This window comes from Buteo buteo, chromosome 8, assembly GCF_964188355.1.
Source record: "Buteo buteo chromosome 8, bButBut1.hap1.1, whole genome shotgun sequence".
Classification (NCBI taxonomy): Eukaryota; Metazoa; Chordata; class Aves; order Accipitriformes; family Accipitridae; genus Buteo; species Buteo buteo.
The window spans coordinates 32,009,015-33,162,447 of record NC_134178.1 but is presented as its reverse complement, the minus strand read 5'-3'; the positions used below and the strand labels follow the sequence as shown (position 1 = coordinate 33,162,447).

Below are 1,153,433 nucleotides of genomic sequence, written 5' to 3'. Positions count from 1 at the left end.
TCTTACAGCCATAAGAGCCTCAGGTTAAAGTCAGCTCAGTACAAACTCCAACAGTTCTGGCAGGACACGCTCTGTAAGTAACGTCACTTCACCTGCTCTGGACTGGAAGCCTACTTCCTCGTCCTTTTTAGTTTCGTCAATTACACTTGTCAGCGGCATTCAAGTGTTGATCGGAAAAGTGGAAAAAGACCAGAAGAAGCACTCGGGTAAAATCTCAGAGAGCACTTGTTATCTTTGCTTCAGAACCTGGATCCACCCAGGGGCCTAGCACTGCTCTTCTGCAAAACTCACCTCCTTGCTCTGCTCCCCTCCGAGTTCGAAATTAGATTACTGACAATTAACTTCATTGCATTACAAGCGTAAACTACTGCCAGCACCCAAGAGGTTACAGCTACGCATCCTAAAGCATTAATTGAGCAGCAAACCCCCAGCAGACACGGCCACCCCGGGCCGGCGCCCTGCCTCTCACCAGGGCCCCCCCGCACCCGCCGAACCCACGCAGCCCCCTGCCCCGCACCTCACCTTCGGATGGACACCCGATGTAAACGCTCAAAAACCAGAACTCGGCCGCACGAACGCTTCAGGAACGGCCGCAGGGACGGAGCCCACGAAGGACGCCCGCGGCCTCCCACAAGCCCCCCACGGGGCTGCCAGCTGCGCCCCACCCCCAGCGCGCGGCACCACAGCCCCCACCTCGTCCCCGCCCTCCTTCTGGAAGCCTCTCCCGCGCATGCTCAGTGCGCCTGGTCTCGCCGCGGCGGCGGCGGCCGGCGGCCGCGCGCGGGGGCCGCCCATCCCCTCAGCTCGTCTTCGGCCGCGCTCAGGCGGTCTCCGCCCGGCGACAGGGGCGAGTAAAGCGCCCACCGCCCGGTGTAAACGTTACCGGGCAGCAGGGAGGTGGAGGCGGGGGGAGGCGGCTTCGGCTGCTCGTGAGTGCCCCTCGGGGCCGTGAGGAAGGGCCGGGGAGCCCGGCAGCGGGCATTTTTTTAAGTCTTCGTGTCAGCTTTTGCCCTGTCCGTTGCAGGGAAGTCGCTGGTAGCCCTGCACAGTGGCGCTGGGGTTGTGGCCTGTCGCCCCCTCCAGAAAACACGTCCCTGCGCAGTATTCCTCAACCTCCGCCGCTGCTGCCCCTCTCCCTGCCCTGCCTCCTGCCAGGCTGGCGAGAGCGGGGCCGCACGCGTGGGCGGGTGATAACGGCGTACGGGGTGCCGTGCTCGGGAGCGCTCCCCGGGCCCCTGGGCCAGGCAGCGCAGGCCCTGCCCTGGGAGGGGTGCGTGGGCCCGCGTCGGTGCGCTGCGGGTGGGCAGGGGACTCGGCACAAAGCCCCGTGCGTGGCCCCGCGCAGCACCCGTGGTGGTGCAGTGCACCGGAGAAAGGAGTCGGTCGTGCTGAGAAAATTGAGCTGGGTGGTGGGCTTGTTCTCTGGTATGTCTCCATCACGAAAAAAATCGTCTCTCGCGCCGTTAACGTGCATGCTACAATCTTGAGCTGGGGAAATACAGTGCACCTTACTGTAATATTTTAATGGTTTTGGATCTCAATCCAAGGAAACAAGCTGGAATTGCTGTAATATGGCACAGCCTTCCACAGACTGATGTGTGCTGTTGCTAGTAAAATCCCAGCAGGTAACAATAATAAAACAGTTGTAACCGTAACCCTAGTGTGAACTGACAATGGTTCACTAAGACATAATTCCCAACCAAATTTCTTGTATGTAATCCTGTGCCTGACAACGGCTTACTGTGTTTCAAATACTGAGTGCGTATGAGTCTGAACTCCTTCCTTTGGAGGATGTTAACAGATAGTCACTGAGCCTTGCAGTTCCCACATGGCTGTGCAAACATCACCTTTTTCATCCTTAAACTGCTAATCAGACTGTATAAGGTGACCTAATTTTACACTCAACTGCTACAGCAAGCAGATTAAAAAAGAAAAATAAATAAAAAACTGTTGTTATGCCCAGAACTCAGGGAAGACTTTGAGGGCTGGTACAAATCTATATTTTCTGACACTTGTGTTGTCTTTTAAAGTAAATACTGACTCACTAAACTGGGATGCTTCAAATACCTAATGCTACCTAGCTTTACCATGTGTTGTCATTATTTTGAGATATGGCAAGGCAAAAAAAAAAAAAAAGAATGAAGGCTATATCACTTTAGACTCCAAGTTATGACGGCAGGTTCAAAACCCATCAAAAGCACCACAAGCTTGTTCTTTTCTACCTTTATATTTATAAAAATAAAGCAGAAGCAATCCACAGAATAAGAACTGTTAAATTGTTTTTCACCTGAAAAAATTTCAAGAGAACAATGTGTTTTTCTCTCATCCACAGAAGAAACAGTAAACCCACAGGCTCAATCTTGCAAAATTCAGTCGGAAATCAGAAATGACTGTGTTTTGATTTAGAAATGCTGCTGTGGTGTTGAATGGGAGCAGGGCTTCGGATTACACTAATCCCAGTACACAGGGGAAAACAGCAATCGCGCATCAGACTTCTCATCAGTGATAGGAAGTAGCAGGGCACAGCAGCAAGTGGCTTCTACCTGGAGAGCCTAGACTGAAGAAGAGCAGAAGTGCCCATATTACAACTCTGGAGCCTTTCTGAAATGAACATCTTGTGTCGACTGAACATTTGTGCGCTTTCATTATTTTCAAAGCAGAACAAGGAAATAAAAGTACTGTTTGAGAAAAATTGTTGTTTGTCAGTAGAATTGAGAAGTTTTCAATCAAAGCCATTTTGAGTGAAAGAAATTAAGTTAGGTCTACTTCAATATCCTTTTATCCACACATGCCTCAAGGTATTAATTTTTTTAGAGGAGAGACCATAAAGATTTGTAACTCTCTTAAAGTGGACAGACTGGCCTAAGCCTGTCACTATCAAAGATATAAAAGCAGAAGCTTTGGTTCCTGAGAGCCAAATAAAAACTGACTAATAACTATTCAGTGCACAAATCACTCATCTGGGGTGTGGCATGCTTTACCATCCTTCAGTCGAGGTCAGGTTCCATTATCACATACGCAGTGAACTTCCTGCAGCTGTGAACTGGTGACTGATCCTTTCTCCAAAGTTTTCCTTGCTACATTGGAATCATTAATGAAAGTAAAACAACTGATATTTGCAGCTAAATAACAAGACATCGTAATACACCCTAAAGCTGAAGAGAAGGATAGGACTATAGGAGACAGAGAATAGAAATTGTGCATAAAATTGCAGGTGGTTTCTGCTCATTCATTAAGAGAATTACATCTGGAAGGGATATGGCCATTTGTGACTTGTCTTCAGCATGTTATTGCCTTCAGCGTATGAATTGATCCATCCATTTATGATCTTTTGGACCACAGTTTTACCTGTTTTGTCTGACAGTCAGGGACCTGTGCAATTCAGACTTCACTATTCACCCAGATTGCTTCCAAAATAACATTTTTTAGCCCACAGATCCCAGTTGTGATAGATGAAATTGTTGTGACCCTTTTTTTCTTTCTTGGTTTTCTCTTTGAAGACTTAGTCAACGTTCCTGGGGTTCCAGCGATGCATTGAAATTATGGAATGAAAGTAATATGTAATTAAAAGCCATATTGTCTTCCAGAGATTGGATTAGCATGCAAAATAGACTTTGCAAGATTAAGAAAGGCTGCTTGAAAGGGTATTCTCTCTGCATCAGTCTTGTAAGGAATGACTGCAATCCAGTTTTCTGGGTTACATACTGAGATAGCTTCTTTCCTTTGACCTCAGTAGGCTTCAAAAAGACCACATATAGAAAGACATTGGCCATCCACAGGGATGTGGATTTAGATACAAGTTTTCTCAAAATGAAGGAGGAAGTGGTGGTGTTACTGAAGATAGGATGTAAGACAAATGGTTTGGTTTACAATTTTTTTAGAAAACCAGAAATCATGCTGTACTGGCAATAAGATCAGTTATGTTCAAACAGCATTTAGTGTAGTCCAGTGGCAAATTCAGTATCATAAATAGTAGCCATAGCTTACAGAGCCATTTTTCAGTTTTCCCAGCTCATCCTGGTAGCCATCCACAGATCTAGAGATCTCAGCAGAGTAACAGTAGGTACATCAAACTGGAGTCACTTGCCAGATGCAAAATTTTCAACTTGCATCTCTATAGCTCATAAAAATGACACACACCTCTGCAATCACTGTACCATTTCTTGTTTGTTATGGTTTGCTGTCACTGTCAAGTAAGAAGTGCATTTTTTTTATTTCACTCTACTGACACTTGAATAGATTAGCCTCCAGACAGTTTCTGTGGCCATACCTTCTGACATATTGGAAATGATTTACTATGAGAGATCAAATGCATGTCTAAATTCACTAACCAGTTAATTCTAGATGAAGAAACAAAATCTGACAATAGAAATTGGAAGAGTACTGAGCAAATAATTTTTCATAAATGTAGGGGATAAATTCACATACATTATTTAACACATGGAAAAGAATCAAGAAACTTATTGCAGGAAATACATATCAGTTACAGCTGGTTTTGTTCTATACTGAAAGCTATGACATGGAGCGATAAGGAGGAGCTCAAGTTTGTTATTCTGACAAGATTAGTCTTTTCTGGAAAAACATCTAACTGACTGTGTGCATATGCTCAAAAAGAGATAAGATAAATCATTAGTACTTCCATAGGATATTCAGCCTCAGGATCTTCTAGTGTTCTGCAAACTTTCATTAATTCTTGCATTACTTCGGCAAGATAGAAAATAAAATACTATCTCCAGATTGCTGCCTCATCTGTAATTACAGTATCTCCTCCAAGGCTGCTTACCAAAACTGTTCCTGAGTCAGGAGCTGAACCCAGACTTTGAGAGTTCCTGCTCTAACAATTGGCTGAGCTCTTACAGCAATAGCAAAGAAAACGTAGAAGTCCTGCAGATGACTGGTTGCACTTTATTGAAAAAGAGCACAGAACCTACAAAAAGTGGGACATGAATAAACTGATGGCAAGGCCACTGACTTCTGCGTTTGTAAATTCTACTCCAGACTCCCTTCATCTAACATTTTAAAGCGATTTAATACTCTGAACTTTGGTTTTGAATTCCTCTGTATAATACATAAACTTACCTATTTTGGGGGATGGCGATAAAGGAGACTGCATTGTTTTCATTGTCAGCTACCAAGAACTTTCTCAGCTGAGAAATCAGGCTATAAAGTTGTGGTTGTTATTTTCTTTAAATGCTTTCAGACCTCAAATAAAAATGAGCAAAACCCTATTAGTATAACATTTATTATTTCAGTTTCTTTCACCTACTGCTCCCTTTCAAATCATCATTGCCTCAGACTTGAGAGAGAATTTTCTTTCTAGATTTATTTTGCTGATTAGCATTCGGACATGATATTAGTTATATTTTGAGGCTGAATTCTGACAGTAGGTGTATTTGCTAAAATTATGAGCTTTGTTCTAATGAAGAATTGACTCCAGCTGCAACATGTATGAAATACTTCCAATTCCTTACTCAACTAATCATAAGGTGCTTTGACAGAACTGTGTTTCACAGGACTGAGATGTGGTCTTAGTGCACCAGGACCTATAAAGCAAAGCAGTTGTGGTGGGGGCCCATATATTTCAGACAAAGGTGGCAAAATTTATTCCTTTTCATTCTTCGTAGATATTCCTGCGCTGATGCCAACCATTGTATAAAACAATGAAACTGGCAATTTGACATTTTTAGTACATTTGTATGACTTCATAACATTTTCCTCACCTTTATTTACGCTAGAGGTTTTTTAATAGATCTCATTTTACACAGTTGTTTTCCCTTAACCACTTATTGACACAATAGTATAGGATCTGTTAGTACTTATAAGTACTTAGGAACTTGATCTAGATCTGATGGCACCTGGCAAGCAGCCCTGGAGTGCAACAGTTTTCTGGATGATAATTAACAATATTTTATCACATAAATCTCAGTGAAATTAGCTCTTTTTGGCCTGTGGAATTTTTCAGAGAAGCTTCCATCATTACATCTGATCTGGCTTCTGTAAATGCCAGTGTGGACTAGCAATGGAAGGCAAGCCTCGAACTGGCTGCACATTGGCCCACAAGGAACTAACCTTCTCAGTGGAAATGACAAGCTTTTATTACTTGGTGGGATCCTCCCCTCTCTCTCTCTCTCTCTCTCTGCCTTTTCAACTGAAGTTACTGCCAGGGCCTTTTTTACAAAGCAGTTTTCATGTGAGTGCTGAGCAGCATTGTAAACATTTCAGAATTAATAAATTGACCTGCTATATTTGCTGCTGTCCTGTATACTGAAGGTGTGCACTTGTTGGAACTATACTGTCCCTCCCAATCCATTCCCTGCAAGCTCATTTTCTAGAATAATGCTTACAAATGTAACCAATTAATAACTATCATATTCAATTTCTTTCTTCTTGCTTCTGTTTCACATTTCACAAATCTAGATGATGACAATAGAACACAGAGAAAGCAGGTGTGCTTCTAGTGGAGCAGAGAAAGGATAAATATCCCCTCTGTGTTAAATTCAAGCATCTACCTTACGAGTTAAAATCTTTCGTATTGTTTGAAAAACTGTGAAAAAAATGTTTAGCTTCCATGTCTATCATCCTCTGCTACCATAACATAGAGAAGTTGTGTGCCCTTTCACAGAACTCATGTTCTTCATTAAGACTGTCACTGAAGTAATTTAGTGAAATTAATACAGTCACTCCTCCATCACCTTATTTAAAAAGAAAACTAGTTGCAAGAGTTGCTGCTGCAGCTGGGTGCAAAAACTTTAAGTTCTCCACTCTTTCCAAAGGCGTGAGGAGACCCAGTGTCTGTATGCTACTCTGCTGGGTGCTGGTGCTGGTTTGCAGTTACAATAGCCAACCTAATGACCAAACAAGGTCCTCTCCTAAGAAGGAGTCGGTGTCAAAGTACAGATGTTGTTAGTCTGCAGTTAAAACCACATCTTTTTGCAAAAGTACAGATTTAAACTTAAAAGTCACTAGAATTCAGGCTTTTGTACATACCCAGGTAGGAGAACCTGGCAGCACCCCTTATCTTTTGCACACCCCACGGCTGCTTTCGCTTTGGGTTGACACTGCTTGCAGAGGTTTTGGAAAGTATTTCAAACTTTGTGGCCATGTGTAGGCAACAGATATCGATTGCTTATGCAAAATACATTAAACAGAGATGTACATTTTTAAATATGCCATGTGATTCTTGCTTAATCCTCTATTTTAAACTGTGAATTCACTCAGGGAAGTTGTTGTAATTTTCCTGATTCTAGCAGAGATGACAATATATGTGAGACATTGTCTCCTTTCTGAGAAGTTCTACCCTCAGTTTGTCAGTGCTTGATTATTAATTTTTAAATATCATTTAAGTGGAAGGTTCCCTGGAGTGTCAGCAAGGTTTTTCTCACCTTAGTGACATCTGCTGTCTCTCTTACTTTTACTTGTGTAATCTATGGTGTATTTTCACCTATTTCTTCCCACTAACGTAGTCTTTAGCTACGCTGCTTTAGGCAGAACACTTAAAAATGTGGAGGATGTGCCAGTGGGTTGGCAGAATCAGGTATTTGCACAATGTTGTTTTTACGTTAATCTGAAGTTTGAGAAATATTCTATTTATATTCAGTAGTGCCTTTGTTTGATAAAATGTGTCTGTACATATGTGCATATTTTTGGCTAAATGGAGTACAGAATAAAGGTATGATTTATGAATGGTGCCAGATTTTTTTAATGTAATGCACAATATTCTATAGCTAACAAATATAAACAGTTCCATTATAATGCATTAACCACTGAATAATCTACCGGGGGGAGAGGTGGGTACATATATGTGTATTATATTATAGATACACCCCCTTGTCTCTTCTATTTCAAGCTCAAAATAAAAGTCAGTCCCCAAATTGCTAACATGCAGGCACATAGCAACTGCTGTACCAAGCCAAAGCGATCGAATTATTTACTCAATATAGGTGGGTTCAGATGCTGGAGGGGCAGGTATTAACTTTTCATAAAAGACAAATTGCCTGGTAGCATAATGTTGAGGACTGGGAAAGAGCAGACTTTAATTAGTTTAGAGTCTGAAATAACTCCCCTGTAAACTAAATAGCAAAAGTCCTTCTGTGCCTGTGATAATTTTCATTGTTCATCCTTGGACCTGTATCTATTTCTAATACAGTTTCTCTAAGAAGGATAAATGAATTGAACAGAATATTTGTGATGAGACTACCATTAATATGATACAACTTTATAGTAGTTTTATTATTCTTTAATCTGTTATTCAGTGGTTACTAGGCGATGAAAGTGCCTTGGGATGTTGCACTCTGCAAGCCGGACCCCTGCAAGAATCCAGATGTAAAAGTAAAAATGTAAAATTGCTGTTCAACCTTTTTTTTTCTTTTTTTTTCTTTTTTTTTTTTAAATCACAATCATTTCTGGTGCAGTCCCACAGGCTCATGAATGGGAGAAGGCACAGGAGTGACTGGCTGGAAGCTGTGGGAGAGGGAACAGTAAGTGGAAGGAATGCAAAGGGAAGGTGGTTGTTAAGATGAAGCAATACTGAAAACCCCTGCAAACAAGCTTAATTTCTGATTAAAGTTTTCGTGAAACTAAATTATTCATCTGCCTAATCATGCTGCTATGATGATGTCAGAATGTTTCCTGATTTTTTTAATTAACATCAGTTAGAGAAAGAGACACATTACTGTGGATGAGGTGAGGGAGAGAAAGGAAAAGCGTCTTGGAGGAGACAAGTGTGGCTGGAATTACTGCTCTTTGGGAAGTCTCTGTTCCTTAAGGCTCTTGGGGACAAAAAGAGCAGCCTCAGGGAAATTACGCTGCCTAGTTAAGTATCAGTTATTTGCTGAATGCTGATAGCTTCTGCTTTTTATTGAAGGCAATATCAGCAAAATGACAATTGTTACTGGATGTTTTATTCCCCTTCACATTCATCTTGAATAAGGCAATGCTCACATCTCAATTACTTGTTTACAAATTAATAAATGGGAGGGAATGGTCTAGTGTCCATGCTTGTGAACAACCGGTTAGTGGGAATAGCTGCTTGGATTTCACTGTGCATCCATACTTAGGTCTATAAAACAATAAAATTAACCTCCTTAAATTAACATATTAGCTTATTTCTGGGCATTTCTGGGTAGTGAAAAGTTCAGTCTCAATTGATTCCAGCTTAAAAAGTGTGGAAAATATTAAGTGAAGCTGATTGAAGCACCCAGCAAGAAATCTGAGAAATGAAACTAGACTACAGAGGGCTCAGTGAGTGATAGATACTTCCCTACTCATCAGCAGTGATTTTAAACAAACAGAACTTTGCAGGACAAGGGAAGAGGAAGGCTTTGGAGAAGGTGGGAAAAAAGAGTAAAATACTAATTTGGAAAACCTGATAGGCATTGGGAACTTTCTTTCCCTGGGCCAGAGTGCATGGCTATAGTCCCAATGCAGTCTTCCTCCATTTGAGAGATGCTCAGGAGTTAGTTAGCTGCCACCTTCTTCTAGCAGCTATCACCTAATCACAATTTGCAGTCTGTGCTCAGGAACCCCAGATTTTAGGCAGCCCCAATTTATCCTTCCCAAGGGATGCAGAGTTTATTATTCCTGCTGTACCAGGACCACAACTCAAATGCCTCCTCACGGCTGGTGCAGCTTATGACTCCCGCCTGAAGATCTTTAACCCCAGTCATTTGTCAACTGCTGTCAGCATTCCCACTTTTCATTGGACCAACTCTTTCAGCGGCTCCAGCAACATTTTTGGTCTCTTGGACAAAGTCAGTGCATTATAGATTTCCTTTGCTGAATATTTTCACTGAGACTTTACGCACAGAACACAGGCTTTTTCTCCCCTCTCTAGTCTCACAATGCTATATGCCCTCTCACTGGTGGTCAGGGGATTTCTTTCTGCACGCACAATGAAAATAATCCTCTGGCAGAAGTGTTTTTAAACATGAATGCAAGTGTTAAAGACACCTCAGGTTTAAAAATACATTTGTGTAGTGGGTTTTGTTGGCTTTTTTTAAACAAAACTCCCTAATTCTTGCCAACATATGGGCAAAGGAGTCCTGGCCTCTCCGATCGTGTCTTCTAGCTCTTCAAAAAGGTAATTAGGAGAGGAAAGGCAGGGAAGATGAAAAGATGTTTGAGTGTGCAGTGAAAAGGAAGTACAGCAACTGATGTACAGTTAGGTGTAGGAAAGGAAGGTTGTAGCAAAGAGCCAGGTCATTGTTACAGGGGAGAGAAGTTCCAGTCTAGAAAAGCCAAAAGCTCCCTTCTGCTAGGCGGGGGGGGGGGGGGGGCACGGAATGCACACTAAAACTAACTACTACGGTCCAACTTCAATTCCCAGCTGATTTTTCTCTACCCTCTTTGGTAAAGACATTAGAAAGCAGCATGTCATTCCAACTATGCTGAACCAGAGCCTCTTGAACAGATCTGCCCCAATTCTGGTATTGCTTTTGTACCTCATAAACTGGCAGTCATGTGTCTGGTTCCTTCTAGTTCTGATCCAGAGACAGCACACTCCTTAAATTAGACTTCCATTTATCTTGGTTGTCTTGATTTATGCAGTGTTCTGTGGAACATTCATCATACAGCTAATCTGAGTAACCTTGAGTAATATTTTAATCTTGCTGCCCCTAATTTTACCCTTTCTTTTCTCAGCCTTAGCCCTGAAGACTTCTCTTTCTGCCCTTGAAAAAATATCTGTAAAAGCTTAGCAGATATCTCATACCTTCCTCCTAAATTTTACTTCCAAACTCTTTCCTTCTCCTCAGCAGGTCTGTTTCCCCACCATGATTAAAACTGCTGGAAGGTTTGAGGTTTTTAAAGGGGCACCTCGCTGGTGTGATAGTCACTGCCTACAAAATCTTTGGGCTAATTTCACAGCACAAAGTGGTAAACTATTGGTTCTTGCCAGTTCTCAATATATGCTTTATTGAATTTGGGGTTATGGAGGTATTTTTATTATGAGTTTTATTTTACTTTTCTAGAAACTTCAAAATGTTTAAAACTTTGTTAAATTCTTTGACAAACAATTCTTGTGTGCCTCTAGACCAAATTGCTAACCAAGGCATCAAACAATACCTCCCAGCCATTCTATTTCAGATTATTTTCTTCAGGGACTAGGTCTTATTTATTTAAAATTTAATACATTTTAAACCTCAGTCATGTCCTCTGTTATCATTCTCCCACACTCCCACAATCTGTAAGCCTCTGAGGGCACGGCTTTAGCCAGGCTTCTTCCCAGCCAGATTCCCCGTAGGCTGCATTCTGCAGACTATCCTTCCCTTCAGAGCCAAATATGATAAACTAGGATCTTTCCACATCCAGGCTCTCTGGCAACCGCTCTGCAGTAATCCCTGGCAGCGGAACTAGTAGCCTTTTCTTGTGGTGATCTCAAAGCTTTCTTCTGGTCTGGGGCCACATAAGCCTGAAATCAAGCCTGCATTCCTCAGAAATGGGTCAGTCCACTCAACCTCACTGATTTACATTGATTTACTAGAAGACTACTCTCAAACCTATTAATAGTTTTGCACTCATTCCTGTATTTCCCTTCTCCTCTCTGGACATGCTTATTTTTATTTAGAAAAAAAATGGAAGAATAAAAGGAATCACTCTGTATTAGCAAGTTGAAGTTGTATTAGCAAGTTGAAGTTGTATTAGCAACTGAAGCATGAAAAATTCAGAGGCCATGCTAAAAATTTATTCTGTAGTTCAACATAATGTGTGAGAATCTGGAAGTTCTCCAAACAGCAAGTGATTCCACAAATTGTACTCTGTGCACAGTAGTGCAGGGTGTACTAAGGACAGAATTGCAGCCTTAATGAGTTTCATGCCTTGATTTCTGCATAGTTTAGTGCTTTAATCTGAAAAATAGCCACAGACAGCTAAACTTTGTAGTTCTTACTGTCTCTATGAAGCCATTTGATGAGAGTTTAGAATGGGACTCATTGCCATTGCTTTCTCTTGAGCTCACTTCTGAGCACTTAATGAATCCAACTTGAACACAGCAAAGGTGCAGCTTTGTTGCCTCCATGTTGATGAGCTCCTGCTCTGGGTTTCTGCTGAAAACAAAAGAGGTAAGAAAGTGTTTATTGCGAGATTTCCCACAGGAGTTTTTTATGTAGGCTGGGATGTTTGCCAGCAGTACAATATACAAGAAATACCACTCCCTGGTTAAAGGCCTGCATATGTTACTGATGACTGAATGTTTCTAACATGTAATATATGCTCAGGGATGTATATGAAGCAAAAAGGATGCTCCTGTACCACTTTCCCAGGAACTATATATTTACTTCCCAGGCAACCACCACCACAGCTGGCACATTCATGGGTAACTCTAGCAAAGAAGAAACGTGACAGTGATGACCTCACTTGCCAGCCATGGCACACGTCTTCCTGATCATGACTGAAACATGTGCGTGGGATTGCACAAAGAGGTTTGTCTGGGCAACACTCTTTTCTGGACTGCAATACACAAAGCTGGAAATCTAATAAGCACTGAATTCACATACACATCTATAAAGTATCTCTGAACATTGCAGAAGGTCTCCTAGTGGGAAGCAGGAAACATTCTGGCAGTTATAAAACACACTGCTCCCCCAAAGTCTTCTTGCTCTAGTGGCAAGCCACTGCACTCGCTTGCCGTCCACCTGATAGTCTGGGAATGTAACTATTCCTTGCTTCCGAATGCATTAGGTAGACTCAGATGCCCATTTCAACTGTCAAATTTAATCGAACTGGAAAAAGTAGATTGCAAGAATTTCCAAGTGCCTGTTGCAGGACACTTGAGATTGTTCACTTTTTCCCTCATTTTCCAAAAGCCTTTTTAAAAAAAATGAAAAGGGTACTGGAGATCCTGAATTTTCTTTTTTTTCCTACTGGGAAAGGAAACAAAGATGAACATACATAAAGAAAGAAAAGCTCCTACACAAATACAACTTGGGTTTGTCCTGGGATAAAGCAAGTAAACAAAAACTTCTTCTTGGACCAAATTTTAGTATATTTTTTATAGAAGAATTTCTATTTGAGAAAAGTTATGTATTTAAGAAACATACAGGATTGGTCAAATAGTGTTTTGACCAACAATGTTGTGTCATCTTTTTGGAAAACACCCTCCTTTTATATCAGGTAGTTCAGAAATAGTATTAAATATTAAAAGAACTTAAATGCCTGTTTAGCAAACACAAACCTTGAGTAGAAAACATTACTAACCTTATAAATTGGATCAGTTTGAATATGAAAAAGTAGATTTATATTCTTTGTAGAAGAGACGAAAGACATTTGAACTGTTCATCAATAATTAAAGTAGTACTGAATATGGTAGTACTTTCCCATCTCACTGGGTAGTAGATAGTTGGATAAATCCACCTTATTTTCATTGCCTTTTCATCTAACAAGGGTTCTGCTCTTTGTGTCCAATAATTGGCAGCCTGAGCAGAAAGAAAAACTACGCTACAGTCACATAACTGCAATGAATAGTTTTATGACTTTCATACCTTCTGTACATGCCAGAGGTTTGGAATAGCAGCCAGAAGTGAGTAGTACCATGCCCCGCTCATTCAAATAGGCTGGGCAAAAGTAAAATTCTGCTATGCAGCTAAGCAATAAAATACTGCCACTTCCAGTGATCTCTGAATTATTGGTGAATTATTTGGTTAATTTCATAATGCCAATAGCATGTTGTATTGCTAAAAAGCTGTTGAACATACATAAATGTATGCATTTATTGTAAACCTAAAAAATATGTATTTAGGTTTACATTGAGACTTGTGTTCAGTCTAAATGGCTTTTCCATGAAAAGTGAAATCATACAAGTAAAACCATAAATGTATGATATGAAAAAGCAGTAAATTCTATACTGTTAAAGAGACTTTTTATTGAGATGCTGAAGAGTGCTCATGTACAGTGATTTGGGGAAACTGAGATTCTCTCATAACAGTTTGTGTCCGCTGTTGATGGTGTAGTGAAAGGATGTGTTGTATGGGTGTCATGTAGGAGATGGCCGTACTGGAACAATTACTGATTCAGGTCCATTGATTTTAGCAGGGATCTTCCTGACATAGACCTTGATCTTGAATGGTGCTGAACTACTCTCTTATTACCCCAGGGGATGGGGTCTCAAGAGCTTCACTGAAGACTATTTCTTATTGATTTTATGTCTCCTTGTTGTACCATGTATCACATTAATCTTGTGGGACGAAGCCAGCAGAGCCAGCACCATAGCAGATTCAATGGCGCTGCGCTCATCATGGGTTGGCTGCATTTGTGGTACAATCCATTTGCAGCAGTTGTGTGCAATCTGGTTGCCCAGATTCACAGCTTGGCTGCATGCAGAAACGGGACCAAACCAGGCATCTCTTCCAAAAGGTCCCCTCTTCTCAGGGATCGGAGGATGAGAGCTGCTGGGTGCACAGCACACACCAGCCGTGTACCTGACACATGATTCTCTATGCACCAGCAATACATAGTCTGGAAAATAATTGGGCATGAAAAGGACTGAAGATTTCTAACTCTAAACAGACTGCTGCTCTTCTGTGAAGAAACTGAAGTGAAAAAAAGTGTCTATGACTCCAGTGTGTTTCCATGAGAGGTAATGTTTTTTATCTCGATATCACATTTTATATCCTTAAGGTAGCTTTTTTAAGGTACCAAAAGGCAAAAATAAGCCCTGCAACTAATTACTAAAATTAAAATAGCAACTAGGAACTATCTATGTTTTGGAAAAAGATGTACATATATGTAACATAAAATGTATTTTTGGTTTTATATACTTGTAGGCACCACTTCCATCAAGCCAATTCCATTCTTTTAGCACATGCATATATCTTTCTGTGTGTATAACCCTCCCAGAACAAGACAATTATTTGCTAAGCAAAGTTTTGCTATATTTATGTGGCCAAAGGTTAGTTTCTATCATTTTCATTCTGTAATTATTTAGCTATCCCAAGATTTTCTTTTGAAAGATCAGAATTTTATGTTCCTGAGCACCACTGCAAGTTATCTGCCACACTCACAATGGATTGTATCTGTCTTTGTGGTCATGCATCAGTGCTACTGTAACGCTTTATATTAAAATTGCTTTAGATCTCCAGATGGTTTTTTAATGTTCCATTACTTTGGGACTCTAATGTAGTTTCCTGTAAGCATTTCAAGAAAAAAAAAAGAAAAAAGGAAGAAAAAAGAAGCTAGCTGAAAAATTAATACCATTTCAGTCTTCTCTGTTACTGTAAAGCTTATGTGTGGTAAAAAAGTTTGGAAGGCAACCCTGCAAGAGAGTGGCATTCTAGCACTGCCCAGGGCAGGGAGAGGCATGGGACAAGGGGACACCAGAGGGGCTGATGGCCCCAGTGGTGCAGTGCTGACCCACCCCACAACGCCGTGTTTACCTTCACCCTGTCAGAGTCCCTCATCAGCCACTTGGACAAAATGGAGAATCAGATCAATTTTTCTCATCTGCATTCATGACACACCTGGGGACACAGCTGGGTTAGCTGCCATCGTGAAGGTGGGGGGGGGAGAAAAGAACAGACAAAACATTTTTTGTTTTGTTTTACTTCCAAGCTTGAAAAACAATATCTTCAAGTGTTAAGTTAATTTGATTAAGAAGCATGTGTCTGTTACGGTAAATTGGTTTTTTGTTCTGTCTTGAACGTGACTGGACCCCCAGGGAAGACAGCCCCAGCACCATTTGTAGGCCCTCCTGGGACTACAAGTCCTTGTAAAGTTCAGGAGCTTTAGGGACTTCTTAGCAGGAGTAGCATGCAACACTGAGCAGGCCGCCTGAGCCTTTTAATTGACAGGTGATAAGTCACCTAACATTATTCCTGTGCCCAGCTCTGCCAGGTGCCTGAGCGGCTGCCTAATTCAAACACCTGACTTTTTGCTTATGACTGTGAACGATGCTCTACATGCTGTTGGAGCAAAGTGCTTTAACAGAACCGATCTGGAAGAAGTTAGTCCCTTGTCATGATCAACTCTGACAAGTCCCAAACTGCTTGTGCTGAAGTCAATTGGAACAGTTAATCCCATGCTCCAAAAGAAATACCAAAAGAAGACCTATTTCACATGTTACCAAAGAGTCAGCCAGTGTCTGATTTGCTACTTTCACATTATGGTTAAGCTTTTCACTGTAATGTATTTCATACATGGATTTTTCTGCCAGCGCGAATTTTTGCTAAGAACAAAAAAAAATCTGACATTCTCAATTAGGTATTAAATGAAGGTAATGTGAAACTAATAATTTTGATATAATAAGAGGAAATTAAAATGGCAACTGAGCATTTCTTCCTCATAAAGTTTCAGCCACAGTGGCTTTTCTGCAGAATATTATGTTATGTATCCACTGCAATGTTTAGAAAACCCTTCTTAACCTCACTTATTTTCAAATAACCAGAAAACAGTGGTTGTCAGACCAGAAATAAAACACCATTGTTTCCTAAGCAAAAATAAAATTTCTTTATCCAAATGAAATGAAAACAAGTTCAACAAAAGTGCACAGGATAATATTTGGCAAAAAAGGATGAAAAAAAAGCACAGACTAAAAATACCTGACAGGCTATACTGACCATGAAGCAAAGGAAGTATTTGCAGGGACACCTCTGCATCTCTTCTACTGACACTATTTTGCTATGCGAGAACGACTATTAATTGGAGCAAGCAGTTAACACTGTGAATAATACTTGGAAAAAAATTTCCCCCCTGTAGCGGGTGGACTGGTGGTTAGGACACTCACCTGGGTTCAGGCCATACTCCAGTGAACACTGAAGTCCGGCAGCATTGACAGGAAGACCTGAGAGCTCCTCTCAGAATAATCTCATCCTGGGGGCATTTCACAGGAGGCAGGAGATGCAGATCGGAAACCCCTTGGAGAGCGGAGAAGGAACTGAGCATTCCCTGCACCCCAGGGAACATCCCCACACCTTAGCTACTGAGCAAAAGGCTGAGACCAATGGTACTGTCTTCTAACCTCTGCGTTCAGTTAGCTCTTACCACCCCATATATATGAGTTATCTTTCTGACTGGTTTAGGGACAACTGAACCCACATAGTTTGGCTAACTATCACAGACCAAAAATATAATCACATTTCATGGGTCTAATTGGCATAAATTACTCTTGCTGGGTGTGGGGGGGATTGGATGTGTGCCAGTTCATCTTGAAGGTTGTTTACTGATTTCATGTGTTAGAACCTTTTATCAGATCAATTATTTATGCCATCAGCTGGAGGAAAAAATAATTGTAAGTAAATGCTTACCAACTATTGAGCCAGTTTAAAAAAAACCTCAAGCTTGGATCCAAACAAAAAAACAATCTATCTTCAAATTCTTCTACAGATTTATTAGTATGCTCAGGAAATGATTTTGTACAAACTGCTGTTGTGCTTCTTTAATTAGATAAAAATACACGTCACCAAGAACTTGCACACTCCCTACTCCTTAATTCTGCTAATCAAGAACAAAAGTAACAACAAATCTATCTGGAATCCTTTTTCCATCACTAATAATAAAGACGATGTTTGTTAGCTAGCTTAAACGAAGAAATAAAAAGCAGATCTTGTACACAAATGCAACCAGTGTAAGTGTCTGCCTGTAGGCAGTACATTCATGGGAATGTACTGGTTTGGAAAAAAACCCACCACCTGCTATATGCTAATTAGTGGGTGATAAGGTGAAAACCAAAGGCAGTATCTGTAACAAAAGGGAAAACCTCTAATAAATGTTAACAAAATTATAGCTTCACAGCCTATTATGATTGAAATTATTGACCAAGAACAGAATTTTCAAACCTGCTGATTGATTTTGAGGAGGTTTTTTATGTTTCTCATTCCCATCAAATGATTTCTGAGGTGTTCTTCATTTCTGAAAAGCAAGATGCATTAATCTGAGATGCCTAAATGCAAACTCATCTAGCCAGATACAGAAATGTAAGTCAAAAGAGCACATCATTCTTCAGTGTTTTGACAGACAAAGTATACTGTTTCAGATAAAAATTAATAGCACAAGTAATTTTTGGTGGAGTGTTGGGAAAATAGGGAGAAAATGTCTTTCCAATTAGACATAACAAAACCCGTCACTCAAAGAAAAACACCACTGGAAATACAGATACTGCATATCATTGCATGTAAATGCAAACTTGAATAGGAACTGTCAAAACAAGCCAAGTACTCAACTCTATCTTCTTCCCTACAGTGCACGTTCCACTAAAATACTTTGGACCACATTTTTATCCCCCTTCATTTTTTAGATTTTTGTAAAGTAAATCAGATTTCAGAGAACATGCTGTGTGAGGAATCCTGGCCAGTCCTCTAGTGACAACTGTATCTAGCAGTTTAATGGTACAGTAGTGAAAATCAAACCTGTATATTTAGTAAACCAATTTTAAAATACCCTCTGTCCAAAACCTCTTGTAAACTATGAGTAACAATTCCTGTATTGCAGACTTCAACTTCAAAGCTACAAAAGCTTACAGTCCTGTATAGCTCCACGTACATTTTGTTCCCTTCTACTTTGATATGGATCAGAGACTAATCTACACCCTAAACTAAGAAGAAGTAGTCTCAATTTCATCATTTGGGACTGACACGTGCCTTCCATTTCTGTGTAAGCTACTTTTCCATCAGATTTTGATTTAGCTTTTGAAAAGTTATAATAATCATAAGTTATTTGAACTTTTCAGTACATGACCCTGTGTGTAAGTCCTGTTCTGCTGCACTGTTGGCTCCATTGAAATTAGGGCTCTTCTGAGAGCTCAGATACATAGGCTTTGAGTCTGAAGACCATTAGAAGATTTCAAACACAGCATTGCTATTCCCAGAGGGAGTGGGCAATTTTTGGCAATGCTGCAAAATGCCATAAAAATCAGGCCCTGCAAAAAATAAAAAGAAAAATAGCAATATATTAAGTACAAAATAAATGTCCCCAAGCCAGAAGCCAAGGAACTATGAACATGAGTATAGACTAAAACTGCACAGGAGAATGGTTAATTTGAAAATTAAATTGCTATGTTCAAAAGGCAAAAATATTTCTTTTCCTCATAGAGCACATGGATACAAATTTCAGTTTGGCTCAGTAGATGAGGATAATGTATAAGAGAGGTGAAGTGATATTAATCTTCCAGCTGAGAGGAGTGTTATTGCATGTCCAACTGTGACAGTTTCTTTTGCAGAGAACAGCAAAAATCTTTTGCTAAAGGACATCAGCTATTTTTTCCCCCTTAACTCAGAATGCCTTAGATGATGAGACAACTCAGTTTCTTTGAACAAGTTTTTGACTTCATATGTTCTAAGTAGCAATTCTAATTCAGATCCTTCCCTATGTATGAAACATTTTCTCCTGTCTATAAGTGAATTATAGGCTCACAAAAATCAACTAACCAACTCGAAACCAGTCCCACCTCAGCTCTCCACACCAAAATTATACAATTAAAAAAACATGGAAAAGAGAATGAGGAAGAAGATGCCAAACTCTGTTCAGAAGCTAAAAAGCATTTGGAATTAGTTTGTGTGGGCGTGCAGCCACAATAGAAAGATTGGTCCATACTGACACTTCGCTGCTGTGCTACATTCAGATTTGGTGTGAAGGATGAACACCGAACAGAACTGGTGTGTTGTGCTGGAAAAGAGCCGTCCGAACTGCTGCATCGCTGTGGCTTCTGCAGGAGAGCACAGAAATTCGACTTTGCAGCCAGTCTTCAAAATAAACAGTAGAATTAATTTTCACTTGACAGGAAACACACACTGCAGACTACTAGTTGAAAACCAATGTTTTGAAGATCTTGAAAATTGTCATCTCAAACTGTGGCTTAGCGTAGCAGTCATTGTATGAGAAAAGGATGACTTATACTAAATTTGGTGCTTTTTAAAGATAATTTTAATTACGTTATTGATTCTAAAACCCGCTATTTCTAGTGGATCCATACCTTTTCCTTTCTAAGTCTATGGCAACAATTAAGTATTGCTCTGTACTGACATCAATTAGTTATGCTATTGCACATTAATGCTGTAGAAAAATGAAGCTGTTGACAGTCAAAAGCTGAAGCTGCTGACAACTTTAAAACTGCTGTGTTAATTTCAGATTAATTCAAAACAAATCCTGTTTACCAAATGGAAACTTAGGACTTTTAAATGAAATAATAAGGGCTTGAGGTTTTGTTTGTTTGTTCTCTGGGTTTTTTTGCCCGAAGAACAAACAGAGGTAGTCTCAGTAAGAGATGTTCTAAATAATAACTAAATATTCAGATGAAAAACTGTCCTTAGCACTGGAGTCAAAAACTACATGAAACAAAGTAACCCAAAGGGATCTGGAGTTAAAACTGTGGACATTTCTCCTCTTTTCTGTTTGCTTTTGCCCTATTTTTCCACAATTATTCAGAGTAGGTTTAAACTTCAGTGAACAAAAATATAATCTAAACAAAGAATATAATTTTAACACCATTAAGTTAGCTTGTGCAGTGGTGCTAAATGCAGTGTCTTAACATCTCTTTAAGAATTGTGGCCTTCAAACAAATACACCATCGTGTTTCACCAGTTTTCATTTGTTTTCATAATGCTGTTTTCTTCAAAAAATGCACACACTGTTGGTGTTGGCTGTCCCTAAATGAATGGTCAGGATGAACTCTTGAGGAAAGGCCACTGTATACGATCTCATCCTTACTCTCTAGTTTTCTTTTCTATTGGTGGGAACGGCCTTATTTCACAAGAGCACTAAGTAAGTAATTTGATTTCTTCTGCAGTCTTTGACTGCATGAGGGGACTATCTTGGATTTCCTTCCAAGCTACCCAGTTATGGAATTGGGAATTATGCATGAGGCCATGCTAGCGGGGTTATTTAGGGTCCTCTGTACCCTTCTTGGACCACTGATCTGGCAGCAACATTTCTCTGACTGGGGAATCTCCAGAAGGATTTAAATGACAAAGCGTAGTGTGGCAGTTGCTGCTGCAGTGCCCTTTGTGATAGGTTATAGCTACAGTGGTGGCTCTTAAGAAGTAATCAGTTCCTATTAAGCAGCTTCACCTTGCTATTCCAAAACCTGACCCTTGGTCAAGGCGAGGACAGCTTTAACCAACTTCTTCACTCAACTGAAAAATTTCCATAACCCTGGCACAACGCAGGCAGGCTGCAGGTGGCAGTGAGTGGCAAAGGTACTTGGCCCTGAGGGCACATTAAAAACCACTCAGAAAGAGCAAATTCTCTGAGGTTCATAGTGCCACACTAGACTATCACAGCTTGGAGTACCTGGTGCTCAGGATTTTATTCAATACAAACCTACACTAGATTTTCCCCTTGCTAAGGTCCTTTGGAAACAGCTGTTGCAAAGAGGTTAGTCTTCCTGCAAGATATGAAAGTTTATCAAAGCATTTCAGTGTCCTTTGGGAGGCTGGTTCGGTCACAAGCACACTGAAAAAGCTTGCCTCTGTCTCTGCAGATCCACATTTGAACCTCAAGAAAGAGGGCTGGGCAGGGTGGCTCTCCGGTGATGTCTAGTTCATGGTGCCCAAGAGCAATGTGTGGCTGAAACCAGAAAACTCTCTCCAGTTATGTAAAGAGTAATTTCTACAATTTGTTGATTATGGTGTTCTTCCTAACATCCTCTTAACCTATTGGTATTCCCTAGACTTGGGCTCACTGTCACTTTTTCTGTGTGTCTATCAAGAAATCATGCTCCCAGTTTCTATTCAAAAATTGTATGTACTTTAGGCACCCTCTATTGCTGACCCTGATCTAAGGCTGGCTTTTTATTCTCAAATATGACCAGGCAGCTGTAATTATTGCTTTATGTGCCTGATATATCTCATCTGAGATAAATCTGTCTCTATTTCAGCTGGAGGCTGATTTGACAAAGGGAACCCAGAAAAACAGATTTGTTTACACTGTCGGGCTGGCAGCCTGTGGACTGCTTGACTTTTGTTAAAAAAAAAAGTCACTCTGTGAAGTGGTTTGCAAAACTACTGATATCAAGATTCAGAGAGTTAGTCTTTTTTACCCTTAAAGAACTGTGACGTTTATAGCTTGCTTGCTACAATTTATTTTTTTTTCCCTAGTGTAAGAGTAGCTCTCAGCACATCCTGTAAAAGGAGAACTTGAAACATCCATTAAAAATAATTGAAGTTGGGAAAAAAAACCCTGAACAGATAAAATGACTAGTTTTTTAGTTCCATAGCAAAAGGCCAAGAAAGACACTGCATGACAATAGTTACAGGAAAGGTTTTAAACATAAAATTTCTGGAGAGTTTGAGCTGAGTGTCCCACAATTCAGCCAGATAACCAGATCACATGCACAAACACTTTTAGTATGGAGCAACGATAGTTAGGTTCTGTGCTCCAAGTCAGTTCTCCTTGGGATTTTTTATTACTGATCTATATACTTAACTGATGTATAACATTGACTATTAGTTCAATAGCCATGCTGAGCCTTTGACTTTAGATTATTTTACTTCAAATTAGTTTATTGCTATGCCTGTAAATCCAATTACCAACTATATCTTTTTATAAATAAATTCTTCTCAAGCACTTGTCCTGTGCCCATAGCATTGCAGTCCAGTGGGCCATGTACAATCTTTCTCATTCTATACACACAATCTCACTCTGCCTTTTAATGGCCAGTGTTGTATTTCTGTCAGTTTACTGTGTAGGAGCATGGCTGCAACATGCCAGGTAGAACAAGTAGTAGTTTAAACTGCAGCAGATTCACATGAGGAAAAGCTTTACAAAGATAAGGCCAGCAAAGCCCTGAAAGAGAGTCTCCCAGAAGGCTTTGGAGACTCAGTTGTTGATGTTCAGGGACAAATCAATGAGCCTCTGTGAGGATAGTGGATCCCCTCAGGGACCTCCTGGCGCTTGTTCTGCTCTTCTTGTTCAGTGATTTCCTGTGGCAAAACTACCTTGGGTTTATGCTGATGAAGGAGAGTGCGGAGATGAGAGTTACCTCAGGACTGGGGTTTAAGACGGACATGGGTGTGACATCCTTACCTTGCTGTTGTTTCTCCTGTCTCAAGGGACAAGAACTTCCTCCTACACCCCCCCCCCGACCAGCCTCCAGATAATCCTTTGAGCCCCAAATACCTACTCTTCCCCACTCCTGCCTCTCCAGATGAGGAATGTTTCATCCGCATCTTCCCCCAGGCATGCCAGCCTCTGTCTCTGACAGCCCCTTACTGTTCTTTCTCCACCCTACCCTCATATCCCTCTTCCTAAATGCCCCCCCACACCTCCCCACTGGGCCGTGCCAGTCCCCATTTCAAGCCAGAAGGGCTAAATAACCACTGGTCATGGGAGAGCCTGGACGCAGGCTGCCAGCAGGCAGGCAGTGCACAGGCACCTCCACGTTGCTGTTTTTCAGGCGACGTCCTTTGTCCTCCATCCTTCTGCTTCTCATGGCAGTGTGAACTTCCAATGGACGGCGGAGGAGGAAAAGGTGGCAGCAGGACAGGGGAGAAAACATCCCCCGGTTGGAAGCGGTTGTTTTTCTTCAGTTTTCCTGTGAATAGAGCGTTCTTCCTGCAAGTCCAGGTTGTCTTTTTATTTCCACTGGACATTTCTCTGAAAGCTCTGGCTTGATGGTGATTAATTTTTAATTGTTCATGGGATTTTGTTTCCTAATACTTTGCATTTTTATAGCCAGCTTTGTGAAAGGATCTTAAAGCACTTTCCAAATGATAAATTAAGTCTCTCAAAAACTGCATGAGGTGGAAAACAAAATAATGAGGAAAGGGAGACCAATTCACTTACCTCTAGCTGAAGAGTTAGTCCTCAAAATACCCAGGAGGAGGACCCCAGCTTTCACTGCTTACTCTTGTGCTTTAATGCCACTTAAACTACAGTGGTTGTGAAACTGCATTCGAATATTCTTCTCCAATAATTGTGTTGAATCATGGGGTAGTACTCATTATACTATCATTGAGAAGGATTCATGTATCCACTGGAGCAGGTCTACAGACCGAATATCCTCTTCTAGTCTTTTCTCCATTCTTTGTTTCAAAACAAAAACCTGCATAAGTATCTCACTCTCATGAAATGTGTGTGTGTGCGTATATATATATATATAAGTATACTATATATATAAAATAAAAACTATGTTTTCTGCTACTTCAGTGAGAATACAATGTAAAAAACTGACTTTTCTAAAAAGGTGTTCTGCTGGAAAAATTAATAGGCCTATATCTTACCTTACAGTAAAACTGTGTGTTAGGGAAGATCAGATTCAAATCCCAACTTTGTGGCTTGGGAGCCTCTTTTTAGGATAAGAGCAAACGTGCATGACGATCGGTTCTGCTCTAACAGATTAAAGTGCACAACATTTACTGTTCTAGTCTCTAGGGCACCTGAACTACTGTTCTTCCCCTTTCCTAGCCAAGGCAGAGCTACCATTGCATACAGGCTAATTGCTGTCATAAAGGGGGCACTTGTAGCTAACTGTTAATTGGAGCTGGGATAGAGAACAACACATGGTATATGAAATAAATGGAAGCTCCAATAATCAAGCAATAAACAAAATTTAGACGGTGTCTACTGTAAACAAGAACCTGTAAACATGAACATGACCGAAGTCAGCAGGAGGTGGTGTAGCAAAAGCCAGATATGAAACATCAGTTTAGTTCTTTGCTAGATGTTTTAGGCAGCAAATATAGTCAAGATTCAGGTGTACTCCCAAGTATTCCTTTTTGCTTTCCCTTCCTCAGTTCATCAACTTCACAAATGAAAAGTTTCCTTTTAATATATTTGGGGGGCTTAGGCAAGTTGGAAGGAGAAGTTAGTCTGAGAAACCATTAGAGCTGCATTTTGACTTCATGTGCTATTTAACAAATTAGTAAAGGAAGCAGAGAATTAAATGCACAACTGAGCTTTCAGAAGAAAAGCTGAGCAGCCACACCTTTCTGCAGGAAAGGACTAACAAATGTGTGACAGAGGCACTAAAATTAGAAGAATACATCAGGGTGGATTCAGTCATGTTCATCTACTGCAAGTCAGAAAGGTCCTTGGGCACCAGGTAGGTGCTACTCAGCTGCTAGTGACAGCTCTTCCAACATGAGTCTTGCTAGCTCTGCCCTGATGCCAACTCAAGACAGGGTTGATCAGTCTTTTGAAGGGTGCAAAAACTGCCCCAGCACCAAGGTAGCACAGAGGGAAGTTTACCAGAGAACGGGAGAAACCTTAGTCCTCACAGTCAGACCTTGGCCACCCACTCCCTGGTGATAACTCTCTGCAAGGGAAGGCTCCAAGCAGTGCCACAGCCTCCCTGCTATTCGACACACATCATCCAAGCACTTACTGCCCCATACAGCTTGCTAGACTGTATTGGTGGTTTTAATCTTCTGACAGATTGCACCAAAGTGGACAGCTTTCAAATTGCCTGCCAAGCAGGAATTTGTGGTGGTCGAAGCACTGCGCGCAAGGTTTTTGAGCCACCACACACTGATGGCTAACGTTGGAGGAAGCTGAAGTCCGGTACCACATGTGATCGGCAGGGTATGGCACACCTGCCTGCTAATGGAGTCATCTAAAATGTTATTTAGCTAGTTTGTTTGCACAGAGGAACAACTTCTACCTAGCTGCCATGTGAGTCCATGTGTATAAGGTGAGCTTTTTTAAGCAGAAAACCAAATTCAATTGTCTTCTTCAGAATTTTAGTGCTGACTCTTAAAATGCATATTGCGTATGTACATGTGAAGCAGGAATGTTGTATATTTGGAGGAACAAAATGCCATGCCACTGCTGGCATGCACATTTCCCTTGTGAGTTTTGTTCCTAGTAAAGCTCTTGATCAACAAGCAGCAGCTTGTACACAAATCACTGCAGCTGAAGCACTAAGCACGCCACTGACACCTGGCAGGGCCTGTTGCAAGTTTAGAAGCATAATCTGAGGCTGTCAGAAATATGACCCCATTGCAATTCCTTCTGCCGTTGACAAGGTTTATTCAACACTCTGAAAATGCACTCCTCCGTGGTAATAAAATATACTACTTCATTATCTCACATAAACCGGCATAAAATATATTAATTTTTTATCGTGTTTGTTACTAACATTAAGTTACAATGAAACCTGTGTTTGGCCAAGGGAGTGTTGTGTAAATACAAGGAAAAGCAGCAGGACACAAATCGATCTAACTGATAGAAATCTACTGGGAATAAATGGCAGTACCTTCTGAGAAACACAACGCGTGAGCTGTTGAATGTCTGATCACAAGAACCATGCACATTAAGAGTATATTTTTCATTTTGTAAGAATTGAAAGATTTCTGCTGTGTCATAATTAGGTAAAGGTCTGCCTCTCAGAGATACCCATTAACCATAAAGCAGAATAGTCTCCTTTTGTGTGAATTGCTGCAAGCCCCCAGAGCTGTTGTCTGCTGCACATCACCTGTGATTAGCACTTAACGGGAGATTATTAACAGGGCAGTTTTACTTTGATAGTGCAACAGCCATTGCTAAAGCATGTGCCAGAAACTTAAATGTTTATCTATAATGGGCTATTTTTAATTTTATTTTTGTAATAGAACAACTGGGGTTTTTTTTCAAAAGTAGGTGAATGGTTTGATCCATGCATGAGTTGTGATTCGACTAAAGGGGAAAGTGCTTGCTAGTTAACTGGCAATATAAGTCATATTTAAAATCTGGTGCCAATCTGACCTTCCTGGTGAGGTGTATTCTATAAGAAATAGAAGCCGAAGCAGCACAGAGTGAAATGAAATTGAATGCAATCAGTCAAGCAAAAAAGGCAGATGCTGCTTACGTCCCTGCCTTCTAGAGTAATGTATGCAAGTGCCATAGATGTACTGATGATATTATTTCTACAGGCCCAAAAGGATCAGCATAAGTTAAGAAATAATGCATATATAATATAGCCTAAAACGAACCACTGCCTTCAAATACTGAGATCTATTTTGAAATATTTTGCTAAAATAGTTTTTTCTCCTCAAAAAGAACTGACAAATCTGAGCCTCAGCAAACAGTTTGGGGCACTCAGATGTTGGATGAGGAGGCAGGAGCCCCAAGCTCTGCCACCGCAGCGTGACATTGAGCAAGTCCTTCCTCCCTGTCTGACTTTTGTTCTCTTGGGCGTTTACACTGGCAGTCCTTGGGGACAGGGACTGTCTTTTACTATGTAATACAAAGACAGATTTATCAAAACAATCCCTTTCCCTCCCCGCCCTTTCCCCCTCCAGTAATCCCACCAGTCTTTAGCTATTATTTGTTCTCTGTTTCAAGTTTCTTTTCAGGCTCCTTTTAGGTTATTCCTATGCCTCTTCCTTAGCTCTTCTGAAGGGAATGAAAATTCAAATGTAAATTATTGAAAAAAGCAGCCAGGCAGGGGTCTTTACCGAGATATATTTGTGTGGATTTGCACTGGCAGAAGGATGCACCTGGAAGCGTAGAGCGCTAAAGGGAATTTGGCTCACAGGATAGAAACCCAGAGGAGGTTTGCTTTAGCAGTGAGTAGTTCACCCTGCTGGAAGTATGCAATCTGTATGAGGGTGTACACATATATATTTATCTCTCTTTTTTATGCATTCACATAAAGATAGCTTTCTAGCAGCTGTTTCAAATTTAAAAAAAAGCCTCTGGAGCTGACATTTGGTAAAGAACATTTCTAAAGCAAAGATCTTACTACACTAGTGATCTGTGTCCTACAGAGAACACTTGCCTCAATTACAGTAGTTCTGGGTTACAAGGTAGAGAAAATAAATTATAAAAAATATATTTTTTAAAAAGATCTCCTTCTTATGGCTGAGCTGAGCCAAGCCAAATTGTTTAGAAAAAAATAAAAGAATGCTGAAACCAGAGACTTCAGTCGGAAACTCTTGATCTCAAGAGCAGAAACAGTTTGGGGTTTAGTCCGTGAGTGCAAACTTAGATTTATATTGTTTTGTTGTTTTGTTGTCAGGATAGTATTTTTAGCTCAGAGACAGATCAAAAAAAACCAAAATAACTTTATTGAAATTTCATAAAATCAATTTCTAAGCCTTCTTGAACCTCTAATTTAGTCAAATTCAATTTGCTTTAAGCCACAAAACATACAGGTTTTTGATGCTTTTTGGTGGGCAGGCAGTCAATAGTTTGTATAGTTTGTTTTTGACAAAGGCTTGCGTGCACCTTCTGAGCTTCTGGCATTCCCTGGGTGCCTTTTTCCTCTCTTCTTGGTTCTTTTAAAGAAACGCAGGCAACCGTCCCACTGCTGAAGTTCTAACTGCACTGAGGCTCCTTGTGTACACAAACCAGAACTGGTGGAAGGGGACAAAGAACACCGAATCCTGCAGTGAAGCTGTTAACAGTCTTTAACCTTTCTGAGCTGAAAACTTCCACAGCCTCTGGACTTTGAATTCATTAACCAAATGATGACTTGGTAAAATTATGCTGGTTTGAATATTTATTTTTCAAAGGTTGTGGCAGTGGATATTCTAGAAAACAAGCAGATTTTTTGCTCATAATCTACTTTTAAAAGAGGCTGGGAGGAGGCAATGCCTGTCCGAGCTACTGCATGTGACATGGCTGCAATTACATTAAAAAGAGAGACATTTTCTCTAGTATCAGAAAATGTGAAATACAGAAATGCTGTTACAACACTGCAGATTATTACAATGGGATTACTCTAGAGTTACCCTTGTTTAACTTGAAGCAGAAATGGGAACAGAAGTTGACTTTCAGTTACTGTCAGGAAAAATTAATGATGACGACTGAAATATGCAGAAAATTCCCACATAAATGTGATGAGACAAAATCCTGACAACTTGTGCTGCAGCTAAAACTGTAAACATGTCATGGCAGAGAGATGAAACTTCTTTGATTAGCACAGGTCACTGTTTGTTTCTTCCAAATAGTTTCATTTTTCAGAATCCTGTTGTGCACATTCAACCCACTGTTGCTGCTTCTGTGGGAACAGAGACAGATCCTACACCTCTGCAAGAAATTATTTCTTTTTCAAAGCTCCAGGTGTGGGTTTAGGTGATGTTTTCAAGTTAGTCAGCGGGTTGTTCCAAAAAGGATGAATGCTAAAGCAGGCTCTGACTCCAGTGGCATGTTTTCAGATGCGATGCATGTGGGGAATGAGGGAGTGACCAAATATATTGGAGTGTAGGGAAAAAGGGAATGTGGGAAAAACATTTAATAATTCAGATCATTTCAAAAGATGTTTATCACGATTTTGAAAGGCCTATCATACACAAGAGATGTGGATTTATTGCATAGGCTTGCCCTTCGTTACCTGATAGAGTGCTGGTCCTGTGGCTATGTTGCTCTACACGCTCCCGAAGTATTAGAGCTACACTAATTTCTGCACAAGGGCTTGGATGTCTTAGAAAGCAGAAAATAAGAAATAAATAAGCACCCACTGAATATAACTCATAATTTACCCAAAGATTAAAAAAAAAAAGGTGTGTGAGAGAAAGACAGAGAGAGAAATATTATGATTTGGGGGTTATAAGCTAAGACCTGTTTTCGTTTTTCTCAGAGATACAGACGTGTTCAACTAAACCCCCATTTGTTTTTGTCAAATATTACAAATGTTGTTGCAAGCAGCAATGTTTGAGTCCGCAAGACATGAATATTTCACTAAGGACTGGTAAAAGCTAAGAAAGGTGTAATCATTGTCTTGAAAAAAGACAGTGACAGAACTTCCTTTTGACCCAGCAAGAGGTGATTCCAGCTCACTGTCTTCTGAGCAGTGAAAATCTAGCAGAATCCAAACAATCTTCTCCCAAAGCCCACTGGAGCCACAGGAAAGAACTCCTGTTGATTTCAGCAGGTTGTGGGTCAGGCACTTCTGTTCTCAGATAGGAAGAGAGGTGACTAGGAATAAATGTCTATCCAAAATTTGCCATTAAGGACTGAACCTTAGAATAACGTCACTGAAAATGACAAAGAAAAAGATATTGAAAAGAAGATGTTGCTGGCTTTGCTGAAGAAGATAAAAGTTACAAAAGTGTGGAAAATAAATTATGGTATAAATAGGTGCAGACTTCTTAGAATTTATTCCACAATATCTTCCTTTTTACAATGAATTTCTGTGTAAAAATAAGACTTATATTTTTGTTCCCTTTCGAGGGGTAATGGTTTTAAACTGAAAGAGAGTAGATTTAGATTAGCTATTAGGAAGGAATTCTTTACTCTGAGGGTGGTGAGGCACTGGAACAGGTTGCCCAGAGAAGTTGTGGATATGCTCTCCCCTGGCAGTGTTCAAGGCCAGGTGGATGGGGCTTTTGAACCTGGTCTAGTGGAAGGTGTCCCTGCCCATGGCAGGGGGGGTTGGAACTGGGTGATCTTTAAGGTCCCTTCCAACCCAAACCATTCTATGATTCTATGATTTTTAGAGGAAAGTTTCTTTCTGTTTTCTCACTGCTGCTTAATGATAAAACAATTTGCATGATTTGTAATGAATACTGCAGGTTGAAGAGAATGCAATGACATACAAAAACAAAAAAAAAAAAAAAAGAAAGAAAAAGAAACTTAATAGACTTCGTTAAGTACTGCTGTGAAGTGAAACAAGTATCGTCCTGGTGCTTTATCTCCAGAAGCTGGCTAGTTCTTATTGTGGTTTTAGTTGACAGGGTGACATTACAGGTGATGTCCCTAAACCCTAGGAGAGGCTGAAAGAGAGTAAGTTGACAGACAGTTCACAAATGCATATTTGTATCCATCTATAAATATGTTTGATATTTGCAGTGGTCACTGACTTCAAAGCAAGGCTGCTCTATTAACACGTGAAGTTTAAAATAAGAATCCCTTTTGAGCCATAGTAAAGGGCATATTATCATTCCTTTCAGAAACACATGCAATGGCTGATTGGACAATCATTTTCATTAACATAAGACCTTTAATAAACCTCTCTTAAAAACAAGAAAACAAGCACAGCATGTGGAAGGCTTTTCTCTGGGTCTCTAACTTAAACATTTTCCCTCCTATTGTCCTCTGTTTTCCCAGAGGTGTTGGTGGCATTGTGAGAAGGAAGGATTACATCTGCTTCAGAACAACATGAAATCTTGACTAGAACAGCTGCCTGAAGGCAGATCCCAGCAATGCTCTCTTCTCTCTGAAATACGTGGCAATTCTAGTTAAAAATTGGCAGGAGAGTTGATAAAGATGGCAAATTAAATCTAAAGTAACATCATCTACTGACTTTCTAACAGTACAGTAAGCCGCGATGGTGCCTGCACCCTTGTGCTGGCTTCCTCGTAAGGACCAGCCCCACCTGACAGGGTTTCCCTGGTCAGGTTCACAGTCACTAGTTGTGCAAAAGGGTTCCTTTATGTGAAACAAACTAACAGAACCATATCATATCAATTTTCCTTCCATTTAAAGACAATAAAGAAAACATGCTAACTCAAAAACATTCAACTCTTCTTTTCAGAAGCTCTTACACAAATTAGAAGTCTGGACAATTTAAAAAACAATGACCATGTAATAAGAACAGATAACTCGAGAAGGAGAAAGGAAACAAAAATCTGTCTAGTCTAGTTTTGCTCATTGGAGCACTTAGGCAGAACTTTGTACCCTCAGCTGCTGGTGCTCCAGGTTAGCAGAAACCTCTGGGCTTAGTTTTACCTTGGTGTCTACTATCAGTTTCCTTTTTCACTTCAGGAGCAAAACTGCTTCTCTCTTAATATTTTTTTGTCACAGATCCTATAATATCTGACTTCAGTTATAGCACATACAGCTTTTAGATCAAGCAGAATCTAGTGAAAGGATGTGAAATACATGCCAAAATAATGTGAAAGTAGATTAAAAGGGAACGAGTATAATGGAGGGCTATTTAAAATGCAGGATGAGAGCAATTCACTGCCAATAAACCTTAGTTTTAATTAAGATGGTTGTTGTCGGAATTCCAGTTCTTCTAATTCTGGAGGCTCCTGAGGCACACAAGCAGCTTACAGAAGATGGAAGACCAAAATAAAATCAAACTTTTAGAAGAGGAGCCATGGCTATATCCTCAAAACAGATTTATTTTCCTCAGAACAGATGCCGAATACTGTTCCAGCCTTTCCCAGCAGTTTCCATAAAATACCAGTATTTCCCCAGAGGACTCTGAATTTATTTCCAGTTATAGCATCTAGGTCTTCAGGGATAAAGAGGGAGACTACCAAATTTCCTCAGGCTGTGTTTTCTACCAAAGTACTTTGCCTGGCTCTATTCATCACCTTTCAGGTGCTTAGCTACAATACCCACTCTCAGCATTACAATTTCTACTTCCCGTTGTTAAAACTACCCTGACGACCACTTCTACACATTTCCCAGTCCTTTTTTTTGAATCTTCCTACTTCTAGCTCCATGACTCCTTCCTTGACACCTCTTATGTTTGCCAGATCCAGGGAAGTTTCAGCTCATGTCCCCAGACTGATCAAGAGTGTTTTGTTTCAGCTCTTTCAGGTTCTGAAGAGGGGCCTGGTGGCTCCTTGACCTGTGTGTAAGGTTTACTCAGGACTTTACTCTTAAGAGGTGCAAACTACTATAAGCTCCAAGGCCGGCATGCATTCCTTAGGCTTTTCAATATACTTATGGATTAGGTGGGGGGTTTTTCTTATCCAGAGCTGCTGCACAAATATGTCTCTTGCTTCATTGCTGTAGTGATGATGAGCAATGAATTAAGAGCAATCGGTTTGTCAATCGCTTTCATCCTAAATTAGTGTTTATTGTGCCTCTTTCATTATTTGTCTCCAAACAGATCAGTCTTCAAGGCAGGTAACTCATCAACTCTGTGGCTAGAAGATGAAGAGAAGGAATCTGGACTTTCTCCTAATCCCCAACAAAGTTCACCATTTTCAACAAGGAGGGAAAAGGACAATTTTGTAATCCTGGACTGGAACTTCAAAGACCTGTTTTTCAGCAGACTTTGTAAATTTCTGCAAGCTATTTTAATAATCTGCCTTGATTTCTTTATCCAGAAAATAACCTCAACCAGATGTAATATCTTAGTCTGTATTTTTTCTCCCTGGCTGTTTAGCAATGAAGATTCCTGTGGCAAGGTTTTATTTTTTGCTTTGCAGGGAAGGGATGGGGATGTTGCTGTTCATGTACATATTACATAAAGTTTAATGAGGTCATAATCTCAGTTGGGCTAAACTACAAACAATTCCTAGGAGTGGTATGAGTAAATCTACTAGGCAAGTCCATTTTACTATGAGAATTATGATACAGTTGTGTTGTCCAAATTAGTGAAAAAGAAACAACTTTAAACATCTTCTCCAGAAAGAGAAATTATAACAATTTGAGAACATACAATGTTCTTTTACTGTCACTAATCCCCAGGATGTTTCTAAAAATTAGAAAAACTACCTGTCTGAAATGCAGAAAATTATCAGTCAAATCCAAACTGAAGTTTTCTGTTTGGGGTAAAATAGAATTTCTCACTGAACTAAAAATATTTGCCAAAGTTGAATGACTTAGCAAGGCCAGTTTCTTGAAGCTGGTAAAGAACAATGACAAACACTGAGAGACAGAAATGAGAAGAGCTACTTTAAAAATATGCTATTAGATGCCAGACAGCACAGCCAGGCAATTACATGGAGAATGTCTTCAGTCAGTAAATAATCGCACATACGAAATATGAAACTGCTTACCAAAGAAAGCACAAAACTTTGTGCTAGAGTAGAATCTTCATTAACTTTAATATTGTTGCCTTCCCTAACCTTGAATAATCTCCAAAATATGCAGGGATTGCTGATACAAACTTCTCTCTAGTATGCTGTGTAGAAGAAATCCCCTGGGGACCGAAACGGTCAGTGGCTCCAGGTGCTCCATGTGCTCCCATGCGAAAGGCATCTTCAGCATGAACCCTCTACCACCTGTATGAAACCTGGTGGCCCTTCACTGAACCACAGCTCAAATCCTGGGTAAATTCAGTCTTAAACATGCAACAGAAATGTAACCCTCTCTCAGGTCTTGGCTGGCAGTTTGCTCTACTCTGCTGGGCCTTGCCAGCTAATGCCTTTTTGGCAGTTCTTCCCAGCTTTTCCCCTGCTATTGTTCTGGTCCATTGGGTCAACCCTTTCAATAGTATTTTACTGTGCTAACTCCATTCTTGGGAAACATATGGTGCCAAACAAGGATTAGTCATGCTCCTTCAGCTCTACAGTAAACCTTTTCTTCTTTTTCAGATTCTGCACTGTCCAGAACTTCCTCACAGCAACTTTACAAGTTAAAGACTTAGCAAGGAACTCTTGTCAGCCAGGCACACTGGATATAACTGAACCTAAACCATCCTTTTTACAGCATTTTAATAAAAAAAAGCACCATTCCTTCGAGTTTAGAGCATAGACGTTTTTAACAGACATGCCATAAGATTTGTCAAGTAGATAATTTAACAGATCCAGGCCTGCTTGATGGGCTTCTCTGTTCAGCTTCCCACAAGGAGGTCGTAAAACACTGCCATCGTCCTGACCTTTGTCTTTCTGGTGCTGCATGTGGCCAAAGCCTCAGGCTACCAGGCTACAAAACCAAATAGCATCCAGACTGAGGTGAATGACGGTGAATGACAGAATGAGAAGAATGACAGTAATATTTGTGGCTTACTAATAATCAGTAAAAGGAAGGGCGGAAGATACTTTGGCTGGCTAACGCAACTTAAATTCCCACTTGGACAAAAGGTATTGCAGCTAAACCAAGGTAGATGCAGTGCAGAAAAGATACCATGTTTTTAGGGTATCATTAAAGAGCATGAAAGCGAATTTGTCTTTTGGGAAATGCTGAAGGTCATTGAATTGGTCATTCCTGGGTTTAAGCATGTAGGCTCTGACATTAAAGGCTTTGGTAAAGAGCAATGGATTTAGGCTGTGCTTTTCAATGCCTGTATTCCATGGGGACTGGGTACTGCAGGTCTCATGGCAACTCTATTATCTCATCCTCAAGATAGTTTTTCATTAGTATTTTTATTAATTTAAATTGGATATGTGCTGTGGAGGAAGCTCTTTTAATCCCCCTGCTCTCATAAAGCTGGTTATATTACAATCTAAAGAGAATACTTAGTTTGCAGCCTTGTTAACATGTTAACAAGCAAGATTTTACATTCTACAAGCTCCTTGTTAAAGTGGTAAATTAATTAGCTTGCCCAGACAATAAAGGTCCAAGACCATCAGCTAATATGAACTTTACTTTGCTTGTGTTTCAAACATAGCCATGCGCATTCCCATGACAAAGCTTTCAAGGTCAGGTTAATGGGTGCCAGGACTAGGTTTCTGCTTGGCCTCTCTTCAGAAAAGTAGAATTTGTCCTGCCTCCCTTTGTCTGTCTGCTCAGTAGGAAGAATAGTTTTGGAAGAATTGATAAAATACAGGCTAGTTCAGCAGTGAACTATTTCTGCTACTATTATTAACAGATCATTAGTAGTATTTATTCTTGTCCTATTACATACCCCTTTTCTTTATGATTTTTCAGTCTGTCTTCATCGCTGTGACTGGCATTGCCATTTCCAGTTGTCATTTACAAGTAAATGACCATCACAACCAGAAACCCCAGCCACCACTGGAGTCATTCTTTGCTGCTATAAAAACACTAGTAAGTAATAATTTTTTTCTGTAGGAGAGAAGGTTCCTGTAAGTATTTGGCTCTCAGTAGGCTGTGACTCTATTAATCTTTTATCTGCTTCCACTCTCTTTATGCCATTGGAGAGAAAGTTGCCCACTTGTAATGAGTGAAATATGGGATTGATCTGCATTTCCTATTCCTGTCTGGAATTTCAGAAGTTTATCTTTGCTTCTGTTCTGCCTGTATCTATTACTAGAATTTCTCCTGCATCCTCTGAAGCACAAGATTGTTTGCCCCACTGTTCTGGCCTATACCCTCCCAACCCTTTTCCCACCCTTCCTCCCCCAATTTTTATTTCTTTGTCTCTGCATTTTTTTCAAAATCTGTTGTTAAGAACATAAAACTCAGAGCTCAGCCTGAACCTTGCGCTTGCAAACCAAATCTGTTCATTAGCTTCACGGAAACACATTTTTCATACAATGCAGGGAAACCAAGCAGCCATGCAGCCCAAGTTTGGAATGAGACACGGTTGGATTATTGGCAACTGGCAAACAGAGAAGCAAAGGATTATAGAAATGCAATCTATTCTATGTGAAGCAGAGGCATGAAGTATTATAACCTCTTAGCATTAGCATCTGAAACATCCATAGAGCTGAGAAAACCTATTGGAATCCTCCTCATTTAAAATTCAATGGTGTTTTCCTGTATTGCAGATATTGTATAGATAGATCGGAGTTAAATACATTATAGGATTCTAAACTGTAGACATTAGTGGAAACAGACACTAAAATCCGGAAGGGGGTATCATTTCCTAAATGAGGGTAAGAGCTAATCAATCCATGTCTTTCTAAAATCTAATTAAAAAGTCTAAATACCTTATGGATAAGAGATTCAGATAATGCCCAAGCTGTTTAGCAATTGGAAACATACCTCAGGTGATAGCTTTACTAATGGGTTTTCAGCTGCACACAGTCCAATTGTGGGTACAAAGTTCTAGAACTTACTTTGTTTATTCAAGGACAGAAATACTGGGACAAGGGGTTTTTTTGTTTTTTTTCTAGAGGTCTTAATCCATTTATGGTCACACATGAAAATTTCCTTCTTCATCTAAAAAGTGGGCAAATAAATAAGAAGACTTTCCCACCCTAACCATTTATTGTTTACAAGTATGCTGGGGCAGGAAAACATTTTCTGCTTGCTGACAAATCCAGTTCTCTAAGCAGCTGTGGCTGCCCAGCATTGAGATATAACACATGCAAGGTTTGAAGAAAATAGCATGGACTGCCTCAAATATCTTTGCTAAGATTGTCATGTATGTCTTAAAAAGTGTCTGCCCAGAAGGATCTGCATTGAGCATCATCTCTTTAGGTGACACAGAAATGCCACAGATCTCTGCACTGTCAGAAGCAGGGCAAGAGCCCCGTAAGTTAAAAGGAACAGAAGTCACTGAAGGCTGAGTTTTAAACTTCTTGTAACCCATTATTTTTAAATACTTTCCAAGAGCTAATTAAATAACCAGTGAAGACATAAGAACTAGGACGAAGAGCAAAATGCAATTAAATGTGGAGATAACCACCATGTTGCATCTGAATTAGAAAGAATTTATGTTGATAGTTCTATTTGTCAGACAAGGTTCAAAAATAGATTTTCACTATATGAAAAGGAGAAAATTGTAGACTGAGTGGGCAGTAGGTGGATGTGCTTGGAGGAGTTTGGCTTGTGTATGGAAATAAATACATGTGAACCTTGAATAATGAGAATAAAGGGGGCAAGAGCACGTGATAGAAACATAGCACTTGTTTAATAAATACTTTAGAGGTAGGCTACAAAAGGTTAGGAGCATATATCAACAGAATTACAACTGTAACATCAGGAAAAGAGAGGCTTAAGTTTGGAATTCTTTTTTTTTTTTTCTTCAATCAAGAGAAGAAAAATCCGGCTTTTAAAGGAAGAATTAGTCATGAAACACTGTACAAGTGAGAAATGAGAAACCAAGGTCATGTCAGATTCTTACAGTCAATGCATGTTAACAAAGAAAGCCATTCTAGCACATTTTTAAAATCCATCTTTTTTTCTCTTCAATGTCAAATTCAGTCCTTGTAGTGAGAATTGCAAGAACTAAAATCCGGTTATGTCAACAGAGACTCTTTCAGCTTTGGTGCACTTTGCTCCGTGATCAGGTTCCTTGCTTTCAGTAAGAGCTTTGGTTTCTTTATGATGCTCTGCACATATCTTGACACCAATTTGGCAATATATAACCTCTAAAGTTAAGAAGGCAGTTTCAATTCTGCATGCAGTGTATATTCAACCTGTGTTTTTCAGCAGAGCTGGACTTCCTTATTTTATTAGCATGGGCATCTGTCCACCAGGAATTGGTGTAGGCACTAGTCTGACATAGTAGGTCACTTGATAGAGTGTTGTGGGCAGAAGGGGGAGGAAAGAACAGTTGCTATTAGAGTGGCATGTAAGTGATCTGAAGGTATCTTTTCTCATTTCACCTGAGATGCCCCTTTTTATCAAAGGTAGATAATTTTTTTTAAAGTTTTTCACTTGTTGGCAATCTTGAGGGACAGCAATGTTTTCAATGCATAATCAGTCTAAATCAAACTTAATTTTTTTTCTTCAAAATTTCCTGTGACCTTTGAGTTCCCACATTTGGGATGTTTCAGTGAAACTCTATTGGGGTTGTCAGGGATGGAGCATGCACTTCCCCCGAAGAAGTGCAGGCCGTCCATCGTCCTTGGCCCAGGCTGCTGTGGTACTGCCAGGGGCCTCCAGTGAGGACAGATACCTGGGCAAAAGCTCAGACCTTGGCTCTGAATTTGGGGAACATTTGTCAGACATGAGTGTATTGGGTTTGTGTGGCAAGGTTCTGGTAGCAAGGGGTGCGAGAGACTGAATTGTTATCTTGAGCTGTTTGTCTCAGAGATTGTCAGTTGTGGGCGACTTCTCAAGCCATTCATCTCAAGAATTGTGGACTGCTTATCTGGAGCCCTTCATCTCTGAAATGGCCTGTCTAAGCAGGACATTCCTCTGTCCATAAGGACAATTACTAGGCCACTGAGGCATTCAGGAGAGGAAACAGGCTGAAGCAGGCAAGGAAGTAAGGATGTGGAGGGTACCATTCTCATGGAAACTGTAGTCTTTGAGATAAGATTTGGTCATGTAAAAGTCATGTGATAGACGAAACCTGCAGTGTGTGAACAGTGCATGAACAATACATACATGCATACCTCATCGACATATGCCCTATAAAAAAACCGTGGAGACAAGCTGTGGTGTGCACCCACCACCGAAGAATTGAAGACTGAGGACCAACGGGACACCGCTGGATCCATGGTGGTGACTATCCTTGCAACTGTATCCTGACTGCTTGCTTGATTTCTGCCTTTTCTTCCATTCTATTCTATTGCTACTATTTTCTACTTTTGATACTTTTGATAATAAAAACTCCTTTGGTTATATGGCATTTGACCTCGTTTGTGTCTTAATCTCGCTCTTGGGATCATATCGAAACCTTCCCCGACATTGGATCAGGACATTTAAATTGGCATCACAGACGGGATCCCTTGAGACAAGAGTGACGTACTGTTTCTCAAATACGTGAGTCGTCTCAGGAACATAAGGGGAGCAGGCTTGTGTTGTGTTGTGTTTGAAACTTTACGTGCTGCCTTCCTGAGACAACTGCTTCCCCACTTTGTGTAAGATGAGTGATAGTAAAATTGCCCCTTTGGGGAAAGAAGTTTTGTTTGAGTTTTTAGAAAAACATAAAGTGCGACCCTCTGTGCCTGGAGTGGACTGGGCTCAGGGAAATTGGTATAATCTGCAAAGTGTTGATCGGATTTTCGCTTTACAGCAAGACACTAGAGTGAGGTCAGGGAAAGGAAAAGCAATTGTCTGTGCTGTTCTGGGTGCCAGTGTGGCCGCAGCAGTGGAGGATAGGGATTGCCACCTCACTGCAGAATCTCAAATTATTGAATCCCTCCAAAATCTTGTTCAGACCCTTCTGGGACAAGTGGCGGGATTAAAAGCACAACTTGAATCAGAAAAGAACCAAGTGAAACATTTGCAAATTGCTCTTAAGGAGCAGCTCCTTGCGGATACTGTCCGTGAGGAAATTCCTCCAAGATCAAAAATTGACTATACCTTTAAGGACCTGCAGGCAGCAAAAGAGAGAGTGGAGAAGTTGGAGTTGCCTTCATTGTGACCCTTAGTCAAAACTGAATATATTTATGATGATGAGCAGGACCAGTTCCCCCAAGTTACACTAAAGAGGTCCCTTATACTGCCACTGAGTTGGTAAAACTAAAAAAGGAATTTGGCTGAACCTCTAAGGAGTCAGGAACAGAGTATGTGTGGGGAGTATTGTTGTCGGGGGGGGGGGACACCAGATTCTGTTAAGTGAAAAGGAGGTGGAAGGGTATTGGGAACCGGGAGTGTTTTTAACTACTGGGGATTACTGTCCCCCCTGGTCTTTAACCCAAGGGGCAGCCTATTGGGCGGGGGGTTTGAACCCCTTGGAGAGGGGGGATCCCCTTGCAATTACAGGGACTGTTGATCAATTAGTGGAGAGTGTTGTGGCTGCTTTAGGAGGATTCACACCTGATCGGGACTTGGGGAGAAGTGGCCCAGGAGTTAATTAATTACAGGTGCAAGTATGGTCCCATTAACCCTCCAACCACCAAAACAGACTCCAGGGGCTTGATGCAGGCTGAAGTAAAAATAATTCTGTGCCCTGGGAGTGATAAGAGAACATCCCTTGCTAAATTGCTGGGTGGGGGAGAGATATCCCAAACAAACGTAATAGACTGTGGGCACAGGGATACCAGAAGGGGATCCCGCGTGACTTAATGTACAGGATGCCAACAGACAAATTGGAAAAATTGGTAACAGGGTGGCCTGGTAAATCAGCAAATAGAAAAGTGGATTTTCAGAATTCTACTCCCAGCGCACCCTCCCTGATTGATTTATCAGAACCAAATGCCACCCAAAAACCTGTGGGAAACTAGATCCTTGGCTTTTTGGTGGTGAGCAGGGGGCATCAAAGGTTGGATGTATATCTGACAGCTCACCGAAAACAGCCAGGGCGATTTACTAATTACAGGCATTGTAGGGCCAAGACAAGCCCCGGTCACCTTTCTGGTAGATACCGGAGCTCAAATTTCAGCTATTAAGACCAAAGACGCTGCTAATTGCGGAATTACACCCTCCAAACAGTGGCTTTTTGTGGCAGATGCATTCGGCATTGTTCAGCCACAGGCATTAGCCACAGTCAGCCTGCGTTTGCCAGGGGAAGATAGTGCCAATGGTTGTGGGGGAGTTTCCACTTAACCTTTTAGGACTCGATGTTTTAAAGGGAAAAACTTGGATTGATAACAAAGGGAGACAGTGGTCATTTGGCTCTCTCACAATAGATATTCGGCTGTAACAAGCTGGGCCGCTGCTTCCCCCTTCAAAGCTTACAAATGTTAAGCCCTACCCGATACCCTTGGGGGCCAGAGAGGGAATAGTGCCTGTGTTAGAGGACTTAATGGGACAGGGTATCCTGAGTCCAACCCATTCTCCTTTTAACTCCCCGGTGTGGCCAGTGCGAAAACCTACTGGCAAGTGGAGATTGACTGTAGATTATCGCAGACTTAATGCAAATACCGGTCCATTGACAGCTGCGGTACCGAATATTGCTGAGCTTATAGCTACGATCCAGGAACAAGCCCACCCGAATATGGCAACCGTGGATGTTAAAGATATGATTTTTATGGTCCCCCTGCAAACAGAGGGTCAAGACCACTTTGCATTTACTTGGGAGGGTCAGCAATTTACTTTTACCCGACTCTCAGAAGGGTATAAGCATTCCCCCACTCTAGCTCATCATGCACTAGCGCAGGAGCTAGAAATAATTCAGACAGAGGAGGGGGTCAGCATTTATCAGTATATTGACAACATTCTTGTGGGTGGGGATGGAACACAAAAGGTTCAGAAAACTCAGGGTAATATAATTTCTCATTTGGAAAGCTTGGGGCTGAAAATTCCACCAGAGAAAATACAAACACCCTCAAATGAAGTAAAGTTTTTAGGAATTTGGTAGAAGGGAGGAATGACATGTATCCCCCCCAACATCCTTTCCTCATTAGATCAGATTCAAATGCCAGAGTCAAAAAAGAATTTGCAGCACGTACTAGGATTACTTATGTTTTGGAGGAAACATATCCCTGATTTTTCAATTATTGCAAGACCCCTGTAGGACTTGTTGCGAAAAGGGGCTCAGTGGGAATGGACTAAACCCCATGAAGAGCATTGCAATTGCTAATTTTTGAAGCGACTGCTCATCAAGCTCTCGGTCCTGTTCACCCCACAGACCCCGTCCATACTGAATGGGGATTTGCCAAGAGCAGGCTATCAATATATTTATGGTAAAAGGGCCCCAAAGGACCCACTCGACCTATTGGGTTCTATTCTTGCAGTTTTAAGGATGCGGAAAAAAGATACACTGCGTGGGAGAAAGGTTTGTTTGTAGTCATTTTCACCTTGAGAGAGGCTGAACGGACTATTCAGCAACAGCCTATAGTGCTTAGAGGGCCGTTTAAAGTAACCAAACCAGTTTTAGCAGGAACTCCACCCACTGACGGGGTGGCCCAGAGAGCCTCGGTGAGGAATGGTATCCACCAGTCTTAGTTGAACTCCCCACAGTGGGAGCCATGCCTCTGGTACTGAAAACCCCGATGAATAAATATGCTTGGAAAGCAAAAGATGCTCATGGAAAAGAACATAAAATCAATACCAGATGGATTATTCCATCCTTCTAATAACAATTTACTTCTGGTTCCTTAGAACGAGCCGAGTCTGTTTTTCTTTTCTCTTTCAGGTGAAGACTGTGGAGCTCGCCTGAAGGAGTACATGAAGCTGTTGATCGTCTGTGTAGTTTTATTACTGATTGCTTTGTTAATATTTATAGGATGTTTGGCATACTACCGCAGACGTTGTTTTGGTCAATCATTGTCGCTGCCTTTAACATCTGGGGAAACACCTGTACCCCCCTCTTTGGCTCAGGGTGGCAAAATGAGTTTATGGCTCTAGGCCAGCAAGTGGCCGACACTTTTAATCTGACTAATTGTTGGGTATGTGGTGGACCCTTAGGTTTGGAAAGCTGGCCATGGACTGCCATCCCTATTTCTCCAAAATGGTTAGTGGGTAATTACAGTGAGGTCAAAAATTATTCTTACTGGGGTGAAGACAGTTTGATTTGTGACCACAGCCCTGGACAATACGATACCCAGTCCAAGGTGAATATTGTCTGAACCGAACACAGAAAGATGGTATTCCTGTGGGAAATAGCAAGGGCAACTGGACTGATACTTATGACAACCATTGCCTCACTGACGGTTGTAACCAATTGATTGTTCAAACCATAGGGCAGCCTTGTCACTGCCAGAAGGGGATGACCAGGCATATTGTCACCTCTTGAGTTCCAGTTCCCCAAATTTTGTACCTCGCTGGCCCAGATGGGCTTGGGTGAATCAAACAGGACACAGGAAACAGTTTTCCCATTTTTGGTCTTCCACTAATCAGTGTAATAACCGTCTTAATGTTACCTGCTTTTGGCACAAAACAAAGTCATTGACCACTTCATGTTCACAGAAAAACAAAAGGAATGATCCAAGCTCTAGAAAACATGATCTGTCAGGCAAGATCGAACCAAGTGGGTTTGTTCAGTTAAAAGAAGAGACGGAAGCACGCAGGGTCATCTCTTAAAGTGCATAAAAGGCTTCTGCATAGAGGTAGGAGATAGTCTGTTCTCTATAAAGATGGATGGAAAACAGTCAGTTTACATTTGAGCTGCATTTGAGCTAGGTAGTGGAAAGAGTAGCACAGTAACAGGCAGCAGGAGATGTTATAGACTTTTCAGTGCAGGATCTGTTAAAAAAAAAAAAAAAAGGCTAGGCAAAAATCTGTTAGGAATGGTAGTGGTATTTCTCTGCATGCATTGGGGCTGGGAGCAAGCTAGACAGTTCCTGCCATCTAGTCCCTCATCCCTCCCAGCCTCTGATTCCCAACCAGCTCTCTGTGTAATTTAAATAAATTCATTCAAGGCTTATGCAGAAAAATACTCTTGCCCTTAGTTGAAAGAGCCAGATAAGCTATCATCAGTGCTGCAAAGAGCAGCCTGAAAGAAAGAAAAAGGAAGAAGAGGCAGGTGAGCTCCAGGCAGGCTGGCTGGCTGGGGTGACAGGGAGGCAGAACGTGAGTCTTCCTCTCCTTACTCATCGTAGTTATGATGAGCAACTGGTAGATGCTTAGCTGTCTTCCTTTCTTCCCCCTTCCCTTGTCTAACAAGCACGCTAGACATTAAGCTGCTGGGTAAAACTAAGATTTAGATTTTCTGGAAAATATTTTTTCCCTTTTAGCAGCATACAGTAAGTTAAGAAGATTTGATGTACAAAAAAAAAGTAATTGATGTTTTATCGAGGGATAATCTGTCTTTCCTGTTGCTTCTTCCTACATAGAAGTTCAGCTGAAAAAGCTGGTTTACTTTTCAACTATATTTCTTCTGGAAGACCTTTTGCTGCTTAAGGCTTTTGAAAATGTGGAACAGAATCTACATAGTAGGTCTAATAAAAAAAAAGGCTCTATTAATCATGATCAAAAATTGCGATCAACTCCACTACAAGTATAATCTCGCTCTCAAAATATGATAAAAGATAGGATCAATCATCTAATAAGCTAGTCATTGCAGTATTTTTCTTCTTAGGCACATTCTCTTAACTGGATATGCTGAGTATCACAAAACCCCCCATCTTTATTTGAGAGAAAATAATTAAGAAGAAAGTATTTACTTGATGGAAATGAATGAAAATAAATCTGACTTTGTTTTGGTTTTCTCCTTAACTTTTATCACCTTTTAGCCTTATGCTAGAGAAGTAACAAGTTCCAAATCTGCCTGTTGAAGTTCCCAACTTAGAGATATTGAGATCTGAGAAGGGGATCCTTACCAAAATATCAAGTTTGTTCATTTTACAAATGTCATCAGAGACATAAATCAAAATCAGGGTTTTCTGAAAGGCTTCTGTCTCTGTAATACAGGGAACCAAAATCCCAGATTTACACCCCTCTGTGTGTAGATCTGTTAAAATGTGGCTAAACCCCAACTATTCTGTAGAGTCCTCATTAAAAACATATTAAAAAAAGAAATTAAATGTGTTAAGATACTAATTTTACATGCATGATGGGCAAGAGTCACATAAAGGCACCCAAATTTCTGTCTGATTGAGTAGTCTAGAAGATAAACATGGTCTTAAGAGTAATCATTTATACTACATAAATGTGCTATTTAAACTATGTATTATAACTTCTCCTTTGAAATTAAAACTAACAAGCTAATTAAACTAATCTACATCTTTGCTGAACCCAATCATTAGGGTATTCTATGACGTTGTCAATTTGTGTGTCAGTGGTTTTGCTGAGCCCCAAACCTTTGAGCTTCTTTTAAATAGAAACCTAACAATTTACACTGATCAGAAGTGGCATATGAAGACAAGGTGAAGGAATTGGTTTTGTGCAGCCTGGAGAAGGCTCAGGGTGGATGTTATCACAGTCTTTCGCTACCTAAAAGGTGTGTATAGAGGATGAAGGTGCTCTCTTTACAAGGACGCAGTGACAGGACAACTGGCAGTGGGGGTAAGTTGCTTCAGTGGAAATTTTGCTGGGATACAGGCAAATAATTTTTTACCACAAAAACAATTAAATATTGGAAAAGGCTGCTGCGGTGGGTTGACCCTGGCTGGACACCAGGTGCCCACCAAAGCTGCTCTATCACTCTCTATCCTCAACTGGACAGGGGAGAGAAAGTACAGTGAAAGGCTCATGGTTCGAGATAAGGACAGGGAGAGACCGTCACAGGCAAAACAGACTCAACTTGAGGAAATTAGTTTAATTTATTACCAATCAAATCAGAGTAGGGTAACGAGAAATAAAACCAAATCTTAAAAACACCTTCCCCCCACCCGTCCCCCCTTCTGGGCACAGCTTCACTCCCGAATTCTCTACCTTACCCCCGCCCAGCAACACAGGGGGACGGGGAATGGGGTCAGTTCACCACACGTTGTCTCTGCTGTTCCTTCCTCCTCACACTCTTCCCCTGCTCCATTGTGGCATTGCCCCATGAAAGACAGTCCTCCACAAACTTCTCCAACATGAGTCCCTCCCACAAGCTACAGTTCTTCACGAACTCCCTCCCTTAGGGAGGGGGACAGCCTGCCTCACCATGGTCTTCCTCATGGGCTCCAGGGGAATCTCTGCTCTGGCACCTGGAGCATCTCCTCCCCCTCCTTCTTCACTGACCTGGGGGTCTGCAGGGTTGGTTCTCTCACACTCCCCCCTCACGGCTGCAATTGCTGTTGTGCAACCGGGTTTTTTTCCCCTTCTTAAATCTGTTCTCCCAGAGGTGCTGCCACCATCGCTGATGGGCTCAGCCTTGGCCAGCGGCAGGTCCGTCTTGGAGCCGGCTGGCATTGGCTCTATCAGACACAGGGGAAGCTTCTAGCAGCTTCTCACAGAAGCCACCCCTGTAGCACCCCCACTACCAGAACCTTGCCATGCAAACCCAATACAGCTGCCCAGAGAAGTGCTAGAATTTCCATTCACTGCAAATATTCAGGCTTTGACCAGCAGAACCCTAGATAACCTAATCTAAGGCACCGCTTTCAACGTCTGGGAGGACTCAATGATTTTCAGAGGTCCCTCCCAATCTAGAATTTTCTATGATATCTATCAGCACTCTGAAGGAATAAAACAATGCTAAGAAAATCAAGAAGCAAATACTGTTTTTATCTATAAACAGGCAAATAAGACACTTCTGAGCACCAAACAGCAACTTTCCATTTGCATGTTGGAGACATAGTGTCTAGTAAGAGTAGAGAAAAACTAAGAAAAACTAGTCATCAAATGGAAATAATTATGTAAAGTCAAGAGGGATGGAAAAAGCTGCATTTTTCAACTACTCTGCAGAGGTCTTGAATTAGAGGAATTTTTGTATCTGCTGAGGGAGAGAAAAAAGAAAAGAGAAAAAGGAGACAGAACAGGGAGGAGAGAGAACATGGTGGGGAGTGGGGAGAAAACATAGACTCTGAATTGTCTTTCACCTATCTGACAAATGAAGAGACACAGCTGTCAATTGTGTTGCCAGATCATGAGCAAATTGCTGGGACCGAGAGAATTTGGAAAGTATTTTATTTATGCCAACTTTGCTAGTTATTTGCAGAAGGACAGTTATTGCCAATGTGACATCCTTGAGGGCTTTCACAAGGTTCTTGTGGGGAAAAATATCCTCACATATATCTATCCTATTTATAATTGGCAATAGGTACCTGCTCCTGCCTGGATAAAAGAGCCAAGGTGATATAAATGACTCCACTTTAATTTCTGATTTCAAAGGCAAGCTCTTTTTTTTTTTTTAACAAGGAAGATGACCTCGGTTTTCAAAATGACCGATGAATGTGGATGCCTGTGTTCTGACTATTCCAGAGGCATCTTAAATTGAGCAGTCAAAAACCTGTAAATACCTTTTTAAGAATTCAGGCCTAGAAATTTATGAACTTATGAAAATGAATTTATATCTTCAGTGTAATGTATCATCAGTTACACTGATATTATTGTGTACATGTCTAGTATGTATGCACACAATCTATTTATACTCAGGAAAATTATTTTGTTGTCTGTTTTTACCCACTGACATTTTGGGATCACATGCTGTAATGAAATCAGAAGACATAAATGAATGCATACGTAGTAGTGCTCACATGCTCCACTTCTGAGGAGTGCAGTGGTGTCTCTGCAGACACTTTTTCCCTGTTGAGACAAAACAGAGGACACCACACACATGCATCCCTAGTGTGTCCTGGTTTCGGCTGGGATAGAGTTAATTTTCTTTCTAGTAGCTGGTATAGTGTTATGTTTTGGGTTCAGTATGGGAATAATGTTGATAACACACTGGTGTTTTCAGTTGTTGCTAAGTAGTGCCTGTACCAAGTCAAGGATATTTCAGCTTCTCATGCCCAGCCAGCGAGAAGGCTGGAGGAGCACAAGAAGTTGGCACAGGACAGACCCAGGACAGCTGACCCAAACTGGCCAATGGGGTATTCCATACCTTGTGACGTCCCATCTAGTGTATAAACTGGGGGGAGTTGGCCTGGTGGGATCGCTGCTTGGGAACTAACTGGGCATCAGTCAGCGAGTGGTGAGCAATTGCATTGTGCACCACTGGTTTTGTATATTCTAATCCTTTTATTATTATTATTATCATCATTTTATTATTATCATCATTTTCTTCCTTTCTGTCCTATTAAAATGTTCTTATCTCAACCCATGAGTTTTACTTTTTTTTTCCCCGATTCTCTCCCGCATCCCACTGGGTTGGGGAGGGAAGCGAGTGAGCAGCTGCGTAGTGCTTAGTTGCTGGCTGGGGTTAAACCACGACATAGTGCTACAGTGTGGGGGCAAGAAGTGATGTGTTACAGGAAGAAACTGAGTTTTAATCCCAGTAATCTTGTTCCTGCTAGAGCTGTGCTCAACTCCCAATTCAGATCAGCAGAGAAAGTCACTGAAGACAAATCATTCTAGTTCACAACTATTCCAACACCAGGTAAAACCATTAATTATGTTGCAATATTCTCATCTACAAGTAGACTACTACAACCAAAAACATTATTGAAGGCATTATTTCCAATTTTGACAATAAGATTGTACCTTTACATGTATTCTAAATGTACTACACAACCTGCATCTCTATATAACGTCCTAAACGCTAGCTCTGTAAAGAATTTGTTTTCTACTTGGATGAATTTTTTCTGTATCAAGTATCATTTTTTCCTCTTTTATTTACAGTTTTTCTCTGGCATCCAAAGGCGAAATGAACCAATAAAATGTGTTTATATATTACAGTAGACTGTACGTGTATCTGTTAAAAAACCTATATGGCCATGTCCTGTTTCAGTGAGCAACTGACATACATTGCCTCTGTCAAAAATCAAAAAGTCAACCTTAATATGCCAAACCTGAATTTAAAATTGTATATTTGATACTACTACAAAATTGCATTTTGTCAGGATCAGAACTGAAAACTGTCATACTTCAGGATATTTTCATTAAAATCCCCTGTCACACACAGGATTGTGGCAGTACACTCCCCCCAGCAGAAAACAAAACTTCTCCAGGCAGGGAGAAGAGGAAAAAAATCTAAACCCTAGAAGCCACAGGTTGAAATTTGAACTGGCCAATCGAGACATGCCAGGTACACAGAGGTGACCTTCTTGGCCGATAGCATTAAATGACCACAGGTCAGATTCGACAGGGGTACAAACGGGGTCCCGCCGGAGGACATGTGGGGATCGGTCCTCCTGGGAGCAGCGGGTCTGCAGTCGGGGACTCCCCCTCAGGCCGGGGCACCGCCCGAGGTCACTCCTCGAGGGAGAGAGCCCGCAGCTTTTAGGGGAGTGATACGCATGTTTTGAGCCATCACTTTTAAGGATTCTTAAGTCGGCTGTGTAGTACTAATTCCCCTTACATCATTGAGCCCATGCTTTATAAAATGTTACTGGAGTTCTAACTAACTTTTTACTGAAGAATAAATCTGAGTTTTAACACCCATTGGATTTGGTTGTGTGTGCATCTGTAACAAGGATGCACAGCTATCACAGCCAGCCAGCACCATAGCAGCACAATAGGTATGTTGTATTGCCTCTTGGCCCTATCAGAGGACTGATTTATGGAGAACAAACTATAAAGTCTTTATCCCAAACTAATCTCACCAGACTTTAGACACCCAACTGAAGCACCTACAGTTTAGCTCACAAGTATATTTCTACATCTATGCCCAGGAGTATTTAAGGTGAGCTTGCTTTCTGAGCCAATCTTTAGATAAAAAAGTCCTTTCTGAGAATTTTTTAGCGTGTGACAGACTCCAGGCAGCACTGTTATTCCTACAGGGTTTCCCCGGCTTGGAGTTTGCCTTGTTCTTCTTTTCACCTAATGTTCTTACAGGTTCTGGTGTTTCCCCACACCATCTTTGGTCAAAGTGTAAATGCAAATGAGGGCAGTAGAAGTGGAGACTGGGAAAAAATGTTCATGCAGAGTTAACGAATCTATACCTGATGAGCTAGAAAGAGGCACAAAGATACCTTAACAGATAAAGAGATTAATTCATCACTTGATTTCTGTGGAAATTGCTAGTTTACAACATTACAACAGCTTGAAATAAAACTTATTAGAAATCAAAGATACCTAGAGGGCCTCACTGCTGTAGGATCAAAGTGAGTCAGAATCCTCAATACATCCTTCTCCTTCTGTCCTCTGTGGGACACAAAGATGCATTTATCTTCATTTTCACAAATAGTAATTTTAGTTCTAGAGAGACCAAAGGGATCTCCCTGTTACCATACAGAGAAACTGGTGCCAAAACAAAACGAAGACCTTGAGACTTTATCACCAAATTGCCCCTCCTTACTTGTTGCTAAGCTGCAGAGGAAGGAGACAGGTGTTCAAAGTTAAATTAACTCAAACTTCCCTTGAAAAATCATATGAAAGACTCAATTGATTTGGTATTCCTACAGAAAGTAGAAAAAAAAATACTATATTACTTTAAATTATGGTTGTCCTATAAATCAAAGAATTAAGATCTACACTTGGAGCTCAAAATTACCACTCACAGTCAGCACCTTAGGGTTATTTGGATCCATGCATTGTATAACCGAGTGCTGAATTTGCATACATATAAATATCTAACAATTCTTGAATGCAGTAAGTTAGTCTTGATCAGATTTTTTGGCAAAATGCTTATAGCAAATGGTTTCACATTTTAAAATATGGGAAAAAACAAAATATAATTTAGAATTTCCATTGCTTTGCTTACAATTATTGAGGTACTTCACACCAAAAATTTATCATACAAATATCAGTGAATGTTTAAATCTACAATCTCTCCACCCTGTAAAAATTGTGATTCGTATTTATGCCAACAGTCAGAATTCTTCAGTAAGGCTCTGTCACTTGCAGAAGTCTGCCACTGGAGATGAAAATGTAATTTTTGTCCTCTTAGCTAAAATCAATGCTAAACAGAGATGAGTTTTGTTCGGTATTTTTTTTTTCAGACATACCTTAGTTATCTAAGGTGCCTGATAAAATCTTGATTTGGAGATGTTGAGAAAAACTTGCAAAGTGTTCTCTTTGCAAAATAAATTAATTTCACAGACCTGATAATTGAAAAGGTTTGACAAACTTGTGTAGTATTATTTTCTTCATTAATCAAAGGGAAGAGTTGATGGCAGTTTCACAGGATTCAAATAAAAAAAAGATCTATTGTTGAACTAGCTTCTCAAACAAGGTGGATGCTATGGAATTTTCTTTCTCACCTCTTGCAAAACCAAGCACAGTGAGAAGATGTGAGTTGAAATTAAACATACAAGTAAAGCAATTAATAGACACTTACGACCTCTGTTCAGGACTTTTTTTCTTGAGTAGTACAAAACACTGAAGTTTTAAAACAGGGTATAACAGATGAAAATTATGCCTTTCTTACATAGCCTTTCTGGAACTGCTTTCTGACAGATGGCCTTACTGTCAGTATTAAGGCTGATTTTTATTTTTCTTTTCAGGCATGGTAGTGAATATTAAGGCCTTGTAAAAAGAATGGACATGTAGGTAAAATACACCACTGATTGTATGAATTGCCTGAAAGCCTTGATTAAAAATTTAGAAATTTTAAAGAATGGTCGTTGCTTTAAATTGGAAGGAGAGAGAAAAACATTCTAGGCATTGATTCGTAATACTTCATACAGCCATGTAATTAGATCTATACATGCTTTAAGCTTTACAATATGTTATTTAGCAACTGGCACATCATTATCTAAATCTAAGGGTAAGTACAGCTTCTGGGTTTCAGCACAAGCATTTACGAAGAAAAGAGTGAGACAGCGGCTGCACTTACCTTCCCAAAATCTTGCACTTTGAAATCCGTGGTTTGTTTTGTGGGTTTCTTTTTTTCTTCTCTCTGTGTTATTTAAGCAAATAGTTATGGAGTATCCAAACAAATTGCAAAACAGGCTCCACATCAAATTTAACCTCACTGCAGAAGAAATCTGACTATATCTGTGAACATCAGAAAGCAAGTCAAGCACAGGCAGATTTCCAAAAGACCTCACTCCAGCTCTTCCAGCATTAGCAGCGAACACGAGTCCTCAGGCACTGACTTTATAAGTGAAGGAGACAGGTATGAAGGAAAAGGAGCATTCTCCCTCAGGTAATGTGATTTTTTTTATACTACAACCTCATTCAAATGTGTCAGATGATGTCTTTAGACGTCTTTATACATGGAGTAATAGATTTTCTTTCTTAAAGGCCCTACAGTTGAAATGGGCAAAATAGATTGTAATCTCTAGTTTACACCTGGGTACCAATGTGGAGAGTAGTTAAAGGATTTGACCAAGAAGCCTACAGTAGAATCAAGATTTGAATGTGCAGCGGAGTCCAGTTTCCTCTGGTATAATACCCCTCTGTTCCAATAAGCCCATCAACATGACAACATCACTGTTTTTAAACCTACGTACTTCTTAAACTGCCACTGCTTCTGTTTACTCAAGCATATCCAGGAAACCTGTTCTTATCCCTTACCCAACACTCCCATCCGTATGGGGACCCATACAGTTGACATATGAGGGTTATAAAGATGAACTTATCAAATTGTGTCCGAGAAGCAATATTAGGGAGGACCTTCAAAGTATCCTCTTCTCTTCCAAGGGGAGACAGATGCCCAGACCTGTCAAATTAAAGTGTTTCAGTGTGAACTCTCTAGCACAAGGCAGATACCCAAGAGACACACTTTTTCCTCCTAGCAGTCAGAACTTGAAGTACTTAACATTGCATGTTAGAAAACTAGTACCTCTGACTTCAAAACTGGCACTACCTGTCCATTGATTTCTGCGTGGAGTACGGCTGCACTGTTCCTTATGAAATCAATACTACTTATAGCATCACCCACTGTGTTTTGTGCAAACAACAGCTTACAAATTCCTTAACCTGTAGCCCTACTCAGCAATTTGTCTTCTGAATGACAAGTGCAGAGGTAACTTTGACATGTTTCTTCTATTTTGACAGTTTTTGCTGGTGTTCCAGTGGTGCTTGTAAATATAAGTACAGGGAAGCTCTCCCAAATCAATAGATCCTGTCAAAATAGTGGTTAAAAAACCACCTTAATTCATCCATTGTCCTGGATATACAGAAATAGTCCAGGGAACTAATGAGATCATCAGGTCAGGAACCTTAAATTGAGAAGGCAGAAAAAAAATATGTCAATTGGGAGCAAAGACATAATACCTTCTTTTTCTCCTATTCTTTACTTAAACCATTCTTAGCTGTATCCAGGTTGATTCTCAGTCTGTAAGCTCTTGTCTACTGCAGTAAGGCAGTAAGTGTCTCTTTATGAGTGAATCCACTAAAACTTAGCTATATATAAAGAATTATACCCAACAGAGAGGCTAGAATATGTTGTGGTATATGTGTGGTTATAATTATACACATAGGATTTTCTCATGGTTAATGAAAATGAAAATAAAGATGAATGCTGGCACCCCAAAGACATTTTGTTTCATGCATATGCGAGTTCTTACAAAGTCTCGTTATATCTTTATCCAGGCAGAAGTGCAATGAATTATTCTTTCATGCTGTTGGGCTTAGACTTTTTAGTTACCTTCTTCCTGCCCCTAGCATCCTCTCTCTGTGCATAACAGTCACAGACAAGTCTGCAAGGTCAGATACTATAAAAATGTGGCAAATATTAAATATATAACAAGTATTAAATATTTACTCAACATCTGTCCTCAATGTCAGAAGCAGGTTGCCTGTCTGCATACTCTCTGTAGGTAGTCTGCAGTCAAACCGATGTGAGCAACTGAATCTTTCTGAAGCTTTCCAAAACCTCACTCACCAGTTCCCCAGCTTTGTCAGCACCTTTTCTGAGGGCAAAGAGAAATACGCTCGTTTAAATATCCTACATCTGTGTGCTCAAGTTAACCTGCATGGCTTTGCCCTAGGAGCTCTACCACTCTATTAACAAATCTCAGCTGAAAAGCATGGGCATGAGATGGCAGATACCTTGTGACCTGTACTTGCCTATTTACATGATATAGCAAGTCTCGGCAAACAGCTGAAGAGAGCTTGGGTGCACTGACTGGTTCAGCACACACTATCACATCATGCAGAGATGCCCAAACCTTGCATTAGTGGGTGGCCTGCGACAGGGCTGGGCGAAGCAGTCACTGACCGTGCAGAGGTGACCTTCCTTCCCCCTTTAACAGGTCATGATATGTTTATATGATCACAAGGACTTCATTGCTCAAGACTGCTGCAGAGTGAGTAGGGGGTGACAGCTAATTATTTTCTCCCCAAACAAGCTCTTGCAAACAGAATTTTTATCAAGGAAGGAAGGTCTTTGGTTGCAAACTAGAGGAGCCAGCAGCCGGCCTGCTCCCTGTACACAGGGAAATGGACACAGACATGACAAATTCCCAGAGCTTCTTCTGCCTGCTGCCTTCAGTCTGGATTTATTTGGATTAAGTTTCACCAGTGAGGAATGAAATAACACCACTTAAGAACCAACCTATCCATTCTTACAAGTAACTCCAGCTGTCCTGACAAAACTACAGCATTACTCTATGAAATCAACACTTAACTTCATTCTTATTTATAGCCACAACGGTTAGCAATCTCCTCCTAACATGGTTCTCATTCGAAAGCAATAGACTGACATTCAGAAAATCTGGGGTTTTCAGAAACCACGATGGTTGTTCTGCTGCAGTCTTCCTCAAAGTGCATGCTATCTATAAATTCCAGTTGCAGTTGTAATTCATGGGATCTGTCTGTAGAGAAATTGAATAACTATAGCTAGCTGTTAATATTTTTTAGAAACATATTTCCTGCCTGGTTTTCTTTAGGGCATCCTAGTTTTCAACTCTGTGACATTAGAGAAGAGTCTACAGAGAGACTGTCAGGATACTTGAAGACAGCACAATGATGGAAATTACCAATGCCTTGGGAACATAAGTAACATAAGATTTTTCTCTTTAATAAAACATATCTTTGCAAAAAAAATCTTAAAATAGTTTTAAAGCATTCTTGTACTGGAAATGTTAGGCTTGAAGTTTCATAAAAACTCAGAGGAAAGTTCAGTGTCTTTAGAAGTTAATGGAAACAGTGTTATTCATTAAGTCTAATTGCCCACTTTTAGTTAAAAAAAGATATTTCATTTGTGGGCTAACCCCTCTCTCAGGTATTTCAGGTGGACTTTCAACTTCATATTGATCCTGTTCCTGGATTATCCTTAATAGCTATTAGCATTCTGGTATTTCCCTTTTCTCACATTCATGACACTGGAAATAGAAGTTGCATCTACAAGAAAACTTCCTGAGGTTTCCTGACAGAGGCGAGATTTCAGGGATGGTGACAATTATCTTCATGCTGTTATCAGCATCCACTTGCTTGTGAAGAGTTGGGGGAAAGAAACAGCCACAGCCTGATGGCATACATAAGATTTCTGCACCCAAAAAAGCAAAAAGGGGGGAGCACATGCCTACCATAGGAAATTATATTCAGCCCAGCTGTCCTAGTAGTCCTGCAAAGTTTGAATGCTGCTCATCTCTTACATTTGCCTTTGAAAGTGTCCTAATACCGGTCTGCAGTCCCTACAGGGATACGCTCCTAAAATTAAATGTATGCCCATCAGGGCATCAGTGATGACTTTGTGATTTATTCAGAGAGCACTAAAATGGTTGGACTAAAGGAAAGCTAACAGCTCATGCATTCAAAAAGTCAGCACGCAAATTTAATACCTTGTTGAATATCCAGGCAAACAGGCTTCATGAACCTCATGGAAGGCAGTGGCAATGAAAACATCAATGAATTGAGTGACAAGTGGGTAAGTTAGTTTGTAACGGTTGGAGAGAATCAGACATCAATATCTTTATATCTTAGTTGCAAATTACTGACTGTCAGCTATTTGTTTTATGATTGTGATGTTTCAGTTGCTGTTGACAGCTGCTTGTTGCTCAAAATTGCATAGAATTCTTTACATAAAATATGATACAGCAATTTTTTCAAGTAATTCCTTCTTTCTCTAGTAATAAATTTATTCAAAGTTATACAGAGCTGTCTGTATTTTTGTTGACAATATAAGAAGCCCATTTTAGCATTGATCTGTTTGCCCCTTTTAGCTAGGTTATTCTCTTTTAGGAGGAGTTTAAGATTAGCAGAATAATCCTAACACATAATATTCAACTATGAAATATTTCCCCTTTTGCTTTCCCTGTGGAAAGCAATTTCCTGTGGAAGCAATATCTTCTGAACAAACTGGTTGAATAATTACATGGCAATGTAATGCAACATGGCAACACAATACCTGATCAGCAGGGTCTATTTTTAAATCTATTTTCAACTTTACTCATTAGTCCTATTAGCTGCACAGTGTGGGTCTGGGGAACGCCTCCTCCTCTTCCATTTAACCAGGAGGCAGCAGGTGCAGAGCTCCCATGCCCTGACAGATGAGAAAATTTGGCAGCAGGTATAACAAGCAGTGCCTCAAAATCAAACAGTGGTTATCAAGAAAAACAGGTGCTATTTTTGAGCAACCGCTCCATCACCACTGCTCCTCTGCCCTGCTTGTGAGCCCTGCCTTCCCTGCGGTCACTGTAGGTGACCAAGCTGCAGACTAGCAAACAGTGGAGCTGCTTTTGTCATGTCTCGATATCTGTGTGAGATATCTACTATCATCAATAAGTTCAACAGCCCAGAAATAAAATGAGAATTGAAAGGGTTAGCCCACTTACTACATAATGTGGCAACTGGTGTAAATCTGATGTAACTTGTTCACGCCTGTCTCATTCCTAGGTAATTTATAATAGCCTCAAGTTCCAATATAAAAAGCACATAGCTGCAGGGAGACATGTCAACTTCCCTTACACAGGCTGTCATTCCCTTGGAAACATAATAATTAAGATGTCTGGTGTAACTGCTTCTGCCAGAAATATTTTTAGATTTCAGCCCATTTCAAGAAACTCAGAATTTAAGGGGAAGATTATTAAATGCTGAATGACAAACTAAGGAAAGTATTCTTACTGTCAGGAGAAACACACGAACAGATACTCACCCAAAATTCCTTGCCAATAATGTGTAAACTCTCTTGTCCAGAAAATATATAAATGATAACAAAATAAAATAAAAATGACAATAGTAAAGATGAGTGTTAACTTGATCAAGAACAAGGGCAGCTGACATGGAATTGAAATGGTTCTTACTGATAGGAGAGATCCCCATCTGCTTAGATATTTTCACAGGTCTGGAGGTGCTGGTGTGACCCACTAGTTACCTCTCCAATGACCTATGTATTGGTCAAAGCGTGCTGGTTGCTGGAGCTGATGAGTAGCTCAAGAGTATGTGCTCTCACAGCTGGGGAGTCAGAGGCTCTCACCTCTCTGAGAAGGGGCCACAAGAGATGAAACTAATGCGGTGAAAGAGTTGCACAGGATTCAGTGCATTGCTAGGCTGTCAGAAATAGTTAATTCTCATTTAGCAGTAATCAGTGAAATAAGACTCAGTTAAACAAGTTGTAACCAGGATTAACAAGTGACATTAATTTGCCAGTTAGGAAGGGAATATTCTTCTGCCCAGTTAGATATTCATTGCATAGGTTTCCATATCTGGAGCTATTTAAAGGGAGATAAATCTGCTTGTGTTATGTTCCTAGGGATTTCTCTGTAAATATCACCACTGAAAGTCTCCTAAATTATAAAGGCCTATATTCTAACATACATTAAAAGCCAGAGAAGAAATCTGACTGCTCAGTATGGAGGAAAGAGCCCTTAGCTGCACGTGCAAAAGCACTGCCTGCTTGTGAAGCTGATCAGACAAAGCATTGAGCAAGCAAGGATCTTGCAGGAATCACAAATTTTTTTAATCAATGAGACTGCATTATATGAATTGCTATGGGCTGTTACTCAGGGGGGTTGGTGGGTGCATAGGATTGGGACCTGAAGTAGCCAAAGAAACAAGGGTGTCCATTATTAAGTTGCAGACTGGGGGGGAAAAAAAAAAAAAATTAGAGAACAAAAGCTTAAGAAAGGAGAAAGGGGAGGAAAACTGGTAATCTTTTCTGATTGAACAACCCAAACTCCACATCTTTCCAGGAAAGTGGACACTGAACTCCAACTGAGGCTAAGTATTTAGTGCTAAGAGGAGCAAAACAATTGCTTTGCATGCCTTCCATAGGCAGTCCCATTTATGTACATCATTATAATGTTTGTCCTTCTTGCAAGAGCATGATATTGTTAACTCATGTTCACCTGATAATTGTGCTTTTTTTCTGCAAAATTGACTCCCAGTCATTCTCCAGCCTGTATTATTGCAGGTAATTGTTGCAAAGTTTTCTACCTTGCACTGTCTTTATTGTACTGTGCACTGCTTGGTCCCTTTCTCCGCTTCAGCAAAGTCACTCTGAATCTGAATACTATTCTCCATTGTGTTTGAAGGATCCCTAGTTACATGTCATCTCCAAATTTGATAAGTATATTCCATATTCTGCTACCCAAGTCACTAATGAGAATTGCGAGGCATATTGAGATCTGCTGAACCTCATTCCATGCATCCCTCCATTTTGACAGCAAACCTCAATGATTATCTCATTCTGGAGTTCCAAATACTTTTGCACAGGGCTTACGCTTTTTCCTGTTTGATTACATTTCCCTATTTTGCACATAAGAATTTCATCTGAGACAGTGCCAAAAACCTTAGCAGGTTTCTGACATCTATTTCTTCTCCCCTTTCCAACGAGTTTTGATTCTGTCTTAGAAGGAAATTAAGTAGGTTTCAAGTGACTTTTTTTCTTGATAATGACTATGGGTTCTTATCTTCTCTTCTGGATGCTAACAAATATTTCGTTGAATCATGAATTTCAGTATATTTCTGGGAAAGATAGGTCAATCAGTTTAACCTTTATGCCTTAACTCATTCTTCTTCTCCCTTATGAAAAATATCTATTTTTTCCTTCTTTTGTCTTCTGCTTTTTTTAGTGGAAGAATTGCCTGTACAATCTGTTCCTATTTTTTAAATAATTATTTCAAGTTTTAAGTGGTTATCTCAAAGTTGCCAGTACTTTACTGTACACTAAAGGATTTTTCTAAGAAGAAATAATTATTTTATAATTAACATTATAGGTCTGGATGATGATAGAAGTAGCATGAAATTATCTAAATTATTTTTTTTAACTTAGTTTTAAAGGGATTATTTTTATTTTTGCAAGCATGGTGAAACACTGATTTTTAGAACATTTTCTTTTTTTTTTTAATGAGTTGTTCTCTGTTAAAGCTTCACAAGAGAGGTAACAGGATACAAGTACCAAGAATATAAGTAAGTGCTTTGTTTCCTTTGATTGAAGTTTGGTGGCTTGTAGAAATGAGCTCATGACCCCATCACCGTTTTTAACTATTGTATAGCCATATCATAACTTCATCAAGAGAGCTCATGCATTTTACAGCTCTCAGGAAGGCCAGAAGGAGAACAGTCTTAAGAAGGGTACAGTTGTTCAGTTTAAGGTGCTACTTTGAGGAAGATTGAAACAAAATAGACACAGGTAGATGCTGTTATGGATGCACAACTAACCAAATCCAAGAGGTGTTAAAACTCAGATTTATTCTTCAGCAAAAGTTAGTTAGAAGTCCGGTAACATTTTATAAAACCATAGGCTCAATGATGTAGAGAGAATTAATACTACACGGCCAACTTAAGAATCCTCAAGATATAAAGTGATGGCTCAAAACGCGCAGATCACTCCGCTAAAAGCTGCGGGCTCTCTCCCTCGAGGAGTTACCTCAGGCGGTGCCCCGGCCCGAGAGGGAGTCCCCGACTGCAGACCTGCTGCTCCCAGGAGGACCGATCCCCACATGTCCTCCAGCGGGACCCCCTTTGTACCCCTGTCTAATCTGACCTGTGGTCATTTAATGCTATCGGCCAAGAAGGTCACCTCGGTGTACCTGGCGCATCTTGACTGGCCAGTTCAGATTTCAACCTGCGGCCTCCAGGGTTTCCTTCCCCTTCTCCCTGCCTGGAGAAGTTTTGTTTCCTGCTGGCAGGAGGGGGGGGCGGGATATACTGCCACAGATGCTGCTGCTGTCCATGCTGTGCTGTGTTTCTGTCTGTCTTGTAAACGTGGGTTGGTGACTTTGCAAATACTGAGAAGCTAGGAAAGAAAAGATCCCACCTGAGAGTGGGCCACAATCATACCAAAATGTAGAAGAACTGTGACAGGTCTATGTCAGGCCTTTATGAGTTAGTCCTCATTAATACCAGGCAACTGTGAGGATACACTTAAGGCAATTGGCACCAGTTACAAGCTAGTACAAAGAAATGCTTAGGAAAGGCAATAGTTGGTCAGCTCGATGTTTTCCACTTAGCTGATCATGAAAATATACAACCTAGGACATTTAGAGAAGTGACTGAAGCAATCTCAAAACTAGTAACAGTTATCATAAATAGCTTGTGAAAAACAGAATATTTTGTATCTCAAATGTCTGTGTCCTGAGACATATCTGTAGATAATGCAGAAAAGGAATTTTCTGTTTGAAGGATCCAAATATTTTATCCCACCATCACAAGGAAACCTTGCAGAAGAGGGTGATTTGTATGCTCAGACTACTGAAAAATGTCCTAGCTTTTAAACTGTTGACCCTGAAGTCTGGATCAGTCCCTGCAGGGTTGTGGAGCTCTATGGAATTGCACCTGGAGACAAAGATCCACCCAGACAAATTCTTATTATAAGTAACCTGAAATGCTTCTAAGGACTGAAGACCTTTGGATGAGATCATGATAAAATCTTTCTGCTACAATCTGGGATTCAAAGAGTTCTCCATCTTGCAAGACAGAAGAAGAAAGAATTTCATTAAGTAAATACCAAATTTTATTAGCTTAATATAATGTTATGTACCTTCTCCAGTCATGGGTCTCCATAATTAAAACATCTTTTTCAAAGTGACTGATACATTCAGTTTATTTTTGTCCTCAATCTCTCCATCTGCAAAATGTTTTTTTGATTTAACCTTCTGTACTCCCATCTGCCTTTATATGATTATTCCAACTGAAAAATTCAATTCTCTGAGCTGTCCATAAATAAATATTTTGTTGGGTGTATTTTGCAGATGCCACAAGCTACTGAGCAACAGAGACTAATCTTGTAGCTGTAATAATTCCATCTTCAACTATCTTGGAATTAATTTGTTCAGTATTAACTACTGGAAGGAATTCCCCAAACTTTGCAATTTAAAACTAAATATGCACTAAATTATATTTTTCAACCATGTATTCTGCTACACTGTTTTCTTACAGTTCTTGAGCTTGCTTAGTTTGTTGGTGATCTGACCTTGCCACTTCAAGTTCATGTCCAAAATGTAGTAATTCCCACAGTATCCTGTCTTTTCCCCCCATGAATCCTGCTAGCTACACCAGAGATTCCCAGTCCTGTGAATAATGAATGAATAATTTAAGACTCAATTTCTTAATCTGTTGCATTCATTCATTTTACAATGACTTTGATGAGAAATGAAGGCACTAACCATCTTGCAGGAATGAACATATCAGCTGTGATTTTTTTTAAAAACTGGTTCTCAGAAAAAAACCCTAGATAGAATTCGAAGTAATAATTGAACGTGAAAGCCATGGGCATACAGATATTAATTAAAACCCCTTTCTTCCAAACCCCAGCAGATTAAGCCTGTAGTTACAGTTTAACATAAACCCCAGTGAGTTTCACATAGTAATAAATTTCATTTTCACCACCTGAACAGTAAAAGACTAAGGTATGCAAGGACAGCATCTGCCATGTAAACAATTTTCCACTCATTTCCAATCCTTGAGGAAATGAATACATTACAATCAACATTTTTAAATTTTCCTATATATCTTAGAATTCTCTAGCTTTATTCAAAACAGTCACCTGTATAATACCTTCTAATACAGAGGCACTTCTTTGTTCTGCTGTCTTGATCATTAAGGGAATTTTTAACAGAAATTATAGGATTTTTTAATAAATCATTAACAATATTTCAAGGATAAAATCTCTTAGAAGTTCTTGTTTTAATTCTGTTCTTTGGAGTTTCACAGAAAATCTAAGAGAGGCCAATTTACAGCAGTTAATATGCATAGATGCTGGAGGTAAGACTCATTGGAATCCAGCATTTTTGAGTTCTTTAATTAAAACAGTGTCTGTATATTAACAATGAATTTATTTTATTTTCTACCGTTGTCTATACAGGCCTGAATTTAGCTAAGAAAAAAGTTAGAGTGTGCAAAAGAATTGTGGTGGAAGAAAATAAACAAAACATAAATTTTAAACATAAATGAGTAGGCGATTCTATCCCAGCAGAGACAGAAATAGCAAGTCCAGTTTCTTGTAGCTTATAAATGTAAACTTATTTCTGAAAAAGTAATATGGTGTATGAAATCCCCTTATATACACACAAATAATGCATATCTAATATTCAATATATTACACACTCTCCTCATGTATTTGAAAGGTGAAAAAGAATGAGGATCAGCAGTGACTTATTTAAAAACCTTGCCAATAGCCAATATTTGAAGAAGCTATCAATAAGACAAAAATAAGCAGCCATGGTTCCATGAAAGCAACCTATTGCATTCCCACATAACAGCATTTAATCACACTACCACTAAGTAGGAGAGCCAAAGAGCAAGTGGCACTGCAGAGAGAAGGGGAGAGGTTTCCACTTCCAGCCCTACAGGGGAAAAAAATCCCCAATCATTTTCCATTGTAAGTGCTAAGAGCTGGAGGAAGGACTGATGTATAATTCTGGCTGTGATGGGACTGAATCTCTGCTAGGAGATAATTCAAGGAAAAACAGCCTTTAGGGTACCCAAATAATTCTTCTCCCCAACAGATTTCATGTTTGGTGTTGATTTTGTTAATATCTCTCATTTATTTGTCGCAAGGGCCAGCAGATCTCAAATATTCCTTGCTTTGGTGTACAAACTATATAATCAGCAATGATTGTAGAGACTGAATCAAGTGCTGAGTGTACTTACACAACAGAACTTGTGTGGTTGCATTTTATTAGTTAGAGGAGTCTTTCTTGCCTGGAGTACTAACTTTCAGAAAAAGAAGGACAACAAGCATAAAGTGAACATGGAGCTGAAGACAGTTACTGACAATAAAACTGCACTCTGGCACAGAAAATTAAAGAGAGCACTGAGACCCCTCTCGCACAGGGCAATGAGGACAACAACACAGTATTTATCAATACTGGCAGTGTGATTTCACTGATGGATAATTGGGTGAGTGTCTTTAGCTCTCCTGAACCTGACTTGGATTTAGAAAATATGTGCAGTATATTAGTCTTCTTAAGGAGACTGTGGTATCTGTCTCCAGTCATATTCTGGTTGTACTGTGCTTCCAGGTATCCCAAAATCTTCATCACATTTATTTATCTTTACCTTCCTCAAAATATCCCTTTTGCTACAGGTAAACATTATCCAAAGGTAGTAGGTCATTCCTTGTAATAAAAAGGAAACCTTTCTGATGAGTAAGAAGAGAGCATTTAGCAACTGATACTAGAATGAAGTAGAATCACTTAAGCAAGAAAAATATAGTGACTATGCTTTCCCTGTCCACTGGAGTGAAGAATTGTCCCTACATGGCTGAAAAGCCTCAGAGACTTTTCCATTATCTGCTTCCCTCCAGGTCTCTTCTATGAGCAACAGTTAGGCAAGCAACATGAACTTTATCCAACTCATATGTGAAGCAGATTTTTATCTGCTAGAGCAGTCATTTGCAGTCTCTTACTCAGGGACTTTCGGATAGACATGAAGTACTATGTGGTCTGCTGAAGGTAACTAGGAAAACAAGGCCCGTTGTGTGACTGTTCACTCAACTCCTGCTTAGATTTTGGCTAACCCGGCTCACGCTAAGGCCTGATGTATGCTGGGAGTAGCGCCATTATGTCAAAGCAGAGCACCAGGTAGGCAGGACAGGTGGCCAGAAAGGGCTAAAGGGCTGTTACGCAGCCGTGATCACTTGCAAATTGCTGTCTCCCACAGCCATCTTCTTTTGTCTTGCAGTTTCCTCAGAATCCACCAACTTATGGAGATGGTATAGATGAAACCTCCAAGCTGGAAGGTACAAAACATCAGCTTACCGAAAAAGCTTTTAAAGCCGATCCAACAGCAGCTGGACTGCTGAGCATTTCATGCTGCCCGGTGTGATAGAGGGGATGCCCACACCATGACGGAGGAGGAAGGATGAGCACTCTCACCACCAGCTAAGTAACTGATTCTTTTCTTTTGCTCATAGGAGTAGGATATTAAGAGTCATGGATTATAAGTTATGAAATCTTGACTTGAATGGTGAATAAGTGAATTAAAGTGATAGACTAGTCTGGGCAAAAGGGGATTGAGCTCCTGTTTGTCATGTCGGTTTATTATATTTCTTAATGAGCTCATGAAATAAAGTTTAAACCACAGAGTACACTGTCCTGTAAATTTGAGAGATCCAAATGGACCTTGACACACTGTCAGATTTAAATTCCTTATATAGGGTTCCTTACAGGCACTGCAAAAAAATTTGGAACCTATAAACTGAAAAAAGGTTGAAAGCTGCTGCTCTAAGATGTCCTCTTCCTCCAAGCAGCAGATCTTGAGCTTTGTCAGAGTTCTGTGGTTTTCTTGTCACAGTGATTTACCTCACTGTTTAGAGAGAGCAAACATTCACCATGACACAAGTTTCATCTAATTAACCTAATACACATGTCATTTTCTAAACTAGCCTTCGAAAAAATGAAAAGGCTTCTAACCTAGTCTTGGCATTTGTGTCCAGATAAGATCCATTCACTTGATGACCTTTCCTTAAAATATAAGAAAGCCATTCTTACTAGTACCACAAGCCCAGTGACTTAGCTCCTTCCAGCATATAAAAAATGCTGCTTAGTTTGTATATGTATTTGTACACCTGATAACCCACAGTTCTCCATAACTGTTCTGAAACATCACTTTAGGGAAAAAATTTGTTTTATGGACACATGATCCTTATTTACTCATTGGACTTAACTAGTACCTTGTCACTACAATAGTCACCCTAGATCACTGCTAAAAATGCCTCAGATTTCAAGTGGCATAATTAATGTTTCTAGTTTAGGGAATCGGGTTCTGAGAGCACAAAGACTTTGAGCATTGCAGCTATTTTCCAGAGCTCAGTGTGGCTTTTCCAGCTTTTAGATATTCATAAAAGACATTTCTTGTTAAGAGAAAAAAACATATTTGATTCATTTACAATAAATTCCTCATGAATTTTGCCCACATTGAAACCAACATGGCTTATAACTTCTGCTAGGATGTTAAACGTCAAAACCAGATTCAAATCAACAAAGAGATTTCTTTCAGGTTGATCATCATAATTTCCTTGAAAATTCCCAGATCTGCCTTTCCCATTCCATTTCTACAACCAAAATCCTCAGAATGATTCTTGACATTTTGACAAAGATAATATTTTCCTTCCTAGCACTGTTACAAATCTGCATTCAAAATAACCATTGCACAAAATTATTTTACTTTTAACATTCTTCATGGCCTACTAAAATCCATCACCTCTCACACATCATCAAACCATCATCTCTCTCTCTGTTGCTCTTTTGCCAATTCTTCAACAAGCCTTTCACTAATTTGGAATATGACATCCTGAGAGAATCTGTCTTGCTCTTTTTCATGCAGCTAATCTCTAAGCTCCATTATTTTTAAAAAGAAAATAGAAAATGTTCAACTGAAAAAAAGAGAATATTTATGTGATACAGTATTACTTTGTACTGCTTAGAGAAGTGTCATTGTCAGAAGATCATCCTGTGAAGGCGCAGGCTTTTTTTGGTAAAACATAGTCTTTTCTCTTTGCTAAGACTATTCCTGATATGCTTACCTAAAATAAAGCATTTGAAAGCGATAGCATGCCATGTTTCAAAAAGCTTAAGCCAAACTTTGAAACTGTTTGGGAGAAGAAATTCATGAAAGGATGTTTATTTCCATCATCCAATTTTCCCACATTCTTCTCAGTATTAACCACTCTGACGGTTAAATAAATGAGGCACTGCCAGTAATGGACATGCTGTTATAGCCAATAAAAAGAATGCAAAATCTGTACTTGTACCTAATTCTAACATATACGCTCAAAGCAGAAAAGACACCAAATTTTGCAGCGACAAAGTGGCACCACTGTAGTGTCCATTTCTCCCAAACAATTGATAGGTAGTATAGATTTCAGACCAAAGAGATTTCAGACCAAAGAATTGTCTCACATTAATTACTTTCCAGAAAAAAATTACAATATTGAACTTGCCTTGTCTTGTCCCTTAAATGTTTCCTTATACATACATTTTAAAGCAGGAAGGAAAGGAATTTCTGTAATAAGGATAACAATATGCTCACATATTTTTATTGATTTAGCTTCTTATTTTACAGTTGCTAGAATGAAAAATAACTGTACTTTCAAAGGTTTAGCCAAAATGATACATTCAATTACATGTAAAGCATGTATTTCATTCATTCCCGCCAAAATTTGCAGGGATGCATTGTTAAAAAAGGCCTACTGTTATTTTGTGTTAGCTAATTAGTCTCTCTGAGCACAAAGCACTGTAATATCGATGCTTTTTCTAGTTCAATTTAAGATGTCCCAAGTAATAAGACTTTCCCCATTTCTCCTTGAGAGTTTATTCTAACAAGTCTTGCTGCTGCAACATCATGCTTTGCAGTCAAACTATACTCTAACTTTCTAAATTATGCAAATTTGTATTTGCTCAGTTAATGCTTGGTTACAGAAAGTACAGACACTTATTTGCATTTCAGAGCTAATAAAAAATCATGAAGTTCCAACTTTAATTAATTTAACTTAGTCCCCACAGTAATCCCAAAGGAAATAAGAGGGGAAACAGAGGGTTTTGTCCTTATTAAAAATAGATAATGTTAGATAGATAGATAGATAGATAGATAGATAGATGATGTATCACTCACAAGAGAAAATTGAAAGCCACTACTATAGTGACTATACCATTAAAGGCAATAGTTTCAAATGTGAGATAAACTGCTGTGAGAAAAGCAGATGCATTGTCAATATATCTTCAAAAGCCTTCTTAGCAGTTTTTCCATCAGTGTTTCACACTGTCCTACTTGGATCGATTTCCCCCACCTGCAGAACTCTCTTGCTGATAGATTTCATTACTTAAATTCAACAAAGGGGTAACAATTTGTCTATTTTGAGCAGATGGGTTTACCAGTGTGTGTATTTTCATCATGACAGTAAATAGAAACACTGAAAAGGCAGGTGCTAGGCACGTATTGTTTTTGCATAATGAATTTTTGCTTTATTCTTCTGGATACTTTGGAAAATGAATATAATTATTCTCAAGTCCAATGAAAGAGCTGGAATACACCTACCTACTCAGAACTAATTGGTATTCAAGTTTATAATTACTGGCTTTGTCAAATAGATCTATTCTGATTATTTTGCTTTATTAGTACTGTCACTCCTTTTAAATTTTACACTGTGTTTAAATCAACCTGTCTTTAGTAATTTACATGAGTTACACAATTACACAGGTAGCAATTAGAGTAGCTTGGGCATCAAATGCAACTCTTGATAGAACTGTGGATCTGTACATTCAGTTCATTAGGTGATTATCATTGTTAGCGTAATGACAGACAGGCATATTATTTAAGGGATTTCTTTTCTATGTAATGATTGCTACTTTAAAAAGTGTATTTTAAATAAGAGCTATACTCATTTATGTCTTCTTTAACAATAGAAAGACCTGTATGGAAAAAATAGCTCAGTTCAGTTAAGTCACTTATAAGTCTGACAAATTTTCTGATCTTCATATGGATTATTTAGACAATATATATTCGGTTGCATCACAGCACATATATTTTCCTCCACTACATGATTATGTGGGATTGTATTTTTTCAATGTGAAATCTCGTTGACTGCCTAATAGTATACGTACAAACATGGACTTTCAAGTTCTTCCGTAAATATTTCTGGAACCTCTGGTGCAGCATACATTAGTGTATAGCAGACATGTGTGACCAAGAAAAAAACCATACTCAACTTGTTTCAAGACAACGAAAACCAAGAGCTCTCAGCTCTGCCCTCCCACTGCCTCAGTTTCCCCATTAAAGCTGCCAAAGGAAACATCCCTCGCCTATGACAATGGACACAACGCGCACAGGTTACTCCCATGTTAAAGCATCGTTAAATGCTTTACCATTGTTAAATGCTGCATCGTTAATGCAGCACACAGTCTACTCTGCCTGGTTGTTAATAAGCTGTGTACGTGTGACAAGAAGAGCATAGCTATAAAATTTTTTTTTTTTAAAAGCATGCTGCCAAAACAGAGCTTAATAATGGGTGTGAAAAGTTTCCCACACTCATCTGAGGCAGGTTCCATACATTCCTGAGGCTACATTCAACCTCAGGAACAGCCTTAACCAGAAATTGTAGATAATCAGCAACGTGTCCAGAGATACACTGAGATGTACCTCTTCTTCCCCTCCTGCTTGTTGTTGTCCTGAGGAGTAATATTTTTCCTTGGCCTTCACAAAAAGCAACCTCATACAGGATCAAACGTGTATGCCAATGACCAGGGCTTGGGAGGGGTGCAGGGCTGGCAGCAGCTGCATTGAGGTTCAAGGGGTTTGCACAGATCAGTAGATAGTCCTGAGCCAGTTGACCAGGAATTCACATAGCATTACCACAGGTACCTGGGTACAGGGCGTAGGACTGTTATAAACCCACCAGCCCCTCTGGAAAATTTATCTCTCAGGGATATTCAAGCATTCCCTGTTTTTCCTGGCCTATTTCCACTGTATTGTACTTACACATGCAAGGAAGATGACTGCACATAACTTAACTCTTCGGGCTCTCTAGAAAACTTTTCTGAAGAAATAAGCAAGTCCCTGAGCCTTTAACACCACTTTCCTCTCAGGTTATAGGCCTTACAGCAGAATTCATAGTCTTGACTTGAACACACAGCATGAGATTCAGCTCATCTGATTTTACGTATCGGTAGTTGAATATATTCACATAAGAGCTGGTTACTGTTAATTCCTTTTACAACTGATATACAGTTTCTTCCAGAGTGACATGCACATGACTTATTTCTGTTATTTTACATGTCAAAAGGGTTTGTTTCCATGAATCCCACAAGTGCTCATGGTAGAAGAGCATCTCCTACTTCCTTGGTACTCACCAAGAACAAATACTTAAGTGGAAGTGCTGTAAAAGGAAGAGGAAGACATCAGTGCATTTTATGCCCTTAAAGGAGATCAAGAAATGTCTCCCTGATATAGCAAGTAGATTTTAGATGTGAACTAGATGCCAAACTGCTCAGCCCTATCAACATTAAAGTACTTTAATGTAGGCCCACAAAATTAAGATCCTTACAGGACTAGACCAGTGATTTTCTTTTTCTGTATCATAGTTTTAGCCAGAACACAAGCTACTTCTCAGTTAACAAGTGAAATAAGCAATGACAGAAATGGGTTGCAGCAGCAAAGATCATGCTAACATTTGACTCCACTTGAGGTATTTGTCTGCAGCCTATGGTGGGTTTTGCAGTCCTCAGTGAACTGTAGCTGGCTCAGCAATGCTTTTGTTTGTATCAAAGTTGAGCCATACCCCAGTTACAGTGTGAGTCTATGTAGGCTAATTCTGACTAGCTTCTCCTTGTGGATATGGCCTTCACTCCCTCACGGAAGTATGTAATCTGGCCCCACAGTTTAACACCTGATTTTAAAATCATCTACTTTGCACGGAATAGGATGAAAATAAACTAATGTGTTACTGAGACTAGCTCATGCTCTTTCCTGAACCAAACTTAAGTAGCCACATTCAGGCTTTCTAATTTAAGAGACAGGATTATAAACCAATCCCCCAAATATATGAATACCTGCTTATTCCAGTCTCAGGTACCTGTGAGGTTCCCCACTTGTTTACTTAATTCACCATATCCAGCAGCTTTGTTCTGTTCTAAGCACTTACAAAGAGCAGAGCTCGTCTTGCCTTGTCTGAGGCTGCAGTTTGCACTCAGTCTGGGCCCAGCAGAACAGCAGAGCTGCAACTTTGGAACAGTTTTTCTTCTAACTCAGACAGACTGTAGTTGAGCAGCACTTTTTCCCTGAAATTGGTAATTCTTGTGAAGCTACCTGTCTGAGCTCGGAAACCCAGCGTTTAAGTAACACTCCCTTGTGCAATTCCAATAAAATCACGCATCACACACAAAACTCCATCTCCCCCCCCAAAAAGGCATGTAGCCATATGTTTATCAAACCCACAGGCAAATGAAAAATATCCCTATCCATATTTTCACGATTTGGAAATATTTTATATAATGTTTTACAACACTAGCTCGATTTAAAATAACCAGCTACTCCTACGTTCGAAAATGGCTATTATATGGAAAATCTATAGAATTTTAATGTTGATAGATCAATGATTGCTGACTAGAGAGTGGTATAAAAAACAAAATGATATGACAGATTTATTTCTAGACAAAGCATACCATTTTGTATTAATAATAAACATTTTCACACCGAGGGTAGTATTAATGAGAATCTTATTGATTTATTCAAACCTCCCTAGTTTTTCTGTAATCTGTATTGAACTGGATTTAAAACTCACTGGCTTGTTTATAAATATTTTGCATAGGAATAATAATATGTTGCTCTGTAAAATACATGGGCTTTTCTGCATAAAATGTTGATTTTCATTTTGCTTGAGTGGAGAATGGATGGGTGTACACATCTTTTAAATTGCTATGTTTGTGTTAAAGTTTAGATTTGTAATTGCTTAATTTTTTAGGTGCTGGCCATTTCTCAGAGGGTATAATTCTCCACGCTGCCATCAATAACAATTAAACACACAAAAAACAACAACAAAAATCCAGCAAAACAAAGAAAACTGTGTATTAAACATCATCTAACAGAGAAGCACCTCTTCAGCTCAGCAATAAGAAAGACTGTGCCAGATTCACCACTGGTGCCAGTCCTATAGATTCTCATAGAATCCCATAGAAAAAAGCTATGTAAGCTAACAGAATTAAATAACATACCATTTATATTAGGATAAATTGGATAAGGATGTATGCAGAAGAGCTGAACAAAAAGTTTTTTTTGTTTTGTTCTGTTTGTTTTTTTTAAATTAAAAACATACATCCAGAACACTAGCCAGGGTACTGTGAATTTAATTTGTAGGAGGTCACCAAAAAATCAACAACATGAATTATATTATCAAAATGCACCACTTCAAATTTACAAACATATGGAAAAATGTTCTTCTAAAAATTAAACCACTTAGTTCACACTAAAGCTGTTGCCAGCATACAGCCCGTGGGTTCCACAGTACCAAACCAATCTGTTTTTCTGGCAGTGTACAAGAACAGGTCATCAGCGTGCCTTGCACATGAATCACTGTGTTCTGTAAACAGGCTAGTGGCTTCATTTTATGATTTTCCTCTCCACACTCGCCCCCCCCATCATCAAGAGAAATTGGAATATGGTGGGCACAGGGCCACAAAAGCATTTCATTTCAGGAATTTATTTCTGCAGACAAAGAGTACAAATGTTCATCTCTATTTTCCTTCAATTTGTGCTATGCAGTTGGCACTAAATCAGTCTTCAGTTACATTCTCAGTCACTGAAGTCTGCATACTTATGCAGAAGTAAAACTGAATACTATTTGCAATTTGCTCACTCTGGGATATATTATTTACTTGTTGTTTACCTGTAAACACACATTCTTAAGTGTTGCTTAGTCTCCCAATCATGCTTCCTTTCTTGTAGACCATTTCAACAACAATATACTGTAAAATACACTACCAATACTTCTAAGCACACAAACAAAAGCACTGAAATCCATCTGGGACTCAGATCTTCACTGCCCTTATCCACAGTCACTACCATAATGCTATAAAAATGCACGCTCACAAAAAGCTCAAAAATTTTCAGATTACTCCAGCATTGGTACTAATAGCTACATTGTCTTGGCATTCAGGAGAAGCATTTAAAAAGAAAGAAATAAAAATGAGAAAGAGTTCATGCTTCTCTGATTTTCAGACTCCCTGGCTATAATTAAATGCCTACAATAGGCCATAGTGCAGCACAACAGCAACAGATCTGAGGGGCTAAGCGTGGTGCCCTACAGCAGTGCTGAGGAGCTTATGTCCACACAATGAGCATTTTGAGATGGGGTGCTTACTTTGGATGGAGCCTAACCTGATGTCATGGGCTGAATGGCTACCAGTCCATTAGTAGTTGGCTGCCAGTAGAGGTAAGCCTGTGATGCCTAATGGAGTACATTAGGCACGCCCCAGTTTATTCTGGTCCAAATAAAATCCAGTTTGTGCACTCCACCGTGCGAAGTGCAGAGAGTGGTGACAATTGGAAGATTTCCTTCCAAAGCCTACTTCTGATCTGAACTAAAATGCTAATGTTTGCAAATACATGCATATGTACCCAAGTAACACTTAAACCAACTAAATCTCAACTTGTTAACATCTGAATCCATAGTATCCTATGATAGCTCTTGGGATACAGGTTTGGAAGTTTCTGGAACTTCATGTTAGAGATGTCAGTGAAGAAACAGAATCCTCTAAGACCTCTTTGGAGAGGAAAGGCAGATTTGTCTATAAGCAGTAGGGTCTATTTTCCTGTTCTGCAGCTCACCCGACAACTTAAATGTTACGGAGGTATCAGCAATAGTCAGCATGCATACTTCATACAATTGCATTGGCAGCTGCTTGGCTTGAGTCAGCAGGGAGCACACTGAATCTATAACTTTAGTAGATCAGAAAGATAATACAGTACCTGTATATTAATGTAAATTAGTTACTGTCAAACCCTCTGTTTGCATAATAAGCACCTGATCAAAATTTCTAGTAAAAAGGAGTCAGGAGAGTAAAGTAGCAAATTTCCTCAAGATCTGTTCTGATGGAGATGGAGTAATGGTTCATGGGTAGGAGCCGGAGTTCTCAATCAGCTTGGTGCAGTTATGGAAATAATCGCTATGGACAGGAGTGTTTCAGGGAAATAGAGTTCCAGATTAACAAATTGTCTGTGAATCATTAAGGGATAGGGCATGAAATGATATTAAGCCATGGCAACAAAGGGCTTCCAATTATTTATGAAAAAAGTCAACCGAGACAAACTGCTGTAGCATTCATTAAACTAATGAGGGGAAGCACCTTGAGTTGCAGTTTGAGATAATACCTTGAGGTCAGAATGCAATTTGATGCAGCTCTGGCTTGATCTCTCTGCTGAGAACTATGACACTGTTTAAAAATTAAATTTTATAAAAATCTGAAGTAGTAGATGTGCCTGCCCTTCCTTCAGAGAACAAAATAGAGAAAACACAAAGTGCCTCTAGGCAGTAAGAATGTTGTAATCTGAAGGACTGCATTTCTAAAAAAATATCAGCATCAAATGCAATAATTGGGGTTTGATATTAATATACTTGAGGAAGAGAAGATGGAAAAAGGATGACAAGGGTAAAAAAAAAAATGCCCACAGACTTCTAAACAGCAAGAGCAAAACCAGATAAATGCAAATGGCCTATTTCTGGACACTATGGTAACAGTCACTCCCAGCCAGAAGCTAGAGCGATTCAGCCACATTTGTGTGGTACTGCAGCAGATGAGAAAAACCTGGCAGAACTGACCTGGGTTTGCATCTGTCCAGCAGCACAAGTGCAGCAATAACCCCAGCCTCTTCAGCCTGTCAACAGCCTACTGCTCTCAAGGGCCAGCCTGAATTTTCTTGCAAGCTTGATGTTACCACCTTTGAAGAATTCAAGATGTTCCTGTCTTGCTTTAGATTGCTAGAAAAATACCTCCAAGGTCTACCCAGCACATAGGCCATGTCGTTTTCAGTATGCAGTTGTTGCTGTATGTTCAGCATGCTCCAAGACTGGGGATCTTTCAGATTCCTGTTCTCATCCCTTCTCCCTGCAGCCATTCTTCACCACTGAAGTGTGGGGATCTCTCAGACCTGTCATAGAATCATAGAATCATTTAGGTTGGAAAAGACCTTCAAGATCATCAAGTCCAACCATCAACCATGCCCACTGAACCATGTCCTGAAGTACCCCACCCACTCGCTTTTTTAATATCTCCAGGGATGGTGACTCAACCACTTCCGTGGGCAGCCCATTCCAATGTTTGACAACCCTCTCAGTAAAAAAATTTTTCCTCATATCTAACCTGAATCTCCCTTACCTCAACTTGAGGCCATTTCCTTTTGTCCTATCTCCAGCCACCTGAAAGAAGAGACCAGCACCCACCTCACTACAACCTCCTTTCAGGTAGTTGTAGAGAGCGATCAGGTCTCCCCTCAGCCTCCTCTTTTCTAGACTAAACAGCCCCAGCTCCCTCAGCCGCTCCTCATAAGACTTGTGCTCCAGGCCCCTCACCAACTTGGTTGCCCTTGTACTCGAGGTGCGGCCTCACCAGTGCCCAGTACAAGGGAACAACCACCTCCCTGCTCCTGCTGGCCACACTATTTCTGATACAGGCCAGGATGCTGTTGGCCGCCTTGGCCACCTGGGCACACTGCTGGCTCATATCCAGCCAGCTGTCAACCAGCACCCCCAGGTCTTTCTCTGCCAGGCAGCTTTCCAGCCACTCTTCCCCAAGCCTGTAGCGCTGCATGGGGTTGCTGTGACCCAAGTGCAGGACCTGGCACTTGGCCTTGTTGAACTTCATACGATTGGCCTCAGCCCATCGATCCAGCCTGTCCAGATCCCTCTGTAGAGCCTCCCTACCCTCAAGCAGATCGACCCTGCCTCCCAACTTGGTGTCATCTGCAAACTTGCTGAGGGTGCACTCAATCCCCTCATCCAAATCATCGATAAAGATATTAAACAGAACGGGGCCCAACACCGAACCCTGGGGAACACCACTTGTGACCCACCGCCAACTGGATTTCACTCCATTCACCACAACCCTCTGGGCTCGTCCGTCCAGCCAATTTTTCACCCAGCGAAGAGTACACTTGTCCAAGCCATGAGACACCAGCTTCTCAAGGAGTATGCCATGAGAGACAGTGTCAAAGGCCTTGCTGAAGTCAAGGAAGATAACATCCACAGCCTTTCCCTCATCCACTAGGCGGGTCACCTGGTCGTAGAAGGAGACGATCAAGTTGGTCAAGCAGGTCCTGCCTTTCGTAAACCCATGCTGACTGGGCCTGATCCCCTTCTTATCCTGGACTTGCCATGGGAGTGCTCTCAAGACAAACCGTTCCATAATCTTCCCCGGTACCGAGGTCAGGCTGACAGGCTTGTAGTTCCCCGGATCCTCCCTCCGACCCTTCTTATAAATGGGCGTCACATTGGCAAGCCTCTAGTCCTCTGGGACCTCCCCCATTGACCAGGAATGCTGATAGATGATAGAGAGTGGCTTGGCAAGGACCTCTGCCAGTTCCCTCAGTACTCTTGGATGGATCCCATCAGGTCCCATAGATTTGTGAGTGGCCAGATACCGTAGTAGGTCCCTAACTAGGTAGTTAGTTCCCCGTAGTAGGTCAGCTGATCTTCTCCATGATATCCTTTCCATCCTGCTGTTGAGGACCAAATTAAAATTAAATTATTTTGGTAATAGGATCTTTGCTAGCCTGACTAATTAAGGAGTGACTGTTTAATGGTGGTAGCATACCCAAGGAGGCAATAACTTCTAGAAAGAGGGCAGAGGTGAGCTGTGAGCCAAGCCGAAGAGAGCTATCCCTCCCCATCTTCTACAGTTGACAGGAGCCTGGAAGAGTTCATCTGCTCAACAGCCTTATACAATATCCTGGCTAAAATCCAGACATGGGCAGAAGGACTTCCAAAGCCAAAACACTGGTCACGTTCTTCACATTCTTTGTTTTATTGCCAAGTTTAAAGAACAAATTATCAAGTCAGAACCATAAAATATGTGTTGGGTTTGTGTAAATTCTAGCATTGAGTATTCAAAGGTTGGGGAAAATGGTCTTAATACCATACCCCCTGTATGAGCAATTACAAGACTGGAAGCCCTGCCTTACATATTGTATTTTATCCAAGAGATGAGTAAGTAGGAAACTTCTTCACAGCCTGCAACTGTTTACTCAGGAAGAAGTTTTCTCCAGAAACTAGTTGTGAATGACACAAGATTCAATAACAAGGTCAGAGGTTGGTCTAGACAAAATTAGACAAATAATTATGAACAATTTTACCCAATGCTAAGACTATAAGCATTGGAATTAAAATGGCAGGAGGGAAACAGGCTTAGAAAAGAAGAGGTGAATTTTCCATGGATTACTGTCTTTCTGAAAAACAAACAAAAATAAAATTGAAGAAAATATGCTCAAATTCCAACAAAAATTATGTTCTTATTATTGAAATCCGCAGCTTCTATTTTACAGCTTATGCTATCCGGGAGATCAGACCAGGCAATGTTAGTAGCCCATTTTAGATTTTAAAATCTTTGCACCCCCAGGACAAAAAAATTAACATAACACCTGGGCAACACTAGAGCAGGAGTTTGCTGAAACATGATGCATGTCAGCTCTGAACCCAACAGGCCTGCTGTCCAACAATCAGTTGTAGTACTGGGATCCCAGACAAGAGGGTTTTTCATTCAGCCCCATGTCGCAATCGCTTCTGATTTTCTAAAAGTAACAAACCTGTTATTATTTCAGACAAGAGAGAAGGAAACAAGATAATTAATTTTTACAACTACTGCAAAAGCAAAGCAATGCCCCTGGATTCAGCTGAGTGTCTAGAAAAACATTTATTCTAGCACCACACCATTGTGTATCTCAAACTTCTGCAGAGCCACTAAAGTTGAGCCACTTTAACAGAAGGTTGAAATAGATATGTATGTTTTACCTGTTATGTATAGTATATACAACTATTTGAAATTGTAATGTTAAACCAGTACACCCATGTGACTGTCTGACCAATTATAGTCAATGTCTCAAACATTCGTTAAAGAACTTTGGTGGAGAAAACGGCCTCTGTAAAAATGCTGGAGTTTTGTGAACAGGACAATGTGGCCAGAGAAGAGGGCCTCCCGGAGGGTGGGACTGCGCTTCTCCAAAGCCGCAATTCCTTAGCTTAAGTGACGAGGAGAAGGAGCACAGCATATGCGCCTGGAGGAGGAGGCCCCATGGAGGATGGGACTGTGCTTCTATCTTAAGCGGTCATGCCAGCAGAAAAAGAGAGGCAACTCCGCAATGAACACACACCCCACACCCCGCCCCCCACAAATCTCACCAACTGATTCTGGAGAACCCGGGAATGGGAACTGCACATGTCGAGACCACCGACTAACACACTATAAAGGAAGGGAGAACGAGTTCTCAGTGCGCGCCCTCTGGAACTGGATCTCTATGCTGGCTGGACCAACGCTGGACCCAGGACTGGTGAAACCCTTTTATTCTCTCTTTCTTTCTCTCCCTCTTTTCCTTCTCTCTTTTCCACAGTCCCTACACCTCATCCTCTTAAACATAAACCATTGACCAAGTCTGAGACTAGGAGTGGATCTAGCCACCCCTGGGGTCCTCTTTGAGGAGTCCAGAAAGCAGGGGGGTCTGCTCTGAACCTCGTGACTCAACAGGTGGGCTCTCCTTCTGATATATTTCATGGGGGTTTTTTTCCATTTCTTTTTCTACACCTCCCTTCTCTTCTCAAACAGCGGCTTAACGACATGTTGCAAAGTTCATATTGATAAGTTCACTTGTACTTGAGCAAGGTTAGCTAGGTTGAATAAATGTTGATTGTTGTTTGAACTCCCCTGGTGTCGTTTCACTTTAATTCTGACAAAGGAAATCCACGAACCTGAGTCGCTCCAACTTTGGGATGCGACAACGCATTGTAAATAATATTTAGTATACACTCAAGCACTGTATGAGGAATATTTCTGCAAGGAAAATACCATCACAAATGATTAAAGGTTTCTGAAGTTGTAAGCAACCATAAATTGCTGGAAATACAGGTTAAAGAAGGGGGTGGTGGTGGTGTCTGTGATGGGTCATACCATTTATCAGTCAAGTCTGGTGTCCTGCCTCTGTCCTGTATTATATAACTCCCAAGATGAAAGTCATTCAATACACCTGCTTTGTTGTAGATTTTTTTTTCTTTGTAACTTTGGAAAGAAACATTCCCCTCAGATGGTTAAAATAACAAACCAGCCTTGACAAATGAGATTTGATTACTTCTGCTTCAGCCTGAATAACAATAAAATGTTATCATAAGATTATCCATGTACACTGTCAATTCAGGGGTGATATTTGGACCAATTTCACTACTGATGTATGTTTATTATCTCCACATGTTATGGTAGTTCTAGATCAGAATTGAGTTTGTCCCTTAAACCTTTAATTTTCTCCTTCATGAACTCACAATAATAATCTGGCCATGCTTTAAATTATTCAGTTATAATTTGCAAGTAAGTAGCATTTTCTGTGCATCCGCTAGCATCAGTGAAAGATTAAAATAAAGTGTGTTGTGCTGCAGCTGAAATATGCTTCAGTGTGCTTACACAGAGTTGCTTGAAAGAGCACAAAATAGTATTAAAAATGAATATAACTGCTAGCTATTGATTGACAGGATCAGTATTGCAGAAAAAAACATACCAAATTGGATTGTGCTCCAAAAAGAAATGAAGGGAAGAAATCAACACTTTCCAAACAAGTGGACAAACTGAGAACAAAAAAAAATATGCTCACGTTTTCCAGAAAACATGATTTTTTACAAACACTGAAAAGTAAAGCAAAACAAAACCCACAGCAGAATTATTTAACCATATTCCTTTAAGTGCCCAAGGTACTGCTACAACTTGGATTATGATCTCAAATATTCCTGCCGGTGCGGCTGTCCTTCACATTCTGTGTTTGCAGTCCTCAATCATTCATTGGAGTGGAGAGCTGCTACAAATGCAGGGAGAGGATTGGAAGTCTGGGGGTTGGATACATTTTTTATTTCTTTGCATTTTCAGTAGTCAAAAAAGAAAACCCGTCATCCATCACTTTGATAGAAGTCCACAGGGCATCCATTTATTCTATTCAGAACAGGATCCGATGAGTTCAGATCCTTATTTATGTTCTTTCAATGCTCAGGCGTTACATTTTCTTGGCTGTTATCTGAGCATTACTATTTATTATTAGTCTGCAATGGAGATCCTATTGTAATGAACTGTGATACGCTGACATATTTCATGTTTGCTGGTCATATTAAATTTATTGCAATTACTCTTGAAAGGGATGGTGTAATTTACTGAAATCTCATTGTCGGAAAGGGAACTCCTGCAGGAGGCTCTCGCTCAATTTTCTATGAGGCTGTGCTAAGAGCTTCTGTTCCAAGAGCTTGAATGATTGCCAGTCAGCCTAAGACTCATGCTTTACATAATAGAAAATTTTAATTAAAAAATGAGCAATAAGTTCACGATAGATTTGTTTCATGTCAATAGAGAGACCGCAAAGTTCTAGGTTTTTTTAAGATAAGCCATGTGTTAAAATGAAATACCAAGAAAGAAAATGAGAAAAAGGCTTTAAAATAAACCTTTCTTATGAAATAAGGCTGTCTATTGAGATGCTTTGTTTCCAAAGAGGTGCTTTGCTTTGAGAAGTTAGGCTGGTTATTGGATATCTCAGTGGGAACTTCTCTGATGAGTTCTTGTCCTAGGTCTACATTAGGTCTACTGAGTGCATCCTAAATGGGTGTATTAGGCCTGCTGAGGACAGTAGGGGACCCCAGCTCTAAGATCCAATCTGAAAGCTCAAACAAAGGAAGTGGCAGGAGCAATGCCAGGAGGCAGAAAAGTTCAGTATTTGCAGTCAGCTTGAGAACTGTGGGTACATCTTTTCCTGAAGGCCTGGTGCCAGCTTGAGGGCTGCCCTGTGATCGTGCACTGTGATGATTGTCAGCACGCTCCTCCAACAGTTCTGGCCTGCACCGGGTGTCCCAGGCAGAGCCCAGGAACAGTCTGTGGGTGAAGTACAGACCAGAGGTTGTTCCCAAAAGGCAGCATGGAAGAGGCCAGCCTGTTTCGGTGGCCAGAGTTTAGTCCTATGAACACAAGCCATGGACAGTACTTGCTCCTAGAGCTAACGGGGACCCTTTCCCCTTCAGCTGACTGGTGGAGGCTATAGTCTGCAAGAGCTACTACAGCCCCTTTCCCAGCTCACCCACGTCTCCCAGTTACTCCAGCCTCTCCCAGGGAACCAAGTGAAACTCCCCCACTGGAGAAGCTTGCATGTGGCTGCAGAGCGTGGCCGTGTCTTGCTCTTCAGCCCTTGACAATATACATCCCTGAAATGGGCCCTGACCCTGCCAAGGCAGCACCTGGCTGAGGTCAGCAAGGTTGTATGTTGTATGAGTATGCTGACACATATTCTCTATAGCCTGGTCCTTTTCCCAGGCTAAGCTTTTGGATAAATATTGCAAGATTTAATGTCATTTAAAAAGGTGGTTGGCAAATTTATAAGAATTATTTAAATCAAAACGAACACACAGACACATTGCAGTGATCTAGGCAGTTCTCTTCAGCAATATTCATTACTCTTATGTTATCGATTTTGTTGATGTTGCACCTGGGATGAATTTGGCTACTTCTTCCTAAAAAAAACATTTGAAGTCTTATTGATAGTAATCAAGTGAGCATCTCATTATATTATCCCCTAGTTCCTCAACAATAGGAGGGAATAACCACCAGGGAAAGAGGAAAAGGCTAATCCATAAATTTCTCATTAGCCGAAAGAGAGAGAAACATTTGCTTGAATAATTGAATATGTTTAGCATCACAGCCTGCAGTTAATCATGTTTACTTACCCTTACTTTTCCAGTATTCACAGAATGATACTGCATGGGTTTTAACACAACATTAACAGCTATCAATATGCAAACTGACTGTTCAAAAGTACATCTGAAGATGCACATTTTTAAAGCAATGAGAGAATACCTGTATTCAAAGTCATAATAAAAACAATTAACTTTGCATATAGCACCATTATTCTAATTAAGGATCAATAATAAGGAAAACGTAGAAATACAGCTGAAGTGAATGATTCACAGCAAATAATTTACCCAATTAATTTGCTCTAATTTTCTGCTGGGGAGTTTCTTTATTTTTTTTTAATCACTCAATGATTTAAAAGTTTCTTGTTTACATAGACTATTAGATTTACCAAAATGCAAAATCTGTCCTTTATTTCTACTGTTTTATAAACTATTCAGAATACAAAAGAAAGCCCTAGATAAGACAAATCCAGCACATCGTTGCAAATCATTTGTGACATGAGAACAGCTTGGAAACAGAAGAGCCAAGGGTGATTATAGCATCATAAGATTTTAGAAAAGTTTTCTTAATATCTCACCTTAATCTTCCTTGCTGCCAGTTATGACAATCTGCTCTTGTCCTTTTCACCGTGCGTAGGGAGAACAGGTTGTTTTCTTGTTCTTCACGGAAGAACTAATTTCAAGACTGAATTTCTCTTTTCAGTCCTGAAGCTGACTCAAGCTTGCCTTGCAGCCACTGTTTTCTAGGTTTTCTGGTTTTGTAAACTTTGTCATTGATCTTCTATTGACTAACCTACATCTGTTTGGAAAGGCAATTCCCACACTAGCATCCGTGATCTAGGCTGCGAGGAGCATAAAATGTTCCTGCTTTCTATATCCCGCTCTGGCATTTGTTTGCCTTGCCCCATTAGTACAGTGCTGATTTGCATTCATTTCATGATATAGCATGGAGAACTGTTACCGAGTCTGTTTCTCAACCTGTATTTGTGCATTAGCACTCATCCCTAACGGAAACCTACCTTCTTAAGTCCATATCTCCTATATGTCAAGATCACCTGAAATTCTTAATCCCATCTGCCAAGTTTCTTGCTCTCTCACCCACCTGATGGCATAAGCAAATTTTAGTAATCAAATTTTCACCTAAAATTAACAAAATATATTGAATACTCCTAGATCCAAGAGAAACATACATGCAGCTGCATTCAATACGTACTTTCAGTTTCACATGTGCATGAACGAGAAGTCATTCGCACTCTTGATTCCCCCCCTGCCTTCGGTTCCTATTTTGTCTCATGACTGCTATCCTGTCATGAAGTATCCTTTGCAAGAACTGGAGCTGTGTTAACACAATGGAAAGGTTCATGTAAGTTCTGTGATTAGATTTGTTTTTCTTGTACTATTTCTGGCAATTTCCCAACAGAAAAATAAAAGTGAAATTTAAATTGTGAACATACAGAAAGGTGACTGTTGAAATACCAGTTGCAAACTTAGAATTTCTTAGGCATTTTCATTTGGCAAACAACCTCATACTGCTTTCTAAATACTCCAATTTCCATTATACGAAAGAACCATTTTTCTAGGGCACAACTCACCTTGCAAGTGAGATAACTTGGCAAAAACATCCTTATAAGAGTTCTAAGCAAACAAAGTATATGGCAGTCAATGCCATTTAACCTCTTCACCAAACAGCACCTCAGATACCAAGGTAATTCAAATTGCCTCATATATGACTTCACTAAAGCACTGGTTTTTATTGCCTTAAAATTCCAACTCCATTCATAGCAGCAGGAGGATCATAAGTAGCAAGTACTACAGATGTACTGATAATGAGTATACTTATAATAATCTATACCACAGACAGATGCGAGCATGGTTTGCACAATCTCTGAGCCAAAACACCAAGTACATGCTCACAACAGCACAGGGTTAAGAGCAAGACAGTCAGAATAGTGCTGGCAATATGATCCATTTTCCCAGAACTGAAACAAGCTAGTTGCTGGCCGAGACCAAAACACAGGATAACAATACACCCAACAAGCATAAATACAGCAAGCAAGACATGGTCCTCTGGGTCTTTGAAAGGAGATTTCATACTCCATCACCCTCATGTATAAAAAAGGTTATTGTTTAATTTAAATTTAATAAACTGTTAATGTGTTGACAACTGGTGGCCCTTACAATACATTAGGCAGTTAGGTTAATTCATTAAGGTTTTTTTTAATAGGTTTGTACCAAAATGGTGTCATTGGCATGATCTAAGTAGCTGCTGATGATCTTGCATGAGACCCACTATATCAGTCTTTCACGGAAACATGACTATACAGCATCACAGCTGGTGTCATGCTTCTTTACAGAAAACCCAAGACATTCAGGTCTTTTGAACAATGTGTGTGACACAGAATATCTGCAGATCTAGAGCACAGATATTTTCAGTTAATTTGGTGAGTATCACACATTATTGAGACTAGTAACTAGCACAGTTGGGTACACTAGAAACTGTGCATTTAGTTTGACCTAGTTTTCATACATAACTGGTGAAAACAACATTCATTTTCATCGCCATGCAGACCAGATTTAGTTCTACCTATGCTCTGAATTCTAACCAGAAATCCTCATCACAGATTGTGTGCCTTCAGAACTGTGTTTCAAAACAGGAAAAACTTCTGATGGTATAAATTAAAACTAAGCAAAGCCAAGATTCTGGTACTGGCAACTAATTGCTGTATGATCAAGGGTGAATTGAACCATACCTTCTTTGATATTTTTTTTTTTTCTTCTTAACTTTCACTCTAGCCTTTGCTCTGGAAGCAACAAATATATGCCAAATTTCCACTTTTTTTGATATGTTATTGAAACAGGCTTTTTGTGAGGCAAAGGGGGGGAAAAAGCAACAAGCAAACAAAAACCAACTAGAAATTTATTACCTTAAATATTTTTTTAAATAGCCCTTCAATATTTTTCCTAAAGAGTTGAGTTATTTGCTGAAGACAATCTGTTCACAAGAACAGAGACCCGAAATGTGCCTCCTGCATCAGCAGGCTCCCTGCTCTGCTATTTTAGTGGTTTTACCCTTTCCGTATAATCCCACTTACCAAGTTATCAAACACTATCTTAAGAAGTGTCAGCTTTCTTACCTCCTCCAACATCCCCACATCCACCCAGATCTATTGGAAAGATGTTGCAAAGATTATCCCTTCGTTCTTGTCGCGGCTGAACAGATCAGGCTCTTCGTGTCTCTTTGGGTAAGAGAAGCTCACTGCTTCACTGATCAGCCCACTGTCTCTTCCCTGAATGCAGGCCAGTTTGAAAGCTGGTCTTGAGCAAAGCTGACCAGAGATAGACACAATGGTCTACATGACTTCTTACCAGTGTCTTGAAGGATGGCAGCAGTTGTTCTAATACATCTAACGTCCCTCCTGATTACATGTGCTTCTTTCCTGGCCTCCTTAGCTATTCTAAAAGAGAAAAAGAAGGAAGAGGTTTTTTAGAGGTTGCTTCTATGTGGTAAGATGGCCTAGAAAATGCTGGTATACCTAAAAGTCTTGGTTTACCCTGCTGCATGAGGAAGAATTACTGTTTTAGTTGGCCACATATGAAGAAGGAAACTTTCAGAATAGTTGGGAAATTCATGCACATGTGCTAAATAATTGGCCTACATTTCTGCTGTGCAGTAGGTCACCAGACATTGACCACAAGTATAATTTTCACAAATACATGAAGTACTTTGGATGGGATGCATTTGTCCATCACACTGAAATGACTTCATTATATTTATGTTCCAGACTGTTTTTCTAAGCTGGTCTGGCAGTATTAGAGACGTAAATGAGATAGCAGGCACTAATGCAACAGCATTTATCTAGTATTACAGAATAATTGCTTTTAAGACTATCAGTGTTGGTTAGTTTACGTTTCAGTGATTTTTAAGAAGTTCACTGCTTTGAATCCTAAAGCTGGTAAAGCTCCATATTTATTTTCCATAAATACAGAAACAGGTTGTCCTAGAGACTGTAATTTTCTTACAGTCTGGCTTTCCACTGTAGTCTGAGCTACAGTGTAATATCCCTGAAAAGAAAGCAAGCCTTTAGAGATCACAAACAACCAATTTCACAGTACAAGCAGTCGTAAATAGAGCTAAATTCCCTTTAGTAATAAACTATTCATCTTTGTGCTTCATTGAGTTCAAAGAAAAGCATTTTTCAGAGTTTAAGCAATTAAGTTTACATTTTATTTTCTCCTCTGGAAAGGAAGTTATCACAAAAGCATGGGATTAAGAAGCCACTGTGCTATTGGAGGTATTCTCTGCGTATGAAATTTCAATTTAGCAAAGCATGTAAAACCCTAAAGGCAGTTAAGGCCCAATATGCTAAAACCATTTTGTTTTCACAGTGTATTTATTTTGTATCATCACTGACCCAGTTGATTAGCTGCTGAATTAGGATAGCTGAGCATTAGATTCAGCTCACAAAGTCTACCCAGCACCTCCTACTAAATCAAACTGACAATTAAATAGGTAAATTAGCCAAAGTACATTTTGAAGCAATATATAGGTAGTAGTCTCCTGAAAGGTGAAGAGGCTGCGTTCACAGCAGAAATGCATTGGCTTTAAAGGAGTGCTGGGGATGGGACCTGGCAGTGCTCCATACACCCCAGGGACAGACATTCCCACAAAGATACAGCAAGTACTCCTGGCTTCTCATTGCTGTCTTCCCTCCCTCCCACCCATCTGACCTGCAGACCAAGCTGCCCGCGAGATCACGCTGATGTTATTCCAGCCAGCACATGCTAGAGTACTTAAACAGCTCAAAAAGTCTGTTTTTGCTAAATGAGGCTCATGTTGACCAAAACCAATTAAGAAGCATTCGCACCAGTAGGTCTGACAGAATTACAATGTCCTGCAGAGAAAGGAGTAGGAAACCTCTGTACTGGTACACCTCCTTACATGCTTAGTGCAGACACAGCCCTGCCAGAAAGGCTGAATTCTGCATTATAATATGAGCCTCAAGTTCACCCCCTCTTTCAGATGAAAATGAGTTATAGTGACAAGAGTCTAGTTTCACTGGCAAAATTACCCCTTTACTTTGCTTTTTATTAGCACAGCTACGCGAGTCATGATTCACACTCTGCCTGCACAGTCTAATTCCCAGGGAGCACAAATACCACTCCTCCTGTGTCCTGTGATTGGGACCTAAACACAGGAGACAGAGAGGGCTCTAGGCAATGTGTTCAACTGCTTTTGTGTCAGTGGGGATATAACAACATGCCTCACTGAAAGAAACACAAGATGTAAAACCAAGATCCCAGCCACTTACGGATATTGTTGAAGATCCCATGGCTCTCTTTATAAATTCAAGATAGTTAATCTCGGTGTCTTGGCCAGATTCAACCTCAGGTAATTATAGTTTGTCAACCTAAACTTCCCATGCAGATCAGAGTGGGTCACTGTGCAACTAAGCAGTCCCTTTGTTTCACAGCTTTTCAATAGTGCATGAAATGATCCCTGCACGTGATTTGAATAGCTTTGAAGTTTGCCTTCAATATAAAAGGAAATGCATGGAGGCAAAACCGTCATTACTACCATCATATAGTTACATCCTAGATTTGGTGACTTTTCTTTTTTACTGGTTTCAGAGTGCTAGGACTGTGTTGACAGTCTATCCCACAGACAATGTCTTTGCTTGTGTTGAAAAGCAAATTTTAAATCATGCCTTGCAGAAGCCAGTTAAAATCCCTTCAGAGATCTTTAGTCATTTAATGGTATTTGGTTTCTTTTACACTGTAACAGATGAAATGCAGCTGAACTAGTTGCTTTGCATGGACTTATTTGTCTAATTTTGCCCTCTTTTCAGGTACATGAAACAGCTGTGGCACAACCACGATTGTTTATTTGCTCATGTTATTTGCACATTGCTCTGGCAATAAATTTAACCAGTAGATTTGGGCAGATTTCTCTGTTGCAGTTGGATTTCACCATTCAAGCTGTATAGGTGGTCATCACCTACCCACATTGGTGGCTACCCAAACTGGATGAAACACCAGTTTATAAGCAGGAGCAACGACTGGAGAAATAACTGGAGGAAGTGAGCAATATCCACAGGAAAAGGTGAATGAAGACAAGGTACTGATACTGTGATATAGATGTAGCCCATTGAAAAAGCCCTTAACTTTAGAACAAGCCAGAATTTTGGAAACACATAAGGAAGGAACTGGTGAAACATGTGATGTCAGTGTTATAAAATCAGTCGTGGGAACCTAGCAGCAACTGAAAGGCAGGTTCTGTTAGTCAGGGAGAGGCCTGTGGAGAAGCAAAGCTCCTGATGAGCTTTTTCCATGAGGAAACATGAAAACTAAAAATTCTGATGCTACAATCCAGGCAAGAAATACAGGAGCAGCTGAACTGGATCAAAAGTAAAGACCTAAATGTCAGCCATGGAAAAGACAGACAGAGGCAAGAAAATGTAGAAGCCTGAAACAGGCTGGGACAAAAGCTAGTTAGCAGGCAGAATGACAGGCTGAAGGCACCATTTATTTATTCAGACACATGAACTTACTGCTGTGACTCTGAGACGTAGAGATTTCACTGAGGTCAAGAGCTATGAAAGTCTGAAATGGCTGTGAAATCGTGCAAAGCAGCTGCGGTACTGCACTCGGTACACCACCACATAGGAAAAGGGAAACTGAGGTAGGTGTGCACCTGGGGTTTTTAGAAAGATGACCTTCCTTGTGGGAACACTTTAGGAAGACAGATGTCCTGAAATGTTTTCAATCTGTTCTTGCTGTATCTTACAAGGAAAGAAATTATGTTTGATTTCATACATATATGCTAGATCTAAAATTAGCTCTGTTCTCCAAACGAGGAAGCCAGATTTATTCTTTGTTTAATGGACACCTTTCAGTTCTTTTTTTGTCACATCTGTAGCAAGTAGTTACTCCAGCAGACCCCATGAAAACTCCTCAGCCCATGACCCCCCTTTCTCCCTGGTACAGGGGCTTGCCAGGTGCTCATTTCACCATGCAACCAAAGGTCTCACCTCCCTGTCAATGACCTGTTCTTACTGCTCTGGCAAATGCTTACGCAGTGGCTGAGGATGAGAAGTGGGTAGGGGCCATGCACATGCGCTGCTCTAGAGCTGCTGGTGCCCAGTGCAGGGAGGCACGCTGGTGGACAGATGCCCTGCTTCAGGGTTACCAGCACAGCAGCAAAAATTTGTCTCTGAACAAAGGACACATCCTCTTAGCCACGCATCCTCCCTGGTGCCTAATGATACCTCCTTACCAGTGCTGGTGGCAAGCACTCACTCATTTGTGTTTTGTCAGCTTGTTTAGAAATTACCAGATATCAGACTTCATGTGGGAAATGATCACAAAACAGGCATTTTCTAATCAACCTCTGCTTCTTCCAAATATGCAATTTTAGGACTATCAACACAACTTTATCTTAAATTAATAACTTAAAGCTATTTTCTAAGTGCATTTAACTACACCAGTGTAAAGTCCCATGGGGATATTCTTATAGTGGTTCAATATTTGCCTCATCCAAATAAGCAATATGTAGCAGGAATTAGCTACTCAATGAATAGAGCTGTGGTAGTTCATGGAGTTGTGGTAGTTCATGGAGTTGCATGGGTGCACATACAGGGAACATCACAAAACATGAGAGGAGCAATCCTCATGTTCTTCACTGTTGACTCAACCATTGCAGTTTAAATGACTGCTGAAAGCTGATTAAAGAGATCCTCAACAATCACTTGAAAAGAAAAAAAAACAAACAAACCAACTTTTAAAAAAAATTTCTTCACTATAGAGGGTGATAAGTATTTCTTTCAAATCTTTTGTCATGTTTTAGGAATAAGTAGGAGTGGATGCAGTAACAGATCTTTGGTGGGTGCTAACATATGGAATTACCACAGCTTTTTCTGCCTGTATCACCTTTTAAACCAAATAAATCCATTAGAAGCTTGCATAACATGAAATTTCATATTTAAAAGACAGAACAGTATTACTTAGATTTAAAAAAAGTAATAGTCTGCTTTGCTAAAGAAAGTCTGCATTGCTGCACAATCTATAATAGATACATACACATCCTCACATCTTCCCACTTAATTTGCTTCCTATTTTAACAACAACAAAAAAATTCAAGTACGTTAATAAGACACTAAGGATTAAGTTGAATCACAGGTTTGTTTTGCTATACATCTTTTCAATATATGTATGTATGGGTATATTTAACAAAAACATACAACTTAGGCTCATTTCTTGTTATTCTTATTCTATGTGGTGTTTTGTTAAATCCAGCACAACCTAGACAATAATCTTGTCCAATGTTCCTTTAAATGGCAGTGAGGTGTTCTGACTTATTGCTTTGGCTTGTCTACTAAAATACTTTTCTTAAATCAAAGTAACCTCTCTACCTTCAAATCAATGTTAAATTTAGTACAGTAGTTTTACAACTCTTGAAAACAGAAAAACAAGTTAGCTCAGGAGTATTATCTTTTGATGCAGAACTAAACAAATAGGTATTATTCAGTCTTCCACCCCATCTTTTCCTTTCTACATATGACAGACAACACATGACACAGAGGGGGACAACCAAACAACAAAAAAAATTTAAGAGTGCACGTAAATATTTGCTGAAAAGTAAAAAAACCAAACCAAACAAAAAAGATGTGCAAAAAATTTGTTGGATTTCAGTAAATATACTCTTTATTCAAGCCAAAACAGTTACTCAAGCCTACAAAGCACTGAAGAAAATGTACATGGCTTATGTGGTATTTTTGGATTCAAAAGATTATAAAGTTTAACAAAACAAAGATTTTATGCAAGTACAGTATGTATCCTAAAAGATAAAAATACTGACATCACAGTTAAGATGATTTACTATACTTAAAGACTGTTACATCAGCTGTGAATGCCAGTCACAGTATTTCTTTATAAGGTGCCAGTAATATACAGCCCATCTTTTCATCAGTGCTGTACTAAGCAAATTTAAGATTGGTATAAATCCCAAAGAAACTAGGAATAGTCATTGTCCGTTTATCCTGAAGTGGCAGGATGGGGGGGGAGTATAACACTATTCCCTCTCTCTTTTTCCATCCCTCAGTCTTCAGCACTGCCCATCTCCTCCAAAGGCCAGAGGTAAGATTCTGATGCAGCAATGGCACTGCAACTCTGCTGCCATCATAGCAACACTGAAATTCCCTACTACATTAATTCCAAAAGGCTCGTGTAAGCCACTGGCAGCTATTCCCCTTTCTGTCCTGGGTGTCCCCAGAAGGGATTCTTCCCCCCCCCCCACCCCCAATGTAACAGTTCCTTGCCACTACAATAACACCATCTCCTTAAACAAAGTACCAGCTCATTCCACTAAATAGAGGTCCGTTGCTGAAGGATTTTGACAGAGTCAACATAAAATAGATAATTAAAATTGTATAAAGTTTAAAATTTCTGAACTTATTCTCTGAAGTCTAGCCAGCTTGATTTTTTTTTAAGCTAGCTCCTTGCCAGAGCCTGTAGGGAATACTAGAAAATTATGCAAGTTCAAAGGACTAGTGGACAAGGTCACAGAAGACAAATCCACCATAGAGGCTTATACACTCCTCCTGGCCTGGTATGCCCTTGATCCACAGAGCATTGGAGGCCACCCTGGGAAACAGTACTCTCATTTAACTTGAAACTGCTGAAGCTAGTGGCTTTTAAAACAGAGCATGTATCAGACTACTCAACAAGGATCTAAGTCAGATTGGATAGTTGGAATAAGACATCTTTAGAAAGGTTTAGCATGTATTTGAATATGGGCTGTCAGGAGGTCTTACAGACCATGCACAGAAAAGGCATGCCAAGCTTCAAGACTATGGTGTAAACTGCATAGTCCTTCAAGGAACTGATTCAACTCGAGATCTTTCATCCACCTTAGTCTTCTGCCTGCCATCACATTTTGATCAGGATTTCTAGCATTCTAAGCAATTTAGAGATTTTAATCTCTGCCATTTTACTTAGGGTTGGGTTTTTTTGTTTTGTTTTAAAATAATCAGTCTTCAATAGCTTCATCTCCTCCTTCAGCTCTTTGTGTAGAAATCACTCTCAAAGTTACACCTGTTTTAATTCCAGAAGAGATATAATTCAGTCTTGAGTCAGGCAACAGTTTTTTCCCCTCCATAAAAGTATCACAGTTAGAAGTATTTTTTCTCCTAGACCAGCTGAGCTGGAAACAGGATCCATAGACCACTGGAAAGGGAAGATGCCCAACCTTCCTGGAAGCCATAACACACATTTCTGCTCCTAGAAGCCACTTAGAACTGGGCTTAAAAATCAGACAGTGCTTTAGATTTTATATTTGGACTATTTGAAATCATCTATAGCAGTCTAAGGGCTCAGAAATAGTAAGTATATTTAGCTCACTATGGCTCTTCCCATTTGAAGACTTTAAAGCACTTTACTTAAGTTAAATATCATCATTTCCATTTTTACAGAGGAAAGACACAATTCAGCTTGTCCAGAGCCACAGAATAGGTCATTGCTGTGACACAAACAGCTCAATTTATGGAAATTAAAAATCACACAGTTTGAGGGCAGAATGACACAAAACTCATTCTGAGGGAGCTCTGAAATAGAGTTCCTCTAAACTTTACCTCTCTCTTTCCCTCCCCACACACTATGGTGTGGCAAAGCAGAAAGATTGGGAATAGTTTTTTGGTTGTAATTAATTTTTTAAGTAGTACAATTATGTCAAAAACGCCAGTAAAAACTTTATACTACAGCTTCAAGCCTCACATAATTCTACAGTTAAATGTCATATAGCTGTACACACGCACACCAAAATCTGAATGTTGCATTCACAAGCATTGAAATCCATACATATCCCTAATGGATAGACACTATCTGTACCTAAATTTATTCACCATATTGATACAGCCTCTTGCTTAGATACACTTATGCCACTGTCAAAGTGCTCATACTGAAACAAGACATTCCTAGCACAGATACACACCCTCCCCCCCCCAGCCTCAGATCAGTATGCTTCTAAAATAATTATGCAGCAAACTTTACTGGATTTTTTACTAAGATGAGCCTAAAGTACCTGTGACATTACCTTTTTTGTTTGTTTGATACTCCCAGGTAGATGGCAAGGGTAAGCTTAGGGATTCTGATCATCCTTAATACACTTTCAATTTCACTTTTTATCCCTTCCATCTGCTGGGGAGGAAGGGGTAATATGACAACACAAATTTGCCTTTATTGTGGAAAGCCATTACCAGGAAAAAAAAGTGTTATTTTATGCTATATAGCACAGTAGATAGACAAAAGCCTTAGGGCTTTCTGTAGGCTAAGATCACCAAAAAACTGACTACCTTCCAAACCAAAATAAAATCAATTTTTTTTTCTGCAGGCTAGATTGTGCCTTCAGATACAGTTTGTTCAAATCCTATGGGACTCGCACATGCATATCTGAGTGTAGCCTTAGTGACAAATGCTTCCCCATTCCTACACATTGTGTTATCTGTTATCTATATCTTCCTGTTTCTTTTTCTATCACACCTGAATCCTGGGGGACACTATAAAAAGAAGTGTATCATGTTCTATTTGTTGACAGTTTCATTTGTAAAAGAAGATTCAATAATGCTGTATCTGTGCTGGTCATCGGTAAGTGTAAATGGGGTCTTGCTGTCAGTGGTATACCTCAGTTGCATTTTTTTATCCTCTCATTGTGCCTAAAGACAAAAGTTGGAAATGCAGAAAGATAAAAATAAAAGACGGGGAATATAAGCTAACCCTACCAAGTTCATGAAAATACAGTGATCTGCCAGAATGCTAAATAAAGCAGAAAAAAACCTCAAACCAAGATATTACACAATAAAACTATTTCCTCTTACACACACACAGAGATATAATAAACCCTAGGGTTCAGCTCTCCTCCTCCCACTCCATCATTGACTTAATACATCTCATCAAAAATTATCAATAAATAAATAAATAAACCCCCCAACATTATATCGGTGAGCAGATATTTTTTTTTTCCCCTCGTAGCCACAGCCTAAGAGTTGTCTATGTCTTACAGACTTTCAAAGGAAAGGAAAAACTACTCAGGTAGAGACCATGTGCTACAACACCAGTGCCCTTTATTGTTTTCTCCCTCATCCATTACATTACTGGCTACATACTAACAGATTCCCACTGACCACAAAGACATACTTTTAAGTTACTGAGATCAAGCAAGGTGAATCTACATCCAAACCTTAAATTTTGTTGCAACTTAAGACCATTCAGATGGGACCCAATAGTCTAATGTTTCTTTCACAACATCCAGACTCAAATTGCTTTTAAGGGTTCTTCATAGTCGTTTAAAAAAAAAAGTCAAAAATTTCATAGTTTAAATCATTTGAATTTTAGCCATTCTGGAAAACTCAGTAATGAAACTGTTGTCTTTTGCAGACAAAACTATGCTTTACAGTCCCAGAGTCCAGTTTCTGGGAAATGAACAATGATTTTTTTATTTGCGTTCCATAAGAAGAGAACAGTATTCAATAAGTGAGTTGCTCTGCAATAACCTAAATTTTGGGTTTATTAGGCAATGGTTTCAAAGTGGTATGCATAATGAGTTTCTTTTTTTATTTATACTGACTATCATTGATCCTAACTGCCTTTCTGCAATGGGTTCAAGCTAGCTACATATAGGTATCAAGGACTCTTCCTACCTTATAAAGTCTTTCTCTAGATATTTAATAATGATTTAATAAATGCCTGCTAGACATGACCTTCCTTAACAACCCTAAAGTGTCCTCCAAAGCTGTCTTGCCCTGGAAAAAAAGTTTTTCCTTTAATACCTTGAATAGAGGACTCCTAAAAACCTGACAACACTGCTAATAATTTTTAAGAAGCTCAAACCATCTAACCAAACACTCCTGTAGGAAAGAAAATCCCTGCGTAAAGTCAGTAGGAACAATAACAAACAAATGAGAAGAACAAAAACCCATAACACCACACAAAGGCATTTTACCTGTAATGTTTGCCTCGGATTCAATAGAATTCAACTAATCTAAACTCTTATCTCCTGGTGACCCACTTGCAATCCAAAATCAGAAAGACTGGACATATCTACAATAACAAAGGAGCCTGTTTCTGAGGGGGAATTTACCAGACTTCTTTATCTGAATGCTTAATATACTTGTTTTGGGTTGTCTTTTTTTCTTCCCCCCCTCTTGTTGCCTTTTTTAAAAAAAAGGAAGATACAATCCTTTTAGCAAGTTATTTAGCTGCAGCAAAGCATCCATGACCCGATCCCAACCACCACCACAGTCTAAGCTTTTAATTAAAAGATTACCATAGGTTTTTCTATATTCTTCTTTCTTCAATCACATATCAAATTCTCCAAATCCAAGCTTTCTATTTTCAGACCATTTAAGACCATTACATCTTTGAATCACCATACTGTCATTAGTGGTCTAGCTGCCAATCCCATATTGTTGTACCATCTTGTTTGAATGGCATAGGATTTCTAGTTAGCTTTCTGAAAGCACAACTTTTTGTTTGAAGTAAGTTTCTCAGAAAATTGTGTGTGTTGCAGTGTAAAAATAAATGCAAAAAATGCTGGAAATAAATTGCTGTAGAAATACTGTCAGTGAACATGGACTTTTGAAAAGAATAAAAGAAGTCTGGATATGGTAGTTACTGTCAGCATTATCCTTCCTATAGAAGAAGAATTGAAAAGCAGACACTTACACAGTTCCACCATTTAGTAGCAAAACCTACTAGTCCATGAAATCAGAATCTGTAAGAAAGGAATTTTTTTTTATTGTATCAAAATAGCAGAGAATAGGAGCTTGGCTCTTGCTGCTCCCAGAGGGCCTCAAAGCCTTGAAGCATTAAATCATAAAACTGTTAAATAAGCAGGTCTAATTTTGCAGTAAGTACAAACAAGAACACAAAATCTCTTTGAATTGGTTTGGAGTAGCTTGATGATGCAAGATACTGAGAAACCTACACCTGCGGTAGCTGCAAACACCTTGCTTAAAACAGACCTATGCCTGCTTCTGTTTTCTATGTTCTGCTTAACAGGAAGACCAACCTTATGCAGAAAGTAAATAAAAGAGAATCCCTGATATGTAGAAAAAAATACAGTCTACCTTTTAATTTTACTTATTTTAATTTTTTTGTACTACCTTTACTCTCACAGAACAAGAGCAAGGAAATGATAGAACCAAGCCATAGGAAATTTAACTGTCTCCTCCCACCCAGTCTAAACAAAACAAAACCCCACTGCACTATTTTGTTTTGTTTTTTGAATCAAATGACTAATTAGCAAAATTTTTTGTCAGATCTAGTCTTTGGAGATCACAAATTCAGGCAGAAATCCATAGATCCTTGAGTACTCACAGAAATAATAAGAATCTTCAGGATTACATTGGAGTAACGGCTAAAAACATCAGTGTTAATTCCTGAGGATTAAGTAAACTTTCTCTGTGAACATTGTTCAGTACTGCCCACAGGAAGGCTTTTACGCTCTTTTCTGGAGTGTTTGGTACTGTTCCCAAAGAAAACAGTAGGTAACTGAAACAGTACAGAAGTATTTTTATACAGGTGCAATCGTTAGTAGATCAAACGATTCAAAAGAAGAAAACAGTATTCTAACCATATAGTGAGATATATATGAGGCATATCAGAAAGTCAATAACAGACCTGGATGCATAGTTAATTCTGTATTAAAAGAAAATGAAGTTACTATCCACAAGTAACAGAAAAAAAGAATGATATTTTTCCTTCCACGTTCAACATATAGAAATGACTACTACTACAAAAAAAAAAAAGAAAGAAAAGAAAAGAAAAAGTCTTACTTATTCCTCATTATTCAAAAAAGATAAAAATCTTTACAATCCACAGCCTGGCTCTCCACAACTGGACAGGGAGAGCTATACACTATTCAAGGTCCCATTATAGCAGCCCATTGAAAGAAAAAACTCGAACATGTCAGCAGTCTAGTACAGGATTATCCCTGAGAAAGTGGGGAACAGTGTCTGAGTAGATCCTCTAGATTGGAGAGAAAAAAAAAAAGAAAAAAAAAAAAGACTCAGACATGTTACCACTTTGGAAGAACTAGAATAAGGCAAAACAACTCCAATGACTGTGAAAAAAAAGAGGTGGGGAAAAATCTCAGTGCCCTCCTGAGTTGGCCCTTAAGACCTCATCTGTTGCTAAAGGTGGGCTCAGGGTGAGTCAGGGTAGAGGTTTCCTCCACTTCTACTGCACTCTGCCTCGGGCAATCCTATTACTGGTGCGTGGAGAGCAGCAGGGATACCCACCCCTGCCTGCTGCCTGATGTTTTCCTGCAGCACTGCTGAACTGAGATGGAATAGCCTTTCTTGGAACAACGTGACCCTCAGCAGCTACAGGAGCAGCCTCCCTATCACCATGTCCAGCACTCCCGTGTGCCACCACTGCTGCTCTCCATACAACCCTCCCCACTGGAAGAAAGGCTGTATGAAATATGTTGTAGGAACTGACTGAGGACACATCGCTACAGCACTAAGTAGACTGTAGAAGCTGCCCCCGGAATACGTAACTCTACTGAGAAGCTCGGGGAATAGGAATGACAGCAAGCGAGCTGCCAGGTGTGACCAGTAGCTGCACAGCACACAAAATGCTTTATTCTCCAGTTCTGTAGGGATGGTACGCCACGATGTCTCGTTAAAATGGAGACAGATGGTGGAGCCAAAATTTTCTGATTGCAGGAAGGCTTTATAGGCAAATGTTTACTAAATCACATCCGCAAGCAAGCGGTGCTTTGTTTTAAGAGGGCCACAGGGTTTTGAGAATACCACAAGTAACTGAAGAACAGCAAGAACAGCATCACTAGTTAGCTGCAAAAAAGCATGGCGATAACTACTTTTTAATTAGCCAAGGATAAAGTCATAAGATGTCTTGAGATACTTCACTGATATATATACTGAGGGTTTGTCTGCTGCACAGCATGAGGTAGAAAGTATGCAAGTCTGGATTAGAGTTGCCAAAATGTTGCATGACTAAACAGAGGCCTTGTGCCTTTAAAAGATTTGTTCAGTATTTAGTTCCACATGATTCAGTTTCTGAAGTGGGAAGAAACAATTAAGTTATTTTGAAGTAAAAAATATTGTCAATATTTTCATAGGCTATAAAACAAGAAATCTGCTTATATTTAGATATGGAACAATACCTCATCTCAGGAATATTTGCCCAGTTACTGGGGAAGGACTACAGCAAACGTTTAGAAAACTACATGTTTTCAAATTGAAGGCTAGATGGAATTTGAGCTTTTTTTTATTCTTTCCATCCCTATGGAATTTTAACTAGACTTAAAAAAAAAGGAAGATAAAGTCCATATTAAAAAGAAGCTTCATTGTATTCATTAATAACACATAGAATCCAAAACTTGCATACAAAGACTAATTTTATGGTATTGTAAATAAACCAATGGTCTTTTCAATTTCTATTGTTCCCAAAATTTCACAAGAGTGACCTTGGGATAGTAAAACAAGTGCTGCTTGAAATGCTTTTTTTCTGTACCCAAATTGAGTCAGTGAATGGAATTAAATGAAAAACATATAATAAGATCTAGGCCAGCTGCTGTCAGTTCTATTTGCTGTACTCTGCCTTCTTTAGATACAAATTCTGGCTCTGTGGTAGAGAAGATAGAATCTAAACAAGGTTTCAAGAAATACTTACTTCTAATAATCATTTTATTAATACCATTAGTAAAACACCCAAAGTGTGAAAAATACGCAGTCACATGTCTTATTTGAGAGGTGTCCAAGTTTTCATGCACTACAGTATAAAGAAATACTGGATTAGATACATACTTCCCTGATACAAGTCGCCTGGCAGACATGTTTGCTGGCACTTAAAAAGCCGCAACAAAAATGTTAACCATCCATATTTGTCTTTTGCTTTTATTACATAATACAATTTTTTAATGCAGGGTTCTTGCAAATAGTATTAGAACAGACAAGACTGAGCTACTCTGGACATACTATTTTAGAAAAAGAGAATGAAATAAAAGATTTGTTAGCAGTAAAGATGAATATTCTTTTTAAAAACAGTACATGTTAAAAATTACTGTGCAACAAGAGGCAGAATAAGTATGTTTTACTATTCCACTATTCTTGTTGTAAATGATAAACACCAAAGAGGCACAGAAATCGGTCATTACTCATGAAAAGCTCACTGTATTTTACCAGTGCTGCTTTGGACTTCTTATGGAGTCCTGAGATCTGCATAAGACTTATGTGAATAAATCTCAACTCACCTAAAAATGCTTGGAAGTTTGTGAGGACACTCCTAAGGACTGCGAATATTTATCAAGTTTTGGTGACAGATCAGGGCTTAGAAGACTTGTTTCTGATCTGTTAAGCCTCACTTAGTTTACAGAACATTTTACAGGAATGATAGTTTGATGTATTGAAAGTTTTCTGTAAACATAAACATTTATAAGTAATCACTAAAATTACTATTTGTAAAAACAATTTATAATGTGTAATCAAATGCCTGTTCACAGACAAGAAAAACCTAGGGATCTGTCTTTAAAATAGAAAGAATATTTTACTTCCACAATACTATGCAGAAACATGCATGGATGAAGTACTGAAACACAATAAAATTGGACAATTACTTTTTCACTTATTTCATGTAATAAATTTTTGCATTTTTACTGCATATTCAAGATTTCTAGACTTATTGTTTAAAAGCTTGTCATTTTGCTTAGGATGCTTTGTATTACTTTCACACAGAAGGAAATATTTGTCCTCTGGTGGAAAGACTATGGTGCACTAAGTCCTTTGTGTGTTTTCTGTCCTTCTAGAACTACAGCCTGAAGTATTAGCTCATACATCCATAACTGTAGCAAAAATGATACGTCAACACACACAAACAAAAACACTTTGAAGAATACATTTTAGAAGACTATCAGCAGCAGCTTGCCAGGGTGGTTTGTATTATCTTAAAAGAACAGCTTAATTACAAGGTGATATTTTCTATAGGAACATTCAAGATTTTATTTATTTCTTTACCCTGAAGGTGGGATTGAAGACCAGGATGAGAGATAGCCTTGTTGTGACACAGCCAATAACTCCACTCAGGAAAAACACTCTTTTTGCCCCTTAGTTAAAACTCCTACCCCCTCAGCATAAACACTTGTAAGCATTGGTGTTTGCCACACGACTAACAATTTTTTGTTAGATGTGTTAGCAAATACAACTCTACTTTAAGATGGTTTATAAAAATAAAACACATACTTGTTTCCATATTCTCATCTTGACATGAAGGCAGGCAATGGTTTTCAATCCCTAATATTTGTTCTTGAGGGCTACTTTTACAGAAAGGAGAAAAATAAAAATAAAATGGATCTTGCAGCGTGCAGGGTTACTGCTGGTATTCAGCTGTGCATCTCAAAAGCACTCTGCTAGAGTTTAAATGATTTGACTAAGCTTTTCTCATAAAAAAAAATTTCTCAGATCAATTCAAAACCTGGTAATAGGTGATTACTGCCCCACACCCAATTCATTAAAGAAAGGCTAAGTTAAAGGAGACAGTAAGTAGGTTTTCTGTCTTGAACAGCTCCTTCCCTAGGCAGAGTATGAACAAACCTCTACACCAAAGACTACATTTTGCTTCAGTTCTCCATCATATCCCAAGGCATAGTGTCTCCCCAGTCCCCTGGAGCAACAGCTGTCTTTTAGGCTTGAAGATTCTGAGAAACAAATTAAAATCTGACATTTACAGAAGTTACATCTCAGTGCATTCAACCTTCTCCCCATAGACACTGCCCCTACCACAGCAGCTGCTGCTACTGTAAGGTGATGCCTGGCACTTTTGGAAGAAGGGACAGGAATCTCAGGAACAAAGGAGAGGAAAAAAAAACCAGAGGAATGACTTTTAACGTGCTAGCATTTGTAAACCAGAATTTCAGTTTATCTGAAGGCAAAATACAAACAAGACCTTTAAGACGAACTTTGTATTTTTCAGCATATGGCATTTTATGTGTAGAAAACTGTAAGCCTATTTTGCTGACACAAATGTAATTTAATGAGAAGTTAGATGGTTTTGCTATTAGGCTGAATATTAAGTTCAGTACAAACCAATGACACTAAGCAATCAAAACACTTTATTCCTTCTCTATGTAATGGGACACTGGCATTTGGATCCCTTAGACATCTTCAAAAGTCTCCGTCTTAATGTTCACATATAACAGGCTTCAGAAATGCATCTCAACCTATGAACTTGCTTTGGAATACACGTACAATGCTAACTAAGCACAACAATAAAAATCTAGGAATATATTTCTAGGCATCCTCTATAGAACTTATCAAGTCACAGGAGGAAAAAAAATAAAATCTGAGGAACAGATATTGGCAAAATCTAACCTGAAAGGTTTTTACAGCATAGTGGTAGATTGGACAGATAAAGGAAGATAGGGTGAATATAATTCATCTGGATTTTAACAGGGTCTTTATCACAGTACCACACAGAAGTCTCAGAGAAATTGGCAAAGAAATAGCATACTACAGTAAGAGGTGAATGGTGATGGAAAGCAACAGTAGTTACTACCAATGATGTCACATAGGAAGATGGAAAGGTATCATATGAAACTACATTCTCCGTGCTACCAAGGCCAGTATTATTCAATATGCCAATACAGGACCTGGGGGGGGGAAATTTCATCTCAGCAGCATTTTCAAAGCAGCAGCAGAGATGACTATAAAGTTGCGCATTATTTCCTAATCTTATGTTTGTACTCAGAATTTTGTGAAGTTTTTGACTATTCAAGATGGAAAAAAATGAAGGTATCAGTTCAGAGCAGTGAGAGGCATTTAAAGATTACCACCGTACATCACTTTCTTTAATCATATGACTACTAGCATCCTTTTAAATAAAGGAAATACCATCTTTAATGGAGACAATTTTTTTGATTGTTCATGATAAGCAAATATGAGGTGAATACACAGTACAAATACTAACTCAACAAGCATCTTGTTAGTCTATGGTGATGTATTTAATAACTTTTTACTGACATACACAGACCATTTAGCCTTTTGCAGTCATACTAGTTTTGTAGCTAACAATTTTACCCCCTGAAATGCTTTTCAGGAGAATGGTGTCGTACATGTATACACAGCTTAATTAACTTCATAGTTAACAACCTCACCCCCTGAACTGAAGATTAAAAGAAAAAAATAATACACGAGAAGCTATGTTGCTAGTAGAACTAAAAAGCCATCTTTAATGCATAACAAAAAGTAAACCTATCAAAACATATGCTACAGCAAAATGGTATACATATATCAAATGAGGTCTGAATATACACACAGATTCACCTTAATAATGAAAATAATGTATATCAAGTGTGGAAGAAGAGGCAAAAAAATATCTAGATACTACATGCTGCCCCCAAACCAGTAATGAAATTATACTTTTTTTTTCCCCATGCCCATGTATTCTCATTGTACTGTGATATTCAATACTGCAGAGGTGGAGGTAAGCTTGTAAATACAGTGCCCAATAAGTGTACAGCCATAAGGTTGTTAACATACCACTATTTTAGAAGTGCTTCATTTTGAAAACATTTTTCCAGTTGAGGAAACATCTTTGCAAACATTTGTCATCTAGTGCTTGCCAGGAAAATAAAGTTAATGTGGATGAAAGTAGAGAGTAAGTTTAAATCTTAGGCAGCTACTCCTCATTAGTTTCCTGTATACAGTTTTCCATTCTCCAAGAAGCGTTACTCATTGCAAATTAAGTTAATCCATTTTTATTAACCATGTTTTAAATAAGTCAACAATAACAACAGCAGCAAATGAAAAACAGACCTTGCATGCTTCTCCCTCGCTCTTTTCCTTTGCATATTGCTGCCTCATATTATCTTATATACATATTATTTAAGGGAATTTTTTATTTGGTCACTGTGTAATACAATCTGTTTGAGGAGCACACATACATTCTTTTTTCAGCATGTGGCATAACAGTGCCTCAATAAACATGATCTAGAGAACAATATTGTCTTATGCCTTAGAAGCACTTTATAATACTTGCCTGCTTTGAAAGAAGGTTCATTTTAAGGCCTTATTGGTTTAACCTGTTCAAAAGAAATAAAAATCCAAGAAACAAAAAAGTTAATTACACATGTGAGCAACTTATTACCACTGTTTTTCAGAGTTTGAAAAATGGAAAAACATCTTAACTATTAGGAAATTTATTTTGTGAATTAATAAACCTTATTGACAATGCCTGCAGAATTGTACTCAAGACTTCACCTGAAGGTGGAAAGAAAAAGATAATAGTGGATAATGAGAAGCGTATGCATATCACAGTGCATATAAACATATGAATTTACATATTTCCAGCAGAGCTTTGTTCATGAGACATTCCTAAGCCTTATTGATAGGTTAAAAAAAATAAAAATCAGCAAAGATATTTATTTTCAGAAAGATATTTAAGGTGACTTACTTTGCCCTTCCATCCTGTTTTTAAGTTTCACATCGCATATAGCAAATTTAGAACACATGATTGAGTTCAGTTACAAACGTGTGCTTCACATTTTGGTGAAGGTGGAGTCTGAACTATGAGCTTACATAGGCTTACAACAATTTTATTGCACTAAAATGAAGAGCTATAGCATCTTGAAATGTCAGATTGATGTCAGCAAGCTGTCTGATACGGCACCAACCACAGAAAGAATTTTTTTCCTAAATACCTTACCAAAAAAAACCTGAAGATGATATTAAAATAAATAAATAAATAAAAAATAATCAAAATGGATGCAGAGGAATACATCAAAAAAAGCATTAAAAAGTGTGACATTTCAAAGAGATATGGAAGATTTCATTTAAGGATGCTATTTAAGTGTAAAAAGAAATGAGTCAGTATTTGTTTACCCTGAAATGTTCTGAAAGGTCTGCTGGCCACTGAGATCCATCTCACAGGGCCATGATTTGACAGTCATAAAGAAAGACTACGATCATCTAATCTGATGATTTGGCTTTTCCCCCATAAGCTAATTTAAAATTTAAAAAATAGGTTATGCTTATAGATGATTGTTGTTGTTGTTGATACTTTAAACACTCCAGTGGAGATCTTATTCTTATAGCCCATGCACAGTAAGTGCTTTTCAACTTAATTAACCTCATATGTAGGATACTTCATTTTAATTTCAAGATTTAATAATGTAAACTCAACCATTAGCCACTGATCTTTTTGGCAATTCTGTCCAAAATCCCCAAATCTAACAACATTCTTGCATTTCTTTTCAAGATAGAATATTCTACAATAAATTGAACAGAACAAATTTCTGAAGATTCATAATGGAAAGCTCATACCCTAGCTCCTTAAATATAATGTTAGATTATTTTAGTGGCTTGCCTTTTTATACTGTCCAGTATTCCCCCTCCCCCCCCCTGCCCTTTTTTTTTTTTCCTTTCCCTTCAAGAACTAGATAGGGTAGTCTCAACTCAGATTTTGTCAATAGTGCTCACACTTCTTTCTCACCGTTTTTGGACGTTCATTGGTGATGACACTTAAGTCTTTCCAATTCAGCCATCCCATGTGTACAGCCCCCATTCTATGTTCTGAAATGTATAAGCTTACACAGGGCAGTATTAAAACATCTGCTGAATTATGGCAGACTAACACAAGAGTTAGATCATGCTGTAAAAGTAATCTGACCTGCCAGTTTTCATAGATAAGAGTACAATTGGCTCAGAAATTTTTCTGGAGGGGCCTCAAGCCTCTGGCTGCTGACACCATGTAATTCACAACTATTTTTGACATCTGTCAGTGATGCAGCTTTCAATCCAGATAGTGTGTAGTTTGCTTATTCTATATAACAAAACCTTTTTTTAAAGAAAACATTTATAGAAGTTACACTTTACTGTATCAGCTCTGCTATATCAATAGATACACTTTTATCAGCCACATCTCTGGTTTTGATCAAAACTAGGTGTGTTATAAGTCTACAATTCCTGATGCCAAATCAAGCATAGCAATGTTACCATCTCCTTCAGAGTAAGAGTTTTGTTTTTTCACAGGTTATTACTGCTTTTAACCACATAGTGAAGCACTTTTTTGGTCTTCACATCACAGGAAGGAAGGTAGAAGACATACATCTAAGAGAAAACACATCAGCTTACTAGTGTTCTGACAACCCAACTGTTATCTCAAACTCTAAAAATTCTTGGTTGTTTCTTTTTTTTTTTTTTTAACCCTTTACTTCAGGGGGATCTCTGAGAAAAAATTACTTACAAGGAAGTCTTTCTATTGATGACTTGTCAACACTACAATAGGGAAAAACATAGGCATTACAAAAAAAATTCCATTTAAGGACAGGTTGGGGTGGTTTTTTCCTTCTCCTCCATTCACTGCATATGGAAAATAGCTGATTATTTCAGAGAAATTATACTAGAAAAGAATTCAACACTTATTTTTATTCTGCTCCAGGCTAACCCTGTCAAAATTGTAAGTGATTATACAACATGCCCAGAACTGGAAAGTTCTACTTTCAGTCTACAAATTAGGCCTCTTTTCAGCATACACAGCAGTTTTTTTAAGAACCGGGAATAGTCTTATAACTGCTTTTGTGCTCTCCAGCATATGATTAGTGAAATGATGAAATGGGGAATTTCAATGAATATTGGTATATTTATATGAACTCTTCGTGTTGACTTTCCCCAAAACGTCTCTCAGCACATAGCATAAAGAGACAGAATGAGAGACAGAAATACCCTTAGTTTTTGTTGTATCTTCAGAAGTTCTTTCCCTGCAGGAATATATTTTTAAAGCTTCAAGAAGAAGTATGCACACAGCTCGCTTGCTCTCTTTTCACTTTGCCATTGTTTAACCCCAGCCAGCAACTAAGCACCACACAGCCACTTGCTCACTCCTCCCCAGTGGGAGGGAGGAGAGAATCAGAAAGGTAAAAGTGAAAAAACTCGTGGGTTGAGATAAAGGCAGTTTAACAGGTAAAGCAAAAGCCATGCACACAAGCAAAGCAAACCAAGGAGTTCATTCAGCACTTCCCATGGGCAGGCAGGTGTTCAGCCATCTCCAGGACAGCAGGGGTCCATCATGCCTAACGGTGACTTGGGAAGACAAATGCCATCACTCCGAACAGCCCCCCTTCCTTCTTCTTCCCCCGGCTTTATATGCTGAGCATGACGTCCTATGGTCTGGAATATCCCTTGGGTCAGTTGGGGTCAGCTGTCCCAGCTGTGTCCCCTCCCAACTCCTTGTGCCCCCCCAGCCTCCTCACTGGTGGGGTGGGCTGAGAGGCAGAAAAGGCCTTGGCTCTGTGTAAGCACTGCTCAGCAGTAACTAAAACATCTCGGCATTATCAACACTGTTTTCAGCAGAAATCCAAAACATAGTCCCATACTAAATACCATGAAGAAAATGAACTCTACCCTAGCCAAAACCGGCACACACTTTTAACATGTGATTCCACTTGCACAGTTTTGAAACTTACCCGCTAATACTGAGGTCATTTACTTCCTACTAATAGCAATACAGAAAAAGCAGTTCATAATACATTACAAGTATATTAGGAGAGACATTCAACTATATTGTATGCAACTCCCATAACAAAGTCTCAGAGAAGCCCAGACATAAATACTCAACAAAACTCATTTTCTCTTCTGAATGCTTCTTTCTAGACTATTGATTGACTTAAGTTGAATATGATCCAATTTTAAAACTGATTTTAAAACATTTTTTTCTGATTTTACGTTTGTTTTTAAAAGCATTTTCCTCATATCCAAGGTACTACAGATAGAACAAGTCTCTGGTTCTCCATTGTTATGCAGGAAGGCAGTCTGCAATCTGACCTGAAGTTAATGGAATTCTGCAAAGGCAAAGAAATATGTACCTATGCAGGTTTGGGGTGCAAGAGTACAACTAATTAGGAGAAGATCTGAAAACTCCTATACATCACCTGTAAGCAGTAGAGATATATCTCAGTAAAGACTTATATTTCACTTGTGGTGATCAGATCACGCCACAAAGAAAGCACATGGTATCTCCATTCTACAGATGGGAAGATGGAGATAACAGACAAAATAATTCGATCAAAATTACCTAACTGATAAATAGCAAATACCCAGTCCAGTGCTCCTTCCATTAAGAAATCCATCCTTCAGAGAGAAGGACATGAGTTCAGTAAGGGTTGACTCCCTTCATGCTCCACAGTAGCCACTAAAATATATAATCCTGCAATCTATTGGGTTGTAACATACCTATGAGGCACCTCCTTAGTTCTCCTTTGATGCATTACCACTGAGGTCCACTAGTTCTCCCATAGCCCACAGGGCTTCCCAGAGCAAAGTGGCTTATCAGAACTTGACCCCACAATCACATCTTACCTCCTCTTCAGCCAGAGCTAAATAATAACCATAGCACATAACCAACATCAGCCCTTGTTTTCTCCCCACTCAAAATCCCAGCTAGTTAGGGGAGCTTTCAATAGCCCTGACCGTTACAAGTTAACTCAAAAGGTGGAGACTATTGCAGGAAGCATTCTAGGGGCATTTTCTTCTATTTTTATACTTTTAGAACTTTGCCTTAAGCACCTGCAATGACCTCGGTTCATGCAGTGCAGCAAAGATAAAGTCATGGAAAGAGGACTGGAACCAGTCTTTCCTTTGGGAGAATAAATATATAGAGGGAAGAATTTATATAAAATGTAATACAAGCCAAACAGCTGTTAGGTCCTAGACTCCAAATACACACTGTATCACTTCTTTACTGTCAAGGGTGCCATATCTTGCAACTTCACTAAACATCATATGTTAACATTCACTGTTAAAGTGAACTACACAGAGCCAAGTAATTTAAAAATAAAATAAAAATCCGAATAGTCTTTTCCTTCATGTTTTCCTTTAAAAAATTAAAGGGCTGAAATAATAGAAGACAATTATGTATTAAAAAAATCTATACACACAGTCACAGGTACAGATTCCAATTTTACAATCTCATTACATTTAAGCTCAACATTTAGGACTAGCAGTGCTAGAACAGATACAAAACAAATTTGAAATGGATTTACATGTAAAATGATTCACATTTGCTTTTGATTGAGGTGGCAGGAAGTTATATTCAAGCTGAACTGGCAGAAACAGTGTTAAAGCTATCCTCCAAACAACCAGATGATCCTGCAATTAACTAACAAGGACAGGTGGATTACTGGGTGATCCACATAGCAATGTTAATGAGCCTCATTGCCAGCAGATACATGAGTCTAGGGAGGTGCAAGGGACATCAAATTGCATTGAAGGGAGTGCAGAGTGGGCAGCATCTGTGCAGAAGTAAAGCTTTTGCCATTCTAGAAGTCAGCAATATCTTGCCTGGCATTTAAACTGGCTGAAACAAGTCATATTTTAATCTGTATTGATGTGCCTATAGCAAGCCTTGCTTTATCCTGAATCAATCCCAGCTCAGAGCAACATTAATGTTTACATCAAGCTATAGACAGATGAAACCTGTTTATGGACCCAGTCCTGCTCACAGGAAACAGAAGGGGTTTTCCCCACAGTTTCAGTAGTCAGTAAAATTCCCATGATCCAAGATTTCTCTTACACACACACACACACAGATTTGATTTGTAAGTCTTGATTTACAAATAAGTCACACTAAAGGATGTCTGAAATAACAGCTTCAGAAATTTATGTATACAAAACCTCACCAGCTATTTTCCATTTTTCATCCTTCATACATTCATACCAATGCAAATACACGTTTCCAGAAGAAAACTAAGTTCTTGCCTCTATTTATCTGTAGAATGGATAAAGGGTGTCTTACTACCACTTTGATAAGATTTTTCACCCAAGCTTCTCAAAGTATTCCCTAGAAGGTCAGACTATTAGTGCCTCCTCACCAATGGAGAAATCGAGCTTTCAAGTGCTGGAGATCTGAGGACTCCAAGTGCATAATAATGCAAGTACAATTTAGGACAGGTCAGACAGAAGCTTTATTAGCTATGATCATAGTGAGAGAACATTTGGACAGCATTTTCCCCTCCTATCCCCTGTTCTCCAACAAGTCATTGCAAAGACCCAGCCTATATACTGTTTCAGAAGAGAGAGGGGGAAAGACAAAAAAAAAACCAAAACAAACCACCAACTAAAAAGAACCCACAAAACCAAAAGGTGAGGAAAACCAATCATTTCAATGTTAATAAAGTCAGGTATCCATCCCTAGGATGGATGGACTCCTTAAGGAGCTCGTTAACTGCCACATTTCCAGGGAGTCAAACAGTAAGTAGTATGACAATACGGAGAGCTGGCTCTCAGCTGAGCCTATAGGAGCAGCACACCCAGTATTATCTTAGCACAGGAGTGGGCAGTTGGAAACAATCACAGACTGTTAGCTTTTAGTCAAAAGGAATGTTCTTTTAGTTAGGACAAACTTCTTAGCCAGACCTCTCAGATCTTAAATATTAATAATTTTACCACCACACAAGGCAATTGTAATAAACCAGCACGAGAGTGAAAAATGACACCTCAGTCAAGTCTCCTAAACACCCTCTTGTTTGTCATAATAGCTCTGCCATGAAACAAATCATGGTGAAAAAGGAACAGAGGCAGCAAGTCTTCTACAAATAGGAATGGAAAAACTTGAAGCAAGGTTGAGTAGGTGGGAGGGAAATGCTCACTTATTTGAAGTACTAAAACTTGCTAAAGATTATTTGGAAAGTCCCAGAAACTAGAGAAACTTAACATAAGGTTTTGTCATCTTATGTTTTCTGTCAAAAAGCTTGCTAAGCTGTGTGAGAACATTCAGTTCATTCACATTGTGATTTTCAGGAGGTCCAGAGGTCCAGGTACCTGAGTGGTACCAATGTTTGATACCAGTTGATACTCAACTCCAGTCATTTTTAGTGGAAATTGGGCCCTTAACCAGGGGCATTTATGGCATTTGGGACAGACAGATGGGAAGAAAAAAAAGTCACAAAATCACAGTGGTGGAATGTAAGAGCTAAGCCTGAGAAACCACATTCTGCAAATATTTAGCACACAGACAGTATTTGCTAAGAGCTCCCCTCTGATTAGCACTTCACTCTGAAGTATTTTAAAAGAAAATCCACTGATAACACTTCCTCAAGAAACAGATATTATTAATGTTAAACTTCTCTTACCTGGCATTCATCCCTGGATGTACCCAGAATGCTTAGAAAATCTGAACCAATGCCACATCACTACAGTTTTGTGTTCCAGTTTCACTGCTAAGTCACAGGTGGACAGCCTGTTCAAACTTACATGAAGTGTTTGTGAAGAGAGCTGCCTAGAGCAGGGGCCGCCAAGGGGAAGATAGTGATGAAGAGAGCCAGGATATTGAGCTTGTCTGTGATGAGTGTCACTGCTATGAAAATGGAACTGCACAGATCTCTCTCATGTCTGTCTTAAGAAAACAGGTTTAAGAGAGGGCGATGCAAGCATCAACTGATCAGAGCCTCCGCAGAGCAAGGATCTGTTGGTACATCAGTAGCCAGAGTTCTCCCTTATAAGTGAGGGAGAAGTTTCCCTCCTACTTACCAGCTTCAAGCGCACCTTCCCACTCCAAGCAGTCAATTGGAACAGCATAGCATAGAACTCTTTTATAACAAGCTCATGTTTCAAAATTCTCAGAAAGACCTAATGGAAATAAATGCATCTTTAACGTAACTCTTCCAGTTTCAGCTTAATTTTGCCACCTACATGACACTTCCAGTAAGTAAATAATTTCAAATGGGAAATCTCAGATGGATTAGTGTAAGCTTATTGACTGTCAAGGTAATAATCCTGAGGCACAGAAATCTGAGACCTCTTGACCGGAAAGGAAATAGAAAATACCTCTTACAGAAGCAGGCTTTTATGAAAAGATAATTTAGAGGCTTCAGGGCAATAAAGACAAGTTTGAGAGCAGTTACAATCCGTTTTTAGATTATATTACCTCTTAGTCCTTTTTTCCTGAAATAACCTGCTTCTCCGCCTCCCTCTACTGCAATCTTCCTTCTTTCCTTGTCTTCAGAGCAGCAAGAGAATGAACATTATGAATTATTGATGGGAGCAATACAGAAATCTCATCAGGAGATTTTTTTTTTTTCCCCAGCAGAAACTCAGGAGAAAGGTTGGACAGGAGTAGAAAGCCTACTCAGCACAGGAAGGCATGTGTATAACCATCTGTAGCAGCTCCATACTTCCCACTGCCTTTCAGAAATCACTGAGACAAGTGGCATGAGCAGTAATCTGGAGGAGACAAATTCCACCAAGAAAAAAAAAACAAAACCAAACCACAAAACCACCACCACCACTAAAAAAACACCCCACAAAAACCAAACCAGCAAACCCCAAACAAAAAACAACCCATATCCAGAACATTCCTCATAGGCATTTGAGTGATTGTTACACTGATGGAGACTCTTTGGGGCCCAGTCAGACCCAGCTGAGAGTGTCAATGAAATCACATATATTCTTCAAAGTCACAAATCAGTGTCAGAGATATTCTTATGGGTCTTTCTTTGGAGTTTTACATTAGCAGAGGAATATGGTCCTTGAATTCTTACAAAGGGAAAGAGTTTTTGTTCTACTTTTTTCCTTCAATGACCCAGCCTGCATCAAACATCCAAGGCTTAGTGCCTCAAGGCTTTACCATTTCATTTCAGTCTTACAAAGTGACAGTTACAAACAGCCATGTATATGAGTTGAGCCTGTGTCTGTATCCAAGAGGACCTTTAGAAGGCCAGGATACTCAAGGGCTTAGGACAGTCTGATGTAAAGGAGATGGTAACACTAACATATATGCCTGGCAAATACCTATAAACTTTTACAGACATCATGGTTAGCAATTGGTTACTGGTCTGCATTGGAAGACCCTAGGTCTGTATTTTTCCTGGGATCAGTCTGTGAAATCTTGCCCAAAGAAAGAATGTAGAAACATATATGCTGTTATCTCTATCCCAGAACTCTTGTGCAGAGAAGAGTGCAGAAGAAGATATACTCAGTATTTGAAGGTATAGGATCAAACGTGTTTTCCAGTCTCCAAGGACTATATTTACTGTTTTGGATATACATTACTGAGACCACATTTTAGGGGTTCATCAGAAGTTCTTTGAACATAAATGCATCCCTTCCGTCTGTGTTAACTTTCCCCTTGCTCCACGAAAGGGCAGCTTGTTCTAAGCTAATAGTGCCAAATGTTAACTGTCAAAGCAGGCATCAAGAATCTGAATCTGACTTCACATCTACCTTTAATAGGAAAGTGGGAGATACCACTGGTATACAAGAAAAAAGCAAAAGGTATCAAATATGCAAGTTAAAGTCTGCAGACTGACTGCTCAAAATGTTGAAGCTGATTTGTTATAGTTTCAATACCACTTAGCTTTCCTTCTCATTGTTGCAAGTATGTCTGCCTTCACCAAGTGTCTTTGCTTCCTTTTCCTAAGAATAGTGAAAATGAATCCTCATTTCTTACCTTTCTCTCCCTTTCCCCCACATCTTCCACTGATGTTTTTATGTCAGGTTTAGTCTCCTTTTCTTGAAGAGTTGTTTCATTTTAAATTCTACTTTCATAAACCATGGGTAGAAGCCCATAGCTGTAATCTGGAGGAACTGTTAGTTATTTCATCTGTATTTTACATATTCTGCATCTTGATGATTACTCCTTCTCCCTAACTGTTCTCTCACCTCAAAAAAAAAAAAAAAAAAAAAAAAAATTTTTTTCTTTCTTTTCCCTCACCATCTCCTCTTCTCTTTTACTATATTGATTTCTATTCCAAGACTATGCCTGTGTTTTGTAGTTAAGCTTCAGAGCTGTTTCAGGATAACTCCTACTTTATATTTGTGAAGTGCCATGTAACTTTACAGCCATATCAGTTATTTTTAGTGCTAAAAACAATGATTAGGATGCTCCATTTTACAAGGCTATAAACTGGTTTCCACTTAAAATGGAAATGAGCAAAATCTTCAACATATATCAATAGAACTTGTTTGTAAAGTTTCATGCTCTAGTAACTTTCATCTTTATTAAAGCTGAAAAAGTCAGTCCCATGTGTCACATTTAGAGAAACACTGGCAGAAATGGCCCTGAAGACATAATAACCCACTAGCCCAAATAATTTGCACTTTAAATGTAAATGTCTATCTTTCAAACCCCTGAAGCTTCATCTCCCAAAAGCACCTCTAGAGATTTATCTTCTGTATTCAAACACAGATAAATACTTTCCATAACTTAAAAAAAAGAGAAGAGAAAAACAGATAAGTATAGGAAGGATAGCAAGCCTGACACACTGATCAATCTATGGCTAATTTATTTGTGGACTAACTGAACAGCTAAAAGTGGAAATAACTGTTGGTAAGCTCTAGAAAAGAGCATAAGAAGAGTCTAAAGAAGACTGCACATCTTACACAGTTTCTGCTTTTGTTCTAAATATATATTTTCATTGCTTTAATGCGAAAGTAACTTTTACTAATTACTTCAGACTTTTCAGCTGTATAGACTTACAGTAGGAGCTCAGGTGAAGTTATTTTTACAAATCCTATATATTCTATATTTAAAATAGAGTATTCTATATAGTCTATAAAATTCTACACATTGGAAATGCAAAACAGAGTATTGCACATGCAGCTGAGTCAGCAAGAGGAGTAGAAAGATCATTGGGAGACACACATTTAAGCAAATTCCTGAAAATTGCTATGCTTTGACAATCAAGTACATCTTCTTAAAAGAAAGCTTACAAAGCTTTCATAATTTGGGATCTATAAAAGAACAGTTCATTTTAAATAAACAGGAGGAGATAGAGCTTACTTTGTAAAAAAATAATTTTATTTTAAACTGTAAAATGAGCAAAATAGACTGTCCATAGCTTACAAATGTAGTCTCAATTGAAAATTAATCTTTCCCTCAAATTCAGACTAGTTTTGCAGTGACACATGAAGAGAAACACATTAAGGCACCTCAAGAGAAATGTTGCTCTACCACATTTCCACTTCACATTCAGTTAGAAGCTACTGAACAACCACAAGTCACTTCAAGGAGCCATTATTTCACCTAGGCCTACAGTGCAGATATCCAAATTATTCTAGCTTTCTTCATGAGGCTGCAATCTTAAGTCCTTGACTGAAGAAGAAAATCTAAATTATACTCATATTGAAGCCTGTGGGGCTGTAACTGTAACAAAGAAACTCTTCCCACTGTAAGTACACCTATTCCCACAGGAAAAACACAAGTCAGATGCTAAGCAAGGAAGTTATGGAAGACAGGAAGTCATTGCACTTTTGAATGTTCAACGTTTAGACTGCTTTGGCTTTTTCAGTCTAGAACCATACAAGTTATTTTCTGCAAGACTACCTGAATTCACAAGCTCCCCCAGACTTCAAAGCAGTACCAAGCAAAGAGAAGGGTGATGTCCTCTACCTCACCTGCATTCAGGGAAAACCAGATATTAATCATCTAACTATTCTCACCTACTGCATCTGCCTTACTAACCATAGCATCTGTCTACCTTCTTCTGTCTCCTTCTTTCAGGGAAGCGCATAAAAGATTTTGGAAAACAAATTGCATGAGGAGAGGATGAAAATATAAGTGAGTAGAAAAGCTAAAGTCTTGCACAGCTTTGAATACTTAAAAAATTAACAACTCAGGCAAATAATGTACGATTATCTCTATGTATACACATATACATGTATGTGTGAAACTACATATGTTGTTTTTAAGTGAAAAACCTTTGGTCAATTACATTATGAAAATCTCCTATATACCTGTTATTAAGTTTAACAGAAAATTAATTAAATTTTCAATAAAAGATGAACTGGTGCAAAGACATTTAGAATGTGAAACTTCCTATTCTTGCGTCTGCACAATTTTCCCCACTTAATTTACATAGCAAATGAATTCCACTCACAGATTAAAAGATTTCAGGCTCTCTGTTCTTACTGTATTTGATCATGAAGAATTACCTGGCACACCAACATTTTGGAGAAAAATCATATTTTGTCCTTTTCATAGGCTATTTCCTTTCATAATATTTTAAAATGAGGTATTAACAAAATAACTATATATGCTCACAATGACTCATGGTATGGAATTCAGGGTCTAAGACACAACTCTAAAAAAAGAAAAAAGAGAAAGTAAACGATACACTTCTGTTAGCATGACATCTACAGTTTTATCTAATTTAAAATATGAAGGCGGGTGCTATTCCCACAGAGTTGAGGTTTCGGTATACAAAACGCACAAAGGTACCATAACTAAGTATACAAGTAGCTCCACTGATACCCAGAGCAGTATCCGTCTGTTCCAGATTATGTTTAAGTATGCAAAGGAAGCAAATTCAAAGCAGAGTCCAAATGCAGCTTTAGATCACATGGACTGCCTAAAGAGACGTTAATTCAGTGCAACTATCCTTGCAAGCAGAGTATATCACAAATAAAGGAAACTGTCTGCAAAATACATATGAGCAAGTAAGAGTAAGCAAGGCAGGCATAACTCAACACCTCTTTTGCCTTAATACCTATTGTTTGGAATATTGGGGGAAAGTGCCATTATATCTAGTCATTTCATATTTGTAACAAAAAGGTGTGTTGTGAGGAAAGAATGACAAAATAGTTCCCAAGCTGTCATGCATCTATAGAAGAAAAGAATCATGAGACTGTGTGTCACATTTCTGTGTCTTATTCCTTTAATACAGTATTTGGATTATGGCATCCAAAAAAGAAGGGGAGGGGAAACTGAAACTCACGCACACAAAACAAAAAAGTTCTTTCAAGGGCCAAGTTCTGGGACAATTCTCTTTGTGTTATGCAGCAAGACTGTAATAAAGCCAGAGGAAAGGCAGCCAATAAAGAAAAAATCACCTATTATCACCATGATTTGGGGAAAAGAGTAAAGGTTTGGTCAGGTAGAATGATACATGGCTCCAACAATATTGGGTATTCAGTCAAGCCACTTCCTAGAAATAGAAAAATTAGTTTGAACAAGATGCTGTAAAAGACCAACACCTGGCATTATGCAAACAACTGGGATTCCAGCTTTTGGGATTTGGGTTTGTCCCTGTATACAGTGTGGAGGGGTTTTTTTGTTTTGTTTTGCCTTTAAAGAAGAGTTTCAAAAGGACCTATTTATACCAGACAAGAGATATGTAAAAGAGTTGAAGCCATAGAACAATTGAAGGAACAGGCTTCAAAAAGAAAGTAGTCTTTCTCTAACTAAAGCAAGCATTGTAAAGAAAATATAATGTACCACAGGTTAGGCTGATTTTCTGGTATACAGTAGCAAGATAAAAATGCCATAGCAACTTTCTGGAATTAGAGCAAGTATGACAGCAAGAGTTAGATTTCCAAATTGAGATGAGCTAACAACTAAAGAGCTAGCCTCTGTAATAAAATTGCAAAGAATGCTCTGCTTCAGACATTAGAGTTTGTAAGACTGGTTTATTTCTCTGCTCTGCTAAAGTCTTGGTCACTTTGCTTGTTGTAGGTGAATAAAACAAGCTCATAGAAAAGCAGATGGTATGGATCTGTCTGATAAAATTGTTTGTTCCACATATCAGGTGAATAACTCCTTTCTCATAATCAATATTAAGTGCCTTCCAGGCATGAACATATTGAAGAGAAGTGACCAATGCTTCATGGTACATCACCAATACAGTGAAACTAGAATTTATTGTTCTAGAAACAAGCTCAGGAAGACTTGTAATCAGAAGCAGCAAGTCAATGCAAGCCTGTGGAGAAAAACTTCCCAGAATGGATAATTTCAGGAAGCAAACAAGGATGGCTTATGAAGAGAGATTTTGGGTTGTTTTTAAATATATAGTTTAATAGCTCAAGTAATCTGAAACATCAATCAAAAAGGACAAGTGGCAGTTTCAGACATAAAAGCAGGCCTGTGCCTCGAATTTGAGTTGGCAGCAGCTTCTACAATCAGCTGGAGGAAGTGAGAGACACTTCTTCCACCAGACTAGGAACTGCCTAATGTGACCAACAGTAGGTAGCTGCAGATAGGAAACCACGGTGCATTAGTAAGAAAAGACTTGTTATTCTTGAGAAACTCATAGTAATTCCCAGAAACTCATTATAATGCTCTCCTTAGAAAGCCAGTGAGTCACAATCATTCAGCTAAACCCCAAAAAAGTACCTAGGACTAAAGTTCTTAGTAGAGCCTGAAGCCTGATCCCAGATCTAACTTGGTACACCTGAGAGGTCATCTTTCTTGTAGGATCACTCTAAACTAAGCACAGTCCCAAACAATCTTGCAAATGTCCTCACTTGGGATTATTTCATGTTATTGTCAACCACAGCCTGATCATGAGCCTTGAAGAGGTTTTGTGAGCCGTCATTAGTTCTCTACCACAAGAGCACAGCCCTCCCATCATTGCCTGGAGTGTCAGATACATTAAATATTCAGCACCTTTATCAGGCTTGCAGTTTCAACAAGAAAAAAGTGCCATCGACTTCAGGAAAATAATTTATTAAAACACTTCCTCACAGCAGTGAATCAAACAAAAGCACTACAGCAAGCTTTTAATGAATTATATTGGGATACACATTTCCATAGAAAGAAAAAAAAAGAAAAAAACAAAAGAAAAAACCTCTACAGTCTTAAAAATTAAAAAGAAAAAATTAAGACTGCCAGTATAAAAGATTCCACAGCAGGAAAACCATAAAAGAGTACTTAGGCACAAAAAGTAGGAAACAAGTCATTAACTAAAAAAATAGCTGCTTAAAAACCATTATGTCATAAACACACAAATGCAAAGTTTCTGTTGCATTTGTTTGCATCTGTCTTTTGAAGAACCTGCTATTACAATGGGTGCTCTAGCTGAATGGGCAAATTTACAGTGACATCTATAAATACAGAAGGATACAATGACAAGCTCATGCTAGCATTTGTAACCTCTTCTGAGGAGCTTAACTGCTATTTAACATAATTTGTAGATCTTCATCTGAAAAGAAGATTCATTTGACACTGCCATAAAACCAGGGTGAGAAAAATGTACGTATTCTCTTCTATAGACACTGACAAATCAAAAAGTTTTTAAATCAGATGAGGGTTATAAAGAAGATGAGAAGCCTGGGAAGATGCCTAATAATGCCACTAATAATGCCTAATAATGAAAATGGTCTTTTCATTAGTGAGGTCCCATACAGTCCATGCACATTTACATTGCATAGTATGGCTGGACAATGTGTCATGGACAGTATCGTTCCCTCGTTCCCATCAGGCCTGCACCAGCTTCACAACATAACAGCACAGCAGTACCATAACAGAGCCTTTGGCTAAATGTCTTAGAAAACACAGTTTGTGCTGCAAGGTTATGTAGACCTGAGTAGGGTCTTCAGGTTCCAAGGGACTATGAAAAAAACACCAGCCTGAGAGATCCCTTTTTTTATCCCAATGAATATCTGCTGGCCAAAGCAACTGAAAGTCAGTCAGAAAGCAACTATCAAGGTGGTTTTCATTCACAGATATCTCAAACATCAGGAGGTATGCATTACCAAAAACAGCCTGGAAAATGCAGCACAAGTCATTTGGACATCATCAACCAGTTTCTTGGTACGTCATGGCACAAAAAATAGTCAGCAGTTACATATGTGTGCAAGAAGTTTAGAACCTTATTTGTACTTCACCTGAAATAGAAAGGTACCCTAGGCCACAGTTACATTTCATGGAATACATCCTGTATGCTAATACTGAGAAAAAGTGGAAGCAAGTTTTAAATTTAAAGTTTTCAGGAAGCTTGCTGCAATACAGAATCCAGCTTGAACCAATCTTGTTCTGTCAAGCCAATTGTGGTCAACAAAAAAGAAGAAAAGGTTTAAGTGGATAATCTTTTTCTTTCTCTTTAGATTAACTGTATTGCATTTCCCTGTAAAGATCCAGATTTCATGGTCTGATCTTTCATTTTGAAAGGCAAAAGCCAACAGCCTTACTGAGATCTCAGGGGTGGGTTAGTGGCAGAATTATGCACATTATATTTCTGCTGCAAGAAAGTGGACAAAAAGTTCTGGCATACATATGTATGGTATTAACAGTGCAGGGGGAGGGGGAGTACATCAAGTTTAATGCTTTGTACTTCATGTTCACATATTTCCAGAAGACAACAGAATTTGCAAGTGTCTACCCAATGGATATATATTCTAATACCACACCCAAATTTAAACATGAGACAAAACGAAGAAGTCAAACATGTGTAATGTAAACTAAATGGCCACACAGAGAGTGCTCCAAAACATGTACAAGTTTATCAAGCCTGTCAGGTATCATCCAAGTCAGATCTGTCTGTAGTAAGGCTCTCATTTTCAATGGTAAAAATTTTATGCATAGCAAGGCATATGTACATTACATAACCAGGGACTGTAACCAGAACATCAGCGGGGGGGTGGGGGGTGGGGGTGGGGAGGCACAGTGAGGAAAGCACCCAATTTCCACTAAAAAAATCAATAACATCCTAACAGTTTAGCAAACAAATCAGTTGCACACTGCTCATGCATTCCTTTCCAAAATAGCTACCCGAAAATGAAAGTCATGTTAAGTTCAAATGCGTTTTTCCACACTCCCAGTTCAGGGAAACAATCAATCATGACTGAATCACCACAGTGATATTCCAGAATGCACACAATGACTGATCATACATTTCCACAGTTTTGAAGTTCTGTTGCACAAGAATTGTATTTGAGAGGAGGGAGAATTATGGCATGGCACTATTCAATTTATAATAATTTGTAGCATGAATATACTAGTAGGTGTCTTCAGTCAAGTAATTAAGCTGCATTATCTGCTTATGAGTTCAGCATAATGACTGAGGAAAATGACAGAAACCTCTGAAGGCCATCCTGAAATCATCAGTAGATGAAATCATCAGTAGATTTGGTGCTTCTTCCCATAATCCATCTCCTTCCATTCAGTGAAACTCACTGGTAATTTTAGCTTTTTGCCATATTATTGCACAAAGTCAGAATGAGACAGCAAGTGCTTAAGATAATTTTACAGAAAAAAAAACACTTTTAAATCAGAGCTGAAACTTAAAAAAAAAATCTTTGTCTAACAGACTTTGGATGGCAAGACTGTTTAGTTTAAGAAGTTTCCACATGTGATCCTTCTAGTTAGTTTTAATAGTTTTAAGTCAAGAACATGACATTTAAAATAAGAGTTATACTGATATTCTCTAATTTATGTCAAATTTTTAATGTGTTTTGCATGAAAATGTTACTACGAAATTACTTGGCTCAGTGCCCAAGGTAATTACACTCCTTATACTGCTGTCTTGACTTGCTGCCAAAACCGGCAAAGTAGGCATTTCCCTCAGACAACGCTGTTAATGAAAACTGTCAAAGTCCTTTCAACACTCCTTATTTTGTTAGACTTAAGTTGTCATCTCACTTGGGTGGCTTGCTAGGCTTTTGTTCTCAACAATGTATTTCTTAGCAATATGCTCATGCCTTAACAATAACACACTGAATTGTTTCCCATTCCTTGAAAACAGCACTCTGAAAAAAAGCAGCTTTCCCTTTGGTTTTAAGGAAAAAAAAAACCCCACCACAACACAAAAACAACAACAACAAAAAAAAACCCAAACCAAAACCCCCCACACCCACCACCAAGACAAATAATGAAAAGCAATTCCCAGCAGAGCGTTAGCCTCAGCCTTGGAAGCTGGAGGCAGATGAACTATCATGTCTTCTCCACCAAGCAAAGTTTGAGCCAGGAGGTCTGTGACAAGGGAGTTTTAACACTTCTGATATCAGAGGCCTGGCCTTAACACAGCATAGCCAGTCTTCTGCTGTTGGATCTTGTGCTGGCTGGAGATTAAAAATGTCCCCTTTTCACTTCCTTATCAGAAAACGAGAGGCACAGGTGTCTACAAAGCCAGCTGGAGGGAAAGTAAATAAATAAATCAATCAAGCTCACCAGCACACAGGTATGTTTTCCTGAGGTATTGGTATAAAAAAAATGAACACATTGCTGAAGAAGCCCACCTTCCTGCAGCCATGCAGAATCACAGTGGCATGGCGATCTCTTATTAATCCTGCTTGTGGAAGTTGAACTTAATAGACAGCGTAGCTCTCCCTCTCCAGGCAAGAACGTAATTTTTTCAGACTATATGGGTGTGCTAATAACTTCTACGTTTTCTCTCACCAGTGTGAATTGCTAAATGAGGCCTTCACACCGAACCACTGGAAATAAACCTCTGAGATGACAACAAGAGAGAGGGTCAGCGAACACAAGGCATGATTGCTCAGAGGATCCAAGAGTGTTTGCTTGATTGCCTGTAAATTCTTCAGTTCTGCCTCACTTAAAAGCTTGAGCTCTTGCATTCCTCTCTGTCCTGCTGCACAGCTGTGTGGCTGAAAATGCCACCCCTCAGGTGGGAGCATTTCCTCAGAACTCCACAAAGTGAATGCTGCAAAGCTCTTTGGATAAGAGCAGCTATCTACAGCTTTTCCATGACAAGGAAGTGTTTGGCCTTAGCCTGATTGCAAACATTTCTGAATCAGCTAAGAGAAATATCAGATGGCATCTGTAGCCTCTAGCTCCCTGGAGGAATGAGATATGGTACAATGCAGGTGCACCGTGAGGAAGTCATCACTTCTTCTGACATCTGGATAAAAAGACGACTCTGTTTACTAGAGCAACCAAGTGCACCTTTTGTACAAAGAATGTTTGTCAGACTGTCTCAAGGAGAAAAAGCATTGCTGTGCTCATATTCAATCAAATTGGAGGCATGAAAGCCACAGGAGGATGGTAGCTAGAGGCTGAGCATCTGTCTCACACATAATCTGAGCACCATGGAAAAAAGTAAAAGGGGGGGGGGGGGGAACAAAAACCAAAAACCCACAACCTACTGACTTGAAAACTGTATCAGAAACAGTACTACAATCATTTCCTCCCAATCTATCACATCACTAGCACACATCAAACACACAGTTTTTGTATTTTTGTTATCCCATTAGAAAAATCAATACAGAGCAGAAATTGATAACATTAAAAAGTCCAGTAAATTTTAGAAAGATGTTGCACACAGAACTAGATCACATCAAGTTAATTGATACAGACTACCAAGTGAAATGTAAATTGTTGTCCAACCCTTACAGTGTATGAAGGGCATGTTTTCAGAAGAAAAAAGTTAACTCCTTTCTCTGTTGAAATAAAGTTAGCATTGGAAGAAATCTTATTTTGTCACAAGTAACTGGAAGAAAACAAGATGATGTAACCAAGGCAATCATTTGCATATTACAGTGCTGCAGGTGGTACCACCACCTCAACCTACTCACCATATTTCATCACTTCACTTCCAAATCCAGGGTCTTGAAAGACAAAAAGAAATAACATCACTATTTCTGCTTTTACCGTAGTGAACAAAAATCAAAATATGGATCAATTTCCCATTATATTTCTTAGGGGTGTCTATGTTCACTCAGTTTTCCTGTCCATTTCTGCTTTTCTGCTTCTCTCTTCAGATGCACCCTAACACTTTGCTGGGTACAATTTGCCAGTCTAAAAATGATACTTGCACAGCCTGATCTTGTTAAAAGTCTTAGATCCCACAGATTGGTTAGAAGAAAGTAAAATCTCTTCAAGTACCCCAGAGCTGAAAGGGAAAAGGAATTTTGAAGAGAGCCATTTACTGCTTCTGTGATCCTTTCAAAACCAAAAGGAAAGTGTAAAAAACAGAAGCTGCAATTTCCTATCTCTGCTTTTCATTTTCTCTGTTCCCTTATTTGTCACCCTCTGTCTCAAGAAAAAAAGACAATAGAACTGTAATCTGAAAAATTAAACAAACAGAAGCACTAAGATAGTATCTGTACAAAGGACATTCAAAGAGATTTAATCAAACAAGTGTAATTTCCCTCCTTCTTTTAAAAAAATATTCTACATGAAGAAAGATTCAAGTTTGTCAAAATTAGTACTTGACTAGGTCAATACTTAATCAACCCAAGCAACTGCATGGTTTACTGATAGCAACAGTTGCATAGCTATTTGCTAAGAATAAAGTGCTAGCATACTGTAAAAAGTTTAGGGAACCTAACCTTAGACACTTAACTCTGGAAATTGCCTTTTTAGCACCTTACATAAAATTTTTCGGAAACAAAAACCCCAAAGTAATTTGCTCACACATTTAAACTTACTTCTACTCCTTATCGAGATCTTATCAAAACTGCTTTCTCTGTGTTATACTGGCAAGAGATCTGAACAGTAAGAGAATATAGTTCTACTCTTGTTGCCAAGCTGGTTATCAGCATTCAATCCCTGTCTAGCCTAACCCTACATAACCAGTAGTAGCTAATACCATTTTTTTTAAGCAAGACTTAAATTATATGCAGTACACACATTTATACTCCCAAGTTTTAACATATTTAGTTTTCCAGGAGGCAGAGATCACAGATGCAAACAGATATCTTGGAATCTCTTTCCATCATTGCTACTGTTACCATTAAACAATAAGGTCAAATTACATCTTCCTTTACTGCTTATGCTCTCAACACCTTGTAAAAAATGCTACATTCACTTGGTTCACGTTTAGAAGGCTATTATTTTCAATTCTGCAAGCTAAATACTGAACTTGTGTTTGAAAAAAGCATTGGAAAATCCATAGATCCTGAATACTCACTGTGCCATACAAAAAATCATCTTTCTTTTTATGTCCTTGACTTCACTCCTAACCTCATTTTTGGGTACTTATATTTTCTGAAAATTCTTCATTTAAAGCAATCACTTCTAAACACCTTCACAAACAAACCTCGAGTTCTTTCTGCAGCTCCCTTGGAGGCAAGTTTTGTTTATCACAGAGATCAAATCCACCTGAGAAGTTAAAAACTTGAGATAGCAATCACCTCAGGTGGGGTTTTTTTGGCAGTATGATTCCATGTGTCAGCAATCTCAGTTAATTACCTTGTTTGAGCAGTTATCCTGATTGCACCATGTCTACCTCAGGCTAAAAGGAAGGGTTGATGGAACAGAGGAAGAGAGGATGGAGGGAGGGAGGGTGGGTGGGTCAGTCAGTCAGTCAGTCAGTCAGTCAGTGGGCTGACTGTGATCTGTAATTGCAGGAACCTTTTTCTGTCTAAAATTTCTGTTGCAAGCAAGTTTTCCTCTCTAGTTGTTGCTGCTATCTAGTGATGTCTAGTTATTTGGGGTTTTTTTTGAGTATCCACCTTGGTGAGGTGGCTTATTGCTATGAAACTTGGTGGTGTTTTATGCTGTAAAAGAGACTAACTGTTCCTACTTGAGGTCTTTCTTAGTCATGGTAGGTGTTATAATGTAATATAATATGTTCTGATGCAATTCTTTCTTCTGGATATGTAATCTAACAAGAACTTATTGTAGCTTTACATTTAATTCATGAGGAAATCGTACACTTTTTTTTTCTTGAACAGCTTTCAGTACCCAAGCCTACCCCCAGTGTTTTCAGGAATACAGAAATATTCCTATAATCCATAAAAATTGTAGATGCTTCTTCTAGAAATCAACTAGGTCATGGGTTATAAGTTACTTTTAATTTTATATTTGAAAATTGAGGAAATGTAAGCAGTGTTTAAAATATGGAGCCAAACTTATCCAGCTTTCGGAGTGTCTTGGATCTCAAAAGATTTTGTGATTTAGATACCTGAGTGCTGAAGTGATTTTTGAAAAATGAGTCTAGGTTAATGAAAAAAATAAATTAAAAATCTGTCACATAATTCTTTTTAAAATATTATTCTACTGCATCATCTCATGTACTATTATCTCAAGAAACAGTATGCAACTTCCAGAAGCCTTTTTATGTTTGTTTTTTATAAGCTTTTTCACTATTAACTGCCACTTCAAGCTTATGCATCAATTTATGCTTGAACATTCCCATGTAAGGATAGGATATAGTTTCCACTTTTCAGGACTACTGTGGAAAATAGAGGAAGCTGATCTATTACATCTAATGATTTGTCAAATGGCAGTATGGTTATTTGGGAAAAAGGAAGCTTTTATTCTGCTCTTAATGTAAGAGCTGACTACTGCCAGATAAGGCATGAGATTTGTTTCTTTTGATACTTCAGTAAAAGTTAATTATCAATAATTTAGAGATGTAAGATGAATTGTTTAGGATAATTGACTCCTGGGGTTTTTTTGAGTGATAACTCCAAAAAACTTGCACTGTGGCTTGGAAGTAAAAAGGGGCCATTTAATAATTAGTATGTATTAGTATCGCAGTTCTCTCATTTCTTACAGTGCTACTCAGTAGCATAACCTGTATTTTGTTATAAAATAGTTGATGAATACAAACTTCTTAAATAGCCTTTTATAAATCTATATTCAAAACTGCTGAGCGCTGAATGCAAGGGGGAGAGGAAAGACAGCATTTTGTCTCCACAAGCCTTCCCCAAATTATGTTATAGGCAACTTAAGTTGATTTCTAAAAGCATCATTAAGTTGGGCTATGGACTTAAGCTGTTTCACAGATGATTGTGTACTCACTCTGTACTCCAAACCAGCTGGAAGCTGTGTGGCTTCTGCTAGTTTTGACTGAGGCCAAGTTAATAAGCCCTGTTCAGTAGCAGAATATGTTAGATAGGTTATGGCACCACAGTAATGAGGCCATATGCTCCTGGGCAGCATAGGGCACAGGCAGAGGCAGGCAGCATCTACTAGAGCATAGGCAGGGCAGGCTTGAGTCTACCCACTAAATATCATGGTGACATGAAAGCTGAATGTTAAACAGTGGAGTGTCTATGAAGCAGGGTACAGCTCTATCTGTATGTCCAGTTCTGGAGGAGAAGGGATGGCAGGAGTTTAGTCTTCTGTCTTAACAGATCATGTTGGATGGTGCCAGGAGCTCTCTGTTGGTTACATCTTGCTTGCCTGATGGCAGTGAATGTGGTGCTTAAGGACATGGTTTAGTGATGGACTTTTCAGCACTAGGTTAACGGTTGGACTTGATGATCTTAAAGATCTTTTCCAACCTAAATGATTCTATGAATGCATTCTTGCTTATGGAACAAATTGGGATGGAGTCACGGTAAAAGATGTAAACTTGTCTGCATGCTGGAAACCCTAAATGCTACCTCTGTGCTTTTTCTAGCAGTGAAGGGAAACAGTCTCCTGTACTAAAATGGAAGCTTTGTTGTTCATACTCAGCTGTACTGACAGCATGAGGTATGCCTATTGTCTTGCATGGTGTTATTTGTTTTATTTTCCTCCACACCATAGCCTGAAATGATGAGAGAGAGAGATTTCCTTAGAAGACAGTGTGTGCATGTTTGTGCGAAGGACAACTCATGAGGAAGAAGACAGCACTCCAGCCTCTTCTCCTCAGTCAAATGACATGGCTGAGCAATAGCTAAGCCAATTCTAAGTCAAACTCAGTGCCTAAGATAGTGATAGTACAGGTAATGGAGAAAGGTGGGAGGATAGCCTTGTGCCATCAGACTTCTGGAGGTGCAGAAGTGGCAAAAGTAGTAATCGGGCAGGCCGTGCAGCTGACAGAGGTGGGTAGCTGCCCATCAATGCAGCTACCCAATCTGGTGACTGTTCCCTAAATATCTTCATCTCAGGATGTTGGAAGCCTGGAAGCTTAGAGCCAAGCTGACAAAGGGTAGTGAGAGGCTGTTGAAGAGGTATAGGGATTGCCCTCAGCATCAAAAAGCATTGCTAGGATCCTCATTTTTCTACAGTAATTTCATTATACTTATTGGTACACTGCTCCCAATTAGGTTTTCTTTTTTGGAAAGTACACACATAGTTGCTAGATAGTGCATTTCATAGTCTTCAGAAAGATATGGAACTAGATAATTTTAAAGTACTGGACTTAACTGAGCACAAGCACTACTTGCTTTTCAAGCAGCTATAATAAAATAAAAACAGAGATTTCCCTTTAATTCCTGAAAATTATAAAATGGATCAGCAAACTTCTAGTGATGATCAAGCTCCAGAACATGCAGACTGATGTAGAAAAAAATATATCCTAAGGCTCTATGATGTCAGAAACTTCTCCTGTTTTATTGTCTGTCTAGTGCATTACAATGATAAAATAATAAGAAAGGATATGAAACTGGGAACTAGGTTGTTTTTCTAAATGTAGGCTAGAAATATTTAAATTTTAAAGCACAGCAATTATTTCTGTGTAACACAGATGCATACTCTATTAAATTCAAACACATCAAGAGGAAGTTGCTTACTTTTGAAGGATTTCTGGATTTTAAATTCTATATAATATTGTCCACCAGCTCCAAGCTAGCTCGTTAAGTCTATCAGCTCCTTATCCTTCAGGGTATTCTCTAAATCCTTAGGATTCTAGGAGTGTAAAGGCTGAAGGATTGGTTAGGTTTGGGCCCTGAGGTCTTTTTGACCTTCTATCCAGTGAAACACTGCTGAAACTTCTATGTCTTTCAGGGATTTTGAATGATAATGTTTTATATGTGCTTGTGTTATAATTTGCTAGTTGGAAATAATGCCTCTTAGAAGGTCATATGTTGTTTCGTTCTTTTTTTCCATCAAAGAAATTACTTAAGGAAGCAGTAACCATCTTTTATTATGTCTGCACAGTATATTCTTGGCAGGCAAGCCTCAGATTTGTTAAAGTCTGACCTATGTGGATCAGATTAGATTCCATGAGCAAGGATCTCTGTCAAGAAGCAACCCTTGCTCCTAAGCAAGTTAAACTGGGAGCTACAGCTCTTGTATTAGTGGTGATGGATCTAAACTATGAAAGTTCAGAGATGGTAGGCAGCAGGAAAAAAGAAATCAGGACTTAACTTGGGAATATAAAGTTATTGGGCCTATTTGTGTGGCACAGTGACTATTCAGTGTTTGGCGGGGGAGGAGAACCCCACTAGGTGTGGCTTTTTAATGACACTCAAATGCAAGTTTTACGTTTAGCTTGCAGAATTGAAAATAATAGCCTTCTAGATGCAAACCAAGTGAACACAAGGGTCTCTACAGGGAGTTTAGAGCAGAAGTAGGAAAGGAAGATATGGCTTGACCTCATCATTTGAGCTTAACAATAGCAATGTCCTTGGCCGTCATTGCACAGCAAAGCATACAAATCGTACACCTAAACAGCTTCTGTTTTTTATGTTAACTTCACACTGACTTTGGGAGCAGCTCATATTATGTATTCTTCGGCATAAATCTGTGCAAAGTGAATTATGGTATGTTCTCACAGGCAGCACCAATGTCCCATTCTTGCATAGTAAGTTATATCAGTCAGTACGTATGACCCCCGTGTTTTGAGATTAACGCCTTCCAACTAAAGACTGCAATCTGCATTAAGTAATCAAAGCAATAAGTTAAACTGCAGCATTTTGATGCCTTATCTCATTCAGAGGCAATATATTCAAAAGAATGAATCACCAACACTTAACTGTTCCTTTCTATTACACATTTTCTAAAGTAACAACCTGATTAAAGACTTTTACAAAAGCCACGAAACTCAACTTCTAGTATAATGCCACAGTTCATAAGGTTCACAGTAAAGGACTTTCATTTGCAAATGACATCTTTAGGTTCTAAAAATTATGCCAAAGATTACTTAAATATATGTATTTATTTCGGCTTTAGCTGTCTAACATTATTTTTAACAGAAAATGCATTGAAATTATAGTAAAATTAATAGCCAGAAAAAATTCCAGCCCCTTTTAAAGACCAGCTAAATGAATAATCTATCATCTCCCCTATTTGATTTATTCACAAGCCCTGAAAAATGCAGAGGTGAAAAATGCTAAATAATGCAAATTCCTTAAGATACATACTAGTACTAAGAAACTTATAATGAAAAATGAGATTGTATAAGCCCTTTCTAATTTCAAATGAGGAGCTATTAGTTTAAGAATTTCAGCCAGTAAGAGGGAGGGTGGTTTTTGTTTTGGGGGATACTTTTAGACTAGAACAATCAAGACTAGAAATTTCATACAAACCTTTTTTTAGCTTTATTTAAGTCTATTTACTGAAGTTGAAGTCTAGGGTATCAACACCCTAGACATGAAAATCTCTTAGCCTGTTAGCAGTCATCTCAATATTTTAAATTACTCAATATGGCAGTCACTTAGAACTCTGACATGGTTAAAAACCTTAAAAAATTGTTTTGGTAATTGAATACTGGTTCACCAGACCAGTCTCAAAGTCATTTCAAACACGAAGAGGAAAAAAGAGGTCCTTGATACTGCAAACACTTTTTATCTATCTGTATCACCATCCTTTAAATTGCTGCACAAAGTCAACTATTGAAACAGAACATACAAGTTTTAGGGGTATGACATATTTTCATAACTATAAATTTAATTAAACGTTACTTTTGCTCTATCTTTGTTTCATCCATTCAACATAAAGATTCTTTCTTTCCTCATCTTACACTGTTCCCATAGCAGATTGCATCTTTCTTGCTTTTCACTGGTTGGCTGAACTGTTTAAAGGGAAACATAACAGAGAAACATCATACAGCATTTTCTGTGCAATACTCCACCAAAATAAATATGATGGCCCACCGCCTAGTACTCTCTGTACTAAAATGCAATTAGAGAAGTCACCATACATAAGTCACAACGTCATGTCCAAGATTTTGTAGTCCTGGCATCCAACTTACTGAACAGTAGAATAGATTCATATTGACTAGAGAAGAAAAATACAGGCATGAGGGTTTTGCATAGTACATAGTAATTAGCCCTACACATACTTACATCCTGAAGGCTTAGAATTTCAAAGGAATTTTTCTTTGCAAAAAACAACCTTTCCACCTCTCCACCCCCTCCAAAAAAAAAATAAACACAAAGACTAAGCCCCTGAAAGACTGAGACCGAATATATTTATACCTTATCAAGTAGAGACACAAAGCTCAAACTTAAACTTCCTCATGAAAACAGATTTCCTAAGGGATTTAGGACCCTGTTTCCCAGTCAAATTTGAGTGTCCAAAATTACAGAGAAATTTAAGATGATTGGCAGTGTTTGCAGAGAGAATAAAATATGTTTCAGACTCTGAATGTCAACTCTCTGTAACTTATATCTATCAAGGTATGTCCAAACTCATTTGCTGCAGAAGACAGAAGCAAGGAATCTGTTTTGACTTTCCCAGATCCTAACTACAGATCTGCCTCAAAGTGCTGTCTTACAATGCTGCTTTCAAAATTATTAAAATTGCACATATGACAATTGCAAATCTGACAAGTTAAATGAGTCATAAGACACAAGATGGCAAATTCTCCTTCCTTATTTCCCAATTCAACAGATTATTTTAACAAAGTAAATTCAGACCTCAGCATTTCAAACCCCATCCTGAACATACAATTACCACCGAATGATTAAAGGAAATACAAATAATAAAGTGATCCTTGGCTCTGGAGTGCTTTAGTCCATTAGAACTATAAAGGCTTTTAACTTGTTGAACTTCGACTTTTTGGAGGTCATAAGAAGACAATGTTTTAATCCCAGCAAGAAGGTTTAAGATTCTTATAAAAACCACAGACATTGTAATACTGTTTGTAGATTCCTCTTTTTGATTCTTTTCTTCAGGGAAGGGTATTTTGGCAGAATTTCTCAATCTACATTTTAATGAGAGAGCTAAGACCTTATTTCCACAACACAGAAGGTTAAAATAGGTTAAGCCGTCAGAAACAAGCAGGTGCAGGTAAGGTAATCCTCCTAGGTGAAGGCTATCTACCAGTATCTCTTCAGTTGGAAAAAAACAATTGTAACTGTGAACAAGTATTTTGGAACACAGTTTTATTTTAGTTTTCAAATCAAGCTCATATGAAATTTAAAAAAAAAATAAAAAATCCACAACTTGTTTTATCTACCATCTAAAAAGCAGCAGAAGTTTTCCATAGTATGTTTCTGAGTGCAGTGATGCACGTTAATGGTATGGCTGTAGTGCCAGGCTGCTCAGATAAAAGCAGCATATGAGATGAGCCTCTGATGTATGCTTAGGTACTGTTCCAGTTCAACATATACAGTAAGTTTTCTTTCTCACTAGAAAGAAAATTTTATGTTTTGAGAACTCTAGGCTTATACTGGAAGAGTACAAGCCAGCTATTCTTTCACATTTGTCTTTCAATGCATCACCCAAAAAGAAAAATGCTGAATCAATCAAGTATTTGGTACATGACAATAGTAAATGAGTGGAAGATAAAAGGACTCAAATCCGGGCTGTCAGGCCTATATCAAAATTTTTGACAAACATCTTCGAGGACTTTTCAGAATGTCATGAAAATAGAGCAGTTCCAAGAAGGTGCCATTTGGTACTCCAGAGCGTTCTCCTTCTATTTGCAAAGAAATATCACAGGAACAGCCTGTTCTCATACTGGGATGGGAACTAAACCTCTCCATAACATTTTCAGTGCCAAGCAGCCCGTCCCCCATCTGCCTGCCAGCAGGAGAGAGAGAAAACAAATAAAAAATGGAAAGGAGAAGCGACCAGAATTTGGGCATAGGAAAGAAACATCTGCTAAAGGGACAAAAAAGAGGTGAAGAGAATCAGACAAAGAATCATAAAGCAGGTAATAGAACAAAACCATGGCAGAAAAGTTCCCAAAAAAAAGGGAGCGGGAAGGGGAAAAAAAAGGGGAAGGTGCATAAAAATAAAGGAAATTTTCAGGAGGAAAGGAAGGGAAACATAATGCCAGATGTACTGTAGGTATTTACCTGTATTCATAGTAAGAAATATGATGAACACAATGACTAAGTAACAGTGTGGTTTGATTGTTCTAATATATGTTTTTTAATTTGTTTTGATCTTAGTTTCTCAGTTTTGAAATCCATGCCATAAAAAAGAAAATTAAAGATCATTGTATGAAAGTTATTTTCTACACTTGAACAGGGTTTGTGGGAAGAAAAAGAATCAGCCACTTAAATGCCGACTTTCTGAGTTTTCCGATTATTCCAACACAAACAGATAAGCACTCTTGTGTGCCTGGATGAGAAGTGTGGGTAAAATAAGCAAGCAAGCAAAAGAGCAAAGAGTAAAATGGAATTAAGTACAAGATCTTTAATCTAATTGAGTACAAGATCTTTAATCTTATTGTAGAAACATACAAGTAGCTGCCACAGGTGAGATGACCCAGCAAGGCAGTTTAACGGTAATATTGGTATGATGAACTCTCAGTACTGAACACTTCAGAATTAGGAACTGGGCTTTTTAGAATTAGGAAAATGCCTTTAAAATAATTAGATATTAAAAATGTAAAGAATATTTGATTATCAGTTTGTTTTGGGTTTTTTTTTGAGATAGCTACTTTTAGTTTCTAAATATAATTCTGTGGAGTATTTGCTCTAATTTTTAACTTTTTTTTTTTTAAATGGAACAAATGTAAGGCTTTGCATCTATATACAAAGTCAGTAGATAGCACTTACCCAAAAATCCTACCTGTAGTAAGGTGCGCAGTACAATTCTAGGAGATGGTAAACATGGTGAGAAAGGGCTATAATACACAACATTGGGAAGCAGAAGAGCAGCGAGGAAGTTATTGGAGCCATTGTATTTCTGAAATTTTGTGTTGCCTTCCCTCAGAACACATTAAGTGTGAATGAAATGGGAAGAATAACCTTTCACTAGCAGTTTGGTGTTGCATGTTACAGAAACATGTGCTACACTGTTCCTTGCCTAGAGATTCAGACGAAAAATAGGGAGTCATAGCTTTACCAGTTATTATCTTCAACACTCATGATATTCTCCTCTGTCATCCAAAATACAAGGCAACTCCCATGTGCGCTAGGTGTCTGAAGATTTAAATCATTACTCAGCAGTGAGAAAAATCACCAGAACGCCTGTCCGGACACACATGATTCAAGTGTAAATTCGCGTTTGAATTGACTTCCTTTCATGTCACTGACCTGTCTTCTGCTCTTCAGTGACAGTGTATATGCAGTCGATCAACTTTGCCATCAGGAAGATAGGATTTCTACCTTCAAGTCCTGACAGCTTTGCTGGGAGTTAAAGGATGTCTTTTTGACTTTCTATCTTAGTTTTACTACAAACAAAAAAAGATAGCACAATAATTCATGGTTACTTCATGCATGCTGTCATGAGGATGATTAAACCTAAGGCTTTCCCAAGGCATTGCAAAGGGAAAGCATCATTCAGCAGTTGTAGGCTTTCTATTACTGATGCTGACACACAAATGTAACATGCAACTGCCATGAAATTAGATTATCATGCATCATATTCCTACTAATACTCTTTATTCTGGGTAATTAATTTGCTGACTCTGTAAGTCTCATTCCTGGGAAATGTTTGTCTTAGTTACTACAGCATTATTTTTTTTTTTGTTTATATATTACCAAAATTCTAAACTCTTAATAAAAGTCTAAGGTACAATGAAAATAAGCCATTCCAACAGGCAGTACCATCCTTGGGAGTATACTACTCCAGCAGATGTTTTCCTCCCACAAACACAAAGAAACAAAATAAGACCAAATAGAAGGCTGTTTGGGTGGCAGAGCATTTCTAAAAATATCCACGACTGCACTTAGAATTACTTTTAGTATTAGAACTCTGGACATACTAAGAAGGGACAAAAAACATCTTGCATAATGCACATTATATATGCATTTTAAAACTAGCTTACATGTTTCAGTAGCTGAATCACTAAGAACCCATTATTCACCAGTTATAGTATGTTATTGAAGATTTACTGCTGGTTGTAACCCATTTAAAAAGAAAGCAGTATGTACCATACATGAGCCAAACAGGTATGGCAGTGGCAATATAATTATTTTAAAATGACTCATTATTTATGAACAAAACCCTTCTGTCCATCATATTTCAATGTGATTTTCCATTACCCTTGTCTCTATTATCCTATATGGATCATGTCTCCTCTGGCAACAAGGTACACTAGGCACACCACAGAGTTTCTAAGACATTGATTCTCTAAATATTTTGTTGTTTATTTCTTTCTATTATAATACCAACTGTACTGGCTTATTCAATTGGAAAAAAAAAAAAAAATAAATTGCCCTGGTTTGACCAGGACAGTTCCTACTGCTTCTTAGCAAGTTATCACAGCTGCTCATTTTAATATTAAAAGTGCTCCCAATTTGTGGTCAGTCTTGAACAAGCATAAATGTATCAAGTGTTTAGAAAAGGGGAAGGAAAAAAAATTAGGTACAGATTTCCTTCTACACCTTGATCTTTTGTATTTTGTTGTCTCATGCAAATTATTATACCTCTCAGTGATGTTGTCCTGGTGGTACGTCAGAGCTAATTCACAGAAGAATATATACTTGCCTCAAAATATAGCAGGAGCATTTCACAAAAGATTTCTATATACGTACAGCCTTTGATGTTTATTAGTCTCACTGCATATTTAGAATTCACATCAAGGTATTGGAAAACCCTTGAGACAAATGCATAATTCATATTTTGTATGTATTATACTCATTGTATATATTATATTCATTTTTATTGATTTCCGTTTGTTAAATATTTGCAAAAATCATAACATTCTCAAGATGATTATATATTCTAATTTTTTATTTCATTAATTTCTTCAGAGCTGACCTCTAAAATGGTGACATTATTGTCATTATGTATTCACCTTAACTTGAGCTATACTCGTTATTTTACAGATTAGTAGATTATTTTGGGTTGTGGGACTTTTTGAAACACACATCTGAGTATCTGTCCAATCTTTTTAAGTGATATCTTTGTTCACAGACTTCAAGACTTTCATAACTAGTAAAAACCATGCAGTTTTCAAAAACAATATCTGAAATATTACTTTATTCCAAACTGATTTTTTTGTTTGTTTCTCATTGCTGGAACAAGTATGCTGCACAGATTCATGAAAAAAAACAAGTCTTTTAACCGTGTTTAACTGATTTGGATTTTAAACCAAATTTAATATTTGCAAAATGCTTTTAACATTGTTCATTTAGTTCTGCTGAAGTGGCTGTAAGGTCACTGTGTACAGCAAAGCATAAAGATATTTCAATGTGCACTTATCTTCTCTAGATACACTTACAATTTCCTTGAAACAGAGCCACAAACTGGTATAAATCAGACAGAATAGCAAAACACTACCAATTATTATTATTTTAAGATCAGAAGCAAGAATGAACACTATTTATGTTCCTGTCCTCCATAGAAAACTTTGAGACATACATCCCCTCCCTCATTCCCATTTTGGGGAATTTAAATTTAGAATTTTACTTTCTACTGTTTACAAACAGTTTTCCACTCAGAAATTATTTTCCAGTTCCAATATCATCAATATTCTGTTCATGAGTGTTGGTTGTAGAAAACTGTAAGTATTCAGTATTTATTTTTTGGACGGTATAGTGCAATTACTATGCATTCATCCTAAAACATCTGGGGAGGAAGGCTATGGGTGGTAAATGAAGCTATGTTCCCCTATAATTTATCACCTTGATAATAGGGGCTAAAGCAATGCCTTTAATTCTACTTTGTACTGCTGACAGAGTCTGTGGTGATGATCCGACATTATCATGCAAGGTAAGTGCTTCTTCAATTTTGAATCCAGTTCACATCAATGTCTTAGGGCATTGCTAGAATCTAGGGTTACTCCAACCTGTTATACCTATGGCGTCACAATACAGATTGTCAATTCAGCCAAAAGTTAGTGGGTTGCATAATTAGTATTTAAGATGCTCTTGACAGCTAAGAGTCCCTTTCTAAAGGAGACATGTCCTCTTGCTTAAGGAGCAGAACAACACATAATATATAGATTAGAGCTTTGATTTTGGGAACAGGTCTTTCCTACTCACTGTGTCTAAAGCTGACATTTTTTCTTACTGTACAACAGTACAACAAGGGATGGATATTTACCATTCAATTCTGATCTAAACTATTTAATGTACAGGCACATGCCTTTAGCAGCTCTACTGTATTTTGGTTCTCTTCCATTTACCCCATGCTTAATGACCGAATTTTAGTGTTTTAGAATAACATAATGTGCTGTTGTCTCAGACAACTGCTATTGAGTACTTATGCTTCGGCACCATGACCAATTTAGCTACTGGGCATGACGTTCAACCACGCATCATATCCATAGTCAGTTAAAGCATATGCAAATACTGAGCATTTTATCAGCTCATGCCTAAACTTGCCTTAAGCATGGAAAATGTTCACTAGTTTAATACAGAACAAAAAAATTGTTAGCATGTTAAACAATAATCTAGCCTTTCAGCCTCCATCCCATTCCACACCTTCTCAGACTTAGTGATTCTCGTATTCAACTTTTACTGCCCTCTCACATTTTTAATATTTGTTTTCTAACTAGGTGTTTGCTTTTAATGCTTGCAATATGGACAGCTATGGTTATTATAGATTTGTCTGTATGTATTGTTCACCTGTCATTGTCACTATTTGGTATGGCACTAATCATTAAGCTGTTTCTACAGTTGATGACAAAAATATTTAACAATAAAAGCACTATCAGCTTGACTGAATCAGATACTCTGAGAAGATATCAGCTGTACCTTTAGTAGATTACACTGTATGTAGAGGGTGCTGTTGGAAAACCAAATTGCAGATGAAAGGAAGACAAATAGTGGACTACAAAGTGAAGTCAAATTTCAGATGATGTTCTGAAAGCCTTCTCTGGAAAAAAAATAAAGCTATGTATAATCCTGGGAATAAGACAAAACCTTCAGCCTTTACTCACAGAACATCAGCAAAATCTTTTCTGTGGTTCAAAGCCAGCATTACAGAGCCTAGCTTACTTGCATTTCATTTACTGAGCTTTGGAGTACATACACTATAATAATAAAATTTGACTAATAATGAAGTAACCTTTAATTAATCAAAGGAATAAAAGACTTAATACAAAGATACCATTTTATGAAAGATGATGGAATTAGAATTCGGGTTTCAACCAAAACCTTCCTGCTTTTTTATTAAAAAATATCTGAGAATCTCTTTTCAGGCAAAATTTGGAACCTTAATTTCTGAAATATATCTAAAATATATATAGGATTATAGTTTCAGCATCTCATGCCCCATTCTGTGGAGAGAAGGAGGAGTGGGCTGGGATTTGAACTACCTCTTCCCTTTATTTTTGAGGTATTACAATGCATTTTCTATTCTTATAAGAATTAGAGATAGTTGTGCATCACAACTGTAGTCTGATGGAAGAATGGGGCCTGTAGGAAGAGAAGTGAGATACATGAGCTGAAGAATGAGGATTTGCAGCTGAGTTGTGTAAATAAAAAAAAAAAATCTCCTAAAGAAAATCAAAATTGCCTAAGAAGAGGCCACTTCTGAACAATCCTAAGTAAGAATACTAAATATAGTGTAAATTATGCTTAAGCCAGCATTTTCTAACTGACAGAACATCGGTCCAGGTAGAATCAGTTACTTTTTTCACATTATCTGTTAGATTATAAGATCGTTACTGCTGATTAGTTCCCCATTATTTGTTTATAGAGCAACTAAAAATTAAGAAAAGAAACCCTAAAGCATAATTATTTACTATCATAAAAATAACAAAATTCAGTATTTTTTCACATAAATATATCTATATATACCTATATACGAGGGGGAGGGAGAGGGAGACAGACCATGTATTTTCAGTGTTTTGAAATTCAAGGAAGATATTTTTATAATGAGTTAGCTCACAAGTTGTATAAACAATATTAAACAAAATGAAGATTAAAGAATATAATTATCTGTAGTATGACTTCATAGAAGATGACAGGCCCATTGGATACAGGATTTAAACTTAGTTCAGTCATAACTCCAGAAGTTCTGAAGACAAAATGTAGTGAGATTTCCATATGATTTCAGCAATCCACAGAAAAAGCCCAGTTTTCTGTAGTGTCAGTTCTCCAAAATGGTCACTGCAAGACTTTCTGTAGATGCTTATGACTCAGATGCAGTATGACAGAGAAGACAATAAATATGTACAAATTACAGTGCGTAACTCCTCAGGTCTTTCTGGTAGCTCTACATGAGTCTTAGTATTCACCACAGATTAAAAGAAAATTTGAGCTAGTATCTAAGGAAAAAACCTCTTTGAATTGCACTTTTGTACATTACTTTGACCTTATAATCTGTCTTATAGCTAACTGTTCTTTAAAGCTGTGACCACGTTAGAGTAATTGACAATTTTAGCATTTCATGTTTAGAGGGAGAAAGGCACAATGAACAGTGAAAAGTGCTGCAGCTTAGTCTTACCTTGCATATCAAAAATTGAAATGAGGTTTTCTACTTGATGTCTGCAAAACAGCTTAATTAGACTTGGGTTTGTAACTGCACTTGTCCAAATACAGCCTGATCTAGCCTATAACAATTGGCAGAACTGACATTGACTCAAAGGGTACAGCTCTGAGATCTAGTATGGCAAACTAAAAGTTTTCTGGCAGAAGCCTGTGCTATGGTGAAGAGAAGCATCGGTAAAAATTTTATGAAGTTATCTCTATGTACAGTGTTTGTTGAAAGGCATGAGTATGTTCCTTCCCCCATAACCATCCCTCATTACTAATGGTTTACTTGTCTTCTAGGCTTAGTTACTAGCTGCAAGCCATTCTCATCAATTTCTGTACAAGCAACTGCAAGATTTTAGAAGACTGTAATTTTATAATCTTGCCCATTTTTAAAGAAGAGTACTTTCAATGGATATGGCTAAAATGGCAGTACCTGTATGGACAGAAATTTAGTTTAAAAAAAAAGCTCATTTCAAATCTTAGCCAGCTTATTCATCACACTCAAGCTGCCAAGAATTGCTGTGCAAAATCTGTCAGTTTTTAAATGCTATCTACTGCATATTCAAAGCCTCTTCAAAGAATATTCCTTGGGTTACATCACACATAGCCACCCACGCCCCCCCAGATCCTGCCTACACATTCAAATAATTCAGAGATCAGGGTGTCAGAGCAACATTAACCTATCACATCTGAAGGGTTATTTAGGCTTTTATTTTGATTGATTTTTTTTAAGACAAAATGAGAACACCAAACTTGCCTTTTTCAACCTTAACTTTCCAAACAGCTATATTCTCTTTTGGAGGCTACTTCCAGCAATAATAAGTGCTGGCTGCTAGGGTCCCTGTAGGTAGTGATTTCTGCAGGAAGTCTTATTAATCAAAAATTTCACCAAAATAGTTTAACAATTTCACCCAACAAAGCTCCATGTCATGAACATTCATAAAGCATAATTTTAGCAAGGATCCCATTCTGCCACTTCAACTCCATAGAATAGTTCTTGGCTCAAGATGAGCAGCTCTCTTTAGTTGAGGGGATTGGTTCAGGCAGGGAAGGATTATTCACCCTCAGTGAGAATGGCAGAATTAGGCTGGAGAAGCCAGGGCAGCCTTTGCAGTATCAAGCCAACACATTATTTTAAAACAGCTGGGAAACAAAAAGGGCTATAAAGAAGGAACAAATGTTGTCTTAATTTAAGCAGGGGTGCTGTTTTTAATTCATCTAATTGTGTTAAACTGCTAATAGGCTAATTTGAAGAGCCCAGCACATTCAAGAGTCTGGTATTTAATTAACAAAATCACGCTTCACACAATGCCAGACAAGGGGTCAATCCTTGAATGAGGAGCTCCCTAGAGGGGGAAAAAGCAAGATTAATGCTGCAGAAATTTCTCATTCATTCCTCTGCTGCTAAATATCGTTGATTGGAAAGGGCACTATTGTTCCTTAGTTACTTCATTTGGCATGCTTTCCCTCTTTTCCTACTCCAGCTTGTCTCTTTTTCTGATCCCTGCATCCTCACTCAGCTAGACTTTGACCTGTATCTGGCTTTATGCATTTGCAATTATATTTATAAACTCAAATAAGGCTGGACTCTAACAGTGTTACTCATGTAGACTTCTGCAATGGTGACACTACTTTCACTGATGCCAGTTTAGTATCATCTAGAAGTTCCAATTTTATGTCAGGAAAACGACTGCATCTGGCTTTGAAGGATTTTACATGCTGCTAACGATGCTGGGCAAACTTTAAAGGATTCGTATAAATGCTTCAAAGTTCAGCTACTATCCTAGTCAACCCAAATGTCTTAGCTTTAGGATGAGAGCTTGTAAGAGTTGATTACCTTAGTTCAATTTTATTTCAAGGGATTGCTCAGAATTAATAAAGGTAGCAGAATCCAGCCCCCATTTGGACAGCATGCACACACAAAACTTAAGCACTGAGAAGCTGTGGGGAATATTGATGAACAAGGAGAAGACATTGTTTGAACAAAAGGCATTTTAACAAGCAAAGAGAGACTGCTTGGTGAACATATGCAAAAGTCCTGGCAGGCATGATTTCACAGGTAGAATTCAGAATAATTTTTAGTCAAGCAAGCTTCTTCCTTGCTCCTTAAATCAGGGCAATTTAAATATAAGTTTACTACTGCTTAACTGAGGCAACATTCAAGAGAATATGTATAAATAGCAGTGAGGATCTTTAAAGGTAGTTTTTGACAGTGGCAAGATCCTTTCACTCCTAGCAATTATAAAACTACGCCTGGGGCTATATTAACCACAATAGCCTTTCATCAACAGCCAGTCTTCTCAATTAGCAATAAGAGTTGCTTCTGGCTCAATACTTTCCATAGCTAATACTGTGCTTGTTATCCTCAAGTGTTTTAAGTTAAGATTAGTGACCTTCTGTTATTTATCACATGACAGTTATTTGGTGTTGAAAAAGGCCTTAAAGAGCAAGTTTGTTTAAATGTATGTGAACATATATGCATAAACTTTAGGATGAAAATTTATATTTATATTGCATGCAAAGACTGCAGCCTTTTTTTTCTATTATTTCTAGTTCTTACAGACTTTAGTCTATGGAGAATGTTGAAGAATATAAAGTATAACACCTTTTTATTTTAAAGAAAATGGCATATTTCCACAATGTATGTAGAATATATGATTCCTCCCTGCAATTCAATCCATACACAATACTTGTGCAAAAGATCAAGTATACAATTTTTTTAAAGAAAAATAATTAAGAATCAATAAAAAAATAATGGGAGGCCAATGGTGAATGTGTGGGCCTAGTATTTTAGCCTTTGGTAACAGTCTAAGAAAAAGGCATATTATACTTACATTCCATCAGCAAATAGGTTGATAAAAAATATTTATTCATTGGACACAACCTGATTCCTTTTAAGTTTCAATAGTAACTAGCAATATGGTGTCCTAACTTCACAACCAAAATAATTGCTTTAGTTACTTCACAGTTCTGGAAACAACTCCCTTGAAAAATGTAACTTCTTTTCTCTTTTACCTAGTGTATTTGTATGATTCACCATGAATGCTCAGCAATCTTAGGCATATTTGGAGCTTCAGTTGCATCAATGAAATTATAGGAAAAGCAGTTTTATGGCATATCTGTGTACAGAAAGGTTAAAAGATGGAATTTTGGTCCATGGATGAACACTGAGTAAGAAGTCAATAACTAAAAAATGCAGTCAGCACAGGGAATAGATAGTTTATTGTTTGAAATGCTGACCATGGGGATAAGGAAGTTGAACAATGTTAGGGGAGGTAGTACCTACAATAATGGAGGAATACAAGGCACCACACATAATTTTGCTTACCTTGCAAAAGTCCTGCTATTGGTTAGAGCATAGTGGACGTGACTGATGGATTATGGTAATTTGCCACGTGCACAGAGCCCATGAACCAATTGAAAGGATGGCTATGGCACGTGCAGCGTGCCTGGCCAGCGGGTGCATGTGCCATCGGCTCCCTATGTTGCAATTGAGGCATGTTTCAGCACTCATTGGCGTCAAGTGTCGACACCTGTTCCTTCACAAATGTATAAAATACCGGGGGTTTCCGAAGATCGGTGGGCTGGTGTATGGCAAGGTCACCGTTGCCTCCATGGGGACGCTCACGTAAAGCTGACACCTACCAACTGGTGGACTGGGCTCATGGTGCAAGACAGCACAAGAATGTACGGAAAGTACGGATGGTTCACCTTCTTCTTCACAGTCCTTGGGTTGGTATATTCATAGTTTTTTGGCGGGGGGGGTTGCTTTGTAAAATACCCTTAGCATAACGCATGTGTATAGTTAATAAAATGCTTGCTTTTTCCCTTATGGTCAGTGTGTGTGTGTTTACCTTCTCGGGAATCCTTGAAATCACCCTAAAACAATATCTCAGGAAAAAAAAAACAGTTTATGAAGAATATGATCATGATGCCTTGGACACATCTATCATCTAACTGTAAGAACTATGGAAGTTCTTTACCATCATTTGTGAATCATTATGTTAGAACTGACCAGCAGAATTCAAATGCATTATTATGAGAATAATTTCAAGTGGAAATTTCAGTAAATCACTTTAGAACAATCACATGCTCCCAAAATAAATCCTTTATAATCCTGTACACCTTTACTATATTTAAATAGAAAAAATATCTGAATCAAAGGATAAACTTTTTTCTATAGGTGAGCAATATCTTAAAAACAAAGATTATTTATTGGACATTTCATTTTAAACTAAGCCTTCCACATCTGTTCCACCTTCCAATTGCAAATACAGAAAGAACAAGATCCTGAATTACACCTTTAAGAGTTAGATTAAGCGATTTAAATGCATGTGTATGATTCTTGTTTGTGCAATACGGATTTGCACTGTTCTTCTGATAGCTTAATTACAAATCAAGAAATATGTTCTTCCTAGAGGGTATGATGTTCCTTCAATTGTTAGACAACAATTCATCATAATCCAAAGGCTCCCTTTGATGCACTCACATAAGCAATGGTAACACAGCTTTACTACACTTCTCTTACCTGTGACATCACTATCAGGTGGTAAATCAAACTTCATTCTAAGAAAGACAACTTTTTACCAAACTAGACTGCAGTGTGCAAGTAGACACACACAAAGTATGCTGCAATATTTTTAACTTACAGTACAGTGCTAGGCACTAACTGGATAAGTTTCTAACTGTAATCCTCAAAATGCTACTAAACACCTTTACAAAGAAAAAATATTAGAAAAGCAATAGATTACATTCTCCCTATAGTGCAGATACACAGTCCTTAAAAGTCCACATTCTTCTCTATGAAAAAAAAAAAGTGAGAGAGAAATTACATAAGCAAATAAAATAACATGTTTGATTTTATTCACTGGAGGAATATAGTTTTTGAAACTTGGGATTGAAGCTTATAAACCTCTCTTTAGGCTTTTAAATTTAAAGGCCATCTTAATTTTTTTTTTCTGAGATAGTGATCAGTGGGCTCCAAGTTCAGAATACATGCCTCCCATTTAAGGTTCCCTGTTAGATTTTCTATCAGCCACCTGCAGGTAACCAGAAGCTAAGCTACTTGATAGCATTTCCTATTAGCTTTCTACCTCTGAAGACTTAGAAAATGATAGGCACAGAGATTTAACTAGCATTTAGTCTGAGTCTGGGCTGTGCAACTCCCACCATTTACAGAGGAGTTCACCAGTGCTGAGCACCTTCAAAAGCCGTTAACTCCTTGTTTCTGCAATGAACACTCACTGGAACTTTACAGTCAATAGGTTCTATGTGAAAATTTCTTAAGCTTTCAATATCTTTCTTGCCCCAATTTGTCTTATTTATCTATCATTTTATTTCTCTATGTGTAGCTCCTCATGCGAGGGCTTCCTAATAATCCTGAAGTCCTAAATCTGTTGGTGTTCTTACACTTGTACAGCTAATTAACGGTCTGTGTTAAATAATTCTTCCAAAAATTTCCTTAGAGACTGTGCTTGTGGTGCCTAACAGCCTCAGGAACCAGCAGTGAGTGAAGCCCATGATCACAGAGGGAAAAAAAGTTATTTTTATTTGTGAGATTTCAAGATTTTCATTTAAGATAAGACCTACTGAATAAAAGGGCAGAACTAGTAAAAACCAAGGAGCCAAAAATATGTTCAATATAAACTTACATCTGCTTCACTTGGAGTACTTCAGAAGAAAGCATAGTTAGAAAAGAGAGAGCATAAGGGCAATCTGAGGATTAGTTACATATTAGTTACATAAAAGCATACAGTATTACACCTTCAGACCTCAGACACTACTCTGAAGTCAATGATCAGAATACCAATAGAAAACAATCATTTCACATGGTGTTTCAGAGCAAAGCAGGAATATTACAGGTTTTTTATTGAGTGCCTAAGAAATGGCCCTTCATCAAAGAGAGATAAAGATGTGTTTGTGCTTATTCTTATCCCTAGGAAGAAAAACTTTTAAACCGGGATTTGAGGATGTGTTTAAATGGAGCTTAGAGTAAGGATTTCTTTCTGATCAGAACATTCATCAGCCTTTGTCCTGATAATATATGACATACCAGAGCAAGGTTCTATATCAACTCTGTGACCAGAAAACTGACAACAATGGCATGGTCCAAGGGGACTGGACTGGTTTAAATGCATTCAAAATATTTTGCCTGGTTAAGTTTGCAGTAGGTAGACATTTCTTAGCCTTTCTGTGGAATTGAGTTGTACTGGATTTCCCATAGCTAACTTACAAGCTTTTTTTGCAAACCACCCCTCATCTCCTTTCCACTCCTCAATGTTATTGTGCCTTCTTGAATGAGTTCTCAAGGGCAATTTCTCTGTTTCCTTTTTGCACAGCCACAACAGCTTTTTGTAGCCATCCTGTCGTATATAGAGGCTGTCCAAACAGGGGGGGTGGAAATCTTGACCAAAAATATGTTAACCATTTAACACTTTGACCTTGCTTCAAATACTGTAGTAATAAAACCAAAAATAAGTTCTTATGATGGGACCCTGAATCATCAAGTAATTTGAGATGGATCTGCCTTGGGTTTTTTCTCATATTTTGTTTCTTGTAAAGACTGAAAAATCTTTTAAACTCAAAAGCCAAGTTTTACTAGTCTATAAGCTTTTTTTTTTTTTAACTGAGAAAACAAAAACTATGTCAGAGGAGAAAAATAAAGGATCTATCCTGTGTCCTTACAAGCAAGTGTTTGCTTCCAGACTCTGTTTCAGTCACTCTGTGAATCACAGTTACAGCTTCACAGACCACACCAGTGCTTCAAAAAGAAAGTTTTTGTTTCTTCTGTGATCTGACTGCATGCTCCCCACTTTTTGTCACCATTGCTTTGCAAGCTACCAATTTCTCTGCTCCCAGTTCCTGTTCACTCCCTCCTCTGCCTCATGTTGAATTTAGAAGCTTTTCTCCCCAGCAGCTAATTCATTTGCTCACAAAGAATTCTCTCCCCTCTTGAAGGCATTCCTTCTTCCTTCAACAAAAATATCTTCTTCCTTAATAAATTTCAATGGAAAACCAAGAAAAAAGAGAACAGATACTGTCTTTCACAGGATTATCTACATTACCCCGTTCAATTTCTCCTTTGCAATGGGGAGGAATCAACTCTTTTGGAAACCTGATACAAAAAATTGGGAGTCGGTACTCTAATCTCATGGTCACGAAGGAAACCATTAAGTATGCATGGCTGCTATATAATGTGGAAGGAGAGTTCTCTCGGTGAAAGCATTAGTCTAGGACCTCAGAGACCAGATGTTTACTGTGACCATGGCAAAGTCACTTAACCCTTTTGGCCTCTCTATTGCACCCTGAGGCTAATAACATGTCCTAGCTTTATGGCTGGTCTGAGGATGAGAACTGAGGTGCTCAAATACAGTAATTGGGTACCTGTTAGTAACAATAGCTGTATAAGAATCTGAAAGAGACAGTTTATCATTGACCAAATCTGAAAAGAAAAGCACAAAGCCTGAACTGCTTCAGGATTAAACTAGACAGAACATTTGCCAGAGTAGCTCTGCAGCTAATTCTTTTATCTGCATAGGATCTTGGAAGTGCAGGAGGACCAAGAGTATCGCATCACTCTAGCGCTACAAAAGAAAGACTCTTGTATTTGTATTTGTGCTAAAGTTGTTTTAGACAAAATTAAATTTGAAGGGACTAATATGTAGGATACAAAATAGAAACACACAATACAGTGGATGCATAATTGACTTTCAGGATTATAGGCAGTGGCCTAATGTATTAAGATACTCCTCAGAATTAATTCAGTCATTTATTTGTAAGCAAAATTTGGCTTGCAGTATATGGTAGTCTAGCCAAACCTGTAGTAGTGACTTCTCCATGAGCCAATAATTTCAGTTTTATATACAGTGTTATAATTTTCAGGATCTCCAGTCTTCTGCTTCTCTTGCTACTGGCACCAGTTAACACAATTGAATGTCACTTAAGTCTCTTTATTAGCTTCCAGAAAGGTACTTCTCACCTAACGTGCTATCTGATAATGAGGCAGACAGAGAACTTCCAGCATACCAGGTCAGTGCAGGAGAACTACACTTATTTTCTCAATTCAGTATCCTTAGCTGAGAGGCTTGTCCTGAGCCTACTCATGACTGACTTCATAGTTTCCGTGCCAGACTGTAAGCATAACACAGCAGCCTCCAATATTTAAAACCTAACAGGTAGCTTATTATTTATTCTTTAAGGAAGAGAGAGGAATATTTTGTGAGCACTAAGAATTGTACTGGTGACAAAGTCAGTCCTGTGCAGCTCTACTGGGAAGGAAAGTGGATGGAGAGAGCCATGGATTTTCTCACCACAAATGGTATAGGAGGATCTCTCTGTATACAACATTCAGAGATACAGAGATATGACCACAGATGACATGAAGTTCAAAGTCTGCCACAGGCTGCTGTAGTAAGTGACCACAAGTGCATTCTTGCTTTTTTACCAAGAACCAAACCAAGAACCTTTGGTACTTCCCCAAGGCTCTTTCACAGAATAATTATCATGTTACTTTCCATTCAGCATCCCTGGGTACACTTCAGGTTTATCTTTACAAAGTTATTTATAAATACTGTAAAATATATAAGCATTTTTGGTCTTACTGTTTTGTCAAAAGCTATTTGTATTATCTTTTCACAGTGAGATACCATTATGGTCAGATACACTCCTTAACACTAGGTAGTTCAGTTACAAAAACCTAGTGCCAAAATCTGTTTAACCCCCATGCAAATTCTTCAGAATGTGAATGTGAGTCAGCCCCATTGCAGTGATGTGCTGCTAAACATGTCATGCTGCAGGTACAGCAGCCTGCAGAGCACAGAGCAAAACCCTGTAACTGTAAAATTAACTAATGTATGCAAATTGCCATTCCATTAAATAAGCACAAATATGTTATTTGTCTGCTGAAAAAATATGGCAGACAAAAAAACCCAAACATTTAAAGTATCGAGTGTGTGAGGTTTTGATGTCTATATTTTTACAGGTTTTAAGACTAAACACAAAAATATTAACCAACACTGATACCAACGTAGTATTTCCTGCTGGGGAAAGACATAGTGAAAACCAGTATATAGTTTGAGTGATACAGGTAAGATGCTCATCACCGCTTCTCCCTCTTCCTACTAGTAACACTGGGGGTGGGTTAGCTCTGTTGTCCTCAGATAGACGGTGAATACTGAGGTGAATAGGTGTCAGTGAGAGATTTGCTGGAAGTAACTAACTAAACATTATGGCATGTTTGGTTTCTAGAGAATGATCCAACTACCTGTTCAAGTAGAAGAGAGATTCTTGCATCCTGCTGCACAATAAATATGTTTTCATTTTGGGATCATGATAGTATGTGAATTTTATTTACTTATTTGGCTTTTTTCTTGCCATTCTGTTGCAATAATAAGCTCTGTAGAATATGGGATTTGCTGCTGCCTACTTCAGCAACAGTAAAATTAAAAATAATTTTAAGTTCCTCAATATTTTCATCACACACAAAAAAATGTGAGAACAATCAACTTGTCTGTAGAATGGTGCACCTTATCAATATAAAACTGTCACAGAACAAGCAAAGAAGAGGAAGAAAAATAAAGTTGTGCTGTCATTGCATAAACTAACAACATAAAAATAAATGTACAAAAGAAATAGACTCTTAAAAAGGTGAGATTTCTCTGGGACCCTACAGCTTTCAGTATGTGTCAGATACATTCCAATACTAGTGAGGAAAACCATGGAATTAAGAGAACAGTGGCTCAACAAGAACAGATTCCATCACAAAAGGATAAACTTGTGAACATTAAAAATACACAAAATTGTTTAATGCAGGTGTTCTATATAAAAGGATTGCACACAGATTTATATTGTTGTAACTGGGAAAAGAGTCAAAATTCCTGTCATAAAAAAGGGGGATGACCAAAGAATCTATTTGGATCATTTGACTGCACACTGCAGTCTAACTATTTTAATTTATATTGCAGTTTTTATGCCAAAATATTGAGCAAGCTGCAACCAACAGGAACAATGGACAAGTCAGATAAAGGCAAAGATAAGTGGCCCAAATACAATAATTAAATCCAGCAAGTAATGAAAAGGGATGGAAAACCAGATTTAAAACATGAAGGAGAGTGAATAATGGCAAAAGAAAGGGGGAAAACTATCTAGAGATCTAGTATTAATGAAGAAAAAACCTATTTCAGAAAGAAAAGGGTAAATGGGATATAATAGGTAGATAATGAGAAGTTTCTGCAATATTACTGCAAATGAAAGAAAACAATCCAAATTATGTCTCCTGGGGAAGCATACAATGCAAAGCTTAACCCTAGATTTTAAAAGTCCATGGAAATAAAATACATTGCTCATACCAATAACCTGAAACACCTCTATTTCTTTGCTTCAGAATGATAATACCTCATGAGAATACTAGTGAGAATGGTCTCACTGCATTTTGTACTGTTATTATGCAGCACTTCTCTAATCATCGTAAGTCTTCTAAGGCTTTAGAAGTTATGGTACATTTAGTTAAATTATATGTACGTTTAATCTTTTCTGTTTTCACTAATTCATGAAAACCTACTATTAAAGTGGCTACTTTATCACAAATTGGCATTTTTTTGTCATAAGGATATTTGCCCTATAGTTAGGAATAATTGTCTTCATGTACTCACAGCAGCCCTGGTGTACCACCACGCTGAAGGCTATCAGAAAAGAGAAGGAAAAAAAAAAAAAAGATTCAGTGGATTTTTGCAGGAACCAGTGTTTTCATAATTCTTGATGGTGTGTGAGATTTGAGATTGGAGTAATAAACAAGACACCTCAATTTACCCTGAAATGAATGCATTCACTATCCCTGCACTACCTCACTGCAGTATGTATTAATAGCTCTCATCTCAAAGGCACAGTTTGTTCCAATTCCGTAAATTCTGTGCAACACCAAAAAACTTAAGTTAGTTTCGTGATGCATGTCACAGAATTGGGTTTTCACATCTGAGTTTTGATATGCTTCAGGGTTTTTTTCAGCTGTTTATCAGCTCCAGATACATAAAAGACCCAGATTTTTGCTTTAAATATATATTATATATATTTAGTTTCCTAAAAGTCCTGGTGCACAACATTAAAATTTGCTATTTCACATGGCACTTTAATTCTAATGGCTTTCAATTTTTTCTTTTTTTTTAGATCTTACAACAACCTAGGAAAAAAACAGGAATAAAGATAAATATACGTACAGAGATGCATATATGTGCAAACACACAAGTACACATTTTCATACATTGTGATTTAATTGAAAAGATCATTAAATGCTGAGAATTTTAACTGAATCTCAGCAGAGAAGTACACTTCATATTATTACAAAAGTAACAAAATAACTCTGAACTCTGGGGCTGTTCTTCACTAATATAAACTCTCACACGTCAACTGAGTGGCCTATGGAAAATTATGCCAACAGACCCAGACTCATGTTTTTGTTTTTCTCACACTACTTTCTCTTCCAGTTTCTATTCTTGCTGTCAACATTTAAATATTCTTGTTTACATTGCAGCCTATCAGCATTCTCTCAATATGTTCTATTATTTTCCTAAACCCTAATAGATTGACTCTTGTTACAAACTCACAAAAACAAACCAAAGCCAAACCAACAAAAAAAAAGCTTCAAAGACCCTAAAAATCCCTAAATGTGATATATCAGTTAAGTTTGCATATTCATATAAAATTAGGTATTTTATTCATACAGTGCCAATTTCTGGCTTCCTTGGTACATGTGCCACCGTATTGTCTGTAAAGGTCTTTGGCATAGTGAAGATTTTAGCTACTTCCTCACAAAGAACAATCTTGTATGGTAAACATACCCTTAATAGAAACAGAAGAAAGTAATGTTGAGAGTTTTTTCTGCTTTGGCAGATTAGCTGGAGATAAGGCATTTCAGCATGAAAAAGGAAAATCTTTGTTTCTTAGAAAAACATTTCTGCATATGTCCACCTCTGAGCCTATGAAATGTTCTCTCTCTCTCTTATTCTTTGCATTACCAGCCACAGGAAACAGGGAATTTAAATTGTAGCACTTCGGTCACTCTGAGAAACTCCTTCCATGCTCAAAGATATGAGAGGTTTAGATACTCTTTTTGACAAATATTTTGAGATTGGACCTCTCATATATGCAGCTTACTTTAGTGCCTCATTAGACAAAAAGAGAGACTAAAATGACAACATCTGTAAACAAGTAATCATGATTCAATGAAAAAGATTGGATCTGGATGACAAGAGGAAACATATAGCTTAGGAGGGCATCATTTGGGTGTAGAAACTTTTATACTTTAGTACTTATTAGATGCAGCCACAACAGGTACCTGTAAGACAGTAATTGAAACACAAATATCTGACGGCTGATGAAAGAATATTTGTCTGGCTTCAACAAGCTTCATTATTCAAAAAACGTTTTTTCCTTCTCTTCATTTCATTTTCATGGAAGCCTACTGAAGTTCTAATTAGGGATATTGGACATTAACAATTTATAGTAAGTTTAGCATATCACAATTATTCTCTTCAATATCTATACTTCCCCTCACATTACTAGGAGCAAATCATAACATCTATCAGTTTCCCTTTAACAAAGGCGTGAGAATTAGTATCTATTACTACACATTTCAGCCTTAGATATAATGTCTCCCAATAGCATCCTTTCAGGCTTAGCAGCACTTCCTATATGTTTAATCCTACCAGTACTGTATTTGGTCTGTTCAATGCTACCTTCTACACTCTATTAGATTTATTTCAGATTTTCAGTTGGCATCACTCCCAGTGAATTGAGGGGGTTTTAACAATGTATTTTAATGATTATGTTCTTCAAGGAACACTTTTTTGTGCCCTCATCTCAAAGTAACAAGCAATTAGTGAACTTAGCACACTATACATGTTAGCAGCCTGGATCCTAAAAATGCAGGCAATAAAATATATTGTCTACCTTTAAAGAAACAGGCAAACAATTCTATGGCAGAAAATACTACTCAACATGATGTCTCTGACACCACAGATGGATGAAGATGAAAGTTCAGAATAAACTTAATAGATAATAAATTTGGCTACCTCCTGTTTTGAGGTCCAGTCAGCACCACCTCCCAGAGCTTTACATCTTCAAGACCTTTGCGGGGAATGGTTCCCATGACAGGGGTTGACAGCTATGACAAAAACATTTCTGTTTATAGGGACAAGACATTCTTTCATTAGGAGCTAATTCCAAGGAATGATAATTTAGGAAAGGGGACTGTCCTGAGCAAAAAATGAATGGCATTCCTCAGAAAGCTATATCTACCAATGCCTGGAACAAAAAACGGTCATGAAGAAAGCCTATAGTCATGTGCAAGGCTAAAGACAGTGGTCTAACACTTAAACTCTATTTGTCTGAAGCCCTAACTCTTAAGAATATTTCCAGTACCGTATTTTAAGCCCATGATGTTCAATATTTGGCTTAGGATACAGTGTTCTAGGCAAGACTGACACAATAGGGGAACTGGAAGGGAAGGAAAGGATCTCATTTGTAAACAATTCTGTAATTGCTTTTATTCTGGCCTTTGGAACATACGCTCTTCCACCAAGAAATGGCATCTTTATTCTCCCCCTGCTGAAGCACTCATGAAAATTTACTTCCTCTCTTAATCTTCAGTGTTTTGGGACTAACTAAAGATGTTATGCTAAGCAGTATACAGAAACAGATAACGTAATAGCTAGCATCTCACAGAAGCCTCCTAACCCTAGGTTTTATTTCTAAAGAGGCCACTCAGGACACTCGAGCCAGGAATACAAGTGCTAAGGCTTTTTTCCAATAGAAGCGGCATGACATTATGTAACCAGGTATAAAATTCTCATACTGCTGAAGCAAGACAATTGGGATGCATGGAAGTTGTTAAAAATTTCCGTGCATGAATTCAAATTAATTGCCTCTTACTTTGAGGGCAAGAGGTGAAAGGAGACTATTCATACATATATTTATTTCCTGAGATAAACTGGGTATAATGACACGAATATGTGCATGGGAGATCAACTTGCTGTCTTTAACTCTCTTTATTCAAGACAGAAAGTAGACTGAGAAAGCTGGATGCAGCCAAGAAGGGCTACAAGCTGGAACCGTGTTAGCAAAGCACTAGCAGACCCAAGGAAAAATCTGTGCTTTCTTGTCAAGAGCATTCAGCTGTGTGGGTATGTTCAGGCAGTAGTATTCCACAGAAATAGCATCACCCAGAGAAATTAAGTATCTTAATGCACTACCTAGCCAGTGACGGTCACCCTTTTTTGGTTTTATTCCTTTTGGAGAAATATTTCTTTTTGTTGTTTTCTCCAGAACATTTATTATCATTCATAGTTATTCAAGCATCAGAGAAAGAAGTCAGCATTCTTGAATAGCCAACTGCAAGTCACTGACTTTTGGTCTGTATTCATCAGGAACTATATCACGTATCATTTTTCTAGTCCTGGAGGTGAGGAGAAGAGTTTGGGATTAACAATTCAGAGCTTTTAAGACCTTTCATGAGAAGTGATTTACTGGACTGACCTTTTTGGAAACATTCATGACAGAGTGACAAGAAAGAAAACACCTTAGAAATTTCTCTATGAACAGGGGGCTTCCACAAGGCTTGTGCAATATTGACTTCATTGAAATGTGTTTAATTACAGTCAGCAAGTGTGTTTTCACTCTGCAAAAGGTGAATTTCACTAGCAAAATCATATACAAACCATACAAGCCACATATAAGGGAAAATTCATAAAATATACAAACAGGTGTTGGCTCAGAGTTTTCCAGCTCTGGTTAAAATAAATATTGGCCAGTGCTAGCAAGACAATGAATTAGAACTCTTTTTTAACATGGAAAACAGCTTCACCACCTGTGTTCTGGAAAGAAAAAAACAAAACCAAACAACAGCAAAAGACTTTTTCCTCATGATCTGATTTACAACTTAGTAGTAGCTTGCAAGTCCCACACTAGGCAGTGGCAGCAGGAAAAAGGCCAGCATTATTGCTGGCAGCAAATGCAGTTGTAAGGGGCGTGCAGGTTTAGCACCCACAGGATGACTATCTGTGATTGCTACTGATCAGTCCTGGAAGACTCACAAGCAGAGTGAAAACAGTGCTTTTACTGTTGTGTTCACTCCTGGGAAGCTCTTCAGAGAATCCCCAAATCACCTCTTCTCTCTTCATAGCTTGCTTTCTTGGAATTTTCCTTTACATTTGATGGGTCCCAAGAAAAAACATCCTAAATTGCTCCCCAGTTTTGTGAGTTTCTTCTCTTACATATCCTGGATAGTTTTAGCCCTTCTGCAAGCTTCTTTGCCTAAACTATCTCACTTTTAGAGACACCAAATATCTTTGATTATAAAAAATTGCACTATTTTATACGTATCACATAAAAAGTATACAATTACATCTATGCACACTGTGTACATTGCAGGACTGAAGCCAAAAAGCACAAGCAATCAGTTGACAATAGAGAGGCATAAACATTTCTCTAAATAATAATTTCATCCTCAAGCCACGTTCCTTCTGTTTTAAAGTAATACATACAGGAGGAGCCAATATTGTACTAAAATCTTTGTGCTTGTTATTGCAGTGGGTTCTTGGAACTGTTATTTGAAAGTCAGCTGCTGGAATCTGGTACTGAGAGCTGTCATCTGCTGCCTGCCTACAAGTTGCCAATAGATTTTCATTTCTATTGCCATGGAAACACAGGTTTGCATAACTCAGAGAAAAAGAAAGAAAAGCATTTTAAGCAGACAGACTTTTCAAACTTTGACCCAAGATGGAATTTGCCTTTATTAGCCATAAAGGTCATACTGAGAGAGTAGGCAGCAATAGCGCATGGCATTGCCCCTTGTTCTGATCTCCCAGCTGTCAAAACTGTGAACCTGGACAGATTATGTCCTGGATACCTTCTGGCCGAGGTAGCTGCCTTCCCAAGGAAATCAGGTGTGTGTGTGGGGAGAATGGATACCTGAGCTTTGTCTCATCTGGAAGCAGGTGAGAGCTGGAGAACACACCACATTTGGGAACCTGGAAAGGGCTTGACAAGCACCACAATCACTTCAGGCCCTGCCTAAAGGCTCACATATTGTATCCAGAAAATGTAGAGCTGCATTTCCCATTGCAAGCATAAAGCATTTCTGAACTATTGGAAAAAGAAACTCTTTCAATGCCTGCCATATATCTTTACATAATACTTCCATTACATTGTTGTGATAGAATAATAGAAGAAGTCAAAACTTACCCAGCTTTAAGGTGGAACGCCCCCACCCCAGATTTAGAAGCCATTTGCTCAGTCTGTCAGATACCGAAACATTCATGTAGGTGCTTTTATTGCACTTGACAGTCATGGACTAGAAATGTAGTTTCTACAAACACCTGCTAGCTTTCTCCCATCCAGTTTTTCTCTCTGATATTTTGAAAATTGATTCATCCATTTAGCTTCATACATGTCAAGATGCCATTAACTGGGGAAGTTATCCCAACTTTTCAATTTTTTTCCCAGGTATCATTCATGATTTTGACCAATCATTTGACTTTTAAAATTAACACAAAGAAAAACACAGTTTAATTACTTATTTGAATCCGCTACTGATGGCAGTTTAGTTAGCTGGTATATTTATGGGCTCTTTATTAACAGAATTTAATGGTGTCTTTCTATGGACTACTTGGACCCTCTGTCTATTACAGCTCCATGTGCGGTTTTTCACAGACTTATCTAATGCTGGGGTTTTTTTCAATTTCTTTACCATATATGAGCTTTTCTTTCCTCCCTCTTACTTGAAGAACACTAAGAGAGATCTGTTGGTGTTTCTCCTTGATCAATGAAGTGTCTGTCCCCTATGCTACCCACAGTTTCTAAGTCAGACTGTGTAAGCCAGAGGCTTAAACACATTGAAGCTTCTGCAACACTACTTTTCTCCATTTAGTACATCATCCCCAGAGATCATACAGAAGTAAATAGATTCTGTGTGCAAGTATTGTGCCTGCATTCTCAAATCATCCCAGACTACTGCCCTAAACACAGATTGTCAGATAAAGTGGAAAATGAATAAGCAAGTACAGCACAACAAGCATATTCTGCTTCTGTATCTCATCTCTTTAACTGTTACCAGAAGATTTGCAGAAGCTCAGTTCTAACCCACAGCATCTTGCATGATGCAAAGTAGTCTTAATTTGAGTTAGGAAAAAAAGAAAGATAGTCTGTCTTGATGCTTGTTATGTTTTAATTCATTGTTAAACTAATGTTTAAAAGCTGAAAAGGCAGGGTAAAATTTAGCACTGCAAGGACAAAAAAGTGTAACAGTCTTGTACCTCTGTGACACAGGCATCCCTACACACCTGTCTGACTTCTGTTTTAAAGAATTCAAGGACTAAAGTCATAGATATTATGGTTTGACATGTTGCTTACAGCCGAGTAGGATGGAGCAGCAATCAGGTTTAACAAAGGATTACCACAGCTATTATTTCGCGGTTTCATAGTAGCTTTTCATAAAACTAAAGTGGACGTCACTTTTCCCTCAGTCTTACCTACCATTTTTTATTTTTGAAAGAAGTTTACTCTAACCTATATCACAACTGGATGAAAAGTCATGGTACTTAAAAATAACAGTTCGGTCTTTATTTGGTTTATGGTATTAGAAACTTTAGGATTGTATTTCCATTCTTCTTATTACATATGTAAAGGGTAGAAATGGCTTTCTTGAAATGAATGACACCAAAGGATTACATAACCATGTAATCACTTGCACACAGGAAATTAAAAGCAAAACAAGAGACATAACTCACAAGGAAGTGTAAAAGCTAACAAGTGGCAGTGTCACTCCCCTGCTAGCTCACAGAACTTGGGGAAGCAATTAGTATCTGATGACCTGCAGACATTTACCCTATCTTTATAGCTCATTTCAAAGTAAACCTAAGAAAAGTCCTTGGATGAAACAGCTTTTTTCTGCTTTGGCAGTCCTCCTGAGTACCTCCTGTGACCAGGAGAAGGATCTCAAGAGGATCACAGGCACTCTGAGAAGAGAAGAAAAGTAAGTAAGGGAGGTCAGGAATGACGAAGGTGGAGAGAGCAGAGGCAAAGACAGAAGTGACATTCAGAGAATTAGGAGACAGAAGAAAGTGTTCAGGGTAAGCAGAGATGAAGAAGGCATGGTATCTTTTGTCCAGTGGAAGCAATTGTGTTTCAAAAAGTGTCAGGAATCTACTAAAAAGAGGGAACAGGGAAACAAAGAGGAAGTTTAAAGAAAAGTGGATTCATGAAACTGCCACACAAACATCCCTCATAAACTACAGGCCAAAATCTTTTCTTCAATCAACTACTGCAGTGATTGATATGCATAACCATTGGCACTTGCACTTTCACTAGATTATTTCCTTGCAGTGTGTTGTCAGGGCATTATAAAACATGCCACCATTCCCAAATCTAGCAAGCCATGTTTAGGGCTATTTATTTCAAACACTATAATCTCAGACTTCTTTGCCATTACTACTGTGTCTTGAAATACTGAAGCATAAGCGACATGCAGTTTTCAGTTTCTCAAGTCACTACTTTTCACACTTGAACATTTACAGCATCTCAGAAAGTTTAGGTCTTCTTCTAAGACAAAAGGAAGATTTTTATTCCTACTACTTTTATTTGTTTTTAAATAGTTAGGTCAAGTATCAAGCCACAATTTTCTGTTACAGTTATATGGCAAAAAAGGCTTGCTTGTAGGTGAATGGGTTTTGAGATGGACTGAACAGAGCAGCAGAGAGGAGCATCCTTACAGGCATCATGACTGAGACCCTATCAGACAAGATGCATGCAGAGCAGACATGGAATGAAGCATCATTTGATGCTCCTGACTGACTCATTTGTCAAGACCCAGGATTCTAAACTCAGAAACCTACTAAACAAAAAATATAGGGATATATTGAAGCCTCTGCCAGACATACCTAGGAAAGGCAAAGCCTCATTATTTTTCTGAGCATTTCTGAAGGGCTTTTCTGAAGCTCTAGACTCCAGTTCTGGGGAGTTCAGGCTGGACTTAAGGAGTCTGTAGCTGAAGAGAATACAGAAACAGCTGTGAAAAAAACAATGTGGATCCAGTGCAAAGAGAGGGGAATTTTTCTGGGCCTGTCTCCAAATACAGTAACTGTTGACTAAGCTTTGCAATTCAGTGGGATTTGTCTGTTATTTCAGGGCTACTGGCAAACTTGTGGCTTCCCAAAGGCCTAGTAAACCCAGCAGCATAGATTAAATTCCCCTCTCCGAGTCAAGCTCCCATAATTCTGTCAGTCTCTTTTTCTCTAAGCTTCAAGAGCCAGTTATATGAAGTGCCAATTAGAGAGGAGTCATCTTTGGCACAGGTTTCTAGAGTCACTTTGGCATGTCACATACCAGTAGGGAGATTGCTCCATGCAGTTGCCCTCCCAGAACTTGATAGTTATCTGTATTCTGTGCTTCTGCACAGAATGTGTCTGATTTCATTATCACAGACACTAACTATCCCATAGTATTTTATTCCCCAGTAGCACCACATGAACAAAACTTTGCCTAAACAAAGATGTGCAGAAATGATTCTTTGGTGCAAACATGGTCACACCATACTTCATATTTAGAAGTTGTTGAAGTATGAATGATTTTTGCTCTTCGGAGACTTCTGCACATGGAGTTACTGCTTGACAGAGTCCAGTGCAGCAATGTCTGTTCTCTAGTGAGCATCTCTTCGAGTGTCAATGACAGTTCTCTCATCAGTGCTTTGTCTCAAAAGAAACATGTAACTAAATTCTTGACATATTTTAAGATTTTTTTGCCATCATGAAAAGTGGGACAGAATTCTCCATTTATAAGAAAATGCAATTATTTTCTCAAGAGGAGTTATTTAAAAGAAATAGGCATATTTTGCTATACCAAAGGGTGCAAACGAAATGGACTTGAGGAGAGTAGTCACTGTGAAGTATTAAAGAACAACAAAGTTCCTTCCCTGTTGATGAGGTTTGTAGTAGTGCTAATGAACGTGAAGGACAGGTTGATTCAAAACTTACTGTAGAAAGGTAGCATTAAGGCTTCCTTTTTGTATATTTGTTTATTTACCTTTGGTGGTCTGCAAAACCATGCTAATTCCAGTCATGCATTTTTTATAAGCTGGACTGCCAATCAAGTTAAAATCTGTGTAAAGTTTCTGATGAAGAATTAATAATGTTTAAAGTATTATGTAATAATTTCTGTGGAACATTTATCAGGCTACAGAGTATTATATCTATCTGTTGTGGTTTAACCCCAGTCAGCAACTAAGCACCACACAGCTGCTTGCTCACTCCCCTCTGGTGGGATGGGGGAGAGAATCAGAGGACTAAAAGTGAGAAAACTCATGGGGTGATAAACAGTTTAATAGGCAAAGCAAAAGCCACACACGCAAGCAAAGCAAACCAAGGAGTTCATTCACCACCTCCCATTGGCAGGCAGGTGTTCAGCCATGTCCAGGAAAGCAGGGCTCCATCACATGTAATGGTTACTTGGGAAGACAAACACAATAACTCTGACCCCCTCCCCCCCTTTCCTTCTTCTTCCCCCACTTTTATATGCTGAACATGATGTCATATGGTCTGGAATATCCCTTGGGTTAGTTGGGGTCAGCTGTCCCAGCTGTGTCCCCTCCCAACTTCTTGTGCACCCCCAGCCTACCCGCTGGTGGGGTGGGCTGAGAAGCAGAAAAGGCCTTGACTCTGTGTAAGCACTGCTCAGCAGTAACGAAAACATCTCTGCATTATTAACAGTTTTCAGCACAAATCCAAAACATAGCTCCATACTAGCCACTGTGAAGAAAATTAACTCTATCCCAGCCAAAACCAGCACACTGTTAGAGAGTATATAAATCAGTGGTTTCAACATACTGTAGAAAATTGGTAAGAGAATGTAAGACATTTCCGTTCTCCAAAATAATCTATTGGCAACCAGGCAAATAAATGTCAGAAAGATAAGTGCATTAGCACTTAAAGTGCCCAGAACAAGAGAAGTTAAGGCAAAATCTATGATATTAGACAGAAAATATTATCTTGCCAGTGCTTTTACACATAATTTTAATTGGCTGCATAGTGAGTGCAAATTAGCTTTTGTGATTTGTTGCCACTACTACAATGTTTCATTACAGTAAAGTAGTTTTTGGAAAAACACGTAACAGATCTGCTTCATTTTCTGTATCCTAGTGCAGAAGCTCATGACAAATGGTAACTGCTGTATCAAAAAGGTCTAGCTAATTCTCAGTGTTCCACATTAACATTGCTATGCCACAACAAAGAAATTGATAAGGCAATTGTTTTATAATATTGCATTGGAAAATAACAAATAAAGATCTCATTCTGATTTTTCACTGGCAAAGGTGGGAGAAGTGAGGGGAAAAGGTTGTTTTAATCTTTCACTGCGGGTTGATGCTGGAAGTGACACTTCTCTTTTTTTCTTTAATATGCAGCTTCAGGGGAAAAATGCTGGGAAGAACCAATCAGAAATTCCAGCCGAGAGACATTGTTGTAAAAATAGCTGAAGTATAGATCTCTGTATGTTGGGAGAATGTCTTGATTATATTTTCTCAGCCTTATACTGACATACCTTTCAATCCAACCTCCTCCTTTCCTGTTCGTGAGTCACAGTGGTTTTACTCCTCACTTGGACCTCTTCTGATCTTCTTCCCCAGTCCTGTCACATTTTCTCTTTTTCCCTACAATGTCTCAATGCATTTGTATAATATCATCCCCTAACTAGAGCTGGCTGGGGAAAACATAAAAAGTATGTTGGCTCTTTGTAGAAACTCTGCTTTGCACTGCTAATTTAACCCCAACACTTCAGCTTGGTGCTATAGACTGGAGATGTCCTCTATTCCAAAAAGCTTACTTGTCCAAACTTGCATAAAGCCCTACAATCAGGAGGCTGGGTTCTTGGTTACTCCCTAGCAAGCGCCAGTATGCTGACCACCTTAATTCTTCCTTGCCATCAACAGTAGCAGCTTAGCAAGGGCTTTGAAACACATCAGCTAGAGACTGTAGTAGATAATACACAGCTTAAAAGGTCCAGAGAGCTACAGACTTTGTCCCAAAAGGAGCCGGGTCTGTCTATGCAGATTATGTTGCCACAGAACACAAACAATGGTTATAAATATGCCCCCAAAGGTTGGTTCACAGGATAAGAGAAAGACTCTTTCAGTATATCTAGCACACATACATGGCATCAGAGGTTTTGACGTGATATATCATTGTATTCAACTAAATAATCTATAGAAAAAAGCAATAATGTTCTTACCAAACATAAAGGTAGAGTATTCTTTTCTTATAGCATGATCAGCTTCCAAATTGAATGGTATCAAAGCAAACCATCTATCTGAAAACAAAACATCTCTTTTCCTAGCAGATAAAAAAAAGCTCTTAAGTTTGCCTGCTTTGCCAAAAGCATTTTAAAACATCGCTTTGTACAGACTTCATTTACTTGGACCTTGCTATCACCTCATCTCCCTCTGTTCATCATCAGCCATCATTAAGCTCTCTTGAACTCTAAAGGTTAATTAGAACATAATTGTTCTCCTTTACAGTGACTGATACATACACTCCAGAGATCCACAGGCATCTTCCAGTAAAAATGTACGCTTTTGCTATTGAAGTTATGAAATAAGGAACATGAGAAAAACACTTTTTTTTCAGATGGAGAATCAGGGAAGTAGTGGAACCAGAAACAAATGCCTGATGCATATCATGACCTTAAAAGACTTGCTTACCATAAGGAAACATCCCTCCCAAGCCACATCCAATTTTTTTCCTTTCCTTCTTTCCCCCGAAACAAGAAAACTTTATGAAAGATGTTCAGACATCTCTAAGATTACCAGTTTTTCCTTTTAAGTAATAAATACATACATACATACATACATACATTTAACTCAACCATTACCATTTAGGATCTGTTTTGAAAGAACATATTTGAATATTGATAAGCAGTTGCTACAGCAGGATTAAATAAAATCTAACCAGTAACTATATAACTTACATTAAGCAGTGGGGTGTCTTGAGAAAGGGGTTTAAAGGAATTGTGGGGAGGGAGATAAAATACCTTTGTAATTCATATTTTTCATATCATATGCAAAATACAGCAGTAACTGTCAAACTGCAGTTGCAGCAGCTGAGCAGTCAATGAAATTTGTAACTAGGATTAGTTATGGGTTTCAACTTTGTTACTCGCACAAGTACACTCAGCTTTAATCTTAAAGCAGAGTTACCACTCTGCTCATCTGCATATCAGTCAGATATGGAAAAGTGCAAGTACATTGTAACAGAAACAGAAAAACATCCTCTTACACATATGTCTTCAGGATCCCAGACTTTCTTTTTTGTTCTCTGGCTTTAGGTTTACTTTCCTACTGCAACAGACAACAGATTCAGAAGATTTGGTAGGTCAGCATTACAAATACTTAGACCACTGTTTGGTGACAGACTAAAACTCTATGTATAGTTAAAAATGTTGAATTATGTAATTCTAATATTTAGTCATTTTTATTATATTTGTGTTTTATTTCATTATAATTTCATTGGCATGTAGGAGCAATTTGACTTTCAGTCTTAACTGAGGCTGTTTTCTGACAAAACTGAGTTTTCTTAGACAGCCAGTGTATAATACTTATTCTCTTTGGAGAATGTATATCTATGAAGAAACCATTTTGAATGAGGAAAGTTTAATTTCATAGCTTTACATTTTGATTTAATAACAAAGTCAACTTGATAAGGGCCAACAGTTACTATAGGAATAAAACCAATTGTTTCTAACCTCAAGCTTGAGAGTACAACCTTGCTTAAGGTTGAGTCAGCTAGTCAAACAGAAAGCACATCTTGGCATCTTTAAAAGGAAGGCATCAGAGAGAAAGCACAGACTCACTATAGCAATAATGGACTTCAGCATTCCAGGGAAGTTCAGTTTCTCAGTGTGCAAAATCTGGTCAGAGTACTAGCCCCAAATACTAAATTTTCAAGTATTAAACCTTATCTGATGCAATTGTACCCATGAAATCCTAACTGCAATCAGATTTTAGATTTGCATGTGTTCTAGTCTTAGACAGTGCCAAAAAAAAAAAAAAAAAAAAAAAAAAAAAAAGTGGCCAGAAAGATCTAGAGTAGAGTACAAGTCACCAACACAGCAACATTAGTTATATCTGTGTTCATGGATAAAATTCCATATTGGGGGGGTGGGGTGGGGTGTCTTTCTTAGGAAAGACTAAAATATATATCTATAAAAGACACTTGTATTCTTCACTTGGCAACCGTATTCTAAGAGAAGGAGTGAATGGACACGAGGGAGATGGAGAAAGGGGAAGGAATCATTGGAAAGGAAAGGAAGCTGGAGATGACAGAGATTATATTTTATTTCTGTCAAATTTCCTCCCAGATATGAAATCCTGTGCAGGAAACAAAGAGGAAGCAGAGAATGAGGAAGAAATTACAGACAAGAAGGAAGCAGCTGAAACTGGCTTGAATAAGTTTTTTGGTAGGAAGATGGCCAAGAAAGAAAGAAAAAGAGGCACCTGTCTGTGCATGTGTTTTGGGTTTGTGTGGCAGTGGTTTTGGTAACCGTGGAGGGGCTGCAATGGTGGCTTCTGTGAGAAGCTGCTAGAAGCTTCCCCAGCTCCAAGTTGGACCTGCCTGTGGCCCAGGCCGACCCAATCAGTGACAGTGGTAGCGCCCCTGGGAGAACAGATTTAAGAAGGGGAACATACAGTGAGAGAAGAGATTGTATTGTCAGAGAAACCCTTACGAAGATACCGAGGTCAGTGAGGAAGGAGGGGGAGGAGGGGATGCCCCTGCAGCCCGTGGTGGGACGGCAGGCTGTCCCCCCCCAGCCCAGGGAGGGGAGCGGGGGAGCAGAAAACAGCTGAACCAAAGCAAACGCAAAAAGAGAGCTAGAGGAGATGGTGAGTATGTAATGTTCATGCACCACAATCCTAGAAAGGCCATGTGATAGGAGACTTGAAGAGGCTGATGGACAAAACCTGGTAAGACCAGCTGATTAATAAGACAGGGAGCAGAAGCCATGCTTAGTAAAGCCCAATATCTCTTTTTGGTCATGTAAATTCAAATAATTGTATTAAAACAGAGCTTGAAATTCAATGATAGTGTGGACATGTAGTCAAAAGTGCATCTGTGGGGAATACAGTTGTTGCCGAAAACCGGAATAAAACTCCTTAACAGCAATGAGAAGTTAAGAAGCAGGCACTTCTTTATTGCAGCGCTGGGCACACAGGGGATCACTCCACCTAGTGTGTGCACCTGTCTGATTCAATCATGCAGGTTAAATACACACCTGTTATACATATTCACTAGATTTCTGGGAAATGCCATACATAATCATCAATTGTCCGATAAATCATTAGCATATGTAAATGTCCTTTTACGCAAGCGTGGTGAAGTCTCTGGTGGTCTTCAGAAGCCCTCTGGTGGTCTTCCATAGTCTTCCTCACCTTGTCCGACAGTTGACCTCTCTTATGTGATTCTGCGCAGTACGATTTTGCCATCATGCATTAGATTTACATAAAATACATTCAATGTTAATTCTTACACTTAATGTTTCTAGTGATTGGCCCTCAATCACATCACCTCATCAATATTCGTATCTTATAACATTCATTGGTTAATCTTACTTAATTCCACTAACTGGAATCTTGATCAAAGTGGGGTTTCTAAGCAACAGAACTAAGGTCCATAACGATCTCTCTTAGTTTCTTAGGACAAAACATTACAAACTAACAAATCGGTCGAAGTTTCTATGGTTAACTAATTTTAGACAATACTTATTTTCTTATGACTGTATACAGCATATTTTGTATGTTCCTAAGTTTCGATGACTACATTGCGAGCTTCAAACCCCTATATTCTACAGTCTTTACCTTTTGATCAAACCCAGCTTATATATAAAATTTTAACTTATGAGAATATTTGTAACACAGTGACAGAGGATGAGTATGTGAGGTAGTGAGGACAAAAAAAGTATCACTGGTAAGTTAGTGGGCGATGGTATAAAGAGCTCCTGTGTATTAAGTGCTTTAATCTGAGTAGTCAGTAGAGAGGCAGTTGTTGGTGCCAGATGTGAAGAAAGTGTGAATAATAATCACCATTTTAGAGATACAATGTGTATTCTGCACACAGCAAGGGAAAGGGCAAGTCTAATGATGAGAGAAGCATGAAAGGTAAAGAAAGTGGTGAGAGACAGGTGAGACGAAAATGGAAGGTACAAACATGAGATATAAATCCGTGTAGTAGGTTGGAAAGGGAAAGAAATAAAGGTCACAGTATAAAGAAGCTGAACAACTGGAGAGAAAATAGGCGTCACAATGCAGAGTGAGCGTGTTGTGAAAGGCATGGGTGAGTACAATACAGACAATGGTTGTAAAATGTGTTGCCCCAAAGAAAAGCAATAAAAAAGCCATCTCTTAGAAAAGTGGATGGGGAAAGGAGAGAAGATGTTCAGGAAAAAGGTTTTGTTATTGTCAGCAAACGTTTTTGACATTTGGTAAATCTGAATTAGCTTACATTCATTGGTACCAATTTTGGGGAGTGAATTTTCCATTGGAGGTTCAAAATCTATGAAAATCTGATTTTAGATAAATGGAATTTCCAAATATTTATATCCAGAATTACAGATTGTAACATATATAAAATTGGACATTAGCCCTGAATATTGTCAGTGTAACTAAACATTTCAGAAAATAATATCTCAAGCTCCAAAAGCCTGTACAATCCAAGAGAAAAGATAATCCAATAAAAATATCTAGAAAACTATTACCTCTGGTGGTCTTTCTCTCTCTTTTCTAATTAAAAGAAAATTTTTGTGTCCAAAGATAGGTTTTATTTCTCATTTCCTTTCTAAATTATTAAATGATGTTGCCTGCCCTTGTAATTCCTGAGCTCAATTAAGGGATGGAGTTCAAATAGTCAAGCTATGCATGCAAGCTGTGAGTGTTTAGATTCAAGTTTCTGGTAGAAACCAGGTCAATTCTGTGTGCCCACAGTACTTTTTGAAAGGTGTTCAAAAGTCTCACTAATGTTACAAAAGATGTGGAAAAATACAGATGAAAGCATTGCACTTAGGAAAAAAAAATCACTCAGTTATAGGAACAAAAAAAAATCAGAAGATATTGTTCTCACTGTCTTTTGAACAGCCTTGATCAGTGGTACAATCATTTTCTCATTCACGTCTCAAATAGGAACACCTTTTGAGCAGCCATTTCATGCCATATATATTTAAAAATCTGATGAAAGTAATGTTACCTTTATTGAGAAATCTTATCTTCCTCTCTAAAAATGTTTTCAAAATAAGCATAAAGTTTGCTTCTATAAAAGTTAGAAGTGTTCTGTGTTGCATTGCCAAATCTAGCATATTGTTTGATTAAATTAATAAACAAGTAATCTTGTTGGCATAACGCTATCTCAATAATCTTGATAAATACTTCAATTGGGTAGCCATTAAAAATTCTGACTGCTTACAATTATTTTCTATTATGGTAACATGTCAAGCGTCAAAAAAATTATTCCTTGTTTATTTCCCATGTCAGTCTGCCATATCTAGGCAGATATGCAATTTTCATTTTCTGTTTACCATTCCTAAAAATGAAAATATAAAGTAAGAGTGGTAGAGAAATTTAACAGTAATTGGTAGCAAAACCAGCATCATCATTTAAAATTACACCATGCCATTAGACTTTGTTATGATAAACAACTGGGTTCATTTAGCTTGTAAATCACTTAGACCTCTCACATTAGATGAAGAAATGACAAAGATAGAGTTCATGCAATCAGCTAGTAATACATAAAAATTAACTAGTCACCAGCTGCTCCACCATAATTAATCGAAAGGTGGAATACAGATTTCTTCTTGAGCAAAATGAGATTATACCCTTGGGAATATGTTTAATCTCACTAGGACAAGGTGGTGCAATTAAAGCAATAAAGTTTAAAATGGTTGGAAAACCCAAAAGATACTTAGAGACAAGCATGGACATGTACAATTTAAAAAAGACTGCATTTCTTCCATCACCGTTAGCATGTTTTATAAGCTATTCCTACATTAATTAAGAAATTCTCCAGGTTTCTTGCTAGAGCTGAATAGGGACTTCTCTTCACAAAGGAGAGAAATGAAAACCAAGTCCAAATCCCTGTTCAGTTACTAGCTACACTCAAACTCCCTTCAAGTCATCACACTTTACCTAGCAGAAAGAGCACATGACTGAACTTTTGATGGCTGGTGACGTATCATGCTATAAGAGCTCAGAAAGCAATAGGTTCAGAAAGCTTGTTAAAACTGGGCATATGTAAGTACTTTAGAAAAGACAATTATTCAAAATTTAGAGTTAAATAAACTAATAACTCCTACCAACCTTTTGCTCTACTATTTAATTTGGAGCAGTTGAATATGTGCAAAAGCTGTAGTTTGTAGTATTTTGTAATGTTTCATTAAGGTATCTATGCAAATGAACAGATTTCTCAAAAACATTAACAAGCATGTACAGATGCTTCACCATAGCTTTCTCATTATAACAAATGATTTTGCAACACTTTCTTTAGTACTACACAGATGTCCCGTTCACCGTGAGAGGGAATAGGCACTCTCTTGATTAAATCCACCTGAAACGAAGCCTGCCTAAGACGACCACAACTGATACTCTCTAAAGACCCATGGGACAAAAAAAAAGGCATTCTGTAATAATGTTGGCACAGTGAATTCAGTTCGATGACCATTTCACTGCTTTTAGCATGAGCATACGCAAGTCTACTATGGGATCTCAGAAAAGTAACTGGCTATACAACATCAGTAAAATACTCATTGGGTGCTGAGAACTACTAATGATTTTACAAAAGCAAGCCTCCAGTCTTGAGAAAGGATATGCCACAGAATTATTATGCTCCAGTGAGAGTTAACAATTAAGGTGAACTTTGTATAACAATCTTCCAGGTGAAACCAGAGCTCTCTGTCGCAAGTGCCGGGGCCCTGAGGGTACCGACTGGCCTTGCTGGTCCTGCCCAACTTTACTCATCAGGCCTGGTCCTGAGCCCAACATGGCCTCAGAGGTGCCCAATGCCCAGGGCTGGGGCTGTCCTCGGCTTCCCCCCAGCCTGCCCTGCTCACTGGCTGGGGGTGGTGGGGCTGGCTGGGCCCTGGCTACTAGACTCTGCCCTGGTTCTCACCATGGGGACCCCCACCGCTGCTCCTGCCACCCTGGCCCACAGGGAGCTGTCAGCCCTCGGTGTGCACCAACAGGCAGATAATATCAAGGTCTTTTTCTCCAACCTTCCCTTTTTCTCTTACCCACATACCCTGAACATTTAAGATACAGTATGTGCTTACTCTAGCTTGGGTTTTTGTTGCTCTATCAGGTCCTCTAATCAGTATAATCAAGAAGACAGTTATTACTTTCTAAGCACGTATTGCAGTTCCAATTGTTAGGATAACAAATGAAAAAAGGGAACAGTAGTTGTTTTCAGTATTCATTCATTTCACTGTAGTATTTTTAGCTTGCTGCTTACTATTATTCACTTATTCCAGAGCCAAGATTTGTCAAAGCTTTCAAGAACTATGGGTGAAAAATTACTTTCAAGACCTTCAGCTGAGAACAATGACAACTTTGGCTTTGCCTTTCTTTTGCAAAACACCTCTCAGGACAAGCACAATGCATTTGTAACAATTCAAGTAAAACTGTTCTGTGCCATGCAGTAACTTGTTTTATTATTGTATGAAACATCATTGTCTGTAGCCTTCAGAAAGACCTCAAAAATGCAGTTCACTACAATAATCTTATTCACTATGTATCCGTTCTTCTTTTCCTTTTACATTTGAAAATACTGGTCCTAGACTTCACTACAGAATGGTATTCACAAGATTGAGTACTTCTGCCCATTGAAAGGATACCTTTGGAAAAGTGAAAACTTTGGTTCTAATTGAAGAGAACTTAATTTCTTCAATATGCCCTGTTATCTGCCTTTATAAACTCTGTTCCAACAGCCCTGATTAGTTCCCTTTTTTATCTAGTTTTTCTTTAACAAGTGATTATAATACAAGCTAGTCAGTACTAGAGGATACATCACGTAGGAAGATGTCGTGGTTTAACCCCAGCCAGCAACTAAGTACCACGCAGCCGCTCACTCACCCCCCCACACCCAGTGGGATGGGGAGAAAATCGGGAAAAGTAGTAAAACTCGTGGGTTCAGATAAGAACAGTTTAATAGAACAGAAAGGATGAAACTGGTAATGATAATGGTGACACTAATAAAATGACAACAGCAATAATAAAAGGATTGGAATGTACAAATGATGCGCAGTGCAATTGCTCACCACCCACTGATCGACACCAAGCTGGTCCCTGAGCGGTGATGCCTCCATCCCCACTCCACCCAGTTTATATACTAGATGTGATGTAACATGGAATAACCCGTTGGCCACTTTGGGTTGGCTGCCCTAGCTGTGTCCTGTGCCAACTTCTTGTGCCCCTCCAGCCCTCTCACTGGCTGTGCTTGAGAAACTGAAAAATCCTTGACTTCAGACTAAAGGCTACTTAGCAACAACTGAAAACATCAGTGTGTTATCAACATTCTTCTCATACTGAACTCAAAACATAGCACTGTACCAGCTACTAGGAAGACAATTAACTCTATCCCAGCTGAAACCAGGACAGAAGAAAACGATTTAGGCTTGGGAAAAAGTCTAGCTGTACAACACCTGGGGAGTTACAAAAGAATGACAAAACCATTATGCTTAGAGACAAGAGAATGATGTATGGAATTTGACTAAATCAATAACTAATTGTAAAGTATGCATCCAATTCTAGAGTTGATCCAATAATTGAAAACTGCTGCTGGTCACCTGAGTCCTATTTAGCAGGGTCAGCTCATAATTCAGGTGACTTTTGTACTTCTCATTGATCTTGGTTAGCAGCAGATTTGTGGTTCAGATAAGACTATTCATTTCTCAGCACTGATTCGGACTCAATGAGAGCAATTGCACTTGATTAAATACTTTTGTATTTTTACTTTAAAAACCTGTGAATAACTTTTTTTTTTACCATATACTAATAACAAGTCTTTGTGGAGATAAAACCTGCTATTTTTATTTTCCCTTTTAGCTCACAAAATTCTTTTAACTTCTATTACAGTAGCATTTGTTTATGCATTCATATTAGAATACATGCAAATATTTCCATGTAATCCCTGTATTTTTCAGGGAATGTCATAGTTATCAGACCCATTGACAGTTGAAGCAGTAGAAGATGCAAGTAAAAACAGAACAAATCTTTAGAAATTAGAGAAGTTTTTCGATTACAGAAGAAAAAAAATTACTAACTTGCTCTTTTTTCATCATGAAAACAATCCAATATTCCTATAAACTAGAGCAGGAAACTTTTCCACACCAGTTATGAATCTTCCAAAGATAATACAGTCATGGTGATTAAGACAAATGTCAAAAAACAGTAGATGTAGTAGTAGTTCTTGTTTCTAGATTTCATAAATAAAAACATACTGCTGTTTCAAAAAACCTGAAATCAACCCCACAATCCAGGATCATCTTTGTATGTCCATCCCTACCCTAACCTATATCACCTAATTTAAACCCATTCGTTTCTTACTTTCTTGGAGATTTGCCTCATTTATTCTCTAAACTTGTTGCTAGCATAGAGAAAAAATAACCAGAGTTATTCTTCAGTCTTGTTAAATGGACTTTCCTTGCACATAACAAGCCTCATTTCTCAGCCTCTCATGCTGAATCCAGAAGCACAGATGTGCATGGGGAGCAATTCAACAGAGAAGATGCTCCAGGTGGGTCAGAACAACTTCAGAAATTCTCTAGTTTATTCTTGTTTCCCATGCAGCACAGGAAGCATGAGATGGCTGGAATAACCCTGTCACATGACCAACACATTTGGTCAACAGGCCTAAGTCAAACTATGTATCAGCTTAAGATAAACCTTGACTAGATGCACAAAGTCATGTCTGGGAATTCAGACACCAATGTTCAATTTTTGCACAGGGGTTCATAACTCAGACTCAATTAATTTTGCCATTTGAGCTAACATGGCAAAATAAACTCAACTCTCAGATGAATTTTTTTACTGGTGTGGGTCTGTCAGGTGTCAGGTCTGATCCTTTCCCTATTTCCTCATTAAAGTTGCTATGTTTCACAGCTCATTTGACACAACATTTAATACCTGTGATGTATATTCTCAGCGATCTACCAGGTACTCATTCGTTAAGCAGGGACACAGGAAAATGCAGAAGTAGACTCTTTCAGATGCTCAAAGACATTGTGACACTTCCAGCACAGGCAGGTTTTTCCTGCCTTTTTCTTATTCTTTCCTGGATGCCTCCAGAAAGGAGCCAAGCTCAAAGGATCTAACAGTGGAAACACCTGCAACAGCCACTGGGAGGTGGAGAACCAGGATGCTGAGACACAGAGAGCAAAGATCAGAGAGGGAAACAGAAAACTGTATTCCAGCTCATTGGCTGCCAGCGCTTCTTGGGAGTCCTAGCACTTCAACACTGTAAGAAAAAAGGAGAGTCACAACAAAGTTGTAGTCTGAGACAGAACTAAGGCAATCATCAGGATGAGAAATAATAGCAACTTTTTACATCTTTCAGCCCTGTGGTATGTGCAATTCAGGCAAATGAAAGTATCTGAAACAAGATTTTTTTTGCACTGCTCTAAAAACCCAAATAATGTTCTGCTAGTACTTACTATAAGTATTTCTTGTTTTACTCTCACCTTTATCATTTCAGGCTGAAGATTTCTGTGATGCTCTGGTATAATTTTCTATTCACCAGACAGAATGTGCAACAGAGAGAAATAGAGAGGAATATCTACTGGTTCTACATTTTCAGATCTACAGAAGCTTGTGGCACCAGTGTAAGCTTTGTGGGTGATAGGCAACTAAGTGATACAAAAGTTGAAAGACTGATTTAGAAGCAAAAACAAGCTGTCTGTCACCCTGACCAGTTGTTTAGCAAATGCTTTTTTATCATTTGACTATTTAATTTTTTTCTGGGAATTCATAGCCAACTTTACAAGCTGTAAATTCAGTCATCTTTTAAAATAAAAAACCTCAAGCATCAGACTCTCCATGTGTATTAAAAATATCAGAAGGAACTGAGAAGGGAAGAGGATTGAAACTTGTTTTACAAGACCATGTTCACAAAGTTTTCTTTGCAAATTCAGCAATTCTTGTCTTTTTTATTCATTCTGTGATGCTTAAAGTAATGTTTACTGGTCCCAATTTCCCTTTGTATGTTAAGAACAACTCCATTTAAGCTTTTTTTCAATATTCCTTCATTTCTGGGACAAGAAACAAGGGATTTCAGAGACTGCACGTTTATCAGTTTATCTGATATTAAGCAACAGTAAGATGTAAAATACAGACCATTTCTCCATCTTCTCTCTTTTGGTTTTTTCCTCTTTTTTTTTGGCAAGTTTGCTGCCAGTCCTCTCCGTCCTAAATACCTTGGGCCCTCCTGCTATTGTCTTATCTAATTCTAACACAGTTGAGAGGAGATATTTTCCAATTTTTTAATAGTAAGAATTTAGACAATTTATGCAGAGGCCTTCCTCTAAGTCCATTTTTATACCAGCTGGCCTCTTTTGTGAATGAATCTGGAATAAATAATATCATCTGATGCACAACAATAATCAGAAAGTAACTTGCTTATTCACCTTATTCATTGTAGAGAACTCCAAGAACTGTGCCTCTTGGAGCTCTGTCTTGTCTGAACCAACAACCCTAGCAAAAAAGGAATATCTATTCCTAGTCCTAAAGAAAAGCAGCTTCCTAACTATTATAAATAGCAGATTATGAAACCTAGTCCTATGTCATGACTAGAAGCTGTTGAACAGGAAAAATCCCAGATATTTAATTCTCATGTGAGCAGAACATAAAAAACATTCCTACTTCTGGTGCATATAAGTAAGCAGTTCTAACACAATTTCTATTTGTGCCAACTGGGAGGTGTCCTTTGTCTCCTGCCTAACAGAGTACAGGACTTCTATTGGCAAAATTGCACACTGACAGGTAAATTGCTGAGAACAGTTCAGAATTATGCTGATATAAAAAAAGATACAAACAAAAGATCAGCAAGCCTTAGCATATTGCAGGCCTGCTGCCAAACCTCTGAGCTCTGCAAATATGAGGGGTTTGAGGCATTAGTGTAGAAAGCACAAATGTTCCCTACCCTCAAATAATTTGCAGAAAATGTTGCATCTATGAAATCAAAATTTGTGTATAAATATGTCATTTTCTGTGAACACAAGATCTTTAATAAACTACAGTGTGAGCTAAATAAACTGAGTTATTGTCCTAGAATTGCTTGCTTCAGGACTTTTAGGTCAAATTCTGTCACACTAATTGATGTTAATAATAAGTGACATTACAGCTGTGTCTGTACAAACAACTTTACTTACTGTAAACCCCCAAAAGATACTTCAGAATGGCTTGTGCCCATGAATGAAGTACCTTCGTTCACTTAAAACTTAATTCCAGTGCTTAGAAATGAAGACCCTCTGGGCTATCATACTATGCGGATGTGAAAATATCCGGATCTCAAATACTGAGTTAGTCTTTAGACCATGTTTTTCCACATGAAAAATCAATCATATAACTTATGCACTGACCTTCTGTTTCTTCAAAACAGTTATTTTAAGTGCTTGCAATCATCACCTTCCCCAGTCTGTACCTGCAGCATAGTGGTGGCACTTTCTCAGAGTATCATTTCACATCAAGTGAATAGCTGTTTTGAATAGTGCTTCAGAATAATACTTTTTTTCTTAGGAGTGTTATTTTAAAATAGTTTGTACATACGTGGTCTTTTCTACTTTTAAAAGCTTTTGAAAATACCAGCAGGAAGACTTCCTAGCAATTTACTCTGGAGATAGAAGGAACAGAGGAAGATGATTGTTAATCTAGAAAATCCCCTGCCATCTGTGCTTGTTTGATGAAACACAAGTTGCAAGGCTTGGATGCAAATCTGTAGTACCCGATTTCATGCTAAGGCAAGAGCTCGAGCTCAGCTGCTTAAAGGTATATCTGTGCAAGTGTAATGCCATATCTTTAAAATGAATGGGATACTTCAGCATGAGATACTCTGTAGTTGAGGAAGGGAAGTATAATGCAAACTTTTGTTTCAGTATTGTGTCTTTTAAGAAAACTCGTGCAATTGCCCAATTTCTACACCAGACAAGGTTCATTTCTTTATTGTCCACATAGACTGAGTAACATGACCAAACAAACCCCTTCAGCTACATAACACATTTGCACACATCACAAACATGGCCTAAACTTCATGATGAGTTCCAAGATTAGTCTTTGAATTCCAGCTAATACCCTGGTAATACTTGCCATTTGTCAAAATAGTGTACAGAATTAACCTTTAGATATTTTAAGGCAAATATTCTCAGTTTAAGAATTTTTTAACTGTCAGGCCTTCAAACTCAGCCTGCACTCTGATTCTAAGTCTAGTGTATCATCTCTATCACCAAATTAAACCCTCAATTACATCTAGGAGACTTCATGTTCGAAAATACTGTATAGGCAAAACATGTTGCTACATCCATACAATAGTCTTAACAGTCACATGTGGAAAGAGAATCAACCATACTTTTTTTGGTTTAGCTTATCTTTTTAAGGATAAAACCCCTAAAAACAGGTCATGGAAGAAAACCATATATGCTTCTAACAACGTATGTTTCTAACAACAAATCTCATATGATCAGCGTGACAAATGAGAGACAAAATGCCATCTATAGAAACACTTTTAAGAGTACAACAAGGTGTTGTTCACATTGCTTTGTGCTGCTATGATTCAGGCTCTTGATTCTTGAAAGTACTATGCAGCATTTTGACACATTTAATTGTAAATCCTAAAGATGTTATAAGGAAGATTTAATTAATGTTTTCAAGTAGTAAACCTGTGTATAGACAGCTTCTATTCTGATTTACCTGCAAGTTTATGCCAGAGCCCATAGAATATATCAAATGACAATTTCTATGTTAACTGTTTTCCATATCTCAATGGAATTACTTGTAAAAAGTTAACTTTCAGGCTGCATTCCACTTTCCTTAATATATCATGGCCATCCAGGTTGTTTCCTCTTACCTTTCATTTCTAAAAGTCCAAATGCTAAAACTCAAAACAGGGAAGAATTATGTACAACTCCCACAACATTTTATTTAGGCAATTTAGATGGTCAAATAAGGAAAAGTATTGTAATTACTCATCCTGTAAATCACTGAATAATGAATGTAAATGACACCAGTTCGCTGCTTGGACCCATTCTTCTACCAACTTTGATATGTTTCCTTTACAGCACTGTTTATGTTGCTGGTGGACTTGACAAAATATGATATAATTAAAAACAAAGTGTTAGTTAAATTGTATTGCAAACATCCACAATTTTCACCACATATTCTTCATTAGCACAGCAACAGTCTTGGAAATACAGCTTAATCTAAAAGCTCTTCTAAATTTCTTGTGACTTTTGAACCTTTTCCTGCCTTGCTGTCTAATATCTCAGCCTCAAAATTGTTCCCATAACATAGTCCTACAGCTACCATTGACTACTGAGAAACACTGTTCATACTGCAGTGAGAAAACAAAATAATCAAATATTAAAGGAAAAAAAGGAGATTTTATACAAATTAAAAGCTATTTGATTCAGGTGCTAGCTAAGAATAAAAGATAATGATGTGTTTAGATACTACTGTGTTAATATTCATAGTTAAATGAAAATTTTATATACCTTGAGAAGTGATGAAGATGAGATGGCACGTCACTTTAAATTCACGTTAAATGCTTCATTTAACAGTTTTAATCAACTGCTATGCAAGACTCACCTACAGAATAAAACATGGAGATTTTAAACAGTTTATTAAAATTAAGATAGTAAAGCATTAATGCAAAGTTCAATAAAAGTCTTTAAAATACAAAAATAGTGTAGGTATGAAGCCTAACTTCATACTTATAGTCAGATAATTAAAAATTACATATATAATACAATATAAATGCAGCAAAATTACATACAGTCAGATAATCTACTGATAGCAACATTTTATCTCATTGGTGAAGCAATTAACAATTATTATTACTAATACAGCATAACACAGTGTTACTTTGATTGATACCTTAAGGTCTGTTTTAGGGTGGTTTTGAGGATTCCCAAGAGTGTAAACACACACACACTGACTATAAGGGAAAAAAGCAAGCTTTTTATTAACTATACACATGCGTTATGCTAAGGGTATTTTACAAAGCAAAAAAAAAACTATTAACTTACTGACCAAAGGACTGTGAAGAAGAAGGTGAACCATCTGTACATTCCGTACATTCTTGTGCCATCTTGCACCGTGAGCCCAGTCCAGCAGTCGGTAGGTGCCAGCTTTACGTGAGCGTCCCCACAGAGGCAACTGTGACCTTGCCATACACCAGCCCACCGCTCTTCGGAAAACTCTGGAATTTTATACATTTGTGAAGGAATGGGTGTCGACACTCATGGCCAATGAGTGCCGAAACACACCTCGATGGCAACATAAGGAGCCGATGGCACATGCACCTGCTGGCCAGGCACACTGCACGTGCAATAGCCATCCCTTCTATTGGTTCATGGGCTCTGCGCACATGGCAAATTACCATAATCCATCAGTCACGTCCACTATGCTCTAACCAATAGCAGGACTTTTGCAAGGTAAGCAAAATTATGTGTGGTGCCTTGTATTCCTCTATTATTGTACATACTACCTCCCCTAACCTTGCTCTACTTTCTTTTCCCCATGGTCAGCATTTCAAACAATAGACAATAAACTATCTGTTCCCTGTGCTGACTACGTTTTTAGTTATCTATTTCTTACTCAGTGTTCATCCACAGACCAAAATTCCATCTTTTAGCCCTTCCATACACAAGGTCATGAGAAAGAATCAGCTTGGCTCGTCTTTTGAAAAATCACTGTAGAATTTGCAACAACAATCAGAAGAAGTCATGCTGCCAAGCTAATGGGACATGTTCGATGTAAATCTGTGGCCCTTTTTTAAAGATGGAGCCCAAGGGCAAGGATGGTGGTGTTTAGAGTCATACCTGTGATGACTCTAAATTTGGTACCTGTGAAGTAGCAGCTTTTGAAAAGAATTAAATACATTGTACATTGCTGCAGAGTTGTTTGCTTGTTCTAAACAAAATAAATTCCTCTAATTATTTATGTATGTCAGTGTTTTGCTGATTCACAGCTTCTTTAATTTCAACTGTGTTTGGCATTTTGCCTTGGATTTGCTTCAGATCTCTATCATTTGTCTTTGCAATGCAGTAATCCTTTCCTTGGCATAAGATGTGACACTTATTGTGAGATACTAAGTAGCCAAGCAGTTGTTTCCTTAAAGACAGTGGGAAAATATGTTTTGAATAAAGAAGCTTTTAAAGCAAATAAAGTAAGTGTCAGGGGCTTAAGATGTATATCCCAGTTCACAGAGGGGTATTACTGATATTATACCATTTGTTTTCTATGAATATGAAGTAGACCAAGAAGTTGTTTATTTTCCCACAGTACAATAATGAATTCTTGTAGGGATTTAATCTAGTAGACGACAGCAAATCCAGAGGCTGACAAGAACACTAAACAAAAAGACGAGGGAGGAAAGAGTCTCGAAATAAAATGAAGCTTTTAAAATAAAGGCCAGTGGGATAGCTTAACTAGGGCTATCATAGATGATTATCAGTTACTGATAATCTGAATTCAAGGCTGACTGCCATTTCTGAGAATGTTCTCTTCCTGAACCAGAAGTCTTGCTGCATGGAAAACCCACAGGTCTTGCTCATAGGTAACTGGGTGAAATTCTACAGCTCTGGTGGTAAACACTGTTTTAATCAAAGAAAAACTTACCAAAATTTGTGTATACTTTAATAACAATATTGCAAGGGAATTCTATACAGGTGTCTAGAGCATGTAGAGTGATACATTAACACATACTCTTCAATGTTGCATAAAGGACACTAAGCTAACAAAATTTTTAAGCTATTTTCTTTTCCCTGAACTACTGGAAGTTTGAGTTTGTTTGTTACAGCTGAGGAATAATTCCAGGTCTGCTTGGTGCACTCATGAACTAATGTGCTATTTTAATTCACCCAGAATAGCCTTTTTGCCTACATGTAGCAGCAGGCATTTAAAAAGCAAGGTTTTCCATGAATTGTGTTTATGCATGTTACAGACAAACCTTAGAACTGCTGTAAACAATGAAAGAAACAAACAAAACAGTAATAGAACAGGGTAGAATTATTAGGGGTAATAAATTAAAATGTAATCTCAGACATGTCTCTTGCTTGAACTGATTTTATTCTTTGTTGTCAAACGCATTTTTTTGATAGGGTTCTGGTCTAGATCTGCCAGTGAATAAATCATAGTTGTCAGCCCAAGATCCAGTAAATAAGGCTACCACTCCCAGGAGCCACAGAATAATGGAAGAATTGCAGAGAAATTTCTAGGAGGGGGTGATAAGGAGAAGACGATCTTGAAGTATTATTTTGTGTAGACTTTGTGGACTGAGTTCAGTAAATTGCTTTATCACTGAATATCCCAATCTCTAGTGAGGCAGACATACAGTATATGCAGTCATAATCACAATAGGGATAATAAACTTTCAATATGGATCCTCTTAAATAACCACATTTTGGGAAACTGATGACATTGTAGAAAAAACCAGTTTCTTTCAAATGCTTTGCATGAGACTGGGATTTGGAGGCAGGAATAAACATATGAATACAGAAGTGACAGGCTAAACCTCAGATTTTGAAAGCTATGGAGCCTGTGTAAGTCTGGACAAACCCTTACAAGTAGAAGAACTGCTAGGCAGTCAGTTTTTTAAAAAAAAGACGGCATACTGTGTTGTCTCCACTCAAACAAGGCTCCTTATTTCCAAGACCTACCAAAGGAGACTCCAGTGTGATGCAGGGAGGAGGCTGTTTGCTGAAGGAAAGACCTTGGACTTGTCTGTGGCCTTCACCTGGGAGTCATGAGAGAAATAGGGTAATTATTTCTTCACTATTCATCTATAACTTACTGTGATAAAAACAACTAGTAATAATTTAATAAATAATTTTTAAATTATTATGCTGCTACTAAAACCAAAATACCATTACATATGTAACTATTTATTTACCCCTCTTCCTCGTTCTTGCTCCTTCCCTGTGGTAGCCAGAGGTACCCCGAGGACTGCACCCTGGGCCCTACTGAGGAGCAGCAGGGTGGGCAGCAGGCGCCCAGGGATGGCCTTCCCCAGGGCTCCCTATCCTGCCCAGGGCCCAGGACCCCACAGCAGCCCACCGGGGCTGTCAGCCCCTGCTGCAGCAACACTACAGCAGGGCCGGTCTCCAGGTCTCCACAGCCCTGCCTGGTCATGGGCCCTGCTGAGCCAGGCCCACCCGCGGGCCCAGGGAGGTGCCACCCTCTGGGAGCCCCTGGTCCCCGTGGGTCCCCCACGCAGGCAGTGACCCCCATCTTGGCTTGCCGGCCAAGGCCTGCCTCACTGCTGGCACCAGAGAGGCGGCAGCCGCTTGCTGCCGGCTCCCTGCAGGGGCACTGAGGCGGGAGTCCCTCCTCCGCACAGGCCATCGCCAGCTATGGCAGTCACCAGCTCCTCCCGTCAAGGTAAGCTTGAAACACGTGGAGGCAGAGCAGGAGGAGATTCAAGCCAGGGCTGTGGGACTGAGGCCATTTAGTCTCCGGGCTTTATTCTAAAACAACCCTCCCCCACCAGTGCTTGAAATTTTAGTCAGAAGTTAGGAGTTGCCTCTGGTGCATGGGGCTCCTCAAAACACACACTCCTAACTGCTGAATGCTTGTGTCTTGAAAACTGGTGTTTTCCTCGCCTCGGAGCTAATGCTAAACAGACCTAATGCCTTGGTGATTTCAGAATAATTGTTGCTCGTATCCATTTTAAGTGCAGGAGAGGTGGTTCACTTTTTGCTTTCAAGTTGTCTCCACAACTGGTGCATGCAGAGGCAAGGCAGGCATTTTCTGCAGCCTTGCCAGAGAGCTGGAGACCTATCAGGCTCCTGTCTCCTCTCTGCCTTCGCTCCAACTCCCTGTGTGAGCCATGAGTCAGCACACAGGCCCTGAACAAACCCCCGAGGCAAGGGGCAACCTACTGTCCTGTGTAGCTCCTGGATGAAGAAATGTAACTCTGATCGCCCCCCTGAGTAATTTGCTCGCATAGACTAAGTGTCAAGATTGAAAAAACTAGCACTTTAAATCACGTCATGACCATAGTAAGGAGGATGAAACTACAGATTAGTGTTTTCTTCAACGCTGATTAGTCACTGTGAGTATATTCAAGCAATTGTGCTTCAGTGTAAATGACTTTTTTTCTCATGGGAGCCATATAGCTATGGAACAACTTTATAATATGAGATAAACTTCTGGAACACCAGTCGTAGAAAGGATTTTGACATTTAAGCACTTCCCTGGCTGCTGGGTATCATGTTAAATAGGATACATTTCCTCTGGTGAAATAGGTCTGTAAGACAGAAATATGTTGCCCATTGCATAAATAGGGAGGATAAAGTTTTTCATGGTTTACTGCCTCGTAAAAAGGGAGAGATGTGGCTGCCCAGACTCCAGTGGCGCAGGTTGAGAGAAAACATCCAAGTGCTTTATCCTTTCTTCTGTAACCAGTTCACACCTACTGGTACATGACATCTAACAAATCTAATCTTTTAAAATCTTTTGCTTAAAGTGGTTATAGTGGTTCCTTTTCCACACAGTGGAAAAGTCCGTATGGATGAGCAGCATCCAGAACTATGACAAAATTGATACTAGTTAATGTTTACCAATATTTCCCTTTCATTTGGGTATAGATCACTCTGTTGTTAGTGAACACCTATGACACTATCTAATAAGCATTACAAGAGTTTTGGGGAACTGTTTGCTTCCTGTCCAGCATCGTGTTGTGAAGGCATACACCTGGCAGAGTGTGCAAATTCCTGCTTTGTGTATTGGGAAACATTTCACTCTTCATTACATTGAGCTATCACTAGGGCCTGATCACTGAAATGAGCAATTTTTCAGGGTAGCAAAAGAATACTGTACACCACAAACTATTTTTTCCTGTGCTTTTTCAAGGGAACAAGTAGTCAATGTGAGTAAATCTTCCTTATTGACCTCTTGCAACAAGAGTTGCCTCAGAGTTCATTTCAATGCTTGGATTCTCCTTTAAGAAACACAGTTACAGAAAATAGGTTCTCTACACAATAGTCTTCAAGAAGGTGGACACAAAGGATAATAGGATAATAAAGGCCATAATTAAGTCTGTAAGGGTGGTGTTACTAAAGAGAAGTACAGGACATGCTTCACACAAGTTTCTGGGGCATTCACACTCTATTGTTAGAGACCATCATACTAAGATGCCTGTTCAGTTCTTTTGAACTTCAGTATAGTGGAAATCTAGATAAAAGTCTTCAAGCTGCTGTTTGCTTATAATCTGATTGTTTAACACTCAGCCCTCCACATTGGTTAATCATAGGCATATACTGAATGCAAATATATCAGTGTTACAAATAACAAGTCCAGTGAATTCAATATAAAGTACTGGTTGGGATCAACAGTGTTGAAACCATCATAAGAATTAACAGTGATGAATAAATAAAGCCTTATTGTAGCTAGTTCCTAATCACATTTAAGCTTTCTTAGCTGTATTTAACAAAAGATACAGTACACTTTTGAGATATGCAAGTTTCTTACATCTTAAGGACCAAGAATCTTCTGTGGCTCTGTAATAAAGTTCAACATTTCTATTTCTATGTTGTTGGCAAATAGTGTATTAAGTCATTGTAGAGTATCTAAAAAACTTTCTGCAAATGTAACAATGCATTTGATTTATTATCCAATACTCTGCATCTAGCAATTTTCAGAAACAGTGCATTAGCACCTGGACAAATTACTGCCATTATACCTTCATCTTCACGCTATAGTATCACCCCAGTCATGAGATCTGGTTTTGGTTCAGTAAGAAAGTTTTTGGAAAGCATACCTTTTCTGCTCCCTTGAGAAAGATATTCATTTCAATTTGTCATGGAATCAAACAAAAACCATCTACATACTTAAAAAACTTAATTCTAACTACAGAAAGACAAAAACAAATACTAAAGCTTTGCTACACTAAAAACATCTGTGAAATAGAAGGATTTGGCCCTTTTTTTTTGGCATTACTGTGATAGTTATAGAGGCCTTAAATTATGAAGATCTGGTTTAACTGGCATAAATTATACAGAAAAAATTCTCTTCCTGGAACATCTTCTTGGAATCCATTTACCCATCACCATCATTATTTGCTCCTGACAGTAGATATTAACCATATTAATCTCACAGGACCTTCTTCCAGGCTTTCTATTTCCCCCCAGACATACAGAGTTGTCAGCATCACCTTTGAAAATAAGAGCCTTTTTATTTCCTCCATGCCACTGAGTAGTTTCTCAAGCTGTGCTCTCCAGTTGACTTCTCTCCTATGGTCCTACTCAGCCTTTTTTCTTCTGTTTCTCAAGCCTCTTCCAGGAGTCCTAACTTGTTGACTAGTTTAACCCTTGCCTTGCTATAAGGAGCTTTAAATCTAGCAATGGGATATACTAATATTGTTTGAAATGGTAGACTGTGGCTTGGCAAACATTGCATATCAGTGCCAACAGCAGTTAACTGGTGAAAACAAGCCCTTAATATCAATCCTAATCATGAACTCTTTCAGCACAACTGCAGTAGAATTGAAGGGGAATCAAAAGCTTGGAAATGGTGTGTGGGTTTAATACCTGCAGACATGTGTCAAGCCTTCTTTGGTTTCACAACTCTCAGACAGTGTGTCAGTTTGAGACCATTTTGCATGACTTTTCCAGTGTTAGGTAGGTGTTATCTGATATTGCCTTTTCCTTTCACCTTTTTGCAGTTTCACCAGAATAGGCTATCTTGGCTGTCATGAAAAGCTAGAATACTCTGTCTGGCAAAAAAAAATAAACTGGCAGCATGCAGCTGCAAAAAATGTCAGGTTTTTAAAGTAACTAAGCTGCAATGATTTTACGTTCCAGCTCCCACTCAATTTAAGCAGAACAATATTTATTCAAATGAATTTATTAAAACAGAGTATTGGTGTAACCAAATGCTGAAATGAACTAGTTTTGTGACGTTAATAAAAAAAATTGTGAATCCTCCCAGCTGAAACACAAGTGAATCAATTGAGGTCAATACTTATTCTAGTAAAAACATTAAACTTTATATTACAGTCATTAACAATAGCCACTGTGGAAACGATCTCATCTTTCTATTGCTGTCTTTTGGATAGACCTCTTGTAGAGAGCATCTCATGTTCTTGCAGAGTGTTGGGGTTTTGGATTTGCCATTCAGGGAAGTGTATGCCCAAACCCTTATGGCAGGCCTAAAAGCTTGGTGTCTTAGATCAGGGATGAATTTGGAATTGTTGTGGACTTTGTCAAATCTTTGCTTTTTTTCCAGCTTCACCTCTTGAGCCACTGTTTTTGGCATGTTATACTGTGCAACTGTGCAAGTTGCCGCCATGTTTAATGTTATGACAAAGGCCTTTGAGAATGCTCAGTATTTCCAGAAGCATATGCGGTATCGGTGGTGGTGTAGTTCACTATGTTTTGTCTGGGTCTAAATTCTATTCTGGGTGGATGATGATGTTCCATTTCAGTCCTTCAGAAGCTTTCAGGGAGAACAATTGTTAGCTTATTGAGATGTTGACTTAATATCCAGTCTGTGGCTCCTGAAGTCCTTGAAGCAATTCCAGCAAACAGCTTTCCTGACTTCCAAATTTGCCCAAATTTCACTTCAGTTGAGTGATCATGCTTTATGATGGAAACAACAATGAACATTTACCAAACCCACCTGAATACAGCCACATTCAACAATTTATTTCTTTTAAAAGAATCTGGAAGATTAGGCTATGGAACAGAGAGATGTATATGTATTGGCTCTGTGTGGCAAGGTTTTGGTAGTGGGGGGGTTACAGGGGTGGCTTCTGTAAGAAGCTGCTGGAAGCTTCCCCTGTGTTCGAGAGAGAGCCCACACCAGCCGGCTCTAAGATGGACCCGCTGCCGGCCAAGGCCAAGCCCATCAGTGATAGTGGTAACGCCTCTGTGATAACATTTTTAAGAAGGAAAAAAAAGTCAGGACAGACAGAAAACAGCAGCCAGAGAGAGGAGTGAGAACATGTAAGAGAGACAACCCTGCGGACACCAAGGTCAGTGCAGAAGGAGGGGGAAGAGACGCTCCAGGCGCCGGAGCGGAGATTCCCCTGCAGCCCGTGGTGAAGACCATGGTGAGGCAGGCTGGCCCCCTGCAGCCCTTGGAGGTCCATGGTGAAGCAGGTATCCACCTGCAGCCTGTGGAGGACCCCACGCCGGAGCAGGTGGGTTCCCGAAGGAGGCTGTGACCCCGTGGGAAGCCCACGCTGGAGCAGGTTCCTGGCAGGACCTGCGGATCCGTGGAGAGAGGAGCCCACGGAGCAGGTTTTCTGGCAGGACTTGTGACCCTGCAGGGGACCCACGCTGGAGCAGTGTGCTCCTGAAGGACTGCACACCATGGAAAGGACCCATGTTGGAGCAGTTCGTGAAGAACTGCAGCCTGTGGGAATGGCCCAGATTACAGAAGTTTGTGGAGGACTGTCTCCCATGGGTGGGACCCCATGCTGGAGCAAGGGAAGAGTGTGATGAGCCCTCCCCCTGAGGAGGATGAAGCGGCAGAAAATAACGTGTGATGAAATGACTGTAAACCCCATCCCCATCCCCCTGTGCCACTGGGGGGGCTTGGTAGAGAATCCAGGAGTGAAGTTGTGCCCTGGAAGAAGGGAGGGGTGGAGGGAAGGTGTTCTGAGATTTGGTTTTATTTCTCATTACCCTACTCCAGTTGATTTGTAATAAATTGAGTTAATTTTCCCCAAGCTGAGTCTGTTTTGCCCATGACGGTAATTGGTGAGTGATCTCTCCTGTCCTTATCTCAACCCACAAGCTCTTTGTTATATTTTCTCTCCCCTGTCCAGCTGAGGAGGGGGGAGTGATAGAACGGCTTTGGTGGGCATGTGGCATCCAGCCAGGGTTAACCCATCACAGTATATTAAATGGATTTTAAATGAGGAATAAAAAAGAATTACTTAGCACTAGGTAAAACTCTTAAACAATAATTATATCTCTGTTATTCAAGATTCTGCTGGATTGCAAAAGAAATAAGCATTGTTATTTTTGTAACCAAAAACCTTTGGTCACAGAAGCAAACCAGAAAACAATCTTCATTATGCAACATGCTTTATACTAAGACAGACAATTTTAGAGATTTTCTTCCACTGTTTTTGCTAATAATTGCCCTTCCTGTATGGCACAGATGAAGAGTCATAGCTCTTTAGAAGCCATTTTGTATAATATATGTTACTTGTTTTGTTTTTCTTTATTCCACTTAATTAACTCTAATTCTAATTTTCTCCTTTTTTTTTTTTTTGTCATTCTAATGCCTGTTAATGCCTTTCTGGAAAAAATTTATTTAAACACCAAAAGTTCAAATATAAGTTAAGTTCCATGATGATATATCTACATCTGTAGGAAGCAGACAGAACAAAGCTGTTTCTTTAAAATTAATTTGGCAATGTAGAAGCTGAAAACATCCATCCATATGGAACTGAGATTCTCTAAAGGTTTTGTGTTTTCAAATAGAATAAACTCTAATGGCTTTTTTAGTCAGTCCTTTCAGAGGTATGTATTATCCTGTGGAGTGGCACAACTTGAAGTTGTAGAAGAAAAGATAAAGAAGGTAATAAACTACTGTCATAAACTCAAAAGGCGATAAATGTTTTTAAAAGTTCTGTATAAATAAAACTTATTCTATCAATTTGGTGGTAAAAGTTGCAACCATGGATGTTTTGCTTCTTGTACTGTCTGAATGAAAATTAAACCATTTCTTAAGCCATGTTTCCATGACTAGACACACTTCTCCTGAGACTTTTAATCTGAGCACATGTATGTCCATCTCACTGAGGCTGAACATAAATTATTCATTGATGTTCATTTACATGAAATTTAAGAAGATTAACAAGTTCTAAAGTTGACTAAAACATAAAACAGAGCTATTGTAAAGCAAAATATGTCTACTTCAGAACAAGAGCATGGCTTGAGTGTGAACCTGTAATGAATTTTGTTCCACCACCCACTGAAATGGAGAGACTTTCTTGCTTCCTGACACAGGGACAGATAGAGATTTGTTATCATTTGTTTGGGGCATGAGACTTCATTAGGTCTCTTTTGTAGGAATACTCTGATGTTTCTTTAAGAAAAAAGCCTTTCTACTTTTCTTATGGCAGAGGTAGGAAGAAAAAGGAACTACATATGGCAGTATAGGTCTGCCATAACCACAATCTCACCTTGAAAGGCACATTATAGAAATGAAATTAACTACTTTCTAGGAAAGCTTTCTCTTTGTTATGCAAACAGATAAAGGTGCTGCAAAACTTAATGCTCCATTCTGTTTTTTATCCACTTCTTTTTTATTTTCTTTACTATATTTGGCTGAATTTTCCCTTGAATTACAGAAACTTTATTTGCTTTAACTTTCTTACATTCATTTCCATCTTTGAATTTTTAAGCTGAAAGCCTAAAATGTAGAACAGAATGAAAGTTTCAGTGTCCTTGGAACATGAGTGTGTATCTTTGTGACCAGGGACATTGCTTCAGCTTGGTCAGTGTTGTAAGATAAAAAAAGAAATAAGATGTAGTTAGTCTTGCTGGCTACAGAGACAGAGTGATTTTATTACAGTGTCTCTATAGGCAGGCACTCTGAAGAGGAACAGATCGAGCAACATGCACTAAGCCACAGTCTTGGTTCCTCTAGGTTTCGTATCCTCCTATCCTACCCTGAAAGTGAACAGATTTATTAAAGTGAAGTTACATGGTTCTATAGAAACCTTCCACATTTCAAAGGACTGTGGACAGGATGGGTGATGTCATTTATGGGGTGGATAGTTGTCGTGGTTTCAGCCCAGCCGGTAACAAAGAACCACGCGGCCGCTCGCTCACTCCTCCCGCCCCCCTCCGGTGGGATGGGGGGAAGACGGAGGAGAGAAAAGAAAAAAAACCTGGAACCTCGAGGGTTGAGATAAAGGCAGTTTACTGGGACAACACAAAGGAATTACAACAACAACAACGGTACTAATGAACGAGTATACAAAAAGAGTGATGCACAGTGCAACTGCTCACCACCCGGGACCCGTCGCTCCACCACTTCCCCCACCGAAAGAAGGATCCACCCCCCCGGCCCGCTCCCTATATATATACTGAGCATGATGTCACATGGTATGGAATAGCTCCTTGGCTAGTTCAGGTCAGCTGCCCCGGCTATGCCCCCCACCTCCCAGGTTCCTGTAAAAATTAACTCTATCCCAGCTGAACCCAGGACAATAGTCTACATATAATATCAAAACAGAAGGCTGAGGAGCTAGGGTTAGTTCCTCTAAGGCATTGACCATTCTCAGTTGCATAAAGAAACTTGATAATCAATAACTTTTGGTGTGCAATTTATAATGTCCAACATTAGCAGAGACTGGAGACTGTTGAAAATGTCACCAATTATCTATATAAAGGCTAAATCCTCCAGGGATGAAATCAGAAAACAAATAAGTTTACAACAGTGCATCGTCTTTATGAATTCTGATCATATTTTCCTATAACAGCAGTGATACATGAGTGGACTTAAAAATTATGTAGCTCAAGGAATAAAAACAGAATATAGAAGAATAATTAAAATATATCCCTTCAGCGGAAGTTTGTAAGATGGATAATAGTAGAATGGTCCAGATAAAGCATAGATGCATATGCTTTTGCTATGCTTGCCCTTTCAGTCTGATCTAAAGGAACACAATATGGGATTGAAATTTTGTGTGTGCGTGTGTGTGTCATATTCTGAACTCACAAATTAGTTACTCCCTAAACTACCCTGTATCTAGTGAGAATTAGATGGGGCAGGTGTCAGTCTTGAGCAAAGCCTGAAATGTGCAGAGCTTATTACAAGACAAGGCCTCAATTCTTACAGTGCAAAGATGTAATGAATTTTAATCCATATTTTATACAGAGGGGACAATGTGTCATAGTTGAGAGAACTGTTGAAGGTCACATAAAAAAATTTATATTGAAACCAGGTGCAAAAGTCAAATCTGCTTCCAGCCCATTTTTTAGTCATTTACTCTTTCCTGGTCTTAATCTTAAGAACAGCTTGTCTAGCTAACAAGGCTGAAGAAATTGCTTTATACATTTTAATAGCATCATTTAGAAAAAATGCTGCTTTAATAAAATGCCTTTCTAGTAGACCTGCCCTGTAGTGTAAGAGAAATGTGTAGATCTGGTAACATGAGAAATGTGTTCAACCTTAAGGGATAAATTCAATATGTTGTTCTATTTGATAGAATAGCAATCAAATCCATACCCTGAGATACTGCAAGAGGTGCATACCCTCCCGAATGTAACAGTCTTCTCTAGGTTTAGGCTTAGATGGCATGCTAAAAATAGCCAGTTCTTTCAGACTTTGATAATTTTTCCAGTAGGCCTCTCACCACAAGTAACAATTTTATTTATTACAACATGGTCATGTTTGACGTATCAAATTATCTTATTTTCTAAGGCAAGGGGGGAAAAAGAGAGAATCTCTTCCTTTTAATTTGATATTCCAGTACTAAGATGATTTCATAGCCAACCCCTGCGAATTAGCAGCAACAGGGCCTGGCCAAAATGTTTCCCTTCTAAGGTGTGGTGCTTTGTAGTGTAACATAAGCTAGTGGTGGGGAGGGGTGGAAACACAGGAGAAGTACATTGGACAGCACAGATGCCATTATCATCATAAATGTCAAGAAAAAAACTTTCAACATAGTTGGGGCGAGAGAAGGTGAGAGAGTGTGTGAGACAAAACAAGCAGCACTCATTTTATAATGATAGGGGAAGTTAAATGGGTCTTGCGATGTGAGAAAAAGGATTTATCCCTTCTCATAAAAACTGTAACTGAAAATCTCTTATCGTGAAAAGAGTTCAGGGTAACTTGAGCTCTTTTGCCTGGGAAGTTAAGGAAGTACTAGAATGTGTATGTGGATATCTACAATAAGAAATAGTGTCAACTAATGGTATGCACATTTCTATACCTATGTACTTTTTCATACTCATGTTTTACACGGTTTCACTGAAATTACATAGCTTCCCATGGTTTGCCTTCGAAGACTCCAAATGGAGACGTAAACCCAAAAAACTTAATTGTTACTAGGGTTTGGGGTACTACTGGTTGTCTCTTTCTCCCTCCAGACCTAAATTATAGAACAAAAAGTGGTAGATATAGACCACTGGAGGAAGTACAACACTCCAATCTTCCCTGTTAAGCAAAAACTCTTCCTTGGTGTGTCAGAAAAGGGAGTTCATCTGATTGAATGCTAAAATTAAATTCTGGTCTTTTGCACGTAAATAAAAGCATTGCACAGAATATGCTTCTCATAGGGAAGTTAGTCAGGATAAGTTTATTTTGTGCCTGCAATTTTGGTGATGCACCAATATCTGGAGAATAAATCTCAGTAAGTAGACTCAACTTGCATGAAAGTATCTTTACTCAGATCTCTGCAATGCCATTTGCTATTTGCTCTTGGTATTGTTCTCAACAAGAGATGAAAAAACCTGTTATGAAGAATTGGGAAATTAGTGTTTTTACAGCTAAGTGGTACTTCAAATTTTTTTTTAAATTTGCTCTTTTCCAACTCACCAATTTGTTTCACTGGATGTCTAGTTCATGACAGGGTTATGATCTTAAGGCAAAGTTGAGAGATAGAGGAGTAGAGAAGATGCAGTGCAGTGAATGCTAAAAGCTTAAAATTTTGGTGGTAGTAGCATGGTGAAAGTGGAGTACCTTGTGTGGCAGGCATATCACTCATCTGAAGTGATGCATGCCTGTGAGTTGAAAAGCGGACCAGGTACTTCTAAATGGTGTCATTACCTTCTTGTAGATTTTCTGGTTTTCCTCACCATGTTTTGGGAGACATCTTACCTGTTTTACATCTGTTATTTTTTCCTACTTTCATAAAATGCTATTACAAAATGATTGTCAGATAAACTGTGTTCAATTACGAATGTAGTATACTAAGCATATTTGAATTTCTGTATGGAATTGTTATCTTTCACTTCCTCTTTCTTTTTGTGACATGAATTGTTTTTTAGATATAACCATGATATAGCTGCATTCCATCTTTAAGGGATGGAAAATCCTCTACTGTAATTATTTTCTGAATGATTTTACAAATGAGAATTAGATTTTCTTCCAGTTTTGCTGTGTACTCAAGTCCTGGTTTTGTATGTTTTCATTTACATTAAAGGGCAGTACTAAATATGGCCTGTCATATGAAAGCAAATGTACATTTGGACTAGTGTAGTGGGATTGAAAATTACCAGAAGAAACAGCAACACAGACAGTAACACGGAACTTCTAGGGAGAGTGAGAGCTGGTTTTGGTACCCATCTTTTCATTGTCTATATTGAATACAGCCATGTATAACATACAGATGCATACAAATGCCTCCAGACCGACCTCTTGTGCATTCCTTCTGCCTATCACCAAAACTCCCAGATTAAAAATCTATGGCTCATTAAACAGGAAGGGAGGAGTATATTGCCTTAGAAATATTACAGTCTGTCAGGATTGCCTTGTCCCAGAGCGGAGACTTATCTGTAAAACCTGCACACAATTACTTTTTAATGATTTTATCCTGGCTCATTAGGAGAGCAGCTACCACTGAGACTTAAGAGTAATCATGCAGCTGTACCAGTGATACAGCTACTGTGCATCTTGGAGAGGCACATCAGCATTTACTGAACTGGCTTTAAAACCTAGAAATTGTAAATGAGATAGAAAAGAGATAATACAAAGCTTGCAAAGTATGTCCATGATATTGTATGTTATAACAACAGCATGGATTTCCCTGCTGGAATTTTGTTGCCATTGTCTTTGTATTATTTATTGAATAAATTTGTTGGACACTGTTTAGAAGAACATACTTTTTAAATTTTGGACTTGAAGTGTATTGTAAGTCTGTGCTTGCTTTAAAAAGAATCATAAGGAGTTGTACCTTTGCTGAATGTATCTGGAGTTCCCTTTTGCTTCTATTTTAACCTGTTTGGAATATAAATTAAATTATATTTTTCCAATCACCCATGAGAATTTGGTTTCACACAGTTGGCCTGACTAAAAAGCAGAATTTTGGAATTTCTGGTGAGATATGGCAATTGCATACACATAACTTATAGCTAGTGATTTAAATTAATTCTCCTTCTGGTGCATAAGGACGGGAAGATTTTTCCCATTACCTGCTCTCTAGCTAGCAGGTAGCTTAAACTTGCTTGATTCTTGCAGGGTCTTGCAGGACCCATAATCTTGCTCACTACTGGAATAGCTGTTGCATTGTGAGGTACCCTGTATCATCTCTAACTGCAACTGAAGAAAAGTTGTTAGAAATCTATCCTTCTTAGAGAAAGTTAATTCATTATGTGAACTGTGTTTAACAGCAATTTCACAAATAGGAAGAAATTAAATAGAGAATATTACCCTATATCTTCAAAAATCAAAGACCAAATCCTTGGAAAGAAATTAAAAGTTCAAGGTGATGGCTTCTTTTTCATGATGCTGCATTTTGAGCCTTTATTTTTTAGATTTTGTTTGGCACTGGGAGAAGCAAAAACATCTTTAAAAAGACTTAATAAACTCTTTTTGGATTGTCGTGGTTTAACCCCAGCCAGCAACTAAGCACCACACAGCCGCTCACTCACTCCCCCCTCACCCAGTGGGATGGGGGAGAAAATCGGGAAAAGAAGTAAAACTCGTGAGTTCAGATAAGAATGGTTTAATAGAACAGAAAAGAAGAAACTGATAATGATAATGATGGCACTAATAAAATGACAACAGCAATAATAAAAGGATTGGAATGTACAAATGATGCGCAGGGCAATTGCTCACCACCTGCCAATCGACACCCAGCTGGTCCGTGAGTGGCGATTGCCCCTGCCCCCACCCCCCCCCAGTTCCTATACTAGATGTGACGTCCCATGGTATGGAATACCCCTTTGGCCACTTTGGGTCAGCTGCCCTGTTTGTGTTCCCTCCCAACTTCTTGTGCCCCTCCAGCCTTCTCGCTGGCTGGGCATGAGAAACTGAAAAATCCTTGACTTTAGACTAAACATTACTTAGCAACAACTGAAAACATCAGTGTGTTATCAACTTTCTTCTCATACTGATCTCAAGACATAGCACTGTACCAGCTACTAGGAAGACAATTAACTCTATCCCAGCTGAAACCAGGACAGTATTAAAAAATCACCACCACTAAGTTCTGATAAACACAAGAGAAAAAATGGAGGAATTAGAGGATATGAATTAGTTTAAACAAACTAGCTTGTTACTTTCTTTTTATTTAAAAAGACAACACTGTCATAATTTTTTCCTTGACTCAAACTGTAAATCAAAATGCTATGAGCAAACCAATGCAATTATACTTGTAACTTTTACTAGACACACAATTAATCTGGTTGTTCATGTAGAATATTTTAACTATACACTGAAGGACGGTGAAGTTTGAGACTGCTCTATACACTAGAGAGTAAATAGTTGTAATGAATGTTACTCTTTATACATTATTTAATATACAAAACTATCTGCAATTTCACCAAAGATGCTGCAGATTTAAAAGGACCAATAGCTAAACCACACATTTTATATGAGCAAAAATGATAATCTGTTTCTTGCTGTAATGAGATGACCAGACTAATGGATGGGGGAAAAAAAGTAGTTTTCCCTACAAACAGTTCATGTTTTTTACTAACATAGGAAGGAATAGACCTAATGATGCTCTGAAAGCAGTAGAGTGGTGAAGAGAATTTCTATTTAAAAATTTCAGAGTACAGCTGTGCAGATTTTTCTTCCTCTATTTCATGCTGCCTTCTAACAAGTGCAACAATAAAATTCTTATATTTGTAGAAAACTCATGTCATGCATATAAGTTTTTACTTCCCAAGGATTTTATGTGGTTTTTGTAGTGCATAGAACTTGAGTGACTAGAGTGAAAACTTCTCACCTCATTCATCCAACTTCAAACTACACCCCAAATAACTTTGCATCATTTGGTACTGTCATGATCATTCTTGAGATACATGGTCAACTGATGGGGCAAAGTCAGCAAAGAGCGGTGGCCAAGTGATACTGAACACTCACGTCTCCCTCTGAGATAATGCTTATACTTTTTTTTTTGCAAACTATGCCAGAAGAAGGAGAGCTTTCTGACACAGACAGCTGGCACAATTGATGCCTAGCACTACTGATTGTTGTTGCTCAATCACCTAGTTCAAGTCCTTGATTTATTTCCTAAGATGAATATAGCTGTTTATAGCTGAATGGTAATGACTGCTCTGCTTGTCAACCAGCGCAGGGCAGGTGCTGCCACTGGATTGGGTTTAGATGAAGTCTGTCTCCTACCTTCACTGCAAGGGACCAGTGACTTCAGTTGCCCCAGGGAGCCAGCCTCAGCATTAATGTTCAGCATTTAATTTGGTTGTTCTCTATCGCTCTCAATAATTAATGCAACATGAATATTTTGTATATTTGGTAGAAGCAAGTTTAGATCCTTTCTGAAAACCATTTTACAAAGACAGTTTGTTTTCCTTCTGCAAGTAAAACTTTATCAGCAACAACCTCTTTCCTATGACTTGAATACTTACGGACAAGTTTGATCAACTAAAGAAAGCCAGGCGACACTCTTCTTAGATTCCCTAAATATGACTGACTTACATTTGAGGAGGTGGCCAGTGGTGAACAAATGCATTCACCTTTCTTTTTTGTCTTTTCAACCAACTAACAGTCAATCCTTATGTTTGCTTTATTGGTAGTTTATATGTTTATATATGTTTATATATGGCATTTTAAAGACCATATTATACTATACTTTATTATATTGAATGTTACAGAATGCTTCTTTCTTAGATTGGTATTAGTAATGCATTCAATGGAGAGTTTACTATTTCTCTCCCAAGTCTTTGTACAACTCGTAATGCTAGAGTATAATACAAATTAAAAGAACACTAGACCTTTTCTGTAATTTGGTCCCCTATTCTTTATGTTTTATATATAGCAATAAGATTTACTCAGGAAGTATTATATTTTTATTTGAAAATCATATTTAAAATAATATTTATTTGAAAATTATATTTAAAATTTCTCTTCAGTTGGAGAACTGCACTTCTGATAGTACCAAATATTCAGAATAGTTGTAGGCAATATATTCTAAACTAAGTGGTAGCTGTTAAAGTTATAGCCATCTTTCCACTTAGAGTGGTTTTATAACTGGCACTGTACAACTCTGCTGACGTGACAGGGCTACTGATAGTCAGAATATCTGACTGCAGATATATTACTGCACTTACGGCTTGAACACCTCTCCAGGGTAGAATATCCGTTGCATGGAAGGGTTTCAAGTCTTTTTCCTATCTTATCTGTTAAAAAAGATATGTCAGGGAAGATAATATATTAAGATAAAAAGATAGTATCTGACAGCTAAGACATTATTGTGGCCTTTATCTTCCAGTCCTTACAGACACAGCTTTTCCTACAGCACAACTCAATCTGCTTCTGAATTCTTTCTTACTTAAATTAATGCTGTGTTTTTGTTTCATATATCTGTTTGATGGCCTTTCTTGAGCACCACATTATGGCTTTGAGTATCTGTGCAAATTAAAATGTTCCCTTCAAATAATTTGTCCACATTGACCAGATCAAAAAGTAGGGACCAGACAATAAGTGGCCCACTGAGCTCCCAGGACAGGGATTGAGCTGAAGCAGTAATGGATGTGCAAGAGCCACTGTGGCCATGGAACTAAGTCTGTGAGAGAAGCTTGCCCAGCACCAACTCCGGTTCTTACAAAAGGATGCACAAATGCAGCTTCCACAGGCTAAGCATTCCAGAAACTAGCCTAACAACACATGGCTGTCACCAGAAAGAATACAAGTCATCTCTGTTTTGGGAGGGATTGAGATGTATGTCAAATGCAAAAGGGACTGACATTATGAGCAATTGCAGATTGATTATCAGAAACCACAAGGATGCACAGACAACACTAAGTATCTCTTTCAAACTGAACTTGAGAAAGTATCTTAAGTGTTACAAAACTCAGATTTATCCTTACAAATTTATCAGCCAAAAGCTGTGTTGCTTTATTCACTGTGCCATTCATAACACTGCCATGAAGATCGTTTTTTAGATAAGGAAATCTAGTGTACAGAAGAACGAATCTCAGGAAAAGACATGAAGGAAATATTTCCTTCTCAAAAACACCACTAAAAAAATTAATCCGCTAGCAGAAAAAAGAGAGGGGAATTGTATAAAATAAAGGACTAACATAAAGAAATAATTGGAGGCGCATAGTATTATCAAAGAAGGTGGAGCAGCTCTGAGAGAGGTGATAATAAGAGATTTACTCAGCTCAGCAGTCCTTTAGCTGGCAATGTTAATGTTTATGCTAGCAATGGGACCTAATAAAAGATAATCAAGAAAAGAGCAATGACAACTGGGTTCCAGATAGGCTAGATAGGCAAGACCTCAGAATATTATTGATTAAAAAAAATAGTCATTCAGAATTGGGCCTTGTAATATCCAGCCTATCTAGAAGTAACAAATGGGAAGATCAATTAAAATATCTGGAGGCTATAAGTAGAGACAATATTTTTCCCCAAAATAACACAAAAAAATCAGAATGTGTTAAAAATCACAGTGTTAGAATACCAAAGAAAAATGGGGCTAAATTTCTGGTGGAAAAAGTGAGAGGTTATGTATCTCTGGAAGAAGGGGAAATGTGTGCTCCAGAGAAAAAAAAAAAAAAAAAAAGGAAAATCCACAAGCAAAAGAAAAACAAAGAGAAGGTTAGATACTCCCTTTGGTAAAAATGGTAGTTAACCTTTTTTGATCTGAGAACAAACATTTCCTTTCAAATTTCAGAGGTTTGAAGTAAGTACTTGACATCCTTATTCCAATTTACCTTGGTGTATTTAAGAGTTTAATAACATAATTGAGACAAAGGTGCAGGTTGCACACTTAAAGTGAGGAAGTGAGTCAACTTAGGTTGATGTCAAATGTGAGTTTATCTTCTCTCTTGTTTACTGTGACCACTGACTACTTAAGAAAATCCTCGTATTATGTAGGCATCTTGTGACTTTATTTGTTCCCTGAATGTTGTTCAACAGTGGTGAAAGGATTCAATTTCAGATGTACCTGGTAGAATGGCGTCTTGAAGGCCATATATGCTTTAAAGGAGATAACAACTCTGTGTTTGGAGTCAAATACTTTCTCACATGGAAAAAGACACAGAAAAACCTTGCCCTCTAGTGGCTGGAAAACTAGGAAGCAGGCATAAATCCTATTTTCACTAATTGGTATCCAGTTCAGATTTGCTTGCAGCTTGAATAGTTTAGCTGGTTTGAGTAACTGAAGTTTTCCTTAGTTTCAGATCTGCAAGAAGAAAGACAACCATTAAGTCACTTAATATTTGAATTCATTTTTCATTGGAAGAAAAAAAGTGTTCATACAGTACTTGAAAGTAAATGGAAATGAGTTTTTAGAACAAGCTGAAGCTAGTTGCACTAGCAGCCATTTGAATAACAGGAATAGCTATATCTGTATATCTTGCTGAAATGTGCAGCAGCTTTACATTTCAATTTTTTTTATTCTGGGAAGGCAGAATGCAGACATAATTTCATAGACAGAATAATCCATTTTGCAATTAGTAAGGAAAATCTGACCCTGTCTGATGAAAATCTATCATCTTCCATTTAAAACTAAATTGCTTAATAAATAAAATAATGCAGCATTAATGTAAAGCCATTTAAAGAACACCAGTCCTGCATTTATAGAAATAATTAATCTTCTTTGTATCCAATCTGTATATATCAGGGCAGGAATTGTGAACATCGATGCTCATTTCTGCTCATTACCCTACTGCAATCCACTGACTTTCAAGATGGTTACTCTGCATTGGTCCAGTTTAAACGGAGAATTAGGGCCTGTCAGACATACCTCAAACAGAAGAATTAGGTATTAAAATAAACATAAGATTGTGAGAAGCATAGCTATTTACAGTCTAAAAAGCATAGAATGAATAATCTTGCCAGTAAGTTGTCTACTTATTCAAATAAATAGTCCATTACTATATTGACCTCATAGTTCTTAAATTGTGTTATATAGGGTATTTACCTCTTGTGAGAACAAGCTATTCACTTTTTTTCACTACGGAATGAGCTGTTACACCAGAACATTACCTCTGGCTGATACTGAACAGCCCATACGAGTCAGCAGGAATCCAAGTTTGTTTTATCCTTTTTGTTACGGCAGACAGTCTGTTAGTTTATTTTTCCAAAGGATGCATAATTGTTATTTCCTTGACCAAATCTTATTTGCCTTACTCAGAAAATTTTGTTATTGGAACTAACCTTAATAAAGTAGCATTTTCCATGTTTAATTGGAAAGCATCCAAGCTTTATATTTGTCGTGGTTTCACAAACACTGAAACAGGAAAAAAAGACTGCAGTTATTTTTTCAACATATCCTTTCCTTTACATGAAAAAGAAATCAAACAGTCTCATTCTGGAATATAATTTTTTTATTAGCTCATGCAAATTTTACACTAATTTTCATAAGAGAGCTAACCACTGCAGTCAGTTACTGCTATGTAAATAAACCAGTCAATTAAAAGACAATTGGTTTAATCAAAACCTCTGACACATTATAACAAATTAAATGGCAAATATGCAAAGTTTCATGTTCTTGGAATGCCAATGATTTCATTGTCTCAATAAAAAAACACCTTAGACCTGTTAATTTCCTGGCTTTTTGCTCACTCTTGTGTTTCCTTTCTTACACTATAGTAAAGTTTCTTTAGTGTTGTTTACCAGTCACTGGGGAAGCTCATGTAACCAATAATATCAACCCTCAATAAATTGGATTATTTTCACTGGATTGCATGAAATTCGACAGAACATTGCAATTTACAATTTCATAGTAAATAAATTATTCAAGGCAGAATGTTCAACTGACTTAAATAATTTACAGTCTGAAAATGGTGTAATAGGCAAACTCTAATGGAAAAAATAAAATATCGCAGTATATCTTGAATACTTAATCATGGTGTACTTAAGAAATCAAAGTCCGTTACCAAAATATGCTCATACATGTTATCCCTTCAGCAAATGACTTTGTTTTTTAAGAGATAGTAAAGTCTAATAAACCAAATGACTGCTGCGTATCTTGAGAGAGTATTGCTTTTTAGAAATTTAGGAAGTATATTACCTATTACAGAATGAAATTGCAACTTTCTAAGTTATAATTAATTCCTATTTAAATCATAAAAAGTCTATGCGATAAATATAACACTGAGAATATATGGCTGTGTATTTTCATTACCTTTGAACCTCACAGTAGTTTTTGTGAAACTCTGAAGATATTACATAAAGTAATATAAGATAGTACTAGTAATAAGATAATGCATAAATGTAATTGTCCAACAATAGAATATACACTATGTAAATTTAAAAGAAATGTGTTTAAAACAAATGTGTTAGAAAAATTTTTTTTTCACCTGTATACATGGTAGATGATAGATATTACCCTAAAATTAATTGAATGGGATTTTAAGAAGGAATAATTTTGTCCAATATCATATATAGTACATGTGTCTGTGGAAAAGTACATTGCGTTCCATTGTGAGAAGACATAATTAAAGTTGTATATTCTCATTGCAGGAGTTAAGCAACCTGTGAGCAAGGAAATGAAGCTTAACATGGTCCATTTTTAGCATACAAAAATGTGGATTTTTTTCCCTAAAGACTCTTTAAGGGCTCCTTAGCTACAAGCAGGAGTTCAAAGAATTTCATATTGCTAATAATTCTGTTCCCTTCAGTTATATAGCCTTTTACTATTGCCATACACGAGATACTGTGGCTTACACTTGCAAACTTAGGAAATTCTAGAAAATCTCAGCATTTGACATAGTTCTTGCAGATGCTGTCTGCAGCTCAAAAGATGTTCTCCAGTATGCTGTGTATCAGCTGCCATAAACACTTATTTTTCTTCTTACAATTTTGTGTACAACCTCCACGGCTTCTGAAAGTTTTAAAGGGATAAAACCTAATGTGGGTAATGGGGACAGGTAAAAGAGGAGACAAAATATTCTCCCAAATACCCCACCCTCTTAGACCCCATCTGTACGAATCAGTCCATAACATAAATATCCAGTAACTGAAATTCCTTGCTGTTCATATTTAGATCATCTACAAAAATAGAAAACTTCTGTTTAAAACAAACAAAAAAACCCCCAACCAACAAAAACAAAACCAAGAAAAATCTGTACCTTACTAAAAGTGTGCTCATTACAAAATAAAGCAGCAATGTGAATTATTCAAGGGACAAGCAACCCTAATTATGGATGTAGAATGCAGTTCTCCTATCTGCAATGCAAAACACAAACCAATCTGCCCTGCCTTCCACCCAGCCCCACAAACCTGTGACATCAAGAATCTTAAACTCTGAGCAGAAAAAATTGCATTTTAGAAGTTCAGAATTTCTGAACATTTCCTATTGCTAGTTCAGGCATCTCCTCGTTTGTTACTTGTTGTGAATTCCATTCTAAAGAGTCTCGTTACTCCCATATGCAGTGTAGAAAACGTATGTGCCTAAATCAAGACTAAACTCCACTACAGGATCCAGTCCCTAAAAGTTTTATGCTCAAATATCAAACTCATAATTCAGTGCTCAAGCTTCTAAATGTATTTATGCTCTGTATCCAGAATAAAAACTGACTACAGGTCCTGGTATTAACATCAAATCATCTCTCTGATCTCACAGAACAAAGAAAATGAGGATCTGCACAAAATACTCTCTGGAGGTCAAAGTTGAAACCCTGTTATGCCCAGGAATTGAGATTACTGTATGTATCCTCAAAAAGCAACAGCTGAGCAGCATGCCAGGCAAGTGGTCTCCTGTGGCTTTGAAAGCAGGGGTTTATGTTGCTGCGTATCCCATGGAGGATTAATGATTGTGCTGTGTCTCTGTTAGTCTCTGACTTGATGGAGAATGTCTTGATAAGTGTTGCTAGTTTTCTCAAGTCAGAGGGCATTTGTGAGTGTATGAGTTTCCAAAAAGGAAAAGTATAACGGAAGGTGTTTTCTGTAAAAAAATTGTAGTATTGAGTAAGTAGGATAGCTTGAACAATGTGTTCATTGCTAAGAGCCCCAAAATGACATTTGTAATGTAGATTAACAAATTTCCCATTGTCTATAAAATTGATGCTTGTGACTTGGGTTGAAAGATTAGAAGACACTGGAAAACACTGAACAGAATATTGGAATAAGTCTTGGCATTACATGAAAGCCTGAAAAGAAACTGAAGATAGTACAAATACAATTCCATATAACCTTTTGATATGCACTGTACTGTAAAAGGAGAGATCCTTTCAAACAAATCTCTCTTCCAGATTTCATGTTTTTTATAAGAAGGATACATCTCCAAGAATGCTCCAAGAAATATCCAATTTAATTGAAAAAAATTATTCCCCCAAAGGATGCTTAGTTGCTTTCATACAGTAACGAAGCTTTCATGTTAACAAGTTAGGGTCAGAAAAGTACTCAAAGATCTCAACCAAAACTAGAGCTAATAAATGTATTTGGAAAGAGAAGGACATTTTTCATGTGAAAAATTGGCAAAGTAAATAAAAGTTTACTAACCATGGAAGAGCTATACCACAAAAGACTTAGGAAAAGAGAATTTTGTTTCTGACAGTAACTTATGTAAGAGTCCCCTTACATTATTAGATCAAGAAATTTTTAGATTTCCTCAGCTGGAATCTTTCAATATCGCCTTCAGAGGCCTGGCCCATCTATACACTGTCCTTGGCAGGATTAGAGTTAAAATCTAAGGTCATATCCTTATGGAGGCAGTAGTCATCTGGTTTCAGAAATGTCAACAGTAAAATGCTGAATAACACGATGAAGACAGTGCAAAACTAATTTATTTGCATTAGACCTGCTACCTTTATTGGAACTTTTTTTCTTTAGAAGACTAAATGTCTGGTACTAGTAATGGAATTTCAACTCCAACAGATTTCTCCAAGAAGGGAAAAGGAAATGAGGAGAGGGCCAGGGAGAGAGACAATGTGAGAGCATTTAAATTCTCAGGTGGAAGAAGTGGCTTGTCTTAGTATGTGCTCTTAAATTCCCAATGTCAAAAAGGTTTTCTGATATTCCAATTCGTGTTAAATGTTAATGCTTGTAAAAGTTAGTGCTGGCATTACTATATTAATTTCATCATCTAAAAGATAGAAGCTAGGTTCAAAGGCTAGCCTACCTAGCTGAGTCATTATTTCTGTTTTGTTTCTGTATGTTGTGATCTGTCTGAATTTAACCTCTACAGAGATTTTAAAAATAATGAACGGGGGATAAGTTGAACTACTTCTCTCACATTTTCTCACTTTTCCCACTTTACACTCCTTTAGTAACAGTCACTTTTTACATAGTGTCAGATGATGTAAAAAAATGACTGTTCCATTTAATCCACTTAAAAGTGAAAATTGTATTAATTATAGCTTTTGTTGTGGTTTAACCCCAGCCAGCAACTAAGCACCACGCAGCCACTCACTCACTCCCCCCCCATCCAGTGGGATGGGGGAGAAAATCGGGAAAAGAAGTAAAACTTCTGGGTTGAGATAAGAACGGTTTAATAGAACAGAAAAGAAGAAACTACTAATGATAATGATAACACTAATAAAATGACAACAGCAATAATAAAAGGATTGAAATGTACAAATGATGCGCAGGGCAATTGCTCACCACCCGCCGACCGACACCCAGCCAGTCCCTGAGAGGCGATTCCCTGCCCCCCCCTTCCCAGTTCCTAAACTAGATGGGACGTCCCATGGTATGGAATACACTGTTGGCCAGTTTGGGTCAGGTGCCCTGGCTGGGCATGAGAAGCTGAAAAATCCTTGACTATATTCTAAACACTACTGAGCAACAACTGAAAACATCAGTGTTATCAACATTCTTCACATACTGAACTCAAAACATAGCACTGCACCAGCTACTAGGAAGACAGTTAACTCTATCCCAGCTGAAACCAGGACAGCTTTCCATCAAAACCTCTAATTATGCAAGTTCTCTATTCCTAATTTCAGATATTTGTAACATAACAAAATCAAGTTTGGATTAATATCTCTGAAATAGATGTTTCAGCAACTCCCTAAACGCTAAAGATGTCCAGTACTATCTTTTGCTTTTCCTGGATGCCTAGTGGGGTAAATTTTACTTTGGATGTCCAAAAAACTTTTTTAGTTCTTTTTTAGTCCTTCCAGGAATTACTTATTGTGTCAAATGCAGCTGTACTGAATGGCAAAAGAGCTCTTTAACTGGCTTGAAAAAGATGTAGCTGAGGATGTCCTGTGTAGCTATATGCTCCTTATAGGGCAAGTTTTCCATCTAGGTAGAATGGGAAAGAGGGAAAAGGTGTACATCATGACACACGCTGTGGCAGATGAGATCAGCTTGAAGAGACTATACAAGTGGTCTTGTCAGCAGAGAAAAGAGATGTGTTTGCTGTTTGAGTTGCTGTTTCCTGGAAGATGAACATGGGATTATTAAGTGTATGTTTAAAAAGTACAGTATTGCATACTTCTGATGCTTGTAGAACTTAGCTACAAGCTTTCTCAGTATGGGTTTTGCATTTATAGTGCATAGGTGCTAATCATTATGGCCACTTAGCATTATGTGAAATATGAATGTTTTTTCCCTACACAGGCTACAAGTGCACAGGGACTGCTCCTGTCTGGAATACTTAGCTCTGCAAAGAACATTTCCAGTATTGCCTTTCACAAAGGTGTCACTGATGCCTCAAAATAACCAGATAAGCATTTTGGGTATTCCAAGGGATTTTTGGAAAAGATGTGAGTTATGGCATAGTTGGGCTAGTATTAGGAACAATGCACTAGAAACAAGCATAAGTCCAAGGTTCAGAGTAGGCTGCTGTAAGGACCCTGAGAGCATCCACACTCCTGAGGGGGGGGAAGGGGGGGGGGGGATGCTACGCTCAGCGACAGTGCAGCTGAGGGTGGTCCTCATCCTGCTGCTGGCCATGGCAGGAAGGTTCCCAGCAGTGCTGTGCTGCAAGGAGGCTGCAGCTGGGGCCAACCTCTACCTGCAGGAGCTGCTTTTGGCCAAGGCTCTCATGCTTGGTCCCTGCCTGAGCTGCAGCCCCACCGCATTGCCGTCCTGACCTACTCAGCCATAAGCCTGCTGAGCCCAGCGCTGACCCCAACCCAACATGCAGTCCCTAGGAAGATGCCCAATGCCAAGGGCTGGGGCTGCCCCGAGCTGTGCCCCAACCCGCCCTACTCGCTGGCAGGTGAGGTCTTCCCCTGCTGCCCCGGGGTAGCCCTTGCTGCTCCAAATTCCCCAACCCAAAGGAGCCACAAGAGGAAGGATGGCAGTCACGTTCAAGTGAGAGGCAGACATGTCCATTGCAATGAGGCAGATCTGAGGTCAGGCTGGGAACATCAGCCAGCAATTCAGGGTCAGGATCAGGCCCAGTGTCAGTGAACAGGTCAGACACAGTCCAGTGGCAGGGGCAGGTCCATGGTGGTGGGGCAGGTTTGGGTGAAGCCAGGAAGGAAACCTGCCAGTCAGTCAGAGTCTCCTGGCTTTGCACAGCCTACAATGCACCAGGAGCTGTAACTTGGGTAGGAGCCAAGAGATAAAGGCTCAGTTTAAAAACAGCTCTCATGAACAAGGGCCCTGGCTGAGGCGTCCTGGCAGTGCTGCCTGGGGGACTTTCCCCATGGCTGCTAGCAGGAAGGCAGCTGTCAGCTGCCCTCTCCCAAAGTTGGCCCTGACCCCCAGCAGCCAAACCCCCAGAAGAAGAGATGCTTTTGGGGCCTTACAGGTGCCAGTGCTCCTCAGCCCTCAGCCCATTTCCATAGCTACTTATCTATCGAAGCCTTGCTGAAATAGAAGGATGGTTGTTTGCAGTTTTGTGTCCTGCTTTAGAGAGTGACTTCCTTGATAGAGGTAGATTGGATATTTCAGGCAACCTATCACAGAAATAGAAATAACTGCCATAGATATTGTGATGGCTGAACTGGTACTGTGTGTCTGGCTGCAAAAGAGCCCAGTGGAGCATCCTTCCCTCCTTCATACACTCAGGAGCTTTTCCAATCCTCTCACAGATTTTATGGTTTGCAGTGGACCATGGGGAAACCGATAGAATTATTCTTAGCAGCATCAAGCTTGTAGGTAGTGTCAGCTGGCCTTATATCATATAAAGGCTCATCTAACCAATTCCTGTAGGACATTGAGAATATAATGGAATTTCCTTGGGGCACTACAATCTTCAGAACACATAGTATGGCAGCATGCAATAATCACAAATACTGGTAAAAGAGAGACAACTTCATTCTGTGGGGAGAGGCTGGGACATGCTGAAGTTCTTAAAATGGAGGTGATGTTTGATGTTCAAATTACAACTTGCCTTTGCTGAGGACCAGAAACTCAATGAATGAACACCTTGATAATTATAATGAATTGTTGTGTCCTTCTATGGGACCCTGGATAGGTAGGTGTGCCTTACTGATGCCATTACTGAAATCACACCTCGCTCTCTGAGGCAATGTATACCACCCATGCATGAGCTTAGAAAAGTGTGGCACAAGCCCATGATGCCTTTCTGCAGCCATATGGTAATTCCATACCAAGGGCTTATATTACTTGACCAGAACCATCAAACCCTGCTATTTCTGGCCTGACTTCTGGCAACTCAAATACTGATGAGCTGTTAAAAATGATGGTATGTGGATAAGTAGGTGATGGAAGGCTACAGGTGTAAAGGAGGAGAAGAAGGTGTTCTAGTGCTTCAACACTGGCTCTGCTTTCTGCTTCCTCCCTTGTCATTTCCTAACTCTCCAGTATCTTTCTCATAGCCTACACTGATAAAATAATATCCATATGGATGTCAAAGAAATACAGACATTGAAGGATGTTGAGATATGATGTCCATGACTCAGGGAATGGTGCTACTTTTGGCTGGGTAAACCAGGCTGAACAGGTGATGTAGCTTGTGGCACACAATACTTGCTGCATGCGTGAGACGAGGGTATGCCTTGTTGCACACAAACAAAAACACCAGGTTGAGCAGCCTTTGCTGGTGCAACCCTTAAAAGTGACCTGACAAAGTGGTACAGAAACTGTCTGAGATTGGTAATCAAAGCATCCTGCTGAATTTTGTAAAATAGTACCTTCCTGGGGCATTTTTTTATCCTACTTGTTAGATAATCAGGCATGAAAAGCATAAACTGGAGCATATATGAATAGTGAACTCAAAGTTCTAAACCACTGTGGAATTATTCAAATAAATGCTCACTTCAAGATGTGCAAAAAATATTAAAAAAATGTTTCTCTTCAATAGGAACCATTTTTAACAAATTATTTTTTTTACATGGTTTTAATACAGGCTGGATTTAGTTAAGTTCTGAGTCTGTATTGCTAATATTCTTATGCGACGTCTTCTTATTTAGTTCTTCCTTACCTGGTCACTCTCAAATGATTGGTTTCATACTCTTTTTGATTCTTGTAATTATAGCAAAAACCTGAAACTATAACAGAAATGGAAATATTACAAGACACAGTTGGTTTATGTAACCTTTCAGGAGATACATTTATCCACCGTGCCTTGTAATTTTGAAAAAATAATCTGAATTTGTCAGAGTGTAGACCTGTCATTTAATCCTCTTTTAGTAAATCCAGGTATTAGTAGATAGAATAAGATAATACAGAGAAAAATATATGACAACCATCAGAGACAGTGTAGTAGTTTAGTATATGTGAGTAGCTATTACAGGCAGCAAAAGTCAACTTATCTTTCCAGGCTAAGTGTATGTTACATACTCAGGAAGTACACGAGATGTGAGGTAAAAGTGAGTGTTGACTTTTCATGGACCGAAGGTTAGAAGAAACCACTTGAGTGCCCAGTAGCCAATAAATATATATTATTGTATTCAGTTTTGGGTACAATGATACAGTCATATCCAACTAGATTATATGCATTAAGATTTTTGTGTTTTCGATTGTGCACCATGACTGCATTCCTCCATCTTTTAATGAATTTTAAGTTAGAGATTCCCATTTGCCAATGCTCAAGTTTTTCCTGTACTTTCATTGGTAAGAAAAATTAGACACAGTTGCTTCCCTAAAAGTAACTGCCCTGCTAGGGAAATGGTAGCAATTTTTACTCCTGATTTTAAATGTCTGTCTCCTTTAAAGTTTGTTTTTATAATCTTTGGATTCATGTAATCACCATAGTACAGAACTTGCCATGTTGTATGCTTCTTGCATATTAGCATATGTGACTGGAAACTCCTTGTGGGAAAGCTTTACTTGTGCTGTTGATTTAATCAAAACGTTCTAAATTAAGTTTGACAGGATTTTTCTTTTCATTGTTTTTCTTTCCATAGAGTATGATGAGGTCAGTTATCTACTTAGTTTAATGCTCTACTGTCAAATTTGCAGTACTCCTTATAAGAATTAACAGAAAAACCACACACACACAAAATATTGGATCTGTCATTAGATAGTACATGAGCAAAAAATAATTTAAATTAAACGGTTGTAAAAAATATGAACAGGAGATAATTATATAAAACCAAACTTTTCATCAAACTAGCAATATTTTTTTCTGAGTTCTTTTGTTCCATTTTAAGAACCACATTAAAGTTTTCTGCATTCTTCTTAAACTAATAAAGTTTTGTAGACTGATTCCAATAGTTTCTCTACTGTAATATTTTACTCTCCCACTAATACAAAAAATTTCTCAAGTTTTTACCATTTGATTCAGTCTGAAAATAAGAACATGTCCTTTAAAGGCATTAGATAACATGCATTTTTGTGCAATATAACATTACTTTCAAATTTGAGTTGGAAAGTTTTCAAGGTGTTTCTTTTTCTGCCAAAAATGTTTTTCTAGATATAAAAAACACAGCTTGCATCAACTAGAAAGGTAATAGAAAGAGATGATACTTTCTGCTTTGAATTAGATCCAGCCATTTCAGTAGCACAAAATTATTGTTGTCTTACATACCTCAACTCATTTGTGTCTGGACCTTCAGAATACCAATTTTAAAGTTCTTGGAAGTGTACTTTTATAAAATCGAAAATTATAGTCAAACTTCAGTTGGCTATATCCCATTTAATGATCAAAGTAAACAGTCACATGAAATGTGTTTCTCATAAATTTCAATTGTTACCCACTTCATTTTCTATCTGCTAATATAAATTTGGACATTGTCTGGAATAAACATGAAGCCAACTATCAATGTATTTTAACCACACTTTGAATTTTACAGCAGGCAATAACACAAATATTTTTTGTGATAGTTTGGCTACATACTTTACTGTCAATTTATTTCTTACTTACAGCAATAATATGTTTCTTTTCTTGGACTAATATTGCATATTTTACTACCTGAAACAGATCCGTAGAAAAACTTGAAAGGACAAAAATACCTTTTTTACTGCAGTTCAAGTGTTCATTTTATAAATGCAGGGTGGAAAATTCCTTATTCCATTTTAGCAGCTTACTCATGTGGTGGAGGTAGATGACTGTAAAACCTCTTCTCAAAATTCATTTGAAATTTCTTCAATCCTTTCACCTCATGGAATATTCATTGTCTATATATATGAGGACTATGCACACTGTTTTACATTTCCTCACTTGCAGAGAAACTAATGAACTGTTCAAATTGCACAAATTGAATTTTAATCCCAGGGAGTGAGAATAACTTTAAAGGTACTTAAACCAAGTCAAAACAAAGTCTACTTTTAGCTATGTGATATAGATAATCTTAAAGGTATGCTCCTGATGTTGTCTTTCAGGATATCAATATTACAAAAAAATTAGGATGCTGACAAGAAAAGACAGAGATGGAAAGGCAAAGTTCTTTTTAGGTGTGATTAAAAAATATAGCTATAACTACTTATTCATATTTCCATTTTTGTTAATAAATTATCCACAACTCTTTCTGAAGCTCATGTAAGTTACTCTTGGCTGTACAAGTCCCTCTAGTGGCATTTTGTATGTAATAGATAACCATAAAAGCTTAGTTCTGCTTCTCATGCTTTATCCATATACTACTTAAAATCTGTCAATTGAACAAGTAGAACAACATTCAGCTTTAAACTCGTTTGATAGTCACTATAACAGTTCAGCTTGTGTTTATGTTATTCATACTATGCATCCTTAAGATTAAATTCTTTTCCTGAAAAATTAGCATTGATGATATCACTGGCCTTTCAGTCTTAGAAAACAGTATTTGGAGTAAGGCGTGTTAGGTTGGTTGTTAGTTCTGAAATATTAAGAAGTTAAGGACTCCATGTTCTCACCCTTTTCTGGCTTCTAACTATAAAACAATTTAAAGTAGTTTAGTATTCTGCATTTTGAAAATAGTCTTCTTTGTTCAAACTAGTTAGAAGTGATAGAATTTTTAAAGCAGTGTCAGTAGCGTTATTTTATTTCCCCTTCCTCATCTCCATGAGAACACCACTTACCCTAACGCTTCTTAGGGCAAAAAGCATTAACTTCTGCCTACTATTGTACCAAAATATTTCAGATGTTTACTTGAGTTGTTGTGATGGACCGCTTATCCCACGATCAGCAGTTCAAGTAGATTTGCTCTCTTCCAAAACCTCTTTTTTCTCAGAAGCAGCTACTTTCCTAAATTGAAATGTCTAGTTGTATATTTATTTAATTGCCATTTATTGCATTTTATGTCTGGTGATTATATATCTCTTTCAGATTCTGGAATTAAATAAAGATCACAGATCAAAAGATGGTAAGATATATACTGTACAATGCTATAAAATATTGTAAGATTTAAGCTACCAATTCAGTTGCTAGGTTCCCAGATATACCAGCTACCCTTTATTGTCATAGTTTTCCCCTATGACATCAGCAGTCAAAGACTACAACAAATATACTTAGTTATGTGTATTTACAGAAATATCTTATTCTTCACAAAAATGATGGTGGTATCCAGGTAGACTATTTTGAAAACTTTTTGGAGGTCATTATAATTTATGTTCATCCTTCTGTTATCTAACAATTATTAACAAAGCCGACAAAGTATTTAATGTGATCCAAATGAACAGATTTCGGGAACCAAAGCGGAACCTTTTCTGTTTTATATGAGGTAATTATTTTATTTTAAATCATATTTTAAAGATCAAAAGCATAGTCTTACTGAAAGACTGTCAGTTTCCACTAATTTCAGTGGACAGGATGGTCCCAATACGAGTCTGGCTGTGTGTTGTGGATTGGAGATAAAATGTATGGAATAAAATGTTGACAACACTTGTTCCTCAAAGCCTTTAAAGAAAATTGTTTGTTTACCCTCAGTACCTCTAAGCCTGGATAGGATCTTTTTAAACAGCCAATGCACACAGGTGTTTTTTATATAACTTACACAGCACCGTAGTAAATTATACTGTGAATTAAACCCTGATGAATAGAAGCAATCATACATCTAGAATGTAGGTGTTAAAATCCTCTTTCACATTATTAGAAAACACTGCAAAGCTTAGTAAGAGGTGGCCAGCTGACCTTGTGGCAGTGAAGGATCTTAGCTAGCAAAGTCAGGCAGAAGTTCTTAAGAAATAATGAATCATAGCAAAGATAAAGCAACAGATACCTGTGCAGAGACAATCACTGTAAGCAGAGAAGTTTCAAAGTTCAAAGTAAGCCCTCCAAGGGGTTACTGGCACAAAGTTAAGTCATACACACACCTTAGATTTTCATTTTTTTACTATTACTTGACTTTTTGTTAAAAGGAATTTAAATCCTTTCCCATAGATTTTTGACAAGATATGCATTTTCTTGATTGATTTCTTCTTAGACTCATGACTTTTAAAAAATGCCTGTTTCAGTAATTCTGGGGCTTTTCCCCTCTGTAGTGATATATTATGGGATGAATCTCACTTTATTTGTGCCAGATTTATCAGTATTGTAATAATTATTTTTTCCAATTTCTGTTCAAGTTTAGCCCAACCTGTCATACCTGCCTGAAGAGACCTAAACAATAATATATTACAGTGGAAAGTGGCATCTGCTTTTTATTCAAGGTTTAAGCAAACGTCCTGTTACAAAGACTCCTTTTATATCTGTCCTTCTAATTTGGTGGAAATTGGATGAAGCAAACCTGCAATCTGACATACCACATTGTACCATAAACTAGATGCTAAGTGTGGGTCAAATCAGAAAATATGTAGCAATTTCTTTCTCATTTACCAAAGTTTTAGTTAAAATCATAATGGCTTTGGCCTTGCAAAACTTAGAAAGGTCTTTTGTTTCTTACTTCCCATCAGTAACGTGTCCCATGTTTTCTTAATGTTGTGTCTGATCAAGCAACCAAGAAATATATTGAAAACCTTTATGCTCATAGAAGAAAAGTGGGTTGCAGTTAGAACGGAAGGTTATAGGAAGACAGACGAAGAGGGGGGCATTCACAGTCAGGACAAAGGGATGAGACTGTTTTTAAACTTCACAACCTTTGGTCACTACCTGTTTTACCTGTTACTGACAGCTCCCACCTACAGGATCAGTTCAGCTACCTGCAATTAACATTGATTTCCGTGACTTTGGCATCATAGCAAAAGGCTGTAGCAAAGGTTTGTTTGTCTTCCTGAAGGCTACATTCTAACTCATACAATAAGTTATGTTTGTAATACCTTGCTGCTTCACTCGATTTTACAGTCCTGAACATTACTAATACTGTGCAATGAATGAAGCAGGTATCAGGCACTAAAACACATTTTGTACTAATAATATAAAAAAATCTGCAATAGTTATTCACTAGAAAAAAGTCTCAAATCTCTATTTTTAACAATTGAGTCTTTGTTGTTTCAACTGAAATTATTTTTAAAAAATACAAATGGAATTTCCGAGGTTTTATAAATAAGGCTTGTTGGCCCATAACAGCATTCTTTAACAATTCTCTTAATTCTTTATCATGAGCAGCATTTGGACCCTTGCCCTGCAACCCTAACTTCATTTCCTAAGAAGTTTAGGCCATTGTAGTCTGAGGGAGAAAGAATAGCAGAGAAGATAAATTTCAGAGATTTTGTAGGCATTTTCAGGGTGTCAGGGCTGTCCACTCAAAGCATTAAGCCTAAGAACTTGCCCTGTAGTGCAGTCTAGCCCAGTCCCACTTTTTGATGTGCTTTATTTCTAGACAGATACAGGGGACCTTCAATCAGGCTAAGTTTGAAGGGGAGATGTCTCTAGGAATACAGCCGTATCCACAGATATTGAAAAGGGTCTGCTGATCACAATGTCACTACCCAGCACCTAACAATGTAAATACATAATTCATAGAAATGATAAGAATGTAAAAAGCCGGGAAATTCACATATGAAAATTATGTAAGTAGCTAGACTTTGAGGATGTTCCTATAGTAGTTCATATCAGCCTGCAATTTGTTATCAATTTTATCATCTTTAAAATTTAAAAATATTTAAAAATTAAACAATCCCTAAATGTTAATTTTCCAAATGCATAGTTAGAATATGCAGGCTACTTAATGTCCTCACAAAACAGATAATTTCTTATGATTACCAAAATCAAGAGCAACCATTTGAACTGCAGTGTTAGGTCACATATTTGAAAAACTTAGCATATGTGCTAAAATATGTATGTGCATACATACTTTTATACACACATACACATACATAAATATTTAATGGTAGGTCTGAAGGCATAGTCCCTTGTGTCATTACAGTTATGTGCAAAATTCTCTTGGACATCCAAATGCATTCCTCAAATGTCTAATAAATGAGTTGTCATTGCTGGTGGAAAGCAACATGATGTCCAAGCAAAACTGCAATTTTAGGGCTTCTGACACTAATAAATGTTAATTGTGTTTAAAAGTGTTAGACATTTTGTGAATATTGAAAGTAAACTTGATGACATATTGCTATTTTGCAAAGTTCCATTAATAGGTTGTGACTGTGTTCCAAGATGTCTTTTTCATGTTTTAAGGGCAAAGTAAAGGTTGCCTCAGAAGTCCAAATTTGCTGAATTTTTTGTGAATGGCTACTTCCTATATGTCAGTTTGCGTGTGTGCCAAGGACAGATGTCTTCAGACTTAGAATAGTTTGTTTGATGCTAACGCTTTTTCAAAATTAGTTACAGGTAAAATCTTTTGTGTAGAATTTAAGACTAAGTGATCGCACTAGATTAGTTTGGTGGTGGTATGAAGGACTATTGCATATAACTGAAAATAATTTGACTCATCATTTCCAGGAGTAGTTCAGATTATATCAGTTATGTTGACGTAATTGCCACCCATGTCTCACGTATGGTATAGTTACTACATCCTATTGCTAGTTTTCCATGGGAACAACTGCTTCTCATAGAGGAGATTAGCTCAACTTAATGTGCAGAAATGTATACATCACATCACACCAGTTAGTAAGACAATGCAAGCATGAATAGGAGCTACTGTTCAAAGAGAACATTAATCTGTGGTAATGATAAACACGTCTGCTCTAGTGCCTGAAGCAATTTCTGCATTAAGCTGTAGTTGGATAAGGACAAAAAGATATGTCTTTATAATAAGTCTGGTTGTTTGCCGTTATTGTTATTTGTACTGAGCCAACCTCTGTGTTTTCTCATTTTCATCTACAAGGCAGCAATACCAAAAGGGAAAAACAATCAGGAAGATTCAAATCTTTAAGCAGATACAGTATTAGTTCAAGTAAAATGGTATATAGCCACAGGGTTTGATTTCAGAAGCAATATATATTAAAGCGTGTGAAATTTTATCCATTTTTCTAAAGTATTATAAAACTCAAGTAGAGTATTTAGATACAGACAGCTCCAATTTGTCCACAGCTAACAGCATTCAAAAGTGAAACTTTCAGTTTTATCACAACCTACAAAATGAATTAATCTTTTTGACCTCACTTTTTGTTTCACCATTTTTATGAGTATGGTGTAAAATTTAAGTTCTTGTCACTTCCTAAAAGGGTACAAATTTAAATTTAAGTGTCTTTTAAAGCTGTTAAATGTTTTTTTTTTTAAGTTTTAGCAGTAAGATTTCAATGGCAATTTGAAACATAAGTCATTAAAACTGGGCATATAATCTTTTAATGTAACCCGGAATGTTTATAGCACTACCATTATACATTCAGTTATGGGTTTATTTACTATTACTTCTAATTACTAAAGAAATATCCCACTGCAATCATTAGTTGGTTCTAAATATTCTTAGAAAAGAACCTAAGAAGATTTATGTGCTGTTAAGAATGCAATGTAAGTCTTCTAACTTCCAGGAGATAAACAGTTTAGACACAGCCTTGAAGTATGCCCTCACTTCATCACTCTCAGTTATGTCAAGGGGACTATTTGGGCAGTGTGAATAGAATCTGGTTCACTCTCCAATAACTAGAGCTTTTTTCTCTTTTTTCCAAAGCATTTTGTTCATGAATAAAATTACTTTCTCATTTTAAGACCCAACTCAATTTGCAATTAATTCAGCTGGAATTATTTAATTGACTGAGATGGATAAAGCCTTTATATAAAAGCTTACCTGTCTTGGACTCCCAAGTTTGATTAGTATGTAATTCTGCTCTCTCTTGTATTTTAATTCAGATGTCATATCTACATCTCTGACAATACCTCTGCCAACACTATAAGCAAAATTTTGGCTCCTCCATTGTCAGTATGGCCACAATATTATATTTTTGTGATCTAGATGTTCCATTCCTCTCCTTCAGGATCTGTGATTTAATTCATTCTGCTGCCTTTATCTAGAATCCTTTTGCCCCGCTGCAGCAAGATTCCACTTACTAAATTTAAATATTGAAAACACTTACTGTCAACCAATTTGTTATTCTTGAAAGATTTCCAGGACAATTCTATTACTATTAGACCTTCCTGCAAAACATAAACTTCTTAGACTGTATCTTTTGCTTTGCCTATTAATCCAAATAATTAGAGTTATTTGAAGAAAGTGCAAGTGAAAAACATGGTAACTGATTTGCCTGTATCACCCCTTTAAGATTTGGATATTTTGTTTTACAAATTAATATGGAAATGCAAACAGAAATACTGGAGATGAAGAAAGGGTTGTCGTATAGGCTCTTCTGTAACTGTAATGTGTAAACTTTGAAAAATGTGTAACATTTTACGATCTTGTACATCGCATAATCTTATAATCGTGATTTAGTAGTTTTAGCGTAAAAATAATTTGAGGCAATTCAAAGCTTGTGCATGTAACAAGATGGGAATGAAACTACTATACTGCACATTTTGTCAGTAATTTCCCTAAAACATTGTTCAGTATAATTGGTTCATTGTCACTTAATTAAATTGCACCTTCTTACACGGTGCAGAGCATTAGAATCTGTGTGCTCAGAATAGGTGCAAACTATATACAAGCCAACTGTAAAGAAAAATGTAATCTGGTAACATAACTTACGTAATTAGCAGGCAAGACTCGGCAAATGACTTTCCTGGATCCTATATGTGTAAGAATCGTTGCCTATAAGAAAATATTCTGCTGTGTAGTAAATGCACGACTAAAGTGATGTTAGTTCTGTAATTCAAATAATATTTTTAATGTCAGAATTCAAATACTTATTCAGCCTATTTTTAGTACTCCTACCTTTCTAGCAGATTTCTTTGAATATACAGTTTTCTTTTTGGCTATCATCCCTTTTTCTTTCATTATCTTTTTCTGTATCAATAATAAATAGGGAAGGTAATAAGCCTGAGACCTTATTAAGCTTCTAATTTTTTCCCCTGATGTGTGTGGGGGCATGGTAGGAAGAAGGAAAAGTATCAGTAGCAATCTAGTGTCAGCCCGTCATTAAATATGCTAAAAATTAAAGATGTTAGTAAATTAAAAGGCCCACTCAAACAAACAAACAAACTAGTGTGTAAGTCTACAGAAACGAGCATATAATGTATAACAAAACAGAATTCACTTTCAGTTTTATGGGAAAGTGTAATTTATAACCCTGAATAAGACAGATCCTATTAAAAGGTTCATTTCTGGTTAGACTGCCAAATCGGCAGTGTATTCTATTCACTAAAAAAGCTATTGGCTCAGACTTTAAGGGATCAATATTACATTGTATTTTTTCTTAGTATGCATGTTATAGTTAAGGTCAATATGTGCTAGTGTTACTCTTCTAAAAAATCCTAATGAAGGTGTCTTGGTCCAAATATTACAGTAATTTTAACATCAGTGAATCCTATTGATGGATTCCATGCATGGAGTATGTGTTTTGAGTTTATTGTAAATCTGTTCTTTGTCATTGTCTGAATTAAAATGCTTACTTTGATCACACTAAACCACATACAGTTGTGAATGATGGTTCAAAGGACTAATACACAACACAACACTATATTATGTGAAATTTTAATAAAAAAGGGATGGCTTTTCTTTTTTTACAGGAATTCACAGTTTTACTATAATTAACACAATTGCAGTACATTAAAGATAAACTATGTAAAGGTAACTACTGAAAGAAGAAAGGACAGCCTATTACGTGTGATTCTATGCCTATGCTATATTTCCTTTCTTGTTAGTTTGTTTGCTTGTTTTTAACATAAAGATAATACCTTTATTTAAGAAAATAACAGTAAAAATAGAAAAGGTATTCTTCTCTTCCCAGGACAGACCAAATTCTGGTTTGTTTTAAGAATGGGAATATGTGAATTTCCTTGCTTCTACAAAAACATGTTCTCTAGAAATCTGAGGATGAAGGTACTGTGGCTCCTCTTCTTTGTCTTACCTGCTGCAATTATCCCTTACAAAATCTATTGCTGCACTGTTTACATTACTAAGTGGCTTTAAATTTCAGACAAAAATGGATATACAAATAGGGCTCTACCTTTTTGTATTTAATTTTTTTTTTGCTGTCCTCTGTTACGTTTAGCATGTTTGCATACATCTGAAAGATTAAAGCATGGTGGTTAAGATTTAATTTAGAATTTATAATACACAAGGTTATAAAAGTTTAATCTATGGTGTAGAGGAATGAGCGGTGTTTCTTCAAAGTTGTTCCCCAGAAATTCTGTAGCCAGTTAAAAGTTGGTGAAGGGATACTTTAGAGAAAATGCCATCCCATTTAGCTGTTTTGTTACCTAAGTTTCCTGTGGCTTGTGGAGTTCAAGGCTACCAGGAGGCAAAGCTGTGCTTTGCACGTGAGAGGAAGTGTAAGAAGATTTTTTCTATGCTCCTATCACATCTTTCACTGCTTCCTTTTTGTATTCAGCTATAGTCTGACATGACATGTAAAAGAAGTGGTAACTCAGACCTTCTAAGCTCCTTGAAGAAGTCTAATTTGGCTTCATTAATGGCAAGTAAGGATGCATAATGTGCAGCACACCCACCTGATGTGTATGCAGGTGTACACAGAGATGCACAAGTGCATGTAAGCGTATGGAGAGTTCATGCACACATATAAACACATATATACATGCGTTACTGGGACTATCTGAGGAAAGCCTATTACAAAAAGCCCAAATTTGTATCACGCAACATCAGGCGTGAGGGAAGGAATCTCAGTTTACTTTTGCTGTGTGAATTGTCCTTTTGCATTAACACATGAAAAGTCTTTTTCAGAGGCCGCTGACAAGCAGTGGTGTTGAGTGTGCATGGGGTCCAAATGACTCATCTTAATTCGGGGGATCTTTAAATATGACGTCCTGCACAAGTTTTTTTTTCTGGCAGTCTGGTTGGGAAGCATCTTACAACTGAACCGAGAGTTGGAAAAGAAGAAGAATCTGAATTCTCACTCACTACCCCAAAAAGTTAATCTTGTAATGTCAGTACTACTTTTCTTTTGACCATGTTTATTATAAAACAGAACAGTATTCTGACACACAGAATCATAGAATAGTTTGGGTTGGAAGGGACCTTTAAAGGTCATCTAGCCCAACCCCCAAATTCTAAAAATTGGACTTTTGCCTTTTACCTCCCCCCATGAAACTAAGGCAAAATACTAATGACTATTCCACTATTTATAAATACCTCCTGAAGCTTTTCCCGTTAACCTTCTTTTTGAATAAAGATCTGTTTCCTTATATGACATTGTTAATACAGCTAAATATGGGAAACACTGCATTATTGTAGGCCTGCTGTAATCTGAAAAAAATCCCTCTAAAAAAGCACAAATATGTATTTCTGTGTTGGCTTTGCTCGTTGAACAACTTCTTTGAAAATAACCCTTAAATTAATAATTTAAAAAATATTCTCTATTCTTGCATTATGAAGGAATTGTTTGCATACACAGCTTCTTTGAACATCTATTTAGGCACCTCAGCAGGAACTTTGACATTCTCTGGTGCAGGATCTTGTAGCTGCATTACCCCTTGACTTCAATGGGATTCACAGACACTCAGAAGCCTTGGGAATCAGACAGCTTTTTTTCTGCTACGTGGGGTTCAGACACTTGATTTCAGGAGCTCGTATTCAGAAACACGGATATGAGTATCCTCCTATGGGCTTTTTTCCCGACTTTGTACAAATCCTGAAACCGAAATCCCCAGTGGGTTAGAAAAAAGGAAGAGGCCCCGCGGCTGGGGCGCGCTGGAAGCGCGGCACTTCCACAGCGAGCCCATCCCCAGCCCGAGCGCTGCCTCCCGCCCCGCGGAGACCTGGCGGGGGTGACCGGAGCCGGCAGATCTGACCGGGACACACACCCTCACGTTCCTGCCCCAGTCGGCTTCCCCACCCCCAGCCCGGCACACGCTCCTATTACCTGACCGAGAAATTAAAAAAAAAAAACCAAAACCAAACAAAAAACCCCAAACAACCTACAAAGCCCCCCGGGAAACAAACAAAAAAAACAGAGCGAATGTTCGGGGATGCCCAAACGCGGCCGGCTCACGCGTGCTGGTCCCCCGTACCCCCTCGGCGTAACTTCAAGGAGCGGCGCCCAGCCGGCAGCCGCTGCCGCAGCTGCGTTTCGCACCAGTTAGTGACGCCGCGGGCGGGTCCCCCTCTCCTGCGAGACGCCCACGCCGCTACGTGCTGGTGGAGGCCGAGACCCGGGCCCGCACCGCGAGGGCAGGGCACAGCCCCCGCGCCTTTAAACGGCAGCAACGGCGGAGCCCCACCGCCGCCGCCGCGGCCCTTCCTGAGCGGAGCGCACCGGCCGGGCTGGTTTGGGTTTTTCCTTTTTTTTTTTTTTTTTTTTTTTTTTTTTTTTTCCCCCCCCTCCTTCCCCTTGCCTTGTCAACTAACCCCCTCTAGCGCTGAAGCGGCCGCATTTGACCTGCGGGCTGCCGGCAGCGGCGAGGCGAGGGGGCGCTTCTCCTCGCCTGCCTCACGCACGCCCCGCACCGCACCGCCCCGCAGCCCCGCGCTCCCCTCAGGAGGGCGGCTGCGGAGGGGCCGCGCTCCAACGGCTCTGCCTCCCTCCCTCCCCCCTCCCGCGCCCGCCGGGCCGCCCCGTTGGCTGGCGGGGCGCGTGTGCCGGAGCGCCCCCGGCGCGGGGCCGCGCTGGCCTCCCGGCGGACCCGGCACCCGCCGGGCTGGGCGCAGCGGGGCGGCCCCGCGGCCGCGCTGGAGGGGGCGATCGCTCCGCGGGCGGCAGGGGAGCGGCGGCGCCAAAAAACTGCAGCCGGCTGCGCGGCACGCAAATCAGGAGGGAGCAGCGAACATCACACCAGAGCCGCCTGATTCCTGATTGCTCCGCGGCAGAGGGGGAGAGACGGAGACTGAGAGAGAGGGGCGAGCGGCAGAGCCGGGGACGCCGGCGGAGGGGTCGGGAACGCCGCCCCGCAAGTTTCCTTGATGCCTGCGGGAGCGTGAGGAGGCGCCCGGCCCTCGTCCCCCCTCCCGCCTCGGGAGCTCGGCGGCGGGGGGCGAGACGCTCCACCGTGGGAAACCGAAGCCCCTCGGCGCTGCCTCCGGCCGGGGATGCGGGGGGTCGTGCGGCGCGGACGGGGGAGGAGGCTGCTCCCGCGGAGGAGGCTGCTGAAGGAGCTTCTGCGGGACTGAAGCTGCCACCGGCCGGAGCCGGCGGAGGGAGCGGGGCGCCACCCCCACCTCTCCCGGCCGCCGCCGCCTCGAAGTTGCCGGAGCTCTCCCGGCTCCCAGTGCCGCCGCCCCTCGCGGCAGGGCGGCAGCGGGGGGCTCCCGGCGCCCCCGCCCGCCCTCGCCCTCCGGGCCGCCGCCCTGCCCCGGGACCCCGCCGGTGGATGCGCCCGCCCCGGCCCGCGCAGCCCCCGGCGGCAGTGCAGGCAGCGCAACCCGCCGGGCCGCACCGGACCGCGGCGGGCGGGGGCGCCGCGGCGGCGTTCCCCGCTGGCCTGAAGGAGGACGGGGAGCCTCGGCGGGTCGAGGACGCGGGGCGCTCGGACGGGGGGCGCTCGGCGGGCACCAGCCATGGGGTGTTGTGAGGTGAGGGGATTGCTCTGGAGCGTCGGCCTCTTCCTCCCCCTGCTGACAGCGCGCCCCGCCGCCGCCGCCGCCGGTCACGTCGCCAGCAACCACGGTAAGGGCGGCCGGGGGGGTGCGGAGCGGGCGGGCTCTCGCCAACTTTCCGGCGGCCGCGGAGCGCCAGGGGCTGGCGGGCCGCCGGCGGGGCGAGGGGTGGGGGGCGCAGGTGCGCCCGGCAGCGCCGGCGCCGCCCCGGGGACGCGGGGTGGCGGCCGTGGCGGGGCGTTGGGGCGCGGTGCTGCCGCCGGCCCTTCGCCGTAGCTCGGCCTCTACCGGCCGCTGAGGGGGCAGAGGCAGCGCGGGGCCGGGGCGCGGCGGGGCGGACGGTCGCCGCCCGGCGGCCGCCCCCTCCTGCCGCCTGCGCCCGCGACCCCGCAAAAGTTGGGTGTTCGGCGAGAGAGGAGCGTGGGGCGGGTAGGGGGCTCTGCTGCCGCCCCCCCTCCGCCGGCCGCGTCCCGGCAGGGGCGAGGTGTGCCGTCCCCCCGCCGAGCGGCGCCGGGGGCAGGGAGGTAACGCGGCCGTTGCCGGGGGTAGCGGGGCGCCTGCGGGCTCTGCCCAGTCACCCCCCGCCGCCGGCGCTTGTGACCGAGCAGCTGAGCAGCGGGTAACCGAAAGTTCCCTCCCGGCGAGGTGGAGCGGTAGCGCCTTTTTTACTTGAAATGTGGTTTTAAGGTTTACTTTACTCCTGCCGACCGCAAAGCGTCTTCAGAAGGGGTTTGAGAGAGCTCGCGGCGCGTTAAGGGAAATTGCTGCTCGTCAGCGAACTGTTTAGAGGTGCCCGACTGTCCTTAACAACTAATTTTGATGTGCTACGGTCTGATTGTCCAAAAAAAAATCCCATTTAAAGTCTTTGTCGGAGGTGCATGCTCATCAGGTCTTACTGAAGACAGAAGTTTAATTCTTTAGGTTGTAATATATGCATTTAAGAAAAATGCCTCGAGATTGAGAAGGGAATCATCCTATTTAGAAAAATAGAAATAAAAATGCCTAGCACATCCGGAGGATATCAAATTTGATTAGGAAGACCTGGAAAAAAAGCCCATAGCTGCTTGTGAAACATCATGTTATATTTTATCAAACACCTGGATAGAGCAGAGCATTTCCTTAAGTGTTCGTTTAATGTACATCTCTCTACTTAAGTTGTGGAGGACGTAGGATGCCTCTATTCCCAGATTAGAGGAGGCTTCCCTACTTTTATTATTTACTAAAAAATATTATTTTTGTACAATTCCACTTTTGTGTTGTGGGGTTTTAGCGTGACATGAGTGAAAATATGGGACCTGAATGGCAGCTCCAAATGATGCTTCTGACAAATTATTTTACCTGCTGTTATTGAAAAGAGCACTGAAAATGGCTAGGGTGGAAAGTAATGATCAGAGAAAACAAACTGTTTCTAGTTGTAGAGTACTGTCAAATATATAGTTCATATATTTTCACGTGTCTGTTTTACAACCCATTTTCAGTGTTCATTGTATCGATACGGGTTAACAGTAATAAGAGGGAATAAAGTATCTAGAAAATAGGAAAATATGGTAGTACGGCCACAAATACCCTGAGCAATCAGGGTCAGTTATGGCAGGGACGTTCCAAGTTTAGTGTTATACCTTTACCTCTTCTACACTAAATGTGATGAACAATTTCAGTTTGTAATTGTATAACATACAGTCATATCAATGCTGTATTAGATTTTGCCCTTACTCATGATTTGAAGACATCAGTTTCAGAATAGCAGAGAACAGTTTTCCTTTTATGTCACTCTCATTAGTGCAGGCTAATGTCTGCTACCTTACCACAAGGCCTAACAGGACACATGAATGCGGCTTAAAAAAAAAAATATCTATTTGCGTGTGTTATACAATAACCAAGACACCCTATATGCATCAAAGGTAAAGAATTTTTAGATTAGGTTTCTAAACTAGTATTTTGTATTCCTGGGGTTAATTAGTAATATTTAAGTAGTATTTTTAAAAAGCAGGTGAAAAATGGGGAAAACAGTTACCAAAACAGTTTAGCCCAAAGAAAAGTCTGTCAAGGATGAAGCATTTTTTTTGATGATGACATAACTTTTCCCAACAAGTTCAGGTATTGAGATATTGGCTGCATAGAGTACTGATGAATTACCCAACTTCTGAATAACTTCTCTTTCTGCACTTTGTTTCAAAACTTCCAATAAAGCAAGAAACTTCTTATCTTTGGTACTGTCATTGTACCATAGAAGTCAAATAATAAGTGTAACTCAACAAAACACAGGTGAACTGAAAATTTACTGAATCAATACAGGTGCTTCAAAATGCACACACACACACACACACACACACACACACACACACACACACCCGATTAATAAAATGCTAGCAAAAGAGTCTACTTTCAATGATGGCTTTCTCTAAATCCAGGAATTGGATGAAAGAAAATGAGTACAATAAAGAAGTTGCCCATTGTGTAGACGCTTAAACGTGTAATCCCACCTGTGAAGAATTTTTTTGAAAGCATGTGCAGTTAACTGAGGGAAAAAAAAATCCCTTAAATTTTCATAAGGTGATATTTTCAGAATATATTTATTGGAAACATGTTTGCAATAATTGCTCTTGGGTTTTCACTAATAACTTAGCTTGGCTTTACTATCTGATAGATTTGGTCTTCTATTTTGTATTTACAAACATACCAGCATTAATACTAAATTGCAAAGGAATGTTTTGTTTGGGTTTCTTGAAGTTTGGGTGAAAAAGATGGAAGGGGAATAAGTTTATTAATCTGACTTGGTAAACAGACAGCCCTTCCACTTCGTTCTTAATGGTTTATTTCCTGTTATCAAAGAATGATTTTCAGAGAATTAATATACTACAGTTTTATAAATTATTATTGTTATTACTATGTTGGGATTAATCTTTTTGTTTTCCTCAGAAAGAAAGAGGGTTTGTTTGTTGTTTTTTTTTTTAACATATAGTTCCAAGACACTCAGGTTGTCATTCTTCACCCAGTAAATCAATGCATGGTGTCTTACAGTATATGTAGCAAAGAAGACACAAACAATACTATTGACAAGGAAGTGAACTTACTCATTCATCTTAATGGCGTGGTAAGTTAAAAAACTAATTATGACCATGCCAAGGGCTGGTTTTTACTGCTAAGAAAAACCCTGGAGGTAGGCAAGGCCATGGAGCTGCATAGGAACAACATATCACTGCAGTCTGAAACAACTGCTTGAAACATAAGCCTCAATTAATGGTGTAGGGTGAGTGCTTGTGTGTTCATCTAAATTTTCATTAGTTGTCCGTGACATCCAGTTATGAACAAGTTGCATTATTATGCAAGATTTCAGCCTATGTTGTAGGTTTGGTGTTTGGTTGCCAGAACACAAATGAATTGGACAATTACTCTCAAACCTAAAAATACAGATAATAGCATCTGAGCTGTGAACTTCTTTGGGTCAAACGTGTATGAGCTTTTAAGATAAAGGTCACATCAGGAAACAGTTTGAAGGTATCCTGTGCTAAGCATACATACATGTATGTTTCCACGTATATGTAAACCAGAAAGAATTTTTGTACCCTGGCTTCTTGCAAACTGTATCTGCCGTCATGTGTCACCAGACAATTAATTTCTGAAGTAAACTATAGAAGGTGCGGAGTTTATAATGTGTCATGTCTATCAGTGAACTGTAAAAGGAAGTTGTTGCTTTTTCAGTTACCAGGTACTGATACATCTTGTCAGGTTATGCAAGGTTGGTCTTTTTATGCTTCCTTCTAAAAGGCATCTGCATTCATTTTCTTCCTCTTACAAAAAAATTGGCATAAGAAATAATGTCAAATGTCAGTTCCGAAATTTGTATAGCCTTTATTTTCACAATGATTACACTTGATGTAAATTAGTTAGCTCAAAGTAGGTAATAAAGCTTTTTGATTCTGGTATTAAAATCTCAGACAGATTACTAATGACCTTGAGTTATTCATCAGTTCAAAGAAGTTGGCTTATTTTTATTCACATATTTATTTTTACATAAGTGCAATCCATCACAGATAAGCGCTCTTTCTGAATACAGCACTCAGAATTTTCCTGTAGCAATAAGGAGACCAAGGACTAAGTGTCTGTAGAGACTGAACTTCCCTCTGAATGAGAATGGTGTGTTACTGCTAGAGGATATCTCTTACTTTGAGGACTTAAGGTAGAAGAAGGCTCTGCTGCTGCCTGTATGGTACTTGTCCTGGTGGATTCTGCTTTGCAGCTGTCTAGCTAGTATTTTTCGTGAGCATTTACGTCATTATGGAAAAATGAGGAAATTAAATAAACAAAACTGTTGCAGTAAGTGTGTCATTCCCTTTTAAGTGTGTAGATAGTCATAAGCAAAATCATATTTTACTTTCAAGCTATTAAGAATTTTTAAAAAATATTTTTACCTGTGCGTCCCACATCCATATAGACTTGAGTGCCAATGAAGACTTTGGAACCTCTGCAGTTTTAGATATGCATGAAATGACTTGTTGTCCGAAAGGCTTGATTTGTATACCATAAGGTATGAGATGAACAGTTTTGCAATTAATGCTTCATGATATGTTCCTGGTGTTGTATTTGGCAGTACTGACTGCTGTTTGGATATTTTGTTAATTCGTTTTGGACAAATGAGAATGATTGGTATGGAAATATTAAAAATGTATAGTTTAAGGAGATATGGTTTAAACCCAAGTCAGTACAGTAGTTCTCATGTAATTTGAGGGTGTGAAAACACCACGGAGGAACTAAAGCGTTTCCAAAAGTATACAACTTGGCCTTGTTGAGAAAGGAGGCAAGTAAAAATCTAAGCTAAATGTTGTAACGAAGTACGGGAAAAACAAACTGAAGAGAATAGTTGACAGTGAGCAGTGGTTTTTCCATCTCTCACGATTTATTCAGAGAGGAGTGTTTTCGGTTCCAGCCAGCATCTTGCCTGCGTCAGGAAACAAGCCAGCATAGTTCCTAGAAACCAGACTGACACCAGTGCAGAGGGGATGACTGTCCTGCATCTGCCTGCTCTTCTGAGGTCCTTTTCAAAGCATCTGCCGCTGGCTGCTCTCAAGCTGGCCTTCAGTATTGGATCAGATATACCTTGGGTTTGATCCAGAATGACCATTCTTATCCTCCTATGAATTTAACAGTTAATTTTTGGCCAGACAACACTTCTGTTGGCAAGTCAAATAGTTTACAAATGAGAGAAGGAAAAAGCATGCAGGAAATTGAGAGTTTTTTTCTTACAGAAATCTCCTCTGTGTTTCCAGATACGTATTTTTAGATCTAATTACTTGGATCTGAACTCTGCTTGACGGTTTGTTTAGGGTATCTGGTGTTAGACTTCCCACTTGAGAATTTTAGGAAAAAGTGTAAAAGTTCTGTAAATTGTATGTCAGTAAGATATAGAGTAAGTTAGTGTCCAATTTGTTGGCTAAATATTTTTTAAATGAAAAGCCAAACATGTTTAAAATCTCCTTAAACTGATTAGCAATATTTAGAAACTGATATGCAGGTGCAATATGAGAAGCATTTTATTGGCCTTATATCCCAATATGGCATAGCTATGTTAAGATACATTCTTATTCCAGCTGTGTGTGTAAGACGGAATGTTTCCATTAGGATTGCTGGATTTCTCTAACTGGACATTGACACAAAGAAGAGGCTGGCCTTTTGTTTGTTATGCCTGTTAATATGCTGAATTCGGTGAGAGAGAGAGAGAGAATGGTAAATAGTATGGAAATAGATAAGTAGGGAAAGAAATTATTTGTCAAAAAAATCTATTCTGACCTCCAGGAACCATGTTATCATGCAAGAGAAGTCAACAAAAACCCATATCTATTGTGAACGATACATCTTCAGAAGCTGGTTTTGAATTTGTAAATGGTACGACAATCTTTATGGTAAGGTGTTGGAACTGAGAATTACCACTGAAAAGATTTCTGTTGCATGATAAAAACATGAAATTGTTTGCAGGATTTTTTTCTGGTCTATACAAATCAACTTACTCAACTTTATGAGAAAATGATTCCCCAGACCTTTCTCTTAGATTACTTTCTAATTGTTGAGTGCCACTTCCTTATCTTTTTTGGGTTTGTGAACCTCTATCTTGGCAACTTGTGTAAAATTCAGGAAATTTCTAGTAATGTTTGCTTTTCTTACTTGGAATAGGTTTGTATGACCTGTTAAAAACCTAGAGATCTAAATATTTTCTTAATAATTATTTTTAGGGCTTTTAAAATGTATTTGTAAACACTCCTTTCCATTTCTGTACTTACTCCTTAAAGTAATCATCACTATGTCTTCTGTTGTAATGATGCTAGAGTATTTCCAGACCATACAAAAGCTTGTAAAATTTAATAGTGAAATTATCTTCAGCTGGTTCATTTCTCTTGTAATCCCCTTAGTCTTGCAGTCTACACTTACTCCAGCAATCCTTATACTAGTTCCAAAGATGCTTTCATTATCAATCTTGCAACACCTTTTTTTTTTTATAGGTAGGCTATTGATCATTCCCACATTTAAGAACAAGTCTGTTCAAAATAGGTAGACATTAAAGACAAGTCACTTCAATTAATCCAGCATCCATTTGTAACATAGGTACTAATTTTAATGTGTCACAGAACACAGCTTAAAGATAAATCTTGGCTTTAAATCAACTGCATGTTTTATATGGATATCTGAAGCTTGCTAATCCATTGTATTAAAAAACAACAACCCAAAACCATCCCAACAAAACTCAAAACCCCTTAAAGTTTTTCCTAGTCAGTATGAAAATTTTGCTGATTTACCTCACCCACAACATAATACTTCTGTATGCTAGCATTTCTATCACTTACTGTCTTGAGTCTCTGTGTTTGGACTGAATTCTATCATCCTGTAAAAAAAACATGAAGTTGCTGAACACTTTCATGGTGATAATTTAATAATTAGAGATTTATTGATTTTAATCAATGGAGTTTTTTTTATGATGCTTTAGATACTTTTATAGATAATAAAAAAAACACTACCCTAACAATGTATGGGTGGCTCCCGCCCCTTTATGATACTGTACAAGTAGTTTAATGCTCTTCAAACAATTGTTTTACAGTATATCACAGTATGCCTCAACCTTTAAGCCAGCAGATACTATTGCTTTGTTTTGTGAATCTATTCACATTCTAAACACATAATTATTGAGGCTTTATTATGTGTATTTAAAGAAAGTAGGGGTATTTTGATCTTTAAGCTAAGACTAGATTAAAAAATGCTGTAATATTCTTCACTGACATTTCTTTTGACAATCCAGTAGAGTCAGGTTTTTAAAATTCAAAAACATGTTTTATAAGGAAATTGTATCTAGATTGAAAATAAAATTTCCTTTCTGTAGAATAATCTGAGGATTTAAAATGTATTTTGTCTCTCTATATAAAAAGGTGAAATTCACATTTAACAACAGTTCTGAAATCTTCATTCAAAATCCTAGAAACATTTCATTACTAAAAATCATAACAAACTATGAATGTCAAACACAGACTTGAAACAAAGTGAATCAAAATAAAGAACTTTAGATTTGACTCTTTTTCCTGCTTTCTGGAAATCTATAAGGAATAGGATATTATAAAATCTATTTTTAAATGATCCCAATGTTTTCAAGCTTTTATCCCTAGCTCCCCCCACATACACTTCTCTCCCAAATGCTACACCATGTTTCAAAGTTCTGTTTTACTGTGATTTATCTCTATGCAAAGAAGGAGACAAACTGAAATTCAGCAAAGATTAAATCCTGATTTTGTTTGTATTACCCACCAGGGAAGGCCATGCTTCATTCATTTGGTCACCAGCTTCACGACCCTTAACATTTCCTTAACTGTGGTGTTAATGTTACTTGAAATACTCTTCTGGAAAACGTGGGGGTTGAGGGGGGCTGATGCAACAGAGAAGCCCACAGTCTCCAGGGTACTGCTGTAGGGGGAGATAGATGACCATCTGGCCTCTATCCATGGATCTGTCATCCTTGCTCCAGCTCATACAGAACAGTCCCAGCATACGAAACATGGAAAAGGTCTGTTGTCTTCTCTCCTTTCACCTGCTTTCCCTTTTTCCCTCTTCTACTGTCTCCTGTGTTGTACGTGTTTGTACTTTAAGAGTCTACTTAAAGTCTCTAGGAAGAAACAAGAATTTAAGGGTGTAATACTCTTTATTTTAATAGAAATTCTTGGTTTGTGTTTAGGTAGATGTGTAAGAAGCTGATAGAGATTTTTCTTCTTAAGATAGGTGGTTTTATTTGGTCTAAGTTGACTGAATTTCAGACAGTCTTTGAAGGTGTCTAGTGTTTACTGAGAGGTTCTCCAAAAAGAGCAATACCGGATTAATGAGGGCTAAATTCACAGCAGCTCCTCATAGGTCGGTGCAGCTCTGTTGGTTAGCATAAGCAATACTTATGTGAGAAGCACTAACATAAGCATAGCAATCCAGAGTGAACACTTTAATATACAGATATGTTAACTGCATTTGTAATACAACATTCCTTCATGCCAACAGGTTTTTGAAATTATACAGGTTTTAGCTTAGAATAAAATCAGTGCTGTGTCACGTCTATGCAAAAAGAAAGGTGGGCAGTAGGCACCATCTGTAACAAACCACTGTGAAGGTACACACACAGAATGAGGAGGTAGTAAAAGGTGTATTTACTGGGAGCTCTACCGTCTCAATCCATTTAATGGCTTCTGCACCTAGAACAAAAGGGGAAAAGTCACATATAGCAAACAGTATCATTGATGCATGTAATGAGTGATTTGTCTTGGCTGGGGACCCTTGGTTAGAGTACACTTGCTGCTGTAATTTGTATTCTCTGGCTGCTGGTTGCTTCTTAGCTTAAAATAAAGGAATAAAAGAATGAATTAGAAAGCTTTCCATAAAATAATGCACTAGCATTTTAATCTTGGTAAAAGTGATTATGTCTCTGAAACTTCCCAGGCTGGTTTTGCCAGTGGGTTCCAGATGCTGGTTTAAAATAGGATTCTATAGGAAAAAATCTGCTCAAATTTAGAATTGTTCAAATATATTTTGGACATATTAAAAAAATATGAAAGGAGACCTAGCCATTTTTTCTGTAGTGCTTCCATTCTTTGTGGCTGGAAATGGATTGCATGAAAAACATTTGGATGAGGGATTCATATTTCAAAATGTGGTTTGAATCCAGCACTTTCTGCTAAACAAAGTGGGACCATATAAAATTCCACAGTCCTTCATACTCTGTTGTGTCTGTCTGCTGAAGAGCTTTGAAGGGGAGAGTAAGGGAAATGTAAAACCTTTGTCTGTTAGATTGCTTTTGTTTGTATTGCTGAAGTTGCTAAATGCTTACATGCCAGAGTGATACAGTAGGAACACCAACTCAGAGGGTTATGTTAGAGTTAATCATTCAGTTTAGTGGACTTTATTTCTTAGAGGAATATTTAATTTGGGTAAATAGGAATACTGTTAGTATTTAGGTATGAAGAAACATGATGAGAGGTGTGGTGCACGCGAGCTTCTTGGCCAAACTCTCACTCAGACTGCCATTAGATGCGATGGAGACCCAAACTCTGTTGCTGCTGAGACAGTAGTATGAACGTTTACCCTGTGATTTTGGTATATGATAAAAAATTTCGTTAAATTACAGATTTCCAGACCAAGAATTTCAGAAAGAATTAGCTTAATTTGGTTCTTTAAGAAATACAGAGAAACTTCTCATGCTAAAGGTAAGAATTTGCCTTTGTAAAATGGTATATATTAGAAGCGATATGTTGTATTCAAAGGAAGAGGAATGACTGCGTATACTGCATAAAGAGAAAAGGTCTACTAAAGAGCAGTATTCTGTAAAAACTGCTTCTGAAGAAATCTGGGATTGTAACAGTCAACCAGGAAGTCAGGTGGTATTCTGTATCATGTTAATGGTTCCTCTTGATGCAGATTAATATAATGATGTTATCATATACTCGGTTTTTCCATAGGCTATCTAAAGGGCATCTCATCTAGTGTAGAGAAATGAATGCTAGTGGTTGGAAGGAGTCCAACATTTCTTGTGGCCGTTGTTTAAAACATGGCTCTGTGCAAATAGTAGCCTGCATGCAGAGTTATTTTTTCAGTGTCGAATCTCTTCAAAACTGTTATTTTTCACAATATTCTTTTGAGCAAGCCTTCTGTGTCTTCATAGCCACTGAACTAAGGAGAAGAGTTAAAGGCCAAAGCTTTTAGCTTAGGTGACCAGTTTGTGACACCCACTGCATATTCCAAGGAATTAGTTTTTCGTGTGCTCAGAGCTCTGTAGGTGGCAGAGGTAGATATAACACTTTGGTTTTCAGTGGAGTCTTCAGCAAACTCATTGTTATTTTTTTCTTCCTGTACATAACAAAGTTGTTCTCTGCTAGGAACATTTTGTTCCTATTTTTAAAATCCATGATATATCAAACCTCAGTTTGTCAAAACATTGAATGCAGATGAAGTGGATTTATACCACACAAATCAAAGATGTGAAACTTCCTTGTGATTTTGTGTACCTGGTGTGTTAGCCTTCCCGAAGTCAAAGCCTCAACCTCACAGCAGAAGCCTTGGCCAGCTGGCCTGTGGAGCTGTTTGACTCCCACAGCCTTGGGAACATGCTATCTTTGATGTAGGCTGTGAACCATAGGGAATACTTCAGTTCTGGCTTTTCCTAACTTTAAAGCGTAGGACTTGCTAATCCTATTAGTGTAAAAACATAGTTGAAATTTCCTTTCCTACTGCAATTTTTATATTTTAAGAAGTTCAATTTTTCTCTCCCTCTTCGCATACCATTCACATAGGATGATGGTTTCTTTAGATTGACAGTGTAATCCTCTACTAAATGATCTGAATTGCTTAAGGTAAGAGAGATGCTATCTTCCATGACATAAGCATTAGACAGTAATGAAGGTATGCACCTTGCCAGTAGATTATGTTAAGCAGCAAAGGAATTTTGAAACTTGCAAGTAAAATAGGCTCATTTTCACGGTTGTCCTCCCTAGGTTGCATAAGAGCTCTAATGGTCATGATCTCCCATTCTGTGGCTCTTTTTATCACTTCAGTTGTCCTTTCCTTTCTTTCCTCTTTTTTACCTTTCTTAACCTTATTCTTCTGCTACATGGCTTCTGTCCATTGCTGCCCACAATTTCTTTATTTCTGTTTTTCATGGTTCTGTTCCTCATTTTGCTGCGTTTGGTTTGGGATGTTTGTCTTCCTTGTCCTTCCGCTCTCTCTGAACCCTAAATAAGATGAGACAATAGACCTGAAAACTTTCTGTACTTGTTGACTTGGAAGCCAGAAGATACAAGGAAAGGACCATCTTGTGCAGCGTTGCAGTCTTAGTGTAGAGTATGCTTAGTTGCTCTGTGGTAACAGTATCGGCACAGTTAAGGATGAAATCCACTAAGCATAGATAAGTTTTGGCACTGCCAAAATTTCAAATTGCTATAGTGAACATGTTGAGCTTAGGTACGTGTGAGCTAATAGTAAAGGACATCAGTGAATGTCTATCAAGATGCTTCAAATTACAGAAATGCTAGTGTTCTTTAAGTGAAGATGCAAACTGTATTTTCACTCTCTTGCTCTTGGAAATGTTTGAACAGTTTTGTTTGATTTTTTTTTTTTTGTAGAAGCCCATTTCAAACATAGGGTTTGACATAGAATATTTTAGTTTGGAAGATGTTGAAAAGGCAAAAGACTATGTTGTAAGATGAGAGACTTAAGTAACATGAGCTGTAACCATAGTTAGAATGGAGGTCACACTTGCAGCTAGTTTCCTGTTTTGTTCCTTTCTCATGGCACACCTGTTGTTGCCACAGTACCTCAAAAGTTCTGGTAATGCTTAGCCTATTCACTTTACTAATAATGATTTTCCTTACTAATTTTGTAACAAAACAAGTAGTTTTGATTTTAAGTAATGTCCTGAAGCCTTAGCATTAGTGGGTTCCCGTTGTATTAGAGCAAATTAGGAAATTATTTTTAATAGCTATAGTCTGATAGATGTATTTTATACTTGAGAGATGTACCTCAAGAAGTAAAAGCTGATTGAAATTGGTGCCACAGGTGGATATTTTGAAAACAAAAAAAGAAAATCAATAATAGATTAGGCTTGATTAGATGTTGACATTTAGAACTGCACATAGATAATGTTAAAATTTACTGACAACAGGCAGTCTTCTTCCTGATTTGCATTTGTACCTCCATTCTTGGTTCAGGTGGATCATGGTACATACATTGTAAAGGTTAATGAACAAATTACCATATAGCTCATCTGATTGTTCAGGCTTTAGCCTGGAGGGCTGAATGTTTTACAATCTAGTTTATCTTATGTGGAACTTAATTAGTTTAATTATTTTTTTGTTATATGAAATTCTGAATTGCTTGAATGTTTAGATGAGTCCAAAATAATTTATTAACTGATTTTCTGTCCTGCCTTCCTCCGTACACTTGTTTTACTCTGCTGCAATTTAAGCATAATTGTACCTGACTTGCTTTCTTTTTAAGGGATAAGAGAGTGAAGATCCTGGTCTTTACTTACTTCCTTTCCATTTAATAAATATATCAAAGAGTGATCCTAATAGAGAGCATTGTTTCATCTTGCTATGTAGTTTTTATCAGCAGTATCTAGCTGTTTATTCTTATTTCTTTTTGCCTCCTAGTCAGTTTTTAATGCCAAACAGTACTTTTACCTCCCTCAACAGGATTACCAAATTGATCTTTTCACCCAGTTGGCCTTTGCAAAAATTTAAGCCCTTTCCAGTTCATAACTAAAAGTGACTGAAAAGTCCCAAGAGGTTTGTTAACCCTGCCTCTCTGCCTTTCAATTCCAATAAATACCTTTTTCTTTTACAAATAATAGCTTGGAAGATAACTGCGTGTTGTTATTACTGCCCAAGAACTGAAGATTCTTTGGTATTTGTACTTTTTCGTATTTTTTATTTAAACCTCAGTTTTGCAGTGTGGAGGGATCACTTCCTTGTCAGCAGAGTGCACCCTCGGTAAGTTTGCTGATGACATGAAACTCGAGAGGAGTGGCTGATAGACCAGAGGGTCGTGCTGCCAACCAGACGAACCTGGACAGGCTGGAGAAATGAGCGGACAGGAACCTCATGAAGTTCAGCAAAGGGAACTGTCAAGTCCTCCACCTGGGGAGGAACAACCCCTGCACCAGTATGTGCTAGGGACCACACAGATGGAAAGCAGCTTGGCAGAAAAGGCCCTGGGTGAGGACACCAAGGCAAACGGTATCCTGGGCTGCATTAGCCAATGGATTGCCCGCAGGTCGAGGGAGGTGATCCTTTCCCTCTGCTCCACACTGGTGAGGCTGCACCTGGAGTACTGTGTCCAGTTTTGGGCTCCTCATGTTGTGGAGGGTGGCAAAGCTGAGCTACTTGAGCATGTGGACCACACCTGAACGAGACGTAAACAGCGCATGGCAATAATGGGATAAGACTGTGAGACTGTAATAGCACAGAAGTGTTGTCCTGGTTTCAGCTGGGATAGAGTTAATTGTCTTCCTAGTAGCTGGTACAGTGCTATGTTTTGAGTTCAGTATGAGAAGAATGTTGATAACACACTGATGTTTTCAGTTGTTGCTACGCAATGTTTAGTCTCAAGTCAAGGATTTTTCGGCTTCTGATGCCCAGCCAGCGAGAAAGCTGGAGGGGCACAAGAAGTTGGGAGGGGACACAGCCAGGGCAGCCAACCCAAACTGGCCAATGGTGTATTCCATACCATGGGACATCACATTTAGTATAGGAACTGGGGGGGTGGGAGTGGGGGGATCGCCACTTGGGGACTAACTGGGTGTCAGTCGGTGGGTGGTGAGCAATTGCACTGTGCATAATTCGTATATTCCAATCCTTTTATTATTACTGCTGTCATATTATTAGTGTCATCATTATCATTATTAGTTTCTTCTTTTCTGTTCTATTAAACTGTTCTTATCTCAACCCACGAGTTTTACTTCTTTTCCCGATTTTCTCCCCCATCCCACTGGGTGGGGGGAAGTGAGTGAGCAGCTGCATGGTGCTTAGTTGCTGGCTGGCGTTAAACCATGACAAATGTATATCAATTAGAGAAGCTGTTAATATGGTTTGGAGGCCTTTAAGGACTTTGTTTAGCTGCTTAAAAGCAGTCATTCATGATGAAGCAGAACTTGTAGCTTGCTTAATGCTTTTGCTTCATGTTGACCTATTCTCTGATTGGAGGAATAAGAAGATTCAGAAAGCCCCAGACCCAGTCTGAGTCAGAAAAAGCCTGGCCTAAAAAACAGGAAAGAAAAAGAACCCACCTAGAGATTAGGAAGAGGACCCAATGACAGAGAAGAACCCAGACCCAAATATTACTCTCGGACCAGAGTATGGTGTGAGGGGTCAAAACTTAGATTGTAAGGGTATAATTGCCCTGGGATTTCAGTGTTTGGGGCCCCTCTCTGGAGGCACCCAGCTTGAGCTGTCTAAATTTGTGCACCATAGATAGAGTAAATTACACTTTTTATTTTGAAGGGCTTGATTAGAGATTCTGCTTCAGGGAGCCTAGGGTGGAGCCCGAGGGACGAGGCAGCACCCGAGTGTGTGTGTGTGAGGGGTCGGAAGGGGCACCCGTCGGCTCGCTGGACTCGCCCGCCGCAGTTAAAGCCTGCGGTGGTATACGTGCAACTCCTTGATCCGTGGGTTAGTGCTTGGGCAGCGGCTTCTCCCCTAACAGTCAGTACAGGAGAGACAGGGACATACTGGAGAGAGTCCAGTGGAGGGCCATGAAGGTGATGGAGGGGCTGGAGCATCTCTCCTATAAGGAAAGGCTGAGAGAGTTGGGACTCTTTAGCCTAGAGAAGAGAAGGCTTAGGGGATCTTAGCAGTGTATATAGATACCTGAAGGGAGGGTGCAAATAAGACAGAGCCAGGCTCTTTTCAGTGGTGCCCAGCGACAGGAGCAGAGGCAACAGGCATGAACTGAAACACAGGAGGTGCTGTCTGAGCATCAGGAAACATTTCTTTGTGTTTTGAGAAACTCTACGCTCTGGTGGTTCTTAACCACACTATGGTGGTTTTGAGAACACAACACTGTGTGGGTGACTGAGCATTGGCACAGGTTGCCCAGGGAAGTTTTGGAGTCTACCACACTGGAGATATTCAGAAGCTGTCTAGACACGGTCCTGGGCAACCTGCTGTAGGTGGCCCTGGTTGAGCAGAGAGGATTGGACAAGATGACCTCCAGAGGTCCCTTCCAACCTCAAATATTCTGTGAATCAACAAAACAGATCACTAAGCAATCTGAATTTGAGCTGTGAATGTTTCTGTTTCACTCAGACTTATCTCTTCCCAGCCCCAACGTTATCTGTAGTAGCTTTCCATTGCATTTACTTAAAGGACCTGGACAGGGAAAGAACATCCATGGAGGAAGAAAGTAAGTTGATTAAAAATTGAGAGTGAGTTAAACCTTTTTCTTTGAATTGTACCTCTGCAATGATATTTAAAAAACCCAAATAATAGTATGTTTGGTTTCTTTCATCCATTTTGTTCTCTTCAACCTTGTGTCTGTACTGGCATAGGTGGATGTGTGCCATTTTGAATTGATAAATAATTTCAGCATCAAAATCTGCATGGGTAAAAATGAAGCTGTGAATAATTGGTGTTCTCCCAGGTATTTCTGCACTATGACACATTCTGTAGGATCATTTCAAGAGGAATCAGTTAGGACATAATTGTACTACACACTATTAAGGTGTGCAGATTCAAGAGAAACAGGCTTGTGTGTCAATGAAAGGCACTGTGACTTTCTTAAAGGGAGGTGTAGGAAAGGACAGCAGGACCATTTGGGTATCAGAGCAGAAAACCAAGACCAAAGCTAGCGAGATTATAATCACATAATGAATATACATCCTATATATTCATTTTATTGCCCCAGAGAAACACAATGGCTTCTAGATGAACTGTGACTGAAGAAGTTATCACAAGGCACACAATAGAGAACGGGAATTTTATAATGTCCAGTATGCTATAATGATGCCAAGCCAAGGTTGGTGATAGAAATCAAATGCACATACCAGTAGGTTTTAATAAACTTCCAAATATTGTGAGGTAGAGTCAGAAGTAGAGCCTGCAGTAGAGTTCTTTTTATTTCTTTTGTCTTGCAAAATGTGGTAGATGGTTTCAAACTTTTCCATCTAGCCAGAGATAAAAACCCAAGGTTCTTGGGTAATAGCCCACTACAGCTGCTGGGTTTTGAGAAAATCACTAAATCATGACTTGGGACTTGGTTGCATTAATATAGATCCTGGTCATTTTCTTTGTTTTCTCTCCTTAGCTGTCAGTATTATTTCCATGTTACTTGAATAAAAGTGAAATGTGTCCTTTTGAGAAAAAAGTCATTGTGAGAACCCTGTTGAGATGTCTGGCCTAAGTATCTTCTTCACTTGTATAGATACCTCAGAACAGGAGTTGACAATGTGCTCTGTTAGCAGATAAATTAGTGTTCCGTACAGTCTCCTTACCAGCTCCCAGTGAGTTTAATAACTACATATGTCGGTGTTGGTGGAATCAGATTATTTCATTTATGTAAGGGACTCTCCCTATGAAGCTGGAAAGTCCCATTAATTCACCTGAAATTCCAGAAGTAGGAATGAATGGAGTAGCAAAAGTAGCAAAATTTTCCCCCAAGTAGCAAATTTTTTTCACAGCGGAAAAGTAACATGCTATATGTCCATTTGCATCAAGGATGGCTGAAGTGAGTCACGTGGAACTGTACTCAGTTACATAAATAAAATTAAGGATACGCTGTAATTCAAAGGTGCAATGTTTGGTTTATATAAAAGGCCTAAAGGGAATGGGTAGAAATGGAGTTGCTGCATCACAGAACTCAGATCTAAGTAGCAGATATTTACTGGACCGTGCTGATGTTATGGAGTGTGAATGATCCCAATATCAAAGTGTATCAAAGCAATGTCAAAGGCTGGGAATGGAAGAGAAAGACAGTGGAGCAGAATTGTCTGTTTGAGGTTATTGCTGTTAAGCAGAAGCTTGTTAGTTGTTTTTGTTTTTTTTTTTTTTTTCCTTTCTACTGTAGGACTTTTATTTTGCCTTTGAAACCTTGAAAATTGGTCAAAATTAATACTGGGGTTGGGTGGAGTGTTCTGATGTGTTATATAAGGAGAAACCTCTTTGCAGGTGACAGGTTTGTGTGTCTTACATTCTCAGAGTAAAACTAATTGCCACCATCTAAGCAGATGAGAATTTTCTACCTCTCCAGGTCAGATGAGACTGCCAAAGTAATTTGTGGTTGGAGATTTTTTTTCCTTCGCTGTAGCATGTAATACACTTATTAGGTTCATAAGGACTGCTATCCTAAAAAAGAAAAAAAAAAAGTCCTGCTATGGGCAGTTTTTTCATAATACCCTTCAGTTAAGCATCTGCTTAAGGGTCGTCTTTTTTTATAGTGTGTTTAGGAAAGGAAAAAGTTAGTGAGTAGATATTCAAGCTGTGCATAGAATGATTGAAGAATGGTTCATTCTTTTGCACTAATGTATTTAAACTTGTAACTGTGATTATGGATGCTTGAGTCTTTGACCTAAGGGATTCTTTCTTTTCTGATATCCAATGTTCTTATGTCCAAATGAGATGTGATTACACCAAATTCAGTGAATACATTGTCCAAATGACCTGATTATTTGAGCTGCCAGGTAGTAGCTCACATTGACTTCACAGTTATTCAGCATGCACAAAAAAATTACTTTGAATGTTTGGGTTTCGGGCCCTTTACTGTGTGGAACATATGTTAAAAGGTTTTTGATCTGGTTTAAGAGAAAACTATGAAAAAATTTAAGAAATAGTCTTGATATGAAATGCTTTATGAATAAAGTAAAATTCTTGTTGGTGACCTTCATGGAGGTAGTATTCTTTGAACAGATTTAAACATATTTATGCAGCTGTAAGGAACAGAGGTATGATTTTGGCTGCAGTAAAGTGATACAATTTATGACTAAAGCTCCTAAAATAGCAGTGGGCTATCCTTTTTTTCAAATAATGAGATGGAACAGTACATTTTTTTATAAGGGAGAGGAGAAGAAAATAGGAAGAAGGAAGAGAAGATAAAAAATCAAGTTCTTCTGACTGTCTTACATGAATATTCTAATTTACAAAATTTGTGTTTAGTTTGGCAGGGAAAAAATCGTTTGTTCAATAATATGTCATCTCTAGGTGTAAGGATACAGATTTGTAGACTCCAAGCAGGTTCTAGTGCTTTTTAAAAAGTACATAATTTAAAAAATATAAAAAATAAATTCATTCCAGTGTAGGGTAGGGAAGAAATGTCATCAACTTGAGTCCATTGATTCCATTTTTATTGCTCAAAACTGCTACAGTTCATAAAATGCAGTTTTACAGGCTATTAGTCCATAATGTGGGTTATGTCCTTTGGAGACTTATGTTAAAGATAAATGCAGTAGTTCAGAAAGATCTATATTGTAGTTCTGTGAAGAAGGTTCAAGAATTATTTAAGTGCTTTTTACTGTGTTCCAAAAGGAAATGGGTTGGAGGTGAGAAGTTACCATCGGCTTCAGACAGGAAAGGAAATTTGCAACGGAAGAGTCAGTTTATCATTCAGCAAGTGGCTTAATTTCCTTGGAGGGAAGGAAAATATTTTACTGTAACATTACTGGCATTGAAAGGTCTTCTTAATTGTTCTTGACAGAAAAAAATATTTGCGTTAGTGGTGCATGCTAAGACTGTTTACACTGCATTGAGTGGCTCTGTTGACTGTAACTGGAACACAGGATTGGGAAAGAGCTCTGTTACCACAAGCAAATGCCTCCTGTGATGGTGTATAAAAGAATGATTAGTTTTCATCTTAAATCTAGTTAAGTGATGTTCCCTCATTGCTCCTATTGGAAGGTTGTTCTGAACTTCAGTGCTATGAAAATGCTTTTATAAACTGCATTTATTAGTGGTTGGTGCTTACTCATTTACACTTGTGCTGTCATTGTCCCAAAGCTTCAGAACATTTTTCCATTCTTGATTTTTATCCAGCTACACTATTGTAGGACGAGTCGTATCTCTTCTTTTGGGTTTTGGCATGCTGTTTTCATCTCTCATTCAAGAGGTTTCTGATCACTATGACAGTTACAGTTGACTTTGCTTGTTCTTCATCCCATTTTAATTCATGCATTCTTGAACAAAGGTGGCCAGAACCACATGCAGCTTTGCTGGTGAGATTGTGGTGGTACTTTGTGCAATAGTAGTATTTTTATTAGAAATACCTGACACTTTCTATGATTTGTCTCCTTCATTCCCATGTTGTTTGATTGGTCCTTGGTTGGCTTGTCATCAGCTAATATATGCATGTCTTATCTTCTCTGTCCTGCCGCTAGGCTTCCACTTCATAAAAGAAATTCTCCTTCGCTCCCTTTGGATTGTCTAATGATTTATATTTCATGTCCTTCTTCCTTTATTATCCCAGATATGAAGAATCATTCCTTCTCTCTCCATAGCACCCCACATAGTGTTCCAGCCTTCAGTTGTGTTGACAATGCCTCCCAACTTTCCCATGGAAAAAATTGCATTAGAACAAGCCTACTTTGGCCAAGGACATTACTTAAATATTAAATAAGATCAGTCTCATGACTAATCTTTGAGGAATTGCACTACAAATTGCACAGTTAAATACTGTCTGTCTCAAAAGCATGCCTTTTATGCACTTCCTCACCTCTTTTGCTCTCTAAAGCAGCTAAAACGTCTTTTTACAACTTGTTTCAGTTTCCTAACCCAGATTTCCTTCTGACATTTATACAACAAAATGTACATGATAAAGTAGAATGTTCACTACCAATATGGTATTGCCACACAAATAGTAATTTGATATCATAACTATAAAACCACAAATAATATTTCATAATTTTTGTAGATTCAAAACACTTTTCAGTTTGTATAATTCTGAAATAAGGCTGAAAGAAGTACTGCATTCTCGAAGTCAAATTGAATGAAATTATCCTCAAATTCAGCTGTAATTTTACCTTAATGCATTATAATTCAGATGTCAGCTTTTTCTTCCATAATTTGACTCTGCTTGGCTATTAGGATCGCTCAGTACTTACTCTGTTTTATTGCACTTAGATGAAATAAATTAAGCTGTATAGCAATATAAAAGATAATATTCATTGGTATAAATTTGGCATTTACACGAATGAAACTTCTTAAGTTCCCCCTTCATCTGTTTTAAATTACGTATGAGATTTAAATCACTTGTTCTGACTGAGAGCAGGCACTGGAAGTGAAGGGACTGTGGACAATCAAAAAAAGCACACTGAGATTCTGATCAAGGCATTCCTTATTGTTGGTGGGAAACAACATTAAACAATAAATGATTGCATTCATGTAGAGGGTAGAGAAACCTGCCATGAGATAGTATTATATTCATAGTCTTGGAACTATTTTGAACAGGTGGGAAAGTGAGAGTAACAAGCACAGTATTTCAAATTGCTCAGGTATGGTGGTAGAGAGACCTTAGATCAATGTGGGTTTATGAAATCTGTGTAATAAATTTCTATTCAGTTTTAGCTATTATCTCCCTTTATAGTCGCTTTTTTAACTAGGGATGTAATTGTGTACTTAATTTTTGCCCTAAAATATTTCCATTTAACACTGGTTCTCTCCATCTCATTCCTTATTTAATTCTCATTATAACCTCACTAGTCCTTTTAATAGGTAGAAAAAAATACATGCAATTAATAAAAAAATGTTTGGCCTGAAACTCTTCTTAGATTCATCAGTCTTAATTTAATGTATGCTAACTCTATCGAGGATATTGTTTACTCCAGAATAAATCTATCATTACTGAAAATGAAACCTTGTTTCTTGCAGACAGGCTTCTATCATGCAGTCTGAAATGAGAAGGGAAGACAGCTTCAGTTGTTTTAGTTTTAGTATGTCCTGTAAATTGCCACATTTTGAAAGACTGATTTAGAATTTTAGACAAATCAGTTACTGATAATATATTTTGGATTCTAGATACAATTCTGGTGGCAAATTTTCTTAATGAAAGCACATATGCGCAAAACCTGTTAGCTGCCTCCCCTTTCCAACTTGTACATCATTCCTGATATGCAAAGAATAATAAACATGTTTCCTTTTAACAGAGTCAGTGTTCCTCATCTTCCTGTGCAGCCTGTCTATCCATTACCACTTTTCAGTGCCTTTCCTGACTGTGTAGTAGTCTCCAATCCACCTTTTCCTACAACCCCAGTTCTGTCTTTGCTGTTCAACACATTTTCTTCCTCTTTCTTTCCACCAAGTCTTCCCATACAAATTTTTGTCTTCAGGCTAGCCATTTCTCCCTCAGATTCCTCAATCAATCTTGGGCCCCTCTGAAGCTCTACCACTACCTCCATAAGACTGTATTTCATTGTAGCCTTATCAACTCACATTATGCTCTTGCAAAATTCATTGTCTGACTGCTCTAGTCCACCCACTCGATCCGTTCTCTGCTCTGTAGGCATCGCCAGTCTGTTGGTCCTTAACCACCTTCATCAAACTGCTGTTTGCCCAGCATTCTGCTTTCATTGGGTTTTTCCTTAACTGTCAAATCCATTCACTTGATCTTTGGGTAAAAATATCTGTCCTTAAGACCTTTGGTCTTACAGTTTGTTGATCTGGATGGCCCCTGACCTTGCCACAAACAACTGATTTGCTGCCTCTCCACAGTGCATCTTCCTTCTTGCTACTTTGCATCTCTTGCAGGTAACACTGCACTCTATTTCTCCAGCTTTACTTCCAAATCCTTTGTAGTCCCAACTAGATGCAGATAGAGATGTCACCCTTCAAAATCAGGGAGGGACCATTTTTAGGCAAGACAAAGCCATTGCAATTATCTGCTCTGTAAGACTCGTGTGACACCTGCAGTGCAGGAAATCTAGGGATGGGTGGACTAGCTGATTCTTCTCCTGTCTCTCTCGTTTGTGACTTTTAGGGCAGCTAGCGCTATAGAGGCACTGCAGCAAAACAGCCCACTGATTCAGAGGGCTCCCAAGAGGAGCTGGAGGAGGAGGAGGAAGCTGCTTTAGGGCTCTACCCTTCCCCATACCAGTAAGCAGGCATGTAACCATGCTATAATGTGTTTCTTTTAAAGGAAACTAGAATAGCAAAACATGCAGTTTTGGAAGGCTTCATTAGCAGAATTTAAAAACTTGTGTTGATGTTTCCTGTAGGTCACTCTGTAACCCAGTTTTCTCTGTGCTTTAATTACATCTGGTAAAATCTTCAATGAAAGGTGAAACCAAAAGATTTCTATGGAACTGTGTATGTTGAGGCTTTAAAGGAGGGTGTCTGCATGAACTACAGAATTTCCTGAAGGAGGAGCATAAAGTGTATTCTTCATAGGCTTTTCAAAGTACTTGCATATAACAGACTTTCTTGGGAAAAAGTACAGGACCAATAGTAATTTTTCAGGCTTGGTCATTGCTGTGTTGGTAAAAACTATTTCACACTAGATCATAGATTTATATACTAGATACATAGATATGTAGATTGATGTGAACCTCATGAAATTCAACAAGGCCAAGTGCAAGGTCCTGCACCTGGATGGGGACAATCGCCAATAACAATACAGACTGGGGATGAGTGGATTGATAGCAGCCCTGTGGAGAAGGACTTGAGGATATTGGTGAATGAAAAATTGGACGTGAGCTGGCAATGTGTGCTTGCTGCCCAGGATGCCAACCGTATCCTGGGCTGCATAAAAAGCAGCATGGCCAGCGGGTCAAGGGAAGTGATTCTCCCCCTCTACTCCACTCTCGTGAGACCCCACCTGCAGTACTGCGTACAACTCTGGGGCCCCCAGCATAAGAAAGACATGGACCTGTTAGGATGGGTCCAGACGAGAGCCATGAAAATGGTCAGAGGGCTGGAATGCCTCTCTTGTGAAGACAGGCTGAGAGAGTTGGGGTTGTTCAGCTTGGAGAAGAGAAGGCTCCGGGGAGACCTTATTGCAGCCTTTCAATATATAAAGTGGGCTTATAAGAAAGATGGAGAAAGCTTTTTTTTTTTTTTTTTTTACCGCGGCCTGCAGCAACAGGACACTGGGTGATGGTTTAAATTGAAAGAGAGTAGATTTAGACTGAGTATAAGGAAGAAATTCTTTATGATGAGGGTGGTGAGACACTGGAACAGGTTGCCTACAGAAGTTGTGGATGTCCCATCACTGAAAATGTTCAAGGCTAGATTGGACGGGGCTCTGAGCAACCTGACCTAGTGAAAGATGTCCCTGCCCGTGGCAGGGGATTTGAACTAGGTAATCTGTAGAGGCCCCTTCTAACCCAAGCCATTCTATAGTTCTATAATTCTCTGATATACTGGATAGCCTTCCCAAACAAATTGAGCATTTTCACTATATTGTGGTCTTCACTTAGGAGCAAAGAGTAATTTTTAATTTTTTCCCTATTTTCCCTTTAATAGAGTAATTAATCTCCACAGTTGTGGTGCTCTTTGTTCCCTTCTCACATTTTCGGGGCTCAAATATTTCAAACAGAATGGCAAAAGAGGAAAAAAGAGTTTTGAAGAAAAATGGTATAAAGCAAATTTTAATTCAAACATTATCTTTGTGATAATCATTCAAATATAAAGGCTCCTGTATTCTGCAGTAACCCTGTGGATGTAGTATTACATAGTCTATATTTGGCATTGCCTTCAAAGTCCCTTGGCAGCACTCCAGCGATCCTCAGTGACATTCCTCTTGCATCACTGGGTTGTGTAACAGGCACTTAAGTCTCAAGTAGCCCTTCAAAGCTGTGCTTTGAACTAAGTAAGTCACTGAGTGCTACTGCATTTCCAGCAGTAGTGATGCAATGCTGTACCTGCCAAATCATCATGCCCAAGATGTGTTCATTTCAGGTCGGTGAAAGTCTCACAAATGCTTTCCACCTTCATATGTGTTACACATGATCAGCCCCTTGTTACCAAAAATTCTATTTTCAGTCATATCAGTAGTGACTGTTTTTACTTTACACTGTTTTTGCAGGAAGGATTTTTTATTTAATTATTTTATTAAAAAGTATTAGTGCTATGCTGCTAGATTCCAACATTTTTTTTCTTCTGCTGGCATTTAAAGAGCTGTGGACTAGGAAGAGATATATTGAAAAATGTTCTCTGCGTCATACCCAAATCCTCTTGCACTCTAGAAAACTGGAAAAAAAAAATCCTAAAATAATATGGAAAAGCAGTCTTTTTACTTTCTCTTCTTGATGTGAAATCAGAAAAAAAGCTTGTTTTCTCCAATTAGATCATCGTATAGTCACAAAAGAAAAAAAGAGGCTTACTATATACTGTTGAATGAGACCTGTTTTTTAACAGACCGAGCATAACAGTTTACTACATGAATGATGGCATTCTCAGATCTATTTTATGCTCTTCAGTTATCTTTGAAATTTTAATCTCCTTGTATGTGCATTAAAAGTATATCATTCAAAGCTCAAAGTCTGTATATAGTAGAGGTGAGTACTCCGTGCTGTCCAATCTTTTAAAGCAATTTGATCTTTGGTTAGATAGTCAAAACTTATTTCCTGTCAAGTAAATGACAGGATGCTGTATATTTATTTGTTGATAACGTTAAAAGTATTGAAAACCTGATTATTTTGTAAAAACAATTGAGCCTTCATGCTGATGTTCTACTGTAGGTAGAGACCAAGATTTTCAAAGCTACCAATTATTAGCATGTACTTTAGCTTGACAGCCTGACCTAGCACCTGTAAAATGTTCATGCTGTGAAAGCTTGGTGCTTGACACCATAAATTATAAACAAAGAGCTAGTGGAAAAAGTGGCAGACTGACTCAGTAAAAGAGAATTACAAAGCTGAAAAACATTAAACTGACTGGCTGTGTGGATATGTAATCAAAGGAGATAAGAAACATTTTATCATCATGAATATAAACCTAGGATATCTCTGGGAGTATTTGTCATGAGTGGAACAACTCTTCTTTCTAATAAGTTGCATTTACTTTGGTATATTTTTGAGGCTCTGCATTAAAAAAAGAAAACAGTTAATATAGCCAAATGTTAACCTTATGTTTTCTGAGTTGCCTTTATGTTCCTTCCTGGAAGGTTTTTTTTCATACGAGTTCTTCTAAACTCTTTTTTTGTACATCATGGTCACTTTTAGACTATAGCACTAAGGTCAACTATATTAAATATTTCACTTCTAAAGTAGGTAACTTATCATGCAAATGAGATGCCACTTCAGGAAGCAAAGGAGAAAAACTGATCATTTTGGTTGAGAGCATTGACACCTTTGAAATTCATGACTGCTGCTGCTTTGATATGCCGATAGCTTGTGGCTCTACTGATGACTTGCCTTAACTGGTGACAGCTGAAATCATTACAAACCACATCACCTTTAACAAACAGAAAAAATAGAAATGTAGGTTTGATAGCCCTCCCCTATCCTTTCTGTGTCACTTGCTTTCTTAGGTCATTAGGGAGATAAGGGAGCACGTCCTTTTATTTGAGTATGAAATACTAACTTCATCCTGCTTATATGGCATTGGCATAGATCTGTAATGGATAATAATAATAATGTCCTGTCACTTCTGGAGGCTCAATTATATGACTTGTGGATGAATTCTGGGTGGTAGTTCAGACTGCAACAATGCAACAGATGGGGATTGAACCGCTATGATTTTCCACCCTCTGTACCACTTCATACAGACATTGTTAGCATTATTGTTAGCTTGGGAAAGCAAGTTAGTCAAGATCTGCCATTTATGGCCTATATGAACTCTTTGCTTTCTGTATTGTAGCTTTTCTAGCTACAAAATAGGAATGACCTTGTGTCATTTTATGATTTAAAAATATGGACTGAATGTAGGTAAACTCTTATTTAGCTTCCTAGAGTTAAGAAGTTATGCTAAACTACAGAAGTAGTAGAAGACAGAGAGAGTAGTAAAGAGTCTTTGGCTTCAGCAGACAGGTCTGTGCCACCGCAGAAGTGCCTGCCTTCGTGTTTCATGCCTGGGACTTCCCTGACTGTTGTTCCCACGTCTGATTTGCCTGTATGTCAGAGTTTCAGACTCCTGATTCTTGCTTTCAGCCCGTCTGAAGCAGCATGCTCTGCAGCTCTGACTGCACCTGTGAGAGCAACCTCGAGGGCCCTGCCAAAAAGCCTGAACTGGTCCCTTGCCTCAGTTCTTGAGCTATAGAGGTTCTCGAACAGCTCTTCATGGGGCTGTGCTGCCAGTCGAGCACAAACTCTCTTTAGTTGCTTCAGCCTTTGTACTTTTCCTAACATCTGTCTATTCTGTTCCTTGGAGTCACCAAACAGCTAATTTTTCATTATGGTTATTAAGTAACTACTTGAGTAAGCAGTGGCCATCTGTCTTCCCAGTCCCCATTTGTCATTTTATCAGCTGTTCTCTTCAAAACTTCTTTCTTTAAAGGGACGGTTGTGGGAAATGTCTGTATTGATTCTAGTTCTCACTCCACTCAAAGGGAGACAGATGACCAGGTTGAAGGGTACCTCTGTATCAATCTCCCCAGTTATGCATGGGGCAGAGGCAACAAACCTTTGCAATACCATTTCATACTTTACTAATAGAGGGGAGAGGTCTTTGGATCAGTGCAGTGCAAAAAAGAACAGGTGCCGGGGGGGGGTGATTATCCCCATGAACTCCTGCGGGAAGTTTCTACCCCTCTTGAAGAGGAAATCTCAAGAAATGCAGAGTATAGGAGCAATAGCTGTGGAATTACTAACTTTGTAATTAGTCTGACTGGCAGTTATGTATAGGTGTTATACTTTTCCAAAAGCTTTAGTATGTTTTTTTCACTTATGGATGTCGTCACATAAACTTTTTGTTCATTTTGTCACCATTCAAAAAAAAATAATAGTATAGTAAAAGCCATAAAAGCAAATGCTTGTAAGAATGCAGAATAGAAAAGGTTAACAGCAAAGTGAAGAGTATTAAATCTAGCATCATGACTCCACAAACCAAGTCCCAGTCTAATAGGATTGACTTCAACATACAAGTCATTTGTACTTTACCAGTGCAAGGAAAGATAAACCCATTTGTCTGAATTTCACTTCTTTCTAATTTTCCTAATGAAGATATACTCAGGTTAATAAACAGAGCTGACAAAACTGTCAGGTATTCATGTTCATTTAGAAAAATCTGCCCAGTAATCTACTGTTGACATGAACATGATGGTGAATTGAATATCAATTAGCTTTTTCAAGTCAGAATGAAAATTATTACATAGGGCAGCTGGGCTCCTATCATAATTTTGTGACTCCTGTTTTTATCAGGGTTAGCTCTTGACCTCCTTGTATCTCACCTGTGAAAACAAAAGCTTAGGAAAATAATACAGCTATGTGACATAAACCAGCTCTGGTGTTATTTTCTGGACCTGTGAACAACATTAATTTATCTCACTTCATTTTAACAGCAATGCCTGCTGAAAAGAAATATCTTAGAAATGAAGGCTGAGTCAATGGTTAAGAACACACTGTTTCCCTGGTACCTTAACCCCCTTTTTTCCCATTTCATTCTGGCGTCCATTTAAGTAGAGCAGTCTGCTTCTACCTACTGGGACTTATTCTTCAGTTCTGTGTTCACTGCCTGTCCTGCAGGGCTGACATTGCAGTGCTCAGCCCCTTCTGATGCATTACGAATGTAGGAATTCATCCCTTCTGGCTGATCTGTGGATTTGAGAACCTCCTCCTGTTTTGCTCCCCTGTTCAGCAGTGCAGTGTTCAACTAAATCACTTTGAAATCACTTTGACACTGCTCTTGGGGAAAAATCTGTGCTATGGGCTAGGAGAGGTAGGATATTACCTATTCATTCTCCATTCCACAGTTACCTGAGGAAAAATTGGAGGCTCATCTGTTTCTGAGGTAAACCCATTTCTTCCAGATGTGACTATGCTTTCTTTTTACCTCAGTAATATTGTTTTTTCTCATGCTTGTGAATAAGACCTATGATGGAGAAGCAAGCACTTATGTTAGACCTCAAAATACATAATGTTTACTGTTGTCTTAGGGCAAAACAACCTGCTAAACAGTAGAATACATTGTTAAAATCTAACTGTGCACAATTTGGGATTGTGACTATTATCCCAAGAAGATTTCAGTGCAGAAATTGTCACGTATTTCTGCACTGACAGATACATTCTCTACATGCTTGGTTCATTTAGTGCCACTGAATGTATTGGGTTGATTCCCAAGGCTCCACTTGGTATTCATGAAATGAAACATGGAACCTGCCTTACTGGGAAAGGCCATATCTTTTACTGACTGGTGCTACGTGCCTGTGACTGATAGATTGTTTAATTTCTCCTCTTTCTTTGGAATATCTGTCTGCATTATGAACAGGGATTAAAGTTGTATGGTAAGGCAACACTTTGATATTGAAAAAAGAAAGTCAACATGTTATCCTAGTAGAATAACCATTTAAAGACTTCTGTCTTCTGTAAGTTGCTTTAGAGAGATGTTCATCATCAGAGTGGTCATATATCCACGTGCAGAAAAACCATTAAAGCATGGACAGTTGCATTGGTGTGGAGGTAAGAGAATCTCTACTTACACTCCACAACAAGCAGCTCCTGTTGTAGGTCGTCATGCAGAGAGTCTTTTCTCAGTTCTGTTGTAAAACAGCAGTAAAGGTAATTTCTCTTTCCTTCATTCACCTGCTTATTCTGTTTTTGTACATGAAAGAAACAAGCTTCACAAGATGCTTTGTACAGAAAGCTGCTACAAAGATTTCATACCTTGGCTTAAATAGTTGTAAAAGCTAAGAGTTGGCCAAAAAGTCTGTATTTTAATTGTACTGACACTATTCAGGAGTGAACTCTGCCTGTTACATGATGTCTAAACAAAAAAGTCTTCATTTAAATGAAAGCATCTAGGCATAATTGACCAATTTTCAGAATTAATCAGTTTCTAGTTTGTTTGTTTGTTTGTTTTGGGGGGAGTGTTGTTAAGTATTTTAGCACTATTCTAAGTAATATTCATGTTATTAAAAACAGGCTACAAAAATAATGCAAAAAAAACAGAACGTAAAATTTTACTATTATTTGTTTTGGATGCAAGGATTCTAGTTTCCTGGAAATAAGTCTGTCTCAGTTTTTTTTTATCTTACTACGTCTTAAGGTCCAACTTTATAAAATAGATATTTAAATTTGTCCAGTATTTCAAGTATTTCCTGATCTTAAAATTAAAAAATTGTAAGTATCAATCATGTCATTTAAAGTAGAGGTATGACAAGATACAGGTATGTTCAGTGGGCTGTGTACAGGTTATAAATTGTAAATGATAATAATTGCTTATCCGAGCATTTTGATAAGTGTTTAAAGTATTGCAATTGCTTATTTTACAATAAAGTGGCGTTAGGAAGGAAGTAAAAATGCTCTTGTTAAAAAAGAAATGTTTGTTGTTGGATACTTCAGTCCCTGAAGTGAAGTTAAAGCTTGACAGCCTGTAGCCACAGACTTGTCACTTTTTTTAAATCCACTGTCCTGCTTTAAGAAGGGTAGATGTTAATACTAAAAATAAGCCGCAGTAAATGCAATAAGCAACTAGCTGACTGTATAGTCTAAATATGGTCTTTTTATTATTGAAATAACACGTAAGGACTGGTGTCTATTGTTCCTTGAATATGAAAACCAAAGGCTTTTCTCCAAAAGGGCAGACTTTTATGATGATCTGTCAAAATTTACAGTGATAAATTCAACAGTCATTTCTAGATAAAGAAAATGTAGACATGAAGTAGACCATTTACAAAGTCTTAGTAGATGCTGGTAAGAGACAAATGCCTTAATCCCTTGGTGCTGTAGAAGTCATAAAATGAATTAGGCCTATTTGTAGAATTTGGGGTGTCAGGTATTGCTGAGTTCAATTCAGATTTAACTTTTTTTATAGAGACTTTGGAGGTGCTGAAACGCGCATTAGATTATTTGTTTAGAATGTGAGGTTTTTTTCATCTTACCATGGCAACATGCCTTGTTATTTGGAAATAATTGTAAAATTGCATTTTTGTTCATGCAAATATAAGTTGAATGGACGTTCATATCACTCCCCCTTCCACAGATATAATCATATATAATGTTCATGACTTGTTCTTCTAAAGTAATGTGATGATACAATCAGGGATCAATTACATAGCATGAATAACGAATATAAATATCCAAATGTTTTGTGAAGCAAGTGGCTTATTTTTTCCTTCTGTCTTCATAGAGTCTGATTGCTGAAAAGTATATGGAGTTGAAAAAATAAATATTTGGCAAATGAATTGCAAACAGAAAGGAACACATAAGCTTGAAAAAGTGATATGTAATGACATATTGAAGACCAAAGCTTTGGTTTTCAATATGTCTTATCCACTTAATTGCTCAAATGAAATACTATATTATTCTGAGGTTCCATTAGTCGCTACTTCCATTTCACTAGCTACAGGGGTTTCACAGTATATGGAGTAATGGTACTGAAGATACAGCTGGAATCAGTTGCCTTTGCCTCCATCAGTTCTCTCAATAGGTACACGATTTACTCTTTCATTTTAAATAATTACATAAATTAAATCTCTCTATGTGGTTTCTTATGATTTTATGTAGCAAGAACAAAGTACAACATTTGGTTTACTGATCTTGCTTATTTACATGGTACAGTCGCATAAAAATCACATTTCATAATCCAAATTCAATAAAGTCTTCCACCAAAAAAGCACAAGAACAGAATAAATCAAAGCTGCTTCTCACTTTTTCTATTTAACACTTAATCCAGCAAGGTTACTCTGATGTAACTGAGGGGTCTGCAATGGTTGGCAATCCTAATAATAATAATACTACACCATGAGAATAAAGGGATTCACATTGTTTTTTCAAGTGAGAATGGGAGAAAGGCAATGTGAAAAAGGATAGTGTAAAACTGAAGCTTTTGGTATGACAATGTTGTCTTACATTCCAGTGAGAGATCAGCAGTAGGATTACAGCAGCCTTCCACTCTCAGGTGAGCATGCAAGTTTGCACATAAGGTACGGAAAGGATAATTATATTGGCTTTGAAATAGCAGGAGCACTGTGAAAGTGTAGGAAAGCATAAAATGATATAGCAAAGAGCATAAATTTTAATTTCATTTAAAGAATGATCTTGTTAAGAAATAGGTAATAAGGTTCTCTAGGAAAAAAAGGTTGAATAAAAAAGATGGGTAGTGGCATTATATGCAAAAGAATCACTGTTTGTTTCAATCTTGTTAGCTCAGAGCCACAGGATTTGACATTATATCTATCCAGGTAGTAGTAGGGAACAGTAAGGCTGAAACAGATAACTGAATCAGATTAGAAAACAGGGTAAGTTATTCCTTAAGTGTCTGTGTGTAGTGTATGGAACGAAACATGGTGCTGTGCGGGAATTAGTTTTTGAAGATGCTCACTGGAGACCTCATGTAACTGGGAGTAAAACACCACCAAGTTAAAGACAGGCAGTTACCCATATAAAAAATACTGCACCCAGTCTAATAATGCTGCAAACTTCTTAGAACTGACAAGGTGAATTTATTAGGAATGAGATGTTGGGTTTTGTACATGAAAAATTATTCTGGCCAGTTCTCATTCATTAGAGGAGAACTCTAAGTGTGTTTGTGTGAGTGTGCAAATGCGAAAATGAAAAAGGTGAAAGTGGAAATTCCTTTTTAAAATTCTTGATTGGGAAATCGATCAATAAAAAAAGGCCAGTTCTGGATAACAGCTCCATCTACATTAGAGGTAACATGAAAGCAGAAACTAGAAATATAAACACTTGTAAAAATTAGTGGAAAAGAGAGGATGCATGTGGAAATCAATACATGTTAGAAAATGTGAAGTGTAGAAAAGTGAAAATAAAAGCTAAGTGTGTTAAGTAAAAGCCGAAGTCTCACAACACGCAGGATAATGGGAATTTCTCCATTGTTTTGTGAATAAAAACATTTGTGCGAATGTTATTGAACTATTTTTAGAAAGATGCAGAAAATAAGGTGTTCAAAACTGAGAAAATTAGAAATTAGTAATTTATTCACATAATATGAAGAATATGAAGTGCTCCCCATCTGGCGTAAATAGTTCTCTTCCAAGAGTCCTGAAAGAATTGGCTAAGGAGATCTCTGGGCTACTGATGGTAAATTTAATGAGTTTGGGGACTCAGGGAATTCAAGAATATTGGAAGAGCATAGGTGTTAGAGTACGGGTTTGAAAAGAAAAGGGAAGCACCATTAACCAGGTAACTAGATTTTTATAAAAATCACAGCATTGGAGAGGATTCGAGAAGTCATTTAGCTCCCCCCCTCCACCCTATGTAGAAACCAGGTCTGACAGTGTTTAAGGTGTCTTAAAAGCCTCCTATAGTGGAGATTCCCTGGCTTCCCAATTAGTCATAACTATCCTTCTTTACAGTTGTAGGGGTAGTAAGGATTTTCCTGAAGTCTAACATAAAACTCTTTTTACTGTAATTTAAATCCCTTCTTCCTTTTTGGCCATTAACATAGAGAACAGATTATACTCTTCTGCCTCAAACAGCCTTTTACACACTAGAAGATAGTGGGTAGTCCTAATTTAACCTCCAAGGTAAATAACTCCAGTGCACTCAGACCTTCCAGAGCACAGCCTTTCTAGAGATCTCATCATTCCCGTTGCTCTCCTGTCATGTCTTTGCAACTCATCCAGGTATTTTTTTGAAGTAAGGCACTGAAAACCAGACAGAGCATTGCTGCTAAAGGCTTACAAATGCTGGAAGAGAGGGGAAGGATTACTCTATTTTGCTGGCTATAATCCTGTTTATCTCAGTCAAACAGTATTGTTGATACTTTGTTTACTATATGGTTTGCTATGACTCAGAGATATTTTCCTAGCAGAATTGCTATCTAGACGAGTGCTCCTCATCCTTCATTACTTCAGCTCATTAATCTTGCCTAAACCAGATAGCTATTACATGCAAAATAATGGAAATGCTGGAAAATGATTCAATTGATAGGTATATAATGAATGCCAGTTCATTTGTTGTATGGAAAATAGGCCTGGTCAAAAACCCCAAGCATTTAAGTAATTTTTCCCAGTTGATTACATGTTAATTGCCAAAGGTAACTTGCATTTTGTCCATCTCCCTCTTCTTTCTGTCTTCCTCAAGCAGACAAGCCACAGAGCTTTAGTTTTTGTAAAGTATGACAAAATACCACAAAGTGTTTTGACAGTAAAAAGCTTACCAAATTTTTTAGTAAATGGATTTTCAAAAACTGGGTCTAAGAAACCTTAAGGTAGTTTTCAGTGACTGTTAAATGACAGAATTTGAGGTGTTCCTTATACACCATTCAAAATTCTAACTCATCAACCTTTTTCATTAGTAACGTGGAAATAAATATAAAATTAATAGCTGACAAAAGAGTAGTAAGTGAAGAAAGAAAGAGGATGTGCAGACAGGGAACAGCCTTTATCACTTAGTAAAGGTCAACCCTTAAAAGTAAAACTTGTTTTAATATAAACAAACAGATCTTCGTATGTTCAAGAACAAAAATGCAACCCAAACTGAAAAATAATGATGAAAAGGAGTGATTCTGTAACAGATAGTGATCTTGATAGACTAATAACTGCCTATGAGTGCAATGCTGCAGTAAAAGATAGGCTAATGTGACCTTGGATATATAAAAAAGATATAAAAATAGGCAGGGTTCTTTGTCTTTATATATATTGTTAGAAGGAATGATTTCAGAATACTGCAAGTGGTCCTGTTTTTAAAAATTAAAAAGACCATAAACCCTGAAAAAAAGTGCAGACACTTCAGAACAGAGCAACAACTCTCTTGAGGCCTGGAAGTGAGAGACTTTAGAAGCTCAGTGTGTTTGTCTTATAAATATAAACTGATTGCAGTCAATAAGTAAGTTCTCAGAGGGAAAAAAAACCCCCAAACTGTGCCAGTTTTGCCTGTTTCTGGGTGTCCTCTGTAATGACTGCCTGCCCTTCTGGAAGATACTGAACCTTTCCATCTTCTATTTGGGCGTCTTTTACTCAGTGCAGATGAGAGATTCCGCACACCACAGGACGTCGGTAGCTCCCGAGTGCATGGCGTACGTTCGCCAGCCGAGCCGTGGAGCAGACAAATGGGGCCAACGTGCGGCCAGGCCAGGCAGCAAGTGCCCCCCGCTTCCAGCGCGGGGACCTGGCGAGTCTCTGCCGGCTCCGCAGTTGTCACCTGGGGGGATGTGTCGGAGGGAGCTGGTCTGCAGTCCTGCCAAGTTGTCTTCTTCTGAGTTTCGGCATTTTTTTCTTGGGTTTTTTCTGCACTGGTATTTTTCTGCAGCTCCCTGAGTTACTAGTGTTGTCTTAAGAAATTAATGTCTGTCTGTTGTTCTATTTTCCTTGCAAATCTTTGGCTTGCCCTCTATAGAGGTAACAGTGAAATGTATTAGTCCACAGTGAGCGGGGGATCAGGCTGGGTGATCTGATGGCCTATTCTGATGCGGGACTATGATTCCACGAAGTCTGCCAAAATTCTTTATTCATTTAAAACTGTTAGGTCAGACTATCTGGAGGTGTGTAAAGAAAGAAGAGGAGAAAAGAAATTGGTGAAATGAATGTTTGGAGGTCTTTTTCCTTGGTTGTACAGACAAGATTGTAGAGTTCATCTTCAGAACAGTATTTTGGAATTGGAATTAAAATTCCACAGTGTCACTCCTTGGAGCTTTGCTTATCATAATTTTAAATAAAACAGTTCCCTCAGGACTGGGCAAAACCTCTGAAAAGATTAATTTCAATTGTAAAGTCTAATAATAGCAGTGTAAGATATGTCCGAAAAAAAAGGAAACTGGAGCTCAATATGGCATAATGAGTTATAATAATGTAATATCTATTAAAGTATGTACTGGAAAACAAAGCTGAACACTTTTACATTCTAAGCATGAACTGTGCAGTTAACTAAAACAATAGGTTTACAGCTGTATGTTTAAGTCTGTATATTATTGTGGGGCAAGTGACAGTATTACTAGCTCAGTTATTTAAGGAAGGACATGCAAGTGCTAAATCTAAGTTCTTTTTGTCCAAAGAGAATTTTTTAAGGGATCTTTGAGTTCATTTTGAATCGTGACATGACTTTGTAATGGCAGACCTACACTCTTCCATTCTTGTTCACTTTGCAAGTTTTACTTTACATCACCTCAAAAAACTGGCTGCCACAAGTGGAGTTTGGATGTCAGAAATGTCAATAACATCGCTTAGTTGCAACCAATTTATTTATAGTTTTTTTCATAAATGTTAACTGCAGTTAGTTCCAGACACAACTTCTGCTTATGCTGGCAGCTAAGAGCTTGTCCATAATGGCCACTTTGCATGAAGTCTCATTTAAGAGGAATGGGTCTTTTTATGGCATATAAAGGGGCTTTTAATGGCATATAAAGGAGTATAAATAAGTAAACGTAGGGACAATAGTCAGTAAATAGAGCTTCCTGGTTCCATTAATGTTTTAGGGAATTTTCTGGTTTTAAGCATCATACGTGTAGAGTCCACTGTCTTTTTAGTCTCTTCGCATGTGAATATCCAGTTCTTTTGAAACTTTCACTATTCTGCAGTCAGAGGAGAAACGTTCATTCCTGTATGTAATTCGGATGTATACATGTGGGCATTCTTCTTAGTCTGGATTTCTTTGGCAGAGTGAATTTTCTGCCAAGTTGCTGCGAGTTGGAAATTTGTCTGCCATCAGGTCTGTGCTGCTGGGGATAGACTGCTTCTTAATTACCTCATTTAAAGATAGCTTGGGTATCTCTGTCCCCCACTGAAGTCTATCATGTAGATATCTCCAAGTCACTGAAGTGTGCAAGGATTTTATTACTTTATCCATGTCCTCATTTGTCTAGCTGGCCCTGTTGATTTCACCACTTTACTGGGGTTTGTATTTCTTTGTTTACTTGATCTGCCAGTATTTGCACATTTTTGATTAATAATTATTTTATGTTTTGTAATACAAGTACTGTTGGAAAGACAGTCTTTTAATTTTTATGATTTCCATTGCTGACTCTGAAGGTGATAGCATTCTAATTCTGGTTAGTAGTTGTTTGGTTTTTTGAATGCTCCAGTTTCTGGTTCTAACAGATTTGGTGGCTATAGATGAGCATATGTGAGCACATAAGAAACTTGCTATGTTAAAATGTATCAAAAATTGGATTTTAACAAAACTCAGTTATTTGATGGGGATCATTTGGTAAATGTATACAAGAAATATTATTAGATCATGGTTCAACTAAATTTAAACTTAGCATACTTTGTGATGAATTTACTCTGGTTTTTATTTTTTTTAATGTATAGCTTTAAGCTTTCAAGTAGTACTTGATTAATTTAGGTAAGGAATTAATTAATTCAGCTCCACTGAAGAAATGAATTAGTTTTGTGTCCTGTATTTTGGAGCTTGTTCTGTGGAAGTATTAGCTTTGAATACCTGGATGATGTTTATTAAATCATGGTCCTGCTACCACAAAAATTATAAAACTGAAATGCCACTTCAAGCCCCAACACTGTTTATAGAAAGAGTTCATTCCTGCCTGCAGATCCATACGTTTAGCAGTAACATATAATGATTTTCATTTGATTATTTTTTTATTCCTGTATTAAAGAATTAAAATATCATCAGAATAGCACTTGATAAGTAGCAAGATATAACCTCAGCTGAAAACCAAGTATATTTACAAATAGTCCATGTTTTCTGGGTGGAGAGAGGAGGGGAGGGGAGGGGAGATGGAGACAAGAAAACAAACTCCTAAGATGAACTGAAATATTCTCAGAAACCAGTTGAGCTTTGGTCTTTATGAAGAGGAAATATCTAAACCCAGTGGCTTAATTTTTTTGGAGGTGACAGATCCCCAGTACATTATAACTTGAAGGTTTACAGAGCAAACTGCTGCATCACAGGCCAAGTGAGATGACACTTTTCTGACTCTTCAACAAGAGTATGGTAGCCTGAAGCAAATAGAAAACACTACGACAGCTATAAATCACAGCTTTTTAAGTAAGCAGAGGGCAGCAATAGTTTCAGTGGGGATAGTGATTCCATTTTTTGGAAGTAAAGCAGGACTTGTAAAAAATGTTTAATTTATCTTCAGATGATTCACAAAGCTTCATAAAATGGTGAAGTGGTGAGGAAGTAGAGAGCAGAATAGTCCCCTTTGTTGAATATCCTTTTTAAAATGTCATTAGTTTCTTCAAATAAATCATTAAACTTTTTTTTGATTAATGTTGAGCTTGTTACCTGACTGTAAATTTGCTGATAAGACTATTTCAGTTTCAGGTTAAAAATCAACATGCATTCAAATATAGGGGAACTCTAATTGTCACTAATACAAAAGACAAAGGAAGATGCTAGGTCAGGTCTCCTCTAACAAGCTGGCGAGTTCATACAGTTTCCATGCCAATGTGCCTTTTCCATAAGGCAAAAAACCATGACCTGGTTTCTGCTGCTGCTGCTGTACTGTTTTATAGATACACATTATAGATAGCTGTACATTGGTTATTTGGACAAATAAGAGGTGGAAGATGTGCAACAGCATAAAACCCCCTAATGTATGGGTAGTGGTGTCATGTTCCAAACTAATAGCTTCATTTTTCTCCATCATTTAACCATCCAAATAAGAACTGGAATTTTTGGGCTGTAAGGGGGAACTGAGCGTTCAAAACATACCAGCTTGATAATTAAAATAAACTGCCCTATACAACATTTAATTTTATGTTTAAATCCTAATTTACATTTCTTAAATTAGAGGGTCAGATGAAACAATTCCATTAGAGGGCAGTAGTACATGTAGGTACAATGTCTCATGTACTAAATACTTAGTTTACAGCCAGCTTCCTTATCACTATGAGCTGTGTTCTGTATAATTTTTGCATTCTTAGTGAAAGGAAGAGAAACATTTTCTAATATACAAATACACTAATGCACATCCTGTCATATATTAAAAAACCAAGACGAATATGACAGAAGTGATGCAAAATACATGTAGCAGCTTTCAGCACTGTAATATTCCAGCTAAAATATCAGCTCTAAAGTTGTTAGTCTTTCTGTGTTCTTTCTGAATTATACGATTTGTATATTGTATAACTTTATTTCTGGGAAGTTATGTTTTAGAAAAAAAAATCCCACTTCTGAAACTCTGTTTTTCTTTATTTTATTAGCTTTAATGCTTAAGTCCACATGCAGACTTTCTAGATTTCCAGGCAAGGGATTGCAGAAATGTGCATGCTTATTCAGGCACCTTTTAATGGTTAAGCATCAGTAGTGTATTGTGATTTGGCAATGATTTCTGCAAAAAATTTAGGTTTTGTATGAGTTATATCTTCTGAGACATTTGATAATGAAATGTAAGCCATGAAAGCCTAAATATTTAGTCTGTTTTTATTCATACTTAAAAGTAAAGCAGTACTTTTAATTGCTTTAATAGCTTTAAGCAGATGTACCTGGCTAATATGGCTAGTTCATGTCATACCAGTTTAATACTTTACTATGTTGTATATGTCTAATCCAAGCAATACCGCAAACATACCATTTCTTTTTCCATTTTCAGTTGTGTTACTTGATACTACAGCTGCCCTTGGAGAACTAGGATGGAAAACATTTCCTTTAAATGGGGTAAGTCACTCACCATTTTGGTTTTATTGTCTTGATTTTGGCATTCTTACACTCTGGAAGTGAATGGCTGTTACACCTGGGTGGATATTCTTGCAATATAGACTTGTCAGAAAGATTTCAGTTGTTCTCAGGACTGCAGCAGCCTGTGTTGTAAGTAAGAATAACAGACACAAGAATGACATGAGTACACATTATTATGCCCTTCTCTTGCTTTTCTGAGTGTTAAGAATCTATCTTACTTTAAATCTGATTCTAACTGTTGCACACCATAAATTTCCATATTAAAAATTCCTACACTGGAGGAATGTGTTATGACTATGTTTTTTGTGAAATAAAAGGAAACATCATTTTTATTTTATAACTTGAAACAAAACTTTAATGATTTAAGTGAGGATTTAATACAGACTAGCATCTGGTAAAATGGTCTCAGGTTAGCTAAATCAGAAAAACATTATAAATATGTTAATGTCATTAAACCAATGTAAACATTTAGAGAAAATATTTAAATGGTTTTGGGGTTTTTCCTGCACTGACCATTCTAGATTAAAGTTTGCTATTCCAGTTTAATGTCTTACATGGGTTCACTGTACTGTTAGTAGAGATTGCCAGGAGGCACTTGACATGGCATACAGGGCCCCAGAGTGTTAGAGGTGTCTGGAGTACTTGGAGATGGTGTGGCCAGGTGAGCATGGGGAAGAGGAGCATTTTTACTCTTCGAAGTTCAGCCATCAGTGCTTTGCCAGTGGCTACACTTCCAAAACCCCTCTTTGCTTTCCACCCAGCTAATGCACATAACAGAGTATCAGAGGCATTTGTAGTTTCACTTTTTCATTAAGATACAGTATACGGGAGCATTTAACACCTATTCTATCAGCTTCTAGTTCTGATGTCACTGTACATATTGTATATCACTTATTTTTATATTAGCTGGCATTATCTCTTAATCCTTGTGTATGAGGCATATAATTACTTGCTTCTCTGAAATGAGCTCAAAAAACACTTCTTCTGAGTGAAAAAATCTTGTTTCATTTTTAGTTATTTTATTTCTTGTGATGTGTTCCAGAAGGAAGTAGAAATTGTCTATCCTCAGCAGCTTAATAATCCATTTTTATAAAATGCCTTCTGTGTCTCTGCCCTCGGGGCTTTCAAGCAATGTGACATTTCTTAATCTCACCCTATTTTCAACTTTATGGATTAGTCTTTTTCAGGTTTTTCCAGTTCTTTATATTCCTAGACATAATTTCACTCTGTTACAAATACTTCCGTGCATACATTTTGTATGCAGTCTCATGCAATCTGAGTTATAATTCTGAAAGTTTTATTTCCTTCAAAAATCCTAGGCAAAACAAATACTGTCATACACTATGATGAGAAAATACAGCGAGGAATTGTTGCTTTAGCAAAAAGCAAATACTGTCATAAACCATGATGAGAAAATACAGTGAGGAATTTTTTGCTCTAGCTTTGTGATGAGCTCCATTGAATTGAACAGGGAGGCTGGTGTTTGGAAGGCACACAAGATACAATTTCAGTTATTCTGTAAATTCTTAAAAGCTTTAGTTACTCCAATAACAATAACCACAATATAGAAGCACAAACAAACCTGCACTCAAAGTTGATTTAAAACATAGCTATTACAACATAATCTATTTTCGTTGGTCATACATACCCTTAACATTAGTTTTGCAGCATATTGAGGTTTTCAGGTGTCTTAGAACCTTTGCTGTGTTTTAAGAAATGGCAGCACTTACTAGAATAGAAGGAATTTACATTTGAGTCAGTACTTGGGATTAAATTATTAGAGAATTTCCCAAATAAATACAATTTGGTTTTTCAAAAAAGTAGCTAGAGTAAATATGTGGGAGAAAAGGGGTTTGTAGCATTAGGAGAACATACAGAATAAGGCTTCCTGGGACATAAAATAGGCAGAATAGACTAGAGTGAAAACTGTGAGAGGAACTGGATAAATTAAGTATGGAGAGGTATTTAAGAGAAGTGTGCGTGTACTGTTAACTCAGAAAGAAAATATGTCTGAACTGTTGATGAATTAATCTAAGCTGTAAATGGGATAAAGATTCATGTGCACTATAACAAAGTAGTTTTTGAACAAACTTTTGGGGAAGTTGCAGGTGAGAATACATCATTTGGAGAAGCATGATCGTTTAAGAAACTGTAAGATATTGGCCACATACAGCAGGTGACTGGATATGCAGACAAACAAGGTCCTCCAATTTCTCACAGTGGAATGAAGGAAGATGCCTTAGGTCAACATTCCAGCAAAGGCTGCTGTGAGCAGTAGGACCTAGTGGCAATGCTGCACCTCTGAAGCAGTGCAGAAAGAAGGAACAAACAAAAAAACCCCAAATAAATGGTGGAGACAGATGACTTATATGAAATTAGAGTTATTTCTCTCACTCACTGATAGTTATGCAGAACTGCTGATTAAAATCAATGTTTGCTTTTTTTTCAGAGTTATCGTCATTCTGACAAACTTCATTAAAATATAACATGTACATTTAGGTATTTGAACATAATGAAAAATTGCATAAAGCTATTAAAATATGAAAAGTTACGTTACTTTGGCTTATAAATTATTAAAGATACCAAAGTTAAAAACTAAACTGGAATGTATTTCTAAACTGCTTCTATTTAAGTTATTCTGGGATCTTGTACCTTACCCAAAAGTGAGACGAAAATTGAGCTTACAATACTCATGTAATTAACAGAATATGACATTTATATGCTTCTTCATGTCACTTGTATGCAATCTCTGAAACAAAAGGCCAATGTTCGTTTTAATTACTACTTGATTCTTATTAAAATGTAAGGCAAAACAGTGCTTTTGGGGTTGGCTATAATGTCTATTATACTTGCTGATTTAGTAAAGAACAGTAAAACTGTTGTCTTTCTGAATCTTGTGCAAACATCAGACCTGTTGTTTTATGTCCACAGTGCTATCTAATCTGAGTTACTTATCTGTCCTACTATAATCCAGAATATGGCATAATTATTGGTGTGATTAAGATTATCACTGAAGAAATAAGAACCTATTTTGTCCTATGAAGGGCACATCAACATTTTTCCTTTCCTGGACGAGAGCGACAGGTTTTGGTTTGTTTGTGCTTTTGAGAGAAGTTTTTGTTCAGATACTGCGTAAATCTTACATGTTACTTTAATCAAACTCCCCCCCCCCCCCCGCACCCCGAAATGTGTGTGTGTGGTGTTTACGTGTGTAAGAAAAATGTCATTGACATGTAATTACTGCTCTGACAAACATTTTTGAGGTTAGGATGATGGGATGATAGTTTTTCTTGAGACTGTAACATTAACAGAAGTCATTAATTTACTGGCATACTCAGTCACAAAGAATGTTTCCATTAAATTAAATAGCAACTGAAATATTAATGCTTGGGATTTGGGTAATATTGAGTATGCCTCAGAGATTTTAAACTACCAGGCTAGGGTGAAGTAGGAGAAAAAATTAGGAGGTATTCTTTTGGAACTTGCAGAACCTTAACCTTCATCTCCCAGACTTTTTATTTATAGTAGATTTATAACATAATGTTTGCAAGCTTTCAGCAGTTTTGGTAACCTCTAGAGGTACCTACCCAAGCAAGTGAAGGTACAACACAGTAGTTTTGTATGTGGCATTTGTATGCAGTCCCATCATTTAGCTGCAAAGATGAGTCATGCACAACTGTGTTATCCATTCCTTGGTAATAAAATATGTGATTTTATTTTTTCATTTCCTTCCCAGTTATTTGTGCAACCTTCCTGAAGCATGAGAATACAATAGTTTTTCTTACAAATGTGTTTTCTTTATTTGCTTGTAAGATTTTTTCCTTGTATTTTGAACAGGTAATGAATTAAGTGCTTAGAGCTACAAAAATGCAGCTTAGAACATTAATATCTTTGAGGTCAGTAAAATCAGCTTTTGTTGATTGAGTTCCAATTTAGCTTGTCAGTGATGGGCTGTCTAAAATTTCTACTTTAATAATGGACACATCTGATACTTCCTCTGTTCTTTGGGCTATAGTTCAAAATGACCGATTGATTTATGAAAAAGAATGTGCTATGGAATGAAAGTAGATCTTTACTCAACAAGCTGTCACTCCATAACCTTGAAAATGCAGAACAAGTTTTTTTGGATTGGTACAAAAAATGGGAAGGAACCCCTTTGTGTAGGTTTCAAAAGAGGATGTGAATGTGAGCTAGTGGGCAGGCCAGTGGAGTTCATGAGAGCCGTTATCCAGGGTTCCGGCTGGAGTCAGTTTGCTGACCTTGGGGACAGGATCATTTTTCCTAGGTTTTCTCACTACTGCCTGTGGTGCTGTGACTGTTAGAAGGGCAGGGGTTTTTGTAGGGGATTAAACACTGTTTACGTGGTTAATAAGGTTTTGAAAATTAAGGAGGAAAGGAAAAAACCTGAAAGCCTGACTAAAACGTAGAGGTCCACAACCTTCACTTATCCACTAGCAGTAATACTAACAAAATAATGTATCTTGGGCAACTCCAGTTGTTGGTTTTTTTCCTTCTGACTTCAGTGTAACTTTTTTTAAAAATTATTATTTATTTCACATTGCATTAAGCAATGTAACACAATCTTGTGAGCAAAATTTGCTCATGAGCTATCGTTTGGAGACTATTGTCATAAGGGGGTGTCTATTCCTGATAAAATTCTACCTCTACTTAACTCTAAGAATGCCTTATTTTGCATGAGGTGAATCTACTTTGCAGCTGTTAATTTGGAATAAAGAGATCTTATTTGAAGAAGAAAATGAATAATGAAATAATACTCTGCTTCTAACATTAATCTAAATTTTAACTTGCCTGTAGCCGCTTCATAAACTCCAAAAACATTTTAAAATTAGCGTAAAAGAAGGGCAAGGTGACTCATAACACAAACCTGTGAGAAATTATTTACATGTGGAAGGAGCTTGTACAACCTACCTTGACTTGTCATAGTAGGCGAAATGTATAGCCTCAGCAGTAAAGAGCCTACTAGAAGTCCTCTAAATTATTTGACACCTGTGTGATGACACTATTTTAATCCCAGTTCCCACAGTTATTTGAACAGCTTCCTTGTCAACTGGTAATTTTCCTATTGATTTATCAACAGAGGTAATGCTGTTTTGAATATCTTCTTTCTTTGGGGCATCTTTTAATTTTTTTAATAACTCTCACTAATACACAGTTTTAGGGTTTTTTTTCTGTTATGAATTTGTTGAGACTGGACTTGTCAAAGTACTGATTTATTTTTTTCCCCTACCAGACTGATTGTTTTACCCTCTCTGTTATGCGAAGTAATTGTTTTACAGTAAATCCATCAGTCAACAATTCACTTTTTATCTCCTTCTTAGCTAATTAGAAGACATTTCTATGGTTTATGGTAACACATTTTTGAATGGCTAGTTCTATGGTTTATGGTAACACATTTTTGAATGGCTAGTACTGTTTGTCACCAGTACTCACTCACTAATCTTTTTTCATATTGTAATCAGAGATGATATTGAGGTTTTTCAGTGCCAACCTGCAAACATTTCTTTCAAAGTAGCTGCATCCATCTTCACCTTCATTTTTTAACGGCTGTCTCTGAAGGTAATTGGGCCAATATGTCTTGGAACATTCTTCTACAATAATTCAGATTTTTAACTATTAATTTTCGTGAGTAGAGTGATTATTTTTTAGAATTTTCCTACTTTCCTTTCAAGTCACATAAAACCAAAACACTTCTAAAGAAAGAGAGAGAAGCTTAGGCTCCTTCCTTTATTAAAACTATCTATAAACAAAACAATTAGCAAAAAAAATAACACTCTCCACTACAAACTCATTGGATGCATAAAGAGTAGAAAACAATGTAAGAAGTTAGCTAAGAAAATTGACTTAAAGAAGAGAACAAAGAAAAAAAGGCAGTACAACTTTACTGTGTGAAATGATAAGACAAGTATCAGGTTCAGCTTTAGGCACAAGATACACAAGATAGTAAGAAGGAATATAAAGTGGGGAAATGATAAGAGAGAACAGAGCAAGTAATGTGAAAGTGGCAGAAGATAGCAAGATAAGCAAGTAAAACATAAGCAAGTATCTGAGATACAAGGCTAAGAAGTGTGTGGTGAAATCACTAATATACAAACAGAAAGTGAGGTGAGTGCATTAAGCCTGCTCAGGTAGCAGTATGGCATCATAAGAAAAAGGTAGGGAGTGTATGGTAGATATGGTGATACTGAGTCTCTATGATTTAGTTCTGTATTTCATACTATCTTGTTATCTACAAGCAGAGAACTACGTTTTACAAAAGATGACAACAAATAAATTGTACAGATTATAGCATTAAAGAAATGCATAGTCTCCTCGCTGTAGTTCCCAGTCATTTGGATTTGTCTATGAAATAGAAATCAGATAAGTTATGTGTATTTGTAAACATACAAATTTGCAAATACATATAGCCACTTCAATATTGATTTTAAAGGTGATGGTGATTTGAACTTTTCGTATAGCATTGTGAATTACAATATCATCAGTACTGCTAGTCTTCCCTTTTAATACTGTAACTATTAGAACTCAATAGATATTTAAATTCTTTATGACCAGAAGGAACAATTCATCAGATCGCCCATATATCAGAGACTGTAAGATTTCAAGCCTCGCCATTGTGTTTACTCAGTAAGAAGTATTTCATTTAAGTATATCTTTTTAAAAGACATCAAGAAACCATAACTTCCCTTGGTAATTTGTTCCATTAATTAATTAAATCACTTTTAAAAAAAGGGTTCCTACTTGTCTGATTCTTCCTTCTCAGCCTCATATTCTAGTATCTAAATCAATGAAGTCCTTTGTTGCTCCCCCTACTTCTCCAAAGTTCAAGTCATTGTGTGGTTCTTTTTTGAAAAAATGGACACAAGTATGTAGTAGTTACAGTCAATTTCATTATTTTCTACAGTTACAAATCATGTCACTTTGCTTTACTGTTCTCCTGTTTAACCATCAAAGAGATCCCACTAGGCTTTCTCACTACAGTAATAATATTGGGAGCTCATGTTCAGTTGGTTTCCACTGTGTCTCATAATTGTCTTCCTGAGCTGCAGTTTTATACCACATACTAATCCATCTATTAGGTAAAAGTGGTATCCCCGCTCCTAGATAAGTAAATATACATCATTCTTCAATGAGTGTTCCTGACCAAAATATTTATATCATTCTGTGTGACTTTTGTGATCTAAATATTTACCAAACAATTTACCTTTGAAAAGCCTCGTTAGAAAAAACCTTAACAATATTTCATTTTTATAGCTAAAATATGGTATTTATGATGCTAGATGACTATACGATGTATGATAATACTTCCTAGTCTCTGTAATCTGTGCTTGAATATTGTAAACTACTTTTAATTATGCATCATGTGACACAATATAATGGCTGAAAAAGGTCACAGCATGTTACGTTCAATAAACTATCTTTATAAACACAGCTTGAGGTCAGGATTTGCGGGATGAATAAGATACTTCAGGGCATTTAAAACCAGAATTAAGAAATCCAATGATATGTATTGGTTCCCAGTGTGCTTTGTGGTTGGAGAAATGTGCCTTAGTGAACAAGGGATTGTAGTTCAAAGACATCCTTTGCTTCTTAATATAGTAAATTGTGGTGGATTGACCCCAGCACGGAGCTAAGCCCCTGCCCAGTTACTTGCTCACTCCCACCCCGTGGGCTGGGGAGAAAATCAGAGGGGCAAAAACCTTCAGGTCAAGATAAAGATAGTTTAGTGAGTGGGGGAAAAAAAATGTGATGCAAAGGCATCTATTCACCACCTCCCACCAGCAGACCAATGCCCATCCAGTCTCCAAGCAATGGCTACTTTGAAAAAACTACCATCCTCACCCCCCTGGCTTGATTGCTGAGCATGACGTTTAATGGGATGGAATATCCCTTTCGTCCGTCTGTGTCCCCTCCCCACCTCTCGCCCACCCCTAACCTGCTCCTCAAGAGGGCAAAGTGAGAAACAGAGGCAGCCTTGATGCAGTGCAAGCACTGTTCAACAACACCTAAAACATTGGTGTGTTATCAGCACTGTTTCGGTCACCAGTCTAAAAAACAGCACCATATGGACAACTATGAAGACAATTAACTCTATCCCAGACGGACCCAGTAAACATAATTAAAATTAAAGTTGTGTGAAAGTCAACAGGAAAAAATGTCAATACCAAAAAAAAGACTTCTATCTGAAGGTGTCTCATTTTTTTATTCTAAGCAAATCATAGAATCATTTAGGTTGGAAAAGACCTTTAAGATCGAGTCCAGCCATTAACCTAAGACTGCAAAGTCGACCACTAAGTTGTGTCCCTAAGTGCCACATCTACACGTCTTTTAAAGACCTCCAGGGATGGTGACTCCACCACTTCCCTGGGCAGCCTGTTCCAATGCTTGATAACCCTTTCAGTGAAGAAATTTTTCCCAATATCCAATCTAAACCTCCCCTGGCGCAACTTGAGAGCATTTCCTCTTGTTCTAATGCTTGTTACCTGGGAAAAAGAGACCGACACCCACCTCACTACAACCTCCTTTCAGGTAGTTGTAAAGAGCGATAAGGTCTCCCCTCAGCCTCCTTTTCTCCAGACTAAACAGCCCCAGTTCCCTCAGCTACTCCTCATAAGACTTGTGCTTTAGACCCTTCACCAGCTTCGTTGCTCTTCGTTAGATGCGCTCCAGCACCTTAGTGTTTTTCTTGTAGTGAGGGGCCCAAAACTGAACACAGTACTCGAGGTGCGGCCTCACCAGTGCCAAAACCAGGGACAATCACTTCCCTGCTCCTGCTGGCCACACTATTTCTGATACAAGCCACAATGCTATTGGCCTTTTTGGCCGCCTGGACACACTGAATGGTCTGTGGAACAAAGAACTGCAGCCATGTGGATAGATGTTGCAGAAGTAGCAAGAAGCAAAGTTTTAACTAAGAACTGAGGGTATTTTTGAGAAAAAAACACATCCAAAAGTCTAAATTCTTACGTCTATTACAGCAGTTCATCTGCAATACAGATATGTAGTTGCATCTATGAAAGCTCACCAGCAGGATTTCTGAGGTGTCACAGAGGCTGTGGTTTTAATAACAAGTTTAATAAAAGGTAGGGATTTAGCTGTCAGAACATTTAACAGGGATGAAGGAAAAAGAAGGAAGCTGATCAGATTTTCACACAATATGCGGAATTTACGATAAGACATTAAGAAAAATATCTGAAGTCACGTATTTGAGCTGTAATTTGGACATAATCAGACACATGCTCTGCAATGCCATATTTAGAATCCTTTTTGATGGTCAAGACATTGTATAAGGGAAAAGGTAAGTTGAGGGGTATTTTTTTGAGCTTGATGTCCATCTGCAGGGATTAAACAATTAGGTATATCCAAGATCTAGTTAAATGTCTGCGAAGGCTTTTCTAAAGGAATTGCTGTTGCTAATATGAGATGACTTGCCTGTGGGAGTCAAGTTTCCATGTTTCTTTTAGCAGCATCTCTTAGAACATGAAAGGTTTTCTTGAAAACTGTGTCCCCCTGGGACTGTCAATGTCTTAAGTAATTTGGTGCATGCCTGAATTTTTGTTTTCACCTGCATTTCCAGTTAAAATGGCAAAGATCTTAATTTGCCTGCATATGTAACCTGAAAATCCTGGCCACAGAATTAGCTGTGACTGCGCTGGGAATTTGAGTATCTACTGGATGGATGCAGAGTTACCAGAGCATGTTCCATCTGAAATAGTTAAATTCACAGAATGTGTTAGAAGCTGTGACGAAGAGATGTTATTTGTTATCCTCATTTTTTTTTGTACATACATTTGGGCAGTATGGTGATTATTTTTCATTTGGTTTTGTGTGAAACATCTAATTACAGATTCCACGGAGGGTAGTTATTGGCAAAATACACTGTTGTGTTCTTATTTGGATATTGCAAACACATTTGGGCCCATTTGTGCTTGCCACTGTGCAGTCAGAGATCTAAAGCATTCATAGCCTAAACAATGAGATATAATTTGCTGTAAAGTAAAAACAAAGCAACAAAAAAAAGCACCCCAAAAAACATTTGTAGGAAAGCAGATATAATGAAAGAGGATTATAAACATATTTGAATGGTTCAGTACAGAACAGCTATATACTTAAATAGTAAACAGTAAAAGTAAAGCCATAGAAGTAGTCTCTAGACTGCACAACCAAAAGCAATTTATTGTATTTTTAGTGAATTATCTGCTAAGTCTGAACTTTATGATAGTAATGCTGCATATACTTTTTGCATTATTTTTCCATTCCTGTTTAATTTAAATGGTATTGTATAGAAATATATTCCTAGTAAAGGCAAAATTTCCAGTATATAACTGGAACTGTGGGCCATCTGCGAAGCAGAAGCATTTTCCTTACTGGTTTTATAGTAGGATTACCTTTTACTAGGATGTCATGCTAGGAGCTTGTCATTTCCATTTCATCCTCCATGACTATTCAAATATTTAACATAAAACAATACCAAGGGGGGTGAATTCCATGTTGAAGCCACATAGCTGAAATTCAAGTGTATCAGCCAAATAGTGAAATGATATGACCCTTAATGAGTTCGGCTCTTTCTTGCCCAAGATCTAACTTCTCTGACTCCCTCCTCACACCAAATACTCTTTGCTTTCTTACCTGTCTGTATGCTTTCATGACCATTAAGGACTCTGTTTTGTTGGGGGTTTTTTTAATCACTTTTGAGTAGCATCAGGAACATAATAAAGAAAAAGGAAACAAAGCAGGCAGTCTTTGCAGAGAGGTGCTATTTAAAATACCAACCTTTTTTCCCTTAAAAAGTTTGTTTGTACTTTGGTTAGAAGCAGTTCATGCACTCAATGCCCAGAAACTACCAAACAGCAAATGTAAAACTATTTACTTCATTTTCTTAGGGTACTGATTTTAATGTTGCTTGTGTATCACGTATGCTTTAATTATAATGCACAAAGAAAATTGATTATTTTTCAGAGTATGTTGTATATTCTATAGCAAAAGAAGGCACAGAAGCAGTATTTATATTTTCTGTTACGCTTCTCATTGTAGGTATGAGAAACGTTATGATTAGTGGAGCACAGTAAATATTGAACTATTTCAGTTGTGCAGCCCCACAAAATGTATGCTATATCCTGTATTGTTTTTTCAAAAATACATTGGTTGGAAGTTAAAATAAATAAGAGTACCATATATGGCTTGCACATCTACATACTCAGTTCATGAAAAATAGCTTTTAAGTCTTTGCAGGTTGCACATTCATATCTTGCATTCAGAAGTTTATGATATCTTGGCTTTCCAAAAAGGGCAGTAAGAGAGAAAAAAAAAAGAAAGTCTAATTTAGTAAAAATTAACACATTTTTGCCTTTTTTTTCCTGTAGAGAAATAATCATATTTTGAGAAGGAAAACATACTGGGTAGAGGGAGGAAGATTGATTCATTTAAGCTGTGTGGGGTATATTCTCAGCAGTGTTGAATTACAGAATTTTATGGTTTCTGCCAGCATGTAAATACTCTGAAATTCAAAAAATTCACTCATGTCCATTCCCAAGTAAATATAATATTGTTCTGATATAATTCAGTGTTCACTGTGCACACACATGGAGCTAGAAAGAATGGCAAATTGAGTGTTGCCTTCATTACAAAATCATGGAAAAGAAAGGACCAAAGGAAAGTGGAAGAAAAGCAATATTTATGGAAATACCAGGTGCATACTGCACATCTCTTTATCTGAACCATTGTATTTTCAGAGACTTTAAGAACTGCTATACTGAACTCATGGGAAATACCCCTTTGGAATTCCTGTGTGCTTAGGAAATGGTCTCATAAATGCTTATGTAGTTGATAAATACTTAGGTATTCTGAAAACCAATCTCTCTGGATTGTTCAAAAGCCACAAAAATATTTTTTTTTCCAAGAGAAAAAGGTAAAAGTGGCGGCAGCAAAAGATGCTTCACTGTCTCATGTCCAGTTACTGCTTTTTACTTGTATGCTATGTTCAATAATTGAGGGAAACTCTTAGGCAAACTTCGGCTTTCTTTTTATCATTTTTAGTGACTGGAATAATTTATTTTCTAAAAGTGGAACTTTTATGTATAATGAAAATGAAAGAATTAATATATTCTTAAGGATTTGCAGTAGCCTGACCTTATATTGGGAGCCTTTACTTAGAATTAACAGAAAAGGAAGTTAAAAAAACAAAAAAAACCCTAACTTTACCTTAGAACTTTTTACAGATGTTTAAATACCTTAAATGAATTTTTCAAGTTACAGAAAAGTAACCAATTTATCAAGAAATCTGCAAGCTTGAAGCATTCTCTAAGCATCTCTCAAATATTTAAGCACACACATAGTCCCCTTTGCAAATTGCAGTAAATCATTTATGTTCTGATGGTGCTTTAAATTATGAGATGTAACATGGATACCAACAGTTTTAACAGTTGTAAAGATGGAAAGACTATATGTATGAATAGTTTTTCTGCTCCGCTAGAATTCTTACCAAGTGGATCGTAGTACAGCAGTTAGGAACAGTTTGGGGCACAATTAAATACTGCTCTATTTCCCAGCAGTTTTTCCCTTGTGGTGCTGAGACAGACCTTTCCATTTCTTTTTGAGAAAGTGTGGGACAAGGAGGACTCTATCACTACCATTTTGACATTGTCTGCTATCTTCATGTTAGTTGCAGTCTTCAAGGGCTTAATAAATTTGGTTTTCTTCCTTGTAGGTGGAGACAGTTTTGTCCCTGCTTTTCCTTGCTCCTTTTCTTTTTCCTTTGTCTGTATTTTATCTTCTGTCAAACGGCCCCTGTTTTACCAGCTCCCTCAGTGACAGGTCTTTCCTTGTCCAGCTATTCATGCTAAAAACTCAAATAGACATAGAGGCTATGACTCTTGCTAGCTAAAAGACAGCCAAGAAGCAGCAGTAGAGTAGTGTTGGATTGTGCATGTTCCTTGCCTATTAACCTCCTCCTTGCTGCTTTGCAGTGGTCCTACTTGCTGTCTCTAAGACAAGTCTTCTATGAATTCAGGGCTGAGATGAGATCCTGGCCCTCTTATAAATGTTGGAGTGATAAAACTAGGCCTGAGACTACTGACAAAATTATGGCAGCTGGACTGAAAGTGTGGTGCTGAAGAAATTCTTCTCTGCTTTGCTCTCTTTGCCAGTAGATGTCTGTCTCTAAACCTCTAGTACAACACTTGAGCTTGAAAACTCTTCTCTGAGGAACACTTAACATTTAAAGTGTGCAGCAATTGCTAGTCCAAGATATAAAGAATTGAAAACTTCAGATTTAAGAAGAGACACTTTACACAGTAATTTGCACACATGATTTAATGTGCATATCCTGCAAAGGGATCCAAGCAAGTACAGAGACGTTTACCACATGGATTATGTATTTACGTAAGCAGTCATAGCAGAATTGGATACTCTTCACGTAATCCTAATAAGCTACTTAAAAAAGTGGAAAATAGATAGTTTGTAGATATGTTTTCTGATTGCTAATAAAGAAATGGAATTATTTGTAATCATCACAATTCTGTGGAGAACAAAACAGAAAAAAAACCCAGTAGAAAATCCAGGTGTATATGAATAATAATCTGTAACTATATTTCAGATTTAAGAGGATAAACCTCCTCTACTGTATTTAATCAAAAGAATCCCTTCCTAAGAGTTTAAAACAAAATACGTGACTTGCAGAAATAAATTGAAAGATCACAAGTGCTGTTGAGATGTAGAACAACATTTGAAGAATGCAGATGTTCTAGCTGACTTTTTTTGTTTTGTTAAGCATGTAACCTTGAAATGAACAGAAATGGATGGTCTCACTTGGCAAAATGGTACAGAAATCAATTTGTATTTCTGGAGGCTTGATGATCCTGTGGTTTTTTTTAGAAACAACCTAAAGTTTTCCAATGGACACAGTGAGACAGAGTGGAGGTGAACCTGCCTCTGGGTATTTTAATATTGGGGAAGGATCTTATCAACCAGATCTGTTTAAAAACCCAAACAAATAAAGTCTCCCAAACAAGGCTATCACTAAATGGAAGAAATATGTATGAATTCAACTAGCAGCAGTTATTTTAAGAAGTCTATTAATGTTTCTTTGGAATTAGCTAGTAGTGTTAAAAAACTAGGCATATTGCAGAGTTACTAAAAAGAAAAAAGTAACAAAGTTTAAATTAGCAGACACAACAGCTAAGTAATGTGATGATATGCTTAATATAGCCTTGTTCAGTGATTTCTCTGCATATCTGTTAGTACTTTTTGTCAGCTTTCCATACTATAAGGAATTCTCCCAATTTCTTAATTTTTCTTAAGGAAGAGCTCAAACATTTTGTTTTGCTCTCAGCTAACGGTTACATAGATATTCTTGCATTACACTTACGACTAGTAAGTCGTGAAGTGGTGAGTGTTAGACATGTAATTTATGCCATAAAATTTGGCTAGTAATGTTCAACTTACTGTACCATAGATGCTACTGCTTACTCACTTCGGGTCTTGGTATGTCAGAGGAATGCTACTAATAATTTTATATCAAAATATTTTAAAAGGTTGATAGAGTTCATTATTAACACTAGCATAACTAAGGAGATTGCTTTGGTTCCCTGTTTCATGTAGGATAGCTAAGGGGATTGACTTTAGCTCCCTGATTCTTGCCATGATGATTAAGGGGATTTGTTTAAACACCCCATTTCATGTGCTATAGCTACTATAAAAGGATTAGTTTTGGATTCCACTTTCACGTGGGAAAGCTAAGGGGATTAGCTTTAGCTTTTCATTCCATGACAAAATAGCTAAGGGCAATTGCTTTTGCTGCCCATGTGGTTGCATCAAGATTTTTCTTGCCTTTTCTGTTCTTGTTTCAGTTTCTATTCCTCTGTTCTTACTGCCCAAAGTCATTTTACTTCAAGCTTTCTGCCCTGCTATTGGAAGGCCCATGGCCCATACTGAACTTTTTATCCATTAAGGGAAATTAATTAGAAGTAATGAAATTCCACGTGGTTTTGTTCTCTTCCTCACTGAAACACAAACATTAGTATTTCTTGGGATAAAGTCAAGTGTAGCAATTGCCATAACCGATCACACTGCTCGTCCCTCTAATGCAGTGTTTAATTTCTGGCAATGAACGTGACCATGAGCTTCAGCTGTAGATGAAGGACTCGGAGGACTATTTCCATTGCCCATTGGAGCAAAACTGCAGAGATTCTTGATCAAGTCCAATGAAGGTATCACCTGAGCCACAAATAGTATAGCCAATTCAGTGCAGCACCAAATCCAAGCCAACAGGCACTCTGGAAGGGCAGGATTTGTTAGCTAGGGTGCAAAACCCTAGTCTTGAGTTGTCTCAGAAACTCTCTTTGTGTTCCTGCACAGCATTCCTTCTGTGAATATAACAATTCCAGTAGAAAAAGCTCCGAGGCCTTTGTACCAAATTGCATTGTGCAGCTAGCACAAATTAATATTTTCAAGCCACTTAAAAGCAAATGAGATGTCTATATGTAAATTCAAAACAGGTACTTCATGCACAGCTAATAAATTTATGTCTGTGCTATTAAGTAAATCAGGATCTGTGCCCTGGCTTTGAAGGCAGGTGTCTCCACAAAGCCATTTTAAATACTTGCTCTTATCTGAGTCTCTGTCTAGGAGATGAGCAGGTTTTAGTCTATAAATCCAGAAACTAATGAGCTTCTTTCTTTGACAGTCAATTTTTATATCTTTTTATTGTTACTTGTGTAGTGAAAGTGCTTGAAAATTTACATTTTTGCTTACCAAAACACTTCAACATGTGCCTGTCTTTAAAGGTATAGGTATTTCTTTTGAAGTGGTGTGCTTAAAGTTAAAAATGTGTTTAAATTCTGTGAAGAACTGGCCTTGTATATCCATATTGCGTCAGAATACATATGCATGTAAGGAATCAGAAAAAAACCCCAGACGTTGGCTTTTAGTTTAATGACCGTTAGCTCACTATGGGCCTCATCCATACCACTTGCTGGAAGCAGTCCCTGCCTGCCATGCACTATCCAGATACACTGTGCCCAGAAAATGTCTAGGGGAGTGCTAGTTGGCAAAGGCCAAACAAACAACAAACTGCTAACAAATAAGCAGTATGGATGATAGTGCACCAAGTGTTCCAGCCTACTGCCCTGGTCTACTGTACTAGTGCAGACATAGCCTTAGGGACGGTATTCTTAAGAGAATACTTGCAAAAACATATGCTGTTTTCCAGTTTTGATCCTCCACAACGGAATATAGCAGAACTATTTCAGCAGCTGCTGTTATTAGCTGTCAGCTTAAAAGCCGGTTATTTCTATTACATGTGCAGCCACTTCAGTCTTACATATATACAGTCATGACTGTATATGAACATGAGAGATGTGCAAATAGATACACATTCTTCTATGATTGTATGTGTTTATATCTTGTCCACTGAGTTGTACAATTACCTGTTTTGAGATTACAGCACATTCTGGAATTTCTTTCACGCTTTGTGCAGCTCAGTAGAACTCAGGGTTTGAATTTGTCCCTGCAGTGCCCTAACTTGGCTTTAAATTTACAAGGCTCTTTTGCTATGACGTTTTTTGCTTTAACTCTGAAAATAAAATGCAACAAAACAGTTAGAAAAGAAAGCCGATTTTGTATAAAATTTTGCACATTTCTGAAGAGAAAAAAGAAAAATGCAATGGAGAAGTTCTTCCAGAAACACTGACCTGCCAAATACTGTATATCTTGAGCCTTCTATGGAATAGATAGTAGTATGTTAAGACAAACATGCAGCAAACCACCTCAGTAAAAAATCAAATTCTCTGTAATGTATTTGAGGTAGCAGTGCTATGAGAAATTTGGCTTTAACTCAAGCCCAGCTGATTTATCCACAGTATAGTATCAACATCTGATGAAGATGAAAACAACTTAGGTTTGGGATTTTTTCCCCATTTGGGTCAGTGCTGGAAATTTCCTGAGGGAAAATGTTTTGTTCTTTGTAATTATTTTGATTTATATACTGAAGACTGTTTCTAAGGGTGACGGATTTCCTTCTTTGACTGCTACAGAAGAGCCAGGAAAACAGGGTAAGAGTTACTGCAATTGCTTTAATCTGAATATTCCTTCCTCATGGGAATCATCATGAATCTACAACCTGGTTGCCTCAGCTAGAGATCATTTATAATCTATGATTATTAAATTTTATATTTCTTGACTCCCTTGGAGTAATGTAACTTCCTGCATGTATTTTAAAGTTATGAATATACAATAAAATATGGTACTAGCAATAGCAAATTAATCACAAGCAATGGGATAAATTTTCTGTAAGAGTAAAGCTTGAATTTTTATGGAGTATTGAGACAGTTTTTCACTGCTATCATATTTATGCCTTTTTGTGTAGTACTGTTGTATATAGTAGGGCTTTTTAAAATTTTCATCGCATATGTTTTGTGCCTGCAGAGCTAGGGTTAGTCAGAAAAAAGACAGAACTTCAGTGAAGACAAATTTAGACATAGGAACATTTACTAAGAGTAATGAATTGTAGTTTTTTTTAACAAAACGTCAAAAATAAGGTAATAGCAGTAACTATAATACATGGTTATAGTCAACTGCATTACATTATATAGAGGAAGGAAGCCTAGAAAGCTTTTTTGGCTTTCAGCCCCAGAAAAATGTTCTCTTAAACTGTTCTATTGAAAAGAAGTTTTTTCTTTTCAATATCCCCCTTTTTCTTCTCTTTACAAAGTAAATCAATTAAATATTAGTGATATGTTGCCAGTAAGCAAAAACCCAACCTTACTGTGGTTGCCATATTTCACTTACCACCAACTCTTGGAAATTTTCACAACAGAAATTTAAACTGAGACTTGACAGTTTTGAGAGCAGTACAAGAATGTTTTAATATATATATGAACTGTAGTCCAAAATTTCCTAGCATTTTAATGTTCTGTGAACATTTCAATGAAACTTTATAATTGTGTGCAACTTTAACCTACATCCTGCTGATTCACAGGATGCATAAGATTCAAAATATTTAATTATATATGCTGGCTAAACATGATGTTTTAATTTGTCTTGTTATAATACTATGAACAAATATATTATTAAGATTTTGTTTGCAAGAGTTAAAAGTGATGTAGGGGATGCTTTTGGAAAGCTTCTAACTTTTAGCTAAAAGAAATGGTTGCATTTGAAATGGCATTTTTAATACCTTTTTTAGAGTTGTAATTTTAAATAAAGCTATTGTAGGTGCTATGTAGAAGAACTGAAATATTGTCAAAGAAAGGTGCAGTAAGTGTTAAACTACTTGTTAAGAAGCAATACACTTTGCTGTAGCCACTGTTTTCTGTGATTGTACGGAAAATGAAATGGATTAGCTACTAAATTGTGATTTAAGAATAAGATGAAGGATATCAAAGATACCAAAAATGTTTCTGAAGATTAGTGAAAAATTGTTTCTGTGTAATTCTGTAGGTGACTGTATAGTTTTTGAGTTACTTTGAATAGAACCTTTTTTGATTATTTTTTTCTATGTTTTGACTTCTTCAAATTTCACTTCATTGTAAGAGTTGAATGTTTATTACTCATTTTTGATCTGCTTACATTGGCACTGATATGATAAAGCAGGTTTGTTTAAATTTCAGGAGTGATGATATGTAATTCTTGTAGTTCCTTGGCATAGGACATGTAAATAGTGTTGAGCAGTGTCATAAAAGAAGTTCTGCATCAGCCACATCACACCTGGATTCCTTGGAAGTGGAATTCAACAGTTCTTAGATACTGTGTGGTTCATATAGCAAAGGAAACACAGCCCTGTAAAGTTCATAGCCTTGTGTGATACGATTTGTAAGTACTTTCATTACCCTTGGGAATATGACATTAGAAGAATAATACTTTTATTCAAAATCTTAGTTCATCTAAAATAATTCCACAGCTAATGCTGACTGGCATGATATTTGAGACAGCAACTTTCTTAATCCCAGGATTTTTAAAAATCCTTTTAAAGAGTAAAGTACATTTTGAGACCTTAAATTAAAGGCAAATGTAAAGTTCTTACCATTCATGGATTTCCCTGCTCTTTTTCACTTATTAAAGAAAACAGGGGACTAAATTTTACCACTTGCAGGTGAATGCAGAAGGAACAGAGAGACTGTCTTGGCCACTATCTGAAAGTGGAGTACTTTCATATCTACACCTTGATATAGATGCAGATGGCAACTGGCATACCTGATCGAACTCCTTGATCTAAAAATGTATGTTGCAATATAGGTTAATGGCTATGTCTTTTGTACCTGTTAAAGTCACAGACGTGGGTGATACAGACAGTACATGCCTCAAAATATGTGAAACTGTACAGAAACTGCAATAACAAAAATCTCCGAACCATTGGTGTATAGAAGTGGCATACATTAAATGCATCTTACCAAAAGTAAATTAATCTACCTAAAACGAGAATCGAGGCAGGACAATGACTACAAACAAAAGCAAAGAAAGAATTACAGTTAACTGCCTCTGGAAGTGGAGCACGTATATTTGTGCCTGTGTTTGTGGACTAAATATACTCTCACCTGGGACCACACTGGGCATTTAGCTTAATCTGTAGATTTGCACAAGGGATTTACTGCTTTTTCCATCAGAGGTGGAAGTGTGCCAGAGCAGGGTTTTTATGCATGTAAAAAAATCAGTCTTCAGATATGGCTCTTTAGTTCATTTAAGGTTTACAGTATGCATCCATGGATCTAACTTTTTGTTTGCGTTGCATGAGGGCTACATAGCCAAAGGACATTTTGTCAGAAATCTCTAGCAGTGTACAACAGTTATGCAAGTGTGGCTCGCAATGTAACTGGAAGGACCAACATCTTAAGGACAAGGGAATTCAGTAAAAAGTTTTAGCTGAAAATGATTTTCCATGTCTGTAAAATTTGTAAATAAAATTAAATACTAAGGATTTTCTTCTTAAGTGAATTGATAGATTGACATATCTTATTAAAAACGAAGCTCAATCTAATTTGAAAGACCCTATAGACAAATGACATAAATAATATTTTCTTTTCTTGGGATCTGATTCTAATTTGAGAATTCTAAAGGGTGTCTTCTTGTCCCTTGTAGAAATATTGTGCATTCCTTTCTATCCCAAACACAATCAAAATAGTCTTCAAGCTATGTGACAATAGATTTTGTATATCTGGTATCATACCTTTTTAAAGAGTTGTTGAGAAGTTTAGACTTCAGCTACCTAAGAGAAAAAATAACACTACACAAAAGTACTAAAGGAATTTTGCTGTGTGAATCCTGGAATTAGTCAAGAATAAAGGAGTGATCAACACAAGCCACATTTTTACTCTGATTTTCTTTGTAGACAGATAATGAAATACATTTTCCAGCAGAAAATTCACAATGTTTTAGGTAACCGTGACTATTTTCAGTTTTGTCACTTTCAGTCTAAGTTAGTTAAAATACTGTGTTAATTGAAGAGAGCATTTATTTAATTAATTAGTTGCTGACTTGTTAACAGCAGTGATGGTATTATAATATATAAATATCTGTAGATCGTTCTCTATGATCATGCATGTCTTGTGATGTGCTGCGTTTTAGAAATTACTATAATATCCCAATTGTTGTAAGTCTAGCTTTTTTGTACCCTGCTGTCTCACAAGTTTTCTGGCTGCATTTGTCAGTTCATTTGGCTTCCTTCTACTCCTTTGCAATCTGTCAGCAGGCTTGCAACATTTTCATTTCTGCTAGCTGCATTGGTTAGATTCCCCTCAGTGTTCAATCTGTTCTGCATTCATTTTGCCACATTCTGTGCTGAATTTGTAATTGTGTCTAGAAATAGTAACTGACAGTTGGTCAGTTGGAAAATGGGACAAGTAAGAAATTATGATGACATTAGTTTAATGTACTTAAAACAAAACTGACAAATCATATATAGGATAATTTAATAATAAAGTACTTCATTTATAACAAGAGTATTATGATTGAGTTTTCTGAGTCAAGACTGAAATTTTGCTTTTTTAGAAAATATTAATACCTTGAAATTCAAATACATAGTCTCCATCTTTAAACTTTCACCACCATCTGTAAAATATCCCCAACTATACCTAGCCTTCGAGATGTCATGATCCCAGTTATCAAACACTGAGTGAGGATTTGTTCCAGTCTCCCATGTCCACATCATCTAAATTAGGTTAACTGAGAAGGGGTTTTTATTGCCTATGTATGTTTATATTGCTATATCAGTTGATTACGGTTTGGGACTTGCCTGTCAGCTGAGCATATCCTGTCATCAGTATGTCATCGTAGTGCAGTATTAGAGTATTATGCAACCATGAGCACTGGAGTTCTTTTTCTTTATTACGTTCATATTCATAGGCATAACCTCTAAATCTTTGACTGTAAAAGATTTATCAGTTAATATCTTCAAAGCATTATAGATACTTTAAAAAGATTTTAAAATAGTTGTGCTTTCAAACCAACACCAAACAGACCAACCCCCCTGAAACATAACCCTTTGGCCGCCTTCTGAGTAAGTACATAATGAAAACAAATATGCTCATTTCCAGCTAGCAACAATTTGGAAACGGAGATGTTTGTCTGTTTAGCATAGTGACACTATATGATAGCATCTACTTTTGCAATCTGAAATGCCTCTTTACTACAGCTATGCATTTGTGTTAAGAATATGTCAGCAAATGAGTACTCAAATGCTCCCTAGGAAATTTTTGAATAAAAGATGTGCTCAGATTGTTTGTTAAGAAGGCCTTTTGCATGAAAACTATGCTGGAAATGTTCATTACAGTAACCGCTTTAAGAAACAGGAATTAGTTATAGAGTGCATCCCTTTTTAAGTCATTTTAACCAGGTAATACTGCATGTGTCGTATTCAGCAATCATTAAGAACAACTGGTTTTGGACAGATATTCAAGGACTGAGAATAAAGAACTAGAGATGTTGACAACTAGGCTAGCACTACTCTACTTTAAAAAATGAAATGTGCACTGAAAGAAAGAGACAATACAGGGATTTTAAAGATGCCATCATTTGAAGAGAAAGAAAAAAAAAAGAGAGGCATAGTGTGAGAGAGTTTTTTCAACAGGTAACATGATCATTTCTTTAAAGTTTGTGGATGATGAGGTCATCTCATCTTTGTACATATTGCTGTTACTTCGTTGTGTTATGTACAACTTCATTACCAAATATAGACATGCATTAGAATTCTAGTTTTTATTTGGGTTGATGGGTAAAATCAGATAAAACACATCATGCCAAATGTTTACCAGATGTCTGAAGTGCTTCAGAAGAATTGCATCTATAATATAACTAAATTGCCAGAAAAGCGAGTAAAGATAATCAATCTAAGTAATCTGAAAGTGCACGAAAGTGACATAGGACAATTGGTAAAATTGATGCAATATAGATTAGACATGAGTTTTATCACTATTTCAAAATGTCATAGTATAATAGCTTGGAGTGGAATATACTGGTCTGAAAAGTACACAATGATGTTCACTACAATATGAATTTCAATAAAGCTTAGTAGCTGAGTGTATTTTCAACATAAATTTGACAGACCAGTTGCTATTTGGGAGACAATTTGCATCAAAAAATCAATAAAGAATGATGCTAAGGTTTAGTGTAATATTGCTTCAAATAGACTAGGTGATATAATACACAGTAGAAATCTTTCAGATCAGTAAAATGGATCATTTGACAGGTAACTCCAATTGATTTTGGCACAACGCAGTTAGGTACAAGTTTGGAAGTTTGGTCCATTCATAAATTTAAGAGACATCTGGATATTATGGATGTTACACATCCAAATTTTTGTGTCCTTTCTCCTATGAATTAAAACTAGCCAATATTCCCATGTTGAGTGATATGGTAAAAAAGACTACTGATTTTGCAAGAGAGAAGCTGGAAGGGTTGCAGGTACCTTGGGGTGTAGGGTCTTGACAAACTGCAGAAGTAGTCTCAAAAATTATCTGAAATTTTTTTAAAACAAACAAAGAAATGAGATAAAATACCACATTGTGATAATAAATCACAGAAATTTTGGCAAAACTAGGCTTTACTTACACTGCCTGGATGTCAGGATTGCTTTGAGTCTAGCACAATTTAACTGATACGATATGACCCTGACCTAACATACAATGCATTATTCATTCAAAACATCTATATTACTCAAATACATATTTTAATTTAGTCACACATGTTTCTTACTGGAGATTACATCTATTTTGAACTACTTTGCAGTTTCAGAGAACTCTTTATCCATTTGAATTTGTATTAGGGATAGGGAATGTTTCCAAATGTGCATTTTGTCTAACTCAAACAAAACGTGGTATCAGTTTGTTGGTCAATGGGTCTTTGGTCAAGTAAATGTTATGGTTGTACTTATGTATCTTTTGGGCAGCCATATGAGGAAGGCCTTTCAGCTAGGATTTAGTGAGATGCTAACTGGGTCACCATGGCTTCTGGCTTCAGGAGAACACTGCTGGAATAGCTTGTGTTTCACTAAAAAACACCCACAGAAATAAACTGTTTGTTGTAAAAGTTTTGCATGGGGTTCATTTAGATCTGCTTTTGTAACAGATCACTAGAAACCATTGAATTTCTTCTTTTGTCTTTTTCTGTTGTAGCTTACAGAGTCTTCCTTTTCTTTATATGTGGAATGCTCTTCTGATTAAAACCCAAAAGTTGAGGTTGAAATGTTGTCTTACAGCGAAGTACTGTTTGTGTTCTTTGCAACTTATACTGAACTATTTTGCCCCAGGCAAGTCAACATTGTTCTGTTGTTTCTCGGTTGTTCGTTGTACTTTGCAGCGTATAATTTCATGTATTACCAACAGGTCCTTCAGCAAGTAGATGCTTCACAATGATTGTAAAGCATTAAGAAAATAATAAATGCAAGTTAGATTGAAAAGGAAAATACCTTTTGCTTATTGGTACCATTTCTGTTACTGTAAGCTGATTAATCACACACACGTTTTAAAATACTGTTGGGGGCTTGTTTTATTTACTCAAAGTTCTATAGGTAAATACAAACCATCTTTCTCTACTGAGCTTGTTTTATTCCTGTTAGAAGGCCCAACTCAAAGTCCCAGTACTCATACTTTCTTCAGTAGAATTTTGAAATCTTTTATCACTATGTATAGTAGTTAAAATTCTTTCTTAGATTGTTTTTGATAGTTGTAGACTCGCTCCCAGTGGACATTTTGTTCACGTTGCCAGTTCAAGAAAGAGAAATACATAGAAAATAAGAGAGAGGGAAGAGGACTTGGTCAGGAACTAAACTTAGTAGTTTTCCTTTTGATTAAGAGAGGATCAGTGCAGCCCAACAATATGACAGTCCTCTGTTATACAGTGAACAATGGATGCAGTTAGGGAAGGTTTTGTTTCTGCTCTATGGTGGCCTATGTGTTACTATTCTTTTTGTTTTAACTAAAGATTAAACTGAATTAATGCTGTTGCTTGCACGATACCAGCCTATTAAGGAAAATATCTAATTTGGAATAAGACAGGAAGTTCAAAAAGAGAAACATATCTGTTTACATTTTCTGTCAAAAATCTATGGAGTCTATAATTTTTTGTACAGTTGAAGGGGAAGAATAGAAGAACACACTGCTTAGGAAGACCATGTAATTGGGTGGTTGTATCGGTTATCCTTCAAGGATTCTTTTTACTTAGTCTAAGTAAAGGAGATTATTCTCAGCTGCCTTTTACTGTCACAAAACATTCCTTATTTTAGGCTGTTGAGACATAAAAATTTGAATCAATGGATGGAATTGGGACTGATCAAACTTTACATTTAATCTATTCATTGATAGCACAGGAAAGAAGGGGAAAGGAATGATGATTTTTGGAAGCAATCTACATCTGTTAGAAAACTATCTTAATATATAATTTTTTTAAATTTTCCATTTATATGGAGATGCAGGATTATGATCAGTTAAACTACGTAAAGTAGTTAGGTCAAAAAGTATGGAAAAAATTCACCTACTTTTATGTAGTAGATATTGTTCAAGAAGATAGTTTACATATATGAATGCAAGCAGTCACTTTGTTGATATAAACCATGCCTCACTAAACCATGCCTCACTATTGTCTTTGCAAGTCTAGCTGTACCAGTAGAGTTGTACTAATAAAGGCTGAAAATGATAGCTCTTCAAACTACAGTTGTGATGCTTAGTAGTATGCATTAAGTCTCCACTGTATATATATATTCCTGAAATATAAATATTCTGTTACAGAATTTATACATTTTGCAGAGGGTTCATTTAATTTGCAATCTCTTCCTGTCCCATAGAAAATGAGTTGTTTACATTCAGCCTGCAAATAATTCTGATGCTGTTATGAACAGACACAAGACAAAAGAGAAATCATATACAAACATTGTATGTGTACTCAATTTAAAAACTAGTTGAAGTTCCCAATGTTCACATTAGCTCTGCTTCCACCTTTGAGAGAATTTACTCTCACTGCTTCACCACTGCCTTATAGAGAGCCTACAACAGATGAAATACACCAGAGTTTTAATAAGGTTTTGCTGTAAGTGTTTTATGGCAATCAGGGAGAGCTATCATATAATATGATGAGTGGACACTTACCGTAAACAAACAAAAACACCACGGTGGTTTTTGTTACAGAGTGTGATTATACCAGCTCTATGTTTTTTGCTACAGGAGAACAAGAAATCTATCTTGGGAAAAGTGTGCATAAAAGCCACAACTTATTTAATAAAAGTAAAGAGAAAGTACATTTAAAATTAGCTCTTGTAGTGAAAGGCAGCTCCAGTGGCCAAAACCAGAAATTTGACATTGTCAGATTAACATTGACAGAAATATGACCAGAAAGGTCATATACACGTGTGATCTCTGCTTTTATCAGTATGGATTTTTTGGTGCTAGACACCTAAGAAAAACTTTGAAGCATATATTAGTCTCTTATGTCTCTTATAACTGTAGAAAGTTACAGAGATGGTTGGTCTTTGCTGGAGTACTAGAATTTGTTTCTGTTCAAGTTTTTCATTTGATGTTGGGTGCCTGCCATTATACAGGAAAATTAATTCACTATGCTGAAGAGATGTAAGTGAACGGTAAGGTAAGCTGCAACAACGGTTTTATTTGGTTTCATAGATTAGTTAACCTATTTTTCCTATTGTCCCTCTAGCTATTATTAGTCACCCAATCTCTTATAAGTGCAATGGCAAAAACAAGTCATGTGAAATTGTTTAAGGCCAGACAGCCGAGTTATTTGTGTAGGTAGACAACAGTAGACACACTAATAGAGAAGGAGGTGCAGAGTTTTAATATGATTTAAACAAAGAAATAAAAAAACCAAGAAAGGTGTTTAGAGGGGGGTCACATGGTCAGAGCAACAGGCAATTAAAAAAAAGGCTATAGCAGTCATGTTTTGCATAGACTGAAATGGGCTTGTAGAAATTAGAATATTCCCTTCTAAGAGATGAGTTCCAAAGGTCAGAAGATAAAGGATCATGCCTATGGTCTTTAGGGAAGAAATCAACATTTGAATGTGGTCAGATGACTCCTGAATGACAGATCCTGTCACTGTTAAGAGGAAATGGCATATTCTGTTTTGACGAAGCTGAGATTGGTGAAGGCAATGCCAGTAAGTCAGGCAAGAAAACTCACGAAATCATAAAACCATAGGATAATTTAGGTTGGAAGGGACCTTTGGGAGTCCAGCCCCTTGCTCAAGCAAAGCTAATTTCAAAGTTAGACCAGGTAGCTTAGGGTTTTTCCAGGCAAATTTTGAATATTTCCAAGGATAGAGGTTCCCCAGTCTCTGGGCAGCCTGGTTCAGTGCTTGACTGTCTTCTTTGTGAACATTTTTTTCTTTATATCTGACCAGACTTCTCAATGCAAGTGTGTCCTTTCACTGTGTGCACAGCAGTCCGGCTGTGACTTTTCTGTGACCGGTTGTTATTTAGCTGCAGACAGCATAGTAGATACCCCCTTAGTGTTCTTTTCTCAGGCTGAACACGCCTTCTCCTTACACCTCATGTGCTCCACACCCCTCACAATCTTGTTGAACCTCTATTAGACTCACCCCAGTATGTCAATGTTGTTCTTGTACTGGGAAGTCACGTTCAACTTGTTTTCCACCAAGACTCCCAATCCTTTCCTGCAAAGCGGTCATCTGGCCAATCAGTCCCCAACCTTTACCACTGCATGGGCTTATTCCCTTCTGGATGCAAGATTTGGCACTTGCCTTTGTGGAACTTTCGGAGGTTTCTGTTGGTCTATTTCTCAAAATTTCTCTGAATGACAGTCCTGCTCTCCATAATATCATCCTCTCCCTCCACCCAAGTGTCATATGCAAACTAGCTGTGGGTTTATTCCAGTCTATCCAGGGATACAATGGCAGATCATGCCAGAAGCCTAGATAAGCCATACAGCTGCTCATTCCATCATAGAAGTCGATCAGGTTGATCATAAGAAATTTACCGTTGGTAAATCTGTGCTAGGTCTTCTCAGTCACATTCTTCTCCTTCATGTGCCTTCTTTTGAGAAAGATTTGCTCCATAATTCTCCCAGGGACAGACGGTAGGCTGACCAGTCCATAGTACCCAAAATCTTCCTTCATGCCCTTTTTGAAGATGGATGTGACATTTGCTTTTTTCCCTAGTCTGAGATCAGACCTTGCCGGTAAAGACTGAGGCAAAAAATTTAGTGAGTGCCTTAGCTTTTTTTATGTCATTTGTCCTCAAGTTCTCTGCTTCATTCAGTAGCAAGCCCATTTTGTTGCCAGTGTACCTACAGGAGCCTTTGTTGTCACCCTTTACATCCCACTCCAGCTTCAGCTGGCCTTTAGATTCCTAATTCTGTTCCTACATACCCAGGGTATGTATTGCTACATACCCCTTCTATATTCCTCCCAGGATGCATTGACTGTGTTTTCATTTTCCATATCCTTCCTTTTTGTGTATAAGCTCAGTCAGGAGTTCCCCATTTCCATGTTGACCTTCTGCCATGCCTGCTTGGCTTCTTGTGCATTGCAGTAGGCTGTTCCTGCGTTAAAAGATCAATCAGTGGAATATTGGAGACCAGTCTAGAATATCAGAGCAGATTTGCGTCATGTAAATATAAATGAAAAATATTTTTGCCTAGAGGAGTAAGCTGAGAAAAGCTATGCAATTTTTCTATATCTTATCTGCAAACATTTAATGAGTTAAACTTTTGTAAAAGTCCTTGGATGAAAAAATTAATTTTACCTGTACCAATAACCTGAACAGACCAGTTTTCATGCTCATTGTCTGTGTTACAGTAAAAGGAAACACAGTATAAAATTAATACACTTTAAAAAGTTAAGTAGAACTGCAACTTAACAGGGAAAGAACAGAAAAGTATTATTATTATTATTATTGCTTACAAATCACAAAAATCACTGAACACAATGCGCTGCATTATTTTGATCACATAAAAAGCAGATTCTACTTCCTGTTTTCAGCTGTAGCTGATCTTGCTCAGAGGTTACAAGAGAGAATTATTTTCAGGCTGTTGGAATCTTCTTTGTTGCTTGTTCTCAATGTTAAAGACTGATTACAATATTCTTTTAAAGTAATCTTTTGATTTTAAAATTCTGCAGCAATATAATCACATGTACATGTGCACAAATATATGTCGATGTGAAACAAACGATGTCATTGTGATGGAATTACCTGTATGAAATTTTGTGGCAGGGTTTATAACAGCCACTGGAAAATATATTGAAGTATTCAGTATTTGTAGTTAGCCTTTCCTACTTTCTTTCTTGGGCATGCAAAAGTTCAAATGTTATCCCTGCAGCCTTTTTTTTTAGATTTGCACTTTAGACAAGTATGAATTCACAGGAAAGTTAGTAGTACATAAACCCCCACCAAGCACTCTGGTCTCAGAGACTGCCTGAATCATGTATAAGAAATGGGACACCTTGACAGGGAAGTGTGAGCGTCCTAATATAAACATTTCCTTTCTTTGCTTCAGATAATTTCATTTCTCTGACAATATATCAATAGATTTAATAAGGCACAAACCAGGATCTTCAAGTTTTCTAAATAAGTGTTGCAGGTGTATCAGGAATTTATAAGCCTCAAATAAGTATTGTTCTTTTTTTGGATCAATAGTTACCACAAGATCAATTTAGTTTTATGCTTTTAGGTTTCGTCCGATAATGTATGTTTTGATACTAAAACTATAACTAATGCTGTGTTAACAGCAATGGTTGAAACTATAGGCACCGAATTTGGAAATCTGAAGACCTGCCCCAAAATTTCACTCAGGTCAGTGAACAAAAGATGCATTTCCTTCATGTCAAAACCTACCGAAATCATATTTCCAAGTGCTAGAAGGCTTATGATGTCTTTAAAATAGAGTTTCATCCTAATATCCTTAACAAGTGAAGGATATTACCAGTGTTATGATTGTTGCTAGTGGTATTATTTGGTATTATTCAAGCCAGCAGGAAACCAAATATTTATGGAAAATGAATGATATATTGTAGTTACTATAAATATATAAATATGTATTATCACAATGATGGTAACATTTATTTCTATTTCTAGAAGAAAAACCTTACCAATCTTAATAAGTTTAGTACAACCCACTTTAACCTAGAGGCCCTTTGCAGCTGTTGGATCTTTCCTAGGTTATGATAAAATTTATCAAGATTTTTTTACTGAGGTTTAAGTTTTTTATAGTTTTTAGATATTTTGATCAGATTTTTTACATTTGTGCTTTTAGTTATGTTTAGCTTACAGAAGGCAAAATTATTGTGGTTTTATTATTATTGCAAAATACACTGGTTGAATAAATTGTTTAAGCATATTGCAAGGATTGCAAGGGTTTTGTGGTCATTTTTTAGGGCAAGTACAAAAAAATTATGTGATGGGTGTCTGTTTTTTCTTTTTACCTGTGATTATGCCACAAGTCAAAAGCTATTTTGAGGTACCTTTCATTTCACATCTTTCTGTTCTTTATATTTCATGAGAGTCTTAAGTGTTATTGTCTGCATGTGAATTCCAAGAGATGAAAGGATCACTACATTTGACATCCGTTAGTAACTGAACTAACTGAAGAAACCAAAATAGAAGAATTATTTTAATCTATAAAATACTGTTTTCTGTATTATGACTCAAGTTTACTCATGTGATTTGCTCATAACTACTGCAGTTCTCCTAAGACAGTCATTAGAAGCTATGAAACTGAAATGATAGTAGCATTTATCAAACCAGTCACACTCCATTGGAAACACCAGTGTACTTGTAAGGAACAAGAGGGTAAGGAACCTCTTTGCAAAGTGTTGTGTGAAGGACTGAAAAAAAGGGAATCAACAATTCCCCGACCCTCAACATGAAAAAAAAATCACAACCATACAAAACAGAGCTTAAGAAAGATGACAGCAAGCATACTAAGATATTCCCAGGCGCACTAGAAATATGGTCTTGAGAAAAAGCAGAAAGTTCTTTTTGGATGAATGCTGATTAGCTAGGTGCTTTAGAAGAAAGATGGTATCTTCTGTTTCTTGATTATATCAACCAAAGAAACAATGTTCTTTTTTGTCTTTTGAAAAGACATGTGACTTCATCAAAGAAGTAATTAACTGTCTGTATCAACTACTATGCTTTCTACCAGGAAACTGAATTTTGACCTGTTTGCTCTGTAAAAAAAAAAAATTGCTGACATTAAGAACTGTTCATATGGAGAAACATTAACCACTTGAAGTTTTATGTCAAAGAATATAATCTAACTAACTAGAATTATTGGTTTGGGGACCTGGATACTGAAACTGCATTTTACCAAAAGACAACCCCATTGGGACACTTGGAGATGCTGGTTTTTTCCAGGAAAGGAATAAGTTACATGTGAAATACGACATATCTGTTGCCATCATTAACATACAAATAAGATCTGAGAACTAGAATGCTCAATTTCAGTTAATCTGAAGCTTTTCCATGGCCAATGCCAGGAGGTTGACAAGTGTCCTGTTCACTCCCCTTTTCCTGGTATTTTCAGTTCTCTAGTATCTAGTGAGACACACCGTCATGTGGGTTTCTGAAATAAGTGAGAAGAGCAGTACATTTTAGTTCAGCTAGTAATATGTACTCTTGCAGGCATGAACAATTTCACTGTTCAAGATTTAGTGAGTAAGATAGAAATAAAGACCTTTTAATTTGTTACTGGAGGTAGGATCTAAGGCTGTTGTACAAAATGCAGAAGCTCTAAATTACGTAAACCAAAACTAAAATGTGAGGTCATTGTGGTCATTATTTCCTTTCTCCTACCTGAAGTGTTTTTTTGTACCGGTTCCCAAATAAAAAGTTCATTGAACCATAATGTTAAATGAAGCTGAGTAAGCTCTTAGAAAACTGATGCTTCTTATAGTAAACACTGAGTTAGTACATGATTTGAATTACAGTACCTGGAGGAAGTTTAAGTTTGGGTAGAACTTTGTGACTTACCACATGGAGATTGAAGTGAGATTTAAAACTGTGATGTGAGTTACTTCACAGTCTACCCAATCTGTGAAAGAGAGAAAAAAATTAGGTATTAATGAATTTTCATTTCTGATTTCATGTCAGAAAAGAAGGGGTTGATTTTTTAGTTTCTCTATGTTGGTTTGGTATCCCCACAGTGTTTTTGTATCCAGCTTGGGGCATTATAGTCTAGAGGACTGTACTACCATATGGGTGAAAAACTGGCTGACTCATTGGCCCCAAAGGATACTAGATAAGAGTTCAAAATCTACCCTGAATGTGCTTACAGCTGGAGTTTCTTGGGGATCTGTTCTGGCATCTATCTTGTTAAGTAACTTTAACCGTGACCTGGAGGAGGAGCTGGAATGTATGCTTGTAAAGGTTGTGAATGACACCAAATTGGAGGTTGCAGTCAATATTACCGAGGTTAAGATTGCCTTTCAGAGGGACCTAGGCAAGTTAGAGAAATGGGCTGATAGGAACTTTGTGAAATCTAACAAGGACAAAAGCAAAGTTCTGTGGCTGGGATGGAGTAATCCCTTGCAACGGTTCAAGCTGAGTACTAACTGATCGGCTGGCACCTTTGCTGAAAAGGACCGACTTACCTGTCCTGCTGGACAGCAGTGTGCCCTCCCAGCGCTGAACACTGGCAGCATGTGCTGTTTTAACAGGAGCACAGCCAGTGGCGATGATTATTCCTCTTTACTCAGCACTCGTTAGACCATGACTGGAATACTTCATCCAGTTTTGGGCCCCCCAGTACAAGAGAGGTGTTGATTAACTTGAGCATCTGGCAGAAGGTCACCAGTATGGTTATGTCCTTTGAGAAGACACTGAGGGAAATGGGTTTGTTCAGCCTGCAGAAGAGAAGTCTTTGGGAGGACCTAATAGCAGCGTGCCAGTACCTACAAGGGGAAGAAGACAGAGCCAGACTTCTTGCTGACGTGCACAGCAGGTTGATGAGACACAGTGAGAATAAAATGAAACGGGGAGATTCTGAGTGGGTGTAAGGAAAAACTTTTTCTCCATGAGGACAATTAAGCAATAAGACTGGGTAGCCAGAGAGGCTGCGGATTCTTCATCTTTGGAGGTTTTCAAGACCTGACTGGACAAAACCCAGAGGAATGTGGTCTGAATTCAGTGTTGATCCTGGTTTGAGCTAGAGATGGGACTAGGTGACTTCCCAAAGTCTCTTCCAACATGGATGGTTCTATAATTAATACATTAAAAAGAAAAAATATTTCTACCTGCATTAATTCGTTTCTATTTATTTAAGGACATTTGTTGGCAGTTCTCTATTTTTTTGCCTCCAGACTAAAAAAGCTGGGTGGAAGGTAAGCATTTTTTGTCAGCCTTGGTGTTACCGGTGTAAACTTCATTAAATTTATGTGATGCCATGATATGTAGTGTTCAAAGTTTCACAGATACTTGAATGAGCACATATAATCATTGAAGCATATTTTGACCCAGTGGCCTAACAGCATTTGGGAGCAAACAGCTCATTTTAACAAATATGATATATAATAATAAATTACATTGTCACATATCTTTGTGGCAAGTTGCTTATTTTTCACATCTTTGTAAAACATTTTCTAGCTAACATAATTGACCTGTTTGGGCTTTTTTTTAATCAAAATGACTTGATGTAAAGCTTGTGTTCACTATCTTTCATAAAAAGGAATTTGAGAAAGATACAAAGTTTAAGCATTAAAAAAATAAAAATTGACACTAAAGGTTATTCCTGCAGCCTAACAAATCCACTGTACTGACTCTGAGAAGTAAAGCCTTAGTGTAAGTATGAGAAGAAAGTATTTCAGTTGGAGTGAATTTTTCTCTATGCTGTATTCCTGCACAAGACCTATTTTTTTTCTTCAACATAATCTCAAGTTTGAGGTGTGATACATATCCTGTGGACTTGGACTGTATATTAGAGCATCAGTTAGCAAGATTTACTGTGGTATTATTAGTGCCTTTATTAACTTACTAAATTTCTCATAGTCAGTGCTCTGGAGCAGCCTTCCAGCAAGAAGAGGGGGATCTGAGCATACCTGTAGCAGCCGGGCTCGGTGTCCTGGGAGGTGCGTTCCCCTCCTGCCTTCCGCGGATTTCCCCTCTGTCACTCCAGAGGGTTCAGCATACCTGATATTTCCGTAAAGCAAACAGGGTTTAGCCTTTTAGGCTTACTGAGATCAAGATAATGCTGATGAAATAATGCCAAATTCTTCCCGTGAAAAAGATCAAATCATAGTTGGGAAATGCAGTAAAAAAGAAGTGGCTTATCTCACTCAAGCTGCCTCGGGGTCAGCCAGTAGTGGACCCACATTTGGAATTAAGAAGCTCTTAAAGCTTGAGAAAGCTTTTTCTTTCTCTTCCATTTTGACATCGTTACTCTCTGTATAATGATCTGCCTTTCTACAAGAAGTCATTTTTTGCAATTACTGGTAGCATACTGTCCTGGTTTCAGCTGGGATAGAATTAACTGTCTTCCTAGTAGCTGGTGCAGTGCTATGTTTTGAGTTCAGTATGTGAAGAATGCTGATAACACTGATGTTTTCAGTTGTTGCTCAGTAGTGTTTAGACTATAGTCAAGGATTTTTCAGCTTCTCATGCCCAGCCAGGGCACCTGACCCAAACTGGCCAACGGTGTATTCCATACCATGTCACGTCCCATCTAGTTTAGGAACTGGGAAGGGGGGAGGCAGGGATTTCGCCGCTCGGGGACTGGCTGGGTGTCGGTCGGCGGGTGATGAGCAATTGCCCTGCACATCATTTGTACATTTCAATCCTTTTATTATTGCTGTTGTCATTTTATTAGTGTTATCATTATCATTAGTAGTTTCTTCTTTTCTGTTCTATTAAACCGTTCTTATCTCAACCCAGGAGTTTTACTCCTTTTCCTGATCTTCTCCCCCATCCCACTGGGTGGGGGGGGGAGTGAGTGAGTGGCTGCGTGGTGCTTAGTTGCTGGCTGGGGTTAAACCACGACACATACTCAGGGTTCTAATTTGACATTTTTAAAACAATATTTATTGTAGTGAGAACATACATGGGGAACCTTTCTTTAAAGAACAGCACTAGATAGTTTTATGGGAAAACTGGTTTCACTGCAAGAGGTCAGAAAATTTAATTAAAACACCTGATCTATCGTAATAGAGCCTTTTCTCAGTGTAACTTAATCCTTTTGATCAATGGCACCTGAAAAGTTCTCTATTTCACAGGATCACAAAAGTTATTTTTTTCCCCCTACTTCAGTTGAAGCATACTTTCAAGTACAAAGCTCGAGGTACTCCTTCAGATGGCTATCAGCAACCCTTTTGTTTCATCAGAGGCTTGATGATGCCAAGGGAGACTGAGTGAGGATCTGCAAATAGGTGTGAAGAGTGACCACAGGTGTTCCAGTGTAGGTTGCAAAAAGCATGTCACTTGTAGCTCAGAACTATAGCATTTGGATGAAGACTTTTAGAAATACAATGTCAAGAGTGAAACATACATATTACAAGAGCTTTAAATTACAACAGCTGCTTTCAGATTTTCTTCAGCCACCGTAAACAGCAGTCACATCTATACTTACAAAGAAACAGATATTGGCAGTGAAAGGTGCTGAATTAATTTGAATTCATTTAGATAAAGATTTCCCTCTTGCAGGTCCAAACATATTTAATACAGGAACATGAGTAAAATGTGATTGTTTTCTAGTGGGTCTTTTCAAAACAAATGTTTCACATTAATATTTCTGACAGAAAGAGAATGTGAAAGTAGTTTGGCCCACATAGGGAAATACAGATTTCAACTTGCTTCCCAAAATTCTAATAAAAATGTTGAAATCTGTGAGAAACAGTGCTCCAGCATGGCTATATAACAAATTTTTTTAGCTGATTTAATGCTTTTGGGTGGAATAAATGGATTAGAAATATAATATGTCTTGTAATATTTTAATATTTTCATTTTATTTCAATTTTTTATTTCCAGATATTGTAAAAGAAGGAGAAATGAGATATGTAAATGGAAAAAAGGCTTTTTTAAAAGTTTACTATTCTGCAAAGAACAGCCTTTTAAAACTTTTCTTTTTTTATAAGTGATGGGCCAAATCTTCTCAAGTTAGGCTTTCTAGTGAGTTGTGGGAAATAAAGTTGAATAAAAGACAAAGCTTCCTATGAGACTGAACATTACTAAAGATCTATCATGACTTAAAGTGTGTACCAGAGCTTCTCTGTTGCATTTGATGTTGCTGTTTCCCATCCCATTGACGTGAGGGATAACGCTGGATTTGTTCACTTACAGAATGAGTGTTTTCCATATTGAGAAGAACAGTAGCGTTAATGTGAGTTGTATTAAAATCTGAATGCCCCATACTCTATTGCAGGTAAAATAATGAATATTTCTTTCAGCGTGATTTGATGTATCATGTCTTTGACAGTGTAATATATTTAGTTGAGCAGAGAACAAATCTTGAGGATTTGATCCAGGAAGGTATAATTTGCACAAACGTTAACAAGTGGAGCATAAAAAAACCCTCACTCACTCAAAATACAGAGTTCACTGAAAACCTCCCAACTGAAAGGTTACAGGCCACAGGCCTCAGTGGGGCTTTTTTCTGCTTTCAGATGTCATCTCTAATTATGGAATTTTGCTGTCAGATTTTGAGGCTGAGGGTATAGGATGGCTGTTGGGAGAGTGATGTAGGTGAAGCAACTTTTAAGAGATGCATTATCACTCCATATAAAGTATAAGTAGTACTGTTATTAAGGTGATGGTGATATGTGGACATAAATTAGACAAAGTTTGTAGGTGGAGGTAATTTAATTCATTAGACTACTCCAGCACACTATCGTTCATGCACAAAAACCTTTCTTCTGGTCTGCTTTAGACAGAGTAGAAAATTTATCTGCTTTTTCCATGATATCAATTAGTCTAGTAAAGGCTATACCCTCCACCTACAGACCTTTTGTTATCCATGGAATAGTTTATTTCAATGTGTAAAAGTGCAAGCAGCTAAACAATAATCTAAACAGCATGCAAATTTTGAAACTTTAAAATCTCAAAGCACAATTTTTGCAAATCCTTAAAATACAACAGCTACTAAAATATTATTTGTCTAGAAGAATTAGTTAAGCACTGGATAATTAAGAGTACATTAGGAATATTGTTTCCAACAGTATTTTTACTCAGAATTTAATAGAATCTTTCAAATTTGCATACTTTGGTGGGACTAAATAGAAATGCAAGTTTCAACATGTACAACGTGATCTAATTTGCATAAAATACACATTCATAATAAAAATCTAGAGCTCTGCGGGAGTAACTAGGGGTACATTGTAGATAATTAAATCTTTAGCCTAAATTCATTTAAATATATGGAGGATTTATAGAAATAACTACACTTAAGAGATTCCTGTAAACAAATTCTAGTAAATGCTTAACTGTTTATGGTATAAAGGCTTAAAAAAGATTATACGTTTCGAGAAAAACTGGGTTTGATACAGAAGCAGAGAGACAAGCTTGCTAGAGTGTGGCTGAATGTGTTGGCTATGAGTAATTGCTCATTCATATTAAACAACTCAAGTTACTCCACAGATCTGCACCCCTGTGAGATGTAACTGGGCATCAGAAGCCCAGATTCTGTGTAACTTAGGGCTGTGTGAGATCAACAACTCCTTCACATTTCTATTCAATTCAGTGAAAATTGAGACTGTGAAATGTGCTGAGTGTGGGAACACAAGGACTACGTATAAAAAGGTTTTGAACAACTGTTCTGTTAATTTCCTGTTTTATTAAGATAGCTTGGAAGAAAATGAAAAAGCTGATTTGGTATAATTTAATAGATGTGTATGTCGACCCAATGAAATTATTTATGTAGTCCCTAAGCAGACACAGATTCGAAAGAATCGAGGAAGGAGCTGCAGCTATTTTTGAAAAGTATGTGGACAGCCCTTAATGATGAACAAAGTTGCATTCAAATTTGTATGCTTCTTATACCAGTATTTCTGTTCTGTTTTACTAATACTGCTCATATCTACATGCAGAGGATGGTCCTTGGACATCTCAATGATCACAAATGAATGTTAAGTTATGTATCTCTGACACGTAGGCCGAGTATAGTGCTTCACTCTATATAATAAAGTAAAATTAAAATATCTTAAACCATTCTGTAGATTTGTAACGCTGTAATGTTATGAAATTGAGGAACCTTTGGCATCTCCAGTAGTATTGTTCCTCTTCAGCTGTTTTTTACATAGTAGTTTAGGAACTGTTTACTTATAAATGCAGACTTCTGTGGCTTAGTTCTGTAAATGTAAATGTCTCTGACTGCCTCAGCAAAGACTGCAGCAGTCCAATTCTGATTTCTGAGGAAAGTCAGTAGGAAGGGATAAAGAAAAAAAATCACACTCCTGCAAATCTATGCCCACTGAGAGTGCTCTCTAGAATGACCTCAATACCTAGGTTGGTAGTTATTGTGAAGGAAATGTATGTTCAGAATAGCAGAATGAAAAGATGTACATGCAAAGAATAGAATTAGTGTTTAGTCTCTGTATTCCTAAAATTAATGACAGCTTATGAAAAAAAATAATTATTTGCTACAGTATATATTTCAGCTTAGCGCAAAGCGTGCCTGCCCATTAGTTTGAGAAAAGTTAATCCATATGCAGCCACAGCATTTCTTTGAAAGTCGCTCCCAAAAGGAAATGTGAAATTCCTGACAGCAGCCTTCTATCTAATGTCTAAATCTAGCTGGAACAGCACTCCAGGTAAGTGCTTAATGGTGGAACCCCAAAGCTGGGGTTGAGTTTTTTTCATGCCACTGTTACATTTGTGTCATGGCATACACTAAATCAGGAGTATGTGCCTTTAACAATATTGTCTTCTTTTCCAAATAAGGAAAGTATTTTTATTACTTGTCCTTGGAATACTGCATGGCACAAACAAATTACTTACTTAATGCCATTCCAGTTTACTGATAAAACTATGCTATGTAATCAACTATACTTTGGAAAAAAATTACACAGGCTGACGTAAACACATAAGGCGTCTCAACAGACTGTCTTGTAACCTGTTTTACTCAGCTGTGATGAAGGATATCTTTTGCCACAACAGTGTATTGCTAATCTCTCAAATCAATGCTTCCTATGCAGTAAAGCTTCCATCAGAGATCTAATCCTGCTCCTATTTAAGTCAGCAAGAAAAAGAGAATAGGGTTGAGGCCAACATATGCAGAGAACTATGTAATCTCTGTAAATAAACAGACATTCTACTTGCAATCAATCACAGGGCAAAGAGCAGCAAATATTAGGAAAAGACACACGGATAATTTCCTTCTGTTACTGTATATTACACCTATGATTTTACTGGCTTAAGACTTTTACTGCATAATAGTAGATAACACTGAAGTAAATGTTGCAAGGACAGAAAAGTGATTTTTGTATATTGCAATGCTGTGTGTCCCTAAAGAATAGAATGTGGGAGGAAAACCCCCTAGGGTTTGTGTTTAATTCAATACCCAGCCAGTAGCTACACACACTGTTTCTTTGTCTGATAACTTCTGAACACCTATTCTGTTTTGGCTCCTAAAAGGTATAAATTATTTTAAAGAATTTTCTTTCTAGTCACTAGCACAGCAAAGAAGACAAGAACATAATAGTGAATTCATACCACTTTGGCTCAAATCTCATTTTTTCCATTTGGTTTTCTCCATTTGATCTTATCTGGGTATATAGAATACCAGCCTGGTTTTCAAAACATTAATGCATTGAAAATGCTTAAATATGCTGATGTCAAAAGACTTATGATAAATGGTATCTTAACTAACATATGTTAGTGTTGTGCCATTTCCCATAGAAGATGGACACTTTGTCGCTACAGAGGCATCATGTTTCTGAGACAGGTGGCTTGTAACCGCTGTTGATACTGTCTTTTTTCAGATTGAGTAAATATCGCAAGAAATACAATGTAGTGCTGTTTACCTTTGTCATGAGTGGAAATGACAGATTGCATGTTGGCTCTGAGATATCACCATCTCATCATCTGTTCCCAGGGAAGTAGGCTAGGATAGATTGCTGTTCACGCAAGTTACTTAATTTTCCTGTTTCAGCACCTTTGTTATAGAAGGTGATCCTTTCCTGCCTCAAAAAGATATTCTGAAGATGAGTACACGAGTGATGGTAAAACACAAGGTGTTGGGAAAAGACCAACTAGGTATGATCCATTGTAGCAGTTCAGCCTCATACATGCATACTGAAAACGGTTTTACAGTGATAAAAACATTTCTAACTCACTTAGAAACTAAAGGTTGGAAAACAAGTGGCAGTTTGCAATGTTGGTAGCCAGTGCCTGTCTGGTATTGACTGGGAGGGTATAGTTGAAAGTTGTTGGGAAAAGGATAATATATACAGTTCTGTATACATAAGATCATCTCAGGTAAGAGATCTTAACTAACAGAGAGAAATAGTTCTTCAGAAAAGCTATGAGTTAGAAAGTTGAATGGAATTTTTCTTAGCAATTTACTGACTTTCCTTTCTTGTATGTTTATGGTTTTTTAACATTAAGCATGAAAAATAAAGTGTGAGTTGTGTGTTGGTACCCAGTTCTTTGACAGCAGTCTGTGCAGTTTCATTATTCGTAGGCTCAGCTAGCCCATTTATAAATCTCAGCAAAACTACCTAGTGCAGATATTTTTTAATGGAACTAGATTCTGGAGGAATACTGAAGTGGGTGACAATGAATATGCATTTATTTCCTAAAAGAGGAAAAATGTGTTAATTCTGTGTAATGTAAGTTGATCTATGAGACACAGTAACAGCAAAACCAAGTTGTCTGTAGATCTGTGTCCTACAACTTCATTTCATCCTGCTGCCTATGCTCTGCAGCACAAGAGTTTTGTGCTGGAGTTACCACCACAGCAATGGCAAGAAACAAGATGTGCTGTATCTGGTTCCAGTTACATGCATGCTCTCTGCCAGCCAGCACACAGAAGAGACCAAACAGCAGAGGGGCACTTTTGAGCTTTCCTTCATTTGGGTCACTGTTTTCATGCTCTGATTCTTAGAAAATATTTGGAGTTGGTGTAGTGTGGAGATTTTCTGTAAGCTAAGCTAAGAGGTTCAACAGTTATTAATGGAAGGAATTACGGACAGGCAGGCAGTGGACACAGAAACCTGATTTCTTTAGGAGATCACCTATCTCCTTTCATACATTGGTTGGCTTGAAATCTTTTTCCTTCTTAGTTTAAAGTCTTCCATTCTTTTATTTTCAGTAAAAGGCAGATGAGACTCTACCATTAAAATACTATTGCAGAAGCTGAATCCAAGTCATTTCAATGCCTGTGAAATGCTGATGTGAGGTGGCAGAGCTATCAGTAAAGTCAGTTGCACACAGTTTAATGGAACAAAGGTACTGAGTCCTGAAGGCAGCCTTTCACAGTAAGGAATAAAAAATTTATGAAAGTACTGGGAAAAAAAGGTCCAAGTGACAGTGTAGCACAGATGGGAGTGGGGGTAAATGTTGAGCCCTCCAGATGTTTAGGTGAAATCATATAGAATTTATTTTCATGTGTTTTCTCTGATTTGTAAAGAAGGCATGAAAGTAAGTAAAGTAAAACAGTAAATGCATATTTCAACAATTTAATACATAATGGGCCTGCATCTCCCTCTTCCTATATAGATGAATTTTTTGCTTTATCTGCAGTAAGTGATATCAAATCCAGAAAGTCTGTTCACCTCTCTCAGGATATGATCATTTATATTATCATTTAATCTGTTCTTTGTTACACTTCCATATTGATGATCCCTTGTATCCCAGACAAATTATTTTAGACTGTTCAGCATCTTGAAACAGTTTATCCTCAGACTGTTATATTTCCTGTACCAATAATTTCACAGAATGTACCAGGTCAGAGAAGCCAGTATTAGTTTCTTTTATTGCAGTGTTTTCAATAGCTAGCATTTCCATTACCTTTAAAAGTCTCCATTTTCTTTCACAAGTTAAATAGATTTGTTGTGTATTGGCAATTTATCTTCAAATATATACTTTAAAGAAGGTTAGACAAATGGTAATCTGTTTGCAAATGCTGTAATTAGAAATAGCAATCACAACATCTTTTTTAAACAGCAATTGCTTCAGTAGTTTGCCATATGTAAATTACTGAGAATTTCTCCTTTGATATCTTGGAGATTCCTTTTTTCTGTAACCTTAACATCTGTGACAAGTCCAATGAAATGCAAAATACAGCTTGATGGAAGAGAATGTTTAAGAGAATGTTTTCACTCTGTGATGTCTCAGAGAGGGATCATCATAGATTCTTTCATAAACTACTTGTTATAAGTAAGTATTAGAAAAAATCAATTAGATCAATTAGATTAGATCAATTAATTAGGTCTAGGGAATAGATTAGTTTAGAAGTTGTATTTAATATGTACAAAGACATATTTTCTGTCAAATGAATCTTAGGAGCACTACATTTAACTTAGCCTTACAAAAAGGTTTTCTGGCATGTTATCCTTAGAATCATAATAATAAAACCTCCTACAAGATAAGCAGTGTAAGTGATACACTGCACAGCATTCTAAATAAAACACTGGGCCTCCACCAACCATTCCAAGGTCCTCACCAGGATTGTATTGGAAGGTAATCTGGTAAATCCTGTTGGAAAATTCGAGCGGGGAAGAGTTTGTTTCAGGCATTTTCTCCTCACAGTAAATAAATACTGATATTACAGTGTGTGTGGTTGTAGGAAATGTCATGATGGATCATATTAAGTCATGGAGATGAAGTTTTATGTGCCACACTTAAATAAATAATCACAAAATAACACTTTGTGCTATTTTAAATTTACACAGCTATATATGCTGTTGTTACTTTTTAAATTTTTATTCTTATGGTATTGGCCACATACTAAGAGAGAGACAAGAGAATGAAAATAAATATAATAAAGAAGACACATTTGGTACTAATGGATCATTTTGTGATAATTCTGTTGTTGCTGTCTGGCTGGGAGCACAAGGGATGCTCCTTCTTCTGCTTCAGCAGCCACAAAGCAATTAGCAAATAGTAGCATTTGTTGTGGCAAAAGGCTGTGTTTCATTTGAATGCCAAGAAAACCTTGAAGACTGTTCCAAAGCCACAAATAACCTCATTTGAAATGCCTTGCATGAAAAAACAAAGTGGGGAGAAGTGAAAATTCAGGCCTTGAAGCAGAGGTTCAGTCTTAATGCCAGAAATTCATTTTAGGGACAAAAGATGTAGAATTAAATACAACTTTTAAAATTGTCCAGAGAGAATTAGTTTATTTAACAAGTTAACTGACACCAGACCTCCTGGTAGTAAATTTTACTTTCTTTAAAATCTCAAGACAGGTACATGAAAATTGCAGGAGAAATTGCCATGCCATTGGTTTAAGTGAATGGTGCAAAGACAGGACCCTACACAAATATGGAATATTTTAGAAACATGCTTACAAAGAGAGCATGAAGTTGAATACTGCTTACTAGAAAATTGGACATCTGTACTTCACATTTTCTAAGTCCCTTTTAAGTTTTGTAAATTTTTCCCCCTTTTCTCTAAGTATATCTACTGTTAGAGAAACAAATACTTCATAATCTAATGTGAAAAGACAAAACCCAACGTGTTTCCAGTCTAAGTTGGAGTTTGGGATCATCTGGTCCCAAGAAACCACCAAAAAGATATACGACATCATAATCCTCCATGTTTTCTTAGTCCTACCCATGAACATTTCCACAACCTACTTGGTCGTGGAAATGATACTACAGGCGTTTTTTTCACATGTTGCAGTCTGAGAACATGCTCTTGGCAGTTTTTTAAACCTTTCTAGTTTACCTATGAGAACTGTAGAATATTATCAGTGGTAACAATGAGAACACGACAAAATATTTACAGTTCATTCCATGCACTTATTTAGATGTGCTCATTGAGGGGACCATATTGAAAAGGTATTTTCATTATGATTTCCTGAAGTCTCATCATAATTTTTCTTGTTCTCCCTTTTTTTGCGTTAGATTCCTGGGAAGAAATATATAAGTATAATAAAAAAAATGCAGAAGGAACTTCGATGTTAGAAAAATCATTAAAGTACCTCATATCACAAAATAATCACTTTTGTGATATTTAACTGTAGAGATATGACACAAAACTCACAACTCACAGTGGGGGGGAGGGGGATTGCCTTGGAATTTTTTACTGCCTGTAAAGTAAAGTTCATGGGATTCTGAGTGAAAGCCAGTTTTAAAACAAAGGAGTTGGTAGCAGTAACCTTAGACTCCTTGAGAGTCAGTCAGGCTCCTGCAACATCACTGCTTTGTAGGTCTGCCTCTTTGTCATTGCACAGGGGCACCCATCCTCCTCCTCGCTGCTGGGGTACCAGCTCTCTGTTCAGCCTCTGAGGCATGTTCTAGCGCCTTGCATTGTGGACTTCAGGCAAGGAATACCTTCCTTTTAGCCAGCTAGTCACTTTTTCACCATGGATTTAAGCTCAGGTTTAGATAAAATACTTGAAAAGTATTTATCTTCAGTATCCAAGCTGAACAGCACTGAAAGCTGCAACCTTTTTTAATATAATGGACATTAACAAAAACCTGGAAGAATACTTCATGTATTTACGGTGGATTAAGCCTGAATAGTGTCCCAGGTAAACACCCTGCTAACTTGCTATTGATGCTGTCCTGAAATACATCTTTATAGGGATTTTGTCTTCCTGCATCAACTGTATTTCCCCAAAGGTGCTATGTCTCTGTGGAATATGCAAGCCTTTATAGCTTGCTTTCTTTCCAGTATCCTTTAAGAGATGCAGTGAGAAGCAGTCCTTCCTCTTGAAACATACTTAATTTGAGTTTATTCAGGAGATAGCATTCCTCAGTCTTAGCACTCCTCTACCTACATTAAGCAGCATTTCATTCCTTTGAAGCTGCAATCATCTCTTTGTAAGGCATCGGTGGTACTTGATGGTTTATTGAGGAATTCTTCACACAGCGATGGCTGATCCCTTCCCACCTCCTTTCTGACTCTGTACTCTTCCATCTTTTATGATGAAGTGCCCTCATGACTGACCTTTCTATTTGGTATCAATCTGTGTGTTATCAACTATACTTGATGAAAGCATCTGATTAGGATAAGTACAGGTCTTTTCACTGATATCAGATATAGTGACAATCAACTACTTAAAGCAACAATGTAGCTGGAGTTAAGAAGCCCTGAAATCTATCTTTTCCATGCTACAATAAAGCAGTTTTAAAAGACTGCTGTTTGAGGTAAATCTGTTGCTTTGGGTAAACATGCTGTTTCAAGTAACAAAGCAAAACCTTTCCTCATATCTTTTCATGGTGAATACGGGCAGAGTCCTAGTTACAAAAATTCCAATGTTCCCTTAGACAAACAGAAATTAAATGGTAAAATACACGTTTTCCACTCCCTAACCTCTGTTCTTATCCATTCACATGAGATACACGTAAAAGGAAAATGTGCATTAAAGTGCATTACAGTGTTGATTTATAGTGGCTAGTAGTTCTTCTTCTGTAAACCATCATACTGCTTGACGCAAAATGGATGCGGGTTTTTTTTCTCTTCTTTTTTCAAAATCTATATCTTACATGGAAGCTACTGTATGTATTTTTAATTCAGAAAGTGTCTTTTTGAAGTCCTGTCTATATTTCTCTTTAATCTCTTTTTATATTATTTTGTCTGATTTTTCTGTTTAAAATGGAAGTGAAAGTGATGCAGTCTACATATTCTGTACTTTTATGTGCTTCCAGCCCATTCCCTTACAGCTGTCTTTTGTGCTACATTCATGAAGATTTTTTTTCTTTACCTGTCTACATTTCTGCTCTTTTTAATCCTTGGATATGTCTGGTTCACTCTTTTTTATCTTCAAAAATGCTGTTCTTGCCCTAATGCTAGCATGTACAGTAGAACTCCTCTAAGTGTTTTCCCTTTGCTGGATAGAGATCTTCTTTTGCTTATACTCTATTTTCTGTTCTTTAACTAGTTCTATTCAATATTTCTGTTCCAACTTGATTACTTGCTGCTTTTAGTCTCAGTAATCCATCACACAGGACTTTTAATAAAACTTTTCTACAAACCATGTAAACTGTGTTCTATATACAGCCATTACATATTTTGATGGTGATCCCTTCAGTGGTAGAGGATAAAAACCTTTAATGACTGTATCTGTCTGCATGATGTAGATTTCCAGCCGGGGCTGCTGTAGTTTCCATAATATTTTTCTTTTTTCCACAAAGAAAATTTAGCTTTTAATATTTTTCATACCATCTGTACAAATCTTTCCTTTTGGTTTAGTATCTAGGCTAAAATGTACAGTGTGGCTTAACTTTTTATGCTTATTAAATATCTAAAATGTAACTGCCTTAAATAAAGATCATTTTCATTGTACAATCTTTCTACTTAAATCAGTAGCTTTGCTTCAGTAACCTTGAACTTAGCTTGAGTAGTTATCACTGCCAATGGGCAATGTTGTACTGCCATTATTAAATGAAGAAGTTATTTATTTAATAGGAAATGGTTCAGCACAAATACCCAATGGAGTGAGCTCTGTAGCTCTGCAGTTAAAAGTTACTCTATTGAAAATGTGGTGGGCTTCTGAGCACCAAAATGTTTGCTGCTTCCTGCAATGAGGAATTTTGCCACTCGAGTTCGTGCAGCCCTTCCACTGAAACTAAACATTAAAGGTAAATGTAGATAAATGTACAACTCCTTTTTTTTTTGTCAGGGTTGGGGTTTTTTTTGATCAGGCAATTATAAATAGAATATTTGAATTTTTCATATCTTGTATATAAGATTCTACACTAATTTAATTCACTAAAAACTTGAGTCACCACAGTTATTAACACCCCAGTTGATGTTTGGTTTGGTTAGTGTAGAGCTGTGAAAAACAGTCTGAAGATGCAAATTTGTTACAGGGAAGATAATGTGGGGATAGTTTATTAAATAGAGTAGATTTGTTATCAATAGGCACACTTAACTCAGAAGTGCACATTGTCTGAAAGCTGTGTTCTAGCAGGAGATACTGTTCCACTAGCAAAGTACACGACCCAGACTTACATTAACAAAAGCTGGAGCAAAATTAATGGAATAACAACCCTGTCAATACACTGAATTGCAGTAGACTGACGTGACTACAGTTTCATTCCTGTTAAGGAACTATCAGGAATGAGTATATGGTCAAAAGAGCAGCTGGCCAGGACAGAAACTACTCATTTGGTGACTGCCTGGGTGAGTTCTCAGTGGGAAAATCTGATAAGAAAAACAGTAACTACTTTTCTCCCTTATCAAAAAATACTGTTTAGGTTTGGGTAACTGTGCACCTATTACGTGCCTTTACCTTTCATGACATTTTCAACAGATGAATTAGTAGTAGTATTTAAAAAGAATCATAGAATTGGAGAATAGTTTGTGTTAGAAGGGACCTTTAAAGGTCATCTAGTCCAACCCTCCTGCAATGAGCGGGGACATCTTCAACTAGATGAGGTTGCTCAGAGCCCCACACAACCTGGCCTTGAATGTTTCCAGAGATGGGGCATCCAGCACCACCTCTCTGGGCAATCCCTTCTGGTATTTCACCACCCACATCATAAAAAAATTCTTCCTTATATCTAGCTGAATCTACCTTCCTTTAGTTTAAAATCATTACTCTTTGTCCCATTGCAACAGACTTTACTAAAAAGTCTGTTCCTACCTTTCTTATAAGCTCCTTTTAAGTATTGAAAGGCCGCAGTAAGGAGAATGTGTGCAAGCACGTGGTTCGCCTAAATTCAGATGTGAGGGCAGCTTGGGCATGTTCACTTAAAAGGAGCTTTTATCAACCAGTACTGCCACATTTGCTGAAATATAAAGCAATTAGAATGGACTGTGCTGTCTCTGAAAATAAGACCAGAAAAAGATCACCATTCCCTCATACCCCTAACCATAGAAATAGCTAGGTGTAATGTCCAAGGAAATAACTGTTTCTTTTCTGGAAAAGGCTTGATTTCTGGCAAAAAAACCTCCAAACAACCCCTCCCAAAAAGAAAAATAAAATTGTCTGCATTCGACACTAAGAAGCTACTGTTGCTTTTAAACATATTCTTTGTTAACTGTGACTTCTTTGATTATGCTTCCCTTGTGACTAAGAAAATAAGTTTCTCAATGAAAAGTGAAAGTGAAGACATGAAGTGGCTTAACATAAATGATAAAAATAGTTGTAATCAAGATAAGAATACATAGTCTGGCCAGTGCCTTTTCTCAAAGCAAACTTTAAATCCAGCTAAGAGCTGTCTAAATGAACAAATGAATGAATGAAATGAGTATTGAAGTAAACACAAAATCAGTTTTATTGTCCAGTCCTAAGTGATGCAGATATTTGGGAGTAGGCTTGTCTTCAGTACCTTGTCTTGGAAATTTTTTTCTTGGTTCCTTGGAGAAGGGAGCTCTGTCAATATGATGGATTTTTTAATGCTCTGTGAAGTAGTTTGTTCTCCTGCTCCTTTCTCTTTGGATTGCCCTTGAATTTAAGGTTGTTAAAATAAATGTCTCTATTTTGCTAATGTCTTTGGCTGAACAAGTAGGGAATGTTTTGTCCATCTTAATAAACAAAGGACACATTGGGTTTGTAAAGAACAGGCAAATTGCCAGCATCTGGAAGTTACTGACTGATGTTAGTTTGTGTGTTCCCCCTCAGTTGTTCCCTTTTATTATGTTAGCTGATTAGGCTCTGTGAAAAATTTCCTGTTTGGGCAGATACATTAGTGATTTAAAAATGTGGCCATCAGCATAATCAGTTTGGAATAGAAGATGCAGCAAAGACATCTCTCTTTCCTCCTCCCACATTTACCTTGTTTGACTTGCTAATTTAATCACTAGCACTGAAGCTAGGGCTCAAAGAGGTGAGTGTCTCCCACTGATGTTGTTAGTTAAAATTTCCATCAGATTTGAAAGTAAATTATGAAGAAAAAAAACCCAAACCCAACAGAAATGGTTGGGGGCACTTGGTAAAGCCATTTTCCAGTGGGGCAGGGAGTGTGTTATACTCACCAGGTGTATGATTTTAATGAAGAGCTGCTGCAGTAAGAGCCCCTGTAACAAAGTTCTGGTTTTCACTGACTAAGGAGAGGTGTTTTACCACTAGTTCATGCATGGCTTTGTAACATGCACAATTATCTCAAGATAAAAACACATGCCAGTTTTATTACTGTGGCATCTTTCACACTTGACTTATGGTTGACCGTCTTTGATTTGAGTTGCAGTGAAATTGATTTGTCTTGTATTCCCTACATGTTTATTCTAGGAAAAAAAGATTTTGAAGAGTGAAAACAAGGCTTTGGATGACTGTAGTCAACAGACACTGTTGAATAGCACTGCCTGAACTGAGATATCCACACTAAATATTTTCTTACTTATTCTGTTGCCAATTCAGCGATGAAAAACACATCACTTGGCTGGAGTTATTTGGTAATAGACATAATAAAGCAGTAAAGTAGTTCTGAATTCATAACATGGACCTGCATTAATTTTGTTATTCATCAGTGTAGGAAGGACTATTGAAATCACTGGCATTGACTGTACTTATAAATATGATTTTTTTAGGAAAGGGAGGTACATGTATGTTGGGAAGTGAATTACTTTCATGCAGAGAAATCATATTTTGCCTTAAAATAAGAGAATTGATAACCCACAATCCTGCTTTACTGTTCATAAGTGCAAAGCTTATTGTTAGTCACTGAATTGTTATATGTTTAGAACTTCTGTTTGATTATAATATTTTCTCAGGATTCAGAGACATGTCATTTGTTAAACTTACTGTTCAGTATTTCTGATAAAGGCAGATATGCAAAGTATGTTAAAGTCCTAAGGAGCTAGTGTAGAAAGAGAAGCCTGTGATCTTTCAACATTGTTCAGTCCAAGTCTTCTCAAAATACTGTCTTTTGGGAATCTCTCTGGAGTTTTCTTTTTTAGAATTGAAATATGAAAACTATATACATTTGAAACATTTGATAGCCTATGCTGACCCTATATCTAGAGCCTGCATACTATGCAAGCTCAGTGAACCTCCCTATACTTGATACAAACCTAATTCTTAGTGCTTTTTTTACCAAGGATTAACAGATATGCAATCAAACTTACTAATGTATAATTTTGACCAGTTAGCATACTGTACGTATGAAATAATGAATGGACTTTCCTTATTCATACTGTGAATGATACACATTTCTCTGGTGCTCATCCTGTTACTAATTCCAAAATTCATGCTAGAAAATGAATTTTAATTATATAATAACTCTTAAGATGGTAGACGTGTTACTAGTATCCTAAGTTTCCTATGTTTTGGTTTCTCTCTTCTCTTCCATCTCTCTATTAAAAAATATGAGGAGGGAATTATATAAGACAATATAGTATATATAAAAAAAATTCTATGGTGTTTATGTGCAACTTGCTAGTTCATTTCTCTGCTTATTTATTCCATCTATTAATCTTATTAGTAAAAATTTAAGTAATACATCTTGCTGATCAACTTTGCTGACATGCTTGGCTTCGTTGTTTCACTATTACTCTTACTGATTTTGATTTCAAATCATTATCTAAACTGTTTAACAAGGGTGAATCTTGTCCTATTCTAGTAGCTAAATGGTATACTTCAGGTAAGATATCATAGCTCCTGCAAGCTTTAAAGGTAAAAGCAAAGCCAAATAATGTTTTTCAATTTCCAGAGGAAACATCTCAAATTAACCAGAAAACAGGACGGTCTTTATTTCCCACCAACACACATTCACCAAATTACATGGTACCATCCAGTTGTGCATCAGCTGCATTGCAAATTGGGTTATCTTTGAGATTTCACCCGATCAATACGCTTCAGTTTTCCACATGAATGTGTAATTTGGTGGTTGCCAGGCTGATTTGCCGTCTGGGTCTGGATGCAGCTTGGTAAAGGAACCAAGGGAGAGGCCTCAGCCCTGTATTTCAGACACCGGGGAGCGCACAGGCCTGGTGTGAGGGGGCATCTACGCACTTTGATTTAACACACGCTATGGCCTTGTAGTTCATGGGTGGCCCTACAGACATCCATTCTGGGAATCACTGCTCTAAAGGCAAACTGCTGCCACATTGTTTGTTATCAGTGTTTGTAGAGCATGCTCTACTAGCAATGCCTTGAGTTGTCAGGCCCGTTGAAGCCTCCTAGCACCATGATTGCTCTTTGTTGCATCAAAAGCTTTGCCTTTCTCCTGCTTTTGCTAATGAAGTGTGTATTTTTTTGTTCTACTGCTCTCTCTCCGCCTGCATTTCTTCTTGTTTTCTCAGTAAGGAAGCGGGATTTGCCTACCAACTTCAAGAACTTCCTTCACGTGAAGCTTCAATGTGGTTGCTTTAACCTGTGCCATGGATTCTTACTGTCTTATGAAACAATTTTCATTTCTGCCTGAAAATCTAACACAGGGTTGTCCAAAGGGTCCCCAAAAACGTAATGACCAAATGAACCAGAATGAAGTTCCATGTAACCCTCATTTTTTCAATAACCCAGAATGAGTACAATTTAGTCATATTACTGTATCCTGATAGAGTAATGCCATCCTTTAAGGCTTTCCAGAGCAAGGGGAAAGGAGCAGTCTTCTAATTCTCCATGTATACCTCTTGCAGGACAACAGTGAGATAAGCTGATGAGAGATTTGTTTGCAAACTTCTTGATTCTGTTTTTTCATGTTTACTAGCTCTCTTCATTTTGCTTTCAGCTTTCTTCACTTTGCTGCTTCATGCAGCAATATTCATTTGACTTAATTGGGACAGCTATAATCTGGATACTACTGCCAGTGAGCCCTGAAAATTTTCTAATACAATGTTGCAAAAACGGCAGTTCTGACTACCTTACTCTCTGAGCATATAGATGAGCTTTGCTTTCTGTCACAAGTCAAATCTGCATTTTTCCTGTCTGACTAGCTTGGTCTTCTTACACCTCCTCATGTATTTTCCAAAACTCATTTCTGTTCTCGTCTTGTGTTTGAGTCTCATTGTTTGGAGAATGGCTTATTACCATAAGACTATTTTCTGATTGCAATTGTTGTAGTGATTTGTAAATGTTGATCATACTTCAGGGGAACTATCTGCCCATGCTGTAAGTGTATTAAAAGCTTACTACTTGAGACAAGCTTTTCCAGAGCTATGTTTTATGAACTCGTAGAAGAATAGTTGTTTTCCTTTCTTAGATTGCATTATTTGGCCAATCCTATAGCTCATGAGTTATCCTGCGTGATCTTGCTACAAATTAGTCTTCAAAGCTTGGTTGATGAAGAAAACTGTACCGATTTTGTCAGGATGTCAACAAACTCAAAAGTGTCATAATCCGTCATAAATGTTGGTGACTGCCTAAGCAGATTCTTGTTGTATTTCCCCAAAGAAAAACATTTTATGTACAGCTTTCTTTTTACAGAAAATTGGTCAGACAGATAACTCAAGGCTCTTTCAAAGGGAACTTTGTCACCAAATCAGAAATGTCATTTACCCCCTCAAGCTGATGGGATTGTAAGAATGTAACTTTCCATTTTTTGACTTTCAATATACATCGCACATAACAGATTTCTAAAAGTACTTGTTCATTTCTGCTTTTGGAGAGTGAATCGGAGAGGTAATGCAAATTCTATTTACTCTTCCTCTTCTAAACATTTTAGTTTTAATCTTTTATTTTTCAGAGTTTGCTGCTTAATGTTCTTTTAGTATTTTGACAATTTGTTATTCCTTTCATTGTGAGCAACCTGACCCCTATTTTGTCTGAGTACAAGTGGACTCATCAGAGATGGCTACCATGTATTTCTTGGCCCTTTCGTCTTTCAGAAGGCAAAGGCAATGCCAGCTCTGCTGTTGCAGAAAACTAGCAAATAGCTTTACTACAAGAAGTGCAAGGAATTGGCCAATATTTTCACCTTTTGACCTTTGGAGGCTGTGAGCATGTATTTGCTTTAGTACAGCATCATCCAGCTGGTAATCCACAGCTTCTTAACACTGAATTGGGGTGAAGGGGTTTCTCTTTTCATTACTTTCTGCTTGTTTTAGCTTTAGCACCATGCTAACTGTACTACTGTGGGGAGACAAACAAAAGCACATAGAAAGATAAGGAGCTAATTTCCCGTGTCAAAAGGATAAAAGTCTCAAGGATCTACAGTTCCTACATGTCTCCTGAAAACTGAGGATTGCAGAGGGGCGAGAAAGGCAAGTTTTTGGTGGCAGGGCTACAGCTGCAGTGTAACTCCCCAGTTAGCAGGTCTGATTTGCTGCCCCGGCTGCAGCTGGGGGCTGCCCAAGCAGGAGTATTGCTTGCAGCTGGCCAGGCTGGAAGGACAGAAATGAAGGAACAAAGGTGACTGAAAATGCGTGGTGAATTCAGGGAGAAGTTTTTTGATGTAGTGAGGGGTAGATTTAGACATAATTTTATAAGAAATGAGGCTGAAGTTCAGTTCTCAGAGAAGAATTTCTTCGGTTTAGGTAAGTTCAATGAGTATTGTAAAGAGAGTGTTGTGTTTGTAGGTATTTTTCTCATAGGCAGGGCTCTGTACTTTGACTTTTTTAAGTGAGTAAGTAGCTTTTCCCTCCTTCCCTGCCTCTTTTTTTCAAGATGCCTATGTGAATTTTAATCTCAGTTTAGCTACGTGACCCATTTGTGAGTCACTTGGATGTTCTGGTGTTCAAGTCTACCTGAAGGTCAGCTTCCTTGAGAATTTATGTGCTAGTGTTTTTATGTCCTGTGAAGATATATTAGCACCTATTATATAAATCCTTCCCGTCCTACTGTTGTTTTTATTAAGATTGTGGTGGTGCCGATACTGAACTGCAGTGTAGATAACAGAGTCTAGATCCATCCTGAATAAACTCCTAGTAAGGTTCAGTCCTTGCTTCAAGGAGTTTATAATCTAGTTCTGGCATAATACTAGCATTCTGCCTTCACAGAGGAAATTTTGTCTCAGTCACTTAACAACTGGGAGCTAACCCATTTTTATGTGAAAGACTGAATTCCTGAAGCATTGCTTTGGCTAGTAGACTGTATGAAGTTCAGGTAGGAGTAGTTGATCTACTATGTGTGAATACAAGCAGGCAACACCTCTGTTTCTGAAGTTCCTGAAATGATGTTAATATCCCTCTTTAATTGGTGCCCTCTGAGAATTTTGCCTGTGTATCTTGCTTTTCTTAGTCGGGCTCTTTCCCTTAACTATTGTCAAAAGGGCTTTAGCTGGAGTAAAAACTTCAGACATATCATTCTAGCTCTCTTTGTGGTATTTATATTGGCTCTGCTCTTCAGCAGAGATAGCTATGTTCAGTTCCTGCAGCTCTGTACTCCACCTTATCCTACCTTTTGATTTTTGTAAGTGAAGTAAGTTTTGTTGTTGCTGTTTAAGCCATACTGTGCTACCTAGCTCTTCCTATGTTTTGAAGTGTATGAGTGCAACTTATCAATTCCTCTTCTTTCTGCCCAACAACACTGGTAGATTTTAATATACAAAAAAAGCTTTGTAAAAGCACTTATGTACTCCTCTCTCGCCCCTCAAAGTTTTCCTCCAGATGCCCACTTCTGTATTGTGAATGAGTATATTATAAGAATCCATTATTAAAATATCCCCTTTAAAGGGTTAACTGAGGTAAGGTGCTTGCCTTTTTGGAGAGAAGGGATAGAAATACCAAGTTTTTGTGAGTGGAACACTTGAGATGGAGGTGTGTTGTCAGAGCACTCACAGGATCCCTGTGAAGGCTGATCTGAAGCATCTGTTCAGAGCAGGAGAGGTTCATAGCACTGAGAATTTTTCTTGAGAAGTTATGCTATGATGTGTAGACGAGAGCAACTGTAGGGCAGTCTTTCTTTTAATGCGCTTACAGTAACTGTGCTGCAAGTTTTCATGGATGCATAACTGTGTTCTGTTAATGTGAAAATGCAACCTGGAAGTGTGTTCATTTGTGTATTTATGTAAACGGATGCCACAGGAGGCAATGTAGCCCGGCAGAGATGGACGACCAGGTCTCTGCCTTCTGTAATCTCTGCTGGTGCTCTGGGGGTCTCTCTGTGTCTCTATTCTTTCTTCTGCAATGCGAAGCTGAGGTGCTGCTTGGTGATAGATGGCATACTGCATTCACGTACCAGGAGGAATGCTAAGATAAGTCTTTCATACCAGAATGAAAAATAAAATCTCATATTTTTAATTATGTATTTGTGAAGCAAAGCAATAATGAAATTGGCTTCATCAGAATGTTTCATTTAGGTTCTTTTGTTTTCTGAAAACCTTCTGAACTTTAGAATATTGGCAGAGTTTTAACACACCAGAATAGTAAATGTTTTTTGGTGGGTTTTTTTGGTTGTGTTGTTTTCTTGTTGTTTGTTTGTTTGTTTTTTAAATCCCATAACAAGCTGTCTTCCCACTATCCTTAAAAAGCCCAGATCGGGAAATCAGGAAAATCAGTACTGTTTTGCAAACACTTTGTTTCAATAAGCTGATTCTTTGTGGAAAAAATGAAATTAATTGCTAAAGCAATGGTAACTGTTTAATTGTTTCCCTCTTTGCAAAGACTTTTGAGATCTACTGATTTAAAAGTTCTGACAGAGGTGATGATACAGTTATTTGTCATGGTGGCAACTGAAAAATAATGCATAGGAATTCATGTAGAAATTATTAATGTATTGCTATAATACTTGGATAACTCAAGTGAATAAGTAATAGGAGGATAATTGACAGAAAGTGATGCAAGTAATCTAAATTTCATTCTAGTCTTGAAGTCTGTCAGTAGAGCTGTTTAAAAAGTAGAATTTATGACCTGTGGGAAACTTGAATAGTTGAGCTACAAAGCATATTAAAATCCTATAAAGGATGAAAGGCAAAGCAATGAATATTTTCACATAATGAAAAGTTTCCAGAAATATGTAGCTAAAAACTAGGAGCAAAAACTCTGCGTTTCTGCATATTAACATAACTTTCCATATTGGAAACCGCATTTCCAAATTAAAATTATTCTTTCTGTTCCTCTGACTTAATTTTGTTGGAATCAACCTAAATAAGTAGGTTCAAATTGAATAATATTTTCTGAAAGTAACTTTTTTGCTTAAGAATTTTTGTTGTCCTGTTTCTATCCTTATTTTAACATGTACAGTATCAGTAGTTACTTCTGGTAACTTCCTGATCATTATATAATATGTTTCTGTGTAAAACTTGAAGACATTAAAAAACAAAACAAAACCCTGTCCTTACAAAATTGTGGAGGAGTAAGATGGCATCAGAGTTATCTCTTTTTGCCTGTATCCACACTTTTCTTACAGTTCAGGTAGGGATCTTGGGTTCTTTGAAGTCTTATTTGTTTTTTATGTGCCTATGGATGGCTTGTAAGATAGGTATAACTCCAGTTTATAATTTAGTATATAGTGGTGTATATTTAGGCTGTGTGGGACTGTCTGCTTTTTCCCCTCAGGCTTGCTTAATGAACTGGTCAGGCTTAGGATTGTTCCTGTAAGAATGTGACTGTGCAAATGATCTGTAGTACTTTTTGTGTTCGTATTCCTATAGAGCAAAAAGGTGCTAGTTACAGATCACGTCTCAATGTGGTTTTTGTGTTACAAAGATAGGAAAGATGATTGTTAACCTAGTGTTTACAAACTAAGGAGAATATAAAAAGATGGTAAGAGCAGCACACAAAAAAAGCTCAAAATTAGAAATAAGTTGGCAAGATGAGATGTGTTTATAACCAGACACGTGGAGATGTGCATCTGGATATGAGGACTTAGCAGTTAAAGCTAAAACAGTGTCCAGATTTGTGTTCCTGAGTGATTAAAAAGGCTGATGATGGGGACTGTGCAAAAAAATAGAAGAGAAGGAAGGCTTAGATTTATTTTAAAATTAGTAGGAGTCAATATATAGAAGGTGGAAAGATGTCTGAACCCCCAATATATTTATTCATATGGATGCTCCTAAGCAATGAGGCTGTGTGTAAACCACAGGAAGAGGAGTCTCTCTTGAATGTAATTTTGATTAGTTATGTTCTTAATTGAATCATAAAATACAAATATTCCCACAGCATCAAGCATTTCATTCATGTTCAGAGAGCTTGAAGTGGAACAGGATAGCATTTCTGTTTTAACAATATTAAATTATATATGGTGCTAGCAGTGTATCCTATACCAGTATTTATTTCTAGGTTCAGTTTCATTAATCTCTTGCACTTTCTCTAGGTTAGTGGTTCCTCTGATATTTTAGAAGAGAAGGCTATATTTTGATAATGGGCCATTCTGTATGCAGTCATGCTGAAATACATTTCAGTTTGTCTATCTCTTATTTCTTTCATAAGAAAGAATGAGATTTAAAAATAAAGTATACTGATGTTGGGAAATGTATTGTTCACCTGAAATGTAATTCTTTACCTTCTGTACATAGCACAATATTTATCTCAAATATTGTTGGTTTTAGATTTAAATACATAACAAATCTGAGACTGAAGTTCTCTTACCATATGTTACAGTGACATTTGGCATTTTGGTGAATTAATACTACTTAAGTACTTTTTTTTTCCAATAACAACATATTTCTTTTATTTGAAATGTGAGTAACCACTTATTATTTTTATGCATGCAGACTAAATAGGATTTGGCAAACTTTCTTAAGGTTAAAAGAAAAGCATGAAGAAGTGTGTGTGTGTGGGGGGGGGGGGACACCTTAAAAATTCTTGAAGTTTTGAGGACTTGTAACGTTCAAGGGGACTCTGTATTGAATACAGCGACGTATTTACTCTTTAACACAGTTGGATTCTCAATATTACTACTAATAAATATTCCTTCCACAAAACTACTCTTCCTTTCTTTTTATCAAATGTTAAATGAGACCTATGGAACAATCCAAGTGTAAGTATTTTAGTTTCCAGCTGCTTCGAGCTGAGAAGAAAACTGGATTAAAAAACACACTTCAAGACAAATGTTAGCATGCAAAGCAAAAGTCAAAATAGTTCATTTGTTTGCTGTAAAACTAACACAATATAGCTTTCTGGTTGAAAATAATGTGGTAAGTGGGATCCAGCTTTAAAAAAAAAAAAACCTTCAACAGGAACAGTCTCTCTAAATACAGGAAATGCAGCTTAATGCTATGGATTTATTTCTTGTTTAAAGGTTTCTCTAAGCATAGAGTTTTAATGGGAATGATTCAAACTTCAAACTATCTTGTGCAAGTCAGCAAATACTCGTGGCCAGAAAAAGCATGGCGTAAAGACTTAATTTTGAAAATATAGATATGTTTTGCTTTCCTATGTTCTAAACAATGCACCTTTTTTTTTTAACAGTGTATATAATTTAAAAGGGATCCAGATTCCAAAAACTGAAAGGAAAAATAGGGTGGGCTGTTTTAATCCGCCATTATTTCAGAGTGAATGGAGCATTCTTGTGTCATTTGACAAATGCGTGTGTATATATTTTTCTTACTGTTCTATTTTGCCAACAAGCAGAGAAATTGTTATTTTACTTCAATCCAGTTTTCTTCCTCATGTGGTCACTAAATGACAGAATAATTGCTTGGCTCTGGGGTGCATCACCATAATAATCAGAGAAGATTGGTTTTGTTGGTAAAATAGGCAATAGCTTATGAATCCCCTGAAGGAATTCTTGAAGAAATTACCTAAAAGCTTCACAGACTTGCTCCTCTAGAATTTCACATTTGGTGTGTTTTAAGCATGTTTCTATGAAGACTTTACAAATCCAATCTGTATAGCACATTTTGGGCAATTTTTTTATGCTATTAAGTTATGACAAAATTTGAGTTTACTTCATTGGGGTAAGAATGTGTTATTTCATCTAGAATTTTAGAGAACTTAATCCTATTACCGTATCATGGTAACTTGTATTTCAAATAAACGTCAACAGATGGATTTAATATCAGACTTATAACAAAATAAATCAGTTCCTAGATGTTTCTGACGGTGAAAATTGGCTCAGCATTCGGCTGAAAACCGAGTCTTTCCAATCAGTAGTTTAAATTTTTTTTGCTGACAAACATAAGCTCATTATTGGTACTGTGAATATATCCCCACACAGTAGAAAGTGTTCAGTAATTTATTTGGCATTTAGCACATATGAGGAGTTAAATTCCCGTACTGTGTATTTATTGCCTCATCTTCATGTATCAATCACTGCATAGTAAGCTGTTTAAGTAATGTGAAAAAGCAGGTGACGTGACGCAGAAGGACCAATTGGTGACCATGCTGATGTGATGCCATGCAGCATTCTTACTGCCCAGTGCAGAGTTGCTAAGACCACCAAATAAGCCCCATAAAAAATGTTTGATATAGCTTTCCTGTGGCTTTCCAGACCCACTCTCAATACTGCTCAAAAGGAGGGGGAAATAGATGACCTTGAGAAGAATGTCCATGTCAGACACTGCTTCTACTGTGGATGTTCATGCTGCTGCTCAATAGAGTCAGCTTGGATATGTTTCCAAGAAGTAGATAATGTGGTGTTTGGGGGTGGGAGACATTGTGGTCCCCCCCCAATCTGCTGTATAGGATACTTCTCCACACAGTGTTTTATACTGTTGTACTGCAGAATTATACCAGGGCATTTCCAAGAATTGTAACTTATTCCATGTTGGACTTCAATATTGCTTATTAGGCATTCTGAATATGAAAACTAATTTAAAACTGGATACCAAAAGGCAATTAGCTTTAAAATTGGCTTGTTGCATTTCTGTGTTTGCATTTGAGTGAACTGCAAGAGATAAATCTTCTCTGTCCAGGAGCTAAATAAAAATGGCAATTGTTTGTCAGCTGCAGCAGTTCAGCGTGGAATGTCTCTTAACTACTTCTTGAAGAGCTTCTGTGTTGTCTATTTCTCATATCACATACATCTGCAAAACCTCACCAGCTACAGCTACCCTGTGTAATCATATGGATTTCACCTCTTCATTAGTTAATGGTTGTGATGAGGATTTCTGTAGCAGGTGGTAGGCATTAGGCACCAACCCTTGTTACATTTTAGGGAGGCTTGCATGCGCTGGTGGTTGTGACTTCTGGAAGTCCAGCCTCGGTTGTGAAGATTCCCAGAGGAGAAGACAAAACTGGCAGCAGCAGCATCTGCTGTGCTTTGTTAGGACAACACTACCTGTGAGAATAGATTTGGATGAAAGAAGGCATGCTTATTACAAGTTTTATTAAGCCCTGAGCTGCTACTCAGGTTAGTCTTGCCTGATAGGCACCAGTTGTACGAGCAGCTATTTGGAGGGGGTGGGAGGTATGCTGGATTGCAACACAGCTTATTCAGTGCTCTGGTTAAGGCCTTTTCTAATGCCAAAATCTGTAGTCTGCATCATTTGGGTCCATCTAGGTGATAAAGTAGTAATCAGTGATCAGTTGCTTCCTCAACAGGAAATAATACCTCATTTCATCTTTACCCCATATCTTAGAGATTTTATTTCTGCTGGGAGGACTTTGTTCTCTCTGTGCCTGGCAGCTTCATCTTTGGCTTCAAGAGCTCAGTTATAACATTCAGTCTCTGTTGGATTGTGCCCATGCTCCCTGTGGCCTTACCACTCTCCCTTGGGCTACAAGCAATGCTTTAAGCTTTGGTTTCAGTTACTGCAGTACATCATGCTGCCACTAGACCACCATCTCAATTCTACTAAAGTTTTTTATTGTATTAAAAAAATTTAAACATGGAGAACTTGAGCTGCCATTTATGGATGAGCCATTTAGAGCTTATTGAATTTAAATAATAAAGGATTCATAGCTTAATACATTTCCATTTGCCTTACACTTTACGACATGACATAAAGACAAGCTTGGAAGATGTACTGAACTACTCAAATCAACTGGGATTAAATGTAACAGTGATTCATTGATTCAGAATGTCAGTTTCTTGCCACCCAATAAACTTTAATTTGTTTTTCTGTTGTTTTGTCTGCAAATGATCAATATTTAGAATATCAATGCAACTGTGCTGCTTGAAAGATATGTATTTTCTTAAGGGATTCAAACCTTTTTGTGTAGTTTTTTTGTCATATTGGTCATTAACCATTTGATTTGGTATATCTATTTAATGCCTTAAATTAGTAGTTAAATATGCATAGTGATTTCTAAAGATACCTGAAGAACTGTTAAGCTCCTTTGGGAAACTGCTGTAGAAAAGAAGTAATAAACCAGGGAAGAGGGGCTCAAAACATCAGTGCCTTGTTCCCAGCAAGCCAATATCAAAGCATCTTTCATGTTCTAGGGACACTTAGGAAATACTGTGTTAGGGTTTGAGATGCTGTCGCAAAGCGTTCATTTAGAATGGCTCATTTAGGACTTTCTGTCAATTACAGTAAGTTGTCTTCCATTACAACTGAAAGCATAAACATAGGCTCAGATGTCACAACTGAGAGGTGTTTATTTTGGCAATGGCTGTACCTTCAGTACACCACAGAATGGCAATCTTGTGCGTATAAAGACAACATCAGAATCTTGTTTCAAAGGTTAGCGATAGTGCTATTAGTAGAGAGATCAACAACTTCTTAAAAGAGAGATGTTAAAATAGAAAATGACTGAGTATAAAAAAAGTTGAAAGAATGGATATCTGTTCAGGACTGTTGCATTCATATATTGCTTTAAACATCCCTAAATTGCGTTCTGAAGGATATCCTGGAGAGGAGAGGAAACTCTGAGGCCAAAGTGGTGTTCTGTTACCACAAACATGCTTCTGTCTTGTAAGAAATGTTTTTCAACTCCTTGTATATCTATTAAACATATCTCTTTATTTTGTCTTTTTGGATAATAGGTGGGTGTTAAATAGCTTTCCAGTTGTCTTCAAAATATGAAATTGGCTTTCTGGCTTGTCATATTCTGTTATAATTTTGTTTCTCCCAAATGAGCTAACACATACTCCTATATTTCTTGTTTGTTTTTTTTTAATTAAGGCAAAGTATTTTAGCAATTATGTCAATTAACGTTCAAAAGAGTCACAGAAAAAGAGTATTTTGGCCTGGATTTGGCTGTGATAGGATTAATTTTCACAAAAAGCTGGGAGGGGACACAGCCAGGACAGGTGACCCAAAATAGCCAAGGGGATATTTGATACCATATGATGTCATGCCCAGTATCTAACGGCGGGAGCTGGCCGGGAGGAGGTGGGATTGTGGCTTGGGAACAGGCTGAGCTTTGAGTACCGGGTGGTGAGCAATTGCATTGTGCATCACTAGCTTTATAATTATTATTTAATAATAGTTGTTATTTAATCAGCCTTATTGTTATTATTACTTCTTCTCTTCTTGTGTTGTCCTATTAAGCTGTCCTTACCTCAGCCTACAAGGTTTTACCTTTTTCTTCTGACTCTCCTTCCCATCCCACCATGGGGGAAGGAGTGAGCGAGTGGACACGTGATGCTTAGTTGCCAGCTGGGCTTAAACTGTGACAGTTTTTATTCTTGGTTGCCACAAAGCATCAGCTATGAGTGTGTATTTCTTAATATTAAGCAAAGAGAGATTAGCACGGTCTTTGGTTAAGTCCCTAAAATAAGATAATGGAAGGTAATGGAAACGTATGAGATGTCAGTATCAGTAAATTAAACATGCTTGGGGATGTTCATTGGAATAACTTGCAGCTCTTTTGGAGTCTGTTAGCTGCCGAAGAGGGTCCCTGTGTGCAAACGGCATATTAAAAGTGGCCTGTGAAAGGGTTTGATTTTTTAACTCTGCAAATTGTGCCTGGTCGTTATCTGAGAGAGTGTTAGATGTGTGCAAAACACGTGAGGGACCATTCCAATAATTTGTTAGTACTATCTGATAGTTTCTATTAGGCAATATTATATTGTACTATTAATAGAAAATAATAGCTCAATCACGTGCCAGTGCCTGGTTGTTTTCCTGGACGCTTCATTTACCAGTTTAGTAGCTTTCTTGGATATTGAAATGATGAACTTGGTTTTAAGCTTTTTTGAAGAAGCTGATTTTCCTTATTGATTGATAAAGGAAATGTTTGCTGTACTGAAAAGTCCGGGAAACAAGTTACATACAAGCTAGTAGTCCAGCCGAAAGGCACCAAGAAAAGGGGCTGAAGCATATGACATAGAAGGAGCAGCTGGGGAGTGGGGCTTGTTCAGCCTGGACAGAAGGCTCAGGGGACACAGTTGCAGCCTTTTCCCAGGTAAGGAGAGGTTGTAGAACAGGAAAGTGGCAATGGTCACAGACCATGACAGTGAAATTTTAATTGGACAACAATTTTTCACCATCAAACTCTAGAGCAGGTGCCGAGGGAGGTGGTTGGATGTCCATCCCCAGGGATGAGCTGAGTGAGGCCCCAGGCACCCTCACCTAAATTTGCTGCTTGCTCTGCTGGGTAGACAGGGTGGGAGTAGATGACCTCCAGATGTCTCTTCCATTTTTAATTTTATTTTATTTTTTCCTGTGGTCATGCAGACCAACACTGCTTTTCTGCAGCATGATGAACTTTGCAGAAACAGTGGGAAAACTGTTACTCCATATACTACTGGTGGGTTGGAGAGAGGGGGGATAACTGTATTATATTAAAAAGCAGTATTTGGTGTGACAAGTAACCTGCTTGAGACTCACTGAACTCATGTTTAGTAAGGCTTTTTAAGCAAGCAAAATAGGTGCATAGTTTGAATAATCTGTAAAACTAGATAGTGTTATATATGCTGTATGCTGGACTGAAGACCCGTATATGTATGCAGGGCTGGATCCTAGTGCTTTAAACATCATCAGCTGTTTCCTTGTGGCTACTACTATTTCAGTAGAAAGTACTACCTTACAATTTTTTTCTAATTGCTCCTTTTTTTTTATTTCATCAGATTTATGAAGTGCATCTTGAAATACCTTCTGTAATTAATACTGAAAATAAAATTATTAAGGCTAAACTTAGATTTGTTTAAACTCCTATCGTATGTAAAGCATACCATGTGTGTTTCTTTAGGGGAGTGGCTTTAGTCAAGTATTTGCCCATTCAGTTCTTCAGTGTCAAATAAGCAAACGGGATTTTTTTTTTTTACTCGTTTTGAGCAGGTATGCTTTTAAACCAAAACTTCCTGTTTTATCACAAATACGTTTGCTTTTAAGATGTTACCAGAACGAACCATTGTTTAGTTCTGAGCAGTATTCCAGACTGAGGCATACACAAGACTCTTTTCCAAAGAGCATACACTTCTAAAAAGCACTATTTTTTGTGGGCAATATCTAGACACTTTCAGCAGGTATGTGACATAGCAGATCTTTGGAATAAAGCATACCTCACGTGTTCATTCCTGTCCCAGATTACTTCGAATACTAACTTCTATCATGGTTTTAATAAAATGTTCTTAGCACTTGCAGTATTTTTGTTTGATGTTATTCTTTCTACACAGACAAATAACTGTTGACTTGTAACTGTAATGAAAGTCTTGAAGTAAGATTTAAATAACTAAAAGGAAATTATTTTAGATTTGTTTCCTAAGGGCCTCCTTCGTACTGTGGATTTGCCTATGCTGGAGAATAAGAAATGCAAACGATAGATTTCTTTTTTACTGTTTTACAATTTGACTGTCATTGCTAAAGACATATTTTGTTTTTCATTACTCATACAATTTCCGTAATTGGAGGAAGTTGTTCCAGTATCAGTAACTCTCCGTCAGCAGCAGCATCTGAAGATGATCACTGGGAAGTACAGGCATGTGAAATGGTGCAGGGAAATTCAAGCAGCCATTGAGGAATCCTAGTTGTGGTTCATCTTGTCTTCTAGATTCTGTTTGGAAACACTTCTTTTAAATAAAGGAGTGGTACAGATATTTTGCCATTCTGCAGGGCTGTGGTTTATGCCTTGCATTGTAATATAAAACCTATATTAAATGTACCTTGGAAGTGCTATTTGTGTTTTGGCACTGGAAAGTACCATTTGAATGAACTAGAAATAAATGAGTAGCTGACATCTTAAAGTATATTTCTCTTAAAAATGAACAATATGCATTTTCACTGGAACAAATATACTTCTGATATCAGAGACTATTTTTACTTGTAGCAGTGATATGGGAGGAAAGAGGCTCTGAGCAATAGGTGACAGAAAATGTTTATTTTTTTAATAAATACACTTTTGAAGAGTAAGGCATGGTTGTGAACTGTATCTCTACAAAAGATGAAAAGTAGACATGCTTAAAAAAAAAAGAAAAACAAAGAAAAAGGACAGTTCTCATTAAGGGTTGTAATCTTTGTGATGGCTGTGCATGAATACTGAATCTGGAAACTGGGCAAGAGCTGACTGTGGTTTTTGTTAAGACAGTAACACAAAACTAAGAGAAGGGTAGTTTTTATCCAAGGCAGTGATACGTGTGCTGTATGTGATTGAAGACAGAGTTGTGGGAGAAGTGTCACTTGGTGAACACTAGGTAAACATTGCTCCATGAAGATAATTGTGTTTTGTTGATTAGTTTTTTCCCCGCTTGAGTGGTAGAAAATTCAAGGGGCATATCTGGTTTTTATCTACTTGGTATGTTACAGCAATCCCAAAGCTAATTTGGATAAGGGTTTTCTTGTCTTTTAATTCAGAGCAAAACCTGCAGTATACTGAAAAGTAGAATTTTGTCTCATATTGTCAAAGCAGCAAGGGTTTATTTTGCGGTGGGACTTGAAACCTCTCCACTTGTCAAAACTTGAGAGGAATTTGCTCTAGAGCTTCACGGCCCTTTTGAGAACTTCACTTGGACTCTTTTGTGCACTTCTCTATGAGTATGAATACTAGCCTGTGCTTATATAAGAATCTAAGCACTGATGTTACTGTATGCATTTTTGTAATTTTATGCACAAATGCATATTTTGAAAAATGGTATGCCCTCAAAAGTAATGGTTTATTTAAATCATATGCTGTACATTTTTATGTTAACTGCTGTCACAGCAGTTCCATTAGCGTCCTATCAAATCTGTTCTCATTTTCTAACAGAATACCCCAATTTCTCTGTAGGGGCCAGAATGTACTAAACTTCGTTTGCTTCTCTTGCCCAGTTCATTTAGCCTGTAGAAGTGTGGAATTTTATTATAAAACTAGACTAGAATATGAGACAAAACTTTTATAATTTTTTATTAAAATTTGATAACATTAAATTTACAATATCTTAACATAAATATCTGATCGTCTGTGTTGCATAACTAGCTGAATTAAGAAAGTCCTCAGTGTCAGGTTATGAATACAGATGAAACACCCAATTCTGTAAAAGGTTTTATTAATCAGTAAGACACATTCCAAATTAATTGAATTGTTAGATCATAGGATATTAGCCAGCTCTACAAAGCAGTCTTATCCTTGTGGTTGTGAAAAATACAGAATATTCTTCACCAAGGCTAATAAAATAGGATCAACAGTTTGAATTGGAAATAAATTAACATAAGGAAAAGATTAATGAATCTTTCTTCAAAAAATAAAGGGAGCACAGACTTTCAGAAATTAAAGGCAAGCTGAGATGGTGTTGGCTTTGAGATTGTAGGGTCTCTTTATTTTGGGGGGAGACATGCATGTTGTAACAGGAAAAATGTAGACAGGGACTGAAGATCTGTAGGTGCAGAAGCACATGTGTATTTAGAATGATTAAATATAAGTACTGAATTCAGAACAATTCCTATCCTCACATGCTCAGATTTGTTTATTTTTGTAATATCTAAGAAATTAAACTCTATTAGATATTTGGTAGTCTGGAATTCCTAAATATTCTAAGATTTCTTTGAAAAGCTCAACTGAATATATCATTGCTTGGATTTTTCTTGCTTTCCTATTACTACTGTACTTGTCATTTTCTGTCTGACTGTATAGGTTTATGGCCCAAATAATACATCTCTGTACTTGCAGACCAATGACCTGAAGCATTCTGGTTTTAGTAAAGGGAGAACTAGAGCACAAAGAGGTTAAACATATTGCCCAGTAGTTCCAGAGAAATTTAGCAGCACAAGCATTACTATCTGTACTTCCTAAATGGTAGTTGAGCTCTTCAATCCCAAATGATTTTTCCAGCTTTCAACAGACTGCTGTTTTCCTGTTGCAACATCACCCAAATAGAGAATGAGAGGATATGACAAAGAATCTGTCTTTTAGTACAGTGGTTTTGAATTTCTGTTTCTTGAAACCCTCACATCAGAAGACATCATGGGTGCACTCCACCATTCTCTCCCAGTTTTACAAAGCTTAAGCAAATAGGTCTTTTTTTAAAGTAATGAAAAGGCTTACATTATAAGACTGGTATGAGAACTAACATTTGTATGCCTCTTGGATTTCAAACATTTCTTGCAACTGCTAATTATAATCTTTGTATTGTTGGCACGAGGAGTATAACATAATTTTGAATAGAAAAAAAAGACCGTAGATGAAAATCCAGGCGAAACATTAAAGAAAGTTTCTGTGCATTCAATTTTGAGGCATATTCCTTGCTGTGGTAAGAGAAGTTGCAGGTATCCACTGACACCCCCCATCCCCGGGCAAATCCCTGACAAATAAGAGTGGTAAATACTGATCCTTAATAATGAGGTTTGGGGGTTTTTGTTTGGGTTTGGGGGTTTTTTTTTGGTATGTTTAGCAAATGAATAAACAAGAATTTTCACAAAATGAAAATATTTTAAGCTGAAAAACGTAACTTTTAAATAAAAGTATCTTTACCTCTTTCTTCATCAGAATACTGATGCCTCAGTTTAGTTCCGTTATGCAGTGTATCAGTTGCTGTTTTCTTGCATTGTCAGAATTTAAATTAACAGAGGTCTGCAAGATTAGTTCTGCCTGGTATGCTGAAGTTAAGCATTCTCTATTTAGATGGCCTGCCTTAAATTTACATTTTTATAGGCATGTTTCTATTATGGAAAGTAAGTAATGTTAATTTCTAAGAAAAAAAAAAAGTGTAATCTTGTAATAAAATCTGTGATTCAGCTTGCGGAGGTAGGGGTTGAATGATATGCAACCACAGGGTCTACAAAATAGAGCTGTAATCCTCTCTGAGCTAACCTTCATCTTAACCTTCACAGATGGAGCGCAGTGAGTTAAAAACCCAAAACTTTATTACCCGTGCCCAGTAGAGTAAAGGTTGTTTTTCTTTCTCTGGCAATATTAATGATTTTCAGCTGACTGCATTTTAATTAAAAACACCAGGTAGCCTCTTGGCTCAACGCACGGGAATGCTGGTGTTTAGCATCTGCGGGTGCTACCTGTGCACGCGCACACCTAGCCTGTGCAGCTGAAGTGAGAGTCATTTCTTTGTGTAAGTAAGCACTTCACTCTGCATTTTTGGGGGAGGTAATATCAGTTACCACGGGAAGGCTGTCAAGGCCGTAAATTCCTGAGCTTTTCAGAACTAAAGGCAGAAAATGAGCAAGTATTTATTGCTTAAACAAGTGCTGTATTATAATCCATGCAAGTTGAAAATTCTCACTCAAATATTTGTTCACAAACTGTGCTTGTGCATACAAACGCATGCTAACTATTTTCACCCTCATCAAAAGTGAAATGCCACAGAAAATACTATTGATATTTTAATGTAAGTATTCTCTTGATGTTGTGTGTACACAGAAGTCAAGAAACTTAAAACAATGTTCTCACTATGAAAGTTCTCTGCAACACATACACAGAATGTTAAGGCTAAGGCTGCATGGTACAAAATACGTTACAGAAAGGGAAGGCAAAAGCAACAGTTATGCTAGTCTGAAAATATTTATTAGTTCTGCATGCCTTATGTGCTTTTTAAGCCACGTCTACCTAGAAGCTTGCATATGAGAATATTATAAGATGGAAGTATGATGGACTATGGTTTCTTTTGCTCAGAAGAACAAAGACAGGATAGATCAGACTTTCTTTTACTTCCAAGTATGCCTGGGTAACAACTCTCTGAATTAGAACATCTATTTTTGGATGTTCTATTTTATAAAGATGCTTTCAGTGAAACTATAGCATGTGGATACACTGACTTTAATGTGGATTGAAAGAAACGTGCAGAAAAGATGTTCTTGGGACGCTCCTACAGTACTATTCATCTTTGCTTAGCCAGGTAGATAAGGGCAGACTTGGAAAACCAAGATTCAACTATGCATTTAACTTTTTCTCCCATCCAGCCAAATCGAGGCTCGTGGATTCTGTTGTCCCTCATTTTTGTTGGTTTTGGGGGGATTTTTTTTTTTTTTTTCCATCTCATCATACTGTAGTTTTGAATTGTAATTTTCATTTGACAGGGGAGCCCTTGAAAAAAATTACAAAGATGCCAGCTCTCAGCCAGGTTGTCTGTGAGACAGCTAGAGCACTGGAGGGTATTCTGGAGCACTAGCCCTGCCTGTTTATCCAGTTCTTAAATTTCTCTATAAATCTACTTATTTGCCATTGCTAGGATACTGGGGCTTTGCACTGTAACTACTAGCCATTCTTGCCTTCTCTTGTTGTGCCTCCCCCCCCCGGTTATTTTACTGGTTTCTTCTTGCTCTGCAGTGTTTAAAACTGTGTTGATCAATTCTGTCATCCTGTAATACTAACAATATTGGCTCATATTTCAGGGAGTTTTTTGAGGTGTCACATCCCACCTCCTTCCTTGCAAAGCTTTTGTAATGGAAATCTTAAGGGTACCAGCTATTAAATAAATAATTAGGCATATAGCATTCAAAATCCCCATTATAGTAATTTAACATTTCTTCCCGTTGAACTTTTCTGGAGTTGGTAAACACATCCGAGTGACTTGGTTTTTTGGAATATATGTGGTTTTGTTTGTGGTGTTTTTTGTTTTTTTAAAGTAGTGGAACAAACTCAATGGATGAAAGGATAGACTATTATTCTGTAAATGAGAGGTAACCTGTGGGAAGAGAATATTGACATTCTAGATAGAATGCGTGTCCTGGAAAACACCCAAGAAAGTTCAGGAAACTGGTTCAAGAACAAGCATAGCAATATTTTATTGTTCGGTGTGGATTTTGATGTCTTTGGCACCCACGTATGCTTCACTGCAGTTTTTCTGTGCCTCTGAAGTAGTAAGTAATAGTGAACTGGAGGGCTTGGTGTAGTTGATCTCTGGGAATGAGTATAAGTAAGCAACTGTAACCCCAGTATTGACATGTGTATTAGAACTTAAATATTTGATACAGGAGGCTTTCATATGGGTTACTCAGTAGGTGATGTCTTCCCTGAAAGTAGTTTTGGAGATACAGAATTAGAGGCAGTGTGTAGTCTACTCTCAGCTCTTCAAATCTTCAAGAGGATGTAGGTCCAAATTGAGAAGCTCTGGGAAAGTCCAGTAGTTACATCAGGACTGTGATAAATGATAATACCTGAAAGAAGTCCTGCCAATGCAAACTGGAAAAGAAGGGGTTGAAACATATGGAGTTGGAAAGTGAGCGTTTGTAAGTTGCTGCTATCATGCTGAAGTCATCTGGCAGAACATCAGTTTCTCTGTTTTCTTAAGAAATATCTGTGTGGTACTTTGGAGTGTGTACTCAGAAAATCAGCCCTGGTAACTTTTCAGGTTTTGAATAATTATACTCTGTCATGCATATAATACTTCTTTCTATGTTCACTGGTTATTTTCTCCTCAAAAATCATGTGCAATGTTTCCCAAACTATATCTGCTTGCAAAAATTTTTTGTATCTGTGATGGAATTTGTGGGGTTTGTGATCTATGCTAGCATAAGCCATTGTGTTCCTGCTGGGATGAGGAATGTACTCATAACAAGACCTTGTGTTAGAACCTATACTTTGAGACTAAGTAGCATTCATTCGCTTGTAGTTTTTCCATGTTTTGTTCTTGTGGACATCAATTTTCCCTCCATTAAATGTTGCCTTATAAAGTGATATTAAGATTAAAATACTTAGATTAAAATACCTCAAACTAAGATTAAAATACAGTTGTGTAATACAGTTTATATTTAGAGTAGGAAAAAATTAAATGGCATAAGCATACTGATGAAAAAGGTTAAAAATGGAGGGGCTGCCTAGAACTGTCTTTTTAGTGCTCCTGTGATTTTCTTAAGATTTTATTGGGGGTGAAGCCTCTGTTATCAATGTATCAAAGATTACTGGAGCACTTTGTTTCTTTTAAGCATAATAGCTGTTTCAAAATATAATGTCGAAAGTAAGCAAAAACTGACTTTAAAAAACTAAAAGAGCAGGCTCATGGGGCTTAGTTTGTATTGAATGTTGCATGCAGTCCTATCAATTTATGACACTTCATAGCATAATTATTGGTATTCTGGTAGAGCATTCCAGCAGAACAGCAATTTTAAAGGCCACATATTCTGTGGGAAAATATAAGTTAACAAATTGCTGGAAAAAGCAAGAAGCTATATGGTGTACTCATTTTTTATTCCCCCCCCTCCAAAACTTTATTTGACAGCACTATTTAAAATAGTGTAACTTTACGTAGATACATGATTTGGTTCTAAGTACCTACCAATTTCAGCAAGGCAGGTCCTGTCAACAGAACAAGCCCACGAAAAGAGTTTCTGCACACCAGAGCTTTTAAGATTACTTTTTATGTGACCTGCTAAAATCTAAATGATATTTTGTGAACACAGTCTTCCCTGAAAGTAGTTTTGGAGATACAGAATTAGAGGCAGTGTGTAGTCTACTCTCAGCTCTTCAAATCTTCAAGAGGATGTAGGTCCAAATTGAGAAGCTCTGGGAAAGTCCAGTAGTTACATCAGGACTGTGATAAATGATAATACCTGAAAGAAGTCCTGCCAATGCAAACTGGAAAAGAAGCATGGGCAAAATGCAACAGCTAAGACAAAAAAACCCCCACCTTGAGTCCTTGATTTCAAAGATGCCAAATGTGCAGTTCCTAAGTAAGTCCTTTTTTACCCTCACTTTTCTAGCCCTGCATTTATTTAAGCTTCCCAACAGAGCCTCTGAATCACCTGAGATGACTCAGGAGCTGTTGTTCTACGTACAAGAGACTACTGTTTTTATTTTACTGTTACATTCACTACATTGACTGTCACCTTATCATCCTCCCTCTTGTTCTGCCACCTGCCAAAATCCCACAAAAAGGACAACTCTTTAGTTATAAGTTCTTAGCACCAATGTGCTGAGGTAGTAGCGCTTGTAAGAAAGCAACCATTGTATAATAAACCTCCTTTTAAGATAGACGGCAAGGGACACTAGACCAGTTGGGTCATCCTTGTCCCCGGGGATCCTCAAGGCAGAGGCTGACCATGGGCCGGAAGCAGAGGAGAGGTGGGAGCTCGTGCCCCAGAGGCCTTGTTAGGTTGGATTTCTTTCAGATTTGCAGGTTGTGGTCAAGGGGCAGCTTATGGTGCTGGCAGTATTTGCACCTGAACACAGAGTCCGTTGTGGGAAGTTTTAGTTGTGCCCAGCAACCTCAACACCAGCGGATGGAGCAGGGGATTTGCTCACAGACGCATCACCAGGCAAAACAGCTTCTTACTGGGCCCGCTGTGCGCGTTATCCATGTACCTGGTGAAGTTTCTGTGGAAAACTGGCAGGGAAGTAAGTGGATTTTCTGGTAGGGGCGGGGAGCTAGAATGCTGGGCAGAAAAATTACCGAGTCCTGCTGTCTGACTTACCAGAGAACTATGTCATTTTGATTACGATTTGTCCACAATAATAAGATCTGCATGTATATTTATACTGTACAGGTCTATTTATACTGTATGTATAAATAGTCACCTTGTATAACGTTGAATTAATAAATCATTCTCTATAAAGAAAACAGTGTGTAGTTAGCACTCCAGATGTCCAGTGCTAAAAAGAGATGTTAGGTGCCTAGTTCATACACCCTGATAACAGTATGTGAAAAAGAAAGGGGGAGTGAGCTCTTCACAGCTCACTCTGGGATTTCTTGGTACCTCGGCAGGAAAGATAGTGTGCAAAGCTTATGCCCCAGGCTGCTTCTGCTATGCCACTCTCCATTCTCTCCTTTCTCTCGGTTGTGCTGTTACAGTTTACCATAAATCATATTGCTGAGATGATGAAAAATAACTTTTCTGCAACAGGAACGCACTCAAAAAGGAGCAGCCAATCTTCAAAAAGTCGTTTGGCTTGTGGAATGCTCCCTGACACTATTGTTTCGGTTGAGAACAACTGAACTGCAGTGCAGCAGGAGGAACAAGTGGTGTCACACAGGGGTAGAAACAGAATTTGAAAATGTTGGGCACAGGCAACTCCACTGCACTATGTATCATCAAATAGCACTCTGACGCGCTCTCCAAGGATAACCTTCAAAACCTAACTGAAGAAATCTAAGTAGTGAGAGGTGGAGATGGTAGTTGCTCAGAATAAGACAGAACACTTGGGAAGTATGGATTAGCTATAAACCCTGAGTCCATGGCCTTTTAACGCTTCTGATCAGTCTTGGGACCTCTTAGTAAGATGTCTGTTATCTTGTTGCATTTGGACCAGGATTATTTTATACCTTCTACTCATTATTTGCTTTTTAAGCTCAAAACAAAAAGCCTGGCCATAAGTCTAAATAAAACTCTGTTTTGTATGACTGTAGAGAGAAGGAAGCAAGGAAAGGGCAAGTGGAGCCAAGACAGATGTGCCTTTAGGTTCCTCTGTCTCTCTATGGCTGGCAGATACGATAGAGCTGTGTTTATAGGCAGTGCTGACAAGTAATCTGTAATATATTTGGGGAAGGTGGAGTCAGAAGAGGGATTGCTACCAAGTGTCAAAGAGTCACTGTTACTGACACACTATGTGAAGGAATCAGGATATGGAGAGGACCTACTAACTCTGAGGAGCTCTTGCATTAATACAGAAATCTTACAGCACTTCCTAGACCCAATGTGAACTTTCTGCAGAGTAGCATGGCTTTCCTGGTGGAAAAATGTTGAGTAAGAGAAGAGTTCTAATTCAGTCTTTATAGTAAACAGTTTTTCCCTATTGGGTAGAGACTGCTTAAAGTGACTTTCAACTGCAATTTTTTAGTATTTTTTCTTTTCCTTCCTAACCCAGGGTCCAAGTGCCTCTTTTGCATATAGAAAGTTTATGTAGGAATACACATGCAGGGTAAAGAATTAGGAAATCTGTGAAGTTATAGTGGGTATTTGTATCAAATTTTAAATAAATGTTTTCCATATAAAGTTGGATCTAGAATCCTAGTTCATGGGGAAAAACATTAATTTTATTTTACCTATGAAGAGAATAAAAATATTAGACCCTACTCTTGAAGAGTTTTTATGTGTTTTTGCCAGCTTGAGGCTTTGGTGTAATTCTCTTTTTTTCTATTTCCATACCACAAGTGTTATATCCAGCCTTCCAGTTCATTCTGTGCCTGTCTTCTGTTTTGGTTAATAATCTGCTGATTTTGTATTTCTAATGCCTAAGATCAAGTTTTCTAGCTGTGGCCAGAACAATGCGCAATCCAGCAGCTCATCAGAGCATTACAAAACAAAAAAAAAGTGAGCACTGACAACTGTGTTACTCTTTCCTCTCGCATCAAGTTTGCATGTTGTCCCCAAAATTTTATCTGATACTTTTATCTGCAGAAACTAGAAAAGGTGAACTTTAGAGTACCTAGCTTACCTGAACTGTCTGACTACCCAGCTAATTAGCCTTTCTGAAAAGTAGCCTGTTTATTTTCAGAAACCAATATTTAATACTGGAACTGAAATGAAAATGTAGATTGTTATTAAGTGCTGTTATTTACTTTGTTATACATATTTTATTGCTTTCCTGTTGTTGGTGCTAAAGATTAATGAAACTTCTATAAAGTAGGATAGAAATGAGGGAAGTATATTAAACTACCTCAGCTTGCTGCACACTAATTATTGTGTCAGATCTTATTAGAAAACAGATGCACACACAAAAGCATGCTTATTTATTTTAACATATCGGCTTCAAGAAAGGACTCTGCAATTTTGAGAAGGGATTGCAGGTGAATATTCTACATATATCAATTTACAAAAACACTTTTCCTTTTGACTATCTTCCATCTCATGTTTCAGCAGAAGAGCAGAATAGGAAGAATTAGGGAAGATGTACTGTGTTCTGGGGGCAGTGGGGGGTACAAAAGGACTCGAATTCAGCACAATGTGCTCTAAGGAAGTACTTGTTTTTGCAGGCATGTGATTTCAATAAAAGTCATTATGACACTATGATTAGCAGATGATATATCTCACTGCTTTTGTACCTACACTTAATATGTAAGCCTCTTACATCTGATAAATAAGGGCAGAAGCCTTGAGATAGGTATTCTCATGTCAAAGACCTTTGTGTTGAAAATGGGGCACAGAATAAAAAATGTACGATTTAGGTGGCTATATATAACATACAATACAGCAAAAATAATATAACTCTTTTTATTCAAAGTTAATAGAAACAGTCTATTTCAATTAATCATACATGATCATTGTCTGTCCACTCCCATCTACATGGTTGTGATTGATGAAGGGGAGAAAAATGTGATGAAATAATGACAGATTGATCTGCGGTGTCTGTGGTTATATGGCTCTTTTCTACCCTCTCTGGTTTGTCTCTTCATTCTTGGGTAGTCTTAGTCCCTTGCTCATGTAAACATGAGGAGACTTGGATCCTGCAGCTTCTTCCTTTCGTAGAGGCTCCCATTTTTCTCTCCAGAATAATCAGGGTTTGCAGGGAGATTGTGTGTTCTAAGGTCTTGTCCCAAATATAGAAAGGTTAAAGAGTCAGGAAGTTTTTAAGTTTACAAGGTCATGTCTAATAAAAAGGCAGAAATGTTGCTCATGATTTCTTTTGCTTCTGTTGCTGTGAGGGAATTGCAGAACTTGGCTTTCCAATTTGATCATAGGCTAATAAGTAAATTTTTAGGGAACTGGGAGCATTGTGTTTCTCCACAGTTGTTATTCTGCAGTAATAAAAAATAGATAATAATGTCTGAATATCAGAAAACTACTAAACAATTATATGTTCAATCATTTGATGACAATAGTTTAAATACTCAACAGTGTGATAGATACGTTGCTTCTAAAAAAATGGTATAGTCCTATAGTTTTAGATGGTCAAATGCTTTTCTTTAATAATACATCAGCTTACATTCTGAAATCCTCTATTTAAATATGCCAAGAGCCATACTTTTGGAAACTTCCTGAAGACCCTCTCTTGGGCTGAATATGTTAGGAAAGTAGTCACATCATATACTGCAGCACCCGTCAAGTTATTGCTGTGGTCCCTTGGACAGTTCCTGGAGTAAGAGATGAATAGGAAGATAAAAACTGAATGTGAAGTTGTCTTTTCCTCCCTCTCCCTGGACATTTGGTTCTTGCAGAACTTCTTAATTCTCCAGGATGGAATTTTTCTTTGTAACCCTCAAAGCTGAACTGTACTGCTTTCTTCCCCCTGGCCCCATGAATACTCCAACATTTATGTTCTAGAAAACTGGAAGGTCTGTTAAGAGCAGAATTTAAATAACAGGAAAAAAAACCTACGAAAAGTTGTGTTTCATAGCACAAATTTAGCTCGGTCTACAGAAAAGATAAAGATTTTTAGTAATATTCTATAAAGATTGTCTGCTTTTGGTGTGCATTCTTTCAATGATATTAATCTAACTTTTATGAAAGCTTTTTTCAATGTTTCTTAATTAGACCAAATAGTCATGGAACTATTTTTAAATAAATGATATATGACCTTCACTGATGTAGAAGTTCTAAATAAAAATCTAAATCTTACTAATGTCCTTCATCAAAAAAACCCTGTGAAGACATATGCCAAAAAATCTGTTCCTCCTTTTTGCTGTTCAGAAGTTACATACATGAATGTTTTTTTTTTTATTTTCATGTTAAAAGGACATCCTGCTGGCAGGCAATATATTGCAGTAGGGACATTGGACTAACATCTCAACAATTGTGTTAAACTATAACGTTATAAAGTATCATTCTTGTGGGGAGAAGTTTGTTGTGACAACTGAAAGGAAGGTTCTTGAAGAAAAACATGCAAGGTGTAATCTTTCTCTTGATAAATGATAAAAAGAACCTGATATCTAATTTGACCTATAGTTGACATTCTGTGACCACCCACAACTGCAGTGATTTGTCATTAGCCTGTGGCTGCTCTATATATCTGCAGACAAAGTTGTCTACAGTGGGGTGCAGATATGGCTCTAGGTTACAGTTAGGTGAAAAAAATATTATTGAACTTAAGATAATGAAGTCAGTTGCTACCCTTGCAATTGCAGAATCTGGAAAATACAAGGATAACTATTATAAATCCCAAAAGATAGAAAAAAAAATTAAGCTAAAACTGATCAACATATGTTAAAAGCAAATGAAAGCATGACAAGTTTAAATATCTTTGCCCTAAATTGTGTGCTTTTAAAATGAAAACAGTTCAAGCTTGTTATTCTGTGTCAAATATGGAGTTGCTTATGAACTCAAGCGGTAAAAATTTCACTGAATTGCCTAAGTATTATAGTAGTTTGTAGGAGGTTTTTAAGTTTGCTATTGCTACATTTTTTTTCTTACTGTCTTCTCTTTGACTTGCAATTTTCAGCCTTATAAATTCCTTTGTGAATTTTGTTCCAGACAGACACATGACACAGCCATGTGATCTGTGATTAGAAAAAGCTCCTGAAACAGCTGGTGGGCTGAATTGCGAGGTGGTCACATCTTGTTGACTTGACTTGTCAACACTAACACTAGACAGCTAGAAATATTTAAACTCAAGTTCTAATTTTATTTTGGTATATAACATAACTGAAACAAATGCTTACTAGTTGAAGGCTGAGACATTTAATGTTATTTCAGCTAGGAAGGGATCGTTTCTACAGGACCATAAGTCTCTGAAGAAGCTTCAAAATCTCTACCACAAAAGATAAGAATACAGCAAAGATGCCTTCATTAGGTGTCACGTTCAGTGGAGGTAAATAATTTAATATGGTGGGACATTTCTACCTTTTTATTTTTAGTCCTGTGTTCAACCCATCCCTTCAAAGGGATAAAAGATGGAGACACAAACATCCTCTATCTATCATTGAGAAATGGTTTCCTGGAAACTGGGTCTGACCTGATCAGGACACGCTCCTAACACAGAGCGTCCACCTGGTGAGTGGTGCCTCGTGTTACAAACAAGGTTCTTTTGGAAAGCCAAATTTTGTTCTATGTATCTCGGGGAATTATGTCTTCTTCTAAGAAAACAACGCTTAGTGAACTAAAAATAGAACAAATAAATAGATAAATCTCTGCAACTCGCTTTCTAAGGTTTTTTTCCTTCAGAAATCTGAACAACAGACCTACGGAAAAACATACTGAAGATCTGTATGTGTCTTATCATAGGAAGTTATTCATTTGAAGTAACACCTTCTAGCTGCTCTCTAATTTGAGTTAACCTGAAGAGACTGCAAACCTATATAAGAAGATAGCCTGGCCTACTCTGCCGAATATGCAGACGTGAACAAAAGCGTGCTCAGTGTGTAGCCATGTGATTCAAAGTTGTGTACGCAACACAAAGAATAGAGAGGATCCGCTTCCCGCAAAGTTTGTGAATAAAGCTATATGAAACATTATTCTGTCTACCAAAAGAATCCAAGATAGAGGAAAATGAAATTTTCTCCTTTACTGTTATTAGCTTTTCCAGAAATTGATTTGGAAAGTATCTTTGTTTTTTATCTAATTGAAAATATGGGTAATGGGAGGGGGGAGGCTGAAAGAGCACATGAATTATTCATTATCATAGTTCATATCTTTTCTTATTCAGATATATCTGAAGAATGCAGCAACATGTAGAAAAGAGGAGATGTCTGAGAGGTTGCTCTGATGATACTCTACTCAACTCTAGTGAATGAAGTGTTTTCAGTATCAGCTTATATGTATTATAGGATAATTAAGAGCTTTATGCTTCCCCCATTTGTGTGCTCAGAAATGGGATGAAAGGAAGGAGCGCTGGGGAAGGGTAGCAGGTTGTTTTCTTCCAGTACATTTTAACGAGTATGATTGAGCCTGGACTTCCCCAGGAGACAGTACTGCTTTACAAGCTCTCAGTAAATAAGCAATTACATGGGAAGCATGAACAAACTGATTTGCTGGAAAACATTGGTTATTGTTTTCTTTTCCTTTCTCTTCCCCATTTGTTTTCATCTGTTTCTGCTTTGGACTTCAGAGACTATATGCATAAGGTTGATATGGATAGCATTTTATTTAAAAAAAGAAAAAAAACCCCAAACACCAAAAAAAACCACCGCAAAACCCCCACCAAAAACGCAGGCTTCTGATTTGTATGTATTTATTTCTATACATATTTTGGAGACATTGTTAAAGATGTTTCCAACCTGTAATGGAAGTTACTCTGCAGAATCCTTATGCACCACTCTGAGTCAACCTAGAAAATGAGTAAAGTTGTAATGCATGTAGCTAGAATATGCAGATAAACTGAGGGATTTATATGCTAACATGCTTAAAGGAATATAGTTGTGCTGCAGTGAAGTTTTGAAGTGGCATCGCTTCAGTTCATGTGGGTGTGTGTAGCATCAGATAAAGGCATCCACACTGATACAGCAAGCTCCTCATTACTGTAACTTGCAGCGCATGCTGGTAAAAATCAGTGATCTGTCACTTAACCTTCCTCTCATTATCTTTAGTTTTGCTTCTTTAGTTTTATGTCTTAGTTTGAATTAATGTGTTAGTGTTTGTAAAGCACTCTAAAGATGAAAAGCCTTATATAGCTACTTTGTATAATTATTATTCTTAATTGTTTCTGTTTGGTATAGTTTCAATTAAAAACACTAATTGACTAGTACTAATTCAATAAGGAGCAGAAATGGCAGGATTTTTTTTTTCTTTCTTAAACAGTAGAGACCTTAGGAAAGAATGAGGGAGAGAGGAGAAGAAGCAATAGATAGATATTCTTATGGGGTTTACTTCATATTAACCCCATTGACTGCCTGCTAATGGCGGTAACTTAAATATGCCAATGCCCACATAAAAATGGACTCCGAGATCCACTGCTCTTCAATAGGAAAACCTGGAGCTTGTGAGGTATTTGTACAGTTTCTGCCATCACTCACACTGAAACGTTTTTTCCCCGAGCGATTAGTCAGGAAATGAAAATGGCAAACTCTGAGTCATAGCCCACTTTCTGGGTGCACATAGCTGGGACTGTTGTTTTGCTGTGATTCTGTGGTATTCGCTTAAAGATCTGTTTCTTGGAGTGGTAAAGGCAAAAGAGGATCTTTCCGCTGCTGAAGAGGAATTTCAAATGCCGGAATTGAAGATTCAAAGCCTGGAAAGCAAGTAAAAGGGAACTAATATTTGGAACTTTGAAGGGGTTATGCACAATTTTTGAAGGGGTTAACTGGTAAAAGCAGTCAGTCATTTTGACTTATAGTACTGCATGCATTCAATCATAAAGCAGTCAAGGTCAGCTCTCAGACGGAGGGCTGAGACTATCTTCTACCAAGTGTCTCCCTGCCTTGAAACTATTCTAGCTTCTCAGCAGGCCAAAACAATTTGCAGGGTTGAGGTGCATGGGGAGTGGGGGTATGGCAGGAGGGGACCCTACAGACCAGCTCCAGTACCACAAGGCTTGTTGGATCAGAGTCAGTGCAGTACTGACATGGCTACACAGAGCTGGTCACAAACAGCTGAGAAAGATTAAAAGGGGACCTCTGCATTTGTAGAACTTTCTGAACTAGAACTGTAGAGATTGGTCATGGTTTTTTTCTGCAAAGGTCCCTCCAGTCTATGTTTTTCTGTGTTTCTAAATATCTCTGGACACATAGCTGGTGCAACCAGCTATTGTGCAGCATTACCAATGTACCCAGTACAGCAGCATTACAAAAGTACCCAGCACTGTGGCTTTGCTGAGCAGTATTATAACTTTCCTGCTGCAGTTACTCTGTGCTAGGTGCTGCAAGGGGTAGAGCCAGGATTGCTCCAGCTCCTCATGTTCAGGAAATAAAGCAACACATCAGCAAACAAACATTACTATTAAACAGCTAATACCTGTTGGAGCTTGACTAAACTATACCTACAGTCTGATTGATTTATTTTTTAGTTGTATTTTTTTTCTCAGTCCTTGTTTGTCTTATTCTAATTATAAGGAAGTATAAGAATTTACACTTGTGTATTTTAAGTCATGATATCTTTTATTTACTAATGGGTGGCAAAACTTGTTTCTTACATACATGTCAGTTATTCCACAACAGACCCATGTATTTCATCACATAAGTATTGCTATTTAGAGCCATCGCATTCTGCATGTATTCTTAGTTAATCCCATAAGTCTCATTCAGCCGAGTAAGGATTGCTAGCCTCTTCTTCTCATCAGCATGCCAGCATCAGCATTATTCAGTGTTTTGTCTAAGCAGAAGGACTCTGCGGCTGCTGGCAGCCTCTCTGCTAATTGTAACACACAACCCTTACCGTCAGTTAAATCAGCATTGTTCTAGTAGCAGGTACCTGTAAACTACTGTTTTATATATTTATTTTATTATTTCTTCTGTAAAACAGGTCAGCAAGCTACGGGGCAGGTCCCAGAGATGGCACATGGACAGGTTTTGAAGGGCATGCAGCAGGCTTGAGTGCTAAGAGCTATAGTATCTGGAAAAGGTGTAGACTTTCTGCTCTCGCTTTCCATTCAATTCTGAATATGTTGGAAGTGTTGCATTACATAGGGATAAGATGCCGCTGGAAAGGTGATCAGCACACTTGTCACCACTGGATTGTGGCATCTCTCACCACCTGCTGAGGTTTTACTAGTGTGTCTCATTTAGAAAGAAAATTAGTCTGGCACGGTATACTTGCAGATCCTTGATGCAAGTCATTGAGTCTTTTATAGTCCATAATGCATTCAGGGAAACAATGGTCTTGTTCCAAAGTACTGAGGAGAATAGTATTTTACACATCAGTGGCTGGCTTCAGTTATATATCAGTTTTGTTATAAATAGCCTTTGTGTGTGCACATATTAAGTGTGAATTCTTTTTTCTTTTTTCCTTCCAGTTTTCTGTGTATCTCTTTTCTGAATGTGCTTTGCCTTCTCATGATCTAGAGTGGAAGGAAAGGTGTGTTGTTATTTCTGGCTCCTGTTTTATACTTTTTCTGCCATATCTAGACAGCAGAAACTTTATTGTGTGAGTAACTTTCACTGGTGCATTATGATACTGCTGTCTAGATTCTGGTCAGCCAAATGGATTGACTGCCTCAGTAGTTTGAGCCCTGCATCAGATCACATGTTTTGAAATGTAGCCATGTTTCTTGGCATCTTGATCTTTTCTAGTATATGCGTAAAGGTCCACATTCAGGACCTGTGACTCCCTTTTCTTCTGCAACAGCCACAATGCACTCTACAAAGCTAGAGCAGGGCTGTCCTATTTTGCCGTTTGATCCCAAAGTCTTATGCTGGCTAATCCCCAAGTGAGAGTCAATTGTTTCATATATCTGAAGTTGGTCTTGCTTGGATTCCAGGGCTCATCCCCCCCAGATCTCACCAGATCCTAGTCTTGCTTGCCTGAAGAAAACATTCCTATGAACCAGAACAGTTGCCCGAGCAGAGTTGGATCATCTGGAGCAGCTCATCCTCATGGTTGTTCAGTATTCAGCACTTCACGTAAATAACAGAAAAGCGACTCGCTTTTGGATTTTCACTTTTTGAGTGCATTTACAGCTTTCTGAATCATCCTGACTACTTCAGCCATAGAGCAGCTGTTCCATAGCCCGAGACCTATTAACACTTGCATTTGGAGAACAGAGAATAATCTGCCACTTTCTTTCCTATATTTTCTTTATATTTCCTTAGTTATTCTTTAAGGTTTTTTTTTATTTATCCTGATTTTGTTTTTCCCTTTTAATTACATTTTACTTCTACAGATTTTATGAGGGGTTTGCCATCGACTGTCATAGTCTGTGCCTATATGCTGCTGCCTATGTAGAAAACAGAGGTCATGTTTTCCTCTAAAACTGTGTTGCAATTGTAGTTATAGTTCTACAGAGCTAATCTAATGCATGCTATGTATTTATATGTACTCCCTAAGCAACTTTAAATCAGCTTGATTTAAATGTAAGACCGTAAGTAGTTTAATTGCTGTTTTATTTTGCTAGCTATGCCAATTTGTACTTGCATAGGAAATACGTGAATAGCTGTGGAGTTTTGTCTGCTTTTTTTGTTTTAAATAGGCACATTTCTTAAGTTCAGTATTATCACTTGTGTTACTGGACTTTGGAGGGCTGAGCATCTATTTTCACATACAAAGTTGTAGATCTTGAAAAAAGGTGGGGGTGAAGAAATTGAATTGGAGGGAATGGGGAAAAATATTAACTCAATGCCTTTAATTTACAGTAATTCTGTAGTTCTTTATTAATACTCTTTAATCTTACTGGTTTCAGTGTCATGTTTTAAATGCCAGCTGTGTTTTAAAATCTTCATTTTCTAAGCACGTTAATTTAAGAGAGAAGTTATTTTCTGCTATTTTCTGTTATGTAGTGGAGTTGGTTTTGCTTGAACGTCACTACAGCAACTAGATGTTTAAATCTGCGTTTGCAGATGGCAGCCAGCAGCTGTGCATGCCAAGTGCAGGTCCTTCTCTATTGTTTCCTAGCGTAGACCTTTCTGATCTCATTTCTATGGAGATCATCTCACTGGAGACAGATAGTATATGGGAATTTAAAAAAACTTTAAAAACTCTCTTTATTTTTACCATTCAGCTTGTTTCCATGGAAATGGGACCGAAAAGATTGTCAGTAGTGAACAGTTGAAAGTGCGAATTCACTTGTAGATTTCATTAGATGACTCCCAGCTGAGAACTGCAAATACTGATGATGAAAATGAGTAATAAACCATTTATAAAAACGGCAAAATAGAAGAACCAATTAAAGTATCAGAAAAAAAAATACTATCTGCTTTCTTTTTACCCTCGTTGGATGTCATAAATATGGAAATACTTACTTAACTGTTCTTGGGTACATGAGTTGCACAGACACACTTGTAACTTTCTCCAGACTGCTTTTTAGGATAGCAGCAGGTCTGTATAACAAACACAGTCCATCCTTTTTACTGTTAGGGACCTGACCTGTTCTAAGTGGACATCTGTGGGCAGTGAGGGGTAAACATCAGAAAACTGCATCGCTACAGTTCAGGTTCACTGAATTTTCAAATTCCAGCCTATGTTTTTGTGTAAGAAGTAGTTGACAGCTGCATTTCTGAAATTACCTCACTCTCTGAAACCAATAGAGTAAAGCAGACCTGTGTAGCATGAACCTTACGTATTTTGTTCCCTGATTTAGAAAGGAAATCTTTGTTCTGTTGCCAGATAGGTAATAAGACTTATTACTGTTGAGAACTTGCCTTTACAGATGTGTTTTCTTAGGAGGTAGTCAAATGCAGAATGGCTGAAGTCAACAGGTTTTGTTCACCAATCTCCCCTCCCATGTTCCTTTCAGGCACAGCTTTTTCCTTCAGTTCTCTGCATGGAAAGCCAGTACTTATCCCTACATTTTTTGCTCAACAACAAAAGATTTGTGTAGAATATTTTACCCAGGTGTCCCGTTGTGTACTTAATACCCAACTGTGTGGAATGCTAAGTCTGCCACAACCTTTTTGTATTTAGGAGTCAGCTAATGTACACTGGTTAGGTATGCATAAGTGTAGAACTCTTCATTTTTAGAGAATTAACCATTGTGTATAAAAGATAAGAAAAAAGGGGAAGGAACTTTCTAGCTTAGGATACAAATGCAGCAAAATTGTAAGGGCAGACGGTCTCTTCCATTCCTTAAACCACTGAGTAAGGGTGCAGGCCTCAGTAACCAGTGTCCCTACCTTTAAATGAAGTAAAACGTCAATAAAAAGAATCTTGAGCTGTGCAAGGTGCTAAAGCTGCCATCCTAGATTACCAAACTGCTGCTGGGATCAGTGCCTGAATAACTGTTATCTGAGACTAAGACCCACTATTAATTCATCAGTCAGTGTGACAACGTGTGGGAAAAGTGTCTTTCACTACATGTGAAGTTATCTAGATATCAGCTCATTACAGAATAGACATTTTCAACTGCTTGGTATAACTGCCCCTATTAAATGGAAAAGATTCTTACGGTAAAGTTTGACATACAAATAAAAATATTGCAATGAATTCTTCAAGCGCAAATAGGGCTGCTGCTAAACAGTGAGAATCTGCTTGGCCTTGCTTCTGCGCACACGGCACAAGGGAAGTAGCCAATGTGGGAAACGAGAGGCTCAAGTGGTACAGTGGAGAAGAGCCTGTAGTGCGGGTCTTCCCATGGGAAAAGATGCAGTGGTGCAGTGCCAGGACTGCTCCCTGCTGCCCATAGGCAGCACCTGGGACTGGAAGTCAAAGAGGAGCCGTAGGGTTGACATGGGAACATGCAGCTTTACGGTGCTGCCACGGAGAGCTGAGAGCTGCCAACAGGGCGAGCTAATATCCTCTCAGTCCTTTCTGTTCTGTGTTCCCCCTGTAAATCCAATGTTGTGTATGGCTAGTACTGGGCAAGTCACACCAATTGTCAATTTAACATTTCTTTTCTTTAAGCAGCATGATGTGACCTCAATAAGGGTTCGCTTAAGAGGCTGACTGTGATTTAAGTCAAGTTTCAGAATTTGTTAAAATAACTGGTGTCTTCAGGGAAGTTATGACTGTTGCCATCAGGCTGAAACTGGTCCACTGTTTTTAATTTTCTGTAGCATGGTATCACTAAGACATTTTTTTATCAGACAGTAATGCGTTTAAAAATAACATAAAATATGTGAAATGCAATCGTTCTCTTTGTAATGTTCGTACAGCCTTTGGTGATACAACCTACTGAATTGTAATAAATGGCTGTTGCTGATTTTGTTAATCTGTAGTGTCTGGTCTAAAATAAGAATAACAAAAATTGGGGAACATGGAAAAGAGATTTCAGTATTATGTATATCTAGTAGAAGATTTAAATTGGGTAATTTGTTCTTTATAGTGTTCTCTGTACAGCTGTTAAATATTAGTGAAGTCCTAAAATGAAACAGGTGGTAAAGTAGCTTGTAGAGATATGAAAACAGCTGAGATTTTATCTAACTAAAATCTGTGTGGTTTGTAGCCTAATCTTATATTTTGTACTTGAATGTGACAAGTAACCTTAAAATCTTTTCTCTACCAATCTTCAAATTCCATGTTGTTCTATTTTTAGTGACATTTACTCCTCCTTTATGCCACATGTGACAGTAAAGTGTAACCTCTTATCCATGCTGCTGTTGATTACACTGTTAAAATAGAATTTTGAAGTCTTTCCTCCAAACTGTGTCTTTGACATTTCTTCTTAAGTTCTGGAACTCCAGTTGTAAGAATTAGCTTTAAGCTGCTGCTTCTTCTGTCAACGTTATTGGAGGCTTTCCTCATTTGAAAGGAATGTAATCAAAAGATTTTGAAAGTAATGCAGTGCATTGGGATGCCAAGAGGCTTGGTTTGAAGGAAGCCTGAACTGTCAGCTTGTCTAAACCAGACACCTTCTGCCAGCTTTTGTGCATGTCAGGTTAGGTGTTCTGGGGGCAGTGGGAGCTACCACATTCTTGTGCAAACATCACCAATGAGATGCTTCTGTTAATTTGTTTTTAAGGTTTTAGGGAAAATTAGTTTTGCACAACAAAAGTGTTTATAAATACTTTTCATTTAATTAGTTAGGAGCTATAATATGAAATACACCCAAAAGAACACTAGTGTATATTTGATAAATTGCTTGGCTTTTTGTTGTCTGCAGTGAATTTAAATATTGCTTAATATTTCCTGGCTGGTTTTATCAGAAGAAAAATGCAACACTTGTGTAAAATTAAAAGCAGATTATATTACACCCAAGAAGAATGTTTCCTTGTCAGAGACTATCACAGATTAAGTTCTGTTAGACTCTTCAGTAAATTACATTGACATTTTGAGGTGGCAGAATTCACCTCATTTGCACTCTAATATCTGGAACTAGTAATTAAGAACACATGCTAAAAAACCTCACCGCTGTATTTATAAGTGTATCTGATACAGTATGTCTTAGTGTGATGGCTAGGTTGAAATGATAGATGTTAACTTTTTTTGACAATATTTTACATGTATGATGATTAGACTACCACTGTTTAACATTTTTGCAAATGCCTTTTAAATGTTTTTCTTGCCCAATGCATGAACTCTTATAAATTCAGAGTTGTCAGCAGGCTCTTTGGGAGCACAATGGAAAGGCACAGGCATGAAGCATGCAAGGTCTGCTTTGAATGAACTAAAGCACTGTCCATGTTTGATCAATCCATCTTGTTTTATTCTTTTAAACCAGTTATTGAAGTGCTGAGCCTTCACTTTCCTACGGAAGCAATAGATTTATATTATTAACTACATGGTTAGCAGCTAACTTCAGGGCTTTAATCTCTAAGTTCAAATTGAGATATTGATTCAAAGTGAATATATAAATATTTCTGAAGAGAATCTTACAGTAAGGGGAAGATATGTTGGATTTTTTTTTTCCCCCTAACACTTTTAAGAGGCAGTAGTATGTTGAGGCTTTTTTGCTTTAAGCCAGTTTACTCTGGTTCTGAAGACTGCTCTGTATTTTAAAAACTACATCGTCATCCCTCCTACTACTCCTTTATTCTGGGTTTGGTGTGGTGGTTTTTTTGTTTGGGTGGGTGGTTTTGTTTTGCGTGGTTTTGTGGTTGGTTTTTTTTTTGTTGGGTTTTTTTTGTTTGCTTTCTGGTTTTTGTGGGGTTTTTTTGTTTGTTTGTTTTGGGTTTTTTTTGAGACCTCTCTGGAGCATATAGCACATCTTCATTTTAATGTGGTTTGATAAGCAAATGTGGAAAACCTTTTGTGCTTCTGTTTGTTTTTTTTCTAAATCTATGTTGTGGTTACATTTGTGTATAATGCAAATTTGTGTAATAATGCTTAAACTTATAGTACATGTTTTATATGTGAAGGAAAAGGTGGTTATGTCCTTGGCTCATGTAACAGATATGGTAGGCAAAATGGAGACCAACAGCTGAGAGACTTCCCTGCTTTGTTTTTAAAGAACCTCTTCTGGTGAGGTTTCAAGGCTTGGAGCTGTAGATTTTAATTATATTTAAAATTAAAAAATTTATTTTTTTTTAATCCTTCATGCCTGTGGAATTTTGAATCCATTCAAACTTTGTGGGTTCTTGCTTGGCAAAAGGGAAGAGGCCTGGCCCACTAGAGCATGAAAGTCCCCTTTTCCTTTCCCAAAGCCAAGGTCTACTTGGGGTATTATATTGCTTGCTACAGGGTAGACTTTAATCATAGTTCAGACCAGTTTGGGGACAATGACACAAGAAGCCCTGTGCTAACTAGTCCATCATACAATTTTGACCACATCTGAATTTGTTCTGGTCTTGCCATGAATGCTGAAGTAGCAGCTTTGCCCTTTCTGAATGCATATAAGTCATAGAGGCCGAAAGCCCTTGGCCATATATGAATCTCTAAAGAGTCAGCAGATTGTTTGCCAAGTATTTGCCATTGTCTGGCTATCATATAAGTAGTAGGCTTTGTGATTCTTAGGACAGGACCTTCAGAAGAGGTTATCGTTCTTCCTGTGATAGGAAGAATCCCCGAAAGTGATGGATGGCCTGTAAAGGCCTTCACTTGCCCTATTTTTCTGCATAGCTCCCAGATGCATGCTGCAGTGACCAGGAATCCCAATCCTCTGATTGCATCTGGATTTCCTTTCAAAATTGGAATTCCTTTTTCCACATGAATTCTAGCCATCATTTAAAATCAAAGTTTTCAGGCTAATGGAGCTACAGGTTATTATTTATTTTTTCTGCTGCTTCCGCCATGGTGGATCAGTTCACTCCTAAAGTAAAAGGTATACTTCCCCCCCCCCACATGTTGTTGTGTGCTTTTGTGTTGTGTTGTTTTGTTTTTACATAAAGATTATGTGAAGGTCTTGGAGATGCACATGTTCCCTCACTTCCATATTGTGACATTATTTGTTCTTAAAACTCAAAGTAAAGCCAGCTAGTTTTCTACATACTCACGTGGGCCTTAAGAGCCATATGATGTCTGGGAATTTTTCTGAAAATGAGGACCTAACTCTTAAGTAAATCTTCCTCTTTCACAGAAAAAAATGAACAGGTAAAGTCTTGCTTTCCACAGTGTTTCTAAATGGTATTTTTTTATTGCTTAAAAATGGTAAACTGAACTTGTACTTCCTGAGCTTTCTTAATCCAGTAGGCCACAGGCCAACCATACCTTTCTTGTAATACTGAAGTAGGCAGGCACTATGAATATTCGTCTGCTTAAATAGTCAAAATATATCTTTAGGAGTGTAACTTTAATTTTAAAAATATTGATGCTGTGTGCATTAGAGCAGAAGAACTTGTGGGATTGATGGATCTTGGGGCTAACAGAATTTGAATTTATGTTTGAACAATGATATGCAAGATCCATTTCTTGTTTTAGTACTCAGAATTGCATATTGTGTGTTATTTGAACATGCGCTTTGGCATGTTATGTGTGTACACCTGTATGTAATTAATACAAAATTTTAAAATGCCATACAGCATATATTCTTCAAAGATTCATGGGTTTTTTGAGAGCATCTATGTGGGAATTTCCACCAGAATTTGAGAACATTTTAACAAAGTTGATGTAATGTAACACCTGGGGGGGGGGGCAGAGAAGTGTAGGGGAGAGGAAAAAAAAAAAAAGGTCCTCCTTTAGCTCCAAATTGCAAGAAAGAGAATTTATGAAGGCAACAACAATGGCATGATGCCTGTGACAGGTTGGTGGTTTGTGGGTTTTTTGGTGGGGTTTGGTTTGGGTTTGGTTTTTTTTTTTAGCGGAAATAAGTGTAATACAGACCCTATGGAGCCAGAACTGTAACATCTTTGTATATACAGCTGAATGTTTCTAGGGCAATTGTGTAAACTAGGACAACCTATACCAAACACCTCAAACCCACCAAACCAGAGTGGCTACCTTCCAGCTGCCAACTGCTGCAGGTGCCTCGCCAGTGTCATGTGCCTGAGCTGTGGGAATTGCCTGGAGGACTGCCAGAGAGCCAGCCCACCAGCATACCAAACAGGACTGTTCTACCAATTTTGGGGGGGCATAGGTGATTGAATTACATGCCCAGGAATGTTCTCAGACTTATTAAATTTGCTAATATAAACATGGCCAGTATTTTCCTCTTCTACTGAGCTACATTGATTTTTAAATGTTTTTATTAATAGAAAATTATCATAGAGTTTCTGAAATAAAACTTGTTGTACCATTCTGTAGTTGGTATCTGCTTTTAACTACTGTCTTTCCACTAAGCTTTAAGTAAATAATTATTCTTAACTAAACCATAGATGCATATACATGGGGCATGCATGTGTATATATACATGAGTTCAGTGTATATGCATAATATGTATTTTTCTTAGTTTTCAAACAACATTATTTTCTTTTCAGTGGGATGCCATAACTGAAATGGATGAACACAATCGTCCCATTCATACTTACCAGGTATGTAATGTGATGGAACCAAACCAAAACAACTGGCTTCAAACAAACTGGATCTCCCGTGATGCTGCACAGAAGATTTATGTGGAAATGAAGTTTACCCTGAGGGACTGCAACAGTATTCCATGGGTACTGGGAACCTGCAAGGAAACTTTCAATCTCTACTACATGGAGTCAGATGAGTCTCATGGAGTAAAATTCAAGCCAAACCTGTACACTAAAATTGATACTATTGCAGCTGATGAGAGCTTTACCCAGATGGACTTGGGTGACCGCATTCTTAAACTCAACACAGAAGTTCGTGAGGTTGGGCCAATAAATAAGAAAGGATTTTATCTTGCTTTTCAGGACATTGGAGCATGCATCGCTTTGGTCTCAGTCCGTGTTTATTACAAAAAGTGCCCTTTCACGGTCCGTAATTTGGCTATGTTTCCTGATACTATTCCAAGGGTTGATTCTTCCTCTTTGGTGGAAGTACGGGGCTCCTGTGTGAAGAGTGCTGAGGAACGTGATACTCCAAAATTGTATTGTGGAGCAGATGGGGATTGGCTTGTGCCTCTAGGACGATGCATCTGCAGTGTAGGATATGAAGAAGTGGATGGCTCCTGCCATGGTAAGAAAGCATTGTTTGATTCTTTTAAATTTTTTTTTTAAAGTCTTATGATGTTATATGCACAGCAAATAACTCATTATATATTGGAAATATTGCATCACACCTTCAATGAATGCCACTTGTCCAGAAATAAACAAGGTTATTTGAAGTCATGATATTGCGGATTTCTAAGAAAACATTCGGTTACTAAAGATGACCTTCATTTTGTTGAACTAGGTGCCCAAAATGTACATTTGTATAGATCAGCTAGTCACCTTGAGTCCTTCTGTAGTTACTGGAGGTGAGTGCATGCTTTGGAGCAGGGTTCCTCTACCATGTTTTAGATATCTGTTGCAGGGATGAGATGAGCAGTGACTGGAGAGAAAAAAAAAAAAGAAAAAAAAAAAATCTCTTTTTTTCTCCGTATGTCTAAAAAGGGAATCTAGTCAATTAAGTCAGACTCAGATCTTTGTATGCACATAAAGACAGAGGTGAATTTTATTCATGCTTCTATAAAACAAAGGGATTAAAATGCCTCTATGAATAACACGCATGTTAACGTAGTAGAAAATCAGTAGGTATCAAGTTCAATTAGAGACGTTTGAGGCCCTATTCAGAGTTAATACAAAAGGTTAAAATCAAAAGTGCTCAAAATGCTTTCATAACAATACATAAGTAATGCTATATACCTAGTACTGGTTTTCAGAGACTAATGTACAAATGTAGTAAGACATTGTTTGTGAAGCAGGTGCCAGTACATCAGTTAGTTGCTGAATGTTGTTTGCCACCTTCTTGTATCTTAAGAATTGTCTATCTGAGGATAGCTGTGCTTGGTGACTTCTCTTCAAGAATTTTGCAGAGACTGCACTCTGTCCTGGTATGTATAGAAAGACATAGCAGTGCACTTTGTCACTATGACAGCAAATTAAGGATGTTTCAAATCAAGGTTTAGCTTGGAGATGACTACAAAGGGAAATGTGTTTTCTTCCCTTACCCACCCCTCACTTTCATAAGTAGGACAGTGAACACATGCAGGAGCAAAAAGCATGTCTTCTGCCCAATCCAAGTGTTGTTGTGGTTCATTAACCCTCTCTCTGCCACTCTTGAAAGTGGTTGCATTTGTCAAACTTTGTGATAACTGGATTTCATGCACAAATGGAAAAATTCAGATTCCTTAAACTTTTGTGCTGTTTAGAATGTGAATACGTTGCTAAAACTTTGTAAATGCTGTGCTATACTTGAGTAAAGCCCAGGACTCTGATTTTATTATTATTATTATTATTTGTGGATTCAATTTGAGACTACTATCCATGGACAACATGCACATTGAGACTTATTTTCCACCTGCCAGGACTGCTGGATAGGTGGGAGTTAATCATAAAAGGCATGCATCTTTTCCTACTGCACAGTTTCTTAGCGGTTAGTTGTTTTGCTAGCTTCAGAAGGAGTTACTAAAGGACACGTATACTTTGCACGTTCACTTCTACTGTGTGTAATAGTTTCACTATGACTTGAGAATAAGGTACTATTTCTGTAGTAATGATTGTAAAGAAAGCTTCAGTAGCCACCAAGATACAAGTCTGCTTTGGTTCAACATTTGCTTTGTAGCAAAGAGGAAGAGAAGGGGTCTATATCCATAAATTACCTAAGTGACATTGATATTGCCCAAATAGCTCCTCAGATTTGATGGTATTAGGCAAGCTGCACAGCAACCTTGGATAATATAGAGCATTAAAAGTACATTATGCATTGTAATCAGAAAATGAAATTCACTTCATTGTCTGATCTTACTGGCATTAATTATCAAAATATACTCATTGCAAACATACAATTTTGACATTGCCATTACTGGAAGCAAGTATAACTTACTACATAAGGTCAAAAGGTTTCTCTCTTAATGGGATAAGGATTTTTTTCTAAGACATTAACAGTCAATGAATGTTCTGTCCATTATGTGAGTGAGTCATACTCTAGAACTGTACATGAGCAATATAACCGGCAACTAAAGCCCACAAAAAGTGTCAGGAAACTTTTCTGCTTTGCATTGACTTCACTCCTTTATTCAATTGGCAGTCCAGTCTGCTGCTGAACAGGTACCTCCTAAATTAAATGGAATACCCAAAGCCATGAGTGTTTGCATGTTCTTATTTGCCCCATGAGTAACAAATTACTATTTTAAAAATGATAATCTAATAGAACTTCCATATGTGTTTTGAAATAATAATTTTCATAGGTGTCTGGTGTTGTCCATTTAGTCATCTTCAGTGTATTTTAATATTAATACTAGTACTACTTTTCTGACAGTTTTTCAGGGTATGTTTGTCTGGCATTCCTTCATGAATGTCATGCCTAGGGCAAGCCCAAACGTATAAGATACTTTCAGAACTAAAGAGCAACAATTTAGTTTCACTAGTGCCCACTCTTCAGCTTTTGTGCTTAAACCGTGAGTTGGAAGGGTTCCTGTCAGGGTGACCATGTTTCCCTTTGTGCCAAAGTGGCTGGTGGTGATGCATGCTTGGGCAACTGGGAATGCTTTTTTACAATGTGACTTTTTTGAGCATTGTGAACTGAACTGAGATCACTACCTATGCTGATAGCAATCTTTCAGACAATCGTAATGTCCTATTTTGAGACTTTGCTTCTTGGCGGAGACATGAATCAGAAATTCAGAGTTTAAAAGATTGGTCACTTGTCAATACATCCTGAACTAACTCTTTCATACCCATTAAATTATAAAATACCTGAACATTACTAACTTTCTAAGGGAAAATTTATAAAATTGACATTTAGCTTGTTTTCACTGGGGGGGGACGGGTGGGTGGGGGGAGAGGAGAAGCCACTCCATCTTAGTCTACTAAGACCTGACATGTATTTATACAATCTTCATGTCTTCTAGGTCCCTCCTCCAAATCCCAACCCAAAGCCCTTTTGTCCCTCCCATTCCACTGCTGGAGTTACATATTTGAGTCTTGGAAGTATTTGATACTACTATGTCAGTGCTTCTTGTAGACATACTCTGTGACATACTCAAACCTGGTTAAATATTTCTTTCTTCTGCATGAAAATAACTTCCAAAATAATAATTTTGTATTTTGAAATCTGTTCTGGTAAGTAATTGGGTGCTGGACAATACATGCTAATACTTGAATATTTTTTTTTTCCTATGTGCAAATGGTGTCAGACTTTAAATTATACACCAGCACGTGGTTCAGTGGGGAATAATAAGCTCTTCATGGCAAATATGGCTTATCTGTCATAGAATTTAAAAAGTAAATTTCTGTTTTGATGTTTGGAGATATGCAGTCTTTATTCAGGAAGTACTAAATGGCATAAGGAATGATACTCTGCCTTTGTCATTGCTCATAGTTTAACAAAGCAGCAAGAATGGGAATAAAAAAGTCTTTGATCAGTTTTACTACTGCTGTTAAAATCATAGGGAAGCAAGTAAAGTAGATTTTGGCAGTTGAAAATAACCTAACTGGCAATACTTCAGTTATTTCAACGTGTTGGTTTTATGTGTATCTCTATCTGTGAATCTATCAGTATTTCCTATCCGTTGTATTTGCTTTTAAAAGGATCTTTGCAGAGTGAAAGTGTTTGAAAAGAATTCATAACTGGATTCAAATATCCATGCTTATTAAACGTGTACCCCAGTGTATCTAGATCAGTTCAGAGGTATATTGATAAAGAATTTTTCATTAATTTGGGACTGCCTTCCTTTCCTGAAGTCAGTGGGGAAAAAATCACATTGATTGCAGGAGTTTCACAGTTATTTGTGTCATGTACATTTCTTAATGGCATAGCATGAAAAAATACCATCTTCTCTGAAGTGATTGTGTAAACAATCTCTTGTTCCGTAATTTGAATCTACTTTCAAGATTTTTTTCCCTCAAAATCCTGAAATAGCAGCAACATTCACACATTATTCTGTTTCTTTAGGCATTAATAAACAAGTTAGTACCAATAATTTGCCAAAGCTATTCATAAATGGCTCTAATATGTAGCGCTTGCTTTGCAAAATCACTGATACCAGCCCCTTTCATAAGTCATAGCACAGGAGGAAATGCTGCACAGGATTCTAATAAACATCAGTTAAAAGTAGCAAGTTCAATGTCATATCTTCTCTCAATGTCAGTCCAAGACAAGAGTTGTGCTAAATTTAACAAATGTGTGATATATCCAGGCCATATCAGGGCTTTGGGTGTTTGGGGTTTTTTTCACACACAAACAGTTGTGAGAAGGAACACTGTATAAACTTAATTACAACAGTTCTGTTCTTCTTAGGAATGATATAGTAGTAATTGGGTGACTGTTAACTGAAGTCTGATTCTTTAACTTACCAAAAATTATTTGAATTACTCAATGTTAGCAATTAATTGTAGAGAAAGATTCAATTATATATAGCAAATACTAATTATTATAGTAATTTCAGAATTTATTTTAGTCTTAACCAATCAAACACAATGCAGAAGTGTATTTTGACTGTAAAAAGTTGATTGTTCTTGAGAAATATTCTCAGGAGCCCCTCACCTCCCCAAGGATGTTGTGTGATATGGTTGAAGAAATTTAAAAAATACAAAACAGACATTGACAGACTCACCTGGTTTATTTTAATTAAATACAATAAGGAGTGGGATGTAAAGTTCAAATTCTTTGACCTTCAGTTGACTGCACAGCACTTCCTAGGGATACTAATGCCTGAATGCATTGAGCATTTTTTTAATTGAACAAATGTTTCTTTCTGTTATTCATTGCTTGAATTTGTGGTAATGTTTTGGTGTTAGGACTTCTACTTTGGCAGCCTATCTTCAGCTGTTTCATCTGATTCAATTAGAAGATATTTTCATTTCACAAATATGAACTAACCCTGTCCTCATATACGTACCTATGGCATGTCTTTGTTAACAGAAAACTGAGAAGTTAGTGTTACAGTCGTGCTTTATTTACCTGTCTGTTGGCATGAAAACAGGAAAAGTGGGGGTGGAAGTACATTGGAATGACAAATTTTCCGAATAGTTACAGACATACACAGTATTGTGTAAGGTTCCTTTCGTTTTTTTTTTCCCCAAGTATTTATTTACTCATGAGTCCTATTCTTCTTTGCCAGCCCACAGGCACTGAAGGATCTGTAAAGGAAAAGCATAGAAAGATTTGGACTACAAAAAAAAGGAACAAAATAAAATTAAATCTTAATTTGGAAGACTGCAAATTATCTTTTTAAGAGAAAAATCTTTCCACACAGGGAGTCCCTCCTGCAGCAGAGCTGGGACAGTTCTCTTGTGCTAGCGTAGATCCCTGTGACAAAGGGTGCAATTCCCTGCCAGCTCTTTTGGATAGCCAGAGACGGGAATTTGTCAGGCAGGCTGAGTGAGTGGAGGACTGAGAGATCCACTGACTGTTCTTTCTTTCTCTGTTGTGAAATGGGACAGGTGCAGAAGGTCCTGGGACTTCTTGCAGCTACGTGGCTGCATTAGCTGATATGATCTGTCTCCTAGACCGCTGCAGGTGATTTTCTTGCAGGTGGAAGTTGCTTCAATGCCCTTAAGTACTTTTTTCCTTTCAAAATACAGGGCACACAAGTAGGAAGACTGATAATACAAACTTACAAGTTTAAATAAAAACCAAATTCTTATTGAAACCTCAATTCCCCCTGAAATTGAAGTCTTTCAATTTTCTCCTTTTGAGTTCAATTTCCTCCTTTCAACTGAAACCTCAAGTGAAACCTCACAGTGAGCCCCCCTCAGAGATAGTTGCTGCAGTGTGCACATGCAGCAGTGTTGTGCAGAAAGCCAGTATCCATTTGTGAAGGAGCAGGAGGGGAGGCAGGTGGGAGTGTGCATAGAGGTAACACTTGAGGTGGCATGAAGAAGTGTAGGAGGAGTGGTTAGGTATGGTGATCAATGCCGTATCATTTACTGGAATTTATAGCACATTCCTAAATATGCAAGTGCTCTGGAAGGGGTTCACACTTTCTTACTGTGCTCAAGAAATGATGGTTTATTTTACATGATTTATGTGAGTTTGAAGAGCTTTAGATTTCACAGTTTTCAATGGTAGTACTTAAGACCTTTGTGATTATTACTGATATGTATTTTCCACTGAAAAACCTACTCTTTAGCCTATGCAAGGCTACACAACACAACATCTGTGATCACTCACAGCAAATTTGAACTTGAATTCTGAATATGGATAAAATGGTGGTTTGACATTTCCAAATTCAGTTTCTAGGTTGAACCACTAAATAGATGCTTTTAGCGCAATCCAAGAACATTCATGAAAAAATTAGGAATTATGGACAATAGCAGTTCTGTAGGTAACAGTATGAAAAAGCAGTTGATAATGACTCATTAAAATCTTCTGAATATACTTAACCACATATAACTGCTAGCATACTGCAAAAAATTGGACTTGATCTGAACTCAAGAACTGTATACATTAGAAAAAAGAGTATATATTTACAGTACATTAAAATTTAAATAACTATCTGTTGCGGGGAGACATTGTAGATGCTACCGGTAGCACTTTTATGTTCGTACATTCTGGTTTTAATTCCTAAATCCCAGGTCATGTGCCAAGCTATTTCATGCTGTATCTCTTTCATTTGCAAGGTGGTACTTCCTCTTGCACATAGATAACCCTTTTGTCCTTAAGGCTTACAATTAGTGTGAATTAAAAATAACATTGTTGTCTAGCTGAAGTAGGAGGAAAATTATGTGTGGTGGACTGTGTGAAATGAATGTGATATTATTTACAATCAGATGAATTTTTAGTAACTTGGACCAGTCTGAAGAGATCTGACTTTCCTGTATTCAGTCGCTTTGCCTTTTTCTCAGTGCTTTTAGGTTCATTTGATGGCTTTTATATTTCTTTAAAATGACACGTTTGTGCCCTTTCTTATACACGGGGTACCAGGCTAGCTCCTGCAAAGCTTCTAAAGGTATGCATGTTTTTGGGTTTGGGTTGATTTGTTGTGTTTGGTTTTTGTCTACTTTTTTTTTAATTGTAGCCTTTTCCTTTCTTAAAGGAAAGAAAAGTGTCTTAAAACTGAGGATATTAAGTTTGTTATAGAATTTTTTGTTTGTTTGTGGGTTGTTTTACTGCAACAAAGTGTTAGGAATTAAATAGGTACCTAAGGGCACTTGTCTTCAATGACTACCTGAGTTGGCAGCCAGAAAAATCTCAATATCATGTAAATTAATGTTGTAGCTCACATCCAACCCTTTTTACTTAATCTACAGCCATCTGCACATTTGTTCAACTGGATAAATTGTAACACAAGAAATTTGATAAAACAGCTGAAAAGGGGTGCTGCTTCAGAAGTGAGGATTTAAAAAACAAGCAAAAAACTTATTTGATTTTGTGTAGCAAGGAAACTACACTGATACTAAATGAACACAAGTTGTTTGTACAATCTTGTCACATCATACTGACTTACCTTGCATTATTTTGAGCAAATAAGGAACCTTACAGTAGCTACCATAACCTGGTTTCCAGAATATTTCACTGTAAAAATTGAAATTAAAGCCTTGATTTTCTAACTGCATCTGAATAAATTATGCATATGTAGCAAACTCAATGTTTGCAAATGGAATTAATACTAGGAAATCACTGTTTTTCACTTTGATACTGAAATGTGCATTGAAGTACAGTATTTGGTGTAAAACCTACTTTGGTGGTGGAACAAGGAAGCCAGCTTAGGTTAAATAGCAAAAACTGTCACTACTTTCTGTTTGTACACATAGCCATGAAGTTTCAGAAGCAAAAGCATGCTGATTACTCAGGTGTGTCTTGCCTTAGGTTTTGTGTTAGTGTATACCATTGGATATTGATCCTACCAGCTATCCTTGACAAACAGTAGACAAAAATTGTCCAAGGGACTGCAGTGATTGATTTTGTTGTTGTTGTGTATGACTCAGTAATATAGCTGCCTGATTTGACATAAGCAGCAGCTGGTTCTTGCTCTGAAAGAAGTACACTCCAGTGATGGTCACATGCAAAACTTGTAATACTACTGGAAACAAATTGTTTGTTTTAGAAAATGCACACACAAATACAAATGTATTTGTGTATCTATTCAACTGTATATAGAATAAGTACATTGTAAAACTGTTTGATTTATTATTTTTTTAACTTGCTGTGCAGATTTCTCGGCTACTTTGGTATCTTCCCCTACCCCCCTAACCCCACCCCATGCATTAGTCTCATACGTGGCACATCTCCCCACTGTAGGGTCGGTAGTGGGGCTGTGTCCTAGGATTGTGGCACAGAGGATAACAACAGTTCAGGTACACAGACTTACTCTGTAGGTGCGAAGGGGCTGGCGCATATAGTTCGGCAGCTTGCAAGGGACTCTTGTGCTGTGCTACATGTGTGAGTGCCAGAGTGGGAAACAAGGACAAAGTCTGTAGGTCTCATTCACAAATCTTCTGTAAGTCTGTGTGCAGGTGGATTTCCCTATATAGGATAAGACACTGTCTTCCAACAGTAACAATCTAGTCATAACTGAATTCTTGGTCAAGCCTTATACTTGGCTTGCCAGTCCCAAAATAGACTTTTCATGAAATCTGGTGTTAATAAATTCAAAGATGTTTATTTGTCAGAAATAAACAGTAGCATGACAACTTACAATTTCCTTTCATATTAGTAAAAATGGGAATAACAGAAAGACTGACAGGTTGGATGATATACTGTGGCAGGAGGTGAAGAAGGCAGGGGTTAACCCTGCGTTACTGTCCTGTGTTCCTCACTCTGATTAGATTTAGCCTCAAAATGTACATCACATCCTAGAGAGACTAACAGAAATGGTGCCTCTCTGTTCTTGGGTAAAACAGCTTTTTCTTGCTTGCCACATAATTTTTCTTCTTGTTCTGGGAGTCAGTAACTACAGCTTGAGCTCAAACACTTCAGATTAATTTGACTTGTGCAATGAACATTTTCCTTTACACATGATCAATCTTAAGTGTTTCAGCGATCAAATATATTGAATGTAGGCAAGTTTAGCTTGATTGAAAACCTTGGGCTGCTGTATTTAATGGATGTAAAAGTTCGGCATTGGTTGCTTGTATCTCATTGCAGCTGTAGGAGGCTTTCCTCCAGCTGGAAGAGAAGTGTGATGGGATTTTCTTATGGTTGCGTATGTTCTCCTCAGTATGCAGGTTTCCTCAATATGCTGAAAAATGTACTTCTTTATGAGCTCTGAAGAGGTCTTTTCTGACAAGTGCGTGGAGGAGAGTAAAACCATAATGGTTCACTTTTAAAGACTTGATAACACTTGTTCAATACAAAATGCCTTGTGTTAGGCACTGAATTCATTGAAAGTTGCAAAAGAGAAATACTTTGTGAGGAAGCTGTGATTTACAAACTTGGCCACTAATTGCACGAAGGAACGCTTTTACTGTGTGTACAGCACAACTATGTAAAAATCATGTCTTAAGGACTTCCATTGCCATGTGTTGCAGCGAAATCGCAGTTCCGGCTTAAATAAGGGTTTGATATATTTGTCTTTGTGGAAATTCAGTTTCTGGAAGGTTTGTTCATCATTGACTTTTTGTGGTGGAGCCCTGAATAATAAAAATAAATATAAGCTGAGAAAAAAAATGTAGTTGGGGTTCTCAGTGAAAGTTACCAAGCTTTTACACTACAGTAGGCTGTGAATTTTTTAAATAATGATAAGAAATGTCACTTAAATCTTAACACTTTATTTAACTATGTATACATATATAATACTTAGAGAATTCTGGCTTGGAAATTGTCAGAATATAGGAATTAGATTTTTTTTTTTAAGATTATTTTTCTCATGCTGCTGCTGAGCACAAGCACTTAAATTTATAGTTTGAAATAATTGAAACATTTTAGAATATCATTATTGTTTCAATATAGATGATGTCCCTTTGAGAACTCATAAAGTTGAGCTCCAAAATCTGAAGATAATCACCAGTACTTCCTCCGAGGCAGGTTATTAATCAGTAACACATTCACAAATAAACCATAAAACACATTCTGTAATGGAACTGTTCCCATAGAGGTTTCCCATCATTTTATTCAGTCAATTATTAAAGCATTTATGCTGAGAAATGTGATTTCAAAAGCAATCAATAAAGGGTTTCCTCTTGCAAAGTGTAGCCTAGGAATTACAAGCAAGAGTGAAGTAACTGTGCAAAGACATTTCTGACAAAGTTTGTCTTGAATACAAAAGAACATGTATGCGTGTTTAAAAATTTGAACTGTATTTGCTTTTTGTAACTCTCAATAAGAATGCAAGTGAGACGAGATTTGCTTTAGCCAGCTGACTTATCCTTTTCTTCCTAAAACTTAAGGTTGAAAATAGTATCAAAAGCAGTAGTTTTATGCAGCAAGATTGATGTAGACTATAAAGTCATTCTGTGTTGTGGACTAACTTAGATTTCAAGGGCAATGGTATTTAAAAGATTCTCAGAAATCACCCCCACCAAAATTTGTGTCATGTTAGAGGCATTATTTGAGCAAAGCAGTTCAGAGGCTACTCAAAAGCTTAAGCTCTTGCCAAATGAAGAAAAAAAAAACCAACTAAAAACCCCTCCCCAAACCTTAAAAAAAAAAAAAAAAAAGCAAATGCAATACTATTAACTGCAAGATTTATGACTGACACCTTTTGTATAAGAGAAAAAAGAGAGGAAGGAAAACTCCCATGGAAGTTGAGGTACCTGTTACAGAGATTTTTTTTCTGTCCTCAGTAGTTTAGGTTAGGGGTTGTTGCACCGTGGTACTTCTTGAAGGGGCAACAGAAGTTTGACTGTGATCACAGCTCCTCCCTAAGCAAAACCACATCCTCAGCAGCATATCGCCTTGCACTGCTGCTCGAGTGCGATGTGCCCTGGAGGTGCTGCAGGGTTGGAGAGTGAGGGTTGTGTGTTGGTCCCTGACCTCTGTTGTGCGGGAAAAGCTCAACGCCTTCAGCTTGATGGAGCCGCAAGTGATGGTCTGCTGGGACTTACAGCACTGAGCCTGCAGCTTTCAAGAGTAGTGGTGAAGATGGGTGCCTTTTGAGCTGCAGTGCTGTTTGAAGACTGTTGCAGGTCTCTTGGCAAGAAGAGAGCATCAGTAACTGAAACTTCGGAAGGTCAGTTGCTATATTACTTTTGGATGCTGAATTCTGAAAAGGAAATTGATTCTTTTGCGTCTGTAGTGCCATAATATTAGCTTTAGCATCTTTAGTGATTTACAGTCTTTTGTGGGGAGCTGGAAGACCTGTACTGGGAACTGTGCTAGGCAGGCAGCACAAAGTGCTTGCTTGCAGAACCATTTCGCATGGCACCTGGTGGTAATATAAAAATGAAATGCAGCTGAAGATCTGAGACAGCTTCGAGATGCCATTCTATGCTGTTGTGGTTTAACCCCAGTCAGCAACTAAGCACCACGCAGCTGCTCACTCACTCCCCCCCACCCAGTGGGATGGGGGAGAAAATCAGGAAAAGAAGTAAAACTCGTGGGTTGAGATAAGAAAGGTTTAATAGAACAGAAAAGAAGAAACTAATAATGATGAAACTAATAATGATGAAACTAATAATGATGAAACTAATAATGATGAAACTAATAATGATGAAACTAATAATGATGAAACTAATAAAATGACAATAGTAATAATAAAAGGATTAGAATATACAAGGGATGCACAGTGCAATTGCTCACCACCCACTGATCAATGCCCAGTTAGTCCCTGAGCGGTGATCCCCCCACCCCTGCTCCCCCCCAGTTCCTAAACTAGATGTGACATCACATGGTATGGAATACCCCTTTGGCCAGTTTGGGTCAGCTGCCCTGGCTGTGTTGCCTCCCAAATTCATGTGCCCCTCCAGCCTTCTCGCTGGCTGGGCATGAGAAACTGAAAAATCCTTGACTTGAGACTAAACATTACTTAGCAACAACTCAAAACATCAGTTATCAACATTCTTCTCATACTGAACTCAAAACATAGTACTGTACCAGCTGCTAGGAAGACAGTTAACTCTATCTCAGCTGAAACCAGGACAATGGGTTTTTTAAACATCTGTCCCTGCTTTGACATATCTGTGATAATTACCACCTTACAAAGGTGGTGCTGGTACTTGTTTTACTGCTTTATTACATTATTATTATTATTTATTGTTATTTACCAATCTACTTTGTAGAATAGTCCTGCTTGCTAGACATCTTGGTTCCCACTCACACAAGGCATTTTGTACAGTTCTATGCAATGTCACAAACATTTAAAAACAATAACAAAAAAACCTCTAAAACATGACCTGAAGACAGAAAATTCCTAAAACTTATGGTTCATAACTTCATTATGATATATAACAAGTGAATTGTATCCAAAGAGCTCATTTGCTGGGAAATCTTTGGAAGATTCTGGTGACAAGTTTACATGTCTATCCCAAAGGTCTTACTTTCAATCTCCTTTTAGGTAAGTCACTGGCAGAAAGTTTTCTGTTAAGATTTTCAGTGTTTTGTTGATTAAAAGATAAATATTTCCAAAGATAGATAGAACAAAAGAAATAGTCTGCATGATGATCAGTGATTAAACTTGACCGTAGGATTTAAAGAGTCAAACTGAATACAGTGAATATGCTTTATATGTGCAAACTGCATTTTCAGTATGCCTGTGTGATGGAAAAGGACTTACCTGCAAGGTTCAAGCAAACGACTTATTTGAACTTCACTCACAGACTTAACACGCCACTATTGCAGGTTTTACAGATATGATGGAGGAATGTGCTGTTGCAATTTTTTTAAGGCAAGAGTAGTACATTATTACAACCACAAGCGATTCACAGACAACCACAAACGCATTTACAAACTTAAAGCATAAACAATATTCACTTACCCCTCCAGGTAAGGGCTCTCAATCCCAGGGAAGTTACCTCAACCGGCGTCCTGATCAAGGCAGGGGAAGGGTTTCCTTCACAAGCCAACTGCATAGTTAGAGAAGTGACTCCCCCGTTTCCAACCTGAATCTTAGAGTTTTTATCCCCTGACTTGTGGAATGGTGTGTATGACTGTCGGAGTGGATTATGATATATGCCTAAACGTATTATGTATATTTGAGTGGAGTTTCCCCTTATCTTTCCTTCATTGGTCTGTGATTGTTTGAATACACAAGGTTGTCATTTGAAACTGAAGCTGAAACCCTCCAGGTTTTGGGTTTTTTGTTTGGTTGGTTGGTTTTTTTACCTTGCTCCCTCAGCAACTGAACAGTGGTTGGACTGAGACTCAGGGCATACTATTTGTTAAGGGATTTCAAGGCTCAGTTCAGGTTTTGGTTCTTTGAATGGTGCAGCCACCGCCCTGTTTAGTTTAGGGTCTATCAGAAAACCCAGGGCTAAGCTGGCTACAGAGTCGTCTCTGCAGAGAGGCAGGGCCTCAAGGCAACCCAACGCTGGGTCACTTTTGTAACCCCCGGTGAGTCGCCTGTGTGCACTAGACATGGTGAAACTCGTTTGTGAACTATGAGCTGGACAATCCACACAGCCTGTTGAACAGGTATCTAGTTGTTTAGACTAACATTTTGAAAAAGTTGGAATGTATTTATGTTCTGTTTCTTCTGTATCAGCCCACGCTAAGCAGTGGATGCATCTGTCTAATGCACTTTCAGGCATAAAGATTGCATTTGATTGAGTGCATTTCTCTGCAATTTTTCCCATTGTTGTACGGGTTCCCTCTTTATGTGGTTTTTGGTTTGTTTTTTTTTTTTTCTTACAGCCTTTTTCTGCTACTCATACCTTATTTCCCACTTGCTCTTATGTGGAAATAAAAAAAAAGAAAAAATTTAGTCCATTAACGTTCTGTACTATTAATAGTGTGCTGAGAACTTAAGTTTGTAAAAGTAGACTAATTAATTTCTTGTTGCTTGAGGAGTATGCGTGTTTCTTTATTCTCTTAGGTACTTCTAAGACAAAAATGTTTTCTAAATGTAAAAATTGTTTGACGTGTCGGAATGAGAAGATTAGGCTATTACATTGTTAGAATTTAAAAAAAAAAAAATATTACCACCAAAGATAATTCATAAATTCTCATGTTTCAACATCCAGATGGTATGTTCCTGTGCTGAACATTGATGTCCAACTGCACAGGCTAGTTCTGTGGGGTTTTAAAGGAACTTAGGTGCTTATTAGGTGTTTGGTGCCTCCAGCAAGGGTATAGAAGAAAACATAGCCTATAGGAATTAAAGGTCATTCTTATTGGTTGCTGTATATTACCTTTTCCCTACAGGTTTATGCAGCTGATATTTTGTTATAATATGGATTTTAAATAGCGCCTGTACAGCCGATGGTTCATAGTAGCTTCTTAACCATCATTTGAATTAATGTATGCTGACATCATTTCAGGCACAGTGAAAAGTATCTCCGAGTTACCTGTGGAGCCACCTCCCCTGGAGCAGCCCCCATGGCTCCTCTTGGAGGAGCCCTTCTCTGCTGCAGGTGGTCTCCCGTGTCGCGCTCCTTCCCTGAGGCACCAGCTGCCAGTCGCTGCTCCCTGCATTTCCTCACCAGCAACTCGCCGAGAGTCTGCCTTGGACCTGATCTCCAGACCGTTACCTGTCACCCGGACTTGACCCGGCACGTGTCCGTCATGTTTAAGAGTTGTCATAATCCAAGTGGCAATACATAGGTTTTGGTGATTGAAGTAGATCTAAAGGACTAAATTAACAGAGGCTCACATACTGTCTGACACATCTCAGAAATGCAGTCCTGTAGTGTTTTAGCTGATATGCTGAATGTCCTCTTCTCGAAGGGTTCTGTGGGGTTTGCTTGGTTTGGCTTGGCTTCCCCCCTTAATTTTACTTTTAGGAGTCCCATCAAATCACAAGAGAATATTCTGCAGGGAAGAATCTTGAGTTCACAAGAGGTAGCTGACATGGTGGGGTGGTCTTTTGAACAGTAAATTCTATGAATCTTTCTATCCTGCAAAGTAAATATCTCAGCAAAGGAAGGTGATCCTTGGGAACCAACCCACTTCAGCAAGCTTGTGCTGTTCTAGGTGTATGTCTGCTAAGGGTAGAATAAATTATGTAAAATAGGTCTTGTACCTACCAGTGAAACATCTAATGGAGTCAAGGACTGCACTTGAAATGTCTCTCTTTAAAGAAGTGTTGCTTCAAAGGGATAATGATCAAAGCATGAATAAATTCCCAAAGGACATGGAAATGTATGCATAGAGAGATTATACTCCAAATGTTAACAATGAATGTTTAGTTATTTGGTATCTGGCTATTATATAATAAATAGTTATGTGTGAAATGTCTTAATTTCGCTGTGACAACTTGACGGTATTCCCAGATGTTAAATATTTCAAAGCTTATCTTACATATATTCATAAACAAGATGAAAGTGTTAATTCTAATTAAAATGATGCACAGTTCAGTAGCAGCCCTAATAAAGTCCCTGTGGAACAGTAAATTCAATAGCAATGTATCTTCTATGCAGAGTCAACATTTAGATTTCAATTTTACTGTAAACCAATCTTCAAGGAAAAACTGAGTAGTCAAGATAGAAAAACTATGAAAAATCATATTCAAAAGTCATTTGAATATGTGCAATATTTTACATACCACTATCTATGTGTATTGGCAGTTTAGGCAAGAAACTGGGGGGGGGGGGGGGCGGGGAAACCCTCCCAAACTTAATAAGTATTCCAGTGTCCTGAAGTATTTATTTCACTTGGTGAATATGGTCTTAATGGTCATATTTGCTGTCATATTCACCTGTTGCAATTTTGTTTACAATTATTTTTAAAGCAGTACTTGAGAAACCACCATTTTTTAATGTAATATACTTTAATACTGAACTATTGCATTGTGGAGAAGCCTTATACATGTGTACGTTCTAGATGCCTTCACAGGGAAAGCGAGAATTTTAGTGTTGAATCATTGGGATATCAGAGATTGGAATAGTAGTTAAAGATGTAAAAGTATTTTTTATTTGTAACTCAGAATAGATTTTCCACCACATTTAACAGAAAACATAAAAAAAGCTACAAAGTCACAAAGAGTCAGGAGGCATTAAAGACCTTGGGGAGAGACCCAGGGGAATGCCTGAAGACATGGTTGGTTTGTAGCATTTAGGATGCCAGTAAAGACAAATCCCAGAGTAGGAGGATATGTACATTTTCTTTTCAAAATCAGACTAGGGATTCTTTGACTCACAGTAAATGAATAATACATTTGATTTTATCTGCATGTACTTATCTTTATAAACTATGCATTGTTATCATTTTGCATATTATCTCAGTTGTTTAAAATTATATACACAACTACCATAATAGGTCATGTCAAACCATGTTAGTAAGAGAAATTCTCTGTTTTGAAGGAATTTGAATTTGCAAAATGTTGTTTTCAATTATCAATAAAAATCTGGATTCTCTTCAAAGAGAAGTTCTGGGGGAAATTTAGATTGATCAGAGTACTTTTTTTTTTCTTCTATATTATGCAGTTTAAAATGCTTTCCTTAAGAGACATGAAGTATACTGATGGTGGGGGGGGGGGGGGAAATTACTCACAGTTGTTATAGCCAAATGATTGTTTTGGATGAGCCTGAGTTTCAGAGAACTCTGCAAAACCTTCCTCTTTGGTAAAGGGTTTTCACCCTAGTCTGTGTGAGATATAGCTGTCCTACCTAGGAAAACAGTCCCACTCATAACCTAAGAAATTCTCTTTCAGAACTTTGGAAATGGGGGAAAGATAAGTTCAGTATCCTTACTTATTCTGGATAGTTGCAACTTATTACAGACAGCAGCAGAGAGCACTAGAACAGTTAAAAGAATGCAAACCTCTCTGCTAGAGCTACATTGCTATTAATTATACTGTAACGTAATGGAGTAAGGTAAATAATAGCAGTGAATGGAATAATGGGATAAGGTATAATTAATGTTAATTGATCACAACTGACAATCCAAGAAATACTTTGCTGAAAGGTAGTCTGGGACAGGGAAAATGCTTTCTCTCTTCCCTACTTTGTGTGGTGATAATTGGTAGACTGTGAACTTTTAAAGCTTTCTACAGTAAATAACTACAATGCAAAAATTGGTTATTGATATATTAGTGGCTCTGAAAACTAGGCTTTAATCTGACAGCAGGAATGAGGTGGTATAGGGCCATATGAAGCAAACAGAGTATTGCTTTCAAGTAAGACGTGACGTAGATGTGCAAATAAATTATTGAAGTATACTTATTCTGATTTGTTGATTTTTAAGGGGTTGTCTAGAAATTTCAGTGTTAAACTTAAAACAGCACCAATTACATCTTCCAGAGTTTTTCTGAAACACTTCTTTTGAACAATCATTATAAGCTGGAGATTGTTCAGTGTGTGTTTCAAACTGGGAAACCTGCAACATCCAATGTGACTTTAGTTGAAATTAGTAGGAACTATATGTTTTCAAACTGTAGGATCACTAATGTTTGCTATGGCAGCAAGAACATACTAACAAACATATGCTTAAGAACAAACCCAGATACTGACTGCATGTCATTTTTAATAAATATGTATTTTAGAGGGTTTTTTCTGTTTGCAGAGAATAAGAGTGTTGTGGGTGAATTCTTCTCACTAATCAGGCTAGCAGACTTAATTTTGTCTCCTGTTGCTGGAGCTGATTTTCTAATACAGTAATTAGGATGAACCTAAGGATAAGCCGACATCATTTAGCTAGGTCCTTTACTATTTAAACTTTTAAAACACCTCGCTTGTTCTTACCATTTATTTTATAGTTTAGGACTCAGTTTTGGATCCTACAATGCTGATGTGTACACATGGAAATACTACACACTAAACTCAGAATTTTCAGTATCAGGCCATTTAATTGTTAGCAGCTCTGGGTTATGAACCTGGTGAAACTTTTTATTATTTTGGAGGTGGTGCAGTGATGCAATTTAGGGATGGTGAGTGAAAGTTTTGTAGTTTCAGAAGGAAAATAGCGGCTAATTTCCATTAAGGTCATGCAAATCACAATCAAGTCAGTGGTTGACTAAGTAATTGTTAATACATGTGTGCAAATATAATCAGGAAAAAATCTAGTCATCAACTTTATAGCTGTTAAATACTTGTATAGGCTCAGATTAGAAGGAGGACAACACTTACAGGGATCAGCAGGCACAACACCTTTGTAATTCTCCATTAGTGTGATTTAATATTTGTGCAGCAGTTCTTCATACAGTTTGTTGGGTGGTTGGGATTTTTTTAAAGTACAAATAAAGCAAAGTTGTAGGAAAATGTATTCTAACAGTTCAGGCTGTTAGCAATCTGACATTTACATGCAGATGTATTATCATGACATTTTTAAACTTAGAACTTTGTGATGTATTTAAATCTAAAAATACCATAACACAAACTACTGTGAATAGAGAAACCTTGCATAAACTGAATTCTTCCTCAAAAGGAAGAGGTGGCCTGACTAAATGAGAATAAATTTTAAAACAACCCATTCATGTTCCAGGTAGCTGTAGCAAAAGAAGTAATCACAATATAAGTAAAAAAATCTGCAAATACTTGTGCGATTGCTCTCTGTGGACATATTTTGTTGTTTTAAAAATATAGGTCATGCTAATCACCATAGCCTACAGAGAGAAATAATTTTTTTTTTACAGTAAATGTAGAAATGTTGCTTGCAAGCTGTCTGTGGATAAAATGATATGCCTTCATAAAATATATTGCCTAGTCTAATGATCCAAAACTAACCACATCATTTTAAAAGGCAGCTTTGAGATTGTTCTTACCCCATGAGTGCTGAATTAGAATAAATTTCTGTGACAATATTGTAAGGGAAAAGGATCCAAAGAAGAAATATTCTTTCATATCATACCAGTCTTGTACCAGCGCCTGGATGGTACTAGTTTTATACATGTCTCCTGGTAGTTCGTTTAAGAATCCCATATCCACGAGGCAGTGGACACGTCTCCCTCCCATGTTTGCATACTGAGGCAGGCGGAGGGGACCGGGGCTGGCTGCTGGCAGATGCTCCCCAGTAGACAGTGTCTCACTGCGGGCTTGTCCAAGTGTCTGCACTAGCTGCGTGTTTGATGGGAATTGATGTATTTGTCTGAATTATTCCTCCTACTCCTTGTGGTAACAGAGACATAAGGAGCTGAATCACAGTTCCTACTGATGGGGCTGGCTGGTGTGGGCGCAGCCACCCCTGCTGCTGGGATTAGCCTTGGCAAGAAACCCTCCCTCCATAGGATGAAACCTCAGTCTGCTCCTAGAAATACCAGGAGGGAGCTAGCACATGTGATAGGGATGGCCAAGGGCCCAGAAGTGAGATGGAGAACTAAGTCATTTTACAGTGTCAATGCACCTTTTATTTATTTACTAGTCTTTTACCCATCATCTCCTCTTACCAGTGCTGCAATGTCCGAGCAAGGTCTGCAAGCACCTCAGAACCTGAAGTCTCTGCTGAGGCATTCTGTCACACATGACTGTTTAGCATCTCTGGTCCCAAAATCCCTGTAGCAGAGACTGTTGTTTATGGTACCGACTCTTTTGCATGAAGTTACTTCTCTGTAGCTAGAAACTACTGCATTGTAAACGTACTGTGAAAGCTGTAATTTCCTTATCAAAGAGAAGTATTCTATCCACAGCATGGAAGCTCTAATTTAACATGTTTAAATTATTTTTATTTGTTCGTTTTTTTCTGAAGTAGCATCCAGTCTCGTAGCAATAAAAATAATATAATTTGTAAGGAATAGCAAGCAATGGTGGAATCCTCTGGATGGTAATATTTACAGTTAACAGAAAAGGAACTGTAAATAATGAAAGAAAATCCTTTTTTTTTATTATTAAAAGAAACCTGTAAAACTTATCTTTGTTTGATTTACGGACTTGCCTGCTCTTTAGGAATAAATTAGGTAAATCTGAATGAAATGAAGGCAAAGTAGCTATAAAACAACCTATTGATTTTTGACTACATCTCTGTCTTTGGTAATTTTTACAGTTGCCTGCATCCAAAAAACCCACAGTGTAGTTACTAGAGAAACAATGTAAGTAACTGGTATTTGATTGGCTCTTTATACCTGTACCTCATCCCTCTTTACCTAAATATTTATAGCATCAGCAGAACAATTTAACCTGAAACTCAAGGGCAAGAGCGCAATCAAACTTTTCTGTTACTTTGGAAATGTGTAGTAGTAATATTAAAAATACTCACATAGTGTTTGGTTTTGACTTTAACTTCTAGAATGTCACTACTTTTCCACATATACTCTCCTAGGTCTTTCTGCAGCTATTTTGTTTTACATTTCTTGAAGGGTGTGGGGTTGTGCTTTCTTTTTTTTTGGTTTTGTTTAGTGATTTGTTTGGCTGTTGGTTGTTTGGGTTTTTTCATATTTTTTTTCAAGAGGACTACAGCAGGGATATAAAACATGGGCATTCTGAGGAACAAACAAATGGTTACAATAGCTGTCATTACTGAGAAAACCCCATGATAAAGCTATTAAAATAATCATAGGTTATTCCTTTTTTCAAAAAGGACCTATAACTGAGAGAAATGCGTGACCTCAATTCCACTGTGAACAATTAGATGTGGCAGGTATCTTGAAAAAGGGATAACTTGAAAAAATTCTGTAAGTGTTTTTCTTCAGTGTTAGACTTCTGCACTAGTGATGGTTGGAGAAAGTAATGAATCCTAAAAAAATAAAAAAAACAGTACGCTGTGCAGTTCGAGTATATTAAATATGAGGGAAGTTAGTGGTATTGTTTTGGGCTTTACCATCTTAGTCAAGTAATCTTGCTTAATACCCTGTTAAAATTATCAGCTAAAAACCAGTATTGTTTAATCATTGCTATATTTCTTAAAGTAATTTTTTGTAGTTTCTTAAATGTTACTGTACTGCTGTACCCTGAGCTTCATGGAGCATTCATTCTGCATCCAAAGTCTGTACTGTAGAGGTGTGGAAAAGAGAGACAAGACTGGTTTTTCACATGTGGAAAAGAGGTTGAAGGCATTTGAAAACTGTTCTGGCTTCACTGCAGGGTTACAACAAGCACTTTCATATTAGCGGCTATTTGTGAGATTTTATTGTTAGCTTTATTATTTTTCTTAAGGTTACAGACTTTGAAACAGTTTTGATCAGGTTTTAAGCTAATGTTGATGTTCATAGCGTCATTGTCAGAAATGCACAGTATTCGAAGGTGTGAGAGGCCAGTCTCCTCTGGTTTGCTGTACAGTTAATGGAGGTGGTTTGGCTCCACCAGCCCGTGATTCAGAGCAGGAGTCGAATGTAATGCACTGAGATCTCCTTTGAATCAACTGATGTCTCTTCATCGCCTGAAAAACAGATTCTTAAGGCAAACCTTCTGAGGCTGAAGTTAGCTCTTTTCTGTGTTGTCATAAGAGTTAGATAACAGAATTACCAGTGCGATGAAATTTAAAGGAAAAAGAAAGAAAAAAGAAAAAAGGCACAAATGAGTGTATGTATTTTATTTATTAGCAGCGTCCCTGAGTTATTTCACTCTTCTTTTATCCTTTGCATTTAAACGTTGTCAAGATGTTACATTTCAAAACATAATACTTCCCTCAGGAAAGTGTTGTGGCAGAACTTGCCATAGTCAGTATTCATAATGCATCTGCCAAGGAGTGTTTATCTCTCTTCTCCCTCAGGTTGTGAGGCTTCTCTTCTGAGGGGATGTCTGCTGGTCAGTGTATTTCTCATTCTTTCAGAACAAGCATTTGCATATCAAAGGCCTGATATGAGTAAACATACTTTATACTTCCATCTGTCATTCTCTTCCTGTTGAGACACAAACTAAGAACAGCATAGCAAGCAAGAAGTTGGGTTTTTTTTTGTCCTTTAATTCTATACCATTTTGCTTTGAATTATGAAGGATGCCTAGATAGTTTTCTGTTGCTGTATTTCTTTCTATTAAGGTCTTTTGATTGAAGCTATTCTAAAAATAAAATCAGTACTCTTTGAAGAAGTGGTACTTCTGAGAAAAACCAGAACAACTTCCTTCTTCATTTCTTAACTCTGTATTTTCTAATATTTAAAAAGGAACAAAAACATAATTTCAGAATGTCCTCAGTCTTTCCCCATTAATAAAACTTCAAGTCCATGCATCTTTACCTTCCTGCAAATTTAATATTCCTTAATACTCTTTTCTAAAGTGGGCATAATTTCTTGATATCTACTGAAAATGAGTACAGGTTTTGTTTTCATTTCTCACTTCTTTTGCACTAGTTTTCAGTCTAAATTTTTTGTTGTAATTTCAAGGAGTGAGTTTGTTCAGAAAGTGGTTAAGAATGTGTTAGAGATAGCCAGCAGAAATCAAATTGTTATTATTCTTAGTGTGTGCCTTTGTGTTTATTTTGAAAGCTGAACTCATTCATTTAGGGAGCATTTAGGTGAGCATCCAGCTCACCCCTGTGCCCAGTGCAAACAAGTCTGGTGCTAGCAGGGCCTCACTGGACTGAGCAGCAGCTATGTGAGGATCCCAAGGGAACAACAGTTCCCCTAGGTATTAAGTACTTCTGTGATGGTCTCCACAGGCTCAGCAGGGAAAATACCATTGGTCCTCCGCTGTCTCCCATCTCAGCATGTGTTTCCATGGAAGAAACATTTCTCCCCCTTCAGCTTGTCATACAATTTTCAGGATGAAAATCCAGATTCAGTGCTGAGTTTCTGGTCTCTTTTCCCTTTTATTATTTCTGAAGCCTTGCTGTTTGTAAGTTGGCAGGAGCTCATTGTGTGAGACCAAACAGATCAGCTGAGGTTTCTTTTTATTTTAGTTTGAAACCAAATCTGGATTTACTGCCAAAGAGTTAAATTATCTTTGATAGAGAGGATGAGCTTGCAAACTCTTCGGAGCACAACTCTCATATTTTCATTTATACTTGTACAGTACTGAGCCTGGTAGGGTCACAACCTCAACTGGGGTCTTGGACCAGTATTTTAAAGCTATAAACTTCTAAGACATTTGCTCAGCAGTTCAGAATGCTGGATGCAGTCAAAGGCCTTGCTCTCTGTTGTCCTTAGAAGCTACTTCTTTGACAAAGGTTAGCGTGGAAGAAAAATATTCAACTAAATGTCATCAATCAATTCTTGTGTCCAGTCTTAAAAAAAAAAAAAAAAAGCTCCCTGTGAAAGATCTGTGAATGAAGCTGAAGGTTTTCCTGTCTTCCTCTTGGTAAAGATTTCATAGGATAAATTAAGCTGACAGTAACGACTGTGCAACTACACGGCCTTAGTCATTGGATAGGTGTAGCCACTGAACTAAATTCTCTTTTGTCATATGGGAAGGGATGCAATCCAGCAAACTCTTCTTTAGACTTTTTTTTAAAGTGCTAGGACAAATATGCCAAAAAAAAGTCACTAATATGGCAGAACACACAGAAGGACTACCTGTATATCTTAGGACATTTTGCTGGTTTCCTTTGTCATTTTGCTTGATGCTTCTCATACTCCATCAACAGCAGTACTGAAATAATCAGTGCAATAATCAGTGGAATGTGTGCAATTTCTGGTATTTCTTTTCTCAGTCAGGCCTTGGTTTGTTTTCTTCTGATGGACCTTTTCATGACAGGAGTTTGAAATAGAGCAGTTTATGAGAGGGTAGTTGTTAAAAGAGTAGATTCCTATATTTCCTAAGGAAAGCAACTTGTTCTGTAACTGGGCTTTTTGGTCTTGCGTACCATAACTTGACCTTAATTCTCTGCGTTGCTTGAAGGAGGCACAGGTGACCCAATATGATGATTGCTTCATCTAGATTGCTTTATAAATTAGGACAGTGATGTAAAGTAGCATCCATTTCTTACTAGAACTTGATAGAGGATAGGAAGCATAGGACTGATGTTATCAGTGTGACCTCAAGCATGAAAAGGTAGGTAGATACACTACCTAGTAAATGTAGCTTATTAATTAAAAAGTTGTATTAATATTCAGATATAGTGAGTTCTGGTGACCTACGCTGAAGGTTGACTGCATATTGGGTGATTTATGACCAACTTTTAATCTGGCAGGAAATTTTCGTAAGAATCAGGAGATAACAGAAGGCTTCTAGGAAAACTAAGTGATTACTGAAGTTGAGTGACAAATGGGTCTACTAGACTTTTCGCAAAAGGTAGAGGCAGAAATCTTGGCTAGGTCTTCAAGGCACTTGTCCCTTTCAGTGATAACTTGCTTATACGTTGCTTTTGTTTTACTTGGGCTGCTTGCTTTTCACTTTGGAAGCCACAAATGATAGTCTTTGAGAAACAGGAAATATGTCAAATGTTACTTTACAATTGATGCTGAAAAGAATGAGTGGAGCCACCCTAATGCTGGACCATCTGCTTTTTCCTTTGTAGTGTTAATAGGTTTTGTTCCAATGGGATTTATGATATAAAAACCCCTAGCATTATAAAGATTTTACCTGGGACTTCACAGTTAAGAAGACATATGTATATCATTGGTATTTTTCAAAAGTGTATATTTGGCAGTTGGACTAGATGATAGTTGTAGGTCCCATCCAACTGAACTATTCTATTTAGCAACATTTTAACAAGTCATTCAACTAAGCATTTATTTTGGATTCTGAACTGTATATTCAAAGATAATGATGGCGAGTTTATATTTGTTATTGTAAAAAAAAAAAAAAAAGAAACCCCAAAAACCTCCAACTCTCAAAACCCCCCAAAAATGAAACAAAAAACAAACAGACTATCTTAGAAACTTAAGCACTTAAATAGAATGGGAAGGAGTTTTATTATTTATTAGTAGGATTTAGAAATTTTAAAGGGGAAATGATGCTTTGAAAAGCCTAAATAAATATGTAGGTATATGTGTTTCAGTTCCACATGATTTCAAGTCAGTTTTTGATCTAGCGAAATAAACGTTCATATCGGTCTTCCAATACTTTTTTTTTTCCCACACAAAACATTTTAACATTTGGAAAAGTCTGGATTAGTTTAGAAACGACCCTTTGCTATTAGTTTCTCATAAACTTTGAAAATCAGTACATTGAGGGACTAGAAAGCATTGATGCAAAGTAGGATAGAAATATCTAAACTGGGCTTTTATCCTGTGTTTTGCTGCAGGTGGCAGCAAAGCCAAGAAACGTTATGCAAACAGAGAGACACTGAGTATCAACATCCTTTGCTTACTCCTACTCCTGCTGAACTGCTATTAAATGCTGAGTTGCTAATATTTCTTTCAGTCTCTGCCATAAAATAACTTCAGGACTGTGAAAAATCTAACAAATTACAATAAAATATAATGGCATATAAATAACTTCCAACATGACTGGTAGATTTAAAAAGCTGCTCTGAGAGAGAAGAATTGGTTGCCTTTTGTATAGTTGGTAAACTTTAAGTGCATTTTATCAAATACATTGTTGGTAGTAGAAATATCAATTTTATTTTATTTTTTTTTCATGTGGATTGGATTAAAACGCAGTGTTGCTAGTTTTAAGTTGCAAGGTAAGATTTAAAAAAATATATTTCTGTACACACCTCTGTATGTCAGCAGGGTACTCCCGGAGTCTCTGGCAAGACTGGAATCTTAATTAAAGGAGTTGCATATGTTTACATGAAAAAGTCTTTAGCAGTCTTACTGCCTCCAAAGACATTGAAACAGTATTGTAACAATGAGTACAAAGGATCTGCCTGAATTATTCAAACAAAGAAATGGTTCAAACTGATCTTATCCATAGTGGCTGAATTTATCTTAACATAAATTGTTAGCCTGGAGGTTAATGCAGGAAGATCATACAATAGCTCCAGGAATCTAGGGCTTTACAAGGTCAACAGTGTTGTGGAACTGGGCTTATCAAGAAGGAACTTAAGCTGCCTGCATTTGTTTGGCCAATTGCAGTGTCAAAAGTGAGAAGGCTTTCTACTGAGAGTACATCTATTACAGTATTGATTTAGCCAGTAGCTGAAGGAAAAGAGGATTGAGAATTTCAAATTTAACCAGAGGTTTGTTTGAGAAGAGAGACAAATAATACAAACTGATCACTGTTGGAGGGATTATGGCTTGTGGTAGTGTGGTGGAGTAATCTCAACAAAAGTGAGAAGCCAGACAATTTGTGTTTATCAGGAAAAAAATAGTGGTAATCTTTAGAGGTATATCAGTACTAAGAAAATAGGTAATACTCTTACTGTATTTTGTCATTGTGTTACTTATATTAACCAAGTGCTGTAATGATAGAGCAGAAACCTGTTTTTCTAGGTGCTATGTATAAGTTGCCACAAGAACTTTCCTAAAAATATAGATATAGCCAGTTTGGGTGCAGACACGTAAGTGAATGCAAGGAGTCAATGAGGCATTGTTGGGCAGTGCAGCGTCTACAGTCTTAGCTGAGAATTGGCTTTTTAAAAGTTTTTTTGTGCAGGCTTGATGGAAAGTGAGGGAGGCTTCTCAGTAGGTATAATGAAATTATTTTTCAGCTATTTATGAAGCAGGGAGGCACAAAAGTGCCCAACTGGAAAGGTGACAAGGTGGTAATGAGGATTGGTATCTGAAGCCAACTAGAGATAGCAGAGTTGGTAGTATACTGAGATAAGTGAGCTTGGGTAGACCATGAGTACCTTTGATGAAGACAAGGTGCTTATATTTGATGTTATAAAGGGGGAGGAAAGGAGGGAAGAAGGAGGAAAAAGATGGGATGCAAAAACATGCAGAGGTGATCTTTGCAATAGTATTCTGAACAGGCATGAGCAGAGTAAAATGTTAGGGTGAGAAAGAGAGTTACAGCAATTCAGTCTTAATAAATGAACTTGAATGTGCAGATGTCTTGGGGACATAATAGGAAAACACAGCCAACATCTGTCTTGGTGGAGGAGAAAGCAGGAATTAGATACTAGCCTGGTCATTTAATCTGCTGCAGAAGTGGGTAGGAACAATATTTATAAAGCTGTACTTGAATTAAATTGATCAAGGTCCATTTGGAAAAAAATACTTAGTGGCCTTAGGCCTGCTTGTCAATATAATGTTTCCTCAGATCATCCTAAAAATGGTGATTGTTTATTCTTAATTAATAGGATTAAATAGCAAACAGAAAACTGAATATATTGAATATTTTATGTAAGAGCAGGAGTTCCCATAGAGAAGAGGGACTTACAGCCTTAGAAACGTTGTGTATAATTAAAGTAGTATATTTAAATTTGTCTGAATACGACTTCAAAGAAGGGTGAATTTTTGTGCTTTTCTTTGCTGGCTAGTACTCCTTTATCTCACTTTTTATTTTACTACATAATATAGAAACCCTTGATAATACATCATTGTTTAATATTTTCTCTTATTTAGAGGCATATTTATGGGTATTTTGATTCTCTGAAAGTATATTAAAAAAAACATTCCCCATACACATATAGATATACACACATGTACTCTCTCCCACATACTGAGCCTATTCTTTTTTTTCCCAAAATTACTTTTATGTGATGCAGCGCTGAATTCCTTCACAGATGGACCATTCTTGTTCTTCCAGTATCTGAGAATAATTATCATAGCAATTAGATAAAGAGATTGGGTTCCATTTCACATGGGATACTGTGTGATTTAGATTGATCAAGTAAGAACTGACATTATTTTGAGTCTGAGGCTTGGGGTTTGGGGGCTTTTTTTGCATAATTATATTTTCAAATATTTGTGAAACTTCTGCCAAAGCATTCTTATTGTTTAATGCTCTCAGAACATATGCTTGTAGTCCCCAGTGTTTTCCAAATAACTCCAACATTGTCATTTTGTCTTAAGTCCAGGCTGTTCGTTTTGACAAATGTCTAATTAATTTTACAGGTATTTTAAACACTGTTGTAGTGCTAGTTATTTTAACTTATTCCAATGCAACTTGTCACTTTTTGTCCATATAAAACTTCAATTGCTTTCATAGAGCTTTGAATTAAGGCAGAAAGGGAAATATTTTCAATTACTCTACTGGAAATTATTATACTTTAAAATCCTACATTTCATGTGTATCTTTTTATTATTTTGAATAGAAGTCTACATGTGTTTACCTGGGAGGATTGATTTCCTTCCAAAAAAATTATTTAACTGTTACATAGTGCGAGATAGAGCTGTTGTTCTACACAATTGTGATTTGGATTGCAAGCATGATGGTCACGAATGTTACTTAAAAATAAAGACCTAAAGGCAAGAAAATACTATTTCCTATTTCAGTTTTACTGTATAACACTTGACCTTTTATTTGAGATTATATATTTTTCCAGGAATAAGCTGCACACTTTCAGGCATCTGAATTTGATTTGTTGTCTGCTTCTATCTGCATCTTCCAAAAACATCTTGTTATTGGTTGAATTTAAGTCTCAGTATAAGAGTTGTTCCTGGAATGCTCTATTCTGTGGTGGAGTTTCCTTTTTTGACCTAAGGCATTAATTTTTCATCTTGCCTCTGTACAGCAGTGATCTGTGCTGCAGTGAAATTCATTTGGTGTATTCTGAGGCTGGATAACCCCGCTGTGATGGTTTTGGGGTGTATATTCTATGTCGCGCTGAAATGAAATGAAGCCTTTGCTCTCACATCACTAGCGATGATACTGAGACCTAAAAAGGCACACATGGAGTCCTTTCTAACAGAAGATTTCTATATGCTGTCCTTCATTTTTCTCAGGATAATCTGTAATGACAGAAACTTAATCCCTTGAGGGAACAGTGGTGAACCACATAAGAGGGTTTGTACAGCATTACTTACCCTGAGTCTAGCTGTAAGTGCTGCCATTGGATGTAGACTATCCTAGTTACCAGCACTTGTTTTATAAAAAAAGTCATAAGTCTTGGCAAAAATGCAAAGAAAACACCGTGGTTTTTAAAAGATCAGTGCGTGAGGATGGCGATGACTGATACCATACATAACTTCTAAGCTATAGAGAGAAGAGCTATCTTTCTTAGCATTTTGTACTGTTACCGATCATCTGGTATCTCAACACCTTCCCTTTTTAAATCATTACCTAGAGACATTCCTGATGGTCTTCCTGGAAATGGAATAATCCAGTTTAATTCAGAAAGCTTTGATTTTAGGTGTGATCTTCACCAGAATTACTTGGTGCCAGCCAAGTGTGAAGGGGAGAGCAGATCGCACAGAACCTTCCCTTGGGTTTCTGACAATGCTTATGAAATTGCACCCTTTGGTTCTCCTGAGCTTGCCTAAACTAGTGTTATTATTAATACCAACCCAAAGGACTCAGAGCATAAATACTGGCACCTCCTCCATTTTTTCCGCTGGCTATTGAAGTTAATCCAGTGCATCATCCAAGAGAAGTATTTTTCAGTATCCCCAAAGGAGGCACAGCTGCTGCTCCACTTTGTGTTCCTTCAGTACAGCCTGAAAAAGGCTAACTGAATCTGCCAGAATTTTGCTTTGCTTTGTGCAGCAGCAAATGCATCTTTGGTCACTTGCCCTCCTCTCGGGTCCATCCAACTCTTCTGTAACTTGGAGATTTGTCTTTTACCTTCTGAGCAATGAAGGAAGTGAGGCTGCTTCCGCTTGCCTGACCTCGTGAGTGAAATCAAAAGGCCTCTAGCTATGCGATTAGGCACCTTGCTTCTATTTGGGTTCCTAAATTATTAATGAAAGTACGTGGTTAGCAGCTAGTGAGCTCTGCTGGTGAAGAATCCTCGCTTCTATGCATGAAAAATAAGAGTAGGGCTCATCCTGGATTTATTATTGAACTACCTCAAATGGTTTGATTGCTAAGTTTTCCTAACCATGAATCTGCACAATATAGAAAAATGTTTGGAGTTTGTATAAACCTATAAAGTTATTTGCCTTTGCTTTTTAAGGTTTTTTTTCATATTGTCCTCTTGTAAACAAGCACTCAAGATCCAAAACAAAACAGAAAATAAAAACAGTAAAGTCCTTAAGTTAGTGTTGTGAACTAAATTATTTAAAAAACCCTCAGTGTCCCCCAAAAAACTGTACATTCAGATCTTGACTGAAGATGTTCACTCTCAAAATGCCTCTCATCATCAAGTCCCTTTAACATTTCGAAGCTTTAAGTGACATGTTCTGGAGAACTCCATACCACCTATCTTATACTTACAACGCGACAGGAACACTGAGATTACCTTTACCAAAGGATATATCTTTATGCACCTAGTCTGAAGTGAAGAATGGAAGTTATATGCTAGATACAGCCAAGAATAGATACAGCCCAAGCCTAAGAATATTTGAGTGTTGCCCTTCTGAAGTATTTTACAGGAGAAATCACCTGAGAGTGATTAGGGGATCACCAGGAGCAGTGGAGAGAGAGAGAGGAAAGGACGGGGACTCAGGGGTGATAGGCCTCGTTGTCAGAAGGGTGATAAGACTCGTGTTCTCACAGGACTCTTGGGAAAGGAGCACACGTTTGGAGGCACAGTATTTCTGTGATTCCAATGTGATAATCTGACTCAGAACTGACCCCAGTATAGAATAAGATGTTAGGGGTTCATGTAGGGTTTTCTTCCAAAACAATCAAATGTCTGATGAATGGGGTTTACTGCAAAGTACCATCTGGAATGGTACTAATATTTCAAGCTGAGCACAAAATCTATAACTAATTTGAACTTTAATTTGAGTAACACTTTTGAAAAATAGTCATCTAGATATGCATTAATTGAAGCATTGTGTGGAACATGCTGACCAGTACATAATTTGACATATAAAAAGCGATATAGTGAAATCAAAGAGTAAACTAATGAGATACTTAGTGATTTGAATTCCTAGGATCAGATGGGCTAGACAGAATATTCTTAGTGTTGGAACCTTGTACATACTGTAGTTTTTTCTTCGATAATTTTGAAAATTATATTATCACTCATCAATTCTAATTGAATTTAACCTGTTTGTAGTCATCCAAATACATGCAGTTTTGTCTGTTGAGCTGTCATTGGAGTGAGAATAATTTAATCCTAACAGTATTTGTTGGATCCTGCAGTGACAATATCATACTTTTCACCTAATACTGGAAGAATGATGTAGTTGTTTACCATGAAGAACAAGAAAGTGTAATTGAATTAATGGCTGTTGAACATCTTGCAAATGTTTTGTTTTTCACTAGTGATACACTTTCCAGCATTGCTATCTGTATTCTATTAGACTAAATGAGAGATGATTAGGGTTAAAATAGGGGAAACAAAAAATAAAACTTCACTAACCAGACAGATACGCTCATGTCTAAGATGTGCCGGGCTCTCTTGATTCTGTTTTACTTCTAGTTTATACAAAGTTGAGAAGATGTATTTATGTTATTTTGCTGTGATGGCCTCACCTTATCCATCTGCCTCCTAACTCTTGAGCTGGTCACGTACATTGTACTAAGTTTTTCACTCATTAAACAATTTTACCTGTTAAAATTTTATCAGCTGCCATGGCTTTGGTTCCTAAACTGCCAATACAATATGAGGAAATATAAAATGCAAGACTTGGCTGTATATGTACTTGGGGGTTCTGACTGAAGTTGACTTGCTTTGACTTGCCTTTTTATCAGCAAAAAGGGATATTGAGGTTCAAGAATTAAGTTCTGTTGGCCTAGTTTCCACCCTTCTACTCCAAAATAGCTAAATTATACAGACCAATTAGGTGATTATAAATGAAGTGCTCTATTTATCAAGGTACTTAAGTTGCTTAGCATCCCTTTGATGACAGGGAGCAGCTATGAACCCAGCTTACTGAGTTACTGTATTGTGGTTGCTGTTTGTGGGTACTGATGAGGCCTCTAAATTCTTTCCCAGTTTTTTGTATTACTGTTTTTGCAGGGTGTTGTAGTACTCCTATGTAAATTAATTAGTTCTTAGAAAGTGATTAGAAAATGGCCACTAAAAACTACATTGAAATGAAGGTTAAAAGCATAGACTAGTAATTTAACGGAGAAACACAAAAATACTATTATTAAAACCATCAAAACTGCTTAAAGAATATTTAGAGTTATGGTAATGCCTAAAAAAATGTAAAGGACATTAAAACAAGTTCATATTTACAGTGTCTTGTACTGATCCCAGAGAGGGAGGAACTACCCCAATAATGCCAGAAAATTTTCATCTTGTACTTACCATTTCCTCTTCCTTATGAATCCCACAGGAAAGAATCTGTAACAACCAGGGCATTGTACTTTTAGGACTACAGAATCATCTTGACTCATAAACTTTAAGGAATTGCTGAGACAACAGTGTGATCGTCATTGTGCTAAGAATATGCATAGTGTAATACATAAAGATATGCCAAAGTTTTCATTAGTTCTTATTTAGTTATCGTAATTTCATCACTCATTTTCAATATGGTCATTCTAAGTATGGGTGAAAATAATCTTCATAATTAAGAATACCATTATGTATTTAAATATGTATGTGTCTATCTGTCTCTGTCTATATTTATACACATATTCATATGTAGGAACATGAACTTTCATGTGTATACTCACACATGCATTGCTCCTGTCTCCTTGGGAAGAAATACTTAATTCAACCAGAGAACAGTTTAAAAGATTTATACTTAATGGGATAGTCATTATCTCTGTCCTAGGCTTGAATTACTTTTATTATACTGGAACAAAAAATTTTACATCAGTGGGGTTTTATCAGATGTATTCCAGAGGTTTTATTAATCTCAAATTTTATGATACATGCAGTAATATTTTTTTATCATTACTTCTACTGATTTGATTTTCTTCTGACTGTTAACATTGCTTTCTTTAAAACAAGGGAAGCATGCTTTTGACAACGTTGCTTATTGTTTATGTCATTTTTGTGAACTTTGTCCACTAAAAGACTTGATTTCATTTTAATACATACTCCTTATAAGGTAAGTCTTGATACCTTTCTGTAGTATTAGGATACTATTATTGTACTTCATAGGATATATGATATGGGTCTTCCAGAACTATGGCAAAATGTCAAAACAAATATTTCTCATCTTTCTTCACTTTCTGATATCTCCTGAACACAACTACTGCTGCATGTTTCAAATCCATGGTTCATTAAATGGCTGCAACCCACCCATGTAAAAATATTATGCAGTTAACATGCTGCTTTTATTTGCTAAGTAGAAAAGGGTTTCACATCGACAGGAAAGAATTTTTAGCTTAAAAAAAAAAGAAAAAAGAGAAAGAAATCCTGATTTCATTTTGCTATTTCACAGTGCTTCCTGCTCAAACTGCAAAATGTGTATTATACAAAAGAGCTGTAGGACAGTGTTTTCATAGGTAAAGCTCAAAATTGTGAGGGAATGCCCCAGGAAATACTTCATATTAATATTTCATATATTTAAGAAATCTAAATGCCAGCAATTTTTCTTCAGCCAGCATGGGCTCCTTTCAGGCACATTGTCTTCATTATTCATCTCATTGTGAGGTCCAGCCAGCCAACCTCAACTAAGGCACGTGGCCAGGAGGGGCAGAACAGGGCGAGCAGCAGCGTTTCCTGGAACCTGTGACCCTCCTGCAGAATCTAGTTGGGGCGCTTACTGCTTGCCACCTAAGCAAATGCCACTTCAGAGGTGGTAAGGAGGAACTGCGCACACTGTTGTGTCCACAGTGTAGAAATGCATAAGCGAACAGTTTGGGAGCGAGGGTGGGGGCTGGAAGGGCACCTGCAAAGCTTCCTTGCCTGACAGAGCAGGACCCTCCAGCCTGCTCTCTCCCCAGGGCAGAGGGGACTGTTCAGTCTGGCTGATGAGAGAAGCAGGCGAGCATAGCCAACCTTCTCTATCCTTTGCTACAGAGCTGTCTGTAAAATTTGACCAGCCTGCAGCATGCCCCGCCACTTTGTCAGCTGAATGTGATGTAGCTTTCAAACTCTATCTCCCCTTAGCTGTGCAGTAGCCAAAACACAATCTGGTTGCCATATTCCTCTTCTCCACTCCATGTAGGTATTTTCAACGGTGTCTTATGGCTATTGAAAACAAAATATTTCACAATAGCACATATGCTTTTGTCACTGGTTTATATAGCTGAAGGTTTATCAGGTTGTGCATACAATCTTAATCTATCACAGAATTTATGAAGAATTTGCTCAACATCAAAATGACTTCAATTCCCAATGGCTCTGTGTTCAACAGAAAAAGAGGAGCAGGGCGTTGGCTTACAGACTGAACTCCTGACTGCCCATAGTACTTAACCATCAGCTCATTCCGTGACTTAGCTCTGGACCTCAGCAAGCTCTTTCCAAAAATAAATCCTGTGTAGTTATAAGCAGCATGATAAAGCCAGTAAGAGCCATTAGGCATCAGGGACTGCTTTTATTTAGCAGTACATAGCCAAGGAGACTAGAGAAGTAGGCTGTGCTCAGTTTAGATGCTGTAAGTGTCCAGTTCCACATTTTATTCCTTGTAGGAATGAAGTAGAAGGTGTATTCAGGAAAAATAACACATCTCATTTAAAGCAGAAAAGAACCTACCGTGAATGGGCATATGGGAGCAAAAAGTACAGCACCTTTGTTAAAAAAACACATTTCTATATTTTGTGAAACTAGTGTTAGAGATGTTGGTAACTTCATTAGGATGTCTTCCTAATGAAGAAACTAAGAAAGGTTATCTGAATAAAGCAGACTCAGAATTTTCTGTACTTTCCCAGCTTCTGAATTTTGAGATTATGAGAAATAATGGAGAAAAAACTTCAGAGCATCAAACCCTCTGCCTCAAAATTAAGTGAGGATTTCCTTTCAAAAAATCTGAAATGTCTGTCTGAAACTTCAGTGCTCTGCACATTTTAAATCTCAAGCATATTCATTGAGATAGGGTACAAAAATGAGAGTATGCTTTTCATCAAAATCTTGTTAGAAGGATGCTTCACTGAACATTTTAGTACAAACCTGCTGCCTTAGATACTGAAAAATTACCATTATGATTGCATTGCTTATTCACCACTTCAGTTCCTAAGTTCTATTTCAGAGTTAGACTCTACAGCAGGAGGGAGCATAGCTTTTATTTCTTTTGTTTAATTTTTATATTGCCTCAGATTAATGGTATTGTAATCTTTCTGGGGAACAAATTTTAAAGTCTTATTGCTTTACAACTTTGGGATAGGTATACTACTAGTGTCTTGTGACATTGAGCTGTGCGTATTTTTTTTATCAGATGCTTTTATACCTAATTATTTCATAGGAGCTATTTCTGTTAAATTCCCTTCCTGTAGCTATATGATAATTAAAAATGCAAAGAAGCAAAATGCAAATAAAGATGGCTGCCAGTTCCTATCATAAAGGTGGTCTTTTCATAACTTTGGCAAACTTAAACTGTTTTGTGCAGGGTACACCTGTTCAAATTCAGTGCTGCCTTACAACCAGGAAGGACAGGAAGGCAGATATGGGTGTTTGCTAAATCTCCCCTCTATCTTTCTGCATCAAATTTAAAATGTCTACTTTCTGACATTTCTCAATAAATTAAACTCAGCATGACTAGTTCTCCTGTACCAGTGCCTAGCCACTATTTTCTTTTTTTATCCTTGCATATATTTATCATTATTCTTCTCTCCATTCTGGTCAACATCTTTATCTTGAACTTTTCTCATCCTCATGCTGTAGCTAAGTCTTGGATATTCTCTTGGCATGAAATATTTTTGATGCAGTCACCTCTAGCCTCAGAGATAAGTTAACCCCTCTTCCAACTGTCTTCCAAAGTCTCTCAAACTCATTTACTGCACATCCTTTTGGAGTGGTTTAATCCCAGCCAGCAACTACGCACCATGCAGCTGCTCACTCACTCCCCACCCTGCAGTGGGATGGGGGACAGATTCGGAAGGAAAAAGGTAAAACTCGTGGGTTGAGATAAGAACAGTTTAATAGGACAGAAAGAAAGAAACTAATAATGATAACAATACTAAAATGACAAGAATAATAAAAGAATTCAAATATACAAAACAAGTGATGCACAAGGCAGTTGCTCACCACTCGCTGACAGAAGCCCATTTAGTTCCCAAGCAGTGATCTCCACCCCCAGGCCAACTCCCCCCAGTTTATATACTGGGTGTGGCATCACACGGTATGGAATACCCCGTTGGCAAATTTGGGTCAGCTGCCCTGGCCATGTCCCCTCCCAGCTGCTTGTGCCCCTGCCCCCTTCTCGCTGGCTGGGCGTGAGAAGCTGAAAAGCCCTTGACTTGGTATGAACACTGCTCAGCAACAACTGAAAACACCAGTGTGTTATCAACATTCTTCTCATACTGAACCCAACACATAGCACTATACCAGCTGCTAGAAAGAAAATTAACTCTGTTCCAGCTGAAACCAGGACAAAAACAGAGGCTGTCTTCTCTGCTCAGAGACACCAAGGTGCTGCAAAGCCAATTCCTGTAGCGCAATATTTGGCCATATTGTCATTTAAAAAAAACCACCAAAACACAACACCCCCCAAAATGTTTTCACCTATGAAGGTCTTTAGAGCCTGTCTGCACTACACCTGTGCTTGCTTGTGCCCTGTAGGAAGGGTAGCTTTGCGTGTCCCGTAATGCCAACTCTCCTTGTCCACTTACGTTTTCAACCCAATGCCTGCAGAGTTTTTGTTTTGTTGCCTCCCACAGTTGGAAGCAGCTCTCCAGGAGTATCTAAAGTCTTCCTTGTTATCCTCCTTCACATCTCTCTTTCAAACTCTGCATGCAGCCCAGACAGCCCAGTTTGCCAGTGCACATATTTTGGCTATAACATTTTGCAGATAAGAGCTCTGGTGCAGGTGTGCCTTTTTGCAGTGCATCCTGGCCTGAGGCTGGGACACCTGGGCACAGTTGTAGTATAGCTAGTAATGATAATAATGGAAACAACATGCTCCAGATAAACAGATTGCCTCAACAAAGTAAGCAGCTGTAGGAGAATTGAAAACAAAGGAAAAAAAATTTCTTTGAGACAAAATCTGCTGTGAGGTCAATGAATTTAGGGTCAGAGAAGTAGTCTCTCTCCGATTAGGTTATGCAGTCTTGTCTAAAAGTCAAAAATTATCTTTTGGTTTGTTTTCTTTATGTTACCAGTATTCTGCAAGCACTTTTTAAGTTATAAAAACTAAAATTGGTAAGCAGGATTTATAGTTTACAAAACTGCCATTTGTTCTGTACAATTGCTCGAAGAAGCTACTGAAACTCTCCCATGATCTGAAACTGACTGAGGCAGCAGGCTTGACTGTTCTCTTACATTATTGTAAAATTAATATCTCGCAACTTATTGTAGTAGTTTATTTCTGTGGCTTTTACAGAAGTAACAGTGAAAGAAGAATGGATACTGTTATTTATACAATTGAACCTACCGACTTAACCTGAATACAAACCTCTCTTCTTTCTCTTTTTTTTTTTAATTCTCTCCAACTCCTAAATAATAAACATCAGCTTTTGTAACTGTTTCAATAAAATATAGTTAGCCTGAGAAGCTTTTTTTTTCTACTTTTGCTAGAAATTCCCTGCTACAGCTGATGCATAAGACCTCATAGACATATCAACAATTACTGATTTTGTAGTGGATGCACAGATGATGCTTGTAGAAACAGCTAGTGCATTTGAATTTGATGGTCTACACTAATTAATATCCACAAGCTCAAGTATCTTGTTTATAGAAAGACTTTTTGGCTGGGTCATTAGGTTTTAGAAAGATTTGTAATCTTCTAGGAATTTGATTCCACTGCTAAATCACCGGGGGACTCCTCACTTCTTGAATACACTTGAATTATGATGGCAGGCAGTAAAGATAAGATGATTGTATTGTTCGCTGAAGTACTATACTGAGGCAGGTATTACCTTGGGGTTTCTGCTCTCAACAACTGAAACATCCATATGGAAACAGTGGTGGTTGCTGATTCTGATCTCGTACCTGTTCTCATCGGTTTATTCTCTGTTAGTTCTGTGTGAGACTCACCGATAGTAACCTCCCCCCTACACCTCCCCCAAGGTTTTCACAATAAAGTAATGATTTTGAAGCTGTTTTCTCCTTTGGGAATGTGAAGATAATCTTTTCATAGTCATGTAAGTAACTCCCAGTTATGCTTCACTTAACCCTACACTTGATGCTCTTAATCAAGAATTAGAAGTGTAATATATAATGTTATAAGGTAATATTCACGTAAGAGCTTTCCTAAGGTTTGAATACACACAGTCATAGAAAATTATTCCAATTGTTATAGGTACAATAAACAACTCTTACAGGAATAAGTGGGGGGAAAATGCTAAAAATAAAGTGCGTGAAGGAACTGGTTAGAAATTTCTTTGATAAGCCTCCATCTATTTTTTTGAGCCAGGCTGTGCAGGCATGGGAAGATACACTAAGATTTCTGTGTTTTCTTCTCTAAATAGATAGCTCCCCCCAGGTAAAATAATCCTTTGGAGGCTGGGGGTTTTTTTGTTGGGTGTTTTGTTTTGTTTTGATTTCTTTATAAAAAGACCATTTAATCTTGACAATTCAACATTTTAGTTAACTCGGTTAAAAAGTTCAGAGAATGAAACCCTTTGAATTAAATTAAATAAACCTACACATATTTTCTTTGCCTTCTGTGCTTTTAAGAATTAAATAATACTGTTCTAAGGTGATGAGAGATTTTCTTATTAATGTAGCTTAGACCTAAAATGTGATATCCATTTAATCTTCTGTAATTTGGATTGTCTTGACTATAAATTGCAATATTGGCATCTTGCTAGTGTGGAAACAATTTCAAAATGAGAAGTTTAATATCAATTCAATGCTTTAAAACAGTTCATTTTTGCAATAAAATATTTTATTAGTTTGGTTTGAAAAGGACGAGATACTTTATTTTGAAATTTCATAGTAATTTTTTTCAGAGCATTTGTTTATGAAAAAATATTTAACATTTTTACATTAACCAAAGCAACAAATTCTGATTCATATGATCTGTGGGGTTTTGGATCTTACTAACCCAGATTATAAGACTGCAGTGGGCTCTAGAGCACTTGAAAAAGTAGCAAAGGTCTGCTTCTAAAACAGCTAAAAGAGACCAGACTTCCTCTGTCAAAAGGATTTCAAAGGTAATCTGTTTAGGTGAGCAAGAGCAGCTCCTCTGGAGACTGGTTTGTCAGGTACAGTAAAGCAGTAAGAGGCATCGTTTACAAATAGGTGAAAGCTGTAAAATGCAAAGCTAAATGCACACAAAGTGTGGTTGGATTGCCCGCATAAAGTAACTAACTGATTTTTATTATTATTATTTCTTTTTTTTTTTTTTTAAATCACTTTGCAGAAATGTTACAGAAAGCATCCTGATGTGCTAGTAAAACTTACCACATAAGTCTCCCAAATCAGTGACAGAGCATGTTTACTTAGTGCATTTGATACTGCACTGGGCAAAGTGATAAAAAAATGACTAGTAGAGACAACTGTAAAGGAGTTGGACTTGGATAACTTCTTCTGCCCTTTAAATGGCCCTTGCAGACAGCCCGTTGCTCTCTAGTCTAAGAACCATTTCAAGATCCTTCCAGGGTCAAATGGAAAATCATCCATGTCTAACAAATGACAGAACTTACGTTAGTAAATATTACTGATCATGAGTTTGTCACATATTAACTATAATCGGAGTATAAATTTTCAAAAATTGGTACACCAAATATCACCATGGTGTCTGAAGCACAGAGGATGACAAAATGTGAGATTATTTTCTGTATTTTTTTTTAGGAAGGAAACACATTTTTTTTGTTTTGAATAAATTGTGTTCTTCAATAGGGATTTAATTAATTTTTTATGATAATACCAAGAACAAGATAAAAAATACATTAAGAAGTTTTTTATTCATTATGTTTTTAGTGTGAGTGGGTTTGTAGGTATAGTTGGTTTTAATACTTATGTTCCTCTGGTGCTAACACCAGTGCCATGAATGACAAAAGGCCATGTAAGAAAATTTTATTACAGTGCAGTAAATGCATATAATGTCTCAGGAATTGAACCCATGACAGGAATTTTGTGCAGACAACTGTGAACAAACCTTCCAGTCAACAAAAAACAAACAAAAAACCCCCGCAACCAAACAAAAAAATCTGCCTTTTAAAGATAACATCTGGCTCAATTAAACAGAAGAACTTTTACAGAGTTCAGAATCAGTTCCCCCTGTTTCTTTTCTGACTAATAAAAAGAGAAACAAGATGACCACCAGTTCTGCACTCTGACTAGTAAGTATGTTTCAGTAATTACAGTAGGTTTCATAATGGCCATATAATTAAACCTAATCAAAATGCCTTTTTAATAAAGAAATAATTGGAAGTCACTTGAAGATGTCACTCTGATAATGGTCAGCTCTTGTCCAATAATGTGTCTCAACACAATGGTGCCTCAGGCACAGACAAAGTTGAAAATATTGATGTAATCTTGTGAATTCAGATGGTTTGTTTTAGAAGAAAAACACAGTGGCTTCAAGAATACTTTTTGTAGTATTTAACTCTGATGAAAGGTTTGCATTATTACAGAGTAGTAGTACATGATGTGTCTGATATTTTTTTTAAGTTTTACATGCATCTAGTCAAAACCTAAACAAGAAAGTCACTGCTACTATTTCTTAGTTGTGTTGAAAAGAATGATCCTAGAGGACATAACGGTGGTTGTGAAAAAAACAGGAGGTGTAAGAAGGCAAAGGGCTGTTTTTACTTTTTCATACTAACTCTTTGACACACTCTTCAGAAACAAGATCAGTGGAAGGTTGCTACAAAGAGCAGTTAAGGGAAATAGAGCAGGAAAAGAGGAGGGTGGCATTTCTGTAGAGTCAGTATTTTCTAGACTTCTAGGAAAAAATCCCACTGGCTAGCCTTTTATATAGACTTTGGGAAAAAAAAAGGCAAGTGCAAAAAAGTAAAGAAAGTCATGAAATACTAAAACGAAAACTAAAAGTATAATCGGGCATAACATCTTGCTATTGGAAAGGAAATGAGGAAAAAGCACACACAGAGAAAGATAAGATGTATCTGCATGTTCATGCCAGTGGCAAATCTGCTGCTGACATTGCACTGAGAGCAGGATCAGGTCCCAAATGAATGGAAAAAAACCTATAGTGTAAAAGTGTGTTGAAATGATGGTAAGACTGGTGCAGAACAATTTGGTTTTCATTGGGAAGGCAGTGGTGTGTGATGAGGAACTTCTCAAGATACTGAAAATAGTTGAGGCAGTAGAAAATTAAAGTAATAAATATGCATAAATTATATCTGTGTAACAGAGAATGAGTGCTGTGGCAGAGTTGAGCAAAAAGATAACGTCCAAGCAGCTGGACGGAGTTAGATTTCTTACACCGTAGGAGGAGTCAGATCTATAGTCCAGGTTCATTCAGGTTTATTATAAAGCCTGAGGCCTTAATCTTAGCCTACAGTACAATCTACCTGGGATTTTGATTCAGTGGCTTCAATTTATATTATCTTCAGCAATTCATCTCAGTTTCAAGTGAAGTGCTTCCGCCTTATTAAAATGTTCTGTAGCTTTTTCTTACTCTGACACTGTAGGTTTGTGCAATCAGAAAGAACAAAAGAATAAATAAATGCTGGTGTCACTTGGAGCCCTAAATGAGACCGCAAAGGAGCCTAAAATTAGACCAGCTTCAGAGGAACACATTTAAGCTATTGAAACTTCAGTCAAAAAGTTATATCACTTAGAGAATTCCTCGTGCAGTTGTCAAGGGATGAAACATAACAATAGAAATGCTGAAATTTTACAGTTTTACAGTGCCTTATCTCCATTAGACTATTTACCTGTAAGGTTTCCACTTAGCGTAAAGCTAAAACGGAAAAAGTGGTTTGTTAACATAAATTCCAGCTACTGCTAGAATCTGTGAATTAATCCCATCAGAAATACATTTTTGTTGCTGTGCAATTACTCTATACTAAACCTAAATTGTGCCACTGTTTATTACCTTGCATCACCAGTGCTTGCCAAATTAAGTAATGCCAGATTTTCCAAAAAGCTTGAACTGAAGATTTCATGAGGTACATGGTGACTGTACCTATCTTTGCTCGTAATATGGCAGTCTTCTCTTTTGTCAGTGGTAGTGGACTTAAACTGTATATTCTTGTGGTTTAGTGGTAGTGGATTAGATCTGGAGTATTGGATGTAGTTCTTTTAAGAAAGCAATTCTTTAAAAGGAACTGTAAAAAAAAAATACAATTCTAACTCTTTTTCATCACTACATTTGCTAATAAGCTAAAAAAAATGGAGCTATTCTAAAGCAATGCTGTAAATAAATCGATGTGATTAATGCTGTGTAAGAGAAAAAGTATGATGAAAATGGCCTTTTTTGAATTGCATCTGGGTATCTTATACCTGAAATTTGCCGACAGCTGCATACATTTTGTGTTTTCTCTGACACTCTTTTCTCACCTCTCTTTCATTCCTAAGTACTAAAAACCAACAGGAGAGCTTAAAAACTGCAACAACAGGCACATTCAATGCCAAACCTATCAAATTACCCTGAAGTTAGGACAGTCCAATATAGCACCACCAGAAACTGTGATCAGTAAATGCCAACTTGCTCCTGAGTGTCATTTTATGAAAAATGAGGATACACACTCAAACCACCCTATTTCCAGTCCCCAGAAGTGGTGGCTGAAGTTCTTTCATTGGTTTACGCAAAGTTTCATTTTATAGCAGAGCAATCTGTTGAAGCAGATTGGCAGACCTTTGACTGAGCTCTGAAAGGATCATGGGAGTGGAGGAGTCATAAAGTTTAGCAGATGTTTAGAAGATGTTCAGAAGATGTTAGCAGATGTTTAGCAGTTTAGGAAATTTTTGCAGAAAGGGTGTTTGATTGTAAGAAAATAGTAGCTAAATCTTGTTCAGGAGTTAATCAGAAGCCTTAGGAGGCAATCCTATCAGCCGGAAAGGAAGTATTAATTTTAGATGAATGATTATGTTATTTTCGTTTCTTCATTTTCAGAAGTGTTTTACTAAACAGTTCGGTAAGGATCTGAACTACTTTTGCAGAACATTATCTTGGTATTAATAATAACTTTAGTTACCAAATTTCAAACTTCTTTCAGTAGAAAAAGAAATGGGTTTGGTTGGATGTGTGTGTGTGTTTTTCTTCCTAAATGTTAGTGATTATTTACACAGTGGTAGCTCTAAGTAGAATATGACAGTGTCTGAGTGAATCATGCTGTGCCTGCATAATCCCTACCTCATCCTTTCTCCTTAAATATAACAGCAAGGGAATAGTAGCTTTGACATTTCTGAAGAGTGTAGCTACTAACTGAGCTTGTAAAAGAGATGTGAAGTGATATTTGATAAGCATAGTCTTTGTCCTGAATTCTTGACAGGTTTCTGAGGGAAAGTTTGAGTGCCTGGAAGCCCTTACAGAAGAGCAGTATTTTTCTCCTCTCCCATTTCTCCATCCCTGTAACATATGGTGCCTCATCCTCCCAGTCCTTGACACTATTTCCATGGAGTTATTTTTATCTTATGCCATTAAGTCATTAGCATTTTAGAAGGTGTTCCTGGCTTTGCTGATGTTACATGTGGTAAAAGACATAGACTTCTTCCAGAGGTACTTCATTGGACATGTCTGCTAGAGGCCTGAGCTATCTTGAATGGGAGGTTTTGCCAATGTTTCCTCTTCTTGGGGCACATATCTTCCACACCTGCTTCGTAGTGAAACTCTTCTGTTTCCTTTTTTCCATTACCTCCTGGTAAGGACCTTTCTGTGTCCTAATCTGCATGGTAACGGCAAGAAAGACATGGTGGATTCTGGCACACGTGTTAAGCTTACACACGACTCTGGAGATTAATGTTTTTCCTTGCTCTTTGCTTATTAGTGAATTCACAAGGAATAATTGGAGCCAAGCACATTTCTGATGTCTCTTTAAATGCTCGAATGATCCCATATTTATATCACCAGTTCTGCTCTGAAGCCACTGAAGATGCACCACGCTTCACAGCAGTTCAAAGCTGAGCAAAACTGACTTTTAAATAGGAAGGGGCTTTCAGCCTCAAGTATTGTAGAGGTACTACTTTGCTATCTTCTTACCTCAGACTTACAAGATAATATACGTATAATGCTTTAAGAATACAAAATAGTTTCAAATATTGCAAGGCAGTCTGTCACAACAAAAATTTTGCAAAAGCATAAAACATACAATGCTCTGAGCCGTGGTATTTCTCACAGATCTGTTGTCCTTGATGGAGAAGTGGGAAGGTGAGGCTGAGCTCATGTGGATTTGTCAGGTTTTTAGTTGTTGGATTTTTTTCCTTAAGTGCTGGTATGGCATCAGAAAGTAGCAGTGATTATACGAACTGTGCACTGTTCAGGTGATGTTAGTCCTTCCAAATATATCAGGCTGTATGGTTAAAATTCTGGTTTCTAAAAAGAAGTCCTTAGCACCAGCTATAGGGTGGTTTGTGTCTTCCCTGATACTGTGGCCTTTGGATTCCATTTGACATCCTAGCTCTTACTTCATCGTATTTATTCATCAGCGCCATATGTTCCAATAATCAATGACATTGAAAGAGTAGCAAAGTTAGAGTACTAATAATCTTTTGCTGTGAAGTGCCATGCCAGCCTTGCATAATGCTGAATGTACAAAACAGATCACTGGAAAAATAGCTTGTATTACAAGTCTGTAATGAACTGTAAGTCTCGTTAATCATTCATAATTGTGCTCAGAAAGGAAAAGGGCAGTGGTTAATACTGAATTCTGCAAATGGCAGAATCCTGATTAAATATGAATATGCACGGAAATGAATCTGCTGAGCAGTATCAGGCAAAAGATATTTTGAGTTTGCTGCTACTTTTCTTGTTCATGAAGTGGAAGGAAAATAGATCAAGAAGGACAGATGTATTTGAAGAAGGGGGGAGGATAGTGAACAGGAGAGATGAACTGAATTTTGCAAAGTTGCTTATATATAACTGCATTTTCATATGAAAATTCGTATGAGATGTTCATAATATAGAGAAAAATATCTATGTCATATAGATAAACACAGTTTAGTAAATGGGATTCTGTGATACTAGCGTTTCTCTAACAAGAGAAATTAACTTGAACCACCTGAAATTTGTGGTCACTCAGGCAAGGATGAAAGAGTTTGTTGGGGTTTAACCCCAGCTGGCAACTAAGCCCCACACAGCTGCTCACTCACTCCCCCCAAAGGGATGGGGGAGAGAATCAGAAGACTAGAAGTGAGAAAACTCCTGGGTTGATAAACAGTTTAATAGGCAAAGCAAAAGCCATGCACACAAGCAAAGCAAACCAAGGAGTTCATTCAGCACTTCCCATGGGCAGGCAGGTGTTCAGCCATCTCCAGGACAGCAGGGGTCCATCATGCCTAACGGTGACTTGGGAAGACAAATGCCATCACTCCGAACAGCCCCCCTTCCTTCTTCTTCCCCCGGCTTTATATGCTGAGCATGACGTCCTATGGTCTGGAATATCCCTTGGGTCAGTTGGGGTCAGCTGTCCCGGCTGTGTCCCCTCCCAACTCCTTGTGCCCCCCCAGCCTCCTCGCTGGTGGGGTGGGCTGAGAAGCAGAAAAGGCCTTGGCTCTGTGTAAGCACTGCTCAGTGATAACGAAAACATCTCTGCATTATTAACAGTTTTCAGCACAAATCCAAAACATAGCTCCATACTAGCCACTGTGAAGAAAACTAACTCTATCCCAGCCAAAACCACCATAGAGGTGTAAGTTTTTTATGGAATTTTGTTGTTGTTTAAAAATAACTATATTTAAATATCTGTGGATTTGTGTTTCTAGAATTTTAATTGATGCACAGGAATCAAATACCTTTTTATTATCTAGTAAGAGGGAGCTTACAGCACCTTTAGCATTCTTGGTCACTGCTTCTCCTGTAATGAAGCATACATTTTTATATTGTTGCAAAGGTGTGTTTGTGTGAATGCAGGTTTTCTTTCCAGGAGGTTACCTATGCAAAACAACTTAGGTCTTCTTTTGCTCAGTTTTGGTTTACTTGGTCTCAAAACTCTTTAAAGTGGCTGATCACTTGCACAGAACAAGTAAAACCTGCTTCACAAGAAGAATCTCTTATTTTGTGGAATTTATTGTTGCATCAGTACTGCATTTATAGCTTTTTACGTTGCTTCTGTCTTTTCTAGCTATTAATTTTATTTTAAATCAGTCAGATCTAAGGACAAGTGGTCATGCATTTGGTATCTGTAAAATGAAATCTTTTACCCAGAAATATGGTTTTATCTCTATTCTCTGATATTTAGTACATCATCAGTACCACTTGAGGTCTTTCATGCCATGTCAAAAGCTCTACCACATACTGTTAATTTTATTTAGTATCCACTAGCAAGCTCTCTGGGATAGTTGGTCACACAGTCCTGAAAATACATCAAAAGTTCACCCAGAAAGAAAGGCTTTGTCCCTGTTCTGTGCTTGTATGCTTGAAGTGCTTCCAGCCCTTTTTCATCTTACAAGTGTCTGGATTCCATGGTACAGCAGGTAGTTTCTACCAAAATGATAAACTCTTTTTTTTTTTCACTGCTGTGTTATAGACCAATAGCTCACATCCCTAGATGCTGTTTATGCTAGTGTACACAGGACTGGGGCTAACTGAAACGTGATTCCCTGAGTTGGACATAAATATCCTCTGGCTGTCAGTGACTTAAAGACCTATGAATTTAGGTATAGTGAGGAATTAATATCCAATGATTAAAAAAGATAGAAACATGAAATGAGGCAAAAGTTACATGAAAATGCTTTCATGACAGTCTAATATGCTTTTTGATCAGTTGATTGTTATGAACCGGTGGGTAAACTTTCTTTCCAATTCTGTATTGAATTTATCTTGACATCTGCCTATTTACAAATTTTGGCACTAGTACACTGGGAAAAAAAGCCTGAGTATGTAGGTATATCTGTATTTATTTTCTCCCTTCCTTTGGCAGAGAGAACTGGAAAGGCAGCATTTCTGGCGTTGTCCCAGTGCAACAGAAATGATTCATGTTTCTCCAACAGCTGACTTGTGAAATGATGTGGCAGAAGGGATGCACGCTTGTCATTTAACATTATTTTAGACTGTAGATACTACGATGCGCAGCTTTTCAGATGTGGCTTAACCTTGAGAAGTGACTTCCAAAAGAAGGTCACAGAGAGCTCCATACGTACTGCTCCAGCAACTCCTTAACTAAACCAGCTGGAGTGCTCCATCCTTTGGGGGCAAACCACACCAAAACAGCAAAGACCCTTTGGTCTTCCTACTGCTTGCAGGCTTTGCTTTCTTCTGTCAAAAACTAGCTTGACTGATATGACTGAAGATATTTGACAGAGTGCCTAGGTGATATAACCTTCTGGGTCATAAAATCTGCATCAGACTTGGAGTGATGCTACTATAAACGTAAAGTGACACACCGCATAGCTAACATGTTCATGCAGAAGGATTCTCTAATATAATGACTGAATATGACCTTCCTCTAGGCAAGCTGCTTTGTGAGTGCTGAAAAATACTGTGTGGTTCTTATGATATATAGCTTGCATTAGAGGAGCATGACGTTAGCTTGTCAGCAGCTTAACTTGCAAAAATCCAGAGGTTCAGGTTTTGCTTTGTAAGATGACAACAATTAAAAATGGAGAAAGGAATTCTAGATGCTTCCAAAAATGAAAATAGCAAAAGTAACATAATATGTTATAAATTTAATAAGATATAATGTATAACAAAATAGACATGTTGTTTATATAATATTTTATAATACGAATATATAATAATAACACCAACACAATAGGGTAATATGAACTCGGTGCGTGTGTTGCATGTTATGCTTATTTTGTCTGACATACACTTGCTTTTCTGTTAGTTCACATATGTTTGTGTGAAACTTCAAAGTGTGAATAGAACCCTAAAGATCATTTGGGTGTCTGCTGTATGGCCACATGTGCATGTTGCTATATACACACAATGTTTGTATGCAGAAAGATGCCAGTTCTACTTACCCTCTCATTCACTCACAAAGGCATAATTGGAAGAGGGCAAAGTGTTAGATACCCGAGAAGATACTGCTGTATTCATGATGTTAGTTTCTTTTTACATAAAATGGGTGATGATACACTTGTCTGTTTTGGTTAGTTTAAAGATTGCCTGCTAATCTGTCTATATAAATAACTTTTATCTAGTTAAAAGGAAATGAGTATGTGGATTCATTTACCAGACAAAATATAGGTGAAACTTTAACATTTAGGTCACTTCCTTCTTGTCATACAGTAGGCACTGTTTTGCAGTGAATGGAAACTTCACATGCCAAGAAGTTCCAAAGTTTGTACTTCATAATGCACAGTTAATTTTAATGACTCTGAGAACCATTACCAAAACAACTTTAAGTTTTGAAATCACACTCATAGCCAAGGTTAAAAAAGAAAAATTGTTTCTTTTTTTTTTTTCAAATGAAGATTAACTGCTACCCCGTGTATTTCTTGTCTAGCTCACTTAAGAGTTTTGTTTTAGATTTTGCTCCTTTGTAGTAAGTTAATACCATAATACAAACATGGCATTGGGCCTAAGTAATAGATGTTAAGTTAATATATAGGACAGTGGTATATTACCCTAGAATCAATAAATGGTCATGTATTTGCTCAAGTATAGTAGATTCTTAAACTTTTAACTGGAAAAGGTCAAGAAATGTTGGTCTCAAATACTTAATAACTTCCTTTTTTCATTGTTGTGAATGATTCAATTAGTTCCAAAATGTTTGGCTAGCATGTACAGGTACTTCAGTGGTATGACATGAATTTTAATTTGCTGGTCTAAAGTATCTTTGAAAATAAAGAATAAAAGCATGTGAAATGAACATAAAACATTTTAAACCTTTTTTTTTCCAGTTCAATTACAAAATAAGTTCTTTCTTTACCATGAGAGAAAAGTGTTAGTTTCTATTTTATCAAATCTAGTCATCCAAGTTTAATTGATTCAAGCTTTAAAGACAACTTAAAATCCTTCATTGAATTTTAGTTTCCCTTAACAACTTTTCTGCATGCTTAATGTTTTTCTAGAATAATGCTTTCCCAATAACTTATGTACATTTTCAGTGATATAGGTTCAGCTCACTTCTGTTTCTGTCCTAAAATACGCCTAGCACCAATAAAACCTACTCCTTTCTACAGAATGCCTGTTATATATTTGTAGGTATTTATTTTATCATTCTTTTTCTTGGCTGACTGTATCTCATTCACTTAATTTTTCTTCACTGTTGTTCCTGTAACTCAATTTGAAAGTTTCTTAGATTAACAGTATGGTGATCTGTTCATTAGTTTATTCAAAAAAGCCCAACCCAAACAAAAAAAAACCACAACTCAAAACCACTCATGTAATACATTCCAAAAATCTTTTGTATGGTTATGTCTATTCAGTTTGCTTTGGTTTACATTAATGAAACATGTAATCCTCCTTATTTTTCCCTTCATGACTACTTTTTTCAGTAGAGACTTCTCAAGCTGTATACTCTGAGCTAGGTAAAGCTGCTCTTTGCTATGGTAATTTTATTTGGGAAAGGATTTCAGGATTATAATGTAAACCATGAAAGTCCTAGCTTACAGTTTTATCTTTTGTAAAACCTATGTAAGAAAAATAAAAACTTTGATCTTTTCCAAATTAATTATGGGGTTTTTTTGTTTTTTTTTTAAACTTACTGTATGGGGGTTTATTTGTCTTCACACAGGTCTGTTAAGGTGATTGCTCTGTCCAAGAGACACAAAATGAGCCATATTTAAAGAACAAAAGTAATTCTGTGCACATACCTCTTTAAAGACACAGACATGTTTGCAATATATAGAAAACCACTATAGATTTATAGGACTGCAGATGAACTCTAGAAGTCATTCAGACCATGTCCCTGACAGAACTAGATTACTAATATCTGTAGCATTCCTTACAGCTATTTATATAGATGATTCAGTGATGGATACAGAAGATAAGTCCTCATGCTTCACTCTCCTTACTGTTAAATGTCCTTTCAACCTAAATGTCTTCCTTGTTCTACTTGCTATAGATATGAAGTACAGATCATCCCATAGGCCTTAAAGTGGCCTTCTGACACAGCTGAAAACTTGACCTCAATCTTCATTTCATGCAGTTAAATAAGTCCAGGCTTTGTTTAAAACTGTGGGGTTTAGATGCTGGAAGCTTGTTTCTCTCTTCTTGATTTTCATGGGCTGGTTCATATCCTTCCTGAAAGGGGCACTTTAGAGGTCAGAAGAAAGTGGAGAAAATCTGATGCCTTTGCAAAGCTAAATGGAAGGACAGCCTTTTTTTTTTTTTTTTTTCCCTCTCCCCTTCCCCTTCTTTTGCATCAGTGTGATATTTTTTGTGGTGGCCCACGATCAATCCCAGATCATGTGACTGTTTTCTGCAGACTCCCTGCCTATGGTTTACCAATTCTGTATTTAGGCAATTATTGTTTCTGCATGAGTCATATAATATCTTGAATTGGAAGGGACCCATAAGGATCATGAAGTCCAACTCCCTGCTCCTCGCTGGACTACCTAAAACTAAACGATGTGACTAAGACCATCATCCAGAATATTGGACCTTGCTTTTTCTCATACTGAAAGATTATTTTTTTTACTTGCATTTTTGAATTTAAAAAAAAAAACTTTGAAATTTAAACTCGTCCTTACCTATTCATGAAGTCTTTCCCCTTTTGCTGTCATTTGGAAATTTAATAAGCACAGTTTATCCTCATCACAGATTTTTTGCTGGCAAAGGATTCTTCAACTGGTGTTAGCACTGATCTTACCTGCTGGCAGGTATCAGTATCAGAAAACCTTATGGGTTTTTCCTCATAGATATATAGTCACCTTAATTCAAATGTCACTTCTAAGTATACTCATATGCACTTTCAGGTTGTAAGAATGGCAATAATATGCAGTTCTTTAGCATGAAATAGCTATCTGAATAGTATCTTCTATGAACAAGACAATATTTGGAAAACATGCCTTGGTTAACATTCTTTCTAGTTTATTTCTTGGATTATTAATAAATATGGTGCTAGAGAGGCTTACTGCTATACAGGATTTAATAAAAAGAGAAACGCAGAGTCCTAGGCTGTGAAACTTGCGGATTTTCTTTCATTTCAATATAAGTGATATGATTTCATTTTTATTTTAGTGAGCACATGTTTAATTGAGTGAATAATGTCATGGACTGCCTACAGTAGGTTGAGAGTTTTGTAATGCTCTTATTTATTCTGTACCTTTTAAAAAAATATATTTCAGAAGCAGGTAAGTTTCTGTTCAGTTTTATTCACCTGCACAAACACTCCAGCTATACAAGACGAAGTTTCACATGCCTTCCCTTCTCTTTGCGGAGCTGTTTCCTAACGGCTCTTTCTGGCCCCAGCTATTACCATAAACTTTTCAATCTCCTTTATCTGCAGTAAACTGGCCTTTTGCATCGATTAATTTTTCCTGATTGAAAAATGGGCATTATAATCGCTCCTTGTAGCAATTGTATGACAGAACTATCTATTTCTGAACAGATGCTATTACTGGTTGTACATAAAGAGGGGGCTTGGTAAATGCATGCAACTATGTGTGAAAGCCCCATGCCCACTCAGCACACAGTCTGATGAATTCCTGATTGACTGCGCATGTACTGTAGCCATCTAGGGCTGGAGGGCTCCGAGTGAAACTTAGTTATATTTCCCCACATTTGAAAGACAGCCCCACAAAATGTATGTATATTATTCCAGAAGTACAGTGTCAGATAGTATCACTGATGATGTCATACTTAAGCTTGTGTTACATTGATGCAAGTGCAGGTCACAGGGCTAACACTTCTGTGGCTATTTTTTTTTTACCCTTCAACTCTCTACAAGAATGTTACATGTGTTGGCTGTGACTTAAATCCAGGATTTACGTTTTTCCTGCCCCGCAGGGAATGTTGTAACTGGAACATGAAGTGGGATTAATAGCATATTCTAATGTGTTACCTGCAGAGTTCATAGTGCTGGTGGAAATGGGAGGCTAGGAGGGGACCCCCAGAGATCATTTAATTCAGCTGTTGGCATTGATGCAGGATGTACTGTACTTATACCAGCCCTGCAAGAGGTTTTGTCTAAGGTGTTTAAAACTTTCACCAAAGGAGACTACAAGCTTCCCATTGCTGCCTTTCAGCATCATAAGATTGGAAGAGTTCTCCCTGTTATTACCTTGATTCTCTTTGTTGCAGCTTAAGCTGATTTTCTTTTTGTACATCATCATCTATTGGATAGCATCCTCTTAATCACAACAGAGAAGGATGGGGGTTTTTTTATCCCTCTTCTGTCCCTCTTTTTTGTATCAAACAAAACCTGTTCCTTCAGTTCCACCTTATATTTTTTTGGATCTCTTCTCATTCTTCTTACCTCCTTTCAGGGATTTTTTTGCATACTTTTTGAAGTGTGGATTTATATATTCAGAATTTTTTGTCATTTAGTTCAATCACCTTATGTTTTATTCCCTTTATTGCACCTGCAAATGAAGAAGTTAAAAATGTGCAATGGATGTTGTCAACAGAAAGCATTACACAACAATAACATTCCAGAGATATGTTCCCTCTCTTTTTTTTTTAATGAACATGTATTTGAAAGATACCCATGTACATAAGATATTAAAGTTAGATTTATTAATGGTTTGATTTATTTTGGAGAGACATATAAAGGTTTTGTTTAAGGGCACAGCCTAGAATTATATGATTTGTAAATAACCTTAGATGTGGACCATGTCAAAAATATGTCTTGGCAAGCTAACTTGATTGACTTTATTGTTTACTTTAAGCTTTTCTGTGTTTAGATACTCTCTGTGTGTGCATGTCTGTGTAAAATTATTTAAATTCCATCCACCTGTTGCAGTCTAGAATGAGTTGTGCATCCTCCTGAAGGAAGATGTTATATGGATTGCCGTAAGTTAGGGGACTAAACTTGGTAACAAAAAATTTCAAAAGTAGCAGTAGTAGTTTGACCTGAATTAAGGTTTTTGTCACTATACTGAAAAATCAGGATCTGTTCAAATCAGCTCAAAATCAAGTAATTGTACTTGGCCAGCTAGCCAAAGCAGTATTCTCCCAGTTCATTTCAGGTTACCAAGTGCAAGGTTACATTTTGCAAACCTGAGACTTGAACAAACTCCAGTGATATTCTCTCTCTCTTCCTCCACTCTCGCTCTCTCCCCCTCTGCTCACTCCCTTCCTCTGTTCTCTGCCCCTCTCTTCCACTGTTCTCTCTCCCCCCCTCCTCTCTCTTTCTCTCCCTTTTCTCTTTCTCTCCCTTTTCTCTTTCTCTCCCTCTTCTCTTTCTCTCCCCTTCTCTCCTTTCCTTCCTCTCCCCCTCTCTCTCCCCTTCTCTCTCTCCCCCCTTCCCTCTCTCCCCCTTCTCTCTCTCTTCCCCCTCCCTTCTCTCTCCCCCTTCTCTCTCCCCCCCTCCTCCCCCCCTCCTCCCCCTCTCTGTTCCCCCCCCCTCTTTCCCCCCCTTCTCCCCCCCTCCTCCCCCCCTCCTCCCCCCCTCCTCCCCCTCTCTGTTCTCCCCCCCTCTTTCCCCCCCCTTCTCCCCCCCTTCTATCTTCCCCCCGCTTCTCCCTCTCTCTCTTCCCACCCTGTTATCCTCACAGGGTCCCAGTTCCTCATCTTTAATGAGGAGAGATCTGTTAAACCATAAAGTTAGATGGCAGGCATCTTTTGTTCACGGTCTTGTAAGTATACGTATTAAAATAAGTTACTTGAGTCTTTTGGGAAAAGTCCAAATCGTAATGTTTTGACAATTACGTTACCTCTGGTAATACTTACTCTACTCAGATGACGATAGTGCCTGTTAAAATGAAAGCACAGCACACATGAAAAGGAAAATATTCTCTACCATTTACTGTTTTGAATGAAGAACAGAGTAATAAAAATTATACTGAAATTTGGTCTGTTTTTAATTGCTGTGCAGTGCACAGCAATTGATAGCTAAAGTGCTAATTATTTTTAATGTAATTACATTTAATTATCATAATTGCTACTCATATCTCCTGTCCTAATAGAGAGATGTTAACGGCCTTGTTCACAGAACTGTTATGTTCCCATCATGCAGGGAAAAATGAGTAGGGAATGTACCACAGTTTTTGAGACAAACTGTTCTAGTGACTGCATCTTTTGGGGACTACAATCTGCAATAGGTGTCCATTTCAGTGTGAAACTGAGGGTCAGCTTTTTGGAACTCTGCCCACAGCTTTTTCTCTTGGCTTGTGTAAATGGAAATCCAGCAACTTGGAGCAGACTTGTTTCTGGTCTTAAGTTTTATCCAAAAAAGTATCCCCCCAGCACTTCAAAAAAGAACCAGCAATTACATTTCTGACTGCAATTACAGCAGTGATTAAATACAAACCGTGCTGATTGATTGTTACATTAATAAAGATTTTTGTTAAATCAGTATCACACAGCATGCAGTTAAGAGATACTGTTCAGTATTTCTGGCATTAGAGCAGATATTTCATGTAATATCATAAAACCTATCTGAGTGGGATGTATATCAATGATACTGATACTCCACATCGCAGATAACGTATAAGGAAATTTGATTTCTTTTTTAAAAGCACTAACAACTAAATATTCAGAAGTAGTCACTGGATTTTTTTGCTTGTCTTACTTGAGACACAACTGAATGATTTCCTCCTCTGCACTTAAAACTAAGAGAAGGTCACAGTGCTTGATGCACCTGAAATTCAGCCCTGTATCATCATTCACAGTCTTTTGGACTTTGATCTTCATGATAGCTAAATAGTAGGTTAAGTAGTCTTTAGGGGGGATCAAGATCTCTTATGGAAAGACTGAAAACTGTAAAATCAAGTGGATATTGACATGGATAGCCTTATTTTAAAATACAGCATTAAAACTTAAAAAAACTTTAAAATAAATCCAATGGGGGAAAAAAAAGTGTGCATAGCTGAATGACAGAAGGAAATAATGCTACACTAAAGCAAGACAACACATACACAGCTGCCTTGTTGGCCTGGACAGAAGTGGTGCTTGTGCTTCACTGTCCTTCTGATGTATCTGAAACGTAAGAAAGTACTGCATGGCTAGTTGGCTTCTGTTTGGTCAAGAATGCCATGACTGATACAATCTACAAAATGTTTACTATATATTTGATAATCTATTTTTATTTTTTGTAGGTTGTAGTAAATACTGTAACTTCTTGCTTGCAGAAATATATCTGCTATCCTGGTCCCAACGTCTCTTTTAGAACTCCTTCCTAGCCTACTTTTCACCAATAATACTGGGAATATCTGTTTGGTGGGATTTGGATACTGCATTCAGAATAACTGAATTATGGTTGGGGATCTAAAGCTTTTTTTTTTTTTTTTTTTTTTTTCTCTTCAACAGCTGGTTCTGAAGTAAGAAAGATGGGTTTATAAGTTTCTTTTTTCCAGCTCTGTAAGTTACATTGACCATTAGGAAAGAGCACAAGACAGAAGGGCATGGCAACCCACTGAATTCCACCTGCTTGCTCAGTGCATGCATTAGTCTACATTTGTCAGGATGCTTTCCAAAGTTACTAGATGTTATGAAACAGTGTTTAAAAAAAACCTATATAGTACTGGCAAAAAATTGCTTATATTTACATTTCTGTTGATCTGTACTTATTGATTTTTCAGATATACAATAGAGATGTCCATTATACTAAAAGCTAAAAGCAAAACATTTATTAAGCATGGCCATTCCAATTGGTTTTGAATCATGGGAGCAGATGCTAGTTCTCCACATAGTCACAGGCCAAGCTCTGTTTGAAGAAGTATGACTAGGTGATGTTTTCATATAGATCTTCTGGTCATCCCACTTCCCTGAATCAACTCTTTTTTGCTTTCAACCCTTAGTCATTCTTGGGAAAACACTAAAAATTATACTGAATTCTGATGTGAAGAACTGTTATGTAGTGAACTTACTTGCTTGTTGGTTAAAACTCATTGCTTTTTCCTCTTCCTCTTCCACTCTTTTTTTTTGCTAATTCACTCACAAACACTTGCTCCCTTATAAAGGGATGAAGATGTTTGTGATGCTTGCAAGTTCAACTTTAGTTCTGAACTTCCATTTAGTGGGAGAAATGACTGAAACAAAACAGTTGAGTCTAGAAACAGTCTCGTTTTAGTACAAAGTCAGTATGTGTGTTTCAAATAAATGTTTGAAATTGAGTTTTGTCCTGGTTTCAGCTGGGATACAGTTAATTGTCTTCCTAGTAGCTGGTACAGTGCTATGTTTTGAGTTCAGTATGAGAAGAATGTTGATAACACACTGGTGTTTTCAGTTGTTGCTAAGTAATGTTTAGTCTCAAGTCAAGGATTTTTCAGCTTCTGATGCCCAGCCAGCGAGAAGGCTGGAGGGGCACAAGAAGTTGGGAGGGGACACAGCCAGGGCAGCTGACCCAAACTGGCCAAAGGGGTATTCCATACCATGTGATGTCACATCTAGTATAGAAACTGGGGCGAGTGGGGGTAGAGGGATCGCTGCTTGGGAACTAACTGGGTGTCGGTCGGCGGGTGGTGAGCAATTGCTCTGTGCATTGTTTGTATAGTCTAATCTTTTTATTATTATTGTTGTCATTTTATTAGTGTTATCATTATCATTATTAGTGTCATCTTTTTATATTAAACCATTCTTATCTGAACCCACGAGTTTTACTTCTTTTCCTGATTTTCTCCCCCATCCCACTGGGTGGCGGGGGGGAGTGAGTGAGCGGCTGCATGGTGCTTAGTTGCTGGCTGGGGTTAAACTGCGACAGTTTATATAAGGAACAAAACTTTCCACTGAGTGCCATAAAGCAAAAGCCAAGAACTTTTATCCTGAAACTCCTGGTTTTGCGGGGGTTCCCTCAAAACCGTTTCCAGAATCCCAGCACTTCCAGGTTGCTATTCCTAGAAATAGTGCTGTTGCAAAAGAAAAGATGGATAACAGCAAATTCAGCCTGGCTGCAAGTGGCATGGTTTTTACCCCATCAGCATTTGATTATTCACATTTACAATTCAACTGAAATATTTATAGGTATTTCTGAAAAGGTTTACATTATACTTAGTCAACTTATATTGACAATAGTTAACATAGTATCTATTTAAGGGGTTTTCTGTAATTTTATATATATTTGGTGAAGGAATTTCAAAAACCTTCAACAAAACTGCAGTAAGATTTCTGACTTGCCATTGTACTTCTCTGTATCTAATCATTAATTCACCATATGAAATCCTGCTGTTACATTTAAAGTGTTATCTATCATATTTGCTTAACTTCCCTTGTTCATGATCATATAATTTAATCCTTTTTTTCCTTTAGCCGTTGCTTTCATGTGAACCTTGTACAGTACTTAACAATCATTATTGTTCTGTAGAGGTTTTTTTATATTGTATCAGAATACCATGTCTTTTGTGTCATATTCACTAATTCTTCTTTCATATTGCCTCTCTCAAAAGGAAATTAATCTTTTCCAAAGCAGTTAGCCATACCAGTTGCACCATGAAAAGTATAATGCACTTCAGCATTTTCTTTCCCAAATTAATGGTAATTACTTCTATATGGTCAAAACTCAGATCCTCGGTTTGTCTGAAGTTTTAGTCCCCTGAGCACCCACTATATAAATATATTAGTTGTCTTTTCAACTCTTTCATTAAGTGAACCAACTAATTCCCTATGAAACAAAACTTTATTGGAATTCTGGTGATGGTTTGCTGCTAGGACTTCATTTGCTCAGTCCTCGCCTTAACTAAGCTATTATGAACTGAAGAAACATCAGAAAAGAACAATTGTGTTTGAAAACCAGAGCACCAAATGCTATGTAATGGGAACATGGCCAGTTTGCAATGAGGGAACTAGCCATGACCAATATGCAAATTCTCATTTTGTATTTGTTGGCATGGAGATAATATGCTTAGCAGTGTGAGGCTGGATGTAATTTCTGGATTTAAATTGTGTTTACAATATTTTAGTGAACTTCAAAATTGTTCAAACTGAATTTGTGTGCAGTATCAAAATCTAATTTATGTTTGCATGCATAAAATTGTGTATAACGCTCAATAGTAACTTATGTTCTTCAATAATAGGCACTGTGAGATTATGCTTCTTTGTAAAGGAATAATTGCTACATATTGGATACCTGCAGCTATAATTGCCCTCCATTGCTTTGTATTTATCTGTCATTGTTATATGAGTGTAATTCCTGAACCCTTCAAACTAGGGTATTTTCAGGAAGCTGATTTTATTTTAGTAGGATGCATTTTTCATGATAAAATGCTTATAGTCCGACAATATATTTCTTGTATAGTCTTGAGATCGTTAAAAGGAAAAGAACCTAGGAAAAGGAAAAAAAAAAAAAAAACGTGAGTGAGAATGGGAGCAGGATATAATGGAAAAATGGGTATGAATAAAAGAAAAAGGATCATACGAAATACTGTGTTTTCAAGGAAAGGAATTTGGAGATGCAAAATACCCCAAAAGTAGTACACTAGATGCAGATATGCTGATAAGGGTTTTAATGTCTATTTCATTAGGTGTTATACCAATATTATAAAAGTTGATACTTAATTCCTTCTCAGTATCCTCATAATGGAAGATACACGAGTTATCAGTTTCTGATTATAGCATTACAGTGAATTCTCTCTTCAGTAAGTTGTATAAACACATATATCAAATTATATTTTGCCACATGTTTTCATTGGCAAAATATAAACCTGTTTTCATCAGTCTTGTGTTATTTTGCCTTTGTTTTCCAGTATGCAGCCTTTGGCTAGGCAAAGAAACATTTCGGTATTGGATCGTGTTTTGAGTTTTCTGTTACAAAAAGAGACTTGAGAGTCACACTGCTGCTAACTCCAACTGAATGAAAGTGGATCCCCTGTAGTCCTTGTAAGATTTTTCTGAAGTACCTTTCCTGTTCAGCAGTGTCTCTTCCAGCTCAAATTACTTGCAATTCAGTTAACTTCTTTTTTTTTCCTGATTCTACAAGAGATATGGGAGTTGTTTTTTACCCTTTTGAAGCAGCTATGGATTCTTGCCATTCTTCTACCTGTTTCTTGCCTATTTTCTAACCTTTTGAGCAAGAGCGCCTGCACATTCACATCCAAGGATCACCTGTGCTAGTCTATAGTTTTCCTCTCCACAGTGTATTCTCTTGTCTGGCTGATCTTCCAATATGCGTCCAGTGCATCTTTCAACCCTTCCTAGCTCCATCACTGGGCTCTTAGGTAGGGCAAAATCTGCACTGATATCTAGGAGTTGCAGTCCTCACAAGAAAAGAAGTTGCTGGGACTTGTGTTTTAGCAGTTACAGATGTTTCATCTCAAGAAATTGGAGTATAGGATTCATTTTAGGTGATATTTCAGCTGAGCTACTGCAAAGCTGTTTCTGCCAAAGGAAAATCTGTAACGGGAAAGAGGAGAAAAAATCGGAACCTAGGGAGGTTGGTAACAGGTTTCTAAGCACTACAGTTTTTATTTTCTGGGCATTCAATAGTTATTGGAGGCGAGTATGAGTCTATTTGAGAGATCTTTGCTGTTCTGAAGACATGATTCTGAACAGTTCTTTGGCTGAAATTGGAAAGATTTTTCCTTTTTTATTCAGAGTTAATCCCCGTGCGCGTTCTCCTGCGCAAGTACGGATCTAGAGTGAGAGAGCAGAAGACTAGCTGGGAGAAGGCAGTATTTAGTAGACAAGGTTGAAATACACAGAGCGGTGCGGATGCCTGCACCAACTTGCCATAAATGATGGAGCTGCGTTGGTGCAGGACTCTGCTGGGCATCTGCATCCTCTCCGCCTGCAGGGTTGCATTGCAAAATATAGGTGTGATAAAAATGTCTTGATACAGGACAGGATGCTGTACCAGCACTCCAACAATGTCTGGTCTGTGTTTTTCTGGCACACTGTAACAGGTCAGGCAGGTCCCATCGTGGCTTGGGATTGTTTGTGGAGTAGAGGAATGGCATGGTCAAACCACTGTGGAGGAGGAAAATTAGATGGCTGGTAATTGATTCATCTGTGTGCAATACAGGAACAGACTTGTCACGTACTGATAAGTACACGGACTCACGAGACATATTCTTGTATCCGTACAATAAAATAGTAAGTCCTCTTCTAGTTTTTGCCTCAAACTTTACTATAGTGTAAGAATGCCAACATGAAATGGTATTACACCTGAAATAAGACAACGTAATACATGTTTTTAGTGTTCCTTGTTCAGCTTTGTTGCACCATGCTGTTTATATTTCACTTTGTTTTAATTAAATTAACTTCTCATGGAAATGAGTTTTCCAAATTCTAATGAGCACTCCCTAATTCACGGGTTTTTCAAGTGACAGATTCAACATTTGGTCAAAAAACCTGTAGTAGATAAAAAGATAAAAGGCTAAGGTTTTAATAGAAGATTAGGCTTCTCCAAGTCTCTGGGAATAATTAGAGATCTAGTTGACCTATGAATATTTATAAATGTGTTAATTAAGGGATGCGTGAGTGAATCCACCTTGCTGTGTCACATACTCATTAACCCTAGCAACTCCCAGATGTTCATCGTATCTGTGTTAAGGACAACTCACAACTGTATTTTACCAGTTTGAGGAGGTCTTCCCAAGGTGGTGGTTAAATCTGTGTATTACCAAAGTAAGTAGCGCAGGCTCAAGAAACACTCCATGCCAGAAGGCTATGTCTGTGGCTTCACTGTTTCCACCAATGTAGCTGTAAGGGTGATGCTATGATGCCGGCCATTCCTTGAAGAGACAAAGGACTTTTCAAAATTGTATTTATCAATTATTTTATTTATTGGATTTGATTCAGTAATTTTGTATCTATTTTTTAAAAACGCCTAACTAGTGATAAATGAGGGTTAATAAGGGAAAGGCTTACTGTGTGTGATTCTTCATATTAATTAAAAAAACCCTGAGATTTTGTGCAGTATTTTTCTGAAATTGCCTATTAATAACTGTTTAAGCATCTTAGTGAATTATGACACTTTTCAGCAATGTAGCTCTTAATTTGGGTAGTCTGAGGAATTGTCTTCAGGCTTGCAAGAGCAGTGCCCAGCTGAAGATCCATGAGCAAGAACCATTTTTGACTGCATTGTCAGTGTTTGTAAACCCACCTTCATCTGGACCAGGGATGTCAAAGCCTTTGAGGCAGAACCACTCCTTTAAGGCCAGACTGGACTGTAGTATTGTTATCTAGTGGTATGTTTACAAAGGGTCACATTAGCCAAGGAAGGTGAGTGAAATCAACTCAGAAAATTTAAATATTGTTTCTTACTCTGAATCAATTTTTCAAAGAGATTTTTCCTCTTTCTGGAAGAAGATTATTAGCTGTTGTTTCTTCTCATGAATGCCAGAGGCAACGGCACCCTTTGTGAACATTGACCAGTTGCACTCTGGTACTTTCCAGGATGTTATATGGTACATAGTTAGCTGTATATAGAGCCAAGTCATGGATGTTTAATTAAAGTATTCATTGTATTTTGCTAACACAAGTCTCCTTGAATTGCATCCAGTCTGTACTTGGAGATATTGGGCGATAAGAAACCCTCTCTGGTTGATCTTAGTGGTTAATCTGCTGTTAAAATGCACTCCCTTAATCTGGGCTGCATCTATCCAGCTTCTCTTTCTGGCTGATGAAAGTTTTTTTTGGTTTGGTTTGGGTTTTTTGTCCTGTCTTTACTTCCTCCAATACATTGAAAAGTTCTTTAATATCTGTTGTTTCTTCCCTTTGAAATTCCCAAATACTGTAATTAAGTACCACTAGATCTCGTTTGTGATAATTAAATAAATAGATTGAGCTCATTAAGACTCTGACCATAGGACATTTTCTCTAGGTGTCAGATAGCTTTTCTGGCTTTGTTCTGCACTCTTTCTACCTTTTCAGTCACCTTTCAAAATGTGATCCTCAGATCAGGATAGGGAGTAGTAGTAAGATTCGCTCACCACCATCTGCAAGGGCTGCATTAGACTTCTCTTATGCCAGCTTCTCAATAGGAGAGCCTGTTAACTGTGACCCTTATACCTATTTTAGGGTCAGTGATTTCCTTGGTGTATTCTGCTCCTCTAGATGTGTGTCCCACTCTTCTGCCAAAGGACACATTGTGGAATAGTTGCAGGGGAGGAGGGGGCAGAAGAAAAGGAGAATGGGGGATGGAAGAGTTTTCAAAAATTGGCACTGAAATTACTTTTCTGTACTAAGGCATAACATTGATTGTGTTATTTTTTGGCATTAATGGTAGTTCTGATCCAGGAAGATGCCAGTGACATGTTATCTGAATGGTGACAACTGTTCAGTATTATTGAATAAAAGTTAGTAAAGTATGCATGTGCCCTCCCTATTGCACAACTTTTCTGAATGAAAAGAAAATAATATTAAGAGAGAGCATTTTCTTTCTTTTTTTTTTAAATTTACATGACTTTCATTTTAGGAAAAGTATTTAACTGTAAGACTATGCAGGGCCTCTTAGGACGGTGGTAATGTAGCCTCAGGCTGTATGGAAATAATGGAAGTCAGAGATCAAAAAAGCCCGATTAATTACATCATCTTGCATATCAGCAGTGGAAACCCTTGTTGCTTTCTGTGTATGTAAAATGTGGATTTAGAATAGTTTAAACAGCACATGATTGACTTCTGAGTTGCCAGCATAAAAAAATAACATTGAATGTCGCCTCTCAAAAGCTAGGAACTTGGCTCCAATGTAATGACAGCTGTGCTGACTCCAAATGAGTGGGCTGCCCAGCTGCTGCGGGTCAGGTTAAAGCACCTGCCTCCCTGCCAGATGCTCCACGGGTCCTAGAGGGTTGCCGTGGGCTGTTTTCAGAAATACCTGCAAGTACCTGTGGCCTTCATAGACCAGCTGGACAGGGCTGATGCAGAAACTGCGCTTGCTAAGCACCTTCCTCTCTGGTTTGCCAGGTTTATGGGGTGCCCGTGTGGCCGACAAGTGACGGAGAGCGGTGGGAATCGAAAAGGCTTGAGGCGAGTGGAGGGTCTTTGCTGTTAGTTGTTAGTCCTTACAAGGAAATTCCGTTTTCTTCCCGGGCTGCAGTGGGTGCCCTCTCTTTCTTTCTTTTCCCAGTCTCTCCAAGGAGCAGGGCCGTGGCCTGTTGTGCACAGCCCTCCCGCAGGAGGAGGAGGAGGAGGTGGAGGAGGGCAGCTGGGGGTGCTGTGCCTCCGCCGCCGCTCTGCCCTCCCTGGGGCGGCCGTGGGGGCAATGCCGCTTGCTGTGGTAAGGCCAGGACGGGAGCCCTACGGGGAGGGTGGGTGGCTGTTTGCCTAGAAGGGAGCCTAAACCAGCGGTCCATGTTTCGTGTCCTTACGTGAAAGAACAGACAACACGACCCTTCCGGTAAAGTATCAAAACCAACTTTCCCCCCGCCCCGGTATTTTCCTTAAACAACATATTTGCCAATTTTTGACGTTTTTTACTTTACACTTGGCATTCCATAACTGGTGACAAAAAGCTGCAGATCACACAAATTGAGGAGACTTACTTTAATTTGTTTTATTAAACTACCCTTCATTCGATGTTTGCTGGCTTTGTGTTCCCTACCAGCTTTTGCAAGAAGATTTAGTTGAAGATAGACTGGAAGCAATAACGACTTGCTTTGTCAAAGGAAAAATATCTACTAGTACCTAAATTTTACTAGGTTTTATTAAAATTAAGCATAGTTGGATCTGTTTTGGTGAATCATCTATATATTGGCAACCTAGGACTCTCCCTAGACTGATGAAAAATGCTGAAGTTCATAATCAGCTGTTTTGCTTAAAGGGCATAAACAATTTAAAAGGATAGAGATGTTTAAATGTCAGACTATAATTATCCCACTGTGGTCATGCTCTCAAAGGAGAATGATTCTCTGCAATGCAAAAGACCAAGCTTTTATTTCCATTCTGACTTCTCTTTCCATAAAACTTGTCTTGCAATAAGCATTATTGTTAGAGTTAACAGAAATTCTACCACCAGTATTCCACAAACAGAAGTTTCAAGCACATCTTCGGTTGTATCCACCTGGCTATTCCCTTCTCTCATTTAAATTTTAAGCTTTTAAGTGTATTAGAGTTTGATTTTTAAGCTTTTAAGTGTATTATGGTTTGGTCTTTTTTAAGTTACATTTTTGTAACAGGGTGGGTGGGTATAGCGTGAAAATCATCTAAAAAAAATAAAGAACGATTTTGAAATTAAAACCCCCTTTGTTTAAAAAAAGATAATTAATGGAAACATTCTTAACTGGGGCAAATGGCACACATAATAATGGTTGAGCTCTGAGAATGGCTACTTTTATTTGCATATATATTTATTTTCTAGATCATAGTGTACACTGTGCTTTTTACACTTCAGAAAATACGCTTCCGAGTATAATGAATACCATAATGCTAAACTTACTTCCCAATGGAAGCAATTGAAACTGGTTTCAGGAAAACCACATAACACACCCTTTATCTTTTCTCTGATGATCTGCTAGAAAATGAACATCTCAGCCTGAGAGAAGGGGATTAACAAAAGGCAAATTAGCAGCTAATAACACTTAGTGCTGGCCAAATACCTTCCTTGTGTTTTAAATGTGGGTTTTTTTATTGTTCTGTCATTATCATCAGTACTAAACACATTTTAACAGAACAGTCCGCTTGGGGAAAAAGAAGTATTTATGTTTGTTTATTTAAAGGTATTGTTGGAAGAACAGATAACAAAAGCTCTGCTCTGCCCACTTCTAAAGCCTGTTCAAGTAAAAGTGAGAGATTTTCTGGCAGTTTGTAAAGAAAATAATCTAGAGTGAAATATTATTCTTATAATTTTATTTCAGTATCTGTGTATCAGCACTTCTAGGTATATGCAAGTGCTTCATTGTCTGTACCCATTTTGAGATAGTCAAGCTCCCACATTTTTCCAAGGGGGGGTTACGGGAAGTAGAAGTCTACATATTGGAAAATGGTCTTAGGTTCAGCAACCTATTTTATATGGGAAATTAATATTGAGCAAACTCTTGCTTCTAGTAGCCTGGAATAGATGAGCACTGGCCACCTGTCATTGAATGCCTCCTTAGTGCCGCTTCCAGAACCATCATCCTGTCTTCACCCTTTCCCGATCTTTACCAAAATGTTAATTCAGAGCAGAAGAATGCAACAAAATTTAAACAATAACAAAAATCAGCAGAAGTAAAATAGAAGGGCTATGCAAAGCAAAATCATTTTCAAAACTGTGCGGCACCATGCCCCTTCACCTGCTCGCCCTGGTGATCCTGATTAATGACTGCCACTGCTCACCAAGTTCATGGTGATGCTGTTTTAAACTTTGCTGTTAGCATGTCTTTTTACTTGTGCTATCCATACGCTCTAGAACTTGATATATTGAAAAGTTTTGTTTCTTGGTTACTGGAATATCTTACTTATGGCTAACAATGTAATAAGATGATCAAGAGTTTTGCGTGAAGATCATGTATGATAGGAAGGAGTGGAGGGGGCCACACTTTTTCAGGAGGGAGTCAGTGACCTGAGACTCAGATTACTGATTGCTGACTTATTGATATGCTAATGTGGAGTAATTATTCCAGTGAATTGAAACCGAAAGTCACCATGTATGTTCATTAATTCAGGATAAACTTCCCCATTGTTAATCTTGGTTGGGATATCTATTTCCAGAACACCACCCTAAAGCGTTCCCATATCGCTTTGCCAAAATAACAGATACATTTTTGAGAATGTTTCTTAGAATAAACTTTATCCTACTAACAGTAACTTTAGGACTCCTAGCTGAAGGCACTTTTCTAAAGTATTTTTTTAAAGCATTTTGCACTGGCAGTAAGGATAGTTGCATTAAATTTGTTTCTATAAAAAATTGCGCTTATATTGTAGTCAATGTAATGGACAGCCAGAAAAGGTTGCAATATTTTAAAACTACTGTAAACATAAAATGTTCATTTTTTTATAAACTACTTTCCTCTGTAACTCTGTGCATAGCAGGAGTTGCACAACTAATGAAATAACATCTTTTCCTACATCAATGTCCTTTACATTTATTTATGACAAATTTTCGTTCAGCTTCATTGTTAATGAGACATCATTAAGGAATCCAAAATCAAGGCTGTGCCTCTAGCCCAGATGTGATTCAAATGTGCCTGTGAGAAACTGAAACAGATGTGCTTTCTCATTAGAACTAAGCTATTCATGTTAAAAGGTGTACAGACTGATTTGTCGTTTACACTTACTAATAAAATTGCGTATTACCAATACATTTAATATGATCCCAGGCAGCTTAGAAGCTGAAATATTAACATGATCTGTGAAATTCAGTGTCTGTCTAAAAGGTTGTTCTGATTCTCTTAGATTTAGCAGGAGAGCTGGATGTTATTTCTCTAGATTAAACCAAGTCTGATGGCCAAGGTCGTTCTATAATTTTTTTAAAATGTACAATATTTTTATGCACAGGATGGTGAATTTCCTCTAAACTCTAAATTTACTCTTCCTCAGTATATCATAGCTATTAGGTTTTTTTTGTTTGGTTTGTTTTTTGTTTGGTTGGTTGGTTTTTAAATCTGCTATTGGGCTAAGCAGTGCCAGGTGGGTAGAATGAGGGAGAGCACCCACTTTCAGTGTTTCCTGTCACCTTGGTAATAACATGAATTTCTCCTCTGGCTGCAAGCTGAGCTGCACCTTGATTTAATAAATAGAGATATGAAACCACCACAATTACTAACGTGAACAAAGTCACTTTGGTGACTCACAGTTAGTGCATTGCCAGCCTAATGAATCTGGCAGTTCATTTCCAGCCTGGTTTTGTACCACCTGCTCCCAGCCCTGCCCTCCAATTGCCCTGCATGGGGTGGGCATGCTGATGGGGGCAGAGGCTGAAGGAGTTGCAGGTCCCTCAGCCTCTTCCTGGAGAGTGTGTGGGACTTTGGAGGTAACAGCTTTGCCTGTATTTGCACTATTTTTTCTGTTTAGGAAAAAAAAGAAAATCTTTCCCAGTGAAAACATTTGATATGTAGAGCTCAAGAACATATTGGACTGCTCATTTTGTGTCGCTTTGTAGCTTCTAAGCATGGTCGCAGTAGCTGTAGTTCATGAACTTTAAGCTCCTGCAGCCTTAAATCAAGCACCTGAACTATTTCTTACCTTCTGTCAAGAGTAACAAAGTGACTTTAAAATTCTGTGGGTTGGCATTTGGTTTTTTTCCCTGAAGATTGTATCTTCTTTAGTGGAAAAAGTACAGTTATATTCCATCTGGGTAACTAATGTTATCTTACTTCTAAATACAAAAAACAGACGGAAGTTGTGTAAGTTGTATAAAATTTGTTTTTTGTAGCTCAGCATTTTCTTTTAAAGGGTAGGTTTGGTGGTTTGTTTTTTTTCATTTAATAAAAAAGGCATTTTCAGGAAATATACCCTTTTCTGTTAGCGAGATTTGCAAAAGATTAATTTCTCAGTGGCAACTATATTAAACATTTTATTAGTTATTTGTTAGATTAAACTCTTAGAATATTAAAACTTTCCCCCAGACTATACTTGCTTCCTGTTCTAGCTACATGGGTGAGAAAGTTAGTAGTTTAGGAGTCATTAAAAATTTCATATGACTTTGTTTTATTCACATAAGTAACCATTTCTAACTTAAGAAGTAAGACCCTCAGGGGCAGAAGTAGATGTAAAATGGATCTTTCTTGCCTCTTTACTGCTCTGAGGCAGATGAATCTTCCAACAATTTCTCAGCTTGTAGACCATAAGACACTACTTGGTGGTCCACAAAATTATTAGAAACAAAGACGACAACTAATAATGAGGCAATTAAAATAAAAAAATGAGTTATTGCTTCTTCTGCAATTAAGGAAAAGATAAGACTGATAAAAAGTCAAAGTTTAGCTCAATATCTGCTTTGGGTTGTTTCTGAGGATGTTAATGGTCTATGTTTTTTCTTGGGTATTATTTTTAATGTTTGGGTGATCTGCTTAGATACAAATAGGATTGAAACAATATTCTGCCTCACCTAAGTTACTGACTTATAGATCCTTACCATTCAGCTCCTACATAGCTTGGAAGCATTTGGTGTAGGCTATGCCCATTTTGTTTAGTGTAGGCTATGTCCATTTTGTTTAATGTGACCTGTTTTATTCCTGGGAACAAGGAGAGTATGGGGAGTGGGGGGAAGATTTCTGCATCCTGGACTTCCTGAAGAGAGGTTCATCCATTTTGTGTACCTGACTGTCTGCCAGGCTAAAAAGACAGATGGAGAGGAGAGTATCCTGCAGAGTATTTGTGCACATAAATCAAAATGCTGTCGTACCTTCTTCCTGTTTCTGTTGCCTTTTAAATGGGAGCTAAATGTCTCAGGAAAACACCTATTAGGAAAGCTGAGATTAGAAAATCTGAAGGTTTCTTTATTCAAGGAGTTGCATCTCTTGAGTCCCAGCTTCCTCTCTGTCCCCTGGTGACTGCCTTTGGGATGGGACTTCACAGGGAGTGAAGTCGCCTGTTGCATATTAATGCACACAGACCACTTTACGGCTCTGCAAGCCTATATGTTAACCTGTGCTTACTGCAACAGCTGTATCACTACCAGGTATTTTAAGAGACCTCAGTTTTTAAAAGAACTATATAGAATAACATACTCTATAATTAAAGCCCTCTGCAGATTCTCTTAGAGTTTGTATGATGTTCAGTAGGAATGCATGTGTTGAGATGGCAGTAACTTTGCTCATGCTGCTTCTATTCTGTAAATGCTGAGGTGAGGGTTTGTTTTTTAAAAGAAAATAGCCAACTGATTGCTGAGACGAGCTTAAATTCGAAATTTGGAAGGCAAGGAACAGATTGCGTATCAAACAATATTTTCTCTGTCAGTGGAAAATAGTAACAGTTGGATAAAATTATATGAGTAAGTAGGATCTAAAATTGTCTGCTATTTAAAATGGAAAGAAAATTGCAAATGCAGTTGGCAGAGCCCTCACTGGCAGCATTATTTCAGTAAGAAGGCCCAAACAGGCAGATGGATAATGGTATATATCGGCTACAAAACAGACTTTTTTTTCTTTTTTTTTCTCTGCATCTCTAGTTTTAAATTTCAGAAAACCTTTATCTTTTAAAAACTAATTCAATAATATTCAGCAAATGGGTCGGCATCCCTCATCTAAATATTTTGCGCATGAACAAAAGGTTTAGCTTTGAAGTTCTTGAAATGGCAAGTACTGACATAATATGATTAATAAGTTTACTCTTTCTAACTTCTCCTTTTTCAAGGACTGCTTCCCTTTTTTTTTGTTTTTTTGACTGATTTAGGGACTATTTCGCGTCTATGTCTACAAATAAAAAGAGTAGCAACTTTACTATACACAATGTATTTTACTAGGAAAATGTCTTGAGCTGCTCTTTGATTCTGCTGTGCTCACGAAACTTCTCAATACGTAACCACTGATCTAAAAAACCCATTTTCCATGGCTTCCTTTCTGAATTACAGCTGAAAATTTGACAACACTAACATTTAACATATACAAACAAAATAAGATGGGACTTATGCTGGAATAAGGATGTTTCTGTGACTGTTTTCAGAAGTTTGGTCTGTTCTTACAAACATCCAATGTACCAGGTTTTTTCTGCAGATGTACGATCCAGGAGAACCTACGGTTGCTATCAATGGCTACCATAGTACCTCTAGTGTTAAATGATCTTTAGAGTAAGAAACCATACTGACAGCATGTAATTTCTGTTCCTGAAGACAGTCCCCTCAAGAGAAGCTACTACCGCTAGCCACCTTGCACGCAGGTACTCCTGCTGCTGTCCGCAGGCTGCTTTACTGCTCAGTGCAGTTTTACACGAGGAATAAACATGGTGTTGGTTGTTAACAAATCTACCTTGCAGACATTAAAACAGCTCAAAGCTGGAAAAGGTGCAGAGTTCACAATGATCCATATTAGCATGCCGAGCAAAATGGAAATACAAGAGTGCAATGTGCCAGCTCGAGTCAGTAATTAAAGCAGGAGGAGGCTATCACTGCCCCATTCCATCAGTTCAGGAGTGGCCCGGGCAGTGACCCGGCCGGTGCTGTCACGGCTGCAGTCTGCCACGCACGCCACAACAGAAGGACTGCCAATATCCCCATCACTGTGGGTATCCACGTTGCATGTCGCTGCTGGTTGTGATGTGGCTGTGCAACTTTATTTCGTCCTTGGGTGATGCCATCCTCCGCATGAGGGAAGAGTTTAGTGTGTGAACATACTGAAGGGGCATCAGGGGAATGTAATTAATTTAGAGACTGCAAGGACCCTCAGTTTTCAGGGTGCCCAGCTTGTGATTCACAGCAGCTTGGAAAATCAGGACTCAAAACCTCTTAGATTCCATTGATTTAATAGGACTGAGGTTCTGACTGAGAATGCCATTACTCCGATTTCTGAAGCTAAAAAGATTTTTACTCTCTGTGTGGTATGCCATGTGTGTTCAAGTGAACCATAAATTATAAGGATAGCTATCAAAAATCACGGGGCATTTGCTATGACTTCAGCTTTTAGCCTAATAAACAGTATGTGTTATCAAAGTATCAATTTTTATGCCAAGTAGATTGTGACAGCAAGGAAGCAACACACCAGGCATGTTATCATCTGCCGATAAATTGCAAGGTGGAAGGATGGGCAGGCAGCTTTTGGGCATTTGGGTCACTGTAATTTAAATTAGGCATTTAAAATATTTTCCCCAGGAAGAAAAAGAAAATTGTTTTCCCTTATATGACTTTAAATAGAAGTTATTTCTGTATAATACCGTAACATTTACATCATAGGGCTCTATTTAATAAATCAGTCATTTTGTCAAAATATGCAAGTGAAGCAGCATATTTGCAGAAAGTCGGTATGCATGTTTAAAGGATTAAAGAGTAACCTTTTACAAATCTGCAGGCTCTTCTATCCAAACCCATGGTGTCTTACAATATCTCCTACTCATTTTGGTTTATTAGCTCAGGAGATGTTAACAGAGGATGTTTTCATGCAAGGACAGAAATTCAGCTAATGTTCGCTCCTCTCGCTATTTCCCTCTACATTTTATTTGTTCATGTTGCTCATTATAAGAGGTCTCCTACTATAGCAACCCTTCAGTGCATGAGCTTATGTAGTGGAAATAAAAGTAGATACAGCAAATTTAATTGGAATATATGTATATTCAATGAAACGTGATAAAACACTCCTGAAATTCCAGTCTCGTCTGGGAATGGATATCGCTTTAATTTCTGTCCTATTTCTGAAATATTAGACAAAAAAAAATGACTGACAGCGTTACCAATGATATTTTGAAAAATTTACTAAAGAACCCGGAGATGTGGAGATCTGTAAATGCGAGTGCCTCCTGGAGCTGCAGGCTCAGCTGACATCTCTCATGCATTCAGATCTCGTCACAGATACCCCTGGTGTCAGTTGCAACCAGCTTTCCAGCTTGCCAAGAAAAGTTCTGTCATTTTACAACCTTGCCAGCTGAAAAAAATTCTTCTACTCTTTCTGTGACAGGTGTCTTGTCCGGCACTGCAATTTCAGATCACTGAGATCCTCCTCCATGCACTTAGTTCAGCTGGGCTCTGGCAGCAGTCACACATTTATCCTTTGTTAAACACACAGGTCTAAGCAGCAGCCAAGTGACACTCACGAGGTGGTTGGGAGCAGTCAGTGTAGCATGCCTTAGCTTGGGCTTGGAGTGATTTTTCACCCCTGCTAGAAAAATTCCACCCATTAGGAATCAAACTTTGATTTATGGAGAAAGCAAATATACAAAAATAAAACAGACAATTAATTTAGTTTGATGTCTGTTTATGAAGCACTCTTCTTATGACTGGCTGAGATTGATGGTTTGGTTTGGGGTTTTTTTTTTTGGCAATGCTCACATTTCCCATTGTCATTAAGGGCAGCTTAAGACTGACTGTCATCAACTAAACCACTTTTTTCATTGCAGGTAAAAGGAAAATTGCTATTTAGACTTAGAAAACCTCAAGATTCCTAGCGGGTATCTTACCTAATTTTTAAGTAAGCTTCAATGCCTGGTAAGTCACCAGGAATGGGGAGTGGTGGAGAGCTGCTTTTCCAGGGTTTTGTGAATCGCAAGTGGGGCACTCAGGAAGCCTAAAATCTCGCTGTCAGCTGTGTCCTTTTGGTTGCTTTTCAGCATGATCATATGTACAAGTATTTTCCTGGTCTTTCACTGTTTCTTCTCTTGGTTCAACATAGTACGTAGAGGTTCCCGCCTGCCCTGAGGAATGCCTGTGTCTGCTGTTCCTTGACAACTCAAAGTAAGAAAGAGCGGGCTGAAGAGCAGGCAGATGTCTGAGCCCGCAGGGAGCTGCAGGTCACTTGCTCTGCCTGTAGCTGAGGAGATGGGTCTTGGCTCTTCCCTACCCCAAAAAGGACTTCCCTACTCTCTGTAGAGAGAAGAGTCCAGATTACAGAGGAGGCAACCCCTGGTCCAGATCACAGTATCTCTATGCATTGCTGCTCAAAGCAGAAAGCCCTGTTTTCAGATGCTTCTCCACCTTGTCCTCCTGTCATCCTTCCTCCCCACCACCACTAGTCCTTTGCACTGGTGCAGAAGGTCCCGTCCCTCACCCATCCCTCTTCATTTGTTGCTTCTCCAAAGCCCTCAGAGGCTGAAGCTGAAGAGCAGGAGAGGGCATGGGAGAGAGCCCTGGGAGGAGGACAGCACGGGACCCCTGCTAGGTATGTGGGAGGAAAGAAAGTAGTTACCCCTCTCCCTGCCAACTCCCAGAGCCCGTACAGCGCTGTGAAACCCCACCTCTCAGCCAAGAGGGCTGATTCATTTACAGCAGCCATATAGGTAAGACAATGTGGGAGATCAGTTGTTCCACAGTTGTGTGACTGGAAGAAAAATTGGAGAACGGGAGAAAGGAGCTGTGGAGAGGAATTGTAACTAAATGTTGAGGTGGAAATAAATAACACTGAGCTAATTGTCTCTAAAATTTTGTCTTTTAAATATTATGTCAGTGTTTTGTTTAAACATGTATATGAAATTTCAAATAGGGACACATAGCCAGAAGCAATAACCTTCAAAACAATAAAGGAAAAAATAAATTTTGTCTTTCCTCTCATATGTTGAATTTGAGCCCTGAGAGGATTTTACTATCGAAATTATAAATCATTGGCGCATTAATGTTATAAAATAAATGTGAGAGTCATAATTTGAAATGTAACTCCTGAAGGAATTGGATGATCTTGGATTATTAAAATATTTTTATGTTCACAAAGAGAACAAGCAGAACAATCTGTCATGGTATTGGCCAACTAATTTTTCAGGACTTACATTTTCCTGTTTGTTTTAGCAGTAGCTGTGGTGCACACAATTTGGCTTCCATGTCCTAAAGAGAGTGTTGTTTGATGAGTTTGTGTTATTCTCAAATGGAGTTTGAATACCTCTGTTTTCAGGAATAGATATTCAAAGCAGTGGTTGTTCACTGTCATATACCTTGAGTGGAGGAGCTGTCTGTGTGTGAAGCTTTTGTTTGATTCAGGATCCTATGCCTTCTTCCAAGCACAAAAAAAATAATTCTGCCCTTTACTCTCAGTGACCAAAATACAATCAGCAGGTTGATGAATTAGGAAACTTGGTGATTAAAAACATCCTTAAATGTATGTGGATGCACTCAGTGCCCCAACAGCTTTCCACCACCGAGTGTGTAAGGCTGTTAGTGGAGATCTAAGCCTGTGGCCTAATTTTTTATTTTGCCTAACTCCCAGCAGTTACCTTTGAAAAACTGGTGGTTGTTATGCACCCTTGAAAGCCAGACTCTCAGTTTTAACAATCCTAGAAGCTAAATTGCATTTGAAAGGGTTATCCACGACAGGAAAACATTTTCAGTGCTGACAGGTGTAACTCCAAAAGTAGTGATCCTCAAGCACTAAAAACGGCTAGCAGCCTGTTTTTCTGAAGGCAGAGAGGAAGAAGCTTTGCAGCCGGGTAGGAAACCAAGAGGGACTGGCTGTGCCTCCTGTCACTAGCCAACATCCCACTCCCAGAGTCCAGTGCAAGCCTCAGGAAACTGCTTTTCAGATGGAAGGAGGTGATCAGCGGTTCATGCACCGCTTAACTGAATTAGCCAATGCATCACTCAGAGAAGGTACATTTTCTTCATCGTTCAAAAATGTAATAGTCTGATTGGCAGCACAGATTCTCTACTTAGGATATATTGGTTATCACTGTTACCCAGTGTCAAATCCTCCACTCCTCCCACTCCTCAGCAGGATCCTAACAAAACCAGCCAAAGGAGAACTAGTAAGTCATTGGATTGAAGTCAATTGAAGTTTTAAATGTTAGCTGATAAAATGTGAATTCCGGGCACTGCACAACAATGACACCAGACAGATAGCAAAATTTGATACAAATGGCCCTTAAAGTCCGGTGTTCCCCCAAAGAGAGAGGGATCCCTTCACTTCTCCCATTCCCTTCACTTCTCCCATGGAGGCAGTTTACGGAATCTTTTTTTCTATAGTGTTGAGGAGCCTCATCTCATCACTGTTACTGGGGACTGTTGGATACTAAGCAGTCTTGAAAATCAACCTAACAATGCAGAAACCTGACTTTAAAGAGCTATTTTTGAAGGGTGTGCTGAATTTTGTTTTAAATCTGAATTTAACTTATGTAAACATAGATAAATAAAATAAACATAAATTTATAAGTACATATATTTATAGCAAATCTGAATTAATTTCTCTTTTCCTGCTGTGCACCACACACCCACCTTAACTGAGTGCAGGTTTCTAACTTCTTTTTATGTTAAATACATATACTTTCTTACAGTATATGCATACCACACCAAAATGCTGTTAACACATTTTAAATTTACAGATGGATTGCAACAAACAAATTCCTGCAAAGACTAAACATTAAAGAGAATATATAATTATAAAAATAATTTTATAGAGGATGAGAAAATCCATGTCATATTAAAAACAGCTTTTTTTTGCTACTAGAGGCAATTTCCATTTTCATTTAGGATATTATTTGCAAAAGGAACAGGCTAGGATATTCAGGTTCTTATCTTGTGTAGTAAGATGACTTACTTTATGAAAAGATTTGTAATACACTGTGCCTTGATGTATGAATATATATTTAGTGTTATTCCAGAATACTCAATCATGGTTCAGGTGTCAGGACAAATGCCTCTTTGGTAATTTTTGATCCTCCAATATGATTGTGCGTGTATATACAGGTAATACAGAATTGAAATGGGGATCTTTGGAAAGCAGGGCACCTCCTATCTTGCTGATTGTTCTGATTCAGTCAGGCCAGCGAGTGAGTATGCTGATATAGTAAAGTTAGTGGACTGTTCTAATATACAGGAATACTTCTCAAAACTGTAAAACTCAACATAACACATGAGCAATACAATCACAAAAATCTGCTCAGGGAGTAAGATGTGAGGCTGAATATGTCTACATAAAAAAACCTGACCACAAAACCCCTGCCTTTGGTCAATAACTGTACTGCACGGTAACTTTCTCTTCTTCCCACTCCCTCTCCCTTTGGACTGTTTGGGGTGGGTTTTTTTATGCAAAGTAGATGCAATTAATGGGCTTTAGAATCACTCCTCAATAATGGATCATATGAGATTATTAAATCAAATGCTGAGAATGCTTACAGAAAATTTCTTTAATGCTAGCAATATATCCTAACTGAAGCATGCAAGTGAGCATAGTGTCAGGTTGTTCTTCTTCCGTAGTTGCAAGAGAATGCTAAACAACAGCATCAGATAAAAAAATGTAAATGTCTCTCTGCGGTAGCAGCCTATGGTTATTTGCAGGTTGCCCTTTGCTGTCTGATGAAGACAAAAGTGTATCCTCTTTCCATGCTCAACATTTAAAAGGTGAATGCTGAAGGGGGCAGTGAAATAATTACCAAGGAAAGAATACAAACCATTTTGAGATAATAAGGTTTTTTTAATTAATTAATTTCATTGCCGCTTTTATATACTTATGGTTAGTGAACTGTCAAAAGTACCTTCACACTTCTAGTGAGCTCTACAGCAGTTGTTGTCAGTGGTGTTAGGAATTAGCCAAGATATTGGCCTCTACTGTGCAGAAGACTTTCAGCATTCCTTCAGTTTTGGGCCAACTGCTGCAGTAGATCAGCAGTTTGAAAAATCCACTTAGCCACTTTGTTATATCTGGAAAAGATATAGTATATTTATTTATATAAAGAAAGAAATAAGAAATGTATGAGCTCATGTATGGGAGGGATTATGGACACACAGTAGCAGTTCGTCTTATGCCAGTAGGGCTGCCATGATCATTATTTTAAAACCTTTAAAATCCATGTCAGGAGCAAATACAGGGGTATTTCTTTGACAGAGAGGACCAACTGCATTATAGTTTTGGCCAGACACAGCAGCCAAGGGGAGGGCATCGATCAGTACTGGTGGCTAGTAAGAGCAGGTTAGCCTGGGGTACAGCAGTATAAACTTAAGAAATGGACAGAAGGGGTATTAGAGCAGCTGCAGTTAATAGGAAGTGATCTGAGGGAAGAAAAGATGAGAGCCATAAACAGAAATTTTGATTTGGGAGCGTGAACCCTCTAAGCAGCCAGGTCTGCAAGGAGGAGGCAGTTCTAGGATAAGGGAGGATGAGGACCCTTGGGGTAGAAAATCTTGATGAAATGCAGACTTGTGGATAGCAAAGAAATACCAGGGAACTCAATGGCAGAAATTGCGGTAGGATTTCAGCTGTGAGGTGAGGGGCTTGGGGAGGGACTGGGGAGTTAGTGGGGACAGCCCGACCCTGGCATGTCTAACTTGGTTTTGAGGCAAGAACTTAGATGAGAATATCATCAATACCAGACCCTTAAAAAAAAAAAAAAAAAAAAAAAAAAAGAAAGAAAGAAAAAAGAAGTAATGGAAATGCTGTAGCCTTACTTAAATGTCCCTATTTTGACAGAAGGTTACAGTATTTTTTCTGCTTTATGTATCTGTCATGCTTTTGGGGCATTTTCAGCTCTAAGGAGGTCAGAAGGGAAGTCTCCCAGTCTCAGCAGAGGCATGTTCTAGTGTATGGGGACAGGAAGGGTCCAAGACCCACACATGACACAGGGAGGGGACTGCAGTAATGGAGATGTGGTGGGAACACTGTGCTACCTTTCCCCAGCTTGCAATATGCTATTTTGCTATAGCACAGTATGTAAGAACAAGAGGTGGTGCTACTGTGGGATGAATGTGCAGATAAAGTAAAACTTTCTGCTAAATGTTTTCTCATTTTGCAAAGTTTTCTTCGTAGCAGCATATGTGGAGGAGAGGAGGGCAGGTAATTTGGATTCATTCCCTTGTTGATGCTTGTCAAGTTCGAACCGCAAAATCAAGCCTTGCTTCAGTTCTGTTTCCTTTTTAGGTTCTTATTTAAATCTTTAGTCTGTTTAGTTCCTTTTATGCCACGCAATTCCTCACAAAGATGAGTCTTCTCTTTCCTGCACGGTGTTCCCTTCCTCTCTTCCGCAGTCTGTTCCAGGATTCACTAATTGAGAGTCTTCACCCACACAGTTGGCAAATTTGGCTATATAGGTCTTGCTATTTAGTCTATATTATCTTTATTTTGGCATATTTACTATACTTTCCTTCATAGCAGGTTCTTCCTTTCTGTAGACAGACACCTTTTTTCTGCTCTTTTTAATATGTAGTTAGCTCTTTCCTGCTTCATACAACCACAGACTTCATGATGTCTTTCAACTTGATTTGCTGTCTTACTCAGTTATCAGTTTTTCTGTCACCGTGTAGCACTAAATCTGTTTTCTTATGCTTCTACCTCTCTCAGATTGAATTCCTTCTGTATCTACTCATATTTTATTACATATTTTGCAATAGCCATTCTAAATGTAGTAAGCACCTAAATTTCTGGCCATAAAAACATAAAACTCAAACTTTCTCCATTTAAATAATAATGGAATTTGTTTTCCATTTTATGCTTTACAATTTGCCAGAATATGAAGATATTTATTCATTGTAACTGGGCAGCATCTTTCTCTTCTCTAAAACAGAAGCGTTAAGGTTGTTTAATATGCCCTGTATTGGTCAAAAAGCTCAGTAAGAATGAGGATTCTGTATCTTTATCATTACGAGCCACTACAATGTGGCTTTTAAAAATAATAATGAATAATAACAAAATCCTACATTTTTATTTGAAATAAATATTCCAAGGATTCATTTTTCACCCTTGCTTCATTAAATTGTCAAAGTAGCAACATATTCTTTTTTACACCCCACAAAGCAATACCTCAAAGCTTCAAGATGTTACTTTTTAAGATGCAGAAAATATCCCCCCAAGTTGTCATTAACTAAATAACTTGAATCACAACAATAGTGGCAGCCTGGTTTCCACACTGCTATGCAAGTGTAACTTGCCATTTGTTTTTACACATTTATACACAGAAAGCAAAACTCAATTTAGATATTTAGTCAGAACTCTTAGCAGTCTTGTTTAAAAAGAAAAATATGTTCAGTATATAGTTCAACGATAAAGTAAACAACATTTTCAGTGTTAGCAACTGTAATAAGAATATAAAATATCTGAAGCCAACTGACTGAAGCATGTTAGTCATTTTAGGATGCTAAGCTATGTAAACTGTATTGAATAGAGTGGAAAACTAGAATTGAAAATGAATTAACCTGAAATGTCTGTATTTGAATGGACATTTTATATTACTATGTTCATCAGGATACAGAAATAGAATTCATCTGACCTTAAGAATAAAATAAATAGCCTTCATGAGATCTGTTTATACTTCTTAGATTAGGACACGACAGCTACGTTGGATTATGAAGCTGGATCCACTGGGGTAGTACAACCTTAACCTACTTAATCTACTTTATTTCATTGCCTTCATTTTCTCAGTTTTGTTGCATTTTCTTCTATGTTAATATTTAGCTGAATGTTCAATGGCCCTCAGCATGTCTTTCATAAAGTGGTGTTGACTAACAAGTACCAATTCCAGGTAATGATTTAGTCCTGATTCTGGATGGTGTCATTTATTGAATAATCATCAACTTCTGCAGTATCAGTTCATCCTTGAATTGCTCTTGCATTGATTATTAATTATATTTAAAAATAATAATAAAAAGGAACTAATTTGGGTGTGTTGAACAATAGAACTATCTATTAGAATACATCCTGACTTTCTCTGAAGTTTTGACTGAATAATCAGTGAAGTGACACTCAGTTGTCTCTCTTATTTTTACTCATTTTGACATAAGCTTAATTCCAGCCTTTATATGAAGCATAAAAACAAAATATGAATGTAAAGAGTCTTTTAAAGATATGCAGTACAACATTCAAGGGGTTTTCCTTTAGGATGATAGATAGAGATAAAGGCAATGCACTTGCAACTAGATCATGAAGTTGATTCTGATAATCATTTATATCCAGGTCTTCACTTTGCATAAATCAGCCTCTTTCCTCAGTATATGAGACTGTTCCAATTCTTTACATCTGCATATTTGTCCCTGATAATTTAACTTTGTTATGTACATTCACTCCTTTCAGTAAGAAAGTCGTAATCTATTGCAACGTTACAACTGACAGTTTAGTAGAATAAAGTTTGAACATTTCTTCCCAATAATTATACTGGGTTTTGAATCCAAAATTGATTTCATGAATAAAAATGTGTGAATAGGAAACCATCTGTGTCTGTTAACTGCTGAACACTTTGATTCACTTGGAGATTGATTGCTACCTCAGTAAAATAGGCACTTTTTTTTTCTCAAAGTATTATGTGACATGAGACAAAGTTTAGCAAATGACATTCAGTCTGTATTTTCTTGTTTCCCCTTTTATCATTTTGCACAAGTGAAACCCACTACAGAGTATCGGTCGATGCCTGCCACAAGAATGTGAGCTTTTCTTTTATAGTGGTCCTATCCCCAGTTATTGTGGCCCAACAAGTACAGCGGTTCCTGAATAGCACCCCACTTTCTGTCATTTCTGCCTTTGTCTGCCCTAAGATCCAAACCTCTGAACTCTGCTACACTCAGCTACACATCCAACTTTTACTGACTTTGTAAGACTATTCAAGTTTAGTCATGTAAGAGTTGTATAGACTTCTGCTAAGTAGTATAAAAACACAGCTGTTTCACCCTGCCTGAGCATGTCTCTTGGAAACTTCTAGTTTATTTTTGAATCCTGCCATCTAGGAAAGCTTTAAGTCACCCTAGATGATGGAATATGTCTTAGATGGGTGAAGCTTCTCTAAAGGCAATGGTTTCATGTGCTTGCTGTATAATCACTATTTTCCTTTTCTTGCTTTTTTGTTTCTCACTTATTTGAAGATTTGATGCATCTTCTTTGGATTCCCCTCTATTTACCAGCCTCCTACATGTTCCTGACTGAACAAAAGGCAGGGTAGAAGAACAGTTTATATAGTTCAGAATGATACTGGTCCTCAAGGCAGCTTTATTTTGAATTAACACTGGTTTATCTGAAGATGTACACCATTTCTCAGAAACTTCATTGTACCGAATAGAAAGGGAACCCTAAAGATCATTGGAAATGAGAACAAGTCTGGTTGCACAGCCCTCAGCCAAAATAAACTCAGAACAAACAAGAAAGTTCCCATCTACTTCTTGCGCTCTTCTAAGCAATGACTCTTCTCCAGCAGTTGAAAGAAACTCTAAAGATAATGTTGCTATAATGAAAAGTAACAGGAAACAATGTGGAATGGCATTTATTGGTAAACAGGTGCCTCCTGGGCTATTACGTCTGAATAGTGAATAGATGCACCACATTCTAACACCGTAGTAAATCTTACATTAGTTTTAGGTAACAGCTTTTAAACTCTTGCAGATATACCCATTACTCAGGGGGACTGTGGAAGTTTTCTAAAGGACAGGATATTTTCTTATTTATGATATTAAGTATGAAATCAACTATCCCCTTTATTAGCTGAGATGTTATAATGCCACTGCAAAATATAACATTAACTTTAAAGAATAAAAGAGGAAACAAGTTCTAAACAATAGTCAGCTGGGCAGGGAATGATATGCAGTATTTTTTTAAGAGGATATAGCAAACTTTTTAACATGCTTTGAAAGAAAAGACAGAAATCCATTCAGCTATTGCATAGAAAAACAATTCTATGAAAGTATGTCATGTCAAATTGGAAATACTTTGTTTGAGTTGTTTCTAATCAGGTTGTATAGAGCTGATAAATTCAGACTTTTCAGCAAAGTTTTCATATCACTAAACAATTTTGTCTGGACTCTTTATGTCTTTGACCAGTATTCTAGGATTGACGTTCAGAGAAGTGAGTAGATTTGGGAATCAAAATTTCCTCCTTCAGATATTGCCTGAGTACCTGGTGTATGTAGATCCACACTGATTAATTGTCCTCAAAAACACACACATTATTTTGCACTGAGTCTTCAAGTTTCTTTCTTCATAAAACTTGCACTGTACTATTATTCTGAAGTGTGAGGCCTCTGATTAAAGTACAGTTTCTAAAGCACATGTGGTGGAAATATAGTAGTTGCTGAGGTTGACAGTATACCAAGCTCTCCTTTCTTGCAGGCTTTAACGACTCATACAACTTTTTACTTTTCTTCAGGCTTTATCTGCCATTCTGTCCTTTTCAGATGTAGGTGGAAACTGGCAGTCAGAGTCAAGGTCCAGTGCTGAACCAAAGTGATACCACTCAGCTGGGTGTACAACTACCCTACCAAGCAGTCTCTCTGGAAAGAAATATAATGCACTCGTAAACCAAACAAAAATATAGTAAACAGTACCTGAAATATTGCCACCTTCCTAGCACCAAATCTGCTAGTGCTTCTTCCTACATCAGTGTTCAACATTCTTTTGTCTTACTTTTCATAATCAAGAAATTAAAGTTTAGTTTGTAACATCTGCATTATGATATTGTTAGAATAACATTAACAATTCTATACTCTTTTGCATGCATTCTTTTCCCCACAGATTTTTTTTCAGTTGTATCAATTTGCATCAGCTTAAAATGTGTAGTGTCATTTGAATTTCATCATATCTTAAAATAAAAAGCCTCTTGGTCAAAAATGAAATAAGTGAAAATCCCAAACCTCATTTATAAACTACAGCCTAAGAATAACTTTTTGATTAAAGGCAGATGATCTTGTTAGTTTGTAAAACATTTTACTGCTTTATGTAATTTATGTGACTGAAGCATTCCATATTAGTAGCAGCATACTTGTTTTGTGCTGAAGATTTCTGAGGGTTTTTTAGTGCTCTATTGCTGTTCATGTTAAGCAGATAGTATCCATTATATTCATCACCCCTTTTCTAGTTGCATAGCAAGGATTAAACTTCACTTTTTATGTGCAGGTAATAAATTATTTGACTTCTGAGTGTTCAGAGTTCCTCCTTGCTCCTACTGAAGTAAATGTGTGATACCTACTTATCATTTGTTTTCTCTTCTGATGGGCTAGCAAACTGGAATTCAGCTAAAATGCTTCAACAGTCAGACACAATGCAATAAAAATATCCATCTGCATTTGGAAGGATGTTACTAAATGAAATAGTTACCAGTTGCAATATGATTCCTAGCATGCTCTTTGAAGCTGTTTTGCATAGCATATCAAATATAATGAAAACAGTATATATTACGATGAGGACAGAAGGCAAGAGAGTTCATCTTGAGAAGTAAAAATGTATTTTGATTATTTATGGTCTTGCTTCATCCTGGGATATCAAGAATTAATTACAGTTGATAATCCCTAAATGATCACTGTGTTTTGCAAAGATATTAATGCTCACGAGCCCAGAGGTCAGTGGCACATTTCACCACATGTGAAGGATCCATTTAGACCCCACAGATTTTCAGAAGGGGGGTGAACTTCTTGCTTTTCCCAAGGCCTCCAACAGGCAATTCCCCTCCTGATATTGAACTGACAGCTTTAGAGAGGCTTCCCTTATACCGAAACCACAACATTTGCTAAATAGTCTCCTAAAAATCACATTTTAGTAGTTTTCTGAAAATCTAGGGAGTTTTGTGTCTGCTTGCAGTACATTCAGTGCCTGCCTACTGCCCACCTTCAAAAAATAGTCAGATGGAACAAGGAATAACTTTAATTGTTGAGGGCGTCATCAAACTAAATGCTGAAGCTGTGAAATGTGAGGAGCGCATTATGCTTTCGGCACTGCAGTCTCCTTAATAGACTTCAGTAAATTACCCTCATTCAGTCTCCGCAAGCCCGGGTGCCGTTGACGTTCACTGCTCCAGGCAGCTCAAGATAGCATGCCAAAACCAAAACACTGACGGGACTCCAGCCTGTCTTTCTGCCTGCCTTTCACCCAAATTTCTGGACGTGATATAGCATCATCTGGCTTTGTACAGGGGACATATTTATTCTTAGTAATCTGTTAGTGAAGAACATATTTTCTGTTATTTTAGGTTGGAGGAGAGTAGATACAATGTATGGATCAGTCAAACATGAAGGATTTTTTTTTATAAAGGAAAAGAATAAGTAAGAGGAGTTATTTTTCATCTCAAGCCATTCTGCAAGGAACTGGGATGAGGAAACTTTGGTTTTTTTAAATCCCAAAGAATAAAAGCCATCTTGAGTCATTTGCATTGTGAAAATCAATACTGTGAAGTTTGAGAGGGGGGAAGAGTTATTTATATGGTAAATGCTACAATTAGTGTTTCTTCAGGCTCCAAGTGACTAATGAAAAGATATCATGAACTGGAAAATAACAAATACTTGGGAATGTCTCTTAAGGAAAAAACAATGAATTTGTTTACAGGAGGAAATCTCAGCCTTAAATTGCTTCCATTTTTTCCAGTGGATGACTGTTTAAGGTATCATGCAAATGTACCAGTGACATTTCTTAGCTTTTTTTGTGAGAAACTGAAATCTTTATTACACATTCATTGGTTTTAAAAACCTGTGTATTTTAGTGAAAAACTGTCTCTAGCTATAGATTTCACTTATATGATTTTTACATTAGAGTGCAAGTCTTTTCTTAGCAGCTGGGTCACAACATTTCATTCAATAAGAAAACAGAATTTGCCACACTGACTCAAACAACATCCAGCTACTCCAACTTCCTTTCTTTAATAAAGCCAGTATCAAATACTTCAGAGGGAGGTTTAAGATCTCCACAGATGTGACATCATCAGCCATATATTAGTTGTTGTCTGGATATCTAATAAGTAGACTGTTGTAAATCTTAAGAGCGTGAAATTGTATATCCCAACATTTTTGTTATCAATTATTCTGAAAATTCTTGATATAAAAGTATTTTTTTCTTTGAAATATAACTAAATTGTTTATTTCAGATCTTACAGCAGCAAGCATCATCTACATACCACACGCTGTTTGGAAACAATACATCTCAACTTTTATGTTTACTTCATGTACAATATACATTGACTGTGATCAGGTTACAGGAAGAAATTAAATTTCCAAGGTCTCTTGCCCCTTAGTGTTGCATTACCTCATTCATTTTTATTATGTCTTTGCTATGGTCTTCTGTATTTGACTTGACACTGCACGACATTTTGATTAAGGAACTAGAGCAATGCAAATCACTGTGGTGTATATTAAATAGATTAAAAATTGTCTAACCTGTGGATTTCAAGAAGCAGGTGTATTTAGGGAATCAAAGCTGATATGGCAAGTTTCTGCTGAAGTTTTATGAAGAACAGCTCTTGTCAGGAAGAGGATACTAAGTAGAGTTTCCAAGCCGCTCAGTGACTTGTCATACTCAGTAAATGTTGGGCTACAGCAAACAGGGTGTATTTGAGCAACAGCCAATTATAGGGTCATGCATCCCCTGGAAGGGGCTGGAGTCTCTAAACAAATGTTTATAGAGTCTCTCGGGGAACAGAGACTGACTTCGGTAAGCTTATAGTGTGATATTAATGAATTCTTTTGATTCCAGTTTGGCTCCAAGTACAGTATGTAATTTCACATATATTTGTAATTCTTCCAAGACATAAAGCATTTGATCTTTACACTTTTGACACATGTGATTTTATGTTTTGATAAAAAGAATAGAGGTAAATCCTATTGTTATTTTATATATACACATACATACATATATATGTATTACTTCCTTTAGTGCATTCTGGATGTAAAACCTTCCATGGCAATGGTTAACTGTGATCTGTCACATCCAGGTTAGCAGGTAGTCATATTTTAGAAGGTAATTAGTTACTTTGAATTAAAGATCCCTTAGCATTTGGAATTTAAATTGTCAAATTAAAATAATTTATGAAAATGTTATTGCTGGTTTTGCAATTGCACAGCACGTATCATCATGAAAAGTTACTGCATATAACAAGCAGAAAGAAAAATAGCAAATCTGTATTAACTAGGCAGTTGGCATAGGGAGCAGATTATTGAATTTCTGGGGTGTAAAAATTGGGATCAGAGTAAAATTGTAAAAAGCACATCTGTCTAATTTTAAAAAGTCAATTTGATGTGTGTATATTTCTTTCTGAAAGTCTTCAGGAAGCAGTCATTGAGTAGCCAGATTTTGAGAGATGCAAATTGATACTTTTTAGAGGTGTAAATTTTCAGAAGCACCAGGAAGAGACGAACTTTCTCTGAAACCAGTAGGTTTATATTTTCAGTACATGCTGCTGGTGTATTTTCCATGCTCAGAATTTTCAAGGCTAATTATTACAGCAGCCTGTTCTTTCTTCCCATCTGTGTGTTTACCTCCAAGCAGCTGAAAAGATCAGGACTGTGCAGGCACACTCCTGGGTGGATTATTTACAAAAAACATGTATCTGTTACAGCTAGGAAATCCCATTATTGAGATAATTACAAGATGTTTATGAAACACTTTGGAGATGTTGTAGTTGAGAAGACAAGGTCATTTGGCTAAAGCCATCTGCAGAGAGGAGACTCTGAAGCCAGTGGCCCCCAAGCTCAGAGGTGGACATAATGGCCAGAGTAGGTTTTCCAGTATTTTGTAGCAAGAGGCATGTTACAGGAAAGTGGTTTTCCTCATAACATGCTTTAAGAATGCATACATACCAATTAAGATTTGACTGTTTAATAAATGAGTATGAATAACCATAGCATGAACCTGCTTATTTTTAATCAAGATTTGAATTCAGAGGATAAGAAGCATTCAGAAAATCTCTTAATGCATTGTAATATAACCAGGCTTCTCTGGATTTTTGTAAACCACAGATCGTGATGGTAAAATTCCCAGCTGTACAAAAGCATCAACACAGAGCCTACACTAGCATGAACTTTAAAATAAGTCTTTTAGTGTTAGACCCCACTCAGCCTTGTGGATTTTGGAATAAGTGTTTCTAAAAAACCAAAAGCTAATTCTAAATATCTTTTCCTATTGCTTGGTTTTCTACAGCATTTACTACATTAACTCCTGCAAACGACTAAACAGGTACAGGGCTCATTATAGCTACAGTATCATCACAACTAAGCTTTTAAATGAGTAAAAGTGAGAATTTTTTTTTTTTTTTAATTGAGATGGCTGTCTTAAACATTCTGTTGCATCCAAAACCTATACTAAACCAAATATCTTCTATTTAAAGTTTACATCTAACACCTTTTCATGTTCCCAGCCTCTTTTGTTTGGCTAACCTAGCCCATGAGTTAACATAGGGGACCAAGCCAAAGCTAATATCAAATCAATTGAAGTGCTCCCTTTGACTTCAGTAGGCTTGAGGTCAGTCTGAGATGCCCTGTGTTATAAACCTGCTGCTTATAGCCCCAGTGGACTAATTTTGCAAAAGTTCTATAGCTGGAGAGAGGTTGTACATCCACTGCACACATCTGACTATGGGTATTGCTGCTGCTCGGTGGGCTGTGCCAGAAATGGCTCTAGGGGACGTGCAGAGCTTCCCCGTAGAGCAAATATCTTACTGGATTCTTTGAGTGTCTGGAGATGTTGCTGGATTTAAATGGTTCAAACAGCTGGCAAAGACCTGGTGATCTTTTCCCATTACTTTCTGAATGTGTTTGGGTATGTGTTTGTATGAATGTGTGTATATGCATATATGAATGAGTCTGGGTTTGCACATAACGGTACTTGATAATCGCAACTCTCATTTACAATTTCATGGAGAGCGAGTCTATGGGGTACAGCATGTTTCCCCCCTTAATACGTACAGAGGAGACTAATAAACTCATTTAGTGTGCTGTTAGGTTTGTGTAACTGGAAATACTATATGTACAAAGTGTTCTGGATACTTAGGTTTATTACTTTGGCATTCACAGTTTGCTTGATGATATTTCAAAGAGTATGTAAAATAAATGAGAACCTTTCCATTTCTGTTGGCTTTCTTACTGATGATCATGACTTGTTAAAAATATTTTTTTCTGGCTCGCTGTGGAATTTGATTCCCTCTGAGAATGAGAGAAAATTTGTCTATACAAGAAATTTTGATTTTTTTTTTCTGCTTACTGATTTTGTAATCTTGAATTATATGCATTTTTATCATAATGCAGGTTCATATTAATAGATATTAAGTATATTTATTATTCAATTTAAATTTATATCAATACATGGGGAAAAACTTTTATATTTAAAAATAAAGGTGTCTAGTTAATTTAAGTTTAATTTATATCAATCAAAAAATCACTGTGAAGCTCATTATCTACCCTTATAGGCATATAGAAGGCACACTTAGAAATGAATTCTTAGCAGTCTCTGACCGATTGTCTCACCATTAATAGTCAGTTGTTCTTGACGTAATTAGGAATATAAGCAGAATAAATAATTATCTTTCTTTTTCCTATTGATTCCTAGTGAGTTTCACCAGATTATGGTACTGTTGCTATTTTAAGTATATTCCTTACTGATTTCCATATATACTCTGGAGGAGGTTAATTCCTAGGTGAAAGAGCAAAATTCAGGAGAGCAAAATGCCCATTTGGCTGTTCAAGTTCCTGGTGTCACCAAGACCTGGTGTTACCTCCTGTCTCAGCTCTTCTCTGGTCTTTTCTCTCTCTCTGCCTCCTCTTTGACTAACAGAGCAGTAGGGGTTGCCCTTCTCTGGTGGATATTCTGCTGAAATGAAAATGAGCAACACAGCAGTTTCCACCAGTTTGCTGAAACTAAAATAGGAGGCTTTGGACTTCTGGGTCGCATTGTAATGTTTGTGGACAAGTAGGCGTACATTCCTTATTCCCTCTCCTCCTCCTCTGCTGACTTGATCCCTTCAGCATTCTCCAATCTGCCACCATCCTGCTCTTTCAACTGAGACCTTGCTGCAGTCCTTGGCTCCCTTCGTTCCCAAACCCAGTCTCCATTTGTCAGGTCCCAACATGTATCTCCTATCTCAGGTTGCATTGTTTGGGTCCAGGTTGATCTTCACACACTGTAGCAGCTCTCCTCTTCTGCCCCCCTTCACAATTCTCTTTCCTTCCGCATAAACCCTCTGTGCTTTTTTTCTGTGTTCCTTTTTCATTGGCTCCCAGCCATAGGCACTTTTCCCCAAAATAGTCATTCAGTCACATTCTCCTCCACTTCCCTTTGTCTTTGCCCTTTGAGTCCTAACTGTTCCCTTTCTCCTTCAGCTGCTCATTGGATCTGAGTCCTCCCACCTCCACAAATATCCATGGTAGGATTTTCCTACCCCTTGCTCTTATTTCAAGTATTTGTCACAAATCTAGCCAGGTGCGGCCAGTACAGGGAGGATCTAGCTTCATCGTTGTACCCCTGGCCTTAATCATGTTGATATGTTCTCTGGGGATGATACCTGTGATGACTCATGCACGGGAACTGTGTAGTTAAAAAAATGCAAGTTACACTTCACAGTGCCCTTATTCCAGTCCAGCTGTGTGTCTGTCGAAAGCCATGGCCTATCTCATCAGCCACATGCTCCTGTCCCAGCTTCCCAGTCATCTGTATTAGTAATTTCGCAACCACACAGTGAGCAAGATCAACTCTGTCATTTGCTGACTCAGAATGAACCTGTCAAAACCCCACAGTTTTCTCTTAACTCTTCAGACTAATCCAGCTCACTGCATACTCATAAGATCAGTTAAATCTTATGCAAGGGATGAGTCTGCTCAAAGTGGCCAAGTTGAGCGACAAAAGAAAAGAAACGTAGGACTTCCCCTTTTGGCAGCAGTCTATGTTGCATATTCAATTTGCAAGCATTTGGAGCGGCTGCAAATGCCATCAGCCCTGCATATGATTGTGCTAACTCCATGTGCAACATTTTTAATTCCAGAAAATCCAGAATTTTCTAGCACTTTGCTTGTGCCGTTAGGATCACTCAGCAAAAAACCAGCTTGCTTTCCCACACCGATTTTTTTTCCTTTTCTGCTTTCCAGTGGTTTGGAAAGGAATTATTTATTTTTTCCTTGAACTGATCAATGCTTTTTCTGTCCATTTCCTGTCCTCTGGGAAGAACCAAGCTACTTTGTTCAAGACGTCTTACAACACATGCTTAACTCTTTCTGTCTCTTCTCCACTTTCCCGATTTTCTTTTCTTTTTTCTTCATAATCAAGTAAGTCAGCAACAGAGGTTCTCGCAATTTTTCATTTTATGAACTTTTGGCCTCATTTATTAGTTCAGTACCTTGAGCATGGAGATTGTACTCAAAAGAAAACAAATTATCTTTTCCATAATTGCTTTGCACACAGACACACAAAATGCTGAAGTATCTTAAGGGAAGGATTTTTATCTAGGTAATCATAACCTGAAACTGAAGCCATGACATGGAAAAGAGACAGATAAGTAGGAATGAAATTAGTACTTATTCAGAGTAGCTCATCCTTATCGTCATTCTGCACACTTCATTATGAACTATAGATCTGAAAAATGCTTTTCAGACTACAATTTCTAATGTTCTAAAATACATTTTATCATCAGTTCCTCTTCTGACTTGTATACAAGGATAAATGAAGCAAGTAGTTCTGCCACCTTTTTCCCATGGAAATGAGAAAAATTATGAACTTCACAATCCAAACTTACTGATGAATTTAGTTGAGTACTCTCAGCTATACAGTTCTCCAGCTATGTAATGGACAGCACTGAGCATCAAAGAAGATATATTTACTTAAACAGGTTTGCAAGGATGAGCAAAGAAACAAGTCTGGCTGCTGAAGGAGTTTCTGCTAGTACCGTTAATGCAGGAATAGACAAAAGAATAAGAGAAATTTTTTAACTTAAGTGTTTTGGCAGCTGCAAAGTGTCTAACATCTGCACTGATGTGACTACTGAGATGCGCAGGGGTGGCTACGTTTGGATGAGTGCTCAGTGGTCTCTTGATGCCGTGCCACTGGCAGCAGCTGGATGGGTACAGGGTGGCAGCCCAGGGCAGAGCCTGCTTTGCAGAGTGCAGGGCTCTACCTGTATTATAACAGAGTTAGAAAATACCATGCTACTATCAGGGAAATCAGATACATTGTTTTTTCAGTGTAAGGATCAGAGGTGCATGCAGAGACACCGCAGTAAATTATTCTGTCCCTTAAACCATAGACACGAGCTTATAGTCACTAATTATTTGGATCATGAGTGCTACGTATCTCTGATTCTGTAATAGTCATTTATCAGTGGGGTGAACTGAATGACTAGTTGGTCTTTATAACCTAACAGGGTGAGATTCATCATAGCCAACTTTACATGTCTACATCTGAACTAGCAGCTGAGGCTTTATTTCTTTTCATGGCTTGAAAGAACTTTCCCTCATTACCCAGGAAAGGTCTCTAAAAGTGACTAGTTCAAGTCAGATGCAAATATGTAAACATTTTCTTTCGTTCAGACAAATGCTACCTATAGCGTTGTCCTGGTTTCAGCTGGGATAGAGTTAATTGTCCTCCTAGTAGCTGGTACAGTGCTATGGTTTTGAGTTAGGTATGAGAAGAATGTTCAGTTGTTGCTAAGTAATGTTTAGTCTCAAGTCAAGGATTTTTCAGCTTCTGATGCCCAGCCAGCAAGAAAGCTGGAGGGGCACAAGAAGTTGGGAGGGGACACAGCCAGAGCAGCTGACCCAAACTGGCCAACAGGGCATTCCATACCGCGTGATGTCACATCTAGTATATAAACTGGGGGGAGTGGGAGTGGGGGGATCGCCACTCGGGGACTAACTGGGCATCGATCAGCGGGTGGTGAGTAATTGCACTGTGCATCATTTGTATATTCTAATCCTTTTATTATTACTGTTGTCATTTTATTAGTGTTATCATTATCATTAGTAGTTTCTTCTTTTCTGTTCTATTAAACCTTTCTTATCTCAACCCACAAGTTTTACTTCTTTTCCCGATTTTCTCCCCCATCCCACTGGGTGGGGGGGAGTGAGTGAGCAGCTGCGTGGTGCTTAGTTGCTGGCTGGGGTTAAACCACGACAAGCATCCACCACTTCCTATAAAACATCTGCTTTGTATTTTGGGGGCAGTGGTAAGAAAAATGGATGCATCTTGTGAGTGTTGTTTAGTTCTCTAAAGTAACTTAAAAGAAATACCTGAATGTCATGTAAAGCCAACATTTCTTGAAGGAATGGACTACCTAGCTCTATATAAACTTCAAAAAAAATCAGGTTGAAACAACTGCTGAACATCAGAAGCTTATAAAAGCAAGAAGCAGAAAGCTTGCAGGGAACAGGCAGAATGCTCTCAAAGAAAACATCTTCAGAATGTTTTCCTACGATAGCAACATGAATATGGGGAAAGCTTTTATTAGTTGAGATGCACAACTCTTTATTAATAATGATGATCATATGAAAAGGTGCAGTTCTCTTCATCTGCATAGGAAAGACATCATGCCTGCGATATGTACTCCCTCCCCTGGAGTTTGGCTGTAGTTGTAAACTTAACACGAAGGATAACACAACATAAAAGTCTACGTTTCCCTGTTCAGTGTTGCTGCCTTTGGCTTTTCTCTACAGGATTGTAACACCCCATCCTTGCAGTTTGGTGAAGCTAACAAGGCATTCTTCCCATTGTCAGCAGTTGCCGAAACGCTGTTCTCGGGCACTTCATGCCGAGTGCTGGCAGCAGCCGGCAATGGCAGCCTGTGCCCATCCAGCACTGCCATATTCCTGTTACCAAAGGTCTATTAAAATTACCCTCTTTGCTGACAGGCAAAAATGTTGTGCTTTTTCCAGTATTGTCAAGGTGCCTATTGCTAAATGAGTCTTCCACCCTGGTTGCCTCGCCTTAATTTGACAGTATTTGGATAACACAATTGGAATACACAGGGCAGAGAGGAACATGCTTTCAGACAGGCTGAAGCCATCCAAGCATTTTGTGTAATACGTTGCTGCTGGTTTTAAACTATATAGACTACAAATGGAAATGGCCTGTCTTACAAAGCAGCAAAAGCAGGCTTGTCTTGTGAGCTACACCTTAGTATTTCCGCTGAAATAGTATGTCAAGAGAGGAAAACAAGTCATCTCCTGGCTTTCTATACAGAAGTAGTATTTAAAATGTGGAATTAGGCTTGCAAAGATTTTGAAATTCTGTCTAAGATTTAACCTAGAAGAGAATTTGTGCTGTTTGTTGTGTGTCTGATAGGTTCTGTTAGCTGTGAAGGCTCTAAAGAGAGGAAATCATCATGGTAGTATCCAGTGAATTATTTCATTATTCATCAAATTGCTAATCTCCTTAAAAAAACACATAAAATTATTGAGCTCTGGGTATCAATTATGTCCTTAGGCATGGAAGTGTTGGATGTCATCGATTCTCAAAAATCTCTTAGCTTTCCTATTTTCCATGTTATTTGGCTAGCTTAGCTTAGTTGCTACAGACTAAGCAGAGCAGACATTTTTCTGTAGCTTGCTTTGTTTTTCTAATTCTTTCATAAGGACTGAAGTCATTAGTGTAATTAGAAAACACAGGAAAAATTACCAACATCAAAAAGCAGACATTTTGTAAACATTGGAGGTAAATGAATTCCTTCATATAAGTAAGTCCTATCATGAACTGAAATAGCTACTCTGGTTTGGCGAGTGGTGCTTCTACAGTCTTCTCTCCAAATAAAACATAACAAAGCTAAATAGAAACTCTGCAAATGTAAAGATCATAGTGAATTTGCTATATGGTTATTTTGTGCTAGATTTCTGGTCTTTTGTGTAGTGTAATCTCTACCTAGTTGTCTCCTGGTAGGACTTCTGTATGTGGGGCACAGCCAGCTTCAGCCAGGCCAGCTCTTCAACCTGTGTTCCCTTACTCGCTGAGAACAGAATTTAACCTTTTGTGGGTATCCTCAAGTATCAAGTCAGATGTCAAGACTTAGTCTTGGTAAGCCGATTCAATTTAATGAAAGTTCTTCTCAGTTTCTTTGAAAAACAAACAAACAAACAAAAAGATTAAAAAGCAAATATAAAGAAAAAAAAGATATTCTGGGTTGGTGTTGGGGTTTTTTCCCTTTCTTTTTCCCCAGTAAGTTTCATCATTGCTAAGGAATTTAGATATGGGGTTGTTTTAGAGGGTCTTTTTTTTGTGTTCTATCTTCCCAATGCTGTGAAATTTTTCATTAGGAAGTTTGGGCTGAGGAGGTATTTTGAGAGGAGGAGGAGATTTTCAGAGCTAGAATTTGCTAACTTTTCTTTCCCAAGGCAGATACTGCTAACTAGTTTTTCAGTTGTACTTGCTTCTTAATGCACTCTTAGCACTAAGTTGAGAATACTTTCTCCTTTGTGCTCTAGATGTAGTTGTTCCATTAAGATGCAATTTAAGAATGCTTTTTTATGCATTCCATAGTGATATTTAACAAGGTTATATGTAGCTAAAAGTAATTTTGTTTTCCTTTTTTTAGTAGACCTGTTTGCTGCTTCACCCCCCACTCAATGTTGTGCACAATACTGATGAAGGTCTTTGAACTTAAGCAGGGATTTTGTAGGACAACTCTTACTAATTGCAAGTGAAAGTATGTGATTTCTTGGTAGAGAAAACGAGCCTACATAGACTACTGTTATGCATGATTGCTTTTAGTACCCAAGGTGACTTAGTAAAGGTTACCTCTGGGTTCCTCTGCAGTACTGCATCTCACGTACAGATATCTCTCTAAGTTCTTTACTTCAGGTTGTAGATAGCTACCAGTATGTTTGTACTCTGACTTGAGACTTGTTCTTGCTCCAATTCCGCACTGTTCTTTCCATTGAGACAATTCAGTTCTTCAGGCTCTGTCACCATACAAACCACCTACGACTGTTGCCCCTCCTCTCTAATCTGCCTATGGTTCACATATGGTAGGAAGTTTAGACTCGCATCTTTTTCTGAAGGATTGCCTCTGTCTTCAGTGTGCACGCTATAGCTTGTCCACTGTGTATACGTTGTTTCTTAGGAAATCTGGCAGTTAATGTACCTTTAAGCTTCTTCTATAAGATCCTAACAGAACTGAGGATGCACCATGCCCAACAAAGCTGATAATACATAGAATTTCAGATGTAAGGAACAGCTTGACCTTGCTTTTCTTTCTGAAGCTGACCAAAGGCAACTATTGCCCAGCTATCCTGTGACATAACTTTCTTCTGCAATACCTTAATTTATTAGAATGATAAAAATGTGGCTTTTTAGAATTTTCTTTCATGTTTATATACTCCAGACCAGCAGGTAATGCTTCTACATTCTTCTCCCCAAATAAAACATGACAATGTCAAGCTAAATAAAACTGCTTCTGTAATAAGACACTAACATAATAAAGAGTAGAAGGGGAAAGGCATGGCAGTCTGTAATAAACTTTTGTACTTTATCGGCTTTAATATATTGTGCTGGACATGAGTCAGTAGTTTTTCTCACTGGCATTAATATAGTAAAGGAACTTTTCTCTCAGCAATAAATATTCATAATTCCATTTAATGCTGATAGGGAATGATGTTCACATACTCTTAGACTAGAAGTATAAAGTAAGTATGAGGAGGGAAGTTGCTACAACCCAAAGCCATGCAGAGGAAGTGAAAAATCCTATCAACTGCTTTGATCGTAGGGCAAAATTGCTAAGGGTTCGTTTTATATCTGTAATTTCAGGAGTGCCTGCTGAGTATCAGAAAGCAGTAGCAAAGGTACTGAATGTATATCCTGTCAACAGATTTACTGGGGACAGCAATGATTATGGTTTGTAACAACAAAGCATAACGTGTACTGCCGGTCTTTCTAAATCTGTCATGGAGAGGAAATCTCTTCTGTCATATGTGATTCATTTTCTCATGTTTTAGGATTTCAGGATTGGTATTTGGCCAAGATTTACTGTCATGAAATAGGGGAGATGATTTTTTTTTTTTTGATCTGGGATGAGATCAGGATCATGCCTTTGCTGTTGCACGTTTCCTGTTTTTACAGCAAAAACAACACAGTATTTAATCGTGCCTTCTTCAAAATTCATAATTGCAAGTTCAGCACTGTTTATGGAAAGTTGAATGACAACTGGAAAGAATGCTATAGTGAGATAAAGTGATCAAGACTGCCTAAAATCTATTGGCTTTCTCAGTATCTAGACTTAAACTTGTAGACTTTAGTGAACTACAAATGAGTTTTATTCCTACTTTCCATTGAAATATTTATATGGATTAATATTGCAGACAACAGACCATAGTATTTATTTTCTAAGCACTTACCTAATGTGAAAATCCTGAAATATCAAGGCAAGAAAAGAGCTTGCTATGGTAATAAAGCTGTGCTGGAATAAAACCCCCTCTTTTGGATTATCTGAAAAACCCATTTGATGCCACCTTGGAAGGCATGAGCACCTTATTTCTTGGACAAAATCTAGGCCTTATATTATCATATTGCTATTTTAGCGACCCCATGCAGTAATAGACATTTATAAGCTAGTGAGCAACCTTCAGGGGCATAAAAAACTCAATTTCCCAAGATCAAAGATCCTTTTTTTCCCCCTTGGGAGAGGAAAGCATCAGGCTGTTTCCTCCATTATTAACATTTTGCCTCAGGGCAAGTGGCAACATAATCCCTATGATTTTCACCTCCTGCTGTTCCACTGGGAAAACACTATCCAGCTGCGTGTGTTTGTGGCTCTTACTTTCATTCCTGTTTCCTGCTGTGCCTGTGCTATGACAGGGCAGCAGCAGGTGGCATAAATAAAGGAGAAACCTGGCAGAAAACTATTGACAGCTTCTGAGATTTTGAATTTGACAATGTTTTGGAGCACCATCATCTCTAGGAGAAGAGAACAGATTTTTTGTCTAAACTCTCTGCTTTCCATGCAGCAAGGATAAATTCCCTACCCTTTAGCAGGAAGCAAGAATAAAAGGAAGGTTTTCACTGCTCTTGAGGACACAGTTTCATGATTAAATGATGTTTGTGAGTGTGTTTTCCACTGCTGTCAGGTTTTGGAACTGGTTTAAAATGAAATTCTAACTCACTATGAGTGAATGGGAAAGGAAGGATTCTTCATTATCCCTGTATATGAAATACTGTTCTTCTGCTTGTTACCCATGGAAAGGCTTTAGTGGTTCCCTCAACAGAAAAGAATTATCTTAGCTTCAGGTCTTTTGGTAGCTGATTAAAATAGATTCCCATTAAGGAAGTTTCTCATTCTTTTCCAAGGAAGAATGCTTCAGACTGCCTCTTTTACCAAGACCCCCTCGAGGCACTTAGCAATTTTGGAAATGCATGGGACCAAAAGGGAGGACTCTGCCCTAATCAGGATAGCAACCATTTTCTTGCATTCCAAGCTCCCAGTGTGAGCTTCCTTTTATCATCAGACCAGAGAGCTGAGGATGCATTGTGCCCAACAACCTGACAAAATGTAGATTTTCTGTTGCAGAGAATAGTTCTACATTGCTTTTGTTTCTGAATCAGAACAAAAGCATTTATTGTCCAGCTATCCTAGGACAGCTGCAAAACATTAATTTAATAGAATGACAAAAAAACAAGGGTGGTTTTTTTTTTTATGGATACATATTAAATCTGTGAAATTTCATGACAGGACACTAACAGAAGAGATGTATTATAATCATATGACTTGTAATTTTATGGAATACTTTAAATAATATTAAATTAGTATATCTTACTTTAACTTACTTCATACTTGTCTTTTTTACTTAGTTGATTTTCTGAATCAAAGTTTTTCCTGTGTTGTAAAATAAGTTAAAGACTTTGATACTTAGAACATCTTCTCACGTATCATAACAGAATATAAAACAGAAATAAAATATTTCAGTGAATAGATTAACATTGTATTTGGACACAAGATTTCAATTTGTTATAAAAAATGTGGGTTAAAGTACTTACAGTTTTCCTAGTTTTCATTGCCAACAGTCTTACTTCACATGTTTCTTTTTGTAACAACAGCGAAAGGTACTGATATAAATTTTAAGTGTCTCCCTGAATTTGCTTTGCAGTATAAATAAGGGTAGGTGGGTAATCTGTACGTAATTTCTTGATGCAATATAGAACTTGTATTCATGACAGTGAATCTGTCTTTGGGTGGCAACTAGTTACCTGTGCTTTACCAGAGGTAATAATTTGACTGGAAGTTTATAGGAATAAGTGCAAAATTTGCTAGAAAAAGTGGAGCCAGTGAAATTAAATCTAAATATGTGACACAAAAGAAAAAAATATGCTGAAACTACAAACACGCCTGCGCAAATCTGAAGTGTATTGAGTGCTTCAGTTACCTCAGTAAGTTGATAACAGAAGACTGTACATATCACTTAGAGGTGTAGAATTGAAGTGACAACTATTGCTCTCACAAAATATGGCCACAAATAATTAAAGTGAAGAATGAAGCTGTTGCAGTCTCTTGAATCAGCATGAAACTGCACGGGCATTAAGAAAATTGGGTAATAAAAAATTTTCTGCTTTGCCTCCTACAGAAGATTGCTCACATTCAAAGAACAGAGAAGCAGTCACTTAAATGTGGAGCATAAACAGACTGAGGTTGATGATTTTCAGTATGATTAGATAATTAAACTCAAGGATAGAAAATCATACGTTCCCTAACTGAACATACAGAGTAGAAAATTAACAGATAGAATAAGAGGATTTCTCTGGCCTCTCTTTTGTGTAGAGTGAAACTAATTATTAAGAAACCTACCTCTGAGATTCTTAAATTTGGCATGAGTGACATACTTCAAAGTGCTTATGAAAGCCATGTATCAAGAAGTTTCTTTCTGAGCACACAAATAGATGAGGAGAGAGGCTGTGAGCTGCTTCTGTTGCCGCTGCATATGGTAGGATGTGACCAAAATATTTATAGTCAAAACTGTCTTGAAAAACACAAGTTTTCGAGAAAACAAACAAGCTGATTCCTATTGTTAGTCTGTGTCCTGCAGTGTTTGGTCAGATAAATCTATGCGTATGATAATATGTCATTAGAAAGTATAAGACACTTCTCTCAAGTGTAGCCTATACTACTTGCTGTGGGCATAAACGCATTATTAGAAGACTCATTTGAACTCAGAATGTGAATAACTTCATATGGTCGAAAGGTCTGACTTATTTTTCCCATTCAGAGTGACTGGGAAATGAGTGAAAAACAGGCAGCAGTGATAAACTGTTTAAGGTAGCTGGGGAGTGTTAGTAGAAGTCAGAGGGACATCTGGCAGTCAAATGTGATAGGAAGTTTAAGATACCTTTATTTCGTAAAGATAAAAAAGAATAATGCCAGGATTTTATTTTGCTGGTCTTAACTGGCAAGATCTCTTGAGCCTCCCAAGTCCCTGAGCATCAGTGGGAAGGAAACATCATCCATAGTATTGGAAAATGGAACTAGGGAACACTTAAAGTGACTAGATAAAGACTAGCCCATGGGACCGGAGGGCATGCACTCAGGGGTGCTGAGGGAGCTGGGCAATGCCCTTGCAAGGCTGCTATCTATCACCTTTGAAAGGTTGTGGTGATAAATGGAGGTTCCTGATGACTGGAAGAAAGGAAATGTCACACCCATCTTCAGGAGAGGCAAGGTCAAGAGGATCCAGGCCAATCAGTGTCACTTCAATCACAGTGAAGATTGTGGAGCAAATCCTCCTGAAAACCATATCCAGGCACATGAGGACAAGAAATTGATTGGTACAACCATCAGGAATTTATCAAGGGCAAATTGTATCTGACCAACTTGATTGATGGTTGTCTGCAATGGTATGTGATGGTGAGCAGACAAGGGGAGAGCAGTGGATGCTCTTCATTTTGACTTTAGCAAGGCCTTTGATGTGGTCTGCCATATGGTAGTATCCTTACGGACTGGATGGGTAGACCACCACATAGGTGGAAAACTGGCTTGACTGCTGGGCATAAGGAGTAGAGGTCCAGCTGATAGCTGGTTTTCAGTGGCACACCTCAGCTGCTGAAACTGTGGCCAAGACCATTTAGCATTTGTATTAACGACCAGGACAGTGGGGTGACGTGCACATTCAGCAAGCTCAGGATTTGACACTGAATTTGAAAGCACGTTGGACGGAAGGGTGGGCATTCAGGGGGACCTCCACGGGCTGGCGAAATAGACTGACAGAAACCTCACAAAGTTCAGCACAGGGAAGTGCAAAATCCTGTATCTAAACTGGAATAATCCCAAGCACCAACACAGGCTGGGTGCCAACTAGCAAGAAATCAGCTTTGCAGAAAAGAAGTGGTAGGTGGCAGGTTAAACATAAGCTAGCAGTGTGCCCTTGCAGCAAAGCCAGCCAACGACATACTGGGTGGTGCTAACGAGACTTCAGCTAGAAAGATGAATGCAGTTATCTTTCCCCTCTATTTGACACTTGTGAAACTGCACCTGGAGCACCGTGCCCAGTTTGGGGCTCCGCGATACAAGAGAGAGGTGGAGGTACTGGACCAAGCCCACCGTGCTGGTCAGGGGCCAGAGCACAGCATGTACAAGGAGGGGCTGTGAGAGCTGGGCTCGCTCAGCTTGGAGAAGGGAAGGCTGAGGGGCAGCTAATCGGCCAACTAAGGGTGGTCATTATAGAGGAGACAAAGCCAGACTCTAAAGACCACATGGGCAAAAGAAAAGATGCAATGGGCTCAAGATGCAACATAGGAAATTTGTTCAGAAATAAGAGAAATTGTTTCCCCAATTTTTTTGAGGGTGGTCAAGCGTGCCTTGGAAAAGTTGATGAATCTCCATCTTGCAGATAATTAAAGCTTGAGTGGATGAGTCCCTGGGCAACTGATCTACCTGAGACTTGCTCAGTTAGGGGTGGGAGAGATGTCTCCACAGATTCCTTTCAACTTGAATTGTTTTGTGGTTTTATGAATTAAAAATATTTTCTGATGAGGTTTTTTTCAATTATTGCCAGGTAATACTGAAGTAAACAGTCTTCCTCAAACAAACAAATTTAAAATATATTATTAAAGCTGAATACACTTAGACTCTCCATGAAAATGTAGAAGGACAGAGAGTAAGAGAGGCTCTTATGCTCCCTTTGTCTCTTTTGCAGTATCAAATGTTATTTCATATAATGAGTTTCTGGAGAGTGCAGAACTAATGAAGTTCTAACAGTATTCAACCCCAGGGTTGTGGTGTCCTAGCAGAAGTTCTTACTCTCCTCTGTCCATATAACTAATCAGCTTTGAGAGCTGGAGCACATATGGTCCTTTTCAAAGAACAGCATAGCCGCCACTCTTTCCTCTGGCCTTATGTTCATACTTTTATTACGATTGATGTTTGTATTGGAAAACTGTAACCTCCAGCAGCTGACTGTGAAAAATAAGGTGGATATAATGAACAACAGTGCTTGCTGCTATTCAGAAACAGAATTAGGAATGATCCCTGCTTTGGTTACTGGCATATCATAAGAAGTCATATTGACTTAGTATTCAGGTTTTTAAAGTCTCATTAGGAAGTTTGCAGGGCATGGTAGAAAAAAAGATAAAATTCACAGACCTTTCTCAATACCTAATACAGATATATTTTATTATAGGAAACATGCATTGTCTATTTCAGATTTGCCGTTAAAAATAATTATACTAATTGCTTATGCAGAGCATTTAAAAACAGATTCAAGCATGATTATGTTGATGCTGCTTCAATGTCTGATTCTCTAACAGCATTTGATCCTGTCAGATATTAGTGGTGAGATTCAGTTGCCTAAACACAATGTCTAGTGATGTTTTAAATGTCCTAAGGTATTCTCACTGGTCTCCAACTACTTCTCCAAAAGGGCATAGGTATCTCACAAGTCCTGTATTGTACTTGCCAGCCCTGTGCACACCTCCACATAGGAAAACAAGTCCACACAGGAGCAGTACTAAGTAGGTTTATATAATCAGATATATCAGTTAATGTGACTGTACTTCTTGACTTTATTTAAGGCCATGCAGGCAATTGTCCTGTAAGAGGACTTTCTGTGTATCATAGAGAGACAGACTGTACAAGGTAATTTGGTTTTTTGAAGTACTCCATTACATAGCCCTGCATAGAAGAGATTATGAGGGTTTTCCTAGGTTCTCCAGGATGGAACTGGTCATTGCATACTGTTTGAGGAGAAAGCCACATTATCCAGTCCATCTTGTTTTGCTTTATACCCTCTTTTAGTCTTCCTTTCCATATCACCTTGAACTTCATCAACAACATTTATTCAACATTTAAATATCTCTAAATGGAAAGCCTTAAAAAAATACATTGTGTTGTTCTGTGTAAGTCGAATTCTGGGCCAGAGAACAGATTGCAATGTGTAGACTTCCTTAGGTGTGTGTTCATTTGCATATTTGTATAGAGAGGTTGGAGTTAGTTCAGTTATTTTTACATTCTAGATCAGATTTGCTCCTTGTGACAGCACTTGAGAGTGTGAAGTATCTGCCTACTTTATTTTAAAAATTTAGCCATGCTGAAGTGGATGGAAATCAATTTAAAAGTGTGGGTTGAAAATGAGGAATGTTCATCCAATATTTTCATGATAAGTAGGGAATAATTCAATTCAGCACAATCATACTTGAAATATAAACCCATTTAAAACCTATTATTGTAATTGCATCAACTAATACAACAGAACTAGCCAGATTGATTCTGAAAAATATATATTGAAGTTACTAATTTCTATTAGAAGAAAATTTGTTGGCTCCTTCTACTGCAAACTGTGTATTAAATTTAAACATTTGAAGTTTTAATTCTTCTAACTAATCTACAGGATTAGTTTCGAGACTTTTTTTCCTGATGCTAAAGAATATAACAAGTACAGGAATCATCCTATCCCAATCATCTAGGATGATACCAGCACTCAGTTTTCCCATTCGGATAAAATGTTAGAAGTTACAACATTATTTGAGTCGCCATTCTTTAGAAGGCAAGATAGTGTTATATCTCTTTGGAACACATAAGGTAGCACAGCCATCAATGGCTTCTTTGAAAGAATGGGGGAAGTATTCTTATATTCTTATGTTAAATTCTTATGTTAATAACCTATGCTAAGTAAGGTTTAATGTTCAAAGTGGCATAGAAGTTTATATTAAGTGTATAGCATCAACTATTTCATTTCACAATCACAGTGTTTACTTTCGTGTTGATGGCTCTGGGATGCATCAAGTTTGAAGGTGACTAAATAAAACACAACTTCTGTCTGATATAATCACATCGGTGGAATTTACTGAATGTTTCATGGTGGTTCATTGTTTGAGTGCTAATAAATTTCCGAGTTGCTATGGCAGATGTGCCAAAGGCCCAATCTCGCATCAAGTTCATGTCATTCAACAGTCCTTAAAAATACCCAGAAAGAACAGCCTCTGCACTGCAGAGCTTGAAATGTAAACCCTTATGTCAATGGAAATATTTAGAATTTGGCATGACTATCAGTTTTAACCATCTTCACGTTAAGGTAGATTTCCACTCAAAAGGACAATATATTTTAAAATTAATCGGGACGAGGAAGGGAAATTGACTTTAAGCTCAGTTGAAAGCTGGTTTGACTATGCCGCATTTCCAACCTGTAGCTGTTCCAAGACAAAATAACAAATAAATGGAGATAGAAAAATAGCAGATAGCTTTTCAATATTTTTTTAATTAGTATGAAATCATTTCAGGTATTTTGTCAACTCTCTCATCACTACTGATTCCTATGAATAAGCTAGCTACTTTTAGTTTTATTTCTCCTTATTTTACTTGATCCATATGGATTTATTTATATGTGTATGTGGTGTGTGCACATACAGAAGAAATACCATAACAGCAAGAGCTGCACTTTCTTTAGTTCTGTTTATCAATATCTGAACTGGCTGTCTATGAAGAATGGGCTCATCACCCTCTCTTCCTTGCTGTGCTGATGGCCAGTTGCATACTGTAACTAAACACATTTACAGTTTCATAGAATTAAGGATATTTACATTTTTATTGCACAGGCTGCATAACATTCATAGTTTTGACCTTGGTTTACTTCTGTTCAGACTGGAACTTCAGGGCCAGTGAAAATTTCTAAGTATATGGATTTCCTCAAGACTCACATTAATAGTTATCTATATTTCCTGGGCTTTGTCATTTTCCATTGTTTCACTTGTCATGTACCTCTACAAACATATTAAGTTTTCCGTGAATTTTACTTGTCTAGTGTGCTTTTTACCCACGTTCATGTTTTCAGTAATAGAGTAAACCTGTATGGAATGGAAAATGTGAGAAGTTCAAACTCTATACTTTCCTTCAAATGTATCAGGCTGCTTATCTCAATAGTGATGTATTAATTCTTTGTTGCTCTGTCTTTTCATTAAATAGTGTTCTCAGCTGCTGGCATGGCATGTGAATGTTTTATTTCAAACTGTTCACTTGGCCACCCAGGAGACTGCTCTGAATTCTGGTACTATTAGAATGTTGTAGAATGAGAAGATATTAATCTTATATATATCTTAATACATCTTATGTATCAAGACTGCATAGATATTATATATTATATGGAGAGTATAAACATTAGATATAGTAAGAATGAACCAAGTCCCAAAGTAATAGTTATACCATGAGTAAACAAGCAACTTTTTGTGGGTGGAAGTTGTCTAGTGTTTGTTCACCCTATATTTCAATTTTCACACTTTCCAGTTTAATTTTTGGAGGAGAAAATGTATATCCTTACCAATACTTCCCTACAACTCTTCGTGCATCTCCATGCGTCATCTTTGTTCCAGTGGAAAAAAACTTCAGTAAAAACTGCAATGAATTTGTGAAACCCATTCCAACAGAAACTTACATTTCTGATCTAGTGCATTGGAACTCTTCATCAGTAATTAAAAACCACAGAAATGGGGTGTTTATATATACACATGTATCTATAAAATTCTCTGCTTATAGGGCTAGAACAGTGTGTGTTTGGAATGTGTTTTTCAGCTATTGCAACTACAGGTTTTTGGAGAATAGTTTGAGGAGCCAAAGCCTGGCAACGTCAAGGCTTCTGTTCTCCTTTTTCTCAGGAAGTCTATGACAAAGCTGGGTTCAGCCATGTGTTGCTAGATTTTCCTCCATTTCTCATTCTGTTTTGTCAAGTTTTACTAACGCCACTGTACTCTTGTTCTTAAGTGTTGATGCAGCTTACAGTGCTCATCTATGAGTGGTATGGCAGGCTAAACTGAGTGATCACTAATCCTGTAGCTAATTCTTCTTTGGGAAAAATTTCCAAATGGGAGACTACTTTCCTCAACAGTAATATTTACTTTTTCCCATATACGCTTTGCTTATTTCAGTTTTATGCTGGGAATACTGAACCTCAATCTATTTGATGGAGACAGAAACACTGAAAATCTTTTAATTCCTTCCTCTGATGCAGTCCACACAGCAATTTCACCTCTGAGCTGCTAGGAGTTGTTATAAGGTACCTTTGTCCTCAGTCAGCCTGTTGGAGCTCAAGTTGTTCACAGCCTGGGACACCCAGCAGTTCTTCAGGACAGCTGGTAGGAGAACAGGCAGGTTGTTACCAATTTGTTACAACTTCTTTTTTTTTCCAAACCACCCATTTTCTGCAACTAGCATTTTCCAGGGAAAAACTATTTTGGTGGTAAATTGCTGATTGGCTTTAAACACCACCAGCAGGAGAGGCCACTCTGTCAGTCTGGCAGTCTTATTACACAGCTATAGCTATGGCCCTCTGAGTCACAAGCATTCACTTACGTGAATTGAATTAATGAGAAAACAGGTACATCCCAATGGGTATAATGCCTCAAGCAGGGAACAAGACAGCGGAATCTGAGTGCCAGTGACACGGATTGGGTATCTACTAAGAGCATGGCATGTTTAGACTGCGAAGTCTCTACCTGTTTGGAAATACGATCTTTTCATTGAGAACAGAAGCTGCACAGTGAGGACTGTTGTGGCATGGAGCTATCTCAGGAAGAAGCTGATCCTTAGTTAGAACTTCTGATAATTTTCTTTTTAATAAGAATAAAATATATTATTTTGTCCTAAAGATAATTAGGTTTTTCAAAGCAAATAGGAGCAAGAAATATGGCAAAATTGCTTTAATCACTAATACTAGTAGATAGAAGACAAAGGAAGCAGATCTGTTGTTTTAAGATTATCCTTTTTAATTATGACTTTTCTTCTAACGGGTCACATTTCTATTTGGAATCGTATTTTAAGCAACCTGCCATATTTAAATTCTTTAATATTTTACATCATGTGTGATTTTCTCATTTGACAGTTACCAGTTTAGTCTGGCAGCAGAGTTTATCAAAATCCTGTCTCCTCAGCATTCTGAATTTGTTCACATTCTAAAACTTCATTTTTTATTAAATTAACAAATCAATAGCTAAAAGGATCAATGGATTTGGTAGCAGCTGGTTTAATCTCAACTGAAATGGATTGCTGCCAAATTCCATGTTGCTGTTTAAATTGATTCAGCCAGACATCTTTTGCTCAAAAAGTCAATTGTGGTGAAAGAAAAGCATTTTGTTTAAAAATTATATATAAAATTGGTGGTCCTTTGTGCATGTGTGTACATGGGCACACATGCACGCATGCACGCACATATACACTACCACCACCTTTTTTTAAGAGACCCCAGGAAACAGATATTGCTTTACTCAAGACACCATCTCAGCACCTTCTTAGGGGTCTTTTTTTTCCCAAAGCTGGCACTGCTGTTGATAAAAACAAAAAAAGTATTTAATTTTTTTTTCTGTTCATGTGTTGGTTTTCTGCTCTACATCTCTAAGCATTTGATACTGCTATTTTCTCAGTTGTTCAGTTTATACATACAATACAGATAATTTTCTTTTTCTGAATACCAAATGAAAGATAGCCAAGTACAGAGTAGGCATTTTACAATCCTTATCACACACCATTAGACACTAATGTAATATAATAATGATCTTGATAATTGCTCTCTCACCTCACAGCACACCTGCGACTCAGATAATACATTTTCAGATCTTTCTTTTGTATAAATTAAATCTCCTTACCAGTATTACATAATGAAAATTCTGCTCTTTGAATGGTGAAGATGTGAAGTACCATATGTAAAACTGTGATTTAGATGGGCATGAAACATTAGGTCCACTATTTGTTGAGGCTAGTCTTTGGACAAATGGATAATATAAATGTTCATTGAACTTTGAACATTTCAGATAGATGAGTGGACTAGATAACTTTATCCAGAGTCAAAAGTTTCCTACTTTTTTTTTTTTTTTTTATGTTAACAAATAGTTTACAGTGGATTTAAAATGTCATAGGTTATAGAACTTCTTTATCCTCTGGGAGAATATTTCACAGCTTAATAGATATTGCTGTCTAAAAATTTTTTCTTAGCATCTGGACTACATTTTTTCCTTTGTTTTCCTTTTTCTTTTTTTAACTTTGTTCTGTTACTCCACTAACCCGTCACACACCTTAACCTCACTGATTACCTCTTCTGTGTGTTTATATGCTTTACATATTTGTGCACTATTTTCCTCTTCTTCTGGAGTTTGCTGCTTTGCCAAGCTCCTCATATTTAGCTATTTTAATCCTTGTTAGTTTCTGCAACACAATCCATTCTCCTTATTGCTTTTCTTTAAAATAATTCCAACTGTTTAAGCTCTTTCTGGGAAAGGGGTTATCAGAAATGCAGATATTATTGCAGATAAAGTATCATCAGAAGTGTCCATCAAAGTTCCTTGCTCGAGGTTGCAATTGTGCACTTATCTAATGATCTTGTCAAAACCTTTAGTTATAAACTCAAGCTTATTTTTGTGTGATTTCTCACACTTTGATTCAATGTCGTTCAGTGGGTTTTGCGACTTACAGCAATCATCTTCAGAATGTTTGTTTCCTAGGTTTTTTTCTTAGATGCATTAGGTTGGATTGACCTACTCATATTGGGCATCATGAGATACTCATCTGAACTTGCTTGGCTTTCACTAAAACCTGTAGAGAAATGATTTGTGGTATCGTTCAGCTGGGGAAACCTGTAAACAAATCAGTATGTCTAAGTGAGAGAAGGAAAGCAGAGAACTTAAAAGTGCTTGGAAAACTACATGTATGTGTATTTTAAATGCAATGGGTTTATGGGCAGTCCATTCTGTGCATTATTCTAAAACATGATAGAACTTCTTAGAAGAGCGACTTTTGTCCAGTTGAAAAGGTGTCTGATATTAAACTTAAGTTCCACAAAGTGCATGATGTTAGGATCATGCAAACGACACTTAGAAGCCCAAAAGGCTTTTTTTCCTGCAGGTATATGTACAGTCCACTCATTTTCAAGAACAGATTTGAATATTAATTTTATTTTTTTTTAATGGCAAAAAATTGTGATATAGTAACTGGTCAGTCAAGGAGCTGATTAAAAATGGGAAATGAATGTTAATAAACTTGTTTAATAAACGTACTTAATTAAATAATAGGATGTCCTTTAAGAGGCAGATTTAAAAAAAAACCAGCATACACTAGTCTTAGATAGAGTGAGTTGTGGTTGGCTCTACCAAATATGAAAGGGCAAATAAAGTCTTTCTTTTTTCTGTCATTGCATGACACATAGAGGAGGCCTTCTAGCAGTGTGAAGCTGGTCCTTAAGTGGCATCCTTCACCCTCTGCAGCCTTCTAGCATGCTGTGCCCAAGTAGTATGAGAGGGACAAAAGTATCTCCCATCCTTTCATCTTCTCTTAGTGGCCTGGTTGAGTTGGAGTCCTGTTTACTCACCGAGCACATCTGGCATTTTTTCAATGAGATTAAAGTTTGTTAACCTTTCTTCCTTATTTACCTGATTATGCTTCAACTGTTTCTACTTTTGGCACACCAGTTTGACGTTGCATGCTTTTTTCCCTCACAAAAGGGGAAAGTGACACAGAAAGTATCTCACCCCCCCTCTACTCTAAGATTTAGGAAAAATCTTTTTCTCCAGGATGTCTTCCCCAACAAACCCATCACATGGTGTCCAGTTTCCATTCCATTCTCTCCTCATTTCTCCCCAAAACAAATCTTTTGGATCTGAAATGCCAGAGATGAGAGAAAAAAACATGTAGTAACCTTGCTATTGGTGTGTCATATCTGTACAATCTGTGTCCTTATAAGACTCAAAGTATTTCTGCCTGTTTCCTGTTGAGCCTCCTTAGATTTGAGATTTTCCTGTCAGGAGTTTTCCTTTCTTATTTCAGGGTGCTGTCTAAAACTAACTATTCCTTTGATCTCTTATCTCTATTTTTACTATGGCCTGAGGCTCAGTCTATATCTGAGATCATAGAAATCTGCATGGGGAAAGGCATCACTTCTGCCATGGTATGACCCAGACATTTCTGTTTCGGAGGGAGTGCTGTGCTATCCAGTTCAGGTCATCAAAAACCCCAGGACAGAGAATGAAGTCATTCTCCATCCATACGGCTGTTCCCAAGGTCTCATCCCTCAACTAGTCTCCTTTGATTCTTCTATGATTTTATTTCTTAATGCTCAAAAATCCTTCAACAAAGAAAAAGATCGCAAAAAGATTTGGAAGTAGTCATGTCAGTGCTGGCCACTTGGTCCCTGCAAGAGGGAACTCAGGGAATGGTCCTTCTGTTATTTACTTTCCTGTCCATGTAACCACAGGCCTCTTCCTAGAGTTATAGCTGGCCTCAGAGGAAAGAGGTCTCAGAATTTTTCACCTCTGTGCTTATATCTTTTTCCCCAAATATTTCCAATCATGTGGTAGCAAAGAAGGAGGGGTTTGGGGCTGCTTTTCAATTGTCTGTCTCATTCTTGGGAAATTACCTGGTCTCTGTCTCTTTTCTTCATAGTCAAGAGTCCAGCTATCTGTTTCTCCACTGTCTGGGTATTTTGAGCATTTCCTTGATTTCAAATCAAGTATCAGAATCCCCTCAAAAAGACTTCTGTATTTTGATGAGCATTACAAGGCAAACTGGTAGCTTGACCCAACTCAGATAACTGTAGAGAATAAAACACAAATTATTGGGGTAACCCTGGAAACATAACAGGCAGTTGCCTAGCACAAAGCTAGTTCCTGAAGGGTTGTCCAAAGGCTGTTGGATTTCTCCCTGTCCAGACCTGAATTTCTCTTCCTGTTCTTCCTCATCCTCTCTAATTTTGGCAGTAGCAAATTAAACGAGCTCAATGCTTGGACTGTGCCAGAGTTGGGCCCCGTGAGATGGAAGAGTAAGACAATATGCCCTTTATTTTTCCGGCTGCTGTATATCAGCAGTTACCACATTTTTACCTGAAAAGCACAGCTACCTTCTCAAATCCTTTTCTTTTGAAGAGTCAAGAGGCATTAAGAGGACTTAATTTTGATTTTGAGGTTGACATTTTGAACTTCACTTCAGACCACCTTTGCTTGAAGATACATCTCATAGCTCACATTGAGCAGCATGGGCACAGAAAACCTCTGTTCCACCTAGTGACAAGCCAGCAGATGTCAGAGACCTACTGTTGAGCAAGTCAGGTTGATGGAGTGTAATGCACACTTTTCAAGAGTGCATCCTGAAGTCCCTGGAAATCTCCCAGGCTTCAAAGGGAGAAAAAAGACTGCCTTTCCATGACAGTCCGAGAACTTTTTGTGACAGATCTCAGAGGCCTCAGAAACATCACTAAGAGCTCCATTGCTTTGGAATTTTGACCCACTTGAACCATCGCCCTTAAAGACAGTGTGCTGAAAAACAATATTCTCTTCTCTTTTCTGTTTCCCTCTACTCCTTCATTTTTTTTGGACAAGTTGTCATGGTAACATACTACCTGAGGCCAGGCTCGATCCTGGCCACTGATACTATAGAAAAGCCATGATTCATGTTACACTACGCTACCTACCTAGCCCAGTCTTCCCACCCCTTTTCAGCTACCACTTTCCTTTGGCAGAAAAACTCTGCTCTTCTGTCTCTAGATGTTTTCAAGAAGTTTCTTTTTTTTTGTATCAAATGAAAGAGATCTTACTATGATTATTTCCTAATGCTATTGGGAATGCAGGATTGATACTTGTCTTCAGAAAGCCGAATGCCTATATGTGCAGGTTCATGATGATGACAGTAATTGCAACACCATCATTTCAGAAGTGGCCCAGCTTCCACATAGTCACATTATGATTACAGCGTTTTCATAGAAAGAGCTCAAATATGTTTCAGCCTATTAACATTTTCAGAACATATTCCCACCCCTTTCACCAAGACTTTTGTAGATGAAATGGGCTAGATCTTTTTCCATGCTTTGACAAGTAACTGCTGGCTGGCTTGCAGCTCTGTGGAAAGCATGTAGACCTCAGTCTGCTTTCAGTCTTCAATTCCCTCTTAGTAGTTTGACCTTAGAATACAGACCTTAAAATTCACCAGAATTTGGGGTTAGGGGTGCCCACAGTGTGAATGTGCATATGAACAACACATCTTGAGGTGCCTCCAGTGACTAATGGGTTGTATTCCCTTCCTTGATTCCTGTAGGGTTCAGAGTTCGGAAGATCTCGCGATGGCACGGAAAGTTAGAGGGTCAGTCGCAGCCTTGTGATGTACCTGTAATCCCACCTCCCCTTGTTAGTATAAAAGGAATTAACTGCGCAATAAAAGGCGGAAGTTGGTGCTCACACTGTGTGTGTTATCTGTCTCTTTCCCTGGTCCGGGCCGACCAGTGATCTAAGCGTGGCACCTTGGTATGTAGCGAACGCTACAGATTCCCTCCACAATAAGCTAACCATGCATGTTCTGGGGAAAGGCAGAGTACGGTGTGTTTCCTTTACCTCGTTGTTCAAATTGTCATTGCTAGCACCTAGCAATTCTCTTCACTCACCCCAATCCATCACAGTATTTCAGTGGGATGGAGAGTGGCAGGCAATAAAATGTCTCCTGGAATATAAATCAGCTCCTAATTTGTTTTTCTCTAAGCCATTATTTCTTGTGCGATGGTCTTCTCCCAGGTGTTTTAGGCCTGTCAATCAGTTGTTGCAGGCACTTGTTTTCCTTTTGCAGGTTGTGGTATCTCTGGACCTTGGCAGTAACAAAGTGAAACACCTAGGAGCTGTAATGCCATGTTAAACACAAGCAAAATCTCACAAACAAAATCTAAAACATAAACTGCATTACCAGAAGGGCAAAGTGTTCCACATCAGGATCTAGTTCAGTTCCCTGGATGTTGATGAAAGAATGCTCTGAGCTTCCTGATCACTGGTGGAAAATTAGGTGCTGTAGGACATTGACTAATATAATAGGGATGTCTGTGCTTTCTGTGTCGTAGCAGAGTATTCTGGGACAGTAACAAGAACTTCCATGCTTTGGTGTTGCCTGTATCTGCATTACAGATACTTGCCTCATATATGTCCTTTCCGTGCTACTTTTGCAGGAGGTTACACTTACTATTTGCTCATATCCTGGAGACCGACAGAAGAAACTCACTGGCCGATTGCTTTCCAGATAATCAGCTTGTCCAAGAGGGACTGGTTAGTTCTGCTTCATTTGTGAGCAGGTCTCAGAAGAAACTTTCTTACAACACAAGAGGACTCAGCAAGCCACCAATGCTTATGCACTGAATTCAGTCACAGGGAATTTTGTGATACCACTGGCTATCTAATTATCAAACTGAGATGGACTAAACTGGACTGTAGTGCTTAAAATACAAATTAAAATAAAAACACTGGGTTATATAATAATAAATAAAAATAAAATAAAAACGCCAGTATCTGGCATACAGTGAAGAAAAATAAATTAGACTACTTGCTAACCTACCATAGTAAATTTACGTTGGCTGTTTTCTTAGCAGAGCCCAGTTATTCTGTGCTAGTGCTTACATGAAGTGTCCAGGTCTCTGCCCATACTGACAACACCAAATCATCTCTCTCTCTCTTTCTACTGTTCCCACTGTCCTTTGGTACAGAAGACTCCATTGACTGGACCCTCCTCCCTGACCATGAATGCCTTAACCACAGGATGCATCTTCTGCAAGTTCACAATAAATTCATAATAATTTACTAGAGTAGTGGAAACAGTATCTAGTCTATGTTAGTAGGTTTCAAAATGGTTGCAAAACTAAGGTTAGGGTTAGCTAAGAGTTAGGAGATACATATTTATTATTTGATATATACTGCATCACCATCTGAACAGGCCTCCTCTGCAATTCAACAGCTGGGCATATTAATGTATGTGTAAGTGTTCCCATGAATTGTCTCATAGAAAGGAAATGCTGGCAGTTGCCAGGTGGTTTTCTCCAGTTAGAAGTACTAACAAATTCTGTTTCTGTCTGTCTACTCTATTCTACATAAACTCTACACTCAGTAAAACGCTGCATTTTTCCTGTAACACCTCTTCGCCTTTGAAGCCCAAGAGAAACTGGCAGTCATTTGTTGGGGTCAGTTCTATTTCCGTGTGCTTTGCTTGAACTTAATGTGGCAAAGAAGTAGAGAAGAAAGTAAGTCCGTGTCCCTTGAATTATTTTAGTGGACTGTCGTGGTTTAACCCCAGCCAGCAACTAAGCACCACGCAGCCGCTCACTGACTCCCCCCCACCCAGTGGGATGGGGGAGAAAATCGGGAAAAGAAATAAAACTCCTGGGTTGAGATAAGAACAATGTAATAGAACAGAAAAGAAGAAACTACTAATGATAATGATAACACTAATAAAGTGACAGCAGTAATGATAAAAGGATTGGAATATACAAATGATGCACAGTGCGATTGCTCACCACCCGCCGATTGACGCCCAGTTAGTCCCTGAGCGGCGATCCCCCACCCCCACTCCCCCCAGTTTATATACTTGATGGGACGTCACACGGTATGGAATACCACTTTGGCCAGTTTGGGTCAGCTGCTCTGGCTGTGTCCCCTCCCAACTTCTTGTGCCCCTCCAGCTTTCTCGCTGGCTGGGCATCAGAAGCTGAAAAATCCTTGACTTTAGACTAAACATTACTTAGCAACAACTGAAAACACCAGTGTGTTATCAACATTATTCTCATACTGAACTCAAAACATAGCACTGTACCAGCTACTAGAAAGACAAAACCAGGACATGGACTGGGATGAGTGAAAGTAAGATAGAAGCTATGGCACATTGCATCTGAAACAATGTTCTATTTGTTGCAGCATATTAAATCCTGGCTACTGCACTACTAACATTGAACCTGATGGTACACTTGCCAGATTTGCCCCGCCACTAGGAGGATGCTGTTATCTGCTAGCAATATAAGTTTCATTCCATGTTTCTGGTTAGCGCGCAAAAGGCCTCCCAGTAGAATGGCAGCTAGGCAGTTTAGCTAAAATCACTCAGTTCAGCAGTGAGTTGTTTGGTATTAAGTAATAAAGGATGTATTTCGTAAAATATAATATTTAATAAAACAAAACCCAGCATTAACTTATCAAAAAGTGAGGCCAAATAATAATTAGAAAGCAACAGCCCACTCCTATGAAACTGATCATTAGCTCTCCATCATTGCTTTGAATGTGTGGGCATCGTATTTTTTATTTAAACAATGTGCCAACTACAGGCTGTGCTAAAATGCATAACCATCCGTTGCAACAGCTTGTCTGGCTGGTTGTGCATAAATTGCAGTAATTCCAGCTGCTTTCTCACTCCACTGTGTATCAAACACCTCACCTTTGCTTCTGTATGTTTTATACAAAAGATGAGAGACAGATGATACTGTTAGTGGTCATTGGAATATTTTTGTAGGCAGAGATCCCTGTCTTGGGGATTGTCTTGGGGATTTCAGAGTCTTCCGTTATCTGTGCAGAGGATAACATGAAAAAAGTATCTCTTCATCTCTTTGGTTTAGGGGTGGCTTTAGAAATCTGGGCAAACTTGCATATGTAAACTCAAGGAGCCATAAAGGGATTACTGTTGTTCATGGTGTGAAGAAAGGTCCTCCTTTTTAGCTGTTTTTGAAAAGTCAAGTTATTTTTTGAATTCTAGCACTTTGCTACTGGCTATGAGAATGGATAATCCAAGAATCTTGATGGTTCCTCACATTTGCCTCAGCAGTGGTGCAGTGTCTCCCCAGCCTGCCTCCCAGGCTTCTTGACAGTTATTGACAAGGGTGGGAAAGGCACCGTTTACATCTTTCACCTCTTGCGGGTATATTAGCTGGCTAAGTCACATTGGCCTGAACAGTGTTCTCATCTTGATGGCTACAGTACTATACCATGTCAAAGCAAGCTCTTAGAAATTCAGATGAGGTCTCTTCCTGCTTGCTGGAGGTGAATTATGACTGCTACTTGTCAGGACTCAGGGACTATGTCTGTCTTCCCCCAACGTCCTGAAGTGTTGCTGTGTCTGATGAGCATTGGCATCAAAGATATGAAGGTGGTTGCAGCTGTGATGTAATATTGGCACAGCCTGAAGTTCCAGCTTTTCACAAACAAGCAGGAGCCCTTTCCTCTGCCTTGCTGCAACAGTGATAGCTGATAGGGACTCTTCTCTAAAACCTCTTGCAGAAATCTTTTCTTTCTGAATTGAAAATTGGAGTTTAAAGTTCCTCCTAGCTTTGACTTTGACCAGATGAATTGGAAGTGGTTCTGATTTCTGAGTTCTTGTGGGCTTCTCATGAAAACACGCAATTTGGGTTTTCAACCGACCCATTGGGAAACCTTTCAAAATACAGCTCCTGCTTCAGCCTGTTGGGGTGGGATGCTGAAAGCAGTGCCAGCAACACAAGTGAGAGAGTACAAGAGGGAACACAAAAGTTGCTGAGGTGGCTTACCTAGCATGACCAGTATGAACTTTTGGTATTTACATTAATGTTTGCAATTAATTTTTTCCTAACCTCCTGCTCAGCCCTTCAGAGGAAAGGCTGACATTGCGATCTGGAAGCTGATATTGATGGGTATGATTAGATTATAGGGAAAGGAGATTTTTCATCTTCCCACACCTCTTGCCAATTAAGATTAAGAGTCTCATAGTTGATTCAAATCTCATTATTCTACAAACATTGTTAAGATTGTGTGTACTTCAGTTTTGCATTAGAAAGGAGTCTAGAAAGAAGCAGCTGTAATATTATGATGAAATTTTAAAGACTTAATTGGGATCATGAAGGAGATACTAGGAGCATTATGAAGCCTAACACTTTATGTACCACTGAACAGGGGTTGCTTCCAGTTTTACATTTCAGCAATATTAAAACATAGTAACTCACAGACATCGCCTTTCTGTTGGCTGTTTTTTCTGTTCTTATGCTTCTTGATTGCTGCGTTAACTCTTTTTTCTGTCTGTATTCAAAGAGGGTCTGAGTTCAGTGTTTTCTTCCAAATGTTATCGAAAGTGACTGGGAATCTGACAGACCTCTTTGTGTGATGTTTGTATGCCTTGAAAGCCTAGCTGTGCTATGTAAAAGGGACTGATTAGGATCCATTCCGCAAGTGCAGTATTTATAATATATGATGGAAGAAAGGGGAAGGAGGATGGAGAGAGCTTGTAATGAATTCCTATTTATTTTAAGCATTATAGATTATAGATTTGTGCCATGAGCTGATATCACGCATAATATCAGAGATGTTGTGTACGTTTTCCCAGACCAATACAACCTGTAAATGAAATTACCTGCAACTCCAGTCTTGCACCTTTCTTAATCAGACTGCCAGTCAAGTTCCTCTCTGTCAGCTGTGATAGATTCGGAACGTGTACATGCAAATTTATAACTGAGATGAGACTGCTCATATTAATTTCCATTTTTGACCTAAGCTGCTACTTCCTTTGACCCCTAAAACATTTCTCATTTTAAGGATTACAAAACTAATATAAAGAGGTGGATTGTTATTTCCTATCCTTAAGTAATATGAGAATCTTCTCATTTAAATCAATGTTTACATTTCATAACAAAAAAAGTTCTTCTGTCACATAAATGGCATTATGCATCATCAAATGGAAAGATTTCCATTTTGCTTTTTGGTTTCTCTGGGTTTTCAAATGAACTTTATTTCAGAAATTTTATACAAATTGTGAGGAGCAGAAACAATCCCTATCTGTAGTATGTGTAGCATGATGAAGACTCCAGTCTCACGCAGAGCTCCAGATACCGTAAGATGCAGATTCAACCTGTGATGCATTGGGATCAAAGTCTGGTCTATTTTATACTTCCCAGGGAACAAAGCACTTACCCTCTTTTCATTCCCACAGCACCTGACGAAGATGCACACATGCTTTCACGGAGTAATCATGTATTTCTTTTGTATAAAAATACAGAGAATAGCTGCTGTCTTATGGGACCTTTTCAAATTGGGAACTTGGAGTCCTAGCCTTAAACAGCACTGATAATTCGTACTAACATAGAGTACAGGTAGAAGAAATCATAAATTCATTAAAAAATTTCAGTCAAGAACATATGTGGGGTATTGTGCCCCAATACTCATAAAACCAGAATGAGTAGAGGAGGAAAGCAGATTCTGGAATAATTGCGGAAGGAAAGGCCAGGAAAACCACAGGGAGGTGAGTAAGATCATCACGGTGGACAAGAAAAATTTCAAACTCTTAGAATGAAACCAGTAAGGAAGAAAATAAACAAGTGATCCATGGTGTCACTCTAAAATACTATTTAAAATAGATCTGAAAATTGCTAAGGAAAGCTAAAATTTATCTATTATGCAGGAATACAGAGTGGATGATCATAGTGATAATTACCAGTGACCATATGGTACAATAAAAATAACAAAGTTATAAATAAAATACTCTCTAAATGCTGTGCTAAAAGGCTGACAAATACTTATTGTATTTTATTTTTCTAAAACTAAACATTGTATGATGTGCATATTTGTGATTTTGTATATTAATTGAAAATGTAGGTGGCAAGTGTTAGGTGACAGTATTGTGGCTGAGTTTAACATAGCCAGCTGTTTGTCCCTCTCCAGTTTTCTATCCGAAAAAAAGGTCTATTAAATAAAACCAGCATAATTTCAAAGAAATATGCCAAATGGTACAGTCCATTGTTATTCTTTTAATAAATACAGATCACTGAGTTTTACAGTTCAAAATACTGAACAACAATAGCAGTAGTATTTCATTTGCTATCAGATTTGTAGACCCTGACCTTTGTCTCCCAGTCATTTTGTTCACAGTATGATAAACGTGAATATAAGTGGAAAAAAGAAAGGTGAAGATTGACAGCATGCAAGCAATCTGCCATCACCAATTGTGAAATAGATGTAACATTAACTGCTGTAAGGCTAAGACACAACCAGGGTCCACAGTTCAGTGAGTGAGTGGTAGCTCTCTTGCTTCCTGCCACATGTCTACACCCCAAATTGAGCAGCAGATATTTAGGAAATCCAAAACTAACTGTCCTGCATGCTTCTTAATGAGTATTTAAAAGCAGAAATGGAGTTAAACTTCACTAGAATTAATTTCACAATCTGATAAGAAATGAGGATGCAGCATCAGTAGTTGTCAGTGTTGTAGACTATGTAATTTTGAACTTACTTTTCTTTTGCTTTAGGGATTATTCCAGATATGTCTGATCATCTGTTAAATATTATAAATTCTACATACAAAATTTGTTGCCAATTTTTTTAAAATGTATGATTGCCCTGAAATGTTACCAATAACACATAAGCATATTACAAAATTTAAACATTTTGTTTTCAGAATTAAAACTGTCATGTGAATTTACATATTTAAAAATAGCAGGATACCATAGTTACACAATCCTACTTGACTGATGCCAATAACTTAAAAAAGAACTTTTAAGCTAAACAGTCTGTAGTTAAAAGGTCAATTTTATGCCAAGTATCTGTCTGATTGTAGATTTGCAGCTGTGGAGAAATGTCAAACTCAAAAAAAAAGAAAAAAGCAAATTCAGTTGTAGGCTGACCTGTTGGTGCTGGTTATTGTTCTGTGGTGTTTGGCTCCTCATTTAACTAGCTACAGCCCTACCTGGCCTGTGACTCATGAGGGCCTTGCACCTGTAGTCAGGATAATTAGCTGGGTGACTTTGTCTCTGCTACAAGATTGCTAGAAGACCTTGAATAAGTCACATTGACCTCTCTAAGCTTAAGGTTTTGTTTGGGATTTTTTCAGGGTGGGGGTAATGATTTTTACTTCCTTTGGAAAGCACTTAACGCTGTAGTGTGCATCCAATATAGCTGAAAACTAGAAATAAGCTGCTCTGGTACTTCTTCAGCAAACCTGGGTGTCCTAGTTTCATCTGGGATAGAGTTAACTGTCTTCCTAGCAGCTGGTACAGTGCTATGTCTTGAGTTCAGTATGAGAAGAATGTTGATAACACACTGATGTTTTCAGTTGTTGCTAAGTAATGTTTAGTCTCACGTCAAGGATTTTTCAGCTTCTGATGCCCAGCCAGAGAGAAGGCTGGAGGGGCACAAGAAGTTGGGAGGGGACACAGCCAGAGCAGCTGACCCAAACTGGCCAAAGGGGTATTCCATACCGTGTGACGTCCCATCAAGTATATAAACTGGGGGGAGTGGGGGTGGGGGATCGCCACTCGGGGACTAACTGGGCGTCGATCGGCGGGTGGTGAGCAATCGCACTGTGCATCATTTGTATATTCCAATCCTTTTATCATTACTGCTGTCACTTTATTAGTGTTATCATTATCATTAGTAGTTTCTTCTTTTCTGTTCTATTAAACCATTCTTATCTCAGTCCATGGGTTTTACTTCTTTTCCCAATTTTCTCCCCCATCCCACTGGGTTGGGGGGGTAGTGAGTGAGCGGCTGCGTGGTGCTTAGTTGCTGGCTGGGGTTAAACCACAACACTGGGAAACATTCAGATTTTATGCAGAATGAATATGTTTTTATAGTAATATTTACCTTTGTGCTTATGCACAAATTTCTCTATGTATACCAGAAGTCTTATTGGAGGGAGCATTTTTCACATCACCCTGGTTATTTGAGAATTCATATTAAATTCATGGTTCATGTCTGTGAGATTCCTGTGAAATATCTTAGTATGTTTAGTCGAAATACTTAACTCTGATACTTGTCATCAATCATGTGAAATATCCTAGACACAAGGATTGGAGATACCTCCCACATAACTACTTTGGTGAAACATGAGATAGAAACCCTGTTCTGCTGAAGGGCACCTTCATGATTTCTGTTTTATTAAAATGGGGTTGGATTTGCATCACCAAAGGATTTAGTTATTCCTGTCTTATAAGACCAACAGAGGAATACTTGAGACAGTATTCAGAGCTTTCCCTTGGGTTACCAAGGCATTGGCTATATATTGAAATTCATATAAATCCAAATGCAGCAGTGGTGATGGGTTTGGAGAAGTTGGCAATGCTTGGTTATGAAATAAAAAAAATACAAGAATGTTGATGTCAAGATTACTGCTCATCTTGTCTGCTGACTTCTTTCCATCTCATCTGAGATACATAAACAGGAATAACAAAGCAGAAATGCATGCACCCCCTGTACAGATCATTCAAATATGTGACTGAGCTGACAAAGACTTACTGAACAAAAGTTTGTATTTTGTTATTTCTTCTATTGTTACTGTTACTATTCATCTGTCTACATTATCTCACTATCTCTGCCATTGCATATAATACTACTAATAATTTATAAGCTTTAGTCTATGCTTTATGCAAACATAAAACTTTAAAGCATGTATTTTTTTTTAAAAAATGGACTGTTTCTAATAAAACAGTTTAGTATTGTTTGCTTACCTGTCATTCTTTGGTAGGACAAGGTTGCAGTTGTTACATAAAATCCGAGGCTTCACTTAAACATTGCTTTTCACTATTCTATAGTCAGTATTCCTGCTGTAGAGAAAGCAATATGCAATATATTCAGTGGGGACAGTCATAAATGTGTCTGTACATATGTAAATACAATTCGGTAATTATTATAATTTGAGGCTAAGTACTGCAAGTGATTCTATGTGTATGCTGGGGAAAGGAGGAGGAAAGCCTGAATGCACTAATTAGAGAATTTTGCTTCAATGGCAAAATTGGCTGGAACTGAGACACAGGAAAACTTAATTCTTACTGAGGTGAGCAATAGATGACTGTAGTTCCTTTTACCCTTGATCATTAGCTGTAATTATGGAACAGTCTTCTGAAAGAATGACAGTAATATTCGATAACACAAAATAAAGACCTTTTGTGTTAAAATCAATGGCAGTATGGCCAGTGAAGTTTCTGAAAGCAGAGTTAATCATTAACTGTGCCTGTATTTTATAAGCAGATACTACTTGTGTAGTAAATAAAAAAAGACAGAAACAATATACAACCTGCACTTCTTTTAGTCTAAAATATCATCTGTTTGTACTAGATATGGACATAAACGGGACTTTTAAATAGATGGAGAAATTCCATAGTATAATATATGGACTGCAAGTTGGTGAGCTTTATTAAAATCATTTTATGTGATGCATTAACAGCCACATTGGTGATCAGTATTTGAATATTGTCTATGGTGCCGACATGAAATGTGACTTTATTCAGAAGTACCACATTGTGTTACTTCATGTCTTACAATAATGATAGAATAGCATAAAATTACATAATATTTAGTACAGTAATGTAGAAGATACAAAGATGTGTTTGAGATAATTTTTAATAATCCAAAAAGATTATTTTCCTGTGAGCTCGGAAGCACTCAGAGATAATACAAAAGAAAATAGTATTTGGTTCCCACAGAAGCATGAGAGCTTCATTTTTAGTGTTACTGAATATGGTAAATCAGAGCTGAAATAGTTAGGGAGTCAATAACCATGTTTGGTGTGTTTGAAAATCAAGCTTGTGAGTTTTTCTACAAACACATCAAAAAGGATTCTGTTTTAAAGACCAAATGCCCGATTTTATAAGAACATTTCAGCATTTTTTTGCATTAGAAATTGCACACCTATACAATTACCTATCTGTTTCTGGGCACTTATATATTCCCAATGATTACAGTAATTTTGCTTGTGTGCGCAAACTCCTGACTTGTGCATGCAAGTAAAGCAGGGGCTTAAATAAATTCCACATGCAAATCCATACTTGAATGTGCAATTTTAGTAACCATAATTAAAAATGTAAGCATATTTTTAAGCCTCTCCTTTTAAAAATTGGATGATATAAAGTATTTCTTAAAGTGGGTTAGTTTGTATTCTCATTGCTATGATTTCTTGCTAATTATAATAGTGTAAAAGAGACAGTTATACAGAGAAGAAAAAAAAAGAATTGCATAGCTTTAGCTGATCTATTATGAAAGCAATTGGCCTTGTGCAAGTTGTGAACCCAAAAAAAGAGCATTGAGATCTTAAATCGTTAAAAACTACAGTCTTATAATAAGGCCATAACAAGAAATGGTATCCTTGTAAATAGTGACTGCACTATTCTTCAGATTTTTATTGTTAATAACTGCCTGTAAGAATATTACATTCCTCCAAGCTATGCCTTCTCTAGAAAGCTGTTCTAAAGTTTTGTAATAAAGTAATAAGTCATGTCAGGGAGAGCTTTAGTAGGCTTTCAGTGTACCCCTTGAGTGTGTTTGGAGGCATGAAGCCAAGTGCCATTAATTATTTGAGAAGTGTGCTGGTAACTGACTATTCTTACATAGAAAATCAGTCTGACATAATGCCAGCCAACAAATGTCATTGCAACAACTAGCAGGCTGGAAGTTTTGGTACTTGTAAAAAGTTGAAACCTTACTACTTCAGAAAAATTGCTTCCAAAAAAGCACCTGCAAAACAAATGAAATTATTGCTATCATAGGAATTAATTAACCCAGGCTAGCAGATTAATTTCTTATGGACAGAGAAAAGTGCATCTGCAGATTCAAATGGTCTGTTCTTGCACACGGAATAGAGAAATCCATGAGGAACTACCTAACATACATACAGAGTTGAAAACAAAAAGATTTCTTATACTAGGGGGAGAAAAGGGAAAAGAAGGAAAAATGGGGAGAAGGGTGAGACAGAAATATCAGTTTATAGTGTCAGCAGAAGGGACAGAGAGGAAGAATGACATGTATATGGTAGCATTTGATAAAGGATATCATAAGATGGACAAACTGCTCTCTCTATATCAACAGTTTTTGTACATATATCTAGTAAGAAAGCACTTTAAATTTTGTACATGTATCTGGTACGAAGCATTTTGAATCTTTCTAATAGTAGGAGGTGTTTTTCTAGCATTAAGTTGTTATGCTCAGATCAAGAGATTATGGTTTTATAACTGTTATCACCACTCAGAGAGCTCTTTTTTAACATTCCAATAGAGAAGAATCTTTTTGGAAACCAACACCACATTGGCCACTACCTGAAGGTATTTATGATACTGGGGAAAACTTTACAAACAATGTAACAGGTACTTACTTGAACTAGACAACAAAGCTAGCCATGCAACTCTGAATTGGGAGATCTCTCTTTTTAAAATTATTGTGACAATAGAAGGAAAAAAAAAGAAGAAAGAGAGGAGGCCATAGCTTAAATGGGCTTGACCATTTATTCAGCCCCTATACTCGTACCAGCATTGCAGAGCAATCATCTGCTGTGGGTTTGCATTCATTGTGATCATGAGCACCTCCTTATAGAAATGCTGCTTTCACTTCTATGATACAGGGATAGATGATGTACAAAAGGAATTAGCCACAAAATGGATCTGATCGTTGTAGAACATTTTTTCCTCTTGCAGAAAGAAATATTTGATACAGTCCAATGCCTATTTATAGTGTCTTCTGATAAGGTAGGAGTCCTCAACTGTACATAAGAGTGTAAATGATTCTGTGAAAACAGAAGCCTTTATGGCGCTCCAAGTTGGACACTAATTCCTCTTGAAATGATATGGAGAAATTCCAGCAAACACAGGTTCCTTCTGCAGTTTATAATAAATAGTATTTCCTACTGCTGTTTTTCAGACTTCTCTTTTGTAGCATTCATTACAGTGTTGAGAAACTTATCACACTCCTGCCTTATCCCTCCCCCCAAAAAGCCCTTCCAGCTACAACTGTAGCCTAACCACTATTTCGGCTTTCCTTTATGAAAAGCAATCTGATATGCTGAACAGCTCCCAGCAATGTTAAATGAACTACTCCCTATATACGTTATGATATGGTGTCCTTGGTCTAACAGATCTCCTTGATTTCTGTATTGCTTTAGTCTGAGGACTACAGCAGCAACAGTTTCCTCCTTTGATTTTTGGAAGTGGTAAAGAAACCTACAGAAGAATCTGTCGTCTTCAAAAATGCAAGGATGTGCCACTGCAACATGCATCGTATAGGAGCAGGCATGCTCCACTCACTTACAGTGCACAAATTCTTCCATTTGGCCTTGGCCACTGCATTTACAGGAATTAAACATGTTAAATAGAAATTATTAAAGTTTACCTGGAGATTCAAGCATTCCCTCCATATTCTGACATGTGCCAGTGAGCTTTCCTGACTAGTGCTGGCTACTGAAGTATGCTCCTCCTTTTTGGTCCTTTGTGTTACGAGTTCCCAAATAAGCTAGAGCAGTTGAATAGAGGAATACTTCTTCTACCCTAGAGATACCCTGCAGTGAAGATGCTGGGGTGTTAACTATTACAGCTGATTATCTAGTATTTCAGTTTTCAGGATTTGCACAGGTGCAGAATGCTCCCTGGTATTGCCATTGTTCCAGGTCACTCAGATACCAGCTTTTTACTGGACAGGACTGAAGGAATGAAGAAAGCGTTTTCTTAAAAATAAAGCTTTGCAATAATGGAACAATGATGAAAAAGTAATAAAATGCATTATTAAGATTATACTTTAAAATGAAGAGTTTTTACAGCTGCTGTGGACAGATTTTGGGACTCGAGTAACTTTGGCCATTTGCTGCAGCGCTGCATTGCCCTGAAGTGTTCTCAGGGTTACATTTCTGCTGCTTTTCTAGTTAAAGGTGGTTACTTGAGATGCTGGAGATGGCTGCTTGGAGATGCAATGATCTCTTCCTTCCATTCTTTTCCTGCAGACCTCCCTGATCCCAGGAGTATGCACAAGTATATTGCAGGAAATTAATTCCCTTCTTTTTCACTGCTGTCATGTTTCTTGATTACCATTTCTATTGTGTGCCTTAATTAGCCTGACTGACTTCTTTTGTTCACTATCTTCCTAAAACACAGTGGTGTTCCTTTAAAAATTATGCAGTGTAGAAAATAGTATTTATACCATCTCCTTTGAAGATTTATGAAGTCTGTCTAATTGTGGATTTTCTATGGGGTCTATCCATAAAATATCAACAGAAATAAAGACTAATTTGGGTATGGAGCAGGGCATTTGAGTATGCATAGTTCCCACCTGAAACAATTTATTAGATTTCAGGGGTTCACACAACAGTCAGCAGCACAAAGCAGTGAAAAAATAGTTGCTTACCTTTTCAGGGAGGTGCATCCTGTTGTTTTTGTCTCTCTTCTTCCATCACTAATAAAGTACCCCAGTCTTCCAGCCATTTTTGTGACTTGCCATTTCTGTGAGACACCTTTTTGTTCTTCCAATTCCACAAATATAACCATAGTGTATTTTTATTCTGTGGCTAATAACAGCCTGCCTGTGTATTATTGGTGTTTTGCACATCCTTGAGACAACTTCAAGACAGTGTGCCAGGTGAGGACCTTCCAGCATCAGTGTCCCTGCCAGAAGCTGCTGACAGAGATCAGCAACAGCTATGGAAACTAGGGGCTAGATTCTGCCATTACCACCTTTACCAATTAACAAGAGGTCTTTATGGCCACATACAGTACATTTACAGTACGTTTAGGCACATAGGGTTTTAATGCATGGACAAATCGGAGATCATTGCCACTATAAATAGTGAACCAGCTTTGGTAGTCCTGCTTGAAAATTTTGAGCCCAAGTTTGCAAAGGTCATGTGTGGTGTTTTAATGCTAGCTCCTTGTGATAATGCCAGTAATGCAGCACTGCAGTAATGGGGTAGTGCAGCCTCTGTACAGTTAAAAAATGGAGCTTTCCCATTCTAATAGCTTCTGGTTTTTACCTAGGCAGCCTTTTCATTGACTCAGATGCCAGAAACAAATATGTTTCTCTCAAATTACTGACACATCTTCACTAGTCAGAGTATAATCACTAATTTCTTCCAGACATATCTAAGTGGCATGAAAGCTGCTTTTGTTTTGATTTTAGCCTGAGTTTGTTTTTCACTGTTGGAGCTTATACAGGCATACGTAAAAGTGCCTAACAAAATGAAACTATACAGTCATCTCTGGGTCCCACTTTAGGAAGGTGTATCTGAGCTAAACACACACACACAATAAGTTGCAGCAAGGTGCAATATAGCAACTTTCTCAAAAAAATCAACTGTATTGACTTATCAGTACAGTTTATAAAATGTGTTTAAGGGGTAATTTTAAACGGTTGCAGACCCTCTGTAAAGCAGTGTAGCCTGTATAATGAATAGCTTTTATTTTTATGGATATGGTCTTGATCTGTAGTTTCAGTGCTTGATATTTCCAATCAAATGAGCCTCTTCTCAGCTGCTTATAATTTTGCCAATTTTGTATTCATTCATGCTGAAACATTCTTACCTGCCATCTACCAGTTATAGTAGCAAATTTTATTTACTATGTTAGTTTTGGAAAAAATAATTCAGCTAGTTCTAAGAATTAAGTGAAAACCAAATTTTAGCAGTATTGAAAACATTTTCCATCTCTTTCTTTGAGTAGTACCTATGCATTTAGAATCATATTCTTAAATTCTAGTCTATGTGAAAGTTTTTAGGATGCTCTTTTTTATTTTTTCGAAAATACAAAAATGAGTCCTTAGTCAAGATTTTTTAAAGAAGAGGTTAACAGTATAGAATATACACCTACAGGAAAAATCTATAAATAAGGTGACAAATACAATGGGCAAGCAACCTGTGAAAGTATCATTCTGCTTGTGATTAACAAAGAGCACCAGTTACATATATTATTCTTACACTGTCACTTGTCTCTCTCTTGCTTGTAAGTTAAGGGGAAGCCAGAATATGGACAGTCTTCCGCCCAGATCTTTGAAAATCCTTCTATTACTAGGCAATGATAGTCTCCAGCAGCAATATGAAAAGCAACTTAAGTCACTGAGTAATTATTGCTCTGTGTGCGAAAAGCAAAGTTCAATAAGATAGTTTGTTGTCACACTGCAAAAGCTATTTGAGCCTTCTCAGTGGCAAACAAGGTGTTTCTCTTTGTTGTTATCAGAAGTCTTTAGCTGCCAACTTAAAAGTCTTTGAGAAGTAGCTGACAAAGCACCTTAAGAAGCACAGAATAGTATTCACCTGTGCTGTGTATACAGATCCCAGCTCTTTGATGAGCTATTGAATTGTATCTAGTATGACAGGCAGTGATAAAATTAGTATCATTGACTGTTCTCCTTGTCTGTGTGAATTTTTTGGATGAACCACAGTTTCTTCAAAAACATGGAGGTGACCTGAATCATTGCTCAAGTTATTCTATTGCAACTAATGTTTTACACAGAGAAAAACTGCATTGATGTAAACTGAAAATACTGTTTGATATATACCAATTATCTCTTTTGTCATTTCTTCTAATCATTTTAATAAACAACCTCAATAGAATATTGAAATATGGGAATGACAGAAAATAAGTCACTGGGGAAAAAAAAAGAATTATCAGAAAAAGAAAAAACAATTAATTTCATTTACCTATCTTAATTATGTAGCTATATTTGAGGAAGTAGCCTTATACCTGCCTTTTTCTTTCCTTTCTCTTGTTCCTCTCCGAAGTCAAGGTTGTGAGTAATGCTCTTATCTGTTCTCCACCTCAAAGAATATAAATACTAGAAAGCAGAAGATAGTCGCAAAAGAAGAGATTGACTGGAGCATACAAACACAGATGCATTTAAGTGCATGCTGAAACACACAGAAATATAATCCATCAAATTTACCACAAACAAAAAAGGAAAATCAGTCCATTGTCCCCCAAAAGTTGGGTCATTCTGTCACTGAGTTTCCTAGGGGTGTCTGTTTTCACCTCCTTACCATCTGTAGGAACTGAACCAAACTAGAGCCTTGCTTTCTTGAAACATGATGTCTTCTATTCTTGTGGTTTCAACTAACCAGCATGTTCCATAATCTATAATCTATCATGGCTGGTCTTCCTCCAATGGGTTCTTCATGATGCCTCATGTTTCTAGCAAATCCTCCTGCACAGTCTCCCCATCAGTTTGAACATGACCCAAAGTGAATTCCCTCTCTTTTCTCACAGTCCATTCATGACCTGAATAAAACAAGGATCACGTGAAGAGACAAGAAACATGAGATTACTTAATCTGATAGTACTCACAATCAAAGGTTGTCCTCATAGCTTCATTGTCCTAATTCTGTAATATCCTAATCTTGACTTTGTGATCACATTACGCCTTTTGTAATATACAATGTGCATCTTTTTTTCACTTGTTCTATATACTCCTTTGTTCTTTTCTAGAAACTTTTACAAAAATATAAATTGTTTAAAATAGTATTATAGTTCCTTGTTTCTGCACAGTGGTAGAATAGAACAGGCCTTATTGGATTGCCCTTTTTATAAAGTGCTCCAATATCAGAGGGGTAAGAGGACTTTAAAATTGGAGTAATTATATATTGACAGAATATAACAAATATGAAAGATGTCAGTCTCATAGTGCATTAGTGGGTTTCAGTAAGCAATTTAAAAAAAATGTATGAGGTGGAAAAGCATAGCAAATTATGTGTTTCAGAAAGATTAAAACACCTCTTCCTCAGCTACTGATGGTTGCCATTCATTGTAAATGACAACAGAGTCTTCTCTATTTTAATTTGATTGATGAGTTTTCAGCAAGCATAAAAATCCCATTTTCTTGAGAAATGTCTTCCCACACACAGACCAACAGTGTCAGACATACCTAAAAGTTGCTCCTAAGTTTCCTTTGGACTCCCCTTACTTCAACTAGCTTGATAACGGTCAATTCAGATGTTGTAAAACTGAAACAACTGAAAACTGGAATCAACTTCTTTCTTTCACAATAACATGCTCCCACAGGGCAGTGAAAAAATGCTCCTTTTTTTTAAAGCAACAAGGTTTATGACCACTAAGATGACCACCATGTTTGTATTTTCTGGATTTTGTGTCTATAACATCATACACCCCCCGGGGCTGGGGAAGAACTTACTGGTCATAACTGTCTGAAGCAGTAAAGACTCTTCTGCAAGAGAGCCCACAACTGCATTTTGTAGTAATTGACCCATGACCTTATTTACTGCACTGGGCAATTCAAAAGATCCTAAAAGTACTGTCCCATTCAACACGAGATGAAACCTTCACTGCCTGAATAATGCCACAAGACCAGGCCCTGCGGCCCACCAGCCTACACACAGGTCAGCCTTCGGCTGCCTTCCCCTGGATTGGGAAACGTGTCGGGTTTCCCAGTCAGATCTCAGCAAAGTATGGCTTTCTCTGCATTTGCTATAATACGGATCCAGCTATCATTTCAGGTTGTTGGGGCACTGCGGGGGCCAGTACCTCCTTGGGGGCCAGTAGTGGTGGGGGCTCCCCAGGCAGGGCCTGTCCCACCACCTTGGGCCTTTGGTGGTGGGCTAGGCCAGGCCGTCAGTCTGCGGGGGGGCGAGCTCTGCAGGGCCTACGGCCGGGCAGGGTAGGGCTGTGCCACGGCGGAGCTGTAGCCCAGGCAGGGACCAAGCCCTCAGACAAAAGCAGCTCCCACAGGCAGGGGTGGGCCCCATGACCACTGTCAGGGAGCCTTTCCCCACGGCCCCAGTGGGATGGGGCCGCCCTCAGCTGCACGGCCTCTGAGCTGGCCCTGAGCCCCCACCGCCAAAGACCTGGCAGGGGGATGCTCTTGGGGCCCTTCGGGGTGGTCACGGCCCTAGACTGACCGTGCAGCCGTGCATGGGGAAGGGCGGCTTCCCACAGCGTCTTGCACCACACGAGCCATCCTGTTTGGAACAGCTGAGATCGTGTCTCGTTTTAGGCAGTAAGTGTACAATGCACCTCGAAAGTTTTCCAGTCTGCTTCAGTACCTTTGCAAATAACATCACCAGTGCTAAACTGTTTTGCAGCTGCTTGATAAATGCCTTCTCCCACTCTCTGCCCAGGCTGGGAGGCTAGCAAGCCATGAATCACTTTCAAATCTTTCAGAGTTCACCAGAGCTTTGCGTAGCATTAATTTATCTTCATATGCATCTATGTAAAATACAAACAAAACTAAATGCTGTATATAAAACATTAAATAAGGAAAATGGTATTAATTACAAAGTTTCTGTAGTTTAAAAACTCATAGTCAAATCCTGATAAAGCTGTAGTAAAGCACGTTTATGGATGTGTTATCTTTTATGAAGCCAATTAAATTATCAGTGCTTCTCTGCATGATCTCCGGTATTTCATTGGAGAAAACTTTAGTGTCTTTGAATTGTTCATTCAGATACCCTGCTAATTACTTAACCATTAAGACAATGTATTATCTTCCCCCAGGCTTTACAAAAGTCAAATCTCATACAGTTCCTATAATTAGTAACTCACAAAGTCACTTCTGTTAGATAACATTAGGGAAAATAAGATGCCTCCCAGTGATTTGGAAGTTAGAAAAAAAATACTTTGTGGTAACAAAGATAAAAACAGACTTTAGGTTTTTTTTGAATAGTCATCCTTAGAAGCTTTTTCAGATAGCAGCTTTTCATAGTTTAAATTTTAGTTTACGCTAACATATGCACAAATAATTTGTGAAAATTATAGATGCAATAACTCTTAGCTAAGTGAAGAAAATGTTATGAGAAACTTTGAAAATACTGATTTATCAACCCATACAAAATGAAACTTTCTGCATACATAAACATCTGGAACAAACTTTTAACTTACTTGTAATATATTTACATAGGGTACAATTTTGCATGGGAAAGATGGCTTTTTTCCTTCTCCAAATATAAAACCACAACCTATTTATAGTTTAAAGTTTCTGAGTTTCTGATTTGCCCATCAGACAGTTTGTGCATTAAGTAATTTTGTGTGGCTGAAATCGCCACAGGAGAATAAACAATAGAAATAATAGGAAGGTAGGCAAAATCTGAGGAACTTCGTTAACATGAAGCGTGTAAGTAAGCCTATTGATTAATCCCTTTACAGAGTCGTATCCTAATCCTTATTTTAGACAGCATGTGACTTTAGGACTCTGAAGTTGAATACAACATCTAGTGCTCGTGTGTGGTTTGATATCACAACCTGCAGTCACACACAGTGATTTACATGCAGTAATGCAATCTGCAATCTCATAGCAGAACATTTACAAACCCCAATTTTACAAAATGTTATGCATAAATCAGAAATTACAATGGAATGCATATACCATTGACTCCTTTGTGCAATTTTCCTGTAAATTGTAATTGGAATTGCTGTGAGCTACAGTTGGCTGACAGTGGTCTTGTACAGCCTTAAGCTCCACGAAGACACTTGAGGCCAAAGGAACAGAGAGATTCTTTTTCTTTTCTTCAGGGGGAGATACATGTCTGAAATCATAGCAGTTGAGGCATTTCCTAAATGAGCTTTAAAAAACCTGGGCGGTAACTTCAGTGCTTGCAATTTTTCTGTAGAAAATTGGAAATTTAGCAATTGTTTTTGTTAATTGTGCCACCGAAACACAATATTTGCTAGCAGCGTTTAAGCTTAGATATGTACAGCAGCTGATGTGCTGTATTTCAGACTTGTGCTGCATCTTCATTGATTTTGATAGAGTAACAGTTTATTTTCTTTCACCTTGAATGTTGGCAATCAGCACTAAGTTATCCAGAGAGGTGGGTTATCCCAAGCTTGTGATCTTTTGGAGGTTTTCAGCTTGTGTTACTTTATCTTGTTTATGAAAGGCTGGTTTTTATTTGCAAGTATCCAATAATCATGGTTGTGTGATTCTACATTTGGACGGGGAGTGGGTTATCAACAGCTTTGTAAATTTATCCATAGAAAAGCTTCCCTGATATCTTCCTGTGCCTCAGAATTTGTGGTACATACCTGGCTTAATGGATAAATGTATTTGGGTTGGCTTTAGAAGAGGTAAAATGATCCACTTATTCATCCATTATTTTTTTCCCCATCTTTTCCATGAGTATGTATGTGCTTTCTTTTAAGAGGCATACCATATCAAAATCATAATTGCTTTGAATACGTTACAGAATACCATTTTAGAATAAAACATTTACTTTTTAAAATTGGAAATTAATCTTCTCCTAGAGTTTTATTTTGGAATAGCAAACTGCTTGAAGTTTAAACAAAGTATTTTTCTTCAAAGAGAATGCTGTGTTTCTTTTGATCCAAAGTGGTTTGTCATTTGTGGAACATAAGGGAAGAAGGAATGATTTCAGAACTGACAGACATGCATTTCAGAAGTAATAAGGACTTTAAAGTGCCCTCGTTTTACTTTGACTGAAACTGTAACCTGGAATTGCCAACTCTTTAATTACAAACTTATTTGTATCACACCACATGTATGAAAGATAGCTATTAAAAGCAAAAATTTAATATTCATCCTTAGATAAGCCAGGGCAGGGTTTGGGCATGAGAAAAGAAGAAAGGAGCAGGCAAGCGTAACACCCTTCCCCAATTTTGTCTTACCTCTTCTCTTCCTTCCTTCCAGCAAAGCTAAGAGGAGTCGGTGCCTTTGGCCTATATCTACAATGCTGCCTTCTTCCATGCACCAAACCTGCTGTCCTTCCAATCAGTAGAAAATTACCACTCGCTATAATCATAATTGTATCAGACCAGTAGCCTTCTTTCAAGGGGAAAATCCCTGCTGTTCCCACCCCTCTTATCTTTAACACCAGACGTACTTTTTTTTTCTTTGTCAGTGACAGCAGGGCAGGATTCCTCCCTAATGTCTCTTCAGCAAAGTCAGAAGAACACATTGGGAAGAGAACTGCTGAAATTGTTGGGTCAAAATTAAGCTCTTAAAATCACATCTGAAAAATTGGCTCTTGGATTCTGATAGGCAGTCAACTGTTATGTTTTTTGGTCCCATCTTCTCACTCCTTTTCCCTCAGCTACTACTGAAACTGCTTTTATATCAAGCAAGTCCTTTGGAATCAGAAGCAAAACTGATCTGTGTATATGTTACCTAAGAGTTAATACTTTTTAATAACTCAATATGAACTGATAGTGCATCCATAAAATGTGTACTTTGGGGTACTTTTTAGAGAACACCTCATCTGAATATTTTTATTTTGTCTCATTACAAGAGAATGAAGTACTGCCTAGTTCATCAAGCAAGGTAAAGAAAATAGTCTTGAATATGTCAAAATAAGAAAAAGCCACATGCATTTTCAAAATGATATTTTTCACAATGGTTTCCATCATACTGCTGGAGGAGTCAGAAGGAGTATGAGTCTGTACAGTCCATACATGTTTGAGTTGCTCTTTCATTTGTTTCAGTTCTGTTTTCAGATGGGGAAGCCAGAAGATAGTAACTGCAATACATGCTGGCATGTGTAAATGTGGTAGCTGGCAGGAGAGAGGAAGAAATCTCTGTTTAAACATGTGTGATGAAGCCTGAGGATGGTGTTAAAATAATATTTTGTAATGCAGACCTGGCAGATTTATGATAATATTTATTTTAATGAATTGTTTCTGCTTTAAAGGCCTGCAAAAAGGCACATAAGGTTGTGCTGTGGTTAGGAATGGCAGGGACCCCCATGCTCCAAGTAACTGGGGATGTGGTGAGCTCTGACCATCGCAACATCCCCCGTCCCCAGGGCAGCTGCTATCCAGGTTGTCTCCTGACAGAATTAAGAGTACTCTCATACTTGTGGTAGTTTGTGCTAGGTGGTATTGTCATTTCCTTCCTACACCTCTGAGGGTGGTTATTCCAGCACCTCCCAGCCTCTCCTGACATCAGGGTGCAGAGGACACAGATGATGTGGCCCTTCTGTCAGAAGCTTCTCAGGGGACCATAGGCAAGTCAGATACATCTGTAAAAATACAGGGATGTCATCCTTGTCTCATCAAGGCATTGTGAGGGTGAATATATTAAGCATTGCAAGTCTCCATTACTTACATAAGGAAGCCGTATAAATAGCTTTGGTGGATAAGAAGTTATCTCACTCTTTCTTATTAACAGATGGAACCTACATAAAAAATAGATAATGTGCTTTTGTTTAGTGATATTAGTGAAGTTGTCTAGATAACAATTTCCAGCAGCAGTGAGGACTGTCTGTAAATTTGAAAGCTGTCTCTTTTAATGATTTCCCATTATATACCAAGAACAGATTTTTTATTTTTTTTTAGTCGATATACCAAAGTAAAAACTGTGAAGAATTGTATGATCAAAATAGCATATATATCTAGGCTGGAAAGGAAAGAAGGTGCATTATAACTTCACAGAACAGATTTTACTTAGGACCAAAACTTGCTTCTATTAATGAAACTTATTTTCTTGTTTTGCAGCTTGCAGGCCAGGATTCTATAAAGCATTTGCTGGAAATGTAAAGTGCTCCAAGTGCCCTCCACACAGTTTGACTTACATAGAAGCAACTTCTGTCTGTCAGTGTGAGAAAGGTTACTTCAGAGCTGAGAAGGACCCACCAACTATGGCATGTACCCGTAAGTCTGATTAGTACTAGTGTCTGCAATTCTCTTCTCCTGTGCCTCATTTATTTATTTTTGTATTTTAAAAAAATGACATGAGTGTGTACATTTTGTGAAAAATTCCATTCAAGGTAACCAAAAGAGATTTTTTAAATCAAAATTCAAACAGCATATTTCTATTTACTCTAGATATCCCTAAAAATACTCTCAAGTTTCTTAGTTTGGTGACTTTTTAACTTGTAGTTCTGAGAGAAAATACAAGGTGTGTAATCATTGTCATATAGATAACAATGTTGAGTTTTAGCTACCAGTATGTATTTTAAATACATGAAAATATGCTTGTACAAAAACTTTCAAAAAACTGAGGTGTCACATAAAGAAAAATACTGGTATGACATACTTTGCTGTCTCCCCAGATTTAAAAGAAAATTATAAGACAAATATCATCCCAACACAATCACATAAAAACTAAACTCTCTAAAAAAGACAAGAAAAATCATAAAAAGAAAGAAAAAAGATGTATCCAATCAAAAGGAAATACAATTAAACCATCTTGCATATCATCTTCTTTCAACAGTTATTCCCTCTTAAACAACTGTGATAATGAAAATTCTTTAGATTTTTTTTATAATTTTAAAAATACAACATTTTGTGATTTTTTACTAACCTAAATTTTTCATTAAGACAAAACTAATGCCCAGCAAACTGGGGTCAGAAATTCTGACTGAGAAGAGAATTTTATTACTTTGATCAATGCACTCCTGTCTAGAAACATAAAGCACAAATTTTCTTTTCACTTAATAAAATATTTCTCATAGATTTTCATACGTGGTTCATTACTCACTGGGATTCATTTATTGATCATACAGCAACTATTGTTTAATCTCAAAACTGGGAACAAACAGAAGCTTCTAAAAATCTGTGTGTGAAATACTATACATAAAAAATCCAATTATTTAATAAAGACGATTAAAATCTGTTTGCAAAATTTTCTAAGATACCTAGTTTCCTGTGTAGCATTTTGTTAGCTCTTTTGGTGAAGGATTTGATTGTAGCACATTTTGTGCCACAGTCCTCTTGTTAAGAGAAGTCTAAAAAAATTAACATGTTAAATGCATGAAGTATTTTAACAGACTAATTATACAAAAAGCTTAAAAGATAAAACTGTATAAATAACCATAATAATGTTGCAATAACCATCAGTGTATAGTCATAATTTTGATATATTTAGACTGCGTAAGGCAGCACCATGTAAAAATAACTGAGATGACAGAATTGATCTACTACTAGCAGAGCTGAACTGCTTCCTGTGCTCATGCTCGTCTCTCCACTTGGCACTGTACTGGGAAAATTGGGAATATACCAGGTAATTTAGAGCTGATTTACAAAGTCATAGGCACTCTGTAGTCCTGAGGTCATTACATAGACCAAGACATTGTCCATCCACTAAATGGGAGTGATGGTCACGAAAAATGGCATTCCTCAGATCCAAGGCACTTAGCAGAAAGTTGTCTAATCTAACAATGGAGTTTTCAGAGGCGAAGATTAAGTTCCAGCCTCCAACTACTTAAGGGACATAGAGACCAGAGAGGCACCCCAATCAAATGCTCACAGTCTGCTGTCAGTTTACTCTGGAGCAAGGCACATAGGCCTATCACAAAATATGTGAGGGAATAAGCAATGCTGTTTCAGACTTCCTGCAGGAAAATGGTGATTACAAATAATTCCACTAAAATGAGTGCCCCAAGCACAGGCCATTAAAAACTTACCCACAGAACTAACACACATCCCAGGCACTCTTGACAGTTTCATGCTTAGAAGGATGGTTTCACTCATGCATTATGCAGATGTGGTTCCATATTATTTATAAGTCATTGATTTTTCATCTCCAAAAGACAGTTCTTCTCTGAAAAAATTACTCATACATGGTATTATGTTTCCATAATTATCTTTTAGGGCACAATTTTAAGCCCTGCTACCCATTAGTATTGATAAGGTAGAGAGGAGCATGAGAGCCCTGTGGCATCAGTGAGCAGGTACCTATAACACCCTGGTGCTTTCCCAACAAAAGCAGGGTGCCGAGAGCTGCTTTGGCCAAAAACTGTCAGGGAAAACTTGCTGCCAGACCTCTCTGTTTCTGCTGAGGATGTCAGCCAAAGCAGCCGAGTGAGTGGAGGCAGGAAAGAAATCAACTGCAACAGAGGTACCAGTGCCCTATCTCACCCCAACTTGGGAGAAATAAGAAATAAAGCAGACAGTGAACCACATTCTAGTTTCTGCCTTGCTCTTGGTTCAATGCCACCATGCATTGCTTCTCATTCAGCCTAGGCTGCAAGGTATCAGTACTTCATTGACTGTAACAGCAGATGTATTCATCTTATACCTACCATGATGGTTATTTCACTAATTGTCAGCTCTGCAAATGACACCAAGACTCTTGACAGGCAGACTGCATTCTTATCCTCTTGCACATCATCAGTAATGAAGAGTCTGCAGGCCAAATTATTCCCTAAGTGATATCTTTAGCCCCACTGCTTTCAAATTATGCTCTCAGTTATTAAAATTATGTTTCTGTCATAAATACAACCTCACTGCCTTCGGTGGGTCTGTGTAGATGTGGCTAATTTGAATGTAATAAACAAAGATACAGATATGAGTAGAATTTAGATTGTTCCTTCCAAACTGTCATGCTTTACTGTAATAAAAGGAGTTGAAAAGTTAGAAAAAAAAATGAGCCGATTTGACTAAATAGAGGGAAAAGGCTGTACAGTAAGAAAATGCTTTTTCTACATAACCACTTTTGGGGCAGATCTGCATTTTTTATGTTCATTTGCAAATTTGTATCCTGACATGTGAGATGTGACATAAGAGATGAGAAATTTTTATTGTGACTTTCTAAATGAAAGTTGTTCTTGAATGAAACACAGAATGAATAGTGGATTCCCCTTATCGTGGAGGCTCACACAATCAGATTAAACAGGTGTTAAACTCAATGAAATATATTCTTCCGTCAAAATCATTTAGAACAACAACAACAGTCTGTCCTGGTTTCAGCTGGGATAGAGTTAATTGTCTTCCTAGTAGCTGGTACAATGCTATGTTTTGAGTTCAGTATGAGAATAATGTTGATAACACACTGGTGTTTTCAGTTGTTGCTAAGTAATGTTTAGTCTAAAGTCAAGGATTTTTCAGCTTCTGATGCCCAGCCAGGGAGAAAGCTGGAGGGGCACAAGAAGTTGGGAGGGGACACAGCCAGGGCAGCTGACCCAAACTGGTCAAAGGGGTATTCCATACCATGTCATGCCCTGTATATAAACTTTGGGGTGGGGGGGCATGGGGGATCACCAGTTGGGGACTAACTGGGCGTCGATCGGCGGGTGGCGAGCAATTGCATTGTGCATCACTTGTATATTCTAATCCTTTTATTATTACTGTTGTAATTTTATTAGTGTTATAATTATCATTATTAGTTTCTTCTTTTCTGTTCTATTACATCGTTCTTATCTCAACCCATGAGTTTTACTTCTTTTCCTGATTTTCTCCCCCATCCCACTGGGTGAAGGGTAAGCGAGTGAGCGGCTGCGTGGTGCTTAGTTGCTGGCTGGGGTTAAACCACAACAGTCCATTTTGGCGCCCAGTGTGAGGCACCAACATTTGAGCTGGGCAGCTCAACCCCCAAACCATGGCTTCTAGGTTTTGGGGTTTTTTTTCTCTTGGTCGAAAAGTTTTGGTCTCCATCAGGGCAGGCATACCTGCCAAACCCCTTACAAATTTCCTCATAATCAAACATTTTGAACCACCTGTGTTTGTACCTATTTGATTTGCTTCCCCAAGTCCTGTAAAGCAATATGCCTAAGATAGGTAGATATTTTAGTCTCTCTCTTCATTCCTGTATAGGGTTAGACAGTATTCCTCACTCCAGAGTTTTTCCTCAGTACTGGAAAACGTGCATATGCAGCATTATGGAAAATAAGGACCTTGATTTAAGAGACTATGAAATTAAGAGTTTAGCTTCATGCATCCACTTTTCAAGATGAGCTTCAAATCTGTTAGGGGAGAAGCCGCTGTCCGAGCACTCACCCACGGATCAAGGAGTTGCACGTACACCACCTCAGGCTTTAACTGCAGCGGGCGAGTCCAGCGAGCCGACGGGTGCCCCTTCCGACCCCTCACACACACACACTCGGGTGCTGCCTCGTCCCTCAGGCTCCACCCTCGGCTCCCTGAAGCAGAATCTCTAATCAAGCCCTTCAAAATAAAAAGCATAATTTACTCTATCTATGGTGCACAAATTTAGACAGCTCAAGCTGGGTGCCTCCAGAGAGGGGCCTCAAACACTGAAAATCCTGGTTGTTATAGGTTTGTGTGGCGTGGGGGTTCTTTTTTGTTAGCGGGGGAGGGGCCACAGGGACGGCTCCCGCCAGAAGCTACCAGAAGCTTCCCTGGCTCCAAGCCGGACCCGCCTCTGGCCCAGGCCGAGCCCATCAGCGACGGTGGTCGCGCCTCTGGGAGAACAGTTAAGAAGGGGAACCGGATTGGGATGTGAGAGGAACCCCTCTGCAGACACCGAGGTCAGTGAGGAAGGAGGGGAGGAGGTGCGCCGGAGGAGGGGATGCCCCTGCAGCCCATGGTGGGACGGGACGGCAGGCTGTCCCCCCCCAGCCCAGGGAGGGGAGCGGAGGCCCCCCAAGATGGCCACGGCTCCACGGGAAAGCCCGCGCTGGAGCAGTGCGTGACTGAAGATCGGCCCGCGGAAAGGACCCGCGCCAGGGAAGTTTGTGAGGAACTGCTGCCCGCGGAAAGGACTCACGCTGGAGAAGTTGGTGAAGGACTGTCTCCCGTGGGAGGCACCCCACGCTGGAGCAGGGGACGGGTGAGGAGTCCTCCTCCCCCGAGGAGGAAGGAGCGGCAGAGACAAGGTGTGGGGAGCTGACCCCAACCCCCACCCCTGTTCCCCTGCGCTGCCAGGGGGAGGAGGCAGAGAGAGCTGGGCATGGGAGGGAGGGCTGGGGGGAAGGTGTTCTGAGGTTTGGGTTTACTTCCTAATATCCTTGGTTTGATTTGATTGGTAGTAAATTAAATTGATGTTGTTTCTTCCCCAAGTTGAGCCTGACTTTGGCCCGTGACCGTAAGTGGTGACTGATCCCTCCCAGTCCTTATCTCGACCCACGAGCCTGCCTTTATATTTTCTCCTCATCCCACGGTGGCCAGGGTAGGGGGGAGTGAGCAAGCAGCTGCGTGGTGCTTTGTTACCGGCTGGGCTGAAACCACGACACTGGGCAATCATACTCCTACAATCTAGGTTCTCACTCCTCACACCGTAGTCTGGTCCAAGAGTAATATGTGGGTCTGGGGTCTGGTCTCTGTCATGGGGTCCTTTTCATTGGGTCTCTAGGCAGGTTCTTTTACTTTCCTGTATTTTAGGCTAGTTGTTACTATGTCTCCTCCTCCAATCAGAAAATAGGTCAACATAAAACAAAAGCATTAAGCAAGATATGAGTTCTGCTTTATCATGAACAACTACTTTTAAGCAGTTAAACAAAGTCCTTAACATCCTCCAAAACATATTAACAGCTTCTATAATTTATATACATTCCTGTGCTATTATAGCCTCACAATCTTATCCTATTATTGCCATGCACTGTTTACATCTTGTTTGGGTGTGGTCTGCATGCTTATTTAGCTCAGCTTTGCCACCTTCCGCAACAAATCTAATTTCATTAATTCCGTGAAAGTGCATACTGTATGCTTTTCCAAAATTGTACAGTTCCCATTTTTACTTCATGTAACTGTATTTTGTAAAAGAAGAGTGTGCATTTTGCAGAAAAGCATAATAGAAATCTGATTTTAATAAGAAGAATGAAAATTACATTAGTATATATTGGTAATCTCTTTCTCCTAGCTTTTTTTCATTTGATTGGCACTTGTTATCTATCTCTTGCTGCTACTCTTTCTCCTTATTGTATTTCTTTGCCGTATGCTAGTACTCTATCAGTGATCTCTCTGCATACACAGTGAGCAACAAATAGCATCATACCTAATCCCCTGTCTGATTAGTCTGTACGTAAACTCTAACATTTCCCACTATAATGTAATTGGATAAATTGATCCATTCTTTCAAGGTCAAAAGCAGGCAGGCTTATATTGGGTGCCTGAGCCTGAATGCATCTCTTTTCTTGTTATGCTTAAACAATTTTGAACCCAACAAACTTGTGCTCTGTTCAATAACCTCTGCCACAAACTGTATCCTCTATTTTTAAGAGTTAACATTGTATTCCAGCAGCAAAATCAAGCAACATGCTTGAAGCCTTCAACTCTACTGCCTCTATTGTTATTTTTATATATACACTTGTTTGCAATTCATCATTACGCTCAGACTTGGAGTATTGGTTTGCAGTCACTGACTTCCATTCTTCCTACCTGCCTCACAGAAAAAGAAGTGATTCTGAAAAGGAAAAAATGTAATACAGCATTCTATATCAAGTGACACTACTTATCTACGCTACATGTATGTACGTATATAAAAAAGCAAATGTCAACTCAAAGGGTACAGCCAGATGCCGATTCTGAGTATTCTCAGATGATGGTTAATTTTTGTCCTTCTGCTGCAAATTCAGTAGTCAAATAACACACACTCCTAAGAGTCCAATAGTTGGTAATGGACAGTTCTCACTTAAAAACCAACAAAGTTTTTTCCAGAGAGTCATCACTCTGTAGTGTTTAAAATACTGCATTGCCTTCATTGCAATGCTGCCTCACATTCTGCAGCATTGGGTTTGCTCCTGTCTCCTTCCATAAAGGGCAAAATGCACTTCACCTTCACAGAGGGAGAGGATACGCAAAGCAAGATGAGCTGCAAAGCACTGCATGAGGCATAAACTCAGCTCTGTTGCTTTTGGAGTGGGCCTGCTTCTCTGTAAGACATCAATGCCAGTCTACTCCACAGAGAGTGTAGAAATACTTCTTACTTTATAATTTGTAAATGAAGCAAAAGACATTGCTCACACTCAGGCTGTGTTTCCTTTAAGAAGCAGAAGAGCTGCTCATCCATCTGAACTGTGTTTTACTCTTTTGCATAAAATCCAAGGTCATGAATCTTGCTGTGAAGAAAGGTTCCATCATTTTCACCAATATACTTGTTTTCTTTAAAAATCAATATAAGGAAATCCCTGAGAGCTTTGCACACAGATGCCTGCAGAAGGGTTATTGCTGCCAAGTTTTTCCAATGTGTCAAATAATCTTTGTATAGTTTATAAATGATAACAAAGCAGTCAGGCCACATTCATAAAAGCCCAGTGACACATAATTTAGCTGAATCTGAGGATTAGAATTAATTGTCTCTCTTTGTTCCAAGTTCTAAATCTTAGTAAATGATTCACTGCATGTCATTACAGCTTAATATTTGCATGAAATCACAGTTTAACTGGCATAATTTAACAGCAATTAAAAAGCTATTTAATCATCATGCAAATTGGCATGAGGGGCCTTGAGTATGAAGTGTGTCTGAGGTTTTTTTCAGTATTTGCAGGCGGACAGTCATATACTTTCAGACACCTCTAACATAATTGGTAATGTTCTCCCTATTCATTGAAATGTGAATGTACAATAATTCATGTTTTCTCTTACAATTGAGGATTAAGTCCCAAATCATGAATATAACAACCTTGACTCTCTAGTACAAATAAAAATTATTTTTTTTTAAAAAGTCTATTTTATCTACTGTATTGGTTCTTCTACTGATGCCATCTACATATAGTACAACAAAAATCGGATAGAAAATTAAAATTGACAAAGCCAGACAAAACTCTCCTATTGCCTGAATTCACATTAATTCCTGATTTGGCCTGCCAAAGTTGAAGTAACATAAAAAACCTGAGCTGTGATGACCCATTGTCATAGTATCTATAGTTTATGTAAGATTAAATTTAAGCCAGTTTTAAAATAATGGCTCCAATTCTTTGAGCAATTACACACTTGCTTAGTTTTAAGTGCATGAGTATTACCAATTATTTCAAGGGGATTACTGATCCACTTAAACTTGTGCACATATGTAAGTGCGATTAAGGCTCATCCTCCATATTCCTAAAACTCCTCATTGGTTTTAACAGTGGGAATTTGTTAAGACCAGTCATTATTTAATTATCACAGAATGTTTTTAGAGGAAACATAATTATTCCTGTCTTCTGCACATACATAATAAGGGCTGAAGCTGAAGTAATCTGTGCTAGTTTTAGCTTATTCTGATGTCAGGACTATTCTCCAGAGTAGCTAGAACCATCAACCTCGCAGTAATTTTATGGGAAGTTTAGAGATTTGTAAATCTGAGACACTCTATGGTTGTAGGGGCTTTTGGACCACATCACCATCTTCAAGACCGTACCTCATCTCTGTTTTCCACGCCGTTGGAAAATCATGTATCAATATAATTAGCCTTTGTTAACAAGTTCTATTTATAAATACTTATTACAGTATTTCAAATCCGTCAGTGTTAGACTTATCACAAGGTCACAGTCAAAGACCAGGAAGGAAATACTAAAAATATTCTCTGTGACCATAAAAATTGCAAATTACAAATATAATTTTCATCTGACGGGTTCCAGAAATATTGATCTTCAGTACAAATGAGCCACATACCATTCAGCTAAATGATTTCTTGATATGCTGAAAAATATCTGGTCTTTACTGTCTGGGGCTTTTTGGCTGCTATGAACTCTTCACAGATAGATATATGAATATATATATGCCACCTAACTCTGTTAACGAACAGCAGCAAAGAAATCCCTGGGGATAAGCAGTGAAGGATAGAAGAAATATCTGGCACTAAAGAACTAATACAAACAATTTTGGCCCTTGTAGTTATTCCAAAGCTGTTATTTATTTATTTTTCAATTTGACTCTTAAAAAACATCAAAGATTATAAGTATCAGAAAAGCCTACATTACTAGACATAAAATAAGGAAATAAATTTTGTGGTTAAGGTCTACCTCAGTGTCCCACAAGATCAAGAGGTATTTAGTGCAAATTTGTGGTATCAAGTCTAGGTTTGACATTCCCAAGTAATTTTTATGTTGCCATAAATTATTTCTGAATTAATTGTAATTTATTTAGATTATTCAACTTTTTATGATCTCACCCATTTATTATTCCTGCTTAATTTTTAAGGATAGTAAGTATTCAGATAATTTTTAATTTTTACATTGAGTTTGTTAATGAAACATAACTCTTTTAGCTTCTGTTTGCAAATAATTGCCTTAAGACTAATATGTTTTTTCATGGGTTTTTTTCTTCAAAATAGACAACTGTCACTTAATAGGCTTTCCCCTCCTTCTCTGCAGGGCCACCTTCTGCTCCAAGGAATGTGATTTTTAACATTAATGAAACAGCTCTCATGTTGGAATGGAGCCCCCCGAGTGATACTGGAGGAAGAAAAGATCTCACTTACAGTGTCATCTGTAAGAAATGCGGGTCAGATGCCAGCCAGTGTGAGATTTGTGGGGGAGGTATCCGTTTCATCCCCAGGCACACAGGTCTCATCAACTCCTCTGTGACAGTGCTTGACTTTGTGTCGCATGTGAACTACACCTTTGAAATAGAAGCCACAAATGGGGTCTCAGAGCTGAGTTTCTCTCCCAAGCAGTTCACAGCTATCACAGTTACCACAGACCAAGATGGTAAGTCCCAGCACTGCATGTCTCTTACTGTGCCCCTGTCATCTATGCACTTATTAGGGGGTTCTTTTTGTTTCTTGGAAGTCTGGGTCAGCAAGCTAGGATGTTTTGCAGATTGTTAAATGTTTTTGACTGCTTTTGGTGAGGACTTCCAGCTTCTGCTGATGAGGACATTAAATGCTTTTGGCAGTTGGCCCTTGACCCCATTACACAGGGCACAAAAACATACCTCCTGTTTAAAATTAAGTGGAGGCTTTAACTACCTGAGACTAACTGTATCAGTGGTTCAATGGAACCTGAGTCTGCGTCTGGTGCTTTTCCAAGTCTTTCCTATGATTTCAGTTTTGAAAGAGGAAACCACCACAGGTTATCCATTACAATTTCACAATTCAAAGGTGAAATGAAAGTGAACTTGCTTCCTTTAGTATCCATGTTTCATAGTACTAATACAGCATGCTTCACTGTAAGATATGTCAACATCTGTATGAGCCATTTCTTTAGGTGAGGTATCCTAACAGACTTTTTCCTTTAATTGCCCACTTTGCATCATTGTTTTTGAGCTTTTTCTTCCCCCCCTTTCAGTTCAGATTCATGTTCAAGGTCAACCTTTATGAGAAACATGGAAACTAAAACAGCCCTATATTTTTGTTTACTTCTGCAACTTTTTCCTCTTCCATCTTTAGAAATACTTACTATGCCAGGAAACAGCATCATGGGTTACCAACAAAGTAGTAATCTATATAGCAGTGTTATCTTCTGGCTTGTGTTACTGTAGATGAGAAGGTTATTTCAAAATTATCCCTTGCTGACATTTGTTCCAGAAATGTTTTTCACCTACTGTGCAGTGACATTGCAACTCTAGCTGAAGCATTTAATGTAGAACATGAACTGAACTGGCAACACTACTGTTTTGAGTAGAAGGCCTTTGATAATATGAAAGTATTTAGTAAAAGTGCTAATGTTCAGGAGGACCCTGTTACGTTCCACTTGTAGGAAGGCCCTGGGTTCTTTCACTGATCAGCCTAGCAAAATTCTTCTTATCTGCATATGTGGGACAAGTAGTTTTGTTGATGAGTAAGTAATGACTTGTTTGCCTTTGGGCATACAAAAATTAACAGTTTGCTGTGATGATGATGATGATAATGATGGTAATACTAATAATATTCATGAAAATGGATTAGAAAAAGCACAAAAACTACTCACTCACCGTTCATGTGATGATGGTAACAGAAAGGCTAATTACGTAAGATGCCTAATGATACATGCCTTGCACTGAGAATTGCCTTAAGCTCTTAGGCTACCTATCATGTTGCAAACCTGTATCTCTTTTCCTTTCTCATTAAAGGCAAAAAACATGGTGCCAGAAACTACCCCTATGTCTGCTTATTTTTAGATGTTTTGTTACATGGTACTAAATGCAAGGCACCAAGCATGCAGAAGTGGAGGTCACCAGAGATACAGTTTGTTTTTAAACTGGCTAACAGCTCTGTGAACATAGGTTGTGATGTGTACTTAAGTGGTGGGCTTGTAAAAAATATGTCTTTTGCTGTTGTCTGTTCCTGGTTTAAGGATATAGATTTTCACTGCAGTTTGCTCAAAGCAGGGAAAAGACCAATGTTTTGATAATTTGTGACACACTGACAGTAAACTCTAGAGTGTAGAGTGCTTGCATTCCCTGTAATAATTCTTACATTACTAAAAATGCTGTTGGAAGGGCTTCAGAGAATTTAAGACCAGATTTACAGAATATCTGTCAATTTATTTGGATATAAAAAGACACCTTTGCAGGAGAAAGCATTGTAATAAATGAAATGGAGGCATCTATAAAACATAGTTATAAAGATAAAACTATTTTTGTAGGCTTACAAAATATGTAGTTGTTTAAAATCATAAGCACGGTAACTGTATATTTAGAGAGAAAGATAGTGTCATATGAAATATTGAAGAAAATTAATGGCATTTTCATTGATGGAAATTATTGAGAGGACAATAAACATTTTTGTGAGTTACTTTTAGTCATAAATAAGAAGTGATACAGAGAAAGCTAGGTTATCTAACCTCAGAAAAGGAAGCTGTAGAACTAAAGCTTCAGAACATTACGGGGATTTTATTAATGTTTATAAATTACATAGAAGTTCTCAGATAAAAGGATTAGTGACCTTTTTTATTTTTATTGTTAGCCAGCTATCAGTAAACAATTTATAGTTTTGCTTTTGCCATATTTACCAAAAACACTAAATAATCGCCTTTATATTGCATTTCTTTTTATAGCTACACCACCAAATAGTAAATTCACTGTTACAGTCTTTCCTTACAATCTTAATTATACTGAAATGGCCAGCACTTATTGCATGGTGTTGCAGGTTTGTGCACATGTTCATATAAAACAAAGATCCAAGATTATATGCATGATGTGACAACAAACCAAAAATATCTTAATGTGTACAAGGGCTGCGTTACCAGAAGTCCAAACATATTGGTTTAAAACAATTTTTCTCCTTTGATGTGTGTCTAATATGAAAGATCTAGATCTATAATAAATTATACCTACACAATATATTTATTCCATGTTCATACTACCTTTTTATGCGTAATCTTTCCATACATACTGTTTTAATGCTTTTGGTATACACGTTTTATGAAGTACTAGACCTCTTTATAAATACATAAATTGTTTTATTCAATTGTCATATCTTTGTAAAGAATATAGAACAATATCTTCAGCTATTGTAAACCTAGACCCTTCTGTTAGCTACAATACTTTACAATAGCTAAGGAGCTAGCATTTTATTTTCTTTGAGCATATTGGATTTACTTCCCTCTAGTGGCCCCTTCGTTTTGATGGTTTATGTGAAATTAACAGTTTCTTCTTTAGACATGCAAAATTATTTGTTTGTTCTTGGGGGCTTTTTCTCTCTTTTTGGAGAAGATACTACTGTTGGCATTTTCCTCAATAAAGTAGTGCAATGAAGAGTACCTTGAGCATGCATAGAAATTGAAGAATTGTATTCTACCACACTTAGTGAGTAAAGTAGTCTGAGAGCATCAAAGAGGGAGAATATTTGCTGACAGGAGAAGTGAACTAATTCAAAAGTGATTAAGGCTCATCTTTATGCACAGAGCTCTACCACAACTAATATTAAAATCTTAACTGCCTCCTGATGCAATCACCAGCATCAACAAGATTAAGTACACTGCTCAACTCTAACAATGACAAGAAGCAGACTAAAGGAAAGTAACACTTTGAAAAGGCTTTCCAAACTGCATCCCACAAACCTCCCTGCGATTTGATGACTAAAGCATTACCAGACCTGATCAAATACTGAAAAAAAATTACTAACATTAATGTAAGTCTTATAAAATGAACTTGGTAGCATTCATGACTTTTTTAGTTATTAATTTTGTACAAGTATTCATAAATTCAATATCCTTTTTTTTTGGTTTTTTTTCCCCGGGCTTCATAAGGAAACAGTTTCTGTGGTCACATTGGCTGTCAAGCACCGTAAAGAACTGTGAACCCATTAGCCAACTCAAATTCAATAACAGAGAAAAAGATTTCACAGGTATTATGTTCTTTCAACAGAAGTGTGAAAAATGACCACTTAGAGTCACCAAGCTGTTAGTTGGGTCTGCAAGTTGAAAAGAAAGGTTCAGCTATGTAAGGTTAGCTTACTGGATGAGAGACGCCATCTGACCAACCACTTAACATGTCTGTTGGCTAGTCAGTAAAGAAAGAATATGTGTAGTTCCTGCATGATCACAGCATGTGCTGTGTCTTGTCCAGCAAGTGTGGCAAACAAGGATGGGGTAGGGTTGTGTTAGGAAGTGTAGATATTGTAGATGGAGAGATGAGGGAAGTGAGCTATATGCTACTCTTGTGTAGCTTTGTTTCAGAATGTTTTGAGATATCAAAATAATCCCTACTTTAAATTCAGATAAATGGAAATTCTGCTCAGAAAAGCACTTAAGCCAAGTCCCTGTTCAAGGAAGAACATTAGCACATATTAAGTGCTTTCCCAAATCACTGCTAAAGTAATTTGTAAACAACTGAAAGGTAAAACATGTTTTCAAAAAAAGCTTCATCAAGAAATGTTTAACAATACTGTTGTTCAGAAAAGTGCCTGGATGCCTTTTCTTTATGGGAGCGAGAAAGTTTTATACAGCCATAAATATGCTGAGTATGAAGTAATTGTACTCAATCGACTTTAAATCATTGTGTGAAGAAGCAGAGAATTATATGCTGAATTGTAATTTATGTTTCTCTTATGACTAATGGAAGGAAGAGACACCTCACTATGTAACTTCCTTAGCGTGCCTTAGAGTCTGCATCGCCTAAAGAAAATTCAGAAGTACTTGAGGCTTTTCATGCATAATTAAAGTAATAAATAATGAATAATTAAGCAAAACAGAACTTAAAATAATAGTTCCTATATCCAAATAATAATGTCCACGTACACATTCACTCAGTGGGCATTAATATGTTCTATTCCTTGAGAACAGAGGGGTTTTTAACATTGCACTATGGAGAGTGGGAGTAGAGTCATGAGACATATCCTGAGTACACAATTATACAGGCGGGTAGTGGCCTACTCCATTTCAGTCCACCATTTCAACTGCATCACTGAGGAGTGGCACTCCATAGCTATAGTGTTTCTCTGACAGAGTAGTTTCCTCATTGTCCGGTCTGCATCTTCACTGCATCATATCCCTCCTGTGGGACTCCATGCTGGCAGCCCCCAGCTCACCTTTTGCCAGCAAGTCCCACAGCAGTTAGCTCTCCTAAAATCATAGTTCAGCCATGGGACGCTTCACGGGCATCATTCCCTTCATGGGCTCCTTCCACATGTCTTTCCTGCCTTGATGGAAAGTTTACACTAGAGAAATACTCCTTGTGCCATTGCATCCCAGAAATCTTATTTTCTCCCTCCTCAGTTCTGCAGTTTGTGGGTGACTCTGGTCTCCATGACATCAAAGACTTGCTACCAGTGGACAAAGTTTGAGTCATGAGAGACTTCACTCTGTCTGGGCACACAGCCTATCACTATAGTAAAGGCCTGTCTAGTTTTGCTCAGTCTGTCTAGTGTTGGGAGCCTGTGACTAGCTGAGGTTTTCAGGCAGACTGAAACCACAAATCTGGCAGGATTCCTTTGTCTAATACATTTTATTTTATGTGAGTCATTGGCAGATATATCCTAGGTGATGTTTCCTAATCTGATGGTAACATCTTGCCAGTGTCTGAAAGGGATTGCCTTTCATCTAATTCTTTTTCCAAGTAAGTTATGGCCAATTCGTTGTTCCTAGTACTGGTGGGTCCTCAGACATATTTGTAACCCAGTGTGGATGGTCTGTAGCACCAGCAACCTCTTATCACTCTCTTAGAGCTGTGGGAACTGACGAATGCACAGATGGATTTCAGTGTCTCTTCCAGGAATAAACATGACCGTATTACCATGAATTAATGACATATAGCATTATAATAACAGTCCAGATGGTATAAGTTAAGAGCCTCATCTGAGTGTCAGAAAAGCGTCTCAGTGGCACTGCCAGGACAGTTTGTCATGATTAATCCTTCTGGCTGATGACAGTATAGTTTCAGGGTGCTCACTGGGGTGGCAGGGAAGTTCCCTGTTCACTCATCCTAAGTTGCTTCCTATAGTAGCATCTGACTTTCACCCTAATCAAAAGTCAGCTTTCCTTTTTTTTTCCCTGAGTCTCAAATCTCTACAGCTGCGATTGTCCTTTGTAACTTTAAAGTCAAGAAAACTCTTTTTATAATGACATGATGAAGCCCTTTGAACCATCTTCCAAACTGTTTATGTTAATGGTTTACAAATCTAAAGGAACATCTATTTCTAATGACTGTTGAAATGGAATAGCAGGTTGCATAAAAGCCTGTTATGAAACAGTCACAAAACAACCTCCATCAGAAATTGCCAGAGCTCAAGCCACATGAAAGAAAGATCATGAAATTTTCATGGACAGCAATAAATGAGAAATTTATGGCATTTGTTTACCTGTTTACACCTACAGCTGTATTGATAGTTCTACCAAACCCTGTACTGTCATGGGAGCAGTGCAGAACAGTGCTGCTGGTGCTATTTATGTGAAAAATTTGGAGAGAAATATCAACTCATTGGTTACTGACTAGGGACAGTCTGTAAATGTCCATACTGAATGTGACATGAAGATAGTTAGAGGGATTACTAACACAAAAAGAAGTTTGAGACGTGTACTCCCTATTTTAAGTCACTTTTGAACAATACATTTTAAAAAGGTATTCAGCATTATCCAATGAATGTTCAGGCCAGCCTGTTAAACTATATGAATGTATATGCATATTTATGTCGGTGTGTATATAAATTAAGCATTTACAGTTGGAAAGAAAACCACAAGGCAAAAATGCTAATTCTCAATTCTCAGACTTCTTCAACTAACATTTTGTTGAATACTCTTCAGGTCTGCCAGAATTCAAAGTTTTGAGGCAAGGTCTTTGTGCAGCATAGTTGTTACCCACAGATTTTCATCTACTGGTCGCCTCTGTAAATTTAGACTACTTTTTGCTGATGTTTCTTTACACATATGACTGATTACTATACAGTAATCATAGGTGAAAAATGGCTTTTAAAACAATCTTAATTTATATCCTGAAGATTTTTTAAATACTTACAAATTTTATTTAACAAATATGTTCTTTTTCTGCTGGCAGATATTGATGTTGAGCCATTTCTTTAATACAGCAAAAGTCAACCTGATTCCATTTACTTTCATTTCTTATTCACCAGTATTATCCACTAAGCTAGTCAGACTATGCATAGCTTCAAAATATGTTTCTCTAAGTTATGCAATACGAAGAGAACAAAATGAAACTCTAGCTTGAAGGAGGAGGGGAAAAAGGTTAATCAATACTGTAAAGTATTTTTCCCATAATATATTTACCATTGTGGTCTTTCAGCTTTTGTAACAGTTTCTTTCATTGCTTAGCACACTATTATTTATAACCATTGGCAATTTGTCTGTCATGCATTTTCAACAAGGTTCTGATTTAAGTTGTAGTCACTAAAATACTGTGTCCAAATGCTGCAACAATTGTCTATTTAATAATAATAGTTTATTTCAATTTGTAAAAGTGATCTTTGTGGAGGAAAATGTAAAATAATTGTTACAAATAAATTGGTAGGCATACAGCACTGGCATAAGAAATATGCCTTTATTTTGTTTGTTCGTATTGTAGTCAGTAGCTGCTGAAAGGCATTCAGCACATGATTAAGCCCCCTAAGAATGAGATATTTATTTACCAACTTTGGTGATTTTAAACAAGAATGTCAAATACGCTTATTGGTGCTATCTGCACACCATTCAGCTAAGAACCATGTTAGGATAATCAAGCACATTTCAATTAGCTGGAACCTCTCACAATGAATGATATATAGCTAGAATAATCATTATTGAGTATTCTAGCCAAGGTAGGGGACAAGATATTTCAGATATAAACTGGTGAATTAAGTAATTGGAAATATCTGCCACAAATGTTAATTGACCAGTTTACAAAATTCTTGAAAGTTACATTAGGAACCTTCTGTTTTCAAAGTCTACCTAAACATTTCTGAAAGCTATTTCATTAAAACAGAATAAAATAAAACAAACAAAAAAAATCACAAAAAAACCCCACCAAAACCAACCACAACTCCGGTGTTTCCAGTATATGACAAGTGAAATGAAGACTTCTGTTGCATTCTTGGCAAGAGGAGTGATTTTGGTCAAGGGTAGTAAAGGAAGACATTCATCACGGCTAGTCAATCTGAAACAAATTGTGTTTGTAGATGTCGTGACTTTCACACAAACCTTTAGGGAGCATGTTCAAAATGAAGGACATGGTAAATTACAAACCAATTCTGCTGATGTTTGCTATAGGGTCTTTAAAGCAATTATGTCAGTAGCAGGTTGCTCCAATTCATTTGCTTCTTAAAATGTAGTTTCTTCATTACACTCAACAACCCTTCTCCTTCCACTTCTGTGACTCTTCCATATGCATTTGCCTTAGGCTCACTGTTTGGAAATAGTTTTCATTTATATACAATAATGGCATTAAGTTGTGCACATTGGAATAAGCTTGAGTGCAGACTCAAAATTACATAGTTTCCTAAGCTTCAGAAGTCTATTTATTTTACAATTCTGTTAGCTTCAAGGTAATATTTCTAATAACATGCTTTTACCTTTTTCTGCCTGGCCTAACAATGAGAGACATCTGTTTACTATCTTCGTATCCATGTTACATATTTAAATGTTTTCCCACTGTGGTAAAATTTATACTGGGTCTCCAATGAACAAATAATAAAGGTTGCTCCTCTGGAAAGATTATACTAGCTGGGATATGCACACTTAATATTTGGTTTAGGAATGCATATTGCCTTTAACAACCCCTGTCATAAGTGAGCTTTCATATTCTAGTCTGAATTCTAGTCTGACAGAGATAAGGTGCGGGGGGGTGACAACCAATGTCGAGATTGGCCGGTGTATTGGTTGGCCAAGAGCAAAAGAAGGAAAAAAAAGACACTCTTGATCTGCTAAATCTGTTTTCTGTCTAGTATGCAATCTCTGGTTTCCATTGAGAATTGATTTTTGCATATTAAATATGCATCTTTTTCTTTATTTATCCTCATTTAAGACTTTCTTTAAAACCTTCACTTAAGCAGGAATATTATCAGGTATTCAAGACATTGCTACAGGCTCTAAAGTGGACTTTTTCAATAAAACCATTTAAAATCAGTTTCATACTTTGTTGACCCTCTGGAGCGAATGCAACTAATTCTGTGAAGGACTAACTATTCAGAGTATTTTGTCTCGGTTGTTTTCACTTACTAAAGTAACATGGAATTTAGCAAACAGTGCATCAGATAAAAGTGCTTGATTTTGCTGTCTACATGTGGAAACTTGATAGCCAAAAGGAGAAGGAAGGTGATACACAGAACCATTCCCAAGGAAAACATGAGTAAAAGGAAGAGGCATGTGAATAAAAGAATTTATAATATAAAAAATAAACTTAAAAACATATTATTAGTATTATTAGTATTATTTTTAAAATGTATTCAGCAAATTACACCAATTTGATCACCGTATCTCTTTCTTGGAATAACAGTCATCTTGTACACTGAACTACTCAGTGTTTGAAAACTGAAATTTTAAAGCAAATATTTACAAGAAATCTCTTAATTGCAAAATTAGATCTAATGTCCCAAAGCTGTTTCACTGGAAGTCAGTTACAGATGTCCCACTGGATAAAAAGCAAGGGAGGCCTGGCTCAGCTAATGTTTCCTGAACACTCCTGTTGTCTCCTCGACTCTTGCTTAGTTCTTTTGCCTTCATTCACAGTACTTGGATAACTAGTCACAGCTTTTCTGCTGAAGTTAATGGCAAACCCTATAATTGTTCCAGTATTAATTAAATCTAATTTTTCATTGAACTAATCTACATTTGCAAGAATTGTCTTTGTGCTTATTCTGTCTGAATATAAAGGGTTTTTTTTTAAAGTTGTGTTTTCCATGTTGTTTTAAATAATACATGCAGCAGCTTCTAAATCATGTGCTTGATCTATAATTGTATTGAAGTGTTTAGAGATTAATGTGCATTATCTAAGTGACTTAAATTCTAACTAGTTATACATTGTGAACAGCTGATGCATGGTCCCATAAGTTACTGACAAGTTGTTCAGGCAGTTTCCAGTACTGTATTTTACAGTTTATAAATAAATGATCATTTTATTATATTAAATCTGGAAAACAAATTGTCTGATTCCAATGACTGGTTCATATATACATAATATTAAACTCTAAGATCCATTTTTCAAAATTAGATTGTTCTCCTAAAATTATCTAACAATTCTTTTTATCCTGTAATTGAAGATCAATGAGAACTAAAACAAACATTTTTTGCAGTGTAAAATAATGGAGTAATGGGATTCAGGAAATTCAGGCTATAGTTCAAGGATGATGGGCTATGGTCTATCAACAATAGAGAAGATATGAGTCTGCCTTCTTCCCTCAACTCATGTATTTTTCTGTCAAGCTAGAAATGTCATTTACTAATTAGACATGAGGTGAATTTTTGGTATCTCATTGCCATATTCATAGATATGGTTTATTCTAATAAAGGGAATATATTTTAACTGATATTTAGCATCCCTCTGTGCCAATTTACAGGAAGTATTGATTTCAGTTTATAAATAATGCAACTCTGTCTAGAACATGAAATCTTTGGAGAGCAGAAATAGAGAAAATCACATTTTTCTAATGTGGTCTTAAATACTATTTATCTTTAAAAATGCTTGCTTGTATTTGGAAGTGAATTTTGTATGGTCAAAGAAGCAAGTTGACAGCATGGGAGATAAAAGTCTGTACCTTTTCAGAGAACATGTGTGACGGTGGAGCTCTGTTTAGTTCCCTGGTGTATATTACCTTGGTGCTGGGAGATTATCTTTAGGAGAAGAGCATAGTTTTATCTGCATTTATCTCCCTTACCTTTTCCTGAAACAATCAGGTTCAGTGGTGCCAGTTTCAATGGTAACTTTTGTTACATGCAACATACTGTAATACTGAAAAAGTTATTAATCTCAGATGAACAAAGGGATGTTTGTGAGATCTTTGAAGCTAAATTTCACTGTGAATAGTTTCTCATGTTGCAACCCATAGGAGCTGATGTAAAAGGAAGTAAGTTGTGTCCCAACACCTCCACCCTTGGCCCATACAGCTTCTGTATCCCATAGAGCCACCTGCACCAAACACACTAGTAAGGCATTAACATGATATTGTAATGTTTTTACAACACATTCCGAAGTATGTATCAGTGCAGTTCTGTGCAGGTTTAGGGACATACTGCAGGGTATCTTCATCTGTTTTCCAAGTTATCTAACATCACATTGGCTTCATTATCCTCCCCTTTAAAATTTTTGCTTTTCTGTTATAACCATTACTCTGTGACATGACTTGTTTGTAGAGATGGCCTGACATTTCTAGGTAAGCACCCAAGATGTTAGCCGCAATACTGGGTGGTGAACAATTCCAAAAGGCAGGCTACTGCATGAAAGATCAGTTCAGATCTTGCTTTTCCATATTCATACATACGGTAGCATTCTGGGTGAACTTTCTAGATAACCTTTACATTCTCATAAACAAAATAAATCTAAACTCTTTTAAGCAGCAGTCTGAATAAAATATTCTTAATTTTTCCATTTTTCCATTTAAAGATGATGGTTATATTGTCAGACATTAAAAATGTGGGTTTCTCATGCAGTTTTAGGGAGAATAAGACTAACATCTTCAAAAATAATTTGAGTGGGTGGAATATGTGTCAGTTTTTATGAGCAAATCACTATTATTCAGTCTCTCAGTTGATGGAGGATTAAAATTAATTAAAATGTCAATCTGGAATTTCTTCTATAATTATAATTTTAAGGATAAAAATGCATAATATTTACTATATATAGTTTTCTTTCTATATGCATCTATATATTATAAAAAACTGTCTTTTAGTATCTGTATCGTGTGAAAATGATTTGCCACTGATTCATTAGTCTAGTACTCAATACATGTTAATATGTTAATGTCTTTCTGTTTGCTATAGGAAAATATCATTTTACTTTGTTGAAATATTTTAATAATTTTGTAATATTTTTATATGTACTGGATTGATACATGAGCTACATTTCTATGTAACACTAAAATGATATTTTCATTGAAACTATCTAACACTTTAAAAAATGTTCATAGATAAGATGCACCCCATTCCTTATTCTCTGTATTACTTTATATTTAAACTGTCTTCCCACCTTTCTGTTTAAGTTTTTGCAGTGATAGGTAAACGTTTTAAGTACCTGATATATGTACAATCTATTTCCTCATTGGAGTATTGTGAATTACGTAGTGATACAACGAACATTTAAAAGCTGTAGAAAATAAAGACCTTAACCACAAGAAGTTGGGTACCTCTTACGCAGTTACCGATACACACTGTGCGTGCTCCACCGAGTGAGAGAGTACACACAGACAGTAAGGAAAGTGCGTGCATGTTTTCTGCAGGACTGACGGGTTTTCCAGGGAACTTGGGTCTCATTAAGCATCTCAGTGAAAGGAAAGCCCTGAGAGGTGCAGATCACTAAGCACCTTTGAAAATACTGCCCTGTCACTGAGACGCTTAATGGAAACTGGCTTGTTTTACAAACCAGGCTGTTAGTCCTTTCTTAATCAATACAATTCACTGGAAGAGTAGCATTTATTTCAGAAGGATGTGGGGTCACATATTACCTTGTACACTGATAGAAGTGTGAAGTAACCGTGAAAGTAAATGATTTAAGCACAGTGTGCTATACGAGTTCTTCTAATCTCTTGATATAAGGTGAAACACCCAAAACTGTGAGCTTTACACTCTTAACCTTATTACTAGGTAGCTAGTGTTTTGACCAGATTTTTCTGTTTCCTAAAGCATTAAAAAAATCAGCTTATAGATTTTGGTTTTTTGCTTTTTTGTTCTTTTTCTACTTAGAAATTCCAGCTTATCTATTGAGTTTGTTTAGATACCTTTACAATAATTAAAGATAAAAGGATTTAATAAGGGTAAATGTTATTACAGTATACTGTTTGGACATTAAAGCATGAAAAGATTTGATTATTCTGAGTTTAAGCAATTTATTCTGTGTTTAAGCAAATATGAGATAGTCCTTATAAGAATTGCAGTATTTTCAACAGGAAACAAGAATAGCACAGATTTGTTAGCAGTAATCCTAGAATCCTAGAATCGTAGAATCATTTAGGTTGGAAAAGACCTTCAAGATCATCGAGTCCAACCATCAACCATGCCCACTAAACCATGTCCTAAAGTACCCCATCCACTCACTTTTTTAATACCTCCAGGGATGGTGACTCAACCACTTCCCTGGGCAGCCCATTCCAATGTTTGACAACCCTCTCAGTAAAAAAATTTTTCCTAATATCTAACCTAAATCTCCCTTGCCTCAACTTGAGGCCATTTCCTCTTGTCCTATCTCCAGCCACCTGACAGAAGAGACCAACACCGACCTCACTACAACCTCCTTTCAGGTAGTTGTAGAGAGCAATAAGGTCTCCCCTCAGCCTCCTCTTTTCTAGACTGAATAGCCCCAGCTCCCTCAGCCGCTCCTCATAAGACTTGTGCTCCACACCACTCACCAACTTGGTTGCCCTTCTCTGAACATGCTCCAGCACCTCAATGTCTTTCCTGTAGTGAGGGGCCCAAAACTGAACACAGGACTCGAGGTGTGGCCTCACCAGTGCTCAGTACAGGGAGACAACCACCTCCCTGCTCCTGCTGGCCACACTATTTCTGATACAGGCCAGGATGCTGTTGGCCGCCTTGGCCACCTGGGCACACTGCTGGCTCATATTCAGCCAGCTGTCAAACAGCACCCCCAGGTCTTTCTCTGCCAGGCAGCTTTCCAGCCGCTCTTCACCAAGCCTGTAGCGCTGCATGGGGTCGCCGTGACCCAAGTGCAGGACCCGGCACTTGGCCTTGTTGAACTTCATACGATTGGCCTCAGCCCATCGATCCAGCCTGTCCAGATGTCTCTGTAGAGCCTCCCTACCCTCAAGCAGATCGACCTTGCCTCCCAACCTGGTGTTGTCTGCAAACTTGCTGAGGGTGCACTCAATCCCCTCATCCAAATCATCGATAAAGATATTAAACAGAACGGGGCCCAACTCCGAGCCCTGGGGAACACCACTTGTGACCCACTGCCAACTGGATTTCACTCCATTCACCACAACCCTCTGGGCTCGGCCATCCAGCCAGTTTTTCACCCAGCGAAGAGTACACTTGTCCAAGCCATGAGACACCAGCTTCTCAAGGAGTATGCCATGAGAGACAGTGTCAAAGGCCTTGCTGAAGTCAAGGAAGATAACATCCACAGCCTTTCCCTCATCCACTAGGCTGGTCACCTGGTCGTAGAAGGAGATCAGGTTGGTCAAGCAGGTCCTGCCTTTCGTAAACCCATGCTGACTGGGCCTGATCCCTTTCTTATTCTGGACTTGCCATGGGAGTGCTCTCAAGACAAACCATTCCATAATCTTCCCCAGTACCAAGGTCAGGCTGACAGGCCTGTAGTTCCCCGGATCCTCCCTCCGACCTTTCTTATAAATGGGCGTCACATTGGCAAGCCTCCAGTCCTCTGGGACCTCCCCCATTGACCAGGAATGCTGATAGATGATAGAGAGTGGCTTGGCAAGGACCTCTGCCAGTTCCCTCAGTACTCTTGGATGGATTCCATCAGGTCCCATAGATTTGTGTGTGTCCAGATGGCGTAGTAGGTCCCTAACTATTTCCTCCTGGATTAAGAGGGGTATGTTCTGCTCTTCATCCTTAGCTTCCAGCTCAAGGGGTGGGGTACCCTGGGGATAACTGGACTCACTATTAAAGACTGAGGCACAGAAGGCATTAAGTACCTCAGCCTTTTCCTCATCACTCATTGCTATGTTCCCTTCTGTATCCATTAAAGGAAAGACATTCTCCTTGGGATTCTTTTTACTGTTAACATATTTGTAAAAACTTTTTTTGTTGTCCCTTACAATAGTGGCCGGATTTAGTTCTAGCTGAGCTTTTGCCTTTATAATTTGCTCTCTGTATGATCTAACAAGATCCCTGTACATCTCCCAAGTTGCCTGCCCGTTCCTCCAGAGATGATAAACTCTCCTTTTTTTCTTGAGTCCTAGCAAAAGCTCCCCATTCAGCCAGGCTGGTCATTTCCCTTGGCGGTTCAACTTGCAGCACATGGGAATAGCCTGGTCCTGAGCCATTAAGATTTCCTTCTTAAAGAATGTCCATCCCTCCTGGACCCCTTTGCTCTTCAGGACCGTCTCCCAAGGGACTCTATCAACCAGTGCCTTGAAGAGGCCAAAGTTTGCCCTCCGGAAGTCCAGAGTGGTGGTTTTGCTGACCACCTTCCTTGCCTCACCAAGAATTGAAAATTCTATCATTTCATGGTTGCTAAGCCCAAGACGGCCTCCGACCATCACACCTCCCAACAGTCCTTCCCTGTTTGTAAACAACAGATCTAGCAAGGCTCCTCCCCTGGTTGGCTCACCCACCAGCTGTGTCAGGAAGTTATCTTCCACACACTCCAGGGACCTCCTAGATTGTTTACTCACTGCTGTGTTGTATTTCCAGCAGATGTCCGGAAAGTTAAAGTCCCCCATGAGGACAAGGGCACACGATTCTGAGACTACTGCCAGCCACTTGTAGAATGATTCATCCATCTCTTCAACCTGGTTGGGCGGTCTATAACAGACTCCCAGCACAACATCTGTCTTATTAGCTTTCCCTCTCATCCTCACCCATAAGCACTCCACCTTGTCATCAGAATCGTGTAGCTCTGTACAGTCAAAACATTCCCTAACATAGAAAGCCACCCCACCACCTCTTCTACCTTGCCTATCCCTTCTGAAGAGCTTGTAGCCATCCATTGCAGCACTCCAGTCATGGGAGTCGTCCCACCATGTTTCCGCGATGGCAACTAAGTCATATCTATCCTGCTGCACGATGGCTTCCAGCTCCTCCTGTTCATTGCCCATGCTGCGTGCATTGGCATAGATGCATTTAAGCTGAGTTATCAAATCCACGCCTAACATCGGCATGCTGCCCCCAGGCTCATCTCTGGTGTACCTAGTTTTATCTCTTACCCACTTCGAACCTAGTTTAAAGCCCTCTCTATGAGCCCTGCCATCTCATGAGCGAGGATTCTTTTACCCCTTTGAGATAGCTGGACACCATCTGTCATTAGCAAGCCCGGTGCCGTGTAAACATCCCCATGATCAAAAAAACCAAAATTCCACCAATGGCACCAGCCTCTGAGCCACGTATTAACCAGGTGGGTTTTCCTGTTCCTTTCAGTGTATTTCCCTGCCACTGAAGGGATTGAGGAAAACACTACCTGTGCTCCTGATCTTTCTACTAATCGTCCCAGTGCCCTGAAATCCCTTTTGATTGCCTTTGGATTTCTCCGTGCAATCTCATCACTGCCAACCTGCACAACCACAATGGGTAATAATCAGAGGTCCAAACCAGACCAGGGAGTTTCCTGGTAATGTCTTTTACCCGGGCCCCAGGGAGGCAGCAGACTTCCCTGTGGGATGGGTCAGGTCTGCATATTGGGCCCTCTGTCCCCCTCAGAAGGGAGTCGCCTACAACAATTACCCTCCGTTTTCTTTTTTCAGAGGATGTGAGAATGCGTGGGGCTGCCCGACTGGGCCTAGGCATCTCCCTAGATAGGGCTTCATCTACACCCTGATCTTCACTGGCCTGGTCCTCAAGTTCCAGAGCCCCATACCTGTTGTGTAGGGGCAACTGGGAAGGTGAGGGAGACCAGGAGCGGATTCGCTTGCCTCCCCAAGCAGGGACCTGTATCCATTCCCCTCCATCTCTTAGGTCCCCTCCTGCCTGGCAGCAGGAGGGCAAGGGAACCTCCACTTCTTGCGGAGCCTCCGTCTGCTGCCTCTGCCTCAGGGATGGCAGGGTGTGGGCCCACCAATCGATCTCCCTCTCACACTCCCTGATACTCCTCAACCTTTCCACTTCCTCCTTCAGCTCTACCACCAGGCTGAGCAGATCATTCACCTGGTCACACCTCACACAAGAGGTGTCCCCACTGCCCTCCATCATTTGTGATAGACTCAGGCACTCCCTGCAGCCAGAGACCTGGACAGCTGCATGTTTACATGGGAGCTCTGTCTGCATGGCCACATTTTTCCTAACAATATACAAGTACTCCAGACTTTTGGTGACTTTCACAGCCATTTTTATGCAAAATAATGTATTCATTTCTTTGTGAAATTATTTTTATGTAGCTATAAAACATCAATTATTAAATTCATACACCCAAGTTGCTACTGAAATCTTCATTAAAAAAATTAAGGTTCCAAATTAAATCGCTGGAAAGTTTTTCAAGAAACCTTAATTCAGAATCATGGTTTATGTTTTATTATGCAGTCTAATGCCCTATACATTTTTGGTCAACTCTCCATGATAACAGGCCAATGTTATTCCTCATCATCCTCACTTGTCAGTGTATGCGTTCTCCCTTTCTTTATCCCTTGTTTAGCCCAGTTTCTCAAAGCTTAGCCTTCTGTGCCATATATGCTATTGTAGGTTTTCTGCTGCATTCATATGCTGTAGTATTTGGTTGCTTTAATGCACATTGCAAATAAGTCAGTGATCCTTGAAGGCAACTGGTTAGAATTACTCAGAAGGTACCTTCTAAGGTATTCCTTACCTTTAGTAGGTAAGGAATAAGTCTATGCATGTAAAACCATGTAGGGCATAACCGTCCATGAGGTGAGCATGAGTCCCTTGGGATGCAGATATCCTACTTTTCGGACTTGAAAGAATTCAGAGCTTTCTATAGATTTCACTGGCAGTTAAGCATACCTTTCATTTGTACACAAAAAACAAGGAGAAAAATGTTCACTACTAGCCCAGTAATTTAGTTGCTCTCTTCTGAAACTTCCTAATTTCTTTTTACCAGGAAAAAAGTTTATGATCAGTCCTGTAATTAGTACTGCTTTGCTTCATATTTTCTTGAAGCATATTTCCTGTATGGGAAATTTGGTTACAAAGTGCAGCATGCTACTTTTGGCTGCTTTACTGAATGATAAATTGGGAAGGTACACAACTCAGAGTAGCACAAGTAGCAGCTGATAATCCGGTAAATTCAAGGAGCTACAGTGAATCTAAGGAAAGAGAGAATTGCCCTCAAATCATCTTTGGGTATTTCACAGCTAAAATGTGGAAAAAGCTTCAGTGTTTGGATGACACTAATGATCTTAAAACAAAAAATACTGATTCACCAGAAGGTTATTAAAGATTTTCAAAATTGTAACAGTCTCCTTCTGGATGGAAAACTGTGGTTGAGGAAAGGCTGGTTAGGAAAAAAAACCCAACCCAACAAACAAAAACATTCCCCAAAAACATCTCAGTGAAGTCTATTTTAACATTTTTAAATTGCTTCCTAGTTTGCATAGAACAAGAATGGTAGGTTGTTTCTTATTCTGTGATATAAAGTAGTATAGAATAATATGTGGACTACTGTTTCTCTCCTTCACTCTATTTTTCTGACATGGGTTGGTGGTTCTATGCCAGTGCTATACACAGACATATGTGGATGGCTATATGCAGTCTTTATTTCTTAAAAAAAAATTCTTTTAATAAATATGTTAGCAAATAATAATAGTATAAAAATATGTACCTATCTATTTAACTTTTTAAAGGGACATAAAAGAATTCCAATTCAAATTAACTGCTGATTATTCACCTTCAAAGAAGTTTAGAAACATAACTGACATTTATTTTCACAATAGGAAATTTAATGAAGTATTTTCTTCCGTTTACTAATTTCTCTTAAGCTTTTGCTATTAATTTCTATCAGTGAAATAATACATAGTATCAATTGTCTTAAAAGAGAAGATATACACTGGCAACAACCAAACAGTCCAGGGACTGCTATTTGAATTAGCACATGCTTCTTTAGGTTAATGTACTCACCTTTACTTGCTTTGCAATGTTTCCTGAGAACATAACATCGATAGTCCACTTCTTCCACCAAGTAGTGGCTTAGTGCTGCAATAAAAAGTTATTCTGAGTATTTAAGTGGGAAGAGAACTGTTTGAAACATTAAATTCTTTCTGTCAGGCAGCTGGGATTTAACTGGAGCACACTCAGTTATAAGACAGGTTTTCATTGATCTGAGCAGTTGAATTCTTAAGTTTATTTTCCCTTTGATTTTGAAATCCATAAGTGCAAGTCATAGCTTTAAGAATGAAAAACATTGGCATGGGAGTTTAAATTAAAAGTGATAAATTGAGATGCTAGTGACCACTGCCTCAGCCAAACACAAATGCCATGACTGTAGCTCTAAACATTGCTGCATGCTTCATTTTAAATTAAGTGTGACGAATTAGGCAGGAAGTTAATTGCTAGCTTGGAATAAAAACAATGATGCTGATTGCAAAAGGCATCATAAACCAATTTTTTTACTTTGCAGCAATCCCATCTGACATATCAAAAAATGAAGAAACACTAATAAAAATTAGTCTGATTGAAAAAGTGGGTATTTGCTATGGGTGTGCATATTTCTGGCAATAGCTGTGTGTAGGTGAAGGTGACTTTCCTTTGAGAACACGTTTGCCAGCTTAAAAATGTAAGGGCAAATTGAAAGATGCATGAGACATTCTTGTACCTAGGTTGTAGGTTGTTGGGGGTTAGGTACATATATCTCTATCACTACTGACTAGATATTAGAGTTGCTGTCAACTGTTTTAGTGGCAGCAAGTGCAAGAATGAACTATTACTCTTTAAGAGAGTGTGACCTTAAAGACCAAGCAGAGCTGTAAATCTTACATCTCCTTAACTAGTCTCTCATTTATTTTACTTTATGTCCACTATGCACAGATATAAAAGCAGACACAACAATATTCAGGAATTCACTGGACAACAGTTTCCCTTTTCTAAAGTTTCAAATTTAATGCTAGTTTCAGTATCAGTGCGACTATTTCACAACTAATCAGTTATATGTTCTTTCGAGCAACACATTACTCATTAGTAGTAAGAAAAGGCCCTTGGTAGTATATAAATTGGTGAAATACTTATTCATTTGCTTCAGGTGAAAAAAAGTATTTTTAAAAAAGCTACAAAAGCTGAAGTCAATGCAAATGACTCCTAAACCAAAGACATAAGTATTTGAAGTTGAACATTTATGAGTTACTATACAGCTCTCAGTGCAAGGCTGAAAGTATAAATAAGAATACTAAACTGAGCTCTTTGTTTTCCTTGTTGTTACCAAGCAGCTTGCTTGGCGCTCCCTTTTCTACTCTTGCACTTCCCTTCTGGTCTCTCTTGATTTCTTTTCCCATTGTGAAGTTGTGGGTGTTATTCTGCCTTGGAGTGACTGGTAATGCATACATGCATGCATACATACATCATCAGTTGTCATGGGAAGATTGCCACATGTTACCCCTAGGGAGCACAGCCTTACAGTTAAAAATTGCTTTAGCCCATCAGTGAGTGACATGAACGCACAGCATATTTTGAATATCCTCTGCAGTTTTAAGTCTTGTACCAGTTTGCTAATCATGAAGTGAGATAGTTGCTGTATACTCTCAATCTGTCACTGTGCAAGCCCTATTTATTCTGGAGAGAGCTGTACAGTTTTAATCAAGATTTGTTACTATGCTACGTCATTCTGCTTATAATAGTTAATGGTCTTCCAATATTGCTACCATACACATTTTCAAAACTTTAAAGATTCAACCGTAAACATTTGTTCAAGTTACAGTTTTTGTTGCAGACCCTCAGACAAAGAGTTAAATTTTAGTAAACTGTTAAAATAATTGTATTAGTCTGGTATCATGACCAGAGAGAAGGTCTCATTAATTCAAAAACCTTTTCTTGCACAACTGAAACTTGCCTTGCAGCAGAACAAATGTTGCAAGATGCTAGACAGTAAAGACAGAACAACCAATGCACAAGAACTGAATGGTTAAAAGGCATCGAGTACTGACAGAAAAAAAACACCAAAGCCCTGTGTGTATGGGTTGCATAGAAAGCTATAACTTCTGAATGAATTTTGGAAGGACAGCTTTCTGCTCTGTTTAAACTCTGGTGTCTTATTAATACCTGCCTACATATTGTAGGTACTATCTGAACCCTAGTGTTAGGGCTAGAACAAGGGAGCTTCAGACAGCAGACTTTGCAATCTTCATGCAATTTACTGAAGCTCACGTAGCTGTGTATGAGCTCACTAGAGAAACATGCAAATATCAGTGCATGTTTGCAGTCTCGTTCATTTGGCAACTAGTTGAGAGTTTCAGTGTTGAGACTGAAGGTAGACCAGTTGTTTTATCTCTAATATCATAAAAGATTTGATGCTTTTTACAACCTTTCTATTTAGAAGAAGCCTGGATGGATTGTTAGCATGATCTGAAATTCAGTAGTCCACCATTTGCAGCATTTAAAATCACCATTTGGAAATACAATTTTTTTGTAGAATTTTTAAAGTTGTATAACTGCACTTACTCAGATAAAATCTGATAAATTTTTTTTTAATTATTATTTTTCAGAGAATTCTGATATAGTTATGGTAAAAACATGCTTAATAATTCATTAGGTCTTTTGGGAATAGTGGATACTCTGTGTAACCCTTTGGTGGTAGTATCTATTGGCTATGGGCAGATTCCTGCCTGGAGATTTACAATTACCTGAAAAAGAGTCTAGTCCAGTTAGTGCTTGTTGAATGAGTAGAAAATACTGCATTCAACATTAGGAGATATTCTGCAAGCTCACTTAGGTGAGCTGGCAAAGTACAGCCTTGACAGTATGGTGGGTTGGAGGTCCCTGGTTTGATCTGCAGAGTCACTGACCCACTACATTAACATATGCAGGAGTCTGGCAATGTAAAACCTCCTATGATGCACTTATCTCAGTTGGCAATTAATTTGTTTTAATCCTGCAAACGTTGGAGAATATGAAAAGGGCACTTCATAGTCAGTATATCTTGCAGTTCAAAAGTAAGTTTTTAATTGTCTAAATGAATTTGTTTCAGGCATTTGATTGCTGTTCATATTGCTCCCCTTGATATGCCTGAGTAGGTCTATGTAAACCATTATTTTTTGGAAGAAATGTGTTTAGGAATAGATTCTCCTTACACACTCTGAACCTATCATAGATTCTGCTGTGGCTTTTTCAGTGAAGGTCTGTGTGTAATCAGTTACCAGCATGCTTTTTAGCAAAGAGATTTAACTACTCTGCATTCATTTAGAAGTGACGCATCCCCTAGGTGTCATGTCTTTTTAAAGACTTAACAGTGATGTCAAAATCACAATATTGTCTTTTTTTGCTGATAACTGAACTCTCAGTTATTAAAAACATGATACTGCTTAATAAAATTGGTTCCACTTAATTTATCTCTGGAAATTTTAATTATCCTTGTACTGTCCCTTCAAAAGAACAGACCTTTAATTTGAACTACATTAATTTACTAAGTTCTGGTTTTCTTTTGTAGTAAGTTTTAAAAATTACTTTTTCTCATATCCGGTGATATCACTGACTGGATATAGGAAAGCAATAAAGACATTTATAAAGTCTTTATGCAAAGTCAGACCTACCTAATTTCAGCCTTTCACTTCTTCTTAATAGATACTATCCCTATGTTTTTGTAAAAATACCTTTAATTTTTTTTCTTTTAGACAAAATTACTTCTAGTATGAGTAGCAGGACTCGTATAACTTCATTTGCTTCAAATTTGTGCTTGGGGCTGTTTCCTGTATTTCCTACCGATTTCGCTGGAATATTGACAATAATTGCTGCGACTAGTCAAAGTTGCACTTTTGTGGTTGGGTCTGTCTTTATGCTGATATTGATTCTCATGAAAGTCACAGAAAAATATCTTTTGGACTTCACTAAATTTGTCTGAAATTTGCTGGTTGGCTCCAAAGTTGTTTGTGAAGAACTAGCAAAAAGAGGGCAGATGATGGGCAGACAGCGTGCTCCCATAAACTGCTTTTGTGGAAGAGAAATTTTGTTTCATTTTAAAAGTCAGTATATCATCTTACCTAGAATTATTTTTTTGCTTTGCTGAAGATGCAGACAATGACAAAGCCAGAATAAATTCATTACTGTTTTTCACTCGTCAGGCCTGCATTTTCTATGCATAAACACACGTATGGACATATATATAAATATATATGCATGCATATATGCATATTTATGCAGAGAGAGAGAGAAAGAAAAAAGTTAAAAATAACATTTGACACATTTCAGTTTGTTCTGCCCGCCATTACAGGCAACAGTTGGCTACTACCAGCTTTGTTCTCTGAGCTGTGGCATGGTGCAATTCCACATCTCCTCTTTGCACCTTGGCTATTTCAAAATAAGACCAACTTAGGTAATAGAGACATTTCTGCTATTTGGAGAATGAGCTCTTTGCTTTATTACATTGCATCTCGTCATGGCAAGCTCAGAACAGCAGTATCAGGAAGGATAAGGAATAACGCCTGTTCTTCCTCCCTCAGCCCTCCCACAGAGCTATAGCAAGACAGTAAGAGCAGGAGTCTGAGCCTAAAACTGAATGAAAGGGCCAAGCTCCAGCTTCTGTTGCAGGTCTGAGTTGGTGCCTGGGCACCTTACTTGGGGGTGGCTGCCAGTGCTTGCTGCCAGCTGATGGCAGTGCCTCTTCTCTGCATCCTCAGAAGCCAGGTTGATGCCAGCTCTCACTCCTTCCTGGGACAGAACAGCTTTCAGCATAGATTTTTCTCTAATGTTTGATGGGTACAGAGGAATCATGAAAGCTTTTACAAATCAAGTTTTCCTCTTCAATCACTGTTAAATCAGCATCTCAGTAAACCTACCAGATGTCATGCCTCACAGTCATGTAGGTGACAGATCTGTCATGTCATGTCAGACCTAAGGGAAAATGGGAGGGGAGAGACCCTCCATTGTGCAGCCGCTGTACTGGAAAGGGTTGTGCGTTGATTTGTAAGCCAAGATTTCTGCATACCTTCTGACTTTTATCAGTCAAAGCCTCACACTTCTGTACTCTGGGAAGCAACTATTATTCTACTCTGAAGTCACCTGAAAAATTGGACAAGGTCATTTCTGGAAGATCTGACATCTTCAGTATAATCTCTGTTCTGCCAAAATTAAGTTTCATCTGATACTCATTCATGACTTAATGTGTAAATGAACTAGGTTTGGACTAACTTAAGTTAATTAGGAATTGGTTTAAACTCAGTTGAAATAAATAATTTCTAATCTGGAAAATTAAATTTTTAATCTGGAAGATTAATGGAAAGCTTCTGCATTATATTTGCTATCCTTTCAGAAAACTCTAAAAGTGATTTATGTTAAACCAGGGTACATTTTTCTCTCAGCAAGGGTCTCAGTTTCTGTTCTCATACAAAAATACTTTCTTATGCTTGTCACCAGTTGAAAAACAAGGTGAAATCCCACAACTACATAGGTCCTGAAAACAGTAAGTCCCCAGGGCAGAGCTAATGTTTGAGAACATACTAATGTAAATAGGGAAATCTTATCTCTTTGTTGTACTGCAGATAAACAGAGAACTTCATGAAGCACAGCTGGTAAAGCAGTCCCTTTCCCCACCACCAAATCCATGCCTTTGTTAAGTTCTGAAGCTTTCTGCATATGTAAGTTATGTGTGAATATGCAAATTAAATTTTTAGAGCCAAAAGCTGTAGGCTTAGAAATTATCAGAGCCCATTTTCTGTACTCTTGAATTACACAGGAGTCACTTTTTGGGCACCTTGGAGCTCTGCAAACAAGGCTGTGAGAATGGATGCAGCCAGAGAAAACAGTGAATGACATCTTTGTATTTCTAAACAGAGAGCAGAAAGAGAAATAGGCCGAATGGCAAAGAGCTAAAGACATTTTGGGGTTTGCGTGTGCTACAGAGTGGAGATTGTGACAGTTCTGATAGTCTTGGCATTTTCCTGTTGATTTCTAGATCTGTAGGGTTCAGAAAAGTTGTGAGTAAGCTCTCCAATTTGTGGCTCTATAGCAAACCCCTCAATAATCAAAATGCAGCACATCGGTTGTTATTTTATTATTTTTATTTCTACAATTAGTACTACTGCTACTACTATTATTATAAGTATCACCATCTCTCCTATGATCCTTTTGAACAGTCAAGTGCTTAAGTGTTCAAAAGAGGAATTCTTAGTTGGGTTGTATCTTTTCCCACCTGGCTGCTAGATGCTAACCTTATTGTTGATGGAATTCTTCAGTTCAGGTCAGGAATCCAGTTTCCATTTCAAATCAATGTTTTAAAAGAACATTTTTATTGCAGTTGCTAAATCCTAGTTTGGGAATGTGTTGCACAGATATTTATTTAGTTCATTGGCTGACCTAATTACTTGTATCAGCCTCTATTCTTTAGAAGGATTACAGGCTAGGTCACTTCAGGAAGAGACCTTTGCTTGCCTGTAAGACACAGTTTTGGTTGCTAGAACAGATCGTTACAGGTTTCCATCTTCATATGTTCTGCATTAATGCTCAGTAGCATTCATTGAATTTTTAGTTAAAATTTTAATTGCCTTACCAAGGAAAGGACAAAAAAGCAATTGAGGATAAGAAGAATAAACCTGTACAAGTGAATACCTTTATAATTCTTCAAAAATACTTTATTGTGTTTGCACAACATGCCCAATATCTCCTAAATGTAAAAAACGTATTTCTTTCTGCCAGAATCTTATGAGAAGCAGCATTTCCTATTGGTTTTACTGTCCTGGTTGCTGTATACTTTATATAAACTTATACAGCAATTTACTAGTTTCTGCTGTGCAATTTGAAAATGTATTATTTCCTGAAAATCTACTATATTTTTTTACAAATCAGTTTACTTGCAGTAATTATCTTCTGAAGTCCTGGTTATGACTTTCATATGTAATATTAATTTCATTCATTAACTGGTGGTTATTTGTTGGGAGATGGTTGTGTATATCTTCTAAGTATACCTTCAAAGCTCTGAAATGAAACAAGGTACTGAAGGAGCGCTGTGATCTGCTGGTGGTGCTGGTGATGGTGTCCATGCAAGGAGATGAAGGTTTGGTCTCTCTTCTTCTCCCCCAAAACTAGCGAGATCCTCCTCAACAGTCACGCTCTCACCAGTGTCTTGGTGCTTTCTGGTTTGCAGGAGTGGTGAGAAGTGCTTCCTTCTGGACACAGAGCAGCAGCTCACAAGGTCTTCTGTATAGTGTCCCTGTACCTTTGCCAGTGTGTTTGGAAGTGGGGCAACCAATACTTGGGTGTGATTTTTTTAAGTGAACACTTTCTAGACCATCAAATCAGCTGTTCAGGCTACCCCGAATGCAATAGTATTGTCTTATGTACTGCTGTCTGTGACCTGAGTCTGCACACAAATATTGCATGCTACTGCAGCATAAAATTCCCTGTGATGGGCTGCTATATAACTGCTCTCCACTGGAACCTCAGCAGAGTGTTTGAGTATGCTGGGGTGTTAGGAATGGTCACACTGTAGTTTAGCCACAGTTGTTTAGACTTTGTGTTCACATCTGCAATGAGACATGTCAAGGATTTATTTACTTCCAAACTTAAATAATTCTAGAGATATTTGAAGCAATTTCAGACATTTGAAACAGTTCTTGTCCTAAGAAATGGCTTTTCTGTTTTCAGTGAAATATAATATTAAACCCTGGAGTCCAATTATACAATTTTCTGATGAGTTGTCTGTTTCTTCTAATTGGAGCACATATAAAATAATGTGAAGATAACACACCTTTATTGTAAATGTAAAGTGGTCAGCTGTCTGGCTAATAAAGCACTATGCCTGTGCAAGCTTCATCACTTTCACTGGAGTGTATTTAATTAAGGTCCTGTGTGCCTAAAGGCAAAAGCATTGAAGTTTGAGGAATGGAATGGAGTGACTGGAGACATGTACTTCTATTGGCATTTGCAACATAACTAGTTAGAAATGTGCTCTGAAATATGATTGATTCAGAGAAATGTGCTGGTGAGGAAATTTTAGGTACAAGCATTCTCACTCCTGTGTACTAGTTCTGTTTTTCCATAAAGAAATGAAGAGTACTATTGATTTTCTTTAAGCTTTGTATGCTTACATATTCTTTTCTAAAGTTTAAGAATAGGGCTATAACAAATCTGTATGCCAAAATGCACACTTTGGAAATAGCAGGGAGTTGTAATAGCAGGGCTGAGAAAGGCAGCAAACTGTTAATCAGTTGAAACCGCATAAGATTTTAGAAGTGGGTAATTATGTGTAATAGGATATAGAAATAGGAAACTATTCAAGCTTTAACTAAAAAAAAAATTCATTTTGAGAGAATACACAAGTTCAGATTATATCTCACAGCCCAAGTAAATATGGAAAGCCTTCAAAGTTTTTGCCTGTGTAAACTACAGCATTTTCATGGTCTTTCAAGATTTCCCAGGTCATCACCACTTTAGTCTCCTGAGCAAAGCTGTGTGACTAATTGATTTTTCATCTCACTGGCCATAATGAATATTGAAAAAATGATACTAATTGAATATTAAAAAAAAGAAAACAAACAAACAACAAACTACAGGTTTAACTTAAGCATTCAGGTACAGGTAGCAATCAAAACTTTACTCTTTCTTCAAATACAATCAGTTTTTGAACGTTCTAAATTCACCACCCTTCATGCTAGTTGTTTATCTTCCTTGCCTGGCAAAACCACTTAGACAAGATAATTAGGTGTTAGACATGATGGAGGGTCCATTTAAAATTGCAGTTTTTGTAAATGACGGGTCTGAGAATCTCTGTATACTGTAGCCAGTGATTTCTGTCAAATGCCAATAATAGAGATTCAGATTTCTGTCTGATAAATAAATTGCTGAACATATTTGCTGTTAAAAAACCCTAATGTGACATTGGCTGTAGCTATACGCTATTGTGGTTCTGTTCTTTGTTTACAGAGATTTTACATCATTCCCTAATAAAGGGTTCTCATTTTTAGCAATTATGAAACCTTTTAGTGTCAGTCCTTAACTAAGCAAATGATACAAGATGATTGATTTATACTAGCTTGTTGGGGTTTTTTTTCTCTTTAATATTATGGATTGACTCTCAAAGAGTAACTTTGGAAATGTTTTTAGAAATACATGAAAAAAAGGGAACTCACAGCATACAATGAGACTGTGCGGTTCCAGTCACTGCTGAAGTCAGGGAGGTTTTTGCCTTTTGCTTCCCGTGAAGATGGGTCCCAGAATTTCTTTTTTAGAATTTCCTGTAACATTAGGTCCTGCCTATGCTGAGAAATGAAGAAACCTATCTTTCCTTCTGGAAATTTCTCCAGATAAATGTACTGTGTATATACGACTAAAGAAAGTAAATTTCTCATGACAGCAAATATGTTGGACAGAGATAATTTTATTTATAAAGTAATCATTCCTCTTCTGCAAGTTCTGAACTTCATGATTTCAAAGACCTTTCTGACTGACAATGAAGTGAATTGTATTAATATATTTTTACTAATGATTATATTTTTTGCCTTTTTTTTTTTTTCAACTTAACATGGAAAATGTGTTATACCAGATCAAATCAATTATCCCCTTAATCCAGTAATATTTCTTTTTCTGACAGTTATCAATACAAGATAATTCAGAGGAAAATTCGGGAACTATTTGCCAGTTACAAGATCTTCATCTGAAGTGAAATGTCATGTCTTTGGCAGTAGTTGTTAGATTTTATCCTTTTCAAAATGCTTATTTGCTTTAGAACTTCTTCTTGTTTATATATCAACATCCAGTCGGGTTTAGATGTATTTGGAAAACATTTACCCTTAGCTAGTGACAATTTATGACAGATTGAATTGAATTGCTATTTCACATGGCCACATAAAGCTATTGAAAGGTTAAAAAAAAGTCTGACTTATTTCTTTAACTTGATGATTACATGGAGGGTTTCCACTGTTGCAGGGATTAAGTTCTATAACTTGCTGCAGGAATATTTAGGAAGAAAACATCAACCAGTTTCCAATGGCTTTTGACAAATCAGTGCACAGGGCTGTGTGACACTGCTGCCCATGGCACCCTTGTTGCCCAGGATGGATGGGATCCTCCTGTTCCTGCATCTGTCTGCACTGATTTCAGAGGAGTTTAGATCCCTTTGGAACCCAATTGAGATAATGTGGGCATGTAACTACTGTTAGGAAACACTATGAAATCCTCACCAGCACAGAAATAAAACTTTAGACTTCCCTTCTAGAAAGATAAATATTCCTTTATTCTATAAAAATATTCACATTGCCCGCTATTATTTGCAGTAGACTTTTAAAAAAAGTTGTAACATTTATGATTCTCAGAGGCTTAGCCAGGAATCTGTTCACCATCATAAAAGTTTGTAGTAATGCTTAGGCCTTTGGAGACTGAAGATGTGTGTGACTTCCAGAGCTGGAGACAGTTCACTGAGAAGCTCTTGGTGACGGTCTTGAACAGCTCAAACCCAGAAGGTTACAGGAGTGCCTGCACATGTAATTGAAACTGCTACGGGATGATACAGTAAATCACAAAATTCTCCATAGGGTTGCAAGACCATTCTGTCCAGCCTTTTGCCTAGGCAGCAGAGCTACGCTTTTTAATTGGTTTCTTGCTTATTTAAACATTTTTTCTTTTACTTTTCTAACTCCTTCACCACCTCTTTACTTATCATATCCTATTCCTCTTCCTTTTGTGTTGTTTTTTTTTAATTTTGCACTCTTTAATTGTGTGCTATTGGAGCGTATATATCTCCATGATCTGCTGAAAAGGCTTTTTTTTTTTTTTTAATGGCTCTTCTATTTGTTTGACTGCTGATATTACACAATAAAAGGAACACAGCTGCCTGAGGTGCCAATTCATCACAGTGGGGTAGAAATAGCCCATAGTGGTAAGGTACTTTGCAGTGATAAGAGTAATAGCAGAAAATCTCAAAATTACTTTATTTTATAAGTGATTTATCAAGTTACGAGACAAGTAGTCTATCACTATTTGATTTTTGTGTAAATGGTTTTCAGAATAAGGACTTCTTCGCTTGCATAAAAACAATGCAAACAATCCTATTATTTTAACTATTAAATATATTCTGTACCATTTTCTGCATTTTCACCTGAACTGTTTGCAGTTAGAAATTTTCTGATGACACTGTACTGGAAATGACTAAGATAATTTAAATGTCAACCTGATAAATGTAGCAATAATGCTATCTGATGGATTTACCAAGTGTTTTATACAACATTTGTGAGTAGCTATTCTTACCGTGTTAGCACGCAGTGACCCAGAATAAGAATAAAAGTTCCTATATAGAAGGCACAGCATCAGCAAACGAAGAGAGTCCTTGGTAAATAGAGAATTCATGAAGCCACAATTTCAGATCTGAAAAATGAGGAGCAAGTAAATAAGGAATTACGAAAAGGGGAAGGGGAAAGGGACAGGTAAAGCAGACAGGTGTGATTGCATGAGCCAGTAAGATTGTTACCAACCTACCATTTGCCCTGACTTCATTCTTGGGGCATTTCATTGTGGCGAGATGGTAGGTAGGGTCTGTATTTCTTAGCTGAAGGGGACAAACAATGGAACAGAATAGCAGAATAATCAAATCGATATCAACTGACCATCTATTTTATCTTTGCTTTGTATGAAATAGAGACATCTTCCTTGGGATAAAGAATTTTCTAGTTAATTACTCATTGGTTAGTAAATCATACTTTTTGTATAACTGTACAATTATTAGATCATTACATCAACATATTTGTTGGACAATATTTAGTATTGTATTTTGCTGCCAAAAAGACTTGTCATAGTAGACTCTATAGGAAAGAGCTATAAGTCACAAAACAAAATGCAGTTTCTAAGCTGAAATTAAACCCACAAAAGGTAAAATGAAATGCCTTTATGATGTTTAGCATTTAAGATTAATTCCATCTATGTAAAACAAAAAGTGCTGATAAGTAAGGTAACATTTTCAGGAATTCTGCAGAATAAATCTAAACTTACACACCAAAAGCATTCCTAAACAATGTAAGTGAAACTGGCAGCATTAACATCTCTTTAGTAAGTTGATCGTTAGTAATACCTGGCTTGATATTGCCACCCAGTAAACAAATGACAGTAAAGATGACAGGGAATGCAGTGCATCTCAGCTTAAAGCAAAAATAAGCTGTGAAGGAATATAAAAGAATTCAAAAGAATAACAAAAGACATGAAGGAAGTCAGGAAAGTATAAAAGATTGACTGAAGTTTTCTCTACATTATTTATGAGGGTTAAATGGAGCCCTGTCTGCCTGTGCAAAACTCCTTTGTATGACAAGGCCCTGATCCTGCTCAGGCAGTATCATATGATTAATATCAATCTGAGAAAGGATAAACTTTATGTTAGACATTAGACAGAAAGTAAATCCAATTTTCAGAGATAGAAGACATCCTGGACCGAGTATAATTTCCCAGGGCTTCTTGTGCTTCTCTGAGACAGACTCTATGCTTGTGGGGAGAAGATGCGCTGGCGTGAGGACACTGTAGTAGATCCCAAATGCAATTAATCTGTTGAGCAAGAACAGATGAGTTGCTGACAGTTCTGTTGCTCTTATTTTAAATGCTCTATCCTGTAGTGTATTCTAAGTAACTGTCACTACCTCTGCAAGGATATTATCCCAAATGTGGACAGAAAAGGATATGCTGACACATGATGCAGAACTTTTGAATACTAATTAGAAAGTAGGTTTTTCACTGCATGGATTACTGTTCTAACATGGAAGTTACCTATCTCTAATATGCGTTGCTGGCTTCCCCTAGGCCACTGGAAACTCAGTTATGCTTTATTGGTATTTCCTTATAGGTTCCATACGTACAAAACTGTTAGCTGGCTTTTATTTTTGCATTTTGTTTGAATGTCAAGACAGCCCATTTTGCTGGCCTTTATTTTTGTTTATACAGCAAAAATAATAAATAATCATTGTGTTTATCCAATTTGTATGCACATTGAACAGAAGTACAAAAGCAATGGCAGTAGGGAGGCAGATAAATACTCATAACAGAAAAGCTGATCTTCAGAAAATAATGTTTGTTGTTGCCACAGAACTCAAAGACTCATGAACTATAAAATGTTTGTAAGAATAAATGTGATAACTTACAAAAGAATATGCTACAGCATTCCTTTTTTAAATTTATTTAATGGCATTATACTGACAAATTTCATTACTGACTTCAGATTTCTTTTTTTCTTTTTTATGTATGCTGTGAAGATATTTGCTTAGTGAAACTCCAAAACATGTATATGACAAGTTTAGGTTTCTCTGTGGTGTTGCCTTCAGCATTACACTTCAGTGAAAATGTCCCCGGGTGGTTTCCTTTGTGCATGTGACCAAACTGCTCTTGCAGTCATCACCTCGACTTAATTCCTCATTGAGCCTCCCGGGGGGGTTGCACAGAAAGAGGACAAATGGCAACAGGCCAGCTTTCGTCATCACCTCTGTGTACTTATGCAGTAAATACCAGAGCAAACTGAAAATACAGAAAACTTCATTAGCTGCCAGCAGGGCAGAGTAGTTGTTGGGCAGCGGTTGACCGTTCTTGATGTTAATCTTTACCTTAGCATGGCTGACATGTAGTTTATCCCATGGATATCAGGATTAGCTCTCCTATGTGGAACAGTGTTTGAGAGGAAGAGTTTCTATTGAACATCAAAGTGACAAACTCTTATGTATAGCAACTCTCAAGACAAATAGCTCTAACACTTACATAGGCTACAAAGGACTCTCTGAGGTCTGTCACAGCAATGTCTGGTATTCACTTGCAGAATGCACCTAAAAAAACCCAAAAGCAGTAGTTGATTTTTATTTTGTATTTAATTTTCAAATATTAATTTAAAGCTCATGAACAGGTTTTTAAATATCATAAATATAAATATTTTTCTTCTCCATGTATGCTTCTCATGATTACAAGGAAGAAAGAATCAGACTGTTGTGTTTTCTCTATAAACAACTGCATTTTCTATAAATGACTAAATATTATGCTTCAACTGCTATATTTATAGTGAAAAATAAAATAGCTCTTAAAGGACTTAGGAGATCAGCATAAAAAAATCAGCAAATAAAGAAAGAGAAATACAGAATCAATAACTGCAATTCATAGCAGAAGTAATTTTTTTTTCCAAATCCAGAATTAGATAATAGAATAGTAAATAACAAAATAATGGGTAAAGAACAAGATAGGTCTATCTACTGATTTATTGGGCAGGATTGTTAGGTAGAAAGGATTAACAAAGGAAATCATCAATTCAGAAGAATGTATTTATTCAGCTGTATTACAGGAAGAAAGTATCAATCCCCTTGTCTCCTTTGACATTAGATATTGACATATGTATATGTCAGTCACAACATGTAAAAAAAAAAGTACCAACAATATATAAGTAATATGATACATGCTTGAAATACTAACTTCTAATTCATTTTCTATCCAGACAAAATTAAATCACTTTTGCTATCATTTTCAAGGGAAGACTCAATTTCCTGTTACTCATGAAAATACGCAGCTTTTCTGAGTGCCTGTTTTACTAAGTCCTGTATTCCTTTCAACTTTTATATATCAGACTCAAATTCTGTGGCTTCAGTCCTTGTGCATGATTTGGACATGCACAGGTAATGTGGTTTATTTCATGCCCTTCCTACAGTCCTACAGGAATTTCTGCAAGAAAATATCCTGCAAGCTGATGTAGGAATTGGAGGGAGAGAGTTTGGCTGTCCTTCATGAATAAGAATCTCTTTTTCCAGAATAATTTACCTAATAGTATTCTGCTCATGGCTTCATACCCACAAGGAAATAAGGAGACAGCTAGTAAGAAGGACAGCACAGAGTCAGAAGAGATGCCTTTGCCTTACTTGTTTAGGGATGGGTATCAGTGGGTGATGAGAGATCAGAGATCTGTAAGGAGGAGGCCATTTGGCTCAGTGTAAGAGGGGATTTAAAATGTACTCAGTAATTTATACAGTATTACATGGCAAAATTAAGATAATTTTGTGTTATTGAGAGCTCTGCTAGAGAAGAGCTTCATAGTCTGCTTCAGACAAAGTTGTTTTATTTAGCAGTGTGAAAAAGCACCGAACCAGGTAACTATTAGCTTTTTATATTTATTTTTCATTTGTTCAGTTCCCAAACTACTATGTTCTCAACACACCTACTTTGCTAGTTAACATCCTACAGATTAAAAGGCCTACAGGAAAATACTGTTTGCTTGCCTTTTTTTTTTAAGCATTATTCTATGTAAAATAGAAAATACTGTTTGCATTTTCTTTCCATATATAAGGAAGTCTCTTGGTAACAAATGGAACCTTCAATACAATAAAATTTACATCAAACAAGCTGTCATTTGAGAGCTATGTGGTTGGAATGCTGCCAGTCAGTAATTGTCATGGTTTAACCCCAGTTGGCAACTAAGCCCCATACAGCCACTCACGCACTCCCCCGTGGTGGGATAGGGGAGAGAATCAGAAGAGTGAAAGTGAGAAAACTGGGTTGCTATAAAGACAGTTTAATAGGTAGAGCAAAAACCGCGCACGCAAGCAAAGCAAACCAAGGAGTTCATTCATCACTTCCCATGGGCAGGCAGGTGTTCAGCCATCTCCAGGACAGCAGGGGTCCATCATGCCTAACGGTGACTTGGGAAGACAAATGCCATCACTCCGAACAGCCCCCCTTCCTTCTTCTTCCCCCGGCTTTATATGCTGAGCATGACGTCCTATGGTCTGGAATATCCCTTGGGTCAGTTGGGGTCAGCTGTCCCAGCTGTGTCCCCTCCCAACTCCTTGTGCCCCCCCAGCCTCCTCACTGGTGGGGTGGGCTGAGAGGCAGAAAAGGCCTTGGCTCTGTGTAAGCACTGCTCAGCAGTAACTAAAACATCCCTGTGTTATCAACACTGTTTTCAGCATAAATCCAAAACAGAGCCCCATACTAGCTACTATGAAGAAAATTAACTCTATCCCAGTCAAAACCAGCACAATAATAGATTGCATACCTCTGGTTAATATATTAGCCACCTGTTCCAGAATGCATTACAAGAGCGCATTAAGATCCTATCAGGTTGGGGTAGTAATTTGAGCTTCAGGCCTTTGAGGGTTTTTTTCATGTAAAATCATGCTAATAGGAAACTGAAATGAACAGTAGTACACAGTCGTCTCCATAGAGGAAAAGGGGGAATATTCCATAGGTTCCAATTTCTGCTTCCATCCTCTTTCAGAAATAATAGGTTTTTAATGAAAACATTTTCTCAATTAAAATAGAAGCTAATAAAGAAAACTTAATAATGCACACAAAAATTGCAAATGTTAGTGCAACTAACGGCCTTTACAGACATGTGGGAATGTTACAAAATTATGAGGTATTGTAGGCTAATTTGTTTACTGCCTTTCATGAGAGAGAAAGCATCATTTCCCATATGCACATTTCTGCAATTCAGAGCTTAATTTTTCATAACCTAGCTCCTCGGAGTGTATCAATGTCACATGCACAGTTACAAAGTAGAATTACAAAATCAGACGCTAAGAAAGTAGTAAAATGGAGAAGTACGTTGGGCAGATTGCCAGAGGAAAAGAGATTTTAAGACTGTGCTTGGATAGAAAAAGAGATGATCCTTTCTATAGGCTCATTCAGTCTGCACCACTGTGTATTGCCCATACACAAATAAGACAATCAGAAAGTGCAGGTTTGCTCTTAATACTGAGAAGTAATACTGTTACACTTAACATGGGGATCTCATGTAAAAGGATCCCAAAAGAAAGTCAAAGTTAATGCAGCAGGGTCCAGGAATGAACTATCAAACTGTTGTTTTTTGAAAAGGAAGGAGAGACAAAACAGCAGAAGTGGCAATAAAATGTATTCTCAAATTAAATGCGTTTTGAATAGTACTAACGGAAAATATTTATGTGAACTGAGTGGCCCTTGGTGATCAGAACCTTGGATATATATCTCAGTTAAAAAAAATAGCACATGGTGACTTTAGCATTGACTCAGTACTGATTAGAGAGTAGTAACTACTGAGCAATTAGAAACACATTTCGTCAGTATCCGAATTTGTTATAGAGGTATCTTATTCAGATTCTTACTGGCCTGGTATGACAAGATGATAGCTGGAGGGATATTGCTGTAGGCATGAAGGTAAAGAGAGAAGAGAAAAGCTGAAGGTGAGAATCCTAATTCAGCGTCTCAGCAAAAAGATTGTCAGAAAAAAACCACTTCTGTGATTAATGCAGTATACCACAATTACCAGAATTGATTGTTTAATCTTGGATAAGACAGCAGAAGAGTTTCATGACATACCAGCCCCATAAGTGGTAGACACAATTAAGAAGGTTTTAACTGCAGGTTACTTAATGCTAAAGAAAGAACACCGTTTTAGGGAATGTGTATTCTTGAAACTGCTTTACTGCTACCACTTATTTCTGGGTATAAGATGGAGTCATACTGCTGAAAAAGTCATTCTGGGTAGTTTAATCTCTCTCTAATGTTACTGCAGGATATTCTCAATTGATAGAGAATGATTCAGGTTCTGTACTTATGGCTACACTTGGTTTCAGCCAGAAGGAAAAGTAGCAATAAAGCACATGGAAATTAGGGCCAGATCCTTTACTGCTATTCATCTTGTGTAGAGGCGGGTACAGTTTTGCAAACAGAAAGGAAAACACTGTTATTCTGAGCTGATGTCTATTAGCTCTTATACTGCATGAATGTAAGCACTTACAGAAGATACATTGCAATAATGAATAAGACTCGGTATCTCCTCAAGGAACAGCCTCACTAATATGCCATTCTTTAAAAAAATGTTGCAGATACCTGATACAGGCTCTGCGAAGTCTTACACATTTCTCCAAGCCACCCATGCATTCGGCTTTCCTTCAAGCAAACTAATGCTGTCAAGTGCAAAGTAAATAGATATATTTTTTTTTTTAAGAATGATGGTGTGAGACAGGATTGAAACTCGGTGGATCATAGTGTTGTATGTTAGTAACAAACTCTTATTAACGCCCTCAAAAGCAGTATCTTTGATGACTTAGTTGTAAGGTTTAAATCTTAAATGACCACCACAGGTGGCATCTGTCATATGTAAATATAGTAGGGCTGATTTCTCTCATTCCTTTTCTCCCTTTTGTTGCAGCATAGTGTAAACAGAACAGCTCCTTTGGGAATCTCCTTTTCATTAAGGTGCTTCCTCCTGCAAGCCCTGTGACCACACTGTTCCTTGGCCAGCCAGGAACACTGAGGAGGCCCAGGGCGTTTGAGGCTGTGCCAAGCCTCAACAGCTCCTGTGATTGCTCTTAGCTGCACTGAGGGCCAAACATCTGGACCCAGACTACCCCAGTCACATGAAGCCCTTCTTTTCATTCCACTGCACATGCTGTCTGATGCTTGGCTTAGGGAGGAGAATGAATTCATTAAGACCAAGCAATTTAAAAAATTGCTGAACAGTCAATGCATGTACTTTCATGTTCTTTGCAATTTTTATGTTGTTTTATTCCAAAATTTTAATCCATTATTAAAGTGGCACCTGTCTTGCAAATGATTGTTCATTTTAGCATAGTCATAAGTAGTGAAAGGAGAACAAAAGATTAAAAGATCACTAATGAGTTATTTTTGTGAAAACATCTCATAATTCCTACTGGATTCAAAATTAAACTAACAATTTAAAACAGTAATGCTATACTGTTCCCTCTGTTGAACTGTCATCAAGATCAGCAGTGGAAAGCCTAGTTCAGAAAAATCATGTTCTTGTCAGATCAGAAACATTATTTCAGATTCTGAAAAGAACTAAGTTCTGTCTCACTGTTGATTATAAAATGTGCTACAGTAGTCATCCATTAAACAATACATAGGCCATATAAAGTCTGGATAAATTCAGGGCTTTTTGAAGAAATTATATCTAAGCCTTTACATCTGTGAACATTGGCTAGAAACTGAATGTTTTGATGTTGGCTTATGAGAAAGGTGTATTTCATGGCTTTAAAAATGCAGTTATAAGTAGAAGGCTTTCTAAGCTGGATGGACTCTAAGCTGTCAAATTTCTGTCACAGCTGTTAGGAAGAGTAACTTTCTCAACGAGAACAGAGCAAAATGTAATGTGTGTGTCATCACAACAGAGAGATCTGATATGAACAATTATTCAAAACCTAGAGCGAGGCTAGAAAGTGGCTAATGAAAATATAGTTACTGAGAAACTGCTTTTCTAGTAGTGACAACCTAGGGGAAGTCTAGCATAGAAAAGCTATCTAGAAGAGACAAAAAGAAGAAAGGGTTGAATAGCAAAGAAAGCCCCAAATCATTGCCAGGAGGCTATTTAGAGGGAGGATGAAGAACTATATCAACAGGACATTTTGCTGAAGGCTTCCAATGCACTAGACCAGTTAGACTTTGACAAGAAAGATAAAGGCATCCGCAGAACTGTTGAGCTGTTTATAAGTTCCTGGTGCCTTATCCAGATTTAATATGAATAATTTTGCATATTCCACTTAATTTGCATGAAAACTAACTCCACCTGTGAAAAAAATGTTCCGAAGGCTTTAGTGAAGTGAGGACAGGCTTCCCTCACCCACTGTCCTGCCATTCTTGCTCCACAGGACGTTTCCTCCACGGATAGCAGGTGTTAGTCCAGCCTCATGAACACGTTAGCATTTCAGCTGTATGTTCAAAGAGGTGAAAGGAGGTATGAAGTGAAGAGAAACACTCTGAATTCACTCAGGGGATGAAAACCCTACTGACAGAATAGGAAGTGCTAACGTGCACCACCAAGAGTGAAGCCTGAATTCTAGAGACACTGGTTTGTTAAATATCTTTATGGACATCACATAAAATGGATCTAGCATTAAAGCACTGAAAATACAACAGCAGTATAATAGCACTAACAAAGTATAGTCTAGTGGCTAGAAATGAGAGGATATTACAATAGGCCTGTCTTGACTCTGGGACCACATGGTTCTTCAGAGCTCCTCTGCCTCAGCAGCTGAAGGGCAATGTGGAATCAGTACCAGACTGACATTTCATTGTAGAGCAAAATGAGGAAGGCTGTAGTCTTAGAGTGCTTGGATAGATCTCATCTTGTTTCCCTTTTCCTCTCTCTCGCTGCATCTGATGATCATTGCATCCCTTCAAAAAGATAGGAAACGTGGATTTTAAAAGACTCTGAGATCCACAAAAATATTAACAATCAGCACAGGATGCAGAATTAGGCCTCCGAGGCCCTTGTCTTGCTGTTCAGTACATCACAGGACACACTCCATTGCCCAGGGGAGTATGTGAGCACGCAGAACGCTGCTACGCTTCCCAAACCATGTGGCGGCAGATCTGCTGGCAGCAGCCTAGAAGAAACCCAATATATATTGTAGGCTGACATTGTCCCTCTCAGAGCAATCTTTAGCTAGTAGGTTTTCTTCTCTACCTCTTAAATGATTGTAATGTTATAATTATGCAGGAATGAATGCATGTGTGTCATGAATGGAGCATGACAGATTGAGGGTTGTTGGGAAAAAAATGAAAATTATGTGAAGGTATTAAATGCTGGAGAACAGAGAGGAAGATAAGGGGAGATGGTAAGGAACATACTGTGGGATGAGAGTGATGAGAAAGAAGAGGGAGGCATTTTGTTAGTGAGAGGTTTCACGTGCACTTTGCAGTAGGCTTAGCTGTGTCATTGTAGCCAGTGCTGGGAAAACTTCTCAAGTTTTATTTTCCTGTATGATGAAGATATGTCTGAAACCTGTAAATTTTACAAAACTGCTGAGAAAAGATATATAAACTTATCTATATTTATAATTTTAATTAAGTTGCCTTTATATGAATGCATTTCTACTCTAAGGTCTTTCTAGAGTAATCTTTTCATAATATGAATTAAGTGCCTCACACAACGGGATGCTAATAATAGGATCTAATCATTAGTCCAGAAATCATAACTCTTTAAATATTAAAAGATATACTTTCATTAAATTTCATACATATACTCATTTAGACTCAGCTCAAGGAAGCCTGTGATTCAAACCAAATGTTATTTGTTTCAATGCTTACTATAGCCCACTGTCCATGTGTTACAAATTTCCATGGTTCACTTTACCAAGTAAGTGAAGAGGCTCTGCTTGTATAATAGGAAAATAATAGTAATAACCTGCACCTTTATAAGTATTGAAAGCAGCATGTTCTCTGCTGCCATTTAGGCTCAAATTATCCTACATTTCAGGTCTGAGTGCTTATAATGTTTGCAGAGGAGCTAAGGCTGGGAAAATCTACCTTTGCTTGCCAAGACCCCAGCTGGTGTCTCTCCTGTGCTGAAATCCTTTTGATGTATCACCTGGCCAACTAAATAATGAGTGCTGGGCAACAACTCATTGTTGTTCCCAAATCTGGTGAAGTGTCAGGGCATGATCAGAGTTAAGGGAATGCATGCTGTCTTCTGAGCTGGCAAAGCAATGAGTAGCGCAGAGTATGTGAACAAATCTGCCAGTTTAAGTGCAGTAAGCAAGCTCTTTCCCTGTGAAGCACTGCCACACATAATGACGTACTTCAGAGAGTTGAGAGAGTTGGCATTACAAGAAACTCTTTGGGTTGACAAATCCTTCTCAGGTAAAGCAACAAATGAGCAGTTCACAGGAAGGAAAGAAAGTGACAGGACAAAAAGCAACTCCCTGCAAGGCATACGAGGGAACTTCTTTCCTCTCCTCCTTCACAAGATGCAAGTTACATAAATATTCAAATTAACATCTGCCTTGGAGGTTGGACCCAACCCTGACTATAAATTAAAAATAATTTAAAAAAAAAGAACAGAACTGTTAGGGAATAAAGGGCCAACACAACACAGCTGGCACCTTTTTCTTAAAAATGAGTAAACATTTGCCTTCTCAAAGTATCCTTTTCCCTTAGCTTTGCTTTCAATCACTGTGAAAATAGCAGATTACAAAGCCCCTGAAACCAAAGTGTCCAGGGAGATCCATGGCAATTATTCCATCTCTTGCTATGAGGGTTCCCCAATTAGAAGATTTTTCAGATTTCCTCTTGTGAGTGACTCAGGAAGGTTTGGGAGAGAAGTGAGCTATGTCCTCATCTCCCTAAATAGAAGAACATGTAATAGTTTGTCTACCTTTGGAAATTATCTGAATAGCTGTTGCACAAGAAATTATTCCACAGTAGCTGTCTTTATACACACATTATTGTGAAATACTTATTGCATTTTCTGACTACTTATTCAAAGAAAAAATAATTTTTCTAAGATATAATGACCCCACAGGGAGTAATAATCATTCATGTGAGATGACCTATATAGACAGCTTCTTATCACTGTTCCATGTGAAGAAAAATGTTTCACTTTTACCACCAGTTGTGCAAAGGACATACTAAGTTATACTCACCCAGCAAAGTGCAGTATCGATATGCATATTCATTTAGTGATCCAACACTCCTTGAGATTTAATTTCCATAACAATTCAAAGAAATAAATATGTTCTGTGATCAGTGTCGCTGAGTTTCTCAGAATACAATATAAACAAAGCCCACTTGTGAACAGTTTGTAGATGTTCAATGGATAGATCATAGGCATCCTATTCAGTTAATTCTCTCTTTTCCCTTCTAGTACAAGTTTCTAGGTGGGAGGAGAGAAAGTGGTATCTTGCTGCAAAAATGCACACCAGTCAGTTTTGTTCTGTTATACATGGGCAATACTGATGGAGTTAATTGGGATGCAACATGTAATGGAGATAGAATTTTGCTTGTCCTGTGTTTACTTTCCAGTTACCCTGTACTTCTCATTTATTAGTAACTTAGTTCAAAACCCATGACCCTGCTTCTTTTCTATTCATATTAATTAAACAGATTTCTGCAGGCAAAATTCTTTCAAGTTTAATAGTACTGGCATTTGGACTTATTTCTCTTCTGTGAGTTAAAATGTGAGGCCTTAAAAACACACATTTGGGAAATGAGTGGGGGCCAAATGAGTCATCAGAACTCATTCTTGCTCTCATTTAGTAGTCTGTTCTCCTCAAGATGCAGTATAATGATGCTTAAATTATTATCTGCATTTGCTAAGTTAAGATAGGCTGTTCTGTAGGATGAAAAATAATTGCAGATTTAAAATACCTGAAGGGAGGGTGCAAAGAAGGCTGAGACAGGCTCTTTTAAGTGGTGCCCAGTGACAGGACAAGAGGCAGTGGGTACACACTGAAACACAGGAGGTGCTGTCTGAACATCAGGGAACACTTTTTTACTGTGAGGGTGACTGAGCACTGGCACAGATTGCCCAGAGAGGTGGAGTCTCCATCCTTGGAGATACAAACAGGTAGTCAAGTCATCTAAGGATGCAGAGGGGTTCTCTGGGCACCTAAGTTCCCTGCTGACAAAATCTTTAGCTTGCAGGTATAATTCCTAATATGTGGCCGGTGTGAGGTTTATTTATTAGTTTTCATAAGAAAGCAGATTGCTATATAGCCAGAATTTGCTTTTCTCACTATTCCTGGTTAATTTTCACCCTCTGTAGCAGGAGCTGGTTTGCAGTTTCCCTTTGAGCATTCAAAGTCAGTTGTGTCATCAGACCCAGGCAAAGTCAGTAAATTGTTCAACAGAGGCCCTTTCTCAGGAGCCAAGTGGAAAAATGTTAGGTCCACAGTTTGTAAGTGCTTGGAAGCTCCTCCAGAATGTATCTTCTGTTTTCATAAGTTCAGGGTTTTTGAACAGGCAAAACCGGACCATGTAGATATAAAAATGTATTTACAATAGTAAAAAAAAAAAAAAAAAGATTTTTTTTTTTTTTTTTAATTTGCCTCCTTGCCATATCAGTTTATGATGTCTGTCTGCTTCAAGGGTGTGTAAGAGCATAAATTTTAATAGGATTTAGTCTGGTTTGAGATTCTACCTTTCCTATCTCATTATTACTTCATACGTAATCAGGTTTGTTTCCTGTAATCCTTTACAAGGAAGTATCCAAGCTGAATTAAGATTAAATTCCAGCTGAAAAAGCCTTGTCCTTTCGCAGTAACAGACAGTAACTTTGATGGAGAATCTTCTTTTAGACAATGAAACAGTGATATATCTCTCATTCAAAAAAAAAAAAAGACATGAATTAGCATTTCATGTTTCTTCAGCATACTAACTGAATAACTGCTGATATCTCTATTCAGATTAAAACTGGGTTAGCTACTTATGTCAGCAAAAAAAAGAAGTAATTTAATTCGCACTTGGCTGTTTGACCCAACTCAGTGTGCATATATCTGCCATAAAAGATATCTGCCATAAAAGAAAGCTAGTGATCTTAGGAAATTAGGACACTTTCACAGTGCTTCACTAAATAAACTGAGAAGTGTATCTACTGTTAACTTTAGTAGGAATACAGAGTGGCACAACAAGCAAAGGCCAGGCCAGTCTACAAAGCAAGATTTGTATGGCACCAATACCAAAGCATGTCTGATACCATTTTAATTATTATTATTACTTTGTGTGAAGTTATTCATGCTATTTTAAAAGGTGCTGTGGGTTTTGGATCAGGCTATGCGAAGATGGAAATTGTCTGCTTTGAAAAAGGTGAAGACTACTGGGCTGCAGCTTAAGTCTGTCACAAGCAGCTGAGCAATTTTGTGTTACTTGACCTCGAATAATATTTTTTTATAGGCAGGAGACAGAACTGGGGCTGGTGTGAGCTCCTGTTGTTGCAGACTGCACAAAAATCTGCCCATATTTAACGTGTGTAATTATCCAGGTAACTGTGAGTGCCCAGCACTTATGAAAAGCTATTTATTTAGAAGATAACATGAGCTCTTAAGATAAAAAAAAGTCTGTACACCACACTTCAAGACATAGACTTCGGTTATTTAGTTTGAATACAGGCAGAGACAATTTCCAAAACTGTGGATCTAATTTACAAAAATGGAGATTTTGTACTCCTGATAGAATGTACGTACAGCAAATGCCATATGGTTGATATGTCGCCATGTTGTCCACTGATTAGTCGCCATTCAGTTCTGAATTTTTGTATTGCAAACTCTCCTTGTCTCAGGTTTACAGATAGAGGGAAGAGCTAAGGCACAGAGGCATGAGACAAGTGAGATTTCAGACTTACAGCAACACCACAAACTTCAAGAAACCTGTTTAGAAACTGACACTGCATTACTTACTTCCCTTTCCCTTCTCTAGCAACTAAGGCTGTACTTTATAGCTTAACTGAAACCTTTTAGTGTAGCAGTTAACATTTTAAAAGTCTTGTTTCTTTCTAAGAGTGTAGTAAATTACATGTTAAGAAGTAGACTGAAGTATTTAAACAGTTAACAACTGATGAGTCTGACTAGTTTCTATTACATAGATGCATTTTAGGACTTCAGTAATAAAAAAAAACCACTGTGCATTAACCTAGAAGCAGAACAGAAAATAGCTGCATGTATGTATGCAACATAGATTGATCTGATACTTGGTATTGCCTTAAAGAAATAAAACCTGATAAATAATACTGCAGTGCCATCCATATTTCCTTTTACTTCAATAATAAAATGGATGAAGACACCAGATTAACTGCAGGAAGGAATTTCAGACATCCATCATCTGTAAAGATGAGTCCAAATGTTACTGTGGGAGATTCTGGCCAAACCCACTATTCCTGCTTAGGATTTTTATTCTGCTGGACAAATTAATTCATGGCAAACTCCAATACTAATGTCAGTGGGAAGCCTGACAAAGCAACAGCATTGGTGTACTTTCAGACCCTCATGTGAGAAGACATATGACAGTCATTATAATGTAGCTTGTTGATTTTTTTCCTGTGACACGTACAATACAATAGGGTAATTTAGTTGGATTTTGCTGACAATGAATGGCCTTTACTTTTATAAACATTTCAGTGCTGTTTTAGTAATCAGTTGCAGAGGCAATTTGTTGTTTTGTATATTGCTTCACTGTTAATGCCATTCCCAAGACAATTTCTCAAGTAATCTGATTAAGTAAAAGTCAAAATGCTCTTTGCTACCATGCCCATGGAATGATACTTACCGAAGATACAGAGCAAAAATAATGGGAAAAATGGCAAGAGCTAAACTGCCTAAGACAAAACTCTAAACAGATAGAATTTTTATGTTATCCTTCAACCACTTAAAAGGAATTTCTAGTTTATATCTTAAAATGCTTCAGGAGGTAGATATGGGCTTGGGTTTTGTTGCGTTTTTTTTAAACTGCAGAGCTGGTGGTTCAGAAAGATTGTCTTCTGCAACTCCAAGCATTACCTCGACTTTCGGATGTTTATTTTGATATGCTGTTAGTCAATACTGCAATCATGACATTTTATGCTGGAAGCTGTCATGTCAATAAGCCCCTTATTCTCTACAGGCAGTGCAGTGGCATTTGCTAACATTTTGTGTATGTTTTTCATTGAGCTGTTAGTGTGTGAATGTCACTAACTGAAGCAAATTTTAAATGAAAAAAAGAAAGGCAAATTCCCAGTTTTTACTTCCATAATGTATGACTTGGGATATCTCTGATTTCTGTAGATTATTTTCTTGAAGCAGTCTTTGGTTCAAAATGTGCCCTCAATTAAATGCACACAAAATGCCATGCAAAGGTGAGATTCATGTAGGGCCATATCCTCCTTGGCTTGCAAACTATTTTCTTTTATCTTTGGGACTTGCACTATCTGAAGAATATGGTTTGCTATCTTGAATTATACAGTCTTAATCTTTGTCCTGTTCTGACACGTCGTCAAAATACTGGGGTTTATCCTTTTCATCCTGTAGTTTTCAACAGATAAAAATGTACCATCTTCAGATGCCTTTGAGCCTCTTCCTATCAAATCAGCCAGTGCACCTACTCCACATCCTCCTCCTTAGCTAGATCTACTGCTGTGTGCTCTCTCTGCTTGTTGTCTTCAGCTAATTTTCTCTTTGTCTGCAGTTGTTCTTCCTGTTCTTCCTATTTCATCTCACCATGTGGTGTGTGAGCGTTTCATGGTTTTTAGCCCAAAAGGTCCATACCTTCACACATAGTAGCTAAATCACTGGAGAATATATGTGCCGTGGCTGCATTCCTGTTTGGGCTTCTCTTATTAGATCTGTGCTTCTGTATACTGTATCTGTTTCTCTCTTAACAAAGGAAGTGGGTTATTAAGACATACAAGCCAGTATGTCAAAGCAGGATATTCTGCTGTAATTCCCAATATCAGATGTTCCTAGGTCAATACCACCAGTTTGATTAAGATATATCAGGCATGAATTAAGGGTCTGGTGTTGAGCTGGTATTTTCAGAACCTAGGAAGAATGTGTGATATGCACTAATGCTTTGATTGCCAGCATGCCATAAAACTTGTGAGTTATGATTTTTTTCCTGCTATATTGTGTAATGGAAATTTACAGTATACCCTATCACAGTGTAGATTTTGCTATGTCAAAGGCAGCATGCAAACATTTCAACAAACATCACTTTTAAATCCTTGCCTTTATTTTTTTTTGTGCAAAATGTAAAACATAATACCAATTCATCTCACAAAGAGAATTTTGACACTATATATTGGTACTACATTTACAAAATCCTAGAATGGGAACATGGCTTTTTAGAGCAACAGCAAATATGATCTGGGACCATGCTGGCTTAAGATACGAAATATTGAAGAACTTCCCATTCAGTGAATATGATTCATCCTATTCAGTAACTGAAGTGGTGGAATAATGGATTCATGTCTGTAATTAAGAATTGTATCATGGTTTAAATGCGTAGCATTTAGTTTGGTTGATGGCCAGCCATAATTCTGAACTATTCTAAATTTTGACTGCTTTACTCTGCAATCTTACCTTCTAAACATAATTTACGATATGGATACCAGTGACAGCAAGAGATACATTACCAACTTATGCAGTTCTGTTATAATTCTTAAAATAATAGAATCATAGAATAATTTAGGTCAGAAGAGATATGTATGGATCATCTGATCCAAGCCCCAGTCAAAACAGGTCCAATGAGATCAAGTTGCTCAGGGTCTTGTCCATTTGAGTTTTGAATATCTACAAGGATAAAGATACCGGTGTCTCTGGTCAACCTATTCCAATATTTGACCACCCAAATGGTGAAAAAATATGTCTTTATATCTAACCAAAATGTAATGTACTGCAACCATCACTTCTTACCCTTTCACTGTGCACCTCTAAGAGCCTGGCTTCATCTCTAAACCATCCTGTTTGGTACTTGTAGACAGCAATAATGTCTCCCCTGAGCCATCCCAGGGTTCAGCAGCCCTTTACTTCCAGTGTATCAATCACTCTTGCAGATTTGGTATTGACCACAAATTTGCTGAGAGTTTATTCCATCCCATTGTCTAAATTGTTAATGAAGACATTAAATCAAATGGGCCCCAGTGAGATGGGCATTTTAGGTGTGTTAGATACTTTTTCTTTTTTTTTCCCTAAAGCCTCTAAAACTGGTTTTACCCAGCTCCAAAAAATGCCTTCCTTTGAGGATGGTTATTGATGATTGCTGATTGCTTATAGCCCTGGGGTTTCTGGTATCATCCTGTGACTATACTTTGAAGGTGTCTGCTATCATCCTGTGCCTGTTTTCCTTTATGCTGCAGTTCTGTGGTCATAGATATCTTATTCAACATGCAATAACTCTGTGTTATTACTGCCTATTAGTAACAGAATGTATGTAGATGACACAATGCTCCATACCACATAATCATACAGAGATAAGCAAAAGCTAAAACAAATTAGGTGAGGACCAGTCACCTGGTCCTGAGATAGTTGCTGTCATTAGCTGCATTAGTTACAACTAACCAAGCTGAAGCAGAGCTTCAGGCAGGCCAAGCTAAGTCCAGAGACTTAACTCGAAGTCTAGCCTGTCACAAGCAATGGCAACATCATATTTACTAAACTGTAAGTCTACACACAGTAGTAGACTTGCAAGATATGCTTGAACCTAGATTTGGACACTATATTTATCTTTTCTCCAAAGTATTCCTGATAGGTATTCTAATCAGTAGAGGTTTTTAATCACACCTAGTTCATCAGCCAGAGGTCTCCTACCATGTAAGCATGAAATCTTTCTTCTGGGTGACCTATATCTGGTGAGAAATGCATTGTATACACCATAGAGAAAAGGTTTGAGGCAACTCCATGTCGTCCAGGATGACACAACCAGAAACTCAAGCTCTCCAGGCTGTGCCTACATGTCTGCATCACCTCACTCTCAGATTGAAGGGCAGTGTTGCTGGCATGAGGAACACTACACAGAGAGGCTAAAATAGCCAGCAGATCTGGAGATGAAAGTCAGTGCAAAAAACTTAACTTTATCAGTGACCACAGATTTAATCAAATTGTAGCAGTGCTGCCTAAAAGGTTTGGGTTTGTTTTTTACAAAATTGCATGATTCTTCATCAGTCTTTTTTTTCCACAGAGTTGAGTTGTGATTTGTTGAATGATAGGTTTAACAATGCTTAATTCACTTATTCAGTTGGGCTGCCAAGCACTTGGCAAACTTTAGGACTGAACTAAAAATGGTTGGATGGCAGATCTGAAGAGAAATGGACCTTGTAGATCTGTTAATTTTCTCACTGAGACTAAGATCTCTGGTAATCCAAATTGTTTTAATACTTTTCTTTCCACTGAGAAATAGAATAAAAGAATCATGAGCAGAGACCCCAGCTCCAGTTCGTATGGAAGAACTAAACCTCCTAGTTTGAACTACTTAGCTATTTTGAGATTTGTTTTCCCTATACAGTAATGGAAAACTTAGGTTTGTTACAAATATTTTCCCAGGTTAAATCTGTAGTTTAATTTAATTCACAATCAATTAATCATTTATGTATGTATGTATAAGATTAACATAATTTAGCATACACAATTAAAGTGATACTTTAGTGCTAATATATTATTATCATTGACTGTGGTGTAGATTTTGGAAAGTTTTGTCAGTTTTTTGTGAGGTTTTGTCCTGCAGGCAGAACAACTAGTTATGAAAGCAGTAAGTCCAGTGAAGCTTCATGTGCTGTGGTTTTGAGTCTCAGGCACTTCTGTGTGGATTCTCTGGTGTTTCATAAGGGTTGAGAGCAGCCTCTTATTCAGTGAAGGATGTTAATAAAGCTTTCTACTTTGCTGAACTACTTAATACTTGTGGAAACTTGATATCTTGAAGACTTCTACCCTATCTTTGGAAATATTCAAAACTTGTTTGGAGAAAGCCCTGAAAAAGTCATCTAACTGGTCCCTGTTTTGAGCAAAGGCCAGACTAGGTGGACTAGGTGCCCTCTGAAGTCCCTTCCATCCCAAATTATCCCGTTTCCATGTCCAGCTTGAATGGGATTGACCAGCAGCTCAGAAGCCTCTGAGGAGATAGTGACAAGCATATATATGGCAGGATATGGTGGTCTTTTTTTCTAAAATCATAATCTAACAATAAACAGGGTTATACAAGTACTCTAAATTTGGTAGAAGTATCACGCCTCTGCAAGATACATTTTTATAATAAAAAAAAGAGTTGTATGAGCTTTTTTGCTTGCATTTAAGTTTTGGGTCATATAATTAGCATTCTCAGTTTGATTTTACAGAACACTAATGAAATGCAAAAATATGCAATAAAAGGTATTGGTTAATTAGACTGATTAACAGGATTTTTTTCACAAACATCTGGTACATGCTTATACTACAGGAAAAGGAGGATCCCAAAGATACTAGTCTAAAAGCAAAAAAGGTATGAATACTCCTCTGCAACAGAAAATCTAAATTTTTTTTTTCTTTCAGACTTTTATGTAAATTAGTTTAAATAGGGAGGTTAAGATTTCTGAATAGGACAAATGTAAACCTGAGAACAATCTTATAAATTACAGTGAGCTCCATTCCTGAAAAATGCTCACTGCAGTAATTACAAGACCTCTATGTGTTTCTGTGTCTTTTATATAGAAAGGAAGAGACAGTGTAGGAGAGTAATTTATATCATGTTGTTGAAAAGGTGACTTCTCTAAGATTGTGATTTTACCCATAGCACCATGCAGTTGTTTTGACATTTTGATTTTTCAAACATCTCTTTCTCATGGTTTGTCCCCAGGTATAATGAACTAACTAGTTCTTATTTGGTAAGAAAATAAATAGTTACTACCCGAAGGATGTGGTCTCATTTTTAATGGTTTGGGTGTTTTTTTCCCTTGTCCTGGTTTCAGCTGGGATAGAGTTAATTATCTTCCTAGTATCTGGTACAGTGCTATGTTTTGAGTTCAGTATGAGAAGAATGTTGATAGCACACTGGTGTTTTCAGTTGTTGCTAAGTAATGTTTAGTCTCAAGTCAAGGATTTTTCAGCTTCTGATGCCCAGCCAGCAAGAAGACTGGAGGGGCACAAGAAGTTGGCACAGGACACAGCCAGGGCACCTGACCCAAACTGGCCAACGGTGTATTCCATACCATGTGACATCCCATCTAGTATAGGAACTGGGGGGATTCGGGGTGGGGGGGATCGCCGCTTGGGGACTAACTGGGTGTCGATGGGCGGGTGGTGAGCAATTGCACTGTGCATCATTTGCATATTCCAATCCTTTTATTATTACTGCTGTCATTTTATTAGTGTTATCATTATCATTATTAGTTTCTTCTTTTTATATTCTATTAAACCGTTCTTATCTCAATCCACGAGTTTTACTTCTTTTCCCAATTTTCTCCCCCATCCCACTGCAGGGCGGGGGGGGAGAGGGGGGAGGGAGTGACTGCGTGGTGCTTAGTTGCTGGCTGGGGTTAAACCACAACATCCCTATAAACATCAGACAAATAAACACTGATAGAAATTTACCCAAGTGTTTTTATACATTTCTGTTGTGCAATACATTGGTTATTTTTTCAAAGAGGGAGCTGTGTCACATGGACCAGGATTGTTATGGACAAGGCTGAGAGCCCTTTCCTTGATTTCCTTTAGTACTAGCTTGGAGAACATACACTGTTCTCCATAGCATTCTTGCCAGAATTGGGTAGATGAAGAGAATTTCCTGTCTTTGAGAAAAAAAAAACCATGCAAGCATAAAATGATTTTTAAGAGATTCTTCTGAGCTCTCAGAAAGCAAGTCTCTCTCTCCTCAGTCACTTTGTGATTTCTAAGCATCAATGTTTGTTTGAGTGCAGAGCTAAATTACATATTAACTTCTGCATTGCACAGTCTTCATGGATTCTTATCGTAAGGATATCATACATCACAGTCACATTCCTAAATTTAAGCTATTTTGAATAAAGCAGTGCATATTTGCCTTTCTGTATACTAACTAATGACAGAAACAGAAACTGGAGCTTTTTTCACTGTTTCTGAATGTATTGCCTTGGCAAAAGCCAAGATTTTTGAAGAAGCTATTTAACCTTCAGCTCATCAAAGACAGTAAATATTATCCTATTTTACCTTTATTGACCACATTCAGTTGAATAAGATTCCTACCAGATTTGGGGAAACCAAATCATCAGTCATACTCTGAAATGCCCTTGTCTGCTCAATAATTACAGGGAGAACTGACACAGGCTGGTGTAGTTCCACACCACAATTATGTTAGGTCTACAGTGGGTGGTTGAGTGAAAAAATCTCATTTCAAAAGCTAGCAGATTTTTTTCCTAGCTGTAAAAAAGTCTTAAAATGAAAAACCATTTTTGATATAATGTACTCATATCCTTCGAAGAGAGGATTTTCCCCCACTTTCTCTTCAAACAGCAATAGAAGATATCGATAATAACTATCATAGGAAAACTTCAAAGAAAAGCTTCACAGGCAGCTTTCTTCTGGTAGCGCTAACTGTGTTTTATAAAATGTTTTAGTCTCCATTTTTGTCTCCATCTTTAAGCTGTAAAGCAGCTCAGGCTGTAAAAATATACCATTTTATATGGTCCTAGAAGGACTAGAGAGGTTTAGGGATGGTATTGTGAATTAATGCCATTTATCTTCAGAGTGAGAAGTTAGCTTTAGGAGTATATATGTAGTTTACAACATTACAAGTCTAGTCTCTAATATCAGTTCAAACATCCTCTTTGCTCTGAAATGTCTTTTTTTTCTTTCTTTTCAAATAAACATTCTGTTCCACTGATCAGATAAAAAAAGAATCAAAAGCTTCTCTCTTCTCAGTCCTGTCTTAAAGAATTATCCAGAAGTAATCCAGTTCCACCACACTTTTGGTTTTCCCTGAAATGTAAATAGTGCTGCATTAAAAACAGTTCTGCTAATATTCCATGCCTAGGCTATATTTCAGTTGAGAAGCCTTTTAAACCTAAATAAAAACAGTGATTATAGATAACAGGAAAATCATTATGGTATACTTCTCTAAAACAATAAGGGTTTTTCCCACTTGGTGATTCTCCTTCATTACTTACAGGTACCTGCTGCTATTCAACCCAGTGTGTTAGCAATCACATGATCAGAACTGTTGTATTCAGGCCTATAAAACCACACTACAATGGAGTGAAAGCTGTCTATGTACATGCAGAATACCAAATATTAAAGACATGAATGTGAGCTCATGTCACCTCACTGTAAATATGGCTGAGACCCAGACTTGCCAAAGATAATCAATATGTTCAACTTTCAAAATAAATTTAGAAAAATTTTAGCTTTTAGTACATGAAAGAAAGTTAAATGCCCTAGGTCTACTTCATAAATAAGCACATTGAAATACAATATGGGGAATATTCATCTTGTCTGCATTTGGGCATCTCCATTATGGGCTCAAGACAGCCAGCTTGAGTGTCCACCTTCAGCTACCCACATAGCCTGGGAGGGAGAGGCATGTGCTCCTTCAGAACATGCCCAAGGTAGGTGGTGGGAGAGCCCCTGTAGTACTGTCCAGTATACTTATGCCACACCTGTGGCTTTCACAGGAAAACACTGCGTTTTCTCATAAAAGAGGTAGCAGCAAGCTCAGGACACATTGCAAAAGCAGTGATGATTTCTAAGCCTTTTTTTTCCTCCTCTGATTAAAGCTTTCAGTTACCTGGCAGAAAAAATGTATCAAATTCAAAGAAAAATTCATGTAATGTGAAATGCTGAGGATAATGTTGGTGAACTAATCTCAAGAATGCAGTAAAAACTTTTTTGGAAAAGTGCCATTTTATTATGCCTCTGCTCCAGTCTCTAAAAACAAAATGTTTAATAATTTTATTGTGAAGAGGGGATTCAGTCTTGAAAATTAATCTCTAGCGTCTTTCAGGTGTTGTACACTTTAAAAATACTGCCATTAAAAAGACATGGGTGGCCTGGCACTGGCAGTACAGTACGATTGACCTCACATTGCTTCATCTGCACAGCTATTGATTTTTCTTTTTCCCTTCATTTTGACATTTCACATGATTTAATCAAAGATTCATCACTTTGGAAATGTCAAGTTTAAGGTAGGTTTTTTATTGTTTGGGAAGAGTAATCTTTGAAATGGTTTGCTACTTATCTTTTTTCAGACAGTCAGCTAAACACATCAGCACTGAATCAACTCGGAATTGACTGAGTGTATTTTTTATTTCTTTCATAGTGTATTCCAATGTGCCTTTTTACTGAGTAGCTAATTGTATCAAAGTCAAAGATAGCAGCAGTGTTTTGGATAGATTTCCAGCATCTCAGCACATTTCATGAAAAAAAGCTCTCTGGGGATAAACGCCTTTATGCAACATCACACTATGTGATGGGAAAGCAATAGAAAGCAAGCATGGAACATGCTAATGCAGTATATATTACAGAAATAACAGATAGCATTTCTTGACATTTGTTCAGCACCTAATAATTAGAATTATAGTCAACAGATGCATGGGCCACAGGAGGAGTAGGGACCTGAACAGAAACTGGCCGTCTGAACTCGTTAGAAAAATGTAAGCAGCACTGTGAACTTGAACTTGATGATATGGAGCTGGTGTAACTGCCTGGTTCAACTTCATTCCTGTTTGCTCTCCAGATGTAACATCTGACTGAAAGCCAAAGAGTTTCCAAAACACAGTGCAGCCTTGAATGCCCTTCCAATGGGTGCTCCAACACACATTTAAAGTGCTAAATGGCTGCTGAAAATAAAACTTACGATGTCTGTTCACTGTATCAGTGTCCCGCCAAACCCTCAAAGCCACATGCCAAACTGTGTGACCTATCAAGAGACATAAAGTGTGTGCCACACCTCAGAAAGCAGAGAGGACCTGGCCACCAGGAAATTACAGAGGCTTTCTCCATGTTTAGGTTTTCATTTTGACACAGGACTGGAATCAGAAGACATCTAGATGTCTCCTAGGACAACCCAGGGAGATTGCCTGTGGCTGTCTCGCTTTCTCCCATTGCTGTGGGTCCATATTATCCAGCAGCCCTTGTGGCAGCCCTGCTCCACTGCCAGGCAGGAGATGTAGCTGCCCTTGGGCCATGTGGGAGCTGCTTACTTGGTCCCTGAAACATCCTAAGAGCCCAGGGCTGGTGACTCCTATGGAAACCCACTTGTGCCTTGGTGCTGCTCCAGTTGCGGCAGGCTGTGGTTGGTCTCTGGCCCATGGAAGTTTTCTCTCTTTACAGATCTGATCTGGAAAGTGCTTTTCATTTCCAGACCATACCACTCACTTTCTCATCTTTTTTTACTGACTTTTCTGTATCTGACAGAATTCATTCATTTAGTCTGCCCTCTCTTTACATCACAGTTCCCTGTAGTATACACCACGTCTTTGTCCTACCCCACAACACAGTGTCTTGCCTCAAGCTGAGACTAGCTGCTGCTTGGTACCTTCAGCATTTGCTGAAATGCTCATCTCTCACTGTCCTTCCCAGTGTGTTACTCCCTAATGGGCAGTGTTATCTTGGCATTACTTGGAAACTTTCCTTCAGGGTTAGTGAGGGAGGAGAGATACATCTCATGCAGAGCAATCCTGTGTTTTAAATGTCTTGGTGGAAGGTATATAGGTAATATGATAAACAGGGTATGGGAAATGTCTTTTGAAACAGTAAAGTGCATATGGTTTACTTGCCCTATGGAGGAGCTGAAATTAACGTGGTGATTTATGCAAGCAGAAGCTGTCAAAAGAGCCATGATAAAACATTCTGAAGAAGGTATTATCTTGGTGGGATGAAGGTCGATTAATTAATTTTTGAAAGGCTTCTCTGTTCTTTGTCTATTATGTATCTAGCATTACCTGAGCATGGCAGTAGCTGCATAAAGCTTTGTCCAGTTCCTATGTCCTCATCATCTTATTATTCAATACACTTGCTAGTACCCAATTTTCTTCAGTGTTGGTGATTCAAAATTTCTTATATTAACTCCTACTAACATTCTCATGACATTAAAGAGATGCCCCTAAGCAAGTAAGATTTTAATATTCTGTAAAAGAAGTCAATCTAAATTTGAAATACAAGATTTTATGAACTCCTGGCTCCAGTACACCTAACATTCAGCCCTTTGACGAGATTATTCAATTTCTTACCTTGAGATTTCATAGGTATAAAGAATGATGTATTTCTGTACTCTTTGTAAAAAAAACCTTTCATTGTACTCAGAGTTGCATCAGTTTTTGTCAAGCCGCATAGATGTTTATTTAATGATTATCCATATACATTGAGCTACCTAGTTGTCTGTGGCACTGTTCCATTAATATTGGCAGTATCCTTATTTCTAAGTACTTTGTGGGTTAATGTAGAAATAAAGTTATAGCTAGCTGAATAACCTGCGTAGACCTTCAAACCAAAAAAATTTATTTCTTGAAGAACAATTTAATAGTAGTAGTACCATTGCAGTATGGTTTTCCTTTGTAACAACTCAGAAGAAACATCCCCCCTCCTGTATACTTGATGAGAGGCTAGATAGCAGGTCCATTCAAAATGAGAATTTGAACATGACTTATTTTTTCATACACTGTTGATGTCTTCATAAGTTGTAACTGGCACAGCAAAGTGGAAATTCAGGAACATTATGAAAGCTAATCAATAACCAGTAGAAATAATATCTCATTTACTCACTTGCTAATGTAGGAAAGTTTTCCATTTATAAAAATTGTTTTAGTGACTGTATTGCTTTTGTAAGATTACAGATAGCAGAATTTGAGGCTGAAGTCATATTAATGTGGAAAAGAAGGCCAGTGCAAGGGCAGATACTTTGAGTTCTGACTCTGACCAATCAGCATAGTTTGACTCTAATGCAGATGGACCATTTCAGAAAGTGTTTTGTCTTCATCCATAGCATTCCACCTAATCTAGTGGAAGATGTCCCTGCCCATGGCAGGAGGGTTGGAATTAGATGATCTTTAAAGGTCCCTTCCAACCCAAACCATTCTGTGGTTCTGTGATTTATGTCAGAACTGTTACTTTACTGGTAGCACCTAGTCAGGGTGTCCATCTATTTATCAGGAAATTAAATGATGCTGCTGACATCTGTCATTTTTATTATTAGTTTTATATTTGCAGTAACTTCATTACTTTCTTTTAATCTGAGAAATGGTTAATGCCTTTTTGTGAAGTGGATGGGGAGCATCCCCTGCAAAACAAAGCAGAAGTTTTTGTGTTTATTAAATGATTTTAAAGCTTGCTTTTAAAGGAACCCTATCAATGGTGATAGATTCCAAACATTTCTCATCCAGATGGTTTCTTCTTGCAGTAGTTTATCTACTGCCACTACTGTTTCTAGCCATTTCTTGAGCAGAGTGCATCTTACAAACCCAAAGACATAGTACTGCTGTGAGATACATGGGAATGGATGCCTTTGAAATGGTATGTGAGTTGGATGTACAGGGGGAAAAAAAAGGAAATAATTTGGCACTCTGAAATTAACATTTTGCAGAAAAACATATAAATATTAGAAACTGTATTTGTCCACTAAAAAACCTAAGTGTTGCAAGACAGAGATAAACAATGACAAAGAATGAGGGAAGAAAAACAAAATAAGGCTGCATATGTCCAGCACTGACTCGAGCTCTTATCAGTTGTGACAGCCATGCAGTCCATGCATTGTGTGCCATTTTAAAAAACAATAAAGCCTCCAGTGAGTCTATCTGCTGACTGATTAACGCTCCTGAAGGCCCCATAGTACTTGAATCTAGTAAAAGTGGGTCAGCACAGTGATGTACACAGCACACCGATAAAAATAGTTTGTTAAATGAACATGTTATCTCAGCACTTTAGATTGCAAGAAACAGTCTTATCATGAGATTTATAGGTGACCACTCATAAATAAATACATTTGATGCCAGATCTTGAGGAAACAGAATGACAAGAAAATGAGCAAGAGAAATTTACTCTGCTCTTTGTAATTACTGGGTGTTCTGCAACCATGCAGGATAAGTGTTATCAGTTACAGTATTAAATGTACACAGTAAATCATTTTCTTACACTTTCTCTTTTGCATTTTGAAGAAAAAAACCTGTATTTTTTCATATTTTTCAGGACAGTTAATGAGCATGTTTTGGAAGCTATTGGACCATATTTCAAAGTAGAGCTATTTGAATCAGTTATCTTGAATTATTCCTGACAAAAAGCTTGACATTTTTCTGCAGATAAAATGTTTGCAAATAACAACATTACTAGTGATCTCCGGTTCAACTTTATATTTTTCACTCTGTGGCATTTATTAGATTAGCAGTTTTGAGATTGTAGATTGAAGGTGATATGAACACGAGCCATTGTTTTCCTATATGTAAATAGGTTATTTATTCTATTCCTTTACCGGCATCTCTACACCAAATTCTAGCATGAAAATACAAGGTGAAGGGCCCTAACTTACCGACTTTCTGAGATTTTTCTTGACCAATACAAGTAGTTAAATATAAATCTTAATCTAAGTTAAGTCCTGGGATTTCACATTTGCCTTTTTTTTTCCTTCCACATTTGCTGTTCAGCATGATGTTCGCTCTTCTTCAGAGAAAGGTGAAAGACTTTTTTCATTCTTGCTTGAAGAAATCTCTGCTATGGCTTCAAAAATGAACAGTAAAAAGTTTCTTGATGCTGTGACGTACACTGTCACAGCATACATTTGTTAAATGAAAAGTCTTGCTGCGCCGAAGAGAATTGTTTGAAATGCCAATGAGGGCAGGTTGAATAGAAGCTTTTCTTTAAAAGTCCTCCCCAGAAGAGGCCTGGGATTTGGAAGGGGGGCATGAAGGGGTCAGAAAAGCATCCTCTGAAGGGATGGGGAGGACATGTAACCCCTTCCTCCTTATAAGAAGTCAGTGAGGCAGTGTGCCACGGATGCAAGGCAGCACTGCAGAAGGCTGAGCTAATTGCTGACACTTTCTTCTGCATAGGGCAGATATTCTTTTGATAAGAAGTCTGGCTTTCTGCTAAATGAAATTGGAAGAAGTCTTGGAACGAGCATTCCTTAATGAATGCCTTGTTGACTCCATCTCACCTAAATGTACGTCCCTCGTATATGGGGAGGGCAATGCTTCCCTTCTAGCTCACTGGGAAGTCACTTGAAAAGTATGAAGGCTGTGATGATGGCTCTTTGGCAGGCAAAAAAGGTCATGAACTATCTTGAATAAAACATTGCTGATTCCCAGAAGAATTAACAAGTTTGTGGTCTAGTTAACTGTGTCCATCTAATACTCGTCTTTGTTCATGAATGCCAGGACAGCCAAATAAGAAGCAAACATTCCAATGCTGCCAAAGCCTATAAACTGTTCAGCAAGTTATGCTCTTTTTTGACAAATTTCATCAGACTGTAATTCAATGAGGAGTTATGAAAGTAAAAGATAAATGAAAATAGAATGCTAATGTGATTTAAAACTAAACAAGGCATCTGTCTTTCATCACTGTCAAATGGGGTGGAAACACAGGTCTGTGAACGTACAAACACTTTGTATGCAATTTCTGGCAATCACCTTTCTTAAAATGAATGGAAGCAGCAGTAGCATACTTCACATGTGAATTACATTAGACATGGCAATTGAGTCATTGTAACTTAAGGTAGCAGGTTCTAACTGGGAAATGTTATCTGCAAGAAAACAAAGATATCCTTTGGGATGAAACTGAAAGATGAAGTGTCAGAGAAAGAGCTCCATCCTGGCATATACTATAGTTTCTCCTCAAGGGTGGTAATTTGAAGTAATGAGTAGTCCTTGTTGAATGACCTTGTACATCTGCTGCACTGCCTATTCAATCTGTAACTCACTTTCCATCAATTGCACTTTTAGTACAATTAAATGTGCCATCATAAAGCCCTAAAAATGAACAACACAATCTCTGCATATGTTCATAGCTATTTAGCCTGGGACTGGGAGGGTGGCAGAAGTCCATCTTAAACCTTCTGTTCATGCCAAAGTGCAATTTGTTGATTGAAAGATGCTAGCTGATAGAGCTGGAAGAAGATGGCAGGATTTGCTTAGCATGCACAGAAGCACGCACAGAACAATTTGAGAGTGGAATGCGTGCTTGAGCCAACTTTCTGCTAAGAGGCCACCTGGATGGTGGCATGAAGAACAAACTGCCCTTTCCCTCCCCACCCCCACCACCCCATCCTAGGCAATTTAAAATCCTTTACAGTATAGCATGAATGAAAACATGCTGCCATGTTGAGAACAAAGAGACAAGCCTGTTTTGTCAGAGTAATGATATCAAAGTAAGAATATTTTGGACAGTTTTTGTTTTCACGTGGGTTCTAGTAGAGCCAGAGTCTTTTTTTTTATGCATGTTTATAATTTGGTACATATGATAAAGAACTTAAGTCCTCTCTAAGCAAAAGTGAACAACACCATCTTGCAAGAGGATCTGTGAGGATGGAGCGTCATGCTGTTTAGAACTGTTTAGAGGGATTTTCCTGGGGCTGCTGGCTGGAAATGTGGAGAGACACTTTGCCAGCTGAGGTGCTGTTCCTCCTGGAGGCACTTCCCAGCTTACTGTCACCTGTCACCACCTTCCCACCAGTGCCCACAGCACTGGAGCAAGTACCTGTCTCCTCCTGGTCCTCTCTCACACTCCCTGTGATTGCCACAGCCATGCCATGGAAACAGGAAGATTCACCTACCTGGAGTCTTGCAAGACCCAGGGAAGAAGTTGCGATAGCAGTGTAGAATATGTAATATATTTGAAAAATAAATCAATGAACACTATTTAGAAAGTCATATTCCTATTCAAAAATGGGGAAAAAAGTAAGGAGGAAAACAGATCAACGTTGGCGCTGATCCGGCAATTACTAGGAGATTTAGCAGTCTGAAACCTTTAGTTATAGGGGAGAAAAACTCATTCCAATTTTGCACACATCCCTACCGTATTTAGACAATAGACTGCTTTATTTTTGGAACTACCACTGAACAGAGATGAAAGGCATGGATGTCAGTGATTCCCAAGTTATTCTTAATATTTTTGAAGTATTACATTTAGGAATAGTTTCAGCATTTTGTAGAGACAAATAAAGGAGCAGTGTGAATTTTCTCCACTGAAGCCTATATCAAAATTCCTCCATGTCTCTGCATCTTGGCTGCAGTTCATTGCTCAGAATCTGTTTTCAAAATTATTTAAATGTGACATAGCTGATTGTGATTGCATTAAGGCCACATTCTGCTGTGTAACAAAGGAGTCGCTTTATTTCATTTGCCTTTACACACCTATTCTGGATCAGTGGGTAAACAAATGTAACTGAGTAAAATATTTCTGCTGATTGCAATGTACAGTGAAGAACTGTATTAAAATTTACATTAAATCATCTTGACTTTTTCTCTGGTTTAATGTAGTTTGATAGATTTGAAACTGTTAGTTTACAGGATGGATTTTTGTTGTTGTTGTTGATATTTGGTCAAAGCATAATACCAAAATTTTTGTATCTTTATAATTTTCTTTATTGTGGTAGGAGAACATGAAAATATCATGCACTGAAGAAGGATCTATTTCAAACCGTCTTTCAGAAGAATGGCTGTTAGGATAAACTGTCCACTTTTGTAACAAAAGTCTCAGAATCTCACTATAATTGGGTGAGCTGCTCTGGAAAGATGAATTTAAAGATCATATGCATTTCTTTCTATAGGTAGCTTTAAGGAAAGCTGACTCTATGTAGTCACTCTAAACATGCAGAGTCTACTGTCACTGTTCCAAATTCTAATTAGTTACCTGTGACCTGATCTGCAAAGAAGCTGGGCAGCTGTAACTCCATCTGGATGCTGTGAGAACTTAGTACATTTGGAAATCCAGGATATATGACCAAATATACATATTTCAAAATTGGTAGTAATTTACATTTAATCTTTAATTGTAACAGGTTATACCTTCAGTTGTAAGGCTCTACTGCTGATATATAAACAGCTTTGACAGGGTTGAAGGGATCCTGGACCCAAGCCATTCTATCTGAAAGGCAGTTTCACTGTAATGTGCAGAGGCCAATATCCAGCTGATTCTGGTTAGAGCAATGTTTCTGACACTGAGTCAGTCCAAAATGATCCCAACAGCAACTAGCACCGCTTATGCATTATTTGGGGTGCAAATAGTCTCAGATCATTTCAAGTAATTTTTTTTAACATTTTTACATATTCCAAACATTGGGATAGCCTGCTAGGAGTGACAGGAAAACACAATTTATGTCCTCACTTAGGAAATAATCTCTTCCTTCTGTTCTTTCTTTAATTCCTCATCTCTAGGATTCAAGCCTTTGAGAAAGGGACCTTTTCCTCCTACCCACACTTTTCTTGCTAGATCATAAATAATGGATCATAACAAGCACTTTGAAGTACCTTTATTGGCTGCCAGCGTCATCTCCAGGATTTATCTTGTCTACACTTTACTTTAGTGTTTCCAAATGTGGTAAATATGAGACTCAGGCCTGGTAACAGTCTATGATCTCATTGACTAAGAATTCAGATGTACAATCCCATTTTTTCATTCTGTAATATCTTAAGAACTTCCTTTTACCATGTCATAAATTGTGCAAGAGTAGATTTGTTCTGTCTCAGGAATAAGATTCTTAGTTTAGTCTGATTTTGAAAATTCCCCTCACTCATCAAATGTCTCATTTGCAATGCTTGTGTTGAAGCCAACATGTGGAGTTCTGGGATTAATTTGAATTCAGCAGGCTAGCTATAATCAGCCATCCCTGATCATTGTGGTATATAAATTCTGTAGGATTTTAGTACATCATTTTGATGGGAGGGTTTTTTGATTCTTTAGAAAATGTACTCTGCCTGTGTCTCAGATGTATATATTCAAAAAAGCCTGTGTGCTCCAGGATGAACCTATGTGTTCACTAGCATCCAAATCTTTTGTCGTTCTGACATTTAAATATGTAAGTATATCACACAGGCAGAAAGCAGAAAACATAGATGTAAACAAAGCCAGGCTGGTTAAAGGTTTTCCATTAAAATTATCATTACTGTTCATTTTTATCTATACAAAGTCTGTTTTTATTGGACAGTTTTCACTTTCCATTTAAGAAACAAAAGTTTGAAACTGAAGTTTGGCTGTGGTCAGAGTTGTAATTTTCTCATGTCGCCATCTTCTTCTGTCTCCATCAGACAGTATCTCACATCAATCACAATTGCCTGATGTCCCAAGGATTAGTTGACTCCTTTACAACTAGAAGAGGAAACTATGGTGCATGTAGGAAATCTGATAAAGGAACAAATTCATGATGCACCTGAATAGCAACTCATATGAAACACTATAGACATTCTCCAATTAAAACTTTTAGGGTTATGGGCTGAGTTATATGACCTTTTTGTGCTTTTTACCCAAAGACTTAAATGGATAATTACAAAACAAAATTTATTTGCTGCTGAGATTTTCTCTAGGTGGAAAACACCCTTGTCCTCAGGGATGTTATGGGACAGAAAAGGACTGGGATGGCTTCTAGATAGGAAACCTAAGGATGGAAGTATTCTCTGTGTGCTATTACTGGCCCCTTTGACAGCATGCCATCTTTACCCAGAGTACCCTTAGAAGGGTCAAAATAAGCCACATCAAAGAAAAGTTACTAGAGTTTTGTGGCTAAATCAGTTATATTTCCTTTGGTTGCTCACCTGGTTGATCCTACCAGTAGCATATCTTTGTTCACAAGGTTAAACCGTACAGTTTTGTATTGTAGATGGACACACTGAGATAAATAAGCACTGATTCATACATGCAATTATTTATTAAGTAGGCAATGTCTAGTACAGTTGTTAGATAACAATAATAGCCTCTGATCTATACCTGTTTTTTTAAAAAAAATTTAATTATTCATTCACAGAAAAAAATGTTTCAGGAAGTGACTAATACGAGTTTCCACAAGTGTTAGAGGATGGATATGCTTGTAGTAAGAAAACTCTTATGAAAATGAAAACAAAAGTTGGGGAAAAAAAAGTAGTAGGGTGCTGCAAACAGGAGTGAAAATACATTCTTAAAATTAACTACAAAAATGCTTTCTCTAAAACCCTGTATAGTTTTAATACTTTGTCATGGTTTAACCCCAGCCAGCGACTAAGCACCACGCAGCCGCTCACTCACTTCCTCCCCCATCCCACTGGGTGGGGGAGAAAATCAGGAAAAGAAGTAAAACTCGTGGGTTGAGATAAGAACGATGTAATAGAACAGAAAAGAAGACACTAATAATGATAATGATAACACTAATAAAATGACAACAGTAATAATAAAAGGATTGGAATATGCAAATGATGCACAGTGCAATTGCTCACCAACCGCCAACTGATGCCCAGTTAGTCCTCAAGCGGCAATCCCCCCACCCCCACCCACCTCCAATTTCTATACTAGATGTGACGTCCCATGGTATGGAATACCCCTTTGGCCACTTTGGGTCAGCTGCTCTGGCTGTGTCCCCTCCCAACTTCTTGTGCCCCTCCAGCCTTCTCGCTGGCTGGGCATGAGAAGCTGGAAAAATCCTTGACTTGAGACTAAACATTACTTAGCAACAACTGAAAACATCAGTGTGTTATCAACATTCTTCTCATACCTAACTCAAAAACATAGCACTGGGAAGACTTCCTTCTACTAGGAAGACAATTAACTCTATCCCAGCTGAAACCAGGACATACATTTTGTCAGAAGTCTGTTTTTCATCTTGTGGTTTTTTCTTATATCACCATGGTTGCTTCACACCTCTTAAGTGACACATACAGACTTTCACAAGTATGCAGTGGACTTCAAGTTCAGACCTTACATGTTCTCTGTCTAAAAACTTTTCAGTAAATTGGTAAAACTTGATGGAAGCCATCTGGCATATCTCTGTATTCATGCTGTTGTTTCTTACCACTGGATAAGAAAACTCAGTTTGAACTTCCAAAAAAGTTTTGTGTCTGTATGTATTTTCCATTGCATGGTAGTAGTGTAATCAAAAATAGAAAATGTGGGGGCAGAGGGATGTTTTGTTTTGTTTTTTCACATGCTGAGTCATCTCTCCATTCTAAAAACAGTTCGCAATAAATGTACATGTAGACACGATGACAAAAAATGTAATGCATTGTAAAGCCACCCAGGAGCTGCCTGGTTTTATGCATTTTTAAGTTCACATGCCAGGCAGACTTAAAAACAATCCCTGAAGAGCCTTGCCTTCTGGACAGTTTAGACAAAAAGTCAGTTCCTACATAGGTGATCCCTTGGACTAGTGTAAGTACAGCATATAAATGGTTATAGGTGATGACACATCCATCAGTGATACAGCTGACAGCCTGACATGCCACTCTTGTCTCTCAGCCTGCGGATGCTTACCCACATGCAGCTAAAGTGATTGTAGGTGGCTTTCAGTGCACAGGCAGGGCAAGACTGAAGCTCACGTCTCTGATTCAGTTGCAACATGCCGCAGCCACTTTGCTGCCAGAACACAGATGAGGCAGCTTCAATCTCTACATATTTTCAGTTTGATCAGTAGCCAACATGTGCTTATTATTTTTTGACCTGTGGAAGGGATCTACGTATTCTTTATTTTATGTACTGCAGGATATAGACAGTGACATTCAAGGTTTTATGATTTACATTCAGACTAAATGTGCTGTGCAAATTTATTAAGTAATAAATCTTTTCGAGTTTTTTCAACCCAGTACCATCTTTACTGAATTGAATGGTTACTATTTTGATAGTGATGATACTTAAAACAGTGCTGAGTTCTTTAACCAAGAGAGTCATGTTAAGGAGTATAGCTCATACTTTAAAGAAAGTAATGTCTCACCCACTCTGAAACTTATGAAAAAAAGATCAATCCAGTCATGTATTAATTTCAGCACCTACTTGGTGTGATTATAAAAATCCACAGGCAACGCAGACATCTCTTGGATAATCCACTCACACAGACAGGCTAATATTTCAGCTTACCCCTTTTTCGGTACAGCTAACTCCCTGCAAACATTCCGTAAGTTCCATTGCAGTGCTTCCCTCCACGAGATCTTTTCCTTCTTTGCTGCTGCAGTAGTCCTGATGTCTTGAAGTCTCTTCGTTCCTGCATTTCCCCTCACTCAATGCACATCCTGCAGCCTTCACTCATCTTCAGTCCCAGAACATGGATAACAAATGGCGCAGAGAGGACTCCTTCTGTTCCTGACCACCCCAGAGCAATTTGTCCACCAATGAGTCTGCCCCAGGCCGGAGAAGCAAAACAAACCTCCCCGAGGGAGCCAGCCAAATACCTGTACCTGTTGTCAAGGAATTTCCACATTTTGCTGGCCTGTCTGCCTAGCAGATTACCTTCTGGTCGACTAGTTGGCTGTCCAAAGAGCAGATCTGCAGTGGTTTGCTAACTGCCTGACTGTGGGGGTAGCATACACTGCCTCAGGCTCCAAATTAGCTGAAGAATTACTTTGTGTGTTGTACATAGGGTCAAGTGAAAGTGTGCTGCATTTTAGGTTTATTTGTGTATCTCACTCCTGTGACTTCATGCATGGTTAACACTTCACCAATTTATGATAAACTGGCTCCCTCCTTACAAAACAGTTGCTGAATACATGCAGATGGACTCCATGCTGAATGAATCTAGTGCATCTGAGATATGCCAGTGGTGCCACAGATTGTGCAGATCCATTACAATGTGCAAGATGCAAGCAGTTTCTCCATGCACATGCAGTGAGAAGACACCAGACTTATCACCACACACACACAGAGAAAGATCAAAACCCCCAAAAACCAGAATAAGACTTTTCATCAAGCTATTAAGTACAAAAACAAGACAGGAAGCAACCCTGCCCTTCTCATACATTCATTTTCTATTCATGTTGATTACGCAGAAGAGGAGCTGTATTCGATCACACTGTTGGTCCATCAGGCCTCATAACTTCTCTCTGACAGTAGCCAAAACCTGAAGATTAGAGATGAGTAAGAGAACAGAAAAAGTTTACAGGATGTATTCCCTGCGTACTCACCTGGCTTCTGACAAGTTGTACTTAGGGGACTTCCTTGCCCAGTAGCAGTTGAATAGTTTATTATTAAATACATGTCAAAAAAAGAATCTCTAACATCCCTTGGCAAGGATTTCTGCAGCTTACTTTCACGTTTTATTAAGACTCACTTCCTTTCAACTTCGCTTGATGCTGTCTAGTTTTTGTGCTGCAAGAAGCAATGATCACTCCTTACGTTCTCCATATCGTTCATGATTTAACCTTCCATTGCATTGCTCTTTTCAGACTGGGAAGCCCAAATCTTTTCTGGAGTCACTTGTGTGTAAGTCATTCCATAACTTTGATGTACTAACTATTATAGCTATTTTTCTGAACCCTATCCTGTTCTGATATATCATTTTTGAGATGAGGGCACCAAAATTACACACAATATTCAAAATGTGTTTGAAATGTGGACCTATGCTGGGGCAGTATGAAGTGCTGGTTTGTTCTCTTTTCCTTTCTTTGTAATCACTAACATTTCATTTAATCTTTTTATTACAGTTGAGCACAGAGCTGGCATTTTCATAGATCTCTTTATTATAACTCCAAGATCTTGCTCCTGGTTGGGAATGGTGAGCTCAGAGCTCATTTTACCTAGGAAATTAGGGTTTATTTTCCCATGTGCATCACTCTCTTCTGAATTTTATCTGCCATTTTATTATCCAGTCAGTCAATCTCATGAAGTTCTTCCACAGTTCTTCACAGTTAGTCCTCCCTTTTTACTACCCTGATAAGTTTAGCAGACTTTCTTGTTTCAACAGATAGTTCATAAGCATCTTAAACAGCACAGGATAAGCAAAATGTACAGCAGGATGCTCCCGGTAACCTTGTTCCACTGTAAACAAAAAGACCATTTATTCCTGCCCACTGTTTTCTAACTTCATCCATTTATCTATCCATGCAAAACCTTCCTTCTTTTAAGAGACTTTGGTGAGGGACTTCATCAAAGGCTTTTAAGAAATCCACATAGTCTATATTAAATGCATCCCCCTTAACCATATGTTTGTTGACACCTTCAAAGAACTCCAGCAGGTCATGAAGCATGCCTTCCCCTTAAAAACAAAAAAGTATTTACTCATCCCTGGTAAATCCCAGGTATCTGGGAAGCCACTAACCTGAACACCAAGCAGCTCCCTGCTAGGGCTCACACAACTGAGAGGAGCAAGGATTAGACTCTTTGAGCCAAGGTCGTGAGCAAGGGTTAGAGTCAAGGTCGAGGCACTCCACTTACAGGGTGACCCAACCTGAACCAGGAGATTATGGCATCAGTGAGGGTTACCTGCGACTACAGCCCGGCCAGCTTGCCAGGCTGCCCATCAGCAGAGGTGGGGGCATGGGAGGCTGCAGGACTCGTGCCCCTGGGGCTGCACCCTGCTCTCCAGCAGGGCTGGAAGTCAACCAGGGGATCGGGGAGCCAGAGGGCAGCCCCACTGTGATCAGCTTGGGGCGTCCTGCTCACACAAGAGGTGCTGCTTCTTTCAGCAACCCGCACTGCAGATCTCAGAAGGGCCGTCCTATTTACCAAACTGCTGTATGCATGCACAAGCAGTGCATTTGAGATGATGTCTCCAGAGATTATTAGAGTTCTGTCAGCTTCTTACATTGAAGTACATAGGTCTTCAAACTCAAGGAATGACTTCCCACTTTTATCATCTCATGTAAGTAAAAACTTCAAGAACACTTTATCTGAGGTTTTTTTTCTCTTACTTTATAAAAAAAAGTTCTCCATAAAGCAAATTCCAAACAAGAACTGTGTTGATACAGGATTATATTTTTGGAGTTCAGTCATAAAAAATAATATTAAAAATACAGGGAAACCTAATTTAATTTTTTATTGTAAGAAGACCTCAGATTTCATGTTCTCATATTCTGAAATTAGAAAGGTACATTTGCTTTTTTTTTTTAAGCAGAAAATGGAAAACAGCAATCTGACTTCTATTGAGATTTTTTTTCACAGTGCTGCTTTGTATATAAATATGTGTTAATCATAATTCATAGAGAAAAAATATTGCATTCACTTATTACCTTAATGAGAGATATTTAGATAGCTTGGTAACAATGTACATATGAGAACTCTTTAAACTTGTGAATTAGTTTGTATGTCAGTGCAGTTATTTGTGTGTAGATATGCTTGTGTGGAAGACATAGCTTAAAGATAAAATGCATGCATGAACATAGAGATAGACAGTATGTTTTAAATATACAATTGCACGTATCATAGCTGTATTCCTTCCACTGTTCTTTTGTGCAGCTCCACTGACCTCAGTGCTTGATGGACAAATTAGGACTATACAGTACATGAGATGCTTCCAGCTGAAGAGGTGCATTAGCAGAGACGCAGGGTATGTTTGAGAAAGCACTCAGCAACTAGCAGGTCCTAGGCAGGGCAAGAACAACATTTGTCTTAACTTATTCTAATCTCTGCAAAAAGAACCGGGAGGCACCATGTGTCTCAGCTCTGTCTTTGCAGTCTAGCTGCTGAGAAGAAATGAAAAGTATGGACCAGACAGGCTGAGGTCATAACACTTTTAAGATGTGCCATTTTATAATCTTCAGAAGAAATGTAATTGCTAAATTTCCCTTGTAGAATGGGCTTTTGTTGTCTTCTCTAAGATCTTGTTTCACTGTTTGAAAAGTTAATGGTGCAGGATTTCTTTTGGAAGAAGGGAAAGTCATCTGTCTCTGGGCAAGCAGCACTAAAAGACAAAATCCCATACAGCTCCTGAGGGTATGTTTCTGAGCCTGAGTTATCTGGTGGAGCACCAAAGAAGGTGTGGGGTGTACAGTAACTTTAGACATCTAAGGTGGGTGCACTGCATCTCCATCTGGAGGCACTATCTCTCTGCACTCTGTACAGGGTCCTGATACTCCTAACTTTAGATGTTCCTAAAGTAACTGACAGTAGATGATCTGAATCCCCTGGTGGAAATACAATGGGAACTGACCAGCAAGTGAGGACTGATAATAAACACTGACAAACTCAAGGCTGTTACAGGTAGAGGAGTTCATTCTCAGAGCAGCCAAATCATCTTGTCAGCCAGAGCCAATGAATTAATTATCAAAATAGCCTTTCTTCCTCAAGATTTTATGCATTCAGTCAAAGTGGAAATTTTTGGAAGAACATTTCAGGGGAAGATCAACTTGCATAACATGAGCAGTTACAAACCCAATCACAATATATCTGACCACCCACAGCATGAGTAGTTAGGTCAACACCACAAATACTTTGTGATCATGATCATTAATGAAGCATAGAAAATTCTGATTTATGGCAGTTAGTATGATGGCTCAGCAAATTAATGACATTTATGTGGGTTCCTCAAAATGGTAACAAGTATATTTTAGGATGAAAAACTGCAACACATGACTAGCCCATTTGTTTTCATTAATTCTTTTCCATAAGGTTACCAGCATAGAATTATTCTGTGCAAGCAGAATAATATTTTTAGAAAGCTATTATAAAGTTACTCTGTAATGATTTATTTTGTTGATATTTTTAAACTTCCTTTTGATCACATTTTACTAACCCTTATCTTCTGAACAGTATATATAAAGAACTAGTAGATCTTGAGTGCACACATCTGAATTTGTCAGAACTCTTTCATAGCCATGCTAGGATAATATCCTCTAGATGGCATTCAAAGAATTGCTACATGTGCGGAGGATATTATTTTTCCTGTATCAAAGATTTTCTTAGTAGTTGCTGTGTTTCCGTGGTTGTTTTGCACAGGTTTCACTATATGTTTGAGTACAGAGGGACTTGAGATGATTGCCTGTTGTAGAATATTGTAAGATTAATGTGACAAAAATAGAGATTATTGCCAATTATTGAGACATGGACCTGAATTAGGGGATCTTCCTGTTTGGTTTTGTTTGTTTGTTTGCCAAAGAACTTTAAATATCCTGTGTGAACACACTAATTTCTCAAACTTCCCAATCAAACTCCAGACTCACAATTGAATCACAAAACAAAGTGTGATATTGTGCAAAGAGAATTATTTAAAATACTTAAGGACAATTTGAAATAAGAAGATGTACTTAATGATAAGAGTAAAAGAGGCTGAACAATATTTTGCTCATGAGAGCATTATTTTTTATGTTATTTCAATGTAACAATATTGCTTGTAAGCAATAGTGCAATACCATGTCTAACCCTGATAGTACTTAACACCCATGTATACCTAAATCAGCTGTCAAACTTAAAGTTGTCAAAATTCTCAAGTTCTGCATTTTGCATGCTCTGGATTGCCTCTGTTTTGACAGCATTAAGGAGCTTGGACACATAGTGTAATTTAACTGTAAATCTCATTCTGAGGATCAGGCACTTAAAAGTTAGACCCTGAAGCACTCAGCTCCATATCACTAGTGTACTGTGTGTATATGAGCCATTAGTTCTCACAAGCAACTACCTAAGCTGCATAGCTGGGTGTTTTCTCTCTGTAAAATTTCTGCGGTGTAGAAGACTATTTAGGGATAGATAAGAGCTTATTCCAGAGGAGACCTGTATGTAACAAACTTGCCTTTCTGCTTGGGACTGAGTTAAACAGAAGGCTCTCTAATCAGGTAGTACTTCTGAATTACAAAAGGTTAATCTAGTCCATTATTTTCTCTCTGACAATAAGCAACAGGAGACACCAATGGAAGAAAATCAGGAAAGTATCAAATGGTACTTGTCCTTATGTACTCTTCCAGCTCCCAGCGGTGTTCGGTAGCATGTTAGTTAATAAGGCATGTTTTCTCTGTTTCTCGCCTGAATGTCTGTCAACTTCCTAACTTTTTGTAGGCCACAGAATTTTTATGGTCCTCTTTAGAAAATGACCAGTGCAAACTCTACATGTGTCAGCAGGTCACCTAGACTTTGTCCCTTGGACAAGAAGAGGTTGTGAAGGGAAGGACACCAATGCTCAGCTTCCCACCTGAAACCTTCCTGCTTTTCCTTTCTGTAGGAAACACCTTTGTTGTGCTGGTTTGGTATAGAGATAGGAGATGAAGAATAGACTTGGAAAAAAACCTACAAGGGCAGAGTTCAGCATGCAGAACACTGAAGAACACAAAAACTGGTTAAGACAGTGCCAAGAAAAAGAATAGAAATACCAAAGGGAAATAATGGAGGAGCTCTGAGAATTCAGAGGCTCTTGCTGAGAGGGCAGTCATCAGATAATTAATTTCTTGGAAATAAAATACAGGCTCCTTAAGCTAAGTAAGTGATGCACTGATCTGGAAGTGCGAATGCTCAGGTTCTGTCTGGTCTCTGTCAGAAGATTGTCTATTAGTACATGAGCATGGATATGTGTAATAAGTATAAACCCACAAGCTTCACAGCATGAGCTAACTAGTAGCTAATAGTTGAAGAAGCTTCCCTTTTGAAAGGTTATTCCATAATTGCCCAGGATTCCACAAACCTTCCTTTGAAACATCTTTTACTGCCCATCATCTGATCTAATTTCTAGGCCAGTCTGTTTTCTTGGTGTTTTAATTTTTATACAAGCCAGACAAAAACTCTTTAGCTCCCAATGGTTCTTAAACTCTGGGGAGTTTTGTCTTTGTGAATAAAAAACACTCAATCTTCTTGAAAGAGTAAAACACAAAGATGACATTTATTTTTCAAATGCATTTAATAATAGTGTGACATGTTTTCAGAATATATGAGTACAGTAGTCCAGAAAGAGCCACTGCCTCTTCTGAATGTCAGATCCTAGACATAAGAGAAGTTAGAGGTGAGAAAGACTATCTACCCATTCCATCTGGCTGCTGTTTGCTTTTGGTGTTAATTTGCCCTGATGCCTTCAAGTGTCATTGCTTCTATCCCTCACCTTGAGAGCCTATCCTCAGACTCAGACGTGCAACCACCACTGCGATCTAACTAATAGAAGACATAAATTCTCTCTCACTACAGAGTGTGTTCCCTGATATTTTGTCTATGATTTCTTGATAATTTCTTGCCATGCTACTTCTATTCATTAATTCTCTCCTGCCATTCACAGAAAGCAGGAGAGAATTACTGCAACTTACCTTTGTAGACTGCTATTATTTGCGTATAAGCAATGTGCATCATCTTTCCTGAACCTCACCTCATGAGTCTCCTATTAATTGTTCTTTTCCAGTTCTTTATATCTTTCCATTGTATTTCCAGCACAGCTGCATACTGTCTCTGTATCCTATCCAAAGAGTTAATCAGGTTCAGCTAATGCAGATGTATTAGTTTCAGTATACAAGCTAACTGGCTAACTCAGATATATCTATGTGATGCTGTGTTGGGTCATATAGATATACCCAACTGAAAAAAAACACTTTAGTTAGAGTGTTGACATATCTAAAATTACTCTTGCATTGCTCTAGAGGTCACCTTTAAAGATCCATAGCTGACTTTGTACTAAGCTTCTGTGCTAACAGTAGTGATGCATTTATTGAATGCTGTGGCTGAAACTAGGGGACACATTTGATCTACTGGCAGCCATCTCAAAACAGGAAGCTCCAGTGAGCAATCTGTGCCACCCTAAGATGGTGCCTATGACGGGCATCATACATTGCCCTTTGGAGTTGCCTGTATCCCTCTAACTACGGAGGGAATCAAGACAACATGCCAAAACTAAAACCCAGGTTTTAAATTATTTGAGTCAAGTAAAATGAATTCCACCCTACTTGACTAGAAATTGAACACCTAACACACATTTGACAATAGCAGTGCTTTTCAGTGATTCATGTACATCAAATACAAACCACTGACTTATTGGCCTTCTGGAGGTGTTTCTCATTGTCTGTATGCCAGAGTTTAAAAGGGTGTGCTTTTCTGTGCATAGGTCTTCATATTATAGATTTAAAAGATACTTGACCTTATGTAAAACAGAGATAGACTAAACCATAGTGTTTATTGTTATTTAATGATTCTTTGTAATGAACAGATGAGTGCATAGCTTTGGAATCTTTTTTGCATACATATAATAATATATAAAATAATTTTTGTTTGTAACATCACTGGGAGGATTAATTTATAAAGGTATATTTATTTAGTGTCACTATGATTTATAAAATGCTTTGTCAAAAGCAACATTTGTGGGGAAATTGTTTGAAGATGTACATTTTAAGTCAGTATCAGATGTGTCTCCATGTGCTTACACATATTCACTCAAAATGTTGAAGTACAGTAGCTCTGACATTCTCTGCACCTGCCAACAAACAGCTTTTACAGAAGGTTCACAGAAGATGTTAAAATAAAATATTCATTATTTTCTTGATAAAACCTCTTTCAGACCTGTAAAGTACTGTTTGACAGAAAATTACCTACAATCTGATGTAGTCTCATATTGTGATATAAACAAGAGCAGGAAAGATTTGCTGAAACGAGTTTACATTTTACGTTTGTCTTTGTTACATCGCAGGATGAGTAGCAATTAATGGAGTGAAAAGATTGCAGATTTCCTGGTGCTTTTTAACCTGCTTATTTCATTTTCAAACTTCTGAGATCAATTTAGCAGCAGGAAGTTCTGCAGAGCAGTTTGGTTCCAGTTGACCCTGGAGGGGTTGTTGCTGAATGAGACTTACTTACAGCACTGTTTCCATAATGACACCTTGCTGCAATAAATGACGCCTTCTTAACCTCAAGTTGTATTTCCAATAAATTTATAGCAATTCCCAGGTTACATTAAGAGGTTGAAAACAAAGTTCTCTGGAGAAATGTGTCGCCACAGGTTGTCCCCACATCATAGGGCACCTAGCAGTGCTGGCACGGTATTTATAACTTACATAACACATTGCCTGGAACACATCTTTTTTCACGCTGATTAACGTCATTATGGTAGCAGTCTGAATCTGCTGATAAACCAATTTCTCCCACCTCCTCCTCTTTTAGCACAGGTTTCCTAAAAATGAAACCCTATAAGCCACTCTGCCTTCATTTTTAAGAGGAATCCTGCATGTCAGGAATAGTTCCCCAGGAGAGCACACACACCAATTTCAAACATGCCACCACCCGACAGTCAGTGGCTTGCCACAATGTCTGAGTCAGGAGGAACAGTGAACAGTACAACAATAACATATGAGCTTGTGAAAGCAGCACATTGCTGGTTAAGAACATAGTGTTCTGTTACTTCTGCTGTAGGTACCATAGCGAGTTTTATAATCGTCACAAGAGGTGATGGGAAGGGAAGTGATTTGCCTGGGGGGCCTCTTGCACCATCCCCTGTGCCATCAAATACTCCGTTAATTAATCCAGAACAAAATGCCTGAAAGAAGCAAATGAAGAGGTTTTTTCCCCAATTACCATGTTCTTGCTGTGCCATTCAGCCATGTATGTTGTTGCTACCTGGTGTGAGCTGATATGCCAGTGCCCAAGACCATAGTGTTGTCTTCTGTCAAACAAGGACAGAGAAGCTCTGATTTTGGGAGAGCCGTTCCCTCAGGAATCCCAGTGACCTATTAGATCTTTAAGCCACTTATTGTCTCCTGCTGCTCCAGCAATAAAAGGCAATGGAAGGGAGCCAAGAATCTGCTTATTCTGATGCAGATCCCTTTGGTTGTCAGAGGGCATTGATTTGACGTGATTTCCATTTATACGACAGGCAACACTTTTCCATTTTGCAGATTTTTTGTTTGTTTGTTTGCGTGTGATTCCTAGAATCACACCCCTCCACTAAACTTATTTGAACTGAATTTATTCTGCTTGCTTCAGAAATACAGAGTGTATAAAGTAACTCCTTAAAACATAGATATATGTAAAACATTTGTGTGATCTTTTTTAGCTATTGATGTTTAATGAAATGTTATTAAAATGTTTTAAACTGTTCACTGTATTATAAATTTGCCAAATATCTCACAATACTTTCGAACTCCAAGGGGTTTGCACATACATCTCATCAGATAGAACAGAACATCCACACAGGCTGACTGACAGCTGATAAGGCTTTCTTTTATACAATTTCTTTTAAGTATCTTGTACTATAATCTATTTTGAAGAATCAGGGACTGAGCAGGTCCTGTTAAAAGTAAAGATCTAGGAGTGCTTCTGTCTCAAGCTTGCAAATTAATGAATGGCAGCACATTCTGTAAGTGAAAGAAAATCTGTATTGTTGCAAAATCATATGGGTGAATAATTACTGTCTTCATACATAAGATCAACAATAGATGAGAGAGAAATTAAACAGCAAGGAAGAAAGAATTGCGTTATGGAACATAGGAAAAAATTATGTTGAATCTATGTTTAGCCTGGAGGAAATTTGGGGGTTGCATCTATCCTGACCTTTTGCCCACAACACTGTAGCAGAATCCGTTTTTTGATGATGGTATTAGGTTCACTTGGCTTCCATCCATAATTTCTGAGCAAGAAAAGAAAATCTGCAAGGGGAAAGAATTTAAAATGGAGGGAGAGATTATAATAATAGCTTGCTGGAGGCCTATTTTTCAGTGAATGAAGTGCTTCAAAAGAAGCATACTGTTATGCTTTCTTTTGAATGCAAACCTTCAGGGAACTAGTGTACGAAAATAAAGTAAAAACATTATTTTTTCACCCCAAACTTCTTAATTTGCTAGCTCTAATGCCTTGTCAGGAAAACTCCATGCTCAACTTTGAACTTCAAGGTTAGTGCCAGTAATAGTATCCCCTCCAAGTATTATAACTGAATTACCACTGAAATTATTAGGAAGATAAGAGACTTTATTATGTGAAGAATCAAATATCTTATCTAGTCACTGTACTAATTAGAAGCTGCCTTGTATGGTAAGAAAAAGAATTTTTACTGAATCCAGCATAAACCGAAAGATGTTTCAGCTATGTGGACATCAGAGATATGGGTTATGAACTGGGTTTTTTTATAAAAGTTTAATTTATGTTCATATTTCTATGATTTTTTTCCATATGAACTTGAGCTTAGTTTTTAGTCTTTTATATAAACACACGCACACTTCTAACATGGAAGTGCTCATATATTGGAAATAATGGAAGGTATTGACATTCACATTGTACGTTAGCATAGCTCTGTCAAAAGATTAAAGAAAATCTCTAGAGCACAACCAGAAAAGAATATAAACATAGGTCTCCTGAATCCATATCACATTCCTCGCTCATAAAAGAGTCTCTCTTCCCTTATCCCACAAAGGTGGCAACAGAAAGATTAACAGGCAAACACAAAAGAAAAAAAGGATGAAGTGCATGTCTGCTGGAGGACTAATAACCATATTGCAGGAATGAAGACAGCTGTAGATGATAGGCAGCACAACTACATCCTTGTCAGTTGACCGATAGTACGTGTCACGCATGGCGTTAGTAATGGAGGCTGAAGGATTTGGGCCTTTTAGCTTCCTGGTAAATCCTTCCTTGGGAAATAGCTCAAATGCTAATAATACTGGAGGCATTACCATTGATCAGGAAATGTTGTTTCATTACTTCCAGTTCCGTTACTGGCGTAAAATGTCTCCCCTAAGAAAACATCTTTTTATTGCTTATTACCTTTCTTACAGACTTTCTAGAATCAGGAGGAAAATCAATATTTTTCTTACTGTGCCCTGAAATAAGAGTTTTTCCAAGTGTGGGATCATGAATAAAATCTCAGAGTTCATTTATTGCTATGTATAATATAAAAACATACTCAGTGTCCAATAGTATAGAAATTCTAATATAGTTATAGAACCTAGGCTGGCGAAACGCTATATAAATATAATAGCATTTTCTGGTATAGAAAAAGGTGGAAAGGTTGTTTTTACCATCCAAAAACCACTTGAAAATTGGACCTTGGTACATCTTTATAATTAACAATTATAAATGCCACTTATGTATCGTTTGACAAAAATTTGACAGTGGGCTTTTTAAAGTATAGCTGTATTTATAAAGAGAAACACAAATCTAGACCACTTTTTCCTTTTTAATCTAATATTATCAGTAGTTTACAAAAGAACTTTCTAATATTACAATTAAGCAACAGGAGAAAACATTTGAAAGTAAATGTACCTACACCATATTCTGTTTCATTAATTTCCTAAAATTTTTGTTGAATGGGTTTGGGATAATTAGATAACCATAGCTTTCATAGTGTTTAGCATAGTTTAGTGTGATTTAATTCATGCCATTAACCTGTGATATAAGCTTGGAAAAGTCCTTTCTCTTAATGAACAGGAAAACAGTCATCTTTTGTTTTTCTGACCAACAAAGACGTGAAACCCAAGTCAACATAAATTAGTCCTCACAGCATTGATATTTCTTCCACCCTTAGCTGTCCTTCCCTTAATGAAAGAAATTGTTCCCCAACAAGAGGAATGCAGGCTCCCTGCAGGATGCTAAAGCATGTTTCCTCCTCTAACTGTATCGTATGAAACTAGGAGGGATCAATTTATGAGTTTTCAAAGAGAAGCAAGGTTGCTGAGTGGGCCTCACTTGATATTGTCCCCCAATTAACAGTTGGGAAGTGGCTGAGGTAGGAGAGAAAGAAGAAGCAGGGAGGAGGCTGGATTCCCTCCTCTATTGGGAAACTGCTACTCAGAAAACATGTGATAAAGCCCTATATTTTGGTGAGTCTGGTCTTTCCTGTACCCTGAAGCAGGCAGAGGTCTCGAGGAAAGAATAACATGTAATTATGCAATTCAGATTATTATTGGTTATGGTAGAGGTATAGAAAGGTCTAACTAAATTAAACCACATTATCCCAAATGGCAGTATTTTACACATTGAGACGCACAGCTGCCTTGTGAAGATGGTGGCCAAAGGAGTGAAGTTGCAGTCCTTACCACAACATATGTACAGTTCAGATCCCACTTCCACTTGGTCCCCTCCAAATTTGTACCTGCTGGCACTTCATTGGCTTTGGCCAAAACAGACACAATGCAGGGGGGGGAAGGAGGGAAGAGGACAATGGTCATGCAGCTGGTTTTGTTTGTTGGATGGTAGGGGTTTTTAACAAGAAAGTGATTGTGCATACCTGGTAGGGCCTGTTCTGCCAACCAATAAAAGGCCATTGAGTCGTCATGGTTTCTCTTCACCAAAGAAGTAAGATTTGAAACGACATACCAGAGGGGTAGAGCACTCCAAGCCCAGACAGACATCAGGTGAGCTTTTGTCATGAGCTGCCATTGGGTCTGAAGCTTCTTCATAGTGAATGGGTACCATATCAAAGTTGTGCAACCCTGGAAACAAGGGGAGAAATGCTGGCAATACTTTGCCTGCTTTAAACAGTATGAAACAAGAAATTGGAAAATTAGAAAATGGACTAAAGGAAAATATCTTCAGAAACCCTACAGATCACCTATTTTGAAATCAGACAGTTACAGATAATGGAAGTCAACTTCAGAAGAAGAGAAAGTCTCTAGAGAAATGACACTGGAATCCAATCATCATTTAAAATACACATTTTCTGTCTTTTGTGTAGTGTATGAGAAAAGGGATTCTGAAAAAGGGAAGCCAAAGAGATTTAGAATGAAATAAGCTCACTCTGAATTAAGGAATGAATTTTCATTATTCAATACAAATTTAAAAAGACAAAGAAACTTATCAGACTAAATTAAATGAGGAGCTCACAGCATTGTAGATGACTCATTGTAATTCAAGAAATTTATAACACTGTAGAGGAAAACATAGAGAGCAGATGGTGCAAAGAATCCTCAGTACAAAACAGAGATCAGTGCTGAGCTCAAGAGCCAGAAACCATCCTTCAGCCTAGTACCAATGGCAAGAAAATGCTGCCATTAAAGTGATTAAAAGCCATGCTGCGCTTCTAAGCTTTTTTTTTTCAAATGGTTTCATTGGGTAACCAAATTAGAGCTCTCCTGCAGCTACTGGATTTGAAACAACTAATTAAAAGAACTTCCCATTGATTCATCATAGGAACATTAAAGCAGTCTTTATAAATGGCCAAATAGAATTTACCTGCCTTACAATTTTCCAGTTAAAAAGAGCTTTAACAATAAATGGATAGGATCTTTAGGGTCTAAATAACTTCTGCTCTAGTGAGCAACTGTTACAAGAAGCTGAAATTTCTCCGTAGAAAGTATTGCTTTTAGTAGCACTTCACAACAACTAAAGAAATAGAAACTGATCTAGCTTCAGTCTTTAATTACTTGGGTTTATTTGTCTGTTTCTTGGTACAATAAATTTCTGACTGGAATCCTTTTCCTAGAAGTCATTATTTCCTGTGAGATGTGAATAGATAAACTCTGTGTGACAAATATAGGATCATCCTTCTGAACATATAAGAAATGGTCGATGGTCGCTCTTTTGTGGCTTTTTGTGAAAAAGTACACTTTTTTTTTTTGCCTGGTACCCTAATACAAACACAGATATGCTGCTTATATTCACAGCCTTACGTACACACCTCTGCATTTTGATTTAGAGGATGCAGTGCTGGCACAGTGCTGCAGGTGTGATGTAAGCCTTGCTCTATGGGGTTTTCAGTTTCAAGTGCAGGTCAAGCACAGCTGGTTTAGGAAAGGTCTAAAGTAATTTTCTTCCTCTAATTTGCTACTGAGTTGTTTCCCAGGTAGAAAACTTGGGCTATTTCTTATACTGAACTTTTGAGACAATCTTCTGATGTGCCAGGACTGTGTTTTGACAAGCACTTCCTCAAATGGAAGAGTTACTGTGGTGAGCTCAGGCTGAAAACACGCATAAATTGCTGTATAAATTTGGAAATCAGAACCCTAAGAAAAATGCACAACATGCAGTACATATGAAAAGCTTATAAAGGTTAGGTCATAATTTGAAGAAGTGTAATAGCAGTAATCTATATTTTAAAAGCCTAGAAGGGCCAAGAATATAATTATATCTACAGTTTAACCTGGTGTTTTCTGTAATCAACCTCAATCATTTCACAAGGATTTAGTTGTCTGACCAGTGAACCCCCAAATGCAGTGAGATGAAGCCATGATATGCTGGGAAAGGTGGCCCAGCTGATGCCTGTCACCCGTGAGAAGGTGCACAGGGTATACCAGCCGTATCTGAAACGTTGCTATAGCTCCCTCAGACCCGCCTGTAAATCACAGCTCGATACCAGTGAATGACTCAAAACAACAAATAGTAAACAAATTTATATGAGCAATGCCCTCGTAGGCCCTTGATCAGTGTTTAGCAAATACAGATCCATGTTTGCTAGGTCCTATTTTCCTTTAAACAGACCTATCTTTGTTCCCTGCTTGGAGTAGCTGATTTTACCCCAGAGAAATATTACATGAGCTCAGGTTCATCAATTTCAAGAGTAAAAATTTCATTTTAACTGAGGGAGTAGTTATATGTACCCAGGGGTAACTTTTTGGCACAGAACCTATGAATACTTTTTATTTATTTATTTGTATTTTGTTCTATTCAGTTACTTCCATTATGCTGTTTAAGGACTTCCTGAAAAACAAGTTAATCTTTTATTCAGCATGGCAGGAATTCTTTCTTTCTCTCATTCCCTTGCATCAGACCTATGGCATAAGTACAGGTGTAGGACAGCTTCCTGTGTAAGCTCTGTTTTGTCCAATAAATAATTTTCGTAAGTTTTTTCATGTAGTGTAACATGTTGGGTTGGGGTTTTTTTCACATCAGAGAGGACTGGACTGTCATACCACAGAACAGTTATCCACAGGGAGGATTGACAGTGGATGGAAGTTTATTTTCTCTCTCGGATAAATGCACTGTCACAGAGAAGGAGATTGTTACATGCATGTCTCTGTGTAGTGTTTCCCTTTTTTCAAAGGAAAACAACCAGGTTTGTTTTCTTTAGTGTTTGTTTGCATTCTAGAATTTATTTATTGTTTTCATATCTTAAACTTCCTGAAATATTTACAGGAAAGAAAACTAAGGCATGAAATTTTGTGACTAGGAGCAGGTTTTTATTTCATTATCCTAGGGAGACTCTTTCATTCAAAAGATAAAAACCGAAGTCATAAAAATGTGTTATTTTTAGGGCACAGCTCCTTGGAAGCTTAGAAGAGGTTAAGAAGGATTCATAATAGAGAGGAATGTGGGAGGTTCTGTAATAAACTGATATTTGTTAGTGGAAAGACAAGTATCGAAAGCTGTGAACCACTGGGAGAACTTTTTTTTTCTAATGGTAGCTGGTTTGTTCAGCTTACTCAGTTGTCTTCAAGACTGTTGAACAACATGACTGGTTTTGTTATAGCATTTGGGAAAGCTGCACGTCAATACTATTAAAACAGCATTAGTGTCTGGAGAGTATTAGACCTCCTTTGACATGCTTGACCAGATTAATAAAATAAGCAAAGATCATTTCCTAGAATGCAGTTTTTGCACCATTTGAAATTATTGCATAGATAACAGTGCAGTTTCTTTTCCAAAAGGGCAGAAAATCCATTTCTTAGAATTAGTTAACCCCATACTGAGACAATTTGGCTCTTGGGTGCATCCACCCATGTTGGGCCCCTTCCAAAAGCTGCTAGAATTGGTTCCTACTCTGCTGCAGTCCTGCAGTATCAATTACAGCAGGTAGGTTTGGGGGTACCTTTGCCCCCGCAGTTTGCCTGTAACCCAATCCCTGCCACTGGCCTCTTCTAACAAGCTGGCTCTTCCATGTACACAGCTACCTCACCGACGGGCTAAAATGCCCTTTCTGCTGCCAGCCCAGCTAGCAGAAATAAGATTCATTGCATCTGTTTTAAGCTGTGTCACTTTATTTTACCCCAAAGAGTAAACTGAATGTACATTTTACATAGTTTAATTATAATATTTAACAAAGATTATACTGAATGCTGTCTCTGAAATGTGGTTCCGCTCTGGACACAATGTCCTCGAAGCCAGCAGTGCAACCTGGTTGCGTGCAGCTGGCGGTGGGGACTGGCACGGGCGCTTCTTCCTATATTTTTGTATATAGCCATTTTTCAGAACCTGGTCTGCACTTTAACAAAGGAGTTACTAGTATGTACTTGAGCCATTAATTCCAGGTTATATGGTTTCCCTGAGAATTGCCATCTGTCATGCTTTTCTGTTTGGAGGTCACTCAAAGTTACCTCAGGTTGGTATCCTAAGACAGTAGATTGAAAGGATAAACCATGTGCTTCGTCTTTAACCCTTAGTTATCCTTTTCCCTTTCAGCACCCTCCTTGATAGGTATGGTAAGGAAGGACTGGGCTTCCCAAAACAGCATTGCCCTCTCTTGGCAAGAGCCGGACTTTCCCCATGGAGCAATTCTGGACTACGAGATCAAGTACTATGAGAAAGTAGGTCTCACTTACAGCATCACCCAAACTCAGATCCTAAAGAGCAATATGTTTCATATTTTTAATATTTAAAACAAGTACTTTAAACTTTTCACTTGATCCCACATACAATGCTATATAAGTAGATGTTTTATTTTGTACTGATTTTTTGTTGGTTTACTTCTAATTTGTTAATGACTGTCTTGTTTCACATCAGAATCAAGTAGGGCAGCAAGCAGGCGGTAAAGATACCTGTCTCATAGTAACTATATTTACGAACATGGATAAATGGATCATATGCTTGAACATATTTTGATTTATGAACTGTAAGAACTTTACATTACAGTGACACTGAAATAATACAATTGAGGTGAATATCAATGCAATTTCAGTTTGCAGCATTATTTAGCAATAATCTGTGCTTAAATGATAGAGTGCACCAGCCTTGTTTAGAGGGTTACAGAAGGTTACAAGCGAGAGAAACTGTGTGACATTCATGTCAAATTTCTGGCATTCTGTCAAAATTATGTGATTTCACACAAAAGAGAGCAACATGCATTACAAGTAAAGGTAAAAGGTACACACTCAGCATGTCTTGTGAAAGCATAATTTGAAGCCTGCTTCCCCCAAAGCACAAAGCACATTTTGTCATTTCCAGTTGGCTACAGAGCCTTGTACCAGTGTAAAATTTAGTGCTAAGCAGTGCCTTTGTTACTAAAGACATAGACAGTAAATTTTTGGTGTCCATACCTTAAACAGTTGCCTGCTAAGTCAGTTCTTGCTGTTTCTCTGTCCCCATCTGAAAGTCACAATGGAACTAATGGATATGTGAGAAGACCACGAAGAACAGAAATATAAGCAAAGCCATGAAAGAAAGATTTAAGGATGTTAGGCTCTGTAAATACCTGAGAATTTTCTTCCTTGGCTGCACTTCTCTATTGAGATTATGCAGCTTTAATAATGCAGAAAAGAAAGGGTAAATTGGGGGGGGGGGGGTGGGAATCCAAACAATTTAAATAGCACAGCTAGAGGGAGAAGACAGATTGCTCAGAATATTTGGTAGCCAAAGCAGGGAAACCTTATTTTCCTACACTAATGGGAGTCCTTCAGGTTTTGATCCATAACCATAGTAAGCCACATTATGACTTGTACTGCCCTTGTTTTGTCTGTTGATATTAAAATAATAACCAGGTGAATTAAACAAGAGAAATAGTGAGATTTTTTTCAGTTGAATAGGAACAATTTCCAAGATCCAAACCTATTCATATGGATGTTAAATTATAAAGCTTAGATTTATAAAAATCCTTTATCAATAGATTATCTGCCAATATCTGTCAATACAGAGCAACATGGCAAATAGCTCTCCTTAGAGGTCTACCTATTACTTAGTCTTGTCCATTGTGCAGCAAGACTACATACACAGGCTTCATGGCCCTTTGGTATATACAGTTTAAACCACTCCTATCTGTTTCTACCAAAAAAGAACCATTTTCTGTTTTCACCTTTTATAATGCATAAGGTGCATGTTCTAACTATAAACTTCTCTTCCCTCTTAGGTGTGGGGAGATAAATGCACTGCTGGCATCTTCCAGTACTGTTGCACAGGCATTATTTTCTTTCGAAGTCACTAACTGCACTAAGTGCTTAGCTCTTGAATACAGTTTTTATTAGTAAGTTAGAACAGGCATGATCCCTGGCAATGCTAGGTAATAGGCAGAATGAGAGACAAACAAGCCAGCAATAGCAGTAAGATCACTTATTTGAGCAGAGGAATAGTTATGTGACAGATTTTCAAGAAATCCCTTGGAGACTAGATTCTAGAGCAGAGAAATGAATAATCTAGTACTGCAAGTCAGTCTGCTGGTTTACAGTATTAAATTAGAAAATGTGATTTTATACCACTTCATTTAAGTAGTGCTGAAGAAGCCTACATTATAACTGTAACACTGGGTAAGCATAGTGGCCAAATGCAAATGGGATTTGTATATTGAAAACAAAGAGGGACAGCTCCTACCTCAAAGCCAGAAAATATTAACATGCACAATCAATTCAATTATTAACAGTTTCAATTAATTCATTCTTCTTCACCTCTGTGTATTAAATAGCATAGTTTGTGTAATTTCAGGGGTAGATGTGGCAAGTGAAACTATAACCTTTCAGCCTTCCCAGTAACCCTCCAAGAGGGAAATATCAGCATTCATGTTCTCAGCAGCAGTGACAAAATAGGGACGGTGTTGCATACCCACAAGAAATGTGATAAAAGTTAAATAATTGTCTACTGGATTTAATATGAATTTACCACAAAGACATCCCTCTATTGGAGAGTGAAAAATGCAGGTAAAGTTCAAGAACATGTTAAGTATGAAAAGCTCAGGAATTTTATTAATATCTTAAGGAGTCAAGAAAAAAGCAGTAAACAGTAGTCTTAGGAACTTATAAACACACTAATTAGTAAAATGGAACAGCTTTTGCAGTCCTGTCCTTATCCCTTTTTACCTGTCATTTGTGTTTAAAAAAGAAAAGAGGTTTTATTCTGATATACAATACATGAAATTGAATGTCTCCCTCAAATACAAACACTCAGTCCCCCAAAGTCAACCGATTGTATCAGTTTCTTAACTTTGTGAAACTCTGTAGAACTCTGCAAGGTTTAAAAGTTTTACAAGTATGAACTGCTTTTTCTTATAAGATTCCTTGTTGACATTTGCAAAATTGTCAAGATGACATTGGGGAGCACATTAGGGGAGCATGCTTGCTTTTAATTATAACCAGTAGGAATTCTGCAGCTCACAAATGGAAGTTGTATCTTGTCATGTGCTCCCAAGGTTTCAGGAAAGATATGTAAACTTACAGAAATCAAGTAGCCATCGATTAAACTACTTGAGCGCTCCACAAAATGGGGCAGTTTCCAACAGTTTCATAAGTAAGACGAATTAGTGACAGTGAACCCAGAACATAGAGATGCATCTTTTCATGCATATCCAGAACAAGTTGAACATGGGAAGGAGGCTAGACTGTGCTAAGTATGCAAGGAACTCATATTTGCCCTCTTGTGCAATACAAATTGCATACAGAGAAGTATCAAAAGTTCAAGTCCTCTTATGAAAAATATTCACATCTTCTCAGAAAGACTTTACCAAATAATAAAGAAATAAAGTAGAGAAGGAAAGTTGTACAAGGCTATCAATAAGCTACAAGTACGGAACACATACAATAATTTAAAAATATAATAAAGCAGCTCATTAATTTGTTTGCTTTAAAGCACCTTCTTCCCTGTGACCTTCATTTCTTCAGTGAATTGCTGCAAAATACTCAGAATCATAACTTAAGAGAATATTGTTTGGCTTTCTATCAGTGTCTAAAAATGAAAATCTTCAGAAAATAACAGAACTTCGTTGTGAGCCAATTCGATATGGATTGTACAGATTTTTAGTTTCCTGTTTAGGAATACACTGTTACGTATTTATGTGGTTGGCTGACAAGAGGTCACTTTGTTCTTCAGCTTTTCAGCCAAAAATGCAGTGAACATAAGCTGACCTAGGACATAATTAGAGAGCTGACTTGGCCTGTGAGGAGAACAAAAGTTCCTAGACATTCAGTCCAAGATGCTAAGAGTTTCTGTCACGGTAAAGAGAAAAAGTTTTCCATTGCTTGAATAGTTATGTGATGTAACCAGAGAGACAATATCATGATCCTGAAATAATACTGTATATTGAGGGCTGGTAGTTGAAATATCTTACTTCTGGTAGATTATGAATCATTCTGAAAACTATACAGTTAACAACATTTGTCACCTTAGGCGATAAGTGAGTCTTTACAACAACACACAAAGTATCTTTTAAATGTTTGACCTTAGAGATCTAAGATGTGCTCTGAAAAGCACTTCTTCATAGACCTTCTTTGGAGTCTTCATAGATACTAAATATTTGCAAATTATCTCTGTTGATACAGGATGTCTGCCCTATTCTGCAATCCGTTATCTATCCATTCTATTTTATAATCCTTTAATGTCTTCCACAAACAGCCCAGTACTTTTAAAAGAAAAAAATATCTCATAGGCAGCATTGTTTTTCCCTTTAAAAATCAAGCTCCGGTTATCAATATAATCTCAGTTTCCTTGCTAATAGTAATCAGCTTTTCTTTTATACTTTAAAACTACCACTCAGACACTGACCAAAGCTTAAACTTTTCGAAAGATTCCAGGGCATCGTAGTCTATTCACCTCTCACCAGAAAGGTCACATGTTCGAGTCAGATGGAGGAGCGGGATAAGATACGGCCTTGTTACAGCCTTGTAATGACGCTGGGTCCTTCTGTAGGAATTCCCTCACGGGAAAGGAAACACAGTATGCAGTGGATATAAACCATACCAGCTGCACTTCAGGTTGTGCAGCTGAACTGGAAGATGCTTATTCCTCCCCTTTTCCACCCAAACTCTTAAAGTTAATCATAAAAAATTAATGCTCCCTGACAGCCATATTAAGCATACCAAGCTGTATACGTAGCAGCAACTGTCTTGAGTTTGTTCTCCCATACGACCCAAATACACCAGCTGGATTATATTTTCTGTTACATGTAAGACAATATATAATTAGCTGAGGAAGACTGTCTATAGAGAAGAGATTTTAATGGGATGTACCCAAGCAGTATTCCAAGGCATTGCAATGGCATCTCCAAATAGAGAATATGTTTTGGAGCAGGATGTAGGATGGAGGGGCTGGCTGATGTTTCTTCTCTTTCTTGTCTTTTGATAAAATTTACACTCAAGCCAAATCCCTTTGACGAAATACATCCTTTTGTTGGCAGACTCAATTTGCAACTCATAGGCAGTTTTCACATAAAACTTTTAACCCATCTCCATATGACATCAAGTGGACAGGATATGTAGGATATCAGATATGACTTTTTCTCCATTCCAGTTTTATTTAGAGTTGAATTAATAAATAAAAGAGAGAAAATAACTGATCAGTAGAGGCAAGGGGGAAATTAGTTTTCCAATGAGATTTTAGAAAGAGATGAAGAGCTGATGAGGCAGAGAGATAGAGGAAAGTACCAGATTTAAAGAATTAGAAAGCAGTATGACCTTGTTAATTTTTCTATCAGCCTGCAGCTGTATTTATTTAACTTATATGAGAAATGATGATCCTTCTTAAAATCTAATATTAAAACAAACACTGCTATTTCTTTGAATATTCATTAGTATGAATTAAAATGAGCAATCCTGAATTTGAGTAGTAAAATACGTAAGAAACATTGAGGTAAATGACTTGATAGGAATAATGTGAAAATTTAAGACTATCAATGCGTAATGTTTTGAAAGTAATTTTGTCTTTCAGAATTGTTTGCCTACAGTAGTATTCTGTAGTTTAAAGCAAATCTATGTGTCTAGAAATATATGCACCATATTATTTCAAGGCCATGGAAGCGTATATGTATGATAGATTACAGACTCTGTGCTGTGACGGCAAAAAGATGTGGCACTCTGCATGTACAGAGGCATGAACTGATATCCTTGCTATTTTTTTCCACACTTTTTGAGGAAGAGATAATCTTGTGCTCTGCTCAGTACCACAGTGAAGACTAGCACAGCAATAGCACAGTCCTGAGAGCCCTGGGAACACGCCAAGCTCACTTTCACGCAAGTGCCCAAGTTGTTTCATTCCAGCTTTTTTTCCCATGTGAGCTGACAGTGTAAGGTGTGTGTGACTCATCCCGCTTTAGGACAACAGATGTTCCTTTGTGTCTTCTGCAGCTAAGGAGGTATTTCATTATGATCTTCTCAGATTAATTCAGTTCTGTTCAGGCAGAACCTGACCCTACTTGAGTATTGGCTGGAATCTAACCTCAATGAACAGGAGCCATACATGTTCTCATTAGACAAGATATGGACATTTCTTATAAGAAGCCACATCATGTAGATCAGACAGTCCTCTGAATTTCTGGGTGACATCTTGGAAAGGTGAAGTAAAATTAGTCATTTCTCTTCTATAGCCCTGTGCCTTTCTGTGAGGTCTATATGACACGTCTGAGGTTCATTGACCCTCAGCCTCCCTACTACTTGAAGAGCTAAACCGCTCCTGTCTTGCCACCTCTTTAATTACAATTTTGCATAATGTGTAACTGAGTTAGAAGGATCACATTTTTTCAGACATTGTAACTATGTTACAACTTCCCTATTTCCCTTAAGTACCAACTATTACTTTCTTGGTTCAGATTTTGCTTTTATGTTAGACTTTTAAATTGTGAAGAATAATACATGCACCAGCTCCAATCCACGTGAGGCTGAAGAGAGCCTGCAGATTGTGTGATGTTATTCATGAGCAGGCATAGTTCATTTGGTACTGTCGTGGCTAGATTGTTATCATGTACTTGTTCTTTCTCTGGGCATATTCTTTTATTGTTGCTATACCTACTATAGCATGCTTGATAACTTTGCAAGCTTCCTGACTAAATTTTAAAGTCAGCATCAGTGACAAGATTAGGGAACAGGAAAAGGCTTATAACAATAGAGATGAGCATATGAGCTCTTCAGGTGCCTGGCCAGTCAGTGAGTATACGCAGTATAAAATAGCAAGCACTATGCTCTTAGCATTGAATGATCAGCTGGGCAATTTTTAGCCTCATGCTAATCATTCTCTTTTAAAACAAACACTTTGCTCTGGTAATATTTTTCAATTACTCAAATTATTTGAGGTGTAGGTAGCAATCTGCTACCTGTAAGTAAAATGTTTCTGATGTGACTAGAAGCAAGAAATGTAGGGCTCATGCAATAATACATTTCCATTACATTTTCAGCACGTTCTCATAAAAACAAGAGCATTGAGTAATTTGAATGTATAAGAGCTCTTGGACAGTAGTGTTAAGCAGACCTTAGTATTTGACCATAGCTGCAGGAACAGATCAACATGTCACAGTGAGGCGCTGGGGCTCCAACGAGTGCCTCTGGCATTCTTGGCCGTTCAGAGCTCCTGGGAAATGAACCATGTCTGGTGAATGTTTTTAAAAAATAATCACTACAAATGCGCTTTGGGAGATAATCATTAAAATGAAATCTCCTAGCTTATTTTAGCATAGTAAGTGATGTTAAACAGGCTTCTCAGTTTTCTTATTCTGCTGTTATTAACCTAGTTTCCTAAGGGAAGAACTGTAAAAGCCTTAGATTCTAAAAAGAAAAAAAATAGGTCTCAGAACTGTTGAAAATGAGAGTGAATAATTATGAGACTCTCTGACCAGATACAATTTTTGCCTGCAGGAAAGAACCTAAGGACCTTGCAGCAGCCATTATTAATGACACTGATATAATTACTATTAGGAGAAAAAGGAATCTGGCCTCTAAATATCAATTACATGCAGCAGAGCACTTATCAAAGAAGTTCTGAGCTAGGCCTTCTCCATTAGGTGCCTGGTTTGGCTAGTCTCCTAATCGTCGTCGTCAATTATTTAGAGACAGCTTCTAAACCTTTGTATTTAATAATAAAGTAGCCTACAGAGCTATTACTGTTGTCATTCCTGCTGAACCAAAAAATCTCAACGAGAAATATAATGCTGTTTAAGCAAGCCTAGTGGATTTGATTTAAAAAAAAAAACATAGTTCAGTCTCTGCTGATCTTGTGTTCTTGTCTGTAGCCAATACCATTTTCCCCAAGGAAAATTATATGTACAATGCTTATTCCAGCAACTGCTAGAAGAGCTGCACAAATGTAGTAAAAGTGCATTAATGGTTTTGAATAAATGGTTTTCAAACTCTTTCAAAGACATAGGCATAGTAGGTATGGAAACTATTAAAAGACAACAAACACAGCTAGTTCCATACCTCAAAGAAAGCTAAGAAAGCTAAATGCGCTGATAGCAGAGGTTGATTCCTAATTAAAAGAATTATTAAAACATTTCTAATAGCCATTCAGCATTTGAACTTAAAAAAAATAGTTTTAAAAATAGTTTACTGACACAGCAAGAATAATAGTTAGCCACAAGAATCAGCTGTTAATCCTAAGCATGTGATTAGGTAGGGTAAAAATTCAGGAGCAGCTATTTTTTAGTGCAGTAAGTTTCAGCTCCCTCCTGAGGACAAATTTTAGATGATTTTGATGAAGATATTGTAAAAAAGAAACGTTGTCTCTTCAAAGAGAATATATCAATTACACAAAAGGAAGTGGTAAGAAGTTTAACATGTTTAATCCTGAATTAACAAAATAGAGAATGTACTCTCAACTTAAAACATGTTATTATTGTTGTTGTTGTTGTTGCTGTTACTATTAACCAGTTTCAGTGTGTTCACCTCTGAGTTTACATGCAGTAAGTTTTAGTAGTATCTGAAGTTAAGAGTTGTAGTTCCCTCAGGTACCTTAACACACATTCAGGACTCAAACTTTGGGTTTGAAAGTTTGACATATTTTTACAAAAAGAATGGTGAGCTTCATGAGCAATGACCTAAATACAACTAGCATAGCTGCCAAAGGATGGCCATCTAAGCAAAAATAATTTCCTTATTTATAAGTTAAATACAATGTCCAGGTCTCCATTTATCTAAAACGTGTCAGAATGTTTCCTTTAGACCTTCTTAAAATAAGAACTAGCTAAAAAGTTCCCAGAAGTCTTCATCTATGAGCCCAAACTATTTTAAAAACTGAAGCTAGGACAGTGTTTTCATAATACACAAACTACTTGCTGTTTGTAAATTGTTCTTTCACAAACATAAAGGTGGATTCACAGATTAAATCAAGAAGATATGTACTTTGAGACATAAGTGAGGTTGTAAATGAAGAAATGTTCCAATGTGAGGTATCATTTCACTTACAGTTTTTTTCTGCATTCAGGAGGTATTTGGGGAGATAGACGTAAAACAACATCTATTTAGCAGTGTGCCCAGGTGGCCAAGAAGGCCAATGGCATCCTGGCCTGTATCAGAAATAGTGTGGCCAGCAGGAGCAGGGAGGTGGTTGTTCCCCTGTACTCGGCACTGGTGAGGCTGCACCTCAAGTCCCGTGTTCAGTTTTGGGCCTCTCAGTACAGGAAAGACATTGAGGTGCTGGAGCATGTTCAGAGAAGGGCAACCAAGCTGGTGGTGAGGGGCCTGGAGCACGAGTCTTGTGAGGAGCGGCTGAGGGAGCTGGGGCTGTTTAGCCTGGAAAAAAGGAGGCTGAGGGAAGACCTTATTGCTCTCTACAACTACCTGAAAGGAGGTTGTAGTGAGGTCGGTGTTGGTCTCTTCTGTCAGGTGGCTGGACAAAGGACAAGAGGAAATGGCCTCACGTTGAGGCAAGGGAGATTTAGGTTAGATATTAGGAAAAATTTTTTTACTGAGAGGGTTATCAAACATTGGAATGGGCTGCCCAGGGAAGTGGTTGAGTCACCATACCTGGAGGTGTTCAAAAAGCGAGTAGATGGAGTACTTCAGGACGTGGTTTAGTGGGCATGGTTGATGGTTGGACTCGATGATCTTGAAGGTCTTTTCCAACCTAAATGATTCTATGATTCTATTCTTTTTGGGGGGAAAAACAGAGAAAGAGGAAAAGTTCCTTTTTTTTCTCTCTTCTTCTGAGACTGCATTGCAACTGCACACTAACCATGCAGAAGGACAGATTGTTATTAGTTTTCCACTTTTAATATTTTTTTCACACCGAAATGGAAACAAAGCCACTGACTGCATAATATAAGCAACCTCTTTTTTATTTAGTAGTGATGTTCCCAAAACAGTCATTCTGGGAGAAGAGAAAAAAATCCAAAGGGAAAGAGGAAGCTCTTTAAGGAGAACCATTCCATTGTCATGCAATAAAACATACTATTTCCATGTTTAATATTAGTATAAGCATTTTACCATGTATTAAATAAAAGCTGTGGGTTTGGTGGTGGTGGCGAGTGGTTGTTGGAATGAAAAATGAACATTAGAGGAGCTTTTTCATTTAAATGCATTTCATTAGCCAACTTGAATTCACAGAAAGGGTATGTTATTCAGTAACTCGCATGTAGTTTTGTTAGTTTTGTACCCTAGTAAAATCATGAATGTTTATTTTGTTGATTTAAAGAAATATAATGTAAAAATTCTCCCTTTTTCTTTTTTTTTTTTAATGTATTAGTAATAATAGTTTCAAAGTGCCCTTTCTTGATGTTCTTGTCAGGGAGGCTGAGTTAACAACCTATTATTATGTACTCCTTACCGAGCTGTTAATAGCTTTAGAGTCTTTTGCAGGAATTCACCTGCTGCTCATAAACACATTTATGTTGCTGTAGGAACTTCACCAGGTTGATGCATCTTGTATTTGCAATGACCTTGCACAAACTATCTGTTTTTCTTGCATATAATGCCAGAAGTACTAACATATTATATTAAAACAATGGCAATTCTTTAGTGACTGAGACAGCTCTTCCTTTTTAAAAAGATATTGTCACCTGTCTGCAAATTTCTTTAAAATTTTTTCAGACTTCTTTTGTTTGCTTTTACCAACTCCAAAAATATTATTTCTGTTGAAGTTAGTTAAATTAGAAATGGGCACTTCCCTGATACAAAAATAGGAACAAAACTTGCTTTGTAAGTTTTGAAACTGTAAAATCAGCATTTTAGTTTACTTGTTAGATTGTTTACTTTGTGCTTTGAAATTAATGTTAAAGTAATTGGGAAAAGTTTTCCATTTTTGCTTTGTACTCGTCTATTAACTTACTGAGGTATTTGAAGAAAACATACATTTAAATAATATGCTATATTTATTATTGATGTAATGCCAGGATCTGCAATATAGTCATGATGCCAGAGATTAATTCAGCCCCTTAGAGTTAGCGTTACAAGACAGATGTTTGCTGTCTGCCTGCACTGAGACACAAAAAGATGCACACGCACGCTCACAAATACACAAGGAATGTGATGTTTCAGTGACTTTTCAATAGGTATTGATATATTTATATCTGAAGAGGCTGGCATAATGAAAAACACTACACAATGTCAAAGGATTGTCCCTATATATAGATCAGCAGGTTCTCTCTTGCCTCTCGTTTATTATTTGTATTGAAGTGATTAAAGCCGAACTTTAGTTAGTATCAGATTTTGTATTTTAGAGACAAAGTTCCTCCTCCAAAACTGACTTTTGCTGTGTGGTGTTGAAATCTATATTAATATTGTCAACATTATTCTATAATTATAAGTCCTGATTTTCTTTGAAAAGGAAAGTAATTGTCCCAAAGAACTGTATACACAGTTAGCATGTGAAAGACTCCTTATCATAAGATTCATATAGATTTAAATTAATCCTAATGACTTCAGTTATTTATTTCAGAGTCACAATAGCAATCTGAATCAATTCTATCCATAAAAGTAGGTATTTTGCTTACTTAAATAAAAAGGATAGCTTTATTACTACCACTGAACCACAGTTAATAGCTTTCCTATGTGTATCTATGAACCAAGTAAACAACTATGAATAGTTTTGCTTTAAGTATGGCTTGTTTGCAAGCTGTTGTATATCAATAAGGATCTTTTCTGTATTTGCCAGGTAGGAAATATTAAGTAGCAAATGAAAACAGAAGAGCGTACATTAGTCTGCTGTTCTAAGAATAAAAGATATTTCTGTAGAAGATTCAACCTAGGCTCAAACCAATCTTAAAATCAGCCCAGTCACTCTACCTGTCATGGTTTAATCCCAGCCAGCAACCAAGCACCACGCAGTCGCTTGCTCACTTCCCCTCCGCCCAGTGAGATGGGGGAGAGAATCAAAAGGAAAAAGAAAGTAAAACTCAAGAGTTGAGATAAGAACAGTTTAATAGAACAGAAAGGAAGAAACTAATAATGATAATAATAACAATACTAAAATGACAATAATAATAATAACAATAAAAGAATGGGAATATACAAAACAAGTGATGCACAATGCAGTTGCTCACCACTCACCAACAGATGCCCAGTTAGATCCCAAGCAGCGATCTCCCCCCAAAGGCCAACTCCCCCCAGTTTATATACCAGGCATGACATCGCATGGTATGGAGCACCTCTTTGGCCAGTTTGGGTCAGCTGCCCTGGCTGTGTCCCCTCCCAACTTCTTGTGCCCCTCCAGCCTTCTTGGTGGCTGGGCATGAGAAGCTGAAAAATCCTTGACTTGGTATGAACACTACTGAGCGACAACTGAAAACATCAGTGTGTTATCAACATTCTTCTCACACTGAACCCAAAATATAACACTGTACCAGCTACTAGAAAGAAAATTAACTCTATCCCAGCCAAAACCAGGACACTGTCCTAACACCCTGAAAGGCTGAAACACACTTGTAAAAGAGTTTGAAAGGCTTGTTGCCTCAAGAAGTTTTTAATACAGTATGTAGTTTTCACAAGAGCTTTTGTAAAAATGCATACATTACAGACAGCAGTTAAAATTTTTCAGCAACATGTTACAAACTTTACAAACCTTACCCTAATCAAAATCCTGGACCTAACTACCTATGGATATTGTAGGGATTCTGAAATTAGGTAAATTAAGCAGTTTTTGTCATCAGCACCATTAGAGCTGAGTTTTGTGTAGCTGACTTAGTGCTGTACTACATTTTTAGGATTGGTAGATTCACTTGAATTTCACGGCTTTGAAAACATGCTGAGCTTTTTTTTGTCAAAATAGAGCATTGGCTACATTGTATTGTAGCAAGTCACCATCACTGTAGAAGTCTTCTGAAAAATTGGATCATTGCTCCTGTGTTGAAATTCCACTTCAATTGTAAGATGCTTCCCTACATTAAAAATGTCTTCACACTTCAGTGTGAAATAGGGAAACCACAATTTTGGGTTCTGCCATGAATGCATCAGTTTTTTGTGTACAGCTGTGATTTTACCAATGTTGATAATTTTAGGTGTGAGAAGATTGCCTGCCATATGTCTCAGCAACTTAGAGACCTTCAGGTGTTTGGACTGTGGCTTTTTACATGGCAGTTTTTTTACATCACATCAGTTGTCCCTTTCTGTTATCTTTCCTCCAGGGTCTTCCATTTTCAATTTAAAAATTTCATTTTCCAGTGACCTACTTCCCATCTGTAACTAGAAGTACTGTTCCTATGATATACAGAGATATGTTGAGTTTGACTACACAAATCACTGATATTCATGATCATTCACTGTTTCTTATAGGTGAGGAACTAGAGTATATTCAATAAAATCATCAGGAAGCAGATTTAAAACAAAAAAAACCCACAGTATTTTTTAAAAACCATTTGTAATTAAACTTGTTGTCTAGGGACGTTTTGGAAGCCACAAGCAAAATTGGTTCAAAAAAATAATTAAGTAAATTCATGGAAGAAAAGTCCATGAGCTGTAAAATGTAATGAAGCAAATTTTGTTAATTCAGAAACCCACTAATCTGCAGATTGCTCGACTCTGGGGGAGTGTTAAAGGTGAGCATGGGGAGAAGGAACCTGTACTGCTTATGTGGAGTCTCAAGTCTGCAGTGGCATATACAGGACCTGAATCAGAAATTTGAACTATGAATCTCATATGCCAAATGAATGACTTGGGAATTAGCCCACTGGCTCTATGTACCTAGTTCTCTGGGCTTGTTTCACAACAAAGTAAGTCACAGAAGGCTTCCAGTCTTGAAATTTTGCAGGATTGCATCTGTTTTCTGTTGAGCTGAATTTGTCAGCAGGTTTATTATCTCATATATGAGATAGTGTTAGTGTGAGATAACCTTAGTGTTAGGTACCTCAGAAGAAACTGTGCTTTACTATCCAAAGATGACAGCAAAACTTTTGAATACTACTTGAGTTGATTTTTACTGTAAGTAAGCTACTTCATGCTTGCAGTAATTCCTTACTTCTTTCCAACTGGAAAAGACAGTGCAGGGGAAAAGGAAATTAAAATGAGTGAAAAAATAAGAAAAGTCTTCAGGGACAACTGGAGAGGCTGACATTTTTTTATGCTGAAGTTAGAAAGACTCCTGGAGATACTGCTGCAGAGGTTTTCACTGGTAAGTATTTTTAATTAGCAAACAAATGTTATCAGAGTAGCTCATAACTGCTAGAAAGATGGAATTTAATATCTGTGCTTATCTGACAATTCATGTTTCCCAGTTCCCTTTATTATGTTCTGAATTGCACCCTGTTCCATCACCAGCTTAAGGCACAGACCTGTTTTTATTCCTTTCGATTTAATCTCCTTGTCAGCACGATCAGCAGTGTCCTAGCTGTGTGCTGCCTTCACACCTGGTGTTCCCATTTGGCCCACCATGTTAACCACACAGCTTTTGCTCTGCCCACCTCTCACCCTGTTGTGCTGGCAAGAATGTTAACACTGTTTTAGAGTCACCCTGTCCTCATCTCTCCTCATTTAATTTTCTCTTTTTCATGGTTCACCTTACATCAACTCATTTCTGCCTTTCCAGATATATAATCCAATTAAAGTGAGGTTTGGCTGGGTTTTGACCTTTCCGTATTTTCTTTATGATTGGTTATCTGTTCTTCCCCTTTTCTTGTTGACAGCTTTACTTTATGTATGGAGAAAGTGATGAGCTGACTGACAGGCAATCAAAATATAAAATATTGAAAGGCCAAACAGGTAAAGCACGCTTTAGTATTTCAGCTCCCCAAACTGTTACATCTCAGGTTAATCACAAGGGAGGTTGAGAAGGGAAGGGAGAAGATTACAACCTGAAGTGGCTGATGTCTTAAAATGCTGCAGGTTTCTTCTCTGAAGCAAATACTAGAGCCATTGGCATTTTTCTCTATGGCCTTACTTTCTCCTGTCAGTGTTTTCATCTTAGTTCAGATTGGTCCTCAGATCTTTGTAATTACTTTTATAAATATACTTTAAGTTTGTTGGTCAGCTGGAAACCAAAGGTACAAGATTATTAGGAAGAATATTAATGGTATCTTTGACTGTTATTTCTATTATTGTAATTTTTCTTATCACTCTATATTGCAATGAGAATTTACCTAATCCTGTTGATCATATTGTAATCAAATAGTAATTAATGTTAGAAGCACGTTTTTGAGCCTATGAGTCTTTTCTCTAATATCTTCCAAATATTACTGCTGGCATTCATGTTAATAGATACACTGTAGGTCAAAATAGTCTTCTAAGAGAAAATCATGCACAAAATTAGTAAATATAAAGAAGCTTTCAAAGACAGACTTTGAGTTTCCCAGGTGTAGTTAATTTTACTGATTTCAGTGTAATTACTCCTCATCTACAACAATCTGTGTAAGATGAGATGTGAGACATGACTAGGGGCACTAGGCATTCAGAAATCCTATTATGGAAATATTTTATTGCAAAGAAAGAAAATAATTTTTGAGAATTATTGGGGACAAATTAGTTGTGAGAGGAATATAGTCAGTATAAATCAGAAGCAATTTCCTTAAATTAGACCTGTGCGGGCTATGGTTTTCTTGCAAAACACAGACAGTAGGTACAAACTCCACAGTTAGCTGTTATTTGTCTTTAATAGATTCTATTTGAACTGATTAATCATATATTGACTATACCTAGTAATTACCTACTGTTTTATTCTAATGTGTATTGCAACATTAAAGTTCAGGTGACTTGGAAGGTAATTAAGTGCCATTATAGCTGATTCCATGAGAAAAGTAAGGAAGAGGTTGGAGATTTCATTTCATGATGAACCAAAGCTATGATTAATAAAAATTCCTATCTTCCAGAATTGTGGTCGTTCCTTTAAAATAATGATGCTTCCTCTGTAGGTCACATTGTGTATATCCTTCAAACTGATGTATCTAGGAGAGAAGAAAAATGTGACCAAATGGTCTCATAAAAGATTCTTTTTTATTATTGGTGCTTTTATTTAAACATTGATAATGTCTGAATCGTGGAACTCTGAATCTTCTTTACTTTATGTGGTACTTATTCAGCTTTGACATTGTGCTTTAGTGCACAGGAGAAAGACCTCGTCCCTGTGGTATATAGATTGAATCTCTATTAGTATTTCTTTCTGCTAAGTGATAGCACTCTGAAAAGGCTAAGCAGGATTATATGGCTTAAGTACAGAATTTTCATGTTGGAGGACAATAGATATAAACTAGAAAATGTATTTGCAAGCAGTTGATAATAAATTCAGTTACTGTCTCCTTGGATTCTTTCCGCACACATACATTTGGAAGTTGTAGGTACACAATAAGTATGTTTTCAGCTGGCAGAAGCCTTTGAAAACCCTTTCACCAGTCTGGGTTTAAGAAGGCTTTTCAGTTACTCATGGGACTCAATGAATTGAATACCTTGATGGTCATTCATAAAATAAGCTAGACACAGAGTAAATTGCAAGACAGTGGTAATTTCTGGAGCTCCCATTATATATTCTAAATTATAGAGAATTACATTCGGTTATTTTTTTCAATTGCTAAAATAAGGACTGATACTATTTTGATTAGAGCCATGTTTCTCTTTCCCACTCAAATATTAACGGTGACGAATCTTGTACGCCTGAAAGTACCTGGACTTTTATCAGTGCTTTACTGGTAAAGTTAATCTGTTAAAGGTTATTTGAGCACTATGAGCAACATTCTACATTTCAGCTTTTACTTCCATTAATTTTTTTGTACTAAACATTTTTAGTTATATATACTTTTTCTCACCCATAGCATCAGAATGTAAACTCTTTGATTGCAGTATGAGTTTAAGATAAAAGGTCATCACATTTTGGTTAGTCTTTATCAATATTTTATTTCATATATGTGCACAAAGTCTTCATTTCTGTGCTGTTTCCCTTTGAAGTAACATGGAGATAAAATTAGAGACATCATGTTGTTGTGGTTTAAACCTAGCCAGCAACTAAGCACCACGCAACCACTCACTCACTTCCCTTCTGCCCAGTGAGATGGGGGAGAGAATCAAAAGGAAAAGGGTAAAACTTGGTGGATTCAGATAAGAACAGTTTAATAGAACAGAAAGGAAGAAACTAATAATGATAATAATAACAATACTAAAATGACAATAATAATAATAACAATAAAAGAATGGGAATATACAAAACAAGTGATGCACAATGCAGTTGCTCACCACTCACCAACAGATGCCCAGTTAGTCCCCGAGTGGCAATATCCCCCCGAAGGCCAACTCGCCCCAGTTTATGTACCGGGCATGACATCACACGGTATGGAATACCCCTTTGGCCAGTTTGAGTCAGCTGTTCTGGCCATGTCCCCTCCCAGCTTCTTGTGCCCCTCCAGCCTTCTTGGTGGCTGGGCACGAGAAGCTGAAAAACCCTTGACTTAGTCTAAACACTACTGAGCGACAACTGAAAACATCAGTGTGTTATCAACATTCTTCTCACACTGAACCCAAAACATAGCACTGTACCAGCTACTAGAAAGAAAATTAACTCTATCCCAGCCAAAACCAGGACACATGTTCACATAGGTGTGGCATGTGGAGGTTTATTTGTGTGCCAGTCAAATAAATGTTAATTGACTATTAACAAAAGTCAGTGTTAATAGTCATCAGAGGAAATACCCTTTCTTTTGAGCATATGAGAAAAATGGTAATATTCATCACAATAATATAACATCTGGATATTGAATGGGTATGACATTCATTAATTAATCTCAGTGCGTGAAGAACTATCATTTAATCTGATGATGCCATACAGTAGAACTGTTTCATTACTGCATATGTTGATGGAACAGATCCAGCTATTCTGGTACATTGCAAAAGCAGAAAGCTTTTCATTATTTTTTATACTCTGATCCTGCTACTCCATTAAATCAGTTTGTCTAGTCTTAGACCAGTAGCACTATTGTAACTTCCATTCATTCAGTCTATTTCTTTAGATATGAATGTCTTAACTATAAAGCCAAGTATAAAATTAGGATAGATACAGATTCAGATACTCATGCAGAGGTGGCTGCAGGAAGGAGTTTGATTCTGAAAGGTTTTCATGTTCATGCACAGACCAAACTGTCACGGATTTGTGAACACTGTCACTCAATCAGAACTGAATCCACTGACAAGAAGAGTCACACAAACAATAAGAAGAATACAATTTCCTTAGAAATAAAGATAACATTTTCAAAGTTCATAGTATAATTCTGTTTAACTTAGATAGCCAGTCATAGGCTTTGTATTGCATCGTGTAATAATATTGGGTTCACTTGTCATTTGGATTATATTTATTTTTTAATTACAGATTTTCACCAAGATAAATTTGCAGTAGGCTATGGAAGAAGTCTTGTGAATTTCCTCATATCAGATTCTGACTAGTAGTTATATGAGTATATTAGATTAGATAGACTCCTTTAATTTATGTTTAAACCCTTAGCCTCTGTGTTCTCAGAACTGCTTCTTGTGAGTCCTATGCCATCTTAAGATCACAAATGCTGCTCTAATACTAATGTGAAGGATCAGTGCATTTCTTGTACTTCTCCTTTTATATGAACTCTGAGCTGTATATAATGGCCAACAGTTCACTTACTGCTTACATGCAATGGGAAATACAGCCATATCAGTGAAACCTTTCTTTTATTTTGCAGGTTTTCTAGTAGTCCTCTGTAGTCATCAAGAACTACAGAACAGATGTATTCCTTGACAATTCCCATCGATCCTGGTCCCGTCACTGTCCAGGTCAGAGATCTATCACAGAGCATACTGTGGCTCCTTCTAGCCCACAAAACCATGCTTCCTTTCTATGAAAATAGGGTGCATGGCCGGAGGGCTGATATATGTCTAAGTTTTGCCACAACATAAAATCAGGGTCTGGTAAAAGCATGCACTAACATCCAGGAAGTACATCTAAGTTCTGTAGTTTAAAAATCACTTTTTGAACCCAGAATCCATGCAAAAGTAAGTGCATATTATCTGTGTCAGAAGTATGACAAAGCATTCCATACTTCCCTGAAGAAGTATGTTTTATTCTGAGACCATCTTTAGCCTTCCTGGGAAAGATCATGGCAGAAGGAATGGCCAACCTTGAAAGTCACCCCCATCAACTTCAAATTGCATTTCTCTGTGGAAAGCTCTGGCTTTCCAGGTAGGCTGCAGATCTTGTCATTGTCATGAGAAGGGAGTAATGGCAAAGCATCCACTCTTTGGAGAATTGTCTTATGTATGAATCCAGTCCAAAAAGACTAATTTCTTTGTGTGAAACATTCACATAAACCAATGTGAAGTTTCCAGCTATTAATCATTTTGTCTCGAGTTTGAGCAACTTCTTCCTCAGGTACAGGCTTCTGAAACTTTTTCTTCTCAAACACACCAAAGTGACAGGTTCCCTTTTGCCTATTTCACTTGCAATAACAAATCCTACCCACTTTCCCATATGGCAGCAGTATTACTTTTATGATTGTGTACTCCTAGACATTGTTTTTCAGACTCTGTGATGGATGGCATAAGAGGCTGCAGAAAGGAAGGAAAAAGGAGCTGGGAGGGCACAGAGATGCGACCCCTCAGGGCCTCCTGCAGGCAGCCCCAGGCAGGTGGTGAGGGGGCAGCAAGCCAGACAACCCTTGGAGGTGACCAAAATCCATTCCACTGCCCAGAAAGGACAGGCAGAGATGGCTGCACCTCAGGAAGTTGCTGTTAGCCACAGCCTGCCCACATGGATGGAGGAACCCATTTTGTTGATTAAATGTTACCATCACAGTCCTCGTCACACTCATTATCTTTGACCAACTACAAATAATTATCCTTGATTACTGTCTGTCCACATCCCTGGTTACGGAGATGCTATATCCCAAATGCTATGTTTTACAGAAGCAGTAGTTAGCCTGTAATAACAGATACAACATAACAGATATAGCTCAGGTTGATTTTTTCAGAAGTCATTCCCAGTTCTTTGCTGCCACTGGTTTTGTTCTGCAGACTTCAGGGAGTAAATCTTACCATTGAGTCTTGGGGAGTCTCTACCACTTTTTGACAAAATTTCCATTACCATCCTCCTCTGAACATATTTCTTTTTACAATTCCATCAAATTATTTCTGCAATCTCTCCAGCAGGTCAGAAAAAACAGTAAATTGTTACATGCTTAGAACTTGATTTCAAGCAGCAAGGTAGTCTGGGGAAAGGAAGTGGCTTGCAACTATTACATTGTACAGTGAAAATCCCTTAGGTGCTGTTCTCCTCTTTATCTTACAGATTGCAGACAGAGCCTAAATAAAAATTTCCAGAGCATTGCACAGTGTAAGGTCTCTGCCCACTTATGTTTGGGCCATGACAGATGGAGCACATAGTACTCTCTAAAACTTTGAACTGAAGCGTACTAATACCTGTATAAAACAAGCATTGCTGTTTACATAACATTTAATGAACATATCCAGAATCTTTTCTTCAATGGTTGTCATGTCTTTACCTGGACTGAAGTGCAGAAACAGAGTCTTATATTGATTTTGTATTTAACAGGCAAGATCACAAACATTGGGCCATACCTATGAGTCAGTGTGGTCTTAGGATAGTGCAAAATCAGGTGGTTTCTTTTTTTTTCTGATTCTTAGATTGATTTTTAGCTGGTTGCTAGCTTGTGTTGAAAGACTTGGTCTCTTTGGGCAGAAATGTACACACTTTAGCCAGCAGCTTCATTACTAAATAAATTCAAGTCTTGTATTCTGCAAGTTTGCATACCCTGGCCAAGTTAAAAGTTATGTGACCCCTCTACACATGGAAGTCCCTGGAAATTGCATATATAACAAGGCTATAGAATAGAAATTAGTTTTTCATGACACACTGAATGTTTGTGAAATGTCCATAAAGCAGTATGAAAACTCCTCTGTATGTGTTGGAGTTCTCTATTTCCTTACAAATCTGAGTATTAACCTATTATATTTTTCAAGTTGAAGTAGGCCTAATTGCCAAAAAAATAATCCATCACTTTAACAAGTTGGCCTTCTGTCAGAAGAAAATAGATATTTTCTGAAATTTCTAAAAAAAAAAGTATGTTTAAAATCCAGTAACCTGTTCAAAGTTACAACATTTCAAGTAAGTGGGGGAAATCTGATACTTATAGAGGTTGTTAGATGGTATATTAATCATTGTCTCCATCTGTAAGTTTACATGTACACAGTGTCTTGCTATTTCAATTTAAATAGATGCTTCTAGCTGTTTCAAAACTTGGTAATAGGCTGTAGAACAAATCAACACTTCCTCTTACTGTAGTTTCTCAAACTATTTCCACTGTTTGAAGTGAGCATTAAATCCAACTATTTTAGATATTGGTCCTTGTTGCCTTCCTTCTCCTCCTTCACTTAACAGAATCATTAGGTTATTTCTGTGTGTTTGTTTTTTAATTTGGTATTCTTAGCCATCTTGTATGCCTACTGGGGGAATACTGATATACCTGCTGCCCTATGCTAATGTGACTTTGTTACGCCACGACTGAAGTTGACTCAGCATGTTTTATATAAAACTGCTTGTTTTATATAAAAAATATATGTATGTTGCTCAGAAGAGGTTAAGAGTCCAACAGAATCTTAACTGAAACCTGTTCTTCTGGTTATATCTCTTCTGCGAACCAGGTTGTTTCCTTCTTAACAGGCTGGAAGCACCCTTTGAATAACTTATACGCACTCTAATATTACTGCATGGTATAATAAATGTATATGGTGCCCTATGTGTATCACAGTTGGATTGTTAAGCGTATGCCAAGGACGTTTCTGCTCATATGTCAGTTTGGAGACAAATCCTGCTGCAATGAAGTAAAGCTAGCCTTAAGGCACCATATGAAATATTACAGATTACTGATTTATCAAGTGACAGTAACTAATGACAGGGAATAAACTCTCTCTTCTTCTAAGTCATCCCCTCATGTAAAAGTATCATCAATGACCTGTCTATCAAAGCAGCACTTCGTTTTTGCACAGCAATCGATGTGGCTGGTCTCCATACCACAGCAGCTGGGCTGCAGTGGTATCTCCCAGTGATCTCTGCACACCATAGTTCTCAGGGATCTCTGCGAGAGTCAGGAATTCTCAGCAGCTGCCCAGGATCAACTGCTAGGAGAGTAACAGGGGACTTTTGCAGAGAGTGTTTCTCCTTATAGAGTGTGAAAGGGAATTTCATGTACGACTACATTGCAGCTACCTGGAAAGAGAAATTAAGTTCAACAGCAGTGAAAGCAGTTGAACCATGCTAGAAATTTACAAACTTTAAAGAAAAAGTTAATTTTTATTTTCTTTTACCCACAGGTCTACCCACGGATAGCGCCGGCATTTTGGCACTACCTGCGGGTAGAAGTGAGTAGCGGGTATTTGAATACTCCCACATCTTTACCTTACAGCTTACTAGTATTTACTGACCTCCTAGTTTGTCCATTGTGCAAAAATACTTAGCTACCATTCTAGCTGCCATTTTCTGTGAATGTAGTCTTGTACTAATTCCATATTGTTTTGACTACAGTGTAATTACTAACCCAAGTCACAAAGATGTGATGTGTTTATACGCAAGATTAAAGACAAAAAATTGAAATCTAAGTCAAGGCCATATCATACATTATGACTAGAGCACAAAATCAAAGTACAGAAATCCATACCTGCACCTCCTTTTATAAAGACATTTTACATTCATGAGAAGAATATGGAGCTTCAGTTCTGCTATATCATTTTTGCAAACTTTGTACAACTCAACTTGATATCATTTCTCCCCTCTTTTGTCCCTCAGGAGCATGAGCAGCTCAGCTATTCCTCCACAAGGTCCAAGGCTCCAAGTGTTATCATCACAGGTCTCAAGCCAGCCACCAAGTATATATTTCATATCAGAGTCAGGACGGCAGCAGGATACAGCGGCTATAGCCAGAAGTTTGAATTTGAAACTGGAGATGAAAGTAAGTTTCACTGAAGGAAAAATAATCAGATACAGTAGAAGTAGCATCTAATTCTAAAACAGTGAGACATTGGGAGTTTGAATGGCTGAATCCATACCATTTGCTTATCACAAAATGACCACTGCTATATGATCAAAAACAAGTAAGCTTCAGCCTCACACTTCTGGATTTGTAACAACAAAGAGAAATTTTAGGCCATCACTGCAGCTGAAGGAATGTTTTCTTCTGCAAAATTTCCTTATGGGTCCCTTCCAACTTGAGATATTCTGTGATTCTATGATCCTTTCTTTGCTTAAAGAAGGCCTTCCTTTTGACATCTAGAAATACCCTTAGTCAGGCTTTACTAAGTCCAGCAGCTTCATGCAAGCTCCCAGAACACCGTGATGGAGTCTTTTCTCGGTAGTTGTTAGTGCTTCCAGACTCTACAAATAAAAAAAAGTAAAGAAAAATTTAACAAATAAAAAAAAGAAAACTTTTATATGCATTTCTGTCAACTAGTAAGCCTACTAAATTTGCCAATAAGAAGCAAAAAGCCTACATATTCCTACAGAATATGCAAAAAAAAGCTTGATGCGATGTGTGATGTTCATGCTGTGAACAATTTTATATTTCAGTCATGTATTGCCCTCCATATTCAAAGAAACTGCAAACAAGGTATTTACAAGCATTTCAGGTAAAATTAGTGTCGTAGATACAACACTAAAACACTCATTAATGAAATTACTTTAATTAACCAATTATGTATACCATGTTTTTCATTAGTGTTTTAGAATTCAAGTTGCTTAAGCTGAAGTACAGACTCAAAACTATGTAAGTATGTTCAAGAGCACCCATGGGTTTGTGTACCATTTTCATTGCTTCTTAACTTCTAATTCAAAAATGTTTTAGGGATAGATTTCCAAGTGCTTAATGCCTAATTAGACTTTTTTAAATTTTCTGGGTACTTAAGCCAATTGGTTTGAATAGGAGTTGAACACTTGGGTGCTTTAAAGAATTCCGGTAGATCCCGTCTACATCTTCTGATGCAATAAATACTAGGCTTTAGGCACCCAGGGACATAACTTTTACCAAAAGTAAATGGTATTTAAACCTCTATGAGCCTGTCATGTTTGTGGAAATGTGACTTACTCATCTAAATCAGGAAGACTGTGGTTCCAGTGACATTTTTCTCATTAGCAATGCTGATAGAAACATCTCCTGGCAGTGAGATTCCACCCATTCCTTCCCAGCCTCAAGTCTCCTTCTCAGTTGCACTAATGCAACTGGCTCTTGGGCTGCATGGTGAGTTAGAGCTCACAACACTCTTAAACATTTATTACCTCTATTACTTCTAAGTACTCAGTATGAATCTTGATGGTGAAACATAAACACACATTATATATTTGCTGTTTACCAATGTTTATTGCTTAAGCTTGTCCCTGACTTAAAGTATTTGATTTGTTATAAATATAAATTGTATGATTGAAAGAAAATGCAGACAGAAGAGTTTTTGTTTATGATCAATTGAGATGGAGGTTGAGAGAAATTCTGCTGCTGTTTGAAATGGTACCTGGAGCTAGATAAGGCTTCAGTTTAATTAAAAGGGTAGTTCAAAGGCCTGTGGTCTTATTCAAATATTTATGCAGTACTGCTTTAGATTTCAAAGGGGAAAAAAAGTAAAGTAAGTGCCTGCTGTTAAATGTTACTTATTTCAGATTGAAGCAGGACTTAGTGACCAGTCAAATGATGCCTTGTTACTCTCCAGGTATCTTACTTCCTCACAGTAGTATCTTGAAAATTGGCCTATTCTAAACTTTAAGGCAATATCAGATGATTATGATCATTCATTTGTACCCCTTTCATAACACAAGCCAAATGTCTAACTCAGTAACTTTTCCAGACAGCTAATGATAGTAGATTGAAATGTAATATCTACCGTATACAAATAGTCTTGATTTAAAGTCTTCCAGTACTGGGGAGCTCACGATATTTATAGGTAGATAGTGCCAGTGCTTAAGCCTCATAATTAAAAATTTGCACCTTATTTCTAGGCTGAATTTTTTTATTTAGCTTCTACCTTCAGACACTTTTCTACCAAATTAAAAAGCCAAATACTACCAGAAATCTCTTCCTCATCTAAATGTGTGTACGCCAATTTTAAGAATTCTCTTGTCTTTCCCATAAGTGATATAAATGCTTTCTCTCACTCTAAGAAAAAAATAATAATAATTTTAAACATGGAATAATTTTGTAGCTCTCCAAAATCTTAACATCCTTTTTGAATTATGACATCAGAGCTGAACTTGATACTAAATTAAACTGGAAAACTAAATCTGTTTATGATGTCATAAACAGACCTAACACCACTTGCCTCCTTATAATTCAGTTTTCTTTTACTTATAGGTCTAAGCACTTGCTGCCTGAACTAGGGCATTGTCTTACACAGCTGAATAACTAGAACATAGCAACATTTTTGTCAGTACAGTTGTATTCCAAGATACTGACCTACATGTAGATGGAGGGATTAGGGAGTGTTGTGCTGAGACTTGGACTGCAGTTATATCAGTACAAGTAAATGTTGTTGCCCTTGCTGGCATGCATCTATCTTACAAACCAGCCCAGGTCAAGCCATGTAGGAACCTGTCTTCATTATTTACTACTTTGACAGTATGCAGCTCAGCTGAAAATTTTCTGGTTTTTTAATATATATTCTTCTCAATTATTCTGAAAGATACCAAATAATATTAGACCAAGGCAGATTATTGCAGCTCCCTCCATCCCTACCCATTAGAAATAAATTACTTGGTAAAAATTCCACATTTGCAATTACTTTTCATGGTCTTTCAGTTAGCCAGATTTTAATTAATTTAATGTGAGCTATACTGTTTTTATATAAAGTTAACAGTTTCATGAGAAGGCTGGGAAGAATAGTGTTTTAAAGTCTGTGTTGTCAACAGAAAATTTATCAACCAACAATCTCATAAAAATGACAAAGAATAAGTCAAGTGTTTGATAAAAATCCTTCTCAATTGGCAATAGCTTGTAACATCCTTCAGCTCTCTGCCGATGATACATGTTATAGTCTTAGCATCTAGAGAAGAATTCCAGGACCAGTTACAGGTGAACATCCAAAGTTATTCCATTTACCCTGCTTCAATATTGACATAATTTGTTAATAAACAGTGGTAAAGTGAGGAATCCAAAATTAGGATTTTTCTTTAAAGTGATAGACATGTTGAAAAAAGTAATGGTTCATCAACTGTGAGACGTGTATATCAATGTCCTAAAACATACTGTCCTTCGCAGGACAGTGCTGTCATGCTTTCTCCAGTTTACTGGTTGAAACACTGTCTGTGCCACTTCGGTTAGATAGGATAAAATTAGATACATCTTCACTAGGAACACTAAGACATTTTGGTATAATTATTAATGGTGGTGCATGAGGCAGAAAAAAGATCAACTCTGTAGCAGTAATGAAAAAAGTTAGTTAATCATGCAATGCTGATTTGATTTTGGGGAAACACCGTCACTTACCAACTAGCAGACTGAGGGAGCCATTGCTTGGGGAGCATGTTGCTGTTGAACTCTTGTCCCTGCTGCAGAGACCAATAAATAGAACATCTAATAGAGTAAAATTTGTACTTTCTTTCTGAAAGGAGATGGAGTTACCTGGAGAAGTCAGAAAAACTCTTTTAAAAAGGAAGCAGGGGTGGATGAATGGATGTTGTAAGGCATTTCTTCCACTGTTAAAGCTAAGAGGCTGCTGCTGGGAAATGTAATACCTTTGCAAAACATAGTAAATACTGCTTTTGATGGTGTTCCTTATTGCCATTTTATTCAGTCTCCCTGTTTCACTACCTTACAGGCAAAACACTTCTAGCAAAGCTGACAGGGATTCATACACTCCAGCACACGCATGTGTACTGCTGCTGTGGCTATAAATTGAAGCATAACCTCACTTGTAGTTCCTGCTTCTATGTGTAGGATCATAGAATAGTTTGGGTTGGAAGGGACCTTTAAATGTCATCTCATCCGACGAGATCTGGTTGCTCAGAGCCCCGTCCAACCTGACCTTAAATGTTTCCAGGGATGGGGCATCTACCACCTCTCTGGGCAACCCATTCTGGTGTTTCACCATTCTCATTGTAAAAAATTCCTTCCTTATATCTAGTCTAACTCTACCCTCTTTTATTTTAAAACCATTACCCCTAGTATAGATACCTCCTGATTGTATCAGAAGTACCTGGTATCAGGAGTACCAGCTATCTGAGTCGCCACAAAAAACTCTGGTCCTTCCTAGGATAGAATAAAATGTATTCTGAGAACAAAAAAAAATCATTTGTCCCAGAGCAAACATACTTTAATCTCTAACTGTTTTCTCTCTCCCTCTCTATTTTTCTCTTTCTGCCTTCTAACTAGCTTTATATGGAAGCCTTTGGTTTTTGTTTTTAATTAATGATTCAAAGCATTCTTTTTTTCTGGAGGAATGTTTTTTACTGTATCACCTCAGAGGCCCTCGTGCCTAAAGGAATTTGTAAAATATTGAACAATTTACGGCTGTTAGGCAGTGCAGTGTTTTCATGCTGTTGCTTTCTTGTGCAGGGCTTGTTCTAAAACCAAGGGTATTTTCCATGTCAGCCTTCCCATCATTAGGAAAAAAAAATCTGAAAGGGAACTAGTTGGCTTGTTCCAGGAGGAATCTAAAGGGCAAACTAGCATGTGTGCAGTATGGACTAGTGGTTGGGCCAAACAGAGTGATAAATGTAAGCACATGATGATTTTTAATCCAAAAGAAATGTAGGCTTTTGTATGCCTCAAATAAATTGTATTAACAATAAAAAATTAAAATTTTTCGAAATGCTAATAGAATACCTGATTAGGTATTTTATACATTTGAGGACTGTGAAAAATTTACTGACCTGAAACCCTGATCCTGATGAAACAATAACTTTAATTCCTTTACTGTAGGCAGAGATGGTGACTTTCTTGTATTGCCAGATCTGCTAAATTCTCACATTCTTCCTCCTCTTCCCACATCCACAAAATCTATCTTTAACTTTTCAGCCTTAAATCATGCTATTTTGGATTTGCCACCAGATGTGATTTAGACCCTGAGCTCCATTCTTTCCAGAACTCCAAAGCTCAAGAGAGGGGTCCTGAATTATTGACTCTGATAGAGGTCCAGTATTGTTTCAAGCACATGCTCTGATTTGTGCCACAACAGAGAAGCTGTCCCTAGGATTTTTAGAAATACATTGAATTGCCAATGCAAAATGGAGGGGTTTTTTTGTTAGCATGTTTGATGTTTTAACAATAGTAAATTAAATTTCTGGTTGAAAAAATCAAATGAGACGGCACATATCTCATATTTAGAAACTAAATCTTGCTGGATCTCTCTCCACGTCTGTCTAGTCCTACTATTCATTCAGTAGTAGTCAGCACTGGATACCTCAGAATGTCTCACTTTAATGTTGAAGTATTTCCTTACTGTGTTTTATATTTTCAGCCATTTGTTCCTCACATTTGACTTTGGCCTATCTGATTTCTCTAATGTATGTGCCCAGAAGCCCCAGAGACTTTACTTTTCCTCTGCATTTCTTAAACAAGAGCCACATCCTCGCTCAGATCTCAAACTGCTTGCACAGGCTTTCCGTTCATCCACTGGTCAGGGAGCTAATGTTAGGGGCAACACTTGGAAGAAGGCTTTTCAAGCAAATACATTCCAGAGAGTTTTACATTCTTATGCTAGTGATGGCATTAGTTTTCCTTTTTAAAAGTCCTTTTTAAGATTGCCTTTTCATTGCCTCCCCCCTTTCCCACATTCCCCCCTAGACTGGAGCTCATCAGCTCACTGGAGCACAGGAACTGCAGCACTTCTGAAAATGTAAAGGTTACCCTAATTAGACTTTATATTTTTCTTTCCTATTGTTCTTAAGCACTGTTGTTTACAATGCCTTGTAAATCCATCTGACAGCCAGTTCCTGTCTATCAGAGCTCCAGTTCTCAGCGTCCACACTTATCTATCTTGCAGCTACTCACTATTATCTGTCTAGCTGTCTTTCTGTCACTTTTTTATCTTTCAGTCTGCTGGAAGGTCCATGGCCTGATAGATGTCAGATTGAAATAACTAAAGCATGTAGCTAAGAGACGGAAGTGAGCTGTCATTAGGGCTTCCAGCCCTTTTATACTAAATACACAACCCTTTAAAAGTTTTTGAAAAATTTGCTCAAAGAAAAGAAAGGGCAACAGAGCTGGAAGATTCTCTCTGTCTTTCATCCTCTTGCACTGTGACTAAAAGGTCTGCACCATTTCTTCCAGTCTACCCAGTGAGGAAGTGAAGAAGCCTCAGGATATTTCCCTTCAGCACAGAAAGGAGAAAAAGTGCAAGCTTCTCCTCAACACATTTGAGTGAAGAACCCAGAGAAGAGCTGAGACAGGGGATGGATGTAAAGAGTAGATGGTGGGGACAGAACTGACACCAAGCTGGATGCAGAAGGGATTTCTGGGCATGGTGTTATAGCGAGGAAGCTGGAATGATGCAGTTAAACACTCTAAATGTCATTTTGGGCATATAATCTGAGTTAAGCATGAAGAGTTTATCTGGATAATATGCTTCTGGGTACATGTATGAGACATGCTGCAGTTTTAAAATCAAATGACCACTTTAACTAGTCACATCAGTTGCAGCTACAATGTGTTTGGAGAGTTTTGACACCCAGATGTTATAATGTACTATGTAATCATCTGCTGGGATAAGTAATAAATCCTTTTCCTTGCTTATGCTACCCATTTTTTAAAGTAAGTTTTTGTCAAAATGAACTGATTGAGCAGACAGGCAGAGAGAATGAAACATATTAAAAGACAAAACAGCCAGCCCAGTTAGACAGGTACTAAGCTCCCCTGTGAGTCTTAGCAGTGCTAGTGGTTTACATATTCCTGTTGCACCAGCACTTCCTCACCCCCTTGCCTATCAGCTTTAACTATCAAATGGAGTATGGCCCCATATGTGATACAGCCACATTCGTCCCTGTGATCACAGAGCTACTAATCATCCCTGCACTGGACAGATTTGGGTGGTGCATAGTTGGCAGATATGAGACCATGCACTGGACAGTGTAGAGACAACAAAAGACTGATTTTAGCTATATGAATGCTGACCATGTTGTCTAACAAATGAGATTCTGGAAAAAATGCTATGTACTTCTATGATTAAATGCAACGCTCTTAATAGGTACACACAAAGAGATGAAATAAGGTTGCAGGAACTTATTTGGCTTTGCAGTCCATCATAATTGTTTTTCAAACTGAGTTTTTCTGTCCTGCATAATCAAGAATAGTCCTGTAGAGAAACACAGGGTCATATACCAATATGCACAGATGATGGAGAGGACAAATGAAGAAAGAAAAAGCAGGAAATGACAAAAAAGATTCAAGAATATGCACAACAGAAACAATACATGTTAAAGCTCTTATTATTTACAACTTGAACTTTGCCTTAAGAGAAAGCTGGACAAATGAGAAAAGAACAGAGATCAAGGGACATGCTGAATTTAACGTAGAATGGCAAAATGCTGTAAAACATTGAATTATTAAGTATCTCTGATTACTGTCTTCTCACTGCCTAGATAGTGTTTTATGGTACCTTTTACCTGCATGTGAAGAGTCTGTGTATGCGCATACACATGTGCTTATATATGTGTTGTTCACTGCACTGTGCCTTTATTGATTTCTACAGGCATCACTTCAAGCAAAAATAAGTATTTCCATCATTTTGCCTTACCTGCCTCTCTGTCAGTTTTTAACAAATCCACATTTTCCAATTATACTTGTCTGTCATTTGACATTTTTATCTGACAAGTAAATTAAGGTCATCAGGAAGTTTCAGGCTTGAAAGCCCCTTATAGTGATTTGGCTACTTGAAAAAAAAAAAAATCCTAATGTTTTGGACTCTGGAACCACTGCCAACACAGTAAAATACAAACAAGAGAAAGAGAATGATCACTTTTTAAGTACGTACAATCTCAGCTAAAAATCATGTTGCTTAGAGGTGGAAAGAATTAAGTCAGTCCAGAATTTCTCCCCTTCATGAATCTGACTCTGGTTCCTGATAGAAAATACATGTTATTAAACTGATAGATTGCATTCTGTTAAACACCAAGAAATAGCAGCTCCGCTCAGCAGAAATGATCCAGGACATGTGACTTTCTTCATCATGATAGCTGCAGAGTGCTTCTTTGGACCATGGAATCAGTCTGTACATTTGCACCTTAATTCATGAGGTTGGGTTGTCTCCTTGGCAATGAATGTCTGTTGAAGAAAACCATGGCTAATTTATCTGAGCCCATGGTTTGCTTTTCTCCTGCTGAATTCACTATTTTTGCACACCTCTTTTTCCTATTAAAAAAAAAAGAGAGCTGCAGTTTGTCCTCTCCCTTCCATTGCAGAGGTGGGCAAGACAGACACATCTAAAACCTCCTCCTCCATTTACAACTTCAAACTGTGCCTGGCTGTAACAGTCCTTGCAACACGTAGCACAAGCCCCACTAGGCTGAAAGTAGTATTCAGCATGTGATTTGGAGAGCCTGTTATTATTTGCATTGTTATTTGTGTGGCATGATATTTATTATGTTGTATTTTTCCAACTAAATCTGACACTGGAACATAACACAACGCAGAGCTAGAATCCATTCCCATAATATCACTAGATGCCATTTTGGAGATTAGCCATTCAGTGAATATTTGCTACATCATTTATTGGATGATTTAATTTGTCTGTGGAGAGCTTACGACCACAGATACTGAATACCTTGTAATTTACTGCCTGTGCATATCTCCACTAAATTATATGGACAGAAACCTAATGGCAAAAAGAAGTTGGTTTTGCTGAAAGTTTGACTTAAACTACTATTGTTTTTATTTGGTTTACTACTATTACGAAGCCAGTTTACACTGCTAATTTCTAAACCAACTCACAAATATTATTTAGAAGCCAAATGTTTTTCTTGGAAACAGCATTTTATGAGGCTTTGGGCAGCAATGTGTGCATTGTATTGGGCTTCATCAACTGCAAAGTGAGACAATATAGTCTGCCGAGCTTTCTAGGCAGCAGTCTAGGTGATTTCCCTAAGATTTAATCATCTGGTGCCTAAAGAAAGCTGAAGATTTTGCTTATGAAACAGTTTGCAAGTTTACAAAATCAAAGCTGCTTTCCTGATAAATCTAAAGTATATTTTATTTTCTACATTTATTACCGCTGTCAGAGGTCATTGAATAGAATTATTTATTCTCCTTTCAGAACAATGTTATTTTTCTCATGGAAACAGACAGTAAGAATTAGGTAAACGTCCTGTGGTCAAAATGTTCAAGTGTAACTGAGTTTAAGAAATAAAACTTTGGAGTCACAAGACAGGAGACAGAGAAAAAACTGAGCCTAATTCTTTTTCTGCTCATGTAGTACTTGGACAGTGAGGACCAACCACTGTAAGTAGGTACTTTGTCAATGTAAGGGTTTAATATTATACAGAATAAATTAATAAAAAGAGCAAGTGTCTAGAGACCGGATAATTTCAGGTGATCTTTTTTAACTCCTAAATGTCCTACAAAAAGCAGAGAGAAAAACATGAGGCATAAGAAAATCAATATTTTTTTTCAACTACAGTGTTACCAATCACCAAAGTGTCTTATAGGTAAAACTATATACATTCCATGACAATAAAACTAAACACCAGACATACAGAAGAGTGTGTGAAGCTACACATTAAGTGTTCTTCTTCTGCTTTGCTTTCTCCTGAAGCCAGTTTAATATCTCTTACATACATAGCACTGCTGCTGACTTCACTGGGACAGTTGGATGGAAGGAAGTTCTGAATTAGATGCAGGATTACGCTAAATAAAGCTAAAGAAAATATATGTTGTAGTCTTGCGTCGAAAATCCTGTCATAGTCAAACTTTAGTAAATTGCAAATGTCTGATAACACCAGCTCCTCCTTTTAAAAAACTGTAAACATCTTCTCCCCTTCATCCTAGTTGGGACATGGATTATGGTTTTTCACTTCACAGGCACATTCACATCTGATGTCCTTCTAAGCACCAAGGAAACTATTACAGAGTAATTGCAACATTTGACCAGTGAAATGTTATCACCCATTCTGCAAGAACCCTGGGTGATGGAGCTTTAACCTCTTTTCTTTTTGCTTCTCTTTCAGCTTCTGATATGGCTGCAGAGCAGGGACAGATTCTTGTAATTGCCACTGCTGCTGTTGGTGGATTCACTCTCCTGGTCATCCTCACTTTGTTCTTCCTGATCACTGGGAGGTAATTATCACCACAGTGTTCTCATTTACTTAGGGTCAGAGTCATCCAAAACTAAGAAATTAAGAATAATAGTTAAGTCATTAAGCCACATTTTCAGTGCTAAAATAAGGGTTATACATAGCAGGGTCAATCTCCTCTTTGTTCAGCACTGCTCATACTCACAGTTCTGTGAGTGTTGTTTTTCATTTAAAAAAAAACAGTTTTGGGAGCTAAGCACTTATGTGAAATCAGGAAATAGCTTGGCTATTTTAAAAATAAGTTTCTGGACCTCTTGCTTGCAAAATTGTATTAAAAATACAATGTACTTGCACCCTCAAGGCTCTGACATTAGAAGACAAAAAACCACGGTATTTTTTTCAAAATCGCATAACTGTCAATTGCAAAGCTTTGGAGGGTGTAACCTTACGATTTTTGATGTCTTGAGGTTGGCAATATAGCTTGCTAAAGGCACGTGAGTGGACAATTTTTTATTACTTTTGCTATATTAAATTTGTAGGAAAAATCATACACAATTATGTATATATTTTATATGCACTCTTCTGCATCTATTAAGGTAAAATACAGGAATTATGTAATGAAATTAAACTAAGGAAAACTTTACTTCGAAATACTAGAATGATTCTACTGCCTGTGATATCACTGGTGAACAGAAAATAGCTTCCTGAAGGTCCTGTTTTATTGCTTTTTGGCTTGTTTTGGTTTTTTTTTTAGATTGGATTGAAGATATCCCAATTAAATCTACATTACAGCAGTACTGTTGCCCTGGCAGGGGAATTCACCAGTCTGGACAATGATTATTTTTTGTAACTACCCTGATTCTTACACTTACAGTTCTTTTAGAACAGTGGTGATTGTCCACCTTCCTTGAGTTGATGTGTTGATCAGGATCAAATAATGACATTATGCAAATTGGATGAGAAAGCATTTTGATTTTTGAGTGGCCAGATGCCATGCTCAATTCCACACTGAAGGTTTTAAGGGAACTCACAAATTCTCGTTGGACATGCTAAAAAACACATGAAGAGGTCAGAACATCAGTCCTTGCCGGAGCTCAGATTCCCCCAGGCATAGCTGCTTCCATGGTGCCTTGTTTCCTTTTTCACTGAGCCTCCAGGTGCTTCCTATGTGATTTCAGGACTTCACCTGCTTCCACCAGGAAGCAAAGCAGAATTTAAAAGGACAAAGTCATTACGTCCCTGTCTACTCTGTGAGATATCCATGGCAATGCAGTGCTGCCATGGATCAAGAAAGCCTGAAACCAGGCTGATACTCCGTAGAGGTATGGGTCTTCGAGCAGAGGAGTCGGGCTCATAGCCCCTGCAGTATGCTCTGTAGGGGAGGCTGTGAGGGCTCTGGCCGCTCTTTACCCTTTTCCCCTTCCCTCCTTCAGATGCATAAAACAGCTGGTGGAAGAGCCTCCATGTGAGGAGGATTCTTCGTGGAGTTTCCTTCTTGCCTGGCTTGGGGACAGAAAAACTCCAGATTTGGGATAGGATTCTGCACTATTCCTGTCCAGGTTTACAGCCTGTGTTTACACTTAGAGATGTTACACTGACTCCTCTGAATGTGATAATGGTCATCACAGACAGGGCCGATACCTATAGACAGTGCTGCACTTTCAGATTTGTAATTAAGTTTCGGTTTTGTTGGTATGGCATTACCTCTAATTTGAAAAGAAAGTGAAGTCCTATCATTGTAGGCTGGAGGTTTTATTTGCAGTACCCCAGCAACCAAATATGGCACTACAGTAGCTACCATTATGTGAATTACTTTCAGAAGAGAGAGGAATTATTCAAACAGACAAACTTTCGGAGGAAATGATTGTGTAGAATCCTTACGTGGAATCCTGAAACATAACTCCAAGGCTTCATTTAGAAAAAAACTCACTAAACTCAGGAATGAAAAAAAAATATGGAAATGGGTTTCTTTCTGTGTTTATTCCTCCTGTTAGCTAATGTTAAGGATATCAGAGATTCTCTTAGCTTTCTAACATCTTACTCAATGGGACTATTTCAATTATGTAAGATATGAATTCCTTGTGAAGTGCTGCTTAAATGCAGTGATAAGAGTGTATTGCGCAGAAGACAGAGCAAGAAAATTTCAAATAAATACTCAGTGTACTCTAGGACTGGAGGCAAATTTCTGCATGAAAAATGCGATTGGTACCCTACAGATGTGCTCTGCTTCACTGTTTAGAATTCGCAATTCAATGAGCTGTCGAGTCGCAGGGCTGCTGATGAGTCTATTCATAGTGGAGAGGCTGGGTTAAATGAGCACCTGCCTCTGCACTTCGCTGAGTGATTATCCACCACGAGCAAGCAGGAAGCGTGGCTGTCAATTGCAGATAGAAAAATGAAAGCGACAGAGATTTCGAGGCACGGGATATGCAGTGAGGCAGAGGTCTTGACTAAATTCCAGGAAATGCGATGTTAAAGCTCAGTGTGATTTATTCCTATCATTACAGAAATTATTCTTCTCCAATTGTTCTGTAGCCAACACTAACAGGGAGTGGGGAGCTGGAAGACTCCTCTGCTGGTGATTACTCACTGGCTTCTGTAGTCAAACTTTGGGGCCACATACATGCTTAGGAGGATTAGACAGGGTTAAAGCCTTGTTTCTTTGACTATTCCCTTGGGCAGACACTTTAAGTGTAAGAGCTTGTGTCCAGTGTGCTTGGCAGTTGGCACCTTACAGACCAGTTGTTCAGGTCCTAAAAATGGCACTGGCATGCTTAGTGGTCCCAGCAACTGGTGTACAATCTAAAGATTTCCACAGAAGCTGAGAATCCACTGGTTGCTATTTCCCTCCATAAAGATACATAACCATGACAGCTTCAGAAGTTTCTGCCCTTCAGGTGTTCATCATCACTTCTGTAGCAATGAATGAATTTGTGAGTGTTCCTACTCTGCTTCAGTAGTTTAAATGAACCACTGAAATGAGGTGGGTGTGTTCACATATTTCTCGTATCTCCATTGTTACTATTTTACTGGATATACTATCTACAATTATAGCTTATTTTACTTTTTAAGGCTGGTCACAAACACACAGAGGCCAGTCATTTTTTTCAAGCTGGTCTTGGAACCAGATGTTTGTAAACCAAAGCACATGGCCACACACACTGCTGTTCTCCACTGGGGACAGTGCCCCAACAGCCCTTAGCCGTTAGCCTAGCCCATAGACCAAAAGATTTCCCTCTAAATCATACTTCTTAGGCTGTTCAGTGAGTGAGAAAGAGCTTTAAGACCAAGAGCAAATATTTTGCTTTTTCTTGACTGAAACATTGCTCCTATCATGTGACACTCTAAATCAGCATTAACAGTCCTGCAAGTAGGCAGCATTCAGGCTGGGGGACATTTCATTACAGGGAACCTGAAAGCTTGCCATGTGGCAGTTTTCTCCAGCATACCCTTGCATTGTCAGGTGAGGTTGCTAACAATTCATGAACATCCACAGTTTTGTGTTGTTTGCCAAGGATTTGCAATTTTATAGCAATCATACAGGCACATGCTAAAACGTCGTACTCACATAGCAGGCTACATATTGTTTATCCTATATGATAGCTGCTATCTTAGAAGAAATAAGAAGTCAGTGCCTGGCTCAGACTGCATCGAGCTACTCAGGAAAAAAAAAGTGGTCCTGATGTGAAAAAACATTTTCTTTTTTTTATGAAACATGGTGAAGTCATAGAAACTATTATCTTATGATTTTTTTATGAGCTTTTTTGACCCACTGGATATGAAAGTTAATAGGATAAGGTTTAATTAGCACAAACCAATGTATGCAAACAAGAATGCAAGGAAGTAATAATTTATTAAAGCATCAGGACTCTTTGGAATCTATTCATAACTAAAAATATATTCCAAATGCAAAGCTTTTGGCTTTCATAAAAGTGTGGATAAAACTTAATGTACATTTATTTTATGCATGACAAGTATTTTAATTAAAACCTCACTTGTTTTTCTTAAAAGGTGCCAATGGTACATAAAGGCCAAAATGAAATCTGAAGAGAAAAGAAGGGCTCATTTACAAAATGGACATTGTAAGTCATTCAATCCTGTGTTACATAGTATCTATATCATGTTTTAAATGAAGAAAGTTCATGGTTTCCTGTACAACTTTTGCCCTTGATGTTTTAAACTGGCCAGCTGAATAGCTCCTTACTGTTTGCACCATCAAGGGTGTCTATTTTTATTTGTATGTCCCCTTGAAGAATTTCACTGAATTCACTCTAGTTAATAAGGTTTTTTTGGTATTCTATTAATAATATTTATCAGTTTTTCAGGTATATTTATTTGAATTTCTCAGCTGGTCTGGACCGTATTGAACTTCTGCCTCAAAATTCCTCTCTTGGTGACTATGTGCCTTATTTGTATCCAGTTCTCTTTGGCTTTAGGGATCTACGCTTCCAGCCACACAAGAAATAGAAAGTGGAATGGGTTGTCTTCCCTCATGTTCCTGCTCACTGATCAGTACAGTGAGAGAAAAATCCTGGCAATCTCTCATTGGCAGTATATTAGTTTATGTGGTTTAGTTTAGCTACTCAGTTTAAATTACTAGTCTCACTGTTTTACGTTAGAGTAACAATTTAAAGTTTTTATTTATTCAAAAGGTATTATACAAAGGTTATTAAATTTTATATTTTTTGATCATTTTTTATAACATCCCTGGAAATACTATGATCAAGACAAAAGTTAAGTCACCAGAAGTAAAATCTTTTTTCAGGTGACACCACTATATCCAGCCAAGTGGTTATTTCTGTCAACGAAAAGGGCACATTTCTCCATAAAGGATACTTCCTAGGAAGATTTGTCATTTGTTTCCAAACATGGTCAGAAAGGAAAGAAGACAAAAACCTTCCTGCTGGAGAGTTTGATATATGCCTCTGAGACCATGACTGAATTTGAGAAAAGCCTCACTCAGTGACTTTCTGGCCAGGGTAAATGATGACTGTATTTCATGGTGACACAAAGCTTCATCTCAGAGGCTTCTCATTCATTTGCAGTTATCTCAGCATCAGACTTGAGGGGGCAAGTCTCTACTCATGTATGTGCTCCATAGAACCAAGGATAAAGAGAAATTACTGTGATTTAGCCCAGCAGCTAAGGCTGTATTGCCAACAATACTCCCTCCTTTACACTGAGCACTCAGGACCTCCATAAGAAGTACCTCCTTCATGCTAGCAGCAATCTTTATCTGGCTGCTGACTACCTATAGATTTGGTATCCAGCATCTCAACTTGAAACAATATGTGGGGCTGCACAGTCTCTGCTGGGATCAGTATAAGGGTGACCTCGCCTGGACTGCCTGAAGCTGTTTAAAAAAAAGCTGCGCTGCAAAACCTGCACTGTTAGCATCACCTGTTCCTGTTCCCAGATTTGTCATGTCCACGCTTTATACCCCATGCTTCCGCTGTGTGCAGAAGAAAACCATCTCTTGTTCATCCTTCCTCTCTTCCTTGGAAGTTCAGTGTGAGTCAGAGGAAGATTTCAGGAAATAAACTCTTTGAAGGGAGTCAGAAAAGTGTCCGTGATCTTGCTGATAACATGACATCCCATGATGTCTGGTGTCCTCTGCATTTCTGTATGGTGCGTGTACTCTATCAGCAGTGGTCCAAATGGCTGTTACACACCACCTAATGAAGCCCAGCCACATTCATGTGTTCAGAACATGTGTTTTTCACCTAATGCATTTAGGCTTATCAGATAATGAGCTGCTTTAGACTCAGCCACTAAGTGATAAGAGGAAGAAGGCTGAGAGGTACTTAATTCTTTTAAAAGAGGTTCTCTTGACCAAGCTGCAGTACCCTCCTCTTATCCTGGTAAGTCGATGCATTACCTACATCAACTTCTGTTAATGGATTGAAAGTTTTCCAGAACTTAATCACCACATGCCAGCAGCCTAAAAAAAATACCCATCCAGATAGTCCAAGAGAAACAACATAAGTTCTTGGACATGCTATACTCAAGAACACAAGGGATATTAGCCATGCCAGAAAATGATGGCTTGCTGGAGCCTGCCAAAGCAATCTGGCACCAACACACTATTGCCACGGCCATCTCCAAGGAAGCAGACAGAAATTATCGAAGCCTTGTAAATGCATTTGGATGGTTTTGCTCTCATCTTGCACCTGGGTCTCTGGTTGTTCCAGCTGATCAGAAGACAACAAAGCAGCACAGTCCTCCAGGACCCATCCTCAGAGAAAAGGATCTCAAGCATTGGACCTGTTTGGCAAAAGGAAGTTCAGCCATCCACCCATAAATGAAAGGAGTGAATTAGAAAGCACTGTTTTCAAAGTAAAGGACAGATTGCCTAAATTGCCCAAGGAGCAGCAAAGGGGAATATAGACTGGTTTGGCAGTAATCACTGTTAGTCTTGAGGATCTGCTTTTCCCCATATCTTTGAGCCCTCACTTGGTGTCCCTGTAGACACCCTTTCAAGTGACCAGCTCAGAGCTCGTATTTTCTCTCATGACTTGCTGCATTTTCCAGATTTACCAGCTGTACTTGAAGCATTCCTTAAGGATGTGAGCTAAGTGCAGAGACTCCAAGGAGCCTCTTCAGACTAAAACACTAAATAGCATTTGGAAAGGAAATGCTTACAATAAAAAAAAAAAAAAAAGTAATTTGTCTTACCCAAAATAGCATTAAAACTTAGCTAGGGCTATTATTTTTTTCCTAAGGAGAAGCTTCCAAAAACTTTATTGTCCTCTTAATTTTCCTTCCTGAAATGCTATACCTCAGGAGATGCTTGTGTTCAGCTGGGACAGAGACAAAAGAGCATAAGAGTTGGATACTATCTTATCATTTGAATACCAAAGACTGTTTTCTAAAGGCCTTTGCCTTTTTGTTCCTGTGGGACAGGATAAACTCTGGGACCCCTGTAGCTAGCAAATATGACGGTAACTAGAGGCATAAATAACATTTAGAGAACCTAATACCCATATTTCCTCCATTCTTTACGCTAACAACAGGTATCAGTTATCATTGCAAGCTGAAAGGATGTTTGATGTAACAATGCACTGCAGCAGTCATGAAGAAGTATCCATGCTTTCAGTCACCCAGAACATCTCAGGAGATTTGAGCAGGGTCCAGCAGGACCTTGCTTACAGTTTCAGCCAGTACTTCTGAATGCTTTTGCTAGTGTTGGGTTGGCAGAGGCTTATCCTCTGTCTATGGAGTTGTAACACCCAGCTCTTTAATGTCTCAGAAGCCTCACCTAAAAGAGCCACTTGAAGGATTAGAGGAAACGTTTAAGTCTGTGCTCAGTCAATCTTTGAAAACCTTGGTGCTGACAGCAAATAGGGACAGCTCATGTGCATTCTGCAGTTGGCTTCTGTGAAACCAGTAGCAAGCATTAGTAATTTGGGGTCATTATCCTCTTCTATTGGGTTCTGGAACTTTAAATGTGGGAGATTTAATATATTATTTCCAATCCTTTCAATTGTCTAGTCAACAAAAAAAAAAAAAAAAACCCATGTTGTTACAGTGCATGAATGTCAAAGAATTCTTGATTTCTAGTATTCTCTCTTTTTTGCAGTACGTTTCCCAGGAATCAAAACATATATTGATCCAGACACATATGAAGACCCATCTCTTGCTGTCCATGAGTTTGCAAAGGAGATAGATCCTTCAAGAATTCGTATTGAGAGAGTTATTGGGGCAGGTAAAATTATATCCACTTTAAAAAATGTCTAGACATGGAAAGGCTGCTTTTCTCAAGTCACCAGGCTAATGCAAGTGGTCAGGTATAGTACAAAATGTGGGCATATTTCTCTTGATAGCACCAGTTCACTCTCAGATGTGGTGCAAATGAGCTATTGTATTTGGCTAATGTTCCAAATGTGGATATATTCAAATAAGGAGTTCTTGAGAGGCAGATTCTCCAAAGCGATAGGCTTATCCCAAACTTTTTTAAGGCTTTATCAATTTTTTGGGTAGGGTTGGGTTTTTGGTTGGGTTTGGGTGGGTTTTTTTTGCTTTGTTCCAAATGTACTCAAAACACTGTGTCACTCAGCATTTGACATAGTTAGTGTCACATATTCTTTGTCACTGAGGGGGAGATTAGATTAGAATCTCTTTCTAGGGGGCAGATAAGATCAGAATACAGAAGACCGAGAAAAAATATTCTCATTTAGAAAATAGGAGGAGTACAAGGGGAAAAAGGAGAGGCTGGCTTGGGATAGGCTTCTCTGTAGCTGTGTGGAGAAGGATCATTGACAGAGAGGGAAAAGAGGAAGATCTGATGAGAAGGTGTAGACAGTATGAAAGATGATGTGGAGCTGGGAAGCAGGATGGATTAGAAAAATAGCAGCAGGATATCCTCTTACATCCCTGTTTATCTTTGTCCAAGTGCATGGTGGGGACAGAGAAGAATTAGACCTGAACAATTGATTTAGACCCTGTTCTCATCTATGAGGTATTTACCTTCAGTTGAGAACATCTCATTGGGGATGTAGGCCATTTCACAGCTGTTTGAAAATAAGTTTCAGAAGCTCATGAATCCTGTATGTGTATTGGCCTTTTTTTCTAAGGGAGATAACATGCCCCTTGTGTTTCAGGGATCTTACCCTTTGCTAATGTGCTATGTTTATAGGCATGTCTATTCTGTGTATTAGGTGTTACCCTTTTGTCTTAGCTTTGGTTTAATTGTCAGGTTTTGCTATACAGGAAAGTGCTGTGCAAGTGTTGCCATGCGTTCACTTCCGGAAAGCCTTTGTAGGGATAAAGGCTCATGGCTGCTGTCTAGAGTTCACTAGAGGTCCTGCTGGCAGCTCAGTGGTGACAGAAAACACACCTTTGTGGTTAACACAACAAAAGTGAAATACTTGTAAACGTCAGAGTCTTGTAAAACCAGTTTTTTGTAACTTCTGTTCTGACTATCTAAGGCAGATAGCATTTCATTATTGACCAGGTCCTGAGATTGTTTGTTCTCTGTTTTATTCATCTGTAGTTTACTGAGGACTTAGAGAGACAAGGCTAGAAAAAGGCCCTACAGACTTACCTAACTAGTGGATCTCAATGTATGGCTTGTGACCAACATGTCATTCAGAAGGCCCACCAACATTTCTCATGGTTATATCAAATTAAAACAAAAAACAGACTGACAAGGAGAGTCTGAGGTTCCTGTGGTGCATTTCATCCTCTGCGTTATCTGCACACTGTCAATGGCTGGGAAGCATTAATCATTTCTCAGCCCCAACAGAAAGGGAAGGTGGGGTCTGTGTCAGAAATTTTGATGAACATAGGAACGGAATCCTAAGCTCTAATTCCAGCTCTGAAATTTAATTTCTTCCTCTGAAAGACATTAACATTATAACCATCTTCAGTTTACACAATATGGATATTTATCTGTGTCCTTAAGATATTAAGAGTGATTGAGTTTTGTAAATTGCTGTCTTAAAGGTACTTATAATACTGACTACACAGATGTTTTGTCTTCACCTCACTGTAATTTTATTTCAGTAGCAATAATTAGTATGTTCCATACTCCAATGCCCATCTTCAAGCTATCCATTCTGGGCTTTCTTCAACAATGCTGTTTTATTACTTATTAAGTAAATGCCAACATACAAATGCTTTTATTTTTTACCTTATTTACTTTCTCTAGCTTTAATGACATCAAGAAAAAAAAGAAAGAATTCACAATACAACAGATTGCAAAAATCAGAGTTACATCTTGTAGAGGGGGTCAGTGGAAAAAATATTATTTTAATTTGCTCATAGTGAGCCCACCAAAGAACTTGTGCTAGCAAGTATTGTCAGGAAAATTACTATCAGAAGACATAATGCACTGTGATCCTTCTTTTTTATCTTCGTTTCATATATCTTAGTCACTCGAGAAAAGAGAGGTATATTTCAGTTCAGATCACTCATTTAATGATATGTTACTACACTGATAGCAACAGAAATGTCTCCAGTGTTGCTAAAAAGTGTTTTATGCACTAGAAAATGTCATGCAAATAATATAACAGAAATAAAACCAGGCCTGTTCACAAACAGGGGAGAGAAAGTATCAGCCTGAAAGTAAGAGAGAAAATTCTGTTTCATGCTGCAGTCCATATCGCTAGAGTACTTTAGAGTTTACCTGATTGCTTAAGCTAGATAATATGTAGCTGGCACTGTGCTCCATTGGAATTATGAGCTTGAGAAAGCCCCCAGAGGGCTGACTTCTGCAGAAAGCATTCTATCTGATTTCTTTTATTTCTTCCTTTTTCTTAGATATTGATGTCTTAGATTATAAAGAGTATTGAACTACATTCAGCACTGGTATGACTGCTAATTTCAAAGCAGTTGAAAATGACAGACAAGGATTGAGCTTATTGATTTTAGTTCAGATGAAAATTGTATCCTTATTCTCAACTTAATTCATTTATAATTCTTTACTCAGGTTCTCTCTCCCTTTTCTTGTATGCGTAGGAGTGAATTTTTGCCTGCTTTGACATAGTTTATTTTTATATTTTTTATCTTCTAGAATTACTTGGGTAATCTGCCATCTTCAAAGATATTTGCCTAGCAAGACTTGCAAACTGGTTGCAATCAAATTTTAACCCATTTCCATGCAGGCAAGATACAGGCTAAATACCATGCCTGAGGCACGGAGAGTACAAATTCTCACGGAGTTCTTCGATAGCTGCTAGGGGACACAGCATATCATTATAATTCACAGCAGTCCTAAAACTTTCTTTATGCCTTTTCTCTAATTCTGTATTAAATGTTGCAACTGGATATAAAATGGATTTCTTATCATAGGAGAATTATTTTTAGAAGATGTTTACAATTTTCATCTAAGTGAAACGAAAAATTAAAATCTTTTACAAAATGAAACATTCACTTTCAAGTGAATTAATAGATGCATTTCTTAAATTTGTTTTGTTTGAACATTTTAGTTTGATCAATTATTTTAATTTTTAATTTCTATAACTTTAATTTTAAAAAACAAAAATTATTTCCATTCAGAAACTAAAAATTTTCATTTTGAAAATGTCAAAGTGGAACATTGCAAATATTTGAACATTTTTTTCATGCATTTCTCGTTAAGAAATTTTTCAAACCGATCTTTTCCCAAAAGCAATTTCCAATTTGCTTTTTCAATGCAAAAAGTCATGTCTAAAAGCTCTTGACAATTCACTAGTTGCAATGCAGATGGCTTTGATACTCAAGGCAAGTGTTTTTTCCAGTTTCTTTTTTCAGCTTACCTAATTCTGTACCCAAGCTATCTTTTAAAGTATTTGGTAATTATAATCTTGGATGATGGGAATTGGAAATGTACGTTATATTATTTGCTGCTGAGTAATCTATCTGAGGATGATACCATCAAATCAGAAGTAGTATTTTCAACTAAAGCTACTGATGATCTCAGTTCTGATTACAGCACTGTTAAAAGTTAAAATCTCCTAACCACTCCACTTACCTCAGATACACATATACACTTGAAAAACAAAGACTTCCTATTTATTATTTTTGTCCTGTCTTTCAGTCTCTGCTTAGAAGTGCAAAATCTAAGAGCCCCTGAGTGTATTTACCTACTTACACTCTATTGTACAGGTACATCTGAATGCTGCACAAGACAATGGGATTTCTCTGCAATCATTTATTAGACATGTTATACAGACAATTTGGTCTGCTCCTTTGGTGCCAAGTACAGTAACATAAGGGTAGTACTACTTGATGTAAAAAAAGAGAGCAAATATCTAATACTGTTGTTTACACACTGCTCCACATAATGATGTTTTTCCATCAGATACTAAAAACAGGTTCAGAGAAATTGGCAACAAATGGTCAAATTGAAAAAGTAGCAAGATCTTCAAGCAGTAACAGCAGATTGGAAAATAGCCTTTAGTAGTTACAAAGATCAAGATGACACTTGTCCTGCAACAGTCAAAGACATTATAGCCAAAATAAAAAGATAATATCTATACATTTAGCTGTAGATTTAATAAACATTCCTATTGCAAGGTCATATCATTAGGCATGTACTAAGAAGAAATGCAAAGCAGCAACAATTTAAGGCAGGATGCTGAGCTCATGAGATTACTTTGAGAAAAAAATGAATTAGTGCAATCTCTTGTTAAAATCCTTTTTCAAGTCCTCCTAGTGGACATTTACCGAGCTGATGTTTCTGAATGCAGCCACTATATTCTATGGAGCCAGTTAATTGAAACTTTGGTCTCAGGTCTCCCAGTCTTCCCCTGTGACATGCTTTTGGTGTTCCAGTACATCTGCAAAGTCTCTGAATTACTATCATTCCTTCTGGTGCTTTGGTGTAAATAAAGCAAATAAAATACAGACTTTGCAAAGTCCTTTCTAAATTATTCATGCTTTACTTATTCCATGTCTAGACACAAGAGATCTGCATGAAAGTAGCCATATCTGCACATAAATCCAGATTCAAGATGGATATGTAGTCAGGTTACTTCCCCTGAGTGGCTTCCCATCATCACCTACCTTACATCTGGTTCATCTGAGGAAAAAAAAAACCACCTAAAATACTGTTTTGTACACCTTTTGATTGAATGAAAGATTATCAAGGTTAATAGCTGTTAATGGTCTCTTTTGTTAGTCTTCGAGTAACTTCTGCTGATATCTTGGTTCAAACTGGAGGGTAAAGGCAGTAGGGGGAACAGTTTACAAGCAAAATGGAAATTGCAGTTTGATCAAATATTCATAATAGCACGCAGATTACAATACCAAAGGCAAAACAGAACTATTTTAAGTGCTTAGCTTGTGTTTCTCATTGTAACATCAACCAAATAAACCGGTATTAATGAAGTTCACACTCTAGCAATAGTTACTGTTTAAATGGTGAAATTGATTAGTCCATTCCCTTTTATTTTATCCATTACTTATAACAAAGTTTTAGTATTGTTTAATTTCATATTGTATATTCTTGGATTCAAAACTCTTGGCCAAGTTTTTTTTTATCACTGGTATTAAATATTCCATGAGATCTCCCATTGGTTCATTACAAAGATCACTGGGTGTCTATTTGTCAGTTCCCATGATTTGCCATCTATTCATTGCTGTAGATTTTCTTCAGATGGTCCCTTTCAGCCACTCTTCATATTGACCTTGCTGCACCTACTGACATGTTTTCATATGGTTTGATTTTGTCCTGTCCTGACACTTTTTTCTGCCCCATTACTTCTTGCTCTTTGGTTTAAGGCTTCAGCACCTCTTCATGGAAGGAATTCCCAGAGGTACTTTGTCAAGTCTGTCTTAAAAGTTACAATTATCCTCTTATTTTCTTTGTTAAAATGTTGAAACTCAAGGAAGAGGCCAACTCTTCTATTTTTCACGGAGAGTACACTATATTCTTTTTATAATCTAAATCTTCTGCCGGTTCTCCCACAAGTCTACTGACTAAAACTGGGGAAAATGAGTTGAGCTGTATTTGGTGCTGTGACCTTTCAGTTCTATCAACAGCAACTCTCTGTGTTGTAAGACATTTGTTTTGATCCCATGTAGTAATACCAGACTGCATATCAGACTTTTAAGTGACTTACAATTCCTGTTGCATTTTAAATAACACATATGTTATGACTGAGTGAGAAAAAGGATGCATGGTTTGCACAGGGTAAGTTTCTAGACTGCTCAATTAGCTTCTTTTTGTATAACATACAGTAAGATGTGTGCAATTTATATCATTAAACCAGGGATTATTTACAATTTATTGAAACTGAACAGGCAATGAATTCTAGCTTTTTCTCTAGCTATCACCAGCTTTTTCCCTGGAGCAAGGAAAGGTGTTGACTTCACTGACATCTGGCTCTTAGCTTCTACTTATTACACATGCAGTCATGAACCTTTACTGCTGCAGGGTCAACATTTGTCTTGTTTATCTTCAAACTGGAGCAATGAGACTTAGATTTTAAAAATCCCTTTTGTTGAACACATTCGTCTTTGACTTTAAAAACATTCAAAATTATTTTTCTGAACAGAAGTGTAGAAAAAATACTCTGGCATGAAGTATTGTCAAACTCCTCCTCAGTGTAAATAGCTCAATGCGTTAAATTATATCATTGATCTCCATCTAGTCTAAATGAGAACTAGAAGTTATTACACATACCTTAGGTTTCTAAATGTAGTAACTGACTGTTCTGTGAGCTGATGATCACTTACTGTCTGTTTGACATCACATCACAAAAAAAATGCTGCTGGTCTTTATGTTCACCAGTTTATCAATCCCAATATCCAAGGGGAGTGAAATTACTTTCCAACTGTAAAAATCATGCATCCAAAAAAGGGGAAAGAAACAGGTCAGGGAGAAGACACGATGTTCCTTCCCTGCTTTGGATGTTGTACAGATAATAAATCTTGGGATTGTAAGTCCTTCACCTGCCTCCTTCAGTTTAATTCACTTCAAAACACTTGGTGAACAGCCCTTTACAGTCCCTGAGGTATGAATGCCATTATTTATGAAATTCTGAAGTTGTAGTACTCTTGTATAATCTTACACTAGCAAAACGATTTTGTTCTGTAACCTATGCTTTCAAAATTATTCTCAAAAATGAGATTTTGCAGTTCTGCAGGTTTATTGATCATGAAATCTGTTTAAAAATCTGGATATTAAGGCTCTAGTATTTTTGCTTTTCACAGTTTCATCAAGAGAAAGAAATTGGAAATTTTTCTCATTTTAGGTATTTAAGTTTTGAAAAGCCAGTAAGGTGCAAAAAGGTCATAGCTTTAGAGATGCATTCTAGCACTGCTGGATATATCACGGAATAGAAGATCGATATATCATGTCTCCTTCAAAACATTCAGGTTTCATGGCTTTGTTTTATGGTAGGACTTTAGAAGTCCAAATTAGCTACTGCTTTTTCAGTGGCAGTAGTCAGGCAAACAGACTTTTAAGGAGAGCCTTCTAAGAGCTAAAGGGGCAAAATCATATAGGAAAAATCCCTACCCAACTTCCCCTTTTGTCAAAAGATTCCCAGAACGTTAATCTGATGACATATATTTTCACACATAAGCTCACATCTTCAAGGAAGCACATGCTTTGATTTATTTTTAAAAATTAAGTAGAAATAAAACAAATGGGTGGTTTTTGGTAGAAGGAAGACCTAGTACACTAGGCTTTTGTTAGCTGTTTAAGAAGCTGCTAATGTATTCAGAGGTAATGTTCAGCATCTGTTAATTGTACTCTTGCACTTGATGATGTCTCTATTTTGAAGTGAAAGACAAGCTAAGAAATTGGTTTTTTAATCCCTCCACTCTTCCTGGATCTTATTGGCTAATAAAACCTTGTTTTGTTTTAGTGGAAGCGACAGAACCTAATAAAATAAAAGCTGTATGACAATATCCATTCTAATCCTACAACATCAGGGAGTTATAATTTACTGAAATGAAGCTTCTGCCTTTAAGGTCTCTCTTCTAGATTCAGTTCATATCTGAAGACATGCTGTTACAGGACAGAGCTCCCTTATTTTGTTTTCTTTTGTTCTGTTCTTAAGTTTAAGGAAAACTAATTCAGCCAGCACTCAGTAGAGGGGGTAACAAATTATTTCCTCCAGTTAAATATACATCTATTTATGACTTGGTTTTTGTTTTTCAGCAGTTCTGATTCCAAAATGGCTGGGTTAGAGAATTTAGTTTTGCTAAAAGTACCCTGCACTGAGAAGTGCTTTGAAATATTTTTGTGAATATTGTTTTTCATTTACTGAATTATGACCCATCGAAAACTGACCTGCAGGCATCCAGAGTATATTTGGTAGGGGCTTTAAATAACTTTTGAGTGGCTTCAAGATCAAAGGAAAGTTGTGTTTTCCATAAAACTCAATTAGTAAATGTGTAAAGGGAGTGCGAGGAGACATGCATTCTTCAAAGGCCTTTACATACACAGGAAAACACCAGGTGAAGCAAGCTTTGAGTTTCCTCTTGTTACACAGCTCAGTCCTGATTTGCTGAAACTGTTGGTCTTTGGCTGTCTGAAGTCAAATATGTAATTAATTTTCAAGTAGGCATGTAAGTCTATTTAAATAAATCATGTGCAAGTGCTTTTCTGGGGCATAATAGCATTAGATTTATTTTAAATGCTTTCTACAACTGGAGGATAGTCAGGTATTCTGACATTCTCACAGCATTTCTTTTCATATAGATCTTAGTGCATGACACCCCTATAGAGAGAAATTGCTATAAATAGATATTTTGGATAGATATTTTGTCATTGCTTTGGGTTTGTGTGGTGGGGCTTTGGTAGCGGGGGAGGGGCCACAGGGACGGCTCCCGCCAGAAGCTGCCAGAAGCTTCCCTGGCTCCAAGCCGGACCCGCCTCTGGCCCAGGCCGAGCCCATCAGCGACGGTGGTCGCGCCTCTGGGAGAACAGTTAAGAAGGGGAACTGGATTGGGATGTGAGAGGAACCCCTCTGCAGACACCGAGGTCAGTGAGGAAGGAGGGGAGGAGGTGCGCCGGAGGAGGGGATGCCCCTGCAGCCCTGGTGGGACGGGACGGCAGGCTGTCCCCCCCCAGCCCAGGGAGGGGAGCGGGGGACCGGAGGCCCCCCAAGATGGCCGCGGCTCCATGGGAAAGCCTGCGCTGGAGCAGTGCGTGACTGAAGGACTGCGGCCTGCAGAAAGGACCCATGATGGAGCCCATGAGTTCGTGAAGGACTGCGGCCCATGGGAAGGACCCACATTGGAGAAGTTGGTGAAGGACTGTCTCCTGTGGGAGGGACCCCACGCTGGCGCAGGGGAAGAGTGAGGAGTCCTTCCCCTGAGGAGGAAGGAGCAGCAGAGACAAGGTGTGGGGAGCTGACCACAACCCCCATTCCCCCCCTGTGCTGCTGCAGGGGAGGAGGTAGATGAAATCAGGAGTGGAGTTGAGCTGGGAAGGAGGGAGGGGTGGGGCGAATGTGTTTTAAGATTTGGTTTTTACTTCTCATTATCCTGTTTTGATTTGATTGGTAGTAAATTAAATTGATTTTGGTTTTTCCCCAAGTTGAGTCTGGTTTTTGCCCATGACTATAAGTGGTGAGTGATCCTTCCCTGTCCTTGTCTCGACCCATGAGCTTTTCTTTATATTTTCTCTTCCTCATCCAACTGGGGGGGGAGTGAGCAAGTGGTCTTGTGGTGCTTTGTTGCCAGCTGGCCTTAAACCACGACAGTCACCATTAGAATTAAAATCTCAGTGTCATTACATTCCTTCCTCATAGCATGCTCAGTTGTATCACAAACATATTGATATCAGAGTTCAGTCTCAAGGTGTCAGTAAAGCAAGGTGAATCACACTGTGGAGGGTAGATGGTTTGGCTGTTGCAGTGAAAGTACAAGTCGCCATGATCTCGTGGTGGGGCACAAAGGAAAGGTGATTATTTGCTGTGAAGTAATACTGAATATTACACTTTTCTGGGATGTGATGAAACGGGAGCCTGAATATTCCATCCATTATTTCTCTGTCTACTTCTACAGGATGTATGAGTTTCTTGAATATTTTTGCATTGTTGTTTCACTGACAAGTACAAATAACTCTGAACTATTAAAAAAGACAGCTTTTAAGACAGCTATTGAAGGTTATTTTGAAAAATAAGGTGTTTAAGTTCAGCAGTACAAACTGTACTGTAGTTCTTCAGACACTGTGAATGATCTAACAAATATTTTATCTATTTAAGGTGAGTTTGGAGAAGTATGCAGTGGACGTCTGAAGACACCAGGAAAAAGAGAGATACCTGTTGCAATTAAAACTCTAAAAGGTGGCTATGTGGACAGGCAGAGAAGAGATTTCCTGAGAGAGGCTAGTATCATGGGACAATTTGATCACCCAAATATAATTCGCCTTGAAGGAGTTGTTACAAAAAGTAAGTTACTATTAATAGTTTTTTGTTGTTTTTCCCATTCTATGTCATTTAGTATCAAAATTAAGCATTACTTCAACGTTCAATGTGGATTACAATTCTCAGAAATCATCCAGATCATAAAGTGACAGTAGATACTGCAGAGCTTGGGACCATAATAGGAAATGCATAGCCTATCTGTTTTGAATTAGAAATGTTTTGTTTTAATTTTTTAGTGAAAATCCTCCTCACTCAAATAAAGTCTTTACAGGTTCTTATGAAATAAACTGTAGAGTTTGCTTGTAGGCAAGTGGAATACAGTAGAGAAAACAATAACTGTAACTGAGTTGACAATGAAGTCAAATCGTTTTGTAAGGTAGCAGCTATATTCTTCTTTTCCCACAAGCACTCATTATTCATTTGGTTGTGTTTTACTGATTTCAGTACTAGAAGAGATCAATTTCCTATTTTAAAGAAATAAAATGTAAACCCTTTTAAACTTATTGTACACTTGCATATGATTCACTAAAATTCCAGAATAATCTATGAAATGTCTTACTCTTTTTACCTGTTGCAGCTCCCAAAAGATATCCCTTGCCTCTAAAATCTAGCATTTTTAGCAGTGTTATGGACTTTTCTGAAATGCTGAAATATCTAGTTATCATTTAAGTATTAAGTAAAAAGTCTTATTAACATGCATGTAATTTCTTTAATGACAAATTTTTGCAGTAATTAATTAAAAAACCTCCTGTTATACACTTCTCAAAATTAATCATTGCCTCAACTAAGCCATGTTGTTTGCTGATTTGCAGTATTTATATTTTTCTTTTAAAGATCAAGTGTTGTGTGTATAAAACAATGATGTCCTCTCACCATCACAGTAAATATGTGATGAATATTTCCTGTTTTGACCTTGTTACTATATCAAAAGCTATGTATGGAAGACACAACGTACTAGAACAAAGAGGAAGTATAGCTCCTGAACTCATGTCATTGGAATGGAATTTCAATAGGTTTATGGGATGACCTTGTTCAAATCTGTCTCTCTGTGGTTCTAAATTAAGATGAAGACGATCTTTTTTTTTTCTTCACACAGTATTGCAAGGATAAATTCATTATTACTTAGGAATGTTTAGTTACTAGACTAGCAAAATTCATTACGTTGCAGACTTCTGGAAAGATATGGCTTAGTCTCCTCCATTGCTCTCCTGTCAGAAACTGCTCTGCTGACAACAAACAAGAACACAAGTAAATACTGGCTGAGCAGCACTGGAGATTTTTGTCAAGAGATGTAAATATGGAGGAACTTAATTGAATTTAGCTCCTTGCTTCATAATAAGCAGCAATTAAATTACACTAGTCTTCACCAACATGGGCGGTTTATGAAGCAGTATCACAGGTCTGACTTGGATCTATGTGGTGGATCTAGTAGTGTATGTCTCATTTCTGAAAAAGGCTAATAGCTGTGATTTATGAACATTGTTAAAATCTAATTAGATGGTGCGCACAGAGTACAGTATAACGTACTTGGCAATGGCATGATTGTTTAATCTTTGCCACATTTATAAATTTTCCTTCTGTAATGTCTCATCATCAGTCTAGAGAGAAATGAAGATTGCATTCATGAAAACAGAAACAAACAGATAAATCAGTGCTCCAACATTAGAGTATTTGTTCCTGTTCTACAGGAAAAGTGATTATAGACAACTGTAAGTCAAGAAGTCATCATTAGCAGTTCTGCTTTTCCCTAAGGAGTCAACAAACTTCATTATTGTTTTTGGAATGTTTGGTTAGAGGTAATATAAAAATAGTAGGTGTTACTGTTATAGTCACACTGTCCTATAAAAATATGCATCTCAAATACTAAATAAGTAGAGAAAGTTTGAAAGAAAATATTTTTGTGTCAGGCAGGTTTAAAAAAATAAAACAATTATACCGCAATAATTATAGAATGAAAAAAATACATGAGTTATCAACAAATTTCTCCCCAAAGGCATGGAAAGTGCAAGTTATATAAAGTGTAAAGGACAAAGTTGTGCAGTACTGCTCTGCTGCAGGGAAGAAGCTAGGAAGCAGGATGAGCAATGGACACACGCACTCTGCTATGCTTCTTTTTTGCCAGTTTATCTTTAGGATGTTGCCTTGCATTTATACTGCCCCATCTGAGGTATTTAGAGAATAACAATGCTTCAGCTGGGAAAAGAACAGTTATCCTGTATTTCACTAAATCCTAAATCTAGGATTGCACAAGCCAACATGGGACAGAAATTTCCTCTTAACTGTGTGCTGTAAAAGTCAGACAGGACCTCGTCCTAGCCAAATTATTTATGTAATGATAGCATGATTAAAAGGTGTTTTGTGTTAAAACTTAGATTAATAACAACAGAAACTATTTATTTGATGTTCATTACAGTTCCACTAACCTATAAAGGCACATCAGATGCAGTAAATTTGACTAATAGGTGTGTAATGCTGTTCTTAGCACATGCGTTCCTCTTTGCAACCATTAGTCATTAACTTCTAGCAGTTGCTGATATATATTGCATCAGTTTGTAAGCAGTACCTTCCATTACAGTGTCATTGACTATTGAACAAAAAAGAAAAAGGATTTGATTGTAATAAGCAGAAGTGCTCTACCAAGTCAATAGCTATTGACTGGGGCAATAACAAATTTGCCTGTTCATTACAAATGAGAGCTTTTATCTGGTGCTACCAGCTAAGCAGATGTTAACTTTCAAATGATACTGTTTTCAAAATTGCTATAGAATATGTACTGTACAGGATGAAAAAAATGCTAAAGTAAGCCTCCTCAAAAGTAGGTCTGAAACAGAGTTTTAATCCCCTTTTCCAATTGCTTCATTTCTCACTTGTCCTAACTGCGATCCCTAATCACAGAGAGCAGTAGGCAGAACAGTTGCTGTAGCACAACCTCTCTGTTATCAGGGAGTTCATTTCAAGGGTAATTTGCCGGGCCAAGGCAAAAACACCGTAGCACAGAATCTGGATCTGATTGTTCACTTATATTGCTCATCAGAAGTCAGAAGGGAAACTTTATTCCTGTTTGGTTTGTTTTAGCAACACCGTTCCTTGCATGGTTTGCCATGAAAGGCTGCTTATTGCCTCACGAGTTTATGGGATATGCTTAGGCACTTTATAAAAACATCCATGTTTCCCTTTCAAGTCATATTGGCACAGTGATAATTTTGGGACCTCTTCCTGGGTGTGTTAGGGCATGCTCAGCTGAGTTGTATGTCATTGTCCAAGCCGCTGCTATTTCATAAACAGGTATAAGAAAAATAAAAATTCTTTCTCCAGCATGAAATCTGGGCTATATAGAAGTAAGATGTGTCTTCCACTTCTACATCATGTTGAAGTCTGTGTTGCAGACTTTCCCTGAAAAGTCTGTAAAGTAAATTAAAGCTATGCTTACAGCAAACACCTGCCAACATGACTATATCTACAAGAGACATGAAAAAATGGTCTCTGGCTATTGTAACTGTACTGGAAGAAATCATTGGTGTTACACTAGCCAAACTGGAATCTATAGTTAGTTTAGCTTGATGGTATCTTACACAATAGTTTAAAGCACAGCCTTGTTAGTATCGTGTTGTCCTGGTTTCAGCTGGGATAGAGTTAATTGTCTTCCTAGTAGCTGGTACAGTGCTATGTTTTGAGTTCAGTATGAGAAGAATGTTGATAACACACTGGTGTTTTCAGTTGTTGCTAAGTAATGTTTAGTCTCAAGTCAAGGATTTTTCAGCTTCCGATGCCCAGCCAGCGAGAAAGCTGGAGGGGCACAAGAAGTTGGCACAGGACACAGCCAGGGCAGCCAACCCAAAGTGGCCTACGGGGTATTCCATACCATGTGATGTCCCACCTAGTATATAAACTGGGGGGAGTGGGAGCGGGGGGATCACCGCTTGGGGACTAACTGGGCGTCGATTGGCAGGTGGTGAGCAATTGCACTGTGCATCATTTGCATATTCCAATCTTTTTATCATTACTGCTGTCATTTTATTAGTGTTATCCTTATCATTATTAGTTTCTTCTTTTCTGTTCTATTAAACCATTCTTATCTCAACCCACGAGTTTTAATTCTTTTCCCATTTTTCTCCCCCATCCCACTGCGGGGGCGGGGGAGTCAGTGAGCGGCTGCATGGTCCTTATTTGCTGGCTGGGGTTAAACTACAACAGGAGTAATACTGTGTCAGTACAAAATATCAATGCATGCAAGGGCTTTATTGTAGTCATAATCTTAGTTTGTTCCCATCCCCCTCAGACTTTACCCCAAATAACTTTCAACTGTTAAAATTAATTTCTAAGGAATTGCTTCCTTTTCCAAACTTTGAATTCTGGAGGATTTGCACCTGTCACATGTACTAGAGGAATCTTTTTAAGGCATTCATTTTTTATAACGACATTATGTATATCGTTATTCTCCAGAAGAATTTTCAAATTAATCCCTTCACAAAAGGATGAATAAAGACAGCACCTAGATTTTTGTTTCTGTGTAAGCTCACATCCTCGTAACATTGAGTCTGGGTTTGGAATGACACCTTCAACTCCCTTATTGTCTCCTCACTGTTTTGCTTTAGTGACTTTTGAATTGTGAATGCTATTGCAGTTCTGAAATACTTAGTCAGTCATATGGCAGATTAAATTCAAAGCTTTAGTCATTGAGTTTCTTTTTAAATTATTGTATACAACCTGTTCAGTGCAGGAAGAGTCCTGAGGTCAGTGTACCTCGCCTTGTCCATGAGGAAGGCAAAACAGCAGCATAATCCTCTTTCACTACAATTTGCAGTATGTAGCTCTTCATATCTGACCAATATTTTTCAAAAATGCAGGACATAACAATGAATTTATGTTTTTTCAACCAAGATATTTGTGTTCTAGGTCTTTGAGCCCTTAGTGTAAGGAATCTGATGTTGCTCTTTTCTCCACCCTGTTAACAGGTTGAGACTGTTAAATGGAGTTCAGAATTCATTTTGGAAGGTGACTTATTTTGCAGTACATGTGTTTATTACACACAGCATTGTATGTTTGGCTGTTATGCAAAAGGATTGAAGAAATTTTGTGGCAGTGTTTGTAACATTCTTGCCTTCGTCATGGGTGGTGAAATTGTACTCCCAAAAAATGTGATTGTGCAAAGTTTAAATGTTGCCCTTTTAAGAGTTAAGTTGTGACTATTTGAAGTAGGCTACACCATGATAGCTTACAAAATATAATTATGATTATACACCGAAAAATGTGCCCTACATTACAGTATTTATCATTGATTTCTTAAAAGTCAAACCATTAGGGCCAAGAGGAAACATATGATGTTAATAAATTCCATGTTAGCATTATAGTATTGTTTATAACCTACAGTGTAACCAATTTCCAATCTTGATATTTACTTCTGTCAGTAATCTCAGTATATCACTGAGACCTCACTCGCATCTCCAGGCACAGATGTACTTGTTGGAGGCCAAAATGGCTTCAGATCCACCCCTTGCACTGGCAGGCACTTGGACTTGCCTTATGCAACACCGATGCACTGCAGGGTATGAAGACATTATTCATCCCTAAATATATTCCATTCTGCTTATGGACAATCCACTGTGACACTGAGTGATGGTAAGACTATATGTGTATCATATTAACCAGTGGACTTTAAATAGCATTAGGCATAAAGCTGAATTTGTGTGATGAAGTATATTGTAGCTGTACACATAATGATACACAAAACAGCAGAATTTCAGTTGTGTTATAAATTGTTCAGTAAGCAGAGCTGTAAATTTAAATTTGGCTCTCTGCCTTTATTTTCTTTTTTATCTTGTTTCACAGATAAACATCACAACACATTACTGAATTCAGTGTTGCTGTGGCCAGCAAGTTAACACAAAAAACACAACCACCACCCACATCATTAGCCAAATTTACTAGATAAATTTATTAAAATATCATCCAAAATAAATTGAAAGTTAGAGCTGTGGGCATGACTGCTGCAACACAGACAAAACTAAGCATGTATAGCCTTCTTGCAAAATAGGTTACCATTAATGAACTTGTATTCAAAGAATGTAATTAACATTGATAGTACTGAGTTATTTTTACACATGCACACATGCATATGGATTTTTCAAGTAACGCATACAAACTACCATGCATTCCATTTGTTGAAAGTTGCTGGCAAAAATTAAGAATACACAATACTTGATTCTCCTGAATGACACACACTTAAAAGAAATAAAATTTTAAACCTCTGGAAAAATTAAATTTTTCTTTCATTCATTACATTCTGAGATTATTTTTTTTCTTTTCAAAAATCAAAGGGCCATTATGGTTTCCTGCAGTTCAAATCAGTCACATTTCTGTGTTTTGCTTTTCTGTTTTGCAGCTAGCAAGCTATACATTATAACTGTCAATTCTGCTGTAACATCTTTCACAGGATGATAAGCAAAGAAGAAAAAGCATATTGTCAAACAGTCAAACCCCTAACATCTTGTTAGCAGCAGTTTAATCTGACCATGATACAGTATCTAACATAACTAAACTTTTGTAATTCTACTTTTATAGGTTACATCTGAGGAACAGAATTTTACTTTCTTCAGGATCCTTTGCCTTCAGATGTCTGTATTCAGACATGTAGGACGTGACTTTCAAAGATATTTAGATGCTTTGATGTGAGATGTGGTTCTAATAGAAAAATAGGTGACAAAAATCATTCCTACCAACAGCCATAAAAAGATGAAGTCCCGCAGATAAGAAATGGCCAGATTTTAATTTTTTTTGAAGGAAAAGCATGGTCATCAATTTGCATAATTAGCATCATTATTAACTGCGATTGCATTTCCACATATCTTCTGAATAAAGTATGCAATTTCTTCATCCACCATGACAGTAAAGAATATGGTACAATAAGTTAAAGGGCAAGATAGTTATAGTGTGTACGTGATATATGAAATGTTGGGGCTTTTTTTAACAACTGTACCAGAAGATTTCACGAATAACAGGGGGAGGCAAGATTGCACTGTACTGACAGGTTTGCTGCAACCACATGGCTGATCTGTTGCCTGTGTAGGAAAACCATATAAGTAATGATGAGAACAATTGTAAATTACAATTGCAATTGCAATTGACAGTTAAAGGAGTGAGGGGGTTAAAGAGTGTATATAAAGCAATTAATAATCTTGATTCATAAGCTGTGTTTGGCTGATTTATTTTGGTAACTGTACATTCACTTCTTATTCTGTATAGAGGCAATAACACACTAGTAAATACACATGTGATTGAGTATTGGTAAAGTCCTGTTGCAACTTTGTTGTTGCTAAATCTTTGCTGGGAAGTGAGGTGCTCTCACTGAAATTAATACTAAGACATGCTGAGTTTGAGAGTAGTTGATAATGATAGCTAAGAGAGGTTCTGCTGTATTTTAGAGCCTAGCAAAGCCAGATTATATGAGAAGCATTATTTGGTAAGCTTCAGTCTAGTTGTTAAATATTACAGTACACTCAAAATTGAAGCCGGGTTGTGTCCTTTTAAAAGGCAAATTAAATAAACTTTGCACTATTTTTCAACAATAAATCATTCTCTTGTAATTCACAGAATATATAGCATTCGGCTGTGAAGGACGCAGAGAGGTCATCTTGTCCATCTTCCTGCCCCAAGGCAGGATCAATTATATTTAAACTAGTCTGGATAGATGGTTGCCTATCCTGTTCTCAGAAACATCTTCTGGTGAAGATTCCATAGCCTCCCTGGGCAAACTGTTGAGTGTTTAACTATCCTCATAGTTAACCTTCCTAGTGTTAAATTGAGGGGTTTTTTTTACTGCACCTTAAGGCCATTAACTCTTTTCCTGTCTGTGGTGGAACAGTTTGTACCTTTCCTCTTTGCAGCAATATTTTATATTTGTAGACCATTATAATGTCTTTACTGTCTTCAGTAAATCAGCCAGGTTCTGTCAAGTCTTTCTTCCTGGTATATGTTTGCTAGACCTTTGGTCATTCTTAGTGCTTTCCTTTGGACTCTTTCCAGTCAATTCATATCCTTTTTTAAAGTATGGCTTTCAAGAGAGGATACAGTCGATGCTGAACCTTACCTTCCACTAGCAAGCAGGAAATAATTATTTTAAATATTAACTGTTACTCATCTTTAAATATGTGTGGTTTTCAATAGCAACCATTGTTGGGTTTTATTTTGATTTATTATCACCCATAGGTCCTCCTCTGTGAAACAGGCGGCTGTCTAGTCTTTCCTCCAGGATGTATCTCTATCGTTATTTACTGCTATCTCCATTGACCTGCTTTGTCTTCCAGAATTTTGTTCTATGCTTTTCACACCTTTCCCTAGCATGCCAAGTCCTTCCATTTTGCTGGTTTTCTCATATTTAGAAACACACTATTAGTTCCAACATCGCAGTCATTAAGGAGAAAACAGAACAGTAGCAAAAGCCCTGGACCATACTATTTGTCTTTCCACGCTGACAGTGAACCACTGAGGACAGTTTCCCAGCTATTATTACCCTGACTGTGCAGTAGTTTCATCAGAAATTTCCTGAGGAATATTGAGGAAAGTACTAAGGAAAAACAGTTAAAACACAGAGTACAATTTAGCATACAAGCTTGTATGGATCATGATGTAATGTAGTCAGGACTGCCATCTCCTTGCGTCAGTCTAATTTGCTTACTACCTTTCTTTCTTTTGTGCTCCCATTTTAGTCTCTTAGTTTCCAGTTGTAGTTCTTGTACTAGTCACCTAAAGAATGAAAGAGTGGCAATAAAGCTATTGTACATTGCAGTGACATAAGATAAGACCTTGTGCCAGGAATGCTGTCACAATTAGGGAAATATATCTCTATATTTTCATGGATTACAGTTGGTTCTGGATACTAAGCTAACAGATTTGTCTTAGAGTAGAAGCCTTATACCAAATTTTACCTGTTTCATGATCTTTTGAATTAAGGTGTTACACTAAGAGTGCACTTTTATGGGAGAAATCTGATCAGATATGAAAATAATAGAGATAATTTGGTTTCAGTCCCATGGCAGGTTTGGGGTCTAGATCCATGTCTGTTACCAAGGAACACAGCTTCTCCTTGAGGTGACAAGATGAAAGACAGGAGACATAATCATGGTGACTGTTATGTCCCCATTGTTACTTTTTTTAAGAGAAACAGCCACCATTCTCACTGACTTAACTAAATTCAATCCTACATGAGTGTATCAAACTAGTAATATATCCCTGGTACTTTCAATTTGATGCAGTTATTCTCATTATTATCTTAATGTTGCCTATACTTTGCTTGTGGGTGAAGAGTTCTTGTTCACCCTCACAGTTTTGTTCACATTTCTCTGATTCTTTGCATAAGCTTACTGCCTTACATGTATGAAAAGGTTATTGTGGGGACTTATGAGTTCATTTATCATAGAATCATAGTCATAGAATCATTTGGGTTGGAAAAGACCTTTAAGATCATCAAGTCCAACTGTATTTATGAAGTGTTAAGAAACCCAGGGGGCAGAGTGCTATTGAAGCCAAGATCATTACAACTAAATAATTCAATAATGCTAGAACCTTATTACAGAAGAGTTGTCAAATGTAGTGAATGTTATAAATAATATTAATCTTCTGTAGTCTAGGTATCCATTAGATATCTAATGTATTTTAGGTATCTAAGGATGGAGGTATGTATCTTAGTAATTCTGCAAACCTCAGAAAATGTATGTCTTATTAAAGTAAACAGATGCAAAATAGCAACTAGATTTTTATTGGTAAGTTGAGATCCTTAAATAACTTTTTAAAACTAATGTAAATGTCTGTGTCACTACAGAAAATAGAGCACAGTTATCTGTTCTTCATATGGGACATATTGACATTCTTTATGGACCAGTAGTATTGGTGTTAGCACTTTCAACCATGTTATGCTGCCAGGTTCTAGTTAACAGTTGTCTGAGTTAAAGTCTTCACAGAAGAAATAAGAGAACGCATTGTGTAAACATACCCTAATGCACCTAATATGCAAAGTTAAATGGATCAGCTTGTATGCCTGAACTTAAATGGATGAATGTTTGTGTCATTAAAACTGTTCCAGAAAAGCTGTACCCCTTCTCTGGTTTACATTTCTTTAAATTTTACATTTGTTTGCAAGTATGTGAATAAGGAATCATACTTTTCTGGAACAGTTTTAATGACTCAAAAATTCATCCAGTTAATAAGGAATGAAATAGTAAGTTTTTCTTATTCTGTGTTGTTTAGGCCTACCAGTTCTGTTTGCCAAACTTGTGATGAAACGGAACATGCAAGGCCGACATTGGTAATTAGTTGCAGGGGGAGTGCCAGGAATGCGGTACAGGTTAATACGTAAGGACAAGTTACAGTCCAGAAATTTACCTGAACTATAGTAAGAAAGAGCCTTGTGATCAATCTCCTATCACCCCAAAATAGAGAGACCATCAGCCCTAGGGAACTGCTAGTTTATCAGGTAGTTATGGTAGTGGTTGTCCAGATGTCACACATGGTGTGTCATATAAACCTCTCCCTCAAGTGGTTGTATTGTGGTCTTTACTACAGCTTAAAGGCTCATACCTAAATTGCTAATGGAAGGCAACAAGCTTCAGATATCTGTAACAGCAGATTCATATGAAGAAGAAGAATTAAAATATGGATAGGTAATTTTCTCATATAAATGATCTGATATTGTATTTTATGAAAACATGAGAGTTGGATGTGAGGAAAAGAAACCTTTGGTTATTTACAACATCTTCTTTCTAATGCAGCGATTGATACAAACAACTAGAGTTGTAACTCTGTGGATGGGACAGAAAGAGAGCAGAAGAGAAAAGAAAGGTTCTTGAGAAGGAGGTAATATCAGTTTGTTTTAGCAAATGGCAGATAGGTTTCGCTGAGTAAGGAAGAGATTCTCTTTATCTCAAACCAGACACATCCTCCTCACACAGCAATCAAAGCCATTGTATGGGATATTGCCAGTTGGGACATGTTTCTCACACACAGATTAACTTTCCAGTGTACAGAAGTAAAAGCTGCTGAAAGTAACCATTTTCAGTGATTAGCAAGAAATCTTTGAAATTTGGAAGTGGAACAGTCATATTAGGCAATGAAAATCTGTTCAGACTTGTTTGAGTTATGGTCTGTTGAAAACTGCCCTGTGTTTTCTGTGCTTTGCTCCAGAGAGCAAGTGAGAACTTCAGTGACAGAGGTTGGCAGTGAACACGCACCCATGCATTTTGCTTCCTGATCTCACTCAGCATTGCAGCTTCAGCCAAGGCAGATAAATTATTTCTGCTTCCACCATTCTTCTAGCACTATCATCAACATCCACACAAAATAATGCCATCATTTTAATAGAGTTTTCATCTGTAAACTGTTTATTCAGTATCTATTAACTCAGCCCATCACTATGTTCTTTGTATATTTCTGACCTCCAAATTCCTTTCTTTACTTCCTCTCTACTGTGAGTCTTGCTGTATCCATTTCACAGACTATCATTATCTTTCTGATTCTTAATACATACATAGTTCAGGCTCCAGATTAATAAATAATTTAGATGCAAACTGTCTAGGATCCATTCCAGACTCTTGAAGTTTTGGTTGGAAATACAGTTTGCAAAAAATACTACTTCTTAAATCTTACAGTTCTTCACAGATAAACATAGCCTTGTCACTGCTTATAAATCAGCAGTAGATGGTAAAACTGTTAAGGAGAACACAATTGAAAGAGAGAAGCAATGTGGAAAAAAATACATTTTTTAAAACACCATAATTAGATAGTGTGAGTTTACAGAGTATTCAAGTAAGTATGTTCTTAATATAAGCTCAAAACACTAATGACAATTCTGTAAACACATTTTAAGAGGCAAATGTATTCAGTCTGACATTCCAGAATAGATTCATGACTACATCAATGGGTAAATATTGTCATTTTTCTACTAAACTTTAACAAGGTAATTTCTGCTGAATAAAATTTGAAAGTAAATAAGTTTAGCTGATAATGACTTCATTTCAAAACTTTATCTAGAGTAGCATAGTACGGAATTTTCATAATAGCAGAAATCTGAAAGAAACTACTATACTGTTGCTAGAATTCACATAATTGATTTCATTTCTTCCTGAAAAAACAGAAACTTGTTGATGTATCCCTAGACTGATAATAACTTACCTACTTCGGAAATGAGTCTCCAGTCTTTCCTTTTTCTGCTTTTTTTCCTTTCAGCTGTAGTTGAGTACATTATTCAGCACACAAACACTGTTTTGCTGGTTTAGATAAGATTGGCAATTTACGTCCAATTTTTAATGAATGCCTTTATAAGCATTGAAAAATGTTACCTTGTGGCCTATATAAACACTGACTGCCCAATAGTCATCTTGCCAGAATCACTCTTGTCAAAACTAGCACAAGGAAGATCAGATGAGAGAAGTTTTACCACATGGCATTCACCCTTTAACACCAAGTGGTCTTTGAGCTTGAGAGAAAATCCTGTGAATACGCTGATAACCACAAAGAGATAATTAGCAAGCACAGCTAATTCTCTTTGGTCAGTAGCATTTTCCAAAAAAAGGAAGCAGAATGCCCATGCATATGCCACAGCTCATCAGATAGCTACAGGAGCTGCCTACAACCTGGCTTCTAACATGGGTTACCAGGTGTGGGCTGGGACACTTTCACTGGGCCTAGGCATAGAGGGTTTTTTATCTAGCATATAAATGTAAATGAGTATATAATATATTTCTAATCAAAGAGTTAATCTGAGGTCACAATAATTGTAATGATAGCGATCTTCCTACTTCTAATCTTGACATCGCTTGTTTGAGGGAGTCACTTGGTGTTTGTAACCAAGAAGAAAGTCAAACCTTTGTACTTAATTTCATTGATATTAGTGAAATGTGAATCGTGAATGGTATGAATATGACTACTGAAAGGAATCCTCACCCTCAATTTATACTCTACATTTGTTGAACGAAAAACCACTTTTTGTCAATTGACTCTTTGGAACTTCAGCCGCAAGTGTTTTTCTTAACTGAAAACAGCAAGCCTTTTTCAATGATACTAATTGCTGTCTAGAAGTGGAGAGTGTTTGTCTCCTACTCCTTGTTCATACTGTTACAGGCTAGCAAGGCTAAAAGAGTAGATAATCAGAGCTTTCGTTGCAGAACTGCAGAATGTACAGCAGGCTGCATGAATACATTCATCTTCAGATGTCACCCATGAAAAGCTATTTCACTCATTGAATTAAAACTCACTGCAAAACATGAAGTACAAAATTAAAACCTATTACCTCTCTTTTTATAGAAATACCATGAAAAAGGACATCTGAAAATTTAAAAGCCCCTGGAACTTCTTAACCATCCCATTTATAAGACCCCATCAACATTTCACATGAGAGGTTCCTGTCTCAAAGGATGAATTCCGTATCATAGGAATGATCAGATTTTACTCAGGATCTTTTCTTCCAAAATCACAAAAACTGGGTGATTAAAGGCTGAATGAAATGAAATTCATATTACTAATTATTAATGGGCTAATCATTCCCCAAAATCATGATGTGTACGTAATTTATCACAAAGGTTTTGACCAATATTGCAGGCTTTGTTTTTTCTATCATGAAAGCTGTAATTTTAAAGTATTTTACTTCCAGCTAATTTGATAATACATGTGTGATCATGAAATCCAAATGTACAGCATACAGTGCTTGCAACAACATTCTGGGTATCATACTTAACTATAAATACATAAAGATTTCGGAGTTCTTGTTTAACATTGTGCTAAAACTATTTTCAGTTTAAGCAGTGACTGAAAAATACTTTTTTAATAGACAGCTTAAACATACACAGATTGTTTTAGCCCATAACAGAAGTACAATATTTCAAATTACTATTCCATTAAGACTACAAAGATTATTCAACACAACAGTTGTTGTTGCTGTTAAAAGCTTTAATCACATTAATGTTGTCACACCAGTCTTCTCAGCAGCCAGAACTTCAGTGTGCATTGACATTTAACACATCACAAAATAAATGGCTATAGCGTTTGTAGAACTTTTTTCAAGCAATTCCCTCATTCTTTCCCCCCCAAATTGCCTGTTTGTCTAGAGGCAGCAAGGGAAATTAAATTAGATGTTAATATTCTACCCAAATATTCTGTAACTTCCATCAGTTCCTCCTTAGGAATTGTAAGCTTCTTTCAGCATTTGCTTTTTCTCCCAGAGAAGTCGTAAGTAAAGCCCAAACTTGCTATAATTGGGATTTTCTAAAATAGTGTCATTCTATGTAAATATTCCTAAGTCTGGATTTATTCCCATCCACCAATCAAGAAATAAAAGAACTCCAGCACTTCAGGTTCATAGCAAAGCATTGTCTTTCATAAGGATCTCAAGGTTAAACCCACAGGGTTGGAGACCTGAACAGCAGCTTTGCCCTGCCAAGTGTTTGTTGTCTTCGTGTTTCCAGACAGACCCCATAAATTTAAGTCTGGAGCAGAGAATAGGGGCCTCGATATAGAAAAGCAGGCCTTTTGAGATATTTTCACCAAGAACTAGGTTGTAGTGGTATTCTTCTCAGAAATGAGCCCAAAACATGTGGATGCTTTATTATTTCCAAACCAATAAAGTTAAGGAAATTCAGAGTTAAAATCAGACTGAAAAGTAAACCCCAAAAAAGCACAGAAATAAATAATCCAGACACCTGAACTACTCATTGTGCTATCATGCAAAAACCTCACAGAGAAAATAAGCAAAGCAGCATTTGTAGAAAACGGGTCCTTTTTTATTACTATTACTTATTGTCACTGGAGAAGAAAACAGAAATGTTTTCAGACACACAAACCCTTCTTCAGATTATTTTGTTGAGCCGGGGTGCTGGAAAGTTTCCCTGCTCTTCCTGGAAATATTGCTTGGATACTAAGAGACAAACCTCTGGTTTGTATAAATATTTCCACGAGGCCATCACAACTCCAGCAGTGTTTGTGTCATGGTAGTGCCTGTGTCCCCACACTAGATCAAACAAAGGCAACGCTAAGTCTCCCTTAGCCTACTGGCCGAAGCAGAAAAGGAAGAAGGGTTAACATTAAAGTTGCCTCATATGTTTCATAATACACGTTCCAGGTACAGGCTGAAGTTCACTGAAGTACTTAGTGTACTTCACTGTAGATGGCTGGTTAAACCTTAAGTCTGTTTTTTGATGGAAATTCCCATTCTTATTTAAATACTATATATGACTATTAAAAAAAATCTTTACAGTAATTCTTTATACTTTAAATGCAGGTTGCTGCTGAATGTTAAAAATCTCTGATCAGGCCCTTCAAAATCACGGCACAGTCCTAGAATAACAAAATTCTAAAAACTATTCCAGTCTTTCTAATCTTTATTTTTTCTAAACATCATAGAGCGTGTTCATTTTGTATGTCCTTGCATTTCTACTGAAATTATTAAAGCTCTTTTTTTAAGAAAAAAGCAAGTTACATACGGATTGATTGAGTATACAGTTGTTTGTCACATCTAGGCCAATCCAAGGCAAGTAAGTATATATCCAAATCTTTTCCAAACCTCTGTGTTAAGTTCTTTCATCAGTCCTTCTGTCTCCCCTTTTGCTGGCGCTTTTATTTTGTACAAAGCACACATATCTCCATACACATTCCTCCTTCTTCCAGATATGTCTTTCTAGTGTTCACCTCTCTTCTACTTTTTCTAATAAGTATATCTCATACAAAGCTTTTCAAAAGAGCTCTAGGAAATTTTAGTAAGTTTTGCCATTGTTTGTAACTGAAAACTGATTCATCAACAAAGGTGCAATCTTCTGCTCTCTGGATTTCTTAGAGTTGTCCTCCATGTGTGTTATTTTCTATTGCTCTTAGGGCACATCTGCACCAAAGCTATTTTGGTTATAGCACTTTGTCATAAGAGGCTACTACATCCTATTTTTTTCCAGTGATCTAATGGCTCTCTTTAAGAGCCATTGGTGAATCTGGGTTTATCAAATACTTCAGAAGACTGATGCACTTCTCAGAATAATCACCTAACCATAAGCAAGATACAATTTCAGTCCTATTGAGAATAACGGCAGCTGACTTTTGAAAAAGGGCAGTCCTGCTGGGGATGTTGTGCAGTAGGATGTTCCTCTTCAGCCCTTTTTGAGAGAGAAACTTTCTTATGCAGAATAACAAGAAAAAAATGACATTTTGTGCTAAAATAAAATTTTCAAGGTACATGATCTCTCTAAGATATAGCAAAAAGACAAATTCTAAGCATTTTATTCCATTTTTAAGACTGTTCAGGAGAAACATATGAGGCAGTTTGTTCAATTTCTTAGAGAGCTTTTCCTAAAGTGTGTTTTGATTGAAGGTAACCAACTCGCTCACAAATATTCAGAAAATCCATTCAGTTTTCATGAGTAATACTCATAATCTGGGACAAGCTGAATTCTTGTTTTAAATACACAGCAGAGTTTACTCTTAGATGAAATCACCAGCAGTGGCTATGTAACAGCATCCCAAAAAATTAAGTAACTGGTCGGTCTTTTATGCATGGTGTTGCAGACAAGTTCCTGTGATCCATCTCCTTCTTCAAGCCACTATCCTGACAGAACTAAAGTTAAATCTGGGTCATCTTTTGAAGTGAGATGCTGAAACCCAGTGACGTGAGATAGTAACGCAGAGGCAGACAAAAGGAGCTCTGGATTATTCCAGGTGTGTGGGCAGTGGCATCGCAGACTGGGAATGTGGCTGAAGCTCATTGCAGCTCCCTTCTAAATAGGACATGCAATGTTCTTTTCCATGGGCACATGTCAGGGAGACAGTATATACCCATGCCACATCCTAGGACGAAAGTGATGCCTCACTATAGTTAATCTCTAATCTTAAAAACTAGCAAGAGCACCCAGGTTTTGCAATAGAGACCTTGCTTGGGTGACTATTCCCCAACACAGATTTCTCTCAACTTCAATGTTTAGACACTGCTTTGTATTTGAAATTGTGAAAATCCATTATCTGAAGAGGTTCTGCCAGATAATTCCCTATATTGCCTAAGTTCAGACCTTAAGTGGAGCAGAACAGGTGCAAAGGTCTTTTGCTGGTTTAGATGTTGACATGAGTTCCTTCAGAAAGAATTTCAGTCTCGCTGCATAAAAATACCACAGCGAGCAGTCCTCAGCTGCATCCCTCCAACAGTAGTTTATACTTTGTCTTCCTGTTTCTTCTATTCATATACCTTGGCATATTGCTAAGTCTACTAACATAAATGATATAATTTCCATTGTAGTTGTTCCCATGGGGATGCATCAGGAAATTACTATTTCTAACTTAATTAGTCACAGTCTACCTGATAAATGAAGATGTTCTGAGTTTTACATTGTCTGCATATTCAGGATATTTGAGTTCTCTAATAGTACTTTCTACTTTGAATTAAGATTCCAAGCTCTATATTTTACAACAGTGAGAATAAAAATTCAGACTGCTTTAAAAGTTGCTCAAAGGCAGTTAAAGACCTTCGCATTCTTGAAAGTGTCATTCAGGAATGACAGAATTATTTGTGAGTGCTCTGGGATGATGTCATTTACTTAAGTGGAATCTGGGGAAACAAATTTACACCACCCTTTGAAAATTTGCTGCTGAACATTAGAGTACAAATTTCCCTCTGCACAGCAAAATGCATTTCATACAAGTTCTGCTTTTACTAGCCTAGGTACCTCAGAGCAGAATTTAGCCCACAAAAGTTTCTACTGTGTTATTCGCAAGGTAATGGAAATCTTTCCATGATTTGGTTGGACTACGTGACCTCCAGTGGTCCCTTCCAACCTCAACCATTCTGTGATTTTGTGATTTCAATAGGGGTAAGCCCACTCATTTTTGTAAATTGACATTGTGCTCTAATATTTTATGGTACGTATTGCAAAATATTGTTTAGTGATCTTAAAAATTAGATTTTGCTAAGACATATAAGTTATGTGAGTAAAAATTTAGGCATACCACTCTATACTCTATCACTTTTGCTTGCATGTGTCAAAAAACTCTCAAATAAATTATTAAAAGCATATTATAAATGTCCAGATTAGTGCATTCAAAACAGTTAAAATTAATTGTATAGATCCATGCTTTCTAAGTGCACTGAAAATATGATCCATCAAATTCATCAGGGATAAATTTTAGCCCTGCTTCTGGTCTTGTTTTTTTCCATTCCAAGTCAGGCCTTTTGAATGCTCTACAAATTGTAATCTGACATCATAATTTCAAAGTTTTATAAAGCCATTCCTCATTAAAACCTTCCATATGTTCCCCCATAAAAGATTATGAAGTAACGTGCAGTTCCTGGTGGTCTAGGAAGGACAAATCAATAAAATCGTGTGAGAGAAAAGTCAACCGGTTTTCAGTACTTTCCATAATGGATATATTACAAATAATTTTAGAAAAATTGCTCTAAACCTTCTTCTAGCTTCCCTGAGGAAACACTAGTAACAATAAAAAACAGGTTTTATTTTAGAGTGGAAGGTGCTTCTAACAGAAGCCAGCCTTCTCCCAGACATTGAGTGATAACATTGGATAATTCCCCTATTCAGAAGCAGGAAAACTCATTCTACATTCTGTCCTCTAGTATTTCATTACTAAATGTTACAGTCCCGCCTTCATGAGAGTGCGGTTAGGAGTGAAAACATCCTGAAGTCATTCGGTTGCTTCCTGCCAAACTGAACGCAAAAGCTTATTATAGTCTTGTGACTTACTTCCCTAAAGCCTTCATCTGCAAAGTTCCTAAGAAATTTCTCTTAGCTGTATTTTACACTCCCTGCATGAAAAGCATCAAGACAACTGACTATATAGAAACAAATATCAGTGGGCTTTTTACATTAAATACACTAACTGTGCATTTTTCCTTTTTTTTCCAAATTCTAAACAAAATCTATGGGACAAGAATAACAAACTAAAGTCTTTTGATGGTACTAATAAAGAGATGGTACTGGTAAAAAGAAATAACTGTCAGTAATTGTGACCTCTCTAGAACTTCTCCTTCCAGTTTATTAAATTAAGCAACCAAAGAGCTCCTTTTGAATTTGAAGCTGTTAGATGCCCACCTGCAGAAAGCATTGGATCAGTTCAAAGTATAATAAATAAGAAGAAACAACAACAACAAACAACAGGGCTGAAGAGCAGTCCGCATCTTCCATAGGCTTTCTGATAACCTACTTCAGCCTGGTCGTTAGACACAATGCAGAGACTCTAGAAGCATTCTCCTTTTTGAAAGCAAATCTCCACAAGCTGCACTAAGGTCCCACAAGTACAATTACTATAGTGAAAAAAAAGTGCTTAGTTTGCTCTCAGCAAGGCTCAGGGACCCTGGCACGAACAGAACGAGCTGATGGCCCTGCCTGCCTGTACCTGCGCAATTTAGCAGCTTCAGATGCCACCACCGCGAGTCCTGTGGGCCTAGAGGCTGCCATGGCATTGGCTCAAGTGCTGCTGATGGTAGTGGGGCAAAGGAGCCAGCAGCTGGCAAAGAGGAAAGGGTGGGATGCGGGGCCCTGAGGACGGCTGGTGCTGTGCAGGCACTTTACCTCATACAGGAGCAAAACTGGTGGGAATGTTTGCACTCAAGTCAGCAGACACGAGTGGGTATGTACTGTCATTAACAGAATAAAACTGTGTTTAGTTTTTGTGGAACATTCTTAGGGTCTTCTGCTGGAAGTTTCTGCAAAGTGTCAGCAGCAAAAAATAATGGGTCAGGTTAACATTTCTCAGCTTGCACAATCCCTGAGAGTTTTAAAGTGCAAGTTAGTTCCTTTTAAATGCTTTTTACTATAGCTCACGAGGGCCCGTCCACCCCCCATTCAAACAGAAGTTGTGTCTTTCACTCTAGTCCACTGTATTCCACCAGTATTGCACCAGGTGTGTTTGGTGCCGTTCTCTTCATCCATCCATCCATCCATTCATCCATCTGTTCAGTACTATTGTTGAGCCGCATGGCAGAACGTTCTTTCATAGATCTAGGACTTTTCAGCACCGTTGAGTTGCCACTAGCCCTAGGCTGTGGGATGTGCCTTTGGTGTGGGGAAAAGTGACTTGCTTCTGGCTGGCCATACTGTCGTGATGCAAGTACTAATAAATGTGTGTGAATTAATGTATGTGCTCTGGAGCTGAACTAAGCATATGTATTTCCTTTACCCAGCTATCTACTCTTGCCCTTCTGCTCTGTGTGGTAATATGCTACTAAAACGATGCCAGTTTAGGATGCTATACCAGTGATTTCCCTATCAAATTCTATAATTTGTGGGATGATATTCCCCCTGGAACCACAGATGAAGGTGGAAGGCAGGCTAATTGATTCAGCACTCCCCACTGCCTCTGAGTACAGGCATTTAGCTTTAATAATTGTGAAACACAAGAACTTACGCTGAGTTTTAAACTGGTATCACAGGACTCAGTGTATACTTCATGAACTGTCAGCTATTCAGAGTATTGCCATAACTTTTTACTATTTCAGTGCACTTTTCCAACTAATATCCGTAACTAATGTAGTTTCCCATGTTAAGATGGCATAATGTTCATAGTGTATAACTATGGAGGGGGTAGAGATTGGGGTTTTTTCTCAATAAATCCATGCCTGTAAGCTGCTAAATAAGAGCTGTGTTTCAGGGCACTGAGGATTCATGTCTTAATATTCATGTCTCCTTTTTCCAGTTTAGAACCAGTAAGACCTTATACTAAAAGCTCTTCCCATTAGTGTAACTGCACCCACTGCAAAAATGAGTGTTAATTTTTACACAAAACAACAGAATGGGTGTAAAGCACTAGTCTCTGTATGATGTACACTGAAAGAATGGCATTTCTCAAGAAAGTTGGTTAACTAAAGAAATAATATCCTAACATCTTGAAAGTGTCCAGTGTGGTTGCTTTAAAGAGATTGTTTAAACTAAGCATTAAGATTTATATTGATAGTATACACCTCTAAAAAACAAATATTGCTTTTGCAATTTGGAGTATAAAGCAGCAGGATATAAAGAAGCAGGCATGTTTTTGGTGGACTTTTTCTTTAGCTAAGCATGATTCCAATTTGGAAAAAGAGGAAAGGCTACTTTTTCATTGTCCAATTAAAAAATGGAAGATAGAAGGATAGATAGAAGGAAATGCAATTCTTCTTCATTTATTTCCACACAGAAGTTTATAACATTTCTGAGAAGCTGGTGTTTTCTCTTTAATACCATGCTCCCACCTCCCTTCTTCTTTGTTGTCTTAGCAGAGAGCTTTTTCCCTTTCTGTATCGAACACCATTTTTTGTTGCAGATTTCCTTTCAAATATTTCATGAATGTGTATGCAAACAAGTAAAAATTTGACTAAGCTCCTAAATTACTGTAAATGCCCAAAGCTCTTGTCAAACCTTTGTCCTTCTGGTCATGATTGATGGGACTTATGAGAATTAATTTGCTTTCCCAACTACCTGCAATGATAATCAACTTCCACATACATAGTCATGTAACAGAGCCTCAAACCCTATTCACATTGTGCAGGCAGTAATACCAAAAGCACCCATTTGTTCATTCTGGGGCATATGCTGTCTTTTAATTTAGGAACATGCATGTTTTAAGATGAATGAACTTTCAACCTCTCCTTTGTCTGCATTTTTATGTTGATGGATCCTGATCAGGGGTGAATGTTATCAACCTTGTCCTTTTCAGAAGGTGTTTGTGGACTTCTAGAAGAGACTAAATGAGGTCTTGTTCTTGTAACTCTGTATTCTACTTAATCAGAGACATTTTTGAGGTGACAGTAGACTATTTGGATGGGATTCAGTTGCCTAAAATGACACTAGGTGCCTAGTCCTAGATACCCAACCGCTGCTTTGCCTCTTGCTGCCACTTTCAAAGAGTGCAGATCTCCTGCAGATCTTGTCCAGTCTGCACTTAAATGTGAATGTCTCAGATTTTCTAGAGCATCTCAAATGACACAAAGCATTTATGCTTAAGCAACTGAATCCTACCTTTTAAGTCTGAGAGAAAAACATTATTTGTATGTATTCTTTTAGTTATTTGCTTTTTATAAAGACTCAATAATTTTAGCCCTCTAGCTCTCTTCTTAGTATTCACAGACTGAATTGCTCCAAAATTTGCTGCTCCTTGTTTTTATTTCTGAATATGTACAAAAAGTGAAATAAATTTGGGGTTGTCTTCATTACTTTCTATAACAAAGTAACTTATTGTAAGACTGCTAGGAAATGAGTTATTTGCCATTTAACACCATTTAAATGTAGGAAAATGTCAATGGTGAAGCTCAAGCTGTTTGGCTTTTCTGAAGGTCTGAACATATGGCATGTGACTCAGAGTAGGTGTACTTTGTGGTTGGTATAATTCATATTTTGAAACAGAGAAGCAAAGTTTTATTTGAAAAGTCTTCATACGTTCATTATTTAGCCTTCATCTTTTAAGATGCTGTTTAGTACGAAACATCTTGGAGTTAATGGAACAATTTTCCATTTTAAAATTGAATTTCTGTGTATTGTATTCTGGGCGCTCTATCCAAGATCACTTCTGAAAATATTTTAAAATGAAAGCCATGGAATTTGGAAATGCTTTTACAAAAATGCTAAAGGCTTTTCTGGAGTGGCCAGAGGGAAAACTTTCATGCCTTATCGTTAGCCATCAGATATAATAATACTGCATCCAGAACACTAATTAAATGAATTCTTTTTCCACAGACTGCAGCAGGTCTAATAAATTTAAAGGGCAAGTACATCGAGGAGAAACAATAAAACTCTTGCTTGAAAATAAAAGAGAAAAATTCAAAGTTTTCTTAGGCTATTTAAGTTCAGCTAATACATATGTGTGTTTTGAAGCTAAATTTTCCTCACTGTATTTTTATTAGTTAAAAAAAAATCCCAACTGTTGCATAAGTTTTAAAAGGGCCATTTATTTTTCTCATTGTAGATAAATATTAAGATATTTTCTATCTCCTAAAAGAACAACTATGAAATAGCTGCAAGATGATGAAAACAAACTTGCCATTGCCTACATTTTTGGATGGATGCTTCCTTGATGTACTTGCAAAAATACACAAATTATTCTGATTGTCAATTTAAATTTATTGCAAGGTGGGAGAATTCTGACTCTGTGCTTTTAAGCAAGATGTGTACAGCTCTCATTTCAAATCTGTCTCTGATGCTGGCATTCACTGAGCAGTAACACGAGCTAGCTGAAATGATGTCTCTAGATCTCTGTACATACACTGAAAGCTGAAACAGTGGACCAAATGATAAAGAGTCCTTATTTATCATCACTATAATAGATATGTCACAAGTACTTATTTTAAAAAAGGTGGATGAGATAATAGTTGTTTCCAGAAATAAAACTGTACATTTAGGCAATGAGAAGAATATAAAGTTTATTATATTGAAAGTGTAAAATATGTTAAGCTTCTGGTGAGAGCAAAGCAGAAAGGGGCCATGTCTCCTGTTTTTTGCATGCATCAATATATTGACAGGTGTTGGGAGATGAGATAGAAGCTCTGACTGATGTAGCTGTGCTGACACAGGAGTCAGTAATGTGGCTGCAAATTCTGGTTCCCCTTCTCCCCTTGCCTGACATGACTTTTTTCAGGTGGTTTGTCAGGTGGCTTTAAGATACTAGTATAAAACACAGCATTGCTGGTATAGCTTCACCTCTACTGGTCTCTCTTGGATTTGTATGGAAAATTGTAAAATGCCTGTATGGTAGAATCATTTGGAATGCATTATGAATATCCAATAGGTGCAGTTTGCCTTTGAAATACCAAATTTTTTCATTCCTCCTAGAAGTGCTGGAATTCTCCATTTGCAAAGTATGCAGAAAACAACATCTTTCTGGTTAAAACTGTGTATTGTATGACTTGGTTAAAAAGCATCAAAGACTTTTAACTGCTTTTTATAAGATCTGTTCCAGTGAAACCACTGTTAACTCTGCAGAGATTTGGTTATTCTTTCTTTAAACAGTCAACTTCTTTTATCAGCCAAAGAACAAGTCATTTGATTAATGATCATTTTTATCTCTTTGAAAGGATCCTTTCCGACCATTGGGGTGAAGTCTCTTTCGAGATTCCTGAGGGCGGGATTTTTAAATAGCATCCTGACCTCACATCCAGTGTCAGGGGGTGGATCTTTACCCCCCAGCATTTCCTCTGGTAGGTATTCCAGCCTATTCGCCCACATCGATTTTCCCCTTCACCCTTTGCCCCATCTCTCCACACATCTTAGGGAAACAAAATTCGGTATTGGTCAGACACGGAGATGAGATGTCCCTTCCAAATAAAAAGCCAAACTGAAAGGAAATGGAAAAGATAAATTACTTTTCAGGAACTAGCCATTTTCCTGAATCAATGTATAGGAGAAATTGTGAGGGAAACTGATCTGTAGTTAAGTGATCTACCTAAATATTGGAAGAGAAAGCCTGGTGCCCTCTAATCGTGCACTTCCATGAAGCATGCCTGTGTGCACCAGGGAAACATAACTTTAAAAATGCCTCTATAAAATCCCAGATTTTATGTGAGACTGTGACTTTTCCCTAAAAATTTACATTCCATTGCTAAAACATGGAAACAAAACAAATTTGGAAAGGGAAAATTTAATTTTGTATTGATAGCGTTTAAATCCTTTGTATGCTTCTGTAGTTGTAACTTGTATCTCATAAAAACAGCCTTAACTTTTTTTAATAACTTTTATCACAATTTGAACTACTATAGTTCTCTTAAAATGCATGAGAAAACCCCGTTGCTTTTGTTGCCAGCATGGTATTCTGCACTGCCTCTGGCAAGGTCCCCAGCAGAGGCACAGCTGTATGATGGCACACAGGACCCCAGAAGGTTGGCATAAGGTTGAGTGTAGGCCAAGGATGAGAACACCATGCCAGGTAAACAGGCTGCTATCAGACACTGGGCTGTAACAGGAAAGTACAGGTTAGAAGCATCCTTTCCCAGAAAGCCTATATGTGTTATCCATTCTCTTCTGGAGCCATTAAACAACATCTTTCACCAAAGCTTATAAATGTAGAATAAGTATCTAATATGTATCTTAATTGTAGTTAAAACTGGATCAAAGTTCAGTTCTGTTCTTTTCCAAACTACATATTTCTATGTAAAATTAATCTGTACATGGGCTAACATCACACTTGTATCCTTTCAGGACATCTTGTCTATTATGTTACTTACAGTTTTTCTTAAAGAGGAAAAATCTCTTATGGCAAAAGTAGGGTGAAAATTGAAAAATTACATAATGTTAATGATTTGCTATACAAAAGAAACTGTTCTACTTCTCTATGCCCCATTTTATCTGTTGCAATATTATAGGCCTCATAAATACAACATGATTCTTACTTTTCTTATTTTTAAGTGCTATTATTTCTTTGTTTACTTTCTTTCTTTGAATAGAAGCTTCTCAGCAACTTTGATGTCTTTTCTTACAACTGTTCAGGTGTCTTTTGTCAACAGTTTGTAAAATACTTTCCATATTTTTTTCTCCTTGGGATATCTCAGAGTAATAGCCTTTAGGCTATTTTGGCAGTCAGCATAACAATGAGATTGGTATCTGTAACCAAACAACTCTGTGGCAAAGGAAATAGTCCAGGCCCCATAAAATTCTCTTTTTTGAACACAGTGTTATGTATAGCTTATCACTGATTCTATTAGATTACAAATGGCTTAATTGCACTTGTGAACTGCTTCTCAACTACATACCTACCTACAAGTTTATTTTATAAGGTCCTCAGGACTGTTGTTTTCTGAGTGCTCATAAAGATTTTTATCACATTTTTGGACTTAAATCAGAACGCTTAAATGTGGTTTGTTTAATAAAACTGGTTCATAATTTCTTGCTATTAAATGTCTTTTGCTAAGAATTCTGATTCAATCTGATGAAATATTCAAAACAGGGGAAAAAACAGAAATGCAGCTACATGATGTGCAACATAGACCCTAGCAAGGTAATGGAAATAAATGTTATTGTTTGATCATGTCAACAAAAAAAAAAAAGAGTGAAGCAACAACGCCACAGAAATGGAGAGACTGCCCACCTTCTGGAAAGTGAGGACTGTCAAGTAGTTGAAAGCCAGTGAAGAACTGTGATAAATCCAATGGATGAGATGTGTTCCTCTGAGGAAGAGTCCATGGGGGGGCCAGGTGGCATGAAACTCCACAGTACAAGCCAGAAATTGCTGTCAACAAATGTGCCCTAACAATCTTATCTGCAATGCTGCTATTTAACTCCTCCTTTTTTACTTTATCATATTTGTATTTACATAAACCACAATCTTAATTCTGAATTGCCTCTCTTTGTTACAGAGATGACCAGAGGATGCCATTTCCGTTTCATGATAACTTTCTAAATTGCTAAAACCAGCTTTGCTGTACATGTGAGAAAAAAACCCACAAATTTACTGAATTTTTGCCAAAAAAAAATTCTGTTGAAGGGAGTACTGATCTGGGGTGTGAGAGACTCAGAACTGAATCTCTTACTGTGCATGATTCAGTGGAAAATATAAGTTCATGCTTGAATCCTTAATCGCTTTAGTACAAACAGAGAAGGGATGTACCCTTTGTTCTTTTGTATCGAAAAACACTGCACCAAACACCTGACCTTTTTTCTGAGTATTGCTTTACCAAGGAACAAAGAGACCCAAGGCAACAATGCTCCAAGAAGGTATTTAAGCAGTGATATCTGTGTTAATCATGGCAGCCTCTGGCTGTTAGAACAGCAGTAGGCAAGCAAAATCAAATGCCCACTCCAGTCTGGATGCTGTCTCCAAGGTTTATCCTCTCTCATTAAAAGTGAGAGGATTGCTCTTTGTGTATTGGTACTCGAGGGAAGCATGCTCGATTGCTGCCTTTGATAGCACAGTGACCCCACCTCCATTATCTGAGATGTTGGGGTCATATTGGACAGTAGCTTTCATAAGCCTAACAGAAGTACTTAACATTTAATAACTTTGCTGAATTATAACCTAATTGCTTCACATATAGCTTATGTGTAAGATTTCACTGAATTTAACTACATGGAAGGCTTAAAATGCCGGCATTATTCTGCTATTAGGGCCATTGGGAACAAAGATGATGAGATTTTTTTTATTTACCAAGACCCTTAACTCGAGCTAAGTGGCAGATTTACTTCAAAATAGCAAGAAAATTTATTCCTTACTAAAGACAAAATGCTTTTACATGTTTTTTTCTACAAAATTCCCCACAGATGTTTTAAGTGAAACACAGAACTAAACTGGAAAACCTACTATAAATAAGTATCTGGAAAATAGCTTGGCAAGGCAATGTAACTGTTGGTTTCCTTTTTTCGCTTTCTACTTTTCACTCAATAGTTGGGGAGGGTGTATTTCTTTTACCATTGCACTGACAGTTGACATTCAGTTTTGTGTAATTTGGTGTCTGCTTTTGCACTGTGCAGAGGTTCACTTATGTAAAAAGTATCCTCATTTAGCCAACTTAAACATTAATTTATACTGCTGGCATGGGGTGTTACATCTTTCTGCATAAATAGATTGCCTCAAATGTAGGTGTTTTTTAAGCCTAGACATAACTATGCTAATGCAATAGTGCTTATATTTGATAGTTACATCAAAAGTCTGTCACAGCTCTACAGCCATTTCGCTAGAAGCGAAGCTTTCAGCAGGCCTTGAAATATCTATCCTAGATGTCTGCAAAAACAAGCCCATTTTCAGACAATAGCTTCCTTTTGATTTAGCTATCATTAATGTTACAAACTACTTAGTTTCTAGTTATCCCACCTGTTAGCAGTACAAATTCACATAACTTAGTTGATGTAGGTCTATAATGACAGATGGACTCACATAAGCAATAAGTACTTTTTCTCAAGTAATATCCGTGCCTATATTAAATAGAATTCTTAAACCACTTAGTTTACACTCCTCATCATACTTACACTGGCACGAGCTGTGGAAGCTTACCCCTTCCTTCATAATTACACATACACACACACAAAGATACAGATATATATGTATGTAGTAAAAAAACAAATGACTAAATTGCCAGTGCTGCATCTATTTCTTCAAATTCCAGCTCTTCCAAACTAACTACAGTGTTGTTTTCTCCATTTTGGGGAAATTCTTAGCTTACTACTCTTGCTGTGTATTGGCAGCTCTTGATTTCAGTCACACGCAAAGGGTTTGTTACGTAAATGCATACCCATATTGCCTGGCAGAAATTATGGATAGAAAAATTTATGGTATGCTGCTGTCTTTGAAGAGTGTCAGACAGATTGTTAAGCTTGCTGAGTTGGAAAGGAAGGGAGGGAAAGCAAGTACTTTTCCTACTGTTTCTTTCAAGCTAAACTCCTTTCCTGAGTTTTTCTGTTGACAAGAACAACTAGAGATAGGTGTCAGGCTATGAGAAACTATAGAAAAGTTCCTGCTAAGCAAACCTCCCAGGCCCCATTCATACTGTTCAGTATTCAAACTACATTAGCAGGAGAGGGGGGAAAAAAACATCAAAATCATTCTTTCCATTCACACCTTTCTGTGCACATCAGTGCTGCAATTTGCTTGTGAATCTTCTGATCTCCCCATGTAGTCAGCAGCTGGATCATTGCCCCCTATTTCATTGACAGAACACCTCTCTGAAGCTTCTGTGAAAGTATCTTGATGTGACTTTTTTAATGAAGTATGAGCATCAGTTATTTCCTACCACTTATTTTGCAAGGGTTAATTATCCAGCTCTTTTACATCTTCCTTTTCAGGAAAATGGAAGCAAAGAAATTGGGCTTGATAAAACAATCCACCCCTCTGAACCTCAAAAAAGATATATGCAAGAAATGAGGGTGCACTTACTTCCCAGAAACTTAGAAGTGATACAGGACAGATTGCTCACTGCTGTCTTGGACTAGGTAATGACAGGACTCCTCCTCCACATAAAGTACATTATACAGAGGATATCCCCTTTTCAGTGTTTTACTGCCTGGTTGTCTATAACTGTTTGTCTAACATACATTGTAGTGTTCACATTTATTACAGGCACCTTCTCAAGAACTAAGACATAACTATAGAGTATTAAACCAGATGATTAACAGTTTTCTTTTCCCCCAAATTAATATTTTATTACAATTTCCAAGTGCACCTGAGTGAGCCCATTATTCTTGATATTGTATAAACTGACAATTGAAAGCAAATTGTATTGACAGACCCTTATTGAACAAAATTACTCAACAAGAACCATCAAGGAGCAATTGTTCATAGTGAAACTCAACTATAATTACAGTACTCCAATAATGAGAAAAGTAACTTCTTTTTTTTTCAACTAATGCATTTTTCCCTACTCTGAATTCCAGCACCTAAACTGCTGTATTTGTTGTTAAATGAAAATTGCTAATCCTTTGTCGGTGACTAACAAATTGATTCTTTTATTGCATATGCATTTTCTAGGATATCTGAGCCAAATGGCTCTTTCAGTTTATTCTTTCAAGCCTCAGTGCTATTTCACTGGCATGTCTAGCCTATAAACCTTACAACTAATACATAACAACATGTGTTTTCTGAGGGTAGAAATTCAGATGTATATGGACTTTTCCATTAGGCAGGCAGGAAGCACTTTAGAACCAAAATATGGATGAGCAGCGAATAACATGAATACTGAGAGAGACTTTTTTTTTTGTGCTAGTCCATTAGGATTTAGCTTGAACTGTAGAACTGGGATTAAGCTCTGAGTGTAGGACATGATAAAAGGAGGTCTTTGTTCTCCACCCTTGCTAAATAGCTCATTTCATGCTCAAGATGGTCATCATAAACAATTCCAAACATTTTAGCTCTAGAAGTTCAGAAAAGTTTATTTGCATACGTGGTCATTTTTACATAATATACACTGCTATTGCATATTTTTTAAAATCTGACTACAGAAAATGTGGTAATTTATTGTAACAAGCATGTGAATTGAAGCAAGTTGCTGTTCATTACTAACAGGAGCAGAAAGATAGGAAGAGGAGAGCTGGAGGAGCCTGATGGATACACATAGGAATGTATTTGTAATTAAGCTATACACAGTTACTTTGTTTCAAGATGAAAGGAAAAGAAAAAATCTGAACTTCCTTTTTAGCCTAGCAGTAAAGCATTGGGTGTGAAAGCAGATGCGGAATTATTTGACTTTTTGTGAGGTGGGAGACAGAGGGAATAGTTAACTTGAATAATGTTTAGGGTTTTTTGGTCTGTTTTAGGTAGGAAGCCAGTGAACCTTTACCAAATTCAACTTGCTGAAGTACCATTCCAGGCTCAAATACTGTGTATGGGAAATAATCTGCCTAACTCTGGATTTTGCATGCTAGTATTTAACAAGCCTGTTAGGACGCCTTATACAGTTGGTGAAGACTAGACAGTTGTGGACTGATTCATATGACCTCTTTGTGACTCATAGTTATGAAAATTTGACTCCTTCCCTTGATATGCCTTTTTCTTTCTCAGAAAAAATCTAGAGTTTGCTAGCTATGGAGATGTCTCCATAGTTATGGAAGTTAAGTTATGGCAGATGAATGCTTTTGGTTTTCTTCTTCATGTGTCAATGAGTTTCCATATTTTTCTTACTTCAAGATGTATATGCTTGTCTAAAAACCTCTGCATCTAAATTTTGCTGCTTGACCCATCTTCATTGTAAATATTGGGGTTTGTTCACAATGAAAATCAGAGTTGAAGGAAGAAGCTTGAGAATGTGTGCCTTCATGTCCTGAAGGTACAAAACTTCAAAGAGAAATAAGAAAAAAACCCATGAGAACACAAAAATGTCACCGTGTTAGGTCCAGTGCATCACTTTTTTGTTGGAGTCCTGACTCATGATGTTCTGGGTTTTTAATTTTTAATTTAGCAACTCACACATGTTACAAGCAAAGCTTCCTTTGTGGATTTCAGAATCTCCAGGAGTGCTGATATGTGGCCTCCACTGCTTCTTGAAATGAGAAATTATGCCTTTCTCATGTGTAGAAAGCAGCAAGATGCTCATAAAGGAGGAGGTAGTAGCTCATCAGTTTTCTATAGCTCAGAATTTAAAACTTTATGCAGACCAAAGAGAAATAGGAGCAAAACATATGTGCTCAAATAGGAAATGGAAAAAATACATAAAAGATATTCTAAAGTGCAAGACATGTCACAATCAGGCATAGTAATGAATAATCAAAAAATGCCCTGACATTTCAGAATACGATTAAAATAAAACGTTAACCATGTCATTATACTTATGAAAGCACAAAAATATGTTTTACTGTAACCTTATGTATGCAATTTTTTTATTTGCTTATTTTCAAATTTCTGTTGTAGAGTACTGCTTCTAAATATAACGCACCTATGATAATGGGTAAATTCACAATAGAGATTAAATAAGATTTGTTTCTTATGTCCCATAAGTACCTGTTAGGTATCATGGCATACTGAATATTGATGAAGTGCAGAAGCCCCTGATACACAGACTTAATTTTGTTTAAATTCCTTTACATGCTCTGGGGTCAACAGGGCAAGTGATCCTTGATGCAGTCAGACTCTGAGGACTAATTTTAAGCCAAAGAATATCCCTTGCTCTTTCCACAAGAGGGTGTAGAGTGGTATGAACATTGGAAATGTTCAGAGTAACTTGAGGGTGAAATGTCATTAGATTAAGTGAAATATGCTGAAATTCAGTTATAAAAAAAGTGAGGTGAATTGTTTTGGCTAATCTAACTGGGCAAAAGTATCTCTCTTAAAATGAATCTGAACAGCATCTGTTATTTATTATGGATTTTTTTTCTTGTTCTTTGCTTAAGTGCTAAAGTGAAAGTGCTGGAATCTTTAGAGTTCTAAGTCAAATTTCAAGCAATATAAATCTTATGCCAGAATCAGTTCTATTAAAAACTTACTTTTTTTTTTTTTTTCCTCCCCAGAACATAATTAAATTAAAACTGAGCGGCCACAATTTTTGTGGCTGGTCATTAACAGATTACTTATTGTTGCAAAGAAACTAGTCTACATTCTCCCTTCTTATAAAATGATAAAGGCTGCCGTTAATGCTAGGATTTCTTGGTTTAAAATGGGATGATATAACCTAGTATTTGAGATAGGATAGTCAAAAATGCAGTCCTTGATCTCTGTTCATTGTTCTGACTTGTGATTTTGTCATCTCTTAAACTCTCTGAAGTCAGTATAAGGTGGTCTTTATAAGGCATGGAGATGACACAATGGTTCCAGGGTACATGACCAAGATTTTGATGGAAACATCAGCTGTTGTAATGATCTGTGGAAGTTGTTGGGCAACTGCCATAATTCAGATTAAGTTTTAAGGTGTATCAGTTTATTCCAAGAGCCCAGGCTGGCACACTACCCTCTAAGGATCAGGGGGACACAGAGACAATGCAAAGCCCTCTTTGTGCAGATAAGGTGGTTCCCACAGCTTTTTCTTGCAGGCTGAGGACTTGGTTTTTGTGAAACCTCGGCCAAGTCACTTCACCTCATCTTCTCTTTTCACCGTACTTAGCATGGATTTATCTGTTTATAGGTTAGTATTTGAAAAATAGTGTAAGGCTCTCAAATGAGATGCATTAGATGTACTTAGAATAGTTCAGGCAGCAGATTTCAGAACTGGTCTACAAATACATCAGCTCTTGTTCCCCTCCATGTGTACTTCTGAATTCTAATAAGCCATCTTGCCCTAATGATGAAGGTATTTCTTTTTTATTTCTGGTTATAATATTCATGTAAACATAAGCAGCAGGAATAAACCAGAACTTTCTTCATCCATATTGTATTTGTAATGCTAATAAATATGTAGAAAGAGATAATACAGATAACCAACCCAGCAAATGGAAACTTGAAGAAATTCAAATTTTTTTCAAAGATATGTGGCTGGAAAGTATAAATGCGGGGAAAAAAATCAAAATTTGGGCCAGTTATTGTATTTCTATGGTATAATTTTAGCGACTATTTCTCCCTCACCTACCCCACCTCCAACTAGTGACAAACACCTGTTTCTTCTGGTTTTACCCTCTACTGCACTCCATTTGGTTCTCTCATGGAAAGAGAAGAATAAGAAAACAAATCATGGAAACAGCGCAACTGCTTTCTCTTTACAGTTCCACTTTTCTTTCCTGACAACCTTCCAGAATACCTTTTGCAGGCACACTGGAGGATTGATGTGAATTAGGGATTGCAGAAGCAGCATGCTGGAGACTGCTAAAACTTCTGTTGTCAAAAGCATTCTCCCTTTGTCATGTGAGAAACCAGGAGATCTGTTTGCAGTGCTTGTTGCTGCAGGAGGGGAGGGACAGAAGATTTCAGAACGTCTTCTAGAAGTATACATACAGACTTTGCCTGGCTGCCAAAACATACCAACAGACATAAATTCTTGCCCGTGGGTTACAGGGTAGTGAGTGGAAAAGTATTTAATATAAAATTACAGAAAAGCAGCTCAGAGAACAGTATTTCAGATTGTGTTGATGCAATAAATATTCTTCAGCTAGCAATGACAGCTATATGGCCATAGTTTACTAAAAAATAGACAGTAACTTACGCTCATTCATGTATTTTTTATTTTTATGAATTGATTTTGCAAAGGTATCTTCCCTCGACTAACTAACTTAACTAATGAAAAGCGGTATATAGATACAGGAAAATAGAAAGAGCACTAACAACAAGATAAGTAGGTTATATCCATGTGATTTCCTGTAACAGCAAGATGTTAATGCTATCCTGTTTGCAAACTCTGGCTTCTGAAGTCTCAAGAAGCGGGTTGGAACTGCAACTTCTATTTTTTGAGGCTGCTTGGAACAGAGGGCTTAGACAGGGACCTTCTGTAATCTAAGTCAGTAATGCAAGTGGGATGGCTTGCAGCAAAATTCCCATTGGCTTCATGTGTATTGATGTGGGCTAACAACGCAAAACCTGGCACAATTTTTTTCACTTGCTTTTTGCATAATCATTAATTTTCTTTCTTCTTTTTTCCCCCATTGGTTTGGTGTTATGGAAAAATACAATTTTTTTTATTTGCTGAAATTAATTCTCCCCTGATACATACAAATGCAGCATTATTAGTAGCAGGAGTGAAGAAGCTGCAGTGCCACAGCAAATGGTTTTCCTATTTGAAGGAATATGTAATGAACGAACTAGTGTGAGATCTCAGAATGCCTTTCGAGCCCTGGGCATTTCAGTGAGAGACACAGAGCTTTACTGTGGGTGCTTTGCAGGCTGTTGGAGTACTGAAAGGCCCAGTGCTACCTAAGGGAGTGCCTGTCTATTTCGTTCTGTTAGTCTTGTCTCTTTAGCTTTAGCAGGAGGTTAGTGGGGAACCAAAAGCAGAACATGGCTTTGGAGTGAAAAAATGGCTGATATGGAGGTGATTTTCTGAGACACATGAATTCTGACCTGCAGAAGTGATAGAGCAACATTTTCTTATAAGCATGAGAGAACAGATTCCACCATTTGCTAGTTTAAGTGGAATAAGTATCCTCTGTTTATGTTAACAGATCTATTCCCATAACGGGTATTAAAGATTTCATTATAAGTAAAGACTGTAGAAATGAACATGTACTAACTGTATTCTTTTTGGAGGATTAATCTTACATAAAAAATTCATTAAAGTGGGCTTTACTGCATTATCTAAAATGACAACAGGAGACAACAAGCTGAATATTTTGTCATTGATATGACACTTCAAATTCTCCTCCTTATTCATCACTCTACCACTCAATTAAATTACACACTATCAAAATCTTGTGTTGTGGAAAACAGAAAGAGAACTAAAAATATATACGTTGTGAGTTTAAAATACAATTGGTATTTTACATTATTCTGCAATGTATGGCTTTCTTTTTTCTTCTTTGCATTTCTGCTTATTAAAAAAAAAAGTCAAGCAGATTGATCAATGGAAAATACACATTTGTAATATATTCTGAGGTGGCATGACCTCAGTACAGATTGTTTGTCATTTATGCTGGTTTTATTTGAGTGGCATTGCAGTACAGCTGGGTGGGAGAATTCCAGTGAAGAACTTTCTTAGGGAAGAAAACCCACCTTGTCAAAACCAGTCAGCCTCTTGTCACAAGGTAGCAGTTGCATCAAAACAATGAATAACCCCCACACCTTTTTCAGATTCATCTAAGTTCTGAGTAATGAAATTCATATCCTTTTCCTGCATCATACCAAGCACTGGTACTGTTCTGGCATGTTCAGTCTGACTTTCTGAGATGGTGAGAATCTGAAATGGATCTGCCAGAGCCAGAGTTACTCCATGTGCAAGGAGGGGAAGCTTCTTTAGCCAATATCCCACACATGTGTCAGGGGTGGGAATACTTATAGTTCCATAGAAAGTATGAAAACAGTGAATGTAGCTATGGTATCAATATATGTCATTTATAAATAAGATTATAATTTCATATTGTTACCTTAAGTATGTAATAACATGATAAATTTCTTACACTAAGGGGCTGCAAATGCTAAATGTGATATACATAGTGTGTAAAATCTGTATTTGGGATTAAAATCTAATGCCTCAGAACACTATATAATTCCTCTACTTCAAAAGTCTGTTTTCTTGCAGTACTCTCTACTCCAGCACTGCTAGGTATCTAAAACTGCTGCAAGAATGATATGTTTGACTGATTTGATCATTGAATCCATCTTCAAACCTTTTTGTATTTTGTCCTTCCCTAATTCAGACATGAAGCTGTGTGTTCTCCTCCAGCAGCACTTGCAGGTTTTAGCTCCTAGATGCTCTTGACCTCTGTCTTTTATTCCAAGTCCTCAGCCCAAGCTGACACCTTTTTCATTGTCGTTTTTCCATGCCTTTTCTTATGTGGATCTTGACTGTAATATTAACCTGGTTCTTCTTCAGATACTTCTCTAGTGCCTATGCCTGTATCTGTGTGAAAACACTCGCCTGAATTGGTCAAGTCTTTAAACTAGAGTTTGGGTTTCCACTTATCTGGTGAGGTGCACCCATGCTGCAAAGGGGACTCATCATCTGTCACAGGAGAGCCTTTTGGTGCATGCTCTCTTGCCCATACAGAGTTCCCTGGGGCTACATGCAAGCTCTCACAGATGCTCATGTAGCAGGCTCAGGCAGTGCTGGCATGGCTGTGCCTGTTCTGCAGCTTGTGCCGTCCTTCTGAGCCCTGAGTGTTTTTCTGACTCCCATCGGTATTGCCTCCTACTGCTGTTTGTCCTTAAACCTGTTTCTTCAAGTAAAGATCTCCATGTTTTGTATGTGTAAGCAATCATAAATATAGGAAAATAATTCAATACCTTCTGGAATTGCATTAGCCTACCCCATGATAAAATAATCAAAGATCACTTCTCTGTCTCAGAGACTTCTCTGCCCCCCCCCCCCCCCCCCATTTATTCATTCCTGTCCTTGTTTGGGGGATGACAAATTCATCTTTCTTAGTACCATGAGAGCAACATGGATTTTCATAATCTAAGTAATAGTCTTTTTTCTTTTTTTTGTCTAGAGGCAAATATTACGCTAGTTTAGAAATCTCCCAGTATTATTTTTCAAAGTCAATTTTGTAATCCTCTTCAAAGCAAAAGCACTATTCTGTGTTTGTACAGGGCTCAGCACAGACCTTAATCTTTTCTGGACTCAAACTGTAGCATGGTATAAAGGATAACATCTGCTCTTTGCAGCTAAAATGAAACTAACATCAACTAATGTCATCCATAGCCTTTTGTCTTAGCAAGAACTTTGTTCTACACGAGCCCTGCATTGGCTGCCACCCTCTGACCCTTTGGAGATTGCAGAATGCTGTCCAGTCTGTCCCACCACATGCCCTTGGGACTGGGACTCGGTCTCTGGTCTGAGCTGCCCAGTGTTGGATTCTGCCCTTGGATGTGCCAGCATCAGCTGTTCGTCCTCACATCTCAGCCAGCTTCTCCAGAGCCAACCGCTAGTCCCATTCCTTCAACCATTTGTGAACTGGAGAGTCTGTTTATGTAACACGAATGCATGAAGGAATCACTCAAGTGCCTCTACAGGGTACTGATCTAGGGAAGAAAAAACGTTGTCTATCGGTAATCAAACACAGCCCGGTTGGGTATACTATACTGACTAGATGGAGAGAGCCACTTGATTTTCTGAACCTGTTTTCTCTACCACACCTTTGAAATCAAGATGTGTCCTACCTTATGTTTCCTGACACTTGGTGTACTTACATTTTGAAATGTTTAGAAATCCTTGTATGAAATTTGCAAACCTATAAAATTATTGGAAAAAAAATTGTTTGCTGGGAATAGAACCTGTATGTTACCACTTTGATGATAAACGTACCCACTGGAATCTGCTGTGTAGCAGAGTTTTTTACTATATCTTCAAGCAACCAAAACAATAGCTGAGACATTTTTGAACTACAGGTACTCCAAAGACAAATAGTATGCTGACTATAAGTCTCACTGTATTGCATGTCACAGTCCAGCTTGGCATACATAAATATCTTCAGTGATACATTAAACTTGCAGCCAAAATAGGATGGCTTTTATCAAGTGCTGGCACACTAAAAGAAGATTATTTGAGAAGTTAGTGTTAGGATCCAGATTTAAGATTTTTGCTTAAGATAATCAAGTGATGGAGCTGGGTTCATTTTTGTGGCGGCTTGACACAATCTTGCATCAACTTCGTTTGAGATTTAGGTAGGATGGCTAGCGATACAGACCGAGTCTGTGGGAAGCTATCAGCCTAAGTGATTAAATTTATTGTTCACCAGAATTCCTGAATACTTAATGATATGCTGATCTTCCAATATACAGTGACCTGTTTGAAGACAAATGTTGCATATTTTGGTGTATTTACCAGATCGTGCCATTCCTGTGCTATCATGTGGAAGAGCTGTGCTATCATGTGGAAGAGCTGGTTTTGTGTTAAGGCATATCATTTAAAGTGATTAAAGGAACACATCGAGCAGTTTAAAAACTCATAAATATTATCCAGTGAAAAATACTGAAATGTCTTTTTTATATCCACAGATAAATGCATATAGATACATTTCATAGTTACTTTAGCCTAGAAGATCATACTGTTGGTCTGAACAAAATGAACTACAGTTTGTTGGGAGTTTTTTGGAGGGGGGAATATTTTGTGAGAGAATGTAGAAGAATTAAAAATTGCTTTTACAAAATAAGTGTGAAAAAAATCTGTGTTGAAGGATATTAATCTAAGGAGCATAAAAGATGTAACAAGAGCCTATGAACCTTTAGAGAACCTTACAAAATAGCTTCTGGAAAGCATAGGGCACCAAAAGTTTACTAACGGGAAACTTGGGGCACTGTTTTGAAGCTCAGTAGCTCCATTTGTCATTCCTTTCAAATGCAAATCTTCCATAAAGAAGTTTTAGTTGTTGATTTAGCCAGAAAGAGGAATTTCTGGGTAACTTATGCCTGACCAAATATACCATCTGAAAGCCAGCTTTACAACCGTATTTATTGCAAGATGCTGTTGTGTGCAACAATTTAGAAATTACTACTTGCTTGAGAGAGTTCTGCAAATAGCAAGACGCTCTAGCAAAAGGCTGCTGTTTGTTTACTTCTCTAGATTATAGAATATTCTTTTCACATGGACATGTCAGCCCCTTGACAGTAAGCAAATGGTACAGGTAAGGGAATCTAGGTCATTCATGTGCTTGAAACTAAAGAGAGTAGGCTATACTACTAGTCATCATTAGCAAGCTGAAGTAAAGAAAACATTAATTTTTAAAATACTGTGATGTTTAACAGCTTAAAAGTGATGTATCGTTTAAGCTTATATTGCAAAACCAGGGTATAACCAATGGATGCAGATGAACATAAATTGCTTTGGTGGCAGATGCACATCTGCAGCCGCGACCAAACACTCAATTAAAAAAAAAGCAGCTGGTAATTCTTCACACTTCAGAAAGGCTATTAAGGCATCTGAGAATTTTCACACAGAAAAAATGTACTACTGTGCCAGCATTATGAAGCACTGTTTTATTCATTGACAACCTAAACTTGAGGGTGAATACAGAATGAACCCCAAATTTTATTACAAGAAATGAGAGACTATTGTGAGGAACTCAGGAAAGACTAGGCTAAGCTACATGAATGAGCATCACTGGGGTACCTGGAACTCCAAGTCGACATGCTAGGATGAACAGAGAAATGGCTCGTTCACTTTTTTAAATTCAAGGTTAGCTGTAACAGCTCAGGAGAAATACCTGGCTGTGGCTTATTGTATATTGTGGACAGTTTAATAAACACTTACACTGTTAACCAAACTGAACAGAAAGTTAGCATGTGCAGAAATGGACAATTGTGCTGGAACAGTCATAATACCCTTCTACACTTTCTCACCCTGAACACTGTTTCTCATCCCCTTGTCCAAATGAAACAGAAACATAATTTGAGAGGCAGAGGAAAAAAGTCATGAAAGACGCTTCCTTTGGATTTGAAAAATATGGCAACAGCTAGTGTTGTATTGAGAAAGTGAAATGGGTGGACTTGTGGTGTCACCACTTGGCACACCCCCAGTTTTGCACAAACCCCAAAAGACACAGGCATTCTCAGGGAAAGAAAAGTTTGCCATTTTAAGACTTTTTACTTCCTTCCCAATCTTACTAACATACTTATTCATTACATTAGTTTTGGATATATTAGAATGGCTTCTTTGTAATATTAACAATTCTAAAAAACTTCTTGCTGTGTAGCCTGATTAGCGTGCTAATTGGGCCTCTCCTGTTAAGCAGTTTTAGAGTGGTAGTTTAGTCCTAGGTATCAGCAGTGAAATGGTATTTAGTTAAGTACCCAGTTTAAGAGTTTATCTTCAGATTTGGATATTCTTTTAAGAAATAAATGTAACATGTTATTCTACTTCAATTTGGATATGATCCCACACTGGAACCATACCGGAAAACTGTGCTAGTTGAGCAAAACTTTGATTTGAGTAACATTGTGTATATGACATGTATGTACAAACATATGAATTCAGAGTCTTGCTGGGTTATACACACCCAATACACACACCCAGTCTAGCAGAGCTTTTTTTGTGACATCCCCTTCTATCTGTCTATCTGTATGCTATTGAGATATTTTTCATTGAGAGGAAAATTATGGCACTGAGTTTGTAATTTCTTAGACATGGCTTATGACTTTTTTTTTTTGGTCTTAACTCAAATATATTCCAAAATGTTACACAGCAAGTGTTGCTATTTGGAAATAGCAGGCTCTTCTTTGATCCTTTTTAAGGGGAGAATACTCTGGAGCAAACGATGCATCTTCAGCTAATCCAGTACCACTTCCCCCCCACCCCCCTAAAAAGAAAGATAGAAAATAATTCTTAGAGAATAACACAGGGAATTGTGGTTGTGATAGAAATGAGGATTTTGAAAATACGTAACATATTTAACTACTGTGAATAATCTATGCATAACAGCTGGAATTATAAAAGCCCCATAATATGTCTATGATCCTAATGTGTTTCTTTGCTGTTTTGCAGGCAGACCAGTAATGATTGTAGTTGAATACATGGAGAATGGATCCCTTGACTCCTTTCTGCGGGTGAGGTGCCATTTTCTGATGACATTTGAATAAGACACCGTTCTAGGTTAAGATTTTAAATCATTTATCATAAATTAATTTCTTCATAATGTTATTCATGGATTTTTAGTGAAGAATAGAAGCTTTTTCCCCAGGGTACATTTCTGAGGTACAGTGATGCATTAGAGCATGGCTGGGAAAAAAGAAGATTTAAACTTAAGAATATAATTGATTTCTTCTACAAAAGTAGCTCCCATATTTAGCAAAATGTATTTCAAATGGCAGTTTTGGGAAGGAAAAGATAAATTGAAGCACAAATGTCTAGCCTTATGGATGCAGTTCATTTTTCTCAATCACCTTCAAAAATACTTTGTTATGATTTTTTTGGTTGGTGAAGTGTAGAATAGATTCAGTAATTGATTTATAATTATTTATGGTTACTTGCATTTAACAAATTGAATTAGAAAACAGTTCATGGGTGAAATGTCTGGGCATTAATTAACCCCCAAAGGTCACTAATAAACATTAAAGAAGGGCTACAGAAAGCATGAATAATATGTAGGCACAATTGTATTTAATTTTTCCTAGAAAAGTAGAAGGAAAGGATGACCCCCCTAAGCTAAACTTATACAAAAATAGTCTCTTTGTTAACAGAACCCCTGGAAATGCTCTGGAGGCCCACTGACATAAGACCCTGTGTGAATAATTTGATTGTCAAGTATTTCAAATTCGTCTTAAAAAGTAAACGTCAGCCCTTACTAGCCCACTGCCTTGCCATTGGCATTTTGCAGAATGGTAAAGCTGGGGTTGTAGGCAAGGCCAGGGCCGGGGGTTGGGGGACTATGGGTTTGTGAACTTGTTTGAAAGGGTATCCCAAGTGCAAAGGAGAGGTGTTCAACAAGGAGCTGTGAAAATATTTGCATGAAAATCTAGATGATGGTGATTCAAGGATGCTTTGGTAGCAGGAAGAAGAAACTGCTAAGAGAGAAGAGTGAATAAGCAGGACAGAAAAAACAGCCAACACTTTAGAAAGAAGGCTTAAATCAGAGAGAGGGAGAGAAAGTCATACAGGGAGTACTTGTTTGACAGCAGGTTGAGAAAAGAAGTAGCCACAAGAGAAGAGCATCTGGAACAGAGGATACCACCCTGAAAGCACATCAGAGCCATTATCTTAGATATTTCTAGACATTGTTTCTCCCTTCTTTTTACTTTTGATTATTCCATAGTATTTTTTCACTAACATTTCTTATTGTCCTCTTCACCAACTCTCCCAAATATTTTTTATTTTGCTTTGTCAAGACACGTGACAGATAGAGCTGCTATGTTGTCAGAAACACACGAGCACCACGGTTTTTGGTGAGAATTTGCTGACCTCTCAAAATCAAGTTATTTTTCTGGAGAGTTTGATATCATCAAGTTCTTCTTAGAAACTGGGTAGGTTTTAAAAATCACACCCCTTGCCTTTCTGGCTCATCTCTCTGTCCATCTGCAGCAGACAGACTGCTGCTGATTTGAGTAGCTGGGGCTTCCCTGGTCTGTAATTTTTCAGCAGTGCCCCAGGAAGACTTGCTTGGGCCTGAAACTCTGCTCTGTGCGTGTGCCAGTGTGTGTGCGTGCATGTGCAGAATTTCATAGAAGAGAATAAAACCAAATACTGAAATAATTCATGAAAGATAATTACCTTTCTCTGAATTGCTCTAGTATGATATCTATATTCCAATTATTCTTCACGTGCATTTATTTATCAGAATAGTTACTACTTATTAGGATACTTTAATAGAAACTGACATCAGCAAAATTATGATGTTACTGTGAAGCAATACTCACATTGCATCAGATATATTTGTAGGCAAAACTGCTGGGAGGAAATGTGAGCTAATCATTTCTGCTGCTGGTTTCCATGTATATTATTTTACAGTTTCAATTCACACTTCAGATATGATTTATTCTTGTAAAATGCTTTTTAAAAGGACTTTAGATAATATTCAGCATCCCAAAGCACTGTAGATATATCATCAACATTTCTGTTAATAATTAGCAGAGCAAATGGCTGCAAAGTAACCTATTTAAAAAGAAATCCAGCTGCTTCATTAATAATAATTGTTTCCTGGAGATATAAGTCTACACTTTCAAAAGCTTTTGTGAAGATACAAAGAAGCAGAGAGGGTTTATCTTTAGCAATCCTAATGAAAGGTCTTTGGTGAATATAACAGTTCTTATGTGGTGAGATTTGGAAGGGCTTTTAAGATAGTCTACCTTTCTTATTATTTAAAGGAATCGCTTGTTACAGTGCAAAGTGTTTTTACAGAGAGGGGGGAAAAATCTATTTTTCACCATAAGAAATATTTCCCCACACATAGCAACCTGCAAAAATTAACCAGCACATCCCTCCAACCTGTCCTTCTCCAAAAGCCTGGAAAAATGGGTCAATCTTACAATTTCAAAGTGAGACTCTGTGATGAACCATGTGAGGGTATTCCAGAAGAAAGGCTCCTCATGGAAGACATTTGCCATCACCCTCCTCACAGCATTGGTGGGATATCAGCTTTCAAGCCAGTACGAGTTGTGCCACAAATCATAAACTCCAAGTAAAACTCTCCTTGACCCCTAAACCCTAAAACCTTAATAGCCTTTACTTCCTTGCTTTACAGATAGGAAATAAAGCACCAAGATGTTAAGTGATTTGCATGGTATTGTGCACAAAGTATATGGCAGAGAGTAGAAATGAAATCAGTTCCCCTGAATCCCAGGCCAGCAGCTTACACTCATCCTTCATCTTATTTAGTGCTGTATTTTGGTTGCAGTGATGTGACCAAGTCCCCAGACCAGTGCCTTACTTTCTGCTATTTGTATGAATTAAACAGAAAGCTCAGGTAGATTATGTCTTCCCCACCCCACAAAATAGCCTGTATACTGGCTGTTAACTTTGAGCTTTTGAGTAAAAAATTTGTCATGCATTTACAATATGAAGATGCTTCTTAGTGGAAAGGCATCAGCTAATTAGAACCAATTCTGTAAGATGACAGAAATTAATTACAGCGATTGTGCACCATCAGACATCCTAAATTGGTGGAGAAACTTGACACAAAATTTTCCTCAGAAATCCTGCATTATTTTTGCAATTTTATAAAACTTATTTCCATAAGATGAAACTCAGTTATCTATTTTTCTCATAAACTTGAGGCGTGTAAGTTAATCATCCCACAAAAGTATACCTGAAATTTGCTATCAATGAAATGGTCATTTGACCAGAAAGAAGGTATAAAGAATGTGACTTCATTTCTGGTAACACTTGGAGACATTTCTCTGAAAAAGGATGTGAGCTTCCAGCTTAGTATTTCCTCAGGGGCTAGAGGCTCCTCTTTCAGTATTACTCCAACAGCTGCCAGATAGAAGTAATCCCTGCTTGGAAAGAAAGTGGCTAATACTTCAGTTTGGGAATTGAGGAGATCCAGGTACAATTTCCTGTTACCAACTTCCCACACAGACTTTGGATGGGACATACTGTCTTTATGTTTCAGTCACCTGCCTGTGTCGTGATCTTCGCAATCACTTATTCTGCAAGCATATGAGGAAAATAATAAACAGGAAGAGTTGAAAGGGCAGCTATCCGCATTGATAGAAAGATGTACTTAGTAATTAGATAGGATAGTTGCAGTCAGATATGTTTGTTCAGGCTTGTTATACAGACTATAGAAGATATGACAAGAAAGACAACCAAGAGAGACGCATAATCGAAAAAACCCAAAAAAACCTAAAAACCACAAAACCTTTTTAGGAAGAAGTTTGCCACTGCTGTGGGTTTGAGATGCCTGTTCTCTGACCATGGCCATAAGTAAACCACATGGGTATTGAACCACTGCTTGTTGATCTTGCAGCCTTCATACATGACATAAATGCAATCCCATTTTGCTGAGGGAAAATGGAGATGAGTGCCATGTTGCACCCAAGACCATGCAGCAGTTTGTAGGGTGATACACTAATATAACCCAAGTCTGAATCCCAGTTTCACTCCCTCGCTGTTTGTGCTGGACACCACAACATTCCCCTCAGCCTTGTCTGTCAGATGATCGCAATAATTCCTATAAAAGTCCTTTGCCCTGAAGTTGGTCCTTTCACCCTGACACACCCTCCCCCACTTAGCCCACTCTCTAAGTAGATGCCTCACAGACTTACGGAGCTATTAAGAGTTAAATCTCATCTACTCTTTTCACAGCTCCATCTAAAGGGTCATTCTTGGCTAAAATAATTGGATTTAGCATCACATAGACAGGAATGGGGTGATTTAGAGGCTAGGTGGCTTGTGTGCTTGGGGAGGCTACTGTTTCTTGGGTTCAGTTACAAAGAATGATATCTGGAGAGCATCTGCTGGCTGTGGTTTGTGCTCATCCTGCTCATGCATTGTTCAGTACAGGCATGGATTTAAACCACAGAAAAGGAATGTGTATAGAAGGTGAATTTGGGGGGTGTTTGTTTGTGGTTGGCTATGTAGAATCATGTAAAATGAACCAAAAAACTATCACGAGAGTACTGTAACTTCTTTCAGTATTTTTCTGCAGCTGCAGACTACCAGACTACTGTCAGTATTTTATTCCTGCTCAGTGTCCAAGGTATGCTAACCAATAGTGCAGTGAGGCAAGAACCGAGGACACAGCAATATTAACCAGATGAGAACTCATGGTATTGTGGCAGGTTCTGTAGCAGGCCTGATACTAAAATAATGTATCATCAGCTGTATCCACTGCACTGTATTTTCTCACCCTTCTCTATTAGGAAGGGAGTGTACACCCTCCAGGGATCAGTGTGGGAAAGCAAGCTCCTCAGGGTTTGCAGCATTTTCCCCAACTGTACCCTGAAGAGACAGATGTTTAGGTTTGAAAGATGCTCCAGTCTTGCCCAGTTTTATGAGTCTCTGAGCTGTAGGAGGAAGGAATTCATTTACCTAGGGTAATCACAGGGTCGTCTTGCTTTCTTCATTGTTACTATTTGCAATAGTGATGTTCCTCTTCCTACCTAAAAAATTGTGACTAATATATTTCCTTTCACTTCAGAAAATTAAAATACTTGTAAAAAAAAGTTAGATTTATTTACAGGCATGCATAGTGGGTAAAAATGCTGTAAAATATATTTTGGTTTTCCAAAGAAAATATTTTCTAAAGTTTCTATAAAAATATGCTTAACTGCCTCAGAGCACTAACTGCAGCAGACTGTTCAGCAAATGAAACCCTGGAATTCATCACCAAATTTTAATCCCTTGAGGTCTGTCTAGCAGAGGCTAAGATAAGTGTAAAAATGTGTGGGAAAAAAAATATTACTAGAAGGAGAAGATATTATGATATATTGCTCTTTGATGCAGTAATCATTATGAAGTCATTCTCACAGCAGCTTTGCTATCAGGCTCACCTTTTTTTCAACTAGAGTTTAGATGCTGCAGCAGACACCTACATTTAGTGAATTTGGGGGAAAGGGAGAAAAGAGAAAAATGAAGACTTGTAGAAAGTTCTACAAAACAATGTTGTAAAGTGTATGTTGTATATCCATCTAACATGGCCTCACTAGACAGAGTCAGCTTTGGGGAAAAGAGGCCAGATGGCCTTTCCTAAGTTTAATGGTTCCCATTATTATTTATCTGCATCCAGAGAGGCAACAACATTAGAGCTTATAACTAATACTCCTCCTTTTGCTTTCACATGCAGCATTGATGTGCGCTTTTATTTATTGGAGGCATGTTCCTTTTGTGATAGGACAAAGGTGGCATTTTGCTTTAAAAAATGACTCTGTAAAGAAGAAAACCTGCACTGGAAACTGATGATACCAATATTTTTCTCTGAACCAAAAAACAAATTGAACAATTAGAAACTGTGTTGGAATGAATGTGTTACTTTAATAGTGAAATTGTAAGCAGCATTTATGTACGTGATCTGAGATTACACTAAGAAGCTGTCACTGATGCTATAGAGCCAACGTTTGTTGTCAAGCAATGTTTTACCCTGCTAAAAGGAGGTAGAAAACAGTATTTCTGATACTGCTGTGAGAAGTTAATTTAGAAATGCTGGGTATTTTTAATCACTGTAGATATTCTTCCTACTGAGCAACAAGGAATTTATTACAAGCTGTCTTGCATTTGAAGCCAAAAAGAATTTGATAGGTTATGTGGACACTTTCAGCGTGCTCTTTATCTTTGCAAACTTGTGGAGAATACATAAGAAACCATGAGATCAGAACAGAGCCAATGTCATCCATGTCTTTAAAAAGAAGGGAAAAGAGAAGCCAAGAAATTACAGGCCAGTCAGCTTAATGTCAACTGCTGTAACATTTCTGGAACAAATTATCAAAAAAGTATTTATAAGCACCTTAAAGATAACAGTAAGATAAGCATGAGCCAACATAGATTTGCCAAGAACAAATTATGTCAAACAGCCTGGTTTCCTTTTGTAAAATGCGCAGGCTTTGTGGGTATGGGAGAAGCAGTTGATATCATAAATCTTGACTTTAGTAAGGCTTTAAAACTCTCTCACATGAGATCCTTATGAGCAGCTAGAGAAATAATGGTCTTCATGAAATTTCTGTTGGTGGATGCTGTACTGGCTATATACTGTATGGAGAGAACAGACTTTGCACGGAAAGATATATGAAGTAGGGTTGTTCTGCAGTCTGTGTTTCCCCATATTTTCATTAACCTTCTGGATCCTGAGACTGCAATTAAACTTAGGAAATTCTCAGGCAGTTCAAAGCCAAGTAGGAAGACAGGCAGACAGCAGGACAGAGCTAGAATTTAAAATCATCACAACAAATTCAAGAAATAATTTAGTAACTAATTAGTTTTAAAAACTAATTAGAAATAAGTAAGGACAAGGGCACGATACTCCACTGAGGCTGGAATAATCAGCTATAGAGTAGAGGACAGAGAGTTACTGTTTGGAAAGAAGTCTGCTGGAAGAAATTACTCTAGAGGTTGCAGTAGGTCAGGGGTGTCACATTGCTGTGAAAATGGCAAATACCACAATGAAATCTAGAAACAGGAGTATCCCATGCAAGGTCTGTGAAGTAACTTTTCCTCCCTGCTTCACATTGGCAAGGTCTCAGAGTACTGTGTCTTGTATGACCTTAAGACTTCAGGAACTGTATGGAATAGGTGGGCAGAGTCCACAACAAAATCAAAAAGAATAGTTGCCAAGCAAATGAGATCTGTGGACTGAACCTGTGTTAAGCCGAAAGAAAAGGGCAAGAGAGATATTTAGTCTTCATGGGCATAAAAAGCAGTTGCAAAGAGGACTTGAAATCTGTCCCAGTCAAGGTGCCATGCTCAACAGAGGCATCTTATTTAAGATGTGGTATAGAGTCGGTATGATAAGAAATATTGGCCCTAATGGTCTTTATATGCAGGTAAGAAAAGCATGTCAGGAATGACGCAGGGTGAGGAGATGATTTGATCGCCCCTCAAAGTCCCTTCCAGCTCTGTGGTTCTGTGACAGCTATATTCCAGTGCACCAAAGTGGGCAAGGACACCTGGTTATTCCAGGACATCTGTTTCTTGTTGCTGCAGCTAAGTAAAGAAAACAGGGTCACCGGTTGCAAGGCTACTCCTGCTGTTCTGTCCAGATTTGAGGGTAGCTATTGCATCTTAAAATAAGCTTTGGAAGGGCTTCATCATGCAACGTTTTTTTTAATAATAAAAAGATTTCCCATATTTTAATGGTTGAAGAGGCACTTAGATTCTTGTGTAGGATCACTCAGTAGCATTTAATATGAACTAAAGTAATTTCAGGTTTTTAGGTATTATATTTAATGAAATTAGATACTACTACTTGTATGGAGCCCTGTTAACAGTTGATTAAAGAACAAATTGGCAGTTGACCTTATTCAGTACCAGTAATATAAACCTGAGTGCAATCCACATGATAGTATGAAGCATGAGTTATACTTCCAGGAAATACCAAGTTGCAACTTGAATTCTGGAAGATTTATCCTGCTAAAGTTCTGCCATTTACTTTGTGTGGTAGAATAGTAACAATAAATGCATAGCAAAAACTACATCTTTCATATAGTGACCAGTGGGAACTGTCACTGCTGAATATGATCTAAGTTAGACATAGAAACACCATTTTCAATGCTATTCTCCATCTAAAATAAGATCTAAATCATCTGCAGTAAAATATTTAGACCTGTAGCAAATCCTGTACACTTCTCAGAATATAAGGGCATAAAAGTGCTCTGACTTATAGGGCAAATAAAGAAGTGGATTTTAGAATAGACAAAAGCCCAGAAACAATAGAGAAAAAATTCAATGACCACCCCTCCAAAAGGTTACTCAGCAGTAAAATGGAAAAAAATCTTCTGAAGAAGAACAATTCTGTGGGCTTGTAGAAAAGCACTGAACTAGTGCACGCTGGAGCTGGAAACTAGAGGGTGAAAAGCAATGAGAGAAACTTAGGATACCACCCTTCCTCCCCTGCAGTAACTGACCCTCTTCACCAGCCCATTATACATCAGTGCTATTGAAAGGTCTGTAACAGGAGGAGAATATTTCATGTACATAAGGTTTTCAAAAGCAAACTGTAGCTGATGAAAAAACATTTTTTCAGGGCATTTGCAGGGCTGCATAAATGCAATGGCAACTACTCAGATATTGCATCTATACTCGACTGTTGAGAAAAGTTTATTTAGCAAAGCCATTAAAGCCTGATTAAAATTTGATGGAATGATAGGATAAATGTGGTAAGTCCACTGAGGTCTGAATTGCTGCCAGTATTGATTAACACCCTTACCACCCCAGTGGGAATCCTATCAAAAGCATATTTCAAATCTAAGCCATGGGAATCAGAATAAAGCCCTGGATAACAACTGCCACATCATTCAGATGAGTGTTTTATGTCCCTATATGACAGGCGAATGAAATGAGATAATGGAAAGTTGCCAAAGGATTGGTTTGACTCACAGTTGTATGTGGGGATTTACAAATGCTGAAAATATGAGGCCAGATTCATACCTGGTATAATTTCAACTTAGTTGAATTTTCCAAGGGTTAAATATGGCCCATAGTCTTTGTCCTGATGAGCTTAAATCAGACAAATATTTTGATATATTGGGAGATAACAGTTTGTAGATTGTAAGGGAATACAACTGGCATGGAAACTGATGCAGAAGTGATTACAGAGAGACTTGAGAGAGAGAAGACTGTTCTGCTGACAGGAAAAATGTAGTTGTTCCAACTGCAAGGCTGGCAATGAAATGATATAAAACGAAGCATGAGAAGGAACAGAGGAGAACAGATGCCGAAGAGGATTCAGAGAAATATACAGAGGGAGAAGTAGGACAGAATAAAATTGCAACTGGTATGTTAGCAAGTCTGTCATTTCTTTAAAGGTGGAGATAAGAAGCTTGAACTTTTTGTGTCAAAGCAGAAGCCCAAAGAAATTTGAAAGAAGGAGGGAGAGAATGGCAAAAGCATGAGATTGTTTTTAACTCAGGCATTTCTGCTATACTGGTAAGGCAAATACTGAGATTTGGAAAGAGCAGAAAAAGGTTATGTTTTATGAAAAATCAGTCAAGCATGGTCTAGATCTGAAAGAGCGCAAATTAAAAAAGGAAGGAATGAATGCTTGTGATCCAAGGGGACAAAAGGTTAAGGGAGGTGTTGCAGATGACTCTGAGGTTTGTTGAAAGAATGGAGCTGTTAATGATGATAAGGAGGAAGTAAAATCTAGAGGTTTGGAGGCTTGGTTTTGTTTGGTGCTTTGCTGCAGGGACAGGGAGGCTTGGTTGGGTGTTTTGCAAAAGTAAGTCATAGGTGCTTTGTTCCAAATCCTAACTCTACAAAAAACTAAAAATGTTATCCATACAGGGTAAGTGTGAAGAGTATTAACTGTTTGCAACCAGCTTAATAAATTTTGAGTCCATTGAACACTTAGAATTATTAAATAAAAAGCAAAACCCAAATCCCACGTGGCTTCATTGCATAAAATACTGGATAGACTTCACATCCTTCCTTTACTGCAAGAGGCTTAAAGTATTTAAGAATATTGTCTTTTGTCTTTCTTTGGTTAATTGCTAGATAGAAAGTTTTTATTTAAAATATCTGTCACTGGCATGTTTTGGACTCTGAGAGGTTTCCCTTATTCTTGTGACAGATGCCTGTGATGGGGAATGTCATAGGCCTGTAACAGGGGATGGCCTGTAAAATGTCTGCTTATCACACTTGTGTCTTGACCCTCAGCTGAGTGTCGTCTGCAGAACTAACTGCTTACAGGTAGCTTTGATGGAGACAACAAAGGAAGGGGGTTGCTTATAGGTATGACATCATTGCTTGGAGTGATCTGTCTCCCCTTTTGCACTGGGCATTTAGAGACAAAAAGGCTCCAGAGTACTGATACAAGAGGAACAGTGAGAAGGTTCAAGGGGGGAAGTTGCTGTGAATCAGTTGTAAATAGCTGGTTTCAAAGAAGTGTCATTAAATGCACTCTGTTTAGAGAAGTCTGCAAGATGGTTGTGGCATTTGGTCACTGATGGAAGCACGGCTCCTTAAATGTAAGTGTTGCTGGGAAGTATGATAAGGCTGTGAGGTGTTCTAGCTGACAAGGTGTGTTAGAATCTGAATATTTGCATTCTGATGTGTTGGCTTAGACTAGCAGCTTGGAAACCTAACCATGTAGCAACCATACAGATCTTCATTTTACCATTTTCTTTCTGGTTTTTGTCTTGTGTTTATAACCTGACATAGCAGTACTGGTCAGTAACTGGTGAATGTTGCCTGTAATGCAGGTTTTCATATACTGCTGCACTTGGGCTCTTCTTCCATTTGATTTTTGAAAGGAATTGAAAGAGTTTCAAGACACTGTGCGAGTTCTACAAATTGCAGAATCCACATTGTCTCTGCCTTTTCTGTTTGCTGAGTTTGTCTGTCTTTCTGTTTGTACCCAACAGAGTTTAATTGAATAATAGTGACTTTAGGAACTAGTTCCTCCAGCTTCTTTACAGGCAAACAACTTTTCAGTGTAGCAGCCTGTTATGCACACTAAATGACTTATCATTTAAGAATGTATAATCTCTTGATTTAAGTAGAGGTATAATATATATTAGAGGCAGGTCTTGGTCTAAGATTGCTTCATCTCAGAAGATTAATAACATGCGAAGCAAGTAACACCAAACTTCTCCATGTCTGGGGTTTTGTGGTTTGTTTGGGGTTTTTTGGTAACCTTAATTACATCTAATTCCCTATTTCTTTAAATGTTTATATCCTGACTAGCTAGATATAGGCCCCAAATCATTGAATCATGATGGAAACGCTGAAATACTTTGCTAATCAGGGATAAAGTTAAGCATATCTGTACAGTTCAGCCTGTTGCTTTGCTGAATCTAGTGAACTTACTGAACTTACTGTAAATTTCTCCCCTACAAAATTCATCTTGCTTAAATGTATGAACTAAGCAATAGAAATGTCCTGAATGCTGATCAGAACACTGCTACTTGTCTGTAGTCCAATGCTGAAGGTGTTGAAAGAGAAGATGGAAAGTTAACTTGCTTGTAAGGAAGAGTTGTTTGGTTTTGTTTGGCTGTTCCTGCTAACATAAAAGCCTGGCTCACTGAATAATCCGTGAGAAGCTAAATGTCTGCCAGCTGAGGTCACAAAAATGCTGCCGTAAACAGTCTGCTGTAAATGGTAGGTAGGGCAGACTTAAACCAGGCAAAGAGCCCATAATCAGATTTCTGTAGAGGTACTCACTTGGTCCCCACTGCCACATAATTCAGGAGCCTTCTGATATAGGAGGTACAGAACAGTTAACGTTAATGCTGCAGATGGGAAACTGAGGCACACTAAGATTTACCAGATGGACAAGTGTGATTAACAATATAACTCTTATTTAAAGATGTTAAACTCCAATAGATTTCAGCAGGAATTAAGCAGCTTAATGCATTCATGAGTGTGAGCTTAACAGGCTTAGTCAGCCAGGAAGACTTTGGAAAAGCTACATGACCCCTGGATTTTAGCCCAAATCTCCTTTTTAATCTAGTGTTCAGAGATTATATGGTGTTAGGTGCAGAACAGATATGGGGTAAAGCCCCAAACTTTTTTCAGATTTATTGGGGTTTTTTTATTTTATACAAATGCCCCCAGAAAAAGCAAAAAGTGAAGTAAGAGCAGTATCTCATGCAGACAGTCAAGGCTGAGGCAATAAAAGGGGTGTGTGTGGGACAGTGTGTTTCCTGAGGCCATGGAGTAAGAGATGAAGAGAGGATTTTTCTGTGTGTTGTCATTTTTGTATTAAAAATTAGTGTTTGGGGAAAGTGTTCTTAATAACTGATGATAAAACACATTAAAAGCTGGCAGCAGAAAGATTGTGGAGTATGTGAAAATATGGAAGGAAAGGGGGATAAACTGCACAATGAGACATGGGATAGTTTGCACTGCTGACCAAGCTAAATACTTGAAAAAAGCTTGCAGTGGGCAGGTTGGCTGGATGGGAATTTTAAATATGAGCTGTAGTTAATATCACTAGTATGAAATTAATGAAAAGTAGCTGTGTTCCTTGAACTTGCATCTTTACTTGCAGAAGCATGATGGCCACTTCACAGTCATCCAGTTGGTTGGCATGCTGCGGGGGATTGCATCTGGTATGAAGTACCTCTCAGACATGGGCTACGTACACCGTGATCTGGCAGCTCGTAATATCTTGGTCAACAGTAACCTCATGTGTAAAGTCTCTGATTTTGGTTTGTCACGAGTGTTAGAGGATGATCCTGAAGCCGCTTACACAACAAGCGTAAGTTTGTCTTAATCTAATTTGAACAGCTGATTGCCTTGTGCCTCTTTTATTCCAGTTTCAGATTTGTCTATGCCATAGGAATAGTAGTTTGAATTGGCTTTGTTCCATTCTCAGTCCATGTGGTTTAATTGCACTGCCAATGTGTTTAAGGGAAGTGGTTTTGATTTTTGGCTAAGGGATGCATAATAAACTTTGGCAATTTTTTTTTTTTAAGCAAATGTGCAAGTATAAGTAGGAGAGGTTTTCCATTCTTGTCTGAGTTTTGTGTTTGGTTTTTGTTGGTTTCTTTTTTTTTTTCCCCACATCATTTCCCCTTCTGCTAACTTGTGTTCATTTACAAAGATATGTTTTTAAAAGAGGGGGATGGGGGAGGAGAGAATCTCATGAATTCCACTGTTAGAAGCATGGTATCAAGCCTTGTATTCATAAATTAAAACTTTCATTTTATTTCCCTTAAGCTTACCTTCTAACAGGATATGTAGGACCTTTCTTTCAAGGTTTAAGTCTCATTTCATTAATACTTAAATTCCTTATGTGATGCAAGTAAATTTTTATAGTGGAAAATGGGGTTTGGGTGGGGGTTTTTTAGTTGGGGTTTTTTTGTTGTTTGTGGTGTTCGGGGGGGAGGTTCCACTGAAGTGAAAAATTCTTGAACATGGAGAAGCTTTTTCAAATTTGACTTGGAGGAAAAAAGTGTATTGTACCTACAGGAGGAAGAAAGTGGGGGAAGGAGTGTGTTGATGCTAATAAAATTACAAGTTCAGATACAGCATTTTTTCATCATACCAAAATGTTCAATTACATTCCTGTTATGATTATTACTACAACATTAAGAATCTTAGCTTATTATAAGCTGATTTCAAGTAACTTTCATATCTGTCACTGAAACTAAAATTATTTCAGAGACAGAGTGCATTCTTATTAGTACTCTCACAAAATGCACAGAATTGCTGTGTTCCCATGGTAGGGCACAGTGGCAGAATTCTAACAGAGATAATAAATTAGCATTAAATTTATTTTGACCTATTTCAAACTTTTTTTTCTATTTCACTTTAAAAAGTGATGTATGGCCAAAATGAGGAGCTCATCTAATTTAACTGTATTATAGTAAGTACTCTGTATCTATTGAATTCAATATAGCTATTATAATGGAATTACAGAACTTTTATTTTTGTTGTTGTTGAAGCCTAAAATAGGGGTGTTCTGATAAATTCACTGTAAATTACACTTCCTAGAAGAAGGTCTACACAGAACTCCAAGATGACTAGAGCAAAACAAGTCAGTTTGCAAGGTTTTCTATCAGTTTTAATATGCAAGCTGGCGGGGGGGGGGGGGGGCAGGGGGTAATCAGTTTTTTCCTTTATAGGGGAGATTTCCCTCACTTGGTTCTCAAAACCTCTTTTGCTTCACACTGCTTCTTAGTATGAGGCTTGAAAGGAAAAATAAACATTACTGCAGCTTAAGAAGATATCACATGTTGGCTGAGCCTTGCTAATTGTCTGTGTGAGAGTGCTCAGCTGGCAGAAAATGCCCCCAGTGACAGGCAAGTTTAGTTACATTGCTCAGCTCTGATCATGGGCTAATCAGCTCAGCTGGTGGAAGGCACTGGAAATTGCCAAGCAGTCTCTCCCAGTTAGGTTCAGGAAAAAACCTAAATGATAATTTAAGGCTTTCCGCCATTATTTATCCTGTAAGTTTCTACTGGGTACCAATACTGAACAATTAGTTTTTCAGAGTTAGCTAATGCCTGTCTCTTTCATCATAGCTAGAGCTACATTTAATCAGGAAATCCTATGTTGTTAAAAAAATGAATATTTCATAGCAATGTATCTGTGTTGAAGGACTTTCTTGAAACATAGGACAGGCTTTGATGAAATGCTCACTACTTTCTTATTGGTTCACCTAGCTGGTTAATGTGAGAGTCTGTGAGGCAGCTGTTGTAGGTGCAATACCTCAGAGCCATTGCTTCAGTCCTCCAAGGTTGCAGCCATATGCTGTACTAGAAAATCATGCTGAGCAGGTATCTATAGCATGTCCATCGGGATACTGCAAATAAAGAGGGAACATTACAGAGGCTGATGGCCAGTGGCAGGACCCTGTATCAGCCAGACTTTTAAGGTGAATCTGCTTCGACCATGACCTCACACAAAGATGATCAAAAAGGTTTGAAACTCAGGTGCGAAAATGCTATGTGTCATTACAATATGAACTAGAAACTGTAAATGTGAAAAATTCAAAGCAACAGAGTCAGGCATAATAGAAATTAAAATAATTTTAAGTCACTCGTTCCTTCAACTCCAGTTCCCTCTGTCCTTGCAAGTGAGTCTTCACATCCAGACTGTTTCAGTTGCTGTGGCTGAGTCTGCCCAATTGTCTTCTGTCACCTTGGGTCCTTGGGAAATGTCTTTCCCCCATTCCTGAGGGTAGACTGACTGCTGTAGTCCCTGTTCCATGTTGCAGACGTTCTGTATGATCTGGTGATAGCCGTGTATTCTGTGGGATGCTCTCGCCTGCCATATGGTCCATCCTCTGGGTCTTCTTCCCCTTGAGCAGGTCCAGTAGGTGTTCTCTGTAGGAACGCTCTGCAGGGAGTCGAAAAGCCCTGTCACTTTTTACAGGACACAGAACAATTATGACCAAAACGGGGCAGAGGGAGGAAGAATGAAATGTTTGGTCACAGTGACTGTGGAGGACTCAGTGAAGACTTTCGCCCTTTAAGCAGTCTTTCATGGTAACAGAAAAAAATAGAACCCCACACTCGATGTCATGTCCTCTTGCAGCTTTCACTGACCATTGTTATGTCGTTGACCTCTTTCCTCATCATGAACATCTTCCTAATAGCCAGCCACATGTATTACTAGAGGTTTTTATAGTATCTATTTAGTTCCATACTGTGCTTTTGCCATATGAAGGTTAAACCCTCAGTGCTCTTACAAAGGTTCTGGTGCTTTTAGAATTTGTGTTTCCTCTCCACAGAGACTTTTCTTGATAACAGCCCAGTACCTGTAGCTACAAGAAATGCATAGAGTAGGTCTGCATATTGAATAGTAGTATTTTTAGGCTCACATCTCCCAGTACACCACTGTCTGTCAGTGCTCAGAGGAAACTGTGATTATTTTTTATTCCCCTCTTTGTCTTAGTCTTGGTGTCAGAAATAAATGGTACAATTGGATGGTTTTTTTGGAAACAAGAGCTACAAGACAACCTAAGCCAAACAGAAGCCAAAAAGTAAAAGTTTATATCTGTGATGCTGTGGTCAATATTGTGTGAATATATTCCCAGACATAAAAATGTAAATTGATGCAAAAGACAAACTGTGGCAAAACAGGTTGCATTCTCCCCAAAATAAGCCAAAAGGCCCTCATACCTTGTGAATTTACCACATCTGAGCAGGCACAGTCTCAAGTCAGATGGTTGGCATCTTTTGCTTTGTCTTCCTGTTGTCATTCAATATACGTATCTTCCTTTTTACTCACTGGTTTAGAATAGATCTTATATTCTTTCTATTGGCACATCCTTCCATATGCAGGGCAAAAATCAGGACTCAGTCTAAGAAAAGCAATAACACTGATAGGTAAAATCTGGAAAGGAAACCACCTAAAAAATTACTACATTCTGTGCTCACACTGAAACACTAGTTAGGAGACTATATTCAATGAAGCAGTGATGGAAAACCTGACAAATGCCCCAAAATAACGCAATTTAAGATCATTATGTTTCCGAGAATTTCTGACTGTGACACTCCTGGTCAGAGAGCTGTTGAATGCTTTAAAACAGTACATGAAAAGACTGAAATATCATAAAACAGCTTTCTGACTTCCATGAAGGCTTTTTTGCGTGTGTGTGTCCTCCAGCCTATTGAGGCGAAGGATGTAAATATGTTTTTGATAAGAGAGTTGGTAGGAAATAAGAGATTGGCTTCTGTTTGCTATCAGCAATTGCAAAACTTACAGCAAGTATAATTTTTAGAATAGGAAAGAGGAATTAAAAGTTAGGAACGTCTGACTGCCAATTTTCGTGTTTCAGATTGATCAGAAAAAGACAAGGTAAATTTTGGGATAACTGAATAGTACGGGAGTTTTTCCATGGAGACAAAATTTTCATTTTTAGTAGTGGTTTCCAAGGCAACAGTTGCTCATAAAAAGATATTTCTAGTATATAAACAAGCAGTTCTGTCAATATAGAGAATGTCTAGGCTCTTGTATCCCTGCTTTTAGATAGACTATGTTATATGATGTAGATTCATTTAGTTTAAAACAGAGTTCGCATGTATTTCAGAAAGAACCACGTGTCTCCAGAAAAACTATGTACATATATATAATCAGAACAGGATCTGTGGCACTACTGCAAAAAAGATTAAACTGGTATTTATTAAAGGTGACACCTTAAGATTCTGCTTTAAGTCTGATTTTTAGTGAGACAAAAAGCTGCTACAAACTGAATTATGATACATAAAGAAATGTATTCTAGATTTCTTTGTCTTACCAGCTGTATTTCTGAATTCAGCCTTAATATATAGAATATTTTCTTATTTCCTTAATGCTAGTTGGAGAATTGATTTATTGCATTGCATTTCCTGAATCATTTGATGAACTTTATGGGTCTGACTCTTCTCAAGCCAGTTGGATAAAATATGCCATCCAGGGACATTTCAGGCTTACTAGTTTCATTAGAGGAGCAAAGCAGATTGATGCTAGTAATCTATATAAATACCAGCAAGTAGCAAAAAGTTGGAGTGATCAGGATAAGGACTTCATATTTTTTACGTTGTTATATAATTTCCATATGTCAAGACACTTTCCGTTTTCTCTTACTCATACCTAAATAATGGGTTTGGAGGGAGAAAGTTTAATTTGCTAAAAAGTAAAACAAGATGCAGACAATTTTCTAGTTAATTTGGGATGTCAACTAATAGTTTCTGAACAACCTGAGTGCTATGACAAGCATATTGCCTGGACATTTACCTTAAGAATCAAATTAATCATAGACAATGGAGTAAATTGATCATTGGCAACCACTCAGGAAAAAGAGGCTGCGTACTGTAAAGTTCTGTATTAACCTGTTTTCCTGAAAACTAATTGGTGACATAAGGTTGAACACAGTCATTGTCAACTAGTTAATTCTGTATGTAATGTGACAACAGCACATTTTGTCATCACCAAACTGAGAGAAGCAATGATAGGCATCATGACCATGTTTTGTTCTCAGTCTGAAACCAGGCATGTGGTGTGGAATCCCACCAAGCCTTTCCCTTATCTGGAGGGGGGTTTTTACATTTGATCTTGCTAGGGACTGGATGAAATATCAGTGGGCTGATGTGGTTTGTAACAGGTTAATGCCCTGTGAGAAGAATAATATTTGTTCTCCTTGAGCTTTGCAACTTCACCTTGCCAGGCTGAAACCTGGTATGGGTACCTTGCCTGAACACTCTGTTGAAAGCCCATTTGAAACCGTATGGCCTGGGCCTGTTTGCAAACCCCACCTTTCTCCATCTTTCCATAGCAAGATAAGCTCTTTACAGTAGCCTTGCTCTCCTCACTACATCTATCCTCCTTGGCATGTAAAAGGAGGACATGTACATTCACAAGTCCTCTAAGTCTTCCTTGCAGCTTGTAAGGCAGTCCTACAGTCTGACACCTCCAAACAGAAAATCAGCCTTCTCTAGTGACTCTTTGTGAGATGAGTAGGACAGACACTTCTCTTTGTGGTACTCTTCTCATGCCACCCCATGGTCTTCCTGTTCAGTCTGAAAATGCCTTTCTTGTGTCTCTTTCCCATCACATCCACTCTATAGCCAAGTATCAGATGCAGGATATTTGCTCAGACAGTATTTTGTAAGATGGCAGATTAGCTGGAAGTGATGGGAAAGGAAAAGCACAGTTATTTCCATTTAGTTAAAAGGTAAATATTTAGCCCTTGTGGCCACAGATGAAATGTGTGCCCTTCATGACCTGACTCCTACTTTTCAGGACAAGTGCTGAAGTTTGGAGAAACCTTTTAACTAAAGGTTGTATCCTTCCAGGGCTGCTATGTGAGATTATAATATTGTTTGCCAAATTAGAGATACAGAGGTCAGTGGGATCCTGAGGGGGTTGTCTTTTGATAAGGCAATCGGTATCATCTTGCCTCATCAGGACTATTGTGTTCCTGTGTAGGAATCCAGCTGCTGGCAGCTGCTGCCTATCTCCAGACACTGCACGTCCCTGTTCATAGCTGGGCGTCAGCCTGCTGAGTGCAATGGGTTGCTTTTAACTACAATATAATAGTAGGAATGACTCTAGGGAGCTCTGGTGCTAACATATAAAGTGAAAATATTTTCAAGTAGTTAATTTCTCAGAGCATGGGCAAGAAGTCAAGAAGCAAGTTAATAAGAGCTATGCTAATGTGCTCGGCCTGCACCAGTGGATGGGAGATGCAGTAACTAGTTTAAAGTGTGTGATGGGATTCATGTCAAGTGGTGGTGAGATGAATCACCTTCACATGAGTTGCCAGCTTCAGCTGGATCCATTCCCCATTCTTAGAGGATGGATGGGGTTGGAGGCCCTGCATGTGCCCCCTTCAAGCCACTGTATTCTGTTGTGTTGGCCTGGACAAAGATAAAATGTGCTCAGGTTATGCTCAGGGACAAATAGCCAATGGGTAAAGGAGTAGCTGAAGGAAGGAGTGTCTTTAAAAAAAGACTTGTCGCCTTTGGGGCTGTAACAGTGTGAGGTGTGATGAATTTTAATAAGTAATTCTATGTTTAAAAGGAACAGAAATCCCAAATTTACTCATTCAGTGTAGGGCATGGTACTTGGTATTTACTTGGCTTATTTTATAGTAGCCCCTGAAGATGAAGATATGTGTCTTTGACAAAATTTAAGTATTTTAATACATCCACTCTCTTAGGTTCTCTGTTCAGCTTTTATCCAGCTGTGATCCCAAGTTCATTTAGGAGGTTTTCTGGTTTATTTAACCTTCCTGAAAGTTAGTAATAGAAAGGTTAACAGGATATAACACAGGCCACAACAAAAGCAGAACCTTAGGAGGAAGGGCCAAGGACAAGAATGAGACATAAATATAAAATTACATTCTCACATGTTTTGTCTAACTTTCTACTTCTGTGAGTACTTTCTTCCTCACTGTAACAGTTGTCATTTGAGTTCTGAGAGTGTATGAAAAAAGGCATGAAAATTTGCATTTAGATATACAGACAATCAAAAGGAGCTTAATTCAGAGAGATTTCTAAATTAAATGGTTGAATTTAATTGTAAAACTTAATATAATAGCTCTCTCATCCCTGCTTTTCCTCCCCACCACACCACCCCAAGTAGGAGCTCCAAATACACGTTTGGCAGAGAAACACAGTTGGAAATTTTGCGTTTCACTTTTTCATGCTCGAAATCATTATGTTGATGAACTCAACACCAGTATGCCCTAACATCTTGGCTATAAAAAGGGTGATACTTTGCACTTCATTCCTAATGTGACTTTCAAAGCATCATCCCATCATTCATCATAACCTAGTTTAATTTCCAATGAAAAGAAGAAATTGTACTGTAATCAATCTAAAAATTGCTGCCTTCAGAGATTGCAAGCTCTGCTTTTCTATTAGCTTGGATTTCAACTTTGTCTCTCTGACTCCTCCCAATTTCATATTAACAAATTTGAGTGTTAAGCTCTACATGTATGTGCTTTGCTGTTTCTCACATTGGTTCTCTGGTTATCTGTAACTGTATTTATGAAGAATGGAGGCATGCATTTACAAATGACTTATAGGGTAGGATTGAGAATGAACTACTTACAGACCTAAAGTATCAGTGCTGCTGAAGATCATTGCATCTGGGAGATAAATGATGAATCTGTTTGTGACATTTAATACTGATAGTGGTTGCATTGATTATTTTTGGTATAATACTGTCTGGGAACAGTAAAGCATATTTTGGTGTAGTGATTGTCAACCTTCCTCAATGCATGGATTCATGAAATTTATCCAGTAGAGATGCAAACTTTGTTACAAATTTCCTATTTGTGGGTTGTTGTATAGCACATTGCACTTTGGTATATTTCACAGATCTCTTTAAAGTATTCCACAGACTCTCAGGGTTCGATATACCCCAGGCTGAAAACCCACTGCACTGTTGGAGTATTTTCTGTTGATTCACTGCATAGGCATTTTTATTGAACTCATGGTAGCTGTGGTAGCAAGGAAAGACATAGGGATTAGGGTTATGAGAGGTATCCAGGTTATGACAGGTATCCCAACACTGAGAGAAGATCTGTTTAGCTCTGACTGAGTACTATTAAAACCAGTCACTATTCCAGAGGATTAACGGGAAAATGTACCTGCCTACTGCAGAGATGTCAAGAGCAATGCAGGAAATTCACATCAGTGAGTCTTTAGACTAAAAATTTGGCTCAGATGATCACTGGAAACACACTAGGTTGAATAATGAATGGTCTCGGTCAGAAATGTACGCTTCTGTTTCATAAAGTACAAAAATAAAGGTACATTCAATTAAGTTAAATGATGGGAAATTCAAAATTATTTTAAAGATGGCAAATGGTTTTATCACACAGTGTGTAAATAACCATGGAGCTGATTGCTGCAGAAAACATTCTAGGCCAAGATTTCAACAAGTTGGGGATTTTTTGGTTGGTTGTGGGTTTTTTTTTAAAAAAAAAAGAGGGGGGAATATTCTTAGGAAGAAAAAATATCCAGTTACTACAGTCAATAAGAATTCTAAAGAGACATGAAACCTCATATTTCAGTGTAGGGAAGGAAGGAGGACATGAAGAAAACAAATGTGTAAGAGCGAAGTAGCAGAGTGTGGATTATTTTCAAGCTTTCACATCTTTAAAACATCTGATATGGCTACTGCTGCAGGTTAAGGGATTAGAGCACCCTGGGTTTGATTCACTATGGCAATTCTTGCTTCAAACAGTAAGAGTAACTCTAACCACGAAAACAAACTGTCTGTGGATGTGCAGGATGTCTGTTAGTAGAAGTCTTTGAATGAGGACTGCACCTTTCTAATAGACATGCCCTATCTCATAAAGGACTGTGCAGGATTCACACAGTGAAATTCTGCACAACATGCTACATAGATGCGAAATAAATCATCCCAGCCTCAAGATTTTTCAGTAAGTCATTGCTTTTAAGTAGTTTAATTCTGCAAAATGCATTTGTTAGTGAAAGCGATAACAAAATGTGGCTGTGGGACTTGCAATCCAGGTGGAAAGTTATTTAGTAGTGGAGTACAATCCAACAGAAAGACTCTAAAATGGTGTACAGCAGTAAAAACAGTCAGACCAGAGCAAGCATATAACTCTGCAGAAGTTTAAAACGTTTTATGTGGCACTACTGAAACTTAATATAGAATGTCAAATATAAGTAAAATCACTGTTACGGGGAAAACATTGCAGATATCAAAAATGGTAAGAGAATGTAAGGAGGCAGAGACTATCATTTAGTATTTTCATAATGCAAATAGTGACAAAAATTAGCCAAGGTAACTTCTGTAGATAAAATGACTGATGCAAAAACTTCTTTGTTAAAAAAAAAATCATAAGAAAAAGATGCTGGAGTGGATCTTAATGATCAGCCTAAATAACAGCTAACACAACAGAAGATTATGGAACAGAACTGAGGAGAAAACTAGCCTACAAAAATGCATCTGCAATTTCACTATAGTTTGGCTCTGATCAAAAGCAAGCAATAACAGAGCAAATGAAAAACACCAGGCTAAGAGCTGTTCTAAGCCAACATACAAAAGATCAAATTAGGTTCTTCAGCTAGATCTTGAATGTTAGGATGCTGATACGGAAATGTAATTTAATTGAATTAATTCATGTGTTGTTATGTGACTTTAGACTGCAGTGATATGATTTGCCTTTTCAAATAAAATTGATCCCTAGTTTACTTTCAAAAGAAAAAAAAAGTGTATTTTTCATTGTCACATTTTTCTGCAGTGTTGAGTTTCTGATTTTGCTTTGTAGTTGTCACACACTGTTAGAGGAATACTACCTGGCTTAATTTTTTAATTCAGATATGAGGAAACGCTAAATAAAATATGTATCATCAAAGGCTAGGTGAGGGTTTATGGGACCATTGTTTTTTACTTCATTCTGTGTTGTTAGGTTCAAGACAGAATTCTAGAAAATGATATAACTTTGTATGTCTTATAAAAAAAAAATCTTTTTAATTTGTAGTTTAACCACATAATATATAATTGTCTCTTCTTGAGGAAATGCAGGTTTCATTACCAGGAGATATGGAATTGTTTAGTGGGTTTGAAGTGTACCTGTTTGTTGGAGTGTACATGGCCAGCCAAAGATATGAAGCTGCTATACAACCTCCTATGTGTGCAAAGGGAAGAGACTCTTAGCAGACCCATTTTGCTTTTAATCTTCCTTCTGTGTAGATTTTTGCAGCATTGCTGCATTCCCTGCTGGTAGGGAATGCAAAAGAAGTACGACTATAAAGAGAGATTGCCATTTAGAAAGGAAACAAGGATAAGCTGGGGAGCCTCTGGAGCTGCCATCCTTCAAAAGGTGGCTGTTTGTGACCATACCGTTGTTTTTGGGCTATTTAATAGCCTGCTGATTTTGTTTCTTTATCTCTACAAAAAGTTGTCATTAAATGTCTGCATAAAGCTGCAAAGTGTTGGGGTTTGGGGTTTGGTTTTTTTTTTCTCCAGACAACTTACATTTTGAAATGTTTAAATGTAACAAATACCCTCTTTATTTTCAGAACTATAATTGCCGTTGCTTCTGTTGACCTAATGATCTGATTAGTACTTTGGGGAAGGCAGAGACAGGGTCAGTTTCCCTGCAGGACTTACTAATACCTTCCATTGCCTAAGAAGAAAATTATAAATATGTTTTACTTCTGCTATAGCCTGGAATGAAGGATTATTCATCAAGTGTCTCAAAGCACTGACTGGTTTTAACCACCAAGGCTGGTGTTATATCATTAACTGGTAGAACATCTAGAAAGTTATTTTGGGGAAAATGATCATTCCTTACTTGTGGTTATATAGCTAGTGGCAAAAAAGAAGCCTTTTTTTTTTTTTTTTTTTTTTTTTTTTCCCTGTCACAGACAGTGTTATCTGACAGTCATGAGTGTTAAGTCTGGCTTTGGTATAAGATTCAAAACTTACTGGTATTGAAACCATAAAAATAGGCAATGCTGCTTCTCTGAGCAAATCTTAAATACCTATGCCAGGACAGAGGAGGGGGGAAAAAGCCAATGCACTTGCAAATAATTTCTGAAGTAACAGTTAAATGAAGACTATGAATCTCAAAGCTACAGGTGATATTTTTGGAAAGACTGCAAATTGCCCAAGGCACCAAAGATATTGACCTCTCAGCTGGACATGAGAACCTTGGAAAATTCTGTCCATGCACACTACTTTCCTTGGAAACCAAGTCCAATAAATTTAAGCAGTATACTAATATATATGTGTATACATGCACTATATACTATAAGCAGTCATAGCTTTTTGTTGTCAATTACTCATACTGCTGATAGTTTTTTTAAAGTTAACAATTATCAGAATATTAATCTAATTGCAAACACAGCTGGTTTTTTAGCTACATATGGACTTGATTGCATGCATTATAATTTTTTAATTTTTAACCAGAATTACCATTTTCAAACTATAATTGAAGAAGCTATTGTAAACATGCAGAACATGCTTATATGTTTTTAGCAACACCTACATTACCTTAGAATGATACTATCCACGCTTAAGATTAAAAAAGTCTGTGTACTGACCTAAAATCAAAGTTATTGCTTGTTGTTAATTATGTGAATGAACATAATCCTGAACACCTGTTTTGTTTGGCTATTGCTAATAATGGACCACAGTTTGCTTAGTATTTTAATATTCAACATATTGACCAAGGTGCAGTGTATCATAAAATATATTTACTGTGTTAAATACATTGGAACATGCCTGCAGTATGCACAGCTCCTGATATACCGTTTAATGAGTTTAAAGTCAGTCCATTAAGGTCAGAGCTGTTGCCTTCGGTAGCATGTCACCTGACTGTAATTACTGTAGGTTATTGTATTCTGATATATAGAACAAGCCTAAAAACCTCCTGAAAGCTTTGAAAAAGAACATAGCTTAGATGTGTGTGTGGTTTTTTTCTCATTCAAAATTATTGCTACCTTTCAAAGACAGGTTAAGAAACTAAATTTGTTTAGTGTGTGCTGTTGAAGTCAGAAGAGGCAAGCAATTCATTGGGAAAAGAAAACCATTCAGCTCCAGTGATCCAAACAGCGCAGCTCCAACTCTATTATTTAGCTGTTGTTAGATGGAAGGACATAAGATCTGGATGATTTTTTATTTTCATTTGTTGCACCATTCTCCATGGGAATTCATGATCCACGTTAAATACAGCTGTAAAAAAGTAACTTCTCGCACATAGTCATATAAAAATTCTGAGTTGAAAATTTGAAGCAGGTTGAAAATTCAAATCATTTGGCTTCACCAGGCTTTTGTAAAGCTTCATAATTAAATCTTGACATATTCCACAGTAGGATGTAATTCCTTTGTGTTATGTCCATTGAGTACAGTCAAATGGGACTCTAGTCCCATATAAGAGTCATTTAAAACAAAAAAAACCCACCTGTTAGACTTGGTTATTTAAAAGCAGTCAGTTTTTCAGGCACAGTCAGATGCATATTTCAAAGCTCACAGGGAGGAAGCCTTGAGAGAAGGAGGCTTATACTGTGTCTTCAGATACTATAGTAGATTGTTTCTGTTTCTGTCTCAATTTTGCCCTGCTGTATTGTGTTTTGCACTGAAAATGCTGTGTCAACTGGAGAGCAAACAGTTATGACACTGGAAGAGACCAAAAATTCTCGGCAACTCTGCTAGACCATGATGCAGTCTTATTTTTTAGAACTGGGAATTCCTGTGTGCTAAAGACCTAAAACTTGGATGCATCTGGGTTTTTTTCTGACACTATTTATCTTCTTATTTCATGAAAATAAATGGTAATGTAGAAAATAGAAATTCTGTTAGTTTAGCAAAGACTTGACCCTAATTGGTTTTTAACCTGGAATTTTGACATCCAGGAAATCTGGGGAAAACCAAGATTCTTTTTCTTCCTTTACTTATGGAAGGACTTTCTGGGTGTTTTGGTTGGTCAGGTTTGGGGTTGTTTTTTTTAAAAAGTATCAGTGTTAATATATAACATCACCAAAAGGAAGCAATCAAGAAATGAGGGAGAGGAGGGAGCAGAGAGGGCTTGCAGGAATACAAAGGAGGAAAGCAAGCCTGACAGTTCTGAAAATAAGGAGAATTAGTATTGGTTTGATTTTGTTATAACCTAATGTTTGCTTAAGATAGTCATCCACAAAGAGCAGAAGTTGGGGCTTTTGTGGGAAACACATCAGTGTCATGGAGATGCTGAAGTCCAGTCTATACAACTTTATGAAAATGGATGAGAAGAATAGGTTTGGATGCAGAACACTCTCAGGAAGGTCTCAGGTGCAGCAGATTTGAGCTCTGGTCTTCTGGAGTATGAGTCACTTTTTCCATAGCTGTATTCATCAAGGAGAATCAGTTGTATGTTCTTGTTCCTATGGCACCTCACTGCCTCACCCGAAAATTTAGCAGAGGCAAAGCAAGTGATACTACTCTTTCATATCTGGTGGCAAAACCTGGAGCTGGCTGAACTTTGACTGTGGGTTTTAGCACGCACTTTGTAAGATTTACAAGGTCCCAGACTCACACTTGGTAGAAGTTGTAGGCTTTTCATTTTCAAGGACCTGCCCTTTAAAAATCTTAAGTTTAATTTCACAGTCAAAGATGGTATCAAGCTATTATCTGGCTTCTCTGGACAATATTGCACATTTCAGAAGATTTAAGATAATTGAATGATGGAAGAGCTCTCAGAAAAAAAAGAAATATCTTTTCACATTGTTTAACTACAGCTCCTTATATAAAGGAATCTTGCAATGGGTACACCCAGCAAAATATGAAAGGGTGGAGTTTTAGCTTGGTATGATTTCAGCTTTTGTATTGTGATGTGCAGTACTCACGTTCCACTGTCTTCCCCTTGCCCTTCAGGGAGATCCTCCGGTCCGACTGCTACTGATGTCAGGGTTTTGATATTCACTTCATCTAGAAGGAAGCCAAAAACATGCACGTCTCACATGCTTATGAATTTTTCTGCTCACTTTGATACTAATTCTAATATTTCTCCTGTACATGATATCAAAGTTGTTGTAAATGGGATTCTGTAATTACAGAAGGAAGTTTCCAAAGCAAGATATACGCATATGTTAAACTTGATCTACTTTCATATTTCTGTAATAGAAATGTTAACTTAGGAACAAGACTGACCTACTTATTCACCTAAATTAATCCCTGGTGAAATCAACCAGAGAAATTTCCAGTGACCATGTAGGAATTGCAGTTTGCCCTAAATCAGAAGGATAACTATAGAAAGGAATTGTTGTTGCCTGTTTGCTTTCAAAAATGAAAGCCAGATTATTTTCAGCCACACACAAGCCCTTGGGAATCTCACTTGTGCACTTTTCTGTATTTATCAGATTTCCCAAACTTTGCAATGGTAGACTTACTCTTTTTAGTCTTGCTCTTTGGCAGATTTTCCAGATAGCAGCTCCTTGCCCAGCTGTGAGTTCTTCCCTTCATTATATACATGGGGGGTGCAGGGGATGATTCATAGCTTATTGCTACTGTGGTTTCCTTTAAACAGAATGCTGCGGGAATATTGCGGCACAGTGGTTGTCTGTCTTAAAAACATGTTAGCCCTAGATTTGTATGACTCTGATAAATCTGGGTCAAACATCATAGTCTTTGCTCAGTACTTATTCAGGCAAAACTCCCATTGGCTTCAACAGGAGTTTTGCCTGACTAAGCACTGTGGGATTTTGCCCTTAGTATCTAAAATATTTGATCTGTTCCTTGCTCTTTGGAAGCATTCTAGAAGCAAACTGCATATCTTGTCCTTGACTGCCCCACTGTGGCTGTATCATCTTCAGTTTAAAAGGTGGCAGAATCTTTTGTCACCTGACATTTAAGCATATCTTCATTGTCAGAATATTTTTTTTAAAAAGTGCTCTCTGCATATTTATTATATTTAAAGTAATTCCAAAATCTATACGGATTCATTCTGTATATTATTGCATGAGAAGGAAATGTGATTATTTTATATTCTAAATTTGTTGCACCCCCTCTTTCTACTCTAAAGCTTCAGGATTTTGCTTTCAGTTATATTTGGGCAGGGGGAAATGAACCTTTTCTCTTAAGAAATCTCATGGCTTTTTGTTCATTCCTATAAAATGTTTCACAGGTTCATATCACTGCCTATTCGATACAAGGCTTTTGGTTCACAGTTTAAATGTCATAAATCCATTCAATGAGGGTTAGGCCAGCACAAAGTTTTTTTAAGTAATAGGTGAAGCAAATTGAGTCATTAATAAACTCAGAAATTTCACTGCTTTCTTAAAATTTTCTTTGCAAGGAAGCCATTAGATGAACATGCTTAATTACCTCACCAAGAAATGTGCAGTATTTGGCAATAAAGAAGGGTATATAAAGATTTGAAACTACATGGAAGAACTAGTTTTCTTAGTAATGTGGCCGTGCTTACTGCCTTGATTTTGCATTGTTTTTCTAAAATTAGCTGAAGTACATTTTGAGATGAGACTTGTCATCCTCTCCTATAACATCACATCACTAACTGTGCTTTCATTTCTACTCTAACTGCCTCTATCTTCGCTCTCAGTCTATTACCTATTATTGCTCCCTCTATTTTCTCTTTTCATTGTATCTTGTTTTATATCAGACCCTCTGACTGGAACTATCACTTTTTTTTCATCAGGCACTCTGCTTTTCATTTAAATTCCTTCTTGAAGATCCACATCTGAGGTTATAATGCAAACTCTTTTGAATAAAAATGTAGTCACCCTACTCTTTAAAAAAAGTTCTAGGGTAAATCTCATAATAAATGTGTTGCGCATCTCCTTAGAAGCTTTCTTATCCTTACTTAGGCTGAATAGCTCCCAAATCTTCAGTGCTTCCACAGAGATAAACACTTCTAGTCATGGATAAGCTGTTATTCAACATGAACAATTAGCTTGAGTGTGTAGGATCTTTCTCCCACTGTAGGACGCATTGCCAATGCAGAAGTATATTTGGTAAACAGTCAGTTGTAGCCTGAGAAAAACATACTAGATCCATTTCTCCAAAATGAGGAAGCTGGTAACAATATTGTGACAATTAAGAAATACTTACCTCTCCTTGCTCAGAATCCTTTTAAAGTCATTGTAATAACACATACAGTGAACTCTAAGAGAATTTTTATGTCCAAATCCTGCAACTCAGCCACCACACTTCGCCGTTTGTCTTATTTCAGCTTCTTTAGCAATGTCACAGTTATGCTTAATTTATTTTATTTTTAAACATAGAGAGGCTTATTCAGTGCAGATATACTCCCAAAATTACATGATCAGTACTATTGATGAAACACGTAAGCAAACATTCTCTGTTCATAGTCATTTTCTCCTGGAGAAGCATGAAATGTCCAGCAGTCTGGTCCTGGTTTGGTTGTGTATCAAGGAATAAACATTGCACAATCACTGTAGCTGCATTTTTGTATTATGCTTAATGTACTTACTTAAAACACATTTCTCTGGATTGATCATTTAATTTTTCAGCAAATTATTAATGACATCATTAGCTTCATAAAAGTATCTAACCTGAAGAGACACTCTTCAGCCTTTTCTCTAACAAACGAGAAAAATTAATTCAAGTTGCCAAATAATATATTCAAGTACAGCTTTAAGTAAATGTTCTCGATATAAAGTTTAATTTGGTCTTTGTTTCCTTGGTCCAATTTTTGGTATAATTTTCTCAGGCATAGGTCTCTGACTAATCTTTTCCTTATAAGTTTAGTAGTTCATTACAGGAATTGAAGTAATTCAAAAGTGTATTAAAAGTAAACAGCTCCTGTGCTGGTTTACTCAGGTTACTAACTTTTCAAATGTGCAGATGTTGATTATTAATGAAAACATATTCCCAGAAGTTGAGAGAGCCTGTGTGTATCTGTCTTGAGTAAAAACTGCTTCAGTCTTATTATTCTAAATGAAAAGAATATATCATATACTGGTCTACATTTTACAAAGCTATTTAATTATTTCTAAACATTTGCAGTTGTAAAACAGGGAGGAAGTCAACAGGTCATCCCTTCAAAGCATCTAGGTATGCCAAGGAAGCCTATTACAGCACTTCTTATTAGCATTGTATAACTACCCATTTAATTCCATCTTTTATTAATTTTTGAGTGCTTAACTATGTAGCCTTAAAATTTTGGTTTACAGCAATTTCAGTTTCTTACATAATGTAAAAAAATATTCCTTTAGCAAGCTATTCTGGATAAGAATGGAAGCAGGAGTACCGCAGTTTCCCTTCCTTGGCTTTGGGATCTGATAAACAGGTGCTGAATTGCCTTGTTGAACTGGGACTTTATTCCACACGCTAATCCAAAAAGCTCTTGGCCCTTTCTTGTAGCTTGCACTAGAGTAAGCCAACAGCATTTCTGCTTGTGGTTTTGTAGTACTGTCTCATCAGTGAGGCATGCCACGTGGGCTAGCCTACCTGCTTCTCAAGAGCTCATCTGTGCACCACATTGCTTTGTGTTGTAGACATGCTGATGCTGGGTATTTCCAGCTAAAATAGGAAGGCATACTTTACACCATATAAATGGATTACTTGTTATAAGCAATAAATTTCCTGGACTAGGTTGTTGGGGTTTTTTATCAGAAAGATTGAAAAACATTCTGGGATCCCTTTAGTCTCTTGATCAAATTGCCTTTGTTCATGGTACAGCAACATTACAATAAGAGGAGTTATAGGAAAAAGAGAGCAAATAGAAAGATACGCCTAACAGCTGTGACTAACAAAAGGAATATATTTCATTGCATAGTATTGCTTCTGAAATTTCCTCCGTTCATAGAATAAAGGGGGGGGGGAACCCTCCCACAATACACTGTAAATTATTCAATGAAATTACTGCACACTGTGCAGACTTTCTTTTCAAAGTCTTTTCTAAATGGGAGCTGCCAAAAGTTCATGAAACTGTCGTGCTCGTAAATTATTTAGCAGATCTGCTACACTCTTCTTGAAAGAAATATACAGGGATCCATAGCTTTAGTAATTTGTTGAGTTTTTAATATCTGTTTGCTTCTTTCAGTTGTGTATAGAACATTTGGCCTCCATCAGAAATAAAACCATAAGTAACATCTGCTTCTTAATTAGGAAACGATAAGGGGGGGGGGTGTATATATTTTTGGCATTAACTGTCCTCCACAGAATAGTAATATCACATTGCTATGTGTAGGTGACAATCATCTACAGTGTAATTTGACATGCAGAGGATACCGTGTTTCCATGGTTAAATACTTCAACGTCAGCAGTTCTTTCAGATTTCACCCTTCTCGGGGCTTTACCTTTAAGTCCCTATCAGTAATTGGGGAGAAAAAGTTTGTGACAGGACCCTGAGTTGGCCAGAACCTTAACCAAATGTGTAGATCTTGCTTGTAGGTTAGGCTTAGTCAATGACTTTATGAATTGTACCAACACCTTCTCACCTCTAGGAAGTTCTTCCTTTCCTCTCTGAGATTTGGTTGCCTGCTCCTTGGTACACGTCTTTCCAACTCAGCATGAACTTCTCAAGGCTGTCTCTTGCCTGCCACATCTTACCTTCTCCCAACACGTCTCTCCTTGAGCAGAGTCAGTAGCACCCCAAGCAAAGGGGCCTCCATCAGAAGTAAAACTGTAGGTAACATGGTACCTGTCCCAGGGCTTTCACCTCACTTTGACACAAGAAACAATTGTAAACAAAAAAAAAAAAAAGAAAAACCAAAATATCTGTCATATGGGTTTGCTGCTTTTTTCCTGTATTGTGTTCTAAAAAGACCTATTGTTACTCCTTCTCCTGACTGAATGGCTAAGAAAAATGCTTAGAGAGCACAACAGTGAAGCTCCATATCTATCTTCAAGCACGCTTCTTCTCAGATTATACCAGAAGACAGAGCCAAGTCCTTATTAAAAGTACATTATAGGTTCAGTTATAGGAACCTATTCATTTTAATACACCTTTTATTGTATTTGAGGTAGCAAAATTATATAAGATTGCTTACTGGCTTCCTTGACAAGGTGTTTTTTCTGTGTGGCAAGGTTTATCACAGTGGAAGTCTCAGAGAAGACAGAAGAAGCCTGTTTGACTCTGTGGTGTCATACCTTTTTAGAGTCTGCTACTCCATCCATCTGCCATTAACTGACCTATATTTTTTCCATGCCCTACATATCCAGTCACATCAGAAATCCTGTTCCACTGCTGCAGCTGTTATGTTTTGGCAAAATGTACTTTCCCTCCACAGATAAGGTACACAAATGAGAATATTTGATGCATGGACAGCTTCTTTCCAAGTGTGTGTTATGTCCCAAGGAAAGTCCTTAATTCCTGCCTGTTTCCTAATTATTAGAGGGCAGGGACTGTTGCTTGGGATAGTTTTTTGTCCTTTTGCATGTGGTTCCCCCCCCCCCCCCCCTTTTTATTTAGTATCCCTACCAGTGCCAGTGTGGTACCCCGGGGCAGAGGTAGCAAGCTCTACATGCTTCTTGACAGCACATTTATACAGGGTTCCTCTGGCTCCTCTGGAAGCCTCTCTCCATTACAAAACAGTTGGCCAAGTACTGTGTGTGCTGCTTATTTTTTTAAAGTCCATGCATCTGTCAGTTCAAGCCTTGCCTTTGGACCAGGTGTTGTGAAATCAAGCTATTATATGATTGATTCCCGTGATGTCCTCAGAGTTGCAGATTGCAATGCAACAAGCTGTCTCTTGTCTGTGCCAAGGTACCTGTTTCTAGTCCTGTGTATATCGCACTGGAGTTGAAATTCTTGTGCATTGAGGTATATAGATAAAAGCAAGAAAAAAAGCCTCTTGCTGCGACATTTTTTCACTTAGCTTTCCACATGAATAATGCTATAGTGCTGTCAAACTTTAAACATGGAAACATAAGGATTTGAAATTAAAGTTTGAAATTGTTTACAGCAGCAACATAACACCATCCTGTATACCATAAATGCAGCATAATACTGGGGTTTTTAACATTATCTTGAGTGTTTGCTTTTAGGTTTCTGCCTGTGGTGTATTGTATTGTCCTGGGCTTTTTGCACAGACTTGTTCATAACCAACAGTAAAAGGTATTTCTATTAGCCAGCTATACATCAACTGATGTTCTTTGGTAATCTATGCAGTAAAAAAAAAAAAAGTATAAACTACATAAAATCATAAGTAAAGATTGATGTGACATACTGAAGACTTGTTAAAAGAAGACTAACTCAGTCTTCAAAAGTTCTGCTCAGAAGGTCTATCCTGTTAAGAGGAATAGCAACACTGCATGCTCCAATTTGTGTGTACAAATTTAATTACAGCAGATATACAGGCTGGGCTCCATGAACTGCTAGCATCTCACTTGTCAGCATGTGTGATTTTACTCTTGAGTTATCTTTGTTTGGGAAGAATCAACTCTTGGAATAATCATGGGACTGAAATACTGATGCTTCCCACCCCTACCCCCTCCTTGTTCTGGTAACAGTAAGAAAACTTTAAAAACTTGTCCCTTAAAAGATCTGCCCCCAAAAGTACTCCTTTAAAAAAGTGAACTTTTGCAATTTGAGTCATATTTTTTTCATAGAGGACAAGACTGGGACAAGTGTTTATGAGGAACCTACCTCTCTCCACCCAAGGTCTTATTCTATTTTTAGAGATATATATATTTTGGTAGATTTTATGCAGTAAAAGTCTATTTTTCGTAGTTAATATGCACACAACTCTTCCTGGTAACCATGCAACACCAGTTTTATAGTCCATGTGAATAGCACCTCAAAGCTGTTAAGCATTTCTGTAGCACCACACATTCCATAAGCACCACACATTTTTATTTGCAGTTACTGTGTTGGTAACGTGTCTATGGAGCTAGCTGTTTATTGCTCATGACCAATTTCTTCATGTATGCACATGTATTCTTTTCTTTATGTCAGAGTGCTTCAAAATACCAAATCCCAATTTTCTGTCCTGTTAAGTTTTTATAGGCCAATATCTTTCAGTAACATAACAGAAGTTGATAAGACCTCATGAGGATTCTGGAAGGGTTATTCATACACTTATAAGCCATCACAATCATCTCATTTCTACTCAGCTACTAAATATAATTTCACAGTTTTTCCCACTTCTAATTACAAATACTTCTACCTACATCATTGTTTATAAGAAAATGTACATCTTGTCACAATAGGCAAAACTACAAAGGAATCTTCAAACAAGAAAATGTTCTGTAGTGAGGCATGAAGACTACAAGGATATTTGCCCTTTCCCTAATTTTGCGTTTTTCACTTTTGCTTCCTGCTTTGAGTCATCTTATCAAGAGAACAGAGCTACAGACAGAGTAGGTGAGGGGACATAACTGATCTTAACTGCTTACTTATGCAGGACTGTGACACTGTGGATAAAGTAAACCATGATGTTTATCCTAGAAATGGACCAAATGCTGCGTGATCATTGGAACATCTGTGAATTTGGCTTGATGACAAGTCCCAGAGCAACACATTAAAGCCAACATTTTGTTCCTGCAGCTTAGTGGTGGTGATGTATGTTTAATCAAATTAATAATACGAGGAATGAAATTTAATAAAAAATAAAAAACCACAAATGCAAGCCTATAATATGAAACTAAATTTTCATTATGAAAGTTAGCATGCAAGTTGAATAACAAAAGAGAGAAGTTATTATTAGCTTGCTTTCTGATCTTTTGAGCTAAACTGAAAAAAAAATGGAACAGATTGTGTGTTCTTCGAGGTTAAGTATCTTTCTGCCGGTTTTGTAGTGTTTACAAAGATTAGAGATACTTCAAAACCATTGTACTTTGGTAGACGCACCACAGTGTTGCATTGAGGAAAAGGTTTGATTTATTATAGTGAATATGATTCATTATTTAACAGTCTAGAGATTTATACATGTTACTGTTGCTTAATAACTTTAGCAACATTTCTCAGTTGTATGTGGAATATAATGCTAGGACTGGTAAGTATTATAAAGATTGCTCCAACGTCAAATTGTTAAAGACAATACCTTTCCCTGTGTCACATATTTCATCCTGGTGAGTTGTGTGAGAATAATTTTGTTTTTTCTGTACCAAAATAGAATGGTTCTGCTTTGTCTATAATGATTTCATTCTTTAAAATCTGTATGTTGATTTTTTAACTGAAGTGAACAGACTGCAAAGGAGAAAGGTGTCCATACAAAGATTCATAGCACTTGACCATTAATTTGTCTTCTATTTTTATAAGTACAAAATCCATCATAAAGCTCTTTCCACTGTGAGACAAAGGCACAGCCCAGGAAACCAACCACTGCATAAGCTGGAACTTTCTCTCAGAGGTTCTTACTCTTTTACCTTGCAGTTTTACCTATCTATTTTCAGTAACAGTGAGCATCTAGAAATCCAGTTATTGCAGTGGGAGCTGCAGGTACTCAGCATATTCGACAGTCCTCAACCTCTGTCTCTGTTTTTCCTACTGTTAAATGGAGACAGTAGCTTCTTCAGAGGGTTGCCATGAAAGTAATTAGTTATGAGCTGTAAAGCTCTCTGAATGAAGAGTAAAATGGCTAAGCAGTGTTATTGCACCATTTTAATGTTTAACAAATTTCAGCAAAATCACCTCTTGTTTTTGGAAATACTTATAAAATATGAAGTATGAAAAGCAACTTTCCTAATTTGGTTACAGTGCTTGGAAAAATCATTATTGGTCAGCGTACCTCAAACAAATGCTTTATAGGTTTTTATGTGATTGTGAAGACAATTGGAGAACAATATAATCAAGCTTATTTTTCTGACTCAAGATTTTTGTATAGTACATTTGCTGTGATTACCATGAATCTAAAGAAAGCAGTTTCAATCCTGAGCTTTTTAACCCTCAAATGCCAAAATAAAATTACTTAAATATCCTCATTCTTGGTTTTGGTAGACACTTTTAATGCAGCAGCAATTGCCCATATCCCATTGGTGAAAATCTTAAACAACTGATAGATTTTTGAAGCACTTTAAGATGACCAAATGTGCAATAAAATATCATGGCTTTAGTCCATGGGCATACTGTTTGTATATATTGCAAAAAGCAATACACATGAAAAAAATAATCAGTCTGTTGCTTCCATTAATTCTATATAGCTGTGAGAAGTTGAAGACTCATTTTTCCCCTATTCTTGGTTGGGTTTTTTTTGTTTGAGTTCCAAACTGTGGATGAAATGGACAGGGAGGGCTAGAAAGACCAAGAGCATGCCATCAACAACTTCATTTGGAGTGATCATGATCTCATTTGTCTAACATCCCAAGGAGTGGGATTCCTGGAGTGGAAAACACGAGCTTCAGAAAAAGAAAATTTGAGGAAAGCAAAGGAACATCTATTTGCGTGGGGGTGGCTAGAAAGCTAGCTGCAGTTGCATCTCCTCTGTAAACAGAGAAAGTGAAAAGAAGTGAGTGAGATACTGCCACTAAGAATAATGCCTAAAACCATGGAACAAGAGGTAAAGATGTTGGATTGAATCCTATGACCCCAGACAGATTAAGGCTGGAGTTGTGCTTTTTTTCAGGCAAGATAAATCAGGAGAAGCAGTAGTAGATATATTTAAAAGCCAAAGATCTCTAGCACCCACTTGTATTTTAGAAACAGCAAAAATTCCCTAATTAAAGATCACTTGTAGCACATCATAGCAAAACAGGGGCATGGATGTGAAAAGGAAAATATTTGAGGCACTAAAATATGAGGACCCAGTGAACAACTCAAGTACATGGACTCGACATAAGTGATGACCAAGAGAATGACCACGTTAGTGGGTGAGTATCCTGTGCACGTCCTGTGGGGTGCAGCACAGAAAAACAATACAGAAAGAGCAGTGAAGGGCTTCCTTTCTGAATATTACATCTTATCCTAGGAAGAAAATAGTCCATTTGTATGTCTGATTTTTCCTTTTAATGGATTTCTATGTTGTACGTGATTGTGTGATTGGGGTGGAGGGCATTGCTTTGGTTTTTTTAAGTTAGGCTGAGTTATACCAAAAGTGCAGCCTAATCTACCTTTCATTAGTCATAAGAATACATGCTGTGGAGATATGGATGCCCTAGTCATGGGGAAAGTTTCAGAGAGTATGCCAGAAGGTGTGGAAATTTATTAAGGAGGATAGATGGCTCATCCAGACCGATTTCCCAGAGCATATTCTTGAGGTTGTAATTAGTGAGCTCTCATACCTGGAATAAATCAAGTAGTATTCTGGAAATTGCTGATAAGGGATGGTGGCTTCTTTTTAGTGTTGTTTTTGGTGGTGTTAACTGGACACTGAGTTTACCTGACAAATTTTTCATCTTGATACCACTGTTTTTACCAGGTTGTCCTGGCTTCAGCTGGAATAAATTTAATTTTCTTCTTAGTAGCTAGTACAGTGCTGTGTTTTGGATTTAAGATGAGAATAATATTGACAACACACTGATGTTTTAGTGGTTGCTAAGCAGTGTTTTTACTAAGTCAAGGACTTTTCAGCTTTTCATATTGCCCTGCCAGTGGAGGCTGGGGGTGCACAAGAAACTGGGAGGGGACACAGCAAGGACAGCTGATGTAAATGAACCAAAGGAGTATTCCATACCTTATTAAGTCATGCCCACTATATAACTGGGGAGAGTTGGCTGGGGGGCAACACAGCTGGGGGATTGGCTGGGCATCAGTCAGCAAGTGGTGAGCAATTGTATTGTGCATCACTTGTTTTGTATATTCTCTTAGTAACAGTAGTAGTAGTAGTATTTTCCCTTCCTTTTCTGACTTATTAAACTGTCTTTATCTCAGCCCATGAGTTTTACTTCCCTCTCTCCCCTCCCCCAATTCTCTTTCCCCATCCCACTGCGGGGGAGAGTGAGCAAGCAGCTGTATGGTGCTTAATTGCCAGCTGGGGCTAAACCATGACACAGCTGTAAGTATGATACCTGTCCTTTGCAAGATTCAAGTTCTTCAGTTCTTTCAATGGAACTAAAGGGACCCTGTGGGTTGTTGGGAGTTACTGAGGATGATCACCAGTCTGCTCCAGAAATTTTCCATTCTACAATGAAACAAGCAATGGAGGGATGCATGTGCTATAAAATATATCCCACTTTGTTGTAAGTGTGAAAATAGCTGGTGTTTTGATTGGCATTCTGGCTCTTGAAGTGATATGAATTTCTGTTTTTTCAGATAGGCTTGAACTTTAGCACTTTACACAGAAGATTTTAAAAATAAGGAATCAAAACCATGCATTAGTATTCCATAACTTCATATTTCATTGATACCAAAACCAGTTGGCTTTAATTTCCTTAAGTATACAAGGCCATAATCCAGAAATCAAAGGGAGCAAAAGAGTAAATTGTCAACTGTCTATAGACAAAGGAGAAAAATGCTTTTTCCTAAAATGTCATTAAGTTCTGCTGAATGCTTTTGATTTACTCTCTCTTCCCCAATGCTATTATCTGAAAGAGTTTACCTTCAGATGCTGCAGGCACAGCTGTGCTAGAGCTGCCTGTTGGGACGCATATTGCTTTGCTGTCCACCAGAAGAGCTTTGGAAATCCATTTCCTTATATATATATATGAATATATGCATATATTCATTTTTCATTATATAAATGTAACTGAGATGATTGAAAAAAAGAAAAAGTCAGTGCATATGCTTTGTTCTAGCACAAAAAGGGACTTCCTGCAGAAGTTGCACCCATATATTATGCAAGCTGGCCATGTAAACACAACTGCTATGCATCTGTGCCTGATGGCAGGAGTTTAACCAGCTGTAACTTAGCTAGATGCATAAGCTTAATTTGCATGAAGCCCGAATGCTAAAAATTATTTAAATGGCTGTCTCTCAATGCATTTGTGGTTAAAAAAAGATTTGTCATTTGCCAATCTACCTCTGCTAAATTAACATTTCTAAACTAAAAAAAAAAGACCTCCTCATTTTTCATTATTCTGAACTAGGCAGATTTTTTTAGTGAAATAAACACACTGACTTTTTTTGTAACTATAGAGACACTCTGAAAGGTCAAAACAAGTTTCAGCTACTTTGATGAAGCTTTTTAGTGAATTCATGCAGGTAATGCAAAAGTCACCACTGCTTAGAGGGTGGATAGCAATTTATACAAATTACTATTCCAAGATAAACCACAGCTGGTCTGGTACCAGTGGCAAGTCTGATGTCAGAGAATAATCACATCTCTCATTATGCCATGTATCTTCTTACCTTTGTATTACACTATTCTGTTAAACAAAGTACCCCTGAGGGCTGTTTATCCCTAGATAATAGTCTCTACTGTTAAGTACTACTTCATCAAAATGTTTCCTTCTGATGATGTCTTACTGTAATATATCATGCAAGTGACAACTAATATATTATATAATAAAGTAAAATATCCCCTGAGCAAGGTACAGGGATGATAAATTATGTTAATATGTTATTCCCATTATATTATCATCAGTCAGATGATGATTTAGTATGATGCATCATCAGAAAAAGATAATCTAATAGGGTATTACTCAAAACTTTATGCCATCTGGGGAATACAAGGAGAAAATTCAACTGACTTATAGGACAAAAGGTATCCCAGTGCCACAATTCGTGAATAGCCTAAATTAAAATACATCAAGATATAGAAAAGTAGTACAAAAGTCTAGGAAGTGCAATACTAAGAAATGTCGCTATTGTAAAGGTCAGAAGCAGATTCTCAGTGTCTGTAAACCAACATTACACTAGTTTAAACACTATATATTAAATTGCCATTAGTATGACTGGAGCTGCCATCATAAGCATCAGTCAATGCTTTGTCCTGGTAAGCTGCTGATGATAGTGTAATAGAAACTTACTTGATGTTCAGTGCCCTTTATTCAGACAGTTGACAGAGATTTAGTTCAACGTGGATATCTGCAGGAAGGCTCGACCACATTTCTGTGCCAAACTATTCATCATCAAACAGATGGTTATCCTATTATTCAACAATTTGCATGCTGCCACACTGCAGTGATCTATGGACGATACCAGTATGTTGCTAAACCAAATAGAAATATCAGAGAAAATTTGTTGTGAAGCAGCACCTAACTAGGACTGAAAACTACTCTTGTGTGTTCATTTCTTTGTAATTTTTTGGTGATATGCTTCATCCGTGTTTGTGCAGTTATGGTATGATAAGGCTGTGTTGTAACTTCTGCTGTAACAGGATACCTTATTTGGTCAAAGGATAGGGAAAAATTTATTTCATGAGAAGCAAATTGATGAAGCCCTATGTCCTAGGGCTCCATTACATAAATCAACTGCATTTTCATGCTACAGTTATCCTAGTTCTCATGCTGTCTTCTCCAGCCTCAATAGCATAACTTCTGATCTTCTCAGTCTCCCCACGGCACCTTCACAATACCTCTAGCTTCTTTCCGTGCTCTACTATTTTCACTTCCCTGGTGAAGCTTAGATCCGTCCCATGTCCCTGTGGCCTCATACAATATCAAATTACTCACAAGCCCCTCCCATACCCCTATACCTATCTCCCCAGTAGCCCAAATGTTTGCCTAGTTTGCCAGCTGGGCAAGTGGCAGCTTGTTGTGCCCAACATTGTGCAGCCTGGTCGGCCACCGAGCCACTGCCTTCTAGCTGCTGGCTGGTCCAGAAGAACGGCCGTGTACTGAGCTCTCCTGCCTTTCCGTCAGGAGAAATACTGTGGTCTCTCTCCTTTGCTTAGATACTGTTTTTCATTAAATATATGGAAAATCGGGAAGGGATCAGCTGCCTATATGTAGAGATCCAGTGCCCTCTGAGATATCACGGGGAACCTGAGATCACTGCAGAGGACTGGCAGACATGACATTTTCCTAAAATGACAGCTAGTGAGCAAGTGACAGTGCCTAAAGGAACAGTAGACACCATATTTAGGTGATCTGATCTAGCCTTTGATGTCTGTCTTGTATCTACCTTTCTGCCATCCACGCTTCTTGAAATTGCCAGCGGTTCAAAGCTTCTAGCCTGGGAGTTGGCTGACAGGCAGCCATGCCGGCGGTGCAGCTGCGGCTTGTACACTTCATTTCTTTGGAAAACCAGCAGGGTGGCACTGGGAGCATTTTGGCCTGGTGCAGGAGAAATGACTGTTACCGTCCTCTTCTCTGCTGAGCCTCACTGCCCACCCTGGCCTTGGCAAGCTGTTTCTTGCCTTCGTCCCTCCCTGTCCCCAGATGGGAAGGCAGGAAATGGTGCCCAGTATTTGACAGGTCCCTGGCCCCTGTCGTGCTTCTTGACCTATGGCCCCGGACTCAGATGCTTCGCCTTCATCAGCATCTGTTCTCCCATCTCCCCTACAATATATAAGCCATATTTTTATGCAGCGTGTGGGCTTACTTAGAGACATGAAACTTGCATGCTTCCCAACAGTCTGGGAATACTCTTATTCCCCTTTTTTTCTTAAATGAAATTATTTATTGTTGATGAAAGATATGAGACCAAAATCTTTACAAGATAGTGTCATTCCTCCATGGAGCAAATGTCAGACCTCCATGCACTCACCCAGTAGCCAGCCCCTACTATCTCAGGGCAGTACTTTTACAGATAACAGTCTGCCAGTTTATCTCCTTAGTACCCGGTCCTTTTTCTGTTGCTAAACTGACTAACAGTAGAACTATTTATTTCCCTTTGTCAAAGGGTTTAGCCATAAAGGATATCTTTAAACATTGGGGTCCTGTACAAAGACATAGACATGTAGTCACAGAATCGACAGCAAAAAACAAATGTCTTATGATCCTTCAGATAGCTGTCTACAATTATACTGTCTCACATCAAAGAATGCCTCACTTCAGGTGCCTTTCTTAAATTTAACTTTTTAATTTTCTTTAACTCTCTTTCCCCCAAAATGTTGATAACATGTTAATCATCCATTTTTTTCCGGTTACACTATTATACCATGTGTTTGTATTTTACCTGGAAGTGAAGCAAGATCATAGCAAGGGAATAATGATCAAACTCAGATAGCCACAATGCTTGTGAGCTCAGAAGCATGTCTCCAAAATACAAGTGGTGAATTCTGAGGAGGACTATAGGAAGAGAGAGCACATGCAATGATACAGTCTCAGTTTTGCTTATTGAGCTTTTAGCTGTCTGTAGCTCAAAGACCATTTTAAACCAGAGGTAGGTCTTTATATATAATATCTTTCATTAATATTTCTTCTGTAAATTTATCTAGTTAGTTTTTGGAGATGTTTGTATTTTTAGAGTCCATAACATCCCATAGCAATGTTTCCTTGTTAAAAAAAAAAAAAAAAAAAGACTGTTTCATTAATGTTTTTAATATTCTACTTGTCACTTACATTTGATGCACCCTGGTTCTATACTCTCCACCTATTGTCCACTCCATTATATTCAGGGCTGCGTAGACCTTTTTTAGTTACTTCTACTCTGTACCATTGAACACCCATCCTGTCTTTTTCTACAGGTCTGCTAGTTTCAATGTATCCTTTGGGGATGGGGGATCAGGGCTGCAATCAGTAAGCAATATGCAGGAATATCCTAAGTTTCAACAGGGCCATGCTTTCTTCTATTCCTGATCATTTCTATAATTTAATTTCATTTTTTTCCCTATAGTCTGCTTTTGAGCATGGAGTTGGTAATGTTATAGAGCCATCTAACTGTTATAACCACAAGATCTGTCTTGAGCAGTGATAGCTTTGTAGCAAGTCGTTATTTTTTATGTAAAGTTAGGAGCATTTTATTCTGTATGCATCACCATGACACTGAATTTTGTGACATTTTATCACTTGGCAACTCAGTATCATAAGATCCTTTGGCAAATTTTTGTGGTCGATCATCATCTTTACTACCATGAATACCTTTGGATTGCTAGCACAATTTACCTGTTCGCTGTCCAGCCTGTATTGTAGATTCTACATACTCTGCCAGCAGGACATGTGCATTGGTCCCCAGGGGATGCCACTCTAAAAACTGACCTTTTCTTTCTGACTGTTTGTTTCCTATCTTTTGACCAGCTACTTATCCATTAATTGTCTGAAACTTAAATAACAGGCAAACTCCTTCAGGATGAGAAGTGACCTCACAAAAATGTGAGCAGAACATTTAATTCATCAGTTACTAAGATATTAATTCTCCTCTGCACTTCCTGATGCAGCTGGGATGAAAACTAAAGCATTGATACTTGCAGAGTAGCTCAGCCTCATAATAATTCTGATCATCATAAACATCTGTGTATCTGTGTGTGGCACTGTAACTCCCAAAAGAAAAGCCTAATTTTTGTGGTTTCCAACTCATTTCTAGAATAAAGTTTTGAAGAAGCCTTAGACAAATAAAATCTAGTGTACCCCCGAGCAAGCTGTATATGAGTTCAATATCTAGGTTCTTACATTCTCTCTAGTACAGCATCCCAAAGAATAGAATATGAAAATGTATACTGGAGACAGTACCATAGCCTATATGGTGTTAATTTTGCATTTAAATCAATTTCACTTTGTCCTCAATTTTCAAGTTTCCATATGCTTCTGAGTTTTTATTGACTACTTCAAATTGTATGGTGTGGAAGGAATTACGGCAGGGGTCCAGGGGCAAGGCAGTAGAGTATGAATAATCTGGGCATTATGGCAGCAGAGAAAGAGGCCACTTGATTACTGAAACATGGGAGCTGTTTGTTGTGCATGTCAACTAGATATGCATGTAGAAATCACTAGCTGTGAAATCAATGGTAGTTAATGACATGAAGTGTTCAAGCAGTGCATGGTAACAGTTTACTGTTGATCCAATAATAAACACTTCATGAAGCCCTGGGCAAGTCAAGGGCATCATTTCAGAGACAAGTCTTTGTTGACGCTTTTAAGAAAGTATAGTGCCTAGTAACATCTTTTTTTCAATTTAAATTACTTGGTTTTAGAAAAGTATTTGTATTCAGTAACTCAGTTCTGCTGTAAGAATGGACCTTGTAGCAAATTCCTTTGTTACAGAGTTATGCAGCATAAGGCATCCTTCAATAAGCATCTTGGAACAAATCCTTTTCACCTTTTCCATTGACTTCAGTAGGACTACTTGTGTAAGCAAAGTGGATAGGATCTGGATGTGCAGATTGAAGGACTCTGTAGGAGTAACTTTCAAGAAATTGGTTAAGGCTGTAATGTGAGCTGTGCTGACGCAGCTGGCAGATAGCTTGAAATTGATGCTCTTGAAAAGAGATAGATCTTTGCCAGAAATATTAGTTTCAAGAAAAATGACATTTTTTCCTATCATTACTGTCAAGTAGTGCTATAGTTTCTAAACTGGATTTGGTAGAGATGCATGGCTCTGATATTTAATTTCAGAGAAGGAAAGGGTTTCTATGTTATTGAGGGCCAAGCACCCAATGCTGTAAAATTCACTGGTGCATTCTTAATCCCAGGGAAATGAGAAGTCGACTCTCTAAAACATTATGAGACTCCTTGGCCCCACCAGTCTCACCATTACCTTTAAAAAGATCAATCTCGAAGAGGTTTTGCAAAATACTTGTGTTTATCTGTCTTTGTACAATTGCCTGGTTCTTATCGGGACTCTGAGGACACCACCAGTCCTTACTGGCCTGACTGGCCTGCCTGGCCGCCCCTGGGACTTCCCCCCCACCCCTGCCCATTGGCCCAGGACCCTATTTCAGCTCAGCCTGGGGCCATCAATCCCTGCTCCAGCGACATCACAACTGGCCAGCCCCAGCCCTGTTGGATTGAAGTTGTTTGGATTTGCTGGATTCACCTTGGCTTGCTACCTTGCCTTCACCTGATGCTCACAGGACTGTTGATAGCGCCCGTTGCCATCGCCATGCTGCCCTGCTCATCCCCCCAGGCGCCGTGGGGTGCACCCTGTCCACAAGGGCATTGCCCAGCCTGCATGGTGGCTGCTCCCGGCTCCCCTACCCTTAGGGAGCAGCCCTGCGCTTGCTGCTCGCTGACAGCTCTAGCTGTCTGTGCTGATGTGTACAGCAGTTAACTTCCGAAAGTTGAATCTTTTTTTTGGCTCTTTTCTGTCTTTCCCTTCTTCTCTTTACTTTCTCTCCCCTTCTACAGAAAAAAGAACACTGAGCTTTTGGCTCTGGAAGAGTGAGGCCTCTGCCCATCTTCAACCATGGACCCCTTTTGCTCCATCTCTGGAATGAACTACTTTGTTCATTTAAAAACTAAACAAATATATGTTCTTAAAATAAATGGGTGAAAACCTTGGGTCTTTCAGTGAGCACCTTGTACGTAAAGGCATCATGGCTAACAAGAAAATATGTCTGTAGGCCAGTTAGTTATACAAACAAGAGACAATCATATCAACCACTTGTATTTGGTAGTTTGCTGTATTTTGTCATTGTATAAAGTTCTTTAAATTGCACTGCCAGGAAAACATGAATGCAGGACAGATATAAGTCGTCAGAAATATTCACCACCATTTCACTTATGTGGATTTTGAGGGTCAAAGCTATGCATTTTTATCAGACTACTTCTTATCTTTCAACCCAAGTGAAGATCAATGCCTCAGAACAGGCAAGGGACTGCATGTTGAAGTGTTTTGTTTCAAAGGAAGTGCTACAACTACTACTAATAAGAACCCCAGCTGTTTTAGCGAGCATTTCTGGTTTTGCAATTCTTCAATTTTTAGCAAAGTAATTTAATATTTTAATTCTTTAATTTTTGAACTAAAAGGCTATAGGGTAGGATATGTCTGTCTTTCTGGAGGTTTTGTGTGTATGTATACAACTACTCAATTCATCTTACTGATCACCTTTAGGAAGACAAAATGAATGACAGGTTGGGTGGAGTATTTTTGAGAAGCACCCTGATACACCTCTAATGTTAATGCTAGTTAACATGAAGTGTTTCTGATGATTTGTGGACAGACGGTTCATCCTGGCTGTTTTAGTTCTGCCAGTATCTGAAGCGCTGATTCTTTCCATCTATCAACAACTTTCCTCCTTTTTGAAGACACAAATAAATGTGTAATGTAAGGGTTAATATTCACTAAAATTGACGTATTCTCAAAATCATAAATAACTTGTTCTGAAAAAATGGATAGCTAACTTAAGGGAAAAAAAACAAGTTCCACATATTTAACTTCAGCATTGTTAATGAGGATATTTGAAAGAAAATGAATATTTTCCCAGAGATTAAAAGCAAATCCAGGCTTTTTGAAAATCAGGGGGGTTTGTTCATTTCAGTTCTAAGGGAAATGAAAGACTGGTAGAACTGTCTGGAATTGGGCATAATGAGAGCAAATTCTGAAATGCCTTTTCAGAGCGGTTTTGTTATCTTGCCATGTAGTTTCTCTGATATTCCAATAGACACTAGAGAAGTCTGTTGATAAGTCTGAATAGTTCTAAATTATGATTTGAGGATGCTAAATTCTGGCTATTTCTCTTTGCATATGAAAAATTCGATTTGTGTGCTCAAATAAAAGCATTGCTCCAGTAAAGTGGCATAAGGCTTTTGTATAGAATGATGAACTATGTCCAATATTTAAAACTAATCTCTTTCATTACTTTTGTCTCTCTTCACTCTGAAGGTCTCTTTTTTTTTCCCTATTTCTGTCATTTGAGGTGGAGAAAGAGACAGATACTACACTTGTGTCATGGAAAATTATTGCACAATTCAGTAACATTGTGCATAAAGGAATAGTAACTGACAGATGCATAGGAATTACTGTGCCAGATTAGACTAATGGTGCACATAGTTCAGTACCTTTTGTCCTAGAAATAGACAGTTCTAGCTGTCTGTGCATCTGGAACTGATGGCTTTGCACCTCAGCATTTAGTAAAACTGCAGCCAGTTCTGTGACAGTCCCTCTGCAGTGTCTGTCATTCAAGGAAAATATGGAACAGGCTTTTCAACAGACATAGGCATTGTTTCACATCACTGCTAGTTCTGGGATATCATGAGTCTGATGCACTGTGTTTGCTTCTGGCTGCTTACGTGTATTGTTGTCTTTGCACATCCTGTAGGAGCTCATAGATCTTGCCTTCAGTTTTATATCTAAGGTTCTCAGTAGCATCACTGCTCACTTTAATTAGCTAGCAGGGCATGCCAAAAGTCTGGGTATCTAATGGGCTTCCTTATTTGCCTCTGTGCCCTCTCTGTCATTTTTCACATCAAGCAGTTTGAGGTTGCTGATATATCCTGACCTTCATCTTCATAGAGTAATGGGCCATAGCTGCCAGTTACATTGTTCTGCTGGAATTTTAAAATATGTTTAAATATTTTATTAAAGAAACTGTTAATGTCTCTTGTTTTTTAAAAAGATGTCTAACATGTAAAATTAAAAAAATCAAATGGGAGATGGGAAAAATGCAGAGTAAGGAATAGACTTTGTGGCCCATTGGATGATATATAATGTCAGCGTCAGTTGCCTCGCTGGGGTCTTTTCACATAATAGATTGTAAGCACTTTATTTGTTCTAAGCTCCAAGAAGAAATGGCATTTTGGGAAGACTGTCTCTCTCATGCATAGCTTGAGGTAAAGAATGAGGCATTCTGTGACATGCAGATCCAATTCTGTCTTTAAATGTGTAGCAAACTCTGCTGTTGCCAGCTCTGTAGGGAAAGTGAGTGAGGGTGTGGGTGGGTGAGGGGGTAAATTTCATTTCAAGGGCTGATCTCTAAACAGTTCTACAAGCTAAGCAATGAGAGCCTAATATTCTAATTGCAAGGGGATTTTTGACACTGCATAGTAAAATTGCTTATTAAATTACAATTAAGAAAAAATCAGGAGATAGACACTATTCAGCTGGCAGCATATGGAAAACAAAGGCTGAATTCTAATTATTTGAATAGCAGTGTTAGTGTTCTTTTGCTATGTGAAAATAAAATTAGCTTATCAGTGATATCATTATCCATGTATGAGATGCGGCAGAAATACAATTTGGTTCCTAACACCCCTTCTCCCCCTTCCCACACCCCCCAAAAGAGAGAGAATAATCTAAAAACAAAACAGCCTTCCATAAGGGCTTTCTGATAGAGGGAGCTGTAGCAGATTTCATTGCTACAGTAGTAAAATGTAGATGATTTATAAATTATCTTAATTTGAAGGTGAGGCATTGTGTAAACAGTATTATATTTATTATTTTCCCAGTTAGATCAAAATGTAAAAAGACATGTCGAATATCAGTAACACTGTTTATTACTCTAATCAGAAACAGGAAGTATGTTTTCAGCTATTCTAAACCTTATGTGTTCTTTTAGTACACATGCGCAGCTATTATTACTGTTCAGTCATATATGTCTCTTAAAGTAGTCATATTGCAATCTCCACCTTTTGAATGGCTTTCAAATAAATAAAACAACTTTTTTGCATAAAAAAGATATTCTGCAAACATAATTAAGTATTGAAATCTACATTTTTATGAATGTAACATCTTCATACATAAGATGAATCCATTGTAAAAATTTTAGAGGTTTTGCTCCACTTTGTCATTACAGCTAGCAGAAAAGAATTTTATTTTACATTACAACACTGAACACATCTTATGCCCTTGAACGTGAACTGCCTTGGATTTTGTTAAGACTCTGCTCTCCATTCTCATTTTCACACTCAATGAGCCACTACTGTTTCAGTCCAAAAGGGATCAGTCAGTAAAGCTGTATCATGAAACTAGTTGGAGAGTCTAATCAGATTCTTTAAAACTCATTTATATTTAGCCAATAGTCACAAAACTAGCTGCAAATGCTGCTTGAGATGTGACCTCTTTTTTGAGTATGATTTGGGAATACATAATCAGATTTATGAAAAGAACACACTTTAAAAAATAATTTTCATGTTATGTTATAAACATTAAAAGTAAAATCTATAAATATCCAAATGCCTTTTATTTGCATGTGTAGATTTGTGTTTTCCCTGAAAGTAGATATTTAATTGCTAACATAAGATTTTTCATTAAAATTCAAAAAATAATAAATTAGAAATGTAGGCTCATAGTAAATTTGTTGATACATCAGTTTGTCCTGATAAACAAAGTCTTGCAGTAACACAACAATCTAAACTGGTAGACTTTTCTTCCTGTCATCTCCTGAGATCTGTGATAAGGAAATAAAATACAGCATTTTTCTTTTGCATCCTCCCTTGAATGCTGGTATGGCACTCCAGAAAGTATCTGGAGTGGACATAAAGCAAAAGGCATCAAGGGGGATTGCTCGGTAAGACAGTGAACTCTTATGTCAGAGCAAGTGTCTCACCTTCTACATCATTTATCAGTCAGGAGTGATATGCTGATGATGAGGAAGGGTGTTTAGGGTTGTCAGGGCAGTGTCTCTTGTGATATGGATCAGCATGACTGTTGTTCACCTTTTTGCAAGTGCATGTGTCCAGGTCCAAAGAAGGAATTAAAAGCCTACCACGACCCTGTGACTTAGGCCAGGAAAATATTGATTGTCCCCCAAAATCTGCAGAAGCCCGCGATCTAAGGATGGAGTTACATAAGTTTGGCAATAAAATGTTTAAAAATAAAGGACTAAAGCCTATCCAGTAAAATGGATAAGGCCCATAACTCTGTGGCAAGAGGAGATATTTTGAACTATATTCTGCAGTTAGACCCTAACACTGTTTCTCAAAGGGGACATCTTTGTGGTTGGACAGCACAGTGTGTAGTGTACATTTGGGGCACTGAATATCTAAATCTTCCACTGCCTCAGGAAGCTCGGACTCACATATCCCACCAAAACACCATTCCAACCAGACTGTGAGATCGAGCACCAAATGCTCTTATCCAATTTGTTCAGAAGGTTTAACTATTTCCTGAGGAAGAGACAAGAAATTAGGCTGGTCTTTCCTTAGAGAATGTCTTATCACAAATTTCCTTTGTCACCCTATTTCTTCATTCTCGTACCAAAAGCATTTGTAATTGCTTCCCAAGTGGAACAGCTGCACCAGGAAGGGACCAAGAGCATCACACCCTGCAGCACTGGCTAGGGCAGGTTCAGAGATGGCAGCAGGTGGGGTGTAAAGTCCTTTGCATCTCTGACATGCCAGAGGAGTGATCTGTCTACAAGGTTATTGGATTAAGAAAAGGGCGTAGGGGAGGTGCTTGGGAAAAAATACAAAATAAAGTATTACCTTTACCTTACTACTGCTACAATCAGTCAGTGGTTTGCCACTGACTTCAACCACAGCTGAGCAAGCAAAGGCTTTAAAAAGGCAGCTGCCAAAAATGTAACATCATACAAAGGACATCTTGGCTACTATCATAACTATCATACAACATAAATGTTAACCATACATTTTTCATCAGCAGGTGAGACTCAGTGATGAGAAGTTAGCTTACTGGCACATCACCACAGACACAGAGCTTTGCTTTTGAACACTATTTTGGTAGAACAAGCAAGTTCTCAGTCAGTTGAAGTCGGGCCTCAACAACTCACAGACAATTTTTTTATATATTCAAAGCAAATGAACAGAGATTTACATACTTGTTTTTAACTGTGGCTTCTCTTCAACTGCCAAACGGATGTTCTAGTTCATTTTGTCTTTTGTTTCTGTCAGAAATACAATTATAACGCTGAGCAGAATCTATTACTGCTTATTGAAAGCAACTGCTGCCAAGTGAGCTCAGCTCTACTGACTGCCTCCTTCTACCATCTAGTGGCACTTTAAGCGTACTGCTCTCTCTCTCTACTTACTAAATAAGAGTTAAATGGAGAATGATCATAAATGGATACTGTTGAAAAGAGAAATGTATCTGGAGAAGAAATACTTTGTTCTGAAATGGAAAAGTAGTTTCCATACATAAACTATTTATGGGAGAATAGAAGAGATTCAATGGCTTAAATTACTAATGTCAGAGAAAAGTTCTGCAACCTGAGGTCTTGTAAAGAGTAAGTAAGGTTTGTTGATTGAATTCTTACAAATTTTTTAGGTGGTAGCACTTGGATTTTAAGTTGAAAGCTGCAGAACGAAACTATTCAATATCTGAAGGAAAAACCTATCAGAAACACACTTGGTTTGCTATTTACCCAGATATTTAAAGGGCACAACAAAAATTAAAAGACATTATCGAAAGTAAAGAATAATAGAAAGCCTGTGGTTTCCTTTCAGATTATGTAATTTTATTAAGTGCTTTTGGTGTTCTATTTTGCAATAGATGTTTCGGTTTCATTTAAGGAGAAAGAGTTTAAATGTCAATGTACTAGGAATTTCAGGCTTGGGATATTTTCAATCAAAAGGCATGTCCTGACTAATTATGTGACTGAACAAACATGAATCATCTAAAATGCTTTCTGTTCTTTGAACTGAATTTTGTTTTCACAAAGTGCTGTTTTGGTGAATTGAACTACAAATGAAACCAAATTTTTATCAAATTCTAAAAAATTATTCCTTTCCACTTGCAGCAAATTGACAAGGCAAATTGACAGAAGACAGAATGTAGAATCTCAGCATCCAGGATATTTATTTTTTTCTTTTCTTTTAAACATGTGCTATTCTGTATTCTAGTCATATTGGCAAGTTTTCAACATATTTTTCAGGGTGGAAAAATCCCCATAAGGTGGACTGCTCCTGAAGCTATAGCTTACCGGAAGTTCTCTTCAGCAAGCGATGCATGGAGCTATGGGATTGTAATGTGGGAGGTGATGTCCTACGGTGAGAGACCATACTGGGAGATGTCCAATCAGGATGTAAGTATTGCCTAGGACTAATCTGCAAGTTGTTGAAATGTTCCTTGAAAATGATTGTCACTCCCTGCCCTGCTTTGCTTTCTCATTCACTTTCTAGGCTGGAACCTTAACTTACTTAAATCAGCATAACTCTTATCACCTTCAGTGGGATGTTAATTTATGCAACCTGAAGACTTGACCCTCTATAACTAAAACCTTGACTAGCTTTGTCCTGTGGACTAAAGACATATTACAAAGAGTCAAGAGTCATAGTCAGCTTGCCAGGTTCTAATGCTCGCTATATGTGGCTTTCATCCAAATCCCTGGGAATCTGCATCAGATATGCAAGTTGATGCAGTTCTCAGTTAAGCTATAAATCAAAACTTGAGGGTATACTGGAACTATTCTGATGATGAAGTTGGCCCATTACCTCCAGTACAACCTGACAGTACCCTTCAGTGGGCATACATGGTTAAATTCTAAAAGAGTTAAGCTGCCACAAGAAATGTATTTGCTAATTCTCCTTTCTAAGAATTAAATGCATTCTGTTTACCTCAAAAACTACATATAGGCTTAACCACAGTGCAGGACAATAGTCCTCCCTCATAACAAAGTTATGTTTTCCTCTGACTTTTTTTTTCCAAAAGTTGTGGCCAAATAAGCCTTTCCAATTAAAAAAAAAAACATATTTGCTTCTAGTAAAATTGAAGGCTTGTTCTAGAAAATGAGGCATGGGAAAGGGGAATTTTTTTTCTCCACCACAATTTAAATTTTCACTAATTCTCTTGTCTGAGGGATCCCCATGACAGCTCGAACTGGTATACTCAGTCTTCACACCAGCCATCAATCTCTATGTCAAAATGCAGAATATCAGCCAACCTGTCTTAACCTCTCTCATATATGTGCCTAGAATACCTCTGCATTGGTTTTGAAGAGTTGACAAGACTTTTCCCAGATGGCTGTTTTTATATTGTTGCTAAGTTATTCAGCCGTTTGAGTCTGGTTGCTTGTTAAGGCTGATCAATCATTTGGGGATAAGGATCTGAGAGAGATTTTCATTAAAAAAACATCATTTCAGAGTGTTTCAGGAAGAAAAGAAAAAAAACAACCAAAACCACCCAAACCAGAAAAGACTAAAAGAACTAATAAATCCTTATTTCCTCTGGATTTGTACTCTACCGCCTCACCAATACTATAATCCTATGTCTCTCCAGCATTTCCCTCGTGAGTTTGCCCTTTGGACCAGCTCTCCTGTAGATCATTATCCCCTGACAATGCCTACATCCTCCATCCCTTCTCCATGCATCTACCTGCCAGCAACCCAGCTCCCTGCTGTGCTCCTTGATTAACACCAGATATGGGACAATACCTGCTGTGCCTGGTTTTGAGCTATGCTTCTGTTGATTGACCAGGCAGTGGTGGCTGGTTGCCCATCTGAAGAGAACAAGCAACCACTGAGCTGAGAGAATTTTTCTCTTCAATGGAGACATTATTTTGGTACTATCTGACCTATAAACACATCATGGATCTACTGTGAAATAAGCAGCTAAGTCCAGTAGGCTCAATTCTGCTTCTCACAGCTAGCAATCTGCTGGCATTTGAGATGCCCTAGAGTAACGAAGATCTCCACATGTGGCTGACACAGGACATGCAGAAGACCTGAGTCCTTCTGGAGCAGTCCAGACAGGATACCCTAGGGAATCTAAAATTAGACACCTAAGCTTAGACGACTGAATTAAGGCTACTTTTCCCCTGGGGTACAGTGCGAAATCATCTGTGTATAGATTTCTCATATATTTAAGTCTCTATGTCCTACAACCAACTTTATGCCTTTGCCCAGCTGCTGATTCTTAGGCAACTTGTTAATTTGATTGAAGTGGGCCAATGAGTTCAAAGTTAATAAAAGAGAATAAACAAGCAGACTCCAACTAACAATATGAGTACCCCAGCCCCTGTACCTTGCCTGAACTGAGAGCCATTTATCAGGTCCTGAACTGCAAAGGCAAACTGCCCTTGTTTTCCTTAAAAAAGCCGCATCGTAAGATGTGGTGTTTTAGGAGCTGATTGCTAAGGAGTTGGGACATCGCTTCAGCTTTGCAGTACCAGAGGGTGCTATTCTTGAGCTAATCTTCCGTTCCAGCCACAGCAATATCAGCCTGTTCATCATTAGGATGCTGTTACAAAAGCTGGTTACTCTGCATTGCATGGAATGCACTTTGTATCAAAATGCACGTATAGCCTCAAATTTTCTGCCTTCCCAAATGAATAGATGCAATGGTTAGTTTCACTGTGAGCCTTCTTTTAATGCGAGATTGAACAGAACAAGAAACTGAGAAAAAGGTACTAGCAAATCACAGAATCACACAACAGCTGAGGTTGAGGGACCTCTCAAGATTGCCTGGTCCAGGCCCCCTGCTCAAGCAGGGGCAGCTAAAGTATTTTGCTCAGGGCCATCTCCGATCAGGTTTTGAGTATCTCCAAGGATGGAGACTCTGAAACCTCTCTGGGCAACCTGTGCCAGTGCTCGATCACATGCACAATAGAAAAGTGTTTTCTTACATTTTGATGGAATTTCATGGTTTTCTGTTTGTGCCCCTATAGGGCACATGCAACACTGAGCAGTAAGCACAATGACCACATGTGCCTTTACAAGCAAGGTGCACTGGGCATTTACTTTTTCCCTTTCACCCCCATTAGCACTGCCTGAGCACTGTCATAAATGCAGCATTGGCTCACAGTCCTTTCTGCTGTTGCCCCTGTCAGTTGCCACTGGCATGTCCTCTGAGCATATCGTGGGCAGTAGTCTTTTGCCTCATTTTCCTTACTGTGTAATTGGTATTTCATTTCTCCCTTCCCTCTGCAGCACCCTATTCATGGTTGGTTTTTTTAGAGATCAAAGCAGCCCGTGAAGCCAGAGATACTTCTGAACAAAGTTGGCCCTCAGTTCGGTCTGAACTTCAGCCCTCCCATGGTGCCTGGCTTCTGTGCAGTGCCAGTGCTTCCAACTGCAATGTCGCCTCTCTATAACTCTGCCTCTGCCCCTCATCTTGCCAGTCTGCTTACCTAACTGCAAGTGATGGGCAGCTGGTAGTGACTGCAGCTCAAGGAGGTGGGAGTTGAAGATACTTTTTTGCTGTATCATCCTGTCCCACTGTCATGCGATCTTGTGCTACAACATGGGGAATTTCAGTCTCTATTCCAGTTGTGAGTGATTTCATCTGGTGTTGGGTCACCTCTCTATGAGGAACCCAACTGCCATCATCTCTTTTACCTCTGCTGTACTCATAGTCCTCCTCACACCAGCTCCATTACCAGCCCACCTCTTGACTCTCCCACTGCTGTTACCGCTAATGGGGAATGGCGAGGGAGAGAGAGAGGCTTTCTATCAAGTCCATTCAGCCCCACTATTCACCTCCTGGGAAGAGGGTTTGAATGACTGGTCAGACCCTCACATAGAGTCCAAGTCACCAGGTGAGAGCAGTGCACAATACAGACCTTCATTGCAGCTGCCTCTCCCTTTCTTTGAGGCTGGCTTCAGCTGGTCCTCTTCCCCTATATCAGACCCTGTGACATATTTATTCAAGGCCATGCCAGCAGTGAGAATTTATAAAGTGACCCCTCCACTTAGCATATATTAAATATTCTGCTACAGCATGAATATAGCAATATTTAATTACTCCTACATCCAAAATAGAAGTATCTGTTAATACAGAATAATGATGCAGGCCCTATGGATGCTGCTTATGCTAATGATGCTGACTCCTGGGGTCTTTCCCTGCAGTTCAGCGACACACAACACAAAGGACTCCTTTTCTCCAGAGCCCTACCCACAGGTTTTCAGTGCCGAAATGTTAACAGTGAGCACCTGTGACCTTCTAAATAAATTTAGTGACTCTAAATGTCATTGGGAAATTTCAAGTTATTGGACATATTGTAAAGCTTACTTTGCTGGATATTGGGACGTTTCTTCTAGTCCAATAAATTACCCTGAATTCACATGAGCTTATTTTGCAGAAATAATAGGACTTTCCCAAAGGTCAGTGATACTGCACATATGGCAGGGAAAGTAACAGAGAGGGGCATGCACTAAACAGATTCATAAAAGACACATTATGCAAACAAATGTTAATAAGGTCTCACAGAAGTATAGTCAGAGGTTCTGCTACAACAAGATGTCTGGCAACATGAACATCACAACATTTACTGTGTTTTGATCATAATGAAATTCTTCTCCAGTTAGCAATAAAATATCTATTGAATTGGGTGGAGTTTTGTAAAGTACCAAAAGTTTTCCAAGAACTCCACAGAGCTGGGTCTATGTTTTCACATTCTGTCTTACAAATTGCTTTTCTAATTAAAAAACTTTGGGGAAATTAATTCACTTTTTTAGACCATGGCTGAGTAAGTGATGTTTTGAGTGGCTGCCAGTTAAATGTTTATTTCTTACATGCATAACATAGAAAACAATGGTATGCCCACCCCTACATAAAGGGAGGCAATGCTAGGAGAGGTGAGTTCAGCACTGTCTGATGCGGTGCTTATTTGCCATGTGAACACATGTTCAGTCAGATGAACTGAGCTAAGTCTACCAAGGGTCTCTTGTCCAACCCCTCAGTCACAGCCACCAAATTACAAGGAGCCAGCACAGGTAGCATGGAGCCCACACTGATGCAAAGAAAAGTGTTAAACTGATACTTGCCACCTAAATAAACCCAGTCTGTTTTTCAGAGACTACAGCTGTTCACAAGTACCCATCAGGTCAGTGCAAGCCAGAGAGACCCAACATCTCTGCATCTAGTGTCCTCTATTTATATTCCTAAGCAGGGATTTGGAAGCTGAACTTTAGGCAACTGAGTTTGAAAATGCCTCTCATAAAATTTTTAATACTGTACATGGTATAATGTAGAGGCTTAAAAATGTTATTAACTTTGAGAAATGTTCTTGTTTAAGTAAATAACCATTTTATTATTGTGGTAAGTCACTTCTGACCTGTGTTGGTGCTGATTAATGCACTTCTTAGATGTGTGGCAGGCACCAGAGGTGTCCGTTAATTAGGGCTGCTGCACAGTCTGTCGTGTCTTATTGCTTAATTAATAAACATTAGCTAAGATATTGAACTTTCGAAGGAAACTAGTATACTGATGAACAGATTGTGCTATGAGCCTGGCTTGCTAATGCTCATGTGAGGAAAGGAAGATTTATATTCCATGCCTTTGGTTTGTAGAACAGCTGTGAGTGAATTCTACTGGGACACCTGTTAGAGGCCACTGTATAAATTAGTCCATGTTGCAGAACTACAGTATTAAAAAAAAAAAAGAAAAAAAAGAAAAAAGAATATTTAATGGATTGTAATCAATATGCAAGAAAACTACTGTAGCAAACAGAATAAAAGTCCTTACATGTAGGAAAGTTTCTTGTAATAGTAAAATTAACTTACCCTAATATAGTTCTTTCAACCCACAGACATCAAAACACTTGGCAGGCACCTGGGATTGGCTCCGTACCATGAGGCATGAGCAGCTGCCTCTCCCTCCTGGTAGATTTTTCAGATGTCAACAGGACACAGGGACAACATCCCTCTGGACGTTCTTCTGTCTCAGTCTCATTAAAAAATCTATGTTACTGTTAATAATGAAACTATCAGAAAGATTACAGCTTAATTTTCAGATGCCATTTTTGCCAATTTCAAATGATTTTGAAACTAAACATGCATAAATTTTATATAGAAGTCCATAAAATATTTTTCAGATAATTTTGGTATCATAATTAATATTTAATATTAACTCTGTCTTCAACTTTACAGCTATGTCTAACATCAAACAAAAATGATAAAATGTATTTAACAGGCTCCAGTCTTTAATATCATCTGTGTACAAAAATATATAAAAAGAATGGTCCCCTTTATAAAAATAAAAGCCTAAGCATTAAAAAGTATGGAAATCATTAGCTATGTTAACTGCAAAAAATATTCCCTTTCCCTTATAGTTTATATTCTTATCTGCCAAAAAGTGTTACTTTTAAAAATACACCCTGCCCATTTTACTCACCTTAATGCTGACCCACAAGACCTTCTAATGAGTCTTAAACATACTCATCGCTGAAAAGAAACATACAGTCTCTTTCTCAGCATTTGACAGCAGCACAGAATATTTGCATGTTTTTCTCCTCTTGATACCCATCAAGTGTTCATCACAAAACCAGAACTAGAGAGCAGTAATCAGCCTTTTTGTTAGCAGACTCAGGGCTTTGTTTGCATAGAAACTAAGGTACCGTTCCTATTCTTTCAGGTTGAAGTAGATGGGACGTTGATTTGCCAATGTGGAAAGAGTTACACCAATTGCTAGAGCTATTGCTATATCCTTCTTGTAGATACAGAAGTTTAGACCATTTCACAATTATTGTGCTTCTTCAACCTTAAATCAGCAAGGAAAAAGGCATTTAAAAGATGTTAACATGTATAGTCTTCACATATAATATATAATTTTATATTACCAGGAAAAATGTAATACTTCTTCCCTTTTAGGTATATGGATATCTAATTCCTCTGTTCAGAGATAGGTGCTATGCAAGTAGCAAAGCGGGAGCTAAAACAAATTAATAATAAATAAATAAGGAACTAAAAAGCTCTAATTTTTCCTATGAGACATGATTCCCATTGCAGTATTAGACACTTATCACATCTTTACTCTTGCTTCTTAGACTCTAAAAATAATACTTGCCTCACAAGGGATACTAATGAGGCAATATTTGCAGTTTATTTTTAAAATGTGCTGTTATTAATGAGAAATTATAATTATCCCAGTACCAGCTGGCATTTCCCTTCATACTGAAATGTTCCTTTTGAACAAGAGAGGAAACAAAATGCACTGTAACTTCTTTTTCAAAGATATGGTAAAATAGAGTGTGTCAGAGAAAACATGATGTCTGGAAAATTTGGTTTTTTGGTTTTGTTTTTTTTCCTGAATAAATTATTTCAGAAAAACCTCATCAGCTCTCTATTGTTGTGTTGAGCAAGTGCTTTATGTCTTATAACAGTGGAGAAGCTTTCCCTTTGCCTTAAAAACAAAATACATTTCATAAATTCATCATTTGCAACAGGTACAGTTAAACGTAAAGACTATGATATCTGCATTTCTGGGCTGCTAAAGATTGCCTCTTCAGTGACAAGTATCAACTAAGCTATGCCCCAGACTGTAACAAGCACCTATGTTTTATGAAGCCACTTTTGACAAATTGCTTGAGATACATGAGCTTTGACAGTTTTGTGAATAAAATTTCAGGTACATGGGGTTCACTTTCATCCATCCTAAGTCTGTCACAGGAGCAATCTGGAGGCATATTCATCGTTAGGAAGCAAGGCTTCAGAGGAAATATTTCTCTGGCAATCCGATGGTATTTTTTCCTATAGCAGCCATTTCAGCAGCCTGGATTTGGGACATTGAAGTAAATCCCAAGGAGATAAACAAGTAGCCAGAAAGGCAGGTGGAAGGATTATCATATTGACATATCATTTACTGGTAGATATCATCTGTATGTGCATGGCCAGTCCTGTCTGCACGCACATATGTGATCTGTCAATACACACAGGTGCATAAAATTCAGAGATCCCTGTGGCAAGTAATGCTGCCTTTGGAGTGGCCTGTACTTCTCAGTGCTGTTGTCCATGGGTCCGAAACTTAACCCGTGCAAATCCAATTCCCTGCCATGTGGCAAACACTTGTTTTTCATGCATAGGTGTTTCTGCCAGGATACAAGAGGGCTATACACTGTAGGACAAGGTCACCTCATCTTACAAAACTGGGACACCCAGCTGTATACAGCTACAAGAGTCTTGTTCCATTTTCTACCATGCCATGAAGGGAAGCTAAGGTCCTAATGTAGCTTCATTATTCTTATTTATTTGCATAATACTTGCAGCATAAGCATTAGGTACTGCTAAACAGATCCAACAACATTAATTCAGAATTCAGAAAGAGAATGAGGATATATTCCAGGATAATAAGATTGAATATATCGAAGCTACAGCTAGTGCTATAAAACACTGATTTGCTGTAAATAGTTTAATGTACCGCCTTCCAGCTGCATTAATGTCTGCGGTGTGTACATACATCTGTGTGAAAATGACAAATGTCTCCTTAAAGCAGAGTGGGTATAAATGCAGTAGGTATGTTTCTCATAAGTGCACGGTGTTATTATAAATATTGTGTACAATCATTTGTACTTTAGAGAACATTTAGCATTGCTTGGATTTTTATGTGGAAGGGTTATGTGTGTGGGGTAGGGTTGGTCTTTTTCCTAGCTTTGTTTTTGATCAACCACTTTCTATCTTTTCATACTTTTGGAAATCCTGACTATGTAATTTCCATCATCATCCCCACTGCTACCACTGCTCATTGCAGAACCTAGTAACCTTTCCTCTTGTCTTCTAAATCTTATATAGAATGAATCCAGCCAGCTTTTCATGGACCTTGCCTACTTTTGCTACCTCCTATCATACAGAGCTGCTAATGTCCTTTTCAATGTTATTTGTTACCAGTGTCACTAAAAACAAGCCTCCCTTCAACTCTGATCAAATGTAATTTTTCATACATGTGATTTATCTGTGACATCAGATCCTTTTCTTTCCAAATCCTGACCAAACACAGGCTTTCCACACCTGCTGAATCTGAAAGTTTTACTCACTTTATGGTATACGGTAACACCAGAATTTTATTAACTTTTGTTTAGTCATAAACAGCTTGGACATCCAGGTTTCTGAGAGAGGTTATGCAAAATAATGTTGTGCTTCGCAGTAACTTGGTGTGTGGGACATTGCCTGAATTAATCATACTCTAACGATCAGCAGAAACATATTATCACCAAGTAAATTTGCCAGGTGCTGCATTGTGCATTTGTAGTGCTTGATTGTACTATGACATTGCCACACACTTAACACTTAGTCAGGATGCAAATGTTAGAGCATTCCAGTATGCGGTGGCCACACGAGGTCAGTTTGTGGCCCTGTGACCCCATTCAGTACATCAACCTGAAGTGGATGAAAAAGATAGTGATACTGGTTAGTTCTTTCTTCTCCTCCTCCTTTCTTGGCTGTTTGGATGGCCGGACAGCCTAAAAAAGTGCCTACTGTGTTTCATATGCCTACAAAATACTTTGCATCTCCTCTGGTCACACTCCTGCCAGTCCCAATTCCCTGAGTGAAAGCCCAGCAACGCAGACAGCAAGCGCAGCTGTGCCATTAATTGTTTTCACTGGTTTCTAATTGTCAACTTTACACTGTCCTTTCAGCATTTAACTCTAATGCCCAGTGATCATATGCATTGTATTTCTTTAGGTTATACTCTCTATTGAAGAAGGCTACAGGCTTCCAGCTCCCATGGGGTGCCCAGCTTCTCTTCACCAACTAATGCTTCACTGCTGGCAAAAGGAGAGGAACCACCGTCCAAAGTTTAGTGACATTGTCAGCTTCCTAGACAAACTGATCCGCAATCCGAGCACCCTTCATAACCTAGTGGAGGATGTACTTGTGTAAGACTCTTTTTGGTACTTTTTTTTTTTATAACTCATGGTGGCTATCATTAGATGGTTTAGGGCATTAAGTAGGGGTGGGAGAGAGCCACAAAGTGCTGAATTCGCAAAGTTATGGGGGTTCAAATAACTTTAAACCCCTTCTAAGGTTTGCTTTATTGTTAATACAGTGTTGTATAAGGACTTTTTTTCTCAAGTCATGCAGACTTTATTGGGCATTTTTCTTTTTTTTTTTTTTGGTCTGAGCTCTGTGCACTGTCTTATCTTTAATCTTTGCGAATCTCTTTGTTCTTTTTTTTTTTTGGCACTCCTCCTATGTGCTTGTTTTCTCTTTGTAATTTTTTTCTCTATTCAAAAGCCTGTCTCTCCATCTGGCAGTACTCAAGCAATTTCTGAACTGCCTTGGAGTAATTTCCTGTAGAAAGTAGTTGTGTCTTAGCTTGCTAAATCTTTGTTTATCTGCAGAAGAATAGTAACAGTGACCAAATAAGAGATTATGCTATTACCATTCCAAAACAAATTCTTGATGGTGTTGCCCAAAGTTTTTTTCCATGAATAATATTACAGAAATGAATGCAGCCACAGGAGAAGCAAGGTTGTGGTGGAAGAATTTGTAAATTTTGTAGGCTTATTGATCCAAGCTGTCCCTGGATATCAGCTGAAATCGGTGAAGGTCCAGGTGGCCTCACTTCTTTCATTAGCTGAAACTCACCTTAAGATAAAGGTGCTTTCATGGAGACCCCCTGGGTTTTTAAGGGGTTCTCAAGGCCTGGCTGTGTCTTGCTGAGAACCTAAGTGGGTTAAGAGGGTTTTTTTATATGGTTTGGAGAAGGGCTGAGTCATAAGGCAAAGACTGAGGCTGGTATCTTACTGTGGTAAAGGCTGAATGGAGAGGTTACTAGGAAAACCTAGAGTTAGGGGCTACAGCCTTTGCATCTACCACAAACTACTGAGGCTTGTGGGATTTAATGCCCATGCACTAGAGTTAGTGGCCTTTCTGTGTATGTGCATATAAATAATATATGTCTTGCTACTTGTACCTGGGTCACTTTATTTAGCATCAGAGTAATGCATTTTTATCTATTCTTATTTTAAAACATTACTTAAGATCTAAAAACTTATGCCTGTTTTCTTGCAGTCGAGCTCTTATTGAGCTCACCTGCTTGGGAGTTTTTCCATTCATTTGGGAATGTTTGATGCAGTCAAACTGAATTAGTTAACTTATGAGATCAGCAGTTATTCTATAAAATCATACAATCATAGAGTAATTCAGGTTGGAAGGGACCTTAGCAGGTCTTTAACTGAGGTTTGTACTTAACAGTGTTCTTCTGTCCTTCAGTTTTGCTCTCTATCATTTTGATAATATAAATGAAAATCAGTGTGTTTAATGTATTTGAATATGTGTGGTTGAAACTCGGTATGTTAAGATACTAGGGTATGTTGTTTCCTACATTATACATAAGTCATGTTCCATCAGTTAATGTTGGCTGGCTTTTACTGTCTAAATTTTAATTTTAAATTAATTATAACTTTCTCCTAAAGGCTATCATAAGCTTTTATGAACAGCAGTGTGCTCTTTCTGCATTCTGTTCCTACAGTTTCTCTACACAAAATGTACAAAGTCAATGGAAGTTGTGAGCCCTCACCAGTGTGGTATGCAACAGAAGACTGGAAATATATGCCCCAAAATTGGAACATATATATATTTTTTTTCCCGCCACCTTTCTGTTTCAGTTGCAATAATATTAGGGAAAAGAACTGAAACAGAAATGTAACCAAATTAGCTCCTTCATTTTTATTTGCTACTCTATATAAGTCTATGTAAAAGCAAAGATATAAAATTGTATTCTTTTTGCTCCTTTTAGGCTTAGTTTTAGGTTTTGAACACTGTAATCAAAATGTTCCCATTGCATAATGGTATAACAATAAGGAGCCATTTGGGGTTTTTTGTAGATAAATGTAAAAATCATCTCACAGCATTTTAATATTTTTAAATTGTATCTCATGTTAAATTTTGTTTGTCCTCTACTTTGACTACTGTATTTATAAATTATTATCATCCTGATCTGTAAAGAAACACTCTGAAAACAAAAAAAAGAGCAGTGGGAGAGGTCTGTTCCTTGGTTTGTTACGAACTGTAGTAACAAAAAAAATATTGTTTCAGTAGTGCAATTTGGCAGACTGACATGATTTGTAAGTTTTTGACAATGGGTTAAATTGATCCTAGGTCAAGATCTGACCTTTACAGCTCAGGCTCCTCTCTCATTCCTTCTGCCTTTTAATAAAAATAATGAGCACCAGAGTAAATTGAGTGTTATATTTTTGTACTGCTTTGGTAATATTTGCATTTTGTTTTTACAGAATGCCAGATTCACCTGGTGAAGTTCCAGAATATCCTTTGTTTGTTTCAGTCAGTGACTGGCTGGACTCCATAAAAATGGGTCAGTATAAAAATAACTTCATGGCAGCAGGTTTCACAACTTTGGATATGGTTTCAAGAATGAATATTGAGTAAGTATGTAATCTATTATCCCTATTGTGACTAAACAATCTGAATTTGTTTAGATGCTGCAGTCACGTAATCATCACGATATATGGAACAGTGCTTTCATTTCATTTCCTTTCCTACCTAAGCTAATAAAAGACAAATACAGTTTTTTATCAAAACAACACAGGAGAAAGATATGATTAAGAGACCCAGAACTGATAGTTTCATTCTGTGACCATAACAAACACTACCAAAGGTCAAGCAGTGAGCATCCTTAAATGTTTCTTGGGAAATCAGTTTTGATCTAGACCACTGAAATCAGTGGCAAAAATCTTTTCTTACTTTGCTATGAACATCAAGCCCATGTCAGTCCCCATGAGGAAGGTGTTCCACACCTTGCTGCCCTTCTTCAGGTGTCTCTGACACCACTCTATCATTTTTTAAATTAAAACCCTGCACCCAGTATATAAGGGTTTGAGCAAACTATGGATTAATATGGTAGCATAATGATAGGATCTATTTTGTTCTCTGGGAATTCACGAGAAGGGAATAATCTTCTATTTGATGCTGGGACTGTTTGTATTAATAATGGTAATGGTCAGTTAAGATTCAATAATTTTACATGTGAAGTTAGGACTGGTTTTTCTCCCCTGTGTATCACTTTACATTCACCTACATTGAACTTCATCTGCTGCTTTATGCAGTCACTTAGTCTTACAAGATCTAAAACTCTTCACAGCTGGCCCTTTCCCTTACTACCCTGAACAATTCTCTCTCTCACCAGCTGACTTTTTCACTTCTGTGCACACCTGTTTTTCCAGACCACTTACTGATTTTTTGAACAGTAATGTTTGACATTATCCCAGCATAGGTCCCTGAAGATTTCTATTAATGATGACATTGTAAAACCTGACAATTTATGCCTACTTCCTGTCTTTAAACCAGTTATTTAGTCACGCAAAGACCTTTTCCTTCTTAGATCTTTATTTTCCTTATACAGCTTTGATGAGGAATCTTCTCTAAAGCTTTTGGAAATCCAAGTGGGGTGTATCAAATGAATTGCCATCATCCATATGTATGCCTACTCCCCCATTGGAAACAAGTAACTTTATAAAACAGGACTTCTCTTTGCAAAAGCCATGGTGATTCAAGTAGATGATTTATCCAATCTATCCAATAATTCTATACTTTACTGTAGTTTCTATTATGCCTTGTAATGATTTCAGACTCACAGGTCTGTGGTTCCCCAGCTCTCCTGGAAACTTTTTATTTTGTCTGGCACCACTTTCCATGCCTCAGGCACTAAGAATTTTAATCACATGGAACACAGCTATCAGCTCCCTCTCTCACGTCCCTGTTAGTAATTCCACTATTTCATCCTTTAGCTCTTTTAAAACTCTTGGCTAAATATAGTCTTGTTCTGGAGGTGGGTTGTTGATTGTTTTTTCAGTTTGTCCCATAACCTCTCCTGCAGTTGCTTCAACTTCAGACAGATCCTCTGGAAAGTCCCCCAGAAAGGTTCCAGCATGGGAGTCACTTCAATTTCTTCTGCAGTGAATGTCAACTCAAATAATTGGTTTAGTCTTCCAACAGTGGCCAGCCTTTCAGTGCTCTTTTATACCCAAATCATCATTAGACTCTACAGACACTCTGGCAGGCTTCTCGTACCCAGTGAGTTTGCTGAAAGATTTATTAAGTGTTTTATTATTAGGTGTCTTTTTCTGGTTGTTCCTCAAGTTTTTTAGCCTGCCTTACTGTGCTTTTACAGATTATCTGTCTAAGGTTATCATCCTTTCTACTTTCTTTCTTTAAATACCACTTTAGCCTTTTGAAAGATTCCTTCTTTCTTCAAATAACTTCTGTCACCCTAGGTCTGCTGGTTTCTTTCTGAGCTTTATCAGGCCTTCCTTGATAAGTGCTAAGCATTTTTCTTGCATTTCTAATACCACTCGCCCCTGTAAAGGTTTATTCTTTTAGCTGACTCTTTAGCTTCTAAGACACTCAGTATTTTTGCATAGTCCCTGCTGACCTTAAGTGTTGTGTATCATCCCCCACATCGATGTTAAGCCTAAATACATAATAGTTGCTGCTATCCAGTGGGTATTCCTCTGGAGGATACAGAGGCAGGTATCCTGAACTGCAAATCTGAAAAGGTCATGCCTCATCCCGTGAGCACCTTTACTCGCTATATCGTCAAACAATTTTTGAGGATATCTAAACAGGCAATGTCTATGCTACGTCCCAGTGTGGGATTTGCACAATTGACAAGGCATATCTGAAGTTTCCTGCACTCACCACCTCTGTGATCTTTCTCAGCATCTTGCAGTTGATGATGTTTAGAGAACAACTAAATGAGTGGATTGTGCTGGATGGTGGAGGCTGTCGACTTCATTCTTGCCAAAGAGTCAAGCTCTGTGGGTGAGATACCCACTCTGGGGTGCAGGTCTAAATGAGATGAAGGGAAACTGGGAGGAAAATCTGGGTCAAGCTGGAAGATTTGCTGCTATTCTGATCTTTAGACCATCTCTCACCACCATTCCCCTAATCATCAGAAGTACAGCCTCTGTTATTTCTGCCTCAGAACTGCAAGAGTGAGCGTATCAGCCCCGTTCCTTTGCAAGTATGAGTGGGAAACATTTGCTACTAACATATTATTAAAAATGGGCTATTAGAACCCACTTCTCAGGTTCTTCCTTGAGATTTGGAAAAATTACTTGACCATTAGTATTACAAAAGATACCAGAGTTCTAACTACAATTTTTTTTTTTTTCTTAAATGGCTGTCTTTAAAAATTTGGAATTGACAGGTGCAGAAAACTTCAACACTTGCAGCTTTCTTTTTTGTCCCAGTCAGGAAGGTAAACTGTCCTGAAGAAGAGCAATCCATCATATATTTATACTCTTTTGTGTACAAGAGGCTTTACTATACTTGCATCCAAGATGAAACTTTTTATCTTGCAGTGACATTAGAAGAATTGGAGTTGTACTCATTGGACACCAGAGACGAATAGTCAGCAGTTTACAGACTTTGCGGTTACACATGATGCACATACAGGAGAAAGGATTTCATGTATGAAAGTACTAGAATCAACTGTGTTCTGTGCCTCAGCATTTATAAAATGGAAAAATATTCTCATTCTTCCCTTCTGCTCTTCCCAACTTCAAGAACTGCAATCTCCTGTTCAGACTATAAAGTACTTCTATGTTAATGCTTCCAAACTGGAATTTTTAATCACACTGCATAGCTCCTCCGCCACTTATCTGCCGATAAAATCCTGGCCTACTACAAGACTCTTGCTACACATTGATGAATAACTCAGCATGGATGTGTAACTTTGTATAACACTATTTGGGAAACTTTCATGAACTTACTTGAAAGTAGTAATCTATTTGGCCTGGTGTGGCTTCTTTATCGATGTATTTAGAGTTTGCTGGTAGATCAAAAAGTATTTGACTTCTTTCATGTTCTGTGATCATGTAACTTCCAATACCAAATGTGCAATCAAAAAGAAGTTTGACATAAATATTTATTTTCTCTCTTAATTAAATCCAGACGTATGGGTCCTATCGTTATATTACTTTACGATAGTTTGAATGCTGGTAAGCTGGTGCCTCAAAACATTAGTATTGTTTGCAGAAATGACTGATGATTTTATGTAGTGAGTTTTCATTGTGTGAATAATTGGGAGGATAGTGAGAGAAATCTGTTTGAAATCTTAAGGTTCTTGATTTTTAATTACTTTAGCACTCGACACTTTTTATGCTTTAAATTTTAGATTAGGTTGGAAAACTTGTTCATCCTTGGGATTCTTCACCACCCTAGACTTTTTTTTTTTTTTGTAGTAATACTCAGCATTTGCTTCTACTACGTGGCAAATACTCACTGGAAAACTGTTTGTAACATTTCCATAACCATGTGTAAAACATGGTTGTCAGCTATATCGTGGCCACGTAGACTTCAGAAAGCTTTCTGTTCCAAAAACGCAGGCCTCTGCTGCTTGAACTACGCATAATTTCCACCAGTGGTAGCAGACCTTAGAGGGCCAGCCATCAGTGGGGTGATGTGCTTATTCCCATAGGAGCAGGCCAGCCATATCATTCTCCAGTTGAGGGCAGCAGTACAACCACCAACTAATGCTGGAAGTTACACACTGCGGTATTCAGTTATCTTGTACATAGGCAGAAAAGGAGACGTAAGACAGCAGTGTAATAATATGTTGCCTTGAGTCTACTTCTAACTGCTTTTAGAAGTAAAAAGCAGAATCTGCTGAAATGGAGCTCTGGTTACTATGGGCTAGATCTCCATTTAGTACAGTTATCTAAATGACATTGAAGACAATGACCTTTAGAACTCTTCAATAGCCATATTTACATGCAAGAAAATGTCTGCAAAGGCCTAACATAATATTTGTACCTCTTTAAGACTTACAGCTTTCATGTTCTATTCAGACAGCTTACACAGGCGTGCTGGGCTACATTTCCAAACTTTTGCATGGGATACGCGCTACTGGGAACAGGGGAACGAGCGCATGTCTGCGTGCTGTAGAAGTCACACGCAGATCTACATGCATGTCACATGTAAACTGGGTACAGATGCTTTCGTTGATTTATACATAGTTTGGAGGATGTTTTTTAGTTATGTGGCATTCCAATATACTCAAGCATTACAACTCTTCTGTTAAAACGTGCATTTGGGCAATTAGTATAATACATGTGTATATCAAAATGAACTAACTACTTCATGTAATCATAATGATATTTACTGCTTAATTTACATCTTGTAAATCAAAATGTATCTCCTAACTCTTGGAAAAGGGTGCTATTGTATACCAGTGGCAAAGAAGGAAAATCAGAAAGCAACTCAGAAAAGATTATGCTTCCAACCAGTTCAGAGTAGGACACGCTAGGCCTGATTCACTGCCGTCACTTTATGTTGGAATAACTGCATTAGTTTAAGTGATATACCAGTAGTGCACTAAGTAAATTTTCCTTTCTTTCATTTAAAAAAAAAAAAAAAAAAAACAGATTTAACTGAGGAACAAGTTTTCTAAAGATCAGGATTCACCAGTGTTCTACAACGCCAATTTGATGAGCTTTTTTTAAAGAAGGGCAGCTCCAGTCCTATTCTAGCTACAAAGGTAATCTTGCCAGCATGAGCAGTCCCACTGAACTCGGTAGGACTGTACAAGCATGTGCATTTTGCAGGATCACAGGCCTTTAGTGGGGAAAAAAAGCATTTGTTCTTTTCTGTGACTGTCACTTGAAAAATTCTGCCCCAATTCCACATCTGAATAATTTTTTGGTAAAGGTTCTCTTATGGAAAGAAAAATCATACTTACCTGAAGCTTTTTTAAAAATACTATCATCACAGAGTAATTTAAAAGTTCATTTTCCTTGATAATTTTGTTATCCATTTTGCCTGTCATTGCTTCCGTGGCCAACAACGTGACATCTGTGGAAGGAGCCTCTCTCACAATTAAATACATTACCGAGGAGGTATGAGTCTGTTATTTGTTAATGGGGTTTTAAAATTACTCATAATTAATCCAAACCATGTATGTGCACTTTTAAATTCTCCTTTGCACATTTTTTTCATTCCTGGTAGTGTGGATGCAGAGCAGCATGTTATGTGCGCACAAACTGGATATATTTCATGGAAATTAATTTAAAAATTTATCACACTACTGAAAATATATTTTCAATAGAAAAAATATAACAATATTAAAACATTTATTAATCAGATATATTTTTTTATATAAACAACAGTTTGGGTAACCAGAAAGGAAAGAACAAGGGATTCTTTGGGTGAGGACGTTTATTAAAAAACATTGTAAATCCAGGATTTTGTGGGTTTATATGGCTTGGGTTTTCGTTGTTGTGGTGCAGTATGACACTTCTATAATAGTTATCTTGATCAAATTTATATTTTCCCCATTTTGGAAACACTTTATTTGCTCTTGCTCCAATTCCAAGCTTACTCTTGTTTGGGGGGAGGGGGTCCTATTTTTTTAATTTAAAAACAAACAAGAACGCAACGGGTGTTATTTTTCAAATGTGAGCTTAATTCGGTGCAGGCCACAAATGTGTATGTGAAATTAGAGTAAATTTCTTTGTTACAGGGGATACTTTCTTCAGGTGAAAATAAGCTTTATTTGGTTACCCTGCATATTGCAGTGTGCAGTTAGAGTTTAAAATTAACAAATTTAAGCAAATCTAGTAGGCTGTTTTTGAGAATCTGGCCCACATTGCAGAGTGCTTCATGACTGAAAAGTTCACAAAATAAAGTATGCATGATACGCAAGCCAGAAAAAAAAAAAGGCATTAAAAGGTGGATATAAGGAAATCGTTCTAAGTTATTTACAAGTAATATCCATATGTAGATTTTTCTCACAGATCTGACTGTCATTAATCTAGAATAAAATCCATCCACCTGTACTGTTATCATGGCTTGTGTATCACTTAAGCCTCCAAAACATAGCTTAAGCGAGGGCCTTGACTGCTGAGCAGGACCAGGTTAGTGTCTCTTGGCTGAGAAGCGCACTGCCCCAGCTGTCCGTCATGTGCCAACCACACTGCTTCCAAAGTTGACTGACAAGCAACTTGGATGTCCATGGGATGGTCATCTAACATGGAAACCATATCAGTCATCCTTACTCAAGCTATCTCCACTTGTCAACCAGAGCCCTGAGACATATTAGGAGGAATTCTTCTCACCTAATTTTTGGAGGTCTGCATTTGAGCAAGTCATCTGAGGTTCCCTTTTAATCAATGGAGAGAAGTGGGCCCTTGTACGATGTGAGTCATCTGACAAATGTAATTAGTTACTTCCGGGTTAGATTAATTGTGCCAAAGAAGCACCTGTTTCTCTGCATTCAAAGAGATCAAAATGACTAGCTCACATCCAGGCATCTGTGCTTGGTCAGGTGAATCTCATGCATTGATTGTATCCAGTCCTTATGCTGAACCTGTGAAAAAGAGAGGATCTTGTCTATGATGCTAGTGTTAAAACTGAACAAGTAACAGCAGAAGGTTCAGTAGATTTTGCTTATGAGGTGTTTGCATATTGGAATTACTGAGGAGCAATGGGACTCCATGAGGTGACAGGATGAGAATTGAGCTATGTAATTTAAATTTTTCTTAAACAAAAGTTACTCTTTTTGTTTCCAATGAATGTAAATTCAGTGTCCGTCTAATAAAAGCTTAGACACATGCTATGCTTTAAGACATCAGCCAAGACCTTTCAGCATAAGGCAATCCTCTAATTGCAAATAGTGCACTCAACAATAAATTCAAATAAATTAGTTGCTCTGGACAAAGCATTCTGTGTCCAAAATTGTATTGGGTACTAGCTGGATTATTCTGACATGGAACTCACAGACTGTAGTACTTTGATTTTTCTGTAATTTAAGACTGACTATCCATTTTCTATTTTTTATATGATGAGCCTAATACTGGGCTCCAATTATTTCTTTTTCAATGCAGATTCATACAGGATCCAAAGGTGGCTCATAAGTAATGTACAAAACGCCCTTTATTCAGATGCAGTAGAGATTCACAGTATGGAATAGCTGGGACTGTGGAGGTGCCTAGTAAGACTGTATTGACCACAGCAATTTCCATGTTCGAATGGCCCCAGGGGACCATATCAGCCACCAAGATAAAGCAGCATAGAACATACTTTAACTTGTATTGAAGATCAGTGGCTAAATTTCAGGTGGCCCCATTGCAAACTGAAGCATGTATTTAGCTGATTTAACTCAGCTGATGGAATGGTTCTATGGGACACATTCTGGCAGCTGAGAATTTCTCTTATGAACAGAGGGTACCTGTAACTACCCAGTCGTGGACTCAGTTTATCTTGGAATATGTCCTGCAGAGACTGGAAAGGAGGACTCGCTTCTAATCCAGTCCAACACATCTTTTAGAGTAACAAAAGTTAGAGTCATAATAAAAAGTCTGTCGTCCATTGCATTTTCTAGGAAAAGCATTAAAAATAGAGATACTTCACTCACAGCATTTGCACACGGTTGAAGAGCATTGTATTCTGTTAAACAGTTTTCTTCCAGAATACCCTTTTTCACCAACTGTAATTGATCTTTCCTGAATAAAATGGCAAAGATAATTTTTTTTTTCTTTTTATAATGGTACTATGATTATTTTTTGAGAGTGAGGGAAAGATGTGTTGGGCTGGGCTAACACTTAGTACGACAGTGATCTTGAAATCTCCTGGAGAGACAAATGAATCAGCCCTGAAAAGGAAAAAAAATCCCTAAAGCCTACAATAAGGTGAAAAAGGAAGACCTGCCCATATTTTGCTAGGGATCTCTAACAAAAAAACAAAAGAGTTGCATAAGACAGTTCCATGCACTTACAGCTCACAAATATCTTCTACCATCACATACTGTATTTAGTAGTGCACACTGCTCTTCCATGAGTGCTATGGTTGTGTATAGTTCCTCAGATTATGGACCAGGATATGTTGAGCATGTTATGGTTATAAAATATTTGTCTATATGTACATAAAGAATTGTATATATAATGTATATCATAATGTCTGAGGTTTTTCAAACCTCCCAAATTAATTACCTAACTCCCAATAATGCTAATGGGGTTGATCTGCTCCACTGGCTTTTAAAATTTTTAACGGCATGCACTGTATGTGTATAGTACTTCCCAACTTCCTTGGCTTGTTATCTGGAAATGGACAGCCTCTCATTTCCTCTGCAGGCAGAAAAAACATTTTCAAACTGGCTTACAGAAAGCTGCCTGGTCATCTGATGCTGACCCTTCTACTGCCACCACACCAAACCCCTTTCTAATAATTCTTTTCCGTACAACTAGTTACTGTGGAAATTGTCAGTGATCATAAAGGGGAAGCAAGGTGCCCATGAGCCAGCATCTCTAGTAAGATGTAGTCCATGCTATAAAAAGTTTGAGTCCCTCTGCTGAAGTCACCAAAGATGTTTAAACGGTATATAAATTATTTTCTTTTAAATAGCCATTTATAGACACTTATGAGGTTAAAATGAAGGAAATTTTCAAGGGAATATGAGTAAGGATATGCCAGTGTATAGTATAAAAAGATTTAATTAATTTTAGAAAGAAAAACCAACAAAAATGGTTGATGAAAAAACATGAGGTTAAAAAACTGATTAGAATTAAAATATATTTCCATATTTTTAATGTGTAATAATACATTGCCAGTTCAGTGAAATCTACTTCTGTGTATGTTTCTTTAAATATCCTACATGAGTATCTCTTACCTTTCTTTCCTGCAAGAGATTTCCCAAGTACATCTCTCTTCCAGAAAGGTTTAGCCTATTATTTTTCATACCTGTGTAATTAAACTGGAATAAAAAATGCCAAGTCATGACACTGAAGGTATGGAAAAAAATATATTAAAAAGGTCAGTCTCAAAATCATTTGAAGTTTTCATACATGTTCTACTTTGTTCCTGTCCAAAATTTTGACCTATGTCTAAGCATCTGAGCACTTTGACTAGGAGGTAACTACACGTGTGTCTCAGTAATAATGTGTGTACTGTGCCACGCTCAGAAACTCCTGAATCTGTAAACAGTTACATGTTTGTGTGGCTTAATTCACATAAGGAGGTTGATTAGAAATGGGACAATTTACATGAGTAGAGTTAGGCATAAAGGACTTGCAAATCCAAGTCCCTATAAAAAAATTGTAAGGCAACATGGGATAACATTTTTTTTCTTCTTTTTTTTAACTTCAGTACCACATATAGTTTCCTTGAGGAGTCCAGTACATTCATTGATATTATCACAAAACCTGCTGCCCATATTTTTCTTGATATGTGAGGAGACATTGCTGACTTTTAATTTGGGAAATACTACACGTTTTGGGGAATATTCATCTCTAATATGCACATCAGCAAGCCGATTACAAATTTGTGACTAAACCATAATAAATACTAATACTTCTCATTATTGACACTTCAGTGAAGAACTGCTAAGCAGCAGCATGTATGTTGAGAGGTAGATAAGCCAAAACCCTCAGACTGAAAATTCACAAATCAAAGAGCATTCTAGCTCTCTGTATTCTGAACTGTGTGATGCCTGGGGCCTTGGTTGTATAGAAAGGAACCTTGAATCTAGAATCTTGAAAATCACATTTGGGGGAAATCTGCACTGGAATCCAAATATTCATTTCTGGCTGTGAATGATGAAAAAGCACCCATTGAAACAGTCTAGGGAGTATTTACACAGTATCATCACCGCATAATGCTCTGAGGCTCTTCTACAGCAGTGATTGAAAAAAATCTGATGTACTGGTTTCCCAGGGTCCAGCCTATGACAAAAAAAACAGGTACAACTGTCATCATTTAGATTAGAACCTCCCATAGACACAATTCTGTAACTGAAAGACTACTTATTCTTCTTGTTGCATACTGGCTTTTTTGAGAGGAACCTAAATAAACAGTAAAGAGTGGCTTACAAACTAGATTTTCAGCTTTCTCTCATTCAGACTGAGCTTTACTTGAGAATGATTAAGAGGCAAAAAGGAAAAGCAAAAGAGGGCTATTTTTTTTAAGAAGCTGAATGCTCTGAGCTGCATAACTTACCGTCACAGTCTCTTTATGTACAATAGGATTAGCTGAAAAAGACAAAATGCAGCCAATGTTTCAAATCTGTGGATTATTTTAGTTACTAAATGCCTAATTCACAAGTTCCATTTTTGTCTTGGGAAGGTTCTACTCTAATACACCTAGTATTTCCAAATCCTGCTGAAAGATTTTAATAAACTTCTTGATGGAGTAATTCCAGGGACAATGATGTAACTGTGAGGAATTAAATGTTTCAGTGTCAATAGCCATGGTCTTGCTATGACCAAAATTCATGAGAGTTTGTTACTGACTTCACTGACAGTGAGATGAAGCCCTGCATTACACATACTGTATGTAGGATTCGGCTCTCCAAACAGATTCTCCTTTCCTGCATCCCGCTACTGTCATGGTTGATTTGTTGTTAGAGAACCAGCACTTACTAGGACACATGCTGTCTTGTCATTCAAATGTATCACTAAAATTTTTGCTAGTTTTAATTTCTCTGTTGAGAGTTTCAGGTTGAGATGTAGGTTGGTCCTTCAGGGCACAATCCAAAGTCAGTTAAATCCATGAGAAGATGCCAATAGACTGAAAGAGGGTTTGGATCAAAGGTTTCTGTAGATTTGCATGGAATGGATGGTCACATTTAATAGGGGAGAAGAGACTGCACTGAGCATAAAAGACAAGGCTACTACCTCAGGGATATGATGAAAGATTATGATTACCTTCAACATGGCAGAGCTGAACTGCAAGGTACAAAAGGTGGTTGCTGCACTCTTTTTTTTTTTTAATCTGGAATGGGCTACCATCTCTGTGTTTTGAATAAGTACTTAAAATGACCTACGCATCTAATAGAGTATCTAACAGAAATGTTTTTGGTTGGTTTTTTTTTCCCTAGAAAATTCCCCAAAGTCCTGGATTTAAATTCAGGAGAAAACCATCAAACCATCCCCATCAAACAAACACAATCTACAGAAAAATGAGATTTGTCTATCTTTATTCTTTCCTAAACATTATGCAATATTATCTCCCCTTCATAATAGAAGTTCTAGCTGATCATTTGCCTCTTTGACAAGCGGTTTTATACTCCTAGTGCATTGCAGTGTAAGTTTTGAGATTTGCCAGTTAATGAAACGCACAGTAGCAAACAAAATAACTAATGCCCTCCTAGTGGTTCTGTTTATTGGACTCTCTCATTAATTCCCTATCTCAAGAAAACCATCCTACTCTAAGATTCTTAACACGTAAACACGTAAGCATTCTAAAGCTTATGGCCATGATTCCCTATCTGCCTCTCCCCAAGAAACATGTAGCTTTGAATTGGCAGTGCAGTATTTTTAATACCATTTCTTTTGCAGCAATTTCTTCACCCAAGTTTTCTACATAAGGTAGAGAGGGCTATTTCAGATCAAAAGTTGGAAAAGTTGTTTCTTGGCTAACTCTGGTGAAGGAACTGGACTCAGTCAGGACTTCAGTATACATTGCTCTTACCTAGCGCCTTGCGTCTGCTTCTGTTGAGGCCAATGTCAAAATTCTCTGATGGTATCAGTTACGTCACGCACGGTGATGCCGTGGCTGAAAACCCGGAGACTAACAAAAAGGGCTTGTTCTTGTTTGGTGCAGTATAACTCCTATTGACTTCAGTAACAATGACAGGTACTCTGTGCTTCTCAGGATTGCATCTGCAGTTTAGCAAGGAAAAAAAAAAATCTTTAAAAGATCATGTGAAACCTTATTTACTGAAAGGCAATAGTTTATTTTCTAGCAAAGCAACCTTCATTGATCAAGTTGGAATTAATTGTTTTAATTTTGTCATCAGGGTTTTTTTTTTAAAAAAAAAACCACTTTGACTTACAGAAAAAATGCAAGAAAAATATTTGACTACCTTCTAAAAATTAACTTTGATTTACTCTTGGAAGATAACGTGGTTGGTATGTTCTCTCAGGATAGCCTCTATCTATTTCTGCGTGTTGGTTTTAAACGTATCTGAATTAAAAGGGTTTTTAATCTCTGTCTCTTCTGTGAAATTAGATTGTACACAACTAAATATGACTGCTCTTCATAGTTTGCTGTTCTAGCATAGCCATAAAATGTATCAATGTATGTGTATATATGAATAACTATTTGATGACAGACACTTTATATTATATATTTAAGCAGCCATGTCAAAACCTTAAAGGTAGATGGCTTCAAAAGTGATGGTATAATCATAATACTCGCAAACTGTTTTACAAAAAAACCGTGGCCTCAGCACAAATCTCATATCCTTACCAGTAGTCTGAAACCCACCTTTTCTTTAAAGACCCCAGATAACATTTTGTTTTGCCATTGCTTCCTTTCTCTTACCAAGATGTATTTCAATAATGACAACTACCTGTGACTCAGTCTTCACCATTCATCTCACAGAAAAGCAGCCTTGGTACTGTACCTCTAAGTTGTATCTTCATCGGTCTGAACTTGTGTAGCATTGCACACAGCAAGCACGCTCTACTCAGAATGAGACTGAACATTTCACAGCTGGTATCGTTCGTTTCCCCCTGGGACTGCCTCACTGTTCAGAATGACTTTTCTTCACGTAATATATCTCCCATACATGTTCCCACTGCGTTTTTCTTTCTGCCTTTTTGCCTGTTCATAACAGTATTGTAGGAATAGCCATGAAATAAAAAGCTTAATGTACTGATTTGCAGTCCCAAGGGGAATTTACATTAGAAGTGAAGTTGTTATTATTTACTGAAAAGTGGTGTTATCTTCTTTTTTTTATTATTATTCTATTCCTATGATAATATGATGTTCCATGTAAATTTTCATGTGCTGGCATGCCTACAAGTTAATAGTGTAATAGAATGCTCAGCTTTCAACATTAGGGTGTTTTTAAGGTGAATTGCATTACATATGCCATCTCTTTGCAGAAAGAATATGGGGTTTGGCAAAGCTACCTGCTGAGCAACATAATAAGATTTTTGTACAAAGTACAAGTTACTGATTATTATTGTATTTTATTTTTCTATGATTTCCTAAGAGGCATTATCAGGTCTTACGGATGGGGTAAGCCTGTTTATTAAGATATTTATTAGCAAATAAAAGTTACAGTACTGGTGGTTATTTTTGAGTTAATGGTGTTTGTTTTGCCTTAAGTTACTAATATAATGATACAGAGTGAAGCCTGTCATACATGATCATGCAAAAAAACCCCAGCTGCTTAACACAGGGTGGTACACTAATAAAGATGGACCGGCAATATGTTCTAACACTTCAGATGCTTCAGGGTGGTGTTGTTTTTTGTTTTTTAACTAAAGAACACTTAAGCATGGTGGCCTCTTCTGTGCTTACCATGGAGCATTTATGCTCTGATAAATGCCTTGACAAAATGCACATACCATTAACATCAGGAAAAAACTGTGCACACTAAAAGTTCCAAACAACAGCACTCTCCTTCTTCAGAAACACTGGAAATCTGAATTTTAAATAGATTTTAATGTGCTATTAAGATTTTGCAGTACTGTTCACCCTCCTTACAGTGGTTCACTAAGCCATGCAACTCCTTCTCTAGTGTTTTTCAAAACTCTCACTGACAAATGCAGTTTTAAAACTGATCATATTATGTAAATAATGCCAGGGCAATACAGGGATTCACAAAGAAGTGAATGCCATATACAATAATCAGACCCTACCTCAAAGAGTTTAAAATTGTAATTAGCCTTTCATTTCATAACATCATATGCATGCAATACAAAACTGAACAGAAGCATGTGTAGATTAATAGGAAATGAATGTCAGATGTCCACAGTCCATTACATTCTGCATATTTTACATGGGAAGAGCTTTCTTCACTGAGTTTAGAACTATTTCTTAGATACAGACTGATTTCAATATAAAAAGTAGATGACACCTTCCTCTAACACATACTTACCCACAACCTGATTAGCTTTTAGAAAGTGCTTCAACCCAGAATTTCACTGTGATATTTATTCTACTTGCTTTTCCTTTAATGGCTCGTAATGTCAGTATGAGGGAATCTCATCTTTTAGTCAGACCCTTTCTGGGTATAGGGAAATCATGAAATCATGATTGCAATTTACCTCAAACCTTTAATAATGATGAAGCGACAATAAGAATTAGAAAGCCAAGCAACAGACAAAATGTTTGTAGTATTTTTAATCTTTGAAGTTTAATGCGAAATGCATTATAAGTGGGAGCTTCTGACTTAAGATTTTTAGCAAAAAAACCCTGTCCACATTGTTATCAAACAGCTATTTCCACTGTTCTCACTCCTCTCCCTAGGGCAGAAGTTGAGACAGTAGACTGAAAGCTGTGTTCAGCGTATGTGAAACTAGATCAGATTTTTTCAAAATGAGGGCTGGAGCTCCACGAAGGAAAATTGCTTCTTCAAGCGAAGGAGCAGTACAGACCACCTCTTGGGAAGCAGAGGCAGAACCGTGCACTCCACCCCTCACTCATTGCTTATCTTTGTTCAAAAGTGAAGGACAAACCCCCAAATAAGCTTAAAATCTGGAATTGCAGAAATACCAGATTGTAGTGAGGGGTGCATAAGGGACTGTGTTGCTCCGGCTAGTTGCCTTGCACTGCCAGTCTATGAGGGATGGGTATGGGACAGCACGCCGAGCTGCTCCCTGCCTCAACTTCGACCTCACCACGCAGGGTCTCGCTCGGGCCTGCAGCGTCGGGTATCAGCCTGGACACAGAGCGGTATATGAACAACCTTTTACCTCCCAGGAACCCCTCAACAGAGGCGAGGGAGTGAGGAGAACTCATGCTGCTGTTCCAGTTAAAAACAGGAGTTGTCTTTTTACCTGCATTTGTAAGTGCAGCAGCATAGGACATCACAGCACTTAACTTGTACGGAACCGAGAACAATTTTGGCAGCCAAACGCAAGCACGTGGTAGAAAAAGAGACTGGGTTTTAGTTTACATGTGCTTCTGTTTGGAGCTCATTTTAAGTGATTAAGTAATTTTGTGCAGCAGGCCTAGAACCAGTCTCACTGGGCCGTGCTACACGGCAAAACATGACCGAAGTCTATTTCCACCCACTGCATCTAGCCTAAACAAGCCGCCTTCTTCCCGAGCCCCAGCTGCCCTCACCACCCGAGAGGCGGATTTAAGGTTTTCCCTGAACGTTGTACTCCACCGAACTGCCTGCTTAAGAACAGGAGCTGCTGCGAAGACCTTTGACGGTGTTTTTTACTGGCTCTTCTTCCCACATGGGTTGCAATTCCCAAGAGGATTTATCTGAGCGCTCTCGTCGCAGCTGTGCAAGGAAGAGGCACCGGCGTCGGGAAACCATTAAGACAGCTGCTGGACGCGGAGGACGAACGGGGTGCGGTTTAGTAGATAGGTGTGGGACGCCCGCCCCGCGTGGGTGACAGGCACCCGGGCACAGCTGACGCGGCCACACGCCGGCGGTGACGGGGTTCCCCAGCGGGGGCCCGCCGGGCGGCATCCCCGGACGGAGGCCGCGGCGCCGCTCCCCTCACACCCGCCCCACTCAGACGCGGCACCGGAACCCGGGCCCGCCACAGAGGGCGGGGCCGTCCCAATCGCCGGCCTCGCCATTGGCCGGAAGTGGTGGGGCTGCTGAGGGCGGGCGGGGAGGCGGGGCGGGGCGGGGCGGCGGTTTCCTCGGCAACGGCGCAGGCGGCGGCGGCGGCCGAGGTCTGTGCTGCGGCGGGGGGCGCGGGGGGCGCGGGCGGCGCGGGCGGCGGTTGCTGCCGGTTCTGGCCTCCTGTGTGGGACCCTTGTCCCGGCGGCACGGGGCACTGCGCCCCACCCTGGGCGAGGGGACTCGCTCCCGCTGCCGGTTGCCGCGGCAGCTGGGGCTGGCCCGGCTCGGGGCCTGGGGGCAGGAGCGCCCGCTGCGAGGGGTGCTGCTGGAGGGGGGGGCTCGGCCGCGGGAAGGGAGGGAAACCCTGTCCGGGCAGCTGCGAGCAGCCCGGCCGCGATCCCGGCCGCCCGGGGACTTCCCGGCTGTGGCGGCAGGCGCTGCTGGGGACGTGCTGGGCCCTGGCTCCTCGCCCGCTCACCCCCGGTGCGGTGGGAGTCCAAAAAAAAATAAACCCAAACCAAACTATAGCGGGAGTTTCGAACGATGCTAACCTGAAGGGGCCTCCTGTGGGTGGCTTGGGCAGCCTTGGCATCCCAGCGTTTACGTTAGAGTAATCCACGCGAATGAAATGGACTTTTAGCGTCGTTTGGTTTGCAGGGCGCCTCCGGGGGCCACCCGCTCGGATCGCCGCCCCAAAAACTCCGGAACGCGGCGTGTATGGTGCTCGTGGGGTTGTCGCTTTCAGCTTAGCGTGCTGGTAACTGGAGCGGCGGGCCGGGAAGCCTTGGCTCAGCAGGCCCCGGGAGAGGCGGCTGTGCCTGCCCGGGCACCTCTCGGGGCGTCCGCCGGCAGAGCGGCTCGGCTCGGCTCGGCTCGGCACCGCTCGGCTCCGCTCCCCACCCGCGAGTGGGGCTGCCCCGAGTGCTCGCTTCGCGCCACTGGGAACCAGCCTTCGGCGGCTCCGCAGCCTGGTTAGTCGCAACAGGCGTCAATCGCTGATGGCTCAGACAGGCTTACAGTTCTTGGTAAAGGTTTTGTGGGGTTTGGTGACAAATTCCTGCACCAAAGTGTCTCTTGCACCGTTTTAGGAGGTGTCTAACGTATGCTGTGTAGCACTGTAGGCTAAACGTCAGCTGGCAAAAAAAGGAACCTGTGCCAGCTGCTGTAACTCTTCACAGCTGGGAAAAAGAATGAGAGAAAAGGGCCAGGGCAAGAAGTCAAGGGTACGTTTTTCCCGTTGTACTCTTAAATAACAACTCTGCCATCCGTTATGAAAAACTGCTGGAAAAAATGGCTGTTATTAAAATACTGCTAGGAACTGTTGTCAAAGCATGTGTATTTAGGCTTTGGGGTTTCAAAGTGAAGCCCTAGAAGTTTCTTTTTAAGTGCTCGCATTTTCTCCTTTGCTACTTTTAAGAGTACCAGCAAGGTATTTTTTTTGAACCTTATAATCTAGAATATATAGATAAGGCTCTTCATTGCACTAGAAAGTAATGTGTTTTAGAGCAGGGTTTTGTCAGGTTAATTTGATAATAAACAGTAAGCCTTATTCTGCTTTTAGAGTTGTATGTATATTTAAAAAGGAGTGGGGCATAAAACAAAGGGAGTTAGAAGAAAAAAGAATTTTTTTTTTCTTTGGGGGGGTTGCTATAACTAATGTTGGGCTTGTTTAATCTGGTGACAGCTGTATGTAGCTGTTAGACACATAGCCAGTCTGTAGATCACTACCAGTCTTGAATCAAAATGCACGAGATAAAGCTTTAAAAAGGATCTGTATTAAAAAAGAAAAAAAACATACTGTAAACAAAGGTGATGGCTTACATGACTGTATTAAATTCAAAGATTTTAAAATTATTTCTATTAAAATGCAGTTAATCATCATTTTGTAATCAGTTGGTGAAGAAGTGAGACCAAATACTTGTCATTGATGTTTTTTCCTCTTCCTCCTCCTGCCATGACTTTCTGGGGTACTCAAGATCGCAATCTGAGTTGTCCAGTGCTGTGTGTTTTTTCTTTATTAAGAGAAAAAACAGCCTTCACCACTCCACAAAATTCCTCTGGCATTAATTAAATGCTTTATTATTGAATGTGAAATTATTCTTAGTGGAATTCAGTCAAGATAGACAAGGGTTATCATCTTTGCAAAGTATGTTCAGCCGGGTACCGCAAGGGAATGCATGATGTAAGCTCTTTCAAATGTGCTACTGCCAGGTAACTTCAGTCAGTGCCCAGGCAGGAGTAGATGTTTGGCATCTGCCTGACATGTGGGTGAATGTTATTGTGTCTGGCTTCACGTCTGTTTTATAATCAGTTTCTATTTGTAGTGAATGAGTTCCTAATTTATACATGTTAATATCGGCAAAGCCTGTTACAATTAGAGTTTGAATTGAATTGACAGAGGGTAATTTATTTACTTCAGGGTTCAGTAAATTACGTAGCAGATGAGGGAGAGGGGAAATATTGTTTTGCTTTGTTGTCTGCGACGACTGACTGGACCACTGACAATTTGAAGTAAAATGTAATGGTCTTCCTTTTTTTTCTTGGTTTGGTGGAAGGTAAGGAGCCATTGCGGTTGTGCTCCTATTTGTACTGCTCAGAATGATGGCAATATTGCTACCCAGTGAATCAAGGACGTTGCGTTATATAGACGGGGCTATAAACGGCCAACCTACTTTTGTATCAAGGCCTCTTCACTATAATCAGCTTACGCTCCATTTGCTTAGTATACCAAGCGAACCTGCTGTGACAGTGTTTGTATGGTGTCTTCACACTGTCCTTTTAAAAGTTTAAGGACTGCTTAGCCACATGCCCACCTACTGTGCTAGCACTGCTCTACATGTAACCATTTTCCAACAGCTATTTCCTTCTCTGATTTTCTGAACACCAGGTGATCCCTGTGTATTTAGGCCAGAATTATGGGATTGTTTGACAAGCTAGCGGGATGGCTCGGGCTGAAGAAAAAGGAGGTTCATGTTTTGTGCCTTGGCTTGGACAATAGCGGCAAAACAACGATCATAAATAAACTTAAACCTTCAAATGTAAGTAGCCTACTTAGTTCACTGTTGATGTTTTTACTGCAGAGTTGATGTTGTTTAAACTGTTTTTGCATGCCATTATACTAAACGTGGCCATGGAAAAGATGTGAAGAGCTTTTTGATTTAGTACAGTGGAACTAATATATTTTAAGAGTTTCCAACTAACTAAAACTAAATGTAAGCATCCACGTGCGTATTATGAAAACATTTTCAAAAAACCCACTATTAATTTGGCACGGGTTTTTTTTCCTAAGATCATCCATAAGGAAGGGTTCATGATGGCTGAAATCAGGATCTGAAACAGTTTTCTTAAGTCGCTCCTAGCTGCAATCCTGTAGCAATTATTTGAGTGATGTGTCAAACATTTGGGATTAATACAGTTGTTATACAATTTGTACTTATCTACATTTATCATGTTTATTTTAATCTCTTCCTGAAAAATAATAAGTATATAATAAATAATAAAATAGGAAATAATGTGAAAATGCACACTTAATGGTGACTTCAGCATTTTTAAAGCAGAATAGCTTTCAAAATAAGTAGCATTTATACTTGCAGTTCATTCATCCAGTGAAAAGTGTTTCGGGCCACTAAGAGTGCATAGTATTATGAGCAAAATTTAAAGTAGGATTACCTTGTTTGTGTATGTTTATGGGCCAGAAACAGATGAATTTTGGTAGGCACAGTCAAAGCTAGAGGCTTGTGCATCTTGGTTATATGTGTCTGGCAAACCATGATTTCTGCGGTTCACATCAGGACACAGCTTTTGGTTTTTAATTTCCGTTGAAATTTTCCTGAAGAGTACCGCTGGACATAGTTTAAAAAAATGTAACATGACTAAGAGTTACTGCTACTCTTCCCTTCCTGGCAATTATTCTTCCACTGAAAATTAAATAGATTTATAAACAAAGACTATAAACTGATTACTATCTGCTACCAGTTGTTTGGGGGAAATGCTGCAATTTGTATGAAGCAAATTATATATTTATGTAATTCTTGAGACCTTTATTGTAGTAGGGTTTTTGTGTCATGCCTTAAGCACTAAAGGATTCCTAACTAGAGTTGAATGCAGGCTTCAAGATTTATCACAATAATAGGTATTAGAGAAGGTCCCAAGGGAATTACACAAATAGAATAAATAGAATTAGTTTGCTTTACTGTGAAGCGTGTAATGAGAATTTACTTCTGAATGTTTTCATACCCTTTAGGAGGATAGCTTTGCATACTTGTGTAAGTCTTACCCTTGCAAGACATGACAAATTCTCTAATGTGCAACAAATGTCATTAGATCAGACTTGATGAAATTGTCTATTTTTAGTAAGTTCAATGGACAGATGATTTTTTGCTCTGGATCAACCCAGTCTTCTTAAGAAGAACTGCTGCCTTGTCCTAGGAGCAATATATTAGGTGTTTGGCAAATATAAGTGTTTCGCCATCTGTCTGCAGTTCTTCCTTCTGGGCCTGATAAATACATTTGAAATAAATGTTAAGGAAATAACACCTCTTCTACTCTGAACAAATTCAGCAAAACTGTTGGCTGAACTGTTCGCGATGGTGGAATGCCATTTTCATAATGAAGCTACAAGTGAACAAGCTAAGCTTGCTTCAGTTGTATGTGAAGAGTCAACTGCTTATAGATAGTGTTTTTAATAGGGGGCTCTAGCAAGTCTATAAAAGGATTGTATGTTGGTTTCTCAGACAGCTCTGTAATCTAAGGAATGTGACCTTTCTCCCTGCTCAGTATCGATGCTTCTTAAAGGAAATATTCTGTTGTACCAACTTAGCTGATAGGTTCCTTGGCTAGCTCAGCAGTAAACCTGGTTGTCAGACATATCTATTAATAATGCTTTATGTTTTGGCCATTCCTCTGTGGTAAATGGTGATTTCTTCCAGTGGTCTTGTAGTTTGAGTAGAACTATGGTTAGGCCATTGTGTAATGTCTGCTCTATAATTTCCAATGTCAAATAGACTCCTCCAGCCTGTGGACAGAAGCTGGGCATATGGCCGATCTAATGTCTTGATAGAAGTACACCCTCTTTTATCTAAAAGGCCTGGGGTATTGTGCAGACTTGTTTGGGGTCACATTGCGATTTCTAAAGTGCACAAATATTGGGAATTTTGACCTCAGTCATGATCTTCAAGCTGTTATCTTCCATGTTACCCTATCTCCTATTTATTTCACAGGTAATATCCACACATATAGTGTACACACAGACTAATGTAAAGGGTGAAATTCTCACTCTTGAGACTAAAATGTCTTCAATGCTCTTGTCCAATAGCATTCATTGTATTTCCTAGAAAATACAAAACCTTGATTTTGAATTACTGTACTTTTCAGGGAACTTTTAAAATATAAAGTATCTGGATTTTTAGAAAGTTTTTGTATTGCACAGTTTGGGGAAAAATGGATCTGTAATGTATTCACGTTTCAAATATATTTCAACGCTTACATTTTCTAACTTGACTGTAAAATTTGTACCTTCTTTCCTTTAAAGGCTCAAACTCAGGACATTGTTCCAACAATAGGATTCAGTATAGAGAAGTTCAAGACTTCAAGGTAGTAGTTTCTTTCATTTTCTCCATTTAGTAGTAGTAATTAATATACAATAGTTGGACTTAATTACCTCTTTCAGTGGGATGTAACTAAGTATAATGTGTGGTGGTATAATGACATGACATGCAGTTTGCTGAAATGTTGTAGTACCCAGGAGTCCTAATCATGATCCAGGACTGATAGTTAGAATATATTGTATGTGTTGTGCTGCTGTAAAACTATGTATGTGTAAGAAAAGAAAAAAAAAAATTGTTTTTTTTTTTTAATAATTTGTATAAGCATCTGATTTCTGTCTGTTAAGAATTTCAGAATAGGGCACTGTTACAGACTTGAGAGACAGTTGCTTAGATGGTAACCTATATTCCATTAAGCACTCTCACTGGAGGGACTCCGAAGAGATTGCAGTCTAATCTCATTAAATGAAAAAATGGTGGCTGCAGCATTAGCAATGTAAAGATGGCAGGGTCAAAGGTCAGGAAAAGGAGGAAGAAATCATTAGTTGAATGAAGGCTAAGATTTAGAAGAGGAATGTTGTGAGACAAAGATACTTCAAGGAGGTAACATTAGATATTATTTTATAATTCTGTAGCCTTCACAGTGTATTTTTAATGGGTGCAGTTAGTCTTCAAACCAAGCAGTACACCCCACTGGGTGAGAGAACTGCAAGAAAATTGTTTATTCCTGGAGCTGATGTGTGGGACTGATAGGTTTCCTATTTTCAGAGGAGGTTCAACAACTGTATTCAGTCTCAGTAAAGCACATAAGACAGGTTTGGTGTTTGGCTGTGTGAGAATGTAAATCAATTTATATTGCTTTCCTTTATTCTGATCCTGTAGTAGGAGAGATGACCCGCAAATACACCATGTAGAATGATTAAAAAAAACCAAACAAACCTCCCCCCACCCCAAAACTTCATTAATCTGATATTACAATGAAAACATTGTTTGGGGGTTGCTAATAACTTTATGCATGGCAAAGCAGCTAGTTTAGAATCAGATGTTGTCTGGATATAGAGGGGACAGGATGTCTGGAGGGCTTCCTTTTTTAAACCTCCTCATTTTAGTGTGGCCTCCACTCAGGGAGCTATTTGGGACTACCCGAACAGGAAAGCCTAATACTGAAGTCAGTGTTGCCTCTGTAGACATTTCAGGAGTGGATCGGAATTTTTTGTAATGTTCTTTAAGTTGACTTGCTGTATTTAGTGCTTGGGTGAAATCTCAAAGTTGCAAAGACTACCTTTTGTAGCTTGGTCACCTGAGGTAAATGCTTATTACCAGAATGTGATTATTTTTTTTTTTTTTTTTTAATGAAGGTGGATTTTTTTTTTCTTTTTTTAATAGCCTTTTATTTTGCATACAGAAGCCTTTGGATGTTATTGGTGCCTGTCTAGGGACAGAATTTAAGACAGGCTGTGGATTTGAAGTTATCTAAATTTCATTTACTCAACATTATAAACAATATTCAATACAAAAAGAGAGGCCGAATCGGAGCTTATTTTTATTTGATGTAACTTTTTATAATTGGTTTAGTTCTTTTATTTGGAGAATAAACAAACACATTTTCCATTGTGAAATATTTCTATAAGACCACAGAACTGGGTAGGATAGTTTGAAGGCAGATAAAGTAACCAGAGTTCCTTTGGGAATCTTTCTCAGTTGGTTAGGATTGAAGTTGATCTGGCTTTTTTCTGTCAGGGTAGCAAAGAAAATAGTTCGGGTTTGGGGTTTGTTCTTTGTTTCTGTGCCTCATACACTTCTTTTCTTTGCAGTCTGTCTTTCACAGTGTTTGATATGTCAGGTCAAGGGAGATACAGAAACCTCTGGGAACATTACTACAAGTAAGCCTATCATTTATTTTAAAGCATTGCTGTTCATATTAGCTGTCATGTACATTATTTAAACAGAAGTATGACAATACCTAGTGGTTAGAAATTATTCAGAGGACTTACACCTGGTGTTTGACAGAAGGTTGTTCTGGATAAATACAACTTTTCTTTCTGTTCTAAAAAATGAAAATTTTTACATGCTGTTAACAAGATGTCCCCAAAAGCATGCTGATTGACTCAAAGATTGGGGAAGCATACTAGAGATGGGATTTAAATGTTGAAACCTGAAAACCAATCCTGTAAGAAAGCACCAAGATGAGTTAAGTTTCCTGTTTCTCTGTTCTTCTGTAGGTAAGTGACTTAAGACCCAAAAGATACTGCCTGATGGATGAGATTTTTAGAGGTGGGGGAAATTAAGCTCAGAGAATGAGGCACATGTAACTAAGAACTTGACCAAGTATTCTTAGATGTTATTTATTAGGCAGGATATTCACTGTACTTTATAACACTGCGGTATTGCCCTATTGGTAATAGACACCATTTTCTGTTCTAGCTTCTAATGAAACTTGAATCTTCATTTATGTTGTCTCATTTTTATTCTGTAATACCTGATGCTGATCTAAATAAGGTGAACAGTAGTAAACCACACAGAAATAGCTTGGAGAAATAAAATGGAGAAATTCTGAAGGTTATATTTTTGATTAAATATTAATATTTAATGTGATAGAGCTTAAAGTATTCTTTAATTGAGGATTAACACTTCATCTCCTTTCTGTGCAAAACATGTGTTGGCAATTTGAAAACTTGTGTGGATAAGAGTTCTTCATTGTTCAAGAGTGTTAGATGTATGTCTCCCAAATCTTTTGGATTTCAATAACTGATGCCCTTAGGCTGCTCTCAACATGCTAGCTGAGTGCTTCATAAGGAAATAATTTTTCTGACTGCTGTATTTAATGCAGTGACTTATCCCTTTTGTGGCATAAATGGCTTTTTTCATCAAAACAGTAAGGGAGTTTGTTAGGTAATGCTGACAGTGAAATGGGCACTTGTATTCACCTCTGTTCCTGATCCAATGCAGTAGTCACATATTTGAGATTAACTTCTGAGAAAAATATGAAAATAATAATGTGCCATTCAGTTTATAAAGTTAAGCAAGATTTAATTTTGCAAGAATTGCAAAATGGCAATCAAATCTGATCAAGTGTCCAAGTAGTTGCTTTGGAGTACTTGAAGCTTGCCCTTTTCTTCTATTTGGCTTGAAAATATCTGCTAGGATGTCCTTAAAGTACACTTGTCTTAAATATATGTAAACTCATGTTGTGTCCCTATTACTGTTACTTGTCTGTGAAGTTATTTTTTGGTAGTAAATACATGCTAGGACTCTGATTCCTCTAGAAAAATACTGTATTCTCCTTAAATATACTTAGGCATTTTCAGCTAATATGGAAAAACTTTATGTGCTGTTAAAGTTCTTCTGTACTCCAGAAAAGAATGGACCTTCTCATACAATCTTAGGCTGGTCAAGTTATTTCTGTTTTTCAGTAGGTCTAGGACTGTTTTGTAACAAAATACGAAGGTAGATGCTGGGGTTGGGGGGGGGGGGAGGGGGGGAGAATGTATCCATAATGGTCTCTCAGAGAAAGGCAAAATGAAGGAGAAGTGAATATTACATTAAAATGTAAATTAAAAATACTTTTTGTGAGTGTTTATAACTGTTCATCTGAATTGGTCAGACTGTATTTTGCTTTCAATTAAGTTTTAGTAAATGGAACATCAAGTCATAAAATAATCAGTAATATCCTGAAACAATGAGTTGAATAGTTGTATATATGTTGTGACTGTAGTCATACTGCCAGCAAAACATCTTAATAATTTGGAATATTTAAAAGTTTTTACCTGTTACTCTAAACAAAAGAAAGATCCTGTTTAGGCAGACTTTTGTAAATTAAATTAATCTACATATGCCTAGTTGTTAAACAGCTGTGGACACACAGTTTTTTCTAAAAAGGTAATCGACCTTTCTTTAAATAAACTTGGTTTAGTATAGGAAATAAAGAATTTCTACAAAAACCTGTCCTGAGATTTTCTTTGTCTGACCACACTGTCAGAATAGCAGTTGGTTACATTTTCAGAGTTCATTTTTCAGCCTCAATAGTGAAATCAAGCTTTTCTGAAGGGTCTTTGTAGACTGAACCTTGAATGAGTCACGCAGCTAACAACCTCATGTCTGAAAAAATTACTCAGGTTACCAAAAGACTGAATTTCAGAAATGAGGCTGGATTCAAATGTTAATGGTAAATAACAACAACAAAAAATAGAGGAAAAAAATCAGGTTTGTTTGCTTTTTTGTGCGTTTCTTCTGAAGCCTTTTCTTAATCAGTTTAAAAGAACCTATAATTTGCCTCTTTGCTCTTTTTATGTTATGCAGAGAAGGCCAAGCTATTATTTTTGTCATTGATAGCAGTGACAAATTAAGAATGGTTGTGGCCAAAGAAGAACTTGACACCCTTCTGAATCATCCAGGTGAGGAGGTTTTTCTCCCCTTCTGTCTCCATATTTCTTATGTTGTCTTAAGAAAAGCCCTTATCTGACACATGCTGCTTTCTGAGTATTTTGCAAATATTTTAGCCATTCATGAATACTAGAACAATAATAGTCTTCAGTGAGTTTGGGGTGGGGGTTTATACCTGTTCACATTTACAAACTGATCATACTTCAGTTGGCTACACTGAGTTGGATTGGTCTCTTATTAATCAATATAGATCAAAAGTTGCTTTGTTTTGAGGAAGAAGAGACTTTGACCCTTTGGAAGCTGGAAAGCCTGTATGTGATGACGAATGTGTACAAAAAAAAAAAGTATCTCCCTGTCTGGATTTTTCTGTGAAGACAGCCAATTCCTTTAATGTAACTTTTAATTTCTTTTTTTTTCATCTTCATCATCTTTTTTTTATTATTATGCTTTAGCCAGAAATAAGGAGGGATAATTATACCAGTCAGTTGCCTGTAAAAGGATACATGGGATGGAAGAGGATTCATGATTGGGGGTTGGTTTTAGGGCTTTGGTTTGGTTTGGTTTGGTTTTTTACATGAGGTTACACTTTTTTAATTAAGTTCTGAGGTTGGTCAGTTCTTTCTTCACCTTTATGTATAGCCAACGTTATTGGAATGGTTTTGTAAGCAATACACAATTTTGACTTTCAGCACTTTAGTTGCTCTGACTAACCAGATTATAAAACTACAGGCAGGAAATTTAAAAGTGAAATAATCCTGTAATCCCTTATTTATTTATTAAGCTGGTAAAGCCTTAACTTGTGGGGTTACCATGCTGAAAGTAAGAAAGGAGAAGCTGACTTGCGTTTCTAACCAAGAAAAGTAGTATGTGCTAGGGGCAACTGTGTTAGTATGATTTTATTTTTCATGAAGACTGCATATAATACATTAGTTCATCAGCAAAGATGCTGTAGCTGAGTGCATGTGAGCTGACTGGGCCCTCTTAATTTCAGTTCAAGGGTATGGGCCACTTCAAATGCAGGTGCTGAAAAGAGTCTTGGAAAGGTGAAAGCGGAGGATGAGGTCAACCAAAGGCTGCACGTGGCTTACATAGAGGCCAGGGAACTTTGTACCAAAGCAGATATTAACCATGGTGGTAAAAGGTGATTCTGTTGGTGAAATGGAAACCACATGGGACCAAGGGTGGGAGGTAAAGACTGCTGTAATAAGTTACTGGTTCATTAGAAGGCAAAAGAGTGAAAATGTTATAACTGAGGAGATGCAAGCTTAGGTGGGGCTTTTCATTTAGGCACAAGTAGGTTATTAATGCGGATCTAGCAGGTCAGCGCTGTTCAGTTGTTGATGTGTTTGTGTCTTCTAGTTCTGAAAGACCATGGCTATAGCCACCTAGTACATTCCCTAGAACTAGGAAAGGGCAGTTGTGTATTTCTGCCTTGGAGCAGCTCAGCTCAAATGCAGCAACAGTGCTACTGTTTTATCATTTCGGATTTTGATAGGTCACATCTAAGAGAGCCAAAGAGAATAAAAAGTTCTTCTAGTAGTAATATTTGATAAAAGTAGCTGATGACTGAATCAATATATAACTGTTTTACTATATTTTTATTTGTATTACTCTTCTGCTTTTCTTGATTGATGCCCTACTTTCTCCCCACTGATGCTTCTGCCTCTGAACCTCCTGGAGTGGTTTAAATTTACATGTGTACTTAAGGTTTAAATGGATGCAGGGTAACAACCTTGAATCAAATCCTGTGTCTGAAAATCTTGCCAATCCTTCAGTAAAACTGTTCCCTCTCTTTTTGCCAGACTTTGCTTGAGGTTGTCAGGTGAAAGGGAATGTGTACTGTGTTGTACTAGCTGGGACTGTTTAGTGAATCAGAACTATAAATTATTTTTACTTATGTAAGTGGACAATGCACTCTACAAATAATGGCTTGTTTAATGATCATGTTACCATATTTATTTTTTTTTAATCGAACTTCAATCTTCAGCATTTTGCAAGATGGTAGTCTGTACATTACTTGTTTTAGATATTGACTCTTGGGTCACTTGACCTCCAGCACATGCTTCTAAAATAAACTGAAATTCCTGTAAATTTGAAATTCTTTGTATAAAATTAAACATGACATATTAGTATCTGGGATCTTTTTAATGTGTTAACTCATAACTACTTCCAACTAGAAAATGTTAGCTTTCTATTAATAACTGTAAAAAGTATGGGGGGAAATACTGCACAGTAGGAAACAATGTCATAAGGTAGGAAATACTGTAAATTTCTGCAACCACCACTCTATTTAGCGAACATCTTTAAGTGTACATTTATGAGTCTATGTGGGTAGGTTGTGTCCCTTTTTAATTGCTTTAAAAAAATCAAGGAATTTTCAGTGTTTAACTAGGGTATTTGCATATGTGATGTCAGCTAATTTCTGTGGGTTTAACTTATCCATAACCCGCAATATGTGGGTATAAGGGTTCATTTAATTATACTGTTCAACTATGGAAGCAAAACAGAGACGTAATGGTACTCTGCTTGTATTTTGAGGCTTTTGATTTGTGTTAGAGGGTATCGGAGGAAAAAATAGCTCCAGATAGGGTAAATAGTTGTGAAAATTGTCAACATTTTGATCAGCACGCATGATCTCTGAGTATGGGTAGATAGTGTTATCTCCACTGATTTTGTGTAAAGGTTCAGTAGGGGATTTGAAAAGAACATAATTAGGAAGGTTCAAATGACTTCAGCATTGACAGTTTGTTGGGTTTTTTTGTTTTTTTGTTCCCCTGCTCCGGCAGGAGCAACTGGCTTGTATTGGAAGTTTTTGAATAAATCCTTAGCTTGTTTCCTATGTGAAATAACCCTTTCTTTTTACTATTTTAAAAAGAGCCTGTATAGCAGTTTTCATCATATAGGGTTTTGAAGTTCTTTTCACATCAAGAATTGATTGATAGACTCAAATCTAGAAAGAGATTAGAGAAAACTCTAATGCTGTAATTCAGCCTTTGTTTAAATGATGTGAAAAATGATTACAGTTAGTCTTGGTGCTGGTAATTTTTTGGCAGTTTTACATCTGTCAGGTTCAAGAGAGTATACTTTGTTTCCTTCCAATAACTCTCTAGTTGTTTGTGGTAATCAGCAAGGCTTATGCTTTTGAATGTGTAAGTATGCCAGAAACTGTCAGTGTACTTGGTTTGGTCTGTAGTTCTCACTGCTAGGTGAGAAGAGCTTCTGGAAAAGAAGTCCTCCTTCAAGTGAAGGTAGGATAAGGGATGTCCAGATGTGCATTTTTTTCCTATTTTGTGAAGTCATGGACGCTCTCCAGGATGCTAAAGGATAATTCAGACTGCCTTTATGCAACTATTGTTGTGAGGTTATGAATGAACACAAATCATTTTTCTGTCCGTTTTGCACATCCAGTCCTCACTAAGCAGAGGTATGTAGTATTTGTAGGCAGTTGTTTGATCTCCTGTTCGTCAGCTTCACCAGCAATTGATACCTACAGCTTTAAATGTATGTATAAGGTAGGGGGAGAAGGGGTGGAAGATCCCAAAGCCTGCCAGAAAGTTTGTGAGCATTCTTGAAGTATGCATCAGAGGCCACGTGACCCAACAGTGTGCATCTTGGTAGGATACAATCTTCAGAGAATTGCAGTTACAGGTGAGCAGAATATCTTCCTGTAATTGTTTGTAGCTTATTACACATAGATATTAATAAATGTTGCATAATGTCATGATAGTTCTGTTTCTGTTCATGCTTAGATATTAAGCACCGTCGATTGCCTATTCTCTTCTTTGCTAACAAGATGGACCTCAGGGACGCAATATCATCTGTGAAAGTATCTCAGTTGCTGTCATTAGAAAACATCAAAGACAAGCCCTGGCATATCTGGTAAATTTCACTTTTTCTACACATTTATTGATATTTCTTTGTACATTCGTATTTTACCTCTAGCAAGCCACTCGGTATTATATAACATAAATCAACCAGATAAAATGTTGTGCTACCACACGTGGAAACAGTAGTAATATTACAATACTTGCTATGAAACTTGTTTTAAACGCACAATGCATTCATGTAGACTGTGTCTTGAAAATTTTCACAGTAAAACTGTTACCCAAATAATGAAATGGAGGACTTCTAATGAAATCGGAAAGCAGTGTTCTTATCAGAAGAATAGCTGCTATTATTTTTTGCTGGGAAATTGAGTAGAAATGTTATCAGAGTACTGCTGCTAGTTTGTCTTGCAGGTTTCAGAATATGAACAACAAAACCTTTAGAGTTGTTTTTTTCCACTCTGCAGATGCTTTAGCAAATTACTGTTGAAAGGCCATTTAGTAAACTGTTCTCATGTGAATTCAGAGGGACACTGTACTTTTTGTACTGTGTAATGTTTGAGGGGATTTTTAGTTGTATGGGCTAGTGTCCTTCTGTGAAGGATGTAAGCTTTCATATAAATAGAAGGATTTTGTGCCAATGTTCACAGGGAAAAAACTCTCCTTTTATCAGAAGTGTTTTATAGAAGTTAGATTTTTGTCTTTAACTAAAGTCCTCAGATACTATAAATAAAAGGGAAATCAGCAGCTAGATGGTGCTGGAAACTAGAATTTTCATTTTAGGCCCTTTAATATTAAACTTGATTACCTGTGCATTGTTTTGGGGTCACTGCTTTTTGTCTCAGAAATGACTGATGAATTCCCAAGCTCCTTGGAAGATAATTTTATAGCTAACCACAGTAACAGTCCAGATTCACTGCTGTGCTAGTTTTCATAAGCTGAAGAATGAGGGACCTTTAAACAGTTATACCCCTGTGATTCAAAAGGTAGAGTTACACTGTTCTCAGTGTAGCTTAATATTAATATGTATTAACAGACACTCCTAGGGTTGCTGTTACAATGAAGCGTGTACACGCTATACTTTTTCCTCCGGTACTCCAACATTCTCGCTCTGTATAGGAACTGCATGGGAAGACAGTGGGACTCGATCTTAAAGGTCTTTTCCAACCTAAATGATTCTATGAGTCATCGCTCTTCTTGTGGGTAGTAAACATCTTTAAACATCAGTAAACTGAGGAGGGAGTTATCTAAGTGGAGGTGCTGCAGAACAATGTGGCTGTGTTGTGTGGGAGCTCTTCCAGAACCCCTCGTGTTCTAGGAACAATTCCTCTGCTTTGAAAAATAGATCAGATCTTGAAATAGTGTTTCCATATTGGGAAGGTACTCTAGAATATATCATTTGAGACGCAGCCTTCTCCATGTGAAGAAAATTTAAGTAAACTGGACTTGACGCTACTTTGCAATTCTGTAAATTACAAGTATAGTGATGACTCCACTAAAACTGGTATTTTTACAATGTTTTCGTAATTTGATTTGTTTCTTTCAGTGCCAGTGATGCTCTTAAAGGAGAAGGATTGCAAGAAGGTGTGGATTGGCTCCAAGGTATATCATATGTAATTCTCTTGCTCTATTTTCATTCTGTTAAACTTTTTCATTTTGTAAGGTTTTTCTTTATTATTTCCTTTGTTTTCTTTCTGTCCACTTCTGCTGTCAGATCAAATTACACAGTGAGTACTGATGCTCTGTCTCATATTTGCTGTTCATTTACCTCCTTAACGTACACAAAAGATCATGTCAGTTTCTCTGACAAAAGTGTGTTCTATGAAATATTAATGCATACTCTTGCAAACAGTGTAACACTTTATTGTAAACAATAATACCAGCTCCTGCACTTCAACTTATTATTGTGGTAGCTCAGTTTGTTCTTTAATTTATTCTTACTGTCCTGTCCCAGTTTTACATAACTTAATGTTATGTATCAGGAAACGGTGAATAAGCAGGCTAGAAAAATAAGCAAAGTACACAGACAAATACACTAGTTTTGATTATTCAACTTCAGCTCTTTAATCTAGAGCCAAAATAAGAACAGCTTACATTATAACGCTCATAGCATATGCAGACACTCATAACTACATAGATCAGATCCAGCTTAGATGGTGTATTACATACACGTTTTTTAACTACAAACTTGGTATGGATGCTGTATATCCTTCTGTTGTTTGTTGGTAAGGATCTGGTCTCTTTTGTCCTCCTGCGTACTGCTAAATGTATAGAATAGTGAAGTGTGGTATTGTTTTGGTAGACATTCTAATTTTAGCTCCCTAATTTTCGTTGCTTACGTTGTGAGTGTGTTAGGTAGCATACTTAATCTGAATCTGCAAGACTGCGGACTCTGTACTGTTGTGTTCTGTGCTGTGGCAGCCGCTAGGTGTCAGCGATGATCCAGACTCAGTGCCACTAAACTCATTTCCTCCAAAATGCAGCTAAATGCCGTCCAATATTGTCCCTGATTTAACAGATCTCCATTTATCTATGGATACCAGACTGTCCTTTCTACCCAGAATCCTTACTGCTACTTTGAAAGAGATGGTTTATTTTACTGTGTTATTACAGAATACAAAAACATTTGGTCATGTTTTCAGAGGAAGGGATTCTAGCCAAAAAATAGTCTTTACAAAGAGATTTACTGCCCTACAGAAGAACAGTGATACATCCTCCACCATCTAAAAGAGTTCTGTTCTGGGGATCCAGCATCTAACTACTGAGTTTCCTTCACTGTTGTATCCTATTATCATAGAGGCAGATTCCAAATCATGTACTTTTTCCCAATTTCACACATAGTTCTGATTTTGTAATATTTTCCTGTGATTTTCAGCTTCTTTGCTTATCTTTGAGGAATCTTCTAAGTTTCAATTCAGATTTTGAGTTGATGGTTTTGTACGTAGCTTCAAGCTACTTAAAAGGATCTCAAATGCTTGTCTAAATATTTTCTGATAAATATTTAAGTTGTATATGTAGATTTTTAAGCACAGTAAGCAGGTGCTTCTGCTGTCACTTACATAGCTCTTCATAGCTAGTCACTTCTCATGGATTGTTCAACTTAATTTTCTGAGCTGAAATTCTTCATAGATAGGCTTTACCTAAAAATGTCCTTTAACTCCCTGGCTCAGTGTCCCCAAAACCCCCTTCTTAAAAGGGTTGGGTTTAAACTGTATTGTTGCCTAAGCATGTGCAGTTTGGCAGTTATACTTTTAACGGATGAAGACTTTGATAATTCAAGAACAGATTTTTACTACAATTCTCTTCCCCATTCCTAGAGCACTAGATGGAAATATTTGGAACAACCTTTAAGTTATAGTGGTCCCTAAATCCTGGCCTGTGGATGCAGTAAAATTCAGTAGAGGAAATGACACCTGGTTAATGAAAGCACAGTTTTCCTTGTCAACAGCCTTGTTTTCTTTAGTTACCTTTTGCAGACCCATTACAGGTAGCTCACAGATTTGAGGCGGCAGGGGTAGAAGGTTTTGCCTTTTTTTTTTTTTTTTTTTTTTTTTTTCCCCTAGCAAAGGGTGAGTTTGCATATTTCCCTGTTCTGTAATGGGTTACTATTGCAACAACACATCACAGGTAGAGTAAAACTAACCTGTCTCACAACAGTCTAAACCCAGCTCACATTGTGCTGATTTCCACATTTTGTAATGGGGATGCAGTACATTTATGCTAACTAAGGAGATGTTTGAAGTGGATTGAGAAGTGGCAATCAGGCAACAGTATGGAGAAGTGTGACTACTGAGACCAAAGAAGGTTTCATGGGAGTTTATCAAAGCAAACTTTAAATACTTTGCTGTTGGGGAGTTAGTTTATATTCAGTTATGTGGAAGCTGAAATGTGTACAAGGAACTGAAATGCGTGCTTCATAAAGTAAACTTCCAGGCCTTATTCTTATCAAAGTTACCTTATAAGCCTGAAAAAGATAAAAATTGAATTATGTGGAAGAGTCTTCCTGTTTAATTAGAAATATTTGGGGGAAACAACTTGGCTGTGGAGGAATTTCAGAAGTGGATGAGAGAACAAGTTGGAAACAACTCTAATGGCATTATCCCCCACTCTTGTAATGACACCAAAATATTTATTGGTGTAGTTCTGTAACCTGGACAATACTGTGTTATGTTTTCAAAGAGCAAAATACAGCAAAAATTCATCTTGTGTTAAGACTAGCTGTTTCTTTTTATTAACAGATCAGATTCAAGCAATGAAGACATGAGAGATAAATAAAAGGTGTATGGCGTTCTTTTACAGACTTTGTCAGTAGGTGTACAAGTTCCTTGGAAAGGAAGAATGATTAAAGAAAATGAACAGTTCAGCTAAAATATACTGTGTTGACTTGATTCCCTTTAGTATCTCTTCCAGGAAAACTGAATGTAGACAACATAGCACCTCAGGTATGCACACTGATGAATTAAATTGAATCTTGTGACTGGAGAGCATATTTTAAAAAAAGATTTTTGTTAATGATAAACATCTGCATTCATTTGAGTTTTAGGTGGTAATTAGCCATCAGGAAATGCCTCTCTGTTTTTTGGGGGGACACCTTTTGACCAAATAGGAATATTTCTTTTCCTGAGAAAGAATAATCAGCACTTCCTGAAATACAGCTGCATGAGATACCTACTGATTTTAGGTGCCCATTTTTAGGTATTTCTGCAATTTTTTTTATTGTAAAGTTTGATGTTGGGTTTTTAGTAACCATCTACAGTAGGCTTCTAGAGGAATATTTTCATTTAAGATACAAGGATTCAAATATTCAGTGTATTTGTTATATATGATTGCAGATGTTTTTAAGGAACTGCTTTTGATGAAATGTTATGACTTGTTTTTGTGATATGTCATGGTTATATTTGTATTCCCATCAATAAAACTTCAAATATACAACATGCCATGGTTTGGTTTTTTAACTTAAATATGTTCATTGATGGTCTTTACATCTTAGAGATTTTTGGTTTTCTGTTAGTTTCATTTGGAATTTGTCCATTTTCCAGTGGAAATAGCACTGTATACTGTAATGAAATGGTATCTCTTTTGCCAAGTTTTTTTTTTAATTACATATATTTGTTACACTTTCTAATAAACTAGACTGCTCTTCCAGATATTTAAGAAGCATATGGTTGAAAGTTATATTTTGCAAACACAGTTAAGGAACAGTTCGCTAGTTTACTAGATCATTAATATGAAATGTGTCTTATACTTCTGTTGTGTGTAAAAACTTTTACTTTCAAGCATGATTTTTAATAAACTTTCTGACTTCAAAGATGTACCACAGGTAACAAATTAAGCCAATGCTAAGAACTTTAATTTTTGTTGTGCCATCTCTTCCCCTTTAATCTCTCCTCCCTTGTCCAAGAAACAAGTGCACTGGCAGTGGGAATGCTAAGACTGCATTTAACTGAGTGATTAGCTGGTTCCTGTGGGAGATGTAATATGTAGGTCTTGCAAAAGCTCCTCCCCCCTGCCCCTCCATTAGCATATAAACCACACAAATGTTTTGTAAGCATGCCTTCTAGGACTCACTTAATAGAGGAATATTTGGAGCAAAGGGACCTGCCTGAAATGGTAAAATAGTTTCATGTACTTTCAGTTGTTATTAAACAGTTAAAATTAACTCCCCTGACTTGCTAGAGGGAACTAAGCCTTACTGTAAAAAATGTTTCTTACAGGATGCTGTAATTCTGAGAGTTCAGTTTGTCATGAAAGTATTTATCTTTCATGTCTCTTTCTGTGACATTTCTCTCTGGCCTTCTTTCAACTTTGAATCTAAATATCTGTTAAAAAGTCAAATACAAAGTAGAAAAATCATTTATAATTGAGATGTTTTTCTAACTCTGAATTGTGGGGCAGATAATTTTCTGGTTTACTTTGCATTGGATAATATGGTAACAAAAATAATACTTGTTGGAAACATCTTTTGCTGAGTATAAGTATTTTGTAATTATTTTGATTCACTTATATGGCTTATTTAAATGAAACATTTAATTTTAAGTTGCCATTAATTTTTTTTCTACCAAAGAAAATTTAGGTTCTTACATAAAATCTATCTGCATTTCTGACTTTCTTGAATAATCTGGACCTTGATGGCTTTCTGATTATTTTTGTTTGTGTTGGACAACACAAAGTACTATGTTTATCTTATGGATTGCCTTTACTGTCATGGGAAGCTGTTTGAACCTACTGCTTTGTTCTTCCACTGATAAATCTGAGGAAAGTACTCTATTGTCTTTTATTCTTTGCTTTCTGATGTGGCTAGTAAGCTGTTTTTGAAAACAGCAGTTAGTTATTTATGTTGATTATTGTTCCCCTTCTTGGTTTGGTGGGGCGGGGGATGTTTTGGTTTTTTCTTCAGCAGCTCTTTCTGTTCCTCTCCTACCAAGACACTGGGCAGGATGGAGACCTCTGTTGGAGTGGGAATGGGGACATCCTGTTAGTGAAATGCTTGATGTTATCCCCCCCCCATACCACTTCAGCTATTACTTGTCTCTCACTTCTAGAACATTTGTGATTATTCTGTGAACATCAAATAACTGGAGGGATGTCTGCATGCTCACCTCCTTTCCCCCCATGGTGTGCAGGCATAGGTCCCTAGCAAACAGAGTTGCTACAGCCTTGAGTTGCTCTAATAACATTGAATTTGGTACAAGGATCATATATTGCCTCATGCATCTGTGCAAAAAGGCTTCTTTGGAGTTGTTTTCTAAGGGCCCGGTGGCTGTCAGTCTTCAATGCTGTTCTCCCATTACATTTAGGATGTTAAAATAATTAGAGCAATGAGTTCTACCTGGATGCTCCAAGATAGTTTGCATGTATGAGTTCATTGTGCCTTAAGAACAAAGCAGACTAGTTCCTTTGGAGGTTTAAATGAGACTTGCAGAACAGTCCCTTTTTCTTCCTCCATGTTACTATAGATGTACGCATTAAGTGGAACTTGAAAGGCAATAGAGTTACTGAAAGAGACTCAGAGAGTTTGGTCTTTACATCCCACACGATGTTACGTGCTGTTGCTTCTGTGCACTAAGCACGCTGCCCTCCTATGTACTTATGAATTTCCTTAAAATATGCCTGGTAATGCTTAAGACTACAGCATTTTCAGCTGAAACGTGAGGCAGTCATTCTCTCATACAAAATGTTGTCTTCCACATATCTTCTTTACCAAGTGGGGGCTATTAGGTAAATGTGTGAATCCTAATTCTTTCTGGCATTGCCCCTCTGATACTTGGGACATGAGTCCATGGGAACTTTCTGTGTTTAACCTGTAGCTACTTGCAGGTATGCTGAGAGTCTGCGTGGCCTGAAGACTCCTGGGCAATTTTCTGTTCTAAGTGTTAGGATGTAAATGTAATGGATCCTTCTTTTAATCTCAGCCCTCTAACTATAATATGCTTGGGTCTTTTTATTTACTAATAAGAAAGATAAGCTGCTGTGAAAGGCTAGACATAACACCTCACCTGCACTGCTTAGTTGTCTGCAGGAAGGCATTCTGATGTGGTAATATGTGGAATGGTAATGTTGCATTTCAGTGCTCCTTAAAACAGCTGTGCAACCCTCTGTCTCAAAAAGCAACTCCTTTCAGAAGCTCAAACTAAGAAATAACATTTTGTTAGTAATAAGAAATAAAATTAACATTGATTCAGAATACTTGTCCTTAAAAGCAAACATTTCTTATGCCAAGGAATACAGTTTAATCTTAAACAAACAAACAAAAAAACCTTTTAAGTTTTACTTGTTTGGGAGATCACTCTCCTTATGATTAATTTCTGTCATCCATTTCTTTAATTCTTTCTGGCCTGCCATACTTCTGTTTCAGAGAAATCTTTACAAATCTTGCTCCTAAACTTTCTGGTCTGCTTCTTTTAACTTTTGCTGAGTACTCTGCTAGTGAAAGTTTGCAGCTCTCTTCCCTGTTGATGTTTGGTTTTGGGGTTGGGTTTGGGGGGGGGTGTGGTGTTGAGAAACAAAATAGATAATGAGAGAATGTCAGAGAAGACTGGAATAAAAAAGCAAAAAAGGGGACTACTGAGAAAAAGCTTCAACTCTCCTCCTTCAGAAAGGTTGGGAAAGTTTGCTTTGAAAGGTTAACTTGATATGCCCTGATCTTTTTTTATTATTATTGCACAGCCAATACTCAACTGCTTAAATTGTAGAATGCACTGTTACTATGCAAAAGTAATATGTGTATGAGCCAATCAGAATGTGGGACTTATGATGCTGGCATACAACAAATGCCAAGTGTTTTTAGTAGTATTTTGTAACCATACTTTAGTTCTGAGGCTCTATAGCTCTTGTCATAGTAAGTTACATCACAAAAGCATCTGTGATGGTGTGAACCAGCACTTTATAATTTACCAGTGTTCAGTCAGTTGGATTGCTACTTAATTGGCTGAATATTTCTAGCCACATGAAGTTCTTATTCTCAGAAGTACAATGCGTATGTGATAACGTACTTTTTCAGTGGATGTCAGGATCTCACCATGCAAGTTAGCCATGTTTACTTTTTCCACTCTTCTAATGATAGCTTGAAATCTACTTCCACTACCCTTTTTCAAAATCAATCCTTAAAATGAAAGCTAGGCTGTTAATGTCTCTTGTCTACCATTAAATGATCTTATGCTTTACAAATTGTTTATCAGAAGATGAACTTAATTGTATTACAATCATATTGCTCGGGCACCAAGTCACAAGGGAGAGTAAGTAATTTCTGTGATTCGGGGGGTGCCTTTGAAGATCAGGTTTTAACTTGTTTAGTAAATGAAGTATAAATTTAGAAACTTAATGTTAGGCAGTCTTTTTAAAAACAACTATGTCTTTGGAGATCAGTAAGGAGATTGTAGGCCTAGCAAGATAGTCATTGGACCAAATTTAGTTGGCTGAAGAGTTTCCTTAACAGTTCTCAGTAAAGGGAAGAAAAGACAGTAAGGAAAGGATGTAAGACATCAAGAAAATTGGGATGTGTGGAAGAAGTTTGTTTGGGCTGAAGTAGAATCATGCTAATGCTAATGAGTATTAAAGAAACCCAAGCCTCATGAGGCTCAGTGAAGTAACCATGATAAATGATTGAAGTGGATGCTTGGCAATACAGACTTCGTAGTAAGGAGAGCAGCCCCATCAAACTGCTTTTGTAGAGCAAGGTAGCTGGTGCTGAGGACCTGATATCCCCAGTCTGTGTGTTTCCGAGTTTCCTTCAGCCTGGCTCCTTTCTGGCCCTCCCGACTGAGTGCTGCTTAGTTGTTGGAGCACAGTGGGTGCACTCTGAGCTTTCCAGTGTAGTTTCATCCAGAAAGAATTCAGTTTGTATACTCCAAGCCTACTTTGTGATGTAAACAAAAGCACTGTTAGTGAAGATGATCTTTAAAGTACCCTCGTGACCTGAGCTAACACACTAGCGTAGGCATGCCTATGCAAACTTGAGAGGGAAACAATCCCAAAATTTTAAAACCATGGAGTTGAAACCATGTAAAAGAATAGCAGAACTTGGCAAGAGGTCTGCAGACACCAAGGTTCCCCAGGAATAATTCCAGTGAAATATCTAGTAAAAATATAAGTTTGTAGTATGGTCCAGTCAGAACTGGGAAAGTTTACTCCACTAATAAAGGATATAACTATTAAACAGGGATTAAGTGGTAACACTTTCAATTTAGAGGAAATGGTGTAATGTGAGTTGTGAAAAATAGGCAGTTGTGAGTAAAAAGAGTTGTTATCAGCTGTCAGGCATCATTGCTGTTCCTGGCATTGTCTGTATTTATGATCACACAGGTTTAAAGGTGTTACTAGGGAAAAACTTTGCAATGCCTTTTTTTTTTTTTTTTTACTTAAAATCTCACTCTGTATGTTTTAATTTTATCCACCAACATTTATTAGCATAAACTGAACAGGGAAAAAGTGTCTAAAAATTGATGTAACAAGTAACAAATGGATTCAATGAACCAGAAAGTGTATGTTGTTTTCAATGATAACAGTATTCCAAGAATTTTTTAATCATTTATTATAATATCAATGGATTACATGGAAGCAACTTGGTCGCAACTTAACATCTTTGTCTGTGACACAGGATTTTGTTGGCCAGTAGTTATATTCTTGCTTTAGAGGAGTAAGGATGGATGAAGGGTTTCTTCTCAAGGGTAGAATGTTTCTGCTGGGAAAGGTGATGCTTTTCTCCTGTAATAATTTCCACCACCAGCCCCTTTTGTTAGGGGATCTTTTACATTTCTAAGGTAGTTTTCAAAGGGAAAAGTGTTACTCTGTTTTGAGGTGCCTGGAACCCATGGATAATTGTCTGGTTTTTAAGTCCTCTGCTGAGGTTTAAATTAAGAGCAAGTTAATGCTCTTAAAAAAAATTTTGGCAGCAGTGTCAAAGCAGACTGAATTGATCCATAAACTAATCCAATCTAGTGGCTAGAAAGCATTGCTGCATATTGCAATTAAGGTTTAAGCCTTACTATTTCTTTAATTGGTACCATTATAGAATAACAATAAATTTAATATAAGAAAACAACTGCAGAATAGCCATTTCAGTGCTGACTTATCAGTATCAGCATATGTACAGACCTTTCATGTTGTAGCATTACAGTTTCTGGAAATTAAAAGACACATATCCAAAATCAACTAGTTTAGGTTGTAGGAGTACTTTGAGTACCCAACTTCCTTTCACCCATTTCTTAACTGTTAAAGGACTACTTAGTTCTCTGTCTACTCTGATATGTCATGCAATAGTTCAAAAAAGGATTAAAAAAAACCTTTTGTGGGTAATATATGACATGCTTTCCTTGAGGTGTGTGTTCTGTCATCATGTCAGGTAATGCATTTTAATAAGTCCTTGATTTATGCAGGATACAAAATATCTATATGCTTTCTTCAAGGCTGTAGCAATGCCAAAGTTGTTAAGTGAATAACAGTTGATCTGATGTTGGCATCACACTAAGTAGGAGCACTTCAATCAGTTCCTAATATAAAGCAAAGTTTACAGCTTTATTCAGGGAATTGATTTAATGAAGAGATAATGTGAACATTTCTTTCCAGCAGCAGTTCAGCACACCCTGAACAAAACTTGGAAGAACTGCTGTACATCTAATACTTATGAGCTACAGTAAGTGCATCCTACAAAATGCTATCTGCCATTGTAGGGAAACCCCTTTTACTCATATTTTATTGGAATAAAGCTGTACATTACATACAGAAAATATTTCTAAAGAATAATGTCAGATAAAAAGACTGAGTTTTAGGCTTATATCCCCATTAGCCACACATTTCCTTATGATGCTGTTTACTTCACTGAGAAACCTTTTCTTCTCTGACTTCAATAACAATGAATGCTTGAGTGAGGAAACATATGGATTATTCAAAATTCTTGTTCTCAGGTATTAAGAGAAATTTTCTTTCCCCTACTAAAGTTTCTGTTGTGTTGGGCTTAAAAAAAAAAGAGGGGGGGGTGTCAGTTATGCTGTTACTTATCCAGCTAACTAGGCATAGTCTGATTAATGGTCACTTGCGTTCTTACAAACTTGGGCTTTAATATTTCTTTCTTACCCTTTTTCTGTATGCTATACATACTGTTTACTGTTACGTGAAACTTGTATGCCAAGAATTAGACTTTGTTTTTCTGTTTGTTCTGTAATAAGATTGAAGTATTTTCTGCCTGTTTGGAGTAACTTATGGATATAATTTGTATACATCAGAAAAGGTCTCTTTGTTTTCTTTTTTTTTTAATTTCTTTCTGGAAAGCTTTCTGGAAGCTTAAATGAAGTGGAGAGGAAAATAAGTTGTGCCATGAAACCAGATGAGATTCTGCAATATTTGCAGCCAAAAGCTTTTATGATCCCATTTGGCTCAAATCTGTAAGAATTCTGCTTGTTAGGGACTGGTGTACTTAGAGTCATTTTTAAATACAGAATATTTTGCAGTGTATTCCTCTGGATACTAAAGATGATTCTTCCTTTTGGAATATACTAATTAATACATGTGCTTGCTATCAATGTGATAAGAGTTTACTTTTATATATATATATATATCTATCCTAATTTTCAAACATTTTGAATAATGTTTTATAAAGGGCTCAGATCATTGGGTTAAAAAGTATTCTGTGTTGTGAAATCTAGCAGTACAGACAAAGGGGTGGAATTGGTGAGTCTCTGACAGTGTTTTGCAGTCAGCGGTTCTAGGAAGCCTTCAGGTCCAGAGGCTAGTTTTAAGAAATCTTTGAAAGGTAACTAAAAAGGGCAAGTCTGCTGTCCAGAGGCTTAAGATTACTGTACATGGACTTGCACCACAATTCAAAACTGCTTAGTAATTTGCAAATTGAAAAATGTCCTTTTATGTACATGCATGGGCATAGGGTAAGCCTTTAGAATATTAGTAATTTGATTTGATATTTGAAAGTGTGTAGGTGTGTACAGAAAGGTGTACAGATCTGATACTCAAATGACATTCTAGGTGGAAAAGTGTTAAATGAATTACAATGTACAAGTTGCAGGTTATGTATTTCATGGATTTCCTTTATTTGCATGTAAGACACCTTTTCTTGAAAGCTCTTGCATTCTTCTGGACACTGAATTATTTATGCTGCTTTTTACCATACATACAATATATGTTAAAAGTTGGATGAAATTAGCTTACTGAAGCACTTTGTTTAACCATAATTCTTCTAGTAAGAGTGGTGGTGAATAGACAGATTGGTTTAGCAAGGAAGCATAACCCAGAACAGGATGGTTTTACAGAGACCTCATTACATGAAATGCAGATTTTCTTGAGCTGCAGTTAGGGTAGGGTGTTTTGCAATGATTAGCATTGGTAAGAGCGCAAGTGAGTTTCGTCTTTGTATTCACACAAGTGTAATTGATATGAGGTGCTACCAAAAATGTCTTGAAACCCTTCCAGACAAGCTGTGCTAATCAGCTGAAAGTTATCAATTCTGTTGGAATTAACAGAAAAGGACTTTGGTCCTCATCTAGAGTATAGGTGCATACATACCACCATTGTATGAGGCTTTTGAGTGCTTTTTGCTCCATGCCCAGGTGTAGCAAAAGTCTATTTTAAAAGAGGGTTTGTAGGTATGTTGGTCTTTTTTTATTTTGTTCTTTGCAATTGGTTTTCCATTTTAGCACTTCTGCTACTGGGTAAATGTAAAGGTCACAAATTATAGTGTGGAAAACAAATTGAAGAGGCCTTCCAAAAAGTTGATTTAAAGATTTTAATTACTACACTGAACTTTGGCCATAGGTGGCACAGCGTATAAATCTTATTCAAAATAATAAAGAACATAGTTATGGCTCTCAGTAACTGCAGTTAACACCATGAGTCATTTCCAGCTGTCTACTCCAGACATGAAGGCATTTGAACAATAGCAGCTGACTGTGTGGCTCTCTTCTAAACCATTTTCAGTAAATCAAATGGAGGAACTGTGCTCACAGTTAAAGGATGAGGATTGCTGGAAGCTGCGCAGTGCATGCTTTACAGCAGAAGGTCATAGCTAGATAGAAAATACATCCTAGAAATCCTTGCTAACATGCTTCATCTGTGTAATAACGTATCCAAGACCCAAATCTTCAATTCTGTTGTTCGCCTTCATTTTAGAATAGGCGTAGATTAGAGATTTTAAAGTCATCAGTATTTGTTTCAACATCTGGACAACTAATACTGTGAAAAATAGCTAGGAAATATTGCATGTGATGACTCTATTATATGCATTTATTAATTCATGGTCTCATGCCACCTATTAGAAACCTTGCCATAATATATTATAATATAGATACTGGAAAGTAAAAAGATAGGTGAGGGACCACCCATTATTAAAATACTATTGCCATTAGTGCTACATCTACCTGTAGAGATGTTCTGTAAGAGCCTGGAAAATGGGACTGCCTATTAACAAGAAAAAGTAACCAAGACATACAAAATATTTTTATAGATAAATGCATTAGACATGTATGAAACAGAAAACTGAATTATGCTTTTGTTTAGCAGGGTAGTACCTCAAAACATAAGACAATTTCTTATTGTAGTTGTCCAACAATGCAAACAGTTTGAGAATGGTGGGGTTTTTTCATTTAATAGTTGTGCTGAAATGTGCTTGCAGGGAAAATGTTTAGTTTGGTGGTTTTAAGTCTACATTTATCCCCTAGTTATGACTTTAATGTATCAGAAAAGTTCTAAAACTGGATGTGAGAGGAGGGCTTTTCATAAACCAGTATGATGGAAACTTGCTTTCCTTTTTGGTATCCAAACAAAACAAAAGATTTGACTCAAGATTTTAAAGAACCATAAAAGGGAGGAAATTCAGAAAGCACAATTAAAATTTCACCATCTGCTCACTCTAAATCAGCAAGGAGAAGGGGGAGGTTTCCCTTGTGCACAGCCATTATAATCTGAATTGCAGTAGAAAATTAGTGGATATGGAATAGGCACAACACCCTCCCCTTTCTTATTCAAGATACTGATTGAAGTGAAACTCTGGGCAGGATGAACTAAAAAAAAAAAAAATAAAATTTATTGAGAGCCTCAACTTGACATTTTCTCTTCTGTGCCATTGTATCCTTCTGCAACTGTGTTTTAATAGTTTCTCACTGCCTTTGGCAATGCTGTATTACCTCATATGGGCCACATGTGAGTACTCTAATCTGAGGCCGAAAGGAACCTGTTTCCCCCATCTGTTTTGGCTTGCATGTGTTGGTGCTGCTGTTAATGCTGACAGCTGTGTTAATACACAAGGCCACCTGCCACATGGTAGATACTGAATCTTTGGGTAAAAGCCTAACTTTTCTCCTTTAGTGGAAGGTGTAGATGGCTAAAACTGGGTTCCTGTTGGCAACTCTGCTGACGATTCCCATTTTATTATTTTAAATGTATCAAAATTATTTACTCTTAAATCATGTGGTACTCGGTTACTCCAGGGTACGGAAAAAGAAAGGGATTATCTAATCTGGGCCATGTTCATCTTTTATATAGATATAGTTTTACTACTTTGATTAGAATTTCCTTATGTGCCTCTGGTAGAACTGTGATTTGGTACGTTTCTGTATTTTCTGCTTTTAGATCCAGTGAAGAAAGGAGAAACAGATTTGAGCACAAAATGTTACTGTTTGGGATTAGCATTTCTGATTAGGTTGGCTCTTTGTTCTTGGACAAGCACAGCCCTGGTAATGCTTCATGCTGCACTGTGGTGCCCCTCCAGGCGCCTTGCTGGTAGAGTGTGGACAGATTTTGGACACAGCTAGGTGTTTTGACTGCCTCTGTGTGCAAACCACTCACCATATTATACTTAACTACATGCTGAGGTGGTTATGAGGATTAATTAATGCTTAAATCCTTTGAAGATACCGGATGCTTTATAAATGCTAATTATTGTATTCATGTTTGCAACAGTTTAGGGATTAGACCTTACTTAAGCAATAAGGAGGGAAGCTGTGAGATGTACGTGGCAAAGAATAATTAATAGTAATAAACAGTCACTGAGAGCCTAAGCCTCCCTGCAGCCTGTTTGTGCAGTCCCAATAAATTGCCACTCTTCTAATTTGGTTTTGGAGCCTTAATTACTTTTATTTTAAATGTCAGAGGAAGCGTCTCCTCTATAATGTTCCATAGGGGCTGCTGTTACATTTTGTAGTTTTAACTCTTGATTGCCATTTCCCTGAGAATGGGTGATGTGCAGGTACTCTCAAAATGTGGTTTCTTTTTTTCTCTATACTGTTCTGGAATGAAACACTTCACATTTCTGTGCTAGGTTTGGGGCATCTGTATGACTGAGAGAATTGTCTGATCCTTACCTGGACACTGAAAACTAGGCAGGTCCTTGCTGGGTACTAAGAGCTGGTCCCCTGAATAAATTACCAGTTTGTGACTGGTAATTATACCATGAGAAAACTACTTTTTGTAACCTGTGAAACAACCCGGACGGACTGGTAAAGATTTAAGTACATGTCCAATATCCACCCATGTCTCTCTTTTTAAAATCCACATCAAAGCTGTATGAGACCTGGACAATACGTAGGGGAGCTGTCTGCACGTTTCTTAAAGATTTTGCTTATAGCTGAGGCAGTGGAAAGTAGACAGAAAAGTAGCCAGTAGTTTATTTCCAGACTCTTTTATTGCTGCTGCTCTGCAGATGGGCCTAGACTACCAGCTTCATATCCACCCCAAGTTGCAGCCATGGCAGGCTGATACTATGGCACAGTGGTAAAGAATATGGACAAAGAGGCCTTGGGTATAGAGGAGGTGGATCGAGGTGAACAAATGGAAAAAAAAACTTACAGAAAAGAGGTGAGCACTGGCACAGGTTGCCCAGAGAGATGCTGGAGTCTCCATCCTTGGAGATATTCAAAAGCCAGCTGGACATCGTCCTGGGCAACCTGCTGTGGGTGGCCCCACTTGAGCAGGGGGCTTGGACCAGGTGACATCCCAAAGTTGCTTACAGCCTCGGCCACTCTATGATGCCGTGGGATGGTGTGACGCAAAAAGGAGCTGATGAAAAGGTGTGAGGTGTAGGCAGTCACAAAGAACAGCAGAGGTGGTCATCAAGATGAGAAAAGAGGAAAGTATGGTTCTGAATTTAAAATCCTAACATCAAGGTTAGTCAGTTTTACCAGTAATTCACACTCAGTGAAGCACTAAGGTTTTGTGCATCACCTCTACCTATAAAACGAGGGTAACATTTGTCACCGGGTTATTGCAATGGCAAGGTCATCTCTGCTGGTAGAGATAGTTTGATGTTAACTCAAGGGAGGCCATAGTCCTCACCAGGAGAAAAATGAAGCTATTAAAAAAAAAAACAAACAACAACATCCCAAAAAAAACAAAAAACAACCAAACAAAACTCCTTTCTAGGAAGAAATCTTTTAAAAAAGCAGGAGAACCCCCATCCTCCGAGTCACTCATCAGCAATAACGGCCTGACCTTACCCCAAAGTGACAGAGGGAGGTAACAGCTATGCCACCGCTGGTGAGTACCTTGATTTGATGCAGGTGTTTTACTGTGCTGCCGTAACAGGCGCGTATGCGACGTGGGGCCCGGCCCGCGACAGTGTGAAGCCGGTGACTGACTTTGCATTAACAAACACGCGTAGTACCTCAGAGCAGGCACAAGTTAAAACCAGTAGGCTGGCGTTGGTGTGTGCAGTCAGTCAGGCGTGTAAATTCCCAAGGCTGTCTGTCCCTTTTCTTACAGAGTTAATTTTCACTTCTGATCTTTTCTCTTTGTTCGCACTAATTACGCCACGTTAACTTAAAAAAACAACCCAAGCCCCAGCCGGGCACCCCTCCTCGGGAGGAGGCCGCAGGCTGCGTGTGCCGGTAGTTCCCTCTCTGCTGCCATCGCGTTCCTCCCGCGACCCTGTGCGCTCTGCAGGGCACACGCTGACCCCCCCACGCCGCGCGGCGGGGCCGGCCCTGGATGCTCCTGCCGAGAGGAAGGACGCTGCCGGCGCAGGGACGGTGGGGAAACACCTTCTCCGCGGCGCAGCGCAGGAACCCGCCTCCCCGGGCGCAGCTTTCGTCCTTGCCGCCCCCGGACCCTCCTCCGCGCCGCGGCCGCCCCCGCCGGCGGGAAGGGGCGGGCGGAGGCGGAGCGGCGGCTCCGCCCGGAGGGCGGGCGGCGGCCGCCCCCGGAGGGGGAGGAGGGAGGTGTTTGCCGCCGCCGCCGCTCTCCCGCCACGGCGGGGACTCGGTGCCGGGCGGCTGCTGGCGGCGCCTCCCATCCCGTCAGCGTCCCGTCCCGCGCGGCGGCGGCGATGTCCGGCGGGGGCAGCCGGCGGCGGGCCGGCACCTCCTGGCACAGCACCTTCTCCCGCTTCTTCCTCAGGAGCACCCCCGGCGAGGGGGCGCCGGCGCGGCCGGCGGGCGCGAACAGGTACGTGGGGCACCGGACCGGACCGGACCGGCGCGGTCGGGCGCCCGCTGCCGTCCTCTGCCCCGGCCCACCTGCCCCGGCCGGGGAGCCCCGTGAGCCGCCGGGGCGGCGGACCGGGGACCGTGGCTGGCCGCCCCGGTGGGTGTTGCGACACCAGTGGGCGAGGGAGGGAGAAGAAGCGGGCGTGTTCACCGCGGGGGGGCTGCCCGGACGTCCCGGGGCCGCGGCCCCGGTCGGTGAGGTGCCGCGAGGCGCCTCGGCCGGTCACGGGGCAGGCGCGGGCCTGGCGGGACCGGGTTCGGCTCCTGTGAGAGCAGCCCCCGCGGCGGGAGAGCGGCGGCCCCGGCCGGGGCGGCGGCGGCTTGTCACACGGGGCTGGAAGCCGGGGGCGGGGGGCGTTATAGCCTGACCGCTGACATCGTCGGAGCTGGGGGGCGTTGGTGGTGGCGTTTGTAATTTAACGTGGCCGTGGCACGGCGCGAGGCGGGTCCCGCGTGGGCTTGGCGTGCGAGCGGCGGGACGTTATGGGGGTGTTCGCTGGGAGTTGGTCCGGCCGGGGGGGTGAGCACCGGCGTCCCGCCGCCCCGCTTTCCCCGGCGAAGTTCAGCCGGCCGGTAGAGCCCTGCGTGAAACCCCGCGGCTGCCGCAGAGAGCCGACTGTGGGGCTGCCGCTCTGCCCAGGTCGGGGCGGGGTGGGCCGTGGGGCTGTCTCACCCGCTTGTGCCTCAGGTTGCAGCCCCTTCCTTGGAAACTGAAAGCAGGGCAGAGCGCGGAGGTCTGCGACGGGGTTGGGTTTTTTGGTTGGTTGGGCTTTTTTTTCTTTCCAGTTTTCACACACGGTTTTCTTTTGGACTAGTGTGAATCAGATGTTAATGCAATATAAATATTATTGAAGTGTTTAAGTCTCAATGCAAAATCTGTGGTTTATGGAAACCTGGTTATTAATAATTATTTTTTAGTGCAGGGAAGCTTTACAAGATGAAAAGGTTTGGAAACTTCTTGTGTATTTGTTCCTTTTTTTTTTTTTTTTTCCCCCCTCATGGCTGATTTCTGTGTGTGCATAGGAAAGAAGCACAGATAAAGTTTCCTTCTCATGCAGATTTATTATTTGCCCTAGTTAATTAGGATATTTTTGTGGTGAAAAGGTGCCAGCTGACTAGGCCTTATTTCCTCAGGTGTAGTATTTATTTTTTGCTTTTAACATGTTGGTTTTAATCTTTGAGTCATTCTTGATACAGCATAGGTTTGTGTTTAAACCAGCAGACAGGTAAGTACAGTTTGATCAGATAAATAGTGCGTATCACGGTAGTTCTTTCAGTGAAAAACTTTAGGATCTTGCTCTGCATATTCTCAGCAATCATGAAAAATGGCAGAGCCTATTGCTGTCTTACACTGACCATCTTAAATGGTCTCATAAGTGCACTGTGAAGATTTTTAACTTTGGGGGGTTTGTTTTACTGCAAGCATTTGATGCACCAATACATCACCAAGGATCCACCGGCCTTTCATGAGAATGAAACATTGCTTTTTATTTCTTGCAAAAAAAAATCATAAAAATTAGGAGTAAGGCTGCTGAATCAAGGGCATCTTTACAGTTACCTGAGTAGTGTGGCTATTACATCTGGCAGGGGTGGTTAAGATACGGGAGAAGGAAGAGGCTTGGATCTGGCTGAGGACCTGAAGAGGCAATAGGAGAGGCTTCATCGGACTCCTTCCTCCTTGCCAGCTCCCTACGGCCGCCGTGGTTCGGAATAAACAAAAAAGCTTAGCGGTTGTCTCGGTAAGGAGGAGGAGGATGCTAGTTCAATGGTTTGTGCACTAAGTAGCCTATCTGTAGATAGCACTCGTGGTAGATCTGCTCCACTTGGGGCTGGAGTCTATTATCTTTATCTAAATCACAGTTTCATTTCCTGCAGCTAAGAGCCTTTCCTTTATTAGGAAGCTGGGATAGTCCATGTAGATATGAAAAGGCTCGGGCCTCTTGGCCTTGAACTCCTCGCACAGTTCGCTGGAGGGTGGTAGCCGTGATTCCTCTCTGGAGTGGAAGCAAAACAAAAACCCTCCTGCTCTGAGGAGTCCAATTCGGTATGTTAAGGAGCTTTTTTTGTTGCGCTGGGTTGCAGCGTGGCACGTTAGTCAGGAATGCTGACGTTCTCGTATTTGGTTTCCACTGGCAGCCTTCTTCACAGATTAGCGTAATTGCATACATTAAACAGCACTGGGTTGGGATGGTGGGTTGGGATGAGTGCCGCAGGTTTGCTCGTCATGTTTATTCAGTGAGCTTGGCTGTGTAGAAAAATGGATCGCCGAACAAAGCGTGCGTGCGGGGAGGGGGAACCAAAGCTGCTTTGTGTGTTTAATGTTAAGGTGTGGAGTGCGTGAGGTAAGTTGGGGAATATGTCTTTTGTGAAGTGTTATGAGAAATGTATACACCAGGATGGTTAATTTCCCGTTCAAATTATCGGTGTGTTATATATTGGAACCAGATCAAATTTGAAATACATAGGCAGAAACTTCTGTATGGAGATATTTTACCTACCATTGGGTTTCAAAAAAGCAGAACACTTAAGTAAAGGGGGAGGAGAGGGAGCAGTATGTTATACAGGGCCAAATAACGCTCCCGGTGTACCTGCATTGACCTCTGGAGACACACATCATGCTTAATGCCTGTGCAGAACATGACAGTTTCCTAAATTTTAAAAATGTGTAGAAATGAGCCTGCGTATGTCCAAAAGTCATTCTCCATCTGCTCCTGCAAGTTAGGCAACAGCAGCTGGATGGAAGCCCCCAACTTTCTTTCCCCCAACCCCATAGGTGCCCCTCAGCTTGGCAGGGCATGGAGCTCTCGCCTGCTCTTGCTCCAGGCACTGTGTTCAGACTTAGCTTTAAAGAAACAAAAACAAAACCCCAAACCTACTGTGCCCCTGGTTTAAAATAGGAGGAAGGGGATGGGGGAATTGCACTGTTTGTTAATCAGTGTCTTAGACTCTTCTGAGAACCTCATTTGATGAAGAGCTTATGTTAATAACTTGCCCTTACAGCAATGCGTAGCTCTGATGAACATGAGAATTGCTGGAGGCTTGCTTGCTTGTGGAAGAAATAACTCGTGCGGATTAGCTGCAAGTTTTGTGGTGGCAAAAAGCACAGCACATGCATTAAGGGCTTACTTGGCTTTTACATAAAATGTAGACAAATGTGAGGTATCTCCCACCGAGCACTTGCCTGCGTAAGTGTGGTGTTCAGAGTTGGGGCTGCTTTGAATGAGGGCTTCGGTGCTTTTCATCCCAGTTCTTTATCATTAACTTCCATCAAAGGCAGTCATTATGCTCTACTCAGCTATTTGCTATTTTCAATAATACAAAATTGATTATTTGTTACCACAGTGTTTGTCCTGGAGCAGTCTAAATCCCCAGGGTGAAAAAAATCCCATTGAATTTTCACTATTCTAATGGGAGTCTGATTTTTTTTTTTTTTTTTCTCTAAATACGTGTTTCCTTAGTCCATCTGGATGAAGATACAGCTTCTACAGTGTAAGTCAATCAACTGTGGATTCTTTCAGAAATATGCAGCTTCCATGACTGAGCAGTTGTTGTGTTGCAAATAAATGTGACCTTTCAGGTCATGTTAGAAGCTGCCAAGGAGGTGTGACACTTTTCACTGATCTCTTTAACCCAGAGCTCCTTTAAACTATGGATGTATTTTATTAGTTATTCTGTATATTGTTTAGCAGGTTCATTTCAGGTTTATCTTTTTTCCCTCCAAGTGCTGTTGGTTGGCTGGTCAAATAACTACCGGTGCAAGTGGGCCTTTGTTGGGTTTGTCTAGATATTTCTTCTGCATCGCTGAAGTGTACCAGAGACATCAAACAGGGAAGAGTAACCTTTTGTTTGGTTTGAGGGCTGTGTTTTTTGTTGTGGTTTTTTTCAGGCTGAGATTATTGTTACGTTTATCCATTAGTTTCTAACTAAGAGCTTTCAGAAATGGAAGAACTTTGTTTATTCTGCCTGAGGAGAGATTAGAGAGCGTCATTCTTCCTCTGGGACTGCCAGTCATTGTTCCTGTTTACAAAGAACATGTATTTTTGTAGTTGTAAAAACTGTGCATTTGGGGACTGCTGGGAATTGATTGAAAGGGGAGTGATACATTTCAAACTTATTTCCTCTGAAGTTGCTACCTCCTGGCTGGTTTTGATTCAGATACTATTAACATCTTTGAAGAAATCCATTGTTTGCTGGAAAAATCAGTCTCTGCTTTCTAATAAAGAAACTTTTTCTTCCAAAAGGCAGAGCAGGATTTTTGTTGTTATTATTGTTAAAATTTAACTCATTTGTGAGTGTACATTTGTGAGTGTGACAGTCTGTGGAACCAGCAAGGGGAATACTCCAACCATATAGAAGAATTCACATTAGACTTACCTGAGCAAGATGCATTATGAAAATTTTCTGTTCAGTTGTTAATTTGTTTTTTTGTTTCTTTTTGCTTCCTAGATTTTTCTGTTATGCCTTTTATTGCAGGATAATTCAAAATAGTAGCTAAGGCCCTGATTCAGCAGGGTACCAAAGTGGTTGTTCATAATTAAATAGGTAAATAGTTCTGTACACTGTAGTGGGACTAGTTGTTTGGTTAGAATTAGGTGCATACCTAGATGTCTCATGTGACTGAGACCAGAAGGAGCAAGCACAGCAGCTGGCCATGTATGTGTGAGACATTTCCTAAAGGAAATGTTACTAGAGTATTAATTATAATAGTAGCACTCCTTGGAAGAAACAAAGCAACATAGGTTTTTTTCCACTATTTTAAATGTTAACAGCATTGTCTCCTTTCCAGTTATTGGCATAAGTACTAGAGTTAATACAAAAATATTTCCAAAACAGCTACAAGTCTATGGTTTCAAGGACCAGTTTTGCAAAGATGAAAACTCCTCAGCCTTCTCTGGTGAACAAAAGTCTCACAGGTGGAAAAAAAGCAAAATTCAGAAACATGTTGCTGTGGGGATTGTATCTCTGATTATTGAAGCTTCTTAACAGGATGGAAACCCAAGGAGTACTTTTATTTTCGGAGGGGTCTTCGAATTTTATACAATTCAGTTAGTATATACTATTGTACTTACAGATAGTAGCACACTATGTTGCTTAGGCTTTCCAGGGGTTATTAATACCTCTATTTTTCTGGTAGTTTAATTTCTAAAATAATTTTTATAGATTCTAACCAACTTCACAGTATCACTTTTGAAGACTTCTAAGATAAAAAATGTGGGCTTCCCTAGTCATTTCACTTTTTCATGTCAATTTTGTGGTATGAAATGTAGTCTCAAATTGTGTTGTGTTAATGTGATTTCATGAATTGCCTTATTTTGAAATGGAGTCTTGGTTTTCTGAACATTCTAGTGTTTCTTAAATTGCTAAAATATTTTACTGAAGGCAGCATGTCTGCTTAAGCAGTTCAGAGGTCTTGGGACCAAAGTGTATGAACACTGTGTGGATCTGCACTTCGCCTATGGACAGTGTTGTGTAGGGAAAAATGTAGGAGGAAGCATTTCTCGTAAGCTCATGAAGAGCAAATGCAGAAAGAATTGCAGTGACAACAGACTTTTTTTAATCATCAATTAAATGCTACAAATTTAGCTATCAAATTTATTTTGGTTACAAATTTAGCTATCAAATTTATTTTGGTTACAAATTTAGCCATCAAATTTATTTTGGTTGAATGGAAAATGTGTTTTCAACACAAAAGAGGGAACCTTGATAATGACTGGAAAGTGTCTGTAGGGTACTTCCTGATGTGTATTTTGTGAGTAAAAAATGGGAGAACTGGAGAAGTATTTTCTTGTGTTGAACTGGTAGCCTCGTGTGCCTCTACCAAGAGTTTTCTGCTCAGCCTGACTAGAAATGCTCGCTGCATTTTACTGGTGACACCAGTCTCTCTTGCTTGTTTTTTCCTGGGTGCTTTTTCTTAATGACATCTTTTAAAAATTCTGTTATGCTCTGTTTATCAGGAGGACAGCAATTGCTGCTGCTTTAAAGCTTTCCTGGATTATTTTTTTTTTAATATCTCCTATTTTCATGCCATTTGTAAGTACCATCGTTGATCCCCAATCCTGCAAACATGCCATTTGGAAACAGTTGTATAATAGGCTGTCTATTCTTTATTAATTCAATAATTTTAACCTTGATAAATAGTTTATAAATCTGTTTCTGATATGATACCAAGTTTATGGGCTAGTGACCAGTAACATTTATTTCTTAAGAATGTTGGAAATGTTATCTAACCAATCAGACTGGCAAATATGGAGCAGATTCTACATTAATGTTGGTTACTATGCTTGACAGATGCCAGAAGAAAAACCTTGATGTAATCTGGTATAATCGTACTGCCCAATATCAAAGTAGGCTCTACTCAGAAACATTTATATTTCTTTTCTCTAGCCTTTGTACAGCTGTTCAATTCCCTCACATGTAAAACAGATTAAGTTATTCAGCCAGGGTGATCATGGGCCATCATAATTATTTCACTTAGTTCTAGCCTTTAAACTTAAAGGTACATGTTCAGTGTAAAGACATTGTTTGGTTCTTGCATTTTTCATGTAAATTTTCCTTGTAAAATGTGGCATATCTGTGATTTTAAAACATCTTTATTTTCTATGATATTTTTAGTTGCATTTGGAAAGAGGATTAAAAAGAATCTCTTCATTGTATACTGACACACTCCATGTAGCTCACAGTCTATGCGATGCTAATGCAGAACATGAAGCTGACCTAGCTTTGCTACACAAGCAAGGAACAGTATGTAAATAAGAAGCATAAACAGGTCTGAGAGTAAAAATTGTTTCAGTTAAAACAATCTAAGTTGCTCAATGCTGTCTGTAATCAAACCAGTTTCTAACTGGGATAGTTTAATTGAATATAATACATTTTGTGCTATTCCAACACTTAAATTAATCAGCTGGTTGTGACACTTCTTTTGCCCAAGTTCCTGCCTCCTCCTCCTGGCTCCATTTCTCCTTCCTTACCTTTCTCTGCTTTCTGTTCCTTTTCCTCCACTTCCCTTCTTACTTGTTTTAAATGAAATAGCAGTTTTGCTTTCCTTTGACCCTCCAATTTCAAACTCACTAACTTGTTTTTATAATTTGCATTTATCTTAATGTCTTTACTTGTCCTCCCCTATGTGTGTGGCCTAAGCTTAAGCAGGGAAGTAGGAGCCAGAAACTTCACATTCAAATTTCTGTGCAAACACTCCCTCTCTCTTTAAGACAATCCGCAACAGCCTTGCCAGAGACTAGGGGCAGACCGTGTCACTGCTAGTACCATTTGGTTTCCCAGGAACAGTGTTAGCCTCGGGAATCTTTCTGAGAAGTTGGCCAAAATTTTTCATTTTGAAGCTTTTCAAAAAGGGCAGTGTTCTATTTTTGAGGGGGAAGGGGACAGAGGAAAGAGCTCTTTATTTGTTACTATTTTCTATTAAAATGCTAGCATCTTTATTTTTTGTTAAAATAATAATGTATTTTAATTGTCATTTGGTGCAGAAGGCAGTTTTAAGGAATCTTTATTGATTTCCTCACATCTTGTTGCCACTGAGCTTTACAGTAACGTTTTCCTGTTGATTCATTTAACAAATATTTAGTGTACCCTTGCTCATGTCGTTCAATATACATGCTGAAAGTTTGACTCTTAAAAATTGTGAGACTTCTCCTCTTAGATCAGGTTCTGATAGTTCTCCTGGCTGCACAGCGCATGAATGGCTTCACAAGTGTGATGTTAGTATCTAGAGTAAGGTGTTGGTATTTCACTTTTAAGTCTGTTGTATTTGGTTGGATTAAAGGGGAGGGATTGAAAAGTTGATTTACCAAGGCTTCCAGGTGACCTGAGAAGTTAATAAACATGATGTTGATCCTAACATCACTGGAGGATGGGAATTGTCAAACTCGGTTTTGTTTATGAGATTACAGGCTTCGGTTGACAAACTGCTGAAATAATATCCTTAGACTCTTTAAGGCATCTGACTTGGTGCCTATGTTCCAATTAAAATATTTGCAAGTGTAATGGCAGTCGGCTAAATATCGACATACGGAGGGACACAAAAAGACCGGATCTGAAAAATAATTTTCTACTTGATGCATTTGAAGAAAATTAAAAGGATGTATTTTTGAGTCAGTTTATTTAATATCTTCACAAATAATTTGAAAGAGGACAAAACTGTAGCATGTGAAGTTTGCAGATGACTAGAGCGAGAAGTATGGGAATCACCATTTAGATGACAACATTAAAAGCAGACTAAGTTGCCATGGTTGACAGTCAGCTGAACATGAGCAGCCAAAGCAGAGTGCTGGCATGGAGAGAAAATGTATAAATGGATGTATAAATAACAAAGTAAATGTATTCTGTGGATGAACTTTGGTTACTAGAGTACTGAGTCTAGTTGCAGTGTCCATGATTTATTCTGAAAAAGATGCTGACAAACTAAAAAGGGCTGTGCGAAGAGCTCCAGAACAATTTGATGTCTGGAAAACCACCCTCGCAGAATAAAATTAAGTAGCTCAATAGCGTTTAGTTCATCTAAGAGAAGGTTTTGAAATGACAGGGTTACAGTTTGAGGAATGACTCTGCCTCAAGGTATGTAACTGCAAGGGAAATGGGAGTTAAGTGCTTCATGTCATAGCAGACCTATGACTTGAGGAGGATATTTGAACCCGAGGCTTTTGTAATCTGTCCCGCATAGATGTAGGTTGATCCTGTAGCTGAGAGATGAAGCTTGACAAATCAAACTAGTAAGCCTCATTTTAGGCAGTGAATTTAGTAGTAGTTTACATGGAAAAGTCTTATTTACAAATGTGGTAGATTTTCCATTGCTTGATGCTTTTTAATCAAAGCTTGTATCTTTTGGTCAGGTGTTAAAGGCTTGACATGGGTCTCCCTTAGGTGAAATTTCATAATCTAGATTATGCAGGAGGCAAGCTTCAGTGATCATAAAGGTCTGTATGGCAAGTAGGGCAACTGGTATATATCAAAAAATATTACTCAAAAGTCTGAACTTTTAGCAGTCATCTTTTTAATTACCACCTGGAAGCTGGAACAGAGAAGAAACCAATACTAGCTAACCTATGGCTCTTTGCAGATGTAGAATAAAAGTTTCATAACTACTACTGGTCTGTGGATGTGGTTTGAGAATCCCTGTAATGTGCTGAAACTTCACGGGGATTTTGGTCTTGCACATCTATATTTGATAGTATTATTAGACTTGTGGTTTTCCGCTCATTCACATTCTTCAGGGAGGCTCTTGCACAGCTGGATTTTAAAGTACTAGGTGACGAGACCCTTGTTAGCCATCTCTGTGTTCCTCTATTGAAATATCCTTCTGGAAGGTCACCACTGAATGTGCCACTGTGTTGGTGCTAAGTAAAACTGGAAGTCATGATATTGAAACCAGATGAGGTGTTGCTTCCCAGAGAGGAGCATTAGCTTTGTTCAGAGAGAGATAAAAGGCAGGGGTCAGGAACTGGCATTACACCCCAGAATGCTGAAATAAAGAAACTAGCAAGAAAGGAAACCTAAAAGTGACATTAGCCTAAGTGAGGACTCCAGTAGAGAGTGAATTGTATCAACAGTCCCCAAAAACACATTGTCTTGAGGAAAACTGTTTAGATAATATTGTGATGGAGTTGTCACAAGTGATGTCATGAAACCTGGATAGATAGATAGATATATGTATAGGTCAGGTTTAGTTTATTAGCATTATGTCACTAAAGCCAGATGTAGAAGCTTTTTGTCTCTTGGGACCCTGGAGCATCTTTCAGGTTAGACATTGCTTATTCTCTTACCATTACGAGTCATCACATTAAATGGCTAAATGGTTTCTGAGTTAATATGAAGAGAAGACCCGTTAAAAACAAATAATGCTAGTCTAATGCAGTAGCAAAGAAGGTTTGACTATTCAGGGAGTCATCTGTCCCTGAAAGGAGAGAAAGAGAGATGGCAAAATGATAGCACACTCACCTATCTGGTAACATCTGGACTGTGTGAGAAGTTAAGTGTTGGAGCTGCAGCATTGGAAGAGAGTTTGCTTCTAAGCAGTGGGAGAAGGAGGGAGGGTCGACATCCAGCACTACTGTCCAAGTTGAGCCTTAGCCAGCTTTCTGTGTTTCCTTAAGAGACCGCCCATTAATTTCCCCCTTCCCAAACAGCAATCAGCAGCCTGTACCTTGTCCTTGTAAAAGGAACCTAAAATGTCAGAGCTGTTACTTTCTGTTTAGTGAGCTCTGCATCTGGTCAGTCTCATCAAAACATTTATGTTTGTGCTTTATTGCACTTGCATGCTGTCTAGCTTTTTTTTTTATCTGACACAACACATTCACAATCTGCTGCGTGCATAACATGGGTGGGGTAGATTAATAAAGGAAGAAGGGGATGGGCTTTTAATTTGCAAGTTCCGAGGGATTGTTATGAAGGATGAGGATGGAGGAAGCAGACTTCTCGCACCATAGAGAGATGCCGTGAGAGCCTTTTGAAGATGTGATTGTTTGTAATGGTCTTGTTCTGGTTTTAGAGGCAGTTGGAAAAGATCTTGCAAGCCGTGTACTTAAATTTGCTCCATTAAATTGATTTTGTTTTTCTTGACTGTATTCCCTCATGTATATTAACTAACCTGAGTTTGAGTACTTCTGCTTATATGTGTCTACTTTTTGTGTGAGTGACAATGCAGAATATGAACATTTGGCTCTCCCATAAGAATCTCTAACCTCTCCTACATAAGTGTAATGATTAAAAACTTGGACCACAAATCCGCTTCTGATTCAGACATCACCTGTTCAAGTATTACAGAAAGGTCAGAACAGATTTTCAGCAGCAGAGGAACAGAAAGCATTAGAAAATCACACAAAGAAAGGTTTGTGCAGAGGATACAGAATGGGATCTTCTGTAACTTGAGTTTAATCTTGATTATTTAAAGAATAGGAGTGATGTTAATCAGGTTAGGCATGCTGGCAAGACAGTAAGGAAGAGCAGCAAGGCAGGAGAGGAAAAGAGATCCCTCTCCCTTCACTGAAGACTAACTCATCCATGTTGGATGCACTAATAGGTAACAGAAAAGGTAATGTCTGGCAGAAATAGCAGCAGGAAGTCAGTAGATTACATATTTGAGAAGTAGTTGAGAGGTTTGGTTTCTAGTCTTAATTCTGACTGTCTTTATTACTCTGGGCATTATTTAATGTTTCCATGTGTTGTTTTTTTTTTTAAAAAAAATCTATCAAATGAAAGTAATATCTGCCTAAATATATAAACAAATGGTTGTGACAATTTGTAAATGACTGCCTGTATAGTTAAGAAGTCCACAGAAGCAAGTTGGTGGGGCAGAGGCGTTTTCTGTCGTCTTAGGATCATGCTTTGCTCTTTCACTTCTTAAAAGCAAGTACAAAGTAGATTCAAAACTTGGGTTAGTAGAGTCCTATTGCTGGGTGTATAATGTAACAACGGTAGTTTGTGCAGCACAGAGATGAAGACTTACGAGATTCATCTTCCCAATTTAGCAAGTGCTGAAATGCTCTCTTGAGAGCTGTCTGGCTGATCTAGCAAAGGCGTGCGTCTGGTTAAGCACAAGCTTAACTTTGGATGTGCTGAACTGGAGATAGCATGCTCAGTACCTGCCATGGCAAAGCACTCAAAACATGCAGCACTCTGGAAAAGCTTGAAGCAAGGATGAAACTCCTTGGAGCCAGACTTTAATGATACAGATGTAGCCCAAATAGGGGGAATCCCTAGTTCACGGCAAGCCTGTATATACTACCAGTCTGTTGTTTTCAGTTCTTAGCAAAGGCGTAGGAGTTCAGTGGTGTGATATCACATAGCTACTAAGTCAACATTTATAACAATATTTAGTTGCAGAGATTGTCCTGTAGAAAAAAAGTACATAAAGCCCCTTAGAATACAGTTCTTGGAAGTATAACATCTAGCCACTAATGATAGGATAGCATGGGCATATAAAAAAAACTTAGAATGGCTAATTTTAACGTAAGTACTAAATGTCTTATCTATTTACAAAGAATTAGTTTTAATTGTGAATGCCATAGCTTAATAATTGTGTTCACTGCATCTCTGAATAGAGACTTGTATGGACAACATGGGCTTACGTTGCAACGTAAGAGTATGTGTGGCATAATTACATTAGCTTCACCATGTTTTTTTTTAATGGGGAGTGTAGGGTTGTGTGTGAGCCTATGAACTTTACTATTTTATCTTCCTCTTCAGAGAATTTGTGGGGAAAATACTGTGCAGTGTTCCAAAGTTTGTGATTAGTGACTGTTCTATGATTGATGGAATAATGAGATGGGGGGGAAAGCCCTAAAAACCGTAGGGTGGTTGGTAGTGGGAAGTGATAAGATCCATCATTTGAGCCCAATGAGCAGTAACCAGCCTGTTCTCCAGACCCAAGTGCAAAGCATGGCACCAGCTACGGTGTCTGAGGTGTTTAGGCTGTAGAAGGTAAAAAACCCCCAATTTTATCCTAAACAGTCCAAGAGGCCTGTTTCCAGCAAAGCGAGCTTTTCTGTTGTAAACTTCATTCAGTCAGTGTGAGTCATTTGGTTTCAGATCCATTTAAAACCGGGCCCTGGCCAGGGGTAGAAGCGGTTCACAAAAAATAGCTTCAGTGGTGAAGTGAGCTGCAGTGGTGCGTGCTTCCTTGTTCCTGTCTGTTGAGTGGCATTCATGGCCCCTTCATTTGTGCAGGTACAAATCACTGGACTGTAAACTGGATTGCAGACTGAATTTTTCCTGATGGAAACTTCTGCTCCCCCCTTGATTTTATCCAAGACCATGGCCCTACTGAGACCCCTGCTGTGCTGAGTTAAGGGTGGGAAGAGACGGCTGAGGTTGAGGAGGAAGGCGTGGAAATTTCTAGAGCTGCTTCTGCTGACAAAGTCAGCGTGTTGAGGAACTACACCCCAAAGCAAGAGGTTAAGGAATGTAGAAATGCTAGAATATAAACCATGAAAGGGTGTGGGGAATTGCTTCCAGGTTTACATTTATTTTATGCTGGAAAGGAAAGTTTTGATACTTTTTTTTTTAACTTGTTGATTTTAAGATGCTTATCTGCTGAATTGCATTCTTTCGGTTTTGGTGTGTACGCTATGGAATTTCATAGTGATCTGTCCAAGCCTGGCTGGCTAGAAGAAAGTAATGCCAGCATATATTTCAAATACAAACAAGAAATAGGAAAATGAAAGAAGTTTTTGGAAAAAACATGATGTGAAGGGAAGAATATGAGCAAAACAAAGTGATAAAAGAATAGGGACACTGGTGATCTGTGCTGGCGATACTTAATGAAAGCAAGGATCTCATTTGTGGTCTGCAGACCAGTTCCATAAAGAGTGATATCCTGAAGCTAGGGGGAACGTCTGGTGGAGATCAACCTCATTATTCCACTTTTAAGTACAGGGAATTCCTGTTCCTGTCAAGTGTATCAGCATTAGGAAAAGACATGCAGATCTGAGAAGGTTTTTTTTTAAAAAAAAAAAAAATGGGAGGGAGAAAATAGGTTATGTAGTGAGAAGCACTTTTATTAGTGTGCCAGATTGCCCAGAAGTGATTGTAATGTCTCCTTCATGAAACACATTAACAATAGAAGAAATTAATAGGATAGAATATTAATTTATCTGCTCTGTCTTACAGGGAGGCAAAGAACAGCCAAGACTTTGTCTGATGCTCTCCCTGAAAAAGCATCTTTGCGTTTATGAATGCATTATGAAAGATTACCTGAGGTGATGTGAAAGTACATGGTTTTCAACTTGAAGAGGATCCATAAGAGAGAGGAAGGAGCTTTTCTTTTGATGTATCTGAAAAGATCGGAAAGATCTTGAAAAACTTAATTGCAGGAGAGTTCTGTTCTCATTTTTGTTGAGGGAATGTTGTCTCTGAGCAGCTGAGAGGGAAACTAGCATTTAGTCAGACTGGCTTTTGTATTTTGTGTGTATATCAACATATATTTAACTCAGATACCTAATCCACAACAGGAAGAAAACCTTTCTTTTCAGAAGTCTTACTGAGACGTGCTTACCTGTGGTTAACAGTCAGTAGCAGTAGGAGTACTGGTACATGGAAATCCTTTCTCCAAATCCTGGCAGAATTTCAGCAGAATGCAAAGAATTATTTTTTATTTTTATTTGAACAGCTTTCACTTCATATCTTCATACAAATTCAGAAATAAAGGCTTGTGCATTTGTCAATAGCGAAGCTAAATTTCTAAAATTGATGGAGGGTTTTTTGAAGTGATTATGACTTCATTGCAATACTGAGCATTTCTTGCATGATATATTGGTACAGTTATTTTTCTTCAGCTTATGATATGCAATGCAGGAAGTGGTGTCTGTCATTAACATCCTTTAATGTTTTTCTTGATACATTTTTGCTTTTAAGTTTGTGGTGGGTTGACCCTGGCTGGATGCCAGGTGCCCACCAAAGGTGCTCTATCACTCCCCGTCTCAGCTAGACAGGGGAGAGAAAATATAAAAAAGGGCTTGTGAGATAAGGACAGGGAGAGATCACTCCACCAATTACCATCACGGGCAAAACAGGCTGGACTTAGTGAAAATTAATTTATTGCCAATCCACCAGAGCAGGGTAATGAGAAATAAAATCAAACCTTAAAACACCTTCCCCCCACCCCTCCCTTCTTCCTGGGCACAGCTTCACTCCCAAATTCTCTACCTACCCCGCTGGCGGCGCAGAGGGATGGGGAATGGGGGTTACAATCAGTTCATCACACATTATCTCTGCCACTTCATCCCCCTCAGGGGCAGGACTCATCACACTCTTCCCCTGCTTCAGCGTGGGGTCCTTCCCATGGTGTGCAGTCCTTCAGGAGCACACTGCTCCAGCGTGGGTCCCCCGCGGGGTCACAAGTCCTGCCAGAAGACCTGCTCCAGGGGCTCCTCTCTCCACAGATCCGCAGGTCCTGCCAGGAGCCTGCTCCAGCACGGGCTTCCCACGGGGTCACAGCCTCCTTCGGGAACCCACCTGCTCCAGCGTGGGGTCCTCTCTCCCTGGGCTGCAGGTGGATACCTGCTCCACCGTGGACCTCCACGGACTGCAGGGGAACAGCCTGCCTCACCATGGTCTTCCTCACGGGCTGCAGGGGAATCTCCACTCCAGCGCTTGGAGCATCTCCTCCCCCTCCTTCTGCACTGACCTGGGGGTCTGCAGGGTTGGTTCTCTCACATGGTCTCACTCCTCTCCGTCTGCAGTTTCTGTGCTGCAGCAACTTTTTTTTCCCTTCTGAAATGTTATCCCAGAGGCATTATCACCACCGTCGCTGACGGGCTCGGCCTTGGCTGGTGGTGGGTCCGTCTTGGAGCTGGCTGGTGTTGGCTCTGTCGGACATGGGGAAAGCTTCCAGCAGCTTCTCATAGAAGCCACCCCTGTAATCCCCCTGCTACCAAAACCCTGCCACGCAAACCCAATACAAAGTTGCATGTAGCATAAAGGTTTTGATTAAAATGTGCTCTGAATTCTGCTTAAGGATTGTTTTAAGAATCAGAAAGCAGGGGAATGGTTCCCTTCATTCCAAAGATGGGCTCTGAAGAAAATTTTGACCAAGGTAAATTGGCAATAAGGACATATGTGTCTTTGGACTTCTGACTTTTAAAATGGAACAGTGGGTCTTGCCTTAGTAATGACAACATGCCTCTTGTCCCCTTTCCAATATTTCTTCTGAATTTGCCTGAAAACCACCATTAGGTATGTTCGGTTAACATCTGTTAAACGTGGTAGCTGCAATTTATGATGATTCCATCTGCCCTGAGTACGTTCCACTCGATCACAGTCCTCAGTGTAAGGACTGGGGGTACATTCTAGCTGCCAAGTGTGCCAGATAGTGCTATGGCAATGAATGTTGCTGTACTAGATGATTGATCAACTATAGTATCATTTTTACAGCAGAAAATAATATGTATGCACAGAAAGTTTTGGGTTTTTTCAGCTGGAACAGCTGAAATGCTGTGTGCCGTTTCTGAATGCTGGAGTTTGAAAACCTCTGTATGAGGTGAAACAGGCATTTTCTTCCATCTTCAGCTTTTTGGGGCATGGCTTTTTCAGTTGCAATATGTGCAGAATATGGACTATGCTTTGGAAAAATATGTTCTTCTGTCCTTTTAAGTTAATGTGCTCTTGTGTTTAAATTGAATGATACTGTGTTGACTGTCAGGTAGACTTGAATAATGCAAGTCCTCAGTGTTACAAAATATCTTTGTTTTTCAGTTCTGAAAACAAAGGGAGTGAAGCCATAAATTTAAAGAGCAACCAAAAGGTAAGCACAACTCTGCCTGCACTTTTGAAGGTATGATTTTTATTTACTAATATTTAATTGAGCTAAAGCCTGCCACCTCTGCTTGTGACTACTTGCTAGCGTTCTGATGTTGGATGTATTCCTATACTGTGATGTAGCACCTGGTTGCTATATTCTGGGTTAGGGTCCATTACACCAGGGTACTAATACACATGCAGAAGACAGAAAAACTGTCTGTGCTTCACGTTCTTAAAATTCACATCTTTACTTACGTTAAAGGAGTGGGAGTCTAGTGCTAATTCTACATGCAGTTAGCCAGCGAAGAAGGAAGCTGGTATTTTTATCAAACAATGGTTTCAGGCATTCCTCTAAAGCACCACTTCTATATAATTTATTAATATCTAACCAGCAAGTGTTTGCCTGCGTGAAGGTCCACTGGTTTCCAACCAAAGCGCTGTAAGATCTTTTGCTGAAAATTGTGTGCATGTTGGCTGTTCTCTACCAGTGTTACCCGTGTTAATCATGCTTGTCTTGTCCTGTAAGCATTTTACTGCAAAAAAAAGACGTGCTTCTCTGTTATCAGGGCTTTCCTCTATGTCATTTGACACAAAGTGGTGTTTGCCTATAAAGTTGTGTTTAGACTTAGTCCAATATCATAAATTATGTGCAGGACAGGGCCTGGGGATAGCAGCCATCGTTGCTGCTGTCATATCATGCCTTGCACAGAGCCATTTTAGTGATTCATTCACTAAGCGCTTTTGCTTGGGTTTTTGTTCGTTTTGCTAGTTGTTTTAGTATAATGCAGATAATATTGTGGCTACTTCCCCAAAAGGACCTTGACTAATGTGCCAGATTTATGTGGGGACGCAGTAGGCTTCTTAACACACTGAATCTGAAAGTTCTATCCTGCATTGCATTTATTGAGCACTAACAGCATATGGAGAAGGAAGCGGTCTTCTTCCTGTATGGCCTACAGTCTCTGTGTAGTTGCACCTTCAGTATCTAGGGACTGTTTGTTTGGGCTTTGCCAAAGGTGAAGAGACGTTACAGTTGCCTCTACACAGACCCAGTTCAGTCCTACAGGGTTATTAGCTCAAGAACAATTCGATGTTGAATGTAGTTTAACTACATCAGGGTGGGAAACAATGTGGTGACGTTTGTTTAGAAGCTCTGTGGATTCAAGCCAACTGTGTCAGTTCCAATCTCCTGGAAGATGCCACTGAATGCCTTCCTGTTATCAAAAAACATGGACTCTTGATTTTATGCCTTGAAATGCAGGCAGAAAGGATTCTGATAAACCAGAGGAAATTCTACTATAATAGAAGCAAGTTTTCTTCATTTAAAAAAAATCTTACTTTTCTATGTTAGATCAGTGAAAAATTCTAAAACAAATTTTCCTTTTGAAGAAGATTTTGACTGAGGAAGAGGAATCATTTAGCATACATGCACAGGACTTCAACAACAGGTATTACTTAAAAGGAGGTACGAAGAGGGCTAGGTGTCAAGAAACAAGCAGGATGCATAGGTGGATCAAAGGGAACATAGCAGGTTTAAGTTACCTAAGAGTGTTTCTTTCTTGCCAAAAACTACATCTCATTTATTTTTTTAATTTTAAAAAGCCCAAATTCAGAATCTTTCCTGCTGAATCTAAATTCATTGTAGTATTCTACTCAGAACTTGTGTTTTTGTAATACTATACTAAAAGTTGGTGCCAGTATTAATGCTGTAAAGTTTTGTTCCAAATGCCTGATCTGTTTTCTTTGTCTGGCTGTAACATTTTATTTAATTATATTGTCTTTGACCTACATTTAGGAGTCTAAAGTGTTACAATGCACGTTACATTATCTTTGAAATAATATCTGGTGTTTGTATAGGCTTTATAAGAAGGGTGCGGTTTTCATATTACTATAATGTGCTGCCTGTTTAACTGTACTGAGAGCTTCCTGTCTAACTTACTTCCCTCCTTCTTAAGCTGATCAAAAATCTTCTGATACACTTGAACAGTTTCATATGCATAGTGATGAGTACTTTTAGCACTATAATTTTATAACTTGTGTGCACTGAAATTACAACTAGATAGTAAAAACTGATTCAGAGGAGGTGGAGAAAGTATTTATTTTCTACCGCTGCCCCCATCACCCTTTTTTTTTTTTTTGTGAGGAACATATTTTTTTTTTCCTACCACTGCTCCCTCCAAGACACACTTGCATTTTGATAACACCACACTGTCTAGTGTCTGACATTGGCCAAAATAAGCTGTCTTGTGCAAAGATCACTAGAATGCCGCTGAACAGTTGGAGAGAACTGAGACTGTCTCATTTGAAAGGGGTAATGTATAGTATTGAAAGATGTTCCAGTTTTATTTGTTGAGTCATCAGGGTTACTATGGGCTAAAAAACCCCAATGTTTTGTTGTTATGGAAAGTGTACTTTGTAAGGAATGCCTAAATCTATATACCTACATGGATTGGGTTTGGGCAGGTTTCCATACATGTCCATGTCTCTGAATTGTGCTTCTACCTAGTCATTTCAGGTGGATGGTGACTAAAAGTTGAAACCATATTGTATCTGTCTGTCACCAAGTTAATGAGCTATCATGTTTCTGATAGACTTTTATGTAGACTTACATGCTGTGATTTTGTATATTCATTGGCCATTTTGGCAGGAGGCCAGGGGCAAAATAGCAGGGGTACTGTAAGTCTCTGATTTAGCCGCAAAGGTCAGACATCTAAATTATAGCTGACTGGGTGAGTGGAGCTGCGAAACGTGCTGAGCTACAGTAGCTCTTTGGCTCTTCTGAGCACTTCGGTTACCAGTTCTGTACTTTAACCCCTGCTATTTTTTTCCATGTGATGACATATTTAGCTCATAGAGGGAGGTAAAGGTATTTTAATACTCACCTTGTGAAAATATGAAGCCGAATCTTTCTGTGCCAAGGTGACATTATCAATCATCTTTTGATCACTTTCGAGAAAAGATTTGTGAAATATGTCACATCTATTAATTCATTGCCAGAAAGTACACCATCACCCACCACTATTTATTTACAGATTTTTTTCTGCTTCTGTTTCTTTGAATTAGAGCTGTAAACAGTGCTTTTTCTGAGTAAATGCTCCATTTGAATGATGTGATTGTTGAACAGATGGTTGTGTGCATGTAAACAGTTCTTGAACTTCATGTTTAGTGTTCTAGGTATCTGCATTACATAGTGTCCAGTACATGTTAGTATTTCATTAACCTCACTTTTAGTGATACAGAGACTTTGTTTTTAAAAGGAATATTGCAACAGTGCTTCCTACAAGAGTATGTTTCACATACTTTTGTTTTTGGTAATGCCCTGAAAATACAGGTTTACAACTGGGACATAGGTTTTAGTTTGTTTGTGTGGAACAGCTACCAAATAAGCTAACACCACTACTGTAGCAAGCCATGTGCTGGAGAGTGTTGTGTTAGTACAGTTTTGAAGAAATGACATAACACTCTTGTTGCACATGCTTGTGGCACAAGTCTAACCTGGCTCCTACCCGTATTACCATACTGTAGTAGTAGCAGCAGTGATAGGTGCTTGGGTTAGTTTCAGTAGTTGTGAATGCGTTAGGTCCCAGGCTTGCCCTGTCTGAGGTTCTCATCCAACTGAAGGCTTTGTCGTGACCGTGTAGGCAAATTTACTGCTGATCATCCCCAGATATCTTTCCTGTAGCAATGCATGGAGGAAATAGCACATTATCCCATAACTGATTAGGAAGGAATTCTTAAGCATCTCAGCACAGGAACTGCTATGTGAGCTCTGTCAGGCAAATGCAAAAGTTTGAAAATGTAGGTTCAAATACAATATACCAAATGTGTAATTTAGACTTCAGTATTTCAACAGCATTAAATATTTTATAATTTGGCCCATAGGCTCAAGCCTAGGTGCTAGTTGCCTGGATTAACCAGAGGCAGTCTCAACCTTCATAGAAAAAAACACAGGGGCAGAAAATACTGCAAAGATTATCTAGTCCACTCCTCTACCCCAAGGTGAGATCTCTGTATCTATGTCATACCTGACAGAAGTTTGTCTAACTCGTTTTCAAAGACCTCCAGGGATGGAGATCTCTAACATCTCTGCAACTTCACCAGACAACTGTTCTACTGATTTCATAAACCTTATAATTAGAAACTCTTTTTCTTAATATCCCATCTCAAGCTTCCGTGCTACAAATTAAATCTGTTGCTAATTGTCCTCTGACAAGTACTCCTGTATACTGTGAACATGGAGAAGAGATAATTCTGTAGCCCTGCTTTCTCCCATGAATTTCATTTCAAGGTAAAATAAAGATGGCTGTATTTAACTGGTAGACACAGTATTAAAATTTCGTGGCAAGGACTGCAATTATGTGATAAGATGAAGCCAGATTCTTTTTGGAGTTGCAACGAATAGGACAAGAGGCAACAGGTGCAAGTTGGAGCATGGGAAAGTCCAGTCACCTATAAAAAATTTTTTCTTCTTCTTTTTTTCTTTTGCCCCCTTCACCGTAAGAGTGGTCAGATATTGGAACAGGTTGCCCAAGGAAGTTGCAGAATATTTATCCCTGGTATATTCAAAACACAGCTGGATGAAGGCCTGCTCTAACTGGAGATGCTTTGACCAGGAGCTTAGACTACATGAGCTCCCCAGCCACATTCCTTTCAGCCTAATTTGTTCTGTAATTCTCTGTCACATCATTTTTCGTTTGGTGTGTGAATTCACATAAGTTCTAAAAAAAAAAAAAAAAAAAAATAAAAATCCCAGGAACTTGCTGGATATATGTAGCTGTTCTTACTGAATGTCCCTAATTCTGACTTTATAATTTGTTTTAAGTTCTACAAAAAGTTAGAAATCAAAATTAAGCCCAGTGTCTTAGTTAACTGCATACTTTTCCATATAGCATGGGTTTTTTTTCCTATTGTCGTGGTTTTATTTTATATTGTCTTTATTTCATGTGTATGTTTATCTAAGTAACTTCTGCTCAGCCTGCATGTGAATGCCTGCTGAATGCCTGTGTCTTAGACCTAGAAATAGGTCTTGCTGACCTAGAAGTCAGCAAGAGGGATTCTATGTTTTTTGGGAGCCGAAGGAAGTGGACTATTACTGTCAACCATGAGTTTTTTAGAAACCTGAGAGTTACTTTTAAAAACTGTTGCTGCCCACAGCAATGAATGAAAGACAAAACCAAAATGGTTTTGGAGTTTACATAATCAAGATTTCTCTTGTGGAACCTGAAAGCAGATCTTTTTCTCTTTGGCAATGATGTATACTTTTGCTGAAATGGAATTTTATAGGCGAGTACATAGCACCTTCTGGTTTCCCAGAACACTTTGTTAAATTAATGGTGTTAACAGCTGTACGTGTTCAGCAAGACATTTCAAGATCATCCTATCTAAAGTCCTGGTAACTTCCTTTGTCATCCTGAAGAGCTTTAGAAAGGATGATCCTGAAATATGCTTCCCTCTCTACTAATGTTCTTCAAAGAAAGGATCTTGAGCAGGGAACTTCATTTCAGGGTGGGTGGAAAAAAAAAATGGGCTTAAAACTTGCTCAGTTTGGCACAGAAAACCACTGAGGATACAGGTGAGAAGCAGAAGTGTGGTGCCAGATGCTGTAGCCTGCCAATAGAATATAAGTACGGGTGGAAATCACATTATCTCACCCCATTCCCAGTGTACTGCCTGCTTGTGCACACCTTCTGCATTGAAAAGGTGAACTGCACCTTTATTTTTTAATGTATTTTAAAACGTCAGGGAATCATCAAGTAAAAGAGAATAAAAATTATTTCATGTTTGTGGAAACATTTTCACTAAAAGTCAATAGAAGTGTAATGCTGGGAGAATTTAGAGGAAAGAACAGAAATAAGACAGATAATTTAATTCTGTTCTCTCTGGCTCCATAATAGACGTTGTAGTATTAAGGCATTGGTTACATACTGAGGAGTGAGTACCAATTCTTAATCAGAGCTTTACAATAATTTCAGGAGAAAATTCAGAAGGGAGAAATTTTGAAGTAACTCTGCAAATGGTGTAAACAGAATTTTTAAATTATAAAGCTCACTTTGTCATTCTAGAGACTTTCACTGAGTTTACAATTCCCCATAAGGTGACCTGGCAGAAACTTTATTTCAAATTGTACCTCCTTTTTCTTTACCTTTTCATTTGAAGTATTCACCCTTACCACCTTGTTTTTTGTTCTCTTGTTAGGAAAGGTGAGTCTGGATACTTCCTCAGATTTTAGGAGAACACCAGAGTTTCAGAGAACTTTTGTTTCATCTTTTCTTTCCCCATCTGACAAATTAAATCTACGTTAAGGACTCCTTGGTATTTCAAGAATTCGAATGGATAAACAAATTTGTAAAGTCCCGGTACTGAACTTTCACCAGAGGCAGTTGTCTTTCCAAATGTTAAAATAGTCATTGAATTTAAATAGGTTTATTTTTTAAAATGCAAAACTGATAAAGTTTAACCAAAAGTCCCTTCCTGTTGTTTTAACTTTTACTCCTGATTATGAAGATGCCATGATTTCATTAGTTTTTCTAGTTACTCTTGTCTTCTGGTGTTGTCATGACTAGATTTTTTCATGTCAAAACAAGCAGAGAAAGGAGGATGTGGAAGGAAAACTTCACAGTATAAAAAAGCCAAAATATTTAGAGGTTAAAAACATCGGTTATTTGTAGAGATACAGAACTCACCTTTAACTTAAATCCCCCCAAAATCCCAAGGCTATTTTTATAATCTTTGGGTTTTTTTCTTTTTCTGATTATTTAAAAGGTATTATTTAGTTAAGACTAAACAGTTTTTGACAATGGTGGAACTCCCTTGCATCATCTCCATTGCCACTCTAATTACTGGCATAAATAGGAAAACCCCACTTTGACAGTGTGTTTTTTTAAATCCATTTTTCTCATGAACACTAGCAGCAGTGGACTTTTAGGAGTTCTCTGCTTACCGTGTATTCACTGTCTGACAGTACTTTTTCCTAAATTTTTCTTGATACTATGTCAATTTTCTTAAACAAGTCTTGTTCCTAATCTATGTCTCATTATGTCTGATTCTTTTTCATTAGATTTCCATACGTATTGCCTCCTGTTGATTGAGAACGCCTAACTTCTTTTCCTCATAGTAGCTGAAAAAAACAAAAGCTTATTTTGTGTGTGGACTTAATGTACTTCAGTGTGTCCCACTCACTGCAAACAAGTAGGAGACTACACCAATGATGCTTTAGTTTCCCAGAGAAGGGAAATCTGCGGAAAAACATGCAATAGTGACTCATTGTGGGGATGTACTAGTCTGCCAGCAACTCAAGCTATTTCACTGTGGATTTTGTTTAGCATACAAAATTTACATACCGTATCGCTGTTCAGATTGAATGCGATGCTCATGTTAAATGAAATGCAGCCATCTTAGCTATGTTGAAAGGTCAAAGCTAAGGCTGCGAACATGGTTAATTTTCCAGTATTAGAGGTAGCAATGCTTAAAGGTGCTACTTTGTGCACCCAACACTTTAATCTGAAACTCTTAAATTGTTTCTACATGCTAGCAAGCAAATTCTGCAGTATTACTGTGACTATTTCTCAGATGAATAAATTGGGGTTAAATGGCTTGTTGAAGGTCCCTGGCATGAATCAATGATGATCCTAAAATCCTCATGGCTTTCCTTCTTCTCTCAAAACTGCAGGTGAGATGGGGTGGTTAAAGTGCACAAGCATATCCGCACAATATGCAGAACGTCCTACATCAGCAGCTCCCAGCGCAGCAGGACAGGCAGTCTGTGAGAGGTCTCCATGTGGCTGCCTGGAGTTTCTGCTTTGTAAGGAGCGTTTATTCATGGGGAGTGAAACCCAAAATGTCTGGCTGTTGTGGCTGGAAGCTAATTCTTTGTTCACAGAGAGCTATGTTTTAATACTGTTAATGTTTTCATTTCATTCACTTGTTAGGGCAATAAAAGAGATTGTATTCTTGGCAGACGGACATAACCCCTGCCAAATGAGACCCTCTGGCAATTTGAACTTCTGCCACCCAGCTGCTGGGAGACAGTGGCTACCAGGCCGGCTGTTCCCAGCTGGTACGGGAGGTGAAGCAAACCTGGCAAAGCAGTCCCTCTTCAGGGTGCTGTTGTGCCGCTGGAGCTGCTCCCTGCCCTTTGAGGGGGCTGTTCACACTGGTAGCAAGCCCTGTGCCTGACTGTGTAGGTGCAGTTAGGCTTTGGGCGTATGTCTGTGCTGCAGTCAGGAGTGGATTACAGCCTGGAAAACGTACCTAGTTTACCGCTGAATAAATTAGCTCAGATAAGAATCACACTTGAGACATGACATCCTGGGCTTGTCTTCCGAGTCCCAGCTGCCGAGCTTCTCTGCAGTGGTTGCTCCAGCAAGATGAGACCACGCTACCTGACCGCGCAGTAGATACAGCTTCAGTTATCGCTGCAGTCTCTTCAGTCACCTGATTTAAGTCATAATCTTGTTTCACGCTCTGCCAAGCTTCCCCTCTGCACCAGCCTCATTGCATGTGAGGTCAGAGGACCATAGGATAATTCAGGTTGAAGGGACCCCAGGATGTCATCTAGCCCAACCTCCTGCTTAAAGCAGGCTCAGCTATAAGGTCAGGCCAGGTTACCCAGGGCTTGCCCAGTGAAACTTTGAGTAACGAGTTGCTAAAGGAATAAAAGCTAATTAAAGCTTTATGAAGCATGTCACAAGCAGGAAAGCTCACAGGGGGTGGGAAAGGGGAGGCAAGGGGAAAACTGATGACAGTCTGTATACAAAAGGAGCAGAAAGACAACACTACAGCAAGGATCTCAAAGGGGATCTGGCAGATAGGTTTTTATCCAAAAACTATTGTTTGCATGGTAAAACATGGAGAAACCGCCATTCAGACTGCCATGACACTGGAAGAGGAAATTCTTTTTTTTTTTTTTTTTTTTTTTTTTAACCAATGGCATGAAGTGTAACTAATACAAGAGTCATTGGTATTCTTCCAGTATTGTGAATATCGGACTGCTCAGGCCTAATTGTGACACAGATGCAGCTGCTCTGTCAAGGTCAACTAAAGGCCCTGACTGTTGAAAGCTGGTGGGATATACCAGGGAAGGGATTACTTTGCATATACCCTATGCCCTTGCCTTTTTTCCTGCGTGTTTGCTGGGGGCTTCTGTCAGAGATGAGCTCAGAGGGAGGCATGGGAAATAAGTGACAGTTATCACGATACTGCCTTGTGGAATTGCCATCATCCCGCTGTGTTTGTCAGGCACTTGTGCCTGAAGGCTCCTGCTGTGTTAAAGGCTTACTGGCTTTACAGATCATGTGCTTTTGTCTCAGTAATTTGAATATGGCATTATCTTAAAATACAAACTTCAAAATCTATAGCAGAACAGTTTTGTTTGTATAATACCTAAACAGTGGCTCAAACTTTGAATTGAGGTTTTATGGGCAAACGATAAAACACCAATAGCTCATGCTGTCTTTTATAGCAAAGGCAAAGTGGAGCGGGAGGGAGAATATACGGAGGGTAGGATTGATTATGTTGAAGGGAAGAAGGGATTTGCATAGTTTCTGTGTTAGGACTTAATATCCATGTATATCTTCAAGTAACCACAGTGTAGGCATTCTCCAGGGCTTTTTTTAATGCAAGACACTATTTATGGTTCCAGGTATGGAAGGATGTTTTCATATTAAAACTTCCTGTTCTTTTGATTTACCAAAAGTTATGTAAGGAAAGGAAGATTAAAGAGAAAGGGAAGTCTAAATAGATTTCCGTTTCTGGAAATGGAGACTACAAAACAGCTTTTCATGCAGGGCATGATTTATGCTTACAAATAAGAAGCACAGTCTTTACAACTTTTATGTCTCTGAGCTGCTAGGGGAAGAATTTCACATATAGAGTGTAGCCATATTTGAAGTCTCATTTCCTAATTGGAAAAAAACACACTAGTTCCTGAATATAAATTAATTCAAGCAAACAAACCCCAAACAATAACAACAAAAAACAATATAAAAAAAAAATACTAAACTGTTGACAAGTTTTGAATTTAATATTTTCTTTTGTAGTTAATGCATTAAGCTGTTAACTTCATAGATATTGTAGGAATTAATATAAATGCTTATAGCCTATAATGGTTATATCTGCAGAGAAAATAATAAGATTTGTGTGCATTTCCTGCACTGAGATACTCTTTGAGATCTGACAAATCTGTGTGAATGGTACTAATCACAGAACAAGGGAGAAATGCCTTCCCTTGCTTAAGTTGAATCAAAAAACTGGTATTGAAGAATGCTGAGGTATTAGTCAAAGTGAAAGAAGCAGAACTTCGAAGCTGACTATGGTGAATCATTCAAGTATTATGAAGTTTTGGAAATTAATTTTTTTCTTGTTTCTGTTTTATATTTCCTTATGCAAAGTACTTGGTTCCTATGAGATAAAGTTAATTGTTCAAGAAATCCATCCCAGGTTTGCATGTTACTGGCATAGTTTGCCTAGTACTGAAGATACCAGCCAGCACTGTGGTACGTCTGTAAGCTGCACTGTTGTCGTCTTCATTTCCGGGGGTGAATTTGGGTAGAGTTGACTTGTAAAGTAGTAAATCCCTGAGTACTACAGGGGTGACTACATCCCTTTGTGATGCATCAGCTATTGATTAGTGCAGTATGTGGGGAAGCAGGTGGGATTTATCACAGGTAGGGTGAAAAAAGGCTAGAGTTTGACTTAGCCCACTTTTGAAAGTTTACATAAAAGTTTAATGTGGTTGTCTAAGTGTCTTGCCTGTATGAAGAAAATAGAGGTTGTATGGATTTCTCAAGGACAATTGTGCCATTCAATTTCTATGCTCACATAAACAATTCAATTTTCAATACATACATCTGATCACTTTAATATTAAGCAATTGCATCTACTCTTTGTATGAAAAAGGTGAAAAAAACATTGCTTGAAGATTAAAGACCGCTGCTCCAGTATCACTAACTATAACTTGCAAGTTTTTAAGAAATTGCTGTTCCCCAAGGATTAAACTGTGTTCATTAAAACACTTTTTTCATAATTAACATGATCCTAGGTGGACTATTAACAAATAAGTCTACTTGCTTATTTTAGGTTACTTGAAACAAATATATCTTCAAGTCAGAATAGGATTAGTGACCTAATGAAAATAGTGGCTTTCTGCTTAGATCGGATGGGTAGGTGTTATCCAATTTGAAACAATTACTCTTCTCCAAACGTACTGTTGACACTAAAAATTTGCATAGAACTTTTTGTTCATGTTCTCCTTTTCCACTCCTGTTGAGCAGAACAAATTTCATCAAAGAATAGCTAGGGTAACTTTATTCTGTTTTAATAAACTGGGTTGAAACAGGGATTGAAATTACAAGGATTGCACTGTAAATATAAAATAGGCAGCAATAGTATAATCCACTACAAAGGGTGAAGATGGGAACAAGGTGCTCACCAGAAAATTTTAGTCCAGGGAAAAAGCATTTGCAGATTGTGAAGCTGAAAAGGTGGTTACATGTGGTGGTTGTGAAGCCTACCAGTGAAGTTGCGTCATGGTTTTGGGCAGATGGTCTTGGCAGAAGTAGCATGGGTTTGGGCAGTGGTTCTTGGATCTGTGAGAGAAGCTGACATCAAGGAAATTCAAAGGCATAAATTGGTGAGGAGCAGAGCTTGTCTTGCCCCTGCAGTAGATGCTCAGCTGAACTGAGGGGAGAAGTGAACAGGTGGTTTAAATGAGGTGAAGCCTTGCCTTATGACTAATTATTTTCAGTTAGCTGATACAGCTGATAGGCAGTTCAGAAGGTCATGGGTGCAGCGGTAGTGGTGTGTAGGACTTTGTCTGCATGATAAAGTATAGAGCTCTGTGAGACTGCAAAGAGATTTGGAAATAGAGCTGTGAGGTTAATTAATTGCCTGTGGAGTTGGAGGAAAGCTGGCCAAAGGATGCAACATGGGGTTGCTAAGGATAGCAGGTAGAATTAATCTCTGGCACATGAGTTGAGTTCGTTTTATCCAAATTCTGTTCTTGATTCTCCTGGTTTTCTTACAAGTGCAGGTTACCCTACGTTAAAGGCTATGGTACGTTTGTGTTTTGCTATGGTGTTCTTGCCTATATTTGCAAGCTGAAAACTGTTCATCTCACAAGGGCATAACAGATTTGTTTGTGAAGCTGTGCTTTTTGAGCAGGTTAGAGTCTGAAGTGTGAAAAATTGTTCCTTGCTTCTTCCTCAGCTTTTTTCTGCCAGTTGAATCAATTGTTCTCCATCTGTCCTTCTGTACTTTACTTCCACAGCAGCTGCTTTGTGAATCTTCTAGCCTATGTAGTCCTTTTAGCTTTTTGAAGAATAGGGACCTTTTTATTACAAAAAGAGAAGAAGAGAGCACAGGACTTTGATCTTAAAATGAACCTTTAAACAACATATGTCCTGAAAGGATTACAATGCATAGGAGCAAATTAAAATTAAGGAATTTGGGAATGTGGGAAAACAACAGGAAACATCTTCTTTATGTGCTTCTTGTATTTATCTTAGGTTTGTCAAAATGAAGAGAGGAACCATTCCACAGAAGAACTTAGCAAGTCTGAAATCCAGGAGGAGCTGAAAAAGGCTAATAGCCTTCCTAGTTTGACTCCTGGAATCAAAACGTCAGATAAAGACAAGCAACCCCGAGAAGGCTTTTTTCATTTTCTTGGAAGCTTATTTAATATTGCAACAAAATCTTCTTTGGTAGAATCTAAACCCCCCGCCTTCCAAGATGAACCCAGCAGATGTGAAAAGGATTTACAGAACACAAACACCCTTCTGGAGGACATGCAGCCAAAGCATCCAAAAATTGAAGAGCCTCTTTGTTCTACAGCTAGAATAGGAGAGAATTCTGTAAATAAAGATGATGCTGTCTTAAATAATATTGGGAAAGATACCTCACAGGATCTGCAAGGAGGCTGGAAAAGATCTGCAGATGCGCAACAGTAAGTTTTATAATTTAGTATTAAATATGTTAATGTTTCTGCGTGTGTGTGTGCAGAGAAGTACCTTGACTAAGTTTTGCTGACTGTATGACAAATGATGGTCATTTCTAAGGATGTTTGGAGTGTCCCTGACTTTGTGCAAAACTCTAGTAGCAACTACCTTAAATAAATGAGAAGTTGATTGCAAGAAAACATAACTTTAAAGAAGATTTTCTAGAAGTCTCCTGTCTATGGATAGATCCAGTGTAGATCCGTCTAAGTGTTAAGAGAGGTTAAAGATGTGGCATTTAGAAATACATTCAGTATTGTAGATCTACTTTGGGAAAAAAAAAAAAAGGTGTAGAGAGCTTATTTCCATCCATATTGTGGGCTAAATTAAAGGTTTAAATGTTTGTCCTTTTAATATCTCACTAGTTCAGTGGTTTTCTGCAAGTAGCATTTCCTCATTTTTAAATTATCTTTCCTGGTTTGACTTGGTGATTTTTGCTTATGTGTTTTGTTTCCCCTTGTTCTTTGGGGTTTTCCTGCAATGTAAAGAAGGTTATACAAAACACTCAATTAGCCTAAATATGGAACAAATATAACAGTCCTGTAGTATTTGAAAAAAAGATTTCCAAAAAAATGGTGCCAAGGGCACCAATGTGTGTTTGAGAGTAGAAAAGTGAAAACATTGGCTGTGGTCCACACCGTATATTACAAAATCTTTCTGACCGTGGCATAAACACAGGTAATAGTATTCCAAAAACATTTGTAGCTGTTATGTTGAATATTTGGCTATATGTGGGCCAGTACAGCATACGTTTGAAGTTAGGTGTGTATGTATGCATGTGATACCTGTCCAGTTTTTGATAGGTGTGTAGAATATGGAGTTGTCCACAGGCAATGAATTTGTAAGTAATGCTTACTCAGATTTTCCATACTGCCCAGGATATTTATTTCAGATTTAAGCCAAAAGTAATGATTTGGCTTAGATACACTGGTAAGTCTATAGCAGTGCTCCTGCTTGTATTGCTGAATGGGAGGGTGTAGTGAGAAGAAAAACATTTTTTTTTTCTTTTAAGTTTTAAAACTAATTTGAGTTGTGCTCAGTATATTTACTGTGGCACGTGTGGTGTTTCGTCTCCATATAGGAGGTCAGAGATTCCCAAAGTAGCTTGCTTAATGAATTTCACTTCCATACTGGGGATGTCTCCAGCACTCTGTCCTTATTTATTATTCAGTAGACTAATGATTTGAGGTGTCTGTCATTCACCTTTATATTATAAACGTAATGGCTGATCAGGATATGAACAGGGGATGTGATACCTGTTCAGGTGAACTTAAGACTGTATTTCCACCACCAAAATACAGTACTGTTTGTAATTAATAATAATAATGGTTGTGTTCTCTTGAGTACTCTCACAAGTTTGGTCTGTGATGTGGTCGACTGGGTTTTATTACAGATTCTTATTGTAGTAGCACACATCTGACTGACTCTTTTTCCAAACTGCATTTTGCAGCCTGGCACTACTGCTTCATTGACCAATATAGAAGAAAATTTATTCTCCCCTTAGTTGTTATCTGGAGAGGTCTAGAAGCATTATGTTATTCAGTCTGGTTCCTGAACAAACTGTGTATTTCTTAAAACCTGTTGGACAGACTGGCTTGCTGCTTTTTGCTGTTTCTGTAGTATATTCTGGAAACCAGCAGGTAAGCTGCATACCATTGTGCTAGAGGCTGTGCACAGATATAAGAAAAGTCACTCCTTGCCTCAAAGAGAGCTTAGTCAAAAAAGACAGTAGACATTAATAGATCTTTTTCACTTTTTATTTTGTTCCATGTAGTTTCTTCCATATTGTATCTCAGCATACTTTCGTCAGTGTTTGATTTTTCTTGCTCTCTCCACCTGCAGCTACTGATTGTATTATTCAGTTTGCAGTGGTAGTCTGTCCTCTATGCAGGTTGGGGGTTTTTTGTTGCTGTTGTTTTTTTTCTTACTCTCTTCCCCAGCAAAGTCAGTCCTTTTATATGCTGTACTCCTCTGCCTTACCTTGAGTCTCTCCTGAGATTCAACTAAAGGCCCAATATGTGGTGAACTAAATGTGGCAATCAGAGCCTACAATAAGTGGATGAGAGGCAGCCATGGTCAGCCCTTAAAAAGTCAGACACTCTCTTTTTTTTTTTTTTTTTTTTTTTTCCTCCAGTTCCCTGGCTGGCTGATGCAATAAGGAGCTGGTGCACATCTTTCCTTCCAGGTAGAAGAAACCTCTGAGTTCTGCTGGCTTTTCAAAGTGTACACATGAGACTTTCCTATTTTATTGATGGCTACAGGCCTGTGAATAGGGGTGGTGGAAGTGACATAATGTCTTGGGATATTTTTTTGCTGCTCTGCTCATTTTATACTGCTGCATTTGAGTAGATCTTGAGCATTAAACTGATAAGGTGCTGGGCAGCCCGTATTCACAGTTTAGAGGGTCAGATGGCGTCATGGTTTAACCCCAGCCGGCAGCTAAGCACCACACAGCTGCTCACTCAGTCCTCCCCACCCAGTGGGATGGGGGAGAGAATTGAAAAAAAGTAAAACTCATGGGTAGAGATAAAGGCAGTTTAATAGGACAGAAAGGAAGAAAATAATAATGATAATAATAACAATAATAAAATGACAATAATAAAAGAATTGGAATATGCAAAACAAGTGATGGACAATGCAGTTGATCACCACTCACTGACCTATGCCCAGTTAGTTTCCAAGCAGCGATCTGCCCCCCCAGGCCAACTCTCTCCAGTTCATATACTGGGCATGACATCGCATGGTATGGAGCACCCCTTTGGCCAGTTTGGGTCAGCTGTCCTGGCTGTGTCCCCTCCTAGCTTTCTTGTGCCCGTTCAGCCTTCTTGGTAGCTGGGCATGAGAAGCTGAAAAATCCTTGACTGGGTATGAACACTGCTCAGCAACAACTGAAAGCGTCAGTGTGTTATCAACATTCTTCTCATAGTGAACCCAAGACATAACACTATACCAGCTACCAGAAAGAAAATTAACTCTATCTCAGTCGAAATGAGGACAGATGGTCTCAGTCTTCATTTGCTTCTTGCGAATTCTTCTTCAGAACAATGTGGATTAATAAGTTTGGCATTAATAAAAGCTTACAGAGTTTGGAAGGTGTGGGTATTAACTCGAAGTGACCTCCTTGCTCTGTGCAAGTATTTTTGAGTTATTTTGGTTTTCTTGAAATCAAAATTGCAGTTTGCATTTTCAATTGACCATATTTTAACATCGTCCTATATTGTTAGATAACCTATGCAAATCAGTGTAGATTTTTCTCAGTATAGTTTACCTGTCTCATGGTCAGGCAAGCATATAAAAATGTGTGTTGCTAGTTTGGAGGTAGGGGTAAGTTGGTTTATATAAACAATGAAGTTTTTCTGCGGAAAATAACTTTTTTTAAATGGAAGGAAATCTGTGTTTTTTTCATTGTAGCTGTTGTAAAATTGGGCAAACATTAACCAGTCATTTTCCTTTTAAACTCATTCTCAAAAGTACAGTGTACATTCTGCCCTTTTTGGGTCAGGATACAAACAAGTTAGACAATCTCTGTGTAACTTTTGCATAGGTTTTTTTCGGCCTGACTGCACAAAGTGACCTGTATCTGAAGCAATTAGTAAAGAGAAATTGAAATGACAATGCAGAACCAGAGGTTTGCACTGTTTGCCTCTTAAAAAGTTTGAATCAAGGATACCTCTTTTTTCTGTTATGAAAGTGGTTATGTCAGGTTTGTTCTCTTTTAGTTTACAGAAGTTTAAAGTATGTAGAGCAGTTTTTTTCTCTTCAGTACTAGCTAGCTTCTTTACTAAATATTAACTAACTGGTATTCATTTAGCATAGTTAAACTGTAAAAGTGCTCTTGATGGCTGACGTTGGCTAGATAGTTTCGTAGGAAGTACTAAGAAGTATTTGGAAGTGGGTGCTAAAAGCACATGAACAATGGTGGAGAGGGACAAGATGTAGCACAAAGAAACAGGAAGGTCCGTGTATACCATGAAGGGAACAATGGTGTGAACGTGGTCTTCTCTAATCTCTTGAAGATTTAGTCCCAAAAGGCAGGTGAGACAGCTAGTGATGTATATAAATTCAAAGGTACTATTGATTCCATTGATTGTTATGTTAAATTGCAATTTTAGCATTTAATGTAGAGGGAAATTGGAGCTGGGGGCTTTACAAATTCTTAAGACCACTGCATTATTAATCTTACAACCATTTCCTTTGTCATGAGGAACATTTAAATTTGTTAATTCTAAACTACTGTTAAATATTAAATTAGAGGTTATCTATGGCTAGGGAGGAGGTTGCAATGGTAAGTGAAAGAAGGACAGTTGTTAGATTGCATAATCCCCATTAGAGTTGTTTAAAAAAACAAAAACCAAAACCAAACAACCTTTCAGAACTAAAATACCTACCAAATGGTCGCAGATGCCTTTACCCAGACAACTTCATTAACCTTACATCCTTAAAGCAATATTTTGCAAAATAAAAGGAAATCAGACTGCTCCGACCTGCAGATTGAGGTTAATTTTGCCATCAGTGGGAGGCCTGGGACTTGGTAAAGACTCAAGTTTCCAGGCCTTGAGCCAAGGAAAGTGGAATTCATGAGCTCAGTCTGTGGAGTATGTGTTTTTGAGGGACAGAACGTGTAGGTCACGTTATTCCTCCATCACACTGGCTGGTTGGCTCAGAGGTAATTGTACCTTAAGGGCTTCTGCTCCTTTAATCCAGACAGTGGCAAGCGGTAAAGGAGGAGCACAGAGGACAAAACCATGATAAATTTGGCAAAGTCTCTAGACAACAATTACTGTGGACAGTAACATAATAAATAATTGCAGCACTGAAGATGGGTGAGGAGAGTTGGGTTGGCTAAGTCTCCAGTGATTGCATCCCTTAGTCTTCCATTTGTCTGGGATTGTTGAAGATTTCCTTGTCATTGAGAAGTGAAGCAAGGAATTGGGCTTGCAGTATTCTATAAAAGCTTAATGATGAAGGGGTGAGGTCAGTAAAATATAAAATACAGTTTTAAAGTAATGCTTATTCTGCTATAAGTGGAAAAGAAAAATGCAAAGGCATTTGCTACTAAGCATAGAAGAGTCTCTTGCTTAGGTAAGATGGCAACTTTTGTGTAGAATAGTCCCCAGTGGCAGAGGGGTAAGTATAAAAGTGAAAAGTTCATGTTTAGTTTTAGCCTTTGCACTCCTTCTCAAGGATGCTAAAAATCCAACCTTTAACTGATTAAATAATCCCTAAAAATAAAACCATGGAACAGTGGGGGTGCACTTCACCTAATTTCTCACTGCTGAAAGTCTGTGTGAGATCAAGATTTCATAATGTAGGTGGCAAATATAAAACATGGATTTGCCCCCATTATCTTTCCTTCCTATAATGTAAAATTCTTTCAGTCATACATTTATTGCCTTTCACTTAACAAGCTTCAAAATTCACTTAACAAGCTTCAATTTTGGCTTCAAAATTGAGGCTGTTTCTCTATGACTCCTGAGAATGGACTTCCTGCAGTACATACCTGCCGTCTTCTCAAGAATACCAGTCGTGGTAATAGGCACTACTCTCTACAGGTAGCTGAGACCAGAACTCTGACAATTTATTTTCCTCCCCCACCCCACCCCCGAAAATTAAAAAAAAAAGAGTAATGACCTATATGTGTTCTATTGACTGCTTGCCATTTGCCTGTCTTCTACTAGATTTTTTTATTTTTGTAACATCCAGTAACAATAAGTGGATGTTGCATATAGTGACGTGTGAAACAATAGTACTTGTGAAACTGGACAGCTTGTCCTGGAGTTCAGCAAGAGGCCTTATTGCATTGCTGAACAAGGTTGATGAGATGAAAATCAAAGTTGCACCCACTCTAAATGTTTTGATTATAAAATCCTGACCAGTGATTAGGATGCTGATACCCCAGTTTGACAAAATATTTAAGATCCTGACTTCTCTCTTCTGTTATGAACCTTGTGCACTTGGAAGTGAGAAAGAACTCCCAACCCCACAACTGCAAGGATTTTCTAACTGTACGTAGAAGAGGAGGGGGGGTGATTTCAAAAGCAAATGCTCAAAAATGTATGCTTTTACACTTTGCACCCTGCCAGGAGCCGAGTCCTCATAATAGTTTAGCGAGAGCATTGCAAGCTATTTCATTCAGAAAGGGAGGTAGCCTTAAGGAGAGACAAATCTCAGACTGTTCACAGTTAGTTCTACTATGTTATATGTTGTTGGGTTTGTTTGTTGGTTTATAAGTCTAATAAACCTGTTGCTATACATCTAATTGCATAGTATTTCCCATCTTAGTACCATTGAAAATCCTGTCTTTTTATTTTGCTCTATTAGAAATACATCTGATAAAATCCTTCAGGTCTACATAATTCTGGTTAACGTGTGTTTCAGAGCTTGTCATTCACCTTTGTGTTACTGGTCAGATGCAGGCTTGTGGTGATATAGAAACATAACCTTTAATTTGTCTGATGGATTGTGGTTTTGATTCAGTCAGTAGCAGCAGCATTCATCTTTCCGTACAGATGCCTTTGGCAGACAATCAAGAGTAAATGAATGGAAATTAAATCACTTAATTCTAAGCGATGGTCTTGCCAGGTAATTCCTGAGGAATAATGTAGAAGAGTGGGGAAGCTGCTGCTGCTGCTGCACTTGTTGAAATCAAATTCATCTCGTGGTTAGACCTGTGTCCGTCTCTGTAATTGCCTACACAGGACACACTATACATACAGGACCTGAACTTTTAAAACCCTAAGTGTACACACAGCATGGCAGTGTTCATCCATCTTTGAAAGCATCTGTTGAGTGATGACAGTAAGAGGAAAACAAGAGCACTGTGTTGATTACTTCTATTATAATAATACCTGCATAAAGATTCCTGTTGTAGAGACAAATACATATAGTTATATAGTAATATACAGCTAATATACAGCCTGTCAGAGGCAGAACAGACAGCTGCTTCCCTTTGTAATATGAGGTTGCATTGGTGGTGGTTCTGGGGAACACCAGGACAGCTGTGGACCCTGGGTGGTCCTGCCAGCATGTGCCCTGCATGCCTGCAAGCACTGTTGTTTGGACCTGGATCGGTTACTCTTGGTCTTAATTCCCTGATGCATTTGCTACACAGACACTTGAAGCAGCACAAGGAGCAGCAGGGGGCAGAGGTACGCATCTTGGGGTGGGGAAATGGGGAGGGAGGAGGGGGACGTAGTAATTAATCTTCCGATAGCTTTCTGGCTTCTGCCTTCATAAACGGACCATGGAAGTGCAGTGTTGTTCAGTTGCTGGTGCTCAGGCGGACGAGGAGTCATTGCTGAGAGTGACCTGCTACCGCTTGAGAGGGGTATAAGCAACGTGGGTAGCTCCACCCTTCTAGGACAGCCAAATATGGCCCAAAATTGATTTAGAAGGCTGTCCCAGGAAAGGATCAGGATCATCTTGCCCGTAACTCCCTTGGTGAACTGCGGAGGGAGGCTTCCAGCAGTGATATACCCAAACTCCCTTGGAAGGACTTTGTGTTAGGTCACTAAAGAAGAGGGCTTCTTTCTTCTGAAATGTTTTCTTCCAGACACATCTTATGCATACCTTGATTTGAATGAGCTAACCTTTAACAGTACTTACAGACTTTTAAATTTTGACGAGAGCCCAAGCCTGTGTGGGTCAACTGAGACTTTGTCAAGATAGGTGCTGTGCTGAGATTTAGTGACCCATTCCAACAGCGGGGTGGGTGAATTTCAGGGCTCTGCTGTAGGAGAAATGCAGGCCCAGGCCTGCCTGCCAGAGAAGGGTACCTGCCCAGAGCTGGGACATGGGCCAAAGGAAAGGTTCTTGTTGGCACCAAAGCAAAGATTTCTGTGTTTCTGAAGGATGAAAGCTTCTTAGTTTAAGAGTAATTCATAACAGATGCAAAATTGAGCTAAATTAATTAAGATGAAAATTAATTCACTGGGTTGTTTTTTCCACTGAACTTTTTTTAATAGGGTTTTTCAACTGTGTAGTGTATTTGATTAATAGAGACTGTTTCTTAGAAACAGCATTTTACAGTGTGATTTTTGAAGTTAAGGAGCTACCTGCAATGAAATTGTTCAGGCCTCCTAGGCGTTTACTTGTCAATAAGGGCTTAATCTGTAGACCTTCATCTTTACTGCTGTTGGGGTGGCAAGTAGCATCAGAGAGACGGCATCACTAGGTTCTTGTCTTTAAGTAGGCAGGTGGGCTGCTAGAACACATAGTCACCTTTGGTTGCCTTTTCAGAGCATATGCAGCAGCTGTGTAATAATGCTCAGAGGCAGGTCCTGCTGATATGTCTGCCTAACTCCCCCTAGCATCAATGTACGTGAAAGGGACGAATAATCTCTTTGTTTCTGGCATCCCGAAGTCAAACCCTTTAGTTTCCTTAATGCATCTGAAGCTACACTCTTGCTTGAGAGTAGAGGGATGTCCTAGCTTTAATTCTTCGTTATGTATGAGGAGAGGGCAAGTGGAGTGGCTTTCTGCAGCCTTAAGAGAAGGCTAAGGGGATACCTTACTGCTGTCCTCAGCTCTCTCATGGAGGCCTTAGTAGAGGAGATGGAGGCAGACTCCTCTCAGAGACATGCACTGTTGGGACGAGAGGCAACAGGAACACAGGATATTGGGAAATGTGTTTTCACCATGAGGGTGGTCAAACCCTGGGGCATGTGCACAGGGCTCCGGTCCCGAAGGCCCATCCTCAGAGATGCTCAGGAGTGGTAGGACGAGGCCCCGAGCACCCTGATCTAGTTGGCCCAGCTTGGTTGAATTGGATGGTCTCCCACAGTCCTTTCTTAGCCTGTATTGCAGTTCGGTGCCTGAAGGCAAGGCCACCTCTCACAAGGTAGCTTTGTGCGGTCCAGCTTCCGAATGCAATTTGCTCTCCGTTGGGATTTGCAGTATCGTATAACCCCTCCTTGCACATCAGCGTGGGGCAGCACAGGCCATGCTTGTCCCTGCTCCTTAGAGGAGGCACGTCACAGGCATTTGAGCACCTGAATATCTGAGTGTGACAGAGGGGAAGGGAGGGGTAGCTGGCTGAACTACCTGGTGTGCGGAGGGGTGAGGGTGGCAGGTAGGTGTGCATGGATGCTTCTCACAGATTTGGGGCAGAAAGGTCGGCTGTTGCTGGGTACTGAGGAAAAATGGCAGCAAAGAGCTGGGAGTGATCCCAGGCCCTTTGTGCTTCTCTTGGTCTTGCAGCTGCTGGTGTTTTGAGTCAGCCTTGATCTGTGCTTTCTTCCTTCAGACTCAGAGTAGGGTTGCTTTCCCAGATGTGGAAGATAATCAAGAAGTAGCACCATGAAGGGCAAGGGAAAGGAAAAACATTCCTTTCAAGGTCACAGAGACTATATTTGCTTTTACTAAAATTGTCATTGACTCTTAATTGTCCTTATGGAACATTAGCTTTGAAATTTCCTGCAGAATCAACTGCGTGCAAATCACTTTGTTCAACCAAACTTTTGACCTTTTGAAATATACATTGTAAAGTCCCAGGACACTAAGTATTTCAAACTTCAGATTTAAATCATGAAGCTATCCCCTCTGGCTAAAAAATAATTTTCTTTCATCTAAGTTGTATATGGCAACTTTTCAGTTAGCCCACAGTGTCTCTCTTCAATAAGGCTTTTATTTTTTCCATTCATGAAGATCTGACATGAGTGTAGAAACCAGCTGGCTGAGTAAGTTGGATTCCACCAGAAGGTTTTTCAAAGTGACTTTAAAACAGTTGTTTCCAGACAAAGGACCTTAACGTAATCTTTAAAAAAAAAAAGTTGTCAGTTAAGTATGCAGTAGAATAAAAGCTAAGTGGAAAAAAATTAAAATAAACAATAGCATAATTTTAAAATAGTCGGGAGGAGTAGACAGGAACCACAGGAGACATACTGATTTAGATCAGCGGTTTTCAGCCTGTAGCCTGCAGATCTCTGCTCTGGGAGCTACTTCTGAGGGGTCTGTGAGAGGAGATTGGGGGAAACATGCACATGTATGCTTGACAAAGCAGGAGCCTGCTGGCTGGGGAGAAAATATCTGGAAGAGTGAGGTATGAGGTAAAAATGGCCAATGCATGTCTTGGGAGAGCCAAGTGTTGCATGCTGCAGAAACAGGCCGGACAGCAATATGCTTATGCTTCGGCACTGCTGAGCCTTAGCTAGCAAGCCTGGAGCTAAGCAGTGATGCTGGTTGTAAGGGTTTTCTAGTGTGGATGCCATGCTGTGCAAATGAAGCTGTGCTGCCTGGGGATCTGAGATGCTGTACCCATGTAGTGCTGTATCATGCTGTATGATCTTCCTCCATCTTTTTGAAAATAGGCTAGGGTTTTTCCTTTCTGCATTATGGTATGGTACAAATATGAAGATTGGAGGGGTCACCATCTTGATGACATACACTTGAAAAAGGTGCAAACAATGTAGTCTTTATGGATGTAGTGAGATGAGGTATTCAAGGTAGTAGGTTTCCTCCTGCTTCGGGGCTTCAAAACCAACAAGATTCTTTTATAACTAATGCCACTTTTGGGGCAGGTTACACAAGATGTCTGTCATATGAGATGTCAGAAGATGTTCCCCTCTCCTCCTTGAGTTAGCCCCCCTTGAACTTTTTATTTCTGTTTCAGAATAGAATAAATCTCTACAAGCACCTACTTTTGACAAATTTAACGTAACTCATGTTGACATCCTCTCTTGTTGCTGTCAAACAGTCTTTTGTGAAACTGAATTAAGGCTTTATAGGGAGTTGAATAGCTTCCTCTGAAGAAGGGAAAGAAGGAAGGAATCTCCCAGTATTTGAAATATGTGACAGAATACACACTGGGTTCTGTGTATAATCAGGCTTTCATCTATATCCTCATGAGAGTAGAAAAAAAATTTTGCAAAGAGTTTTTAAGGTATGTTCTGAACTGGCATATTGGTGATCAGAAATGAATTGTTACTTTAAATGTCTATGAAACAAGTCTCTAGTGACACTTTCAAAAGATTTGCTGTGACACTGCCTGCTTCTAAATGTGTTTCGTAAGACTTGTAGTTGAATTGCTGCTGCCGCATAGGAACATGGGTTTTCATTTTTTAAATGTCTTGTTGCATGTGAGCGTTCAGATTGAACACGCTTCTGTGTGCTCGTAAAAGTAAATGCATTAGGACTAAAAGGTCTGCTGGCAACATTTTTATAATATGCTGAGCAGCAAATTTTTTATCAAAGGTCAGAGGTCCTGAAGTTGCTATGTCTGTGGAGAGAGGTTGGTTCTCTTTTAAAATAGCATCCACTGCAGAAACTCTTGGTAGTGACAAGCCTGCAGGAAAGCAGAGCTGTGTGTTAGGAGACACTGGCAGAGGCCAACTACATGATGAGGATCCACCGCTCAAGCAGTGCTATAGCCAGTGCTAGTCAGGATTGGATTTGTGCACAGAACGCCATAGGGCAGGTTGCTTTGAGCCTTGCTCAGACTTCAAATTGGTCAATCAGAGCGTAAAATTCCCTCAGAAGACAAACAGAGAGCAAAAAGAATTGGGACAAATGATAAAGGGTGCCACATAAGCAAAAAAAGAAACTTCTGAGTACGTTTGTTGTGCCTGACTGTGTGTAATAAATGGTACAACTATTTGTTGGGATCTGTGGCTCAGATCAATGTAGATATAGTACCCCATCATGCTGCATTCTTGTTGTCATCCCTGTGTAGGCAATCTTCTTGTAAAATTAACTTATTCGTGCCATTTCTGGATGCTTTGGGTTTAAGAATTGCTGAGTTCAGCAGAGAAATTTGAAGGCAAAGTTGGGTTTAGGAGACAAACAGAAGGACATTTTCCAGCTTTGTGTCAGAGCACTAGTTCTCACCACATATTTATAGATAAATTCTGAATTCTTCCCACTCTATATCAGACAAAAATCAATCATGAAATGAAAGACACTCAGTAAAAGTTAATTGTCATAGAGACATTTATTCAAAATAATGCCTTGGGTTTGGTGGAAATGAGTGTTTGGTACCTTGCAATACAATTTATGTGCTCACTTTAAACATGTATCATTACAGTTTTCCTTTTCAAGTATCCATAAAACTTGTTTTGGAGAATTGGTGCCAATCTGTGTTCTGTTTGTTTTCTTGAACAAAATTTTATCTGGATTTAGGATGGCTGTAGACCAACTTTTATTTTTGAGGTTGGCCAAAGTATGGGAGAGCTGGTGGATTTTGTAGAAGCTTAATAGTGATTATTTAAAGTATTTTGACCCCGTTCTGAATTAACTGAAATAGGAGAGGTTACTCAGTAAAGATAATTTTGAATGAGAGTGTGATCAGGTCTTATGTTCTTAAACTTAATTTTATTAAGGGTATGACTGATTCTGAGTAAATGCAGTGTACTATAGAACTCAACAGATCCTTCCCCTGCGATTTTTAAGACCTCTGGAGCTTTGGAAAATGTTTTCTAATGTAGAAGAAAGTTTTCTGTGAGGAAATGGAAAATAATGTAATTATCTTTTTTTAAGCAAAACAAAAATTAATAATTTCTTTCTCTACTACCCTTCCTCCAACTGTGTTTTGTTTTCTCTCTCAGAGAAATGTGTATGTCTCTTTGAAGAGGTGTGAATGCTGAAGATAGCAACTTTAGCAAATGGTTTGTGTGTTTAGCAGCTACCACTGTTGGTATCTCTGAAAACGAAACTAGTGGTATAGAAGACTAAATGTAGGCATGTAACTTTGCAAACATTTGGGAGACATGCTATTTATACATGACTTTCCTGTTTCCTCTATAACTTAATATACCTGGCTAATAAACACTCTACTGAGATTCTGCTGTAGCCTTCATCAGAGGTTACAATGAATTTAATCCCTGTACAAACTTCATTTTCAAGTTCTCACAATGTCTAAATTCCCATATTCTTGTATTTTGGCATTAGCCTAAATACACCTGGTGATATAAAGCATGCCTATAAATGACTGTTTATGACACTGTTTTAATGTTTATGGATATGAATAATTTCACTTTTAGTTCACTTGTACTCTTTGCATGTCCAAATACTGCACAAGGAGAGTTTACTTGTGATTTTAAATATTTTTAAGTTCCCTCTTCAAAAGAAAATTAATATTGAAGTAAGAATCTGGGCCTCTAAAACCTTGACAGAAAAGAGATTCTATTTTAGATTGGTAAATCCACTCCATTTTTATATTCTTCTATACCTGTTGAGAGACTACATACTCAGAATCCAGACAGACAATATTTGAAGTTACAGTTACTCAATGATACTCAAATAAACAAAATTATTTTGCTGTTCTGTTTTCCTTAGTAAATTGGTGTTCTATTTCTCACTTGTGAACTAATGGTAAGCTGCAAAGAGCTTTTAAAAATGCTATTAAGTTATTTTTTTATCTATTGCAATGCTTTTATATTAGAAATCAAAATCTGAGCTAACACCTTCCCCCCCGCAAGAGACTCTTCTGAAAGGAGTATGACAATTTCCCAGACAGGTGAATAGCCACTTCTAACCACTGGGTTAGCAGATATAGGATCAGACTGGATAAGAGTTTGAAAGGGTTTATTCTTAGTTTAGATGGAGGCTGAGGCAGAATGGAGTTTAAGAACAGTCTTGAGCATCTGCTTTGTCCTAAGGTGAAGAATGGAAAAGCTGACGGTCACATTCATATTGTCACTGCCTGATTTTTGCAAGAATTCTTTAACAACAAAAAAATGGGGGGGAAGGGGAGAAGCATTAGAAAGAAAGGTGAGTATTTGTGATGTCTGTTTGTTTTAAGAAAGAAGAAAAACTGCTTCTTCAGAGAATTGAAAGTGACAGGGTCCGAATTTATCCTTAGTATTATCAGAAAGAGCAGTGAAGGATCAGGATCACAGTTTTTCCATGGTGATTCTTTCATTTGTTAGTTTTTGCATTCACTTTTTTTGCTACTAAATTTAAGACTAATGAGTGGCTAGATCTACCAATTTCATGTCACATTTCTGGTCTTCTCATTTTGATATTTCTTCCAGCATTCAAGCAGTCTTCATTCTTACCTGATCTCTGTTCATTCTCTTTCATTACTACCCTGTGGTTCAGAAAGCATCCCCTGTTGTATACTTTCTTTTCTGCACATGTTTTGCTTCTCTTGTTCCATACCAATATGTGGAGAGTTTGGGTGAAAATTTAAATTTCAATTCAGTACTTTAATGAACATTAGTACAGTAATTTTTTTTTTTTCAGTTTTAAACTGTAGGTCTGCTTTAGTAGGCTATAACATCTTCACAACAGTATGTTTATTTCTGTCACTGCAAATGTTGATTTGTATGGTGGCATTTGTAAATAGTAATGCCATTGTCTAGTAGAAAGGAAATGATGGAAGTTGTTTATAGCAAAATCTACTTTTTGCTTATAGTTTAAGTTTGCTTTTTTAGTAAAAGGTAGTGTAGGTATCATTAGTCACGCAAACCCATATTTAGGAAGAGCAGAAAAAGGAGGAAAATAGCGTTGCGTGCAATCTACAGTGTGTGCTAACCTGTGAAGGAAAACAGTATTGTACATCATCTACAGTTTGTGTTAACCTTTATTATCACACTAGCTATTTAGATAGTCTTGTGCTGATAATGATGATCCTTGTTACAGGCAAATGCAACGGAAGCCAGAAGCACCTGCAGTCACTTATGCAACATATCGAGGTTCTGCAAGGATTAGGCAGCTACTGAAGAATCAGTCAGAAATGAATGAAAAAGGAGAAGAAAGTACTGAGAATAGAAATGCTTCAGTGGCCAAAGAAAATGGAGAGATTCAAACAACTGTCTCTCCAAAATCAGGACACTTGATAAAAGAAAATGGAGATGATGAGGGTAAAGATCACAAAGATGATGCCATAGTAAAGTCTTCTGCAGTTAAAATGGGAAGGAAAAAGTCTGGTAAAGCTCAGCATTGCTTGGGTAGCAGTAAACATGAAATAACTGCAAAGGCCACAACTTCATCTACTGAATCATCTCATGAGATAGACTTAAGATGTATGCCTGCTTTAGCTGCAACAAAAGTTAAAAGGACATATTCACTAGATTCATTATTGTCATCTAGGTGTAGAAACAGTGAGTTCCTAACCAATTCCACTTCCCAGATTACCAGTTCCCTTAAAATGAGTTCTGCAGACAACTTGGTTGGAAGAGAAGATGGACTGCTGGGAGAAGCAGAAGCTCTGTTTCAGGCAGACAAAAATGCCATGTCTAACTTCGATAAAGAAAATGATTGTAGTAAAACAGCTAATAAGGAGTCCACAAAAGAAACACAGGATGATTGTTTACATTCACCCAAATCAGAAAGTAAGACAGTTAATGGAGAATTACAAGTGAGTAAGAGAGAATTTTGCTGTAATCATCAAATGGATAGTCACTCAGACCTAACTTTGGATGTCCAGATGCTTCGTTCCAGTACCACTACATTTCAGCAGCAAGCAGATCAGCATACAGGTGGTGCAGATAAAAATAGTGATCCAAGAAAAAGTGATACACAGAAAATTGTGGCAGCTGTAGAAAGAGAGCAAAATCCACAGAGCTTCCTTGCTACTGTTCTTTTACCTTTTAATGAACAAATACCCACTTCACTTAACATGGAGTCCAAAAGAGAAAAATGCATAGCCACAGGTGATCTAAGTACTTCAGTGTCATCTATTAAAAACAATGAAGATGTAGTCATGGACAGGGGGACTTGTAATGAAGAACTGAGTGAGTTAGGGAAACCAGTGTATGTACAAAATGATCACCAATTAATCCGTGTGGAGAATTCTAAGGATGCTGCCACACAGCAGACTGGTTTACCTTGTCCAGAAGCTAAGGCTGTGGAAACAATGAAGGTTTTATCTGAGGTTGTGGTGGAAAACCTTGCCAATGTATCGTCGTGCATACATGGATGTGAAAGTGTGAAATCTGACTTGGATAAGCTGACGGTACCTCTCTCTGTAACTTATGAGTCGTCTTTTGAAACTGGAGACTGTTCCTCAGCTTCCCTTCATCCTAGTTGCAAGTCCAAAAATGTAGGGAAAAGAGAAGTCAGTTTAAAAGATGAGAGAGAGACACTTTCTCATCCTGATCTTGAATATGAGAAGAACAAATCCTTTGAGCCTGTAGAGATGAGCCTCTCAGAAAACTCTGTTTCTGTCTACAGCTGTGGTCCTGTTTCCCTTGAAACTGTTCAAGACTTTCCTGCCAAGGCATTAGCTATACTCACAGAAAATAACACAGCAAAGCCTGCGCCTTGCCCTTTAATCACCATTGACAGGACAGACAATCATACTCCTGCTTCTAAAATTGACAAGACTGGCATGACTGAGGTTGCTTTTGTTCCTTCAGAGTGTAAAGATTGTGTCTTTGAACTTTCCTCTTACGTTTCTAAGTCACAAGAAAAAAATCTGGAGGTTTCTCATTCTGCCTTGAGATATGGAGGAGGACCTTTGACCAACCATTCTGCTTTCATCAGTGAAAAAGACATAGACGTAATTTCTGAATCTCCACCTGTTTCTGAAGATGGGTGTATTAATTTTTCTTCCAAGAAGGAAAACAGTAATATGCCTAGGCTGTCACCTACAGTACATGATTCTTCATCTGACAACCAAGGAAAAATGCTTTCTCCTGCCACTAACTCTGAAAATGGCCAGACTGCTAGATGGTCTGCTGCTTCTGAACAGGACAGCTTTATTTTTCCAGCTGCTGAGTCTAGGAGAATAATCCCTGAGGACAGAATGACCAAGGTGCCACTTTGCTCAGGAGACCTGAGAGCTTTGTGCCCAGCCGATTCTCTGGAACCTGAGCTTACTCCAGCTACACTTGATGGCTCTGCTGCTGGAGTAGATGTGGGGGGTGTTTGCATCCCCAAGCCCACTTCACCTACTCTAGGATCCAGAGAGGCCTCCAACCATTCCATTTCTGCCTTGGAAATGTTGAGTGTTGCTCAGGCGAACAGTAATTCTTCCAGTCACAGAGCTAGTGATGGGGCAGAGGAGGCCTCATCCACACAACAGGCTGACAGCAGTGTCTTGGTAGAGGCAATGCCAACACCTATCTGTCCTCTGAAATCTTTGGAAATGGCATCCAAGTCAGCCTGTACTGAGAGTGTGTGCAGAAATGCTGTGGGACACGTGATTCTTGGTAACCATGCTTCTGCTATCTCAGAAGCCCCTTCTGTGACAGATGATCAAACAGCTGGTGCACCTACTCAAATAGAGTCAAATGAGCTCTGTTCTGAGGAAGTATGGGAGGATACCGATACGAAGGGACAAGAACATGCTAAATTCCACAATGGTGCTGTGTTTAAAAAAGCTGAGGAAATAGTGGACTCAGTTTTACACTTGGCTGTAGAAGAAATAATAGTAAAACAAGCCATTGGTGTCTGCCAGTTTTGTGGGAGTAAGGATAGTTTAATAAATATGGATATTCTAAATGATCAGAAAGCTGCAACTGTGCAGCTGGAAGCAGAAGAAATCCAGTCAGCTGTGCAGTCATTAAAACATTTTAATGAGAGCAGTGGAGGAGGCTCATCTTCATTTGCAGGAAATGAAACAGTGGATACAAATAATCAAGATGAAAAGATGCTATCTTACATCCCTGAGAAAATTTACCTACATAGTGCACTAACACTAAAAGCAAAAGAAACAGCTGATGAAGTCATTAACTCAGCTAAACAAAAGCTGGCATCCAATCAGTGGCAAGGCAGTGAGAATAAAATGCCTTCTGAAAAGGTTGAGCCTAAACCTAAGGCTGAAACACCAAAAATTTTAAACTCTGATATGAAGTTACCTGCCAAAACACAGGAACCAACAGAGAATAAGGAAACTTGTAGTGTAACGGTAAACTGTGAAAAGGCAGATTGCTCAGGTCCTCCTTTGCTTCCAAATAGTATGGAAAATGGCATAGATTGGCCCCAAAGAGGTGAAAAGATACCAAATAATGCATTTCCATGTCAAACAAATGGATTTCTACCCACTGGTAGTTCAGCAAGGCTAGAATCAGATCTTAGGACACCAGCAAAAGAGAGACATGATAGAAAGCTGTGTGAACATCAGGCTGCAACACAGATGTGTGGCAAAGCTGGAGTATCAGCAACTAGTAGAAAATCTGATGGATCTTTACATTTAATACATAGAGATGCTACTGTGACTGAAGAGATGCTTCTGTCATTGCAGTTAAAACATTCATGCAATAATACAAATATGCCAGAATGCATGTTGCTGCCAACTGTAAATGTTAACTTGTCATCTTTTATGCCTGATGAAGAATGTATCGGCACGCAGAGTGAATCCAAAGACAAAAGCAGTCCTCGGGAATCTCTGGAAAGCAGTGCAGATGACAGTCCATGTGCACACTGCAGAAGAGAGGCTGCAGAAGAAGTACCTGCACAAGTAAAAGCAACCTTAGAAGATTCAAAGGCAGTGGAGAGTAAGGAGGAACTAGCAGAAGGGTTAAGTGAAATAGTAGAGGTTAATACTGGATTAAACACTCAGTTCATTGTACGTGAATTTTCTGTTATGGGAGAGGACAGTGAAGGGGAAAACTGCTTCAACACAGTCTTTGCCCAAAATAATGATAATCTGAAAAAGGTACAGATGAAGGATCGAGACATTAAGAGAAATGATCAGCTTGAAGGAAATGGTCTGGGCTGCAGCAATGACATGAAGGAATCGACAGATCTTGTAGCCTTTTCCCCACTAATTGAACAATGGGAGAACAATTCTTTTACTATCATTTATGAAGGTGCCCTTCAAACTGAGAACAAATCTGTCTCAACTGACAATACACAGACTGGTTCGCTTTCTTATTCTGATTTGCCTTCAGATAATATAGATCATCTCATGTGTGAAAGAGCAAAGAATAGCCATGAGTTAGCATGTCTTTATGGGAAGGATAACAAGTTGAATGAAGCAACAGATAGCCGTAGCTCAGAGTCATTTCTGAGTGTGGAGGCCAAGCGCTATAGAGTATATCCTTTCTCTTTGTCTCCAATATATGAAGATGACAGCTCCCAAGAAGACTTGCTTTCCACGGACATGTCGCCCGAAGGCCATCCTAGTGGAATATCTAAAGATAACACTGACCATGCTTCTGTGCTTTCCCTTCTGCAGTCAGTTTCTGAGCGCTTACAGTTTACTACTCAGCTCAGTAAAGAGGAGGAGGAAGAGGGAGTGGAGGACGAGGAGGAGGAAGAATCATCATATGAAGAAAATATGTTTGATGTTGAGAGAGAAGGCGACTGTCTTTCCAGCCAATGGAGAGGGAATGTAAAAGCAACACTTCAGTCAAATGACCAAAATAGATCTTTGTTTCCTGAACAATCACTTTTTCTTTCAAAAGAACAACTTGACTCTAAGGAGCAACCAGAACTGTTTCCAAATGCAGCTTCTCCCAGTCAAACACCTTGTAAGCCAGTTTCACAGAAAGCTGATGCTGCTCTAAAGTGTCCTCCTACAAGTGTGTACTACCAGTATTTGAAATCTGCCAACAATTGCTCCTCTGAGAAGGGGACCAGGTTTGGAAGCGTTCTCCAGGATATGTTGCAGCCAAAGATTCATTGGTCTCAAGACAACACCATGCCAAAACTGGGAGAGCTGTCAACGGTAAGATGTCATGTCACGTAATAATAATAATCAAAGTGATTAGCCTAGATTCAAAATTGCTGTCTCCCTATTCTCCTTCCTCCCTTTTAAAGGTTAATTCTTTTACCATAAACAAAAGTAATTAGGCTGTTTAAGACCATAGTTTAAAAAAAAAAAAATAGCCTTCTCAAATTAATTTTTAAAACATAGTATTCTTGGTTCAGCACACAGATGAAAGTGACTTAATTGTTAAAGAGAAGATGTGAAAAGAAAATGTAGTAGGAAAATATGTTTAATAGCAAGTCTGTATAATAGCAAAACACAGACTTGTCCATATTAAGGACATTACAACCTGAAGATGATGGAATTGCCTTTTGTATGAAAATTGTTCTTTCATTTCTTCCACTTCTGAGGTTAGTAGAGCTGTATTGTCCAAAAAATAGAAATATCTGCTTACTGGGCTATTTGATTGTTTCATTACAGAGTCTTCTACAAGTTGTAGCTCAGTTAGCAAGTAAGTAGTATAGCTGCTTGCGTAGACTAGCATTTCTTTTTTAGTTTATTTAAGGCAATGGCAGGTGAGGGTATGGAAACAGTTCTTCCAATATTTAGAAATTGAAAATGCCTCATGGACCAAATGCGTAACTGAAGAAGAAAGTATTTCCATTAAGTTGGCAATATTTCAGTCTGTGTTAGAGGTCTCTTTTGGTTTTGCCACTGTTAAGACATGCAGTTTATTGTTTGCTGGGAAAAGGTAATATATTTCCAGAAGTTGTAACTTCCATGATGGTTCTTCCTTTCCTTTCCTTCACTTGCTGTTTCAGCTGATTGTTTGATTCTGTTAAACTGTTTACACTAACTCTGAATGACAGTGAAACAAATCTTGGTTGCTTCTCCTAGTGACAGTTGCATACATTTATAGGAATAGTGGACCCAGAATAATCTGTCTATGCTTTGTGCTGCTGTTGTAGATGTTAATAGTTGTTTTCCATGTCCTTTCAATTTCAGAACCTCATTGACAGGGCAAGTCTCAAATACAATCCAAGGCCGGGAAGGGTAAGCAGAACTTGTCACATAGATCAATATGATAAATGGAATAATTTATTATACCAAAACTTTTGAATGGAAAGCACCAGAAATTGTTAGTCTAGTTTTCTCTATTTTAATGGTGCACATGCTTGCACATGCTAATAATGAGATTGTATTTATAAAAATCCTACCACCAGTAATTTTACTGTATTTCTGTAAGCAATTCCAGTTTTAGTTCAGTAGAGTGTTTCATAAAAGAAGAAAATGTGTAGCATATCAGTTGAGTGGGCACAAAGTGAAATAGGTTTTATTCCAAGCAAAAAATAACTGTCTGCATTGTATGTTGAAATGGGCCCTCATTTGTATGCATTGTATGTTGTTTCAGATTATTATTTATGATATTTATGGTGACAAAAGTAAACAAGAAGTTCATTCGGATGTGCTAAATACCACGTCCTGGATCTTTCCCATTGGAGCATTACTTAGGATAATTAGAGGATGGTAAGAAATCCAGGTCATATTTAAATAGAGTCTGTCCAAAAGACTGTATATGTGTTTCTCTTGTATTTTCATTTCTTTTATTTATGACGCCCGTCTGATCTGCAAGAGTGTCTTTTTCTTTCTTTATAATTAGACTGATACCAATGAAAAAAGCATTAAACAAGGCTTCAAATGCTGCAGTACGAAAAAAAACATTGTTTCTCCTGGGATCTAGCTTCAAACGGAAAGTTTCTAATAGAACCGCAAATACATTTAGACTTCTTGCCTGAAGTGCTGAAACAGTACAGCCATAATCATCACTAGAAGCATGTGTATGCCAAAGAAAATGGGGTTTTTTTACAGTTCAGTTTCATTATACAGTATCTGTTGCAAAAGGACCATAAAGTGAAGGATCTCAGCTGCTGTTTGTAATGTAGCATTTAGAGGAATGTGGATACAGAAGGATTATACAAGTGCTTTTAAGGTAGATTTTGCAAGTGTTTCTCAGTTTCCTTTGGGAAGCTGGGGCTGGGACTGGGACCATGTCAGTTGTTGCATTGGAATTTAATTGGTGGCGCTTACAGTAGTTGTTTCTGTCAGCCATAGTAACAATGCATGTCACATTTATGCAGTTTTGAGGTAGCTTTGTTTGTTTTTTCATACATTTCTTTCACGTCCTAAGAAATACTGAATGTCATTATTAGTATGTATATGTTTTATATCTTGCATAGTATCTGCCTGAACAGGACATGTTCTGATATGTCTAATGTATTTGTTCTGGTAAAATAAGGCTTTTTATTTACATTGTGTTTTAGCTGTATTTTTATACAATTAATAATTTAAATTATGTTAATCTACATCCTGGAGGAGAACTCTGTATTTTACTTTTAAAGCACAGTAGTACAAGCCCCATATTTATCTACAGTGAATGTGACTACTGAGGGACAGCATAAGAAAGGTGTGATGGTTGGCTTGATAAGAAGAGCTCATTACTGAACTTTCCAGCAGATGTGCTGTATAAGTACAGTCTTACCTAACAGCAACAACTCAGTTCTTGATACTATTTTTACAGTTGGATTTTTTATGAGAAACCAAAGTTCCAGGGTCGGAAGTATGTACTAGAAGAAGGAGAGGCTGTGCTGGATCATCTTTGGGATCTCCCGGGCATGAAACATCATCGAAGAAACCTCAAAGTTGGTTCAATCAAACATGTAACAAAGGTATAGACTTTGTTAATAATATACTCACATACATAATTAATTTCTGTTCGCAGTAGTGGTGTATTACTAGCAATGGACAATGTGTGCATGCTGTGTTTCTCATTTTATTCAAATTTGCTATGAATCACATTTTTCACCTTCAAGGTAAATTCCAGGGCTTTTGCTGTGCTAAATTTCCCTTTCTTCCTGAAGGTAATGAGCAGATGGATTATCTTTCTTTGCCACCACCTTTACCTGACACAGTGACTCCCCTGCTTTTAGATGTTTACCTGTCTGGTTAATTGAAATTAAATGGGATCAATTCGTATTTTTCAAAGTGTTTATCTTAAGCTTAAGCTTATCTACTGTGTCTGTTGGGCTTCTGTTTCAGAAGTTAGTAGGTGGGTGTCCAATCCCATTTGTACAGCGTAGCTTCCAAAAATTACTGTCACTCCCTCTACGGCTTTGTGCCATCTGTAGGGTTTCCATGTGGACAAGTGGTACACCTACAGCATCTGGCTCTGTGTACAGCCAGGAGTTTCAAAGGCGTTTTGTTGCAAAGATAGGAATCAAATGCCTAAAACTAAATATAATGTACCCATTGTTATTCAGTGAATGAGGAATATATTTACCAGTCTTGTGATTTAAGAAGACTTAGTGCTCTTGTTGTTTAGCATAACGTTCCCGTTATTCACAGGGCAATGGCCCTTTACTGCAAGTGAATTATCATTTGTATCAAAACGTGAAAGTTTTCCAGAAAAAATGGTGTTTCTCTGTTCTCTGCTGGTATAGAGGTCATTTTAAAATTGATAACCTTTTTGTCATCAATACAAGGGGGATAATGTCATAATTGGAAATACTTTTTCATTCTCTTAAAGACTTAACAATAAATAAATTCAAAAGAGGCTGGCTGAGGGCATGAATAATGAAGTTCACATTTATTTGAGTTAAACAAATTAAAAGCATTTGACCAATATGGAATATGAATATTGATCACTAATGTGGAAGGCAGCTAAATAATTAAAGAAATTCCACAATAACATGTGGAACTATGGTGTGAAGCCAAGGGAAGCTGGGTGTGTCTTGGGTATCAAAGAAAACTTGTGGATAGGAAAGACACTGTGGTTAGCTTCATCATGCTTGATAAAAATCTTTGTAATACAGCTAAGTAGGTTCAAGCATTGTTCTTCTTCCAGTATGTGGTTCATTCGTATGGAACATGGAGAGCTTTGTTACAGTACAGTAGTTAAGTAATCGACACTTTCTCGTGTAACTTAAACAGGGTGGTTGGTTGAGAGGACTTTTGCTGTTAGTCCATAGGGCTGTACGGAGCTAGTGTGGGTGTGGAACTCACTAAGCCGGGTTTTGTCCTCTCAACTTTGATTCATGAAAGCGCCCCTCTTTTTTAGGTTATACTTCAGCTGCTGTGGAACTACTTTTAGAAGGTAGCTTGCCAAAGTGCTACCTTAGTTATTTATTTATTTTTTGTAAACAATATAGGCATTGTTTTTAATTGACAAATAGCTGTTTCTTTTTCAGGTAGCTCATGTGTATGTGATCTGCAGGATCACATGTTTTACTGTCATGCTCTTTATCATAGGCTGGGTAGCTCAGTGGCTTTTCTCCTGCATAGTTTGGTCGTACTGGCTCTGTGTCCAGGCTGTCTGGTTTGTGTTCTGATTCTTCAAGTGGCTTTTTATGGTGCTTGTTTAATGGCTGCTCAGATGCCTTGAGTTAGCAGATTTGAAAATTGGCTAAATATTTGAGAACAAAATGGCTTGCCAAGAAAAGAATAACAGATGTTTACTAAAGAAACTGTAGGAGGTACATTTAATATTATTTTTATTTTTTACTGGCAGATGTTAGTTTGCTGAGAAACAGTCTGCCAGTAGCTTTGTGCTCTGATTTGGCTTCAAGCCTCCTCAAAAAGCAAAGATTTTGTTAGCTTTGTGGTTAGCTTGTGGCTTGACTTACTGTGGATATGCATTAGATGTATCCATGTGTGTTTAATTTGAAGAAACTTAGGAAGGGGAAAAAAGATCCCAAAGGAACAGATCATGCAACTATAAAATGAAGACCTATCTGAAGTAATGGGGAGTCAGAATTCCACTAAGCCTAGACTCATGTTGACTTGCCTAGCAAAATCTGCCTGCACAAGCAGGTTCAATGCAGCTCCTGCAGCATAGTCTGTTTAGCCAAGTTGGTTTTCTGCATATATTGATCTTATGGAATTGGAGGGTTTTTTCTATCTGTTTCTAGAAGCCCAAAGAGGGTGTTAAATGTTACTTTCCCAAAAACAAGAGCTGAGAAGAGTTGCTGATGTTTCCATTCTGGAGTAATCTTGTAAACCACTATTTTGCAAGGTGACAAGAGATTTGAAACAGCAGTTTATAATCACTGTCTGCAAGATGGTTAGGCAGGGAATAACTGGATACCTTGCAGACTCTCCTTAAGCAAAGCTCTTTGTAATGGGAATGTTTGCAGTATTACATGAAGGGTGTGTTTCTTTTGTTTGTGTGGTTTGCTAGGTGATAAAAAGTTATTAATCCAAGCAGGGACTATTTTGTCAGATGCCTTAGGAAGACACCCAACAGCTTCAGATTACCTCATTATCTATTTTGGTATTTACAGGACAATAATCATTAATTTCCTTAATATTATTTTATTTTACTACCTGTCCTTTTGAGTTCTGTAGTTTGGTTTGATGGTGATGGGTGATAGCAAGAGTGGTAGAAAGCAGGAGAACTGGGAGAAAGAATTATGAATGGGTAAAAAAGGCTGAAGGGCTAACAGAGAGTAAGATTTTAAAAATTGCTGCAGAAGCTGACGTGTCCTAAGGACAAACTGTGTATTAAAAGTAAGATGCATGTCTAGACTGTATTAAAAACCAATCATGTGAATACCAGAACTAATTAGGCCAGGTTTTCAATAGACTCTTCTCTCATCATTGTTTTTGCATTTAGCTTAAGAAGCCAGACTTTAGTCATTCTTTATCCTGGTGTTGACATGAAAGGCTACCTGCTTTAAATAGGCTATTCTGATAACTTCAGTCACCACAGCTTACAGGAGAAGACCTAACAGTGCTGAAATTATTTAGCCCTGCCTAGTGCTGTTCCGGCTGTAACCCTAGATCCAGAAGAAGGGTAAACAGCCGAGGCCACCTTGAGGGGGTTGAAGGCCCTAGGTCTCAGTTCTGGTGGAGCTCTTGGTTGGACTAGGAAAATGGGGGAGATGGCACCTAAGAGTAGTATTTCATGCTAAAGTCTTGAGGGTCGTCTTAACCCTCTTCGGAGGAAGCCTTAACCTTTCTGCCGAGGGCCGTGTTACTGTTTTAGAAGTGTCTGTTCTCTGCAAGCTAGCATGAGTATTCCCTGTGCTTTTCTAAACATCTCTGCTCCCAAAAGACCATGAGGGAAGCATGGGTACTCCAGGATGACTGCGTGGAGGTAGGAGACTACCGCAGAGTAAAGGAAGACAGTGGGATGCCCAGAGGCTGTGACCTACCTAAGCATTTGCTGGTTGTGTATTATCATTGGAAATGAACACAGCTACCTAATCTGTTTGCTGTGCTTTTTATTTTGGTTTTGCGTGATATGTCAGTAGGATAATGAATATGACATGAGTTTTGACTGTTTGTGATGGGGGTGGCAGGGCCAGGGGGGTATAGGGAGGAAACTTTCCAGTTTGGGATCTGGCCTGAAACACTGTGGTAATAGTTTTGCATGGTAATAGTTTTGCATGTGGGTATCTTATTTCAAAATCTTGACGCCTTGCAAATTAAATGGCTTCGGACTGAAGGATCTGTTCCCAAAGTGAATGCTATCGTATTTGTGTGGTTTTCACTTTGTTTCTAAAGATGGTCGCTCTATTAGGAATGTTAAAGAAGCCTCTGAAAGTAATGATGCCTATTAAATATGCTCAGGCAAATATGAACATGCTAGGGCAAATACTTAGCAAGCTAAAGTTTACATGCTTAAATTATATAAATTAATGGCATAGTATTCGAGTGTACATCTGCAAATACATAGTGTCCACCTCATATAGTAATAATAAATTTTAGTGTTTTCTGCAGTCTGTGGATTAATGTATGTAAATTGAACTCAGTATTTAAGTCAAAATATATATTTGTGACTTTACAAAAATGTGCTTAGAAAATATAATGTACTTCTTGCTTGAACATGTTACTACCTTTAAAAATAGATATTTGAATTGCTTTTGATGAAGACCTCGGTTTACTATGTAACACTTCATGAAAGGACTTTGTGGGCTTACTCTAGTACACACAAAAATGCCATCACAATGAGTAGAGTTTTTTTTATGACTGTCAAAATCGAGCTGGAGAGAGATGGTGATAAATGGGAGAGATTTTATTATGAGTGCTTGTGCTTTACCTACCCTTTGGAGAACTGCTACATTCTTCATCTCTTGAGGTGGAGCCTGTCTTCTGAGCTTCAGTCAGGAGAGCAGACTTGAAAAGAAAATGTAGACTGGCTTTTTCCAATCTTCAAATGAAAAAAAAAAAAAAAACAAAACAAAACAAAACACCACCACCCAACAAAAAAACAAACCTCCTACTGAATTAAAATTAAACATACTCTGTCTCATATTCTGTCTGAGCCTGCAGGCAAATGTACTTTATTTTGCCACTTGCCTAGTCTTGTAGGTACTTTGTTTCAGAATTTATCTGAAACCATTAAGAGTCTAGCATCATTATTTGTGGAATTCTTATAGGTGCAACTTCCAATTTTCATATCAAGCTTTACTGTTGGATTCATAGCTTTCAGCCTTATCATATCAGGTATTATTAGAAAAAAACACGAACTTCAAATATTTCTTAACTGTGATTTAATAAGAGATATATATGTATGTGTGTGGAAACTATGAGGAAATTTGATTTATTTTTTTTTAAACTTGTCTAGCAATACCCTTAGAATTGAGGAATGGTGTTCCTTAGCACCTTGCCATGAAGTAGCATTGCACTGGAAAGTCTTTTTTCTTAGTTTTTCTGGGTTTGCTCATCTGAAAACAAAAATTCTAGTATTGCAGTTTTTGTTCTGAAAACAAATAGTGTTGTATTGGGTTTGTGTGGCAGGGTTTTGGTAGCAGGGGGATTACAGGGGTGGCTTCTATGAGAAGCTGCTGGAAGCTTTCCCCATGTCCGACAGAGCCAACACCAGCCGGCTCCAAGACGGACCCACCACCAGCCAAGGCCGAGCCCGTCAGCGACGGTGGTGATAATGCCTCTGGGATAACATTTCAGAAGGGAAAAAAAAGTTGCTGCAGCACAGAAACTGCAGACGGAGAGAGGAGTGAGACCATGTGAGAGAACCAACCCTGCAGACCCCCAGGTCAGTGCAGAAGGAGGGGGAGGAGATGCTCCAAGCGCTGGAGCGGAGGTTCCCCTGCAGCCCGTGAGGAAGACCATGGTGAGGCAGGCTGTTCCCCTGCAGTCCAGGGAGGTCCACGGTGGAGCAGATCTCCACCTGCAGCCCAGGGAGAGAGGACCCCACACCGGAGCAGGTGGGTTCCCGAAGGAGGCTGTGACCCCGTGGGAAGCCCACGCTGGAGCAGGCTCCTGGCAGGACCTGCGGATCTGTGGAGAGAGGAGCCCCCGGAGCAGGTTTTCTGGCAGGACTTGTGACCCTGCAGGGGATGCACGCTGGAGCAGTTCGTGAAGAACTGCAGCCCATAGGAAGGACCCAAGTTGTAGAAGTTCATGCAGAACTGTGTTGCGTGGGAGGGACCCCATGCTGGAGCAGGGGAAGAGTGTGAGGAGCCCTGCCCCTGAAGAGGATGAAGCAGCAGAGACAACATGTGATGAACTGACTGCAACCCCCATTCCTCATCCCCCTGCGCCACTGGCGCAGAGGAGGTAGAGAAAATTGGGAGCAAAGTTAAGCCCAGGAATAAGGGAGGGGTGGGGATAAAGTGTTTTAAGATTTGGTTTTATTTCTTGTCACCCTACTCTGGTTTGGCAATAAATTAAGTCAATTTTCCCCAAGTTGAGTCTGTTTTGCCCGTGATGGTAATTGGTTGAGTGACCTCTCCCTGTCCTTATCTCGATCCATGATCCTTTTGTTATATTTTTTTCTCCCCTGTCTAGCTGAGATGGGGAGTGATAGAGCGGCTGCGTGGTGCTTAGTTGCTGGCTGGGGTTAAACCATGACAAGCGTGCATTGTTTGCAAGGTACAATACAGAGGAAACACAATTGTGCATGAGGGACAGTTGCCAAAACATTATACTGTGTTACTTCAGGTCTCATGAGGAAGGTGAAATAATATCTTGAAGTCCATCTATTATAATTGCCACATATATTGCTGACAGTTAAATAACTACTGAACAAACTTTGCTAACCAAGAGGAGGTGTATTTCTAGGTGGGATGTTACTCCATCATTTGAAAGCTCCACTTTAAAACCTATGTGAAAAAGGAGAGCATACAGGTGTTGTCATGAGATGAGGTGCTGTAACTTTAAGAGCTTTTGTGCCCTGTTGCTGGGTTTCTCTGCAAGCTCTTATGTTTTGCCTTTTGTGTCTGGCAAAAGCCACAGGCCATGTGGGAGCTCTGTCATGATGTGACCCTGCCTGGGTCCTCAACAGATCCAGTAACCACGTGCTTCTCTGAGGGCACCCTCAGGGACAGCTTCTCATCACTCTTCTCTAGTGCACATGCAAGGGGCGTTTTCCTCCATGTTTAGGACTTTTGGGGTCTCTTTATGCTGTCCAAGCCCTTTGGCCTAATGCAAGCGGGGCCGTGGGTCAGGAGGATAAGGGTAAGGGTGCTGTGAAGTTACCTCCGAGAACTGAAGGTTTCCAGCTACAGCTGAGCAAACCCTGTAAGCACGTGAGCCACGTTTCACTGTAATGGGACTGTTCTGTAATGCACTGCTGAAGCAGGGCCTTATAGAAGATCCTCATTGATTCATGATGTGTTTGAATGCTGGGAAAGAAAGTATTGGCAATGCATTTTATATAAATATTATGAAACAAGTGTGGTTCAATAAAATCCCTGCAAATTCTAGAGAAGATCATGTGTTCAACAAGTTTTTCTCCAGCATGGAATCTATCAGTAGAAAACCTCCAGTAAGGTAGCAGAGGTTGTTGCTCGGTAGTAACAGGAAAATTGCTCAAGTGTCTACTTAACAAAACAAACTTTTTCTAGTACTGTTCTTTTCTTTTCTTTGTCTAAAATGCAGTAGATTACTTAACATGGCAGAAAATTGAACTCATATGGCTTGAAACTATAGTCGGATACATTACAGAGCCTAATTACCACTGAGGGAGGGAGGCAGGAATGTAGTAGATATTTCTAGAAAGTTTTAGTTATGCATGCATCATATGTATCTATATGCGTGTTATGGAAGCACTGTCTTTAGAAAAAAAAGTCAGCAGTATTATATGCATGATTTGTCTATCAGTAAATATTGTCAGATCCTTTACTCAGAGATTATTTAAACTGAGCTTTTGGAAAGTAGCCCAACACGCATCAATGCATAGTTTTCTTTGAAAGTTGGTGGGAGCTGGAAATTTACTTCCCTTAGCTTTTCTAAAAATTCCAGTCTTCATTTTAAAAAAAAAAACCTAAATCCCTTCCATCATATGAAGCCTGGAGTTAGGTTAGAAGGGTGAGAAGACAGGGGAAAAAAGAAGGAAGCATTGCTGGTCCTTCCCCCACTGCAATGGGGCAGACTCTGCAAGCGTGTGTAAGCCTTACCCTTTGATTTGTTTCCACAGGACTGTGGTGTTCCAGAGGTAGAGTTCTGCCTGGCAGCTGGTGGTACAGAGGGACTTCCTATCTGCATACAGAGTGCAGTTGCCAATTTAGAAGAACTGGATGTTGAGAAAAACCCTTTTATAAGAGTCAAATCAGGAGTGTGAGTACTGAATCTTTTTAATAGCAATTTGCCAGCTGGTAGAGGAGTAACATCATGGGATGAAATTCAGGCAGTGATAAGAACAATATTTGGGGAGTTTTGCTACAAATCATTTAACATACACTAGACATTCCCAGCTCTACACCCCAGCATTGTGCTTTGTGGGCTCCTGGTAGTGGAAGCAAATTTTTGAAAGCATTTTTTCTTCTAGTTGCTGACAGAAGTCTTTGTTAATTCTATCTTTGAGTAGCTTTATAAATAGAAGCAGTAGCTCAGCTATAATTAGCTTTTAGTTCATTGGAGAATACTATCTCCCTAGTCACCTACCCTGTTATAACTATAACACTATGGCCGAATACCAGAAAATGAATATTACATCATCCCAGCATTTCTCAAGCTACAGCCATATCCTGACTTTCTGGAGAGAGGTGATGCAATATAATACAGGCCCCTTGGTAGTCCAGCATTTCCTGTATTGAGCAGAATAGCCTGTTTCCTGGGTAAATGCCCAACACTTCACAGTTCCTGAAGTTTGGGAGTTCTGCGCCTCTTCTCATAAATCATTGCAGAATGACATTAGCTATTCTGTTTTAAGAGTCTTGAGTTTGCCTTTCCATGCGAGCCAAGCCTTCCTTCCCACAGTCTTGTGATATGTCTGTGAAGCTTGAGGTGGTGAAGGAATTAAAAACAGTCTTGTCTTAGTTTTGATAGAACTTAGTATAACTTATAACTGCTTATGGTCTGTGTGTGTAGTTTTAAGAAAATCATTTTTCATGTGGCTCAATGCCTCTTCCTCCATTCCTTATTTGGTCTACTAACCCTGTGTCCAACTTCTACATTCAGCTTTCTTTTTGACTTAAAACGGTCTGAAGGAGTCTAAGCATTTTTAATCTTCATGTCAAAATTACAATAGCCTGCTTTCCAGAGGAGTGCTGTAAATCATTTTATTGTAATAACTTCCACTGAAAAAACAAAGTGGGATTGGTGTTAGAAGCCTTTTAATTCCTAAGGTGACAATCCTAGGTAAAATTTGATGCGTCTCATCCTCCATACTGACATTGGTTTTGTATACTCATAGTGTAACAAACTGGCATCTTAAAGTAAGGGAACAAATTAGTAATTTTCTTCTCTTTCATTTATGTTTAGCTTGGACTGAGAAAAAGTATCTAATCTTCTTAGCATTGATTTTGCCAGTGTATTAAAATATAGCTTCGTTTTGACGTGCTGGCAGTATCTAAAACACATTATGTAGCTCTTATGAGTACAAAAAGGAAATTAATTTTAATAGGATCTTTGTATTTTTAATATATCTAATGAGATTAAGTCCTTTATCCTTATTGTTATAGATGGCTTGCTTATTCAGATTTTAATTACAAGGGAGAGATGAAGGTTTTGGAAGAATGCGATTCACCATCTGAAATTCCTTCAGCAGATGTAAAATCTCTGCGTCCCTTAAAAATGGTGAGGACTTCACAATTCTCTAATAAGTTGTGTGCCTTCCTTTTCCTATTGTTGCTCCCCTGAAGGTTTTGATCTAAATATAACTTAGGTTCCAATGTCCTTTCAGGGTTAATCCTTATACATGTAACACTCATCTCACGCCATGGTGCATTTGCAGTGTTGTAGTGGCACGGCAGTCACCATGGCTTGCTGGGCTTCTGTGTCTGCCCAAGTAAGACCACATAGTCAGAGGGAGCACCTGATTCACTAGGACATCTTCCTGGGAAACTGCTGTTGTTAAGTACAGATCAAATAAGACAGAACTGAAAGGCTTTTAGTTGTATTGCAGCCAACACCATTAACTAAAAAAGCTCTTCAGAAGTTGTTGATTTTTTCTTTTTAATGGTACAGCTAGAATCTACTACTGCACTACTTGGGAGGTGCAGCTAATTTTTGTTTGGATAGACAGCATGTAGATCTAAATATGAAAGAAGTGCAGAAGGGTGTGGCAAGTACTTATACTGTACACATAGCAAGCCTACAGAAAAAGAGTTTAAAAGCCACAAAGGAATAAGACCCAACAGCTGTCTTTTTATTCGCTTGTGGGAGGTAGGTGTCTTACTCCCTCACAGAACATCATTCACTAACATTTCCAGACAAAATGCATTTGTTGTATTTGTTCTTTGACCATAGACATGAATATGTCTGCCTATATTTTCTCTCTCTTCTGGTGTTGATAGTTTCTTAATGTTCCACCATTTGTGCTTAAGAAACTTGAAATACATACAACAAAGCTTTAAAAGTTAATTTTTAAAATTGGTCAATATAAATTAGTTAAAAACACATAGTAAATGTTTGCTTTAGATTGCTAATAGACAATGAAGGAATATTTTTTAATTGCTTGCACCCGTACAGGCTTGTCAATGCACTGATTTGTTCGTAGGTCAGGTTTATAGTGTCCCTGGCTTTTATGAATTATCAGAGTATTTAAATTAGTGTTTGATTTGGGCAACTGAAAATGGTGAATATAATTACAAAAACTTCATGCTCTGATAGTACTATGAAATATGTGTCAAAGCATAACTTTAAGTTTTATATGAATACCTTTTCTTTTCCCCATCTTTTTTTTAGGGTGGACTAAAGGTACAAATGCCAATGAATGTCAAGGTAAGCACTGAGGACATTGAGAATAAAATATGAGCACATTGGAAATAAAAATTTATTTAAGCTGTTTTCTTTTTGTTGGGTATGTGATGTTTGATTAAGTATTCGGTGTTTGCTGCTGAAGAAAAATTCACTAATTTTGTGAGGTCCACTTTCTTACTAGTGTTTCATGAGATGTAAAAGTAGTAGTAATTTGGTTTTTATATATTAGGAGAATGTAATTTGCTATAGAACAATTGTAAAGGTTTTACAAAATAAAAAGAGTTTTTCTGACTGACATGTCAGTCACTGTAATGGAAAGGGAACAGGAGAGATTTTCCCATTTAACGTACCAAGTTTAAAAAAAAAATGAGGGCGAGGGGAGGAAGAGGGCAGGAATAAAGGCCCTTCCTTCCTGTACCCAATCCCAGTACTAGAGTTGTGAGTCAGACCATGAGCCTTCTGTGATTTGAGGAGCAGAAAGCTAATCCAGAGTTATTGCTCCTTTTCCCTCCTTTTTCTAGTTCTCCACGAAAATTCTAATGCTCTCGGTAACTTTTAACTATACAAATACATGCAAGACTTGGGCATTTTTCTAATAGATATTGCAATAAATATTAATACTATTAATAGCTGATCTGTGTGATTTGACAGATGACGAACCTCAAGGGCGTGTTAACTGCAGCCACTGAAATAACTTCAGCAAAGTACAGAGAAAGACCTCTTGTCCACTTTTGAAGGATTAAGCTTAGTGTGTCTAGCTGTGACCAGCTAGGATTCACTGCAGGCTAATATACACTGCCCAGGCACAGGATTACAGGATAAGTCACAATCATATAGCCACAGAGTGCATTTATGTATATGGAATTGTGTGAACAACTATCCTTCTGTGGAAATGTCTGCAAATAGCCTGACAAGCCTATCTAAATCCAGATAGGATCTCTTCAGCTTCTAGGGCACTCAGGAATCAGAAGGGCTGAGAACACAACCCTGCATTTTCTTCATAGTGATGGCTTGTTGGAGGGGGAAAAAGGTGTCTTTCACATACTGTAGCAGTACACACCCCCAAACTTCAAATTATTATTCAGGGCATATTCAAGGCATTGTTCAACATCATGTTTTCTAGATAATAATATATGAGAAAACCCACTTTGGAGGATGGTCCAAAGAGTTTTCAGAAAACATCAGTTCTGTTCCAGCTCTGTTTGGTAGTGAAGAGGAGTTTCAGGAAATTGGATCAATACGTGTAATTGGTGGAGTGTAAGTATATTTCCCATTTATATTTATTTACTGCAAAATAGGAAATCATAACTAAATGCTAAGAAGTGCTACCCAAGGGATGATTAGAATCTCTCACTGGTAAAATATTTTTTAAAGAAAGGAATATATATTTCTTTTGTCAATCCATTTCTTGGATAAAACCACTCTCCACATGGGTTATCTATCTAAGGGAATATAGGAAGATTAAGTGTGTGAGAGGTGTGAAGTCAGTGTTTACCATTTGGATGCCAATAAACTAGGCCACTTTGTGCTTAATGACAGCATTCACACAGAGCTTTAATTTATATTGCTTTATACTTCTGGTAGTCTCTACTTAATTTACTGAAATGACCTTGGGTAGGTGTGGTCAGTCTTCAATTTGACATTTTAATGCCTCTGAAATCTATAAACTGTTTTATTGTTTTAATGGTTTTCCTTTGCCACCTGTTGCATGTTATCTGGAATTAAGAATCTACCCTTATTTTCCTTTGTTGAGGCCTTGGATTGATTCTGTGTTGCCCCACCCCTCTCTCTGTCATACACACACATGCACAAAAAGGGCTGTGTAACACAGTCCTTAGGTGGACTACTCACGAGGTAGGCTCAGCTCCAGCTATTCTAGAGAGATACCAACCCCACGCATTGTTCTTTCAGCCCCTCCCAAGACCCAACAGGATAGGACTGCTTGAAAGCATGCAGGATTGTTGCTTCTGCCAAAGAGCATAGGAATAAAATAGTTTTCAGAAACTTTTTTTTTTTCCTTAGGGGATCTCAATGTTAATACTTCAATATAAAGATTCAATAACATATGTCCTTCCAAGTTGTTGTCAGAATCTTACAAGCACTAAATTCAAAGTAAACTTAATTGTGCATACTCAAATAATCTGTTCATAAATACATTATGTATTTGGTATCTGGGAAGCCTCAAATTATTAAAAATCATCCTTCTGTCTGTTGTGGCAGCTTTTATTTTTAATACTGCGGTAACTTAAACAGCTGAATTAATGTAAACCAAATGCTACTAAAAGTAAAACTATCCCTGCCTGCCAAATTTTAGTGCCAACAGAATTTGTACAGCAGTTCTAGTACTTACAAGGGAGCTTTAATGAAAGAAATGCTTACAAGAAAGGAGAGGGAAGCACTTTTTCAAATTAAGATCCATTAGAGCTTTCAAAGTTGATGTGGAAATGCCTTCTTTTAATCGAGCCTTATTTATTTGTTCAAAATACTTTAAAAAGTTTTATTCCCTTAGTGTTAAAACATATGCAATACATTGTATATATTCAATTCACTTGTCTATTCATATATATGTGGTTTTAGATTAGAGCAGGAAACAACATAAGCGGGTGAAATTTTGTCCTGCTAAAATCCATTAATTTTGTCATCAGCTCCAGCAAGGATAGAATCTCATCATTTATTACTACACTGAGGAGATCTACTGCTTGTTTTTTGTCATTGACAATTGGTGGCTTACAGTGTTTTGACCACTAGATGCGTACTAGCCTCTGTAGTATCAAATATTGGTATTGGGAATATGGCTGACTGAGAGGAGGTACATGGAGAAGCGTTACACAAATAAACAGTTGTTGGAGAAAGAATCACGTGGTGGGGTTTTGATCCACAAAGAAGACTTTAATGGGTGCCTGTTGTGATTTCCAACAAGCATTGCTTTGTTTGTTAGCTGAGTCTGTGATACTCTTTTTAGTGTTAGGATGTTCTCTTCCCCTTTTATTTGTTGTGGAAAATCATGTGTGAGGTTGTTTTGCTTTTAGTTATTTCTCTTTCTTTTGTTGTATGTTTGCTGTAGATGGGTTGGCTATAATAAGGAACGCTACAAAGGCCGTCAGTACTTGCTGGAGGAGGGAGGTTATGAAGACAGACACTCATGGGGCGGAACTGACAGTGTCCTCCTGTCTTTCCGGTTCCTTCAGGCTGTAAGTACTTGAATTTTCACGCAAATTATGCACAGTTCTATACATAAAGAGGAATGTTATTCTTCATATATGGTGCAGCTCTCTTGGGTTTAGTCATTCCATCTTTTATCCAAGTTCATTCTCATTCTTTTCATACTTGCTGAAATTTAGACTGTACTGTATACATTGTAAAGCAGAAGCAGGTTCTAAATAGCCTTTGTAAAGTTCATACAAAGGATGTTTCATGCAGAATTCCTTGTCTACCTGCCAGGTTTTCCAAGTATCTCACTTCTGCATTTCAACCTATTTGAATCTTGAGAACAGAATTTTCTTAAAAGTTTAACGTGTAAGTACAGTGCAGTTTTTTATTAAAATAAAAATAGCTATTCAACACAGCAGCTGTTGCAAGCCTTAAAACAGCATTACCCTCTGTCTCTGTGATTTTTGTGCCAGAAAATTTTGGCAGCAAAAATAATCATGGTGAAAAAATCGTGCTACTAAAATGTGTTTAATGGGGACAAAGATGAAATAATAATAAAAACTATATCAGAGTTCAGTATTGGAAGGAAAGTTAGACTTTTCAGTCATGGGGAAACATGGGATTAGAACTTCATTATAATTTCGTTTGGCTTTTTTTTTTGTTTGAGGATTTTTTTAATTATAATAGGAACTCTGTGATCTTTAAATACAGCTGCAAAGAGTGGCTGCTTTTGACAGTTAGATTGTTCACTCTGAGATTACTCAGTCTTGTATACTCAGATTACTCATCTCCTCATCTGGAGAGACGTGATATTCCTGAGCCAGGGATTTTGTGAAGTTTGAAGATAGGCATTTAGAGCAAAGTCATTGTCTATTTAAAAAAAAAGTTAATGTGAACCCAAAAAGGCCGTGCTGAAATTCACAATTTGCAGTTTTGATTTTTATGAAAGGCACCTAGGAGAAGGTGTATTTATAATCAGAATCTATCACATAATTAAAGTAAAGATAGGAGAATGAACTGAACTGAAGAAAAATGGCTTTCTCTAAATAATTTATTTTCAGGTTTCTGAGAAAAACAGGCAGGAATTTTCTTCTAACTCCTCATTCTGAATGTGCAGAATCCTATTCCATTACTGACTAATCTTAGTTTTTCTCTCTTTTCAAGCTATACATAGGATACTTGAGTAACTTAAATTGCTCTTTTTAAATCATCTTCTTGGCAAAGGACATAATTACAAGCTTAAAATTGTGCATGTGTCTAGCAGGGATGACCTTCCACGTGTATGCATGTGTTTAATTTGACTCAGGCTTAGAACAGTCAGGATGCTCAAGTCATTTTAAAAACATGTATTGTTTGCATTCATCTATCAACATATATCATTCAAATTGGCATATAAATATATATCAATATCTACATATTGATAATAAAAGTGAAGTAATACTTTTCCTCAAATTGTAGCGTAAATAAGACAATGAGCTAGTTGCCAATAAAATGACTAATGGCACTGGCATTTTGTTTTTCAGCTTGACCAACAGATTGACTGCCTCTCTCTGACATGCAATGCATAGGTCTGTGTTCAGGCTTGCCATATGCTCCCTTGGTGACTTTGTGTGATGGGTTAACCCTGGCTGGACGCCAGGTGCCCACCAAAGCCGTTCTATCACTCCCCCATCCGCAGCTGGACAGGGGAGAGAAAAATATAACAAAAGGCTCACGGGTCAAGATAAGGACGGGAGAGATCATTCACCAATTACCATCACAGGCAAAACAGACTCATTTTGGGGAAAATTAACTCAATTTATTACAAATCAACCAGAGTAAGGTAATGAGAAATAAAACCAAATCTCAGAACACCTTCCCTCCACCCCTCCCTTCTTCCCGGCCACAACTTCACTCCCAGATTTCTCTACCAAACCCCCACAGCGGCACAGGGGCACGGGGATGGGGTTTACAGTCATCACGCATTATTTCTGCCGCTTCATCCTCCTCAGGGGCAGGACTTATCACACTCTTCCCCTGCTCCAGCGTGGGGTCCCTCCCACAGGAGACAGTCCTCCACAAACTTCTCCAACACAGGTCCTTCCCACGGGCTGCAGTTCTTCACGAACTGCTCCAGCATGGGTCCTTTCCACGGTGTGCAGGCCTTCAGGAGCACACTGCTCCAGCGCGGGTCCCCCACGGGGTCACAAGTCCTGCCAGAAAACCTGCTCCGGGGGCTCCTCTCTCCACAGATCCGCAGGTCCTGCCAGGAGCCTGCTCCAGCGCGGGCTTCCCACGGGGTCACAGCCTCCTTTGGGAACCCACCTGCTCCAGTGTGGGGTCCTCTCTCCCTGGGCTGCAGGTGGATACCTGCTCCACCGTGGACCTCCACGGACTGCAGGGGAACAGCCTGCCTCACCATGGTCTTCCCCACGGGCTGCAGGGGAATCTCCGCTCCGGCACCTGGAGCATCTCCTCCCCCTCCTTCTGCACTGACCTTGGGGTCTGCAGGGTTGTTTCTCTTACATGTTCTCACTCTCTCTCTGGCTGCTGTTTCTGTCTGTCCCAGCAACTTTTTTTTTCCTTCTTAAATATGTTATCACAGAGGCGCTACCACTATCACTGATGGGCTTGGCCTTGGCCGGCGGCGGGTCCGTCTTAGAGCCGGCTGGTATGGGCTCTATCTCGAACACAGGGGAAGCTTCCAGCAGCTTCTTACAGAAGCCACCCCTGTAACCTCCCCCGCTACCAAAACCTTGCCACACAAAACCAATACACTTTGTATACAATACTTAAGGTCAGGATTTTAAAAACATTTTAGTACCAAACTCCTGTTTGCAAGAGGACCTAGGCAAATATCCAAAACTAATTCTGTGTGCTTAAGGCACAGCGAACATACTAACTCTTCTCAGTAATCTCAGAAATTCTGTCAGAAGTACAGTCAAGGTTGCGATGATGTTGGACTCTGTGTGGGTGTTCCTGAATATCAGATCTTTGTTGCTCTTCCCTAGAAATTCTGTTTTAGTCACATGAATTCAAGAGTCTCTGTAGAAGATGAAGGATTTTGTGAAATAGGTAGCCCAGTTGCATTATTCATAGTCAGCTTAAGTAGGGAGTGGGGCTGGATATTGACCCTGCTCTTCGTATGTCCTCACTGGTGTGGTCTTATGTAGGGGCCAATCCAGCTAGATTTTTTTATTTTTCCCCTTGCGCGTGACAGCAAGTGACCTTGACTGTTGGCTTTAAGGCCAACCCAGACCTGAAAACAATTTAGCTTGGCTCATACAGCATGAAGCTGAAGCTAATGAGCCCTGTGTACCTGAGTCAGCTCCAGGTAGAGTCAGATCAAATGTCTTTGTGCCATGCTCCCAAAGCAGGGAGTGTGGTACAGAAGCACGTAAATGGCTCTGCCAAGAGCTGGGCTGGGTATGGTGTGCCTCATTATCCTGTGTCAGTACCAGCTCTGTCAATGTGGCTTAGTACTATGCAAAGCTATTCAGATGTTCCTGCACCACAATGCTCAACATGACAGGTTCCACCAGAGCTTATTAGTGCTAGGGAAATCCAACCCATGTTTCTGTACACACACCAGTGACTGCAGTTGAGCTGAGGCATGAATTTTAATTTCCTGACAAATCAGAAAGGTTAGACAGACATTGCACATGAAAGAGATCCCTCTCACTGTTGCAAGTCACTCCTCCCCACCCACTGGTGAAGATGTACATGCATGTAGGCATATTGCAAGGGCTTTCAGTTTTTTGGTCTTAAATATTTCTGCTATGAACAGTCACAAGCTCTAATGTGGAGATTCAGGGAGTGTTTTGAAAGCAGAGATAGAAAGGACTTGTAGAATTGTTTTTTCCAGCGTACTGCCAGCTCTGTTATCAGCATCTATATTGGACACACTGGAGTCAAATACACAGCTTGTTCCTGAGGGCAGACAGCGGTTTGTGCTGTGCTGGTTTGGGGAACAGTTCCATTTGCTTCTTTTCTGCAGTTTCAAATGAGAGGATCTGTGAAACTAGAGTTTGCCCGTGGCTGTCATGATCAGGGGAAGAGCAAAGTTTCTGAGTGTTTTTCAGTGGAACAGAGTATGTTGCCTTTGGAGCTTTCCCACTAATGTTTTCAAATCTAAAATGATTTGCCTTGGTCTGAAAGTCGGTTTTTAAGTATTTCTCCTGTTGCTTATTGTAAGAGCTGTAGTGAAAATTTGAGGAGGGAAAACTGATGGCTGGATTTGAAATGTTTTAAATGTAATTACAATTCTTGATATATTACAGTATTTTAAATTTAGTCAAAGAAATTATGTGCAGATTTGATCTAAATGGCTTTTCAGGAACTCTTACAAAGTCCTTGCTTTAGGACTGTTAAGAGTAGCTGTTTTTCATTTGCACCAAAACTGCACTAGGGGTTGTGGTTGTTTTTTTTGTTTTTGTTTTTTTTTCTAAAAAGCATCTGAAGCTGCAGTTGTTCATGATGATTTTGCCAGACCTGGCACTTTAATTTCTTGTGTATACCTGAAGTAGTTGCAACTTCTTAAACAAATAGAAGGAGGAGGTGGTCAACATAGTAGGAAAACCAGTTTTACTACAGAATTTGTTCCGTCACTTTTTAGTGTCCTGTAAACAATGCAGAAAGCTTGAGCCACGTTGTGTTCATTCTAAAATTGGTTTTCATTATTCATTGTGATTGAATCCTGTACAAAGGCACGGTGTCCTCTAAAGAGCCTGTTTGATCAGGTTCACCTGACCAAATGAATCTGGCTGCATGCTTGGCCTGGCTGTAATTTCTAAGTGCTTTTTGATTGTTGTAAGTTTTTGTTTTCTCAGTGTAGCCTTCAGCATACTGCTTTCTGGTTGGTAGCTTTTAAGAGCTGCAACAGGAAGTATTTAGTGTAATAATTCCTGTGATGGTGTCCTCATGTGTTTGTGAATCTGTGTTGGCTCTTGTATTTGCTTGATAGCCTTTTCTGTTGTTCGCAAGACTTACTTATTTTCAACGTGTATCATTGAATGTTTCAAAAACACTGAAATTTAATTGAATTCATGCTTTTTGTTAAATGTTAAAGGAATAAAGTGAATGGATTGTTGTTTTCCATTTTCCCAAGCAGTGACTGAACTGTGTGCTTAAAATTGCTAAGGAGTTAAAAAGTTGGAGATTTGAAACCCGAATTCAAATAATCTGAAGCTGTGCAAGTAATCTGGTCAAGCAGCTATGCTAGCTGTAAGCATGAAGCAAGATAAGAGAACATGACAGTGTCATGCAGGATTTTATAGCTATAGTGATTAGCCATACAACGGATGTATCCAAAAAACTACAAACCCCTTGTGCTGGAAAGGTGATCTTGCCCACTCTTTTCTTCTCCATTATTATTGCCTTGCTGCTGGGAAGGGATGAGGAAGGAGAACTTGAAGTAAAAGACCATGGTCATGGTAATGCTTGGAGTAGTCATTTGTGAAGCTGTTGGAAGATCAATGCTAAATCCCCAACACTTCTCTTTCCCATGCAGGCATCTTTACACTCTCAGTCATCCTTGTAGAGGAGAGGATGGACCTCAGGGGCAGTAGGTTCTTCCTCTCTTCAGTGGAAACCACTGAAAGCCATATCAGACTGCCAGGCTTCCAGCTAGACGTTTCAATGCCAAAATATCCCATAAAGATCCACACAAGGGACCTAAGACCCGTTGTTGCTTTATAAAACACTGTCTTTCAGGCTACAACTCTTTCCAAAATGTTTTATGTTGTGAAGCGTGAATGAGCTATGACAGCCTGTCTTCTAACTCTTGTGCTGCCTCTTAGGATTTCATAGAGTCATCAGTGGCACTTTTTCAGTCTGATGATGAAGATGGGAAAGCATTAGACATCGTCAATGAAGAAATCCCTGATCTGGAGCGGGCTGGATTTGGCCCAGAGACGAGGTCGATTCTTGTGAGAAGTGGAGTGTAAGTCTACTGAAATATATGGACAGAAGTATTAAGTATTTTTGTGCACAGTTGGGTTTGGGTACATCTTTTGGCAGAATGCATTTCACGTGGAACAGGTGCTAAACATTTGGGGGAGAACAATGTTTCTTGAAGTTTCCTTGATAAATGGAATTTAAAAAAACTTCTTAGTTTCTCTAAATTTCATGCCTACACCTTGTTTTGGATCTGGGCATTCTTGTTACTAGAGAAAGCTTGTGATGTCCCTCCAAAGGTCACACAGACTGCAGTTTCATGATACAGGAGCTTTGGCAGTAATACAGAAAGATTTTATGTATATTAAGAACTGGGATACCTTTTGGGACAAGTGCAGCCTGTATAGAAAGGATGAGCTGTGCCTTATTCGTAATAAAAGTCAGGCTGCTGGCACTGAAAATTAAAATACTTTTTAGAGAACTATTGAAACTAAAAGCAGAGAGTTACACTAACAGGTGTGGAAGAGTACCTGGTTCAAGCTGATACAGCCTACAGGGTGGACTTGCCTAACTTTCGGTGTGCGTATGTGAAGTCCAGGAGGAAAATAAGCAGCACAGTTGCAATAAATAAGGAAGGTAAATTAGACTGCCTGCAATGTCTGTTGATGAAGATATGCAGTATTAACTGATGCAGCAAGGACAAAAGTTACAAGTGCTAGAAGCCTAAAAAACAGGAGGGGGGAACTAGAATGCTTGGTGTGAAGTGACAGCTCTGATATAGCAGATACCACAGAGATTCACAGGAAGGATAAGCAGAGATGCTACCAACTCTACAGGAATGAGAGAGTAGACTATTATAGGCATAGGAGTGGTACTGTACATGAAGAATTATATCAAGTGCTAAAACATAAAATACATTATGGGAAAGGAGTACTATGGAATCATGTAGGTGGAAATTCTAGACTTAATAGTAATTTTAAAAGTGCAGTATTAACTTTGTCATGCCTACCATAATGGTGATGGTGATAGGTATCAGCAACTGTTAAGTGAGACTGAAAAAGCTTCAAACTTAGGACAGGTAGCAATAGAGGGGGATTTGAACTGCTCACATAGGGACTGGATATCTCTTTATCTCATGGGTGTCTCATGAGCTTGAGATACAGGGATTAAAGCCTGGGACTCAATTTGGAGAAGAGTTGGCTGAGGAAGGATACAAATGAGATCTGCAAAATCCTGAAGGTTGTAGACAAGCTTAAGGAGCAGCATTCACAGAATCCTGTGTGCCAACAATTGGGAGATGCTTTATAGAACTAGCTGAAGATTGCTTTAAAACAGATTTAGAGGTGGGGAATTTGCTGCTAAAGTAGGCTGTGGTAGCAGATAGCACCAGGAGATTTAAAAAAAGCATTAGACAAATTAATGACAGATTCATAAACAGGTGCTAAAAGGACTGGGAAAGGAGGTGCCCTCTAATGTCCCTAATATAACAGTCCTGGGTGCCGGGTGACTAAGAGTGGAATGCACCACCAAAAGTGGCCAGGTTAGCAGCATCTCTAACTAGTCCCCAACTACTTCTGCCATTGCCAAGAAGCGTTTGTGCAGGGCTAGGGGGACCCTCAGTGTCACATAATTGGGGATTTCTTCTTAAATCACAACAGGGAAAGCAGGATGGGAGAAGCTTGAACTGCCAACCATTGCAAGCTTTTGCTTTATCTCATCCTTTCAAGGCTTCTTCATTTACTTCTCTTTGTTCTTGCACCATTTTTCTTAAATAGAACTGGAAAAGTTGGAAGAAAGCCCTGTCTGGGGGGATGCTGAATAGGTAAAGGTTGAGCTGAGAGAGATTCAAAAACTTGTCAATTAAGTGTCTTCCCTCTGGGCTTCTGAGCAAGGCATCATCTCATGCTGAATATATATTTGATAGAAAGGTAGATACCCAAAATTGTGTGTTTGTCAAAGTAGTGCTTGCAACGTAAAAGCAGAAAATCAAGTGTGTGACAATTTTGTGCCTCTCATTGGGTTTGATGTTACACTGTCAGATGGACTTATCAAGAAAACTCAAATAAAGTTGTTCTATTTAACTCACTAGTATGTTCATCGAACTACACAGAAAAATGTGGTGTTTTCAATTTAATTTTTGTGTCGTTATCCAGGTGGGTTGCATATCAGCAGAAATATTTCTGTGGTGAACAGTATGTATTGGAGAAAGGAAAATATAAATGTTTCTTTGACTGGGGAGGATCTAGTAAAATCATCCTGTCGATCCGACCTATTAAGTTGGTGAGTTACTAGAACTTGTTAAGGGGCAAACTTAAAAGAAATGAGACCTTTGGAGATCAGAGTGTACAATAATAATGTTATCATGTGGGCTATGCTGTTTAATCAATTTTTCTGTTTACTTGGAAACAAGTTAAAGACCCTTGTGGATGACATATAATGAGGCTGTTCAGGATGGAGGCTGAAATGGACACTCTGGATCTTTCTATCTGTTGAGAAAATTGTTAGGGAAACTTCATAAGAAGAACTTCCCTTTTGGCAAATTGCATTTGTGGAAAGAATAACCTGGCCTGGAAAGATTAATTTGCCTTAAAACACAGTAATTTCTAATGCATAACTGATAATGGATATAAAAATACTTGAGAATTTATCTGGCCTGTATCATTGTTGTATAATAGAGGTCTGATTTATTTTTCCCCTGTTTTTATGCTAAAATATTTGTAATACATATAGTGAATAAAGACAGGAAATATTTTTATCCATTATTAAATCCAAGGTAGTGCAACTTGCCCAAATAAATTAGTGCCAGAACTGTCAAAACCCTAATGCAAAACAAAGACAGTCCTCAGTAATGAGTATATAGTAAATGACACTACTGCACTGAAAATAGGAAGGGAACAAACATTTAACCTTACTTTGAGGAGCATGTGTTGAAAGAGGTGTCCTATTTTTCTGTTGTTTTTAATTCTGTCTTTTTTTCCAAGAAAGAGACTCAAAAATAAATATAGAGACATTTACATGGGCTCTAACCCGCATTGTATGAACTAATTAACGCTGACGCAAGTTCTCTGTGTGGAAAGGGACTGAACTGTCAGGCAGGTAGTCATGAGCTTACAGGCAGCTGGTGGCAGAGGCTGGGGAAGAGAATTGTGCCAAGAGCATGGGAAGTGTGTTTTTCTCTGCTCTTGAGTTCATAATTAACAAATCTCTGGAACTTGACATGTGTTCTAGGAAATTAATTGTAATTAATTTTATTTATTTATATGCATATATATATATTATTGCAGGAACCGCTTGGAATGAATGAGCCTCCACATTTGGTATGTTGACATTACAAACAGTCTCTAGTTCTAAACTAGATTTAATAATTAAATACAGGTAATGTTGAATGTCTCGCTTCAGATGATACCTCAGTATTATCATCTCCATACAGCTGAGTATTGACTGAGGAAACTAGTAGATGTATAAAGGTTAAGTTTGCTAAAGTTCTACTCTTTGCTTTATTCCAGATCATACCTTTCAGTATTCTGTCCTCAAAAATGCAAGTAGTTCAGTAGGTTTTGAGTGACTTGGGGTCTCTGTAATCTTCCTGTTTCTGGAAACTCGCTATCACATGCATTTATCCTTCTCTTTGTGGCATATATACTTTCCATTATTTTGCATTATATCTGGTTTGTCACTTTCTTGTTCATGTATGAGGTGAAGAAGAGAGTATAAACTGCAGAAGATTGAACTGCACTCTTCAAACCTGCAAATGCATCAACAGGGGAAGTTGGGTTTTTTAGTCTTGGATGTTCATAGCTCATGCTTTTCTCAATCATGTATAGCTGCTACTCTAGCAGCAGGCACCACTTGTTCTGTGCTTCCCTTTTCCTCACAGAACATATGACCTTAACTGAACATATCCTGATTATAACAAATCTGTGATAAATCTCTTCTATGATACATTTTAACTATTTCCCTGAAAGTCATGTCTGACTTGGTGACAACTTAGGAAGAGAAAGTGGTCCCTATAATTGACTTCTAGTCTCAAGAATAAGTTAGTTTAGGGTTTTGCACTTTTGGTTGTTACCTTACAAGGTTCTGCTCCATTAATGTACCTTTGTGATATCTTTCAAAACCAAAAACCTTCTCTTAAGTGCTCATCACGAAGGATGGTCTGTGTCTTCCACAACATTCTGTCCCAACAGGGCTCTCCTCCCTTCCTGCATTAGTTGTTTGATATCTTTTTTTCTGTCCTGGAGTGTGCTGCTACTATGGTTGATGATCTAAGTGGTTATATTGCTCTCTCTATGACATGCTCTTAATTAAGCAAATTTGGAAAACTTTATTTCAAGAAACAGGACTCTTTACAGACAAAAGAGACTTTAGAGCTCAATGGTTCTGTTTCAGAAAACTTAAGTATTTTGTCATCTGGACACAATTTTGCTCTTTCTTGCTTGGAGGGGTATAATAGCCATAAGTGCATGGGAAATACATACATTGTGTTACTTACCAGGTTGACCAGTTCTACAATTTTATGATTAACCCAGGACTACAGGAAATGTTTCCTGTCTGAAGACATAATTGGTGTATTATTTTAGTCCTAAACACTGATTTCCTGCCAGACCTATTCATATGGCAGTTTGTGGCCAAATCAAAGACTTGCAAGTATGTTCACAGGAAGGCCTTGGTAAACGATACCAGATAAAACAACCAAATCAGATGAAACCAGTGGAATCCAAACAGTTGAAAATAATTTTCTCTTCATGTTCAACTCTTCTACCGTTTCAGAATCTCCCAAAAACTGTTCTTTGAGTGCTTTAATCCAGTTTTGCAGACCTTTAAGATCAATTGAAACCCTTGAAATTTCAATAAATTGTGCTTTGCAGTCCTTTTATTTCCAGTGATATGTGAAAAAAATCTGTGTGTGTGTATACGCACAGTCACCTTTAAATACTGACATGTACTAGATTGTGTTTTGCCTTTTGGGTTCTCTAATAGCAGTCTTAACACCATTTTTAAAAAATAGTATCCTGACTTATGATAATCCTGGTTTTCATAGGATTCTGCCCTGAAGCTAGGAAAGGAAGAACATCATTCATATTGCTACAATTATTTTAGGAGGGGAAATACTTTGAGTACATTTTTTTATGGGAAAACATTTAATCACTTAGGATAAGTAAAAAACAGTCTTCTGGAGAAATACAAAAAATTTCCCAATCAGAGTAAAATCAAAGTTGCCATGCATGCAACAATCTCTTAGTTTGTAACTTCAAAGCACGGTGCGTATGAGCTGGCAAATCCTTAAGGAGCCTAATGTTTGACCCTTGTATAAGCCATATACTGGTTATTTTGAATGATTATACATTCTTCTACCTTTAATAAACCTATGTCTGAGCTAAGGGAACTGTTTTCACTATCTACAAGAGTGTGTCTTTTTTTCACTTCTGTTTTTAGTTGCTCATCAGAAATTGAAAAGCGACTAATTTTTTTTAAATGTCTCTAACTCCCATGACCTTTTCCTCTTGCCAGGATCTGTAATAAACAAAGTACACATAATGTAAGAATGCCTGAAATCACCAACTCTAAAAAGCCATTCATTATATTTATTAAAAATAAAACTGGGTTTTGCCCAGCAAGAGCAAAGCCTCTTTTAATAGCAGCTGGCTTGTACAGGTTATTTAGGAAGCAGAGATGATTGCTGTGATAACTTGTATTTGTATTTTCAATACTTTTTAGGAAGTGAGACCTCATATAGTAAATGTCAAACCCTGACAAAGTAGAGGTAGCTGCAGTTTGAGACTAATTGCAGATATGCAATGTTTTCACTAAGGAATCAGTACTTCACCCTAGCTTTTGTCACATTAAGACCATCATTCATTATTAGATACAATCTGTGTAAAAATGAGTTACAGGCCTTTTCTAAAAGCCTTGCACAGCATCTGGCCTATGCAAGAAAGACAGTGTGTGTGTATATATATATATTCCTTTATAAATAGCTTTGCTATAAGTGGGTAGAAAATACTATGTAATTACAGCTTAAATAGATGCTTTGTGATATAGCAGTGCAATTATATTTACAGAAAAATCAGTTATACTTTATTCATTATATCGTAGCTGATTAGTGTTCTCCAGTTTGCAGTTACAGCATGCAAGGCCAGGTTAAACCTTTCTTGTTCTTTCTAACAGGAAACATACTCATTTCTTTTAAAAACATAGACTGAGCTTTTCCATAAAATCATTTGCTGATACTTGTGTTTGGCCTTCTCATACTGGCAAAAGCATTTGATTTCTTTTCTTGGCAGGAAGCTTGGCCAATTTGGGGCATGAAGGGGGAAGCAGCTCTTGAAACAGCCATCGTGTTTTTCTTCCATTACAGAATATGAGTTGTTCGCTTGACACAGTTAGGTTTTTTTCATTCTTTTCCAGCCTCTCTTTCAGGCTTTAGAGAGAAATTCACTTCAGTTACACAGTGGTGGCCCAAGGGTACAGAATTCTTGGCGACTTTGCTATAGATGATAGGCTATATCATACTACTTTTTTTCTTTTCTTTTTTCTTTTACTGCAACACTTTCAACCTTATTGCTTTTTCAGGGTGAACTGATCACGTCTTACTGGTGGTATATGTTTCAATGTGGCTTGAAGTTCTTCACCATGACATGTAAAAACAGCTTAGCTGAATATCAGAAGTTCATGGTGCATCTACCAGGCTGTACCCGGTTCCCACAGAAATTCTCCTGCTAGCTCTTAAATGAGAAAATACCTGCGATTACTGTGGTCACAGAAGATTTCAAGGCACTTTGTCAACAGTCGCCCTGTATCTTTTGACCAACACTTCCCTGTCCTGTTTTGAACACTGGATTGTTGAGCTGTGTAGCAAGAGTTAGCTGCAGTTCATGGGTACTTTGGATGGAAGATAACATCCTTCAGTCCTAGCCTTCTCTTTTTCTCTGGGCCCTCACCTGCTGCAGTTGAACTTATGCTTGATGCCACTGCCTTAGCATCACTGGGAAGCATCCTGTACCTGGCCCAGAGATGATAAAACAATTGATATTTCTGAAAATAAAGTGGCTGTAGAAACATAAAAGATTCCTTAAATAAGAATTCATTCTATTTATTGTATCTTTGTGAATTGAATGGATACTTCTCTAACAGCACAGCTATCTCTGTTTACATTAATGATAATGCATTCATTTTCCTTCTAGTCATTGGTTTTGTTTTGTTTTGTTCTTGTAGCTCAAAGCTTTCAGTAATACACATTTCCAAGGAGCATGTATAGATTTCACAGCAGAAGTTTCTGATTTTACATCATTCATACCATGTTCTTTTAAGGTTCTTCGGGGATGGTAAGTCAGTTGTTTTACATGCCACCATTCTAAGTAATACGAAATTTTTTTTAAAATGCTACTAAATTTCAGAAAGCTGAAAGTGCATAACACATGCCCATCATATTCCATCATGTCTTAGACCCATGTCTTGCAATGCATCTCAGTAACTGTCGTCCTGTCATTGTTTTGGGTAGTATGCATTTTGCTTTCCCTGTGGGAAGTTTGCACAGTTACTGTGATTCTTTTTTTAATTCAGTTAGAATTTTTTCCAGATTTTGAGAACTTGGTACAGTAGAAGTGTCTGCATTCCACTCGCGTCGTTTGACTCTGGAACTGAGATTTCTGTACCACATGATTTGATTTTGCTACTTTGGTTGCTTTGTCACATAGCCTTTCAAGTCACCTTATTTTTAGCTTAACAAGAACAAAAACTTTTTTATTCCTTATTTCCTTAGCAAATACTAAATCTTGAAAAAAAACTTAATAAGCAGCTAGAGCAGCTAATCTTTGTTGTTACATTATTCTTGCAGTTGGCTCCTGTATTACCAAGGGGAAATGACTGACAATCACTGTGTGCTGGAAGAAGGCCTCTACGTTGACCTCAGTTCCTGTGGCTGCCCAACTGCTACAATCAAATCCCTCAAGCCTATTCAATATGTAAGGACTTTATTGGGGAAAAAAAAAAAAAAAAAAAAAAAAAAATGTTTTGGAACTCTTTTCCTAGTCAGATGTCTGAAGCAAGTGCTTGCACTAAACAAACTCCCACTCAGGGAAAAGTGAAGTTTGTTTTCTTGGCTTACAGGATTTTTTGGGTTAGGAACAAGCCAGGCTGCGTGCACACATGCACGTGGTCACTTGTAGATGCACGTCCTTGGGTGTTCTGGGCTCAAAGTTGCTCTTTTTTGTATGAGTTGCATTGGTTGGCATTTTTGTGACTGGTCTTCATAATACAGCTCAGCAAGCTTAGTATGCAGTGAGACATTTTGTCATGCCATCTAAGCATACAGGCCTTTTTTTATTAGGCCTACAGCCAACGTTCAGTCTTAAAGCAAAGTACACACAGAAGACATGAAAACTGAAATTACAAGGTAGCATATACTTGCCATAATGCTGTTTAATGTACAAATTATTTCACAGAAATATAAAAAAAGATTTTCACCTCCTAATGGCATCTCAAATCATTGGTCAATAAAGTGGTATAATATACCACGCATGTGGCCTGTGAGCTGTGTATGGCACATCAGATAGTCCAGCCCAAAGCTCATGTGGCCATTCTCTCTCTTGGTGACTTCTGACATACAGGACAAGTACTTATTACACATGCATACAGTCTTCATGTGACTTTCAGGTCACGTTAGTTGTACTACGCAGGCACACAACTTGCAGTCAAGTGACCTATTGTAGCAGTAAGGTGAGATACAAGGTCACCCTATGCCCAGAAGATTGGAGAGGAATGCATTGTGCTATCCAGTACAAGTTAGATACAGCCTTTTGTACGTCCTATTGTAATTCTGCACATAGGACATAGGCCTCTAGAGTCTTGCTCTCATGTCTGTGCCTTTATTCCATATCTTGATGTGCTTCTATGCAAGAGCATCCAAGATAAGCTGGCCATAACACTGTTGGTAAGAGAGAAGCAAGTGGCTGCTCTGCCCACTCCCCTCTAGCAATGACCAACTTCCCCAAAACTCTTCCTCCTTCCCTGATCAGAGAACACAAACTCAGTCTATGTGACATGTGCCCTTCAATTTAACTCTTACGAAACTAGACTTTAAGGATTACTCAATTCAGTTTTCTTCAAGTGTTAAGGGTTTTTTTTGTCCATTTGTGAACAGATTAAAAAAAACAAAGCAAAAAGAACCCAGATACCAACAGCCATGGACGTGGTGGGAAGGATGTACAACTTGAGTTTGAGAGCTGGTCTTTTCGCTAGGTTACATAGATACAGTGACTTCAGTGGAGCTATAGCTTCCCACCTGCTGAGAGCCTGATTTTCAGATTAAAGATCTCCTTTTCACATGAGGCTTTTGGACTCTGCTCTGCTAAATCAGAGTGAAGTTTTGACATGAAATGGTAGGTCTCATCCAAATCCCTCAGCCTGTAATCTCACAGGAAAGTAACTATGCACTTTGGCATAGTAGGAAGCTACTGTCAGCCCTTGATTACTGAGGGCCAGGCCCTGGAAGAAGTGTGTTTGGCAGGTTATGTGTGGGAAGCTTGCACCTCTTAGTTCAGTTCCTCTCTTGCAAATAGGAGCCCTTGTATTTCACAAAATTGAGGCACTAAACAGCATAAAATGCTATTGAACCACACCTGTTTTACAAATAGAAATGCCCTCATCAGCCGCTAACACATTGTATATGCTAATCGCACAGGACAGGGCTTAGAGGTATTGTGTAGTACAGACGTGATGTTAAGCACGCAGCAGTAAGTTTGGTCAGTGGTCAGAAACAGCCATAGTTAATTCTGTGCATTGTCCGCAGTGTACTGTTCTTGGAATAGAGCCCTTTTTATTACAAGATATTTCTGCTAGCTCATTCAAGAGAGCAGCAAGCGTATTCCCAAGTGGCATTGTTGTATAGCTTTACTGAATTCAGTTGTGACATTGGGAACTCCTTCTATTGTTCAGCTTTAAATACCAGCCCAATTTCAGACCTAAGGTATCTCAGTAGCTCATGTGTAAGAGGGAGAATGTTTAACCCCAACACCAAACCCTGAATGTGCATTGTCTCCTGCTGTCCTTTAAGAGAGATGTATTTTCTGCAAGTGTAACTGTTGGAAGGACTCTCATGCTAGAGGGAGCCAGATGTTGCTTTAGTGTGTGAGGTTTCTGCATCCAAAGTGTTGACTAGAAGTAGAGACCTATGTGTGGCACTGGCAGAGGGGAAAAAAAAAATACACTTTTAGCAGCACAAAGGACTCGTAAGGCTAGCTCACTACCAGGATTTGGAAACCATTGTCAAAGTCCATTGAGTGGTGTAGGTGTGGTCTAGCTATATATTTTAGAAGTAGATTGTTTCACCCAGTCCTTTGGAATAGGAGAACAAATCTGGAGGAAATGGGGACACAGGATCTGGCTAGTCCCTTTCTCATTTGCAAGATTGTAATGATAATTAACTATATGTTACCTTGATATTGTACAGCTCAGTGAAGTCCCAAGTCTGGGCCTTTATCTGCAGGACGTATGTAAGAATGTAGATTCTTTGTGTGGGGCTAAGTCCAAAGTAGCTATGAAATGTAGCGGTCAGCACAGGTCACTCACACCTGCAGGGTGTGCACCTTGGCTGGGCATCCACACTGATTTCTGCATCCAACCCTGAATCAAGATGCCCTTTCTGTTCCTATCTGTTCTGGTAACTAAAAGGAACATCTAGCAACGTTTTTGCTATTGCATGTAGCAATACCTTCAGTGTAACTTTTTGAGTTTTCATTCAAAATCTAACAGTTTTGAGGGGCTTTTTGGATGTTGTCAGCTGCCATAAGATTTCTGGACTCTCCGTTTTGGAAGGAGAGTTTGAGGACTGAAATTACGTGTTTGTGGTATTCCTTCGTGGCATGGGTGTGCTTTTGTGCCCTGATGGAACAACACTGTAAGGCTGCAGTGGGATTTTTGTGGCCAAGTAAGGTATCAGTAACGCCTTAATCTATATGAAACAGCTAAGAACTTCTGCAAAGCCTTTACTGATTTTTTTGAAAATAGATCAACCAATTGAAGATAAGGAAAGGATTTGAGGGAATACTTGTTCTCTGGAAAACACAGCTTTGATGCAAACAAATATAGTAAATGTTCTAAATTTAAAAAAAAAGTTTTGTTTTTTTTTTGTTTGGGGTTTTTTTTGGTGGTGGTGTGTAGCATTCGCTACATATCAAGGTGCCACACTTAGATCACTGGTCGGCCCGGACCAGGGAAAGAGACAGATAACACACGCAGTGTGAGCGCCAACTTCCGCCTTTTATTGCGCAGTTAATTCCTTTTATACTAACAAGGGGAGGTGGGGTTACAGGTACATCACAAGGCTGCGACTAACCCTCTAACTTTCCGTGACAACGCGAGATCTTCCGAACGCCGACCCCTACATCGGTGTTTTTTGGGTTTGGGTTTGTTGGGTTTTTTTTTTGAAAGTAAACTTTGGAGTTTTTATTTTGAAAATTGCCAGAAATATAGTTTGCTTGTTTAAGAACTTAATTATGTTAAAAAAATGAAAAATCTCATTCTAAATCACTGAGTTGGCCCAATTAGAATAGAAAAAACCCAAAACTTTTAGAGCCTCACAAAAAGAATTTGGATAAGAAAACAGGCTCAGACTAGTGATGGTCTGATTTCTTCGCTGTGATGACAGTGTTTTAGGTTGGCTAGATTTGTTCTAACCTTTAGCTCTTGGAGGGATGTTTTATGGGTACTTTGCTGAAAAGTGAAGTTATCATTTAAGTATGACATGCTACCCCCACCCTCTCCATGCACACACTTCCCCACTTCTCAAGAAATACAAATTAACATGGTTCCACTTTGGTTATTTCTCCATTTATTATGCACTGGCATCATAGAGGAATTAAGCACATCTTTGTAACCAGTTTCCTCTACTGTTTTTCAGGATGTAGCAAACCAAAAGTTAGGCAGGTTCGTAAGGAGAGTGGGGAAGGTGTTCCCTTATTCCCAGGAACCTCTTTCCCATCTTGGCTTATTTTCTGAGGCATATAATACAATAGAACTAAATCTTCAGGAGGCCCTACCTGTATTTTTTCCCTACTGTTCCATTTTACTCAAATTCAGACTGGACTGTTTTGTCCTTCTGGGAGCGTTTAGGAAAAGCTATAAGTTAATGAGAGGATACAAAGAAGAAACAAAGCATATATGTACCTTGATATTGAGAAAATAACGTCCTTTGTTTTCCGTATTGTGAGAGGAAAAATAGTGTTGCAATATCCATGTATTAATCCAGATCGCATATCAAGCAGCAATATGTTATATGGCCTCTTTCCTTCTGAAAAGGGGAGTGCTTCTGAAAGACCAACGAATTTTTTTCATGTACTATTTTCTAAGTGGGGAAAATATGCTAAAAAGTGTATCTCACAGGAATGTTATCTCTTTAAGTGAACAGGCAGTTACACACGTTGGAAGCCCACTTAACATTAGAAAGGTACACATCTATATAGTAGTAGTAGAGCACTGGAACCTAATATAACTTGCCTTTCATCATCTCCTTTCATCTAAAAATCCCAAAGCACTCTTTAAGAAAAGCTTCTTGATGAAACTTGCTGGTATTGTTGTTAATAGCTGTTCTGCAGGGGGGTAAACATAGTGCAGTTTGAGCATTGCTGCATTTGCTGCAGAGGTGTAGGTTTCTTTGCCTGCATCAGCAAAGACTTGCCTTTTCGATTGCTGTGAATTCATGAAAAGGAAAGCATGGGCAGTTCACCTGGCTGCAAGAGAGTGCGTGAAGTCAGTTGGGCCGTATATAAGGCCATGGTTGGTTAATGGGGCATTTGTCAGGTGTTTGTTGCTTGAAGAGGTTAATCTTTTGGGATAGAGACCCTTACAAGATGTTCTTACAATGAGGAGTTCAGCTCTAGTGCTGCCTTTTCTCAGGCATGTTGGTTTGTGACACTCTCTGTAATATTTGGTGTGACTTATATGGACAAGACTATCCAGGACTGTTACAGTAATTGGTTTTTCTTCTAAAATGTTAACTTCAGCCCTAAAGTTAAACCAGTCTCATAGTTTCTAAAAACAAAAACGAGATCTGGGTTGTAGTTTGTGCAATGCAATTTTTTTTTCCCCCTCCCATTTTCTTTTGAGGCATTCCTTATTCTTGCTCTGATTGATCATGATAGTTCCTGTATTTCTGTATTGATTATCTTTTCTAAGTTAAATACAGGTGTTAACTAATCTCCCCAGAATTCCTGTGAGGCAAATAATGAAATCAGATACAAACATTAATCGGTGTTTCCCAGGGCCAGGCAATGAGTCATTTTGAGTAGCTGGGACTGGACCATGGGTGTTACCGTCATCCAGCACCATGTTCCTCTCAGCCAGGCATCCTTCCGACACTGAAGGGAGTAGCCAGGTGAGCGCAGTGCAGTAAAGGTGGTTGTAAATGATGAGTTAGCCAAGATTGAAGAGTAAAGATTTTTCCAAGGATGTTGTAATACAGCTGTGGAGTCTCCTCCAGTTAAGGCTCTGGCGAATGCTGTTTGCATAGCAACAGGTCAGCAGGGATGCAAAGTGGGGAAATGTACCAAACCTTCCCATGACTGGGTTACAGTCATGCTTTAGTCTGGCCCTGTGGATTTCTTTCTTTGCCTTCTTGAGGCTTTCCCATCAAAGTTTGCAAAATCTAAGTTTGCAAAAAAAAAGGTACGAGGAAAAGTATGTTTTGGGGTGACCCCTTCTCAAAAAGGCTTTATTAGTAATAATTTTCACAAAATTCATAATGAAAAATTATCTGTATGTTTTCCATAGCTAAAACTGTACTTGTTTTTATTATAAGCGGGTGTGCAAATTCACTTCTGCACTTGGTTTTCAGTTGTAGCGTCTTTTGGTTAGCTGCTTTGTGACTGTACACTATTGCTTTTCAGTGGGTCAAGCATCTAAGCCTTGCACTGCAAACAAAAGGCATTTGAAAGGAAGTTCATCTTGCACTGATCTTTGTTTAATATCAAACACATCAGGCTTGCGTTGCATTTTTTTCTGAACTGGTAAAGTATAAAATTCTGAATAGTGAAAAATTTGCGGTGCACAGCTTCTTTCCCTTAAAAAGAGGTGGAAGTCACTGAGGGCAAAGTCTGCGCTGAGTTGAACTGTGCAAGAGGTTTTTACTGTGTTGATTTCCATGGCTTACTTTTCAGCCTCTGAAATCACACTGTGGGGAGGGAAAAAAAGCTGTGTCATTTTCATGGCAGCATGTGCTGTATTAGCCATAGACTACCACACCTGTTAAGTAAAGAATATCACTATATAACAGTTCACAAGGCTGCTTATATCTTGAAATGCTATGTAAATATAGCCTTCCTTAATCACCGGCTTCTTGAATATATTAAATCTCTTCAAATTTCTCCCTGCACACTGGCATTAAAAAATCACGACAAGCAAAACCTCTTGAAACTTTATTGGTGCTGGTTTAAGCAAGGCAATTCATTCCTTAACACACAAAGATCAAGTAAAGTAATTCTTTAGCGCTTTGTTATTCCTGCAGTTGGCAAGCTTTCCCCAAAGGATGGTATTTCAGGTATTTTCCTTGAAATAATTATGAAAGAAAGCTAAAGTAATCCTGACCTAGACATGGCAATGACTTGCCAATCATGGGTAAATGTAGAGGTGTTTAGCTCAACTTTTAAAATCGGGGACTGGGGTCCGCCTAAAACAACACCACAATCTGAGGTTGTCCCCTTTTGTGTTCTCTGCCTGGTTGCCCTTTCTCTGGCTCTTGGAGAGCCCTGTTCCTCCCTGGCCTGTCAGGATTGGGCCTTGGTGAAGAAAGCTGATCCTGTCAGTCTCATGCTCACCTATTGGTGATGACTCTTCACCCTGAAAATGGGTGAAAGTGTACCTCAGCATTCTGCAAGGAAGGGTGGGAGTAAGATGCCTTTAGTAAGTGTAACAGCATAGCCTCAAAACCTTGTTTTTTACTGTTGGTAGTTTCCATGGAGCTATGAAAACAAAATCAGAGAAAAAAAGCCAGACCAAGTCACTGCTGCCAGCTGTTGGTATAAAATGGTATATATAAAGTGAGTAATCAGCTCATTGTTCTATATATGGTTATGGAAATATGAGAGCTTCAGTGCTTGAGACAGCAGCATGTTTTCTGTGCTTCACATCTGTGCCAAGATCAGTGGAGTCCTGAGGTCTCACTGGAAAGGTGGTATCAGTCCCTTTGATCAGTTATGTGTGTCATAGATGCAATGTTTGCTGCGTACCCACAGGCTGGGACTCTGAGCAACCGGACAGGGCTTTCTCAGGCCCTTTGAGTTCAAACAGTCTCAACCACATGAGAGCTAGAGTCATTTTAATTGACTTCACCAGTTTGCTCTTCTGATTCTTGGTGTATAAATGGATATGCTGGATCAGATGATTCTTCCATCTAGTACAGCATCCCTGTCTCTTAAGGTGTTGAATATTGCAACAGCGGGATAAATTTTAGGCTTTGGTAACAATGTCTAACAACAAGGATGCCAAATGGTGTTTCCCATGCTTACTAACGCACTTGTGAAAATTTTCCTTGTTGAACCTGTTCTGGACATGGCTTCTGGTGTCCACTCAGGTGAAAGCCAGTGCCAAGGGAGTAGGCTTTTGCAAACTGGAGTGTGGTCATACTGCCTTGCCCAGCAAAGCAACCTGAGAAGTAGCTGCCGGCACTAGGTCTGCTGGTCTAGATTTCAAAGTAAGCCTTTAGACACACACTATAAATTTGACCCACCTAATCCAGCAGAAGGCAGTTGAGAAGAACTGACATTGCAAAAGAAAAACATTATGGGTTTTAATCTCTTCCTGTTTTGTAACATTAGTTTTTTTAGGAGTGCAGTGGGCTTTAAAAATCTCTCCGGTTGGATGATCCCCGTCTCTTTAAAATGTCTCGGCAAACTCCCTGTCCATGCACTGTTGCATGATTTACATTGTCCCGCAGAGGAAAGCAATTTCTCTGAGGCAGGATTTGAACAATCGGCTACATACCAAGTGCACTGAGTCAGTGCCAGTAAATTTGTAAGTCCTGAATCACCACTGAGCTCTTCAGAGACACTTCACTACAATACATGTGCCTCTTCAAACATGAAAGTTAAGTTCTCTTAATTACTTAGTGCCTGTGTCAACTTTAATTCAAGATCATTCCACCTGAGGCCATGTCTTTGCTGCAGAAGAAATTGTACCTTTTGCCTGGGCCGGCTATCTCAGGGTAACATAAGAACAAGGTGACTTCCCTGGAGAGGCTGCTAATTGAAGCAGTTATTCAGACCTATTCCCCCTTCTTTTACCAGCTCCATCAAGATACAAATTACAAGTGCTTATGATTTTGGTTATGATACTTCCCTTGTGGTTTTAGGTTAAAAATGCTGAAAAATTCTACAAGTGTTCCTTGTACTAAGGCACAGGCTTTGTGTATTTAAATCTGTTCTCTCTGCTTTTCTGCTGATCTTACAGCTGTACCACATTTTTGTGCAAACTGATCTTTTTTATTTGCTTTCATAGGCAATGTCTCAACTGTAGAAAAGGACATAAGTGAAAAATGTTTCAATTCTACAGGAGATTAGAGGGGTTATTAATTACACTATTTCTTCAAGATTGTCAGAAGAAAAATAGCAATGTCTTAAAAACATTGAGAACTTTTTAGTTTTGACATTTTTAACCTTTTCCAATTTGTAGATCCCTAAGATTTTTCCAGTGATCCACTGCTAATTGAAGTCTTGTGATTTGCCTCGCTACTTTAGATGAAAACTAAAGATCACCCTGAAAACTACTGCTGTAACCTGTTCCATCAATAAATAGATAAACTGGATTTATGAAAAGGAATCAAGGTCCTGATGATATAAATCGGATCAAAAAGAGATTTTTTCAAATGCGAACAGAGGCCTTTCTGCATCTCAAAGCAACTCACTGTGTCTGGCCTGTGTCAGTGGGGCACTATACTCTGATGACAAAGCCACTGATAAATCCAGTATGTTTTAGCTCTGTGTGCTTTGGTGGATGTACTTTTTTTTTTTCCTTGCTGTTACATTTGCTGAGGGAGCATGATCTAACCCAAAAGCATGTGGAAATTAAATTGAAGTGGGCAAATGTGTGCATCGTGCCTAACAACTGAAGTTAGACTATTCCTAGTAAAACTTTGCTTTTTTTTCTCCTTCCTCCCCTGCCCCCCGCCAAGGTTTTTGCTGAGCCCTCCATCAGTCTGTTCGCTCTGGAATGCTGCAAGGGCAGAGAGCTGCACTTCAGTGAACCCATCAATTCTGTTTTGAATGAGGACCTTCATTTTTACACTCAGTCTGTATGGGTGAAAAGTGGATTGTAAGTATGGAAGAAATATTCTTGTCAGTTTTGCATTATAGGAGCTAAATAATGAGGATGCATTTTCTCCCGATTACTGCCTTTTTTCATAGGATGTGTTTTATGTTCTAACTTCTATTTTAAGACAATATAAAATCTTAAAATGTGGTTGAATGCTAGACCCTCTTTTTGTATCAGGACTCAAAATGAACAAAAACTCTGGGCAGAGGGTGTATTTTCCCCTGTAAGAATCATCCTTTTATCCCTATGGAGTAATAAACAACAGAGCCCATTGTTCAAGCCAGGAACCAAAAGTAAATAAGTTTTGATTGCTGACTTACAAAGACAGGTAGAGTAAACTTGGACTGCCTTTATTAACTGGCTGTAAAATACCAGCTATAAACTGCAGTGATCCAACTTAAACTACTGGGGTGGTTCAGTGAAGCTTGCTTGACATGATGATCAGCTGCCAAAGAGGCAGCAACTTCTGAGAGAAGCTTGGGGCAGATCTGACAGCTGGAACAGTAATTTGCTTCTGTTGTTAGTTTAACCCGCCTTCATGAGTCTGAATACACACCCAGGGTCTTTTGTGAAAACCATTTTACATCTGCAGAAGTGACCTTCTAACCTCTTCCGCATCTCCCCCTTTCACCTTTTGGAGAAGATCCCCAAGTATTCTGTCTTGGCTAGGTTTTCAGCCTCCGCATCCACAGCAACAACAAATAACTTGCAGAGTCTTATCCTGCAGGTGACTGGAAACTGCTATTCTTCTAATGCAACACATGTTTCCTGTGTTTATTTTTAATCTTTTTCCCACCTTTCTCACATAGACAAGGCTGTAATTTTCGTGAGAGGTTTTACGGAATGACACAAAACCATGCAAAATTTGAACTAATTGGGCAATGAGTTAGTGTAGACTGTTCACAGCTTAGGTATATCTCTGTTGTGATTCTTATGATGAATTTTTCAAACGCATCAAGTCTGTTACTACCTGGAAGTCAAAACCTTCTATGGATACGAGTGATAACACTGCTAAGTGCTCCTCTGATTTTTTGAGGTTGGTACAAAGGCTAAGCTGACCTAGCTAATGCTCCGGAGCACTGTGGACTGTTTTCTTTCAGGAATTTCACACAAGTGTTTTGAAAGGTTGGTTAAGGATTGAACCTCCCTTTCTTTAAGAGCAGTCAGTAGCTGTTGACTTTAGCTGTGGGCCCATAGTGAATATAAGCTTCCCCACAGAGCTTTGTCAATTCACTATAAACTCTAGTCCCTAATATCTGTGCCACTTCCATCCTGAGCCCTTGCTGAAAATACATAGTGATCATCTGCTGCTGTTGTCTTGAGGTGCCCCAGGTGAGAGTGCTAAGCAGCTGCCCTTTGAGGCTGAGAACAGCAAACGTGCATTCCTTGTGATCTGTGCTAGTTTAGAGGAGGAAGGGCCTTCTTCAGGAGAAACACCTGACATTTCTGGTGGGAGTGTGTACACCTTCATGCCTCTGTGGAGGTGTTAGAGTCTGAAGTGTGTCCTGTTGGGGAATGTCTCTTTATGACCTTCCTCTGCCCTCTCATCAGGGGTGTGACACTGGAAATTAAATCATTTTGCCTGTGCAGCTGGCTGTAAAGAAAGGGTGATGGCTTTGGGACCACATAGTAGAAAAGCATGGGAGAGTGAGCACAACTGTCCAGCCCCTTCTCTATCTTGCTGTTCATTTCTGAGTATCCAAGCCAGGTTAGCCAGTTCTCTGTCTCTGGGAAGGGTCAGGGCAGAATGGCTGGACTTTCTCTGAGCTCCTTGTGATGCTCCCCAGGAAACAGACCTCCACAGCCTGTCCCCATCCCACACTGCAGATAGGTAGCTTAAAGGTTGAGGGTGGCAGGTGACTGTGGGAAGTCTGTGGGATGTCCTAGAGGGTTTATCTGCCTTATCTGTGATCAAGAGTTCAGGAAGGTGGATTTAGAGGTTTTTTGGCTCCTTGCCGCAAAGCCTACTGTGAGCTTTAGACAATGACAAAGATTTGTGTACCTATACCAATGGCATCGTGCTGCCAGGCTTAGGTACAAGGATCCTTCCTGAGCCAACTGACCACCTCAGTCAGAAATGGCATAAGCGTGGACTGTGGCTTGGCGAAGGGGGCTGGGGTTGAGGTGGTCCAGGGTGTGGGAAAGATGGCACAGCGGAGGCTGCTGGTCTGCCTGAAAGCCGAGATGTGTTTTGTCTGTGTTGCTGAATGCCAGAAGCCCACCCTGGCTTCAGATGGTTATTACTGTAACAGTCCTTCCCCTCTCTGTTTCCTATAAATGTCTGCTTTGGCAACAGAAACTACATTTCCAGTGAGACTGATGCTCTGAGAACAACGTTAACAGTGAATTCTCAGTAACTTCACAGAAGGCATTGCAAGAAAAAAGTCAGGAATGTGCTAGAAATATAAGGAACACACAGTGGTGGTCAGGCTGCTGTGAATACCTGTTAGTCAGGAGGTATGGGACTTAATTTGAAGAAACGGTGATACAGCCTCGTTACAAGGCATTTCACAGTTGGCACATGTTAGCCTCCGTGGAGTCCTAAGCAAGGCTGGTTGTCAGTTTCCCCAAATTATGCACAATGGGGAAAAGTAAATTACAGGTGCTGTGAGCACTGTTTATGGATGTTTTCTCACTGACTTAAGAGTGCAGCCATCCCTCCTGCTCTTGGCAGCTGACCTGTAAAACAGGTAATGTGGGGAAACCAGTATTTGCTTTGTGTTCAGATGAGTTAATGAGCCAAGCATTTAGGATTCACTGTGCACAACAATGTCCTATTGATATAAACAAAACCAATCTGTGATCCTGAGGCTGCCTTTATAAGCAGCAGCACATTATCTACTGAGCAGATGTCTAGATAACAAGGGATATATATGTGCTGATGCTTTAACTCTGTGTTAACAAAGTATTTATTCAGCCATGTCCATGGCTCAGATATGTTCACTACAGGAAAGTCTGTCACAGCAATGTATAGGTTTTGGAGTAAATATTTTGCATGTGTTTTCAGACAAGTGGAACAGCTACAGAAAGCTTTAACTGTAACAAAAGGAAACATTGGACAAGATCCTCTCATAATTAATACTTACAAGCAGGCAAAGCTGCACGTAGTGCAGTCTGGTGGGTGGCTTATTAGTTTCCTAATGCATGCCTACTGAAACAATGTATTATTCCCATCTGGGTTCATGCAGAGGTTCTCACATTTGTACAAAAAATTTGGGTGGGGCAGGGAGTGGAATTTACAAGTCTTAAGCAGACAAACAGAAAACAGGTCTTAAAGCACTGAAATGGATGGCATTTTGCAACATGGTAATACAAGTTTGATATTATCACTACTGTGGACAGGTTTGGGGGCTTTCAAGAGCACAGTCCTGAACACAAGCCTGTAGTTTAGTTTTGCTATGGTTAACATACAGTCTTTTTTTGTATCCAGGTGGATTGCGTATGAAGGATGTAATTTTTTAGGAAAGCAGATTCTGCTGGAGCCCAGTGAGATTTCAAACTGGAATGAACACAGTGGCTGGAAAGTAATTGGCTCCCTTCGTCCTATGAAGCAGGTAGTGTAACAGTGTACAAGGACAATTTTTTTTTTTTTTGGACAGGTATTAGTGCACAAGTATCAGCTCTACCACTAAGTAGAGTGCATTGTACTCCTTAAATCAGGCCAAATGATGACAGCCGGAAGGACCTACTGGAAGATTACTGAAGCAGAAAATTCTTCCAGTGGCAGTTATTGGGCTACTAAAGGGAAAGAATTCCTAGTTTCTTGGAGCCAAGTTTTGTTTTTCTGAATGGCTCATTAGCATGTTCTGTAGATGCTCTATTTTTACTTCTTTGCTATACAACAATAATAATGAGAAAACCAATTCTATATTGGTTTGTTTCATAATTAACATAAATGGAAGCAAGAACAAATGTTACCGTGCTGTAGCCTGGATTTCCAAAAGAAGCAACGTTTATGCAGTCCCACCAGGTTTTCACTCTCTGCCTCACCCCAAGTAATGCCAATTTCAATCTCATTCAAAGATTCAGGTCTCAAAACCACAAAGTTCTTAGGAGCTTTATGAAAGGTAGGTAGAGAAGCAAGACTGAGATAAATGCCCCTCATTCAAGGAAAAGCAGGTACAATTGTGCTTCTCTGCCTTTCTAAGACGCATCACGTAATCAGTGACACACATAAGCCCCAAACCACTCAAAGCACATGTTGCCGTGTGCCCAGCCACACAGCTGTGGGAGGGCAGCATCTGGGCAGATAGGCAAAGGACAGGGAGAGTGGCGAGGAATGTGAGCAGTAACTCCGCTGGAAAAGAGTTTTTTGTTAGCTCTGCTTCTCACAAAACAAATTGTTTCTGCTTAGTGACAAATGCTGCTTTATTTTTAAACACTAGATTCAACTGGGGAAATGTTGCAGTGAACAAAAATAATTGTCCCTAGCATTAGTTATGCATTATCTGCCTCCACCCCCCAGTGATTTGTTAGTCCAAGAAGTTGACAGCTCCATGAAATGGTAACCAAAGGATCCCATTTTGGCTCCGTTTTTGCAAATAGTAATGAAAATAATTTTTGCTGATCTTAAAAACACAATTCTCTCTTCAGCCAGCAATCTGAAGAGCTTTTGTATTTGGTAGCATCCTTTTTTACACTGCAACAGTGAGTAGAGTTATAAAGGCCTACTTCAGCTACTTTGCTGGGACTTGGGCATTTGGGGTTTGTGTGATTATTTTTTTGGTTTTGTTTTGTTTTAAACTCTGCAAACTGAGGACTTCCTTGAGTTTGTGCAGTCAGCTGCCTGTGATTGACACTTTTGTGGGCATATGGTAGGTTTTTTTGAGGCTGGAGTAATACTACAAACCTGCATCACTTCATATTTCTTCCTTCTGGCTCCATTACAAATTACAAAAACAGTCAAGTTTGCCAGTGTAAGAGGTAGTGCAAGAAAAAGTGAAACATTTGAAACTTACGCAAAATGAGATACACAAATTTTGCTCAGTGACTTCTTTACAAGAAAGGGATCGTATTATGAATAACTATACACTATACTAATACACATTAGTTTATGGATGCTTGGTGGGAGAGAGGCTTTTTTGTACCTTAGGGTTTGTCTTAATGTGGGGAAAAAAGGAGATTCAAAGCTCCTGGAAGAAAAATATGCTTCGGCTGGGGTTCTAGCAGAGCTGCCCTTTATTTGTGCCACCACGGGTGACTAACAGAGCAAAAGCTGGATTCCTGTAGTAGCCCTACAAAATCTCTTCTTTTTTTGAGTAAACAGGGATGCCAAGCCAGTACTCTGTTTTCCATGTTCAAAAGTCATGGTGTAACTTCTCTGCCATATATTCCAGTTAATGGAGTTTGAGGTTGCTGGATGTATGACTTAGTAAGTTTTGTGTCCTAAGAATAAGCAGCTTGTGGATTACAGCCCATTTTACTGGCCTTGGAATGAGTGAAATGTGCTGAACTAGAGAGATTTGCGTATCACAGAAATTAGTTCTATAGGCATAAATACATTTTTAAAAAACCCATATCTACCATTGCTGCTTACAGCTGTCTATCTGCCTGTGAAAAACACTGCTGCTTTACATGCATATTTGTTTCCAAAAAAAACCTGGAGTTTCATCCTCATCTGAAACTGGAAATGGAACATATACTTTAAAAAACTGTTATAAAATGGACAAGAGGCATTCTCACATATACTTTCTTAATCTCTGTGTTGTTAATTATCTTCCTTCACACTATTTCAGCCAGCAGTGTACCTCAGAGTGAAGAACCGAGCCCAAGGTAAGTATCTGACAGTCACTGGAAGCCTAGCAGATATAAGAGCAACATCAGTATGTGCGTCCCCATATAATGGCAAGAATACCCAGATCTGGCACTACTGTCGTGGACTCTTCAAATCCAAGGTGAGTTTCCAGATGCTGGAAGTGGGTGGGTTCTGTCACCTGCTGTCCTTTCACCTTCGCTTCTTGCCTTTACTGTAGGCTAGTATTAACACCAGGATAGCTTTTGGCCTCTCCCATGCATCTTAAATCGAAACTCTTACAACCTACCTCCTCCTACTATGTAGAGACAGATTTGATCTGTCTGCTTTGGCATGTTGAGCTACTTTCACATCTGTCTTATGTGACTGATGTTCCTGGAAGTAGAAACCTGGTTTTGTCTAAAGTTGCAAGTTTAAGTTCATTACCTCTAAAGAGTCAGGAGTTTCTCTGAAAAGTAATATGCAAAGAAAGCAAGTGATTTTGTATTAATGCTGCACTTGATAGTCTGTTATTAATATAAAAAGCTGATGTTTTAACATAAGAAACACCTGAAGTAACAAAGACCACCAGCTTTGATCAAGCAACTGGTCAATTGCTGAATAATCTGTTACTAGCTTGCTTGCCAGGCTTGTTGCCCACTATAGCACGATTACTGCAATATGCTCGGTGCCTGAAACAGAAAGAAGTCAGACACAAAACTGTGGCTTTGTGGCCTGGATCTCACTTCTCTTCTTGTTTCTTAGGCTAACAATGCCTGTCTGGATGTCATTGGTGGCAGAGATGTGCCTGGGGCCAAAGTCGCGCTCTGGGCAGAACATGGGAAGGACAGGCAAAAGTGGAAACTCAGTGAGGATGGAACCATCAGCTCATACCTCAGCGACCAACTGGTGCTTGACATTAAAGGTATTTAAGAAAAAAAAAAAAAAAAAAAGACAACAAAAAACAACCAAACCTCACATGTTCCAAGTGCATTTTTTGATTGAGGTTAATTGCTGTATTTCAGCTCTTTATGTACTTAAGGTTAAATACTGAATCCTGTCCTTCCTGTTAGGTTTATGTCCAGTTGCTTGACAGTGGGACAAGAAACAACAGGGCTGGGGGGGTAACCTTACTCTTTTGATCCCAGAGGTTTATTTTGATCAGATCCACTATTGTACTTCAGGGAGTTCAGTAGTGCTGATGGCAAGAAATGCAAGTTACAGAAGACAAAATGATGAAGGAAAAGTGATCCACGGAATAGGTGTGTGTGGCTCAAAAAGAGAAAAGTGCTCACTCCTAATGTTTTCAGGCTGGTTAAAATATTGGGTCTGGCTGAGATGGAGTTAATACTCCCCATAGCAGCCCTCGTAGCACTGTGCTCTACATCAGTAGCTAGAAAGGTGTTGATCGCACACCAGTGTTTTGGCTACTGCTGAGCAGTGCTGGCACAGCATCAAGGCTGTCTCTCCAACATTTTTGCACCCCCCCACACACCCCCAACGGCAGGCTGGGGCAGGGCAAGATCTTGGGAGGGGACATAACCAGGACAGCTGACCTAAACTAACCAAACAGATATTCCATACCATATGACGTCAGCTCATAAAAGCTAAGTAAAGGGAGACGGAAGGGAGGGGCATTTTTGTCTTCTGGAGCAACCACTACGCGTACTGAAGCCCTGCTTCCCAGGAAGTGGCTAGACATCGCTTGCTGATGGGAAGTAGAGAATAACATCATTTGGTTTTCTTTGCTTTTGTGCGTGACCTTTGCTTTCACTTTATTAAACTGTCCTTATCTTGACCCATGAACCTTTTGTTATATTTTCTCCCCCCTGTCCAGCTGAGAAGGGGAAGTGATAGAGCGGCTTGGGTGGGCACCTGGCATCGAGCCAGGGTCAACCCACCACATTGTCATTCCTCAAATCCTAGTCCTTCTAATTAGCCATCCTGGTAGAACTGCCTCACTGGCAAATGCCTGTTCCTCACAAGCCATTTGTTCAAGCCCTTGCTGCTGGCCCTAGGGTTTTATCCCTAGGGAGAGGTGGTGGGGCGGTGGCTGGTTATGAGGCTGGGGGCTTTACCCTGCTGTCTTCTCAGATGAAAGGTCTAAGTAAGTTAATTGATAGCCTAACAGCCCTGCAGGGCTTACAGGGTAATGGCACATCCCACAGGTGAAGCTGTCAGCCTTTTCAATGAATGTCCTTCTGGCCATTACACATCTGACCTCTGCAGCTCAAACTTACTGATAATGAATTCTCAACCCTGTGATGTTGAAATAATAGACCACTCCTGGCCTCCAGATCTAAGGAGTTTAACCACCATTACTAATTTGTAAATAGTTACTATACTGATGGCAACTCTGACAGTATCAGAGAGCTGTGTTGCCTAGGTTACTGCAAAATATAATGTTGGAAGGCTGGGGTGGCGAGATAGCACTTCATAGCTCTTTAGAACATTTATTTCTTTTAGTGGATTTTTATTTATGGCATAATGATAAAAAATGCACTGTCGTTTCTATGCCACATGTATTCAAAGGAGAGAAATTTTAAGGACTTCCTAAGTTTGTGGTTGAAATGGATATTCTACACCAACTAATCTTACGTGTATCTGTGAATCTGTGTATTTCTACTACAGCAATATGTGCCTTAAAGTCCAGACACACTGCGGGAGCTCAGTATCTGCCAAAAGCAAAATCTCTTTAGAGGTGCTGTTTCTGTGCACATTTGCACCAGTTTGTGGTATGCTCTGCTTCCTAACTAATGGAGTTCCTCAGGCCCTAAGCTGACAAGTGACAGTTTGAAGGAGACAAATGTACAGAGGCGGAGGGGCAGACACCAGCCCTCTACCTCATGGAATTTCTATTTTTCAGCTAATTTTCTTGGTCACACTTCATAAAGATTATGCATAGACTTTTCTGAGCATTTCTTATAAAAATTTTTCCTTCATGATTTTGTTTTGTTTTTAAGGGGGAAATTATTATGACAAGAATCACATCATTATGAATCAGCCAATAGACAACAGACGTTCACAAAAATGGGATATTGAAATATTGTGAGTAAAACCCATCACACAGATGGACCTCGTGTGGGTTATTAACAGCTAGAGGGGGAAAAAACTACTGAAGTCACACACCACTGGAACCTTAAGAAGCAACTCCTCTCTACTTGCCTTCGTACCAAGCACCAACTCCTAAAACAACTGAATCTTGCACAAATAGAAGATGGGAGGCTGATTTAATGTCTTTCCACAGGGAAGCTGGTTCTTTAGAGACCGCTCCTATGAAAGTCACTATTACTCTTCATCTGAAGTATTAGAAGTAAATGCAAAGGCCAGACATCAGTTTTCCAGGATATGAACTACAACACAATATGGGAAGGGCTCTTTAGAAATGTTGTCTTCACCTTCCTCTCAAACTGACAGAAGCTCACTGAAGAATGAATGCACTTGATGAGCCTGAAGGAGGTTGAGTGGGACTTTTATGTCCTAAGTGAAACTATTTAGGCTCCAAGCGATCCTGAAGCTCAAATCATATCTTGCTAAAATATGATTTATTTTGTTCAAAAAGACAACTCTGAATTGGAATCACCAGCTCAGCATGTGAAATGAGGCAATAGCAAAAGCCTGACTTTCACCCCCCCTAATGTTACTGGTAGGCCATTGTCTCCGTTTGTTTTAAGGGTACCAAATTTCCAGATTCAGGAACTGGGTTGTCACTGAAGATCACCTTTAGCATGGAGCCCTGTATGCATGTATCAAAAGAGAATACAGTCCCAGGTCAGGCTAGACTTCTACAAGGGCTAGCTGCATTTAGAGCAGTAATGATTTTAACTCCACCTGTATTTTGTTTTGATGTATATAGATTAATTTAATACAATGTAATCTGGTCTTGAAACCATGTCTTCCTTCAGAAAACCATTCTCCCTAGTATGTATTTTCAAAGGTGCTAGCAGCCTGCATTTCAACACTTGCCTAATGGTAAAAGAACAGCATAACTATGGCTCATCTCATCAACAACATGTACATCTTGGGCCAAAGGATAAGGACTTCAGCTAATGGTCTGGACCTTGGCCTGCTGGTGCTCTTCTCAATTTCAGCACTATGCAACCAGCCTGCTAGCTAGCACTTGAGGCAGATAGAGCCAAGTACCTTACTGGACTGCAGTTGTTGCAGGCTTTAAAAGCATGTTCCTGGCTCAACACTGAAAATTACAGAAGGAACTGCAGAAAATTGTAGGGCTGTGAACAACTGACATGGAAGAGAAGTCCCTTAGGTCACTCGTAACTTCATTTGATTTCAGCATCACTAAATTAATCTACTTCATTGAAAATGTAATATTTTTCTTCCTTATTTGTATATTCAGGGTATGTATTTCTATAACTATTTAAAGAGGTTTAGGTTCGCTAAAGATGATATTTTAGTTTCCAAAAGCTGTAACTATTCCAGTTGTGCATTCAAACAGGATTAATCCCCAAACAAATAAAAACACATAACCCTAAGTTTGCCACAGAAGTAAAATATATGGATGTCTATTTTTGTATGAAATGGAGTTCTATATAGTACTATTTAAAAAAAGAAACTATCATCTCTTGCACTTACTCTTTTACATTCTAAAATTATCATAAATCTGCTGTTTAAATCTTCAACTATATGTATATATTTTTCCAAATAAAGCACTTCTTTAGCTTTTTTTATGTAAGCCAGTATATCATGTGCTACATGTGACTTGCTTTCCATATGAAATTTTAAAAGCCTGTGTAAAAAGTTCTAGTCTTTTAAACCTAGAATGACTAAATCATATTTGGTGTGTCAGTGTTACGTAACAAAGCAAAGCAGGCTTTTGTACTTAAGAGATCTTGAATGTAAAATGCTAAGCATGTATATTTTAATTGTATAAAACTTGGTTTTTTAGGAGGAACATTTTGCTTGCTCATTTCTTTTTAAACAAACTAAATACAACAATAGTTTTTAGCAGATGTCAAGCACACTCCTGTAAAATATTTCCTTTCAAACGGACAAGAAAGGGATAACTATATTGAATAGGTGACTGCGCTGTTACATTAGTTTGCATATTAAACATCAATGTTCAAGTATTAAAATAACTGCACTACTCCCATCAAAACCCACTCAAAGGAGGATTGAAGATACAGATTCCAGTTCCTGGTTACTTTCACATTAAATATTGGTGCTGGGAGAGGTAGAGGTTAAATACTATTGTTTGTTTATTCCAGTGGTGGCAGCATCTGAGAGGAAACGAGGGTTTTCTTGGGCAAAGTCTTACCCCTTTGGGAAACAAAATACACAGCTTTTACTAAGAAGCTTTTGTTCTCTCAGGGTGAACAAATGTGTTTTCTTGCTAGTGAATTTTACAAATGAAAAAGTAAGTTACTGGGTTTTGCCCGAGGTCCTCGAGCCTGCTCCATGTGTATACCTTTAGATGTCCTCCACATCGAGGCATAGATCCAGAGAAAAGGGGATACCACAGTGCTGGTGTTACTATGGGTGACTTCATCCATCCACAGACATGGAGCTGTGGCTCACTGGATGATAAGCAGCTTACCTGTTTTTCCCAATGCCCATTTTCCCAAAGCTAAGGAAAGAAAAGTAACATTTGAACTAGAAAGTAGCAAAGTATATATATTGCAATGCTTTGTTAGACAGCAATACAAACCAAAGGCTGGATAGATAAAAAAGTAATTTAATAAGCCTTTCTCTCAAGAGATTCTTAATGGCCAGAAATACTACTTACAGGAGCAGCTAATTCACAAAAGCATCAAATAACTTCAATTAGACATTCAGTCCATAGGGACAAGACAAGGTTTTCTTTCTCCTCATCTGAGATAAGGTTAAGCTCTTTAACATTAACAGTGCTGCTACTCCAGATCTGCTTCAGTGCATCCAAGTATGACAAAGGAAACCGCAGTCCATGAGTCTGCTGGGGGGGGGGGGGGGGGGGTGTGGGAAAAAAAAAAAATCCTTCAGGTAAGTGCAGTGTTCCTTATTATACAGCAGTGTGTGTTAGGCTACAGGTACTGATCAGCAGCTATGTGCTCCCTTCCCCCACCACACTGGTATTTCTGAGAGCATCATCCAAAAGTGCAGTATTGTCCTGCCACCTTTGTTAATAGAAAAACAGGTGACATCTCTTACATGTTCTAGCACACCTTATGAGGTAGGGTGGCTGACAGTGCATGGCTTCCTCATGTGCTTTCCACACTGAAGAATAAAAGAACTTTAAATTTACACTCTTGCCTAACACTACCTGTTATTTTTTTGGAAGGCTATTAAGTTTCTTTCGATCTGCCACATGCAGTGCTTGGACATTGACAGAACCACAGAGAACCTCCATTACCACAGCTGGAGTCTTTATGGGCAGGAAGGTATATTGTACAGGTGCCAGTGTACAACCTCAGCTACCCCCTGTTCTCTACTCTAGAGGACCAATGAGATTTACCTTAAAAGGTAAGTAAATGCCAGGCAAAAAGCCTTGCTGTAATTACTGAGACAAGAACAGGCTGTGTTCTGTTTTGCCTCTACAGTGAATTTGTGCAGACCCGTATTCAAGTGTTTCAGGTCACAGACCTAAGATAGAGCATCTTGCTATCAGGAAGTGGAACACAACGTTCCAAGCCTCACAACCACTCTTCAGGACTATTTATGATTCGACCAAAAGCACATTGTACATGGAGATGAACCATCTGCAGCCTTACTAACAATACCAAGAGTTCCCTCCTTACATTTCAGTAAAAGAGTTAACTCTACTCCCAATGCTGACCCACCCCCCCACCGTAAAACAGACACCCTTATCTTGCAGCATGTTCCAGTGGATACAGAATCTAACATGGGTTCAACGTGGCATAAACATGGTGCATGAGGTGCAGTGATCCCTGCTACTACTGAACATGTGCTAGCACATCCAGTAGCCTTAATGATAAATGATGTGCTAAAGGACACAGAAGAGCTACTTCTAGCCACTCCAGCAGCTCTGCTAGCTAAGACATAAGAAGAAATCCTGTTAACATCTCAAACATTTAATTAAGCATGAGATTGCATTACTTGGTTCTAACTATTAACTGTGTTGCAGCTCATCTGGGTACTTGGGAGATGGGCAGAAATGCTTTGGGTGGTGAGGCATACAGCAGAACCCAGGCCCCTGCTACCATCTCAGTCAAGCTCAGCTAACACAGCAAAACCCCCTGTGGCAATGTAGCTTTTGGTGTGTGTTTGTAGGAACAAACCTGTGATGTGCCTTCCTCACTAGTAGTATCATCTTCTCTCCCCATCATGTGAGTTTCTCTCCTGTTCTTTAAAGAATGATAAACATAAACCATATCTCTGTGAATTTCATCCTAAAAGACAGCAGGAAGAAAACAGTTACATATGATCCACACCCTCAAATTCATCTCACTCAAGTGACAAGTGTTAGCTCCTTCATTCTGGAGTGAGTCCACTGTTACATCGAATGAAAGCAATTTGCCTTCCTAACTGAATGATCCAACAGCCACCTACTAAAGCAGAAAGGCAGTCTCCAAAACAGCTTTGAAAATTTATTTATAACCTATAATTTTCTGCCTTAATACTGCCTCTACTAAACTCACAAGACTGATGCTGTATAGAAAACATGTTATTTAAGGTGCACCTCCTAGAAGGTCTTAATGAAGAAGCATGCAGCCCTAAATTTCCATTCTGATACTTATCTCTTAAAAATCATATGCCTGTTATCATTTCTTGGTCAAAGCTGTGCAAACCAATTCAGAGCTTTGTGGGCAGGTCTCGCACTGAATTTGTGGACAAAAGTCTTGCACGTGTGCTGTCATTCAGGGTTTATCTGTATGACATCAGAAGGAGAGGCAGCAAAAAATTGCAAAAAAAAAAAGCTCCCAAACCCTACACGGTCTCGCAGCAATATGGACACAAACAAAATGGAGGAGAAAAATCAGAAAGGTACAGAATTTTTTTCTTGGAAATATTTGCTCATTAAAAAAAAATTGTACAAGATAGATAGATAGTCTGTCCCATCCCCTCTTTTTTTTTTTTTAATTATGACAACAAAAAGCAATTCTACAATTTCACACTAATAAACCTTCACAGAGAAGTAGTAGTCTGAACACAATAACCCAAGATGCCAGCATCTATTTTGTGGCAGTACTAAGTTGTTCCACTGGCAGTCACTTAGGTACAAAGATAACTCAGAAGTGAAGACTAAATGCAACCACAGTCGGCAGCAGCTGCAACAAAGAGAATTCCTTCTCTTGAGGGAACCTATTTTTATAACTTATTCATGCACTTAAATACAAAGAATAAAAAAAAATAAAATCCATTATCAAGAGCTATAGAGGCCATTTAGCAGCTGTGATGATCTATCCCATCCAACCTCAGATAAAAGCTATGCACCTACCGTGCAGAATCACGGACTAAATTTAGTTCTGCAGCTCTCCTCCAGGAGGCAAGAATGTGCCCTATTACTGCTTGACAACCACCCCCAGTGATCTCCTGACAAACCCTAATGGGATGCAGGATCCAACTAAGTGTAACTGCACAGCCCTTTTAGACCAGTACAACAGAGCAACAACTCACATACCTCGCACTCCCCACCCCACCCCAAGCATACAAGGGTGGCTTCATTATACTTACAGAATTCTCTTGATCTGGTTCCACTGTAATGATAGCATGATCTCTAAACTGCAGTCTGATTTTGCTATCTATTTTTGGCAGTTTCCCACCTAAGAAAAATAAATTCTCCATTAGAAAGGAAGGAAACCAGATGAACAGTGCAGATTGAGCCCTCTGTGCTCTACTCTCTTGTGGCTGGATTTTTTGTTAACCTGTGTTTCAACACCCACATGTTCTCAAACGTTGGGGGGGGGGGGGGGAGATTTTTCAATTCTCGCCTTTACAGTCTACAAATAGCTGTGATGATTGATAGCAAGCTAGAGCATAAGGACAAATTCTACCAGTTAAACATTCTCAGTACACAGTAGTTTATTAAAGCTGCCAATTTCAGTCTAGGATAACCTTTATTTCTCTCTGAGAGACACATGTCATTTCTTCCAGTAGACACAGGGAACTGACCAACTGAGGCGTGCAAATGCACATGTATAGCCCAGCACAATGTGAAGCTGATGCTAAACTATAATCTTTGCCTACCATAAAATACCAAAGTCCGCCTCTTGGCAGAGTTAGCAACAGCTCTATGATCACATCAGCCGGTTTTGGTTAACTTCAAAATCTACCTGGAGTCAAAGGATGAGAGTCACATCCCAACCAAGGTGGCAACCGGTTCATAATGAAATCCTTCTTCATGTCAGATGACCTCAGTTCTCTGGTGTTTTCCAGACGGTCTGCAAGCCTTCTCAAAAGGCTACTCAGTTTTTTTGTCGAGTCAGCTGTATCCACCTGCTGAATATTCACACAGAGTTGCTCTCACGTGAATTCAAGCTAAACAGCCTAGCCTAAAGAGAAAGAGGTGCAGTAATGCACTGAAAATCTGGACACTCCTCTTTTATCTTTGCAAAGGGTAACATTTACTCCCAAAACAATTTTTGTTTCTTTTACACATTCCCCACCAGCTGTTCAGGCACCAAAGCCAATGCTCACTTTCCCTCACTCCAGGGCTACCTGCAATGCTAAAGGACTTGCAAGTGTAGTTGAAAGAGAGACTTGTTCCTTCTGCATGCTGATGAGCAGCACAACTGGACTACCATTAAGTGGTCACAGAACAATTTACAGTTTTGCTAACTTTTAAAGATGCAAAAGCTTGGCCTGACAGGAACTATGCCTGTCTGACAGCTCCAAAGCAAATACCATTGATTTTATAAGGAAACAAGCCATACAAGGACACTGATATGAAAGAAAGGCAGTGCTATGAACTAGGCAAAGCTTCAGATGGCACAAACCTCAGAACAGTCATCCTGAAGACTTCAAAAGCAGTTGTGCTGCTAGACAAGACTGAGCTTTCAGAGCAGATCAACAAGATACATGCTTGCCTCAGTGCTGAAGTTTCATCTGAATGCACTATTCTTCCCTTAGTCCCACCTATTTACCATAAGCAGTTGCCTTGGTATGCTTGTCCGCAGCACCACATCTTCTTTTGCTGAATCAAACACAAGGCCAGGAATTGCATCCAGTAAGAAATCTCCCCAAGAGCTGAAGGACAAGAAGAAAAAAAAAAAATTTACTAAAATAGTTGCACTGAAATTAAACCAGACATCTTAACTGATGTCAAGGGCTGGAAACACAGTGGTCCAATTCCGAATCTGCTTTGTGCCTTTGGCCCTTCCATTACCACTCTGTAGTCTCGTGCAATAGCTCATTCTCATCTCAATTGTATGTGTGTCCTCACTACCTACAGGTCAGCGGCACTCCTACAGAGGGAAGGAACTGGCTTGAGAAGGGTCCAGTTTGTTCTGATTCGGGTGCTTGCCATTTACCAGCGGATTCAGCTTAAAGATGACCTCAGTGAATGAAGACATTCCTACTAGGGTCATTATTATCCAACCGTACACACATACGGCCTCATTGCACAAATGAAGGGCGGGGGGTCGTGTTATTTAGCATGCTTTTGAGACACTTACATTGAAGGAGGACATGTACAGAGGGTTATCAAATCCAACACAGCATCAGTTTTTAGCTTTGCTACAAACTTAATTATGACCCCAGGAACAAGACCCCTGCATATTTCTACAGGGCTTTTAATGATACCCAACAGGTACCTTGTAGGTGTCTTGTTTTGTGTTAAATCCCCATTCTTAGCCTACATACTATAAAAAAAAAAAAATTGGCCTTTGATCTCTGTGCTTCTGTTCCCCAACTGTAAGAATAAACTAGAGGAGGGGAGGGAGGACTACTGCCTGCACCTTCTTTGCCTAGCTTGAGTCAACCCCATCAAGTTGACTCATGCAGAAGTGCTCTCCTGTCCATGTGTGACCTCTCTCCCTACCACCTCCTCACGAGCTGGTTTAATGGGCAAACAACCAGGGCAAGTGTCCAGCATCCAAGGCTGCCAGCAGAATCCCACCCAAATAGGGCAGGCAGCAGACCAGGGCCTGTCCTCCAGCATACACTTCACCCTCTGCTCTTGTTCTCCCTCAGCACTCCTTTTTCAGCACTGATCTCTAGACACTACTTCAGTTAAAAAAAAAAAAAAAAAAGTATGACTTGTTATAGTCTCATTTACATTTTTTTTATCGTCTCCACTCAAGTGTTCCACTGTCTGCTACACAGAGTTACCAGCAGTACTGAACTGAGGCCAATGACTCCAAACCCAGCATCTGAGAGGCTGATTAGGTGGCAGCAGCATTTCCCTGCGTGATGACAATGTTTCTTTCAGTGGGCACAAGGATCAGATGTGTGTCAAAGGAAATCTGACTTGCATGCATGGGTTAGGAGATGAAAAACACAGATAAGTAGAAAATATTTGCGGAGGAAGAATTTGCAACGAGTCTGTCAGAACAGTTGTAACATTATCTTCCACATTAAAGTCCACAGCTGGTAAATAATAAAATAACCAATTAAAAAGCAATCAAGCTTGCTGCATGAAAACCTGGTAAACAGGCTGCTTCAAACAAGGGTCTTGCTCCCCTCCTTCCCCCAAACCCCAAAACTTTAATTACTGCTACCTGAACACTAGCTTAGATTCTGTTACTAACAGCAGGTCACATATATAATAGTGGGGTGCCCACATACCTTCCATGTCACCACATCTTGGGGAGGGGGGGGAGGTGACATGCCCTATCCCTGTATTACTCACAGAAAAACAAACCACACAAGGGCTAAAAAGAATGAACACAGGAAAGAGCTAAGCAGAGCTCATTACAAGGTGGTTATTTTTTAATTTTTTTTCAGAAACAGGACATCACTTCTTTGAAACACTGGTTTCAGGTCTGTACTATTCACACACATCATCTGGCAGAGGAAAGCCATTTTCAGAAAAGCTAAACAAACAAACAAAAAGTAAAGAGTAATTACTTGTTTTGGTAGGTACTGATGGTCACGTGTGTAGAATAGGAGATCCCAAGTGGAGTGTCAGCTTGGTGAATAGTCCCTCTTGGGAAATACAGTAAGTCACCTGGCTGCAAGAAAATGAAAGAGAATTGATATATTTAGGGCACCTAGTCAAACCTTATTGTAGTCCAAATAGAGAAAATACTCTCTGAGCAGACAGACTGACAATGTATCTTTTTTAAAATCACAAAATAGAGAGATCCTCCATTGTACACTTTAATAACATAAAATAAAGCACTCTAAGCCAGACGTCCAATACCTTAAACTTTCCAACTTACTGTCAATATTTACTACACACCTGTCTGAAAACACGAAGCAAGCTTTTAACCTTATAGAACATGCACACTGCAACTCAGCTGCATAAAGACGACAAAGAAGCAGCTGAGATGAACCCGCTGACAATAAAGCACGCTAGCAGAGGAGCAATGCAATGTGAATTTGGTTAGATCATGTCAAAAGAAAAGGCCAGTATTCCACAAGAAAAGCCAAATATTCTATAAAGATGCTGATCTGTTACAATACTGTTGTCTGAAATTTTCAGTTAAAACACTTAAACAATTACAACCTTCTTCCTCCCTATCTTTCTTCTCACCTATCTAAATTAAATCTCCACACTGATAAAAATTTAGGTTAGGCAAGTCAAGATAAGAGAGAAGTAAAAAGCACATGAAATTCCCTCCAAGAAGGAAAACCAGTTTACTTATGGCTTCTCCTAGAAACATCTATATAGTTGGATAGCACAGTTAAAGAGAAAATTCATAAAGCAACAATGATGAAATTTGATTCCATTTTAATTCTACCATTCCTTAAATTTGGTTACATCACCTACTTCTAAGCGCCTACCAAACTAACACAGATATATTTAAAGTGAATACTACTTGATTTCTCACTGAATTTTAAGTTCTCTTTAGATTATGAGGCTTCACAGGACTTGGCAAGATCCTGTCTCTTCATCCATTTATAACACTCTGTAAAGCATCATAGATCAGCTATGTACGATTTATTTGTTCTGAAGCAAGCCCCCCTCTGCCATTAAAAAACTGTGTGCCTTACCAGTGTAGGAACTACACTAACCAACTAAGAGCACTTTGAATTCTCTTCATTTGCTATATTTCACATCTCCAGCAAGAAAACAAACTGGAGGAAGGGTCGCATAGGGGAAGGGTAAGAGCCCCGAACACCTAACAGAGTGATGACAAACTAGTCCACAAAAGAAATTATTTCATGCTGTAGCACCCCATGCCTTCCACTAAGAAGCTGGGACCACAATTTTTCAAGGCAGTCTTCACTGCAAAGTCCAACTCTTATTCATCTTATCTGCTGGGTAGTCTCATCAATGTCACTGACATGAGTCAGCAAGCACAACACTCTTCAATTACAAGAATCGGAATCTTCACAGACTCCAGGTGGCAAAACAGGTTGGGGCAGGACAGAGCATTTGACAAGAGACAGTGCAGATCTGATCACTTTGCTGCCTTCTTACTTCTGAAATGGAGGAAGGAGGGGTAGACAAGGAGAAGTACCAGCAAATTAAATGGAAGAATCATACATGAAGGCAGCTAGATAGCCAGCTACCAAATAAGCTCTGTGCTTGACATCAGTAACAAACCAGCCATGGCCACGGCCTGTTGCAGTGTCACCAAAACACACTGCAGCTTGGGACCTTATACACAAACCAGCATGCCTTTGCTCTCAGTCAGCTACCAGTTTTTGGTAGGAAGGGAGAACACCACCAATACAGTCTCTAACTGGTCCATTTGTTCTAAACTGCCCAGGGATGGCAGACTGCAGACAGAAATACAGAAAAGGAGAAAGGAAATATTCTAGAAAGATGTTTAGGGAGGAAATCAGAGTCATCTGACAGCATCCCTGTCAAGAGACAGCTCCAGACAGACAACCAAAATCTGACAGCGGCCACCTGGAAGAAATGGGTCACAAGAAGTGAAGAACATCAAACAGAAGAAAAATAAATTAAAAACTTAGATAATTTTTAAGCCCTTTTCAGAGGCCAGTATTTTCACTCCACTAGTGTCAGTAAAATGGCTTATGGAATACATCAAAGCCATTGACGTCTGGCCCAAAATGTTCCAGAAATTAAGAAGGGAACTGTAATTTACTAGACTTTGCATCACCCAATACATCATGACAATCGAATATTACCCTCTGTCAAACTACACAGCTAATGATGTCAGTATCATACCCAATGTGTCATACTATTCCTGAATTACCTACACCCAAAAGCAGGTCTGAACACCAGGAAGAGCAGAGACCTTGCAGAGAGAGGCCCTATGACAGGCCACAAGGCAGGGAAACTAAGGAGCCTTCCAATGCAGAGCAGCGCTGTCTGCAGGATAAATAACATGCTTCAAAAGCACAAGCATGTAAAAAAGGATGGGACAAGTACCAGATGCCCTGCTGTCAAAGGGGCTGCATTCGTTAATCTTCATGAAATGCTCTTTTTATTCCAAATAACAAAAACTAGCCAAACACTTGATTTTCAGATTTGGAAAAAGAAAAAAACAATTAATACGGCAAGTTAATATGGGCTTTAGTTCATGCTTTTGTTTATCAGCCAAGGATAAATATTTACCTCTAATTCACCAGAACAGTGACAACCTTCGGTAAAGCAGTAAGTCTTAGTGCATAGAAGGATTAGCCTGATTGATTATAGATAGCTTGTAAAAGCATTAAAATGTTTCATAAGCATATATATAAACCAAATGGGTTTTCTGCACACAACTCCACAAATAAGATCCAGGAGTCAGGGTGCCCAAGTTGGAGAATATTGGAGAATTTCCAGAAATGACCAATTTCTTTGTCCATTATTTAAATACTAAAGCAAAGGATACCTTTGAAAAACGATAGGTTAGACAACTATTGCCCAAATTTCTCGTGCTCAGTGTTTTGTGCACCAACCCTCCCCTCAATTTCACAACCATGATCATTCAGAATACTGTCTTCAAGAAATGGACCATTTTAATTAAACATGACTACTTTTCTGGCAACCATAGCCCAGACCACATAAAGCAATTCAATTATAATACCTTTAATATGAATTCGTGTGTGGGATTCCCAATCCTATCTTCTGGTTCAACATTATATTCACGAGCTAAATGTACTGTTGGTTTATAGAGTCGCCAATGCTTCTCACCTTCTAGCTGAAGGATAAACACCTGCAAAAGACCATAAATCCAAATGCATAAGAAAGGCTTCCTGCCCCTCACACATCCAACTGATCAGAAATTTTAAGTCATCTTCTTACTTGGAAAGTCTGTGGAACCATGCCAGAAATCAGGGACAGAAAGCAAACAGAAGCACGGGTTGCTTTTGTGACAATGGAAGAAACAGATTTCACTGCTCTCAGCTACTCCACAGCATGGCAAAAAGGATTCCTCTCGCATTACTTTTTAGACGTCTACAATGCAGAAATTTACATTTGAACTATTTCTTTAGGCTGTACTTAAGAGACAACAGAGAGGAGAGCTGTGAAGTGTGATCTGTTTCATCCTAAGGTAGCCATTTGGAAATCCCCATTTCTCTTCAGTCACTTATTTAAGTGCTAGACAACTAACTCAAAAGTAATGTCTGCCACACAGATACTCAAAATATCAAGTGAGAGAGTTCTTATCACCATTCACTGACAAACAGACCATAAGAAACATCTAGGGGATGCTGTGAGCTGGAGGCTGATGACATACACCAGAAGATGCAGGTTGTGGGGCTGCTGAACAAGCATAATGAAAATGAAACTCCAGGTGTATTTAATGGAAATTAAAATAATAAAAAGCAAAAACTACATGTAGGATGGGGTTTTTTGTTTTGGTTTAAGTGGGATAGCCCAACTTTTTCTTAATGCAGCGTCTATTTGAATGTTTCTTTTAGAAGCTAAATTAAAACGCATTTTGACCACAGGACTTCATCATAGCGGTAACTTTTTGAAAACAGTAGGACCAACAAATGGGAACCAGCACAACCAGTCTGCTTTCACTGTCCAGCTGAAGAAAAAGGACTTCTAGATTCCTGGGGGTCTGAATGAAGTGAATATGAAAAAAGGTGCTAGAAAGCTTCTGCAGCTGGGAAAACAAATTCTCATTTCATCTAATGAAAATACCAAGTCTAGAAAGCACAGTTTACATGATATTACCATTAGATATTACTATTAGTACCTCTTCAGTAAAATTATAGAAGAAAAAGGACTATAAAGACACACTTGCAACTAATTACTCTAAGTTTTCAGTGGAAAAAACATTTTTCTATAGTAAGTTATTTGGGGGGGGGGGTGTAAAAAGCGCACATACAGGTATCCACTCCCACTAGCGAAAGCCCACACACAGTTTCAGAGACAAGGTTGTGCTGTCCTACCTCAACATCATCGTAGTGAGGGGGAAGGCCCTGTGATCCCTGGGGAGTAATGTAAACATTCGACCCAACCAGAGACCCGAAGTAGCACTCCAGCTTCTCCTGAATCTTCCACAGCTCCTCCTTTAAAAAGAAATTATGCTGTTACTAGTGAAGAGCTCAGCCAAGCCAGGCTGCCATCCAGCCCACAGCCTCCCCATCACTTGGGAGGTCCTTCTTGAGAATGATCACATCCCCACAGGCAGACAGAGGCTGGGAAAGCAGATGCTCTGTATGAGTGTTTCTCCTGAAAGCAAGCACTGTGGATGCAAAGGAGATCTGCCATGAAGGTAATCGGTAAGCCAAGAAGTCTGGTGCTCCCAACATAGCATTGATGTTTGTTCTCTTCCCTGTACCATTTTTAGGTTGCAAAAACAAACAAGGCTAGACAGAGGAAAATAAACCACCCATCATCTCAGGAACAGCAAAACATCTTAAGACAATAAACACATGCAGGACTTGCATTATATGGGCTAGCATCAAAGAAAGCGTACAAAGATTAGAGCCCTTTTTCCAGTGACTCCAACTGTTTGGGCATATTCGAGAACAAACTTTACTTATCCACATCTAACATGTAACAGACAGTGCACCAAAGGGATGACTCTCATATCAGAAGATGCCAACTACCAGGCCTGCACAAGTGCAACTTCAACCAGAATTTACATAGGTTCAGCTCCAGCTCTAGATTTCAGCTGAAGCCATGTAACATTTCAACCTGTAGATGCCCCTGCCGCTGGCCATTACAGCCACACTCAAACTGAGATCAGCCAGCGACACTATACTTGGGACTCAGCTGTGTATTTTGAGTCCTTAAGGACCATTACACAATTAAATTGCGTTGACACCATGGGACAAAAAAAGGACTACCTCAATCCAAGTACCTACAAGTATCTGAGTCCTTTACACAACTGTGCAGGCACCACTGCCTCATTCTCATACACGAAGATTGCAAAGGCATCAAAAAGAACAAGAGAGGACAGTCAGCTAAAACAACGTGGTATATTTCCGTGGTGCAATTCAAAGCCAGTCCATTAGCAAGAATGGTGGAGTATCCTGGAAATATTTTACATGGTTTCACACCCTGCCTTCCATTAAAGGAAAGTGGTTCAAAAGCCCCTATTTGCATAAGGAAACAGTCGGTCAAAAGGGATAATTTAAGCAGATACAGATGCATAATCATCAATTTTGTGCATTTACTTTTTTCTAAACTTTCATGTGACAAAGTGAATTTTTTAAAAAAATACCTAATATTATAGCATGAATCAGATTTTGTTCTCACTGCATAGCACTGAAACATGATGGGCAATGCAAAAGTATAAACCATGTTTTAATTAATACAGTTCATGTATAGGTTTCAGCAGGTCACTGATGTCAGCTACTTCCCCTGGATTTACTGGGGACAGAGATGAAGCTATGTCTAGTACAACTCAAGCAAAGTATACCAGATTATAAAGCATGCATTAATTATATTCAATGAAACAATCCAACCTTAAATCTCTGAGGCTGATGAAACTGTATTGTTGCCTTTTTCTGGTCAAAATCCTTCTTCAGCTGCATGTAATTCACTTTGCCTTCTTTATTTAAAACTTTCTTTTTTCCATTCACACATCTGCAGATATTTATATCTTGCCCATAGTACAGACCCTGGCTGCACAGTTCCTTCAAATCTGATAACTGGAATAGGGACTGGTAGTAAGCAGCCAGCAGGGGATCATTTCTCTGAACAAGAAGTGGCTTTTGCTCCCAATACTCCCTGAAAAACATCTCTTGTTTGATGGGAGAGATGAAGCTTCCGAAGAGGCTGTCTGGGTTCTCAAAATTCATGACTGACAGAGAGCAAGCTTCTTCCACCTTTGCTCGTTTACACTGTGCCTGCATTTCTTTTCCCATTTCAGCATGCTTCCCTCCTTTCTTAGGCATGTTCCTGTTCAAGAGGAAAGAGAACCAAAACAGTCAACCAGTAACACAACCTCTACAGCTCACAGGCCCAGAGCAGCTCCTCGTGCCTTATCCAGTGGGATATCAGAGTATACTGGGAACAGCTCTGCTTTCAGATGCTCACTATTTGCTCCAAGCAGCAGAAAAAAGGAAAGCCCACAGCAGGCCTCCAATCCTCTCTCAAACCTCAGCAAACTCCGAAGGGCTCTACTGGGAGCCGTTGCTCTCTGAAGCTTAAATCCCACAGCAGAATTTATACTAAAAAACATACAACGAAATCCAATGGTCACACAACAGATCTTTACAAATGCAGGAACCTACCCACACAAAGAACCTGTGGTAGACTGCTCTTCTGTAGCAAGAGCTGCAAGTTATTAAAAAAATTAACTGAGCTTTAAGAGATTTAATGGCAACATACAGAATGGGGTGGAGAGAGGGGATAAGATCAGAAATTTGTACCCTATTGCACTTCCTTGAAATGCATTAACTTTAGGAAAAAGAAACACAGTGAAGACTTCCCAATGACTTTCCAGCCAGAGCACGATGGAGGAGGATGTATGGCATTTCAAGTGCAGAACCCAACCAGTTAAACACAGTGGCTGGTGTGGTGTGTGTTAAGGTAAACTTTCCTTTCAAGCTGGCCTACACATTGTAAACCCAGTGTCTACATAGCTGTACAGTTACCAGACTAAAGCTTTAGCAGGACCTACAGAGAAGGCAGCTGCTGCAGTGGGGGAACACTGACACGGGTACAACAGCATGCACTAAGGGCTATGCAATAATACAGTGAACAGAAAACACAGGGAAATGGGGCACGGAAAGAGGGAGGCCAAGTGAAAAACTAGATCGCTGGGGGGGAAGAAGGAATATGTACCGAGGTTCAGTGGGCGAGGATGATTCAACTGGCAGGAGGGTTACAGAAGCTTCCAAAGAAACAGAAAAACCCAGAGCAGACTCCCCTGCTGGTGGAGCAGGTTTCAGGAACATGAAGTAAGGGCACCTGCTTGAGGTCTCAGGCCCTGGGAACAATTTTATGCTAAATTATGTGGCAGTGCCAGGCATCTAGTGATGCTCACCGCGCAGTGGCCCACATCTCAGCCTCTGTCAGGGTCTCCATGCTGTATCTGGAATGGCCAAGTTTAGCAAAACTAAGTTTATAGAAGAGAGGGAACGTTGTTAGGCCTTTCTGTTGATGCTATGCAATTACACCAAAAACTAAAATGTAAGATTCTGCTTTCATTTCTGCAAAGGTTTCAAACTTTGTAGTTTACGTAGAATAAAAGGAATTCTTTCATCCAAGTACAGATAATTAATTTTAAAGGTGGAAGTAATTTACTTTGTTTTTCCAGGTAGATAATATACTTATGTATCATTATGTAAAAACAAAGTTAATTCACAAAGGGTTTAGCTGCCAAGTTCTCAGGAAAGTTAAGGCAAAAATGAAGTAACGGTAGGTCTAACACCATAGTATATGTAGACATACTTGCCTTAAGTCTGCACCAGTATTTCATCCCCAAGAGCAGCCCAGAGCACCAGGCAGCTGTAAAAGCCTGCCTGAGAAGCTGAGTTAAGTATCCTGACAATGAGCCAGCACCAAGCCCTCTAGCACCACAGCTTGCCTACTAGGTCTGGGCTGGCCAACTCAGACTGACTCTGGGCACGTCTGAGCAAGTTTGTGAAGCCAACACATGAGGAGTTAGAGCACGCTGATGCTTTCATTCGTAAGTAAAAATGACAGCTTTACTCCCAAAAGTAAATGTTCCCATTTATTAAGATGCTTTTACTTACACAGACCCCTTATCATGAAACTTAAACTCCAGTTCTAGTATTTACATGCAGTACTAAGTTCTCCTGTGTAATAGTATGCAGGACACCCTCGCTGATCCACTAACTCCTGGGCAGAGTGTTTCATCAGCCGTTCCTGTAACAGCCTGTACCTCAACAGTAACCTACAGTCACCTTAGTCCTGCAGGAAGGGATCCACATCACCACCATCCTGAGAGGACAGACATTCCCAGCTGCAGCAAGCTACAGTTCTCCATGAGGCAAGGGAATGCTTAAAAAAAACCCTGAAAATTAGTCCCTAGCTGCTAGCAACATCTGAAGATGCTGCTGGCACCAAGATCTACAACTGACATCCCCACGTGCCAGCAACACAAATGCAACCAAGCCTCAATCACCAGTTTTGAATTCCAGACCTAAATCCATCATATCAACCTCTCAGCTCACTCACACTATATTCAACAAAGTTAAATTCAGATATGTACTATTCACAGAATGTGGCTTCATTTACACCGTGTGCTGTTTTGTAGTGTTTTGTCAGTTATTATAACTGTAGAACCACAGAACGGTTTGGGTTGGAAGAGATCATCTAGTCCAAACCCCCTGCCGTGGACAGGGACATCTTCTAGTAGATCAGGTTGCTCACATACTCAGCCAATGACAGAGCATCCACGACTTCTCAGGGCAACCTCTTCCAGTGTCTCACCACCCTCATCAGAGAAAATTTCTTCCTTATGTCCAGTCTAAACCTACCCTCTTTCAGTTTAAAACCATTGCCCTTGTCCTGTCGCTACGGGCCCTGATAAAAAGGTCTCTCTCCATCTTTCTTATAAGCCCCCTTTAAGTACTGAAAGCCTGCAGTAAGGTCTCCCTGGAGCCTTCAGTTCTGCAGGCTGAAGAACTCCAACTCTCTCAGCCTTTCCTCATAGGAGAGGGGCTCCAGCCCTCAGATCACTTTTGTGGCCCTTCTCTGGACCCGCTCCAGCAGGTCCCTATCTTTCCTGCGCTGAGGACCCCAGAGCTGGACGCAGTACTGCAGGAGGGGTCTCACCAGAGTACAGGGGGAGAATCACCTCCCTCGACGTGCTGGGCACACTGCTTTTGATGCAGCCCGGGATACGGCTGGCTTTCTGGGTTCATATCGAATTTCCCATCTACCAATACCCCCAAGCCCTTCTCTACAGGGCTAGAGAACAAACACAGCAACAGAACGAACCCGTTTCTGCTTCACACGGGAACAGCTATTCCACATCAGTGTTTTTCAACTCGCACACCAGCTGTGCCCGTTTGAGTTCAGGCCCGGCAGCTGCAGGGGGACTCGGCTCCCCCCGAAGCGCCAGGGAAGACAGATGGGCGCAGCGGCTCTGAGGCCACACGGCGCCCGCCGCTCCCCCTCACCGCACCGGGCCGCTACCGAACCGTTTCCAGGAGGGAGAAAGGCGGAGAGTCGCGCTCCCGTGCCCGCAGCGGCTGGCGGCCGGCGCTCCTTGCCCCGGCCAGCCTCACCGGCGCGGCCGGGCTGCCCCGAGGGGCACCCAGCGAGGGACGCTGCCCGTGCTCGGCGGCTGCCGGGGCCCCCACTTCCCGAGCCCCGGGGCGGGCGGACAGCACCTACTAAGCCGCCCCAGCTCCTTCGGGGCCCCGGCGGGTCAGCCACGAGGCCGCCGGGCTCGGCGCCGCCCCCACGCGTCCCGCAGCCGCGGACGCCTTGCGTCCCGGAGGGGCGGCGAGCCCGGCGGGGCGGCGGTGGTCCCGCTCCTCCTCCCGCCGCCGCCGGCCCCCCCCTCCCCTTCGCCCACAGGCCCCCACAGCCCCCGGGGGCTCAGCCCGCCCGGCCCGCGGCACGCACTCACCCGGCCGCGCGGGCCGCAGCAGGCGGGGCGGGGCGATCGGCGGCCGGGAGGAAATGGCGGCGGAGCCGGGCGGGGAGCGGCGCGGGCCCCCCCGGGGGGGCGGGACCGGACCGGACCGGACCGGACCGGGTCAGGCCAGGCCAGGCCAGGCCGGGGCGGAAGCAGGAGGCCGTCGCTGACGCCCTGGATGTCCCGGGAGGCGACGCCTCCGGGCGGCGGCGGAGGGGCTGAGGCTCGTCCCGAGGGCGCCGGGAGCGAGGGGCTCCTCCAACGGCTCGCGCCTGTTTCCGAGCCGCCTCGGTCTCCCCCGGCCCGGCCGCTGCGGAGGCCTCCTCCGCGGGAGCGGGTCCCGCGCTCCGCCCTGCCGCCGGCGGGCGGCTGGCTGCGGCGGCTGCTGCTGGCCCTGCTGGCGGAGGAGCGCGGTTTGCAGCGGTTAACGTTTTGCCGAGGCTTGCTGAGGGTGAAGAAGGAGACTTCTGAAGATGTCGAGCTGGAATAATGCTCAGCAGTGTCAGCCAGTAATGGTGGCCGGTGTTTCGCGCCATTTAAGCTCGCGTCGTGGAGAGACCGTAACGTCAACCACCTTTTTCACTCCCAAACCAGAAAGTTTTAAAGCAATCGCCCCTCGAAAACATAATATGTGCAATAACTGTTTCTTCTTCATCTACCCAAGTTATTTAGCGTGTATGTGCGTGACAGAAAAATACTTTTTTTTTAAACCGATAGGGAATTACACAACAGTATCTCCACTAATGCTGTTATGCGGATTAAATTAGGGGAGACAACATAAAACCTTCTGTTGTTTGTATAAAATTTTATTTCATGCTGCACACAAAAGCACCTGGGCTTTAGCTGCGTTATTTTTTCCTGGATTAAAATCTTGTTCCAGAGCTCGGGCTCCCTCCAAGAAATCTTTAGAATCCTCACTGAGCACATGAAAACTTCTAGAAATATTTTTAGTTACCTTTATTAAAGATGGTTTTTAATGGTTTAATTTACATAGGCTGAAAGACATCAGAGAAATTGTTAGGTAGGTTTTGCTAAAGTTTCATTCTTGTGTACTGATAGGCTTGAAGCATACAAGCAGAACTACCAGCAAAAGGTGAATTTTGGAAACCTCAGCAGCCTTACAGTGCATGGCTATTATAAGTAGAAAGTTGTATCGGGCGTAAGTTAGTTACTAGAAGGACCTTTCAGTGACAGGTAGAAGAGGGGACTGCTGTGTTCTATTAACAACTTACGGAGGGAAACAGTAGAGCCTTTCACATCTAAAATACCAATTCAAATCCCTGTCTATAGAAAATGGATTTGCAGTCCTGTTCCTTCTTGAGCTGTGGTTGTTACTCACACAGTAATAACTCCGGCTTCCCTGGCACTAGCTAGATCTTTTGGAACAAACATTATGTGATTCCAGTGGGTTCTGCGTTCATGAATGCATCCAGTAAACTCCTATGTGCTGAGTAGAGAAACTGGCAAAATATAATACACAGGAAAAGGGGATGGAGGAGCGAAAAAGGCAAACACTGCTCATCCTGTTCAGTCCTTGTTCCTTTACCACCTGGACCACTTTGGTCACCAGCTGACCGAAACATCATAGCCAGTTGATCATGAAATACAGATTAATCAGCATGTGGATGCATTACCAGAAGGGAGATTTTGCCAGGGATGAACCTAAGGTTGTCCTAATTGTACATATGTGTATGAATTAGATAGTAAAATCTAAGTTTCTCTATAAAGCATTTTTCTTTCATTGGGCTATCACTTTTGAAGAAAAAGAAGACATTCTCTGCTTTCTGACTCAGTTCATCACAACGTCACTCAACATTCAGGACACTTTGCAAAATTTATTAAATTGTGAATATTTTAGTGTAAACACTCACCAATAGTTGGGATATTCAAAGGTGTACATTTTTGTAGCTCTCCCGAAGACAGGTCCCTGGCATGAAATTCTGCTTACTTCTTTGATGAGGATCAGAAAGCTTTGAAGAATGAAGTAGTTCTCCAGACTTTAAAGTTTGCATCACCTACATTAACACTTACAGGATGTTTTCTTTCTGCAGATGGGTGTAGCAGCAGATGCTAAAAATAGGGAGGCCACATCCTGCACCTCAGCTGGTCACAGAAACCATTACAAACTGTTATTTCTGTTCAAAAATCCACAAAGTACTCTCAGCTTGAATACGACTAGGATGAATACCCAAACAAGTACGTATTTACATAATGGCCGTGACGTTTTAACTTCTAGTAAACACTGTGGGAAGTGAAACCCATACATTTGACTGGCTGCAAAACCAGCCGCAAATAACAGGAATGGGAAATACTTGTGAATACTTTTTTAAAGACTTCCATGCTGGTCTGTCTAGACAAATTGACTAAAAGTATTTATTACCATCCCTTTCTGGAAGATTACACAAGCTTCAGATAAGGGTCATGTGAGTTTTAGTCAGCCCTCCAGCACCCTCTAAACAAGAAATAATGTATTTAAATAGTTTGTTGGTTTTTACTATTTATACAAGCAACAGATTTTTGAAGTATAATTGATCCTGATATCATCCCTGTCACTGCATTGAGAAGATAAAAATTAAAAGCTTTGCTGTAAAAGTATGCATTTAAGTTTCATCATCATAATGTGCAATCTTCTTCATTATCCTAATAAAACTTGCTATATAGTCCTCTCTGTGGGGAGAACACTTTGCCAATGGTTACATTCACAGTTGAAAGTAACTAACAGTTTCCTCCATCAAAGCAAGCTGTGCAGCTTTCAGGCACCTGTATAGGATGTGCCTGGAAGGTAAATGCAGGCAGGAATCTCTTTTCCTCCACACTTCCATTTGTGGGCCTGTTTGCTGGACAGCCTACACAGGGCTTGGGCATGCTGCGCTCTGGGACTTTTGCTGCTGCAGATCCTGTAAGAAATTTAGAAGAGGGAACTGGTTTGGGTCAAGAAGCACATGGGTATTTTTTTCTCTTGGAAGCTGAGGATTTACTGTTGGCTACACAACAAATACCTCTTCCTGTAAGGCAGATAAAAAAATTATGTGAAAACAATGATGTTATGTTAGTTTGTGTGAAAAGTTTAGGACACTCATGACACATCTGGAGCAATTAGATGGGATCTTCTCAGGCAAACTGAAACACCTGTGCAGGATGCCTCCATAATGGCAGTGCAGTAGTGAAGATGTCATGGTATCTTTTTTCTATATATCTATATTACACATTTGCTCAGCTTGAGGTCTGGTGTGCTGTTGCTGTTGCCTGCGTGTCCTTTCGCTTTACGTTCCCAGCATTGTCATTCCTGGTACGGTTTTGCTTTTCATGACAGAATTTCCTGGAAGAGTATCAAAGCCATCCTAGCTCTGATCATTTGGCAATGAACTGGCAGCCAAAGTACCCACTCATTCCATCACATTTCAGTCACCTGGCATGCAGTGCATCACCAGCTTCTCCAGCTCTGTAACTGGGAGCTTGACAAATGCAGCTTTTTGAAAGAGTAAGAGACATCACCATGCTATAAGCAAACAATATTGGAGCAGGAAAATCAAATAAACTGGAGAGTGGTTCAGGCTTCCAAATTTATTCCCATTTCCTAATCTTGACCAAGCAGTGACCAAGTGCATTTGCCTTGTGACATTTTTTGCCACCACAAATTATCATTTTGAACTGACTTTCTAAATATAAACTCACTTCATTAAATGACAGACAAACCCAAGGAACTTAAATGGAAAATGTTCCTCATTTGGGAAAGTCACAAAAATAATCTTGATTCTTTTCTGGACCTGTGAATACTTTCTGTGTGTGTCCCTGAACATCCTTAACCCAATCTCCTTAGCCTGAACCTAAGGATATTTCCCTGCAGGATTCATCTGGGAGTGACAGGATTCCTGTATATGGCTCTGGTTTGGCACAGCTGGTTCCTTTTATTTCCTGTGTGTCTCAGTGTGGTATCTTGAACTGTGCTGGGGATCAGTGCTGCAAGCAGCCATATGTAGCTTCTCCTCACTGTTACATTCCACCTCAAAAGCCGGGGTGGGGGGATAAAACCCCAAGCTCATGTATGCAACATAAAGCAGAAGAACCAGATTCTGCTGAAGACATGGTTGGGTTGTTTTCTTGACAAGGTTTTCTAAAATCTCTGCCTCAAAGCCTGTGTTTCTGAAATGAACAGTTATGCAGAAAGCAGGGGATCACAGCAGGTCTATGTGAGGCACAGGTGTGTGGGTGTCACAGGAGGGGCATAGCTTCTGCAGGTGATGCTAGTCACCCACCTGGGAGGTGGCCGTGAGACACTGAGTGCATCCTGTCTGGGACATTGTTCCTGTGCTGCCTTAGGGACTAGTGAGCAAGACTTCTCCAAAATAAAGGCCCTTCACGGTGGTCCTGTGGAAAGTCAGGGACAGCTGACAGGGTGAGGTTTTTTCTAGAGGTGTTGATGATGCACAATGTACAAAGCCCCATCGGCTTTGCTTCCTGCTTTCTGCTGATCCTTACTCCACCGCTAAGCCATAATCACTTTCCCCCTAGTTGCCAACCAAGGACAAAGGCTGCTGAGGTGCATACAGGTTGCCTAGCAAAACCGAAATGCAGCAAGTGAAATAAGGATAGGAATTATTTGAAGGCAATCGGTGCTGATTGCCTACTAAAATGGACCACAAGTGGAGAACAAACAGAAAGGCTGATTAAAGAGGAATGGTTAGAGTGTAGATAGAGACTGGATTATACCTCAGGTGGGAGCTGCTGTCTGTTCAGGTGTGTGACAAACAGCTCCCCTGGTGAGCAAACTGCTTCTCTGTTACTGTGGGAGCAGCATGTGCGTTAACTTGCCCCAGTGAAGCATTGCATAGTCCAATTGAAAAAGTAACCAAACCAGCCTTGGTATGATGCAGAAGTCAGCTTTGGAAACTTTTAACCCTTCCCTCTACTGCTGTTGCCTTATTTTTAAAGCACGATGCTACCCTCATATGCAAAATAATGTCTGGCTTATGATTTTTGTTCATAGGTACAAACCCCAGTAAAAAAAGTTGAACACAATATACACACTGGGAAATATAATCCTGGAATATGTGTCAATAACATGATTGTTCTGTAAAATAATCCTGCCCACGTTTCCCTTCAGAGATCTCTTCCTCTTTATGCGAGTTGTGTCCACATTGGAGATGCTGGCTGCACGTGCCCGAGTCTCATTCTCTTCACAGCGGTCTGAGAAAGCAGTCAGGTCAATGTCCACATCCGTGTCGTGAAAGCAGCCATCGAAAGCCATTGCTTGCACTGCTTCAATACTATACATTCCTGAAGCCTGGCAACAAAGAATAGTTATTCTGCATCTAGCAGGAGCCATTTTAGTAAATTATAAATAAATAAAACAGAAAATAAAGCTCTCTCTTCAGTGTTGTTCCCTCTGTGGAGAACATATGGAGAACAGGTCTACCCCACAGTATTGCTGTCTGTGGGGCCTGCCCACTTGGGCAGGACATGAGCAAGGAAGGGGATACATGCAATAAAACACACTTGTCTAACTGATTATTGCCAGCTTCTGACATAGAAAAATCAGACTCTGCCTCTCCTGTAGGTCTGCATTGCTGGAGTTGTGGGAAATGACTTCAAACATTTCCATGAGTAGTTTTTTGATGGGATTATCAAATCATGTGAGCAACATATGCACCCTTTTTGTGTTTTTCCCCATGTGATATTCCAACAAATGAGTTTACAGGAGGGGGTATTCCTGATATTCTTGAAGCAAAGGTTTTAAGTGAGTGCTTCATAGAAAGCAAATGTTTAACTTGTGAATATTTCTGCTTTAGGCACACTTTTCTAAAAGTGACCTTGTCATTCATCTGGTCTTGGGACAAAAAGGCATCGTTAAACCCATCTTCCTAATTGAAAATGGCGAAGCAGGAGAAGGAGAAATAGACTCTGCTTCACAGGAAACAGGAAGGAATATTACATGAGTGCATTCTGGGGTATATTTCAGAGAGAGGAAAAATACCTTGATCAATAGGTATTTGAGAACAGAATGAAGGTTACCTTCCTCGGGGGGTGGAGAGGGAGATCAGGAGGTGTATTCTCTAACATCTGCCACAAGAAAAGGAAGGGAGAGAAAGCACAGACCTTCTCAAGATCTCAGAGAAGATGATACATTTCCTCCCTTCAGCCAAGTAAAGTGGGATACAGAGTGGAGTCACAGAGATGGTTACTGTACTGTTACCACAGTGGTGTGTCAGGATTACTCTGTGGCTTCCGTGATGCTTTCGGAAGGCAACAAAACACAGAGGATTGTACCTTGCCCCTTTTTTTGAGTTGCTTTCTCTCTTCAATTGTGGTGAGATAGTTCACTGCTGCATATTCGATGACAGACAGGAAGACAAAAAGGAAGCTGATCCATAAATACACATCCACAGCCTTTATGTAAGACACTTGGGGCATTGAGGCACTTACTCCTGTCATGATGGTTGACATTGTCAACACTGTAGTTATACCTGCCAAAGAAAAAGGGGAGGTTACCATAATACTGGCCAGCTGGTTCTGTTTAGCTCATCACCATTGCTTGGACAGCATAGCTTTGTGAGTGCATATGATTGACACTGCCTTTAACTTCATTGCACAGGCTCTGAAAAGTGGAGTGAACCATGAAGGACCTATCACATACAATACTGAAACCAGTAAATCATCTTTCTGCTCAGTGCATGCAGTTAGAGCTGCAGCACACCAGGTTCAAACAGTGGGGGGACAACATCAGTGATTCAGCAGCATAAGGAACACATTTCTGACAACTTTAGGCACTGCTATAGAGAAATGAAAGCAGGTTTGTGGTCTTCCTTCATTTCCCAGAGCCAGGGTCTCCGCTATATGCTTTCTTGATCTGGAGAATCAGTAAAGAATTACCAATTTCCCTCTTAACCCCTTCTCAAATTGTAGTTCTTGTATATCTCTATCATAACTCCATGGCGCTCTAAAAACACTCTAGCATAAAAATGCTATATCTTGTTGAAACTAAGAAATATTTTTGTTTACTTCAGTGTGTCCAGAATTTCGCCCTCATCTTTTCAGTCTCTCCTCTTACATGCAACTATTCATCTCATTTTGTTTTGCTCAATGTCAGAAAAAAAAACCCCAAAACACCAACACCCAACTCAGGCCCTGCTTTTAAAGAAATTAATGTAACATGGGAAATGAAGACATCTCAATAACATCTGTGAGAAAGCACTGGTGATAGCATGGCCTTTCAGCTGGATCTCAGTGTAGCCTTTCTCCAGTTTTATGCTAGTTCAAGTCCACTGGAACATACAAGAGTTTTCCCTCTCCCTCTCTGCAGGTTCCTTGGGTGTAAGGGTGGAGTTTGAAGCATACCATACAAGAGGAAATCAATTTATTTATTTAAAATATGTATACTCTAGGCTAGGGAGCTAAGCTTTTTAGACTTTGTTGTTAACATGCCTATAAATTATGTATGCTTATGCTAATTAAAAGTGCGTTATTCATAGAACTCCTGATGCATAACCTTCTGCAGAAATCCATATATAAGTTAAAGAACATGATCAGCAAAACCATCTTGACAACATTACAAATGGCCTACTGAGAATTAAAACTTCATTTTTAAAGATGAAGTTAAATTTCTTCTAAATAAAAGGAATTGGTAGATGCATTAATAAAAGTAGGTAGGAGGTACCATACTTTGTTTTTAGATTAACAAATAGGTTTATGTCTCATGTATTAATAGCTTTAGACTGTGCCAATAGAAAGGGATCTGAGGTAGCTACAGTCCTATTTTTTCTAGATTGATATAGCTATAGATAAACTTTGAGGGCTTCCACAGTATGTGCAAGTTTGTTTCTTAAACAAAAATCCACAAATTTTTACTTGTCTAAGAAATATGGCAACATACAATTGGCTTCTGAGACTAGCATCAGTGAGAAGAAAAAACGGGAGCTTTTTTACTAATTCTTAAACGAACTGTTGCAGGACTCAAATGCATTATGGTTACATTAGATATTTTAACAAATTTCCATCAGATCTTCACAGAGAGGCTAATCTTTGAAAAAATGTACTCATTCCAAGGCCATCAGCATTAAATTCTCAACAAAGGCAGTCTTGAAGTGGTATCAACTGATGCATCACTGAGAAAAACAATAATGTTATAAAAAAACCCACCATAATTAGTGTTTTTATCCTGAGCTGTGGTGTTCAGAACAAAACTGTGACAGCAGAAAGATGCCCAGCTTACTCTTCACCTTCCACAGAAGCCTTTGTGCCTTGCAGAGTTAAGGCACCAAAGCAAACATTTTCAAGGTGCCTAACAAATAAAGTCTTTGCTACATAGGACAAGTCAGAAAACTGCTTCCAAGTTGGTAGGAAGATATCTAATGTTTCTGAGAGAAAGCAGAGCTGCAAAGCTTTTAGATAGATTGTGCTATGCCTCATCCCTCATGAACCATGGATTTGGGGAGAGATCTGACTACCTGTTACTACCTGTTACTTTGCTGGGAAGAGGGTAGGAAAAACCCAGTCTTTGCAAAAAAAAGAGAAAAAAAAAAAATTAAGTAAAATTCATAGGGAAATCTGTAGATTCATCCCTTTTCCCTTCTGTGGTGTGTGAGCTATTTTCTAATACAGCAAAGCCAGTCTGAACAAACATCCCATTTCCAAATGTAGAGGTTGACTAAAGGAGTTTGTGGTAGTGACAACAGTGGCAATAATAGTCTTGTTCAGGCAATTACCTGATATACTTGCTCATGTCCTGTGTAAATAAGAAGCTAAGGTAACTTCAAAACCTCTCCCCTATCCATTCTGTACTTCCCAAAAGAATATACATTAAAGGTTTACCTAGTGATACCCTGGCAGGAACGGCTCTTCTGTCAATCCAAAATGAAACCCAAGACAGCATCACCATCAGCATGGCTGGGAAATAGGATTGTAGCACAAAAAAGAAAATATGTCTCCGGAGTGCAAAGTTTATAAAAAGTCGATTGTACCAACCTATTGAAAAAAGAGAGAGAAACAGGTTGGGGGAGAGGAGAGCTGTGTTATTTGTGAGCTCTGTTCACTGGCCCCCTCCTTCCAGTAGGAATGGTGTATCCACATCAGTAATAGTAAACATCTAAGAAATATTGCCACCACCTTGGTTTTATATAGTGCTTTACCAACTGTCCATCATACCTCATTAAAATACTACTGCCTTTGGAGTGAAGCAACGCAACTGCATAAATAAAATACTATATTATAATTGAGGTTAGGAAATTGAAAAAAAAAAGTGGATAGACTTCAAGTGTAACTGCCGGGACAATACAGACAGAATAGAATTGTCCAGTCCAGCTAGGACAGTGGAGCCAACACCCTGCCTCCCCCCCAAAAGCAGCCTGCCTCCTCTCACGCTACAAATACGCAGCAACAAGCAGCATTTCTTTTCCTATGGTCAGACCGGTTTGCCTGCCCAGCGTTGACTTTAGAGGAAAGGGTGCCATCTAGTGAATTTTGGGCCATGCTCTGTCTGTGCAGCAAAGCCAAGCCTGCGTGCTATACCACCTGCGATGGGAGGGAAATCAGTTTATAGTGAGGTGAAAAGAAGACAAAAGCGGCTGGCTGCACAGCATCTGCTTGTCCAGTACAAATAGAGACACCAACGAGCCTGTGTTGGAGCAGTCATGCCATCACAAGAGCGACTTTATAAAAAAGAATATCTCAACAATAACCCCATCTAATATTAACCATGCCCTATATGTTTTCAGTTGTGGAGAAGGTTTTTGGTTTTAAAGATTATTGTCTCAAAAATGGACTGAAATTGTTGCTCCTTTGGAGGCCAAAAAACTCCAAAAGCCTAAATGCTATGCATGTGTAGTTCACTGAGATTCACAGGAAAGGATATGAAGAACCTAAAATGCAGAAGGCTGCTTTGTGAGCTGCATGTTTGTCCATTTTTTGCCCTACACTCTTCAGGGGGAGATGGCTCCCATCAGAGTTGTGCCAATTGTTCCCCACTATTACTTAATTCATGGGGTGGGGTCTATGTGTAATCATTTTCTTCCAACAAGAAGCAAAATAAAAGAAAAAGTGGAACCTCCTGACTGAAACAAAATCTCAAAGCCAAAGAAAAGTGTACATCTACAAAGGGCAGTGTTCTAATTAACAGATATGGTACATGCATTATTCAGGTACTTCCCAGTGGTCCCTGCAACTTAAAGTCTTTCCTTTCACCTTTACTCTGCTGAGTAAGCTTATCATCAAAACACCTGCATGTAAGTGTTAAGCAGTTATACTTTGCAAACTCAAAGGTGCTGTGAACATGCTGCAAAGGCCCAGGTACAGGGGTGGTGTGAGGTTGTACACAAGGCTGTATTTGCTTGCATAAGTGTTTTTTTATGAGAATAGCTAGGCAGAAAGAAGCCAGCTGAGTTCCTGGAACCCAGTTTCAACACACAGTGACAGCAGTTTTGTGGAAAACATCCCAGTCTCCGTCTTGCAACAAGGACAAATTTGACGTAGCTCTCAGCAAGCACAGTTATGATAGTAAGGTATCACTTGCCCTCTTCTCGGATGACAGTGGCTCTTGAAAGCTGGAGCTCTGTTCTTAGCTCATACACGAGCAAGAGATAAGGATGAAGAACCTGATCAAGCTGTGAATTCCTCACTGCTTAGGCTGCAGCATAATTTAAACTGGAACTTCTGCATTCAGTATCAGTCACCACAAACTTGAATGACTCATTTTTAAATGCAAAAAGAAGCAATCCCGTAAATAAAATACAGTAAATAAATAATTTGCAGCTTTCCTGCATGTCTTAAAGGATTTTTTCCAAAGTATTATGCATTTCATCATATTATATGGAATAATTTCTATTTTATTAATCTGCCTTGATATAAAGGGCAATATCCACATTGGATTGAATTGACTCAGATGGGAAAGTACAGTAGGAAGCATGCTTTTTTATCTGGTTAAAAACTTATGGTTAGACTACTTACATAGAGAAGTATTTCAAAATTTATAATTGTGTGTACAAATACAAAGAAAATAAAACCCACCTTGCATGAAATCAAGAGTATAATAAACTCCTAAAGCCTTGTGCAGTTTGCCAGAAAGTATAGTTCGAGATCTATAGGGAGAAATAAAAACCTGTCTGGGGCAGATACCTGTATTTAAACAATGTAGCACTGACATAAAGGGTTGGGGTTTTTTTTCCTGCAACTTTATGTATAAACATGGGACATTAAGCAAACCATGAATTACACCTCAATAGGTTATAAATGCTCTCATGTGGAAATCTTACAGTTAGTAGACTTCTATTGACATTTTATAGCTCCAAAAATGAGGAGATTTTAGACAATAAAACACACTGAGGTTCCTCTTGTTTGCTTTCTAGTACTTGACTCTTTAGGGTTTGCATTTTCAAGCTTTTCTGTATAACCAGAACCCAAAGATTCCTGTAAACCCAATACTCCAGTGGCTTTCAGAGAAGCACAACAATTTTGCAAGAGCTCACAACAGCATATATTTTGTTGGTGTGCATCTTTTTCTGGTTATTGTCAGATGTTGTTACAAGTAGTAGTATGGACTCTTCTTCTAATATCAAGAAAGTGTTACATTGGTAATGTAAAGAGAACTGAGGATCTAGGCTGACAGACCAGTGTGACAGACCTCATTTTGACAGATCTCTCAGCAGTAACAGTCATTTATTAGCAATAAATTTGAATGTGAAAGACATTCTGTATGATTGTGTCCTGTGCTTCTCTCTTCTAATGACAGGGGCTTACTATACCAGTACTGCTGTAAAAAGCTAGTCCGCTGGAAGCACTGAATTCTTCGATGAAAAACTGGGAGAGGGAGATGTGCTCATCTGTGCTCAGGGACTTGTTTCCATGTTTCCAGTATAACATCAGATCATCTTCATTGTATGCATCTATGAGAAAGTAAAAACTAAATCACCTCTTCTGCTTGAATAATGCTTCTGTTTTCTTTTCTTAGGGATAGGAGACCACTCAAGCAATATGGGAAAGTGCCAAAGAAACATTTTTTTCACATCAATTTGCCAGTTAGTTGACATGCAAAAATTTACAGAGACCATATTCCATCTTGTTCCAAGTGGAGCCCAGTTCTGTGCCCTGCCAGCAGCTTTTCTGACAGATGGGGGACATGGGTCTGCTCAGGGACACTGGGCACATAAGATCGGACCTCTGGAGCTGCCACACTGAGCAAACTGCCTGAACACTGGGGATCTGTTCTCTTCTGCAAAACTAAACAACAAACCAGCATCCCAGTTTTAGTCATAATCCAAATAAGAATAAATTTTGAGATATCAAAAGGCTCTGCAAAACAGAATTACCTTTTGTTGTCCAGCTCTACAGCTTACTACAGATGACTGAGTCAGGGGTGAGATAGCAGACATTTCACAGTAACACAAGCACTCATTTTCATTTTTCCATGAGGTTAAATATTGACATCTTATTTTACTTTTAACTTGCACTTTCTTCTCAGAAAGAAACATGATTTTTGACAGAGGAAACATTTTTAGATCTAAGCCTTGGAGTATCAACCCAGTCCAAGCAAAGCAGGGTGCATCATAGTTTTGCAATCTTCCCCAAGCTCACAGTTTAATATGTACAGGTTGAAGGGTTCAGGTCACACACCAAAATAAGTGAAAAACATATTATGAACAAGATGGAGTGCTGGTGTTGTGGTTTAACCCCAGCCAGCAACTAAGCACCACGCAGCCGCTCACTCGTTCCTCCCCCACCCAGTGGGATGGCTAAGAAAATCAGGAAAAGAACTAAAACTCATGGGTTGATATAAGAACGGTTTAATAGAATATAAAAAAAAGAAACTAATAATGATAATGATAACACTAATAAAGTGACAGCAGTAATGATAAAAGGATTGGAATATACAAATGATGCGCAGTGCAATTGCTCACCACCCGCCGATCGGCGCCCAGTTAATCCCCAAGCGGTGATCCCCCCGCCCCCACTCCCCCCAGTTCCTATACTAGATGTGACGTCCCATGGTATGGAATACACCGTTGGCCAGTTTGGGTCAGCTGCCTTGGCTGTGGCCTGTGCCAACTTCTCATGCCCCTCCAGCCTTCTCACTGGCTGGGCATGAGAAGCTGAAAAATCCTTGACTTGGTATGAACACTACTGAGCAACAACTGAAAACACCAGTGTGTTATCAACTTTCTTCTCATACTGAACTACAAAACATAGCACTGTACCAGCTACTAGGGAGACAATTAACTCTATCCCAGCTGAAACCAGGACAGCTGGTAAGAATGCACATGTGAAGAACAGGTATGAATTAAACTTACAGCTTTCCAGTTCTAAAGAACAGTTCTGCGTGTCCAGAGGAAACCTACTGAAATCCATGAAACACATAGCAGAAACTGTTATTCTGCAGAAAGGAACAGAAAAACAGAAATTAAATGAAAAATTTCACACTTTCTTAGGGCTGTGCAGATATCTTTATGAGATCCCCAACCAATCTGCTGTTTAGAATCCTAATGATTGAGTTTTTTCTACTTTTTTTAGATGCTTCAAGATAGTGAGATAAAACTAAATCAGTGAAAGAACATATTTTTTAAACAGAAATAGTCTTTCTTATTAAGTACATTACCTTCAATTTTTAAACCCTTTACTAGCCTGATCCTTCATTAGCCTTTCACACATTTTGCTTTGAAGGGTTATACTTAGGAAGATTAAAAAGGGGAGTTCACATTTCTTGACTGGATTTCTTATAGACTGAAGTAGATAATATCACAGATTAGAGGAAATATTATTTCAAGTGCTATTTTCCCAGCTAGAATGGATATATTTAATTGCATAAAAAGATAGGCTGCAATTTCTGGAAGCCTACTCTCCTCTTCAGCACCATGGAAATGCCTTTACTCTAAAAAGCTTAAGGAAATCTAGGTAAAGACATTATTTTGCATTCCACCTGCTTTTTCACAAATGTTTAGAAGATAAGCATCCCTTGACAATTTAACCAATAAACAAAAAAAAGGCTAGAGGCAGCAATTTAAATATGGTAAATATTGCCAAATTTCCCTTTCTTGACACAGCTTGCATGTCATTTGATGTTTTAGTTTGATTTTTCAGTTTTCCCCAAACTGAATCCTACAGGGATTTAAGTGATAAGGGATATACTGGTTATATAAGTGATCTTTGAAAACTTGTGATCAGTAATCACACTGTAGCTGAATTTTTATAAGTGTAAGATTTTACTGGCTTGAAATGAGATTGTGAGAGTGGTATATCTTTAAAATAATGCATAAGATTTCCAACTATGGATGTTGTTTCCATCTTTTAGCTTTTGACTAAAGGATCAGGGAAACAACAAGAAAATGTTGATTGAAAAATAAGAAAGACTATTTTAGCAACAAATCTGGATTTTTGTTCTGCTTTGCTTCAGTCAAATCCTGGATGCTAGGCACTGAAGAAAAACTGTGGAATATGGAGATTTCTTGCACATAAGTATTTGGAATATAATCTACCCATTGCTTGTAAAACTGGCAATACAAAAAGGGTGTTTTAATGAATGTCTAATTCTTTAGGAACATAGGCATTAACACCACTCAGGCTAGAAACACAGTGTTTCACCTTAATAATTTTAAAACCTTCGTTCAGCCTTTACGTCACCCCTTTCCCTGCCTCTCAGTTTGATAAGAACTGATAGAGAAGGAAAGGAAGAGGACAGGACACCTGCCCTTCGTGCTTATGTTCAGGAAGAAATCCACAGGTTTGGCAGGAACTTTGGGGCTTTGCTATTCACTGGCACAGGAAGGTGAGGCTGGCTGCAAGCTCACCTGTCAGAGCAAGAAGGAGTCACCCCATACACACTATATGGTAATGCAGGGTTAGGGAAAGATAACTGTGCAAGCAGAAAGGATGAGGGCAAGGAAGAAAAGTAGAGCACCAGCTTGCAAATGTGATGCAGGACGCAGGGCAAGGGCTGCCATGGCAGAGGGGGTTCTGAGCAATGAGCAAACGTAGCAAATTGATTCACAATGTGTCTGTCCCTCAGCTCTACTTCCTCCTTTTCCTTCCCTCCCATCTTGCTTTTTCCTTTCTCTTCATTTCTGTCCTTCCCATCACATGCTCCCTTTGATTTGTAACTATTTGTGCACAATTTCTTGCTGTTCATCTTGATGACACTTTACCTCTCCAGCAAGCTGACAGTATGTGTTTGCCCATCTTATGTCTCTTCACCACTCTTCCTTCCCCTAGCTGAATATATGTCCTACCCCTCACATGGAGAGCCACTGCTGTAAGCCTTAGTGTCGTAGTGCAGTTCCTCTGATCCCTCTCTCTCATGAAGCATGGAAATGAATATAGCAATAAAATGCATATTGCACCTCATTGTTTCTTACTGGTCAGTGTGATTCTTGAACATACACTATGTTAAAGTGCTGTACAGCTGTTGTTGTGTGGGTTTCTGCCCGTCTTCATGACAGGGTAGATAAGTTCATGACTTGTTGGAACAATTATTACATAGCCAAAATCTCAAGTGCTTGCATGAATCTTCAAACTATCCAGATTAAATGAAATATCACCTCTGTGCACAGGCCTAATTAGTAACAAACTGGAGAACTGTGATTTCTGCAATGCACAGGCCTCAGGGCCTTTACCCTAGGGGGAAAATTCCTCCATTAAAACTATTTCTGCCATATCATCCAAATCTGCTTCATAAAGAAAAGCAATAACATGTAGATAGAAGGGAGACGCATTTAATGACATTGCTGTTCCAGTCCTGGAATTGCTGTTTCACTTCCCAGTTCCTTGTAGTCACACCACATGCCTGTGTAACATTGCTGGTATCAGCACCAATCATTTGCTCCCCATGGCTATCTGGAGCCCCAATTAATATCAATGGCATGTTTACAGGTATCCCAGGGTGAAGTTATCTGAGATAGTTTTAAAAGACTCAGGGGAAAAAACCCCCACAATTTCTCATTGCTAATAATTTGGGGGTTTTCTGTACTCAACAGTAAAACTAGTGCAATATGGCTAAAACCACTGGCAATTAATTAACACTTGATAAACTTCAGCGCTATTTACAACAGATGAAAAAAACTGCCATTATCCTGTGACAGGAAACAATATCTATATGTTAACAGTCTTAAATTTATTGTCCCACTGGTACAGAGGTCACCAGTTCCCATTGTATGATACGAGGGGATTAATGCCAGTCCAGTATCCAAATCTTATCTGCAAGTATTTCCAGTAATTTCTCATGGTACAGATTATTGGTCCACAATTGCAGTCATGTATTTTCTTATAAAAGGGTATTGTTCTTACCGTAGACTGAAGAGTACATTGCCATCAGGGTATACTCGAAGCATGACGTTTTGCACAGTTGTATCATGGATGAAAGATCTTTTGGAGTGTACAAAAAATACATCAGGTACCCAGATCTTTTTTATCAGTCTTCCATCAAAAGTCATACTTTTGTTTTTGTTACTACGAAATGAAAGTCTCTCATCCTTCCAGTAATGTCTGAGATATAAAGTCATTGTGAAGTCCTTTGTTTAATTAAAAATAAAAGAAGATAATGCTTGTTTTATTCCCATAGGATAGAAAGCAGTACAAAGTAATCAACTCATGCTAAAGATCAATTTTTTTCTCTGGACATCATCTGGATGATCTTCAATGAGAAGAATTGAATGCCACTCAATGAGTTTAAATATAGATTAGAACCACCTCTGAGATACTGGCTGTTTGTCTTGTCACTGGTGTCTGAGGTTCATACTTCATTTATACTTAGATAAGACTTTTACAGGTTTTAGTGGTCTGCTAGTTTGGGCCCTCAGTGAAGTATAATAAATATAATAAAGAAACTTTAAAACCAACCAAAGGCAAATGGAAAAAGGTTTCCTTTGGAAAACTTCACAAGCTTTTCCCAGAATTGAGTGTGGTTCCTTTACAAAGGGATTAATTTGAGCTCTTCATGAGCATTAAGTCAATTTGTAAAGTCCATTAATCTGTACATTTTGTACAAATATTGCACAGGGGTTTAGATTAGTATGTTTATGAATGAAATGCATCATAAAGAAACAATATGATTAATTTCATAAGAGTAAATTTTACAAGACATTTTACAAGAATTACAATTTTTTTAAAATATGAAAGATTGTTACAAATATTTTACCATCCTATTTAGAGAAATAACATGACTGCCAATATACATGTGGAAAGAGATGGAGAGGATGTTGCAAACCCAGTCTAAACTTCTGCATAGCTTGACTGCTCTGTGCTCACTTACATAGCTTTTGCATTATTAGGCAGACATCATTTATCTCAGTAGAACAATTACTTCTGATAAGAGTACTGGGAAGATACTTAGGTCTTCCCCTGTAATATGATTTTATGCCCCTGTAATAAGATTTTATGATTTGGGTAGGTTTGTAAAGGAATGCAGGCATTCATACTGACATCACATTGCAAACTCAACACCTACACCTGGAGCTACGCTCACTGTGAAAAGATACTGTAAATGAGATCTCTTTGCAAAGTTAACATGCCCTGCTATTCTAGGATGGAGCAACTTGGCACTGATGTTTGGGTGGCATTATTAGTGATAATTTCAGCTGAGGAATGAACAGCCTGCGTTCCAGTGCTACAGGTCCTTGATTGCAGTGAGGGTGTCTCCTTCCTAGGATCATTCCTGGAACTGATTTTTCTATTTCCATTTGTTATGAGCACAGCTCCACCCATGCCAGAAATGATGGGAATATTGAGATCTGCATAAGCAAAGGAAGCAAAGGACAGGAAGCCTCATCATCTAATGTGCAGAGCACTAAGAGCTCATGTGGAAGCCCATGGGGCTTACTGAATGGTTCGCATTTTCAAATCAGAGCACTGTTGACTCTGATCTGTTCCTCTTGCCCAGGGAGAAATTCAGCATGTGCTCTTATATAACACTTACTAGTTTAAATGAGAATGACTTGGATGCTTCAAGGCAAGGTTGTGCTCTTTAAGGGTTTGCTTTCTTTAACTGTATTATTCTATATCATCCAGCTGGATGTTTCTAAGACCCTGAATTTTGGCTGAAATTCTTTATTCCAGTTCTACTAACCAACTTACCATGTCAACTTCAGATATGCTGTCAATGCTTTCTACCTGCACATCAATGCCCACAGGTATTGGCGACCCTACAATGTAACAGAAAGAAAGAGTGATGAGGAGCATACATCCATATTTTTAAAGGGAAGACTGTGTATTAGCAACATACAGGAAGTACCCCACCCCAGAATTTACTATGGTCTGTCCACCTTAGTACACTGAATGAGAAAGACCATGGCAACAAAGTAAAACCCAATGCTAAACAGTTGTAAAAATAAGTACAAAATCTTCAGTGATCTTTTTGCAGCCAGACTAGTTGCTATTGGCATTGCAGTTTGGAGAGCAGTGACAGCTTCCTTGTGGTGCCAAAGCTAATGAACTGCTTGGAGTCCTACTTAGAACTGTCACAGGGAAAAGCTGAGTATATATAGCAAATACATCAAAGATTGCAAAGCTTTCTTAACAGTTCCAATGCTTATTCCCACACTTATGAACCAAATATCTATTATGCCTCCTAATTATCTTTAGTTACTTAACTATTTAAAGTTTGGCATAGATATTTGTGAAAAAGGATTGCTTGCTCACTACTTCATAAGACAAAATACTGTACACATACTAAGCATGTTCTGTGGTGGAGTGTTGGGTATTACTGAGTACTTATTACTGATAATTTATTATCAAGTACAATGCATACCAAACTGCACTACATGACCTGATTTTATATACTACCCCACTATTTCATGCCACTGAAAAAGGCTGTGAGTTTATAACACAATGGGATCTGAATGAACAAATTATACAACCATATTTGCATTTTTTCAATAAAGTGACTAAAAATCAATTAAAAATTACAGCAAAATATAAAATTATTTCCAGTCTCTTCAGTATACAATATCTGGAATGAAGGATCTCATTCTATATGGGCTATATACCCCTGTAATTTTCAGCAAGGAAGTCATTCCAATAAAGCAATTGACTAATCAGTTCCTTAAGGAGGAGAGAAAGGAGAGAGATGTGTGCATATATGAGTATATACACATCCCCCCCCCCGACGAATATTCTGCATTTGGCATGAAAATTGATAGTAATTATTGTACATGGGATTCCAATCACATTCGTTAAAAATAGTCAGTTAAAATATTTTTAAAGTACACAACATGAGTACAAAGAAGTCTGAACAGCAGGAGATAGTAACAGCATTTTTAACTTCTTTCTCTTTTTCTCGTCTTTTCTTTTATCAGTGTCAAGCCAAAATAGTCCAGAAATATCACTCTCCTAATAACCAGACACAATACTGTGTGTCTTTTTGGAATTATCCTTAAAATAGCAGTCCTCGAGGATTACACAAGCTGCCTTCAGTTCTTACCAGTAGAGATCTTGAACTATTTTTGAGGTATTTTAAAATCTGTCTCTGTAATCTCTTGATTTGACTTGTATTTTTTAATGGAGGGTTTGACCCTGCACAGAACAGATGAAGATGCATTGTGCATGGGAAAGCAAAGTAAAATGCGGTCAGAGTTAGCAAGGCACACAGGAACATGTTTCAGCACTGCCAAGAGCTGTCCTGTCTGGCTCAGAAATCACATCTTCCTCTGAGAGGAATGCATTGCTCAGTCTGTTGGCCAAAGCTCAAAACAAAATTCAGGACTCCAGACAGCAAAGTTCAGTCAATTAGTTCATTAGTAAAACACTAGACAGCACTTGGGAAAATGCTGCTTCTTTTAGAGAATAGAGACAGCAGGAGACATCTGCCCTAGAGGCTGACGCACAAGAGTATCAATGTACATATCCAGGCAGGCTTCTTCACAGAAACCAATAAAATTTTTTATGCCTCTTTTAAACCACTTTTGACCACTTCTTGTCTTTGTTTTGACCACACCACACAAATAGTTTACTTATGCTGAATACCAACTTGTACCAAGTACTGGTACAAAAATGCCTGGTTGTAGTCTGAGTGGAATCACCTTCTCAGTATTCCACTGAAAACTAAACTATGTTGTAAACTAAAGACAAGTTTAGCCTAAATAGAAGTCATTGTGGGATTTATACAAGATGTGAACATCGTTCACAAATGGCATTCACACATCATTTAAATGCAAACACTGCAGAAAGATAGGGTGTTGTCTATCAAGTTCCTCATCTGCATGACGAAACAGGACAAGCCTACATTGCAGAGCTGAGACCTGAGCTAGCTGTACACAAGGCAGGGTGGCTCAGGGAGCAGGCTAGCTGTAGAAGCACAGTGCTTCAGACTACGAGCATGATCAGTACGAAAGCTGACCAACATGCTAACAGCATTAAAGATAGAAATCTGGCCTCAACCCTTGGCTTCTTTAAAGTCCATGCAGTGTAACAGGCATATTCTAGATTGGAGTGAGGTGGCTTGTGACTTGGAAATGCCTGTTGGTTACCAGGGTTCCTTAGAATGACTGCAAATAAGCAGATGAACTGTGTATTATCTAATCTTACCCACCATGAAGCTTCAACTTCTTGATATTGTAGGTGTGTCCAAACTCTTACCCTGGGACTATGGCAGAGGCGCACGGTAGGATATAATGGAAGTGCTCGTATCTGGGCGTACATTTGATCTTAACTACTATTACTAAAACTTTGAGGGATGATTTGCTTGACTAGCATGTTAAAAACAGTGGGTTTAGTCTTATTTATGTAGAATTATGTGGGTGGAAGTGGAGGAGAGGGGAGTAGCTCTCTACAAAAAACAATGGCTTTACCAGTTTCTGAGTCAAGGACAAATCTAAAGCGAATAAAGTTAAATGTCTACCATCAACATTCTTCAAACAGGCAAGGAACTACCCACAAATCATATCACTGAATAGGATAGCTGGCTTTCTAAGCTATATATCATGTGTAGTGAGGAAAAGGTTTTTCTTAGTGACAGCTGCTCAAAGCGTGATGATGGCAGTCCTAATACTTTCTTGGGACTTGTAAAAATTACAGACTATTTCCTACCCCAACAAGCGCTGTTCCAGTGTGGGCACAATTTCATTCAATAATTCACCTCATCTGGGCAGATACAAAGGAACTGATCACAGAACTAGAAATTAGGGGCAGCTTACGATTACATTGGTTACATGCACACAAACTGAAGTGCCAGTTATACATAAATACACACAGAGGCATTTGATTCTTTGGAAGAACAGCTTGCACTAAGTTGGGAACTGTTATAAAACCAAGCCAGTGGGGACACTGAATAGCATAAAAGAGATCAAAAGCTATGGCCAGGAGAAATACAGTGGATGGTTCTAAAGTGAATTAAATAAAAAGGGAACTATTACAATGAAATTTGTTCCTGGTTAGGTAGAAATGCTAGAACTGTGAAACAGACTCCTTAAAAAGAGATTCCTGTTCTCCATCTGGGAAAAGGCCAAAGACTGTACTCATGCTGCTTAATGAGAAAATACTGTTCAGTCTAGCATTCACTGCAGACAATTATTAAACCACATCCCCTAACCTCTGCCCTGACCTATTATAGACAGATCGTAGCAGCTGCAAGTATTTTCTTCTTATTCTGACTCTACTTTGGCAACAAAAGTAAGTAGATGATAAAGACACTAAACACTGCACATATATGCAACCCCATTCTCTTCAGCGTGCTGTTCACTTTTCTAATCTGAAGCATTTTTTTATTGTTGTCACTAACACCACCACCCCCATAAGATACATATTGACCTTACTCAGGTCTAGGCCTTCTGAGCTTTGTGGTTTTCTGGGAACATTTCTTTCTGTGATTAAAAACCAACTCCACTAGAAACAGTAATAATTAACTATTGGGAACAGGTTGCTGAGAACTGTAATTTCTTCATCACTTGGATTTGTTTTGCCACAATTGGATGTTTTTTAAAAAGAGCATTTCAATAAGCATTGGAAAGGATCCTAAACCAGCCAGAATAGTGATTTGTTTACTTTTATGTCTGCACCATGGCTTTCTCTGTAGTGTATTGAGAATTTCAAGCTCTGGCTGACCATCAGGCAACATCATCAAATTCACTTTGAAAAAAAGTAACCAGAGCAAAGCTGTGTTTTTTATTTCCCAGTTTGACAAAACTGGGGATGGCAGAGGGGATTTTGTTATTAAATTGAGCAGCTTCAGTTGCTTCTGGAGCATTGCTACAAATCATTATTTTAGAGGGATTAGTGATTTTCACAATGGATGCTCCACAGATTTTCAAGATAATTACTCCTCAGCAGAAAAAATAGAATTGTTTTCAGATGGATTTATCTTCACACAACCATTTCCAGTCTTTTATTTTAGAGGTTTAAACATAGCAAAAGAATTCCTTGATGAGCATGGAATTTTTTTAATAGATAGTACTGCAGGCAAATTCTATAATACGCTTTTTAGAAGGGATATTACGTAAAAAGGATATCCTTTTAGCATTTTAGGATCAATTTCTACAGTAATTATGACTGGTAGTGAATTCTATAGTATTTTTGTAATAGTCAAACCTTTGAACACACAGCAGACTGCACCTGAAATTCCATAAGATAAATGCTGAATTTAGATAAAAACAGACACTGTATCCCAGTTGGCATTGTAACAGTGTATGCTGGAAAAAAGCTAGGTCTACAGAAATCTCCCAGTAGGAGACAGAGACCAGGGAAGGATTAACGTCTATAGGAGTACTTTCCTCTAAAAAGGGCTTGTGGGCCCGCAGAGGAAGAAAACCAGATAGAAACGTAAACAAGCCCCAGGAAAGTGAAGCTTGTGGATTTATTTATTTTCCTCTGGCAACGACTGAAACAGGAGAGTTTCTGGCAATGTTATTTTCTTCTTGTTACTGTTTTGTTTCTTTCCTATTTATGTGAGAAATGAAGGTGGACTGGTATTAGCAGTAGCCAACTCTTGGAATGGAAGAATTAGCAATGTAAGAGAAGAAAATCCAGGAGAAGGATCCTGTTAGAGGTCTTGCAAATTACCAAAATATTTCCCTCCTGTTCTGGATCCTAGCTATTCCTTCCAGTAACACATGAGAAAAAGCCATTCCACTTTCATCAGAGTGAGTCTTCTCCACCACAGTAAGAAGATATTTCTGACCTTTCAGGGAGGGCTGTGGTGCGGAAAAGAAAACAACTTAGTGGCAAAGAGATTTTAGAATTGCAGCATTTTCTGAACATTCATTGGGCCCTATTTTCTTTCCTTCCCCCTTCCCCCCGCCCCCCCTTTTACATTCGGATGAATTTAAATGTTACTAATTTAGCTTGAGGAGGGAGAAAACATAAGGGGGAGTGAGCTAATGGGATTTCTGATCCTCTGAAAATTTGGAATTAAGATCATGCTTAATTGCAGAATGGGATGCAAATTGTCTGGAAAGACTGTTACCTTTTGACCACCTAAATGCTAATAAATTATTTTCCACCATTTCTAATACTTGCTAATTTTATTATCCTCTATATTGGTTGATACTGCAGAGATAACCAATTTTAAAACTTCTTTAACTAACACAATATATGTTAGCATAGGAAATGACAGGTCCTTAAGACACAATGTAAAAGAAAAATAAAGTTGTCATACTTCAAATATATATATATATATATATATATATATATATATACACAGTGAGAACTTGCATGTACACAGTGACAGTGATCATGTGGTTCCATAATCTTTAGACTGCAAGATCATTCAGAGAGTGCGTGGAAGGGTTTTACTGTCAGGAAATACAAGGCACAGAGGAATAAAAGAATGACCTCCTCTATAGGCTAGTCATGATCTTTTTTAATGGCAGTGTTAATTTTTAGTAAGTGAAGGCAGAACTCAGGAAACCAAGAGCTCAAACCAGTATTTTGGAATAAGATAGTTCAGAAAATAATAGGATATAGATAAATAGATGTATAGTAGAAAAGAAAGTAACTTTAAAGCATTTCTAAAGATTTCCTTTAACACCTCTCTCAACATCCAAAGTTCTGGCTGCTAAGGCAGCCTGCATCATGGCCCTCAGACCTGAGCTGCTAGAAGTCTCTGTTCATTGTCTGATATTGGCCTGTGCTCACCCTTTCTCACTAAGTTCAAAACATGGGGGTGACCATTCCAAGAAGTGCTGGCAACATAATTTAATTTCTTACTTTTTCTCCAGTCCAAAATTAAGCTATCTTCACACAGATTTATCAGTTTATCAGGCTGCTGAAAAATCAGTTGAAGTACTTTAGGCCATAATAGTATGAAGATATAGAAGACATGAAAAGATCTGACTGAGTCTACTGACATTTCCTTTGGTAGGACCTATGCAGACAGACAGCCTTACCAGAACTGGCAAGCATTATTATACCATTGCAGGACCCCTCACATACCCACCTCCTGGCCTTTGTCAGTGCTTCTGGAAGCAGCAAGGACTAAATATAATTCCTACAATATTCACTGATGGAGTTAGTAAAGCTGTTTGAGCAAAGGAAACATCTGTGCTCCTAGTCCAATGTCTAGTGGAACTACTCAAATCACTATGCTGGTCCACATCTGTTTGCATCAGCAGGGGTCCATCTATTGGAGACTTCCAAACAAAAGAGGACCATGACATTATATGGAAGACAACAACAAAACAGAAAAATATCAAGGAAAGGGAAAAAACCAAACAACCCCCTGCACCTCCTCAAAACAACAACCCAAGAGCCTGGCTTAGGGAATAAGTGCAATGTAACAACGTAAGTTTAGTTTTTGAAAGAACATTTGGTTGTACTGAATTACTGATTTGCTTCACTCAACCTCACTGTATAATGAACTGCAGACGAAGTAACATATCTACAGCAAAAATGTAGAAACAGCTTGCTAGCAGCTTGCTGGTTTTGCTTCATCTTGACACAGTATGCTTCTCAGACTTTGATCTCTAATCTGTTAATAAATGGACAATGTCAGGACTAAATTTTAAAATCAATTCAGTCAAATTCTGACTGTGCAGCTGGAATGGCATTGCAATCAACAGAAGAATGTCGAAATACACTCATACAAATGACACCAGAGTTGTGTCCGTTTGGTCAAAAAAAAGATCTCTTACCTCCACAGAGCAATGATACACTTTCATGAGAAAGCAACCAGTCATGTGAGCAAAGTCACAATTACTTCCAGTAACACTGCAGCTGGTAGCATCAGAATCCAACAATTCTATGTTCATTTCCCCCAGGTTTTTTCCCGTGCATGTTTGCTCAGTTTACAAATCAAATTCAGCATGTGCTTTCTCTGTTTTTTCCTTTGCTACTTAATTATAAATACTAAAAACTCTGGGTCATGTAGTCTGCCTCATTTACTTTGTATGTGTGGGGCCAAATGAAATCAAACAAGCCAGATTTAGATTTAAGAGTTCCCTGAACTGAGGGATCTCCAGCAGGTTCAACACAGCATGAATTTTCCAGCTGCTTTTTCTCCCAAACTGGTGCAAAAGATGATTGACCTTCTCAGGGAAAGGGGCACAGTAGAGCCAGATTAGCAAAATCTATCATTCCCACTCCCTGACATACCCAGAAAATCACAATGGGGTATAGGAGAAGGCAAAATATTGTCCCTCTTCTAAAGGTAAAGAAAAATTTTAAAATACTTGTTTTTCACCAAGCTGTTTTGACCTGGTTCTTTTTTCTCCTATCAGTATTGTGAATTGATGCATTGTGCTGACTTGAATAAATCATGGACTGTGGCATGTGACAGATACAAGCCCTTCATGAATCACAGTACTGAAATGCTTCATTAGATTTGATAAAAACAAACCCAAAATTTCACCTGCTTTAAATATATAAAGGCCATGTTATAAGTATTTATGCAGTTCAGGGCTATGTTATGACTGCTGTGACAATGACTGTGGCAATGGTATCTCTAATATCACCTTCTCTTCTAGTTAAGTTTCCTTCTGCTGCACACTTAATCATCAGCATTCTTCAGACAAACCCATACTCTGTCTCTGCTGTCATACAATAATTCTGGGTATGTTATTCAGATTCACGTTTCAGTTGCTGAGTTTTGTCCTCTGATGAGGTCACACTTGTGTACTAACTCTCTGCTGCTGCCTAATTAACTTACCTCTTGTGAAGAACAAACCATTCTCTACTACTGTAACATCATGGAAAACAATGGTAAGATAGGAAAAATGGAGTATAAATTTGGGATCGACATTCATTTTGCTAAGATTTTTTTCACTGTGTGCTGTAAAAAAGTTAATGGATCTATGTTTTAGTCTTAGAGAGCTTCATGCATAAGTAATCCACATATTAAGAGAGTTCTGAAAATTTGGAAGTGTGTGAATTATTGGATGTGACTGAAAAAAGTGCCTCCCATGCCACTATGGCATGTGGATGACAGAAGAGAAGCAAAGCTGATGCACTGTTCTGCTGAAAGCTATTTCTGAAAGACAGGAGTACAGCTGAAATCATACCCATGGCAATGTGATTATTGAGAGGCCTGTGCAATGAAGTCAGTGGAAAAACTACAGCTGGCTTCAACAGGAATTGAATGGGCAATATGATTAGTCATTTGAAAAAAAAAAGGAGAAGGGGAAAAAGCCTGGTACAGATTTGCTGGGTGCAAAAAAATCCTCACTGCCTGTGGAAAATTACAACTGCCAGATCACAGAGTATATTCTGAAAGCTGCTTTTATGGACATCATAAGTATTGCTTTCTGGGATGATCCAGCAATAAAGTACATCCCAAACTGTTGTTTGCTTTCTTGGCAATGCTACTTCCTTTCTGAGATGACATTCTCAAAAACTTAAATTCCTTATGTGGCAAATCAGGTGGTAACAAGAAGACGTCCAGACTAAAAGATATTAGACTAGACAGGTATTATGCAAGAGGTAATCCTAGCTTTTGTTGCCAAGAAAGAGATGTATCTCAACTATTGTTCAAAATCAGGCAAGATTTTTGCTCTCTGACAAGACAGAATTTCTAGGGTAAAAAGAAACCCTTTCACATTCTCCCAGTGCATCCAAAGAGGCTCTTCTTACCCCAGGTCTCCCTCCTGGTATGCTTGCCAGGCCCCAGGTCCCAGCAGCTGGTGTCAACAAGACTAGCTTCACAGACTTCGGTTAGCCTCCCAGATTTATGTTCATTTACACAGCTGATTATTGGTCCTCATATATTTTATTTTGGGTTCATAATCCAGAGCAGTTCAGTCTATTTTCATGAATCATGAACATGAAACTGGTGACTCAAATGCTCAGACAATATTAGTGGGGCAGCTTCCTCCTTTTACCTTTCATGAAGGAGAGTCAAAATTGAATCCAAACTGTGAACATCCCATTGAATACTCCCTTTATCCACATGCAATTTACTTAAAAGAAGAAATAATCATCATAGTGCCCAACAACACGAAAACAACATGGTAATAAACTAAAGGCCTGTGGGTAGGTTTTTAATTTGTACAGAGCAAACAGATTTAGGAATTGATGGTTCGTTTCAATCTCTCAAAACAAATTTGATGACTAAGTAATTTGCTAATTGCTACTAGACTATGCAGTTTACAGGAATACTTAAATCACAGAATCTTAGTCTAATAATATTGTTTTTAATTAGTTCTTAAAAGGAGACAATTCAAACAGTTTCTCCTATTGGTACGCTAAACACAAAAAAGTCCCTTGCCTTCAAGTATTTCTGGATTTCTTCTTTATTTCCTGGAGTACAACAAAACAGGTGAGCTGAAATTAAGTCTGTCATTCAATTTTAAGTGACACTGCTGGACAGAGTTTAAGTGAACTTCCAGAGAGAGGATAAACTATTAACCAGCACAGCGCAGGCATGTGATGCTTACCTCCAAATCCAGGTCTCAGTGCAAAGTCATGGTCCTCTATGCGAAGAAGCTGCTCAGATTTAAGTGGCCGTACTTTCGTGCTGTCAAGTTTCCTCATTTTAATTTCTCGTTTGCTACGTTTAAAAAAAAAATAAATGTAAGAAACTTTCTTTTTTTTCTGCCTGACATTCAGAATGCTAGTTAAATGAAGCAGGGACCAGTTGAATCTGGTATGATAAGGGAAACAACTGTGCTAATAAAATTGGAGAAAGATATATTGGAAAAGGTAGGGAAATCAGGTATGAGGGTGCTCAGGTCTATGAGGAACACCAATTCTATATAAAAAGTCCCAGGAAGAATATCTAGCTCTTCTTCTGTTCCCCTCAGAGATTGTATCTATCATTATATACGAGATTATAGCTGTTTGAAAAAAATGTTACTATTCACATAACCACTTGCAACTCAGACTTGGAAATAACATCATGTATCCATGGTTTTAAAGCACTTCATCCATTATCCATATTACAGAGACAATTATACTTTTTATTATAAAACTTTTTTTTCCCTAGGAGCTCAAATGAGTCAATATGAGAATGGACTGAGAAACTGATGGCCCTGGATCCAGGGACTTGGTTTTTAAGATGCTCTTAAATGTCACTCAGATTTGGCCACGTTATTTGTTAGCTCATCCCCTTATTTGCTGCTCAGACATGCAGCATTTCTTTGCATCGAGTCCTTTCTCTGCATTTATATCCATGCCACACATAACTGAGCTTCTGTGTAGCACCAAGGCAACACAGATGAACCTGTGCTCGAAGCAGGATGCCATGAATTCTGTACTTCTTTCTGGTGACTGTTCCTAACTTTCTTCCCTTCACACAATGTACTGCACAACATTGCAAACTCCACTGGGAAATTCACATGCCTAAGAATGGACTCGAGTTCTCGAGATGGAAATTTCATGTGCTGAGCCTGCATTTAAAATGAACAGCAGATGCTCATCACAATGCAGACTCCTTTTCCATTTATCCTATAAACTAAAACAATGGCACAGACAGCAAAGGGGTCTGGTACATGCCCATGTCACAAAGGTATTGGGTTGAAACACAGACAAGATCTACAGTCAGATCTGGTAGCTGGGGTACACAGGCTTTAGAAAGAATCCATTACATTATTTGGTTCTGCTATAAGGAAAATGTTACAGTGTCTCCTTAAGTTTCCACTCCTCCTTGCATGTCCTGCTTTAAGTGGCTGGCCCCAAGTAATAACAGAACTAGCCATACCTTAGCTGCAGAATTATGCCTAGCTTTGGGCCCCCATTTCAGGAAAGGCATAGGAAGATAGTAAGAACTTGTGTAGCTTAATTTAGAAGACGACGACTGAGGGAACACATCACAGTCTTCAAAACACATCACGAGCTTTTACCGGGCCCTTTGCTCTGTGTCCACTCCCCAGCGGGATAAGCAGTGGCAACAAGGGAGATCTATGGTACACATTAGGAACACCTTTCTTATGGCAAGAACAGTGAAACATGGGAACATATTGCTTGGGTGAGTTTTGAGACTCCTTTCACTCGGGCTATTTAAGAATAGGTTAGACATACATCTGTAGAAATGACTTAAATACAGCTGCCTTGCCACAGGCAAAGGTCTCTCCCTAGACATAATTCCTTTCATGCCTTCTGTGATTCTCTTGGACTTTGCTGCCAGCAACTCTAATTATTACTTTAGACTGAAAGAAATCTGTTCTGAAGATTTGCCCTGTAGTCAAACACTGCTTAAGACAAGGTATGGAATACCTTAGGATAAGGTATGCACCTGTATTTACTTTTTTTTTTTTCTCCATTCCCCCCTTTTTTCTTAATAACGAAGCCTAAGAAATTAGTTTTTAAAATGCTATGTTACAGGAATGCTGAGGTGGCTCCTGGGCTATTCAGAACTGTTGGGCTTGAACAAGTTAATTTACCTTAGTATTCTTGAATGTCTCTGGCAGTGTTGTCTGAATCAAATTATCAGGGCAATCAGGATGCCTATCAGGCATTTCAAATACAGACTTTAGTTTCCTGAGTATGAAAATTATGTGGATGGTAAAATGAGACCCCATGCTTCAGAGAATTAAAATCACCACAGATAAAGCCTGTATCAGAGTAGAATGGGCAGTAGAACTGAACACCTGCAATGCTCTACAATAGGTATACGAGGAAATTCTGCTGCTTGGGAACCAGTATAAGAGACAATGATTAATTATGTTCATAATGCCATGGCACAGCTAATACAGTTTAGAAGCATTAGGTTATTTGTTGTCAGATGTGCCAAGGAAAATATGTTTGATGCTCCGGTTATTTCACTGGAAGAAGCAGGCTAAAGCTATGATACTTCTATTACAGTTTCTTACTACAAGCAGGTCTGTGACTGAGGATGACTTTCCTTAGTCATGAGGCAAAACATAAGCTACCAGGGCAGGAACTTTTTTCTCAATGAGCCACTGAGAAGAGATGTTATGGGATTTTGATATTCCTTCTGTTTTCCTGGATGAGGACAAAATAAACATAAATGCTGCCTATATGAAAAGCATATTTTGTGCCCACTTACTTGAACAGCCTCTTCAAGCTCTTGTTTTATATACAAATGCTGGAGTATCTATAATTATTTCTAGCTGCTATCAAAAGTGGTTGTTCAAGCTAGGCAAGATCTTGCATGGGTCAGAATAGCACTTCTGTTACAAACATGCCACATCTTTTCTTCAATACCTTCCTTTGGCAGAATGTATTTTTTTATTGTAAAGTAAAATAGGCTTACAAGCAGAGATATATGCTCATGGTACTTGGAATTAAATTCATGGACACTGGTAACATTGTGTGTGTAAATGTACCAAAACTTAGAAAAATTCCATAAAAATTTCTAAAAGAATTAAAAATAATACACTTCTGCTTCAGATTTTTTTCTCCTTCTTGACTCCTTCCCCCACCCAAAGCTAAGAAGTGTTCTCCAGCAGATATTCCTTTAACTTCAGCATCTGGAATCCAGATGTTGCTCCTTGGCTAAGAGTTATAGTATTAAATTGTCCTCACTGCAGCATTACAGTTATTTAACTCATGATTCAAAGGGAATTGCATGTATTTGTTTAACTCCCAAGAAATCCTAGACCCATATCTAGCTATTGATCAGCACTACAGCATTGTGAAACCATCAGCAGATGTTTTTTTGAGTGCTTCTTTCCATTGTGCCAATTCCATTAAAAAGCAGAAGAGACAGATGTAACTATCCTAGGTCTCAGAAAAGCTTCCTGAAGTCAGTCAAGATATACTTTTCATTCTCATAAAAGCAGAGCAAAGACACAGATTATATTTCGGTGGCCTGGCACCCTGGTCTCTCTATCACACAGCTTTGGCCAGCACACCATAATCTAGGAGTCTAAATGCAGTCATTGATTCTGCACATTCATTGTATGGCAGATGTCAGGCTGTGGTGTTTGAGATGAAAGTCCACACAGAATCATAGAATCATTTAGGTTGGGAAAGACCTTTAAGATCATCAAGTCCAGCCATTAACTTAACACTGCCAAGTCTACCACTAAGCCATGTCCCTAAACACCACATCTACACATCTTTCAAATACCTCCAGGGATGGTGACTCCACCACTTCCCTGGGCAGCCTGTTCCGATACTTGACAACCGCTTCAGTGAAGAAATTTTTGTGAAATCATCAGCAGATGCATGTATCAGCAGATACATGCACCTAAGGAAAGGAAATGTCTCTTTACCTACGTGGAGTAGTAGTAATAAAAGGAACTCTGACAGATGGCTTGGTATTGGCATAGACCTGGGCAATGATAAATACGAGTTTGTTGGTCTCAGTGAGGCACATGCTCAAGAAATTACTGCTTCCAGTTATAATAGCTCTGCTTTCCACAGCTGTATTCCAGGCAACATTTTATATTATGCAAATGAAATAGTAATCTATAATTAAATTCTGACAGAGGTCATAAAAAGCACTTGAAGTGTTTCAGATCACATGATCGCATAGGAAAGTCACCCCTGCTGGTACTTATATAGGAAGTTAATGGAAGCACTAGCTCTTTGGATGAAAAAAAGGGAGATATACTCTTTGGACACTTCACTACCTAATACTGTTATATGGACTCATGGCTCGATGCCTTGGTATCTGACAGAGCTCTCAAAGAGCAGTTAGTTACTGCCTATGAAACCAAAGCAACTAATTCAGAATTCTTTAACAATGGACAAATACGTGGTAGGCTTTTAAAGACAAATTTAGCTGCTCCTACCTAACCTTAAATATCTAATAGCAAATGAAAGGTCAAAGGTCTGCTCAAGGGTACTTGGATTGGTTTTGGTTAAACCGTTTAACCACATAATGCCATCAGTGTAGTTCCATAACAAGCGGCATTCATGGGATTGATGTTGTTAGCATCCCATCTGGTTGTCTTTTACCAGGTTATTAGAAGTTTATGCTGGTTCAAGGAGGAATTTCCAATTCCAAGTTCATGGAAAAGAAATCCACTGAAGGTCACTAAATCTGCTGAAATTACATCCAACACAGGAAGTCTCTGAGGGAAATCTGGTGACTGGATATGGGTGGGAGTATTAGGGGGAAATACCTGACTTGCTTGCCCTGTCCTTATTCTTCCAAACTTGTGCTTGCAGCCTTTGTTGGAAACACATCACCACCTCACTACCGTACACAGACCTTTGGTAAGATCCTGCATGGCTGTTCTTCTGTTTTAATGCCCTGCATAACTAATGATATGGTAAAAGTTCTTGGTAGGAGACTGGAGGAAGGCTGAAGCACTCTGGGTATTCAGGAAGATATTAACACATTTCCAGCACTATCCTCAGCATGACAGATTTTGAAAAACCTGAAACTCATGTCTTAGGAAGGATAGTTAGGAGAGGTTTTGGTTTCAGTCACACTAATTTAGTATCCAAGATACCATACTTCCTTTATTGCTACAGTATGGGGGTAGTGGGGAAAAAAAATTCTCATCATATTCAAAATGAAACTAGGTAAGTTTATGAAAAGAATACTATGAAGGACCCTTTTCATGAAAAGAATACCCTAGATTTAAGGACCATAAACTTCTTTCCAGTGCTGTGTCCCCAAGATACTCTAGCTACTACCAAAACAAAGGTATCCAAAAGGTAGGAGTTACAGAAATCTTATTCCCAGGAGAGGCTGTGGAGTTACACAGCAGTGTGATCTCTTAAACATTTTAACACATTTATCAAATCTTGAAGCCCATATAAATGTAACAATCAAAATTGTACAGTTCTCTCTCTTTCACATAAAAATGCATTTCTAAGTGTTCAGTAACATCAGCAACATGTACTGTCAAAAAGTCTAATATTTTGACAGTCAAATGTTTTGTTCTTTGCTGTAGGAAATGGACCATGAGAATAATCTCTTTCTCGTGTACTTTTGGTTAATGCTTTAAAATCTTCTTTACAAGAGAATGCAGACAAATAGCTTTGGAGGGAGAATTGGGTTACTCTATTAAAACAGTGGAACTTGTAGGTTAAGTAACATTTTCACATGGGATTCTTTTTAAAAGGCCACCCATTTAACCAAGGCCATCTGTCAGCTGTGTCCCTAATAACCCTAGTGCTGGCTGAAAGGTTTTTCCCCAGAAAGAAAAAGAGGCTGGTGGAAAGTTAGACCCTGTTGCAATGTACTGGAGGATAATGCTGCCTTTAGAACAAAACTACAGAATCAAACAAAGAGAAATTAAATGTATTTGGATCCTTTCCACAGAAAAGCTGATTTGCAGCTGTTAAGCTTTCAGATCTTCTGTGGCTCCGATTCTGCAGTCTTCTTCCGAGTTCCAAATCACTAGGACCTAGGAAATGAAGACATGGAAGGCCAAAGGATTGCCTTGTGTAAAGAAAACCACTATACCAGTCAGCATCAGCTGAGAATACAGTCCTGGCATTCCTCCTTGTTCCTAGTCTTCCTTTCTGTTAACACACTTCTGCCTGTCTCACAGGATTGTTGTATGGATCCGTTCGTACGTATTAGTAAAGATCTGTGAAGATGGAGAGGACACTGTGCTAGTATTGTTACTGGTGTTCTGTGGCAACAGGTCAGCAAAGGATGTCTAGCAGGATGCCACAAAATATGCTGTCTCCTACCACCAGGCTTCTCTCCTGCTTTGTGATTTTTTATGTCAGTGATGCAGCAACTCCTCTCAGCTATTGCAGAACAGGATAAATGCAAACAACGGTAGCATATGCTTCCCTTTCACCACTGACAAAATTGTATCAGCTGAGTTTAAAATAGACCTTTCTTACCACTACAGCAATAAGAAGATATTTTGTTCTGTTTCCATTTGATTCTTAACTGCTTCCTCAGACTAGCAAAGCACCAGATTAGACCTTATGTTGATATTAGGGCTATTTCTGTTTATTTTGTTTTGTTATTACAAATAATCGTGCACCAGCACTCACTCCAAAACTGTCAGTAAGTTTGAAACAGTCTGCTGAATAGCCATTCTTTTAATGAGCTTTTGGCTTAGACCAAGCTTGAACCTATGACCTTGAATTAAAATCCAGACGTACTGAGTGATATAGCATCTCCAGGCACCTCCATTGTGTCACTGGGATATGTTCTGTTGCTTTGCATTGCTTAAATGTGATTTTGTCAAGACATGTAGGAATTCAGAGATATGTCGTTGCTGGATTATCACATAAGAAGTGATACGGAGGGTAAACAGCTGTACACCTGCTACAAAGCATGTAACTTGAAAAAAACAGCTCAAACACATCAGAGGAGTCCATGTATGTTACTTTTCCTCAATGTGTGATATTGTATGAATAAACTATGAGGCCCCCTGCTCATTTTAATAGGGGGTCAAGTACACAGAAAAATGTAACAGTTGTATCCCTTCTACTTCCTTAAATGGAGCTACTTATTACAATTTCTCCTACCTCCCAACAAAGAGAGATTTTGCTTGGATTATCACTGGCAGTCATTGGTCTGTTCACATACTATTAGATTAATCTGGAAACACATTCAGAGACTTCACATGGCAGATGTGAAATTGCATTTGTGGGAAAAAGCACTAACACTTTGCACAGAAACTTACATGTAAAAACCTTTGTATCATTACTCATTTTAAACCAGCCACTTGATTGGAAAGACTAAGAACAGAGACAATCTTCAATGCCTAAAAGCATAAGTATATTCCAGAAAGGGAACACACTTTGTCATCGCTACAAATAAGGAACAATTCACCTCATTTAGTGCCATAAAGATGTCTTCTGTATGCTGATAGTGTAGCTACTCTGCTATTTAGGTAAAGGAAGTCATTTTATAACACTGGCATAGAACTTTGGAAGACATTTCTGCTTCTTTTAATGGGAGTGAGAGGGCAAGAATACTTGGTACATCACAATAGTAGCCTGGTATCACACAAGTTAAAAGAGCTGTGTGTGGGTGTGAGCGTGTACATACCTGCATATATATGAAGCATTCATAAAATCACAATATGAAATGTCTGGTTATGCAAAATTAATTAACAGTTCACCATTTCTGTTTTGGGAACACCCTACCAATACTATGCAAACTACAGATCCAGAAACTGGCAAAACGGACAGTGAACAAAAAGGGTGCATTGAAAGGTTGCTGACAGCATTAAGTTTATCAGATGAACATAGGCTGAGAAAGTATATTGCTTACCTGTTATGCTTTCTTAAGAATGAGAATTTTTGCTGATGATGAAGGTGGTGATGCTGACTTTGAGAACTGTGTAGCACTGCTGTTGGCCACAGACAGATGAGGAACAGAAGTTTTATGACCAGGACCATCTCTTCCAAAAGAGAAATGCACCTGATCAGCCAATCCACCTTGCTGACTTACTCTTAGTGTTTTTACTGTTTAGAAACAGCATAGCATACAAAGGATGCATGTGAAGCAAGGCATCACTGAAGACAGAAGACAGGGGCATCCCAGTTCTGAAGTCCTCGCTGAGTTCCCCTCATATTTTGGCAAATCATAAAAATTCCTTCAGCTCTACATCCCTGCGGCATCTGCTGTCAAACCAGAAGCAGCTCGCTTTTAGAAATGTAGTAGATACAGCAATTCATTTGGCCAGGCTGCAGTCTGATCCATTGCTTCCATTCTTTCAGCATAGGCGCATATTTGAATTCTCCATCACCCGCTCAGTAACCTCTTCAACATAGCCTGTGCAGGCAAAGTGATGTCAAACATTTAATCCCCCTTAAATCCCACACAAAACCATATAAAAATCTGCTTTAATGACAAAGGTCTCTAAATTAATCTTGCTTTCTATATATGTGTGTAACTGCTCAAAATAATTTTTTGTACAGATCAAGCTCTTTCATTAACTGACTGCATTGTATTGTCTTCCCAACCATTAATATCATTTCTGTTTCTGTGATCTGCAGTAGCAAGCATTTTGTGTGTCAATACAGAACTACTTTTGGACAGCACTATATCATGGAACAAGTCCAAACTAAAAATAAAGTCTTGTTTCAATATTCTCCAATAACATTTGGAAATACCAACAATTGCTTTTCCCCCCTTTTTTTCTTTTACTAAGCTCTGCAGCTATCTATTTTATTTACCCTAAATTTACAAGGTATGTGCATGTCTAAGATTCAGTATCCTTCCACCACCCTTAATTTTATCTTTATTTCATTTGGCCTATGCTGCCTGTTCAACAGCAGATTGAAATGCAAAACATTTTGTTAACAAAATGTTGCTTAACCAATAACCTGAGCATGCCTGCTTCTCCTATAAAAAGTGGTAAGATTCCTTGTGGTCTTAAAACTGGGCAATACTGGAAACACGTTCTTAGCTGACACAGTCAAATTTATCCTTTTCAAGTCATCAGGAAGTTCAGTAATTATCAAAATCAACAGCACATCTTTATTTTTCTTTATCTAGCAAATTAGAGATATGAGATTGAAAGTTAGGGAAATGGAAATACCCAACCCCTATCTAACAGATGTAGAAGTAATTCAGGTCTCCCAGCAGTAGGCTTCTTCCTAAGTAGGACAAACTAACCCAACACTGTGTCTGCTGAGACTGTTAACACCCAAGCACGTTGGGATAATAATTCTGTAGTGTGGGCATCTGCCTCCTCAGAAGTTCCCTGAGATTCCCAACTAACTTCATCTGAGCTAAGAAGTAATTCTCAGATGCAAATGATTTCCAGGAAGAGGTTACAAAAGGACAGCTAATTCCCACTGTTTTTTCCATTTGGAGTTGAACAGCTATCTGCCTGTGACTTAAAAAAATAAAATAAAAAAATCCTTTCCCAACCATGCTTAAAACTTTAACAGTGTTAGATTGAACTTGGTGGTCTAGAGCAAAGGCTTTCAAGCCTATTACTCATCTTATTCTACATTGTTCATAGTTTAATCCCTTCCTGTTCAGCAAACTTATGGAAAATCATTTGTAGCCTGACCCAGGAATAGTCAGATAGTGCTTCCAGCAGTTCTGGTGTATACCCAGGGTGGAGTTTCTGGAGAAGGTAAACACAAACTGTAGTCAATAAGACCTTTAATAGGTTCCATTAATTTGCACTATCATTTGGGTGGAAAAGGGAAAATAAACAATAACTCTAAGGAGTTAATCAAAGTATCAGCACACCTGATTAAATTACATATAAGAAAATATCCAAGAGCCCTTGGATCCTCCTCTTTCCCCACCCAAGCACAGGCCCAACAGTAGCAAATCATGTTTCTGTCTATTCAGCTATCTGCACATTCATCAGTGTTAACTCATTTCCAACCATTTTCCTCAACTACAAAGCAATAACAACATGTGTATACTGTCTTCTCTGCTAATAGTAATCATCCATATTGTTTCCAGAGACTTTTGGGAAAGCCATATTTTAGACGTTAACATGGTCATTAGCTGAAACTGCTAGCTGTTATCCTCACTAAGCAGGAGACATGGAACGGGGAAGGAGAGGATGTTCCAGGTTCTGAGGTTATCCACCAAGAGCTCTGAAGGGGACCTGAGGTTAGATCATGTCATGCTAATGCATAAATATGTTGACTTTGTGTGCTGACCTCAAGGAAGTCAAAAGAGTCCATTAAAAATAAATAAGTAAAAATTGCTTTGCGTATTTATTTCCCAGCTGGAAAAGGGAGTGCTTAGAACCCCTGCTCCAGGGATATGACAAAGACAAACAAGCTGGCTCTGCAGAATGACAGGCGTGCCCCTGGCCAAGCTGTGCATGGATGTCCCTCCCTCCAGAAGGCACATCAGCCAAGAGGGGAGTCTTTAACATAGAAAGAGGAATTAGATGTTGTTTTCATTCAGCTATCAGCACCCTGCTGTTTTATTATTCCTGGCTGTAGCAAGAAATTTACCACTAAGCTGTGGTGCTGAAAAGACTGCTCCATGGAGGATTTGCAAAACATGTTCAATGTTCCTGTGACTGCCCCCGCTAAAATCAGCTTCAGTCAAAAAAAGGGGGCTGGATGCACTGACATATTCCACCACCTTCACGCCGTTGATGTCACAACACTAAATATTACCTTGAGTGGCCTTGCCTAAGCACACTGAAAATCTAAGCACTATCCTCTGTCCTTGGCTATGGCGTATTTCCAGAAACTAATTGTCCAGCCCACACATGCAAAGTCTTCAGGGGGAACTGCTGCAGAGTGAAACGGTGAACACTTCCATTAACGTCTGTGTAATATCAGTGAAGGCAACTAGATGTCACCCACAGCAATAAGGTTTCTTCATACTAGAGTTGTTTTCATTTCTTCTGGGTAAGAGAGCATTACACAGAGCAGATTATAATATCATTATAAATTACCATTAAGAAAACAGGTTAATCTTCTATGCATTTGTCAGTAATAAATTCTAAAAAGATCCATCTTTGCAGAAGAATAAAGACAAGATAATACACTTCTATTGGGTGAGTCATTGATAGTTCCTTGTGTTTAAACACAGAACATTGTCTCTTTGCTATCATTAAAATATTTCTTTAAAATTATCCCTTCTCTGTAGTCCATTTGAAAGGTTGTAATGCTTATCTTTCAAGGACAAACCCAGTGCATGGTAACAGTGGATAAGCTCATTGGAACAGTTTACAAACAACCAAGCAAGCAAAAGAAACAAAGGTAAATGCACCAGGTAGGATCAAAAAATAAGATGCCTTCTTTTAGTGAGCAAAATCAAACACAGTTTCAGGTAATTACAATCTGGATTTACAGGCCCCTCTTCACCACAGATCACAAAGCAAAGCCAATCGACAACAGCTATTATAAAAATAAGAACAGAGAAATGCCAGGGATGAAAAGATGTTTCAGAGGCTGCAATTTTGCAGAAAATCTGAGCACATCTAAAGGCCATTTTAAACATATGGAGCTGAAACACCATAGCACACTAGCACTTAACAACCTGTAAATTAGATGCAGTGAGAAGAGATGCAATGTGGAACAGGGAGCATAGGTTTACCTGGCATGTATTTTTTATTTTCCTATTCAGAGAATGAAACACAAGGAAAAAAACATTCCTAAGAGTCTCCTAAGAGGCACTTGTTTCTGATAAATAACCAGCATATCATAGAAAGCAGATTAATCAGAGCAGTGACTGTGAGAGTGTGAGTGCAATACTGCAGCACAAGAATAGGCAGCATTTTGCTATTCTATGGTAACAGACTTGGTGCATAGCATTTACCATTTTTATTGTGGTGACTTGCAAAAATACACTAGTCAGAATTAAGGACACTTTGTCCTGCTTATTTATATTAACACAAATGGTGAACCAAGTTTCCAGAATAAGGTATCCATTCACGTTTCCTAACAAGATGAAGTGAGAGGAAAGCAGAGACTAAGCATTATGATTCCAGTTTGCAGATCTCAGGACAGATGAAGTGCTTTACTTAACAGTTGCAGTAGGACCCAGCTCTTATGATCCTGCTCTTTATCAAGTCTCTTAGTAGAGGAGGCAAGTGAACATTCATTGCTGTCCCAAATAATCTGAGGTAACAAACTGGGCACTAAGGACTGCAAAGTACTAAAAGAGAAAAGAATTCAAAAGCCAGCAAAAACCACAGCTCCACTCAAAATCTGTGAAAGATTTTTGCACGGTGCTTGCTGAGTTGGACCCTCACCCTGGGGTTTTACAACCAGCTTAAACAGAACTATCAGGCTACTGCTGAAACACTGTCCTCCCCTTCATCCCTGCAGTGCACTAGTACTTGCTACCCTTGCTTCACCATCAGCACCTGTTCAGCCAGTTGTTAAAGGAACGGGCAGCAGTGTGGGAGGGAGGACCTGCCCCTTCTCTGTGGTGACACATGGCTAGACTGGCTTAAGCCAGCCTTGAAACCGTACCCTTAATTTCTGCTAGTCAATACAAAAAATAGCAATAATAAGCAATAAGTAAGCACATAATGTTTTCCAGTGAGTGTTTAGTTCTACTGTAAAGAGAAAATCCTGATTGTTTTCCTTTTCCTTTTTATAGGACATCATAATTTTTTTGCAGCCCAAGTACAAATTTCCTGTGAAATTATGGTTCTGGACTTATTGTTTCTTATATTTTCTTAACATCTCACTATCTGCAGAATTCTCATACCATCAAAGGGAGCATTCCTGACACCAGACAAAGCCTACTACGAATGAAAACAAACATCTATAGATGCACAGTTAGCAGCTACAGTCTGCACATACGTATCACCTGGATCCAGACTGAGCCCAGGAGTTTGGTCTTGGTTCTGATGATGCCCTGTGAAGTCTGGCTCACCTCACAACTGCTTTAGCATGTTGAACACACAGTCTTGAGCATGTTTTCCTAAGAAATTCTCTGTTCTGACAGCTCCTCCAGCTCCTCCAGCCGAATCTGAAGCTATTTCACTATTCCAACCCCTCAAACATTCATATTAGTAGTAAAGCTAAATCTCAAATTTGTAATCTAAACTCTAAAGCATAATTAGGAAATAAGATTAATTCAGAAGCCACTATGAGAAATACAAAATATTTGGCTTCCAGTTGGCTTCATTGGCAACTGAATGGTCAATATATCTTAAAATCAGTATTCCGAAAACCATACACAGCCATGTCAGCAAGACATGCTGATGAGAGACCAAAATTCTAGAAATCAAATGTAACTTTAGTGGTCTGCCTTTTCTTCTCATTAGAGAACAATAATTTGTTATGTTTCATTAAGATAAAGTACAGTTCATTAAGAAGTAAAGGACAGCTAAACAATTGCCTGAATATAGTTGTTGTCCTATATGAGGTCTCCTCAGGTGTCCGAGACATCCATTCACAAACGGGGCATGGGACCTGTAGGTTTGCAGCTTTCAAGAGCAGCAGCTGGTGGCCTGGAGAGTTGGCGCTAAAACGGCGTAAGACTGGAGACTAAATCCCACTCCTGAAGCTTGTCCAATTTCTTACTATCTTCATCCATTGCCTATTCATCCAAAGGTATATTTTAAAACTGTAGTGGTGGATCCTCACAAGACTATAGTCCACCTAAGGCAGGCATATTTTCCCATATAAACAGCCTTTTAATATCAGACTTGAACAGATGAGCCTGTTTGACACAGGGGTCTTTTCTGCTTTTCCTTCAATTTACAAAAGTCAGGCTTCTGTTTGCCCTAGAACTGTGGTTAACTGCACACTTTTGTACAATCAGATATTTGGTTTGAAAAAGTGACATGAACAACAAAGAAAAAACACACACTTCCCTGATTCTTTGCATACCCTGTTTCCAGAGCCTCCAAATCGGGGATTCTTTCTCTTTCATCATTGTCTCAGACAAAACAGCCACTGAATTAATTTCATCACTAAATCCCTTTACTTAGCTTCTACACCAGCAATTCTGAAAGTAATCAGTTTTACTGCCTCTAGTTAAGGAACAATCTGCATCTTGAGGGTGATCTCCAGAAAAACAAGCAGCCACATTCTTCCTAGATAGATTTACGCTGCTCATAAACTCAGTGGCAGAAAACTTTGCCTTTCCAACACCTCATGTTGATCACAGCTACCCTGCTCCTGCATTTATGTCCATCTCCTCATAGGAGGCATTTCTAGAATTTGCTGCTTTATGTCTGTAGGATATATTTCTTTAAAAATCTGTTAGCATCTTTCACAAGCGAGGGAAGATCAAGGGGATGACCCATAAGCCTGAGCAATTCACAGAAAATGAGGGTAAGCACCAGCATCATGTATCCCCAAGAAGTAAGCTAGTTTGCCATATGTATGGCCTGAACACTGTGCTTCAATCCGAAAAGCAATATACACTGCATCAGATTTTTTTTTTCCCTTCCTTGGTAGTCTGGCAAATACCGCTGTCTCTCAGCAGTGCTTACCAGTCAGATCCTAACTGCTATCTGAAGTTCTTTTGGCTCATTTGCCTCCACAGACCGAAACAAAACAATTCAGCAACTATGTTTGCTCTTTTTCTGCTGCCACACTGATGTTTATTAAGCATTTTCTACAAAGGAGATCTCAGAATGTGCCCAGTTTGTTGTCCAGGAGTCAACAATATCTCCGATGGGAACTAATTTATGAAATCTGTTGCATCTCTACAAAACTTCTTTTCTGTCACCAATGAACACGAGGAGAAAAAAATTGTTGAATAGTGGAAAAAAAATGTGCCTTTCAGCTTTGGCAGTGCAATTTTTTTTCATCTTACAGTCAAAACAGAGACAGATTTATTGATTAAAGTCTGATCTCTGTTGGTCATAAAACAGCTTCAGAAGCCATCAGGCACAATTCAGTGTAGCTGTTTCCCAGGTTTTTCTTTCCTGTTGATAACTTCCAGAGAAACATATGTTAACATCACAGAGCAGGTTCTTGTTTCAAACTGGGAAGCTGATTTTAACTACCTGAATTGTATTCTTAAGTAAGTATATCCTTAAGTTTTATATACTTGAGACTTAGTAGGGGGTACCCATATTTGGGTCTTCTAAGGTTTTACAACCTCTGATTTCCTAGTGACTGCCAAAAGAATGTATTTCTAAATCAATAAACATTTGAACAATTCATGTTTCCTGTCAATGAATGCAAACCCACCGTTTTTTTCTGCATACTTGGATGCCTTGCAAGGTGAATGAGCTAAGGACCGAGACTGACACATAGAGAAACAGAGGCAATAAGCAACATTTGAAATGACGCAACTGTTAAAAATAAATTCATGTTGATGTGTTGCAGAAACAATAGTTCCAAGAGGAAGCATCTAAGTGTACAACAAGAATATTTCCCTCGAGAATTTACAAGTAATGCTACTGTTGAGTTTCTTCCATTTCTCTTTCACACACTCTTTTGACACTTGGCTATTAACAAAATCTTGAAGGAGAGAGAAGCTAAGTGATGGACAGCAGCAGCAAAGGTTAGTTTGAAATTTGCTCGATGTGTGAAAATGTTTGTTCCCAGTAGGAACTCTTCCTTCCCGTAACGTCAATACATATTCCGTATATCAAGGCAGACATAACCAGGATGGAAGTGGGAGGAGAAAAAAGTTTATTCTGTCCGCTGAAAACTTCCATGTACTGGCAAGTCAGTCCCCCAGTCACCAGACTCTCAAGCCAGGCTGTCCCACAAGATGACAAGAGTGCTGATACTGCTGATCGCACTTTTCAGTGGGGAGAGTCCACCCCGCCTGTCCAAGTATCTCACAGCGTCTATTGAAAGATATGGTGATGCAGGCATTCAGCAGGCCTGTTACCTTTCTGTGACTGACAGGTGAGGCTAATAAGAATGTGCATTAAATCAAATCCAGTTTCTGAGACCTTGCCCAAGCTCTAGCTCTTCTGTTCATGATTTCCCTGTTAACGTAAAGATAATGCCACACAAACGTTTGGGCTGCAAGCTATGCCGCATTCCATCTGTAAAAGACACATAAAGTATAGCTAACATCACAAACAAAATGGAGCATCTTCACTGCAAGATCACCCCTGCTGTGATGCCTTCAATGCAGCAATGTTGATCCGGGAATTGCCTTTAAGAGCAGGAACAGCTATGGAGGATACCGGAATGTGTGTACATGGTTTCCTTAAGAGCATCTCTGCTTTGTCACAAAAGGAGAGACAGACAGATGCCCACAGACAGAAAGAGCCAGGCATCAGCTTTTCAAAGCCAGGACAGACACAAAGATGTATCTCTTCACAGCTATATAAGGATGTCCCAAGATCAGTGTAAGTTTCTACAGCACACAGATGATTATTTTGCATGTAATATTATGACAGATACACGCAAGAATGGACATCAGGATAAAGAGTAGTACAGTCACTCACTCACAAACAGGTACATATAAAATGTGGGAGAGGCAACAAGATAGGCACAGAGACAGAGAAAATGACAGAGGGAGACAAAAAAGCTTGCAGAGAAGTCTGCAGCGACAGGTAGTTCCCTCTTCCAGCTCTGCCTCCTCGCCACTGGATGCTGATGTGGGACTCAAGATAGACGAACTCTCCCCTACTCCCCCTTTTATTTTTCAGAGGAAAAACCCAGTGTCGGTCACTATTTTGCAAGTATTCTCCTCATTCTGGAAACATCCTGGCAAAAGCCTGGGTATCTTTTTTTTCTCCCCCAGAAGTGTCCTCAGGCAGTGCTTTCTCTCCCGAGGCCAAAAGGTAAATGGCCGGAGCACACGGCATCCCGCCGTGGCCGTGACACCAAAGGAGCGCGGCGGCCGTTTGAGGGCGTGGGGGCTAACGCCGGTACAGAGACAACGGTTGCGAAGTAACACTCGCTCCCGGCGAACGGCCGCAAGATGGCAGCGCCAGCCGCGCCCGCGGCGCGCGCCCCTCCTCCGCGCCCAAGGGCCGCCGCGCCCCCGCCCCGCCCCCCCCCCCCCCCGCAGGTGCGGGTCTCCGGCGCCGCGGCAGCCCGCCACCCCCGCGGCGACGGCAGCGGCGGCGGCGACGGGAGCCGGCGGCCCCGGGGCTCCGGGCTTGCGGGAGGGGGCCACGGCCCGGCGGCTGCGCAGCCTGCCTTCCTCCCCCGCGGCTGCGGTGGGGAAGGTCGTGGGGGGCGAGAAGCGCCGGGGAGGGAGAGAAAATGGCCTCCGCTGGTGGCAGGCGGAGCAGAGAGAGGGCAGCCTGCTGGAGGGGGAGGGCGGCGCTTCGGCAGGCCCGAGGGAGAGGGTCCTCGTCCCCGGAGGACGATGTGAGGCAAAAGCCGTACGAACGCCAGCAGGTGGTCTGAACTGGGAATTTTCAGAAAGTAAAACCTGATGAAAAGAGAAGGGGACAGCACCAGGAAGGAAAAGTGGTTGTGAGGCCAGTCAGGTGTCCAGGTTTGGCCAAGTCCATGTTCAGCAGTTTGCTTTTCTTCAGCAGACTTTCGCCACAGGTTGTCCAGAGCAGCTTCCCTGACATTCCTTACAGAGACTGATGTCCAACCCCTTAGCACAACAATAAAATAGGCTCTGGTGACTTAATTTAATCTTAATTCCTTTAGTAGACCTTGGTATGTTGTGTGGTACAGGAGACCGTTAGAAATCATTTCAAATTGAAATAAAAGGAGCAGCTTCATAAAGTATGACAAAAAGCTGTAGGTGAACAGATGGGCTTTAGTCAGAGTGATCGGAAATAAGAACACTAGAAAAGGTGAAGATGTTCATTAGTAAGGAATGAGCACACGTCTCCACGAGTGATTTAGTATTGATAATAGCCTAATTACCTTATGTAGATTAAGAGTATTTTAGTTAGTGATAGTACACAGGAGGAGTTTGCTCAGAAGTGGTCTTCCTGGCTACAGAGACCCTGTCTAAAGCATCAGCATCCATAACAGCCTGCAGCAGGGAGGTTCACAGCATCATTACCCAGCCTGGGGATAAATACCTCCTTGTCTTGAACGTGCCACTGCCACCACCTTTTACTGTCATTCTTTGTGCATTGTTTTGTTCTTTATTTACTTGTGATTGTTTGTGTTGGAGAGCTTAAGTAAAGTATTTTAATCTATTAACTGCAAGAGGTCCCAATTTCCCTGAATCCTTGTAATTCACATTGGACACAGGGGACACAGGCCCCAGTCCGGCTGCTGGGTCATGCCATCAGACTCAAACACGTCCTCTGTTGTATAACCTGACCCAGACGAAGTGTCCTACTATTGTATGGCCTCTGCCAGATTACGTAAAGTGACACACCATCTGCACTGACATCTGTGACCCGATGCAGGTGGCATTACTCTGTAGCACATGTAAAGAAGGGGAAGAGGCTCCTTACAGCCCATGTCCTTTTTTCACTTTTAATCTCATCACCTTAGCACAAGGCATTCCTAGAGACTCAGCAATGGCCTTTATCTGTCACCAGTATTAGCAGGAATGTCAAGATATATATGGTGGAAATAAACACTTCAGATTTACTGATGAAGAAATAATTTGGGGGCCAACAGAGTAGGCATTTTGCCCTCACACTTCAAAAGTTGTCAAGTGCAAAAATTCAGGATGACTTGAAGATAAGTGATTTTAAATAGCAGATATGAGATACTCTTTTGCTTGCCTTCTACTTTGTCAGTCTTGAGTGATCACATTTAAAAGCTTTTCCAATAACAAGAGTAAACAAAGTTTTGTTTTACAGTGAGTGTGAGTCTGCCAAGTATTACATTACAGCCTGTTCTAGATCCACAGCGTCCAGGAAAATGCCATAGAAAGGAAGGTAATAAACTTGCTAGGTATAGCTGTGGGGGTCAGTCCATAGTGTGTGGACTTGGAGAATATGAAGGGAAAGAAAAAAAATTTATGCTTGGGAAACGCGGAGATACTCTGGCACCCTGCTGGGATGGCAGGAGTATGATTAATACTGTGTGGATGGGGGAATGTACGTGCAAACTCTGGCTGAGACATTTCCAGACATACGAGCTAACTGAGACTTGACCTTGAGTCCTAGTCAAAAATTTTGTTAGTTTTTAGGGCCACTGGATTTATGCCTCTTTCTGAATAAACACTGAGTTGATTAAAACCTGTAGCAAAGCATTGGGTTTCACAGGCTCAGGGACTCAGCATCTAAGATTCGCTAGGAATCCTCTCCAATATTTCTGAAGTGGATTTTTTACTTTCTGTAACAAAGGAGCTTTGCTCAGCACATGGAGGGCAACATGCAGCTGTTATCAGTGCACGCCATTGTGTAACTCACTCGGGCTTGATCACTCCTCAAGAGTGTGACCCTCCCGCAGCAGGAGGTATCGCTCAGTCCCAGTGCAGGCAGACTCTCAAACATGCCCAGGCTTCCAGAGTTACAGTCAGCAGCCTCAGTCAACACCCCATAACTCTCAGCCCCGTCAACTTCTCACAAACACACCACATCTGATGGATTATTGGGTATGTGGGTGTCTCCCATCAATGGCAATAGTAAGGGATTTTTATTCATAACTGTTTTTAAAAACTCACACTGAAAATACCCGTGATAGCATCCCCATTTGCATCATGTGAGCCTCATCCCACTGCATCAAGAGAGAACTGAACAAGAGGCAAGTAATTCAGAGCTCTAAGATCACAATTTGTGAAATGTCAGGGAAAAATAAACTGATTCTAATTGTTTCACTGAAAAACTATTTCTCTCTTTTCTGCTTTTCACAAGCCTTCTTTTACCTCTTTGCTTTTCAGACTGCAGGTCAAGATGTTCAGCAATAGAGAAAAGGATGGTGTAAAGGATACAGAGTCCAGCATATCACGATTGAATGCAACAGACAGGGTCAATTATTAAACCATCTGCTTTCTGCAGCCTGCAGTGTTTTCAGCATTTTGTAAGGAAAGCTGTTCGAAAAGCTACTTTCTGTCCTGCAGCATTAAATGAACATACCTACTTTTGTATTCTTTATCATATTTGTAGTTGAAAGCATTCGGCAAACATCCACTGCTCGGTGTCTGTAGAGTTTCTACCTCTTCTGTGTCAGTGCCCTGATCCTGCAGGATCTTCATTCCAACCTGTATAAAACTGGTACAAAAATATGTATTAATACAAATATTACTACTACAGCAAGAGTGAGGTAGGCAGTTACATCACGACTGCTAGATATTTTTCCTCATTAAACACTAGATCAGCAATGCTCTGATATGGAGCCTCATGTTCAGGAGGAAAATGTAGGGTTTAGAAAGATTGTATCTAGTCACCTAGAGTCAGGCCGAAAGTGCAGCTATGCAAATGAAAGTAAAAAGCAGTCATGAAGCTTAACACCCATCGGCAATGATTCATGCCTTTGTTTACACTTTGAAAATCCTCTTTGCCTTGAATTTTCTCTTGGGGACATGTGTTTCCATGTGTTTTTACCAGACAATTTCCCACTTTCATCTTCTCCTGCCCAGAACACAGCTAGTCAAGTAAAGGCTGTAACTCTCAGCAAACCCTTCCAAGCATATAAAAGGATTAGGTAGGGTGTTATTATTGGCTTTGTCATCACTGAAAATAATGCTTTTTCATTACATTGGAATATCCCTCTTTTTCTAAGATCTTTCACAAGACAAAGGGATGATTTCTACCATGATGCAGCTAGGAGAATTCAAATTCAAATGGTAAGTGCAAGTCAGGATGCAACAATAGTCATACTGAAGTAAAAGCTCATGAATCATCTCCAGCATGGCTTACTCAGTGTCAAAACATCTGATTTTTTGATGTGAAGACAAAGTAGTTGTTATTCATGTAAAAATTCCAGAGAAAAAACAAGGGCTCATCAAAAATCCATTTTACCCTTTCTGGTGGCAGGGTAGACTTTAAAACGCTCTAAAGAGCCGTCCAATGTTTTGGCCACTGGCTTTCATTTCACAACAGATGTAAGATTCCACTTTATCCATTTTACATAACCCAATGGATTGATTAGCAGACAGTAAGGAGAAAGAGAACAAATGCAAACACACCTCATCTAAATAGCTACATGCATATGCCCAGTACAATCAAATATGACAGGCCCAACACAATTCCTATTTCTTTTCTGTAGTAGTGAATTTTAGAGGTAAAACACAATGGCTCCCAACACTTATTGGATTAGAAGGCGGCAAGTGATTTTCTTCAGGTCTTCAAAGCCCCTTGACTATAACAAAAAAACTTAATAAAAATTACTATTTTTAATGTAGGAAAATTTCTAAAGACTTTAGTCAAGGAGCATCAGCGGATCAAGATCCTAAGGATGGATATAAAAAAATTACAATCTCCATTCCAAAAACACATGTAGTATAAGGCAGAGTTTTTAAATGATAGCACAGCCCTTCACCATCATTTGCAGCCACAGGAAATTAAAGAGCTAAAATTGAAGCTGACAGGCAGAGCTAAGCATAGTGCTGCCTGCAGCATGTTATTTCCTCAGTGTCATTGCCTATGGACCCATGAAGCCTGCAGTCTATTCATCTATAGATCTGTTGCTGGCTTACAGACTGACAAGCTAAAGCTACTTTGATGCTGCAGACCCCAAAACACACAGATTTGTGAGCAGACTGCCAGTGAGGCTGGTTACCAGGAGCAGCCTGGCAGCTCAGGCAGAGCTCAGCACAGGCAGAGCAGTGGAAATTAGCTGCCATCGAGCTCCTTGCCACTGCGGCTGGGCTGTCACTGCATCCTTGCTGCTGTAGCTTCTGGGCCAGCTTTAGCGTCTCATGGAAGTGAGACCATGCAAAAATTGTTGGCCATTCATTAGAATACTTCGAAAAGGGGAACTGATTTCCCTCTTCCTGCAACATCTCCTCTCTGTCATTGTCAAAGAAAACACTTTGCCAGAGCACTTGCTTCCTAATCCATGTCCAACAGCAGCCTGGCTGCAGGGGATGGGCAGGGAGGGGTTCATAGCTGTCTTGCCTTAACACCCGCTGCGGAGGTAAGCCACGCTGCTGTCACTGCCAGGCAGGGCTTACATACATCTCCCCAGCATAGAGGACAGTGGTGAATCCAACAGCAGGGGAAGGGGAAAGAGGAGGCCATCATCAAACGGACGTGCTTCATGTGTTAAACTTAGCTCATAGCTGAAGTCAACACACTTGCAACATGACTGCCTAAATCTAGCGTCTACAGTAAAATTAATTACATTTCTGCTTATATCCCATTTTATACCTCCAGCAAGATTACAGAATTAAGAGTTACAGAAAGGCACTTTTACGTTTATTCAAAACCAGAAAATACAACTTTCATCAAAAAGAAGAAGCCTTTTCTGGAGACTGAACTGGGCTGACGGAAGAGCCTATCCTCAGAAGTATCTGATATGAAGGGGTTTCCACTATGAAATGAATTGTTAAATAAATACCCTTCAAAATAACAACAATTTTTAAGTTACTTAGATCTAGGGTTTAGAAGAAGAAGAAGAAGAAGAAGAAGAAGAAGAAGAAGAAGAAGAAGAAGAAGAAGAAGAAGAAGGTGGTAAAGTGGTGGTGTTCTACCAGGGATATTGGTTCAGCTGTGAAGGATGATCAGGAACAATGTCTCCCAAAACCTAAACTTCTGATGGTTATCCTGAAAAATGGACGAGTCTGTTTCATTCAGAATGTTTCCTAAATTTAGTCTGGCCTGAAACCAAGATACAGTTTCTCCACCAACTCCGTGAGATTTCCTGCCAGTTAATGTTTCACAGCATACCTAATGAGCATTGAGAAGTCTGGGACACAGGTCCCTGGAATACTTCAGACCCCATGGTCATGCAAACACCCTAAACAGCCCCTAAACTTCCACTGCAAGTCCTCAGGTCTGGTGGATTTTAAGCAGGTGGAACTGTGGGTGGAAATTATGGGATGTTTGTACCTTCTCTGTTGGAATCGCACTGATTACAAGTAGCTTTTAATTAGTTATACAGATGCATGTTACATTTCTTTGTAAACCTAGCCTGTCTTACCTGATCTTGCAGGTGTGAGTTTCTCTTCTTTTGTCAATGTTGAAACTCATTACTTCACACACTGTTTGGAACTGAGAGTACAGTTTTTCTGCATTTCGAGGGAGGTCCACTGCATTGTACAGGAGCTCCATCCTTCTGTGCTCACTTTCCATAAATCAAAATGAAGCAGTTGCATTATACAACTGTTGTGAAATGAGAAAGGCATCAAAAACCTATATTTGGGAGGAAGAATTGTTGCTATCTCAGCAGATTAAAGGTACAGAGAGTGTGGTCCTGGCTTCTACGGGGGAACCAGAAAGAAGTTTGTCATCCCAAGGTTGAAAACATCAGATGCAATAGGCAGGCATATATCTTCCTTATGAACAATACAGACCATACACCAAGAACAGGCTATAGAAAACAGATACAGAACATTGATCTGGAGTTTGAATTCTTAAATAAGTGCACCCAGAAATTCAAGGTCTGAATCGGGAAGATTAAATAAAACAGCCTAAAAAGCTATACTGTGCTCCTGCCTTATTTTTGACTGCATTATTGTTTATTTATTGTTTTCTTTCTTTGTGTTGACATGGTGGTTGATCAGACCTCGTGTTGACACCAGGTATGCACAGTGCTGGAGATTTGGCAGACTCAACTGGGCAGGGAAAGAGAGTCTTCTGAAGGCAATCACTTCAGGCATGGTTGACTCGGGAGTTGAGGTTGTGCAAAACCCCTGAAATACTGGGTTATTTCAAAGACAACAACTTTGAGTAACTCTCTGATCAACATCACTCACAGCAGGAGGGAGAAAATGCTACATGCTGAATAACCAGTTGTAAAGGGGTTATGTGATTCTCCCCTGATACCCTCATATTTCACATGCCCGTAGTGTCAGATCTTAATTTACCATCTGTCCTGTCAGGGCATTGGCAGAGAGGTACCACTCTGGAGAACAGATTGGAATACCTAGTTTCAGAGCCTCCCTCCCTCCATCAGGTTATAAATAGAGATTTTAAAAGGCAATGGTGTAAGCAGGCATTCCCTCCACTGCTCAGAAGGACCACTTAGAGTCGCTGACACAAATGATGTTCTTTCTAGCCTCCACCTCCAGGACTTTCCCATGACTCCCAGCTGACATTTTCTCCTTGTACTGTAGATCTCAGTTTAGATGGCCCTGAACATTTGCTGCATTTTTAGGAAAACTAGCCTAAAAATAAACTAGCCTTTTAGCACCTGAGATAAAATGGAGAGAAGGAGAGGAGCCATGTGGAGTGGAATTTTGGTGCTGGATATTGCCTGGATCCTCGTGTCTTTCCCTGTGGGCTGGGGCTGCCCAACGCCACTGGCTCCAGCAGCATCTTCTCTTCTTCAGAACCTTGGAAGAGTCTCTGGGACAATCCTGTGATAAGAATTGCTGAGATAAAGCTGTCATTCACCTCTTGCTTGCATCTCAGCCGTTCTCTCTCATAGTCCCACTGAAGACCATTACTATTTATACAAAAAAGACCATAATTGTCCCAGCAAGACTCAGAAAGTTTTGGATGTTTGGGCAAAACTCACAGGAGGAAGATGACAGGCACACTCTGCATCTGGACAGCAGGCAGTCAGAAGTGAGGAGCCAACACAACAGTATGGCGGGGCAAGGCTCACCAGCTCAAAGGCAAGGTACAACATAATGGAGAAATTGAGTACGTGACTGCTTGGTTCCTGGAATAGTTAGACTGTGGGGGGCTAGGAGAGACAGAATTTGAGAGAGAGAGAAAAACCATGCACAAACAGTTGGAACTGGCAGCTATTCTGCACAGACCACTTTTGAGAACATTTTAATTCCCTAGTCTTAAAGAAATTTATTTCCCCTTCTTTCTTCCGTACATCAAGCAGCCCTGCCAGCTCCCATGTGAGCAAGCGTAGGGGGCTATTGCTCATTCTTAGCCATATGTTTCTGTCAGATGTTTATTTGCACAAGTGACAAATCGTTCTGAGCTTTTGAAAAGCTACGGCAGGCATTGCCATTCTCCACTCCTACCTCATTTCTGCAGTCATTGCCTGTGCTGCAGTCAAGGAGCAGGCAGCTGCCAGGCAGGCAGGGAGAAGGAACAAGACCCGCAGGCCAAGCAGATGTGGGCTCTGGAGCAGCGCCCTCAAACTGCCAAGGGAAATGCTCTGGAAATAAAGTGACCCCTCAGTAGTTACAGAAGCGCCTGTCACTCTAGAGAGGAAGATGTTCCTTTCTGGGAAGGAAAAGCTAGTGAGGAAAAGGAGAATGGTGAAACTGAAAGTCTGGCATCTCTGCTACTGCCCGTCTCTGTTGGACTATCAAAGGATTTTTAAAACTCTGCAATTAAGACCTTGTATCCTCGTAGTACCATTATCCTTAGCCACAGTGAGGCAAATGAAGCTTAAAGGTAATGCGGTTTTCTCTGTGTCTTTCGTTATTTAAATAGTAAAGGCCCTATATACTTTTAATGTCCATGTTACTTGCTGGCAAGTTGGGATACCCACAAGACCTTAAAAACAAAGAAATCCTGTGCCAAAAGCAGCAGAAGAAAAGAAGCACTCCTCAGAGAGACGCTGTTGAAAGGGACAGCTGTAACAAAGATTTGGAGGATATCACAGAATGAGATGTTCACTTTGGGTTGTATCCTTGGTACAAGCTCTGATGGTGATAGTGGTTCTTTCTTAAAGCATGCTTAACTTCTGAAACTAATCTTGGTAGCTCTTAATTAATCAGAGACTGGTCCTACCCACCAGCATCACTCTGAAAAGGAGGCAGAGAACATTTGCTTTTCAGTGTAGAATTTCTACTCCTGCCAAGGAAAACCACAGGTTTTTGCTTTTCTTTATTGTGAAGAGCAGATGGAGGCTCCAGTATCTTAAGGGAGTTGAGGGGTGGTAGGAAGTGGAATAGATCCCTCTGACAGTCTGGCCATTCCGGTGTCCATACGTTAGAGTATTGCTAGTTATTCTTGAAATAAAACACTTCTTTTCTAGCAATTTGTGATTTGCTAGGTGTTATTCCCAGCTTTCAGGAGATTCATTTTTTTACAAAGATGCCAGTTGTGCTAAGAGCTTTGTCTCTGCAACACCTCAGGGGAAGGTAATCCATTTTTCACTCTTCTTAAACTGTGCCTTCATTTCCTTTGCTTTTCATGTACTAGCATTCTCTCCATTATTTCTAACTGCTTTATCTTCTTTGGCTACAAGTGCTGTAGTTCTCTAATCTTGGAAAAATTGCTCTTCCTCCCACTCTACCTTTCTGACTTTCAGTGAATTAGCTGGTGCCTCCATGACAACAAAATTGATCGTATCTCCTCAAGCTGTCTCCATAGGTCTCAGGCAAGCTGTCTGTTCGTGGGACCTTGTCTTCTCTGACAACTCGCTTCCTGGTTTTCCTCCAGTACACTTCAACAGTGACTGCTAAGTTAAAGGAGACATTTTTGGGGCTGTTTCACCTGATTGTTCTGCCACTTCCATGAACATTTCCATCCCTGGCTGTCAATAATTGCCCTTTTTATCCTGTCTGCTTCACAGACTGCTCCAACTTGAGGGATCTCAAGTTTTGCACCTTGTTGTTTGTTTTCCAGCCAGCATCAGTGTTTCCCCTATCTTTTACTTGTTACATTTTCTCACTGTAGCCCTCTCACTCTCTAACTTCACCTAGCAGCTCTGTGCTGCTAACTGCCAAATCCATCTCTCTTTAGCCCATCTCCACAGCCGTGGATAGCTTTGTACCTCCAGCCATTTGCTTCGCATCTTCTCATCTGTTTCTCCCACAAAACTGGATTAAAATATCCTGACTTTTTACATCCAAGGTGTGATAACTAAAATGCAAGTGGTAGTTCAGCTATTACACTCCTTCCCCTCAGTTTAAGCAGCTCAACTGAGTTGGGCAACAGATTTCACAACCAAATGTTGTAGACTTATTGCTTATTTTTCTAATTAGGCCAGTTGAGAAAGATTGCTTCTCATATTTTCCAACATCATTTAAAGCCATTAACTGTTCCACAAAGGAGGTGGGTGTCTGGCTGCAAACCTGCAGTAAGGGTAGAAGAGCGGCCATTCCTAACATTCAGCTCTTGAGCCAAACCAGCACTTTGAGAAGGCTTTAAAATTATTGTTAGTAGTAGTATCATCATCTGGATACTCTTACCTAGTAGGATGTAGAAAAAATGAAGGTGAGCAGACTACCAAAATACCAGCTAATTAGCCTTAGCTTCCTCCAGTATCAACCTATCGTCTGAAATCATTTGGCTTGGGAGGCCTGTAAAACATCATTAACTGTTTTGTTAACTGCCTTGTCCTAGCAGAGCACTTTTTGAACCATACGGATATGTTTGTCCTTTCAGAAAGAGCTGGTCTGTGGCTGCCTTTCTGCAGACAGCAGGAATCCAATACTAACGTCAAGTCAGTAGCTCAGACTAAAATGAGGGACACTTGGGTGGAGTACAAGGAGGACAAAGTCCGCACTGTCCAAATGTAGACCAGAGATTGGTCAGATTTTCTCAGCCCAGAGGAAGTAGGCTCACCTCCTGCAAATTAAGGTTGAAAAAGTCTTTTGATTTAGAGCTAGAAAAGAAGCCAGGGCCAGCAAAGCTCTGTCTCCCCACCCCCAATGGAGCAATACATCCTCTAATCCCACAGAAGTTAAAAAAACAAAACAAAACAAAACCAAAAGCAACCAAAACACACCAAAAAACTCCCAAACAACACTTTACTAGTGATTTTTATAGGTAGCGGGCTGGGCTTTTATCTTTGCTTGGGGAACTCTGTGGTTCACGACAGCTGCATTAGGGCTATACAGCTGTCAAGCCCCTTTCCAGAGTGAGAGCTGTAACCTCATGTATTCTCAACTTCTGGAGAGCATATTTCTGTTCTAAACATCTTTTGATAACACTGAGAAGCACCTGTTGAATAAGAGGAAAAAAACCTGTGCAGAAAGGCTAGCACAAGGAAACCAGAGACACACTCGCCAAGTGGAGAGGCAACCACTAGCAGGTCCATACTGGCACCCTAGCCTGGTTGAGTACTTCTCACCTCAGGCACCAGTGACTCCTTTCTTCTGAACGGATTGCAACTCGCTCAGAATTTCTGTTTGTAATCAGTTTAGCAATATTCTGCCTACTCCATGCACACGGTAATTTTCATCCATAGCCACACTGCAAATTCCTTGCCACTAGCTGTGCAGCTATCAGCTTCTTAGTGCTCTAAATAGCTCCCATGCGTCACATTTGAGCAGCTCCCCTGCTCCCAGCTGACATTCCCAGCCCACAGAAATCTGAATATTCCTGCATAGCTCCTCAGTTCAGGAAATCTAGAAATAACATGCTGGATTACTCTTTATTTCTCCACAAGTTTTGACTTGTGGATCTTCTGGAGATAGTAAAAACAGGAGAAACCCCTGTGTGTACAACACTCGAATTCAACAATACATGACTGTGCTTTTTAACTGGTTCACAGGCACATTTGTCACCATGAGGCTAAGTCCCCAAGATAGTTGTTGCCTTGCGTAAGAGGAGCCTAGCTAATTTGGCCGTAGACTTAGAAAGGTAGCTCTAATTTCGACTAAAAATACATTTGCATTCCTTCTGCCTTATTCTTAACCACACAGCTTCCCTCTCACAGAGGCACAACCCTTGTGAGCTCCTTTCCCCCTTGTCCAGACTTTCTTCACTCACCACTTCTCCTAAACAGGACACAACCCTGTATGCCTCTTTCCCAGCTCCCACTTTCAAGTCCCATCTTTCTCCCAGGTGAGAGTGATACAGATTTAACCCCCCCAAAACCCTCTAAAACTTACTTGTTTTCTCCTTGTTTAGGCAAAGACAGGAAACATTGCTGATCTTGAAGGTTGTATTATATAAAGTGCATCAGTAGGTAAGATGTTACATTGAAATAAGGTCACAGAAAGACAGTTTTATTCCGTTTGCACTAAACTTGACAATTGTTTCACAATTCTTGTCTAAGACAAGCTCCAGATTCTTTCTCAACAATATTTAATTACATTATTGAATCACATTAAATACAATGAATCAAATCTTGTTTATTCCCAAGTTAATCACAAAGTGTTACTTTTACCCAAATTTAATCTGGGCAGAGTATTTTCAGTTTCACTGTCTTAAAAGCTCAGTATTACACAGCATTTGCTATCTATCTGCTTGACAGATGTTATAGTTTAAGGGTGGATTTTTCTCTAGTCATCACACTTTCTCTAGAATTTATTGAGGCTCAAGATTGCAGCAGTCCATACAATGCCAGAGAGTACTTTGGTAAGGTACGGCCCCACTAGGCAGGAGAGAAGGGGCTGAAGTAGCTGGGTAGGTTTGACGACTCTGGGTTGCTTTGAAAAACCCACCACACATTCGCTTCCAGCAGCCCTCGCATTGCATCGTACGGACAACCTCAACTCTGCCCTGCATGCTGTGCCCAGCAGTCCCCTACAGAAGTGCCCAGTTTTCATCAAATCACATGTAACAAGGGTTCTTCTGTCCATACTGCTCCTCAGAGATAAGCACAACATAAATAATTTCTTCCACAAAAATACTCCACAGTCAGCAAATGCCACCATGAAAACGCCTTATCCGGGAGCATCCACTTGCCTACAACAAAAGACCTATCCCTGCAACAGCCATAACACTCCAATGGTTGGTGTGAAGTTAAAAATCAAATGTGCAGTGCAATTGTTGATGTGAGTTAAAACAGAATTGGGTTCGAAAGCTGCTAACATCTTATTGAGTAATCACCCTTCTCACAGGGGGAAGATTAGGTGCTGATGCTGAGAGTACTCAGCAGTACCAGTGCTGCTGGTTTCACTTGCCTCCTTACCCATTTGGATGCTGAAAGAGACACAGATATAGGACTGGGTTTGCCATTCTGAAAGCCTGCAGACAACCTGGAAGCGTAGTTCAGATGTATGCCGACCTCTCCCCCATATGGATGTTCCACCCTCCTAAGGCTGTGCAATTTGTAGGGGAAATTGAGAAGTGTTGTCTCCTCCAATTACAGCGCACTGCAAATGAGAATGTAAACAGGTTATCTGGCAATTAACAGCAGAGTGAAAGTTAACATCAGTCCATTTTTTCCCATCCTAACATAATCTTGCATCTTTTTCAATCCGTGTCCTAGAAACCATCAAAGTGATAGTTCTGTGATGTGTCATTGCTGTTAAACAAAAAAAGTGAATAAAAAGCAAGATGGTCATGACCTTCTTGAAATTTCTTCATGTTTCACATCTCCTAGGCAGAGACCCTGGGGACCAATTCTTTCCTTTAAATTAAAAAAACCAAAGAAGCAAAACAATCACCTCACTTTTCCCAGTGTTTGGTTTTGAAGAACTAACATAATTTGGAAAAGCTGGCTTAATGTATTTGTTAAGAAAAAAAATGAAATTTTCTTACAGTGCTTCTGTCCTCTCAGTAATTAATAGATCCAAGTAATTTTAACTGGATATGGTTTTTTGTCTTGAGTTTATTTTCTTCTATTGCACAGCCAACTCATATTTGGCTGTTGATTCATTCATGCCCTTCAGTATCTTTGCAAGCTTATAATAAGAAAATGTGTTTTCTCCACTAATAACTCTTGAAGAAGGTAATTTGGATTATTAAATGTTCTCCAAGCCCACTTTCTTATGGTTTATGAGCTCTTCTGGCTTCAGTCATCTGAAGAAAAATTACTGAGGCACATAAGACTCCAGTAAACAGTACTTATTAGTAGCTACAACAAGCCACACAAGTGATATCATTGAGAGTTCAGTATTTTGAGACCAGCAAATATAAAAATTTTATGCTAAACTGTTTCTGTAAATTATAAACAAAGTCCATTGGGATTTTTTAAGAATGAGAATGTTTTTCCTGGAGAAAACATTAGCGGCACTGAAAGAGCTGTGTGTTGACTCTGGGGACCCATTTTGCTGAAAGCAAAGATGGAGAGGTGACCAGCTGGCTCAGAGATGTTGAAAAGGCTTAGAAAATCCTATTCTTATGTTGCTGATTTTGGCCTTAACTTGCTGGCTTGAAAAGTCATGGCGTGATCTGGAACCTTATCTCACTGGCCAGCTGTGGCTGCAGGTGGTTTCCATTTTGCAACTTTTTGGTAGCATTTGTAAAACTATTTATGTCTGAGAGTACAGTTGCTGATACCTTGAGTCTAGTGCTGCAGACACTGAAGAGTGTCATGAGATCATCATGTATAATATGCAAAGACATTATGTATACATTTATATAAACCCAACATGTATACTTCATCTTGTTTTTCTTCTGCTGTAAAGTTGGTGTTCATCTGCATCATTCAATACATAATTATTATTTTCAAGGTGTGCATTTCTTTAGCTATCATTGTGTACCAGCTTTTTGCTCACACACTACATTTCATATTAGTTTTCCTCTGTGCTTCATACATCATTTTAGGAATAAAATTATTTTCTGCTAGCATCTCCACCACTTTGAGTCATATAATGAAATTTAGCCTTAAAACCATTACAACAGGAGATAATTTATGAAACACTAAACAAGACGCCCTCCCTCCCCCCAAGAATTGACTAAGACAAGAACAAAAGGAGTAATTATGGGTGATAATTGCATTGCCTCATTCCATTTTCTTCTGAAATCTTATTACAGCTGTCCCAAGAAAACATGCATTATACAATCCAAGTAATGAAAGAGTAATTCTAAAAGCTAATTGTCTATAGAAATCTAGAGTTGATCCTTTATTCCTTGGAAATAGGGAGGTAATTGCATTGGTGTGCCAATTTATGGAGATGACCTGGTTTCAGCTGGGATAGAGTTAACTGTCTTCCTGGTAGCTGGTGCAGTGCTATGTCTTGAGTTCAGTATGTAAAGAATGTTGATAACACTGATGTTTTCAGTTGTTGCTCAGTAGTGTTTAGACTATAGTCAAGGATTTTTCAGCTTCTCATGCCCAGCCAGGGCACCTGACCCAAACTGGCCAACGGTGTATTCCATACCATGTCACGTCCCATCTAGTTTAGGAACTGGGAAGGGGGGGGCAGGGATTCGCTGCTCGGGGACTGGCTGGGTGTCGGTCGGTGGGTGGTGAGCAATTGCCCTGCGCATCATTTGTACACTTCAATCCTTTTATTACTACTGTTGTCATTTTATTAGTGTTATCATTATCATTATTAGTTTCTTCTTTTCTGTTCTATTAAACCGTTCTTATCTCAACCCAGGAGTTTTACTTCTTTTCCCGATTTTCTCCCCCATCCCACTGGATGGGGGGGGAGTGAGTGAGCGGCTGCGTGGTGCTTAGTTGCTGGCTGGGGTTAAACCACGACAGAGATCATCCCTGGAATGTTAAATCCAGGCTCAGGGTACTGACTTCTCTATCTCATAAGGTGTTGGAAGAATAAAAACACCTTAAAATATTGCAGCAAGAGTATTCCAACACAGAGATGACTTCTCATTCTTTATGGGTCTATATCTGAGAGAAAAATGCATGCAAGATCCAATGGCTAAAAACTGATGAAAAATTTCATGGTCTGGGGCAGGAGGATCAGACATGCTGATCATCCTGGTACCTTCAAGCCTTAAGATCTATTAAACTGATACACCAGTTAGGAAAACAATAACATATCTTCAAGAATTCCTTCCAAGACAGAAGAAACTAGAATGAGAAAAGGAAACGTATCACAAGTGGTTACGTACAAGTCATTTTTTTGTTGCTCCATTGATCATCTTCCATGCCACAGTAGTTACCTCAAATTGCAGTAGTGAGGTTATTCCAGAGGGTCTGATCAAAGACCAGACCTGGAAATAGGCTGTTTGCCAGCAAGCATTGTCTTCCAGCTCCTGCAAAGACAGCAAAATAAAGTGAGAAGAAACATTGCTGTTCACCAAGGGAAATGAGGATACCGAAGATATGGCCTGAAATGCTTTCTGACTGAAATTTAACCCTGTGAAAGAAAAAGCATCATGTCTGCTTGGGAGTGGCTGAAGAAAGTGTTAAGAAAGGAACATGAAACAATATCTTAAATTATCCATCTTTTTATGCAGGAGGAAATCATTAGGAGACTAAATTTGGACTCCAGCCTGCCACTTATCACTGCCTCTGCCACCCTCCTGGCCCCAAGTTGATGGTACAACAGAAAAGAGCCTGACAGCTGAAATGCATTGGGAATTCAGCTGACATCAATGTACCTCTGCTGAGAGGTATCACATGAATGTCTTGATGCAGATCAGCAGTACAGACATTTAACAGTGACATTTCTATGTAGGCAATGTTTAACAGACCAGAAGAAAATACACAGACATGAAGGTACCATACACATGCGTTTTACAGCAGAAAGAACCAACCATGCTCATCTCATGAAAAAGAGAAAAAACAACCCTGAACTCAGTTATTATATACATCCTAGTAGACAAGTGTCATAATTAGTCATCTTTACAAATAAAACTATGGACTGATAAGTATAATCCCTTTAGACTAAAATTCAACTCTGCTTGGTGCAAAGGTAAAAGAAGAGGTTCCATAAACATAGAAGTACGTGAGAAAACGGTATCTAGAAATTTATCTTATCTGAAGATAGATCACTATGTATAAGCAAATAATTGTATATAAAATAGAAGTTACAAATTATTGGTTTTTTTCCAAGGGAAAAAAAATTTAAAAACAGATGGATTAATAAATTTCTCAGTGATTTAGTGAAATGCTACTGCCCAGGTCAGATCACACAACCATAATGCTCTCTCAAGTGCAGTCATGGTGTGAACAGTACAGAAGTTAGAGAGATAACTGAAGATAACTGGAGGGTTGTTGAACTGATAAAGTGTCATGTATGGTTTAAAAAAAAACAACCAACCAACCCACGCCTGATTTTCTTTTACTTTCACTGGAATACCCTGACGATAAGGACAAGTGATCTTTTTATGCAAGAGAATAGCATGTCTCCTAGTAGCCTGAATAGTTGAACAACAGTCTTACAAAAATGACAAAAAAAGGTGATCCCAGGTTTTGATCCAATTTTGTTTTGAGTAGGTGTAGGATTTCAATTCTGTGCCTTTAAAAAACTAGCAGTTTAGCAAAAATGTCAAGTTGCATAATTTCCCACTGGCTAGAAAAATACTGCTGATGATCTCTCAAGTGAAACTGAGCAAAAATCCTTATGTCATGCAAACAGTAAGTTTTGTTGGTTTTTTTCTCTGTGTTATATAATAAGTCAGGTGCATTCTTCACCTTTTATTGTATGCCAAATTGCAATACGACATTGGGAAATACTGATTCCTTGTTTCAACTGCTGATTTTTAAGAGCTCCTCCCCAATATATATCTTGGTTATAGAATTGAACATTAATCTATAAAAAAGGCCTAGAATTCAATTACTACACACTCAATACAGATAATTAATCTGCAGATTCAGCTACACAAAATCCTTGAACTCATCCCTCAAGCAAGGCTGTTGATAAATGAATAGAACTGGCACGTTCATCCTGGACTTTTCAGGTTGTACCACAAAACAGATGAAATGGAGCCCAGAACGAATGGACATGTCCTACAACCACCGTCCCTTACAGCTCAAAGCCACGGTCTTTAAAAGCAGTGCATCCATCAGTTGGCAACTGCTTCAAACAAGAAGCAGAAAGGGACATGTGTCAGATTTGAACAGTACAGAGTTTCTAATTCAGGGTGTTTAGTGGGGCAGAAAGCCCAAGTGGAGTCTTTAGAGAGTATTTACAACAGTCACCTTTTTTGTGGCACCCCTCTCCTGCACCCTCAAGACTAAAAATTAAGGAAATAGGAAACCATACTCAGCCTTGCATGGTTTAAGGCATGGACTTCTGAAGTGATTCTGCAGTGAGACCTTCAAGCAAAATAATACTGAAATTGTAAATGGATTATATTGAACATAGAGGCAGCAGAAATAAATGGGTGGTCAAAATAGATCTCATCAAAGACCATGGACTTGATCTCCACAAGCACACTCCAACCTTTAGGCAGCTAGCACCCACACCAAGCACCATCTAGCTGCCTAAATCACAGCCCTCCAGGCAGCCGCCCATGCCCTCCAGCCCCACTCCCCGCTAGCACAGGCAAAGCTTCAGGCAGGGGCAGTGAGGGAGCTGGGGCGAGGGTCTCTCCCAGGTAGCTAGGACTCCATTTGCACAGTATTTGAGGGTTGAAGTTTCACAACGTCGTCGTGAGAGCTGAGATGCCAGAGCTGAAGTCTTTCCTCCCATTAGAAACTAGGTAAGAAAGACGACACTCCCCTTTCCCAATACCTCCACTATCCCCTAAAAAAAAAAATTAAAAAAATCTGCAATTTTTTTGCCATAACAAGACCATGTGTTGTTCGCAATGACAGACCACAGTCATGCACACTGAATGATGCAGAGAACGGAGGAAGACTCTCCATGCTATTACAGGGTCATTTTTATTCACTCACTTGGAAGAAGGGCTGGTTTTAACTCTTCCCTTTCCTGCTCTCTCCAGTGTTTTTTCTCCTTTGTCCATTAGCAAAGGGACCTTGCTGGTTCTGCCATTTTAGGGCTGGCTTTCTTAAAAACCCAATTCACAGATGAGAAATTTCAGGCACAACTTGGCAAATCCAGAGGATGCTGGTGGAAGCTGCTGCTACAACTCAAATGTTCATTCATTTACTGCATACGGAATATAATGAAGAGGAGTCAACTGAAAGGTGGTTTCTAAAGAGCATACTGAAAATCACATCCCATCATTGTTTCCAGTTGGGGAGTTAGGGCTTGCTTTTTCCACCTGAAAAACTCAACTAGATCCTGCAGTTGATGTTTAATGATGACAACAACAAATTATTACATAAAATAAGTTTAGGATCTCTGCAGCATCCACCACAATTTTAACATCCAATGTATCACTTTTGTATGGCATATCTAATGATACCAATTTTGATTAATTATCCTGATGTTTTGTAGTCCTAGTGATATCTTGGTCTGGTTTGTTGAGCTACACTTTTATTTACCAGATCCAGGAGACCTAGCTCACCTGAAATCAGGAAGGGAAAAAACAACGAAGATTTTATTGGTACAGTCTGTCTCTGGGAAACCATTAAAATCATTAGACAAGAAATGCATTTTCAATTGCCTCAGAACTTGTGTTGGACTCCAGAGCCTAGGATGACTCTTACGATTAGGACTAAAAGTCAAGAAACACAGTAGATACAAGTGAATTCAACCAAAAGGATGAAATGTGTGCAGGGTTCACGTGGGTTCACAAAAAAGATAGGGCTTCTTTCCTGAAGAGCCAATTCACTTCATAGTCTGCATTTTTCAGCAAGTGAAGCTGATTTTTTTTTAAAAAATGTTCTTGTAAAGCCAGGAAAGTGCATTAGAAATTGCTAACATTTATCATGTTCCTTGGCAGGATAGTTAGATACTTTGGTTAAAAAAAAAAAAATACACACTGATGGTCTCTTGTAAATAAATACTTTTAAATAAATAACAGGGCCTGTTGAACAAAGGAAAAAATGAAAACAGAACAAAAGATAAAACAAATATTATTAGTTCTGCAAGAAAATGGTGTCCAAATTTAGCCCATGCAATTTTTGTTAAAAGAGAAGGGCTAAAATTGTCTCCAGCTAAACCAAGGCTCCCATATACTTGTAATTTAGGAAGCCTTTCAGTGATACGCAGGCAAATACTATAACTGACAATTATTTGCAACAGAAAAAGAAAAACAAAATGGAAGTTTTTGGAAGAGTTATTATTCGTGCTCATCTGACAGCCCAAATGCAATGAGATTAGGCAGAAGTGCCTGGGTACTATTTACAGGAAGAATCATCTCTTGATATAGACTTTCCTTTCCCTTTGCTCTGTCATAATTAGGAATGTCAAATTTCTTAAAAAAACCAAAGGCATGGAAGAAGAGGGGGGGTCACTCCCTCTTCTTCCTCAGAAAATGAAAATATGAGTAAGAACTGAAATACCTGTCTGCAATAAGTATTTGCATGCTCAAGCTAAAATTTATTTACATTTTTGAAAGTGTGGAATACATTGTTCATAATCTAGTTAGTTTATAGGAAGTAGATCTGTGTCTGTTAAATAAATATGAAGTCTTTACCTTTGAATGATGATAAATCTGTTATCAGAAGTAGCATTCTGATGCACACCAAAGAACCTAAACTGAGATACCAGTAAAATAGGAAAAATTTAAGAAATGCTGCAAACAGAAAGCAACAGTCTAGCTGAGCAGCACAGGGAAAAGGCAGCACACAGAAATTGTCTGTAGGTTGTGGATACTGAGGCATATCTTCTTTCTGAAAACAATCTTGGCAAATTAATGTAATATAACAACACATTCATTGTAACGGACTTAACATTGCACACAATATAAAGGAACAACAATCAATGTGGTTTGCAAAAAAAAACCCCCAAAGCAGTGATTGTCTAAAACTAAGTTGACTTTTTATACACCTATGGTGCTAGTTATTTTGGGGGGTTGGGTTTTTTCCTCCTGATTTCTGCCCTTAGATATGTGAGCTTCCCATGTGCTCAGGTTTTGCGTACTCCATACAGCTGGCTGACAAAGCATGCGCTCTCCCTTGTGAGAAATGTTCTTGTTAAAACATGGTCTTGGGCCATGTTGGAACAAGATGTTTCTTCTTTCCTTTTTTTTTTCATTTCAAATTGTTTTGCAAACAGAAAATTCTAAGGACATTTCGTTTTGGAAACGTTTCTGTAACAAAATATGTTGCCTGTGTTCCGAGAGGAGTTCGGTGACTCTGACAGCATTGATTCCAGCTTGCAGCTGCCTGGGACCCCAAGTCCTTGGCTCTGGGTGTATTTAAGGCTGCCAAAGAGCTTAACTTCCCAGCGAAATGGGAAGCCCTCCCCGTCTCAGCTGGCTGCTGCTGAGAAAGGGCTGCGGGAGCACCGAGTCCTGGGCTCGGGACAATCCACGAGGCTTTCAGGCAGGCTTGGATTACATGGGAATTCATCGAACCCTGCGTGTTTCATGGCTCAGTGAGCAAATTAATGTTTTAAATCGAATTTTGCTCCCGACTGGATCTCCTCCCTGCTTCCCTGTTGCAGAACCTCCCACGTGCCAACTTGGCCACCCGGGGAGATGTCTGAATCTGCGTGTCTGGCTGTGGGTACCAGCCCCTGCGGCAGCTGAATCCCATCCATCTGCCGCCCTCCAGCCCAGAATTTAGCCCAGAAGTTGTGTTTTTCTTAAGCACACCCCATCCTAGGCAGCTACCATGGCAACCCAGGGACAGACTGTCAGATGCCGATCCTGCTACAGCTCCACTTCTGCCAGGATACAGCTAAATTACTAATGGACTAATTAGTGTAAGTGAAAAATACATTTTGTGGTCTTTATGGTAAGATCTAAGGGGACTAAAGAGCTCAAGTCATACCTGCACAAACCAACCACATTCAGAGCTGTTATTCTCATATCAATCACGAGTAACTACATTTTTGTACCAGCCTTTTTACATTTACCGTGTTGAGATAGAGCCCTAGGAGCACTCAGTTTTGTCACCACACAGCTCACCAAGCGGCGTACCTGTGCAACAGCAATGCCACTAATGGTTTACCAAGAAATTCAGTTGCCTCAAGAGAGAATTCAAAGTTGCCAGGGTGGAGGAGTGTCATTAAAGATTTTTTGAGTTGCCTCTTATTTTTAAAAGGCATAATCTGGGCTGGTGGAAGGGGACTTACCTCAAAAGTCTTAAATGATCTGAATTCTGGTTTTATTACTAGGTTCTTAAGGGTTGATAAGCAATTTGTTTCCTCCTTCATGCCCAATTTCTCCATCTGTTGAAGGGGAATTCTGACATAGTCTCTCTTTGTAGACTGGATCTAAAGTAAAGATCTATAAAAGCTAAATATTAACATCACCACCGCTTATATCATCACTTCAGGTAAAGCTGGAGCACTGTCAGAAGAAGATGGCAACGTTCAACTCTGAGCGCCACGTCTTGCCTGAGCATCCTCTGTTTGCTCTCTGGTTGCCAGCAAACTTAGTGATACGCTTCAAAGCCCTGGTGGGCACAAATCCAGGACTCCAGTGCTAGACAGAAGAGATTCCCAGCCTCACTCTCCCATCTGCTCTTTCTTCAGTAATATATCCTAGTGAATGTCCCAGGTTTTTCAACCTGCAGTTTCACTGAGATGCCAGTTACCTTCTCACGGAAAGGAGAAAAGCCTTTTTCTCTTCTAGATATGTAGCACAGTATGGTTTATTTTGCATAGCTCTGCAACTCAGAAGTGCTTTCTTATAGCAGTGTCATATGGCCATTACACAGCAACACAGGAGGCCGTATGAATCTGACAATCAGCTTTTAATGCAGGATATCCCCTGCCATACTGCGTGCAGGTGGTATTGGAATGTTTTTCTGCAGCTCAGCTACGTTTAACAGTCTTTTCCACAGCATCCCTCTGTTTTTAGACTATCTTTCAGTGAACCAAAAGTGACTGCTGCATTGAATATGTTCTCCTTCCTTGGGTCTAATTCAGCTTTTCATTCGTCCTTACCTTGCTCTCTTCCAGCTGCTCTCAGTCTGCTTTCTAGGGAATGAACTGCGTGTGGGGAAAGTAGAGACCTTTCTTCTCCTGCACCTTATGCCTGCTCTCTGCCCGGCCATGGGCAGTCCAAAGGCCAAGGGGTCCAGCTACCCCTTGCACCTTGGGCTCACTATCTTACACCTTCTTAGTCCCTACACCAAACTGCTTGATAGATAGCCAGCGAACCAAGGTGAAAGAGATCATGAGAAGAGGGACAAGAGAAATAATTTCTCAAATTAAATGATGAAGCTCATTCAGTTTCTCATTTCTGTATCTTTTGCCCAGCTGTCCTCCACAAGCGGATGTAAGAGACCAAATTTAGAGCCTCCAGATTGCCATCAAATCTATTCACCACAGTGATGTGAAAATGAAGCTGAATTTCTGAGCAATCACATGGATTTTCAGCTTAGGGAGGGAGGTGGGCAACCGCCCCCATCAGCGACACCCACATACCCAGCGAGCTGCCAGAAGGGGCACACGCAGCCTGGCTGTGAAGGGGTGAGGGGCTGGCAGTTGCTCCTGCCACGGTGAGGGGATGTTGATGGAGGCAACGACTGTAGCTCTGGATGTGTTTGAGAGTCGCCCTGCGCTGGGACTGAGCCGTAGGTCCTGCTACAGGGAAGGCAGCACTCTTCAACGAACTCGTTGCATGACCCTTACGTGCAATGATAGCAGATGCACACTGTAATTTATTTTTTAAAGAAAAAACTCACTTGAGAAAAGTTGGAGAGAATTTTGATGTGTCTTGTATTTTATATCCTTGAGCCTGTAAAGCTTCTGTAGTGCAACCACCATCCAAGCCAAATGGTTTTGTCGCAGTGCCTAACTTTATTTTAAAAGCCGTATTCACTTAAAGATTTACAGAATCCTTCCTTGCTCTTTATAATCCTGGGTAAAATAAGCATGAATTATTTTAGAGCACAGTATATTCTCTTTGAAATGCTCATGAAATGAGACAGATAGCAGTCCCAGACACCTTTTTCCATGGACGAAAGTGCTGAATCAACATCCCAGGCTCTCAGAGCCAGCTACTGACAACCATGACAACATTAAGTAAGCAAGATTTGAAGTGAGAGCCCCAACTCATCTTGCACCTACTACTGAATGGTCATCACACTCTGCTGAATAGAAATCTAGTCTAGCAACTTTGAAGGTGAGACGTTCAACTCACCATGAAAAGTACGTTGTATTACCTGTTACTCCTTTAGATGATTTAACAATTACAGGTTCTTTCTTAACGTACATTGTTTTTAATCAAATTTCTTTAGATATGCATGGGGATCCAATACAAAAATGAAGCATAGCTATGCAAGAAATGTTATGTATAAAATAGATAAGGAACATCAGAGTCTTAATACTGGTGAATCAGTATGTATCTATCCCTGGAAACAAATGAGAACTGGAGAACAAAAAGGCCAATTAACAATTAGTATACTAATTATAGAAAATGAAGCAGCTATATTCAGTTAGAAACAAATAGCCAAGTAATTACTAGAATACTTGGATCTACAATAGCTTGTTTCAAAGGTGCAGAGTGGAGCCAGAACTCTTCATCACAGGGCAGTGGCATCACCATAGCTGCACCAGATCAGTAGAGTGAGATGGTCAGTACACACCGAGGTAAAGGTGCGTTTATGCTAGACTCAGAGGGGACATCAGGGTATGACATGAGAGAGGAAAATGATAGCACATGGAGATGAGTGCACCTGAAGTGTACACATGAATTTCCCCACCAATTACAGAATTGGAGGTTCGCTTCTGTTTGTCATCAGAGCAGCAGGGTCCTGGGAAGGGCTGGGGTGCAGCACTGTCCACTACTGTTAAATATTCACAACAGCAACTCTTAATCTTTCTTGGCACAAGCTTTACCACCCATGTTTGAGAAGTTGCTGAGATATGGAAAGAGTCCTTGGGTTCACTAGGAGACAGGAATTAGGGAGCTGAGGTGAGGGCTCTGAGGCTACTGGGAATAAAGGAGCTAGAAGGATTTTGGGGACTTGCCTTTGGCTTGCCTCAGTGGCTGGGCAAAGGCAGTACCCAGCTAATAAGAACAGCCTTGCTTCTGATCCCCACAACCCTGTCTTCCTCCCTTCTGGCTATCCTTCTGTCACTACTCACAAGGACTAAAAATAGTAGCTATGGGTGGCCAGATTGCATGGGGCTAAGGGCAGGTCAGGAAGGACAAAATATTGGAAGCAGGGTCTGAGCGCCGAGTCATTCAAGAGGGGAAGGAGAAGATCTGCAGTGATGTTTGAGAACAGTTGCAGATCCCCTGGGATTTGCTTTCCAGTGAGTAACTGTATTGGGTCTGACTGAGATGGAGTTAATTCTCCCCATAGCAGCCCTCGTAGTGCTGCGCTCTGCACTGTAGTTGGAAAGGTGTTATAACACACCAGTGTTTTGGCTACTGCTGAGCAGTGCTCGCCCAGCATCAAGGCTGTCTCTCCAACATTCCCCCCGTCACTAGTAGGCTGGGGGTGGGCAAGATCTTGGGAGGCGACATAGCCAGGACAGCTGTCCCAAGCTGACCAAAGGGATATTCCATACCATGACGTCTGCTCAGCAATAAAAGCTAAGAGAAAGGGTGGGTGGGGGGCACTTGTTATTTATGATGTTTATCTTCCAGAGCAACCGCTAGGTGTACTGAAGCCCTACTTCCCAGGAAATGGACGGATATCACCTGCTGATGGAAAGTAGAGAATAAATCTGTTTTCCTTTGCTTCCATGTGCAACTTTTACTTTCTTAAACTGCCTTTATCTTGACCCACAAGATCTTTTTTCCACCTTATTTTCTCTTCCCTCATCCTGCTGAGGAGGGAAGTAATGGAGCAGCTTGGTGGGTACCTGGCATCCAGCCAAGGTCAAACTATCAAACCACCACAGTAACAAAGCCCATTAACAAACTCTATTTAGAGGGTTTTTCACTTAAGTGAGACTTTCCTAAATTAGTAGCCATCAGTTCTGACTTGGGATAGTGAATCTGTCAAATTCCATGAATTATACTAGCATAAAGCCCTCCTCCTGCAAAAAAAGGAAGCATGGTAATATGGTGAGTCACAATCAGAAAAAAAGGAGCTTGCTTTAAGAGTGGCATATTGTCATGGTTTAACCCCAGCCAGCAACTAAGCACCACACAGCCGCTCATTCACTCCCCCCCCCGCCGTGGGATGGGGGAGAGAATCAGGAAAAGAAGTAAAACTCATGGATTGAGGTAAAGACAGTTTAATAGGACAAAAAAAGAAGAAAATAATAATGATAATAATAACAATAATAAAATGACAATAAAAGAATTAGAACATACAAAACAAGTGATGCACAATGTAATTGCTCACCACTCCCTGACTGATGCCCAGTTAGTTCCCAAGCAGTGATCCGCGCCCTGCCCTGCCAACTCCCCCCCAGTTTATATACTAAACAAGACATCACACGGTATGGAATACCCCTTTGGCCACTTTGGGTCAGCTGCCCTGGCTGTGTCCCCTCCCAACCTCTCGTGCCCTTCCAGCTTTCTCGCTGGCTGGGCATGAGAAGCTGAAAAATCCTTGACTTTAGACTAAACGTTACTTAGCAACAACTGAAAACACCAGTGTGTTATCAACATTCTTCTCATACCTAATTCAAAAACATAGCACTATACCAGCTACTAGGAAGACAACTCTATCCCAGCCGAAACCAGGACACATATGCCTATTTTTTCCAATCAAAACACCTTGCTGTATATTTCAGTATTTTTAGTAGTAGTAGTTGTTTTTTGGACTTCAGTTTGCTCTATCAGCAAAAGGAAATTAATCTAGAAGGGAGCATTGATAAAAAGCTCGTAAAAGGCACTGAGAAGGTAGGTGGTACCTTTTTATTAAAAGAACGAAGCAATTGCAAATAGTAAAAGGAAAATTTAAAACTAAGGAAAATAAATCTCTATTACCCTAAAAAATAACTCAGGCTGAACAGTAGAGAGTGTCACTGAGATGATGAACTGGATGCTTACACAAAGACATTTGGGCATGTTATAATTCATGAAAAAAGCTTAAAATTGATTTGACCCCACGTTTCAAAGACTAAATCAATCTCTATTTAGGCAGGGCGGATGACCTCACACATGCCTTCTGTCATTTCCTGTACTTCAGCAGAGACTTTTAGAGTTGGTCTCTTGTAAGGGTGTGACTGTGGACCAGGAGGAACATGGGCTGTGACCTAACGTGCTAATTGGCACCTCATTTTTCAATAGCGCTGACCCATTAAACAGTGCAGTATGGAGGATTCCCAAGAATTGTTAATGGCCTTTGCAATAGGCCTCAGCCTCAGAGACTGAACCTGGCTCAGTGATATCTTTCCATAAAAAAAAAAAAGACTTTGTAGACATGACTACTCACCTTTCCAAGGCATCTCTGAGCATATTCTCCCATCCCTTGAACACAAGCACACACACACTTCAGTGATAGCTATTTTGCTTGTGCAAGGACAGAGAAACCTGTATTAAACATTTACTTCTGCAATTTCTTCCTCAGAAACATCCTCTGGGGTCTTCTGAAAGAGCTTGGGACATACACAATAGTCTACCGTAATATTTTATTCAAGCTACATTTATCTACTGCCTAGGTAAGCAAATTTCACGATAAAGGTGGTGCAGGATGTCATTACTGAACCTTGTGCTACCTCCATAAGGGGAAGGCATGAAGAACTAGAACTTAGGCAGGTAGCAGTTTGAACAGGCTCAGCATCTTCGACATTTAAACAAGAGATTGCTTCCTACAGTGACTATCTGGCCAAGCTTTGAGACACCTAATTATTTACCAGGAATTGTATCAACACATCAAAGAAGTTGCTTTTGATCTTTGCAATGGTCTTAAGAAATATCCTTCATAGAAGTGAGTTCAATGATACCTGAACCCTTGCTGTAGATAAGTGCTCTTCCCAGGATGTAAACATTGACAGCAAGCTGTTGTGGGACAGAAGGACCAGCTCAAGCCCATGTATAATCTTCAGTCCACAAAGCAGGGAAATAAGGTCCTCCCCATATTCTCACTCACTGTCGTATCCATCAAATTTGGGCTGTTACTATTGTAATTAGAAACTGAAGGGTTTGGATATGTCTTTTAGTGGCCAGCTAAATCAACTGGTCACTTGATGCTTATCAGGAGAATTATGGTCTGTTGCTTATTGGTCTTTCCCCTTCATTGGCTTACTTGAAAGGAAGAGTGATAGTCTCAGGTATTGCATCACTATTAGCGTGAAGTACACAGCCCTAGATTTTCGTTTCTGCACACAGGACACATCCTTCTACAAATGCAGCATGAATGGTGGTACTAGAGGGAGCTTCTAAAATTGTGACATTTTGGATTGTGGGTTGTTGTATTAGTTATTTATTAACTTGTATACACATTTGAATAACATTTTCAAATTTTATTTTGCTACTACAAACTCTAGAATTATCAACATCCCTCCCACTCCTGCCAACAGGTCCTATTATTGCATGGTTCTAGGAATTGAGACAGCCCATTACCTAAACGTTTATGAAAAGAGCCAACGCAAACTCTATGGCTATCTTAGTTTTAGAAAAACTGCTTGAAAAGCGTCATTGAAGTTTGAAAAAATGTTCCAAATGTTAAACTTTTGCTCTTATCGAGATTCAACTCTCTTTGTAATCAATAAACCCACAGCTAAGCATCTGGAATTAAAGTTAGCATTTAGCTTTTGAATAAATAAGAGACCTTTTGGGAGCAATGTGCTTATCAGAGAACTCTGAAAAACAAACATTTACAAGATTGTTGCTTTTGGTTTATATTGTATCATCTTTGCTAGCAATTGCTACTACTAAAGCAAAAGTGGCAGAAACAGCTTTTTTATTTTTAGAAAGACAGACATCCACAGTGATGATTTTAAAACGTCTCCAGTGAAGACAAAGGGTATCCTCTCCACATACTTACTTGAGCAATAATTTCTAAATAAAAAGAGTCAGGCTTCTGTAGCAACACCATGGTCATTCTTTTTGGAAGCAAATACATCTCAGTTATGATCTACAGAGGACCTAACAACTGCATCAAACATTGTATTATTCTATTTTGTTCACAGAACTGCTCAGGACCCCTAGCTGTGGAAGAGGTCCACCATTGCAACAGATGCCACACAGAGCAGAAATACAGCTTTATTCCTTTTACTGCTAACAGCTAAAGTAGAGCAGACAACCCTACTTATATATACAGTAAGTACACTATATATATCTACTGTATAGTTCTTTAAAATCTAATGAGGAGTACTGTTCTTTTACAGAAATTCAAGGCTAATTTATATGTGACAGTAAAAATATTGCTCAGTGCAGTGCTATAAGCAGCAAGGTTTGAATAGTTCTAGACCACTGTGTTCCCCCCTCCCCAAACAGGTGTAGCACAAAATCATAAAATATTCCTTCATTTCTTCCTGGACTAAAAACGCTTGCCCAAAATGGTATGTCATGAGGAAAAACTAATGTTTTTTTCCTTCTCCAACAAGAAGGCCACTTAGTCCTTCTTGTGTCACCAGAAGAGACAAGTATCTGTATCAGCCATTACTTTCACTCCATACCTTAAAAAAACCAAGCAACTTACCTCGACTTCTTTCACTCTCCCTTGCTCACAGTGGATATGTTCGCAAATGGTTACCAGATTTCCATCCTCAGTTGCCCCAGCCTCCTCTGGGTGTGAAGTCTCCCCTTTTCCACAATGCTCCAGTGTTCTGAGACTTCCATTCTTCTCAGCACCCTCTGCCTCCAAAACCTTTTCTCCCCCACAGTTATTTTTTCCTTTCCTAAATTCACTTCACTGGATCACTTTCAAAGCTTCTATACTTTGCTCTTCCTCAGAAATTTGCTATCTTCTCCTTTTTTTTTTAAAAAAAAAAAAAAAACCCAAACAAAAACCAACCACCCTGTCCATCTCCTCACACTTTTCCTCTCCCCTCATGTTATTCTCCCCTTGCCCAAGTGTCTTCACTGTTACTGCCAGCTGAGTTCTATGTAATTCCCATTTCTCCTCCCTCACAAGTCTCTCTTCGTCTCCTCAGTATTAGTTTTCCCATCTCCCTCTATTTCTGTTTATATACCTCGCCCAAGTCCTTTCAGCCTGCCTGCATTGTGAATCAGGGTATCAGAATGTTGTGATAATGTTATTTAGACTTTGGTGTGCAGAATTCTTTTTGTTGATGTAAGCAAAGTTTGTGAAGATTGTGTGATGAATGTGTATTTTAATGATAACAGAGTAATGAAGCCTCCGGTAGCCTCATACATCTGATTTAGAATTCTTCCCGGCATTCTGTAACACCTGATGGAGCCTCTCAGCATCTGCCATCCTTGGCAAGAACAGCCATTGAGCAAAGCTGCTCTTTTCCCTGCCCCGTTTTCCTTTCTTCACTTGCTCTTTCCCATTGCCATCCAAAAATGTATGGAGGAAGGGTAGAGGCTGTTACACAGACTGAACTGCCCTCCTTCCCAAATAATTACTCCTAGGAAGTAATGCACAGGAATTTTCAAATTCACGTTCCTTTGCACTACACTTTCTCTATTATAAATCCAATGGAAATTAAGATATATCTGCTGTTGTTGTGAAGAACGCATACTCATGGATCTATTAGTGAAACAACTATTTCACCAGCACTACAGATTCAAGCATGGAGAATGTGAAGTGGCGCTATAGTAAGACTGATGGAGAGGCAATTTTGCATATGTATGTGTGGGTCTCAAAGTCACAGAGAATCCCAGTGCTCACTGTAAGAAATAATTGTATTTGTCATTTCACAAACATTATAAGAAAGAATGCAAATGAAGGCAGTAATGGGGTTATAGTTACAAGGTGAAAAATCAATGGTTGCGTAAAGGAAAAACACAAAACTACTTAAACAACCAAATCTTTTAATTAGAAAGCAACAAACATGCAAACAGCAGGTATAGAAATTTATTTGAACCAACGTTTTTACTATAATGAAAGTTACTTTAAAACATTGATCCAAGCTCCCACATTTGCAGGTTAAGGAAAATATTGCACTTTGCATCTTCTAGCACCCCTCATACATGGCAAAACATTTTAAAAACATTTTTGCTTATTTTACTTGCACACTCTCCCAAAGTCATGCACACAGTCATTCAAAAACAAAAGGTTAGGTTATCCAAAAAGCAATACCTTAGAATTGCACTAAAGCTCTGTAAGGAAAAATATAATTAATGTCTTATACAAATTCCATTAACATCTAGGTGCTTGCACACAACTGCCAGTTACTCTTCATCTTCATTTTCATTTTCCTGACCAGATCCTTCTGATCTGTCACCTTCCAATCGGTCTGTAAGACACAGAGATTTAGTAAAGAGAAATTCTAAAGTTTTCAGGTTTTGGCAAATATTTATAGTGTACTATCTCCCTGGGCTATTACACAACACATAGTGACTGTGGATTATGCAGTAAAAGGAAATCCATATGGATTGACAGCAGAGATTGGGTAGAAATGTTACCACAAGAAAGGAGAACAGGATAAAAGCCCTAAAGGATTTCCAGGCATAAAAATGAAATTTGTGTACAAAAAGGAGAAACCTTGTAGCTGCTGACTGGCTGTCAGCACAGGAAAGATGAATGCAAGCATAATATAAAAAAAGAGATGGTGAATACAAGGGATTGAAACACTGTTCTGGGGAGCTAAAACTAGAATAGCTGCAGTTAGAAATCTGTATACTCCAGAAAACAGGAATCACTATCTGTCACTGTATATACAGAAAAAGTACCTTTTGATGTAAATGTTTAGAGATAGGCAAATACAGAAATGTGTGAGGGAATGTGAATGACTCCAGATTTATCACTCAACCAATGTGCAATGTCAAAGTTAAGAAATACCTCACCAAGCCATAACACATATTTTTGCTGAAACTATTGTAACTCAAGTGTTGGGCAGTTCTTTGAGTATTTTACTCCAAAGAAATCATAACAAATGAAGAAAAAAACAAACTAATATATTCAGTTACAGCAGTGGCAAGCCATACCACTGGGCTGGACACAGTGGCATCCTCCTGGCTCTCTAATTGTCATAGATCAGCGAGAGGTGAAGGAGGAGCAGCAGTTGCTGCCAGGCAGACAAGCTCTTCAGAAGTCTCTCACCTGCTCTTATATGATTCAACGAAGCCAACATTCGTAACATAAATGAAGCTGGAACAGTAATAGTGTTTCTGGTCTCTTCCAGCATTAATTCATTACGTGTTATAACCTGGAGGCAAGGAAGGGGAAAAAAACAGCATCAAAAATAAACACAAAGTTGTACTGCATTGATATGGGTTTGTAGATAAAAAGTTCCTACACAAAAGGCATTTACACAGTCCAAAATTACAATAAGGGAGCAATATTTTAATAATCACTATCAAATACAGTTGTACCAGTTATATATGGTATAAGAAAAGTCAGACAGTGGACCCTGCCTACAGATATCTAATTGCCTGTCTAAAGAATATTCTAGTAAGATCATCAGTCCATTGTCCACATGCATGGCAGATATTTAGATGAGCAACTGAGAAAAACTTTTGGAAAGTGCTGTTACAGATAGCAACAAAGTTCTAGCACCAGCACTGGCTAAGAACATGGGAAGGAAAAGAGATGAGGTTACCCTAAACTCCTACCTTCATGCTGCTTGAAACTTTTGGAGAAAATCCAAGGAACACAAGCAATTACTCTATCCCAGTTCAGGAACATTCTTCAGGCCCATAATTCTTTCTAAACAGATCTACAACTTGCCTCTAAATTACTTGAAAGAGCCAGCTCTGTCTTAGTTTCAAGGAACAAAAATTCACTAACGAATACTTTTAGCTTTTTTGCCTCCTTCCCTCCTCATGGTACTTCCTTGCCATCCTTCTTGCTTTGCTGTTAAGTTCTAATTCCACACCTTAGCTTATCTCTCAGCTTTTTTAGGCTACGTTCTTTCATTATCACTAAGCATAAAAATTTCTTGAGATGGAGACAAGTTCTGACCATTATTCAGTCCCTCCTCTCAGGTCAGCTGCTTTAAGGCAGGAAAACAATGCATTTCTTTTCTCCCTGACCCTCCTTCTCAAGCCTATTCCTCTTATGACGAACATGTTCTTGCAAATGTCTGCACTGACCTTCTCCTAGCCAAATCAAAACACTTCTTTTCTGTCATTCTCATTTATTTACCAGGCACTTTGCACAGCTGATCACTCCCTAAAAGCAAATTGAGAAGACAGCAGGCTGCCATTTTTTCCTCTTTCACCTCCTATTTCTCTAGTGCATCATCAGTAACACCCTTTTGACAGCCTGCTTCTGATGCTTTTTCTCTGTTCAGAGATTTGTTCCCATCCTCACTGTCTTTTCCTATTCACTAAGGTCATGGCCTGTCTTAATTTTGAATACAGTTCTATATCTATACTGAACTTTCCCCAAACACAATGCTTTTTCCCTGGACCTTCCTTTCTATGGAAAATTCAGTTTAGATAGGTTGGACACTTACTCTAGCCAAACTTAACATGGTGAAAACCATTTTATTTCTATGAACCTCTCCTGTCCTCTACATAGGTATTTCAATACAGGGATTAAATTAAAAAAAACAAGAAACATGTAAAATTACAAACCACACCATGATCGAATTTCCTGAAAGTTCTACATTTTTTATTAAAGAAAAAATAATTAAATCTCTAAATAATTTGTTATTATTAAGTGACAAAAGTATCAGTACAATAATTACTTTCAGCACATTCAGCAATATTTCTAACCCCCAAAGGCTCCAAAACACATCATAGGGTAAAACTATCATACAATACAAAAAGAAGCATCACTTCACAAATGTTACTACTGCTAAAATAATGGGAAAGGTTCAAAACTCACAAGTGGATGGTTTGGTTTTTTTTCAGGGGGAACAGAGGGTGATGGGTAAGGATTGTGTGTTTCTGGTTTTTTTAAATATATATAGTACTAACACAGAGAAATAATAATTTTTTAAAAAGTCTACTATATCCCTGCTGTCCAAGAGATTGCACAAAAAAACTCCTAAACCACCTCACAACCAAATTTGCCCTAATATATTACTTACAAGAAAAACATCTAACATTTTAATAAATTATGTAAATCACTAAAATATGATTATTCAGCAGTCAGCTATATGATCATCATAGGCCAGTTGCTATGTACATTGTTATTGCTTTGAGGGTATGAAAACAATGTGTTACATAAACTTACATACAGACTTTTATAACTGATTGGGCTTGCAATGTTTGCTTTATTCCATGAAGTTCCCAATTTGCAATCTTAACCTTAACTCCCTTTTGTGCCACAGAATATTTAATAGGATTGATTTTTGCACTCTCTATTCTTCTGTATATCATTGTATTTCCTTCAGTTAATTTATTTGTTTAAAGAGGGGTACTACCTTCATTTATTTATTCCTGTCAGTTTTCCTTCTATATCTGACTGTTTGTACTTTTTCCAACTTTTCATGTACATGATACCTGATCATATCTTATAATTTCTAGGAGAGTTTATGAATAAAAAGTGCCTCTGTGTGCTGCCAATGATATGAAAGTTAGCTATTATAAAGTACAGCTTTTTATTTGTAGCTCATCTATTGAACATTAAATAACTGTTAATTCAGTATCAGTAACTTGCACTAAAGGCTTTTATAGAATTGGAAGATGCAACATTACTGTGAAAATGGAAGAAAGGCTCTTACCTCATCTGCAAGTTTTCTGTTAAAAATCTTGGATTCTTCCAATGGCGACCAAATTTTTATATCATAATCAATACCCGAAGAAGCTAGAACTAGAAGTAATAGTAATTCTAAATTAAATGTGTTACGTCTTTACCAGTATTTTCTCCACTTAAGTGGAGTTGAAGAAAATGCTTCCCTTGAAGCACTTACTTGTAAATGTCAGTTCTCATGCTGGACATACAGCTATATAATTACTGTCTCCATACGAGATCTGAGCTATAGATTGTATATTTTCTAATATATATATATGAAGAAAATACATGCAAATATCAAGACCCTCCTTTTTTAAATAAAAAAAGGCACCAGAATATACATAAGATAGGAGCAGAAAGTAAGAACCAACCCAGACACTACTAATATATTTCTGCTGATAGTCTGGGTAAGTATATGCATTAATAACAAAGCCTTAGGATTTGTAGACCTGGATACAAAGCAGAAGCAAGATTAATTTCAAACGTATTTTTACATTTGATAATTTCAGTGTATTTCATGTAAATTTATTTGTTATTCAAATATAAAGCAGCAATGGATGCTCTTATAAACACTTGTTAAAATATGGAAAACAAGAAGTTGCAGAACATCCTCTAGATCATCGCATAAAACATGTATGGGAATAAAAATTGCATAGAGAGATCTCAGTAGCTGGAAAACGGTACAAGATTAACTGTCCTATGAGGAGGATGACCTCTTCATTTTCAGTGTGTGACAGGGAGGCAGTCACACTCCATCAAGAAATCAGTAAAGGTACAGAGCGTTTTGAAAGGGGCTTCCAAAAGAAGTGTCCAACCTAGCCACACACTCCAACATTTACAGGAACACAGTTTCAATTAAGCATTTAAAAGTTGAAGGCTTATCCAGTGTGGGGCAGTATTCCATTTTCCACAAACTGTCTGAAAAAAACCCAGCCTCTTCTGGTATTATTATAACAACTTTATTTGCTTATTTATTTACAGCAGACTGTTACTCTACAGCCATGAAAGCTATGAAAAAAGAAATAACACAAATACTTTCTTTGACTATGTCAGAAGCTGTGGAATGGTTCAGATTTTCCATCTACATGTCAGACGACATATGATTCCTTCTACTACTTTGGTCCCGCTTTTCTGTAAATATTTTCCCCTAAATACAAATTAATAGAATTTCTATGAATTTTATTCATCTAATCTCACAAAGCCAGTGAGATTGAGACACCCACTTCACTCAATTTTTTTTAACAGAGCCAAGTAGAGACCAGATTCCAGTATCAACTCCCAAAGCGTTGCTGGCATTTCAGTGACTCCATATTTCCCTCATTAGTGTCACGGAAAACATTTAATGTATTGAGGGGAGCAAGAGATGGAGATTCTTCTTACTACATCTTAACTTCCTATAAATACTATGTCAGTAATGTTTTCATTCCAAGATCTTATTGACTAAGGAGGGTCATTAGTAAAAGACAAAATTAAATGCAGTATTATCTAATTTATTGGGTGGAAAAGTGAACAATAGTTCATTAATCATTACAATGCTCTACTGAGCAAAGAATTTAAGATTGAGCTTTAAAATGCTTTACTACAGATAACCTGAACATGCAGACTGTGAAAAATTATCATCTTACTTGGGTCAAATGGATGAGGCTGAAGACAGTTCACCACATGATTATCAGCTTCCAGAAGCATGAGATGTTCAGCAGTATGTCGGTCCCATATAAAAATATGGCCACAGTCTGAACCACTCATGACAAAGTTAGATCCCCAAAAATTGGCTTCCTTTATCTGCAGTAAAAACAAAAATAACACTTACTTTACAAGACTAGCTTGGAAAGCACATCAAAGAGTATACTCCTGTTTCTGCAGTAACACTGCCTCTGAAGTAAGAGCTCTGCAAAGGCAGAAACAATATTTAAGAAAATTTAAAGAAAACGTTTAAAGAAAAATGATCAAAAAAAGAAAATTCAGGAGGTTAAAGATCTCCAGAGCAAAGTGGCTACTAATAGGAAAAAAAGGAGAGGCATTGGGGCAGACTGAGCAGTTTGGAAATAAATGACAGCAGATTTGTCACTTTCCAAAGTGACGAGAATGATACTGGAGACAGGGGTATGCGAAACAGTTTTTGGGAAGAGTCTGGTAAATTAAAGTGAGTGACAAGCTAATCCCTGGTGGGGATTTTCCATTTACACAGGAAGGGGAGATGAGACAGAAGCTTATGAAAACTGGGAGGTGGGAATTAACTGGGTCTGACAGATAAAAAGGAGTCATGAAATCAGACTTCGGAATTTTTTCTCCCCCTCTATAATCAATCAGATAAGAACTAAGACTTCGCAGTCCAAGACCAAAATTAAAGTTATAAGCCACTGAACAAGGAAGGCATCCGGGCAGAAGTGACCCTTCAGCTTCAGCTGTTACAGTAATAGTAGATAAAAGTAGAAGCATCTCTCCCTGCAACTGGAACCAATAATATCACAGTTTTCTTGACACAGCAATGATGCATTCTATTCTATTTGGTTGTTCCTATCAGTACTTTGTTGAGATATCCAAGCACCTGGGCAAAATGTTTGAAGTGATATGGCTAACATTTGTCACATATCAGTAGTGTGCCCATGCTATCAGCAAAGAGTATGTGTAACGCATGGACTATTGATTATTTTTTTAATTTTTTTTTAAACACACATGTTGCTGTGGATAAATTTAGAGAGCAAGGTAAAGCCTATCTTGCAAAGGCAGTGAGCTGTTTGAGGGCCTACTGTTCACACTGAAGGTCATTCTAGCATCTTGGGACAGTTTATGGCATTTTACTTTGCACTGACTAGACTAGCATCACACAAATTATATTAATTTTTAAATCACTTACTTATCAGAAGTTATAATTGGATGACATTCGGTTTTGGCCAACAGCTAACTCCTTTGTAACATTATCGACAACACAGCAGTTTGACCCTGGATTATAATTAAAACATTCGAGGAAGACTTCTCTGATTTGAGAACTGTACACTTGAAGGAGGAAATTCTATACTCTGAGAATAACACAGTAATAATTTTTACTTGAAAGATGCATAAATTACTGAAGGATTTTTCATAAACCATAAAAGATGGGAGGAAATTCACAAACACAGCAATGTGAGTTAAAGTGTGCACATCTGTTTGTGAGTGAACACAACTGGGCTGGACATGCCATTGACTGAAGGGTACTGCAGAAAGATCCAAGGTCCTTGAGAAGGCTTCCAGAAAACGAGCCACTTCTCACTGCAACTGTATGGTTTGTTGCAGTGCCTCATAGTCAGTGAAGTGACGCAGACAGAGGGCACTTGGGCTTTCCCCTTCTGGCAGCTTCTCCAGGAAGCTCCGACAGCACTGTGGGAGGCTGACGGAAGGCTTCTTTGGAGCGGGGGGACCATCTCAGTGGAGATGGCCAAGGCCTCCTGTCGCATTCTGCCTTTCGTCCCCTGCCATCAGCGCACAGCCTTCTCTCTATCCAATGAAGAGAGGAACATCATCATCCTCAGGGTAAAAGGAAAAGGGGGGTTTTAGGGAACAGTATGTTGATGCTCTAGGCCAGTATACTATATAATGGTTTATTATATCACCTATTTCCCTTTCCTGGTGTGAAGTGCTATAATTCAGCAGGTATTTAAACCTACTGTCTTAAGCTCCATAAATAATCGTGATCTCAACAGCATTGTTGTTCTGGATATGCGTTTGCTAACAATGCTGTGAACACTTTTTTAATGAAGTGGCCATCTCTGCCCTCAAAACGGCTAGACTGTCTTGTCCCTGATTCTGAGAATTAAAGAAAATAGCAGATATAGTCAATGACAAGATAGCTAACTTGACACATACTTGACTTGGAAAAAGTCTTTGGGAGACAAACGAGCCAATAAATTTGAACTTTTTTCTCCTCTTCGTTCCCAGCCCTCTCCCCAACACGTGATATTGTCATAGGATTATAAGAATATTGTATTATCCGATAATCATTTATACATATTAGTTATATTTTTGTATGGATTAATATATTTATACTAGACTATACTACTTTTATTTCTTAAATGTTATTTATTTATAAATAATTACTTGTGTAGTAAATGCTGGATTATTTATTAACTGTGTATTTACTAATTCAGTGGGAAAACCCAGACTCCTTGAGTGTTTCATAGATCTGCAACCTCATGAGTTTTGGAACTGAAGGCAGCTGAAGCAGTCTGTCCTATGAAACAGAGTACCATTACAATGTAAATGATCATGTAAATGACAGAGAAGTTGCAGGCCAGGAAAAAGTAGCAATAGTATCAGATATCCATTTCCTTGAAATATAATATTGATATTATTCTACACCTGTTACATTCAAGATACTCTTATGATTACAGCCTGAAAGAATGTGGCTTATTCAATTTCCGAGCCAAAAAAAGCCACCCTAGAATAATTTTTTTTTCAAGAAGCAACTATTAGGTTTGTTAAATGTAGAATAATAGTTCCACGCGAAGGCTTCTCTTGCCCTCCATTCCTAAAAAGATATAACCCAAACAAAGCCAAGCAATTAGTCTGAGCAAACAAGAACGGGTCACTTCCTTCACAAATGATTAGAACCTTCTTCAGGAATCACTTTTGATTTTAGCCTAGGACATCAAAATAACCATTGTTAAACTACTGAAAATAGGAAAAGGCTAGGCAGCAGTATCTTTCTCCATTGTTGTCCTACATCATCTACAGGGTGAGAGGTTAGGTGGGTTGGAAGAGGGAGGAGGGACGTTCCTTCGAGAACAGTCAAAACTCAATCAGAAGATGTGAACTGAAAGCTCCACAATAGTCTGATGTTTGTGCTGGAGAAAAAAGTCTGGAAGTTAAAAATGAAATTCTACACACAAGATTATACTGTGAACAGTTACCAGTACCTCTTATGAACTCTTTAAATTGACATACACTGGGCAAAAGAGATACCTATGTACACAGAAGTTTCCTGTGCAGCAGCTTTCAGAATTCACACAGATGATGTCCAATGTTTGGAGTTTAGCATAAAATGTTTTCCTAATTTTTGGCATTTGAGAATATCTCCAGCATAAAGGACAGAATTTCCGAGTTTGAGGCCATTTACACAGAATCCTATTATGGAATTATTTTCCAAGTAACACATCATACTAAAGCGCTAAAGAGGACAGTGCCTGCATCCTTATCTATCTTTTTGCATAGTTTTCTCAGAAAATGCACTGGTGAAAAGGACAGAGACATTGTCTTGCTCTGTGCTTTGCCCCAGCTACCTTGATTTAAAAGTCACCATGATAAAGAATGTTAGTAAGCCAAACCCTTACTGATGTTAAGAATATGTACTTTATTTCCAGCATGAGTATGTCCCGTTTTAAATTTCAGGCTTGCTAGATCTTTGCCTATAGAATATGTACCAATGATTGCAGTCAGTGCAATGAAGTCATCCTGATGTCTAAAAATAAGCCAGAGAAACTGCATTCCTGGATTCTGTACTGAAAGATGCGTTTCCAAAATATTCACCTTTTGGCAGCTTTTGTCTTGTAGCTCCTCTTAATATATATTTTTCATTATCTTGTTAGAAGTACATCTAAATTACCTCCAATAATAAATAACTTTATATTTAATTCTCAATTATGACTTCTTCCTGCTTCCTTTGTATTCTCTTACTTAACTGCTAATTTTACATTTCTAATATTCATAAAACCTAATTTTAGCACCACATAAATTAATAGAATTGAAATTCCCATTTAAAAATTTTGTTTTCAAACTCATATACACGGTTGCTTCTACTGTACCCATACACAACTTATCCCATTTACTAGTCACACACAGATGTTCTACTGAAGAAAAGGGGGACTCGTGATTAAGGGTGAATGGAATAGAGGAAGAATAGCATATCTAAGAAAAGAAATAAGAGTAGGACTGGATGGAAAAAGAGTGAGGAAGAGACAGTAGAGACAAAGAACTGAAGGCACATGGCAAAAGACAAATTTTGAAGAAAAAGAAAGGGAGTTTGGGCTCACAAGAGCATTTTTTTCCTCCAAGACCTAAAGAGAAACAGGAAATCCCACCCCCTGTCATTCCACTACCATCACACCCCTTGCTGCCATACTTTCAGGTCTGTTTCACGAAAAACCAGTAAGACCTAGGACTCTAATGACATCATTCGAGTGGTTACATGGCAGGGATCTATGTGATGGACATAAAAACGTTCCAACCCTGCCAATGGTGCAACCAAACATCAATATAATGCTACTTATCTTTTGCTTTCTAACAATATAAGAATTACATTTAAAATATACTTATTAAAAAAATTGTACAATTGCCAAATTAAGATCTCAAAAGTAAGGAAGTACCAGAATTATTCAAGTTGCCTGCATAACCTTAATTCATTCTCCTTTTTGATATATACATGTGTATTTATTAAAATAGTTCATGTTTGTGTAATTGACAAGACAACTTTATCCCTGGGCTGCTCAGGTGTGTAGGAAACAAGAACTCTCTAAGCTGTCTCCTTCACAAACTTAAAAGGGAAATACCATCAGCCCTTGCCTTGTGGGAAAGAGGGTATCGATCAAAAAAATAAATTAAAACAAAGTTTGCTACCATAGAAACCAACAGGGAAAATTATATTGTCTTTCATTGTGTGCATTACTTGTCATAGGTGCTCATATGAAAGAAAAGCAAAACCACAAACATATATCCCAAAGAAACCAAACAACAAAATCCGTTAAATAATCTGTATAATAACACACATGCAAATGGAGACTGAATTAAGACCACTCAGGCAAGCTTAGTTTTAATGTCTCTTAACTACAAAGTGCTTGATGCTATGACTTTTAAACTAATGGGGTTTTGAGCAATTAAAATTTCTGAAATACAGTGCAAAACTCCTTGTCATTAATCAAAGCTTATTCTAAACCTTGTTGCTTATGTAGACTGAAATATGCATTTACTGAAGCATTTTCCCCTCTGTTATCAAAGCCCTTCACACAAACTCTAGAAAATTGCTTTTGGAGGTAGAGGGACTATTCCTCAGATCATCTGCAAAATAACACCCATGCTGCTTCTACAAAATACCACCTAATACCCAGAACTTCACATCTTCAAAATAACATAAAAAGTGAAAAAAGAAATAGGAAGGAAAACAGCATTTGTTTCTCATGCACCACTGCTTTACAAATACAGTAACTGCATTTTTCTTAAAATACAGTATTCTGTATGAAAGAGTATCTAGTAGTTAGATTACGATTTAATAATTATTAAGCATTATTTCCTCTTTTTTAATTCAGTGATGTCAAGGCTCTTCAAAATTATGATTTAATCCGCACTTTCCCTTCCAAGCTGTTCAAAATTATTATTTAATCTTTAAAGAGCTTGGAAGGGAAAGTGAGTATTAAATAATAATTTTGAAGGTAGGCACATTTTATACTAAAGCTGACAGACAAAATGAAAAAGAAGTTAAGAAAAATACCCAAGATTTCAAAGGAAATTAAGGGGAGAGAGAGTCTTAAACTCAAGAAAACTTAAATGCCTATCATGGTGACACAAGAGTCACACTAATTTTAATTTTCATTTAGAGCAAATTACATGGCTTCCAACCACATATACAAGAAAAAGTGCTTACGATACATTACAATATCCATTTTGGCAAGCATATCAACGTGGCACCTACACTGACTCAGTCCATAAAATCTCTACCGTTCCCAAAACAAAGAGTTTGTACCATTGTTCGGGAGTTCCGATGACCTTTATAAACCATCTTTATTAAAGGACGTCTAATATTCAGCGTTTCCAGTTCTTCCATTTCTTTTCTTTCTTTCCTCCTTCTGAAGAGCTCCTGAATGCGGGCAACAGCAGATCGTCTATAAATTGCAGACAAAGAGAACACTACTGAAAGTCCATCTCTAAACACTGAAATGGGCTATCAAAATAGGACTATAAAGTAATAATTAGGCACTCAAACACACTCTCCATAAGTTGAGAACAGACATCAACATTATCCCAAATGTAAAGTTCCAGACACTAATTTTTCCAACCTGGCTTAGAACAAGAATAGCATGCAAGACAGTGGAATGTCAAGTGATGCAACATCTTATTCCTCTCTGAAGAGTAAACTTCAGCTGTTGGCAAAATTCACATGCTATTTCATTCTTCGGTGCTAGAGATATCCTCCACCCATAATGAGGTAGCAAAATTCTGAAGTAAAAAATCTATGCCAAACCAGAAGTTTTTTAAAATTTAAGAAGTTATTAAGGACCTATTGCACCTTCCAGTGTGATTTGGTTTTCCCCCAGAATTTCATTAAATGTATTTCTCTTCACTATTTCTGTATGACAAGACTCAAGATTTAGACAGCTTTAAAAGAGTTCCTACTAAGGCAAGAGATGATTTAAGATCAATTATTGTAGCAACTATCCCATATGTTAGCAGTGAGGGATACAGCAGAAGATTTCCTAGAATAACAGAAAAATTAGCTAAATTATGTATTTTGTTTTATGAATGTTTAATTCCATGAATCCACTTTTGATTAATCTGTGTAAAGACCCTGGTGCCAAATTCTTCCTGTTTAGTTCTAGGTTTGCAGATCCCCATAATTCCAAACTGTCACATCGCAGCACCTGCACCTAACACTTTTTCTTCTTTTATTCCATGGCAGGGTTGATATTAGCTTTGAGGTCCTGAACACAGTCCAAGGGGAATGTCACTCTCAAGAAGGAGTAGGTACAGATTTTAGCAGAATGCAAGCAGTCAAATTATTACAGGAATTTATGTAATCCTGAAAAGTAAACTGAGCCAGAACTGAATATATTTGCAACCTCTGTACACTGCTACCAGAAAGCTAGTAACCTGAATTTTTCTACAAGTAATGTGGTATGGTGTTTTAGTCACTGATCCTGGAGACTCCTGTGACAAGTCCTCTTTTCCAGAAAAAAACCCACCAGGTCTCATAACTAATTGTCTCAGCCAGTGGTCTGCTTAGATTTTTGTTTCATATTTGTCATAGGAGAAAGTTGGACCAAAAAAATTAAGGTAAAATGTTATCCTACAGCTAGGCAAAAAAGGAAAATGAATGCAAGTAATAAGTCATTAATACAGATTTAAAACAAAACAAAACCCAAACCAAAACAAACCACAAACTGTCATAGTAAGACAGATGATCTAATACAGCTAAGCTTTTAAAAGGTATTTTTAAAAGATATTTTAATACTTATTTTTTATAGAAACCAGAAGAGATTTGTAAGCACTAGCCAATAGATCCACTTACCAGTGGACTATTACAATACATTTCTTAGAAGTTTGTCTAGAAAACAACCCCAGAGAAAATAGACTACTACTACTACTTCCTTTGTGAGAGTTTTCTATCCCCCCAAAATCTTGTACCTAGGCAATTTTCTAGTTCGTTATTCTTATACTACACTAAATAAATATACTGTATTTTTAGTTAGTCCTTATAATACACTGGAGTCTCAACTTTAATCTTCATCAGATTTAAGAAGAGGGTTCTTCACAAAGTCTTCATACAATGCAGGAAAAAAAAGCTGCCTATGTTCTTTATCTACTGTGCTTTAAAGATCACAGAATTAATTCTTCTCACCAGTTTACTTCTATATGAAGGAAAAAGAAGGGTGGCATGTATATGATAGGCTACATAAAACACTTCCAGAAACTTTAAACAATTATTTGTACATATTTGGTTTTGTCCTTGGTTTTTAAAAAGGTGGGGTTTTGTGTAAGAAGGTAAAAGCAAGAATCATGTAATAACAACTACTCTGCTACCAACCCTACCAGTGATCACACAGCTTTGGAAACAGCACACACAACTCATCAGCACAGGAGGACCCTTTTGGTTTCAGAAGCACGCCTGCTAGCCTCATAGCTATCGCTTACTATGATTGCTATTTGTATTTTTGATGTATTTATCCACATTAATTAATAAAAGATGTGCAGTGAAAAAGCTGAGAAGTTAAACATCATTAGGATTGACAAAGTAGTAGACTTGTCTAGCTCGTTCAGAAAGGTTACTTGCTAGATAGCATTAACAAGTCTTGGGATTAGAAGATGATATTAAAGTAACTAACTGGTAACCCAAAGTAGTTTCTTGCATAATTTTTCATCTTAGCATCTCTAGAAAAATTTATCTCCTCCTCTAAATTGCCCTAGGCTTGAATGCAGGCATTACAAAAAAACCTCAAGACTATGCAGCAGTCAAACATGCATTTTTAAACAAAAGCAGAAGCATGGAAGCAGCTTTTCATGGAAACACTGTCTTTCAACTAAATTAATTTCTTAGTTTAAAATCCTGGTTTGGGGTCTTATTTTAAAAGGCATGAATGGATTGATATTTAGTTGTCTTGTAAAGTCGATGATTACCTTCAACAGGGAGAATTCAGCCAAGCACGTAACTGTGATACCATTATCAGGCACTCTAGTAACATACTGCTAAAAGCAGGAATCTGGCACAGGCAAGTCTTCTCCAGAAAAGATAAATATGAGTCCAATCTAATGATATTTCAGAACAAAGAACATTTACAGGGAAAAGGATTCTCTCAGAAGTACTACTTTTCCATAACTACAGATTTTCAATATATTTTTAAAGTCACACAAAGAAAAAAGTAGCCTAATCACTTGGAGCATCATCAGATACAGAAGCCCACTGTGCAGTTTGTACTGTTCTGGAGTTCAGCCTAAGCTAAGCCTGACTGTGAGCCGCCGCTTCCCTTCCAAACTCTGCACTCTTCCAAGCACATGTCAGATAATGAAATTCATACACATTGTGTTGGCACTCCTCAAGCAACTCCATCAATTGATACAGTTGCATTATGTATTCACATTTAGGCATCAAATAATGAAGATATCTGTAAAATGTTGGATATAGATTAATGTTATTAATTTTATGGTACAGAAAACGTTAGGTCTTGTAAAGCCAATGAAACTGTTTTAGTTATGCCCTTATACTGTAGGTTGTGCTCTGACCTCAGAATAATTCAGTACTACTGTCTGGTCTTCAGGTATAATGCCTTCTTAAGTGTGTTTTGCCAAATTTTGTGGTACCTTAGTGCAATATTTTACAATAAAGTTGGTGTGTGTAGTCTTAGTAAGATTGAGCCCAAGATGATGTATGGTACTTTCACTACTTCAATGAAGTGTGCCTTGTGGAAAGATAATTTTTAAATATTACTTCCAAAAGTAAGAATATAGACATGAACCAGTGCACAACTTTTCCCCTTATGATCAGCCAGGTTTGAAGTCATCAGAATCAATTGTTGTAAACATTAATTATCGAAAGCCCATTTGAATTAAGCCCTAGATGAGTGGAATAGGGATTTAGAAGTGAAGCCATTATATTCTTTCAATTAAACATAGGTAAAAGGAAAAAAAACCAAAACCATGAAAACCCTGTGATGCAGACTGATCCACAGCTATGTATTATATGTAGAGAGAAATGGAAAAGATGTAAACATGTAAAATAAGCCTTAAAAAAAAGTCACACAGGGCATTTTCTGTACGTTTAAAAATTTTGAAGTGTAATAATGAATTTTTTTTAAGCTGAATGTATGCAAGTTGCACAATTAAGTAACTAGTTTGTTTCTTAAAGCAAAATATGTCACATATTGCTATTTAAAAAAAATTTTTTTCAGAGCTGCAGACCTCAGTTCCCAATCTATGTTACCCAACAATTTCTAGCTAACCAGCCCTGCATGTTTTAAAACAGCTATGGTCATATACTAGAGTTAGAAGAGAGAAAGTCAAAATTAATTATATGCTTTTCAAAAGAGGGAAAACTGAACAATTATCCATCAACTGAATCTGTAAACAATCTACAGGAATTCTGCTACAAACTTTGTTCCACTAGAGGTCCAGATGTAGTAGCTGCCATAAAATTAGTCTGGTACCCTAGATAACCCTGCTTCTTTCAAACACCATTACTGCAGACCAATCGTGTCCTGAACTAGGCTGCAGCAGCTGGCTGTAAAGCTCACATGTATTTACTTCCTTTTTTCCATCCCTCTTGTCTCAGCTCTGTATTGAGGTCAGTACTGATTCCTCCAGTATCATGTATTTTTGTCACTTCTGTAAGTTTCCAAATTTACTTACACACAGACAAACATTGCCTCTTTTGCCAAGTACCAGAAACCCTGGTTCCTTCTCTTCTGTTCTTTCAAGTTAAGATATTATTTTTCTTCCCTCTTGTTGCCATCTCTTATCTGAGCTATTTTCCCTACCCAAAACAACTGCAGGGAACCTAAGGCTTATAACCATTTAGAACCTCTTTCTCTGATACCTTATGGTCATTTCTTTGTTAACCATGTAGAGGAATCCACCTGCCCGCTACCATGCTCCTGCCCAAGAATTCCAACTGCGTGTCTTAACAAGCTGGCTATCATCACCAAAGTCAAATCCAGCTCAGGGAGGTGACTAATTAGTAAGCCATTGTACTGGTCTTTACCTCAAGCCACAAGTTCTCTCACTATTTTACCCTTCGGATCTTCTCCCCCATCCCCCTTGGGGAGAGTGAGTGAGCACCTCTGTGGGGCTGAGATGCCTGCCAGAGTTAACCCACAACCACCATATTAAAATAGATCCTTTTTGATTATATTTCTGATTTTAATTACCAAATAACCATATTCCCTTAGAAGCCTCTGAACCTATGGAAGAGATTTACTACTGCTGTCAAACTTCAAGCATTAAGATAGTTCAAAACCAAGGGCAAAAGCATCATGTTAACAGCACGCTGACTTTACCCTCAAGCCCAAGTTATTTCACTGCTGATCATATAAAAAGAAATGTTTACTGTAACATACTCCTAAGTCATTTCCCAGCCTTCCAACACAGTCTGTGTTTCAACTGTTCTCAGCTACAAAAGATTTTAAAATTTTCACCTGATATGCTGCAGAATGACAATGAAAATCAGAAAAATATACTGATAAAAAAATTATATGCTGAATGCATCATTCATTTTTATATTAAATTTATAGCAATAGCAAACAATATTCCCATGGGCTGTGCTGAAGTGCTAAAGAACTCCATGGTAAGCACATTTAATATAGAAAGAATGCCTATTGTGAAATTTAAAGTACAAAAAGTACACAGATTCCTGAACATTTAAGAAGTTGCTGAGTTAAATCCATGTATTCCAACTGCAGCTAAGATTGGAATACAAGACACAGAAATACATGTCTGCGCTATTTTCCTGTAGGCATTTAAAATATAGGACTCAGGCTAAGTCCAGAGTTTTATGAAACCACATCCTGAGTCTTTTCCAGCCACACAAAGCCAAGATGTTAATTTTCATCATTAGAATTATTTTGCGCCATTTCCCCTACATATAGCCTTTGGCATTAAATCACAGTAGATAGTTTCTCCCTCGAATTGCATGTGGCCAAACACAATTGCCCAAATTGCCTTATATGTTCTTACAATTAATTCGCTCAAGTATTTCAATGAGGAATATGAGATCAAGTGACTTTTTAATTTAACTTCATCAAGAGAAATATTGTATAAAATTTAGTACATATCTTGCTATTATCAAATATAGCTTTAATAATTATGCTCAGTTCCATAACTTTGTTCAGGCAAAAAATGTAAATGGTCTTTGATACATGTATTCTTATATTTTTGTCCAGAACTGGGTGTTCTCTACTACAGACAAAGCAAGTCAGCAGTGGCACATGCAAATGTAACACGTTCCTCAGCAGCTGAATAAAAAGAGGTATTTGCTTTTCACAAACTACACACTTGTAAATTCCATTAATTTCTATGGCACACAATAAAAAGGTTAATAGGTTGTTAAATATATACACTGCCATTTCTCTTCAATTTCCATGCAATACATGCAGCTAAATATAACTCAAGCAATATGCTCTTAAAATGCCAGTTAGATATGAAAACCAAGAACCTGATAAATCCATTAAATGGCAATAAAAAGGAGGAGGGGAGGAAGAAAATAATTAATTACCTCATTATTCTATCACCTATCGCTGTTCCTCTGATATTATATCTAGTAAAGGGAACAACAACTGAAGTCATTAAAAAATGCTGGGTATCATGTTTTTAAAAGGTTAGCATCTATTACAAAATGTGGTCTACATATTTCAACTGAGAAGACACCTTCTCCTCAATGTGTTAGTATATGAGACTACTTTGATTTCAACAAAAATAGTATTCAAATTACATAACAGTACACAAAGTTGATCTTATAAAATGCAGTAATTCTTCATAGATTATAGCAGAAGTAGAAGCAGCTGCATAATAATTTCCATTTTACATTCCTATTTGTTTGACATTTTAACCTACTAGTTTAACATTTTCCAGGCTTAGCCTCTGCTCATAGATCAGCTTCTGTCAAAGTCCAAACAAAATTAATTCAGTCATTTAAGTAGGAAAGCAGCCCTCAGAGAGCTGTTTTGACTAATTTGTGAAAATTAAGATCAATCCATTAAAAACTGCACTCTCTGTGCATGAAGAGCATACATTTTGCATAATTTTTTTTTTCCCACCACAGTTTACAAAATATGGTGCTAAGGCAAGCCATATTATCTATTTCTGTTCCAACTAAATTTGCTGGACTTAGTAAGTTTTAAAGAAGATATGCTATGTGCATACTTCAAGACTTAGAAACCTGCATATCTCCTCATATTTGTAAGAGAAGGGATCTTTTCCTGTGGATTCCCTAAAATGCCCAGAAGGTTATTTTCTCTGTTGAGTATCTAGCTAAACTGCTCTGCTGTACAAAACACGTTTCATTTTTTTTTAATTTAGAAATATTCCGTGTGGTTTCTTATACATATTGTTAAAAAGAGCATGTATTGACTAGCCCAATGACAATAAAAAAATTAAATAACTATATAGCTTCTTTTAGTCACTGATCTTCACCATTCCTATAGTCATGCTCAGTGGCTACAGAAATGCCACAGAAGAAAGTCAGATGTCACATTCTTAATTATTTCTTTCAAAGAAATGTCCTTCTGTGTCAAAACTATTCCTAGGTGGTTCCTAGTCAACATTCAGCTGACAGCCAATTTATCAGCCAAAGGCTGTGTATTTCTACACATCTTGCTGCTACTATTCCAAGTCCTTTTAAAATATTAAAGCAGGTACAACCTTTGTATTTCCATATCTGTTGCATAGTCCTTCCTGACAGTTTAATTTCAGGTTAATTGGTGAGAAACTATCTATCCTCATTGTGCTTTGAGATTTATAAGCATCCATAAAGAGATCATGTCCCTTGTACCTATTCTTAGATTATGTAAGAGAGAGAAGAAGACCCAATCCTCAGTTTGAAAACATTAAAAGTTGGATTTGTACCCAAACAGAATTCAAACAATGGAAGCTCTGTAAACATTAGATTTGCAAAATGGACAACATTCTGTTCATAAATCTGAAATCTACATCCATCTTAATAAAAGAGTTGATGCGACAGGAAGGTCTCCATTTATTTAACTAGAGGTACTGTCAACAGAGCTATCAAAAGGGTATTTCTGCCACTTCTTTTCGTTAAGAGGAAGTTTAAGATCATGATTTCAGAGTACGGAATCAGAAGTCTATCCTTCCTCGGTGGAGAAAGTTGTACTTTACAGTGGGAAAATGACTCTGAGACAGTTTATCTTCATTTCCCCAACTATGGAGTTTCTCCTCAATATAAACAATAGCTACTTATTAAGGTATACAAAAAACACAATCTAAAGAAACCTAAAATTGGTTGTGGATCGAACTAGTAATGCTATATACTGGAAAAGGCTTATTATTCAAACAGCTTTAGGCATTCTGTTTCAGAAGGCTACAGCCTCCTTTTTATTTTTTGTCCTAGAGAAAACTTAGAATTAAACATTTTTTTGCCTCTGCATAACATAGGTTCACAAAAGGTAGATTATTGCAGGCTAGCCATATAACCTTCTCCAGAAAGAAAAAAAACAAAAAAAACCCCCAAAACCACACAACCAAAAACCCACAAACATAAAAGCCCCAAAGCAAGTCCCCCCTAGATATTCTAGAGAGAGAAAAATCTACTTTATTATTTCTATATTAATGCCATTGATTATAAGATGACACACTGGATAATAAATTATTAGATAAACTTGAGAACATGAGATTTAGTACAGGAATTGTTGGGTAACACAATTTACTAAATGAAAAAAGAGAAAATGTAAGCCTATAGGAAGCATACTGGTGGAGCTAAGCACCAGTCTTGCAGGCAATTGTATTTAATATATTGCTAATAGTCTTTCAACAAAATGTAGGAATGTATTCATGCAGTGCATTGAGGACATGAGGTTGGGTAACTTTATGAATATAGAGGGGACTGTAGGACCTTGAGAAAAAAAGGTGGGTAGAAATTCAGTAGTATAAAATTGACAGTCATACACTTCTGAGCTTCCTTCTGGTGAAAGATAAGAACACATTAATTAGAAATAACAAAGCAGGAAAGACCTCAGTATACTAACTGATCTTGTGTCTGACCACAAGCCACCACTAGGAGACAGCCACAAGCAAGAGAGAAGGATATAACTACAGCCCATTTGTGTCTCAGAGAATCTTCTCTAGACCAAGAATAATATTCATACCATTAAGTCCTAGCAAAATCCAAACAGTGTAGTGTGCGTAATTCTGGTCTACCACATTCAAGAAATAAGTGGAATATGGAGGAGCCCAGACAGGAACCAGCATGATGGCAGGAAAACCACAAGTTTTTATTGCTAAGAGTGAGGAAAAACTTGGCACTCTTAGTCTAGCGAGACAAAAGTTGAAAATGGACAGGATGAACATCATTCAAATGATAAGCAGTGGACATGAAAAAATTATTTAAATCAAAACAGTATGTTAGCACAAAACAAAATGACTAATTTTAGTCAATTTATACCCATTAGAGGAGCAATGTTTTGAGGAAGCTTCCCACTAGTTAAGGGGCCAGGAGCATTTTATATGAATTTAATCTGTTTATGAGAGGGATTATATGCTATAACAACTGTCGTAGTAGTAGGAGCGAGGACTTCCAGTTCCTTTCACTCTATTTCACATGAGAGATAAATATTAAGAAAGCTTATAGCTAGCCTTTAAGACTACCAGTGCCTGCTTTCTCTCTGGAAATCCAAATTCCTTTGAGCATGCATAGGATGTCTTATTTTTCTTCAGTACCTCAGAGGGCATTTAGAAACTCCTGAAACCAGAAGAATAGGGGGGAATGTAATGTAAACATACATCTGACTGTTCAGAAGTTAAACTAGAAAACTTCACTGCTTGTGCACACACAAAAGCAGAACAAAACGAATTGGTCGGGCATTAAACCTGAGTAATGAAAGCCTGGACGCAATCCTAAACAAGTACTGACTACATAGCAACTTTTGTCAGATTTTATTTGGGGGAAGAATAAGGGAGCAGGGGGCTGCATAAAGAATTTTAATTATATCATTAATTTAGTTGAATGATCTTTCCTATATGATAAATTTAAACTGCTACAGGAAGAAATCTCGCTGCACACGAAGGAGGAAAAAAAAGCATGCCAGATGAAGTGTAATTTCATTTAAGATGTCCCCACTAGTGGGAAATTGTAACAGCTATACGATACCTGGAAGTATCATTCTTATTATATTACTACAAGAACTACTACATCGTAGAGACAACATAAGGTGCATGAAGAGAAGCTAAGAATCCTGCTTGTAAACAGAACTGGGGTTAAAATTGCAGGGCATTTCACAGCTTGCTCTTCAATCACTAGATAGTAATGAACATTGGCTGTGCAGTGGAAATTATTTATGCCATTAGATATTTATCTACAATTACTTAGTATTGCATGGAGAGTTAATGGATTAAGACAGAATCTGTATATATTTTTTTTTCATAAAAAACTGTCATTTAGTGAGCAGAATTACTCGTGCTATGTAATAAGTAACCACTGTTCTTTTTGTCACTACTGACAACGTGGTGGCATGACTTTTTAACTGCAAATTATTCAAAACCTTTTCTATACACAACTATTAAATTCTTTCTGATTTCCAAATGAATACATATTGTAATGCTTCCTGTAAAGAATTTGCATTGCTAGCATAAGAAATTAATAGCAAGATAATGTTGCCTTTGAACAGGATAGGAGTAAACCTAAGGCACCCAACACTAGGTCACATAATATCCAAAACAAATAAAAGTCTGTTTTCTTATGTCTAACAATAGAAACGTTGCTTAAATAATTATTACAGCTTTTAAAAAGTCCAAGATTGAAATTAGTGAGCAAAGGTATTAAACCAGCAATACGAAAGTGGGGGCTAAGTCTACTGAATGATCAAACAAGTATGTACAGCTGCTTATATGTTACAAGAAAAAAATACACAAAGCTTACTAAACATGTCTTTCATTAATGACGACAACTAGTAATCCATCTTTTTTTTTTTTACTGCCATACATACTGATATTCAATAATCAACAAAAGAGAAAGGATTAGAGTTTTTCCTTCAGAGAAAAAGACGAATGAAAAATTGAACATGTCTGTCTTAATATATGTACTACAGACAAACACAGCATTGCTGAGCAACAGTTAAAAGCTCTTGCTTTGCCAAAGTAAGAACACCTAAAGTACAGTTGAAAGAAAATGTAGGTCCCTGTACACAAATTTATGAACTTTCTATACTTATGACTACAGGCAGAATAATAAAAAATGAACTGCAAATATTTAGCACTGGGGTATTCAACAGGCAAGAAATAAGTACAAGCAGGTATTAGATTTGTAGGAGCTTGCCTGGCTAGGAGGGAAAATATAGCTATACTAATCTTACATATAGTCAAATTATACTCAACTATCAAGCTCTTGGCTAGCTGTAAGAGAACTATTTATTTTAATTAAGCATATGAGGCATGGGTTTCTAGATCTTCCATTTTAAAAAAAAAAAAAAGGCATTTTGCAAAGCAATAGCAGAGATAAGTATTCCCCTAACCTGTGTCCTGGTCCTCCTCGATACCTTGCCCCTGGGATCAGAACAGGATCATCATCACTATCATCAGTTTCTTGGAGAGCTGAGGTCCTGGTAGAGGACTCATCTGGAGTTGCAAGCCCTGAGGATTCTGGGTGTGGCTGAGGTTCATTGTTTGCAGCAAGAGAATTGGCAGTGAATTCAGCACTTTGACTTGAAATTTCTTGATTAGCAGTTTTTTCACAGGAGGCTTCTTCCTCTGCATTTCCAGACACAGCGTCAACATTGTGACCATTTTCTTCTGGCTGGATTCCAGAATGATCAGGACTGGGTTTATCTGATACAGCTAACAGAAAATATTGGGGAAAATAAGTCACAGCATTTAATGATTATAGCCTATTTTAGAAGGCATTCTAAATGGTCACAGAAGTTAAATTATGCATAGTGAGTTTATATTGGAAGTTTAGTTTTTCATTCTCTACTTCTTCATATAACTATATTTGAAAGAGTACAGATACATACTTGCTTCCGTCGTCTCTACCGTATCATCTGTAGTTTTCAGTTCTTCAGCACTTGCATCTTCCGTGTGAGATTCATCAGGAACTCCTAAATTAAACAATTTAATATTAAATCACATGATTTCATTTAGATGCACATCTATAATGTAAGCAAATCTAAATGATACTAGCACTCCTAGATGAAACCAAAGCAATTACCACCAAAGTCCACATGTCACTTTATTGAAATCTCAGATACTTAATCACATTAAAGTCAGTATACATGAACCTCTCTAGCTGCCCAGGTCAATACACTAACAAGGAAAAAAGTATTTCTTTCTTGTTCCTCAATATACTTAATATCCTATGCTATGAGAACTTTAGCTGCAAAAATAGCATTAGTACTCTTGAAACAGATGATCACTTACTGAAAGTTATTATTTTTGATGGGAGAAATAATTTTATAATTTTTTAAATAAAGGATTTAAAAAAACATTGCTCTGGAATCAGTCATTTGACTTGACTGCCCTTTTGGCAATGAATTGAGCAAGACAACCACATGCAACAAAATACAGTGAAAGCTTGAAAGAAGTATAACAAAATACCTAGCGCTCATTTATGACTGCAAAGCGCAGTTGTTCTATTTTTTGCTACAAATTGGGGCAGAACATGTCCTTAAGAAAAATGAATAAGGGTTTTAGAACTAAAGACAGGATGAGTTAAATTTGTTTATATTTATTTGCAACTATCTCAGGTTGGTTATCTTTTTCTTTCCTAAAAAGATTCATGTTCTATTATGGCTGTATTCTGCCTTCATATGCGTGTGTATGAGACTCCCATTGTTTTCAATGGTAGTCATGAACATATAAGAGCAGAATTTTTACCTTAACATTACAGAAATAACACTGTATCTTACTTGTTTCTTCATCTTCAGGCCCTGACTCTTCTGAGGCTTTTGTTTTTACAGAGTCTTCTTGGCCTTCAGTTTTGCAATGACTTCCACTCCCTCTAGAGCTTGAAGTTGTGCTGCTCCTGGCAACGTAACATGTAAAAAAATAATATTTAGAAATAATGTAAATAGATCATTGCAATAGCACAGCCTGACCATCATCATCTTTCTCACTGCAATCTCACAATTCAATAGCTCCTGGCAGCAGCTACAACTAACAACCTTCACAGCAATTTCAAAATTCTCTTTTATTATGTCAATCGCCACTCATCCCACACTATTCCCCTGCATCACAGAACCCTGTTGTCTCCTTCCTATCTTTTTTTTTTTTAACCTTTAAAGGATTTCTTCATTGCTTTTCAAAATACTGTGAGAACTCAAAAGGATTTGCTCTCTTTCACTATTTAGACTTTTTTTTTTTTACATGTATAAATGATCAGAGATCTTAAAGGTATTACAAGCTGTCAGCTGAACACTAATACATAATCTTATCCCATCCAATTAAAAAAGTGATTCAGATAAAATTCTCCAGGTTCTTCACCATTAACTATCATTCCTGTATCACTTGAGGCATGGACTTCTGATGTCGGCTTTCAGTCCTCAAAGTTTTGTTATTTCTCAAGAGTCACTATAAGCTGGTACTTGAGATTTACTCCCCATTCATGTTTAGATAATTATTGTGGAACACCAATTTCTGTTTACAATAAGGAAAATTATTCCTCAGGAAATATGTAATACTGCTGTTCTGAATATCATCAAAACTAATGTTTTTAGACTCTCTAGAAAAGACCTTATTTTAGGAAATGCAAAGCCTTGTTCCTGAGCTCTCCCATTCTCTCCTGTCCCACATCTGTGTTGAGGCCTCAAACTTAGGCAAATCACTGGACAAAAGTGGAAACAAAAGATAAGTTATAGGAATTATAAGCATGATTCTCAAGAATTTAGACTGTATTGTTACAAGTATCTTCTTACCTGTGTATGTTACTACTAAACTATTTTATATGCTACATTGCTAGAAGCAGCACAAATCATGCTTAGCCTAGATTCTTGAGAATCTAGTCTAGACTTCAGTACTTTTTTACATTAAATATGAGAGCTTTCACTCATCTTGATGAGCAATAGTCTGTCTCATTGCTGTACTGGATTTGGAGTATGTAGAAAATTGTTAGCCCTTACAGTATTTCTTCTAAATCAAGAATTTTCAGCATTGTTTCTGAATGGACAGGCAAGAAGAGTACTGCTAGACACCAAGTCAAGGGGTTTTGCTATTTCATGCCTCGTATGATATTACCACTTTTATGAACTTAATCACAGTCTAAGCACTGAGATTTTTTTTTTTTGACCGTTAGGAATCTACTTTCTAGCTCAACACTCTATGCTAATTTACACCCATGTATTACTCTGCTTTAACTTTTACTTCATCGTTACTTTTCATACCAGCAGTTACATGAAGAGGATGTTTTTGAGAGAGCAAAATAACACCTTGTGCTTTTGTTACATTAAGCCCTGCTGTCTGCTTCCATAGCAGGTTTTCTGTTTCCCCAGTTCTCCATATAACCCTTCTTTAAACCTCTGCCAATTTGAATCATTTTTCCTGAAAGCATGCTGAAGATTGCACCCAGCATTCTAAGTCACAAAGCAAAGCAGAGTTGAGCAGCAGCACCAGTAATTCTCATCCCTGGCTGAAGTCTCCCAGCTGGTGACATCTAGGCTCATACTTGCCTTTCTAGTAGCTGCATTACATTGAGAATGAAGTGACTGGTAGGTCCATGTCTTCATCCTCAAAACACTCCCAACTTTCAGATTAGGTTTTTGTTATTTGTCCTCAATTGCATCATTTCGTTAGAGGGAATTGCATTTTACTTCTATTATTCCATTCTTTGGCACAATGTTTTTAGTTAGCCTCTGAACTGACAATGCCTTGCAAATTTGTCCTGCTAGGAAATGCTTCTTCCTCTCACTACCACACTACACTACCCACTACAAAAGCTCCGTTAAGTTAGCTTACCACTACATTCAGTTTCTTTATTGATCTATCTGTCCCACCTTGAACAGAAGTTCAACATGCAGCAAAGTATCAAATACTTTCTGGAAATCCAAACAATTTCTTTCTATTACACCATGTATGTTTCTAGAACCCATTATTCTGTCAAATAAAAGGTATTAAATCATGCACATTCTAGTGCCCATAATTTTGGCTTATTTCCCATGTACTGCTTTTTTTAATATGCCTTTCTATCAGAACTGTCCTAAAGCCTTGAATATTGCTACCATTAGTCTTAAAAGATCACGATGTTTAGTCCTTCATTCTCCTTTGGTATTATTATATTTGATGTTTGTCATTCACATGGTGCTAACCCTTAGCCCAAGATATTTGTTAAAATACTTGCTATTAGGCACAATATATACATTAAGTTAAGTTTTAGTAGTTTTCACTTAGTCTTTATTTCCCCAATTACACATTTTTGTAACAAGCCATTTTCCTGCCCTCATCGCCATTCCCTGTACACTACTTTTTCTTAATATTGTTTTTGAGGTAGTTGTTTATTCAAATTTTCGATCTTTAGAATCACTTATGTAATTAACTGTTTGAAGTGCAAAATGCATTTTTTTTCAAATTTTGTTTTAAAATAAATACAGAAACAAAGTGTTAATGTTGTTTAATAAAATTTGGTTTCTGTGATACAGTGGTGGTATTATTTTATTATTTCACTAAAAAACCCCACTAGAATAAACGGACAAAACATTTGTTAATGCTCTGTTCCTCTTGTGAAATTTGCCCTTCCTAAAACATTGAACAAAGATGACTACAAAACTAAATGCAGAATTAGTTAAAAGCATTACAGCAAAACTAATTCTTTCAAAGCTGGCTGGATTTGGACTCTAAATAGAAATACAGTCTGATAGATGGGTTGAACATAACTGTCACAGTATTTCAGATTCACATGGGCAAAAATCTTCATTCTTGTGAAAACACACAGATCACTGCTTAAAGTTTCCAAACTGCTATGGGCAAGGTGTATGTTTTAGGTCTAAAGCCACAGCACTTCAGAATAGCTAAATGTGGTCTTTGGGGTTTTTTTCCCCTAGTAACAAATGCCATCAAGCATTTCTACTTCCTGTCTTCTACAGTAATATTGAAAACATAAGCAAAGGAATAGAAGTAAGAGGTGATAAAACAAGGGTTGTGGTTGTTTTGGGAGATCCTGAGGTGCTCTAGTGATAGACTTGGATACAAAACCAAGTAAGTCAGGCCAGTTAAACAGTATGCGTTTATTATCTGAAAAGGATGCCATCACTGTAATACCTAAGCAGTACACAAAGCTGGTATCTTAACCATATACATTCATCAACACCTCTCAGACACAGAAATACTGTTACACAACTTGGAAACTGTGCCACAGAAAGACTAATTTGCAGAATACCATATGAGAAGTCTGGCACAGCAGAGAATTAAAACTGAAGCACCAGCCCCTGGACCACCTTTCCATCACTGTACTACCTTGCTTTAGTAAGATAGTGAACACTAATATTATGCTAGGGTTTGATGAAGATAGCATTTTTCAAATTATGTTAGCATTGAAAAGATTCACAGTAAATATCACAAAAAAGACCTTTTGCGTAAGTGTCATGCTAAAGTATAAACTGTCTTTTATGTTCTGAATGCATTAAGGACTACAGACCTTTCAAATTGTCTATATGCACCTAAAAATATACATATACCATACGGAAAAATAATTTATCTGTATCTATGCTAGATGAGTGTTAGTGATGTGGGCTGATCAATAACCAGTCAAAACCAAAATTAACTTCTTACCACTCATCAGTGAAGTCCAGTTTTATCGTGCTTGTAGTCGTTCCTTCTGTACTGTAGTGCAAACTTAAAACTGGTTCACCTGTTCCTGTTCGTGGCTTATCACTCTCTGTAAATATGGGGTTGATAAAGTTTGGATGGGCATCAGTAATATACAAAAAGCTGTTATAATTCTGAAGATTCATTTAATTATCCTAACAAAGGCCAAATGTGGTAGTAACATGTACAATGTCTATTTAAGATCTCTTACAACACAAGCAAAAAGTTAAAAAGTTTCAGAGTAAACACACCAAATTTTCAATACTTTAAAAATGGCCTAAAATTATTTGTATTTTTAAGAGCAAACAAAGAAGATGCTGTCCTTCAACATGCAGGTAAATAAAATTGCAGATAGGTATCTGTACACACAGTATTATCCTTTATAAGCAGCTCCCTTTTCTATCAAGTATATTAATAATTAGAATATAAAATGTTTTTGGAAGTGGTGTTCACTCTTTTTTGCCTCAGTAAATACACATGGAAAAAGATTATGAGATCTAGACACAATCAGTGGTCTAGAAAAATCACCATCCCCTTTACTTTTTTTTTCCTACTTAGAAGCCAGTCAACTACCAATATCCTTAGACTAGCTGTAAATTATCAGCTAGTTGTCATAAAACCACTGTAAATTCATGTTCTGAGAGCTTTGGGTTTAAAAAAAGCCTTTCATATTATAATAACTGCAAGCAGAAGGAAAGTACTTGCAAAATGAACTATTCACAATGTCCAAAAGCAACAGAAGTGAATCAAATTGAAAACCACGGCAAGTCTGCCAAATATCTGCTGCATATGTAATTTTAAGGATGTTCAGTGGGGTCCTTCAAAACAGAACTGCTCAATGACATCCACCTACCCACCACCCTTGAGTAAAATTAAGGCAAAATTGCCATTAATACCAAAGTTGGCCTTGGGCAACACTAAAAAGTTAATGGAAAGTACCATCAGATTAAGCCTCACTTAAAGGTGCCATTCTCTCAGAACTCAGATGGGAGAGTTTACTTAGTATTAAGCACCACGCAAATGACCACTAAGTAGCCTATGTACTATTGCTTTTCATGAATACTGAGCTTTTTAACTCAGGACTGTTTGGACAAAACCATGCCATATTTTCTTTGGTTTATAGACTACAGCAATGTGACTATAAGTATACTTGCATTATTGGCAGCAGACTGGCATTTATAATAAAGTAAAATCTTCAGATCATCTTTGGGTAAATATCAATTAAAATCTAACGTTTGATTCAAGCACAAACCTACAAATTCCCCCACTATAAAGGCTATTATTAAAACAGTAATGGCTACAATACTGCCACAGGATATTTATTTTAAAAAATACAATTAAGTTATAGGAACTATGAAATAGCACATCAGAATTTAACCTAATGATCAGTGCTCATATTTTTAAACTGCTGACAGACAGAAGCCCACTTACAGGATCAGGGCAGTGATCAGCTGCTCCAAAGAACTATAAATATGTATTTCTACATATTCTGAGGAGAAATTAAAACAAACAAAAAACCCCCCCAACAAACCAAAACACAAAAACCCTGTAAGAAAAGTTAACATATGTTTATGTGAAAGAGAATTAACCAATTACAACTATGATCCTAATTATACATAAGGCATGGGCTTCATTCTATGCAAAGAAAAGCTCATAGCCTCTCTAAAATAAAGGTTCCAGTTACACTTTTATTAGAGTTGAGCAAGGATAAAACTGATCAAAAGCAAGGTTTCCAGTTCCTGAAATAAACTAAGGAAAGAAACAAATGTAAGAAAATGTTTTATAGTGGCATATATAGATATTTTGAACAAAAATGACATGTTCTTTTAGTTAAACAGGTGCTTTCTCTATTTTTTGGCAACCTATGAGCAAGCATCTCTTAGTATAAAGGTATGTTCAAACTTTGAGCATCCCTTCCTAAGCAAGTATAAATACTGATCATTCCAACGTACTGCACAAGTCATCAGGAGCTGGACACTGAAAGAATAAAAAATGACATAGTTGCAGAATTTTTTACTTCCCTTGTAATAGGTACAGACAAGACATTATCTTTGAATCGGGAACCCAGATAGGTAAAGAAAGACAACTTACTGCCTTGAATATTCCAAGACAGCCACAAAACAATGACTATACTCTAACTTGATACTGCTATACAACATTTGCTTCAGCACAAAACTAATTAACATTACTGACCAAAGTAAACAAACATTACTATCCTATATCAAACCTAATTTAATATTAGGCTTGTGTTATAAAGCTCCGATCATATTATCATAACAGTGCTTTCCTGTCTTAAAATCTCAACATCAAAAAAATTAACCAAGATGCATAAAGACTGTCCTCTGACTACACTTACTGTGGAAGCAATGCTCATATTTATTCACACTCAAAAAGTTGAAAGAATTGCTATAAATGTATCCAAAGAGGGCACTGACTGAGAAATTATTTTTACAGATTTCTGGAGACAGATAGCTGTTAAACAATATTGTGCAATAGCTTTTCCTTAAATCTACAATAACATGAGATACAATTTGGATTCAGTCAGTTTCTTCTTTAAACTAGCTCTAGGGCATGAAATCGACACTAGTAAGAACAAGAAACTTTTTAGAAGACAGATGACACAAGACTCTGATAATAAACTGCACAGAATTTGTTGTGTAGTTCACTATTTTATATTAAACTTAAACTACTAATGAAAGCTGAATGGGAGCCTCTGTGAAGAAAGCTAATAAGCTTTGCCTAGTACATAATTGAACATTCTTTTAGAGAATCCACATAAAATCCAGAAGTCGTGAACTCTTTGTTTTCAAGAACAATGTGATTGCCAAAGACTGACTAGATCAGAACGAAGCACTGTTCTCTTTCACTACTAGGTTCATCCTATCAGGCCAGATCTACTTCACATTGATAAAAAAATGAAAGGAAGAGGAAAAGTCATACAGCTTCTGTGATTTAGGAGAGCACTATTGCCAAAACTATTAATCTGATTGCAAGGTCTAGCAGGGTAGTAATTTCTCCAAGAGGAAGTTGTAGCTTGTCAACACCTTACTAAACTCTATTCCAAATTCTTCAAAAATACCTTGAAACTTTACTTAGATTTTACAGCCAAACACATTATACTTTAAAGATACTACTGACAACTTACAGTCATAAGCAACCCTGCCCTAGAAAAGACACTCCCATGAAATGGTCCATTCTCCAGGAGGAAGGTACTTTTAAACTACCACCATAAGAACTGAAGACAAAATTCATAACCTTACTTTTTAAAAAACCAAACCCCACAACTGAAAGCAATACCCGTCATACACACTTTTTCCATTAGAAAATGAAACTATGCAAGTGTAACATCACAAAGATTGGGTCTCAACTATGAAGTGGTAAGTGCATAAAGACAGGTTTACAGATTGCATTACCTAGTTAAACTAACATTGTAAGGAACTTCAAGCTAGTTTCCCACATCTCAAATGCTGCCCTATTCAGTAGTCTATTGGCAACCCCACAAGAAGAGGATAGGTGACTTTTCATGAAAAACTTCCAAAATAATTCCTATCCAGCACTAATCAAGATCTCATGAGAAAATCAGCTTTGTACATTCTGAAGATAGGGTTATATTCTGGGTGAAAACCAAAGACAGTTACTTCTGAAGGGAGAAAAATCGATCCAAAGAGGAGAAAATAAGTGGTGTATTTCAGAAAATAGGAATTCCATGGGAAGGCTTAACGCATGAAAATGTATCAGAAGCAGCTGAACTCAGAGGGAAGGGTGGAGATTCCTTTATCTAGTGAGGAATACCGACTGAACAATGTTACACTGATACCAGTCAGTATAAGGCACAATAACGTCTAAGGGAAGACCGAAAATCAAATAATTCTTTGGACCAGCCTAATCTATAGCCCAAGGCATACAATTTCTTTGCCTAGATGATTCCTATATGAATTAGATGTAGTACTGCACTTTACCGAAGGAGGCAGTACAGACAGCACTGTGCCTTACAACGAGGAAGCACAGGTCTGAAATTCTTGAGCTTGCACCTGGAGAGCTCACTATAGTCTGGAAAGTCTATGTGCATACCAACACTCAACCAGTTCATCTGACTGGGAGGCAGAGCTAATAGTTGGGACACAACACACGCCAGTACAGTTTCATGGACTTACAGTACTCTTTATGAGCAAGTAACTGCCATAGCTGCCATACCAGCTTGTTTTGAGCCAGTTTGTCCTGGTTTCAGCTTGGATAGAGTTGATTTTCTTCCTAGTAGCTGGTATAGTGCTATGTCTTGGGTTCAGTATGAGAAGAATGTTGATAACACACTGATGTTTTCAGTTGTTGCTGAGCAGTGTTCATACCAAGTCAAGGATTTTTCAGCTTCTCGTGCCCAGCCACCAAGAAGGCTGAAGGGGCACAAGCTGGGAGGGGACACGGCCAGGACAGCTGACCCAAACTGGCCAAAGGGGTATTCCATACTATGTGATGTCATGCCCAGTATATAAACTGGGGGGAGTTTGCCTGGGCTGCCAGATCGCTGCTCGGGAACTGACTGGGCATAGGTCAGCGAGTGGTGATAACTACATTGTCCATCACTTGTTTTGCATATTCCAATTCTTTTATTAGTATTGTCATTTTATTATTGTTATTATTATCATTATTAGTTTCTTCCTTTCTGTTCTATTAAACTGTTCTTATCTCAACCCACAAGTTTTACTGTTTTCCTTCCGATTCTCTCCCCCATCCCACTGGGTGGGGGGAGCCAGTGAGAGGCTGTGTGGTGCTTAGTTGCTGGCTGGGGTTAAACCACGGCACATCTCAAGTATCTATAATGTGGCACTGAACAATCTGGACGTCACCATAAGGGATTACTAAACCCTTGCACTAACTTGCAAATATCTATAAATATCAGTAATCAGTATGGCTTCTGTGTATGTAGGGAGCAGCATTAAGATGGTATGGGATGCATACACACATTTACACTTCAAAAAGTTACTGAACTAGTTCTCTGGCTTCAGGGTTCCCTATTTAATTATACCAATTCAGGCAGTACCTTACAGTCATAACATTGCCTTTACACTGCCTTTAAATCTAACAGCCACCCTCCATTATTAAAATCACAGTAAAAAAAATAATAATCCAGCGTAGATCACTGTAATCCATTTGAAACCATTTTGCACAGACAGGAATGACTTACAGCTTCTCCTGGACTGTCAGAATAATGGTATTATAAATTTATATGTTTGTAATACATATATAAGGATCTTTAAACCCAGAAATTGTCTTAAAACAAATGCCAACAAAAAAGACTAGTCCAACAAAAGACAGCTGATTCAGTAACAAGATAAGATAGGAATAAGAAAAAGCATTTCTATATTAAAAAAATATTATTTGTTAGCTACTTATACTTTTTTGAGATTTCTGTTCAAATATGAATTGAAACTAATGCAGTTTAACTTCAAAAATCCAACTGGATCTCAGCAAATTATTCTTTCTGGTTATCACTTGGACAACAGATTTCCTAATAAATTACCTCCTTTTCCAAATCCCTAGTTTTTCAAACCAAAAGTAACATTCTGTGTCTCTTCAGGTGATCCTCACCATCACAACAGAAAAACATTGCCTTAAAACAATCAGAGAACTGGTCTACCAATAAAGTCTGGGTAAACAAATGTACTTTGGTTTGGTTTTTTTTGCATATTAAAAAGCCTGAAGTGCTTTTATGAGAGGAAACCTCTTCACATTACTTCAAGTAATTTCTTAATGCAGGAAAAAAATATTAGAAAAAACTCTGAAGAGTCTACTACAACTATGGGTCTACTACAACTATGCAATTAACAACAGTAACACAGAAACAAGTTTTTAAGGCAACTGATCCAGCTTGAAGAGGAATCTGATGCAGATTTGGGAACTGAATTCTGGGATGAAAACTTCTGGGTTTATCTTTGTTATCAGATGGCCTTAATTCACAACTTCACAGAACAATTTATTAGTTCTTCAAAATTTTTGCAGTAAACATATAGACTCTCTATGTTAATTCTAGTTTATTCTACTCTCATCAAATAATGCTTTACTCTGAGTTTGTAACAGAAAGCATAACCTGGCCACTAATTATAAGCTAGTTTTCCAGCTAAACCTGACTATTGGAGTGATGTAGACTACTGCACCATGAATAATTAGCAAATTCACACATTAAGGTTTAAAGGCTATTTCAGCACAAAAGGTAATTCCACAAAATGAATTTATTTTGTCAAAATAAAACACAGCTTGATTCTCCCCCCCCCCCCCCCCAATGTTCTGGCATCCTAAAATAAACCATAATTTCAACAGTTGCCAAACAGACCATTTTTCAGAAATGGGATTTCAGAATGGCATTCTTGTTTAGAATGTGAAACAAGATGAAACAGCCAGCTCTTTCGTGGTATTTGAGCTATTGAATCTCTACAGAGGCTTTGATATGGAAGTAAGCATAATGCAGAGTGTATGGAAATCTATTTTTAAATTACCATCTATCACTCATTAATTATTCAGGCATAAATATTCACTACAGATGATATTGGTTCAGCTGGAATAGGGTCACAAATGGCCCACTTCACTGCTCACAATTTGAAGACTGATGAATAATGGGCATAGAGAAAGCTCACAAGCGTTCTTTCTACCACCAGCCCATCAGGCATCTACAGAGAAACACTAGTACTTGTTTAGCAGAAGGGGTGTAGGACAAGGGGTTACAGAGGTAAGATGCACCTAAGTGCAATAGGTGCTCTTGAGTTACTCAAACTGTGCAAGTATAACAAAGCTGCACATCTCTCTTGTGTGAGATAAATTAATTTGGCATTATATGATTAAAAGTTACTTCAGTCTTGGTATTTGCACTTTGATCCAAGAACCACCATTCAGAAAAAGACTGTTTAAACAATTAATTTTACTTTGCATTTAAAAAAATATTCTAAATGTCTATAGAGTACAAAAGACATTTATTGCACCTACATTGAACGTATTAAGAATTGAGCATGGGATGGCTTTTCAAAACAATTAACCTCTGTTACTCATATTGAGAATTAAATAATTAATGAGTTTCCAGCAGATCTGCTTACAGAATTCTACTTTATATAGATGAACAGCATTTTTAGACTGTTTATCATCATGAAAGGCAATTTTAAAAGGAAGCATTGCAATCAACTATGGCTGGGTACAGCGCATTTCCTGTCACACGCACCCTGTTGCTCATCAAGTGACATGGATCCAAGCTGTTTGTTAACCACAGAAGAAGGAGAATCTGAAACAAAAACGAGATTTCAACTTAAAACATAAGCAGCAGAGAACTGCACAGCAATGTCACGATCATATGTTAGTTTAAAATAAAAAATAAAAAGCAGCAACATAAGGAAGCTTTGGGTTTGTTTTATGAGCAGCCAGCCATATTGCATTTTCTAGGCATGACAGAAGCAAAGCCACTTGTTTCAAATCATTATGTATTTCTTTAGGTAGTCATTGAACAGCCTGAAGCTTGCCGACATGTTGTTATTAAAAATTCCTGTCCATTACCTAAGATTTTACTACATTCTTCAAATTTCTAACACATCACAAAAACACTGGAGAGTCATGACTCCTAAACCTAAAGCCTTTGCTCCAACTACCAAATAACGCTAGTATTTCAAACCATGTGCTAAATGGAAATTTCAGAATATTTATACTTCAACATAAAATACTCAATAGCATACCAGTATCTTCAACATTTATACCTATGAGCATAAAATGTAAAGAATGAGACTATTTACAGATATAACAGCATATAGACTATTTTTAAAACATTAAAGCACCACCAAAATACATTCCACTCATATAACAGTTCAATAGTTCTTCATTCCTAGATGCCATACCTCTGTGGCATCTGATGACTGAGAACATGTCTTCATGAGTTTATCACAGTACCACACTAGTAAGTCTTATAAAAATCCTCATCTAATCACAGAAAAAAAAAAAAAAAAAAGAAGATAATAAAAAAACCCAAACAAGAACACCCAGCAGTTAAGTGCTTTTTTTCCCTCTGGACACTACCAGTTAATAACTATCACCAGCACTGCATTCATTGTGCAGACAAATGACATGCAACATTCAGTATCTTCTGTGAGTCTGCTTTCCTTGTCACCTCTGAAGACCAGATCTTACTTCTGTATTATCTTAAGATGAGCTGATGTATATAAATTAGTGCAGCATTTCAAAGATACTGGGTAGGCTACCATATCTTGGTTCCATTTGCTAATCTTCTGTTATAAACAAATTCATGCTAAGCTAAAAGGATTTAATACCCTGTATTATAAACAGTCATAGTCTGCCAACATCACAGCATGCTTAAGGAATTTTAACATAAATTTAAATCGTATACAAGGAAAGCAATGAAATAATACGCTCTCTCCTACAGGAAGTTCACTTCCAGGTTTGGGCCAGAATCACCAGCATAACCTATTTTGTAGTATAGCCATAAAACCTGCTAAATTGACAAAGCTGATTTAAATATATATCCTCAAATAATACTTCATTCCCAGTCATTGGTGCAAGAATCACAGTCTGTTCCTCCATTACACTGATACATAAAGTAGAGGAGGGGAGAAAGAGTCAAGAACAGAGCCCAGGAGAGTCTGAGGCAAGCTCAGTGTGTGTTGGAGGCTGGCTTGTTTTGGTAACTGGGCATATATATTTTATTTCCATAACTGGGGAACATAAAATTGGTCTTGTTTTGTCTTCACCTTCACCTGTTCAGCCATGTCTATGCCTTGCACCAAACACACCTAAGCCAGATCACCAAATTTGCCATCTAGATTTAGATGAGAAGTAGCTCTTAAGTATGAGACTTGTAACATTAATATATTTCACTTTCCAAAACTAAAGTGTGCTTTACATACAATTTCTAATTTAGAAGAGAAGTATTTACAGCAGAGTTTTTTCAATGGTGGAGTAATCCACTTCTTAAAATGTAAATCAGAGCAAAAAGCTGGTGTAAAGATGCACCATGTCATAAGATGATCAACTTGCATTGCAGTTGACTCAGCACAGGAATCAGTATGCCTCTCACAAGGGCAAGCTGGCTTTGATCACTGACTCACAGTTACGAAGCCTGTGATTGGGATTAACTTGTATCAAAAGTGCTAAAGAGAGGGGAAGTCTTGGACAGCACACTGAGAAGTCTAATGACAGAAGACAGTGATTCTCAGTCATGCTCTCTGCTTGCACTCCAATTCTTTCTATAAGCTTACATGTCCTTCTTTAAAAGGCATATCATGCTGCCAAACATTTTACTTGGCTGGAAAAGCTAATCTCATCAGCTCTTTAATTCAGACCAAGATAAACAGGAGAAATATGACTGAACTAACATATTTTAATTATAAACAAGAAATTACATTTACCACCCTTATCAGCACTTCTGAATTTTATTAAGACCTCAGGTTATACAACAGTAAGTAAAAAGTAGGTATGTTTTACAATGTCCATCATTCAATCACAGCAAGCAAAAATGAAAAATTTCCTAGGTAGTAGTCCATGACAGTGTAGGCTTAAATCTCCCACATTTCATTATTACTTTGATGTCTTCTTACAACTTTGTGAATGCATTTCACTTGTAATATAAGAATTTTTAAACAACACAAAGGAAGCAGCCTAAATATTCCAATTAATACGGTTAACAAAAAAGTTCAGTTTGTACCAATTTCAAACTCACTTCCCCCTTCCCCCCCCTTTTTCAAGTCCCCTGAAGCCACAGATCACCAGCACCCCTTGAAGTGGCACTGCAGTCTGGAACGCCACACCTCAGGCAGGGAAATAAACATGACCATGAAACCAGCCTAGAGAAGTTCAGGTAAATGCCTCTTTTTTTAATATATGGCTTTGTTTTGTAAAAATTCTGAAAAAGTACTTTCATCATTTCTGATAAAGCTTTTGAAAAAAGTATTACCAAAACTGTGCCATATAGTTAAAAAAACAAACAAAAATCCAAACTCTTACCTGAGCCTTCACAGGCTGAGTCTACATCCCAATGCAGTTCACCACTGGTTGTAATGTCACCAGTACATTCTAAACTGGAACACCACTTAAAGAGGGAACTGGAGATTCATAAATTTGGGGAACCTCAAACAGAAAATAGAAGATAATTTTAAAGTCAGTTATATGCTGAAGGATCTTCCTATAGTTTGGGCAATCAGCACCTGACTTCATCAAAATATTAGCATGCCGCCTCTACTGTTTCGGTTAAAAAATTTTCCTCCTTATATCACTATAACACCAGCTCCAGTGTGAGAGTCAGGCCTGAAGCAGTGAGACCTGTTTTTAAAGTCCTAAACATGGTACATATAGTGGACCTCAATTTAAGAAACTAAATACTTGTTTTAATAACTAGGAATAATTGCTTTGCACAGTGAGTAAGCTCTCAGTGACATATTTCAGACTTCAGATAGACACATTTCTATATCGGGGTGTTTATAAAGAAACTAGTAATAAAAACTGCAGTCAGCCCCTTGTTCTTCGCAGGAAGCTTTAACACAGAAATGAAGGTCTGTTTTAAAGACACTGACCATACAGACTTTTGAAACAACCAAAGTTTAAAAAAAAAAAAAAAAAAAAAGGAATCAAGTCACTGTGCATCACAGGTTCTGCAATACATCAGCATGTGCATGTATATATCTTTATTCCACAATAAATACAGTCTAAATCAAATTAATTTTTCCTCAGAAAAGAAAGGTTCACATTACTTCATATTTTTGTGGGTAAGATCATGCACAGAGACCGCTACAGGAACCCGTGATGCACACTGATCTGTAATACTCATTTATTTTTTCTTTTTCACTTCAAGATCAGCTGGTTCACGTTTCTGTAACTTCTCAAATTGCATTCAATTAATTTAAAGTTCTCAAAAAGAGGGGTAATGTAGGTAATGGCGATGCATACAGCATATCAGCACTGGGCAGAGCAGCAATAACAACAGGTTAAAAAGTTTACTTTCTTTGTAGTTTGCATATAGCACATATATGCTGTTGTTTAAATACTGCACAGGATCTGAATGTTATGAAATGCCACAAAAATGTAAGTCAAAACTAGGCTTTGTTGCAGAAAGTATATAATAAAAACACACCAACTTACTATAGTTCCCTAATTAAAGTTAAAAAACCTGAATCTGTTCAATACCTAAGCAAAGGCTTGAAGACAAGATAGACCTGATACACACAGCATACACTGCTTCTAAAACTCTAAATTTACACAATACTTATGAGAGGTATCCACTGAAACAAAGTCTCTTTGCCACCTGAGGATGAAGTATCTTTTTCCTCAATGTCACATCTGCCCAGTGTGAATCATTACTCAGTTAACTCACTTTCGCATTCAACAACATAAACTTTTGACCATATTTTTGTAAATAGTGAAGGTTAACTATTACAGATACAGCTTACAAATCGTCATGTAACTATTACAAGTCCTTAGACTAGGAGACAGAATAACTACCATACAGTCTAATTTTCTATTAAACCTGTAAAAGCTTTCAGCTCTTGACATTTTCTACTGGTAATTTCTTAGATGGCTGGAGTATTTTTCTCCAGCCTGTGTCTACAACTATAATTGAGCTGTGATTGCAAAGATAATGATTAAGAATGAAATCCCGGTCAGAAGAAATGGCCTTAGTCTCACACCGAATTCCCCCCAAAATTGCAAGTGTAAATTATACAAGTTTTGCCAGAGCAGGGATTGAGAACTTGCAGCCCTGGGCCAGAGGCTATGATGCCATTTCACATAGTGGCAGACACATTTTGGGGTGTAATTTTTTGTTTGAAAATTTACAACTAGTATGTGCCTGAAAACTAAATATCTGCCTCAAGACAGAGCATCAAAGACAATCTTGCAGGAAAAAAAGAGAGAGATTGTCTCTGTATGGAAATTTGTTATTAAAGAAACCCAAAACAAACCTAAGAACTTCTTTTTCTCCTGCCACATTTCTGAAATGTCAGCTTACCACAGGGTTGGAAAACAACTGTCTCTATGGAGAAGCAAGAGACCGAAAACCTGCACCTCTGGTTTTCCTAAGGAATAGATTGCAGATACACATCTTACAAAACTAAGTCTTGGGAGGTCAGAAAAAGAGAATAAAAGAAAGTAACTTGCAGAAAAAGAAATGAAAAAATACAGAGAATATTTCCATGTCCAGAGTGCAGAAATCTTAAAAAGTAAATAGACAATACAAGGGTGATCTGGATTCCACAATAAAAAAAAAGTTTCATTTGTTTCCTCCTAATATAACAGAAGAAGGAATACAATGAAAGAAGCTGATGAAGCACAGCAGGAATTGCTTGTATTTACACATACAAGTAGAAAGGAAAAGGTAATGTAATCTTTTCTCAAATTTCTTGAGGAATAATTGACCAAACACATTAAATATTTAAATTTGAATTAATCATTTTAAATCTTCTACTGTCTATAATGCTGAAGGTAACAAATTCCACCAATCAGACCAAATAGCAAAAAGATATACATCCTAAAGAGTTGGAGGTTAGTTAGCAAAACTGTTAACCCTTCTGCTCCCCAGAAATAAATGTTTCCATAGTGCTAAGTGAATCTATCTTTCAAAGCAGTTACTTAAGTAAAATGGTTAAATTTGCAAATTCACTGTCATCACATGAAGAATGAGGTAAATATTTGAATACTAGTTTCCTCCAAGGCTATGTATGTGTTCTGTGGTTCCATAATGATCTCAAACAAAACTATCTGATCTTCCCATTAGTTCCATTAAAATTCAAAGCATGTGGGAAGTCAAAACTCCAAGAGGCAATGATGGGGGATCCAAACTAACTACAATACATCTCTGACTCCCAGTCAAAGCAATTACTCAGCTTAAAGCTACAAATTTGTGTCACTATGGATCCTACAGTGTGTTGACCACAAACAACTGGGAGTAAAGAGTTACACTGCATCCTTAAAGGAGCACTAAGAAAGAGATGGGTGAGACAGTGTCAAGCAAAACCCCGACCAACATGTGCTTCAGAGGTAGTAAAATATCCACAGATATACCTCAAGGCGAAAATTCTACAGATATGGTTGTAATGAAACTTTTTTCAACTTCAATTCAAAGGGAAACAATTTAATTAAAAAAATTATTTTTAAGTCATTCCAAAAAGAAAATGGAAGATCAAGATCTATAGACTGTGTTAGCTGTGGTTTTGCCTCTATCAATACATATCTTTGAGTTAATAAATTCTGATGTTCAGTTTGCGGAAAAAAAATTGGTAGCTTTTTGGTAGTTTTTTTTTCTTTCCCTGGCAGGAAACTGCAGCCACCTACAAGAACACTGCTACCATTGTTTTTCTTGTTCTCCTCCTACAGGTAACAGGCACCTATGGCCACCATCCCTAGGATAAGCACACAACCCTCCAGGATTTACTAGTTTCCAAACATTCTCAAAACTAACTGTAGAATTTTCTAGTGTAGGAAGTTACTCAAAATTCAATAACTACATATTGTAACTAGATCACTAGCCACTGTTGTATCTAATTGTTCTGCAAGGCTCCAGAGAAACAGACTGAACCGTAGCAAGTCAAGCTGCCAATTTATGACACAATCCTTCTAAGTAATTTAGCCACACCTCAACTGTCACAAAATTTATCTGTAGAAGAAACATTGCTAGACATTACTGCTCAACACAAAATATGCTGATTTTTCACACAGCATGCAGCTCACTCATTTTTACATGGTGCCATGAAAAGGTTTGCTTCAAGTTTGTGCTTTAGGGTTTACCTCTTTATTCATATGTATGCTTCTACCCTAACTTTCTCAAGTATGACTCTTTTCATTACAAACATTTCCAAGAATTTCTTGTCATAGTTTTTAATCTCAATAAGACAAGAGGAAGAGGATGGTGAAATAAAAAGTCACTCTATTCAAAAAAAAGGAGAGCATATCTGGGGACTTAGGCTTGTTACAAGTATTTTCACTATACTTACTGTAAAACCATAGCATTTAAGAGTGCCAAAATCCTGGTTTACTGAAATGTTACCCTGAATTAGAACATATGCTAAACCAAAGCCAAGTCTTAAATGTTACTCTTGGATACAATTAACACCAAAACACAATTTCAAGTGTGTAAGTACCTCACCCTACTCAGGACACAGCAATTTCTTGCTCAACTGCTCTAACAAACATTGCACATACCTGATACCATGCACCTAGGAAACTTTCTCTATGTAGTATCACTTAGCTATATAATCCAAACATGTTAGATAAATGAAAACTGTCAGTATGACTCTTTCCCTAACCATGTGATGATAAACACCACCACATGCAAGGTAAGACAAGCAGCAAATGCATTAACTGTCTTGTTCTGGAAGAGAAGCATCTCAGCAAACAACAGCAGCACAAACTATAACTACGTTAGCTGCTTAAGAAACCTTGACAAATGACAACCTGATGTCTGAGGGTCCTGTGAGGAGCCCTTAGAGGAGGACTGATCAGAGGAGGACGACTGTGGCGCTGAACCCTCAGCTAGCTCTCGCTGTCTCTGTTGTTCTGCCTTCTTAAGCCTCAGTCGCTGTAGACCCCTACGGATTATAGCTAACTCAGGTCCCATTAACTCTGACAAACAGGGAGAGGGGAAAAAAGAAAAAAAAAAGTATGTAAAAGAAAGAAGAAGCATTGAACATACAATATACAGAACAGGGAGGAGGGGTGGGGGGACTGACCAAAGAGAGAAGCAACAGATACTAAGTGTAATTACAGTGAAAAAAAATTATGTAAATCATTTACTAACATCCAGAAATTATAAAATAAAATATTGAAATTGTTTTTCTCTTCCTAAATGCATGAATTACAGGACTTAGAAGTTCAGGATTCACATCATACTATCCACCCCCCACCCCATCTCCAACACTTAAATCATTTAGCAAAGAATTATTTAACAAAAATAGATCGATCCTGACTGATTCAAAACAAAGCAAACAACAGAAGTATTCATTTTCGTGTTCCTAACACACATAACAAATGAGAATATTCATGGTGTAAAATTGTGCAACTGTGGTCTACAGGTAAATTTTCAAAATGAATGTGATGGCTTCCTGATGGGTGGAATTTAGTACACTTTTGATCAAAATAAACCTGTGAAAAAAGTAAACTGGAACTATGAAAATAGGTGGCAGAACAGCATCTAACCAAAAAATACACTTCACCATGAACTCATTTTTTATCTCAGACATTCCCAGTGGGTGAGGATTCAAAGTCTGAAAACACTGTTAAGTGGTCCTACAGAGAAAGTAATTTATTGGACCATAAACAATTCCTAGTATCATTCTCTTAACAGGGTATTCTTTCAGTTCTGTCTTTAGAGAACTGAAGAGAACTTTATTGTTTTCATCACTCTGTCTTTATTCATTTGTCAGTTATACCGTTTTGGCACATACCAGTCCACTGTCTGATTAACGTATTTTTTGCAAACTACTATAAAACTAGGCATCCAAGTAATTTTTTATTCTTTCCATGCTCTTTGCAGATTTCCTCCACTTACACAAGTGCTGTATAGCAAGTGCTTCTCCTCATACAACACAGACTGTGTCTTTATTAGCAATAGCTGAAGCACAACATTGACCTGAACCACTGTTGAACTACTCTCATCTATAATATAGTAGGGTAGAGAAGCTAATTCAGACTCAAATATTCACATCAAATGCTCTAGCTAGTTCTGCTGTAAACTGCTAGTCTAGACCTATCCTGAAAGTATTTATATCAAGGGCACTCTGTAGTTTGTAGATGTAAGGAAATCTGCAAAGAAAAAAAATAATCAGTACTACGAAATGTTAAAATACTAGAGAGCATTACATTGGCATATAACCTTTCATGCAAGCAAAAGCTTTACAAATATTCTGTAACTCTTATTCACTCAGTGAAGCAAGCAAATTTTAAATTTTCTTTCATAAAAAGAAACAAACCCAAAGACATAATCCAATCATTCAAAAATTAGTGGCAGGCACCAGTTAATATCAAATAGTCATGAGCTCTAATGTCCTCAGTCTAATACCACTTCTGGGAAATACATCCTGCCAGTTTATGGTTGATGAGGTATAAGAAAAAAGATATACTTCCTAAAAGGAATATAGCATCAAAGAGATCTGCTACAAATGGTTTTCATGTGCCATGAACATTTATGGAAAAACAGTCTAGAAAGTGCTTTTAAGGAAATTTCAATAATGTCCAAAATGGCAGTTTTCAGTACTTGCTGCTGATTCAGTTCTACTCAGTCCAGAGACAGTTACAATTTAAGATGTAACAAGAACTACAATTCAAAATGTAGAGGCAACTACTATCCTGAATACGTTTAATGACAACACCTTTTAACACATTTCAAAAATCTCTAAGCAAATGTTTATTTTGCCAGCAAATGGAGTGAGGAAAAAGAAATGGAAAGAAAAAACAGCTATTGCCACTTTCCCATTCAAAATTTAAAAGCAAAGTTACCTTATATCAGAACACACATTAAGATTAAGCTTTGTCCTAATTACTCAATTGCCCCCTACCCCCCACCCCTACCCCCGGTACCAAAGTGTATCTGGAATATTATTTATGGGGGAAAAAGCATTATTATATATTACAGTTTGTTGTATTTTATGTTCATTTGTGGCTTAAAACTACAGCATCTTAAAACTCATGTAAAAAATGAATGAATGCTTTCCACTGAATGGGCCAAGTAAAGCAAGAAAATAATTTTTTTTTCTCAGTGACAAGCATGAAAATCTCCAGCAATTGTTCTGTCTCATAAAAAAATTATTCAAACATACTGACAAGAACAGGCTACTGAGATTTTGTGCTGATCATCTTGATTATTTGCAACCTACTCAAACGTTCCAACTGTATTCTTCCAGAATATACATTCTGATAGAGAGACTTATCCCAACAAGCTCCAGCACTGAACCATTTTTGTACTGACTCTATTTTGAACATGTACTTTTTTAAAACATTAAGCAATGAAGTCAGTCACGTGTAGAAGCTCAAATGCTCACCACGTGGCATATTTTCTGGAACAGCATACCAACAATATATTTGAATCATAATACATATGCAAAGGTATTGCTATTTCAAAGACAGGATTACCACTGGCACCTGCAGAAATCTGTAGAAATGATTTATAGAAAGCTGTTTATAAGCCTGTTCCAGTCTGTAGTGTGAATTCATGCTCCAATTCTAAACAAGTAATTACCCCCAAACATATTTTTCATTTGCTAACTCTTTGTTACAATATTCAAACTTGTATCTGCCACCCCTTTAAGCAAAATGATGGCTGAAAGCCTCTCACTTCCCTTCTTCCATTTTCCAAAATGGTTCCCCAGTCATCCATCTTTTACAACACACCTCTATCTGGTCTTCCTACTCAAACCCACTGTTTTTAAGCTATTTCTATTATCACTTTCCCTATCCTGTCACCCCAAAAAGCAGCAGGTTTTATTCACCTCTAAACACAGCTAAACAAACTCAGGGAATCCTGTTCTTAATGCAGAGCGCAGTCTTTTCACATTTATAGACTAGAGACTGAGAGTAAATAAAATCTCATAGCTGAGCACCCTTATGGGTTCTGTAAGTATATAAACATTGCAAAATGGAAATACCCATTCATAAACCTACTGTTACTGCTCTGCCATGACCTGCTCCTTCTGCCCAGGGGCTTCCCCTTTCCCTGAACTTGCCCATGTTACCCAAAGACTTGTTTTACAGTAACTTAACTGTTTTAAAAGCAGTGCAAACTAGACAAGACGCTTACTAGGTATGCAAACATATAGTACTATTGAGTTTACTCCTGCAGGTGTCCTGTAGACAATTTAAAGATGGCAGCTGGTCCTACAATTAAAATCTGCATACAGCAATAAAGAATACCAGATAAAGTTTTGCTTGTTTGTTTCTGTGGATTCAGAATATGGGGGGTGGGGGGACAGTGATTTTTTTTTTTTTTTTTTTTTTGATAATCAGCAGCCAGTCTGACACCCTGTTTAGATGTAGTCAAAGAAGTTATCAAACATTATACAGTAAATCAGAAACTGAATATATGTAGTCTTAAGTCCGAAGTAACACTGGGAAAGAGGAAACGCTCCTAGAGAAGAGCTGGATGAAGAAATAACAACTTCAGCTTCATGCTAGCAGAATAAACTTTTACTTAGAAATTCAGAAAGATTCAGAGAAAAAGAAGAAAACGCTTTCTCTAGTCAGCATACATTCTTTAAAATGAAGGACAGATAATGCATAATAATTCCAGAAATGTTCTCTAGCACATTATCATTATGCAGCCTACAAGGTTTTAGGGATGTAGCTTGAAGCATTTATTTTTAATATCTGATATACTCTCCTGGCCACTGAAAGCTCCAGAATATACCATATACTTTGAAAAATAAATAGATCAAAATGAACCCTTGGTAATGGTATGTGTGTTCTTTGGTGGCTATCCTTCTGTACCAAAGATAGTGGCAATTAAATTGGGTTACACTGAATTAGAGTAAACCCCTTAATTTGTTGTGTGTGTATTGAGAAAAACTTGAGATTGCAGCAAGCTGACACCAATACTAAGAAAAAAAAAAAAAAAAAAAAAAAAGAGCGAGAAAAGGTGACTAAAGCCTCTGCTACTAAATAGATTTTCTAGCTTATTCTAGGAATAGTATCTGGACTGTGTGTATTGTCATGTTTCTGCTCACTGTTTATTTCCTCTAAATAAGTATCAGACTAGTTGCAAGGCTTGAAAGGATGAGAATGATACATTTAATGAATTTCAAAATAATTTCTCACCTGTCCCAAAGATTTTGTCTGCAGCAGCCACAGTACACTGAATGGCACACTTTTCCCTGGGAAATCCCTATCTCTTCTTTATACCCAATCTCCATCTCTCCAGAACATCCAATTTAGGGCCTGAAGATGCTATCAGTCATCTTTTCCAATGACAGAGACCTTGATTTTTTACAACAGAATTAGTACAATACAGAAGTTGTATTTATACAAAAACCATGGGATTTTAAAATAATCAAGTCTGAACCTGTAGGTGTTTCAGATCACATCAGCCTTTCCACCACAACTATGAGGCCTAGAAACTCACTTTAAAAAAGTAAAAATAAACTCTTGTGCAAATACTTAACCCTAAAGGCTGCAGTATCTTTTCCTGCACAGAGATGGAAAAATGCAAGTCAACGCATAAGGTGCTCTTTTACTAACCAAATAAGTTTCTGACATTGACAGTGGAATATACTTTCTTCTTTTTCCCCACAATAAGAATGTATGTCTATATTAAATACAGATGCGGGTTTTTTTAAGTTTATATATCTTGAAGATCAGTATGTAGTATAATTTATTAACCAATAATGAAGTATCACGTGAGGTAAGCCCTGTCTATGTGGACAGTTTTGAGAAGCAAAAAAACATAACATTGCTGACTCTGAAATGTTGAGGATGTAGATTCCTACTGAAGGAGACATTTTCTACTTCCTCTGATTATAACAGGAATAGGTTCTGCTATTCATTGCACTGATGCTGCTACAGCCAAATCACAGCTGAAGAAGGCATGGTGTTATTTATACTCCATGAAGAGAATAATAAGTTTAGAAAAAACAAGCAATAATTTTTTACTTCTACTTCAAAAGACAATACTGGTTATTCCCTTTGAGATTCCTTCTTCAGACAGACTTAGACAGTTGATGGTTTTACTCTTTGTTTAAACCACAGCTGCAGTCAGTTGATAACTATAAAATACCTAGTCTCATTAAGGATGTGCAAGAAGGAAAACAGATTGCGATCCATTACTCAAAATATCCTAAAATAAAATTGTTTCTCAGTGAAAGCATTTTTCATAAACAATGACAAGATGGATTTCTTCTCACCAGACTGATGGAGTACAGGTTGAGCTGAGGCCCCTAAAGAAGGCCTTTGTTCATTATCAGGAGAGGACAATAACGAAGTTGAAGGGGGACTTTCTGTTGAAGATGATGTTGAAGGAGCTTGGGCTGACATTGTAGAAGATGATGATGATGGAAGTTGTTCAGAACCATCTACTTCCATTGCAGTTTCTGATTCTGTACTAGGTGGCATGTTACTAGTAGCAGGAGCATCTGTCCGATTAGTCCCACCTTTGATTAAATAAAAAAAGCAAGAAAAACAAGAGCCCAAAGGTAAACTTAGTCTCCCTTTGCTTTACCATTCATATGGCAAACAAGTGTGCTCAGTTCTTCAGAGTGCACTAAAAATTTCTTAGTTTACACCCCAAAAATGCTGATATTCAAGGCCCGTACACCCAGTATAAACATATTTCTGTTGTAATTATTATTCTTGAAAAGAAGGAAATCACCTCTGGACCGCGATCTTCCTCGTCCTCGATTGCTTTGTGCAACTTCACTAGCTTCTTCAAACCATCTTGACAGCATGTCTGACATCCTTTGCATTAGGGAGACATTAGGACTTTGCTCCCCTGTAAAACAAGTAAAGCTGAAAGTTTTATCTACAAGTTTACAAAAGCATTCATTTTTTCCCCCCATTTTTTCTTTCATAACCGCCCCCCCCCCCCCCCCCCCACCCTGTAAGGTATATAACTAGCAATCCCCTGAACCATCTCCTTTTTTCAGCACTACAGTCTAGCAAGAATTGCCAGCTGAACATGGCACCACATAAAAACCAACAGTCCTTCCTCCTTCTCTGTTTTACAATTATGCAGAGCTTTTGTACACGACATTGTGAAATTTATGTCATTGTTTTAAATGCCAGTTAAATAAGTTAAGAAAACCTAGATTTTTATGTTTTTCTAGCTAATTATAAAATAACCAAGTTTATCATTAAACAATGAAAGAGCAAAAAGACTAGCACAAAGTTTAGCACATAAAGTTTTTAACATTTCCAAAAGGCTTCTGCATGACTTACAGCAAAATCTTCAACATACTTTCTTTCAACATAACTCAAAACATTTTCTTCTCATTTTATTTCTGGTTTTATTACATATGAAACAAAATTTGTTTCAAAAAAGACAACAGAAAAAATTTAATTTGTAAAGGGCTGAAATGGAATATTTGAATCTTTAACTGTTTTTTGTATTCTGTGAAATGTTTGGGGTTTTTTTTGTTTGGTTTTGAGGGTTTTGTTTGTTTGAGGGCAGGTTAAGTGGTTGGGGGAGTTTGGGGGGAGTTTGGTTGTTTGTTGGTTGGTTGGGGTTTTGGGGGGGTTCATTTTTGGGGATTTGGTTTTGTTTGTTGGGTTTTGGTTTGGGGGGGGTTGGGGTTTTTTTGGGGGCGTGGTGTGTGGTTTGGGGGGTTTTGTTTGTTTGTTTGTTTTTACACATTGGCATCTTCCAATAGAAGATCATTCCACTGGACTGGGCCATTCCACTCATACTGAAGTAAGAGCTTATGCTGGCCCCTTAGCCACTTTGGAAGTATGCTGTGTTTAAGCAACTTTTGGAAAACTTTTGTACTTGAAGAGCTTAAGAAATAGAATCCTTGTGAAGTACAATTACTTATCAAAATACATACATGAAAAATATTTTACTACCTTGCATACAAAAGCTAACACTAAAAGATTCTGGAGTGTACTTGGGAAGAACATGCAGTGATAATATGCCTCTCAAACATCAGTGCTGCTACCTGCACAGATGTTATAAAAGCCAAAAGACTAATCAAATGACTGGAGCAACTGATTATCTTTCAGGACTGCATATAGTCTTCACTGCTAGGATATAGCTTGAATATATCATCACTAGACCTTGCTTTTACGTTATTTGCTTGAGTTTAGAAGACATTGTTGGGAATGGATAAGGGAAGAGGAACACAGCAACCCACCACCCTCCCAAAACAATGCCCCAGAGTCTGACCCAAATGCCCTTGTCTATCCTCATTTCCACACTGCAGGTCTCTGACCCTCCCCTGGGATCCCTCATTCCCCTCCTGTACCCCAGGCAGAGGAGCTCTGGCCTCAGAAGCTTAGAACATAAAAAGTAGAATGCAACAGCTGAAGAAAACAGACAATAGGTGGTTAATGATGGGAAGACAGAATAATGAACAGTTAACAGAAAAATAAGTCACAGGTCACCACATGCCTAACTAATGCAACACAGCTATTCTCTCTCAGTCACTATACAGTTGTATCAAATAATGCACAGTACAGATCCTGAAGCTTTGTTTTGAGAAAATAAAAATCTAGCCAGTGTCTATACTGGAGGAGTCCTTTTCTCAGGCTTTATTCTTCTCCCCAGCAGATTTAATCGGTAGGGAAACGACAGCTAGAAGGACATTGTTTTTCAGCTAAGTATCTTCAATGTAAATAAAAAGTAACTTTGTGCAAAGGCAAAGCTGCCACTAACTTTAATTGGGAAGACCTGCAACAAAGATGATAGCAAAAGTGTCCCTAATATGAGGAGGTATACAAATGCTGTCTGTGGAATGAAAGCACCAAATAAGCAGAATGTAAAACTGTTAATAATCAAATCCTGTGGTATTAGAATAAGAAGGCACATGATGAAACTAAGGGAGCAATTTAAAAGAAAGGAAAGAAAGTCTTCCTTTACACAGTGGGCACTGAACTTCTGGAAGTTTTTGCCATAGGAGATATTACCAACAGGTTCAAAAAAGGATTACAGAAACTCATAGGCAATAGAACCATATGCAGATTCTAAAAGAACAGATGGGAACGTACCCTGTAAAGTTTCTAATATGGTAATTCTGAACACTGGGGGAGCAACAAAGGCAACAGACTAAGGTAAAAGGACAGGCTCATGTTCTCTCCCTAAAGAGCATCTCCTATTGCCTGTGTCAGATACAGAATCCTACTCTACGTGGACCATTAGCCTGATACAGCTAGACACTTCTATTCTAGTTTGTGGAGTCAGGAAGATGAGAAAACCAACACAGAAAGTCTGGAAAGGGAAATGGTAGGCAAAAAAGGGAGACAGATTTAAGGGAAGTAGAACAAATACTTGTACCCCCACAACCTGTCAGATATAAACAGAAACACATCATTAGATGAAGAGTAAGATGAGTGACAAAGCATCCTCTGCCCTGCTTTCACATCTCATTTTCTGACACTAAAGCATAGCTTTGGAAATGCTCTACCTACTGAAACCTCAACTAATTGAGTAATATATTAGAAACGTGAAAATTTAAGTATAAAAATTTAGTTACTACATGTTTTATAAAAAAAGTGAAAGATACAATAGTAGAATCCTACTGCTTTGAATTCCAGTCCCCTCATGTAACCATTACAGAGCATTTCATTTGTAGCTTTGACTGCATATGAGGCTTGACCACAAAAAGGGAAATACATATTTATGTTACTACATGACCAATGACAATGAAGTAAGCTCTCCTTGATTTACATCAGCCTAACTGAAGAAACATAATTCTTCTGGTAAGAATATTTTCAGTTTAGACATTTTTAAAAATCACTGTAGAACAGCAGTTCTGTCTTAAATTCTAAGAAAACCATCTTAAGACTTGGCCGATTCTTAAAACATGGACAGTTTAATCTGAAGCACTTGGGTATTTCAGGAATACTTAAGAAAAATAGGAAAATAAAACCCAAACCAAAATGAAACAAAAAAACCCAACTAAAACCCAGCCAAAACAAAACACACAAGCAAAGACAACCACCACCACCCCCAGCTGCAAACACTTTACCATCTCTTTCTCGTTCACTCTCAGGCCTTGCTCTTGGTCCAGTATCTGACCAGTCTCCTCTTAGCCGCAAACGTTTAACAGGAGGTTGCCGTAACTAGAAATAAAAAAAACCAACCAAACCACAAAAGCCCCCTCATTACAAAACTATTTATGTTGGACAGTACAGTATTCTAAGTCTAAATATAAACACAAACTTATGTAACTTAATAAAATGGAAATATTGCATCCGTCACAAAAAAAACTGAATGTCAGCCATATGTTCAGATCAACTATGAATAAGTACAACACAGTATCAATAGAATACAAGAGTTTTAGCTATGCAGAAGTTCAGTCTAAATCAATGACTCTCAGAACTAATGCAGCTTTTATTTTATGCAATACTAACTTTATTGTGTTGAGGCTTTCCATACTGAACGATAATAATTCAAGTTTTCCAGAATTCAGCCTGAATTCTGCAAAAATATTCACCTCTTCATGTTAAAAACTACACACAGCAGCTTCAGTTTAATGAAATGTGGATTTGCAATTAAGCAAAATGAAAAAACAATCCGACATTAACAAAACAAAGAAATTTTATGAAAATAAACTTTAGTTTATTTTTTAAGCTGTGGGCGTTTTAAATTTTTATAACACAATTTTTTTTGTAGCAGGAAGTATAAAACAAGTACTATATAGGTAGTGTTACTTTCAGCAACTTGAAAAGAAACAGCTAGTGCTTTGAACATGCTTGAAATTAAATCTATTGGCTAGATACTTCTGGCTTAAAAAGTAAATAGTTGTGCTGACAATTTTAAATTAAATGCAAAACCCCTGCAGTGAAAGCATATTAAAGTGTTAACTTTCAGGAGCCAGCAGATTCATGAAGAAAGCTTTACGTTCCTTCTACTCCATACAATTTATAGCCAGGCTGAAATAAAAATAGCATTTAAGTAAAATCATCCAGCAAGAAAAGATTATAGGACATATTCTATGCCTACAAAAGAAAAGGATACATAGGATCTGTTATTAACAGGTGGTCAAAATCTTCTCTCTCTATAGTAACTGGGCAGTCAACTCTCCACCAAATTACTTCACATCAGATTAACATTAGACAGAAGAAAGGGAAAAGTGCAGAACCATTTGTTCGTCACAGTTTTTCTGGGTTCCTCTTTGCTTTCTCCTGCCTTAGTGAGGTAACAGCGTAACTCAGCTGGACATTGTTCCTCAGTCCTACGAATTCCTACAAATCTACACCCTCTTCTGATCAATAATGTTTGTACTAGTAATAGCAGCCTGTGACCCAGTAAATACAGCATGATCATTGCTAGTAAGAGGCCACAGGCTTAATGTGAAGCTAACACAAGCCTCACACTTGTCAGGCTTTGTCTGGACTTGGAGCTTGAAGTTGCTTCGAGCTTTTTTAGCTCATTTAGCTACAACAGCAATTGTCTAGTGACCAGGTGATTACCACCTAATTTGCTTTAGTTTTGCTTAGATTTGCATAGATGCGTGGTGTACAACCTCTTGTTAACAGTTTTGATATATGCAGAAATGCCAACCAGTTAAGCTGTGCAAGAAAGAACTACTTATGACCATAGGATACTGATGCAGCATGAAGTAGTACTGGTATGGGCTGACAGCATGTGTGGACACAGGAGGATACCAGAGACACCTTCTCACTCACCGTTGGCTGTTAACTGTACTACAAAGGTTGGACCCAAGCAACACTGTTTTAGGGGTAATAACAAGGACAAAGAACAACCACGCTATATTGGCAAACTAATAAAGAAAACGCATCATGTACGTGTTTCAAAACATATAGCCTTCAAACAGACTCTTAAGAAAAAGAGGGAAGAAAACATCAACATCATGTTTCTGCCAGCACAGAGGAGGAAGAAATCTCCATTGTTATCATCACACCCATCCTTCCAGTGAAGACAGCAGTATGCTAACAACTCATTGTAAAGTCCCTTGAGGCCCCTGTCTCAGACTAAAGGTAATGACCTTGGGATACAGAGGAACTTGTGAAACGGTGAGCATGCCAGGAAAAAAAGGAACGGCTGGTTGAGGGAGCGCAGGAGGAGGGGGAGAGACATAACTTCACTGTAGTTAAAGGGATTTGTTTTATATTGATCAGAAAATTTAGATTGGAATGGTCAACGTCATTGTAGCTGAGCTGATAATAAACAACTGCTTGTGTTTTGGTTACACTGCTGAAACTTTTAATACTGCTCAGTAGTAGCGGCTCACCTCCGCAATCTAAACATGTTGTACCCCCTCATCTCTGTCATTAAATGATAACTTTTAACAAAGAGTATTTATACTTGATTTCAAGGAATAATGCCTCCTTTTGGTGGCATGGAAAATAACACAGAACACACTTCAATTACAAGAATGACCTGCCACCCTTGCTGGTCTTATAACCCAAGGTTCATGCTTTCTCATCTTTAGGAGAGGGAAACCAGAGTGACAAAATACTGTAAATATATAAATAAATATATTGTAAATATGCAAATTTTGTAACACAATCTACTTGTCAACATCTCAATCTATGAACAGCAACATTAATTTAAATTAAACAGAAATACAACTGATATAAGTGTGCCATAAGAAAAAAAAAAAAAACAAAAAACATGAAAACAGGTCATCTTAATCACTTGCCTCTTCCCGTCTCTCTTCAGCAGAAGGAACTTTAAGTTCTCGTGCTGTGTCATCCTTGGGATCAAACAAGTATATGTAATCTGAAGAGTAGCTAACAAGGATCTCTTGACCATCTTCACTATAACATAGAGACGTTACTCTGCAGGATTTGTTATTGAGATGAGGAGGAACAAACCGTGCCACCATTCCAACAGTGCCTCTACCAGCATAATTCCCTATGGGGGCGGGAAGAAAGAAATTACACATTTACTATTGCAAATATTCAAAAGCTTCAATATACTCCTTATTTAACATCTAACAAAAGATGATCAGAGAAAAGCTAAGTATCCTGTAGCTTCTGCATTAAATTGGATCTGAATAGTGACATATCAAATCTTACTAGTATTTTATATTTCTTTACAAAGGCTATGTACATTTTTTTTAAAAAAGATGAAAACACACACATATATATTCATATATCACATACGCATCACACGAAGGTGTGTGGATACTATCTGTAAAATGTAGTACAAATGCAAATTTTGAAACCTAAGAACATTTACACAATAATAATGCAACTCTGTATCTACATACAAATTAGAAAGGAATTCATTATATGAAACTTTGAAATTTAGGACATACATCTCCTGTCTTCTATGGAAAATGTTTTAAAAAAAAAATACTAGTTTTTCTTCTTGGAGACATAATAGTACTGTCACTTTGAAACTGCAGAACTATACAATACATTGCACTTATCATGCTTCCCTGACAACTCACTTCCACTCCACACGCTAAAAGAATATGAAATTCTAGAATTACAAATTCTTGATAAGATAAAAGTTACGTATAAGAAAATCTAACACTGAGAAAAACAGACTGTTCCAAAACCTCATAGTTTGCCATGTAAGTATTTCCCGCATGGCATATCTGTTGTGGCTTAATGTGTGCAACAGTCTGTCCTTGACCACAGACAAGTTCAGAGTTTATTATCTCACATTACATAAGGACTGAAACAGAAAGTTTTAAATGAAAATCAATAGTTTGCTCACTAGTTATAGAATACCTCACCCCTTAAAAAAAAAAAAAAAACCCCAAAACCACCCCCCCACCCCCTCCCAAGCAAACAACAGAACACTATACCAATATATTCAGAAAAATTACAGTCTTCAAGATTTTGTCTTTTCTCTCCTTTCCTTTATAGGCCTGCATACCTGAATTCATCTTATTCCTATATTGTTACAAGACAAGTGCAGGTACATAGTACGTTTTAATCAACCCCCCCATAATCTGTTCCTCTGGCAGTTCTCATAGAATTTTGCTGGCCACTGTGATGAAAGGGAGAGATCTTGTAAGAACATTAGCATGATGAGTGGGGTATTTTTATGTTTGAGCGATCTCTACTGTTTCCTTTCTCCTCCATCACAATCACCAACAGGAAAATGCTGCAAGAAATGACAGATTTTGTGGCACTGATTACTTGCATGAATGTGTATGCACAGCTGTATATTAATTCGTATGTGTCTAAACACATGCTGGTCATACGAAAGAGATACATTACAACTATGTAACACTTTTGGTTGTCACTGGAGATTTTTTTTATAAAATTCTTAAGTAAGCATCTGAAGCATGCCAGCTTTCACCTGAAGGATCTGTAGCTTTTCAGTGAAATTACGTTAGATATCGCAACAGCTACTGCAAAGGTAAGCCTATCACATGACATTCTAGAGTTCGTAAGATCCCTTCCCATAAATAGCAACACATTCCAGCATGGCAGAGTGAGTACAAGAAGATAAGAACTTAATTAAAATTCAGGTAGACCACTGCAGGCTGCAGTCGCTAGCTTTTTGGATCTTGGAATCACATGTTTCAAGACAAAAGAAGAGACATTACAAAATGTCTTTTTCTGCATTCAGTATACAACATATTCCAAGATGGATGAAGAGATTAAGTTTACTTACTTGAAGATTTCTGTATTAGCAAATATTAGAGTGAAATTACTTTATTATTACAAAGCATAGTTCTCAGAGAAGAAAGCTACACTTCATTCAGTATTACACTTCAGTCATTCATCATCTATTTTGAAAAAAATAACTTGAAATTGGAACTGCAAATGGTTAGAAGAGCTTACTGTAAGGTATGGTTCCTACCTGTTGCTCTTGTACCAAGCATTCGCCGATCATATATTCTTACTGAGCTATCAGAACAACCCACAGCCAGATAGTATGGGATTGGTGGACAGATAGCAACAGAAGTGGCAGCACGCCGACAGTTTATTAAAATATCCTGGAACAAACAAAAACACAGCATTCAAATAATAGCTCTGAACATTTGAAGTATAATTCTATTTTTTACTTCAGGACACAGGTCCATTAGTCAAGGAGGTTTTGAGAAAAATAGGTCTGGCCCTGTGAAGATAGATTGTAAATATGTCAAACAGAAAAGCCACTGCAGAGAAGGAAAACTATCAGAGAAAGAAATACAGCACAAGATCAACTAGAAAAGAAAACAAACAAACCAAAACAAGCCACAGGAACAAACATTTAAGAACAGGTAAGCATAACAAATACAGATTTATAAACTAGCTTGCACCTTGGATTTTGCTATGCATAGACACTGTTGAGTCAGAAGAGCACCAAATATGCAGAAACAGTCTAAATTAATTTAAAGGAATAGATTACATCTATGGGCAGATAATTGGATAGAGAAAAAGAAAGAAAGAAACCCCTAGAACTAGTAAATATGCACAAAGCAGAATAAAATGAATCAAGAGCAGTGATACATACATTGGTGTCAGTTTTTCGCCAATTCAATATTAAGACTGTTTCTGAAATGCAAACACAGTGGACACCACCAATACCTTACCTTCTAGGGAATACTACCAGTGACTAATTTGATCTAGTATAATTCATTACCAAATCTTTTCTTATGGAGGAACAAAGGATGCTCAAGAACACAGGGCTGCAGATTATTTTCCAGACATTTTTTGCCTCCAACTCTGCACTCTATAGTAACTAATGTAAACATAGAATCTTTTCTACCAAATCTGAAGCCTCACACCAAAGTTCATAAACTAGAAGGTGCCAATGGAGTTATTAAAATGAAATAAATTTAAAAAAAAAAAAAAAAAAAAAGAAAAAAAGACTCCCCAAACTTTTTTTGTTTCTTGGGAAACATGTTGTCATCTCCACCAACGACCCTGAAATCCATTATTTCTAAAAGCCTTACCAGAATTCATATCCTATGTTTGTATGATGTACAGCTCTACATTTAGGTCATCTTTATTAAAAGATTTCACTCTTACATCTTTACAATCTTCCTTTGTGCAACTTGTTTTGATTCGAGTATCAAACCATCTTACAGTGCCATCTTCACCACAAGAGAGGAAAGTATAGGGATCATTTGGTACTGTCATAATCTGCTCAAAAAAAAAAACCACCAAACAAACAGAAAAACAACAGTATTAATACTTCCAGAAATATCATTACTTTGAAAATGAAAGCATCAACATTTTGAACAGCAGTAAAGTCTGAAGTAATTACTACTCAAGTCAAGCTTTCTATTGAAATAGAGGAAAACTGAAAAACTGCTGATGTTTCTTCCTTTTCAAGAAAAGGCTCGAATTACTGAAGTTAAAGTAAACTGTAGAATTTCACATAAGATTAAATATTTATAGGTCAAAGCTTACAGTTATTTCTATTACCTTTTAATAAGCAACATACATTTACTGCAATCAGTTTGCAGATAAGTAATCAATTTGCTGCAATAATTCAACAGCAGCTCAGGTTTTTTTCTATCAAGTAATAGAAGACAATAACAAACAAAACCCTCAGAAGTCTGAATGACATGAATATGCTAGATGGCTTTTATTCCCCTTGGGCCATTCCTTTACATTAAAAATAGTCCCCTGAAGCAACTATGCATTAAAGGCTGTTACTAACCTACCCCCTCACAGCATTATTTTATTTTTTTTTTTTAGGAGAGCACTGTATTGCACCGTTTTTCTGACCTCGGCCCTACTCACACTAGGGAAGACTCAGATGGAGTCTCACATATATGGCTTCACTCAAGAAGGCCTCCTTAAGACAAAATCAAAAGGCAAGCAACCATAATGTTAAAGTTGAATTCCACAGGTTAACGAACGCACATGAAACATCATGTTTCTACACACTATCCCTTAAATGCAAAACAGAGAATGTTGTAGAAACTAGCAGTATTTTTCTTTTCCTACACTACTGCTACTATCAGTAACTTCATAGAAATTTATAAAGCTACAAAAATCAATAATAGGATAATACACTAATTCAACACAGAGCAAATGAGTGATTCTTTAACACTTATATGTGACAATTTATTCTCCACCCCACCCAACTCTTAGTAAAAGTAACCTATGGATTACAGATAGTAACCTATCTGTAAATCTCGCTACCTAGATGGGGATTGCTAATGTAATCTCTGCAGAATTCAGCATTTCTTCTTGTAATGCTCAGTATGTTAACTGAGACAATGCATGCTGTGCCAAATCTTACTGCTGACAAACAAGAAGTTTAACAGACAGAACAAAGCCCAGATTTAATAACAATGGAACAATAAACTTCTGAGCTATGACCACTATTCTTCAATATGATAGTGTAATATATGGAAAAGAGTGTTTTTCACTACACATTCAAATTAATGTTATTAGTGTGGTTATAAAAGCCAGCAATTGTTCTTCAATACACTAAATCCTTCCAGCATTTTTGCTGTACTTTGATGCAGAGCTTGCATTGAAAACATTTACTTTGTTCCAAGAATGTTGCTGAACATGGTATAACACAGCAAGCTCTTATTTCTAGTAGCTGTATTTTGGTTTTGTTCACACTGATACTATTTCACAACATACGTGTAATAGTGCAATACATACCTCCACTTGCATATGCCAATTTTTATGCGTGGTGTTTAAAAACATACTAAGGAACTTTATAAGCACTAAAACAGAGAAATTGAGAAGTGCAGGCTCCAGTAATTAAGAGGCATTGTTACTATATTTAAGTTCAACAAGTACACATTTTATATATATAAAATCCTTTTTTACTAATTAAAAAAAATCCTTTTCTCTTTAACTTTAAAAATATATAGCTATATGCTTACTTTAGTGTATTGAAAATATGAAGGTAAGAGTTGTCCATAAAAGTACATTCTCTTTCTGAAATGCAATTAACATGAATGGCAATAGAGAAAAGCATTTGGCTGAGTAAAAATAAACTTGTAATGGCCTTATATAAACAACAAGTTCTCCAGAAACTTGTTTCAAGAACTTCTCTCTCCCTCTCTACTTATTCTATTCACGCCCCCAAATTAAAAACAATTGTCCAATAATCTCACAGTTCGTAACAATCTACACAAATTTCCACATTCCTGTGTTTCAATGGATGTTTCTGTAATGTCTTGAACTGTCACAAACTCCAAGTTTAAAGCGCAGTATAAATTCAAGCCACATTCAAATTTAGAATTAGTACCTCAGGGGCAGATGATGTTAGTTTTTGTTATTCAGAGAATCCAATGAGTCAAAGTTCTATATTTAATACGATGATGTGGTTATATACAGCTGGGCAGTAACGTCATGATATTTTGAAATGATTTTCCCACTCCAGAAACCTCTCAGTGACAGAAGTTGCGTTATTTCAGAAGCTGAAGCTGTATCTCAGCCATTTGCTTAAAAAAACCCTGCTATTTACTCTATTACACTTTCACATGCCAAGGCTTAAAAAAAGTCTATGCCACATAATAATACTACTACATGCATTTAATGTTCAAATATCAGGTTTGAGACACAGTAACAGAATTTAGTCTTTATAAAAAAATACCTCCCTTGTTAACATTATTTGCTGAATAAAAATCATCTGCAATAACACTATTTTGACTGCGCAATACAGCAGTCAAATGTCCATACTCTCTTCAACTAATGTTTTTGAAGCAATCTACTATGTTCTGTACAACCAGTTACTGTTCAGTTATAGTCATTCTATATGGACAACAATAAAACTTGCATCTTGATTTGCTAGACTGTTGGACACTCTTTATTGTCTGTTTTGACAAGCTTAATTTGTTGTACCTATCAAATTTATATTTCTCATCTGGTTTAGTAACTTGCAATGTGCACACCATCATTACTGATGGCAAACAACAACTTGCAAAGAGACAACTGGCATCTCATATTACAGGTTAGATGTGTTATGTTCTAGCCTCCGTTACTACTCCAGACCCACAAGCACAACTGGTAACTGCTTTCATTGAATTTTCCCAGTTTGATCATTGTTTTGCAGCACCACCTGGTGTCAGTCACTTCGTGTAATCAACCACACTGTTGGTCAACCCAAGCTCAGGCAGATCAAAGTTTAAGACCGCCACAGTGACTTCTCATGATAACTTTTATGCTGCCACCAACTCTTTTATTTGCAGTACTCTGAGCAGCCTAGTCCATGGCCCCAAACTTTATGCACCCAAACCCACTGCTCTAATGATATTTCTACCACTACCTTTGCGTCTCCTCAACACAGTATCTATCCATAACCATTCTCCTATTCTCAAGCTCAGAAATGTTTTATAATACTCACAGCTAGCTACCCATCTCAGTCTCCAGATGTTCTTATAAAAAGGCAGGTTTCACTTGAGATACAGAGAACATCCAATCAATTTGCAGAATCCACAGACTAGCATACTATATATAGTAAACTTCAGTGAGAACTGAGGCAGTTCAAGCTTCTGACTGGGGCCATAAGGACTGATGCTATTCAAAGGAAACAGTAGTTTCTCAATCAAAACAAATCTCAAAAATGAAAGCAGACGATGCAAGCCTGGGATCCAGAATCACCTTGTGCAAAACCAAAAATACAGTCTTGTGTTAAACCCAGGCAAAACCAAACCAAACCCACAAATCCCAGAAAAAGAGTGAATACCATGAGGTTCACTCGACTGACCTACAAAGTTACCCTGCAGACAGGAAGTGTTTTCAAAAAAACCTTTAATGGAACATGTAGTAAAAGTATCCTTATGGTTATAATTACACATGATAAAAAATTAATTTCGGCAGTACTTCAGCCATTTTCTTTTTTCACACTCCCCAATTTTTTTAACAGAGATTTTAAAATATTTTGTTCACTTAACCTACAAAGAGATTCAAAAACTTGCTATGAAACCTGAACTAAATAGTTAAAGAGCAATGGATTTGGGATTTTTTTTCCCCTGTGTGTGTACTGTGGTACTGTTAAAAAACAATCAAGCAAAAAAATAATCAAAAGACCTGGAACACTTGTTCCTAAGAAGGAACCTAAGAAGGAAATAGAAAAAATACTGCTAATTTAAGCACAGTAAGTTTTACAAGCATCAGATTTTGTTGCCATTAAAATAAATAGATAGATCAATAAATCTGATTATCTTCCTAACTTAAGTAACACTTTGCTTCTTCACTTGCCTATTTATATGAACAAAACTTCCAAGGAAGGATTGCAAACATTGGCTCTAAATTTATACATAAAGAGTTAACTAGAATACAAAATAGAGAAATTACCTAAAACTGTAAATAGATTTTTCAGATTAAGTTATTCACACACGCTGAAATAAGCATTTCTCAGAAGAATTTAAATTGTAAAAGGCATTAAACTGCTGAAAGGTTGGGGGGGGGGGGCCAGAGCAGAAGGGAGAAGGTAAAAATAAAAATGCAAAACATACACCCTGCCCCCAACCCCCAACCTACTTCAGAAAGAAATTCACGGCACAATTGAAATCAGTTTTGCTCTGCAGAGGATTCCCTCAGTGAAGGTGTATTCAGCTATTATGCTTGCAAAGGAAGTGGTCTAATAACACTACCTTTTGGAAAGTCCTCCATTTAATTGATACAACATATTTCTCTTTTAAAGCCTACTCTAAGAAAAAAAAACAAACACCAAACTCAAGAAAGCTAGAAAGAAGGTTCTTTAATTGTCACTGAAATAAAGCTTTCAGCAGCCTGGTTAAAAACTTGGGCAACAATACAAGAAAATATGTCTTCCACCTATCTTAAAATTATCATATACTTTTGTGAGGTACCTCATAGGTAGTTCCATAGTGGCATGTGTACTGGCATTGTCTGTTGGTCTCCGCATCTTGTTCAACATTAGTGTAAAAAATGACTCCATCTCCGGAACAAGATACAATCTGTTTGTCATTGGTGCATGGTAAGAATTTTGCACTAAAAATATTGGCCCTGTGTCCTGAGCGAATGGTTGTTAAAACCTAAGGAAGAAAGACGGAAGGCTGTATCAGGTTAATAAAGAATAGGAAAATAACACACACCCTGGTACTATAAAACATCAGTTATGTACAGGCTGCTAGTAAACTACAGTTTAATATAACAGAACAGATAAGTTGTCTTTACACCAGATTTCTTCTAAGACCAAAGTAGGTCCACAAGAGACATTCACTTATGCAGTTACACTAAGTATTCTGCAAAATGAAGGGACTGGAATGCAACTGCCACCTTTTGTTTTTAAAATGCTAGTTACACATCACATCAAGTTTATCAAAGTAAAACATTAGTCAAGGGTGATAGCGCAGCCAGCCAGCATGTCAGAGAGGAGAGATTTAGAAGATCTGGAATATCGTGGGTCAAGAACAACAAGGCACTGTAATCCAAGCCAACTTTATAGACTTTAAAAATTTATGCTATTCTTAAAATAAACCCACTTTAGAAAGGAGAATTGAAGTTTATAAGAAAGGATGCTTTAAAACCAGTCAAAAATAAACAAACATTTAAGAACATGATTACAAGGCAATAAGCTAAGACTTGACTTAGTCTCAATGAATGTCATTCATCTACAGTACAACAGAGAAGCACATAATTTACTTCACCATCACAGTTGGTTTTAAACACTTTGTGATGACTCTTCATATTTCCTAACATACTTCTTATTAGTCTATCAAAACTGAAAAAACCCTCTGTATGCTTTCCTGCACACTAGTGAACATTCTATTCTTACCTTTTCTCCCATGTGCAGCATTTAAACCAAACTGCATTTTCACCACTACTGATAGGAAAAAGATACTTACTAAGTTGTTTACAGTATGAAAATTACTTCCAAATTTCCAACTTAATCAAAGAAAACATTATGCAAATGAAGTTGCTCTGTCAGTGACAGCTCATGCCTAATATTTCACAAGTGCTATTTCACACCTTTTAAACAATTCACACAGAAAAAGTTTAACAGTGTATATGCGTATTATGAAAGATACACAAGGCTTAGTATTTTAAAAAAATAAATTATCAAAATCAGGAGATATAATCCATACATTTAATTCCAATAAATCTGCCTCTTCATTTAGATTTGTTCAGATCTCTGCATTTTACTGAAAACATTCAAATCCCAGACATCCAAAAGAACTTAGGGACTTGGCATCAAAGGAGCAACTCAGAACAAGAACTCCATAAGGTACCCTCGTTCAGATGACAGTTAAAGATGTCATCTGTCAATCCCACCTCTGATTTTACATTATTGCTACGATGAAAGAAGTATTTTTGTCCTGACAAGAAATTTTTTTTGATCTCCATAATAAAAAATAAAAATAAATAATAAAAAAAATAATAAAAAAAAAATCTAAGCAACTAGGGTCTTCTCTACCATCTTGCCAGTTCTCCATCACTTCCTCCTTCTTGCTGAAAATAAGCAGGCAGACTTTTTTCTCTTTGCTCTACTGCACAGGGTCCTTCTCTCACCAGAATACATGTGCTTCTTACTTTTCCCCCTTTTTCTCACAAGTCCCATCCTAATGTGCTTGCTTTTCATGCAGTCAATAGCTAACTTATACTAATTTTCTGCTTCAGTTTTCCCCATCTGCAGATCTCAATTTAGATGTGGAGATCTACATTTAATGATAGCTCTCAAACTTAGAAAAACTGAGATTTTTCTTTCCCTCCTTTCTTCTCTCCTCCACTGTAAACTGAAACAGCATTCAGAAATATATACAGCTGCACATAGTCAGTAAAGGAAAGAGTTTTCTCACAGGCAGAGCTAACCTCGTCTTGCCAGCCCCTCAATTTCCTATGTTGCACAGTTTTGCCATAAAAAGTATTAAAGTATTACAGCATTTATTATACGCAGAAGATTTTCCATGCCCTTCTTGGCTTGCACTGTACATGCTTTTCTACTCTGGTTATCATACTGCCTTAGAGAGGGGAGAAAGAGGCATAAAAAGTTGTTGGTGCCTAGGCAGCAAAAAAGATGAGAAAACATAACTTACACAACCAAGCCTCAAAGGCTTATCGTTAGCTACACAGAGTAAAAAAATACCACCACCTTACTCCATTGGAGCATTTTACTACCAACGTGTAACAGGCTACAAATACTTACTGACTAAGGAAAAGGGGGAGAGGGGGAACAAAGAATTTCAGACACTCTTCAAAGTACTTGACTAGCTGTAGTAATTCAGACATCCTCATAACTTTTGCAACCGCTTAAGTAATACGTTACACAGAAAATCAATTGAAGAGGCAACAAATTAAAGAATTCAAATTGCACCTCTTAAAAGCGGAGATTAAATCTTCGGGACGGGATTACTAATTCATGTAGCAATCCCAGAAGATTGCATACAAGCTCCATCCCTAACAATAAGTACTTTCCTCTAAGAAAGTAGAATTTCTGGCAGCTACTCTGTTGCCTTCTTTAAACCTGAAATCTTTAAGTTCCATATCCAAATGGAAACTCTTTACAATAAAAAGTCACCATAATGAACAAACCAGCATTTTTAAAGTTACATTAAAAACTAAAACTAGTTTAAAAAAGTGGGTTTATTTCCACTCTGACTTACTTTTTGAAAAGAAGTCTGTTGAAACAAATGCAAGTCAAATATCAGTGGGTTACTAAGCTTTTCATGATGTAGTTAATTTAGGGTTCCCATTCAAGATAGAATCATTTACAATCCAGCCTTTACAATAGTACTTCCTCTGAAGAGGTCAAACCCCCTCTAGAAGTAAAGGAAAGCAAACCTAACCAAACCCCATCCTAAAGTGAAAAGTAGCAATCCTGATTCTGGAAAAGCTGTAAACCTTCAGCCCCACTAAGCACCCTCCAAAGCCTCCCCAGCACTTTCATGTGAGCTGAACCCTTCCTCTCCCAGAAGACAAACTAGGCTAATGATTCAAAAATCCTGTGTGTTAACTACTCATAAGAATCCTGTCTTCACACTGATATTAGCTGAGAGATGTCTCAGGATCCATTTAAAGGCTTTGAAAACTGTATGCTCAATCTGATGTAAATACATGAATTCCCATCTTTTTGAACCATACTTGTAGTGGGTAGAGCTTTAGCTCCAGCCAAACTCTCCCCGCTCCCAGCAATGGGATGCTTAAACCAAATAAAAATCGAAGAAAATATCCACAAGAAGAATTCTTCTCAGCCATCCCAAAGTATAATAAAGTGCTCATCCTTTTGATTTAGACTTGCAAATACTATTAGAAATCACAGTAACACCTTTCTCCTCAGATGCACAAACACTATAAACATATAACCTATTCAAACTGGAGAAACATATTTAGAAAAATTTCTCCTGAGACATATTATGTAGTAACAATTAACATTTGCATCTGGCCATACATAAACTGGAGTGACTTACATAAGACTCACGTAAATAAGAGTTAAACAAGATTAAATGCTTCCTTATTAAATTAGATATGTTACTAACACAGAAGACTATATTGATGGCTGAAGTCTACTTTTGCTATTCTAGCTAGCTCATAACAAAAAATTATGGTGATAAGGGTATCTGCCAAGATGACAGAATTACAGTAGAGTTCTGGTATCAATACCAATTTGCTCCCTCTCCCTGTATTGATTCTGTTACTCCAGCCGGAGAAAATAAGCTAACACAATTGTAACAGTCATTAAAAATCATATCTCTAGTACATTTCAGGAACAACACTGATTATTAAGTCTTCTTGCTAGTACCTGCTGTTTTATAATTGCATTTGTGTATATTGGGGAAAATAATAATAATAAAAAAAAGCTATCTGCTCTGCTATTATATAAAAAAAAAATAACTCAGCTGACTTAAAAATAAGAAAACAAAACATCTCCTGTATTTCTGATTTGGCTTAAGTGTGACAGTAGTACACAACAGGGAAAAACCCAAAATCATCCCACAATAAAAAGTTAAAATTGCTGCATCTATAAAAATGTTAAAATGTTTTAATATAATAATTATATAATAAGGTAATGATATAGCAACTATCCAAAAGTGATATATTAAAATAAACTCTGCACAATAAGTAATATTGAACACCCTTTACTTGCATGAAACATTTTTATTTTGCAAGTCTCTCCTACAACACTCACTTTGGAATATATCCTTCATCTACTTCATAGCTGTCTTGGATACCTCTTCTCCTTCGCCTGAACTCCCAGTCCAAGAGAAACCCAGGTCTAATGACACTGATCTGAACTTTGACAGACTGACACCAATAGTTGAAAGGAAAAGATGAAGTTTGGTAGCTATGGCTTATTTGGAGAAGTGAGGAAAAGGGCCTTACCTGTAGGCACAGGCAACACTCCAGATCACTATTATTTTCCCACCACAGCTCTTCAGGAAGGCAAACTATTACTGCCTCCATAACCTTCTATTCAAACTGTCTTCCACCATACCAACTACACATTTTGTTTTCCCCATCACATTTAATTTTTCAGCACCTCTTCAGGGTTTAGTTCTCAACCTGAGAAAGCGTGGGAGAGAGGACTTCACTTGAACATTGCTGCATGGGATGCCCAGCACTGATGGACACAGTTCAGAGCACCTGTTCTATAAAACTATCATCAGCTCCTTAAAGAGCGAAGTGTGGAACACTGCTACGACATGATGGATGCTAGCTGACATTACTGGAAGCCACTCGACTGCACCGTAACCCCTGTGAGTGCAGCAGTGGAAAAGCAGAGACCTTTACAGCACTTTCCCCTTCACAAACCTGCTTCCCCTATTTCAGTACAAATTATTCTCCATCCACATACATGCACACAGAAGGCAATGTAATTTCAAATGGTAATGAAGTATTATAATCAAGATTGACACTTCAACAACATTACACAGAAAGACAACTCGGTATATTACAAACAGTAAAAGCTAATACAATATTTTAAAACTAAAACGAAACAGAAAACAATTTATCTGACTATAAGATTTCAAAAGAATTACTGAATCCTATTGCTAATTCTGACACTAATCTGTTGTGAGACCATGTTCCTTTTGTGCCAGACCACCTACCGTAAAATGGGATAATACCTATGTCACAAGGGATTAGAATACCAAGGTTTTAAAACACTGTGAAGTATTTCCATTTATAAAGACTATAAAAAGCCTGATATTATCTTTGTCAGATAATAATTAATCTGAAAAATATCTTAGTATCTTGAAAAATAACAACTTAAATCTTATTTGAAAATTATTAAGTATTCAGAAATAAACCTACCTTTCTGCTGTAGGGATTACTAATTACCAGATTGGTATCATCTGAACCAGATAAAATATATTCTCCTGTATCATTCCAGCAAATTGTATTCACCTGCATGAGTTAACAAAAGTAGTTTAGACTTACATTAATTCAATTTTCAGAATATTAAAACATCAATACTCATCCAACACTATGGAAATAGAAGTTAACAAATTCAATTGAAATTACATAATTTCTAAGCAGCTAGCACAAAAAAAAAGTATTTTAATACAAATTGATAAGGGAATCACCTGCTTCACCTATGGCATCTCAATTACTCCCTCTGCTCCTGAAGAGTCCATCAGGTAAATTAAGCCTTCCCACAAAGGCCTCAATAGCCACAATTTTACACATTCAGGTGCTTTAATGTACCGAATCTACTCCACAGAGTTCTCCAAATTTGAACTGGAGGGCATCACAATGCTCTCGTTATTTTATCTTCACCATATCCAAATTCTGACCATCCATTGCTTTGTATACTTTTCAGTGACCACACCTTCTCAGGGATCATGTGAAAAGCACCGCAGAATCCATCCCAGATCCCTTTTGAGAAGTGTGAGTATGCTGGGAAAGAAGAATCCTACAGTGAGGTACAGAATCATATCGGGAGAACTTTACAATATATTTCCTTATCAATTCTCCTTTTCACAAGCCTGTGTGTCAATGAAATAAAGCTGTAAAAGCACTCAAAATCCAGGAAGCTCAGAAAGTATCCTTAGAGTAACCTGTCTTCAAGCAGCAGCTCATGCACAAGCACCAAAGACTGCATGCATGACCATTATTATTTCAAGTAGCCTCTAAAATAGCTTTAAGTGTCAAACTGCAGCCATCAACATCTTCTGTTGGCAGAATGACTGCCTTAGTGTGATGTATCAGAGTGGACTATATAGTTAGGAAAACCCCACTTTGTTCTAAATCCTTTTCTTATGGTTTTTTTTTTAATCCAAATGTCTCATTCTCAGCCCAAAAGACAAAAACCTTTTTGTTTAAAATATACCCATTTTACTTACTCTTTTAATCACAAGCTTAGTTTGGGTCCTTAATTAGGCAAAGTTGCAAAATCAGAATTAGCTGTTTCAGATGGATTGTATGGGCAACAACTTGACATATTTATTGAAGAGCTTTAAATGAACTTTTGCCACTCAAAAAAAAGGGGGGGGGAGATCTTCATGTTACAACAGACATGCCTGTGGCAGAGTTAGCTCAGCAGCCGTCACATGATGTTAGGAATCATTAGAAAATGCACAGGAAAGCAAATGTCATTCTGTCAATATATACATCCATGCATGGCAAATCTGCGTCTTCCACACTACGCAGTTTTGGTTCATATCCCACTCCTGCATTCTCCATTTCTATTACTGCCCATTTGAAAAGAGAAATTATGAAAAAGAATGACTAGGGTGATTGTAGGTACCTAACACTTTTTATCGCAAGAAGCAATTCACGTATACTACTCTGGGGAGGGGATACGACAGAAGCTTTTGAAATCATGAACGACATGGAAAAAGAAAGAAATAAATTTTCCGTGGATCTTTACAGTACAGGAAACAGGTGGCCTTCAATGAAACCATCACGTGACACACATGGCATTTTATTAAAACTGTAATTCATTGTCATGGAATGTCCTAAACACCAGAAGTAGAAGAATACACATGTTCATCAAAGAAAAATGAAAAACGATGAGAAACAAAGATGCAACTTTCACCTCCATCTGTCCGTTAAAGTGTGATGTGTTCTCACGGATACCCTTCAAGCACTGTCTGCTTGCCCTGTCTCAGCTTTCCTCAAAAATCAGTACTGTCCACTCCGAAGGCCAAGTTATCAGGCTCGACTGAGCATTGGTATGACCTTGCATGGCTACTCATGATTTTATAACCCTGGCTGTCAATCACCAAGAAGCATGCATTCGACTAGCCCCCAGATCCATCTATCATTGAAGTAACCTGTCCTGACAACAACTATACTTTAAAAATATTGTCAAACATAGCACAGTACTACAGCTAGGGCAAACACAAAACCCAAGAATGTTCATTTTCATCTACATTTCCTTTCAGGTAGAAAAATACTATCATTGCCCTAAAGAAGCCAAAACGCTACCACAAGAATAGAAACAAGAACAAAACACTGAAAAAAAACAAGGAAGCTGCCAAAAAAATAAAAAACATGATGTGAAAAAGAAGAGCTAGCACAAAAATTAAACAAATTGAGTGGGGGGTGTGTCTGTGTCCAAAACCAAAATCCAAAGGACAGGAAAGCAGAGAAAGCATCGAAGATGCAAAGGAAAGACATGATTATCTAAATTGCAGCATCACAAGCCTACACAAGACATCAATCATTCTCCTTCTAAATTCTGATTTCATTGCACTGATTGCCTCAGGGTTCAGCAATTTCAGTACAGCCTACCGAGGCCAAAGTTGGTTCAGAAAAAATCCTGAAGTGAGATGACATAACCAAATATGCGCTAGAGGTCTATAACTAAACAGGCTTTTTATTCTGTACCAGATCACCTTCTCAATGTTACTGCCAAAAAATAAGTCAAAAAATAAAAGTCTTTCAGTGGAATAAGCTTGATTTCTTTTTTTCCAGAGAACACTGACTTCCTAGTAAGTGATCAGTCAATACACTACATTTCTTAGTGTTCAGTACAACCTATTGACCAATAGTGAATAACCCCAATAAATATGCATATGGATCACTAAAAACAGATGCTCAATAAGAGCAGATTAAAAAGAGTTCTCATGTCCCATTCCATGGCAGCAAACCCACTATTAAAATACTGTAAAATGAGAACTAGCTAGAAGATTCATTTGCATTTCAAAACTGTGTAGAGAAGCTAGGTATCTACTACCTTCACAGCCACTCAACACCCAACTAAAAGCATAATACAACAGTTACTACACTAAGGGTTTGAAATTCCTGGAAAAAGGTGTTAGAGCCAAAATAAAGGATATATCAAACACAAACGACAGACAATTACTAACAAGATGAGAAAAGTCAAAGGGTGTGTAATTAGCTTTTTTTCTATTAAATATTCCACATTACCAACTGTATCTAATTTTATTTACCACTCAGCTAGCCTTGGAAAGAAGCAGCAGGCACTTTTGATTCATTAGTCAAGTAGTCAAAAATAAGTTTACTATCTCTGCGTTTTTCCTCAAAGACAATGGAGGAGGCAGTACAGCCAATCCTTAAAAAACTGAAAAAGCAAACTCCTCACTTCTATGCAATATAACAGTAGAATTAACTCTTTTGTGAACAGGATAGATTAACAGAATACAAGAAATGGAAGAAAGGAAATAAAAATGACTGTAGATATCCAAAATATCAGAAAGATCTCCCAAGCAAGGAAGAGGGTGAAGAAGGCACTACTACTCACCTATGGAGGAAAAGGTAAAAACTGCACGTTCTAACAATATGCAAACAAACTTCCTGTACTAATTTAATCATAGCTTAGAGGACTACATCTGAAAATTACTTGCTCACAGGTGCCACCCTGAAGGAGACATATGCCACACAGGATGTTTGCTTGTTACTGAACTGAATGTCTATACACAGAAATGAGAAATCATTCCTCCAGGTAATCCTCTTATTTTAAAATGTAGTATTTGCTCATGTCAAAGGCTCCATCTACCTATGCATTCTGCAGTTCTACCTTCCTCAGCTTTCACAGGACCAGAACTGGAAGAAAATAAGCGATATTTTTACTCCCATTCCATATGGTTTAGAGTTGCTTTCTCCTCTACTTTCCTCATACTTCATCACTGCTGGACCAAACTGATTCTCTTTCAACATTTCTCCTTTGGATTTAGCCACTTCGTACAGGAAGCATCTCACCTAACTCTATACGTTTCCTCTTCACCTTAAGCTCCCTTTGGAGTTAACATGGGAAAATGGCAGCTTCTGGCATACATATGACCTTACTGAATTGGACAATGTGAATCTTGCTGGAAGAGGTAAATCATGCCCTGGAAGTATGATAAGGTTACAAGCAGACATCAATGATTCGGTAGACTAATTCAATTACTTCACATACTACTGGTACAAACGGTGTCTTCAAACGAAGTGGAAAACTACACTATTTCAAAGAAAATGGTACCTAAACTCTGAGATGAAAATACTCACATCTCTAACAAAAAGGTTCTATGGTAATATTGCTGCTACAAGAGCACGGATACTTGAAGCAACTAATAGAATTCCCTATTCTATTCCCTTCTTCAAAGATATTGCACCCAAGCCTGATTATACATACAGATGTATTTCCCAGAGGTTCTCTCTTTTGTGTAGCATAGATCAAATGGTAGATAGGAAGTTGGACTTTACTTTTATCCTCAGTTCAAAAAAAAATAATTCTTGCCTTGAGTTGTCCACCGTGTCCAATTACACAGCATGCTTTATACAGAAAAATACAAGTCACAGCTTATTCCACAGAAGAATGCAAGTGTTCTCAACAACAGCAAAAAAAACCCCCACCAAAAAACCCAACCAAAAAACCAAAACCAACCCCCCAACCCTCCAAAAAACCCCAATGACCCCCCCAAAAAAACAATTCCAGAAACACCCGTAATAAGACAACTATGGCATCCGTTCCTCATATTTGAAATGCATGCTGATTCAGCAATTGGGGAGGGTGGGGGGGTGGAGACAGACTAGTATGATCATTTACCATTGATGGTATAAGCATTTTAATCAGTATGGGCATTGTAATTTCATTTACTTTTATTTCACAGGTGTGGGGTTTTTTAAAGCAAGTAATAAGAAATTATACTGAATGGTTGTTAGCCATAAATGATCATTCCCTGCAAAAAAACCCACACAGTAAATGAGGTAAGAACTCCTAATACCCTATTCTTTAAAGGTGGATAGTTCTGAGCAAATTTAATTTCTAAAGAAATTTTTCAAATTGTAGCAGTATTTTAAACACCTGCATATAATGCTGTAAGTTCAGAATTAAAATATTTCCCACCCACTAAAAGAATTAACTTAGGCCACATGTTAAAGCATACTTTGAAAGTTAACACAATTCAAGATTAATTTTCAAATTCCAGGTAGATCCAAGCAACATCAAACAGCCAATACCAAATTTACAATTTGTTACATGACACAGAGGTAGTTAAAAATAGACTCCATTTTTAACAAGTAGCCAAGAAATACTATTTTCCTGTCCCGTTTTATAGGCAAAAATGACTATTTTTACAAGAAAACAAAGAGAAAAATAATTTAAAAATCCCAATCAACTTCACGAAAAGAAACTTGGAAAATTTCATCTTAAGTATATTTGAGGAGATTAAAAACTACTAGAAAAGAAATTCTAAAGTAAAAATCACTGTTACAATCTTGAATACAAAAACTGATAAATAACTTTCTACACATAGAATCATAGAATGATTTGGGTTGGGAAAGACCTTACATTGTCATTCTTAAAATGCTTCTTAAAAAAACTGGGAAGTTAATGCATTTGCTTTTTTAAGTCAACACCATCTGTACTAGAACATTAAACTTACAATGGCAGTCAGTACAGCACAAGTAGCTGACTTTTTATATACAGCAACTCTAACCCTTGCCTTTCCCAGAGTTTCTAGTCTCTCAAAAGTATACACAAGCCAAAATCATACTTCTGATCTCAAGCCAAAAGGCTAGATTTTATTAACACTTCTCTTAAAATTACTACTATGTTAGTTAATTATAACACTCCTTAATTTAAAGCTACAAGTGTAAGAAACTCAAGATAAAAAATAAAAATCTTTATATTTGAACAGCTTTTGAAATAAACTTGTTAAAGTATAAAATTTACACTTGCATTTTCACTTTTTATAGCACATCTAGTATCCTTTCACTTTTCAGATATCTTGTACAACAAAGACAATGCTTCGACAATCATGCATTTCTGCTCTATTCATCACAAGTAATATGGCAGTCTCTTTGCCCTGTACCTAGTTTAAGTAAAATCTTTTCTTTAAAAGAATATGACTTACAATATTTAGACCACTTGCAAAAACTAACTATTTAAGTAAGCAATATTTCAAGTTATGTTATTACCTTTCAGAGGAGGCTTATTTTTGTTTTATTGTCTCTTTACATAAGCATGTAACACTTGATCATTTGCTTTTTAGACTTGGAGAATAAATCACTCAAAATACTAATACAGCTTTAAGTCAACAAAATATATCAACATAGCACAAAACTACTAAAGATTCCATTTAAAGCTTTAAAATGAGTTCTAACTGAAAAGATAAGCATGTGTCTTCCTGGCATAGGAAATTAATTCATTCAGCAGTGGGACACAGTATTAAGGTATAGAAATGGGATTTTGTTCTGCTCCAAAGGTAAAGTGTCAGATATTTAAGAAGAAACAAATACATAGAGAATTCAGATGTAGGCCTCAACAAGTAGAGTTTTCGAGCTCAGCTTTAATACGTGGTATTTGCATTTTTAAGTTAAGGAACTATTACCGGGGCAACAAAATCACAATTTAACATCTTTTAACAAACAAAAAAGCAACAAGTGACTTACACATCCATCATGCACATTCAAGGTTGCTTCAAGTTTTAATCTTTGGATAAATTCTCTTCTCCCTGTGAAGAAAGATACTAATTACATACTCTTTTAAAACAGTAAACAGTACTGAAGAAGTGTAGACGCTGCTAATGGGCACTCACAGGTAAAAACCTAAACAACAAAGAACCAGAATATAAATGTAAATCTTGAAACAATTCATATGGTTCTCATTTTACAAATGCTAAGACAAGCATCAAATTTCTAGCTCTTCCACCACCTTTAGTAAGAGTGCAGAAATGGCAAAATTAACATTTCACAGGTTCACAGGCTGATGCTTCCTAAAAGTAATAGCTATAAAGCAGAAAATAACCCTGTTGTTATTTGATTAACTTAGCTGAAAGACAGCAAGTATAACATAGTTCAAGTAGTACAACCTTTTGTATAGGAATGTAAAGAAGAATGTGTTTAGGTCTCAAGTAGACAGTAAAACAGTTTTGTAATTTCAGCAAAGAACTGGAAGTTGATCTTCCAAGCATTATCTACAGCTCTACATCTCCTCTTAAACTAGAGAAAACCCAACTTCGATTTTGTTATTAATGCTGCATTTTGAAAAGTAACATTGAAGTCCAGTACCATTCTACTTGATACATACTTAAGGAATAAAACACAAAGGAAACTTCTGCAAATGTGACATGAAAGGAAGAGATGAAGGAGAAAGACTAAATCTACAAATGCATATTGAGTAAAGCAAGGGTCCAGGAACTTTATGTCCTCATTCCCTATATACAAGCTGCCTTATCACTGCACTTAAAAACAATACTGTACTATACACAAGAAGAGGGAAAAATAAAGTATATTGAAAACAATGTGGTCTCTTCCTGAACTAGACATTTAAACAAATAGCTCCAACTGTCATTTAGAGTGCACCCATTTTATGAAAACAGGTTATAATGAACCTATTAATTCCCAGAAAGCACTGTCAGAAAAGACAAATACTAATAAACCTAATCTTTCTACTTAAATCCTAAAAGCAGTTAACTCAAGGACCATTATCTTTTTTGTCCTGTGTTTGTACAACTCTCAGAACAAAACTCCAGCTAAGAGCATTAGACTGTAGGCGTATGTTAGGCTGCACTGTTTTCAAATATGTAACCTACCGAATTCACTCAAAATTAACCTTCCTGTCTTCTTTCAAGGAAACTACAGAGTCAGGGAAAGAACTGCAACAGAACCCTTTCCACATCTGAAAATCCTACATTTCTGAACTTTTTTTTGTTCAGCTCAAGGCAGAACCATCTCAGAGCCCAGCATTGTCTCTGGCACTGTAGCACAAATTTGGAAAAGTAATTTCTTCTCTGTCCACTTGTTTCTTCTTAATGCTTTTTATTTGTCCCATATACTGTCCAGCACTGAAAGAGAACACCTGATATCCATCCCTGGTCCCTCACAATCACAGACTGCCACAGCACAACCAACCTGACTGAGAAGCAGGCACTGAACATCCCTGCCACACTCCCTCAAAGACCAGGAAACCCTTCAAGATGTATCAACTCCCACAGGTACACCTGCACCTCATTCAATGTTCATACAGCTTTCCCTCCATGAAAAGATATGTTTTGGTACCTAGTTTTTGCTGGAACTAGAAGTCACCTCCAAAATTCAAAATTGCTCATAACACAGGTCAAGTACCACATTAGATGAAAATAATGCTTTGGCAAAATATTTTTTTCTTTTTTAAGAGGAGGTACTGGTTGGGTGAAATGGTTATAAAGTGCTTGCTTTTACAGCACACCTAAGCTAGTTTTAAAAAGATAAAAACCGTACTCTCTTATGCCCCATTTTACAGACACTGAAATTGTGACACCTCAGAAGTGCTACAAGTTCTATTAACTGGGAATAGCCATCATTAGAGAGAGATTAAAATAACTAACTTAATCTTATGCACTATGCACTACTAGCAAAAATGTATGTACTCTTGAATGGGGAATACATCTACCTAGTTCACTATTCTTTCTTTACCACTGTTCCTTATCCATTTTTTCCCCCTAGAGGAACAGACTTTGGACTTAGGTCCTTAATGGTTGGTTTATTGTACTTTTCAGTTAAATCCTAGTATTTTTTCAAATCACTGAACAATACGTGTATTTTTCAATGAAGATTCCTATTTTCAGGTTAACTTGATTTCTACAACACTTAATTGTAAGTAAATGTGAAAACTGAGGTGGGAAATATCACCTGCTGTATGTTTATATATCACTTTGCATAATAGAAACCTACCAATTTTTTCTAGGGTGCTATTGTAATGCAAAATACAGCACAATAATACTTGAGCCCCAATAGGATAACTTCACTAAGAAAGGTATACTCCATAGCCCAACACAAAAAATCTAGTGTTTGTCAGTCCCATCACATTTTCTCTTGCAGAACAGAAAAGTTTGATAGCAGTGGATGATTCTTGGGCATTGCACTATATGCATATAACACATCTGGAAGTGAGGTGATGTCTGCAGACCAACACACTTGGTCTGAGAATCTTCTGTACGGAAACACTGAAGGAGATTAACTCATTTTTAAAAACAAGCAGAGCAACAGATTTTCCTCTTTCCCGCATGGTCTGGTTTTAATCCAAATCACTTAAATCAGCAAGCAAAAAACAGTAAATGTGTTCTAATCACATCTTCGGTTGCAATTTTTATTTCCTTAAAGCAGTCTGTTGACAAAATTAGATATGAACTGACTTCTTGTTAGATTATGATTTTTTGGTCTTAAGAACACAGTAGCTATACAAGTTTCAGTAAATGTTTAATTTGATACAGACATATGGTGTCTCATATACTTACAGTCCCCCATTTAAAATATTAAAAAAAATTGTTAGGATTGCACATGCTAGCATCTGTGATTTGTTACATATGTGACTAGCTATTTATCATGTGATCACTCTTTATTTAAATATTGATTTGAGGGAGTAATTAAATACAAGCAAAACTGTAACACTTAAACAGTTTCCTTACTCCCTAAAGTAAAAAGGAGGCAAAGGAGAAAACACTTAAAATGTTTTACCTCCAAAAACCTTCCTATGTGATGAAGTACTGAACAACAGTCAAATGGATTGTTTCTAGTTTATCTTATCATTCAAAACTAGAACCACCAGATCCTGAATTTTTTTTTTTTTTTTCTAAAAACGAGAACTACTCAAGCTGATCTGAAGGACATACTGTCTCTGCATTTGCTGCTGTTAAAAGCTGAGCAGTCAGTGCATCTGTGTTCCTTCCACTTCAGCAATGACTTCCACAAGTTCATTGGTTTGATAAAAAGCTCAGCAGTACTAGAGCTTTCTGATATTTAAGTCACTTGAATATTTTTGTCACTTTTCTATTTTTATCACATTAAAAAATTAAAAACACAATACTGTTTATCTGGTTTATTAGTAGGCTACTTTTTTTTTTTTTACTCTTTAAGTGCATCACAACTCTTATTACTAGACTTTCTAACAGTAAAATTCTCCACATCAATGACTCTGCACTGCCAGGTGATAAGAATCTTCACAATCCTTAATTCCCATTCATCTAATCCAATATTCCTCCCGTTCCCTCCACCCTCCAAGAAAGGCTGCCCCCCTGGCTCCCCCTTCAGCTAAGATGGTGGAGGAGACTCAGGCTTTTGACAAAAAATCCCATAGAGTACTTTTTTCTTATAAAATCAGCATCAAGACCTCTGTCAAGTTTTGGTTTCCCCCACCTAATACTGTGTACATGCTCTGTAAGAGCCAGAAACTGTTTCTTTTTCCCCTTAACTCTGTGCCACCAGAAATGGAATAATTTAATTCTGTGAGTACGCTTCAATATACCATTTCTTATATCCAAATAAGGCTTAAGACAGGGATCAAGTGATCAAGCTGTCATCACCAAGATTATCTCACTGGACAGCGGAACTTACATGAGGTTTGCTTTGAAACCACAAAGGGGAAACTATCAACAAGAATAAAACAAAACAAAAAAAGCACTGTTAAATTTCAAATGGCAATGATGACCTTCCTGTGAAGTGTTTACATAGCTGAAATTTAGAAAACTATCAAACTAGCACTCCACCCACCCATTTTCACTAGACGTTATACACTAACTGAAGCCTCAAGGTACAGTGCCACTCTCAGTACAATGATCAATAAGATTCTCAGTTTTTATCCACCCACCCATTTTCACCAAACATTATGCCCTACGGAAGCCTCAAGGTACAGTGCCACCCTCAGTACACTGATCAATAATTTTTTTTTAGTTTATATTAAGCTAGAGACTAGAGGACCATTTCCAAGGCCACATTTTACATATGGAAGAAGTGCCACCTTGAGTCATTCATAATATGAATTTAAACATGGAAAAGCAGGCAAAAGAGAAACTGCAGCCACTTCCTTGTAACTTATTTCTTCAAAATGTTCCACTGCACACAACATCAAACCAAACAATACCTTGCCACTCCTCGTTGGAGAATTACCTAAATTTGATGTTTGGGCACATATACACAGCTCTAATCTCACTTCAGAGAGGTATACCGAAATACACAGTGTCCCTTGTATTCCCCAATCACAGCAGTTATAACACCATTTAGGTCACAGTCTTCAGTTTAGAAATTGCTGGTCGGGTGCTTTCTACATAGCTATTTTGGCAGAGGTACACATACCTTTCTTTTGTAAGTGACTTAGTCAATGCTACTTCAGAACTGATGACAGAAGTGAAGTTTAATGCTTCAAGCATGTAAAACCTTCATATATTTAAAACAGTACTCAAGAATTTCCCATTGAAAAAGTACAGATCATTTCAAGATGAAGGTCTAGCTTTAAAGTACATTTGCGCTCTACAGAAATATAACTAAACTTTGATCCAAAGCAGCACCACCAAACTCTGAGACATTAAAAGACAACCCTTATTCAGAAAAGCTGTAATAGATCCTGTTTGTCAAAGGAACACTCATTTATGTCAAGCTGGCTCTTTGCAAGGCCAAGTCCCTCAGCGCTAGCTTGCTGTGACATTTGGAATGCCCTAGTTTAAAACTGAAACGGAGCCAGCAGAGCACATGTTATCTTGTACTCTAGGTACATTTAAAAACTACTCTTGATTTTCCAGGGTAGAGTTTACATATTTCTGAAGCCACTCCATGAAAAGATGGCAAGTCTACTTCACTCATATACAAGTTATTTTGCTGAACTGACTACATCAAACTCTGTATAGTGATCCAGTATAACTTTGAATCCACATCTCAACACACTGTTTTTCCAGCAACCAGAATTCTCCATATACCATACAGTAAACAGGACTATACATAATACGCACTGAATTAACTTTCATCAAGGTATATTAAAATTCTTGAAGATGCATTAAAATCTTGAAAAACATTTGTTAGCTACATAGACTGACAGTGGCCCCGTTTTATAGACACTGAAACTGTGACACAGGAAACTGAAGCAATTTATCAAAGGAGAGAGTGAATCAGCAGTACTGCCAGAAGCCAAATCCATTGGTGTGACCTCCAGTCCTTTGATCGAGGTCCTGCATTATATTTCCTTATTAGTTTGTACTACTGTATAAATGTCAAAAAGTGGTAACCCTTGGTTCTGTCAGTGTTTAAAAGATTATCTTTCAAGTTACTAGGAACACCTACTTCATTATGGTTTAAGTCCGAAACAGGTAACCTAAATTATTCACTGCTCTTAATGACATATCAGCAACCTTGAAGGTCTGAACACTATACAGAAAACACAAAATATTTTAAATTCTATGAAGAAACTTACTTGCCATTTTAACACGCAAGAGCTTTGCTACTAAACACCCAGCATCCAACAACTTAGTGTTAATCAAGCTTGCACTCAAATCCTAAAATACACTTCAGAATAAGCTTCATGTATTAAGAAACACAAAACTTTCACATAGTAACACTAAGACAGAAACTACAGAAGATAGGACACTATGCACTGAATTACAATCCAGCAAGCTTATAATATCTTCTGGTGAGTATATGGATACAAAATCTGATCTCAAAAGAAACACAAGAAGAGACCTGAAGTTAAAAAAAAAAAGAAAAAGTCAGCAATGTTATAACTTTTAGAGTAATTAATAAGGATTTTGGAAAAGACTTCTGTTTAGGCATGCTTCTACCAAATGTGCAAGAGTAAGTTACTCTAGGTAACAGCACAGGTAAGATTTGTTTGCATTAGTAGCAATATCTGTAATTACCTTTCAAATAGATACTAAAAGTATCCACTCCTGAACATAAGCTTCCATTAGGCTCCATCACTGGCAAGGCTACAAGCATTTGAGCTTTAAACCAATGTGTTTAATTTCTGTTTGATATTTACCATGTTTTACGCTTGAAAGATACTTAATACATAAAATTCAATTGTATTAACATAGATTTTGTAAGGTGTTCTCAGTGACAAAAATGTGGCATAAAGTACAACTAACTGATTTAAAATACACAGATAAAATACCTTCTCTAAGTACTAGCTTTTGAGTTAGCATGCTATACTAAGTAGATTTCATTCACGAGTACACCATATTCTGACAGCTATCCTTTCTCAACTTACACTGCCCATAGTAAAGTCTTCTGTATTGTTCCTGCCACAGATTGCAGCTGAGCAGAAGATAAAATGAGCGTGTGTTTGCAACAGGAGAAAAAAATTGCCATTTTCAGCAATTTTGATATTCATTCAATCCTTTAAAGTAGTCCAGTGATCCTATACAAACTACTCCAAGATTAAAGGCACTTAAAATTTCTATATTATGTCACAAATATTTCTAATTTCTACAGAGCAGAGGACAAAAATTCATGTGATAAAACAAAGAGAAGCTGTATCTATATAAAAGACAACCAAAGGCGAAAAGGTAACACGTACCACCTTACTCTTCTCAACACAAAACTATCTGAAATAGCTTAAGTGTGATTAACGGGATGTATGATTAACCAAACACAAAAGCATTTTGTTTTCTCCACCAGCACTAAAACATGCCTCCCAAGCAAACAACCTGAAACTCTAAAACAGATGCCAACACAAAACTGCATAGTCATCAGACCAAGAAAAATACACTTGAACCCTGCTTTCTTCTCATCAAAGGAGGGAGGCTTCCCTTAACTGAAGGCAAAAAGAAATATTATGCAGAATGTTGCAAGTTGGAGTGAACAGTGTTATTGTAGGTTTAAACATGTCCTTGGAAATGTATGTCTCTGACTTTGAAAAGTCTTCATCTGAAATAGTATGTGGAACAGTAATGTATGTTGAATATTTTCTTTTAAAAATGGTATTAACGTAGTAACCCAGACAATTCTTTTGACACTTTGGGAAATACACATCACATCAGGTACTCTAGTCTATTTTCTCAAGTACTACTTATCTGTGTAATGCCCAAGGGCAATTAGGAGCTCTAATTTTCAGCAAGAACAGACAACATCTAAGAAGTTGAAACAGGGGTATGGCTCTACCCTGGTGCAAAAGTTAAGACTGCTAGCAGCAGAGCCAAGATCTATCATCTCCAAGCACTCAGACAAAATGAATACTGGAGCATGGAAAAATCAGTAGCAGAAGGAAAGAAAAAGTTACCGGAATCTGCTCTTAAGAGAAGCACATTCCTAGCAGGCACATCCTCTTACGGCTGAGGATGCATGTGCCCAGTACTGCTGCCAGTCCTTTCATTACCTTTAAGTGTCTGTCAGAGGCTACTGCTTCTTCAAATCAGCCAGCAGGACTAATCACATGAAAATCCCCTAGCCCATTTGGGACAAAGGTTCTGGGGTGAATAAAAGCCTACTACTTAAAAGTTGTTTAAGCTAACTCAATACACATTTTAAAATAGATTAAGAAGTGATTACATAGAAGTTTACCAGCATATCTAAAGAGACATGTCTTCTAGCAAAAAAGCAGAGCCTGCCTTTCCCACAAGGATGTCTCAGTGAAACTGAGAATATGGACAGGGTGGAACTGAATTAAAGCATTTACTATCCTGCACATCTACCTAATTAAACATACCATTTAATCCTGGGTAGTACAGGAATTATACACTGCTGGGTTTGGGGGAAGATGTGAAACAGATCGAGATATACACACCATAATAGATATAGGTACATAACCCCACGATATTACAAGCGTAAACACTTGGAAATTGCCCAGGATTAAAGATAGATTATGTCAAAAGTTGAGCTAGAGTAGAAATCTGAGTCTTGGTAGTAGATAAGTATTAAGTAACACTAAGAGAAGTTGAATTATCATTGGGTATTTAAAAACAAATGAAAAAACCTTACTTTTAAAAGTTGCATTGCTTGTTGCATTAAACTATGTATTCATCCTAGATGACCAAAAACCCCTGTTTAACTAAAGAGGCTCCTTTTTCACTAAAGAGAGTTTTCAGGACATAACAGTGTTTCTAGAATAAAAACAGATTAAAAAGGAATCACACTTTTCCTCATTTCCTAGGAAAAGTAAATAATGGAAACACACTACAATTATAATAACAACAAAGCCATGTAACCTAAATAAAGACGTAGTTTTGGTTTTGTATAATAGTTTTCTATATTGGTGAAGTTTCAGTAGTTCGATGAAGGTTGAACAAACATCACTAATGGTTCAGAATGCATTCAGCTGACAGGGAAGGGAAGGATGGATCCTCATCTTCCTCACAATATCTGCTAAGTAAGGAGCAGCAGCATTAATAACGCTTTCAACTTTCCTGAGGAAAGCCTGCAAATCCTTGAAGAACAAAATGAGGAAAATAAGGGGATATTAAAATTCATTGCTGTGACTCAGATTCTATCTCACGATATTCATGTTCAATATTTAATGATTCAACACATACTAAAGCATTTGGGACATATCTGAATCAGCAACTCACTAAGCCCCAAAGACATGAAAATGCTGAGACTTGCACTTAATCAGTGAAAAATCCAGCTTTGTTTGAAGGCTGGCATACTTTATATCTGAACCTATCTTTTTCCTTACTGCTGGGACAGGACTAGTCTCAAATGTCAACAAGTGCTTGATACATGATCAGTTATATCCCACTAGACTATTTTGGGGACATTCAAGGGTAGAAGATCAGGAATCACAAGCAAAGTCACAAGAACTCATAGCACTGCAGTGCAACAACTTAAAAGTGACTGAACACAGATATGCTTAATGGCCTACCCTAATGCAGTTAATGGAAGCAATCCAACTGGAAGAAGGCTACAGGAAAAAAAAAATTTAAAATAAATAAATAAAAGAAATAGAGCTAAAGTAATCTCCCACATCACTGCCTCATCCTGAAATACAAATCCAGTACAAATCCACTACACGACTTGTTTTTTGCAGCAAGAGACAGCTTTCATGTATCCAAAGCTCATTATTACAAGATCAAGGTGCAACTTAACTATGAAGCTGTCTGAAACACTCAGTATCAAGACACAGACAGTTATTTACAAAGCAAATACATTCTTTGTACAAAGATTGTCTTTAAAAGCATACAATGTAAATTAGATGAAATATTGCAATAAAAAATGAAAAAAATATTTAAAGTGCACACAAATCTTTACAGTCTCCAGCTGTTTGCATGAGAAGACCAGGACTCCAAAGGATAGGATGCAAATGTGTTTGCATCCTAAGACTGAGCATAATTCAAATAATATAATTATATATGCAAAGCCTTGGGACTACAACACACTTACATACGCTCATACTTCTTGGCAACCATTAACACATGATTAATGTTCAGTGCACAATCAGACATTACACATAAGGTTAATCCCTTAAAAACAAGAAGTACAAGTATATCTGCGTAATTCAGCCCACGTCAAGCAAAACTGACAAAACTGCGGACAACTTAAAAGGCCTCTTGAATTTCTGAAGGACAGAAAATCAAACTGAAAGAGTTGTACCAATTTTTGATCATTTCCTTCTAGCTCTACTTATGCTGGATGTATTTGTATGCAATTCCAGAAATCCCCCTTCTATTAGTGTTTTTATGCTGTATGTCAAGATACAACAGCAGCAAAGAAGTTGGTGATTTAGAAAATTAAAACATCAAAACTCAGGAAGTAGGTTCATTGATAACAACATCTGATCTAGACAGTACTATAAAAAAAGCAAAAACAAACCCCAGAAAACCAAGTTTCAGCAGAGTAGTCCCACTAAAGAACATAATGTGATCTGCAAGGGCCTACAGTTTTTCACAAGTTGATGTTACTACATAAAAAACAGAAGTTGTACTCTTATCAGTCCCCAAGATCCTAAAAACTAACATTGGAAATTATTCTCTTATTTCAGGACAGAGTGACAGAAGGCACCGAGTGGTATGCATACCATATTTTTTTTAAAAAAGAAAATATACTAAAATGATTGTCAACACTTTATCACCGAGTAGGAGCAAGGTGGGACAACACTGAAGAGACAGAAGCAGTAACACAAACCATAACAATTAAACCACAAAACACACAGGAAAGATGTAACTGAGAAACGGTCAATGATATTGTTAACAACAAGCAAAGATCCCTGAGATAGTAGCAAAACAAGCTATTGAATTGACATAGTGTAGTGCTACATGGCTGTACCACTTGCAGGTCCAACTGGCTCCTGCACCTCCACTTCCATAGCTTAGTAAGTCTACAAGTGAAATAATCCCAAGGATAACAGAAGGTTGATTAGACTGAAATTAAAACTAAGTATTCAGCACTTAGACACCAGAAATATTCATTCAACCTTCATTCTGCCTCCCAGCTCACATCTCTTTCTGGTTTTCTGGTATGTACCAAATTATAACCAGCCAGGTTTTCATTGCCTTGTCCAGATGATTCTGTTATACTATGTTTTTACTTTCCTTTACCAATAGTGTGCTACTTTCTACAAATTATTCTATTAAAACATTGGAACTAGCGAAAAAAAAAAAAAGCCACCAACATTAATCTTTATGTGCTAGGATCACCCCTAACATTTTTTCAAAAAGCTGTTTTATAAATACACATTGTGCCTTTCTATTCCTTGGTACCAATTTAAATAAGATGCTATCAGGGAATTCATTTTAGTCTCCTCATTAAACTGCTCCAAATTCAATTTGTTATCAACAGGTCTCAGTGACACATTGCTCTTTCAATTGGCCATCTGTAATTTTTTTAAGGACTATAGTTGCTAACTCTTGCTTTTACTAACAGGGAAAAAAACCCAAAACACATCCAGTTTAAGGCAATACCTGATCACCGTACTCTCTTGTGTTTTTTACAATTAAAAAGTAATATTCTTTTTCTACGGTGCTCTTATACAACTTAAGCTTTTCTATACAACCACTGATAACCAATGACTACACCAGATTTCCTGCCTGACATATGTTGGGTTGATATTAAAGATGTTTGATTTTGTTTCAAAGATGTATTTTCCTCTAATTCATTCATTACACTGTGAACTTCAATTCTGACTCTGCCTATTTCTATTATTCGGAAAACATCACTAATGAATAAAATTTGGGGAGTTCAACTGTATCTTTCTAAAATCTTCAGCTAGCCTAGTTTCACACAGTATTTGGTGTGTGCCACAATATATCACTACAGAACTGGTTTTCTGGGCAGACACCAAAGTGCAGTGGAAGATGCGCACATCAGGAAGCTACACTGTTTACGTTAAAACAGCAGTCAATCATTTGTGTCCTCGTAATCAGACAACCAGGTAAATTTATAATGGTCCTTTTTCAAGCAGCAGTTAATTCACTAGACTTGTAGAAGGAAAAACAACATAAAACACCTCTACGAATTCTGGGTTTTAGCTGTGACAGATGAGTGTTTTTAATTCATGCTGAAAAAGGAAATTAACACCAGAGGTTTAGGACATGAAATGTAACCGTGCACCTGAAAATAACTAAACATCAAAAGTATTATGCAAAGCATTAAAGAAGAAAGTCTGATTAAATACTCTGTGAGTATCTCCAAGTCTGCAAGAGTACCAACTACAAAGCTGATCATTTTAAAGCTGTCTGACCCTTCTTACTCTGCATTATTTTCAAAGATTAAGACACCAAGTGTTGAAATATAGCTGGAGCAAAAATTGGGGAAAGTAACACATCTCTTTCTAGTTGTTCTCACTAACATTCAAGTTTCCACCTCTGCTGGTTTTTGTATGTTTGTTTGTCCAAGGAAAAGCAACAGAGAGAATGAAAGTTTTTCAGTATTTTACGGAATTAATTTCACGCTTGCACCCTGGGCAACGTATTTTAGGAAGAATTAAATGTTCAACAGCAACACCCAACTCCACCTACATTCAATGAGCCACTACTAGTTTTTAAACTAATAAGGCAATGAATGTAACATAGTCAATATCAAAACTAATCAGTTGTCCATACACACAACAGCCATTCTTGCCTATCCTGTTTTTCAACCCTACCTATGAGCAGGGCAATTAACTTACTTCAAAACTGTAATTAGTTTTGGTTTTACTGTGGTGCATCTCAGTAAAGAGGGGGAGCTACTGACACCCGATTAGTTTAACAAATTCTCCCTACCTACATAATAATATATTCACAGTTCTCTTTTTAGCAAGAGATGTTGAAACTTTACAAAATTTGACCACAATGAATCTAACTACTGGTTTCCTTGCGGTTAACATATAGATTTCAAACCTTTCCCAAATCTTAAAAAACAGGATGAGAAAAATTTAGTAAATGTATTGGTTTTATGTGGCAAGGTTTTGGTAGCGAGGGGGGTTACAGGGGTGGCTTCTGTAAGAAGCTGCTGGAAGCTTCCCCTGTGTTCGAGAGAGAGCGAGCCCATACCAGCCGGCTCTGAGACGGACCCGCCGCCGGCCAAGGCCGAGCCAATCAGTGATAGTGGTAACGCCTCTGTGATAACATTTTTAAGAAGGAAAAAAGTTGGGAGAGTGAGAAACAGCCGCTGGAGAGAGGAGTGAGAACATGTAAGAGAAACAAGCCTGCGGACACCAAGGTCAGTGAAGAAGGAAGGGGAGGAGATGCTCCAGGCGCCGGAGCGAAGATTCCCCTGCAGCCCGTGGTGAAGACCCTGGTGAGGCAGGCTGTCCCCCTGCAGTCCAGGGAGGTCCACGGTGGAGCAGATCTCCACCTGCAGCCCGTGGAGGACCCCACGCCGGAGCAGGTGGGTTCCCGAAGGAGGCTGTGACCCCGTGGGAACCCCGCGCTGGAGCAGGTTCCTGGCAGGACCTGCGTATCTGCGGAGAGAGGAGCCTGTGGAGCAGGTTTTCTGGCAGGACTTGTGACCCCGTGGGGGACCCGCGCTGGAGCAGTTTGCTCCTGAAGGACTGCACACCGTGGAAAGGACCCATGCTGGAGCAGTTCGTGAAGAACTGCAGCCCGTGGGAATGGCCCACGTTGGAGAAGTTCGTGGTGAACTGACCCCGTGGGTGGGACCCCACGCTGGAGCGGGGGAAGAGCGTGATCAGCCCTCACCCTGAGGAGGTGAAGCGGCAGAAAATAACGTGTGATGACCGTAAACCCCATCCCTGTCCCCCTTGTGCCGCTGGGGGGGGTTTGGTGGAGAAATCCGGGAGTGAAGTTGTGCCCGGGAAGAAGGGAGGGGTGGTGGGAAGGTGTTCTGAGATTTCGTTTTATTTCTCATTACCTTACTCTGGCTGATTTGTAATAAATTGAGCATATCAGACAGTAAAAAGCTCGTGCAGTAGCTCTTGGGCCTGTCCGGACAGGACCAGATGTACAAAATGTACTCTACACTGCAGCTGGGGAGCATGGTCTCACCTGGAGCCTGTGGCAGAAAACACCAGGAGAAACCCGAGGTCGACCATTAGGGTTTTGGAGTCGGGGGTACCGAGGATCAGAAGCCCACTACACCCCGACTGAAAAAGAAATACTAGCAGCATATGAGGGGGTTCGAGCCGCTTCAGAAGTTGTTGGTACAGAATCATATCTCCTCTTGGCACCACGATTGCCCGTGCTACACTGGATGTTCAAAGGAAACATCCCCTCTACACATCATGCAACCAGCGCTACATGGAGTAAGTGGATAGCATTGATCACACAACGAGCTCGACTGGGGAAATCTAACCGCCCAGGAATTCTGGAAGAGATCATGGACTGGCCAGAAGGCAGAGATTTTGGAGCATCACCTGAGGAGGTGGCTCGTGCCCAAGAGGCACCACCATATAATGAGCTATCAGAAGACGAAAGGTGTTACGCTTTGTTTACTGATGGATCCTGTCGTGTGGTAGGGAACCATCGGAAGTGGAAAGCTGCTGTGTGGAGTCCCGCACAACAAGTCGTTGAGGCCACTGAAGGAGAAGGCGAGTCAAGTCAGTTTGCAGAAGTGAAAGCCATCCAACTAGCCCTAGACATTGCCGAACGAGAAAAGTGGCCGGTACTCTACCTCTATACTGACTCCTGGATGGTGGCTAATGCCCTATGGGGGTGGCTACAGCAGTGGAAGAAGACCAATTGGCAACGCAGGGGTAAACCCATCTGGGCAGCAGCATTGTGGCAGGACATTGCTGCCCGTGTAGAACACGTGAGTCTAAAGGTACGTCATGTAGATGCTCACGTGCCCAAAAGCCGTGCCACTGAAGAACATCGAAATAATGAACAGGTAGACAAGGCTGCCAAAATAGAAATAGCTCAGGTGGACCTGGACTGGGAGCGTAAGGGTGAGCTATTTGTAGCTCGATGGGCCCATGAGACATCAGGACATCTAGGGAGAGATGCAACATATAGGTGGGCTCGTGATCGAGGGGTGGACCTGACCATGGAGGCCATCACACAGGTCACTCATGAATGTGAAACATGTGCTGCAATCAAACGAGCGACCAGAGTAAAGTCTCCCTGGAACAGAGGGCGGTGGCTGGGCTTTCGATATGGCGAGGCCTGGCAAATTGACTACATTGGACCGCTGCCACGAACATGCCAAGGCAAGCGCTACATACTCACCATGGTGGAAGCAACTACTGGTTGGCTAGAAACATATCCTGTAAACCATGCCACTGCCCGAAACACCATCTTAGGCCTCGAAAGGCAAATTTTATGGCGACACGGTACCCCAGAAAGGATTGAATCAGACAATGGGACTCATTTCCGAAATAACCTCATAAGCTCCTGGGCAAAGAAACACCTTTCTAGCTACTGATGCAGAGCACAGTGCTATGAGGGCTGCTGTGGGGAGTATTAACTCCATCTCAGCCAGACCCAATACAGTAAGATATGAAACGGTCTTTAAAGAGGGAGGAGTGGAAGCTCAGGAGACAGCATCACAACACTATCTCTAAGAAATCTGGTAAGCTTAAAAATTTCGTATTACAAGGAAAGAAGTTGTTAGAAAACAGTATGTGAACAAGGATATCAGAGATTAGGGAGAATGGACTTATTCTGATACTTGCTATCAAGCATCACAACTTCCAAAAATCACCCTGAGCTAAAAAACCAGAATCAGTTCCCCTCCGCAAGCTATTTTAGACTAACAGATTTTCTCCAGATAACCTGCTATGTCAGTTAACAAAAACAAAAAAAAGCCAGCCCCCCCCCCAAACAAACAAAAAAACCCTAGAAAAACCCCCAAAACCAAACCAACCCCTCCCCCCCCAAAAACAAACAAACAAAACAACCAAAAACTCTTCAGTCTTCCTCCTGGCTGAACAGAGCCATCCTCAGCAGCATGACCCTTCACAGATAAGCAAATAAATCCGTCACATTAAATACTTCAGAGGAATTATAGACTCACTTCCTTCTTGCAAGACACACATGCTGCTATTTCTTTAGTCAAATTATTATATGCTATACTTCACCCACATAGAGGCCCTTATTGTGATGGCACTGAACACTTTACCTGCTATCAGAACATGTGTGTTCATTAGTCACTGAAATATTGCCACAGTGATACAAAATGGCAACAAAGACTTGGGGATTCTTGGGAAAGTATCATGACTGAATAATTACACTTGCCAGTTTCAAAGAAGAATTTAAATTGGATACTAGTTTACTACCAATGTTTTCCGTGTAAAAGCACTGCGATGTTTTTAACAACTGAAAGTAGTCTGAAACTCAGTTTCCATCCATGATCCAGCAGCAGGACTCCTCCCGCTAGCATTAGGCTAAGACGATGCCCAAACTGAACCAAAGAAAAGAGCGTTACTGACAGCCTCCCCAAGGCTTGGCTTTCTCCGGAGACTTCAGATACAAGCACGGTCTGAAACTGAGCCTAATTAGCCTACAAATGCTGAAGAAATGTAGCTAAAATACATTGATAAGACCCACATTTTCCCTCTGTCATCACAGCAAGAATTCTTACTAAATGATAACATCTGAAGGACATGTCCCAGGTGCATATACATTGCCCCATCTCCACAAGACTTTCCTCTAGAACTCTGTCCAGAGCTGACTAGGTTTCAGAGCAATTATTTAGAGATCTTGCAAAATCAGAGGTTTTTTGCAAGGACATAAATTCCAGGAGTGAACTATCTGCATGGAAAGGTACAGTATGATGCACAGATCCTTCCTGGAGCAGCTGTTTTCGAAAGCTGAAAGCGGCTATAAATAGAGTGCCACTTGATTGCCAGTTCACATGAAACTGAAACAGAGTAAATAGGAAACAGCACTTAATTCTCAGATGTCTTCCTTCAATACGTAGTCCCTTTCAATATTCCCCATATTCTACATTGTAGCATAACAACACCCTCCAAATGAATGGTTCACTATGCAAGTATCATTCATATATACACATATTCCTTCCAACACACCGTGAACTGCATTGTTAGTTACAGACTTGCTATGAAGGTTCTCCTTTGATTTCCTGGTTGAAAAAGAGCAGCAGACAATGAAGAGACAAATAACCTACTTTATTTTGTACTGGTATCCATAATTGTTTTGGCAAATTTACAAAAAAAAAAACCTAGCCAAACAAAAACCCCAAACAAACAAGCAAAAAATGCACATGGACAATGCCTCAAGTCTCCCAATACTATTACAAAGTCAAAATTAAATGCTTGACTTGCATTTGTTCTATCAGACTGTTGAAACAGTATAAAAACAGTATAAATAGGAAGAAACCTTACTTCCCATTCAGACTAGATCAGCAATGATCAACAATCAATGTTACCTATCTGACCACTGTGGACTTAATCTGTGTCCAAACAACAAAGCTCCTACATAGAACTGCTGAAGCCTGAAAGAGGGAAGACCCGTACATCCACTAAACTGCACACAAAAAGGCACAGCAACAGGCCTGTCATCTGGTAAATCTCCACACAAGCAATCACACCCGACTAGCAGCAAAATTAGTGGGTCTATTAAGGCCATGAATGCCATTTTCAACACAAGCCCCTTTTGTTAAAAGCAGAAGTCAGCAAGGACTGAGCAACTCTTACCACCACCAATGCAGATCTTGACATCAATTCAGCAGGAAGCCTCTCTCAGGTCCTATTTTCTCAAAGCTATAAAGCTACTGAATGTGTTTAGGTTAAATGAAAAACAGTAAATATGAGACCTTAACCTCGTCACCAGAGGGATTTTGTTTTTAACTGAAGTTATGCATGTTTTATTGGAGCAGTGTCCAGGAAAGAGATCTTAATAAATCTGGGAGGAGGATTTATACTGATCAAAAAAAAAAAAAAAGGTCTTATGGTGCTTCTTCAAAATCTACACACTACAGTTCTAATTTTAACATTGAGCTTTTCTGCTCCTACTAGAGCAGGAAAAATAAAATAAAAATTCCTTACGCATCCAGCCAGAAGGATATCCATGTTTGACCACTAAAAATTAGGACAATCCTCAGCTAAGACTTGGCCAAGCACAGCTGTCAAGGCATAACAAAAGTCAAAAGCAGTTAGACTATTACTTTTCAACCTTTTCCAATTTTAGGACCTCAAAAATTCTTTCCAAAGGACTTAAGTGCACATAGGTGCTCTACACACATACACCCTCTCTATAATAGATGAAAACCTACCAGCAATGGCCTTGCTTTTCCCAGTTACCTTCTGTGGATTACTGAGTGCTCAGGGACAACAGGCAGAAAACTACCGAGTTAGACTTGGTAATGTGATACGCCACCTTAAATTCCACCAGGAAACCAAATGAAAACCAATACCAACCACAGTCAGAAATGCCTAGGAGGTACAAAGACAGACTTTTTACAATGCTGTAAATAAGTTCCATGTCAAGCACTCAACGTTTCGACTCAAAAGCAGGAATTATTTTGCCCCACAAGCACAAAAGAGTGCGTTTGCGACCAATAAGCCATCTTCCCTGGAGAGCCGCCGCCACCCCCACCCCCCCGTCCCCAGATCCGAGTGTCATCATGATATATGCGATAGACCGCCACGCCTCCAAAAAAACACGTGAATAAATATTTTTTTAAAATATTTTTGGGCACGGGGAGATGCGGAATGCATGCAACCTGCGCCATTACAAAGAATATCAATAGTTCTTTTACTCTAAAGAAATCGCCCTGAAGCCTCGTAAACTGAAACTAACGCCGTTTTTCACGTACGGCGCTTGGAAAGTGAATATAACGAGCTGAGCGTTTGAAAGAGCGAGCAGCAAGGAGCTGGGGCGTATTTAGAGACACCCACACCCCCACCCCGGCCGCCGCAGAGCAGTTGTGAACACAAAGACGCGCTAAATAAGCCGGCACCGAACACGTTCAAGCGGCTCTGCCCAGCATTCAGCTTTCAAAACCCAGGAAACGCCGAAAAGCCCGGAGAACAATCACGCTATTATCCCGGCATTTACGTGTTTTGTTAGCAATCTTTAGAGGCTCAGGGCCGGTAAATCCGGAGCCCGCTCAGCCCCGGGCATAAGCCACGGCTACCGGTCTATTTTGAGCCGCCGCGATCCGCCGCCGCCCGACTTCCCCGCTGGATCTCCCTCACGCAACAGTTCCTTCAGGGAGAGAGAGGGGCGGGCGAGGGCCGTCGGGCAGCGGAGGCAGCCCGCGGAGGGAGCCGAGAGCCCTGCCCGGGACCCCTCCAGGGCGCGGAGGGATGGCGGGGTGGGGGGGGGGGGGGGACGACACGACACACACACACGACGACGGGGGGCCGCCCCACGCGGGGCACAGGAAACTTCGGAGCCGGCAGCCGCCGCGGGACAGCCCGGCCAAGAGGGGAAGCGACACCAGCCGGCAGCGCCGCGGCGGGAGGGGGGGGGGAAGGGAACCGGGCTCAGACCGGGGGCCGGCCGGCAGCACCCCACACCCCCCGCCACGCCACGCGCGGACCCTTTTCCCGCCGCGCCCCGCCTCCAGCGCGCGCGCGCCTCGCGGGGGGTGTGTGTGGGGGGAGAATCCGCTGTCACCTACCCCCGCCCCGCGCATGGGGAGAGGGGGGGCGCCCGGCCGCGGCGGTCGGAAGCGGTGCGCGTCCCCCTCCTCACCCCGGGGGTGGGGGGGGGGGGGCTAAGAACGGCTCAACGGCGCCCGCCTCGCCTCGCCCGCCCGCGCCGCGGCCCCCGCCCTTACCCAGGTAGTGCCTCCGCAGCAGGCCAGGCTCCTCCAGCCCCAGGCTCCGCTTCCGCACGTCCCACAGCAGGTGGGGGCAGTGCCCGCGGGACATGGCCCCCCGCCGACGGGGCGCGGCGGGAGGGAGGGGTGTCGGGCGCTCCGCTGGTACCGGCCGCCCCGCGCGATCACCATGGAAACGGACCGACCGGCCCCCGCGCGCGCGGCGCTCGCTCGTCCGTCCGCCCGCCTCGCGCCGAGGCACCGACGCGGAGGGAGCGGCGGCGGGACCGGCGGCGGCTCCGCGCCCCGCCCCCATGCATGGCGCCCCGCCCCCACGGCGCCCCGCCCCCGCCGCTGGGCGGGGGGAGGGCGCAGCGCTCCGAGACTCCGGGCGTCTCGCGCGAGCTGGGAAGGTCGCGCCGAGGGGGGCCGCCCCGCCCCGAAAGGGGAGGGCGCGTCGTGGAAACGGCGGGTGCCGTCAACGCGCTCGGCTTCGCCGGCCGAACCGGCTCTCGAGCCAAGCGATGAAGCCACGAGGCGGCCATCTTGGGTTTGGGCGTGCGGTCACGGCTCGGGGATTTCCCGCGCCGGCCATCTCGGATGGGAGAGTGAAGCGGCGCCGGCGGCCATCTCTGAGCCGGGCGCTCGCGCCCCTCCCCAAGACGGCCGGGACACCGCCTCCGAGCGCCTGGCGCCAGCTCCCCTCGCGAGGCGGGGGCGGGCCACCCTTAACCAATAGCGCTTCGCGAACCCCTCCGCCCCTCCCTCTCTCTTGCGGAGGCCGCCAATCAGCGCGCAGGAAGCGGCGCTCCTCCCCCCGGCACAGGGGTGACAGGTAGGCGGGGCTCGCTGGGGGCGGTGGAAGGACGGAGGGTCGCGGAGGGAAGCAGCTGCCGGCACCCGCTCGCCCCCCGCCGCCGCCACCGCCACCGCCACCGCCCGGCCCCCGCGCTCCCCCCCTCGCCGTCCCGACATGGCGGCCGCCGTCGCGGGGCTCCGCGCCTCCTACCACAGACTGCTCGACCGCATCGAGCTCAAGCTGCCGCCGCGGTTCCGGCCCTTTTACAACCACCCGGCAGGTAACGGGGCGTCCTCCGCCGGCCGCTGGGCGGCTCCGCGCGGGGAGGGCCGAGGGGGTCACCTTGGCCGCCGGTTGGGTCCGCGGAGGAGGAGGCGGGGTGCGGGGGGGGGTCCCCGGGAGCTGCCGCGGCTGCCAGAGCGCTGGGCAGCGGGGTCCGGCGGGGGGGGGGGAGGCCGGGTCGGGCTGTGTCGCGGGGAAGGCTGCCGAAGAGCGGGCTCCTGCTCGTCAGAGGAAGACCTCTCTTCTCTGGGAGGACGGAGGGCGACAGGCGCGACGCCAGCTGCTGTTGCTGCCGTCGGCCGGGATGCACGACCGGAGCGGAGCGGAGCGCCGCCGCTGCCGCACGGCTCCGCCGTTTGAACGCGGGGGGCGGCTGGGCTGCCTGACCCTCCTCCGGGGGCCGTGATGACTTCCAGAGGGGCCCGAAGGCTTCAGCTGCCACTTCTTTCGCGTGGATGTGCTGGAAAAATAGGGGGGGCGAGCGCGGCAGGGGTTCCTGAAGTGTACTCTGGTTTAAGTCAAGCCGCTCTTTGCTTCATTTGCTTTCTGGTGAATCCGGCCCTGCTACCGAAGGCAGCTCGTGCCCTTGAGGAATACGCTGTCGTAGCCGAAGGGCTCCTGTGGGGTAGGAAGGGCTCAAGATTCCCTGAAATGGGCTACCATCACCTGACCTAAAGCTCACCTTTACTTGAGCAAACATGGGGGTTTGGGTTATTAGGGAGAACCCTCTTGTAAAATGATCTGCTTCAGTGCCATTGAGGTGATGTTTGTTATGTAAACAAATTGCATAGGATAGTTTAAAAGAGTGCTTGATAAAATCCCAAAATTCCATAGGCTGCTGTTCCCACTGTTTTGTTTCAGTATGATATGCAACCTTGACTCTTCACCTACCTGGAATATGCACTGTAGAAGTGGACTTTAGTTTTTGGTCTGTTGCTCCGTCCTCCTATAATGGACCTTTCTTGAAGTGAAAATTGTTGCTTTCTAGAAATCACAGTTAAAGAGTGAAAACTGCAGTTTATCAAAATGTCTGATTCGTACTGAATTCACTAGACCTATATACATATTTAATATTAATGTAATTTTTGTATGTAAAAAGTCAATATGTCCAGCGCTTCCATTGTAAGGGTGCCAAAAGCCTCTGAGTGCCACATTCATCCTGTGTGAAATGTGGCAGCTTCCAATTGCTTGTATTGAATACAAGGCATGGCGAGCACTGGGAACATCTATGTTCATTCTTCATCAGAACCGTAGTACTAATTGAAAAAGGCTTTGGAGGTTCTCTTGCAGTGCTTTTCACTTCATGGAACTGCCTGTGGGCCACTTTTGTTCACCACCATCACATTGAAATTAATCTTAAAAAATCCATTTTTTAGGGACTCTGTGTGGGTCTGTATGTATATATACATATATATCTGCCATAATCCGTACTGATGGCATAAGTGAGAAAAGCCACAGAGCAAGCAGGTATCAAATCTGAACCTCTGCCACTTCTGTTTCAGCCTTGAATGTCTGGAAGGTGAGTCTGTGAGAAAGTTATGCAATAGATGTCACTCTGACTGCAAAACAAGTAGGTTAAAAATGAAAGGCTCACATTTTATCTCTGGTGATATCCAAGTTTCTAGTCTAATTTAGGAGTATAAGTGTCATTATAATGAAATTATAAATCACTTGTGAGAAATGAAGAACAATGCCTACTTGTTTTCTGGCACAGAGAAAGCTTCCAGTGAAGTAATTGAAGCCTGGTCTGAAAAGTGGTTTCTTGGCTGGCATTGCACAGAGCGAGGCCACTGGAGGACAGCGAAGGGCCTGGGGTACAGCACACCAACTCCCCAGGCTGCCACAGAGCGGGGAACATTGCTCTTGGCAGCCACTGGGAAGCGTGGGCTGTGCTTCTACTCCCTCTCCTTTGGCCTCTTTGGTTCACTTTGCCTGATTAAACTAAACTCTCCAGGACAAAGACTTCTTACATTTAATAGAGGTTGTAAATTCTATAAGCTGGTCACACACACAGTGTCCAACTTAGCCTGTGGTATGCCCCTGCTCTGATGTGCTGCTGTCAAATTCACCCTTGAAAAATTCCAGGTGTCAGGATCTGGCAAGAGCTCGCCCCAGCTGGGTGCTTATTGGAGTGCATCCAGAAGAGGTGTTCTGCTTGAGGCGTTTGACAGTCTTCCCTTATAACAAGCTTGGCTTGCTATCTTACTTGTCTTCAATTGTTTCTTACTTTTGTAGTCAGCAGTTTTAAATTACCAAGTTATCTCTTATTAATAAAAATTAATGTCAGTCTTCTTGAAAAGTTTGCTAGCTGTTTAGGGAATGTCAATTTAATAATTTATACTGACCCCACATTCTCCAGTACTCCAAATCTGAATTTGTGTTTTAGAAGAAAATAGATGATAGTAATTAAAGCTACTTTCGTGGGACCTCTGTAAGACTGATTTATAAAGAGCTGTATTTGCAGCCTGATACTGACATACTAAGTAGCTGCCTAAGAGAACAGCAACTGAAGTTTCTATCTTTAAAAGATGAATATTGAGCTGTATTTGTTCAATAACATTAGGCAGTTTTAGTGGCTGCACCACCCCAGGCATCCTAAAAAAAATTAAATCCCATGTAGGTAGAAACATTCAGTTATCCAAGACAAAAGTAATGTGCTGGTAGTTATTAACTGCAGTTTGAAACTTGATCGCTATCACAAGCAGTGTGGGTCTAAGAGGGCTTTACGCAAAGCCGCCAAGCCAGTTTTTGTTGCCTTCTGTGCTGAGGTTGCCCTGCCCTTTTATAGGGCTTAGTTGGCTTTAAGGTGAGCAACTGGTATTTGTAAGAATTAGTCTTATCCCCCAAATTATGAGTTGCTTCACAGGTGCTTGCTGTAGAAACCTGACAGTTAATTTTTCCCAAGTCACAGTTTTAAACTTGCAGGTACTTGAAACAGGGAGTACAAATAGTTACTGCAAGGCCTTTTTAAGGCTGAATTGTTAGTGAAAAATTAGCTCACATAAAAAGCAAGCAACCAAAGTCCTAGTGTTTATCATATTTTAAAACTTTACTCATAATATGTAACATATTATGGTGAAAACTTGGCTTCATCTTGCATGTTATCAGAATACTGAGCAGTGGCCTAGCAAGACCTAAAACTTCATGTGTTTTGAGGAAATCGGAACCAGTGTCCTGACTGTCTCCCAGTGCGGTGGGTTGGTACTTTGGATCGTGGTCTCTTTTAAGACTTCGAGCAGTAGTCCTAGATTAATGATTTCTGGTGTGGTTGGCAACCTGCACATTGTATGTGTGGCATTACAGTACTTTGTTTTAACCAACCAGTTGCTATTTTAGCACTGCTGTAAGACCTATGTATTTGTAAGAGAGATGTTTTCCCCCAGATACCATTCCATTGACTTTTCTCCCTTCCTTCTGTAGATCTTGTCCTCTTCCCCCATTATCCCCCTTGGCCTATTGGTAGATTATTGGAGTGTAGGGTTGATTCGGTGGGAAGCATTGTTTCTACTAGAAAGACGTGGTTATTCAGGGATGCAGATTAGGGTGAATGAGGACACTCTCCTTGCGACATTTACTGCTACTTATGTTTGCGATTTGTACTCTCACTTTAACCATCTAATGCTGCTGCACAGCATGTCTTCGGTAGCATGAAGAGGTGGGCTGTGATTTGGGAAGGGAAGGAGGAAGTGACTTGTTACAGTACCAGTAATAAAATATTTGGGGGTTTTAGTTTACAAGATTCAGTTCACAAAGATTTCAAATACTATTTCTGTTAGTCCAGCTGTAGAGTAGCTTTTAATCACAATATAGAAACTGTCTTCACTGTTCCTAGGCCTTATCCTAACTCTTTTCACTATAAGTGCATTTTGCCTGCTCTAGTGTTGTTTGCTTAAAAATGGAAATACAAAATCCTACTCATCTGTTGCAGAAATGGGTGGACTGATTACACAACTGAAGGTTGATGCACTGAGCTGATGAACTATAGGTATTAGGTGATAGAGCTCATACAGTAATAGAAACTGCGCTAATATACACAATTCATTATTTAAAAAAATGAAACAACTCCAAAACTTACTGTGGGTATTAAAACAGCTACATCTCACTGAATAATTTAACTTCTTTTCTTTTTTCCCCCCTCCTCTCTCAGGTCCCAAAACAGTGTTTTTCTGGGCACCTATTATGAAATGGGTAAGTATAAGATGCCAGCTGGTGTCTGAATCGCAATCGGAGGGCAATCTACAGCAACCCATTGAGCAAGCAATGGTTTCCCTGCAGATATCTGAGCCTACAGAAAGATTTAATACCAAGGCTCTAATTTGTAATATACTGGGAGGAACAAAATTAGCCTTGATAATGTATAGCACAACATGCAGGGGATACAGTGGGAGAAAAATGCTTTGTGGAAAAAATTGTGAAACTTGCAGCAAAGAGTACAAAAGCTTTCTTTTGTGAAACACTAACTGTTGCTCAAGGTAGGCATGAGCTGGCATAATTCAAAATGCTTAAAGCATGTATTTCTTCTGAGATTGAAGAATTTGAATAGTATCTTAAGCAAGCCAATTCCTAAGCCTCATAGTTTGAAGGCAGGTTAAAGTGTGTCAGAGTGCAAGGTAATCTTGAGAAAACAAAATTAAAACGGCACTGCCATTTTGGCTATCAGTAACTCTCCGCTTCCTGTGCAGTTCTGCTTCCCACTTGGTTACATCCCTTGGCTATGTTTGTGCACAGGGTGAAGTATATGCCTCCTCCTAATTCACTGTACTCCTCCTAGTTGTTGTATTGCTACGGATGAAATAAGTGACCTCTAAAATCACGAAGCTGTTTGATCTCTTTGTTTGATAACAACCAAGGATATAACCTGCTCTTACTATTGCCAGCTGGTTTGTAAATTTGCCATTGTTAACCCCAACTTTTTATAGGCCACAGGCAATGCTCTAAGCTGTAGCTTGGTTTCTTTGACAATCTAAACTGGAGATGCAGTAACCGTGGTTAACTTTCCCCTTTCTGAGAGACTCCCCCAGGCAACATGCTCTTGAGCCTGAGCATACAGGCAACTCTTCTGAGCAGGCTGGTGTCGACTGCTGCTGTATCAAAAGAGCTTATACACAGATGGTTTTTCTTTTGTGAACATGCAGGAAGACTTCTCTAAGCTCACAGTGAAGTTCTTCAGTGAGAAGTTAAAATGACTTTCCCCCTACATGGCAAAGGTGCATTTACTGCAGTTACCCAAGTGTGCTCAAAGTCTGTACCTCCATGGCACCACTGCTGCAGTATCAATCCCATCAGTGAGGCAGCACACAGAAGTATCTACCCTTGAAAATTGTTTTCTTGATTGGAGCCAAAGGAGTTCTTAGTGGCAGTCGGTGAATTAAAAGTGTTAGGACTCTCTTATTTGTGGGATTTAGGTTTTTTGGCTTTGGGGTTGGGTTTTTTTGGTGAATGCCTGTAATGTGAACATGAAATTGTATTTCCAGTAGAGGGCAGTAACACAACAAACCAAATCAAGCAGCGTGTTTGTTAGTAATGTTGTCAGGTAGATCAGCCAACCTATTCCTCACCTCACCTGAAGTTTTCTACTTTTACTGAAATTGTATTAAAAAAGAAGCACTTTCACCTCCTCAGATGAAGCTGAGTGAAGACTATATGGTGTCACACCTACATCTTTACCAGCAATATCTCACCCTGAGCTTTAGGAAGAAAGGCCTTATTTAGATAAGCTTCTACTTGTTGCATGAAAACCATTTTTTTTCCCCAGCTGCTTTCTTAAGCTTAAAAGCTTAAATTAACCTTGTTCTTAAATTAATACAAAATTGCCAGTGCCTGGGATTTTATTGCAAGCCAGTTGTACCCCCCCATAACTGTGTTCTTATTCCTACCACAAGGGACTAGAAGTGAATGGGGTCTCCAAGAGCCTAATTACTCTGCTCATATAATACATCCCATTTCCTGCATAATGCATATAGAATAAGCACTGAGCTATGAAGCAACTTCCCCTTGTAAAGTGTTTGATCTGTTGCAGGAGGTCCTGGTACTTGACTGGTGCTCACTGAATTTCTCTTTACAGGGTTTGGTATGTGCTGGAATGGCCGATATGACCAGACCAGCAGAAAAACTCAGCACAGCACAGTCTGCAGTACTAATGGCCACAGGTAAAGCCAAAGTTACTCCATGCTTTTACACAGCACCCTCTCTAAAACTGTATACGCTTCCTTCTGAATCCTCCATCAGTACTAATCCACTTCTATAGAAAAAGGTTAACTATAATATGCTAGCTGTCACTATTGCTGTCAGATGATAATTCTAGGACAGACCTATACTTCTTATTAAATCTGTAAGAGTTCTGTGATTATCTAACAGTTTTCTACATGTGTCTTAATTTGGAATTGTCCAGAGCAAGTTGTTATGAGTTAGGATATAAGTTTCATCTCTTAAGTTACGATACCACTCATTCCACTAAGTGACCTCTTTTGCTTCAGGTCAAGTAATTTTGAAGTCAGTCCAGGGTATAGTGACTTTTTTAGAACAGACTTTAAGAGATTAAACAATGGTAGAGTAATTACACTAACATAACTGGAAAAAATTTCCATGTGTTAAAAGAATTTAGAAGCAGTGGGTACACGGACTGCTGCACTGCTGTCTGCCATGAATTTTCACGCTGGCAGAAACAATATTCTGTATTCAAGGTGTTCTACCAGTTCTTGTCAGGGGTGGGACTTGTGGCAGCTAAAGCTGAAAATCAACATTATAGCTGCCACCTTCTTCCTTCTCTAGACTTTATTTTGATATCCGACACAGTGCTGTGCATTCTGCATGATAGGTAAGCCTTTCTTGACTGGTAAATTCTGTAATCTCTAAGCTGGTGCAGCAAGCTGGATATACTACAGCAAAATGCCACTACCCTGCAACTGTGCTGGAGAATTGAGGTCTAGGCTACAATAGAGTACAGAGGGTCTTTGCTTGATATTAAGGCTATGATTGACCTTATTGTCTAGTTATTTGGAAAAATGCAATACCTGTCCCACTGGCACTTGATGCGCTTTTAACCGAGAAATGGCTAGTTACTAGGAAAGCAGTTGTCTAACATGAAGTTGTAAAACTTGTTTACTTAAACTGGCCCATGATTCTTTCTCCAAACTTAGGGGAATGTCTGAATATTTCACTTTAAAGACTTAAGATCTTTCCCCTTCATTCAACAGGCCTTATTTGGTCAAGGTACTCTCTAGTTATTATTCCTAAAAACTGGAGTCTGTTTGCTGTGAACTTCTTTGTTGGCTGTGCTGGTGGCTCTCAACTCTTCCGAATATGGAGGTATGTATTAAGAAGGGCTACTCTACATACTATAACTAAGCATTCACACCACCTCATCTTAACCAGGAATTTATAAATTCCACCAGCCTCAGTGCAACAGGCAAGAGGAACTGAACAATTAATTAAACATTGCAGAACTTCTTTGCTACATTGTTAGTTTTCCAGTTAAGTGGGAGCAAAGCTTTAAATATTTTCAGTATAGCTAGAGCACATTTTAAGGAATGCGCTATGCAAGCTGTAGTTTCTGGGTCTAAGGCATTCTTTAAAAGCTGTAGGTCTGACTGACAAACAGCCTAGACTTTCTCCTCCTCAGAAGTTTTGCACTTTTGTCAGCTTTCAGTGTTGAATCGTGTCAGTTCCAGCTGGATCGAAGGGCTCTTAAGCAGAGCAGTGGTTGTTGTTTTTTTTTTAAGTTATTTCTTGAGGGCAAATTTGGAGTTCTTGGGCTTCAGTACTGGCCAGGAGTGAGGCAAACTTAACAACAAATTTGGAACTTCTTACATGAACTGAACTATCCTATCCTGAGTATCCACCCTCAAGTCCGTTGTAATTTTAAACCTCCTCTGCTGAACAGATTGTTAGGAAGACACTGTTATTGTAACTGGTGTTCTATTCTTAGTCTCCACTCCTTTTTTAAATTTTTTTTTTCCCTATAGGTATAATCAGGAGCTAAAAGCAAAACAACAAGAGCAGCTGCAGCAAAGAGATGCTTAACCCAACAGGTCAAATCCAACAATGCACAAACCCTTCCCCATGGGACCTAGCTTCACTAATTTTAATGTTTTTTCCTCTGAGAAAATGAAAGAGGAATTCTAAATGTCTAGACAGCAAGTGTTTTCTAAGTGCAAATAACTATCTCCATACATTTAAATAAAGTGCAACCTTTTGAATTGAAGTAAAATTGTGTGTCTTATATTGCCTCTTTAAAAGAAACTGATTGTTGATTGTGCCTAGAATGAGTTGCTGGGCCCCACCTTATCTGACTCTAGTGAACAGTGCCGGGAGTGACATGGTACTGGTGACAGTCAGCCAGAGCCTCAGACTGAAGTAATCAGTCTGGGTGGGGTTTTACCATACTTTCAGTAACCAACAACAGTAGCATTTGCATTTCGTTCCCTGATGCTCTTCCCTGGTAGCGTTAGGATATTCTTTTCAGCTACATATATCTTCCTTTGTTTTCCAGCCAACGCCGTCTTTAACAAGAGGAGGGCAAACTAGTATATGCCACTGGTGGTTTAGCTTCTGTCATCCTTTACAACTAGAGGCAGAAGATGGGCACATTTAAGCACCTGGTTCTTGGGAGTGTGAAAAATAAACAGCCAAAACTTCTATTACTCACTTTCCACCTCCTCCTTAAGTGCATTCAGATTTCCTGCAAAGGTGTGCACTTGGGAAACATATGCATGTCAGTTCTCCAAAGCTTTGGAGGCAGTGGTATATTCCCATCTGTGGCATGTTTGTGAATAAATATTGAAGCTTTTCCTGAAAGTCAACATCTCTCCCTACTTATTCTCCCGTAAAGAGGAAAAGTGTGCCACTGTGAAATAGCTTCCAAGCAAAGGCTTTGCATTACACTGCTGGAGCTCATCTGTTGCTGAGAAGTACGAGGCAATTGTGCTCAGAGCACGGCATCAATGAGCTTCCCTAGCAGGTTCTCTGAGACTTCTTCCACCAAAGCTAGGAGTCAGTACCAGTGCTCAGGAATTTATATCCAGGAGAAAAAGATAACTGTGAGACAGAGTAGCTTCTTCAGGATTCAGCTTTCAGGAAAATGAAGGCCTTGAAATACTGGAGTTTTGGAAACTCCTGTTATTAAGTCTCTCTCCACCCCTACTTCCCCCCACATACACCCCATTTGAGTTATCACTCCAGCATGGCAAGGGTGAAAAGGAAACCATTCTATAGTTGCATGAGCTACAGCACCTTGCTGTGGCACCGACGTCCCCTCCTTTCTCACTCTATGTATAATGTTATATTATCCTGTGCAAAGCATTTGTGCTGGATACTTTAAGGAAAGCATTTTCCATTCTTACAAGACATGCACCTGGTAAGTCTGTCAGCTTCCCTTTTTCAGGGGCTGTCCTGCCATGAAGCTATTTCTCTCCTATGTGTATTCTGCTACAGTTTCACATGCATTTCTTAGTTCTCCTAGCTGAAGTGGTAATACAGGGTATTGTATTGGTTTTGTGTGGCAAGGTTTTGGTAGCAGGAGGGGTTACAGGGGTGGCTTCTCTAAGAAGCTGCTGGAAGCTTCCGCTGTGTTCGACAGAGCCCACACCAGCCAGCTCTAAGATGGACCCGCCACCAGCCAAGGCCAAGCCCATCAGCGATAGTGGTAACGCCTCTGTGATAACATTTTTAAGAAGGAAAAAAAGTTGGGACAGGGAGAAACAGCCGGTGGAGAGAGGAGTGAGAACATGTAAGAGAAACAACCCTGCGGACACCAAGGTCAGTGAAGAAGGAAGGGGAGGAGATGCTCCAGGCGCCGGAGCGGAGATTCCCCTGCAGCCCGTGCGGAAGACCATGGTGAGGCAGGCTGTCCCCCTGCAGCCCTTGGAGGTCCACGGTGGAGCAGATCTCCACCTGCAGCCTGGGGAGGACCCCAATCTGGGGCAGGTGGGTTCCCAAAGGAGGCTGTGACCCCATGGGAAGCCCGCACTGGAGCAGGCTCCTGGCAGGACCTGCAGATCTGTGGAGAGAGGAGCCCACGGAGCAGGTTTTCTGGCAGGACTTGTGACCCTGTGGGGGACCCACGCTGGAGCAGTGTGCTCCTGAAGGACTGCACGCCGTGGAAGGGACCCACACTGGAGCAGTTCGTGAAGAACTGCAGCCCATGGGAAGGACCCATGTTGGAGAAGTTTGTGGAGGACTGTCTCCCATGGGAGGGACCCCACACTGGAGCAGGGGAAGTGTGATGAGCCCTCCCCCTGAGGAGGATGAAGCGGCAGAAAATAACGTGTGATGACCGTAAACCCCATCCCCGTCCCCCTGTGCCACTGGGGGGGTTCGGTAGAGAAATCTGGGAGTGAAGTTGTGCCCGGGAAGAAGGGAGGGGGTGGAGGGAAGGTGTTCTGAGATTTGGTTTTATTCCTCATTACCTTACTCTGGTTGATTTGTAATTTTCCCCAAACTGAGTCTGTTTTGCCCGTGACGGTAATTGGTGAATGATCTCTCCTGTCCTTATCTCGACCCGCAAGCTCTTTGTTATATTTTTCTCTCCCCTGTCCAGCTAAGGAGGGGGAGTGATAGAACATCTTTGGTGGGCAGCTGGCGTCCAGCCAGGGTCAACCCATCACAATTCATATGGTGAACTCTCCAGCTGTGCTGTTCACTGAGCAGATAGAGACTGAAGAATATTGCCAGAAACAGAGGTGGTATATTTCAGTCCCACTCCCTTCCCAGTCCCTAACCATGTAAGACTCATCCAGCAAACCAGTAATGGGGGAAAAAAAGTGTATTAAAATATTCACAAGATTACAACAGAAAACATGAAAGTTCATTCAAGAAAAAATATCCAAGATAACTGTTTCCAGATGAGTCATAAAAGCAAAAGCACTAACAGTTGGTACACTGGCTCTTCATGTAATCAGGCCATGCAGTGCATACCTAGCTCCCTCACTCAGATTATACACCTGTCTTACAGGTGTTTTTTCTCTTACATACCTCTGAGACAGAGGTTTACAAAAGAAAAGTACCCAGACTATGTTTCCAATTACATTTACCACATAAAAACAGCTGGCACTGCAGGGAGACAGAAAAGATTGCACAGCACACTGATCTCCAAAGTCATTGAACTTGCGTTTTAGAGTACAAAAATACCTTTAAATGAAAGGGCTTATTAGCTTTAGGGCAGTGAAGAGAAGGGAAAGAGAAGCCTCAAGAAGAGTATAATTGCTGAGCATAGTTAATATGATTTTGTAGTCTCCCATATAAAAATGTTACCTAAATACTAGCACCGCAGGGGTGTGGCCACAGCCCAGAAGTCTTACCCACCTTCTCAGCTTTGATGGTTTTAAAGAGAAAATATTTCCATCACCTATTATACAATAAGAACATTTTGTACTTGAGGTGCTAGGTAGATACATTAATAATGTAAAATTCCAGGACAAGATTTCAATACAGAGTTAAGGTGTTTTGGTTATAAATCATATAGCCCACACTTGACCTCAATGAATCCACTCCAAGGCAATGCAGCTTCTAAGTTGCATATACACATTTACTGCAGTTACAAGACAGATGGTTACCTAAACAGTTCTCACAGGTTTAAAAACCTAATTCCAGCTCTTCTAGTCACAAATTGAAGTATCACTAAAGCTTTGAGAGAAAACAAAACCCTATGGGTCTCCAGTTACAAATGACACATCATTCAATCAGTTACAGGGACATATTTGCCACCCACCACCCTGTAATGGCTCTTAATGCCATTTCATGAACATGCCAACCATGTCCCTCACAGAAAAACTGCTCAAGTCAAAAGAGGCAATGGAGATTTGATGTACTGAGTACAGCTACCAATTTACTTAGATTGATGCTTTATAATTATTTGTAATCTGCTTCTCAAAATTAATTTCTGGTAATGAAAAATAAGGAAGAATATATTCACTGTTAGTAAAAAGCCAAAACTTTTCTGCTTTGCAGTTCTGTTAAAAACAGGGAACATGAATGATGCCATTCATAACCCTGGCTCTAGGGGGTGCCAGCTGGCTTAACTGCCAGAGCCCAGGCTGGCCATCCAAAACTGCACCCCTACAATGGACAGGTCACTTCTACCCATAAAAGACCCTTTTTTCCCCCCCTCAGCTGAGAAATGGATTTCAGATTGATCCCAGTTTTGTTTGCATGAGGAATAAAAGAGAATTCATTGCAAGTCTTTCACCTCACACAGACCTTCCCCAGCTCCACTATACAAGGGCGATGACCCACGTAACAGTTTTAGTCATTTGCTACTACCTCAGAAGAGGCTGCCTACCCCTCAGCTGTGCTGCAGCGAGCCTGCCAGGCAGCACTTCGTTTTAAAATAGATGGTCCTAAAAAGAGCTAGCAGCAGTACTACAGCAGGACAAGGACAACACACTCAGTGTTCCTCAAAGTCCAAGCTGTTCCTTTCCACCTGCAAAGAACAGCATCAGAGAATTAAGAGAATAGCAGTAAAGCAAACAGAGTTAAACTTCTGGTCACCATAACATCAGGATATGATGACCTCGTCTAACTTTAATTTCTGCTTGCTACCCATCAAGGAAGTATAAGTCCTCTGTCTCCTGAGACTTTACTAAGTAAGCCAACTTAGCATCAGTCCCTTTCATCAGCACAAGTTATCGTATGATTAAACAAGCTAAGATAAACTGAGGGACAGAAAGTTCACAAGTCTCACATTGCCTCAAGTTGTTTTGACTTCAGCCGGAGTAAGTTATATAACAGCTACATTATTCATGTTCCCGTGACCAATTAAAATAAAAATAATAAATAAAATTCAACAGCCTTTGCACTGGAGCGGGATTCAGACTGATTTCTGCTATTCATGGGGGAAAGGACTTCTGTTTCTTTTTAGAAAGATGTTCAACATTTTTAAAAAATATTTCCAAGTTCATTCTGCCTTCACAAAGAGGATCCAAGCAGCCCTTCAATGAGCCTCCTCAGTATAGGCAATATGAACATACCTGTAGCTAAACAAAAGCAATGGAAGATGTTTCCTAAGTTAGTTAGCACCAACCAGATCAGCATGTTTCCTAATGTTAGCATCAGCGAGATCAGCACGTCTCCTAAAGTTAGCACCACATCAGGGTGTTTCTTAAAGTTAGCACCAACCAGATCAATGTGTTTCTTAAAGTCAGCACCAAACAGATCAGCATGTTTCTTAAAGTCAGCACCAGATCAGCATTGTGCTCATATTCTCCAGTATATTCCAGCAGGAAAAGAAACAAACATTAGTAGCAGATTTCAGAGCCAAGGACAGCCCTGTCTTCTCATAGCAGCAAATTTTTGATCACTACATTCATCACATTTCTCCTTTCTACCCTAAAATGTCTGGGGAGAAAGATGGTGATGCACAGGGATGAACACAGACAGATCAAAATCAAGTTTCTCCAGCAACCATGTCAAAAGCGGTCCTTTCTTACTAGGTGTAAAACAAATGTTGGGAAGTTAACAGCCCAGTAGATAAGGAAAGCAGCAGCAGCAGGATTCATCGTTATCTTAATGAGGCTTCTAACAAAAGCAGGTGTTGTCAGGAAACCAGTGAAGTCTGATCCTGATGAAAGAATATAGTGTTGGCATACCCAACTTTGTTGGGTTGTTGTATATTAAAGTTGCACTGTCATAATTAAAGGATTATCTAATGTGGTTCTGAAAGGGTCTGCCACAGGCCTAAAACTCTTTTTCATTTACTTGATGTTACAATGGAATGTAGGCTTAAGTTTGCAAATAACAAGTTAAGAGTGTTGCAAGCTCACTGGAGGACAGGATGAGAATTCAAACCAAGTTTCCAACTGACAAATTGAAGATGAAGTCTGAAAAAGCCATAACATAATTTCAGTAGAGCCAAATTTGCAGACAATACAAAACTAGGAGGAGTTGCTGGCACACCAGATGGTTGTGCTGCCATTCAGAGGGACCTGGACAGGCTGGAGAATTGGGCTAAGAGGAATTTCATGAAGTTCAAGAAGTGCAAAGTCCTGCACCTGAGGAGGAACAACCCCATGCACCAGTACATGCTGGGGGCCACCTGGCTGGAAAGCAGCTTTGCAGAAAAGGCCTTGTGGGGGTCGTGGTGGACACCAGGTTGAACATGAGCCGACAATGTGCCCTTGCTGCAAAGAAAGCAAACGGTGTCCTGGGCTGCATTAGGCAAAGTATTGCCAGCAGATCAAGGGAGATGATCCTTCCCCATTATTCAGCACTGGTGAGGCCACACCTGGAGTACTGTGTCCAGTTCTGGGCTCTCCAGTACAAGAGAGATATGGACTTGCTGGCACAAGTCCAGTGCAGGGCCACAAAGATGATAAAGGAACTGGGGCATCTTTCATATGAGGAAAGGCTGAGAGAACTGGGACTGTTCAGCCTGAAGAAGAGAAGGCTTGGGGGGGGATCTTATCAACATCTATAAATACTCAATGGGAGGGAATTAAGAGCACTACTCTTCTCAGTAGTAGGTCACTGGCAGGACAAGAGGCAATGGACAGAAATTTAAAAAAAGGAAATTCCACCTGAACACAAGGAAGCAGGTTTTTATCACTCTAAGTGATCAAACAGTGGATCAGGTTGCCCAGAAATGTTGTAGAGTTTCCATCTGTGGAGATACTCAAAACCCAACTGGGCACAGTGCTGGGCAACCTGCTCTAGCTGACCCTACTTGAGGAGGTGGGGGTTTGGACTAGATCATCTCCAGAGGTCCCTTCCAACCTCAACCATTCTGTGAAATAGACTGAAATAGGAAATGGTTAAGAATCAGAGAGAAGGGGTTATGGTAGACCAAACTGAAAATTATTTGCTGCTACAAAAAAGCCAACACCACATTAGGATGTACAAAACAGAAATCCTTCTACTATGCGCTACTCTGAGAAGACCTCAGCTGGAATGCCACTTCTAGTTTTTAGCACCAGATTTCAGGATACAAATGGGTCAGCTAAAGAAAGATCCTCTTCAGCAGAAAAACCAGAGATCTTTAACAATCTATGAGGAGTTTAATCTAGAAACAAGAAGCTGGGAAATTGTATTCAAGTAGTAGACTTGCAGAGAGGAAGGAAATAAACTGCCCTCCGCATCCTCTGTGCAAATATAGGTTACACAAAAAAACACACATCAAAAAAACCAAAGAGTGAAGCCCTAGATTTCCTCCAGAGGTCATTCAGCCTCCACTACAGGCTTTTAGGAACAGATAAAGCATCTCTAAGGAAGTGACAGTGGTATAATGGAGACATGGGAGAGAGGTGAGGGAGTACTACAGCTTCCAGATCCCTTGGAGCCCTTTTTCATGCTTATATGAAATGACAGAGCTTCGAGGAAGAAACATTTCACTGAAAGGTTCAACAGAGTCTGAGGCAACCACCTACAGCTATAGCTTCCTATCCCTTTAACTCACTAGCTCTTATATTTTCACAGGTGAACTACCATTTCACAAAATTCATTAGATCAACACTACCCCTGTACCTTAAAGGACTAAGCTTGAATAGATGGGCTCAATATAGAAGTAAACAGTTCTGTGACCTGTGTTATACAGGTCAGGTAGGCCTAAACATTTCCTTCACTTACACTGCTAAGACATACATTACATTTCTGATAGCTAGGAGTCACAGTTTGGCTTACAAGACCAAGTGAAAGTGTCTAGTTTATATGAGAAGGCAGCTTGTATTGAGAATCTGACCAAGGAAAGATGAATACCCTGTACACATAAAGAACTCTATGAATATAAAGATTTCTTTATATTCGCTTCCACAAAAGAAATTAGGCCCTATAAGCAAAAAAAGGATCTCCAGGTCAATCTAGAATCTTCAGGCATCTTCCAGTTTCTCCATTAATAATCAAGATAAAAATATTTTAAAATTGTGATGCGAGTTTTCACTTTCTCTCTCGTCACACAAGATACAAAAAAGAATATTGGCAATTTATAAGCAAAATTCTTACCGCATTTCAACATGCAACATTGGTCTCACTTCTGTACGATTAAATAGACTATTTACACACAATACATATATATCTTTCCCTCTGTATGCACATGCATTGGTCCTAGCCTAGGCATCAAAGGCCACATGTGAGTTCTCTGGGTCAAATCTTGTTCAAGCAATTCCAGTCTGAATGTGTGTTTTCCTTTGGATAGCTTAGGATCTCATCTCAGTTCTTCCGAATATCAGCATAGACCACAGACTCTGACTTGTTAATCTTGTCGCTGTGCTGTCCTCCGGAGTGATCTAACTGCGCGTAAATGACTGGGCCCTGGGAACAGAATAAAAAAGCACAATCAGTTTTTTTTTCAGAATAGGCCACATTGCCCCTCACTTCCGCAGGGGCTGCAGCAAGACCAAAGCTAAAGCAAGACCACAGAGCTTTTATGACTGCTAATGGCACTTTGAAGCAGGTGGAATGAACCCTCACCTACAAATGAGCTCTAGTCTGCCACCTTTCTCCTATCAGGAGCATGCCAAACAGCACCATTTCCTCCCTTTAATACTGTTGCAGCTGCTTGCTTCTCATAAAAAGCAAAATCTAGAATCTTTTGTTCTGAAAAGCAGCAATTCTTACATGCTACGGAGCAAAGATACATGGCTTAGTCAGATGCATGCCAGACTTAATATTTTTCAAGAGGAACTGAACTACAGATCTACCAGTAGATAGCAGAGTATACTTCCCATACTGCCACTCAAGTCCTGTAAATCCCAGCACAGCTGTACCACTTGGGTAATGAGGGAGAGAACAAACCTGCAGCCACCTTATGACACCAGTCACTGCCCAAGCAAGTGATGGGATCAAGACTTAACACAGCAGTGAGCCAGAAAATACTGAAATGGTGCAGTAATGCAGAATTCTTACCTGACTTCCGAGCCAACCCAGGTAGTGAGCACCTCCACAGACACACTGGGCAAGCACGGCCACACATCTTTGTTATATTTGCTGGGGTGCAGTGGAGGACATTACAGCACCATCTTTCAGCAGTGCATGCAAACATGCCAGCACCTTCCTAAAACACCCTGTCCTCCAAAACACAGCCCACAGGAAAGCGAACTGCAGCTATTCGAGATGGGCTGAGGACAGGACTGCAGCCTACAATGAGCAGGTACCCAACAAGACAGGTGGGACCTTTATGGAAAGGTCTGACCTGCAGCTCCCATTCTGCATGCCCCAACTGATGTAAGCACAGAGCAGAAGGCTGTGACCACCTACCAGGTGACCTCAGCAGAGAGACCACACACCCCCACACACACCCTGTGCAGGAGGAAAAGGGACCGTCCTATCTGGGGGGAAATTACAAGGAGAGATCTTTTAGTTTGGTTGCAGCTTTTTTAGCAGTTTTTGCTTCAAAAACCATTGCATCCATTTACCTCTGTTTCTGTTTCCCTTATGTCCCAGAAAGAAGTAGCCTTCACAGGCATTTCTCCTACCCCCTTCTCCCCAGTACTTTTGGTATCCTGCCAAATTAGAAAACAACTCTACAGAACTGACCCAGAAATCCTTCCACCTAATTTCCAAAGCGATTAGGGGCCAGAGGTGAAAAGAGACCTTCTGTACAGAAAATTCAGTCCTTGAAGGTACACTTCTGCACAGCTGTTTTCCCCCCAACACAATGGCAAAGCACACACCTGATAAATACCTTGTTCTCTTTCAGAAGTAGTTTAAATCCAAATGTTCTTCCTTCTGGGTAAAGTATTTCCCAAGTGATAAAGAGTAGAGGAAGGAGATGGACAGAAGGATGAAAACTTGCAAGCAGATATAAAATGCTGAATATAAATAACAGACTGAGAAAATGCTCAAAAACCCCAGACACTGATGTCTTAGAAAATTCTGGATTTCAAGTCTCATTAAAGCCATCTTTTTTTTTTTCCCCCCTTTTTCTGCTACTGGCTCTCACGTTGTTCTGGTCTCCAACATTGTATCAGGATTACATTACTAATTCCAATTAAAGTGCGGTCTCTATATAAACTTCAAGGCAAAGTGACCCTAAGGTTTATTTGTAAGCAATTTTGGAAGTCTCATCTGCCTGAAGCCATAGATCAGGGGTATGATAAATTCAGCTCGAAAGCACTTCCTATCAGTTAAAAAAACAAACAAACAAACAAAAATCTACAACTGCATGAAGGACTCACAATGACATTTCAAATTTTGTTGAAGTAATTCTGATGGGTCAATTTTCTACCACAGGAGTTCACTCAGGATCAGTTATCTTATCACTATTCTAATTTTATGCCAGGTTAAATATAGTTACTCTGCTGCAGCCAGCATGGTAGGTGGTGGTGGAGAGACTGACTGGTGTGATCACCTGATCCAAACCAAGCTATCATTGTCTTGATGTGTTCACCATCACCTAAATAAGTGGTGCATTAGCTAACACAGAGAAAAGGAGGACCAAGGATTTATGACAATGCTCCATCTATTTGATTTGCTAACTGATTTTCTAGCTGATTATAATCAGCACCAGGGCCATTTTTTTTTCCTGCATTTGATACCTCCAATGATCTGAATCTTTGTAAAGACTCTTCTTCCACAAGTAAAAGCTTCAAAAAAGTCTAAACAATTCAGAACTTTCACCTAATCCCAAATGAGCTTATCCTGACTCTTCAGAACCAGAAGAGGGACCAGTGCTGCCACCTAAAACCCAGCATTTCCCTAAGACTTGCAATTTTTCCATTCAGAACTGAAGGGAAAAGAGTAGCAGGTGTACCGATACTTTGCTAAGGGTTTGTCAGCAGAGTCATGAATTGCAAGTTACAGCAAAGAAAAAGGAATTACAAAATTAGACCATCATGGTCTAACAGTGGTCTACAGTATTTTCAATTTTTTTAGATTCTGAAAGATGTTGCAGCTATCACAGATTCCAGCTCCAGGAAATTTATCTGAAATTTAAATCAAGATTCCTGGCAGCATGAACTGCTCCTTCCCAGGGTCCCGGGGTCCAGTTCAAAGCCTGGAACAGAGCTCGAACATTGCCTGTTCTGGTATGTCTTAAACCAGAAAGAACAAAGCCAGAGGTCTGCACTTAAGTTAATGTAGCTTTAGTGCTTCCTGCTTCTACGCTGACAGATCTACCTGCTTAGGACCTCTATACCATACAGCTCTGCACATCAGATATGCAATTCTACAGAAGTTACACTTTGAGATCAGTGGTCCTTCAGCCTGCCCAGAAATGAATACTCGGCTACTTGCAAAGCACAAAGACAAATAAGAGCCACCTTGGAGTTAGTGTATCTTGGGACAACACACATCGGCCTTCCAGTTTGCTTGCTGCAACCCAGATTGCTAGCTAAACAAGGACATCCATGTGGGAAACACATATAGTTCTTGCCTTCACTGGAAATGCTTTTCTCGCTCATCCAAATAATAGTCATGGTAGAATACAAGTCACTAAAGAATGATGGCATGGAGAAGAAACACCACATGCAAATTTGACAGGACAGAACATACCTGCTGAGAAGGAAGACACAGTGAAAACAAGTGGAGTTGATTCAACCAGGTGAACATTCACAGAATCAGATGTGCATACTTTCAGCACTCTGAGGCACTACAGAAAGCAAGGGCCACACTTGATAAACTTGCACCCAAAACACAAAGGAAGTGCAGGCTCAAGTGCACTTTCAGCTGAGAAGTGATGTGGACAAATACTTCGTCACTGATTCTTAATTGATACATAAATAACAAAATGAATAAACTTCATTTAATTAATTTAAATGCCACTCTCTGAAAGTGAGCACCTCTATTACTGTTTTTAACTTGCAGAGGCAGGGGTTGTGTGTTTGTATTCACAGTTCTTCTCCACCAGTGAAGCATGAAGCATTCAGTCACTTCCTACACATCCTGTCAAGGAAAAGGCTACAAGGAAGTCCACAGGCCTTTACTGTTTGACCGCAGCACTGACTGTGTGAACCACTGGTCTAAAACTGCCAGGCAATCTGAGACACAAAAGTGTGCCTGAATCAGCAAGCAGCCTGCAACAGCTTCTGGGAACTGCTAGGAATCTGAATATCAGCGTTTCACCTACACAACAGCTCAAAAGGTTGAATACTACAACCAATTTCTTGATTACCAAGAAATATCAGGGTTTACTTATATGTGATACTAGATGTCAAATATGTTAATTTGCATGTTGATATCACCCTTTTTTTAAAAAAAACAAACAACAAACAATGGGTAGAAGTTAAAAATATAAGTGTAATCAATTGAAATTTAGTTTCCTCGCCGATTTAAACAATCTGTTCAAAATCTGATCTACCCTGATTTTACTGGATCTTTTTAAAGAAAAGTATGTTTACTTGCTGTTCTGTAAAGATGGGGCAAATGATTAACAGAAGGTAAAGGAACCACTTGCTGCTACAAATGTTTGCCAAGAAAGGAAAATCCAGACAAAGCTCTCTGCCTGACAAAAGAGATTAAAAAACTAAAAAACTAAACTAGAACTAAACAAAACTAAAACCATTTGCCATATTTTTCCTTTGAGGTCAGGAGTGTTCTCACTTCGGGTTTTCCTTTTGGAACTTACCTGCGAGAAAACCCTGGAGGACCCTGTCAAGGAATAAGCAGACTGAAGAGACTACAGAAGGGCAAAAGCACACTGATTCTGAGCTATCTTTACAAAGTTTAGATTTACTCTGACATGTTCCTTCCAGTACATTGAGACCCAGAACACTGGGGACATGGAAGGGTGAGGACACAGCAAGTTTTCACACCAAAACATTACAGAGAAGATAAAAGTATTTTTGCTTTCAAAATGTAAGTGCAGAACATCAAAACTCTTCCTCCATGTAGCTCTCAGGGCACTTGCACATACTGCTTCGTACCATGACAGTAATTAGATAAAACATCTTGGTCTTTTGACCTAGGGAAGTTGACTCCAACAGCTACTGCAACATATATCCCACACAAAAGCTTTTTTTCTTTTTTTCTTTTTTTTTTGGGGGGGGGGGGGTGGCAATCACCCATTCTAGAAGCCACTCCCATGAACTACAAAAGATGAGCTTTATCTAGGCCTTATAGGCAGCCTGTTGCTACTAGACCCACTCCAGTCAAAATCTGAACTATTTTAAAATTTTATAACTTGAGTATATTGCCTTTGTGTTCAGAGAATAACTGTTCTCTGAAGTCAGTAGGCAGCTTTGTGGGCCTATGTGCTAAAACTCTGGAAATACTGCACCTGCCAAGAACAAGATGCATTTCAAAACCAGACTGGAAGCCCAACAGAGTAGGGACTTTGACTTTATCCAGCTCACTGTTAGCACTGTATTTTTTTCCTGTAGTGTTGATACATTAACACACATCTCCATTATTTTGTCAGGAGAAATTAAGAAAACAGGTACTAACTCTGATTTAGAAACCCGTCAGTTCACACACTACTCTACAGCCACTTGCTAAAAGGTGGCTAATTAAGAAAAAAGTCCATTTCGGACATAAACTCACTGAGGATTCATACCTCTGCAGGAAAATTGCTGGGAATATGCAAATCAAGAGGTAAGAAACAGCTTACAAATAAGGAAATCCTGTACACTGTTAACAGGTAATCATATATTGCGTAGAACCCCTGTCCGACTCGTGCTCTCCCCGCTCTGACTAATTTCCCATGGGATGTTAAGTCTGGATAAGAGCCACCTTTTTCCTTCAAAGTCAGCAGAACTTTGCCAACAGCAGCAAGCACAAGACAAAGCGTGGCAATTTCAAACCCACGAAAGTTGGGTGGCTCAGCAGAGGAGAGCTCTCAGCAGCAAGAGCCATCTTCAAACTGATCATCAGTGGTCAGCGTTTGCACCGCTCTGGCTCATTTCCTTGTGAAGGAAGTACAATGCCACAGAGCATGCATCTTCACAGTGATGGGAGAGTAAGTAAAATTCCTCCCCATTACAATGCTAGAACAGATCAGGCAGCTTTATGGGGTGATTACACATCTAGCAGATAACATCTACATTAAACAGCTATCCACTTCTCACTCCTCATCCTTGCCAGGCTCTCATCCTTGCACTTCACTACCACTTGTGTATGTTAACGCAGAAGTTCAGAACCATCCTTTTTTATACATTAGACAAAATGGGCATAAAACTCCATCTCAACTAATGTCAAGATGCTATTCTTTCAATTGCACTAAACCTTTTACAGAAGAGTTCACCAGTCCCAGCTTACTGCCCATGCCTTGTTCAGAGCAGACACTTTTACCCCCCAGGTCGTCATCACCTTAACAGAGAGCACCTAATTCACGTGCCCCACCCTGCCTTTATCTTTTCCATACCGACTCCCCCACACTCTGGGAGGATCCTGCTTCGGGAAGCAGCAGGAAGCAGTTTACCTGGTGTGATCTGGCGGGCATGCTGTTTACCAGACCCTCTGTGTCGGAGGGCGACTTCTGCGGAGCCTGCTTAACCGGTGACATCAAGCTCTCAGATGTACTGCAGCTGACGAGGTGGCAGAGCAGAGTTTGCACGACAATGTTCAAGAGGCACACACAAGAAAAAAAAAAGAACAAAAACAAAAAACGAGTGATGGCAAGATGAATGTGGCAGATTATGCCAAAGTAAAAATGAACATAATGGATTCTGAAATAAACACATATAATTCTCCATCTCTCCCCAGACAGTTCTCTATCCTTCCTCCCAGAGTCTCACTGGTAAGCAGCATGAAGGAACAACTATTAACATAGGACAGCAGCTCCTCCAAACCCCCTGTTCCCTAGATATTCCCATCCAACCCAACCTGTTTAAACCCATGTTTTCTTCACTGAAGCTTCAGACTCAGTTAACAGTGGTAAACAGCAATTATTTTCTAATTATAAGCTAAATAGTCCCAGTCACTGAGGCAAGTGTTATACCAGTGCTACAGTTAGAGTGAACACTTGCAAGAGCCACCAGCTCTCAATACCAGAAAGGTACTTCCTACCAAACTCGGCATTAGTTCCCTTGCTTTTGGTTAGGCTATGATCTCAAAATAATTCTGCCCACTCACAACAAACACTAGTCTCTGGAGCAATTGCTTTAAGAGTCACACATGACATGTAAGCTATGTGCCCTATTAGCTACTTGAATATCTAATCAGGCAAATCTTGTTTTTCAAACAAGAAAACTGTATTGTGGTGAGAACCAACACCCCCAAAAGAAGGTTGTCAGCTTTCACTCTCTATTTGCTTCTTTTCCATCTGCTTAAAGCAGGACTGAATAGAAAACAAGCCTGTGACAGACAGAAAAATGAATACCACAGAGCTAAGTATATGAGAAAATGCCCTTAAACTTAACCTTAGTAGCGTCTGGACAATACAGTAATTGGTCTCTAAATGCTACGTCTACCTCCTCATACCCAAGCACCCAGGAAAGAAAATGAGCTACCTCCTTGACAGCAGACACCCTTTGCTACCACAACCCTCTGATCACTGGGCATCCTTTTCCCCCAGTCTTTGTAGACAGACAGTGTACAAAGCAAGTACAGAAACAAACAGATGAGGACAGTGACATTAAGCAGACCACCTCCTCACAGGGAAATCATTTTTTATCCTTTGGTAAGTCTAACCATAGAAGACTTAGCTCCTCATACATGGAGCAGTAAGGAAAAAAAAAATACTACCCCCAGTCATCACGGCAAGGGGCTTCTACTGTCTCAGAGACAAAGCAGCCCTTCTGTTACCAAAATGATGTAATCATGAATTGTTTGCCTTTATTCACAAAAGTCCTCAGTTCTACACTATCTAAAAGTCATAATTCAGGTTTAAGCAACTAATGCACTTAGATCACTGCAAGTTTTCAAACATCCGAGCTGTCTGAGCCAGAGGAACACTTATAGGGAATTTACTTTCATTCTGACACAGAAAAGGGTCTTGATTTCCTGTGGTTTAGTCAATGCACTGGCAAGTTCATTGTTGGAAGAAATGGAGGGACACCATCAGGGATAAGCAGCAATCCCACCCCAGTTAGACATGAGACAATGAAACCCAAGCACCCAGTGAAATGCATCATCCCTTTGCCAACAGATTCCAGCACAAATTACAGTGAAGTTATGTTAGTAGAGAGCTAGCTGGTTAGTCAGCGAAGGAAGAGGAAATGTGTACACATACACACAGGTATTAACAGCAACCACCAACTTGATTAGTTACCATGGTGTCTAGTGGGACTGGAAGAGAAGACCCAGCCCTGCTACATTCCCAATCTGGCGTCTATATCAGGATCTCTGTAAGGAGAGGAAGGTAAGCAGGATCCGATCCCAGCACACCAAGGCAGAAAGAAAAAAAAAATAAAAAAAACACCAAAGTCAGAGCATGAACGGAGACTGTGGCCATGCAGGGGTTCCAGATGTCGCGCGGTGCCCCAGCCCATCTCAGTTCAAGGCAGAATGGTTATCTAAGAGTAAGTGCATCTCACCACCACCACCACACACTGGGTTAGCATCATGTAGAAGACAGTCTGTAAGTTTGGAGGGGGTCACAGCACACTTGGTTTCTCTTTACACATCATGCAGAGCTGGCATAGTCAGTGAAAGCAGTAATTAAACTTCAGAGATTACTTTCCCAAGAGAGTAGTTCAATCTACTACAAGAAATTACAGTGCATAAACTACTGCTCCAGGCTCAGCACCAGCACATGTCCTTCAGCAGGAAGACACTGGAGAGCAGGTCACTGGGAAGCAAGGCAAGCGTACCACCTCACGCACACTGCTGGTGCATGACACTGCAGGCTTCTTTTCAGTTCTTTGGGGAAGGACACATGCAGAAAGGGAAAACCAGGCTTTCCACACACACAGCCACCTTTGCTATATTTAACCTTACCATTGGGCAATAGACAACTCAGTTTCTTTAAGCTCTCCAACTGGGAAAAGGACAGGGCAAAGTTTAATTTAGAAATCCCCACAAGTTTATTTTTGGAGTAACTTTCTTTTATCCCACAGGCAACGCAAAGAACCTGCAGGAAGCAGGAATATTTGTTGGGGAAAGAACAGAAGAAAGTTGTAAGTTTGGGGTTTGTTTCTAAGACTACATACATAATTTTCATTCTTTCTTATAGAAGTAAATTACCAGCTAATTAGAGAGGAGAAAAAAGGAAGCACCTCCCCCACCAGCACCAAGCTCCATCACCACAGGACTCAAGTCTGCCTTTCTTAGTTCTTGTTGCTTTTTCATGTGCCCACTCAAAGATCTGTGCTTCACTTTGGAGTTATACTCCTAACACTAAAAACCTTGCAGGGATGGTAACAGTTAACAAAAAACAGACAGTGAATGAGAATGGACGCAGAGTGGCTACTCCTTCCTTACTCTGAAGTGTGGTGATAAATGGGGTTTTGGCAAGTATACTCCAGGCTCAGGAGCCAGACACTGGTAACTGAAAAATACAGTCTTAATCTTGACAGTGAGCATTCCTTAGAAGTGCATGTGTGGCACTTCTCCTTTGGGGGTTGGGGGTGGTAGGGGGAAGCAGGGCTGGAGGGAAGGGCAGCAGACCAGAGCTAGGGGATCTTGGATTAAATGTTCTTAGGGCATATATGCTTGTGGCTGGGGATCAACTCCAACATGTAGTGATTTTCAGGTGCAACTCATGGTCAGTAAGGCTTTTCAAGGACAGTACAAAAACAATAATTGTAGGCAGATGATCAGTGTTCCAGGTGGGCATACCTTATCTCTAGCCATGGTTGCCAAGGTGTGGCTGAAACAACTCCTACCCCCCTCTAAGCCCTCCCTCTGATCCTGCTGCTGTTCCTCACATCATCCACAGGTGAGGACAGAGATCTCTTACCCAGAGTATCGTTTTTTAGAGTTGTTCTTTCTGATGACAAGACACACGACAATAGAGATGAGCGGTGAGAGACCTGTAACCGTACCGATGACTATCCCTGCCACCATGGCAATGGGGAACGCAGGCAGGCTGTCTGGGGAGAGAAGGGAGAAAACATTCAACTCTTCTGCATTCCCTGATTAACAGAAGTGCAAACCACAAACGCTCTTGACCTTGGATTCGTTTAGAGCAGATGGCACTAATGTAATATTTAGGAATTATAACATACAGCCTAAGTGGTAGTGATACCAGGCAGTCAGCAGAATAACGTATGAACAGAGTGCAGAGTGTTCTTAATGTCACCATCCTTCAGAAGAGAGTTTATATTGACCCAAGAATTTTTACATGCCAGGGAACACAATCGACAATGAGGACAACCCTGTCTCACTTTGTATCTAAAGGGGGAAAAAAAAGTTACATTCATCTGGCACTTTCCAGCAAGGTCCACAGGAAAAGGCAGGCACACTTGAAAGCAGATTTGACTGTAGCACATTGCTAACCCAGTGCTAAAGGCTGGGTGTTCTCTGGGTAGCATGCAGCAGACAGCCTAGTTACTACCCATGGTCACTCTTAAGAGTGTTTATACACCATTCTCTTCTCTCAAACTACATCTCTATACATTCTTATAGAGTCATTCTTTCCCTTCTTAAGTCAGAATCATTGTATGACACTAGAAATACACTTACAGGAACACAGTATTGCTTTACTCGTTTTCCCCAATATAATTCTGGGGGAGGGTAGGCCAAGAAAGAGCAGCCAGAAATAAAAGCCAATCAGAGAGCGAGTACAAAAGACTTACAAGATAAAGAATATACAGCAAGAAACAAAGTCACTCCCCTCCCTCTGCATCATGTTTAATGCAAGGAACATCTTTGACCAGAGGGTTTCTTACCAGAGCCCATGCTACACTAGCTACTTGCACCAAATACACATGAATCAGCTCAAGATCCAACAGGTAAAACACCTTACATAGAAAAATCTTTCTCAGATACCTGCATCTGACCATCACAGAATCATTGAGGTTGGAAGGGACGTCTTGAGATGGACTAGTCCAACCTCCCTGTTCAAGCAGGGTCAATTAGCACAGTTTGCTCAATATGCTGTCCATTTTGACTATCTCCAAGGATGGGAGACTCCACAACCTCTTTGGGCAACCTATTCCAGTATTCAACCACAGTAAAAATGTGTTTCTTATGTTCTGACAGAATTTGCTGTGTTTCAATTCATGCCCCTTGTCTCTTGTCCCATCACTAAGCACCACTGAAGGGCCTGGCTCAGACTTCTTTAGATCCTATCAATGTACATAAAGACCTGGTAAGACGATCCCCCTGAGCCTTTCTTCTCTTTTCCAGGCTAGACAACCCCAGCTCACTCAGCTTCTCCTCATATGAAAGGTGGTCCAGTCCCTTAATCATCTTAGTCACCCTTTGCTGGACTCGTTCCAGCAAGGACCACAGACCAAGCTTATACAAAGCATTCCCAGCAATCTTGCAGTCTGTAGACCAAGCCCATTTTGACATATTTATCTAGAAGGGAGCAGCACAACACAGTACCCTGAAGCACAGGCATCATACTAAGAAACAGGGCTTACATATAGTACTGTTCATTTTGAGTTTAGTGACTTTCAGGACAAGGGCTACCTGATCTCTAGCCATTTCACTGATCATTACCATCATTTGGCCGAACATCAGATCAGCAGCTTTCCTAGCTCTCCAGTGTTAGGTGCCAATTCATAACAACATGGTAATTCGGAGTCTCAGTAAGAAATTAAAGATGAAGACATGAGTGCCACAATTTAGAGGAAGACATCCCTTCTTTCCAGAAGCTTTAGGCAGCCCAGAGATCCATCTGCTATTAAGGAAGAGAATCCTACAAATGGTAATACTTTTCAGGTATGTAAGACTGAGATTGTGTTTGAGTCCCATGCAAAGATAAACAAATTTATTCTGAGGCATATAAGAAGTAAGAGTTCCCTAGTTTCTGTGCTTTTTCACCTTTCCAAGTGCAGGAATAACTGTCTGCAAAAGCATCAAAACAGACATGCATTTCTGTTAGCAGACCAGCTGTTGCCTTGTACACAAGAAAAAAACCACACACACTTTTTCAGAGCAAGAAAGTAAGCAGCAATCCAAAACTATAGGGCAGAGTGTCTGCTGAAATAGTGATATTAAAAATTTGATAGTTTTGTCATTTCTTTGACTCAGGTGGGGTTTTTTACTTGGTTGAATTTGAGTAAAGGACAGCAGTTATGTTCTGTTGACAGAGGTTTTTAAGACCGAATAAAAAAATGCAACTGTTTGCACATGAAACTAGTCTGGCTTTATTGCCTCTCAGAACATGGTCCAACAGCCTATAGAAAAGCTCACACAATTTTATGACCACATAGTTCAGCTGAAGAATGTCTCCCCCCCACGTTTTTCTTACACTTTTTAGCATTCCACAGTTACATGAATTCCTCATAAGTACTTGCAGAGCAGCCAATGACTTCACTGTAACAGACAGTCCCAGCTACACAACTAAACACCAGCTCTGAAAGCATATGTTTAAGTTAATAGCTTAACACAAGACAAAAATCCAGCCTTTCAAAGAACCCTTTTCACTAAATATCACCATAATTCAAAGCAACTTCCGTTTTCGCTGAAAGTGTGTTAGTATCAGTTTTATTAAATAGGCAGGAAACTGAAGTTTTCCATTGCTGCTAAGTATAAAGATTTTCATACGACAATTCCAATTTTTTCCCCCATGAGAGTTCAGATCAAAGATGGACTACCTCCAGATAACACAAGCTGTCTTCAACACAGTGTTAAGTACCTTCCTATTACAAGTCGCAGCAGCCTAATGTAAGGACTTGGAATTCCCTACAAATTTCTGTCATTTAGGCTTTGAACAGTACTGCTTTCCAGATTCAGATGCACTAGTGAAAGAACAGTCTTGCTTCTCATCCCTGCCAGTAGGATTCTTCCAATGTAGTTGATGGAGCTGTTTGTGCAAACACTATGTAGATACTGCAGTGAAAATCAGCTGAGTTAGCTTGGCTTGGCAATTTTACACAGTTAAGCCAACCCGGAACTTATTAAATGTTTAATCCAAAATCTAAGGCTAACCAAGCATCCATGAGATCATTTAAATGTTTAAAGTATGTATGTGGCTTTGAACAGTTTACAACACCAGACATATGATTCAGAGTAATTAAATATATACATAGTAAAAAAAAAAAAATGCACAAGAGTAAACATGTACTTATTTCAATTGAAAAAAATTTCTCCAGCTCAGTTCAGGATGAGTTACAACCTATTACAAGAGTAGTCCTTTCAGGTAAAGTCAGAATGCAAGACAGCATTACAGCTATAGCTTGAAAACCTGTTTTCAAGGTCTTCCTAAGAATTTGAAGACAATCGTTGCAGCATTTTTCTTATGACGAGAAGTATATTGCCAAATACAGGGTTCCCTTCAGAAACAGTGAGATTCTCTTGTCCAGATGCTCCACCTATGGGGAAGCCGGCATGCAAGTCTGTTGAAAAATATCAGCTGAATTAGTGTACTGAAGTCAGTCTTCATTTGCTTAACCTGGGTTAAAATCTGAAGAGGCTTTGCCAAGACAGCCTGACTTTGCCAAACCAGCAGTTGCTTTACTGCTTCTTCATAGAGATTATCAATAAATTGTAAGAAAATAAACTGACCCTATTTTATATAGACTTCAAACTTCTAAGAAACAGAAAGTTCTAAGTGATGGTGGGACCTCCGGAGGTCCCATCCAACCCAAACTGCTCTGTGAAGAGAAGAGTTAGATACAGACCTTACCTACATAAGTACATGGAAGGACCTCATAAGCAGGGGTACACACCTGTTACAGCAGCAGTATCACTCTAATTAAAGCATACACATAGGTATCTTCCCTAACATATTAAAATCTAATGGAATAGCTGTATCAGCACTGCCATTTATGAATTCAACATTTATTCTTGTCCTTATTAAATATAAATTTGCGAATCTGATCACTGTAAGAACCATTTCATTGTAGGAACAGTCACACTTTGGCTGACCTCCAGCTTAGCCAGAACAATCAAATGTTTTGGATGGCCAAGGGAAATAAAGAGCCAAATTGACATACAGACATATAAGTGCTCTTGAACTGTGATCATTGTTACCAAATGCTAACCAGAAGCCTTAAGTAACTGCAAGTAGCCAGCTCTTGCAGATTATAAGGGTCACCATGGATACTGTAAGAACATCCGAGTAAAAGAGACTGAATGCACGTCCAACACAAACACCTTCGCATGGAAGACAGTAGCATTTCACTGTCAGTATGTGCTTGGGCCAGCTTATTAGTCTTGTCTTCCAGTACATATACTTGATGGGTTCCAAAAAGAAGGGTCTGCCACTTTTTCTCCTTGCTTCCCGGATTTCAAAAGTCAACCTAACCCTTGATATAGCATAATACAGAAATAAAATTCATAGGACTTTGAAATGAGAAGATGGGTTTTCATTAAGGCTTCCATCAGCTTTTTCTAATACTTGTTAAAAGCACAGGAATTAGTGGGTATAGAGGAAAAGGGTATGACATTCAGTTTCTTAAACAGCTGACAGAATATCAGTTCGATTAGTAGGACCTGGAAGAAAAGAATCAAAAAGATAGTTGTTCCCTCCAGGCTACTAGCCCCACCCCCCCCCCCCAGAAGAGTGATAGAGAGACAGAAGGGGGAAAGAAGAAAAAAAAAAAAAAAAAGGAAAGAAAAAAATCATATAGGGTGAATACCTTTCTCCACAACTCTAACTCGGATTTCTCCTGGTTTGACAACAATGTCAGGTGGGTTCTTGACATCGCAAATGTAAGTGCCGTTGTCCCGGAACTGCATGTTTGATATACTGATAGAAGCATCTTTCTTGTTAAGATCTCCAGCCCAAGTGATCCTGTCTTTAAACGGTATGTCCTTTCCAGGGTATGGCTTTCCATTAAAGTAATAGAAAAACTGTAGTCAAGGAAAAGAGGATATAAGAACAATGCAATTAGAGATTACAGAGCTACCATGCTTCTCTCGCTATTACAGCATTCTCCCAGAATCCACTTTATTATACACAGCTAGTATTTGAGATTTTTCTTCCTCCTGCCTCACCACTTCAGTCTGACTTGTTGCATCTTGATCACATAACCATGCTATGTGGTTTTATATATATATATATCAATCATACTACCACAACAGACTGCAAGTTTCTGTTTTCTGTTGGTTTTGTTTTGTTTTGTGGTTGGATTGTTTGGGGTTTTTTTCCTGTTTTTCGAGACACAGGGTTTTGGAGACAAGGAGGTGCGGGAAAGAGAAAAAGGCTGGTAACCTGGGAATTATTAAATGACAGAACAGTTCTGGATCACAGCCAGCTGTCTTTCAGGCACAGGAAGCCTTCTGCCTCCTAGTAGGAAAAGGATATCAAGTTTCCTACCTTGTGTTTTGCTGTGTGTTACCTGCAACTACAGCACAGCTACATTAACTTGCAATACCCTCCTTCCCTCCACCCCCCCAAAAATCCCATAAGCAATTCAGAGTGTACCTAGCTGTTCTCCAGAAAATATAACTGTTTCCCAGTTTTTAGGTGACTAAGTTGCATGTTGGCCCTGGACTCCCTAGACATGACCAAAAATCCTTGAGGAATGAACCTGTTTAGTACAGTCTAAGGAGAAACTGTGTATTTCCTCACTATACCTGATGGAAATTGGAATTTACAGCAGTAGAAGTGCATAGACTTCTACGGGACAACTCTGCTTTCAAACCTATGGGACATTTGAACACTGGCCATAACCCTAAGAGAGGGATCAAGGCTGTATTGCAGGAGCATATTCATTCTTAATTTCACATTCTGAAAGAGAGCAAGACAAACTTAACTCAATCAAGAATCCACACACACTCTCTTCAGTTCAGTCTCCAGAGCATGGTTCAAGAAATTTAAGACAATATTCCTGCTTCCTCTTTCTACAGCCTTCTTTACAAAGCAGTCTCTCTCCCACAGAACAGACTGTCTACAAGCCAGTTGTCTTTCCATTCAAGTCATCTCCAATCTCTTTTCCTGTTTCTACCCTTGATCTGAGCCTGCCATTCCAACATCCTCTCTATCAGACCCACTCTCTGAATATCAGGCCTGATCATTTGGCAGCACAAATCTTGTCCAGATCAGGTATGTGCACATGACCATCTGTTGTGCTGCAGTCAATCTGACACTTATTTGTTGTCTACAGGCTAGCATAAATCCAACGAACTATCTCATCTGGTAGGAAGTCTGCTAGCACACAATCCTCTGTCAACCATTCTGAGGACATCTGCATCAGTCTGCAGCATTTCCAGCTGGATTATAACTTTTAGCACAGCGGCACTGCATTATCACACCCCTGTGCATGGGGGGAGTCATCCGACTGGAAGTCTAGAAGGCAAGAGGCAGATTCCTCAGCTCTCTAGGAGTCCTCACCTGGGGGAAGAGAAACCACAAAGTAAAATATGTCCTGAAACACAAGCTAAGTGACTCAAGCCACTCCACACCTATGATTAAGTGATCTAACATGAGACTTCTTTTGAAACCTAAAGCTGATGGGTTTAGACTGGTTTAAGCCGATTGTGAAACTCTGCTGTAATCAGATGTTTCATTCACACAGAGATGTCTCTATAACCGGGCATGTAGAGGGGGTAGGGGACAAGCAGGGGAAGCTTTCAGTCAAGTCAGCCTCACCACATGGCCCCAGGATTGCCAGTGCTGATTCTAAAGAGGCACAGGACCATCCTTTTCAGGAGAAGCACGGAGTTAGCTCAGACATAAGCTGATCATGTGACTAGTCTTTCAAATTAATGTCCACCAAGTCATGTAATTGACATGACTTGGGTTCATAAAAAAATCTTCCCTCTATACCTCCCCCACCCCCTCAAAAGAAACAGGGAATTATCATCAGGTCATGCTGGGTCACTTCTGCTCAAAGATAATTTGCTTTTCTCTCAGTTGTGCTGATAATTACATCCAGGCAGAATGTCTAAATTGACTTCACTTCTGAAAAATGTTATGTCCTGAAGTTGTATTTCTACAATAAAGCGTTTGGACAGTGATGAAGAAAGGGAAGGGCAAAACAGGATATATGATGGATATTTCTACAGGGAGCGGAAAACATACAAACAGATGGCTTCTTTTCATGCATCCTGTTCAACACTGGCAGGAAATATGCCCTGCTTCCTTAAGCTTTTGCCCAGCTACTGCTTTGGCTTCCCAAAGCAAAGAACTCCCTTTTCAAGACTAAACATTTATTCACCAAGACTTCAGAAGCTGATTCTTCAGAGCTCTATATATTGAGCAAGATGCTCATACACTGTTTTGGATCATCTCTGGTCTGAGCATTGAAGGGCTCCTGGAGTTTAAATGATCTCATCTGCAGCAAAGGAAAGGAGGCAAACACTAACAGGCTGGGCAACGTGCTGTCCCCACATCTTTCCTGCTGCCCCAGAGTCTCTTGTTCTGCTTCCTCTGAATTCTCACTCAGGGCAAGGAATAAGAGGGAAGAAGTGTCAGAGAGCTCAGACTCAGATGTGTACAGCTTACACGACAGAGGAAGATGACAGCTAACAGCCTACCTAAGCCACTTCTTTGAAGGTTCACACCCAAAGTATCTGAGCACACTTGGGCTCAACATACAGGAAATGAGTGATGGCAATTATTATTTGCCTAAGTTGCTCCGTAGTCTGATTTTTTTACTTGTCAGATAACTAAAAATATAAGGATGAAACTGCTTACTGATTTGAGCAATTCAATTCTCTTCTGAAAGTAGGGAGACTGGTCTTATTTTAAACACTTTCAAATAGAGGTTATACAGTACACAAACAGGAAATAAGCAACATACACAACATACAATGTAACACTGTAATAGCAGTAATTCAAGTTCTGTGACCGCTACCATTCAGTGCACAGCTCCACAGCTCACTTCAAGTGCAAGAGGATACAGAACTTAGAAGATTCCTAGGCGCTCATCTACTTCATACATACTGCTACCACACCAACACCCCTCTCCTCTGACTAACAAAGTACTAGCATATTTTACAGCCACTGCAAACTCCAGTCTTTGCAGAGATCTAGCATACGGCAATACTTTTAAACAACTCTAAAAAAGCCCCCTTGAAATCACAGTGATGGAGACAAGAGACATGGAAGGAGGCTCCAATCCATATTTGCTTGCTCCTCAGAACCAACTAGAAGACCTCTGTACACTTAATCACAGCCTCCCGTCCCAGGTTTGTTCACCTACAGCCATTCCTTACTGAGATACGAGTTGCGGCTCCCTCTGGTTGAAAACTCCAAGAAACAGATGCTGCGCTGCTGATCACTTCCACAGATGTAAATGTGCATGGAAGCTTTGCATCTGTCCCATTCTCCACAAATATCTCCTCCGGTGTGTTGACCTCTACTGCTGATACTTTGACTGTATGGGAAAGGTAAAGAGAAGAAAGAAGGAGAACAGGTGGCATCAGTGCTGTTTCAAGAATCAGGAAATTGAAGTGGTAAATGTTCATTCATATCACATTGCCTGTAAGGGGAAAAGAGAAGAGACATCAACAACTCCTACAAGTGTGTGCACAGACATTGCATTATACCTGCAATACAAACAAGTATAGAGCAGGCCAGTTCACTTCTCTTTCCTAGTATTATCCGTTACAGGATGTTTTCCATCTGCAGATGTTTCCTGTACAACAGTTTGTGGAAGTCAATTCTATGGTGAAAAGGATGAGTTTAAAACTCTCTCCTACTAGCTGCCAGCAGACACTGTAATAATAAGCCCCACTGGAGGAACTAACATCTTGGACCCAGCTATTACTCAGTTTCCTCTCTGGCTCACATCTTGTTTCCCATCTCCAGTTAGATGTTCCAGGTAGAACAAAAGCTCACCTCCAGAAAGCTGAGGAGTAAACCTCTCTGGCTCCCAGCTACACCATCTGCTTCTGCTCTCTGGCATGCTTCGAGGTCTTCATGTGCAAGACCTCATAAATAATCACTCAGCTATAGTTCAGAAGCATGAGAGTAGTCTCATTTTTTTCTACCATGAGGCTTATGCACAGTCAAAACAGCAAGTAGACCACAACCACCCCCCAAATTTAAAGTAGTCAAGGTTAATATTGTGCTTGTACTGGTAGTTTTCCTACAGAAAGTGAAATTCGGTGCAATTTGGAAAACCTGTTGAACATAGTCTTTATCTGGCACCTTTAAAACTGCAAAGACACTATCCCTATCCAGATTTAAGCAAAGAATGAATGTACGTTCATTCAAGTTTATGTTACGACACAAAGCATGATCTTGTGACATCACAAAAGAATGTCTTTCAGCATTTGTGTCACATCCATATGAAAGCAAAAATCTTATAAAATCACTGTGGGTGAGTGTGCATGTGACATGTGCCCCTGGTAACTCAAATGTAAGTTTTGATTTTTATTGAACCATGGTTTTCAGCATAGAGATGGTACTAGCAATCTGCTTCTGATCACATGATTCTATGTTTCTGGGCTACAATATCTTAAATTCAGGGGTTTTCCTCCCTTATTAGAAGAGGAAAGCAAGCCTTCCTGCTTCTTCAGTATCTTAGCTGCTTTATTTCTCAACTTTGAATAAACTAGCTCTTGAAGTAGGCAAGCTGAAGAGAAAGATTCCAGTCGAAGACAGTTTAAAAAAAACCCAAAACAAACTAAATAAGAGAAACTCACCTACATTAGGCCTTAAATCATGGGGTTTATGCTTTTAGTCAGCAAGAGCTACCAGCTCAGCAGCCTTCAAAAGTTAGACAGCAAGCTTCTTTCAAGTGATATGACCATCCTAAGGTGTAGATTTGCCATAAACCAGGTTATTTTATCGAATCTTAAAATCAAGCAAAGCCTATGCTCCGTAGAGAATTTTAGAAACCACCTTTGACACACACAACTTTAAGCCTCGTTCCCCAAGAATACAAAGCTCACGTGAGCTGTGCCACTTCCCGTCTTCCTCTCTTGCCCCAAGACTACTGGGTCTATTCGGCAACTCCAGCTGACCAGCTGTGGCACAGGACCACAAACACAGCAGGTAGCAGCAGCTGGCCCTGCAATACAGACCGCCTGCAAGCTCTGGAATCTGTAGTTCAGTCAATTAAATGGCCAATGAAAGAGATGAAAACACCCTGGCCATCTGGGTACACGCAACAATCACTAAGTGCATGGCTTTGTAGGAACCGCTGTCTCTCACCCAACCAGCATGGCAAGCCAGGGGAAGGCAGAGCACATGCCCAAGGGACACGGAATGAGTATGCAAGCACTGCAGGGGTGGGAGAATTAAGCATACCAGTTTAATTATAATAAGCAAAACCAAAAGAAACCACCACTCATTCACTTTATCATTCAGAGTCCACACTGTTCACTTCTCAAACTCACTAACTCCTCAGTCCCATCAGGTTATCCCTGATCCCGCAGATTCCCCTGTCATCATTGCTCTCATTTCAAATGAGTGAAAGAGAAACAGCACCCTAAGGGAGGGGGATTTTCATCAAGAGGTTGTATCAGAGCTTCCTTTCTCTTGTACGTACTCTGACTATGGGCCAAAAAATATTCTTTTGTAAATCAATTACCAAATATTTATTTGGAACATACAAAGGCTTCTAGCAATTCAATGAAATGAACTCAGAGCTGCTGTGCTTTATGTATTTTTTTCCAGTTAATGGAGTAGAAAGAAAAAAAAAATAAAATCCATTGTTTTGAGTCCAAGCCACAGAACAAGCCACCCTTTCAGGCATAAAACAAGCAAGATGCCCTCAGCATTTGTGTAGGAGGAAAAGAGACTGCACAGACATTGTCTGCTTGTACATGGTACAGAGAACTCCTTGCCACACACAGGCAGTGGGTAGCACAGATCTGCTTAATCTAAAGTCACTGTTCTAACTCACCAGCAACCCATGAGAGAACTGTAGCAAACCAAGAGAAAAAAAAAATCCAACTTCTCCCTACAGTCTGGGAAGGCAGGAACTGTGCAATCTTGTACAGATATTTCCAGCAAGTCCTATTGTTCTCTCAACTTCATGTTTTTCTTTGCTCATTCTCTCCCCCCAGCCTAAAAAAAGTCCCTCACTTTATTTGCTCTTTCAGCGTGCACTGCTTCAAAAAAATTTCTCCTGCCTCTGTTGTCTTACAGCATGAGACATAAGCTTCTCAAACCTTAACGTGATTGTTTGGAAGTGGTAAAGAGGCCATAATATTTTACATTTATTCACCCTTAGCCCTTTATTCTCATACTTTCACTGATATGGTGGCAGTTCCCACTACCTTGAACTCTGTGGCCTCCTCTGCCATGATAAAATCCACATGAACCATCTCCAGCTCTAGCTCTTTTTCTTCTTTCCACATCTGCCAGGATTATATCCTTCTTCCAGCTCCTCCATCTATTTAAATACTTTAGTTGGAGAAAGTTGAATTTTGAGTCATATTCCAGTCACACACACACACTGCTCCATTCCCCAAGCTTACTCAGCCTTAGTTCCTCTCAAGAGGAAAAAATTCATCACAGGAGACAGAGAGAAGAGAGCTTTAGAAAGGGAAGGTCTGCACAGTACATAGGGCAAAGGTAAACATTTGCTCATCTCCCATAGATCCTCCTTGATCCCATCACCCTGTCCAACTGCCCACAGCCCCAATATTTCCCTCTGAATATCTCTTCTAGCCTTCAATTGCTTTAATTCTTTTCAGCAGAAAGATGTTTATTTTTCTCACCTACCATCAAAATTGTTGGAAAAAACCCACCTGTGCCTCTTCAGACATTTCTTTTTCATCTCTAGTGTTGTTGGAGCAATATTAACTCCAATTACATCAACTCTCACCAGCTAAATTTTCAGCCCCCACTCTTCAATGAAAAGACTGCATTCCTCATCTTCCTTGTCAGACAGTCCTCCTATTCTTGAAATAGGACACGACACTCATACTTTTACTAACTTACTACTCTTACTTACTAATCTTTTCTTATTGTTCCCATCATGGATCTTCATTCTTCATCAATGCCCTCTCTGTTCTCATGTCTCTCTTTCCTCAGTATCTTGTCTCAGGGATCTCATCTGCAAAACAAGTTCAGCTCCCATCACTGCACTGACTACTCAGATCTGTGTCTCTGCTCAGGATCTGTCTCCTTACGTTCAAAGAACAGTCTCAGTCTGACATCTTTGTCAATGCTAAGTTGTCAGCTCACGATAAATGAGACTAAAACAGAGCTCATTTCTTCCCCCAGAGCCCTCCACAAATGCATTTATCACCATGGACCTGCCACATGTCTCTCCAACTCATAACCTGTACAGCATCTTTGACTTTGAACTCTTCAGAGTTTCTAGCCACCCGGTTAGCTGACACTGGTCTAAAAACTCCATTTTGTATCTTGGCCTTCATTACTGAGATATCCTTTTTGCTCTGGACAGATGGTCAGTAACAGACCAGTAAGTATCGCAGTTCCTGGTAACCAAACTGCTCCAAGGGTGACATCGAGAAGAGGAAGACATCGCATATGCAAGATCACTGCTCTCTTCCATGAATTGACTATAGAAGATGTAGTACTTAACATACGCATGCCCAGAGCAAGCATTATTCATTCTACAGCATTGCCACCTAATCAACTTTGTTGACTTAATACTGTTTTAACTTACCTGCTGTGAATGAACAAGACCTTCCTAACTCTGAAGGCGTAGCTCTCCAGTAGCTTAAGCAGATCTGAACATGCAGAGCTTCTTGATTTCTTCGTGGTAACACTAGCATGCCTTCCAGGTTACACAAAACGAGTGAAAAAGCTACATGTTTTCAGACAGTTCAGCCCTGGCCCAGCTCACAACCCCCAGGCACTGTGCCCTCACCAATACTCTTCAGACTGGCAACAACAATATACTGCTGTGAAATCACCCCTGTGGAAGAAGCCTTTACAGTTTCCAAGCAGGAAAGTATAGGAAGATAAGGTCATTCAGAACTGATAGCAGACAAGCATTCATAACCACAAGAGTTTGCATCTAATTACTTAACCAAATTGTGCTTAACTATTTAGCTTTCAGTCAGATTAAGAGCAGTCAAGTTTACAGTTTTCACCAGAGTAACATGAAAGACTGCAGCATGGCACTGGTAAGTGAATTTAACTGGTATCTTTGAAATGGGGTACACCTTGATCAAAAAACTCTTAAAGAAGATGGTCAGTCACCGTCTACAGCACACTGATGGGAGTCCTCCTCACAGGTGTCCTCTTCGGGACACCTTTGGCCAGGTCAACTGAGACTCACCAAGTCACACGTGCTGGCAAATTAATCTGCACAGGAGACACAGCCTATATGACTGGCTATCTTACAGGTCAAAGTCTGGATACTTCCCCTTGTCCGCTACCACTAACTGCTATAACCTCGATTAAACACAATAATATAAAAATTATGGTCCACTCCCCAGAAACACGTTACAAGGTCATGAGCTGACACAACAAGGTTACATGGGGTTATAGAGATTCACCTATGCATGCCACAGTCATTTAAATGACACCAAGCATCCAAGCACTCATCCCTGTTTCGGTGTTAAGAGACTCTTGCCCCCAACCATGTTATAGCATTGATCTCATCAGACTTTTCAAATCCACACTGTAGTACCGTCTCCTAAACACTGTCCCTCACACTTGAGAGGATCTGCTCAAAAACTGCAAACTTATTTCACTTCCTTCAAGCCTTCTTAAGTGCCTCCAAAACATTTGGTAACAGCATCTGTATAAATCCAACAGTGCCTAAGCTGCCAGTGCTTGGAGATGAATGCCTACCAAAGGTGAACTGGTTTTTTTCCTACTTTTATTTGTATCCCCTGGTTGCTTATGCTTGTTTCAGAATGGTTAAAAAAAAAAAAGAAAAAATCTTTTGGGCAAGAATTGGTTTTATTCTACATTTTTGTATACAGAAATATGGCCCCCACTCTACTAGGCAAAGGTTGCAAATTTGGTTTGGTAGCACATCACAAGGAAATCCTTCCCTGCACTGAAGGTTTACACTAATTAACACACAGCTAATTAAAATTTCTTTGTAGACCATAGTCTCCACTGAGATCTTGGATCCAATGGAAAAGTTCTACTAATTAAGGCTATGAACACACCAAAATAAACTCGATTCCCCTGGATTCAACTCAGCTTGATGACTAGGAGTCCTAACAAACCAAGAATGCAAGCAGCTAACACTGTAATCACAGGCATCTTATTTCCACAAGCGCAAACACAGCCTAAGTGGAAACTTTTATCAGATCACTAAATACTGGATGCTTACAGCTGCTACAGTTCCCATCCTACACTAGGAAAGGTGTTACACTCCCTTCCCCTTGAAATGGCTAGTCATCAGGTTATTAATTAAGACAAGCAACTTGCTTCATTTATCTTAAAGACACCTGGTAATACAGATGTTTATACAATTTATAAATAAAGTCTCTTATGGATGAAAGATCAGGAAATAATCAACAGTCTGATGAAAGAAAGATGAAAAGATTCAGACAGGCTGTTACAGGTAACAGGTTGATGACAGAGTCGCAGATCAGGAAAATGAAAAGAAATGCATTAATACAACAGAGTCTGAGCAGTTCACATTTAAAGGTGTCAATAAAACAACAGAAAAGTCAGTGTATCAGTATGTTCAATATGGTTTCCCCAGCAGGTCGGAAGTTTCATCAGAAAGGAGGACAAGGGATTTTCTAATGACTAGGGGTCATAAGTCACAAAAACCCCACACTCTTGTGAAACTATGCTTTTCATTAAAAAATACTCTTTGCTTTCACTAAGAAATACTCTTACTTAATGTCAAGTGTGTTGTGAAACATCAAAGTCTACTGTTAATATCACTCTCAACTACAGTTGCATGACATTTAGTTCTTTCTCCCACAAAACACAGTCTCCCTGTACAATCTGCATGAAACAACAGCAGCAAGACCCCTACAAAACATTTCAGAAAATGAGCACAAAGTCATAGTCCCCTACTGCAATTATAGGCACTTATGTCCCCATAGGCCATCATTTCTTCACTGTAGATAAAACACCTGGTAGAGGAATCCTAGCTTTCATGTCTTAATAGACAGGAGTAGACATGCCCAAACCTTGCCTCTGAAACTCCACAAGATCGGTTAAAGCATCCAGACGCTGGATTGAATTTCCACACAAAGAATTAATTGACATCATTCAGCCTTAACATGGAAGTGAAATCCATGCCAGCCATTCCACTCACAGGAGCAAACCATGCTGTATTTTGTAAGGACAACACACAAGCATTAAGGAGCCACATATGTCAGAGTAACAAAAAACAGACTGTCTGACCATCTCCACACCAGAAATCCATCATGGTGTTATCTGGTCTGAAGTCTCATTAGGTATATAGATATAAAAATGCATACATACATATATATTTCTACATACATGTTCTTGCATGTCATTGTGGTGGGTTGACCTTGGCTAGACGCCAGATGCTCACCCAGCTGCTCTCTCACTATCCCTTCCCAAACAGGACAGGGGGAGAAAATAAGATGAAAATGCTCATAGGTAGAGATAAGGACAGGGAGATGACTTACCAGTTACCATCTCAGGCAAAATGGACTTGACTTGGGGAAAATTCATTTACTTTATAGCCAATTAAAATAGAGTTGGATGGTGCAAAACAAAGACAAAAACTAAAATAGCTTTCCCTCACCTCTTTTCCCCCCCCAGCTCAACTTCACTCCTTCATTCCCAGCTCCTCTACCTCCCTCTCACTCCCAGGCAGCCAGGGGGAGATGCAGGGCTGTGGTCTGTCCGTAACAGCTCCTCACACTTTTACCTGCTCCAGCATGGGTTCTTCCCATCAGCTTGCAGTCCTTCAGGAGAATGACTCCAGCCTGGGGTCATCCATGGGCCACAGTGTGAGTATCTGCTCCAGTGTGCTCTCTCCCAAAATTTCCAGGGGCTGCAGGGGAATCTTTGCCCCAGCGCCTAGAGCACCTTCTCCCCTGCTCCTTCTCTCACTTTGGGCTTTGCAGTGTTGTTCCTCACACTTTTTTCTCCCCTCACTCCTCACTGCCTGTGTAGTGCTTTGCGGTGCTTTGTCCTTTCTTAAACATTATTGCAGAGGTGCCACCAGCTCGGCTGAGGGGCTCAGCTGTGCCCTGCATTGGGTTCAGTGGAGCTCGCTGGAACTTGCCGTGTCAGGCACGAGGCAGGCCCAGCCTCTCCTCAGGGAGACTGTCCCTGCAGCCCCCCCCAAAAAACCTTGATGTCTACACCCCATACATTCATATATGACACAAAGCAATATCAGCTACAGAAATTATGACCAGACAAAGTCACACCAACCTATCTTGACATCTAAGATTCAAAGCAACTAAAACTAAATTCCACTGCCTCAAAGGAGGACAGAAGAGTTCAGTTTCACTCTCAAATGCCAATCACCAGACCAGCTTTTTGCTGCTGCTGCTGCAACAGCTCCCCAGGTTGCCAATCTCATCAAGTAAGTCAGGCTGCTGAAGGAAAGACAGCTTCCTGCCTCCAGTAACACAGCAGGTCCTGCAGCACCCTACCAGCTCTAAGAAACAGCAAAAAAAGCTGCTGACACCTAGCCCATGAACACCTACCCCCTCCTGTCGCCTGGCTGCTGGGAACATTCATCCCCCAAGCAGAGACAAGCTCAGAAGAGCATCTGCTAACTCAACATTCACTTTCTCTTGGCCTCTTTGCATATTCAGCTAAGCTCTGCCTGACAACGATGAGGGGAAAAAATAGCAGCTTGTCACCCCAAGTGAAAGGAAAACAGTTTCATTGAGAAGCCTTAAGCAGGCTGTGACAAAGCTGTCAAAGAAGTCAATAACAACCATGTATCTTAGCCCTGCATACCTCTGTGCACCTACTTTGACAGAACTTAAAGACAAGTCTTCAGAGTCACTAAGCTTTGGTAGCACCTTCTGCTCCCATGTTAGAGTCAGTTTTTCAAGTGGTCTCCTCCACATGACGCCCAGCTGCTCATTGTTCTACCAAGGGGCAGCAGAAGAACCTATGCTGAGATTTACTTCCAAAGCCCATGCTTTTAACTAGAAACGAGGAACAAGCATGAGAAACAGCAAAGAACGTCTGAGCTCCCTTGCCAGCCAGGCCACAGATTTCTTGTTCAATCCGGAGAAAATAATTTCACTGGTGTATCACTCTCTCAACCTGGAAAGTATAAATTGAGATGCTTGTAAAGGTGCCGAGATCCATGAACAAGTAAGCATTATAGTTGCTCTGCTTCATGCCCCAGTTACAGAGTCAGTCATATGTCAAGTTTGGGCAGATGCTTATTTAGTCTCAAGGCCAGAAACATCTAGCCCTGTTCTAGTAACTTTTCCTTGGGGATCACAAAGCAATACTTCCCTGTCTATGCTGGAGACTGGGACACCAATCAGCAGGTCATGTACTTTCCAAACCAGACATCATATTTTTCCATTCAACAGCCCTTAAGTGGTTTTCCTTCCATGACCAAGTAAGTTTACAAGTGTTCAAATTCAAGTAAACAGTTCTTGTTGACAAAGTCAAACAAAAACAGTGAAAAACCCAAAGGGGCAAGTTAAGTAAACCCATTCAAAGTGCAAAGGGTAACTGGAACAGCTGATGGCAGCTGTCCTACCTCTAATCTTGCAATACTAACACAGTCACCAACAAACACAGCAGATTACTCCTTGGGCACAGGGAAAGATGGCAGAAAATGGCAATTAAGATTAAAGAAGGGCTACAGGGAACAAGAAGATAAAGAGTACATCTTAGAAGAGTCTCCTTGAAAGACACCAAGTTTCTCCCACAAAAAAGAATATCATTAAGCTTGCTTAACTAAAGAACTGAGAAAAGGTGGGTACACATGTTCAACACGGGGCAGAGAGAGTGAAGAAAGCATCCCACCATCACAAACATTTCCTAGAATTACTATAGCAATCCACTAAAACTGTCACAATGTCTACTAAAGAAATGACAAAAAAAAACCCAAACAAACAAAACAAAACAAAAAACAAACAAACAAAAAAAACCCCAAGGTGTGGACAGTGGAGATGGACATGTCACTGGCTGGAACAAAAGCTTCCCTTTAGATCAGCACTAGTTATTAGTACTATTTCAAGTGAAACTGTGTTAAAAATACCAGTCATGTTGCCAACTGCTGATGGCATGCAGCACCTTTTTGACAAAATCTAGCATTACCAGCATGGAACTACCAATTTCCGAAACAAACTAGACAGCACAATTTAGGATGTGGATAGGCAAATTTCATGAGGAAATACAGTGCAAAAAGCTCCATATCAAAAACACATAACAATCTGACCTTTTTTCTCCCTTTTACAATAATCAATCCACAAAGTTGCAACCAGCTCAGTGACAACAAATCTATATGCACCAAGAAAAATTTGCAGAACACGCACTTTGAACCATCCAAGGTATTAGCAGCATTTCAGTTCCAGTCAGTCCCACCAGTCATCATTCCTGACTCAGCATCATGTCCATCTCTTGCCAAATATTGGTATTTCCACCAGCCTGAAAGGTAAGCACAGGGATTTTTCCTGCGTAAGGAAGGACCTGATTAAAACCTGTTAAATAAAATCCTATCATTTAACAGAGCAAGGAGATAGAGACAGCTGAAATTAAGTCATCCAAGTGATTACCCTCCTCAGCTAACACGGTACTCAGTCACACAGCCAATCTGCTCTGGTATGACTAGGGACTTTCAGCAGTTCAAGCAAATCTGAAGCACTCTGAGAACCAGATCCCTTACTGTTCCACTGACTGCTGAATGCCTGCTGCCAGCTCTAGCACCTCACTCACTTGCTAACTTACTTGCTGAGCAAACTCAAAACTAGCTATAACTTGCAGTAGCACAACCACAAAACCAAAAGAAAAAGCCCATGCTATGTATTTCAAAGCATTGTTTCACAAGAATTTGTCAGTGGTAGTGCCAATTTAAATAGCTCCCATGCACGCTTATAACGTGATGAATCTGACAAGGAACTAATCCACGTTCAGAACAGCCCTTTTCCCATTGTTTTCTTTTAAAACCAGACTAACACCCTAACTCAGTCCACTGTACACTGTATTTGTACAACAACTGAGCATGGTTAGGAAGCACTGAGTAAGAGCTGCTTCAGCTGGTTCTTCCTAGGAATGCTTCTCTTTTGTGAAGTGTTTATGGTCTCCCTTGTAGCATACTCTACATCACTTCCCCAGTTTACACATATGAGGTCATTTCTACAGCTATCCCTTTGACTAGAGCAGCACCTTCATCCATGCCTATGCTGTCTTTGTCAAGCAGCAGGGTATGCAGCATCTGCACGCAGCCATCATCTCAACACCTTCCACGCTGAAAGAGTCAAGCAATCCTGTAAGACCTCTATCAGAAAACTTCAAGACATAGTAACCAGTCAAGATTTTAAAAATCCTGCTGCACATATGGCTTTATAGAATTTATTACCAAGAGGGAGCCTTGTTCACCATCTTTCACTTGCACACATTACAAAAACAAGTTACTGAAAAGCATAACAGATGGCTAGCAGCCAAATGAAGATAAACACCTCTGGCACTGGCCATTTTGCCTACCTGGAGTTCACCTGCCCTGATTTACCTCCACCTGGTGAAGTGAAAGTACTTAGGAAAGTGCCACCACCCACACAATTGCTGCACTGCCCAGTTTAACCCCTCCTTAAGGATCAGAACTTCAATGTGACTTTAAACACTGAAGGTAGGATGCAACCAAAGTTTTAGGGCAAGCTCCCTTAATGCCCCTTAACATCATATGTGTAAAGCACCAGCAAATGTACTGCAAAGCATCTTTTTCTGCAGGGTTGGAGGTAAGAGAGTTCATGAGAACAACTAGCCTTCCTGTTTTCTTTATGCACTTTAAGCCAAAACCTATCAGCAGCACCCACTAGAAAGTGCCAACTCAACAGCTAAATAAAAATGCAGGAGCTGAAAGGTACAGTAGCAAAAGGAAACAATATACAAGGGCTGTGGACTAACCCCAGTGGGCAGCTCAGCCGCAAACCAGCCACTCACTCCTCCCAGTGGGGTGGAGGAGAGAATTGGAAGGGTAAAAGTGAGAAAACTCAAGACAGCTTAATAGGTAAAGCAAAAGTTTGCATTCACTATTTCCCATCAGCAGGCAAGTGTTCAGCCATCCCCAGGAAAGCAGGGCTCCATCAGGTGTAACAGTGACTTGGGAAGACAAATACCATCACTCCAAATGCCCCCCCCCCCACCTTCCTCCTTCTTCCTCCCCAGCTGTTATTGCTGAGCATGACATCCTGTGGTCTGGGATATCCCTTTGGTCGGCTGGGGTCAGCTGTCCCAGCTGTGTCCCCTCCCAAATCCTTGTGCACCCCCAGTCTACTCACTGGTAGGGCAAGGTGAGAAGCAGAAAAGCCTTGGCTCTGTGTAAGCCAATATAAAACAAGTAACCATGTAAAACATTGGTGTGTTATCAAGGCTGTTTTCGTCACAAATCCAGAACATAGCACCATACAACCTACTAGGAAGAAAATTAACTCTATCCCAGCTAAAAAGAGTACCAATACAGTTACTTGATATAAACATCTTCAATTAAAAAAAAAAAAAAAAAAGGCTTATTCAGGACACAAAACAGAATGATCCTGCTACTTTAAAGTTAAAAGAGATGGGGGGGGGGGGAGTAAAAATCAGTGGAACTAGGGGAAATCACCTGGCCCAAGGGTCATTTTTCAACCAGCTCAGAGGGCAAACAACACTGATGTTGCCCCTGCCTCAAGATGCATACCCATAGCATTTGTGCTATGGGTACAGCTTACTGCTAAACCCTAGCCTGAGTAAACACTTGCTCTTCTAAGTAACTGCTGTTTTGAGATAAGAGCAAATCACTGAAGTTAGGAGTTCCCCAAGCCTCTTCACCAGCAGCAAAGCCAGTTCAGAACTTGTTGTCCTCTCCCACCACAGCTTCCTCTTACACGAGACTTTAGCATCCTCTCCATTGTGCTAATCACTACACGCAGGGTCACACTAACCCAGATCAGCAAAGTAATGAAGATAAATAAACCACACCAAAAAAAACCAAAAGACACAAACCGTAAGGATGTAAATGTTTTCATACCCAGGCCTTCTAGCCTTCTGATGTATTCCTAGGATGTCCTGAGTTAGCATTCAACAGCACAATATTTTTTTTTTTTGCATACGAGACTCTGTTAATTTATCGGTTAATTACATGTAGATGGTAGAAAGAGCTATGTACGCCATACATAATCAAACCACATCACACATCACACTCAAAGAACTCCCACTATGGGTGCTAATAATAAGCTTTAGATAGACGACTTCATAATGACCTATATAGCACCTCTCTAGCAAAATAATAATTCTTTAGAAACTATTCAGATTAAAACCTTTCAAGTCAAACAGTGTAAGACATCTGCCTTGTAAAACTAGGCTTCATTTCTTTGGTCTTCCATCTAGACTGAAGGTACCCTGTATGGTACACAGGACATTCACCATCTGCTATTATCAGTCAGGATAAGCTAAATCCACAGACTGACAGTGGAATCGCTGCTTAACGCAATCAACCACAACTGAGATAACAAGCAGAAGAGCCATGCTCATCGTTATTTACATAGAGGTAGAGGTCCGCTGGGTGGCAGGGGTCATGAAGAACCTAGCCATTTTACAAGGTGGCACTAAACCTCATTTTATCACCAAAATATTAAGCCACAGTCTTTTCAACATATTCAAGAACTTCTTGCTGCTGCAAGCGAGGTGACCTGCACAGCAGTCCCACCATCAATCCAATCAGCAGAGAGAAGAGTTTATCCACCATATCACCTTTTCCCTTTGCAGAACCCACTTAGCACTGCAGGCAAGGAAGTCTTCCTACCTGCAGCATCAGTGGGCTCAGCTTAAAAGAACTAACAGCTTCTGACGGGGTGAATACAGCAACTCTGACTAAACCTGGCACAAACATGAAATGAGCATTGTAACCCTGACTTACACTGTTATTTTCACGAAACATTTCAAGCAGCAACTGAAATGTACAGGTGAGCTCAAAGCAGCAATAGGCACTTGAGCTATTTAACATCTCAATACTCCTCTGCTTGTTACTGACCTGTGTGTATGTGCATTTGTGCACATGTATGCAAGTGTGTATAAAAGGAGTAGTGGGAGAAAGAAAAAAAAAATGGACAGGCTTTGTTGGCATCAAAAAGAATAGTAGAAATATCAGTAACATTCCTTCCAGTAATGTCTAGACATTCTTTGAGACTTTCAGAAGCAATCAGGCACCACCCTCACGTTAAACACTGACACAATATCACTTTAAGTGATACTTACATGGTTTACAAATTCAGGATTGCAAAATAATCCATTTTCTTGATACTCTTGACTAGTTGCTCAAGGCTCACCCACCCAGACAAGAGATTATACCTAGATTAACTACTTATGCCACAAATGTCCACAGGATCACAAACAGTACATTTGACAATGATTCTTCATTCTTACAAGTAAATGAAGCAACCGGGTTTTCAGATGACTGAGCATAAACAAGCAAGATGAACTTCTAATGCACACATGCAGGTGCACACGAGAAAATAAGCTTAAACCGCCTTATCTGTACCGAGCTGTGAAGCAACAGTGACCTGCTTGGCTTGGCAAAGCAGACTGTGATGTTAAACCAGGCCTGTACAACACGGTCCCCTAAGTAATACTGCTGTCTCACTGCAGGTTATTGGCCACAGGAAACAGGTCTGCCATCGAGCATATGAAGAGGCAGAAGAGGAGCCACAAGCCACAGCAGCTAAGCCACGCAGCACGTTACCCAGCCACACATCACATCTGAGCAACTGAGCAGCAACAGCCCTCTGAAAATGCCACTTCTGCCCTTGCCGTTTTGCTTGGCAGTTTTTTATTTCTGAACCTCTCACTAGATGAAAATCCAGCATGAGGAAAGGGAATGGAAAGAGGGTCCTTGAAAAACAGCAGGAACCAGAACAACACATGCAAGCCAAAAAAGCAGAGTATTTATTACACTGGACTCCTTACAACCCCAAACTCTAGAGAAGGTCATCTTTTCCCTACCAATCACCAAGCTACTTTGCATATGCAAAAGAGGTGAAGAGCCTGCACTCTGGTCGCTTATTCCCACGCAAAGATGTAAACCTTGTGCCAACTCCACACATGGACAAAAAAATAAAAGTGCCTTTTCAAAGCAGACAGAAGGATTAAGGATGTGCAGTATAAGCACAGAGAGAAGAAGCCAACATGGGAATAACTTATGGAGTTAGAAAAAAAATCAGAGTTGTAGGGATGGGAACAGAAACACAGTTCAACACAGATAAGATCGTGATTTTAACACCCATTTATTCCTTTAAATTGCAGTCTCACTTTTTAGATAGTTTCTACCCTAGGGAGGGATCTCTTCCAAAAGAGTATCTTGTAGCTTTGCTTGGTTTCAAGATACTATATTTGGTTACATACCTCAGACTTTGTAGAATGATCTACTACTGCCAGCTACCCATAGCATTACTGTAGTTGTACCTTTTGTTGTGGTCAGGGAAAATATGCTTCCTTCTTCTCTTGTCTCCACATTTATTTTCAGAGAACTTAGTTTTACTGTAAGCTATGTATATATCATATCTACCTACTTAATTCTAAATATTAAGGCTGTCTCTGAAGATACACAGCAAGCTTAGCAATCTCTACTTACGTCTATTGCAAAGTGCAGTAATCTTAAACCAATCCAAACAATGCTATTTGGAAATAAGAAGTTTTAAGTTTCATACCACTCGGCACAGTTCCTTATTAAGCCTCCTTCCAGATGGCCTTAGTGTTACACAGTTTTCCAGACATATGAACTGAGAAGGCATCAGGCTTCTTTAATGATTCCTACTGAAATGCTTTGCAAAGTTTTACCCACTGAGCAAGTATTGCCAACCAAAAATATCTTCAGGTGCCATACCATCACTGTTCATGCCTAGGATCTACACACACTGAGCTACCTTGGGAAACGCATACGATCTTTTCATTTCAGAAGGCTATGTGAAACAGAACTCTGCCCTGTAACAATATAAGCCACAGCAAAGTTAAGCATTACCCTTGCCATTTCTACCGCTCCACAGCCCTGTACCTACTCTCCACCTACACGAGTCATAAGCACTTCATTTTTGGCTGATGTAATTACTCCTCCACCCAAATACTTCAGCACTGACCAAATCAAAGGTGTTTTCCAAGTCATCCACCACAACTCCAGCATCCCCATGTGCCGGTCGCCTCCACGCCGCGCCGTGCCTTTCCTCAACAAAGGCGAGCCGCGTCCTCTGACTGAACCAGCCGAGAAAGAACCGGCAGGTGCTGCCGCGGGGCCGCCACGCGTCGCGCCCCTGCCCCCCGCGGCACCACCGGGCCCCGGCCACGCCGGCGCCCCGGGACGCGCGGGGTGGGCGGCGGGGCTCAGCCCCAGGCAGGCCGCCGCTCGGCCCGCGGGAAACGCAGCCGCGACGCCGGTCCGAGCCCCGCCAGCCGAGGCGGAGGGGGCCGATTCTGAAGCGGGCGGGCAGGGAACAGCAACGCCGGACCCCGCCCGCCACATCGCCCTCCGTCCCGGTAACCCGGCGACGACGACCGGGAGCGGCACTTAACGGGACGAACCGGCCGCACGCGGGTCGCCGCCCCGGCAGCCCTCGCCCGCCCCGGGCGGCACCCTCCGCCAGGGGCGCGGTACGGGCCGGGGAAGGGCCGCCCTGCCTGCGCCCGCCTCACTCCCGAGGGCCCGGCCCCTCTCTCCCCAGCCCCGATCGGCGCCGGCGGCCCCCGCCGGGCCCGACCCCAGGCCGACGAGCCCAGCCCAGCCCGCCGCCGCCGCCTGCCGCGCCCCGGGTCGGCTCGGATCGGGCAGCTCCCCCCGCCGCATCGAGATCCGCCCCGGCTACGAGCGCAGCCCCGCGGGGGCAAGCGGCGGCCGGCCGGCCGGCCCGCGCTCGCTCTCTCACTCTCTCGCTCGCTCGCTCGCTCACCGGCGATCAGGGCGGCGGCGGCCAGCAGCCACGCCGAGCAGGGGAGCCGCGCGGGAGCGGCGGACGCCGGGCGCCCCGCGGTGCCTCCGGCCGCTGCCATCTTCCTACCGCCGCCACCCCGCGCCCCCATTGTCCGCCCCCGGCCGCGGGCCCGCCCCCCTGCTTCCCGCAGCCCCCTTCCCTCGTCGGGATTGGGCCCCGCCGCTGTCACTCGCGCACACCTCCTGCGTCCCCCTCGCCCACGCCCCGGCCCTGCCCCGCTCCTCCCCGAGGATTGGCTAGGGGAGCCACCCGTCAAGTCCAGGGGTCCTATCCGGGCAGGGAACGCACTGACCCGCCCCCCGAGCCGAGCACATTACTAGGTTCCCCCCCCCCCGGCACCTCCCGGCGGCCGCTGTTGTGGGCGTGTCGCCGCGGGCGCGGCGCGGGGCAGGCCCGGCCCGGCCGGTGCTGCCCCCGGCTCGGTGAAGTCCGGGGCACTCGGGGACAGGAGAGCGGCGGCCGCGCCATCCCCGTCCCCATCCCCGTCCGTGCTGGCAGAGGGGAAGCCTGGGAACGCCGGGTCTCGCCGCTGACAGATGCTTCGGCCTCTGCCGGCAGCAGGACCGGCCGCTGCTGCCGCCCGCCTGCCTTCACCTCTCCGGTCCCGCGCCCCCGCTGCCCTGCCTCCGTACGGGCGCAGCGAGGGAGCCCAAGGCAGCCCAGCGCCAAATGCCCTCGCCTCGGGCTCTGGTGCTGCCCGAGAGCTAACCTGTGCGGAAAGCTTACCCGAGCACCTCCGGAGGGAGGCCAACGATCTTCCTACCTGACGTTAGAACATCCTGGAAATAACTGACAGCCACGCAAAGGGAGTTATGCGTTTGTTAGTCAAGATCTACGCGACAGCAGTGGGTCTGTTGCTGTTGCGGCCTGCGAGGACCACAGCAGAATTCAGCCTGATCACAGCACAGCGCTGTGTCTCAAGACACTCTCAACGATGTGATTCTCTTGCTGTGCGCTACTAGGCCTAGTTTTCCAAAGACAAATGACAGCGGGAGCAGACTGCAATACTCATTCAGTGTTCCAGCCTCTGCGCAGGCATTGGGAAGCAAGTTCCTCCGGGTGCACATCACAATGCGCATCCCGAGCACTTGTTCCAAGCTGCCAGGGAGGCAGGAGAGTGCTGCTGCAGGCTGCAAGCATGGCCAAGGGTGGGTTCCCCCTGCGTTCACCAAGATCCTTCTTGTTCTTCCCTGTGAACTCGGAAAGCCTGTTCTGGCATGTGTTGCTTGTAAGTACAGGCTCCTTCAGAAGCTCTCCCGCTATGCCGAACACATAACCGCTTTTGCCTTTCACCTGAAAATACCTGCTTGGAATTTCCCCCAGCTTACTGACTGGGTTCCCTGCTGTTATGGACCCCCTAAGACCAGGCTTGCACCCTCCCTTCTTTATCTCCTTGCTTCACTTCCTCTCTTTTGGGATAATCTTTGTATGAGTTTCTTCTTTTGCTAAGCTATGTATTTTAAAGAAGTTGCACAAGCTTAGTCATATCACAAGGTTATTGCTCACTGCATCCATGATACTTCAGAGGCCTGCAGTGTACTCGGTTCACTCCTGCCTGGTGCTCCATGAATGCTGGTCCTCTCCCAGAAGCATGTGCCACCAGTTTCTCTGTCACTCTCTGGCCACCTAATCACATCTGCAGATGAAAGAGGCCACAGGAAAGCCCTGCTACTGTGTGCCACGTTGAGGAGGGCCATGATGAAGCAAGTCCCTGCAAAAACACAGGCAGGGATTTTTTCTTTTCCAGCTATGATGCAAGACACCAAGTTATAGTTCTCATGGCATTTAAAATGTAATGGCATATGCATTCATTTTTTATGCCCTAGGGGGAAGCTCTGGAGCATATTCCTCAGCTAACTGTTGTACACGTTTCCTAGAAACCCAGGCTACCAGAAATTCAGGGCAGCAATTGGGAACAAAAATCAACACAGGCAAGCTTTGTATCACAGGGAATTATCACCTTGTTTGGTTGCCTCGTCATTTAGTCTCTCTCTCTGACTTCCCTTGTAAGTGAGTCTTTAGCCAACTGATCAATATCGCCACCTTCCAAATGGAGCAGAAACTGATACGCAGTGATAAGCCTTTCATCCCAAGCCCTTTTGCCTCAATACCCCCTCAGAGCTCTTCCTTTCCCTGGAAACTCCACCCACCGCTTACAGCTCTCCTCAGTGACTGGAAGTGCTCTACCAACATGGAAGCACCTCAATACCCAGAGTTCACTGTTTACCTTCAAGTTCTTTAGTACCACACAGTTTAAAAATATTCAATCCCCTCAACAGGCCAAGCTTCATCTTTCTAGGCTTTTTTTCAAGACAGCCAACCTGAAGCTTAAACAAAAAAATCCTTCTTATTCTCAAATTTACTGTCCTTCACAGAGCTCACGCATTCTCTTTTTACGTACTAATAAGCCTGATTCAGCCATGCGTGCCCCTTGCCAGAGGATTCCTACAACCTCTCCCTTCCCTGACAGAGCTGAGGTAACATTGTCACAGGTACAGCCCTATGATTGCCCCATTTGCTGTGTAGTAGTACTGCTGTTCAATACAGAGAACACTTGGGAAAGTATCTGGTCTGCTTACTGTAGACCATTTTTTATCCAGACAGTAATGATCAAATTATTGTCTTGTGCTATTTCCAGAGAGGAAGCAGGGTGCTGGAACAACTTAGATTGTCCTGAGGAACATATATTGCATTTGTATGCTATGACATCTTACTATTAAAGTTATGACAAAAAAAACTGGGAACACTTCTCCGAGTGAGCTGTTAAATGCAGAGCTTGTAAGCGGTGCTACACAATTCCTTAACTCATCTCTACACAGTTCCTTAACTCATCTCAGCACACAACTCCCTGATAAGCTAACCCAAATACAGGCGTTGCTGCTGCCGTCCTTTTTCCCTCTAGCTATGCAATTCTACAGTCTTTATAGTGATAATACTGGTATTAATCAAACTTATTGTAATTCAGCTCACTTAGCTGGCAACATACTCATTTTTTCTGTCTGCAAATGGAGAGGTGGGGAGTTACTCTTCTTCACACTGCACCCATTCCCCATAAGGTCAGACAAACTGCAGCGGCGGAGCAGGACTGGTCAGACAGTGGGGCAAGAGAGACCACAGCAGCCTCCCAGCAGGCTGCTGTCAAGTTGCCTAACTGGTTTCTAACACATGCAGTAAAATCAGCATTCAGTCCCACAAGAGAAAGAAAAATGCTTGTGTTCTTTTTTGTTTCCACTTATCACAAAAGGAAGACCTAAAAAAGTGTGTGTAACCGGGGAGGAGGTTAAATAAATTTTTTCATGGTTGCTGTTTATGTTAGAAATGCAGACCTCTCTTATCCTACTGTTTTGGAGAGCTCTCTACTAGCTTGCCAGAGAGAGCAAGCAGGATTATGATGTCAAACAAAATAAGGGTAACATCTTCTAGGAGGAGAAATAAATATATTCCAACTGATTTTACATTTTTAATGGTTTTGTTTTCTGTTTAGGCTGCATCTCCATACCTCCCAGAGGAATTGTACAGTAGACACTGTTTAGTGTGCAGAGATATGCATTCCTGAAAAAAATACCCCACCCAGCACGCTCATTTTGAATCAGTAAGAGAAGAATATGAGAGAGAAAGAAAAAAACAAGCTCTATTTGTAAAAGAAAGTATTGGGTGTCTATTACATTACTTTTTCCTCTGCAAGTTGGGAGAAATTGTGACTGGCAGATAGTGCTACATTTATGTTTACTCTGGTTAAATAGAAATGCAGTGGTTCTTTCAAAACTCAGAGCTGGTAGCAGCACAGTAATTGCATACAGTACTTGGAAGAGTTTGATAATTATTTTTCTGTAATTCAATTAAGAAGAACGTCTTGGATCACCCACTACACAAGGAGAAGTGTTCTGAGGAAAACTTACAATGGAAAAGGATGCTAATGATGAGCTATTCCGGTGCTGAACTGATGCCACGGAACAACTCGAGCCACAAGTATTCTTGATAACCTTCATATATAAAAAAAACCATAAAATGAAAGCAATTATTTTTCCTGTCTCTCCCTCCCACCTTCCCCCCCAGTTTCTTGGAATATAGGCAAAATTAGTTTAGCGACTATTACTGTATGGAGACAAGAACCAGGGTAGCACTGGCCTGACCAGCATCAGTGTAGCCTGACCAGCATCAGTGTTTCTTGTAAGACGACTCTGATATTTAAACAGGTCTGCATAAAATCATCACCTGTAAAGTAGGAAAGTAATGTCACCACTGCTTGGCTGTAGTACAGTTTTAAATCCTGGAAATGAACTGTGAGCCTTTCTTTTGGTTGGGGTTTGTGGTTTGACTGCTGCGGTTAATGGCTAGACCGATATTAAGCACATTTTGCACACAAGGGTAGATAAGGTTGCCACAGCCATTGGAAGAAACCCAGAGAACAGCAGGCGCAGTAACGGCGCATGCGTGCCTCATGAGTAATAGGGAGCACCGCAAAAAAGCGGGACAGGCTGCGCACCCGAGATTTGTTTGAGCTGTCCCAACAAGGCCGCTGCAGGAGAACAGTCCCCGCAAGGCCCGACGGCTCCTCGGTGGGCTGCGGCACCGGCAGGGCAGGCGTTCGGGCGGCCGTGAGGGGTGGGTGCCCAGCGGGCACAGCCACCCCTCGGGGCAGCCTGTTACGGATGCAATGTACCGCCACACAGCCCCTGCCCGGCCAGACGCGGGCTGAGGTGAGCTGCAGGGCTCCCGGTCCCCCGGGCTGAGTGCGGCAGGGGGGAACGCTCGGCCTCCGCGGCCGCCGGGCTGCTGCGACGAGTCAGGTCCCCGCCTGGCACCCGCCTGCGAACGCTCGGCTGCCACACGGAGCCCGTTTGCCACCTCACGTTTACGTAACGCTGTCTGCGCGGGGCTTCGCATTTCGGCTCCTCTTACGAGCTCGTGGGCACGGCTGCCGTTGAAGACAGCGTTCGGGGCCCGGCAAACGACCTGCAGCCCGTGTCGGCTCCAGCCGACGGCGCAGCCCGAGGCCTGCACCGCCCCCGGCTGCGGGCGGGCGCCGGGGGGGCCGGAGCCGGGTTGGCCGGGCCGGGCCGGGTGGCAGCGCTCGAGCGTTCCTCTGGAAGGGAGAGAAAGGGTTCTTCGCGGCGGCTCGTTGGTCTAGGGGTATGATTCTCGCTTAGGGTGCGAGAGGTCCCGGGTTCAAATCCCGGACGAGCCCACCTTTTGACATTTTTTTTTTTTTTTTTCTCCCTCACGCCCTGCTCGTTACCCAGCACCAGCGATGTGACTCAGTGTCCTCCGCTGCGCTCCTCCGGCAGACACCGGCGGCTCCCACACACCGCGAAGGGGCACGGAGAGGCCTTCCGATGAGACCCGTTCCTTTTCAGCGCCACGAATAAGCGGCAGTAACTCACGAGGAAGGGGCCATCCCTCCTGTCTTGCGCCCCCTCTCCGCCTCGCACCGGGCGCCGCTACCCCTCGGTAGCCCCCGGCCTTACCCCTCACCTCTCCGCAAGAGTGGGGCTCCGGGGCGGCTCCTCCCCCTCCCCCAGGGCCCTCACCTGTGTCCCCCACGGCCGCTCTGCCTCCGCAAACCACGGCCGTGCCGCCGGGGCACCGCGGAGCCTGCCGCTCCCCCGGCACCGGCTCCTTTCCCGAGCCCACCCTCCCGCCGCGGGCGGGCCCGAGGCGCCGAAGCACAAAAACGCGGCAGGGGGCACCGCGGCCGCAAAACGGGAGCTGCCGCCGCGCCCCCTATCCCAGCGGGCTCGTCCGGGATTTGAACCCGGGACCTCTCGCACCCGAAGCGAGAATCATACCCCTAGACCAACGAGCCGCTCTCTCTTGCCTCCTCCCCAGCTCAGCACTTCACTTACTTCCCGCCTCCTCCCGCCCAGCGCCAGACATCCCCCTCCAGCGCCTTCGTGGGTCTGCCTCCTCCCCCCCTCCCAGACTCCCAATGGTTCTGCCCACCGCTTCGGAAGACACCATTCCTCTCCCTAACTGCGGAGGCTGCTGCGATTTCCCCCTGCCCCCCCCCAGTAACCCGTGGCATCGCCCTTCCCCCGACCCTACGGCTCCGCTTGGTAGAGACGATTCCGAGTCCCCCGGGTGGGGGGCAGCGGCCCCCGCGGCGCTCCCCTGCGCAGATACCGCTCCTGCGCTCTTCCGAGGGGCGGAGGAACGACACCCCCCTCCGCGTTTCGCGCTCGCACCAGACGCGCGTGGCGGGCAGGCACGGCCAGCGGTGCTCGAAGCCGGGCGAGCTCATTCACAGCGGATGGGAAGGGGGGAATGGGGCTCCCCCCACCCCCGAGCCGCTTTGGTTTATCCCGGCCCGCGCAGTGCCGAGCCGTTAGGCGCTGCGCCCCCTCGAGGTGTGAGGGCGGGCGGCGGCGCGTGCCGCTCTCCTCAGTGGGGCGGGCGGGGCGGTAGGCAGACAGACGGGCAGGGCCCTGCAGCCCTCGCGCCCTCCTGCCCTGTGGGTCGGGTAGGGGGGATACGCACGTAACTGCGTGCGCGAATGCGTGCGAATCCTCTCATGGTAGCCCCCCAGGCGGGTGAGGTGAGGGCCTGTGGGGGGCAGCTGGTGGTACCCTTCCAGCAAGTGACCACAGGAGTGGCCGTTGGGGCCTGCCAGAGGCTGCGAGGGAAATGGCTTAGTAAAGGCCTGGGGCTTCTGGGAGAAGTGCCTCAGCGTTGGGAGTGTATTTCTCATGTGTTGCTGCCCAGAGGAGCCGGCGGCGTTCCCTTTGTTTTCTGTACCCACTCCCCACTGCTTCTTTGGCTCCCACTTCGTCCCTGATGTGCTATATCTTGCCAACGCTTCCTGCCACCCTCAAGCTTCCCCCTCATGTTTCCACACCTCTGTACCAGCCTCCCTTGCATCCCAGACCTTTCAAAAAACCCTATTCCTCCCATGAGTAATTGCCTTCAGTCCTCACCCATCCAACACTTTTCTTGTGGCTCACGCTACCGTTTAAACACAGACCAATCAAAAAATAACCATAAAACAAACAAGCTCCCAGCCAAACACAACTGCAACAGTCTCCTTGCTCTTGTGCTGCATTCCTTTCTCCACTATATCTTTATTCTTGCTCTGTTTTCCATCCTTCCCTTCCCCCTCCCTTAATTTAAAGGTCTTCTGGCCTGTAACATTTGTGCTTTTACTTTTTTTGTAATCTTTCAGGCACCATCCACACAGAGGAATTACATAAATTATATCAGATTTTTCTTGCTGAGGGCATTTTCCTGTTTGACCATCAGTGTTCTTAAACCTGACATTATACACTCAGCCTCAGCGATCTGACAGATACATATGGGTCTGAATAGGCGCCCCCACCCTATATGCCAAGCCAAGCTGTGGTCTGCATTTCAGTCAGAACTTTTTACTCTGTACACCTTGTGGATACAAGACCATGCTGCCCAAGCCAACATTTCCCAATAGTATGGATGGGGCAGGGACACATGCCCACATGCATCCTCTGCTTTTGCAGTATCACGATGCTAATGCTGGCCAAAGAATCTTTTCCAAAATTGCTCTCACTTGGCCTGCAGACAGGGCAAGGTTTGTGCACCACCCAAGCAAGCATTGCCCCAAGAAGGATGTGTGGATGCCTTCAGCTGAGAAACAGGCATCTTTTTCCCTGCAACTTGTAAAGCCGTCAAGGACAAAGATGGTGATGCAACGTCTGGCACAGAAAGTCTCTAGACAGTTGATTGCCAGAAACTGGGAAATCTCACAGGAAGGATCACTGTGTGTCGCTTTGGTTTTTTATGCTTCCCCTGAACAAGGATGCTGTTGGAGAAATGGCAGTAGGCTAGATGGCTTTGCTTTCTTCTGTTCCTAGATACCTGATACCTGCAGGGCTGGGCAGGGCGCGTGGCAGTCTCCAGTGTCAACGTTTGCCCCAAAGAACACCTTCCTTTGTGGATTAAGCACATTGGTTATTGCTGTTCCGCCAAAGTAAAAAATACCACAAATTAAATTAAAATTGAATGTTAAACTGTTCCAATGGCAGTGGAAATCCCACCTCTATTTTTCCTGCTGCTACAAGCGCTCTCCATCCTTCATCTCCCCAGGAAGAAACACAAGGATTTAGTTTTGGTTGGGTTTTATTCCACCATTTATTTCTTCTGTTTCTCCCTCGGATTTCCATTCCCTTGCTTGGGACACACATACTCATTCTCTAAACAGGCACACATATATCTATATATACAGTAAGGGACAATCACTCACATCCAGATGGGACACTCTGCTGAGAGAAGAAACAGGGTACAGCGAATGATTGCAGCCTGCCCTGGAATACAAGCTCTAAAAAACAGATTAAAATGGATTCAAAGGCAACAATGCTCCACAACATGGCTCAAAAGAGTGTGGGGTTCATGTTCATCAACAAGCCCGTGCTACACAGCAGGGTCAACACCGCTGGCTCTCAGCAAATGACACCTCAGTGCTCTCACCTGGGAAAAAGAAAGGCAGGGCTCAGAGCCACTTTTTTCCTCATGAATTTAGAGCTGGTGAACAGAAAGGGGATATCCTTCAAAACCATTGGGTTTGTAACACTGCTGTGTTGCAGAGCCCACTCAAGGACAGATGTGGGTTGTGTTGTGTAAAATTCTTGTGCTTGTCTAGGGAGACAGGGACAACCCAAGCCTCTGACTCTGCTCAGCTTAATGTTTACTAGGAGGAATTTTGTGATGGATGAAGAGGAGCTGGCTGTTTCTGCCTTTGGTCTTGGTAGCTGCGTCTGTGTTGCTGGGTACTAGGTGGCTGGTGGCAGGTTCAAACACTGGCTCCTGACCATTCACACTGCCTAACAGCTAGTCAACAACTTGGCTCAGATTTTGACAAGTCTGGCTTGCTGTCTCCAGTGAGCCCAGGCTTGTCCACAGCTCCACGTCACGCTGTAGACATGAGCCCCATGGCCTTGAGCCAGAGCAGCTTTTTATTCAGTATTGCAGATACAGCTTCAAGCACTACTGTCAGGAAACTGGTCGGGTGAGGGTCTGTTATCTATCTTTCCCCAAATAACTTATTTCTTATGGGTAACAAATACTCTCCAGATGTAAAAGCTTTTTTGGCTTAGCAACTGCTAGACCCATGGCTTAACTAGTAACCCAAGAGTGAATGCAAATCTAGTACAATGCCTAAGTACTTAGGAGGGACTGGCTATCTGACTTTCACCAACTCGTATTCAGCCAGGCCATATGACTGGAAACTCAGCCATCTAAGACCTCTTCTTTGACCTACATAAAATCAGCTGTTTCCAGTAAGCCAGGGTGTTTTCTATCATGAGTGGCACTTGGTGGCCATGCACTGAAAGTTTCAAAAGAGAATCAAGAGATTGGATAGGGTCTGGAAGTAAGAAGGACTGACAGACAGGCGGCCTTTCTAAATCTGGACTGCAGCCCAGAGCCGGATAAGAAAACTTGCTCTGTTGACTGACATAGCACATCTTTTCTGTGCATCAAATCTGTTGGTTGTTACTTTCCACCAGCACTAAATACACCCCAAAGTTGAAGCACACAGAAAAATTGCCTGCCATTGCTGGCTGTTTCACAGATCAGCTAGCCTGACCCCCACATCAAAGGGATTTTATGCTTTATGAACAATGTCCTAAGTTTTCCCCATGTTCAGGGTTCACATTGTCTGCCATACAGCACATATGGAGAAAACATACTTTTTCCTACTCTTAAAACATTATTTACTGAAATTTGAAAAAACAAAATATTTCAAAAGAAGCTACCAAAAGGCACCACAGATGTATGTATGTAACTGATGAACTTCATCTAAAACCAATGCAGGGGAGAAGAAAAAGACATTTTGGAGCAGGATGAAGGAGCAGGGGGACCAGGAGTGATGGTGGCTGTCGGCTCTAGGACAGCAGGTATCAGGTCCCTCAGTCCCCAAATATCACCAAGTTATGTCAGCCAACACCTCAGTTTTGAACTCAGAAGTGGCTGCAAGCCAGTCTCTTGTTCCGACTGTCCCAAAAGATGATGGTGCAAAGCGGAGAGCCAGTGAGCAGCCACTCAGCTCCGGGATGAGTCTGGGCCTCAGGGGATATCTGTATGCTGCTCCTCTCCTGCCACTGAAGGTTTTCTAGTAGCTTCCACCTTGATTGGGTTGGATGCCTCTTATTCACATGTTAAGTCTCCTGTGTCCTGATTGGGTGTGTCCTTTTGAGAGGGGAAAAGAAAGGAAATTATGAAAAATAATCATGGGTCTAAGTAAATACAGTGCTGGGGGTCTGTGACCTGAGGGTACTTTCGTAGTTTCCATGCTAGGAGGCAAAGGCGAGCTGCAGCCTGAGCACCAGCCTGCTTCCTTCAGTTGCTCCTTGTCAAACCAGGGAAGCATTTGAAGAGGGGACAGGTGGTTGAGGTGGAATGAGATGTTTCCTCAGGCATCTGTGTCTACATTATAAGTGGTTAGAGAATATGTAAGAAGCTACGTGGAACAAGCCCCGCTTTAGCCAGTGGAAATCCTCTTTTATTTCAAGTGGCAGAGGCCCATGTTTGCATGCTTGCAGGGCTGATCATGAAACCAGTATGTGTGCAAACGCTATTTTTGCTGACAAAGCTAACAAGCTAATCATGGAGAGAGAGAGAGAGAGAATATATATGTATGCATGTATATATACAATGTGTGCACACACTTATATATACACAAATATGTATATGTAAGGAGGCATATTGAGATAGTATATACATGGTTACTGCTGGGGAAAAGTGCTTTTTACTGTAAGTACTTTCAAATTGCTTTCAAAAGAGCAATTGAGCAGGCTGCCAGGTGAGCAGAGCCTTCCCATTTTACTGAATCCAGAATCAGCTTTGCTTCTTCTCCATCCTCTCTCTCTATAACACCACCCAGCAGGGCTGGTTATTTTGAATAACCTGCCTTGCAGCCTCTGCAGGCCTGAGATTTCATACTTTTGAGGTGTCGGAGCAGCAAAAATGTTGGTGTGTTCTGTCACAGTTGCCATTTCATTAATAAGCAAAACCCTCTGATGTTTTAGGAGCCATGCTGACCCATCTTACCTGTGTGTTGTGGTTACGCTGTGCCCTGGTCCTGTGTGGCTGACGTTGAAGGCTCACTGGCAGTCTCTAAGCCTACTGCGTCCTGCAGCGGTTCAGGTGCCAGCGATGCTTCTTTAGTGTCTGACGTTCTCCATGTGTCTGTGCTCTCACCGGTCTCCTTTGCTTCAGCTTCAGCTTCAGCTTCTTCCTTCTCCTTGTCCCCCTTTTCCTGTTCACAGGCACTGCCTTGCTGCTCTTCTCCCTGGAGACCCTCACACACCTTCTCCTCCTTGTTTCCAGATGGAGGCTGGGGAGAGTTCTCCTCCCCTGGGGCGTTACAACACACTTCCTCCTCCTTCATATCCCCTGCATTACTCTTGCAAGGAGTCATTTCCTCTGCCTGTTTTTCCCCTCTTTCTTCATCTGATCTGCTGGATCCTCTCCTTGATGGGGGCTTCTCATCAGACCCTGTCTGTTTCTTTTGCTCTTTGCTCCCTGTTTCTGCCTCCTCTGTCTTGGCCTTGGGCCCAAATACCTCATCCCCATCTTCCTTGGCACCATTTTCTGGAGAGGAGGTGTTGACCCCTAAATCTTCCCCGTCTCCGTACTCAGACAGAGATCTTCGGAACTTCCTGGAGGGCGGCCTGCGCTTTATCGATCCCCGCGTCCGCACCTTGGAGGCAGGAAAAGCAGACATTGAAGCAGACAAAGAGAGTGGTACTGCAAAGCAGGAAAGCACAACAGAGGAAAATACCATGGGAAACTTGATTGCTATGCTGGTGGCCTCACTTTTCCTGCTCTGCTACTGAGAGGTAGGGAGATGAGGGCTCCTATCCCTGAGAGACTACTTTACAGGACAAGCAGCTCCCTAATATATGCCTCCTTTCCTTCTGTACAGCTGGTGCTAGAGATCGCTGCCCCAATATAAACTCTTGTCCAGGTTAGACCCTAAACCCAAGAACACTGCATTTATTATGCAGATGCTGCTGACTTTTTGGATGTCTCAGTCTTTTCTATTCTTGGCAGTTTGGTGGTTGAGGAAGGAGTTTGCACTCCAGCTGATGATGGTGAATGCAGGTTACAGCTCCCCATTTAAGTGCTGTGTACTCTGTGGGACACCTGGCAAACCGTCGTGCTCCACGTGGCTCCCTAAACTGCACCTCAGCCACCTTTGACATTTGCTGGCATGTGGCACCACCTCCTCAGAGTGCTCCCTGCCCAGGAACCAGCCACCCTGTTCCTGCTGAGCTGAAATGAGTGGGTCCTGCCACTTCACCCCTTCCCTTTACCCATTTGGTCAGGAAGGCTGCTGGAGCTACTGGACCATGAAGCCCCATGTGCAGGTGGGCAGAGAGGAAACTCTACAGAGCTACGCAGTTTCGAACCCGGCATATAGATCTCCTCCCTTGCCTACAAATGCACACTGTTATGGCAGGACTGAGGGCTACGGCCTACTCTTCCTCTTCATCCCCAAGCCATAAGCAAGCCTTATCCTGCTGTGATGGAGAATCCTAGCACATACCCTACCTTGTTATAGAATTGCAGCTGAGTGCCTTCCGGGGGTTGATCAAAGCTGACCGGCGTCTCATTCCCTTCACTGGGCTGGGACTGAATCCCTGGGCTGCTGGGCGTTGAGGGAGGGGTGCTAAACGGAGAAACCAGGGCTTTCAGACCAGGGCTTTTGGGAGACGCTCCTGGCAGCAGAGCAGCTGGAGCAAAAGCTAGATTGGCCTGCAAAGAAAAATCCCCGTCACGGGCGTGCATGACACTGTCATGTACTACATGCGGTAACCACACGGAGGAACCCTTGCTCTTGCCACGGGAGGTGCCCCATCTCTCAGCTGTCACAACCCACATACCTTCTGGTTATGGGTCTCTCCTGGTGACACTGTCAACAAACAAGTCCGGGCAGAGAAGTTATGACTGGACATTTGCCCTTCCCCAGCAGCTGGATCTCAGGATGTGTCCGTTTGTCATCCTGAGGCCTTTGGGGATTTTCCAGTGACCCTGCCAAGCCAGCACAGTCTACAGTGGCTGAGCTGGGAGAAAGTCTGAGCAAGCAGCCAGCCATCACTTCAAGATTTAAACCAACCCTGCGTGTGCCCAAGCAGACCTCGCATTTTCAAGCTGCAGGTCTTCTGAATGATCTGCGCAGTCATGAGGAGCGAGAAGACTATGGAAAGAAGCAATTCGTGATTAACCGTGGCAAAACGCTTCCTGCTGGCCTGTCACTAAGAAGCTCTCCTAGGCAAACGTCCTTGGGTGCATTAAGAGGGACAGTGCTATGAATAGGCTGACGTTGTGTCAGGGTGGCCAGGAGGCACTGTGCTCTGGAGCTGCACGTGCTGCCGGGAGAGGCAGCTGGCAGCGGCAGGGCTCTACGTCCACGGGCTTTCGAGTGCTGAGCTGCCCTCAGCGGCATGGATCAGGCACGGCGGGGAGATACAGAAAGGGCAAGAAGCACTGGGTGTGTTTGTGCGTAACTGGGGGAATCGAGGCGAGGGAAGCACAGAGCTTCTAGGCACGCGTGGGGGAGAGCCAGAGCCCGGAGTGCACTTCCCACTGCCAGGATTTTAGCTGCCTGCACTCAAGGCCTGCTCCCCAATAGGGTGCAGGTGGCTCAGTTTGATTTAGACTGCTGCAAAGAAAGAGCTGAAAGAAGCCTCAGCCAGGCTTTCCCTCACTTTCTCTCGCGAGCTGTATTTAAACTGAGGGTCCAGCCCCTGCTCCTTACCTGAGATGTGCTGCTGCCATGCCTGTGCCCAAGCATGTACCCCGCAGATCCCAATGATGTTGGCCCATGCACTGACCTGCCTACGGACATGCCTGAGGATCACTGGACTGTTTCTAACACTGGTTACCATTGCCAGACCTGCTCTGCCTTCCTTGTTTGTGTATTGTGGGACTGGGCCCTCGTCAGTGAGGCCACTGCCCTGCTTACCTATCTGTCACCCTTGGCTCCTGGATCCCCTTCCCCTGTGGCTGCTCCATAAGGGAAGTAGCTATGACAAATGCCAATCAGTTTTAATTTGCTGAGGGAGCCATGTGGGCTCTTCCAAGACCTACCTGCAGCTTTTCAATCATGGGGGAGCTTTTCACCTTGACCTTAGGAATGGGGCAAGCATTTGGAGACCGCTTCTGCAAAACAAAATGAAACATGAAAAAGTCACAGTAAAGTAGGTGAAAAAGAGGAAACACAATGAAGGGAGAAAACCTGGAAGAGGTAAGCAGAAAGTGCTAGTAGGGGAGCAAATGAAGCCTCATATAGCACCTTCACACAAAAGCTTGCTTGCTTCTTTCCTGACCCTGCTCCCCTTTCGTTATCTAGCCATCCCAGGGCTCTACATATATGTATCCTTCCTCTGGGAGAAGAGGTGATTGTTTGCTTTCTGCCTGAAGTATGTGAGTTAGGTGATGTGTAATGGCTCTGCTGCTACATGGCCTTCACTAAGGTCTCTAACCTATGACAGTTTCCCCTAGTATAATTTCAGGACCAGACAGATTAGAATTCTACCTCTTAAAGGGTACAAGCCTTAATGTTGGTAAACATTGTGAACTTTTTGTGACAGGAAAGACTTTCTGCCACCACTTGTCTAACAGAGTTAAAGGGTATCCAATTACTATGCTCAGGAAAGGCCTAAGTGGCTGGAAAGGTAGAGCTATGAAAGCCTGAAAACAGTTTGAGAAAGGGAGAGCATTGCTTTGAGAAGGGGCATATTGCTTTTTTCAGGTCCAAAGGAAAAGGAAGGAATCTAAGATTTTAAAGCTTGTGCTGCTTTGGCATGGAGGCAACAAGAGCTTGTAGCTGTCAGAAAAGAAGGACGAAGAACCACCCCCTTGTTAAGGGCAGGTGACAATGTGAAATTTGGTGGGTAGACCTCATACCCTGAAATACAGGACAGAAGTGACTGGAAAGGGCCTGAGCACTTTAGTGACTAGCAGCCAGCTTACTGGGACCTGCTCATTCAAGGGTGTATGGAGGACTCCTCAAGACAGTATTCTGCGGGCATTGCTGACAAAACCCCTCTTCACTCTGGATTAATTATTCCCTTTTTCTGAAGATGGAAAAATCTCAAGAGCAGAACTATTACACCATTATACTCAAACCTCTAGAGTTCATCTGAAGGCAACAAACAGCATGGATGCTCCCTGTGCTAAGCGCTGTTCAAATCTGATAAATGCCAACAGTTCCTGCTTTAAAATGCTTGAAAGGTGGTAACTGGGTGGATTTGTCGGTGCGCTAAAGGTAAAAACAAAAGCAGTAGAAATGGGATGTGTATCCATGCTACAGGAGTGGGAAACAGCATGGAGCTGACTCTGAGTCAGTACATGTGTGTGAGCAGGGGAAGGTTTGATGCTGCATGATTGATGTCTTTTGCTGCACAGTCTGACCTCTCTGCTACCTCCAGGCTTGTGTCTCAGGAGAGAAAAGGTTGCAGAGAGGAGAGAGCTTGTCCCCCTATTAAATTGATACTCACTTGCTCATCATTGTCACTTGTCTCAGTTTTGTGGGGATACAATGGAAGAGAGCATGGTGGTTTCCTCCGAGCTGGCTTATGTGGTGGTACCTAAGAGAAGAAAACAACCAACTCAGCAGCAGGGAAATGAGGGTTTTTTTAAAAGGAAGTGAAATTCAAGCACCAAAGGGCATGCTCTGTAAGTGACCTGTTTGGATGGCAGGGCTCAGCTTGCCTAAAGGAGTCATCCAAAGGTAGCACAAGATATTAGCATATGGCATGTGGCAGCATGCTTGGTGTGCTTGTAGCATCTCGAGCCCAATCTTAGTGTTGGAAAAGTAGTCTATATCTCTTTCCACAGCATGAACCATGACACTTCAGGCTTTGTGCAAAGGACACTGTTCTAAGCTGTGGAGGGTAGAGAAGCCTTCCCAGAAGCTTCATCTTCAAAGCATCCTACTGGAAACCCCCTCACACTGGAATAGCTTGTTATTGTTCTCTGTCCTGTCTTACTACCAGGATTTCCTTTTAATAAGTCTCAGCTGCCTACCTGTTCATGATTTTCCTATTTTGCATCTGATATATTTTAGGGGCAAAAAGGGGAATTCTGACTTTTTCAACAAGCTGTACACTGCCATTCGTTTCTCTCCAGTGAAGAAGAGCAGCTTGCAGAGACAAGTCCTCAGCTGTAACCTTTAATTTGACTAAGAAACAGATTCTCCAAGGGAGAAGGAACAAGGCAACTTAACAGCAGGGACACCAGTTCCTTTTGAATGTCCTTGGGCTCTCAGAGGTACAAGAGTGCTCACTAGGAAAGAAGAGATGCATAGGACAGCACCTATGGAGTTGCTTCTTCATAACTATTGCTCTGGTCTTGAAGCCAAGCTGCCTTTATTTTCATGCCAGGTTTGTAGTCTCCTGCCAAGCTGTTAACACACTTTTTATAGGTTAACAGACAAAATAGAGAATACTGTGGATCTTGGATAATATCCACAATGTATTATGTGGATAATTTTGTTACCTTCTAAATGGCAGGCATGTGAAAATTTGGACTATGGCATCTTTGCCCTCTGTAGAGTTGGCTGTCTTGGAGGACCTGTAGACTTGATGACACTTAACTTCTGGAGGTGCTGTACCCAGCAATGGCAATGCTGCCTCTCTAAGCAGCCAAGGGCAGCCTTGCCCTTATCCTTATGTCATTCTAGGAAGCAATAATACCATGTCTTACTGAAACCCCACCATTTTGCAACCATGAAATGCAGCACTGTGCCACAGTGAATGTATCAGAGGTTCCCTGGTTGATAGGTTCCCCTTTGCTGGTATGGGTCAAGCAAGGGTTAAAGACTATCCACTCAGCCATTAATCTGAAGCCAGCTTGAGAAAGCTGGTGGGGAAGTGACAGATGGCTTGGAGAGAAAAGACAGGAAACTTTGTCCTCCTCTGCCTCTGGAGAAAATGAGTTTCCCCCCACTGTGAGGCCCCTCCACACCGCCTTGGCTTGGGAGCAGCAGAGGTCTGCAGATAACACAAGAGAGGTCTGGGAACTTGCTGCTTTCTGAAGGGTGAGGGACTTAGTGCAATTAAATCCCATACCTTAAAAAGAGGAAATGACTGTAATGGAACGGATGGAGTGGTGCGCTGGTGACTAGAGAGAAAAAAAAGAGTGCTTGGGAAGAGATTGGCTATTCCCATCCTGGGGTCTGGCTATGGGAGTGCTAACCTCTGGTAGACAGTGGCATGCCAGCACTGCAGGACAGAGGTCACCATTGCATCCAGCCAAAGACCGGAGGGGTGACAGGGAGGATCCCCTTAGGCCCAGCCTGGGACATGCTGAAATCAACTGAGCAGCAGAAGGAAGCAGTTCAGTTTTAAAGGGGCACCTACTGAATGAAGTAAATGGTAAACATTTATGCTTCTAAAAAAGTGCATAATACAGGGGGCTCTCCTAAAATGTCAGCCTCCATCCATAAACACTCTGACTTTCCTTTCTTTCTAAGAGAGGTATTCTAGTGTTCTGCTTATCTGGTGAAAGGCAGCTTGTGAGGTAGTGCTTGGCATAGTGGGCTTTCAATAAAATAAATTTCAGCATGACAGAGGTAGGCACAGAGTCTGAAAAGTCATTGGGAAGAGGTAACAAGGGCAAGTAAAAAGACAGCTTTGTCTCTCAGACTCATACAGAAGGGATTACCTGGAGGAAACCTTCTCCTTCTGTGAACAAGGTGCTGGTGACCTGCCACTGGCTTCTACACTGCGTAATCTGTTGTTTGCTTTCTTTTTCCATGGCTCATTGTTAGCTATTTCATTATTCACTGTTGCCCTCTGCCCACAAAAGCCAGCCCAGAGAGCACATGCATTGCTGTCTGCTGCTGTTAGTATGTGTATGTACCCTACCAAGCTTTCCAGTGTCTCAGTTACAGTGTCTAGTTGTCCTGAGGTATGGCTCTACCAAAATACTTGTCCACAAGTTAGCAATGCATGGAAGATACTGTCATAGCTTGCATTGCACTAGGAGACAAATCCTTTGTGAAGATTCAAAATCAAGGCAGATTCACGCTCAAATCACTGATGCTCTAACTCCTACAGGCAGAGGTGAATGCCTCAATTCCCAGTCTATTACCTGCTGGTGGCTGCAGTGCTCCTTACCTCTTTTCCAGTGATATTGGCTGCTTGCTCTTTGAATTTCCCTGCTAGCTGAGCCACTGAGGGTGATGCTGACTTGTCCACCTCTGAGTTGGTCTCTGCTGGCCTGTTCTGACAAATTGGGAACAACAAGTTATGAGCAAAGGCTGGGAAAAGCAAGCAGGCTAGAGAGAAGCCCGTGTATGTGTTATAAAGTTCAAGAGTAAGCAGGGACTTAAAGCAGAGTTTCTCACATCTGGCATCAATCATCCAGTCTGAGAGCAAGAGGTTTGGGAAGACAGGACCTAGCAGAGTTTTCAAATATCCCAGAAAAACAGTAATTCATGCAGAGCCTTTCAGCTCTAGTTGAAGAGCCTACACACAGTATTTTTCACTGGAAGCAAACTAAGTATTTCAAGCCAAGTGTCTGTTCCCCATCTTTTCCTTGCAGTGAGCAGATGGAGTGGGGCAGTAAAGGATGTTCCCATCCACCTTCTCAGCCCTCCCATCCCTTTTTTACTGCCCTGGTCAATGGTGCCCTTCCTTTTCCAGTGGTTCTGCTGTGAGAAGCCATTCCCTGTCCTCGAAGCAAGCCAGCATCTGCTTGGGGATGTTCCTGTGCTGTTCTACTTTTTTGGCAGTGAAATACTCAAGGTGGGTGGCAGGGAGGGAAGGAAATACCAGGGCTGAGAGCAGCTTCCCCTCCCCTGGGTCAACAACAGGCTGAGAAGTGGGAGGCTTGTTGGAGACTGGATGGTGCAGCTCTTCCCACAGCACACAGCTCTGGTGTCATCCCACATTTACCTTGTTTTCTTTGCTATGTGTGTATCAAGCAATATGAGTAGAAAGCTTTGAATTCAAAGTTGATGAAATGAAACCTTGTTCTTCATCTCTAGTATCTGATGCCAGGGAAAACCGAACCAGAGGAACTGAGAACAACTAACCAACAATCCTTGTTTTGTTAGAGGCGGAGACCTCAAAACAGCAAACCAGGCTACAAACCATCAGCAAGGAACCTCATACGTCTGCTCCCTGTACCACCACCATGAACACATGACCTGCACCACAATTCTCACCCCTCTGCCTCAATACCCTTCTGCTTCTCAGTCAGAAAATTTCCCCAAAGGCCGTTGCTAGAGGATTACATTTCTGTTTCTTCAGAGGCTCCAGCAGAGCTCTTTCCTCTCCCTTTACACCCCTCTGCCTGGGAAGGACCTGCTGCCTCATTAAGACAACCACTCCTTCAGCATCACTGGAGGTGAAAGGCCCTCAAAACACCCATCTGGCTCACACATGGACCATTTCCTTTGGGTGACCACACTACAGGGGCTGGAGAAATAGCTGTGGAAACTTGAAATCATATTAAAGAAGGAATTTCTTTAGATTCCTAGTTTCTAGATTAAAAGCAAATTCAAGAGGTTACGTTAAGGATCATCTCATGATCTGCAGCTTGGAGCACTCTCTAGTCTGAAATACCTGGTAGAGAGCAGCATGGCTAAGGCCTGTTTGCATTGTGGAAAAGGGGCTTTCCCTTTCTCAGAGACCTGTAAATAAATGCTCCCAATAAATGCTATCTTCTTTCTCCCAGGCCCACAAGCCCCAGTAGATGTCTGTCATTTCTCGTTTCCAGGATCCTAACTGCATCTCCCCTGTTAAACTTCCCATACACTGTGGACCAGCTTTCCTGCATCCAGCCACAAAAGCCGTATCAAGCTGTCTCCTCTCAGTGAACTTCTAGCACCTTCTCCCCATCTTTTCAGGCTTCATTAGAGTAATTATAGGCAGGAGAAGTGGCAGATAAGGGGAACGGAAGAAACAGTGAGGTAAGCAGACTTCAGGGCAACCTGCTGCACACAAAAAATAATGGCTGGGCTAAGTGGGGAGGGAGAGTTGTTCCCAGGTGCAGGCTGGTTCCCTGCCATGAAGGGAAGGCAGGCTGGAAAGAGGAGGGAGCAGAGAATGAACCTAGGGAAGGCAGGATGGATCGGGAGGTTTGGCTCGGCATACCAGCTCCCAGGATACCTGGGCATGGCAGAACAGACACCTGAACTGAGGACTCAGTTGAGGCTGAGGAGCTGCAGCTGCTCAGTGTCCATGGTGGAAGGGTTGCCTCCCTCATAGTCCCTTTTTCTCCAAGAGCTGCTTTCACAGCCTTTCGCCTTTACCCAGAAAAGACACTGCACTTCCTCTTGGCCTCTTTGACCTCTTGTTTTGGGGTGGTTGTGTTTTTTCCTTCCTTTTTTTTTTTTAAAAATTTTTTTTTTAGTTACAACCTGAAAACACAGCTCCCTTTCTTTGGATTTGATCAAAGCTGTGAGGCTGGAATGATTCCATGCGTTTCTTGTTTTGCTGGTAGAAGGCATTGATTGCAACACGGCTCTCACCAGCGTGAAGCTCGCTGGCCAGGGCACAGGAAGCACTGAACATGCCATTCTAAGATTAGCACAAGTAGCCCACGGGCTGTGTCCTCCCAAAACTGCCAGCTGCAGACTCTCCGATTACGCTACGCGTTTTGCAACAGGAAAAGTCCTTTCTCAGACCCTTTCTGGCAATTACACTGCCGTCCTGTATCCAGCTTTTTCTACGGCTTCTTTTTTTCTTTTTCCCCAGCTGGTGTGCCAGGCTTTATGTCTTCTAGTCAAGGAAAAGCACTGTACCAGGGCACTTGGATGCAAAAAGTTCCCTTCCTTGCACTGCCAGGAGAACAACACCCCCCTGACTTCCAGGGTCTGGACTGGCAGTGTCCCTCCCACTGGGAGGAAGGTGGGGAGCCTCAGTTTCTCACTCTCACCGCAGAGCATGTACCAGCCCTCAGCCTCTTCCATGACTAAGACATGCGTCTGCTCCTCTCACCCAAGAGATCAGTGCTGGCTGTCTCCTGCCCCGCAATATTCATGCAACCTTTCCCATTCCTGGTCATTTTTCCTGTCTCAGTGACATAGCCCACCACTTTTATGAATGATGAAGAGGAGCAGCTCTGCTCTTTTTTGGCAAAAAATGTGAAATTACTCAGATGTTAATTTTGTGCACTTTGCAGCCAGCTGCTGATTCTTTTCCTTTTCAGAAGAGAAGCATGGTCAGACTGCATGGACTAAAACTAGCAAGCTAAGGTAAAAGACTTACTCCATCAGTAATTTGGTGACTGCTACTCTGAGGTCTTTTACTGTTCCCTAAAAATAAGTGACTAAGCATTAGAAAAATCTCAGACAGAGTGGCAAAACAGGAATTGAATTATACCATCAATGTAAGCATGGCCCTGTCTGCCAGAGAGGAAGTGCAACTAGCAAGTTCTCTGTAAGGGGTTTCACTTTCCTCTTCCAAATAACTTCATAAAATTGAGTAAATTTGAAAATAATTTTCAACCCCATCTTTCTTCATCTGCTTTTAAAACTGAACCTGGTCCCTTTGGTAGCACTGGAGAAGAACAATCCCAACTTCACTGGCGATTTAATGTGCCAAGGCAAGGGGTAGTAAGGCTGCCTGATGTGGGATTAATAACATCTTACAGAGGGAGCCTCTCAGGACAGCAGTGTCCCGACCTGGCTCCATGACATTTGCCAATTCTCCTGCTAGAGCCCATGGACCCACCATGGGCACCAAGTGAGACAAGGTGCATATTAAAGGCCCACAGAAAAGAAGTCAAGAGATTGAAGAGTTTCTCCGTGCATCCCATTTGGGTACTCACAAAAAGCTTTTGTTAAAGATCATGTATTTAAGCTACAGGTGGGGAGTGTCACTGCAGACAAGTTTCTTATGAAATCAAAATTGCCAAGACTCCTGGGGAAAACTGGAAAGCCAGAGGTAGCTTTGGGGATGAATTTTAATGTCATGCTGGGACTGGTGCAAAACTGGCTACAACAGCTCTCAGCTAGCAGCTTTGGTCATGACCCACCCCCTTGCAATTGAAAGCTATCATGACTCCATCTCACAGGATTGGTATACCATGAGTTTTGTCACTGCCCATAATATGGTACTGGAAATGCTAGTCTGAAAGGGTACCAGTGGGAGTCAGAAGCAGATACTGAAGGAGAAGTTCAGGTTTGGATTTGTGCAGCTGGTTTGGCTGATGAAAAGAGCAAAGGTCTATTAGCTGCCATACAGTGGAGTGTTTTGGCTTAAGCAGCACTTAAATACCAGCTGAATAACAGCAGAGATCTGTACTGCTTTAGTCTCCTTCTCTCCCCTATGAAACCTCTGACTTGTCTGCTTTTGCAGGTAGGGTATTTTGGGCAGATGAAGCACCTTTTATCTGAGATGCAAGCCCTCCACAGCACCTTGCAAGGCTGGAGTATTTAGCGGCTCTGAAATCAGTGACGGTTACACAATTTTTGGTACTGGTCCTGTGCACTTTCCACCCCCATTCTCATGCTGGTGGTTTTGAGGCGAGTCCCTGACTTCCACATCCCTCCCTTGCTTCTAAAGAGCTTTGCAGGAACAATTCCCTGCAGCCCCTTCTCATACCAGTGCATCATGCCAGCCGCCTTCCCATACCCTGCACTCACACAAGCTCTGCAAAGCTCCCCCGTGACCCTCACGGGGCTTTTTGTTGCTGCACATACAATCTACCTCAGCAAAAGCAAATATGGCAAAATAATGACGAATATAGTGTGTCAGAGGCAGACACAATAAGGCATCTGAGGCTCAGGGCTAGTGTCTTGATTACGCAAACAGGATCCAGAAATAGTGATCCTCAGCACCCAGCTCTGAACACTGGAGCAGCTGTCAGTATGCTATATGAAAACAAGAGAGGGTCACTGCTTTTGGGGTGCAGTTTCATAAGGTCCTGGTTTTGGCAGAAAGACAGCTTATGTTTCCAACTGCTCATTCTCCCTTGACCTTTCCTTTCCCCCTTCCCCCCTCCCTCGCACCAGTGTGAGTTTGTGGGGCTGGGCTGTAAACTAGATCACTGAAATGATCTGGGCTAAAAATATGTCCCTTAACTCTTTACAAGGTTATTTTTAACCCAGATCATTTCAGCAATCAAGTTCACAGCACAGCCGGACAAGCGCTTGCACTGCCGTAGCAGGAGGGGATGGAGGGGTGGCAGGAGCAGACTGCAGCACAGGGGTGAGGACTTCCCTTTAACTGCTCTGGCCAGAGGCTGAGGAAATTGCATCCTTATGTGTCCTCCCATTCAGAGGGCTGATATGACAGAAAAATCATATTTTTGCATGCCTGCTGGTAAAGGCTCTTCTGGTCGGTGGCACTGGTATTTCACCTTACAATCTGTTGCCTCCCACCTGAGACACAGCCGAGTGCAGGCTGTGAACCCCCGGAGTGCCTGCAAGCTATCACAGGGAGCACCTTACTGGCAGCCGAGTGATTCAGGAGAAGTTTCCCTTAAGCATCCACCAAAGCCCCACAAATACCATGTCAGAGATTTCCAGAAGCCCCACTTCAAATAGCAGCAGCTACATGGGTGGCTGGGGAGCAGGTTTTCCTTGCCACACGGCAGAGGCAAAGCTCTACATCTGTAGGACCTGCTCAGCTAAGGAAGGGATGGGAGACACATCTGTGGGGAGGAAACTACTTAAGTCTAAATAAACCATCATCACACTCTGCCTGGAGGCCAGCAAGAAATTCTGGGAAACAGTGCTGTGATTTCCTTTGAAATTAAAGCATCAACCCTTATCAAGGCACTGGATTTCAGGAGGAAACGGAGCCTCTTGCAGAACACCTCTTCCCTGCCTGGGTCAGTCCTCTGAAGGCAAATGACATGGTCTCTGTGCAAAGCCTTCCCAGACGTGACACCTACCCTTCTTGTTTTTCAGTAAGGTAGCTGCAGTATTTGAGAAGCCAGATGATCACAGGTCTTGTCGCATGGGAAAGATTATACCACATACACTGGGGTAACTCTCTCAGCTTGTGCAGGGAGCAGTACAGCCTTAATCTGATAGAGGTGCCTGTTTTTCAGCATAACTGAACTAATTCACAATCAGCTTAGCTGAAAAGAGCCGTTCTCAAACTTCTCAAGTACCTGTTTCTGACACAGAAAGCAGCATTTGGGAATAAGACGTTAAACTGTAGCGGGGAACGTACCCTCTTTGCAGGGTTCCCCGGGGGCTGGAGTGGGGTGAGTATCTCCTACCCTTGCGCTGAGGTTGTGTAGCCTTTCTCCTGAAAAGACTCGCCTGCAGAGACAGGGTTTGATGAACTGGAGATGTCCTACTCACTTGCAGTTCAAGCAAGCGAGAAGTAATGACAGTACTAGCTCCTCCCATACTGCCCCACAGATTTGGGGTGACCATTTCCATAGGCAAGAGCTAATCCCTTCTCCTTGGCCCATCTTCTATTGGACCACTGAGGCCAGCTGGAGGCAAAAGGCCGCTGAATATTCACATGGTACATCATCTAAGGTACAGTTCCTGTCTATCTGGAGAGAACATGAATTTACACTCTGAAGAATGCATCATGAATGCATCTCATCACTAGCCAAACACACTTGCGTGTCAGACCAGTCCTACCTTTTTAAAGGCCACAATAATATTCAGTAACAATGGAAAACATAATAGTAATGTGTCTGTATGAATTGAATTAATAAAATCTTTCCTTCAGTTAGGAGTAGCTTTAGTACCTGTTCTAAAGGCAAGTGTCCAAAGAGGCCAATCCACCAAACTATCCTTTTCTACCCCTACGTTCATTTATTGTTCAAGCAAGATAATCTAAAGAAACCTGGAATGGGTCCCTGGGTATGGTCTTAGCCTTAAAGCAGAGAATAGCACAGAACAGACAAGTTTAGTTTCACCTGGGCGAATCTGCCACTCTTTTTGTCTTGTTCAATGGCAGGGAATAGGTAACTGAATTTTCGTTTTCAACCTCTGCAGGCACCAGTTATTTTGGCTCTCGCGTTTTATGAGTGCAGATAAGATTACATGGGCAGCTCATAAGGAACTCCTCTTAAAATGAACTAAAAAAAGCTCAAGAATAGTTTTTAATTAGGATTGGACCCAAGGTATCAATGGAAAAATCTCTCTAATATGTAGTTTGTAGTTTCATTCAAAGCCATCTCTCTGCATCTGTCATTTAGATCAATGCCGGTTTGCACCCTCCTGCCAACATAACCTGAACTGATTCGTACATCTGTGTCCATCTGAGTACGTCAGTGGCATCAGGATCATATTGAAAGGGGAACATTGTTCGAACTGCAAAGGGAGAAGTAAGTTAGCAGGGTAGGTTTAAAACAGAAACTCTCCCAAAGGAGCAAACTGAAAGGCAAGAGGGTGGGAAAATACCTGAATCACAGTGTGAGGAACTGGGCAGCAAAAATCAGGAGAGGCTGCTACCCACAATCTGAGCCTGCTCATTTTCCTCGTGATCCACGAAAGCATCAACACAGGCTGAGCACAGATTGCCCAGGAAGTGGGTGGGCTCACACTCGCCTTGGCCCATCTTTTACATCCCTAGAAGGAAATCTCACGATGCTTGTTCCAACTGGAGCTCAGCAGCACGCTGGGCCCCTGGCTCAAGAAGCAACACATCCCAAGATGTAAGCCCTGAATAAACAAACCTCTTCTTGCTACACTGACCCCTCTCTGTCCCAGCGAAGCATCCTTCTTCCCATCTCTCTCTTTACCCTTCACAAATCATTCTCATTGGAGACCTTCCAGCTCTCTGTTTCAGGAGGGATTTATGTGGTTTATTTATGCACTTGGCGTCTTATCTGGCAATGAAGCTGCTCCTTGTCTGGTTGTGGTAAATTTTAATTATTGGCAGAAGCCCCAGCTAGAAGTGGCTGCAGCTGTGGCTCTGTGATACGTTATAGCCAGTCCTGTCCATCATTGTGTCAGTGTAGCCCATAACACCCTGGGATGCAAGGCCAAGGCTCCTCCCTGTATTTCCTACCATTCGTGATAGAACAGGAGTGATAATTACTGTGCTGTGCTCCACCTGAGCAAAAGCTATCATGTAAGCCACTTCTGTACCTTCTTCTGGTGGGGCTAGGCTAGGCTAGCTCTGCAAACTTTGTGCATCAGAGCTTTATCACAGTTACTTTCCAGGAAAGGACAAGACCAGAATGCCTTGCAGATCTTTCAGGTATATCCTAAATGCTAGAAAAGGAAGAATATTTTCCTACTTCTCTCTTTCTGTTGTGTTTTCTTTGGTCAATCTTTACCAGAAGCTAAACACCTCCATTTCATATCCCAGATGAGAATTCTGTGAGCTTTAAAGAATGGCGGCATACACAGAGTCCTCATCTTTTTCCTACAAGCTGCCATCAGATGACTGGGCAAAGAGGAATAAGCAGCCTCAAATTGCCATGGGTCTCCCATTGCCAGGATGCAGGAGTGAAACACAACAGAAAGCTGATCAAATAAAGTAAGATTTCCATTTGAAAGAATCAAAGAGAATTCTGGGGCTGATATCAGGACATACAATCCAGCTGTGAAAGAGTATAAGGGTATGTTGAGGTGTATAATGATGATCCCAGCACGCTCTGCAAAATCCTTGGCTGTTGTTTGCCAGAACTGGCATTTTAAAGGTCGTGCAAACAGGTTTCTAGTTTGACTTGCAGCAAAGGGAATTAGTGTTAAGCCTCTGTCTGTCTTACACGAGAGTGTGCACAACTGTGCAGAATCATTGCACTTCCAAGACAGAGCTTTTTTGATGTTAAGGTCAAGCCTCAGCCAGTGCAGAGTGGCCTCCAGGTCTGGTTGATGTCACATGCAAACAGATTCAATCTTCAGTCTTGCAGTTCCAGGGAAAGCAATCTGCAGCCTGTGGGAATATATTGTGAATGATGGAGTTTGGGCTCCAGATTTCTGAACACTCTGTGAAAACAACAGGACCTCAGATTAGGTTTGGGACCAGCCTGAGCTCCTGGGCCCTGAAGATGCGCTTAAGACTCCTCTGACTCAGGCACACATCTCTTCTGTGCCTATTGCTATGTAGCTGTAGATTCTGGTCTCCTTCAGACAAGGGAGTGCTTGCTAATTGAGAAATGTCAAAAAAAAGTTGAAAAATACTAGACATGGAAGTTTTGGAGACAGGCAAGAGGAGGTAAGGACTCCTGATTACACATGCTACCAATCTCTAGAAGCTCTCTTCAGTTCCAGTTTTAATGAAAACAGGAGCTCTCACAGCAGCCCTAACAAAGATTTCACTGGACTACTGAAATGCATGTTGCAGGAACACAGATGTGAGGTCTCCTCTTAAACTCTTCCTTTTTGTAATGTTTTCAGTGGAGAGCAAGCTTCTTGCCTGAGTGTAAGAAGCCTGTCTCTTGAAGTCTGTAAATAAGTTAGCCACAAGAACAACTCTGAGAAGTACAACATCCCTCCTCAGAGTGGTACCCAGGTCAACACTTATTCCACAACAGATGAATGAACATAGGATGAGTGTGTCTGAACTCAATTGCAAGGCTATTGCATAGCTACAATGAGAGTGATAAAGAGGAAAGAGCTCTGACTATAACACAGGGCAGAATACTATGAGGAATGCAGACTTCAAGGGAGGGTTGCATATTTGTTTTTAGGAGAAAGGGCAGGAAAATCCTACTTTACATAAAATATGTAAAAATACTTAATATTTCCCTGTGTTTGGGAAGAGTTTGTTGCTTTAGGGCAACATTTTTCTCAAGACTTGCAGTGGTCTGGTCTTGATTTTCTCCTTCTGAGAGTTCCCTCATGAACTGCTACCATCTTGGCACTCAGGGTCAAGCAGTGCCCAAAGGGTAATGTGAGGATATTCCAGCTCAGCAATGATAAGCAGTTTTCATCCAGAAGACAGCAAGCAGCTCCCAAATACAGTGCAGTAATTCCAAAACTACAGAGACTCAGACCTGCCAAATTTAAAGGCTCACAAAAGCAAGATTCGGGAATTGGGTGGGGGTGGGAGATATCATGTAGCCCGAAACTAGTAAAGGGAACTTTCAAAGGAAAGGGCACTGTGTTGACCATGTCTGCTATACTGTAAATAAATGGTTCACGTACTCCCCTCCTTGCCTGCTAAAAGTAGAGGGGAAACTCCTGCTGGTTCTCCTTCTTTCACTGTTCAAGCTACCCATGCCTACGTGTAAAAGGGACGGGATAGTTAGACTGGATAGTGGTTGGAGTGAGGCTTTTCTCAAGAAAGCATTGCTGCCTGTTTGGATCAGAAGCTTGCTCAGGGTCCTTCTCTGGTACTTCCCTCCAAGTAAGCTTGGGACTGCCTAGAGGTCCTGAACATCAAGACAAATGGTTATCACAAACAAAAACCCACCCTAATCGTACTGGGCAACGGGGACCACTGGGTGGTGGCTGGAGTTAGGTGGTGTGGTTCAAAAGCATTGCAAGTACAGGTACGTCTCCATCACCCCCAGCAATGCCATGGCTGCCTCTGTCAGTAGAGCCAGCTGGTGCCGGGAGGGAGGAGGCAGGCAGCAGAGATCTGCCAGTGCCAGACAAGCAAGCGAGGAGTTATGCCCTTCACAACAGAATTATAGGAAACATCTGTAGACATCAGGAAATTAGAAGTGAATACACTATCTGCTTTTGTTTCAGAGAGTGACTACAATGAAAATAAGATGAGATAATTGTTCTTAACCTCCCCTCTGAGAAGTCCCTCCCTTTGCTGTTGACATATTTCTGCTAGCAAAGTGGGTGCGATGCAAGTGTTGTGTAGCATTGTTTTTCATGATGGATGGTCAGTACCAATGCCAGCTTTCTCCACATCTTCCAAAAGGCATCTCTTCTCAGCAGAGTAACTGCATTAAGTCTCAGTTTAACTTGACGAGTTGGGACTGCTGCTGCTGTCCTCACAGCCTCCTGGGTGCAAAGTGGAGACAGCAGCCTCCTGTTTGCCTCTGTAGAGTTCATTAATAACATGTCCTAACATCAACAGTCCGAACTGTAAAGGCCCTTATATAGGAAGGGTATGCCAGACACCTCACACTGGTCTTTGGCTGGCGCTGAAAATTTTTGAGGCTGGATTTGTGGCAAGTTGTTCTTTTCTTCATGCCATGGCATATAGCTCTCAGGAGTGCCTGGTCTGTGCTTGCTAAGCACAGCCTGGTGAGATTAGCAAAACCAACAAATATCACTGTGAAAGCTACAAGTGAGATCTTGAGTCTCCCTTTTAGTAATGACAATACTTGGCAATTGCCTAGTGCCTACATGTTCCCAACACTGCACAGGCCGATTCATTACAGCAGCAGTACCTCAAACCTTCATGGTTAGGAGTCTCTGCTGATAGGGCAGTGTATGGGCTTGTGCATTTTTATGCATATCTAGCTACTGCTGCGTACCCCACAGAAAGGGTCCTGAGGGAAGTCAGGGTTTTACCTGTCAGGAGAGCACTCAGACCACCAGGCAGGTGCGTATGCTCCCCTCTCCCTGGGGAACCTTGAAGTCTTTGCTGCCCATTGGCATGGCTTTAACGGGCAGGCTGGCAAGTGCTCACCTTAGCCTTGCCCTAAGCACTGGATTAAAAATCATCTCTTGCTAGACAGACCACAGAGTTTGAAGCCCACACCCCCTGAGAGCAGAATGGAGTCCAGGCTGTCCGCTTCCTGAGCAAGTGTCTTATCACGTCTGTCGAAGGCTGCCAAGAATGGTTTGATCAAGCGCCATCATTACCAAAAGAGGCAGCGAACTGCAGCACCTGGTCTCTGCTGGGCAGCGTGCCTGTGCAGGGACAGCACGTATGCAACCTCAGCCCGTCCCCTACGGAGACGCGAGCAGCTCTTGGCTCTGCTGTGCCCTGTGCAGAATAAGGCATCAGGCTGTTCAGCCACAACTTGCAGCTCAGGGAAGGAGGTGGCAGACCATTTAAAAAGTAAACCAATTATTTTGTGTGTACATATAGTGTTTTGGGACTCCTTGTCTGAGGTGATTGCAGAAACCTCCAGCAACACATGGGTGTCACCGTTTCCTTTTCTGAGAAGTGTTTTTTGTGAGATGCCTGATCCTGTTTTCTTGTGTTCACCCTGCTCAGAGGGAAAGGAGGGCGAGGAGAGATAGATGTGGGGTGGGGGAAGTGTAACAGGGAAATGCCTGATTTCTAATGCCAGTTTAGTCTGGGCAGCTGACCACCTATGAACAGGTCAGGCAGGGTGATCCCAGGCTTGTACACAAGCAGCAGCCCAGGCAGTGGTTGAATTTTAATGCCAAGCAGGCAGATGCCTAGTGAAGTGAAGGAACCAGCAGAGTCAGGCAATGGTTGCAACGTTTTTTTCCAAGCTGAAGGTGTGGATTAAACTGTTTCAGTTCTGCATTAGTCCTGTGGTTGATCTAGGACACAATAACTTGCCCTCAGCTACTCAAAATCCAGGATGGAATTTTAGTCTGGGACTTCACGAGTTCCACATTGACCCTTGGTCCTCCGTGGCACACTGGTTCTACACAGCACATGTGTCTGAGGATGACTACACTGCAGCCCAAGGAAACCTGTATTAACGGATCTGAGCTCCACAGTCATAGTGTTGTACGACTTCTCATGATGGCATCAAAATGGATGCATTCGCTTGGTGCTGTGCTCACACCAATGGAATCATTAACCCAGTCACAGTTCTGCATGAACATGTATGCAGACCAGGTATATGCATTTCACCTCTGTATCCATGAGGAGTAACCATCTGGATTTTGTGTCATACATGGTACTTTAGGCACATATTAACTGACATGACCAGTTGCCACAAAACTCTTCCTAAGCAAGTCCTAACAAAGTCCAACAGCCCTGAAGGACTCATTCCCTTCCAGTGAATTATCTTTTTAATGGGATTTCAGTCTGGTTTCTAAAGATTTTTTAAAATTTTATATTATCCAGCATGATTATAAGGGTGTATTAAAGACACTTTGCTAGTGAGACAACAGATTTCATATCTCGGTCACATGCATACCCTGTTTGTTCAGTTTACCCTTCCTGCTTGCAGCTGCAGCGCTGTACCCTAACAATGGTCTATGCACAGTAACCTGCGTAGGCTCAGCAAGCAGAGTCAGGCGATGGTTTCCCTAGACCACTAAGTCAACGATGTAAGAGGAAGGAAAAGCTCAAAGACGTTGAAAGTAGCAACAGTAGAACAACTGAAATGAGATTGAGTGCCAGAAGACAGAATATTCAAGAGGAAAGGCCCAAAAGGTACTCGAAAGGCAAGGCGACTCCTATTGCAGTGAGAAGATAGGAGGCTGAGATAAGAACTAGGAAGGTGAAACAGAAGGCTGTTAAGTACCAGTGAGTCCTAAGGCTCCAGGGGGGAGAAGCCATGCCATGTACAGAAAGAAGAGATTGTGATCATCAAGATCACGAGGTTTTTAAGATCCATGACAACGGACAGGGTACTTCAGGACCTGGTTTAGTGGGCATGGTTAATGGCTGGACTCAATGATCTTGAAGGTCTTTTCCAACCCAAATGATTCTATGATTCTATGATTTGCTTGCAGACAGCGAAGAGGAAAGGGTAGGGGGGCTAGGCAGCGAGGTAAAAATCTATGTTGCCAGCCAGGCCAGTTGCCTACGGACGAGGCGACTGGCTTGACTGAGAGAGCAGAGAAAACAGATAAGCCTCCAATCAATTCAAGGCGAAACAGCCTTGGCCTTTCCTGTAAAAGGGCCATGCGTATGTAATTGCCTCATTACAAGCCTGACACAGCTGCTTACAGACAGGCCCAGCAGCCAACATGGAAATAATTTCAGGCAGCAGGAAAAGGCTTGTGGATAAAGTTGATATCTGGCTCAATAAGGTCATACACAGCCACACAAGCGGAGAAACAATGAAAGGCACAGAGGCTATGCCCACACAAGCGGTACAGCAACCTTTCTCTGGAGCAGCTCTTTGCAAGAGGGGTTTTCCTGCCACCTGAAACAATGCAACTTCAAAAAGTCATCCGTGCTGCGTTTTAAGCCCAGACAAACCACACGGGGTTCTCCTTTCTGAGTCTTTGGGGTGCACTAGTGTCTCCATTCAAGGCTTACTCTGCCACAACGAGGACAAGACATGCCTTTTTAGAGGAGGCTGAGATATTTCAGATTCTACAGCTTCAAGAAAAAAAAGTACAGCAAGGTTCAGAAGTTGATGGTGTACTATCTGGCTACTGTAGGTGGTAATGTATTTCAAACCATCTAACTACTACCTGGTGGTACCCTGTACACTGCAAATTGGAGCTGAGCCATCAGTAACCTTAAGCACCGAGATAAAAAGACACAACTAGTTTAACAAAGATCTCTTCAATTACTAAATTTGACTACACTAGAAGACTAAATTAATGTGTCTCCTCCCTTTATGAAGTCCTGGGAACTCAGCGTCCTGCTATTTCCTTCGAGTTAATATGTCTGTTTTAAAAATACTTCACTTTTTTTCTCATTATAATGAGCATTTGGTCTTTAAAGAACAATGTTGATGTTGCAGAGCTCTTCCCTTGCTCCAAGTGAACACCAGTGACACATCTGCAGTCTTTTTCCATCAAGTTTAGAATAACTCTAAGTGGTTTGGGGGAAATACTTTGTGCCTCTAAAACATCAGTGCAGCCAGTGAGCCAGAATCCTGCAGCAGATATACTGAACATTCCTGTTACTCAAGATTATGAAAATTTGGATTGGGATGCTAAAAGCAACCTTACTCTGAAATGCCCTGTCAAATACAGCCCTCAGCTCCTCTCTCAGAGAAGGTCACAATGAAGGAGGCTAGTGGGCAGCAGGATTTCAGTATCATCTGAGAGCCAATGCACCACTTTCCTAAATAACTGAAGATCCCCACTCTCTTTCAAGGAACACCATTTTTCATTTCTCCAAACTTAATCTTCATTAGATGAACACCTACACAGCTTTCAGCTTAGTTCAGGAAGAGCTCTGGCTTTTCTGGTGTGTCAGGCAGGGTGTATAGTCCCATCATTAACTCATCTCCATTTGATGGGAGGCCTCTAGCAACAAATGCTGCCTGAAAACTTGGTTGATACAACCAGACATGAGATACTGCAGATACCTAAAATACAGATATTTATGTTAAAGGCATGTGGGGGAAAGAAAGAGGTTACTTCTCAGAAATTATCCTTTGAATAGGTAAGTTGCTGAGGTTGTGTTGTTTTAGGAATGCATAGACACTCCGCATATGGCATATGGAATAGCTCCTTTGGAGCCAAGGACTGATCTCTACCCCTGGTAGAGTGATGCTGATGTCTTAATCTACAGCTGACAACAGCTGTTACCAAGGCAGCGGTCTGGCTGGACTGGAGTGTATTGCTTCCCATATGTCTTTAGCAGCTTGTACAACCAGTATCTGGGATTTGTCCTTGAGATACTCACACTACTAGCGAATGCCTCCATGGGTGGAAGGGTGAGATGGTAGTTCTGAAGAAGAGCAGTGATGGCCACCATAAGACATAGCTGCTTTCCTAGTGTGCTGTTTGCACCAGCTGCTTGTACAGAGCTCCATTCCTGGCTGGGGTTTTCCCCAGGATCCTTCTCGGCTTCCCAATGTTTCCCTCTCAGACATCTGTTTTTCTTAATGGTCTGGGAACTGTACACAGCCTGTCAAGTTTCCCCAAATTAATTGGTGCCTCTGTGTGTGTACTTCCAGGCCTTGTTCTGGGGAGCTCCTCCTGCTCTAGAAGGATGAGAGGTGAGCTAATGGAGGAACAACCAGCAAAACCTCCCAGGCTGCCCACAGGGAGAAGGGAAATAGTGCGGTCTGTGGGGCAAGTGCATCTGATCTCATATGAGCACAGTCTCCTCGACAAAGGCACAGGGGAGAGAGATGGCCAGGAAGGCTGGGCATGCATGCATACTATTTCAGTGGGGAATGATATGCACAAACCATGGTTGTCATCTGATACAGACCTCTGAGATGAGCAGCTTTCTGTTGGTTAAAATGTGCCTTGCAGAAAACTATTATTTTAAACCATCCAAATTACAGTGTTGCTTGAAGTGACTTGCATAGCCCTTGTGTAGCTGTGGACACAATGGGAGGCTGCACCCTGCTCTCACCTACAGACATGGAGGTGCTTGGGCAACTGCTCTGAAGGAATGGAACACCCCCTGTAGGAGGAAAGGTCTCAGTCCAATGAATCACCTTTCAACTGCTATTCACTTTAGCTTCTCCCTTGCTTGCCTCACGTGGGGTGAGGAAGAAAGCCCTGCTTTTAGCAGAGGTCTGAAATAAGATGAACTTCAACAGGAGGGGGCTCAGATGCAAGGTGCTTCAGGTGGGATGAGGAAGGGTCTGCTCTTGGACTGCTGGAATGGTTAAAGAGGATGAACTTTAAGCAGGTGCCTATATAGTATGTGTTAATTATCTAATCTGAAGCTATTCAGAAGATCAAATTAGAAACTGAAGTCACTGAACTGTCAAAAAAGGGACACAGAAAATATGAGGAGCAGGAAAAATGCAAAATACTTCCAATAAATGCTGTAAGTAGACTCTGATACCTCCCCATTTAACCTGAACACTAGAGACATCCTAGTTGTAGCAGCACAGGGATTCAACTCCTCTTAATTCGTCATGCTGGGAACAGAAAATCAGAAGGGTAAATGAGCCTACACAGAGCTCCCAACCAGTGCAGCTTCCAGGACTCATCAGTTAGGACTGTGCTATCTTTGTAACACATTGCTATTAAATTAGGTCTACACTGGATACAGGCAGGTCAGAGAAGGAGGTTCATATTTATCTGAGCCAGGAATTTAGTCTAAAAAGATATGCAGATATGGAGCGGAGGAAAGTGATAGTAAGCACTCAGCTAGCAGCCAGCTTGAGGTGTGAATGCTAATCTACATCCCCAGAGATGTCTTTTCAGCTGGACCCTGGAGGGCTCAGTGGCCCCAAGCGGCACTGAGGATCTGGGTCTGCGAAGCTGCTTTCTCTGCAGCTGCCCTCCCTTCAGCTCCATCTGGAATGTCCAGTTTGCGAGGCCCCTGAAAACCAGGCCCTACACTGGGCAAATGGATCCAGGCAGCCGTAATTTGCTGTTATGTTTGAAAATGCCTATTTGAATTTTCAGCCCAGTCTGTATCAGCTCTAATGATGCATTAGAAATTTAGTGATTTCTATAGGTAAATGACTCTATTTTATACCCTAAGGAAAATGCACACAAGCAATTCCTGAGCTGCAGCTTGGCCTTTGACATGGATTTTTTCTGTGATCTGAGAAAGATAATTATCTCTGTTTCTGAGTTAACCGGCTAATAAAATTCTCCCAACCACCCTGTAAAGGAGAAACCCGATGTTTGCAAGACCTTTGAAACACCCTGCTCACTTCAGTGCTCTATTTCTTTTTCCTGATGGCTGACTGAAACTTGTTTATATGTTCTTTCTGTGACAAGAAGGGGGACTAAGTTCCTTCAACCTCACACACAGTTTCTCCAGGTTAAAGCTGGGCCACCGGAACCAGGTCTCCATGAAGCATGGGCTCAGTGCCTGCACGCCACTTGCTCAGTGAGTAAATTGGCACTAGGAAGCTCTGGCCAGCATGTCACTGAATCCATAGATCTTAAAATAAAAGGTGTTGAGAAGAAAAATTACATTCAACTTACAAGAGAATGATCCAGCAATTTTTGAGCTGTAGATCAGAGGCAGAAGAAATAAAGTACGACAGTTTCATTACTTGATGGCTTTTCTTTCCCAGGGGCTACAAAAAGAAAAGGCTTCCAGCTGTTGCCTTTGAGAATATACAGGCTAAACTGCTGCCTGCTACAAAGGCTCGAAGAGCTGCTGTAGATGATGCAGGCTTCAGTTTGCTGGATCAGAGCACGGAGCTGCTGCAGGGGATGGACCCTGTGAGGCTGGACCTTGAGCATCACACTCCTGAAGAAAGTCCTGCAGGGCCTGGCCCGGAGAGCGTCGCTGGTGGGTCACCCACATCAGGTGTCTGAGGTCAGAACTGGAGTAGTGTGAGATGCCAGTGCCAAGGGCAGGGGACTGGGGTGGGAGGGCAGAGCCAAGGAAGGTGAGTCCCGTGCTCAGTGCATACAAAGGAGCAGGAACAGAGGGGCTGAGAAGGAATCCCTGGGTGGCTGTGGGCAAAGGCTTCTTGAGCTGTACGGAGCAGGACTTGATAGTACATGAGATTAGAAGTTCTGATATGAGTGGAAAAGACAACTTTGCACTGAGCCGGGAGATGAAAAAGAAGGTGCTAAGACTGTTTCCTTTCTGTGTGGGTGACCTGTCTGACTTGTTACCTTTATGTCTCCTGTCACCTCATGCTCCAGGGCATTCAGCAATCCATCGCTTTTCTTCCACTTTGTCCTCTTTACAGACACCTGTGGTCTAGAGGACCAGTGTGTATGCCTGTATTTGTTTGCATGGACAGCCCCTCTGCCTCTAACTGGGAATTAATACCTTGAAACCAGGAATGAAAACACTGGGTTTTCATGAGGGGACAGTGTTGACAACTCTGCACACTGTGTAAAGACTAAGCGGGAAACCAAATTGTACCGTGCACATTTCACAAGTTAAACACATGCTTGGTGCAGGGCCCAAGGGGTGAAATTCCTAGGAAACCTGGCACATAAGCTCAAGTGTGTGTATATGAAACCAGGACCTGTTTCATCTGAACTTAAACCAGGGGACCATGGCACTCAGCAGAAAGGTATTTCAAGATGATTGGCTTGAATAACCCATGATTGCTGTTGCAGTACACAGTTTTAAAGGATAAAGAAACCCATTCGTAAAACAGGAAGGAAGAATACAAAGAAAAATTGGTTTTGTTTTACACAGGCAATAAAAGAACAGTTCCCAGACTCTTGCAGATGTGATGCCAATTCATTTTGACCTAAGTTTCCCATAGGCAGAAGTTTGCAGGGCTTGAACAATATGGTATAGCAGGAGGGAATCATAAACGCTTTTGGTGCCTGATGCTGAATAGCCACTAGCTTCTGCTAGCAGCCCCGCATGTGGAAGAACTGCAGAAACAATATGGTCCTGCCCCTCTGGTAACCCTATCAATACTATTGCTTGAATGCAATAGAAGATTGCTCCTGCCATTATCTTTCTAATGCTCTAGCCAGTCTATTTTTTAATCTGTCATGGGTTTCCACTGCATTTGGTTTCCACTACACTATTCCAAATTCTGCTAGACCTCACTGCTAGAAGTCCTTCCTGTTGTTCGGTGAGATATACATCCTCCCTTTAATTGGATCCCATTATTCCTAGGTGTACTACTTTTCCGATGCACTAACTAATTCTGTTTCCTCTGTGTTAAAAGTTTTAGATTACTGTCCTCTGTCTCACTGCAAAGCCACACTGACTTGTTTAACTCCATTCTTCTGAGTCAGCTTTCCCTCTCCTTTGCATTTTTGTGTCTTTCTCTGAACAACAAGTCATTGGTCTACATCATTTAGATACTGAGGCTTTCCAGACTGCATGTGTTAATTCTCTGTGCTTGGAAAGCTGTGACCTATGTGAGCAATAAATTTCTTGCCTTAAGAAGCAGCATGTGGCTTGGTTCAGTGATAGAGCATGAGGGAAAGGTTTTATATTTTGTGAAGTACTTCAAGATGCTCAGAAAAGCACCACTGCATGCCATAGCTACCAACTTGTACAAAAGCACAATCTGAGCTGTGGTCCAATCATGCTGAGAGCACGGATTTGAGAAGCCTGAGATGAACAGTGGCTTTGTTGAAGCTGGCAGTCGTAAATCAATATCCTTTGCAGATTGGCCACTAGTCATCCACACTGACCAAAACACTGTGTGCATCTCGTTACAAAGGGTAAACAGGTTTATTTGTGTAAGGACTCTTGTATGCAAAAACCAGCTTACCACCTTGCTACCTGTTGTGTGTGTTTTGAGCTCTTTCAAAATTTGACGCTGAAGAACAAAAGAAAAAGGGCATGCATCTATACCAGCTGCCAATCTGGCAAGCAATGTCTGGGTCTTTGCTTTTAGCAAGTGATGTGCTCATAACTGACAAGAATTTGGTCTAATGTCTTTTTTTCTTTCTAACAGGTGAAAACATTATTTGGCACTAATGGGGCAGATAAACCTCATCCTTGTCACTACATTACCAGGACCCATATAGTGATGATAAGATATCATGAAGATGTGCCTCAGACTTGATGTTAATGTAAAAGCGTTTCTGGCAAAAGACTCATAGCTAGATAAATTGTGGCTTGGATGAAGTGAGACTTAAATACCTGCCTATGCAAGACTCCATAAGAATAAAGTGCCCTGTGCCTCTGACAATAACTAGGTGTGAAGGAACTGTGCAGTGAATGTGTAATAATAACTTCTCCTTACACAACAGATCTCCCGTCTCTAGACCAAGTTCATTCTTACGCATGCAGTGTTGCAAACTGCGAAAGCCATGTAATTGTCTGTAAGTCACCAAGACAGCTGAGTCTCTGTGGTATTATACCACCTACAGGTAGCAGGCTTCACCAGTAAAATAGATAGGTCCTCCAAACAGGTACTCTTGCTGCTGGGTACAGCTGCCATCTCAGATCCCAAATTTAGGCAGTAGAGTTGGTGTTTTAGAAAAAGGAGCATCTGCCTCTCTACAACTGTTAACCAACCACGTGGAAACAGACAGGAAAACCACCCCTAGTTTTTATGGGCTTGGTCATTTCCATGACGAAAATCAGCAGTTTCCTAGCAGCACCAATCAATAAAGCAATGCTGATGATTTCCCCTGTTCTTCAGATAAGCAGATCCTGGGAATGTATGAGAAGGTATGCATAATATGTTGCTCAACAGTAGTGCGTCCTGCCAGTTGGAGCGTGGATTACAGGAAAGAAGGCTTTTCCAAAATGCTATCACCATGATCTGGGATACTCAGACAACCAAAGTTTAAAATGGGGAGTGAGGGAGAAGAGGGGTTCAGAAGAATCATCCCTCTCCACTGACACAGGAAAAGCTTTAATTCTGCAAACCATTTACTCTGGGGTCTCCACTAGGTACAAGAAAGCATCACAGCACAGCCCATGGGGTTTGGTTTTGTTCCTTTCTGTCTTTCAAGTGGGAGGCCTTATCCAGTCACTGGGATGTGGAAGTCTGGCAAACCTGATCCTTTCCAGGATCCTCTGCTACAGACATGCTATTTACTGTCAGGCAGATCCTAAATCTGCCCAGACCCGAGGAGTAAAATAGGGTCATATGGTACCTCTCCTAGTCTATTTAAATACTCTTCCCTTTATCTACACAGACACTCTGCATGAATGTGTCATTTTGATGACTTTGGGAGGAAACACTGAAAATAAGTGTATTTGAGGTTAAAATGTTCTGTTAAGCAAAAAGAAAAAAGAAGAGTGGAAAAGGAATATTTTAACTTTTGGAACAAAAGCCAAGCAGCAGAGCTTCCTGAGAAAGGGAAATTGTTTCCTGGCAGAGCTAACCATGGCGTAAAGCCTGTACCTAATCTTGGCTCCACAGCTACAAGGGTGGGCAGAGACCTCACTCTGCCCAGCTCACCTCTGTGTGGCTTACTGTCCTGCTGCTCTGAGGACCATAATGGTTACAGATTTCAGCCCCCTTGCCTTTACAGTACCAAGTACCCTTTCCTCCATCCCCTCCGCTTCAGTCCTCTTGGGTGACAGTTCACATATCCTTACTGCAGTTTTCCTAGGGACAGGGTAAGTGCCTATGCTAAAAGAAAGCTGCCCTGTAGTTTGGGCGAGGGCGTCATTCCCCATGGCTCCTGGAAGGATGCAGCCATTGGGATACTGGACCCAGAATTGTGCTCAGTCGTGATGTCTGGCTGACCACAGCACAAAGAAAGAAATGGCTTCAGACCCCGCCTGTTGAAGGAGGGGATGTGTTTGAACCCCAGGAGGTTTCTGCAGCCTCCTGCTGAGACGGGGAACAGAGGACTTGGAGGAATTTTTTCCACGCTGCTCTGCTGCTCGCTAGAGGAGTGGGGCAGTACCCAGGGCCTCTTGGTGGTATCCTCACATGACAGATCAGGGAGCTTTACTGAAAAGGGCAAGAGTGGTCCCATCCCTCTCCAGATGTCCCAGATGAGGACATTGGGGTGTAGGGAGAGCACAGGACCTGGGGCTGGAGCTGTGTCCAGTAGGTTGCCCAGAAGGGAAGTGGTGAAGTGAGCAGAGAACTGCTCTTAGCCCTGGAAAAGCTTTCTCTCTCCTGAGCTGGTGTAGTGACAGGAAAAATGAAGATCTAGCAGAAGCTGGTTGCAGAAAAGAGACATGGGAATGGAGATGTCACAGAAAGAAATGAAATCTGTTGGTAGGCACAAAGGAGAGGGGAGCCTTCCCAAAATAATCCTGGTTACTGCACCTTTGCTGCTTAGGGAATCCATTGCACCATAGGGAGCCACCAAAGTGAAACTCAGCCTTGGATTTCTTCCCTTTGCTATGCAAGTAAAGTTCAAATGTCTCCATGCTCCCAAGCTCCTACAGAGAGGCTGGGAAGAGGAATGCCATGACTGCTGTTGAATACGGGCTACAGAAAGCCACAAGCACTTTCAGTGGATGCCTTAACTCACAACGTCTGCAGCAAGGTATGGTACAGCTATGGGAATTAGACAGCTTGGACCAAATCTGAAGATGTAAACTAACAAACCAACACAATAATTTCTGATCCTTTTTGTACCATGAGTGCAAAGAATGTTTAGTGGCTGCTTTTTTACAAGTGGCTCAGCTTTCATCAGTGCCAGCTTTACCCATTTTTTATATGAACTCCTCATGTAACAGTCTGTGATATAAGCTTCATGATTTCAAGTTCCTTTCATCAGTCATAACACTGGAAAGAAAACTGATTCTGAAAGCTGGGTCTTCACAAAAAAACCCCTGAAGATCAGCAGACTCACAAAATTACAGGAACTGCAAGAACAGGGTTTTGCTGCCTTTTTCTCCCTCTTTGGGATCTTAAATGTCTACAGTTACTGCTTTCAATGTGGCACGTTCCTGATGACAGAATGGCTAAGACTGTAGGTACTAGCCCCTGAGGAGCAGCAAAACCACATAACCACTCTAAGAAAGTGATCTTAACTATATTGCTTCTGTGAGTGTTTCAAAAATAGGGTCTTCCTGCCAGAGTTGTGATGGAAATCAGCTGGCTAGGTCAGCCCTCTGCCCTTTTTTCCCTAATGCTGGTAATCCTCATGTGTGCCACTAGAGCAAAGAGCTTGCCAGTTATGCCAGCAGGAAAGCACAGAGCAGCTCTGCCCGCCACTGATGAAGCAAATAGGGAAATGACAGAACTTCTCATTCCTGTTGCAAAGGACCATTAAATCTGTTTTTAAAGCAAAAGCTGTAGCGAGTCTCTGGGTCCTGCTCATGCTGCCTGTGAAAAGCTCTCAGGAAGAAACAGAGCAGAGAATTGGCAGGTGAGAACTCAAGCTCTTGCTCTTGGCTCTATTTTGGTCTAATATCTTCTTACCTTTGGGACATTAACCACCTTTTTGGAGGGCTGGGGCAGGAAGGGAAGACCAAGTGCACTACTTAAAATATGTCTTGGGAGTTGAGGTGTTTTAAAAATAAGAATGGATGCAGCAGTCTACAGATTATCAGAAAACAAGGTAACATGGGGAAAGAGTGGGAAGCGGAGGTAAACGGACAGAATCAAGAGCAGGAAACTTTTAGCTTCCTGGCCGTCAGACCTGCCGTATGTGTAACACGTGTCTCCCAAAAAGGAAATGGCAGGTTTGTCTCTTTCTACTCTGAAACACTGCTGCAGCAGACAACAGAAAATACTTGAGGGGTGCAGTCCTCTGTGTGTAGAGAGGAGAGGGCAGAGAGTCTTCCACATGACAAAATACCTGCTTCAGCCCTAAGTTAGTCTTTGCTCCATATGTAGCTTACTGTGCACAGCAGTTATAACAAATTAAGAGCTCGACTCCCCTTCCCCTCTGAGACATCACAGGATACTATATAGCAAAAAAGAATAAAAGAAGTGTTAACAGTTACTGATCCAGGCTCTGTCAAACGGAAAACTCCTTACAAAGCTATATGTTTGTCATGCCACACGTAGTCTGTGCTGAGTTGGTTTGATCGCTCCTTGGTCCTTCTCCACACCAAAATCTGTTTAGATAGTTTGTTGAAGACGTTTCTTGTAATGAACATGCCTGATCTTTAACCCTTGCCTGGGGGGCAGCCCAGCACAGGTAGCAAGGACTGCAATGTTAGCACCTGGGCATTATCAGAACTGCCCAGCTGAGCTAGGCACTGGAAATCTTCAAAGAAAAGTTGTAGTGGTGCCTCAAGCACACTGTTCCCTGCCTTTGTCGCATGTCCCCTGCTGCTGGGGCTGCACAGATGCAGAAAAAGGCTTCTCTGGGAAGATAATATAAAATGTTTAGTAAGATCTGTGTTTAGCTGAGAGAAATAACAAAAGTCCTCTTTCGTAATTTGAGGTTTTGCCAATGTTGTAATCGCCTCTCTATCTCCCGTGGCCCTCCTAAAAATACTTTTTTTCCTTTGCCACTTAAAAAATTGTTTGAAAAGCTAGTGAATCCAGTCTGACATGAGCGAAGCAAGCACCGTCACTCTCTTTTCGTATGAATGGGAAAAGAGGCAAGGGGAAGTGAACTGAACTGCCTTGTCCAAGAGGGTGCTACGCAGGTGAAGGCTTGGACTTAAACACCAGGGAAGCCTGACTCCTGTCCACCAGCCCTGTGACCACCCAGAGACAAGAGCTCCGGCTCTCCTGAAGCATGGGACAAGCAGAATGGAGAAAAAGGCACAGGAAACCTTCCAGGGGTGTGCTACTCATTTACCTTGCCGAAGCAATGGTTCTTGGGTCATCTCTCCTGAACCAAAATGCTCTATTGATAATGAAAGTGAGATCGCCCAATCCACATGGAACAGGGGGAACACACTGCTTAGGGTCCAAATCACAGCTGCTGCTGCATGGGTTGGGTAGGAATCAACCCCAAGGAGCCCACTAATCCTGTACGGTTTGTTCATTTCTCCTTATGTCCCCATTTTTACTGAATTTTTAAAATTGCGTTTCAAAATGATACCTTTTAAAATGTAGCTCTCTTTCCCACCCCAGAGACTAAAAAATAAATGGCAGTCTTTCCTCGTTCCCCTTTTACAGAGGTAATTTCTCCCCATACCATCCCCTTACTTTCAAAATCTGGACTAAAATCCACAAAATATTCTGAGGTGCATGGCAGGGGCAGGGGCGGGGGGGAAACGACATTTATCTGAACCTCAGCAAAGAGATATTTTGAGCTGCCTTTAGTGAGAAATTGCTTTGCAAGGTGGAGCTAACGCAGATCGAAGAGCCAGTCACAAGCTAGTGGAAATAAAAGTTTTCTTTACCTCCATGTCCTGCAAGAGAGAGGTGTCCTCAGGGCAATCTTTCTTCCCCACCCCTTTCCCTCTTATCTGTGGGAAAACTTCAGCCGAGCTAGAGCAAAATCGCGCTGCTGTGGAGGGTATGTAATATCCAAGCTGCTGCTCAGCTTGAAAACTGACAGAGCCTAGCGAGTGGCCCTGCACTACGAACAAGGAAGAAGGGCGGGTGGGTGAGAGGAAGGGAGGGAGGGGAGAGGAGGGGGAGGCAAGGCAATCAGGGTTTAAATTTAGACGCAAATCTAAACAGATACTGTCCTTCCCAGAGTGCTGGGCTCAGGAGACAACAAGCAGCAAACTCTGCTGCTGCGCCCAAACTTGGGGACACCACATGTGCATTTTCTCCCTTCCTTTCCTTCTCCCCTTTATATTTTCTATCACCTTATCTTTATTTCCACCACATACGCCTGCCCCGTTTTGCCTCTATTTCTCTCTATTGCTTGCAGTTGCTCCCCCAGTGTCTCTGCCTGGATCTCTCCACTGTCCACGCTTCCCTCTCCAACTCTGTAGGGTCTCTTTCTTGTTGTTTATTTGTGAGGAGGATCTTTTTTCCTCTAACTGCAACTTCCCTTCTCTCTTCCTTCACAATTCTAGGTAATT

The 1,153,433-nt window shown here is 38.9% G+C and overlaps 9 protein-coding genes, 2 non-coding genes and 1 pseudogene across 29 annotated transcripts; 6 read left to right on the top strand and 6 right to left on the bottom strand.

Annotated features, from left to right (window-relative positions):
- Positions 1–39,130: 39,130 nt before the first annotated feature.
- Positions 39,131–40,067, top strand: LOC142034095 (uncharacterized; annotated as a pseudogene).
- Positions 40,068–216,873: 176,806 nt separating this feature from the next.
- Positions 216,874–730,013, top strand: EPHA6 (EPH receptor A6). The gene is made up of 19 exons (XM_075034050.1): positions 216,874–217,030; positions 255,495–255,559; positions 345,271–345,934; positions 479,104–479,259; positions 488,580–488,915; positions 570,689–570,813; positions 592,882–592,929; positions 593,354–593,516; positions 603,701–603,809; positions 607,778–607,848; positions 611,346–611,471; positions 621,412–621,597; positions 645,581–645,703; positions 661,973–662,034; positions 674,565–674,774; positions 713,359–713,508; positions 722,819–723,012; positions 725,374–725,523; positions 728,461–730,013. Exons 1-19 carry the CDS (start codon positions 216,922–216,924, stop codon positions 728,573–728,575), a joined length of 3,162 nt encoding a protein of 1,053 aa, XP_074890151.1. The 5' UTR covers positions 216,874–216,921; the 3' UTR covers positions 728,576–730,013.
- An 11,677-nt stretch (positions 730,014–741,690) lies between these two features.
- Positions 741,691–761,636, top strand: ARL6 (ARF like GTPase 6). Of its 3 annotated transcripts, none has more exons than XM_075034053.1 (8): positions 741,691–741,742; positions 744,520–744,670; positions 747,163–747,224; positions 748,990–749,058; positions 751,475–751,569; positions 755,308–755,437; positions 756,929–756,984; positions 759,621–761,636. In XM_075034053.1, the coding sequence occupies exons 2-8, from the start codon at positions 744,548–744,550 to the stop codon at positions 759,644–759,646; spliced, it is 561 nt and encodes a 186-aa protein (XP_074890154.1). In that variant the 5' UTR covers positions 741,691–741,742; positions 744,520–744,547; the 3' UTR covers positions 759,647–761,636. The 3 variants fall into 3 exon arrangements, with proteins under 3 accessions (XP_074890154.1, XP_074890152.1, XP_074890153.1); XM_075034051.1 differs by having other exon boundaries at positions 747,163–747,227; XM_075034052.1 differs by lacking the exon at positions 741,691–741,742 and adding an exon at positions 742,537–742,603 and having other exon boundaries at positions 747,163–747,227.
- An 11,378-nt stretch (positions 761,637–773,014) lies between these two features.
- CRYBG3 (crystallin beta-gamma domain containing 3) lies at positions 773,015–872,203 on the top strand. Its single transcript, XM_075034041.1, has 22 exons — positions 773,015–773,262; positions 789,504–789,552; positions 802,052–802,488; positions 817,115–822,089; positions 823,077–823,124; positions 823,483–823,598; positions 824,650–824,797; positions 832,510–832,649; positions 833,996–834,110; positions 835,221–835,256; positions 836,359–836,492; positions 838,300–838,426; positions 844,163–844,305; positions 846,413–846,539; positions 847,544–847,576; positions 851,475–851,584; positions 852,097–852,223; positions 861,421–861,560; positions 864,991–865,114; positions 867,296–867,454; positions 868,057–868,216; positions 870,255–872,203. The coding sequence occupies exons 1-22, from the start codon at positions 773,144–773,146 to the stop codon at positions 870,341–870,343; spliced, it is 7,656 nt and encodes a 2,551-aa protein (XP_074890142.1). The 5' UTR covers positions 773,015–773,143; the 3' UTR covers positions 870,344–872,203.
- A 764-nt stretch (positions 872,204–872,967) lies between these two features.
- On the bottom strand, positions 872,968–891,244 carry RIOX2 (ribosomal oxygenase 2). 6 transcript variants are annotated; one of them, XM_075034046.1, is made up of 10 exons: positions 891,140–891,244; positions 885,175–885,610; positions 883,651–883,770; positions 882,333–882,461; positions 879,253–879,356; positions 877,329–877,431; positions 876,519–876,684; positions 875,920–876,008; positions 874,524–874,634; positions 872,968–873,220 (listed from the first exon to the last, which is right to left on the bottom strand). In XM_075034046.1, exons 1-10 carry the CDS (start codon positions 891,166–891,168, stop codon positions 873,059–873,061), a joined length of 1,449 nt encoding a protein of 482 aa, XP_074890147.1. In that variant the 5' UTR covers positions 891,169–891,244; the 3' UTR covers positions 872,968–873,058. The 6 variants fall into 6 exon arrangements, with proteins under 6 accessions (XP_074890147.1, XP_074890143.1, XP_074890144.1 ...); XM_075034042.1 differs by lacking the exon at positions 891,140–891,244 and adding an exon at positions 889,260–889,819; XM_075034043.1 differs by lacking the exon at positions 891,140–891,244 and adding an exon at positions 889,260–889,819 and having other exon boundaries at positions 872,968–873,217.
- Positions 891,245–894,249: 3,005 nt separating this feature from the next.
- On the bottom strand, positions 894,250–924,833 carry GABRR3 (gamma-aminobutyric acid type A receptor subunit rho3). Its single transcript, XM_075034048.1, has 9 exons — positions 924,706–924,833; positions 917,036–917,148; positions 907,314–907,381; positions 905,529–905,752; positions 902,543–902,625; positions 901,001–901,141; positions 898,077–898,229; positions 895,536–895,732; positions 894,250–894,552 (listed from the first exon to the last, which is right to left on the bottom strand). Exons 1-9 carry the CDS (start codon positions 924,831–924,833, stop codon positions 894,250–894,252), a joined length of 1,410 nt encoding a protein of 469 aa, XP_074890149.1.
- A 39,137-nt stretch (positions 924,834–963,970) lies between these two features.
- On the bottom strand, positions 963,971–1,058,058 carry DCAF6 (DDB1 and CUL4 associated factor 6). Of its 7 annotated transcripts, XM_075034029.1 has the most exons (22): positions 1,057,764–1,058,057; positions 1,038,360–1,038,421; positions 1,031,829–1,031,921; positions 1,026,428–1,026,613; positions 1,021,665–1,021,778; positions 1,020,511–1,020,646; positions 1,018,385–1,018,599; positions 1,015,745–1,015,838; positions 1,012,435–1,012,554; positions 1,011,971–1,012,216; positions 1,006,539–1,006,706; positions 999,319–999,378; positions 992,079–992,184; positions 988,229–988,344; positions 987,338–987,421; positions 986,840–987,161; positions 981,874–981,915; positions 975,640–975,778; positions 969,557–969,713; positions 967,921–968,009; positions 965,349–965,454; positions 963,971–964,542 (listed from the first exon to the last, which is right to left on the bottom strand). In XM_075034029.1, the coding sequence occupies exons 1-22, from the start codon at positions 1,057,855–1,057,857 to the stop codon at positions 964,478–964,480; spliced, it is 2,814 nt and encodes a 937-aa protein (XP_074890130.1). In that variant the 5' UTR covers positions 1,057,858–1,058,057; the 3' UTR covers positions 963,971–964,477. The 7 variants fall into 7 exon arrangements, with proteins under 7 accessions (XP_074890130.1, XP_074890132.1, XP_074890133.1 ...); XM_075034031.1 differs by lacking the exon at positions 999,319–999,378; XM_075034032.1 differs by lacking the exon at positions 1,006,539–1,006,706.
- A 514-nt stretch (positions 1,058,059–1,058,572) lies between these two features.
- Positions 1,058,573–1,067,035, top strand: MPC2 (mitochondrial pyruvate carrier 2). Its single transcript, XM_075034027.1, has 5 exons — positions 1,058,573–1,058,824; positions 1,062,974–1,063,014; positions 1,064,891–1,064,975; positions 1,066,023–1,066,134; positions 1,066,791–1,067,035. Exons 1-5 carry the CDS (start codon positions 1,058,719–1,058,721, stop codon positions 1,066,846–1,066,848), a joined length of 402 nt encoding a protein of 133 aa, XP_074890128.1. The 5' UTR covers positions 1,058,573–1,058,718; the 3' UTR covers positions 1,066,849–1,067,035.
- A 2,535-nt stretch (positions 1,067,036–1,069,570) lies between these two features.
- On the bottom strand, positions 1,069,571–1,109,696 carry MPZL1 (myelin protein zero like 1). 6 transcript variants are annotated; one of them, XM_075034020.1, is made up of 7 exons: positions 1,109,569–1,109,696; positions 1,092,844–1,093,004; positions 1,089,321–1,089,534; positions 1,084,526–1,084,658; positions 1,081,106–1,081,211; positions 1,076,008–1,078,339; positions 1,069,571–1,075,062 (listed from the first exon to the last, which is right to left on the bottom strand). In XM_075034020.1, exons 1-6 carry the CDS (start codon positions 1,109,666–1,109,668, stop codon positions 1,078,163–1,078,165), a joined length of 891 nt encoding a protein of 296 aa, XP_074890121.1. In that variant the 5' UTR covers positions 1,109,669–1,109,696; the 3' UTR covers positions 1,069,571–1,075,062; positions 1,076,008–1,078,162. The 6 variants fall into 6 exon arrangements, with proteins under 6 accessions (XP_074890121.1, XP_074890124.1, XP_074890126.1 ...); XM_075034025.1 differs by lacking the exons at positions 1,069,571–1,075,062; positions 1,076,008–1,078,339 and adding exons at positions 1,082,897–1,082,970; positions 1,083,565–1,083,604 and having other exon boundaries at positions 1,081,129–1,081,211; XM_075034023.1 differs by lacking the exons at positions 1,076,008–1,078,339; positions 1,081,106–1,081,211.
- Positions 1,109,697–1,114,726: 5,030 nt separating this feature from the next.
- Positions 1,114,727–1,114,798, top strand: TRNAP-AGG (transfer RNA proline (anticodon AGG)). The gene has a single exon. It is a non-coding gene; the product is annotated as a tRNA-Pro (tRNA).
- Positions 1,114,799–1,115,344: 546 nt separating this feature from the next.
- TRNAP-CGG (transfer RNA proline (anticodon CGG)) lies at positions 1,115,345–1,115,416 on the bottom strand. Its single transcript has one exon. It is a non-coding gene; the product is annotated as a tRNA-Pro (tRNA).
- A 2,261-nt stretch (positions 1,115,417–1,117,677) lies between these two features.
- Positions 1,117,678–1,152,987, bottom strand: RCSD1 (RCSD domain containing 1). Its single transcript, XM_075034019.1, has 7 exons — positions 1,152,801–1,152,987; positions 1,127,703–1,127,810; positions 1,125,081–1,125,170; positions 1,123,669–1,123,740; positions 1,122,130–1,122,333; positions 1,120,624–1,121,275; positions 1,117,678–1,119,762 (listed from the first exon to the last, which is right to left on the bottom strand). Exons 1-6 carry the CDS (start codon positions 1,152,804–1,152,806, stop codon positions 1,120,637–1,120,639), a joined length of 1,119 nt encoding a protein of 372 aa, XP_074890120.1. The 5' UTR covers positions 1,152,807–1,152,987; the 3' UTR covers positions 1,117,678–1,119,762; positions 1,120,624–1,120,636.
- Between the last annotated feature and the right edge of the window lie 446 nt (positions 1,152,988–1,153,433).

Bases quoted from the DNA above. Each gene is read 5' to 3' on its own strand.
- RCSD1 (XM_075034019.1), bottom strand. The intron at 1,122,334-1,123,668 runs GTAGGTCTTGGA...TTTTCTTTGCAG, and splicing joins CCATGATTGAAAAGCTGCAG to GCCAATCTAGCTTTTGCTCC. The intron at 1,121,276-1,122,129 runs GTAGGGTATGTG...CCTGCCTCCAAG, and splicing joins AGCTGCAATTCTATAACAAG to GTGCGGACGCGGGGATCGAT.
- ARL6 (XM_075034051.1), top strand. From the start codon at position 744,548: ATGGGATTGTTTGACAAGCTAGCGGGATGGCTCGGGCTGAAGAAAAAG. The intron at 744,671-747,162 runs GTAAGTAGCCTA...TTTCCTTTAAAG, and splicing joins ATAAACTTAAACCTTCAAAT to GCTCAAACTCAGGACATTGT. The intron at 756,985-759,620 runs GTATATCATATG...TTTTATTAACAG, and splicing joins AGGTGTGGATTGGCTCCAAG to ATCAGATTCAAGCAATGAAG.
- RIOX2 (XM_075034042.1), bottom strand. From the start codon at position 889,804: ATGGCGCGAAACACCGGCCACCATTACTGGCTGACACTGCTGAGCATT. The intron at 885,611-889,259 runs GTGAGTGCGTGC...CCTCTTGAACAG, and splicing joins GCTGCGGCCCGCGCGGCCGG to GAACATGCCTAAGAAAGGAG. The intron at 874,635-875,919 runs GTAAGTATAATG...GCTGTCTTTTAG, and splicing joins AACCAGATCAAGAGAATTCT to GATGAAATTCACAGAGATAT.
- MPC2 (XM_075034027.1), top strand. From the start codon at position 1,058,719: ATGGCGGCCGCCGTCGCGGGGCTCCGCGCCTCCTACCACAGACTGCTC. The intron at 1,058,825-1,062,973 runs GTAACGGGGCGT...CTCCTCTCTCAG, and splicing joins CTTTTACAACCACCCGGCAG to GTCCCAAAACAGTGTTTTTC. The intron at 1,064,976-1,066,022 runs GTAAAGCCAAAG...TTCATTCAACAG, and splicing joins TGCAGTACTAATGGCCACAG to GCCTTATTTGGTCAAGGTAC.
- EPHA6 (XM_075034050.1), top strand. From the start codon at position 216,922: ATGGGGTGTTGTGAGGTGAGGGGATTGCTCTGGAGCGTCGGCCTCTTC. The intron at 570,814-592,881 runs GTAGGTCTCACT...TTTTACCCACAG, and splicing joins AGATCAAGTACTATGAGAAA to GTCTACCCACGGATAGCGCC. The intron at 611,472-621,411 runs GTAAAATTATAT...TATCTATTTAAG, and splicing joins TGAGAGAGTTATTGGGGCAG to GTGAGTTTGGAGAAGTATGC.
- CRYBG3 (XM_075034041.1), top strand. From the start codon at position 773,144: ATGTCCGGCGGGGGCAGCCGGCGGCGGGCCGGCACCTCCTGGCACAGC. The intron at 823,599-824,649 runs GTAAGAAATCCA...CTATTTTTACAG, and splicing joins CTTAGGATAATTAGAGGATG to TTGGATTTTTTATGAGAAAC. The intron at 832,650-833,995 runs GTGAGTACTGAA...TTATTGTTATAG, and splicing joins ATAAGAGTCAAATCAGGAGT to ATGGCTTGCTTATTCAGATT.
- MPZL1 (XM_075034020.1), bottom strand. From the start codon at position 1,109,668: ATGGCAGCGGCCGGAGGCACCGCGGGGCGCCCGGCGTCCGCCGCTCCC. The intron at 1,084,659-1,089,320 runs GTATTCACCCTA...TTCTCTCCCCAG, and splicing joins AGTTAGAGTTGTGGAGAAAG to ACAGCCTGCCTGCGTTCCCC. The intron at 1,081,212-1,084,525 runs GTAAGAGATCTC...CCACCTCGTCAG, and splicing joins TCTAAAAAACGATACTCTGG to CTGCAGTACATCTGAGAGCT.
- DCAF6 (XM_075034028.1), bottom strand. From the start codon at position 1,057,857: ATGTCCCGCGGGCACTGCCCCCACCTGCTGTGGGACGTGCGGAAGCGG. The intron at 1,015,839-1,018,384 runs GCAAGTGATTAA...TTTTATTTCTAG, and splicing joins CTGAAGAGAGACGGGAAGAG to TTACGGCAACCTCCTGTTAA. The intron at 992,185-999,318 runs GTGCGTGTGACA...CCATATTTACAG, and splicing joins GTCACTTGATGAGCAACAGG to AGAGTGATAAGCCACGAACA.
- GABRR3 (XM_075034048.1), bottom strand. From the start codon at position 924,833: ATGGTCCTGGTCATAAAACTTCTGTTCCTCATCTGTCTGTGGCCAACA. The intron at 902,626-905,528 runs GTAAGAACAATA...TCCTTTCTGCAG, and splicing joins AATGTACTCTTCAGTCTACG to AATAACAGTTTCTGCTATGT. The intron at 895,733-898,076 runs GTAAACCTTTAA...TTTCTTTGGCAG, and splicing joins TCCTGCCAGGGTATCACTAG to GTATAACTACAGTGTTGACA.